The sequence below is a fragment of the Pseudophryne corroboree genome (assembly GCF_028390025.1).
Source record: "Pseudophryne corroboree isolate aPseCor3 chromosome 3 unlocalized genomic scaffold, aPseCor3.hap2 SUPER_3_unloc_28, whole genome shotgun sequence".
NCBI lineage: Eukaryota > Metazoa > Chordata > Amphibia > Anura > Myobatrachidae > Pseudophryne > Pseudophryne corroboree.
The window spans coordinates 58,651-1,212,083 of record NW_026967517.1 but is presented as its reverse complement, the minus strand read 5'-3'; the positions used below and the strand labels follow the sequence as shown (position 1 = coordinate 1,212,083).

The window sequence follows — 1,153,433 nt, the reverse complement described above, 5'->3', positions numbered from 1 at the left end:
TTGGGAAACACCTCCTAGGGTGGATAAAGCGCTCACTCGTTTGTCAAAGAAGGTGGCACTACCGTCTCCGGATACGGCCGCCCTAAAGGAACCTGCTGATAGAAAGCAGGAGGCTATCCTAAAGTATATATACACACATACAGGTGTTATGTTATACTGCGACCAGCTATTGCCTCAGCATGGATGTATAGTGCTGCGGCTGCGTGGTCAGATTCCCTGACAGAGAATATTGATACCCTGTATAGGGACACTATATTACTGACTCTAGAGCATATAAAAGATGCGCTTTTATACATGTATGATGCACAGAGGGATATTTGCCGGCTGGCATCAAGAGTAAGTGCAATGTTCATTTCCGCCAGGCGAGGGTTATGGACTCGGCAGTGGTCAGGTGATGCCGACTCGTAAAGGCACATGGAAGTTTTGCCTTATAAAGGGGAGGAGTTATTTAGGGAAGGTCTGTCGGACCTTGTTTCCACGGCGACAGCTGCCCCCCAACAAAAGAAAGCACCGTACTATCAAGCACAGTCCTTTCGGCCCCATAAGGGCAAGCGAGCGAGAGGCGCGTCCTTTCTGCCAAAAGGCAGGTGTAAAGGAAAAAAGCTGCAGCAGACAGCCAGCTCCCAGGAGCAGAAGTCCTCCCCCGTTTCCGCCAAGTCCACAGCATGACGCTGGGGCTTCGCAGGCGGACCCAGGTACGGTGGGGGCCCGTCTCAAGAATTTCAGCACACAGTGGGCTCGCTCACAAGTGGATCCCTGGATCTTTCAGGTAGTATCTCAGGGGTACAGACTGGAATTCGAGACGCCTCCCCCCCGCCGTTTCCTAAAATCTGCCTTACCGACAAGGAGGCAGTGTTAGAGGCTATACACAAACTGTATTCACAAAAGGTGATTATCAAGGTGCCCCTCCTTCAACAAGGAAGGGGTTACTATTCCACAATTGAACTTGGCACTCATTTAATACAGAACAGACCTGATCAAGTACAGTTGGACAACGCCACCACGGTGGCGTACATCAATCATCAAGGAGGCACTCAAAGCCACATGGCATTGAGAGAAGTATCACGGATTGTTTAGTGGGTGGAACGTCATCTGTCAGCCATATTGGCAGTGTTCATTCCGGGGGTCCTAAACTGGGAAGCGGACTTTCTCATTCGTCAGGACGTACATGCCAGAGAGTGGAGCCTCCATCCAGAAGTGTTTCAACTCCTTGTGGACAAGTGGGGCCTTCCAGATGTGGACCTGATGGCATCTGGACACAATCACAAGGTTCTGGTCTTCAGAGCAAGGACAAGGGATCCTCAAGCAGCGTTCGTGGACACACTGGCAATTCCATGGAACTTTCGGCTGCCATACATGTTCCCTCCGGTGTCACTCCTCCCCAGAGTAATAAGGAAGTTCAAGAAAGAAGGAGGAATCCTGCTTCTGATCGCTCCAGCGTGGCCCAGATGGCATCGGTTCTCAGACCTTCAGGGTCTCTCGATAGAGAATCCCCTTCTACTTCCGCAGTGTCCAGATTTCCTCGTTCAGGGCCCCTGTGTATATTAGGATTTAGCCCGATTGGCTTTGACGGCGTGGCTCTTGAAGCTTCCGTCTTGAAGGCCAAAGGATTTTCTGAGGCGGTCATTCAAACCATGTTGAAGGCCCGGAAACCGACCTCTGCTCGGATTTACCATAAGGTCTGGAATTTTTACTTTGCTAGGTGTGCATCTAACAATTATGATGCTTACAAGTTTAGTACGGCCAAACTTTTAGCCCCTCTACAACAGGACCTGGACTTGGGCCTTCGTCTGGCCTCCATCAATGTTCATATTTCTGCCTTGTCGGTTTGGTTCCAGAGAAAAATTGCGACCTTACCTGATGTGCATGCGTTCACTCAGGGTGTGTTGCGGATTCAACCTCCTTATGTCCCGCCTGTGGCTCTTTGGGACCTGTCGGTGGTTCTGGAGGCGTTGCAAGGGTCTCTGTTTGAGCCTCTTGAATCTGCAGACCTTAAGTGGCTTTCCCTTAAGGTATTGTTTCTGCTGGCTATTGTCTCTGCTAGACAGGTGTCGGATTTGGGTGCCTTGTCTTGTAGGTTACCTTATCTGATTTTTCACCGTGATCGGGCGGTTCTTAGAACACGTCCCGGGTATTTACTGAAGGTGGTGTCCTCTTTCCACCTTAATCAGGAAATCATGGTTCCGGCCTTTGCCTCTCCTGACTTGTCTTCCAAAGAGAGGTCTTTGGATGTGGTATGGGCTCCCTGTATCTATGTGAAGAGGACAGCTCCCATCAGGAAGTCGGATTCTCTCTTTGTTCTGTTTGTTTTTCACAAACGTGGCTGGCCAGCTCACAAGCAGACCGTGGCCAGATGGATTAGAATGGTGATTGCACATGCTTATGTACAGGCTGGCCTTCCAGCTCTTGCTACCATAAAGGACCTTTCTACTCGGTCGGTTGGACCTTCTTGGGTGGCCCGCCGTGGTGCGACCCTTGAACAATTGTGCAAGGTGGCTACATGGACCTCAGTGAACACGTTCATAAGGTTCTATGCCTTTGATACTTCCGCTTCCGAGGCCAGGATGCTTCCTTTGGACGCCGGGTTCTTGTGCCCGCTACAGTGCGTCCCCTCCCATAAGGAACTGCTTTAGGACATCCCCAATGTCATTCCCTGTGTACCCCGCAGCAGAAAACGAGATTTATGGTAAGAACTTGTTGTTAAATCTCTTTCTGCGAGGTACACTGGGCTCCACAAGGCACCCACCCTGATGCACTTAGCTTTTTTGGGTTGGTATGGCATTAGCCGCTGACACTTTCTCCTGTCATGAGAATGTGTTGTGTGTGTGTGTGTGTGGCTACTAACAGTTGTCTCTTTTCCTTGCTACTGCATTGGACTGGTTAACAAAAACTGAGTTCCTGTGCACGGAGGCGGGGTTATAGAGCAGGCGGCGCTATGCTTTCTGGGAAGAAGGTCAAAGATTTGAGCCTGTTGGTGCCTCGGATCAAGATCCTATTCTACACCCCAATGTAATTCCCTGTTCAGCCCAGTGTACTTCGCAGAAAGAGCTTTAACAATGGTAAGTTCTTACCATAAATCTCATTTGGAGTCGGGAGCCATCAGCCTCTATTATACTCCTGCTCTCCTCCTCATATCATGTCACTGTGTGTTACCAGCCTAGAGATCTGACCAGTCTCCTCCCCACACTCTGTTGTATCTCATACATCAGGAGCCATCAGCCCCTATTATACTCCTGCTCTCCCCCTGACATCATGTCACTGTGTGTTACCATCCCAGAGATCTGACCAGTCTCCTCCCCACACTCTCTGGTGTATCTCATACATCAGGAGCCATCAGCCTCTATTATACTCCTGCTCCCCCCTCACATCATGTCACTGTGTGTTTCCAGCCCAGAGTTCTGACCAGTCTCCTCCACACTCTCTGATGTATCTCATACATCAGGAGCCATCAGCCCCTATTATACTCCTGCTCTCCCCCTCACATCATGTCACTGTGTTACCAGCCCAGAGATCTGACCAGTCTCCTCCCCACACTCTCTGGTGTATCTCATACATCAGGAGACATCATCCCTATTATACTCCTGCTCTCCCCTCACATCATGTCACTGTGTGTTTCCAGCCCAGAGATCTGACCAGTCTCCTCCCCACACTCTAGTGTATCTCGTACATCAGGAGACATCAGCCACCTATTATACTCCTGCTCTCCCCCTCACATCATGTCACTGTGTGTCACCAGCCAAGAGATCTGACCAGTCTTCTCCCCACACTCTCTGGTGTATCTCATACATCAGGAGACATCAGCCCCTATTATACTCCTGCTCTCCCCCTCACATCATGTCACTGTGTGTTTCCAGCCCAGAGATCTGACCAGTCTCCTCCCCACACTCTCTGGTGTATCTCATACATCAGGAGCCATCAGCCCCTATTATACTCCTGCTCTCCCCCTCACATCATGTCACTGTGTGTTACCAGCCCAGAGATCTGACTAGTCTCCTCCCCACACTCTCTGGTGTATCTCATACATCAGGAGCCATCAGCCTCTATTATACTCCTGCTCTCCCCTCACATCATGTCACTGTGTGTTACCAGCCCAGAGATCTGACCAGTCTCCTCCCAACACTCTCTGGTGTATCTCATACATCAGGAGCCATCAGCCCCTATTATACTCCTGCTCTCCCCCTCACATCATGTCACTGTATGTCACCATCCCAGAGATCTGACCAGTCTCCTCCCCACACTCTCTGGTGTATCTCATACATCAGGAGCCATCAGCCCCTATTATACTCCTGCTCTCCCCCTCACATCATGTCACTGTGTGTTACCAGCCCAGAGATCTGACCAGTCTCCTCCCCACACTCTCTGGTGTATCTCATACATCAGGAGCCATCAGCCACCTATTATACTCCTGCTCTCCCCCTCACATCATGTCACTGTGTGTCACCAGCAGCCATACTGTGTGCTAGCAGTACCTCTGCCTATAGTATTACATGCCAGGTATTCAATGAGAGTGTCTCTATTAGCACATGCCAGTCTATATATAAACCACTCTCATACGTCCTAGAGGATGCTGGGGGGGGTCATCATAAAACCATGGGGTATAGACGGGATCCACAGGAGACATGGGCACTTTAAGACTTTGAAAGGGTGTGAACTGGCTCCTCCCTCTATGCCCCTCCTCCAGACCCCAGTTTTAGAATTGTGCCCAGTGAGACTGGACGCACTACAAGGAGCTCTACTGAGTTTCTCTGAAAAGACTTTGTGTTAGGTTTTTTATGTTCAGGGAGGCTGCTGGCAACATTCTCCCTGCTTTGTGGGACTTAGGGGAGAGAAGTATGACCCACTTCCAGTGAATTCAATGGCTCTGCTTCTGGCTACAGTACACCATTAGCTCCTGAGGGTCTGATCGCTGGGTACGCCTAGATCCTCACTCCCGCAGCTTGCCGTCACCCCCTTTCAGAGCCAGAAGACAGGTGAGTAGTAGAAGAAAAGAAGACTTCAGCTTCACTGACGGCATTTTCTGAGGTACTGCGCAGCGGGCAGACGCTGAGCTCCCACACACAGCACTACAGGGTGCAGGGCGCGGGGGGGGGGCACCCTGGGCAGCTAAAATCATCCTCATTATTCCACTGGCAAGTGGAGACATTAGTGCCACGGCACTGTCCTAACCCCCGCCAGTATAAATATCAGAAAATGCGAGACAGAAGCACGCCATTAAGGGGGCGGAACTTATTCCTCAGCGCCATTTCTTCTCCGCAGGCTGCATAGACGCTGGTCCTCCTCACACTGACAAGTACCAGGGGTACAAAACGGGAGGAGGCAGGTCAATTGGTGCAATATATATGTGACTGTAAAAGCGCTTTAGGTCTGAGGCAATTTCTTGGTGTTTTCAGACCCGTTGATTTAGCGCTGGGTTGTGAGCCCTCTGCGTCTCTCTGACAGACTTTACTGTGGGTCTGTCCCCTATATGCCCAGTTTGTCTGTGGGTGTTTGGTGCACGTGTGTCGACATGTCTGAGGCTGAAGGCTCTTCCCAGGAGGAGGCTGTATTGGGGACACAGACTACTGCGGGGGTGACCCAGTCTGCACCGCCGACGCCGGATTGGGTAAATGTGTTGAACGCCTTGAATGCTAATGTGGCTCTTATTAGTAAGAGGCTGGATAAGTCTGAGTCTCAGACCCAGGCATGTAAGAAATCTGTAGAAGATATGTTATTGCAAAGTCGGGTCCCCTCAGGGTCACAAAAACGTATGTTGGCCCAGTTGGCAGACACTGATACCGACACACTCTGATTCCTGTGTCGACTATAGCGATTCCAGATTAGATCCAAAATTGGCAACTAGCATTCAATACATGATTGTGGCAGTTAAAGATGTATTACATATCACTGAGGACCCGGCTGTCTCTGATAAAAGGGCCTGTATGTATAAGGAAAGGAAACCTGAAGTGACGTTTCCTCCCTCTCATGAACTGAACACTCCATTTTAAAAGTCTGGGAAGGTCCTGACAAAAAGTTTCAGATTCCCAAAAGAATTACGGTAGCTTATCCGTTTCCCTCGGCGGATAGGGAAAAGTGGGAGTCACCCCCCCACTGTGGACAAGGCCTTGTCTAGGTTGACTAAAAAGGTGGCTCTTCCGTCACCTGACACTGCTTCCCTTAAGGATCCTGCAGATCGTAAACAAGAAACTACGTTAAAGTCCATTTATGCGACCACAGGTACGCTACTCAGACCTGTCATTGCATCTGTGTGGGTAAGTAGTGCTATCGAAAAGTGGGCAGACAACTTGTCTTCTGAAATAGATACCCTAGATAGGGATAGCATCCTCTTAACGCTGGGTTATATCAAGGACGCTGCAGCATACCTTAAGGAAGCTGCGAGAGATGTTGGTCTATTGGGATCAAAGGCCAATGCCATGGCAGTCTCAGCTAGACGAGCGTTGTGGTTTCACCAATGGAATGCTGATGCTGATTCCAAGAAAAGTATGTAGTCTCTACCATATAAAGGTAAGGCCTTATTTGGTGACAGCCTTGATGATTTGGTATGTACAGCTACCGCAGGTAAGTCATCCTTTTTGCCTTATGTTCCTCCACAACAAAAGAAAACGCATCACTATCAGATGCAGTCCTTTCGGCCCAATAAATACAGAAATGGCCGAGGTTCTTCCTTCCTTGCTGCTAGAGGAAGGGGAAGAGGTAAACGATCACCAGCCTTGTTAGGCTCCCAGGAGCAGAAGTCCTCCCAGGCATCTGCCAATTCCACCGCATGACGTTGGGGCTCCTATGCGGGAGTCCGCACCGGTGGGGGCACGTCTCGAACTCTTCAGTCAGTTTTGGGTTTGCTCAGACCTAGACCCATGGGTTTTACAAATGGTATCCCAAGGGTACAAGCTGGAGTTTTAAGACGTTTCCCTTCGCCGTTTTTTCAAATCTGCCTTACCAGCTTCTCTTCCAGACAGGGTGGCAGTTTGCGACACAGTACAAAAGTTGTGTCAAAATCAAGTTATCGTCAGGGTTCCCCAGTCACAACAGGGAGAAGGTGTTTATTCAAGCCTGTTTGTGGTCCCGAAGCCGGACGGCTCGGTCAGACCAATCCTAAACCTGAAATCCCTAAATTTCTACCTAAAGAAATTCGAATTCAAGATGGAGTCTCTCGGAGCAGTGATCTCCAGTCTGGATGAAGGGGATTTTATGATGTCGGTGGACATAAAGGATGCCTACTTACATGTTCCCATTTATCCTCCGCATCAGGTTTACCTGAGGTTTGCAATTCAGGATTGTCATTACCAATTTCAAACGTTGCCGTTTGGTCTGTCCACGGCTCCAAGGATTTTCACCAAAGTGATGGCGGAGATGATGGTTCTCCTTCGCAAGCAAGGACCCATACTTGGACGATCTCCTGATAAAGGCGAGATCCAGGAACCAGTTGGTGCAAAACGTTGCACTCTCCGTGACGGTTCTTCAGCAACATGGTTGGCCCCTAAACTTGCCAAAATCGCAGTTGATTCAGACGATGCGGTTGTCGTTTTTGGGAATGATATTGGACACAGAACTACAGAGAGTCTTTCTTCAGTGGACAAGGCTCTGGAACTTCAGAGTCTGGGCAAACAAATTCTGAAACCAGCAAGAGTGTCAATCCATCAATGCATTTGGTTGCTGGGGAAGATGGTTGTGGCCTACGAGGCCATTCAGTTTGGCAGGTTCCATGCCAGAGTGTTCCAGTGGGACCTGTTGGACAAGTGTTCCGGGGCCCACCTACACATACACCGGAGGATAATCCTGTCTTCCAAGACCAGGGTATAAATCCTGTGATGGCTGCACAGCTCTCACCTCATAGAGGGGCGCAGGTTCGGAATACAGGACTGGATCCTGCTGACCACGGATGCAAGCCTCCGAGGCTGGGGGGGGGTCAGTCACAATGGGAGAAAACTTCCGTGGAAGATGGTCAAGTCAGGAAACTTGTCTCCACATAAATGTTCTGGAGTTGAGGGCCATTTACAACGGCCTTCTGCAAGCGGAACATCTTCGAGATCTGCCTGTACTGATCCAGTCGGACAATGTAACAGCAGTAGCGTACATAAACCGTCAGGGCTGAACGAAAATCAGAGCGGCAATGGCAGAAGCCACAAGGATTTTCCGCTAGGCGGAAAAGCATACAAGCGCTCTGTCAGCGATCTTCATTCCAGCAGTGGACAACTGGGAAGCAGACTTCCTCAGCAGACACGGTCTCCATCAAGGAGAGTGGGGCCTCCACCAAGAAGTCTTCACAGAGGTGACAAGTCGTTGGGGAGTTCCTCAAGTAGACATGAGGGCATCTTGTCTCAACAAGAAGCTTCAGAGATATTGTTCCAGGTCAAGGGACCCTCAAGCAATTGCAGTGGATGCACTGGTGACACCGTGGGTGTTTCAATCGGTGTATGTATTCCCTCCACTTCCTCTCATTCCAGAGGTTCTAAAGATCATAAGAAGAACAAAGATCCGGCCGATCCTCATTGTCCCAGATTGGCCAAGGAGGGCTTGATATCCAGATCTTCAGGAATTACTCATAGGAGATCCCTGGCCTCTTCCTCTGCGCGAGGACCTGTTACAACAGGGGCCGTGCGTGTATCAGGACTTACCACAGCTACGTTCGACGGCATGGCGGTTGAGCGCAAAATCCTAGACCGTAAGTGTATTCCCAGTGAAGTCATTCCCACAATTATTCAGGCCAGAAAAGGGGTAACGTCTAAACATTACCACCGTATTTGGAGAAAATATGTTTCTTGGTGTGAATCCAAGGGGGCTCCTACGGAAGAGTTTCGGCTAGGATGTTTTCTCCATTTTCTACAAGCAGGTGTGGATGCGGGCCTAAAATTGGGCTCAATTAAGGTACAGATTTCAACCTTATCGGTTTTCTTTCAGAAACAATTGGCCTCCCTTCCAGAAGTTCAGACTTTCGGGAAAGGCGTGTTGCACATCCAACCTCCATTTGTGCCTCCAGTTGCACCATGGGATCTTAATGTGGTGTTGCAGTTCCTTCAATCACATTGGTTTGAACCTTTACGGACGATGGAGTTGAAATTCATCACCTGGAAAGTGGTCATCCTGTTGGCCTTGGCATCTGCAAGGCGGGTGTCTGAGTTAGCGGCCTTGTCTCACAAGAGCCCTTATTTGATCTTCCATGAAGATAGAGCTGAATTGAGGACACCTCAACAATTTCTACCGAAGGTGGTTTCCTCTTTCCACATGAAACAACCTATTGTGGTGCATGTGGCTACTGACGCCTTCGCTGAGTCAAAATCTCTGGATGTGGTTAGAGGTTTGAAGATTTATGTCTCCAGAACGGCTCAGATTAGGAAAACAGAGGCTCTGTTTGTCGTGTATGCTCCCAACAAGGTTGGGTGTCCTGCTTCCAAGCAGATCATTGCACGCTGGATCTGTAACACGATTCAGCATGCTCAGTCCACGGCTGGATTGCCGTTACCGGAATCGGTGAAGGCCCATTCTACTAGAAAGGTGGGCTCATCCTGGGCGGCCTCGGCATTGCAACTTTGCCGAGCAGCTACTTGGTTGGGGTCAAACACATTAGCAAAGTTCTACAGTTTGACACCTTAGCCAATGAAGACCTTAAGTTTGGTCAGTCGGTGCTGCAGAGTCATCCGCACTCTCCCGCCCGTTCTAGAGCTTTGGTATAACCCCGTGGTTCTATGATGACCCCAGCATCCTCTAGGACGTATGAGAAAATAGGATTTTAATACCTACCGGTAAATCCTTTTCTCTTAGTCCGTAGAGGATGCTGGGCGCCCGTCCCAGTGCGTACCTTATCTGCAGATATTAGTTGTGGTTACACAAATGTTGTGTTACGTTATTGTCAGCATGTTGCTGCAATTGTTCATGCCGTTGGCTTGTGTTCTGTTGAATGCCACGTTCTGCGGCATTCTTGAGGTGTTAGCTGGTAAGAATCTCGCCTTAGTTTAACAATAATTCCTTTCCTCGAAATGTCCGTCTCCCTGGGCACAGTTCCTATAACTGGAGTCTGGAGGAGGGGCATAGAGGGAGGAGCCAGTTAACACCCTTTCAAAGTCTTGAAGTGCCCATGTCTCCTGCGGATCCCGTCTATACCCCATGGTTCTATGATGACCCCAGCATCCTCTACGGACTAAGAGAAAAGGATTTACCGGTAGGTATTAAAATCCTATTTTCTCTAACATCCACAAGGGATACTGGGGACTTTGTAAGATGGGGTATAGAGGGGGTCCAAAGGAGCCGGTGTACTTTAGATTTCTTCCACTGGGTTTGCTTTCTTCCTCCCCTCTATGCCCCCTCCTGCAGCCAGTTTAGAACAGTGTGCCCTCAGGAGAGGATGCCACTCTGGAGCTCCAGAAGATTTTCTTCAGTTTATTTTAAACGTTGTTATTGTCGGTATGCTGTTTGGGCAACAGTATAACAGTATACCTGCACTGAGGGAGTTGGGGGGGTGGGGGCGGTTACCGGTCTCTTCAGGCGTCAGAGCCGCTTCCCCGCTGCAGGACCACCGTACTGAGAGGTTGTTGGTACCGCAGGGCATTGTGCATTAGCAAATGCAATCGCAGCACGTCGCACACCCCCTAACAATGCCGGGAGGTGAGAAGAGTGGTGAGTACAAACCGGGAGACCCGCTAGGGGGGGTCCCCCGGCTCTTGCTGCAGCGCGATCACAGGAGCGGCATACGGACGCTCTACGGAGGGATACGCTATAGCCCCCTGTGTACACTGGCAGCGGTGGTGGAAACAGGCATTCATGTTACGTTTTACACCTGTTAGGAGACATTTGCCAGTATAAATAAATGTATAGCTCCGGCTCCATTACAGGGGGCGGAGCTTCCTTAGAGCGAGACCAGTGGCGTTTTTGCGCCTTCCTCTGCTTACAGCTACAGCAGCAAGGACACACAGCCCCTCCAAACACTCAGGATACACAGGAAACTGTACAGGGGTGTAAATAAGGGGGAGAGACGCTATTATACACACTATAGTGTCCTGAAAAGGCTGTGGGTAAGGGTGGTTAGGGTTAGGCTGTGGGTAAGGGGGGTTAGGGTTAGGCTGTGGGTAAGGGGGGTTAGGGTTAGGCTGTGGGTAAGGGGGGCTAGGGTTGGGCTGTGGGTAAGGGTGGTTAGGGTTAGGCTGTGGGTAAGGAGGGTTAGGTTTAGGCACTGCTGGGGGAGGTTAGGTTGTGGGTAAGGGAGGTTAGGGTTAGGCACTGCTGGGGGGAGGTTAGGGTTAGGCTGTGGGTAAGGGGGGTTAGGTTTAGGCACTGCTGGGGGGAGGTTAGGGTTAGGCTGTGGGTAAGGGGGATTAGGTTTAGGCACTGCTGGGGGGAGGTTAGGGTTAGGCTGTGGGTAAGGGGGGTTAGGTTTAGGCTGTGGGTAAGGCGGGTTAGGCACTGCTTGGGGGAGGTTAGGGTTAAGCTGTGGGTAAGGGGGGATAGGGTTAGGCACTGCTGGGGGGAGGTTAGGGTTAGGCTGTGGGTAAGGGGGGATAGGGTTAGGCACTGCTTGGGGAGGTTAGACTGTGGGTAAGGGGGGTTAGGCACTGCTGGGGGAAGGTTAGGGTTAGATTTTGGGTAAGGCGGGGGTTAGGTTTAGGCACTGCTGTGGGGAGGTTAGGGTTAGGCTGTGGGAAAAGGGGGTTAGGTTTAGGCACTGCTGGGGGCAGGTTAGGGTTAGGCTGGGGGTAAGGGGGGTTAGTTTTAGGCTGTGGGTAAGGGGGGTTAGGCACTGCTGGGGGGAGGTTAGGGTTAGGCTGTGGGCAAGGGGGGAAAGGGTTAGGCACTGCTGGGGGGAGGTTAGGTTTAGGCTGTTGGTAAGGGGGGATAGTGTTAGGCACTGCTTGGGGGGGAGGTTAGGGTTAGGCTGTGGGTAAGGGGGATTAGGTTTAGGCACTGCTGGGAGGAGGTTGGGGTTAGGCACTGCTGGGGGGAGGTTAGGGTTAGGCTGTGGGTAAGGGGGTTAGGTTTAGGCACTGCTGGGGGGAGGTTAGGGTTAGGCTGTGGGTAAGGGGGGATAGGGTTAGGCACTGCTGGGGGGAGGTTAGGGTTAGGCTCTGGGCAAGGGGGGTTAGGTTTAGGCACTGCTGGGGGGAGGTTAGGGTTAGGTTGTGGGTAAGGGGGGTTAGGTTTAGGCAGTGCTGGGGGGAGGTTATGGTTAGACTGTGAGTGGGAGGGTTAGGTGTCTGCAGTGCTGGGGGGAGGTTAGGTTTAGGCTGTGGGTAAGGGGCGTTAGGTTTAGGCACTGCTGGGGGGAGGTTAGGGTTAGGCTGTGGGTAAGGGGGGTTAGGTTTAGGCACTGCTGGGGGGAGGTTAGAGTTAGGCTGTGGGTAAGGGGAGTTAGGTTTAGGCACTGCTGGGGGGAGGTTAGGGTTAGGCTGTGGGTAAGGGGGGTTAGGTTTAGGCACTGCTGGGGGGAGGTTAGGGTTAGGCTGTGGGTAAGGGGGGTTAGGTTTAGGCACTGCTGGGGGGAGGTTAGGGTTAGGCTGTGAGTGGGAGGGTTAGGTTTAGGCACTGCTGGGGGGAGGTTAGGGTTAGGCTGTGGGTAAGGGGGTTAGGTTTTGGCACTGCTGGGTGGAGGTTAGGGTTAGGCTGTGGGTAAGGGGGTTAGGTTTAGGCACTCCTGGGCGGAGGTTAGGGTTAGGCTGCAGAGAGGGGGGATAGGGTTAGTCTCTAGGGGGGGCGGGTTAGATTTAGGCTGTGGGTAAGGGGGTTAGGTTTAGGCAGTGCTGGGGAGAGGTTAGGGTTAGGCTGTGGGTTAGGGGGCGTTAGGTTTAGGCACTGCTGGGGGTAGGTTAGGTTTAGGCTGTGGGTAAGGGGCGTTAGGTTTAGGCACTGCTGGGGGGAGGTTAGGGTTAGGCTGTGGGTAAGGGGGTTAGGTTTAGGCACTGCTGGGGGGAGGTTAGGGTTAGACACTGCTGGGGGGAGGTTAGGGTTAGGCTGTGGGTAAGGGAGGTTAGGTTTTGGCACTGCTGGGGGGAGGTTAGGGTTAGGCACTGCTGGGGGGAGGTTACGGTTAGGCTGTGAGTGGGAGGGTTAGGCGTCGGCAGTGCTGCGATTGGGATGCCGGTGTGTCTTCTCATTTCTAGCCTTATATGATGTTGCCCGGGCTCAGATCACTTGTATAAATGCTTTTGACTGAAGAAGTAGCGGGTGCACCACAGGTAGCAGCAGTGCCTGCACAATTGATTCATGTTATAGTCTCATAGATCCTTAGCTTATTTGTGAATGGCGCTGGGAATATCAGGGAAACTTACTGTAGTGGATGCCTGAAACAACCACTGAGGTCGGGCTACAAGCCCATGACACTCCCAGAAGACACACAAGGCATGCAAGGAAAGCCACCACCCAAGTTCAGCCACCCGCTCCTAGGCTACTTACCCTACCCCACAGCACTTACGCTGTCACCGGCGCTCACCTCCCGCCCGCAGCACAGCGTAGAGCAGCCGTAGAGCCGTCTTCATTCTCTGCCCGGCCCCCATGTGAATCCGCGGCTGCATGTGACCAGGAGGGGGAGGCACCGCCAGAGGACTGGTAGTGGTAAGGCTCCACCTCCTCTTTACAGGCAGGAAGTGCAGTTAATTGAGAGCCAGGAATTGGCTGCAGCGGAGCGCGTCCTCTGGGATCCACACGTTTTTGAAAAGTGAGTCCCCGTCCTCCGATCTGGGTAAAATACGCACTACAGTGCGTATTTGCAAACACTGTGTATATGTGTGTGTGTGTGTGTGTATGTATGTGTGTATATGTATATATATATATATGTATGTGTGTATATATATATATATATATATATATATTTATTTATTTATTAAGCAACAATGTGGGTCATTCCGAGTTGTTTGCAAGCAGCTTTCGTTCGCTGCGCAGCGATCATGCAAAAAAATCGGCACTTCTGCGCATGCGTATGCGGTGCAATGCGCACGCACGGCGTTCTTTAACAACGATTGATGTCGTTTCACACAAGGTATAGCGACACTTTTCAGTCGCACTGCTGGCCGCAGAGTGATTGACAGGAAGAGGGCATTACTGGGTGTCAACTGACCGTTTTCGGGGAGTGTTCAAAAAAACGCAGGCGTGCCAGGAAAAATGCAGGTGTAGCTGGCCGAACGCAGGGCGTGTTTGTGACATCAAAACAGGAACTGAACAGTCTGAAGTGATCGCAAGCTAAGACTGCACAAAAAAATATTGTAGCCGCGCTGCGTTCCTTTCGAACGCACTTCTGCTAAGCTAACATAAACTCCCAGAGAGTGGCGGCTTAGCGTTTGCACGGCTGCTAAAAACAGCTAGCGAATGAACAACTCGGAATGAGGGCCAATGTGTATAGTGTATTTGAATTGTATTTAAGGTGGAATGCACTTGTTTGTGTGTCCCAGGAGGGGGGAATCCATTACTGTGTAGGCCAGGCATGTCCAAACTGCTGCCCTCCAGCTGTTGAGAAACTACACATCCCAGCATGCCCTGACACAGCTTTAGCATTCTCTGACAGCAAAACTGTCAGGGCATGCTGGGATATGTAGTTTCACAACAGCTGGAGGGCCGCAATTTGGACATGCCTGGTGTAGGCTGGTGGATTCCCCCAGTACTTTCCCCCCAAAATGGAATGCCTTCCTCTCTAGCCTCCCACATGGAAGTATCATGAGGAGAGAGAGGAGCAGCTCAGCTTTAAAACAAGCTGAGTGGTTTTCTGGAGCTCCTTAGGGATCACCTTTGGTGGGCAGGAAAGCCTGACCTGGGATCTAGGCTGCCCATCTCTGGAGCCCAATTTTAGACTGGAGATGGTGAGCTGGGTACCCGGGCAGATTCCTGGAAGTAGTTTAGATGGGAAAACTTCCCCCAGCCTAGACTGAGCGTCACCAGGGTGGATACCAACCCTCCAGGATGGGACGGTCAAAGGAGAGCGACTACTCCCCACCGTCCGTAGAGGACAATGATAGCTGTGCATGTGGCCAAGGCATGCACATCACATGGGTAAACAATGATTGGTTGAGAACAGCACGGTGGACTTGCCCCCTGTGGTATGTGTATTGGCGTAAGATAAAAAGAGGAGGCCTGTTAGCCTCCAGAGGTATTATACTATTTTCACTCTGCTGTAAACATCTTGCTGTATTGCTGTTGCCACTAGCAATAGGGAACAGTGTTTTTTAAGACTGGGTGAATAAACATCTGCCTCAAGATGACCGCTTCATCTTGTGATCTGCAGTGCTATGCCAAACATAGTTCCGTTTTCCGGCTGTCCAGGGTGCACTCAGCGTCTCCAAGCATCGCCTCCCGCCAGCTACCGTGCAGAGGCCAAGTCCAGCGACTAGTGGTGATTCGTCGACACCACACAGGTGTGGTAAGATAGCGTGTAGACACATACAGAGCAGTACCATGGTTCCAGACTCCATAGCGACAAGGAGTCTGGTGGTGGCAGTGTAGTACCTGCCCATTACGCAGTGGGTGGAGTCAGTAATAGGCGGTTACTAATGGTAATTGGGAATCCCCTAATTGGCCAGATCCCGTGTGACCTAAACATCCATTCTGTGACTGGAGCAGGACGCAAGGCAGGGTGAGGGCTTTCGTACAGAACCATCCAGTCACAGAAATTGCTGGCATAGCGGTGGGATAATCCTAGGTGGCTTTTCGGTCACCTGATTGGAGAAGCCGAGTTAGGAGAGGAGTAACTGCAGTGCAGGAGAACGCACAAGATGGCGGTCTTCAGTGAAATGTCAAAGGACGATCTGGAGATCGTGTATCAGGAGAAGGGTGTGGATATCCCTTTCAATGTGTCCAGAAGCATTATGAGGGCGGCACTCGTGAGCTTGGAGGAGTCCCGCTGGGCGGAGGTAGAGTACTAAGGGCGTTGGCATTGAAGAGGGTGGCCTACCAGTGGACCTTTGTACAGAACCGGTGAGACCCACAAGCCCCAGCTTCTCTATTAGCAGCAGCCATGTTTCATACCTAGCAGGGCCGGAGGTCCAACGTCCCAGGTGGGGCGACACGGATACCTTAGCAGATCGGCTAGTGGAATTCGGAGAAAGGGCAACGGAGCAAGAGTGCTTGATCATCACCTCACTTCCCAATATCACTGCCGGGCTCCGGTGACTGTGCGCAGCCTGTTCTGCCCCCAGCAGTAGCGGAAGAGCCAGTGCTCCCACCTGAGGCAAAAGTGCCTCCAAGTCAGCTATCCGGAGTGTGCAGGAAAGACTGGGCACACTTAGCTCCAGAATACAGCCCGTGGCTTCAGCTGCGTCACTAGGCTGCGGCAGTGAACGGTGCCCGGAGTGAGCGGCTTTAGGGCAGGATAAGAAGCCACGTAGTAATGTAAGCTCCAGAAAGCACGTCTGGATGGACTCAGGCCCCTCTTATTTATTATTTTATATACTAACAGGGGTGACAGGTGTGGTACATCCCTGCAAAGGCAGATCCAATCTCTTTCTCATCAGACTCTGCTGTCTTCCCTGCACTCTCACTAAGATGTTCACTGCTGCCAGTAGCACACGTATGAGAAGCAGAAGTATGGCGGCAGCTGTATAGATCCTGATATGTAATTCTCTATATCATACTTACTGTACACACATCATCCTTATTACTATTGAGAGAATAGAGGTAAGACACTGATGATGGGGGGTGTAAAAGTGGATTATAACCTGGAAGATGATGATGATTACAGGGTATTATATGGTGTATTGCATGTAAGGTACCTTGTTCCACACGTACTCTGCTGTAGCAATATACCTTATATAAGGGCGAGTAACACTTGTACAGGCTTACCAGTGTATGCGCACACACATAAAGGAATGCTACCTTACCAATGCTTCCAGGAGTAACGTTAGGAGACATTTCTCTGATCCATCAGCTCATATGACTGATGTTATTGTTCAGCTAGAATCTCCAATTCATACGATATATTCCCCATCCATTGTTTTACATTGGTGCTGACATAGGACTTGGCGAGTGACTACATCTCCATTTATACTTCATGGTTAGTTACAAGTACAAGAGAGAGAGATATCTAAGTCTTATTATAATATTACATTTGTTATTGTGTGTTCTCATTTTTGTATTTCCATAATGTATTTTATTTCCAGCAGATGGACACACAAGCAGGAATATCTCAGAAGGACATCTAATGTTATCCCCGGATTGTGACATAAAAGATAATGACAGTAGACAGGATTCTCCAGGAAATAATCCCATTACCCCAATTATACATCCAGCTCTATCAGCTGATCCCTCTGATCCTGGGAAATGTTCTCCTGATCACTCTGATATTGGTGCATCTGTTACAGCTCTGACAGTAGATACAGTGTTTCCATGTTCTATAGATGCCAAATGTTTTACACAGAACACAAAGCTTATTACCCATCAGCCAGCTAAGGCAGCTGAGAGGCAATTTCCATGTTCTGAGTGTGGAAAATGTTTTACATACAAATCAGCTCTTGTTAGACATCAGAGAAGTCACACAGGTGAGAGGACATTTCCATGTTCTGACTGTGGAAAATGTTTTACTTGGAAATCATGTCTTGTTACACATCAGCAAAGTCACACAGGTGAGAAGCCATTTCCATGTTCTGAGTGTGGGAAATGTTTTGGCCGGAAATCACAACTTGTTAGACATCAGAGAACTCACACAGGTGAGAGGCCATTTCCATGTTCTGACTGTGGAAAATGTTTTACTTGGAGATCAAGTCTTGTTACACATCAGCAAAGTCACACAGGTGAGAAGCCATTTCCATGTTCTGAGTGTGGGAAATGTTTTGCCCGGAAATCACATCTTGTTATACATCAGAGAAGTCACACAGGGGAGAAGCCATTTCCATGTTCTGAGTGTGGGAAATGTTTTGCAGGCAAACCAGAGCTTGTTAGACATCAGAGAAGTCACACAGGTGAGAAGCCATTTCCATGTTCTGAGTGTGGGAAATGTTTTGCAGACAAACCAGAGCTTGTTAGACATCAGAGAAGTCACACAGGTGAGAAGCCATTTTCTTGCTCTGAGTGTGAGAAATGTTTTTCACAGAAATCACATCTTGTTGATCATCAGCGAAGTCACACAGGTGAGAAGCCATTTCCATGTCCTGAGTGTGGGAAATGTTTTGCAGACAAATTACATCTTGTTAGACATCAGAGAAGTCACACAGGTGAGAAGCCATTTTCTTGCTCTGAGTGTGGGAAATGTTTTGCCCAGAAATCACAACTTGTTAGACATCAGCTAAGTCACACAGGTGAGAGGCCATTTCCATGTTCTGAGTGTGGGAAATGTTTTGCCCTGAAATCAGATCTTGTTAAACATCAGAGAAGTCACACAGGTGAGAAGCCATATTCTTGCTCTGAGTGTGGGAAATGTTTTACACAGAACTCATATCTTGTTATACATCACAGAAGTCACACAGGTGAGAAGCCATTTCCATGTTCTGAGTGTGGGAAATGTTTTGCAGACAAATTACATCTTGTTATACATCAGAGAAGTCACACAGGTGAGAAGCCATTTTCTTGCTCTGAGTGTGGGAAATGTTTTGACCGGAAATCACAACTTGTTAGACATCAGCTAAGTCACACAGGTGAGAGGCCATTTCCATGTTCTGAGTGTGGGAAATGTTTTGCCCTGAAATCAGATCTTGTTAAACATCAGAGAAGTCACACAGGTGAGAAGCCATATTCTTGCTCTGAGTGTGGGAAATGTTTTACACAGAACTCATATCTTGTTATACATCACAGAAGTCACACAGGTGAGAAGCCATTTCCATGTTCTGAGTGTGGGAAATGTTTTAGACAGAAATCACATCTTGTTACACACCAGAGAAATCACACAGGTGAGAAGCCATTTTAATCTTCTGGAGTATACTTATTATTGCCATGCGTTGTTCTTCAAGGTTCTTATCCTATGTCCTGTGCTTTTTGCAATATACATGCAACCACTGGGTGAAATAATCGGCTGTCATGCCCTCATCTACCACTGCTATGCAGATGGTCTGTCTTTTGTTCTGGGTACTGAGAACCCAGTACCAATCCTAAATGTCTAGCTGAGCTCCAGGTGTGGGTGATGCCAGTTGGCTGTGACTCAGTCCTGGTGAAACAGGTCTTTATGATAGAAGCTCACCAACAAAGGACAGGGCTACAGCTCAGCTTTGTTACCAACCAGACTTACGCTTGGGGGTTCAGGTTTACATAATGCTGATCCTGTGCAGAATCTTGGTGTCCTGGATGGTGGAGTGACACTTAGACATCAGGTATCAGCCACACTCAGATCCTCATCTGAGGAACATAGTCAGACTCCAGCACTTTATTCCCTCAGAAAATCTACCTACAGTCATACATGCACTTGTATCATCACACATAGACTACTGCAATGTCCTCTACCTGGGTCTCCCAGCAAAAGAATTGCACCGCTTGTAGTTTGTACAGAATACAGCAGCCTGGCTGTTACCTAACCAGCCCGTTCCTGCCACATAACACCCATTCTCTGCTCCCTTCACCGGCTCCCTGTAAGATGGTGACTCTGGGCCTAATTCAGGTTGGACTACAGTGTGTGATCCAAACTGAATTATTGAGAAAAACTTGCGGACGCATGCGCAGCGCCCGTCCTGCGTATGCACCTGCATTCTCTACAGGGGGCTGTAGGAAATGTGATTGCTTCTTGTTAATCAGGTAGAGGCTGTCACGGGGTGGGGGGTAAAGCTCCATTTCCAGTGAGAAGATGTAGCGTTACAAGTGCGGTGTTGCGAGAAAGGGAGGCGGACAAACGGTCATGTTCACTGTGGCTGCATGACATCACACGCAGCCATCGCAATCTAGAAGAACGCGTTGGGGATCCTGCAGGCACAGCTAAGCTGGCAGGATGCTTCACTAGTTTCTAAGATGAAGCAGAAATTGTGGAGCGATCGCAATTTCTGCTTCATAAAGGGGGGAGGCGCCGGTCAGCATACTAGGCTGCCTCGCCCTGCGATGGGCAGCCCCCAGCACGCTAGAAAAAGGATTGCTAATTAGCAGCATCTGCTATCCTTACTGACTTACTGTAGGCCCCTATTACAGAATCTTACTGACTCTCCCAGCCCTACATGACCAGGGTCCATGTACCAGAAGCAGCTTCTGCCTCCTTACTGACTTACTGTAGGCACCTATTACATAATCTTACTGACTCTCCCAGCCCTACATGACCAGGGTCCATGTACCAGAAGCAGCTTCTGCCTCCTTACTGACTTACTGTAGGCCCCTATTACATAATCTTACTGACTCTCCCAGCCCTACATGACCAGGGTCCATGTACCAGAAGCAGCTTCTGCCTCCTTACTGACTTACTGTAGTTCCCTATTACAGAATCTTACTGACTCTCCCAGCCCTACATGACCAGGGTCCATGTACCAGAAGCAGCTTCTGCCTCCTTACTGACTTACTGTAGTTCCCTATTACATAATCTTACTGACTCTCCCAGCCCTACATGACCAGGGTCCATGTACCAGAAGCAGCTTCTGCCTCCTTACTGACTTACTGTAGGCCCCTATTACACAATCTTACTGACTCTCCCAGCCCTACATGACCAGGGTCCATGTACCAGAAGCAGCTTCTGCCTCCTTACTGACTTACTGTAGGCCCCTATTACACAATCTTACTGACTCTCCCAGCCCTACATGACCAGGGCCCATGTACCAGAAGCAGCTTCTGCCTCCTTACTGACTTACTGTAGGGCCCTATTACATAATCTTACTGACTCTCCCAGCCCTACATGACCAGGGTCCATGTACCAGAAGCAGCTTCTGCCTCCTTACTGACTTACTGTAGGCACCTATTACATAATCTTACTGACTCTCCCAGCCCTACATGACCAGGGTCCATGTACCAGAAGCAGCTTCTGCCTCCTTACTGACTTACTGTAGGCCCCTATTACAGAATCTTACTGACTCTCCCAGCCCTACATGACCAGGGTCCATGTAACAGAAGCAGCTTCTGCCTCCTTACTGACTTACTGTAGGCCTCTATTACACAATCTTACTGACTCTCCCAGCCCTACATGACCAGGGTCCATGTACCAGAAGCAACTTCTGCCTCCTTACTGACTTACTGTAGTTCCCTATTACAGAATCTTACTGACTCTCCCAGCCCTACATGACCAGGGTCCATGTACCAGAAGCAGCTTCTGCCTCCTTACTGACTTACTGTAGTTCCCTATTACAGAATCTTACTGACTCTCCCAGCCCTACATGACCAGGGTCCATGTACCAGAAGCAGCTTCTGCCTCCTTACTGACTTACTGTAGGCCCCTATTACACAATCTTACTGACTCTCCCAGTCCTACATGACCTGGGTCCATGTACCAGAAGCAGCTTCTGCCTCCTTACTGACTTACTGTAGGCCCCTATTACAGAATCTTACTGACTCCCAGCCCTACATGACCAGGGTCCATGTACCAGAAACAGCTTCTGCCTCCTTACTGACTTACTGTAGGCCCCTATTACACAATCTTACTGACTCTCCCAGTCCTACATGACCTGGGTCCATGTACCAGAAGCAGCTTTTGCCTCCTTACTGACTTACTGTAGGCCCCTATTACAGAATCTTACTGACTCCCAGCCCTACATGACCAGGGTCCATGTACCAGAAACAGCTTCTGCCTCCTTACTGACTTACTGTAGGTCCCTATTACATAATCTTACTGACTCTCCCAGCCCTACCTGACCAGGGTCCATGTACCAGAAGCAGCTTCTGCCTCCTTACTGACTTACTGTAGTTCCCTATTACATAATCTTACTGACTCTCCCAGCCCTACATGACCAGGGTCCATGTACCAGAAGCAGAATCTGCCTCCTTACTGACTTACTGTAGGCCCCTATTACATAATATTACTGACTCTCCCAGCCCTACATGACCAGGGTCCATGTACCAGAAGCAGCTTCTGCCTCCTTACTGACTTACTGTAGGCCCCTATTACATAATCTTACTGACTCTCCCAGCCCTACATGACCAGGGTCCATGTACCAGAAGCAGCTTCTGCCTCCTTACTGACTTACTGTAGGCATCCTATTACACAATCTTACTGACTCTCCCAGCCCTACATGACCAGGGTCCATGTACCAGAAGCAGTTTCTGCCTCCTTACTGACTTACTGTAGGCCCCTATTACACAATCTTACTGACTCTCCCAGCCCTACATGACCAGGGTCCATGTACCAGAAGCAGCTTCTGCCTCCTTACTGACTTACTGTAGGCCCCTATTACACAATCTTACTGACTCTCCCCGCCCTACATGACCAGGGTCCCTGTACCAGAAGCAGCTTCTGCCTCCTTACTGACTTACTGTAGGGCCCTATTACATGATCTTACTGACTCCCAGCCCTACATGACCAGGGTCCATGTACCAGAAGCAGTTTCTGCCTCCTTACTGACTTACTGTAGGCCCCTATTACATAATCTTACTGACTCTCCCAGCCCTACATGACCAGGGTCCATGTACCAGAAGCAGCTTCTGCCTCCGTACTGACTTACTGTAGGCCCCTATTACATAATCTTACTCTCCCAGCCCTACATGACCAGGGTCCATGTACCAGAAGCAGCTTCTGCCTCTGTACTGCCCTGGTTACTTCCATCTGTTGATGAAGGACTGTTAGTACCATAAATCCCCAACTAGTGCTTGGATGTCAGGGAAACAGGTGGGTGGTAGTGGGGAGAGTCAGGGCGGTGGCAGTAGTGGGGGAGAGATGGTGGGTGGCAGTAGTGGAATGAGACAGGGTCGTGGCAGTAGTGCAGGGAGACGGCGATGGCAGTAGTGGGAGGAGACGGTGCGTGACAGTAGTGGGGGGAGACAGGCCGAGTGGCAGTAGTGGAAGGAGACAGGGTGGGTGTCAGCAGTGGGGGGAGACAAGGCAGGTGACAGTAGTGGGGGGAGACAGGGTGGGTGGCAACAATGGAGGGAGATGGGACAGGTGGCAGTAGTGGAGGGAGACGGGGCAGGCGGCAGTAGTGGAGGGAGACAGGTGGGTGGCAGTAGTGGTGGGGAGATGGTGGATGGCAGTAGGGGGGGACAGGGTGGGTGGCAGTAATGGGGGGAGATGTTGGTGGGAGACGGGGCGGGTGGCAGGTGTGTGGGGAGACAGGGCGTTGGCCATAGTGGGGGAACACAGGGCAGATGGCAGTAGTGGGGGGAGACATTGTGGGTGGCAGTAGTGGGGGGAGACAGGGCAGATGGCCGCAGTGCAGTACCAGGGAATGCTGGAGGCAGTAAAGAGGTGTATGGGTCCTGCACAGAATCAGCTGATAATTAGACTTAATGATGATTATGCTTCCTTATTTCTAATTAATCCCTTGTGTGTGTTACTGTTATTTGCTGTGCCAGCCGTTATGTGTGTTCTGTGTAATAATCCTGAAAGTAGTGCTGCTACCGATCTCATATCATTTGTAGTAACTTGGAAAAGATGAGATATGAGGTGCACTCTGGAAGCTTATAGGGGGTTACTCAGATGACCGCAGGTGTGATATCACGCAGCCCCTGGAAAATGGTCCCGGCCCGCCCGCTTTCGCCCCTCAGGGATGCCGCCACAATGTGTGTGTCTGCGCGGCCGCTGCGCATGTGCATTTCGCCACCACAAGCAAACTGCTGAGTAAAGTATTTTTTAAGTTTAAAATATAGACAAAAATATGTGAATTAAAGATATGAAATAAAGTAGTTTAAAATCAAAAGATTTCCGGTGTGATTTTGGCTGTGTCCGATTTTGACAAATCATTTGAATAGTGGGATGATATTACGGGAGGGAAGGGGGGGTCTCTTTCTGTGTAAAGAAAGTTTTATTTGTTAGTTTTAAATTAATTATGTCTGTTCAAATGTTGTTTTTTTACTTGTATGGGAATTAGGGTTGTTGTATTTGGAAAAATAAACTTACCTGACCCTTGCCTTGAAATGTCCATGTATGAAGGTATGGGAGATACCTGCTGCAGTCCCTTCTACTTACATTTGGGAGGTCCGGTTGTTTTGAGGGAATTAGTAGCAAATAGTAAATGATACATTGACTCCATAACGTCTCGCTGACCCTCTGATTCTTACAAAAATATGTTACACAAAATGACATTTGCATTAACAACCCTTAATTAAACAAGAAAAACACTTTTTAAAAAAAACTTTATATATATATAAAAAAATAGAAGAAAATCACCAATTCTGGTCTGGATTCAGTGACTCTATCATGAGAACAAGTGTCTTTTTAGCAAGGACTATGCCAACAGTAACCAGTAGAGGAATCAGGCGTATCCCACAGAATATCAGTGCTGCCACCATACATTGGGTATAGAAGATAAAGGGCAGATTTCTGAACAGTGCTTTTATAAGGAACATAAGAAGTGCATAGATCACAATGATCTGAAGTCCAGGACAATGAGGTCAAGAAACCAACACTGTGGTACTAATGACATATTTACATATTCATCACAGATAACGAAATACATACTAACACGTTCAACAAACCAGTGGACGTCAATAGCTTCATGCTAACCTCCAGCTGCCACCACCCAAACTGGTTGAACAGTATCCCATTTGGCCAATTCAAAAGACTCAGGAGGAACTGCTCCCGAGTCAGCGATTATGAGACACAAGGACAAGAACTAAGTTTAAAATTTAGAGAGAAACAGTACGATACAGAAAAGGTACAGACAGCATATACCATGGGTAAGGGAAATGATAAGCCTCCCCTCCTACAATACAAAAAGACCAGAACAGAAAACAGTAGAAGAGATCCTTTTCCTAACACAATACACAAAAAAAGCAAATCAGATTAAAAAGATTAACACTTGCCGATACTTCAAGATGACACTAGCAGATATCATACCTCCAAAAGTAGTGTTCCGGAAAGCACCAGACATTAAGAAGAAGCTGGTACACAGCCACGTACCACCAAAAAACAACGCAAACTTCTATAGACGGAACAAATGAAAAGGGGTCTTCTACCACTATGGGAACTGCATGGGAGCAAGACAACAAAAGCTAGAAGCACCACACCTACCCAAACAGTAATGTCTGTTTCTCTTTCATCCACTAGGGGACACTGGAACAGCATTATACAGTAGGGTGTGAAGCTTGCAACCGGAGGTGTGGCACAATCTAAAAATTAGCATTGTCTGCACAGCCGGCTCCTCCCCCCTCACGCCCCACATCCCTCAGTTTGAAAAATTGTGCTAGGAGGAAAGAAGCACAGAAGGGAGCTCCTGCTCCATGAAGATTTTTATTTTTTTAAGATTGGCCCAATCCCTCCTAAATAAAAGGAGGGTGCAGGTTTTTCTGAAAGAAATAAATTGCCCAATCCCTCCTAAATCTAAGGCTGGTGCAGGCTTTACTGAGGGAAGACAGGACCAATCCCTCCTAAATAAAAGGAGGGTGCAGGCTTCACTGAGGGAAGACATGACCAATCCCTCCTAAATAAAAGGCGGGTGCAGGCTTCCCCAGAAGAAGAAAGACAGGCTGCGTCCACCTAACAAAAGAGGGACAAGAGTCTTAAGTATAGAGAGACAAGGATCCCTGCTAAAGTTATCTGTATCTCTCCACAGGAAGAATCCGACGCATCATTACTATGAGTAGATAGTTTGCATATCTGAAGGAAACGTTATGCAGAAGTTGCGCTGCGCTAATGCCTACGACTCTTAACTTTTTATAGCGAGGCAGACTAGCAGCGCAGCATCCCCTGCTACCCCTCACTCCTCCGGATCTGGACAGGCTAGTCCGGCGGCGTCCCCCGCTCCCACTCCTCTCCACCCTCCGGCTCCATGTCAGACTGGTATAGGCGTGCTGTAGCTGCCAGCCGCAGCACCCACAGTTTCTTGCTAAGCCACTCGAACAGTGCATGGCTGGATCTCTTCACAGTGCTGCTTACTTCCACCGGCAGTCACGTGGAGGGTCCGGGCGCGGTTGGGAGTGGAGAGCCTGAGCGCTGACAGGTATACTCAGTGGCTCAAGTGTAGATTGACTGCATATATGGACCCGGGTGTGTGTCTCCAGTGCTCCAATGTTATTTAAGGAGTCTGGGGCCAGGACAGGAGGCGCTGGGGGTTAAATGTAATGATCTGTATGTAATATTTCAGTGGCGGCCATCTTTTAAAAAAGCTAAGAGGTGCCAAGATGCAAAACAGGGGAAACTATGCGCCCTCCATAGTGGAGCCATATTTCTTGACCAGTTAGAACAGGGGGTGGGGTCAGTATAGAAATACACCTCCTCTAATGGTTGCTTGTAGATAGGTGTGTGATGCAGAGGATTTCCATGTCATTTTAAATCAAGCATGTTTCTGCTTTATATATTTCCAAAGGACTTCTAACACAAAGATCCTGGGAAAATACAGGGAACGGCTGGATATCAGCCCCGACCTCAGATCTGAACCACAGCTGGGCGTGCGGGGGTTGCAATGAGGCTATTTTCTAACATAACTGTTTTTGGTTTTCTCTCTTTCTTGCTATCTCTCAGGGAATCCAGCCAGATGAATCCACTGGACGTTTGTTCTCGTCATCTACTCCGATAGTCCGTTGCCTATTATAAAGATGACAGGCAAGGTATTGTGTGGAAGGTGCATTTTCAGCATCCAATGCACAAACCAAGAACGCTAAGACTTACTACCAGCAGGGTATCTCCTGTTACCTTTGGTGTCCATCTAATTATATGTACGTGTGTGTATGTGTACATATATATATGTATTTATGTGTGTGTGGGTGTATATGTATAATCCCTCCAATGGACACTGATGACAGGTCCGGAGGAGAAGGGAGCGTTTGATATTGTCACCCAGTACAACTCTATCTGTACAACTGTTGGCGGTCTTGTTGGTGACAGTTGAATTAGTATTTATATTAATTATTTATTTTATACCAGAAATAAAAGAAGATTTCTCGCTGTTTGAAAATATTGTTCAACGCTCCAAATATTTCTACAGTCTTTCTTCGCCTTTTCTAATAGGTAAAGATCGGCTGAGCGCTTTGTATATGTTTATTTAAGGTAAATAAGACCGCAAGGATTGCTTTGGGTGCTTAAATAAATTAGCACTAAAGTTAACAGCCATGGGGTGTGCGACAGCTCACTATGGATACACAACCAGGGGCAGTGACACGTCAGGGTTAGGAAAACAAGACCTGACATGTATTTCAACATTTGAGTAGGGGCTGCGAGCCCATCCGAAGCAAGAAGGAATTCATAGTAAAAATGACTCCATCACTTGGGTATAACAAAATGGGAGAAACCTATAATAACACCCCTTCCTACCCTAGAGTAGGAGTGGAAGAAGGGGCTGGCTCTCGTACCGAATAGGGTACCTTTACTAGCGTAAATAACTAGAGGCAGTAAATGCTTCCACAAATGCAGATTTTGCCTAGCACAGCATATCTGAGAGTTATCTAACCAAATTTTGGATTCCACAGAAGGGGAAAGGATCCCATAATGAAGGTGGGCTCACCCCTGTCTAGTCTGTCCACAAGACTTTCTTAAATGATTGCAGTCCCACTGAAAAAGAAGGGTCGTATGTAGGTTGGAATTGACATGGGAATCCAACTTCTGTTTGCAAGGCCTTCTCACATGGACCTAGGTAGTTTGTGTTTCGGTACAGAGGCTATAGTTACCGGGCTGGAAAGTGATTTCCCTGGGAGGGGAAGCTTTCCTTGGTCAAATGAAATTCAGAAGAATCAGATCTTCTGCCTACCAAGTATCATAGAACTATACCAACAGTGGAAGTTACTCTGGTCCATGATTCTACTAGTCTGACGCTCAGTCTTATGCTGGAGGAGTCTCGGATAACAACGACTGTTCCCAACAGCCAGTAATCTGGTCTCCACACATTTCACCTTGGACCTCCTATGGGGGGTAAGGATTGGAACGGTTTAGGGAGACCGGGTCCGAGACTTGAAAAGAGAATTTTATATCAACAGGGTTTGTTTCCCTAGATTAAAAGTAGATCTTGACAACGCACAAGCGGTCATGCCATTCACACGAAAAGGCATTGCTGACAGTAAATTCAGTCATTGTTACACACATCCCTACTCTCAAGGGAGGAACAGACTAATACTCAATTTTACATTTTTATAACGGCCTACAGATTCAAGGTGGAATCAATCCAATCGGTCATTGCAGGCCTAGACCTGGAGGAGTTCAGGGTGTCTATGGACATAAGGGATGCGTTCCTTTTTATCCTGATTTGGACTCCTCACCAAGCATACTTACCATTCATACTGGTGAAAGGTCATTACCAGTTGGGGGCTCACCATTCCATGCATTCCTGTTAGGGGTCACGATCATACCTTATCTAGACGATCTGCTGATCTAGGCCACCTCTCAAACATCACTCCCGACCATTCCAGATGACTCTCACTGCTCAAGGAGCAGGTTCGCACTGGTTTCTATATTGCAGTTGACAAAGTATGCTGAAACGACTCATACATTTCTCACTCGGCATAGGTGGATTGTAAATTTCAAGAAATCCGACCTAATGCGAACTTAAAGGATTCAATTTCTAGGCCTCATCTTGAACACAGTAGCAAGATCCAGGACATACAGAGGTTGGTGTCTGGGTTACTACGGGCACAGAAGGTTTCCTACACCGCTGTGTACAACTTCTCCGGAGAATGGTGCTGTTTTTGGAGGCTTTACAGTGCAGCAGACCCTAATAGTGGTGGTCATTGTAGATGAATTTCACAGCGGGTAACAGATTCGTCAATTGGGAATGGAAGATCCTCACAATGGATGCCAGTCTCTGAGATGGGGGTGCTGTCCTAGAGGAACATCAGTTTCAGGACAAGATGAAAGTCACGAGAGCAGTCAACCCATAGGCTTTCTCAAGCTGAGTGCAGTTACAATACAACTTCTCTTAGCCGAAGACCTAGTGATGGGCTGTCACTTGAAGATTCAGTTGGACAATTTCACAATGACGGCGTACATAAGTCGTCAAGATGGAACAATGAGCAAGATGGCATTAGAAATAACCATAAGAAGATCTTATTATAGGTAGAAAGGCACATCATTGTTGTCGAAGTCGAAAAACATTGCAGTACACGCATCACGTACAAACTACACACAAATGGCCTCCGTGCGTCTACTTGTTCTGCCGTGCATGCGCATATTCGCAATTTGCGTATGGTTGCTCCCGCGGTCCAGTGCATTAGCGCGTGGTATGAGTATTTACGGTAGGGTTTGTGGACGCATGGAAAAGCCATCAAAACACATTACATATTTAATCCAAATAGTGCACAATGTACACATAGTCTCCCTGCATCACACCAGCAAGTTACAACAGTTTAAATTAGTGATGAGCGGATTCAGTTTTACTCGGTTCTCAAAACGGCATCTTATTGGCTATCCAAAACACGTGACATCCGTGAGCCAATAAGATGCCGTTTTGAGAACTGAGTAAAACCGAGTAAATCCAAATCCGCTCATCACTAGTTTAAATGGTATCAGAACAAAGGGATTCACCTTTACAGGATAGGAGGGGACAGAACAAGGTTATAAGGTGGTGTTTGGTATCCAGCTGTAGGGTATTTTAAGGGTAATATTCCGGTGTTGGTTTGCAGAAGATCGCACGTTCCTGCGAATAGTTATGTGCAGGAGCAGAATATAGATATAAACTGTATTTACTGTACATTAGGTATGCGGCGGGAACCCAGAGGAGACCACCCACAAGAGCATCGTGAACAGACATCGCCCACCTATTCAAACCAACCTATGACCACTCCTGTACTGTAAATGACAATCCCTGTGTCCAATGGACAAAGAGATTACAGTATCCATTGTGTTAAGTTTTGGAAGATTGTATAAAAGGAGCCAGCTGCAGGCCTGGTCTCTCTCTCTCTCTCTCTCTCTATCTCTCAAGACTCACAAATTTATCTATCTAGATGACTGAGGACCAGACTGGGTAGTGCTGCGAAATTAAAACAATAAAGTATGTACCATTGACTGTAGCCATTATTCTTTTGTATTGTATTGCCTTGTGATTGTAACCCCCTTTCAGTAATAATATGCTGTGGTGTCGGAACCCAGCAGTTTAAATACAAATCTGGTGTCGTGTTTTCCTTTCCCTGCTATGGTTTAAAGTGTATTACTATCACATGCATATCTGTTAAGGGTTCACTGTGTAACTTTGGGTGTGTACGCGCTGTGTGTACTTTGTACTGCCAGGGCAGCATGTGTACGCAAAGTCCGTACACGGTACGGGACTCTATACGCTAATGGTGTAATAAGTACGTAGGTTGTGGATTAAGTATAGCGGCCGCAGCGGCTTCATTTAAAGTGTATGAAATGTCTTTTTAAAGTGTTGCTTTTAGTCCTGTAAGTAAACCAGCATTTACAATTGTGGCATCATCCGATTTTTCACATACTCACAGCCTAACAGGTCATTGCAGACTTAATCTATCAGCAAAGGGTGGACAGTAAGTATCCTACGTAACCTTTTCGTGGTTGATGGATACACTGAAAACCCTACTTGTGTGCTGATTAGATGACGTCTGCTCTGTATGGTTTGCAGAGGTGCTGGTAGAACCCGTAATACAACAGGAAAAAAGACAAAAGACACCCATAGTTTGCATACCCTCTCACATTGTTGCCATAAAGACTCATAGGGATATATTTACTAAGGTCCCGATTTTGACCGAGATGCCGCTTTTTATTCAAAGTGTAATCTCGGTAATTTACTAAACTCAAACCACGGCAGTGATGAGGCCATTCGTATTTTTTTGGAAGTTCATGTTTAAAAATACAAATTAATACACCATCGGTCAAACGCGGCTGTTTAGGTATGAATCACGGTCATTTACTAACCATTCGTATTTGTAATGTGTACCGTGAAAATGCATTTGTGGTCGTGAAAAAATACAAATCGTAAAAAAGTCCTAAAAAAAAGTAGACCTGCTTTGGATAAGCGTGTTTACATGTGTATTCAATTATCCATTAGTCACACCTGAATGTTTGGCCCTATAAAAGGGTCCCAGGCACATTTTGAATATCTCTCACTCTGAAATGGCGGCTGTTGTGTGTGCTACAGATTTTCTGGTTGCTGGGGGATACCTGAGAGTGCTCCATGACTCCGCAGAGGCTGCGCCAGCCTCGTTTTTTTAGGGGTCATTTAAACTTAAACGCATTGTCTGATGATAGGGTCATACAGATGTTTCGCCTAAATAGAAACAACATTTTCTGTCTGTATGACCTTGTCAAACTGGGCCTAGACCCTGAGACAGCACGCTCACGCTCTGTCTCAGGCCTGCACAAACTCCTGGCTGTGTTGCACTTTATGGCTACTGGGAGCTTCCAGGCTGTGACAGGCGACGTCATTGGTATCTCCCAGCCTACCTTTGCAAAATATTTGAATCAGGTGAGTTGAAATATACATACACGTCTATATGTCTAAGTGTTGCTTCTGTTAGGTCTTAGAACACAGTATTGTATTGTAAACAGATCATGACACTCACCTTATATTTATTAATGTCCACTCAGGTTTTGGATATCTTGAAACCCCATATAGATGCCTCTATCTGCTTCCCTACCCAGGAGTCGCAGTGGCATGCAGTCAGGGTAGCTTTCTATGAGCTTACTGGCATGCCCAATGTGCTCGGTGCCATAGATTGCACACACGTTGAGCTGAGACCACCTAGGGGCCGCCAATATATTTATACCAATAGACATCTGGCCCAATCCACTAATGTCCAGGTGGTTTGTGATGCAAATCTAAAAATTATGAGTGTGGTTGCAGGTTACCCTGGCGGATGCCATGACTCCTTCCTCCTCAGTCAGTCATCTCTCTTCGATAAATTTGAGGACGGACAAATGCCTGATGGCTGGCTGCTGGGTATGTTCCAAGTGTGTTGTGTGTATGTGTGTTAACTTCAAACTCCTGTTATTTTTTTGGAAATTATTCATCATACACATGTACTAATGTTGCCTATATCTGCTTTTCAGGTGATGGTGGTTATGGCTGCTACTCTTGGCTACTTACTCCATTGTCCCAACCTGATTCTCCTGCTGAACACAGTTACAATCATGCACATAAGTCTACGCGGAACGTGATAGAAAGATGTTTTGGGGTGCTGAAATCTAGGTTTCGGTGTCTGGATAAATTTGCTGGGCTTTTGTTGTATAGTCCCTCAAAGGTGACTAAGATTGTGTTCTGCTGCTGTTTTCTCCATAATCTGTGTTTGAAACAACATCTGCCACATGATGATGAAGAAAACAGTCAGCAAGCAGAGGAGTTAGAAACATCTGGTGACAGTGTGAGTACAGATGTAGGGAGGCAGGTAAGGCAAGAAGTGATTCAGCGGTATTTCACACGTAAGTATTTTTTTTATTTAAATCACCTTGACTAACCACTTTTATTAAATGTATTGTAGGTGTGAATGTGTGTTTTGTTCGTTAGTGTTTGTTCTTTATACTGGTCTGTACATGTTTTTTTTACAAAATAAAAAAAACATTGTCACTCATTACCCCATTAAACCATACACACATAGCGTGTTTTACAATGTTTGACACGGACACAGGAAATTTTGTGAAGACAATAGTAACATTTTTATTGTGTTACACAAATGTCATGTCTCAATCATTTTTTTTCTTTTGTGTGCTGGGTGCCGAGGTTTGAGCAGGGTCGCTGGGCCGTGTTCTGGATGATCGTCGAACAGGGGAGGTAACTGGGGTCTGGCTAGGGGTAGTCGTTCCGGAGCTGGAGCTGACTTGTTGTGCTGCCAGCACAGTAATGCTTTGGCTGAGGTTGTGAATACTGGCATTAAGCTGATTATTTGTGGCAGTGTGGCTGGCCACAATCCGAGACAAAGTTTCATTCACTACTTGGTTGTGCTGGATTACTTGTATTAGGGCTTGTTGCTGCCGCTGTTGCTCATCGATTATTCGGGTTAAATTTGCCAGCATTTGTGTGTTGTCCGCCCTGATTTGCTCCATTGATGTAGCAATTCTGCCTACCTGAACAATCAGTCTGCCCGAGTTCCGACTAATGCGCGGAAGATGATGGGGCAGACTGGCAAGGTGTTGTGTGTGCGTGTTCAGGCAGGCAGTGTTTTGGGTCTGTTGTGTGGTCCAACTGTTCCAAAAGTCTGGGGACATTTGTTGCTGGGGTGGAGTTGGGATCAATTGGGGGCTTACTGAGGCTTGGGGCATATCCTGCTGCTGGGTTGGCTGGGTTGGATCAACGGGCTGCAGGTGCAGTGTAAAGGTAGGCTGTTGGTCAGGTTCCTGCTGGTCGTCCTCGCCCATGATGGTTGGTTCTGTATGGGGTTGACAACAGCCACTGTTTCGTTAAAATGATATTTCTTTGCTTGTCCTAAACATGGCTTACTGAATAATACTCCTGAAAATGTTACAGATTTTGTGTGCTCAAAAAAACTAGGAATCTTTCCTTTAGAAACTCATATGTGCCTTCACAGGCATGCGCAGAGACTGACTGCCGGGTTCCGCACTGAACTTCCCACCCTCCACTGCATTAAAGTGTTCTCTCACATCCCCTGTCCTGGATATAGACTGCTCACCTGGACGGCCCAGAGGAGCGGACCAGGTAAGCAGTCTATATCCAGCACTGGGGAGGTGTGAGAACACTATAATGCCGTGGAGGGGGGGGGGGGGGGAGTCCGGTGCGAAACCCGCAAATCATTTTCTGTGCACGCCTGTGTGTGCCTTCTAATTGACACACCACAATTTGATGAAAAATTGGTTTGTTCCCGGACTCTAAGCCATTAAGCCATAATGATATATGAAACACTAAGAACTTTCCCCTTTTTACATTAATGCATTTAAAGATTGTGTATGCCCCTTCCTTTTGAGAAACACACACAAGGCTGTAAATGTGGTTTGTTACACACTCATTAATTGGTAAAGCCAGTCAGTGTTTTTTCTAATAAAAAAAAGTAAACTCTATTTTATTTGTGAAATCTTCAAGAAACACGCAAATGTGTTAAGGTGGCCTATGTATAAAAATGGTGATGTTGGCCATGGTAAACATTTGTATTAAACAATTTATTTTTTTGGTTTTTTTTTTACTCACCAGACAGCTGAGGTGATCGTGGCTCATCACTTTGTGGACTTGCCAAATTTGCCTGTGGTGGCTGGGGCAACACTGCGGAGATGCGCCGCCTGTGTGGTGAAGATGGAGCCTCAGACTCCACACGAAGTGTCTTACTGGGCCTCCTAGGCAAACTCACAGAGCCCTGTGATGGGCGCCTTAGAGGAGGGCGGCTTGCAGAAGAAGAACCTATGTGAAAATATAAACATTAATATTTTGTGCTTCTATGTGTTTGCAGAATATGTGACTACAGTTAATTTTTACCTGCATTCCCACCATCTTCATAAGTTGCCAGTGTTGTCCGGGGCCTGTCTGTGGTGCTTCTCTGGCGTACTGATGATAAAAAGGAAAAAACATTATGACCTTACTTTGAATACTAATTGTTATCTGAAATACCTTATTGTGATGTAAACATCTGGAACCTAATGTTAAGTAAACTATTTTATGTTTAAGCTATTCTGGATTACTTTTATTGGGTGTGTATTATTAAAATAAGATTGTGTTGCACTAAATAATCCATATCCAAAGGTTAATTCTGCACAATATATTGCATTTTTTTTTTTAATGGACACAAACAACATAAAATTTAACACAAATACACACATAAAACATCAATAACAAAAACTAAACAATATTTAATAAATGTTACTTTAAAAAACAGTTATTGACAAGGCAGGATCTCTGATTATGTATTAGAACTACACATACCAGCATGCACTGCAACAGATGTACCATTCACTAATAACAAAACTCAGGCAATGCATGATGGGACTTGTAGTTTGGAAACACCTTTACAGCTACAGGTTGCACAGGCCTGCACAACATCACCAACACAATGGGGGTCATTCCGAGTTGTTCGCTCACAAGGCGATTTTAGCAGTATTGCACATGCTAAGCCGCCGCCTACTGGGAGTGAATCTTAGCATCTTAAAATTGCGAACGAAAGGTTCGCAACATTGCGATAAGACATCTCTGTGCAGTTTCTGAGTAGCTCGAGACTTACTCTGCCAGTGCGATCAGTTCAGTGCTTGTGGTTCCTGGTTTGACGTCACAAACACACCCAGCGTTCGTCCAGACACTCCTCCGTTTCTCCAGCCACTCCCGCGTTTTTCCCAGAAACGGTAGCGTTTTTTCCCACAAGCCCATAAAACGGCCAGTTTCCGCCCAGAAACACCCACTTCCTGTCAATCACATTATGATCACCAGAACGAAGAAAAAACCGTGAGTAAAAATCCTAACTGCATAGCAAATTTACTTGGCGCAGTCGCAGTGCGGACATTGCGCATGCGCACTAAGCGGAAAATCGCTGCGATGCGAAGAAATTTTCAGAGCGAACAACTCGGAATGGGGGCCAATGTTTCCATTTTTAAAAACACAATAACAATTAGCAACATTAACATTAAAAAAAAAAAAATTACATTTAAAACAAACTCACCATCCTGCCTTGGCCGGTCCGAATCCCGGACATGAGTCGCACCAACCACTTCGGAAGGAATAAGGGACCGCACTGGCTGCTCCCAATCCCGATAAGTAGCACGGAAGGGGTGTCCACCCCCGGTTTGGCGGGCTGATTTGGCCATCTTGGCCTTGACACGGCTCTTGATGTCATAAAAGTGCTTACGACACGTGTCCTCAGTCCGCCTCACCACACCCTCACTATTCACTGCCGCTATCACTTTACCCCACAGGACAGACTTCCTACGTGAGGACACCTTGGCAGCATCCTGCCCAAACAATTGGCGATGATGCCTCATCAGCTCCCACACCAAAGCCGTGTTTTCAGCATAGCTGAACTTAACATTGCGCCCAGTCTTGGTAGTGGTGCGTGGCTGCAGTGCCACAACACCATCACTATCACTGGAGAACGCAGCAACAGGCACCCCCTCCTCCTCCTCACTAACCTCCTCCCTCTCACTAACCCCCTCCACCTCACTCACTTCACTAACCTCCTCCCTCTCACTAACCTCCCACCACACTGACCTCTGACTGAGACATAATCCCCACAAACTACAAAAAACACAGAGAGAAAAAAACAGAAAACACACTCCTCCACTACCACTACACACCCAACACACACACACACACACACACACACACACACACACTCACAAACAATGACAATAGACTTGAAAAAAAAAACAAAGACAAAAAAGTAGACAAACTTTGAAAAAAACTACACAACAAGTAAGACAATACTACTTACACACACAGTACAGCACTCAACAATCGCAAAACTCCGCTCCAAATCCACCAAAAACTCCACAAAACTCACCAACTCCTAATACACCTTCCTCTCTCCTCTCCACTAGCTAAACCCACGAGGTGCGGATGGTTTGGGGCATTTTTATAGTAATGTGCACAGACACTCCTCCATCACGAATACAACCAATCACGGACGAGTGACAAAAACGAAACTTAGAAAAAAAATGCTGCCGTGAACGGACAAACACTGATGTAACCGACATGTGACGCAGTCGTTAAATAAACCTAAGAACACGGCCGAAAAACCACAAAATCATCCGCATTATAACAAAAAAAACAGGAATGACATCGACATCGGACAACACTAAAAATACAAATACGACAGCTTAGTAAATGAGGCGTAACAAATTCAAAAAGTTGCAGAAATATACTGTCGATGTCATTCGTGATGAATCTCACTCAAAATCGGTACTAATACGAATCTTAGTAAATATACCCCATAGTGCTAGATTCATTTAGATCTGTGTGAAACCGGATACATTTGTTGCTATATAGTTCAAACTAAAATAAGTGTTTAAGGAAGTAAGTGTAAAGACACAAACGCAGTCTGGCCTGGTTGTAAAGGTTTATACAGAAAAAAACTGGGTGTTGTGTTAAGTGAGCGATTATAGTTAGCATTGCTCACATGTATAGAAGTTTTGGGATTTGTTTTACTGCAGACGCACGGTTTTGTACACGTGTCTCGGACAAAGTACAGGATTGCGCACGCAGCCTAAGAGACACGCACGGTCGCGTGATTACGCAAAGTGCGTAAGAGTGGGGGCGCTAAGTACAAATTACACAATAGTGTTGTTTAGTTCAAAGGTGGGACAGTAGCCACGCTACAATAGCCCAAAACAACTCGGTTTCTAAAGCAGATAAGTATAAAACTGTTGTTTAAACTGTATTGCCTCTGGGGGTAAAGCTGCCTATCTGAATTAATTACAATTTTCTGTACAGAAAAAAACAAAGTGTATTCGAGTGAACGAACATAGGAGTGAGTGGATTTTAACCCCGGAAATCGGGTCCCGTGGTACACCAAGTAAGTGGATGCTTGGTGGCATGAGGCGGCTGACTCACGTTAATATAGATTGAAATACGCAAATCGTGAGGAGATTTGCCGAGGAGCATAATAGGGAATTGTGCATTGTGTAGTATTGAAGTAAAAAGGTTTTTTGTTACGCTCCGAGCTGAGGGTCGCAGTTTGTACATCGACCTGTGGTTGTACAGCAGATAGGTAACAAGTACCTATACGCTGTGCGATTGGACCGCGCGTTTGTGAGTGCGATATATAACGCAACTTGATGCCCCTTTTTACGAGCTTTTGCGTAAAATTGCAGTATCATTAGCGCCGTATAGAGCATACGCAAGCGTGATTTGTGTATAAGTGTATAGGGAGTTTTCGCTGGTCTCTCTCAGGAAAATCTCCAGCGCCAGATATTTACTGGAAAAGGTAAGTCACTCCTAACACTTCCAGTAAATAGAAACTAGATAGGGCCTCACTGGGTACGCGGTGTTCACTATTGGAGTGAGTCGTGGTACTCAGCGGAGAAGGAGCGAGTGAAAGCGCTAGGTGTCTTTCACCGTCTATGTGCGGTGTGCATTGGGGATTGCGTTTATTGGCAAAAAGTCCGCGATGGGATCCAATTGCACAAGCAGTGGGCGTTTGGTAGCTAGGGTTCAGGCTAAAGACTTTATTATGTGTGAAAAGTATGGATCACACACGGAGGCCTTTTGCAATGAATGGTTACGTATGACTGACAAAGATAGGGTATCATTCCCTAGGGTGGGCAGCTTTGAACCCGAGGTGCTGCAGAATGCAAGCAGTAAAATATGTCTTCTTAAATCCAGAAAACAAAGGATTAGACATAACAATTGTTTACATTTATGGCAGCAAGAGGGGGAGATGCAAAGGGAACAAACTCGTAAAGCAGGTTCCAAACCTAGCAGGAATGGAGACACGAACTCACCATTACTGACACAGGTCGAAGGGCATAAGATGGCTACAATCAATGGTACATCTGTAAATGATAGTATAATGCAAGAGCAATGTATTAACCCTAACCTTTGCAAGTTATATCCTGTTTTGAAGTCTTTTCAAGGTCTTAGGTCACAGGAAGATGAAGGATCCAGCCAAATCACAGCTCTTATTCAGGCAGTCGCTTTGCAGGAAAGCCAGGTGGGGCCTGTCCACCCAGTTAGAGCAGTACCAGTGTTCCCCACTGAAAGAACTGATGAGGTCACAGCTACCGGTAAGTGTGAGACGGGTCATTGCACAGAGACAACAACACCTTACAGTAAACAGATTAGAAACGGAATGGTAGGATTACATCCTGTCTTGGAAATAGTAACTCCCAATGGGGGAACCGATAGTCAAGGAGTAATCCTCACCAGGAATAATGCCATGTATTGCCCGTGGTCCAGAGCTGAGCTGCGGTCAATCATTTCAGAATTCCCCGATCCCCGGGAGTATTTAGCCAGATGTCAGAAGTTTATCAGAGATCTGGGTAATGCATATGAACCAGTTAATAAAGATTGGTGGACACTTTTAAAAGCGTGCCTACTCGCTAATATTGACACCCAAAAATGTATCACTGATTGTAGGTTAGAGTCAGATAGTTCCATGACTGACGGAAACAATCAGGAGAATATAGAACAAATTAATAGGCGACTAGAGTTGTGTTTCCCCATTACTGTTGAGTGGAGAAGAATTTTCTCCATAAAACAGAGGGAAAATGAAATGGCATCTGAATATTTCCATCGGCCCATGCAAATAATTGATAGATACATTGGGGTATCAGATACAGGGAACGATGCAAATTACAGGGAGGTGGCTGTCTCCGTGCTAATGGACGGACTCAATATGGCAGTTAGGGACAGGGTACAAGCATCTTTGCCTAATTGGAGAGGGGCCACAGTAGCTTGTCTTAGAGCGTGCGTGATTGAACATCATAAGAATATTGCTAGGCGTAGAAAACAACAGGAGGAGAAGCTGATGACAATAAGTCTACAGGCTCTTGCAGCAAAGTCTCATCAACCTAAACCCCAAAACCAGGATAGTAAGAAAAGGCAGAGAATATGTTACACTTGTAGGAAGGAAGGGCATTTTATTAGAGATTGTAGGTATAGTAGAACACATAGTCAATATAGACCCCTAGACAGAGAAAACAAGCCACAGTGTTAAACAGGATCAAGGGACATATAGTAAGGAATCACGAGCCATATAGAAAACACAGATTTGATTAATGGGAAGAACGGAATAAATGCATTTTTACCCTTTTGACAGGACTTGCTGGGGTTAAGATGAGGCCTCGAAACGTTTGCTTCTTTCTCTAGCAGAAATGGCCCCTGATTAACATAACAGGAGCTTTGTTAGAGATGGTATACATATACTGTGCTCCCGCCCAGGAAGCACAAAATTATGTTGGATACCCACAAAGACTAATGTTGCATTTCACTGTTCTAAATGAATGCCCATCACAGGTAGAGGAAATTATCTCACAGATACCAGGTTCCCTATGAACTTAGGATGGACAGGACACTGGATTGATGGCTGGGATAGTCCCAGTAGAGATAAGACACACAGATTTTTTTTAGGGGTATAGACAGTAGAGAATCACTTCCCCATAGTGCCCAATCCAGTTGTGAAATGTTATAAAATCCTCTTTGCCTCTACAATCTTATCTGTTACTAACATCTATGTGATTTGTCTTGGACCCGATTACAGTTCAAACGCCACATGCCTACTCGGTCCTTCAGAGCTCTGCCCAAATCCAGTATATCTCACCAGCATAAGGACATAAGGACACCAGTATTAATGCAGTGTGCCTGGTCATGCACAATGGGTGGAGAATGAGAATACTGGTGAAGGGAGACTGTGCATAGACACCAATATGCATGATGGTGTGACAGCCTGTTGGTGAATGCCAAACCAGACATTTTTAATTTCTTTATTTACTATTTTTTCCTCTCTCTCCTCTCATCCAGAGATGGTTTACTTCACACAACTGATAACACACAAAAGTAAATTAAAATGAAAAAATTTGTGTTCCCTACAGGGGGTGGTATTCATGTGACCGACGGTCGGGAGACCGGCGGTCACATGACCTCCGCCAGCATCCCGACCCCCACTATCCCAATGGTCGGCATGCCGACCAACAGGGACTATTTCCACTCGTGGGTGTTCACGACACCCATAGAGTGGAAATAGAACCCTTCGGTCGCCACCGAGCCCGCAGCGTGGCGAGCGCAGCGTGGCGAGCGCAGCGAGCCCGCAAGGGGCTTGCTGCACTCGCCCTTACCCGCCGGGATCCTGGCGTCAGAATGCTGCCAGGATCCCGGCGTCGGTAAGCTGACCGGCGGACAGGAGACCGCTGGTCAGCCATACTACACCCCTCTGCAGGAAGAGGCAGTCTGGAGGACAAAGGGATATGGCCAGGAGTCCCCAGGACTGTGGGCAGGTGGACACGGTAAGCCAGTAGCCCCCAGAGCAAATCTTCCAAGTCTAGCTGAGGTGGAACATGGTCTGACTCATCTAGGTAGTAAAGAGGGTATGTGCAGGCTGATGAGAGTCTACTGGTGTGCACCAGGATTCTCTTCTCATGCAGGTAAGAGAGACATGTTTTACTTGCTTGAAGAAGAATATTGGAAAGACAATGCCAACAGAGCCATCCCATATCCCTCCTACAGACGGAACTTTTCAGGTAATACAAATCGATTTCATAGAGTTACCACCCTGTAGGAATTTGAAATATGTGTTAGTTTGTATTGATGTATTTTCCAACTGGGTAGAAGCGTTCCCTGCTGCCACAAATACTGCTACGTTCACTGCAAAGAAAATCGTTCAGGAATTTGTTTGTAGATATGGTATCCCTAGAATGATTGAAAGTGACAGGGGTACCCATTTTACAGGTGAAGTCTTTCAGGTCATGTGCAAACTGATGGGAATTAATAGCATGTTGCATACTCCGTACCGCCCACAGGCGAGTGCAAAGGTGGAGAGAATGAACAGCACTATTAAGAACAAGCTGAGCAAATTAATGGCTGAGACTGGATTGCTGTGGCCAGAAGCTTTGCCACTAGTGTTGTACAGCATCAGAACCACTCCCAGGTCTCCCCTTAACTTATCACCCTTTGAAATTCTTTTTGGTCGACAACCTCATGTAATGATAGACCCCCAGGATTATTTTAAATGCAATAATGAAGTGACTGTGAAATATTTGGTTGGGATGAGCCAGCAGCTGAGAAATCAACAAAGAAATATAAAGCTGGTGATTCCTGACCTACCGAACAGTAATTGTCATGACACTGAGCCTGGGGATTATATGATGATTCAAAATTTCTTATGCTCAGGTTGCCTCATAGACAGGTGGGAAGGACCATACCAAGTCTTGCTAACCAGCACGACAGCATTGAAGGTCGCCGAAAGAGAGACTTGGGTCCAATCGTCCCACTGCAAGAAGGTCGCTGACCCGGAGAGAACTCGTGACAAAGAGCAGAGTGTAGAGAATCTCGTATCACTGGAGTGTTTGTTCAGGGAAAGTTGAGAGGCAGGACTGTTGAAGGGCATCTGAGCACAGAGAGAAACAAGATCTAGAACAGTTGTCGCACCATTTTTCTTTTTTCACCGCCCCCTGCATTTTCCTCTTTTTCTCCTTCTTATTTTCCTCCTTTCCCCTAACGAAATGGATCGATCACAAGAGACTGCGTTTCGGGTTCTGCGAGTAATTCTGGTTTTGCTCAGGACAATTTGTTTTGGTGAGGGTCCCAGAGAGGTCGAGCAGAGATCTGGAATGCGTTCTGATGGCGAGTACGAATTTGTAGGATCTCAGGAGCAGCACATCACTCGAGTAAAGGCTGGTATCAGTAAGCGCTCTGGTAGTCAGGGAGCTCGGAGGCACTGTGAGAGGTTATTGTCTGATGAATATTGTATTTGTAGGAATTGTGAGAATATAGTAGAGGATGGGTGCATCCAAAGATGTCAGTCCAACATTAATATCGACATGGGCCGCCATCCGTTAAGTGATTACCACTCACTAGTGGGTAAGGTCTTAAACCAGACAGAATGCTGGGTTTGCTCACAAGTACCTCAAGGTCAGAGCAAGTCAGGATTAGTACCGTACCCCTTAGCAATAGATGAGGTACTCTAATTTCGGGGTGGAAGACCAGTGGACAAGAAATTCAATATCTCTAGGCCCACTAGTTTGAAGCTCCCCCAGTATCATGTAGACAGGCCCTTATTGTGTTCTAATATTTCCAATTACCGAAAACCGGTAAATTGGGAAATGACGTGGAATAACCAGACAATGACCTTTTCACACAGAGCTGATAGGATACCTATCGACTCTGAACTTGTACGCAAGATAGCCAACAGTGGGAGGTATTTTCGGTATAGGTATACTCGTGGAAGCAAGACCATGTGGGTTGGAAAAGTATCGCAGGGGTATTGTGCTCATATCATTCAGCCCGATACTTGTACTGAGCAGATGGGAGAACTAGGGATTGGTTTCTTTACTTGGAAAATTTGTAATATGGTGATGTTATATTTTGTCCCCTATGTTCTCCCAGATGATGCCTATTTCATATGTGGGAGGAAAGTGTACAACTGGCTTGCCCCGAGCTCAAGGGGATTGTGTTATATTGGGAGAGTACTACCAGAGGTCATGACCATAACCCACGATAAAATGAAAGACGTTCACCGAGGTGCTCAGGATCCTTATACTCATACTCACTATGAACACAACATCAAGAGACACCTCATAGATAGGGCAGAGCACGCAGCCTCTGAGATGATCCACGAATCTACCGGGATTCAGTTCCTTTTCGCAATAGACATTACCCGTACTGCCAGAGTAATTATAAATTATAGGTATATCCATGCGTTAGCAAACTTGATAGATAATATCACTGAGATGTATGACGACACCTTCAGGTATACGGGAAGGGAGTTACAAGCTTACAAGAAGGAACTGATTCAGCACAGGATGGTCCTTAATTATATCACAGCCTTGACGGGTGGGTACTGTATTACTTTGGCAACCCAATATGGTGTGAAGTGCTGCACGTATATTACAAACAGCACTGACGACCCAATGGAGATTATCGATCAAAAGATGGACGATATCTTGCAGTTGAAGTGGGAGTTCCGGAGGAGACACAACCTTACCTTAGCGACTGTGAGTAATGAACTGACTGGCTGGGTCTCATGGTTGAACCCACGCAAATGGTTCTCAGGGTTAGGAGAGTGGGCTCAGAATGTCATTATGAGTGTGGGGAAGTTTCTCCTTTGTATCCTGGGAGTCGTCATAATAATTGTCTCTCCTGCAAACGGAATGCCTAAGGTCAAGAATGATTGCCTGACTACATTGGTGAAGTTAGTGATAAAACTAATTAATTATTGGGGTAATTAAACACCTAATTGTTGCACCAAAACTAACCGCTGACAATATAATCCTCTGCATTAGATAAATGCCATGTATCTGTGCACAATATCCAAGGATTTAGTATTTGCATTCATTGACAGCTGAAAGAACGGTTACCTTGCAATGTGTGAATAACCTGTATAAATGTAAATTAAACAAGGAAACCTCAGGCAAACATTGTTTCCGGCTCAAGTTTTGCCGGGGAAACAATCCGTGCACCATGCACAGAATGAGGGTAGCTTCTCCCTTGTAATTGCGCTAGGTACACAGGGAGAAAAATGACCAGGGGGCTTCAGTCCGCTGCAGGGAGCAGTGATATACTCGCGGCGTGTGCTGGAAGGAGTCCGCCCGTCGGAGCCCCGTTGCCGAGGTACCGGAAGTCGGGTGCCGGACCGGAAGTGACGCACGTTTCGCTGGTAGGAGCTTGTTCACATTCGCTAAAAGTAGCAGCCTTTTTCTATGCTGAGAGGTATTGTATCCAATGGTGGGAACTTTGCGGTCATCGGTTTGCCCGAAAGTAACCTCACCGCTCACTGCAAAGTTCCCACCATTGGATACAATAGAGCGCATAGGCGCAACATTGTATCTCTGCCGTGTGCTGCCTGACAGACATTACAGGAGCACACAGCCAATCAGGAGGGTGCCACGACGTGGCACTCCCTGATTGGCTGAAGGGACCCTCTTTGACAGGAGCCAGAGGGAGTCCTGGCAGTCGGGGAAAGGGGTCCCATGTGTAAACATGGGGGCCCTTTCAGTGCGTGGTCGGGTGTCCGTTTTTTTATTTTGCCAAGTACGTGGATTATACAAAGAACAGAAGAGGACCGATCTACACTGGATTATGCAAGTATAATTTTTTCAACAGGTACCCCATGGATTCTACATGGAGAAGAGGACTGACCCTCGTGTGAACATAGGTAAGTATGTATGTTTGGAGGTGTGCATGTATGTAATAAACTTATACTATCACGGTGTGTGTGTCCTGTTTTTATTGGGGTATTTTTTTAGTAGTAGTACTACAGGTACCAGCGGACCCGGTTTTCCACCGCATGCTGGTACTTATGGTTCTCCTAGTACCAGCTTGCGGGGGAGGCTTGCTGGGACTTGTAGTACTGCTACTAAAAACAATATTCAGACTTTTTTCTCAAGGCTATCAGCCCCCCATCCGCAGCCCTTGGATGGGGGGGGGGGCAGCCTCGGGATTCACCCCTGGCCCTTGGGTGGCTGGAGGGGGGACTCCTTGATTTACGGGGTTCCCACTCCTCCAGGGTACCCCGGCCAGGGGTGACTAGTTGGGTATGTAATGCCAGGGCCGCAGGGACCTAGATAAAAGTGTCCCCCGGCTGTGGCATTATGTACCTGGTTAGTGGAGCCCGGTGCTGGTTTCAAAAATACGGGGGACCCCTACGCTTTTTGTCCCCTGTATTTTTGGAACCAGGACCAGGCGCAGAGCCCGGTGCTGGTTTTTGAAATATGGGGGATCCCCTGTAATTTTTTTCCCCATATTTTGTCAACCAGGACCGGCTCAAAGAGCCAGAGGCTGGTTTTGCTTAGGAGGGGGGACCCCACACAATTTTTTTTCTGACTTTTACACTATTTTAAATTTATTAAAAGATGCACAATGAAACCCAGCACGGATCTCACAGATCCGGCCGTTTTTCATTGTTGTCATGTCGGCAGTGTTTTACTATTCACTCCCGTAAAACACTGCAAAAAAATACGAATGACATCGACATCGGAAAACACGAAAATGTAAAATACGGCAGCTTAGTAAATGAGGCGTAAAAAATCCAAAAAGTTGCATTATTACACATTCGATGTCATTCGTAATTAATCTCCCTCCAAATCGGTACAAATACGAATTTTAGTAAATATACCCCAATGTGTCCAAATACAGTACAATGGGAAATGTAAGCTCTTCTTTCATAGGTCAAAGGGCAGGTCATTTACAGTACATGAGGGGTCAAAGGTTGGTTTAAATGAATGGGCGATGCTTGGTCCAGGTGTGCTTGCAGGTGTCCACCACGGGGTTCCCGCAGAATATCAAGAGTACAGTATTTACAGTATTTGTGAATATTACAATTCTGCGCATATGTATGCACAGAAACATGCGATAAACTGCAAATAGCAACCGGAATGTAGATCTCAAGATATTGCACTTCTGGTTACCAAACACTAAGTCCTAACCTTACTCCATCCCCTTACATCCTGTATCCCTGAATAACTCTGCTGTTCTATCCTTATATATGTGCAGAAACATGCTATAAACTGCACATAGCAACCAGAATATAGGTCTCAAGATATTGCACTTCTGTATACCAAACACAAAGTCCTAACCTTGCTCCATCCCCTCACATCCTGTAAATCTGAATAACTCTGCTGTTCTATCCTTATATATGTGCAGAAACATGCTATACACTGCACATAGCAACCAGAATATAGGTCTCAAGATATTGCACTTCTGTATACCAAACACTAAGTCCTAACCTTACTCCATCCCCTCACATCCTGTAACCCTGAATAACTCTGCTGTTCTATCCTTATATATGTGCAGAAACATGCTATAAACTGCACATAGCAACCAGAATATAGGTCTCAAGATATTGCACTTCTAGATACCAAGCACTAAGTCCTAACCTTACTCCATCCCCTCACATCCTGTAACCCTGAATAACTCTGCTGTTCTATCCTTATATATGTGCAGAAACATGCTATATACTGCAAATAGCAACCAGAATATAGGTATCAAGATATTGCACTTCTGTATACCAAACACTAAGTCCTAACCTTACTCCATCCCCTCACATCCTGTAACCCTGAATAACTCTGCTGTTCTATCCTTATATATGTGCAGAAACATGCTATAAACTGCAAATAGCAACCAGAATATAGGTCTCAAGATATTGCACTTCTGGATACCAAACACTAAGTCCTAACCTTACTCCATCCCCTCACATCCTGTAACCCTGAATAACTCTGCTGTTCTATCCTTATATATGTGCAGAAACATGCTATAAACTGCACATAGCAACCAGAATATAGGTCTCAAGATATTGCACTTCTAGATACCAAGCACTAAGTCCTAACCTTACTCCATCCCCTCACATCCTGTAACCCTGAATAACTCTGCTGTTCTATACTTATATATGTGCAGAAACATGCTATAAACTGCACATAGCAACCAGAATATAGGTCTCAAGATATTGCACTTCTGGTTACCAAACACTAAGTCCTAACCTTACTCCATCCCCTCACATCCTGTAACCCTGAATAACTCTGCTGTTCTATACTTATATATGTGCAGAAACATGCTATAAACTGCAAATAGCAACCAGAATATAGGTCTCAAGATATTGCACTTCTGGTTACCAAGCACTAAGTCCTAACCTTACTCCATCCCCTCACATCCTGTATCCCTAAATAACTCTGCTGTTCTATCCTTATATATGTACAGAAACATGCTATAAACTGCACATAGCAACCAGAATATAGGTCTCAAGATATTGCACTTCTGGATACCAAGCACTAAGTCCTAACCTTACTCCATCCCCTCACATCCTGTAACCCTGAATAACTCTGCTGCTCTATCCTTATATATGTGCAGAAACATGCTATAAACTGCACATAGCAACCAGAATATAGGTCTCAAGATATTGCACTTCTGGATACCAAACACTAAGTCCTAACCTTACTCCATCCCCTCACATCCTGTAACCCTGAATAACTCTGCTGTTCTATCCTTATATATGTACAGAAACATGCTATAAACTGCACATAGCAACCAGAATATAGGTCTCAAGATATTGCACTTCTGGTTACCAAACACTAAGTCCTAACCTTACTCCATCCCCTCACATCCTGTAACCCTGAATAACTCTGCTGTTCTATCCTTATATATGTACAGAAACATGCTATAAACTGCAAATAGCAACCAGAATATAGGTCTCAAGATATTGCACTTCTGGTTACCAAACACTAAGTCCTAACCTTACTCCATCCCCTCACATCCTGTAACCCTGAATAACTCTACTGTTCTATCCTTATATATGTGCAGAAACATGCTATAAACTGCAAATAGCAACCAGAATATAGGTCTCAAGATATTGCACATCTGGATACCAAGCACTAAGTCCTAACCTTACTCCATCCCCTCACATCCTGTAACCCTGAATAACTCTGCTGTTCTATCCTTATATATGTGCAGAAACATGCTATAAACTGCAAATAGCAACCAGAATATAGGTCTCAAGATATTGCACTTCTGGTTACCAAACACTAAATCCTAACCTTACTCCATCCCCTCACATCCTGTAACCCTGAATAACTCTGCTGTTCTATACTTATATATGTGCAGAAACATGCTATAAACTGCAAATAGCAACCAGAATATAGGTCTCAAGATATTGCACTTCTGGTTACCAAACACTTATTCCTAACCTTACTCCATCCCCTCACATCCTGTATCCCTGAATAACTCTGCTGTTCTATCATTATATATGTGCAGAAACATGCTATAAACTGCAAATAGCAACCAGAATATAGGTCTCAAGATATTGCACTTCTGGTTACCAAGCACTAAGTCCTAACCTTACTCCATCCCTTCACATCCTGTATCCCTGAATAACTCTGCTGTTATATCCTTATATATGTACAGAAACATGCTATAAACTGCACATAGCAACCAGAATATAGGTCTCAAGATACTGCACTTCTGGATACCAAACACTAAGTCCTAACCTTACTCCATCCCCTCACATCCTGTAACCCTGAATAACTCTGCTGTTCTATCCTTATATATGTGCAGAAACAAGCTATAAACTGCAAATAGCAACCAGAATATAGGTCTCAAGATATTGCACTTCTGGATACCAAACACTAAGTCCTAACCTTACTCCATCCCCTCACATCCTGTAACCCTGAATAACTCTGCTGTTCTATCCTTACATATGTGCAGAAAAATGCTATAAACTGCACATAGCAACCAGAATATAGGTCTCAAGATATTGCACTTCTGGATACCAAGCACTAAGTCCTAACCTTACTCCATCCCCTCACATCCTGTAACCCTGAATGACTCTGCTGTTCTATCCTTATATATGTGCAGAAACATGCTATAAACTGCACATAGCAACCAGAATATAGGTCTCAAGATATTGCACTTCTGGATACCAAACACTAAGTCCTAACCTTACTCCATCCCCTCACATCCTGTAACCCTGAATAACTCTGCTGTTCTATCCTTATATATGTGCAGAAACATGCTATATACTGCAAATAGCAACCAGAATATAGGTCTCAAGATATTGCACTTCTGGATACCAAGCACTAAGTCCTAACCTTACTCCATCCCCTCACATCCTGTAACCCTGAATAACTCTGCTGTTCTATCCTTATATATGTGCAGAAACATGCTATAAACTGCACATAGCAACCAGAATATAGGTCTCAAGATATTGCACTTCTGGTTACCAAACACTAAGTCCTAACCTTACTCCATCCCCTCACATCCTGTAACCCTGAATAACTCTGCTGTTCTATCCTTATATATGTGCAGAAACATGCTATAAACTGCACATAGCAACCAGAATATAGGTCTCAAGAAATTGCACTTCTGTATACCAAACACTAAGTACTAACCTTACTCCATCCCCTCACATCCTGTAACCCTGAATAACTCTGCTGTTCTATCCTTATATATGTGCAGAAACATGCTATAAACTGCAAATAGCAACCAGAATATAGGTCTCAAGATATTGCACTTCTGGTTACCAAACACTAAGTCCTAACCTTACTCCATCCCCTCACATCCTGTAACCCTGAATAACTCTGCTGTTCTATCCTTATATATGTGCAGAAACATGCTATAAACTGCAAATAGCAACCAGAATATAGGTCTCAAGATATTGCACTTCTGTATACCAAGCACTAAGTCCTAACCTTACTCCATCCCCTCACATCCTGTAACCCTGAATAACTCTGCTGTTCTATCCTTATATATGTGCAGAAACATGCTATAAACTGCAAATAGCAACCAGAATATAGGTCTCAAGATATTGCACTTCTGGATACCAAGCACTAAGTCCTAACCTTACTCCATCCCCTCACATCCTGTAACCCTGAATAACTCTGCTGTTCTATCCTTATATATGTGCAGAAACATGCTATAAACTGCACATAGCAACCAGAATATAGGTCTCAAGATATTGCACTTCTGGTTACCAAACACTAAGTCCTAACCTTACTCCATCCCCTCACATCCTGTAACCCTGAATAACTCTGCTGTTCTATCCTCATATATGTGCAGAAACATGCTATATACTGCAAATAGCAACCAGAATATAGGCCTCAAGATATTGCACTTCTGTATACCAAACACTAAGTCCTAACCTTACTCCATCCCCTCACATCCTGTAACCCTGAATAACACTGCTGTTCTATCCTTATATATGTGCAGAAACATGCTATAAACTGCACATAGCAACCAGAATATAGGTCTCAAGATATTGCACTTCTGGATACCAAGCACTAAGTCCTAACCTTACTCCATCCCCTCACATCCTGTAACCCTGAATAACTCTGCTGTTCTATCCTTATATATGTGCAGAAACATGCTATAAACTGCACATAGCAACCAGAATATAGGTCTCAAGATATTGCACTTCTGGTTACCAAACACTAAGTCCTAACCTTACTCCATCCCCTCACATCCTGTAACCCTGAATGACTCTGCTGTTCTATCCTTATATATGTGCAGAAACATGCTATAAACTGCACATAGCAACCAGAATATAGGTCTCAAGATATTGCACTTCTGGATACCAAACACTAAGTCCTAACCTTACTCCATCCCCTCACATCCTGTAACCCTGAATAACTCTGCTGTTCTATCCTTATATATGTGCAGAAACATGCTATATACTGCAAATAGCAACCAGAATATAGGTCTCAAGATATTGCACTTCTGGATACCAAGCACTAAGTCCTAACCTTACTCCATCCCCTCACATCCTGTAACCCTGAATAACTCTGCTGTTCTATCCTTATATATGTGCAGAAACATGCTATATACTGCAAATAGCAACCAGAATATAGGTCTCAAGATATTGCACTTCTGGATACCAAGCACTAAGTCCTAACCTTACTCCATCCCCTCACATCCTGTAACCCTGAATAACTCTGCTGTTCTATCCCTATATATGTGCAGAAACATGCTATAAGTTGCACATAGCAACCAGAATATAGGTCTCAAGATATTGCACTTCTAGATACCAAACACTAAGTCCTAACCTTACTCCATCCCCTCACATCCTGTAACCCTGAATAACTCTGCTGTTCTATCCTTATATATGTGCAGAAACATGCTATAAACTGCAAATAGCAACCAGAATATAGGTCTCAAGATACTGCACTTCTAGTTAATAAACACTAAGTCCTAACCTTACTCCATCCCCTCACATCCTGTAACCCTGAATGACTCTGCTGTTCTATCCTTATATATGTGCAGAAACATGCTATAAACTACAAATAGCAACCAGAATATAGGTCTCAAGATACTGCACTTCTAGTTACCAAACACTAAGTCCTAACCTTACTCCATCCCCTCACATCCTGTAACCCTGAATAACTCTGCTGTTCTATCCTTATATATGTGCAGAAACATGCTATAAACTGCACATAGCAACCAGAATATAGGTCTCAAGATATTGCACTTCTGGTTACCAAACACTAAGTCCTAACCTTACTCCATCCCCTCACATCCTGTAACCCTGAATGACTCTGCTGTTCTATCCTTATATATGTGCAGAAACATGCTATAAACTGCACATAGCAACCAGAATATAGGTCTCAAGATATTGCACTTCTGGATACCAAACACTAAGTCCTAACCTTACTCCATCCCCTCACATCCTGTAACCCTGAATAACTCTGCTGTTCTATCCTTATATATGTGCAGAAACATGCTATATACTGCAAATAGCAACCAGAATATAGGTCTCAAGATATTGCACTTCTGGATACCAAGCACTAAGTCCTAACCTTACTCCATCCCCTCACATCCTGTAACCCTGAATAACTCTGCTGTTCTATCCTTATATATGTGCAGAAACATGCTATATACTGCAAATAGCAACCAGAATATAGGTCTCAAGATATTGCACTTCTGGATACCAAGCACTAAGTCCTAACCTTACTCCATCCCCTCACATCCTGTAACCCTGAATAACTCTGCTGTTCTATCCCTATATATGTGCAGAAACATGCTATAAGTTGCACATAGCAACCAGAATATAGGTCTCAAGATATTGCACTTCTAGATACCAAACACTAAGTCCTAACCTTACTCCATCCCCTCACATCCTGTAACCCTGAATAACTCTGCTGTTCTATCCTTATATATGTGCAGAAACATGCTATAAACTGCAAATAGCAACCAGAATATAGGTCTCAAGATACTGCACTTCTAGTTAATAAACACTAAGTCCTAACCTTACTCCATCCCCTCACATCCTGTAACCCTGAATGACTCTGCTGTTCTATCCTTATATATGTGCAGAAACATGCTATAAACTACAAATAGCAACCAGAATATAGGTCTCAAGATACTGCACTTCTAGTTACCAAACACTAAGTCCTAACCTTACTCCATCCCCTCACATCCTGTAACCCTGAATAACTCTGCTGTTCTATCCTTATATATCTGCAGAAACATGCTATAAACTGCAAATAGCAACCAGAATATAGGTCTCAAGATACTGCACTTCTAGTTACCAAACACTAAGTCCTAACCTTACTCCATCCCCTCACATCCTGTAACCCTGAATGACTCTGCTGTTCTATCCTTATATATGTGCAGAAACATGCTATAAACTACAAATAGCAACCAGAATATAGGTCTCGAGATACTGCACTTCTAGTTACCAAACACTAAGTCCTAACCTTACTCCATCCCCTCACATCCTGTAACCCTGAATAACTCTGCTGTTCTATCCTTATATATCTGCAGAAACATGCTATAAACTGCACATAGCAACCAGAATATAGGTCTCAAGATATTGCACTTCTGGTTACCAAACACTAAGTCCTAACCTTACTCCATCCCCTCACATCCTGTAACCCTGAATAACTCTGCTGTTCTATCCTTATATATGTGCAGAAACATGCTATAAACTGCAAATAGCAACCAGAATATAGGTCTCAAGATATTGCACTTCTGTATACCAAACACTAAGTCCTAACCTTACTCCATCCCCTCACATCCTGTAACCCTGAATGACTCTGCTGTTCTATCCTTATATATGTGCAGAAACATGCTATAAGCTGCACATAGCAACCAGAATATAGGTCTCAAGATATTGCACTTCTAGATACCAAACACTAAGTCCTAACCTTACTCCATCCCCTCACATCCTGTAACCCTGAATAACTCTGCTGTTCTATCCTTATATATGTGCAGAAACATGCTATAAACTGCAAATAGCAACCAGAATATAGGTCTCAAGATATTGCACTTCTGGTTACCAAACACTAAGTCCTAACCTTACTCCATCCCCTCACATCCTGTAACCCTGAATAACTCTGCTGTTCTATCCTTATATATGTGCAGAAACATGCTATACACTGCAAATAGCAACCAGAATATAGGTCTCAAGATATTGCACTTCTGGATACCAAACACTAAATCCTAACCTTACTCCATCCCCTCACATCCTGTAACCCTGAATAACTCTGCTGTTCTATCCTTATATATGTGCAGAAACATGCTATAAACTGCACATAGCAACCAGAATATAGGTCTCAAGATATTGCACTTCTGGTTACCAAGCACTAAGTCCTAACCTTACTCCATCCCCTCACATCCTGTAACCCTGAATAACTCTGCTGTTCTATCCTTATATATGTGCAGAAACATGCTATAAACTGCAAATAGCAACCAGAATATAGGTCTCAAGATATTGCACTTCTGGATACCAAACACTAAGTCCTAACCTTACTCCATCCCCTCACATCCTGTAACCCTGAATAATTCTGCTGTTCTATACTTATATATGTGCAGAAACATGCTATATACTGCACATAGCAACCAGAATATAGGTCTCAGAATACTGCACTTCTAGATACCAAGCACTAAGTCCTAACCTTACTCCATCCCCTCACATCCTGTAACCCTGAATAACTCTGCTGTTCTATCCTTATATATGTGCAGAAACATGCTATATACTGCACATAGCAACCAGAATATAGGTCTCAAGATATTGCACTTCTGGATACCAAACACTAAGTCCTAACCTTACTCCATCCCCTCACATCCTGTAACCCTGAATAACTCTGCTGTTCTATCCTTATATATGTGCAGAAACATGCTATAAACTGCAAATAGCAACCAGAATATAGGTCTCAAGATATTGCACTTCTGGTTACCAAACACTAAGTCCTAACCTTACTCCATCCCCTCACATCCTGTAACCCTGAATAACTCTGCTGTTCTATCCTTATATATGTGCAGAAACATGTTATATACTGCAAATAGCAACCAGAATATAGGTCTCAAGATACTGCACATCTGGATACCAAGCACTAAGTCCTAACCTTACTCCATCCCCTCACATCCTGTAACCCTGAATAACTCTGCTGTTCTATCCTTATATATGTGCAGAAACATGCTATAAACTGCAAATAGCAACCAGAATATAGGTCTCAAGATATTGCACTTCTGGATACCAAGCACTAAGTCCTAACCTTGCTCCATCCCCTCACATCCTGTAACCCTGAATAACTCTGCTGTTCTATCCTTATATATGTGCAGAAACATGCTATATACTGCACATAGCAACCAGAATATAGGTCTCAAGATATTGCACTTCTGGTTACCAAACACTAAGTCCTAACCTTACTCCATCCCCTCACATCCTGTATCCCTGAATAACTCTGCTGTTCTATCCTTATATATGTGCAGAAACATGCTATAAACTGCACATAGCAACCAGAATATAGGTCTCAAGATATTACACTTCTGGTTACCAAACACTAAGTCCTAACCTTACTCCATCCCCTCACATCCTGTAACCCTGAATAACTCTGCTGTTCTATCCTTATATATGTGCAGATACATGCTATAAACTGCACATAGCAACCAGAATATAGGTCTCAAGATATTGCACTTCTGGTTACCAAACACTAATTCCTAACCTTACTCCATCCCCTCACATCCTGTAACCCTGAACAACTCTGCTGTTCTATCCTTATATATGTGCAGAAACATGCTATACACTGCAAATAGCAACCAGAATATAGGTCTCAAGATATTACACGTCTGGTTACCAAACACTAAGTCCTAACCTTACTCCATCCCCTCACATCCTGTAACCCTGAATAACTCTGCTGTACTATCCTTATATATGTGCAGAAACATGCTATAAACTGCAAATAGCAACCAGAATATAGGTCTCAAGATATTGCACTTCTGGTTACCAAACACTAAATCCTAACCTTACTCCATCCCCTCACATCCTGTAACCCTGAATACCTCTGCTGTTCTATCCTTATATATGTGCAGAAACATGCTATAAACTGCACATAGCAACCAGAATATAGGTCTCAAGATACTGCACTTCTGTATATCAAACACTAAGTCCTAACCTTACTCCATCCCCTCACATCCTGTAACCCTGAATAACTCTGCTGTTCTATCCTTATATATGTGCAGAAACATGCTATAAACTGCAAATAGCAACCAGAATATAGGTCTCAAGATATTGCACTTCTGGATACCAAGCACTAAGTCCTAACCTTACTCCATCCCCTCACATCCTGTATCCCTGAATAACTCTGCTGTTCTATCCTTATATATGTGCAGAAACATGCTATATACTGCAAATAGCAACCAGAATATATGTCTCAAGATATTGCACTTCTGGTTACCAAACACTAAGTCCTAACCTTACTCCATCCCCTCACATCCTGTATCCCTGAATAACTCTGCTGTTCTATCCTTATATATGTGCAGAAACATGCTATATACTGCAAATAGCAACCAGAATATAGGTCTCAAGATATTGCACTTCTGGATACCAAACACTAAGTCCTAACCTTACTCCATCCCCTCACATCCTGTAACCCTGAATAACTCTGCTGTTCTATCCTTATATATGTGCAGAAACATGTTATATACTGCAAATAGCAACCAGAATATAGGTCTCAAGATACTGCACATCTGGATACCAAGCACTAAGTCCTAACCTTACTCCATCCCCTCACATCCTGTAACCCTGAATAACTCTGCTGTTCTATCCTTATATATGTGCAGAAACATGCTATAAACTGCAAATAGCAACCAGAATATAGGTCTCAAGATATTGCACTTCTGGTTACCAAACACTAAGTCCTAACCTTACTCCATCCCCTCACATCCTGTATCCCTGAATAACTCTGCTGTTCTATCCTTATATATGTGCAGAAACATGCTATAAACTGCACATAGCAACCAGAATATAGGTCTCAAGATATTACACTTCTGGTTACCAAACACTAAGTCCTAACCTTACTCCATCCCCTCACATCCTGTAACCCTGAATAACTCTGCTGTTCTATCCTTATATATGTGCAGATACATGCTATAAACTGCAATTAGCAACCAGAATATAGGTCTCAAGATATTGCACTTCTGGTTACCAAACACTAAGTCCTAACCTTACTCCATCCCCTCACATCCTGTAACCCTGAACAACTCTGCTGTTCTATCCTTATATATGTGCAGAAACATGCTATACACTGCAAATAGCAACCAGAATATAGGTCTCAAGATATTACACGTCTGGTTACCAAACACTAAGTCCTAACCTTACTCCATCCCCTCACATCCTGTAACCCTGAATAACTCTGCTGTACTATCCTTATATATGTGCAGAAACATGCTATAAACTGCAAATAGCAACCAGAATATAGGTCTCAAGATATTGCACTTCTGGTTACCAAACACTAAATCCTAACCTTACTCCATCCCCTCACATCCTGTAACCCTGAATACCTCTGCTGTTCTATCCTTATATATGTGCAGAAACATGCTATACACTGCACATAGCAACCAGAATATAGGTCTCAAGATACTGCACTTCTGTATATCAAACACTAAGTCCTAACCTTACTCCATCCCCTCACATCCTGTAACCCTGAATAACTCTGCTGTTCTATCCTTATATATGTGCAGAAACATGCTATAAACTGCAAATAGCAACCAGAATATAGGTCTCAAGATATTGCACTTCTGGATACCAAGCACTAAGTCCTAACCTTACTCCATCCCCTCACATCCTGTATCCCTGAATAACTCTGCTGTTCTATCCTTATATATGTGCAGAAACATGCTATATACTGCAAATAGCAACCAGAATATATGTCTCAAGATATTGCACTTCTGGTTACCAAACACTAAGTCCTAACCTTACTCCATCCCCTCACATCCTGTATCCCTGAATAACTCTGCTGTTCTATCCTTATATATGTGCAGAAACATGCTATATACTGCAAATAGCAACCAGAATATAGGTCTCAAGATATTGCACTTCTAGATACCAAACACTAAGTCCTAACCTTACTCCATCCCCTCACATCCTGTAACCCTGAATAACTCTGCTGTTCTATCCTTATATATGTGCAGAAACATGCTATAAACTGCACATAGCAACCAGAATATAGGTCTCAAGATATTGCACATCTGGTTACCAAACACTAAGTCCTAACCTTACTCCATCCCCTCACATCCTGTAACCCTGAATAACTCTGCTGTTCTATCCTTATATATGTGCAGAAACATGCTATAAACTGCACATAGCAACCAGAATATAGGTCTCATGATATTGCACTTCTGGATACCAAACACTAAGTCCTAACCTTACTCCATCCCCTCACATCCTGTAACCCTGAATAACTCTGCTGTTCTATCCTTATATATGTGCAGTAACATGCTATAAACTGCACATAGCAACCAGAATATAGGTCTCAAGATATTGCACTTCTGGATATCAAGCACTAAGTCCTAACCTTACTCCATCCCCTCACATCCTGTAACCCTGAATAACTCTGCTGTTCTATCCTTATATATGTGCAGAAACATGCTATAAACTGCACATAGCAACCAGAATATAGGTCTCAAGATATTGCACATCTGGTTACCAAACACTAAGTCCTAACCTTACTCCATCCCCTCACATCCTGTAACCCTGAATAACTCTGCTGTTCTATCCTTATATATGTGCAGAAACATGCTATAAACTGCACATAGCAACCAGAATATAGGTCTCAAGATATTGCACTTCTGGATACCAAACACTAAGTCCTAACCTTACTCCATCCCCTCACATCCTGTAACCCTGAATAACTCTGCTGTTCTATCCTTATATATGTGCAGAAACATGCTATAAACTGCACATAGCAACCAGAATATAGGTCTCAAGATATTGCACTTCTGTATACCAAACACTAAGTCCTAACCTTACTCCATCCCCTCACATCCTGTAACCCTGAATAACTCTGCTGTTCTATCCTTATATATGTGCAGAAACATGCTATAAACTGCACATAGCAACCAGAATATAGGTCTCAAGATATTGCACTTCTGGATACCAAACACTAAGTCCTAACCTTACTCCATCCCCTCACATCCTGTAACCCTGAATAACTCTGCTGTTCTATCCTTATATATGTGCAGAAACATGCTATAAACTGCACATAGCAACCAGAATATAGGTCTCAAGATATTGCACTTCTGGATACCAAACACTAAGTCCTAACCTTACTCCATCCCCTCACATCCTGTAACCCTGAATAACTCTGCTGTTCTAGCCTTATATATGTGCAGAAACATGCTATAAACTGCAAATAGCAACCAGAATATAGGTCTCAAGATACTGCACATCTGGATACCAAGCACTAAGTCCTAACCTTACTCCATCCCCTCACATCCTGTAACCCTGAATAACTCTGCTGTTCTATCCTTATATATGTGCAGAAACATGCTATAAACTGCAAATAGCAACCAGAATATAGGTCTCAAGATACTGCACATCTGGATACCAAGCACTAAGTCCTAACCTTACTCCATCCCCTCACATCCTGTAACCCTGAATAACTCTGCTGTTCTATCCTTATATATGTGCAGAAACATGTTATAAACTGCAAATAGCAACCAGAATATAGGTCTCAAGATATTGCACTTCTGGTTACCAAGTACTAAGTCCTAACCTTACTCCTTCCCCTCACATCCTGTAACCCTGAATAACTCTGCTGTTCTATCCTTATATATGTGCAGAAACATGCTATAAACGGAAAATAGCAACCAGAATATAGGTCTCAAGATATTGCACTTCTGGTTACCAAACACTAAGTCCTAACCTTACTCCATCCCCTCACATCCTGTAACCCTGAATAACTCTGCTGTTCTATCCTTATATATGTGCAGAAACATGCTATATACTGCACATAGCAACCAGAATATAGGTCTCAAGATATTGCACTTCTGGATACCAAACACTAAGTCCTAACCTTACTCCATCCCCTCACATCCTGTAACCCTGAATAACTCTGCTGTTCTATCCTTATATATGTGCAGAAACATGCTATAAACTGCACATAGCAACCAGAATATAGGTCTCAAGATATTGCACTTCTGGATACCAAACACTAAGTCCTAACCTTACTCCATCCCCTCACATCCTGTAACCCTGAATAACTCTGCTGTTCTATCCTTATATATGTGCAGAAACATGCTATAAACTGCACATAGCAACCAGAATATAGGTCTCAAGATATTGCACTTCTGGATACCAAACACTAAGTCCTAACCTTACTCCATACCCTCACATCCTGTAACCCTGAATAACTCTGCTGTTCTAGCCTTATATATGTGCAGAAACATGCTATAAACTGCAAATAGCAACCAGAATATAGGTCTCAAGATACTGCACATCTGGATACCAAGCACTAAGTCCTAACCTTACTCCATCCCCTCACATCCTGTAACCCTGAATAACTCTGCTGTTCTATCCTTATATATGTGCAGAAACATGCTATATACTGCACATAGCAACCAGAATATAGGTCTCAAGATATTGCACTTCTGGTTACCAAACACTAAGTCCTAACCTTGCTCCATCCCCTCACATCCTGTAACCCTGAATAACTCTGCTGTTCTATCCTTATATATGTGCAGAAACATGCTATAAACTGCAAATAGCAACCAGAATATAGGTCTCAAGATATTGCACTTCTAGATACCAAGCACTAAGTCCTAACCTTACTCCATCCCCTCACATCCTGTAACCCTGAATAACTCTGCTGTTCTATCCTTATATATGTGCAGAAACATGCTATATACTGCACATAGCAACCAGAATATAGGTCTCAAGATACTGCACTTCTAGTTACCAAACACTAAGTCCTAACCTTACTCCATCCCCTCACATCCTGTAACCCTGAATAACTCTGCTGTTCTATCCTTATATATGTGCAGAAACATGTTATACACTGCACATAGCAACCAGAATATAGGTCTCAAGATATTGCACTTCTGGTTACCAAACACTAAGTCCTAACCTTACTCCATCCCCTCACATCCTGTAACCCTGAATAACTCTGCTGTACTATCCTTATATATGTGCAGAAACATGCTATAAACTGCAAATAGCAACCAGAATATAGGTCTCAAGATATTGCACTTCTGGTTACCAAACACTAAATCCTAACCTTACTCCATCCCCTCACATCCTGTAACCCTGAATAACTCTGCTGTTCTATCCTTATATATGTGCAGAAACATGCTATAAACTGCAAATAGCAACCAGAATATAGGTCTCAAGATATTGCACTTCTGGTTACCAAACACTAAGTCCTAACCTTACTCCATCCCCTCACATCCTGTAACCCTGAATAACTCTGCTGTTCTATCCTTATATATGTGCAGGAACATGCTATAAACTGCAAATAGCATCCAGAATATAGGTCTCAAGATATTGCACTTCTGGTTACCAAACACTTAAGTCCTAACCTTACTCCATCCCCTCACATCCTGTAACCCTGAATAACTCTGCTGTTCTATCCTTATATATGTGCAGGAACATGCTATAAACTGCAAATAGCAACCAGAATATAGGTCTCAAGATATTGCACTTCTGTATACCAAACACTAAGTCCTAACCTTACTCCATCCCCTCACATCCTGTAACCCTGAATAACTCTGCTGTTCTATCCTTATATATGTGCAGAAACATGCTATAAACTGCACATAGCAACCAGAATATAGGTATCAAGATACTGCACTTCTGGTTACCAAACACTTAAGTCCTAACCTTACTCCATCCCCTCACATCCTGTAACCCTGAATAACTCTGCTGTTCTATCCTTATATATGTGCAGAAACATGCTATAAACTGCACATAGCAACCAGAATATAGGTCTCAAGATATTGCACTTCTGGATACCAAACACTAAGTCCTAACCTTACTCCATACCCTCACATCCTGTAACCCTGAATAACTCTGCTGTTCTAGCCTTATATATGTGCAGAAACATGCTATAAACTGCAAATAGCAACCAGAATATAGGTCTCAAGATACTGCACATCTGGATACCAAGCACTAAGTCCTAACCTTACTCCATCCCCTCACATCCTGTAACCCTGAATAACTCTGCTGTTCTATCCTTATATATGTGCAGAAACATGCTATATACTGCACATAGCAACCAGAATATAGGTCTCAAGATATTGCACTTCTGGTTACCAAACACTAAGTCCTAACCTTGCTCCATCCCCTCACATCCTGTAACCCTGAATAACTCTGCTGTTCTATCCTTATATATGTGCAGAAACATGCTATAAACTGCAAATAGCAACCAGAATATAGGTCTCAAGATATTGCACTTCTAGATACCAAGCACTAAGTCCTAACCTTACTCCATCCCCTCACATCCTGTAACCCTGAATAACTCTGCTGTTCTATCCTTATATATGTGCAGAAACATGCTATACACTGCAAATAGCAACCAGAATATAGGTCTCAAGATATTACACTTCTGGTTACCAAACACTAAGTCCTAACCTTACTCCATCCCCTCACATCCTGTAACCCTGAATAACTCTGCTGTACTATCCTTATATATGTGCAGAAACATGCTATAAACTGCAAATAGCAACCAGAATATAGGTCTCAAGATATTGCACTTCTGGTTACCAAACACTAAATCCTAACCTTACTCCATCCCCTCACATCCTGTAACCCTGAATAACTCTGCTGTTCTATCCTTATATATGTGCAGAAACATGCTATAAACTGCACATAGCAACCAGAATATAGGTCTCAAGATATTGCACTTCTGGTTACCAAACACTAAGTCCTAACCTTACTCCATCCCCTCACATCCTGTAACCCTGAATAACTCTGCTGTTCTATCCTTATATATGTGCAGGAACATGCTATAAACTGCAAATAGCAACCAGAATATAGGTCTCAAGATATTGCACTTCTGGTTACCAAACACTTAAGTCCTAACCTTACTCCATCCCCTCACATCCTGTAACCCTGAATAACTCTGCTGTTCTATCCTTATATATGTGCAGGAACATGCTATAAACTGCAAATAGCAACCAGAATATAGGTCTCAAGATATTGCACTTCTGGTTACCAAACACTTAAGTCCTAACCTTACTCCATCCCCTCACATCCTGTAACCCTGAATAACTCTGCTGTTCTATCCTTATATATGTGCAGAAACATGCTATAAACTGCAAATAGCAACCAGAATATAGGTCTCAAGATATTGCACTTCTGGTTACCAAACACTAAGTCCTAACCTTACTCCATCCCCTCACATCCTGTAACCCTGAATAACTCTGCTGTTCTATCCTTATATATGTGCAGGAACATGCTATAAACTGCAAATAGCATCCAGAATATAGGTCTCAAGATATTGCACTTCTGGTTACCAAACACTTAAGTCCTAACCTTACTCCATCCCCTCACATCCTGTAACCCTGAATAACTCTGCTGTTCTATCCTTATATATGTGCAGGAACATGCTATAAACTGCAAATAGCAACCAGAATATAGGTCTCAAGATATTGCACTTCTGTATACCAAACACTAAGTCCTAACCTTACTCCATCCCCTCACATCCTGTAACCCTGAATAACTCTGCTGTTCTATCCTTATATATGTGCAGAAACATGCTATAAACTGCACATAGCAACCAGAATATAGGTATCAAGATACTGCACTTCTGGTTACCAAACACTTAAGTCCTAACCTTACTCCATCCCCTCACATCCTGTAACCCTGAATAACTCTGCTGTTCTATCCTTATATATGTGCAGAAACATGCTATAAACTGCAAATAGCAACCAGAATATAGGTCTCAAGATATTGCACTTCTGGATACCAAACACTAAGTCCTAACCTTACTCCATCCCCTCACATCCTGTAACCCTGAATAACTCTGCTGTTCTATCCTTATATATGTGCAGAAACATGCTATAAACTGCACATAGCAACCAGAATATATGTCTCAAGAAATTGCATTTCTGGTTACCAAACACTAAGTCCTAACCTTACTCCATCCCCTCACATCCTGTAACCCTGAATAACTCTGCTGTTCTATCCTTATATATGTGCAGAAACATGCTATATACTGCACATAGCAACCAGAATATAGGTCTCAAGATATTGCACTTCTGGATACCAAACACTTAAGTCCTAACCTTACTCCGTCCCCTCACATCCTGTAACCCTGAATAACTCTGCTGTTCTATCCTTATATATGTGCAGAAACATGCTATAAACTGCACATAGCAACCAGAATATAGGTCTCAAGATATTGCACTTCTGGTTACCAAACACTAAGTCCTAACCTTACTCCATCCCCTCACATCCTGTAACCCTGAATAACTCTGCTGTTCTATCCTTATATATGTGCAGAAACATGCTATATACTGCACATAGCAACCAGAATATAGGTCTCAGAATACTGCACTTCTGGTTACCAAACACTAAGTCCTAACCTTACTCCATCCCCTCACATCCTGTAACCCTGAATAACTCTGCTGTTCTATCCTTATATATGTGCAGAAACATGCTATAAACTGCAAATAGCAACCAGAATATAGGTCTCAAGATATTGCACTTCTGTATACCAAATACTAAGCCCTAACCTTACTCCATCCCCTCACATCCTGTAACCCTGAATAACTCTGCTGTTCTATCCTTATATATGTGCAGAAACATGCTATAAACTGCAAATAGCAACCAGAATATAGGTCTCAAGATATTGCACTTCTGGATACCAAGCACTAAGTCCTAACCTTACTCCATCCCCTCACATCCTGTAACCCTGAATAACTCTGCTGTTCTATCCTTATATATGTGCAGAAACATGCTATATACTGCACATAGCAACCAGAATATAGGTCTCAAGATATTGCACTTCTGGTTACCAAACACTAAGTCCTAACCTTACTCCATCCCCACATCCTGTAACCCTGAATAACTCTGCTGTTCTATCCTTATATATGTGCAGAAACATGCTATATACTGCACATAGCAGCCAGAATATAGGTCTCAAGATATTGCACTTCTGGATACCAAGCACTAAGTCCTAACCTTACTCCATCCCCTCACATCCTGTAACCCTGAATAACTCTGCTGTTCTATCCTTATATATGTGCAGAAACATGCTATAAACTGCACATAGCAACCAGAATATAGGTCTCAAGATATTGCACTTCTGTATACCAAACACTAAGTACTAACCTTACTCCATCCCCTCACATCCTGTATCCCTGAATAACTCTGCTGTTCTATCCTTATATATGTGCAGAAACATGTTATACACTGCACATAGCAACCAGAATATAGGTCTCAAGATATTGCACTTCTGGTTACCAAACACTAAGTCCTAACCTTACTCCATCCCCTCACATCCTGTAACCCTGAATAACTCTGCTGTTCTATCCTTATATATGTGCAGAAACATGCTATAAACTGCAAATAGCAACCAGAATATAGGTCTCAAGATATTGCACTTCTGTATACCAAACACTAAGTCCTAACCTTACTCCATCCCCTCACATCCTGTAACCCTGAATAACTCTGCTGTTCTATCCTTATATATGTGCAGAAACATGCTATAAACTGCACATAGCAACCAGAATATATGTCTCAAGATATTGCACTTCTGGTTACCAAACACTAAGTCCTAACCTTACTCCATCCCCTCACATCCTGTAACCCTGAATAACTCTGCTGTTCTATCCTTATATATGTGCAGAAACATGCTATAAACTGCACATAGCAACCAGATTATAGGTCTCAAGATACTGCACTTCTGGTTACCAAACACTAAGTACTAACCTTACTCCATCCCCTCACATCCTGTAATCCTGAATAACTCTGCTGTTCTATCCTTATATATGTGCAGAAACATGCTATAAACTGCAAATAGCAACCAGAATATAGGTCTCAAGATATTGCACATCTGGATACCAAGCACTAAGTCCTAACCTTACTCCATCCCCTCACATCCTGTAACCCTGAATAACTCTGCTGTTCTATCCTTATATATGTGCAGAAACATGCTATAAACTGCACATAGCAACCAGAATATAGGTCTCAAGATATTGCACTTCTGGTTACCAAACACTAAGTCCTAACCTTACTCCATCCCCTCACATCCTGTAACCCTGAATAACTCTGCTGTTCTATCCTTATATATGTGCAGAAACATGCTATAAACTGCACATAGCAACCAGAATATAGGTCTCAGAATACTGCACTTCTGGTTACCAAACACTAAGTCCTAACCTTACTCCATCCCCTCACATCCTGTAACCCTGAATAACTCTGCTGTTCTATCCTTATATATGTGCAGAAACATGCTATAAACTGCAAATAGCAACCAGAATATAGGTCTCAAGATATTGCACTTCTGGATACCAAGCACTAAGTCCTAACCTTACTCCATCCCCTCACATCCTGTAACCCTGAATAACTCTGCTGTTCTATCGTTATATATGTGCAGAAACATGCTATAAACTGCACATAGCAACCAGAATATAGGTCTCAAGATATTGCACTTCTGGATACCAAGCACTAAGTCCTAACCTTACTCCATCCCCTCACATCCTGTAACCCTGAATAACTCTGCTGTTCTATCCTTATATATGTGCAGAAACATGCTATAAACTTCACATAGCAACCAGAATATAGGTCTCAAGATATTGCACTTCTGGTTACCAAACACTAAGTCCTAACCTTACTCCATCCCCACATCCTGTAACCCTGAATAACTCTGCTGTTCTATCCTTATATATGTGCAGAAACATGCTATATACTGCACATAGCAGCCAGAATATAGGTCTCAAGATATTGCACTTCTGGATACCAAGCACTAAGTCCTAACCTTACTCCATCCCCTCACATCCTGTAACCCTGAATAACTCTGCTGTTCTATCCTTATATATGTGCAGAAACATGCTATAAACTGCAAATAGCAACCAGAATATAGGTCTCAAGATATTGCACTTCTGGATACCAAACACTAAGTCCTAACCTTACTCCATCCCCTCACATCCTGTAACCCTGAATAACTCTGCTGTTCTATCCTTATATATGTGCAGAAACATGCTATATACTGCACATAGCAGCCAGAATATAGGTCTCAAGATATTGCACTTCTGGATACCAAGCACTAAGTCCTAACCTTACTCCATCCCCTCACATCCTGTAACCCTGAATAACTCTGCTGTTCTATCCTTATATATGTGCAGAAACATGCTATAAACTGCAAATAGCAACCAGAATATAGGTCTCAAGATATTGCACTTCTGGATACCAAACACTAAGTCCTAACCTTACTCCATCCCCTCACATCCTGTAACCCTGAATAACTCTGCTGTTCTATCCTTATATATGTGCAGAAACATGCTATAAACTGCACATAGCAACCAGAATATAGGTCTCAAGATATTGCACTTCTGGATACCAAACACTAAGTCCTAACCTTACTCCATCCCCTCACATCCTGTAACCCTGAATAACTCTGCTGTTCTATCCTTATATATGTGCAGAAACATGCTATAAACTGCACATAGCAACCAGAATATAGGTCTCAAGATATTGCACTTCTGGATACCAAACACTAAGTCCTAACCTTACTCCATACCCTCACATCCTGTAACCCTGAATAACTCTGCTGTTCTAGCCTTATATATGTGCAGAAACATGCTATAAACTGCAAATAGCAACCAGAATATAGGTCTCAAGATACTGCACATCTGGATACCAAGCACTAAGTCCTAACCTTACTCCATCCCCTCACATCCTGTAACCCTGAATAACTCTGCTGTTCTATCCTTATATATGTGCAGAAACATGCTATATACTGCACATAGCAACCAGAATATAGGTCTCAAGATATTGCACTTCTGGTTACCAAACACTAAGTCCTAACCTTACTCCATCCCCTCACATCCTGTAACCCTGAATAACTCTGCTGTTCTATCCTTATATATGTGCAGAAACATGCTATAAACTGCACATAGCAACCAGAATATAGGTCTCAAGATATTGCACTTCTAGATACCAAGCACTAAGTCCTAACCTTACTCCATCCCCTCACATCCTGTAACCCTGAATAACTCTGCTGTTCTATCCTTATATATGTGCAGAAACATGCTATAAACTGCAAATAGCAACCAGAATATAGGTCTCAAGATATTGCACTTCTGGATACCAAACACTAAGTCCTAACCTTACTCCATCCCCTCACATCCTGTAACCCTGAATAACTCTGCTGTTCTATCCTTATATATGTGCAGAAACATGCTATAAACTGCAAATAGCAACCAGAATATAGGTCTCAAGATATTGCACTTCTGTATACCAAGCACTAAGTTCTAACCTTACTCCATCCCCTCACATCCTGTAACCCTGAATAACTCTGCTGTTCTATCCTTATATATGTGCAGAAACATGCTATAAACTGCACATAGCAACCAGAATATATGTCTCAAGATATTGCATTTCTGGTTACCAAACACTAAGTCCTAACCTTACTCCATCCCCTCACATCCTGTAACCCTGAATAACTCTGCTGTTCTATCCTTATATATGTGCAGAAACATGCTATATACTGCACATAGCAACCAGAATATAGGTCTCAAGATATTGCACTTCTGGATACCAAACACTTAAGTCCTAACCTTACTCCGTCCCCTCACATCCTGTAACCCTGAATAACTCTGCTGTTCTATCCTTATATATGTGCAGAAACATGCTATAAACTGCACATAGCAACCAGAATATAGGTCTCAAGATATTGCACTTCTGGTTACCAAACACTAAGTCCTAACCTTACTCCATCCCCTCACATCCTGTAACCCTGAATAACTCTGCTGTTCTATCCTTATATATGTGCAGAAACATGCTATATACTGCACATAGCAACCAGAATATAGGTCTCAGAATACTGCACTTCTGGTTACCAAACACTAAGTCCTAACCTTACTCCATCCCCTCACATCCTGTAACCCTGAATAACTCTGCTGTTCTATCCTTATATATGTGCAGAAACATGCTATAAACTGCAAATAGCAACCAGAATATAGGTCTCAAGATATTGCACTTCTGTATACCAAATACTAAGCCCTAACCTTACTCCATCCCCTCACATCCTGTAACCCTGAATAACTCTGCTGTTCTATCCTTATATATGTGCAGAAACATGCTATAAACTGCAAATAGCAACCAGAATATAGGTCTCAAGATATTGCACTTCTGGATACCAAGCACTAAGTCCTAACCTTACTCCATCCCCTCACATCCTGTAACCCTGAATAACTCTGCTGTTCTATCCTTATATATGTGCAGAAACATGCTATATACTGCACATAGCAACCAGAATATAGGTCTCAAGATATTGCACTTCTGGTTACCAAACACTAAGTCCTAACCTTACTCCATCCCCACATCCTGTAACCCTGAATAACTCTGCTGTTCTATCCTTATATATGTGCAGAAACATGCTATATACTGCACATAGCAGCCAGAATATAGGTCTCAAGATATTGCACTTCTGGATACCAAGCACTAAGTCCTAACCTTACTCCATCCCCTCACATCCTGTAACCCTGAATAACTCTGCTGTTCTATCCTTATATATGTGCAGAAACATGCTATAAACTGCACATAGCAACCAGAATATAGGTCTCAAGATATTGCACTTCTGTATACCAAACACTAAGTACTAACCTTACTCCATCCCCTCACATCCTGTATCCCTGAATAACTCTGCTGTTCTATCCTTATATATGTGCAGAAACATGTTATACACTGCACATAGCAACCAGAATATAGGTCTCAAGATATTGCACTTCTGGTTACCAAACACTAAGTCCTAACCTTACTCCATCCCCTCACATCCTGTAACCCTGAATAACTCTGCTGTTCTATCCTTATATATGTGCAGAAACATGCTATAAACTGCAAATAGCAACCAGAATATAGGTCTCAAGATATTGCACTTCTGTATACCAAACACTAAGTCCTAACCTTACTCCATCCCCTCACATCCTGTAACCCTGAATAACTCTGCTGTTCTATCCTTATATATGTGCAGAAACATGCTATAAACTGCACATAGCAACCAGAATATATGTCTCAAGATATTGCACTTCTGGTTACCAAACACTAAGTCCTAACCTTACTCCATCCCCTCACATCCTGTAACCCTGAATAACTCTGCTGTTCTATCCTTATATATGTGCAGAAACATGCTATAAACTGCACATAGCAACCAGATTATAGGTCTCAAGATACTGCACTTCTGGTTACCAAACACTAAGTACTAACCTTACTCCATCCCCTCACATCCTGTAATCCTGAATAACTCTGCTGTTCTATCCTTATATATGTGCAGAAACATGCTATAAACTGCAAATAGCAACCAGAATATAGGTCTCAAGATATTGCACATCTGGATACCAAGCACTAAGTCCTAACCTTACTCCATCCCCTCACATCCTGTAACCCTGAATAACTCTGCTGTTCTATCCTTATATATGTGCAGAAACATGCTATAAACTGCACATAGCAACCAGAATATAGGTCTCAAGATATTGCACTTCTGGTTACCAAACACTAAGTCCTAACCTTACTCCATCCCCTCACATCCTGTAACCCTGAATAACTCTGCTGTTCTATCCTTATATATGTGCAGAAACATGCTATAAACTGCACATAGCAACCAGAATATAGGTCTCAGAATACTGCACTTCTGGTTACCAAACACTAAGTCCTAACCTTACTCCATCCCCTCACATCCTGTAACCCTGAATAACTCTGCTGTTCTATCCTTATATATGTGCAGAAACATGCTATAAACTGCAAATAGCAACCAGAATATAGGTCTCAAGATATTGCACTTCTGGATACCAAGCACTAAGTCCTAACCTTACTCCATCCCCTCACATCCTGTAACCCTGAATAACTCTGCTGTTCTATCGTTATATATGTGCAGAAACATGCTATAAACTGCACATAGCAACCAGAATATAGGTCTCAAGATATTGCACTTCTGGATACCAAGCACTAAGTCCTAACCTTACTCCATCCCCTCACATCCTGTAACCCTGAATAACTCTGCTGTTCTATCCTTATATATGTGCAGAAACATGCTATAAACTTCACATAGCAACCAGAATATAGGTCTCAAGATATTGCACTTCTGGTTACCAAACACTAAGTCCTAACCTTACTCCATCCCCACATCCTGTAACCCTGAATAACTCTGCTGTTCTATCCTTATATATGTGCAGAAACATGCTATATACTGCACATAGCAGCCAGAATATAGGTCTCAAGATATTGCACTTCTGGATACCAAGCACTAAGTCCTAACCTTACTCCATCCCCTCACATCCTGTAACCCTGAATAACTCTGCTGTTCTATCCTTATATATGTGCAGAAACATGCTATAAACTGCAAATAGCAACCAGAATATAGGTCTCAAGATATTGCACTTCTGGATACCAAACACTAAGTCCTAACCTTACTCCATCCCCTCACATCCTGTAACCCTGAATAACTCTGCTGTTCTATCCTTATATATGTGCAGAAACATGCTATATACTGCACATAGCAGCCAGAATATAGGTCTCAAGATATTGCACTTCTGGATACCAAGCACTAAGTCCTAACCTTACTCCATCCCCTCACATCCTGTAACCCTGAATAACTCTGCTGTTCTATCCTTATATATGTGCAGAAACATGCTATAAACTGCAAATAGCAACCAGAATATAGGTCTCAAGATATTGCACTTCTGGATACCAAACACTAAGTCCTAACCTTACTCCATCCCCTCACATCCTGTAACCCTGAATAACTCTGCTGTTCTATCCTTATATATGTGCAGAAACATGCTATAAACTGCACATAGCAACCAGAATATAGGTCTCAAGATATTGCACTTCTGGATACCAAACACTAAGTCCTAACCTTACTCCATCCCCTCACATCCTGTAACCCTGAATAACTCTGCTGTTCTATCCTTATATATGTGCAGAAACATGCTATAAACTGCACATAGCAACCAGAATATAGGTCTCAAGATATTGCACTTCTGGATACCAAACACTAAGTCCTAACCTTACTCCATACCCTCACATCCTGTAACCCTGAATAACTCTGCTGTTCTAGCCTTATATATGTGCAGAAACATGCTATAAACTGCAAATAGCAACCAGAATATAGGTCTCAAGATACTGCACATCTGGATACCAAGCACTAAGTCCTAACCTTACTCCATCCCCTCACATCCTGTAACCCTGAATAACTCTGCTGTTCTATCCTTATATATGTGCAGAAACATGCTATATACTGCACATAGCAACCAGAATATAGGTCTCAAGATATTGCACTTCTGGTTACCAAACACTAAGTCCTAACCTTACTCCATCCCCTCACATCCTGTAACCCTGAATAACTCTGCTGTTCTATCCTTATATATGTGCAGAAACATGCTATAAACTGCACATAGCAACCAGAATATAGGTCTCAAGATATTGCACTTCTAGATACCAAGCACTAAGTCCTAACCTTACTCCATCCCCTCACATCCTGTAACCCTGAATAACTCTGCTGTTCTATCCTTATATATGTGCAGAAACATGTTATACACTGCACATAGCAACCAGAATATAGGTCTCAAGATATTGCACTTCTGGTTACCAAACACTAAGTCCTAACCTTACTCTATCCCCTCACATCCTGTAACCCTGAATAACTCTGCTGTTCTATCCTTATATATGTGCAGAAACATGCTATACACTGCAAATAGCAACCAGAATATAGGTCTCAAGATATTACACTTCTGGTTACCAAACACTAAGTCCTAACCTTACTCCATCCCCTCACATCCTGTAACCCTGAATAACTCTGCTGTACTATCCTTATATATGTGCAGAAACATGCTATAAACTGCAAATAGCAACCAGAATATAGGTCTCAAGATATTGCACTTCTGGTTACCAAACACTAAATCCTAACCTTACTCCATCCCCTCACATCCTGTAACCCTGAATAACTCTGCTGTTCTATCCTTATATATGTGCAGAAACATGCTATAAACCGCACATAGCAACCAGAATATAGGTCTCAAGATACTGCACTTCTGGATACCAAACACTTAAGTCCTAACCTTACTCCGTCCCCTCACATCCTGTAACCCTGAATAACTCTGCTGTTCTATCCTTATATATGTGCAGGAACATGCTATAAACTGCAAATAGCAACCAGAATATAGGTCTCAAGATATTGCACTTCTGGTTACCAAACACTTAAGTCCTAACCTTACTCCATCCCCTCACATCCTGTAACCCTGAATAACTCTGCTGTTCTATCCTTATATATGTGCAGAAACATGCTATAAACTGCACATAGCAACCAGAATATAGGTCTCAAGATATTGCACTTCTGGTTACCAAACACTTAAGTCCTAACCTTGCTCCATCCCCTCACATCCTGTAACCCTGAATAACTCTGCTGTTCTATCCTTATATATGTGCAGGAACATGCTATAAACTGCAAATAGCAACCAGAATATAGGTCTCAAGATATTGCACTTCTGTATACCAAACACTAAGTCCTAACCTTACTCCATCCCCTCACATCCTGTAACCCTGAATAACTCTGCTGTTCTATCCTTATATATGTGCAGAAACATGCTATAAACTGCAAATAGCAACCAGAATATAGGTCTCAAGATATTGCACTTCTGTATACCAAACACTAAGTCCTAACCTTACTCCATCCCCTCACATCCTGTAACCCTGAATAACTCTGCTGTTCTATCCTTATATATGTGCAGAAACATGCTATAAACTGCAAATAGCAACCAGAATATAGGTCTCAAGATATTGCACTTCTGGTTACCAAACACTAAGTCCTAACCTTACTCCATCCCCTCACATCCTGTAACCCTGAATAACTCTGCTGTTCTATCCTTATATATGTGCAGAAACATGCTATAAACTGCACATAGCAACCAGAATATAGGTCTCAAGATATTGCACTTCTGGTTACAAAACACTAAGTCCTAACCTTACTCCATCCCCTCACATCCTGTAACCCTGAATAACTCTGCTGTTCTATCCTTATATATGTGCAGAAACATGCTATAAACTGCACATAGCAACCAGAATATAGGTCTCAAGATATTGCACTTCTGGTTACCAAACACTAAGTCCTAACCTTACTCCATCCCCTCACATCCTGTAACCCTGAATAACTCTGCTGTTCTATCCTTATATATGTGCAGAAACATGCTATAAACTGCACATAGCAACCAGAATATAGGTCTCAAGATATTGCACTTCTGGTTACCAAACACTAAGTCCTAACCTTACTCCATCCCCTCACATCCTGTAACCCTGAATAACTCTGCTGTTCTATCCTTATATATGTGCAGAAACATGCTATAAACTGCACATAGCAACCAGAATATAGGTCTCAGAATACTGCACTTCTGGTTACCAAACACTAAGTCCTAACCTTACTCCATCCCCTCACATCCTGTAACCCTGAATAACTCTGCTGTTCTATCCTTATATATGTGCAGAAACATGCTATAAACTGCAAATAGCAACCAGAATATAGGTCTCAAGATATTGCACTTCTGGATACCAAGCACTAAGTCCTAACCTTACTCCATCCCCTCACATCCTGTAACCCTGAATAACTCTGCTGTTCTATCGTTATATATGTGCAGAAACATGCTATAAACTGCACATAGCAACCAGAATATAGGTCTCAAGATATTGCACTTCTGGATACCAAGCACTAAGTCCTAACCTTACTCCATCCCCTCACATCCTGTAACCCTGAATAACTCTGCTGTTCTATCCTTATATATGTGCAGAAACATGCTATAAACTTCACATAGCAACCAGAATATAGGTCTCAAGATATTGCACTTCTGGTTACCAAACACTAAGTCCTAACCTTACTCCATCCCCACATCCTGTAACCCTGAATAACTCTGCTGTTCTATCCTTATATATGTGCAGAAACATGCTATATACTGCACATAGCAGCCAGAATATAGGTCTCAAGATATTGCACTTCTGGATACCAAGCACTAAGTCCTAACCTTACTCCATCCCCTCACATCCTGTAACCCTGAATAACTCTGCTGTTCTATCCTTATATATGTGCAGAAACATGCTATAAACTGCAAATAGCAACCAGAATATAGGTCTCAAGATATTGCACTTCTGGATACCAAACACTAAGTCCTAACCTTACTCCATCCCCTCACATCCTGTAACCCTGAATAACTCTGCTGTTCTATCCTTATATATGTGCAGAAACATGCTATATACTGCACATAGCAACCAGAATATAGGTCTCAAGATATTGCACTTCTGGATACCAAACACTAAGTCCTAACCTTACTCCATCCCCTCACATCCTGTAACCCTGAATAACTCTGCTGTTCTATCCTTATATATGTGCAGAAACATGCTATAAACTGCACATAGCAACCAGAATATAGGTCTCAAGATATTGCACTTCTGGATACCAAACACTAAGTCCTAACCTTACTCCATCCCCTCACATCCTGTAACCCTGAATAACTCTGCTGTTCTATCCTTATATATGTGCAGAAACATGCTATAAACTGCACATAGCAACCAGAATATAGGTCTCAAGATATTGCACTTCTGGATACCAAACACTAAGTCCTAACCTTACTCCATACCCTCACATCCTGTAACCCTGAATAACTCTGCTGTTCTAGCCTTATATATGTGCAGAAACATGCTATAAACTGCAAATAGCAACCAGAATATAGGTCTCAAGATACTGCACATCTGGATACCAAGCACTAAGTCCTAACCTTACTCCATCCCCTCACATCCTGTAACCCTGAATAACTCTGCTGTTCTATCCTTATATATGTGCAGAAACATGCTATATACTGCACATAGCAACCAGAATATAGGTCTCAAGATATTGCACTTCTGGTTACCAAACACTAAGTCCTAACCTTGCTCCATCCCCTCACATCCTGTAACCCTGAATAACTCTGCTGTTCTATCCTTATATATGTGCAGAAACATGCTATAAACTGCACATAGCAACCAGAATATAGGTCTCAAGATATTGCACTTCTAGATACCAAGCACTAAGTCCTAACCTTACTCCATCCCCTCACATCCTGTAACCCTGAATAACTCTGCTGTTCTATCCTTATATATGTGCAGAAACATGTTATACACTGCACATAGCAACCAGAATATAGGTCTCAAGATATTGCACTTCTGGTTACCAAACACTAAGTCCTAACCTTACTCCATCCCCTCACATCCTGTAACCCTGAATAACTCTGCTGTTCTATCCTTATATATGTGCAGAAACATGCTATACACTGCAAATAGCAACCAGAATATAGGTCTCAAGATATTACACTTCTGGTTACCAAACACTAAGTCCTAACCTTACTCCATCCCCTCACATCCTGTAACCCTGAATAACTCTGCTGTACTATCCTTATATATGTGCAGAAACATGCTATAAACTGCAAATAGCAACCAGAATATAGGTCTCAAGATATTGCACTTCTGGTTACCAAACACTAAATCCTAACCTTACTCCATCCCCTCACATCCTGTAACCCTGAATAACTCTGCTGTTCTATCCTTATATATGTGCAGAAACATGCTATAAACCGCACATAGCAACCAGAATATAGGTCTCAAGATACTGCACTTCTGGATACCAAACACTTAAGTCCTAACCTTACTCCGTCCCCTCACATCCTGTAACCCTGAATAACTCTGCTGTTCTATCCTTATATATGTGCAGAAACATGCTATAAACTGCACATAGCAACCAGAATATAGGTCTCAAGATATTGCACTTCTGGTTACCAAACACTAAGTCCTAACCTTACTCCATCCCCTCACATCCTGTAACCCTGAATAACTCTGCTGTTCTATCCTTATATATGTGCAGGAACATGCTATAAACTGCAAATAGCAACCAGAATATAGGTCTCAAGATATTGCACTTCTGGTTACCAAACACTTAAGTCCTAACCTTACTCCATCCCCTCACATCCTGTAACCCTGAATAACTCTGCTGTTCTATCCTTATATATGTGCAGGAACATGCTATAAACTGCAAATAGCAACCAGAATATAGGTCTCAAGATATTGCACTTCTGGTTACCAAACACTTAAGTCCTAACCTTACTCCATCCCCTCACATCCTGTAACCCTGAATAACTCTGCTGTTCTATCCTTATATATGTGCAGAAACATGCTATAAACTACAAATAGCAACCAGAATATAGGTCTCAAGATATTGCACTTCTGGTTACCAAACACTAAGTCCTAACCTTACTCCATCCCCTCACATCCTGTAACCCTGAATAACTCTGCTGTTCTATCCTTATATATGTGCAGGAACATGCTATAAACTGCAAATAGCAACCAGAATATAGGTCTCAAGATATTGCACTTCTGGTTACCAAACACTTAAGTCCTAACCTTACTCCATCCCCTCACATCCTGTAACCCTGAATAACTCTGCTGTTCTATCCTTATATATGTGCAGAAACATGCTATAAACTGCACATAGCAACCAGAATATAGGTCTCAAGATATTGCACTTCTGGTTACCAAACACTTAAGTCCTAACCTTGCTCCATCCCCTCACATCCTGTAACCCTGAATAACTCTGCTGTTCTATCCTTATATATGTGCAGGAACATGCTATAAACTGCAAATAGCAACCAGAATATAGGTCTCAAGATATTGCACTTCTGTATACCAAACACTAAGTCCTAACCTTACTCCATCCCCTCACATCCTGTAACCCTGAATAACTCTGCTGTTCTATCCTTATATATGTGCAGAAACATGCTATAAACTGCAAATAGCAACCAGAATATAGGTCTCAAGATATTGCACTTCTGTATACCAAACACTAAGTCCTAACCTTACTCCATCCCCTCACATCCTGTAACCCTGAATAACTCTGCTGTTCTATCCTTATATATGTGCAGAAACATGCTATAAACTGCAAATAGCAACCAGAATATAGGTCTCAAGATATTGCACTTCTGGTTACCAAACACTAAGTCCTAACCTTACTCCATCCCCTCACATCCTGTAACCCTGAATAACTCTGCTGTTCTATCCTTATATATGTGCAGAAACATGCTATAAACTGCACATAGCAACCAGAATATATGTCTCAAGATATTGCACTTCTGGTTACCAAACACTAAGTCCTAACCTTACTCCATCCCCTCACATCCTGTAACCCTGAATAACTCTGCTGTTCTATCCTTATATATGTGCAGAAACATGCTATAAACTGCACATAGCAACCAGAATATAGGTCTCAAGATATTGCACTTCTGGTTACCAAACACTAAGTCCTAACCTTACTCCATCCCCTCACATCCTGTAACCCTGAATAACTCTGCTGTTCTATCCTTATATATGTGCAGAAACATGCTATAAACTGCAAATAGCAACCAGAATATAGGTCTCAAGATATTGCACTTCTGGATACCAAACACTAAGTCCTAACCTTACTCCATCCCCTCACATCCTGTAACCCTGAATAACTCTGCTGTTCTATCCTTATATATGTGCAGAAACATGCTATATACTGCAAATAGCAACCAGAATATAGGTCTCAAGATATTGCACTTCTGGTTACCAAACACTAAGTCCTAACCTTACTCCATCCCCTCACATCCTGTAACCCTGAATAACTCTGCTGTTCTATCCTTATATATGTGCAGAAACATGCTATATACTGCACATAGCAACCAGAATATAGGTCTCAGAATACTGCACTTCTGGTTACCAAACACTAAGTACTAACCTTACTCCATCCCCTCACATCCTGTAACCCTGAGTAACTCTGCTGTTCTATCCTTATATATGTGCAGAAACATGCTATACACTGCAAATAGCAACCAGAATATAGGTCTCAAGATATTGCACTTCTGTATACCAAATACTAAGCCCTAACCTTACTCCATCCCCTCACATCCTGTAACCCTGAATAACTCTGCTGTTCTATCCTTATATATGTGCAGAAACATGCTATAAACTGCAAATAGCAACCAGAATATAGGTCTCAAGATATTGCACTTCTGGATACCAAGCACTAAGTCCTAACCTTACTCCATCCCCTCACATCCTGTAACCCTGAATAACTCTGCTGTTCTATCCTTATATATGTGCAGAAACATGCTATATACTGCACATAGCAACCAGAATATAGGTCTCAAGATATTGCACTTCTGGTTACCAAACACTAAGTCCTAACCTTACTCCATCCCCACATCCTGTAACCCTGAATAACTCTGCTGTTCTATCCTTATATATGTGCAGAAACATGCTATATACTGCACATAGCAGCCAGAATATAGGTCTCAAGATATTGCACTTCTGGATACCAAGCACTAAGTCCTAACCTTACTCCATCCCCTCACATCCTGTAACCCTGAATAACTCTGCTGTTCTATCCTTATATATGTGCAGAAACATGCTATAAACTGCACATAGCAACCAGAATATAGGTCTCAAGATATTGCACTTCTGTATACCAAACACTAAGTACTAACCTTACTCCATCCCCTCACATCCTGTATCCCTGAATAACTCTGCTGTTCTATCCTTATATATGTGCAGAAACATGTTATACACTGCACATAGCAACCAGAATATAGGTCTCAAGATATTGCACTTCTGGATACCAAGCACTAAGTCCTAACCTTACTCCATCCCCTCACATCCTGTAACCCTGAATAACTCTGCTGTTCTATCCTTATATATGTGCAGAAACATGCTATAAACTGCACATAGCAACCAGAATATAGGTCTCAAGATATTGCACTTCTGGTTACCAAACACTAAGTCCTAACCTTACTCCATCCCCTCACATCCTGTAACCCTGAATAACTCTGCTGTTCTATCCTTATATATGTGCAGAAACATGCTATATACTGCACATAGCAGCCAGAATATAGGTCTCAAGATATTGCACTTCTGGTTACCAAACACTAAGTCCTAACCTTACTCCATCCCCTCACATCCTGTAACCCTGAATGACTCTGCTGTTCTATCCTTATATATGTGCAGAAACATGCTATAAACTGCACATAGCAACCAGAATATAGGTCTCAAGATATTGCACTTCTGGTTACCAAACACTAAGTCCTAACCTTACTCCATCCCCACATCCTGTAACCCTGAATAACTCTGCTGTTCTATCCTTATATATGTGCAGAAACATGCTATATACTGCACATAGCAGCCAGAATATAGGTCTCAAGATATTGCACTTCTGGTTACCAAACACTAAGTCCTAACCTTACTCCATCCCCTCACATCCTGTAACCCTGAATAACTCTGCTGTTCTATCCTTATATATGTGCAGAAACATGCTATACACTGCACATAGCAACCAGAATATAGGTCTCAAGATATTGCACTTCTGGATACCAAGCACTAAGTCCTAACCTTACTCCATCCCCTCACATCCTGTAACCCTGAATAACTCTGCTGTTCTATCCTTATATATGTGCAGAAACATGCTATATACTGCACATAGCAACCAGAATATAGGTCTCAAGATATTGCACTTCTGGATACCAAACACTAAGTCCTAACCTTACTCCATCCCCTCACATCCTGTAACCCTGAATAACTCTGCTGTTCTATCCTTATATATGTGCAGGAACATGCTATAAACTGTAAATAGCAACCAGAATATAGGTCTCAAGATATTGCACTTCTGGTTACCAAACACTTAAGTCCTAACCTTACTCCATCCCCTCACATCCTGTAACCCTGAATAACTCTGCTGTTCTATCCTTATATATGTGCAGAAACATGCTATAAACTGCACATAGCAACCAGAATATAGGTCTCAAGATACTGCACTTCTTGTTACCAAACACTAAGTCCTAACCTTAATCCATCCCCTCACATCCTGTAACCCTGAATAACTCTGCTGTTCTATCCTTATATATGTGCAGGAACATGCTATAAACTGCACATAGCAACCAGAATATAGGTCTCAAGATATTGCACTTCTGTATACCAAACACTAAGTCCTAACCTTACTCCATCCCCTCACATCCTGTAACCCTGAATAACTCTGCTGTTCTATCCTTATATATGTGCAGAAACATGCTATAAACTGCAAATAGCAACCAGAATATAGGTCTCAAGATATTGCACTTCTGGTTACCAAACACTAAGTCCTAACCTTACTCCATCCCCTCACATCCTGTAACCCTGAATAACTCTGCTGTTCTATCCTTATATATGTGCAGGAACATGCTATAAACTGTAAATAGCAACCAGAATATAGGTCTCAAGATATTGCACTTCTGGTTACCAAACACTTAAGTCCTAACCTTACTCCATCCCCTCACATCCTGTAACCCTGAATAACTCTGCTGTTCTATCCTTATATATGTGCAGAAACATGCTATAAACTGCACATAGCAACCAGAATATAGGTCTCAAGATACTGCACTTCTTGTTACCAAACACTAAGTCCTAACCTTAATCCATCCCCTCACATCCTGTAACCCTGAATAACTCTGCTGTTCTATCCTTATATATGTGCAGGAACATGCTATAAACTGCACATAGCAACCAGAATATAGGTCTCAAGATATTGCACTTCTGTATACCAAACACTAAGTCCTAACCTTACTCCATCCCCTCACATCCTGTAACCCTGAATAACTCTGCTGTTCTATCCTTATATATGTGCAGAAACATGCTATAAACTGCAAATAGCAACCAGAATATAGGTCTCAAGATATTGCACTTCTGGTTACCAAACACTAAGTCCTAACCTTACTCCATCCCCTCACATCCTGTATCCCTGAATAACTCTGCTGTTCTATCCTTATATATGTGCAGAAACATGCTATAAACTGCACATAGCAACCAGATTATAGGTCTCAAGATACTGCACTTCTGGTTACCAAACACTAAGTACTAACCTTACTCCATCCCCTCACATCCTGTAACCCTGAATAACTCTGCTGTTCTATCCTTATATATGTGCAGAAACATGCTATAAACTGCAAATAGCAACCAGAATATAGGTCTCAAGATATTGCACTTCTGGATACCAAGCACTAAGTCCTAACCTTACTCCATCCCCTCACATCCTGTAACCCTGAATAACTCTGCTGTTCTATCGTTATATATGTGCAGAAACATGCTATAAACTGCACATAGCAACCAGAATATAGGTCTCAAGATATTGCACTTCTGGATACCAAGCACTAAGTCCTAACCTTACTCCATCCCCTCACATCCTGTAACCCTGAATAACTCTGCTGTTCTATCCTTATATATGTGCAGAAACATGCTATAAACTGCACATAGCAACCAGAATATAGGTCTCAAGATATTGCACTTCTGGTTACCAAACACTAAGTCCTAACCTTACTCCATCCCCACATCCTGTAACCCTGAATAACTCTGCTGTTCTATCCTTATATATGTGCAGAAACATGCTATACACTGCAAATAGCAACCAGAATATAGGTCTCAAGATATTGCACTTCTGGATACCAAGCACTAAGTCCTAACCTTACTCCATCCCCTCACATCCTGTAACCCTGAATAACTCTGCTGTTCTATCCTTATATATGTGCAGAAACATGCTATAAACTGCAAATAGCAACCAGAATATAGGTCTCAAGATATTGCACTTCTGGATACCAAACACTAAGTCCTAACCTTACTCCATCCCCTCACATCCTGTAACCCTGAATAACTCTGCTGTTCTATCCTTATATATGTGCAGAAACATGCTATAAACTGCAAATAGCAACCGGAATATAGGTCTCAAGATATTGCACTTCTGGATACCAAACACTAAGTCCTAACCTTACTCCATCCCCTCACATCCTGTAACCCTGAATAACTCTGCTGTTCTATCCTTATATTTGTGCAGAAACATGCTATATACTGCACATAGCAACCAGAATATAGGTCTCAAGATATTGTACTTCTGGATACCAAACACTAAGTCCTAACCTTACTCCATCCCCTCACATCCTGTAACCCTGAATAACTCTGCTGTTCTATCCTTATATATGTGCAGAAACATGCTATATACTGCACATAGCAGCCAGAATATAGGTCTCAAGATATTGCACTTCTGGATACCAAGCACTAAGTCCTAACCTTACTCCATCCCCTCACATCCTGTAACCCTGAATAACTCTGCTGTTCTATCCTTATATATGTGCAGAAACATGCTATATACTGCACATAGCAACCAGAATATAGGTCTCAAGATATTGCACTTCTGGATACCAAACACTAAGTCCTAACCTTACTCCATCCCCTCACATCCTGTAACCCTGAATAACTCTGCTGTTCTATCCTTATATATGTGCAGAAACATGCTATAAACTGCAAATAGCAACCGGAATATAGGTCTCAAGATATTGCACTTCTGGATACCAAACACTAAGTCCTAACCTTACTCCATCCCCTCACATCCTGTAACCCTGAATAACTCTGCTGTTCTATCCTTATATTTGTGCAGAAACATGCTATATACTGCACATAGCAACCAGAATATAGGTCTCAAGATATTGTACTTCTGGATACCAAACACTAAGTCCTAACCTTACTCCATCCCCTCACATCCTGTAACCCTGACTAACTCTGCTGTTCTATCCTTATATATGTGCAGAAACATGCTATATACTGCACATAGCAACCAGAATATAGGTCTCAAGATATTGCACTTCTGGATACCAAACACTAAGTCCTAACCTTGCTCCATCCCCTCACATCCTGTAACCCTGAATAACTCTGCTGTTCTATCTTTATATATGGGCAGAAACATGCTATAAACTGCAAATAGCAACCAGAATATAGGTCTCAAGATATTGCACTTCTGGATACCAAACACTAAGTCCTAACCTTACTCCATCCCCTCACATCCTGTAACCCTGAATAACTCTGCTGTACTATCCTTATATATGTGCAGAAACATGCTATATACTGCACATAGCAACCAGAATATAGGTCTCAAGATATTGTACTTCTGGATACCAAACACTAAGTCCTAACCTTGCTCCATCCCCTCACATCCTGTAACCCTGACTAACTCTGCTGTTCTATCCTTATATATGTGCAGAAACATGCTATATACTGCACATAGCAACCAGAATATAGGTCTCAAGATATTGCACTTCTGGATACCAAACACTAAGTCCTAACCTTGCTCCATCCCCTCACATCCTGTAACCCTGAATAACTCTGCTGTTCTATCTTTATATATGGGCAGAAACATGCTATAAACTGCAAATAGCAACCAGAATATAGGTCTCAAGATATTGCACTTCTGGATACCAAACACTAAGTCCTAACCTTACTCCATCCCCTCACATCCTGTAACCCTGAATAACTCTGCTGTACTATCCTTATATATGTGCAGAAACATGCTATATACTGCACATAGCAACCAGAATATAGGTCTCAAGATATTGCACTTCTGGTTACCAAACACTAAGTCCTAACCTTACTCCATCCCCACATCCTGTAACCCTGAATAACTCTGCTGTTCTATCCTTATATATGTGCAGAAACATGCTATATACTGCACATAGCAGCCAGAATATAGGTCTCAAGATATTGCACTTCTGGATACCAAGCACTAAGTCCTAACCTTACTCCATCCCCTCACATCCTGTAACCCTGAATAACTCTGCTGTTCTATCCTTATATATGTGCAGAAACATGCTATAAACTGCACATAGCAACCAGAATATAGGTCTCAAGATATTGCACTTCTGGTTACCAAACACTAAGTCCTAACCTTACTCCATCCCCACATCCTGTAACCCTGAATAACTCTGCTGTTCTATCCTTATATATGTGCAGAAACATGCTATATACTGCACATAGCAGCCAGAATATAGGTCTCAAGATATTGCACTTCTGGATACCAAGCACTAAGTCCTAACCTTACTCCATCCCCTCACATCCTGTAACCCTGAATAACTCTGCTGTTCTATCCTTATATATGTGCAGAAACATGCTATAAACTGCAAATAGCAACCAGAATATAGGTCTCAAGATATTGCACTTCTGGATACCAAACACTAAGTCCTAACCTTACTCCATCCCCTCACATCCTGTAACCTTGAATAACTCTGCTGTTCTATCCTTATATATGTGCAGAAACATGCTATATACTGCACATAGCAACCAGAATATAGGTCTCAAGATATTGTACTTCTGGATACCAAACACTAAGTCCTAACCTTACTCCATCCCCTCACATCCTGTAACCCTGAATAACTCTGCTGTTCTATCCTTATATATGTGCAGAAACATGCTATAAACTGCACATAGCAACCAGAATATAGGTCTCAAGATATTGCACTTCTGGATACCAAGCACTAAGTCCTAACCTTGCTCCATCCCCTCACATCCTGTAACCCTGAATAACTCTGCTGTTCTATCCTTATATATGTGCAGAAACATGCTATATACTGCACATAGCAGCCAGAATATAGGTCTCAAGATATTGCACTTCTGGATACCAAACACTAAGTCCTAACTGAAAGGATTTGACCTTATTTTCTTTAACCCTCGATGTGATGGCCTCACAGACGTCTGGAGTGTAAACTTTTAACCACAAGGTACATGCACACACAAGCAGTTAAAATTCACACTGTTTATTATAAAGTTAACAAGAGTATATAAGACAATGCATATGGGTGGAACTGACAAGTGTAAAAGGGCTCATTGGCTTAGGGGTAGGTTCCTGGGTGGGGTACGTAGGGGTGGTTAATACTTGACATAACATAATTGGATATAGCAGTTGCTAGGCAGATGTTATATACGTTGCATCAGACGGAACTTAACAAAGGATCTTTTAGTAACACACAGAAGTAGAAAAAGCAGGTTTCATCTAGTATAGAGCTGACCTTGGATGCCAGACCCACACAAGCCTGGTATCTGTATGAGAGACAAAGGCATCTAACACAGGGCAGCACGCAACCATGCAAACACATAACAGTTCATATAGCATGTTTTAACCCTTCATTAGGGAAATAGAAATATTCACTTTTACACTGTAACCATTATAAGGAAATTGAACATATAAAAAGTAATATTTACAAAGCACAGAGGAGTTAACCCTTCAATCCCCTCTTAGAATCATGATTATTATATGACATGATTCTTGAGTGAGGCTCCTTTCTTGTTCCTCCAGTTCTTGAGATATTGGACATAATCGTCGGGTCCCTTACTATCAGAGGAGGTGACAGGACTGGTGGTTATATCATAGTACATCAGGGCCTTATCAATGCCTTTGGAGGTAAGTTTCTTTCCACAGGGAATTACACAATAAACTATAATGCCTACAAGAATTAAAGTTACAAGTATGAATATGCTTATTTGCACAAGAGCCTGTTTCCAATTTTCAAACCATCCAAAATATTGGCTCCATGGGTTATCAATACCTGAATTTTTCTTAAGTTCTATGGATAAGGTTTCTAACTTGTTTATGGCTAAAGTAACCTTACCATTGGGACCAGTGTTGTCAGGAATATATGTACAACAGCCTTCCACCTTACTAATGTAAACACATGTACCGCCTTTTTCTGCTAGGATCATGTCAAGGGCCATTCTATTTTGGAATGTCATTTGGGAAGTGGCTTCTAGCTGTTCAGCTATACCTTTAAGAGCATCTTTGGTATCATTAACAAATCTTTGTTGATTATATATATATAATTAATCCAGGCTACGTTTTTATTTACAGTTCCCCACATATGTAATAAATGTCGCCTAATGATCTAGTTTGGTTGACTAAAACAGTTGTTCTTTTATTTGCACAATACCCTGGTGGGAAGGTTTTTAAATTTCTCCCTGTGGTGGTGTTAGATGTATAACAAGTGTAGTTTCCAGGATATATGGTTATGGTGCTTCCTGGGTTGGGATTTTTTGACAATATGGGATATTCCCTTTTCCACATTTCGCACTGACTGTCATTTGTTTTGGTGTCATTAAAAAGGCTGAAAAAAACAATTTTCTTGTTCTAGGGGTATATTAAGGGGCACTGTACCTAGGTGGGGCCTAGATTTGCCACAGACATGACAGTTGCTTTTATTGTGTTTGTTAGCACTATACTTCATCCATTCCAACCAAAAATTAATGTCAGAGAAACCAGTTTCAATAGCTAGGGTGTCTTCAAAGGTAGGGTTAGTAATAGCCACCATATCTTTAAAAGTGGCAATATGGGGCTTTAAAGGTTTGTTTTGGGGAGCAATTTTAGGCTGGTATTTTGGGTTTTTATACATATCCCATAAATAAAACATTTGCCTTGCACTATAATACCCTGCTTGCCACCATATACCAAGTACATAAGTCTCATTGTCGCTTCTGCTAGGGTTCACTATGTTTAGTCTAAACCTGTATGAATTTGGGCCTTCATCCATCTTATGAATGGATAGTCTAGAAAGTAGGGGTACTCCATATTTGCTCCATCTATTCTTTGCAAACGATGGGCCATATTTCCAATCTACTCCTGTATTCCACCCCACAGCTTCCCAGGAATTACAATTAGATCCATAATATCTATTGTCATAGTACCATTCGTCAGTAACACAAATATATACTGTCTCAGACATTCCTGATTTCCTCCTTTGTTGTATATAATATTTATCATCAGCAATTTTGGGGAACATAAAATAGTCAAGGATATATGTGGCTACGTGTGTATTGGAGGAATTGTACCACAAGGTGGGGATCCCATTAGTCTGTGTAATATCAACCTCACATATTGTGTGGTGAGTGAGGGCCAGTAGGGCTATCAAGGTAGTCCCCAGGATAAAGATAGGGGACAGGTTCCTCATCTTCTTCTGTTCTTCTTTCTTCGCTAGGTGGGAGGTCAGGGCTGTCTGCCCCGGTTCGTACCTCACTGGAATCACTTGCTTCCCTCTCTAGGTCTGGTCTAGGAACCTTTTTTTTACTCGGGATGCATGGATCCAGGTAGGACTTTCCTCTGTCAGGACTGCTGTCCGGGTAACTGCTATGACCTCTGTCTCTGGACCATAGGTGAAGTCTCCTGGGCTCTTGTTCCTGGGGAGCACCTTCACCACGACTCTGTCTCCGACTTTAAAGGGGTGTGTAGGTTCCTGTGGATTCAAAAGGGTTTTTACAAACAACCTCATGTTCAATTTCATTCAGTTTTGTTATCAGGGACCTGACATACTCTTCTCTGATGAGTTCTAGATCTCCTTCCTGTATTACTAGTGGTTTCTTAGCCCAGGGTGTGGGAAAAGGCCTGCCCATTAGTATTTTAAATGGGGAGTAACCTAGAGTTTTCTGTGGGGTATTCAAGATGCTGGTGTTTAGCTTTATTAGGGTTGTTCCTGAGGCAAGTGATGCATCTGCTAACATACTGGTCCACAAGTGATTTGGCATTAGTAACATAAAAATCACTGGTTAGTAGGAGGAGTGTTGTGGCTTCACCACGGTGACCAACACCACGGCACTGGGCAACGAGCAAAGGGGCACTGGACTGGGGTATACAGGGTTTCCCCTCTTTGCAGATTAATCCTGATTTAGGATTTTTTCTGCAGAATTGGGTAAGTCCAGTCGGAGAGATCAGTATTAGTCGCAGCAGCTTGAAGTTGAGTGAGCAGATGGACGTTGTAAAGGGAGGGACATGCTCTAGTGAGTGCAATGAGTTCTGCAGCTTGCGCGGACTGATAAGGTATTGGTAGGGTTTCCAACACAGTATCAGGGAGGGTGACAATGGCATAGCCAGCCTGGTATGTATTGTCATTGGGCCTACTACAGGAGTCGTCAACAAAAACAATGTCTGCGCCTGGTATGGGAACGGGAGACATGTCAAGTCTGGGAGAAGTTTCAGCTTCAATGGAAGCAGCACAGTCATGTAGGTCGGGTGGTTCATCCTCGGGACCTTTCAAGCCTAAAAGGGCATTGAGAATGGGTGCAGGGCCAGAAGAACCAGCAGTGTACTTAATGGTAAGGGTAGGGTTACTCAAAAGGAGTACTTCATATCCACTAAGGCGTTGTGCTGACATGTGCTGTGTGTAAGCCTTTAAGTATTGCCAGGACATCATGTGTGGTGTGGAGTACTGTGATGTGGCCTAAAGTGAGGGTAGTGGCCATTTCTGCAACCATTGCACAGGCTGCCAAAGCCCTGAGGCAGGCAGGCATACCTTGCACAGACACTGGCATGACTTTGGAAAAAAAATGCCACGGGGCGCAACTTCCCTCCATGAAACTGTGTGAGCACCCCCGCCATGGTTTTACAATTGTCCCTTGCATATAGATGGAAAGGTAGTACATAACTGGGGAGGCCAAGTGCCGGACTTTTCATCAACATACATTTTAAACTTTCATATGCAGTTAACATTTCTTGTGACCATTGTACAGTTTTAGGTTTGTCCTTCAGTGTGGCTTGTCTCAAAATGTTATCACAATAAGAGCAATCAGATATCCACTGTCTGCAGTAATTTACCATACCCAGGAAGGACAGTAGTTCCTTCTGGGTAGTTGGGGTGACCAGGCCCAATACAGACTGTATGCATTGTGGACTGACTTTTCTCTCTCCCTGAGTGAGCACAAAACCTAAGTAATCAACATGCTTTTTACACCATTGCATTTTTATTTTGGACACCTTGTGTCCACATTCACAAAGCCAGTTTAGTAATGAAACACCATCCTCTCGGCAGGCCTCCTCAGTTTTACTACAGAGCAGCAGATCATCTGCATACTGTAGCAGGACTGAACCATGGTGAGGTTGCCAGGGCCTCAATGTGGCCTGGAGACAACAGGTGCGTCAATAATCTGCACCAGGTAAGTTGTTTACCCTCAAAAGAAAAGGCAAAAAGTAATTGTGTCTGTGAATCTACAGGTATGCTGAAAAAAAGGCATTCTTCAACACTCAGAAAATCTGTAAGAGAAGAACGCAGCATCTGCAGGGATTGCAGAAATTAGTGAGTTTACATCTGGAACAATTGGTGCAATTGGGACAATTAACTGATTGATCGCTCTGAGATCCTGTACAAATCCCAAACTACCATCAGCTTTGGCAACAGGGTTCACAGGAGTACAGTATGGTGATACAATATGTCTGAGATACCCTGTTGTAAGAATTGCTGTATCATGGGGCGGAGACCTTCTATCTTTTCTGGTGAGAGGGGATACTGCATAAGTCAGAACACAAAACACTGGCTGCTGCACCGCTGTCCACTAAAAAGGGAATTTTACTTCCATTTATAATAAGTGGCAGCAGAGGTGAATCTCACTATGACGGGAGAGTTGAATAAAGGCTGGGATACCCTCCTCCGGGCCCCGTCAGTGCGCGGGGTCTTTGGAATGTTCCCTGACTGCGGGGTTGGTTCTGTCTGTCAAAGCGTCTGGAGCTCTGATAGTTATGAGTGGGCGCAGGTTTCTTTTTACAAGCTACAGCGACAGGCAAAAAAACACAGGCAAAAAAAAACTTCCTTCATATGTGTATAGCTGCGTCCTTTGCAAGTTTTGCGTAAATAAGATATACAGCCATCGAGGGTAATGGTGGGCTTGGGACAGTGTTTTACTATTATCTAAACTCTGGGTTATTGGTGCGTTAGGGATAGAGCTAGTGGACGCACCCTCCAGCAGTGAAGTTGGAAGCGATCCCATTTAGTGTGAAAGGGTTACTGCTGCCAAGAAACCTGTGTCTCCGAGCGCAGGATACATTGGAATGCAAGGGGGGGGGGGGCGAGAGGGATTTCAAAGATCTACAATTTCTCTGCAGCCTCGCTTCTGTGCTATTGGAAACTGACATTTTTTCTTAAATCTCCATATAGAAAAGGTAATTACTGCCTTCACGTAGGAATGGGTGCTGTCCTGCTTTCTCTGTCCATCCCGCTAAATTATCTACCCAAGGGTTAACTAAATAATACTCTGAGGTAGAGTTACGGGCAACATACATCTTGCATGTCTCACCAGGGAGGGGCGGGGGATATGCAGTTTTTTACTCTGACTAGAGCCCATTGTCAGACAGTAATATAAATCAACAGTACAACTTTTAAAAGAAAATTATCTAAAATATACAACACTCTACTTATACATAGGTCCCTCCCATAGTAAAAATGCAATCTACACCAGCTTTCTACGCAATTTCCACAACAACTGTCTATGCAATATCACAACAAAAAATGCAATTTACAAAAACTTTCTATGCATGCATTAGCTAACACCAGTTAATTAGTCATTGACAATATCACAATATTATCTGTATAATGAGAACATGAAATCTTTTGACGGGTACGCTTACCTTCGTACAAGATGTCAGAAAAAATACAGCGTTTTAGACAGGAAGCAAGAAAAGTGTTTGAGTAAAGATATCTGGCAGACGAAAACTTACCAGCCGTCTGGACCAAATATAAGAACTTATCTCACTACAAACATACAAAAATATATAGGCGATCAAATCGGGGTATTCTCTACGTTACGTATAGACTCCCAGGTCTATTTTTAAGTATCCCAGATACTAACGTCTTTGGAGAAGTGCGCTTGGACCCCTGGTCCCTTCTCAGACGAATCTTTAAGTCCCAGACATTAAAGATTCTATGGTATCCCTGATACCTGTTTTAAAAACTTCGTAATATTAAGTCCCGGACTTAAATATTACCTTGTCACGTGTTCCCGGAACACTGACACGGATTCAGCTTCAGTGTATGACCGCAATCCCGCATAGCAAAGACAGACAATAAATCTTCTATCTTTATTATTCGGGGACGATCACTGAATCCCGGACGAGCCCCCAGCTGAAAGGATTTGACCTTATTTTCTTTAACCCTCGATGTGATGGCCTCACAGACGTCTGGAGTGTAAACTTTTAACCACAAGGTACATGCACACACAAGCAGTTAAAATTCACACTGTTTATTATAAAGTTAACAAGAGTATATAAGACAATGCATATGGGTGGAACTGACAAGTGTAAAAGGGCTCATTGGCTTAGGGGTAGGTTCCTGGGTGGGGTACGTAGGGGTGGTTAATACTTGACATAACATAATTGGATATAGCAGTTGCTAGGCAGATGTTATATACGTTGCATCAGACGGAACTTAACAAAGGATCTTTTAGTAACACACAGAAGTAGAAAAAGCAGGTTTCATCTAGTATAGAGCTGACCTTGGATGCCAGACCCACACAAGCCTGGTATCTGTATGAGAGACAAAGGCATCTAACACAGGGCAGCACGCAACCATTGCAAACACATAACAGTTCATATAGCATGTTTTAACCCTTCATTAGGGAAATAGAAATATTCACTTTTACACTGTAACCATTATAAGGAAATTGAACATATAAAAAGTAATATTTACAAAGCACAGAGGAGTTAACCCTTCACTAACCTTGCTCCATCCCCTCACATCCTGTAACCCTGAATAACTCTGCTGTTCTATCCTTATATATGTGCAGAAACATGCTATAAACTGCACATAGCAACCAGAATATAGGTCTCAAGATATTGCACTTCTGGTTACCAAACACTAAGTCCTAACCTTACTCCATCCCCTCACATCCTGTAACCCTGAATAACTCTGCTGTTCTATCCTTATATATGTGCAGAAACATGCTATAAACTGCACATAGCAACCAGAATATAGGTCTCAAGATATTGCACTTCTGTATACCAAACACTAAGTCCTAACCTTACTCCATCCCCTCACATCCTGTAACCCTGAATTACTCTGCTGTTCTATCCTTATATATTGGACAAAAAACACAGAAAAAAGGCGCCCTACTGATCCCAGCTTGAAATGCTGTCTGCTGCTCTCAAGGGAAAAGGGTATTAGCACACCCTGGACATTTGGAAAAAAAAAGGAAAAAGGAGAGAGCGCAGACAGACTACTTGTATAATTAAACAAATTTATTCATAAAATATGATATATCACAATCAGTTAAAAAATAGAAATTTGATTAGAGCTAATAATAGATTAAATCAACAAAGAATCCACACTCAGCATGTAAATTAGTCCCGTATTACTAGTGCACTAGTAGATGACACAATAACCGGTATATGCTTTTTACTGGAGACAGTAATCCATCAGTCTAATTAGTATGACAAATCTGGATGATTTCCTTTGAACTGTATAGCACTGATTTCCTTGCTAATAATTGTGCCGTTTCAATAAAGATATCATACTCAAAGTGGATGAATTGCAGTATATTTGCTCCGTCCGTCACTCTCTCACTGTGACCGGTAGCCGGAGTTAACTTGCTTACCGCTTCCACAGATGTCCCAGCGGCACTACCGATAAGCCAGACGCTGCGTGCTCTTTCTGGCGACTCGACCTCTCGTTCTCCTGCCGGATCAGTATGGCAAAGTATTGCATCCACTGCCGCCTCCAAACAAATGGATCGATGGTGCTCTTAATGATTTGGGCACTGTAGATTCCAGATGGATCGTGTAGTAGCCACGGTTCCCGTATAGCAACCGGGACCAATTGCAGGTGGCTAAAGAGCTGATCAGTCCATTCCGGCAGAGATTGGAGGTACAAAAAGTAACTCGTAGGACTAACGAGTGCCTGGATCCTTTGAGCCCTGACGCGTTTCTCGACCGACAACGCTGGTCGTTTCCTCAGAGGGTTGAAGTGATTAAGCTCTTCCAAGTCTCCATATTTAAAGGGAAACCAATTATATCTGTTAGGCGCCGAGGGTCCGCTCGTCAGTGCGGCCCAGCGCCTAGCAACCAGGGACGCCGTATGCGGACAGCCGCCGGCTCCCTAGCAACGCTAGACGCCGGGCGCACGGAGCCGCACGGACCTTAGCAACGGGGACGCCACTTGCGGACTGCGTTCCCCGTTGCTAGGTTCAATTGTAATTAATCACTGATCTGTTTCCCTGGCCATGCAGCTTGGCAGCTGCATGGCATTTAATCCAATCAGCCTCCAAACAGCTGATTGGAGGACTCTCTGTTAAGAACACTTCCTGGGCTTCTCACAGACGCCGGTAATAGCTTCCTGTTTGCTGTATCTGTTGCAGAGAGTGTTCCAGTCCTGCTCTATCCGGTCGTTCCTGTCCTCAGTGGTCCAGTACTCGGAAGTTGTCATATGTTCCTGGAGTCCTGACCGAGCACCTTTAACATCCTGTGGTGTTCGTGAGTCGCGGCGTAGCCGTGTGTTGCGGCTTGACCGCTTACCATTTATTATTTGTTATATTGTGTTTCGGAGCTTTTGCGGAGGATTCCGCTCCCACAAATCCACTCTGGTATCCAGCGGTGCTGGGTAGGAGTAACGGACTAGTGGATTTTGGTTGTCCTTTTCCCTGGCGGTTTGTCCGCACATACTTCTGGTTTAAGTTTAATTAGCTTGTAGCCCCTGGCCTGGTTGTTTAGTCAGAGGGCCCCTTGTTATCACCCTGTCTCGGATTTCCCTTTGTCTCCCATTAAGACCTGAGGGGGCATCGGAGTTGGGCAGACATAATCCGCCCTTCAAACGCGGCTGCCATGGGCTCAAGCAACCATAGTCTCGCAGGGGATTTCTGATAACACGGGCGAGACAACGGAGTTAGGGCGCCAGGGGTTACTAGGCTTTCCTGCTCCCATAACCAGCATTCCCTTCCAGTACTCTGGCCTTTGTCATAAGATCTCCTCTGGTCAGAAGTACTGGAATCATAACATTATTACCGGCCACACCAAAACTTAAAATTAAACAGGGTTTGATTTTTTCCCTTATTCAGTTTGGAAGATTTGTCGGCCTCATGAATCCCACTGGTTTAGGGCCAAATCCTGGCCAGCTTCTAGTTAGCCAGATTCAAGAACTTACTCAGATGGTTCAGGATCTTTCCCTTCGGGTGAAGTCGCAGGAAGATCTTTTACGGACTTCCCCGAGGGTCGTCCCTGAACCGAAAATGCATTTGCCTGACCGTTTTTCTGGTGATAGGAAGCAGTTTTTTAATTTTAAAGAGTCTTGTAAACTTTATTTTCGTTTAAGACCAATCTCCTCAGGTACTGAATCTCAGCGGGTCGGAATTATTATTTCTTTACTTCAGGGGGATCCCCAGACCTGGGCTTTTGGTTTAAGAACAGAGGATCCGGCATTGTTGTCTGTAGACGCCTTTCTGGGGTCTTTAGGGCTTTTGTATGATGACCCTGATAGAGAGGCATCCGCCGAGAGTCAGTTACGTGCTCTCAGACAGGGTAGAAATCCCGCAGAGATTTATTGTACAGAGTTTCGCCGTTGGTCGAACGACTGTGGCTGGAATGACCCAGCCCTGCGCAGTCAGTTTCGCCTCGGCTTATCTGAGTCTATAAAAGACAGTCTCCTTCAGTATCCCGCTCCTGAGACTCTCGATAAACTCATGGAGCTTTCTATTAAGATTGATCGTCGTCTCAGAGAGCGGAGGGCTGAAAAAGGAGCACCTGTCGGGTCTACTCCTTGTGTTTTTTCCATTCCTGTGGACATAGAGGAGCCCATGCAGATGGGTCTCTCCAAGCTGTCTCCTGAAGAAAGAACCAGAAGGCAAAATTCTGGTCTTTGTTTGTACTGTGGGGGTAAGGGACATTTTGCCCGTAATTGTCCGAACAAGTCGGGAAACGCCTCGACCAAGTGAATTGTGAGGGGGTTCACTTTGGTCTGCAGCTTATCTCCTCGAATAATTCCCTGTTAGTCCCAGCTAAAGTTTCCTTTGGCAGCCTCTGTTCTTCGGTGTCGGCTTTTGTTGACAGTGGAGCTGCAGGGAACTTTATGGACTTAACGTGGGCCAAGGCCTTAGGTATTCCTCAGTTAACCTTGGGTAGGCGTATCACCATGCATGGTTTAGATGGGAGTCCCTTGTCAAATGGGGTTATTTCCCTCTGTACACCCCCTGTTCTACTTTCGGTAGGAGCTCTTCATTCCGAAAAGATTTAATTTTTCCTTACCCATTGCCCAGCAGTTCCAGTGGTTCTGGGTCACCCTTGGCTGGCCTTTCATAATCCCATCATTGATTGGCAGTCGGGGGAGATCTCACAATGGGGTACCATCTGTAATAAGGAATGTATTACGTTTCCCATCAGAATAGCAGCTGCCATTCCCGAACCCATTCCCGTGGAATACCAGGATTTTGTTGATATATTTTCCAAGGGCAATGCGGACATTCTGCCTCCCCATCGGCCTTATGATTGTGCTATTGAGCTAATTCCTGGTGCCACATTGCCAAAGGGAAGGTTATATGCATTGTCCGGACCAGAAACTGTGGCCATGAATGAGTATGTTAAAGAGAGCCTAGGGAAAGGATTTATCAGGCCATCTAAATCCCCTTTAAGTGCAGGCTTCTTCTTTGTGGAGAAGAAAGACGGATCACTCAGACCTTGCATTGACTTTAGAGCCTTGAATAAGATCTCAGTAAAAAATACTTACCCTTTGCCGCTGATTTCTGTCCTCTATGATCAGCTACGTTCGGCTGTGATTTTTTCTAAGATTGACCTGAGAGGAGCGTATAACCTCATCCGAATCAAGTCAGGAGATGAGTGGAAAACGGCATTCAGTTCTCAGTCGGGTCACTACGAGTATCTGGTTATGCCATTCGGCCTGTCTAACGCTCCGGCAGTTTTCCAGGATCTCATTAACGATGTGCTCCGTGATTTTCTTGGAAGATTCGTGGTCGTTTACTTAGACGATATCTTGATCTATTCTGACTCTATTGAACAACATGTTACCCAGGTGCGTCAGGTTCTTCAAAAATTATGTGAAAATCACCTATATGCCAAGCTGGAGAAGTGTGAATTTCATGTCACGGAGGTATCCTTTTTAGGGTACATTATTTCCCCTCGGGGATTCTGTATGGAACCAAAGAAGCTCCAAGCCATCCTTAGTTGGGCGCAACCCACCAACTTAAAAGCAATTCAGCGCTTTTTAGGGTTTGCGAATTATTATCGAAGATTTATTCATTCTTTTTCCGACCTGGTTGCTCCCATTGTGGCACTGACTAAGAAGGGAGCGGATCCAACCAACTGGTCACGTGAAGCTGAGTTATCTTTTCAGGCCTTGAAACAAGCCTTCGTCTCAGCCCCAGTCCTCAGACATCCCAACCCAGAATTGCCTTTCATTGTTGAGGTTGATGCCTCGGAGGTTGGAGTAGGGGCTATCCTGTCTCAGAAGGATCCGGACTCTCTAGAATTACATCCTTGTGCCTTTATGTCCAGAAAATTCTCATCTGCTGAATCCAACTACGATGTTGGTAACCGGGAATTACTGGCTATTAAATGGGCTTTCGAGGAGTGGAGGCATTGGCTTGAGGGAGCAACACATACCATTTCAGTTTTGACTGATCACAAAAATCTTCAGTACATCGAATCAGCTAAACGGCTGAATGCCCGGCAGGCTCGTTGGGCTTTATTTTTTAATCGTTTCAAGTTTATTATCACCTTCAGGCCAGGTTCCAAGAATACCAAGGCGGATGCCCTGTCACGCAGTTTTCTTCCAGTTCATGATAACAGTCTTGTTACTCCCATACTTCCGTCTTCAGTCATTCGGGCAGGCCTCACACAAGATTTATTTACCCAGTTAAAGCAGCTTCAACATCAAGCTCCTGGAAATACTCCTGCTGGTCGTCTTTATGTCCCTGAGTTTTTGAGAGCAACTGTTTTGACTGAGTTTCATGATAGCAAAGTTGCCGGGCATCCGGGGATCTCTAAGACTTTGGAATTAGTCTCCCGCTCAGTATAGTGGCCTGGTCTTTCTAAAGACATTAAGGAGTTTGTTTTTTCTTGTCAAGTCTGTGCACAGCATATAGTTCCCCGTTCCTTGCCTATCGGGCAACTTATGCCCTTAAATGTTCCTCTCAGGCCATGGTCTCATATTTCCATGGATTTTGTGGTAGACCTCCCTCTGTCAGCCGGATGCCGAGTCATATGGGTAGTAGTGGACCGTTTTAGCAAGATGGCCCATTTCATTGCTCTTCCCCGACTGCCATCTGCCCAGGGATTGGCAGTTTTGTTCCTCCGCCATGTTTTCAGACTCCATGGGTTACCCACTGATATTGTTTCTGATCGGGGTCCACAATTCATTGCACAATTTTGGAAGTCTTTTTGTGCCTCATTAAAGATGAAATTGTCTTTAACGTCTGGCTACCATCCCCAATCCAACGGGCAGACCGAGCGAGTTAATCAATCATTAAAACAGTATTTGCGTTTGTACTCAGCCAAACTCCAAAATGATTGGTCCGAGTTTCTTCCTTTGGCGGAGTTTGCTTACAACAATTCCTGTCATTCCTCCACCAATGTGTCTCCATTCTTTACAGTTTTTGGTTTTCACCCCAGAGCTAATTCCTTTTTTCAACATTCCTCTGTCTCCTCGCTAACCTTAACCTCTCATCTCAGACTCATTTGGAGAAAAGTGCACCTTGCTCTCAGAAAAGCGGCATTTCGGGAGAAAAATTTTTCTGACAGGCTCCGGCGGCCTTGCACTTTTAAAGTAGGAGATAGGGTATGGTTGTCGACTCGCAACATTAAACTTCGACAAACCTCAGCCAGATTGGGCCCCAAATTTATTGGACCATTTCATATTATAAAAAAAATCAATCCAGTTGCTTTCCGGTTACGTTTACCAAGAGCTCTCCGGATCGGAAATACGTTCCATTGCTCCCTGTTGAAACCATACGTTTCTTCCAGTAGATTTCCTCGAAAGATCTCTCAGGGGAAATCACCAGTAGATGTACAGGGTCATCAGGAGTTCTTGGTGGAGAAGGTTCTCAATTCCAAATTGTCCCGGGGTCGGCTTTATTTTCTGGTACACTGGAGAGGTTATGGTCCAGAAGAAAGGTCTTGGGTCCTGGATAAGGATCTCCATGCCCCGAGGCTCAAGAGGGCATTTTTTCGAGAATTTCCTCGGAAACCTGGCTTTAGGGGTTCCTTGACCCCTCCTCAAGGGGGGGGTACTGTTAGGCGCCGAGGGTCCGCTCGTCAGTGCGGCCCGGAGCCTAGCAACCAGGGACGCCGTATGCGGACAGCCGCCGGCTCCCTAGCAATGCTAGATGCCGGGCGCACGGAGCCGCACGGACCTTAGCAACGGGGACGCCACTTGCGGACTGCGTTCCCCGTTGCTAGGTTCAATTGTAATTAATCACTGATCTGTTTCCCTGGCCATGCAGCTTGGCAGCTGCATGACATTTAATCCAATCAGCCTCCAAACAGCTGATTGGAGGACTCTCTGTTAAGAACACTTCCTGGGCTTCTCACAGACGCCGGTAATAGCTTCCTGTTTGCTGTATCTGTTGCAGAGAGTGTTCCAGTCCTGCTCTATCCGGTCGTTCCTGTCCTCAGTGGTCCAGTACTCGGAAGTTGTCATCTGTTCCTGGAGTCCTGACCGAGCACCTTTAACATCCTGTGGTGTTCGTGAGTCGCGGCGTAGCCGTGTGTTGCGGCTTGACCGCTTACCATTTATTATTTGTTATATTGTGTTTCGGAGCTTTTGCGGAGGATTCCGCTCCCACAAATCCACTCTGGTATCCAGCGGTGCTGGGTAGGAGTAACGGACTAGTGGATTTTGGTTGTCCTTTTCCCTGGCGGTTTGTCCGCACATACTTCTGGTTTAAGTTTAATTAGCTTGTAGCCCCTGGCCTGGTTGTTTAGTCAGAGGGCCCCTTGTTATCACCCTGTCTCGGATTTCCCTTTGTCTCCCATTAAGACCTGAGGGGGCATCGGAGTTGGGCAGACATAATCCGCCCTTCAAACGCGGCTGCCATGGGCTCAAGCAACCATAGTCTCGCAGGGGATTTCTGATAACACGGGCGAGACAACGGAGTTAGGGCGCCAGGGGTTACTAGGCTTTCCTGCTCCCATAACCAGCATTCCCTTCCAGTACTCTGGCCTTTGTCATAAGATCTCCTCTGGTCAGAAGTACTGGAATCATAACAATATCATTATTGTAAACACCTGTAGAACTCCTATCACATTCATTCTCAGGAGTATGTGTGTATACAATCACCAGGATTGTCTCTAATAGTACATCAATTATAAAATGGATATTAAACACATAAAAATATATGTAAATAAAAAAGGAATAAAAAAAGACATTTGTTCTCTGCTAATCTATTTCTTAGTTGTCTGCAATTTTTTAATTAATACAACTCCATTAACTATACTTTATATCAACATCAAATTTGACTTGAGGTGAATTAATTAGCTTCATATCAATATATGTTCTCAGTAAGGAAAAAGAAAAAGGAGAGGGGCTTGGGAAACGGAGAGGGACAGCAGAATAAATAATACCTGAATGTGTGGACCTATACACATATAAAAAGATGTACATACATGTATATTTTGTGTCGCACCATATGTGTTCCCACAGAGTAAATTCCAAATTAATATAAGGAATCAAAAATAGATCAATCAAGGGACAGTATAAACGTCTCCTCTTATTTAGTAAAGAACCATTATAAACAATATTATTCCATAGTAGAGACACATGAAGAGATTTACCACAGATATCTCATTAGATAAATAGAAATGTAGAACTTCATCTGTAATCTTCATAATACTTAACAGAATCTAATAAACCATATATAAAAATACATATAATAAATAACTAATTAAATAATTAATTAAATACTCAAAGATCCGGTGGGCTGATGAGCATGTATCCCACAAGGGCAGAGAGATATATTTAAACTCAATCTGCCATGAGGGGCAGACGCCCAGCAGCCCACTCAGATTAACAAAAACAAATGGCAAAAAATAAACCAAAATTAACAAAACCTAACTGATGATACCATTAATAATAATAATGCCCCTAATACCAGTTAGACAGCATTGAGTTCCACAGTGTCGTTTAGACCATGTGGACTCAAGGTGTGTAACTGAAATATCCAGAAGGCTTCGCGCATGCAGAGTCTTCTATACCTATCTCCTCCTCTCACGGTGGCTCCAATATATTCTACCGCTCTAATGGTCAAGCCACTTAGGTTACCTTTCTGACATCCAGAGACATGAGTTGATAAACTATGGGTCTTAATGTTCTTTGTAATATTCCTCTTGTGTTCCATGAACCTTTCATGTAGGGGACGAATAGTGCGGCCCACATACAATACAATATGGTCTAAACGACACTGTGGAACTCAATGCTGTCTAACTGGTATTAGGGGCATTATTATTATTAATGGTATCATCAGTTAGGTTTTGTTAATTTTGGTTTATTTTTTGCCATTTGTTTTTGTTAATCTGAGTGGGCTGCTGGGCGTCTGCCCCTCATGGCAGATTGAGTTTAAATATATCTCTCTGCCCTTGTGGGATACATGCTCATCAGCCCACCGGATCTTTGAGTATTTAATTAATTATTTAATTAGTTATTTATTATATGTATTTTTATATATGGTTTATTAGATTCTGTTAAGTATTATGAAGATTACAGATGAAGTTCTACATTTCTATTTATCTAATGAGATATCTGTGGTAAATCTCTTCATGTGTCTCTACTATGGAATAATATTGTTTATAATGGTTCTTTACTAAATAAGAGGAGACGTTTATACTGTCCCTTGATTGATCTATTTTTGATTCCTTATATTAATTTGGAATTTACTCTGTGGGAACACATATGGTGCGACACAAAATATACATGTATGTACATCTTTTTATATGTGTATAGGTCCACACATTCAGGTATTATTTATTCTGCTGTCCCTCTCCGTTTCCCAAGCCCCTCTCCTTTTTCTTTTTCCTTACTAAAAACATATATTGATATGAAGCTAATTAATTCACCTCAAGTCAAATTTGATGTTGATATAAAGTATAGTTAATGGAGTTGTATTAATTAAAAAATTGCAGACAACTAAGAAATAGATTAGCAGAGAACAAATGTCTTTTTTTATTCCTTTTTTTATTTACATATATTTTTATGTGTTTAATATCCATTTTATAATTGATGTACTATTAGAGACAATCCTGGTGATTGTATACACACATACTCCTGAGAATGAATGTGATAGGAGTTCTACAGGTGTTTACAATAATGATATAATTGGTTTCCCTTTAAATATGGAGACTTGGAAGAGCTTAATCACTTCAACCCTCTGAGGAAACGACCAGCGTTGTCGGTCGAGAAACGCGTCAGGGCTCAAAGGATCCAGGCACTCGTTAGTCCTACGAGTTACTTTTTGTACCTCCAATCTCTGCCGGAATGGACTGATCAGCTCTGTAGCCACCTGCAATTGGTCCCGGTTGCTATACGGGAACCGTGGCTACTACACGATCCATCTGGAAACTACAGTGCCCACTTCATCAAGAGCACCATCGATCCATTTGTTTGGAGGCGGCAGTGGATGCAATACTTTGCCATACTGATCCGGCAGGAGAACGAGAGGTCGAGTCGCCAGAAAGAGCACGCAGCGTCTGGCTTATCGGTAGTGCCGCTGGGACATCTGTGGAAGCGGTAAGCAAGTTAACTCCGGCTACCGGTCACAGTGAGAGAGTGACGGACGGAGCAAATATACTGCAATTCATCCACTTTCAGTAAGATATCTTTATTGAAACGGCACAATTATTAGCAAGGAAATCAGTGCTATACAGTTCAAAGGAAATCATCCAGATTTGTCATACTAATTAGACTGATGGATTACTGTCTCCAGTAAAAAGCATATACCGGTTATTGTGTCATCTACTAGTGCACTAGTAATACGGGACTAATTTACATGCTGAGTGTGGATTCTTTGTTGATTTAATCTATTATTAGCTCTAATCAAATTTCTATTTTTTAACTGATTGTGATATATCATATTTTATGAATAAATTTGTTTAATTATACAAGTAATCTGTCTGCGCTCTCTCCTTTTTCCTTTTTTGTTATCCTTATATATGTACAGAAACATGCTATAAACTGCACATAGCAACCAGAATATAGGTCTCAAGATATTGCACTTCTGGTTACCAAACACTAAGTACTAACCTTACTCCATCCCCTCACATCCTGTAACCCTGAATAACTCTGCTGTTCTATCCTTATATATGTGCAGAAACATGCTATAAACTGCACATAGCAACCAGAATATAGGTCTCAAGATATTGCACTTCTGTATACCAAGCACTAAGTCCTAACCTTACTTCATCCCCTCACATCCTGTAACCCTGAATAACTCTGCTGTTCTATCCTTATATATGTGCAGATACATGCTATATACTGCACATAGCAACCAGAACATAGGTCTCAAGATATTGCACTTCTGTATACCAAACACTAAGCCCTAACCTTACTCCATCCCCTCACATCCTGTAACCCTGAATAACTCTGCTGTTCTATCCTTATATATGTGCAGAAACATGCTACAAACTGCAAATAGCAACCAGAATATAGGTCTCAAGATATTGCACTTCTGGTTACCAAACACTAAGTCCTAACCTTACTCCATCCCCTCACATCCTGTAACCCTGAATAACTCTGCTGTTCTATCCTTATATATGTGCAGAAACATGCTATACACTGCACATAGCAACCAGAATATAGGTCTCAAGATATTGCACTTCTGGTTACCAAACACTTATTCCTAACCTTACTCCATCCCCTTACATCCTGTAACCCTGAATAACTCTGCTGTTCTATCCTTATATATGTACAGAAACATGCTATACACTGCACATAGCAACCAGAATATAGGTCTCAAGATATTGCACTTCTGGTTACCAAACACTAAGTCCTAACCTTACTCCATCCCCTCACATCCTGTAACCCTGAATAACTCTGCTGTTCTATCCTTATATATGTGCAGAAACATGCTATATACTGCACATAGCAGCCAGAATATAGGTCTCAAGATATTGCACTTCTGGTTACCAAACACTAAGTCCTAACCTTACTCCATCCCCTCACATCCTGTAACCCTGAATAACTCTGCTGTTCTATCCTTATATATGTGCAGAAACATGCTATACACTGCACATAGCAACCAGAATATAGGTCTCAAGATATTGCACTTCTGGTTACTAAACACTTATTCCTAACCTTACTCCATCCCCTCACATCCTGTAACCCTGAATAACTCTGCTGTTCTATCCTTATATATGTGCAGAAACATGCTATAAACTGCACATAGCAACCAGAATATAGGTCTCAAGATATTGCACTTCTGGTTACCAAACACTAAGTCCTAACCTTACTCCATCCCCTCACATCCTGTAACCCTGAATAACTCTGCTGTTCTATCCTTATATATGTGCAGAAACATGCTATACACTGCACATAGCAACCAGAATATAGGTCTCAAGATATTGCACTTCTGTATACCAAGCACTAAGTCCTAACCTTACTCCATCCCCTCACATCCTGTAACCCTGAATAACTCTGCTGTTCTAGCCTTATATATGTGCAGAAACATGCTATAAACTGCAAATAGCAACCAGAATATAGGTCTCAAGATATTGCACTTCTGTATACCAAGCACTAAGTCCTAACCTTACTCCATCCCCTCACATCCTGTAACCCTGAATAACTCTGCTGTTCTATCCTTATATATGTGCAGAAACATGCTATAAACTGCACATAGCAACCAGAATATAGGTCTCAAGATATTGCACTTCTGGATACCAAACACTAAGTCCTAACCTTACTCCATCCCCTCACATCCTGTAACCCTGAATAACTCTGCTGTTCTAGCCTTATATATGTGCAGAAACATGCTATAAACTGCAAATAGCAACCGGAATGTAGATCTCAAGATATTGCACATCTGGATACCAAGCACTAAGTCCTAACCTTACTCCATCCCCTCACATCCTGTAACCCTGAATAACTCTGCTGTTCTATCCTTATATATGTGCAGAAACATGCTATAAACTGCAAATAGCAACCAGAATATAGGTCTCAAGATATTGCACTTCTGTATACCAAGCACTAAGTCCTAACCTTACTCCATCCCCTCACATCCTGTAACCCTGAATAACTCTGCTGTTCTATCCTTATATATGTGCAAAAACATGCTATAAACTGCAAATAGCAACCAGAATATAGGTCTCAAGATATTGCACTTCTGTATACCAAACACTAAGTCCTAACCTTACTCCATCCCCTCACATCCTGTAACCCTGAATAACTCTGCTGTTCTATCCTTATATATGTGCAGAAACATGCTATAAACTGCACATAGCAACCAGAATATAGGTCTCAAGATATTGCACTTCTGGATACCAAGCACTAAGTCCTAACCTTACTCCATCCCCTCACATCCTGTAACCCTGAATAACTCTGCTGTTCTATCCTTATATATGTGCAGAAACATGCTATAAACTGCAAATAGCAACCAGAATATAGGTCTCAAGATATTGCACTTCTGGTTACCAAACACTTATTCCTAACCTTACTCCATCCCCTCACATCCTGTAACCCTGAATAACTCTGCTGTTCTATCATTATATATGTGCAGAAACATGCTATAAACTGCAAATAGCAACCAGAATATAGGTCTCAAGATATTGCACTTCTGGATACCAAACACTAAGTCCTAACCTTACTCCATCCCCTCACATCCTGTAACCCTGAATAACTCTGCTGTTCTAGCCTTATATATGTGCAGAAACATGCTATAAACTGCAAATAGCAACCGGAATGCAGATCTCAAGATATTGCACATCTGGATACCAAGCACTAAGTCCTAACCTTACTCCATCCCCTCACATCCTGTAACCCTGAATAACTCTGCTGTTCTAGCCTTATATATGTGCAGAAACATGCTATAAACTGCAAATAGCAACCAGAATATAGGTCTCAAGATATTGCACTTCTGGATACCAAGCACTAAGTCCTAACCTTACTCCGTCCCCTCACATCCTGTAACCCTGAATAACTCTGCTGTTCTATCCTTATATATGTGCAGAAACATGCTATATACTGCAAATAGCAACCAGAATATAGGTCTCAAGATATTGCACTTCTGGTTACCAAGCACTAAGTCCTAACCTTACTCCATCCCCTCACATCCTGTAACCCTGAATAACTCTGCTGTTCTATCCTTATATATGTGCAGAAACATGCTATAAACTGCACATAGCAACCAGAATATAGGTCTCAAGATATTGCACTTCTAGATACCAAACACTAAGTCCTAACCTTACTCCATCCCCTCACATCCTGTAACCCTGAATAACTCTGCTGTTCTATCCTTATATATGTGCAGAAACATGCTATAAACTGCACATAGCAACCAGAATATAGGTCTCAAGATATTGCACTTCTGTATACCAAACACTAAGTCCTAACCTTACTCCATCCCCTCACATCCTGTAACCCTGAATAACTCTGCTGTTCTATCCTTATATATGTGCAGAAACATGCTATAAACTGCACATAGCAACCAGAATATAGGTCTCAAGATATTGCACTTCTGGTTACCAAACACTAAGTCCTAACCTTACTCCATCCCCTCACATCCTGTAACCCTGAATAACTCTGCTGTTCTATCCTTATATATGTGCAGAAACATGCTATATACTGCACATAGCAACCAGAATATAGGTCTCAAGATATTGCACTTCTGTATACCAAACACTAAGTCCTAACCTTACTCCATCCCCTCACATCCTGTAACCCTGAATAACTCTGCTGTTCTATCCTTATATATGTGCAGAAACATGCTATAAACTGCAAATAGCAACCAGAATATAGGTCTCAAGATATTGCACTTCTGGTTACCAAGCACTAAGTCCTAACCTTGCTCCATCCCCTCACATCCTGTAACCCTGAATAACTCTGCTGTTCTATCCTTATATATGTGCAGAAATATGCTATAAACTGCAAATAGCAACCAGAATATAGGTCTCAAGATATTGCACTTCTGTATACCAAGCACTAAGTCCTAACCTTACTCCATCCCCTCACATCCTGTAACCCTGAATAACTCTGCTGTTCTATCCTTATATATGTGCAGAAACATGCTATAAACGGCAAATAGCAACCAGAATATAGGTCTCAAGATATTGCACTTCTGGATACCAAGCACTAAGTCCTAACCTTACTCCATCCCCTCACATCCTGTAACCCTGAATAACTCTGCTGTTCTATCCTTATATATGTGCAGAAACATGCTATAAACTGCACATAGCAACCAGAATATAGGTCTCAAGATATTGCACTTCTGGTTACCAAACACTAAGTCCTAACCTTACTCCATCCCCTCACATCCTGTAACCCTGAATAACTCTGCTGTTCTATCCTTATATATGTGCAGAAACATGCTATAAACTGCAAATAGCAACCAGAATATAGGTCTCAAGATATTGCACTTCTGTATACCAAACACTAAGTCCTAACCTTACTCCATCCCCTCACATCCTGTAACCCTGAATAACTCTGCTGTTCTATCCTTCTATATGTGCAGAAACATGCTATATACTGCAAATAGCAACCAGAATATAGGTCTCAAGATATTGCACTTCTGGTTACCAAACACTAAGTCCTAACCTTACTCCATCCCCTCACATCCTGTAACCCTGAATAACTCTGCTGTTCTATCCTTATATATGTGCAGAAACATGCTATAAACTGCACATAGCAACCAGAATATAGGTCTCAAGATATTGCACTTCTGGTTACCAAACACTAAGTCCTAACCTTACTCCATCCCCTCACATCCTGTAACCCTGAATAACTCTGCTGTTCTATCCTTATATATGTGCAGAAACATGCTATAAACTGCACATAGCAACCAGAATATAGGTCTCAAGATATTGCACTTCTGGATACCAAACACTAAGTCCTACCCTTACTCCATCCCCTCACATCCTGTAACCCTGAATAACTCTGCTGTTCTATCCTTATATATGTGCATAAACATGCTATAAACTGCACATAGCAACCAGAATATAGGTCTCAAGATATTCCACTTCTGGATACCAAACACTAAGTCCTAACCTTACTCCATCCCCTCACATCCTGTAACCCTGAATAACTCTGCTGTTCTATCCTTATAAATGTGCAGAAACATGCTATATACTGCACATAGCAACCAGAACATAGGTCTCAAGATATTGCACTTCTGGTTACCAAACACTAAGTCCTAACCTTACTCCATCCCCTCACATCCTGTAACCCTGAATAACTCTGCTGTTCTATCCTTATATATGTGCAGAAACATGCTATATACTGCACATAGCAACCAGAACATAGGTCTCAAGATATTGCACTTCTGTATACCAAACACTAAGCCCTAACCTTACTCCATCCCCTCACATCCTGTAACCCTGAATAACTCTGCTGTTCTATCCTTATATATGTGCAGAAACATGCTATATACTGCACATAGCAACCAGAATATAGGTCTCAAGATATTGCACTTCTGGATACCAAGCACTTATTCCTAACCTTACTCCATCCCCTTACATCCTGTAACCCTTAATAACTCTGCTGTTCTATCCTTATATATGTACAGAAACATGCTATACACTGCACATAGCAACCAGAATATAGGTCTCAAGATATTGCACTTCTGGTTACCAAACACTAAGTCCTAACCTTACTCCATCCCCTCACATCCTGTAACCCTGAATAACTCTGCTGTTCTATCCTTATATATGTGCAGAAACATGCTATATACTGCAAATAGCAACCAGAATATAGGTCTCAAGATATTGCACTTCTGTATACCAAACACTAAGTCCTAACCTTACTCCATCCCCTCACATCCTGTAACCCTGAATAACTCTGCTGTTCTATCCTTATATATGTGCAGAAACATGCTATACACTGCACATAGCAACCAGAATATAGGTCTCAAGATATTGCACTTCTGGTTACCAAACACTTATTCCTAACCTTACTCCATCCCCTTACATCCTGTAACCCTGAATAACTCTGCTGTTCTATCCTTATATATGTACAGAAACATGCTATACACTGCACATAGCAACCAGAATATAGGTCTCAAGATATTGCACTTCTGGTTACCAAACACTAAGTCCTAACCTTACTCCATCCCCTCACATCCTGTAACCCTGAATAACTCTGCTGTTCTATCCTTATATATGTGCAGAAACATGCTATAAACTGCACATAGCAACCAGAATATAGGTCTCAAGATATTGCACTTCTGGATACCAAACACTAAGTCCTACCCTTACTCCATCCCCTCACATCCTGTAACCCTGAATAACTCTGCTGTTCTATCCTTATATATGTGCATAAACATGCTATAAACTGCACATAGCAACCAGAATATAGGTCTCAAGATATTCCACTTCTGGATACCAAACACTAAGTCCTAACCTTACTCCATCCCCTCACATTCTGTAACCCTGAATAACTCTGCTGTTCTATCCTTATATATGTGCAGAAACATGCTATAAACTGCACATAGCAACCAGAATATAGGTCTCAGAATACTGCACTTCTGGATACCAAACACTAAGTCCTAACCTTACTCCATCCCCTCACATCCTGTAACCCTGAATAACTCTGCTGTTCTATCCTTATATATGTGCAGAAACATGCTATAAACTGCAAATAGCAACCAGAATATAGGTCTCAAGATATTGCACTTCTGGATACCAAACACTAAGTCCTACCCTTACTCCATCCCCTCACATCCTGTAACCCTGAATAACTCTGCTGTTCTATCCTTATATATGTGCATAAACATGCTATAAACTGCACATAGCAACCAGAATATAGGTCTCAAGATATTGCACTTCTGGATACCAAACACTAAGTCCTAACCTTACTCCATCCCCTCACATCCTGTAACCCTGAATAACTCTGCTGTTCTATCCTTATATATGTGCAGAAACATGCTATAAACTGCAAATAGCAACCAGAATATAGGTCTCAAGATATTGCACTTCTGGATACCAAGCACTAAGTCCTAACCTTACTCCATCCCCTCACATCCTGTAACCCTGAATAACTCTGCTGTTCTAGCCTTATATATGTGCAGAAACATGCTATAAACTGCAAATAGCAACCGGAATGTAGATCTCAAGATATTGCACATCTGGATACCAAGCACTAAGTCCTAACCTTACTCCGTCCCCTCACATCCTGTAACCCTGAATAACTCAGCTGTTCTATCCTTATATATGTGCAGAAACATGCTATAAACTGCACATAGCAACCAGAATATAGGTCTCAAGATATTGCACTTCTGTATACCAAACACTAAGTCCTAACCTTACTCCATCCCCTCACATCCTGTAACCCTGAATAACTCTGCTGTTCTATCCTTATATATGTGCAGAAACATGCTATAAACTGCACATAGCAACCAGAATATAGGTCTCAAGATATTGCACTTCTGGTTACCAAACACTAAGTCCTAACCTTACTCCATCCCCTCACATCCTGTAACCCTGAATAACTCTGCTGTTCTATCCTTATATATGTGCAGAATCATGCTATATACTGCACATAGCAACCAGAATATAGGTCTCAAGATATTGCACTTCTGTATACCAAACACTAAGTCCTAACCTTACTCCATCCCCTCACATCCTGTAACCCTGAATAACTCTGCTGTTCTATCCTTATATATGTGCAGAAACATGCTATAAACTGCAAATAGCAACCAGAATATAGGTCTCAAGATATTGCACTTCTGGTTACCAAGCACTAAGTCCTAACCTTGCTCCATCCCCTCACATCCTGTAACCCTGAATAACTCTGCTGTTCTATCCTTATATATGTGCAGAAATATGCTATAAACTGCAAATAGCAACCAGAATATAGGTCTCAAGATATTGCACTTCTGTATACCAAGCACTAAGTCCTAACCTTACTCCATCCCCTCACATCCTGTAACCCTGAATAACTCTGCTGTTCTATCCTTATATAGGTGCAGAAACATGCTATATACTGCAAATAGCAACCAGAATATAGGTCTCAAGATATTGCACTTCTGGTTACCAAACACTTATTCCTAACCTTACTCCATCCCCTCACATCCTGTAACCCTGAATAACTCTGCTGTTCTATCCTTATATATGTGCAGAAACATGCTATAAACTGCAAATAGCAACCAGAATATAGGTCTCAAGATATTGCACTTCTGGATACCAAGCACTAAGTCCTAACCTTACTCCATCCCCTCACATCCTGTAACCCTGAATAACTCTGCTGTTCTATCCTTATATATGTGCAGAAACATGCTATAAACTGCACATAGCAACCAGAATATAGGTCTCAAGATATTGCACTTCTGGTTACCAAACACTAAGTCCTAACCTTACTCCATCCCCTCACATCCTGTAACCCTGAATAACTCTGCTGTTCTATCCTTATATATGTGCAGAAACATGCTATACACTGCAAATAGCAACCAGAATATAGGTCTCAAGATATTGCACTTCTGGATACCAAGCACTAAGTCCTAACCTTACTCCATCCCCTCACATCCTGTAACCCTGAATAACTCTGCTGTTCTATCCTTATATATGTGCAGAAACATGCTATAAACTGCAAATAGCAACCAGAATATAGGTCTCAAGATATTGCACTTCTGGATACCAAGCACTAAGTCCTAACCTTACTCCATCCCCTCACATCCTGTAACCCTGAATAACTCTGCTGTTCTATCCTTATATATGTGCAGAAACATGCTATAAACTGCACATAGCAACCAGAATATAGGTCTCAAGATATTGCACTTCTGGTTACCAAACACTAAGTCCTAACCTTACTCCATCCCCTCACATCCTGTAACCCTGAATAACTCTGCTGTTCTATCCTTATATATGTGCAGAAACATGCTATACACTGCAAATAGCAACCAGAATATAGGTCTCAAGATATTGCACTTCTGGATACCAAGCACTAAGTCCTAACCTTACTCCATCCCCTCACATCCTGTAACCCTGAATAACTCTGCTGTTCTATCCTTATATATGTGCAGAAACATGCTATAAACTGCACATAGCAACCAGAATATAGGTCTCAAGATATTGCACTTCTGGTTACCAAACACTAAGTCCTAACCTTACTCCATCCCCTCACATCCTGTAACCCTGAATAACTCTGCTGTTCTATCCTTATATATGTGCAGAAACATGCGATAAACTGCAAATAGCAACCAGAATATAGGTCTCAAGATATTGCACTTCTGGATACCAAACACTAAGTCCTAACCTTACTCCATCCCCTCACATCCTGTAACCCTGAATAACTCTGCTGTTCTATCCTTATATATGTGCAGAAACATGCTATATACTGCACATAGCAACCAGAATATAGGTCTCAAGATATTGCACTTCTGGTTACCAAACACTAAGTCCTAACCTTACTCCATCCCCTCACATCCTGTAACCCTGAATAACTCTGCTGTTCTATCCTTATATATGTGCAGAAACATGCTATAAACTGCAAATAGCAACCAGAATATAGGTCTCAAGATATTGCACTTCTGTATACCAAGCACTAAGTCCTAACCTTACTCCATCCCCTCACATCCTGTAACCCTGAATAACTCTGCTGTTCTATCCTTATATATGTGCAGAAACATGCTATAAACTGCAAATAGCAACCAGAATATAGGTCTCAAGATATTGCACTTCTGTATACCAAGCACTAAGTCCTAACCTTACTCCATCCCCTCACATCCTGTAACCCTGAATAACTCTGCTGTTCTATCCTTATATATGTGCAGAAACATGCTATAAACTGCAAATAGCAACCAGAATATAGGTCTCAAGATATTGCACTTCTGGTTACCAAACACTAAGTACTAACCTTACTCCATCCCCTCACATCCTGTAACCCTGAATAACTCTGCTGTTCTATCCTTATATATGTGCAGAAACATGCTATAAACTGCACATAGCAACCAGAATATAGGTCTCAAGATATTGCACTTCTGGATACCAAACACTAAGTCCTAACCTTACTCCATCCCCTCACATCCTGTAACCCTGAATAACTCTGCTGTTCTATCCTTATATATGTGCAGAAACATGCTATAAACTGCAAATAGCAACCAGAATATAGGTCTCAAGATATTGCACTTCTGGTTACCAAGCACTAAGTCCTAACCTTACTCCATCCCCTCACATCCTGTAACCCTGAATAACTCTGCTGTTCTATCCTTATAAATGTGCAGAAACATGCTATAAACTGCACATAGCAACCAGAATATAGGTCTCAAGATATTGCACTTCTGGTTACCAAACACTAAGTCCTAACCTTGCTCCATCCCCTCACATCCTGTAACCCTGAATAACTCTGCTGTTCTATCCTTATATATGTGCAGAAACATGCTATAAACTGCACATAGCAACCAGAATATAGGTCTCAAGATATTGCACTTCTGTATACCAAGCACTAAGTCCTAACCTTACTCCATCCCCTCACATCCTGTAATCCTGAATAACTCTGCTGTTCTATACTTATATATATGCAGAAACATGCTATATACTGCAAATAGCAACCAGAATATAGGTCTCAAGATATTGCACTTCTGGATACCAAACACTAAGTCCTAACCTTGCTCCATCCCCTCACATCCTGTAACCCTGAATAACTCTGCTGTTCTATCCTTATATATGTGCAGAAACATGCTATACACTGCAACTAGCAACCAGAATATAGGTCTCAAGATATTGCACTTCTGGATACCAAGCACTAAGTCCTAACCTTACTCCATCCCCTCACATCCTGTAACCCTGAATAACTCTGCTGTTCTATCCTTATATATGTGCAGAAACATGCTATAAACTGCACATAGCAACCAGAATATAGGTCTCAAGATATTGCACTTCTGGTTACCAAACACTAAGTCCTAACCTTACTCCATCCCCTCACATCCTGTAACCCTGAATAACTCTGCTGTTCTATCCTTATATATGTGCAGAAACATGCTATATACTGCACATAGCAACCAGAATATAGGTCTCAAGATATTGCACTTCTGTATACCAAACACTAAGTCCTAACCTTACTCCATCCCCTCACATCCTGTAACCCTGAATAACTCTGCTGTTCTATCCTTATATATGTGCAGAAACATGCTATAAACTGCAAATAGCAACCAGAATATAGGTCTCAAGATATTGCACTTCTGGTTACCAAACACTAAGTCCTAACCTTACTCCATCCCCTCACATCCTGTAACCCTGAATAACTCTGCTGTTCTATCCTTATATATGTGCAGAAACATGCTATACACTGCACATAGCAACCAGAATATAGGTCTCAAGATATTGCACTTCTGTATACCAAGCACTAAGTCCTAACCTTACTCCATCCCCTCACATCCTGTAACCCTGAATAACTCTGCTGTTCTATCCTTATATATGTGCAGAAACATGCTATAAACTGCAAATAGCAACCAGAATATAGGTCTCAAGATATTGCACTTCTGTATACCAAGCACTAAGTCCTAACCTTACTCCATCCCCTCACATCCTGTAACCCTGAATAACTCTGCTGTTCTATCCTTATATATGTGCAGAAACATGCTATAAACTGCAAATAGCAACCAGAATATAGGTCTCAAGATATTGCACTTCTGTATACCAAACACTAAGTCCTAACCTTACTCCATCCCCTCACATCCTGTAACCCTGAATAACTCTGCTGTTCTATCCTTATATATGTGCAGAAACATGCTATAAACTGCAAATAGCAACCAGAATATAGGTCTCAAGATATTGCACTTCTGGTTACCAAACACTTATTCCTAACCTTACTCCATCCCCTCACATCCTGTAACCCTGAATAACTCTGCTGTTCTATCCTTATATATGTGCAGAAACATGCTATATACTGCACATAGCAACCAGAATATAGGTCTCAAGATATTGCACTTCTGTATACCAAACACTAAGTCCTAACCTTACTCCATCCCCTCACATCCTGTAACCCTGAATAACTCTGCTGTTCTATCCTTATATATGTGCAGAAACATGCGATAAACTGCACATAGCAACCAGAATATAGGTCTCAAGATATTGCACTTCTGGTTACCAAACACTAAGTCCTAACCTTACTCCATCCCCTCACATCCTGTAACCCTGAATAACTCTGCTGTTCTATCCTTATATATGTGCAGAAACATGCTATACACTGCACATAGCAACCAGAATATAGGTCTCAAGATATTGCACTTCTGTATACCAAGCACTAAGTCCTAACCTTACTCCATCCCCTCACATCCTGTAACCCTGAATAACTCTGCTGTTCTAGCCTTATATATGTGCAGAAACATGCTATAAACTGCAAATAGCAACCAGAATATAGGTCTCAAGATATTGCACTTCTGTATACCAAGCACTAAGTCCTAACCTTACTCCATCCCCTCACATCCTGTAACCCTGAATAACTCTGCTGTTCTAGCCTTATATATGTGCAGAAACATGCTATAAACTGCAAATAGCAACCAGAATATAGGTCTCAAGATATTGCACTTCTGTATACCAAGCACTAAGTCCTAACCTTACTCCATCCCCTCACATCCTGTAACCCTGAATAACTCTGCTGTTCTATCCTTATATATGTGCAGAAACATGCTATAAACTGCACATAGCAACCAGAATATAGGTCTCAAGATATTGCACTTCTGGATACCAAACACTAAGTCCTAACCTTACTCCATCCCCTCACATCCTGTAACCCTGAATAACTCTGCTGTTCTAGCCTTATATATGTGCAGAAACATGCTATAAACTGCAAATAGCAACCGGAATGTAGATCTCAAGATATTGCACATCTGGATACCAAGCACTAAGTCCTAACCTTACTCCATCCCCTCACATCCTGTAACCCTGAATAACTCTGCTGTTCTAGCCTTATATATGTGCAGAAACATGCTATAAACTGCAAATAGCAACCAGAATATAGGTCTCAAGATATTGCACTTCTGTATACCAAGCACTAAGTCCTAACCTTACTCCATCCCCTCACATCCTGTAACCCTGAATAACTCTGCTGTTCTATCCTTATATATGTGCAGAAACATGCTATAAACTGCACATAGCAACCAGAATATAGGTCTCAAGATATTGCACTTCTGGATACCAAGCACTAAGTCCTAACCTTACTCCATCCCCTCACATCCTGTAACCCTGAATAACTCTGCTGTTCTATCCTTATATATGTGCAGAAACATGCTATAAACTGCAAATAGCAACCAGAATATAGGTCTCAAGATATTGCACTTCTGGTTACCAAACACTTATTCCTAACCTTACTCCATCCCCTCACATCCTGTAACCCTGAATAACTCTGCTGTTCTATCATTATATATGTGCAGAAACATGCTATAAACTGCAAATAGCAACCAGAATATAGGTCTCAAGATATTGCACTTCTGGATACCAAACACTAAGTCCTAACCTTACTCCATCCCCTCACATCCTGTAACCCTGAATAACTCTGCTGTTCTAGCCTTATATATGTGCAGAAACATGCTATAAACTGCAAATAGCAACCGGAATGTAGATCTCAAGATATTGCACATCTGGATACCAAGCACTAAGTCCTAACCTTACTCCATCCCCTCACATCCTGTAACCCTGAATAACTCTGCTGTTCTATCCTTATATATGTGCAGAAACATGCTATAAACTGCACATAGCAACCAGAATATAGGTCTCAAGATATTGCACTTCTGGATACCAAACACTAAGTCCTAACCTTACTCCATCCCCTCACATCCTGTAACCCTGAATAACTCTGCTGTTCTATCCTTATATATGTGCAGAAACATGCTATAAACTGCACATAGCAACCAGAATATAGGTCTCAAGATATTGCACTTCTGTATACCAAACACTAAATTGTTGTGGAAAAATCAACGTGAATAGTTGTAGCCAAATTCATTTATTATATTGATAATGGCAGAGCAAGATTACAATAAAGTGACAGTCAGCATGCACTTATAAGTAATTACAAGGGAGCTCCATCTGCCTCCTGAACATTGCATAGATGGCCCCTAATATTGCATTTTACAAAGAATTACTCCACCCAAGCTTGGACCAATCACAGCAGGCCTTGAGGCCCGTTCCTCCTTATCGAACACCATCTGGTCCTGGGTGGGCACATGACACAAATCAGCAAGACTAGGGTGACTTAGCAAGTTCTTGTCACAAGCCTACATTCTTTGGCAGAAAAAACATCTTACATAATAATGTCTGTTAGTATTACATGATATTAAAAAGTCAGAATAGATTCTATACATTGCTTAAATTTCCTTAACAATTCTCACCCTTTTGATAATTTTATTATCACACATATATAAAAACATAAACTAAAAGGTAACAATGGCAGTACTACTAATGCTAAGAAGGTGGTGTGACTGTGACTGGGGATGATATAGCCACAGACGCACCTGGGCCTACCCTGACTCTGTTGCCACACCCCGCAGTCAATTGGCACCTGCAGGTCAAAGTCTTGTCCTTTAGCAGCCGCTTTTCCCGGGCGAATTAGGTCCACCCAGTACTCCGATGCCCCCAGGTTTTATTATGTGACAAAGTACCAATTGAGACAGGATGTACGCAAGAGGAAGAACTGACTAAGTACTGCCTCGCGGTTGCTATTCTGCTAAGCATTCACACACCTTTATTGAAGCATTCACACACCTATCTATCTAGCTGTAAGAATAATAACAGCAGCCAGAGGTGCACTAGGGCACAGAGACCACTCGGTGAATTCGCTGGAATCGGAATGACTGACTCGTCGAAATCACTTCTCGGGATAAACTCCCTCTGGGGTGGTGTCCAAACTGTCGAAGTGCACCTGCGGGACCCTCTTTCAGAGATGATGTCTTCCACCCAACTCTTACAACAACTGAGGGGTCTCTCAGAAGAGATGGGCAGTTGGGCTGGGCCATCAGACGGTCATCTCTGTGGCTGTTATCATTCTTCCTATTAGGCGAGCGAATCCACATTTTTCCTGAAATGAGAAATACAGCACATTAAGCATTTCCAAGCGATCAAAAGAAATACAATCAATCCTATCACTACCACTATGGGTTTTATTAAATCCGATAATAGATTGTTAAACCATACACCAATTGACCCCATCCAGGAGAAGGGATTCCATCCCTCCTTGGATATGTCTCTAGCTTGTTTCTGAAATTCCTTTACTTTATTCATGTGCGCTTCTATGGGGTCATGTGAGTCCTCAATCCAGGTACAACATTCCTCCCCTATAACAGCACAAGTTCCTCCCTCCATAGCTAACAAATAATCCAGAGCCATCCTATTTTGTAGGGTCACCTTCCTAATTTGAGCCATTTCTTCATTGATAGCATGGATGGCACTTGTGGTCTCATTAATTATCCCATCCATAATATTTGCATATTTATTTAACTTATTTGCTAATTCAATTCCCCAGCCTGTCCAGGCAGGGAACCACATCCAGGCTTTATCTGCTGCAGTAAACAATTCTCTCTTGTGTCTAGTCTCTCTAGGGCTTGTTTCTATCATATTGGTAAAAGAGATGTTCTCACGTTGTCTTATGGCTGGCACAACTCTTCCTATAGTGCAGTTCCCCCAAGCTCCCATAGAAAGCCATGAGTATGCCCTATTTCCACAAATATAGTATAGGCCTTGCTTCAGCACCCTAGGGATTATCTTACCATGGTTTCCCAACCAGTTCTGAAACCATACCATATTATTGTGCACTTGGGTCTTACAATCCCAATCATTCTCATCCATCTGGTTAGGACAGGCACACCTAGGGGCACAAAGAGCTTTCATTTTTGCACACCAACATTGATTGTTACAGTTACCGTTCACCTTGTCACATAACTTTTCATTGTATTCCATGTTAAACACTAAGGCAGCATTTTCACAATTTGTTTCACCAACGTATACCTTAGGTAAATTGACTAGGTGACCTTTTAGTTCAGCCACGTGGTTAATAAACATAGGCCCTATACACATAGTGGGCGGAGAGATTATACCAGCAATTTCTAAATATATTCCTAGGTCTGAAAGAGCATTGTGAGCAGTGTGATTTATGTCTATTTCAACATTATAGCTATAATCTGTGAGGTTAAGATCATTCATTGAGATATGGATACCAATCAAAGGGATTCCTTTATGGTTAGCAGGAACATAAGAGCAGATCCAACAGTCAGTGGCGTTCAGCTCCTTAGCTGTCTGCTGATGTAGAAGCCATATAGAGTTATTTTGCTTTTCTTTCACCTGCACACACAGATATAAAGCAGAAACAAGCAGGCAGAAAAACAAGAGTATCTTAACAGTCCATTCAGTTCTCTTCTCCCCGGGGGCCCCATGCTTTTAGGACCAGTTTGCATCATTGACCTGAAAGTTAATTTTCTTACAGTGAGAAGCGCACTTTCCTCTCCACCTTGATGGAGGTCGCTGTGGTCAATAGCACCTGGTATGGGCCATCAAATCGGGGTTCCAGATGTTTTCTGACGTGTCTTTTTATTACCACCCAATCTCCAGGTTGTAGGTGGTGGGTTCCAGATGTGTCTTGTGGATCTGGTAAAGAAGAAAACACTTTGCCATGCAAATTAGTCAGTGGCTTATGAAGCTGAACAACGTAGTCAGTAAGAGAAGCGTACTGTCCATGTCATTTGAGTGGCAGCCTGCCAAACAGTATCTCAAATGCTGAAAGTCCATGTAATCCCTTTGGGGTATACCTCATTGCAAAAGGATCTACTGGTAAATCTTGTACCCATGTAAGTTTTGTTTGCTCACAGATCTTAGACATTTTTAATACGCTATTTGCTCTCTCAACCGTTTCATGTAGACCATACCTGCACACAAATTCAGATATCAATTTCTTTGCTGTTACTGCAGCCGTTACCTTGGCAACAGGCCACGCCTCTATCTACAAGGAGAACATAACCATTCTGTTGTAAAGTATTTCAAACACTGTGCAAACCAAAATTTAGCAATCATTCCCCCTTTGGAAACATATGAAGGGAGATGTGCACACAATCGACCATCCTCATGTTTCCAAACAATATTTATTTATTTGCAACCTGCCTTCCCCCATATACCAAGTGTTTGGGGACCTGCCTGATTTTGCAGAGTAATTAGAGTATCCATTGACATACTCTCTCTCTTGAGAACACGGGCTGCTCCACTGTCCACCAGATACTCCACTGAGTAAAAAGGCATTTCAGAGAGGGTCAAGTGGACAAAGGCATCACCCCCCTACTCTCCGAGTGTTAGGAAACAAGTACAATGTTACAAATTGAGACCCTGGAACTCTGTGGAATGTGTGACAACTGGGGAGTTCCAGTACTCATGAGTGGAGCTGCAGTCAGTATGAATGACCACAGCAAGACCTTTTCTAACCCAAACTCCATTACTCCTCCCAGTGGTCGGATGGTGCCTGAGGTGCTAGTCTTCTGCCCAAGGCAGCCGCGTTTGAATGGGCGAATTAGGTTCGCCCAAACTCCGATGCCCTCCAGTCTTACAAGGTTACAAGGCACCACCTGAGACTGCGAGTGAGGGGAAAACTAGCTACAGCTAAGGAGACTATAACATGGGAACTAAACAAACAAGTTATGTGCGGCGTTGCCGCCAGTACAAAAACACAAAACTAAGGCTAGTGGGAAGACCCACAAAATATGACACTGTAGTTACCAGGCTAGTAAACAAAAGTACAACACTCTAAATAAGTACATAAGAAATCCTGGCATGCAAACAGAAATATAACATAAAATACATGAACCGAATGCAGCTAGTGGGAAGACCCACAAAATATGTCACTGTAGTTACCAGACTAGTAAACAAAAGTATAGCACTCTAAAGTACATAAGAAAACAGAAATATAACATACAATACATGAACCGAATGCAAACAGGAATGAACCACTGCTGTGGCTCATAACACCAAGATGACTGGTAACACTGGAAGCCCTCCCTGTCGGGCGCTATCCTGCCCCCCTTGTTGGAGCTGGACAATTTCTTACAATGTGGCCCTGTTTCACACAATTGTAGCACTTCACATTTCAGGACTCCCAATTGTTCCTCCCCCTAAACTTACCCCTCTGGGGGTTGCTGGTGTGTCAACTACCATCACCCTCTGGACCATTTTCTCCTGTACCTCCTGTATATTTCTCTGTCTTGAGCTGGCTAAACTGACTTGTACCAGGCATGAACTGCTCTCTAACAAGTTAGGCTGAGGCTTGAGGCAAGCGATATTCCTCAGCCCTTTCATCTCTCTCACCGACAAGCTCACCTTCCACTCCACACAAAACCCTTCCTCCCCCTCTTTCTCATCTGACTGTACCTCCCCTCCTTGCTGATTTGCCCCTCCTGTTCTTGTTTCTGATGTAAAAATACTTTGGGATTTTTGCTGTCTTTTATAAGATTCTACCATCCACCTACTCCAAGCTGCCTATTCATTTGGCTCAGCAAATTTTGTTTTATTTTTTGTAGAGGGTTGCCCAGCGGGATAATTCAAAGGTTCCCTCTTTTGGGATCCCACAATCCATCCCCCTAGTCAGTCTGCCTCACTTAGGTAAATGCCGGCTGACCCATTTGCCATATTTCTTACTCATCTCCTCCTGTGGGGTACGAGGAGTCTCAGGACGTCCATTACTCTGATTTGGTGATCAGCCAAATCCACGTTTGCTGTGACTGTTTCCCATAGCCCGGCTATGGTGGAGGGGACTCTTGCACCCCTCTCTCAGTTTTTCACAGCACTATATTCTATGGCTTTTGGCTGTTAGGGGAAGTCCCACACAGCGAATCCCCGCTTTTGGTCCCTCCAAATTTTCCAACAGAGCCAAATGAAAATCAGCAAGGCGAAGATGCCAAACAATATTTGCCCTCTAATGTCCTCTAGGTTAAACCATGCAAGTAAGGGATTATCTAAGTAAGAAGTATGATTTTTCATGAGACACAGAGAGACGCCAGTCTGCAGCTTCAGGACACGCCCTTCAGTGTAGCGAGAAGCAGACTCAAACCAGTGTACACAGAGCTGTCAGATAGCAGGCCAGGAGGTAATCAGAGATTATATCGCTCCTGTTCTGTGGGGAGAGCCACAATCGGTTGCCCACAGACCGGTATTGACAAGCAAGGGTAGACCAGCAGAGAAACTACTCTTCACCAACACTTATCCTTATATTTGTCCTTCCACTATGCAGACAATGTTAATGACAGTTTACGTGACAGACTGAGAAGATAGGAAACATTCGTGTCTGAGGACGATAGGGTCCTCTTACCTTTTACTCCACTGCCCCCAGCATACTTGGGGCAGCACAATCATTCAGCCGTAAAGGGCCTCTCTCGTGCTGATGTGGCAATGTGCCCGCATCTACATACACTCACACATGCATATCAAAACAGATATTACAACATAAAACAACTATTCAGGTTCTTGGGATCTGTACTCACGATAGTGGGACGGAGGGTCTTAGGAGCGGAGGAGGGGAGAGCAGACAGAGACACAAATGTTCTCACCTTTTTTTGAATGGCGCCAATCTGGTCTCCAGTCCTCCGTTCCTGTCCTGATTCCGTTCCAATCGTTTTCAGATCCCGGGTTTCGGCACCAAATTGTTGTGGAAAAATCAACGTGAATAGTTGTAGCCAAATTCATTTATTATATTGATAATGGCAGAGCAAGATTACAATAAAGTGACAGTCAGCATGCACTTATAAGTAATTACAAGGGAGCTCCATCTGCCTCCTGAACATTGCATAGATGGCCCCTAATATTGCATTTTACAAAGAATTACTCCACCCAAGCTTGGACCAATCACAGCAGGCCTTGAGGCCCGTTCCTCCTTATCGAACACCATCTGGTCCTGGGTGGGCACATGACACAAATCAGCAAGACTAGGGTGACTTAGCAAGTTCTTGTCACAAGCCTACATTCTTTGGCAGAAAAAACATCTTACATAATAATGTCTGTTAGTATTACATGATATTAAAAAGTCAGAATAGATTCTATACATTGCTTAAATTTCCTTAACAAAGTCCTAACCTTACTCCATCCCCTCACATCCTGTAACCCTGAATAACTCTGCTGTTCTATCCTTATATATGTGCAGAAACATGCTATAAACTGCACATAGCAACCAGAATATAGGTCTCAAGATATTGCACTTCTGGTTACCAAACACTAAGTCCTAACCTTACTCCATCCCCTCACATCCTGTAACCCTGAATAACTCTGCTGTTCTATCCTTATATATGTGCAGAAACATGCTATATACTGCACATAGCAACCAGAATATAGGTCTCAAGATATTGCACTTCTGTATACCAAACACTAAGTCCTAACCTTACTCCATCCCCTCACATCCTGTAACCCTGAATAACTCTGCTGTTCTATCCTTATATATGTGCAGAAACATGCTATAAACTGCAAATAGCAACCAGAATATAGGTCTCAAGATATTGCACTTCTGGTTACCAAGCACTAAGTCCTAACCTTGCTCCATCCCCTCACATCCTGTAACCCTGAATAACTCTGCTGTTCTATCCTTATATATGTGCAGAAATATGCTATAAACTGCAAATAGCAACCAGAATATAGGTCTCAAGATATTGCACTTCTGTATACCAAGCACTAAGTCCTAACCTTACTCCATCCCCTCACATCCTGTAACCCTGAATAACTCTGCTGTTCTATCCTTATATATGTGCAGAAACATGCTATAAACGGCAAATAGCAACCAGAATATAGGTCTCAAGATATTGCACTTCTGGATACCAAGCACTAAGTCCTAACCTTACTCCATCCCCTCACATCCTGTAACCCTGAATAACTCTGCTGTTCTATCCTTATATATGTGCAGAAACATGCTATAAACTGCACATAGCAACCAGAATATAGGTCTCAAGATATTGCACTTCTGGTTACCAAACACTAAGTCCTAACCTTACTCCATCCTCTCACATCCTGTAACCCTGAATAACTCTGCTGTTCTATCCTTCTATATGTGCAGAAACATGCTATACACTGCAAATAGCAAACAGAATATAGGTCTCAAGATATTGCACTTCTGGATACCAAACACTAAGTCCTAACCTTACTCCATCCCCTCACATCCTGTAACCCTGAATAACTCTGCTGTTCTATCCTTATATATGTGCAGAAACATGCTATAAACTGCAAATAGCAACCAGAATATAGGTCTCAAGATATTGCACTTCTGGTTACCAAACACTAAGTCCTAACCTTGCTCCATCCCCTCACATCCTGTAACCCTGAATAACTCTGCTGTTCTATCCTTATATATGTGCAGAAACATGCTATAAACTGCACATAGCAACCAGAATATAGGTCTCAAGATATTGCACTTCTGGTTACCAAACACTAAGTACTAACCTTACTCCATCCCCTCACATCCTGTAACCCTGAATAACTCTGCTGTTCTATCCTTATATATGTGCAGAAACATGCTATAAACTGCACATAGCAACCAGAATATAGGTCTCAAGATATTGCACTTCTGGATACCAAACACTAAGTCCTAACCTTACTCCATCCCCTCACATCCTGTAACCCTGAATAACTCTGCTGTTCTATCCTTATATATGTGCAGAAACATGCTATAAACTGCACATAGCAACCAGAATATAGGTCTCAAGATATTGCACTTCTGGTTACCAAACACTAAGTCCTAACCTTACTCCATCCCCTCACATCCTGTAACCCTGAATAACTCTGCTGTTCTATCCTTATAAATGTGCAGAAACATGCTATAAACTGCAAATAGCAACCAGAATATAGGTCTCAAGATATTGCACTTCTGGTTACCAAACACTAAGTCCTAACCTTACTCCATCCCCTCACATCCTGTAACCCTGAATAACTCTGCTGTTCTATCCTTATATATGTGCAGAAACATGCTATAAACTGCACATAGCAACCAGAATATAGGTCTCAAGATATTGCACTTCTGTATACCAAGCACTAAGTCCTAACCTTACTCCATCCCCTCACATCCTGTAACCCTGAATAACTCTGCTGTTCTATCCTTATATATGTGCAGAAACATGCTATAAACTGCACATAGCAACCAGAATATAGGTCTCAAGATATTGCACTTCTGGTTACCAAACACTAAGTCCTAACCTTGCTCCATCCCCTCACATCCTGTAACCCTGAATAACTCTGCTGTTCTATCCTTATATATGTGCAGAAACATGCTATAAACTGCACATAGCAACCAGAATATAGGTCTCAAGATATTGCACTTCTGTATACCAAGCACTAAGTCCTAACCTTACTCCATCCCCTCACATCCTGTAATCCTGAATAACTCTGCTGTTCTATCCTTATATATGTGCAGAAACATGCTATATACTGCAAATAGCAACCAGAATATAGGTCTCAAGATATTGCACTTCTGGATACCAAACACTAAGTCCTAACCTTGCTCCATCCCCTCACATCCTGTAACCCTGAATAACTCTGCTGTTCTATCCTTATATATGTGCAGAAACATGCTATACACTGCAAATAGCAACCAGAATATAGGTCTCAAGATATTGCACTTCTGGATACCAAGCACTAAGTCCTAACCTTACTCCATCCCCTCACATCCTGTAACCCTGAATAACTCTGCTGTTCTATCCTTATATATGTGCAGAAACATGCTATAAACTGCACATAGCAACCAGAATATAGGTCTCAAGATATTGCACTTCTGGTTACCAAACACTAAGTCCTAACCTTACTCCATCCCCTCACATCCTGTAACCCTGAATAACTCTGCTGTTCTATCCTTATATATGTGCAGAAACATGCTATATACTGCACATAGCAACCAGAATATAGGTCTCAAGATATTGCACTTCTGGTTACCAAACACTAAGTCCTAACCTTACTCCATCCCCTCACATCCTGTAACCCTGAATAACTCTGCTGTTCTATCCTTATATATGTGCAGAAACATGCTATAAACTGCAAATAGCAACCAGAATATAGGTCTCAAGATATTGCACTTCTGGTTACCAAACACTAAGTCCTAACCTTACTCCATCCCCTCACATCCTGTAACCCTGAATAACTCTGCTGTTCTATCCTTATATATGTGCAGAAACATGCTATACACTGCACATAGCAACCAGAATATAGGTCTCAAGATATTGCACTTCTGTATACCAAGCACTAAGTCCTAACCTTACTCCATCCCCTCACATCCTGTAACCCTGAATAACTCTGCTGTTCTATCCTTATATATGTGCAGAAACATGCTATAAACTGCAAATAGCAACCAGAATATAGGTCTCAAGATATTGCACTTCTGGATACCAAGCACTAAGTCCTAACCTTACTCCATCCCCTCACATCCTGTAACCCTGAATAACTCTGCTGTTCTATCCTTATATATGTGCAGAAACATGCTATAAACTGCAAATAGCAACCAGAATATAGGTCTCAAGATATTGCACTTCTGGATACCAAACACTAAGTCCTAACCTTACTCCATCCCCTCACATCCTGTAACCCTGAATAACTCTGCTGTTCTATCATTATATATGTGCAGAAACATGCTATAAACTGCAAATAGCAACCAGAATATAGGTCTCAAGATATTGCACTTCTGGTTACCAAACACTTATTCCTAACCTTACTCCATCCCCTCACATCCTGTAACCCTGAATAACTCTGCTGTTCTATCATTATATATGTGCAGAAACATGCTATAAACTGCACATAGCAACCAGAATATAGGTCTCAAGATACTGCACTTCTGGTTACCAAACACTAAGTCCTAACCTTACTCCATCCCCTCACAGCCTGTAACCCTGAATAACTCTGCTGTTCTATCATTATATATGTGCAGAAACATGCTATAAACTGCACATAGCAACCAGAATATAGGTCTCAAGATATTGCACTTCTGTATACCAAATACTAAGTCCTAACCTTACTCCATCCCCTCACATCCTGTAACCCTGAATAACTCTGCTGTTCTATCCTTATATATGTGCAGAAACATGCTATAAACTGCACATAGCAACCAGAATATAGGTCTCAAGATATTGCACTTCTGGATACCAAACACTAAGTCCTAACCTTACTCCATCCCCTCACATCCTGTAACCCTGAATAACTCTGCTGTTCTAGCCTTATATATGTGCAGAAACATGCTATAAACTGCAAATAGCAACCGGAATGTAGATCTCAAGATATTGCACATCTGGATACCAAGCACTAAGTCCTAACCTTACTCCATCCCCTCACATCCTGTAACCCTGAATAACTCTGCTGTTCTAGCCTTATATATGTGCAGAAACATGCTATAAACTGCAAATAGCAACCGGAATGTAGATCTCAAGATATTGCACATCTGGATACCAAGCACTAAGTCCTAACCTTACTCCATCCCCTCACATCCTGTAACCCTGAATAACTCTGCTGTTCTAGCCTTATATATGTGCAGAAACATGCTATAAACTGCAAATAGCAACCAGAATATAGGTCTCAAGATATTGCACTTCTGTATACCAAGCACTAAGTCCTAACCTTACTCCATCCCCTCACATCCTGTAACCCTGAATAACTCTGCTGTTCTATCCTTATATATGTGCAGAAACATGCTATAAACTGCAAATAGCAACCAGAATATAGGTCTCAAGATATTGCACTTCTGTATACCAAACACTAAGTCCTAACCTTACTCCATCCCCTCACATCCTGTAACCCTGAATAACTCTGCTGTTCTATCCTTATATATGTGCAGAAACATGCTATACACTGCACATAGCAACCAGAATATAGGTCTCAAGATATTGCACTTCTGGATACCAAGCACTAAGTCCTAACCTTACTCCATCCCCTCACATCCTGTAACCCTGAATAACTCTGCTGTTCTATCCTTATATATGTGCAGAAACATGCTATAAACTGCAAATAGCAACCAGAATATAGGTCTCAAGATATTGCACTTCTGGTTACCAAACACTTATTCCTAACCTTACTCCATCCCCTCACATCCTGTAACCCTGAATAACTCTGCTGTTCTATCATTATATATGTGCAGAAACATGCTATAAACTGCACATAGCAACCAGAATATAGGTCTCAAGATACTGCACTTCTGGTTACCAAACACTAAGTCCTAACCTTACTCCATCCCCTCACATCCTGTAACCCTGAATAACTCTGCTGTTCTATCATTATATATGTGCAGAAACATGCTATAAACTGCACATAGCAACCAGAATATAGGTCTCAAGATATTGCACTTCTGTATACCAAATACTAAGTCCTAACCTTACTCCATCCCCTCACATCCTGTAACCCTGAATAACTCTGCTGTTCTATCCTTATATATGTGCAGAAACATGCTATAAACTGCACATAGCAACCAGAATATAGGTCTCAAGATATTGCACTTCTGGATACCAAGTACTAAGTCCTAACCTTACTCCATCCCCTCACATCCTGTAACCCTGAATAACTCTGCTGTTCTATCCTTATATATGTGCAGAAACATGCTATAAACTGCAAATAGCAACCAGAATATAGGTCTCAAGATATTGCACTTCTGGTTACCAAACACTAAGTCCTAACCTTACTCCATCCCCTCACATCCTGTAACCCTGAATAACTCTGCTGTTCTATCCTTATATATGTGCAGAAACATGCTATAAACTGCAAATAGCAACCAGAATATAGGTCTCAAGATATTGCACTTCTGGATACCAAACACTAAGTCCTAACCTTACTCCATCCCCTCACATCCTGTAACCCTGAATAACTCTGCTGTTCTATCCTTATATATGTGCAGAAACATGCTATAAACTGCAAATAGCAACCGGAATGTAGATCTCAAGATATTGCACATCTGGATACCAAGCACTAAGTCCTAACCTTACTCCATCCCCTCACATCCTGTAACCCTGAATAACTCTGCTGTTCTAGCCTTATATATGTGCAGAAACATGCTATAAACTGCAAATAGCAACCGGAATGTAGATCTCAAGATATTGCACATCTGGATACCAAGCACTAAGTCCTAACCTTACTCCATCCCCTCACATCCTGTAACCCTGAATAACTCTGCTGTTCTATCCTTATATATGTGCAGAAACATGCTATACACTGCACATAGCAACCAGAATATAGGTCTCAAGATATTGCACTTCTGGTTACCAAGCACTAAGTCCTAACCTTACTCCATCCCCTCACATCCTGTAACCCTGAATAACTCTGCTGTTCTATCCTTATATATGTGCAGAAACATGCTATATACTGCACATAGCAACCAGAATATAGGTCTCAAGATATTGCACTTCTGGTTACCAAACACTAAGTCCTAACCTTACTCCATCCCCTCACATCCTGTAACCCTGAATAACTCTGCTGTTCTATCCTTATATATGTGCAGAAACATGCTATAATCTGCAAATAGCAACCAGAATATAGGTCTCAAGATATTGCACTTCTGGTTACCAAACACTTATTCCTAACCTTACTCCATCCCCTCACATCCTGTAACCCTGAATAACTCTGCTGTTCTATCCTTATATATGTACAGAAACATGCTATACACTGCACATAGCAACCAGAATATAGGTCTCAAGATATTGCACTTCTGTATACCAAGCACTAAGTCCTAACCTTACTCCATCCCCTCACATCCTGTAACCCTGAATAACTCTGCTGTTCTATCCTTATATATGTGCAGAAACATGCTATACACTGCAAATAGAAACCAGAATATAGGTCTCAAGATATTGCACTTCTGTATACCAAACACTAAGCCCTAACCTTACTCCATCCCCTCACATCCTGTAACCCTGAATAACTCTGCTGTTCTATCCTTATATATGTGCAGAAACATGCTATAAACTGCAAATAGCAACCAGAATATAGGTCTCAAGATATTGCACTTCTGGTTACCAAACACTAAGTCCTAACCTTACTCCATCCCCTCACATCCTGTAACCCTGAATAACTCTGCTGTTCTAGCCTTATATATGTGCAGAAACATGCTATAAACTGCAAATAGCAACCGGAATGTAGATCTCAAGATATTGCACATCTGGATACCAAGCACTAAGTCCTAACCTTACTCCGTCCCCTCACATCCTGTAACCCTGAATAACTCTGCTGTTCTATCCTTATATATGTGCAGAAACATGCTATAAACTGCAAATAGCAACCAGAATATAGGTCTCAAGATATTGCACTTCTGGATACCAAACACTAAGTCCTAACCTTACTCCATCCCCTCACATCCTGTAACCCTGAATGACTCTGTTATTCTATCCTTTGAGTATATGTAACTTGCTGGGAATGTGTGTGGAGACTATGTGTAAATTATGCACTATATAAATAGAATATTGAATCTGTCTTTGTGGCTTTTCTGTGCGATTGCGTATGCTACCGTATATACTCATACCACGTGTCAATACGTGAACCAGTGTACGTAGCGTGCGTGGATGCGTACACATGGTGACTACGCGCACGCAGAGGCCACTCGGTTTGGTGTTTGCATGTGGTGTGTATGTAATATTTTTGACTTCGACAATACAACCCTAATTCACCTACACAAGTAAAAATAAAATAAAACTGAACCTTTGAACAGACATCATTTATTTAAAAAAAAATAAGATATCTATATACACCCCACTATTCACACGAGCACACAATCAGACATAGCCACAATCACAAGTACATAGTCACTATTGGTGGTTCTGGGCTCCGGCCAGTTCAAGGGAAATCGCACAGTCACAATGGCAGCGTGTGTACCCACCTTTGCACACCAGACGGGGTATTTATACACAGCAACACTGATATTATGTGGACACAAAAGTAACAATACAAGGGACACAGTAACAGGAAATTGTTTCTGTCACCATAGCGATAATTATCTGGAAATAAGATAATACACAGACACATAAAAAGACTCAACGGAAATCTTTTGTTTTTAAACAACTTTATTTCATATTTTTAATACACAGATTTTTCTCTATATTTTAAACTTAAAAAATACTTTACTCTGCACAACAGCCTATGGGGGTCATTCAGAACCAGCCGCAATAGCGTCTCGCAACAGTTTGCTGGTGGTGGTAATATATACATGCGCACATTGCGGTCACATCCCTGAGGGGTTAACGCGGGTGGGCTAGGACCATTTTTCAGGGGCTGCATGATGTCACATCTGCGTTCATCTCTGATTACCCCCTATAAGCTTCCAGAGTGCACCTCATATCTCATCTTTTCCAAGTTACTACAAATGATATGAGATCGGTAGCAGCACTACTTTCAGGATTATTACACAGAACACACATAAAGGCTGACACAGCAAATAACAGTAACACATACAAGGGATTCATTAGAAATAAGGAAACATAATCATTAAGTCTAATTATCAACTGATTCTGTGCGGGACCCATACACCTCTTTACTGCCTCCAGCAGCCAATGTAACTGCACTGCGGCCACCCGCCCTGTCTCCCCCCCACTACTACCACTCGCCGTCTCCCCCACTACTACCACCTGCCCTGTCTCCTCCCACTACCCCATCTTCTCACACTACTGCCACCGCCCTGTATCCCCCCACTACGGTCACTTGCCCTGTCTACCCCTCTACTGCCACCACCCTGTCTCCTTCCACTACTGCCACCCGCTGTCTCCCTGACACCTTAGCTCTTTTTTGGGACATGATTACCCACATAGACACTGCCTCCAGCAGCCCCTGGTACCGCACTGCAGCCATCCGCCCTGTCTCCCCTGACACCTCAGCGCTGCTTGGAGACAATATTACCTATGTAGACACTGCTCCAGCAGCCCCCACTAATGCAAAGGTGCCGCCTACCCGACATCTCAGCACTGCTTGGGGAATTGATACTGCTAGTTACAGTCCTTCATCTGCAGATGGAACCGAACAGGGCGCTGCTTCTGGTACCTTGGACCCTGGTCATGTAGGGCTGGGAGAGTCAGTAAGATTATGTAATAGAGTCACCATCTTACAGGCAGCCGGTGAAGGGAGCAGAGAATGGGTGTTATGTGGCAGGAACGGGCTGGTTAGGTAACAACCTGGCTGCTGCATTCTGTACAAGCTACAAGCGGTGCAATTCATTTGCTGGGAGACCCAGGTAGAGGACATTGCAGTAGTCTATGTGTGATGATACAAATACATGTATGACTGTAGGTAGATCTTCTGAGGGAAATAAGTGCTGGAGTCTGGCTATGTTCCTCAGATGAGGATCTGATTGTGGCTGATACCTGATGTGTAAGCGTGGAAGTCAATTGTTTGAAAAGTCGGTTGGGGGTGTTTTTTCCAGTCTAGTAGATAGGAAAAAACAAACACCTGACTTTTCAAACAGTTGAATACCCCCCAAGTATCACTCCACCATCCAGGACACCAAGGGGGAAATTTACTAAGATGGGAGTTCTATTTAAGATGGGATGTTGCCCATGGCAACCAATCAGATTCTACTTCTCATTTATCTAGCACCTTATAGAAGATAATACCTGAAATCTGATTGGTTGCTATTGGCAACATCCCATCTTAAATAGAACTCACATCTTAGTAAATTTACCCCCAAGATTCCGCACATGATCAGCATTTTGTTACTCTGAACCCCCAAGCTTAAGTCTGTTTGGTTTGCAAAGCTGAGCTGTAGCCCTGCCCTTTGTTGGTGAGCTTCTATCAGAAGGACCTGTTGCATGTATATTGCAAAAAGCATAAGAGATAGGACAGAATCTTGAGGAACATTACATGGCAATGATAAGTATACTCCAGAAGATTAAAATGGTTTCTCACCTGAGTGAAGTCTATTGTGTGCAACAAAAGCTTATTTCTCAGAGTATGGAAATGGCCTCTCACCTGTGTGACTTCTCTGATGTGTAACAAGATGTGATTTCTGTGTAAAACATTTCCCGCACTCAGAGCAAGAAAATGGCTTCTCACCTGTGTGACTTGTTATGTCTAACCAGATCTGATTTGTGTGCAAAACATTTCCCACACTCAAAACATGGAAATGGCTTCTCACCTGTGTGACTTCTCTGATGTGTAATAAGATCTGATTTCCGTGCAAAACATTTCCCACACTCAGAACAGGAAAATGGCTTCTCACCTGTGTGACTTCTCTGATGTTTAACAAGATCTGCTTTCCATGCAAAACATTTCCCACACTCAGAGCAAGAAAATGGCTTCTCACCTGTGTGACTTCTGTTATGTCTAACCAGATCTGATTTGTGTGCAAAAGATTTCCCGCACTCAGAGCAAAAAAATGTATTCACACCTGTGTGACTTCTGTTATGTCTAACCAGATCTGATTTGTGTGCAAAACATTTCCCGCACTCAGAACATGGAAATGGCTTCTCACTTGTGTGACTTCTCTGATGTATAACAAGAACTGATTTCCGTGCAAAACATTTCCCACACTCAAAACATGGAAATGGCTTCTCACCTGTGTGACTTCTCTGATGTATAACAAGAACTGATTTCCGTGCAAAACATTTCCCACACTCAGAACATGGAAATGGCCTCTCACCTGTGTGACTTCTCTGATGTTTAACAAGATTTGATTTCCATGCAAAACATTTCCCACACTCAGAGCAAGAAAATGGCTTCTCACCTGTGTGACTTCTCTGATGTCTAACAAGATCTGATTTACTTAAACAACATTTCCCACACTCAGAGCAAGAAAATTGCTTCTCACCTGTGTGACTTCGCTGATGTGTAATAAGATCTGATTTCCGTGTAAAACATTTCGTACACTCAGAGCAAGAAAACAGATTCTCACCTGTGTGACTCCTCTGATGTATAACAAGATGTGATTTCTGTGTAAAACATTTCCCACACTCAGAGCAAGAAAATGGCTTCTCACCTGTGTGACTTCTGTTATGTCTAACCAGATTTGATTTCCGTGTAAAACATTTCCCACACTCACAGCAAGAAAATGGCTTCACACCTGTGTGACTTCTCTGATGTGTAACAAGATGTGATTTACTTAAACAACATTTCCCACACTCAGAGCAAGAAAATTGCTTCTCACCTGTGTGATTTCTCTGATGTCTAACAAGATCTGGTTTGTGTGCAAAACATTTCCCACACTCAGAACATGGAAATGGCTTCTCACCTGTGTGACTTTGCTGATGTGTAACAAGATGTGATTTCCGTGTAAAACATTTCCCACACTCGGAGCATGAAAATGTCTTCTCACCTGTGTGACTTCTTTCATGTTTAGTAAGATTTGATTTGTCTGCAAAACATTTCCCACACTCAGAACATGGAAATGGCTGCTCACCAGTGTGACTTCGCTTATGTGTAATAAGATCTGATTTCCGTGTAAAACATTTCGTACACTCAGAGCAAGAAAACAGATTCTCACCTGTGTGAATTTGCTGATGTGTAACAAGTTGTGATTTCTGTGTAAAACATTTCCCACACTCAGAGCAAGAAAATGGCTTCACACCTGTGTGTCTCCTCTGATGTCTAACAAGATATAGTTTGTGTGCAAAACATTTCCCACACTCAGAACATGGAAACGGCTTCTCACCTGTGTGACTTCTCTGATGCATAACAAGATGTGATTTCCGTGCAAAACATTTCCCACACTCAGAACATGTCAGTGGCCTCTCACCTGTGTGACTTCTCTGATGTATAACAAGATGTGATTTGTATGTAAAACATTTCCCACACTCTGAACATATCAGTGGCCTTCCACCTGCCTTACCTGTGTGTGGGTTAATAGGCTTTGTGTTCTGTGTAAAACATTTGGTATCTACAGAACAGGGAAACACTGTATCTACTGTCAGAGCTGTAACAGATGCACCAATATCAGAGTGATCAGGAGAACACTTCCCAGGATCAGAAGGACCAGCTGATAGAGCTGGATGTATCATTGGGGTAATGGGGTTATCTCCTGGAGAATCCGGTCTACTGTCATTATCTTTTATGTCACAATCCGGGGATAACATTAGATGTCCTTCTGAGATATTCCTGCTTGTGTGTCCATCTGCTGGAAATAAAATACATTATGGAAATATGACATTTTTTGTAACAATATTAATCTTGTAAACAATAGGATAAGACGACTCTCTGGGACACTTAATTGTAAATGTGTGGGTATAATAAAACATAACTTTTAATGAAGGCTTTATAATATTGTGTCTCAATCATTGTGTCCACCCTCCTGAGAATACTCACAATAACAAATATAATATTATAATAAGACTTAGATATACCTCTCTCTTATAACTAACCATGAAACATCAATAGAGATGTAGTCACTCGCCAAGTCCTATGTCAGCACCAATGTAAAACAATAGATGGGGAACATATCGTAGACTCTAGATGAACAATAACATCAGTCATATGAGCTGATAGATCAGAGAAATGTCTCCTAACGTTACTCCTGGAAGCATTGGTAAGGTAGCATTCCTTTATGTGTGTGCTCATACGCTGGTAAGCCTGTACATGTGTTACTCACCCTTATATAAGGTATATTGCTACAGCAGAGTAGGTGTGTGGAACAAGGTATTTTACATGCAATACACCATATAATACACTGTAATCATCATCATCATCTGATAGGTTATAATACACTGTTACACCCCATCATCAGTGTCTTAACTCTATACTCTCCATAGTAATAAGGATGATGTGTGTACGGTAAGTATGATACAGAGAATTACATATCAGAATCTATACAGCTGCAGCCATACTTCTGCTTCTCATACGTGTGCTACTGGCAGCAGTGAACATCTGAGTGAGAGTGCAGGGAAGACAGCAGAGTCTGATGAGAAAGAGATTGGATCTGCCTTTGCAGGGATGTACCACACCTGTCACCCCTGTTAGTATATAAAATAATAAAAAAGAGGGGTGTGGTCCATCCAGGCGTGCTTTATGGAGATCTCCTCACTAAGTGGCTTCTTATCTAACCTACCTGATATCTCTTAGCCGCCGCTGGTACCAAGACCCAATCTATTAGGTCCACCACTCCTACTGCCCTAAAGCCGCTCCCTCCGGGCACCGTTCACTGCCACAGCCTAGTGACGCCGCTGATGCCACAGGCTGTATTCTGGGGCTAAGTGTGCCCAAGTTTTCCTGCACGCTCCTGACACCTGACTTGAAGGCGCTTTTCGCTCAGTCGGGATCACTTGCTCTCCCACTCACACGGGTGCGCAGATTCCGCTACTGCTGGGGACAGAACGGGCTGCCCATAGTCAGTGGAGCCCGGCGGTGATATTGGGAAGTGAGATGACTGTCATTTTGGATCCTGGTGCCCGGCCATCGCATGCTTTGACTTCTGCCTTCAATAAGGTGTAAAATTGATATAAGCTGCTAAAAAAGTGTTGTGATGGCTGGACCGGGGTCACTACACTAAATTGAGGCATTTGCCTGGAGGTGAAACTACCTTCTATTTATATGGTACCACTATAATCTACTTCCTCTCAGTCTACATGCAGAGCCCAGTATCAAGTATCGTCTGAGTACAGCTCATTACACTCTGATTACAACCTCACAGTATATTATTTTGTGGATTTATTCACTGAATATATTTTTCCATTTGTGTCTCTCTGTGCTGAGTACTTCACGTCTGTGATCACGCTGACCTCTAGTGGAATTTCTTGGTCATTACTGTGTTATTTGAGTTGCATTACATCATGTTTACTTGAAATTTTGGCTCGGCTACCCCTGTCATCCCGACTAAGAATGTCATTTTGAACTGTGTCATCTTGATGTAACCTCCTAACAGCGTACTCCTTTTATTTATAGATCGTTTGTATTTTCCTATCTCTGAGAGGTCCGTCTCTTTGTAGCCGGCTTAACATGCCTCCAAAAAAGGTTAAAAGGTACTAAATTGGCCCACCTGTCCATCCCTTTGGTACCTCAAATTCAGGTGGTCCTTCTAAGACCGCTACAACATCATCTGCTTCTTCTTGTCAGACGCACATGAGGCATACTGTGACAAATTACATGGCCCTATGTGGGCAATGCCATTATGTAGTGTTAGGACTGCTGACATCGGAGAAGCCGTGAAGTGGCGCAGCAGCTTAAACATGTGTAAACTTATTCTCTGAATTTCTATTACCAGATAGGTTCAGGTATGGTTACAGGTCATTTTTTAGTTTGCTGAAGGGAAATGTAGGGGTGGGATTTGCAACCCCCCCTCTCTGTCTGTTTGTCTGTGACCCCTGCCCCTTTCCAGTACCTGATACATAATTATCTCCAGGAATGATCGAGCATTTACCATTGTTTGTCTGCTTGTGTGCGAGAGGCATTGAATGGGAGCAGTATTTGGAAGGCATGCTGTTCCTTGTAGTACCCATGGGAGATCCTGGGGGTGGCTCCTGGGCAAGTTAGCTCTCTGTCTGGGTGTGTTTTAGTAATAGCCTTTATCATGAGGCCTACTGTGACAAATTACATGGCACTATGTGGGCACTGCCATTATGTAGTGTTAGGACTGCTGACATCGAAGAAGCCGTGAAGTGACGCAGCAGCTTAAACATGTGTAAACTTATTCTCTGAATTTCTATTACCAGATAGGTTCAGGTATGGTTACAGGTAATTTTTTTGTGTGCTGAAGGGAAATGTAGGGGTGGGATTTGCAACCCCCCCTCTCTGTCTGTCAGACGCACAGCCCAGCTGTAATGGCTGAAAACATCTTAAGACACACTAGATGGTCCTGTTACTCTATGCTCTATACATTCTGTGTTATCTACATTTAAGGACTGAAATAACCTCAGAACTTAACTCTAATATTCAAGCTTTGAGGTCCGGTATCAGTGAGATTGGCACTCGTACAGACTAAGATGAAAGAGATTGTTGCGTCTCACAAAGATCTGATTTCAGCACATGACACCCTTCAGGAAGACCTGGTCTCTATTCGTGATAAAGTCATTGATTTAGAAGACAGGTCTCGGAGAAATAATATCAGAATAATGGGCATGACGGATTCTGTTACAAATTCTGAGCTTTATGATTATGCCACGGTCCTCTATTCAGAAGCTTCCACTGAAGACTCCCAAAGCCCAAACAGACCCCTATCCAAGCACCGAGGGACACTCTGCTCAGGGTCCACTTTCTTCATATAAAAGAACACATTCTAGTCTGCTTTGTCTTCCTCATCCACAGCCGAGTGTCTGGATAATCTGCAGATATTTCCAGATATTTCTTCTGTGACGCTGGCCAAAAGACGTCTATTCCACCCAAGGAAATGTGCAATACAAATGGGGCTTTCCTACTAAGATTATTGTGATGCGAAATGGCACCTTCACAGTGATACCTTCACCCGAGGATGGCCCTGCTATTCTGAAAATGTGGGATTTTTCTGTTGACAGTCCTTCATGACACTTTACCTAAACCAATCCCGGAGGAGTTGTCTTCCGTCTTGAAGCAATATGCTAAGTTGTAAGACTGCAAGAGACACTCAGAGTTTGTTTCCTACTGTAACATGTGCCAACTGGGACTAAGTTACTGGGCATGGATCTATTTTTGGGTCAGATTTATTTATTCTTATTATGGGTTTAAAACGTGTCTGTTTCTCTTTATTTCCTGTGCTATTTAATTGCTATATAGTATATGGTCTGATATACTTTCTAGTCTTACGTTTCATAATACCTTTCTAGAATGTTTGGGTGTTCAGGCAAAGCATGACTGATTCGTCTAACATCCTGTTGCCCTTATAACGGTGTTGGTGGAACCTGCATTGGATATCAGGCCATGTTCTTGGCCTTTACCTCCTTTGGATACATTGGTTACATTGAGATATGATATTTCTTTGTACAGTTGTTACTATGACCACCAGATTTTGCCCTCTTGTATGGCTACTTGAGGTAGTCGGTGGGTTTCCCTTTTAGGTCCGACCGCCACCTTTTTCTACCTTTCTGTCACGGTACCCTAGTGACGGAATCGCTAGCTCCTTTATGGACGCTATTTCTGTTTGTCTCCCATTTTTGTTCCCTATTTTATTTTTTCTGTTATGATAGTTTGAAGTATGCACACGCCCTACAGACTCTATTGGACTTTACACAGATGATCCTAGATGTTTCATACCATGATCTGATCTCTATCATGGTGACGTTTTTAATTCTTAATGTAAAAGGTCTTAATTCTCCTCATAAGAGACGTCTTGCAATAAAATATTTCACTGACCAGAAGGCGGCGGTGGTAGCCACTCAGGAATCACATGTTCCATTGCACTCTCCCCCTCAGTTTACCAATAACTACCCAGCATGCTCTATCTCCTGTGGTGTAGCCATCCTTTCTAATAGATCCTGCCCCATTCACCTGGAAAGCAAGTGGGTGGATTGCAATGGTAGATATTGGATTCTAGTTGTGAAAATTCATTATAAATATGTCCCCCTCATTTCTCTCTATGCCCCTCATGCCAGGCAGCCCCGATTTCTTATATATTGTTTTTCAAAAGCTACAAGAAATTGCACTTCTCCTTATGGGAGATGTTACTCTTCTCCAGACCCTCATCTTGATAGATCCTCCACTACTGATGAACAGACCAATAATGCCGCCCGTTCCTCATCTTCCTCATGCTCCCTTTATTAGCTGAATTTGACCTCTATAATACTCGGAGAATTAGACATCCAGGTGTGCGTGATTACATTTATTACTCTGCTGTACACAAGTCATATTAGAGAATAGACCTTCTTCTATGTCATTACAATTGATCCCTTACATAAATATATTTCAATATGGGGTGATAGTGTGACGACACAGCCGGCGCATCGTGTCGCACAGTGGTGAAATACATGCGGTTACTTTCCTAGCCCTGGTCCTAACCATGGACTCCACTAATTGCCATTATGTTATTAGTTATATGCTAGGCAATATTGTATTGTATTGTGTTATTATATTGTACAGTTGCTGCCAACTCAGTAATAGGAGCCGTTCACTAGCCAATTCCCTGAGGCCGGCTGTTACAGGAGCATGTGGATACATGACAGGGGCTGCGCCAGATATTTCCTAAGCATTGTGTCACGTGGCATGAGGAACCCTGAGCCTGTGCCCCAGCAAGCAGCCGCACCATGCCAGAAATATATGTAGTTATGGTAGACCTACTGTCGATAACGCTATTTCTCCTAATTCCACAGTATCCACATGATATACATTGGGATATGAGGTCAGCGGATTGGAACCAATGATCAAAAGCTTTTGGCCTCCCAGAATGCAACGGGCCAGTCCTCTATATCCCCGCCTCCTGGCTCAGGAAATTCAGTTGTTTTCCAAAGCTCAAGGCAGGAGCATCATAGAGAGCCCTAATCAGGCGAGAAGAAGACACATGCACACACTTCCGTACAAGAAGGAAGAGGTTAGTAAGTGTAAGGATCCTCAAATCAGGTGTGTCAGGGTGGGATCCCTGTGGATACAGTGGACCAAGGAGAAATAGAGTTATCGACAGTAAGTCTACCATAACTACATAATTCTCCTGTAGGGTCCACAGTAATATCCACAGAATATACATTGGGATGTCCCAAATCAATTTCGTGGAGGGGGCGCTCCAGATTGGAAAGGAGAATCCTTTGCCCAAATGCAGCATCCTGAGAGGCAAAGGTATCAAAGGCATAATATCTAATGAATGTGTTAATGGAAGACCATGTGGCTGCCTTACATATCTGTTCTGCTGAAGCACCACGTTGTGCTGCCCATGACAGACCTACCTTACGAGTAGAGTGAGCAGAGACACTAGCTGGATTAGGGATATCAGCTTGAGAATATGCTTCTGAATCATCATCCGAAGCCACCTCGCCAGTGTTTGCTTGTCAGCAGCCAATCCTCTCGTGAAATCCGTAGAAAATGAAGAGTGTCTGTCTTTCTGATGGCACTGGTACGATCCACGTAGATCCTTAAAGCCCGGACTACGTCCAAAGATGCATCTCCCGCAGAAAGATCTGGCCCTTGGAAGGCCGGGACTACAATTTCTTCGTTAAGGTGGAATTTAGACACCACCTTAGGAAGATAACCAGATTTGGTTCTGAGAACAGCTCTATCTGGGTGAAATATCAAAAAGAGGGCGACATAACAATGCCCCGAAATCTAAAACTCTTTTAGCTGAGGCAATAGCAGAGTAGAAAGAGAATCTTAGCTGTCAACCATTTAAGATCCACTTACGTCAGTGGTTCAAATGGAGCAATTTGAAGCACCTTTAGGACTATACCTAGATCCCAAGGCGCTGTAGGAGGAACAAAAGGAGGTTGGATGTGAAGCATTCCTTGGAAAAAAGTGCAAACATCCTGCAGGTTAGCATTTTTCTTTTGAAGCCATACAGTCAATGCTGACTCCTGAACTCTCAAGGAAGCCACCTGTAGACCTTTATCCATTCCTGCCTAAAGGAATGCTAGGACTCTGGGAACTCTGAAAGACCTAGGGTCAAATTTCCGGTCACTGCACCATTGAATATAAGCTTGCCATATTCGGTGATAAATGCAAGCTGAGGAAGGTTTCTGTGCTCTAAGCATTGTTTGAATTACCTGTTGTGAAAATCCTTTTGCTTTCAGGATGGAAGTCTGAAGAGACACGCCGTCAAAGACAGCCAATCCAGGTGCTTGTAATAACAAGGACCCTGAGACAGCAGATCTACACGTTGAGGGAGTAGAAACGGAGTATCCACTGACAGCCTCTGTAGATCTGTGTACCAATGTCTTCTGGGTAATCCAGAGCTATTAGCATCATGGCGCCCTTTCCCTGTTTTACCTTTTGCATCACCCTGGGCAACAGGGCGATCAGTGAAAACATAGTCCAGACGAAAGTCCCATCTTAATGACAGGGAATCCACGAAGGTCGCTTTGGGATCCTTTGTCCTTGACCCGTATTCGGGAACTTTGTTGTTATGACGGGACGCCATGAGATCTATCTCCGGCAACCCCAACTTGTCTACCAGAGTCTAGAAGACCTTGGGGTGTAAAGCCCATTCGTTTGCATGAATGGCATGTCGACTGAGAAAATCCGCTTCCTAGTGCCACCGTAACGTGTGGCTCACCTCCTTCATTGCCTTTTGGCTGCGAGTTTCTGATGATTGAGGTACGCTACTGCCATTGCATTATCCGAGCGAATTTGAACTGGTTTCCCCCGAAGAATGTCCTTTGCCTGAATGAGTGCCATATATATATGGCCCGAAGTTCCAATATATTTATTAGCAGGCAACTTTCTTCCTTGGTCCACTGCCCCTGGAAGCAACATTTTTCCGACACTGCTCCCCAGCCCTGAAGACTGGCATCCGTTGTCAGAACCTCCCAATCTGAGATCCTAAAGGGTCTTCCTTTGTCCAGATGGGATGTCTGTAGCCACCAGGCTAATGACCTCCGTACTTACAGAGGAAGGACCATAGTCTGAGTTTTTATTGTCTGATATAACCCATTACACTTGGAATTTAGCATACTCCACCATGTCGAATGTCGACACCATTGATCCCATCACACGCATAGCTGCGTAAATGGATACCCTTTGACTCTGTAGCAGCTCCTGAATCCTTGACTCTATTGTGGTCATTTTGTTCAGAGGTAAAAACACTCTCTGAAGACCAGAATTCAATACAGCCCCCAAGTGCGTCATACGTTGTGATGGAACCAGGGACAACTTTGCCCAATTTATGAGTCAACTGTGACACTGAAGCAATTCCTGAGACTTAACCAGGATTAATAGGTCGTAGAGGTATGGAAAACTCCTTATCCCTTGTCGACGGAGATAAGCCGCCATTACCATCATAATTGTGGTGAACACTCTGGGAGCTGTAGCCAGTCCAAATAGTAGGGCCTGAAACTGAAAGTATTGCTGGAGGATAGCAAACCTGAGATAGCACTGATTGGACAGTGCTATAGGAACATGCAGGTAATCATCCTGGATATCAAGGGATACCATAAAATCCTCCGGCTCCATGGCCAAAATAATGGAAGGTAAAGTCTCCATATGAAACAGAGGCACCCAAATGTACTTGTTCAGCACCTTGAGATTGAGTATGGGCCGGAATTACCAATTTGGCTTCTGAACTAGAAACATGTTGGAATAGAAACCTTGTCCTTGTTGCGCGAGCACAGGGAATTGGAATTATCATCCCAGATTGAAGCAACTTCTGACCTGCCTGTTGTAAGGCCCTGGCCTTCGTTTCTACGGAAGATGGGCTGGTACAAAAGAACCTTTGTGGAGGGTGTTTCTTGCAGGCAAACGCATAACCATGAGAAACCGCTTCTTGCTCCCAGGCATCTGTGGTGGACTGCTGCCAGATCTGTGCAAAATGATGAAGTCTGCCTCCCACCCTGGAGTCCCCCAGGTGGAGGACCACACCATCAAGCTGATGGCTTATCTTCTGGCTTGGAAGCAGGCCCTCTGCTAATTGCTTTTTAGTCTTACCAGACTTGTCAGATTGGGACTGTTTGCCATAACCCTTCCCTTTTGCTTTTCCCTGGGTCCGAAAGGGCCGAAAAGCTGGAAACCTAGGTTTGGATTTGTGGGTTGAAGGAAACTTCACTTTCTTGGAGTCTGCCTCTGACTCCAAAATACTGTTTAATTCTTTACCAAAAAGAATATCTCCAGTAATAGGCAAAAGACTCTAGAACCTCCTTGGACTCTGAGTCAGCCTTCCATGTACGTAGCCAGACCGCTCTGGGAGCTGCTACTGCTGAAGCTGATGCTTGAGAGACAATAGTACCCATGTCCAAGGCTGCTTCTTCCATAAACATAGCCGCCTGTTTAATATGTGCAATATGGGATTTTTGCTCCCTAGATGCCAATGAGACATCATCCTTCAATGCATCAGCCGAGGCCGCCACTGCTTTTGCCATCCAGGCTGAAGCCATGGCTGGTCTTACAATTACCCCAGACAATGAGAAAATAGTTTTTAAAAAACCATCTATTTTTCTATCCGTAACAATCATTTAATGATGTTGAAGGCAGAGGTAATGTAGATTTTCGCACCAATCGAATTACATGTGTATCTACTTTGGGAGCCACTCCCTTTTTAAACAGTCCCCAGCTGGAAGAGGATAATGGGAATTTCATTTCCTTGGAATTCTAAACTTCTTACTGGGTGTGACCAAAGCCTCTTGCATAATCTCCGTCAACTCTTCTAACCCCGGAAATTCAGTTCTGACTGTTTTGGGATGTTTAAACACAGGAGCATTGGATTTTAACAAAGGGCTCTGCTGCATCCTATAAGGATAGAATGGCTTTCACAGCACTAATTAGCTCAGGTATAACCACTGAGCTGGGACCTTCATCCTCGTCTCTGTATGCAGACCCAGAATGCGAGGAATCCTAATCCTCCGAAGTGTCCCCATCTGAAACATGGCCCTCATTCCGAGTTGTTCGCTCGCAAGGCGATTGTAGCAGAGTTACACACGCTAAGCCTACGCCTACTGGGAGTGTATCTTAGCTTCTTAAAAGTGCGACCGAAGTATGCGCAATATTGCGATCACAAACGAGTTAGCAGTTTTTGAGTAGCTTCAGACTTACTCTGCCTGTGCGATCAGTTCAGTGCTTTTCGTTCCTGGCTGACGTCACAAACACACCCAGCGTTCGTCCAGGCACTCCCACCGTTTCTCCGGCCACTCCTGCGTTTTTTCCTGAAACGGTAGCGTTTTCAGCCACACGCCCCTAAAACGGCCTGTTTCCGCCCAGTAACACCCATTTCCTGTCAATCACACTACGATCGCCGGAGCGATGAAAAAGCCGTGAGTAAAATTACTTTCTTCATAGTAAAGTTACTTGGCGCAGCCGCAGTGCGAACATTGCGCATGCGCACTAAGCGGATTCTCACTGCGATGCGATGAAAAACTCAGAGCGAACAACTCGGAATGAGGGCCCATGTGTAGACTGTGAAGATGTAGTTTCATGTTACCTTCCACAGGCCTTTCAGTCTGTTTTAGTTGAAAGGCTGCAGATTCCTGGACTGGATGTGATAAAACCCAGGGGGAATGTTGCATGTAAGAGTTAACAGGGTAACCTATCATTGGTATAGGAGCTGGCATTATGCGCTCAGCTACACCAAATAATGTCTGTGCAAACGTAGCCCATGGGGGTTCCATCTGAACGTGTGCCTGCCTAGGATTATTCAGGAGGCTTTGGTGAAAGCTAAAACAATTTGCACATAATCCATTCTGAACCAGATCCTGAGAGGTTAACCCAGCTTTGCAGGACAAACATGAAATCAGTGTTGGTGCTGCTGTGGAGAGTGTATCATCCTCACCCTTGCTGCTCTTAGACATGATAAACAAATCACACATTTGTATGGTGTTAACTACACAATTTGTGACTGAAATCAATTAATAGCTTGCTAAAGTGACATGCAATCCGATCCCTCCCTGCCTTGCACCAGCACTGAGGATCTGTATACATGACAGAAATAGTAAAGTCAGTAATCACACTAGCAATCAGTCACAAGTTATACATTAGTATAATAAGCAACATGAGCACATCATCAACTACAGATACATTTCAAGTATGTAGGAGAAACATATTACTGCATTACCTTATATAGGAAACTTAACGTATTCAGTCGCACAGCGAAAGAAACGGCAATAGTTTAAAGACTCATATGCATCAGGCACTTATCCAACTACTCGTACCCAATACATTAGTGAATGCTGAGTGGATCCAGACGCAAATAGTGTACACAAACTCCAAGTGCACACAACAGTGAACATAGACGCCCAAGTGAAGACCGATGCACCAGTCACACAGACGCCAATGCTGTGATTGGGTCCTTTAGAAACACAGCATCTCAGACGGAAGCAGCAAATCAGTTCATGGCAGGAAACTCGGAGGAAACTGGTCATGAACCGGGGGAGGGGTGACCAGGTGAGCGTCTTACTCCCCACTGCTGACTTCAACCCCAGGGACACAGGCCTCACACTAATCCCTGGAGTCTATGATCCCTGGAACCTAGCACTGGTGTACCCGAGGTGGCAGCCACGTCAGCAACTGTTCGGTAGTTTCCCGTACCCCCACGCTATGCGGAACTGACTCCTTACCTTCTCCCCATGCTCCGGCCACAGCCTGTTAACGTCAGCTGGACTTGCTAGTACATCCAACACAGACGCCCGCCGAAACAGCACTGTACACATGGGTTAGCGTTCTTGCGACCCGGCGGGGAGTTGTTGGAGTAACTCTTTCTAAGGTGCGTGTAAGATGCTTTTTAGAAAACTCGCTCAAAAAATGTAAGACTATAAAAATAAATGAAATAACAAGCTTAGGGCTGCCAAAATCAGCAACCCAAAGATCGTGGTCCGGCTCTTGCCACACCAACTAAAAAAACTGAAATGCCTACGCCAGAAGACAGGGATATAGGGGACTGGCCCACTGCATTCTGGGAGGCAGAAAATAAGATTTTAAACCTACCGGTAAATCTTTTTCTCCTAGTCCGTAGAGGATGCTGGGGACTCTGTAAGGACCATGGGGTATAGATGGGCTCCGCAGGAGACATGGGCACCGTAAAAAACTTTTAGTATGGTTGTGCACTGGCTCCTCCCTCTATGCCCCTCCTCCAGACCTCAGTTAGAGAAACTGTGCCCAGAGGAGATGGACAATATGAGGAAAGGATTTTGTAATCTAAGGGTAAGATTCATACCAGCCCACACCAACCACACCGTATAACCTGGAATATACGCAACCAGTTAACAGTATGAAACCAAACAGCATCAGTCAAAGACCAATCTCAACTGTAACATAACCCTTACGTAAGCAACAACTATATACAAGTCTTGCAGATTTAGTCCGCACTGGGACGGGTGCCCAGCATCCCCTACAAACTAGGAGAAAAAGATTTTACCGGTAGGTTTAAAATCTTATTTTCTCTTACATCCTAGAGGATGCTGGGGACTCCGTAAGGACCATGGGGATTATACCAAAGCTCCAAACCGGGCGGGAGTGCGCGGATAACTCTGCAGCACCGATTGAGCAAACGTGAAGTCCTCATCAGCCAGGGTATCAAACGTGTTTGAACCCGACCAAGTAGCTGCTCGGCACAACTGTAATGCCGAGACGACTCGGGCAGCTGCCCAAGAAGAGCCCACCTTCCTAGTGGAATGGGCCTTTACCGAATTTGCTAACGGCAATCCAGCCGTAGAATGAGCCTGCTGAATCGTGTGACAGATCCAGCGAGCAATAGTCTGCTTAGAAGCAGGCGCGCCAACCTTGTTGGCTGCATACAGGACAAACAGAGCCTCTGTCTTCCTAACCCTAGCCGTCCTGGCAACATAGATTTTTAAGGCCCTGACTACATCCAGGGACTTGGAATCCTCCAAGTCACTTCTAGCCACAAGTACCACAATAGGTTGGTTCATATGAAATGAAGAAACCACCTTACGAGTCCTCAATTCCGCTCTATCCACATGAAAAATCAAGTAGGGGCTCTTGTGAGACAAGGCCGCCAACTCGGACACCCGCCTTGCAGATGCCAAGGCTAATAACATGACCACCTTCTAGGTGAGAAATTTTAATTCAATCGTTTGAAGGGGTTCAAACCAGCGTGATTTAAGGAACTGTAACACCACGTAAAGGTCCTATGGTGCCACTGGTGGCACAAAAGGAGGCTGGATGTGCAGCACTCCCTTTACAAAAGTCTGGACTTCTGGGAGAGAAGCCAATTCCTTCTGAAAGAATATAGATAGGGCCGAAATCTGTACCTTAATGGAGCCTAACTTTGGCCCATATCCACTCTTGTCTGTAGGAAGTGGAGAAAACGGTCCAGATGGAAATCTTCCGTAGCAACATTTTTGGTTTCACACCAAGATACATACTTCCTCCAGATACGGTGATAATGCTTCACCGTTACCTCCTTCCTAGCCTTTATCAGAGTAGGGATAACTTCCTCCGGAATACCTTTCTCCGCTAGGATTCGGTGTTCAACCGCCATGCCGTCAAACGCAACCGTGGTAAGTCTTGGAACATGCAAGGCCCCTGCTGCAACAGGTCTTCCCTGAGAGGAAGAGACCACGGATCTTCTGTGAGCATCTCCTGAAGATCCGAATACCAGGCCCTTTGAGGCCAATCTGGAACACTGAGTATTGTCTGTACTCTTTTTCGTCTTATGATTCTCAGCACTTTTGAGATGAGAGGCAGAGGAGGGAACACACAGACCGACAAACACCCATGGTGTCGCTAGGGTGTCTACCGCTACTGCCTGAGGGTCCCTTGACCTGGCACAATACCTCTGAAGGTTTTTGTTGAGTCATGACGCCATCATGTCTATTTGAGGAAGTCTCTGCAAAGACTTCTTGATGAAGTCCCCACTCTCCTGGATGAAGATCGTGTCTGCTGAGGAAGTCTGCTTCCCAGTTGTCAACTCCCGGTATGAAGACTGCTGACAGAATGCTTACGTGATCTTCCGCCCAGCGCAGAATTCTGGTGGCTTCCGCCATTGCCACTCTGCTCCTTGTCCCGCCTTGGTGGTTTACATGAGCCACAGCTGTGACGTTGTCTGATTAAATCAGAACTGGAAGGTCGCAAAGAAGATACTCCGCTTGACGTAGGCCATTGTATATGGCCCTCAATTCCAGCATGTTGATGTGTAGACAAGCCTCCTGGCTTGACCATAGACCTTGAAAATGTCTTCCTTTTGTGACTGCACCCCATCCTCGGAGGCTCGCATCCGTGGTCACAAGAACCCAGTCTTGAATGCCGAACCTGCGACCCTCTAGAAGGTGAGCACTCTGCAGCCACCACAGGAGAGACATCCTGGCCCTGGGGGACAGGCTTATCCTTTGATGTAGTTGCAGATGGGACCCTGACCACTTGTCCAGAAGGTCCCACTGAAAAGTCCTCGCATGGAACCTGCCGAAGGGGATGGTCTCGTAGGCTGCCACCATTTTTCCCAGAACTCGAGTGCATTGATGAACAGACACTCTTTTTGGTTTTAGCAGGTCCCTGACCATGTTCTGGAGATCCTGGGCTTTATCCATTGGTAGAAAAACCCTCTTCTGTTCCGTGTCCAGAATCATGCCTAGGAATGATAGTCGAGTCGTTGGAATCAACTGCAACTTTGGCAGATTGAGAATCCAACCGTGTTGTTGTAACACTCTCAGGGAGAGCGACACGCTTTTCAGCAATTGATCTCTCAATCTCGCCTTTATCAGGAGATCGTCCAAGTACGGGATAATTGTGACTCCCTGCCTGCGCAGGAGCACCATCATTTCCGCCATCATTTTGGTGAAAATTATCGGGGCCGTGGAAAGCCCAAACGGCAACGTCTGAAACTGGTAATGACAGTCCTGTACCGCGAACCTCAGGTACTCCTGATGAGGAAGAAATATGTGGACATGAAGGTAGGCATCCATAAAATCCCCTCCTTCCAGACTGGATATCACAGCCCGGAGTGATTCCATCTTCAATTTGAACTTTTTCCAGTACAGGTTTAGGGATTTTAGATTTAAAATGGGTCTGACCGAATCATCCGGCTTCGGGACCACGAACAGGGTTGAATAGTACCCTTTCCCCTGTTGGACCAGGGGAACCTTGACAATCACTTGCTGTTGACACAGCTTTTGAATTGCATCTAATACTACTTCCCTCTCCGAGGAAGAGGCTGGCAAGGCCGACTTGAAAAATTGGCGTGGGGGCACCTCTTCGAACTCCAGTTTGTAACCTTGGGATACAATTTCCAACGTCCAAGGATCCACGTCTGATAGAACCCAGACCAGGCTGAAGAGTCGAAGACGTGCCCCCACCGGCGCGGACTCCCTCACTGGAACCCCAGCGTTATGCGGTGGATTTAGCAGAAGCCGGGGAGGACTTCTGCTCCTGGAAACTAGCCAAAGCAGGTGTTCTCTTACTTCTGCCCTTACCTCTGGCGAGGAAAGAGGAGCCCCGACCTCTTCTGGACTTATGCCACCGAAAGGACTGCATCTGATATTGTGGAGTTTTCTTTTGCTGTGGGGGAACAAAAGGAAAAAATTTGGATTTACCCGCGGTAGCTGTGGAAAACCAGGTCCGCGAGACCATCCCCAAACAAAACTTCACCATTGTAAGGTAAAACCTCCATATCCTTCTTTGAGTCGGCATCACTCGACCATTGGCGGGTCCACAGAGCTCGTCTCGCCGAAACTGCCATGGAGTTGGCTCTGGAACCAAGCACACCACGTCTCTTTGAGCGTCTCTCATATATAAGACTGCGTCTTTAATGTGACCTAAAGTCAGTAAAATTTTATCCTTGTCCAGGGTATCAATGTCAGCTAATAAGGTATCTGTCCACGCTGCCACTGCGCTACAAACCCATGCCGTTGCTATTGCCGACCTGAGCAAAGCACCCATATGTGTATTAATAGATTTTAAGGTAGTCTCCTGTCTACGATCCGCAGGATCCTTGAGGGTTGCGGTGTCTGGAGACGGTAGCGCCACCTTCTTGGACAGAGGTGTTAAAACCTTGTCCACCCTGGGCGAGGATTCCCACCGTACCCTGTCCTTTGCAGAGAAAGGATACGCCATAAGGATACGCCAAGGGAATGGGCAGTTTTTTGTCTGGAGTTTCCCAAGCTTTTTCAAATAATTAGTTCAGTTCATGAGATTGGGGAAAGGTTACCTCAGGTTTCTTTTCCTTATACATGCGCTACCTCGTGTCAGGGACAGAGGGGTCATCTGTGATATGCAAAACATCTTTTATTGCAATAATCATTTAATGAATACTTTTGGCCACCTTTGGGTGTAACCTTGCCTCATCATAGTCGACATTGGAGTCAGAATCCGTGTCGGTATCAGTGTCTGCTATTTGGGATAGGGGACGCTTTTGAGACCCCGACGGGCTCTGTGATCCAGTCAAATCCGTGGATTGACTCCCTGCTGTTTCCCTGGACTCAGCTTTGTCCATTCTCTTATGTAATAAGGTCACGTTTGCATTTAAAATATTCCACATATCATACCAATCATGAGTCGGCATTGCCGACGGACACACCATAATCATCTGCTCCTCCTTGGATGAGCCTTCCGCTTCAGACATGCCGACACACGCGTACCGACACCCCCACAGGGATATATCTATAAGGGGACAGTTCCCCAACAAGGCCCTTTGGAGAGACAGAGAGAGAGTATGCCAGAACACACCCAGCGCCAACTGACACTGGAACCAATTCCCAGATAAAGCGCTTTTATATATATATTAAATGTGATATACACTCACTGCGCCTACATGTGCCCCCCTCCCCCTTCTCTCTCTTTCAGCCCTGTGTCACAGTTCTGCAGGGGAGAGTCCGGGGAGCCAGCTTCTCTGCAGTGCTCTGTGGAGAAAATGGCGCTGGTTAGTGCTGTGAGTCCAAGCTCCGCACCCTCAGCGGCAGGCTCCGGTCCCACTCAAATGTACAAATAATGGCGGGGAATGTATATATCTACTGCCTCCGCAGCCCATATATAAAAAAATGGCAGAGGTTTATATTGCTGTTCACGGCGCCCCCTCTATGCCCTGCACCCATCAGTGCCTGTCAGTGTTTAATGTGTGGGAGCAATGGGAAGGTCTGAAGTCTTCTGCCGCCTTTGAAGTCTTTTTTCTTATACTCTTCCGGCTCTGCGAGGAGGAGGACGGTGCGGCTCTGGTACGAACTGCGGGGGGAGACCTGCGTTCCGATCCCTCTGGAGCTAATGGTGTCCAGTAGCCTAAGAAGCAGAGCCTGTCAGTTAAGTAGGTCTGCTTCTCTCCCCTCAGTTCCACGATGCAGGGAGCCTGTTGCCAGCAGTGCTCCCTGAAAATAAAAAAACCTAATAAAATTATTTTATCAGAGAAACTCAGTAGAGCTCCCTGTAGTGCACCCATTCTCCTCTGTGCACAGGATCTAACTGAGGTCTGGAGGAGGGGCATAGAGGGAGGAGCCAGTGCACACCCATACTAAAAGTTCTTTATGGTGCCCATGTCACCTGCGGAGCCCGTAAATACCCCATGGTCCTTACGGAGTCCCCAGCATCCTCTAGGACGTAAGAGAAAGCTTTTGATCATTGGTGCCAATATGCTGACGTTACCTCATATCCCAATGTATATCCAGTGGATACTACTGTGGACCCTGGAGAAAAGGAGTGGTTTATATATATATATAGACCGGCGTGAGCTAATAGTGATACTCTCAGGAAATACCTTGTATGTAATACCATAGGCAGAGGTACTGCTAGCAAATAGTATGCCTGCTGGTGACACACAGTGACATGATGTGAGGAGAGCAGGAGTATAGTATGGGCTGATGGCTCCTGATGTATGAGATACACCAGAGAGTGTGGGGAGGAGACTGGTCAGATCTCTGGGCTGGTAACACACAGTGACATGATGTGAGGGGGAGAGCAGGAGTATAATAGGGTCTGATGGCTCCTGATATATGAGATACACCAGAGAGAGTGGGGAGAAGACTGGTCAGATCTCTGGGCTGGTAACACACAGTGACATGATGTGAGGGGAGAGCAGGAGTATAATAGGGGCTGATGGCTCCTGATGTATGAGATACACCAGAGAGTGTGGGGAGGAGACTGGTCAGATCTCTGGGCTGGTAGCACACAGTGACATGATGTGAGGAGGAGAGCAGGAGTATAATAGGGGCTGATGTCTCCTGATGTATGAGATACACCAGAGAGTGCGGGGAGGAGACTGGTCAGATCTCTGGGCTGGTAACACACAGTGACATGATGTGAGGGGGAGAGCAGGAGTATAATAGGGTCTGATGGCTCCTGATATATGAGATACACCAGAGAGAGTGGGGAGAAGACTGGTCAGATCTCTGGGCTGGTAACACACAGTGACATGATGTGAGGGGAGAGCAGGAGTATAATAGGGGCTGATGGCTCCTGATGTATGAGATACACCAGAGAGTGTGGGGAGGAGACTGGTCAGATCTCTGGGCTGGTAACACACAGTGACATGATGCGAGGAGGAGAGCAGGACTATAATAGGGACTGATGGCTCTGATGTATGAGATACACCAGAGAGTGTGGAGAGGAGACTGGTCAGATCTCTGGGCTGGTAACACAGTGACATGATGTGAGGGAAGAGCAGCAGTATAATAGGGGCTGATGGCTCCTGATGTATGAGATACACCAGAGAGTGTGAGGAGGAGACTGGTCAGATCTCTGGGCTGGTGACACACAGTGACATGATGTGAGGGGAGAGCAGGAGTATAATAGGGGCTGATGGCTCCTGATGTATGAGATACACCAGAGAGTGTGAGGAGGAGACTGGTCAGATCTCTGGGCTGGTGACACACATTGACATGATGTGAGGGGAGAGCAGGAGTATAATAGGGGCTGATGGCTCCTGATGTATGAGATACACCAGAGAGTGTGGGGAGGAGACTGGTCAGATCACTGGGCTGGTAACACACAGTGACATGATGTGAGGGGGAGAGCAGGAGTATAATAGGGGCTCATGGCTGCTGATGTATGAGATACACCAGAGAGTGTGGGGAGGAGACTGGTCAGATCTCTGGGCTGGTAACACACAGTGACATGATGTGAGGGGGAGAGCAGGAGTATAATAGGGGCTGATGGCTCCTGATGTATGAGATACACCAGAGAGTGTGGGGAGGAGACTGGTCAGATCTCTGGGCTGGTAGCACACAGTGACATGATGTGAGGAGGAGAGCAGGAGTATAATAGGGGCTGATGTCTCCTGATGTATGAGATACACCAGAGAGTGCGGGGAGGAGACTGGTCAGATCACTGGGCTGGTAACACACAGTGACATGATGTGAGGGGGAGAGCAGGAGTATAATAGGGGCTCATGGCTGCTGATGTATGAGATACACCAGAGAGTGTGGGGAGGAGACTGGTCAGATCTCTGGGCTGGTAACACACAGTGACATGATGTGAGGGGGAGAGCAGGAGTATAATAGGGGCTGATGGCTCCTGATGTATGAGATACACCAGAGAGTGCGGGGAGGAGACTGGTCAGATCTCTGGGCTGGTAGCACACAGTGACATGATGTGAGGAGGAGAGCAGGAGTATAATAGGGGCTGATGTCTCCTGATGTATGAGATACACCAGAGAGTGCGGGGAGGAGACTGGTCAGATCTCTGGGCTGGTAACACACAGTGACATGATGTGAGGGGGAGAGCAGGAGTATAATAGGGGCTCATGGCTGCTGATGTATGAGATACACCAGAGAGTGTGGGGAGGAGACTGGTCAGATCTCTGGGCTGGTAACACACAGTGACATGATGTGAGGAGGAGAGCAGGACTATAATAGGGTCTGATGGCTCCTGATGTATGAGATACACCAGAGAGTGTGGGGAGGAGACTGGTCAGATCTCTGGGCTGGTAACACACAGTGACATGATGTGAGGGGGAGAGCAGGAGTATAATAGGGTCTGATGGCTCCTGATATATGAGATACACCAGAGAGAGTGGGGAGAAGACTGGTCAGATCTCTGGGCTGGTAACACACAGTGACATGATGTGAGGGGAGAGCAGGAGTATAATAGGGGCTGATGGCTCCTGATGTATGAGATACACCAGAGAGTGTGGGGAGGAGACTGGTCAGATCTCTGGGCTGGTAACACACAGTGACATGATGCGAGAAGGAGAGCAGGACTATAATAGGGACTGATGGCTCTGATGTATGAGATACACCAGAGAGTGTGGAGAGGAGACTGGTCAGATCTCTGGGCTGGTAACACAGTGACATGATGTGAGGGAAGAGCAGCAGTATAATAGGGGCTGATGGCTCCTGATGTATGAGATACACCAGAGAGTGTGAGGAGGAGACTGGTCAGATCTCTGGGCTGGTGACACACAGTGACATGATGTGAGGGGAGAGCAGGAGTATAATAGGGGCTGATGGCTCCTGATGTATGAGATACACCAGAGAGTGTGAGGAGGAGACTGGTCAGATCTCTGGGCTGGTGACACACATTGACATGATGTGAGGGGAGAGCAGGAGTATAATAGGGGCTGATGGCTCCTGATGTATGAGATACACCAGAGAGTGTGGGGAGGAGACTGGTCAGATCTCTGGGCTGGTAACACACAGTGACATGATGTGAGGGGAGAGCAGGAGTATAATAGGGCAGATACATTTCCCTCATTAGTTTGTACTGACAGAGGAGAGTGTAGGATAAGAGATTGCTGTAGTGACTGATAAAGGAGAATATGTGATTCTTTTCTGTAATAAGTGTTTATTACTCACCTGTGCTGATATCTGTAGGGATTTCCTCCTCCTTACACTGCTGATCACCCTTCAGATACGTCTCTTCTTCTCCCTCTAGATCTTCAGCCTTTATATCAGTCACATACGTCTCTTCTTCTCCCTCTAGATCTTCAGCCTTTATATCAGTCACATACGTCTCTTCTTCTCCCTCTAGATCTTCTGCCTTTATATCAGTCACATACGTCTCTTCTCCCCCTATATCTTCTGCCTTTATATCAGTCACATACGTCTCTTCTTCTCCCTCTGTATCTTTTGTCTCTATATCAGTCACATACGTCTCTTCTTCTCCCTCTATATCTTCTGCCTTTATATCAGTCACATACGTCTCTTCTTCTTCCTCTATATCTTCTGCCTTTATATCAGTCACATACGTCTCTTCTTCTTCCTCTATATCTTCTGCCTTTATATCAGTCACATACGTCTCTTCTTCTCCCTCTGTATCTTCTGTCTTTATATCAGTCACATACGTCTCTTCTTCTCCCTCTATATCTTCTGCCTTTATATCAGTCACATACGTCTCTTCTTCTTCCTCTATATCTTCTGCCTTTATATCAGTCACATACGTCCCTTCTTCTTCCTCTATATCTTCTACCTTTATATCAGTCACATACGTCTCTTCTTCTCCCTCTATATCTTCTGCCTTTATATCAGTCACATAAGTCTCTTCTTCTCCCTCTATATCTTCTGCCTTTATATCAGTCACATACGTCTCTTCTTCTCCTTCTATGTCTTCTGTTTTAATATCAGACAGACGTTCTACCTAAAACACAAAAAAAAAACCACTATAATGATATTTGCATGCAGTCAGTTTAAACTGAGGTGAAAAATAGTTATGGTAGACTTACCGTTGATAACTCTATTTCTCCTAAGTCCACAGTATCCACAGGATATACATTTGGATATGAGGTAGCGTCAGCGGATTGGCACCAACGATCAAAAGCTTTCGGCCTCCCAGAATGCAACAGGCCAGTCCCCTAAATCCCCCCCTCATGGCTCAAGTAATTCAGTTGTTTTCCAAAGCTCAAGGCAGAAGCATCATAAAGAGCCCTAATCAGGCGAGAAGAACACACATGCACACCCTTCCGTACAAGATGGAAGATGTTAGTAGGTGAAAGGATCCTCAAATCAGGTGCGTCAGGGTGGGATCCCTGTGGATACTGTGGACTAAGGAGAAAGAGTTATCAACGGTAAGTCTACCATAACTATAATTTCTCCTGCAGGGTCCACGGGTTATCCACAGGATAACATTGGGATGTCCCAAAGCAAATTTAGTGGGTGGGACGCTCCTGATTGGACAAGAGAATCTTTTGCCTGAATTCAGCGTTCTGCGGTATTAAAGGCATAATGTCTAATGAATGTGTTAATGGAAGACCATGTGGCTGCCTTACATATCTGTTTAGGTGAAGCACCACGTTGTGTTGCCCATGACGGACCTACCTTACGAGTAGAGTGAGCAGAGATATTAGCCAGAATAGGGAGTTCAGCTTGAGAATATGCTTCTGAAATAGTCATCCGAAGCAACCTCGCCAGTGTCTGCTTGTCAGCAGGCCATCCTCTCTTGTAAAATCTGTAGAGAACAAAGAGAGTGTCTGTCTTTCTGATGGCACTGATATGATCCACGTAGATCCTTAAGGCACGAACTATGTCCAATGATGCATCTTCCGCAGAAAAGTCCGTCCCTTGGAAGGCTGGGAAAATAATTTCTTTGTTAAGATGGAATTTAGACACCACTATAGCAAGATAACAAGATTTGGTTCTAAGAACCGCTTATCTGGATGAAAAATCAGAAATGGAGGACGACATAATAATGCCCGTATCGGACACTCTTCTAGCTGAAGCAACAACCAGTAGAAAGAGAGCTTTAGCTGTCAACCATTTAAGATCCACCTGCTTTAGTGTTTCAAATGAAGCAACTTGAAGTGCCTTTAGGACTAAACTTATATCTCAAGGCACTGCAGGGAGGTTGGATGTGAAGCGTTTCCTGGAAGAAAGTGCAAACATCCTGCAGGTTAGCAATTTTCTTTTGGAACCATACAGACAATGCTGACTCCTGAACTTTCAAGGAAGCCACATGTGGTCCTTTGTCCATTCCTGCCTGAAGGAATGTTAGGACTCTGAAAGACCAAGGGTCAAATTTCCGGTCACTGCACCACTGAATATAGGCTTGCCATATTCGGTGATAAATGCGAGCTGAGGAAGGTTTCCTTGCTCTAAGCATTGTTTGAATTACCTGTTGTGAGAATCCTCTTGCTTTCATAATGGAAGTCTCAAGAGCCACGCCGTCAAAGACAGCCGATCCACATGTTTGTGAAAAAAAAGACCCTGAGACAGCAGATCTGGATGTTGAGGGAGTAGAAATGGAGCATCCATCGACATCCTTTGCAGATCTGTGTACCAATGTCTTCTGTGCCAAGCCGGAGCTATTAGTATCACGGTGCCCTTTCCCTGTTTTTCATCTCGCATCACCCTAGGTAACAGGGCGATTGGTGAAAACACATAGGCCAGACAAAATTCCCATCTCACTGACATCCACAAAGGTCGTCCTGGGATCCTTTGTTCTTGACCAGTACGCATGAACTTTATTCTTCTGACGGGATGCCATGAGATCTATCTCCGGTAACATCCACTTGTCTACCAGAATCTGGAACACCTCGGGGTGTAAGGCCCATTCATTTGCATGAATGGCGTGTCGACTGAGAAAATCTGCTTCCCAATTTAGGACTCCCGGAAAAAACACTGCAGACAAGGCTGGATGATGAAGTTCTGGCCACCTTAACGTGTGGCTTACATCCTTCACTGCTTTTTGGCTACGACTTCCTCCTTGATGATTGAGGTACGCTACTATTGTTGCATTGTCCGAGCGAATTTCAACTGGTTTCCCTTGAAGAATGTCCTTTGCCTGAATGAGTGCTATATAAATGGCCCGAAGTTCCAATATATTTATTGTCAGGCAACTGTCTTTCTTGGTCCACTGCCCTTGGAAGCAACTTCTTCCTGACACTGCTCCCCAACCCTGAAGACAGGCATCTGTTGTCAGAATTTCCCAATATGATATTCAAAAGGGTCTCCCTTTGTCCAGATGGGTTGTCTGCAGCCACCAGGCTAATGATCTCCTTAATTCCAGAGGAAGGACTATAGTCAGAGTTTTTATTGTCTGATGAAAACCATTCCATTTGGAAAGGATCAGACATTGTAGAGGCATCGAATGGAACTGAGCATATTTCACCATGTCGAATGTCAACACCATCAAACTCATCACACACACTGCTGCGTGAGTGGATACCCTTTGACTGTGTAGTAGCTCCTGAATCCTTTACTGAATTTTGTACATTTTATTCAGAGGTAAAATTATTCTCTGAAGACCCGAATCCAACACAGCCCCCAAGTCAAAAAAATGTATTTGCACCTGGCGCTAATCACTAAACCCAGTGAAAGCAGCTGAACTCTGAGGGATGATCCGAAAAACCCTCCAAGAAAGAATATACAGACAAAGAATGAGACAGCGCTACCCACTTTGGTTATGAGATTTAAATTTATCTTTTTATAATGTACATACACAAAGATGACAAAAAAGAAATAAATATAATAAATACAAACAAAAAGATACCGGCCAGTATCACATTAATGATTAATCAAATAAAAATATAATCATAAAATATAATTCTTCTTAAAAATTGCCCTAGCAAATTGATGACAAGATTATAAATAGCTCTGGACTTTATAATGGTAAGTGCTATGCTAACAGTCCCGGTAATTAGCACAATGATTTACTATACCCCAATGAGCGAACATATATTTCCTTATCCGAGCAGCCTTTCAATCATCCATATCTGGCACAATTCTCCCAGCCCAGATGGAAGGAGCACACTTTTAAAATAATGTGCTATAAGATTTGTAAAGATAGACAGCCAATTTCCAGTGACAGAAGCAGAGTTAGTAGATTAGCTTAGCCCTTTTTTTGCATTGATCCAGGATTAGAGCACATATAGCCAACGCACTCAAAATAGATGTTATCCTTTCTGGCTGCACAAGCTAGCAGCATATGAATCAAAGGGTCACCAAAGCTTCATAGCACTCTTAACCCTGTGCACTGGGGTATGAGTGATGACAGCTCATCGGCCGGTAAATGTAAGTTGTGAGCTCTCCACCTGGTATTGCAAGGGGTGAGAGGCTTACTCTTTAACTCACGGTACTTTGTCTTTATCCCTCTCAAACGCGTTTTTCCGCCTCAGGGTCCGTTTTCAGCGGCTTCATCAGTGTCAGATCAAGCGCCCAAGTGAGTAATCCGCTGTGACGGAACCAGGGACGACTTTGCCCAATTTATGAGCCAACCGTGTCTCTGTAAACAAGCTATTGTCTGTTGCAGATGACACTGAAGCAATTCCTCAGATTGTGCCAGGATTAATAGGTTGTAGAGGTATGGAAAACTCCTTATCCCTTGCCGACGGAGATAAGCCGCCATTACCACCATAATTTTGCTGAATACTCTAGGAGCTGTGTCCAGTCCAAATGGTAGGGCCTGAAACTGAAAATATTGCTGGAGGATAGCAAACCTGAGATAGCACTGATAGGACAGTGCTATAGGAACATGCAGGTAATCATCCTGGATATCTAGAGATACCATCAAATCCTCCAGCTCCATGGCCAAAATAATGGAACGTAAAGTTTCCATATGAAACCGAAGCACTCAAATGTACTTGTTCAGCATCTTGAGAATGAGTATGGTCGATCTCAATTTTCTGTTTCTGAACTAGAAACAGGTTGAAATAAAAACCTTGGGGCAAATTTACTAAGATGGGAGTTCTATTTAAGATGGGATGTTGCCCATAGCAACCAATCAGATTACAGGTATTATCTTCTAGAAGGTGCTAGATAAATGAGAAGTAGAATCTGATTGATTGCTATGGGCAACATCCCATCTTAAATAGAACTCCCATCTTAGTAAATTTACCCCCTTGTCCTCATTGTGCAGGGGAACTGGAATTATCACTCCTGACTGAAGCAACTCCTGAAATAGCCCTGGTCTTCGTTTCCAATGAAGATGGGCTGGTACAAAAAAAACCTTTGAGGAGGGTGTTTCTTGAAAGCAAACGCATAACCGTGAGATACCGCTTCTTGCACCCAGGCATCTATGGTGGACTGCTGCCAGACATGTGCAAAATGAAGAAGTCTGCCTCCCACCCTGGGGTCCTCCAGGTGGAGGACCACACCATCAGGCTGATGGCTTATCTTCTGACTCTGGTAGCCCAATGCTTTTTAGTCTTCCCAGACTTGTCAGATTGGGACTGTTTAGCATAACCCTTTCCTTTTCCTTGAGTCCAAAAGGGCAGAAAAGCTGGAAACCTAGGTTTGGATTTGTGTGTGGAAGGAAACTTCACTTTCTTGGAGTCTGCCTCTGACTACAAAATAATGTTTAATTCTTTACCAAAAAGAATATCTCTAGTAAAAGGCAAAAACTCTAGAACCTCCTTGGACTCTGAGTCAGCTTCCCATGTACGTAGCCAGACTGCTCAGCGAGCTGCTACTGCTGAGGCTGATGCTCGAGAGACAATAGTACCCATGTCCAAGGCTGCTTCTTCCATAAACATAGCCGTCTGTTTAATATGTGCAATATGGGATTTTTGCTCTCTAGATGCCAATGAAAGATCATCCTCCAATGCATCAGCCCAGGCCACCACTGCTTTTGCCATCCAGGCTGAAGCCATGGCTGGTCTTATGACTGCCTCAGACAGGAAGAAAATGGTTTTAAAAAAACCCATCTATTTTCCTATCCATGACATCATTTAATGATGTTGAAGGCAGAGGTAATGTAGATTTTCACACCAGTTGAACAACGTGTATCAACTTTGAGAGCCACCTCTCTTTATAAACAGTCCCCACCTGGAAGAGGATAATGGGAATTCCTTTTCTTTGGAATTCTAAACTTCTTACTGGGTGTTACCCAAGCCTCTTGCATAATTTCCGTCAGCTGCTCTGACCCAGGAAATTCAGTCCTGTTTTGGGACGTTTAAACACAGGTGCCTTGAATTTTAACAAAGGCTCTGCTGCTTCTTCTAAGGATAGAAAGGCCTTCATAGCACTAATTAGCTCAGGTTTGTCCACTGAGCTGAGACCTTTATCCTCATCTCTGTATGCAGACCCAGAGTGCGATGAGTTCTCATCCTCCGAAGTATCCCCATCTGAAACATGTGTAGACTGTGAAGATGTTGTTTCATGTCTATCTGATTTACTTTCCATCAGCCTTTCAGCCTGTTTTTGTGAAATGGCTGCAGATACCTGTACTGATATGATAAACCCCAGGTGGAATGTTGCATGTAAGGGTTAATAGTATAACCTAACCCTGGTATGGGAGATGGCATTATCCACTCAGCTATACTGGATAATGACTGTGCAAACGTAGCACATGGGGGCTCCATTTCAACCTGTGCCTGCCTCGGATTATTTAAGAAGCTTTGGTGAGAGCTAAAACAATTTGCACATAATCCATTTTGAACCAAATCCTGAGAGGTTACAAGACAAACATGAAATTAGTGTTGGTGCAACTGTGGAGAGTGTATTCTCCTCACACTTGCCTCTTTTAGACATGATAAACAAATCACACATCTGTACACAATTTGTGACTGAAATCACTTTAAAACTTATTAAAGTGACATACAATCCGATCCCTCCCTGCTTTGCACCAGCATTGAGGATTGAAATACACAAAAAACTGACAGAATTATAGTAAAGTCAGCAATCATACAAGCAATCAGTCACAGGTTATACATTGGTATAGTAAGCAATATGAGCACATATTCAACTACAGACACATTTCAGGTATATATGAGAAACATTACTGCATTACCTTATATAGGACTTTAAACGTATTCTAGAACAGCGAAAGAAACAGCAGTAATACTTTACAGACTCATATGCATCAAGCACTTACAGTATTCAAATATTCATACTTAAAGGTAGACAGAGACTCAGTGCTGTATCACCTGGCTCAGGAGAGTGGGATACAGGGAGACGTCACCCCGCTTCCAGGATCGATCAATACGTTAGTGAACGCTGAGTGGATCTAGACGCTATTAGTGACCTACAGTGAACAGACGCCCAAATGAACACCGACGCACAAGTCACACAGCCGCCTAAGCTGCGACTGGGTCCTTTAGATACACAGCGTCTCAGACGGAAGCAGGAAATCAATTCATGGTGGGAAACTCGGAGGAAACTGGTCATGAACCGGGAGAGCATCTTACTCCCCAATGCTGACATCAACCCCAGGGATCCCGGCCTCATACTACTCCTGGAGCCTATAATACCTGAGGCCTAGCGCTGGTGCACCCAGGGTGGCAGCCGCGTCAGAGACTGTTTGATAGTCTCCTCCCAAAACAGTGCGGCTGTGTCTCGCGTTTCCCCGCTTAACAGAACCGATGCCTTACCTATTCCCTGTGCTCCGGGCACAGCCTGGTAATGTCTGCTGGACTTGCTAGTACATCCTACACAGACGCCCTCCGAAACAGCAATGTACTCATGCGTAAGTGTTTTTGCGACCCGGCAGGAATTGTTGGAGCGACTCTTTCTAAGGTACGAATCACTCAAAAAAGAGTAAGACTCTAAAATAAAAAAACAGAAGCCCTCTGACCATGGTCTGGCTCCTGCCGCACCAAACAAAAAACTGATTTGCCTGATGTAGGCGATAGAATAGGATATAGGCCCATTGCATTCTGGAAGGCCAAAAGCTTTGATCGTTGGTGCCAATCCGCTGTCGCTACCTCATGTCCCAAAGTTATACTGTGGATAACCTGTGGACCCTGCAGGAGAAAGTATAACATCAGTGCAAAATACACACACAGCGTCTTTACAGATCAGAGGGACAGTAACTTTGGTATATGGGCGAGACCCTAAATCCCACCTACCTGATCCTCCTGTGCGGTCCTGTGATTCTCCTCTGTACAATCCTGGGAATACAGAGGACGGGGACATCTCTCTGGGGTATCTCTGTTACTGGGCCCATCTGTAGGAGACACACAGTGACTGAGTACAGTATATATATATATATATATATATATATATATGTGATTATCAGATGATGTGTGTATATAGGGGACCCCCATACCTGCTCTCCCCTGTACAATACATGACAGTCTCCTCTTACCCAGTGATGTGAGGGGCCGGTGATTCTCCATCATCACGTCCTTGTACAGACCCCTGTGTTCCTCTATATACTCCCCCTCCTGCATGGAGACATAGACAGTGACATCCTGACACCTTATAGGAACCTGACACACACAGTGATACAGTCATCACCCAGTCACATCCCCTGGTGTTAATGTATAATGCCCCATTCCCAGCAGTCACAGTGACATCCTGACACCTTATATGAACCTGACACACACAGTGATACAGTCATCACCCAGACACATCCCCTGGTGTTACTGTATAATGCCCCATTCCCAGCAGTCACCTCTCCAGTCATCACCCAGACATCCCCTGGTGTTACTGTATAATACCCCATTCCCAGCAGTCACCTCTCCAGTCATCACCCAGACACATCCACTGGTGTTACTGTATAATGTCCCATTCCCAGCAGTCACCTCTCCAGTCATCACCCAGACACGTCCCCTGGTGTTACTGTATAATGTCCCATTCCCAGCAGTCATCTCTCCAGTTATCACCCAGACACATCCCATGGTGTTACTGTATAATGCCCCATTCCCAGCAGTCACCTCTCCAGTCATCACCCAGACACATCCCCTGGTGTTACTGTATAATACCCCATTCCCAGCAGTCACCTCTCCAGTCATCACCCAGACACATCCACTGGTGTTACTGTATAATGTCCCATTCCCAGCAGTCACCTCTCCAGTCATCACCCAGACACGTCCCCTGGTGTTACTGTATAATGTCCCATTCCCAGCAGTCATCTCTCCAGTTATCACCCAGACACGTCCCCTGGTGTTACTGTATAATGTCCCATTCCCAGCAGTCACCTCTCCAGTCATCACCCAGACACGTCCCCCGGTGTTACTGTATAATATCCCATTCCCAGCAGTCACCTCTCCAGTCATCACCCAGACACATCCCCTGGTGTTACTGTATAATGTCCCATTCCCAGCAGTCACCTCTCCAGTCATCACCCTGACATGTCCCCTGGTGTTACTGTATAATGTCCTATTCCCAGCAGTCACCTCCCCAGTCAACACCCAGACACATCCCCTGGTGTTACTGTATAATGTCCCATTCCCAGCAGTCACCTCTCCAGTCATCACCCAGACACGTCCCCTGGTGTTACTGTATAATGTCCCATTCCCAGCAGTCACCTCTCCAGTCATCACCCAGACACATCCCCTGGTGTTACTGTATAATGTCCCATTCCCAGCAGTCACCTCTCCAGTCATCACCCTGACATGTCCCCTGGTGTTACTGTATAATGTCCTATTCCCAGCAGTCACCTCCCCAGTCAACACCCAGACACATCCCCTGGTGTTACTGTATAATGTCCCATACCCAAAAGTCACCTCTCCAGTCAGCTGAATCGTCTTGTTGGTGAGTTCCAGGATCTTTTGGTTATTGTGTCTCATGTATCAGTGAGTGAGGTGGAGGCACAGTGATGGGGCTCTGGGTTCTGCTCAGTCCCTCTAACACAATGCGATCGGATGTCTTCTTTACCACTGTTTAACCCTGTGAAATAGGGGAGACATCAATATCCCTGTAAATACTGCCAGATCCCCTCACCTCCCTGTATTATAACTATAGATATAAGTGATATCACTGTGATGCTCCCAGATCCCCCCACCTCCCCAGTCATGTCCCTGTATTATTACTATAGATGTAAGTGATGTCACTGTGACACTCCCAGTTTCCCTCACCTCCCCAGTCATGTCCCTGTATTATTACTATAGATATAAATGACGTCACAGTGACACTCCCAGGAGTGTGATATACATTTTCTTCATACTGCTCCAATTATCATCTGTTACACATGCCAGGGATATTATGGTCTCTGCTTTAATATATCCTAAAATTTTAGCAAAATTTTCAATCTCCACAATTACATATAATAAAACGAATAGTAATAATAATAATAATAATAATAATAATAATAACGACACTAAAGGCTGCACCCCAGTATAAAAATAATAACAGATGTCTTTAAAAGCTGGACACCTCAGACCATTCATCCTCTATTGTAGGACATCACCATCACTCCCAATGTATAATAACAATACCAGGACACCACAAGATGCTGTCCCTGTATAATAATAACGGTACACAAAAACCTGCTCCCTCTGTATAACACTAATAACAAGAGGACACCACAGGCTGCTCCCACTGTATAATACTTATAATAATAATATTAATAATAATAACAAAAACAACAACTGGACACCATAAGCTGCTCCTCCTGCATAATAATAATAATAATAGGACACCACAGGCTGCTCGCTCTGTAAAATAATAATAAAAATAATAACAACAGGACACCACAGGATGCTCCTCCTGTATAATAATAATATTAATAATAATACACCACAGGCTACTCCTCCTGTAAAATAATAATAATAACTGGACACCACAGGGTGCTCCCCCTGTATAATAATATTAAGAGGACACCACAGGCTGCTCCCCCTGTATAATAATAATAATAATAACAAGACACTACAGGCAGCTCCGGTGGCATAGAACCAACCATTACCTGATCTGTGTGACCGGAAGTAAGGAGGAAAGCAGGAAGTAGGGCATGATTGGCACGGGCCGCTTCCTGGTGACTGGCCCCTCCACTCCCACACCCCGCCTACAGCCCCGCCCTCTGTAACGATTATTACTATACATGTCATCGGTGCAGGAGGCCGGCGGCCATTTTCTTGTAGACCAGTCCGGCAGCAGCAATAGGTTCCCTGGCAGTGTAGTGACGTCAGGAGCGGCGGCCATTTTCCACTGGTCTGAGCTCCGCCTTCCTTCTATCATTCCCACAAGGCAGCAGGAGCAGAGAGCAGCCATTGCTGTGTCTGGCAGCAGGTAATGATATTATTATTATTATTCTATAGGCTGAGCAGCTCTGGTGTCAGGTTCTGTACTACAGGGGGAGCAGCCTCTGGTGCCTTGTTATAGTGCAGCTGGAGCAGCCTCTGGTGCTGCATTATCTCTGTACAGGTGGCTGACACTCTAGTGTCCTATTACTGTAATACAGGTGGTGCAGACCCCGCCGCTACCGTAATACAGGTGACGCAGACCCCACCATTACCGTAATACAGGTGGCGCAGACCCCGGCGTTACCGTAATACAGGTGGCGCAGACCCCGCCGTTACCGTAATACAGGGGGCGCGGACCCCGCCTTTACCGTAATACAGGTGGCGCAGACCCCGCCGTTACCGTAATACAGGTGGCGCAGACCCCGCCGTTACCGTAATACAGGTGGCGCAGACCCCGCCTTTACCGTAATACAGGTGGCGCAGACCGCGTAGTTACCATAATACAGGTGGCACAAGACCCCGCCTTTACCGTAATACAGGTGGCGCAGACCCCGCCGTTACCGTAATACAGGTGGTGCAGACCCCGCTGTTACCGCAATACAGGTGGCGCAGACCCCGCCATTATCGTAATACAGGTGGCGCAGACCCCGCCGTTACCGTAATATAGGTGACGCAGACCCTGCGTTACCGTAATACAGATAACGCAGACCCCGCCGTTACGTAATACAGGTGGCGCAGACGCCGCCATTACCGTAATACAGGTGGCGCAGTCCCCACCATTACCGTAATACAGGTGGCGCAGACCCCGCCATTACTGTAGTACAGGTGGTGCAGACCCCGCCGTTACCGTAATACAGGTGGCGCAGACCCCGCCGTTACCGCTTTTCTGTACATATAATGGCATTGTACTATATAGGGGAGCGCTATGTGTTGTACTACTCTACAGGGGGTACAACCTGTGTTTCCCTTTTATACAGGGGAAGGTGCCTGTGGTGTCTTGTTACTATTATTATATATAAGCGGCATGTAGTGTCTTCCTATACAGAAGGAGTTGCATGTGTTGTCATAATATACAGGGGTAGCATCCTGTGCTGTCATAGTATACAGGGGGAGTGGCCTGTGTTGTCATAATTTACAGGGGTACCCTCCTGTGCTGTCATAGTATACAGGGGGAGTGGTCTGTGTTGTCATAATATAAGGGAGGAGCATCCGGTGCTGTCATAGTATGCAGGGGGATCGGTCTGTGTTTTCATAATATACAGGGGTAGCATCCTGTGCTGTCATAGTATACAGGGGGAGTGGCCTGTGTTGTCATAATTTACAGGGGTACCCTCCTGTGCTGTCATAGTATACAGGGGGAGTGGTCTGTGTTGTCATAATATAAGGGAGGAGCATCCGGTGCTGTCATAGTATGCAGGGGGAGCGGTCTGTGTTTTCATAATATACAGTGGTAGCTTCCTGTGCTGTCAAAGTATACAGGGGAAGTGGCCTGTGTTGTTATGATAGACAGGAGGGGTGGTCTTCAGTATGCCGGCGGTTGGGCTCCCGTCGACCAGCATACCGGTGCCGGGAGTCCGACAGCCGGCATACCGACACTTGTTCTCCCTCGTGGGGGTCCACGACCGCCCTGGATGGAGAATAAAATAGTGTGGCGCGCGTAGCGTGCCACCGTGCCCGTAGCGTGGCGAGTGCAGCGAGCCCGCAAGGGGCTCATTTGCGCTCACCACACTGTTGGTAAGCTGGCGGCCGGCCTCCCGGCGCCGGTATGCTGGTCACCAGGAGGCCGGCCGCCGGCAGATCGTAGTGAACCCGACAGGAGGAGCTGCCCACGTTGTCGTAATATACAGGGGTAGCATCCTGTGTTGCCATAATATACAGGGGTAGCATCCTGTGTTGTCATAGTATACAGGGTGAGCAGCCTGTGTTGTCATAGTATAAGGGGAGCAGCCTGTGTTGTCATAGTATACAGGGGGAGCAGCCTGTGTTGTCATAGTATACAGGAGGAGCGGCCTGTGTTGTCATAAAATACAGCGGTAGCATCCTGTGCTGTTATAGTATACAGGGGGAGCTGCCTGTGTTGTCATAGTATACAGGGGGAGCAGCCTGTTTTGTCATAAAATACAGGGGTAGCATCCTGTGCTGTTATAGTATACAGGGGGAGCTGCCTGTGTTGTCATAGTATACAGGTGGAGCAGCCTGTGTTGTCACAAAATACAGCGGTAGCATCCTGTGCTGTCATAGTATACGGGAGGAGCGGCCTGTGTTGTCATAATATACAGGGGTAGCATCCTATGTTGTCATAGTATACAGGGGGAGCTGCCTGTGTTGTCATACTATACCGGGGGAGCAGCCTGTGTTGTCATAAAATACAGGAGGATCAGCCTGTGTTGTCATAAAATACAGGGGGTAGCATCCTGTGCTGTTATAGTATACAGGAGGAGCGGCCTGTGTTGTCATAATATACAGGGGTAGCATCCCGTTTTGTCATAATATACAGGGGTAGTGGCCTGTGTTGTCATAGTATACAGGGGGAGCAGCCTGTATTGTCATAATATACATGAGGAGCGGCCTGTGTTGTCAGAAAATACAGGGGTAGCATCCTGTGCTGTTATAGTATACAGTAGGAGTGGCCTGTGTTGTCATAATATACAGGGGTAGCATCAGTGGTCGAGGTGGAAATTTTAAAGTGGGGGAAAGCAAAAGCAAAGGACTCAATCATGTGCGTGCGCTCCAGAAAAGGGGGCGTGATCACTTAAAAGGGGGCGTGTCTCATGTAGTAGAACCCCTTATACTATCTAGTACTGGTGCCCCTTTCACATTATAGCACACGGTACGAGCTGAAATTCACATTGTACCACACTGAATGAGCTGAAATTCACATTATAGCACACTGAATGAGCTGAAATTCACATTATAGCACACTGAATGAGCTGAAATTCACATTATAGCACACTGAATGAGCCGACATTCACATTATAGCACACTGAATGAGCCGACATTCACATTGTAGCACACTAAATGAGCTGAAATTCACATTGTAGCACACTGAATGAGCTGAAATTCACATTATAGCACACTGAATGAGCCGCAATTCACATTATAGCACACTGAATGAGCCGCAATTCACATTTCTCTGACGTCCTAGTGGATGCTGGGAACTCCGTAAGGACCATGGGGAATAGCGGCTCCGCAGGAGACTGGGCACAAAAGTAAAAGCTTTAGGACTAGCTGGTGTGCACTGGCTCCTCCCCCTATGACCCTCCTCCAAGCCTCAGTTAGATTTTTGTGCCCGAACGAGAAGGGTGCATGCTAGGTGGCTCTCCTGAGCTGCTTAGAGTAAAAGTTTAAATAGGTTTTTTTATTTTCAGTGAGTACTGCTGGCAACAGGCTCACTGCATCGTGGGACTAAGGGGAGAAGAAGCGAACTCACCTGCGTGCAGAGTGGATTGGGCTTCTTGGCTACTGGACATTAGCTCCAGAGGGACGATCACAGGTACAGCCTGGATGGGTCCCGGAGCCGCGCCGCCGGCCCCCTTACAGAGCCAGAAGAGCGAAGAGGTCCGGAAAAATCGGCGGCAGAAGACGTTCCTGTCTTCAAATAAGGTAGCGCACAGCACTGCAGCTGTGCGCCATTGCTCTCAGCACACTTCACACTCCGGTCACTGAGGGTGCAGGGCGCTTGGGGGGGAGCGCCCTGAGACGCAATAAAACACTGATAAAACCTTATATGGCTAAACAAATGCATCACATATAGCTCCTGGGCTATATGGATGCATTTAACCCCTGCCAGTTTTACTAAAAAAAGCGGGAGAAAAGGCCGCCGTGAAGGGGGCGGAGCCTATCTCCTCAGCACACAAGCGCCATTTTCCCTCACAGCTCCGCTGGAAGGACAGCTCCCTGACTCTCCCCTGCAGTCCTGCACTACAGAAACAGGGTAAAACAAGAGAGGGGGGGCACTATTTGGCAGATAATATAAATACAGCAGCTATAAAAGGGAGAAACACTTATATAAGGTTATCCCTATACATATATAGCGCTCTGGTGTGTGCTGGCAAACTCTCCCTCTGTCTCCCCAAAGGGCTCGTGGGGTCCTGTCCTCTATCAGAGCATTCCCTGTGTGTGTGCTGGGTGTCGGTACGATTGTGTCGACATGTATGAGGAGGAAAATGATGTGGAAGCGGAGCAATTGCCTGTTTTAGTGATGTCACCCCCTAGGGAGTCGACACCTGACTGGATGGTGGTGTTTAAGGAATTACGTGACAATGTCAGCACTTTGCAAAAAACTGTTGACGACATGAGACAGCCGGCAAATCAGTTAGTGCCTGTCCAGGCGTCTCAAACACCGTCAGGGGCTCTAAAACGCCCGTTACCTCTGATGGTCGAAACAGACCCAGACACGGATACTGACTCCAGTGTCGACGGTGAGGAGACAAACGTAATGTCCAGTAGGGCCACACGTTACATGATCACGGCAATGAAGGAGGCGTTGAACATTTCTGACACTACAAGTACCACAAAAAAGGGTATTATGTGGGGGGTGAAAAAACTACCCATAGTTTTTCCTGAATCAGATGAATTAAATGAGGTGTGTGATAAGGCGTGGGTTTCCCCCGATAAAAAACTGCTGATTTCTAATAAATTATTGGCATTATACCCTTTCCCGCCAGAGGTTAGGGCACTTTGGGAAACACCCCCTAGGGTAGATAAGGCGCTCACACGCTTATCAAAACAAGTGGCGTTACCGTCTCCTGATACGGCCGCCCTCAAGGAACCAGCTGATAGAAAGCTGGAAAATATCCTAAAATGTATTTACACACATACTGGTGTTATACTGCGACCAGCAATCGCCTCAGCCTGGATGTGCAGCGCTGGAGTGGCGTGGTCGGATTTCCTGACTGAAAATATTGATACCCTGGATAGGGACAGTATATTATTGACTATAGAGCATTTAAAGGATGCATTACTATATATGCGAGATGCACAGAGGGATATTTGCACCCTGGCATCAATAGTAAGTGCGCTGTCCATTTCTGCCAGAAGAGGGTTATGGACGCGACAGTGGTCAGGTGATGCGGATTCCAAACTGCATATGGACGTATTGCCGTATAAAGGGGAGGAGTTATTTGGGGTCGGATTATCGGACCTGGTGGCCACGGCAACGGCTGGAAAATCCACCTTTTTACCCCAGGTCACCTCTCAGCAGAAAAAGACACCGTCTTTTCAAACTCAGTCCTTTCGTCCCCATAAGGGCAAGCGGGCAAAAGGCCACTCATTTCTGCCCCGGGGCAGAGGAAGGGGAAAAAGACTGCACCAGCCAGCATCTTCCCAGGAGCAGAAGCCCTCCCCCGCTTCTGCCAAGTCTTCAGCATGACGCTGGGGCCTTACAAGCGGACTCTGGCACGGTGGGGGCCCGTCTCAAAAATGTCAACGCGCAGTGGGCTCACTCGCAAGTGGACCCCTGGATCCTGCAGGTAGTATCACAGGGGTACAAATTGGAGTTCGAAACATCTCCCCCTCGCCGGTTCCTGAAGTCTGCTCTACCAACGTCTCCCTCCGACAGGGCGGCGGTATTGGAAGCTATTCACAAGCTGTATGCTCAGCAGGTGATAATCAAGGTACCCCTCCTACAACAGGGAAAGGGGTATTATTCGACGCTATTTGTGGTACTGAAGCCGGACGGCTCGGTGAGACCAATTTTAAATCTGAAATCATTGAACACTTACATACAAAGGTTCAAATTCAAGATGGAGTCACTCAGAGCAGTGATAGCGAACCTGGAAGAAGGGGACTATATGGTGTCTCTGGACATCAAAGATGCTTATCTCCATGTACCAATCTACCCTTCTCACCAAGGGTACCTCAGGTTTGTGGTACAAAACTGTCATTATCAGTTTCAGACGCTGCCGTTTGGATTGTCCACGGCACCCCGGGTCTTTACCAAGGTAATGGCCGAAATGATGATTCTTCTTCGAAGAAAAGGCGTCTTAATTATCCCTTACTTGGACGATCTCCTGATAAGGGCAAGGTCCAGGGAACAGTTAGAGGTCGGAGTTGCACTATCTCAAGTAGTGCTACGTCAGCACGGGTGGATTCTAAATATTCCAAAATCGCAGCTGATTCCAACAACACGTCTACTGTTCCTAGGGATGATTCTGGACACAGTCCAGAAAAAGGTGTTTCTCCCGGAGGAGAAGGCCAGGGAGTTATCCGAGCTAGTCAGGAACATCCTAAAACCAGGCCAGGTGTCAGTGCATCAGTGCACGAGAGTCCTGGGAAAAATGGTGGCTTCTTATGAAGCGATTCCATTAGGAAGATTCCATGCAAGAACTTTTCAGTGGGATCTGCTGGACAAATGGTCCGGATCGCATCTTCAGATGCATCAGCGAATAACCCTATCTCCAAGGACAAGGGTGTCTCTCCTGTGGTGGTTGCAGAGTGCTCATCTTCTAGAGGGCCGCAGATTCGGCATTCAGGACTGGATGCTGGTGACCACGGATGCCAGCCTGAGAGGCTGGGGAGCAGTCACACAGGGAAGAAATTTCCAGGGCTTGTGGTCAAGCATGGAAACGTCTCTTCACATAAATATCCTGGAACTAAGGGCCATTTACAATGCCCTAAGTCAAGCAAGGCCTCTGCTTCAGGGTCAGCCGGTATTGATCCAATCGGACAACATCACGGCAGTCGCCCACGTAAACAGACATGGCGGCACAAGAAGCAGGAGGGCAATGGCAGAAGCTGCAATGATTCTTCGCTGGGCGGAAAATCATGTGATAGCACTGTCAGCAGTGTTCATTCCGGGAGTGGACAACTGGGAAGCAGACTTCCTCAGCAGACACGACCTCCACCCGGGGGAGTGGGGACTTCACCCAGAAGTCTTCCACGTGATTGTAAACCGTTGGGAAAAACCAAAGGTGGACATGATGGCGTCCCGTCTCAACAAAAAACTAGACAGATATTGCGCCAGGTCAAGGGACCCTCAGGTAATAGCGGTGGATGCTCTGGTAACACCGTGGGTGTACCAGTCGGTGCATGTGTTCCCTCCTCTGCCTCTCATACCCAAAGTACTGAGAATCATAAGAAGGAGAGGAGTAAGAACTATACTCGTGGCTCCGGATTGGCCAAGAAGAACTTGGTACCCGGAACTTCAAGAGATGCTCACGGAGGACCCGTGGCCTCTACCTCTAAGAAAGGACCTGCTCCAGCAGGGACCTTGTCTGTTTCAAGACTTACCGCGGCTGCGTTTGACGGCATGGCGGTTGAACGCCGGATCCTGAAGGAAAAAGGCATTCCAGATGAAGTCATCCCTACCCTGATCAAAGCCAGGAAGGATGTAACCGCAAAACATTATCACCGCATTTGGCAAAAATATGTTGCGTGGTGTGAGGCCAAGAAGGCCCCTACAGAGGAATTTCAACTGGGTCGTTTCCTACATTTCCTGCAAACAGGACTGTCTATGGGCCTAAAATTAGGGTCCATTAAGGTTCAAATTTCGGCCCTGTCGATCTTCTTCCAGAAAGAACTGGCTTCAGTGCCTGAAGTTCAGACGTTTGTCAATGGGGTACTGCATATACAGCCTCCTTTTGTGCCTCCAGTGGCACCCTGGGATCTCAATGTTGTTTTGGGTTTCCTAAAATCACATTGGTTTGAACCACTCACCACTGTGGAATTAAAATATCTCACATGGAAGGTGGTAATGCTGTTAGCCCTGGCTTCAGAATTGGCGGCTTTATCATATAAAAGCCCTTACCTAATTTTTCATTCGGACAGGGCAGAATTGAGGACTCGTCCTCAATTTCTCCCTAAGGTGGTTTCAGCGTTTCACCTGAACCAGCCTATTGTGGTACCTGTGGCTACTAGGGACTTGGAGGACTCCAAGTTGCTGGACGTAGTCAGGGCACTGAAAATATATGTTTCCAGGACGGCTGGAGTCAGGAAATCTGACTCGCTGTTTATTCTGTATGCACCCAACAAGCTGGGTGCTCCTGCTTCTAAGCAGACTATTGCTCGTTGGATTTGTGGTACAATTCAGCTTGCACATTCTGTGGCAGGCCTGCCACAGCCAAAATCTGTAAAAGCCCATTCCACAAGGAAAGTGGGCTCATCTTGGGCGGCTGCCCCGAGGGGTCTCGGCTTTACAACTTTGCCGAGCAGCTACTTGGTCATGGGCAAACACGTTTGCTAAATTTTACAAATTCGATACCCTGGCTGAGCAGGACCTGGAGTTCTCTCATTCGGTGCTGCAGAGTCATCCGCACTCTCCCGCCCGTTTGGGAGCTTTGGTATAATCCCCATGGTCCTTACGGAGTTCCCAGCATCCACTAGGACGTCAGAGAAAATAAGAATTTACTTACCGATAATTCTATTTCTCATAGTCCGTAGTGGATGCTGGGCGCCCATCCCAAGTGCGGATTGTCTGCAATACTTGTATATAGTTATTGTTACAAAAATCGGGTTATTATTGTTGTGAGCCATCTTTTCAGAGGCTCCTTCGTTATCATACTGTTAACTGGGTTCAGATCACAAGTTGTACGGTGTGATTGGTGTGGCTGGTATGAGTCTTACCCGGGATTCAAAATCCTTCCTTATTATGTACGCTCGTCCGGGCACAGTATCCTAACTGAGGCTTGGAGGAGGGTCATAGGGGGAGGAGCCAGTGCACACCAGCTAGTCATAAAGCTTTTACTTTTGTGCCCAGTCTCCTGCAGAGCCGCTATTCCCCATGGTCCTTACGGAGTTCCCAGCATCCACTACGGACTACGAGAAATAGAATTATCGGTAAGTAAATTCTTATTTATAGCACACTGAATGAGCCGAAATTCACATTATAGCACACTGAATGAGCCGCAATTCACATTATAGCACACTGAATGAGCCGCATTCACATTATAGCACACTGAATGAGCCGAAATTCACATTGTAGCACACTGAATGAGCCGAAATTCACATTGTAGAACACTGAATAAGCAGACACATTGTAGCACACTGAATGAGCCAAAATTCACATTATAGCACACTGAATGAGCCGAAATTCACATTATAGCACACTGAATGAGCCGAAATTCACATTGTAGCACACTGAATGAGCCGCAATTCACATTATAGCACACTGAATGAGCCGCAATTCACATTATAGCACACTGAATGAGCCGCATTCACATTATAGCACACTGAATGAGCCGAAATTCACATTATAGCACACTGAATGAGCCGAAATTCACATTATAGCACACTGAATGAGCCGAAATTTACATTGTAGCACACTGAATGAGCCGAAATTCACATTATAGCACACTGAATGAGCCGCAATTCACATTATAGCACACTGAATGAGCCGCAATTCACATTATAGCACACTGAATGAGCCGCATTCACATTATAGCACACTGAATGAGCCGCAATTCACATTATAGCACACTGAATGAGCCTAAATTCACATTATAGCACACTGAATGAGCCGAAATTCACATTATAGCACAATGAATGAGCCACAATTCACATTATAGCACACTGAATGATCCGAAATTCACATTGTAGCACACTGAATGAGCCGAAATTCACATTGTAGCACACTGAATAAGCAGACACATTATAGCACACTGAATGTGCCGCAATTCACATTATAGCACACTGAATGAGCCAAAATTCACCTTGTAGCACACTGAATGAGCCGCATTCACATTATAGCACACTGAATGAGCCGAAATTCACATTGTAGCACACTGAATGAGCCGAAATTCACATTGTAGCACACTGAATGAGCCGAAATTCACATTGTAGCACACTGAATAAGCAGACACATTGTAGCACACTGAATGAGCCAAAATTCACATTATAGCACACTGAATGGGCAGAAATTCACATTATAGCACACTGAATGAGCCGAAATTCACATTGTAGCACACTGAATGAGCCGAAATTCACATTGTAGCACACTGAATAAGCCGAAATTCACATTATAGCACACTGAATGAGCCGCAATTCACATTTTCTCTGACGTCCTAGTGGATGCTGGGAACTCCGTAAGGTCCATGGGGAATAGCGGGCTCCGAAGGAGGCTGGGCACTCTAGAAAGATCTTAGACTACCTGGTGTGCACTGGCTCCTCCCACTATGACCCTCCTCCAAGCCACAGTTAGATTTCGTGCCCGGCCGAGGTTGGATGCACACTAGGGGCTCTCCTGAGCTCTTAGAAAGTAATAGTCTTAGATTTTTTTATTTTCAGTGAGACCTGCTGGCAACAGGCTCACTGCAGCGAGGGACTAAGGGGAGAAGAAGCGAACTCGCCTGCTTGCAGCCGGATTGGGCTTCTTAGGCTACTGGACACCATTAGCTCCAGAGGGATCGACCGCAGGCCCAGCCTTGATGTTCGGTCCCGGAGCCGCGCCGCCGTCCCCCTTACAGAGCCAGAAGCAAGAAGATGGTCCGGAAAATCGGCGGCATGAAGACTCAGTCTTCACCAAGGTAGCGCACAGCACTGCAGCTGTGCGTTATTGCTCCTCTCACACACTTCACACTCCGGTCACTGAGGGTGCAGGGCGCTGGGGGGGGGCGCCCTGAGGCAGCAATAAAAACACCTTGGCTGGCTAAAATACCTCAATATATAGCCCCAGGGGCTATATATGAGGTAAATACCCCTGCCAGATTCCAGAAAAAGCGGGAGAATAGGCCGCGAAAAAGGGGCGGAGCCTATCTCCTCAGCACACTGGCACCATAAAGGGGCGGAGCCTATCTCCTCAGCACACTGGCACCATTTTTCCCTCACAGCTCCGCTGGAAGGAAGCTCCCTGGCTCTTCCCTGCAATCTACAGTACCAGTAAGAGGGAAAAGAGAGGGGGGGCATTAAATTTGGCAGTATATACATTATATTTTATTGAAAAGCAGCTATTAGGGACATAACTCAGTTAGTCCCTGTATATATATAGCGCTCTGGTGTGTGCTGGCATACTCTTACTCTGTCCCCCCAAAGGGCTTTTTGTGGGTCCTGTCCTCTGTTTGAGCATTCCCTGTGTGTGTGTGGAGTGTGTCGGTACGGCTGTGTCGACATGTTTGAGGAGGATAATGATGTGGAGGGGGAGCAGATGCCTTTAGCAGGGATGTCACCCCCTGGGGGGCAGACACCTGAGTGGATGGTATTATGGCAGGAAATGAGTGCACGTATAGACTCCTTACATAAAAAATTTGACGACATGCCGACTGTGGGACAGCCGAGTCTTCAGCTCGTGCCTGTCCAGGGTCTCAAAAGTCATCAGGGGCTCTGAAACGCCCGCTATCTCAGATGGCACAAGTAGATGTCGAGACGGATACTGACACCAGTGTCGACGACGATGAGTCAAATTTAATGCCCGTCAGGGCCATTCACTGCATGATTGAGGCAATGAAAGAGGTGTTAAATATTTCTGATTTACATCCAGGTACCACAAAAAAGGGTATTATGTTTGGGGAGAAAAAACTACCCGTAGTTTTTCCCCCGTCAGATGAATTAAATGAAGTGTGTGAAGAAGCGTGGGCTTCCCCTGATGAGAAATTGGTAATTCCTAAGAAGCTACTAATGGCGTTCCCTTTCCCGCCAGAGGATAGGTTACGTTGGGAAACACCCCCTAGGGTGGATAAAGCGCTCACACGTTTGTCTAAAAAGGTGGCACTACCGTCCCAGGATACGGCCGCCCTTAAGGAACCTGCTGATAGAAAGCAGGAGACGATCCTGAAGTCTGTATATACACACTCAGGCATTATACTTAGACCAGCTATTGCGTCAGCATGGATGTGCAGTGCTGCCGCTGCGTGGTCAGATAAACTGTCAGAAAATATTGACACACTAGACAGAGACACGATTCTGCTAACAATTGACCATATCAAAGACTCAGTCTTATACATGAGAGATGCACAGAGGGAAATCTGCCGGCTGGCATCTAAAGTAAGTGCATTATCCATCTCTGCTAGGAGATGCTTATGGACTCGCCAGTGGACTGGAGATGCAGATTCCAAAAGGCACATGGAAGTTTTGCCTTATAAAGGGGAGGAATTATTTGTGGATGGTCTCTCCGACCTAGTTTCCACAGCAACGTCTGGGAAGTCAGCATTTTTACCCCATGTCCCCTCACAGCCTAAGAAGGCGCCATTTTATCAGGTTCAGTCCTTTCGGACCCAGAAAAACAAGCGGGGAAAAGGAGGGTCTTTTCTGTCTAGAGGCAGAGGTAGGGGAAAAAGGCTGCAGCAAACAGCAGGTTCCCAGGAACAAAAGTCCTCCCCCGCTTCCTCTTCCAAGTCCGCCGCATGACGGTGGGGCTCCACAGGCGGAGCCAGGTACGGTGGGGGCCCGCCTCATGAATTTCAGCGATCAGTGGGCTCGCTCACAGGTGGATCCCTGGATCCTTCAAATAGTATCTCAGGGATACAAGCTGGAATTCGAGGCGGCTCCACCCCACCGGTTCCTAAAATCCGCCTTGCCGATTGCTCCCTCAGACAGGGAGGCGGTGCTAGCAGCGATTCACAAGCTGTATTCCCAGCAGGTGATAATCAGGGTACCCCTACTTCAACAAGGCCGGGGTTACTATTCCACACTATTTGTGGTGCCGAAACCGGACGGTTCGGTGAGACCCATTTGAAATTTGAAATCCTTGAACACATACATAAAAAAATTCAAGTTCAAGATGGAATCGCTCAGGGCGGTTATTGCAAGCCTGGACGAGGGGGATTACATGGTATCCCTGGACATCAAGGATGCTTACCTGCATGTCCCCATGTACAATCCTCACCAGGAGTACCTCAGATTTGTGGTACAGGATTGCCATTACCAATTCCAGACGCTGCCGTTTGGACTCTCCATGGCACCGAGGGTATTTACCAAGGTTATGGCGGAAATGATGATACTCCTTCGAAAAAAGGGAGTTTTAATTATCCCATACTTGGACGATCTCCTAATAAAGGCACGATCCAAGGAACAGTTGTTAGTGGGAGTAGCACTATCTCAGGAAGTGCTGCGCCAGCACGGCTGGATTCTGAATATCCCAAAGTCACAGCTGGTCCCCACGACACGTCTAATGTTCCTGGGAATGATTCTGGACACAGTCCAGAAAAAAGTGTTTCTCCCAGAGGAGAAAGCCAGGGAGTTGTCTTCTCTAGTCAGAGACCTCCTAAAACCAAAACAGGTATCGGTGCATCACTGCACGCGGGTCCTGGGAAAGATGGTAGCTTCTTACGAAGCAATTCCATTCGGCAGGTTCCATGCCAGAATTTTTCAGTGGGACCTGTTGGACAAGTGGTCCGGATTGCATCTTCAGATGCATCGCTTGATAACCCTGTCCCCAAGAACCAGGGTGTCTCTTCTGTGGTGGCTGCAGAGTGCTCATCTTCTGGAGGGCCGCAGATTCGGCATACAGGACTGGGTCCTGGTGACCACGGATGCCAGCCTACGAGGCTGGGGGGCAGTCACAAAGGGAAGAAACTTCCAAGGACTATGGTCAAGTCAGGAGACTGCCCTTCACATAAATATTCTGGAACTAAGGGCCATTTACAATGCCCTAAGTCAAGCAAAATCCCTGCTACTACACCAGCCGGTGCTGATCCAGTCAGACAACATCACGGCAGTCGCCCATGTGAATCGACAGGGCGGCACAAGAAGCAGGATGGCAATGGCAGAAGCCACAAGAATTCTCCGATGGGCGGAGAATCATGTACTAGCACTGTCAGCAGTGTTCATCCCGGGAGTGGACAACTGGGAAGCAGACTTTCTCAGCAGGCACGACCTCCACCCGGGAGAGTGGGGACTTCATCCAGAAGTCTTCCAAATGATTGTAAATCAATGGGGTCGTCCACAGGTGGACATGATGGCGTCCCGCCTAAACAAAAAACTAGAGAGGTATTGCGCCAGGTCAAGAGACCCTCAGGCGATAGCTGTGGACGCTCTAGTGACACCGTGGGTGTACCGGTCAGTTTATGTGTTCCCTCCTCTACCTCTCATACCAAAGGTATTGAGAATAATAAGAAAGCGAGGAGTAAACACAATTCTCGTGGTTCCGGATTGGCCAAGAAGAGCGTGGTACCCGGAACTTCAAGAGATGATCTCAGAGGACCCGTGGTCTCTGCCGCTCAGACAAGACCTGCTACAGCAGGGGCCCTGTCTGTTCCAAGACTTACCGCGGCTGCGTTTGACGGCATGGCGGTTGAACGCCGGATCCTGAAGGAAAAGGGCATTCCGGAGGAAGTCATTCCTACGCTTATTAAAGCCAGGAAAGAGGTCACAGCAACTCATTATCACCGCATATGGCGCAAGTATGTTGCATGGTGTGAGGCCGAAAAGGCCCCAACGGAGGAATTTCAACTAGGTCGATTTCTGCATTTCCTGCAAGCAGGAGTAAATCTGGGCCTAAAACTGGGCTCCATTAAGGTACAGATCTCGGCTCTGTCGATTTTCTTTCAAAAAGAACTAGCTTCAGTACCTGAAGTTCAGACATTTGTTAAAGGAGTGCTGCATATTCAGCCCCCGTTTGTGCCCCCTGTGGCACCTTGGGATCTCAACGTGGTGTTGAGTTTCTTAAAATCACATTGGTTTGAACCACTAAAAACCGTGGATCTGAAATATCTCACGTGGAAGGTGGTTATGTTATTGGCCTTGGCTTCTGCCAGGCGAGTATCAGAATTGGCGGCTTTGTCTTGTAAAAGCCCTTATCTGATTTTCCATATGGATAGGGCAGAATTGAGGACTCGTCCCCAGTTTCTCCCAAAGGTGGTGTCAGCGTTTCCCCTGAACCAGCCTATTGTGGTGCCTGCGGCTACTAGGGACTTGGAGGACTCCAAGTTGCTAGACGTTGTCAGGGCACTGAAAATATATGTTTCCAGAACGGCTAGAGTCAGAAAATCTGACTCGCTGTTTATCCTATATGCACCCAACAAGCTGGGTGCTCCTGCTTCTAAGCAGACTTTTGCTCGTTGGATTTGTAGTACAATTCAGCTTGCACATTCTGTGGCAGGCCTGCCACAGCCAAAATCTGTCAATGCCCATTCCACAAGGAAGGTGGGCTCATCTTGGGCGGCTGCCCGAGGGGTCTCGGCTTTACAACTTTGCCGAGCTGCTACTTGGTCAGGGGCAAACACATTTGCAAAATTCTATAAATTTGATACCTTGGCTGAGGAGGACCTGGAGTTCTCTCATTCGGTGTTGCAGAGTCATCCGCACTCTGCCGCCCGTTTGGGAGCTTTGGTATAATCCCCATGGTCCTTACGGAGTTCCCAGCATCCACTAGGACGTCAGAGAAAATAAGAATTTACGCACCGGTAATTCTATTTCTCGTAGTCCGTAGTGGATGCTGGGCGCCCATCCCAAGTGCGGTTTATCTGCAATACTTGTACATAGTTATTGTTAACTAAATCGGGTTATTGTTGAGCCATCTGTTGAGAGGCTCTGTTGTTTCATACTGTTAACTGGGTTTCATATCACGAGTTATACGGTGTGGCTGGTATGAGTCTTACCCGGGATTCAAAATCCTTCCTTATTGTGTGCGCTCGTCCGGGCACAGTATCCTAACTGAGGCTTGGAGGAGGGTCATTGTGGGAGGAGCCAGTGCACACCAGGTAGTCTAAGATCTTTCTAGAGTGCCCAGCCTCCTTCGGAGCCCGCTATTCCCCATGGTCCTTACGGAGTTCCCAGCATCCACTACGGACTACGAGAAATAGAATTACCGGTGAGTAAATTCTTATTATAGCACACTGAATGAGCCGAAATTCACATTATAGCACACTGAATGAGCAGGAAGTCGGCACCAACCCCCCCACAGATACATCGGAAGATAAGTCTCCGTATTGACTGCGTAGGCTGAAAAGCCGTGCCGGACGACGTCCCCTCGCCAGGCTGCGGCTAACTTCTGCGTTCCGGTGTGTATATCACCCCACCCGTGTGATTATATCGCCCCGTGTGTATACCGTTACCCTATGTGTGTATACTGCCTCCCTGTGTGTGTATACTGCCTCCCTGTGTGTGTATACCGCCCCCCTGTGTGTGTATACCGCCCCCTTGTGTGTGTATACCGCCCCCTTGTGTGTGTATACCGCCCCCTTGTGTGTGTATACCGTCCCCCTATGTGTGTATACCGCCCTCCATGTGTGTATACTTCCTCCCTATGTGTGTATACCGCCCCCTCTGTGTACATACTGCCCTGTGTGTATACCGTCCCCCTATGTGTGTATACCGTCCCCCTATGTGTGTATACCGTCCCCCTATGTGTGTATACCGTCCCCCTATGTGTGTATACCGCCCTCCATGTGTGTATACCGCCCTCTGTTTGCATACCGCCCTCTGTGTGCACACCGCCCTCTGTGTTTACCACCCCCTATGTATGTATAGTGCCCCCTGTGTGTATATACCGCCCCCTATGTGTATATACCGCCCCCATATGTGTATATTCCGGCCCCTTATGTGTATATACCGCCCCCCTATGTGTGTATACCGCCCCCCTATGTGTGTGCAGTGCTGTGTGTGTATGACACTGGTAATATACACTCCATGCACCACACACTGCAGCACATACACCCTGCCCGTCAGGAGACAGGGAAGAGACAGGAGAGGGGGCGGCGGCCATTACCTGGAGGAGGAGGCGGCAGCAGAGGAGACCGGGGGCGGAGCTCGGCATACAGGAAGTGGTGGGGCACTGTTTCCGGGTCACCGTCTGCATAGCGTATGGGATTATGGGTAGGGACAGCCGCAGTCACTAAGCAACCAGGAGCAGCCCCGCCCAGTCTCCCGACACAGGCCGCAGATACCATCACTCATCATCCAGCCCCGCCCTATCTACCCGCCATTGGTCGGAGCGTCCCATCACTTATCGTGACGTTTTGAGAGCAAGAGGGGGCTGGACTGCGAGCAATGAGCAGGAGAAAAGTGACTGGACTCTGCGACCAATAGCTAGAGACAGGGGCGGGGCTGGCTGAGTGACGGGATGCTGCAGCCTATGAGAGAGTGGGCCGGGCTGGTGGCTGATCCCATGCGCTGTGCAGGAGGCAGCTGTGGGCGGGGACTGTGCTGCTGCCAATAGGAGGGATAGGGGGCGGGGACTGCTGCGGCGTATGGGAGGAAGAGGGGGCAGAGCTGTGACGTATGGGAGGAAGAGGGGGCGGGGCTGCGGCGTATGGGAGGAAGAGGGGGCGGGGCTGTGACATATGGGAGGAAGAGGAGGCGGGGCTGTGACGTATGGGAGGAAGAGGGGGCGGGGCTGCGGCGTATGGGAGGGTGAGGGTAGTGATGGGAAATCTAGTTCACTCAGAAGATTAGTTCATGTAGTTCATCCTGTCACTCACTGACTCTGAGACTGAGAGGAGTGATTGGATGTAGAACTAGTCTAGACTATTACACATAGAGGAGGTATTTCTAGTACTAGCTCATTGTAGGAGTAAATGATCAGATAGGTGTAATATGTCAGATTGTTTTATATGTAAGAAAAGCAATAAGTTATATAACAACCTTATAGTGACATACGTATCTCTGCCATATTACTCCCATTGGTGGTACTCCTATTTACTTCATAATATGCAAGTGACCCAAATTCAGAGTAACCTCATAAGTCACTTTTTCCGCTTTTAAAATACAATAATTAAAAGAAAAAAAGTCCCTTTGCCCCAATGTAACAGACCTTAGAGAGAGAGAAAGTGGAGATGTTGTAAAGTAACCAATCAGCTTCTGTCATTTATCTTCAACAGTATATAAAGTAACAGAAGCTGATTGGTTGCTAGGGGCAACTGCTCCACTTTATGTTACTTGAAGGGGCATAGTACATATCCCCCTGTGTCTTGTGTGGAGTCATCTGACCCTACAGGGACTCAGCGCTGTGTCTGTAGCTGATTGGGAGTGTAGCCTGTCACCTAATATACTGGGGGGATGAATCATGGCTATATACAGCTCAGCATCAGCTCCATACAATGCATATGTCTGAGCACAGCAGTGCCACACATGGTAGTTTAGAGGTACTGCACTGACTCGTATAGCTGTATGAGTCAGAGATCTGATCAGTGATCTGTAATGAACTACTGAACTACTTGCAAGGAGAGTGACTCATGAGTCGTCAGGCCAATGTAACTCAATCAGCTCCACAGAGTGAGTCCACTCCATGTCTGAGCACAGCAGTGCCCCCTGTGGCAGCAGAGATGTACTGACTCATGAGTATTGCTGAGTGAGAGCTGAATAACAACAGTGCTGCTGCAGCTGCACCTACACAACACCCAGCAGAAGGTTTAGCACAGCAGTATGCTCAGAAGCCAGTAGTACCAGAAGTAGCAGCAACTGTTTGGACATCTGGACTAATAGGACAGTGATTATATCACAGAAAGGTGAGCAGCATGACCACACATGTCACTCACAGACACACATAGACTTTGGCTAGGCAATGCAGATGCTATTTGTTTAGGGTGTGGTATTGAAAGTCGACAGTGTCTAGGTCGACCACTATTGGTCGACCGTAACTAGGTTGACAGGGTCTTTAGGTCGACAGGGTCTTTAGGTCGACATGTTCTAGGTCTGCAGATCAAAAGGTCGACATGAGTTTTTAATGTTATTTTGGTGTCGTTTTGTTCGCTCGGCACAGATTACCGTTCCAATCGTAGTCCACATGGATCGTTAAGTATGAAAAGGTTAACAAAAAAAGAAAAAAATTGTGAAAACCTCATGTCGACCTAAAGACCCTGTCGACCTAGACACCCTGTCGACCTAGTCGCTGTCGACCAATAGTGGTCGACCTAGACATTGTCGACCTAGTTACTGTCGACTTTCAGTCCGGATCCCATCTTTTTATTAGATCTGTATTGCTGGGCTGTGTTGTACTTTTACCTTTCATTTTACAGCATCAGATTCAGGAAGTGAAAATCCAGTGAGTGAATGAGACAGTGAGAAGCCTAATGCAGCTGCTGGCTCTTTTCTGTCTGTGTCTGACTCCTCCTTCCTGATGAACTAATCTTTGCCAAAGCTGTGAACTGAACGAACTAGTTCACTTTGAAGATTAGTTAATTTTGAACTAATCATTCATGAACTACCCATCACTAGAGAGGGAGAGAGGGCGGGGCTGGGTGTAACAGTGACTGGAGCTGCGGCCTATGGGCAGCAAGTGGGCGGGGTAGCTCCTGGTTGCTGAGTTGCCGTGGTAGTCACTACCCATAATCCCATGCGCTATGCTGACGATGGCTCGGAAATACCGCCCCGCCCACTTTCGGTACATATTCCTCCATCCAGGGTGTGACCTCCTGCCCCCTCATCCTCCAGGTAATGTCCACTAATCCCACCTGTACCCTGTCCCAACCTCTCCTAATACCCCCTCTCCTGCCCCCAACCTCTCCTAATACCCCCTCTCCTGCCCCCAATCTCTCCCAATCGCCCCTCTCCTGCCCCAAGCCTCTCCTAATACCCCTTCTCCTGCACCAACCTCTCCTAATACCCCCTCTCCTGCCCCATCCTCTCCTAATACCCCCTCTCCGGCCCCAAGCCTCTCCTAATACCCCCTCTTCTGCCCCAACCTCTCCTAATACCCCTTCTCCTGCACCCAACCTTTCCTAATACCCAATCTCCTGCACCCAACCTCTCCTAATACCCAATCTCCTGCCCCACATTCTCCTAATACTCCCTCTCTTGCCCCCATCCTCTCCTAATACCCTCTCTCCTCTCCTAGTACCCCTCTCCAGTCCACAACCGCTCCTAATACCCAATCTCCTGCCCCTACATTCTCCTAATACCCCCTCTCCTGTCCCCAACCTCTCCTAATACCCCCTCTCCTGCCCCCAACCTCTCCTGCCCCAATCTCTCCCAATCCCCCCTCTCCTGCCCCAAGCCTCTCCTAATACCTCCTCTCCTGCCCCATCCTCTCCTAATACCCCCTCTCCTGCCCCAACTTCACCTAATACCCCCTCTACTGCCCCAACCTCACCTAATACCCCCTCTACTGCCCCAACCTCACCTAATACCCCCTCTACTGCCCCAACCTCACCTAATACCCCCTCTACTGCCCCAACCTCTCCTAATACCCCGTGTCCTGCACCCAACCTCTCCTAATACACCATCTCATGCCCCTATCCTCTCCTAATACCCCCTCTCCTGCCCCCATCCTCTCCTGCCCCTATCCTCTCCTAATACCCCATCTCCTGCCCCTATCCTCTCTTAATACCCCCTCTACTGTCCCCAACCTCTCCTAATACCCAATCTCCTGCCCCTACATTCTCCTAATACCCCCTCTCCTGCCCCCAACCTCTCCTGCCCCCAATCTCTCCCAATCCCCCCTCTCCTGCCCCCAACCTCACCTAATACCCCCTCTCCTGCCTCCAACCTCTCCTAATACCCCCTCTCCTGCCACCAACTTCTCCTAATACCCCCTCTCCTTCCCCCAACTTCTCCTAATACCCCCTCTCCTGCCCCCATCCTTTCCTAATACCCCCTCTCCTGCCCCCCACCTCTCCTAATATCCCCTCTCCTGCCCCCAAGCTCTCCTAATACCCAATCTCCTGCTCCCAACCTCTCCTAATACCCAATCTCCTGCCCCTACATTCTCCTAATACCCCCTCTTCTGCTCCCAACCTTTCCTAATACCCCCTCTCATGCCCCTACATTCTCCTAATACCTCCTCTCCTGCCCCCAACCTCTCCTGCCCCAACCTCTCCTAATATCCCTCTCCTGCCGCTGACACTCTCCTAATACCCCCTCTCCTGCTCCTATCCTCTCATGATGCCCCCTTATATGCTGCCCCTTAGAATTCTCCTAATGTCACCTCACCTGCTGCCCCTGACATTCTCCTAACGCCCCCTCACCTCCTGCCCCTGACATTCTCCTAATGCCCCCTCACCTGCTGCCTCTGACATTCTCCTAATGCCCCCTCACCTGCTGCTCCTCCACTTTCTACTAATGCCCCCTCTCCTGCTGCCTCTGACATTCTCCTAATGCCCCCTCACCTGCTGCCCCTGACATTCTCCTGATGCTCCCTCATTTGCCACCCCCTGTCTGTCACCTGGTGCCCCAGGCATTCTCCTAATGCCCCCTCACCTGGTGCCCCTGGCATTCTCAAAATGCCCCCTCACCTGGTGCCCCTGGCATTCTCAAAATGCCCCCTCACCTGGTGCCCCTGGCATTCTCCAAATGCCCCCTCACCTGGTGCCCCTGGCATTCTCCTAATGCCCCCTCACCTGCTGCCCTCGGCATTCTCCTTATGCCCCCTCACCTGCTGTCCGTCTGTCATCTGCTGCCCCTGACATTCTCCTAATGCCTCTGACATTCTCCTAATGCCATCTCGCCTGCTTGCCCTGTCTATCACCTGGTGCCCCTGACATTCTTTTAATACCCCCCATGCTTCCTCTGACATTCTCCTAATGTCCCCTCACCTGCTGCCCCATATCTGTCCCTGCTGCCTTTCTGACCTGCCGCTCCCTGTCATTCTCCTGTTGCCCCTTCACCTATCTCCTGCCACACCCCAGTATTCTGCCACCAAAGCCATTTCTAGGGCTAGGCGATTTGTGCAATCGCACGGGGCGAATGCGGCTGCGGTCACTTTGAGACAGTATTCCATGTCTGGTTTCCGCATGGAATAATGTTGAAAGTGTCCCACCCAAAATGGCCACCGCCTCAGAGGAGACACTTCTGACGGTAGCTAGAGGAGATGGCAACTATTTTTGGAGGGACATTTAAAAGACTGGCAGATGCGAACAACATCCCCACCTGTCTCTACTGCCGCTCTCATCCTCTAGATAATGGCTGCCGCTTCCCTTCCCCACCTGTCTCTCCTGCCGTCACCCTCCTCCATTTCCTGCCGCTCTCATCCTCCAGGTGATGGCTGCCGTATCCCATCTCACCCTGCAACCCCCCTTACCTGTGGCCCACTGCCACCACTTTCTGCTGCCCCCTACCTGTCCCTTCCCAGTCTCCAGCCGCTCCCCACCTGTCTACTGTTGACCCCCTCACCTGCTCCTTTCCTCACTTGCTGACCATTGTCTCCTACCCCCCACACACACACAAGCAGCCCCCTGCCTTTCATTACCCCATCTCTACTGCAACCCCTCCTCACCTACCGGATCCCCCCATCCTACCACCTCACCTGCTGCCACCTGTCTTCTACAACCACCCTTTCCTGCTATCACCAGTCTGTTTCCCACTGACCCTACACCTGCCATCCCGTCTGCCCCTGCTGCCCCCTCACCTTCCGACAGCCTGTCTCCTGCTGCCCTCCTTCTTGAGGTGAGGGGATCTGGGAGCGTCACAGTGACATCACTTATATCTATAGTAATAATACAGGGACATGACTGGGGCGGTGAGGAGATCTGGGAGTGTCACAGTGACATCACTTATATCTATAGTAATAATACAGGGACATGACTGGGGCGGTGAGGAGATCTGGGAGTGTCACAGTGACATCACTTATATCTATAGTAATAATACAGGGACATGGCTGGGGAGGTAAGGAGATCTAGGAGTGTATGCAATGATATTTGGTGTATCCCACATTTCACAGGAATACACAGTAGTGAAGAAGACGCCCAGCTATCCCCACGTGTCAGGAGGACATAGGAGGACCCAGAGCCCCATCCCGGTGCCTCCACCTCACTCACTGATACATGAGGGAGACAATGACCAGAAGATCCTGGAACTCACCAACAAGATCATTCAGCTGCTGACTGGAGAGGTGACTGCTGGGAATGGGACATTATACAGTACACCAGGAGACGTGTCTGGGTGATGACTGGAGAGGTGACTGCTGGGAATGGGACATTATACAGTACACCAGTAGACGTGTCTGGGTGATGACTGGAGAGGTGACTGCTGGGAATGGGGCATTATACAGTAACACCAGGGGACGTGTCTGGGTGATGACTGGGGAGGTGACTGCTGGGAATGGGACATTATACAGTAACACCAGGGGATGTGTCTGGGTGATGACTGGAGACGTGACTGCTGGGAATGGGACATTATACAGTAACACCAGGGGATGTGTCTAGGTGATGACTGGAGAGGTGACTGCTGGGAATGGGGCATTATACAGAAACACCAGGGGATGTGTCTGGGTGATGACTGGAGAGGTGACTGCTGGGAATGGGGCATTGTACAGTAACACCAGGGGATGTGTCTGGGTGATGACTGGAGAGGTGACTGCTGGGAATGGGGCATTGTACAGTAACACCAGGGGATGTGTCTGGGTGATGACTGGAGAGGTGACTGCTGGGAATGGGACATTATACAGTAACACCAGGGGATGTGTCTGGGTGATGACTGGAGAGGTGACTGCCGGGAATGGGACATTATACAGTAACACCGGGGGATGTGTCTGGGTGATGACTGGAGAGGTGATTGCTGGGAGTGGGACATTATACAGTAACACCAGGGGATGTGTCTGGGTGATGACTGGAGAGGTGACTGCTGTGAATGGGACATTATACAGTAACACCAGGGGATGTGTCTGGGTGATGACTGGAGAGGTGACTGCTGGGAATGGGACATTATACAGTACACCAGTAGACGTGTCTGGGTGATGACTGGAGAGGTGACTGCTGGGAATGGGGCATTATACAGTAACACCAGGGGACGTGTCTGGGTGATGACTGGGGAGGTGACTGCTGGGAATGGGACATTATACAGTAACACCAGGGGATGTGTCTGGGTGATGACTGGAGAGGTGACTGCTGGGAATGGGACATTATACAGTAACACCAGGGGATGTGTCTGGGTGATGACTGGAGAGGTGACTGCTGGGAATGGGACATTATACAGTAACACCGGGGGATGTGTCTGGGTGATGACTGGAGAGGTGACTGCTGGGAATGGGGCATTGTACAGTAACACCAGGGGATGTGTCTGGGTGATGACTGGAGAGGTGACTGCTGGGAATGGGACATTATACAGTAACACCAGGGGATGTGTCTGGGTGATGACTGGAGAGGTGACTGCTGGGAATGGGACATTATACAGTAACACCAGGGGACGTGTCTGGGTGATGACTGGAGAGGTGACTGCTGGGAATGGGACATTATACAGTAACACGAGGGGATGTGTCTGGGTGATGTCTGGAGAGGTGATTGCTGGGAATGGGACATTATACGGTAACACCGGGGGATGTGTCTGGGTGATGACTGGAGGGGTGACTGCTGGGAATGGGGCATTGTACAGTAACACCAGGGGATGTGTCTGGGTGATGACTGGAGAGGTGACTGCTGGGAGTGGGGCATTATACAGTAGCACCAGGGGATGTGTCTGGGTGATGACTGGAGAGGTGACTGCTGTGAATGGGACATTATACAGTAACACCAGGGGATGTGTCTGGGTGATGACTGGAGAGGTGACTGCTGGGAATGGGACATTATACAGTACACCAGTAGACGTGTCTGGGTGATGACTGGAGAGGTGACTGCTGGGAATGGGGCATTATACAGTAACACCAGGGGACGTGTCTGGGTGATGACTGGGGAGGTGACTGCTGGGAATGGGACATTATACGGTAACACCAGGGGATGTGTCTGGGTGATGACTGGAGAGGTGACTGCTGGGAATGGGACATTATACAGTAACACCAGGGGATGTGTCTGGGTGATGACTGGAGAGGTGACTGCTGGGAATGGGACATTATACAGTAACACCGGGGGATGTGTCTGGGTGATGACTGGAGAGGTGACTGCTGGGAATGGTGCATTGTACAATAACACCAGGGGATGTGTCTGGGTGATGACTGGAGAGGTGACTGCTGGGAATGGGACATTATACAGTAACACCAGGGGATGTGTCTGGGTGATGACTGGAGAGGTGACTGCTGGGAATGGGACATTATACAGTAACACCGGGGGATGTGTTTGGGTGATGACTGGAGAGGTGATTGCTGGGAGTGGGACATTATACAGTAACACCAGGGGATGTGTCTGGGTGATGACTGGAGAGGTGACTGCTGGGAATGGGACATTATACAGTAACACCAGGGGACGTGTCTGGGTGATGACTGGAGAGGTGACTGCTGGGAATGGGACATTATACAGTAACACGAGGGGATGTGTCTGGGTGATGTCTGGAGAGGTGATTGCTGGGAATGGGACATTATACGGTAACACCGGGGGATGTGTCTGGGTGATGACTGGAGGGGTGACTGCTGGGAATGGGGCATTGTACAGTAACACCATGGGACGTGTCTGGGTGATGACTGGAGAGGTGACTGCTGGGAATGGGACATTATACAGTAACACCAGGGGATGTGTCTGGGTGATGACTGGAGAGGTGACTGCTGGGAATGGGACATTATACAGTAACACCAGGGGACGTGTCTGGGTGATGACTGGAGAGGTGACTGCTGGGAATGGGACATTATACAGTAACACCAGGGGACGTGTCTGGGTGATGACTGGAGAGGTGACTGCTGGGAATGGGACATTATACAGTAACATCAGGGGACGTGTCTGGGTAATGACTGGAGAGGTGACTGCTGGGAATGGGGCATTATACAGTAACACCAGGGGATGTGTCTGGGTGATGACTGGAGAGGTGACTGCTGGGAGTGGGGCATTATACAGTAACACCAGGGGACGTGTCTGGGTGATGACTGGAGAGGTGACTGCTGGGAATGGGACATTATACAGTAACACCGGGGGATGTCTCTGGGTGATGACTGGAGAGGTGACTGCTGGGAATGGGACATTATACAGTAACACCGGGGGATGTGTCTGGGTGATGACTGGAGAGGTGACTGCTGGGAATGGGGCATTATACAGTAACACCAGGGGACGTGTCTGGGTGATGACTGGAGAGGTGACTGCTGGGAATGGGACATTATACAGTAACACCGGGGGATGTGTCTGGGTGATGACTGGAGAGGTGACTGCTGGGAATGGGGCATTATACAGTAACACCATGGGACGTGTCTGGGTGATGACTGGAGAGGTGACTGCTGGGAATGGGACATTATACAGTAACACCAGGGGATGTGTCTGGGTGATGACTGGAGAGGTGACTGCTGGGAATGGGACATTATACAGTAACACCGGGGGATGTGTCTGGGTGATGACTGGAGAGGTGACTGCTGGGAATGGGGCATTATACAGTAACACCAGGGGACGTGTCTGGGTGATGACTGGAGAGGTGACTGCTGGGAATGGGACATTATACAGTAACACCGGGGGATGTGTCTGGGTGATGACTGGAGAGGTGACTGCTGGGAATGGGACATTATACAGTAACACCGGGGGATGTGTCTGGGTGGTGACTGGAGAGGTGACTGCTGGGAATGGGACATTATACAGTAACACCAGGGGATGTGTCTGGGTGATGACTGTATCATTGTGTGTGTCAGGTTCCTATAAGGTGTCAGGATGTCACTGTCTATGTCTCCATGCAGGAGGGGGAGTATATAGAGCAGGGCTGGCCAAACCGGTCCTCAAGATCTACCAACAGTTCATGTTTTCCAGGCCTCCTGGAGATCTGTAGAATTGTCAGTTAGGAATGAATGCAGCACATCTTAATTAGTAATGACTACACCTGTGCACCAGCTAGGTGGTCTGGAAAATGTGAACTGTTGGTAGATCTCGAGGACTGGTTTGGCCAGCCCTGATATAGAGGAACACAGGGGTCTGTACAAGGACGTGATGATGGAGAATCACCGGCCCCTCACATCACTGGGTAAGAGGAGACTGTCATGTATTGTACAGGGGAGAGCAGGTATGGGGGCCCCTATATACACACATCATCTGATAATCACATATATACACTGTACTCAGTCACTGTGTGTCTCCTACAGATGTGCCCAGTAACAGAGATACCCCAGAGAGATGTCCCCGTCCTCTGTATTCCCAGGATTGTACAGAGGAGAATCACAGGATCCCACAGGAGGATCAGGTAGGTGGGATTTAGGGTTTCCCCAATATACCAAAGTGACTGTCACTATATGATCTGTAGAGGAACTGTGTGTCTTATACACTGATATTATACTGTTTCACCTCCGTTTAATCTGACTGTATGCAAATGTCATTATAGTCTGTGTTTTTTTGTTTTTTTCCCTCTTGTGTCCTAGAGGATGCTTGGGCCATATTAGTACCATGGGGTATAGACGGGTCCACCAGGAGCCATTGGCACTTTAAGAGTTTGAGAGTGTGGGCTGGCTCCCCGCTCTATGCCCCACCTACCAGACTCAGTTTAGAAAATGTGCCCGGAGGAGCCGGTCACAGCTAGGGGAGGGAGCTCTCCTGGGTTCTCTTAGGAAAAGTGTATTTTCTTTATTTCAGAGTTTATTTTTTTACAGGGAGGCTGCTGGTGACGGCCTCCTTGCAGGCGAGGGACTGAGAGGGGAGGAGTAGTGTCCGCCCTGCATGGTCCTGCCCCTGCTGACTGGACGTTGAGCTCCAGCGGGGTCTGATCACGTCCCCCTGGCAGCCAGCTGCCACACCCTCAGGGAACTGAAGATGACGAGTGAGTCACTGTCCCCCCTTGCAAGCGGGGGGTCAGTGTGAAGAGGGCGGCTAGAGGGTAGGAGCGCGGTCTCATCTGCGCTCCTGGAAGGCTCAGCGGTACTGCGGTGAAGCCCTGGGCCAGCTTCGGACCCTAATCTGACCACAAGCAGCCTGCCGGGGGTCTGTGGATCCAGGCCAGCATAAATCCCTCCGGCCAGTATAATCTTCATTGAGCGGGAAGACAGCACCATTGAGGGGGCAGCGTTCAGCGCCATTTTCCTGCCAGTGGATGCCAGGTCTCTCCTGAATGACTCCAGCTATCTGTACGGTACCAGGGGGCTGTAGAAGGGAGGGGAGGCTGTATTATAGGCTGTCTCTCCTATTAAGGGGCACAGTCAGCGCTGGTTTGGGGTCTCCTTATACCTGTAATAGCGCTGTGTGTGGGTTGGCTCCAATCTCTGTGTCTCTCTGCCATTCTTGGGGGGAAACTCTGTCTTCAAGTACCCTGTGTGTATGTGGGGTGTTTGAGGGTGTGTGACAACATGTCCAGGGACACTGTTTCATATGCTGCAGAGGATTTGTCTTCCCAGGAAGATCCCATGCCATGTAATCAGGATTGCACTGTTTTAGCACAGATCCCAGCTAGAGAACCAGAATGGTTAGCCTCTCTGAGGAGGACTATTTCCCAGATTTCTGATAGGGTTGCTAGGACTGAGCATGCCATTCAGGTCCTCCAGTCCTCTATGGTGGTGTGGTCTGATTCTGCCTCCTCGGGGTACCCTGCGGTTCATTCTCACAAACGTGCGCTGGCAATTATACAGGATGACACGGACACCGACTCTGATGCTGCAGACGGTGACGGGGATGTATTGAGGAGGACGGCATCACTTGCCAAGCGGGTGCAGGTGATGATTGAGGCTGTTAGGGATGTTGTACACATTTCAGACACAGTTCCGGAACAGGTGGAGGAGGCCTCCTTCACAGATAATAAGAAGCCACCCCTCACCTTCCCGGCATCCAAGGAATTGAATGCTATCTTTGAAAAGGCATGGAAAACTCCGGAAAAAAAATTCCAGATTCCCAAGAGGGTCTTGGTGGCTTTTTCCTTCCCAGAGGAAGATAGAAAGAGATGGGAGTCCCCACCGATGGTCGACGCCTCTGTCTCCAGGCTGTCCAATCAGGTGGTATTACCGGTCCCGGGATCTACCGCGTTAAAGGACCCGGCAGATCGCAAAGGTGGATGCTACACGAAAATCCATTTACACGGCTTCAGGGGCCATATTGCGGCCTACTATGGCCTGTGCTTGGATTGCTAAAGCTATTGCCAGGTGGTCAATCACTCTACAGGAGGAGTCATCTACGCTGGACAAAGGTGACGTTGTTTTATTTTTACGTAATATTCAGGATTCTGCAGGGTTCCTGGTGGATTCCATGAAAGACCTGAGTTCCATGGCTGCGTGGATCTCCTCCATGTCCGTCTCGACTCGCAGGGGTCTCTGGCTGCGCAACTGGTCTGCGGACGCGGAATCCAGGAAGTGTGTGGAGAGCCTACCATACAAAGGTCAGGCTCTCTTTGGGGAGGCGCTGGATGCGTGGATTACCACGGCTACCGCGGGTAAGTCTCCTTTTCTCCCCTCAGTTGCACCGGCTACGAAGAAACCTTTCTCGTATGTCCTAGAGCAGGCATTCCCAACCACGGTCCTCAAGGCACACCAACAGTGCAGGTTTTAGTGATATCCAGGCTACAGCACAGATGGTTAAATCAAAATAACTGAGCTACTAATTAAGTCACTTGTGCTGAAGCCTGGATATCACTAAAACCTGCACTATTGGTGTGCCTCGAGGACCGTGGTTGGGAATGCCTGTCCTAGAGGATGCTGGGGTCAGCAAAAGAACCATGGGGTGTAGACGGGATCCGCAGGAGACATGGGCACTTTAAGACTTTTAAGGGGCGTGACCTGGCTCCTCCCTCTGTATCCCTCTCCAGACTCAGTTTAGAATTGTGCCCAGTGAGACTGGATGCACTCCAGGGGAGCTCTACTGAGTTTCTCTGAAAAGACTTATGTTAGGTTTTTATGTTCAGGGAGGACTGCTGGCAACAGGCTCCCTGCTTCGTGGGACCTAGGGGAGAGAAGCAGAATCTCTTCCGTATAAGGGTGGTGTGTTTGGTGACGGCCTCACTGATTTAGACTCTACGGCTACCGCGGGTAAGTCGTCCTTTTTACCTAATGTTCCTGCGCAACAAAAAAAAACCACACCACTATTAAATGCAGTCCTTTCGGCCCAATAAATACAGGAGAGGCCGAGGTTCCTCCTTCCTTGCACTAGAGGTAGGGAAAGAGGTAAACGAGCACCCGCCTCATCGAGTTCCCAGGAGCAGAAGTCCTCCCTGGCTTCTGCCAAATCCACCGCATGATGCTTGGACTCCCATAAGGGAGCCCGCACCGGTGGGGGCATGTCTAAAGCTCTTCAGTCAGTTCTGGTTTCGCTCAGGCCTGGACCCGTGGGTTTTACAAATAGTGTCCCAAGGGTTCAAACTAGAGTTTCAAGACTTCCCCCTCGCCGTTTTTTTTTTTTTTTCAAATCGGCCTTACCAGCTTCTCTTCTAGACAGGGAGGTGGTCTGCGGCGCGATACAAAAGTTGTATCAAAACCAGGTTGTGATCCCGGTTCCCCTGTCACAACAGGGAGAAGGCTTTTATTCAAGCCTATTCGTGGTCCTGAAGCCGGACGGTTCGGTCAGACCGATCCTAAACCTAAAATCTCAAAATTTCTACCTGAAGAAATTCAAGATGGAGTCTCTCCGAGTGGTGATCTCCAGTCTGGAGGAAGGGGATTTTATGGTGTCGTTGGACATAAAGGATGCCTACTTGCATGTTCCCATTTATCCTCCACATCAGGCTTACCTGAGGTTTGCAATTCAGGATTGTCATTACCAATTCCAGCCGTTGCCGTTTGGTCTGTCCACGGCTCCGAGGATTTTCACCAAGGTGATGGCGGAAATTATGTTTCTCCTCCGCAAGCAAGGAGTCACAATTATCCTGTACTTGGACGATCTCCTGATAAAAGCGAGATCAAGGGATCAGTTGGTACAGAACATTGCACTATCCCTGACAATGCTTCAACAACATGGTTGAAGCACAGTTAATTTCCGACAACTTGGTTGGCGTTTTTGGGAATGATACTGGACACAGACCTGCAGAGTTTTTCTTCTAGTGGAAAAGGCTCTGGAGATTCAGGGTCTGGTCAAACTCATACTGAAACCAGCAACAGTTTCCATCCATCAATGCATTCGGTTGCTGGGGAAGATGGTTGCGGCCTACGTGGCCATTCGATTTGATAGGTTCCATGCCAGAGTTTTTCAGTGGGACCTGTTGGACAAGTGGTCCGGATCCCACTTCCACATGCACCGGAGGATAATCCTGTCTTCCAAGACCAGAATCTCACTCCTGTGGTGGCTGCACAGCTCTCACCTCCTAGAGGGGCGCAGGTTCGGGATCCAGGACTGGATCCTAGTGACCACGGATGCAAGTCTCCGAGGTTGGGGGGCAGTCACATAAGGGGAAAACTTCCAAGGAAAATGGTCAAGTCAGGAAACTTGACTCCACATCAACGTTCTGGAATTAAGAGCCATTTACAACGGCCTTCTACAAGCGGAACGTCTTCTTCGCACTCTGCCCGTACTGATCAAATCGGACAATGTCACAGCAGTAGCATACATAAACCGCCAGGGCAGAACAAAAAGCAGAGCAGCGATGGCAGAAGCCACAAAAATTCTCCGCTGGGCAGAAAAGCATACAAGCGCTCTATCAGCGATATTCATTCCAGGAGTGGACAGCTGGGAAGCAGACTTCCTCAGCAGACACTATCTCCATCCAGGAGAGTGGGGCCTCCATCAAAAGGTCTTCACAGAAGTGACAAGTCTTTGGGGGGTTCCCCATATAGACATGATGGCGTCTCGTCTCAACTAGAAGCTTCAGAGGTATTGGTCCAGGGACCCTCAAGCAACAGCAGTGGATGCACTGGTGACACCGTGGGTGTTTCAGTCGGTGTATGTATTCCCTCCACTTCCTCTCATTCCAAAAGTTCTAAAGAACAAAAGTTCGAGCAGTCCTCGTGGTCCCAGACTGGCCAAGGAGGATTTGGTACCCGGATCTTCGGGCATTACTCGTAGAAGATCCCTAGCCTCTTCCTCTCCGCGAGGACCTGTTGCAGCAAGGGCCGTGCGTGTATCATGACTTACAGCGGCTACGTTTGACGGCATGGCGGTTGAACGCCTGATCCTAGCTCGCAAGGGTATTCCCAGCGAGGTTATTCCCACTCTTATTCAGGCAGAAAAGGAGTTACGTTGAAACATTACCACCGTATTTGGAGAAAATATGTTTCTTGGTGTCAATCCAAGAAGGCTCCTACGGAGGAATTTCAGCAGGGGCGTTTTTTCCATTTTCTGCAAGCAGGTGTGGATGCGGGCCTAAAATTGGGCTCGATTAAGGTTCAGATTTCAGCCTTATCGGTTTTCTTTCAAAAACAATTGGCCTCCCTTCCGGAAGTTCAGACTTTCGTGAAGGGTGTGTTACACATCCAACCTCCATTTGTGGCACCATGGGACCTTAATGTGGTGTTGCAGTTCCTTCAATCACGTTGGTTTGAACCCTTAGGGAAGGTGGAATTGAAATTCCTCACTTGGAAAGTGGTCATCCTGTTGGCCTTGGCATCCACAAGGCGGGTGTCTGAGTTAGCGGCCTTGTCTCAAAAGAGCCCTTATTTGATCTTTCATGAAGATAGAGCAGAGTTGAAAACTCGTCAACATTTTCTGCCGAAAGTGGTTTCATCTTTCCACATGAACCAACCGATTGTGGTGCCAGTGGCTACTGACTCTTTGGTTGAATCAAAGTCTCTGGATGTGGTCAGAGCTTTGAAAATTTATGTCGCCAGAACTGCTCCGATTAGGAAAACAGAGGCTCTGTTTGTCCTGTATGCTCCCAACAAGATTGGGTGTCCTACTTCCAAGCAGGCTATTGCACGCTGGATCTATAATACGATTCAGCAGGCTCATTCCACGGCAGGATTGCTGTTACCAAAATCGGTGAAGGCCCACTCTACTAGGAAGGTAGGTTCGTCCTGGGCGGCTGCCCGGGGAGTCTCGGCATTGCAACTTTGCCGAGCTGCTACTTGGTCGCCTGTCCCAGTGCGTACTGTATCTGCGGTATTCGTTGTGGTTACACACTAGTTGTGTTTCACTTCTGTTCAGCATGTTGCTGAATTTTGTTCATGTCCGTTGACCTGTTCAGTTGAATGTCATGTTGTACGGCATGCTTAAGGCGTGAGCTGGTATGATGCTCACCATGGTTTAATAATTCTTTTCCTCGAAATCTCAGTCTCTTTGGGCACAGTTCCTATACTGAGTCTGGAGGAGGGATATAGAGGGAGGAGCCAGGTCACGCCCCTTAAAAGTCTTAAAGTGCCCATGTCTCCTGCGGATCCCTTCTATACCCCATGGTTCTTTTGATGACCCCAGCATCGTCTACGGACTAAGAGAAAAGGATTTACCGGTAGGTATCAAAATCCTATTTTTTCATCTACCACGTCACAGTCCTTTTGGCCTGCGAGGCCTAGAAAGAATAAGCCTTCGAACACCTTCTTCAGAGGTGGTCGTGCCAAAGGAAAGAAACCTGCTCCCGCAGGTTCCCAGACCCAGAAGCCCGCTTCTGATATCCCTAGGTCCCCGCATGACGGTGGACAGCTAGGCCTGGAGGAAGGTCAGGTGGGGGCTAGACTCTGGCAGTTCAGCCACGTCTGGGTATCATCTGGCCTGGACCCCAGGGTCCTGGATATAGTGTCCAGGGGGTACAGACTGGAGTTTCAAGATCCCCCGCCTCACCTTTTCTTCAGGTTGGGTTTGCCAGCCCTGCTGGCAGACAGGACAATTCTTTTGGAGGCCATCAGAAAATTGGTGGTTTCAGAGGTCCTTGTTCCTGTCCCACTTCAGCAGTGGAACAAGGGTTATTATTTGAACCTTTTTGTGGTACCGAAACCGGATGGTTCGGTACGGCCTATTCTAAACTTAAAATCTTTGAACCCTTATCTCAGGGAGTTCAAATTCAAGATGGCATCTGAGAGCTGTCATCTCAGGACTGTCGGAGGGGGAGTTCCTGGTGTCCCTGGACATCAAGGATGCTTACCTCCACATTCCCATTTGTACGCCGCATCAAGCATATCTCAGGTTTGCGCTGATGGACGATCATTATCAGTTCCAGGCGCTACCGTTTGGCCTCTCCACAGCACTGAGGATCTTCATCAAGGTGATAGCGGAGATGATGGTTCTCCTCCGCAAACAGGGGGTGAACATAATTCCATATCTGGACGATCTCCTGATCAAGGCGTTGTCCAGGGTGAGGTTGTTGCGTTACATCGCGCTCAGGAGGCACGGTTGGATCCTAAACCTTCCAAAGTCTCATCTGGAGCCGACAAAGAGGCTGTCTTTCCTGGGAATGATCCTCGACATGGAAGTGCAGAGGGTATTTCTGCCGGTGGATTAAGCGTTGGTGATTCAAGCAATGATCTGGGAGGTCCTAAAGCCTACCCGGGTATCTGTTCATCAATGCATACACCTTCTGGGGAAGATGGTTGCTGCCTACAAGGCTCTGCAGTATGGCAGGTTTCATGCTCAACTCTTTCAGCTGGACCTATTGGACCAGTGGTCGGGCTCTCACCTACACATGCACAAGAGGATACGCCTGTCTCCGAAAGCCAGGATTTCACTCCTCTGGTGGCTGCAACTTCCGCACCTTCTGGAAGGGAGAAGGTTCGGAATTCAAGACTGGATCCTTTTAACCACAGATGCAAGTCTAAGAGGTTGGGGAGCAGTCGCTCTGGGGGAAACCTTTCAGGGACGATGGTCGGATCAAGAGTCACTTCTCCCAATAAACATCCTGGAACTCAGGGCCGTTTACAACGCCCTTCTGCAAGCAGCACACCTTTTACGGGATCGGGCTGTTCAGGTGCAGTCGGACAATGTGACCACAGTGGCCTACATAAACCGACAAGGTGGAATGAAGAGCAGCGCTGCCATGTCAGAGGTGTCAAAAATCCTCATCTGGGCAAAAAGGCACGCGGTGGCGATATCGGCAATCTTCATTCCGGGCGTAGACAACTGGGAAGCAGACTTCCTCAGCAGACACGATCTCCATCCAGGGGAGTGGGGCCTCCATCTGAAGGTGTTCGAGGAGGTAACCGGTTGGTGGGGGGTTCCCCACATATACATGATGGCCTCACGCCTCAACAAGAAGCTTTGGAGGTACTGTTCCAGGTCAAGAGACCGACAGGCAGTGGTGGTGGACGCACTGGTAACACCGTGGGTGTTTAAGTCAGTGTATGTTTTCCCTCCACTTCCTCTGATACCAAAGGTTCTTCAGTTTCGTGAGAAGAACAAAGGTTGAGGCTATCCTCATTGCTCTGGACTGGCCAAGGAGGGCTTGGTACGCGGATCTGCTGGATCTTCTGCTGGCCTTTACCTCTTCGGGAGGATCTGCTTCTGCAGGGGCCGTTCGCTTATCAAGACTTACCGCGGCTACGTTTGACTGCATGGCAGTTGAACGCCAGATCTTAGCTCGGAAAGGTATCCCGAGTGAGGTCATTCCTACCCTGATACAGGCCAGGAAGGGGGTAACGTCTAAACATTACCATCGCATTTGGAAGAAATATATTTCTTGGTGTGAGGCCAAGAAGTTTCCGGCGGTGGAGTTTTAACTTGGACGTTTTCTCCTTTTCCTGCAAGCAGGGGTGGATATGGGACTGAGCCTGGGCTCCATCAAGGTCCAGATCTCTGCTTTGTCCATCTTCTTCCAAAAACAATTGGCTGTTCTTCCTAAGGTTCAGACCTTTTTGAAAGGGGTTCTGCACATCCAGCATCCCTTTGTGGCCCCTACGGCTCCATGGGATCTTGATGTGGTGTGGCAGTTCCTGCAATCTGCTTGGTTTGAGCCTCTACAGGAGGCTGACCTCAAGTTTCTCACATGGAAGGCGGTCACCTTGTTGGCCTTGGCTTCTGCACAACTCGTGTCGGAATTGGGGGCTTTATCTTGTAAAAGCCCCTATCTGATCTTCCATGAAGACAGGGCGGAACTTAGGACTCATGCACAGTTCCACCAAAGGTTGTGTCGGCTTTCCACATCAACCAACCTATTGTGGTGCCAGCGGCTACTGACTCAATTACTTCAAAGGCCTTGGATGTAGGGAGGACTTTGAAGATTTACGTGAAGAGGACGGCTCGTCATAGGAAAAGTGACTCTCTGTTTGTCCTCTATGATCCAAAAAAAATTTGATTTCCTGCTGGATCAGGTTCACTATCCAGTATGCTTATTCCACGGCAGGATTGCCGTGTCTGAGATCTGTAAAGGCCCACTCTACTCGTAAAGTGGGCTCTTCCTGGGCGGCTGCCCGGGGTGTCTCGGCGGTACAACTCTGCCAAGCAGCTACTTGGTCTGGGTCGAACACGTTTTGCCAAGTTTTACAAGTCCAATACTTTGGCCTCTGATGACCTCAAGTTTGGTCAAGCAGTGTTGCAAGAGCCTCCGCTCTCCCTCCCGTACTGGGAGCTTTGGTACATCCCCATGCTACTATTATGGACCCCAGCATCCTCTAGGACGTAAGAGAAAATAGGATTTTGGTTACCTACCGGTAAATCCTTTTCTCGTAGTCCGTAGAAGATGCTGGGCATTGGTTTTATGGTTCAGTGTTACCTGGTTCCTAGGTAAATTCTGCGTTGTTTATTATTTCAGCTGTTGCTGAAGTTGTTCCGGCATGTTGTCCGGATTATCCTGTTTGTGTGAGCTGGTATAAATCTCACCACTATCTGTGTAATGCCTTCTCTCTAAGTATGTTGTCTCCTCTGGCACAGTTTCTAGAGTGAGTCTGGTAGGAGGGGCATAGAGGGAGGAGCCAGCCCACACTCTTAAACTCGTAAAGTGCCAATGGCTCCTGGTGGACCCGTCTATACCCCTTGGTACTAATATGGACCCCAGCATCCTCTATGGACTACGAGAAAAGGATTTACTGGTAGGTAACCAAAATCCTATTTTTTTAGGTAGAACATCTGTCTAATATTAAAACAGAAGATACAGAGGGAGAAGAAGAGACGTATGTGACTGTTATAAAAGAAGAAGATATAGACGGAGAAGAAGAGATGTATGTGACTGATATAAAGGCAGAAGATATAGAGGGAGAAGAGGAGACGTATGTGACTGATATAAAGACAGAAGATATAGAGGGAGAAGAAGAGACAAATGTGACCGATATAAAGACAGAAGATATAGAGGGAGAAGAAGAGACAAATGTGACCGATATAAAGGCAGAAGATATAGAGGGAGAAGAAGAGACATATGTGACTGATATGAAGGAAGAAGATACAGAGGGAGAAGAAGACACGTATGTGAGGGGTAATCAGCAGTGTAAGGAGGAGGAGATCCCTACAGATATCAGCACAGGTGAGTAATAAACACTTATTACAGAAGTCAAATATTCTCATTGCTGTCACTACAGCAATCTCTTATCCTATACCCTCCTCCGCCATCAACCCTGTTCTCAGTTGGGTGTTTCTAACAAGGCTATCCATGACAACTATCACATGTAGAGAGTTATTACACACAGCACTATAATGTTATTAAAAGTAACAAGCAGAAGTTTATTAGTGATTATATATAAATGTGTATATACGTATGTATATAATATAATTAGTATTGTTTTTTGTGGAGTGCCTAATTTATATGCATTTTGTTAGATGATGCAGGTATGAAATATATCCTGCTATACAGTAGACCTGAGCTCACCAAATACAATTCGTATAAGATTTAGAAATAAAATTACATTTGAATCTAGAACTTCAAGTAAAACAGATTAAAAGCTTATCACAAGTACATATTTGTATAATCATAAAGCAAGCGTTTTGCACTTGTTGTCACCCTTGCATGGGCGGGCTTGTTCTTATCCACTCCAATTCACTCTAAATCCAAATTGCGTGTCGCCCAATGCGTTTTGTCAATAGTGACTTCTTCAGGGGTGTTTTCTGTTAAAGGCTTTATCCTCAAATATCAATTGTGCAGACTTGAAATAATTGTGTAACCTTCAGACGGTAATTGTGGACTTGTTCATGATGAACACATTCCTAATTACTTGTGAATAATAGTTCCTGCTCTGTGCAGTTCTGAGGTTATGACTTTAGGGAATGTAATGGTCAGATCAAATATTGCTCAATCTAAGGTCTCCCAGTAGCCTTACTACATACATAAATGTGTCATTACTATTTTAACTAACAATAATAAACAGTGGAGTTTTAGTTCATGTATTGCTCAGTGCATTTAAGCCTGCAGCTCCCGACAAGGGACCCCACTATACTGCAGGTCCTACTCTATTGCTCAAAATAATTACCATAAAAACAGCTATCACATTAGTGTAAAACTTTAGGTTTGCTCTCAGCATCGGAACATTTGCCGAAAGGCTCGGATTAGTTTTCAGATCATCAGCTGACGTGCCACCATATCTCACGTGGCCCTCCAATTCACCAGATCTGGGACTGTGGGACTGTTTGGCATTGTACTGTTGGTGCAGTTCCTGATGCGTTTGGAACGATTGGTGGTTGCTAGACGCCCTAAATGCCTGTGGTCCTGATTTGTCATGATCTACTTTTGCCCACTGTTCCACAGCTGAGATTCTTGGTGTCCATGCTTCTTCCACTGTAGATGGATACTACTCACTGTCTACAAGGGATCACCAACAAACAAATGCCGGTCTCTGACAAAACCAATGGCTCCCTTATGCCAGTCGTATCACGTGCATAACCTATGGTCCCATCTGAAAAAGAAACAATATCTCAACAAATTTGCATTGCATCAATACCTCAGACATTCACAATGATCATCCAATAGTTTGTGTCACCATCTACACACACATGTGCACGTCCCATGTCGTTGTACTTATATATATTTTGGTAAAGCGGCACTCCTCAAGAAGACCTGAAGTTGATATTAAAGAATCAATACTAGGTGCCCTCCAAACCAGGCTGCATCAGTTGGTATAACGTAATGTGGAATCCATACAAGGAGGCACTCAGAATAAATAGACCAGGCAGTTTAGTGTACCAACGTTTCAATGCTCTATTCGCGGCATTTTCGTTAGGGTGCAGAACACAAGAGACATACAACCACTCACCTAATATACCCGGTGGAACCGTCCATGTCGCCATCCGTTGCGCGCTCCAGCACATCAAAGTGACGTCATCTGACGCACGCTACGTCCGGGGACACGGAGAGAACCTCGTCCACGTGACCAATAGTAACCAATGAGGAGAAAAGTATCAAGTAACCTGCCAACAAAACAGTGTAACAACACCGATCAAATTCTATCCTCTTAGATATATATATCTTTCTCCGGCAGGGACCACAGGTTATCCATAGGATAACATTGGGATATGATGACGTGACAGCGGATTTGCAACAAACTGTCAAAGCTTTCAGCCTCCCAGCATGCAACGGGCCTGTCCATATATCCCCGCCTCCTGGCTCAGGCAAATCGGCTTTTTGTTTGGTGCGGCAGGAGCCGGACCATGGTCAGAGGGCTGATGTTTAGCAGCCATAAGTTTTCTTATTTTATTTTTATATGAGTGATCTTTCTAAAAAACATCTTATACTCACCTTAGAGTCGCTCCAACATCTCCCCGCCGGGTCGCGACAACGCTTTCCCATGTGTACAGTGAGGCAGGCACAGGTTCTAGTAAACCTTCATGGGCTAATTTGCACAGACATTATTCAATGTAGCTGAACAGTTTATACCAGCTCCTATACCTGTGATAGGTTTCACTATTAACCCTTACATGCAACATTCATTCTGAGGTTTATACACCTAGGGAATTGTCAGCCTCTCAAAAAAGCAGGCTGAAACGCTAGTGGTAAGTAAATCACATAGACATGATACAACATCTTAACAGTCTACACATGTTTTAGATGAGGATTCGTTGGAGGATGAGGACTCATTGCACTTCAGAAGGTCTCAGCTCAGTGGACATATCTGAGCTAATTAGTGCTATGTAAGCCATTCTATCCTCAGAAGAGGCAGCAGAGCCTGTGTTAAAAACTAAGGCAACTGTGTTTAAACATCCCAAAACAGCTGATGGAAATTTTGAGTTACGCCCAGTAGGAAATTAGTATTCCAGGAAATGGAATTCCAATTATCCTCGTCCAGCTGGGGACTGTTTAAAAAAAAAAGGGAGACGGCTCCCAAAGTAGATTTGCAGGTCTTAGATTGGTGCGAAAATCTACATTACTTTTGTTTTCAACATCAATAAATGATGTCACTGGTTGTGTGGCCTGACTGGAAAGGCAGCAGGAAGCAGGATAAAGTACTCCTGCTTATATAGGTCCTTTCTGCCTTTTTCAGCTGTTCTACGGGCTCTTTCGGGCCCTTTCTTGCCCCTCTGTGTGTTTTGTAGGTTGCGGAGGCGGGGAGCCATTCATTTGGCTTTTGCAGGTTGCAGCCTACCCCCGGATCCGAAGCCGCGGACTGAAGTTATGCAGTGATCCCACCGCGGACCGGACCTCAGCGAGGTAGCGCTGCTACTCACGAGGGCTGTGTGGCTCTTGTGCCTAGCCGTGCTGTTGAAGCCGTTTGGAGAGGTTGACTGGGGATCAGCGGTGACCGCGGTGGGAGACACGGAGCGGAGCTGCTCTCCCGGTATCTGATGCAGCGCATACTACGGGGATTGGTGGCCTCAGCAGGGACGCGTCAGGTTAGTCAGCTCACCTGCCTGCAGCCTACCTTCTCCTACTGTCCGGCCGTAGAAGCCCTGAGTCATGGGGAATACACGGAGCGCTTGCCTGTCATCACTCCAGCAGTGTCCCGGCATCTCCCCCTCTCCTCCTAACCCATGGTGCTACGGTGGAATCTGGCAGAGCTGTGAATTATAGAGGACATACACGTGGGGTTCCTATGCATCCAGATACGCTACCCTGTGCCACTGCATCCTAGTACCCTCTCCTGCCTTATTACTGACCTGGTTCACCCACCATAGTCGTCCAGTTTCTTCTGATTTGGGCTTCCCTGCCAGAAGTGGCCATCTTGAAAACTGGCAATATAGCCACATGCCCTCCTGAAACCAGCCACTTCTCTGGGAGCTACAGACACTGACAGCCCATGATCAGTGCCCTTCACTACAGCCTCAGTGATTTCTGGCAGGGACTTCTGCCGCTGCGGCCCTACCTGGGCAGTAAGTGGTCGCCTGAACTGCTTTTATTATTATTATTATTATTATTATTGCCTGGCCTCCACTCCTGCTCTGTTGACTCCCTCTAGTGGCAGACTGTGCTGACTACATCCTCCATACTGTTTGACTTCTTCAATACTTCTGCTATGTCCTCCTGACCTTGTTCTCTAATCTCCGTAATGTTATGCTGATGAATGGGCAGAACTGGAAAATCATCTCATAAGAAAGCTAAACCCATTGTTTAAACCCATGGATAGCCAGGTGGGCTCTCTTCTTCTCTCGGTTCTCCTTCAAACTCTTTAACCGCCCAGGAACCTTATATCGAAGAGCAGATGCACTATCTCGTTATTTTCAAATGAATGATTCACTCAACTCCTCTGAGAAACAATTTATTCTGAATCCGGCTTCATTTGCTCCAGCTCGTACTGTTCGGGCTGTAACACACTGGCCGGTTTCTCCCGGCTGGCAAAAAGCCGGACAAACTTTGTCCGGCTTTTTGCCATCCGGGAGAAACCGGCAGAGTCTGTCACACAGGACGGCTTTGAGCCGTGTGTAATGCTGTGCGCATGCGCAGCATTAGACACGGCTTGGGAAAAAGGCGTTGTGTGTGAAAGCTCCCCTTCACACACAATGTTCACTGACTGCAAAGACGGTCCGGCAGCCGGACCTTCCAGTGGATAGTTCCGGCTGCAACCCAGCAGCCAGGCCGGGGCCGTGCAGTGTGAAGGGACCCTACCCCTCACACTGTTAATTACAATGCCGGCACGGGAAAAAGCCATCCGTCTTTTTCCCGGCCGGCAAAAGCCGGCTCGTGTGTTTTAGCCCTTCCTCTACCTCCTCCGGGGAGAACTTTTGTAGCACCAAAATTTTGCAGGAAATTGCTTACGTGGGCTCATTCTTCATCTTTCATGCGCCATGCCAGTGGTCTTAAGACTCTCGGGTTCATTCAGTGATTCTACTGGTAGCCTCATCTTAAAACGGATGTCTTTGAATTTGTAGCAGCCTTTTCCAAGTGTGTTCAACATAAAAGTCCACGAACATCTACCTCGGGTCTTCTTCATCCACTTCCAACACCTCTAAAGCCTTGGACTCACTGTCACAACTGAGGGCCTGAGCTAACAAGAGGCAGCCTCAGTTGTAGGGGCTGAAGTGTAATGAAACCTGGCAGGTTGTATCAGACCCCTAGACATATAGAAGAATTGCCCGAAGGCGTGACCACGACAACCAGAAATAAAAGTCAATGATGTTTATTTATGACAAAACTCCGTAACACAGCAGCAGAAAAAGATAAATGATAATCGGCAGAAAAGGGTACCGGCACTTTAAGAAGAGCTGACCTCTGCTGGAAGCTGGATGCTGAGAGCAGGTGGATCTGTAGCTGGAAGCAGATGGATCCCAGAGGATAGGAGAGTCAGGCTACACCGCAGGTGGAATGCTGGTGCGGGTCTCTTTAGTGGAGGTTTGGAGATGGTAACTGGAACCTGGAAAACAACCACAGGAGAGAGACAAACAGGAACTAGGTATGACAACCAAAGCACTGACGCCTTCCTTGCTCAGGCACAGCGTATTTATACCTGCAGCAAGGAAGGGATTGGCTAGGCAATTATGCAGATTATCAATACAGACAACAGATTCGAGGAAATGGTCAGATGACAGAATCCAAGATGGCTGCGCCCATGCAGACACTTGGAGGGAAGTTTGGTTTGTAATCCATGTGAGAATTGAAACAGTAATGGCGGCCCCGGCCACAGGAGACGGGAGACGCCAGACTGTTGAATGCACATCTACGCCACGCGGGCACAGCGGAGGCCGCGGCTGACGTAATCGCCACTGTGACACTCTGCATGCAGGATCTCAGTAACAGCGGCGGAGGCCGCAGGAGATGCCATTCCAGATGTAACATGGCGCCGCGGTGACCGTGTCTCAGAGTGACAGGAGAGGAGGCAGGAATGTGGACATCAGTATAACAGACAGGATTCGGTCCTGGAACGCTGAGCCAGCCTCAGGAGGCATCTGAAAGGTAAATACTGGCGTCCAGATACCCGGATCGTGACACTCACATCTCTATGGATTTCATAACCGATTTGCCAGTCTCCATAGGGCACAACACCATTTGGGTCATTTGTGGAATGATTTTCGAAGATGGCTCACTTCATACCCCTCACCGGTCTTCCCTCTGCTCCTCAGCTATCCAAATTGTTTTTCTCATAGATTTTTCATTTGCATTGCCTTCCACAGGAAATAGTTTCTGATCAGGGTCCTCAATTCGTCTGGAAAGCTCTCAGCTCTGTTCTAGGAATCAAGTTGAACTTCTCTTCAGCCTACCATCCCCAGACTGACTGACAGACTGAGAGAGTCGACCAAGATCTGGAAACTTTCTTATGGATGTTCATGTCCCCTGCTCAGGAAGACTGGATGGATTACCTCCCATTTGCTGAGTTTGCATACAATAACCTATATCATTCTTCTACCAATTCCACTCCTTTCTTCATTAATTATAGTTTTCATCCACAAGTTCCTTCCTTGTAATCTCTCCCACCTCTTGAGGTTCCTCCTGCTGAATCTGCTCTTCGTCGTTTCACTAAGATTTGGAGACAAATTTATAAGGCACTACTTAAGACTTCCCAGAAATAAAAGACCTATGCTGATCGGAAACGTAGGAAACGTAGTCATTATTCCTAGTCTCAAAGTGGGAGATCGTGTTTGGATATCCACCAGAAACCTCAGACTCAATGTTCCTACCAAAAAGTTTGCTCCAAGATTCATCGGTCCGTATCCTATTAAAAGAGTGTTGAATCCTGTTTCTTACAAGGTGAAACTGCCTCCCTATTTGAAAATTCCCAATGCCTTCCACATTTCTCTGCTAAAGCCTCTTGTACTAAATCTTTTTTGGGCAGCTTTCCCTTAACCTCCCAGGGTTAAAGCTGCTCAAAATGAGGAACTCGAGGTTCATAAGTTTCTTGACTTCCGCAAGAGGTATGGTCGTGTCCAGTATCTCATAGATTGGAGAGGATATGGTCCGGAGGAAAGATCTTGGGTGGCTGCAGAGGATGTTCATGCTCCAAGACTGAGTTGTGCCTTTCATGCCAAGAATCCCACTAAGCAGCGTGGGTGTTCGGAGACCCCCTAAAAAGGGGGGTACTGTCAGCATCTGGAGTCTTACCTCCGGCTCTGGTCCCTGTGGCCTTCCTCTTAGCTGGCTGGTGTCGCTGCAATGGATAGGAACTACAGCAGCAAGGTCCTCTGGAGTGGCTGCCGGGTGTCTGGAGGCCGGGGTCCGGGTCCTGGGGAGCGGAGCATGGCAGCCGGAGGTGTCTGTTTCCAAGTGTCCTGTTGCTGGAGTGCGGCGTCTGGGAGGCTGAGGCCAGAGGTTGTGGCTGTGTGCTGGTACCACATGTGTCCTCTGTGCAGGGAGCCACCACATTGGAGACCAATCCTAGTCAATAGGTATCCCAGTTCGCGTCCAGCCAATCAGGTACAGGCTTCCCTTATAAAAAGGGGTTGATGCTTAGCTATGTTGCCAGTACTTCAAGTTACTTGCTGCTGTAAGGTGCCCTGCGCTCTGCGCTCCCAGGTTAACCCCTGGTATCCTGGTTCTGTTATGTCCGCCTGTTGGTCAGTTCTGTTATTGCAGTCCTTTGCTCCCAGTCCACCTACTCTTGCGATTTAACCGCTGGGTCCTCTATCTGGTAGAGGGTCTCCGTTTGCTGATGGTGCTCACAGCGATACGCTCTTCGTCAGTGTTTAAAAATCACAAGTCATCTCTTCATTCCATGTTCTTCAGCATAATTTGCAAATCACAAGTCACTTCATTCAGTATTTTTCAGCGTCGGTTACAAGTCGGGAACCTTTCGTCTTTCAGAATTCACTCAGACTTCTCTCCTAGTCGTTGTGTATGATTGAGGTCTCATTAAAACTGAATTCCTCTTTCTTCAGTGTATCGTTCTCGGTCATTGTCCTCATTGCCTACCCCTCTACATCTTCGGGCCTAAGTGTTCAATCCATGAGTAAGAACTACATTCAGCCACATCGTTTCCTTCCTTTGCCGATAGCTGCTCCCTCAGTCAATTATCAGTCATCAGATCCCCAACTCAGGCCAAGCGTGACATGGAAGAAGGGGAATTCCTGGTTTCTTTGGATATTAAGGATGCGTATCTTCACATCCCAATATGGCTGCCTCTTCAGGTTTACCTCATGTTTGCACTGCAGCACAGTCACTACCAGGCCTTGCCTTTTGGTCTCTCAACTGCACTGAGGGTATTATCAGGGGTGATGGCAGAGATGTTGCTACAACTCCGCAAGCAGGAAGTGAACATCATTCCATACTTGGACGATCTCCTCATAATGGCTATATTCAGAGCACAGTTGATGGAAAAGATCAGCCTTCCAACACGACTACTCACGGATCATGGGTGGATTCTCAATCTGCAGAAATCCCACCTAGAACCTACGCAGAGGCTTCAGTTCCTGGTAATGATACTGGACACGATGTCTCAGAAGGTGTTCCTTCCTATGGACGAGGCAAAGATAATTCAGACTATGGTATGTTCCATTTTGAAGCTGAACAAAATCTCGGTACATCTTTGCATAAGCTTACTGGGAAAGATGATGGCCTCCTACGACGCAATTCAGTACGGAAGATTCCATGCATGACCATTCCAGCTGGATCTGCTGGACAAATGGTCTGGGTCACATCTACACATGCGCCAGATGATATGCCTTTCACCAAACGCCAGGATTTCCCTCTTATGGTGGTTGCTGATCTCCCTCCTGGAGGGTCGACACTTCGGAATTCAGGATTGGATTCTGTTGACAACGGATGCAAGCCTCCATTGTTGGGGTGCAGTGACCCTAGGGGCTCGGTTCCAATGAAGGTGGTCTGATCAAGAGGCTTCCCTTCCGATAAATGTTTTGGAACTCAGGATGATTTACAATGCCCTTCTGCTGACCTCTATGTCCTACAGTATCAGGCCATACAGGTATTGTCAGAAAACGCACCAACTGTGGTGTACATAAACCAACAAGGAGGTCCAAACAGCAGAGCTGCAATGAGGGAGGTGTCACAGATACTCCTCTGGGTGGAGCGGAATTCCAAGGCCATTTCCGCCGTATTAATTCCGTGAGTAGACAATTGGGGAGCAGACTTCCTTAGTAGACACGATCTGCACCTGGGGAAATGGGTTCTCTACCCGCAAGTGTTACAGCAGATATTTCATTGGTGGGGCTGCCTGCAAATTGACTTGTTGGTTTCTCAGCTCACCAAGAAGCTCCTGCGCTACTGTTCTGGGACGAGGGATCCACAGGCCGTAGCAGTGGATGCTCTGGCGACACCGTGGATTTACCAGTTGGTGTACTTGTTTCCTCCAGTTCCTCTAATTCCAAGAGTTCTCAAAGGATTTAAAGGGCAGGGTTCATGTAATTCTGATTGCCCCATACTGGCCCTGCAGGACTTGGTATGTAGACAATCTAGCCTTATTACTCGTAGGCCCCTGGCCTCTGCCACTTCAGGATGATCGTCTTACACAAGGGCCGTTAGTCTATCCAGACTTACCACGGCTACGTTTGATGCAATGGAAGTATATTGGGAGGATTTTTGCCAGGAAAGAGATTCCGGGCAAGGTTATCTCGACTGTGCTCCAAGCTGGCCAGATGGTCGCATTGAAACATAACCATCGCATATGGAAGAAATGTGTCTCTTGGTGTGAGGATCAACAGTATTCTGCTGTGGATTTTCATCTGGGACATTTCTTGCACTTCCTGCAGGCTGTTGTGGATGTGGGCCTACATTTAGGCTCCATAAAAGTTCAAATCTCAGACTTATCTTTTTCTTCCAGGGAACAATTGGCTGTTCTCCCAGTGGTCCAGATGTTCTTGACAGGTGTCCTTTATATTCGACCACCCTTTGTGCCTCCCAGAGCGCCGTGAGTTCTCAATTTGGTTCTGGTCTTTCTCCAATTGGTTTGATTTAACCTTTCCACAAGGTGGACATGGAGTATTTGACATGGCAGGCTATCATGTTGTTGGCCTTGGCCTTGGTGAGGCGTGTTTTGGAATTAGGGGCCTTATCCTGTAAGAGTCCTTCTCTGGTGTTTCATGAGGATAGAGCTGTGCTCAAAACTCGCTAGACATTCTTGCCTAAGGTGCTGTCAGCATTTCATATTAATTGGCCGATGGTGGTTCTGGTTGTCACTGGCACGTCTGTTACACCAATGTCCTTGGACGTGGTTTGGGCTTTGGAGATTTATGTCAAGAGGCCAGCTCGTCTTAAAATCAGACTATCTTTTTGTTCTCTGATGCTTCAAAGATTGGTTGTCCTCCTTCGAAACAGTCTATTGCATGTTGGATCAGGCTTACGATCCAACAGGCTCACTCTTCGGCGGCTTTGCCGCTGCCTAGGTCTGTTCAGGCCCACTCCACACGGGCAGTGGGTTCTTCCTAGGTGGCTGCCCGGGGTGTCTCGGCTTTGCAGTTATGCTGGGCAGCTACTTGGTTGGGTTCGAACACGCTGTAAAGTTTTAAAGGTTCAACACCTTGGCAACTGAGGACTTTCAGTTTGGTCAATCAGTTTTGATTGGGTCTCGGCACTCTCCCACCCGGTTTGGAGTTTTGGAACTTCCCCATGGTACTAAGACCAACCCAGTATCCCCTTGGACATTAGAGAAAATAGGATTTTAATACCTACCGGTAAACCCTTTTTTTCATAGTCCATAGGGGATACTGGGCACCCACCTCTGTGCTTTGATATTTTCCAGCAAGAGTTGTTCTTGTGTGTTGTATTTTTGGTCTGCTTTTGCTGTCCCTATTTTCAAATTAGGTTTAGTGTTGCTATCCTCTTGTTATGTTGTGTGCTGGTTCGTTCTCTCACCACTTTCTTGTCCCTTTTCCTCCTTTCAAAGTATGTCCGTCTCCTCGGGCACAGTTTTCCTAGACTGAGTCTACAGGAGGGGCTTAGAAGGGGGGAGCCAGCACACTCTCTGAAGAAGTTTTAAAGTGCCAGGCTCCAATGAACCCCATCTATACCCCATGGTACTAAGACCATCCCAGTATCCCCTACAGACTAAGAGAAAAGGATTTACCGGTAGGTATTAATATCCTATGTTTTCAGTATAGCAGGGCCATCCTCGGTTGAAGGTATCACTGCGAAGGCGCCGTTTCGCATTACAATAACCTTAGTAGGAAATACCCATTTGTATTGTACATTTCCTTGGGTGGAATAGATGCCTTTTGGCCAGCGTCACAGGAGAAATATCTGGAAATATCTGCAGATTATACAGGCACTCAGCTGTGGATGAGGAAAGCAAAGCAGCCTGGTGAATGCATTCTTTAATATGAAAAAACGAGATTTATGGTAAGAACTTACCTTTGTTAAATCTCTTTCTGCGAGGTACACTGGGCTCCACAAGGATTGGACAATGGAGTGTAGAGTAGGATCTTGATCTGAAGCACCAACAGGCTCAAAGCTTGACTGTTCCCAAGATGCACAGCGCCGCCTCCTCTATAACCCCGCCCCTCCGCACAGGAGCTCAGTTTTCAGTTAACCAGCCCAATGCAGTAGCAGGATAAGAGACGACAACAGTTAGTAGCCACATACACCACACTCTCACGACAGGAGAAGTGTCAGCGGCTAATGCCATACCATCCCAAAGAAGCTAAGTGTGTCAGGGTGGGCGCCTTGTGGAGCCCAGTGTACCTCGCAGAGAGATTTAACAAAGGTAAGTTCTTACCATAAATCTTGTTTTCTGCTGCGGGGTACACTGGGATTGGACAATGGGGATGTCCTAAAGCAGTTCCTTATGGGAGGGGATGCACTGTAGCGGGCACAAGAACCCGGCATCCAAAGGAGGCATCCTGGGAAGCGGCAGTATCGAAGGCATAGAACCTTATGAACGTGTTCACCGAGGACTACGTAGCCGCCTTGCACAATTGTTCAAGGATCGCACCACGGTGGGCCGCCCAAGAGGGTCCCACAGACCGAGTAGAATGGGCAGTAATGTGAGCAGGAGCTGACAGACCAGCCTTCACATAAGCATGTGCAATCACCATTCTAATCCATCTGGGCAAAGTCTGCTTGTGAGCAGGCCAGCCACGTTTGTGAAATCCAAACAATACAAAGAATCAGATTTCCTAATGGAAGCAGTTCTCTTCACATAGATACGGAGAGCCAGTACCACATCCAAAGACCGCTCTTTGGGAGACAAGTCAGGAGAGACAAGGGCAGGAACCACAATCTCCTGATTAAGGTGAAACGTAGAAACCACCTTAGGTAAATATCCGGGATGAGTCCTAAGGACCGCCCGGTCACGGTGAAATATCAGATGAGGTGAGCTACAAGACAAAGCACCCAAATCTGACACCCTTCTAGCTGAGGCAATAGCCAGCAGAAACACCACCTTAAGGGAAAGCCACTTAAGATCAGCTGAACCAAGAGGCTCAAATGGAGGTTCTTTTGCATGCCTCCAAAACCACCCAAGGAGCCACAGGCGAGACATAGGGAGGTTGGATACGCAACACACCCTGAGTAAATCTATGAACATCAGGCAAAGTTGCAATCTTTCTCTGAAACCACACCGACAAGGCAAAAATATGAACCTTTAGGGAGGCCAGCCACAAGCCTAAGTCTAGGCCTTGCTGAAGGAAAGCAAAAAGCTGTGCTGTACTAAATTTGGAAGCGTCATGATTGTTAGATGCGCACCAAACAAAGTAAGAATGCCAGACCCTATGGTAAATCCGAGCAGAAGCCGGTTTCCGGGCCCGCAACATAGTTTTAATGACCGCATCAGAAAACCCTTTAGCCCTCAAGATGGAAGCTTCAAGAGCCACGCCGTCAAAGACAGCCGGGCCAGGTCCTGGTAGACACATGGGCCCTGAACGAGGAGGTCTGGGTGTTGTGGAAGTCGTATTGGAAGCTCTGACGAGAGGCCCTGTAGGTCTGAGAACCAATGTCGTCTGGGCCACGCTGGAGCTATGAGAAGCAGGATTCCTGCTTGAACTTCCGAATCACTCTGGGCAGAAGTGACACTGGAGAGAACACGTACGGTAGCCGAAACTTCCATGGCACCACCAGCGCATCCACAAATGCTGCTTGAGGATCCCTTGTCCTTGCTCCGAAGACCGGAACCTTGTGATTGTGGCGAGACGCCATCGGATCCACGTCTGGAAGGCCCCACCTTTCCACTAGGAGTTGAAACGTTTCTGGATGGAGGCCCCACTCTCCGGCGTGTACGTCCTGACGACTGAGAGTCCGCTTCCCAATTCAGGACTCCCGGAATGAATATTGCCGGTAGATGGCGTTTCGCACATTGAAGAATCCGTGATACTTCCTTCATTGCCATGTGGCTTCGAGTGCCGCCTTGATGATTTATGTATGCCACTGTGTGGTGGCGTTGTCCAACTGTATCTGAACAGGACGGTTCTGTATCAAGTGCTGGGCTAGGTTCAACGAGTTGAAGACCGCCCGCAATTACAGAATGTTGATCGGGAGGAGAGACTTCTCCTTTGTCCACCGTCCCTGAAGGGAGTGTTGCTCCAACACCGCGCCCCAACCCCTCAGACTGGCCTCCGTTGTCAACAGTACCCAGTTGGGTATCCAGAAGGGACGGCCCCTGCCCAGTTGTTGGTCCTGGAGCCACCAGTACAGCGACAGACGGACCTCCGGAGTTGAGGAGATCATGTGAGATCTGATCCGGTGAGGCAGGCCGTCCCACTTGGCCAGAATCAGCCTCTGGAGGGGGCGAGAATGAAATTGAGCATACTCCACCATGTCGAATGCTGACACCATAAGGCCCAACACCTGCATTGCCGAATGAATCGACACTTGCGGACGAGAGAGGAAGCAACGAATCCTGTCCTGAAGTTTCAGGACCTTCTCCTGAGACAAGAACAACCGCTGGATGTGAGTGTCCAATAGCGCTCACAGATGCACTGAGCAGGGATCAGGGAGGATTTCTTCTAGTTGATGAGCCACCCGTGGGCTTGTAGAAACCGGATCGTCAAATCTAGGTGACGTAGGAGAATGTCTGGGGAATTTGCCAGGATCAACAGGTCATCTAGATACGGTAGGATCCTGACCCCTTGACGATGGAGTACCGCCGTCATGGCCGCCATAACCTTGGTGAAGACTCGTGGAGCCGTTGTTGAACCAAAGGGTAATGCCCGAAACTGGTAGTGAAGGTTGCCAACCGCAAACCTTGGGTATTGTTGATGTGACTCCAAGGCCAGAACTATAGAGCAAAGTGTTTCCATACGGAACTTGGAGACTCTCACATACTTGTTCAGGGCCTTGAGGTTGAGAATGGGCCGGGAGGACCCATTCGGTTTCGGAACTAGGAATAGTACCCCTGACCTCTCTGAGCAAGAGGCACCTGTACTACGACTCCTGAGTCCAGGAGGGTCTGTACCACCGAATGTAGGGTCTTTGCCTTTACTTGGTCCGAAGGGACGTCTGTCAGTCAAAATCGATGAGGGGGACGGTTTTTGAAGGCTATGGCGTAACCGTGAGTAACGACTTTCCGTACCCAGGCATCTGAAGTGGTCCTCAACCACTCCCTGGTATACCCTAGAAGCCAGCCCCCCACCCTGGTAATCCCCAGAGGGAGGCCTGCCCCGTCATGCGGCAGGCTTATCAGTCTTGGAAGCTGGCTGACGGGCAGCCCAGGCTCTTTTGGGCTTTGGCTTACCGGGTTTGGAAGTGCGGGCCTGCTTGTGGTACGCCTGACCTTTTGCTTTACCTGAAGGACGGAAGGGACGATAGGAAGTACTCTTAGCCTTCGGTACAGAAAGAGCAGTATTAGGCAGACACGCAGTTTTTGGCAGTAGCCAAATCAGCCACTATCTTGTGTAAGTCCTCTCCGAATAGGATATCTCCCTTGAAAGGGAGTACCTGCAGGGTTTTTCTAGAATCCAGATCCACAGACCAGGATCTCAGCCACAAATCCGTCGCGCCAGGACAGACGTAGTAGAAATCTTGGCTGCCAGAATGCCGACATCAGAAGCCGCCTCTTTAATATACAGAGAAGCTGTGACAATATACGACAAGCATTGTCTAGCATGGTCAGAAGAGATTTCAGCTTCCAACTCCTGGGCCCACGCAATAATAGCTTCTGCAGCCCATGTTGCTGCAATAGTGGGCTGCTGTGCAGCACCCGTGAGGGTGTTAATCGCTTTTAGACAACCCTCCACACGTTTGTCTGTAGGCTCCTTAAGAGACGTGATGGTAGTGACCGGTAGAGCTGAGGAGACCACCATCCGCGTCACATGTGAGTCCACTGGAGGAGGGTTCTCCCAATTTTTAGTCCGCTCTTGAGCGAGGGAATAGCGAGCAAGAAGCTTCTTGTGAGGTACAAACTTCTTTCCTGGGTTCTCCCAGGATTCCTGACGTATATCAACCAGGTGATCAGAGTGAGGTAAAACTTGTTTAACCACCTTCTGACGCTTGAATCTATCTGGTTTCTTAGGAGGGCCAGATGGCTCGAGATCATCTGTAATCTGTAAAATTACTCTAATGGCCTCCAAGAGATCAGGAACATCCACTTGTGAGCCAGTATAACAAGCAGTATTATCAGAATCTGTGGGGTCTGTGTAAACGCCATCTTCATCAGACGAGGTGTCAGGGACAGCAGTGGATTGTGAGGGAGTAATGGCCCGCTTAGAGGACACTTTTGTCTTAGGCGGGCGAGGGACAGACTTAGTAGTCAGTGACTGGTTCAATTTCTGTAACTGCGTGGACAAGGTATCTGCCCACGGAGAATTAGCTGCAGGGACTATATATGGTTTTACCGGCATAGGACCCATAGGGGGCATTAGTTTAGTAACTAGCATAGACTGCAATGTTTAGAATGTAGCCCACGGCGGGTCATTGTGTACCACCGTTGCCATAGTACCACTTACCTATGTTCACATGAGGCTCAGTCCACTTCTCCCTGTAGAATCCTCTGGGTGCCTGTGAAAAAATGTATACTCACATAATCCAGTGTAGCTTCTGTTCTTTGTATGATCCACGTACTTGGCAAAACAAAAAAACAGAAACCCGACCACGCACTGAAAGGGGTCCCATGTTTACACATGGGACCCCTTTCCCCGACTGCCAGGACCCCCCCTGACTCCTGTCAAAGAGGGTCCCTTCAGCCAATCAGGAAGCACCACGTCGTGGCACCCTCCTGATTGGCTGTGTGCTCCTGTAGTGTCTGTGAGGCTGCACACGGAAGAGATACAATGTAGCGCCTATGCGCTCCATTCTATCCAATGGTGGGAGCTTTGCGGTCAGCAGTGAGGTTACTTTCGGTCAACCGCTGACCGCAAAGTTCCCACCATTGGATACAATGGAGCGCGTAGGTGCTACCTTGTATCTCTGCCGTGTGCTGCCTCACTGACACTACAACTACATGAACCACCAGCGGGAGAAGGCGGCCCAAACGGCGCGCAAGCAATTTAGCAAAGAGTTTAATGTCGCAATTGAGGAGGGAAATAGGTCGGTAGCTCGAGCACTGGGTGGGGTCCTTACCCTCTTTTGGGATTACAGTTATATGTGCTTCCAAGGTCTGCGGAGAAAAGCCTTTCTCGGCAGAGATGGAATTGCACGCCTTCAAGAAGAGGGGTAACAGGGATTGTTTAAAGGCTTTATAGTATCCGACTGGGAAACCATCCGGGCCCGGACTCTTCCCAGTTGGTGTAGCCGCCAAGGCTGTTTCCAGCTCTTCTATGGTAAAGGGTTGTTCCAGAGCATCCAGGTCTGACTCAGGAAGTTTTGGAAATTCAACTTCTGCCAGGTATCTCTGTATCAATACCCTCAGATCAGAGGCAGCCTGAGGGGTTTGATCCTTTCTAAGATTATAGAGGGACTCATAATAAGTTTGGAAGGAATGAGCAATCTTAGGCAATGTATATGCAGCACGTCCCCCCGGCTCATGGACAGAGTGATTCGCAAAAAAATAGACCCGCACTTGAGCCCTCAGAGACTAACACCCATATACGAATGAATAGTGAATGCCCGTATTGTATGAAATAACAGCCGCGTTTGACTGATGGTCTTTTCATTCGTAATTCATAACTTTGCCAATCAAACAATTACGAATAGACCAGACACTGCCGAGATTTGTGCTTAGTGAATTCCCGGATTGGAACTTTGAAAAAAAAACCCACAAATCGGGCAAACTCGGATTATTAGTAAATACTGGCCCATGTCTTCCTGAAGGGTGTCATGCACTAAAATCAGATCTTTGTGAGACACAACAATCTCTTTCATCTCAGTCTGTACGAGTGCCAATCTCACTGATATCAGACCTCAAAGCTTGAATATTAGAGTTAACTTCTGAGATTATTTCAGTCCTTAAATGCAGATAACGTAGAATGTATAGAGCGTAGAGTAACAGGACCATCTAGAGTGTCTTAAGACGTCTTCAGCCATTACAGCTGGGCTGTGCCTCTGACAAGAAGAAGCAGATGATGTTGTAGCGGTCTCAGATGGACCACCTGAATTCGAGGTACCAAAGAGATGGACAGGTGGGGCCGATTTGGTACCTATTAACCTTTTTTGGAGGCATGGTAAGCCGGCTACAAAGAGACGGACCTCTCAGAGATAGGAAAATACAAATGATCTATAAATAAAAGGAGCAGTAGTACGCTGTCAGGAGGTTACATCAAGATGACTCCATTCAAAATGACATTCTTAGTCGGGGTGACGGGGGAATCCGAGCTAAAATTTCAAGTAAACATGATGTAATGCAACTCAAATAACACAGTAATGACCGAGAAATTCCACTAGAAATGCTGCAATTTAGGTTAGTGACCCTGGTCCAGCCGTCAGGACACTTATTTATATTAAACCTTATTGAAGGCAGAAGACAAAGCATGCGATGGCCGGGCACCAGGATCCAAAATGGCAGCCATCTCACTTCCCAATTTCACCACTTGGCTCCGGTGACTGTGGGCAGCCCGTTCTGTCCCCAGCAGTAGCGGGACCTGCGCACCCGTGTTATCTGGAGAGCAAGTACTCCCACCTGAGCCAAAAACGCCTTCAAGTCAGGTGTCTGGAGCGTGCAGGAAAGACCAGGCGTGCACAGCCCCAGAATACAGCCCATGGCTTCATAGGCGTCACTAGGCTGCGGCAGTGAATGGTGCCCGGAGGGAGTGGCTTTAGGGCAGGAGGAGTGGGGGACTTAATAGATTGGGTCTTGGTTCCAGCGGCGGCTGAGAGCTATTAGGTAGGGTAGATAAGAAGCCACTTAGTGAGGAGAGCTCCAGAAAGCACGTCTGGATGGACCACGCCCCTCTTATTTATTATTTTATATACTAACAGGGGTGACAGGTGTGGTACATCCCTGCAAAGGCAGATCCAATCTCTTTCTCATCAGACTCTGCTGTCTTCCCTGCACTCTCACTCAGATGTTCACTGCTGCCAGTAGCACACGTATGAGAAGCAGAAGTATGGCGGCAGCTGTATAGATTCTGATATGTAATTCTCTATATCATGCCTACCGTGCACAAATCATCCTTATTACTATTGAGAATAGAGGTAAGACACTGATGATGGGGATGTAAAAATAGGATTTTAATTACCTACCGGTAAATCCTTTTCTCGTAGTCTGTAGAGAATGCTGGGGTCCATTTAGTATCATGGGGTATAGACAGGTCCGTTGGGAGCCACTGGCACTTTAAGAGTTTAATAGTGTGGGCTAGTTTCCCTCTATGCCCCTCCTACCAGACTCAGTCTAGAAACTGTGCCCGAGGAGACGGACATACTTCGAGAGAAGGAAATACACAGATAGTGGTGAGATTCACACCAGCTCACACATAACAAAAAGCCGAACTCACCAACTTGGAACACTTCAGCAACGGCTAAATAAACAATTCTGAACCAAGTAATAATGCAGTAATACGAAGCACAGGACGGGGGCGCCCAACATCCTCTACGGACTACGAGAAAAGGATTTACCAGTAGGTAATTAAAATCATATTTTCTCTTACATCCTAGAGGATGCTAGGGTCCATTTAGTACCATGGAGATGTACCAAAGCTCCCAATACAGGAGGGAGAGTGCTGAGGTACCTGCAGAACTGATTGACCAAACTTGAAGTCCTCAGAGGCCAAAGTATAGAACTTGTAAAACTTAGCAAACGTGTTCGACCCTGACCAAGTAGCTGCTCGGCAAAGCTGAATAGCCGAGACACCCTGGGCAGCTGCCCAGGAAGATCCCACTTTACGGGTAGAGTGGGCCTGAACAGATTTTGGAATTGGCAATCCTGCCGTGGAATAAGCATGCTGGATAGTAAGCCTGATCCAGCGTGAAATTGTCTGCTTAGAAGCAGGACACCCAATCTTGTTGGGATGATAAAGTACAAATAGTGCGTCCGACTTCCTGTGACGAGTAGTTCTCTTCACATAGATTTTCAAAGCCGCACAACATCCAAGGACTTTGAGGTAATTGAGGTGTCAGTAGCCACTGGCACCACAATAGGTTGGTTGATATGAAAAGCCGAAACAACCTTAGGGAGAAATTTCTGACGCTGTTAGGCGCCGGGGTCCGCTCGGCGGTGCGGCCCGGCGCCTAGCAACCAGGGACGCCGTGCGCGTTCAGCCGCCGGCTCCCTGGCAACGCTAGACGCCGGGCGCACTGAGCCGCTCTGACCTTAGCAACGGGGACGCCACGTTCAGCCGCGTTCCCCGTTGCTGGGTCTGTTTTTGATTACCTGATTATGTGCTGGCCGTGCAGCATACAAGCTGCACGGCATGTCAATTGATTACCCTGTCTGGATCTTGATTGGAGGGTTCCTGAATAAAGGCACCCTCAGGACTTCCTACAGACGCCGGTGATAGCTTCCTGTTTGCTTGTATCTGCTACAGAGAGTTCCAGTCCTGCTCAGTCCGGTTGTTCCTGTCCTCAGAGGTCCTTACTCGGAAGTTTGTCATCTGTTCCTGGAGTCTGACCGAGCACCTTTAACATCCTGTGGTGTTCGTGAGTCGCGGCTCAGCCGTGTGTTGCGGCTTGTCCGCTTACTGCTTATTATTTTGTGTCTTGTGTTCTGGAGCTTTTGCGGAGGTTTCCGCTCCCACAGATCCACTCTGGTATCCAGCGGTGTTGGATAGGAGTAACGGATCAGGGGATCTTTGGTTGTCCTTTTCCCTGGCGGCTAGTCCGCACATACCTTTGGTTTAGTTAGTTAGCCTGTAACCCCTGGCCTGGTTGCTTAGTCAGAGGGCCCCTTGTTATCACCCTGTCTCGGATTTCCCCTTGTCTCCCATTAAGACCTGCGGGGGCATCGGGGTTGGGCAGACATAATCTGCCCTTCGAACGCAGCTGCCATGGGCTCAAGCAACCATAGTCTCGCAGGGGATTTCTGATAACACGGGCGAGACAACGGAGTTAGGGCGCCAGGGGTTACTAGGCTTTCCTGCTCCCACAACCAGCATATCTTTCTTGTACTCAGACCTCTGCCACAAGATCTCCTCTGGTCTGCAGTACAGGAATCATAACATTATCACCGGCCAGACAAAGAAAACATTTTTATTAACAGGAGTTAATTTTTTTTTCACTTATTCAGTTGGGAGATTTTTGTCGGCCTTATGAATCCCGCCGGTGTTGGGCCAAACCCTGGCCAGCTTCTAGTTAGTCAGATTCAAGAACTTACTCAGATGGTTCAGGATCTGTCCCTCCGGGTGAGGTCACAGGAAGATCTGTTACGGACTTCCCCGAGGGTCATCCCTGAACCAAAAATGCATCTGCCTGACCGTTTTTCTGGGGATAGAAAACAGTTTTTTAATTTTAAAGAGTCTTGTAAACTTTATTTTCGGTTGAGACCAGTCTCCTCAGGTACAGAGGCTCAGCGGGTTGGAATTATTATTTCTCTGCTTCAGGGGGATCCTCAGACCTGGGCTTTTGGTTTAAAGACAGACGACCCGGCCTTATCGTCTGTAGACGCCTTTTTAAAATCTTTAGGGCTATTGTATGACGACCCTGATAGAGAGGCGTCCGCTGAGAGTCAGTTGCGTGCTCTTAGACAGGGTAGGAATCCCGCAGAGAATTATTGTACGGAGTTTCGCCGTTGGTCGAACGACTGTGGATGGAATGATCCTGCCCTGCGCAGTCAGTTTCGCCTCGGCTTATCTGAATCTATAAAAGACAGTCTCCTTCAGTATCCCGCTCCTGAGACTCTTGATAAACTCATGGAGCTCTCTATTAAGATAGATCGTCGGCTCAGAGAGCGGAGGGCTGAAAAAGGGGCATCTGTCGGGCCTGCTCCTTGTGTTCTTTCCATTCCTGTAGACATGGAGGAGCCTATGCAGATAGGTCTCTCCAAATTGTCTCCGGAGGAAAGAACCAGGAGGCAAAATTCTGGTCTCTGTTTATACTGTGGAGGTAAGGGACATTTTGCCCGTAGTTGTCCGAACAAGTCGGGAAACTTCCTGACCAAGTGAGTTGTGAGGGGGTTCACTTTGGTCTGCAGCTCATCTCCTCAAATAATTCACTGTTAGTTCCTGCTAAAGTTTCCTTTGGCAGCCTCTGTTCCACGGTCTCTGTTTTTGTGGACAGTGGAGCTGCAGGGAACTTTATGGACTTAACATGGGCCAAGGCCTTAGGTATTCCTCAGTTAACCTTGGGTAGGTGTGTCACCATGCATGGTTTAGATGGGAGTCCCTTGTCCAATGGGATAATTTCTCTATGTACACCTCCTGTTTTACTCTCGGTGGGAGCTCTGCATTCGGAAAAGATTGAGTTTTTCCTTACCCATTGTCCAGCAGTTCCTGTAGTTCTGGGTCACCCTTGGCTGGCCTTTCATAATCCCATCATTGATTGGCAGTCAGGGGAGATCTTACAATGGGGTACCATCTGTAGTAAAGAATGTATTACACTTCCTATCCGAGTAGCTGCCGCCGTTCCCGCACCTATTCCTGGGGAATACCAGGATTTCGTTGATGTATTTTCCAAGGGCAATGCGGATATTCTGCCTCCCCATAGGCCTTATGATTGTGCCATTGAGCTAATTCCTGGTGCCACGTTGCCTAAAGGAAGGTTATATGCATTGTCTGGTCCTGAAACTGTGGCCATGAATGAGTATGTGAAAGAAAGCCTTGAGAAAGGGTTTATCAGGCCATCTAAATCCCCTTTAAGTGCAGGTTTCTTCTTCGTAGAGAAGAAGGATGGCTCTCTTAGACTCTGCATTGACTTTAGAGCTTTGAATAAAATCTCAGTAAAGAATACTTACCCTCTGCCGCTGATCTCTGTCCTCTTTGATCAGCTACGTTCGGCTGTGATTTTTTTTAAGATTGACCTTAGAGGAGCATATAACCTCATCAGAATCAAGTCAGGGGATGAGTGGAAAACGGCATTCAGTACTCAGTCAGGCCACTATGAGTATCTGGTTATGCCATTCGGCCTGTCTAACGCTCCGGCAGTTTTCCGGGATCTCATCAACGATGTGCTCCGTGAGTTTCTGGGAAGGTTCGTTGTAGTCTATTTAGACGATATTTTGATATACTCTGACTCTGTAGAACAACATGTTACCCAGGTGAGTCAGGTGCTAAAGAAATTACGTGAAAATCACCTTTATGCCAAGCTGGAGAAGTATGAATTTCATGTCACGGAGGTATCCTTTTTAGGGTATATTATTTCCCCTCGGGGATTCCGTATGGAACCAAAGAAGCTCCAAGCCATCCTTAGTTGGGCGCAACCCACCAATTTAAAAGCAATTCAGCGCTTTTTAGGGTTTGCGAACTACTATAGAAGATTTATCCACTCTTTTTCTGACCTAGTAGCTCCCATTGTGGCTCTGACCAAAAAGGGAGCAGACCCTACCAATTGGTCACGTGAAGCTGGGTTATCTTTTCAGGCCTTGAAACAAGCCTTTGTCTCAGCCCCCGTCCTTAGACATCCTAACCCAGAATTGCCTTTCATTGTTGAGGTTGATGCCTCGGAGGTTGGAGTAGGGGCTATCCTTTCTCAGAAGGATCCTGATTCCCTCGAATTACATCCTTGTGCCTTTATGTCCAGGAAATTCTCATCTGCAGAATCCAACTACGATGTTGGTAACCGGGAATTGCTGGCTATTAAATGGGCTTTCGAGGAGTGGAGGCATTGGCTTGAAGGAGCGACCCATACCATTTCAGTTTTGACTGATCACAAAAATCTTCAATACATTGAATCAGCTAAACGGCTGAATGCCCGGCAGGCTCGTTGGGCTTTATTTTTTACTCGTTTCAAATTCATTATCACCTTCAGGCCAGGTTCCAAAAATACTAAGGCAGATGCCCTGTCACGCAGTTTTCTTCCAGTTCAAGACAGCAGTCCTGTTACTCCCATACTTCCGTCTTCAGTCATTCGGGCAGGCCTCACACAGGATGTATTTACCCAGTTAAAACTGCTTCAACATCAAGCTCCTGGAAATACTCCTGCTTGGTCGTCTTTTTGTCCCTGAGTTTTTGAGAACAACTGTGTTGACGGAGTTTCATGATAGCAAAGTTGCCGGGCATCCGGGAATCGCTAAGACTTTGGAATTAGTCTCCCGCTCAGTATGGTGGCCTGGTCTTTCCAAAGACGTTAAAGAGTTTGTTTTTTCGTGTCAGGTCTGTGCACAGCATAAAGTTCCCCGTTCTTTGCCTATAGGTCAACTTATGCCCTTGAATGTTCCTCTTAGGCCATGGTCGCATATCTCCATGGATTTTGTGGTGGACCTCCCTCAGTCAGCCGGATGCCGAGTCATATGGGTGGTAGTGGACCGTTTTAGCAAAATGGCCCATTTCATTGCTCTTCCCCGATTGCCATCTGCCCAGGGATTGGCAGTCTTGTTCCTCCGCCATGTTTTCAGACTCCATGGCTTACCCACTGATATTGTCTCAGACCGGGGTCCACAATTAATTGCACAATTTTGGAGTTCTTTTTGTGCTTCATTGAAGATGAAATTATCATTAACCTCCGGCTATCATCCTCAATCCAATGGACAGACTGAGCGAGTTAACCAATCTATTAAACAATATTTGCGTTTGTACTCGGCCAAACTCCAAAATGACTGGTCTGAGTTTCTTCCATTGGCGGAGTTTGCTTATAATAATGCCTGTCATTCCTCCACCAATGTGTCTCCATTTTTTACAGTTTTTGGTTTTCACCCCAGAGCTAATTCATTTTTTCAACATTCCTCTGTCTCCTCTCTGGCCCTGACCTCTCATCTCAAACTTATTTGGAAAAAAGTGCACCTGGCTCTCAGAAAAGCAGCTTTCCGGGGAAAAAAAATTTCTGACAGGCTCCGGCGGCCGTGCACTTTTAAAGTAGGAGACAAGGTGTGGTTGTCGACTCGCAACATTAAACTTCGACAAACTTCAGCCAGATTGGGTCCTAGATTTGTTGGACCATTTCTCATTATCAAAAAAGTCAATCCAGTTGCTTTCCGGTTACGTTTACCAAAAACTTTACGGATCGGAAATACCTTCCATTGCTCATTGCTTAAACCATATGTTTCGTCCAGTAGATTTCCTCGTAAAATATCTCAGGGGAGATCACCTGTAAATGTACAGGGTCAGCAGGAGTTCTTGGTAGAGAAGGTTCTCGATTCCAAGTTGTCTCGGGGTCGGCTTTATTTTTTGGTGCATTGGAGAGGTTATGGGCCAGAGGAAAGGTCTTGGGTCCTGGATGAGGATCTTCATGCCCCAAGGCTCAAAAGGGCATTTTTTCGAGAGTTTCCTCAGAAACCTGGCTTTAGGGGTTCCTTGACCCCTCCTCAAGGGGGGGGTACTGTTAGGCGCCGGGGTCCGCTCGGCGGTGCGGCCCGACGCCTAGCAACCAGGGACGCCGTGCGCGTTCAGCCGCCGGCTCCCTGGCAACGCTAGACGCCGGGCGCACTGAGCCGCTCTGACCTTAGCAACGGGGACGCCACGTTCAGCCGCGTTCCCCGTTGCTGGGTCTGTTTTTGATTACCTGATTATGTGCTGGCCGTGCAGCATACAAGCTGCACGGCATGTCAATTGATTACCCTGTCTGGATCTTGATTGGAGGGTTCCTGAATAAAGGCACCCTCAGGACTTCCTACAGACGCCGGTGATAGCTTCCTGTTTGCTTGTATCTGCTACAGAGAGTTCCAGTCCTGCTCAGTCCGGTTGTTCCTGTCCTCAGAGGTCCTTACTCGGAAGTTTGTCATCTGTTCCTGGAGTCTGACCGAGCACCTTTAACATCCTGTGGTGTTCGTGAGTCGCGGCTCAGCCGTGTGTTGCGGCTTGTCCGCTTACTGCTTATTATTTTGTGTCTTGTGTTCTGGAGCTTTTGCGGAGGTTTCCGCTCCCACAGATCCACTCTGGTATCCAGCGGTGTTGGATAGGAGTAACGGATCAGGGGATCTTTGGTTGTCCTTTTCCCTGGCGGCTAGTCCGCACATACCTTTGGTTTAGTTAGTTAGCTTGTAACCCCTGGCCTGGTTGCTTAGTCAGAGGGCCCCTTGTTATCACCCTGTCTCGGATTTCCCCTTGTCTCCCATTAAGACCTGCGGGGGCATCGGGGTTGGGCAGACATAATCCGCCCTTCGAACGCGGCTGCCATGGGCTCAAGCAACCATAGTCTCGCAGGGGATTTCTGATAACACGGGCGAGACAACGGAGTTAGGGCGCCAGGGGTTACTAGGCTTTCCTGCTCCCACAACCAGCATATCTTTCTTGTACTCAGACCTCTGCCACAAGATCTCCTCTGGTCTGGAGTACAGGAATCATAACAGACGCGTTCTGAGCGTAGCTCTATCCTCATGGAAAATCAAGTAGCGGCTCTTGTGCGACAATGCCCCCAATTCTGACAAACTTCTGGCAGAAGCCAAGGCCAACAACATGATCGCCTTCCAAGTAAACTTTACATCCACCTCCTGTAAATGTTCGAACCAATCTGATTGCAGGAACTGCAGCACCACATTAAGATCCCAAGGTGCCATAGGAGGCACAAAGGGTGGTTGGATGTGCAGAACTCCTTTCAAGAAAGTCTGAACCTCAGGGATAGCAGACAATTGTTTCTGGAAGAAAATAGACAATACCGAAATCTGGACCTTGATGGAGCCCAAGCGTAGGCCAACACCTGCTTGCAGAAAGAGGAGGAAATGTCCCAGTTGAAACGCCACTGTAGGAAACTTCTTGGATTCACACCAAGACACATACTTTTTCCAAATCCAATGGTAATGCTTAGACATTACCCCCTTCCTAGCTTGGATCAGAGTAGGAATAACCTTATTTGGAATGCCGTTCCGAGCTAAGATCTGGCGTTCAACCTCCATGTCGTCAAACGCAGCCGCGGTAAGTCTTGATAGGCAAACGGCCCCTGCAGTAGAAGGTCCTCGCGAAGAGGAAGAGGCCTCGGATCCTCCAGCAGTAATGCCAGAAGATTTGCGTACCACGCACGCCTTGACCAGGCCAGAGCAATGAGGATCGCCGGAACTCTTGATCTTTTTATTAGTTTGAGAATCCTTGGGATGAGTGGAAGTGGAGGGAACACATACAATGACTGTAAGACACCCGGGGTGTCAAAAGGGCGTTTACCGCCACTGCCTGTCAGTGTCGTGACCTGGAACAATACCTCTGAAGCTTCTTGTTGAGGCGAGAGGCCATCATGTCTATCTGACATCGATGTGTTACCTCTGTGAATACCTCCGGGTGGATGCCCCATTCTCCTGTATGTAGATCATGTCTGCTGAGGAAGTCCGCTTCCCAGTTGTCCACTCCCGTAATGAAGATCGCCGACAGCGCCAGCACATGTCTTTCTGACCAGAGGAGGGTTCTTGTTACCTCTGACATTGCAGCCCTGCTCTTCGTTCCACCCTGCCTGTTTATGTAGGACACCGCTGTGACGTTGTCCGACTAAACCTGAATGGCTCGATATTGCAGAAGATGAGCTTCATGTAGAAGGCCATTGTATATGGCCCTTTGTTCCAGAATGTTTATTGGAAGGACAGATTCCTGGCCTGACCACTTTCCTTGGAAGTTTTCCCCCTGGGTGACTATTCCCCAACCTTTGATGCTTGCATCCATGGTTAGAAGAATCCAATTCTGAATCCCAAACCTGCGGCCCTCGAGCAGGTGAGAAGTTTGCAGCCACCAGAGTACTGAAATTCTGGCTTTCGGCGACAGGCATATCCGCTGGTGCATGTGAAGATGTGATCCCGACCACTTGTCCAGGAGATCCAGCTGGAAGAACCGTGCATGGAATCTTCCGTATTGTAGAGCCTTGTAGGAGGCTACCATCTTCCCCAGAAGGCGAATGCGCTGATGAACCATTACCCGGGGAGGTTTCAAGACATCCCGGACCATTGATTGGATCACCAACGCTTTCTCCACCGGTAGAAACAACCTCTGCACTTCTGTGTCGAGTATCATCCCCAGGAAGGGCAGTCTCCTTGTCTGTTCCGAATGTGACGTTGGAAGGTTCAGGATCCACCCATGATCCCAGAGTAGTTGAGTTGAGAGCGCAATACTCTGCAACAGCTTCTCCTTGGAAGATGCCTCTATCAGCAGTTCATCCAGATATGGAATTATGTTCACTCCCTGTTTGCATAGGAGGAGCATTATCTCTGCCATGACCATGGTGAACACCCTCGGTGCTGTGGAGAGGCCAAATAACAACATCTGGAACTAGTAGTGGCAGTCCTGTAGTGCAAACCGTAGATAGGCTTGGTGAGGTGGCCAGATCAGAATGTGAAGGTACGCATCCTTGATATCCAGGGATACTTGGAATTCCCCCTGTTCCAGACCTGAGATCACCGCTCTGAGAGACTCCATCTTGAATTGGAAAACCCTCAAGTAGGGGTTCAACGTCTTCTTCAGGTTCAATATAGGCCTTACCGAACCGTCCGGTTTTGGTACCACAAACAGGATTGAGTAATAACCCTTGGTTTTTGGGTGAGGTGGAACTGGAACAATGACATTTGTTTGTACCAATTTTTGAATGGCTCCCTGAAGGATAGCACTTTTTGTCAGCAAAGCTGGTAAGCATGATTTGAAGAATCTGTGAGGTGGGAGTTCCTGAAACTCCAGTCTGTACCCCTGGTTAACAATATCCTTCACCCAGGGGTCTAAGCATGATGACGCCCAGACGTGACTGAAATCTTTTAGTCTCGCTCCCACCTGCCTGATGTCCAGGCTGATAGGTCCATCGTCATGCTGAATATTTGGAGGAAGCAGAACCTGGTTTCTGTTCCTGGGAACCTGTTGGTGCAGGTTTTTGGGATCTTCCCTGACCTCCTCTAAAGAACATGTGAGGGGGTTTGGATTTTTTACATTTTGCAGTCCAAAAGGACTGCAGTGTAGGATAAGATTTCCTAGCTGGGGCTGCTGCGGAGGCAAGAAATGTCGACTTACCCGCAGTCGCCGTGGAAATCCACGCATCCAATGCATCCCCAAATAGTGCATGACCTGTAAATGGCAGGTTCTCCACACTTTTCTTGGATTCTGCATCCACAGTCCATTGGCGTAGCAAGAGTCCTCTGCGTGCCGAGACAGCCATGGAAGTAGCAGGCCATGAAGCCTGCAGAATCCTGTATGTGACGTAAAAACAAGTCAGTGTCACTCCTATCCATAGTATCTAAGTCCTCTAGTAAGGTGCCTGACCACTTTACTATGGCTTTAGAAATCCACGCACAAGCAATAGTGGGCCTTAAAGCCATGCCTGTAGCAGTGTATAGTGATTTGAGCATAGTCTCAATCTTGCGGTCAGCCAGGTCCTTTAAGGCGGTTGAACCAGGGACAGGTAAAACCACCTTTGTAGTCAGCCTAGATACAGAAGCGTCTACAATAGGTGGGTTTTCCCACTTTTCTATTCTCTTCAGGGAAAGGGAAAGCAATGAGAATTTTTAGGGATCTGGAATTTTTTATCTGGGTTTTCCCAGGATTTTTCAAACAAGGAGTTTAACTCCTTAGAAGCAGGGAAGGTAAGCGAGGACTATTCACTGTAAAATAAGATTCCTCTACTTGTTCTGGACCTTCTCAGAAATATGCAAAACATCCCTAATGGCTTCAATCATTAGCTGCACCCCTTTAGCAATGGATGCATCCCCCACTGCATATCCCCATCACCGTCCCCTGTATCAGTGTCGGTATCAGTGTCAGCTTGCATTATCTGGGCAAGTGTACATTTTTTGGGGTATGTAGGTGGGTTTTAGATGAAGTAGTGGGAGCTGAATATTTCAAACACTCCACAGATTGTCTCAAAAACTGCGTCTCTTATTATGTGACATCCATGTTTAAATCTGGGATATCATTCACCTTAAAGAATCCACCCATGGGGGTTCGGATTCAGAAGGCTGAAACAGCACATTGCAGTCCTGAGTATATGGAATAGATTCCTCAGGAGAAGATACACACTCTGCAGCACAGGACACAGAGTCCTTAGACATAGTAATTTGGATATACACACTTACACACACCGGAAAATGTCGGACACAGTTTCCCCCAGAGTACCTTCAGAGAGTCACAGAGTATAAGGAGCCAGCCACACAGCGCCCCGGTAGGTAGTTATGATAAAAGCCCGGCGCTGACTGACTAACCTTAATAAAGAGGGCAGCGCTCCCTGTCAGTGTCCTAGTTCTTATGATCTGCAGGGAGAAAATGGCGCTGGTGAGTGCTGGATCCGCTCTGAGAGGAAGCCCCGCCCCTTGTAATGTCGAGCGGCTTCCCGCACTAATTGTTTATACTGGCCTGAGGGTTTTAGTGATAACAGGAGGATTAGCCCCTGTTAGCTGTGTGACCAGTGTAGGGTTTATCCACGCTGGCTCAGGACGCCCCTCAAAGCGCCTACACTGTATGTTGCTGAGCCTTTCCGGAGCACAGCCTTTCAGAGCTGCGCTCCCACCCTTGTGCCGCCATACCCTGCCGCTAACCGGGATGCCGGCGCTATACTCGCCACTTTTCTTCTGGCTTTGTTAGGGGGTGGCGGCCGTGTTGCAGGAGTGAGCAGTCGCCTCATGGGCTTGTGATCCGCACCCTCAGGAGCTCAGTGTCCTGTCAGCGGAGTAGAGAACCATTGACTCTTCAGGAAGTTGGTTCCTATTCCCGACATCCCCACCCCCAAGTCCCACGAAGCAGGGAGGCTGTTGCCAGCAGCCTTCCTGTAACCTAACTCTAGAAAATAAAAATAAAAACTAGGAAACCCCCTAGGAGCTCCCCTAGCTGTGACCGACTCCTCTGGGCACATTTTCTAAACTGAGTCTGGTAGGAGGGGCATAGAGGGAAGGGCCAGCCCACACTATTAAACTCTTAAAGTGCCAGTGGCTCCCAAAGGACCCGTCTATACCCCATGGTACTAAATGGACCCCAGCATCCTCTAGGACATAAGAGAAAGTAGATTATAGCCTAGCAGATGATGATTACAGGGTATCATATGGTGTATTGCATGTAAAGTACCTTGTTTCACACCTACTCTGCTGTAGCAATATACCTTATATAAGGGTGAGTAACACTTGTACAGGCTTACCAGCGTATGAGCACACACATATAGGAATGCTGCCTTACCAATGCTTCCAGGAGTAACGTTAGGAGACATTTCTCTGATCCATCAGCTCATATGACTGATGTTATTGTTCATCTAGAATCTCCAGTTCATACGATATGTTCCCCATCCATTGTTTTACATTGGTGCTGACATAGGACTTGGTGAGTGACTACATCTCCATTTATACTTCATGTTTAGTTACCAGTACAAGAGAGATGTATCTGAGTCTTATTATATTACATTTGTTATTGTGAGTGTTCTCAGGAGGGTGGACACAATGATCATCTGAGACAATATTATAAAGCCTTCATTAAAAGTTGTTTTATTATACACACCCATTTACAATTAATTGTCCCAGAGAGTTGTCTCCTATTCTTTGCAAGATTAATATTGTTACAGAAAAGTCACATTTCCATAATGTATTTTATTTCCAGCAGATGGACACACAAGCAGGAATATCTCAGAAGGACATCTAATGTTATCCCTGGATTGTGAAATAAAAGATGACAGTAGACCGGATTCTCCAGGAGCTAACCCCATTACCCCAATTATACATCCAGCTCTATCAGCTGATCCCTCTGATCCTGGGAAATGTTCTCCTGATCACTCTGATATTGGTGTATCTGGTACAGCTCTGAGAGTAGATACAGAGTTTCCATGTGCTATAGATGCCAAATGTTTTACACAGAACACAAAGCCTATTAACCCACAGACCGGTAAGGCAGGTGAGAGGCCATTTCTATGTTCTGAGTGTGGGAAATGTTTTGCATACAAATCAGTTCTTATTAGACATCAGAAAAGTCACACAGGTGAGAAGCCATTTCCATGTCCTGAGTGTGGGAAATGTTTTGCACGGAAATCAGATCTTCCTATACATCACAGAAGTCACACAGATGAGAAGCCATTTCCATGTTCTGAGTGTGGGAAATGTTTCACACAGAAATCAGTTCTTGTTACACATCAGAGAAGTCACACAGGTGAGAAGCCATTTCCATGTTCTGAGTGTGGGAAATGTTTTGCATACAAATTAGTTCTTATTAGACATCAGAGAAGTCACACAGGTGAGAAACCGTATTCCTGTTCTGAGTGTGGGAAATGTTTTTCATCGAAATCAGATCTTGTTAGTCATCAGAGAATTCACACAGGTGAGAAGCCATATTCCTGTTCTGAGTGTGGTAAATGTTTCGCACAGAAATCAGCTCTTGTTTCACATCAGAGAAGTCACACAGGTGAGAAGCCATATTCCTGTTCTGAGTGTGGGAAATGTTTCGTACAGAAATCAGCTCTTGTTACACATCAGACAAGTCACACAGGTGAGAAGCCGTATTCCTGTTCTGAGTGTGGGAAATGTTTCGCACAGAAATCAGCTCTTGTTACACATCAGACAAGTCACACAGGTGAGAAACCGTATTCCTGTTCTGAGTGTGGGAAATGTTTCGCACAGAAATCAGCTCTTGTTACACATCAGACAAGTCACACAGGTGAGAAGCCGTATTCCTGTTCTGAGTGTGGGAAATGTTTTATCCAGAAATTACATCTTATTAAACATGAGATTAGTCACACAGGCGAGAAGCCATTTTCTTGCTATGAGTGTGGGAAATGTTTTATCCAGAAATCACATCTTATTAAACATGAGAGAAGTCACACAGGCGAGAAGCCATTTTCTTGCTATGAGTGTGGGAAATGTTTTACCTGGAAATCACAATTTGTTACACATCAGCGAAGTCACACAGGTGAGAGGCCATTTCCATGTTCTGAGTGTGGGAAATGTTTTATCCAGAAATCACATCTTATTAAACATGAGAGAAGTCACACACGCGAGAAGCCATTTTCTTGCTATGAGTGTGGGAAATGTTTTATCCAGAAATCACATCTTATTAAACATGAGAGAAGTCACACAGGCGAGAAGCCATTTTCTTGCTATGAGTGTGGGAAATGTTTTACCTGGAAATCACAACTTGTTACACATCAGCGAAGTCACACAGGTGAGAGACCATTTCCATGTTCTGAGTGTGGGAAATGTTTTGCACACAAATCAGATCTTATTAAACATGAGAGAAGTCACACAGGTGAGAAGCCATTTTCTTGCTATGAGTGTGGGAAATGTTTTACCTGGAAATCACAACTTGTTACACATGAGCGAAGTCACACAGGTGAGAAGCCATTTTTTGCTCAGAATGTGGGAAATGTTTTACACGGAAATTAGATCTTTTTACACATCAGAGAATACCAGAAAAGAAGAGGAAAATACTCTCGTTTTTTGGGGCCACTCATTGAAAAATATTGCATAAAATCTAACTTTTATTAATTACCATTAAAAGCTGTTGCCACCAACCAGGACTGGGACAAAAACATACACACACACATACAAAAATGACAAAACAATAGAAAACAACAAAAAAATGACAAAAAAAACCACACCTAGGTTTGCGTGTGGTATGAACACGCCATGGGGAGATATAACTAATACATATGGAGGGAGAGAGCGCATAAAGTTTTATGAGATTTTATTACAATTTAAAAATCATAAAAGGTTTTTCCTTAATTACAATGTTATACATGCATATATTTTACTCAAATGCTAATAAAACCACTTAATCTATATTCATTATGCCGCTAACACATATAAATCATTAATCATCCATCAATATCAGATCCGCTTAGTCCATAGATTTAAATTTGGTGACAACTGCCACTCAATATCAAACACAAGTTCCAGAGTCTCTTTTGTGTTTACTCAAATTGATATTTTGTAATTATGTCCCACACATGAGAGAATCACTCATAGGATTGAACTGTGGTATTTAGAATAAATATATGCTGCAGCATTAATTAAATTTTGCTCTGAAAAGCCATTCATCTGAGGGTTTCACATGTGCTGATTATTATTTGGTGTGTGTGAATTCACTTAACCAGGTGTTGCATCAGATTTTGCAGAAATATTTTATATGGTCTGTCACAAGCAATGTTTCTCACCTCACTGCGGACCGGGTATGGGCTTTCCCCGTTAATTTTGAGCCACTCAGAGCCGTAACATGCCGCCGTTGTTAGCTCTATTTTTCCTGTGTAGCTCCGTCCGTTTAAGTCAGATGAGTCAGACCCGATGAGAGCTCCCAGCCGCGGCCACGTCTTACTCACACTCCCCGTTTTTTCCCCAGATGCATGTCCAACTTCTCTCTGCCGGAGATCATATGATGTGGTTGGTAGGGAAGGGGGGTGGTGGTTTTGATAGACGTACCGCCGGACTTTAAACCCGCTGGGGCTGCAATGCTTCTCACCTCCGGACTGCAGGTATAAAGATGGATGGCTGCCGGACCTCGCAAATCACCAGCTTCTGCGACAGTGCGGTCCGTGTCAGAGTCCCAAATCGGTTTTAAAAGCACAAGAGTATGGCACTCTTAACGCGTTTCTCCGTTGTGATATTCTAACGGTTTCCTCAGAAGATAGCCACCTGTGTATGGCACCCTTATTTAAACAGAGTCTCCTCCAATCGTATGTTCCTATTCATTATAAGGAACAGGTGTGCTCCAGGTATATATGCATAATCGTTTCTTTCTGACTAGTTAAGTATATTATATTCAAAAAATAAAAAACATTCCATTTTATATTCATACCTAACAATTAATATGCTCTGTATGAACAATTACATATATCTTTTTAAAAAAAATTCAATTCACACTTTAAAAATGACAACACGTGAGAATTTGTATGATTAATCTTATTCAATCAATATGGAGGATAAGTGGATCCACATTTCCCTTCTCATTATTCACCCAGGACTTAGCCTGGTGGAGAGAGCCCCTGCCCCACAACCAGCCGGCCTGGGTTCAAGTCCCGCTCTGTCTCCAGCACAACATTCGTTTTCATAAATTTATATTTTATTCTAAATTGTCCACTTACTTTATCTGTCCTACATCAAGATTTTGTATCTATTTCTTGTGTCCCCCATAAGACTAACACCCATTTCGTTATGATAGATATTTCTACTTCAATGGTTTAATAAATCTACATGATGAAACTAAATCTAGAGCCAATAGGAATGCATGAAAAAAAAAGGGGGGGGGGGGAAGCAAAAGGGAAGAAAAAAAGAGAGAGAGGACAGGTATCAAAAAGGGGGAGGTAGAAAAACCCCCAAATAGTAATATTTTCTTATAGTAAATAAGATATAAGGAGGAGGAAAATCTATTTGTAAGATTACCCAATTACTACCCACCCGGTTCATATGTTGTTCATTTCTATATTATCATTGAGCCCCAAGGGGGATAATGAACCCAATGAAAATGTCCAAAAAGCCTCTCTCCTGCAGAGGCGATTGAACCTATCTCCACCTCTTGCTGTAATAGGTATGTGTTCAATGCCCTGTAGCTTCAGACCATCTATTTTGCCCATATGTCTCTGTTGGAAGTGCCTAGACAAACTATGTGTTTTTACTCCTTTCACTATATTTCGCTTATGCTCTAGAAATCTTATGTTGAGCTTTCGAGTAGTTCTTCCTACATATTGCACACCACATATGCAGGTTATCAAATAAACTACATATGTGGTATTGCAATCAATATGACTTTTGATCTCGAAATCAGTATTATAGGTAGTCGAGTGAAAATAAGTACTCCTATGCTCCAGATGCTTACAGGTCATACAGCCCGCCCGTCCACATCTAAAGCAACCTTTTTTAACAGGGACTGAATTAAGCCACATTTGACCTGATTTTTCTGCTGGAATGGAACCCACATAGTGACTTGGTGTCAAAAAGCTCTGCAAATTCCGTGCCTTTTTGAACACTATCTGAGGTTCTACTTCCAACATTGGTGCCAATATTTTGTCTGCTTTCAACAAGGACATATTCTTCTTTAGCAACTGTTTGATTTCTCTTGAACTTGAATTAAATTTTGTAATGAACCTAAGTTCAGTATTTTCTTTAGGATTTCTACTTTTTTTAGGGGAAAGAAGAATATTTCTATCGGCACTTCTGGCCTGTTCTCTTGCTTTATCTAGAATGTCTACAGGGTACTTCTGTTCAAGGAGTGCAGTAGTGAGGTCATGAGCTTGCTGATCATAATCCACAATATCTGTGCAGTTTCGTCTGTGCCTCATATACTGGCTTTTTGGTATGTTTCTTAGCCATGGTTGATGATGACAACTAGAATAGTTTAAGAATTTATTACTATCGACCTCTTTCTTAAAGGTCGAAGTTGTTATGTTGCCATCTTTAATTTCTATAGCAATATCCAGAAAGGAAATCTTTGTGTCATGTATCATGCTAGTGAGTCTTAAACCAAAATTGTTTGTATTTAAACTTTCCACAAAGGATGAAGCCGAACTCAAATCCCCCTCCCAAATGAAAAACATATCATCGATGTACCTGCCATATAGCACCAAGCTCGCCCCATGTGAGCCAGACCAGATGAGATCTTCCTCAAATCGGCCCATATATAAATTGGCAAAACTTGGGGCGAACTTGGTGCCCATGGCGGTACCTAGGATTTGTAAATAATATTGTGTATTAAAGGTAAAATAATTATGAGTGAGCGTGAAAGTGATGGCATCCAAAACAAACTCCAATCTGGCTTCACTCAGATCGTCATCTTGGAGTAAAAAGCTTCTAATCGCCTGTACTCCTCCTAAGTGTGGAATATTTGTATATAGTGATTCTATATCACAAGTAATAAAAAGTAATAAAATAATAAAAATATAATCATTCCGCCATCTTACGGCAGATAATAAATTCAAAAAGTGCATTGAATCTTTGATGTACGACCTGAGTGTAGTCACATGTGACTGTAGAAAAGAATCAATAAATGAAGATAAATTAGTGGTGAGGGACCCAATACCAGAAATAATCGGACGCCCAGGAGGTGTAGTGAGGGATTTGTGAATTTTGGGCAAATGATAATACGTGGGTGTGACAGGATAAGGATTAAATAAAAAATTATATTCCTGTCTGGATATTGCACCAGCTGCACAAGCCCCGTCCAGGAGCCCCCTGAGCTCACTCACAAAGCCTGATGTTGGATTATAGGTTAGTTTAGAATAAAATCTTTTATTATTTAACTGTCTATAAGCTTCCTCCTCATATGTACTTTTATCTTGTACCACCGTACCTGCAGTCCGGAGGTGAGAAGCATTGCAGCCCCAGCGGGTTTAAAGTCCGGCGGTACGTCTATCAAAACCACCACCCCCCTTCCCTACCAACCACATCATATGATCTCCGGCAGAGAGAAGTTGGACATGCATCTGGGGAAAAAACGGGGAGTGTGAGTAAGACGTGGCCGCGGCTGGGAGCTCTCATCGGGTCTGACTCATCTGACTTAAACGGACGGAGCTACACAGGAAAAATAGAGCTAACAACGGCTGCATGTTACGGCTCTGAGTGGCTCAAAATTAACGGGGAAAGCCCATACCCGGTCCGCAGTGAGGTGAGAAACATTGCTTGTGACAGACCATATAAAATATTTCTGCAAAATCTGATGCAACACCTGGTTAAGTGAATTCACACACACCAAATAATAATCAGCACATGTGAAACCCTCAGATGAATGGCTTTTCAGAGCAAAATTTAATTAATGCTGCAGCATATATTTATTCTAAATACCACAGTTCAATCCTATGAGTGATTCTCTCATGTGTGGGACATAATTACAAAATATCAATTTGAGTAAACACAAAAGAGACTCTGGAACTTGTGTTTGATATTGAGTGGCAGTTGTCACCAAATTTAAATCTATGGACTAAGCGGATCTGATATTGATGGATGATTAATGATTTATATGTGTTAGCGGCATAATGAATATAGATTAAGTGGTTTTATTAGCATTTGAGTAAAATATATGCATGTATAACATTGTAATTAAGGAAAAACCTTTTATGATTTTTAAATTGTAATAAAATCTCATAAAACTTTATGCGCTCTCTCCCTCCATATGTATTAGTTATGTTTAATCTTAGGTAATACTTCAGATTACCAAGTGGGAGCTGCTTGTAGTTTTATATTTTCTAACGTTTTTTGACTAGTTTAATATATTAGGAAAGTACTTTGCGCCCGAATTGATATAGACACACAGTAGTGATAAAAACTTTTTGTTTCACGCCTGTGTGCCTATATATAATTTTAGTCATGGGGAGATATGTCTGACGCAGTCAGGGCCAATATGATAAATACTGACACTAGTTCCTGCAACAGGTAGCCCTAACAGTCCCCTAACAGAAGGAGACAAATAGTGGGCTGGTATAGTCGGCTAACACAGGAAACAGAAACACTGTAGATAGATTTACCATCAATACTTCAGTCTCTCGTAATAAATGCTACTGGCATAGAGTAAATAAGTAACAATGATGGTTTAGTGTGTGTTCAAACTTCATAGTAAGTGCAGTCTCCCCATAGATTGCATGTCATTGGTTCTTATAAAGAGGTAGTAGCGAAATAATCATAGTATTTATTCAGGATCTAGGATATAAATATCCATAATATAAACAAAAAATAATAATAATCTTGTAAATGTTACAGTGCAAATACTGTTAATATTCTCAGTGCAGGAAACCGGTAAGCCTTATATTAGTAAATAATTTCTTGGTATCGAGTATCCACTATAAATAACACCCTGATCTGTATCTCAGGTACAGGCAGGATATTACTAATTGAAGTTGTCTGGGCAGATGTATCTAGTATGCCTCAAAAACAAGCTGTAGCAAAAAAAAAAAAAATATATATATATATATATATATATATATCTCACTATTGTTCTTCATATATATCCATCATTTCAATATGCAGGAATCAATGTAACCAGGGTAAATATCCAATCTATCCTCTGACACGTGTCACATTGGTGAGTTAGAGAGGTGAAGAGCAAATGAGCTGCTGCAGATTGCAGAAAAGGGGAAGAAAAAGGCACGCCTATCATAGATGTAGTGGGGTGGCTACTGGTCACTGTGTGACATGCATTAATACAGTGAATGAGCGTGTCCCATCTGCACCTAAGGGTTAGAAACAGAATGCTTCTGCTTTTGAAAATATCACCCACGGGCACCCTGATGTAACAGCGCAGGATGTCCTCTGAGTTCTCCTTGCGACAATGAGAGAGCATTGAAAAAAGGGAGATTTAAAGATACATGTTATCAGTAAGATGAAATAAAGAGCACCAATCCCCTTATGAGTGTATGCTGCTTCCTTGCATGTGTAAATACATTGATGCAAGGTGAGCGGTACCGCTTTTTTGCCTATAGTGCCTGGAAGAAAGTAGTTTGGTAACAGTGCTGGGACCATAATGGTAGTAACGGTCCTGATGCCGCAGGGTATTGCAGGATCCGTTACCCACCATGTGGACCCGCCGGCTGTCACTTGAATGGAAAGGTACCTAAGATTGCGCGTGGATATCAGGGTATGTGGTTCCAGCTCTGGCTGCACTGCACTGAGTCTCCTCAGACAGCTGTTTCGCTTTCTGGCTTCCTCAGTGAGACACCCTGTAACTGGGTGTTGGAGTTGTTTATAACTAGGTAATGTCCAATCAGGAGCAAAGGTGTGTGGCTATCAAGCCTGTGCTGGTGCCTGATGAGACCTGGTGTGTGCATTACGTCCAGGTGTCAATATTAGTCTCCCATTCCCTATCAATTGGGAACAAAATTCTCAAAAGACATACTAATTATTCAATCCATTAGTATCCAAAAATGCTTCTTGTAAAAGTATAAATAGACAATGGCAATAACATGAAAATGTTACAATACAACAGTAAGTTATAAGGCGGTGAAAAAGTATATGTAAATATATAAGATTGGAAAAAGGAATTCTTTTAAAAAGATTTCCCTAAGAGAGTATATGAAATAATAAAATAAAAAATAAATATAAAATAGTAATAAAATACACTGCTGATGTAATAATGTTGAAAATGCGGAACACTATAAGAGAAATCAGGGATATATTTGTATATAAATAAAATATCTCGAATGGCCCTTATATAATATAAAAATAATTATACAGGCCCCGTCAGATACAGAAATGATGGGATAAAAATATATAGACCTTTTGTCAATGTGATTGTAAACTATGCATTTTATGAGCATTAAATCATCCACAGCCGTGGCACCCTAACAACACAAATAAAAGTATCGAGAGAATGGATAGAAAACTCAAATAATATGTAAAAAGATTGTGAAAAATATGTGGTGTATATGTTGAGGCCCACTGCGCGTGAGGAAGATACTAACATGGGCAAAATATAATACGTGAGAGAGTGAGATATTGTATGTGTATTAAAACTATACAGTAAATATTTTTACCAGATTACACTATTGTTTGTGAATTAAAACTATATGGTAAATAGTTATACAGAGTTACACACTAAATGTTGGAGATTGGGAGAGATAAGTGTAGTTAGGTGTTGACAGGAAAAGAGTCGACCTAAAATGACTAAACACACATAACGTATGTCTATAAAAAGACATTATAGTTTATCATCTCGTTCAAGCCATGAGGGCTCACTGTGTTTAATCTGTACGTCCACTTGCTTTCCTTCCGGAGTAGTTCTTTACTCAAATCTCCACCACGTGTTCCATGTCTGACACGTTCCAGGCCAAAGGCCTGTAATCCTTGTGTTTGTCCCTCATGGTATCTCATGAAATGTCTAGCCACTGACGTGAGTTTTTTATGCTTGGCTAGATCCGAAGCGGCATTCCTAATGTTGCCCACATGCTCTAATATAATTAATGTAATATAGTTGAGTCGATTACTTTGGTTTGCATGTCCTGGAGGATTGCCTCTGAGGTATGGGTGAGTCCCAGGAATTGGTGTGTTTTCCTCTTTTTCCTCCCCCACCGTATCTTCCTTTTCCTTGATTCCAGTACTTTCCCCTGCTCCCCGAGCTTTCTCCTAAAAAAGCTGCTGTAGGTCTTGGCTGTAGGGATAGAGGTTCGTCTGTTTCAGATGATTCCACTTCAGATGAACTGTAGTCTCTCTGGAATGTCCGTTCTCCTGAGCGGGCTAACCGGTTCCACTTGAAAATGTTTTTGGTGGTAAAGTCACGTTTGTCCCTCGGAAATTTTTCTTTTTTACGTTCAATAATACCTTGTTCATAGGATTTAAGTTCTTCTTTAATCTAAGAGGATTTACTGAGATTCATAGACAAACTCAACAATGATCTTAATCTGAAGCTTACCCATGCTATCAGCAAACAAGAAGCAACCTTGGCTGCATTGGGAGAGGAATCAGCAGCAGAAAGAAAGAAGTAATAATGCCACTGTATAGGTCATTGGTACGGCCTCATCTAGAATACTGTATTCAGTTCTGGAGGCCATATCTTCAAAAGGATATTAATACATTAGAAACTGTACAAAGGAGGGCAACTAAAATGGTGCATGGCCTACATCACAAAACATACCCAGAAAGACTAAGAAATCTCAATATGTATAGTTTGGAGCAGAGAAGAGAAAGGGGCGACATGATAGAAACTTTCAAATATATGAAGGGTTTTAACAAAGTCCAGGAGGGAAACATTCTCCAAATGAAGAGAAGCAATAGGACACGAGGACATGCACTGAGACTGGAGGGGGGGAGGTTCAGGGGAAATTTGCGGAAAAATTATTTCACAGAAAGGGTAGTGGACAAGTGGAATAGCCTCCCATCAGAGGTGGTAGAGGCTAAGACAGTAGAGCAATTTAAACATGCATGGGATAGACATAAGGATATCCTTACAAAGAAATAAGGATCAAATAAGGTTAGTGATAAAAAAAAATAATATATAAAAAAAAAAAAGGGGCAGACTAGATGGGCCAAGTGGTTCTTATCTGCCGACAAATTCTATGTTTCTATGTTTAACCTTTCTGGATCTATATCTCAGTGTGAACTTACAGGGATATCTCCAGAAAGAGCTATTTAGGAAAAGTACAGCGACGAACAGTCTCCTACATAAGAGCAGTGCCCACTTTCCCCCTACAATTAAGAACTTACCTAAGGGTGAGTTTCTTAGACTCAGGAGAAACTGTTCTACCAAACAAACATATCTGGACAAAAGTAAAGAACTAACAGTCAGACTCCGGGAAAGTGGCTATAGCAACAAACTTATCAAATCGGCAAAGTATCATGCATCCCGGATTGAGAGAGAAACCCTTATCTTCCCACAAGATGAAAAGAAGACTGAATCTACGGTAGTGAGATACGTTACCAATTTCTGTCAGGAATGGAGAGAATTACAGACACTGGTCCAGAGACATTGGAAGGTCTTACTTATGGATGAGGACCTGCAGAAAGTTCTGGGAGTTAGACCCTCCTTTAGCTGGAGAAGGGCCAGTAGCTTAAAGGACAAACTGGTAAAAAGCCACTTTGTCAGGAATCCGCCTTGTAAGACCCCACTGAAAGGTACATACCCTTGTGGTAAATGTAAGGCCTGTACTCTTATCATCAGAAAGGATCAGATAAGGGATAGATTTGACAACAATATCAAACTGGAACAGTTTATCAACTGTGACACCATGGGAGTGGTATACTGTCTGGAATGTAGTTGTAATTTAAGGTACGTAGGTATGACAACCCGCGTACTTAAACAAAGAATCTTAGAGCATGTGGGCAACATTAGGAATGCCGCTTCGGATCTAGCCAAGCATAAAAAACTCACGTCAGTGGCTAGACATTTCATGAGATACCATGAGGGACAAACACAAGGATTACAGGCCTTTGACCTGGAACGTGTCAGACATGGAACACATGGTGGAGATTTTAGTAAAGAACTACTCCGGAAGGAAAGCAAGTGGACGTACAGATTAAACACAGTGAGCCCTCATGGCTTGAACGAGATGATAAACTATAATGTCTTTTTATAGACATACGTTATGTGTGTTTAGTAATTTTAGGTCAACTCTTTTCCTGTCAACACCTAACTACACTTATCTCTCCCAATCTCCAACATTCATTTAGTGTGTAACTCTGTATAACTTTTTACCATATAGTTTTAATTCACAAACAATAGTGTAATCTCGAAAAAATATTTACTATATAGTTTTAATACACATACAATATCTCACTCTCTCTGGTATTATATTTTGCCCATGTTAGTATCTTCCTCACGCGCAGTGGGCCTCAACATATACACCACATATTTTTCACAATCTTTTTACATATTATTTGAGTTTTCTATCCATTCTCTCGATACTTTTATTTGTGTTGTTAGGGTGCCACGGCTGTGGATGATTTAATGCTCATAAAATGCATAGTTTACAATCACATTGACAAAAGGTCTATATATTTTTATCCCATCATTTCTATATCTGACGGGGCCTGTATAATTATTTTTATATTATATAAGGGCCATTCGAGATATTTTATTTATATACAAATATATCCCTGATTTCTCTTATAGTGTTCCGCATTTTCAACATTATTACATCAGCAGTGTATTTTATTACTATTTTATATTTATTTTTTATTTTATTATTTCATATACTCTCTTAGGGAAATCTTTTTAAAAGAATTCCTTTTTCCAATCTTATATATTTACATATACTTTTTCACCGCCTTATAACTTACTGTTGTATTGTAACATTTTCATGTTATTGCCATTGTCTATTTATACTTTTACAAGAGGCATTTTTGGATACTAATGGATTGAATAATTAGTATGTCTTTTAAGAATTTTGTTCCCAATTGATAGGGAATGGGAGACTAATATTGACACCTGGACGTAATGCACACACCAGGTCTCATCAGGCACCAGCACAGGCTTAATTGATAGCCACACACCTTTGCTCCTGATTGGACATTACCTAGTTATAAACAACTCCAACACCCGGTTACAGGGTGTCTCACTGAGGAAGCCAGAAAGCGAAACAGCTATCTGAGGAGACTCAGTGCAGTGCAGCCAGAGCTGGAACCACACACCCTGATATCCACGCGCAATCTTAGGTACCTTTCCATTCAAATGACAGCCGGCGGGTCCACATGGTGGGTAATGGATCCTGCAATACCCTGCGGCATCAGGACCATTACTACCATTAGGGTCCCAGCACTGTTACCAAACTACTTTCTTCCAGGCACTATTGGCAAAAAAGAGGTACCGCTCACCTTGCATCAATGTATTTACACATGCAAGGAAGCAGCATACACTCATAAGGGGATTGGTGCTCTTTATTTCATCTTACTGATAACATGTATCTTTAAATCTCCCTTTTTTCAATGCTCTCTCATTGTCGCAAGGAGAACTCAGAGGACATCCTGCGCTGTTACATCAGGGTGCCCGTGGGTGATCTTTTCAAAAGCAGAAGCATTCTACCTGTTTCTAACCCTTAGGTGCAGATGGGACACGCTCATTCACTGTATTAATGCATGTCACACAGTGACCAGTAGCCACCCCACTACATCTATGATAGGAGTGCCTTTTTCTTCCCCTTTTCTGCAATCTGCAGCAGCTCATTTGCTCTTCACCTCTCTAACTCACCAATATGACACGTGTCAGAGGATAGATTGGATATTTACCCTGGTTACATTGATTCCTGCATATTGAAATGATGGATATATATGAAGAGCAATAGTGATATATATATATATATATTTTTTTTTGCTACAGCTTGTTTTTGAGGCATACTAGATACATCTGCCCAGACAACTTCAATTAGTAATATCCTGCCTGTACCTGAGATACGGATCAAGGTGTTTTTTATAGTGGATACTCGATACCAAGAAATGATTTACTAATATAAGGCTTACCGGTTTCCTGCACTGAGAATATTAACAGTATTTGCACTGTAACATTTACAAGATTATTATTATTCTTTGTTTATATTATGGATATTTATATCCTAGATCCTGAATAAATACTATGATTATTTCGCTACTACCTCTTTATAGGAACCAATGACATGCAATCTATGGGGAGACTGCACTTACTATGAAGTTTGAGCACACACTAAACCATCATTGTTACTTATTTACTCTACGCCAGTAGCATTTATTACGAGAGACTGAAGTATTGATGGTAAATCTATCTACAGTGTTTCTGTTTCCTGTGTCAGCCGACTATACCAGCCCACTATTTGTCTCCTTCTGTTAGGGGACTGTTAAGGCTAACTGTTGCAGGAGCTAGTGTCAGTATTTATCATATTGGCCCTGACTGCGTCAGACATATCTCCCCATGGTGTGTTCATACCACACGCAAACCTAGGTGTGGGTTTTTTTGTCATTTTTTTGTTGTTTTCTATTGTTTTGTCATTTTTGTATTTATGTGTGTATGTTTTTGTCCCAGTCCTGGTTGGTGGCAACAGCTTTTAATGGTAATTAATAAAAGTTAGAATTTATGCAATATTTTTCAATTAGTGCCCAACAAAAAATGAGTCTTTTCCTCTTCTTTTTTGGTATACTAGTGTTCACTCTCAGGGGTGCACCTCCACATGAGTTACTGCTATAGTATCCTTCAATGAAGGATTAAATTCTAAACTACTGTGGTTTTTTCCAATTCATTCAGTGTCATATCATGTTTCACCACCTGTGCTCAAGTTTCCCATATCCCCTTTCTCCCTCTACACATCAGAGAAGTCAGACAGGGGAGAAGCCATTTCCATGTTCTGAGTGTGTGAAATGTTTTACATAGAAATCACAACTTGTTACACATCAGCGAAGTCACAGGTGAGATTCCATTTCCATACTCTGAGAAATAAATCAGCACAATAGACATCACTCAGGTGAGAAACCATTTTAATCTTCTGGATTATACTTATTGCCATGCGTCATTGTTCAATGTTCTTCTATCTCCTATGCTTTTTGCAATATACATGTTACCACTGGGTGAAATAATCAGATGTCATGCCCTCATCTACCACTGCTGTGCAGATGACCTGTCTTTTGCTCCAGGTACTGAGAACCCAGTACAATCCTAAATGGTTGTCTAGCTGAGCTCCAGGTGTGGGTGATGCCATTTAGCTGTGACTCAGTCCTGGTGAAACAGGTCCTTATGATAGAAACTCACCAACAAAGGGCAGGGCTACAGCTCAGCTTTGCAAACCAACCAGACTTGCGCTTGTGGGTTCAGAGTTACAAAATGCTGATCCTGTGCGGAAGCTTGGTGTCCTGGATGGTGGAGTGACACTTAGACATCAGTATCTGCCAAAATCAGATCCTCATCTGAGGAACATAGCCAGACTCCAGCACTTATTTCTCTCAGAAAATCTACCTACAGTCATACATGCACTTGTATCATCACGCATAGACTACTGCAATGTCCTCTACCTGGGTCTCCCAGCAAAAGAATTGCACCGCTTGTAGCTTGTACAGAATGCAGCAGCCAGGCTGTTACCTAACCAGCCCATTCCTGCCACATAACACCCATTCTCTGCTCCCTTCACCGGCTGCCTGTAAGATGGTGACTCTATTACATAATCTTACTGACTCTCCCAATCCTACATGACCAGGGTCCATGGTACCAGAAGCAGCTTCTGCCTCCTTACTGCCCAGCTTTCTTCCATCTGCAGATAAAGGACTGTTACCAGCAGTACCAAGAATCCCCAAGCACTGCTGAGATGTCAGGGGGAAGACAGGGTGGTGGCACTAGTGCTGTAGTAGGGGCTGCCGGAGGCACTGTCTATGGGTAATAATGTCCCCGAGCAGCGCTGAGGTGGCAGAGGCGGATACAGGGTGGCAAGCGGTAGGGGAGAAATGGTGGGTGCCAGTAGTGGGGGGAGACAGGGCGGTTGGCAGTAGTGGGGTAAAGACAGGTTGAGGGGAGACAGGGCGGGTGGCAGTAGTGGAGACAGGGCAGGTGGCAGTAGTGGGGAGGTGACGGTGGGTGGCAATAGTGGAAGGAGACAGTGGGGGGACGGTGGCTGGCAGTAGTGGGGGGAGACAGCAGTGAGGAGAAGACAGGGCAGGTGGCAGGAGTGGGGATAGACAGGGCGGGTGGCAGTAGTGGGGGGAGACAGGGCTGATGGTCACAGTGCAGTACCTGGGGCTGCTGGAGGCAGTAAAGAGGTGTATGGGTCTCGCACAGAACCAGTTGATAATTAGACTTGATTATTATGCTTCCTTATTTCTAATGAATCCCTTGTATGTGTTACTGTTATTTGCTGTGTCAGCCTTTGTGTGTGTTCTGTGTAATAATCCTGAAAGTAGTGCTGCTACCGATCTCATATCATTTGTAGTAACTTGGAAAAGATGAGATATGAGGAGCACTCTGGAAGCTTATAGGGGGTTAAAGATGAATGCAGATATGTCATCACGCAGCCCCCCAGAAAATGGTCCTATCCCACCCGCATTCGCCCCTCAGGTATACGGCCGCAATGTGTGTGTCTGCGTGGCCGCTGCGCATGTGCATTTTGCCAACACCAACAAACTGCTGTGGGCCACTATTGTGGCTGGGTCTGAATGACCCCCATAGGGTTTTGGCTCGTGATATGTAGCTGTTTTACTTACCTACAATACTATAATGTAATTTGAATTGTTTCTGTGCTTTAAAGGACATTTTGTCCATGTTGTGCAGAGTAAAGTATTTTTTCAGTTTAAAATATAGAGAGAAATCTGTGTATTAAAGATATGAAATAAAGTTGTTTAAAAACAAAAGATTTCCGTTGAGTCTTTTTATGTGTCTGTGTATTATCTTATTTCCAGATAATTGTCGCTATGGTGACAGAAACAATTTCCTGTTAATGTGTCACTTGTAGTGTTACTTTTGTGTCCACATAATATCAGTGTTGCTGTGTGACTGTGCGATTTCCCTTGCACTGGCCGGAGCCCAGAACCACCAGTAGTGACTGTATGTACTTGTGATTGTGGCTATGTCCGATTTTGACAGCTCATGTGAATAGTGAGATGACATTGCATGCCTTGAAAAAGTCACCCCAGACTCGAAACGCATTGCCTAAAAGAGGTCTTTGCACAGGTGAGGTGGATGTGTGTCTCCCATGTAAGGTAAGACCTATTTCTCTAACGTCCTAAGTGGATGCTGGGGACTCCGTAAAGGACCATGGGGAATAGCGGCTCCGCAGGAGACTGGGCACATCTAAGAAAGATTTAGGACTACCTGGTGTGCACTGGCTCCTCCCTCTATGCCTCTCCTCCAGACCTCAGTTAGAATTCTGTGCCCGGCCGAGCTGGTTGCACACTAGGGGCTCTCCTGAGCTCTTAGAAAAGAAAGTACATATTTAGGTTTTTTATTTTCAGTGAGACCTGCTGGCAACAGACTCACTGCTACGAGGGACTTAGGGGAGAGAAGCGAACCTACCTGCGTGCAGCTAGCTTGGGCTTCTTAGGCTACTGGACACCATCAGCTCCAGAGTGATCGAACACAGGCCCAGCCTCGGTCGTCCGGTCCCGGAGCCGCGCCGCCGTCCCACTTGCAGAGCCAGAAGCAAGAAGAACGTCCAGAAAATCGGCGGCTGAAGACTTCGGTCTTCATTAAGGTAGCGCACAGCACTGCAGCTGTGCGCCATTGCTCCCCATGCACACCACATACACCGGTCACTGATGGGTGCAGGGCGCTGGGGGGGGCGCCCTGGGCTGCAATAAGATTACCTTTTATATTGGCAAAAAAACACATAATATAGTCAGTAGGACTATATATGTGTAAAATCCCCTGCCAAAAATATCCTTAAAAAAGCGGGAGTAGCCCGCCGAGAAAGGGTGCGGGGCTATCTCCCTCAGCACACTGGCGCCATTTCCTCTCACAGCTCCGCTGGAAGGACGCTCCCAAGGCTCTCCCCTGCAGTTTCCAGGCTCAATAGGGTAAAAAAGAGAGGGGGGGCACTAAATTTAGGCGCAAACTGTGTTTTTATAGCAGCTATAGGGGAAAAATCACTGTGTGTAGTGTAAATCCCTGCTTTATATAGCGCTCTGGTGTGTGCTGGCATACTCTCTCTCTGTCTCCCCAAAGGACTTTGTGGGGTCCTGTCCTCAGTCAGAGCATTCCCTTTGTGTGTGCGAGGTGTGTCGGTACGGCTGTGTCGACATGTTTGATGAGGAGGCTTATGTGGAGGTGGATCAGGTGACGATAAATGTGATGTCACCCCCTGCGGAGCCGACACCTGAATGAATGGATATGTGGAAGGAATTACGTGACAGTGTCAACTCCTTACATAAAAGGTTTGACGACATAGCAGATGTGGGACAGCCGGCTTCTCAGCTCGTGCCTGCCCAGGCGTCTCAAAAGCCATCAGTGTTATGATTCCCGTACTCCAGACCAGAGGAGATCTTATGGCAGAGGTCTGAGTACTGGAAAGATATGCTGGTTACGGGAGCAGGAAAGCCTAGTAACCCCTGGCGCCCTAACTCCGTTGTCTCGCCCGTGTTATCAGAAATCCCCTGCGAGACTATGGTTGCTTGAGCCCATGGCAGCCGCGTTCGAAGGGCGGATTATGTCTGCCCAACCCCGATGCCCCCTCAGGTCTTAATGGGAGACAAAGGGAAATCCGAGACAGGGTGATAACAAGGGGAACCTCTGACTAAGCAACCAGGCCAGGGGCTACAAGCTATCTAACTTAAACCAAAAGTATGTGCGGACAAACCGCCAGGGAAAAGGACAACCAAAGATCCACTGATCCGTTACTCCTATCCAGCACCGCTGGATACCAGAGTGGATTTGTGGGAGCGGAATCCTCCGCAAAAGCTCCGGAACACAAAGAAATTAAATAATAAACAGTAAGCGGTCAAGCCGCAACACACGGCTACGCCGCGACTCACGAACAACACAGGATGTTAAAGGTGCTCGGTCAGACTCCAGGAATAGATGACAAATTCCGAGTACAGGATCACTGAGGACAGGAACAACCGGATTGAGCAGGACTGGAAACTCTCTGTAACTGACACAGCAAACAGGAAGCTATTACCGGCGTCTGTGAGAAGTCCTGAGAGTGCCTTTATTTGGGAACCCTCCAATCAGGATCCAGACAGGGTAATAATCATCATGCCGTGCAGCTGCATGCTGCACGGCCAGGATACAAATGAACTGATTAATTAGACCTAGCAACGGGGAACGCGGTCCGACAGTGGCGTCCCCGTTGCTATGGTCAGAGCGGCTCCGTGCGCCCGGCGTCTAGCGTTGCTAGGGAGCCGGCGGCTGTGTGCCTGCGGCGTCCCTAGTTGCTAGGCGCCGGGCCGCACTGACGGGCGAACCCTCGGCGCCTAACAGTACCCCCCCCTTGAGGAGGGGTCAAGGAACCCCTAAGGCCAGGTTTCTGAGGAAATTCTCGAAAAAATGCCTTTTTAAGCCTTGGGGCATGGAGATCCTTATCCAGGACCCAAGACCTTTCTTCTGGACCATAACCTTTCCAATGTACCAAAAAATAAAGCCTTCCCCGGGACAACCTGGAATCGAGAACCTTCTCCACCAAGAACTCCTGCTGACCCTGTACATCTATTGGTGATTTCCCCTGAGAGATCTTACGAGGAAATCTACTGGACGAAACATATGGTTTCAACAAGGAGCAATGGAAGGTATTTCCGATCCGTAAAGCTTTTGGTAAACGTAACCGGAAAGCAACTGGATTGACTTTTTTTATAATATGGAATGGTCCAATAAATTTAGGGCCCAATCTGGCTGAGGTTTGTCGAAGTTTAATGTTGCGAGTCGACAACCATACCCTATCTCCTACTTTAAAAGTGCACGGCCGCCGGAGCCTGTCAGAAAAAATTTTCTCCCGAAATGCCGCTTTTCTGAGAGCAAGGTGCACTTTTCTCCAAATGAGTCTGAGATGAGAGGTCAAGGTCAGCGAGGAGACAGGAATGTTGAAAAAAGGAATTAGCTCTGGGATGAAAACCAAAAACTGTAAAAAATGGAGACACATTGGTGGAGGAATGGCAGGCATTGTTGTAAGCAAACTCCGCCAACGGAAGAAACTCAGACCAGTCATTTTGGAGTTTGGCCGAGTACAAACGCAAATATTGTTTTAATGATTGATTAACTCGCTCAGTCTGCCCGTTGGATTGGGGATGGTAGCCAGACGTTAAAGATAATTTCATCTTTAATGAGGCACAAAAAGACTTCCAAAATTGTGCAATGAATTGTGGACCCCGATCAGAAACAATATCAGTGGGTAACCCATGGAGTCTGAAAACATGGCGGAGGAACAAGACTGCCAATCCCTGGGCAGATGGCAATCGGGGAAGAGCAATGAAATGGGCCATTTTGCTAAAACGGTCCACTACCACCCATATGACTCGGCATCCGGCTGACAGAGGGAGGTCCACCACAAAATCCATGGAAATATGAGACCATGGCCTAAGAGGAACATTCAAGGGCATGAGTTGACCGATAGGCAAGGAACGGGGAACTTTATGCTGTGCACAGACCTGACAAGAAAAAACAAACTCCTTAATGTCTTTGGAAAGACCAGGCCACCATACTGAGCGGGAAACTAATTCCAAAGTCTTAGCGATCCCCGGATGCCCAGCAACTTTGCTATCATGAAACTCCGTCAAAACAGTTGCTCTCAAAAACTCAGGGACATAAAGACGACCAGCAGGAGTATTTCCAGGAGCTTGATGTTGAAGCTGCTTTAACTGGGTAAATAAATCTTGTGTGAGGCCTGCCCGAATGACTGAAGACGGAAGTATGGGAGTAACAGGACTGTTATCTTGAACTGGAAGAAAACTGCGTGACAGGGCATCTGCCTTGGTATTCTTGGAACCTGGCCTGAAGGTGATAATGAACTTGAAACGAGTAAAAAATAAAGCCCAACGAGCTTGCCGGGCATTCAGCCGCAATGTATTGAAGATTTTTGTGATCAGTCAAAACTGAAATGGTATGAGTGGCTCCTTCAAGCCAATGCCTCCACTCCTCGAAAGCCCATTTAATAGCCAGTAATTCTCGGTTACCAACATCGTAGTTGGATTCAGCAGATGAGAATTTCCTGGACATAAAGGCACAAGGATGTAGTTCAAGAGAATCCGGATCCTTCTGAGATAGGATAGCCCCTACTCCAACCTCCGAGGCATCAACCTCAACAATGAAAGGCAATTCTGGGTTGGGATGTCTGAGGACTGGGGCTGAGACAAAGGCTTGTTTCAAGGCCTGAAAAGATGACTCAGCTTCACGTGACCAGTTGGTTGGATCTGCTCCCTTCTTAGTCAGTGCCACAATGGGAGCAACTAGGTCGGAGAAAGAGTGCATAAATCTTCTATAGTAATTCGCAAACCCTAAAAAGCGCTGAATTGCTTTTAAGTTGGTGGGTTGCGCCCAAGTAAGGATGGCTTGGAGCTTCTTTGGTTCCATACAGAATCCCCGAGGAGAAATGATGTACCCTAAAAAGGATACCTCCGTGACATGAAATTCACACTTCTCCAGCTTGGCATAAAGGTGATTTTCACGTAACTTTTTTAGAACCTGACGCACCTGGGTAACATGTTGTTCTATAGAGTCAGAATATATCAAGATATCGTCTAAGTAGACTACAACGAATCTTCCCAGAAATTCACGGAGCACATCGTTAATGAGATCCTGGAAAACTGCCGGAGCGTTAGACAGGCCGAATGGCATAACCAGATACTCATAGTGACCCGACTGAGTACTGAATGCCGTCTTCCACTCATCCCCTGACTTGATTCGGATGAGGTTATATGCTCCTCTCAGGTCAATCTTAGAAAAAATCACAGCCGAACGTAGCTGATCAAAGAGGACAGAAATCAGCGGCAAAGGGTAAGTATTTTTTACTGAGATCTTATTCAAGGCTCTAAAGTCAATGCAAGGTCTGAGTGAACCATCCTTCTTCTCCACGAAGAAGAAGCCTGCACTTAAAGGGGATTTAGATGGCCTGATAAATCCTTTCCCTAGGCTTTCTTTAACATACTCATTCATGGCCACAGTTTCTGGTCCGGACAATGCATATAACCTTCCCTTAGGCAAAGTGGCACCAGGAATTAGCTCAATAGCACAATGGCCGATGGGGAGGCAGAATGTCCGCATTGCCTTTGGAAAATACATCAACAAAATCCTGGTATTCCACAGGAATGGGTGCGGGAATGACAGCAGCTATTCTGACGGGAAACGTAATACATTCCTTACTACAGATGGTACCCCATTGTGAGATCTCCACCGACTGCCAATCAATGATGGGATTATGAAAGGCCAGCCAAGGGTGACCCAGAACCACTGGAACTGCTAGGCAATGGGTAAGGAAAAACTCAATCTTTTCAGAATGCAGAGCTTCTACTGAAAGTAGAACAGGGGGTGTACAGAGAGAAATAACCCCATTGGACAAGGGACTCCCATCTAAACCATGCATGGTGATACACCTACCCAAGGCTAACTGAGGAATACCTAATGCCTTGGCCCATGTTAAGTCCATAAAGTTCCCTGCAGCTCCACTGTCCACAAAAGCCGAGACCGAGGAACAGAGGCTGCCAAAGGAAACTTTAGCTGGGACTAACAGTGAATTATTTGAGGAGATAAGCTGCAGACCAAAGTGAACCCCCTCACAAATAACTTGGTCGAGGCGTTTCCCGACTTGTTCGGACAATTACGGGCAAAATGTCCCTTACCTCCACAGTATAAACAAAGACCAGAATTTTGCCTTCTGGTTCTTTCTTCAGGAGACAGTTTGGAGAGGCCTATCTGCATGGGCTCCTCTGTGTCCACAGGAATGGAAAAAACACAAGGAGTAGACCCGACAGATGCTCCTTTTTCAGCCCTCCGCTCTCTGAGACGACGATCAATCTTAATAGAGAGCTCCATGAGTTTATCGAGAGTCTCAGGAGCGGGATACTGAAGAAGACTGTCTTTTATAGACTCGGATAAGCCGAGGCGAAACTGACTGCGCAGGGCTGGGTCATTCCATCCACAGTCGTTCGACCAACGGCGAAACTCCGTACAATAAATCTCTGCGGGATTCCTACCCTGTCTGAGAGCACGCAACTGACTCTCGGCGGATGCCTCTCTATCAGGGTCGTCATACAATAGCCCTAAAGACCCCAGAAAGGCGTCTACAGATAATAATGCCGGATCGTCTGTTCTTAAACCAAAAGCCCAGGTCTGGGGATCCCCCTGAAGTAAAGAAATAATAATTCCAACCCGCTGAGATTCCGTACCTGAGGAGACTGGTCTTAAACGAAAATAAAGTTTACAAGACTCTTTAAAATTAAAAAACTGTTTTCTATCCCCAGAAAAACGGTCAGGCAAATGCATTTTTGGTTCAGGAATGACCCTCGGGGAAGTCCGTAACAGATCTTCCTGTGACCTCACCCGAAGGGACAGATCCTGAACCATCTGAGTAAGTTCCTGAATCTGGCTAACTAGAAGCTGGCCAGGATTTGGCCCAACACCGGTGGGATTCATGAGGCCGACAAATCTTCCAACTGAATAAGGAAAAAAAATTAAATCCTGTTTAATTTTAAATTTAGTCTGGCCGGTAATAATGTTATGATTCCCGTACTCCAGACCAGAGGAGATCTTATGGCAGAGGTCTGAGTACTGGAAAGATATGCTGGTTACGGGAGCAGGAAAGCCTAGTAACCCCTGGCGCCCTAACTCCGTTGTCTCGCCCGTGTTATCAGAAATCCCCTGCGAGACTATGGTTGCTTGAGCCCATGGCAGCCGCGTTCGAAGGGCGGATTATGTCTGCCCAACCCCGATGCCCCCTCAGGTCTTAATGGGAGACAAAGGGAAATCCGAGACAGGGTGATAACAAGGGGAACCTCTGACTAAGCAACCAGGCCAGGGGCTACAAGCTATCTAACTTAAACCAAAAGTATGTGCGGACAAACCGCCAGGGAAAAGGACAACCAAAGATCCACTGATCCGTTACTCCTATCCAGCACCGCTGGATACCAGAGTGGATTTGTGGGAGCGGAATCCTCCGCAAAAGCTCCGGAACACAAAGAAATTAAATAATAAACAGTAAGCGGTCAAGCCGCAACACACGGCTACGCCGCGACTCACGAACACCACAGGATGTTAAAGGTGCTCGGTCAGACTCCAGGAATAGATGACAAATTCCGAGTACAGGATCACTGAGGACAGGAACAACCGGATTGAGCAGGACTGGAAACTCTCTGTAACTGACACAGCAAACAGGAAGCTATTACCGGCGTCTGTGAGAAGTCCTGAGAGTGCCTTTATTTGGGAACCCTCCAATCAGGATCCAGACAGGGTAATAATCATCATGCCGTGCAGCTGCATGCTGCACGGCCAGGATACAAATGAACTGATTAATTAGACCTAGCAACGGGGAACGCGGTCCGACAGTGGCGTCCCCGTTGCTATGGTCAGGGCGGCTCCGTGCGCCCGGCGTCTAGCGTTGCTAGGGAGCCGGCGGCTGTGTGCCTGCGGCGTCCCTAGTTGCTAGGCGCCGGGCCGCACTGACGGGCGGACCCTCGGCGCCTAACAATCAGGAGCTCTAAAACGCCCGCTACCTCAGATGGCAGACACATATGTCGACACGGATACTGACTCCAGTGTCGACGATGATGAGACTAGTGTACATTCCAATAGAGCCACCCGTTACATGATTACGGCAATGAAAAATGTGTTGCACATTTCTGATATTACCCCAGGTACCACAAAAAAGGGTATTATGTTTGGGGAGAAAAAAACTACCAGTGGTTTTTCCCCCATCTGATGAATTAAATGAAGTGTGTGAAGAAGCGTGGGCTTCCCCCGATAAGAAACTGGTAATTTCTAAAAAGTTACTAATGGCGTACCCTTTCCCACTAGAGGATAGGTCACGTTGGGAGACATCCCCTAGGGTGGATAAAGCGCTCACACGCCTGTCAAAGAAGGTGGCACTACCGTCTCCGGACACGGCCGCCCTAAAGGAGCCTGCTGATAGGAAGCAGGAGGCTATCCTGAAGTCTGTCTATACCCACTCAGGCATTATACTGAGACCAGCTATTGCTTCAGCATGGATGTGCAGGGCTGCAGCTGCGTGGTCAGATTCCCTGTCGGAAAATATTGATACCCTAGACAGGGACACTATATTGCTAACCATAGAGCATATAAAAGACGCAGTCTTATACATGAGAGATGCACAGAGGGATATTTGCTGGCTGGCATCTAGAATAAATGCAATGTCCATTTCTGCCAGGAGGGGATTATGGACTCGGCAGTTGACAGGGGATGCAGATTCTAAAAGGCACATGGAAGTTTTGCCTTACAAGGGTGAGGAGTTGTTTGGGGATGGTCTCTCGGACCTAGTTTCCACAGCAACAGCTGGGAAGTCAACATTTTTATCCTATGTTCCCTCACAGCCAAAGAAAGCACAGTATTATCAGGTACAGTCCTTTCGGCCCCAGAAAGGCAAGCGGGTTAGAGGCGCGTCCTTTCTGCCCAGAGGCAGAGGTAGGGGGAAAAAGCTGCAACATACAGTCAGTTCCCAGGAACAAAAGTCCTCCCCCGCTTCCTCTAAGTCCACCGCATGACGCTGGGGCTCCACAGGCGGAGCCAGGTGCAGTGGGGGCCCGTCTCAAGAACTTCAGCAATCAGTGGGCTCGCTCACGGGTGGATCCCTGAATTCTACAAGTGGTATCTCAGGGGTACAAGCTGGAATTTGAGACGTCTCCTTCTCGCCGTTTCCTCAAATCTGCCTTGCCAACAACTCCCTCAGACAGGGAGACAGTGCTAGAGGCAATTCACAAGCTGTATTCTCAGCAGGTGATAGTCAAGGTACCCCTCCTTCAACAAGGAAGGGGTTACTATTCCACAATGTTTGTGGTACCGAAACCGGACGGTTCGGTGAGACCCATTTTAAATTTGAAATCCTTGAACACTTATATAAAAAGGTTCAAGTTCAAGATTGAATCGCTCAGGGCGGTTATTTCAAGCCTGGACGAAGGGGATTACATGGTATCACTGGACATCAAGGATGCTTACCTGCATGTCCCCATTTACCCTCCTCACCAGGAGTACCTCAGATTTGTGGTACAGGACTGTCATTACCAATTCCAGACGTTGCCATTTGGTCTGTCCACGGCACCGAGGATATTTACCAAGGTAATGGCCGAAATGATGATACTCCTTCGAAAAAAGGGAGTTTTAATTAACCCGTACTTGGACGATCTCCTTATAAAGGCGAGGTCCAGGGAGCAGTTGTTGGTCGGGGTAGCACTATCTCGGGAGGTGCTACAACAGCACGGTTGGATTCTGAATATTCCAAAGTCACAGCTGTTTCCTACGACATGTCTACTGTTCCTGGGGATGGTTCTGGACACGGACCAGAAAAAAGTGTTTCTCCCAGAGGAGAAAGCCAAGGAGCTGTCATCTCTAGTCAGAGACCTCCTGAAACCAAAACAGGTGTCGGTGCATCACTGCACGCGAATCCTGGGAAAAATGGTAGCTTCCTACGAAGCAATTCCATTCGGCAGGTTCCACGCAAGAATCTTTCAGTGGGATCTGTTGGACAAGTGGTCCGGATCGCATCTTCAGATGCATCGGCTGATAACACTGTCTCCAAGGACCAGGGTGTCTCTACTGTGGTGGCTGCAGAGTGCTCATCTTCTAGAGGGCCGCAGATTCGGCATACAGGACTGGGTCCTGGTGACCACGGATGCCAGCCTTCGAGGCTGGGGGGCAGTCACACAGGGAAGAAACTTCCAAGGACTATGGTCAAGCCAGGAGACTTCCCTACACATAAATATTCTGGAACTAAGGACCATTTACAATGCCCTAAGTCAGGCAAGACCCCTGCTTCAAAACCAGCCAGTACTGATCCAGTCAGACAACATCACGGCGGTCGCCCACGTAAACCGACAGGGCGGCACAAGAAGCAGGATGGCGATGGCAGAAGCCACAAGGATTCTCCGATGGGCGGAAAATCACATGTTAGCACTGTCAGCGGTGCTCATTCCGGGAGTGGACAACTGGGAAGCAGACTTCCTCAGCAGGCACGACCTCCACCCGGGAGAGTGGGGACTTCATCCAGAAGTATTCCAGCTGATTGCAAACCATTGGGAACGGTCACAGGTGGACATGATGGCATCCCGCCTCAACAAAAAGCTAGAAAGATATTGCGCCAGGTTGAGGGACCCTCAGGCGATAGCTGTGGACGCTCTAGTGACACCGTGGGTATACCAGTCGGTTTATGTGTTCCCTCCTCTTCCTCTCATACCCAAGGTACTGAGGATAATAAAAAGAAGAGTAAGAACTATACTCATTGTTCCGGATTGGCCAAGAAGAGCTTGGTACCCAGAACTTCAAGAGATGATCTCAGAGGACCCATGGCCTCTGCCGCTCAGACAGGACCTGCTGCAGCAGGGGCCCTGTCTGTTCCAAGACTTACCGCGGCTGCGTTTGACGGCATGGCGGTTGAACACCGGATCCTAAAGGAAAAGGGCGTTCCGGAGGAAGTCATTCCTACGCTGATTAAGGCTAGGAAGGATGTGACCGCAAAACATTATCACCGCATATGGCGAAAATATGTTGCTTGGTGTGAGGCCAGGAAGGCCCCAACGGAGGAATTTTAGCTGGGTCGATTTCTGCACTTCCTACAGTCAGGGGTGACTATGGGCTTCAAATTGGGTTCCATTAAGGTCCAGATTTCGGCTCTGTCGATTTTCTTCCAAAAAGAACTGGCTTCACTGCCTGAAGTTCAGACTTTTGTTAAAGGAGTGCTACATATTCAGCCTCCTTTTGTGCCTCCTGTGGCACCTTGGGATCTCAACGTGGTGTTGTATTTCCTAAAGTCGCATTGGTTTGAGCCACTTAAAACGGTGGAGCTAAAATATCTCACAAGGAAAGTGGTCATGCTGTTGGCCTTGGCTTCGGCCAGGCGTGTGTCAGAATTGGCTGCTTTGTCATGTAAAAGCCCTTATCTGATCTCCATATGGATAGGGCGGAATTGAGGACTCGTTCCCAATTCCTTCCTAAGGTGGTATCAGCTTTTCATTTGAACCAACCTATTGTGGTGCCTGCGGCTACTAAGGACTTGGAGGATTCCAAGTTGCTGGACGTAGTCAGGGCCCTAAAAATTTATGTTTCCAGGACAGCTAGTGTCAGAAAAACTGACTCGCTATTTATCCTGTATGCACCCAACAAGCTGGGTGCTCCTGCTTCAAAGCAGACTATTGCTCGCTGGATCTGTAGCATGATTCAGCTTGCACATTCTGCGGCTGGACTGCCGCATCCTAGATCAGTGAAAGCCCATTCCACGAGGAAGGTGGGCTCTTCTTGGGCGGCTGCCCGAGGGGTCTCGGCTTTACAACTTTGCCGAGCAGCTACTTGGTCGGGGTCAAACACATTTGCAAAATTCTACAAGTTTGATACCCTGGCTGAGTAGGACCTAGAGTTCGCTCATTCGGTGCTGCAGAGTCATCCGCACTCTCCCGCCCGTTTGGGAGCTTTGGTATAATCCCCATGATCCTTACGGAGTCTCCAGCATCCACTTAGGATGTTAGAGAAAATAAGATTTTACTCACCGGTAAATCTATTTCTCGTAGTCCATAGTGGATGCTGGGCGCCCATCCCAAGTGCGGATTGTCTGCAATACATGTATATAGTTATTGTTAACTAAAGGGTTATTGTTGAGCAATCTGTTGAGAGGCTCAGTTGTTATTCATACTGTTAACTGGGTATAGTATCACGAGTTATACGGTGTGATTGGTGTGGCTGGTATGAGTCTTACCCGGGATTCAAAATCCTTCCTTATTGTGTCAGCTCTTCCGGGTACAGTATCCTAACTGAGGCTTGGAGGAGGGTCATAGAGGGAGGAGCCAGTGCACACCAGGTAGTCTAAAAGCTTTCTTTAGATGTGCCCAGTCTCCTGCGGAGCCGCTATTCCCCATGGTCCTTACGGAGTACCCAGCATCCACTACGGACTACGAGAAATAGATTTACCGGTGAGTAAAATCTTATTTTTATTTCTATATATTTGGGATTTGGAGCTTCGTTACCGGACCTCAGCTCAACAAAATAATATATTCTTCCTTGCTGGGATCTCGCACAGCCCCTCCCCCTAAGGCTTGTATGTTTGTTTTTTCAACCATTTTAAACCATTTGTGAAATAAATTGTACCTTTATTGCATCACTGTACAAATCTATTTGACGCAAAGAGACCTTTATATGTGGAGTTATGCTGTATTCATTGTGAGTAATGGTACGCTTGAGACGTACCTTATGATAACGATACCTTGATGTGTGAGAAGACGCAGAGAAGGTGAGCGGATGGTTTCTGCTAGAGATGAGCAGGTTTCATATTTACTCGGTTCTCAAAAGCCATCTTACTGGGACACGGACATTACGTGTTTAGAATAACCAATAATAAAAATCCAGATAAAACCGAACTCGCGTTAATTCTGGTGTTAAATCTGAACCCACTCATCTCTAGTTTCTGCATGTGTGGTTCCCACTGTGAAGCATGGCGGAGGAGGTGTGATGGTGTGGGGGTGCTTTGCTGGTGACACTGTTGGTGATTTATTCAAAGTTCAAGGCACACGTAACCAGCATGTCTACCACAGTATTCTGCAGCGTCATGCCATCCCATCTGGTTTGCGCTTACTGGGACCATCATTTGTTTTTCAACAAGACAATGACCCCAAACACGCCTCCAGGCTAAATAAGGGCTACCTGACCAAGAAGGAAAGTGATGGAGTGCTGCGTCCGATGACCTGGCCTCCACAATAACCTGACCTAAACCCAATTGAGATGGTTTGGGATGAGTTGGACCGCAGAGTGAAGGAAAAGCAGCCAATAAGTGCTCAGCACCTCTGGGAACTCCTTCAAGACTGTTGGAAAACCATTCCAGGAGACTGATTGAGAGACTGCCAAGAGTGTACAAAGCTGTCATCAAAGCAAAGGGGGCTACTTTGAGGAATCTAAAATAGAAAACAGATTTTGATGTACAGTAACACTTTTTTGTTTACATTGATAATTCCATATGTGTTCTTTCATAGTTGTGATGTCTTCAGTATTAATCTACAATATAGAAAATACTTAAATAAAAACCATTGAATAAGAAGGTGTGTCCAAACTCTTGACTGGTACTGTACATACACTACCACTATCTACAGGCAAAACACACATGGCTGCAAATATTACATTTACCTGCAAACACACACACTCATGCAAACAGAAATGCCACAGTGTGCATTACTCACCGTCAAGTATTTGGTGGCGCAGCTGCGCCAGCAAACGCGTCTTACAGCGGCGGAGGTCAGACCACTGCCACTCGAATTGTACAACAGTCCGCTTTCGGGCGTTAGACACATATGGGCCCGTGCGGCCTACGCAGTGGTCCATGACCATGGTGAGGAGCCGCAGCTCGCATGGTGCCAATGGCGTATTCATCACAAATGCTAATATTTATACTGTCTGCCTGCTGTTGATTGGCCGTCAGCTGTGATGCTGACATATATTGATAAACTTTATTGCTGTTACTGCAAGTTAACAGTCTGGTATGTGTTCTCAGTTGTGAACGCAATTGCGAGTCTATGCTAATGTTAGTGGAGCCTCTGCAAATAAACTTATCAAAATTCTCTGCTCTTCCTTCATCTAAACATTGCAGGATTGTTTTATTAGTGAGTTTTTGTTGTAAAATAAAAATATCTTAAGACACATGAATGCATGATAACAAAAACATATCTGCAGCATTTTAAAATAAAAACACTCAAAAAAAAGTGTCAAACACATTACCACATTGTTAATATAGACAATATATATATATATATATATATATATATATTTATATAAAAATATATGTTGACAAGAAAAACACCACTGGTGTTGATTAAATATTGACATTCTTTTTTAATGTTTAAACCATAATTTTAATTTATTTTTCATCCACTAGGGGTCACTGGAGTACTCTTGGTATATGGATGGGGCGTTAGTAGGGACAGGTACATTTAAATATTTAAATTAGTAACCCTCCACCCCTTCCATACTCCCAGAGGACCAGTGTGCTTTTTGTGCCTCACAGAGAATGGCACACGTGGAGGATTCTCCACAAGTATCTTCTATTTTTGAAAGATTTTATTCTTCTTTACACTCAATCCCTTCCCAGCCTATTAAGAAGCTTGTGTCCGCAATTGTTGGTGCTGCCTGCAGCAATTGGCTTGTCGGCGCTCAGGAGAGGAGCACCGCCATAGACCAAACTCAGCTAAGCTGATTGCAGCCTGGGGCTGCCAAAGGAGCTGGACAGAGCTTGTGAAGAGAAGCCCCATCATAGCCTCCACTAATCTCAGGTAATGAGCGGGCAGTCAGCTCACACTGCTGCCGCTCCCTTGCTTTGTCTTGCTGAGGGTGAGGGGCGGTCAGCTCACTCTGCAGCCCGCCATGTGGGACAGTTTTATTTTATATGTGTGTCCCCTTGCTGCCCTGCCCAGCCACGGCCTGCCCAGCAGCTGCCACTGGGCACAAAGCCGCTGCTGCTCCCCAGCCTCTGGCTCCCTGCCCACTGCCGCTCCGCCTCCCTCCCACGGTTTGCTTCTGCCAACCGCTACCATCCAGATCTCCAGAGCTGCAAACAGTGGGTGCTGCGGCTCTGTCTTCACACAGGGGAGAGAGGGGAGGCTGACTGTGGATAGCTCTCACTGCTGCTGCGTTCCACCAGTGAAGGGGGAGATCGCGGGTGAGAGGGAGGCCCCATAACTAAGCTGCATTTTAATGCAGCAAGCAGCTCTCAGGCTATTAAGCCTGTGTTGATTATGGGGGTGCTTAGTACTATGGGGGTAGTTCCGCAACAGGCTAAGGTTACAGACAATAACCACTAATGGATAATGGTCTGAGTCAGTAAGGTACATGAACGGGAAAAACAGAGGAGAAAGACTCTATGCTGGGGCACTCTTTCGTAAAAAATGACTAGACAGTAACATTTCACTGGTCCAGTGAACAAGCCTACCTATAGGTGAAACGGTCCGTGTGGATAGTGGGATTTGTGGGACTGCGCAGCCCACACCCACCAAAGGGAACACCGGTCCAGTAAGCGCCCACTTGGACCACATCTTGGAAATAATGTCCTTCATTTATATGCTTATCTCCATAATCAATTGTTTTTTGTGTGGTATTCCAAATTATATGATGCTAGAGATATTTAAGCATTAATTGAGATTCTGCAGCATTTTTCAACACTTAGGAATACGTGCTAATCATATTTATGTATATCTAACCATCTTTTATACTCAGTTTTTCCTGTTTTTTCTCTAAACTTTGTTGGTTTACTGTAATGATTTACCACCAAAATATCTATTACTGTGTAACATCATGAGCAGTAAGATACTTGGTTGCCACTGACTTATATTTATAAGCTATGTATGATATAGGTGCTAATTTTAATTTTCAACTGTGAAATCAGCAGTATCTGGTTTGTCAAATATAATGACCGCCTATGGAAGAAGTAACTGGATGTTACGAAACGCATCTAGGACTCCCTGATTAAGTGATTGCTGAATAGTTCAGAACTCTGCCCGGCATTTCCAGAACACTTGGCACCTGTTACCAGCAAACCGTGGAAGCTACCTTCACTCAGTGCCGGAGAAAACAGTGGTTTCTGGAAGCCGGAGCGGCTGTGCGGCTGAACGCTCAAGCGGGGTTTAGCAACAGTGATAGCCCGCTCGTTGGAACTGTCGGGCTGCCCGTACGGAAACCTCCCATCAGTGTGATTCATCCTGCCACACAGATAGAAGCTGCCAACTCATTTGCACCACACTGGTACGATTCACAGGTAACAGTCGTTGATTACATCGTGCAATCCCGGGGACGCTCGGGCTGCACTTAAAGCTCCTCGAACTGGCAAACAGGTCCCGTATTATAAGCACAAGGGACAGAGTGAGCAAAGGTACCTGTGACTCCTTACATTTGTGGTGCATAGCTTTTGGACAAAAATACCAGTGTCCTCCGGACTCTATTATTGGGTGCAATTTAACACGGAGGATCCTATTACTGACTGAACTTGTGGCATCATTTTTGCCAGTCTGGACACTTTACTATTCAGCACACTTATTTTTATGATGAGAATTGTCTCTTTTTAATTGTTATGTAGTTGAGGGTGTTGTGACCACACCAGATCTTAAATATCACAAGAGAAAAATATTTTTATATGGTTATATGTTTGAAATAAATATTTACAATTGAGAATGGTGTGGAACAATTAATTGGCTCTATAGCGCGACCTATTTCTTACTCAAGCCCATTACACATTATTATACACTGTAATGCCCATTACACATTATTACACACTGTAATGCCCATTACACGTTATTACACACCTTTATGCCCATTACACATTATTACACACCGTAATGCCCATTAAACGTTATTACACACTAATGCCCATTACACATTATTACACATCCGTAATACCCATTACACATTATAACAAACTGTAATGGCTATTTTATATTATGCTGCACACCGTAATGCCCATTACACATTATTATACAGCGTAATGCCCATTACACATTATTACACACCTTTATGCCCATTACACATTATTACACACCATAATGCCCATTACACGTTATTACACACTAATGCCCATTACACATTATTACACATCCGTAATACCTATTACACATTATTAGATACCGTACTGTTCATTACACATTATTACACACCGTAATGCCCATTACACATTATTACACACCGTAATGCCCATTAAACGATATTACACACTAATGCCCATTACACATTATTACACATCCGTAATACCCATTACACATTATAACAAACTGTAATGGCTATTTTACATTATGCTGCACACCGTAATGCCCATTACACATTATTACACAGCGTAATGCCCATTACACATTATTACACACCGTAATGCCCATTACACATTATTACACACCGTAATGCCCATTACACATTATTACACATCCGTAATACCTATTACACATTATTAGATACCGTACTGTTCATTACACATTATTACACACCGTAATGCCCATTACACATTATTACACACCTTTATGCCAATTACACATTATTACACACCGTAATGCCCATTACACGTTATTACACACTAATGCCCATTACACATTATTACACATCCGTAATACCTATTACACATTATTAGATACCGTACTGTTCATTACACATCATTACACACCGTAATGCCCATTACACATTATTACACAGTGTAATGCGCATTACACATTATTACACACCGTAATGCCCATTACACATTATTACACACCGTAATGCCCATTACACATTATTACACACCGTAATGCCCATTACACATTATTACACAGCGTAATGCCCATTACACATTATTACACAGCGTAATGCCCATTACACATTATTACACAGCGTAATGCCCATTACACATTATTACACACTGTAATGTCCATTACACATTATTACACTGTTTAAATAATATTACACTGGCCCTGTATGCTTAAAAATTCAGGGGTCCAGGACTTCCGCTTCCGGCTCCGGCATGTGAGAGGCGGAGCGGGTCAGCTCCTGCCACACGCCACCGCCGACCGCTATTTCTTAGCTCTTAGAGCCTCCACAAACCGCCTCCTCCTGCAGCGGAACCCCCGTTGAGCAAGGGGAACCGCATGAAGAAGTTTCTCTGCGCCTCCATGCCCCGCAATAAGAATAAAAAGAATGGGAGAGGGGAATCCAAGATGGTGCCCGCACAGACACTGGGTGCAGCAGAGACTCCCACTCCCAGGGAAAAATCTGGAAGTGCCTGTGCCTCCCCTCTGGGCTCAGAGAGGTCGCTGGAGATGTCAGGGAGTGAGTATGCTGCACCTTCACCCACTATACATACCCTGCACATGGACACTACTCTCCCAACACCCACCACGCCAGTGACATATGGAGATATGGTAGCTGCAATACGGGCTGCTATAGCCCCCCTTTTGGCTGCACAGACAGCTGATATAGCCACGTGGATTGATTCTCTTACAAAGCGGATTCATAAGTGTGAATGCCAAGTTGGTGCTTTATGTGGTGATGTTTCTGATTTGCAAGTCTCTTATGCTAATCAAGCTAAAGCACAGCAGCAGATTTGAATAAAGATCGACGATCTTGAGAATTGATCACTTCGTAATAATCAGAGAGTCTGAGGCTGGTAGGCATACCAGAATCTCTTAAAGGCGCAGAGTTGATAAATTTCTTCAAAGTTACCTTACCTTCACTTCTGAATATTGCTGAATCCTGTACTGATATGGTGATAGAACGCGCGCACAGGATTGGTCCAGAGCGAAAACCTGATTCTAGACCCCGAGTGGTCATATTTAAGACACTTAACTATCTACATAAAGATGCCATTTGGTCAGCCTCTCGACATCATCGTGGCCTTATGTGGCAAGGCCAAAAGATAATGCTTTTCCAGGAATATTCGGCTGAGCTGAGTAGGGCTAGAAAGGAATTCTCATCGTTGTGTTCCCAATTAGTGGCAAAAGGACGGAAGTTCGCGTTGCTTTATCCTGCGCGTCTACACTTGTATGACGGAAATTCACATGTTGTCTTTTCCACTGTGCAGGATGCAGATGCATACCTTCAGCAAGCTGATAAAGAATTACGTCATGATAACGTACCCTCTGATGCGGGGGAAGACTGAGTTTTAATACATATTTGGGGTTGGGTTTGGCCTGATGTTATTTATAATGTTTTGGCGGTGTGTGGCCGGATGAGAGGCCTTTCGCGCTGAGTATTGCTAGCTATGTTGCTGGTGATCCTGGGAATTCTGTATTGCGCTGTTTCAGGGGTTCCATTGGACCTCAATGGGCCCTCTGTTGCCCCTGCCAGGAGACATGCAGGTTCTATGTTTGTTGTTTGTTTTTCTTTTCATGTTATTTTTTATGACCTTTTTCTTTCCTTTTCCCACCCTCTCTCACTGATCCCTGGTGATCCGGTGGTGATTATTTTATGGATACGATATGCGTACATTTATTGTTAAGGTTTTTATATGTATTACTGCCTTATTACACTCTTACTCTGTTGCAATGACAGTTCTTACAATTGGTTCATGGAACATAGGGGGAGCAAATACTCCACAAAAACGTAGGAAAATATTATTATATATCAACAAACAAAAAATTGATTTAATGTTTCTTCAGGAAACGCACTTACTTGAGTACAATGTTATTCGGTGTAATATGCTGGGCTGGACGATACTCGGCTCAGCTTCATACACATCAAAGAAGAGAGGAGTGGCAATATTAAGAGAAAGATCTCATATGAAGGGTTTACAACTAAAGCTGATCCTGAAGGTCGATATTGTGTCTGTGATGCAAAAGTAGCTGGTACTAGATATCTACAATATGCTGTGTACGTTCCTAATGTATATTCTGTAAACTTCTTCCAATTACTTACAGCAGAACTACAATTGTTTGGCAATCAGCCTAATTTAGTCTGTGGTGATTTCAATCTGATTTCTTCATCCTCATTAGACAGACAGATTGTGCCGAGTAGATGCCGACGCCTCCCGAGGTTAGGTATTCCTGCCTTCATGAGACGGATGCAGCTACTAGATGCATGGCGCTCCTTCCATCCGACTGAAAAGGTATTTTCCTGTCTTTCCACAGCATATCATACCTTCTCCAGGAAAGATTATATCATGGCATCTACTTCTTTATTTCCCAAACTGAAACAGGTGGAGATGGAACCGATATGTCTATCAGATCATGCTTTATTATGGGCTATATTGCCGTCGGGGATTGACAATGGTCCATATAGACAATGGAGATATCCCACTGGTTTATCATTTATGTCAGAGTTTCAGGATAATGTGGTGGGGGCATGGGAATCTTATAAAATGCACAACTCTGACATGCTAGAGGACAACCTGGCAATTTATTGGCAAGCTTTAAAAGAAGTTCTTAGGGGGACTATAATATATTATGCAGCAGCTAAGAGGAAGGTTCTGTCCCAGGAGTATATTGAGGTGCAGCAGAAATTAATGTCTACTTACCATACCAATGAAACACATCAGACCGCTGCCACGAAACAAACGTATCTCGGGGCAAAGACACATTTTATAGCAATAGTTACTAAGTTGGAGGGGGTTTATTCTTTCAAAAAAGATGCCAGCCACTTTAAATTTGGTAATAAAACGGGTAAGCTACTTTCCAACTTGTTAAGAGGCCAAAATCCCCCCATGATGGTTCATCCTTTAAGATTGCCTGATGGTAAAAAGACTACCTCTAGTGCACAGATTGCTGAGGTCATGCAAGACTTTTATGGGAAACTTTATGCATGCACAGACAGCAGACCCTCTGTTGCAACTGTGCAGTAATTTGGGGAGAGATTGGATGTTCCCCAGTTACCAGATTTGGCGGTGATATCCCTAATCTCTCCGATTACGGAAGCGGAGGTCTATCAGGCAATTAGACTTTTAAAATTGGGAAAAGCCCCTTGCCCGGATGGCCTCACGGCTGAATATTACAAACTCCTTGATGAACGTATTACACCAGTACTCATGACATTGTTTAATGTTATATTGAGCTCCGGTCAGATGCCTTTACACTTTAACTCTGCCATAATCAAAGTGTTGTCAAAACCAGGTCAGGACCTCAGTAATCCGGGGTCGTATAGGCCCATTTCCCTACTTAATACCGACTATAAATGACTCACAAAAATTTTAGCCACTCGCCTGAAGCAGATTCTCCCGGGAATTATACACAGTGACCAAACTGGGTTCATAATGGGTAGAACTTCTACAACAAATATTAGACGAGTATTATCGGCAATTTACGACTCCTCCCGACCTGATGTTAAGGATGATAGAGCGATAGTGTCCTTGGATGCTGAGAAGGCATTCGACATGGTGCTGTGGGATCATCTCTATGACACTGTGTCGAAATTTGGATTCCCTGCTGAGTTTATAGGATATATATCCACATTATATACTGACCCTCGTACGCAGATATCATGCAATTATCTATCACAACCGTTCAACATTAAACGGGGTACTAGACGGGGTTGCCCACTGTCCCCACTGCTTTTCGTGCTGGCGTTGGAACCTCTGACCCTTTCTTTGCGTCAATCCCCTTTATTTCAAGGTATAGTGATAGGAGATATAGATCTGCGTGTAGCTTTATTTGCTGACGATATGTTGCTTTTTCCCTCTGACCCCTCTCACTCGCTGCCAATTGTTTTTGACATAATTGATAGGTTTGGAATATTATCTGGCTATAGGATAAATAAAGATAAGTCTGAGATAATGCCACTATCTGGGAATCTTTCCTTCCTCTCCAGTATAAATGATCTTGGACCTATTAAGATAGTGCGGACTCATTTTAAATATTTTGGGATGCATATACCGATGACCTTGTCTTCTTTGTATAAAGTCAATTTCTCCCCGCTTGTTTTGGCTGTTTCTAAATGACTTGAGGCCTGGCACTTGTTGCCCCTCTCACTATTTGGCAGGGTTGCAGTGATTAAGTCTGTCATATTTTCCTAAGATCTCCTAGACTATGCAGCTGTTGCCAATTATGCTATGTAATGCAGATGTATGGTGGCTTGAATCCATGCTTGGTAGATTTTTATGGAGGGGAGGGAAACCTAGAGTGGCGAGAACCAAAATGTGTGTCAAATGGAAACAAGGGGGACTGGGTCTCCCAGATTTTAAGTTGTATTCCCAAGCCTATTTCTTCCGCTATATTGTAGACTGGTTATATGAGCGTTTTGTCCTGTATGAATTGGACTGCGCATTATTAGCGCCATACTCCCCAAATGCTTTGCTTCACACCCCTAGAACTCACCTACCTCCTCAATGCTTGGTGAATCCGTTATTTTCTGACACAGAGTATGGCAGGTGATCAACAAAAAATTTGGCAGACACTCAGGTTATTCTAAAAATATTGCATCATGGGGAAACCTGATGTTTCTGCCTGGTATGACAGAGACTACACTCCTCAGACACAGAGGCATACACTCTACAGCGGATGTCTTTGATCCAAGGGGTAGGATGTATGACCACCTAGAATTAAAAGAGAAATATGGACTTGCAGCCAACACTTCTTTTGCATACTTCCAAATTAGGCATTATGTTCACTCATTGTCCCCGCCTTCTGTCGCCAAATCTGTCCCAGATTCGTTATCGATAATTATTGATCTTCTTAAGTCTGTTCCATACAAAAAAATGAATGACCATGAAGCACTTAAAAACATTTTAAGATGGTACACAGAGCCTATGCCTCTCAAGCTATTTACTATAAATTTACTATAAATTCCACCCTGACTCCGATGTTCATTGTCTACACATCAGATTTGGGGATGTGGCGTCATAAAGAAATTTTGGAATAAAGTCTTAAGTTTTATAAATAGTACTTTTTGGCTTAATTTATCTTTATTGCCATTGCATTTACTTTTTGCTAATTATACTGAATGGGTTGCTGAGGGCATGTCAAAGACAATGGGGCCTGTAATGGTCAATATAATTACTATTGAGAAGAAAATAATTCTGTCATATTGGATCACAAAGGCTTCTCCTTTTGTAGCAGAACTTAAGACGTGGGCCCTCATTCCGAGTTGTTCGCTCGCAAGGCGATTTTAGCAGAGTTGCACACGCTAAGCCGCCGCCTACTGGGAGTGAATCTTTGCATCTTAAAATTGCGAACAAAGTATTCGCAATATTGCGATTACACACCTCGTCGCAGTTTCAGAGTAGCTTCAGACTTACTCGGCATCTGCGATCAGTTCAGTGCTTGTCGTTCCTGGTTTGACGTCACAAACACACCCAGCGTTCGCCCAGATACTCCTCCGTTTCTCCGGCCACTCCCGTGTTTTTTCCGGAAACTGTAGCGTTTTTTCCCACACGCCCATAAAACGGCCTGTTTCCGCCCAGTAACACCCATTTCCTGTCAATCACATTACGATCACCAGAGCGATGAAAAAGCCGTGAGTAAAATTCCTAACTGCATAGCATATTTACTTGGCGCAGTCGCAGTGCGAACATTGCGCATGCGCACTAAGCGGAAAATCGCTGCGATGCAAAGATTTTTACAGAGCGAACGACTCGGAATGAGGGCCCTTGCTCTTGAAAACTAGATATATGGATACACAAACAGCTTTACCTGACCTAGAAAAAGGGGCTATTTCATTTTACAGAAAATGAGGTCCATATATTGACACCCTAGATGAAGCTACCCAAACACGGATGTTTAAACTATTTGACAAAACAAATTGGTGGGCGTATCGGTGTATAGAGGGTCTGATACTTAATGTCTCTGGACACTGAATGGGTCGGATATGTGAGGATTCTCCTTTATATAGTTAACCTGAGTTCTACTTTTGGTGCTAAGTATTATTCCACCACTACTAGGTAGACAATATTGTTTATTCACCACCGGATCAGATGATTATTGTATGCACTTAATCACCCCCCCCCCCCTCTTTTCTTCCTTTTCTTCATAATCTTGTTAATTACTTTTGTATTTGTATGGTTACTGTTCTTGTATGTTTCTATTAGAAAATAACCAGTGATATGAGACAAATATGGATTTTATTAGATAATGTACTTTTGTTACATGGGGATCAATATACCTACTGGGATACACGAATATTGGTGCTCATTCTGAGTTGTCACTCATTGCCGATTTTCACAATGCAGCGAATAGATGGAAAATGCGCATGCGCATGGTATGCAGAGAGCATGCGCTTAGTAATTTTACTAAGAACTTAGTAGATTTACTCACGAGCGAACTACGGTTTTTCCACGCTGAAGTGTTCGTAGTGTGATTGACAGGAAGTGGGTGTTTCTGGGCGGAAACTCCGCGTTTTCACTGCATTGCCGGAAAAACGCAGGCGTGCCAAGCAAAAACGCGGGAGTGGCAGGAGAAACGGGGGAGTGACTGGACGAACGCAGGCTGTGTTTGTGACATCAAACCTGGAACGAAACTGACTGAACTGATCGTTATCTGTGAGTAGGTCTGGAGCTACTCAGAAACTGCTAAGAATTATATAGTAGCAATTCTGCTAATCTTTCGTTCGCTATTCTACTAAACTAAGATACACTCCCAGAGGACGGCGGCCTAGTGTGTGCAATGCTGCTAAAAGCAGCTAGCGAGCGAACAACTCGGAATGAGGGCCATAATGTATTAGAAGCAGCGCTTTATGGTATGCTACTTTGATGTATTCATAATTCCTCTTTTGCCTCTTTCACGAGTTGCTGTATTGTTTCCCTATGTACATTTTGTGAGAACTGTCTCAGTGTCTTCTCAGGAAAAAATCCAATAAATATATTTGAAAAAAAAAAAACTATTAAAAAAATAAGCTCTGAATAATTGTATAGTGTTATGGTATAAATAATGTAAAGTCAGTGTTCTAAAGACACAGGCTCATTGATGAATTCTGTCTTGGTCCAGGCTCCTCTGCGCAGAATATTGGGTGTGGTTCCCTCTTTGGTAATAAATTCTATATGCTGAATATCATCACAATGGAGAACTCTCATTTATTATTATTATAATTCGGCTTTAACACCAGACTTCTTGTATTGGGACTGTTTCCATCTCCTTTTCCTTTTGTTTTCCCTTGAGACGGAAAGGGCTGAAAAGCTGGAACTTTAGGCTTGAATTTGTGTGTGGAAGGAAACTTCACATTTTTGGAGTCTGCTTCTGACTCCAAGATACTGGTTAATTTTTTACCAAAAAGAATATCTCCAGTAAAAGATAAAGACTCCAAAACCTTTTTGGATTCTGAATCAGCTTTCCATGTACGTAGCCAAACCACTCTGTGAGCGGCTACTGCTGAAGCTGATGCCTGAGAGGCAATAGTACCCATATCCAAGGCAGCTTCTTCCAAGAACATTGCAGCCTGTTTGATATCTGCTACATGAGATTTCTGCTCTCTAGATGCAATTGAAAGATCCCCTTCCAATGCATCAGCCCAGGCAGCCACTGCTTTTGCCAGCCAGGATGAAGCCATGACTGGTCTTATGATTGCCCCAGATAGGGAAAAAATGTTTTTTTATTCCGAAAACCATCAACTCTCCTATCCATGACATCATTTAATGATGTTGAAGGCAGAGGTAATGTAGATATTCCCACTAATCGAATGACATGCGTATCTACTTTGGGGGCCACCTCCCTGTTTAAACAGTCCTCAGCCGGAAGAGGATAATTGGAATTCCATTTCCTTGGAATTCTAAATTTCTTACTGGGAATAGCCCACGCCTCTTCCATAATTTCCTTCAGTTGTTCTGACCCAGGAAACTCAGTCCTGACTGTTTTGGGACATTTAAACACAGGTGACTTGGATTGTAACACAGGCACTGCTGATTCTTCTAAGGATAGAATGCTTTCATTGCATTAATTAACTCAGATATGTCCACTGAGCTGAGACCTCCTTCCTCATCATTGTATGCAGAACCAGACTGTAATGAGTATTCATTCTCCAACGAATCCTCATCTGAAGCATGTGTAGACTGTGAAGATGTTGTTTCATGTCTGTGATTTACTTACCACTAGCCTTTCAGCTTGTTTTTGACTGACTTTTTTTTTGGAGAGGCTGCTGCTTCCCCTGCTGGATGTGATAATCCCCAGGTGGAATGCTGCATGTAAGGGTTCAACTTGCACCTGTGTCCTCCTTGGATTTTTCAAGACTTTGTTGAAAGATAAAACAATTTTTCTGAACCAGATCCTGAGAGGTCAGCCCAGCTTTGACAAACATGATATGAGTATTGGTGCTGCTGTGAGTGTATTTTCCTCACCCTTGCCGCTCTTAGACATGATAAATAATCAGACACTTGCACAGTGTACTACACAATTTGTGACTGTAATCACTTTAAATTTTGTTAAAGTGATAAAATCTGACCCTACCCTGCTTTGTACAAGCATTGAAGATCGGACTAGACAGAAAAAATTGACAAAATTATAGTAAATTCAGCAGTCACAGGTTATACATTAGTATAATAAGCAATAGAAGCACGTAATCAACTACAAATACATTTCAAGTATGTAGGAGAAACCTATTACTGAGAGAGAGTATCGAGCGACTGGAACCGGAAGTGACATTGGGCGCGCACACACGAGGACGGAGCGGCAAGGTGCTAGAGCCGCAAGCCGGGGAAGTCAGAAGCCGGCAGCAAGGAGGAAGCCAGCAGCCAGGTGGAAGCAGCGGCTGGAGGGAGCAAACAGCCGATGGGGAAGGGAGCCTGCAGCCGGGAAAAACAACTTCTGTGCACAGATCAGTGGAGCAGATAAGTATTAACTTTCCCTATTAGCTTTTCCCACTGTATTGTATAACGGATTGTCTTCCTGTGTCCATTACTGCATTTTATTGTTGAGTGCCTGTATCTGTACTAAATTTATCCTTATCCTATCCATTTATTTATATATTTATTTATTTATTTATTGTCCCTTATTCCTTTATTTTATTTATTGTTCCTTATATATTCCTTGTATATTCATTGTCCCCCTCTTTTTGATTTTCTGAAAGTAACAGGGAGTTACCACTAATTAAAAAATGGGTGTGGCCGAGATTGGTAATCTCACTCAATGCGTGTCGTGCATGATGTATGCGCACCTGACACCACAGTCCGAGTGTGGGTACATCTGTGCGAGATGTGACCGTACGGCTGCGCTGGAAGCCCAGGTAACTGATCTAGAGCGGACCGTTACGCGACTATGGAGCTTTCACAATCCCAAGCAAAGTTTAGACTGGTGGAGGAGTTGTAGGGTGGTTCAATGGTAGATGAGGAAGAACAGGTAGACAGCTGGGTCACAGAAGGAAGAAGAAGAGGGGGAGGGGAAGACAGGACATCTCCGATCTGCCAAAGCCCAATAAATTCATCTGATTAGACGAACAGTCTGAGAATGGCAGTGAGGAAATGACGGAACCGGAGGAGACGGTTTCCCCTAGCAACCAGAGGAGCGGTCCCTCCGGTGCAGATGGGAAAAAAGATAGTGAGGTACCTAGTCAGATTGTGGTGGTAGGGGATTCTATTATCAGGAAGACAGGGCAATCTACTACCGGGACAGTGATCGCCGTACAGTCTGTTGACTTCCGGGTGCTCAGGTACGGCACATCGCGGACAGGGTAGATTGTTGGGAGGGGCTGGTAAAAACACAGCAGTCTTGGTGCATGTTGGCACCAATGACAAAGTTAGTGGTAGGTGGGATGTCCATAAGAAAGACTATAGGGACTTAGGCAAGAAACTTAAGGCAAGGACATCTAGGGTAATATTCTCCAAAATATTACCAGTGCCACGAGCTAGCCCAGGGAGGCAGAGGGAGATTAGGGAGGTAAATGTGGGGCTTAGAGACTGGTGTAGGAAGGAAGGGTTTGTGTTCCTGGAACACTGGGTGGACTTTTCAGTCAGGCGCCATCTTTGTCGTGATGGATTGCAAATGAATGAGGAGGGGTCTGCGGTGCTGGGGGGCAGGATGGTTAGAAGGATGGAGTTTTTAAACTAGGAGCCTGGGGGAGGGTTTAGCTAGAAACTACAGGTTAATTAGGGAGAGCAGTAAGGATGGGGGTAGTGAACAATTTGGGAGTGGAGAAGGGGGGGGGGCATAAGATCAGATGGCAAGGATATTTGCATGGGTATTGACACCAGAAATAATGACACAGGTATTACCCACGATATTCCCAATTTATTGCCTAATGATGAATATGGCTTAGCAATACGGTATATAGAAAATAATATGCATAGCTTAGCATAAGGGAGGATAATAACATCAGGGAGGGGGTTTAAAAAGTCTTAATAGGTCAGATAGAGATAGTAGTGAGGAAGGCTGTATTAAGCATGATGGGTGGAAAGGGAGGGAGGAGAATAACAGTCAGTAAGGGTGAGTCTAGAAAGGCTCTTGTAAATATAGATAAGATACTACTAAAACAAACGGGCAATGGAGAGGCTAAGCTAAGATGTATGCTTGTGAACGCAAGAAGCCTATCGGGTAATATGGGGGAATTGGAATGGCTTGTATCAAAGTCTCGGTATGATATTATAGGTATTACGGAAACATGGTGGGACGACTATCACGACTGGGTTGCGGATTTGGAGGGATATTCTCTTTTCGGGAGGGACAGGGCTACCAAAAGGGGAGGAGAGGTATGTCTCTTTGTTAAACCATCTCTAAAACCAAACTTAATAGAGGGTATTTACGGGGAGGCTGGAGATAACATGGATTCGCTATGGGGTGAGATCACAAGTGGGGGCACAGAGGCAAAGAAACTAGTCATTGGCACGTGCTACCAGCAACCAGATATTAGTGTATATGACGAGGAACAACTCTTACACCAAATTGAAAAAGCTGCGGGAATGGTGGACATCCTAGTGTTAGGGGATTGTAACTATCCTGATATAAATTGGAGTAACGATTCATGTGTAAAAACTAGGGGCAGCATGTTCTTAAATACATTAAAGGATCAATACTTAACTCAATTAGTCGAGGACCCAACTAGAGGTAAAACTATTCTGGACCTAGTTATTACCAATAATGTGGACATTATATCAAACACTAAAGTTGGGGAGACCTTGGGGAACAGTGACCACTATATGATCACATTCGACATCAGTTTCAAGAAACATAGCTATAAGGGAACAACTAAAACATTTAACCTTAGAAAAGCTAATTTCAATATGCTGAGACAGGCACTAAACGAGATTGACTGGGATGTTTTGTTTCATGATAAAGACACATCAGAAATGTGGGTAGCTTTAAAAGGGTTGCTTGACAGCAATTTTCGCAAATTCATTCCCATGAGCATATTCACAAATTCATTCCCATGAGCAGTAAACACAGGAGTACTAAAAACAAACCAATGTGGCTTAATAAGGGGGTCAAAGAAGCAATGGCTAAAAAGAGGCGTGCTTTCAAAACATTTAAATCTAATGGAGGAGTCATTCCAGTATTACAAGGAATGCAATAAAAAATGCAAAAAAGTAATAATCGCAGCAAAAATTGTAAACGAAAAGCAAATCTCTATAGAGAGTAAAAGCAATCCTAAAAAGTTTTATAAATGCATAAACAGTAAAAGGTTAAAGAAGGAGAATGTAGGCCCATTAAAAGATGAATTGGGAGCTTTGATAAACGATGATAAAATAAAAGCGGAAATACTGAACAATTTTTCCCCCTCAGTATTCACCAGGGAGGATCAGTCGGAGAAAGTAGTGCATAAAGATAGTGAAGGTAATGACTCTTGGCTGGATACTTGTTGTCCTTGACAGACTAAGCAAAATAAAGATTAATAAATCACCAGGCCAGATGGTTTTCATCTGAGGGTTATTACAGAGTTTAGGTCATAGCTAGCAAAACCACTATACTTGATTTTTCACGGTTCAATCAGATCAGGCAAGGTACATAAGGATTGGCGCATAGCGGAGGTAGTGCCTTTATTTAAAAAGGGAACTAAAAATAATCCTGGTAATTATAGACCAGTTATCTTAACCTCTATAGTGGGCAAATTATTGGAAGGTATCTTGAGGGATAGCATAGAGGATTATCTGCAGGTTAATAAGATTATTAACAAAAGTCAGCCTGGGTTTGTAAGGGTCAGATCATGTCAAACTAACTTAATTAGCTTCTATGAAGAAGTGAGCGAGAATCTTGATCAGGGAAAAGCAGTGGATGTGGTGTATTTAGATTTTGAAAAAGCCTTCGAAACAGTGCCTCACAGGAGACTGATCATCAAATTAAGGGAACTTGGTCTAGGATATACTATTTGTACATGGATAGGTAATTGGCTGGATAACATAGCACAATGAGTAGTGGTCAACGGGATGTTCTCCAGCTGGGCACCAGTAGTTAGCGGAATACCACAAGGGTCCGTACTTGGCCCGCTACTGATCAATATATTTATCAACAATCTAGGAATAGTCCTGGAAAGCACAGTGTCAATCTTTGTGGATGATTCTAAGCTGTGTAAGGTAATTAATTCAGATAGCGATGTGGAGTCTCTACAAAATGATTTATTTAAACTAGAAGCCTGGGCGTCTAAATGGGGAATGAGGTTCAATATAGAAAAATGCTAAATGTGCATTTTGGGACAAAAAACACAATATTGTGTTCAATTTTGGGCACCATATTATAAAAAAGATAAGAGAACTAGAAAGGGTTCAAAGGTGGGCTACTAAATTGATTAAAGGGTTAGAGTCTCTGGAGTACGCAGCGACTAAGAGGAGACATTAATATCTTCAAATATGTAAAGGGTCAGCACAAGGAGCTAGCAGCGGATTCGTGTATTAAAAGAACTCTGTATAGGACACGTGGGCTCTTGCTGAGGCTAAAGAAGAGAAAATTCCATATACAACGTAGGAAAGGGTTCTTCACGGTAAGGGCAATGAAAATTTGGAACATCCTGCTGGAGAAGATAGTAATGGCAGACTCTGTAAATGTATTTAAAAACCGATTAGACAAATTTCTAACTGGAAAGAGTATCCAGGGTTATAGCATTTACCACAGTGACATTAATCTGGGAGTGGTAAGAATCATTGTTGTCAATTGGTACTAAGCCATTACATCAGCAGGTACATTATAATATGATCAGCTGATCACAGAATACAGGTTGAACCCAATGGGCATTTTGCCTCTTTTCAACCTCACTAATTATGTAATTATGTAACTATTACCTTATATAGGAGTTTAACCGTATTCAGACGCATAGCAAAAGAAACAACAGTAATAATTATTAGACTCACATGCATCCGGCACTTATCCAACTATTCATACTCAAAAGGTAGATAGAGACTTATTGCTGTATTACCCGGCTCAGTAGAGTGTGATACAGGGAGACTCACCCTGCTTCCAGGACCGATCAATATACGTTAGCGAATGATGAATGGATCCAGATGCTAATAGTGTACACACTCGCTCCGTGAACCTACAGTGAACACAGACGCCCAAGAGAACACTGACACAACAGTCACACAGCCACCTATGCTACGACTGGGTCTTTTTAGATACACAGCGTCTCAGACAGAAGCCAGAAAACGGTTCATGGCGGGAGACTCGGAGGAAACTGGTCATGAATCAGGGGGAGGGGCGACCATGGGCGTGTCTGACTCCCCACTGCTGACATCAATCCCAGGGATCACGGCCTCAAACTACCTCTGGAGCCTATGATCGTGAAGGCCTAGCACGGTGCACCCTAGGTGGCAGCCACGTCAGTGACTGTTTGGTAGTCTCCATCAAAACAGTGCGGCTGTGTCCGTGTTGCCCTTCTAAGCAGATCCGATGCCTTACCTTCTTCCCATGCTCCAGCCACAGCCTGGTAACTTCTGCTGAACTTGCTAGTATATCCGACACAGACGCTCCCCAAAACAGCACTGTACACATGGGTAAGCATTGTCACGACTCAGCGGGGAATTGTTGGAGCGACTCCTTCTAAGGTGCATGTAAGATGCTTTTTAGAGAGATCACTCAAGGAAAGTAGACTATAAAAATAAAAGAAAGCTTATGGCTGCTAAAAACCAGTAACCCTCTTGACCACGATCTGGCTCCTGACACACCAAACAAAAAACTGATTTGCCTGAGCGAGGAGGCGGTGATATATGGATGGGTCCGCTGCATGCTGGGAGGCCAAAAGCTTTGGCCGTTTGGTGTAAATCCGCTGTCGTGTCATCATATCCCAATGTTATCCTGTGGATAACCTGTGGACCCTGCAGGAGAAACAACTGTTGCAGCAGCTGGGAGTTACGTGAAATGAGGAGCTGGTGCAGCTGTTTAATAAGCTGGAGGAAATCACAGGATTTATACAGCAGCTGCAGCAAATAAAGAGTCAAAAGTTATCATAATGCTGATTCCATGGACCTGTGTGTGGCTGGCCGGGATGCTGATGCAAAGGCTATCCAAGCTGGTGGTGAAGGAAACCTGCAGAGTGCCAGCTTAGATGTGGAAAGCTGTGGAGGTGGCTCTCTAGAAGGTAGATCTGATGGCGGGTAACAAAGTGCCAGATGTGGCAGCTTCTAGGTACACATTGTGGATCTGGTGGTGGCTGTGGTCTCTCAGGGTCTGGTCTAAGATTGGCCATCAACCATTGATGATCAGGAATCATTGATGGTCTATACATGATGATAACTGGTTTTACCATCAAAGGCAGAGAGCCAGGTAGTTACCCACCATCGATAGTAGCTGTGAAGATACTGGGTTCCAAATCACTCAGGCACAGTGGTAGATGAAACACCAACAGTGGTGTATTGAACAGAATGGGCTATAAACAGCTCAGCACACCTCTGTAATCCAATTCCACATGACAATTCCCACCACAAACTCCTGACAGAACATCACTTCTTAGTCAAGGAGCATAGAATCTCTCTTTCAGCTCTCTGGTTAGCTCTACTTATACCCCCAGAAGCTTCATATTACATGGGGTGTGTGTGACTTCTTTGTCTAAGGATCTTACAGCATTGGAATACAATACATATTCTAATCAAGGTGATTACATCAGCCAGAGAGCAACCATGGCCCTCATTCCGAGTTGTTCGCTCGTTCTTTTTCATCGCATCGCAGTGAAAATCCGCTTAGTACGCATGCGCAATGTTCGCACTGCGACTGCGCCAAGTAATTTTGCTATGAAGATTGGATTTTTACTCACGGCTTTTTCTTCGCTCCGGCGATCGTAGTGTGATTGACAGGAAATGGGTGTTACTGGGCGGAAACACGGCGTTTTATGGGCGTGTGGATGAAAACGCTACCGTTTCCGGAAAAAACGCAGGAGTGGCCGGAGAAACGGGGGAGTGTCTGAGCGAACGCTGGGTGTGTTTGTGACATCAAACCAGGAACGACAAGCACTGAACTGATCGCACAGGCAGAGTAAGTGTGGAGCTACTCTAAAACTGCTAAGTAGTTTGTGATCGCAATATTGCGAATACTTCGTTCGCAATTTTAAGAAGCTAAGATACACTCCCAGTAGGCGGCGGCTTAGCGTGAGCAACTCTGCTAAATTCGCCTTGCGAGCGATCAACTCGGAATGAGGGCCCATGTCTGGTCAGCTCACTGTTGGACAATAGGGAGTAAACAAAAAGGGACAATAGTACCTTATGTGACTCACCCTTTGAGTGTCCACTGTGGTGGTAGTAAACAATAGAAAACTAGGTCTAACTTGAATACATTATCTAAAGGGTAACAGATAACAACACAATTGCATATATTAACAATATTAAGGTTGATTTAAACAATACTGGGTGAGCAGTAATGGACATGTTATGGAGAATGAGGAAACAGATGAATGTACAGGGATATGGGGATAAAAAGTACATATTTGACATGAGAAATGAGGCATAGCTATATTGTCACAGACCTCTCATTTCCTCACAGTAGCCATGGGCCAGATGTTATTTCCCATCATTTACAGACTTCTGCCACTGCACCGAGATGCTAGGCTGTCAGCCAGTAGCCCTGCACCGCTCCGGCTCTTACATATAGTGTGCTGTTCCGGCTGGGAATGGGATGCCCCATCCACCTCACTGACGATCATAATTCTTATCATATAGAACTAAAGAATACTTCGATATAGTGGGCAATATAAACTTCCAGACAACATTTGTGGTTTATGTAATCTCCTGCATTTGCGGTTGCCAATATGTCGGTAGAACAATACGCTCTCTAGGTTTTTAGAACATAGAAGATTAATTCTTAAAAAGTCAACTAAACACCGTGTACCTAGACATGTTTACTCACTCCATGGAGGTGATTGGGGGGTTCTGTCCATACAGGGAGTTGAACATATAAAACAGACATTCCGAGGTGGGGATAGATATAACCTCCTCTGTAAGAGGGAAGCATACTGGATTTGTATGATAGATACTTTGTTCCCTTTAGGTCTCAACGAAAACATTTACACTGAATATGACGATGCACATGGCTAACTCAGTTGGTCTGTCACAACGACTGATGATTCAGAAAAGATTTTTCTGTTTAATTATTATTATCTGTAAATCTTAGGAACATCTATTTGAATATTTTCTCTCTTACTATTTTGAATACAGTTGTTTGGTCCGATATGTTTTGGGTGGGTTATTACTTGTTTCTTGGAGCTTTCTAATTAAATTAATGGTTATACTCCTCAGAGATTCCTTTTTATATTGAATATATGTGTTTTCAGAAAGTGGTGGGAATAACTTGAAACACGAAACCCCTTCAAAGGAATAGAGAGGAGAATAAATATTCAAACTATATATAAAAAATAATCTCTAGAAAGCAAGACGTATTTAATGTCAAATTAATAAAGCAACATATTAGGTATCTGTATGTCCATTAGAAATTCTATCTGTATATACATATATATGGAGATTAGTGTGTTCTTTGTTTTCCCACCACTATGTACTATAAGTACTAATTTTATTTTTAAGCTTGATATTATCTGTATAGTTCCTTTTTTTTAACAAAAGAGCACCTGTATTAATTACATCATGTGGATATACTCTATACAAATTAAGCGACACCGAGCATTCACTCAGGTGTGCATATCACCACTCAAAAGCCAATTGGATACAAACGTTTTAAATACCCATTTACTTCTTCATTGGGTATTCATATCTCCTGAGGAAACCGCCGTTTGCCTGTGGCGGAGAAACGCGTTGAGGGTTGTAGCTACTGTCGGTCCATTGAAGGAGATTCATCCACTTCGTTTAACCCTGCTATAAACAATTTCATTGATCCTCACTGCTGTCACACGGGACGGAACTCTACCGCCCTCCGCTGTGCTGAGACGCCCTGTCTGCAGACTGATCATCAGAGCTTGTGGCATCTCCCTCTGGTCCATCTGTGAGGGATACTTGCAGCCGCTTATAGCTCACACTGCACTTTGCTATTGATGGGAACCAGCGGAGTTTACCAACATTGGGTGAGAACACTGACCTATAAGTGAGGATACTGAACTACTTAAATTATCCACTTTCATACCGTGGGATCCCTCTGGTATATACATAAATTGGAGTCCTCCTACACTCTAATATGTTAATTAATGGACCGCAGTACTGCACATATCAGCTGATTCAGCTGCATTTAAATACAATCGATCTAATATGAGTGATTACAGCTGAATCTGTATACAGTTTATATACAATCAGAAATATTGTGGCTACATATTATCTGGTTATTATTAGCATAACTGTTTTTATTGTGTTGAACTCTAATAAATATTAGAAATATTTTTATTTATATACCATCAGTGCTCTTTTATGTCTCTATTGAAACTTAAACAATCTATATCGTCTAAGGCATCTAGTTGCCGCATAGGAGCTGCTATCTAATAATCAATATATTTGGTGCTCATTTAATACATGTAACATTGCATTAGCACCTGATTTAGCTAGGTAATTATATCTTGCATTTTGTCACCTCACTGACGAGACAGGCTCAGCTGTCAGTCATGCAGCCCCACTGCGACCACTCTCTCCGTACTCATACATACATGCCTTTCTGGGAGTGTCTCGTCCTGGGTGTCAGTGAGACAGTGTCTCTGGCACAGCTGTGTAATCATGATGTGAGTGCGTGTGCTGAGTAGTGAGTACTGCTAGCTGCAAGTCTCACAGCTTAACTGCAGTATAGCAGTATGTTGGGGGGGGGGGGGGGTTGCTACACCAATGAGTCAAGGAATGGAGTAGTTGGATGGGACTCACACAGCAGGTGGTGAAAAGCTTAAAAAGGAGGAGTGGTTGGAAGGGGAAGGAACTGGTAGGTTCAGAAGGGATTAGTGAGGGTAAGGACTCTCAAGGGAAATTGGAGTGGGATCCCACAGGTACCAAACTGGGTAAAGAGCAGCTTTTAGGAAGGAAATTGGTGAGCCAGTCCCTGTGGTTGACCCTTCTCTGCCTCATGTGGGGTGGATCCTTGGACTCTCCAGTTCCTCAGGAGGCTGTGGATTCTTCTTGCCCACTACCTGGTTGTTCTGTGGTCATCTCAGGCCATGAACCTCCCAGATGCCAGGCCTCCAGATAAACATGAAATGGTCATGGAGGTGGTCCTGGGCTCTGTAGAGGAGGAGGTGGAACAAGCAAAGGAAAGTTGTGTCCCTTCTGAAGGGGCAATGGTGGACATTGGTGAAGGGAAGGTTTTTGTGGGTGAAGAGGGAGTTATGCCATATATCCCAGAAGCATGGGTCCTCAGCCTATATGATGTGCCACCATTAATGTGGCCTCTGTCTTGTCCGGCCAAGCTTGATTTATGGGCTTTGTCATTTTTTTAAGCAGGATAAAGGCTGAGTTTTTTATTTCTGCAGTAGACTAGAATAAGCCCAGACAGTCCACTTCCATTATACCACCGGAATGTGACGGACAGTGGCCGCCGTGCCATCACTTACCTGTATGCTTACACAAAACAGAATGATGGAACACTTACACGGTTTCTTTACATCTTCTGGGGTCCACTCCGAGATTAGACATTATGGCGCAATTACTCAGACGGGAATATAAAACAGAATAAAAAATAAAAGCTATAATGTAATAATTAGATGCAAACAAAAGCTTTTATTATGAAATCATACAGAGGAGTATCCGCACCATATAGATGTAACATACAACAAACCACCGCAGATGGAACCCGGGTGACTCTAATGCACATGGTAATGTACAGGGTATATATGCACAGGATCTTGTATCTGAAAACACTCAGCACTCCTGATCAAGATGAGTAACTGCAACAAGTTAGGCAAACTAGAAGTGAAAACACGTTCCAATGGCCGCCATACTGTCGTGCAGCAATACAGATTGTGCAAACTGGTATTAGACATTCACATTTACACAAAGCACAAGATACAAAATAAACAGCAGAAAAAAGACCTAAGCATTTGGGATGTATTATTTAGGAAGTAAAATAGGATTTTGGTACCTACCGGTAAATCCTTTTCTCTTAGTCCGTAGAGGATGCTGGGGATTCCAAAAGGACCATGGGGTATAGACGGATTCGCAGGAGCTTGGGCACACTGTAAAGACTTAAAGTGGGTGTGAACTGGCTCCTCCCTCTATGCCCCTCCTCCAGACCTCAGTTAGAAAACTGTGCCCAGGAGAGATGGACAATTTCGAGGAAAGAATTTATTGTTATAAACACGGTGAGTGTCATACCAGCTCAGACCTCAAACACACTGTAGAACGTGGCATTCAGTAGAATACCAGTCAAAGGCATGAACAAAACCCTGAGAGAATATGTAACACAACCCGTGTGTCCACAGAAACAAAAATAGGACCCTGCATGCTATGTCATGAACAACGGTAGCAACCACCAGATAGAAAAGACACACCGCCAGGGTGTAACCAAAAAGCAATAACTGTAGACACAGTACGCACTGGGACGGGCGCCCAGCATCCTCTACGGACTAAGAGAAAAGGATTTACCGGTAGGTACCAAAATCCTATTTTCTCATACGTCCTAGAGGATGCTGGGGATTCCAAAAGGACCATGGGGTTTATACCAAAGCTCCAAAACGGGCGGGAGAGTGCGGACGACTCTGCAGCACCGAATGAGCAAACATAAGGTCCTCAACAATCCGGGTATCAAACTTGTAAAGCATGGCAAAAACTTTTGACCCCGACCAAGAATCCGCTCGGCAAAGTTAAACCGCCGAGACTCCTCGGGCATTCGCCCAAGAAAATCCCATCTTCCCAAAAGAAGGAAGATCCACCGACTTCGGTGACGGCAAAGCAGCCGTAGAACAAACATGCCAGACCGCATCACAGATTCAGCATGTAACAAACTGCATAACGCAGTCTCCAAAAGTAAGCTGGGAACATACCACATAAACAGGGTCTCTGTTACTCCAAACTAAGCCAAATAGATGACTTGCATACTCAAAACCCTGGCTAGAGCAAGGGGGTTTGAACTAGCTAATGCCTAAGTAACCTCCGGCATCAACAAAAGCCTGATTTCTGCGAAACCCCTCTTGATAGAACTATCAACCGAGTACTCAATTCCTCTCTATCCACCTGAAAGATCAAACAAGGCTCTTGTGGGACAAGACCACCACTTCCGACGTCGAATTCAAAAACCTGACCACTTTCCAAACGAGAAAAATTTCTGCAAAAAAACATAATAGTCTTGCCTTCACATCGGCTTGTAACGTATGGATAAGCACGACCTAGCTGAAAGTCCTCCATAGGAGCCTTCCTGGATACACACCGAGACACATAATTACTCCAACAACGGTTGTAACGCTGTGCCGTGAGTTCTTTCCAAGCCGGAAGAATTGAAGAAACGACTTCACTGGGAACACCCATTCAGCTTAGGATACGACCTTCAACCGCCCCGCCATTAGACGCAGCCACGGTAAGTCCTGATACACACCCTGATCCTGTTGTAACATTACCTCACGTAAAGGAAGAGGGCAGTAATTTTCTATGAGTAAACCATGAAAACTGGATAGCCAACCCTCTCTGGTTAGACCGGAGTTCAGAGGATCATCGATCATCTTACGCTTACCACTGCCAGAAATGTGAAAGCGAAGAGGCCACCTCGACCGACTAAAAACACTCACGGTGTCACAGGGATGTCCGCTGCTATATCCCGAGTGTCTCTTAACCTGGAACCCTCTCCTCGAGGTCTCACGTTGAGGCGAAACGCCAACATGTCCAATTGCGACACTCCACAAAGACTTGGCACGTCTGGGAAAGCTTCTCAATAATGACAGTATTTTTCCCGGCTGAATATCATGTCCGCAAAGGAAATCTATGTCTCCGTCGTTTACCTCCGGAATGAAGACTACTAACATAGCGTTTACCAGACTTCCCCCTCAACTGCAAACAGTGCATCTTCTGCCATTTTCGTGTTTTGTTTTTTTTTGTTCCGCCCTAGCGGCTTACTTACGCCATTTCTGACAAGGCTTCTGGCAGAATTAACACGGCAGAGCATGAAGAATACGTTCGTCTAAAATAGCTCTTAATGCCAAAACTTACAGCAGACAAGTTTCCCAACCTGACCTCATCCTCTGGAAATACGTCCCTTGCAAAGGACTGCTCCCCAGCTTCGGAGATTTATATGCACGGACACCAAGATCTAAACCTGGATCCCTAACCTTTATTCCTCTAGAAGGAAAAAATCGAGCAGACACCACAGGAGCGATGTCCTGGCCGTTTTGATTATATTCCGGTGGATGCGCAGGTGAGACCCGGACCACATTTCCAACTGGTCCCATGAAAATCACTCTGGTATTAGACCTGCTCTCCGAAAAAAAAACTCTCATGCAGCATCTTCTTAATGGAACCTATTGATGAGGTGTCACCTCAAAGTCGATCCAACTCTGGAACCTCAGACCTCTTTCCACAGGAAAACACCAAACCATAACCGGTCAGTATCCACTCTGAAAACCACTTCTGACATTTGCGTCGTTGGGAACAACAGGCCCATTTCTGCGCCGAAGAACCGTCAGAGATAAACAAGGATATGCACCTTTTTACAGGGACAACCAGACAATGTCCTGAACGTGACGCACCTCTGTAAGGCGTTGCGTGTTACCTCCCCTTCCATAGGGGAGTGGCAAAATCTATTAGAAAAAACAGTAAGGGGAAACAACCGTAACTCAGAATGTTCCCCTTTGGCTTCTATAAATAACTCACATGTCGTAGTCTATTCCTAGACTAACTGAAAATTAGTGGACAAGTGGTCACCGAAGTGGGGACCAGCCAGATAGACTCAGCGACAAGTGGTGTATGTAGTGGAAACAGAAACTACGTCCACTTCTGCGAACCTAACAAGGCTGCAGAACACTTACCTTTTCACCTTCCACTGTCTACACAGAAAAGGAAAAAGAAAAAGAACGGTCTCGAACCGGTTATAGACTGCATCCCACAAAAGAATGCGTCATCCACCGTTGTGAAGGAGGTTAACTCACGAATTTAGCCTTATCAGCGGATACCGCCGAGATTAACTGAAGAGAGGCCACACCAAACAGCTGTATACCTCCCACCAGCATCTCCCGGAGACCTCCTCCGCATTTTTCCGGTCACACCACCTACTGTCACGTGGCAGCCTGCTGTAATGTTATAAGGAAAAATAAACATAGGCAAGCCCTACCCACTCTGGGCAGGATAATTCTATCGGATGCTTACCCGACTACCACACTCCCTCAAGTGCATACATTGCAAATAAGGTCAAAGTATAGAAATAAAATTTCACTTAGCTGCCTGTGTATGATCCTTTGCGACCGGGCTCTGCGTCGACCAGGAGTTGACTGTCATAGATTTCTCTCCGCGTTGTGAAGAGATTAATATTCGGACTCCTTGAGAGCATCGAAACCAACTCGTCCAATCTAGAGCTTAATCAACAGAGCGACCAGCCCATGAGAATACCATTATTTCAGCGTTCATGTATATACATCATGTAATACACCATATAACACATATATCGTAATCATGCATATATAAAGTCATATCTACACATAAATACATATAGACATAACCTATACGCAAGTGGATTGTCCAGACCCGTCAGGTCCCTAGTGACAGTAATGTGTATGACCATGTACTGACATGCCCCCGATGTGGATCTACCAGGAACTTTACGGCCGACAGAAACTGAGGAAATGTCGACAGCCCGGAATAGTAAGCGGCAGAATAATCACAATCTTGGAAACCCCAAGGGGTCTGAGGGAAGCATACCTCTACAATTGTAATAACACTCCCCCTACTTATATATAAACAAAATATATAAATACCAATACAGGCACCAGTCAATAACAGCTTGTTAATTCTTTTAGCCAGGCATTACCGTTGATGCCGACAGGGCATCGACCGACCGCCATGTCTCCCCTAGTGTGTTTACTTGTTTTTTTAAGCACACAAAAGTAACCTGTCAATACTTAGTTGTTTGAATCAAGTACCGGCAAGCGTCGGCGAAACCAACAGTTATCCCCACAGGCGCCTTTGACAAAGCCCTCACACCTGTCGACACACGTCGACTAACCAATAGTGGGTAAATAAAACAGGGAAACAGTGTATTTATGTATTACAACAAGGATTCTGCGTCCATTATCAATCCTAATGCTGTATGACACCCATACAGCATTAAAACACTCTGTGTCCCCCTTCCTTCTTAGTATACAGCAAGTCCCGGTGGGGAACTTTGGAAAATGGCGCTGACCCCTCTGTGAGGTCTAAGCTCCGCCCCTTCCCGGTGCGCTTAAGCCCGCTCGACAAAAAAATAATAATAATAATAATATATATATATATATATATATATATATATAACCCTATATTGAGCCGGGGACCCTATACACAGGGAGATTACACCTCTGGGAGGGCAACACAGTCCAAACATTGCGTTCCCCACTGTTTGTTCTTGGCGGGGACAGCAGGGAAAAATGGCGCTGACTCAGTGTGTGAGGCTAAGCTCCGCCCCTCTCGGCACGCTATAGCCCCCCTGGATCTGAAAACCAAATAGGCTGAGTACTAAATATAGGGTATATATATATATATACTCCGCACCATGCTTCTCAGGGCGCCCCCCTGCGCGCCGTGCACCCCAGATAACGTTCGGGAAGCGGGAGTTCCGGCGAATCGCGCACCTGCTGCTCTCAGGTGGGTCCCCGTGTGCGGCGCCCGGGAGCTCTAACTATCTATGCTGCCCCGGGCGCCACCACCTCCCGGCGCCCTGTACCCCATGGCGGCCGACGGGGTCTGTATATGGAGCCCCCGGCAGCGAGAGTAAGAACTGTTAAAACTGACTCGCTGCCCAGGGCGCTCCCCCCCTCGCGCCCTGCACCCGTATAAGAGAAATAATTAAAGTATACTGGCGGGGGATGAACCACGGTGCCTCGGCACCTAAATGCTTTTTTTTTTTTGCCAGTTGTTCACATTAAGCAGACCAGTAACATGCGCCCAGGGCGCTCCCCCCCAGCGCCCTGCACCCTGTGAGTGCCGTTGGTGTGTGGGAGCATGAAGAGCAGCACTACCACTGTACTTCCATTACTGAAGTCTTCTGCCGTCTGAAGTCTTCTTTTCTTCCAATACTCACCCGACTTCTTTCTTCTGGCTTCTGTGAGGGGATTGACGCCGTGGCTCCGGGAACAAGAAGCTAGGCGCACCAAGTGATCGAACCCTCTGGAGCTAATGGTGTCCAGTAGCCGAGAAGCAGAGCCTTGAAACTCACAGAAGTAGGTCCTGCTTCTCTCCCCTCAGTCCCACGCTGCAGGGAGCCTGTAGCCAGCAGGTCTCCCTGAAAATAAAAAACCTAACATAAAGTCTTTCAGAGAAACTCAGTAGAGCTCCCCTAGTGTGTGACCCATCACGCCTGGGCACAAAGTCTAACTGAGGTCTGGAGGAGGGGCATAGAGGGAGGAGCCAGTTCACACCCAGTTTAAGTTTTTACAGTGTGCCCAAGCTCCTGCGGATGCGTCTATACCCCATGGTCCTTTTGGAATCCCCAGCATCCTCTAGGACGTATGAGAAATAGAGGTACATTAATGAAAAGCGTGAGTAACAGTCATCAGTCTGCTTGTGAAGGTCTCTAGAGTGCAGGCCTCTTGGACTGTGCAAGGCAGTGAGTTCCATGGTCAGGGCTACAAAGCTAAACATTCAACCCATAAATGAATGACAGGAGATTCTTGGTACTGCTGGTAACAGTCCATCTGTAGAAGCAAGCAAGCAGGGCAGTAAGGAGGCAGAAGCTGCTTCTAGTACCGTGGACCATGTAATGTTGAGCTGGGAAAGTCAGTTAGCCAATTATGAAATAGATTTGTCATCTTACAGGCAGCCAGTGAAGGGAGTAGAGAATGGGTGTTATGAGGCAGGAACGGGCTGGTTAGGTAACAGCTTTGCTGCTGCATTCTGTACTAGCTGCAAGCTCTGTAATTCTTTTGCTGGGAGACCCAGGTAGATGGCATTGCAGTAGTCTATGAACTTCTGAGGGAATCAAGTGCTTGATTCTGGCTATGGTCCACAGATGGAAGAATGAGGATTTGTATGTGGCAGATACCTGATGTCTGTGTCAGCCACATACCAGGACAACACAAAGATTCAGCACATGTTCAGTATTTTCAATTCTGTACACCAAAGCATAAATCCAGATGGTTGGTAAAGTCTTGTCCTTTGTTGGTGAGCTTCTATGATGTTTCACAAAGACTGAGTCACAGCCAACTGGCATCATCCACCCCTGGCGCTCAGCTAGACAACCGTTTAGGATTGGTATTAGGTTCTCAGTACATGGAGCAAAAAGCAGGTCATCTGCATAGCAGTGGTAGACCAGGCCAAGACGTCTTATTATATCACCCAGTGGTAGCATTTATATTGAATAAAGCATAGGAGATAAGGTTGACCCTTGAGGAACATTGCATGACAGTGATAATTATACTCCAGAAGATGTAAATGGTTCCGTATTTGGGTAATGTCTAATATGTTCAACAAGAGCGGATTTATTTCTCTCACAGCATGAAAATGGCTTCTCACCTGTGTGACTTCTCTGATGTGTAACAAGATTTGATTTATATGCAAAACATTTCCCACACACAGAACAGGAATATGGCTTCTCACCTGTGTGACTTCTCTGATGTGTAACAAGAGCTGATTTCCGTGCAAAACATTTCCTACACTCAGAACAGGAAAATGGCTTCTCACCTGTGTGACTACTCTGATGTGTAACAAGAGCTGATTTCTGTGTAAAACATTTCCCACACTCAGAACAGGAAAACGGCTTCTCACCTGTGTGACTTCTCTGATGTGTAACAAGAACTGATTTAAATGCAAAATATTTCCCACACTCAGAACAGGAAAACAGCTTCTCACCTGTGTGACTTCTCTGATGTTTAACAAGATCTGATTTCCGTGCAAAACATTTCCCACACTCAGAACATGGAAATGGCTTTTCACCTGTGTGAGTATGCTGATGAATAACAAAATGTGATTTGAATGCAAAACATTTCCCACACTCAGAACAGGAATACGGCTTCTCACCTGTGTGACTTCTCTGATGTCTAACAAGAACTGATTTAAATGCGAAACATTTCCCACACTCAGAACAGGAATACGGCTTCTCACCTGTGTGACTTCTCTGATGTTTAACAAGATCTGATTTCCGTGCAAAACATTTCCCACACTCAGAACATGGAAATGGCTTTTCACCTGTGTGAGTATGCTGATGAATAACAAAATGTGATTTGAATGCAAAACATTTCCCACACTCAGAACAGGAAAACGGCTTCTCACCTGTGTGACTTCTCTGATGTGTAACAAGAGCTGATTTCTGTGTAAAACATTTCCCACACACAGAACAGGAATACGGCTTCTCACCTGTGTGACTTCTCTGATGTGTAACAAGAACTGATTTCTGTGGAAAACATTTCCCACACACAGAACAGGAATACGGCTTCACACCTGTGTGACTTCTCTGATGTAGAACAAGATGTGATTTCCGTGCAAAACATTTCCCACACTCAGAACAGAAGTATGGCTTCTCACCTGTGTGACTTCTCTGATGTCTAACAAGAGCTGATTTATGTGTAAAACATTTCCCACACTCATAACATGGAAATGGCCTCTCACCTGTGTGACTTCTCTGATGTGCAACAAGATCTGATTTCCGTGGAAAACATTTCCTACACTCAGAACAGGAAAATGGCTTCTCACCTGTGTGACTACTCTGATGTGTAACGAGAACTGATTTCTGTATAAAACATTTCCCACACTCAGAACAGGAATACGGCTTCTCACCTGTGTGACTTCTCTGATGTTTAACAAGATCTGATTTCCGTGCAAAACATTTCCCACACTCAGAACATGGAAATGGCTTTTCACCTGTGTGAGTATGCTGATGAATAACAAAATGTGATTTGAATGCAAAACATTTCCCACACTCAGAACAGGAAAACGGCTTCTCACCTGTGTGACTTCTCTGATGTGTAACAAGATCTGATTTCCGTGCAAAACATTTCCTACACTCAGAACAGGAATACGGCTTCTCATCTGTGTGAGTATGCTGATGAATATCAAAATGTGATTTGAATGCAAAACATTTCCCACACTCAGAACAGGAAAACGGCTTCTCACCTGAGTGACTTCTCTGATGTCTAACAAGAACTGATTTAAATGCGAAACATTTCCCACACTCAGAACAGGAAAACAACTTCTCACCTGAGTGACTTCTCTGATGTGCAACAAGAGCTGATTTCCGTGGAAAACATTTCCTACACTCAGAACAGGAACATGGCTTCTCACCTGTGTGACTACTCTGATGTGTAACAAGAGCTGATTTCTGTGTAAAACATTTCCCACACTCAGAACAGGAAAACGGCTTCTCACCTGTGTGACTTCTCTGATGTGTAACAAGAACTGATTTAAGTGCAAAACATTTTCCACACTCAGAACAGGAAAACAGCTTCTCACCTGAGTGACTTCTCTGATGTGTAGCAAGATTTGAGTTGCATGCAAAACATTTCCCACATTCAGAACATATCAGTGGCATCTCACCTGCCTTAGCTGGATGATGGGTAATAAGCTTTGTGTTCTGTGTAAAACATTTGGCATCTACAGAACAGGGAAACTCTGTATCTACTGTCAGAGCTGTAACAGATGCACCAATATCAGAGTGATCAGGAGAACATTTCCCAGAATCAGGGGGATCAGCTGATAGAGCTGGATGTATAATTGGGGTAATGGGATTATCTCCTGGAGAATCCTGTCTACTGTCATTATCTGTTATTTCAGAATCCTGGGATACCATTAGATGTCCTTCTGAGATATTTCTGCTTGTGCGTCCATCTGATGGAAATAAAATACATTATGGAAATATAAAATGAGTAGACAAGACCCAGGGTGTTACAGGATACAATATATAATTCTATAACTGACATGTTTTACCTGTAATCATTGCTTTTATGTGTATAAAAAAAAAAAAAAGATAGGATGCTTAGACTGGAGCTTGATCAACACTGAACGCTCATGTGGGATTACTAGAGGAGACATGGACGCTCATGTGGGATTCCTAGAGGTGACCTGGACGCTCATGTGGGATTACTAGAGGTGACACTGATGCTCATGTGGGATTACTGGAGGAGACATGGACGCTCGTGTGGGATTACTGGAGGAGACATGGCCGCTCATGTGGGATTTCTGGAGGAGACATGGACGCTCGTGTGGGATTACTGGAGGAGACATTGACGCTCGTGTGGGATTACTGGAGGAGACATGGCCGCTCATGTGGGATTACTGGAGGAGACATGGGCGCTCATGTGGGATTACTAGAGGTGACATGGACGCTCATGTGGGATTACTAGAGGTGACACGGACACTCATGTGGGATTACTAGAGGTGACACTGATGCTCATGTGGGATTACTAGAGGTGACAAGGACGCTCGTGTGGGATTACTGGAGGCGACATGGACGCTCATGTGGGATTCCTAGAGGTGACATGGACGCTCATGTGGGATTACTAGAGGTGACACTGATGCTCATGTGGGATTACCAGAGGTGACAAGGACGCTCGTGTGGGATTACTGGAGGTGACATGGCCGCTCATGTGGGATTAGTAGAGGTGAGACAGATGCTCATGTGGGATTACTGGAGGAGACATGGAAGCTCATGTGGGATTACTAGAGGTGACATGGGCGCTCATGTGGGATTACTGGAGGTGACATGGACGCTCGTGTGGGATTACTAGAGGTGACATGGACGCTCGTGTGGGATTACTAGAGGTGACATGGTTGGAATAATAAAACACCAAAGAAGAGAAAATGCTGTCCTGCTTGCGCACTAATAAATAATAGAATTTTAATACCTACCAGTAAATCCTTTTCTCTGAGTCCGTAGAGGATGCTGGGGTCATCAATAGAACCATGGGGTATAGACAGGATCAGCAGGAGAAATTGGCACTTTAAGACTTTAATAAGGGCGTGAACTGGCTCCTCCCTCTATGCCCCTCCTCCAGACCTCAGTTATAGGAACTGTGCCGAGGGAGATGGACATTAGGTTGGTTTATATGAAAAGAAGAAACCACCTTCGGCAGAAACTGTTGACGAGTTCTCAACTCTGCTCTATCTTCATGGAAGATCAAATAAGGGCTCTTGTGAGACTAGGCCGCCAATTCGGACACCCGCCGTGCAGATGCCAAGGCCAATAAAATCACCACTTTCCAAGTGAGGAATTTCAAATCCACCTTTTGAAAAAGGTTCAAACCAGTGAGATTGAAGGAACTGTAACATCACGTTAAGGTCCCAAGGTGCCACAGGAGGCACAAAAGGAGGTTGGATGTGTAACACCCCTTTTGCAAACGTTTGCACCTCAGGAAGTGAGGCCAATTGTTTCTGAAAGAAAACTGACAATGCAGAAATCTGTACTTTAATGGATCCTAATTTAAGGCCCGCATCCACTCCAGCTTGTAAAAAGTGGAGAAAACGTCCAAGTTAAAAAATATCCGCAGGAGCCTTCTTGGACTCGCACCAGGAAATATATTTCCTCCAAATGTGGTGATAGTGTTTTGCCGTAACATCCTTTCTAGCCTGAATAAAAGTGGGAATGACTTCACTGGGAATTCCCTTCTGGGCTAGAATCTGGCGTTCAACCGCCATGCCGTCAAACGTAGCCGCGGTAAATCTTGATACTGACACGGCCCCTGCTGTAACAGGTCCTCTCGTAGAGGAAGCAGCCAGGGATGTCCTATGCGTAAATCCTGAAGATCGGGATACCAAGCCCTCCTTGGCCAATCTGGAACAATGAGGATCGTCGGAACCTTTCTTCTTCTTATAATTTTGAACACTCTCGGAATGAGAGGAAGTGGAGGGAACACATACCGACTGAAACACCCACGGTGTCACCAGAGCGTCCACCGCTATGGCTTGAGGGTCCCTAATTTTGGAGTTTCTTGTTGAGACGAGACGCCATCATCTCTACTTGGGGAGTACCCCAGCGACTTGTCACTTCTGTGAAGACTTCTGGATGAAGTCCCCACTCTCCTGGATGGAGATCGTGTCTGCTGAGGAAGTCTGCTTTCCAGTTGTCCACTCCTGGAATAAAGATAGCTGACAGAGCGCTTAGATGTTTCTCCGCCCAGCGGAGAATCCTTGTGGCTTCTGCCATTGCTGCTCTGCTTTTTGTTCCGCCCTGGCTGTTGATGTAAGTTACTGCTGTTACATTCTCCGACTGGATGAGGACGGGTCGACTTTAAAGAAGGCGTTCCGTTTGTAGAAGGCCGTTGTAAATCGCCCTTAATTCCAGAACGTTTATGTGGAGACAAGTCTCCTGACTTGACCATCTTCCTTGCACCCCAACCCCGGGGACTTGCATCCGTGGTCACTAGAATCCAATCATGAATACCGAACCTGCGTCCCTCGATGAGGTGAGAACTGTGCAGCCACCACAGCAGTGATATTCTTGTCTTTGAGGACAGGACTATCGTCCGTTGCATGTGTAGGTGGGAACCGGACCACTTGTCCAACAGGTCCCACTGGAATACTCTGGCATGGAATCTGCCAAACTGAATGGCCTCGTAGGCCGCCACCATCTTTCCCAGCAAGCGAGTGCATTGATGTATTGACACTCTGGTTGGTTTTAAGATTTGTTCCCAAGCTTTTTCTTCCGGTTAAGAAAAACTCTCTGTAGTTCTGTGTCCAGATTCATCCCCAGAAACGACAGGCGGGTCGTAGGGATCAACTGAGATTTCAGCAGGTTGAGGAGCCAGCCATGTTGTTGCAACACCTTCAGGGACAGTGCAATGTTCTGTAACAACTTGTCCCTTCATCTGGCTTTCATCAGGAGATCGTCCAAGTATGAGATAATCATGACACCTTGCATGCGAAGAAGAATCATCATCTCCGCCATCACTTTGGTGAAAATCCTCGGAGCCATGGACAGCCCAAACGGCAACGTCTGAAATTGGTAATGACAATCCTGAACCGCAAAGCGCAGGAAGACCTGATGAGGATAAATGGGAACATGTAGGTAGGCATCCTTTATGTCTAAGGAGACCATAAAGTCCCCTTCCTCCAGACTGGAGATCACTGCTCTGAGAGACTCCATCTTGAATTTGAATTTCTGCAGAAAGAAATTTAGGTCTTTAAGGTTGAGGATCGGTTTGACCGAGCCGTCCGGCTTCGGAACCACGAATAAGCTGGAATAAAAGCCTTGTCCCTGTTGCGCAGGGGAATCGTGATAATGACCTGGTTCTGACACAATTTTTGTATTGCGTCGCACACTACCTCTCTGCCGGTCAGAGAAGCCGGCAAGGCTGATTTTAAAAATCGGCGAGGGGGAACGTCTTAAAATTCTAGTTTGTACCCTTCTGACACAATTTTTAAAATCCAAGGTTCCAGGCCCGAGCAAACCCAGACCTGGCTGAAGAGCCTGAGACGTGCCCCAAACGGCGAGGACTCCCGCAGGGAAACCCCAGCGTCATGCGGTGGACTTGGCAGAAGCCGGGGAGGACTTCTGTTCTTGGGAGGCAGAGAAGCCTGGGTTTCTTTTACCTCTTCCCCTGCCTCTAGCAGCAAGGAAGGCAGAGCATCTTCCTCTTCGGTATCTATTGGGCCGAAAGGACTGCATTTGATGATGCGTTTTCTTATGTTTTGGGGAACATAAGGTAAAAATGACGATTTTCCAGCAGTAGCTGTAGAGACTGGGTCTGTAACCGGTAGGTATTAAAAATAAGATTTTACTCACCGGTAAATCTATTTCTCGTAGTCCGTAGTGGATGCTGGGACTCCGTAAGGACCATGGGGATTAGCGGCTCCGCAGGAGACTGGGCACAAACTAAAGAAAGCTTTAGGACTAACTGGTGTGCACTGGCTCCTCCCACTATGACCCTCCTCCAGACCCCAGTTAGGATACTGTCCCCGGAAGAGCTGACACAATTTAGGAAGGATTTTGAGTCCCGGGTAAGACTCATACCAGCCACACCAATCACACCGTACAACTCGTGATACTATACCCAGCTAACAGTATGAAAACAACGAAGCCTCTCAACAGATGGCTTCTCAACAATAACCCGTTAGTTTAACAATAACTATATACAAGTATTGCAGACAATCCGCACTTGGGATGGGCGCCCAGCATCCACTACGGACTACGAGAAATAGATCTACCGGTGAGTAAAATCTTATTTTCTCTGACGTCCTAAGTGGATGCTGGGACTCCGTAAGGACCATGGGGACTATACCAAAGCTCCCAAACGGGCGGGAGAGTGCGGATGACTCTGCAGCACCGAATGAGCAAACTCTAGGTCCTCCTCAGCCAGGGTGTCAAACTTGTAGAATCTTGCAAACGTATTTGACCCCAACCAAGTAGCTGCTCGGCAAAGTTGCAAAGCCGAGACCCCTCGGGCAGCCGCCCAAGAAGAGCCCACCTTCCTCGTGGAATGGGCTTTTACAGATTTAGGATGCGGCAGTCCAGCCACAGAATGCGCAAGCTGAATTGTGTTACATATTGTCAGGAATCGTCTTACCAGACTGGCATCCGTCCGCCGCTGCGGACTCCGTCCTGGCTCCCTGCGGTCACCTGTCACCTTTGCCCCTGCCATGGGACATCATCTGGATCCTGGGGGCACTCCTGAACCAGCGGGCGTGTGCGCGCCGCGTCCCCGCTAGGCCGCGGCGTGGGCGCCGCCATGACAGTCTCCAAACAGCTAGTATGCTGCGGCCAATCCGGTGCGTGGCCGCACCCACTTTCCTTTTCTCCATCCAATCCCTGCACACCATGGGGTATATAGGAGGCACAGTTTCACCTCACAGGGATCCTGGACTTTGTGTCATTCTGACTACCTGCATGAAAGGATCAGCTCCTGTCTCTCCTGAGTTCCTGCTAAGAACTTATACTCCTGGTGATTCTGCTTGCTCCCGTGGAACTTCAAGGCTCAGCAATACCGGCAACCTGCATTGGGCTTCACACTCATCACAACCTTGTGTGCTTCAGCCTGCAGTTGAAGACTAAACTCCAGGTGTGTTCATTCCTCCACCTGTGACACAGCTTGCTGCTGCCAGTGCCTGATCACCTGCACTGTGAGTTGGTCTCCTGCTAATGCTCAGGTTTGCAATTTCCATCAACTGCCTTAGTTCTTTGTTTTAAAACCCTGCTCTGGTTTCTAAACCAGTATCATTTCATTGACATTCATTCTGCTGTTTTATTTTCCGGATATGATTTCTCAAGTCACCTATCATTCATTGCCATAGACTATTTGTTACCAATTCAAGTATTTTCCATCTGCTATTATTTCTGCTGCATTTCTGTTATTATTTATCTGCTGAATAAATACCATTGCGCTCATGCGCAAGAACGTGATACAACCTCCTCGTCTCTTTCCTCCTACCTCCACTGACCCACTAGCGCCCCCTCCGGGGACACAGACCAAACACAATCTGACAGTAAGTCCAGGATCGATGGACTCGGATGGTGGACGGAGTGTGGGGTCAGAGGCCTTGCAAAATCTGGTCTCCCGTCTGGATGGTCAAGAGGTTGCGCAGCAGCAGATGCTTCACTTTCTACAAGGGATGTCCTCCCGATTGGATACACTGCAGCAGTCCCTGCCAAGTGTACTCTCACCTACTGTTACCCCAGCACCTGCCAGTGCTGTAAGTTCTTCTGTGTCGGCTGCATCAGCTCCAGTGTCACGTCTGCACCTGCCTGTGCCGAGCAAATATGATGGCAGTCCTAAATTATGTCGCGGGTTCCTTAACCAGTGCGAAATACAGTTTGAGTTATTGCCACATAACTTTCCTACACCAAGGTCCAAGGTTGCCTACATCATTTCCTTACTCTCTGGATCTGCTTTGAGTTGGGTGTCTCCTCTGTGGGAACGTGCTGACCCCCTGATCAATAACTACTCTGACTTCGTGTCAACCTTTAGACGGATCTTTGACGAGCCTGGTCGTGCAACATCAGCTTCGGCAGACCTGATCCAAATTCATCAAGGTAACCGAAGCATGGGACAGTACGTCATCCAGTTCCAGACGTTGGCTGCAGAGGTCCAATGGAACAACCAAGCTCTGGTAGCAACCTTCTGGCACGGACTTTCGGATCGGATCAAGGACGAACTGGCAACCCGTGACATTCCTGTTCAACTGTCTGACTTGATCTCCCTGTGTATAAAGCTGGACTCTCGCATCCGCGAACGCAATAATGAACGCGCTCGGAGTGAGCCTCGCAGAATAAGGTTCATACCCCCTGTACAGTTCCAGCCTCCTTCTCCTTCTGACGAGCCTATGCAGGTAAATAGGTCCCGCCTAACCCATGAGGAACGGGCAAGAAGAATACGAGAGAGGCTCTGCCTATACTGTGCTGCTGCGGGTCATCAAATTAACTCCTGCACGATGCGTTCGGGAAACGCCAGATCCTGACTTGGAAGGGAGGAGTCAAGTTAGGATCATTCAGTCAAGCTCCTTCTCAACAAGATCTCATTATTCCGGTGACGCTAGAAACTTCCATTGGGCTCCAATCTGCGTCAGCATTAGTGGACTGCGGTGCTGCAGGAAATTTTATCACCCAAGCTGCGGTAAACAAATATTGCCTGTCTACCTGTGAACTTTCTTGTCCTGTTTACATTACTGCTGTGGATGGTAGTAGAATCTCCAAAGGGAACATTTCACATCAAACTACCCCAGTGGTTTTGGGAGTTGGATTTCTCCATTCAGAAATTATCAAGTTCCTGGTCATTCCTCAAGCCACCCAGGAGATTGTCTTGGGCATGCCTTGGCTCCAGCTACATAACCCACAGTTCGACTGGACAACGTTGCAGCTTACCTCATGGGGTTCACACTGTCATCATTCCTGCTTAGCCCAAGTGTGTCCTCTTAAGTCCACCGAAGTGAAGTCACAGCTAAGTCTCCCAGCAGTTTATCAAGACTTCGCAGACGTCTTCTGCGAAAAAGCTGCTGATATCCTGCCGCCCCATAGGGAATGGGATTGTCCCATTGATCTCCTTCCTGGCAAGAAGCCACCCAGGGGGCGCACCTATCCTTTGTCTGTTCCTGAAACAGAGGCGATGAGTAACTACATTAGAGAGAATCTTCAGAAAGGATTCATCCGTCCGTCATCATCACCCGCTGGCGCAGGTTTCTTCTTTGTCAAAAAGAAGGATGGAGGACTGCGTCCATGCATTGACTATCGGGGTCTCAACGACATTACCGTCAAGAATAGTTATCCTTTACCACTCATTACCGAACTGTTTGATAGAGTTAAGGGGGCTCGCATCTTCACCAAGTTAGATCTCCGCGGTGCCTATAATCTCATCAGAATCCGGAGTGGTGACGAGTGGAAGACAGCCTTCAACACTCGTGACGGCCATTATGAATACCTGGTAATGCCATTTGGGTTGAGTAATGCTCCAGCGGTATTCCAACACTTCGTGAACGAAATTTTTCGTGATGTCCTGTATAAGTACCTCGTTGTTTACTTAGATGATATTCTTATCTTTTCTCAAGACCTTCCATCTCATCGCCTACAAGTCTGTGAAGTTCTCCGACGTCTTCGTGAGAACCGTCTCTACGGGAAGTTATCCAAATGCACCTTCGAAGTTCCCTCTATACCCTTCCTGGGGTATATAATTTCCGGATCGGATCTTCAGATGGACCCGGCAAAATTGGAAGCCATTGCCAATTGGTCCATTCCAAACTCCCTCAAGTCTATCCAGCGATTCCTGGGATTTGCCAACTATTATAGAAAATTTATTCGAGGATTCTCCACTCTCATCGCTCCCATTACCAACCTGACTCGGAAAGGGGCAGATCATTCCAACTGGTCAGAAGAAGCCTTGGCAGCCTTCCGGAAGATCAAGTTAGCCTTTATGTCTGCTCCAGTGCTGTCACAGCCAGATGTCAACAGGCCGTTCGAGTTGGAGGTAGATGCCTCTAATGTTGGGGTTGGAGCTGTTCTCTCCCAGAAGGGATCTGATGGGAAAGTCCACCCTTGTGGATTCTACTCTCGCAAGTTTCTTCCTGCAGAAGCTAACTACTCCGTGGGAGATCAAGAGTTATTGGCAATCAAACTGGCTCTCGAGGAATGGAGATATCTCCTAGAAGGGGCCAAACATCCGTTTAACATCTTCACGGATCATAAGAACCTGCTATACCTAAAAGCAGCTCAGTGCCTTAACCCTCGCCAGTCCAGGTGGGCTATGTTTTTCTCTCGTTTTAATTTTAGGCTTCATTTCCGCCCAGGTTCACAGAATGTGAAAGCCGACGCATTATCCCGGTCCATGGAATCAGAAGAGGGAACATCTGACTCTGTGCCACATTCCATCCTGAGTCCCGTGGTTTTCGCTACCTCTCAAGTCTCTCCAGCTCCACCTCCGGGTAAGACTTTTGTTTCCCCAGAACTCCGTCCCAAGTTGCTAGCTTGGGCCCACCAATCCAAGTTTACTGGTCATCCTGGTGTCCTGAAGACATTCAAGTTCCTTTCTGCGTCATATTGGTGGCCGAAGATGAAAGTGGACATCCAGGATTTCGTGGCATCCTGTCCTAAATGTGTGCAGCACAAGACTCCTCGTCAGTCTCCAGCAGGTCAGTTGCAACCCTTATCAGTCCCTAGTCGTCCTTGGTCTCATCTATCAATGGACTTTATCACTGATCTTCCACCTTCTCTGGGACATAACACTATTTGGGTTGTAGTGGACAGATTTTCCAAGATGGCTCATTTCGTTCCTCTCCAGGGTCTCCCTTCTGCCCCGAAACTAGCCCAGATCTTCCTACAGGAGATCTTCCGTTTACACGGGTTACCCTCCGAAATAATATCTGATCGGGGGGTACAGTTTGTAGCAAGGTTTTGGAGGGCCCTCTGTTCTGCCATGCAGATAAAATTGAAATTCTCGTCTTCATACCATCCTCAGACGAATGGGCAGACAGAAAGAGTCAATCAGGAACTTGAGACTTTCCTACGGCTATATGTGACATCCTCCCAGGATGATTGGTTTAATCTGCTCCCATGGGCCGAGTTTGCCCATAACTTTCGTTACCACACTGCTACAGACACGACACCATTCTTTGCAGTCTATGGGCAACATCCCCGAGTACCTGAATTTCAAGAACTTCCTCACATAGATGTCCCTGCTGCCACTACTGCTTTGACCCAGTTTTCCTCCATCTGGAAAAGAATTCACGTTTCCCTCAAAAAAGCCTCCAGTCGATATAAGGTCTATGCCGACCGTAAAAGACGTGCTGTTCCCCATTTGAAACCGGGGGACAGGGTTTGGTTATCAACCCGCAACCTTCGTCTCAGGGTTCCATCCATGAAGTTCGCACCACGCTTCATTGGTCCTTACCCTATTGAGAGTGTCATCAACCCAGTGGCTTACAAGTTGAAATTACCACCTTCACTTCGTGTTCCTAATGCCTTTCACATTTCTCTCCTCAGACCTCTAGTCCTAAACCGCTTTCAGAATACTCTTCCAGCAGGTCCCAAGGTTCGAACTCAGCGGGGCGTGGAATTTGAGATCAACAAGATTCTGGACTCTCGTTGCCGGTATGGACGTCTCCAGTACCTGGTCGATTGGTTCGGTTATGGTCCAGAGGAGAGAAGCTGGGTGAATTCATCTGATGTCCATGCTCCTAGGTTGGTCCGTGTTTTCCACAGCACTTATCCCTCCAAACCACGTGGGTGTTCGGTGTCCACCCCTAAAGGAGGGGGTACTGTCAGGAATCGTCTTACCAGACTGGCATCCGTCCGCCGCTGCGGACTCCGTCCTGGCTCCCTGCGGTCACCTGTCACCTTTGCCCCTGCCATGGGACATCATCTGGATCCTGGGGGCACTCCTGAACCAGCGGGCGTGTGCGCGCCGCGTCCCCGCTAGGCCGCGGCGTGGGCGCCGCCATGACAGTCTCCAAACAGCTAGTATGCTGCGGCCAATCCGGTGCGTGGCCGCACCCACTTTCCTTTTCTCCATCCAATCCCTGCACACCATGGGGTATATAGGAGGCACAGTTTCACCTCACAGGGATCCTGGACTTTGTGTCATTCTGACTACCTGCATGAAAGGATCAGCTCCTGTCTCTCCTGAGTTCCTGCTAAGAACTTATACTCCTGGTGATTCTGCTTGCTCCCGTGGAACTTCAAGGCTCAGCAATACCGGCAACCTGCATTGGGCTTCACACTCATCACAACCTTGTGTGCTTCAGCCTGCAGTTGAAGACTAAACTCCAGGTGTGTTCATTCCTCCACCTGTGACACAGCTTGCTGCTGCCAGTGCCTGATCACCTGCACTGTGAGTTGGTCTCCTGCTAATGCTCAGGTTTGCAATTTCCATCAACTGCCTTAGTTCTTTGTTTTAAAACCCTGCTCTGGTTTCTAAACCAGTATCATTTCATTGACATTCATTCTGCTGTTTTATTTTCCGGATATGATTTCTCAAGTCACCTATCATTCATTGCCATAGACTATTTGTTACCAATTCAAGTATTTTCCATCTGCTATTATTTCTGCTGCATTTCTGTTATTATTTATCTGCTGAATAAATACCATTGCGCTCATGCGCAAGAACGTGATACAACCTCCTCGTCTCTTTCCTCCTACCTCCACTGACCCACTAGCGCCCCCTCCGGGGACACAGACCAAACACAATCTGACACATATCCAGCGAGCAATAGTCTGCTTCGAAGCAGGAGCACCCAGCTTGTTGGGTGCATACAGGATAAATAGCGAGTCAGTTTTCCTGACTCCAGCCGTCCTGGAAACATATTTTCAAGGCCCTGACTACGTCCAGTAACTTGGAGTCCTCCAAGTCCCTAGTAGCCGCAGGCACCACAATAGGTTGGTTCATGTGAAACGCAGATACCACCTTAGGGAGAAACTGGGGACGAGTCCTCAATTCTGCCCTATCCATATGGAAAATCAGATAAGGGCTTTTACACGACAAAGCCGCCAATTCTGACACACGCCTGGCCGAGGCAAGGCCAACAGCATGACCACTTTCCACGTGAGATATTTCAAATCCACGGTCTTAAGTGGCTCGAACCAATGTGACTTCAGAAAACTCAACACCACGTTGAGATCCCAAGGTGCCACAGGGGGCACAAAAGGGGGCTGAATATGCAGCACTCTCTTAACAAAAGTCTGAACTTCAGGCAGTGAAGCCAGTTCTTTCTGGAAGAAAATCGACAGAGCCGAAATTTGGACCTTAATGGAACCCAATTTTAGGCCCATAGTCACCCCTGACTGTAAGAAGTGCAGGAATCGACCCAGGTGAAATTCCTCCGTTGGGGCCTTCCTGGCCTCACACCAAGCCACATATTTTCGCCATATGCGGTGATAATGTTTTACTGTAACATCCTTCCTAGCTTTAATCAGCGTAGGAATGACTTCCTCCGGAATGCCTTCCTCCGGAATGCCCTTTTTCCTTTAGGATCCGGTGTTCAAACGCCATGCCGTCAAACGCAGCCGCGGTAAGTCTTGGAACAGACAGGGCCTCTGCTGCAGCAGGTCCTGTCTGAGCGGCAGAGGCCAAGGGTCCTCTGATATCATCTCTTGCAGTTCTGGGTACCAAGCTCTTCTTGGCCAATCCGGAACCACGAGTATAGTTCTTACTCCTCTCCTTCGTATTATTCTCAGTACCTTTGGTATGAGAGGAAGAGGAGGGAACACATAAACCGACTGGTACACCCACCGTGTCACTAGAACGTCCACAGCTATCGCCTGAGGGTCCCTTGACCTGGCGCAATATCTTTTTAGCTTTTTGTTGAGGCGGGACGCCATCATGTCCACCTGTGGCCTTTACCAACGATTTACAATCATTTGGAAGACTTCTGGATGAAGTCCCCACTCTCCCGGGTGGAGGTCGTGCCTGCTGAGGAAGTCTGCTTCCCAGTTGTCCACTCCCGGAATGAACACTGCTGACAGTGCTAACACGTGATTTTCCGCCCAACGGAGAATCCTTGTGGCTTCTGCCATCGCCATCCTGCTTCTGGTGCCGCCCTGTCGGTTTACATGGGCGACCGCCGTGATGTTGTCTGACTGAATCAGTACCGGCTGGTCCTGAAGCAGGGGTCTTGCTTGACTTAGGGCATTGTAGATGGCCCTTAGTTCCAGTATATTTATGTGTAGGGAAGTCTCCTGACTTGACCACAGCCCTTGGAAGTTTCTTCCCTGTGTGACTGCCCCCCAGCCTCGAAGGCTGGCATCCGTGGTCACCAGGATCCAGTCCTGTATGCCGAATCTGCGGCCCTCTAGAAGATGAGCACTCTGCAGCCACCACAGCAGAGACACCCTGGTCCTTGGAGACAGGGTTATCAACTGATGCATCTGAAGATGCGATCCGGACCACTTGTCCAACAGGTCCCACTGAAAAGTTCTTGCATGGAACCTGCCGAATGGAATTGCTTCGTAGGAAGCTACCATCTTTCCCAGGACTCGCGTGCAGTGATGCACCGACACCTGTCTTGGTTTCAGGAGGCCTCTGACTAGAGATGACAGCTTCTTGGCTTTCTCCTCCGGGAGAAACACTTTTTTCTGGTCCGTGTCCAGAACCATCCCCAGGAACAGTAGACGTGTCGTAGGTACCAGCTGTGACTTTGGAATATTGAGAATCCAACCGTGCTGTTGTAGCACTTCCTGAGATAGTGCTACCCCGATCAACAACTGCTCCCTGGACCTCGCCCTTATCAGGAGATCGTCCAAGTACGGGATAATTAAAACTCCCTTTTTTCGAAGGAGTATCATCATTTCGGCCATTACCTTGGTAAATACCCTTGGTGCCGTGGACCGACGGAACGGCAACGTCTGGAATTGGTAATGACAATCCTGTACCACAAATCTGATCTGAGGTACTCCTGGTGAGGATGGTAAATGGGGACATGCAGGTAAGCATCCTTGATGTCCAGTGATACCATGTAATCCCCCTCTTCCAGGCTTGCAATAACCGCCCTGAGCGATTCCATCTTGAACTTGAATTTTTTTATATATGTGTTCAAGGATTTCAAATTTAAAATGGGTCTCACCGAACCGTCCGGTTTCGGTAACCACAAACATTGTGGAATAGTAACCCCGTCCTTGTTGAAGGAGGGGCACCTTGACAATCACCTGCTGGGAATACAGCTTGTGTATTGCCTCTAACACAGCCTCCTTGTCTGAGGGAGTCGTTGGTAAGGCAGATTTTAAGAAACGTCGGGGGGGGGGGGAGACGTCTCGAATTCCAGCTTGTACCCCAGAGATACTACTTGAAAGATCCAGGGATCCACCTGTGAGCGAGCCCACTGATCGCTGAAGTTTCTGAGACGGGCCCCCACCGCACCTGGCTCCGCCTGTGGAGCCCCAGCGTCATGCGGCGGACACGGCGGAAGCGGGGGAGGACTTTTGCTCTTGGGAACTGTATGTTGCAGCTTTTTCCCCCTACCTCTGCCTTTGGGCAGAAAGGACGCGCCTTTAACCCGCTTGCCCTTATGGGGCCGAAAGGACTGTACCTGATAATACGGTGCTTTCTTTGGCTGTGAGGGAACCTGGGGTAAAAATGCTGATTTCCCAGCTGTCGCTGTGGAAACTAGGTCAGAGAGACCATCCCCGAACAACTCCTCACCCTTGTAAGGCAAAACTTCCATGTGCCTTTTAGAATCTACATCCCCTGTCCACTGCCGGGTCCATAAACCCATCCTGGCAGAAATGGACTTATTTTAGATGCCAGCCGGCAAATATCCCCCTGTGCATCTCTCATGTATAAGAATGCGTCTTTTATATGCTCTATGGTTAGCAATATAGTGTCCCTGTCTAAGGTATCAATATTTTCCGACAGGGAATCTGACCACGCAGCTGCAGCACTGCACATCCATGCCGAAGCAATAGCTGGTCTCAGTATAATACCTGAGTGTGTATATACAGACTTCAGGATCGCCTCCTGCTTCCTATCAGCAGGCTCCTTTAGGGCGGCCGTATCCGGAGACGGTAGTGCCACCTTTTTTGACAAGCGTGTGAGCGCTTTATCCACCCTAGGGGGTGTTTTCCAACGTGACCTATGCTCTGGCGGGAAAGGGTACGTCATTAGTAACCTTTTAGAAATTACCAATTTTTTATAAGGCGAAGCCCACGCTTCTTCACACACTTCATTTAATTCCTCAGATGAGGGAAAAAATAAGAATTTACTTACCGATAATTCTATTTCTCGTAGTCCGTAGTGGATGCTGGGGACTCCGTCAGGACCATGGGGAATAGCGGCTCCGCAGGAGACAGGGCACAAAAGTAAAAGCTTTAGGATCAGGTGGTGTGCACTGGCTCCTCCCCCTATGACCCTCCTCCAAGCCTCAGTTAGGATACTGTGCCCGGACGAGCGTACACAATAAGGATGGCTCACAACAATAACAACCCGAATTTTGTAACAATAACTATGTACAAGTATTGCAGACAATCCACACTTGGGATGGGCGCCCAGCATCCACTACGGACTACGAGAAATAGAATTATCGGTAAGTAAATTCTTATTTTCTCTGACGTCCTAAGTGGATGCTGGGGACTCCGTCAGGACCATGGGGATTATACCAAAGCTCCCAAACGGGCGGGAGAGTGCGGATGACTCTGCAGCACCGAATGAGAGAACTCCAGGTCCTCCTCAGCCAGGGTATCAAATTTGTAGAATTTTGCAAACGTGTTTACCCCTGACCAAGTAGCAGCTCGGCAAAGTTGTAAAGCCGAGACCCCTCGGGCAGCCGCCCAAGATGAGCCCACCTTCCTTGTGTATATATATATAAAACAAACTAAGTGCCATGGAGTGATGAAATAATGTTAAATTGCGATGCCCCAGGGACACCCAGCTACGGCAGGCACAGGGAGCCCCGCACCCCAGATAATTCCCCCCATTATGGACTGCCATATTAAACAAAATAGTTAGTTAGTTTGTTTTATATATATGTAACACCTTCACATAATTTTCTTTTACTGCTCACATTATTCACACATGCAGCAACAGCTGCTCCTATCACTTTAACCCAATAATTTTATCACTCCTGCGATGCCCTAGGGTTGTCTGGCTGGGTGGCTCTGGGGTGTCCTGCCCCCCGGACCTGAACCCCCATAGTTAGTGTTAGGGACTTACCCAATGAGAGGCTACCTTGATGCGGTGGGTAAGCTCATAGCCCTGGCCAGGAATATGCTAAATGCCTCTGGTTACTACAGGTAGAGCTAGTGTGAGATTGTGCACCTGCTACTTTTCCTCTTTGTACACTTTAGAAGCAGGAGCACCCAGCTTGTTGGGTGCATACAGGATAAACAGCGAGTCAGTTTTCCTGACTCCAGCCGTCCTGGAAACATATATTTTCAGGCCCCTGACAACGTCCAGTAACTTGGAGTCCTCCAAGTCCCTAGTAGCCGCAGGCACCACAATAGGTTGGTTCAGGTGAAACGCTGACACCACCTTAGGGAGGAACTGGGGACGCGTCCGCAGTTCTGCCCTGTCCGAATGGAAAATCAGATATGGGCTTTTGTAAGACAAAGCCGCCAATTCTGACACTCGCCTGGCCGAGGCCAGGGCCAACAGCATGGTCACTTTCCATGTGAGATATTTCAAATCCACAGATTTGAGCGGTTCAAACCAATGTGATTTGAGGAATCCCAGAACTACGTTGAGATTCCACGGTGCCACTGGAGGCACAAAAGGAGGCTGTATATGCAGTACTCCCTTGACAAATGTCTGGACTTCAGGAACTGAAGCCAATTCTTTCTGGAAGAAAATCGACAGGGCCGAAATTTGAACCTTAATGGACCCCAATTTGAGGCCCATAGACACTCCTGTTTGCAGGAAATGCAGGAATCGACCCAGTTGAAATTCCTCCGTGGGGGCCTTCCTGGCCTCACACCACGCCACATATTTTCGCCAAATGCGGTGATAATGTTGTGCGGTCACCTCCTTCCTGGCTTTGACCAGGGTAGGTATGACCTCATCCGGAATGCCTTTTTCCCTTAGGATCCGGCGTTCAACCGCCATGCCGTCAAACGCAGCCGCGGTAAGTCTTGGAACAGACAGGGTCCCTGCTGAAGCAAGTCTCTTCTTAGCGGCAGAGGCCATGGGTCCTCTGTGAGCATCTCTTGAAGTTCCGGGTACCAAGTCCTCCTTGGCCAATCCGGAGCCACGAGTATAGTTCTTACTCCTCTCCGTCTTATAATTCTCAGTACCTTGGGTATGAGAGGAAGAGGAGGGAACACATACACTGACCGGTACACCCACGGTGTTACCAGAGCATCCACAGCTATTGCCCGAGGGTCCCTTGACCTGGCGCAATACCTGTCTAGTCTTTTGTTGAGGCGGGACGCCATCATGTCCACCTTTGGTTTTTCCCAACGGTTCACAAACATGTGGAAGACTTCCGGATGAAGTCCCCACTCTCCCGGGTGGAGGTCGTGCCTGCTGAGGAAGTCTGCTTCCCAGTTGTCCACTCCCGGAATGAACACTGCTGACAGTGCTATCACATGATTTTCCACCCAGCGAAGAATCCTTGCAGCTTCCGCCATTGCCCTCCTGCTTCTTGTGCCGCCCTGTCTGTTTATGTGGGCGACTGCCGTGATGTTGTCCGACTGGATCAACACCGGCTGACCTTGAAGCAGAGGACTTGCTAGGCTTAGAGCATTGTAAATTGCCCTTAGCTCCAGTATATTTATGTGAAATGAAGTCTCTAGGCTTGACCACACTCCCTGGAAATTTCTTCCCTGTGTGACTGCTCCCCAGCCTCGAAGGCTGGCATCCGTGGTCACCAGGACCCAGTCCTGAATGCCAAATCTGCGGCCCTCTAGAAGATGAGCACTCTGCAACCACCACAGAAGAGACACCCTTGTCCTTGGAGACAGGGTTATCCGCTGATGCATCTGAAGATGCGATCCGGACCATTTGTCCAGCAGATCCCACTGAAAAGTTCTTGCGTGGAATCTGCCGAATGGAATCGCTTCGTAAGAAGCCACCATTTTTCCCAGTACCCTTGTGCATTGATGCACTGACACTTGGCCTGGTTTTAGGAGGTTCCTGACTAGCTCGGATTACTCCCTGGCTTTCTCCTCCGGGAGAAACACTTTTTTCTGGACTGTGTCCAGAATCATCCCTAGGAACAGCAGACGTGTCGTCGGACTCAGCTGCGATTTTGGAATATTTAGAATCCACCCGTGCTGTCGTAGTACTACTTGAGATAGTGCTACTCCGACCTCTAACTGTTCTCTGGACCTTGCCCTTATCAGGAGATCGTCCAAGTAAGGGATAATTAAGACGCCTTTTCTTCGAAGAAGAATCATCATTTCGGCCATTACCTTGGTAAAGACCCGGGGTGCCGTGGACAATCCAAACGGCAGCGTTTGAAACTGATAGTGACAGTTCTGTACCACGAACCTGAGGTACCCTTGGTGAGAAGGGCAAATTGGGACATGGAGGTAAGCATCCTTGATGTCCAGAGACACCATATAGTCCCCTTCTTCCAGGTTCGCTATCACTGCTCTGAGTGACTCCATTTTGAATTTGAACCTTTGTATGTAAGTGTTCAAGGACTTTAGATTTAGAATAGGTCTCACCGAGCCGTCCGGCTTCGGTACCACAAACAGTGTGGAATAATACCCCTTTCCCTGTTGTAGGAGGGGTACTTTGATTATCACCTGCTGGGAATACAGCTTGTGAATGGCTTCCAATACCGCCTCCCTGTCGGAGGGAGACGTTGGTAAAGCAGACTTCAGGAACCGGCGAGGGGGAGATGTCTCAAATTCCAATCTGTACCCCTGAGAGATACTACCTGCAGGTTCCAGGGGTCCACTTGCGAGTGAGCCCACTGCGCGCTGAAACTCTTGAGATGACCCCCCACCGTACCTGAGTCCGCTTGTAAGGCCCCAGCGTCATGCTGAGGACTTGGCAGAAGCGGGGGAGGGCTTCTGTTCCTGGGAAGAGGCTGCCTGCTGCAGTCTTTTCCCCCTTCCTCTACCCTGGGGCAGATATGAGTGGCCTTTTGCCCGCTTGCCCTTATGGGGACGAAAGGACTGAGATTGAAAAGACGGTGTCTTTTTCTGCTGAGAGGTGACCTGGGGTAAAAAGGTGGATTTCCCAGCTGTTGCCGTGGCCACCAGGTCCGATAGACCGACCCCAAATAACTCCTCTCCTTTATACGGCAATACTTCCATGTGCCGTTTGGAATCTGCATCACCTGACCACTGTCGTGTCCATAAACTTCTTCTGGCAGAAATGGACAGCGCACTTACTCTTGATGCCAGAGTGCAAATATCCCTCTGTGCATCTCGCATATATAGAAATGCATCTTTTAAATGCTCTATAGTCAATAATATATTGTCCCTGTCCAGGGTATCAATATTTTCAGTCAGGGACTCCGACCAAGCTACTCCCGCACTGCACATCCAGGCTGAGGCGATTGCTGGTCGCAGTATAACACCAGTATGTGTGTATATACTTTTCAGGATATTTTCCAGCTTTCTATCAGCTGGTTCCTTGAGGGCGGCCGTATCAGGACACGGTAACGCCACTTGTTTTGATAAGCGTGTGAGCGCTTTATCTACCCTAGGGGGCGTTTCCCAGCGCGCCCTAACCTCTGGCGGGAAAGGGTATAATGCCAATAATTTTTTAGAAATTAGCAGTTTTTTTATCGGGGGAAACCCACGCTTCATCACACACCTCATTTAATTCATCTGATTCAGGAAAAACTACAGGTAGTTTTTTCACACCCCACATAATACCCCTTTTTGTGGTACTTGTAGTATCAGAAATATGCAAAACCTCCTTCATTGCTGTGATCATGTAACGTTTGGCCCTACTGGAAAATAAGTTTGTTTCTTCACCGTCGACACTGGAGTCAGTGTCCGTGTCTGTGTCGACCGACTGAGGTAACGGGCGTTTTAGAGCCCCTGACGGTGTTTGAGACGCCTGAACAGGCACTAATTGATTTGCCGGCTGTCTCATGTCGTCAACAGTCTTTTGCAAAGTGCTGACGTTATCACGTAATTCCTTAAATAAGACCATCCAGTCAGGTGTCGACTCCCTAAGGGGTGACATCACTATTACCGGCAATTGCTCCGCCTCCACACCATTTTCCTCCTCATACATGTCGACACACACGTACCGAGACACAGCACACACACAGGGAATGCTCTGATAGAGGACAGGACCCCACTAGCCCTATGGGGAGACAGAGGGAGAGTTTAGCAGCACACACCAGAGCGCTATAATATGTATAGGGACAACCTTATATAAGTGTTTCTCCCTTATAGCTGCTATGTAGTTTATATATGCCAAATTAGTGCCCCCCCCCCTCTCTTTTTTACCCTGTTTCTGTAGTGCAGGACTGCAGGGGAGAGTCAGGGAGACATCCTTCCAGCGGAGCTGTGAGGGAAAATGGCGCTTGTGTGCTGAGGAGATAGGCTCCGCCCCCTTCTCGGCGGCCTTTTCTCCCGCTTTTTACAGAAAAACTGGCAGGAGTTAAATACATCCATATAGCCCAGGAGCTATATGTGATGTATATTTTGCCAAAAAAAGTGTTTATATTGCGTCTCAGGGCGCCCCCCCCCCCAGCGCCCTGCACCCTCAGTGACCGGAGTGTGAAGTGTGCTGAGAGCAATGGCGCACAGCTGCAGTGCTGTGCGCTACCTTTACTGAAGACAGGACATCTTCTGCCGCCGATTTCTGGACCTCTTCTGTCTTCTGGCTCTGTAAGGGGGCCGGCGGCGCGGCTCCGGGACCCATCCATGGCTGGGCCTGTGATCGATCCCTCTGGAGCTAATGTCCAGTAGCCTAAGAAGCCCAATCCACTCTGCACGCAGGTGAGTTCGCTTCTTCTCCCCTTAGTCCCTCGATGCAGTGAGCCTGTTGCCAGCAGGACTCACTGAAAATAAAAAAACCTAAGTCTAAACTTTTACTCTAAGCAGCTCAGGAGAGCCACCTAGATTGCACCCTTCTCGGCCGGGCACAAAATTCTAACTGAGGCTTGGAGGAGGGTCATAGGGGGAGGAGCCAGTGCACACCAGCTAGTCTTAAAGCTTTTACTTTTTGTGCCGTGCCTCCTGCGGAGCCGCTATTCCCTTGGTCCTTACGGAGTTCCCAGCATCCACTTAGGACGTCAGAGAAAAGTGTTTATTACTCACCTGTGCTGATATCTGTAGGGATCTCCTCCTCCTTACACTGCTGATCACCCCTCACATACGTCTCTTCTTCTCCCTCTATATCTTCTGCCTTTATATCAGTCACATACGTCTCTTCTTCTCCCTCTATATCTTCTGCATTCATATCAGTCACATACGTCTCTTCTTCTCCCTCTATATCTTCTGCCTTTATATCAGTCACATACGTCTCTTCTTCTCCCTCTGTATCTTCTGCCTTTATATCAGTCACATACGTCTCTTCTTCTCCCTCTATATCTTCTGCCTTTATATCAGTCACATACGTCTCTTCTTCTCCCTCTATATCTTCTGCATTCATATCAGTCACATACGTCTCTTCTTCTTCCTCTATATCTTCTGCCTTTATATCAGTCACATACATCTCTTCTTCTCCCTCTATATCTTCTGCCTTTATATCAGTCACATAAGTCTCTTCTTCTCCCTCTATATCTTCTGCCTTTATATCAGTCACATACGTCTCTTCTTTTCCCTCTATATCTTCTGCCTTTATATCAGTCACACACGTCTCTTCTTCTCCCTCTGTATCTTCTGTCTTTATATCAGTCACATACGTCTCTTCTTCTCCCTCTATATCTTCTGCCTTTATATCAGTCACATACGTCTCTTCTTTTCCCTCTGTATCTTCTGCCTTTATATCAGTCACATACGTCTCTTCTTCTCCCTCTATATCTTCTGCCTTTATATCAGTCACATACGTCTCTTCTTTTCCCTCTGTATCTTCTGCCTTTATATCAGTCACATACGTCTCTTCTTCTCCCTCTATATCTTCTGCCTTTATATCAGTCACATACATCTCTTCTTCTCCCTCTATATCTTCTGCCTTTATATCAGTCACATACGTCTCTTTTTCTCCCTCTGTATCTTCTGCCTTTATATCAGTCACATACGTCTCTTCTTCTTCCTCTATATCTTCTGCCTTTATATCAGTCACATACGTCTCTTCTTCTTCCTCTATATCTTCTGCCTTTATATCAGTCACATATGTCTCTTCTTCTACCTCTGTACCTTCTATTTTAATATCAGACAGACGTTGTGCCTAAAAAACAAACAAACAAACACTCTAATGACATTTGCATACAGTCAGATTAAACTGAGGTGAAACAGTATAATATCAGTGTATAAGACACAGCTCCTCTACAGATCATATAGTGACAGACACTTTGGTATATTAGGGAGACCCTAAATCCCACCTACCTGATCCTCCTGTGGGATCCTGTGATTCTCCTCTGTACAGTCCTGGGAATACAGAGGACGGGGACATCTCTCTGGGGTATCTCTGTTACTGGGCCCATCTGTAGGAGACACACAGTGACTGAGTACAGTGTATATATGTGATTATCAGATAATGTGTGTATATAGGGGCCCCCATACCTGCTCTCCCCTGTACAATACATGACAGTCTCCTCTTACCCAGTGATGTGAGGGGCCGGTGATTCTCCATCATCACGTCCTTGTACAGACCCCTGTGTTCCTCTATATACTCCCCCTCCTGCATGGAGACATAGACAGTGACATCCTGACACCTTATAGGAACCTGACACACACAGTGATACAGTCATCACCCAGACACGTCCCCTGGTGTTACTGTATAATGTCCCATTCCCAGCAGTCACCTCTCCAGTCATCACCCAGACACATCCCCTGGTGTTACTGTATAATGTCCCATTCCCAGCAATCACCTCTCCAGTCATCACCCGGACACATCCCCCGGTGTTACTGTATAATGTCCCCTTCCCAGCAGTCACCTCTCCAGTCATCACCCAGACACATCCCCTGGTGTTACTGTATAATGTACCATTCCCAGCAGTCACCTCTCCAGTCATCACCCAGACACATCCCCTGGTGTTACTGTATAATGTCCCATTCCCGACAGTCACCTCTCCAGTCATCACCCAGACATGTCCCTGGTGGTACTGCATAATGTCCCATTCCCAGCAGTCACCTCTCCAGTTATCACCAAGACACATCCCCTGGTGTTACTGTATAATGTCCCATTCCCAGCAGTCACCTCTCCAGTCATCACCCAGACACGTCCCCTGGTGTTACTGTATAATGTCCCATTCCCAGCAGTCACCTCTCCAGTCATCACCCAGACACATCCCCTGGTGTTACTGTATAATGTCCCATTCCCAGCAGTCACCTCTCCAGTTATCACCAAGACACATCCCCTGGTGTTACTGTTTAATGTCCCATTCCCAGCAGTCACCTCTCCAGTCATCACCCAGACACGTCCCCCGGTGTTACTGTATAATGCCCCATTCCCAGCAGCCACCTCTCCAGTCATCACCCGGACACATCCCCTGGTGTTACTGTATAATGCCCCATTCCCAGCAGTCACCTCTCCAGTCATCACCCGGAAATGCCCCATTCCCTGCAGTCACCTCTCCAGTCATCACCCAGACATATCCCCTGGTGTTACTGTATAATGCCCCATTCCCAGCAGTCACCTCTCCAGTCATCACCCAGACACATCCCTTGGTGTTTCTGTATAATGTGCAATTCCCAACAGGCACCTCTCCAGTTATCACCCAGACACATTCCCCGATGTTACTGTATAATGTCCCATTCCCAGCAGTCACGTCTCCAGTCAACTCCCAGACATGTCCCCTGGTGTTACTGTATAATATCCAATTCCAAGAAGTCACCTCTCCAGTCATCAACCAGACATGTCCCCTGGTGTTACTGTATAATGTCCCATTCCCAGCAGTCACCTCTCCAGTCATCACCCAGACACATCCCCTGGTGTTACTGTATAATGTTCCATTCCCAGCAGTCACCTCTCCAGTCAACGCCCAGACACGCCCCCTGGTGTTACTGTATAATGCCCCATTACCAGCAGTTACCTTTCCAGTCATCACCCAGACACACCCCCTGGTGTTACTGTATAATGTTCCATACCCAGCAGTCACCTCTCCAGTCATCACCCAGACACGTGCCCTGGCGTTACTGTGTAATGCCCCATTCCCGGCAGTCACCTCTCTAGTCATCACCCAGACACATGCCCTGGTGTTACTGTATAATGTCCCATTCCCAGCATTCACCTCTCCAGTCAGCAGCTGAATGATCTTGTTGGTGAGTTCCAGGATCTTCTGGTCACTGTGTCTCTCATGTATCAGTGAGTGAGGTGGAGGCACCGTAATGGGGCTCTGGGTTCTGCTTAGTCCTTCTGACAAACAGGGACGGCTGCTGGGTGTCTCACACTTATTGGATGTCTTCTTCACTACTGTGCAATCCTGCAAAATGTGGAAGGCATCAATATCACTATAAATACTGCCAGATCCCCTCACCTCCCCAGTCATGTCCCTGTATTATCACTATAGATATAAGTGATGTCACAGTGACACTCCCAGATCCCCTCACCTCCCCAGTCATGTACCTGTATTATCACTATAGATATAAGTGATGTCACTGTGATGCTCCCGCATCCCCTCACCTCCCCAGTCATGTCCCTGTATTATTACTATAGCTATAAGTGTAGCTCCCTAGTATGATGCTATGATTTGTATGAGTGTAAATAAATGAAATTTATATGGTAGTTATATGCCCTTGAGGGTGATCCTATTTCAATGCACCCTGTACTATGGGATCAGCGGGACAGTGGGACTAGATGGGCACGAGGGGACTGGAGAAAATTCTTCTAGAAGCCCCCGCGCCAGGACAAAGTGGTGTTCGCGTGCTGGTGGAGGAAGATACAGCGTCCGAGGAGAGAGACCATTAACTGGAAAAAGGACTGACCGGTAAACGGAGTTTAGAGGCTCTGTGGTGCAGAGAGCGGAGAACGGGTGGTAGCGGGTGAGGTCCTGAGTCCCTGAGCCTGGCCTGAACTGGTGGTGTGACGGCGGCCTGACTACGAGCAGGGGCAGCTCAGCAGAAGAAACGGGGAGTGACCTGACCATGGAGACAGGAGATTTAGTCGTGCTGCACCGACCGAGCGTACCAGCGTACCGCTAGTTAGCGACAGAAAGTGACAGCTCCTCTAGGGTCACTGGGTGTCCCATTATACATAAGCAGCGGTGGCGGACAGTGAAAAACGTGCCCATCAGGTGGGTGGTCCTACGCAGTACAAGAGGAAAGAGTCGCAGCCTACGAAACGGGGGATGTGATACAGGAGGCGGCCAGCGTTGCTCAGTAAGGAGGAGGCAGAAGATATGGGGGGAGTAACGGCTGGACATCCAATTCGCATGAGTCGTAAGTGAAATTCCACCCCAGCACTCCGTACATGCCCAAGGAATGTTAATGGGATTTGGAGCAGCCCTAGGTGTAATATAGGGACGAACGCTGTGCACACACCCCTTAGTCCCGCTGCTGCGGAACCCGTAGTGAGACTGCTATTCATATACAGATAGGCCGGCACCATCTACGGTATCTGCGGAACCCGTAGTGAGACTGCTATTCATATACAGATAGGCCGACACCATCTACGGTATCTGCGGAACCCGTAGTGAGACTGCTATTCATAAACAGATAGGCTGGCACCATCTAAGGACACACTTGTGCGCGCGGGGGCAGGACACAGTTGTGCACACGTGCGTGGGGGCAGGACACAGTTGTGTACACGTGCGTGGGGGCAGGACACAGTTGTGCACACGTGCGTGGGGGCAGGACACAGTTGTGCACACGCGCGTGGGGGCAGGACACAGTTGTGCACACGCGCGCGGGGGCAGGACACAGTTGTGCACACGCGCGCGGGGGCAGGACACAGTTGTGCACACGCGCGCGGGGGCAGGACACAGTTGTGCACACGCGCGCGGGGGCAGGACACAGTTGTGCACACGCGCGCGGGGGCAGGACACAGTTATATACACACGCGCGCGGGGGCAGGACAGTTATATACACACGCACGCGGGGGCAGGACACAGTTATATACACACGCACGCGGGAGCAGGACACAGTTATATACACACGCACGCGGGGGCAGGACAGTTATATACACACGCACGCGGGAGCAGGACACAGTTATATACACACGCACGCGGGGGCAGGACACAGTTATATACACACGCACGCGGGGGCAGGACACAGTTATATACACACGCACGCGGGGGCAGGACACAGTTATATACACACGCACGCGGGGGCAGGACACAGTTATATACACACGCACGCGGGGGCAGGACACAGTAATATACACACGCACGCGGGGGCAGGACACAGTTATATACACACGCTCGCGGGGGCAGGACACAGTTATATACACACGCACGCGGGGGCAGGACACAGTTATATACACACGCACGCGGGGGCAGGACACAGTTATATACACACGCACGCGGGGGCAGGACACAGTTATACACACGCACGCGGGGGCAGGACACAGTTATATACACACGCACGCGGGGGCAGGTCACAGTTATATACACATGCGGGGGCAGGACTCAGTTATATACACACGCGGGGGCAGGACACAGTTATATACACACGCGGGGGCAGGACACAGTTATATACACACACGGGGGCAGGACACGGATATATAAACACACGGGGGCAGGACACTGATATATACACACGCGGGGGAAGGACATGCGGGGGAAGGACACGCGGGGGCAGGACACTGATATATACACACGCAGGGGCAGGACAATGTTATATACACACGCGGGGGCAGGACACTGTTATATACACACGCGGGGGCAGGACACTGTTATATACACACGCGGGGGCAGGACACTGTTATATACACACGCGGGGGCAGGACACTGTTATATATACACGCGGGGGAAGGACACTGTTATATACACACGCGAGGGTAGGACACTGTTATATACACACGCGGGGGCAGGACACTGTTACATACACACGTGGGGGCAGGACACTGTTACATACACACGCGGGGGCAGGACACTGTTACATACACACGCGGGGGCAGGACACTGTTACATACACACGCGGGGCAACACACGCGGGGGCAGGACACTGTTACATACACACGCAGGGGCAGGACACTGTTACATACACACGCGGGGGCAGGACACTGTTATATACACACGCGGGGGCAGGACACTGTTATATACACACGCGGGGGCAGGACACTGAAACATACACACGCGGGGGCAGGACACTGTTACATACACACGCGGGCGCAGGACACTGTTACATACACACGTGGGGGCAGGACACTGTTACATACACCCGCGGGGCAGGTACACACACGCGGGGCAGGACACAGTTATATATACACGCGGGGCAGGACACAGTTATACACACGGGGGGCAGGACAAAGTTATACACACGCGGGGGCAGGACACAGTTATATACACACGCGGGGGCAGGACACAGTTATATACACACGCGGGGGCAGGACACCGTTATATACACACGCGGGCAGGACACAGTCATATACACACGCGGGCAGGACACAGTTATATACACACGCGGGCAGGACACAGTTATATACACACGCGGGGCAGGACAGTTATATACACACGCGGGGGCAGGACACAATTATATAAACACACGGGGGCAGGACACGGATATATAAACACGCGGGGGCAGGAAACTGATATATACACACGCATGCGGGGGCAGGACACAGTTATATACACACGCACGCGGGGGCAGGACACAGTTATACACACACGCGGGGCAGGACACAGTTGTATATACACGTGGGGCAGGACACAGTTATACACACGGGGGCAGGACACAGTTATACACACGCGGGGCAGGACACAGTTATACACACACGCGGGGCAGGACACAGTTATACACACACGCGGGGCAGGACACAGTTATACACACACGCGGGGGCAGGACACTGTTACATACACACGCGGGGGCAGGACACTGTTACATACACACGCGGGGGCAGGACACTGTTACATACACACGCGGGGGCAGGGCACTGTTACATACACACGCGGGGGCAGGACACTGTTACATACACACGCGGGGGCAGGACACTGTTACATACACACGCGGGGGCAGGACACTGTTACATACACACGCGGGGGCAGGGCACTGTTACATACACAAGCGGGGCAGGACACAGTTAAATATACACGCGGGGGCAGGACACAGTTATATACACACGCGGGGGCAGGACACTGTTATATACACACGCGGGGGCAGGACACTGTTATATATATACGTGGGTCAGGACACAGTTATATATACACGCGGGGCAGGACACAGTTATATACGCACGCGGCGGCAGGACACAGTTATATACACACGCACGCGGGGGCAGGACACAGTTATAAACACGCGCACGCGAGGGCAGGACACAGTTATATACACACGCACGCGGGGGCAGGACACAGTTATATAGACATGCGGGGGCAGGACACAGTTATACACACGTGGGGCAGGACACAGTTATATACACACACGGGGCAGAACACAGTTATACACACACGCGGGGCAGGACACAGTTATATACACACACGGGGCAAGACACAGTTATATACACATGCGGGGCAGGACACAGTTATATACACACGCGGGGCAGGACACAGTTATATACACACGCGGGGCAGGACACAGTTACATATACACGGGGGGCAGGACACAGTTATATACACGCGGGCAGGACACAGTTATATACACACGTGGGGGCAGGACACAGTTATATACACACGCGGGGCAGGACACAGTTATACACACGGGGGGCAGGACACAGTTATACACACGCGGGCAGGACACAGTTATATAAACACGCGGGGGCAGGACACAGTTATATACACACGCGGGGGCAGGACACAGTTATATACACGCGGGCAGGACACAGTTATATACACACGCGGGGGCAGGACACAGTTATATACCCACGCAAGTAGGACACAGTTATATACACACGCGGGGGCAGGACACAGTTATATACACACGCGGGGGCAGGACACTGTTATATACACACGCGGGGGCAGGACACTGTTATATACACACGCGGGGGCAGGACACTGTTATATACACACGCGGGGGCAGGACACTGTTATATATATACGTGGGGCAGGAGACAGTTATATATACACGCGGGGCAGGACACAGTTATATACGCATGCACGCGGGGGCAGGACACAGTTATAAACACACGCACGCGGGGGCAGGACACAGTTATATACACACGCACGCGGGGGCAGGACACAGTTATATAGACACGCACGCGGGGGCAGGACACCGTTATATACACACGCACGCGGGGGCAGGACACAGTTATGTACACACGCACGGGGGGGCAGGACAGTTATATACACAAGCATGCGGGGGCAGGACACAGTTATATACACACGCACGCGGGGGCAGGACACAGTTATATAGACACGCACGCGGGGGCAGGACACCGTTATATACACACGCACGCGGGGGCAGGACAGTTATATACACACGCACGCGGGTGCAGGACACAGTTATATACACACGCACACGGGTGCAGGACACAGTTATATACACACGCACGCGGGGGCAGGACACAGTTATATACACACGCGGGGGCAGGACACAGTTATATATACACACGCACGCGGGGGCAGGACACAGTTATATACACACGCACGCGGGGGCAGGACACAATTATATACAAATGCACGCGGGGGCAGGACACAGTTATATACACACGCACGCGGGGGCAGGACACAGTTATATACACACGCGGGGGCAGGACACAGTTATATACACACGCGGGGGCAGGACACAGTTATATACACACGCGGGGGCAGGACACAGTTATATACACACGCGGGGGCAGGACACCGTTATATACACACGCAGGGCAGGACAAAGGTATACACACGCGGGGCAGGACACAGTTATATATACACGTGGGGCAGGACACAGTTATACACACGGGGGGCAGGACACAGTTATATACACACGCGGGAGCAGGACACCGTTATATACACACGCGGGCAGGACACAATTATATACACACGCGGGCAGGACACAGTTATATACACACGCGGGCAGGACACAGTTATATACACACGCGGGGCAGGACACAGTTACATATACACGGGGGCAGGACACAGTTATACACACGGGGGGCAGGACACAGTTATACACACGCGGGCAGGACACAGTTATATAAACACGCGGGGGCAGGACACAGCTATATACACACGCGGGGGCAGGACACAGTTATATACACACGCGGGGGCAGGACACAGTTATATACACGCGGGCAGGACACAGTTATATACACACGCGGGGAAGGATACAGTTATATACCCACGCAAGTAGGACACAGTTATATACACACGCGGGGGCAGGACACAGTTATATACACACGCGGGGGCAGGACACAGTTATATACACACACGGGGGCAGGACACTGTTATATACACACGCGGGGGCAGGACACTGTTATATATACACGTGGGGCAGGACACAGTTATATACACACGCGGGGGCAGGACACAGTTATATACACATGCGGGGGCAGGACACTGTTACATACACACGCGGGGGCAGGACACTGTTACATACACACGCGGGGGCAGGACACTGTTACATACACACGCGGGGGCAGGACACTGTTACATACACAAGCGGGGCAGGACACAGTTAAATATACACGCGAGGCAGGACACAGTTATACACACGTGGGGCAGGACACAGTTATACACACACGCGGGGCAGGACACAGTTATACACACACGCGGGGCAGGACACAGTTATATACACACGCGGGGCAAGACACAGTTATATACACACGCGGGGGCAGGACACTGTTATATATATACGTGGGGCAGGACACAGTTATATATACACGCGGGGCAGGACACAGTTATATACGCACGCACGCGGGGGCAGGACACAGTTATAAACACACGCACGCGGGGGCAGGACACAGTTATATACACACGCACGCGGGGGCAGGACACAGTTATATACACACGCACGCGGGGGCAGGACACCGTTATATACACACGCACGCGGGGGCAGGACACAGTTATGTACACACGCACGCGGGGGCAGGACAGTTATATACACACGCATGCGGGGGCAGGACACAGTTATATACACACGCACGCGGGGGCAGGACACAGTTATATAGACACGCACGCGGGGGCAGGACACCGTTATATACACACGCACGCGGGGGCAGGACACAGTTATGTACACACGCACGCGGGGGCAGGACAGTTATATACACACGCACCTGGGTGCAGGACACAGTTATATACACACGCACGCGGGTGCAGGACACAGTTATATACACACGCACGCGGGGGCAGGACACAGTTATATACACACGCGGGGGCAGGACACAGTTATATATACACACGCACGCGGGGGCAGGACACAGTTATATACACACGCACGCGGGGGCAGGACACAATTATATACACACGCACGCGGGGGCAGGACACAGTTATATAGACACGCGGGGGCAGGACACAGTTATATAGACACGCAGGGGCAGGACACAGTTATATACACACGCGGGGGCAGGACACAGTTATATACACACGCGGGGGCAGGACACAGTTATATACACACGCGGGGGCAGGACACAGTTATATACACATGCAGGGCAGGACAAAGGTATACACACGCGGGGCAGGACACAGTTATATATACACGTGGGGCAGGACACAGTTATACACACGGGGGGCAGGACACAGTTATATACACACGCGGGGGCAGGACACCGTTATATACACACGCGGGCAGGACACAGTTATATACACACGCGGGCAGGACACAGTTATATACACACGCGGGCAGGACACAGTTATATACACACGCGGGGCAGGACACAGTTACATATACACGGGGGGCAGGACACAGTTATACACACGGGGGGCAGGACACAGTTATACACACGCGGGCAGGACACAGTTATATAAACACGCGGAAGCAGGACACAGCTATATACACATGCGGGGGCAGGACACAGTTATATACACGCGGGCAGGACACAGTTATATACACACGCGGGGCAGGATACAGTTATATACCCACGCAAGTAGGACACAGTTATATACACACGCGGGGGCAGGACACAGTTATATACACATGCGGGGGCAGGACACAGTTATATACACACACGGGGGCAGGACACTGTTATATACACACGCGGGGGCAGAACACTGTTATATATACACGTGGGGCAGGACACAGTTATATACACACGCGGGGGCAGGACACAGTTATATACACACACGGGGGCAGGACACTGTTATATACACACGCGGGGGCAGGACACTGTTATATATAAACGTGGGGCAGGACACAGTTATATACACACGCGGGGGCAGGACACAGTTATATACACATGCGGGGGCAGGACACTGTTACATACACACGCGGGGGCAGGACACTGTTACATACACACGCGGGGGCAGGACACTGTTACATACACACGCGGGGGCAGGACACTATTACATACACAAGCGGGGCAGGACACAGTTAAATATACACGCGAGGCAGGACACAGTTATACACACGTGGGGCAGGACACAGTTATACACACACGCGGGGCAGGACACAGTTATACACACACGCGGGGCAGGACACAGTTATATACACACGCGGGGCAAGACACAGTTATATACACACGCGGGGCAGGACACAGTTACATATACACGGGGGGCAGGACACAGTTATATACACGCGGGCAGGACACAGTTATACACATGGGGGGCAGGACACAATTATACATACACGGGCAGGACACAGTTATATAAACACGCGGGGGCAGGACACAGTTATATACACACGCGGGGGCAGGACACAGTTATATACACGCGGGCAGGACACAGTTATATACACACGCGGGGGCAGGACACAGTTATATACCCACGCAAGTAGGACACAGTTAAATACACACGCGGGGGCAGGACACAGTTATATACACACGCGGGGGCAGGACACAGTTATATACACACGCAGGGGCAGGACACGGTTATATACACACGCGGGGGCAGGACACTGTTATATATATACGTGGGGCAGGACACAGTTATATATACACGCGGGGCAGGACACAGTTATATACGCACGCAGCGGCAGGACACAGTTATATACACACGCACGCGGGGGCAGGACACAGTTATAAACACACGCACGCGAGGGCAGGACACAGTTATATACACACGCACGCAGGGGCAGGACACAGTTATATACCCACGCGGGGGCAGGACACAGTTATATACACACGCGGGGGCAGGACACAGTTATATACACACGGGGGGGCAGGACACAGTTATATACACATGCACGCGGGGGCAGGACACAGTTATATACACACGCGGGGGCAGGACACAGTTATATACACACGCGGGGGCAGGACACAGTTATATACACACGCGGGGGCAGGACACAGTTATATACACACGCGGGGGCAGGACACAGTTATATACACACGCAGGGCAGGACAAAGGTATACACACGCGGGGCAGGACACAGTTATATATACACGCGGGGCAGGACACAGTTATACACACGGGGGGCAGGACACAGTTATACACACGGGGGGCAGGACACAGTTATATACACACGCGGGGGCAGGACACAGTTATATACACACGCGGGGGCAGGACACAATTATATACACATGCGGGCAGGACACAGTTATATACACACGCGGGGCAGGACACAGTTATATACACACGCGGGGCAAGACACAGTTATATATACACGCGGGGCAGGACACAGTTATACACACGCATGGCAGGACACAGTTATATACACACGCGGGGGCAGGACAAAGTTATATACACACGCGGGGGCAGGACACAGTTATACACAGGCGGGGCAGGACACAGTTATACATACGCGGGGCAGGACACAGTTATATATACACGCGGGGCAGGACACAGTTATACACATGCGGGGCAGGACACAGTTATACACACGCGGGGCAGGACACAGTTATATACGCACGCGGGGCAGGACACAGTTATACACACGCGGGGCAGGACACAGTTATACATACGCGGGGCAGGACACAGTTATATATACACGGGGGGCAGGACAGTTATATATACAAGCGGGGCAGGACACAGTTATATATACACGCGGGGCAGGACACAGTTATATATACACGCGGGGCAGGACACAGTTATATATACACGCGGGGCAGGACACAGTTATATATACACGCGGGGCAGGACACAGTTCTATACACATGGGCAGGACACAGTTACATACACATGCGGGGGCAGGACACAGTTATATACACGCGAGAAGGACACAGTTATATACACACGGGAAGGACAGTTATATACACGCGGGAAGGATACAGTTATATACACACGCGGGGGCAGGACACAGTTATATACACACGCTGGGGCAGGACACAGTTATATATACACTCGGGGCAAGACAGTTATATATACACTCGGGGCAGGACAGTTATATATACACGCGGGGCAGGACACAGTTATACACACGCGGGCCAGGACACAGTTATACAGACGCGGGCCAGGACACAGTTATACACACGCAGGGGCAGGACACAGTTATACACCGCAGGGGCAGGACACAGTTATATACATGCGGGCAGGACACAGAAATATACACACCCGGGGGCAGGACACAGTTATATACCCACGCAAGCAGGACACAGTTATATACACACGCGGGGGCAGGACACAGTTATATACACACATGCGGGGGCAGGACACTGTTATATACACACGCGGGGACAGGACACTGTTATATACACACGCGGGGGCAGGACACTGTTATATATACACGCGGGGGCAGGACACTGTTACATACACACGCGGGGGCAGGACACTGTTACAAACACACGCGGGGGCAGGGCACTGTTACATACACACGCGGGGGCAGGACACTGTTACATACACACGCAGGGGCAGGACACTGTTACATACACACGCGGGGGCAGGACACTGTTACATACACACGCGGGGGCAGGACACTGTTACATACACACACGGGGGCAGGACACTGTTACATACACAAGCGGGGCAGGACACAGATATATATACACGCGGGGCAGGACACAGTTAAATATACACGCGAGGCAGGACACAGTTATACACACGTGGGGCAGGACACAGTTATACACACGCGGGGCAGGACACAGTTATACACACGCGGGGCAGGACACAGTTATATATACACGCGGGGCAGGACACAGTTATACACACGCGTGGCAGGACACAGTTATATACACGCGGGCAGGATACAGTTATATACACATGCAGGGGCAGGACACAGTTATATACACATGCGGGGGCAGGACACAGTTATACACAGGCGGGGCAGGACACAGTTATACACACGCGGGGCAGGACACAGTTATACACATGCGGGGCAGGACACAGTTATATATACACGGGGGGCAGGACAGTTATATATACAAGCGGGGCAGGACACAGTTATATATACATGCTGGGCAGGACACAGTTATATATACACGCGGGGCAGGACACAGTTATATACACACGCGGGGCAGGACACAGTTATATATACACGCGGGGCAGGACACAGTTATACACACGGGGGGCAGGAGACAGTTATATACACACGCGGGGGCAGGACACAATTATATACACACGCGGGCAGGACACAGTTATATACACACGCGGGGCAGGACACAGTTACATTAACACGGGGGGCAGGACACAGTTATACAAACGCGGGCAGGACACAGTTATATAAACACGCGGGGGCAGGACACAGTTATATACACACGCGGGGGCAGGACACAGTTATATACACACGCGGGGCAGGACACAGTTATACACAAGCGGGGCAGGACACAGTTATACACACGCGGGGCAGGACACAGTTATATATACACGGGGGGCAGGACAGTTATATATACAAGCGGGGCAGGACACAGTTATATATACACGCGGGGCAGGACACAGTTATATATACACGCGGGCAGGACACAGTTATATACACACGCGGGGCAGGACACAGTTATATACCCACACAAGTAGGACACAGTTATATACACACGCGGGGGCAGGACACAGTTATATACACACGTGGGGGCAGGACACAGTTATATACACACACGGGGGCAGGACACTGTTATATACACACGCGGGGGCAGGACACTGTTATATACACACGTGGGGCAGGACACAGTTATATATACACGGGGGGCAGGACACAGTTATATACAAACGCAGGGCAGGACAAAGGTATACACACGCGGGGCAGGACACAGTTATATATACACGCGGGGCAGGACACAGTTATACACACGCAGGGGCAGGACACAGTTATACACCGCAGGGGCAGGACACAGTTATTTACACACGCGGGGGCAAGACACAATTGTATACACACGCGGGCAGGACAGTTATATACACATGCGGGGCAGGACACAGTTACATATACACGGGGGCAGGACACAGTTATACACACGGGGGGCAGGACACAGTTATACACACGGGGGGCAGGACACAGTTATATACACACGCGGGGGCAGGACACAATTATATACACACGCGGGCAGGACACAGTTATATACACACGCGGGGCAGGACACAGTTACATATACACGGGGGGCAGGACACAGTTATACACACGGGGGGCAGGACACAGTTATACACACGCGGGCAGGACACAGTTATATAAACACGCGGGGGCAGGACACAGTTATATACACACGCGGGCGCAGGACACAGTTATATACACACGCGGGGGCAGGACACAGTTATATACACGCGGGCAGGACACAGTTATATACACACGCGGGGACAGGACACTGTTATATACACACGCGGGGGCAGGACACTGTTATATATACACGCGGGGGCAGGACACTGTTACATACACACGCGGGGGCAGGACACTGTTACAAACACACGCGGGGGCAGGGCACTGTTACATACACACGCGGGGGCAGGACACTGTTACATACACACGCGGGGGCAGGACACTGTTACATACACACGCGGGGGCAGGACACTGTTACATACACACGCGGGGGCAGGACACTGTTACATACACACACGGGGGCAGGACACTGTTACATACACAAGCGGGGCAGGACACAGATATATATACACGCGGGGCAGGACACAGTTAAATATACACGCGAGGCAGGACACAGTTATACACACGTGGGGCAGGACACAGTTATACACACGCGGGGCAGGACACAGTTATACACACGCGGGGCAGGACACAGTTATACACACGCGGGGCAGGACACAGTTATATATACACGCGGGGCAGGACACAGTTATACACACGCGTGGCAGGACACAGTTATATACACGCGGGCAGGATACAGTTATATACACATGCAGGGGCAGGACACAGTTATATACACATGCGGGGGCAGGACACAGTTATACACAGGCGGGGCAGGACACAGTTATACACACGCGGGGCAGGACACAGTTATACACATGCGGGGCAGGACACAGTTATATATACACGGGGGGCAGGACAGTTATATATACAAGCGGGGCAGGACACAGTTATATATACATGCGGGGCAGGACACAGTTATATATACACGCGGGGCAGGACACAGTTATATACACACGCGGGGCAGGACACAGTTATATATACACGCGGGGCAGGACACAGTTATACACACGGGGGGCAGGAGACAGTTATATACACACGCGGGGGCAGGACACAATTATATACACACGCGGGCAGGACACAGTTATATACACACGCGGGGCAGGACACAGTTACATTAACACGGGGGGCAGGACACAGTTATACAAACGCGGGCAGGACACAGTTATATAAACACGCGGGGGCAGGACACAGTTATATACACACGCGGGGGCAGGACACAGTTATATACACACGCGGGGCAGGACACAGTTATACACAAGCGGGGCAGGACACAGTTATACACACGCGGGGCAGGACACAGTTATATATACACGGGGGGCAGGACAGTTATATATACAAGCGGGGCAGGACACAGTTATATATACACGCGGGGCAGGACACAGTTATATATACACGCGGGCAGGACACAGTTATATACACACGCGGGGCAGGACACAGTTATATACCCACACAAGTAGGACACAGTTATATACACACGCGGGGGCAGGACACAGTTATATACACACGTGGGGGCAGGACACAGTTATATACACACACGGGGGCAGGACACTGTTATATACACACGCGGGGGCAGGACACTGTTATATACACACGTGGGGCAGGACACAGTTATATATACACGCGGGGCAGGACACAGTTATATATACACGGGGGGCAGGACACAGTTATATACAAACGCAGGGCAGGACAAAGGTATACACACGCGGGGCAGGACACAGTTATATATACACGCGGGGCAGGACACAGTTATACACACGCAGGGGCAGGACACAGTTATACACCGCAGGGGCAGGACACAGTTATTTACACACGCGGGGGCAAGACACAATTGTATACACACGCGGGCAGGACAGTTATATACACATGCGGGGCAGGACACAGTTACATATACACGGGGGCAGGACACAGTTATACACACGGGGGGCAGGACACAGTTATACACACGGGGGGCAGGACACAGTTATATACACACGCGGGGGCAGGACACAATTATATACACACGCGGGCAGGACACAGTTATATACACACGCGGGGCAGGACACAGTTACATATACACGGGGGGCAGGACACAGTTATACACACGGGGGGCAGGACACAGTTATACACACGCGGGCAGGACACAGTTATATAAACACGCGGGGGCAGGACACAGTTATATACACACGCGGGCGCAGGACACAGTTATATACACACGCGGGGGCAGGACACAGTTATATACACGCGGGCAGGACACAGTTATATACACACGCGGGGCAGGACACAGTTATATACCCACGCAAGTAGGACACAGTTATATACACACGCGAGAGGCAGGACACAGTTATATACATACGCGGGGGCAGGACACAGTTATATACACACACGGGGGCAGGACACTGTTATATACACACGCGGGGGCAGGACACTGTTATATATACACGTGGGGCAGGACACAGTTATATACACACGCGGGGGCAGGACACAGTTATATACACACACGGGGGCAGGACACTGTTATATACACACGCGGGGGCAGGACACTGTTATATATACACATGGGGCAGGACACAGAAATATACACACGCGGGGGCAGGACACAGTTATATACACACGCGGGGGCAGGACACAGTTATATACACACACGGAGGCAGGACACTGTTATATACACACGCGGGGGCAGGACACAGTTATATACACGCGCGGGGGCAGGACACTGTTATATATACACGCGGGGCAGGACACTGTTATATATACACGCGGGGCAGGACACAGTTATATACACACGCGGGGCAGGACACAGTTATATACACACACGGGGGCAGGACACTGTTATATACACACGCGGGGGCAGGACACAGTTATATACACACGCACGCGGGGCAGGACACAGTTATACACACACGCGGGGCAGGACACAGTTATACACACACGCGGGGCAGGACACAGTTATACACACACGCGGGGCAGGACACAGTTATACACACACGCGGGGCAGGACACAGTTATATACACACGCGGGGCAAGACACAGTTATATATACACGCGGGGCAGGACACAGTTATACACACGCGTGGCAGGACACAGTTATATACACACGCGGGGGCAGGACAAAGTTATATACACAGGCGGGGGCAGGACACAGTTATACACAGGCGGGGCAGGACACATTATACACACGCGGGGCAGGACACAGTTATACACACGCGGGGCAGGACACAGTTATATATACACGCGGGGCAGGACACAGTTATACACATGCGGGGCAGGACACAGTTATACACACGCGGGGCAGGACACAGTTATATACGCACGCGGGGCAGGACACAGTTATACACACGCGGGGCAGGACACAGTTATATATACACGGGGGGCAGGACAGTTACATATACAAGCGGGGCAGGACACAGTTATATATACACGCGGGGCAGGACACAGTTATATATACACGCGGGGCAGGACACAGTTATATATACACACGCGGGGCAGGACACAGTTATATACACAGGCAGGACACAGTTCCATACACATGCGGGGGCAGGACACAGTTATATACACGCGAGAAGGACACAGTTATATACACACGCTGGGGCAGGACACAGTTATATACACGCGGGAAGGACACAGTTATATACACACGCGGGGGCAGGACACAGTTATATACACACGCTGGGGCAGGACACAGTTATATATACACTCGGGGCAGGACAGTTATATATACACTCGGGGCAGGACAGTTATATATACACGCGGGGCAGGACACAGTTATACACACGCGGGCCAGGACACAGTTATACACCGCAGGGGCAGGACACAGTTATATACACACGCGGGGGCAGGACACAGTTATATACATGCGGGCCGGACACAGTTATATACACACCCGGGGGCAGGACACAGTTATATACCCACGCAAGCAGGACACAGTTATATACACACGCGGGGGCAGGACACAGTTATATACACACGCGGGGCAGGATACAGTTATATAGACACGCGGGGCAGGACACAGTTATATACACACGCGGGGCAGGACACAGTTATATACACACGCGGGGGCAGGACACAGTTATATATACACTCGGGGCAGGACACAGTTATATACACACGCGGGGGCAGGACACTGTTACATACACACGCGGGGGCAGGGCACTGTTACATACACACGTGGGGGCAGGACACTGTTACATACACACGCGGGGGCAGGACACTGTTACATACACACGCGGGGGCAGGACACAGTTATATACACACGCGGGGGCAGGACACTGTTATATACACACGCGGGGGCAGGACACAGTTATATATATACGTGGGGCAGGACACAGTTATATATACACGCGGGGCAGGACACAGTTATATACGCACGCGGGGGCAGGACATAGTTATATACACACGCACGCGGGGGCAGGACACAGTTATATACACACGCACGCGGGTGCAGGACACAGTTATATAGACACGCACGCGGGGGCAGGACACCGTTATATACACACGCAAGCGAAGGCAGGACACAGTTATGTACACACGCACGCGGGGGCAGGACAGTTATATACACACGCATGCGGGGGCAGGACACAGTTATATACACACGCGGGGGCAGGACACAGTTATATACAAACGCACGCGGTGACAGGACACAGTTATATACACACGCGGGGGCAGGACACAGTTATATACACACGCGGGGGCAGGACACAGTTATATACACACGCGGGGGCAGGACACAGTTATATACACACGCGGGGGCAGGACACAGTTATATACACACGCGGGGGCAGGACACAGTTATATACACACGCGGGGGCAGGACACAGTTATATACACACGCAGGGCAGGACACAGTTATATACACACGCAGGGCAGGACACAGTTATATATACACGCGGGGCAGGACACAGTTATACACACGGGGGGCAGGACACAGTTATACACACGGGGGGCAGGACACAGTTATATACACACTCGGGGGCAGGACACAATTATATACACACGCGGGCAGGACACAGTTATATACACACGCGGGGCAGGACACAGTTACATATACACGGGGGGCAGGACACAGTTATACACACGGGGGGCAGGACACAGTTATACACACGCGGGCAGGACACAGTTATATACACACGCGGGGGCAGGACACAGTTATATACACACGCGGGGGCAGGACACAGTTATATATACACGCGGGGGCAGGACACAGTTATATACCCACGCAAGTAGGACACAGTTATATACACACGCGGGGGCAGGACACAGTTATATACACACGCGGGGGCAGGACACAGTTATATACACACACGGGGGCAGGACACTGTTATATACACACGCGGGGGCGGGACACAGTTATATACACACACGGGGGCAGAACACTGTTATATACACACGCGGGGGCAGGACACTGTTATATATACACGTGGGGCAGGACACAGTGATATACACACGCGGGGGTAGGACAGTTATATACACACACGGAGGCAGGACACTGTTATATACACACGCGGGGGCAGAACACAGTTATATACACGCGCGGGGCAGGACACAGTTATATACACGCGCGGGGCAGGACACAGTTATATATACACGCGGGTCAGGACACAGTTATACACACGCGGGGCAGGACACAGTTATATACACACGCGGGGCAGGACACAGTTATACACACACGCGGGGCAGGACACAGTTATACACACACGCGGGGCAGGACACAGTTATATACACACGCGGGGCAAGACACAGTTATATACACACGCGGGGCAGGACACAGTTATATACACACGCGGGGCAGGACACAGTTATATACACACGCGGGGCAGGACACAGTTATATACAGACGCGGGACAGGACACAGTTATATACAGACGCGGGGCTGGACACAGTTATACACACACGCGGGGCAGGACACAGTTATACACACACGCGGGGCAGGACACAGTTATACACACACGCGGGGCAGGACACAGTTATACACACACGCGGGGCAGGACACAGTTATATACACACGCGGGGCAGGACACAGTTATATACCCACGCAAGTAGGACACAGTTATATACACACGCGGGGGCAGGACACAGTTATATACCCACGCAAGTAGGACACAGTTATATACACACGTGGGGGCAGGACACAGTTATATACACACGCGGGGGCAGGACACTGTTACATACACACGCGGGGGCAGGGCACTGTTACATACACACGTGGGGGCAGGACACTGTTACATACACACGCGGGGGCAGGACACTGTTACATACACACGCGGGGGCAGGACACAGTTATATACACACGCGGGGGCAGGACACTGTTATATACACACGCGGGGGCAGGACACAGTTATATATATACGTGGGGCAGGACACAGTTATATATACACGCGGGGCAGGACACAGTTATATACGCACGCGGGGGCAGGACATAGTTATATACACACGCACGCGGGGGCAGGACACAGTTATATACACACGCACGCGGGTGCAGGACACAGTTATATAGACACGCACGCGGGGGCAGGACACCGTTATATACACACGCAAGCGAAGGCAGGACACAGTTATGTACACACGCACGCGGGGGCAGGACAGTTATATACACACGCATGCGGGGGCAGGACACAGTTATATACACACGCGGGGGCAGGACACAGTTATATACAAACGCACGCGGTGACAGGACACAGTTATATACACACGCGGGGGCAGGACACAGTTATATACACACGCGGGGGCAGGACACAGTTATATACACACGCGGGGGCAGGACACAGTTATATACACACGCGGGGGCAGGACACAGTTATATACACACGCGGGGGCAGGACACAGTTATATACACACGCGGGGGCAGGACACAGTTATATACACACGCGGGGGCAGGACACAGTTATATACACACGCAGGGCAGGACACAGTTATATACACACGCAGGGCAGGACACAGTTATATATACACGCGGGGCAGGACACAGTTATACACACGGGGGGCAGGACACAGTTATACACACGGGGGGCAGGACACAGTTATATACACACTCGGGGGCAGGACACAATTATATACACACGCGGGCAGGACACAGTTATATACACACGCGGGGCAGGACACAGTTACATATACACGGGGGGCAGGACACAGTTATACACACGGGGGGCAGGACACAGTTATACACACGCGGGCAGGACACAGTTATATACACACGCGGGGGCAGGACACAGTTATATACACACGCGGGGGCAGGACACAGTTATATATACACGCGGGGGCAGGACACAGTTATATACCCACGCAAGTAGGACACAGTTATATACACACGCGGGGGCAGGACACAGTTATATACACACGCGGGGGCAGGACACAGTTATATACACACACGGGGGCAGGACACTGTTATATACACACGCGGGGGCAGGACACTGTTATATATACACGTGGGGCGGGACACAGTTATATACACACACGGGGGCAGAACACTGTTATATACACACGCGGGGGCAGGACACTGTTATATATACACGTGGGGCAGGACACAGTGATATACACACGCGGGGGCAGGACAGTTATATACACACACGGAGGCAGGACACTGTTATATACACACGCGGGGGCAGAACACAGTTATATACACGCGCGGGGCAGGACACAGTTATATACACGCGCGGGGCAGGACACAGTTATATATACACGCGGGTCAGGACACAGTTATATATACACGCGGGGCAGGACACAGTTATATATACACGCGGGGCAGGACACAGTTATATATACACACGCGGGGGCAGGACACCGTTATATACACACGCGGGGCAGGACACAGTTATACACACACGCGGGGCAGGACACAGTTATATACACACGCGGGGGCAGGACACAGTTATATACACACGCAGGGCAGGACAAAGGTATACACACGCGGGGCAGGACACAGTTATATATACACGCGGGGCAGGACACAGTTATACACACGGGGGGCAGGACACAGTTATATACACACGCGGGCAGGACACAATTATATACACACGCGGGCAGGACACAGTTATACACACGCGGGCAGGACACAGTTATATAAACACGCGGGGCAGGACACAGTTATACACACACGCGGGGCAGGACACAGTTATATACACACGCGAGGCAAGACACAGTTATATACACACGCGGGGCAGGACACAGTTATATACACACGCGGGGCAGGACACAGTTATTTACACACGCGGGACAGGACACAGTTATATACAGACGCGGGTCAGGACACAGTTATACACACACGCGGGGCAGGACACAGTTATACACACACGCGGGGCAGGACACAGTTATATACACACGCGGGGCAGGACACAGTTATATACCCACGCAAGTAGGACACAGTTATATACACACGCGGGGGCAGGACACAGTTATATACCCACGCAAGTAGGACACAGTTATATACACACGCGGGGGCAGGACACAGTTATATACACACGCGGGGGCAGGACACAGTTATATACACACGCGGGGGCAGGACACTGTTATATACACACGCGGGGGCAGGACACTGATATATATACGTGGGGCAGGACACAGTTATATATACACGCAGGGCAGGACACAGTTATATACGCACGCGGGGGCAGGACACAGTTATATACGCACGCGGGGGCAGGACACAGTTATATACACACGCACGCGGGGGCAGGACACAGTTATAAACACACGCACGCGGGGGCAGGACACAGTTATATACACACGCACGCGGGGGCAGGACACAGTTATATAGACACGCACGCGGGGGCAGGACACCGTTATATACACACGCACGCGGGGGCAGGACACAGTTATGTACACACGCACGCGGAGGCAGGACAGTTATATACACACGCATGCGGGGGCAGGACACAGTTATATACACACGCACGCGGGGGCAGGACACAGTTATATACACACGCACGCGGGGGCAGGACACAGTTATATAGACACGCACGCGGGGGCAGGACACCGTTATATAGACACGCACGCGGGGGCAGGATACAGTTATGTACACACGCACGCGGGGGCAGGACAGTTATATACACACGCATGCGGGGGCAGGACACAGTTATATACACACGCACGCGGGGGCAGGACACAGTTATATACACACGCACGCGGGTGCAGGACAGTTATATACACACGCACGCGGGGGCAGGACACAGTTATATACACACGCGGGGGCAGGACACAGTTATATATACACACGCACGCGGGAGCAGGACACAGTTATATACACACGCACGCGGGGGCAGGACACAATTATATACACACACACGCGGGGGCAGGACACAATTATATACACACACACGCGGGGGCAGGACACAGTTATATACACACGCACACGGGGGCAGGACACAGTTATATACACACGCACGCGGGGGCAGGACACAGTTATATACACACGCGGGGGCAGGACACAGTTATATACACACGCGGGGGCAGGACACAGTTATATACACACGCGGGGGCAGGACACAGTTATATAAACACGCGGGGGCAGGACACAGTTATATACACACGCGGGGGCAGGACACAGTTATATACACACGCGGGGGCAGGACACAGTTATATACACACGCAGGGCAGAACAAAGGTATACACACGCGGGGCAGGACACAGTTATATATACACGCGGGGCAGGACACAGTTATACACACGGGGGGCAGGACACAGTTATATACACACGCGGGCAGGACACAATTATATACACACGCGGGCAGGACACAGTTATACACACGCGGGCAGGACACAGTTATATAAACACGCGGGGGCAGGACACAGTTATATACACACGCTGGGGCAGGACACAGTTATATACACACGCGGGGGCAGGACACAGTTATATACACGCGGGCAGGACACAGTTATATACACACGCGGGGCAGGACACAGTTATATACCCACGCAAGTAGGACACAGTTATATACACACGCGGGGGCAGGACACAGTTATATACACACGCGGGGGCAGGACACAGTTATATACACACGCGGGGGCAGGACACTGTTATATACACACGCGGGGGCAGGACACTGATATATATACGTGGGGCAGGACACAGTTATATATACACGCAGGGCAGGACACAGTTATATACGCACGCGGGGGCAGGACACAGTTATATACGCACGCGGGGGCAGGACACAGTTATATACACACGCACGCGGGGGCAGGACACAGTTATAAACACACGCACGCGGGGGCAGGACACAGTTATATACACACGCACGCGGGGGCAGGACACAGTTATATAGACACGCACGCGGGGGCAGGACACCGTTATATACACACGCACGCGGGGGCAGGACACAGTTATGTACACACGCACGCGGAGGCAGGACAGTTATATACACACGCATGCGGGGGCAGGACACAGTTATATACACACGCACGCGGGGGCAGGACACAGTTATATACACACGCACGCGGGGGCAGGACACAGTTATATAGACACGCACGCGGGGGCAGGACAACGTTATATAGACACGCACGCGGGGGCAGGATACAGTTATGTACACACGCACGCGGGGGCAGGACAGTTATATACACACGCATGCGGGGGCAGGACACAGTTATATACACACGCACGCGGGGGCAGGACACAGTTATATACACACGCACGCGGGTGCAGGACAGTTATATACACACGCACGCGGGGGCAGGACACAGTTATATACACACGCGGGGGCAGGACACAGTTATATATACACACGCACGCGGGAGCAGGACACAGTTATATACACACGCACGCGGGGGCAGGACACAATTATATACACACACACGCGGGGGCAGGACACAATTATATACACACACACGCGGGGGCAGGACACAGTTATATACACACGCACACGGGGGCAGGACACAGTTATATACACACGCACGCGGGGGCAGGACACAGTTATATACACACGCGGGGGCAGGACACAGTTATATACACACGCGGGGGCAGGACACAGTTATATACACACGCGGGGGCAGGACACAGTTATATAAACACGCGGGGGCAGGACACAGTTATATACACACGCGGGGGCAGGACACAGTTATATACACACGCGGGGGCAGGACACAGTTATATACACACGCAGGGCAGAACAAAGGTATACACACGCGGGGCAGGACACAGTTATATATACACGCGGGGCAGGACACAGTTATACACACGGGGGGCAGGACACAGTTATATACACACGCGGGCAGGACACAATTATATACACACGCGGGCAGGACACAGTTATACACACGCGGGCAGGACACAGTTATATAAACACGCGGGGGCAGGACACAGTTATATACACACGCTGGGGCAGGACACAGTTATATACACACGCGGGGGCAGGACACAGTTATATACACGCGGGCAGGACACAGTTATATACACACGCGGGGCAGGACACAGTTATATACCCACGCAAGTAGGACACAGTTATATACACACGCGGGGGCAGGACACAGTTATATACACACGCGGGGGCAGGACACTGTTATATATACACGCGGGGGCAGGACACTGTTATATACACACGTGGGGCAGGACACAGTTATATACACACGCGGGGGTAGGACACAGTTATATACACACACGGGGCAGGACACTGTTCTATACACACGCGGGGGCAGGACACTGTTATATATACACGTGGGGCAGGACACAGTTATATACACACGCGGGGCAGGACAGTTATATACACACACGGAGGCAGGACACTGTTATATACACACGCGGGGGCAGGACACTGTTATATATACACGCGGGGCAGGACACAGTTATATACACACGCGGGGGCAGGACACAGTTATATACACACGCGGGGGCAGGACACTGTTATATATACACATGGGGGCAGGACACAGTTATATACACACGCGGGGGCAGGACACAGTTATATACACACGCGGGGGCAGGACACAGTTATATACACACGCAGGGCAGAACAAAGGTATACACACGCGGGGCAGGACACAGTTATATATACACGCGGGGCAGGACACAGTTATACACACGGGGGGCAGGACACAGTTATATACACACGCGGGCAGGACACAATTATATACACACGCGGGCAGGACACAGTTATACACACGCGGGCAGGACACAGTTATATAAACACGCGGGGGCAGGACACAGTTATATACACACGCTGGGGCAGGACACAGTTATATACACACGCGGGGGCAGGACACAGTTATATACACGCGGGCAGGACACAGTTATATACACACGCGGGGCAGGACACAGTTATATACCCACGCAAGTAGGACACAGTTATATACACACGCGGGGGCAGGACACAGTTATATACACACGCGGGGGCAGGACACTGTTATATATACACGCGGGGGCAGGACACTGTTATATACACACGTGGGGCAGGACACAGTTATATACACACGCGGGGGTAGGACACAGTTATATACACACACGGGGCAGGACACTGTTCTATACACACGCGGGGGCAGGACACTGTTATATATACACGTGGGGCAGGACACAGTTATATACACACGCGGGGCAGGACAGTTATATACACACACGGAGGCAGGACACTGTTATATACACACGCGGGGGCAGGACACTGTTATATATACACGCGGGGCAGGACACAGTTATATACACACGCGGGGGCAGGACACAGTTATATACACACGCGGGGGCAGGACACTGTTATATATACACGCGGGGCAGGACACAGTTATATATACACACGCGGGGCAGGACACAGTTATACACACGCGGGGCAGGACACAGTTATATATACACGCGGGGCAGGACACAGTTATATACGCACGCGGGGGAAGGACACAGTTATATACACACGCACGCGGGGGCAGGACACAGTTATATACACATGCACGCGGGGGCAGGACACAGTTATATACACACGCACGCGGGGGCAGGACACAGTTATATACACACGCACGCGGGGGCAGGACACAGTTATATACACGCTGGGCAGGACACAGTTATACACGCGGGGGCAGGACACAGTTATACACACGCGGGGCAGGACACAGTTATATACACACGCGGGGCAGGACACAGTTATACACACGCGGGGCAGGACACAGTTATACACACGCGGGGCAGGACACAGTTATATATACACGCGGGGCAGGACACAGTTATATATACACGCGGGGCAGGACACAGTTATACACACGCGGGGCAGGACACAGTTATACACACGCGGAGCAGGACACAGTTATATATACACGCGGGGCAGGACACAGTTATATACACACGCGGGGCAGGACACAGTTATACACACTCGGGGCAGGACACAGTTATACACACGCGGGGCAGGACACAGTTATATATACACGCGGGGCAGGACACAGTTATACACACGCGGGGCAGGACACAGTTATACACACGCGGAGCAGGACACAGTTATATATACACGCGGGGCAGGACACAGTTATATACACACGCGGGGCAGGACACAGTTATACACACGCGGGGCAGGACACAGTTATACACACGCGGGGCAGGACACAGTTATATATACAAGCGGGGCAGGACACAGTTATATATACACGCGGGGCAGGACACAGTTATATATACACGCGGGGCAGGACAGTTATATATACACACGGGGCAGGACACAGTTATATACACACGGGCAGGACACAGTTACATACACATGCGGGGGCAGGACACAGTTATAATAAGAATTTACTTACCGATAATTCTATTTCTCGGAGTCCGTAGTGGATGCTGGGGTTCCGAAAGGACCATGGGGAATAGCGGCTCCGCAGGAGACAGGGCACAAAAAGTAAAGCTTTAGGATCAGGTGGTGTGCACTGGCTCCTCCCCCTATGACCCTCCTCCAAGCCTCAGTTAGGATACTGTGCCCGGACGAGCGTACACAATAAGGAAGGATTTTGAATCCCGGGTAAGACTCATACCAGCCACACCAATCACACTGTACAACCTGTGATCTGAACCCAGTTAACAGCATGATAACAGCGGAGCCTCTGAAAAGATGGCTCACAACAATAATAACCCGATTTTTGTAACAATAACTATGTACAAGTATTGCAGACAATCCGCACTTAGGATGGGCGCCCAGCATCCACTACGGACTACGAGAAATAGAATTATCGGTAAGTAAATTCTTATTTTCTCTATCGTCCTAGTGGATGCTGGGACTCCGTAAGGACCATGGGGATTATACCAAAGCTCCCAAACGGGCGGGAGAGTGCGGATGACTCTGCAGCACCGAATGAGAGAACTCCAGGTCCTCCTCAGCCAGGGTATCAAATTTGTAGAATTTTACAAACGTATTTGCTCCTGACCAAGTAACTGCTCGGCAAAGTTGTAAAGCCGAGACCCCTCGGGCAGCCGCCCAAGATGAGCCCACCTTCCTTGTGGAATGGGCATTTACATATTTTTGACTGTGGCAATCCTGCCACAGAATGTGCAAGCTGAATTGTACTACAAATCCAACGAGCAATAGTCTGCTTAGAAGCAGGAGCACCCAGTTTGTTGGGTGCATACAGGATAAACAGCAAGTCAGATTTCCTGACTCCAGCCGACTTGGAAAACTATATTTTCAGGGCCCTGACAACATCCAGCAACTTGGAGTCCTCCAAGTCCCTAGTAGCCGCAGGTACCACAATAAGCTGGTTCAGGTGAAACGCTGACACCACCTTAGGGAGAAACTGGGGACGAGTCCGCAGCTTTGCTCTGTCCGAATGGACAATCAGATATGGCTTTGTGAGACAAAGCCGCCAATTCTGACACTCGCCTGGCCGAGGCCAGGACCAACAGCATGGTCACTTTCCATGTGAGATATATCAAATCCACAGATTTGAGTGGTTTAAACCAATGTGATTTTTGGAATCCCAAAACTACGTTGAGATCCCCCAGTGCCACTGGAGACATCAAAAGGGGGTTGTATATGCAGTACTCCCTTGACAAACTTCTGGACTTCAGGAACTGAAGCCAATTCTTTCTGGAAGAAAATCGACAGGCCGAAATTTGAACCTTAATGGACCCCAATTTGAGGCCCATAGACACTCCTGTTTGCAGGAAATATAGGAATTAACCTAGTTGAAATTCTTCCGTGGAGCCTTCCTGGCCTCACACCATGGAACATATTTTCACCTAAGCTGTGATAATGTTGTGCGGTAACCTCCTTCCTGGCTCTGACCAGGGTAGGGATGACCTCTTCCGGAATGCCTTTTTCCCTTAGGATCCGGCGTTCACCCGCCCCGGCGTCAACGCAGCTGCGGTAAGTCTTGGAACAGACATGATTCTTGCTGAATCAAGACCCTTCTTAGTATCTCTTGAAGTTCCGGGTACCGAGTCCTTCTTGGCCAAACCGGAGCCACGAGTATAATTCTTACTCCTCTCCTTCCTATAATTCTCAATACCCTGGGTATGAGAGGCAGAGGAGGGAACACATACACCGACTGGTACACCCACGGTGTTACCAGAGCGTCCCAGCTATTGCCTGAGGGTTTCTTGACCTGGCGCTTCAGGTGGGACGCCATCATGACCACCTTTGGTCTTTCCCAACGGTTTACAATCATGTGGAAACTTCCAGATGAAGTTCCCACTTTTCCGGGTGGAATTCATTCCTGCTGAGGAAATTTTCCCAGTTGTCCACTCCCGGAATGAACACTGCTGACAGTGTTATCACATGATTTTTCGCCCAGCGAAAAGTTCTTGCTGCCATTGCCCTCCTGCTTCTTGTGCCGCCCCGTCTGTTTACGTGGGCGACTGCCATGATGATGTCCGACTGGATCAGCACCGGTTGACTTTGAAGCAGAGGTCTTCCTAGGCTCAGAGCATTGTAAATTGCTCTTAGCTCCAGTATATTCATGTGGAGAGAAGTCTCCAGACTTGACCACACTCCTTGGAAATTTCTTCCCTGTGTGACTGCTTCCCAGCCTCTCAGGCTGGCATCCGTGGTCACCAGAACACAGTCCTGAATGCTGAATGTGCTGTCCTCTAGAAGATGAGCACTCTGCAGCCCCCACAGAAGAGACACCCTTGTCCTTGGAGACAGGATTATCTGCTGATGCATCTGAAGATGCGATCCGGACCATTCGTCCAGCAAATCCCCCTGAAAATTTTTTGCGTGAGATCTGCCGAATGGAATTGCTTCGTAAGAAGCCACCATTTTACCCAGGACTCCTGTGCATTGATGCACTGATACTTGGCCTGGTTTTAGGAGGTTTCTGACTAGTTCGGATAGCTCCCTGGCTTTCTCCTCCAGGAGAAACACCTTTTTCTGGACTATGCCCAGAATCATTCCTAGGAACAGCAGACGTATCGTCGGAAAACAGCTGCGATTTTTGGAATATTTAGAATCCACTCGTGCTGTCGTAGAACTACTTTAGATAGTGCTATTCCGACCTCCAACTGTTCTCTGGACCTTGCCCTTTTCAGGATATCGTCCAAGTAAGGGATAATTAAGATGCCTTTTTCTTTGAAGAGAATCATCTTTTCGGCCAATACCTTGGTAAAGGCCCGGGGTGCCGTGGATAATTCAACGGCAGCGTCTGAAACTGATATTGACAGTTCTGTACCACGAACCAGAGGTACCCTTGTTGAGAAGGGCAAATTTGGACATGGAGGTAATCCTTGATGTCCAGGGACACCATATAGTCCCCTTTTTTCCGGTTCGCTTTCACTGTTCTGAGTGACTCCATCTTGATTTGAACCTTTGTATGTAAGTGTTCAAAGATTTCAGATTTAGAATATGTCTCACCAAGCCGTCTGGCTTCAGTACCACAATATAGTGTGGAAGACTAATACCCTTTTCCTTGATTGTAGGAGGGGTACTTTGATTATCACCTGCTGGAAATACAGCTTGTGAATTGTTTCCAATACTGCCTCCCTGTCGGAGGGAGCCGTTGGTAAAGCAGACTTCAGGAACCTGCGAGGAGAAGATGTCTCGAATCTCCAAACTGTACCCCTGGAATAATACTTGTACGATCTAGGGATCAACTTGCGAGTGATCCCACTGCGCGCTGAGACTCTTGAGACGACCCCCCCACCTCACCTGAGTCTGCTTGCACGGCCCCAGCGTCATGCTGAGGACTTGGCAGACTCGGTGGAGGGCTTCTGTTCCTGGGAAGGGGCTGCCTTCTGCAGTCTACTTCCCTTTCCTCTATCTGGGCAGATATGACTGGCCTTTTGCCCGCTTGCCCTTATGGGAACGGAAGGATTGAGGCTGAAAAGACAGTGTCTTTTTCTGCTGAGATGTGACTTGGGATAAAAAGGTTGGATTTCCCAGCTGTTGCCGTGGCCCCCAGGTCCGATGGACCGACCCCAAGTACCTCCTCTCCTTTATACGACCATACTTCCATGTGCCGTATTGCATCACCTGACAACTGTCGTGTCCATAACATCTTCTGGCAGATATGGACAACGCACTTATCTTGATGCCAGAGTGCAAATATCCCTCTGTGCATCTCGCATATATATATATAGACTGCATCCTATTAAATGCTCTATATCACTAAAATATTTTCAGTCAGGGAATCCGACCAAGCCAACCCAGCACTGCATCTCCAGGCTGAGGCGATCGCTGGTCGCAGTATAACCACCGTATGTGTTATATACTTTTTAGGATATTTTTCCAGCTTCCTATCAGCTGGCTCCTTGAGGGCGGCCGTATCTGGAGACGGTAACGCCACTTGATAAGCGTGTGAGCGCCTTATCCACCCTAAGGGGTGTTTCCCAACGCGCCCTAACTTCTGGCGGGAAAGGGTATAACGCCAATATTTGCTATCGGGGTAAACCCACGCATCATCACACACTTCATTTTATTTTATCTGATTCAGGAAAAACTACGGTAGTTTTTTCACTCCCACATAATACCCTTTTTTGTGGTACTTGTAGTATCAGAAATATGTAACACCTCCTTCATTGCCCTTAACGTGTGGCCCTAATGAGGAATACGTTTGTTTATTCACCGTCGACACTGGATTCAGTGTCCGTGTCTGTGTCAACCGACTGAGGTAAATGGGCGTTTTAGAAACCCCTGACGGTGTTTTTGAGACGTCTGGACCGGTACTAATTGGTTTGTCGGCCGTCTCATGTCGTCAACCGACCTTGCAGCGTGTTGACATTATCACGTAATTCCCTAAATAAGCCATCCATTCCGGTGTCGACTCCCTAGAGAGTGACATCACCATTACAGGCAATTGCTCCGCCTCCTCACCAACATCGTCCTCATACATGTCGACACACACGTACCGACACACAGCACACACACAGGGAATGCTCTGATAGAGGACAGGACCCCACTAGCCCTTTGGAGAGACAGAGGGAGAGTTTGCCAGCACACACCAAAAAACGCTATAATTATATAGGGACAACCTTATATAAGTGTTTTTCCCTTATAGCATCTTTATATATATTAATATCGCCAAATTAGTGCCCCCCCTCTCTGTTTTAACCCCTTTCTGTAGTGCAGTGCAGGGGAGAGCCTGGGAGCCTTCCCTCCAGCCTTTCTGTGAGGGAAAATGGCGCTGTGTGCTGAGGAGATAGGCCCCGCCCCTTTTTCGGCGGGCTCGTCTCCCGCTCTTCAACGGATTCTGGCAGGGGTTAAATATCTCCATATAGCCCCCGGAGGCTATATGTGAGGTATTTTTTGCCAAATAACAGGTTTTCATTGCTGCCCAGGGCGCCCCCCCCCCCCCAGCGCCCTGCACCCTCAGTGACTGCAGTGTGAAGTGTGCTGAGAGCAATGGCGCACAGCTGCAGTGCTGTGCGCTACCTTAAGAAGACTGAGGAGTCTTCTGCCGCCGATTTCTGGACCTCTTCTCTTTTCAGCATCTGCAAGGGGGCCGGCGACGCGGCTCCGGTGACCCATCCAGGCTGTACCTGTGATCGTCCCTCTGGAGCTAATGTCCAGTAGCCTAAGAAGCCAATCCATCCTGCACGCAGGTGAGTTCGCTTCTTCTCCCCTAAGTCCCTCGATGCAGTGATCCTGTTGCCAGCAGGACTCACTGTAAAATAAAAAACCTAAACTAAACTTTTCTAAGCAGCTCTTTAGGAGAGCCACCTAGATTGCACCCTTCTCGGACGGGCACAAAAACCTAACTGAGGCTTGGAGGAGGGTCATAGGGGGAGGAGCCAGTGCACACCACCTGATCCTAAAGCTTTACTTTTTGTGCCCTGTCTCCTGCGGAGCCGCTATTCCCCATGGTCCGTTCGGAACCCCAGCATCCACTAGGACGATAGAGAAATACACGCGAGAAGGACACAGTTATATACACACGGGAAGGACACAGTTATATACACGCGGGAAGGACACAGTTATATACACACGCGGGGGCAGGACACAGTTATATACACACGCTGGGGCAGGACACAGTTATATATACACTCGGGGCAGGACAGTTATATATACACGCGGGGCAGGACACAGTTATACACACGCGGGGCAGGACACAGTTATACACACGCAGGGGCAGGACACAGTTATACACACGCAGGGGCAGGACACAGTTATATACACACGCGGGGCAGGACATAGTTATACACACGCGCGGCAGGACACAGTTATATATACATGCGGGTCAGGACATAGTTATACACATGGGGGCAGGACACAGATATACACACGCGGGGCAGGACACAGTTATATACACACGCGGGGCAGGACACAGTTATACACACACGCGGGGCAGGACACAGTTATATACACACGCGGGGCAGGACACAGTTATATACACGCGGGGCAGGACACAGTTATATACACACGCGGGGCAGGACACAGTTATATAAACACGCGGGGCAGGACACAGTTATATAGACACGCGGGGCAGGACACAGTTATATAGACACGCAGGGCAGGACACAGTTATATAGACACGCGGGGCAGGACACAGTTATATACACACGCGGGGCAGGACACAGTTATATATACACGCGGGGCAGGACACAGTTATATACACGCGGGGCAGGACACAGTTATACACACGCAGGGGCAGGACACAGTTATATATACACGCGGGTCAGGACATAGTTATACACATGGGGGCAGGACACAGATATACACACGCGGGGCAGGACACAGTTATATACACACGCGGGGTAGGACACAGTTATACACACACGCGGGGCAGGACACAGTTATACACACACGCGGGGCAGGACACAGTTATACACACACGCGGGGCAGGACACAGTTATATACACACGCGGGGGCAGGACACAGTTATATACACACGCGGGGGCAGGACACAGTTATATACACACGCACGCGGGGGCAGGACACAGTTATAAACACACGCGGGGGCAGGACACAGTTATATACACACGCACGCGGGGGCAGGACACAGTTATATACACACGCACGCGGGGGCAGGACACCGTTATATACACACGCACGCGGGGGCAGGACACAGTTATACTCACACGCGGGGCAGGACACAGTTATACACACATGCGGGGCAGGACACAGTTATACACACGCGTGGCAGGACACAGTTATATACACACGCGGGGGCAGGACAAAGTTATATACACACGCGGGGGCAGGACAAAGTTATATACACACGCGGGGGCAGGACAAAGTTATATACACACACGGGGGCAGGACACAGTTATACACACACGCGGGGCAAGACACAGTTATACACACGCGGGGCAGGACACAGTTATATATACACGCGGGGCAGGACACAGTTATACACACGCGGGGCAGGACACAGTTATATATACACGCGGGGCAGGACACAGTTATACACGCGGGGCAGGACACAGTTATACACACGCGGGGCAGGACACAGTTATATACACACGCGGGGCAGGACACAGTTATACACAAGCGGGGCAGGACACAGTTATACACACGCGGGGCAGGACACAGTTATATATACACGGGGGGCAGGACAGTTATATATACAAGCGGGGCAGGACACAGTTATATATACAAGCGGGGCAGGACACAGTTATATATACACGCGGGGCAGGACACAGTTATATATACAAGCGGGGCAGGACACAGTTATATATACACGCGGGGGCAGGACACAGTTATATATACACGCAGGGCAGGACACAGTTATATATACACGGGGGGCAGGACAGTTATATATACAAGCGGGGCAGGACACAGTTATATATACAAGCGGGGCAGGACACAGTTATACACACGCAGGGCAGGACACAGTTATATATACAAGCGGGGCAGGACACAGTTATATATACACGCGGGGGCAGGACACAGTTATATATACACGCAGGGCAGGACACAGTTATATATACACGGGGGGCAGGACAGTTATATATACAAGCGGGGCAGGACACAGTTATATATACAAGCGGGGCAGGACACAGTTATACACACGCGGGGCAGGACACAGTTATATACACACGCGGGGCAGGACACAGTTATACACAAGCGGGGCAGGACACAGTTATACACACGCGGGGCAGGACACAGTTATATATACACGGGGGGCAGGACAGTTATATATACAAGCGGGGCAGGACACAGTTATATATACAAGCGGGGCAGGACACAGTTATATATACACGCGGGGCAGGACACAGTTATATATACACGCGGGGCAGGACACAGTTATATATACACGCGGGGCAGGACACAGTTATATATACACGCGGGGCAGGACATAGTTACATACACATGCGAGGGCAGGACACAGTTATATACACGCGAGAAGGACACAGTTATATACACACGGAAAGCACACAGTTATATACACGCGGGAAGGACACAGTTATATACACACGCGGGGGCAGGACACAGTTATATACACACGCTGGGGCAGGACACAGTTATATACACACGCTGGGGCAGGACACAGTTATATATACACTCGGGGCAGGACAGTTATATATACACGCTGGGCAGGACACAGTTATACACACGCGGGGGCAGGACACAGTTATACACACGCGGGGCAGGACACAGTTATACACACGCAGGGGCAGGACACAGTTATAGACCGCAGGGGCAGGACACAGTTATATACACACGCGGGGCAGGACACAGTTATATACACACGCAGGGGCAGGACACAGTTATAGACCGCAGGGGCAGGACACAGTTATACACACGCGGTGCAGGACATAGTTATACACACGCGGGGCAGGACACAGTTATATATACACGCGGGTCAGGACATAGTTATACACATGGGGGCAGGACACAGATATACACACGCGGGGCAGGACACAGTTATATACACACGCGGGGCAGGACACAGTTATATACACACGCGGGGCAGGACACAGTTATACACACACGCGGGGCAGGACACAGTTATATACACACGCGGGGGCAGGACACAGTTATATACACACGCGGGGGCAGGACACAGTTATATACCCACGCAAGTAGGACACAGTTATATACACACGCGGGGGCAGGACACAGTTATATACACACGCGGGGGCAGGACACAGTTATATACACACGCGGGGGCAGGACACAGTTATATACACACGCGGGGGCAGGACACTGTTATATATATATACGTGGGGCAGGACACAGTTATATATACACACGGGGCAGGACACAGTTATATACGCACGCGGGGGCAGGACACAGTTATAAACACACGCACGCGGGGGCAGGACACAGTTATATACACACGCGGGGGCAGGACACAGTTATATACACACGCACGCGGGTGCAGGACACAGTTATATACACACGCACGCGGGGGCAGGACACAGTTATATACACACGCGGGGGCAGGACACAGTTATATATACACACGCACGCGGGGGTAGGATACAGTTATATACACACGCACGCGGGGGCAGGACACAGTAATATACACACGCACGCGGGGGCAGGACAGTTATATACACACGCACGCGGGGGCAGGACACAGTTATATACACACGCGGGGGCAGGACACAGTTATATACACACGCGGGGGCAGGACACAGTTATATACACACGCGGGGGCAGGACACAGTTATATACACACACGGGGGCAGGACACAGTTATATACACACGCGGGGGCAGGACACCGTTATATACACACGTGGGCAGGACACAGTTATATACACAGGCGGGGCAGGACACAGTTACATATACACGGGGGGCAGGACACAGTTATACACACGGGGGGCAGGACACAGTTATACACACGCGGGCAGGACACAGTTATATAAACACGCGGGGGCAGGACACAGTTATATACACACGCGGGGGCAGGACACAGTTATATATACACGCCGGGGCAGGACACAGTTATATACACACACGGGGGCAGGACACAGTTATATACACACGCGGGGGCAGGACACCGTTATATACACACGCGGGCAGGACACAATTATATACACACGTGGGCAGGACACAGTTATATACACAGGCGGGGCAGGACACAGTTACATATACACGGGGGGCAGGACACAGTTATACACACGGGGGGCAGGACACAGTTATACACACGCGGGCAGGACACAGTTATATAAACACGCGGGGGCAGGACACAGTTATATACACACGCGGGGGCAGGACACAGTTATATACAAACGCGGGGGCAGGACACAGTTATATACACACACGGGGGCAGGACACTGTTATATACACACGCGGGGGCAGGACACTGTTATATATACACGTGGGGCAGGACACAGTTATATACACACGCGGGGGCAGGACACAGTTATATACACACACGGGGGCAGGACACTGTTATATACACACGCGGGGGCAGGACACTGTTATATATACACGTGGGGCAGGACACAGTTATATACACACGCGGGGGCAGGACACAGTTATATACACACGCGGGGGCAGGACACAGTTATATACACACGCGGGGGCAGGACACAGTTATATACACACACGGAGGCAGGACACAGTTATATAAACACGGGGGGCAGGACACAGTTATATACAAACGCGGGGGCAGGACACTGTTATATATACACGTGGGGCAGGACACAGTTATATATACACGCGGGGCAGGACACAGTTATATATACACGCGGGGCAGGACACAGTTATATACACACGCGGGGCAGGACACAGTTATATATACACGCGGGGCAGGATACAGTTATATATACACGCGGGGCAGGACACAGTTATATATACACGCGGGGCAGGACACAGTTATATACACACGCGGGGCAGGACACAGTTATATATACACGCGGGGCAGGACACAGTTATATATACACCCGGGGCAGGACACAGTTATATATACACGCGGGGCAGGACACAGTTAAATATACACACGCGGGGGCAGTACACAGTTATATACACGCGGGCAGGACACAGTTATATACACATGCGGGGGCAGGACTCAGTTATATACACATGCGGGGGCAGGACACAGTTATACACACGCGGGGCAGGACACAGTTATATATACACGCGGGGCAGGACACAGTTATATATACACGCGGGGCAGGACACAGTTATATATACACACGGGGGGCAGGACACAGTTATACACACGCGGGGCAGGACACAGTTATATATACACGCGGGGCAGGACACAGTTATATATACACGCGGGGCAGGACACAGTTATACACACGTGGGGGCAGTACACAGTTATAATAAGAATTTACTTACCGATAATTCTATTTCTCGTAGTCCGTAGTGGATGCTGGGGACTCCGTCAGGACCATGGGGAATAGCGGCTCCGCAGGAGACTGGGCACATCTAAAGAAAGCTTTAGGATCACCTGGTGTGCACTGGCTCCTCCCCCTATGACCCTCCTCCAAGCTTCAGTTAGGATACTGTGCCCGGACGAGCGTACACAATAAGGAAGGATTTTGAATCCCGGGTAAGACTCATACCAGCCACACCAATCACACTGTACAACTTGTGATCTGAACCCAGTTAACAGCATGATAATAGAGGAGCCTCTAGAAAAGATGGCTCACTACAACAATAACCCGAATTTTTTGGTAACAATAACTATGTACCAGTATTGCAGACAATCCGCACTTGGGATGGGCGCCCAGCATCCACTACGGACTACGAGAAATAGAATTATCGGTAAGTAAATTCTTATTTTCTCTATCGTCCTAGTGGATGCTGGGACTCCGTAAGGACCATGGGGATTATACCAAAGCTCCCAAACGGGCGGGAGAGTGCGGATGACTCTGCAGCACCGAATGAGAGAACTCCAGGTCCTCCTCAGCCAGGGTATCAAATTTGTAGAATTTTACAAACGTATTTGCTCCTGACCAAGTAACTGCTCGGCAAAGTTGTAAAGCCGAGACCCCTCGGGCAGCCGCCCAAGATGAGCCCACCTTCCTTGTGGAGTGGGCATTTTAAGATTTTGGGCTGTGGCAGGCCTGCCACAGAATGTGCAAGCTGAATTGTACTACAAATCCAACGAGCAATAGTCTGCTTAGAAGCAGGAGCACCCAGTTTGTTGGGTGCATACAGGATAAACAGCGAGTCAGGTTTTCTGACTCCAGCCGTCCTGGAACATATATTTTCAGGGCCCTGACCACGTCAAGCAGCTTGGAATCCTCCAAGTCCTTAGTAGCCGCAGGTACCACAATAGGTTGGTTCATGTGAAATGCAGAAAACCACCTTAGGTATAAATTGAGGACAAGTCCTCAATTCTGCCCTGTCAGAATGAAATATTAAGTAAGGGCTTTTATATGATAAAGCCGCCAATTCTGACACACGCCTGGCTGAAGCCAGGCCTAACAGCATCGTCACCTTCCATGTGAGATATTTTAAGTCCACAGTGGTGAGTGGTTCAAACCAATGTGACTTTAGGAAACTCAACACCACATTGAGATCCCAAGGTGCCACTGGAGGCACAAAAAAGGAGGCTGTATATGCAGTACCCCTTTTACAAATGTCTGAACTTCAGGTACTGAAGCCAGTTCTTTTTGGAAGAAATTTGACAGGGCCGAAATTTGAACCTTAATGGACCCTAGTTTTAGGCCCATAGACAGTCCTGTTTGCAGGAAATGGAGGAAACGACCCAGTTGAAATTCCTCTGTAGGGGCCTTCTTGGCCTCACAACACGCAACATATTTTCGCCAAATGCGGTACTAATGTTATGCGGTTACGTCCTTCCTGGCCTTGACCAGGGTAGGGATGACTTCATCTGGAATGCCTTTTTCCTTCCGGATCCGGCGTTCTACCGCCATGCCGTCAAACGCAGCCGCGGTAAGTCTTGGAACAGACAAGGCACCTGCTGGAGCAGGTCCTTTCTTAGAGGTAGAGGCCACGGTTCGTCCGTGAGCATCTGTTGAAGTTCCGGATACCAAGTCCTTCTTAGCCATTCCGGAACAATGAGTATAGTTCTTACTCCTCTCCTTCTTATGATTCTCAGTACTTTTGGTATGAGAGGCAGAGGAGGGAACACATACACTGACTGGTACACCGACGGTGTTACCAGAGCGTCCACCGCTATTGCCTGAGGGTCCCTTGACCTGGCGCAATATCTGGCTAGGTTTTTGTTTAGACGGGACGCCATTTTGTCCACCTTTGGTTTTTCCCAACGGTTTACAATCAGGTGGAAGACTTCTGGGTGAAGTCCCCACTCTCCCGGGTGAAGGTCGTGTCTGCTGAGGAAGTCTGCTTCCCAGTTGTCCACTCCCGGAATGAACACTGCTGACAGTGCTACCACATGATTTTCCGTCCAGCGAAGAATCCTTGCAGCTTCTGCCATTGCCCTCCTGCTTCTCGTGCCGCCCTGTCAGTTTACGTGGGCGACTGACGTGATGTTGTCCGATTGGATCAATACCGCCTGACCCTGAAGCAGGGGTTTCGCTTGACTTAGGGCATTGTAAATGGCCCTTAGTTTCAGAATGTTTATATGAAGAGATGTCTCCAGGCTTGACCATAAGCCCTGGAAATTCCTTCCCTGTGTGACTGCTCCCCAGCCTCGCAGGCTGGCATCCGTGGCCACCAGGACCCAGTTCCGAATGCCGAATCTGCGGCCCTCTAGAAGATGAGCACTCTGCAACCACCACAGGAGGGATACCCTTGTCCCTGGTGACAGGGTTATCCGCTGAAGCATCTGAAGATGCGACCCGGACCATTTGTTCAGTAGGTTCCACTGGAAAGTCTTGCGTGGAATCTGCCGAATGGGATTGCTTCGTAGGAAGCTACCATTTTTACCCAGAACCCTTGTGCATTGATGCACTGAGACTTGGTTCGGTTTTAGGAGGTTCCTGACTAGGTCGGATAACTCCCTGGCTTTCTCCTCCGGGAGAAAACACCTTCTTTCTGGACTGTGTCCAGGATCATCCCTAGGAACAGAAGACAAGTCGTCGGAACCAGCTGCGATTTTGGAATATTGAAAATCCAATCGTGCTGCCGCAACACTACCTGATATAGTGCTACATCGATCTCCAACTGTTCCCTGGATCTTACCCTTATCAGGGAATCGTCCAAGTAAAGGATAACTAAAAATTCCCTTCCTTCGAAGGAATATCATCATTACGGTCATTACTTCAGTAAAGACCCGAAGTGCCGTGGACCATCCCTACGGCAGCTTCCGAACTGATAGTGACAGTTCTGTACCATAACCTGAAATACCCTTGGTGAGAAGGGTAAATTTTGACATGAAGGTAAGCATCCTTGATGTCCCGAGACATCATGTAGTTCCCTTCTTCCAGGTTTGCAATCACTGCTCTGAGTGACTAAATTTTGAATTTGAACCTCTGTATGCAAGTGTTCAAAGATTTTAGATTTTAAAATCGGTCTCACCGAGCCGTCTGGCTTCGGTACCACAATAGTGTGGAATAATACCCCGTTCCCTGTGCAGGAGGGGTACCTTGATTATCACCTGCTGGGAATACAGCTTGTGAATGGCTTCCAAAACTGCCTCCCTGTCAGCGGGAGACGTCGGTAAAACAGACTTTTGGAAACGGCGAGGGGAATACGTCTCGAATTCCAATTTGTACCCCTGAGATATTACCTGAAGGATCCAGGGGTCTACTTGCGAGTGAGCCCACTGCGCACTGAAATTCATTGAGAACGGGACCCCACCGTGCCTGAACTTGTAAAGCCCTAGTGTCATACTGAGGGCTTGGCAGAGGCGGAAAAGGGTTTCTGTTCCTTGGAACTGGCTGATCTCTGCAGCCATTTTCCTCTCCCTCTGTCACGAGCAGAAAAGAGGAACCCTTTTGTCCGCTTGCCAACCAGGACTGCGCCCCATAATACGGCGTCTTATTTTGAGAGGCGACCTGGGGTACATCCCCTCTTTTAAGGCAATACTTCCAACTGCCGTTTGGAATCCGCATCACCTGACCACTTTTACTGGAATAATTGGACAACGCACTTATACTTGATGCCAGTCGGCAAATATTCCGCTGTGCATCATGCATATATAGAAATGCATCTTTTAATTGCTCTATAGGCAATAATATATACTGTCCTTATCTAGGATATCATATTTCCAGTCAGGGAATCCGACCACGCCCACCCAGCACTGCACATCCAGGCTGAGGCGATTGCTGGTCGCAGTATAACACCAGTATGTGTGTAAATACATTTTAGAATACGCTCCTGCTTTCTATCAGCAGGATCCTTAAGGGCGGCCATCTCAGGAGAGGGTAGAGCCCTTGTTTTTCAAGCGTGTGAGCGCTTTATCCACCCTAGGGGGTGTTTCCCAACGCACCCTAACCTCTGGCGGGAAAAGGTATACTGCCAATAACTTTTTAGAAATTATCAATTGTTATCGGGGGGAAACCCACGCATCATCACACACCTCATTTTATTTCTCAGATTCAGGAAAACTACAGGAAGTTTTTCCTCACCAAACATAATACCCCTTTTTGGTGGTATTCATATTTTTTCCATTGCCTCAATCATGAAATGTGTGGCCCTATTGGAAATCACGGTTGTCTCTTCACCGTCGACACAGGAGTCAGTACCCTTGTCGGCGTCTGTATCTGAGGTAACGGGCGCTTTAGGGCCCCTGTATGAGACGTCTGGACATGCACAAGCTGAGTAGCCGGCTGTCTCATGTCAACCACTGTCTATTATACAAAGCTGACACTGTCACGCAATTTCAACAGTACATCCACTCAGGTGTCGACCCCCTAGGGGGTGACAACACTATTACAGACACTCTACTCCGTCTCCTCATCATTTTTCTCCTCATACATGTCGACACCAACGTACCGACACACAGCACACACACAGGGAATGCTCTGATAGAGGACAGGACCCCACTAGCCCTTTGGGGAGACAGAGGGAGAGTTTGCCAGCACACACCAGAGCGCTATATATATACAGGGATAACCTTATATAAGTGTTTTTCCCTTTATAGCTGCTGTATTGTTTATACTGCGCCTAATCTGTGCCCCCCTCTCTTTTTTAACCTCTTTCTGTAGTGTAGTGACTGCAGGGGAGAGCCAGGGAGCTTCCCTCCAACTGAGCTGTGAGGGAAATGGCGCCAGTGTGCTGAGGAGATAGGCTCCGCCCCTTTCTCGGCGTCCTTATCATCCTTTTTCTGTATGTTTGGCAGGGGTTAAATGCATCCATATAACCCAGGAGTTATATGTGATGCATTTATTTTAGCCATATAAGGTTTTATCGATTTATTGCGTCTCAGGGCGCTGCCCCCCCCAGCGCCCTGCACCCTCAGTGACCGAAGTGTGAAGTGTGCTGAGAGCAATGGCGCACAGCTGCGGTGCTGTGCGCTACCTTATCTGAAGACAGGATCGTCTTCTGCCGCCGATTTTTCCGGACCTCTTCGCTCTTCTGGCTCTGTAAGGGGGGCGGCGGCGCGGCTCCGGTGACCCATCCAGGCTGAATCTGTGATCGTCCCTCTGAAGCTAATGTCCAGTAGCCTAAGAAGCCCAATCCACTCTGCACGCAGGTGAGTTCGCTTCTTCTCCCCTTATGGGCCCTACACACATGCCGATATTTTGAAAGATATGAACGATCTCGTTCATAAATGAACGAGATCTCGTTCATATCTTTCAGTGTGGAGACTAAAGCGATGAACGATGCGCGCCCCCGCGCTCGTTCATCGCTGGTCTCCTGTCGGCTGTGCATGCTGGCCAATATGGACGATCTCGTCCATATTTGCCTGCACCTCTATGGAGCCGGGTGACGGGGGGAGTGAAGAAGCTTCACTCCCCCCGTCACTGCCCCCCCCCCGCCGCCGGGTCGCTCGTCGGCCGTATCGGCCGTCGGGCACCTCGGCCAGTGAGTAGGGCCCATTAGTCCCTCGATGCAGTGAGCCTGTTGCCAGCAGGTCTCACTGAAAATAATAAACCTAAACTAAAACTTTCACAAAGAGCTCAGGAGAGCCCCTAGTGTGCACCCTTCTCGTCGGGCACAGAAATCTAACTGAAGCTTGGAGGAGGGTCATAGGGGGAGGAGCCAGTGCACACCAGGTGATCCTAAAGCTTTCTTTAGATGTGCCCAGTCTCCTGCGGAGCCGCTATTCCCCATGGTCCTGACGGAGTCCCCAGCATCCACTAGGACGTCAGAGAAATACACGCGGGAAGGACACAGTTATATACACACGCGGGGGCAGGACACAGTTATATACATGCGGGAAGGACACAGTTATATACACACGCGGGGGCAGGACACAGTTATATACACATAGGCAGGACACAGTTATAAAAACACGCGGGGGCAGGACACAGTTATATACACGCTGGCAGGACACAGTTATATACACACGGGGGGCAGGACACAGTTATATACACACGGGGGGGCAGGACACAGTTATACACACGTGGGGGCAGGACACAGTTATACACACGCGGGGGCAGGACACAGTTATATACACACGCGGGGCAGGACACAGTTATACACACGTGGGGGCAGGACACAGTTATACACACACGCGGGGCAGGAAACTGTTATATACACACGCGGGGGCAGGACACAGTTATACACACACGCGGGGCAGGAAACAGTTATATATACACGCGGGGCAGGACATAGTTATACACACGTGGGGGCAGGACACAGTTATACACACGCGGGGCAGGACATAGTTATACACACGCGGGGGCAGGACACAGTTATATATACACGCGGGGCAGGACACAGTTATACACACGCGGAGCAGGACACAGTTATATACACACGCGGGGCAGGACACAGTTATACACACACGCGGGGCAGGACACAGTTATACACACGCGGGGCAGGACACAGTTATACACACGCGGGGCAGGACACAGTTATACACACGGGGGGCAGGACACAGTTATATATACACGCAGGGCAGGACATAGTTATACACACGTGGGGGCAGGACACAGTTATACACACGCGGGGCAGGACACAGTTATACACACGCGGGGCAGGACACAGTTATATACACACGCGGGGCAGGACACAGTTACATACACACGGGCAGGACACAGTTACATATACACGCGGGGCAGGACACTGTTACATACACACGCGGAGCAGGACACAGTTATATACACACGCGGGGCAGGACAGTTATATATACACGCGGGGCAGGACAGTTATATACACACGCGGAGCAGGACACAGTTATATACACACGCGGGGCAGGACACAGTTATATACACACGGGCAGGACACAGTTACATACACATGCGGGGGCAGGACACAGTTATATACACACGCGGGGCAGGACACAGTTATATACACACGGGCAGGACACAGTTATATATACACTCGGGGCAGGACAGTTATATATACACGCGGGGCAGGACACAGTTATACACACGCGGGGCAGGACACAGTTATACACACGCGGGGCAGGACACAGTTATACACACGCGGGGCAGGACACAGTTATATATACACGCGGGGCAGGACACAGTTATATATACACTCGGGGCAGGACACAGTTATATACACACGCGGGGCAGGACACAGTTATATACACACGCGGGGCAGGACACAGTTATATACACACGCGGGGCAGGACACAGTTATATACACACGGGCAGGACACAGTTACATACACACGCGGGGCAGGACACAGTTATACACACGCGGGGCAGGACAGTTATATATACACGCGGGGCAGGACACAGTTATACACACGCGGGGCAGGACACTGTTATATATACACGTGGGGCAGGACACAGTTATACACACGCGGAGCAGGACACAGTTATATACACACGCGGGGCAGGACACAGTTATATATACACGCGGGGCAGGACACAGTTATATATACACGCGGGGGCAGGACACAGTTATATATACACTCGGGGCAGGACACTGTTATATACACACGCGGGGCAGGACACTGTTACATACACACGTGGAGCAGGACACAGTTATATACACACGCGGGGCAGGACACAGTTATACACACGCGGGGCAGGACACAGTTATACACAGGCGGGGCAGGACACAGTTATACACACACGCGGGGGCAGGACAGTTATATATACACGCGGGGCAGGACACAGTTATACACACACGCGGGGGCAGGACACAGTTATATATACACTCGGGGCAGGACACTGTTACATACACACGCGGAGCAGGACACAGTTATATACACACGCGGGGCAGGACAGTTATACACACGCGGGGCAGGACACAGTTATACACAGGCGGGGCAGGACACAGTTATACACACGCGGGGCAGGACACAGTTATACACACGCGGGGCAGGACACAGTTATACACACGCGGGGCAGGACACAGTTATACACACGCAGGGGCAGGACACAGTTATACACACGCGGGGCAGGACACAGTTATACACACGCGGGGCAGGACACAGTTATACACACGCGGGGCAGGACACAGTTATACACACGCGGGGCAGGACACAGTTATATATACACGCGGGGCAGGACACAGTTATATATACACGCGGGGGCAGGACACAGTTATATATACACGCGGGGGCAGGACACAGTTATATATACACGCGGGGCAGGACACAGTTATATATACACGCGGGGGCAGGACACAGTTATATATACACGCGGGGCAGGACACAGTTATATATACACTCGGGGCAGGACACAGTTATATATACACGCGGGGCAGGACACAGTTATACACACGCGGGGCAGGACACAGTTATACACAGGCGGGGCAGGACACAGTTATATACACGCGGGGCAGGACACAGTTATACACATGGGGGCAGGACACAGATATACACACGCGGCGCAGGACACAGTTATATACACACGCAGGGCAGGACACAGTTATATACACACGGGGGGCAGGACACAGTTATATACACACGCGGGGCAGTACACAGTTATATACACACGCGGGGCAGGACACAGTTATATACACGCGGGGCAGGACACAGTTATATACACAAGCGGGGCAGGACACAGTTATACACACGGGGGGCAGGACACAGTTATACACACGCGGGGCAGGACACAGTTATATATACACGCGGGGCAGGACACAGGTATATATACACGCGGGGGCAGGACACAGTTATATATACACGCGGGGCAGGACACAGTTATATACACACGCGGGGCAGGACACAGTTATATAAACACGCGGGGGCAGGACACAGTTATATACACACGCGGGGGCAGGACACAGTTATATACACGCGCAAGTAGGACACAGTTATATACACACGCGGGGGCAGGACACAGTTATATACACACGCGGGGGCAGGACACTGTTATATACACACGCGGGGGCAGGACACAGTTATATATATACGTGGGGCAGGACACAGTTATATATACACGCGGGGCAGGACACAGTTATATACGCACGCGGGGCAGGACACAGTTATATATACACGCGGGGCAGGACACAGTTACATATACACGGGGGGCAGGACACAGTTATACACACGGGGGGCAGGACACAGTTATATAAACACGCGGGGGCTGGACACAGTTATATACACACGCGGGGGCAGGACACAGTTATATACACACGCGGGGGCAGGACACAGTTATATACACACGCGGGGGCAGGACACAGTTATATACACACGGGGGGGCAGGACACTGTTATAAACACACGCGGGGGCAGGACACTGTTATATATACACGTGGGGCAGGACACAGTTATATACACACGCGGGGGCAGGACACAGTTATATACACACACGGGGGCAGGACACTGTTATATACACACGCGGGGGCAGGACACTGTTAAATATACACGTGGGGCAGGACACAGTTATATACACACGCGGGGGCAGGACACAGTTATATACACACGCGGGGGCAGGACACAGTTATATACACACACGGAGGCAGGACACAGTTATATAAACACGGGGGGCAGGACACAGTTATATATACACGCGGGGGCAGGACACAGTTATATACACACGCGGGGGCAGGACAGTTATATATACACGTGGGGCAGGACACAGCTATACACACGCGGGGCAGGACACAGTTATACACACGCGGGGCAGGACACAGTTATACACACGCAGGGGCAGGACACAGTTATACACACGCGGGGCAGGACACGGGCCCTCATTCCGAGTTGTTCGCTCGGTATTTTTCATCGCATCGCAGTGAGAATTCTCTTAGTGCGCATGCGTAATGTTCGCACTGCGCATGCGTCAAGTAACTTTACTAAGAAGAAAGTAATTTTACTCACGGCTTTTTCGTCGCTCCGGAGAACGCATTGTGATTGACAGGAAATGGGTGTTACTGGGCGGATGTACGGCGTTTTAGGGGCGTGTGGCAGGAAACGCTACCGTTTCCGGAAAAAACGCAGGCGTGTCTGGAGAAACGGTGGGAGTGCTTGGGCGAACGCTGGGTGTGTTTATGACGTCAGCCGGGACCGAAAAGCACTGAATTGATCGCACAGGCAGAGTAAGTCTGGAGTTACTCAGAAACTGCTAACTCGGTTTTGATCGCAATATTGCGAATACATCGGTCGCACATTTAAGATGTTTAGATTCACTCCCAGTAGGCGGCGGCTTAGCGTGTGTAACTCTGCTATAATCGCCTTGCGAGCGAACAACTCGGAATGAGGGCCACAGTTATACACACGCGGGGCAGGACACAGTTATACACACGCGGGGCAGGACACAGTTATATATACACGCGGGGCAGGACACAGTTATATATACACGCGGGGGCAGGACACAGTTATATATACACGCGGGGGCAGGACACAGTTATATATACACGCGGGGCAGGACACAGTTATATATACACGCGGGGGCAGGACACAGTTATATATACACGCGGGGCAGGACACAGTTATATATACACTCGGGGCAGGACACAGTTATATATACACGCGGGGCAGGACACAGTTATACACACGCGGGGCAGGACACAGTTATACACAGGCGGGGCAGGACACAGTTATATACACGCGGGGCAGGACACAGTTATACACATGGGGGCAGGACACAGATATACACACGCGGCGCAGGACACAGTTATATACACACGCAGGGCAGGACACAGTTATATACACACGGGGGGCAGGACACAGTTATATACACACGCGGGGCAGTACACAGTTATATACACACGCGGGGCAGGACACAGTTATATACACGCGGGGCAGGACACAGTTATATACACAAGCGGGGCAGGACACAGTTATACACACCGGGGGCAGGACACAGTTATACACACGCGGGGCAGGACACAGTTATACACACGCGGGGCAGGACACAGTTATACACACGCGGGGCAGGACACAGTTATATATACACGCGGGGCAGGACACAGGTATATATACACGCGGGGCAGGACACAGTTATATACACACGCGGGGCAGGACACAGTTATATACACACGCGGGGGCAGGACACAGTTATATACACACGCGGGGGCAGGACACAGTTATATACACACGCGGGGGAAGGACACAGTTATATTCCCACGCAAGTAGGACACAGTTATATACACACGCGGGGGCAGGACACAGTTATATACACACGCGGGGGCAGGACACTGTTATATACACACGCGGGGGCAGGACACAGTTATATATATACGTGGGGCAGGACACAGTTATATATACACGCGGGGCAGGACACAGTTATATACGCACGCGGGGCAGGACACAGTTATATATACACGCGGGGCAGGACACAGTTACATATACACGGGGGGCAGGACACAGTTATACACACGGGGGGCAGGACACAGTTATACACACGCGGGCAGGACACAGTTATATAAACACGCGGGGGCTGGACACAGTTATATACACACGCGGGGGCAGGACACAGTTATATACACACGCGGGGGCAGGACACAGTTATATACACACGGGGGGGCAGGACACTGTTATAAACACACGCGGGGGCAGGACACTGTTATATATACACGTGGGGCAGGACACAGTTATATACACACGCGGGGGCAGGACACAGTTATATACACACACGGGGGCAGGACACTGTTATATACACACGCGGGGGCAGGACACTGTTAAATATACACGTGGGGCAGGACACAGTTATATACACACGCGGGGGCAGGACACAGTTATATACACACGCGGGGGCAGGACACAGTTATATACACACACGGAGGCAGGACACAGTTATATAAACACGGGGGGCAGGACACAGTTATATATACACGCGGGGGCAGGACACAGTTATATACACACGCGGGGGCAGGACACTGTTATATATACACGTGGGGCAGGACACAGTTATACACACGTGGGGCAGGACACAGTTAAATATACACGCGGGGCAGGACACAGTTATACACACGCGGGGCAGGACACAGTTATATATACACGCGGGGCAGGACACAGTTATATATACACGCGGGGCAGGACACAGTTATACACACGTGGGGGCAGTACACAGTTATATACACGCGGCAAGGACACAGTTATATACACACGCGGGGGCAGGACACAGTTATATACATGCGGGAAGGACACAGTTATATACACACGCGGGGGCAGGACACAGTTATATACACATAGGCAGGACACAGTTATATACACATAGGCAGGACACAGTTATATACACATAGGCAGGACACAGTTATAAAAACACGCGGGGGCAGGACACAGTTATATACACGCTGGCAGGACACAGTTATATACACACGGGGGGCAGGACACAGTTATAAAAACACGCGGGGGCAGGACACAGTTATATACACGCTGGCAGGACACAGTTATATACACACGCGGGGGCAGGACACAGTTATAAAAACACGCGGGGGCAGGACACAGTTATATACACACGGGGGGGGGCAGGACACAGTTATACACACATGGGGGCAGGACACAGTTATACACACGCGGGGGCAGGACACAGTTATATACACACGGGGGGGCAGGACACAGTTATACACACATGGGGGCAGGACACAGTTATACACACGCGGGGCAGGACACAGTTATACACACGCGGGGCAGGACACAGTTATATACACGTGGGGCAGGACACAGTTATATATAAACGCGGGGCAGGACACAGTTATACACACGGGGGCAGGACACAGTTATATATACACGCGGGGCAGGACACAGTTATATATACACGCGGGGCAGGACACAGTTATACACATGGGGGGCAGGACACAGTTATACACACGCGGGGCAGGACACAGTTATACACACGCGGGGCAGGACACAGTTATATATACACGCGGGGCAGGACACAGTTATACACACACGGGGCAGGACACAGTTATATACACACGCGGGGCAGGACACAGTTATATATACACGCGGGGCAGGACACAGTTATACACACACGGGGCAGGACACAGTTATATACACACGCGGGGGAGGACATAGTTATACATACGCGGGGTAGGACACAGTTATATATACACGCGGGAAGGACACAGTTATATACACACGCGGGCGCAGGACACAGTTATATACACACGCGGGGGCAGGACACATTTATATACACACGCGGGGGCAGGACACATTTATATACACGCGGGGCAGGACACAGTTATATATACACGCAGGGCAGGACACAGTTATACACACGGGGGGCAGGACATAGGCCCTCATTCCGAGTTGATCGCTCGCAAGGCGATTTTAGCAGAGTTACACACGCTAAGCCTACGCCTACTGGGAGTGAATCTTATCTTCTTAAATGTGCGACCGATGTCTTCGCAATATTGCGACCACAAACGAGTTAGCAGTTTCTGAGTAACTTCAGACTTACTCTGCCTGTGCGATCAGTTCAGTGCTTTTCGTTCCTGGCTGACGTCACAAACACACCCAGCGTTCGCCCAGGCACTCCCACCGTTTCTCCAGCCACTCCTGCGTTTTTTCCGGAAACGGTAGCGTTTTCAACCACACGCCCCTAAAACGCTGTGTTTCCGCCCAGTAACACCCATTTCCTGTCAATCACAATGCGATCGCCGGAGCGATGAAAAAGCCGTGAGTAAACTTACTTTCTTCATAGTAAAGTTACTTGGCGCAGCCGCAGTGCGAACATTGCGCATGCGCCCTAAGCATATTCTCACTGCGATGCGATGAAAAACTCTGAGCGAACAACTCGGAATGAGGGCCATAGTTATACACACGCGGGGCAGAACACAGTTATATATAAACGCGGGGCAGGACACAGTTATACACACGCGGGGCAGGACACAGTAATATACACACGCGGGGCAGGACACAGTTATACACACGCGGGGCAGGACACAGTTATACACACGCAGGGCAGGACACAGTTATATATACACGGGGGGCAGGACAGTTATATATACAAGCGGGGCAGGACACAGTTATATATACACGCGGGGCAGGACACAGTTATATATACACGCGGGGCAGGACACAGTTATATATACACGCGGGGCAGGACACAGTTATATATACACGCGGGGCAGGACACAGTTATATACACACGGGCAGGACACAGTTACATACACATGCGGGGGCAGGACACAGTTATATACACGCGAGAAGGACACAGTTATATACACACGGGAAGGACACATTTATATACACGCGGGAAGGACACAGTTATATACACACGCTGGGGCAGGACACAGTTATATATACACTCGGGGCAGGACAGTTATATATACACGCGGGGCAGGACACAGTTATACACACGCAGGGCAGGACACAGTTATACACACGCAGGGGCAGGACACAGTTATACACCGCAGGGGCAGGACACAGTTATATACACACGCGGGGCAGGACATAGTTATACACACGCGCGGCAGGACACAGTTATATATACACGCGGGGCAGGACACAGTTATATATACACGCGGGGCAGGACACAGTTATACACACGGGCAGGACACAGTTATATATACACGCGGGTGCAGGACACAGTTATAAACACACGCGGGGCAGGACACAGTTATCTACACACGCGGGGGCAGGACATAGTTATATACACACTCAGGGCAGGACAGTTATATATACACTCGGGGCAGGACACAGTTATATATACACGCGGGGCAGGACACTGTTATATATACACGCGGGGCAGGACACTGTTATATACACACGCGGGGGCAGGACACTGTTATATACACACGCGAGGGCAGGACACAGTTATACACACGCGGGGCAGGACACAGTTATACACACGAGGGGCAGGACATAGTTATACACACGGGCAGGACACAGTTATATATACACGCGGGTCAGGACACAGTTATACACACGAGGGCAGGACACAGTTATACACACGAGGGCAGGACACAGTTATATATACACGCGGGGCAGGACACAGTTATATACACACGCGGGGCAGGACACAGTTATATATACACGCGGGGCAGGACACAGTTATATACACATGCGGGGCAGGACACAGTAATATACACACGCGGGGCAGGACACAGTTATACACACGCGGGGCAGGACACAGTTATACACACGCAGGGCAGGACACAGTTATATATACACGGGGGGCAGGACAGTTATATATACAAGCGGGGCAGGACACAGTTATATATACACGCGGGGCAGGACACAGTTATACACACGCGGGGCAGGACACAGTAATATACACACGCGGGGCAGGACACAGTTATACACACGCGGGGCAGGACACAGTTATACACACGCAGGGCAGGACACAGTTATACACACGCAGGGCAGGACACAGTTATATATACACGGGGGGCAGGACAGTTATATATACAAGCGGGGCAGGACACAGTTATATATACACGCGGGGCAGGACACAGTTATATATACACGCGGGGCAGGACACAGTTATATATACACGCGGGGCAGGACACAGTTATATATACACGCGGGGCAGGACACAGTTATATACACACGGGCAGGACACAGTTACATACACATGCGGGGGCAGGACACAGTTATATACACGCGAGAAGGACACAGTTATATACACACGGGAAGGACACATTTATATACACGCGGGAAGGACACAGTTATATACACACGCTGGGGCAGGACACAGTTATATATACACTCGGGGCAGGACAGTTATATATACACGCGGGGCAGGACACAGTTATACACACGCAGGGCAGGACACAGTTATACACACGCAGGGGCAGGACACAGTTATACACCGCAGGGGCAGGACACAGTTATATACACACGCGGGGCAGGACATAGTTATACACACGCGCGGCAGGACACAGTTATATATACACGCGGGGCAGGACACAGTTATATATACACGCGGGGCAGGACACAGTTATACACACGGGCAGGACACAGTTATATATACACGCGGGTGCAGGACACAGTTATAAACACACGCGGGGCAGGACACAGTTATCTACACACGCGGGGGCAGGACATAGTTATATACACACTCAGGGCAGGACAGTTATATATACACTCGGGGCAGGACACAGTTATATATACACGCGGGGCAGGACACTGTTATATATACACGCGGGGCAGGACACTGTTATATACACACGCGGGGGCAGGACACTGTTATATACACACGCGAGGGCAGGACACAGTTATACACACGCGGGGCAGGACACAGTTATACACACGAGGGGCAGGACATAGTTATACACACGGGCAGGACACAGTTATATATACACGCGGGTCAGGACACAGTTATACACACGCGGGGCAGGACACAGTTATACACACGCGGGGCAGGACACAGTTATACACACGGGGGCAGGACACAGTTATATATACACGCAGGGCAGGACATAGTTATACACACGTGGGGGCAGGACACAGTTATACACACGCAGGGCAGGACACAGTTATACACACGCAGGGGCAGGACACAGTTATACACCGCAGGGGCAGGACACAGTTATATACACACGCGGGGCAGGACATAGTTATACACACGCGCGGCAGGACACAGTTATATATACACGCGGGGCAGGACACAGTTATATATACACGCGGGGCAGGACACAGTTATACACACGGGCAGGACACAGTTATATATACACGCGGGTGCAGGACACAGTTATAAACACACGCGGGGCAGGACACAGTTATCTACACACGCGGGGGCAGGACATAGTTATATACACACTCAGGGCAGGACAGTTATATATACACTCGGGGCAGGACACAGTTATATATACACGCGGGGCAGGACACTGTTATATATACACGCGGGGCAGGACACTGTTATATACACACGCGGGGGCAGGACACTGTTATATACACACGCGAGGGCAGGACACAGTTATACACACGCGGGGCAGGACACAGTTATACACACGAGGGGCAGGACATAGTTATACACACGGGCAGGACACAGTTATATATACACGCGGGTCAGGACACAGTTATACACACGAGGGCAGGACACAGTTATACACACGAGGGCAGGACACAGTTATATATACACGCGGGGCAGGACACAGTTATATACACACGCGGGGCAGGACACAGTTATATATACACGCGGGGCAGGACACAGTTATATACACATGCGGGGCAGGACACAGTAATATACACACGCGGGGCAGGACACAGTTATACACACGCGGGGCAGGACACAGTTATACACACGCAGGGCAGGACACAGTTATATATACACGGGGGGCAGGACAGTTATATATACAAGCGGGGCAGGACACAGTTATATATACACGCGGGGCAGGACACAGTTATACACACGCGGGGCAGGACACAGTAATATACACACGCGGGGCAGGACACAGTTATACACACGCGGGGCAGGACACAGTTATACACACGCAGGGCAGGACACAGTTATACACACGCAGGGCAGGACACAGTTATATATACACGGGGGGCAGGACAGTTATATATACAAGCGGGGCAGGACACAGTTATATATACACGCGGGGCAGGACACAGTTATATATACACGCGGGGCAGGACACAGTTATATATACACGCGGGGCAGGACACAGTTATATATACACGCGGGGCAGGACACAGTTATATACACACGGGCAGGACACAGTTACATACACATGCGGGGGCAGGACACAGTTATATACACGCGAGAAGGACACAGTTATATACACACGGGAAGGACACATTTATATACACGCGGGAAGGACACAGTTATATACACACGCTGGGGCAGGACACAGTTATATATACACTCGGGGCAGGACAGTTATATATACACGCGGGGCAGGACACAGTTATACACACGCAGGGCAGGACACAGTTATACACACGCAGGGGCAGGACACAGTTATACACCGCAGGGGCAGGACACAGTTATATACACACGCGGGGCAGGACATAGTTATACACACGCGCGGCAGGACACAGTTATATATACACGCGGGGCAGGACACAGTTATATATACACGCGGGGCAGGACACAGTTATACACACGGGCAGGACACAGTTATATATACACGCGGGTGCAGGACACAGTTATAAACACACGCGGGGCAGGACACAGTTATCTACACACGCGGGGGCAGGACATAGTTATATACACACTCAGGGCAGGACAGTTATATATACACTCGGGGCAGGACACAGTTATATATACACGCGGGGCAGGACACTGTTATATATACACGCGGGGCAGGACACTGTTATATACACACGCGGGGGCAGGACACTGTTATATACACACGCGAGGGCAGGACACAGTTATACACACGCGGGGCAGGACACAGTTATACACACGAGGGGCAGGACATAGTTATACACACGGGCAGGACACAGTTATATATACACGCGGGTCAGGACACAGTTATACACACGCGGGGCAGGACACAGTTATACACACGCGGGGCAGGACACAGTTATACACACGGGGGCAGGACACAGTTATATATACACGCAGGGCAGGACATAGTTATACACACGTGGGGGCAGGACACAGTTATACACACGCGGAGCAGGACACAGTTATATACACACGCGGGGCAGGACACAGTTATATACACACGGGCAGGACACAGTTACATATACACGCGGGGCAGGACACTGTTACATACACACGCGGAGCAGGACACAGTTACATATACACGCGGGGCAGGACACTGTTACATACACACGCGGAGCAGGACACAGTTATATACACACGCGGGGCAGGACAGTTATATATACACGCGGGGCAGGACAGTTATATACACACGCGGAGCAGGACACAGTTATATACACACGCGGGGCAGGACACAGTTATATACACACGCGGGGCAGGACACAGTTATATACACACGGGCAGGACACAGTTACATACACATGCGGGGGCAGGACACAGTTATATATACACTCGGGGCAGGACACAGTTATATACACACGCGGGGCAGGACACAGTTATATACACACGCGGGGCAGGACACAGTTATATACACACGCGGGGCAGGACACAGTTATATACACACGGGCAGGACACAGTTACATACACACGCGGGGCAGGACACAGTTATACACACGCGGGGCAGGACAGTTATATATACACGCGGGGCAGGACACAGTTATACACACGCGGGGCAGGACACTGTTATATATACACGTGGGGCAGGACACAGTTATACACACGCGGAGCAGGACACAGTTATATACACACGCGGGGCAGGACACAGTTATATATACACGCGGGGCAGGACACAGTTATATATACACGCGGGGGCAGGACACAGTTATATATACACTTGGGGCAGGACACTGTTATATACACACGCGGGGCAGGACACTGTTACATACACACGTGGAGCAGGACACAGTTATATACACACGCGGGGCAGGACACAGTTATACACACGCGGGGCAGGACACAGTTATACACAGGCGGGGCAGGACACAGTTATACACACACGCGGGGGCAGGACAGTTATATATACACGCGGGGCAGGACACAGTTATACACACACGCGGGGGCAGGACACAGTTATATATACACTCGGGGCAGGACACTGTTACATACACACGCGGAGCAGGACACAGTTATATACACACGCGGGGCAGGACAGTTATACACACGCGGGGCAGGACACAGTTATACACAGGCGGGGCAGGACACAGTTATACACACGCGGGGCAGGACACAGTTATACACACGCGGGGCAGGACACAGTTATACACACGCGGGGCAGGACACAGTTATACACACGCAGGGCAGGACACAGTTATACACACGCGGGGCAGGACACAGTTATACACACGCGGGGCAGGACACAGTTATACACACGCGGGGGCAGGACACAGTTATACACACGCGGGGCAGGACACAGTTATACACACGCGGGGCAGGACACAGTTATATATACACGCGGGGCAGGACACAGTTATACACACGCAGGGGCAGGACACAGTTATACACACGCGGGGCAGGACACAGTTATATATACACGCGGGGCAGGACACAGTTATACACACGCAGGGGCAGGACACAGTTATACACACGCGGGGCAGGACACAGTTATACACACGCGGGGCAGGACACAGTTATACACACGCGGGGCAGGACACAGTTATATATACACGCGGGGCAGGACACAGTTATATATACACGCGGGGCAGGACACAGTTATACACACGCAGGGGCAGGACACAGTTATACACACGCGGGGCAGGACACAGTTATACACACGCGGGGCAGGACACAGTTATACACACGCGGGGCAGGACACAGTTATATATACACGCGGGGCAGGACACAGTTATACACACGCTGGGGCAGGACACAGTTATACACACGCAGGGGCAGGACACAGTTATACACACGCGGGGCAGGACACAGTTATACACACGCGGGGCAGGACACAGTTATACACACGCGGGGCAGGACACAGTTATATATACACGCGGGGCAGGACACAGTTATATATACACGCGGGGGCAGGACACAGTTATATATACACGCGGGGGCAGGACACAGTTATATATACACGCGGGGCAGGACACAGTTATATATACATGCGGGGGCAGGACACAGTTATATATACACGCGGGGCAGGACACAGTTATATATACACTCGGGGCAGGACACAGTTATATATACACGCGGGGCAGGACACAGTTATATATACACGCGGGGCAGGACACAGTTATACACACATGCGGGGCAGGACACAGTTATACACACGCGGGGCAGGACACAGTTATACACAGGCGGGGCAGGACACAGTTATATACACGCGGGGCAGGACACAGTTATACACATGGGGGCAGGACACAGATATACACACGCGGCGCAGGACACAGTTATATACACACGCAGGGCAGGACACAGTTATATACACACGGGGGGCAGGACACAGTTATATACACACGCGGGGCAGTACACAGTTATATATACACGCGGGGCAGGACACAGTTATATACACGCGGGGCAGGACACAGTTATATACACAAGCGGGGCAGGACACAGTTATACACACGGGGGGCAGGACACAGTTATACACACGCGGGGCAGGACACAGTTATACACACGCGGGGCAGGACACAGTTATACACACGCGGGGCAGGACACAGTTATATATACACGCGGGGCAGGACACAGGTATATATACACGCGGGGGCAGGACACAGTTATATATACACGCGGGGCAGGACACAGTTATATACACACGCGGGGCAGGACACAGTTATATAAACACGCGGGGGCAGGACACAGTTATATACACACGCGGGGGCAGGACACAGTTATATACACACGCGGGGGAAGGACACAGTTATATACCCACGCAAGTAGGACACAGTTATATACACACGCGGGGGCAGGACACAGTTATATACACACGCGGGGGCAGGACACTGTTATATACACACGCGGGGGCAGGACACAGTTATATATATACGTGGGGCAGGACACAGTTATATATACACGCGGGGCAGGACACAGTTATATACGCACGCGGGGCAGGACACAGTTATATATACACGCGGGGCAGGACACAGTTACATATACACGGGGGGCAGGACACAGTTATACACACGGGGGGCAGGACACAGTTATATAAACACGCGGGGGCTGGACACAGTTATATACACACGCGGGGGCAGGACACAGTTATATACACACGCGGGGGCAGGACACAGTTATACACACACGCGGGGGCAGGACACTGTTATATATACACGTGGGGCAGGACACAGTTATATACACACGCGGGGGCAGGACACAGTTATATACACACACGGGGGCAGGACACTGTTATATACACACGCGGGGGCAGGACACTGTTAAATATACACGTGGGGCAGGACACAGTTATATACACACGCGGGGGCAGGACACAGTTATATACACACGCGGGGGCAGGACACAGTTATATACACACACGGAGGCAGGACACAGTTATATAAACACGGGGGGCAGGACACAGTTATATATACACGCGGGGGCAGGACACAGTTATATACACACGCGGGGGCAGGACACTGTTATATATACACGTGGGGCAGGACACAGTTATACACACGTGGGGCAGGACACAGTTATATATACACGCGGGGCAGGACACAGTTATACACACGCGGGGCAGGACACAGTTATACACAGGCGGGGCAGGACACAGTTATACACACGCGGGGCAGGACACAGTTATACACAGGCGGGGCAGGACACAGTTATACACACACGCGGGGGCAGGACAGTTATATATACACGCGGGGCAGGACACAGTTATACACACACGCGGGGGCAGGACACAGTTATATATACACTCGGGGCAGGACACTGTTACATACACACGCGGAGCAGGACACAGTTATATACACACGCGGGGCAGGACAGTTATACACACGCGGGGCAGGACACAGTTATACACAGGCGGGGCAGGACACAGTTATACACACGCGGGGCAGGACACAGTTATACACACGCGGGGCAGGACACAGTTATATACACACGCGGGGGCAGGACACTGTTATATATACACGTGGGGCAGGACACAGTTATACACACGTGGGGCAGGACACAGTTATATATACACGCGGGGCAGGACACAGTTATACACACGCGGGGCAGGACACAGTTATACACAGGCGGGGCAGGACACAGTTATACACACGCGGGGCAGGACACAGTTATACACAGGCGGGGCAGGACACAGTTATACACACACGCGGGGGCAGGACAGTTATATATACACGCGGGGCAGGACACAGTTATACACACACGCGGGGGCAGGACACAGTTATATATACACTCGGGGCAGGACACTGTTACATACACACGCGGAGCAGGACACAGTTATATACACACGCGGGGCAGGACAGTTATACACACGCGGGGCAGGACACAGTTATACACAGGCGGGGCAGGACACAGTTATACACACGCGGGGCAGGACACAGTTATACACACGCGGGGCAGGACACAGTTATACACACGCGGGGCAGGACACAGTTATACACACGCGGGGCAGGACACAGTTATATATACACGCGGGGCAGGACACAGTTATATATACACGCGGGGGCAGGACACAGTTATATATACACGCGGGGGCAGGACACAGTTATATATACACGCGGGGCAGGACACAGTTATATATACACGCGGGGGCAGGACACAGTTATATATACACGCGGGGCAGGACACAGTTATATATACACTCGGGGCAGGACACAGTTATATATACACGCGGGGCAGGACACAGTTATACACACGCGGGGCAGGACACAGTTATACACAGGCGGGGCAGGACACAGTTATATACACGCGGGGCAGGACACAGTTATATACACACGGGGGGCAGGACACAGTTATATACACACGCGGGGCAGGACACAGTTATATACACGCGGGGCAGGACACAGTTATACACATGGGGGCAGGACACAGATATACACACGCGGCGCAGGACACAGTTATATACACACGCAGGGCAGGACACAGTTATATACACACGGGGGGCAGGACACAGTTATATACACACGCGGGGCAGTACACAGTTATATACACACGCGGGGCAGGACACAGTTATATACACGCGGGGCAGGACACAGTTATATACACAAGCGGGGCAGGACACAGTTATACACACGGGGGGCAGGACACAGTTATACACACGCGGGGCAGGACACAGTTATACACACGCGGGGCAGGACACAGTTATACACACGCGGGGCAGGACACAGTTATATATACACGCGGGGCAGGACACAGGTATATATACACGCGGGGGCAGGACACAGTTATATATACACGCGGGGCAGGACACAGTTATATACACACGCGGGGCAGGACACAGTTATATAAACACGCGGGGCAGGACACAGTTATATACACACGCGGGGGCAGGACACAGTTATATACACACGCGGGGGCAGGACACAGTTATATACACACGCGGGGGAAGGACACAGTTATATACCCACGCAAGTAGGACACAGTTATATACACACGCGGGGGCAGGACACAGTTATATACACACGCGGGGGCAGGACACTGTTATATACACACGCGGGGGCAGGACACAGTTATATATATACGTGGGGCAGGACACAGTTATATATACACGCGGGGCAGGACACAGTTATATACGCACGCGGGGCAGGACACAGTTATATATACACGCGGGGCAGGACACAGTTACATATACACGGGGGGCAGGACACAGTTATACACGGGGGGGGCAGGACACAGTTATACACACGCGGGCAGGACACAGTTATATAAACACGCGGGGGCTGGACACAGTTATATACACACGCGGGGGCAGGACACAGTTATATACACACGCGGGGGCAGGACACAGTTATATACACACGGGGGGGCAGGACACAGTTATAAACACACTTAGGGGCAGGACACTGTTATATATACACGTGGGGCAGGACACAGTTATATACACACGCGGGGGCAGGACACAGTTATATACACACACGGGGGCAGGACACTGTTATATACACACGCGGGGGCAGGACACTGTTAAATATACACGTGGGGCAGGACACAGTTATATACACACGCGGGGGCAGGACACAGTTATATACACACGCGGGGGCAGGACACAGTTATATACACACACGGAGGCAGGACACAGTTATATAAACACGGGGGGCAGGACACAGTTATATATACACGCGGGGGCAGGACACAGTTATATACACACGCGGGGGCAGGACACTGTTATATATACACGTGGGGCAGGACACAGTTATACACACGTGGGGCAGGACACAGTTATATATACACGCGGGGCAGGACACAGTTATACACACGCGGGGCAGGACACAGTTATATATACACGCGGGGCAGGACACAGTTATATATACACGCGGGGCAGGACACAGTTATACACACGTGGGGGCAGTACACAGTTATATACACGCGGCAAGGACACAGTTATATACACACGCGGGGGCAGGACACAGTTATATACATGCGGGAAGGACACAGTTATATACACACGCGGGGGCAGGACACAGTTATATACACATAGGCAGGACACAGTTATATACACATAGGCAGGACACAGTTATATACACATAGGCAGGACACAGTTATAAAAACACGCGGGGGCAGGACACAGTTATATACACGCTGGCAGGACACAGTTATATACACACGGGGGGCAGGACACAGTTATAAAAACACGCGGGGGCAGGACACAGTTATATACACGCTGGCAGGACACAGTTATATACACACGCGGGGGCAGGACACAGTTATAAAAACACGCGGGGGCAGGACACAGTTATATACACACGGGGGGGGCAGGACACAGTTATACACACATGGGGGCAGGACACAGTTATACACACGCGGGGGCAGGACACAGTTATATACACACGGGGGGGCAGGACACAGTTATACACACATGGGGGCAGGACACAGTTATACACACGCGGGGCAGGACACAGTTATACACACGCGGGGCAGGACACAGTTATATACACGTGGGGCAGGACACAGTTATATATAAACGCGGGGCAGGACACAGTTATACACACGGGGGCAGGACACAGTTATATATACACGCGGGGCAGGACACAGTTATATATACACGCGGGGCAGGACACAGTTATACACATGGGGGGCAGGACACAGTTATACACACGCGGGGCAGGACACAGTTATACACACGCGGGGCAGGACACAGTTATATATACACGCGGGGCAGGACACAGTTATACACACACGGGGCAGGACACAGTTATATACACACGCGGGGGAGGACATAGTTATACATACGCGGGGTAGGACACAGTTATATATACACGCGGGAAGGACACAGTTATATACACACGCGGGCGCAGGACACAGTTATATACACACGCGGGGGCAGGACACATTTATATACACACGCGGGGGCAGGACACATTTATATACACGCGGGGCAGGACACAGTTATATATACACGCAGGGCAGGACACAGTTATACACACGGGGGGCAGGACATAGGCCCTCATTCCGAGTTGATCGCTCGCAAGGCGATTTTAGCAGAGTTACACACGCTAAGCCTACGCCTACTGGGAGTGAATCTTATCTTCTTAAATGTGCGACCGATGTCTTCGCAATATTGCGACCACAAACGAGTTAGCAGTTTCTGAGTAACTTCAGACTTACTCTGCCTGTGCGATCAGTTCAGTGCTTTTCGTTCCTGGCTGACGTCACAAACACACCCAGCGTTCGCCCAGGCACTCCCACCGTTTCTCCAGCCACTCCTGCGTTTTTTCCGGAAACGGTAGCGTTTTCAACCACACGCCCCTAAAACGCTGTGTTTCCGCCCAGTAACACCCATTTCCTGTCAATCACAATGCGATCGCCGGAGCGATGAAAAAGCCGTGAGTAAACTTACTTTCTTCATAGTAAAGTTACTTGGCGCAGCCGCAGTGCGAACATTGCGCATGCGCCCTAAGCATATTCTCACTGCGATGCGATGAAAAACTCTGAGCGAACAACTCGGAATGAGGGCCATAGTTATACACACGCGGGGCAGAACACAGTTATATATAAACGCGGGGCAGGACACAGTTATACACACGCGGGGCAGGACACAGTAATATACACACGCGGGGCAGGACACAGTTATACACACGCGGGGCAGGACACAGTTATACACACGCAGGGCAGGACACAGTTATATATACACGGGGGGCAGGACAGTTATATATACAAGCGGGGCAGGACACAGTTATATATACACGCGGGGCAGGACACAGTTATATATACACGCGGGGCAGGACACAGTTATATATACACGCGGGGCAGGACACAGTTATATATACACACGCGGGGCAGGACACAGTTATATACACACGGGCAGGACACAGTTACATACACATGCGGGGGCAGGACACAGTTATATACACGCGAGAAGGACACAGTTATATACACACGGGAAGGACACATTTATATACACGCGGGAAGGACACAGTTATATACACACGCTGGGGCAGGACACAGTTATATATACACTCGGGGCAGGACAGTTATATATACACGCGGGGCAGGACACAGTTATACACACGCAGGGCAGGACACAGTTATACACACGCAGGGGCAGGACACAGTTATACACCGCAGGGGCAGGACACAGTTATATACACACGCGGGGCAGGACATAGTTATACACACGCGCGGCAGGACACAGTTATATATACACGCGGGGCAGGACACAGTTATATATACACGCGGGGCAGGACACAGTTATACACACGGGCAGGACACAGTTATATATACACGCGGGTGCAGGACACAGTTATAAACACACGCGGGGCAGGACACAGTTATCTACACACGCGGGGGCAGGACATAGTTATATACACACTCAGGGCAGGACAGTTATATATACACTCGGGGCAGGACACAGTTATATATACACGCGGGGCAGGACACTGTTATATATACACGCGGGGCAGGACACTGTTATATACACACGCGGGGGCAGGACACTGTTATATACACACGCGAGGGCAGGACACAGTTATACACACGCGGGGCAGGACACAGTTATACACACGAGGGGCAGGACATAGTTATACACACGGGCAGGACACAGTTATATATACACGCGGGTCAGGACACAGTTATACACACGAGGGCAGGACACAGTTATACACACGAGGGCAGGACACAGTTATATATACACGCGGGGCAGGACACAGTTATATACACACGCGGGGCAGGACACAGTTATATATACACGCGGGGCAGGACACAGTTATACACACGGGCAGGACACAGTTATATACACACGCGGGTGCAGGACACAGTTATCTACACACGCGGGGCAGGACACAGTTATCTACACACGCGGGGCAGGACACAGTTATCTACACAGGCGGGGGTAGGACATAGTTATATACACACTCAGGGCAGGACAGTTATATATACACTCGGGGCAGGACACAGTTATATACACACGCGGGGGCAGGACACTGTTATATACACACGCGAGGACAGGACACTGTTATATACACACGCGGGGGCAGGACACTGTTATATACACACGCGGGGGCAGGACACGGTCATATACACACGCGGGGGCAGGACACGGTCATATACACACGCGGGGGCTGGACACGGTTATATACACACGCGGGGGCAGGACACGGTTATATACACACGCGGGGGCAGGACACTGTTATATACACACGCGGGGGCAGGACACTGTTATATACACACGCGGGGGCAGGACACTGTTATATACACACGTGGGGGCAGGACACTGTTATATACACACGCGGGGGCAGGACACTGTTATATACACACGTGGGGGCAGGACACTGTTATATACACACGCGGGGGCAGGACACGATTATATACACACGCGGGGGCAGGACACGGTCATATACACACGCGGGGGCTAGACACGGTTATATACACACTCGGGGGTAGGACACTGTTATATACACACGCGGGGGCAGGACACTGTTATATACACACGCGGGGGCAGGACACGGTTATATACACACGCGGGGGAGGACACGGTCATATACACACGCGGGGGCTGGACACGGTTATATACACACGCGGGGGCAGGACACTGTTATATACACACGCGGGGGCAGGACACTTATATACACACTCGGGGGTAGGACACTGTTATATACACACGCGGGGGCAGGACACTGTTATATACACATGCGGGGGCAGGACACTGTTATAGACACACGCGGGGGCAGGACACTGTTATAATAAGATTTTACTCACCGGTAAATCTATTTCTCGTAGTCCGTAGTGGATGCTGAGAACTCCGTAAGGACCATGGGGAATAGACGGGCTCCGCAGGAGACTGGGCACTCTAAAAGAAAGATTAGGTACTATCTGGTGTGCACTAGCTCCTCCCACTATGACCCTCCTCCAGACCTCAGTTAGGATACTGTGCCCGGAAGAGCTGACACAATAAGGAAGGATTTTGAATCCCGGGTAAGACTCATACCAGCCACACCAATCACACTGTATAACTCGTGATACTACACCCAGTTCACAGTATGAAATATAACTGAGCCTCTCAACAGATGGCTCAACAATAACTCTTAGTTAGGCAATAACTACATACAAGTATTGCAGACAATCCGCACTTGGGATGGGCGCCCAGCATCCACTACGGACTACGAGAAATAGATTTATCGGTGAGTAAAATCTTATTTTCTCTGACGTCCTAGTGGATGCTGGGAACTCCGTAAGGACCATGGGGATTATACCAAAGCTCCCAAACGGGCGGGCGAGTGCGGATGACTCTGCAGCACCGAATGAGAGAACTCAAGGTCCTCCTCAGCCAGGGTATCAATTTTGTAGAATTTAGCAAACGTGTTTGCCCCTGACCAAGTTGCAGCTCGGCAATATTGCAAAGCCGAGACCCCTCGGGCAGCCGCCCAAGATGAGCCCACTTTCCTTGTGGAATGGGCTTTTACTGATTTAGGATGTGGCAATCCAGCCGCAGAATGCTCCAGCTGAATTGTGCTACAACTTCAGCGAGCAATAGTCTGCTTAGAAGCAGGAGCACCTATTTTGTTGGGTGCATACAATATAAACAGCGAGTCAGTTTTCCTGACTCCAGCTGTCCTGGAAATATAAATTTTTAAGGCCCTGACTACGTCCAGTAACTTGGAATCTTCCAAGTCCCTAGTAGCCGCAGGCACTACAATAGGTTGGTTCAAGGGAAAAGCTGATACCACCTTAGGGAGAAACTGGGGACGAGTCCTCAATTCTGCCCTATCCATATGGAAAATCAGATAAGGGCTTTTACATGACAAAGCCGCCAATTCTGACACACGCCTGGCCGAAGCCAAGGCCAATAACATGACCACTTTCCACGTGAGATATTTCAAATCCACAGTTTTAAGTGGCTCAAACCAATGTGATTTTAAGAAACTCAACACCACGTTGAGATCCCAAGGTGCCACAGGAGGCACAAAAGGGGGCTGAATATGTAGCACTCCCTTTACAAATGTCTGAACTCCAGGCAGTGAAGCCAGTTCTTTCTGGAAGAACATCGACAGAGACGAAATCTGGACTTTAATGGAACCCAATTTTAGGCCCATAGTCACTCCTGACTGTAGGAAGTGCAGAAAACGACCCAGCTGAAATTCCTCTGTTGGGGCCTTCCTGGCCTCACACCACGCAACATATTTTCGCCAAATACGGTGATAATGGTTTGCGGTTACTTCTTTCCTGGCTTTTATCAGTGTAGGAATGACTTCTTCCGGAATCCCCTTTTCCTTTAGGATCCGGAATTCAACCGCCATGCCGTCAAAGGCAGCCACGGTAAGTCTTGGAACAGACAGGGCCCCTGCTGTAGCAGATCCTGTCTGAGCGGTAGAGGCCATGGGTCCTCTGATATCATTTCTTGAAGTTCTGGGTACCAAGCTCTTCTTGGCCCATCCGGAACCACGAGTATCGTTCTTACTCCTCGTTTTCTTATTATTCTCAGTACCTTTGGTATGAGAGGCAGAGGAGGGAATACATAAACCGACTGGTACACCCACGGTGTCACTAGAGCATCCACAGCTATTGCCTGAGGGTCCCTTGACCTGGCGCAATATCTAGTTTTTTGTTTAGGCGGGACGCCATCATGTCCACCTGTGGCCTTTCCCAACGGTTTACCAACAGTTGGAAGACTTCTGGATGAAGTCCCCACTCTCCCGGGTGTAGGTCGTGTCTGCTGAGGATGTCTGCTTCCCAGTTGTCCACTCCCGGAATGAACACTGCTGACCGTGCTAACACGTGATTTTCCGCCCATCAGAGAATCCTTGTGGCTTCTGCCATCGCCATCCTGCTTCTTGTGCCGCCCTGTCGGGTTACATGGGCGACTGCCGTGATGTTGTCTGATTGGATCAGTACCGGCTGGTTTTGAAGCAGAGGCCTTGCCAGACTTAGGGCATTGTAAATGGCCCTCAGTTTCAGAATATTTATGTGTAGGGACGACTCCTGACTTGACCAAAGTCCTTGGAAATTTCTTCCCTGTGTGACTGCCCCCCAGCCTCGAAGGCTGGCATCCGTGGTTACCAGGACCCAGTCCTGTATGCCGAATCTGTGGCCCTCTTGAAGATGAGCACTCTGCAGCCACCACAGTAGAGATACCCTGGTCCTTGGAGACAGGGTTATCAGCCGATGCATCTGAAGATGCAATCCCGACCACTTGTCCAAGAGGTCCCACTGAAAGGTTCTTGCATGGAACCTGCCGAATGTAATTTTGCTTCATAAGAAGCTACCATTTTTCCCAGGACTCGTGTGCAGTGATGCACCGATACCTGTTTTGGTTTCAGGAGGTCTCTGACTAGAGATGACAGCTCCTTGGCTTTCTCCTGCGGGAGAAACACTTTTTTCTGTTCTGTGTCAAGAACCATCCCCAGGAACAGTAGGCGTGTGGTAGGAACCAGCTGTGACTTTGGAATGTATAGAATCCATCCGTGCTGTTGTAGCACTTCCCGAGATAGTGCTACTCCGACCAACAACTGCTCCTTGGACCTCGCCTTTATAAGGAGATCGTCCAAGTACGGGATAATTAAAACTCCCTTTTTTCCAAGGAGTATCATCATTTCTGCCATTACCTTGGTAAAGACCCTCGGTGCCGTGGACAGTCCAAACGGCAGTGTTTGGAATTGGTAATGGCAATCCTGTACCACAAATCTGAGGTACTCCTGGTGAGGATGGTAAATGGGGACATGTAGGTAAGCATCCTTGATGTCCAGGGATACCATGTAATCCCCCTCCTCCAGGCTTGCAATAACCGCCCTGAGCGATTCCATCTTGAACTTGAATTTTTTTATGTATGTGTTAAAGGATTTAAAATTTAAAATGGGTCTCACCGAACCGTCCGGTTTCGGTACCACAAACAGTGTGGAATAGTAACCCCGTCCTTGTTGAAGTAGGGGCACCTTGACTATCACCTGCTGGGAATACAGCTTGTGAATTGCCTCTAGCACAGCCTCCCTGCCTGAGGGAGTTGTCGGCAAGGCAGATTTGAGGAAACGGCGCGGGGGGGGGGGAGACGCCTCGAATTCCAGCTTGTACCCCTGAGATACTACTTCAAGGATCCAGGGATCCACCTGTGAGCGAGCCCACTGATCGCTGAAATTTTTGAGGCGGCCCCCCACCGTACCTGGCTACGCCTGTGGAGCCCCCGCTTCATGCGGTGGACTCAGAGGAAGCAGGGGAAGAATTTTGATTCTGGGAACTGGCTGACTGGTGCAGCTTTTTCCCTCTTCCCTCGTCTCTGTGCAGAAAGGAAGCGCCTTTGACCCGCTTGCTTTTCTGAAGCCGAAAGACTGTACCTGATAATACAGTGCTTTCTTAGGCTGTGAGGAAACCTGAGGTAAAAAATTTTCTTCCCAGCTGTTGCTGTGGATACGAGGTCCCAGAGACCATCCCCAAACAATTCCTCACCCTTATAAGGCTCTATGTGCCTTTTAAAGTCAGCATCACCTGTCCAGTGTCGGGTCTCTAATACCCTCCTGACAGAATGGACATTGCATTAATTCTGGATGCCTGCCGGCAAAATATCCCTCTGTGCATCCCTCATATATAGAACGACGTCTTATGTTCGCAAAATAGTATCCCTGTTTGACAGGGTTACAGACCACGCTGCAGCAGCACTATCTGCAGGTCTCAGTCTAGTACCTGAGTGTATAAATACAGACTTCAGGATAGCCTCCTGCTTTTTATCAGCAGGTACCTTCAAAGTGGGCGTATCCTAAGACGACAGTGCCATCTTTTTTGACAAACGTGTGAGCGCCTTATCCACCCTAGGAGATATCTCCCAGCGTAACTTATCCTCTGGCGGGAAAGGGTACGCCATCAGTAACTTTTTAGAAATTACCAGTTTCTTATCGGGGGAACCCACGCTTTTTCACACTTCATTCACTCATTTGATGGGGGAACAAAACACTGGCTGCTTTTTCTCCCCAAACATAAAACCCTTTTTTTTTAGTGGTACTTGGGTTAATGTCAGAAATGTGTAACACATTTTTTATTGCCGGGATCATGTAACGGATGTTCCTAGTGGATTGTGTATATGTCTCAACCTCGTCGACACTGGAGTCAGACTCCGTGTCGACATCTGTGTCTGCCATCTGAGGTAGCGGGCGTTTTTGAGCCCCTGATGGCCTTTGTGACGCCTGGGCAGGCGCGGGCTGAGAAGCCGACTGTCCCACAGCTGTTACGTCATCCACCCTTTTATGTAAGGAGTTGACACTGTCGGTTTCCACCTTCCACCTATCCATCCACTCTGGTGTCAGCCCCACAGGGGGCGACATCACATTTATCAGCATCTGCTCTGCCATCACATAAGCCTCTTCATCAAACGTGTCGACACAGCCGTACCGACACACCGCACACACACACAGGGAATGCTCTGACTGAGGACAGGACTCCAAACAGCCCTTTGGGGAGACAGAGAGAGAGTATGCCAGCACACACCAGAGAGCTATATAATTTTGGGATTAACACTATATTGAGTGAATTTTTCCCAATAGCTGCTTGTATATACAATATTGCGCATAAATTTTGTGCCCCCCCTCTCTTTTTAACCCTTTGAGCCTGAAAACTACAGGGGAGAGCCTGGGGAGATGTCTTCCAGCTGCACTGTGAAGAGAAAATGGCGCCAGTGTGCTGAGGGAGAAGCCCCTCCCCTTTTTCAACTGACTTTCTCCCGCTTTTTCTGGAATACTGGCAGGGGTAATTTTACATCTATATAGCCTCTAGGACTATATGTGATGTATTTTTGCCAGCCAAGGTGTTAATATTGCTGCTCAGGGCACCCCCCCCCCCCAGTGCCCTGCACCCTCAGTGACCGGAGTGTGAAGTGTGCATGAGGAGCAATGGCGCACAGCTGCAGTGAAGACCTTGGTGAAGTCTTCTGCCGCCGATTTTCCGGACCCTCTTCATGCTTCTGGCTCTGTAAGGGGGACGGCGGCGCGGCTCCGGGAACGAACACCAAGGCCAGTTCCATGCGGTCGATCCCTCTGGAGCTAATGGTGTCCAGTAGCCTAAGAAGCCCAAGCTAGCTGCAAGCAGGTAGGTTCGCTTCTTCTCCCCTTAGTCCCTCGTTGCAGTGAGCCTGTTGCCAGCAGGTCTCACTGTAAAATAAAAAACCTAAACTATACTTTCTTTCTAGGAGCTCAGGAGAACCCCTAGTGTGCATCCAGCTCGGCCGGGCACAAAATCTAACTGAGGTCTGGAGGAGGGTCATAGTGGGAGGAGCCAGTGCACACCAGATAGTACCTAATCTTTCTTTTAGAGTGCCCAGTCTCCTGCGGAGCCCGTCTATTCCCCATGGTCCTTACGGAGTACCCAGCATCCACTAAGACGTCAGAGAAATACACACGCGGGGGCGGGGCGCAGTTACATGCGCGGGGGCGGGGCGCAGTTACATCCGCGCGCGCGGGGGCAGGGCGCAGTTACATCCGCGCGCGCAGGGGCAGGGCGCAGTTACATCCGCGCGCGCGCGGGGGCAGGGCGCAGTTACATCCGCGCGCGCGGGGGCAGGGCGCAGTTACATCCGCGCGCGCGGGGGCAGGGCGCAGTTACATCCGCGCGCGCGGGGGCAGGGCGCAGTTACATCCGCGCACGCGGGGGCAGGGCGCAGTTACATACGCGCGCGCGGGGGCAGGGCGCAGTTATATATACACGCGGGGCAGGACACAGTTATAATAAGAATTTACTTACCGATAATTCTATTTCTCGTAGTCCGTAGTAGATGCTGGGAACTCCGTAAGGACCATGGGGAATAGCGGCTCCGCAGGAGTCTGGGCACATCTAAAGAAAGCTTTAGTACTACCTGGTGTGCACTGGCTCCTCCCCCTATGACCCTCCTCCAAGCCTCAGTTAGGATACTGTGCCCGGACGAGCGTACACAATAAGGAAGGATTTATGAATCCCGGGTAAGACTCATACCAGCCACACCAATCACACTGTACAACCTGTGATCTGAACCCAGTTAACAGCATGATAACAGAGGAGCCTCTGGATAGATGGCTCACAACAACAATAACCCGATTTAGTTAGGCAATAACTATATACAAGTATTGCAGACAATCCGCACTTAAGATGGGCGCCCAGCATCCACTACGGACTACGAGAAATAGAATTATCGGTAAGTAAATTCTTATTTTCTCTGACGTCCTAGTGGATGCTGGGAACTCCGTGAGGACCATGGGGATTATACCAAAGCTCCCAAACGGGCGGGAGAGTGCGGATGACTCTGCAGCACCGAATGAGAGAACTCCAGGTCCTCCTCAGCCAGGGTATCAAAATTGTAGAATTTAGCAAACGTGTTTGCCCCTGACCAAGTAGCTGCTCGGCAAAGTTGTAAAGCCGAGACCCCTCGGGCAGCCGCCCAAGATGAGCCCACCTTCCTTGTGGAATGGGCTTTTACAGATTTTGGCTGTGGCAGGCCTGCCACAGAATGTGCAAGCTGAATTGTATTACAAATCCAACGAGCAATAGTCTGCTTAGAAGCAGGAGCACCCAGCTTGTTGGGTGCATACAGGATAAACAGCGAGTCAGATTTTCTGACTCCAGCCGTCCTGGAAACATATATTTTCAGGGCCCTGACTACGTCCAACAACTTGGAGTCCTCCAAGTCACTAGTAGCCGCAGGTACCACAATAGGTTGGTTCAGATGAAACGCTGAAACCACCTTAGGGAGAAAATGAGGACGAGTCCTCAATTCCGCCCTGTCTGAATGGAAGATCAGATAAGGGCTTTTACAGGACAAAGCCGCCAATTCTAACACGCGCCTGGCTGAGGCCAGGGCCAACAGCATGACCACTTTCCATGTCAGATATTTTAACTCCACAGATTTAAGTGGTTCAAACCAATGTGACTTTAGGAACCCCAAAACTACATTAAGATCCCAAGGTGCCACTGGAGGCACAAAAGGAGGCTGTATATGCAGTACCCCTTTTACAAACGTCTGAACTGAGCTAGTTCTTTCTGGAAGAAAATTGACAGGGCCGAAATTTGAACCTTAATGGACCCCAATTTTAGGCCCATAGACACTCCTGTTTGCAGGAAAGGCAGGAATCGACCTAGTTGAAATTCCTCCATCTGGGCCTTACTGGCCTCGCACCACGCAACATATTTTCGCCAAATGCGGTGATAATGTTTTGCGGTTACATCCTTCCTGGCTTTGATCAGGGTAGGTATGACTTCATCCGGAATGCCTTTTTCCTTCAGGATCCGGCGTTCAACCGACAGGGTCCTTGCTGGAGCAGGTCCCTTCTTAGAGGTAGAGGCCACGGGGTCCTCCGTGAGCATCTCTTGAAGTTCCGGGTACCAAGTCCTTCTTGGCCAATCCGGAGCCACGAGTATAGTTCTTACTCCCCTCCGTCTTATAATTCTCAGTACTTTTGGTATGAGAGGAAGAGGAGGGAACACATACACTGACTGGTACACCCACGGTGTTACCAGAGCGTCCACAGCTATTGCCTGAGGGTCCCTTGACCTGGCGCAATACCTGTCCAATTTTTTGTTTAGGCGGGACGCCATCATTTCCACCTTTGGTTTTTCCCAACGGTTTACAATCATGTGGAAGACTTCTGGGTGAAGTCCCCACTCTCCCGGGTGGAGGTCGTGCCTGCTGAGGAAGTCTGTTTTCCAGTTGTTCACTCCCGGAATGAACACTGCTGACAGTGCTATCACATGATTTTCCGCCCAGCGAAAAATCCTTGCAGCTTCTGCCATTGCCCTCCTGCTTCTTGTGCCGCCCTGTCTGTTTACGTGGGCGACTGCCGTGATGTTGTCCGACTGGATCAGCACCGGCTGACCTTGAAGCAGAGGTCTTGCTTGGCTTAGGGCATTGTAAATGGCCCTTAGCTCCAGGATATTTATATGAAGTGATGTCTCCAGGCTTGACCACAAGCCCTGGAAATTTCTTCCCTGTGTGACTGTTACCCAGCCTCGCAGGCTGGCATCTGTGGTCACTAGGACCCAGTCCTGAATGCCGAATCTGCGGCCCTCTAGTAGATGAGCACTCTGCAACCACCGCAGGAGAGACACCCTTGTCTTTGGTGAGGACGCTCTAACACAGAGCGAAATGCGCATAGGTTAGCTGTGCGCCGCCGATGCTCATTAATGTTTAGCCTAAATCACCAACTTTATACTAAGAATAAACTATAGAAGGTAGAAAGGAGACCGTATTATTGGAAACGTAGCTGTGTGTCTATGAGACGTGTATGTGTAAAAATCCGTTTCATGTACATTCACCACTCAGAATGAATAGGCTGTGTATGACAAGAGCAAGTTACCGCAAACAGGATTAGTATAATCCGTTTTGCAGTACACAGACATAGGAATTTATGCAGGTCATGTGACTCTTGTATATATTATATCAGAAACGTGGTGTATAGGTACACAAATTATCATCAGCATATGCATAGAGATTACTTACAGATTCTTGTGTACTTGTGTGTGCTTTAACATCATGTGTATGTATGTACTAGCAACAAAACTGCAGTTTTTGGAATAAATGGTGTGTGGAGTGCCAATATAGGCACACATCTAAATTTCAAACTTTAGATCCCTGTAAATGCCATCAGGGTTTGTGTATGTCAGTAACAGATCAGAATAACAACAATAATCCCTATGATAGGGAGGGTGTGGAATATCCATACAAATACGTGTGAATGAAAAATCTCTGATTCCTGTAAATACTTATATAGATTATGCATATAAGGGGTTAACAACAGTTCCTTTAATAATTAGAATTCTGAAGGTACATCATCCACAAGGAATTTTATATATATAAAGAGCAACTGGAACATGAGAGTTGAGGCATAATTAATAAATCGGCATGTGTCAAGCCCGCATGAATGTCTCAAGCACATTAACAGGGACAGAGTACTAAGAACTATGAAACACATCCACATGGCAACATTTGTTGCAGATGATGTAGAATTGACACAGTATTAACATCAAAATTGTTACTAAACTGTTGTTGCCACTTTATGCATACTTGGCAACAGTACACTGATAATACAAGAGTGACCAGAGCAAGAGGGTGATTGAACACGTTATAAGCACAAAGGTCATGATTTAATATGAAACGGAGGGCTTTTTTCCCTACACTAAGTTGTCAATTTTTGGGACCAATACATAAGGTCCAGATATATAATAAGTAGAACATTACACTGGTATAGGTGTCAATATATATGACACACAGCAATTCAGAATAAAGATGGGATTATACTACTATCTATAGCAGGTGTATATACGAGTAATACAGGCTACACATTGTACTCATCATAAGAGTATATTGAGAGTATAGAAGCATAAAACAGGCGGCACACAATTTGGTTTTAAATCAAATTTTTATTTTTACACAAGACAGAAATCTGTCTAATAAAGATTTTTTCTTTCTTCACGTTTTTCTATTTCTATCAGTTTTAAATATTTCGCTTTAGTATGGCCTAATAAGACCATAATAATATCACATGTGGAACACAAGCTAGGAATATTCCACGTGGATATTGTTTTTTTCTTGTTGAAGGATAAACATCCAATAATGAATGTATGGAATTATTAAATTACAAACTATTGGTAAAAGGGATGGAGTGCACCCAATGAAACTGATCTCTACTGCAATTTTCCTTTTCATATCTACTTTTAGATCAGTGGGTAGCACCAATATTCGTATATATTGGGTATTAGACACATAAATGAGTGAATATACAATCCCTAACATTAAAACTTATATTTATTGTAGATCCAGGTGCGGGATTTTCTCTTGCAAAACTTATCCGCTGATGCATCTGAAGATGCAATCCGGACCATTTGTCCAGCAGGTCTCACTGGAAAGTTCTTGCGTGGAATCTGCCGAATGGAATTGCTTCGTAAGAAGCCACCATTTTTCCCAGGACCCTTGTGCACTAATGCACTGACACTTGGCCTGGTTTTAGGAGGTTTCTGACTAGTTCGGATAACTCCCTGGCTTTCTCCTCCGGGAGAAACACCTTTTTCTGGACTGTGTCCAGGATCATCCCTAAGAATAGAAGACGTGTCGTCAGGATCAGCTGCGATTTTGGAATATTGAGAATCCAACCGTGCTGCCGCAACACTACCTGAGATAGTGCTACCCCGACTACCAACTGTTCCCTGGATCTTGCCCTTATCAGGAGATCGTCCCAGTAAGGGATAATTAAAACTCCCTTCCTTCGAAGGAGTATCATAATTTCGGCCATTACTTTGGTAAAGACCCGGGGTGCCGTGGACAAACCAAACGGCAGCGTCTGAAACTGATAGTGACAGTTCTGTACCACAAACCTGAGGTACCCTTGGTGAGAAGGGTAAATTGGGACATGGAGATAAGCATCCTTGATGTCCAGAGACACCATATAATCTCCTTCTTCCAGGTTCGCAATCACCGCTCTGAGTGACTCCATCTTGAATTTGAACCTTTGTATGTAAGTGTTCAAGGATTTCAGATTTTAAATAGGTCTCACGAGCCGTCCGGCTTCGGTACCACAAACAGCGTGGAATAATACCCCTTTCCCTGTTGTAGGAGGGGTACCTCGATTATCACCTGCTGGGAATACAGCTTGTGAATGGCTTCCAATACCGCCTCCCTGTCGGAGGGAGACGTCGGTAAAGCAGACTTTAGGAAACGGCGAAGGGGAGACGTCTCGAATTCCAATTTGTACCCCTGAGATACCACCTGAAGGATCCAGGGGTCCACCTGTGAGTGAGCCCACTGCACGCTGAAATTTTTGAGACGGGCCCCCACCGTGCCCGAGTCCGCTTGTAAAGCCCCAGCGTCATGCTGAGGACTTGGGAGAAACGGGAGAGGGCTTCTGTTCCTGGGAACTGGCTGTTTGCTGCAGCCTTTTTCCTCTCCCTCTGCCACGGGCCAGAAATGAGGAGCCTTTTGCCCGCTTGCCATTATGGGGCCGAAAGGACTGCGCCTGATAATACGGCGTCTTCTTATGTTGAGAGGCTACCTGGGGTAAAAAATGTGGATTTCCCAGCCGTTGCCGTGGCCACCAGGTCTGATAGACCTACCCCAAATAAATCCTCCCTTTTATAAGGCAATACTTCCATATGCCTTTTGGAATCAGCATCACCTGACCACTGCAGCGTCCATAACCCTCTTCTGGCAGAAATGGACAGCGCACTTACTCTTGATGCCAGTCGGCAAATATCCCTCTGTGCATCACGCATATATAGAAATGCATCTTTTAAATGCTCTATAGTCAGTAATATACTGTCCCTATCTAGGGTATCAATATTGTCAGTCAGGGAATCCGACCAAGCCACCCCAGCACTGCACATCCAGGCTGAGGCGATTGCTGGTCGCAGTATCACACCCGTGTGAATGTATATACATTTTAGGATATTTTCCTGCTTTCTGTCAGCAGGTTCCTTAAGGGCGGCCGTCTCAGGAGAGGGTAGTGCCACCTGTTTAGACAAGCGTGTGAGCGCTTTATCCACCCTAGGGGGTGTTTCCCAACGTGCCCTATCCTCTGGCGGGAAGGGGTATGATGCTAATAACTTTTTAGGAATTAACAGTTTTTATCGGGGGAAACCCACGCTTCATCACACACCTCATTTAATTCCTCAGATGCAGGAAAAACTACAGGCAGTTTTTTCTCACCAAACATAATACCCTTTTTAGTGGTACTGGTATTATCAGAAATATGTAAAACATTTTCCATAGCCTCAATCATGTAACGTGTGGCCCTACTGGAAGTCACATTCGTCTCTTTATCGTCGACACTGGAGTCAGTATCCGTGTCGGCGTCTGTATCTGCCATCTGAGGTAACGGGCGTTTTAGAGCCCTGATGGCTTTTGAGACACCTGGACAGGCACAAGCTGAGTAGCCGGCTGTCTCATGTCATCAATCTTTTGTAAAGAGCTGACACTGTCACGTAATTCCATAAGCTCAGCCACTCAGGTGTCGACTCCCTAGGGGGTGACATCTCCATTACAGGCAATTGCTCCGCCTCCACACCATTTTCCTCCTCATACATGTCGACACAATCGTACCGACACACAGCACACACACAGGGAATGCTCTGATAGAGGACAGGACCCCAAACAGCCCTTTGGGGAGACAGAGGGAGAGTATGCCAGCACACACCAGAGCGCTATATATATACAGGGATAACTTATAGAAGTTTTTTTCCCCTTATAGCTGCTGTTTTATTAATACTGCGCCTAATTAGTGCCCCCCTCTCTTTTTTAACCCCTTTCTGTAGTGTAGTAACTGCAGGGGAGAGCCAGGGAGCTTCCCTCCAACGGAGCTGTGAGAGAAAATGGCGCCAGTGTGCTGAGGAGATAGGCTCCGCCCCTTTTTCGCAGACTTTTCTCCCGCATTTTTATGGATTCTGGCAGGGGTTAAAATACATCCATATAGCCCTGGGGGTTATATGTGATGTATTTTAGCCAGCCAAGGTGTTTATATTGCTGCTCAGGACGCCCCCCCCCAGCGCCCTGCACCCTCAGTGACCGCAGTGTGAGGTGTGTATGAGGAGCAATGGCGCACAGCTGCAGTGCTGTGCGCTACCTTGGTGAAGACTGATGTCTTCTGCCGCCGATTTTCCGGACCTCTTCTTGCTTCTGGCTCTGTAAGGGGGCCGGCGGCGCGGCTCTGGGACCGGACTCCGAGGCTGGGCCTGTGTTCGGTCCCTCTGGAGCTAATGGTGTCCAGTAGCCAAGAAGCCCAAGCTGGCTGCAAGCAGGCAGGTTCGCTTCTTCTCCCCTTAGTCCCTCGATGCAGTGAGCCTGTTGCCAGCAGGTCTCACTGAAAATAAAAAACCTAAAACTAAACTTTTTCTAAGAAACTCAGGAGAGCCTCCTAGAATGCACCCTTCTCGGCCGGGCACAAAAATCTAACTGGGGCTTGGAGGAGGGTCATAGGGGGAGGAGCCAGTGCACACCAGGTAGTCCTAAAGCTTTACTTTTGTGCCCAGTCTCCTGCGGAGCCGCTATTCCCCATGGTCCTTACGGAGTTCCCAGCATCCACTAGGACGTCAGAGAAATATACACGGGGGGCAGGACACAGTTATATATACACGCGGGGCAGGACACAGTTATATATACACGCGGGGCAGGACACAGTTATATATACACACGCGGGGGCAGGACACAGTTATATATACACACGCGGGGCAGGACACAGTTATATATACACACGCGGGGGCAGGACACAGTTATATATACACACGCGGGGCAGGACACAGTTATATATATACGCGGGGCAGGACACAGTTATATATACACACGCGGGGGCAGGACACAGTTATATATACACGCGGGGCAGGACACAGTTATATATACACACGCGGGGGCAGGACACAGTTATATATACACACGCGGGGCAGGACACAGTTATATATACACACGCGGGGGCAGGACACAGTTATATATACACACGCGGGGCAGGACACAGTTATATATACACGCGGGGCAGGACACAGTTATATATACACACGCGGGGGCAGGACACAGTTATATATACACACGCGGGGCAGGACACAGTTATATATACACACGCGGGGCAGGACACAGTTACAGTGATCGCAAAAACGCGCTATAGCGCGTTTTTTACCCGGTTTTAAAGACATGGGACTCAAGTTTACAAAGTGGGCGGGTCCCCGGGGACGCGCTCCTCAATCCGCCAATCTGTAAGGGGGATTTGTTTAACTGACATGCTGGCCCCGTGCTGGATGATATAAAGAGGAGGTGGAGCCAGTTCCCCCTCCTCTGTGGCGCCAGGCTGCTTGCAGAGGAAGGGTGACTTCTGTGTACGTAAGTTTATAGTGCGGATGGGGGACGGGGGTTGCCACAGGGACTCTGAGATGCTGGCAATTATGTGCAGGGATCGGAGTCCGTGATTTAGTGGGTAAAGCTGGGCACAGTGCCTGGGGCTTCCCGCGGTGCCGTCTGAGGCAGTGGCTGCGCTACCGCTCTTGCTTTGAGAGAACACATCAACGGCAAGAGCGGCAGCGCGGCCACTGCCTCAGACGGCACCACGGGAAGCCCCAGGCACTTTGCCCAGCTTTACCCACTAGATCACGGAGGACGCCGATCCCGGCCTGCAAGTGTGTTGCTTTCCTTGTCTGTGTCCCTGTGTCTGCTACGACCCGTGGGGGGGGCGGGAGGATGAGGACGACGGTGATTACTGCTGTGTGCCTCAGTGCTCTTACCTGGTGCAGTGTGCCTCAGTGCTCTTACCTGGTGCAGTGTGCTACAGCTTTCTTACCTGGTGCAGTGTGCCTCAGTGCTCTTACCTGGTGCAGTGTGCCTCAGTGCTCTTACCTGGTGCAGTGTGCCTCAGTGCTCTTTCCTGGTGCAGTGTGCCTCAGTGCTCTTACCTGGTGCAGTGTGCCTCAGTGCTCTTACCTGGTGCAGTGTGCCTCAGTGCTCTTACCTGGTGCAGTGTGCCTCAGTGCTCTTACCTGGTGCAGTGTGCTTCAGCTTTCTTACCTGGTGCAGTGTGCCTCAGTGCTCTTACCTGGTGCAGTGTGCCTCAGTGCTCTTACCTGGTGCAGTGTGCCTCAGTGCTCTTTCCTGGTGCAGTGTGCCTCAGTGCTCTTTCCTGGTGCAGTGTGCCTCAGTGCTCTTTCCTGGTGCAGTGTGCCTCAGTGCTCTTTCCTGGTGCAGTGTGCCTCAGTGCTCTTTCCTGGTGCAGTGTGCCTCAGTGCTCTTTCCTGGTGCAGTGTGCCTCAGTGCTCTTACCTGGTGCAGTGTGCCTCAGTGCTCTTACCTGGTGCAGTGTGCCTCAGTGCACTTACCTGGTGCAGTGTGCCTCAGTGCTCTTACCTGGTGCAGTGTGCCTCAGTGCTCTTACCTGGTGAAGTGTGCCTCAGTGCTCTTACCTGGTGCAGTGTGCTTCAGCTTTCTTACCTGGTGCAGTGTGCCTCAGTGCTCTTACCTGGTGCAGTGTGCCTCAGTGCTCTTACCTGGTGCAGTGTCCCTCAGTGCTCTTTCCTGGTGCAGTGTGCCTCAGTGCTCTTACCTGGTGCAGTGTGCCTCAGTGCACTTACCTGGTGCAGTGTGCCTCAGTGCTCTTACCTGGTGCAGTGTGCCTCAGTGCTCTTACCTGGTGCAGTGTGCCTCAGTGCTCTTACCTGGTGCAGTGTGCCTCAGTGCTCTTACCTGGTGCAGTGTGCCTCAGTGCTCTTACCTGGTGCAGTGTGCCTCAGTGCTCTTACCTGGTGCAGTGTGCCTCAGTGCTCTTACCTGGTGTAGTGTGCCTCAGTGCTCTTACCTGGTGCAGTGTGCCTCAGTGCTCTTTCCTGGTGCAGTGTGCCTCAGTGCTCTTTCCTGGTGCAGTGTGCCTCAGTGCTCTTACCTGGTGCAGTGTGCCTCAGTGCTCTTACCTGGTGCAGTGTGCCTCAGTGCTCTTACCTGGTGCAGTGTGCCTCAGTGCTCTTACCTGGTGCAGTGTGCCTCAGTGCTCTTACCTGGTGCAGTGTGCCTCAGTTCTCTTACCTGGTGCAGTGTGCCTCAGTGCTCTTACCTGGTGCAGTGTGCCTCCGTGCTCTTACCTGGTGCAGTGTGCCTCCGTGCTCTTACCTGGTGCAGTGTGCCTCAGTGCTCTTTCCTGGTGCAGTGTGCCTCAGTGCTCTTTCCTGGTGCAGTGTGCCTCAGTGCTCTTTCCTGGTGCAGTGTGCCTCAGTGCTCTTACCTGGTGCAGTGTGCCTCAGTGCTCTTACCTGGTGCAGTGTGCCTCAGTGCTCTTACCTGGTGCAGTGTGCCTCAGTGCTCTTTCCTGGTGCAGTGTGCCTCAGTGCTCTTTCCTGGTGCAGTGTGCCTCAGTGCTCTTTCCTGGTGCAGTGTGCCTCAGTGCTCTTACCTGGTGCAGTGTGCCTCAGTGCTCTTACCTGGTGCAGTGTGCTACAGCTTTCTTACCTGGTGCAGTGTGCCTCAGTGCTCTTACCTGGTGCAGTGTGCCTCAGTGCTCTTACCTGGTGCAGTGTGCCTCAGTGCTCTTTCCTGGTGCAGTGTGCCTCAGTGCTCTTACCTGGTGCAGTGTGCCTCAGTGCTCTTTCCTGGTGCAGTGTGCCTCAGTGCTCTTACCTGGTGCAGTGTGCCTCAGTGCTCTTACCTGGTGCAGTGTGCTTCAGCTTTCTTACCTGGTGCAGTGTGCCTCAGTGCTCTTACCTGGTGCAGTGTGCCTCAGTGCTCTTACCTGGTGCAGTGTGCCTCAGTGCTCTTTCCTGGTGCAGTGTGCCTCAGTGCTCTTTCCTGGTGCAGTGTGCCTCAGTGCTCTTTCCTGGTGCAGTGTGCCTCAGTGCTCTTTCCTGGTGCAGTGTGCCTCAGTGCTCTTACCTGGTGCAGTGTGCCTCAGTGCTCTTACCTGGTGCAGTGTGCCTCAGTGCACTTACCTGGTGCAGTGTGCCTCAGTGCTCTTACCTGGTGCAGTGTGCCTCAGTGCTCTTACCTGGTGCAGTGTGCCTCAGTGCTCTTACCTGGTGCAGTGTGCTTCAGCTTTCTTACCTGGTGCAGTGTGCCTCAGTGCTCTTACCTGGTGCAGTGTGCCTCAGTGCTCTTACCTGGTGCAGTGTCCCTCAGTGCTCTTTCCTGGTGCAGTGTGCCTCAGTGCTCTTACCTGGTGCAGTGTGCCTCAGTGCTCTTACCTGGTGCAGTGTGCCTCAGTGCTCTTACCTGGTGCAGTGTGCCTCAGTGCTCTTACCTGGTGCAGTGTGCCTCAGTGCTCTTACCTGGTGCAGTGTGCCTCAGTGCTCTTACCTGGTGCAGTGTGCCTCAGTGCTCTTACCTGGTGTAGTGTGCCTCAGTGCTCTTACCTGGTGCAGTGTGCCTCAGTGCTCTTACCTGGTGCAGTGTGCCTCAGTGCTCTTACCTGGTGCAGTGTGCCTCAGTGCTCTTACCTGGTGCAGTGTGCCTCAGTGCTCTTACCTGGTGCAGTGTGCCTCAGTGCTCTTACCTGGTGCAGTGTGCCTCAGTGCTCTTACCTGGTGCAGTGTGCCTCAGTGCTCTTACCTGGTGCAGTGTGCCTCAGTGCTCTTACCTGGTGCAGTGTGCCTCAGTGCTCTTACCTGGTGCAGTGTGCCTCAGTGCTCTTACCTGGTGCAGTGTGCCTCAGTGCTCTTACCTGGTGCAGTGTGCCTCAGTGCTCTTACCTGGTGCAGTGTGCCTCAGTGCTCTTACCTGGTGCAGTGTGCCTCAGTGCTCTTACCTGGTGCAGTGTGCCTCAGTGCTCTTACCTGGTGCAGTGTCCCTCAGTGCTCTTTCCTGGTGCAGTGTGCCTCAGTGCACTTACCTGGTGCAGTGTGCCTCAGTGCTCTTACCTGGTGCAGTGTGCCTCAGTGCTCTTACCTGGTGCAGTGTGCCTCAGTGCTCTTACCTGGTGCAGTGTGCCTCAGTGCTCTTACCTGGTGCAGTGTGCCTCAGTGCTCTTACCTGGTGCAGTGTGCCTCAGTGCTCTTACCTGGTGCAGTGTGCCTCAGTGCTCTTACCTGGTGCAGTGTGCCTCAGTGCTCTTACCTGGTGCAGTGTGCCTCAGTGCTCTTTCCTGGTGCAGTGTGCCTCAGTGCTCTTTCCTGGTGCAGTGTGCCTCAGTGCTCTTACCTGGTGCAGTGTGCCTCAGTGCTCTTACCTGGTGCAGTGTGCCTCAGTGCTCTTACCTGGTGCAGTGTGCCTCAGTGCTCTTACCTGGTGCAGTGTGCCTCAGTGCTCTTACCTGGTGCAGTGTGCCTCAGTGCTCTTACCTGGTGCAGTGTGCCTCAGTGCTCTTACCTGGTGCAGTGTGCCTCAGTGCTCTTACCTGGTGCAGTGTGCCTCAGTGCTCTTACCTGGTGCAGTGTGCCTCAGTGCTCTTACCTGGTGCAGTGTGCCTCAGTGCTCTTACCTGGTGCAGTGTGCCTCAGTGCTCTTACCTGGTGCAGTGTGCCTCAGTGCTCTTTCCTGATGCAGTGTGCCTCAGTGCTCTTTCCTGGTGCAGTGTGCCTCAGTGCTCTTTCCTGGTGCAGTGTGCCTCAGTGCTCTTACCTGGTGCAGTGTGCCTCAGTGCTCTTACCTGGTGCAGTGTGCCTCAGTGCTCTTTCCTGGTGCAGTGTGCCTCAGTGCTCTTTCCTGGTGCAGTGTGCCTCAGTGCTCTTTCCTGGTGCAGTGTGCCTCAGTGCTCTTTCCTGGTGCAGTGTGCCTCAGTGTTCTTACCTGGTGCAGTGTGCCTCAGTGCTCTTACCTGGTACAGTGTGCCTCAGTGCTCTTACCTGGTGCAGTGTGCCTCAGTGCACTTACCTGGTGCAGTGTGCCTCAGTGCTCTTACCTGGTGCAGTGTGCCTCAGTGCTCTTACCTGGTGCAGTGTGCCTCAGTGCTCTTACCTGGTGCAGTGTGCCTCAGTGCTCTTACCTGGCGCAGTGTGTACAACGTGCTCTGCCTGGCGCAGTGTGTATAACGCGCTCTGCCTGGCGCAGTGTGTATAACGCGCTCTACCTGGTGCAATGTGTATAACGTGCTGTACCTGGTGCAAAGTGTATAACGTGCTGTACCTGGTGCAAAGTGTATAACGTGCTCTACCTGGCGCAATGTGTATAACGTGCTCTACCTGGTGCAATGTGTATAACGTGCTCTACCTGGTGCAATGTGTATAACGTGCTCTACCTGGCGCAATGTGTATAACGTGCTCTACCTGGCGCAATGTGTATAACGTGCTCTGCCTGCTGCAATGTGTATAACGTGTTCTACCTGCTGCAATGTGTATAACGTGCTCTGCCTGCTGCAATGTGTATAACGTGTTCTACCTGCTGCAATGTGTATAACGTGCTCTGCCTGCTGCAATGTGTATAACGTGCTCTACCTGGCGCAATGTGTATAACGTGCTCTACCTGCTGCAATGTGTATAACGTGTTCTACCTGCTGCAATGTGTATAACGTGCTCTACCTGCTGCAATGTGTATAACGTGCTCTACCTGGTGCAATGTGTATAACGTGCTCTACCTGGCGCAAAGTGTATAACGTGCTGTACCTGGAGCAAAGTGTATAACGTGCTGTACCTGGTGCAAAGTGTATAACGTGCTGTACCTGGAGCAAAGTGTATAACGTGCTGTACCTGGTGCAAAGTGTATAACGTGCTCTACCTGGTGCAAAGTGTATAACGTGCTGTACCTGGTGCATTGTGTATAACGTGCTGTACCTGGTGCATTGTGTATAACGTGCTGTACCTGGTGCATTGTGTATAACGTGCTGTACCTGGTGCATTGTGTATAACGTGCTGTACCTGGTGCATTGTGTATAATGTGCTATACCTGGTGCAAAGTGTATAACGTGCTGTACCTGGCGCAATATGTATAAAGTGTTCTACCTGGCGCAGTGTGCATAGGAGGTTCTACCTGGTGCAATGTGTATAAACGGCACTACTGTGTGGTGTAATGTGAATTGGCACTATTATGTGGTCACGCCCCTTCCCCACGAAGCCACGCCCCTAAAATTTTGGGGCGCGCCTTCCCTCTGCTTTGCGGTCTGGGAGGTGGGACACCAATTCACTTCCTGCCTAAGGGCACCAAAATGTCTAGTTACACCTCTGGTGCAGGGTGTCCTGCATGCTACACAGCCCAGCATCGCACTAGTACAGAATTGTAGAACCTTCTTCTTTAAAATCACCAATACTTTTATTGTCGACGTTTCGGTCTGATAACAGGCCTTTTTCAAGACAGGTGATATATCATCTTCATCAATTCATCATCATAGACAACTCATATGTAGTCTTCAAAAAACACAGTGGTATATAGTCATTCATTTCTTGGACGTGACGATTATGAATACAGGCACAGTTGAGTTATACTCTCTATCGTAAAACCTACGGATCGCAATCAATTACTACTAGCGACTAGCCATCATCCCTCAGCTTTAAAAGAGAGAGTTTTCCCACTTCACAGTACTTGAGAGTAATGAGGTTGAATTCTGATCCTGTGCGTAGAGATGATCAATGTAATGAGATCACTACACGTTTTCTAGAACGTGGCTATTCTCCTAAATTATTACGGGGTGTAGACACAGAGCTGAACAAGCAATTATGGGGACTAAACCTAAAAGGAAAATGCAGGAGCGCCTGATCTTTCCTACACAGTTTGATGGGAATGCCACGAGGATGAAAAAGGCATTGCATCACCATTGGCCAATTATTAAATCAGATGAGTCTCTACCCTTCACGAAAACGGGGGTTCCAATGATGGCTTATAGAAGGGGAGCTAATCTCAAACAGCTTCTCATGAAACCTAGATCGTTTCCTGAAGAAGACCCCATCAAGACTCCATGGACTACCTTGATGCAATCTAAACCGGGATGTTTTTCATGCGGCAGTTGCACTACGTGTCGGTCCATGATTACAGGTCCGACATTTAGTCACCCGAACACTGGAAAAACCATCCGATTAAAGTACCATCTACACTGCCGTCTTGACTTTATTATATATATACTGAAGTGCCCCTGTTGGTTGTATTATGTTGGCCTTAAGACACGTGTGTTTTGTGATCGTATGGCCAATCACAGGTCTTCCATACATACGGCTATTCTCACGGGTAAAACTGATAAGCCAGTGGCCCGCCACTTTTTGGATGCTAGACACAAAGTGGCATGCCTTAAATGTAAAATAATTGATTGGATCCCCCCAAATCTAATGGGGGGGGGGGGGGTCGCTCCCTGGCTCTCAAACAGCGAGAGTGTTATTGGATACACCCTTTAGATACTGTAGCCCCTAGGGGACTTAATGAAGCAAATTCTTTACATCCCTTTCTTTAAGGGCCATTTATTGACCGTGTGATGTGGAGCCTCAAGTGGTATATAGCAGACCTGTAAGTTGGCAGATGGGCTTCTTCCTACATTGAAGCCTTTTTGTCAATTAAAAATTTTTTTTTGTATGTGTAGTCATTTTTTGCACTTTTTGATTATAGGATCATTGTTATGTGAATGTCTCACCGGCCTCCGGGGTAGCCGAACAGACCTTTGGACCACTGTAATTTGCAACCCTAATAGTGCGTAGAGTACGCGTGAATTTATATGCGATGACATAGGCACATTGGGATGGTTGGATGCTCGAGTATATTTTTTTCCCAGGTGATATATAAACAATATTGGGCGAGTTTGGTTTGTTGACTTAAGGAGATAAATTTCACTCCTTAATAACAATCTGGTGCTTTTGTAGAATTTGTTGGTGGGTGCACAAGGTGTACCTATGAATAGTACCATTGAGGGGTTTTAATTTTCCACTCTCCTACTGGACATGATGGGTATTCTATTAGATGGTTTAATATTGGGCGTAGACCGGCTGTACCCTGGCATCGATTGGAGGGGACAAGAAAATCTTTATGATTTGGAATATTGTTATGGGGAAGTGTGGAGGCACGATCCCTATGTCATTGGGTCATTACACCTATGTCTTTTGAGCCCTGATGTGCTAGCATGACGACTCCGCGGTTACGGCATTCGGATGTACACTTCCGGCAGTTGAACCGCACGTAAGTACCGTTGGAACGCATGATGACGCGTTTCCAGCGGTGCTGCACCGGGATCTTATGTGTGCGGCGTGGGCCGTCGCGGGGGGATATGCGATGTGGCGGCTGGGTGTGCAGGTGAAGGGCAGTGCGTTTGGCACATTCTGGAGTTCGCTTGATTTAGAAGTTGGCTGTAATAGGAGTTTATTAGGTTGCAAGTGTGATTTCCGGAATGGACGTCACTTCCGGTCCACACGGTTTAAATAGCTCAGATGTTTATGGGGACGGCGTGCAGCAATGCCTGTGGCGTCCTCGGGCTAATGTAAGTACTGATGTGGTATTTTGTACTATAATGGGTTGTACAATGACATGTTTACAAATACTTAGTGAGGATATTATTTCCCTTAGGTGTTGGTAGGTGGACTTTCCTAAACCAAATGCCTCCTACAATATTGCTGCATTAGTCCTTTGGCTACTTAATAAGGTATGAGGATGTTATTGATAACATGTTGGATGTAAGATAGCAGTGGTGGATATTATTAAGCCCTATGTATAAACGTGTATTTAAAACCTCTCTTGACAGATGGAGGTAGCTTTTTAGCGTACTTGAGTGTCCTGACATAAGTGATGCCCGGTGTGGATTCCTTGATGTTTCTCAGGTATTAAAAGGAGGATGGTTATACCCTCTAGGCCAGGGGTGTCAAACTCAAATTCATCGGGGGCCGCATCAGCAGTTTGGTCCCCATCAAAGGGCCGGTTGTATCTGTAGGTCTATCCAAAATTTACCGCTCCACCTGCCTTATATGTGCCCAGCCATCTGCCCCCTTTTAAAGTGCCCAGCCATGTGCCCCCTTTTATAGTGCCCAGCCATGTGCCCCCTTTTATAGTGCACAGGTCCCCATTTTACACATTGCGGCAGGCACAGGTCCCCATTTTACACATTGCGGCAGGCACAGGTCCCCATTTTACACATTGCGGCAGGCACAGGTCCCCATTTTACACATTGCGGCAGGCACAGGTCCCCATTTTACACATAGCGGCAGGTACAGGTCCCCATTTTACACATTGTGGCAGGCACAGGTCCCCATTTTACACATTGCGGCAGGTGGTGGAAGGAGGGAGAGAGAGAGAAAGAGAGGAAGGGAGAGGGGCTGACTTACATTTGAAGCGGTTCTCGCCGCTCTTCAGCCGCCTCTCCCTCCTCGTCTGCGCGGCTCCCTTCTCCCTCCTCCGACGGGGTTTCGTTGAATGACGCGTTTGCGCCGTGACGTCACGACGCAATCGCGTCATTCCGCGAAACCCCGCCCCCCCCGAGCTGGGCACTCGGGAGAAGGGGGTTTCATGGCGGCGGCACCGCGGGCCATCAGACGAGGTCTGGCGGGCCGGATTTGGCCCGCGGGCCTTGTCTTTGACACCCCTGCTCTAGGCACACTTCCAATGGATGTCTGTTGGTGATGGGTCCAATAGTGTCACTGTCGGGTGCCCACGGGGACCGGTGAGGCATATTGCTTGTGACTGTATACCACTGTGTTTTTTGCAGACTACAAATGAGTTGTCTATGATGATGAATTGATGAAGATGATATATCACCTGTCTTGAAAAAGGCCTGTTATCAGACCGAAACATCGACAATAAAAGTATTGGTGATTTTAAAGAAGGTTCTACAATTCTTTACTAGTGCGAGTGCACCTTCCAAATCCTTTGGAGTTCTCTACTATATATATATATCAGTGTAAGTATATATGCAATAAGTACTGACCAGTGTTGCCAACTATTAAATGAAAAACAAGCAACTGATGACTAAAAAATAAGCCCAAAACAAGCTCAAACTGTTACTAAAAAGCTGCCAAAAAAGCCCAACTTAAGTTTTTGGATATAGTGTAATTATTGGTGCTATGTCTGGCTGCTGGATGGACTGAAGATAAGTTCTGGATCTTGAAGTCAGGTGGATAGTTTCAGTTTCTTGAACTTTTTCTTCTGGTATCTGGTTCTCAAGTCGGGATGGTAATGATATCCCGACAGACGGGATGCCAGGGGTCAATATACCAACAGCGGCATCCTGGCCGCAAGAATACTGGCAGCGGGGCAAGCGCAAAGAGTGCATTCGCCACGGCACGGTGACTCACTGCACTCACCACAGGTTTTATTGTCACTCTATGGGTGTTGTAGACACACGAGTGGGAAAACCCGTGGCGAGCGCTGACGGCATTCCCGTCTGTCAGGATTTCGGCTTCAGGATCCTTAATGCCGGGATCACGACAGCTGGGTAACTACATCCCGTCCAGTCGGTGGTAAGGGGGATACCGACGGGGGAGATGTGTGCTGAGTGTTCTTAACACAGACGGCTCAGCACACATTTCTCCCCACGCTCAGCGCAGTGCGATGCGAGGGGGGATGACGACGGATTGATTGCATGCAGGCTCAATCTAGCACTGGCGACAGACGTGTCATGGCTGTTTTCAGGGCTGGCCAATGATGTCGCTGCATTTCCTGCGATTGGAAACATGGCGGCGGTGCCGCTGCTTATGTATAGGCCGGGGTCAGTCACTATGTGAATTGCGATGGCATGGCGGGGCAGCACCACACATGCCGGGTGGTCTCGCCCTGTTCTGGGCGGCCCCCTGCGTGCCATTCTGGTGGTCGCAGATTTTGGTAAAATAGTAAAATCTGCGACAAACTCTGAATAATCTCCTCACCCTGCAGAACAGCGCTCCATCACTATCATCATCTCACTGTCACGTCACAGCGACACAATGTAACACCCCAACTATTCTATTCATCCGCAGCTTCTCACCCGTGTCTGATGGGCGGTGCCAGTAGTAACATAAAAAAATAAAAAATATAAAAAAAAGCACAAAAACAAGCAACCACCGAAAAAAATACAAATAAAATAAATATAAATATATATATATAAATGTATATATAGATATAGATAGATATATATATAAATATAAATAAAGCAACTTGGGGGAAAAACTATGCTACTGACCTGTATATACTGGAGGGGAGCGCATGGGATTATGGGTAGGCACAGCCGCAGTCACTAAGCAACCAGTAGCTCTCCCGCTCATAGGCTGTAGTATCCCGTCACTCATCTTCTAGCCCCGCCCACTCCTTATTTCATACACCAAGGAGTCCATCATACAGCCCCGCCCACTCTACTCGCCATTGGTCGGACTGTCCCGTCACTCATCGTGACATGTGTAGGAGGGAGAGGGGGCGGGGCTGCGAGCAATGGGCGGGGGAAAAGGTTACTGAGTGACTGGACCCTGCGACCAATAGCTAGAGACAGGGGCGGGGCTGGCTGAGTGACGGGTCGCTACAGCCTATGAGAGAGTAGGCGGGGCTGGTGGCTGATCCCATGCTCTATACGGTGACCCGGAAATACCGCCCCTTCCCTTCCTGTACACAGAGCTCTGCCCCCGGTCTCCTCCAGGTAATGGCCGCCGCCCCCTCTCCTGCCGGGCAGGGTGTATGTGCTGCAGTGTGTGGTGCATGGAGAGTATATTACCCGTGTCATACACACACACACAGCGCTGCTCACACTGCTGTCACTGCTCATACAGGCGTGTTACACATAGGGGGCGGTACAAACACATAGGGGGCACTATACACACATGGGGGGCGGTATACACACATAGGGGCACTATACACACATGGGGGGCGCTATACACATGGGGGGCGGTATACACTCATAGGGGGTGCTATACACACAGAGGGGGGCGGTATACACACATAGGGGGCACTATACACATAGGTGGCGCTATACACACATAGGGAGCGGTATATACACATAGGGAGCGCTATGCACACATAGGGGGCACTATACACACATAGGGGGCGCTATACACACAGGGGGGGGCGGTATACACACATAGGGGCACTATACACACATAGGGGGTGCTATACACACATAGGGGGTGCTATACACACATGGGCGCTATACACACATAGGGGGTGGTATACACACATAGGGGCACTATACACACATGGGGGGCGCTATACACACATGGGGGGCGCTATACACACATAGGGGCACTATACACACATGGGGGGCGCTATACACATGGGGGGCGGTATACACTCATAGGGGGTGCTATACACACAGAGGGGGGCGGTATACACACAATTGGGGGGCACTATACACATAGGGGGCGCTATACACACATAGGGAGCGGTATATACACATAGGGAGCGCTATGCACACATAGGGGGCACTATACACACATAGGGGGCGCTATACACACAGGGGGGGGCGGTATACACACATAGGGGCACTATACACACATAGGGGGTGCTATACACACATAGGGGGTGCTATACACACATGGGCGCTATACACACATAGGGGGTGGTATACACACATAGGGGCACTATACACACATGGGGGGCGCTATACACACATGGGGGGCGGTATACACACATAGGGGCACTATACACACATGGGGGGCGCTATACACATGGGGGGCGGTATACACTCATAGGGGGTGCTATACACAGAGGGGGGCGGTATACACACATAGGGGGCACTATACACATAGGGGGCGCTATACACACATAGGGAGCGGTATATACACATAGGGAGCGCTATGCACACATAGGGGGCACTATACACACATAGGGGGCGCTATACACACAGGGGGGGGCGGTATACACACATAGGGGCACTATACACACATAGGGGGTGCTATACACACATAGGGGGTGCTATACACACATGGGCGCTATACACACATAGGGGGTGGTATACACACATAGGGGCACTATACACACATGTGGGGCGCTATACACACATGGGGGGCGGTATACACACATAGGGAGCGCTATACACACATGGGGGGCGGTATACACACATAGGGGCACTATACACACATGGGGGGCGCTATACACATGGGGGGCGGTATACACTCATAGGGGGTGCTATACACACATAGGGGGGCGGTATACACACATAGGGGGCACTATACACACATAGGGAGCGGTATATACACATAGGGAGCGCTATGCACACATAGGGGGCGCTATACACACATAGGGGGCGCTATACACACATAGGGGGTGCTATACACACAGGGGGGCGGTATACACACATGGGGGGCGGTATACACACATGGGGGGCGCTATACACACATAGGGGCACTATACACACAGGGGGTCGCTATATACACATAGGGGGCGCTATATACACATAGGGGGCACTATACTCACATAGGGAGCGCTATACTCACATTGGGAGCGCTATACACACATAGGGGGCGCTATACACACATAGGGGACGGTATACACACATAGGGGGTCGCTATATACACATAGGGGGCGCTATACACACATAGGGGGCGCTATACACACATAGGGGGCGCTATATATACATAGGGGGTGCTATACACACATAGGGGATGGTATACACACATAGGGAGCGCTATACACATGTGGGGCGGTATACACACATAGGGGGTGCTATACACACATGGGGGGCGGTATACACACATGGGGGGCGGTATACACACATGGGGGGCGCTATACACACATAGGGGCACTATACACACGGGGGGCGCTATATACACATAGGGGTCGCTATATACACATAGGGGGCACTATACTCACATAGGGAGCGCTATACACACATGGGGGGCGCTATACACACATGGGGGGCGCTATACACACATGGGGGGCGCTATACACACATGGGGGGCGCTATACACACATGGGGGGCGCTATATACACATAGGGGGGCGCTATATACATATAGGGGGCACTATACACACATAGGGGACGGTATACACACATAGGGGGTCGCTATATACACATAGGGGGCGGCATACAGACATAGGGGGCGCTATACACACATAGGGGGCGCTATATATACATAGGGGGTGCTATACACACATAGGGGATGGTATACACACATAGGGAGCGCTATACACACATGGGGGGCGGTATACACACATAGGGGGTGCTATACACACATGGGGGGCGGTATACACACATGGGGGCGGTATACACACATAGGGGGCGCTATACACACATAGGGGCACTATACACACAGGGGGCGCTATATACACATAGGGGGCGCTATATACACATAGGGGGCACTATACACACATAGGGGACGGTATACACACATAGGGGACGGTATACACACATAGGGTGTCGCTATATACACATAGGGGGCGCTATACACACATGGGGGGCGGTATACACACATAGGGGCACTATACACACATAGGGGGTGCTGTACACACATAGGGGCGGTATACACACATAGGGGGCGCTATACACACATAGGGGCGCTATACACACATAAGGGGCGCTATACACACATAGGGGGGCGCTATATACACATAAGGGGTGCTATACACACATAGGGGACTGTATACACACATAGGGGCACTATACACACATGGGGGGCGCTATACACACATGGGGGGCGCTATACACACATGGGGGGCGCTATACACACATGGGGGGCGCCATACACACATGGGGGGCGCTATACACTCATGGGGGGCGCCATACACACATGGGGGGCGCCATACACACATGGGGGGCGCTATACACACATAGGGGGCGGTATACACACATAGGGGGCGGTATACACACATAGGGGGCGGTATACACACATAGGGGGCGGTATACACACATAGGGGGCGGTATACACACATAGGGGGCGCTATACACACATAAGGGGCGCTATACACACATAGGGGGGCGCTATATACACATAAGGGGTGCTATACACACATAGGGGACTGTATACACACATAGGGGCACTATACACACATGGGGGGTGCTATACACACATGGGGGGCGGTATACACACATAGGGGCACTATACACACATGGGGGGTGCTATACACACATGGGGGGTGCTATACACACATGGGGGGGCGCTATACACACATGGGGGGCGCTATACACACATGGGGGGCGCCATACACACATGGGGGGCGCTATACACTCATGGGGGGCGGTATACACACATGGGGGGCGGTATACACACATGGGGGGCGGTATACACACATGGGGGGCGGTATACACACATGGGGGGCGGTATACACATATGGGGGGCGGTATACACATATGGGGGGCGGTATACACACATAGGGGGCGCTATACACACATAGGGGCACTATACACACATAGGGGGTGCTGTTCACACAAGGGCGGTATACACACATAGGGGGCGGTATACACACATAGGGGGCGCTATACACACATAGGGGCACCATACACACATAGGGGGCGCTATACACACATGGGGGGGCGGTATACACACATGGGGGGGTGGTATACACACATAGGGGGCGCTATACACACATAGGGGGCGCTATACACACATAGGGGGCGCTATACACACATAGGGGGTGCTGTACACACATAGGGGGCGGTTTACACTCATAGGGGTGCTATACGCACATAGGGGGCGGTATACACACATGTGGGGCGCTATACATACATGGGGGGCGGTATACACACATGGGGAGCGCTATACACACATGGGGGGCGGTATACACACATAGGGGCACTATACACACATGGGGGGCGGTATACACACATGGGGGGCGGTATACACACATGGGGGGCGGTATACACACATGGGGGGCGGTATACACACATGGGGGGCGGTATACACACATGGGGGGCGGTATACACACATAGGGGGGCGGTATACACACAGGGGGTGCTATACACACACATAGGGGGGCGGTATACACACATAGGGGGCGCTATACACACATAGGGAGCGGTATACACACATAGGGGGCACTATACTCACATAGGGAGCGCTATACACACATAGGGGGCGCTATACACACAAGGGGGGCGGTATACACACACGGGGGGCGGTATACACACACGGGGGGCGGTATACACAAATGGGGGGCGGTATACACAAATGGGGGGCGGTATACACACATAGGGGGGCGCTATATACACATAGGGGGCACTATACACACATAGGGGACGGTATACACACATAGGGGGTCGCTATATACACATAGGGGGCGGTATACACACATAGGGGCACTATACACACATAGGGGGTGCTGTACACACATAGGGGCGGTATACAGACATAGGGGGCGCTATATATACATAGGGGGTGCTATACACACATAGGGGATGGTATACACACATAGGGAGCGCTATACACACATGGGGGGCGCTATACACACATAGGGGGCGCTATACACACATAGGGGGCGCTAGACACACATAGGGGGTGCTGTACACACATAGGGGGGCGGTATACACTCATAGGGGGTGCTATACACACATAGGGGGGCGGTATACACACATAGGGGACGGTATACACACATAGGGGGTCGCTATATACACATAGGGGGCGGTATACACACATAGGGGGTGCTGTACACACATAGGGGCGGTATACAGACATAGGGGCGCTATACACACATAGGGGGCGCTATACACACATAGGGGGCGCTATATATACATAGGGGGTGCTATACACACATAGGGGATGGTATACACACATAGGGAGCGCTATACACACATGGGGGGCGGTATACACACACAGGGGGTGCTATACACACATGGGGGGCGGTATACACACATGGGGGGCGGTATACACACATGGGGGGCGGTATACACACATAGGGGGCGCTATACACACATAGGGGCACTATACACACATAGGGGGCGCTATATACACATAGGGGGCACTATACACACAGGGGACACTATACACACATAGGGGACGGTATACACACATAGGGGGTCGCTATATACACATGGGGGGTGCTATACACACATAGGGGATGGTATACACACATAGGGAGCGCTATACACACATGGGGGGCGGTATACACACATAGGGGGTGCTATACACACATGGGGGGAGGTATACACACATGGGGGGCGGTATACACACATAGGGGGCGCTATACACACATAGGGGCACTATACACACATAGGGGGCGCTATATACACATAGGGGGCACTATACACACATAGGGGACACTATACACACATAGGGGACGGTATACACACATAGGGGGTCGCTATATACACATAGGGGGCGCTATACACACATGGGGGGCGGTATACACACATAGGGGCACTATACACACATAAGGGGTGCTGTACACACATAAGGGCGGTATACACACATAGGGGGCGCTATACACACATAGGGGGGCGCTATATACACATAGGGGGTGCTATACACACATAGGGGGCGCTATACACACATGGGGGGCGCTATACACACATGGGGGGCGCTATACACACATGGGGGGCGCTATACACACATGGGTGGCGCTATACACACATAGGGGGCGCTATACACACATGGGGGGGCGCTATACACACATGGGGGGCGCTATACACACATGGGGGGCGCTATACACACATGGGGGGCGCTATACACACATGGGGGGCGCTATACACACATGGGGGGCGCTATACACACGGGGGGCGCTATACACACGGGGGGCGCTATACACACATGGGGGGCGCTATACACACATGGGGGGCGCTATACACACATGGGGGGCGCTATACACACATGGGGGGCGCTATACACACATGGGGGGCACTATACACACATAGGGGCACTATACACACATAGGGGGTTCTGTACACACATGGGCAGTATACACATATAGGGTGCGCTATACACACATGGGGGGGCGGTATACACACATAGGGGACGGTATACACACATAGGGGACGGTATACACACATAGGGGGCGCTATACACACATAGGGGGGCGCTATACACACATAGGGGGGCGCTATATACACATGGGGGACGGTATACACACATGGGGGGCGGTATACACACATAGGGGCACTATACACATAGGGGGGCGCTATACACACATAGGGGGCGCTATATACACATAGGGAGTGCTATACACACATAGGGGACGGTATACACACATAGGGAGCGCTATACACACATGGGGGGCGGTATACACACATAGGGCGGCGCTATACACACATAGGGGGCGGTATATACACATAGGGGGCACTATACACACATAGGGAGCGCTATACACACATAGGGGGTGCTGTTCACACATAGGGGGTGCTATACACACAGGGGGGCGGTATACACACATGGGGGGCGGTATACACACATGGGGGGCGGTATACACACATGGGAGGCGGTATACACACATAGGGGGCGCTATACACACATAGGGGGTGCTGTACACACATAGGCGGCGCTATAGACACATAGGGGGCGCTATACACACATGGGGGGGCGGTATACACACATAGGGGGTGCTATACACACAGGGGGGCGGTATACACAGATAGGTGGCGCTATACACACATAGGGGGCGCTATACACACATAGGGGCACTATACACACATAGGGGGGCGCTATACACACATGGGGGCGCTATATACACATAGGGGGGCGCTATATGCACATAGGGGGCGCTATACACACATAGGGGACGGTATACACACATAGGGGGCGCTATACACACAGGGGGGTGCTATATACACATAGGGGCACTATAAACACATAGGGCGTGCTGTACACACATAGGGGGCGCTATACACACATAGGGGGCGCTATACACACATGGGGGGCGCTGTACACACATAGGGGGCGCTATACACACATAGGGGGTGCTGTACACACATAGGGGCGGTATACACACATAGGGGGCGCTATACACACATAGGGGGCGTTATACACACATAAGGGGCACTATACACACATAGGGGGGCGCTATATACACATAAGGGGTGCTATACACACATAGGGGACGGTATACACACATAGGGGTTTATTTACTAAGATTCGTAATTTCCGAAAAAAGGTCAAAGTTCAATCACGAATGACATCGACAGTGTAAAACTGCAACTTTTTGAATTGATTACGACTAATTTACTAAGCTGTCGTATTCGTGTTTTTCTTTGCATCCGATGTCGATGTCATTCGTGTTTTTTTTACCTAATTTTACGGCAGTGATTTGCAAAACACTGCCGTTTTTTTTTACAATCAATCTCGGCTGGATCTGTGTGATCCGTGCTGGGGTTCGTATTTTTTTTTTTTTAAATAAACAAAGTAAATTACTAAAAAAAATTGCGCGGGGTCCCCCCTCCTAAGCATAACCAGCCTCGGGCTCTTTGAGCCGATCCTGGTTGCAGAAATATGGGGGAAAAAATGACAGGGGTTCCCCCATATTTAAGCAACCAGCATCGGGCTCTGCGCCTGGTCCTGGTCCCAAAAATACGGGGGACAAAAAGAGTAGGGGTCCCCCGTATTTTTAAAACCAGCACCGGGCTCCACTAGCTGGACAGATAATGCCACAGCCGGGGGTCACTTTTATATAGTGCCCTGCGGCCGTGGCATCAAAAATCCAACTAGTCACCCCTGGCCGGGGTACCCTGGGGGAGTGGGGACCCCTTCAATCAAGGGGCCCCCCCCCCCAGCCACCCAAGGGCCAGGGGTGAAGCCCGAGGCTGTCCCCCCCCCATCCAATAGGCTGCGGATGGGAGGGCTGATAGCCTTTGTTGTAAAATAAAAGATATTGTTTTTAGTAGCAGTACTACAAGTCCCAGCAAGCCTCCCCCGCATGCTGGTACTTGGAGAACCACAAGTACCAGCATGCGGCGGAAAAACTGGCCCGCTGGTACCTGTAGTACTACCACTAAAAAAATACCCAAAAAAACACAAGACACACACACCGTGAAAGTATAATTTTATTACATACACACATACATTGATACTTACCTTATGTTCTCACGCAGGTCGGTCCTCTTCTCCAGTAGAATCCAAGGGGTACCTGTTGAAGAAATTCTACTCACCAGATCCAGTGGTCCAGGCTCCTCGTCAAATCCAGGGATAATCCACGTACTTGAATAAAACAAAAAAACGGTTGCCCGACCACGAACTGAAAGGTGACCCATGTTTGCACATGGGTCACCTTTCCCCGAATGCCAGAAACCCACTTTGCCTTCTGGCTAAGTGGGTTTCTTCAGCCAATCAGGGAGTGCCACGTTGTAGCACTCTCCTGATCAGCTGTGTGCTCCTGTCTTCACTGACAGGCAGCACACGGCAGTGTTACAATGTAGCGCCTATGCGCTACATTGTAACCAATGATGGGAACTTTCTGCTCAGCGGTGACGTCACTTTAGGTCAACCGCAGGGCAGAAAGTTCCCATCATTGGTTACAATGTAGCGCATAGGCGCTACATTGTAACACTGCCGTGTGCTGCCTGTCAGTGAAGACAGGAGCACACAGCTGATCAGGAGAGTGCTACAACGTGGCACTCCCTGATTGGCTGAAGAAACCCACTTAGCCAGAAGGCAAAGTGGGTTTCTGGCATTCGGGGAAAGGTGACCCATGTGCAAACATGGGTCACCTTTCAGTTCGTGGTCGGGCAACCGTTTTTTTTGTTTTATTCAAGTACGTGGATTATCCCTGGATTTGACGAGGAGCCTGGACCACTGGATCTGGTGAGTAGAATTTCTTCAACAGGTACCCCTTGGATTCTACTGGACAAGAGGACCGACCTGCGTGAGAACATAAGGTAAGTATGTATGTATGTGTGTATGTAATAAAATTTTACTTTCACGGTGTGTGTGTCTTGTGTTTTTTTGGGTATTTTTTTAGTGGTAGTACTACAGGTACCAGCGGGCCAGTTTTTCCGCTGCATGCTGGTACTTGTGGTTCTCCAAGTACCAGCATGCGGGGGAGGCTTGCTGGGACTTGTAGTACTGCTACTAAAAACAATATCTTATATTTTTCAGCAAAGGCTATCAGCCCTCCCATCCGCAGCCCATTGGATGGGGGGGGGACAGCCTCGGGCTTCACCCCTGGCCCTTGGGTGGCTGGGGGGGGGGGACCCCTTGATTGAAGGGGTCCTCACTCCCCCAGTGTACCCCGGCCAGGGGTGACTAGTTGGATTTTTGATGCCACGGCCGCAGGGCGCTGTATAAAAGTGACCCCCGGCTGTGGCATTATCTGTCCAGCTAGTGGAGCCCGGTGCTGGTTTTAAAAATACGGGGGACCCCTACTCTTTTTGTCCCCCGTATTTTTGGGACCAGGACCAGGCGCAGAGCCCGATGCTGGTTGCTTAAATATGGGGGAACCCCTGTCATTTTTTCCCCCATATTTCTGCAACCAGGATCGGCTCAAAGAGCCCGAGGCTGGTTATGCTTAGGAGGGGGGACCCCACGCAATTTTTTTTGCAAAAAAAATCACTTTTCCACCCCTTCCCACTGATATACATGCACGGATCTCATGGATCCCTGCATGCATCTCAAATCACGGATAAAAAAAGCAGGTCTGTTTTTTTTTAGGACTTTTTTACGAGTTGTAATTTTTCACGGCAGTGTTTTGTGCTTTTTTGCTTAGTAAATGACCGAGATTCAGACTTAAACAGCCGCGTTTTGACCGATGGTGTATTCATTCGTAATTTTTTACCTGAACTAGCAAAAAATTACGAATGCCCTCATCACTGCCGTGATTAGTGTTTAGTAAATGACCGAGATTGACCGAGATGACACTTTGATGAAAAAACGGCATCTCGGTCAAAATCGGGAGCTTAGTAAATATACCCCATAGGGAGCGCAAATACACACATGGGGGGCGGTATACACACATAGGGGCACTATACACACATGGGGGGCGCTATACACACATGGGGGGCGCTATACACACATGGGGGGCGCTATACACACATGGGGGGCGCTATACACACATGGGGGCGCTATACACACATGGGGGCGCTATACACACATGGGGGGCGCTATACACACATGGGGGGCGCTATACACACATGGGGGGCGCTATACACACATGGGGGGCGCTATACACACATGGGGGGCGCTATACACACATAGGGGCGCTATACACACATAGGGGGCGCTATACACACATAGGGGCACTATACACACATAGGGGGTGCTGTTCACACAAGGGCGGTATACACACATAGGGGGCGCTATACACACATGGGGGGTGCTGTACACACATGGGGGGCGGTATACACACATAGGGGGCGCTACACACACATAGGGGCACCATACACACATAGGGGGCGCTATACACACATGGGGGGGCGGTATACACACATGGGGGGGGCGCTATACACACATGGGGGGGCGCTATACACACATAGGGGGCGCTATACACACATAGGGGGCGGTATACACACATAGCCGGCGCTATACACACATAGGGGGGTGGTATACACACATAGGGGGCGCTATACACACATAGGGGGCGCTATACACACATAGGGGGCGCTATACACACATAGGGGGCGCTATACACACATAGGGGGTGCTGTACACACATAGGGGGCGGTATACACACATAGGCGGCGCTATACACACATAGGGGGGTGGTATACACACATGGGGGACGGTATACACACATAGGGGGTGTTATACATACAGGGGGGCGCTATACACACATAGGGGGGGCGCTATACACACATAGGGGGCACTATACACACATAGGGGGCGCTATACACACAGGGGGTGCTGTACACACATAGGGGGCGGTATACACACATAGGCGGCGCTATACACACATAGGGGGTGCTGTACACACATAGGGGGCGGTATACACACATAGGCGGCGCTATACACACATAGGGGGTGGTATACACACATAGGGGGTGCTGTACACACATAGGGGGCGGTATACACACATAGGCGGCGCTATACACACATAGGGGGCGCTATACACACATAGGGGGTGCTGTACACACATAGGGGGCGGTATACACACATAGGCGGCGCTATACACACATAGGGGGTGCTGTACACACATAGGGGGCGGTATACACACATAGGCGGCGCTATACACACATAGGGGGTGGTATACACACATGGGGGGGCGGAATACACACATAGGGGGTGCTATACATACGGGGGGGCGCTATACACACATAGGGGGTGCTGTACACACATAGGGGGCGCTATACACACATAGGGGGTGGTATACACACATGGGGGGGCGGAATACACACATAGGGGGTGCTATACATACAGGGGGGCGTATACACACATAGGGGGTGAATAGGGTTGCCCCTTCGTGTCTCCTGTCCCTTCCCAGTTGCCACCTACCTGCCTCCCATATCCCCCTCCCCTGCCTGTCCCCTTCTATCCCCCTCACCTGATGTGACGACACCGCAACCCTGGCACTCCACATGCATTCCTACTGTCCACTTTCCATCAAGAACCTCATCTCCTCCCAGTCCTCAAACCCTGGCACCCCTTCTCCACTGTCAACTTGCTCCTCTGCCCCCCCCCCCCCTCGCCGCCTCGTCTCCCCCCCCCCCCCCCCCTCCCCGCCCCCTCACTCTCTGCTCTTGACTTTGCCACCTACTTCCCATGCAAAATTGGCTCCCTATGGCAGGATATCGCATCCCACCAGACCCTGAGCAATGCCCTCCTCCATTTCCTGACACCCCCCCTCCCCTTACCTCCTACCAACTCTGACATCTCTCATCTTTGTATCTAGTGTGGAAGTCATGGCCCTCAGCCGTTCCTCACCCTCTCCACCTCCCCATTTGACCCTATCACCTCCTCCGCTACCTCTCTTCTTCTGCCTGTTCCCATCTTGCCCATCTCATTCTCTCCCTCTCATCAGACACTGTCCCCTCGGCCTTCCATCATGCTCTTGTCTCCCCTATTCTTATAAACCCCTCCCTTCATCCAACCAACCACTCTCTCCAACTACCGACCATCTCTCTCCTCCTAACTCCTGTCTTTCCTCACACTCACTGCTTGACCCATTCCAGCCTGGCTTCCGTCCTCTCCACTCCACTGATACTGCCCTCGCTAAAGTCTGCAAAGACCTCCATGCTGCCAGATCCAATGGTCACTACTCTCTGCTTATTCTCCTTCACCTCTCTGCTGCATTGGACACTGTGGACCACCCTCTTCTTTAACTACTTTTCTCTAGCATCCATAAGGGATATTGTAGACAGAATTAGAACCATGGGGTATAGACGGGTCCAAAGGAGCACGTGCACTTTAAACATTCTACCACTGGGTGTGCTGGCTCCTCCCTCTATGCCCCTCCTACAGCTCAGTTTAGATAAAGAGCCCTCAGGAGAGGATGCACACTCTGCATCTCCAGAGTTTTCCTTCATTTCTCTATCGTCCTTGTGGATGCTGGGGTTCCTGAAAGGACCATGGGGAATAGCGGCTCCGCAGGAGACAGGGCACAAAAAAGTAAAGCTTTACTAGGTCAGGTGGTGTGCACTGGCTCCTCCCCCTATGACCCTCCTCCAGACTCCAGTTAGATTTTGTGCCCGAACGAGAAGGGTGCAATCTAGGTGGCTCTCCTAAAGAGCTGCTTAGAGAAAGTTTAGTTTAGGTTTTTTATTTTACAGTGAGTCCTGCTGGCAACAGGATCACTGCAACGAGGGACTTAGGGGAGAAGTAGTAAACTCACCTGCGTGCAGAGTGGATTTGCTGCTTGGCTACTGGACACTAGCTCCAGAGGGACGATCACAGGTACAGCCTGGATGGTCACCGGAGCCGCGCCGCCGGCCCCCTTGCAGACGCTGAAGATAGAAGAGGTCCAAAATCGGCGGCTGAAGACTCCTCAGTCTTCATAAGGTAGCGCACAGCACTGCAGCTGTGCGCCATTTTCCTCTCAGCACACTTCACACGGCAGTCACTGAGGGTGCAGAGCGCTGGGGGGGGGCGCTCTGAGAGGCAAATAAAAACCTTACTAAAGGCTAAAAATACCTCACATATAGCCCACAGAGGCTATATGGAGATATTTAACCCCTGCCTAACTCAAATAATAGCGGGAGAAGAGCCCGCCGAAAAAGGGGCGGGGCCTATCTCCTCAGCACACGGCGCCATTTTCTGTCACAGCTCCGCTGGTCAGGACGGCTCCCAGGTCTCTCCCCTGCACTGCACTACAGAAACAGGGTAAAACAGAGAGGGGGGGCAAGATTAATGGCTATATTATATATATATATATAAAGCAGCTATAAGGGAGCACTTATAATAAGGCTATCCCTGTCATATATAGCGCTTTTTGGTGTGTGCTGGCAGACTCTCCCTCTGTCTCCCCAAAAGGGCTAGTGGGTCCTGTCTTCATTAGAGCATTCCCTGTGTGGTTGCTGTGTGTGTCGGTACGTGTGTGTCGACATGTATGAGGACGATATTGGTGTGGAGGCGGAGCAATTGCCAAATATGCAGATGTCACCCCCCAGGGGGTCGACACCAGAATGGATGCCTTTATTTGTGGAATTACGTGATAGTCTCACTTCACTTAAACAGTCGGTTGAGGACATGAGGCGGCCGGACAATAAATTAATGCCTGTCCAGGCGCCCCAAACACCGTCAGGGGCTGTAAAACGCCCTTTGCCTCAGTCGGTCGACACAGATCCAGACACAGGCACTGATTCCAGTGACGACGGTGGAAATTCAAACGTATTTTCCAGTAGGGCCACACGTTATATGATTTTGGCAATGAAGGAGACGTTAAATTTAGCTGATACTACAGATACCGTAAAACAGGGTATTATGTATGGTGTGAAAAAACTACCAACAGTTTTTCCTGAATCAGAAGAGTTAAATGACGTGTGTGATGAAGCGTGGGTTGCCCCTGATAAAAAGTTGATAATTTCAAAGAAGTTATTGGCATTATACCCTTTCCCGCCAGAGGTTAGGGCGCGCTGGGAAACACCCCCTAAGGTGGACAAGGCGCTAACACGATTATCTAAACAAGTGGCGTTACCCTCTCCTGAGACGGCCGCACTTAAGGATCCATCAGATAGGAGGATGGAAGGTATCCAAAAGAGTATATACACACATGCAGGTGTTATACTACGACCAGCTATAGCAACTGCCTGGATGTGCAGTGCTGGAGTAGTTTGGTCAGAATCCCTGATTGAAAATATTGATACCCTAGATAGGGACAATGTTTTGCTGTCGTTAGAACAAATAAAGGATGCATTTATCTATATGCGTGATGCACAGAGAGATATCTGCACACTGGCATCACGAGTAAGTGCTATGTCCATTTCAGCCAGAAGAGCATTATGGACACGACAGTGGACAGGCGATGCGGATTCAAAACGTCATATGGAAGTTTTGCCGTATAAAGGGGAGGAGTTATTTGGAGTCGGTCTATCAGACTTGGTGGCCACGGCTACTGCCGGGAAATCCACATTTTTACCTCAAGTCACTCCCCAACAGAAAAAGGCACCGACCTTTCAACCGCAGCCCTTTCGCTCCTACAAAAATAAGAGAGCAAAGGGCTTGTCGTACCTGCCACGAGGCAGAGGCAGAGGGAAGAGACACCAACAGGCAGCTCCTTCCCAGGAACAGAAGCCCTCCCCGGCTCCTGCAAAAACCTCAGCATGACGCTGGGGCCTCTCTAGCGGACTCGGGGACAGTGGGCGGCCGTCTCAAAAATTACAGCGCGCAGTGGGCTCACTCGCAGGTAGACCCCTGGATCCTGCAGATAATATCTCAGGGGTACAGGTTGGAATTAGAGACGGATCCTCCTCATCGTTTCCTGAAGTCTGCTTTACCAACCGTCTCCTCCGAAAGGGAGACGGTTTTGGAGGCCATTCACAAGCTGTACTCTCAGCAGGTGATAGTCAAAGTACCCCTCTTACAACAAGGGAGGGGGTATTATTCCACTCTATTTGTGGTACCGAAGCCGGATGGCTCGGTAAGACCTATTCTAAATCTGAAGTCCTTGAACCTCTACATAAAAAAGTTCAAGTTCAAGATGGAGTCACTCAGAGCAGTGATAGCGAACCTGGAAGAAGGGGACTTTATGGTATCCTTGGACATCAAGGATGCGTATCTCCACGTTCCGATTTACCCCGCACACCAGGGGTACCTCAGGTTCGTTGTTCAAAACTGTCACTATCAGTTTCAGACGCTGCCGTTCGGAGTGTCCACGGCACCTCGGGTCTTTACCAAGGTAATGGCCGAGATGATGATTCTTCTTCGAAGAAAAGGCGTATTAGTTATCCCATACTTGGACGATCTCCTAATAAGGGCAAGGTCCAGAGAACAGCTGGAGACAGGATTAGCACTATCTCAAGAGGTGCTAAGACAACACGGGTGGATTCTGAATATTCCAAAATCCCAATTAATCCCGACAACTCGTCTGCTGTTCCTAGGAATGATTCTGGACACGGTTCAGAAAAAGGTTTTCCTTCCCGAGGAAAAAGCAAAGGAGTTATCCGACCTGGTCAGGAACCTCCTAAAACCAGGAAAGGTGTCAGTGCATCAATGCACAAGAGTCCTGGGGAAAATGGTGGCTTCTTACGAAGCAATTCCATTCGGCAGATTCCATGCAAGAATTTTCCAAAGGGATCTGTTGGACAAATGGTCAGGGTCACATCTTCAGATGCACCTGCGAATAACCCTGTCACCAAAGACAAGGGTGTCTCTTCTGTGGTGGTTGCAGAAGGCTCACCTATTAGAAGGCCGCAGATTCGGCATTCAGGATTGGATCTTGGTGACCACGGACGCCAGCCTGAGAGGCTGGGGAGCAGTCACACAAGGAAGAAACTTCCAGGGAGTATGGACGAGCCTGGAAAAGTCTCTTCACATAAACATTCTGGAACTAAGAGCAATCTACAATGCTCTAAGCCAGGCGGAACCTCTCCTGCAAGGAAAGCCGGTGTTGATTCAGTCGGACAACATCACGGCGGTCGCCCATGTAAACAGACAGGGCGGCACAAGAAGCAGGAGTGCAATGGCAGAAGCTGCCAAGATTCTTCGCTGGGCGGAGAATCACGTGATAGCACTGTCAGCAGTGTTCATCCCGGGCGTGGACAACTGGGAAGCAGACTTCCTCAGCAGACACGATCTTCATCCGGGAGAGTGGGGTCTACATCCAGAGGTCTTCCACATGTTAATAGACCGTTGGGAAAGACCAATTGTAGACATGATGGCGTCTCGCCTCAACAAGAAACTGGACAAATATTGCGCCAGGTCAAGAGATCCACAGGCAATAGCTGTGGACGCGCTGGTAACTCCTTGGGTGTACCAGTCAGTATATGTGTTTCCTCCTCTGCCGCTCATACCAAAGGTATTGAAGATTATACGGCAAAGAGGAGTAAGAACAATACTAGTGGTTCCGGATTGGCCGAGAAGGACTTGGTACCCGGAACTTCAAGAAATGCTCACGGACGAACCGTGGCCTCTACCTCTGAGAAGGGACCTGCTCCAACAGGGTCCCTGTCTCTTTCAAGACTTACCGCGGCTGCGTTTGACGGCATGGCGGTTGAACGCCAGATCCTAAAAGGGAAAGGCATTCCAGAAGAAGTCATTCCTACCTTGATTAAGGCAAGGAAGGAAGTCACCGTGAAACATTATCACCGCATTTGGCGAAAATATGTCGCGTGGTGCGAGGATCGGAGTGTTCCGACGGAGGAATTTCAACTGGGTCGTTTCCTACATTTCCTGCAATCAGGATTGTCTATGGGTCTCAAATTGGGATCTATTAAGGTTCAAATTTCGGCCCTGTCAATATTCTTCCAAAAAGAATTGGCCTCAGTTCCTGAGGTCCAGACTTTTGTCAAAGGAGTACTGCATATACAGCCTCCTGTGGTGCCTCCGGTGGCACCGTGGGATCTAAATGTAGTTTTAGATTTCCTCAAATCCCATTGGTTTGAACCATTGAAAAAGGTGGATTTGAAATATCTCACATGGAAAGTGACTATGTTACTGGCCCTGGCTTCTGCCAGGAGAGTATCTGAATTGGCGGCTTTATCTTATAAAAGCCCTTATCTAATTTTCCATTCGGATAGGACAGAACTGCGGACTCGTCCGCATTTTCTTCCTAAAGTGGTGTCAGCATTTCACCTGAACCAACCTATTGTGGTGCCTGCGGCCACTAGCGACTTGGAGGACTCCAAGTTGTTGGACGTTGTCAGAGCCTTAAAAATATACATTTCAAGGACGGCTGGAGTCAGAAAGTCTGACTCGCTGTTTATACTGTATGCACCCAACAAGTTGGGAGCACCTGCTTCTAAGCAGTCGATTGCTCGTTGGATTTGTAGCACAATTCAACTTGCACATTCTGTGGCAGGCCTGCCACAGCCTAAATCTGTTAAGGCCCATTCCACAAGGAAGGTGGGCTCATCTTGGGCGGCTGCCCGAGGGGTCTCGGCATTACAACTCTGCCGAGCAGCTACGTGGTCGGGGGAAAACACGTTTGTAAAATTCTACAAATTTGATACCCTGGCAAAAGAGGACTTGGAATTCTCTCATTCGGTGCTGCAGAGTCATCCGCACTCTCCCGCCCGTTTGGGAGCTTTGGTATAATCCCCATGGTCCTTTCAGGAACCCCAGCATCCACAAGGACGATAGAGAAAATAAGAATTTACTTACCGATAATTCTATTTCTCGGAGTCCGTAGTGGATGCTGGGCGCCCATCCCAAGTGCGGATTATCTGCAATACTTGTACATAGTTATTGTTAACTAATTCGGGTTATTGTTTAAGGAGCCATCTTTAAGAGGCTCTTTCTGTTATCATACTGTTAACTGGGTTTAGATCACAAGTTGTACGGTGTGATTGGTGTGGCTGGTATGAGTCTTACCCGGGATTCAAAATGCCTCCCTTATTGTGTATGCTCGTCCGGGCACAGTACCTAACTGGAGTCTGGAGGAGGGTCATAGGGGGAGGAGCCAGTGCACACCACCTGACCTAGTAAAGCTTTACTTTTTTGTGCCCTGTCTCCTGCGGAGCCGCTATTCCCCATGGTCCTTTCAGGAACCCCAGCATCCACTACGGACTCCGAGAAATAGAATTATCGGTAAGTAAATTCTTATTTTTTATTTCTAACTTTTAATGATTTCGGTATGCTGTTTGGGCAACAGTATACCTGCACTATGGGAGATTTTTTTTTTGGGGGGGGATGGTCACCGGCCTCCTGAGGTGAGAGCCGCTTCCCGTTGCATGACCACCGTCCTGAGGGGCTGTTTGTTCAGCGGGGCGTGGCGCCTTGTCTGTCGCAGCCGCAGCATTGCGCACACCCCTGACACTGCCTGAAGGTGATCTTCAGTGGTGAGTACCAACCGGGGGGACCCGCTAGGGGGGGTCCCCCGGACAAATGTGCTGCTGAACCTCCTGGGGGGGACCCGCTATAGCCCCTGCGTGAGACTGGCTAAACACAGGTGAACCAAGCATTTATGTGAGGTTGTACATAGATAAGGAGACATGGCCAGTATAAATATACAGCAGTAGCTCCGGCACCATGGCAGGGGGCGGAGCTACATTAGAGCGGGCTCAGCGGCATATTGGTATCTTCCTCTGCATGAGCTGCAGCAGCCTCCACAGCTCCTCCAGAACTGCCCCTGTATACACTGGTACCGGGTATAGGGGTGGGGGGAGCCGCTATCATTGTGCACAATAATCCCCTGTGGGGTTTTATAAAGAATCTCACTGTGGTTACACAGATGTAACAACCGCTGACAGCCTCACTGGGGCCGGTCACCATTGGGTGCGCTGGAGTCCTCTCTTCTCTGTCTCCTCTCACATGCAATAGGGCAGGCTTGTCATATATCATATCAGGCTGTATTGTGTGTGTATATTGTACTGTTTTATACTACACTGTGGTAAAACAGAAGTCTTGCAGTGTGTGTAATGCCAGGTTCTCTCCTAGCACATCCAGCTCAGTATCATGTGAGCAGTGTAGTCAGTCATCTCATGCTGATACTAATGTGGGGGAGAATGCGGAGCCCCCCTGGTTGGGGGCTATAAAAACTATAATGTCTGATATGTCATCTCAGCTCACTGCAACTGCAAACAAGACACAAGAACTGCAACATGCAGTGGCTAGCCTTACTGCTAAGCGTCCCTCCCTGCCTACTTCACAGAAACCTGCTCTACCTGCACTCCTATCATATGATACTGATGATGATGTACAGGATGATGGGGATCCCACCCCAATCCAGGGTATTGAACCCCTCGTATTGGCTATTAAGGAGGTGTTAAAGCTCCTCCTGGGGGATGCAAGTACTCAGCAGTCATTTTTCCTCCCTCAAAAGGAACCAAAAGTCACATTCCCTGATTCCACGGAATTGGATGACTTATTTAAACTAGCCTGGAAGAATCCAGATAAAAAATATCATGGTGACGAAAAGGTTTCTGAATACCTTCCCCTTTGCCCCTGAAGGCAGAAAATTCTGGGAAGAATCCCCAGCCGTAGACGTCTGTGTCTCGCCTTTCTAAAAAGGCGGTGCTCCCTGCTCCGGGCTCCCTTACGGTGAAGGACCCGGCGGATAGGAAAATAGAGACCACTCTAAAATCTATTTTCTCCTACGTCCTAGAGGATGCTGGGGATGCTTCAAGAACCATGGGGTATAGACGGCATCCGCAAGAGACATGGGCACACTACAAGACTTTGAATGGGTGTGAACTGGCTCCTCCCTCTATGCCCCTGCTCCAGACTTCAGTTTAGATTCTGTGCCCAGTGAGACTGGATGCACACTGAGGAGCTCTCCTGAGTTTCTCTGAAAATACTTTTTGTTAGGTTAATTATTTTCAGGGAGACCTGCTGGCTACAGGCTCCCTGCATCGTGGGAGTGAGGGGAGAGAAGCAGACCTACTTCTTAAGAGTTCAAGGGCTCTGCGTCTTAGGCTACTGGACACCATTAGCTCCAGGGGGTTCGATCACTACGGTACACCTAGCTGCTTTTTCCCGGAGCCGCGCCGTCAACCCCCTCACAAAGCCAGAAGATAGAAGCCGGGTGAGTATGAGAAGATCAGAAGACTTCAGTGACGGCTGAAGAGGTGCCGCGCTGCGCGCCATGCTCCCACACATATCACAGCACTGCAGGGTGCAGGGCGCAGGGAGGGGCGCCCTGGGCAGCATGAACACCTCAAATCAGACTGCCTTGAGTTATAACAGTGCCCCAGGCACTAGATAAGGGTCCCCCGCCAGTATAAACATTTTTAAGCGGGACTGAAGCGCGATATGTAGTGGGCGGGGCTTAGCCCACATACCTCTGACCAGCGCCATTTTCTCTCCTCAGAAGCTGCAGAGACGCTGGCCCTGTCCTCCACACGGCTGTACAAGTAACGGTGCAAAACGGGGGGGGGGAGGCACAAATAATTTGTTGCTGATTTGTATATATATAAAGCGCTAACAGGTCTGGGCAGTCATTTCACTGGCCTCAGTACCGGGATAGGCGCTGGGTGTGAGCTGGCAGAACGCTCTCTGTGTCTCTCTTACAGGCTTTATTGTGGGTCTGTCTCCTATAGCCCCAGTGTAGTTGTGGGTGTCGGTACGTGGGTGTCGACATGTCTGAGGCGGAATGCTTTTCCCAGGAGGAGGCTGGAGTGGGGACATAAAATACTGTGAGAGTGACCGTGACTGCACCGCCGACGGATGATTGGATGAATATATGGAGAGTGTTTTAAACGCAAACGTGACTAAAGGGCCCTACACACTAAAAGATTATCTGTCCAATCTGGCTGATTGGAAAGAAAATCTGGCAATGTCTGGGAGCAAATGGCAATTCACTATTTGCTCTCAAACATTGGAAAACAGACAAAATGGACTTTAAGACAAATTGGTTAAGTTTGTTTCATTAAACCAATTTATCTGAACTGTTTTTGTCCATTTTCTTGATTTTGGTAGCAAATTGTTGATTGTCATTTGCTCCCAGCCATTGCCAGATTTTCTTTCCAATCAGCCAGATTGGACAGATAATCTTTAAGTGTGTAGGGCCTTTAAGTTGTCTAAGAGATTTGATAAATCTGAGTCTAAGAACCAGACATGGAGGAAATCCATGGAAGATGCTTTGTCACAGGCCCAGACCCCTTCGGGGTCACAGAAACGTGCAGTTACCCAGATAGCAGAGACATATACCGACACAGACTCTGATTCCAGTGTCGACTATAGTGATGCCAGATTACATCCAAAGCTGGCTAAAAGCATCGAGTACATGATTGATAAAAGAAGTATTACATATCACTGAGGACCCTGCTGTTCCTGATACTAGGGTCTGTATGTATAAAGGAAAGAAACCTGAGGTAACGTTTCCTCCCTCTCATGAACTGAACGCGTTTTTTGAAAAGGCTTGGGAAAATCCTGACAAAAAGATACAGGTTCCCAAAAGAATTCCAGTGACATATCCGTTCCCCTCTGGGGACAGGGAAAGGTGGGAGTCAATCCCCACGGTAGACAAAGCTTTATCGAGTGTATCCAAAAAGGTGGCGCTTCCGTCCCCTGACACGGCAGCCCTAAAGGATCCTGCGGATCTTAAGCAGGAAAATACCCTGAAATCCATTTATGTCAGTACAGGGTCACTGCTCAGGCCTGCCGTTGCTGTGGCATGGGTGAGTAGCGCTATTGAAAGGTGGGCAGATAACTTGTCATCTGAGGTAGATTCCCTAGACAGGGATAGCATGCTTTTGACTTTGGGTCACATCAGGGATGCTGCAGCGTATTTAAAGGAAGCTGTGAGGGATATTGGCCTTTTGGGATCAAGGGCCAATGCCATGGCAGTCTCAGCTAGGAGAGCGTTGTGGATTCATCAATGGAATGCTGATGCTGACTCTAAGAAGGTGATAGAGTCTCTACCATTTAACGGTAGGGTCTTGTTTGGCGACGGCCTCACTGACCTAGTATCTACGGCTACCGCGGGTAAGTCATCGTTCCTGCCTTATGTTCCTGCACAGCAAAAGAAAACGCCCCACTATCAAATGCAGCCCTTTCGGCCCAATAAATACAAAAAAGGACAAGGATCTTCTTTCCTTGCTAACGGAGGAAGGGGAAAAAGGTCACAAGCTGTGGCAAGTTCCCAAGAGCAGAAGTCCTCCCCGGCTTCTGCCAAATCCACCGCATGACGCTGGGGCTCCTCTGAGGGAGTCCGCACTGGTGGGGGCACGTCTCGAACTTTTCAGTCAGGTCTGGGTGCACTCGGACCTGGACCCTTGTATAGTCGAAATAGTAACCCAAGGGTACAAATTGGAGTTTCAAGACGTGCCCCCTCACCGATTTTTCAAGTCGGCCTTGCCAGCATCTCTTCTAGAAAGGGAAATAGTAAGCGCTGCGATACTAAAGTTGTGTCACAGTCAAGTGATTGTCACGGTGCCCCCGTCACAGAGGGGGGGAAGGGTTTTATTCGAGCCTGTTCGTGGTCCCGAAGCCGGATGGTTCAGTCAGACCGATTCTGAACCTAAAATCCCTCAATTTCTTTCTAAAGAAATTCAAATTCAAGATGGAATCTCTACGTGCAGTGATCTCCACGCTGGAAGAGGAGGATTTTATGGTATCGGTTGACTTAAAGGATGCATACTTGCATGTCCCCATATTTCCTCCGCATCAGACTTACCTAAGATTTGCGGTACAGTATTGTCATTACCAATTTCAGACGTTGCCGTTTGGTCTGTCCACGGCTCCGAGGATTTTCACCAAAGTAATGGCGGAAATGATGGTTCTCCTGCGCAAGCAGGGAATCACAATTATCCTGTACTTGGACGATCTCCTCATAAAGGCGAGGTCCAAGGAGCAATTGTTGAAGAATGTGGCTCTTTCACTGACGATTCTGCAACAACACGGGTGGCTCCTAAATTTGCCAAAATAACAGTTGGATCCAACGATACGGCTTTCGTTTCTGGGTATGATTCTGGACACAGAATTGCAGAGATTTTTTCTTCCAATGGAAAAAGCTCTTGATTTACAGAACATGGTAAAACAATTTCTGAAACTAACAAAAGTGTCAGTTCTTCAATGCACTCGGTTGCTGGGGAAGATGGTGGCGGCCTACGAGGCCATTCCATATATGGCAGGTTCCATGCAAGGGTGTTTCAGTGGAACCTGTTGGACCGGGTGGTCTTCAGTATGCCGACTGATGGGATCCCGGCGCCAGAATCCCGACAGCCTGCATACCGACATTTATTGTCCCTCGTGGGGGTCCACGACCCCCTGGACGGAGAATAAAAAAGCGTGGCACAGGTACCGCGGCGAGCCCGCAAGGGGCTCATTTGCGCTTGCCACACTGTCGGTAAGCCGGCGGTCGGGCTCCCGGTGCCGGTATGCTGGTTGCCGGCATACAATACTGAACCCTGTTGGACCAATGGTCCAGGTCTCACCTGGACATGCATCGGAAGATAATTCTATCTCCCAGGACCAGAATCTCCCTTCTGTGGTGGCTGCACAGTTCTCACCTTCTGGAGGGGCGCAGGTTCAGGATTCAGCATTGGATCCTGGTGACCACAGATGCAAGCCTCCGGGGCTGGGGAGCAGTCACACAGGGAAGAAACTTTCAGGGAAAGTGGTCGAGCCAAGAAGTTTTGTCTACACATAAACATTCTGGAATTAAGAGCCATTTACAACGGCATACTGCAAGCAGAACATCTTCTTCGAGGTCTGCCTGTCTTGATTCAGTCAGACAACATGACAGCAGTGGCGTACATAAACTGCCAAGGCGGTACAAGGAGCAGAGCGGCGATGGCCGAGGCCACGAAGATTCTTAGCTGGGCGGAAAGACATGCCAGTGCTCTGTCAGCAGTCTTCATTCCGGGTGTGGACAACTGGGAAGCAGACTTCCTCAGCAGACACGATCTCCAGCCAGGAGAGTGGAGTCTTCGTTGGGGAGTTCCTCAAGTAGACATGATGGCGTCACGCCTCAACAAGAAACTTCAGAGATATTGTTCCAGGTCAAGTGACCCTCAAGCTATAGCGATGGACGCCCTAGTGACACAGTGGGTGTTTCCGTCGGTATATGTGTTCCCTCCACTTCCTCTCATTCCAAAGGTGATAAAGATTATAAGAAGAACAAGGGTTCAGGCGATACTCATTGTTCCGGATTGGCCAAGAAGGGCCTGGTATCCAGATCTTCGAGAGTTGCTCATAGAAGATCCCTGGCCTCTTCCTGTTCGTGAGGACCTGTTGCAACAGGGGACGTGCGTGTATCAAGACTTACCACAGCTGCGTTTGACAGCGTGGTGGTTGAACGCCAAATCCTAGCCCGAAAGGGTATTCCCAGTGAAGTCATTCCCACACTTCTTCAGGCTAGAAAAGAAGTAACAGCAAAGCATTACCACCGTATTTGAAGAAAATATGTGTCTTGGTGTGAATCCAAGAAGGCTCCTACGGAGGAATTTCAGCTGGGGCGGTTGCTCCATTTTTTGCAAGCAGGTGTGGATGCGGGCCTAAAGTTAGGCTCCATTAAAGTACAAATTTTGGCCTTATCTATTTTCTTTCAGAAGGAGTTGGCCTCCCTTCCAGAAGTTCAGACCTTTGTGAAAGGCGTACTGCACATACAACCTCCCTTTGTGCCCCCAGTGGCACCATGGGATCTTAACATGGTGTTGCAATTCCTGCAATCTCATTGGTTTGAACCTTTGCGTAAGGTTGAGTTAAAATTCCTTACTTGGAAAGTAGCCATGCTGTTGGCCTTGGCATCTGCAAGGCAGGTATCTGAATTGGCTGCTTTGTCGCACAAAAGTCCCTATTTAATCTTCCATGCTGATAGGGCGGAGTTGAGAACTCATCAGCAATTTTTGCCAAAGGTGGTTTCTTCGTTTCACGTGAACCAGCCTATTGTGGTTCCAGTGGCTACTGATGCCTTGGTCAGAGCTTTGCAAATCTATGTCGCCAGAACGGCTCAAGTTAGGAAAACAGAGGTTCTGTTTGTCCTGTATGCTCCCAACAAGATTGGGGCTCCTGTTTCCAAGCAGACAATTGCACGCTGGATCTGTAATATGATTCAGCAGTCTCATTCTACGGCAGGATTGCCGTTACCGAAGTCGGTGAAGGCCCATTCTACCAGGAAGGTGGGCTCATCCTGGGCGGCTGCACGAGGGGTCTCGGCATTACAGCTGAGCTGCTACTTGGTCAGGATCAAACACCTTTGCGTAGTTCTACAAGTTTGATACCCTGGCTGGGGAGGACCTCTTGTTTGGTCAATCTGTGCTGCAGAGTCATCCGCACTCTCCTGCCCGTTCTAGAGCTTTGGTATAAACCCCATGGTTCTTGAAGCATCCCCAGCATCCTCTGGGACGTATGAGAAAATAGGATTTTAATACCTACCGGTAAATCCTTTTCTCTTAGTCTATAGAGGATGCTGGGCGCCCGTCCCAGTGCGGACGGTATCTGCAGTTATTGGTTGTAGTTACGCACATGTTGTGCCGAGTTCAGTCAGTCTGTGACTGTTGTTAATCATGCCGTTGCATGCGTTGTTGTTGAATGCCATGTTGTACGGCGTGTTGGTGGTGTGAGCTGGTATGTATCTCACCTTAGTTTAAAATGTTAAATAAATACTTTTCCTCGAAATGTCCATCTCCCTGGGCACAGTTCCTATAACTGGAGTCTGGAGGAGGGGCATAGAGGGAGGAGGTAGTTCATACCCATTCAAAGTCTTATAGTGTGTCCATGTTTCCTGCGGATCCCGTCTATACCCCATGGTTCTTGAAGCATCCCCAGCATCCTCTATGGACTAAGAGAAAAGGATTTACCGGTAGGTATTAAAATCCTATTTACGTTGCTGCAGGCGTAGCACAATGGCTTGTCATTGCAGGTTGCAGGATGACACATGCAATCCATTCCTGGGCTAGACAAATAAAGGAAGATCTCTTGGGTAATATGACCTTAGACGACACTGTTGCCTTACTGTCTCACATTCAGGACACGGCAAGAGTCCTCTGTGACTCCTTATAAGAGATTGGCACTGTTAGTGCTAGAACCACGGCTATGGCTGTGTCTGCACGCAGAGCCATATGGTTACGTCAGTGGATCGCTGATGCTGACTCAAAACGTAATGTGGAATCTCTTCCCTTCACAGGTGAATGGCTCTTTGGAGGTGACCTGGACACCTGGATTTCGAAGGCTACGGACGGAAAATCCACATTTCTCCCTTCGGGTGCCCCTCCTGCTAGACGTTCCTAAACGGGACCATCTACTCAGTCCTTTCGGTCCTCCAGATTTCGATCCAGAGCCAGAGGAGCCTCCAACGCAGCGAGAGGCTCCAGGGGAAAACCTATAAAACTAGCAGTTGCTGGGTCTCAGAACCAGAACACCAGTTCTGCTCCCGCAAACACTTCAGCATGACGGTGCACACCCACCCCGGGGGGATCTTGTGGTGGGAGCTCAGTTACGTCACTTCAGCATGACGGTGCACACCCACCCCGGGGGGATCTCGTGGTGGGAGCTTGGTTACATCACTTCAGCATGACGGTGCACACCCACCCCGGGGGGATCTTGTGGTGAGAGCTCGGTTACGTCACTTCAGCATGACGGTGCACACCCGCTGCGGGGGGATCTTGTGGTTGGAGCTCGGTTACGTCACTTCAGCATGACGGTGCACACCCACCGCGGGGGGATCTTGTGGTGGGAGCTCGGTTACGTCACTTCAGCAACATCTGGGATGGTTCTTGCCAAGATGCCTGGGTTAGGGACCTTATCTCTCAGAACTACAAGCTGGAGTTCGACGGTTCTCCCCAACGATTTTTCAAATCAGTCTTACCAGTTTTGGAAAGTATGCGTGGTACTCTACTACTGGCCATAGAGAAGTTGATACAGTCCCAGGTCATTGTCCCAGTACCACTGTGGCAACAAGGACAGGGTTACTACTTCAGTCTGTTTGTAGTACCGAAACCAGACGGGTCTGTGAGATCCATTCTGAATCTGAAGTCCTTGAATCCTTACCTGAACGTTTTCAGATTCAAGATGGAATCTCTGAGGGCAGTGATTGCAGGCCTGGAACTACAGGAGTTCCTAGTATCCCTGGATATCAAGGATACTTATCTACTTGTCCCAGTTTGGCCATCTCATCAGGCCTTTCTGAGGTTTGCCCTGCTGAACGATCATTACCAATTTCAGGCGTTACCCTTCGGCCTGTCTACAGCTCCAAGGGTGTTCACGAAGGTGGTGGTGGAAATGATGTTTCAACTCAGGGTGCAGGGGGTCAATGTGATCCCATACCTGGACGATCTCCTGATGAAAGCAAAATCAAGGGAGCTTCTATTGCTCCACATAGATCGCACTATCCAACTCCTGTGTCACCACGGGTGGAGCCTGAATCTACAGAAGTCCCACCTGGAACTGTCTCCACGGCTCCTGTTTCTGGGCATGTTACTGGATAATGTAGCACAGAAAATATTCCTCTCAGAGGACAAGGCGAGAACACTCCAAGAAATGGTACACATGGTACTCAGACTTGCTCGAGTCGCCGTCCATCTTTGCATAAAATTGATGGGAAAGATGGTGGCCTCCTACGAGGCGATACAGTACGGAAGGGTCCATGCCAGACCCTTCCAATTGGACATCCTGAACAAATGGTCCGGTTCCCATCTTCAGATGCACCGGATGATTCGGCTGTCACCCCGGACCAGGATTTCACTCCTGTGGTGGACACAGTCTTCCAACCTCTTGAAAGGCCGGAACTTCGGGATTCAGGACTGGATCCTCCTCACAACAGATGCGATTCTACGTGGATGGGGAGCTGTCACCCAAGGGGCGCAGTTCCAGGGCAGGTGGTCTGCCCAGGAGGCCCTGCTTCCAATCAACATTCTCGAACTTCGGGCTATCCAGAACGTCTCTGCTTCAGGCGTCTCCTCTACTAAGGCAACAGGCAATCCAGGTGCAGTCGGACAACGCTTTGGCGGTGGCGTACATCAATCGACAAGGAGGGACAAAAAGCAGGGCCTGCATGCGAGAAGTGTCAAGAATACTCCTCTGGGCAGAAAAACATGCAAGAGCGCTGTCCGCATTCTTCATTCCGGGAGTGGAGAACTGGGAGGCAGACCTCCTAAGCCGCCACGACCTCCACCCGAGGGAGTGGGGACTACACCCTCAGGTATTCCAACTGAACATCCACAGGTGGGGTTGCCCACAGATCGACTTGATGGCCTCTCATCTCAACAAGAAGCTTCGCTGCTATTGCTCACGGACCAGGGACCCTCAGGCGAATGCAGTGGATGCGCTGACTTCGCTTTGGCCTTACCAGCTGGTCTACCTGTTTCCTCAAGCGGATCAGACATCAAAGAGTGGAAGCAATCTTGATTGCCCTGGATTGGCCCTGAAGAGCATGGAACACGGCTCTTCTGGACATGTCTGTACAGGACCCTTGGCCTCTACCACTAAGAAGGGATCTTCTTCAACAAGGACCGTTCGTCTACTCGGATTTACGGCAGCTTAGTTTGATGGCATGGAAGTTGAGCGGAACATCCTAGCTCACAAAGGGCTTTCCAAAAAGGTAATTGCCACTATGGTACAAGCCAGAAAACCTGTGACGTCAAAACACTATTATCATATCTTGCAGAGATATGTCTCGGTGCGAAGAACGCACATATCCCTCTTCGGAATTCCACTTAGGAAAGTTCCTGTGTTTCCTGCAGGCTGGAATGGATAAGGGCTTATGTCTGGGATCCATTAAGGTCCAGATTTCAGTTCTTAACATCTTCTTCAAGAAGAAGTTGGCTCTCTTGCCAGAAATTCAGACCTTCTTGCAAGGGGTGCTTCATATACAACCTCCCTTTGTGCCCCCTATGGCACCTTGGGATCTAGATGTTATGTTACTTTTCTACAGTCCTCCTGGTTTAAACCTCTGGTGATGGTAGAAGACAAGTTCCTCACGTGGAAGACAGTGATTTTACTGGCCCTGGCTTCTCCTAGGTGTGTCTCAGAATTGGGGTGCCTTATCCTGTCAACTAATTACCTCCTCCCAGTCCTACCTATTTTGCATGTGCTCTCCCCATCTCACTCTCCACCTCTCTACAAAACTTCAAACGGGCTCTCAAGGCCCACTTCTTCACAAACCCCAGCCAATTGTCCTCCTAACCCTCTTATCCGCACTCAATCTTCCGCTTCTATGTCACCCTGGTCTGTTAGCCCTATCTACAGTAATAATACAGGGACATGACTGGGGAGGTGAGGGGATCTGGGAGTGTCACAGTGACATCACTTATATCTATAGTAATAATACAGGGACAGGACTAGGTAGGTGAGGGGGGACCTGGGAGTGTCACAATGACATCACTTATATATACAGTAATAATACACGGACATGACTGGGGAGGTAAAGGGATCTAGGAGCGGCACAGTGACGTCACTTATATATAGTAATAATACAGGGACATGACTGGGGAGTTGAGGGGATCTGGGAGCATCACAGTGACATCACTTATATCTATAGTAATAATACAGGGACATGACTGGGGAGGTGAGGGGATCTGGGAGTGTCACAGTGACATCACTTATATCTATAGTGATAATACAGGGACATGACTGGGGAGGTGAGGGGATCTGTCAGTATTTACAGTGATATTGATGTCTCCCCCATTTCGCAGGGTTGCACAGTAGTAAAGAAGACATCTGGAGAGTGTGAGAAACCCAGCAGCCATAGCCGTATGTCAGGTGGACTGAGCAGAACTAAGAGCCCCATCACGGTGCCTCCACCTCACTCACTGATACATGAGGGGCACAGTGACCAGAAGATCCTGGAACTCGCCAACAAGATCATTTAGCTGCTGACTGGAGAGGTGACTGTTGGGAATGGGACATTATACAGTAACACCATGGAATGTGTCCGGGTGATGACTGGAGAGGTGACTGCTGGGAATGGGGCATTATACAGTAACACCAGGGGATGTGTCTGGGTGATGACTGGAGAGGTGACTGCTGGGAAGGGGACATTATACAGTAACACCAGGGGATGTGTCTGGGTGATGACTGCAGAGGTGACTGCTGGGAATGGGACATTATACAGTAACACCGGGGGGACGTGTCTGGGTGATGACTGGAGAGGTGACTGCTGGGAATGGGACATTATACAGTAACACCAGGGGACGTGTCTGGGTGATGACTGGAGAGGTGACTGCTGGGAATGGGGCATTATACAGTAACACCAGGGGATGTGTCTGGGTGATGACTGGAGAGGTGACTGCTGGGAATGGGATATTATACAGTAACACCAGGGGATGTGTCTGGGTGATGACTGGAGAGGTGACTGCTGGGAATGGGACATTATACAGTAACACCAGGGTGTGTGTCTGGGTGATGACTGGAGAGATGACTGCTGGGAATGGGGCATTATACAGTAACACCAGGGGACGTGTCTGGGTGATGATTGGAGAGGTGACTGCTGGGAATGGGACATTATACAGTAACACCAGGGGACGTATCTGGGTGATGACTGGAGAGGTGACAACCGGGAATAGGACATTATACAGTAACACCAGGGGATGTGTCTTGGTGATGACTGGAGAGGTGACTGCTGGGAATGGGACATTATACAGTAACACCGGGGGATGTGTCTGGGTGATGACTGGAGAGGTGACTGCTGGGAATGGGACATTATACAGTAACACCAGGGGATGTGTCTTGGTGATGACTGGAGAGGTGACTGCTGGGAATGGGACATTATACAGTAACACCGGGGGATGTGTCTGGTGATGACTGGAGAGTTGACTGCTGGGAATGGGACATTATATAGTAACACCGGGGGATGTGTCTGGGTGATGACTGGAGAGGTGACTGCTGGGAATGGGACATTATACAGTAACACCAGGGGATGTGTCTGGGTGATGACTGGAGAGGTGAATGCTGGGAATGGGACATTATACAGTAACACCAGGGGACGTGTCTGGGTGATGACTGGAGAGGTGACTGCTGGGAATGGGGTATTATACAGTAACACCAGGGGATGTGTATGGGTGATGACTGGAGAGGTGACTGCTGGGAATGAAGCATTATACAATAACACCAGGGGATGTGTCTGGGTGATGATTGGAGAGGTGACTGCTGGGAATGGGAGATTATACAGTAACACCAGGGGACGTATCTGGGTGATGACTGGAGAGGTGACAGCCGGGAATGGGACATTATACAGTAACACCAGGGGATGTGTCTTGGTGATGACTGGAGAGGTGACTGCTGGGAATGGGACATTATACAGTAACACAGGGGGATGTGTCTGGGTGATGACTGGAGAGGTGACTGCTGGGAATGGGACATTATACAGTAACACCAGGGTGTGTGTCTGGGTGATGACTGGAGTGGTGACTGCTGGGAATGGGACATTATACAGTAACACCGGGGGATGTGTCTGGGTGATGACTGGAGAGGTGACTGCTGGGAATGGGACATTATACAGTAACACCAGGGTGTGTGTCTGGGTGATGACTGGAGTGGTAACTGCTGGGAATGGGAAGTTATACAGTAACACCAGGGGTCGTGTCTGGGTGATGACTGGAGAAGTGACTGCTGGGAATGGGGGATGTGTCTGGGTGATGACTGGAGAGGTGACTGCTGGGAATGGGGAATTATACAGTAACACCAGGGGATGTGTCTGGGTGATGACTGGAGAGGTGACTGCTGGGAATGGGACATTATACAGTAACACCAGGGGATGTGTCTGGGTGATGACTGGAGAGGTGACTGCTGGGAATGGGACATTATACAGTAACACCAGTAGATGTGTCTGTGTGATGATTGGAGAGGTGACTGCTGGGAATGGGACATTATACAGTAACACCAGGGGACGTGTCTGGGTGATGACTGGAGAGGTGACTGCTGGGAATGGGACATTATACAGTAACACCAGTAGATGTGTCTGTGTGATGATTGGAGAGGTGACTGCTGGGAATGGGACATTATACAGTAACACCAGGGGACGTGTCTGGGTAATGACTGGAGAGGTGACTGCTGGGAATGGGAAGTTATACAGTAACACCAGGGGTCGTGTCTGGGTGATGACTGGAGAAGTGACTGCTGGGAATGGGGGATGTGTCTGGGTGATGACTGGAGAGGTGACTGCTGGGAATGGGGAATTATACAGTAACACCAGGGGATGTGTCTGGGTGATGACTGGAGAGGTGACTGCTGGGAATGGGACATTATACAGTAACACCAGGGGATGTGTCTGGGTGATGACTGGAGAGGTGACTGCTGGGAATGGGACATTATACAGTAACACCAGTAGATGTGTCTGTGTGATGATTGGAGAGGTGACTGCTGGGAATGGGACATTATACAGTAACACCAGGGGACGTGTCTGGGTGATGACTGGAGAGGTGACTGCTGGGAATGCGACATTATACTGTAACACCAGGGGATGTGTCTGGGTGATGACTGGAGACGTGACTGCTGGGAATGGGGCATTATACAGTAACATCAGGGGACGTGTCTGGGTGATGACTGGAGAGGTGACTGCTGGGAATGCGACATTATACTGTAACACCAGGGGATGTGTCTGGGTGATGACTGGAGAGGTGACTGCTGGGAATGGGGCATTATACAGTAACACCAGGGGATGTGTCTGGGTGATGACTGGAGAGGTGACTGCTGGGAATGGGACATTATACAGTAACACCAGGGGATGTGTCTGGGTGATGACTGGAGAGGTGACTGCTGGGAATGGGGCATTATACAGTAACACCAGGGGATGTGTCTGGGTGATGACTGGAGAGGTGACTGCTGGGAATGGGGCATTATACAGTAACACCAGGGAATGTGTCTGGGTGATGACTGGAGAGGTGACTGCTGGGAATGGGGCATTATACAGTAACACCAGGGGATGTGTCTGGGTGATGACTGGAGAAGTGACTGCTGGGAATGGGGGATGTGTCTGGGTGATGACTGGAGAGGTGACTGCTGGGAATGGGGAATTATACAGTAACACCAGGGGATGTGTCTGGGTGATGACTGGAGAGGTGACTGCTGGGAATGGGACATTATACAGTAACACCAGGATATGTGTCTGGGTGATGACTGGAGAGGTGACTGCTGGGAATGGGACATTATACAGTAACACCAGTAGATGTGTCTGTGTGATGATTGGAGAGGTGACTGCTGGGAATGGGACATTATACAGTAACACCAGGGGACGTGTCTGGGTGATGACTGGAGAGGTGACTGCTGGGAATGCGACATTATACTGTAACACCAGGGGATGTGTCTGGGTGATGACTGGAGACGTGACTGCTGGGAATGGGGCATTATACAGTAACATCAGGGGACGTGTCTGGGTGATGACTGGAGAGGTGACTGCTGGGAATGCGACATTATACTGTAACATCAGGGGATGTGTCTGGGTGATGACTGGAGAGGTGACTGCTGGGAATGGGGCATTATACAGTAACACCAGGGGATGTGTCTGGGTGATGACTGGAGAGGTGACTGCTGGGAATGGGACATTATACAGTAACACCAGGGGATGTGTCTGGGTGATGACTGGAGAGGTGACTGCTGGGAATGGGGCATTATACAGTAACACCAGGGGATGTGTCTGGGTGATGACTGGAGAGGTGACTGCTGGGAATGGGGCATTATACAGTAACACCAGGGGATGTGTCTGGGTGATGACTGGAGAGGTGACTGCTGGGAATGGGGCATTATACAGTAACACCAGGGAATGTGTCTGGGTGATGACTGGAGAGGTGACTGCTGGGAATGGGGCATTATACAGTAACACCAGGGAATGTGTCTGGGTGATGACTGGAGAGGTGACTGCTGGGAATGGGACATTATACAGTAACACCAGGGGAAGTGTCTGGGTGATGACTAGAGAGGTGACTGCCGGGAATGGGGCATTATACAGTAACACCAGGGGATGTGTCTGGGTGATGACTGGAGAGGTGACTGCTGGGAATAGGACATTATACAGTAACACCAGGGGATGTGTCTGGGTGATGACAGGAGAGGTGACTGCTTGGAATGGGACATTATACAGTAACACCGGGGGATGTGTCTGGGTGATGACTAGAGAGGTGACTGCTGGGAATGGGACATTATACAGTAACACCAGGGGATGTGTCTGGGTGATGACTGGAGAGGTGACTGCTGGGAATGGGGCATTATACAGTAACACCGGGGGACGTGTCTGGGTGATGACTGGAGAGGTGACTGCTGGGAATGGGGCATTATACAGTAACACCAGGGGATGTGTCTGGGTGATGACTGGAGAGGTGGCTGCTGGGAATGGGGCATTATACAGTAACACCAGGGGATGTGTCTGGGTGATGACTGGAGAGGTGACTGCTGGGAATGGGACATTATACAGTAACACCAGGGGACGTGTCTGGGTGATGACTGTATCACTGTGTGTGTCAGGTTCCTATACGGTATCAGGATGTCACTGTCTATGTCTCCATGTAGGAGGGGGAGTATATAGAGGAACACAGGGGTCTGTACAAGGACGTGATGATGGAGAATCACCGGCCCCTCACATCACTGGGTAAGAGGAGACTGTCATGTATTGTACAGGGGAGAGCAGGTATGGGGCCCCCTATATACACACATCACCTGATAATCACATATATACACTGTACTCAGTCACTGTGTGTCTCCTACAGATGGGCCCAGTAACAGAGATACCCCAGAGAGATGTCCCCGTCCTCTGTATTCCCAGGATTGTACAGAGGAGAATCACAGGATCCCACAGGAGGATCAGGTAGGTGGGATTTAGGGTCTCCCCAATATACCAAAGTGACTGTCACTATATGATCTGTAGAGGAGCTGTGTGTATTATACACTGATATTATACTGTTTTCTCCAAATGTCATTATAGTGTTGTGTTTTTTTTTTTTTTTTTTTTTTAGGTAGAACGTCTGTCTGATATTAAAACAGATGATATAGAGGGAGAAGAGGAGACGTATGTGAGGGGTGATCAGCAGTGTAAGGAGGAGGAGATCCCTACAGATATCAGCACAGGTGAGTAATAAACACTTTTCTCTAACGTCCTAAGTGGATGCTGGGGACTCCGTAAGGACCATGGGGAATAGCAGCTCCGCAGGAGACTGGGCACAACTAAGAAAGATTTAGGACTACCTGGTGTGCACTGGCTCCTCCCTCTATGACCCTCCTCCAGACCTCAGTTAGAATTTTGTGCCCGGCCGAGCTGGTTGCACACTAGGGGCTCTCCTGAGCTCCTAGAAAAGAAAGTATATTTTAGTTTTTTTATTTTCAGTGAGATCTGCTGGCAACAGACTCACTGCTACGAGGGACTTAGGGGAGAGAAGCTAGCTTGGGCTTCTAGGCTACTGGACACCATTAGCTCCAGAGGGATCGAACACAGGCCCAGGCTCGGTCTTCCGGTCCCGGAGCCGCGCCGCCGTCCCCCTTGCAGAGCCAGAAGCAAGAAGACGTTCCTGGAAATCGGCAGCAGAAGACTTCGGTCTTCATTAAGGTAGCGCACAGCACTGCAGCTGTGCGCCATCGCTCCTCATGCACACCTCACACTCCGGTCACTGAGGGTGCAGGGCGCTGGGGGCATGGGCGCCCTGAGCAGCAATAAGAGTGCCTTACTTGTCAAATTAACACATAATATAGTCATTAAGACTATATATGTGTAAAAACCCCTATCAAAAATATATATAAAAAAGCGGGAGAAGTCCGCCGGAAAAGGGGCGGGGCTATCTCCCTCAGCACACTGGCGCCATTTTCCCTCACAGCTCCGCTGGAATGATCGCTCCCCAGGTCTCCCCTGCAGTTTCCAGACTCCATAGGGTAAAAAAGAGAGGGGGGGCACTAAATTTAGGCGCAATCTGTATAATATTAGCAGCTATAGGGGAAAAATCACTGTGTGTAGTGTGAATCCCTGTATTATATAGCGCTCTGGTGTGTGCTGGCATACTCTCTCTCTGTCTCCCCAAAGGGCTTTGTGGGGTCCTGTCCTCAGTCAGAGCATTCCCTGTGAGTGTGCGGTGTGTCGGTGCGGCTGTGTCGATGATTGATGAGGAGGCTTATGTGGAGGTGGAGGCGGAGCAGGTGCCGATAAATGTGATGTCACCCCCTGCGGGGCCGACACCTGAATGGATGGACATGTGGAAGGAATTACGTGATCTTGTGAACTCCTTACATAAAAGGTTTGACGACATAGCAGATGTGGGACAGCCGGCTTCTCAGCTCGTGCCTGCCCAGGTGTCTCAAAAGCCATCAGGGGCTCTAAAACGCCCGCTACCTCAGATGGCAGACACAGATGTCGACACGGATACTGACTCCAGTGTCGACGACGATGTAGTGTACATTCCAATAGAGCCACACGTTGCATGATTACTTCAATGAAAAATGTGTTGCACATTGCTGATGTTACCCCAGGTACCACAAAAAAGGGTATAATGTTTGGGGAGAAAAAACTACCAGTGGTTTTTCCCCCATCTGACGAATTAAATGAAGTGTGTGAAGAAGCGTGGGCTTCCCCTGATAAGAAACTGGTAATTTCTAAAAAGTTACTAATGGCGTACCCTTTCCCGCCAGAGGACAGGTTACGTTGGGAGACATCCCCTAGGGTGGATAAGGCGCTCACACGTCTGTCAAAGAAGGTGGCACTGCCGTCTCCGGACACGGCCGCCCTCAAGGAACCTGCTGAAAGAAAGCAGGAGGCGATCCTGAAGTCTGTTTATACACACTCAGGCATTATACTGAGACCAGCTATTGCTTCAGCATGGATGTGCAGTACTGCAGCTGTGTGTTCAGATTCCCTGTCAGAAAATATTGATTCTAGAAGGCACATGGAAGTTTTTGCCTTACAAGGGTGAGGAGTTGTTTGGGGATGGTCTCTCTGACCTAGTTTCCACGGCAACAGCTGGGAAGTCAGCATTTTTACCCCATGTTCCCTCACAGCCAAAGAAAGCACCGTATTATCAGGTACAGTCCTTTCGGCCCCAGAAAGGCAAGCGGGTTAGAGGCGCGTCCTTTCTGCCCAGAGGCAGAGGTAGAGGGAAAAAGCTGCAAAATACAGCCAGTTCCTAGGAACAAATGTCCTCCCCCGCTTCCTCTAAGTCCACCGCATGACGCTGGGGCTCCACAGGCGGAGCCAGGTCTCAAGAACTTCAGCGATCAGTGGGCTTGCTCACGGGTGGATCCCTGGATTCTACAAGTGGTATCTCAGGGGTACAAGCTGGAATTCGAGACGTCTCCCCCTCGCCGTTTCCTCAAATCTGCCTTGCCAACAACTCCCTCGGACAGGGAGGCAGTGCTGTAGGCAATTCACAAGCTGTATTCTCAGCAGGTGATAGTCAAGGTACCCCTCCTTCGACAAGGTACCGAAACCGGACGGTTCGGTCAGACCTATTTTAAATTTGAAATCCTTGAACACTTATATAAAAAGATTCAAGTTCAAGATGGAATCGCTCAGGGCGGTTATTTCAAGCCTGGAGAAAGGGGATTACATGGTATCACTGGACATCTAGGATGCTTACCTGAATGTCCCCATTTACCCTCCTCACCAGGAGTACCTCAGATTTGTGGTACAGGACTGTCATTACCAATTCCAGACGTTGCCGTTTGGTCTGTCCACGGCACCAAGGGTATTTACCAAGGTAATGGCCGAAATGATGATACTCCTTCGAAAAAAGGGAGTTATAATTATCCCGTACTTGGACGATCTCCTTATAAAGGCGAGGTCCAGGGAACAGTTGTTGATCGGAGTAGCACTTGCTCGGAAAGTGCTGCAACAGCACGGCTGGATCCTGAATATTCCAAAGTCGCAGCTGGTTCCTACAACGCGTCTATTGTTCCTGGGGATGGTTCTGGACACAGAACAGAAAAAGGTGTTTCTCCCGGAGGAGAAGGCCAAGGAGCTGTCATCGCTAGTCAGAGACCTCCTAAGACCAAAACAGGTGTCGGTGCACCACTGCACGCGAGTCCTGGGAAAGATGGTAGCTTCTTACGAAGCAATTCCATTCGGAAGGTTCCATGCAAGGATCTTTCAGTGGGATCTGTTGGACAAGTGGTCCGGATTGCATCTTCAGATGCATCGGATGATAACCCTGTCTGCAAGGACCAGGGTGTCTCTACTGTGGTGGCTGCAGAGTGCTCATCTTCTGGAGGGCCGCAGATTCGGCATACAGGACTGGGTCCTGGTGACCACGGATGCCAGCCTTCGAGGCTGGGGGCAGTCACACAGGGAAGAAATTTCCAAGGACTATGGTCAAGCCAGGAGATTTCCCTGCAGATAAATATTCTGGAACTAAGGGCCATTTACAATGCCCTAAGTCAGGCAAGACCCCTGCTTCAAAGCCAGCCAGTACTGATCCAGTCAGACAACATCACCGCGGTCGCCCATGTAAACCGACAGGGCGGCATGAGAAGCAGGATGGCGATGGCAGAAGCCACAAGGATTCTCCGATGGGCGGAAAATCACGTGTTAGCACGGTCAGCAGTGTTCATTCCGGGAGTGGACAACTGGGAAGCAGACTTCCTCAGCAGGCACGACCTCCACCCGGCAGAGTGGGGACTTCATTCAGAAGTCTTCAAGGTGGACATGATGGCGTCCCGCCTCAACAAAAAGCTAGAAAAATATTGCGCCAGGTCAAGAGACCCTCAGGCGATAGCAGTGGACTCTCTAGTGACACCGTGGGTGTACCAGTCGGTTTATGTGTTCCCTCCTCTTCCTCTCATACCCAAGGTACTGAGGATAATAAGAAGGAGAAGAGTAAGAACTATACTCATTGTTCCGGATTGGCCAAGAAGAGCTTGGTACACAGAACTTCAAGAAATGATATCAGAGGACCCATGGCCTCTACCGCTCAGACAGGACCTGCTGCAGCAGGGGCCCTGTCTGTTCCAAGACTTACCGTGGCTGCGTTTGACGGCATGGCGGTTGAACACCGGATCCTAAAGGAAAAGGGCATTCCTGAGGAAGTCATTCCTATACTGATCAAAGCCAGGAAGGATGTGACCGCAAACCATTATCACCGCATATGGCGGAAATATGTTGCTTGGTGTGAGGCCAGGAAGGCCCCAACGGAGGAATTTCAGCTAGGTCGATTCTTGCACTTCCTACAGTCGGGGGTGACTATGGGCCTAAAATTGGGTTCCATTAAGGTCCAGATTTCGGCTCTGTCAATTTTCTTCCAAAAAGAACTGGCTTCACTGCCTGAAATTCAGACTTTTGTTAAAGGAGTGCTGCATGTTCAGCCTCCTTTTGTGCCTCCTGTCGCACCTTGGGATCTCAACGTTGTGTTGGATTTACTAAAGTCGCATTGTTTTGAGCCACTTAAAACCGTGGAGCTAAAGTATCTCACGTGGAAAGTGGTCATGCTGTTGACCTTGGCCTCGGCCAGGCGTGTGTCAGAATTGGAGGCTTTGTCGTGTAAAAGCCCTTATCTGATTTTCCATATGGACAGGGCAGAGTTGAGGACTCGTTCCCAATTCCTACCTAAGGTGGTATCAGCTTTTCATTTGAACCAACCTATTGTGGTGCCTGCGGCTACTAAGGACTTGAAAGATTCCAAGTTGCTGGACGTAGTCAGGGCCCTGAAAATGTATGTTTCCAGGACGGCTGGAGTCAGGAAAACTGACTCGCTATTTATCCTGTACGCACCCAACAAGCTGGGTGCTCCTGCTTCAAAGCAGACTATTGCTCGCTGGATCTGTAGCACGATTCAGCTTGCACACTCTGCGGCTGGACTGCCGCATCCTAGATCAGTGAAAGCCCATTCCACAAGGAAGGTGGGCTCTTCTTGGGCGGCTGCCCGAGGGGTCTCGGCTTTACAACTTTGCCGAGCAGCTACTTGGTCGGGGTCAAACACATTTGCAAGATTCTACAAGTTTGATACCCTGGCTGAGGAGGACCTAGAGTTTGCTCATTCGGTGCTGCAGAGTCATCCACACTCTCCCGCCCGTTTGGGAGCTTTGGTATAATCCCCATGGTCCTTACGGAGTCCCCAGCATCCACTTAGGACGTCAGAGAAAATAAGATTTTACTCACCGGTAAATCTATTTCTCGTAGTCCGTAGTGGATGTTGGGCGCCCATCCCAAATGCGGATTGTCTGCAATACTTGTATATAGTTATTGTTTAACTAAAGGGTTATTGTTGAGAGTCATCTGTTGAGAGGCTCAGTTATATTTCATACTGTTAACTGGGTATAATATCACGAGTTATACGGTGTGATTGGTGTGGCTGGTATGAGTCTTACCCGTGATTCCAAATCCTTTCCTTATTGTGTCAGCTCTTCCGGGCACGGTATCCTAACTGAGGTCTGGAGGAGGGTCATAGAGGGAGGAGCCAGTGCACACCAGGTAGTCCTAAATCTTTCTTAGTTGTGCCCAGTCTCCTGCGGAGCCGCTATTCCCCATGATCCTTACGGAGTCCCCAGCATCCACTACGGTCTACGAGAAATAGATTTACCGGTGAGTAAAATCTTATTATTACAGAAAAGAGTCACATATTCTCCTTGCTCAGTCACTACAGCAATCTCTTATCCTACACCCTCCTCTGTCAGTATAGACTAATGAGGGAAATGTATCTGCCCAGTGGGGGAGTCAGGAACCATCAGCCCCTATTATACTCCTGGCTCTCCCCCTCACATCATGTCACTGTGTGTTACCAGCCCAGAGATCTGACTAGTCTCCTCCCCACACTCTCTAGTGTATCTCATACATCAGGAGCCATCTGCCAGTATTATACTCCTGCTCTCTTCCTCACATCATGTCACTGTGTGTTACCAGTCCAGATATATGACCAGTCTCCTCCCCACACTCTGGTGTATCTCATACATCAGGAGCCATCAGCCCCTATTATACTCCTGCTCTCCCCTCACATCATGTCACTGTGTTACCAGCCCAGAGATCTGACCAGTCTCCTCTCCACTCTCTCTGGTATATCTCATACATCAGGAGCCATCAGCCCTAATTATACTCCTGCTCTCCCCCTCACATCATGTCACTGTGTGTTACCAGTCCAGATATCTGACCAGTCTCCTCCCCACACTCTCTGGTGTATCTCATACATCAGGAGCCATCAGCCCCTATTATACTCCTGCTCTCCCCCTCACATCATGTCACTGTGTGGTACCTATGTTTTCTCTTACGTCCTAGAGGATGCTGGGGTCCATATTAGTACCATGGGGTATAGACTGGTCCACCAGGAGCCATTGGCACTTTAAGAGTTTAATAGTGTGGGCTGGCTCCTCCCTCTATGCCCCACCTACCAGACTCAGTTTAGAAAATGTGCCCGGAGGAGCCGGTCACAGCTAGGGGAGATCTCCTGAGCTTCCTTGGTAAAAAGTTTTTTTTAGAGTTTATTTCTTTACAGGAGGCTGCTGGCGACAGCCTGCCTGCATCGAGGGACTGAGGAGAGGGGGGGGGAGCGCTGTCGGGACATTGAGCTCCAGAGGTAATCGATCGCGACCTGCCACAGTGGACCACTCGCCCCAGCAGCCAGCCGCCACCCCCTTACAGAACTGAAGTTGGCGAGTAAGTCACTGTCCCCCCTCACAAGCGGGGTGTCAGTGTGAAGACGGCGGCTTGCGGGTAAAGCTCCGCTCCAGAACTGCTCAGCGGTACTGCGGTGCGGCACTAGGAGGCACGCCCTGATCCTGCTCCAGACCCTACACTGACCTGTCCAGCCTGTTGGTGTCCGCGGATCTCAGCCAGCAGAAAATCCTTCGGGCCAGTGTAACTAAAGTAGAGCGAGAAGCCGGCGCCATTGCGGGGGTGGAGCTTCTCCTCAGAGCGGACCCAGCAGCGTTCAGCGCCATTTTCCTGCCTGCCGCTCACTGCCAGCGGATGTCCAGGTCCCTCCAGAGCACCTCCAGCAATCTGTACGGTACCAGGGGGGTGTAGAAGGGAGGGGAAGGCTGTGGAAGGCTGTCACCTATTAAGGGACTCAGTCAGCGCTGGTGTGGGGTCTCCCTATACCTATAATAGCCCCATGTGTGGGTTGACTCCAATCTCTGTGTCTCTCTGCCATTCTTGGGGGGGAAACTCTGTCTGCCCAGTAACCTGCGTGTTTGTGTGGTGTGGTATGGTGTGTGTGTGTGTGTGTGTGTGTGTGTGTGTGTGTGTGTGTGTGTGTGTGTGTGTGTGTGTGACAACATGTCTAGGGACAGTGTTTCATGCTGCAGAGGATTTGTCTTTCCAGGAAGACTCCATTCCATGTAATCAGGATTGCACTGTTATAGCGCAGATTCCAGTTAGAGAGCCGGAATGGTTAGTCTCTCTCAGGAGGACTATTTCTCAGATTTCTGACAGGGTTGCTAGAACTGAACAGGCAACTCAAGTGCTGCAATCTTCTATGGTTGTATGGTCTGATGCTGCCTCCTCGGGGTCCCCCGTGGTACATTCTCACAAACGTGCACTTGCAGGATGACACGGACACTGATTCTGACACAGCGGGCGGTGATGGGGATATGTCACGGGGAACGGCATCACTTGCTAAGGGGGTGCAATTAATGATCGATGCTGTGAGGGAGGTGTTGCACATTACTGACACAACGCCTGAGCAGGTTGAGGAGGCCTTTTTCACGGACAGTAAAAAGCCCCCCCTCACTTTCCCAGCGTCTAAAGAATTAAACACTATCTTTGAGAAAGCCTGGGAAAATCCGGAGAAAAAGTTTAAGATCCCTAAGAGGGTCTTGGTTGCTTTTACCTTCCCAGAGGAGGATAGAAAAAGGTGGGAGTCTCCGCCGATTGTGGACGCCTCTGTCTCCAGGCTGTCAAAACAGCTGGTATTACCGATCCCGGGGGCTACCGCATTGAAGGACCCGGCAGACCGCAAGGTGGATGCTACGCTGAAATCCATTTACACGGCTTCAGGGGCTATACTGCGGCCTACTATAGCCTGTGCTTGGATTGCAAAAGCTATTGCCAGATGGTCGATCGCTCTGCAGGAGGAATCGACTACGCTGGATAAAGGTGACGTTGATTTATTTTTACGTAATATTCAGGATTCTGCAGGTTTCCAGGTGGACTCCATTGCTCCATGGCTGCGGGGATCTCCTCCATATCCGTCTCGGCTTGCAGGGGTCTCTGGCTATGCAACTGGTCTTTGTACGTGGAATCCAGGATGAGTGTGGAGAGCCTGCCATATAAGGGCCAAGCTCTCTTTGGGGAGGTGCTAGACGCGTGGATTGCCATGGCTACGGCGGGTAAGTATCCTTTTCTCCCCTCAGCTGCACTAGCTATGAAGATGCCCTTCATGCCCGCCGCGTCGCAGTCCTTCGAACACCTTCTTCAAAGATGGTCGTGCTAAAGGCAAGAAGCCTGCTCCCGAAGGCTCCCAGGGCCAGAAGCCCGCTTCTGATGCCCCAAAGTTCTCCGCATGATGGTGGACAGCTCGGCCTGAAGGAAAGTCTGGTGGTGGCTACCGGAACGTTACTCAGGCCCACCATTGCTTGTGCATGGGTAGGTAACGCTATTCTAAAATGGTCAGACAACTTGTTTGCAAATATAGACACAGTTGATTAAGATGAAATGGTCTTAACTCTCGGTCATATAAAGGAGTCTGCATAGCGGTTTCAGCTGGCAGAGCACTGTGGATTTGCCAGTGGAATGCAGATGCAGAATCAAAATGGAATACTGTAGCGCTCCCCTACAAAGGTGAGACGCTATTTGGGGACCAGCTGGATGCCATAATTTTGACGACTACCTCAGGTAAATCAGCATTTCTTCCTTATGCAGCGGCACCTGCAAAGAAAGCATATCATTCGCATACAATACAGTCCTTTCGGCCTAACAAACGCAAAAAAAGCCAAAGGAACCCCCTTCTTCACAAGAAGTGGGTGGGGAAGAGGTAGGAAACCTACAACAGCATCAGGATAGCAGGAGCAGAAGTCAGACGCTGCTCCTGCTAAAACCACAGCATGGCACTGAGGAACCCCTATGGGAGTCCGATCAAGTGGGGGCACACCTACAACTCTTCAGCCAGATCTGGGTACAATCAGATCTGCGTCCTTGGATACTACAAATAGTATCCCAAGGTTACAAGCTAGAGTTTAAAGATCTCCCCCATGCCGATTTTTCAAATCAGCCTTACCAGTTTCTCTTCAAGACAGAAGGAATTTACTGGAAGCAATATAGAAAGTATGTCAGGAAAAATAAATTACCTTCGTTCCTGGGCTACAACAGGAAAAAGGATTTTATTCAAGCCTGTTTGTGGTGCTGAAGCCGGATGGTTCGGTCAGACCGATTTTAAACCTAAAATCGCTGAACCTTTATCTAAAAAGGTTCAAATTCAAGATGGAGTCCCTGAGAGCAGTAATCGCCAGTCTGAAGGAGATGGAAGTTATGGTGTCTGTGGACATCAAAGATGTTTATTCACATATCTGAGATTTGCGGTTCAGGACTGAAACTACCAGTTCCATACATTGCCATTCGAACTCTCCACGGCACCGACAGTATTCACCAAGGTGATGGAGGAGACGATGGTTCTCTATCGCAAGAAAGGAGTCAACATAATTCCTTACCTGGACGTACCTGGACGATCTCCTGATAAAAGTGAGATCCAGGGAGAAGTTAGTGCAAAACATTGCACTATCCCTGACGGTGCTTCAACAGCACGGTTGGATCATAAACCTTCCACAATCACAATTGGAACCGACGATAAGGTTATGATTTCTGAGAATGATACTGGACACTGAGGTACAGAAAGTATTTCTACCTGTGGAAAAGGCTCTGGAGATCCAGAGGATGGTCAAACAAATTTTGAGACCAGCACGCGTGTCGATTATCAGTGCATTCGCCTGCTGAGGAAGATGATAGCGGCCTACGAGGCTCTACAATATGGCCAATTCCATGCCGGGGTTTTCCAGTGGGATCTACTGGACAAGTGGTCCGGATCGCATCTACACATGCACCAGAGAATACTGTCAACGAAAGCCAGAGTTTCGCTCCTGTAGTGGCTACAAAGTTCTCGCCTCCTGGAGGGTTGCAGGTTCGGGATTCAAGCCTGGATCCTAGTGACCACGGATGCAAGTCTCCAAGGTTGGAGAGCAGTCAAGCAAGGGGAAAGCTTCCAAGGAAGATGGCCAAGTCAAGAAATACTTCTTCACATAAACATTCTGGAGTTGAGGGACGTTTACAACAGCCTTCTACAAGCGGCGCATCTTCTTCAAGATCGTCCCATACAGATCCAGTCGGACAATGTAACAGCGGTAGCTTACATAAACCGTCAGGGCGGAACGAAAAGCGGAGCGGCAATGGCAGAGGTGACAAAAATACTCCTTTGGACAGAAAGATATGCATGAGCTCTGTCAGCAATCTTCATTCTGGGAGTGGACAACTGTGAAGCAGACTTTCTCAGCAGACATGATCTCCATCCAGGAGAATGTGGCCTCCACTAAGAAGTCTTTGCAGAGGTAGCAAGTCGTTGGGGCATTCCTCAAGTGGACATGATAGCATCTTGTCTCAACAAGAAGCTTCAGAAATATTGTTCCAGGTCGAGAGACCCACAAGCAATAGCAGTGGCTGCACTGGTGACCCGTGGGGAGTTCCAGTAGGTGTATGTGTTCCCTCCACTTCCACTACTTCTGAAAATTCTCAAGATCATAAGAAGAGCAAAGGTTCGGGCGATTCTCATTGTCCCAGAATGGCCAAGGAGGGCTTGGTATCCAGATCTTCAGGAGTTACTGATAGAAGATCCTCTTCCTCTTCGCGAGGACCTGCTTCAGCAGGGGTCGTAGGTTTATCAAGACTTACCGCGGCTACGTTTGATGGCGTGGCTGTTGAGCGACAGATCCTAGCCCAAAAGGGTATTCACAACGAAGTCATTCCCACTCCTATTCAGGCCGGGAAAGGAGTAACGTCTAGACATTAGCATTGTATTTGGAGAAAATATGTATCTTGGTTTGAATCCAAGAATTCTTCTGTGTTGGAGTTTCAATTAGGACGTATTCTCCTATTTCTACAGGTTGTTGGGGATGCAGGTTTAAGATTGGGATCCGTCAAGGTCCGAATTTCGTCCTTGTCCATTTTCTTTCCGGAACAGTTGGCTTCCCTTCCTGGGGTTCAGATGTTCATGAAGGGAGTTCTGCGCATCCAACCACCATTTGTGCCTCCTGCGGCACCATGGGATCTTAACATGGGGTTGCAGTTCCTTAAATCGGATTGGTTTGAACCTCTGAAAGAGGTGGAGTTAAAGTTTCTCTCTTGGAAAGTGTTCAGGCGGGTGGCCTTGGCATCCGCAAGGCCTTGTTTGATCTTTCATGAAGATAGGGCTGAACTAAGAACGCGACAGCAATTTCTTCTGAAGGTTGTATCTTCTTTCCATATGAACCAGCCTGTTGTGGTGCCAGTGGCTTCTGACACCTCCGCTATTTCATAGTCCTTGGATGTCGCCAAAGCTTTGAAGACTTATGTCACGAGAACACCTCGTATAAGGAAAACAGAAGCTTTGTTTATCCTGTTTGATCCCAATAAGATTGGGTGTCCTGCTTCTAAGCAGACAATTGCACGCTGGATCAGATGTACGATTCAGCATGCTCATTCCACGGCACGATGTCCGATACAGAGTTCGGTAAATGCCCACTCTATGAGGAAAGTGGGTTCTTCCTGGGCGGCTGCCCGGGGTGTCTCGGCCTTACAGATTTGCCAAGCAGCTACTTGGTCAGGTACAAACACGTTTGCTAAGTTTTACAAGTTTGACACCTTGGCTGATGATGATTAATTTGGTCAGTCAGTTCGGCAGGAGCCTCCACGCTCTCCCTCCCATACTGGGAGCTTTGGTACATCTACATGGACCCCAGGATCCTCTAGGACATAAGAGAAAATAGGATTTTAATATACCTACCAGTAAATCCTTTTCTCGTAGTCCGTAGAGGATGCTGAGCGTCCGCCCAGTGCTTTCTTTTTCCTGCATTATATTTTTTCTTCTTACACAAGTTTTATATGTTAAGTTGCTCTTCAGCGGTTGCTGAAAAGTCGTTCATGCTCGTTTGCATGGGTTGAGTTGAATGCCATGTTGTGCGGCATGGTTGAACGGTGTGAGCTGGTGTGAATCTCGTCACTGGCTTAATGTTAATCCTTCTCTCGAACTTTGTCCGTCTCCTAGGGGCATAGTTCCTATACTGAGGTCTGGAGGAGGGGCATAGAGGGGGGAGCCAGTTCACACTGTGAAAAAGTCTTAAAGTGCCGAAGGCTCCTGCGGACCCGTCTATACCCCATGGTACTGTTGGATATAATCCTCCTTTTATCAATCTCCTTCAATTGTCTGTTGTTACCCTTTGTTTACCAATCGATTGGGAATCCCAGGAAACTGACACCACACGTAGTTATGTCCGTTAAAATGAGACTGCCTTCACTTTATATAGCATGACATTATATAGAGAAAAAGCTACTTGCATGAACACTTGATACACGTCATATTTCAAAACAATAATGCATCTCTCCTCAACTCCTCTCAGGCTGACATCCCCTATGTGTCCTTCAGAGAAATCTAAACACACAGAGACTGTCTAATAACATGTTTTCAAGAATTATAGCTACGACCTTGCTTCGCATAGAATGTACTAACTATGAAATGTCAGCATTATTCTGATTAACTCAGCAAAGCATACTTCTACTTCACTACATCATGGCTGCTACTTAACAAAATGGCTGACATGCTTAAGCTATATACATCTATCTTCCTCAGTACTGAATGGACCCCAGCATCCTCTACGGACTACGAGAAAAGGATTACCGGTAGGTATATTAAAATCCTATTATCATACTTACTGTACACACATCATCCTTATTACTATTGAGAATATAGAGGTAAGACACTGATGATGGGGATGTCAAAATAGGATTTTAATTACCTACTGGTAAATCCTTTTCTCGTAGTCCGTAGAGGATGCTGGGGTCCATTTAGTACCATGGGGTATAGACGGGTCATTTGGGAGCCACTGGCACTTTGAGTTTAATAGTGTGGGCTGGCCCCTCCCTCTATGCCCCTCCTACCAGACTCGGTCTAGAAACTGTGCCCAAGGAGACGGACATACTTTGAGAGAAGGAAATACACAGATGGTGAGATTCACACCAGCTCACACATAACAAAAAGGAAAGCCAAACTAACCAACTTAGAACAGTTCAGCAACGGCTGAACTAACAATACTGAACCAAGTAACAATGCAGTAATACGAAGCACAGGGCGGGTGCCCAGCATCCTGTACGGACTACGAGAAAAGGATTTACCGGTAGGTAATTAAAATCCTATTTTCTCTTACGTCCTAGAGGATGCTGGGGTCCATTTAGTACTATGGGGATGTACCAAAGCTCCCAGTACAGGAGGGAGAGTGCTGAGGTTCCTGCAGAACTGATTGACCAAACTTGAAGTCCTCAGAGGCCAAAGTATCTAACTGTTAGGGTCTCCTGCCCTGTGCTGCCACGTCGTCATGGCAACCGGGAGACAAGTGCTAGCGGAGTAACCTGAGCGCAGCTGATACTCCGGTTCGGGTCTTTTGCTGTGCAGTGGGTACAGGCTCTGTGCACGGCAGGGGATCCGGTGCTGGTTTTTGTGCTCACAGTCTGTGAGGTCTGAGTGGGGCGTGGACAGCACCTGCTTTATAAACCCTCTTCTCAGGTTAAGCAGATGCTGCTGAATCTTTGTTGGTTAGTCAGTTCCTGAAAGTTAGCCAGTACTGTGTAGCTTTGTATTTGTTGTTGCTTACTGCAAATAGGCCTGGGGAATTGGTACTACAATCTGCCAATCCAGACCTAGCAGTAAGACTGGAGTCAGTCGTTTAACTTGCTGGGGTTCTTTTGCTACTCTGTGAACTTAGCAAGTTTGCGGCTGTATTCTCAGACTTGCCTGCCAAAATCCTTTCTCACTGTGCAAGGTGTTCAGGTGTTAGTTTAGTGGCAGTAAGCTGAACCTGTGCACTGCAAGTGAGGATTAGGATTGTGGAGACTCTCCTTGTGTCTATTATTCCATCTCTGACCAAGGAGTTTACTGCCACACCCGTTGGTAACCCTTTAGGGTTTTGCTGTTGCCCTTAGCAACAGCATTTCGGGTTCTCTACGTATTAAAACACAACATCTTGCTTTTTCCATCTGAGCATTCCTAATACTAGGGAGACACCCAGTTTCTTAGCCTCTGGGCTTCTCTGTTCACTTTGTGTTTATTTTGTTACCCTATCACCTTCTGTGTACGTAATGTCATATTTCCCAGTCTGTCTGTGAGTTCATTTGTTTTGCATCCCTCTCCATTCAGATACCAGTACATTCCTGCAGGCACTGGTGTGCATAACAGTTCAGACACCAGTACATTCCTGCAGGCACTGGTGTGCATAACATATTCAGCAGCCTAATACTCCTGTTGAAATTTTGTGGGAATATGGAGCATACCCCTCAAAATACGTTGCAACAGGTGGTCGATCAGGTGCAGGTCCTGACTCGACAATTTAATGATTTGTCCATTAAAATGCACACCTCCCAGGCCGCTGGCGGAGCTCCCGCAGTAGCAGCACCTTCAGGGGTTAAGGAGCCGAAAGTAAATCTTCTGGATCGTTTTTCTGGAGATCGCTTGCAGTTCTTTTGTTTCAAGGAGAGCTGCAAGCTATATTTCCAGCTTAGGCCCCAGTCTTCTGGGTCGGAGATTCAGCGGGTGGGCATAGTGATTTCCTTGCTACAAGGAGACCCACAGGTCTGGGCATATGGGTTGCAGCCTGACTGTCCGTCGCTTAAAAGTGTTGATGCTTTTTTTACGGCACTGGGCATGTTGTATGATGACCCTGACAAGACGGCCTCAGCCGAGGCTCAGATTTCGATCCTTAAGCAAGGGCGAAGGCCAGTTGAGGTTTACTGTACGGAGTTTCGGAGGTTGGCCCATGATACCCAGTGGAATGACCCAGCCCTGAGACACCAGTACCGAAGAGGTCTTTCTAACCAGATAAAAGACCAACTGGTACAATATCCCTTGCCTGATAGCTTGGATCAGCTCATGCAGTTATCCATCCGGGTGGATAGACGGCTGAGAGAGCGTAGGCTTGAAAGGGAGACCGAGGTTTCCTTCTTTCCCAAGGGAACCTCAGACTCTGAGGAATTTTACAAGGAGCCTATGCAGATTGGGGCTACCCGCCTCTCCTCGCGTGAGAAGACGCGGAGGAGACAGCAGGGGTTGTGTTTGTACTGTGGGAATAGAGGTCATGTGGTAGTATGCCCAGAAAAGCCGGCAAACTTCAGGGCCTGAGGGTGATGGGAAATATCCTGTCAGGCCAGAAGTCAGAATTTCCCAAGAAGACTTTTATCATACCGGTGACCTTGAAGATCCTCGGTCAAACTGTCAAGACTGAGGCCTTTGTGGACAGTGGGGCCAACGGGGTTTTTATGGACCGCCAATTCGCCCTGAAACACTCTGTTCCCTTAGTACCCTTGGCATCGGAAATTGAGATTTGTGGGTTAAACGGGGAACCATTATCCCAGGGTAAAATTACCTCTTGCACTAGCCAGATTTCTTTGTTTATTGGAGCCACACACTCTGAAAAATTGTCCTTTTATGTGACTGTCTTTACTTTTGCCCCATTGGTGTTGGGGTTACCCTGGTTAAGGGCCCACAATCCTCAATTTGACTGGGTCTCTGGGGAGATTCTTAGTTGGGGTACTGATTGTTTCAGGAGTTGCTTGAGCCTTCCAGTCAGGCTCTCGCAGCTAAGTTTGCCAGGATTGCCAGGGTGTTATGCAGATTTTGCGGACGTGTTCTCCAAAAAAGTTGCAGAGGTACTACCTCCCCATCGCCTCTATGACTGTGCCATTGATTTGTTGCCGAACGCTAAGCTTCCCAAGAGCAGGTTGTACTCCCTGTCACGTCCTGAGACTCAGGCTATGGTAGAGTACATTCAGGAGAACTTAGCTAAGGAATTTATCAAACCTTCACAGTCTCCAGTTGGGTCGGGGTTCTTCTTCGTGGGTAAAAAGGACGGTTCGTTGCGACCCTGCATCGACTTCAGGGAATTGAACCGTATCACGATTAAAAACTCATACCCACTGCCTCTCATTTCGGTCTTGTTTTACCAGCTTCGTACTGCCACCATTTTTTCTAAGATTGACCTACGCGGTGCGTACAATCTAATCCGAATAAGAGAGGGGGATGAATGGAAGACTGCCTTTAATACGCACTCAGGGCATTATGAATATTTGGTGATGCCTTTTGGGCTCTGTAATGCCCCGGCAGTCTTCCAGGATTTCATGATCGATGTGCTCAGGGAATATTTGGATAGATTCTTAGTTGTATACTTAGATGACATCCTAATCTTCTCCCATTCCCTGGAGGAACATCGGAAGCATGTACGCTTAGTCCTCCAGAAACTCAGAGACCACCGGCTTGGGGCGAAGCTGGAGAAGTGCGAATTTGAAGTTCAGCAAATCGCATTTTTAGGATATATTATCTCCCCAGAAGGTTTCCAAATGGAGGGTTCCAAGGTACAGGCAGTCCTGGATTGGGTGCAGCCCACTAGTTTGAAGGCGCTTCAGCATTTCCTGGGCTTTGCAAATTTTTATAGACGATTTTCGTCTATAGTGGCGCCCTTGGTGGCACTCACTAAGAAAGGGGCGGATGTTGCTCACTGGTCTTGTGAGGCCAAAGCGGCTTTTGCCCGTCTCAAAAGGGCATTTGTCTCGGCCAAGGTGCTGCGACACCCAGATCCAGAGCGTCCTTTTGTGGTGGAGGTGGATGCCTCTGAGATGGGTATTGGGGCAGTGCTCTCTCAGATGGGAGTGTCTGATAATCGCCTTCATCCCTGTGCTTACTTTTCCCGTAAATTTTCGCCTGCCGAGATGAATTATGACGTGGGTAACCGTGAATTGTTGGCTATTAAGGATGCACTCGAGGAGTGGAGACACTGGCTTGAGGGGGCTAAGTTTGTGGTCTCATTCTCACCGACCATAAGAATTTGGCATATTTGGCATAGTCAGCGAAGCATCTCAATGCCAGGCAGGCACGATGGGCTTTGTTTTTTGCTTGCTTTAATTTTTTGATAACATATCGCCCTGGGTCAAAAAACATCAAGGCTAATGCGCTCTCACGGAGTTTTGCTCCAATCCAGGAGACCACCGAGGAGCCGTTGCCCATTGTGTCCCCATCATGTATTAAAGTGGGCATTACCCAGGACCTCTTGTCATTAGTCCTTAGAGCACTGGAGCAGGCTCCTCCAGACCTTACGGTAGGTCTTTTGTTTGTGCCTCCTAGGTTAAGACAGCGAGTGTTCCTGGAATTCCATGCCAAGAAGTCGGCAGGTCACTCGGGTATTGCCAGAACTCGGGAGTTGCTATCTAGGGCGGTGTGGTGGCCCTCGGTGGCTAGGGATGTGGATCAGTGGGTTCGGGCATGTGACATCTGTGCCCGAAATAAGACTCCTAGAGGGGTTCCTGTTGGCCCATTACATCCACTCTCTATTCCATCTAAGCCATGGACCCACATTTCAATGGATTTTGTGGTGGACTTGCCCAAATCCTCGGGGATGACAGCCATCTGGGTTGTCGTTGACAGGTTTTCGAAGATGGCGCACTTCGTTCCACTGGTTGGGCTGCCATCGGCCAGACACCTGTCTGAATTATTTATGCTGCATGTTGTGCGTCTCCACGGGTTGCCACTTGATGTGGTCTCTGACCGCGGATCCCAGTTTGTGGCCAAATTCTGGAGGGCATTTTGTTCCAATCTCCAGATTTCTGTCAGCTTGTCGTCAGGCTACCATCGGCAGTCTAATGGGCAGACTGAAAGGGTGAACCAGTCCTTGGAGCAGTTCCTTAGGTGTTATGTCTCCAAGTGTCAGACTGACTGGGTTGCTCATCTGTCCATGGCGGAGTTTGCCTATAACAACGCGGCTAACTCTGCTACAGGGATCTCTCCCTTCCTTTGTGTGTATGGGCATCATCCTAAGGCCAATTCTTTTGACCCCCTGGACTCCACGCCTGGTGGTTCCTCTGTGGTTTCGGTTCTTAGAGGTATTTGGAGGAAAGTGAAGAAAGCCCTTGTGTCTGTATCATTAGTGACCAAAAGGGTTTTTGATAAGCGGAAAAGACCCTGCAGCTTCAAATTAGGAGACTTCGTCTGGTTGTCTACCAAGAATTTGAAGTTGAGACAGCCATCTCATAAGTTAGGCCCCCGGTTCATCGGCCCTTATAAGATCACCAGGGTTATCAATCCGGTGGCATTTCAGTTAGATCTGCCCCGTTCTTTGGGTATCAATAAAACATTTCATTGTTCCCTTTTAAAACGGGCGATTAGTAATCCTTCTTCCAGTGGAAGACCTTCCCCTCTTCTGATACGTGGCCAGAGGGAGTTTGTTGTTGAAAGGATTCTTGATTCCAAGATGGTTCGGGGTCGGCTGTCATTTTTGGTGCACTGGAAGGGGTATGGCCCGGAGGAGCGGTCGTGGGTGCGCAGTTGTGATCTTCATGCCCCCAGAAAGATACACTCTTTCTTCTCGCAGTTCCCTGATAAACCCGGTGGTAGGGGTTCTTTGACCCCTCGTCAGAGGGGGGGTACTGTTAGGGTCTCCTGCCCTGTGCTGCCACGTCGTCATGGCAACCGGGAGACAAGTGCTAGCAGGGTAACCTGAGCGCAGCTGATACTCCGGTTCGGGTCTTTTGCTGTGCAGTGGGTACAGGCTCTGTGCACGGCAGGGGATCCGGTGCTGGTTTTTGTGCTCACAGTCTGTGAGGTCTGAGTGGGGCGTGGACAGCACCTGCTTTATAAACCCTCTTCTCAGGTTAAGCAGATGCTGCTGAATCTTTGTTGGTTAGTCAGTTCCTGAAAGTTAGCCAGTACTGTGTAGCTTTGTATTTGTTGTTGCTTACTGCAAATAGGCCTGGGGATTTGGTACTACACTCTGCCAATCCAGACCTAGCAGTAAGACTGGAGTCAGTCGTTTAACTTGCTGGGGTTCTTTTGCTACTCTGTGAACTTAGCAAGTTTGCGGCTGTATTCTCAGACTTGCCTGCCAAAATCCTTTCTCACTGTGCAAGGTGTTCAGGTGTTAGTTTAGTGGCAGTAAGCTGAACCTGTGCTCTGCAAGTGAGGATTAGGATTGTGTAGACTCTCCTTGTGTCTATTATTCCATCTCTGACCAAGGAGTTTACTGCCACACCTGTTGGTAACCCTTTAGGGTTTTGCTGTTGCCCTTAGCAACAGCATTTCGGGTTCTCTACGTATTAAAACACAACATCTTGCTTTTTCCATCTGAGCATTCCTAATACTAGGGAGACACCCAGTTTCTTAGCCTCTGGGCTTCTCTGTTCACTTTGTGTTTATTTTGTTACCCTATCACCTTCTGTGTACGTAATGTCATATTTCCCAGTCTGTCTGTGAGTTCATTTGTTTTGCATCCCTCTCCGTTCAGACACCAGTACATTCCTGCAGGCACTGGTGTGCATAACAGTTCAGACACCAGCACATTCCTGCAGGCACTGGTGTGCATAACAGTTCAGACACCAGTACATTTCTGCAGGCACTGGTGTGCATCATCCCCAGGAAGGGCAGTCTCCTTGTCAGTTCCAAATGTGACTTTGGAAGGTTCAGGATCCACCCATGATCCCAGAGTAGTTGAGTTAAGAGTGCAATACTCTGCAACAGCTTCTCCTTGGAAGATGCCTTTATCAGCAGAACGTCCAGATATGGAATTATGTTCACTCCCTGTTTGCGTAGGAGTAGCATCATCTCCGCCATGACCTTGGTGAACACTCTCGGTGCTGTGGAGAGTCCAAATGGCAACGTCTGGAACTGAAAGTGACAGTCCTGTAATGCAAACCGTACATAGGCCTGGTGAGGCGGCCAGAGCGAAATGTGAAGGTACGCATCCTTGATATCCAGGGATACTAGGATTTCCCCCTCCTCCAGACCTGAGCTCACCACTCTCAGAGACTCCATCTTGAATTGGAAAACCCTCAAGTAGGGGTTCAATTACTTCAGGTTCAATATAGGCTTTACCGAACCATCCGGTTTTGGTACCACAAACAGGTTTGAGTAAAAACCCTTGGTTTTTGGGTAAGGTGGAACTGGAACAATGACATTTGTTCGTACCAATTTTTTAATGGCTTACTGTAGGATAGCACTTTCTGTCAGCGAAGCTGGTAAGCCTGATTTGAAGAATCTGTGAGGTGAGAGTTGCTGAAACTCTAGTCTGTACCCCATGGCAACAATATCTTTTACCCAGGGGTCTAAGCATGATGACGCCCAGATGTCACTGAAATCTTTTAGGCTCGCTCCCACCTGCCTGATCTCCATGCTGGGAGGTCCAACGGCATGCTGAAGATTTGAAGGAAGCAAAACCTGGTTTCTTTTCCTGGTAACCTGTTGGTGCAGGTTTTTTGGATCTTCCCTGACCTCCTCTAAAGAAGGTTGGAGGGGGTTTGGAGACAGCCATGGAAGTAGCCCTTGCATTAAGCAGGCCAATGTCCTTCATGGCCTCCACCATGAAACTTGCAGAATCCTGTATGTGACGTAAAAACAAGTCCATGTCACTCCTATCCATAGTATCTAAGTCCTTTAGTAAGATGCCTGACCACTTTACTATGGCTTTAGAAATCCATGCACAAGCAGTAGTGGGCCTTAAAGCCACGCCTGTTGCAGTCTATAGTGATTTGAGCGTAGTCCTAATATTACGGTCAGCCTGCTCCTTTAAGGCGGTTGAACCAGGGACAGGTAAAACCACCTTTTTAGACAGCCTAGATACAGAAGCGTCTACTATAGGTGGGTTTTCCCACTTCTTCCTATCCTCTTCATGGAAAGGGAAAGCAATGAAAATTCTTTTAGGGATCTGGAATATTTTTCTGTGGGTTTTCGTTGGATTTTCTAAACCAGGCAGTTTAACACCTAAGAAGCAGGGAAGGTATGCGATGATTTCTTATTTACTGTAATATAAGATTCCTCTTGTTACGGAAACCTTCTTAGAAATATGCAAAACATCCCTAATGGCTTCAGTCAGTAGCTGCACCCCTTTAGCAAGGGATGCATTCCCCTCCCCCCCTGCATATCCCCATCACCATCCCCTGTATCAGAGTCGGTATCAGTGTCAGCTTGCATTATCTGGGCAAGTGCACGTTTTTTAGGGTATGTAGGTGGGGTTTTAGATGAAGTAGTGGGAGCTGAATACTTCAAACCCACTACAGATTGTCTCAAAAAGCGTCTCTTTCTCAGTATGGTAAATAAAAAGCTAAGAAAACTCCTAGGAGCTCCCCTAGCTGTGACCTGCTCCTCTGGGCACATTTTCTAAACTGAGTCTGGTAGGAGGGGCATAGAGGGAGGGGCCAGCCCACACTATTAAACTCTTAAAGTGCCAGTGGCTCCCAAAGGACCCATCTATACCCCATGGTACTAAATGGACCCAGCATCCTCTAGGACGTAAGAGAAAGTAGATTATAACCTAGCAGATGATGATGATTACAGGGTATTATATGGTGTATTGCATGTAAAGTACCTTGTACCACACCTACTCTGCTGTAGGAATATACCTTATATAAGGGTGAGTAACATATGTACAGGCTTACCAGCGTATGAGCACACACATAAAGGAATGCTACCTTACCAATGCTTCCAGGAGTAACGTTAGGAGACATTTCTCTGATCCATCAGCTCATATGACTGATGTTATTGTTCATCTAGAATCTCCAATTCATACGATATGTTCCCCATCCATTGTTTTACATTGGTGCTGACATAGGACTTGGCGAGTGACTACATCTCCATTTATACTTCATGGTTAGTTACCAGTACAAGAGAGAGATATATCTAAGTCTTATTATAATACATTTGTTATTGTGAGTGTTCTCAGGAGGGTGGACACAATGATAGTATGAGACACAATATTATAAAGCCTTTATTAAAAGTTATGTTTTATTATACACACACATTTACAGTTAATTGTCCCAGAGAGTCATCTTCTATTGTTTACAAGATTAATATTGTTACAGAAAATTTCACATTTCCAGAATGTATTTTATTTCCAGCAGATGGACACACAAGCAGGAATATCTCAGAAGGACATCTAATGTTATCCCCGGATTGTGACATAAAAGATAATGACAGTAGACCGGATTCTCCAGGAGATAACCCCATTACCCCAATTATACATCCAGCTCTATCAGCTGATCCCCCTGATCCTGGGGAATGTTCTCCTGATCACTCTGATATTGGTGCATCTGTTACAGCTCTGAGAGTAGATACAGAGTTTCCCTGTTCTATAGATGCCAAATATTTTACACAGAACACAAAGCCTATTAACCCACACATAGGTAAGGCAGGTGAAAGGCCACTGATATGCTCAAAGTGTGGGAAATATTTTACGTGCAAATCAGATCTTGTTATACATCAGAGAAGTCACACAGGTGAGAAGCCATTTTCTTGCTCTGAGTGCAGGAAATGTTTTACACAAAAATCACAACTTGTTACACATCAGCAAAGTCACACAGGTGAGAAGCCATTTCCATGTTCTGAGTGTGGGAAATGTTTTACACGGAAATCACATCTTGTTATACATCACAGAAGTCACACAGGTGAGATGCCATTTCCATGTTCTGAGTGTGGGAAATGTTTTGCACAGAAATCAGATCTTGTTCTACATCACAGAAGTCACACAGGTGAGAAGCCATTTCCATGTTCTGAGTGTGGGAAATGTTTTGCACAGAAATCAGATCTTGTTCTACATCACAGAAGTCACACAGGTGAGAAGCCATTTTCTTGCTCTGAGTGCGAGAAAAGTTTTACCTGTAAATCGCACCTTGTTATACATCAGAGAAGTCACACAGGTGAAAAGCCATTTCCATGTTCTGAGTGTGGGAAATGTTTTGCACACAAATTACATCTTGTTAGACATCACAGAAGCCACACAGGTGAGAAACCATTTTCTTGCTCAGAGTGTGGGAAATGTTTTACACAAAAATCACATCTTGCTGCACATCAGAGAAGTCACACAGGTGAGAAGCTATTTTCTTGCTGTGAGTGCGGGAAAAGTTTTACCTGGAAATCCCACCTTCTTATACATCAGAGAAGTCACACAGGTGAGAAACCATTTTCTTGCTCGGAGTGTGGGAAATGTTTTACACAGAAATCACATCTTGTTACACATCAGCAAAGTCACACAGGTGAGAAGTCATTTCCATGTTCTGAGTGTGGGAAATGTTTTGCACAGAAATCACATCTTGTTACACATCAGCAAAGTCACACAGGTGAGAAACCATTTTCTTGCTCCGAGTGCGGAAAATGTTTTACACAAAAATTACATCTTGTTAGACATCAGCGAACTCACACAGGTGAGAGGCCATTTCTATACTCTGAGAAATAAATCAGCTCTTGTTATACATCAGATAAGTCACACAGGTGAGAAAGCATTTCCATGTTCTGAGTGTGGGAAATGTTTTGCACGGAAATCAGATCTTGTTATACTTCAGGGAACCCACACACGTGAGAAGCTATTTTCTTGCTGTGAGTGCGGGAAAAGTTTTACCTGGAAATCCCACCTTCTTATACATCAGAGAAGTCACACAGGTGAGAAGCCATTTTCTTGCTCGGAGTGTGGGAAATGTTTTGCACAGAAATCAGATCTTGTTCTACATCACAGAAGTCACACAGGTGAGAAGCCATTTCCATGTTCTGAGTGGGAAATGTTTTGCACAGAAATCAGATCTTGTTCTACATCACAGAAGTCACACAGGTGAGAAGCCATTTCCATGTTCTGAGTGGGAAATGTTTTGCACAGAAATCAGATCTTGTTCTACATCACAGAAGTCACACAGGTGAGAAGCCATTTCCATGTTCTGAATGTGGGAAAGGTTTTGCACAGAAATCAGATCTTGTTAGACATCACAGAAGCCACACAGGTGAGAAACCATTTTCTTGCTCGGAGTGCGGGAAATGTTTTACACAAAAATCACATCTTGCTGAACATCGGAGAAGTCACACAGGTGAGAAGCTATTTTCTTGCTGTGAGTGCGGGAAAAGTTTTACCTGGAAATCCCACCTTCTTATACATCAGAGAAGTCACACAGGTGAGAAACCATTTTCTTGCTCGGAGTGTGGGAAATGTTTTACACAGAAATCACATCTTGTTACACATCAGCAAAGTCACACAGGTGAGAAGTCATTTCCATGTTCTGAGTGTGGGAAATGTTTTGCACAGAAATCACATCTTGTTACACATCAGCAAAGTCACACAGGTGAGAAGCCATTTCCATGTTCTGAGTGTGGGAAATGTTTTACACGGAAATCACATCTTGTTATACATCACAGAAGTCACACAGGTGAGAAGCCATTTCCATGTTCTGAGTGTGGGAAATGTTTTGCACAGAAATCAGATCTTGTTCTACATCACAGAAGTCACACAGATGAGAAGCCATTTTCTTGCTCTGAGTGCGAGAAAAGTTTTACCTGTAAATCGCACCTTGTTATACATCAGAGAAGTCACACAGGTGAAAAGCCATTTCCATGTTCTGAGTGTGGGAAATGTTTTGCACACAAATTACATCTTGTTAGACATCACAGAAGCCACACAGGTGAGAAACCATTTTCTTGCTCAGAGTGTGGGAAATGTTTTACACAAAAATCACATCTTGCTGCACATCAGAGAAGTCACACAGGTGAGAAGCTATTTTCTTGCTGTGAGTGCGGGAAAAGTTTTACCTGGAAATCCCACCTTCTTATACATCAGAGAAGTCACACAGGTGAGAAACCATTTTCTTGCTCGGAGTGTGGGAAATGTTTTACACAGAAATCACATCTTGTTACACATCAGCAAAGTCACACAGGTGAGAAGTCATTTCCATGTTCTGAGTGTGGGAAATGTTTTGCACAGAAATCACATCTTGTTACACATCAGCAAAGACACAGGTGAGAAGGCATTTCCTTGTTCTGAGTGTGGGAAATGTTTTGCACAGAAATCACATCTTGTTGCACATCAGCAAAGTCACACAGGTGAGAAGCCATTTCCATGTTCTGAGTGTGGGAAATGTTTTGCACAGAAATCACATCTTGTTACACATCAGCAAAGTCACACAGGTGAGAATACATTTCCATGTTCTGAGTGTGGGAAATATTTTGCACAGAAATCACATCTTGTTAGACATCAGCAAAGTCACACAGGTGAGAAACCATTTTCTTGCTCCGAGTGCGGAAAATGTTTTACACAAAAATTACATGTTGTTAGACATCAGCGAACTCACACAGGTGAGAGGCCATTTCTATACTCTGAGAAATAAATCAGCTCTTGTTATACATCAGATAAGTCACACAGGTGAGAAAGCATTTCCATGTTCTGAGTGGGAAATGTTTTGCACGGAAATCAGATCTTGTTATACTTCAGGGAACCCACACACGTGAGAAGCTATTTTCTTGCTGTGAGTGCGGGAAGTTTTACCTGGAAATCCCACCTTCTTATACATCAGAGAAGTCACACAGGTGAGAAGCCATTTTCTTGCTCGGAGTGTGGGAAATGTTTTGCACAGAAATCAGATCTTGTTCTACATCACAGAAGTCACACAGGTGAGAAGCCATTTCCATGTTCTGAGTGTGGGAAATGTTTTGCACAGAAATCAGATCTTGTTCTACATCACAGAAGTCACACAGGTGAGAAGCCATTTCCATGTTCTGAATGTGGGAAAGGTTTTGCACAGAAATCAGATCTTGTTATACATCACAGAAGTCACACAGGTGAGAAGCCATTTTCTTGCTCTGAGTGCGGGAAATGTTTTACAAAAAAATCACATCTTGTTACACATCAGAGAAGTCAAACAGGTGAGAAGCTATTTTCTTGCTCTGAGTGCGAGAAAAGTTTTACCTGTAAATCGCACCTTGTTATACATCAGAGAAGTCACACAGGTGAAAAGCCATTTCCATGTTCTGAGTGTGGGAAATGTTTTGCACACAAATTACATCTTGTTAAACATCACAGAAGCCACACAGGTGAGAAACCATTTTCTTGCTCGGAGTGTGGGAAATGTTTTACACAAAAATCACATCTTGTTACACATCAGCAAAGTCACACAGGTGAGAAGTCATTTCCATGTTCTGAGTGTGGGAAATGTTTGCACAGAAATCATATCTTGTTACACATCAGCAAAGTCACACAGGTGAGAAGCTGTTTTCTTGCTCTGAGTGTGGGAAATGTTTTACACAAAAATCACATCTTGTCAGACATCAGAGAAGTCACACAGGTGAGAAGCCATTTTCATGCCGTGAAATAAATCTGCTCTTGTTGAACATATTCGACATTACCCAAGTACGGAACCATTTAAATCTTCTGGAGTATAATTATCACTGTCATGCAATGTTCCTCAAGGGTCAATCCTATCCTATGCTTTATAAAATATACATGCTACCACTGGGTGATATAATCAGACATCATGGCCTGGTCTACCACTGCTATGCTGATGACCTGCTTTTTGCTCCATGGTGGTCATTCTGAGTTCGCTCGTTGCCGATTTTCGCTATATTGCGATTTTCCGCTTACTGCGCATGCGCAATGTCCGCAGTGCGACTGCGCAAAGTAAATTTGCTATGAAGTTAGGTATTTTACTCACGGCATTACGAGTTTTTTTCTTCGTTCTGGTGATCGTAATGTGATTGACAGGAAGTGGGTGTTTCTGGGCGGAAACTAGCCGTTTTATGGGTGTTTGTGAAAAAAAGCTACCATTTCTGGGAAAAACGCGGGAGTGGCTGGAAAAACGGGGGATTGTCTGGGCGAACGCTGGATGTGTTTGTGACGTCAAACCAGGAACGAAACTGACTGAAATGATCGCAATGGCAGAGTAAGTCTCGAGCTACTCAGAAACTGCTAAGAAATGTGTACTCGCTATTTTGCTATGCTAACATACACTCCCAGAGGGCGGTGGCTTAGCGTGTGCAATGCAGCTAAAAGCAACTTGCAAGCGAACAACTCGGGATGAGGGCCCATGTACTGAGAACCTAATACCAATCCTAAATGGTTGTCTAGCTGAGCGCCAGGGGTGGATGATACCAGTTGGCTGTGACTCAGTCTTTGTGAAACATAATAGAAGCTCCCCAACAAAGGACAAGACTACAGCTTTACCAACCATCTGGATTTATGCTTTGGTGTTCAGAATTGCAAAATACTGATCATGTGCTGAATCTTTGTGTTGTCCTGGTATGTGGCTGACACAGACATCAGGTATCCGCCACATACAAATCCTCATTCTTCCATCTGTGGACCATAGCCAGAATCAAACACTTGATTCCCTCAGAAGTTCATAGACTACTGCAATGCCATCTACCTGGGTCACCCAGCAAAAGAATTACAGAGCTTGCAGCTAGTACAGAATGCAGCAGCCAGGCTGTTACCTAACCAGCCCGTTCCTGCCACATAGCTGCCTGTAAGATGACAAATCTATTTCATAATTGGCTAAATGACCTTCCCAGCCCAACATTACATGGTCCAAGGTACTAGAAGCAGCTTCTACCTCCTTACTGCCCTGCTTGCTTGCTTGCTTGCTTCTACAGATGAAGGACTGTTACCAGCAGTACCAAGAATCTCCTGTCATTCATTTATGGGTTGAACTTTTAGTTTTGCAGCCCTGACCATGGAACTCACTGCCTTGCACAGTCCAAGAGGCCTCCACTCTAGAGACCTTCACAAGCAGACTGATGACTGTTACTCACGCTTTTCATTAATGTACCTCTATTTACTTCCTAAATAATACATCCCAAATGCTTAGGTCTTTTTTCAGCTGTTTATTTTGTATCTTGTGCTTTGTATAAATGTGAATGTCTAATACCAGTTTGCACAATCTGTATTGCTGCACGACAATATGGCGGCCATTGGAACGTGTTTTCACTTCTAGTTTGCCTAACTTGTTGCTGACACTCATCTTGATAAGTAGTGCTGAGTGTTTTCTGATACAAGATCCTGTCCATATATACCCTGTACATTACCATGTGCATTAGAGTCACCCGGGTTCCATCTGCGGTGGTTTGTTGTATGTTACATCTATATGGTGCGGATACTCCCCTGTATGATTTCATAATAAAAGCTTTTGTTTGCATCTAATTATTGCATTATAGCTTTTATTTTTTATTCTGTTTTATATTCCCGTCTGAGTAATTACGCCATAATGTCTAATCTCGGAGTGGACCCCAGAAGATGTAAAGAAACCTTTATAAGTGTTCCATCATTCTGTTTTGTGTAAGCATACAGGTAAGTGATGGCACGGTGGTCACTGACCGTCACATTCAGGTGGTATAATGGAAGTGGGAATGTCTGGGCTTATTCTAGTCTACTGCAGAAATAAAAAAAACTCAGCCTTTATCCTGCTTTAAAAAATTACAAAGCACATAAATCAAGCTTGGTCGGACAAGACAGAAGCCACATTAATGGTGGCACATCATATAGGCCCTCATTCCGAGTTGTTCGCTCGTTATTTTTTTTTTTGCAACGGAGCGATTAGTCGCTAATGCGCATGCGCAATGTTCGCAGTGCATCTGCGCCAAGTAAATTTGCTAATAAGTTTGGTATTTTACTCACGGCTTTATGAAGAAATTTCTTCGTTCTGGTGATCGGAGTGTGATTGACAGGAAGTGGGTGTTTCTGGGCGGAAACTGGACGTTTTATGTGTGTGTTCGAAAAAACGCTTGCGTTTCTGGGAAAAACGCGGGAGTGTCTGAAGAAACGGGGGAGTGTCTGGGTGAACGCTGGGTGTGTTTGTGATGTCAAACCAGGAACGAAACTGACTGAACTGATCGCAGTGGCAGAGTAAGTCTCGAGCTACTCAGAAACTGCAAATAAATTTCTATTCGCAAATCTGCTAATTTTTCGTTCGCAATTCTGCTAAGCTGAAATACACTCCCAGAGGGTGGCGGCTTAGCGTGTGCAAAGCTGCTAAAAGCAGCTAGCGAGCGAACAACTCGGAATGAGGGCCATAGGCTGAAGACCCATGCTTCTGGGATATATGGCATAACTCACTCTTTGCCCACAAAAACCTTCCTTTCACCATTCACAATGTCCACCATTGCCCCTTCAGAAGGGACACTACTTTCCTTTGCTTTTTCCACCTCCTCCTCTACAGAGCCCAGGACCACCTCCATGACCATTACATGTTAATCTGGAGGCCAGGCACCTGGGAGGTTCATGGCCTGAGATGACCACAGAACCACTAGGTAGTGGGCAAGAAGAATCCACAGCCTCTAGAGGAACTGGAGAGTCCAAGGATCCACCCCACATGAGGCAGAGAAGTGTCAACCACAGGGACTGGCTCACCAATTTCCTTCCTAAAAGCTGCTCTTTACCCAGTTTGGTACCTGTGGGCTCCCACTCCAATTTCCCTTGAGTGTCCTTACCCTCACTAATCCATTCTACACCTACCAGTTCCTTCCCCTTCCAACCACTCCTCATTTTTAAGCTTTTCACCACCTGCTGTGTGAGTCCCATCAAACCACTCCTCCATTCCTTGACTCATTGGTGTAGCAACCCCCTTCTCCCCACCCCCACCACACTGCTACACTGCAGTTAAGCTGTGAGATTTGCTGCTAGCAGTACTCACTACTCAGCACACACACTCACATCATGATTACACAGCTGTGCCAGAGACCCTGTCTCACTGACAACCAGGACGAGACACTCCCAGAAAGGCATGTATGTATGAGTACGGAGAGAGTGGGCGCAGTGGGGCTGCATGACTGACAGCTGAGCCTGTCACGTCAGTGAGGTGACAAAATGCAATACAGGTTGAGTATGCCTTATCCAAAATGCTTGGGACAAGAGGTATTTTGGATATCGGATTTTTCCGTATTTTAGAATAATTGCATACCATAATGAGATATCATGGTGATGGGAGCTAAATCTAAGCACAGAATGCATTTATGTTACATATATACCTTATGCACACAGCCGGAATGTAATTTTAGCCAATATTTTTTGCAACTTTGTGCATTGAACAAAGTGTATCTACATTCACACAATTCATTTATGTTTCATATACACCTTATACACACAGCCTGAAGGTCATTTAATACAATATTTTTTAATAACTGTATTAAACAAAGTTTGTGTACATTGAGACATCAAAAAACAAAGGTTTCACTATCTCACTCTCACTCAAAAAAGTCCGTATTTCGGAATATTTGGATATGGGATACTCAACCTGTATAATCACCTAGCTAAATCAGGCGCTAATGCAATGTTACGTGTATTAAATGAGCACCAAATATATTGATTATTAGATAGCAGCTCCTATGCGGCAACTGGATGCCTTAGACGATATAAATTATTTAAGTTTCAATAGAGACATAAAAGAGCGCTGATGGTATATAAATAAATGTATTTCTAATATTTATTAAAGTTCAACACAATAAAAACAGTTATGCCAATAATAAAAGCCAGCTTGTGACATGACAGCTAGGATCTGATTGGCTGGTTCTTTATCACCTTCCACTTTATCACTTCACCGAGCTTAATAAATCTGCCCCTAAGTTTCTTAACAGAAGGATAAGAAAACAGCCAGGGAAAAAAAGGGGGGAGGACAGAAGAAAAAAAAGGAATCTATAGGATAAAATAGAATAACATACAGATATTGATTCATATATTATTCAGCTCAATGTTTTCGTTGAGACCTAGAGGGAACAAAGTATCTATCATACAAATCCAGTATGCTTCCCTCTTACAGAGGAGGTTATATCTATCCCCACCTGGGAATGTCTGTTTTATATGTTCAACTCCCTGTATGGACATAACCCCACAATCACCTCCATGGAGTGAGCAAACATGTCTAGGTACACTGTGTTTAGTTGACTTTTTAAGAATTCATCTTCTATGTTCTAAAACCCTAGAGAGCGTATTGTTCTACCGACATATTGGCAACCGCAAATGCAGGAGATTACATAAACCACAAATGTTGTCTGGCAGTTTATATTGCCCACTATATCGAAGTATTCTTTAGTTCTATATGATAAGAATTATGATCGTCAGTGAGGTGGATGGGGCATCCCATTCCCAGCAGGAACAGCACACTATATGTAAGAGCCGGAGCGGTGCAGGGCTACTGGCTGACAGCCTATCATCTCGGTGCAGCTGCAGAAGTCTGTAAATGATGGGAAATAACATCTGGCCCATGGCTACTGTGAGGAAATGAGAGGTCTGTGACAATATAACTATGCCTCATTTCTCATGTCAGATATGTACTTTTTATCCCCATATCCCTATACATTCATCTGTTTCCTCATTCTCCATAACATGTCCATTACTGCTCACCCAATATTGTGTTTAAATCAACCTTAATATTGTTAATATATGCAATTGTGTTACGATATCTGTTACCCTTTGGATAATGTATTCATGTTAGACCTAGTTTTCTATTGTTTACTACCACCACAGTGGACACTCAAAGGTTGAGTCATATAAGGTACCATTGCCCATTTTTGTTTACTCCCTATTGTCCAACAGTGAGCTGACCAGACATGGGTGGTCATTCCGAGTTGTTCGCTCGTTGCCGATTTTCGTTATTTTGCGATTTACCGCTTACTGCGCATGCACAATGTCTGCAGTGTGACTGCGCCAAGTAAATTTGCTATGCAGTTAGGTATTTTACTCATGGCATTACGAGGGTTTTTCTCCGTTCTGGTGATCGTAATGTGATTGACAGGAAGTGGGTGTTACTGGGCGGAAACTGAGCGTTTTATGGGTGTGTGTGAAAAAACGCTGACGTATTTTGGAAAAATTGGGGTGTGGTTGGAGAAACGGGGGAGTGCCTGGGCGAACACCGGGCGTATTTGTGACGTCAAACAGGAACGATACTGACTGAACTGATCGCACTGGCAGAGTAAGTCTCAAGCTACTCAGAAACTGCTAAGTGTGCTAATCGCAATATTGCGAATCCGTCATTCGCAAATCTAAGAAGCTAAGATTCACTCCCAGTAGGCGGCAGCTTAACATGTGCAAATAAGTGCTGGATGCATACGAGTCTAATAATTATTACTGTTGTTTCTTTTGCTATGCGTCTGAATACGGTTAAACTCCTATTTCTCTGACGTCCTAGTGGATGCTGGGGACTCCGTCAGGACCATGGGGAATAGCGGCTCCGCAGGAGACAGGGCACAAAAGTAAAAGCTTTAGGATCAGGTGGTGTGCACTGGCTCCTCCCCCTATGACCCTCCTCCAAGCCTCAGTTAGGTTTTTGTGCCCGGCCGAGAAGGGTGCAATCTAGGTGGCTCTCCTAAAGAGCTGCTTAGAGTAAAAGTTTTATTAGGTTTTTTATTTTCAGTGAGTCCTGCTGGCAACAGGCTCACTGCAACGAGGGACTTAGGGGAGAAGAAGTGAACTCACCTGCGTGCAGGATGGATTGGCTTCTTAGGCTACTGGACACTAGCTCCAGAGGGACGATCACAGGTACAGCCTGGATGGGTCACCGGAGCCGCGCCGCCGACCCCCTTGCAGATGCTGAAGAGAGAAGAGGTCCAGAAATCGGCGGCTGAAGACTTCTCAGTCTTCATGAGGTAGCGCAAGGCACTGCAGCTGTGCGCCATTGCTCTCAGCACACTTCACACCAACGGTCACTGAGGGTGCAGGGCACTGGGGGGGGGCGCCCTGGGCAGCAATGAAAGTACCTATACTGGCTAAAAATACATCACATATAGCCTCTGGGGCTATATGGATGTATTTAACCCCTGCCAGGTTGTCAGAAAAATGGGAGAAGAAGCCCGCCGAAAAGGGGGCGGGGCCTATTCTGCTCAGCACACAGCGCCATTTTCCCTCACAGAACTGCTGGTGGGAAGGCTCCCAGGCTCTCCCCTGCACTGCACTACAGAAACAGGGTTAAAACAGAGAGGGGGGGCACTTATTTGGCGATATGATTATATATTAAGATGCTATAAGGGAAAACACTTATATAAAGGTTGTCCCTGTATAATTATAGCGTTTTGGTGTGTGCTGGCAAACTCTCCCTCTGTCTCCCCAAAGGGCTAGTGGGGTCCTGTCCTCTATCAGAGCATTCCCTGTGTGTGTGCTGTGTGTCGGTACGTGTGTGTTGACATGTATGAGGATGATGTTGGTGAGGAGGCGGAGCAATTGCCTGTAATGGTGATGTCACTCTCTAGGGAGTCGACACCGGAATGGATGGCTTATTTAGGGAATTACGTGATAATGTCAACACGCTGCAAGGTCGGTTGACGACATGAGACGGCCGGCAAACAAATTAGTACCTGTCCAGGCGTCTCAAACACCATCAGGGGCTTTAAAACGCCCATTTACCTCAGTCGGTCGACACAGACACGGACACTAACTCCAGTGTCGACGGTGAAGAAACAAACGTATTTTCCTTTAGGGCCACACGTTACATGTTAAGGGCAATGAAGGAGGTGTTACATATTTCTGATACTACAAGTACCACAAAAAAGGGTATTATGTGGGGTGTGAAAAAACTACCTGTAGTTTTTCCTGAATCAGATAAATTAAATGAAGTGTGTGATGATGCGTGGGTTTTCCCCAATAGAAAATTATTGGCGGTATACCCTTTCCCGCCAGAAGTTAGGGCGCGTTGGGAAACACCCCTTAGGGTGGATAAGGCGCTCACATGCTTATCAAAACAAGTGGCGTTACCGTCTCCAGATACGGCCGCCCTCAAGGAGCCAGCTGATAGGAGGCTGGAAAATATCCTAAAAAGTATATACACACATACTGGTGTTATACTGCGACCAGAGATCGCCTCAGCCTGGATGTGCAGCGCTGGGGTGGCTTGGTCGGATTCCCTGACTGAAAATATTGATACCCTTGACAGGGACAGTATTTTATTGACTATAGAGCATTTAAAGGATGCATTTCTATATATGCGAGATGCACAGAGGGATATTTGCACTCTGGCATCAAGAGTAAGTGCGATGTCCATATCTGCCAGAAGATGTTTATGGACACGACAGTGGTCAGGTGATGCAGATTCCAAACGGCACATGGAAGTATTGCCGTATAAAGGGGAGGAGTTATTTGGGGTCGGTCCATCGGACCTGGTGGCCACGGCAACAGCTGGAAAATCCACCTTTTTTACCCCAAGTCACATCTCAGCAGAAAAAGACACCGTCTTTTCAGCCTCAGTCCTTTCATCCCCATAAGGGCAAGCGGGCAAAAGGCCAGTCATATCTGCCCAGGGATAGAGGAAAGGGAAGAAGACTGCAGCAGGCAGCCCATTCCCAGGAACAGAAGCCCTCCACCGCTTCTGCCAAGTCCTCAGCATGACGCTGGGGCCGTACAAGCGGACTCAGGTGCGGTGGGGGGTCGCCTCAAGAGTTTCAGCACGCAGTGGGCTCACTCGCAAGTGGACCCCCTGGATCCTACAAGTAGTATTCCAGGGGTACAGATTGGAAATTCGAGACGTCTCCCCCTCGCAGGTTCCTGAAGTCTGCTTTACCAACGTCTCCCTCCGACAAGGGGGCAGTATTGGAAACAATTCACAAGCTGTATTCCCAGCAGGTGATAATCAAAGTACCCCTCCTACAACAAGGAAAGGGGTATTATTCCACACTATATTGTGGTACTGAAGCCAGACGGCTCGGTGAGACCTATTCTAAATCTGAAATATTTGAACACTTACATACAAAGGTTCAAATCAAGATGGAGTCACTCAGAGCAGTGATAGCGAACCAGGAAGAAGGCGACTATATGGTGTCCCTGGACATCAGGGATGCTTACCTCCATGTCCCAATTTGCCCTTCTCACCAAGGGTACCTCAGGTTTGTGGTACAGAACTGTCACTATCAGTTTCAGACGCTGCCGTTTGGATTGTCCACGGCACCCCGGGTCTTTACCAAGGTAATGGCCGAAATGATGATTCTTCTTCAAAGAAAATGGACGATCTCCTGATAAGGGCAAGGTCCAGAGAACAGTTGGAGGTCGGAGTAGCACTATCTCAAGTAGTTCTACGACAGCACGGGTGGATTCTAAATATTCCAAAATCGCAGCTGTTTCCGACGACACGTCTGCTGTTCCTAGGGATGATTCTGGACACAGTCCAGAAAAGGGTGTTTCTCCCGGAGAAGAAAGCCAGGGAGTTATCCGAGCTAGTCAGGAACCTCCTAAAACCAGGAAAAGTGTCAGTGCATCATTGCACAAGGGTCCTGGGAAAAATGGTGGCTTCTTACGAAGCGATTCCATTCGGCAGATTTCACGCAAGAAAGTGGGATCTGCTGGAAAAATGGTCCGGATAGCATCTTCAGATGCATCAGCGGATAACCCTGTCTCCAAGGACAAGGGTGTTTCTTCTGCGGTGGCTGCAGAGTGCTCATCTACTAAAGGGCCGCAGATTCGGCATTCAGGACTGGGTCCTGGTGACCACGGATGCCAGCCTGAGAGGCTGGGGAGCAGTCACACAGGGAAAAAATTTCCAGGGAGTGTGATCAAGTCTGGAGACTTCTCTCCACATAAATATACTGGAGCTAAGGGCAATTTACAATGCTCTAAGCTTAGCAAGACCTCTGCTTCAAGGTCAGCCGGTATTGATCCAGTGGGACAACATCACGGCAGTCGCCCACGTAAACAGACAGGGCGGCACAAGAAGCAGGAGGGCAATGGCAGAAACTGCAAGGATTCTTCGCTGGGTGGAAAATCATGTGATAGCACTGTCAGCAGTGTTCATTCCGGGAGTGGACAACTGGGAAGCAGACTTCCTCAGCAGGCACGACCTCCACCCGGGAGAGTGGGGACTTCATCGGGAAGTCTTCCACATGATTGTGAACCGTTGGGAAAGACCAAAGGTGGACATGATGGCGTCCCGCCTGAACAAAAAACTGGACAGGTATTGCGCCAGGTCAAGAGACCCTCAGGCAATAGCTGTGGACGTTCTGGTAACACCGTGGGTGTACCAGTCGGTGTATGTGTTCCCTCCTCTGCTTCTCATACCCAAGGTACTGAGAATTATAAGACGTAGAGGAGTAAAAACTATACTCGTGGCTCCGGATTGGCCAAGAAGGACTTGGTACCCGGAACTTCAAGAAATGCTCACAGAGGACTCATGGCCTCTGCCGCTAAGAAGGGACTTGATTCAGCAAGTACCATGTCTGTTCCAAGACTTACCGCGGCTGCGTTTGACGGCATGGCGGTGGAACGCCGGATCCTAAGGGAAAAAGGCATTCCGGAAGAGGTCATTCCTACCCTGGTCAAAGCCAGGAAGGAGGTGACCGCACAACATTATCACCACATGTGGCGAAAATATGTTGCGTGGTGTGAGGCCAGGAAGGCCCCACAAAGAAATTTCAACTCGGTCGATTCCTGCATTTCCTGCAAACAGGAGTGTCTATGGGCCTCAAATTGGGGTCCATTAAGGTTCAAATTTCGGCCCTGTGAATTTTCTTCCAGAAAGAATTGGCTTCAGTTCCTGAAGTCCAGAAGTTTGTCAAGGGAGTACTGCATATACAACCCCCTTTTGTGCCTCCAGTGGCACTGTGGGATCTCAACGTAGTTCTGGGATTCCTCAAATCACATTGGTTTAAACCGCTCAAATCTGTGGATTTGAAATATCTCACATGAAAAGTGACCATGCTGTTGGTCCTGGCCTCGGCCAGGCGAGTGTCCGAATTGGCGGCTTTGTCTCACAAAGCCCATATCTGATTGTCCAGTCGGACAGGGCAGAGCTGCGGACTCGTCCCCAGTTTCTCCCTAAGGTGGTGTCAGCGTTTCACCTGCACCAGCTTATTGTGGTACCTGCGGCTACTAGGGACTTGGAGGACTCCAAGTTGCTAGATGTTGTCAGGGCCCTGAAAATATAGATTTCCAGGACGGCTGGAGTCAGGAAAACTGACTTGCTGTTATCCTGTAGGCACCCAAAAAACTGGGTGCTCTTGCTTCTAAGCAGACGATTGCTAGTTGAATGTGTAGTACAATTCAGCTTGCACATTTCTGTGGCAGGCCTGCCACAGCCAAAATATGTAAATGCCCATTCCACAAGGAAGGTGGGCTCATCTTGGGCGGCTGCCCGAGGGGTCTCGGCTTTACAACTTTGCCGAGCTGCTACTTGGTCAGGGGCACACCCTGGCTGAGGAGGACCTGGAGTTCTCTCATTCGGTGCTGCAGAGTCATCCGCACTCTCCCGCCCGTTTGGGAGCTTTGGTATAATCCCCATGGTCCTGACGGAGTCCCCAGCATCCACTAGGACGTCAGAGAAAATAAGAATTTACTTACCGATAATTCTATTTCTCGTAGTCCGTAGTGGATGCTGGGCGCCCATCCCAAGTGCGGATTGTCTGCAATACTTGTACATAGTTATTGTTACAAAAATCGGGTTATTATTGTTGTGAGCCATCTTTTCAGAGGCTCCGCTGTTATCATGCTGTTAACTGGGTTCAGATCACAGGTTGTACAGTGTGATTGGTGTGGCTGGTATGAGTCTTACCCGGGATTCAAAATCCTTCCTTATTGTGTACGCTCGTCAGGGCACAGTATCCTAACTGAGGCTTGGAGGAGGGTCATAGGGGGAGGAGCCAGTGCACACCACCTGATCCTAAAGCTTTTACTTTTGTGCCCTGTCTCCTGCGGAGCCGCTATTCCCCATGGTCCTGACGGAGTCCCCAGCATCCACTACGGACTACAAGAAATAGAATTATCGGTAAGTAAATTCTTATTATAAGGTAATAGTTACATAGTTACATAATTAGTTAGGTTGAAAAGAGGCAAAATGCCCATCGGGTTCAACCTGTATTCTGTGATCAGCTGATCATATTATAATGTACCTGCTGATGTAATGGTTTAGTACCAATTGACAACTATGACTCTTACCACTCCCAGATTAATGTCACTGTGGTAAATGCTATAACCCTGGATACCCTTTCTAGTTAGAAATTTGTCTAATCAGTTTTAAATACATTTACAGAGTCTGCCATTACTACCTGCTTCAGCAGGGAGTTCCAAATTTTTAATGCTCTTACCGTGAATAACCCTTTCCTACGTTGTATATGGAATTTCCTCAGCCTCAGCGAGAGCCCACGTGTCCCATACAGGGTTATTTTACTACACAAATCCGCTGCTAGCTCCTTCTAATGACCCTTTACATATCTGAAGATAATAATGTCTCCTCTAAGTCACCACTTTTCTAGTGTATACATATGTAACTTAGCAAGCCTTTCCTTGTACTCCAGTGTCTCTAGCCCGTTAATCAGTTTAGTAGCCCGCTTTGAACTCTTTCTAGTTCTCCTATATCTGTTTTATAATATGGTGCCCAGAACTGAACACAATATTCCAGGTGCGGACACACCAATGATTTGTACAGTGGCAGGATTACATCCTCGTCCCTTGTCTCAATGCCCCGTTTTATGCATGTGAGCACTTTACTTGCCTTTTTTTGCAGCATTTTGACATTGTGTACTGATAAGCCTATTATCCATGAGCACCCCCAAATCTTTTTCCACCACAGTTACCCCTATAATTTCCCCATTTAGAGTGTACGATATTTGTGTGTTTTTTGTCCCAAAATGCATCATTTTGCATTTTTCTATATTGAATCTCATTCCCCATTTAGATGCCCAGGCTTCAAGTATAAATAAGTCATTTTGTAGAGACTCCACATCGCTATCTGAATTACCTTACACAGCTTAGTATCATCCACAAAGATTGACACTGTGCTTTCCAGGACTATTCCTAGATTGTTGATAAATTTATTGAACAGTTGCGCGCCAAGTACGGACCCTTGTGGTATTCCACTAACTACTGGTGCCCAGCTGGAGAACATCCCGTTGACCATTACTCGTTGTACTCAGTAATCCAGCCAATTACCTAACCATGTACAAATAGTATATCCTAGACCAAGTTCCCTTAATTTGATCAGTCTCCTGTGAGGCACTGTATCGAAGGCGCGAGTAACCTCACTGCTGACCGCAAAGTTCCCACCATTGAGGATAATGGAGCGGGTCTCAGAATTCGGGGAAAGGGGTCCCATGTGTAAACATGGGACCCCTTTCAGAGCGTGGTCCAGGTAAATGTGGTTTGTTTTTTTGCCAAGTACGTAGATTACAAAAAAGAAGAGGACAGATGCTACACTGAATTTTGGTGAATATAATTTTATTTTCAGGTACACCGAGGATTCTACTTGGAGAAGTGGACCGAGCCTCGTGTGAACATAGGTAAGTATGTGTGTGTCAGCATGTATGTAATAAAGTTTTACTTTCACGGTGTGAGTGTACTGTTTTTGTTTGGGTATTTTTTTTGTAGTAGAACTACCGGTACCAGCGGGCCCATCCCCCCCCCCCCCCCGCATGCTGGTACTTGTGGTTCTCCAAGTACCAGCTTGCGGGGGAGGCTTGCCAGGACTTGTAGTTCTACTACAAAAAACAATATTCCACAGCCCATGGATGGGGGGAACAGCCTCGGGCTTCACACCTGGCCCTCGGGTGGAGGGGGGAACCTTTGATTTACCCTCCAGGGTACCCCAGCCAGGGGTGACTAGTTGGGGATTTAATGCCACGGCCGCAGGGACCTATATAAAAGTGTCCCCTGGCTGTGGCATTATCTCTCCAGCTAGTGGAGCCCGGTGCTGGTGTTAAAAATACGGGGGGCCCCTACATCTTTTGTCCCCTGTATTTTTTGCACCAGGACCGGACGCAGAGCCCGGTGCTGGTTCTAAAAATACGGGGGATCCCCTGTCAATTTCCCCCCCGTATTTTTACAACTAGGACCGACTCAAAGAGCCCGAGGCTGGTTATGCTTAGGAGGGGGGACCCCACACATTTTTTTTCTTGGTTTTAACCCATTCCCACCCCTTCCCACTGAAAACCATGTGCTCTCTCTATTTTAGTCAGTTAAAAAAATATATAAATAATACTTGTGGCTCTGTGAGAGGTGCGGCTGACCTGCGGTGCGTGTGGTGGTGCCTGCTGCCGTGCAGGTGTAGACTCGGTACTCACCAGGCGCCGCTCTCTCTCACCTTCAGGTACCGGAACCTTCAACGGACCTGGAATTCTTTCAGTCGGATCCGGACACGGCGATTCCCTCTTGGAGCTGACCGTCGACCTAGCTGAGGAGAGAAGGGTTTACATTAAAGGGGGTATCGACCCTTCTTCCGCTGGAACAGGGGATACCCCAGGGGTGGCTGCGACCTTCACCGGCTGGGTGAATGGTCATCACCGGCACAAGGCCTCAGCTACCCAGCTTTCACACACTCGCGCTTTCGCACGTAGTGTGATGAAAGGGATTCTCACGTCCGTGAGCAATCCTAACTCCGGCGCTCGGGGACAAACAAGGGACAGACGTACACGGATGCTACTCACCGTCACAAGTCTTGCACTCCGATCTTCTCCACTTACAGGTCCCTGTAAGGAGGCAAAGAGAAACAGCCGTGCAGGGCCAAGAACTACCCTAGTGTGCGTCCGCTACACTAGCTACATAGACAGAGCCCTCAAACTAACTCGTGTGGGTGGTGCGACACAACTATGCACAACTTAAACAACAAATACACTTTGCCCTGCACGGTAACAACACATATCACACTATCGGAGTTACAACATAAAACGGTGCTGTCCCTTTTATCTACCCGACCCAGAACACCCAGTAGCGGGGACCGCACAGCTCACCCACCTACCGTACTCTCAGGGTGGCCTGAGCCTAGCGCCCAGTACCACTTTTACTCCCCTCAGGGAAACACTGCTTCGCTGGGCCTAGCGCCCCCTAACTGCCCACAGGCCGGAGGCCTGACTTTGCCCACGGGCCTAGCGCCCGCCTACTTGCCGCCCGTTGGGTGACCTGGGCCTTGTGCCCAGGGTCACCTTATCGTATCCCTAATGGCCAACAACACGCTAGGGCCTAATGCCCTCTAATGCCCACAGGCCTAGTGCCTGGATTGTCCCCCCGGGCCTAGTGCCCGCCTAACTGGTGCCACCGGAGGAGGGTGGCTTGGGCCTAATGCCCAAACCAGCTCATCAATTATTGGGGCCCAAACTCCTAACTGCGCCCAGGCCTAGCGCCTGAATTGTGTCCTCGGGCCTAATGCCCGCCCCTGGTGGTCGAGGGAGGAAAAGGGGAGGGGGAGGATAGCCTCACTGAGGCCTTACCTAACCTGGGGGCCTCCACCGTCTTCTGCCGCTGACCCGTCCTGGCCAGCGGCGCCTCCGTCTCTTCCCTGCGTCCAGCCGCCGCTGGACATCTTCTTTCTGCAGGCCGACGTCTTCTGGCCTCTTCCGCGGCCTCAGGACCTCCTCTCCCCGCGGTCGTCGTCTTCTCCTCGGCGCCGGATCCTCTTCTGCGCTCCGGCGCGCCGACGACCTCCTCCGCTGCTTCCCGCCGGGTCTTCTGTCTTCGCCGCTCTTCGGCGCGGCCTCCTGCTCTGCGTCCCGCCCGGCGTCTGACGCCAGACGCCGGAGGCAGGGCCTATGACGCGGCGAGCGCCGATTGGCTCGCCGCGTCTCTCCACGATTGGCTGCCGCTCCGGGAGCCGCGATTGGCTCCCGGAGGGCGCCACCATTCAAACCCTCCAGCCTGGGGTCCGGTGCAGGGAAAAGGGTAATCCCTGCACCGGACACCCGCCGCCGCCGCCACGCACCCAGCGCGGATGTGCCCACAGGGCACATCCTTACATTTCCCCCCCCTTTTTCCTTTGTAGTCCCTACAAAGTTCCTTACGACGTCCATCGTCCGCGGGTCAGGGAATTCCAAGGTCCTTCCGGCGAGGGTGCATTCGGGGGCCCAGCCTGGACCAGCTGTGACCCCACATCCTTCCTCCTCCAGCTCCGGGTTCCTCTTGCGTCCTGACCTCCATCGGCGGATCCTCTGGGGGAGTGACATCTCTTCACGGCCACTCGACGTTGGCCACCAAGGGGAATCTTCCTCCACGGGGACAACAGTCACCCACTCTTGGCCTCCGATACCGTCTGTGGCTTCGTCCCTGTCGTCCGGGTGTGGTATCGACCACCACCCAACAGCGGAATCCTCCGGGGCATCCGTTTCCTCCCGGGCAACAGCCACCACATGTCGCATTTCCTCGTGGGGCATCTCCAAAGGTCCTGTGTCTTCCTGTGGAACGGGTCCTCCCACGGCATCGCAGTCCTGTCCCCGTACGTCGGTCCATTTCGGCACTCCTGGCAGGTATTCTTGCTCCAGGACTATCTCCTCCTCTTCACGGAGGGCATTCAACTGGGAGCATGACTCCACCCGATCCTGCCAGTCACTCTCGTCGGCGCTTCCGATGCCAGAGTCATCCTCCATCTGTTCTGGGAGGGATTCGACGGCGGACAGCTCACCGTAGTCAGAGTCCTCTTCCGATATCTGGACTGGGGTCTCCTCAGCGTACTTATTCTTTTCCGCTGGCACCTCTGTTTCCTCAGCGTACTCCTTCGCTTCCGCTGGATCCTTTTCTTCCTCAGCGTACTCCTGCGCTTCCGCTGGCATCTCTTGGTACCCAGGACACTCCTGTTCCGCACGTCCTGGTCGTGGACGGTTCCATCGCGGGGAAATTCCGGACGTCTCAGTCACTGGGTCTTCACGCTTTTCTTCGCAGCGTGGTCTCTTCACCTCCCAGTCGTCCAACTCCGCCTCATGCGGGAAAGGATTCTGCTTTACTGGGGTCACTTTCTTGGGACAGAGTAGGTCCTCGGCATCTTCCCAAGGGCACTCACTGGCCGCATGTCCTGGTCGCCAACACTTCCAACAAGGGAGGGCCACTGCCACCTTCTCCAAGACGGGTTCCTGGTCCACCTCCTTCACTGGGGAATCTTCACCCGTTGGTTCCGGCTCCGAAGAAATGGGCACCTGCGAATTAACTTCCAGCAAGGCCTTCCGCTCCATTTCCCTGGTTTCCTCCTCCCATCTCTGGGCGCGACCATCCGCAATCATCCGGTCTTCATTCCACGGACAATCGGGAAGCGCATGTCCTTTCGCCTCGCAGAGCGCACACACAGGCTCTGCAGCCACCCGGTCCCAAAGCTGCTGACGAGATTCCGTCAGCTGCTTCACCGTGGCCTCGTAGTCCGTCCTGTCTTCCGTCCATGGACATTCCAGGAGCCGATGTCGGGGATCTCCACAGCTTTCACACCGGGAATCAACCTCGTCTTCGCTCAACTCTTCGTCCCAAGGACAACTGTTGTGCTCATGCCCGTAGTTTCCGCAGAGCAAACACCAGGACTCCTTCTTCGCTTGGCCCTTCTGACGTCTTCGGTCCGCTTCCTGGACCACCTTCTTTGGGGACGTCTCTCGCCAAGTACACTCGTCGGTAAAGTGACCTGTTTGCCGACATTTCTTGCAGGGCGTCACAGCGACCTTCTTGCGCCCCTTCTCCCGGCGCTCTTCTTTTTCACGCTGGACCGACCGCTGCACCATCTTCAGGATGTCTGCCCCAGACACCTTCACCCAGTCGCTCTGGTCCGCACACATCCGGGGGTGAGTCTTCTCCGGAGCCGTCCGCAGGGAGGTCTTCTTGGTGGCGTTCCACATCGTGTCCGTGATCCGGTCTCTTTGATCCTGCCGACTACGCCAAGTGTGAGAGGTGCGGCTGACCTGTGGTGCGTGTGGTGGTGCCTGCTGCCGTGCAGGTGTAGACGCTGTACTCACCAGGCGCCGCTCTCTCTCACCTTCAGGTACCAGAACCTTCAACGGACCTGGAATTCTTTCAGTCGGATCCGGACACGGCGATTCCCTCTTGGAGCTGACCGTCGACCTAGCTGAGGAGAGAAGGGTTTACATTAAAGGGGGTATCGACCCTTCTTCCGCTGGAACAGGGGATACCCCAGGGGTGGCTGCGACCTTCACCGGCTGGGTGAATGGTCATCACCGGCACAAGGCCTCAGCTACCCAGCTTTCACACACTCGCGCTTTCGCACGTAGTGTGATGAAAGGGATTCTCACGTCCGTGAGCAATCCTAACTCCGGCGCTCGGGGACAAACAAGGGACAGACGTACACGGATGCTACTCACCGTCACAAGTCTTGCACTCCGATCTTCTCCACTTACAGGTCCCTGTAAGGAGGCAAAGAGAAACAGCCGTGCAGGGCCAAGAACTACCCTAGTGTGCGTCCGCTACACTAGCTACATAGACAGAGCCCTCAAACTAACTCGTGTGGGTGGTGCGACACAACTATGCACAACTTAAACAACAAATACACTTTGCCCTGCACGGTAACAACACATATCACACTATCGGAGTTACAACATAAAACGGTGCTGTCCCTTTTATCTACCCGACCCAGAACACCCAGTAGCGGGGACCGCACAGCTCACCCACCTACCGTACTCTCAGGGTGGCCTGAGCCTAGCGCCCAGTACCACCTTTACTCCCCTCAGGGAAACACTGCTTCGCTGGGCCTAGCGCCCCCTAACTGCCCACAGGCCGGAGGCCTGACTTTGCCCACGGGCCTAGCGCCCGCCTACTTGCCGCCCGTTGGGTGACCTGGGCCTTGTGCCCAGGGTCACCTTATCGTATCCCTAATGGCCAACAACACGCTAGGGCCTAATGCCCTCTAATGCCCACAGGCCTAGTGCCTGGATTGTCCCCCCGGGCCTAGTGCCCGCCTAACTGGTGCCACCGGAGGAGGGTGGCTTGGGCCTAATGCCCAAACCAGCTCATCAATTATTGGGGCCCAAACTCCTAACTGCGCCCAGGCCTAGCGCCTGAATTGTGTCCTCGGGCCTAATGCCCGCCCCTGGTGGTCGAGGGAGGAAAAGGGGAGGGGGAGGATAGCCTCACTGAGGCCTTACCTAACCTGGGGGCCTCCACCGTCTTCTGCCGCTGACCCGTCCTGGCCAGCGGCGCCTCCGTCTCTTCCCTGCGTCCAGCCGCCGCTGGACATCTTCTTTCTGCAGGCCGACGTCTTCTGGCCTCTTCCGCGGCCTCAGGACCTCCTCTCCCCGCGGTCGTCGTCTTCTCCTCGTCGCCGGATCCTCTTCTGCGCTCCGGCGCGCCGACGACCTCCTCCGCTGCTTCCCGCCGGGTCTTCTGTCTTCGCCGCTCTTCGGCGCGGCCTCCTGCTCTGCGTCCCGCCCGGTATCTGACGTCAGACGCCGGAGGCGGGGCCTATGACGCGGCGAGCGCCGATTGGCTCGCCGCGTCTCTCCACGATTGGCTGCCGCTCCGGGAGCCGCGATTGGCTCCCGGAGGGCGCCACCATTCAAACCCTCCAGCCTGGGGTCCGGTGCAGGGAAAAGGGTAATCCCTGCACCGGACACCCGCCGCCGCCGCCACGCACCCAGCGCGGATGTGCCCACAGGGCACATCCTTACAGCTCCTAATAGACAAACCAGGTACATAATCCATTCTAATATAAATAGATATGCTATTAGCAATAAAAAAAAACCACAAAAAAAACATGTTTTTACATTTTTTATTAGATTCCACCAGCAAAGTGAGGCGGAATGAAATTGACAAAATTACTGTCGAAAAGGACTGTTGTCGAATCGACTTTCTTCAATTGAATATACTTTTGTCGAAAAGCCGCATTTTTACCACTGCGGACATGTCGAATTTAACAACTGTCAAATTTCCAAAAGTCGAATCTGAAACGTCCGTTTCTTTGTCGAAAAGTACTGTATTGCATTGTCGAATTTAAAATGCCCTGATTTTTGACATTTGCGGCAATTCGACCGCAATTACATATACCCCATCATTACAGTACTGCCAGCAGGAGAACTGTAACAAATGTGTTACACCGCAGCCTGCTCTCCCTGTGTGAAGGGAAGGATTTAAGCCGTATCAGCTACAATCAATGTCAGAGTATGTAGCAATTGGATAAGCACCAATGTATAAATAAATCGGCTACAGTGAGGTTCTTTTCAATCCACCTTTCAATAACAGGCTTTCACATGATATGTGCTTCTACTACTTCATTTATATATATATTTTTTTTAAATCTGTTTATTAGGATTTTCACATAATATAAATTCAATATGAAACGATGAAGTAGCAGACAATGGAGATTATGAAGTTAAGGCTAAAGTTGACAAATACATTATAGTCTGTTAAGAGGGGGACAGTTCAGATCCGTAGAATCTAGACTTGTGGACTCCAAACCATAAATCCGTATTTTGTCACAAGATTATTGAACTAACATTAACCAAGGGATATAGTGTTTATGCGAATCTGTCTTGTACATCAAAACTGTGGGGTCAAAACCGTAGGGGTCTCCATCAACGCTTTATCATCAGAATCATAAAGAAAGGTGTATACACCTCTATAACCAGATTACCTTTTCCTAAATAACAATAAACATAATAATGAGGTTCCATTCTTTTGGAATTCGGTATCCTGACATATATATAACCCTAAACAGAGGAAAGAGAAAAGAAAGAGAAGTAAAAAGTGAGTGCTCAAAAGAGGAGGGAAGGGGAAGAGGAGGGTAACACATGAGGGTGAATGATTGGGGAATATAAGGATGTCCTATCTATAAATATATAGTGAGAAGAATCGCAATTGATGTAGTAGCACAATTATAGGAAACATGGTGTTCTTGTCCCAAAGGTACTAGTAGATATTAGCGTGGAGTGTCACGGCAAGGTGTCTTCCAATAATTTCCTATGCAAGAACCATTCTGTGTGTTCAAAAACCTTAAATATTTGAGTCTGTGTGGTCTGATCCCGTGAATCAATATATACACCCCATTTTTTATAAAAGGTTTTAATCCCTGATTCAATATTAATTTGGGCCGATTTTCTGTCATAGTATAAGATCTGCAAAAGTTTACTGTGCACCTCCGTCAGAGTCGGGGATGTGGACAAGAGCCAGTGAGACAGGATAATTTTTTTTGATACCGTTACTAGGATGGTTAGAAATGGTTGTATTTTCCGTCTCCCTGGTCCTAAGTCCCATTCTGAGAAGTTTGCACACAGGCAAGATAGCGGCGTCGCTTCCACATGGATGTGTAATAGCTGGTTAATAAAGGCCATTACTTTATGCCAGAAGCGGTGGATCAGACCACACTCCCAAAACATGTGATAAAACGAGGCTACACTGACATGACATTTGGGACATTCCCCAGATTCCGTGGGATTAAATCGGGCATGTTGTGTGGGGGAAATATATGCCCTCTGTAGGGTGCGAAGATGTACCTCCTGTAAGTACGGGGAGGCTAAGGCTTTCAGAGAGGAGATATAGTGCTCACTGAGTTGCTGATGGGAAGTTAGACTGGGTATATCTTTTCACCATTGGTCTAATAATCTATTCCATCTGTGTTCTGTTGATCTAGAAGTCAGGATGTTATATATCTGTCTGATGCGTGTGGGTCCAACTCTGTGTGCAGCAAGTGAAAGTGACAGTGGGGTGGAAAGAGAAGAGTTGTCTTGGGGGTGGTTATGTTTGGGATTTGTGGGGTTTAAATAGTGTCTGACTTGTAGGTACATGTAAAAGTGGGTGTGAGGTAGGTTGAACTTCTCTTGGAGGAAGGAAAAAGACCGCATTGAGCCTCCCGGATCAAAGACCCTGGAGGAGTTAGAGAGACCCTTCTCTTTCCAGAGTCGGTAATTAGGATTAATAAGAGATGGGGGAAATGCAGGGTTGCCCCATAGTGGGATGCATGGTGAGATTTCTGGATTACTCCTGAATTTTTTGTGTAGGGAGCGCCAGTTATAATAGATATCATGGAAAAGGGGATTATTGCGAATCGATGAGGGGATCAAAGAAGGTTTACGAAGTAAGGTAAGGTAGACACACCAGGTGGGGTAAAACAAATGATTGAGGATCTAGGTAGACTAGAGGAATGGTCAAGAGTCTGGCAGTTACAGTTTAATGCCAAGAAATGCAAAATCATGCATTTGGGTCTCAAAAATCCTAAAGCTAAATACAGTATTAATGGCACTATACTGGAAACTACTGAGGAGGAAAGGGATCTAGGAGTCACTATTTCAGATGACTTAAAAGCAGGTAAGCAATGTAACAAGGCAATGAGGAAGGCTAGTCAGATGCTTGGCTGCATTGGGAGAGGAATCAGCAGCAGAAAGAAAGAAGTAATAATGCCACTGTATAGGTCATTGGTACGGCCTCATCTAGAATACTGTATTCAGTTCTGGAGGCCATATCTTCAAAAGGATATTAATACATTAGAAACTGTACAAAGGAGGGCAACTAAAATGGTGCATGGCCTACATCACAAAACATACCCAGAAAGACTAAGAAATCTCAATATGTATAGTTTGGAGCAGAGAAGGGAAAGGGGGGACATGATAGAAATTTTCAAATATATGAAGGGTATTAACAAAGTCCAGGAGGGAAACATTCTCCAAATGAAGACAAGCAATAGGACACGAGGACATGCACTGAGACTGGAGGGGGGGAGGTTCAGGGGAAATTTGCGGAAAAATTATTTCACAGAAAGGGTAGTGGACAAGTGGAATAGCCTCCCATCAGAGGTGGTAGAGGCTAAGACAGTAGAGCAATTTAAACATGCATGGGATAGACATAAGGATATCCTTACAAAGAAATAAGGATCAAATAAGGTTAGAGATAAAAAATAATATAAAAAAAATAAAAATAAGGGGCAGACTAGATGGGCCAAGTGGTTCTTATCTGCCGACAAATTCTATGTTTCTATGTTTCAAAGTAGCAGAGCTCCCGGGGAATAAGGAGCGAACAAGGCCTCATCCAGTGCGGAGTCAGTGAAGAGTTCCCTATCAAACAGCCAGTCAGCAGCGAAACGAAACAGCGAAGCCATTGAATAAGACGCGTAATCAGGGACCCCGAACCCACCCTCCAACTTAGGAGCCATCAGCTTGTCTAAAGCTATGAATGATTTTTTTCCTTTCCACAAGAATTTTGACATCATTTTCCGTAGGTATTGGATGTCTCAATTATTAAGTCGGATTGGGAGCATTTGCATAAGGTAAAACAGTTTGGGGAAGATTATGTTTTGTAACACTGCTATCCTCCCCAACAGTGACAAGGGAAGTCATTTCCAACTATCCAAAAGTCTTGTTACTCGTGCCAGGCTAGGGGAGTAATTCTCCTCGTACAATCTAGACAGATTCGCCGGGATTTGGATCCCTAGGTAAGTGATTTTTGTGGGGCAATTTTGAAAGAAAGCGATGAAAGGAGATCTGATAGGACATTTGTAGTGGGGCCTAAGAGTAAAATGTCTGATTTAGCTACATTAATCCTATATCCTGCCCTATTTCCAAATGTCTGAATCAGGTCCAGGATCTCTGGGATGGAGGTCACTGGGTCTGAGACAACAAGAGCACGTCATCGGCAAGAAGGGCCAGGCGGAGATCCACGTCCCCTATTATGATTCCTTTAAATCTTGGGGATTGTCGTAAGGCTATCGCCAGAGGCTCCAGCGCTATGGCGAAGAGTAAGGGTGACAGGGGGCATCCCTGTCTGGTTCCTCTATGTATCTCAAAAGCTGGGGATAGAACTCCATTACACCAGACCTGCGTCCGAGGAGTAGTGTAAAGGAGTTTCAGGAGATTTACAAAAGGGGCAGGAAAGCCAAAAAGTGAAAGAGAAGAGAAAAGGTGATCCCAGTCACCCAGATCGAACGCTTTTTCTGCGTCAAGAGATAGGATAACTGGGTGAGTGGCGAGAGAAAAAGAGGAGGAGGAAGCATAGATAGCTGACAGGACCCGTCGTACGTTGACCTCAGAGTGTCTTCGCCAGATAAATCCTGTTTGGTCCTTATGTATAATATGAGGGAGTAAATGTTTAATCCGATCCGCTAATATTTTGGTAAGTAACTTGTAATCGAGATTCAGTAAAGAGATTGGGTGGTATGATCCCGGCTGAGAGAGGTCCTTTCGGGTTTAGGAAGAACCTTGAGAATGGCTGTATTAAAATGTCTGGGAAGAGTATCAGTGGTCAAAACCGCATTCAGGACCGACACCAAAGTCTCACCAAAACGTGGTAGAAGAATCTTATAAAAATCAGCACTGAAGCCATCAGGACCCGGTGCCTTGTCCCTGCCGAATTGTCCAATGACATTTCTGACTTCTTCAAGTGTGATGGGATCTAGCAATGATTGAACCATATTGGGGAGTAATCGTGGAACAAGAAGAGTGTCCCAAAAGGTAGAGGGCCATGGGGAGACTGTAGGGGGAGATTCGGGCAAAGGAGGTGGAGTTGGGGAGTATAGGCCTTCATAAAAGGATCTCATAATGTCAGAGATTTCTTGGTTAGTAGTGGTTAGCGCACCAGTGGATGTGCGAAGTGGGTGCGTGACCATAGGAGGACGAGAACTATTTAGTAAAGTCGTCAATAATTTTCCAGTTCTATTGCCAAATTTAAAGAATTTATAATTTTCCGAAAAGGAGAATCTACTGCCCATAGATGACATGAATTCGTCAAAATGAGTTTTAGCGTTAAGATAAATGAGGCGGTTTTGTGGGGTAGGGGAGGATTTGTATTGCTGGTAGGCTGTTGACAGGGGCCTCTGAAACTCTAAATATTGAGTGGCATATTTTTTATTATTAGCTGAGACGTATGATATGATATCACCCCGGAGAACTGATTTCACAGTCATCCAGAACAATATAGGATCTTCTTCTAGATGGGATACATTATTAGTCAGAAAAGATTCCCAGGAGGATTCCAATTTCTGTTGGAATTTTAGGGAGTTTGCGAGATATGACGGGAACCGCCATAATTTAGGAGATGGGGAGGAGACATTTGGAAAGTGAAGGGTCGCAGTTACCAGGGCATGATCCGAGAGGGCTATGGTCTCAATTTGGGAGTCAGACACATGAGGAAGTAAAGAATGGGATAATAAAATGTAATCTATCCTGGATAGTGTGTGATGTGCAGCGGAGAGGCATGTGTATTATTTTTCCGTGGGGTGCAGAGCCCTCCAGATATCTACTGCTTGCAATCTTTCTGCTAAAAAGGGAACTCCAAGTTTGGGCAGTGTGAGATGTCTCGCGGGAAGATGAGACCTATCTAGATAGGAGGAAGAGATAAGGTAAAAATCACCACCTAGGAGCAAAGGTTCTGTTAAAAAGGGGGTCAATTTAGCTAGTAGAGACTGAAAAAACATCTTGTTATAAACATTAGGAGCGTAAACGTTGCATATGGTGTCCATTTTACCATTAATCTTTGCAGATAATATAACATAACGACCATCTGGGTCAGTTAAAGTGGAAACCACCTCCGTGAGAATATGACTTTTTACCAATACGACAACACCCCTAGCTTTAGAATTATATGAGCTAAAACCCAGTACCTGCCAGTTTAAGGTGTTCAACTTCACCGTCTCCTCTGTGAGGTGCGTTTCCTGCAGGAAAGCCAGATCTATCCGTTGTTTGTTGAGATAAAGGATTATTTTCCGTCTCTTCGCTGGGGAGTTAAATCCCCCTACATTCCAAGTTCCCACTACTAAGTCAGGCATGTTGTCGTGTCAAAGATTAAACATATGCACCAACCACTATCAGCTTTATCCAGATAATGACAGTCACATCCTGGGAGGGGGGTAGTTGAGAGGGGGGAGGATAGAGACAATATAAGGGGTGGGGAAGCATTAGAAAAGAAAAAAGTAAACAACAGGTCGTACAATATGATAAACATTACCGTACTAATAACCATTTTAGCATTGACCAGCGACCTCCGGCTAACGGTCATATACAAGGACCAATAACAGTGGCCACTTGTATAAGCGTTAGAGGACATGAAAGCAATAGTGAGGTAGGATTCCCCCCCCCCCCACCACCACCGTCCTCTCATAAGTATCTATGCCCGCCCGAGAAGAAAAGTGAAGAGTCCCCATATATAAACTAATCTGTGAGGAGCAATATGTCACGAGTGGCAATCAGGGAGTGGGGATTACCAAAAGATAACTTCAACTATCGCTGCAGACTAGAAATATGTCCAGCTAAATTGTACATCACTCTGTATGAGATAATCTCATATCTAAGTGAGCTGAGTTATCTATATTCCTAGATGCAATCGTGTGAAGAAAATACAGAGAAATGGGTGCATATAACTGAGAATATGTGTAATCAGAGTTCAGCAGTGGCAGTCACTGAACGGTCTGCAGACAGAGTCAAGAGAGCACTACCCATGAGGGGGGTGCTTGAGAGTATCCGAGTGAGATCATGAGATTACAATGCCGGTGAAGGGCGATCTGTGATGTCCACGCTATCCTTTTTTGCAACATTGCGTAGATATGCTGCTGCATCAGCGGGTGACAAAAAGTCCTTGTGGGAGGTACCCTCATAAATGCGCAAGCGTGCGGGGTAGAGCAGACCAAACTTGCTTCCCTCAGACACGAGTTGCGTGCAAATTGGTGAAAAAGCCTTGCGGGCCCGTGTCAGTTCCACTGAGTAATCCTGAAATATGTAAAGCTTGTTACCCTCCCATTGTAAATCTTTTACTTTACGGGAAGCAGACCAAAATATCATTTTATGAAGGTAGTTCAGACATCGGAACAAAGTCACACGTGGGTGCGGTCTGTTGGGGGTGGGAACTGGTCCTACTCGGTGGACTCTCTCGATTACGAGATCACTACAGTCCCGATCAATTCCCAATAGAGAGGGAAGAGTAGTGCGTACAAATTGTGCCAGTGCCGTGCCTGTAATAGATTCTGGCAGTCCCACTAATCTTATATTGTTTCTTCTAGAACGATTTTCAATATCGTCTAATTTATTCCATATTTGGTAATTTTCTGTAGTGAGATTTTTTACTGAATGGTGAAGCCCTTCTATGTCATGGGTAGCTGCTTGAAGTTGTGTTTCAGTGCGGGTAACCCTCTGTGTCAGGTGCTGCAATTGTTTGGATATGTCACTTACTGCTTGGGACAGGAGAGGTGCCATTGTAGCAGTGATTGCAGCCACTACGTCTCGGTATGTGACAGGGGCTGTGGGGTCACGGCACACCTGGGAGCCTGTGTTGTCTGCGCCCTCTGCTGCAGCTTTTTTGGAAGCTGGGGAAATCACCTCAGGTCCGGCGCCATGACACTTGTCGCGCAGCGCTTCTCCTGCCTGTTCGGCGCGGCTGCTGGATCCTGTGGGGCTGCTGTCACGGCTGTCACAAAGCGGTCCATTGTGATCGCGAATGCCGGCGGGGGTGTCACGGGCGGTGTAGAGGCTATAATAGCCTTGAAAAGGTGTTTAAAAGCAGGCGGCGGGGACGGAGCTCCTGCAGTGAGCTTCCTACTCCATGCGTCCCGGAACCGGAAGTCCACTTCATTTATATTTACACTATCTCACGATTTGAGTCATCCACAAATGAAATGATATGTTAAGAATGACTTATGAGCTGTTTATTTAAACAGTTCAGACAACCAATTAGGCTGAGAACCCCATAATGAGAAATGGTAATATACCCCAATATTAGGAGACTATAGATAACTCCTTGGCTGGATTAATCACTCAATACTGTAAAACACCATACATGAATGTGACTGTCACCCCTTGGTATATATGAAACAATGACCACAGGTATACCACAAGGGACTAATGATATATTATAATCCAATCCTAAGGGAAGAGATATAACAGTAAATGTAATATTGTGACACATCCCACAATATTCTATTGAACATAGAACTGCATAGGTGGTACTACTTGTGTCAATTCATATAGTAAGTGTGGGATTGTGGGATCATTACTCAAGGGGTTTGGACTTACAGTACATTAATACGACTAGAGGTTATATAACAATGATTACAGACATACTGTAAGGGATTTAGGACATATTGTGGGATCCGAATAACTTGCTCAATATTGTGATCTATCCCACAGTAATGTGTTGGACCTAGAATTGTATAGGTGGTATTACCTGAGATAGTTGATATACTACGATTGGGGATGATTAACATTAAAAGTTATATTTTATACAAATTAATAATTTTCTCTCTCTCTTAGTGCGCCAACAAAGAGACAATCTTCTCTTTCTTACCTTACCCTACACCATGAGCCATAATGGCTTAAGGAAAATAACATAAACATATAGTATGTTCCCCACACTGACCATGGCATAGGAAGATATAATGACACTAGGAATATGTACAAAATGATGTTTTGATAAGATACTGATGAATATGTACTTGAGCAGAAGAAGAAATATATCACTTATCAATTGAGACACGCTTACCAAAAGTATCTATTTATATCTCGTGGTTATAGAGCTAAAATACTATGATTTACAATTAATTTACTATAAAAAATTCCCTTATTGATATGCCTTTTGGCTTACTATATAGACATGTGATAGACCTAGGAAGTTTTACTTTTATGGACTAGCTTAAAATATAAAGGCTACAAGCACCTCTATAGGACTCATTAATGAAGGACTGAGAGACATTAGAGAAGGTGTGATTCAATATCCAGTAGCCATCCATTAGTTACTGCTCAGAGAAGGTAGCGGATGGGAACAATTTAAGGAATGTGTTTTAATATCTCAGATTATTACAATCCCATTGAACAGAAGGTTAAATTACTACAAGATTTACAGGAACACATGAACCAATCGGCTGATTGGGATCTTTTTGGATGGATGGGAGCTAGTATTTCTAAGTGGCTATATCAAGTGTTACATTATGTCATGATGATAATTCTTATAATTTTCATAATCTATGTAAGCATCAAATGTCTGCCGGCCCTTGGTCATCAGTGTGGCAAAATACTAACACCCCAAAGAAAGCCAAAAACTAATCTTATGGTGATGACCCCGGTTACCTACACTGCGGTAGCCCACACATGATCACACTGACAGAAATATACACTTAATAGGTGCGTACATGCTTTTGCTTCATACACACACATAGGAAGAAGAACCTCAACCTATAGCCAGGGTAAAGAAACAGAACATATTCTGTCGCTACCTCTTCCATTTCTCTTATCTACACAAGTTTTCGGGAGGGTTGAGGCTTTTCGCATCGATACTCAGAGGACTAGTGCCAGCGATTGTATCCAGAGAACGGGTTTTCCTTTTCCTATCTCACATCTCACACTACTCCACTCATCACCAGACAAATCATTTAAACATGGTGAGTATTTGATTTATTATATGATAGTTGTTTATAGATTAAACGAAACGGTGGAATTTTAACGTTAAATCAAATATACTGTATTGTCTCATTAATTGTGCTATGATTCTTGATATTCTAATGTTCCCTTAAACAGTGTCTTCTTTTAGTATAGAGTTACTATGCACAGAGTAATATTCTCCCACAACCCTTGAGCATCATTTGATTAGGTGTTTATGTGGCTAGTAGCAAGGCCTTTGTGTAGATAACGAGAGCTCAATGATATTGTATGAGACTTTGTGGCAGAACAAGGACATATCATGGAATATCTGATGGACCTTCACTTTAGACAACAACACGTTATAAACAAGAATGACCTTTATGACAATGAAGCCTATTAGAGAACCTAATTGTTATGTATAGAAGATTCAAGCTTCATGGACAAGTCTGCCATCTTATGGATAAAACCACTCTCTTCAATTAGCTAATCTGACCATAATTGGCATTTCCCCTTTTTGTTCATCAACCAATGTATCTCCATTATTTAATCTATATGTACGCCTTGTTTGTAAATAAGCTCTGAATAATTGTATAATGTTATGGTATAAATAATGTAAAGTCAGTGTTCTAAAGACACAGGCTCATTGATGAATTATGTCTTGGTCCATGCTCCTCTGCGCAGAATATTGGGTGTGGTTTCCTCTTTGATAATAAATTCTCTATGCTGAATATCATCACAACGGAGAACTCTCAATTATTATTATTACAATTCGGCTTTAACACCAGACTTGTTGTATTGGGACTGTTTGCCATCTCCTTTTCTTTTTGTTTTCCCTTGAGACAGAAAGGGCTGAAAAGCCGGAATTTTAGGCTTGAATTTGCATGTGGAAGGAAACTTTACTTTTTTGGAGTCTGCTTCTGACTCCAAGATACTGGTTAATTCTTTACCAAAAGAATATCTCTAGTAAAAGGTAAACACTCCAAAACCTTTTTGGATTCTGAATCAGCTTTCCATGTACGTAGCCAAACTGCTCTGCGAGCGGCTACTGCTGAAGCTGATGCCTGAGAGGCAATAGTACCCATATTCAAGGCTGCTTCTTCCAAAAAACATTGCAGCCTGCTTGATATGTGCTACATGAGGGTTTTGCTCTCTAGATGCAATGGAAAGATCCCCTTCCAATGCATCAGCCCAGGCAGCCACTGCTTTTGCCAGCCAGGCTGAATCCATGACTGGTCTTATGATTGCCCCAGACAGGGAAAAATTTTTGTTTTTTTTAGAAAATCTCCTATCCATGACATTTAATGATGTTGAAGGCATAGGTAATGTAGATATTCCCACTAATAGAATGACATGTGTATCTACTTTGAGGGCCACCTCCCCAGAGGCGTAACTAGGGTAGGGCGAGTGGGGCACGTGCCTTGGGCGCCCTGGCAGGCCCAGGAGAGGGGGCGCCGCCGGCGTCCAGGGCATCATGCCCCACTCGCCCTAACCCTAAATGTGAGGGGAGGAGAAAGCGCAGCGTCTCTCCCTCCCCTCACCGCCGCTGGGAGCACTAGCAGCGCTGCCGTGTCCGGTCTCTGGCGCTAGCCAATCAGGGCTTGCGGACCGGCTCCTGATTGGCTGCCAGTCCGCAAGCTCTGCTAGGCTAGCGAACCGGCGACCTGGAGCAGCGAGGGAAAGGAGAGACACTGCGCTGCGCTCTCCTCCCCTCACAGGTGAGTGACGGGGCACGGGGGTCCGGCGGCGGCACGGGGGTGGCCTGGCACTGTGGGGCATTGTATCCAGCACTGTGGGGCACTGTAACTGGCACTGTGGGGCATGTAACTGGCACTGTGGGGCATTGTATCCAGCACTGTGGGGCATGTAACTGGCACTGTGGGGCGCACATGAGGACGGAGCGGCAAAGTGCTAGAGCCGCGAGCCAGAAGCCGGCAGCAAGGGGGAAGCCAGCAGCCAGGAGGAAGCAGCAGCCAGGAGGAAGCAGCGGCCGGAGGGGAAGGGAGCCTGCAGCCAGGGAGAACAACTTCTGTGCACAGATCAGTGGAGCAGGGAGCAGATAAGTATTAACTTTCCCTATTAGCTTTTCCCACTGTGTTGTATAACTGATTGTCTTCCTTTGTCCATTACTGCATTTTATTGTTGATTCCCTGTATTTGTACTAAATTTATCCTTATCCTATCCCTTTATTTATATATATATTTATTGTCCCTTATTCCTTTATTTTAGTTATTGTTCCTAATATATTCCTTATATATTGATTGTCCTCCTCTTTTTGATTTTCTGAAGGTAACAGGGAGTTAGCACTAATAAAAAAATGGGTGTGGCCGAGATTGGGAATCTCACTCAGTGCATGTCGTGCATGACGTATGAGCACCTGACACAACAGTCCGAGTGCGGGTACATCTGTGTGAGATGTGAGCGTACGGCCGCCCTGGAAGCCCAGGTAACTGATCTAGACCTTTCCGCAACTAAGAAGCATTCACAATCTTGAGCAAAGTTTAGGTAGAACGGTGGAGGAGTTGCAGGGGGGATCACTGGTAGATGAGGAAGATCAGGTAGACAGCTGGGTCACAGTTAGAAGGAAGAAGAAGAGGGGGAGGGGAAGACAGGACAACTCCAATCTGCCAAACCCCAATACATTTGCCCGATTGGACAGATATTCTGAGGATGGCAGTGAGGAAATGACGGAACCGGAGGAGACAGTTTCCTCTAGCAACCAGAGGAGCGGTCCCTCTGGTGCAGATGGGAAAAAAGATAGTGAGGTACCTAGTCAGATTGTGGTGATATGGGATTCTATTATCAGGAAGACAGGGCAATCTACTACCAGGACTGTCGTACAGTCTCTTTTCTTCTGGGTGCTCGGGAACGGCACATCGCGGACAGGGTAGATAGATTGTTGGGAAGGGCCGGTAAAGACCCGGCGGTCTTGGTGCATGTTGGCACCAATGACAAAGTTAGTGGCAGGTGGGATGTCCTTAAGAAAGACTATAGGGACTTAGGCAAGAAACTTAAGGCAAGGACATCTAGGGTAATATTCTCCTAAATATTAACAGTGCCACGAGCTAGTCCAGGGAGGCAGAGGGAGATTAGGGAGGTAAATGTGTGGCTTAGAGACTGGTGTAGAAAGGAGAAGTTTGTGTTCCTGGAACACTGGGCGGACTTATCAGTCAGGTGCCATCTTTGTCGCGATGGATTGCAACTGAATGAGGAGGGGGCTGCGGTGCTGGATGGTTAGAAGGTTGGAGGAGCTTTTAAACTAGGAGCCTGGGGGGAGGGTTTAATTAGAAGCTGCGGGTTAATTAGGGAGAGCAGTAAGGATGGGGGTAGTGAACAATTTGGGGGTGGAGAAGAGGGGAGCATAAGATCAGATGGCAAGGGTATTTGCATGGGTATTGACACCGGAAATACTAACACAGGTATTGCCAAGATATTCCCTAATGACGAATATGGCTCAGCAATACGGTATATAGATAGTAATGTGCATAGCATAAGGGAGGATAATAACATCAGGGAGGGGGGTTAGAAAGTCTTAATAGGTTAAATAGAGATAGTAGAGAGGAAAGCTGTATTAAGCATGATGGGGTGGAAAGGGAGGGAGGAGAATAACAGTCAGTAAGGGTAAGTCTAGAAAGGCTCTTGTAAATATAGATAAGATACCAGTAAAACAAACGGGCAGTGGAGAGGCTAAGCTAAGATGTATGCTTGTGAACGCAAGAAGCCTATCGGGTAAAATGGGGGTGTCACAACTGAGGGCCTGAGCTGACGGGAGGCAGCCTCAGTTGTAGGGGCTGAGATGTACCGGAACCTGGGAGGTTGTATCAGACCCCTGGACATGTAAGTAACATGAATAATAACTGCCCGAAGGCGTGACCACGACAACTTGGATAAAAGTCAATGATGTTTATTATGACAACTCCGCAACACAGCAGCAGTAAAAGAAAACGTAAAAGTCAGCAAAGAATAAATACAGTTCCTGAGTACTACAGGATGGCAGGAGCCACAGGGCACTGGTAGTGTGAGATAGTTCTTATGATCTTCTAGATGGAAAGTCCTTACCAGGCCCGACTGTAGCAATGGAGATAACCCAGGATTGTGCCAGCTGGTGTTCCAGGAAAAGCTGGGTTGCTGAAGGTAAAACAGCTGCTGTGGATACTGGCTGGAACCAGACTGTTGTTAGCACGGAGTGGATACTGGCTGGAACCAGTTAAATAATAAATGAACTTGGGAGCGATGAAATATGAACTGAAATGTAGAACTTGAGAGCGGAGAAATAATAATACCGGTGGAGAGTGGTAAAGTGTAGAAAGGACACCGGCCCTTTAAGGGAAGCTGTACTCTGCTGGAAGCTGAGCTGGAAGCAGGTAATGTTGTAGCTGGAAACAGATGAATCCACAATGGATTGGAGAGTCAGGCTACACCGCAGGTGGAATGCTGGTGCGGGTCTCTATGGTGGAAGTCTTGAGACAGGAGCAGGAACCTGGAAGACAATCACAGGAGAGAGACAAACAGGAACTAGGTTTGACAACCAAAGCACTGACGTCTTCCTTGCTCAGGCACAGCTTACTTATACCTGCAGCAAGGAAGGGGTTGGCTAGGCAATTATGCAAATCAACCATACAGACAGCAGATTGGTGGAAATGATCAGATGACAGAATCCAAGATGGCTGCGCCCATGCAGACACTTGGAGGGAAGTTTGGTTTGTAATCCATGTGGTCTGGGAAACAGTAATGGCGGCGCCGGCCACCGGAGACAGGAGACGCCAGGCTGATAGATGCACATTTAACCACGCGGGCACAGCGGAGGCCGCGGCTGATGAAAACACCACTCTGACACTCTGCATGTGGAAACTCAGGAACAGCGGGATCCGGTCCTGGAACGCTGAGCCCGCCTTAGGAAGCATCTGAAGGGTAAGTAATGGCGTCCAGATACCCGGATCATGACAGCACCCCCCCCTTTAGGAGTGGCCCCAGGACACTTCTTAGGCTTTAAAGGAAACTTTGCGTGGAAATTTCGGACCAAGGCAGGAGCATGGACGTCAGAGGCATTGGTCCAAGAGCGTTCTTCAGGACCATAGCCCTTCCAGTCAATGAGATACTGAAGTTGACCGTAACGGTGACGTGAGTCCAGGATCTTGGCCACTTCATACTCAATGCCTCGTTGAGTTTGGACTTTCGGAGTTGGTGGAAGTGAGGAATGAAACCGATTCAAGATTAGCGGTTTCAACAGGGAAACATGGAATGTCCTGGGTATTTTTAAGAAGGGAGGTAACTGGAGTCTGTAAGCAACAGGATTGATGACTTGATCAATTTTAAAAGGACCGATGTAGCAAGGTGCAAACTTCATACTGGGAACTCTTAACCTCAAATTCTTCGTGGATAACCATACCCGATCACCCACCTTGAGAGCAGGAACTGCTCGACGCTTCTTATCCGCAAACTTCTTGTACCTGAACGATGCCTTGAGCAGAGCTGATCGTACGCTCTTCCAGATATTGTCAAACTGATGCAAGGTGATATCCACTGCGGGAACAGAAGTTGCTGGAAGCGGTTGGAACTCAGGGACTTTAGGGTGGAATCCAAAGTTGGTGAAGAATGGTGTTGAAGAAGATGAAGAATGATACTGGTTGTTATGACAGAACTCGGCCCAGGGAAGTAATTGAACCCAGTCATCTTGAGACGAGGACACATAGATGCGGAGGAAGGCCTCCAAGTCCTGATTCACCCTCTCAGTTTGACCATTGGTCTGAGGATGGTAAGCCGTGGAAAACTTTAACTTGACTTGGAGGACTTGACATAAACTTCGCCAGAATTTGGCTGTGAATTGAACTCCTCGATCTGAGATAATTTCTTCTGGAAGACCGTGGAGTCGGAAGATCTCTTGTATGAATACTTGAGCCAACCTGGAAGCTGACGGAAGACCGGTGAGAGGAATGAAGTGTGCCATCTTGGTGAACCGGTCAACTACCACCCAGATGGTATTGAACTTGTTGCACATGGGCAAATCTGTAATAAAATCCATCGACAAATGGGTCCATGGTCGACGGGGAACAGATAGTGGAACCAGTTGCCCCGCAGGCGACTGGCGGGATACTTTATGTTGAGCACACTTTGGGCAAGATGCAATAAACTCCAAAACGTCCTTTTTCAGAGTTGGCCACCAATAGGACCTAGAGATAAACTCCAGGGTTTTTTGGATACCTGTATGTCCGGCAAAACGGGAAGCATGGGCCCAATGCATGAGCTTCTTCCTTAGTGTCGGCTTCACAAAACTTTTCCCTGATGGGGGCGTAGAGTCCATCCCTACCGTGGAGAATGCCAACAGATTTATAATAGGATGCTTGTCTGAAGACTCTGACTCATTTTCTTGCTCCCATGAGCGGGAAAGGGCATCGGCCTTGCGATTCTGAGAGCCCGGACAGAACTGGAGTTTAAAGTCGAACCTGGAAAAGAAAAGTGCCCATCTGGCCTGACGAGGGTTGAGACATTGTGCGCCTTTTAGATATAGAAGGTTCTTGTGGTCTGTAAGGATGGTGATTGAATGAGAAGCTCCCTCCAACAGATATCTCCACTCCTCTAGAGCGAGCTTGATGGCTAGCAACTCCTGGTCGCCAATGGCATAGTTGCGCTCCGCTGGGGAGAACTTCCGTGAGAAGAAACTGCAAGGATGTAAATGACCATCTTTAGCCCTCTGAGATAACACCGCTCCTACTCCAACGGAGGAGGCATCCACCTCTAAGATGAAAGGAGAGTCGATGTCAGGCTGTTTCAGGACAGGTGCAGAGATGAACCTCTGTTTTAAAAGATGAAAAGCTTGCATGGCTTCTTCAGACCACTTGGACGGGTTAGCACCCTTCTTGGTGAAAGCAGTAATAGGCGCCACAATGGTGGAAAAGTCTCGTATAAACTTTCGGTAATAATTGGCGAACCCTAAGAACCTCTGGACCCCTTTGAGGGTTAAGGGTACCGGCCATTTCTGGATTGCTTGTAGTTTCTCAGGATCCATCTCTAGTCCGGAAGCGGACACAATGTACCCTAGAAACGGAATGGACTTGACTTCAAAGACGCATTTCTCTAATTTGCAGTAGAGATGATTGACACGGAGACGGGACAGAACCTCCTTTACCCAGAAACGATGTTCCTCTAAATCGTTGGCAAAAATGAGGATATCATCTAGATAGACCACGACATGACGGTATAGAATGTCTCTGAAGATCTCATTGACGAAATGCTGGAAGACAGCTGGAGCATTGCTCAATCCGAAGGGCATGACGAGGTACTCATAATGTCCGTCACGGGTGTTAAATGCGGTCTTCCACTCGTCACCCTCACGGATCCGAATGAGATTGTATGCACCTCTCAGGTCCAACTTTGTAAAGATGGTAGCTCCGCTAACTCTGTCAAAGAGCTCAGTAATCAGGGGTAAAGGATAGCGGTTCTTGATGGTAATGTCGTTCAAACCTCTGTAGTCGATCCACGGCCGCAGACCACCATCTTTCTTCTTTACAAAAAAGAAGCCTGCGCCGGCTGGAGAAGAAGAAGGTCGAATGAACCCCTTTGCTAGGTTCTCTTTAATGTATTCCTCCATAGAATGCGTCTCGGGGAGAGACAACGGATAAGTTCGGCCTCGAGGTGGAACCTTCCCTGGAACGAGATCAATCGGGCAGTCCCATTCTCTATGAGGAGGAAGGATATCAGCAGAAGCTTTACTGAACACATCCGTGAAATCTTGATATGGAGGAGGTGGAACATCAGACGACCTGGGGGAGGAAGAACAGACAGGCAACACTTTAAACAAACATGTCTTAGTACAGGAGGAACCCCATGCCAGGATTTGCGTAGTCGTCCAATCAATTGTAGGATTGTGAAGACGGAGCCATGGAAGGCCCAGGACCACAGGATGTGTGGCTCTTGGAATCACTAAAAGTGAAATAAGTTCGGAATGAAGAACTCCCACTCTCAGACGAACTGGTAGAGTCCTTAGAGAAACAACTGTATCAAAAATTTTACTGCCATCCACAGCAGTTAAGGAAAAGGACAAAGGAAGTCTCTCGGTGGGTAGGGACCACCGTTTAACATAGGCTTCAGAAATAAAGTTCCCAGCTGCTCCGGAATCAAGGAGGGCAATGACGTTCCGATAACGTTGAGCAACTTGAAGCGAGACTGGGAGATTACAATCTTGAGGAGATGGAGAGGAGATCATTACTCCTAGCCGGCCCTCTCCTTGGCGAGCTAGGATTTGGAGTTTCCCGGACGTTTGGGACAGGTATTAATGGTGTGAGACGGAGCTGCACAATAAAGACAGAGAGACTCGGAGAGGCGTCTTCGGCGCTCAGCAGGAGTTAAACGGGAACGGCCAAGTTGCATGGGCTCATCTTTAGATGGTGACAGTTGACGAGGAGGAGGAGCAGAAGATTTTGGAGCAGATGATCTTCCACGCTCAGTTGCTCTCTCTCTGAAACGTAAATCAACTTTCGTGCAGAGTGAGATTAGCTCATCTAACTTAGAAGGTAAGTCTCTGGTAGCTAACTCATCTTTAATGCGCTCAGATAAGCCATGCCAGAATGCAGCATACAGAGCCTCGTCGTTCCATGCCAGTTCGGATGCCAGGATCTGGAACTGAATTAGATATTGTCCTACAGTACGTGATCCCTGGCGTAAACGGAGAATCTCAGATGAAGCTGAAGTTACCCGGCCTGGCTCGTCGAAGATACGCCTGAATGTTGACACGAAGGCAGTGTAGGAGGATAGCAGGATGTCGGACCTCTCCCATAACGGTGATGCCCAATCAAGGGCTGAGCCACTGAGAAGAGAGATAATGTAGGCAATTTTTGTACGGTCACTGGGAAAATTGCCAGGTTGTAGCTCAAACTGTATCTCACACTGGTTGAGAAATCCCCTGCTGAACCTTGGAGATCCGTCAAATTTTGCTGGCGTTGGTAGATGAAGACGTGGAGCAGAGATGGGTAAGGTGTGTGGGGTTATAGCTGGAGTCACTGTGGTTGACGCACCAGACGCGCCTGATCCACGGAGAGTTGTCTGAATCCCATCCAGCCGAGTAGAGAGATCCTGGAGACAGCGGATGATGTGGCCCTGTGCAGCCTCCTGATGTTCTAGTCGGGCTGCCAGTTCTTGCATCGGCCTGGCCGCTTGATCCTGGTCTCCGGCTGGATTCATTAGGTCAGTGCTTACTGTCACAGCTGAGGGCCTGAGCTGACGGGAGGCAGCCTCAGTTGTAGGGGCTGAGATGTACCGGAACCTGGGAGGTTGTATCAGACCCCTGGACATGTAAGTAACATGAATAATAACTGCCCGAAGGCGTGACCACGACAACTTGGATAAAAGTCATTGATGTTTATTATGACAACTCCGCAACACAGCAGCAGTAAAAGAAAACGTAAAAGTCAGCAAAGAATAAATACAGTTCCTGAGTACTACAGGATGGCAGGAGCCACAGGGCACTGGTAGTGTGAGATAGTTCTTATGATCTTCTAGATGGAAAGTCCTTACCAGGCCCGACTGTAGCAATGGAGATAACCCAGGATTGTGCCAGCTGGTGTTCCAGGAAAAGCTGGGTTGCTGAAGGTAAAACAGCTGCTGTGGATACTGGCTGGAACCAGACTGTTGTTAGCACGGAGTGGATACTGGCTGGAACCAGTTAAATAATAAATGAACTTGGGAGCGATGAAATATGAACTGAAATGTAGAACTTGAGAGCGGAGAAATAATAATACCGGTGGAGAGTGGTAAAGTGTAGAAAGGACACCGGCCCTTTAAGGGAAGCTGTACTCTGCTGGAAGCTGAGCTGGAAGCAGGTAATGTTGTAGCTGGAAACAGATGAATCCACAATGGATTGGAGAGTCAGGCTACACCGCAGGTGGAATGCTGGTGCGGGTCTCTATGGTGGAAGTCTTGAGACAGGAGCAGGAACCTGGAAGACAATCACAGGAGAGAGACAAACAGGAACTAGGTTTGACAACCAAAGCACTGACGTCTTCCTTGCTCAGGCACAGCTTACTTATACCTGCAGCAAGGAAGGGGTTGGCTAGGCAATTATGCAAATCAACCATACAGACAGCAGATTGGTGGAAATGATCAGATGACAGAATCCAAGATGGCTGCGCCCATGCAGACACTTGGAGGGAAGTTTGGTTTGTAATCCATGTGGTCTGGGAAACAGTAATGGCGGCGCCGGCCACCGGAGACAGGAGACGCCAGGCTGATAGATGCACATTTAACCACGCGGGCACAGCGGAGGCCGCGGCTGATGAAAACACCACTCTGACACTCTGCATGTGGAAACTCAGGAACAGCGGGATCCAGTCCTGGAACGCTGAGCCCGCCTTAGGAGGCATCTGAAGGGTAAGTAATGGCGTCCAGATACCCGGATCGTGACAGGGGGAATTGGAATGGCTTGTATCAAAGTCTCAGTATGATACTATAGGTATTACGGAAACATGGTGGGATGACTCTCACAACTGGGTTGCGAATTTGGAGGGATATTTTCTTTTCAGGAGGGATAGGGCTACCAAAAGGGAGGAGGGGTATGTCTCTTTGTTAAACCATCTCTAAAACCAAACTTAATAGAGGGTATTTTCAGGGAGGCTGGAGATAACATGGAGTCGCTATGGGTTGAGATCACAAGTGCGGGCACAGAGGCAAAGAAACTAGTCATTGGCACGTGCTACAAGCAACCAGATATTAGTGTACATGACGAGGAGCAACTCTTACACCAAATTGAAAAAGCTGCGGGAATGGGGGACATCCTAGTGTTAGGGGATTTTAACTATCCTGAAATAAATTGGAGTAGCGATTCATGTGTAAAAACTAGGAGTAGCAGGTTCTTAAATACATTAAAGGATCAATACTTAACTCAATTAGTCGAGGACCCAACTAGAGGTAAAACTATTCTGGACCTAGTTATTACCAATAATGTGGACATTATATCAAACACTAAAGTTGGGGAGACTTTGGGAAACAGTGATCACTATATGATCACATTTGACATCAGTTTCAAGAAACATAGCTATAAGGGAACAACTAAAACATTTAACTTTAGAAAAGCTAATTTCAATATGCTGAGACAGGCACTAAACGAGATTGATTGGGAAGTTTTGTTTCATGGTAAAGACACAACGGAAATGTGGGATGCTTTAAAAGGGTTGCTTGATAGCATATTCACAAATTCATTCCCATGAGCAGTAAATGCAGGAGTACTAAAAACAAACCAATATGGCTTAATAAGGAGGTCAAAGAAGCAATGGCTAAAAAGAGGCGTGCTTTCAAAACATTTAAATCTAATGGAGGGGAGGAGTCATTCCAGCATTACAAGGAATGCAAAAAAAATGCAATAAAGTAATAATCGCAGCAAAAGTTGTAAACGAAAAGCAAATCGCTATAGAGAGTAAAAGCAATCCTAAACAGTTTTATAAATACATAAACAGTAAAAGGTTAAAGAATGAGAATGTAGGCCCGTTAAAAGATGAATTGGGAGCTTTGATAAACGATGATAAAATAAAAGCGGAAATACTGAACAATTTTTTTCCTCAGTATTCACCAGGGAGGATCAGTCGGAGAAAGTAGTGCATAAAGATAGTGATGGTAATGACTCTTGGCTGAATACTTGTTGTCCTTGAGAGACTAAGCAAAATAAAGATTAATAAATCACCAGGCCCAGATGGTTTTCATCAGAGGGTTATTACGGAGCTTAGGTCATAGCTAGCAAAACCCCTATACTTGATAATCCACAGTTCAAACAGATCAGGCAAGGTACCTAAGGATTGGTGCATAGTGGAGGTAGTGTCATTATTAAAAAAGGAAACTAAAAATAATCCTTGTAACTATAGACCAGTTAGCTTAACCTCTATAGTGGGCAAAATATTGGAAGGTTTCTTGAGGGATAGCATAAAGGATTATCTGCAGGTTAATAAGATTATTAGCAAAAGTCAGCATGGGTTTGTAAGGGACAGATCATGTCAAACTAACTTAATTAGCTTCTACGAGGAAGTGAGCGAGAATCTTGATCAGGGAAAAGCAGTGGATGTGGTGTATTTAGATTTTGCAAAAGCCTTCGATACACTGCCTCACAGGAGACTGATCATCAAATTAAGGGAACTTGGTCTAGGATATACTATTTGTACATGGATAGATAATTGGCTGGATAATAGAGTACAAAGAGAAATGGTCAACAGGATGTTCTCCAGCTGGGCACCAGTAGTTAATGGAATACCACAAGGGTCCGTACTTGGCGCGCAACTGTTCAATATATTTATCAACGATCTAGGAATACGCTTGGAAAGCACAGTGTCAATCTTTGTGGATGATACTAAGCTGTGTAAGGTAATTCAGATAGTGATGTGGAGTCTCTACAAAATGACTTATTTAAACTTGAAGCCTGGGCGTCTAAATGGGTAATTAGGTTCAATATAGAAAAATGCTAAATTATGGATTTTGGGACAAAAAACACACAAATATCGTACACTCTAAATGGGGAAATTATAGGGGTAACTGTGGTGGAAAAAGATTTGGGGGTGCTCATGGATAATAGGCTTATCAGTACACAATGTCAAAATGCTGCAAAAAAAAGGCAAGTAAAGTGCTTGCATGCATAAAACGGGGCATTGAGACAAGGGACGAGGATGTAATCCTGCCGCTGTACAAATCATTGGTACGTCTGTACCTGGCATATTGTGTTCAATTTTGGGAACCATATTATAAAAAAGATTTAGGAGAACTAGAAAGGGTTCAAAGGCTAAACTGATTAAAGGGTTAGAGACACTGGAGTACGAGGAAAGGCTTCCGTATACAGCGTAGGGAAGGGTTCTTCACGGTAAGGGCAATAAAAATGTGAATCTCCCTGCCTGAGAAGATAGTAATGGCAGACTCTGTAAATGCATTTAAAAACCGATTAGACAAATTTCTAACTGGAAAGAGTATCCAGGGTTATAGCATTTAACACAGTGACATTAATCTGGGAGTGGTAAGAGTCATAGTTGTCTATTGGTACTAAGACATTACATCAGCAGGTACATTATAATATGATCATATGATCACAGAATACAGGTTGAACCTGACGGGCATTTTGCCTCTTTTCAACCTCACTAATTATGTAACTATGGGACTATTACCTTATATAGGAGTTTATCCATATTCAGACGCATAGCAAAAGAAACAACAGTAATAATTATTAGACTCATATGCATCCGGCACTTATCCAACTATTCATGCTCAAAAGGTAGTTAGATACTTAGTGCTGTATTACCCGGCTCAGGAGAGTGGGATACGACGAGACTCACCTCGCTTCCAGGACCGATCAATACGTTAGCGAACGCTGAGTGGATCCAGACACTAATAGTGTACACACTCGCCCCGTGAACCTACAGTGAACACAGATGCCCAAGTGAACAAAGCCGCACCAGTCACACAGCCGCCTATGCTGCGACTGGGTCCTTTTAGATACACAGTGTCTCAGATGGAAGCCGGAAAATGGTTCATGGGAGGGGTGAGCAGGGGAGCGTCTGACTCCCCACAGCTGACATCAATCCCAGGGATGGTGGCCTCATACTACCTCTGGAGCCTATGATCCTGAAGGCCTAGCACGGTGCACCCTAGGTGGCAGCTGCGTCAGTGACTGGTAGTCTCCTCCAAAACAGTGCAGCTGTGTCCGTGTTCCCCCTCTAAGCAGAACCGATGCCTTACCTTCTCCCCATGCTCCGGTCACAGCCAGGTAACTTCTGCTGGACTTGCTAGTATATCCGATGCAGACTCCCGCCAAAACAGCACTGTACATGTGGGTAAGCGTTGTCATGACTCGGCGGGGCATTGTTGGAGCTACTCTTTCTAAGGTAGGTGTAAGACGCTTTTTAGAAAGATCACTCAAGAAAAATACTATAAAAATAAAATAAGAAAGCTTATAGCTGCTAAAAACCAGAAGCCCTCTTGACCATGGACTGGTTTGTCTGAGCCAGGAGGTGGGGATATATGGACGGGCCCACTGCATGCTGGGAGGCCAAAAGCTTTGACCATTTGGTGCAAATCCACTGTCGCATCATCATATCCCAATGTTATCCTATGGATAACCTGTGGACACTGCAGGAGAAAAAACTGTTACAGCAGCTGGGAGAGTTACATGAAATGAGGAGCTGGTGCAGCTGGTTAATAAGCTGGAGGAAATCATAGGATCTATACAGCAGCTGCAGCAAATAAAGAGTCAAAAGTTATCATAATGCTGCTTCCATGGACCTGTGTGAGGCTGGCCAGTATGCTGATGCAAAGGAGATCCAAGCTGGTGGTGAAGGAAACCTGCAGAGTTCCAGCTTAGATGTGGAAAGGTGGCTCTCTAGGAGAAGGTAGATCTGATGGTGGGTGACCAAGTGCCAGATGTGGAAGCTTCTAGGTACACATTGTGGATCTGGTGGTGGCTGTGGTCTCTCAGGGTCTGGTCTAGGATTGGCCATCAACTATTGATGGTCAGGAATCATTGATGGTTTATACCTGATGATAACTAGTTTTACCATCAAAGGCAGAGAGCCAGGTACTTACCCGCCATCGATAGTAGCTGTGAAGATACTGGGTTCCAAATCACTCAGGCACAGTGGTAAATGAAAAACCAACAGTGGTTTATTGAACAGAACGGGCTATAAACCGCTCAGCACACCTCTGTAATCCAATTCCACATGACAATTCCCACCACAAACTCCTGACAGAACATCACTTCTTAGTCAAGGAGCATAGAATCTCTTTCAGCTGTCTGGTTAGCTTAACTTATATTCCTCAGAAGCTTCATATTACATGGGGTGTGTGTGACTTCTTTATCTAAGGATCTTACAGCATTGGAATACAATACATGTAGTAGTGAGTACTGCTAGCAGCAAGCCTCACAGCTCAACTGCAGTATAGCAGTGTGGTGGTGGTGGGGAGAAGGGGGTTGCTACACCAATGAGTCAAGGAATGGAGTAGTTGGATGGGACTCACACAGCAGGTGGTGAAAAGCTTAAAAAGGAGGAGTGATTGGAAGAGGAAGGAACTAGTAGGATCAGAAGGGATTAGTGAGGGTAAGGACTCTCAAGGGAAATTGGAGTGGGATCCCACAGGTACCAAACTGGGTAAAGAGCAGCTTTTAGGAAGGAAATAGGTGAGCCAGACCCTGTGGTTGTCCCTTCTTTACCTCATGCGGGTGGATCTTTGGACTCTCCACTTCCTGGGGAGTCTGGGTTCTTCTTGGCCACTGCAAAAGAAAAGAATTACCAGCGCTGGCTGATCATGTATGATTAATAGGTACTATACATCCGAAAGGTTTAGTGAATTAAAAAACACATTTATTCCACATGTAAAAACACATTAAAAATTTTTTTTTAAAAATGGAAAAATAAATTATTAAAAATAAGATTTTACTCACCGGTAAATCTATTTCTCGTAGTCCAAAGTGGATGCTGGGGACTCCGTAAGGACCATGGGGAACAGCGGCTCCACAGGAGACTGGGCACAACTAAAGAAAGCTTTAGGACTACCTGGTGTGCACTGGCTCCTCCCTCCATGACCCTCCTCCAGACCTCAGTTAGGACACTGTGCCCGGAAGAGCTGACACAATAAAGAAAGGATTTGGAATCCCGGGTAAGACTCATACCAGCCACACCAATCACACCGTACAACTCATGATACTTTACCCAGTTAACAGTATGAAATATAACTGAGCCTCTCAACAGATGGCTCTCAACAATAACCCTTTAGTTAAACAAAAACTATATACAAGTATTGCAGACAATCCGCACTTGAGATGGGCGCCCAGCATCCACTACAAACTACGAGAAATAGATTTACCGGTGAGTAAAATCTTATTTTCTCTAACATCCTAAGTGGATGCTGGGGACTCCGTAAGGACCATGGGGATTATACCAAAGCTCCCAAACAGGCGGGAGAGTGCGGATGACTCTGCAGCACCGAATGAGCGAACTCTAGGTCCTCCTCAGCCAGGGTGTCAAACTTGTAGAATCTTGCAAATGTGTTTGACCCCGACCAAGTAGCTGCTCGACAAAGTTGTAAAGCCGAGACCCCTCGGGCAGCCGCCCAAGAAGAGCCCACCTTCCTCGTGGAATGGGCTTTCACTGATCTAGGATGCGGCAGTCCAGCCGCAGAATGTGCAAGCTGAATCGTTCTACAGATCCAGCGAGCAATAGTCTGCTTTGAAGCAGGAGCACCCAGCTTGTTGGGTGCATACAGGATAAATAGCAAATCAGTTTTCCTGACACTAGCCATCCTGGAAACAGATTTTCAGGGCCCTGACTACGTCCAGCAACTTGGAATCCTCCAAGTCCCTAGTAGCCGCAGGCACCACAATAGGTTGGTTCAAATGAAAAGCTGATATCACCTTAGGCAGGAATTGGGAACGAGTCCTCAATTCCGCCCTATCCATATGGAAAATCAGATAAGGGCTTTTACATGACAAAGCCGCCAATTCTGACACACGCCTGGCCGAGGCCAAGGCCAACAGCATGACCACTTTCCACGTGAGATACTTTAGCTCCACGGTTTTAAGTGGCTCAAACCAATGCGACTTTAGGAAATCCAACACCACGTTGAGATCCCAAGGTGCCACAGGAGGCACAAAAGGAGGCTGAATATGCAACACTCCTTTAACAAAAGTCTGAACTTCAGGCAGTGAAGCCAGTTCTTTTTTAAAGAAATTCGACAGAGCTGAAATCTGGACCTTAATGGAACCCAATTTGAGGCCCATAGTCACCCCTGACTGTAGAAAGTGCAGGAATCGACCCAGCTGAAATTCTTCCATTGGGGCCTTCCTGGCCTCACACCAAGCAACATATTTCCGCCATATGCTGTGATGTTTTGCGGTCACATCCTTCCTGGCTTTGATCAGCGTAGGAATGACTTCCTCCGGGATGCCCTTTTCCTTTAGGATATGGTGTTCAACCACCATGCCGTCAAACACAGCCGCGGTAAGTCTTGGAACAGACAGGGTCCCTGCTGCAGCAGGTCTTGTCTGAGCGGTAGAGGCCATGGGTCCTCTGAGATCTTTTCTTGAAGTTCTGGGTACCAAGCTCTTCTTGGCCAATCCGGAACAATGAGTATAGTTCTTACTCTTCTTATTATCCTCAGTACCTTGGGTATGAGAGGAAGAGGAGGGAAGACATAAGCCGACTGGTACACCCACGTTGTCACTAGAGCGTCCACCGCTATCGCCTGAGGGTCCCTTGACCTGGCGCAATAGTTTTCTAGCTTTTTGTTGAGGCGGGACGCCATCATGTCAATCTGTGGCCTTTCCCAACGATTTGTAATCAGCCGGAAGACTTGTGGATGAAGTCCCCACTCTCCCGGGTGGAGGTCGTGCCTGCTGAGGAAGTATGCTTCCCAGTTGTCGACTCCCGGAATGAACACTGCTGACAGGCTAACACGCGATTTTCCGCCCATCGGAGAATCCTTGTGGCTTCTGCCATCGCCATCCTGCTTCTCGTGCCACCCTGTCGGTTTACATGGGCGACCGCCGTGATGTTGTCTGACTGGATCAGTACCGGCTGGCTTTGAAGCAGGGGTCTTGCCTGACTTAGGGCATTGTAAATGGCCCTTAGTTCTAGAATATTTATGTGTAGGGACATCTCCTGGCTTGACCATAGTCCTTGGAAATTTCTTCCCTGTGTGACTGCTCCCCAGCCTCGAAGGCTGGCATCCGTGGTAACAGGACCCAGTCCTGTATGCCGAATCTGCGGCCCTCCAGAAGATGAGCACTCTGCAGCCACCACAGTAGAGACACCCTGGTCCTTGCAGACAGGGTTATCATCCGATGCATCTGAAGATGCGATCCGGACCACTTGTCCAACAGATCCCACTGAAAGATCCTTGCATGGAACCTTCCGAATGGAATTGCTTCGTAAGAAGCTACCATCTTTCCCAGGACTCGCGTGCAGTGGTGCACCGACACCTGTTTTGGTTTTAGGAGGTCTCGGACTAGCGATGACAACTCCTTGGCCTTCTCCTTCAGAAGAAACACCTTTTTCTGTTCTGTGTCCAGAACCATCCCCAGGAACAATAGACGCGTTGCAGGAACCAGCTACGACTTTGGAATATTCAGGATCCAGCTGTGCTGTTGTAGCACTTCCCGAGCTAGTGCTACTCCGATCAACAACTGTTCCCTGGACCTCGCCTTTATAAGGAGATCGTCCAAGTACGGGATAATTATAACTTCCTTTTTTCAAAGGAGTATCATCATTTCGGCCATTACCTTGGTAAATACCCTCGGTGCCGTGGACAGACCAAACAGCAACGTCTGGAATTGGTAATGACAGTCCTGTACCACATGTCAGGTTCGGTCTGGTTTGTGTCCCCGGAGGGGGCGCTAGTGGGTCAGTGGAGGTAGGATGTAAGAAGTGAGGATACTGGATTGGATTCCTGCGCATGTGCGCAATGTTGTTTATTTAAGCAGAAAGATAAAACAATATGGCAGCAGGAATACTTGGAGAAATAAACAATAATAAATGCAATGGGTATGATGCAGCGTGGAAGCTGAAAGTCTATGGCAAAACAGTGAGAGTCTATGGCAATACAGTGAGAGTCTATGGCAATACAGTGAGAGTCTATGGCAATATGCTGGTATGGGAACCAGAGATGATAAACACGTGGAGCCAGCAGAGGTGATGATAATGGTAGCAAACCTGGTAGCAGATGCAGAAGACTTGATGCAGGGTTCACAGTGCTATTGGGAAAGCACAGGCAGCTTGCAAGCTGATTCACAGGTGAGGTGATGAGCTGCACCTGGAGATGGAGTCTCTACAGCTGAGGCTGAAGCACACTGTGTTGGAGATTGGTGTGAAGCCTGTAAATGAATGCAGGAATTGCTGATGCTTGTAGTTCCACGGAGCTGTAGTAGGATAACCAGGAACACGGAGTAACAAGCAGGTAACCAGGAACACGGGGATCTGGAGACTGGAACACAGGAACTTACACACTGAATGCTGCAGGAGAGCTGGAGTGGTTGCTGGAACTTGTAGTTCCACAGGAACACAGGAACTTGCACACTGAATGTCGCAGGAGAGCTGGAGGGGTTGCTGGAACTTGTAGTTCCACGGGAACACAGGAACAGCTGGAAACTGGAACAGCTGGGAACTGGAACGGAACTGGAACAGCTGGGACCTGTTGTTCCACAGGTCCACTACACAAGGATATCTCTGTAGACAGAGGATTGCAAACAGGAGCCACCTGTTCACGGGATGTGACGTATTGTCCAAGGCGATGTGAGAGAGCCACAAACTGGAAGTTATACCTCCTGCCCAGCAGTGATTGGACACAAACTGCAGGCAGAGATACTAGCTGGATTAGGTGTCCAGATCAGCTGTGAGTTAGCTGAAGCATTCCAGGCTGCAGAGGACTGAAAACTAGAACTGGACAGAACTGAACTGGTTAGGTGGAGCACGGTGAGCTGTGGGCTACAGGAGACTGAAGACTGGAACAGAACTGGAACTGCTGGGACCTGTAGTTCCACAGGTCCAATTCACAGGGGATACTCTGAGGATAGAGGACTGAAGCCAGGAGAGCCCTGTTCACTGGAAGTGATGCAATGGAGACTGCGGATTCCTGACAGTACCCCCCCCTTTTATGGGTGGGCACCCAACACCCATGCAGGAACTTGGAGGATCCTTGAAAAAGAACTTAGGAATACACAAAAGCAGAGGTCCTCAAAAGTCTTCCCAACTTTCATCTTCAGAAGACAGATTTTCCTCGTCAGAACAAGTAGACCATTCATGGTCATTTGAGACAGGTTTTACTTCCTGGAAGAAGGCATAACTCGGAAGGATAGAACCCCCCATAATGTAACTTGAGTCGTCATCAACAAACTCACTTTCAGAAGTGTTGCTGTAGGATGGAGACACGGGAGTATATGCAACTTTCAAACCTGAAGTCTGAGAACCTTGTCTTGACTTTACAGCTTGGAAATCTTTAATAGCTTGGTCTAAAGTATCCTGATCTTGCACAGACAGAGATGTTGGAGAGGATTGAACAGTAGACAAACTGTTGACAAATTGGCCAGAATGCCCAGATGACTTTGAATGCATAAACTTTGGAGCAAACTCCTGTTTTACGGCTTCGCAGAAAGCGGGAAGATCACTCAGTAGCGGATCTTTAGATTCAATGAGAGGATTCGCCCAGTCCAGTGCTCTACCTTTGAAGAACAGGAGGAAGTATCTGATTGCATTGGCTGGAGTAATACTCACTGAAGATTCCGATTCAGTAAAAGCGAGGTACTGGCTCGCCACTGCACGAAACTGAGCATAGTCACCATCAAAGTAGACTGGAGCTTTTGTATCTGGTGGACACTTGGAAGGCTGAATGTCAGTTGAAGTCTCGGAAGACAATGTAGGACACTTGAGAGTTGAGGACTGGAATAAGCATTCAGAAGCAGGAGTAGAATCAACTTGAAATGCTCGAGGGTGAAGAGAGGACGTCATCTCCTGGATTGACTGACGGGGATTCTCTGCCGAGGTTGACAGAATGCTAGAAGCTTCATCTCGGGGTGAGATGCTTAGAGCCTCCATCTGGGTTGAGGCAATTGCAACATCTGCAAGAACTGTAGACTCTGGACATAGCGACAGGAGTTGTCTACTCGAAACACCGGAGAGAACCACACCGGGTTCAGAGGAACTGGAATCGGCAGGAACCGACGACAACTTTGGACAAACGGATGGAACAGGGATTTGTCCAGGACTACTTGAATTGACTAGAACTGTAAGAGGCTGATCTGGACAGACGGATGGGACCGGATTGGGTCCAGAAAAGCTTGAACCGGCTGGAACCGGAGGAGTCTTCGGACAGACGGCTAGGACCGGATTTGATCCGAGGATGCTGGAATCGTCTGGAACCGAAGAAGGTAGCTCAGCATTGGAAACAGAGCTACTCAGGCTGGCTGGAACCAGGGGAGGCTGATCTGGACAGACGGATGGGACCGGATTGGGTCCAGATAAGTTTGAACCGGCTGGAACCGGATTTGATATGAAGAGACTGGAATCGGCTGGAACCGAAGGAGTCCTCGGAGTGACGGATAGGACCGGATTTGATCCGAGGATGCTGGAATCAGCTGGAACCGAAGGAGGTAGCTCAGCATTGGAAACAGAGCTACTCGGGCTGGCTGGAACCAGTGGAGACTTTGGACCGACGGCTGGAACCGGGCTAGGTCCATTGACACTTGACTCTGTATAGACAGAATTCGGATGTTCTGATGATCCCTCTTGGAGTGGTACTGAGCTGGTAGCACTCTCTGAAGTTGGCAAACAAAAGTTCATGTCTGTATCTGTGGCTTTAAGAATCCCTCCTGGGATCTTGGCCCTGGATTCCTCACTTGAGGATGAAACTCCAAAGACCCCTCCTGGGGTTAATAGATCAGACACACTTCTTTGAGCTGCATGCCCGGATGCCACTTCTGGAACCTGAACATCAGATACCCCTTCTGGGGTCACAACATCAGATGCCCCACCTGGGGCTGGAGACACAGACGCCCCTTCTCGGGCTGTAGGCACGGATGCCCCTTCTCGGGCTGTAGGCACGGATGCCCCTTCTCGGGCTTGTTGGAGGTAAACCTCCTTTAGCCTCAGCCTTCTCTGAGAGGACTCCAACAACAGCCTGTCTTTTGCATTCAGAACCTGTGAATAAAATATACGTGCCATTCAGCCAGCTGGAGAAATCAAATGACCACACACTGCACACATGGTGTAGTCAATCTGAGTTCTGTTCTTTTATTAATCCATCCATATATATATACGTTTTTTAAAACTGTCACTAACTATTGCCTTAACCTCAGGATTGCGTCCTTTTCCTGATAACGCCTGCTTGTTTCCTTTTCTTTCTCCATTTCTCAGAAGCCTTGCCACACGTCCTTGTTTTTGCTTCGTTTCTTGTAAATGGCTTTGCCACAACTTCTTCTTTTTGTTTCCTTTCAGCCAACTGTAATTTTCCTTCTTCCAGGCATATTTTAAACATCTCAATATCTTAATACTAAAGTAAGCTTATAATCTATTGTATATAACAAAATGGAGTGACATTGGCTTTAATGCAGAATCATACAAATGCTTGCCCATCTACCTTCCTCATTTTCCCTCCTTTTGATTCTCAAAAAGACATCACACTATACCTCGCTACCCTACTTCGCCGAGCAGGTCAGGCGATGACCTGGTCAAGTACGTCTGTCTCCCTAGGCCTATTGCCAGGGGAGGGTAATAACCATCCCGTACAGACAAAATAGTCACAAGGCATAGATGCATAAAGTCCTTTTTACAGTCTTTTTTGATTGCTTCCATTTTTGTAGACGGGTTGTCTGTCATTACGTGATTCAATATCATCATATTCATCTTGGTCACGTTCATCCATTTCCTCTGTATGCTCGAATCTTACGTATTTAGCAGGTTTCTTTTTGTTTATCTTGCGTTTTACTTTTTTCGAAGTGCATGAAATACAACAGAGAATAATACGTATGAGTACATATACCAATAAACATACTCCAGCTACATTTGCAATTAGGAGAACAAAGCCTATTAACCATCCTCTGATTCCCTTTAACTAAATTGCACGGTTTAACCATCCAAAATTCCAGTCTCCCCATGTCCATGATGATTCCTCCACCTTTCTCACAAACTGCTGTTTTATATCTTCTATTTCCTGCATTTTTGCTTACTGCCCTCCTGTCTCTCCTATGCCTGGATTCTAACAGCCATGCCCATTCGTTACTCTTATGCAGGGAGGGCCTTGTCCAACATCCAGTCATACATGACCATTTCAAACTGTTTTCTGGCTAACACTTCCAACATGTCTGTACCCTTGCAAAGTATATTCCCCATGTACTGTAATCAAATTTACATTTAGTCTGACATTCCATTGCTATTTCCAGTGGTTCCTGTCCACACTCACACAAACATTTATCCCTGCCTTCCATTTTTGCACACGGTGGTATTGGCCACACTGAATGTCTTTCTTACACTTCAGAGGTATTTATTCATGGTTACAGGGTATTTTTCCTACTTATCTCAGGGGCTGAAGTAGGGCCTTGACTTACAGGAGTTTTTACCAATGTACAGTAAATACAATTGCAACAACCAACATTGCGGATCTCAAATAACCCCCCACAGGGACCTATCAGGCTTAGGTCCAAGTAAATTCATAGTTTATTACTTTCCTGGGGGTTTAATAGTGATCTTGGTCTTTTTGCAGTGCGATGCATGCACCCACGAATCTCGACCCTCGAGTTTCACCGAGGTGGGGGTCACTAGCAACACTTGGAAAGGACCATCATATCTGGGCTCGAGTGCTCCTCTCACTTGTCTTTTTAGGTAGACCCAATCGCCAATCAGGATGCTGTGTGGTTCAAGATCAGCTCTTTCTGGTCCTGAGGATAAAACTTGAGAATGCATTTCAGTTAGGTGTTCATTCAACTGCTTTATATACTCTGTCATATTTCCATGTTTATGCTGCAGTTCCTGGGGCAAATAACTCCCTGTCTTAGGTTTTTTTTTTTTTCCTCAAATAAAATCTCATAAGGTGAGTACCCTGTTTCCTTGCCTGGTGGTGTTCTAACTGCAAACAATGCTAAGGGCAAGCACTCTACCTATGCTTTCCCTGTCTCTTGCATGGCCTTTTGTATTTTCAGCTTTAGGGTCCCATTCAGACGTTCTATTACTTCTGGAACCCCAAATCTGCACACTACTTCTGCTATTATTTTCCTTGCAGTTGAGATAGCATTTGCTTTTGCTACCGGACCCGCCTCTGGCCATCTGCTAAAAATGTCTGTGCAGGGTAGAACATATTCATGTGTTCCATGTTTTGGCATCTGTATATAGTCAATTTGTAGTCTCTGGAAAGGAAAATAAGCTTGTGGTGTCTGTCCAAGGCTTGTCCTTGTTCTTCTTCCTGGATTTTTCTCATATCCAGCACTGATCCGTAAAGTTCTTTGCTGCCACATAAAATCCTGGTGCTACCCAATGGTCCTGTACCAGCCTAGTCATTTGTTCTTTTCCCTTGTGATCTGATCCATGGGATACATGTAGCATAGGTGGGTATAGTGCTCTTGGTAAGCACCATTTGTCTTCTTTCTTCCATAAACCTAAACAGGTTGCTTTGGCTCCCATCTTTTCCCATGTCTTGTGTTCTGCTTTTGCTTGTTCTTGCAGCTTGATGAGAGTCTTTATATTCACTTCTTCTGCTTCTTTCTGAACATAAATGGCTGGTTCATGTTTGTTCTTTAGGGCTGCTTTCCTTGCTTCTGCATCTGCATATGCATTACCCTTGCTTTATTCTGTTTCTTCCTTAGTATGTGCTTTGGTCTTTATGACTGCCATTTGTTTGGGCAGTTTCAAATGCTCTTGTTAGTCTTTGTATTAGATGCCCATTCTTTATAAGTTTACCTGCTGCTGTAAGGAAACTTCTGTTCTTCCAGACTTAATGCGGAGAAACAATTGCATACCCCGCCACCCTGTATCCTTGAACATAATAACTAGAACCATCTGTAAAAAATAAAAATTTTATATTATGTATCGGTCTGTCATCAATCTTCTAATCTGGCTGTATTTCTTCCTCCATGAGGGCTATACAGTCATGTTCTTTTTCCGGGTATGGTTCTGTTCTTTCCTCTGGCTGTACTTCTTCATCTTTCCCTCCTTTTGAACCGTCAGGTTCATCTTTAAGAGGTAGTAAAGTTGCAGGGTTGAGAGAGGTACATCTCTTAATAGTAAGGTTGCTTGCTGATAGAAGGGCTACTTCATATTTTGTCAGCCTTGCTGTGCTGAGATGTCTTGTAGATGCCTGTTGCAGTATTTCTGTGACTGCATGTGGAACTTGTATGGTAAGTGGATGATCTATCACAACATCTGCACATTTGTCCTTTAGGATGGCTGCAGCTGCTACTGACCTTATGCAGGTTGGTGATCCTTGCATCACTCCATCCAGTGCTGCTGAATAATAAGCGACCTCCTGTGTCAGGACTCCTGTTGCATGTCCCCTATGTTCATGGCAGAACAAGGTAAAAGGCTTTGTGTAGTCTGGGAGTCCCAGGGCTGGAGCTGAACATATGGCTTCCTTCATCTGTTTAACAGCCACCCACTGTGTCTCTTGCTCTTCTTGGGAGTTTGTAGCAGTCTTCTTGGCATTATACAGTGGTTGCATAAGGGCTGAAGCTCCTGGTATCCAGTCTCTGACATAGGACACCAAACCTAGAAAGGCTCTTTTCTGTGTTAAGGTCTGTGAATTTGGAGCATTCAGTATAACTTTTATTCTTTCTGTTCTAAGGCGGCATGTTCCTTGAGAAATGCAGTGTCCTAGGAATATCACCTTCTTCTGGGCAAATTTCAGCTTGGCTTGTGTCACTCGGTAGTCTTTATCTGCAAGAAACTTTAACAATGATATTGTCTCTTCTGGATACTCAGGTGATCATTTCTTCAAGACTGTGGCCATGGCTTCTGTGAACTCTGATGGGCTTGTAGCTCCTCCTTGAGGTAGTCTTGTCCAGCAATATTGCTGTCCATCATGTGCAAGCATATCTTTGATCTGTACTCCTATGGCTGCTGTCTGTTCCTTGTTCAAGGGGTACTGCTTTATAGTTACTGGTACAGTTCCTGGTTTGATAGCTTCACAGGTTGGACCTTTATGGTTCCCACATCTCTTTTTTCCTTTTGCCCATACCTTGTCTGGCATTCCCCATCCTCGCCAGGTTTTAATTTGTTCTGGGGTTTCTTCTTCATCGTCTTCTGCGGTGGTTGCTAGAAATATCTGTATAGCGGCTTGCACTTGATCATAGTCTGTGGGTGATAGTGCTGTCTTGAATATCACCTTGTTCCCTCTGTACAGAATACTTGCTTGTAGTTTCTGCAGCAAATCTGCTCCCAGCAAGTTGACTGGGCAGGTGGGAGATACTAGGAACTCTACTGGGATTTCATCTGAATGTCCTTGTACTTGTACATTGAGGATCCTAGTTTTCCTCAGCTGGATCTTTTCTCCACTTAATCCCTTTGCTGTCACTGGTTTTCCTGTAATGAGGTGTGCTGGTACTTCTTCCTGTCTTATAACTGATTGGCTTGCCCCAGTATCAAGCAGGCAGGAAACATTTTCTCCCGTTGGCAGTTTGACTGTAATAAACCCATCTTCCATTCTGTCGGGGGGGTTCATCGGTAGTATCATTGGTACTGGGGTGCCGGGACTTCAGTCTGACTTATTCTTGGGGGCTTGATTGCCCCTTTTTTCTATCCAACTTTTATATGTGCGACAGTCTCTTTTGAAGTGACCTGGTTTTTTGCACCAGAAGCATTTTCCCGATTCGGGCTTGATCATGGCTCTTCCTTCCCCTTCTAATTTTTTCTTTGAGCCTTCTTCTGTGACCAGGTAGACTGTTTTGGGTTTAGCTACCTTTTTCTCCTTTTCTTCCTTTTCCAGATCTTCTAAGGCCTCTACTGTATCCAGAATTTGATCCATAGGTGTAGACCTATATGCAGGAGTACTAGTAATTTATTTTCTGTTTTAGACTTGGTCTTAAACCTTCCAATACTCGGTATCTGACCATCCTTTCTCCTGCTTCTGCTTCTGGGTCCAAACCTTCATTTCGGACCATATCCTTAATTTTACAAAGGTAACTTCTAAACGGTTGTTCTCCTTGTGCTCCAACGGCTTCTGGATACCTTTGATTTCTTAAATAACACCATCTCCTTAGGCGTGCCACAAATTGTGGTCCACTGGCTATAGTTTTCCTTTGTGCTTCTATTACATCTTCTATCTGTTCATGATAATCAGTGGCTTGATGAGCTGCCATATCCTTAAGCTGTCTTAGATCACCCTCTACTAATTTATTTTTACATATTTGTTCCACATCTGCGGAATGTAAATTACACATAGTCTCCATATATAACTTAAACCGTCCAGGCTGTTTGCATGGATCTGGGCTATCTTTTATTATGGCTGTAACTTCCATTACTGAAAAAAGGGGTATGCTCTTCTCTTGTAAAAAACTGTGGTCTAAAATTATTTTGTCCTTGAACATATCCCTCCTCATCCGCTAATATAGGCTGTCCTTCTCTTGGATTGACATAGGCAAAGGTACGTACTGGGTAACAAGCAGGAACATTTAAGTTTTCTGATTCATCTTCTTCCTCAATTTCATACATCTGTACAGTTCCATTTTCTGCTTCAGTGTAAAATACATTTCTTGTTACCAGTCTCCCCTTTCTCAGTTTTCTTTTGTCTTTATGAGACAATGGGAATCCTGAATGCATTTCCCCTTGACCGGACAGGTTGTATGGTTTCAGTCTATTTATCATTAATGGAGTTCTGTGGCCTGTTCCTATCTGGGGTGTACAGTTGGGACAGGTCATCCTCTCTGGTTCCAACAGAGATGCACATTGGGGACATTTAGTTAAATCAGGGCACTGGTTCCATACTATAGGAGGTTGCCCTGGGGTTCCCAGATTTGCGGAGTAAGGGGGTGGATCTGTGATTAGTGTAGGTACCGGGACTGGTAATACAGGTGGAGGAGGGGGCGGATTGGGAATAACTGGCACATTATGGCCCTGGTTCGTTCCTGTAGTTGCTAAACAGAGCGTCATATGCTGGTCATCTTCCCTCTCTCTCTTCTTCCTTTCCTCCTCCTGCTCCCATTTCTCTCTTCTGTTAGCCAAATATAAACCTGATCCCCTTTCTTGCATTTTCCTATCCATTCCCTATTACAGATTCTGAATTTTCTCCATCTGTCAGTGTTAAATTTCCCCATATGGAGGAAATCCTCCCCTTTTAAATACCTTGGCTATATCTTTAACTGCATGTGGTCCCACCTCCTGTTTAACTATTTCCACAGGGGTTAATTCACCCTTGCTATTAGAGGTTCCCATCCTGCCTTCTGCCAACTTATCAACACTTCTCTCTCCGATATGAGTTACACAACTTTAGTACTCTATGTTGATTATTGTAAAGATGGGTTTCCTGAACACTACAGGTTTACCTCTGTCCTACTGATTACATACACCTGTAATCATTCAGTTTCCTTATGGGTGGACTCACACTCTTCCGTTATCAAGGTATATCTTAATCTAGTGGGTCTGACAGAATAGGGACAAAAGAATCTTTCAGGTTCTGGTTCTTTCAGTATCTGGCGCAAGCCCTTGCCTTCCCTTAGATTAACAAAACCATGACATCCTGTTGTTATACCTTTCATATAACCCACAGTTTTACCATAAACATCATCTTGATGTCCCCTACACCTTCTAAAACCTGATATATCTTTTTTCAGTGCATGCAACAAATGTAATATTTACTGACCCATGAGGACCTTGCACAAACCACTTTAAACTAACAGTACAACACCCACAACCATATGAGCTTTCAAAATCAATACATTCTTCAATTTCAGACATAAATTTACATTACTGTTCTGATACAAAAGAGGCAAGGCTTTTACTAGGAAGCGCTTGAGTTGAACAGAGAAAACTGACACTTCTGACACAGACGTTAAAACACGTAAAGTAACAATTGGCGAAAATCGCAATCAAGTTGTTACTTACCGCGGTTTAAACGGTTCCAACGTCTAGAGCCAGGTGACTTGTTGCTCCTCTATTCAACTTCTTGGCTTCCCGGGTTTCGGCACCATGAAAATGTTGGAGGTAAACCTCCTTTAGCCTCAGCCTTCTCTGAGAGGACTCCAACAACAGCCTGTCTTTTGCATTCAGAACCTGTGAATAAAATATACGTGCCATTCAGCCAGCTGGAGAAATCAAATGACCACACACTGCACACATGGTGTAGTCAATCTGAGTTCTGTTCTTTTATTAATCCATCCATATATATATACGTTTTTTAAAACTGTCACTAACTATTGCCTTAACCTCAGGATTGCGTCCTTTTCCTGATAACGCCTGCTTGTTTCCTTTTCTTTCTCCATTTCTCAGAAGCCTTGCCACACGTCCTTGTTTTTGCTTCGTTTCTTGTAAATGGCTTTGCCACAACTTCTTCTTTTTGTTTCCTTTCAGCCAACTGTAATTTTCCTTCTTCCAGGCATATTTTAAACATCTCAATATCTTAATACTAAAGTAAGCTTATAATCTATTGTATATAACAAAATGGAGTGACATTGGCTTTAATGCAGAATCATACAAATGCTTGCCCATCTACCTTCCTCAGGCTGTAGGCACGGATGCCCCTTCTCGGGCTGTAGGCACGGATGCCCCTTCTCGGGCTGTAGGCACGGATGCCCCTTCTCGGGCTGTAGGCACGGATGCCCCTTCTCGGGCTGTAGGCACAGATGCCCCTTCTCAGGCTGTAGGCACAGAAACTACTTTAGTTATGGGTAACATAGATAGTCTCTGTTGATTTTTGAACTTGGGATTGGGTCTATTTGTCACAGGACCCCAATCGTATACTTTTTGGACACTCCTGTCCGGGGTAAAGGAACTTGAAACTGTAGAGGATACGTTGGAAGGTTTGCAGGTGAAAACACTGTGATGCTGGGACCTGTCACCAACTTTTGAGTTACGGAAGGAACAGTCCTTAATAAGATGACTAGAACTCCCACAGTAAAAGCAGAGGTGAAGCTGCTTGCGATGCCGGCGTTCAGCTTCCGTGAGGTTAGAGCGCGGGTAGCTCTGGAATCTGCCCTCTCTCTGCATAGGAGAAGAGACTTCAGTTTGAAAAAAAGTTGACACGGAGGACGCACTAGTCTCAATACTTTGAGCAGTACTCTTCACTGCGTTTAAAGCACCACCCAGGATTTCTGGCATTATTGGAATGATTTTTGTTAGGAGACTTTGAAGTTGTTCCAATAGATGATAAAGAATGCTTATTGGTTCAGAGTTCACAGCCGACAACAAAGGAGTCTTGAAGCTTTCAAAGGAGGAAGTCGCTCTCTCAGGAGAATTAGCTGTGAAGGGACTGCCATAGGACTGACTTGAGCGAGATCCATCCACAGGAACGGATTGCGCAGGGAAAGTTGAAATGACTGGAGCAGGGGTGACTTGAACAGGAACTGGAGAAACAACAGAACTTGGAAGGGATTGCTGCAAGGTATCCAAACGGATAGACATTCCCTGTAGAAACTGTAACATCTGCTGCTGCGCAGCCTCTTGACCATCCAAACGGGAGAGCAGATTTTGTAAGGCCCCTGACCCCACATTCTGACCACCATCCGAGTCCATTGGCCTTGGACAAACTGTCAGGTTCGGTCTGGTTTGTGTCCCCGGAGGGGGCGCTAGTGGGTCAGTGGAGGTAGGATGGAAGAAGTGAGGATACTGGATTGGATTCCTGCGCATGTGCGCAATGTTGTTTATTTAAGCAGAAAGATAAAACAATATGGCAGCAGGAATACTTGGAGAAATAAACAATAATAAATGCAATGGGTATGATGCAGCGTGGAAGCTGAAAGTCTATGGCAAAACAGTGAGAGTCTATGGCAATACAGTGAGAGTCTATGGCAATACAGTGAGAGTCTATGGCAATATGCTGGTATGGGAACCAGAGATGATAAACACGTGGAGCCAGCAGAGGTGATGATAATGGTAGCAAACCTGGTAGCAGATGCAGAAGACTTGATGCAGGGTTCACAGTGCTATTGGGAAAGCACAGGCAGCTTGCAAGCTGATTCACAGGTGAGGCGATGAGCTGCACCTGGAGATGGAGTCTCTACAGCTGAGGCTGAAGCACACTGTGTTGGAGATTGGTGTGAAGCCTGTAAATGAATGCAGGAATTGCTGATGCTTGTAGTTCCACGGAGCTGTAGTAGGATAACCAGGAACACGGAGTAACAAGCAGGTAACCAGGAACACGGGGATCTGGAGACTGGAACACAGGAACTTACACACTGAATGCTGCAGGAGAGCTGGAGTGGTTGCTGGAACTTGTAGTTCCACAGGAACACAGGAACTTGCACACTGAATGTCGCAGGAGAGCTGGAGGGGTTGCTGGAACTTGTAGTTCCACGGGAAAACAGGAACAGCTGGAAACTGGAACAGCTGGGAACTGGAACGGAACTGGAACAGCTGGGACCTGTTGTTCCACAGGTCCACTACACAAGGATATCTCTGTAGACAGAGGATTGCAAACAGGAGCCACCTGTTCACGGGATGTGACGTATTGTCCAAGGCGATGTGAGAGAGCCACAAACTGGAAGTTATACCTCCTGCCCAGCAGTGATTGGAAGCATCGGTCCTCTTCTCCAGTAGAAACCCGGGGTACCTGTAAATAAAATTATACTCACAACAATCCTGTGTAGATCGGTCGTCTTCTTTAAATTTGTAATCCACGTACTTGGCAAAATAAAAAAAACGGAAAACCCCGATCCACGGACTGAAAGGGGTCCCATGTTTACACATGGGACCCCTTTCCCCGACTGGCGGGACCCACCGTGACTGCTGTCAAAGAGGGTCCCTTCAGCCAATCAGGGAGCGCCATGTCATGGCACTCTCCTGATTGGCTGTGCGCACTGTCAGTCAGGTTGCGCACTGCACTGTAGATAAAATGTAGTCCATAGGCGCTCCATTGAATCTAAGGTTGGGAACTTTGCGGTCTGCGGTAGACTGCAAGGTTAAGTGGGGCAAACAAGAGTGACGCCGCCCACTGGGAGTGTATTTTAGCTTAGCAGAAGTGTGAACATGTGCAGCCGCGCTCTGCAAAACAATTTGTGCAGTTTCAGAGTAGCTCTGAACCTATTCAGAGCTTGCAATTACTTCAGCCTATTCCTGTCCGGATTTGATGTCATACACCCGCCCAGCGAACGCCCAGCCATGCCTGCGTTTTTTCAGACACGCCTGCATTTTTGCAAACACTCCCTGAAATTGGTCAGTTGACACCCAGTAAACGCCCCCTTCCTGTCAATCTTCTTGTGGCCGTCAGTGCGAAGGAAAACTTCACCACAACCTGTGCACAACCACAACGGGCTTTGTACCTGTACGACACGAGTGCGCATTGCGGCCCATATGCGTGTGCAGAAATGCCGATTTTTACCCTGATTGCTGCGCTGCGAACAACGGCAGCTAGCGATCAACTCGGAATTACCCCCACTATCTTTCCTTCTGCTCTGGTGCTGGTGCTTTCCCTGCTCTCATTGGCCCTCATTCCGAGTTGTTCGCTCGGTCTTTTTCATCGCATCGCAGTGAAATCCCGCTTAGTGCGCATGCGCAATGTTCGCACTGCGACTGCGCCAAGTAACTTTACTATGAAGTTAGTATTTTTACTCACGGCGTTTTCATTGCTCCGGCGATCGTAATGTGATTGACAGGAAATGGGTGTTACTGGGCGGAAACACAGCGTTTTAGGGGCGTGTGGCTGAAAACGCTACCGTTTCCGGAAAAAACGCAGGAGTGGCCGGGGAAACGGTGGGAGTGCCTGGGCGAACGCTGGGTGTGTTTATGACGTCAGCCAGGAACGACAAGCACTGAAATGATCGCACAGGCAGAGTAAGTCTGGAGTTACTCTAAAACTGCTACAAGGTTAGTGATCGCAATATTGCGAATACATCGGTCGCACATTTAAGATGCTAAGATACACTCCCAGTAGGCGGCGGCTTAGCGTGTGTAACTCTGCTACATTCGCCTTGCGAGCGAACAACTCGGAATGAGGGCCATTGTTCCCAGTCACTGCCCCACGGCACATAGGACAAAAGTAGAAGGGGATTCAGCCTATATACACCAGAGCTTCTTTATATCTATCAGAGGAAGGATCTCTATCAGAAGAATGGTTATAGCACTGTTTATATAACAGCATATATTATCATTATTACAGGCTGCTACTCTCTCCCCAACCTCATTCATTCTTCAGGTGTTATATTTCTGTAGCGGGTGCTGGAGATACAGAAAGGTGGTTCTCCTGATTTGTGGACTCATTACATACAGACGTCATTACTCGTCACTGGTTACTACTCGTTATCTGACTGATTTATATTTATATCAGGCGTCACTCAGTGATTGGTAATAGTATTGTGTAGATGCATGTTGGGACAACTTAGCAGGCCTTTGGAATGAAACAGGCAGAAAGCTGGATATTATCTATGCACTAACCTTGGGATAATAAGATTTTACTCACCGGTAAATCTATTTCTCGTAGTCCGTAGTGGATGCTGGGAACTCCGCAAGGACCATGGGGATTAGCGGCTCCGCAGGGGACTGGGCACAACTAAAGAAAGCTTTAGGACTACCTGGTGTGCACTGGCTCCTCCCCCTATGACCCTCCTCCAGACCTCAGTTAGGATACTGTGCCCGGAAGAGCTGACACAATAAGGAAGGATTTGGAATCCCGGGTAAGACTCATACCAGCCACACCAATCACACCGTATTACTCGTGATATTATACCCAGTTAACAGTATGAAATATAACTGAGCCTCTCAACAGATGGCTCAACAATAACGCTTTAGTTAGGCAATAACTATGTACAAGTATTGCAGACAATCCGCACTTGGGATGGGCGCCCAGCATCCACTACGGACTACTAGAAATAGATTTACCGGTGAGTAAAATCTTATTTTCTCTGACGTCCTAGTGGATGCTGGGACTCCGTAAGGACCATGGGGATTATACCAAAGCTCCCAAACGGGCGGGAGAGTGCGGATGACTCTGCAGCACCGAATGAGAGAACTCCAGGTCCTCCTCAGCCAGGGTATCAAATTTGTAGAATTTAGCAAACGTGTTTGCCCCTGACCAAGTAGCTGCTCGGCAAAGTTGTAAAGCCGAGACCCCTCGGGCAGCCGCCCAAGAAGAGACCACTTTCCTTGTGGAATGGGCTTTTACAGATTTAGGGTGCGGCATTCCAGCCGCAGAATGTGCAAGTTTAATCGTGCTACAGATCCAGCGAGCAAATAGTCTGCTTAAAAGCAGGAGCACCCATCTTGTTGGGTGCACACAGGATAAATAGCGAGTCAGTTTTCCTGACTCCAGCCGTCCTGGAAACATATATTTTCAGGGCCCTGACTACGTCCAGTAACTTGGAGTCCTCCCAAGTCCCAAGTAGCCGCAGGCACCACAATAGGTTGGTTCAGATGAAAAGCTGATACCACCTTAGGAAGGAATTGAGAACGAGTCCTCAATTCCGCCCTATCCATATGGAAAATCAGATAAGGACTTTTGCATGACAAAGCCGCCAATTCTGATACACGCCTGGCCGACGCCAAGGCCAACAGTATGACCACTTTTCACGTGAGACATTATAGCACTTACGGATTTAAGTGGCTCAACCCATGCGACTTCAGGAAATCCAACACCACGTTGAGATCACAAGGTGCCACTGGAGGCACAAACGGGGGCTGAATATGCAGCACTCCCTTAACAAAAGTCTGAACTTCAGGCAGCGAAGCCAGTTTTTTTTGGAAGAATATGTACAGAGCCGAAATCTGGACCATAATGGAACCCAATTTTAGGCCCATAGTCACTCCTGACTGTAGGAAGTGCAGAAATCGATCCAGTTGAAATTCCTCCTTTGGGGCCTTCCTGGCCTCACACCAAGCAACATATTTTCGCCATATGCGGTGAAAATATTTTGCGATCACATCTTTCCTAGCTTTTAGGAACCGGTGTTCAACCGCCATGCCGTCAAACACAGCCGCAGTAAGTCTTGGAACAGGCAGGGCCCCTGCTGCAGCAGGTCCTGTCTGAGCGGCAGAGGCCCTGGGTCCTCTGAGAGCATGTCTTGAAGTTCTGGGTACCAAGCTCTTCTTGGCCAATCCGGAACCATGAGTATAGTTCTTACTCCTCTCCTTCTTATTATCCTCAGTACCTTGGGTATAAGAGGCAGAGGAGGGAACACATACACCGACTGGTACACCCACGGTGTTACCAGAGCGTCCACAGCTATCGCCTGAGGCTCCCTTGACCTGGCGCAATATCGTTTTAGCTTTTTGTTGAGGCGGGACGCCATCATGTCCACCTGTGGCCTTTGCCAATGGTGTACAATAATTTGGAAGACTTCTGGATGAAGTCCCCACTCTCCCGGGTGGAGGTCATGCCTGCTGAGACTCTGCTTCCCAGTTGTCCACTCCGGGAATAAATACTGCTGACAGTGCTAACATATGATTTTCCGCCCATCAGAAAATCCTTGTGGCTTCTGCCATCGCCATCCTGCTTCTTGTGCCGCCCTGTAGGTTTACATGGGCGACCGCCGTGATGTTGTCTGACTGGATCAGTACCAACTGGTCTTGAAGCAGGGGTCTAGCCTGACTTAGGGCATTGTGAATGGCCCTTAGTTCCAGAATATTTATGTGTAGGGAAGTCTCCTGACTCGACCATAGTCCTTGGAAGTTTCTTCCATGTGTGACTGCCCCCCAGCCTCGAAGGCTGGCATCCGTGGTCACCAGGACCCAGTCCTGTATGACGAATCTGCGGCCATCTAGAAGATGAGCACTCTGCAGCCACCACAACAGCGACACCCTGGCCCTTGGAGACAGAGTTATCAGCCGATGCATCGGAAGATGCGACCTGGACCACTTGTCCAACAGATCCCACGGGAAGATCCTTGCATGGAACCTGCCGAATGGAATTTCTTCGTAAGAAGCTACCATTTTTCCCAGGACTCGCGTGCATTGATGCACCGACACCTGTATTTGTTTTAGGAGGTCTTGTTAGGGTAGCCTGCCCTGTGCTGCCACGTCGTCATAGCAATCGGGAGACAAGTGCTAGCGGAGTGGCCTGAGCGCAGCTGATACTCCGGTTCGGGTCTTTTGCTGTGCAGTGGTTACAGGCTTTGTGCACGGCAGGGGATCCGGTGCTGGTTTTTGTGCTCACAGTCTGTGAGGTCTGAGTGGGGCGTGGACAGCACCTGCTATAGAAGGCCTCTTCTCAGGTTAAGCAGATGCTGCTGAATCTTTGTTGGTTAGTCAGTTCCTGAAAGTTAGCCAGTACTGTGTAGCTTTGTATTTGTTGTTGCTTACTGCAAATAGGCCTGGGGATTTGGTACTACACTCTGCCAATCCAGACCTAGCAGTAAGACTGGAGTCAGTCGTTTAACTTGCTGGGGTTCTTTTGCTACTCTGTGAACTTAGCAAGTTTGCGGCTGTATTCTCAGATTTGCCTGCCTAAATCCTGTCTCACTGTGCAAGGTGTTCAGGTGTCAGTTTAGTGGCAGTAAGCTGAACCTGTGCACTGCAAGTGAGGATTAGGATTGTGGAGACCCTCCTTGTGTCTATCATTCCATCTCTGACCAAGGAGTTTACTGCCACACCCGTTGGTAACCCTTTAGGGTTTTGCTGTTGCCCTTAGCAACAGCATTTCGGGTTCTTTACGTATTTAAACACAACATCTTGCTTTTTCCATCTGAGCATTCCTAATACTAGGGAGACACCCAGTTTCTTAGCCTCTGGGCTTCTCTGTTCACTTTATGTTTATTTTGTTACCCTATCACCTTCTGTGTACGTAATGTCATATTCCCCAGTCTGTCTGTGAGTTCATTTGTTTTGCATCCCTATCCGTTCAGACACCAGTACATTCCTGCAGGCACTGGTGTGCATAACAGTTCAGACACCAGTACATTCCTGCAGGCAATGGTGTGCATAACAGTTCAGACACCAGTACATTCCTGCAGGCACTGGTGTGCATAACATATTCAGCAGCCTAATACTCCTGTTGAAATTTAGTGGGAATATGGAGCATACCTCTCAAAATACGTTGCAACAGGTGGTCGATCAGGTGCAGGTCCTGACTCGACAATTTAATGATTTGTCCATTAAAATGCACACCTCCCAGGCCGCTGGCGGAGCTCCCGCAGCAGCAGCACCTTCAGGGGTTAAGGAGCCGAAAGTAAATCTCACGGATCGTTTTTCTGGAGAACGCTCGCAGTTCTTTTGTTTCAAGGAGAGCTGCAAGCTGTACTTCCGGCTTAGGCCTCAGTCTTCTGGGTCGGAGATTCAGCGGGTGGGCATAGTGATTTCCTTGCTACAAGGAGACCCACAGGTCTGGGCATATGGGTTGCAGCCTGACTGTCCGTCGCTTAAAAGTGTTGATGCTTTTTTTACGGCACTGGGCATGTTGTATGATGACCCTGACAAGACGGCTTCAGCCGAGGTTCAGATTTCGATCCTTAAGCAAGGGTGAAGGCCAGTTGAGGTTTACTGTACGGAGTTTCGGAGGTTGGCCCATGATACCCAGTGGAATGACCCAGCCCTGAGACACCAGTACCGAAGAGGTCTTTCTAACCAGATAAAAGACCAACTGGTACAATATCCCTTGCCTGATAGCTTGGATCAGCTCATGCATTTATCCATCCGGGTGGATAGACGGCTGAGAGAGTGTAGGCTTGAAAGGGAGACAGAGGTTTCCTTCTTTCCCAAGGGAACCTCAGACTCTGAGGAATTTTCCGAGAAGCCTATGCAGATTGGGGCTACCTGCCTCTCCTCGCGTGAGAAGACGCGGAGGAGACAGCAGGGGTTGTGTTTGTACTGTGGGAATAAAGGTCATGTGGTAGTATCATGCCCAGAAAAGCCAGAAAACTTCAGGGCCTGAGGGTGATGGGAAATATCCTGTCAGGCCAGAAGTCAGAATTTCCCAAGAAGACTTTTATCATTCCGGTGACCTTGAAGATCCTTGGTCAAACTGTCAAGACTGAGGCCTTTGTGGACAGTGGGGCCGACAGGGTTTTTATGGACCGCCAATTCGCCCTGAAACACTCTGTTCCCTTAGTACCCTTAGCATCAGAAATTGAGATTTGTGGGTTAAACGGGGAACCATTATCCCAAGGTAAAATTACCTCTTGCACTAGCCAGATTTCTTTGTTTATTGGAGCCACACACTCTGAAAAATTGTCCTTTTATGTGACTGTCTGTACTTTTGCCCCATTGGTGTTGGGGTTACCCTGGTTAAGGGCCCACAATCCTCAATTTGACTGGGTCTCTGGGGAGATTCTTAGTTGGGGTACTGATTGTTTCAGGAGTTGCTTGAGCCTTCCAGTCAGGCTCTCGCAGCTAAGTTTGCCAGGATTGCCAGGGTGTTATGCAGATTTTGCGGACGTGTTCTCCAAAAAAGTTGCAGAGGTACTACCTCCCCATCACCCCTATGACTGTGCCATTGATTTGTTGCCAAATGATAAGCTTCTTAAGAGCAGGTTGTACTCCCTGTCACGTCCTGAGACTCAGGCTATGGCAGAGTACATTCAGGAGAACTTGGCTAAGGGATTTATCAGACCTTCACAGTCTCCAGTTGGGTCGGGGTTCTTCTTCGTGGGTAAAAAGGACGGTTCGTTGCGACCCTGCATCGACTTCAGGGAATTGAACCGTATCACGATTAAAAACTCATACCCACTGGGGGCGTGGCCTGGCTGCATCCTAGAGCAGACGTGCAGTGGAGGAGCTCTCAGGGATTAAGCCAAATAAACCCCTTATTCACAGCCTAACCTGGAATTATAAACATCCAGGTGGGGTATTTACTGCAGGAGAGTGCCCTGCTGTGCGGCCCTGGACAGCGCTGACACATAGAGTGCAGATCCGGCATTGCGGCCTACGCCGACCACTGAAGCCGGGGCCTCGAGTTTGGAGGAGGCCCGGCGGGAAGCTCCGGAACGGCGTGCGGCCGCGGCGGGACCCGGGGCGCGCCCTACGGACACCCATTGGACCCCAGAACAGCCTGGAGACCTCCCCAAGACCCTCAGGTACCTGATTAGGGAGAGGGAATTATCCAGGGATCCACGGGCTCCACACACAGGGAGACATCCTCCAGCCTGTCACAGCTGCGGCGGCCATCTTGGATCCAAAGTTATAGTGCAGACACACAGGCTGCTCACATAGACAGCCTTATCTGAGTTCTATAGCTCACAACTCCACACCTCACCAAACTGTTATTGCCTCCAGGACTGTCATATTAACTAAAGCACAGGGTACCCAAGACACCAAGCTAACAGAGACCTGTTGCTGGAAGCCGGAGGCGCCATCTTGAATGCTGGCAAAATAGCCAGTACTGCAGTTTTTGCCTCTGTCCTATATCTTTCTAGCAAAATACACCAGCACCTCCGTGCCTCTATATAAGAGGTTGACGCAAGGAATATTTACTCCCTGATATCTGATCCTGCCTGCATAGGGGAAAGTTAGACATACGTATAAGAGCAGTGACTCCCCGCTGACACCCGACGACTGGATGCCGTGGGGCGTCTCATCCCCTACTAAACCATTCTGATGTGATCTACTGCGTGATGCGTGGTGCTCCCCCCCGCTCCTGAAAAAAGTAAAGCTGCCGAGATATGCACATTAAGCCGACATAAGCTTTTCTCTCCTCCTCCTTGGTCCGATCTTCTGTGTATAAGATAATTCTGAAGAGGAAACGCAGACTGGGACTATGCCGCTTAAACGCCAAAAAGACCCGACCCCGACCCGCCAGGTCGCCTTCTTTAAACAATCCCCGTCCTCCCAAAACCAGAAAAGCTCTGCCCTATCGGACTCTTTATCTAAACAATCCCGAACAGGCGAAGACGTATCCCCGACTCCTCGGGCCAATCAATCTAATCTTTCTCAACTAGATGATGATGCACCCCTCACACTGGGGTCTATGCGACAGCTTTTGGCTTCATTTAAAGATGATATCTCGAAGGAAGTTAAAACAGCGCTTCAAAGTTGCCAACAGTCGATTGACGCTGTAGGCCAACGCACAGATCACCTTGAGAATAAATGTGAGGAGGTGGTGAAGTCGCATAATGAGGTGGTTACCCAACTCGAAGATCTACAGGCCGAGGTCGCGGACCTACGGAGGAAGACATGTGACCTGGAGGACAGGTCACCACGTAATAACATAAAACTCAGAGGCATCCCAGAAACCGTCACCAACGCAGAACTCACCCAGTTTGCGACGGACCTCTTCATGGCGCTTTTACCAACCCGTACTATCGGTGACTTTCTTATCGACCGCATCCACCGTCTACCGAAAGCTAGGAATGCCCCGAAGGACGCTCCGAGAGACACTCTAATGCGGATGCATTACTACCATATCAAGGAGCAGATCTTGCGGGCGGCCATGCGCCCGGACCTGCCAGCCGGAACCCTGGGAGATGTACAAGTCTACGGAGACCTCTCGGCAGCCACCCTAGCTCTGAGACGTTCATTCTACCCGGTAACCACGGCTCTTAGGAAAGCCGACATTCTCTACCGATGGGGATTTCCGACGAAACTGCTGGCTAGACGGAATGGTGTTATGCACGCGATTATCACACCAGAAGCGGGTCTGAAATTATTGGATTCCTGGAGGAAAGAGGATACATCCGAAATGGCTCCGGCAACACTTAGGCTGACACAGGAGTGGTCGACAGCAGACAATGGACATTAGAGTCTGATTTTCTCTTTCAGGTTGTATATCAATGTCATACATGTCGCTGTTTTGCTTGCTTCCTGTGGGGTCGCGGCGTCCCGCGGCTACGCCCCCCCCCCGGAGGATGCTCCGGGGGGGCGTGGCATGTGGGCGGCGCCGGCTTCCCCTGGGACGCTTATTATGTTGTATTTTCACTGTACTCATGCTGACCTTGCTCAATATTGCTCCTCTAAACGGGGAAGGGCCGTTTAGGTCGATGCTATTTAGGTTATGTGTAAAGCTCCCCGAGAGGAAAGCATATATGTAATGCAGCCCTCTGGGGCCCGGTGTTTACCGCTCTGTTATTGTTTAGGTTGAATGTTTTAGGAGTGGGGGGGATAACTTCCCGCACCTCGCCCCGACCCCATGTGTTGCCACGCTAGGCAACCATATTTGGCACCCATGCGGTGCCCGCTCTACGCCCCTTCCTTCCTATTCCCGCCATCCCCCCTGTTCGTCCCATCTCTCCAAGTTTTAATACACACATACATTGGCAGACCCGGTTGCAGAGATATTAAATGTAACCTGATAATAGCTTGGCTCTCAGATAGACCTAATGGTTAATGTACTATCTTTAAACGTAAAAGGGCTGAATTCTCCGAATAAACGACGATTAGCCCTACGTCACTTTGCCAAATGTAAGGCTCATATAGTGGCCCTGCAGGAGACTCACTTTATGCTTTCGTCACCCCCCCCATTCAGGGATAATAAATTCCCAATTTGCTATATGTCCAACGGCCCGAAAAAAAGAGCAGGAGTGGCAATATTATTCTCAAACTCCTGTAATTTCTCTCTAGAACGCCAGATCTCAGATCAAGAGGGTAGGTACCTTATACTGACGGGTAAACTGGAAGACAAGCCGGTCACTGTAGCCACACTCTACGCTCCCAATACTAAACAAATACCTTTCCTTAGGAAATTTTTCACAGTCCTCCAGAAGCACAGGATGGGCACTATACTACTGTTGGGTGACTTTAACATGGTCCTTGATCCTGCGGTAGACAGATCCCAAACCCGCCCTTCTCCCAAGGGAAACCCACAACGTGACAGCTCCCACGCCTTTAGAAACATAATGCATGAATATGACCTCTATGACGTCTGGAGGGCTAAGAATCCGTCAAGCCGGGACTACTCGTTCTTCTCCCCAGTCCATGGCTCTTACTCTAGGATAGATCTAGTGATATCTGATAAATGGACTCTCCAACAGGTTTCGAAGGCTTCTATCCTGCCAGTTTCGTGGTCCGATCATTCTGCCCTATTAGTCCGGTGGAACCCCCACCAACTGAGGTCCACTCCTACCTTATGGCGCCTTCGGGACTATCTCCTTTTAAATCCGGACGCCCATCGGTCTATAGCTCAGGCCCTCTCCCTATATGTTGAAACCAACACCCCAGCAGAAACGTCCGTATTCACACATTGGTGCGCCCTCAAGGCGGTAATCAGAGGAGCGTCAATTCAAGCGGCAGCTTATATACGCAGGACTTCCCGGGAAAAACAGGTAGAACTTGAAGCCCAACTTGCAGACCTAGACGCTTTGCTTAAGCTGAATCCCTCTAATAAGAAAATATACAGAGATTTGACTCGGGTCAGAGATGAACTGAATAAATTAGAACTGACGGAAGTACGTAAAAACCTTTTTCGATTGCGGCAAAAGTTCTATATGCAAGGTGATAGGGCGGGTAGAATGCTTGCTCGCAAACTACGGGGAAAAAATGCTAGGGAAAGGGTGAAATATATAATTAACTCAAATAATACTAAGATAACAGACCCATCAGACATAGCTAACTCCTTTGCCTCGTATTACTCTTCCCTCTATAACCTAAAAGATGATGCCTCCACCCCACAGCCCACACCAGCTATTATAGCAGCCTTTCTGAAAGATGTTAATCTCCCATCCCTGGACGCAGAATCTCTACAAGCCTTAAATCAACCGTGGTCGCAGACGGAAATCTCCCAGGCTATAGCCTCACTCCCATTAGACAAAGCCCCAGGCCCGGATGGGTTTATAAACAATTTTTATAAACGTTTCAAAGACACTCTGCTCCCTATTCTGGATGGCGTTTATAACCACGCCTCCACAGTAGGGAACTTCCCAGTGGAGATGCTAGAAGCCCGCATAGTAGCTTTCCCTAAACCGGGGAAGAATCCTGCCATGATGCCCAACTACCGCCCTATAGCCTTATTAAATACTGACTTGAAAATATACGCGAAGCTAGTCGCCAATAGGATTAACCCCCTACTTCCTTCTATCATCCACGGGGACCAGGTGGGATTTGTTCCCGGTAGACAGTCATCCGACAACACTAGGCGAGTAATAAACGTACTGGATGTCTTCTCTGGGGCCGAATCTCCTTTATTATTGCTCTCGCTAGACGCGGAGAAGGCGTTCGACCGCCTCCATTGGGGATACCTGCAGGCGGTACTGGGGAGATTTGGCCTTTCCGGGAGAATCCTATCATCTATTTTTGCTCTATACTGCCTCCCCTCGGCTAGGGTATGTGTAAACGGACTGCTCTCATCCCCCTTTTCCATTACGAACGGCACTCGCCAAGGATGCCCTTTATCTCCACTAGTCTTTGCCATGGCGATGGAACCATTGGCCGAAAAAATACGATCCTCTCCCCTGATTACAGGAGTGGAATATTTGGGACATTCTCATAAGATTTGTCTCTTTGCAGACGATGTTCTTTTGACCCTTACTAACCCTTCCTCCTCCCTGAAGGCGCTACACACACTTTTGTCCGATTATTCAGAGGCATCATACTATAAACTTAATAACACTAAGACAGAGGCACTCCCTATTAATTTTACACCTTCTCTCTTGGCCGAATTGAAGGCCTCCTACTCGTACTCTTGGCAGGATGGAAGTCTCAAATACCTAGGAATCCATATCACTAAGAAGCTAGAAGATATGATATCCGCAAACTACCCCCCCCTTCTGCGCAAGTCCACAACCCTAGTCACGGATTGGATGATGCAACATGTATCATGGCTGGGGAGAATAGCCGCGCTGAAAATGACGGTCCTTCCCAGACTTATGTATTTGTTCCGAGCCATCCCCCTCCTCGTTCCCAACTCCCTTATATCCAAATTTAACGTGATATTCAACGCGTATGTGTGGAGGGGCAAAAAACCAAGATTGGCCAGGAAAACAATGACGCGCCCCAAAAGAGACGGGGGCTTGGCATTCCCGGATCTACACACATATCAACTGGCTTGCCGGCTGGCACAGATAGGGGCATGGTATAACCAACCCACGTGTAAAACATGGGTACAACTGGAACAGGGTCTTATAACCCCATTACCCCTGACTGATGTATTGCTACTCCCTAAATCTGAGGGCTCATCACTAACCAATCGGTCTATCTCTGTCCAGTCCACTAGGAAGGCCTGGATGGAGGTGGTGCGAAGTAGAAATGACATAACCCTCCCCACAACGGCCATATCATTGACCGGAATAGCCTCACTAATCCCCGACTTAAGATTTGACTACTGGATATCTCACGGAATCCAGTCTCTACAGGATATAATGGAGCATGGTGCCCTCCTCCCCTATGCCCAGATCCAGGAAAATTTCCTATTACCACGTGGGGAATTTTACAAATATTTGCAACTTAGACATTGGCTCCATGGAGTCTCAGCACCCACTGTTCCCCCCCCCTCTTTGCCCAAACTAGTTCATAAGTTCCTGGAGACAGGAGAAGGCAGGGGGGGTATTACCAAATGGTATAATTACATTAATAACCCCCGACTATTCCAGAAAACCCCCTTTCAGTTGAAATGGGAGATAGACCTTAAATGCTCAATTTCAGAGGAGGAATGGGAAAAGATATACAGATCCTGCTACTCAGTGTCTAAATGTATATCTCATATAGAACTGTCTTATAAACTGCTTTACCGCCTGTATTTCACCCCTTCCCGCCTCCATGTGATGCAACCCTCTACAACCAAAATGTGCTGGCGGAACTGTGGAATGGTGGGCACATTAATGCATATTTTCTGGGAATGTCCTCTACTTGCCTCATTGTGGACATCGGTCTTCCACCTCATAGAAACAGTCTTAGGCCACCATATTCCCCCTCACCCACGACTAGCCCTCCTCCACCTATACTACGGAGATTTAACACCAGGAGATCGATATATACTAGACCATATCCTTCTCTCAACAAAACTCTCAATAGCTCGCCTTTGGCGCTCCACCACGACTCCCCACATCTCAGCAATAGAAAGATCCATACAATCACATTACGAATTTGAGACAGCGGGTATAGCCTACGCCTCGTCCTCCCTATCCCCGCTCCTTCGATGGTATCCGTGGTCCACCTACTGGCATAATCGCCCTCCAATCTCCACACCCCCTCAGGACGCCTAGATATTAATAATATGGGCTTAACAGGTATCTCAGGTAGACACGAGTGACTCCTGCAGTTCATCTTTCAATGTACAACGCCTTGTATAAAACTCTGTAGGTTACTTTGTATTACGCTGTCTACTGTGTGTACCCCCCCTACCCCCCCTCTTTTCCTTTCTGTATCCCTATCCCAACTGCTTTGTTTACCCGCAAAACAATAAAAATTAATATTTAAAAAAAAAAAAACTCATACCCACTGCCTCTCATTTCGGTCTTGTTTGACCAGCTTCGTACTGCCACCATTTTTTCTAAGATTGACCTACGCAGAGCGTACAATCTAATCCGAATAAGAGAGGGGGATGAATGGCAGACTGCCTTTAATACCCACTCAGGGCATTATGAATATTTGGTGATGCCTTTTGGGCTCTGTAATGCCCCGGCAGTCTTCCAGGACTTCATGAACGATGTACTCAGGGAATATTTGGATGGATTCTTAGTTGTATACTTAGATGACATCCTAATCTTCTCCCATTCCCTGGAGGAACATCGGAAGCATGTACGCTTAGTCCTCCAGAAACTCAGAGACCACCGGCTTGGGGTGAAGCTGGAGAAGTGCGAATTTGAAGTTCAGCAAATCGCATTTCTAGGATATATTATCTCCCCAGAAGGTTTCCAAATGGAGGGTTCCAAGGTACAGGCAGTCCTGGATTGGGTGCAGCCCACTAGTTTGAAGGCGCTTCAGCGTTTCCTGGGCTTTGCAAATTTTTATAGACGATTTATCGCTGGATTTTCGTCTATAGTGGCGCCCTTGGTGGCACTCACTAAGAAAGGGGCGGATGTTGCTCACTGGTCTTGTGAGGCTAAAGCGGCTTTTGCATTTGTCTCGGCCAAGGTGCTGCGACACCCAGATCCAGAGCGTCCTTTTGTGGTGGAGGTGGATGCCTCTGAGATGGGTATTGGGGCAGTGCTCTCTCAGATGGGAGTGTCTGATAATCGCCTTCATCCCTGTGCTTACTTTTCCCGTAAATTTTCGCCTGCCGAGATGAATTATGACGTGGGTAACCGGGAATTGTTGGCTATTAAGGATGCACTCGAGGAGTGGAGACACTGGCTTGAGGGGGCTAAGTTTGTGGTCTCAATTCTCACCGACCATAAGAATCTGGCATATTTAGAGTCAGCGAAGCGTCTCAATGCCAGGCAGGCACGATGGGCTTTGTTTTTTGCTCGCTTTAATTTTTTGATAACATATCACCCTGGGTCAAAAAACATCAAGGCTGATGCGCTCTCGCAGAGTTTTGCTCCAATCCAGGAGACCACCGAGGAGCCGTTGCCCATTGTGTCCCCATCATGTATTAAAGTGGGCATTACCCAGGACCTCTTGTCATTAGTCCTTAGAGCACAGGAGCAGGCTCCTCCAGACCTTCCGGTAGGTCTTTTGTTTGTGCCTCCTAGGTTAAGACAGCGAGTGTTCCTGGAATTCCATGCCAAGAAGTCGGCAGGTCACCTGGGTATTGCCAGAACTCGGGAGTTGCTATCTAGGGCGGTGTGGTGGCCCTCGGTGGCTAAGGATGTGGATCAGTGGGTTCGGGCATGTGACATCTGTGCCCGAAATAAGACTCCTAGAGGGTTTCTGTTGGCCCATTACATCCACTCTCTATCCCATCTAAGCCATGGACCCACATTTCAATGGATTTTGTGGTGGACTTGCCCCAATCCTCGGGGATGACAGCCATCTGGGTTGTCGTTGACAGGTTTTCGAAGATGGCGCACTTCGTTCCACTGGTTGGGCTGCCATCGGCCAGACGCCTGTCTGAATTATTTATGCTGCATGTTGTGCGCCTCCACGGGTTGCCACTTGATGTGGTCTCTGACCGCGGATCCCAGTTTGTGGCCAAATTCTGGAGGGCATTTTGTTCCGATCTCCAGATTTCTGTCAGCTTGTCGTCAGGCTACCATCCGCAGTCTAATGGGCAGACTGAAAGGGTGAACCAGTCCTTGGAGCAGTTCCTCAGGTGTTATGTCTCCAAGTGTCAGACTGACTGGGTTGCTCATCTGTCCATGGCGGAGTTTGCCTATAACAACGCGGCTCACTCTGCTACAGGGATCTCTCCCTTCCTTTGTGTGTATGGGCATCATCCTAAGGCCAATTCTTTTGACCCCCTGGACTCCACGCCTGGTGGTTCCTCTGTGGTTTCGGTCCTTAGGGGTATTTGGAGGAAAGTGAAGAAAGCCCTTGTGTCTGTGTCATTAGTGACCAAAAGGGTTTTTGATAAGCGGAAAAGACCCTGCAGCTTCAAATTAGGAGACTTCGTCTGGTTGTCTACCAAGAATTTAAAGTTGAGACAGCCATCTCATAAGTTAGGCCCCCGGTTCATCGGCCCTTATAAGATCACTAGGGTTATCAATCCGGTGGCATTTCAGTTAGATCTGCCCCGTTCTTTGGGTATCAATAAAACATTTCATTGTTCCCTTTTAAAACGGGCGATTAGTAATCCTTCTTCCAGTGGAAGACCTTCTCCTCTTCTGATACGTGGCCAGAGGGAGTTTGTTGTTGAAAGGATTCTTGACTCCAAGATGGTTCGGGGTCGGCTGTCATTTTTGGTGCATTGGAAGGGGTATGGCCCAGAGGAGCGGTCGTGGGTGCGCAGTTGTGATCTTCATGCCCCCAGACTGATACGCTCTTTCTTCTCACAGTTCCCCGATAAACCCGGTGGTAGGGGTTCTTTGACCCCTCGTCAGAGGGGGGTTACTGTTAGGTTAGCCTGCCCTGTGCTGCCACATCGTCATGCCAACTGGGAGACAAGTGCTAGCGGAGTGGCCTGAGCGCAGCTGATACTCCGGTTCGGGTCTTTTGCTGTGCAGTGGTTACAGGCTTTGTGCACGGCAGGGGATCCGGTGCTGGTTTTTGTGCTCACAGTCTGTGAGGTCTGAGTGGGGCGTGGACAGCACCTGCTATATAAGGCCTCTTCTCAGGTTAAGCAGATGCTGCTGAATCTTTGTTGGTTAGTTAGTTCCTGAAAGTTAGCCAGTACTGTGTAGCTTTGTATTTGTTGTTGCTTACTGCAAATAGGCCTGGGGATTTGGTACTACACTCTGCCAATCCAGACCTAGCAGTAAGACTGGAGTCAGTCGTTTAACTTGCTGGGGTTCTTTTGCTACTCTGTGAACTTAGCAAGTTTGCGGCTGTATTCTCAGATTTGCCTGCCTAAATCCTGTCTCACTGTGCAAGGTGTTCAGGTGTCAGTTTAGTGGCAGTAAGCTGAACCTGTGCACTGCAAGTGAGGATTAGGATTGTGGAGACCCTCCTTGTGTCTATCATTCCATCTCTGACCAAGGAGTTTACTGCCACACCCGTTGGTAACCCTTTAGGGTTTTGCTGTTGCCCTTAGCAACAGCATTTCGGGTTCTTTACGTATTTAAACACAACATCTTGCTTTTTCCATCTGAACATTCCTAATAATAGGCAGACACCCAGTTTCTTAGCCTCTGGGCTTCTCTGTTCACTTTGTGTTTATTTTGTTACCCTATCATCTTCTGTGTACGTAATGTCATATTCCCCAGTCTGTCTGTGAGTTCATTTGTTTTGCATCCCTATCCGTTCAGACACCAGTACATTCCTGCAGGCACTGGTGTGCATAACAGTTCAGACACCAGTACATTCCTGCAGGCACTGGTGTGCATAACAGGTCTCTGACTAGAGATGACAACTCCTTGGCCTTCTCCTCTGGGAGAAACACTTTTATCTGTTCTGAGTCCAGAACCATACCCAGGAACAGTAGACGCGTCGTAGGAACCAGCTGCGACTTTGGAATATTCAGAATCCAGCCGTGCTGTTGTCGCACTTCACGAGATAGTGCTACTCCGACCAACAACTGCTCCCTGGACCTCGCCTTTATAAGGAGATCGTCCAAGTACGGGATAATTATAACTCCCTTTTTTCGAAGGAGTATCATCATTTCGGCCATTACCTTGGTAAATACCCTCGGTGCCGGGGACAGACCAACGGCAACGTCTGGAATTGGTAATGACAGTCCTCTACCACAATTTTGAGGTACTCCTGGTGAGCAGGGTAAATGGGGACATGCAGGTAAGCAACCTTGATGTCCAGTGATACCATGAAAACCCCTTCGTCCAGGTTTGCAATAACCGCCCTGAACAATTCCATTTTGAACTTGACCCTTCGTATATAAGTGTTCAAGGATTTTAATTTTTAGAATGGGTCTCACCGAACCGTCTGGTTTCGGTACCACAAACATTGTGGAATAGTAACCCCGGCCCTGTTGAAGGAGGGGTACCTTGATTATCACCTGCTGGAAGTACAGCTTGTGAATTGCCGCCAGTACTACCTCCCCTCAAGGGCAACAGGCAAGGCTGATTTGAGGTAACGGCGAGGGGGAGTCGCCTCGAACTCCAGCTTGTATCCCTGTGATACTACTTGCAGAACCCAGGAATCCACCTGTGAGCGAGCCCACTGGTCGCTGAAGTTCCCGAGACGCGCCCCCACCGCACCTGGCTCCACCCGTGGAGCCCCAGCATCATGCGGTGGACTCAGAGGAAACGGGGGAAGATTTTTGATCCTGGAAACTGGCTGTCTGGTGCAGCTTTTTCCCTTGTCTCTGTGCAGAAAGGAAGCGCCTTTGAACCGCTTGCTTTTCTGAAGCCGAAAGGACTGTACCTGATAATACGGTGCTTTCTTAGGCTGTGAGGAAACCTGAGGTAAAAAAATTTCTTTCCCAGCTGTTGCTGTGGATACGAGGTCCCAGAGACCATCCCCAAACAATTCCTCACCCTTATAAGGCAGAATCTTCATGTGCCTTCTAAAGTCAGCATCTCCTGTCCACTGCCGGGTCCCTAATACCCTCCTGGCAGAATGGACATTGCATTAAATCTGGATGCCAGCCGGCAAATATCCCTCTGTGCATCCCTCATATATAAGACGACGTCTTTAATATGCTCTATGGTTAGCAAAATAGTATTCCCGTCCTGACCGGGTAATAGACCACGCTGCAGCAGCACTATCCATGCTGAGGCAATTGCAGGTCTCAGTATAGTACCTGAGTGTGTATATACAGACTTCAGGATAGCCCCTGCTTTTTATCAGCAGGTTCCTTCAAAGTGGCCGTATCCTAAGACGGTAGTGCCACCTTTTTTGACAAACGTGTGAGCGCCTTATCCACCCTAGGGGATGTCTCCCAACGTGACCTATCCTCTGGCGGGAAAGGGTACGCCATTAGTAACTTTTTAGAAATTACCAGTTTCTTATCGGGGGAACCCCACGCTTCTTCACACACTTCATTCACTCATTTGATGGGGGAACAAAACACTGGCTGCTTTTTCTCCCCAACATAAAACCCTTTTTTAGTGGTACTTGGGTTAATGTCAGAAATGTGCAACACATTATTCATTGCCGAGACCATGCTACGGATGTTCCTAGTGGATTGTGTATATGTCTCAACCTCGTCGACACTGGAGTCAGACTCCGTGTCGACATCTGTGTTTGCCATCTGAGGTAGCAGCGTTTTTGAGCCCCTGATGACCTTTGAGACGCCTGGGCAGGCGCGGGCTGAGAAGCTGGCTGTCCCACAGCTGTTACGTCATCCAGCCTTTTCTGTAAGGAGTTGACACTGTTGGTTAATACCTTCCACCTATCCATCCACTCTGGTGTCGGCCCCACAGGGGGCGACATCACATTTATCGGCATCTGCTCCGCCTCCACATAACCTTCCTCCTCAAACATGTCGACACAGCTGTACCGACACACCGCACACACACAGGGAATGCTCTGACTGAGGACAGGACCCCACAAAGTCCTTTGGGGAGACAGAGAGAGAGTATGCCAGCACACACCAGAGCGCTATATAATGCAGGGATTAACACTATAACTGAGTGATTTTCCCAATAGCTGCTTGTATACATAATATTGTGCCTAAATTTAGTGCCCCCCTCTCTTTTTAACCCTTTAGAGCCTGAAAACTACAGGGGAGAGCCTGGGGAGCTGACTTCCAGCTGCACTGTGAAGAGAAAATGGCGCCAGTGTGCTGAGGGAGATAGCTCCGCCCCTTTTACGGCGGACTTTCTCCTGCTTTTTCTGGAATTCTGGCAGGGGTTAATTTACACCTATATAGCCTCTCGGACTATATATGGTGTATTTTTGCCAGCCAAGCTGTTAATATTGCTGCTCACGGCGCCCCCCCCCCCAGCGCCCTGCACCCATCAGTGACCGGAGTGTGAGGTGTGCATAAGGAGCAATGGCGCACAGCTGCAGTGCTATGCGCTACCTTGGTGAAGACCGAAGTCTTCTGCCGCCGATTTTCTGGACCACCTTCTTGCTTCTGGCTCTGTAAGGGGGGCGGCGGCGCGGCTCCGGGACCGGACGACGAGGCTGGGCCTGTGTTCGATCCCTCTGGAGCTAATGGTGTCCAGTAGCCTAAGAAGCCCAAGCTGGCTGCAAGCAGGTAGGTTCGCTTCTTCTCCCCTTAGTCCCTCGTAGCAGTGAGTCTGTTGCCAGCAGATCTCACTGAAAATAAAAAACTAGGAGAGCCCCTAGTGTGCATCCAGCTCAGCCGGGCACAAAAATCTAACTGAGGTCTGGAGGAGGGTCATAGGAGGAGCTAGTGCACACCAAGTAGTCCTAAAGCTTTCTTTAGTTGTGCCCAGTCTCCTGCGGAGCCGCTAATCCCCATGGTCCTTACGGAGTTCCCAGCATCCACTAGGACGTCAGAGAAAATATAATGTATACCTCGCTCTGTGACAGGGTTTCATAGTGTATACCTTGTTACAGGGAATATCCCTTCTCAATAACAATATTGTCACAAAAGTGATACAAATGTGTAGAATTGGACATGCATGCCTTAGAGAACTGTGCTCTGTTACACATGATATGCTCAGTCACAGGAGAACATCTTTTATTACCAACAATATTGTTTTATTCAATGTGCATATCTTTGTGATGTGGTCAATTATCAATTTATATATGTACTGAATGGGTAACACATGTGATTGAGGATTCTGATCTGGTACAGGGTTTTACAATGATATACTTGTTATAGGAAAAAATTTCCTCTCAATACCAATATTATTACATATGTGCTGAATTGTACATATAGGTTTCTTTGTGCCTGTGAGAACGATCCCACTGTTATACATTATAGGTAGTAACACTGTCTTATTGTGTGATACGCTGCGGGTAGTAACAAAGTGGTCATTGTAAGACATCGTGGTTACCAGAAAAGGCCACTTAGGTTGTATGCAGTAGTAACGCTCTGCAGGGAGCACTTAGATTGTAAGCAGTAGTAATGCTCTGCAGGGAGCACTTAAGTTGTATGCAGTAGTAACGCTCTGCAGGGAGCACTTAGTTTGTATGCAGTAGTAACGCTCTGCAGGGAGCACTTAGGTTGTATGCAGTAGTGACGTTCTGCAGGGAGCAATTAGGTTGTATGCAGTAGTAACACTCTGCAGGGAGCACTTAGGTTGTATGCAGTAGTAACGCTCTGCAGGGAGCACTTAGTTTGTATGCAGTAGTAACGCTCTGCAGGGAGCACTTAGGTTGTATGCAGTAGTGACGTTCTGCAGGGAGCAATTAGGTTGTATGCAGTAGTAACACTCTGCAGGGAGCACTTAGGTTGTATGCAGTAGTAACGCTCTGCAGGGAGCACTTAGTTTGTATGCAGTAGTAACGCTCTGCAGGGAGCACTTAGGTTGTATGCAGTAGTGACGTTCTGCAGGGAGCAATTAGGTTGTATGCAGTAGTAACACTCTGCAGGGAGCACTTAGGTTGTATGCAGTAGTAAGGCTCTGCAGGGCGCAGCTGTAAAACAGTTTTTTTCTGAGATCACAATCTCGTTGTGAAAGGATATCATAAATTTGATAAATAAAACCTGTGTTTAAATCCCTTTTATATTTCACTTGCTTATATCAATTATTGCTCTACCCATATACCCATACATAGGTAGTGCTGGTATATCAATTATTTTATATCTTTCATTCATTTTTTGTCTTTCCAGGCTGACAATCAATTGCCTTATGTCATGCCTATTGAAAAATCTTTCTTAATTAAAAATAATTAAAGTTATGTTTTAATTTATTCATGAAACATAAAGAAAAAAGAGTGCACCACATATTAAGGCTTCTTTAGATATAAGCCAACAAGTGTTTTTTTCTAAACCCCCTAACCAGTCATTGCAATTTGCTTAATGGCGCACCTCCAACCAGATTAGCTAATCTTTGGTAATAACACTTTCAGATTATTCCCTCTATGGGTTGGTTCATACATAGAAGGATCATAAAACAATTATCATTTGGGCCTGTGCATAGTCCCTCAGACTTATCGTCTTCCCTGGAAATGCTTGTGGATGGAGCCCTTCATTCGCTTTGCCAGGATTCAAGGGTGGTCAATCTGTTGAAATCAGAGCACTACATTTTGGCCACCGTGCTCGATCCTAGGTTTAAAGCCTACGTTGTATCTCTCTTTCCGGACACAAGTCTGCAGACGTGGAAAGACCTGCTGGGCAGAAAATTGTCAACTCAAGTGGAACGTGACGCGGCAGCAGCTCCTCCTTCATTTTCTCCAGCAACTGGGGCTGCGAGGAAAAGGAAAACATTTCCGAGCCCACCCGCTGGACACAAAAGTGACACATTAACAGGAAATTGTTTCTGTCAGCATAGCGACAATTATCTGGAAATAAGATAATACACAGACACATAAAAAGACTCAACGGAAATCTTTTGTTTTTAAACAACTTTATTTCATATCTTTAATACACAGATTTTTCTCTATATTTTAAACTTAAAAAATTATTTACTCTGCACAACATGGATAAAATATCCTTAAAGCACAGAAACAATTCCAGTTACATTATAGCATTGCAGGTAAGTAAAACAGATATATATCAGGAGAGCCAAAAACCTATGGGGGTCAATCAGACCCAGCCGCAATAGCGGCCCGCAGCAGTTTGCTGGTGGTGACAAAATGCACGTTGTGGTCGCATCCCTAGGGGTGAATGCGGGCGGGCCGGGACCATTTTCCGGGGGGGGGGGGGGGGGGGGGGGTTCTGCGTGATGTCACATCTGCGGTCATCTCTGATTACCCCCTATAAGCTTCCAGAGTGCATCTTATATCTCATCTTTTCCAAGTTACTACAAATGATATGAGATCGGTAGCAGCACTACTTTCAGGATTATTACACAGAACACACATAAAGGCTGACACAGCAAATAACAGTAACACATACAAGGGATTAATTAGAAATAGGGAAGCATAATAATCATTAAGTCTAATTATCAACTAGTTCTGTGCGGGACCCATACACCTCTTTACTGCCTCCAGCAGCCCCTGTTACTGCACTGCGGCCACCCGCCCTGTCTCCCCCCACTACTGCTACTGCCCTGTCTCCTCCAACTACTGTCACCTGCCCTGTCTACCCCCACTCCTGCCACCCCGCCCCCTCCCACTACTGCCCCGTCTCCCCCCACTACTGCCACCTGCCCCGTCTCCCCCCACTACTGCCACACGCCTTGTCTCCCCCACTACTGCTACCCGCCCTGTATCCCCCCACTACTGCCACCACCCCATCTCCCCCCACTACTGCCACTGCCGTCTCCCCTCTGACACCTTAGCACTGCTTGGGGACAATATTACCCACAGATAGTGCCTCCGGCAGCCCCCACTACGGCACTAGTGCCACCCACCCTGTCTCCACCTCTGACATCTCAGAACTTCTTGGGGATTCTTGGTACTGCTGGTAACAGTCCTTCATCTGCAGATGGAAGTAACCAGGGCAGTAAGGAGGCAGAAGCTGCTTCTGTTACCATGGACCCTGGTCATGTAGGGCTGGGAGAGTCAGTAAGTAGATTATGTAATAGAGTCACCATTTTACAGGCAGCCGGTGGAGGGAGTAGAGAATAGGTGTTATGTGGCAGGAACGGGATGGTTAGGTAACAGCCTGGCTGCTACATTCTGTACAAGCTACAAGCGGTGCAATTCTTTTGCTGGGAGACCCAGGTAGAGGACATTGCAGTAGTCTATGCGTGATGATACAAGTACATGTATGACTGTAGGTAGATCTTCTGAGGGAATAAAGTGTTGGAGTCTGGCTATGTTCCTCAGATGAGGATCTGATAGTGGCAGATACTGATGTCTAAGTGTCACTCCACTATCCAGGACACCAAGATTCCGCACATGGGCCCTCATTCCGAGTTGATCGGTCGCAAGGCGAATTTAACAGAGTTGCTCACGCTAAGCCGCCGCCTACTGGGAGTGTATCTTAGCATCTTAAACTTGCATCCGAAGTGTTCGCAATATTGCGATCACAAACTACTTAGCAGTTTTACAGTAGCTCCACACTTACTCTGCCTGTGCGATCAGTTCAGTGCTTGTCGTTCCTGGTTTGACGTCATAAACACTCCCAGCGTTCGCCCAGACACTCCCCCGTTTCTCCGGCCACTCCTGCGTTTTTTCCGGAAACGGTAGCGTTTTCATCCACACGCCCATAAAACGCTGTGTTTCCGCCCAGTAACACCCATTTCCTGTCTATCACACTACGATCGCCGGAGCGAAGAAAAAGCCGTGAGTAAAAATCCTTTCTTCATAGCAAAATTACTTGGCGCAGTCGCATTGCGAACATTGCGCATGCGTACTAAGCGGATTTTCACTGCGATGCGAAGAAAAATAACGAGCGAACGACTCGGAATGAGGGCCATGATCAGCATTTTGTAACTCTGAACCCCCAAGTGTAAGTCTGGTTGGTTTGCAAAGCTGAGCTGTAGCCCTGCCCTTTGTTGGTGAGCTTAAAGACCTGTTTCACCAGGACTGAATCACAGCCAACTGGCATCACCCACACCTGGAGCTCAGCTAGACAACCATTTAGGATTGGTACTGGGTTCTCAGTACCTGGAGCAACAGACAGGTCATCTGTATAGCAGTGGTAGATGAGGGCATAACATCTGATTATTTCACCCAGTGGTAGCATGTATATTGCAAAAAGCATAGGAGATAGGATAAGAACCTTGAAGAACAACGCATGGCATTGATGAGTATACTCCAGAAGATTAAAATGGTTGCTCACCTGAGTGATGTCTATTGTGTGCAACAAGAGATGATTTATTTCTCAGAATATAGAAATGGCTTCTCACCTGTGTGACTTCTGTGATGTATAACAAGATGTGATTTTTGTGTAAAACATTTCCCGCACTCAGCGCAAGAAAATGGCTTCTCACCTGTGTGACTTCGCTGATGTGTAACAAGATATGATTTAAGTGCAAAACATTTCCCACACTCAGAACATGGAAATGGCTTCTCACCTGTGTGACTTCTATGATGTTTAACAAGAACTGATTTGTGTGCAAAACCTTTCCCACACTCAGAACATGGAAATGCCTTCTCACCTGCGTGACTTTGCTGATGGGTAACAAGTTTGGATTTCCAGGTAAAACTTTTCCCGCACTCAGAGCAAGAAAATGGCTGATCACCTGTGTGTATTCTCTGATGTGTAACAAGATTTGATTTAAGTGCAAAACATTGCCCACACTCAGAACAGGAATACGGCTTCTCACCTGTGTGACTTCTCTGATGTGTAACAAGTTCTGATTTAACTGCGAAACATTTCCCACACTCAGAACAGAAATACGGCTTCTCACCTGTGTGACTTCTCTGATGTGTAACAAGATTTGGTTTCTGTGCAAAACATATACCACACTCAGAACAGGAATACGGCTTCTCACCTGTGTGACTTCTCTGATGTGTAACAAGATTTGGTTTCTGTGCAAAACATTTACCACACTCAGAACAGGAATACGGCTTCTCACCTGTGTGACTTCTCTGATGTGTAACAAGAGCTGATTTCTGTGTAAAACATTTCCCACACTCAGAACAGGAATACGGCTTCTCACCTGTGTGAGTATGCTGATGAGTAACAAAATGTGATTTGAATGCAAAACATTTCCCACACTCAGAACAGGAAAACGGATTCTCACCTGAGTGACTTCTCTGATGTGTAGCAAGATTTGGTTTCTGTGCAAAACATATACCACACTCAGAACAGGAATACGGCTTCTCACCTGTGTGACTTCTCTGATGTGTAACAAGAGCTGATTTCTGTGTAAAACATTTCCCACACATCCCTAGGGGTGAATGCGGGCGGGCCGGGACCATTTTCCGGGGGGGCGGGGTTCTGCGTGATGTCACATCTGCGGTCATCTCTGATTACCCCCTATAAGCTTCCAGAGTGCATCTTATATCTCATCTTTTCCAAGTTACTACAAATGATATGAGATCGGTAGCAGCACTACTTTCAGGATTATTACACAGAACACACATAAAGGCTGACACAGCAAATAACAGTAACACATACAAGGGATTAATTAGAAATAGGGAAGCATAATAATCATTAAGTCTAATTATCAACTAGTTCTGTGCGGGACCCATACACCTCTTTACTGCCTCCAGCAGCCCGTTACTGCACTGCGGCCACCCGCCCTGTCTCCCCCCACTACTGCTACTGCCCTGTCTCCTCCAACTACTGTCACCTGCCCTGTCTACCCCCACTCCTGCCACCCCGCCCCCTCCCACTACTGCCCCATCTCCCCCCACTACTGCCACCTGCCCCGTCTCCCCCCACTACTGCCACACGCCTTGTCTCCCCCACTACTGCTACCCGCCCTGTATCCCCCCACTACTGCCACCACCCCATCTCCCCCCACTACTGCCACTGCCGTCTCCCCTCTGACACCTTAGCACTGCTTGGGGACAATATTACCCACAGATAGTGCCTCCGGCAGCCCCCACTACGGCACTAGTGCCACCCACCCTGTCTCCACCTCTGACATCTCAGAACTTCTTGGGGATTCTTGGTACTGCTGGTAACAGTCCTTCATCTGCAGATGGAAGTAACCAGGGCAGTAAGGAGGCAGAAGCTGCTTCTGTTACCATGGACCCTGGTCATGTAGGGCTGGGAGAGTCAGTAAGTAGATTATGTAATAGAGTCACCATTTTACAGGCAGCCGGTGGAGGGAGTAGAGAATAGGTGTTATGTGGCAGGAACGGGATGGTTAGGTAACAGCCTGGCTGCTGCATTCTGTACAAGCTACAAGCGGTGCAATTCTTTTGCTGGGAGACCCAGGTAGAGGACATTGCAGTAGTCTATGCGTGATGATACAAGTACATGTATGACTGTAGGTAGATCTTCTAAGGGAATAAAGTGTTGGAGTCTGGCTATGTTCCTCAGATGAGGATCTGATAGTGGCAGATACTGATGTCTAAGTGTCACTCCACTATCCAGGACACCAAGATTCCGCACATGGGCCCTCATTCCGAGTTGATCGGTCGCAAGGCGAATTTAACAGAGTTGCTCACGCTAAGCCGCCGCCTACTGGGAGTGTATCTTAGCATCTTAAACTTGCATCCGAAGTGTTCGCAATATTGCGATCACAAACTACTTAGCAGTTTTAGAGTAGCTCCACACTTACTCTGCCTGTGCGATCATTTCAGTGCTTGTCGTTCCTGGTTTGACGTCATAAACACTCCCAGCGTTCGCCCAGACACTCCCCCGTTTCTCCGGCCACTCCTGCGTTTTTTCCGGAAACGGTAGCGTTTTCATCCACACGCCCATAAAACGCTGTGTTTCCGCCCAGTAACACCCATTTCCTGTCTATCACACTACGATCGCCGGAGCGAAGAAAAAGCCGTGAGTAAAAATCCTTTCTTCATAGCAAAATTACTTGGCGCAGTCGCATTGCGAACATTGCGCATGCGTACTAAGCGGATTTTCACTGCGATGCGAAGAAAAATAACGAGCGAACGACTCGGAATGAGGGCCATGATCAGCATTTTGTAACTCTGAACCCCCAAGTGTAAGTCTGGTTGGTTTGCAAAGCTGAGCTGTAGCCCTGCCCTTTGTTGGTGAGCTTAAAGACCTGTTTCACCAGGACTGAATCACAGCCAACTGGCATCACCCACACCTGGAGCTCAGCTAGACAACCATTTAGGATTGGTACTGGGTTCTCAGTACCTGGAGCAACAGACAGGTCATCTGTATAGCAGTGGTAGATGAGGGCATAACATCTGATTATTTCACCCAGTGGTAGCATGTATATTGCAAAAAGCATAGGAGATAGGATAAGAACCTTGAAGAACAACGCATGGCATTGATGAGTATACTCCAGAAGATTAAAATGGTTGCTCACCTGAGTGATGTCTATTGTGTGCAACAAGAGATGATTTATTTCTCAGAATATAGAAATGGCTTCTCACCTGTGTGACTTCTGTGATGTATAACAAGATGTGATTTTTGTGTAAAACATTTCCCGCACTCAGCGCAAGAAAATGGCTTCTCACCTGTGTGACTTCGCTGATGTGTAACAAGATATGATTTAAGTGCAAAACATTTCCCACACTCAGAACATGGAAATGGCTTCTCACCTGTGTGACTTCTATGATGTTTAACAAGAACTGATTTGTGTGCAAAACCTTTCCCACACTCAGAACATGGAAATGCCTTCTCACCTGCGTGACTTTGCTGATGGGTAACAAGTTTGGATTTCCAGGTAAAACTTTTCCCGCACTCAGAGCAAGAAAATGGCTGATCACCTGTGTGTATTCTCTGATGTGTAACAAGATTTGATTTAAGTGCAAAACATTTCCCACACTCAGAACATGGAAATGGCTTCTCAGCTGTGTGACATCTCTGATGTATAACAAGATGTGATTTAAATGCAAAACATTTCTCACACTCAGAACATGGAAAAGGTTTCTCACCTGTGTGACTGCGCAGATGTGTAACAAGTTCTGATTTACTTACACAACATTTCCCACACTCAGAACATGGAAATGGCTTCTCACCTGTGTGACTTCTCTGATGTACAACAAGTTTGGATTTCCAGGTAAAACTTTTCCCGCACTCAGAGCAAGAAAATGGCTTCTCACCTGTGTGACTTCTATGATGTTTAACAAGATATGATTTAAGTGCAAAACATTTCCCACACTCAGAACATGGAAATGGCTTCTCACCTGTGTGACTTCTATGATGTTTAACAAGAACTGATTTGTGTGCAAAACATTTCCCACACTCAGAACATGGAAATGCCTTCTCACCTGTGTGACTTTGCTGATGGGTAGCAAGTTGTGATTTGTGTGCAAAACCTTTCCCACACTCAGAACATGGAAATGGCCTCTCACCTGTGTGAGTTCTGTGATGTATAACAAGATCTGATTTTTGTGTAAAACATTTCCCACACTCAGAACATGGAAACGGCTTCTCACCTGTGTGACTTCTCTGATGTCTAACAAGACGTGATTTCCGTGCAAAACATTTCCCACACTCAGAACATGGAAATACCTTCTCACCTGTGTGACTTCTCTGATGTATAACTAGATCTGATTTGTATGTAAAACATTTCCCACACTCAGAACATATCACTGGCCTTTCACCTGCCTTAACTGTGTGTGGGTTAATAGGCTTTGTGTTCTGTGTAAAACATTTGGCATCTATAGAACACGGAAACACTGTATCTACTGTCAGAGCTGTAACAGATGCACCAATATCAAAGTGATCAGGAGAACATTTCCCAGGATCAGGGGGACCAGCTGATAGAGCTGGATGTATAATTGGGGTAATGGGGTTATCTCCTGGAGAATCCTGTCTACTGTCATTATCTTTTATGTCACAATCCGGGGATAACATTAGATGTCCTTCTGAGATATTCCTGCTTGTGTGTCCATCTGCTGGAAATAAATAGCATTATGGAAATGTGACATTTTCTGGAACAATATTAATCTTGTAAACAATAGGAGAAGACGACTCTCTGGGACACTTAATTGTAAATGTGTGTGTATAATAAAACATAACTTTTAATGAAGGCTTTATAATATTGTGTCTCAGACTGTCATTGTGTCCACCCTCCTGAGAACACTCACAATAACAAATGTAATATTATAATAAGACTTAGATATATCTCTCTCTTGTACTGGTAACTAACCATGAAGTATAAATGGAGATGTAGCCACTCGCCAAGTCCTATGTCAGCACCAATGTAAAACAATGGATGGGGAACATATCGTATGAATTGGAGATTCTAGATGAACAATAACACCAGTCATATGAGCTGATGGATCAGAGAAATGTCTCCTAACGTTACTCCTGGAAACATTGGTAAGGTAGCATTCCTTTATGTGTGTGCTCATAGGCTGGTAAGCCTGTACATGTGTTACTCACCCTTATATAAGGAATATTGCTACAGCAGAGTACGTGTGGAACAAGGTACCTTACATGCAATACACTATATGATACCCTGTAATCATCATCATCATCTGCTAGGTTATACTCTACTTTCTCTTATGTCCTAGAGGACACTTGAGTCCATTTAGTACCATGGGGTATAGATGGGTCCTTTGGGAGCCACTGGCACTTTAGGAGTTTAATAGTGTGGGCTGGCCCCTCCCTCTATGCCCCTCCTACCAGACTCAGTTTAGAAAATGTGCCCGGAGGAGCCGGTCACAGCTAGGGGAGCTCCTAGGAGTTTTCTTAGCTTTTTATTTTCTAGAGATAGTTAGGTTACAGGAAGGCTGCTGGCAACAGACCCCCTGCTTCGTGGGACTTAGGGGAAGGGGGGGTAGGAACCAACTTCCTGAAGAGTAGTAATGTGTACCGGAAATTTTTCAGGTTTTGTGTTTTGGTTTCGGACGCGTTTTGGCAAAACCTCCCTGAAAATGTTTTGTCGGATTCGGGTGTGTTTTGGATTAGTTTTTTTTTAAAAAACAGCTGAAATCATAGAATTTGGGGGTCATTTTGATCCCATAGTATTACTAACCTCAATAACCATAATTTCCACTCATTTCCAGTCTATTCTGAACACCTCACAATATTATTTTTAGTCCTAAAATTTGCACCAAGGTCGCTGGATGACTAAGCTAAGCGACCCAAGTGGCCGACACAAACACCTGGCCCATCTAGGAGTGGCACTGCAGTTTTCTAGCGAGAGGATGAGTGCTTCCATCCTCATGTGAATCTGAACCACTAGCCATGAACATAGGCCAGGGCCTCAGCCGTTCCTTGCCACTCCGCTTCGTAAATGGCATATTGGCAAGTTTACGCTTCTCATCAGATGCTTTTAATTTAGATTTTTGGGTCATTTTACTGTACTTTTGTAGTATGCTTGACAACACAGAGGTAGAGCAATGGACTACTGTACCGTACTGCTATATATATATACTGGTGGTCACCAAAATTCTGCACTGTCCTCCTACTATATAATACTGCGCACAACAGAAATGCACCACAGGTATGGATGGACAGTATACTTGACGACACAGAGGTAGGTAGAGCAGTGGCCTACTGTACTGTACTGCTATATTATATACTGGTGGTCAGCAAATTTCTGCACTGTCCTCCTACTATATATACTGCGCACAACTAAAATGCACTACAGGTATGGATGGATAGTATACTTGACGACACAGAGGTAGGTAGAGCAGTGGACTACTGTACCGTACTGCTATATATTATATATTGGTGGTCAGCTAAATTTTGCACTGTCCTACTATATATACTGCGCACAACTAAAATGCACCACAGGTATGGATGGATAGTATACTTGACGGATAGTATACTTGATGGATAGTATACTATACTTTAAGGCCCACTATTGCTTGTGCATGGATTTTTAAAGCCATAGTAAAGTGGTCAGGCACATTACTAGAGGACTTCGATACTATAGATAGGAGTGACATTGACTTGTTTTTACGTCACATACAGGATTCTGCAGGTTTCATGGTGGAGGCCATGAAGGACATTGGCCTGCTACTTCCATGGCTGTCTCGACATGCAGAGGACTTAGGCTATGCCAATGGACTGCGGATACAGTATCCAAGAAAAGTTTGGAGAACCTGCCATTCAAGGTCAGGCACTATTTGGGGATGCATTGGATTCGTGGATTTCCACGGCGACTGCGGGTAAGACAACATTTCTTCCCTCCGCAGCAGCCCCAAGTAGAAAATCTTATCCTACACCTACACTGCAGTCCTTTCGGACTGCAAAATTTAAAAAATCCAAAACCCCTCTCACCTTCTTTAGAGGAGGTCGGGGAAGATCCAAAAAACCTGCACCATAGAGGTTCCCAGGGATTGAATCCAGGTTCTGCTTCCTCCAAATATTCAGCATGATGGTGGACCTCTCAGCCTGGAGATCAGACAGGTGGGAGCGAGACTAAAAGATTTCAGTCACGTCTGGGCGTCATCATGCCTAGACCCCTGGCTGATGGATACTGTTACCCAGGGGTACAGACTGGAGTTTCAGGAACTCCCACCTCACAGATTCTTCAAATCAGGCATACCAGGTTCGCAGACAGAAAGTGCTATTCTACAGGAAGCCATTTAAAAACTGGTACGAACAAATGTTATTGTTCCAGTTCCACCTCACCCAAAAATCAAGGGTTATTACTCAAACTTGTTTGTGGTTCCAAAACCAGATGGTTCGGTAAGGCCTATATTGAACCTGAAGGCGTTGAACCCCTACTTGAGGGTTTTCCAATTCAAGATGGAGTCTCTGAAAGCGGTGATCTCAGGTCTGGAGGAGGGGGAATTCCTAGTATCCCTGGATATCAAGGATGCGTACCTTCACATTCCGATCTGGCCACCTCACCAGGCCTATCTATGGTTTGCACTATAAGACTGTCACTATCCGTTCCAAACATTGCCATTTGGCCCCTCCACAGCACCAAGGGTGTTCACTAAGGTCCTAGCGGAGATGATGCTCCTACGCAAACAGGGAGTGAACATAATTCCATATCTGGATGATCTGCTGATAAAAGCATCTTCCAAGGAGAAGCTGTTGCAGAGTATTGCGCTCTTAACTCAACTACTCTGGGATCATGGGTGGATCCTGAACCTTCCAAAGTCACATTTGGAACCAACAAGGAGACTGCCCTTCCTGGGGCTGATACTCAACACGGAAGTGCAGAGGGTGTTTCTACCGGTGGAGAAAGCTTTGGTGATCCAATCAATGAAACCTCCCCGGGTATCGGTTCATTGGTGCATTTGCCTTCTGGGGAAGATGGTATCCTCCTACGAGGCTCTACAATACGGAAGATTCCATGCACGCTTCATCCAGCTGGATCTCCTGGACAACTGGTCAGGATTGCATCTTCACATGCACCAACGGATATGCATGTCGCCGAATGCCAGAATTTCACTATTCTGGTGGCTGCAAACTTCTCACCTGCTCGAGGGCCGCAGGTTCAGGATTCAGAATTGGATTCTTCTAACCACGGATGCAAGCCTCAAAGGTTGGGGAGCAGTCACCCAGGGGGAAAACTTCCAAGGAAAGTGGTCAAGCCAGGAACCGGTCCTTCCAATAAACATTCTGGAACTAGGAGCCATATACAATGGCCTTCTACAAGCGGCTCATCTTCTGCAATATTGAGTCATGCAGGTTCAGTCGGTCCACATCACAGCGGTGTCCTACATAAACAGGAAGGGTGGAACGACGCTTCAGAGGTACTGTTCCAGGTCACGAGACCCACAGGTAGTGGCGGTGGACGCCCTGGTGACTCCGTGGGTGTTCCAGTCAGTATATGTGTTCCCTCCACTTCCACTCATCCCAAGGATTCTAAAACTAATAAAAAGATAAACAGTTCTGGCGATTCTCATTGCTCTTGACTGGCCAAGGCAGGTTTGGCAAGCGGATCTTCCGAGGCCTCTTCCTCTTTGCGAGGACCTTCTAGGGGCCGTTCGCCTATCACGACTTACCGCGGCTACGTTTGACGGCATGGAGGTTGAATGCCAGATCTTAGCTCGGAAGGGCATTCAGAGTAAAGTTATTCCTACTCTGATCCAAGCTAGGAAGGGGGTAACATCTAAGCATTACCATCGGATTTGGAAAAGTATGTGTTTTGGAATCCAAGAAGTTTCCTACGGTGGAGTTTCAACTTTTCAACTGGGACATTTTCTCCTCTTTCTGCAAGTGGGTGTGGATGTTGGCCTACGCTTGGGCTCCATCAAGTTCCAGATTTCGGCCTTGTCTATTTTCTTCCAGAAACAATTGGTTGCTATCCCTGAGGTTCAGACTTTCTTGAAAGGAATTCTGCACATCCAACCACCCTTTGTGCCTCCTATGGCACCTTGGGATCTTAATGTGGTGCTGCAGTTCCTGCAATCGGATTGGTTCGAACCTTTACAGGAGGTGGACGTAAAGTTTCTGACTTGGAAGGCGGTCACGTTGTTGGCCTTGGCTTCTGCCAGACGTCTGTCAGAATTGGGGGAATTGTCGCACAAGAGCCCCTACTTGATTTTCCATGAGGATAGAGCTGAGCTCAGAATGCGTCAGCAATTTCTCCCTAAGGTTGTGTCGGCTTTTCATATCAACCAACCTATTGTGGTGCCAGTGGCTACTGACACCTCAATTACCTCAAAGTCCGTGGATGTCGTGCGGGCTTTGAAAATCTATGTGAAGAGAACTACTCGTCACAGGAAGTCAGACGCACTATTTGTACTTTATGAACCCAACAAGATTGGGTGTCCTGCTTCTAAGCAGACAATTTCACGCTGGATCAGGCTTACTATCCAGCATGCTTATTCCATGGCAGGATTGCCAATTCCAAAATCTGTTCAGGCCCACTCTAACCGTAAAGTGGGTTCTTCCTGGGCAGCTGCCCAGGGTGTCTCGGCTATTCAGCTTTGCCGAGCAGCTACTTGGTCAGGGTCGAACACGTTTGCTAAGTTTTACAAGTTCTTTACTTTGGACTCTGAGGACCTAAAGTTTGGTCAATCAGTTCTGCAGGAACCTCAGCACTCTCCCTCCTGTACTGGGAGCTTTGGTACATCCCCATGGTACTAAATGGATCCCAGCATCCTCTAGGACGTAAGAGAAAATAGGATTTTAATTACCTACCGATAAATCCTTTTCTCGTAGTCCATAGAGGATGCTGGGTGCCCGCCCTGTGCTTCGTATTACTGCATTGTTACTTGGTTCAGCCGTTGCTGAATTGTTCCAAGTTGGTTAGTTTGGCTTTTTGTTATGTGTGAGCTGGTGTAAATCTCACCACTATCTGTGTATTTTCTTCTCTTGAAGTATGTCCGTCTCCTTGGGCACAGTTTCTAGACTGAGTTTGGTAGGAGGGGTATAGAGGGAGGGGCCAGCCTACACTATTAAACTCTTAAAGTGCCAGTGGGTCCCAAAGGACCCGTCTAGACCCCATGGTACTAAATGGACCCCAGCATCCCCAACAGACTACGAGAAACGGATATACCGGTAGGTAATTAAAATCCTATTTTTACATACCCATCATCAGTGTCTTACCTCTATTCTCTCAATAGTAATAAGGATGATGTGTGTACGGTAAGTATGATACAGAGAATTACATATCAGAATCTATACAGCTGCCGCCATACTTCTGCTTCTCATACGTGTGCTACTGGCAGCAGTGAACATCTGAGTGAGAGTGCAGGGAAGACAGCAGAGTCTGATGAGAAAGAGATTGGATCTGCCTTTGCAGGGATGTACCACACCTGTCACCCCTGTTAGTATATAAAATAATAAATAAGAGGGGCGTGGTCCATCCAGACGTGCTTTCTGGAGATCTCCTCACTAAGTGGCTTCTTATCTACCCTACCTGATAGCTCTCAGCCACTGCTGGGACCAAGACCCAATTTATTAAGTCCCCCACTCCTACTATAGCGGCTCGCTCCGCTCACTCCGGGCACTGTTCACTGTCGCAGCCTAGTGATGCCTATGAAGCCAGGGCTGTATTCTGGGGCTATGTGCGCCCAGTCTTTCCTGCACGCTCCGGATACCTGACTTGAAGGCGCTTTTGGCTCAGATGGGAGTACTTGCTCTCCAGATAACACAGGTGCGTAGCTCCCGCTACTGCTGGGGACAGAACGGGCTGCCCACAGTCATCGGAGCCCATCAGTGATATTGGGAAGTGAGATGGCTGCCATTTTGGATCCTGGTGCGTGGCCATCGCATGCTTTGCCTTCTGCCTTCAATAAGGTTTAATATAACTAAGTGTCCTGACGGCTGGACTGGGGTCATTACACTAAATTTAAGCATTTGCCTGGAAGTGAAACTACCTTCTATTTATATAGTACCACTATAATCCACTTCCCTGAAAGAAAAAAAGACAAGGCTGAGATTTGAACTTTTATGGAGCCTAAACGTAGGCCCACATCCACAACAGCCTGCAGGAAGTGCAAGAAATGTCCCAGATGAAAATCCACAGCAAAATACTGTTGACCCTCACACCAAGAGACATTTCTTCCATATGCGATGGTAATGTTTCGATGCGACCATCTGGCCGGCTTGGAGCATAGTCGAGATAACCTTGCCCGGAATCTTTTCTGGCAAAAATCCTCCCAATATACTTCCAATGCATCAAACGTAGCCGTGGTAAGTCTGGATAGACGAACGGCCCTTGTGTAAGACGATCATCCTGAATTGGCAGAGGCCAGGGGCCTACGATTAATAAGGCTAGAATGTCTACATACCAGGCCCTGCGGGGCCAGTCTGGGGCACTCAGAATTGCCTGAACCCTGTCCCCTTAAGTCTTTTGAGAACTCTTGGAATTACAGGAACTGGAGGGAACAAGTACACCAACCGGTAAATCCACGGTGTCGCCAGAGCGTCCACTGCTGCGACCTGTGGATCCCTCGTCCCAGAACAGTAACGCAGAAGCTTCTTGGTAAGCGGAGAAACCAACAAGTTGATTTGTGGGTAGCCCTATCGATGAAATATCTGCTTGCGGGTAGAGGCCCCATTCCCCAAAGGTGCAGATCGTGTCTACTGAGGAAGTCTGCTCCCCAATTGTCTACTCCCAGAATTAATATGGTGGACATGGCCTTGGGATTCCGCTCCACTAAGAGGAGTATCTGTGACACCTCCCTCATTGCAGCTCTGCTGTTTGGACCTCCTTGTTGGTTTATGTATGCCACAGTTGGTGCGTTTTCCAACCATACCTGTATGGCCTGATACATTTATTGAAAGGGAAGCCTCTTGATCAGACCACCTTCATTGGAACCGAGCCCCTAGGGTCACTGCACCCCAACCATGGAGGCTTGCATCCGTTGTCAACAGAATCCAATCCTGGATTCTGAAGTGTCGACCCTCCAGGAGGGAGATAAGCAACCACCATAAGAGGGAAATCCTGGCGTTTTGTGAAAGGCATATCATCTGGCGCATGTGCAGATGTGACCCAGACCATTTGTCCAGCAGATCCAGCTGGAATGGTCATGCATGGAATCTTCCTTACCGAAATGCGTCGTAGGAGGCCATTATCTTTCCCAGTAAGCTTATGCAAAGATGTACAGAGATTTTGTTCAGCTTCAAAATGGAACATACCATCGTCTGAATTATCTTTGCCTTGTCCATAGGAAGGAACACCTTCTGAGACACCGTGTCCAATATGATTACCAGGAACTGAAGCCTCTGCGTATGTTATAGGTGGGATTTCTGCAGATTTAGAATCTACCCGTGATCCGTGAGTAGTCGTGTTTAAAGGCTGATCTTTTCCATCAACTGTGCTCTGAATATAGCCATTATGAGGAGATTGTCCAAGAATGGAACAATGTTCACTTCCTGCTTGCGGAGTTGTAGCAACATCTCTGCCATCACCCCTGATAACACCCTCGGTGCCGTTTATAGACCGAAAGGCAAGGCCTGGACCTGGTAGTGACTGTCCTGCAGTGCAAACCTGAGGTAAGCCTAAAGAGGCGGACATATTGGGATGTGAAGATACGCATCCTTAATAGCCAGAGAAACCAGGAATTCCCCTTCTTCCATGTCACGCTTGGCTTGAGTTGGTGATCTGACAACTGATAATTGACTGAAGGAGCAGCTATCGGCAAAGGAAGGAAATGAGGTGGCTGAATGTAGTTCTTACTCATGGATTGAAGACTTAGGCCCGAAGATGTAGAGGGGTAGGCAATGAGGACAATGACCGAGAACGATACACTGAAGAAAGAGGAATTCAGTTTTAATGAGACCTCAATTATACACAACGACTAGGAGAGAAGTCTGAGTGAGTTCTGAAAGACGGAAGGTTCATGACTTGTAAGCGATGCTGAAGAATACTGAATGAAGTGACTTGTGATTTGTAAATGATGCTGAAGAATACTGAATGAAGAGATGACTTGTGATTTGTAAACGATGCTGAAGAATACTGAATGAAGAGATGACTTGTGATTTTTAAACAATGCTGAAGAGAGGATCGCTGTGGGCACCATCAGCAAATGGAGACCCTCTACCAGATAGAGGGCCAGTGGTTAAACCACAAGAGCAGGTGGGCTGGGAGCAAAGGACTGCAATAACAGAACTGACCACCAGGCGGACACAACAGAACCAGGATACCAGGGGTTAACCTGGGAGCGCAGAGCACCTTACAGCAGCAAGTAACTTGAAGTACTGGCAACATAGCTAAGCATCAACCCCTCTTTATAAGGGAAGCCTGTACCGGATTGGCTGGACGCGAACTGGGATACCTATTGACTTGGATTGGTCTCCAACATGGTGGCTCCCTGCACAGAGGACACAAGTGGTACCAGCACACAGCCACTACCTCTGGCCTCAGCCTCCCAGATGCCGCACTCCAGCAACAGGACACTTGGAAACAGACACCTCCGGCTGCCATGCTCCGCTCCCCAGGACCCGGACCCCTTGCTGCTGTAGCTCCTATCCATCGCAGCGACACCAGCCAGCTAAGAGGAAGGCCGCAGGGACCAGAACCGGTGGTAAGACTCTGGATGCTGACAGTGCCCCCTTTTTAGGGTGGTCTTCGAACACCCACGCTGCTTAGTGGGATTCTTGGCATGAAAGTCACAACTCAGTCTTGGAGCATGAACATCCTCTGCAGCCATCCAAGATCTTTCCTCCGGACCATATCCTCTCCAATCTATGAGATACTGGAGACGACCATACCCTCTTGCGGAAGTCAAGAAACTTATTAACCTCAAATTCCTAATTTTGAGCAGCTTGAACCTTAGGAGGTTTAGGGAAAGATGCCCGAAAATGATTTAGTACAAGAGGCTTTAGCAGAGAAATGTGAAAGGCATTGAGAATTTCCAAATAGGGAGGCAGTTTCACCTTGTAAGAAACAGGATTCAACACTCTTAATAGGATACGGACCCATAAATATCTTGAAGCAAACTTTTTGGTAGGAACTTTGAGTCTGAGGTCTCTGGTAGATATCCAAACACAATCTCCCACTTTGAGACAAGAACAGCCCTATGTTTCCGATCAGCGTAGGTCTTTTATTTCTGGGAAGTCTTAAGTAGTGCCTTATGAATTTGTCTCCAAATCTTAGTGAACTGATGAAGAGCGGATTCAGCAACAGGAACCTTAAGAGGTGGGAGAGATTAGAAAGAAGGAACTCGTGGATCAAAACTATAGTTAATGAAGAAAAGAGTGGAATTGGTAGAAGAATGATATAGGTTATTGTATGCAAACTCAGCAAATGGGCGGTAATCCATCCAGTCTTCCTGAGCAGGGGACATGGACATCCATAAGAAAGTCTCCAGATCTTGGTCGACTCTTTCAGTCTGTCCGTCAGTCTGGGGATGGTTGGCTGAAGAGAAGTTCAACTTGATTCCTAGGACAGAGCCTTTCCAGAACTTGGCGAGGAATTGAGGACCCCGATCAGAAACAATTTCCTGTGGAAGGCCATGCAAATGAAAAATCTATGAGAAAAACAATTTGGATAGCTGAGGAGCAGAGGGAAGACCGGTGAGGGGTATGAAGTGAGCCATCTTCGAAAATCATTCCACAATGACCCAAATGATGTTGTGCCTTCTGGAGACTGGCAAATCGGTTCTGAAATCCATAGAGATGCGAGTCCAAGGCTTTTGAGGTGTTGGAAGTGGATGAAGAAGACCCGAGTGAGATGTTCGTGGACTTTTATGTTGAACACACTTGGAACAGGCTGCTACAAATTCAAAGACATCCATTTTAAAATGAGGCCACCAGTAGAATTGCTGAATGAACTTGAGAGTCTTAAGACTACCGGCATGACCCATGAAAGATGAAAAATGAGCCCACGTAAGCAATTTCCTGCAAAATTTTGGTGCTACAAAAGTTCTCCCCGGAGGAGGTAGAGGAACAGTACGAGTTGAAGCAAATGAAGCCAGATTCAGAATAAATTGTTTCTCAGAGGAGTTAAGTGAATCATCCATTTGAAAAGAACAAGAAAGTGCATCTGCTCTTCAATTTAAGGTTCCTGGGCGGTTACAGAGTTTGAAGGAGAACAGAGAGAAGAAGAGAGCCCACCTGGCTTGCCATGGGTTTAAACAACGAGTTTAAACAATGGGTTTAAGCCATCATGGAAGGACTTGGAGGAGAAGACAGAATGGGAGAAGATTCTGAATGATCAGGACTGGGGCTCAATGTTAGTTGATTAGGAAGAAGAAAAGGTCTCAAGTCAATTTGAGAGGTTTCCTGTTGAGGACGAGGTTTAGCTTTCTTATGAGATGATTTTCCAGTTCTGCCCATTCTTCAGCATAACATTATGGAGATTAGAGAACAAGGTCAGGAGGCCAGTAGCAACATAGCAGAAGTATTGAAGTCTGGAAATAGGGAGGCATCAGTGAGCACAGACCCCCAGTGGCCATCGGTTACAGAAACATTGTGAGGTCAGTTGTTTATGGGTAATAGCAAGAAGGTGCCATCCTTGGGCGGTAAAATAATTTATAGGAGCCAGCAACTGGAGCCTGCTACTGTCTTGGGCACAAGGACTGTTACGCCGTAGCTATACTGATGCCCCAAGAGCTCTAATTGGATTTTACAGGGATTAAGTGGAGCAGGAGGGGGAAAAAACCAGCAGCAGTCAAACAGTATGGAGGATGTAGTCAGCACAGTCTGCCACCAGAGGGAGTCGACAGAGCAGGAGTGGAGGCCAGGCAATAATAATAATAAAAGCAGTTCAGGCGACCACTTACTGCCCAGGTAGGGCCGCAGCGGCAGAAGTCCCTGCCAGAAATCACTGAGGCTGTAGTGAAGGGCACTGATCATGGGCTGCCAGTGTCTGTAGCTCCCAGAGAAGCGGCTGGTTTCAGGAGGGCATGTGGTTATATTGCCAGTTTTCAGGATGGCCACTTCTGGCAGGGAAGCCCAGATCAGAAGAAACTGTCCGGCTATGGTGGGAGAACCAGGTCAGTAATAAGGCAGGAGAGGGTACTAGGATGCAGGGGCACAGGGTAGTGTATCTGGCTGCACAGTAACCACACGTGTATGTCCTCTATAATTCACAGCTCCACCAGATTTCCCCATAGCACCATGGGTTAGGAGGAGTGGGGAGATGCCGGGACACTGCTGGAGAGATGACAGGCAAGCGCTCCATGTATTTCCCACTGCCACAACTCAGGGCTTCAACGGCCGGACAGTAGGAGAAGGCAGACTGCGGACGGGTGAGCTGACTAACCTGACGTGTCCCTGCTGAGCCCACCAATCTCCATAGGATGCGCCGCATCAGATGCCGGGAGAGCAGCTCCTTGTCTCCCGCCGCGGTCACCGCTGATCCCCAATCAGCCTCTCTACACGACTCCAACAGCACGGCTAGGCACAAGAGTGGACAGGGCGCACAACCCTCGGTGAGTAGCAGAGCTACCTCGCTGAGGTCTGGTCCGTGGTGGGATCACTGCACAACTTCAGTCCGCGGCTTCAGATCCGGGAGTACGCCGCAACCTGCAAAAGCCAAATGAATGGCTCCCCGGCTCCGCAACCTACAAAACACACAGAGGGGCAAGAAAGGGCCCGAAAGAGCCCGTAGGACAGCTATAAAAGGCAGAAAGGACCTATATAAGCAGGAGCTCCTTTATCCTGCTGCCTTTCCAGTCAGGCCACACCCCCCGTGACATCATTTATTGATGTTGAAAACAAAAGTAATGTAGATTTTCGCACCAATCTAAGACCTGCAAATCTACTTTGGGAGCCACCTCCCTTTTTAATAAAAAAAAAACCGTCCCCAGCTGGACGAGGATAATTGGAATTCCATTTCTTGGAATTCTAACTTCCTACTGGGCGTAACCCAAAATTTTCATCAGTTGTTTTGGGATGTTTAAACACAGTTGCCTTAGTTTTTAACACAGGCTCTGCTGCCTCTTCTAAGGATAGAATGGCTTACGTAGCACTAACTAGCTCAGGTATGTCCACTGAGCTAAGACCTTCCGAAGTGCAATGAGTCCTCATCCTCCAACGAATCCTCATCTAAAGCATGTGTAGACTGTGAAGATGTTGTATCATATCTATGTGATTTACTTACCACCAGCCTTTCAGCCTGCTTTTTTGAGAGGCTGACAACTCCATAGGTGTATAAACCTCAGAATGAATGTTGCATGTAAGGGTTAATAGGGAAACCTATCACTGGTATAGGAGCTGGTATAAACTGCTCAGCTACACTGGATAATGTCTGTGCAAAGTAGCCCATAAAGGTTCACCAGAACCTGTGCCTACCTCACTGTACACGTGGGTAAGCGTTGTCGCGACCAGGAGGGGAGTTGTTGGAGCGACTCTAAGGTGCGTATAAGATGCTTTTTAGAAAGATCACTCCAAAAATATAGTAATACTATAAAAATAAAAATAGGATTTTAATACCTACCAGTAAATCCTTTTCTCCTAGTCCATAGAGGATGATGAGGTCACTTCAGAACCATGGGGTATAGACTGATTCGCAGGAGACATGGGCACTTTAAGACTTTTCCAGAGTGTGGACTGGCTCCTCCCTCTATGCCCCTCCTCCAGACCTCAGTATAGGAACTGTGCCCAGGGAGATGGACATTTCGAGGAAAGGATTTATTGAAAAGTTAACGGTTAGAGTCATACCAGCTCACACTTCAACCATGCCGTACAACAGGGCATTCAACGTTACACATGTCAACAGCATGAACAAATGCACAGCAACATGCTGAAAAGAAATGTAACACAACTCTTGTGTAACAACAAGTAACAACTGCAGGTAAAGTACGCACTGGGCCGGGCGCCCAGCATCCTCTACGGACTAGGAGAAAAGGATTTACCGGTAGGTATTAAAATCCTATTTTCTCATACATACTAGAGGATGCTGGGGTCACTTCAGAACCATGGGGTTATAACAAAGCTCCAGAACGGGCGGAAAAGTGCGGATGACCCTGCAAAACTGATTGACCAAACTTGAGGTCATCATCGGCCAAGGTATCAAACCTGTAAAACTTGGCAAACGTGTTTGCCCACGACTAAGTAGCCGCTCGGCAAAGTTGCAACGCCGAGACACCCCGGGCAGCTGCCCAGGAAGAGCCCACCTTTCTAGTAGAATGGGCATTCACCGAACTCAGTAACGGCAATCCTGCCGTGGAATGAGCGTGCTGAATCGTACCTCTGATCCAGCGCGCAATGGTCTTCTTAGAAGCAGGATACCCAATCTTGTTGGGAGCATACAGGACAAACAGAAATGTTTTCCGAATTTGAGCTGTCTTTGTGACATAAATTTTCAAAGCCCTGACCACATCTAGGGACTTTGATGCAGAGAAGGTGTCAGTAGCCACTGGCTCCATAATAGGCTGGTTTATATGGAAAGAGGAAACCACCTTCGGAAGAAATTGCTGCCGAGTTCTTAACTCCGCCCTATCTTCATGGAAGATCAAGTAAGGGCTCTTGTGAGACAAGGCCGCTAACTCAGACACCTGCCTTGCGGATGCTAAGGCCAACAGTATGACCACTTTCCAAGTGAGAAATTTTAACTCTACTTCCTGTAAAGGTTCAAACCAATGTGATTGAAGGAACTGCAACACCACGTTAAGATCCCACGGTGCCACTGGAGGCACAAATGGAAGTTGGATGTGCAAAACCCCTTTCACGAACGTCTGAACTTCTGGAAGGGAGGCCAATTGTTTCTGAAAGAAAATTGATAAGGCCGAAATCTGGACCTTAATGGAGCCCAGTTTCAGACAAGCATCCACACCTGCCTGTAGAAAATGGAGAAAAACGTCCCAAGTGAAACTCTTCCGTTGGAGCCTTCTTGGATTCACACCAAGATACATATTTTCTTCAAATACGGTGGTAATGTTTAGACGTTACTCCTTTCCTGGCCCGAATGAGAGTGGGAATGACTTCTTCTGGAATACCCTTTCGGGGTAGGATCTGGCGTTCAACAGCCATGCCGTCAAACGTAGCCACGGTAAATCTTGATACACGCATGGCCCCTGCTGCAGCAGGTCCTCGCGAAGAGAAAGAGGTCGAGGATCTTCTATGAGTAACTCTTGAAGCTTTGGATACCAAGCCCTCCTTGGCCAGTCTGGGGCAATAAGGATCGCCCCAACCTTTGTTCTTCTTACAATCTTGAGAACTTTTGGAATCAGTGGAAGTGGAGGGAAGACATACACCGACTGAAACGCCCACTGTGTCACCAGTGCATCCACTGCTATTGCTTGAGGGTCTCTCGACCTGGAATAATATCTCTGAAGCTTCTTGTTGAGACGAGATGCCATCATGTCTACTTGAGGGACTCACCAAAGATCTGCCACCTCTGCGAAGATGTGTGGGTGGAGGCCCCATTCTCCTGGATGGAGATCGTGTCTGCTGAGGAAGTCTGCTTCCTAGTTGTCCAATCCCGGAATGAAAATTGCAGACAGAGTGCTTGTATGTTTTTCCGCCCAGAGGATTCTTGTCGCCTCTGCCATTGCCGCTCTGCTTTTCGTTCTGCCCTGACTGTTTATGTACGCCACTGCTGTTACATTGTCGGACTGGATCTGTACGGGTAGATCTTGAAGAAGATGCTCCGCTTGTAGAAGGCCGTTGTAAATGGCTCTCAACTCCAGAACGTTTATGTGAAGACAAGTTTCCTGACTTGACCATCTTCCTTGGAAGCTTACTCCGTGTGACTGCCCCCCAGCCTTGCAGACTTGCATCCGTGGTTACCAGGACCCAGTCCTGAATCCCGAACCTGCGACCCTGCAGTAGGTGAGCACTGTGTAGCCACCACAGGAGCGAAATTCTGGCTTTTGATGGCAGGATTATCCTCTGGTGCATGTGTAGATGGGATCCGGACCACTTGTCCAACAGATCCCACTGGAATACCCTGGTATGGAATCGGCCAAACTGCAAGGCCTCGAAGGCCGCTACCATCTTTCCCAACAACCAAATGCATTGATGAATTGACACCCTTGTCGGTTTCAGAATTTTTTACCATTTTCTGGATTTCCAGAGCCTTTTCCACTGGAAGAAACACCCTCTGTACTTCTGTGTCCAGAATCATTCCCAGAAAGGATAACTTTGTTGTAGGTTCCAATTGTGATTTTGGAATGTTTATGATCCAACCGTGTTGTTAAAGCACTGTCGGGGAGAGTGCAATGTTCTGCACCAACCGTACCCTGGACCTCGCTTTTATTAGGAGATCGTCCAGGTAAGGAATTATATTGACTCCTTTCTGACGAAGGAGGACCATCATCTCCTTGGTGCAGACCCTCTGTGTCGTGGAGAGTCCAAACGGCAACGTTTGAAATTGGTAATGACAATCCTGTACCGCGAATGTCAGATAAGCTTGATGCGGAGGATAAATGGGAACATGTAAGTAGGCATCTTTTATGTCCACTGATACCATGATATGTTAATATTTTAAAATCTTTTACATATGAACAAACAGGAAGTGAAGAGTTCACTTCCAGGTCATTTTTAGTATAAAAAGGGGATGCATGCAGGTAGGGATCATTCTGCCCTGAGGAAGAGTTAAGGATAACTCGAAACGCGTTGGCGGCATACTTTGATCCATCTACCTGCCTCCATAACTACAGAGGAACTTACCAAGTCTAGTGGCCGGCAGATAAGCGTGGAGGGAGGAGGGAGGAATTCCGGAACCACCCATTTATACTCTTTCCATTGCTCCTTGCAGGGAGCTTGGCACGGTACGGTTCCAATTCTTACTTTAAAGTGAAGCTGTCACTTTTATATTGGATGAATTAATGTTCTTATATTGTTTTAATATGAAAAATAAATTGTAAATTTTTAAATGACTACACTATATACAATATCTCCTTCTTGTTTACATATTGTGAATACTTGTCCATGAGGAGGAAGTGGAGTTGGAAGAATTGTGAGAAATAAAGTCCTGAAGAAGTGTAACAGCCATTATTAGTTCTTCTTTGGACATTTCATCAGCACTGAAGGACATTTTCTGAACATTTCATTAGTATTGCTATGTGGTATCCACACATATGGTGGTAGCGCCTAAGGTGTATTAATTTGTTTGTTGTGTATCAGCTGTTATTTGTGATTGGGAATCCCTAGAATTTATCTGGGCAGCTTTTTTCCATCAAGCGCTATTCTCTGTTCCATATATATATATATATATATATATATATATATATATATATATATATATATATATATAGGAATGCTGCTGAATCGGCACTCTGCTTGATATAATGACAAGTACCTGCGTGCCTTCGTGTGTATCAATAATTCTCCTATAACTCTCCTGGCAGAGAGAGTAATTCGCGGCACTGCAGAATTTAAAAAAAAGCTGAGGTTTATTTTCAACGTTTCGGGACCCGAAGTCCCGTCGTCAGGAAAAAATCATACAAGCATAAACATGTGAAGGTCTTACCTTATATCCCTGTGGTGTCCATAACTCCCCCTCATGATTTCTCAATGCACGCCGATGCCGTGCGCCGTCAGCGGGACGGAAGGGGCGTGTCGCATATTCACGACGTCAGACCCACATGTCCCTGCGGTTGCTAGGCAACTCCCAGATGCGTCCGCTCTGATGCGTCTCCCTGTGCTCGGCGCGTGCTGAAAAACACATAGGTAGGGAGAAAGGACATAAGATATATCCACCCAGTGAAAAATAAAACAAATCATAAAACATAATAACGACATAATGAGAAGTGACATTAGTAGAACAAACCCATGACTATTGAGACCACCCGTTTTTAACAGGGAGACTCCCTGTGAGGAAAAATTATCTCACATATGCAGAAACATGGCACTTCATATATATAGAGCAAACAGACTCTGATAGCATATACTAAGGAACACCCCTCATTGGATCTTAACCTGTGGATAACTAGCTATGTTATTAAAGCGCTTGATAATTTAATGTACTGTAATATAAGCCCTTTATGACAGAGAGTTCCACATAATCCGTTCATTCAAGCCGTTCGGGGCCACCGTGTTCAGGCGGAAAATCCAAGAAGCTTCACGTCGTAAAAGTGCCTTGGTACGGTCCCCTCCCCTGTTAGATGGAGGTATTTGATCGATGATCATGTATGTTAAGCTTGAAATGGGGTGGTGATGATCTCTGAAATGGGTGGCAACAGGCTGATCGTTTGGCTTGCCACTTGTGGCGGCTTTGATGGCAGAACGGTGCAGGGCCATTCACTCCTTAAATTTACGTGTAGTCATACCTACGTAGTATAGTTTGCACGGACAGATGAGCACATATACTACAAACCGAGAGTCACAGGACAGATGGTGTCTGATTTTATATTCTGAAGCGTTATGCGGATGTTTAAAACTAGAACCCGTTAAGAGAAATTTGCATGTTTCACATTTCGGACACCTGTAGCAGCCATTTTTGCCATAACTGTAGCGTTTGGGAGAGATGGTTATATCAGTGTGGACCAAATAGTCCCGTAGGTTCCGGCCCCTTCGGTAGCAAGTCATCGGTCGTACCTCTTTAAATGTTTTTAATGTTTGATCTGTGGATACAATGGGCCAGAGAGCTTTGCAGGCTTTTGGAATAAGAGCACTAGCTGTGTCAAATGTAGTGATCCATGGAAAGACATCTGTTCTTGGTTCCTTTATGGTAGTCTGTAATAGGTCAGATCTATTGAGGGCCATAACTCGATTCTTGGTCTGTTGAAGTTTCAAAAGCATCACTATCAGACCGGCCGATAAGGGAGGTGGAATTGTCGTGCAGAACATAGACGATTACCGTAAAGAAGTACAACGACATCTTACTGATCAAAACACCTATAAAAGGTTGACGTTTGACCCCACTATTAAATACCAGAAGGAACTTGGTGTGGTGTTGCAGGAAGCCGTCAATTTGAGATTGATTGACCAATCCTTGCAGACAGCCCTAACACAAGCGGACCCCATTATCCCAATATTATATACAGTTCCAATGATCCACAAACGCCTGGTGGATCCGCCTGGACGTCCAATCATATCAGCACGGGGAAGTCTATATCAACCGGTCTCACAATACTTGGATATGCTACTTCAACCACACATTGTCAAACGTCCTACATATTTGAAGGATACCACGAATTTCCTAAATTTACTCCTAAATATCAAAGACATCACGGACGACACCATTATGTGCGTGATGGATGTGGAAAGTTTGTATACCTCGATCCCCCATGATGATGGCCTATTGGCAATGAGTGAATTTCTTGTACAGTCCACCTCAGAACTGGGGATTGACGTCGATCTGTTTCTGAGATTATTGAAACTTATTTTGAATAGGAACTATTTCATGTTTGATGGACATATTTATTTACAACAAGCCGGCTGCGCCATGGGATCGGCGGTTTCTCCATCATATGCCAACATTTACATGTTTAAACAAGAAAATCTGATGTTTTTTTCTGGGCAGTATGCAAATAACATTCGGCTATTTTGCCGGTACATAGATGACTTATTCATGCTGTGGGATGGGGGCCCTGAGTTGTTCATCTCTATGATGCAGGAGATCAATGGGATGGCTAACCCGATCAAGTTTACATACAAATGGAGTAAACAAACTATCTCCTTTCTGGATGTAACAATTAAGATTGTTAACAAGCAAATATCTACCTCAGTCCACAACAAAGACACCGACCGTAACACTCTTCTTCTAGCCAGTAGCCACCATCCGCCTCCTCTAAAAAACGGTCTCCCATACTCGCAGATGTTGCGAATTGCACGAATTTGCAGCGACACTCAGGAACTTTCTCAACAATTAGATCAAGTTCTTTACAAGTTTCGGGACAGAGGATACAACTTGAAGAAACTTCAACAGACCAAGAATCGAGTTATGGCCCTCAATAGATCTGACCTATTACAGACTACCATAAAGGAACCAAGAACAGATGTCTTTCCATGGATCACTACATTTGACACAGCTAGTGCTCTTATTCCAAAAGCCTGCAAAGCTCTCTGGCCCATTGTATCCACAGATCAAACATTAAAAACATTTAAAGAGGTACGACCGATGACTTGCTACCGAAGGGGCCGGAACCTACGGGACTATTTGGTCCACATTGACATAACCATCTCTCCCAAACGCTACAGTTATGGCAAAAATGGCTGCTACAGGTGTCCGAAATGTGAAACATGCAAATTTCTCTTAACGGGTTCTAGTTTTAAACATCCGCATAACGCTTCAGAATATAAAATCAGACACCATCTGTCCTGTGACTCTCGGTTTGTAGTATATGTGCTCATCTGTCCGTGCAAACTATACTACGTAGGTATGACTACACGTAAATTTAAGGAGCGAATGGCCCTGCACCGTTCTGCCATCAAAGCCGCCACAAGTGGCAAGCCAAACGATCAGCCTGTTGCCACCCATTTCAGAGATCATCACCACCCCATTTCAAGCTTAACATACATGATCATCGATCAAATACCTCCATCTAACAGGGGAGGGGACCGTACCAAGGCACTTTTACGACGTGAAGCTTCTTGGATTTTCCGCCTGAACACGGTGGCCCCGAACGGCTTGAATGAACGGATTATGTGGAACTCTCTGTCATAAAGGGCTTATATTATAGTACATTAAATTATCAAGCGCTTTAATAACATAGCTAGTTATCCACAGGTTGAGATCCAATGAGGGGTGTTCCTTAGTATATGCTATCAGAGTCTGTTTGCTCTATATATATGAAGTGCCATGTTTCTGCATATGTGAGATAATTTTTCCTCACAGGGAGTCTCCCTGTTAAAAACGGGTGGTCTCAATAGTCATGGGTTTGTTCTACTAATGTCACTTCTCATTATGTCGTTATTATGTTTTATGATTTGTTTTATTTTTCACTGGGTGGATATATCTTATGTCCTTTCTCCCTACCTATGTGTTTTTCAGCACGCGCCGAGCACAGGGAGACGCATCAGAGCGGACGCATCTGGGAGTTGCCTAGCAACCGCAAGGACATGTAGGTCTGACGTCGTGAATATGCGACACGCCCCTTCCGTCCCGCTGACGGCGCCCCGGCATCGGCGTGCATTGAGAAATCACGAGGGGGAGTTATGGACACCACAGGGATATAAGGTAAGACCTTCACATGTTTATGCTTGTATGATTTTTTTCTGACGATGGGACTTCGGGTCCCGAAACGTTGAAAATAAACCTCAGCTTTTTTTTAAATCCTGCAGTGCCGCGAATTACTCTCTCTGCCAGGAGAGTTATAGGAGAATTATTTATATATATATATATATATATATATATATATACACACACACATACACAATGGGGATAGTTGGCACTCCAAAATATTTAAATATAGACCGGGGTGCCCTCCTTGAATCAATGCACAATGTGGGTGTTTGCAGTGTTAGAAGCCACAGTCCATAGGCCCCATATCCACAGAAACAGGCGGCACTCCACGGATTTGTTGTGAAAAAAAAATATTTTATAAAATAAACAGCATGACGAGTCCAACGTTTCAACACTGCGGCAGGTGTTTTTTCACCATGTGTCCTTGACAAAAACACCCGCCGCGGTGTTGGACTCGTCATGCTGTTTATTTTATAAAATATTTGTTTCACAACAAATCCGTGGAGTGCCGCCTGTTTCTGTGGATATGGGACCTATGGACTGTGGCTTCTAACACTGCAAACACCCACATTGTATATATATATATATATATATACATATATACACACTCTCTTGGTAATTCCGAGTTGATCGCAGCAGGAACTTTGTTAGCAGTTGGGCAAAACCATGTGCACTGCAGGGGAGGCAGATATAACATGTGCAGAGAGAGTTAGATTTGGGTGTGGTGTGTTCAATCTGCAATCTAATTTGCAGTGTAAAAATAAAGCAGCCAGTATTTACCCTGCACAGAAACAAAATAACCCACCCAAATCTAACGCTCTCTGTACATGTTATATCTGCCTCCCCTGCAGTGCACATGGTTTTGCCCAACTGCTAACAAAGTTCCTGCTGTGATCAACTCAAAATTACCCCCAAGGTCTGAACTTCTGGCAACACTGTAAACTTCTTCTGAAAGAACATTGAGAGAGCTGAAATATGGACCTTAATGGAACCCAGACATAAGCACTTATTCACACCAGCCTGCAGGAAGCACAAGAATTCTGCAGGTGGATACGTGCGTTCCTCATACCAAAAGATATCTCCTCCAGATATGATGATAGTGTTTTGACGTCACAGGCTTTCTGGCCTGAACCATGGTTGCAATAATCTTTTTGGAAAGGCCTTTGTGAGCTAGGATGTTCCGCTCAACCTCCATGCTGTCAAACGAAGTCGCCGTAAGATCGGGTAGATGAACGGTCCTTGTTGCAGAAGATATCGTCTCATTGGCAGAGGCCAAGAGTCTGAGACGGACATGTCCAGAAGATCTGCGTACCACGTCCTCCGAGGCCAATCCAGGGCAATCAGAATTGTCTGGACTCCTTGATTTTTGAATCGCTTTAGCACCCTCGGGAGCAATGGAATCGAGGAAACAGGTAGACCAGCCAGTAAGGCCAAGGGGACGTCAGCGAATCTATTGCCCTCGCCTGAGGGTTCCTGGTTCTTGAGCAATACCAGCGAAGCTTCTTGTTGAGTCGAGAAGCCATTATGTCTATCTGTGGGCAGCCCCACAGGTCAATTATCTGTTAAAACACCTGGTGATGGAGACACCCCGGGAGGGGTGGAGATCGTGACGACTCATGAAGTCAGCTTCCCTGTAGTCCACCCCCGGATTGAAGATGGCGGACATTGCATTTCTTTCTTCTGAGTGGAGTATCTTTGACACTTCTCGCATGCAGGCTCTGCTTTTTGTCCCTCCTTGGTGATTTATGTAAGCCACCGCCATGGCGTTGTCCGACTGAACCTGGATCGCTAGATTCCTAAGCAGAGGTGAGGCCTGAAGCAGAGAATTGTAGATCACTCGACGTTCCATAATGTTGATTAGAAGTAGGGCTTCGTGGGCTGATCACTCGCCCTGGAACTGAGCCCCTTGGGTGACAGCTCCCCATCCTCTCAGACTTATATCTGTCATGAGGAGAAACCAATTCTGAGTCCCAAAACTTCAACCTTCCAGCAGGTTTGACGACTGTAGCCACCACAAGAGGTAGATCCTGGCCTGAGGTGACAGACGTATTATCCAGTGCATCTGAAGATGTGATCCGGATCACTTGCTCAGGAGATCCAATTGTAATGTTCTCCAGGTGGGACATCTGTAAATTGAGGATACACCCATGTTAAAACAGAAGCTGAATAGTGCAGTCTATATTGAGCACTAGAAGTTCCCTGGATGTCACTTTTATCAAGAGATCATCCAGGTAAGGGACAATATTGACACCCTGGTTTCGGAGCTGGAACATCAGCTCCACCATCACCTTCGTGAAGACCCTCAGAGCTGTGGACAGAATGAAGGGTAGTGCCTGGAACTGGTAGTGATCGTTCAGCAGGGCAAACCGCAGGTAGGCCCGATGAGGTGGCCAAATCAGGATATGGAGATAATCGCCCTTTATATCCAGCAAGACCATGAACTCCCATTCTTCCAGACCCGCAATCACTGCTTGCAAGGATTCCATCTTGAACTTGAAAACCTTTAGGTAAGGGTTCAAGGATTATAGATCCAGAATGGGCCTTACCGAACCGTCCGGTTTTGGTACCACAAACAGGTTGGAGTAGTAACCCTTTCCTTATTGTAGTAGCAGCACTGGAACAATGACTTGGGACTGGACCAACTTTAGGATGGCCTGTTGCATCGTAACTCGTGTATTCTCCAAAGCTGTTAAGCTTGATTTGAAAAATCGTTGGGGAGGAGCACTGCTGAACTCCAGCTTGTAGCCCCTGAGAAATTAGGTCCTGTACCCAGGTATCCTGGCAGGAGCTTTCCCAGATGCAGCTGAAGTGATGCAATCGAGGTCCCACCTCAAGATCCCCTCGGTGTGGGGGCCACCGCCATGCTGAGGCCTTAGTGGAAGCTGAACTGGTGCTTTGTTCCTGAGAACATGCAGCGGCTGGTTTTCTTGCCTTACTTCTGGTGCCTCTCGCTGCAGTGCAGGCACCTCTGAATTTTGATCTAAACCTTGTTGTCCAAAAGGACTGGTTAGACGGCCCCAGAAAAGAGAAATGTGGATTTTCCTGCAGTAACCTTAGAAATCCATGTATCCAACTCCCCTAAGGAAGAGACTCCACACTGCGCTAGGAATCTGCATCCACTATCCAGTGACGCAGCCACAAAGCTCTAAACGCTGACACTGCCATGGCAGTAGTCCTAGTATTAATAGCGCCTATCTGCTTGAGAGAGTCACACAGGACGCGTGCAGTCTCTTGAATGTGTTTTATGAGGGTCACCGTAGTGACCAGGGACATATCCCCCGCAAGGCCCTCTTGAATTTGAGTTGCCCATGTATGACTGGCATGTGTCATCCAGGAACCCACAAGCACGGGTCTTTGTGATACACCAGCCGCTGTATAAATAGACTTTAGTGTAGTCTATATTTTCCTATCCCCAGGGTTCTATAATGTAAAGGAGCCAGATGCTGGTAGTACCACCTTTTTTAAGAAACGGGAGACTGATATGTCTACAGCTGGGGGTTCTTCTCAATTCTTCCTACCTTCAGGTGTAAATGGGGAAGTGTGCAAACCCGTTTTGTTACCTGATATATTTTTTTTTTTATCAGGGTTTTTCCAGGCTTGCTTAAATATGTCATCTAGTTCCGGAGAATCAGGGAAGGTGGCTTTTTTTGTGCTAGGAAAAATGACTGCGGTACTGCAGCATCATCCAAAGGGATTTTTAATACATTCCTGATAGCAATGAGGGGTTCAATACCCTGTGCAGAAGTAGAATCCTCAGTAGTAGGATCTATTTCCTCAGCCCACGTTTACGTGGCCCTGAATTAGGGAGGGGGGGGGTCTTTGCATCAGGTCTGTTACAGCCTGCTGCAGTTGTCTTCTGAGTATTAGCAGTGAGCTGGGATGACATGTCTGCCATCATAGTCTTTATGGCACCGAGCCAGGATGACGCCTGACCTTCCCCCCCAGTTTCCTCACTAACTTGGGAAGACTGACTGCATTGTTCACATGATAGGGAAGCATATGTAGAGGGAGAGAATCTGTTGTGACATACACTATATAATTGGTGTTTTACCATGTTTGGAGTAGACAACACTCACATACACACACACACGTTATTACATAGCAAGCCTGCCCTTACTGTATGTGAGAAGGAGACAGAGAGTGAGAGGGACAGCACACCCAAGCCTGTAAGACTCAGTAAGATTGCAGGCTGTGTTTATATCACGGTGAACACCGGAGTTCTTCTCCTTTTCAGGACTCTAATTGTGTAATAATAGCGGCTCTCCCCCATATTTACACCCATGTACAGGTTTCCTGCATATCCTGCCGTGTCTGGAGGAACTGTGTGTCCTTGCTGCTGCAGCAGTGAGCAGAGGAAGGTGCCAAAACGCCGCTCGTCCCGCTCTGGGGTAGCTCTGAACCGTGTAATGACACCGGAGCTGTGTAGATATTTATATTGGCAAAGTCTCCTTATAAGTGTAAAACATCACATTGATTTCACCACCGCTGCCAGTGTACACAGGGGGGCTATAGCGGGTCCCCCTAAGGGAGGGTCCCGTATGCCGCCCCTGCCATAGCACCGCACCAAGAACCAGGGGACCCCCCTAGCAGGGCCCCCAGTTTGTACTCACCACTCTTCTGACCTTCAGGCTACGTTAGGGGTGTGCGGCATGCTGCAATTGCGACCAACAAGGCGCAATGCCCTGCGGTACCAACAACCTCTCAGGACAGTGTCCTGCAGCAGGGAGGCAGCTCTGACGCCTGAAGAGACCGGAACCCCCCCCCCCCCCCCAACTCACACGGTGCAGGTATACTGACGCCCAAACAGCATCCCGAAAATAAAGTTCAAAATAAAACGGAAGAAAATCCTCTGGAGCTCCAGAGTGGCATCCTCTCCTGAGGGCACATTTTTCTAAACTGCCTGTATGAGGGGGCATAGAGGGGAGGAGCCAGCACACCCAGTGGAAGAAATGTAAAGTGCACTGGCTCCTTTGGACCCCATCTATACCCCATCGTACTAATTCCCCAATGTCCCTTAATGGATATTAGAGAGAGTATTTTTTCAGCCTCTCTGATCTGTAGGATGTAGAGAAGACTTATTCAGTCGACAACCGTGCATAGACTTTAACTCTAATCTAGGATTGGTGGAGTCCTGTATAAAGACTTTTCCCTTTGAATACTGATGGAATTCAATACTTTATCCATTTCTCACTGATTTCTGATAAAGCGGCCAAATGTCTGCGTACTGTGCAGTTGTGTGGTGCTAGAAGAACACATTCGAAAGGGCTTTCTACGTAGTCTCCTGTTGTACTGTCTTACTAACCTACAGTTTCTTAGGTCTTTAAATTGCGGACGTTATAGATAATGAGAATACACAGTCATTTTCACCTGAGAATTTTAGTATCTTTTCATTTTTCTCCAGAAGAAAGATCTGCTATAAATGGGAGATTAACTAGGCTTTTTTAGTGATCACCTGCTGCCCAGGGGCCTGACTGGACCGTTCTTCTAGCCAGGGGCAAAACCGGACTGTTCCTCTAGCCAAGGGCAAAACCGGACCGATCCTCTAGCGCAGGGGCAAAACTGGACCGATCCTCTAGCGCAGGGGCAAAACTGGACCGATCCTCTAGCGCAGGGGCAAAACTGTCCCAATCATCTAGCCAAGGGACGTAACCAGACCGATCCTCTAGCCAAGGGACATAACCGGACCGATCCTCTAGCCAAGGGGCATAACCAGACCATTCTTCGTTCAAGGTGTCTATCCCTCTCTACATGATCTCCACTCTGTATAACAGGGATTGTCTAGATACCTTCTCCAGGACATCTGTACAGAATATCACTCCCCATAATCAATCTGTTTGCTCATGAAGGATGAACTTTTCTATCTATGAGGTCTCTACTTGCAGACATACTAGGAATGAAGTACCTAGATTAAGGAATGAAGACCATCCTGTCACATACACTTCCCATTACTCTGCTTTAGAAAATAAGAACTATTAAGAGGTTCCAATTCTTAATTAAAGCATGGTCCACTGAATCCAGTGACGTCCTATTATGCATTACTCATCCGTGTGCTGATGACCAATGTCACGGCCTACTCGAAAAAGGAGACTGGCGTTCTAGGGCAGAGAGCTCAGTTCTCAGCTTGCCTTCTTATTGCTGAGACTCAACACCATGTTAGTTACAGAAAACAAATCCCACCTGACCTCAGTGACATGATAAGAAGACCATGGGATTAATATGTGCCGATGGCTCCTGATGTATGAGATATACCAGAGAGTGTGGGGGGAGGAGACTGGTCAGATCTCTGGGCTGGTAACACAGAGTGACATGATGTGAGGGGGAGAGCAGGAGTATAATAGGGGCTGATGGCTCCTGATGTATGAGATACACCAGAGAGTGTGGGGAGGAGACTGGTAAGATCTCTGGGCTGGTAACACACAGTGACATGATGTGAGGAGGAGAGCAGGAGTATAATAGGGGCTGATGGTTCCTGATGTATGAGATACACCAGAGAGTGTGGGGAGGAGACTGGTCAGATCTCTGGGCTGGTAACACACAGTGACATGATGTGAGGGGGAGAGCAGGAGTATAATAGGGGCTGATGGCTCCTGATGTATGAGATACACCAGAGAGTGTTGGGAGGAGACTGGTCAGATCTCTGGGCTGGTAACACAGAGTGACATGATGTGAGGGGAGAGCAGGAGTATAATAAGGGCTGATGGCTCCTGATGTATGAGATACACCAGAGAGTGTGGGGAGGAGACTGGTCAGATCTCTGGGCTGGTAACACAGTGACATGATGTGAGGGAGAGAGCAGGAGTATAATAGGGGCTGATGGCTCCTGATGTATGAGATACACCAGAGAGTGTGGGGAGGAGACTGGTCAGATCTCTGGGCTGGTAACACACAGTGACATGATGTGAGGGGGAGAGCAGGAGTATAATAGGGGCTGATGGCTCCTGATGTATGAGATACACCAGAGAGTGTGGGGAGGAGACAGGTCAGATCTCTGGGCTGGTAACACACAATGACATGATGTGAGGGGGAGAGCAGCAGTATAATAGGGGCTGATGGCTCCTGATGTATGAGATACACCAGATAGTGTGGGGAGGAGACTGGTCAGATCTCTGGGCTGGTAACACAGTGACATGATGTGAGGGGGAGAGCAGGAGTATAATAGGGGCTGATGGCTCCTGATGTATGAGATACACCAGAGAGTGTGGGGAGGAGACTGGTCAGATATCTGGGCTGGTAACACAGTGACATGATGTGAGGGGAGAGCAGGAGTATAATAGGGGCTGATGGCTCCTGATGTATGAGATACACCAGATAGTGTGGGGAGGAGACTGGTCAGATCTCTGGGCTGGTAACACAGTGACATGATGTGAGGGGGAGAGCAGGAGTATAATAGGGGCTGATGGCTCCTGATGTATGAGATACACCAGAGAGTGTGGGGAGGAGACTGGTCAGATCTCTGGGCTGGTAACACAGTGACATGATGTGAGGGGAGAGCAGGAGTATAATAGGGGCTGATGGCTCCTGATGTATGAGATACACCAGATAGTGTGGGGAGGAGACTGGTCAGATCTCTGGGCTGGTAACACAGTGACATGATGTGAGGGGGAGAGCAGGAGTATAATAGGGGCTGATGGCTCCTGATGTATGAGATACACCAGAGAGTGTGGGGGGAGACTGGTCAGATCTCTGGGCTGGTAACACAGTGACATGATGTGAGGGGAGAGCAGGAGTATAATAGGGGCTGATGGCTCCTGATGTATGAGATACACCAGATAGTGTGGGGAGGAGACTGGTCAGATCTCTGGGCTGGTAACACAGTGACATGATGTGAGGGGAGAGCAGGAGTATAATAGGGGCTGATGGCTCCTGATGTATGAGATACACCAGATAGTGTGGGGAGGAGACTGGTCAGATCTCTGGGCTGGTAACACAGTGACATGATGTGAGGGGGAGAGCAGGAGTATAATAGGGGCTGATGGCTCCTGATGTATGAGATACACCAGAGAGTGTGGGGAGGAGACTGGTCAGATCTCTGGGCTGGTAACACAGTGACATGATGTGAGGGGAGAGCAGGAGTATAATAGGGGCTGATGGCTCCTGATGTATGAGATACACCAGATAGTGTGGGGAGGAGACTGGTCAGATCTCTGGGCTGGTAACACACAGTGACATGATGTGAGGAGAGCAGGAGTATAATAGGGGCTGATGGCTCCTGATGTATGAGATACACCAGATAGTGTGGGGAGGAGACTGGTCAGATCTCTGGGCTGGTAACACACAGTGACATGATGTGAGGAGAGCAGGAGTATAATAGGGGCTGATGGCTCCTGATGTATGAGATACACCAGAGAGTGTGGGGAGGAGACTGGTCAGATCTCTGGGCTGGTAACACACAATGACATGATGTGAGGGGGAGAGCAGCAGTATAATAGGGGCTGATGGCTCCTGATGTATGAGATACACCAGATAGTGTGGGGAGGAGACTGGTCAGATCTCTGGGCTGGTAACACAGTGACATGATGTGAGGGGGAGAGCAGGAGTATAATAGGGGCTGATGGCTCCTGATGTATGAGATACACCAGAGAGTGTGGGGAGGAGACTGGTCAGATCTCTGGGCTGGTAACACAGTGACATGATGTGAGGGGAGAGCAGGAGTATAATAGGGGCTGATGGCTCCTGATGTATGAGATACACCAGAGAGTGTGGGGAGGAGACTGGTCAGATCTCTGGGCTGGTAACACAGTGACATGATGTGAGGGGAGAGCAGGAGTATAATAGGGGCTGATGGCTCCTGATGTATGAGATACACCAGATAGTGTGGGGAGGAGACTGGTCAGATCTCTGGGCTGGTAACACAGTGACATGATGTGAGGGGGAGAGCAGGAGTATAATAGGGGCTGATGGCTCCTGATGTATGAGATACACCAGATAGTGTGGGGAGGAGACTGGTCAGATCTCTGGGCTGGTAACACAGTGACATGATGTGAGGGGGAGAGCAGGAGTATAATAGGGGCTGATGGCTCCTGATGTATGAGATACACCAGAGAGTGTGGGGAGGAGACTGGTCAGATCTCTGGGCTGGTAACACAGTGACATGATGTGAGGGGAGAGCAGGAGTATAATAGGGGCTGATGGCTCCTGATGTATGAGATACACCAGAGAGTGTGGGGAGGAGACTGGTCAGATCTCTGGGCTGGTAACACACAATGACATGATGTGAGGGGGAGAGCAGCAGTATAATAGAGGCTGATGGCTCCTGATGTATGAGATACACCAGATAGTGTGGGGAGGAGACTGGTCAGATCTCTGGGCTGGTAACACAGTGACATGATGTGAGGGGGAGAGCAGGAGTATAATAGGGGCTGATGGCTCCTGATGTATGAGATACACCAGAGAGTGTGGGGAGGAGACTGGTCAGATCTCTGGGCTGGTAACACAGTGACATGATGTGAGGGGAGAGCAGGAGTATAATAGGGGCTGATGGCTCCTGATGTATGAGATACACCAGATAGTGTGGGGAGGAGACTGGTCAGATCTCTGGGCTGGTAACACAGTGACATGATGTGAGGGGGAGAGCAGGAGTATAATAGGGGCTGATGGCTCCTGATGTATGAGATACACCAGATAGTGTGGGGAGGAGACTGGTCAGATCTCTGGGCTGGTAACACAGTGACATGATGTGAGGGGGAGAGCAGGAGTATAATAGGGGCTGATGGCTCCTGATGTATGAGATACACCAGAGAGTGTGGGGAGGAGACTGGTCAGATCTCTGGGCTGGTAACACAGTGACATGATGTGAGGGGAGAGCAGGAGTATAATAGGGGCTGATGGCTCCTGATGTATGAGATACACCAGAGAGTGTGGGGAGGAGACTGGTCAGATCTCTGGGCTGGTAACACACAATGACATGATGTGAGGGGGATAGCAGCAGTATAATAGAGGCTGATGGCTCCTGATGTATGAGATACACCAGATAGTGTGGGGAGGAGACTGGTCAGATCTCTGGGCTGGTAACACAGTGACATGATGTGAGGGGGAGAGCAGGAGTATAATAGGGGCTGATGGCTCCTGATGTATGAGATACACCAGAGAGTGTGGGGAGGAGACTGGTCAGATCTCTGGGCTGGTAACACAGTGACATGATGTGAGGGGAGAGCAGGAGTATAATAGGGGCTGATGGCTCCTGATGTATGAGATACACCAGAGAGTGTGGGGAGGAGACTGGTCAGATCTCTGGGCTGGTAACACAGTGACATGATGTGAGGGGAGAGCAGGAGTATAATAGGGGCTGATGGCTCCTGATGTATGAGATACACCAGATAGTGTGGGGAGGAGACTGGTCAGATCTCTGGGCTGGTAACACAGTGACATGATGTGAGGGGGAGAGCAGGAGTATAATAGGGGCTGATGGCTCCTGATGTATGAGATACACCAGATAGTGTGGGGAGGAGACTGGTCAGATCTCTGGGCTGGTAACACAGTGACATGATGTGAGGGGGAGAGCAGGAGTATAATAGGGGCTGATGGCTCCTGATGTATGAGATACACCAGAGAGTGTGGGGAGGAGACTGGTCAGATCTCTGGGCTGGTAACACAGTGATATGATGTGAGGTTAGAGCAGGAGTATAATAAGGGCTGATGTCTCCTGATGTATGAGATACACCAGAGAGTGTGGGGAGGAGACTGGTCAGATCTCTGGGCGGGTAACACACAGTGACATGATGTGAGGGGGAGAGCAGGAGTATAATAGGGGCTGATGGCTCCTGATGTATGAGATACACCAGATAGTGTGGGGAGGAGACTGGTCAGATCTCTGGGCTGGTAACACAGTGACATGATGTGAGGGGGAGAGCAGGAGTATAATAGGGGCTGATGGCTCCTGATGTATGAGATACACCAGAGAGTGTGGGGAGGAGACTGGTCAGATCTCTGGGCTGGTAACACACAATGACATGATGTGAGGGGGAGAGCAGCAGTATAATAGGGGCTGATGGCTCCTGATGTATGAGATACACCAGATAGTGTGGGGAGGAGACTGGTCAGATCTCTGGGCTGGTAAAATACAGTGACATGATGTGAGGGGGAGAGCAGGAATATAATAGGGGCTGATGGCTTCTGATGTATGAGACACACCAGAGAGTGTAGGGAGGAGACTGGTCAGATCTCTGGGCTGGTAACACAGTGACATGATGTGAGGGGAGGGCAGGAGTATAATAGGGGCTGATGGCTCCTGATGTATGAGATACACCAGAGAGTGTGGGGAGGAGACTGGTCAGATCTCTGGGCTGGTAACACAGTGACATGATGTGAGGGGAGAGCAGGAGTATAATAGGGGCTGATGGCTCCTGATGTATGAGATACACCAGATAGTGTGGGGAGGAGACTGGTCAGATCTCTGGGCTGGTAACACAGTGACATGATGTGAGGGGGAGAGCAGGAGTATAATAGGGGCTGATGGCTCCTGATGTATGATATACACCAGAGAGTATGAGGAGGAAACTGGTCAGATCTCTGGGCTGGTAACACACAGTGACATGATGTGAGGGGGAGAGCAGGAATATAATAGGGGCTGATGGCTTCTGATGTATGAGACACACCAGAGAGTGTGGGGAGGAGACTGGTCAGATCTCTGGGCTGGTAACACAGTGACATGATGTGAGGGGGAGAGCAGGAGTATAATAAGGGCTGATGACTCCTGATGTATGAGATACACCAGATAGTGTGGGGAGGAGACTGGTCAGATCTCTGGGCTGGTAACACACAGTGACATGATGTGAGGGGGAGAGCAGGAGTATAATAGGGGCTGATGGCTCCTGATGTATGAGATACACCAGATAGTGTGGGGAGGAGACTGGTCAGATCTCTGGGCTGGTAACACACAGTGACATGATGTGAGGGGGAGAGCAGGAGTATAATAGGGGCTGATGGCTCCTGATGTATGAGATACACCAGAGAGTGTGGGGAGGAGACTGGTCAGATCTCTGGGCTGGTAACACACAATGACATGATGTGAGGGGGAGAGCAGCAGTATAATAGGGGCTGATGGCTCCTGATGTATGAGATACACCAGATAGTGTGGGGAGGAGACTGGTCAGATCTCTGGGCTGGTAAAATACAGTGACATGATGTGAGGGGGAGAGCAGGAATATAATAGGGGCTGATGGCTTCTGATGTATGAGACACACCAGAGAGTGTGGGGAGGAGACTGGTCAGATCTCTGGGCTGGTAACACACAGTGACATGATGTGAGGGGAGAGCAGGAGTATAATAGGGGCTGATGGCTCCTGATGTATGAGATACACCAGAGAGTGTGGGGAGGAGACTGGTCAGAACTCTGGGCTGGTAACACAGTGACATGATGTGAGGGGGAGAGCAGGAGTATAATAGGGGCTGATGGCTTCTGATGTATGAGATACACCAGAGAGAGTGTGGGGAGGGGACTGGTCAGATCTCTGGGCTGGTAACACACAGTGACATGATGTGAGGGGGAGAGATGGAGTATAATAGGGGGTGATGGCTCCTGATGTATGAGACACACCAGAGAGTGTGGGGAGGAGACTGGTCAGATCTCTGGGCTGGTAACACACAGTGACATGATGTGAGGGGAGAGCAGGAGTATAATAGGGGCTGATGGCTCCTGATGTATGAGATACACCAGAGAGTGTGGGGAGGAGACTGGTCAGAACTCTGGGCTGGTAACACAGTGACATGATGTGAGGGGGAGAGCAGGAGTATAATAGGGGCTGATGGCTTCTGATGTATGAGATACACCAGAGAGAGTGTGGGGAGGGGACTGGTCAGAACTCTGGGCTGGTAACACAGTGACATGATGTGAGGGGGAGAGCAGGAGTATAATAGGGGCTGATGGCTCCTGATGTATGAGATACACCAGATAGTGTGGGGAGGAGACTGGTCAGATCTCTGGGCTGGTAACACACAGTGACATGATGTGAGGGGGAGAGCAGGAGTATAATAGGGGCTGATGGCTCCTGATGTATGAGATACACCAGAGAGTGTGGGGAGGAGACTGGTCAGATCTCTGGGCTGGTAACACACAATGACATGATGTGAGGGGGAGAGCAGCAGTATAATAGGGGCTGATGGCTCCTGATGTATGAGATACACCAGATAGTGTGGGGAGGAGACTGGTCAGATCTCTGGGCTGGTAAAATACAGTGACATGATGTGAGGGGGAGAGCAGGAATATAATAGGGGCTGATGGCTTCTGATGTATGAGACACACCAGAGAGTGTGGGGAGGAGACTGGTCAGATCTCTGGGCTGGTAACACACAGTGACATGATGTGAGGGGAGAGCAGGAGTATAATAGGGGCTGATGGCTCCTGATGTATGAGATACACCAGAGAGTGTGGGGAGGAGACTGGTCAGATCTCTGGGCTGGTAACACAGTGATATGATGTGAGGGGGAGAGCAGGAGTATAATAGGGGCTGATGGCTCCTGATGTATGAGATACACCAGGGAGTGTGGGGCGGAGACTGATCAGATATCTGGGCTGGTAACACACAGTGACATGATGTGAGGGGGAGAGCAGGAGTATAATAGGGGCTGATGGCTCCTGATGTATGAGATACACCAGAGAGTGTGGGGAGGAGACTGGTCAGATCTCTGGGATGGTAACACACAGTGACATGATGTGAGGGTGAGAGCAGGAGTATAATAGGGGCTGTTGGCACCTGACTCCACACTGGGAAAAAACTAATTCCTCATTAGTTTGTACTGACAGAGGAGGGTGTAGGATAAGAGATTGCTGTAGTGACCGAGGAAGGAGAATATGTGACTCTTTTCTGTAATGTGTTTATTACTCACCTGTGCTGAAATCTGTAGGGATCTCCTCCTCCTTACACTGCTGATCTCCCCTCACATACGTCTCTTCTTCACCCTCTATATCTTCTGCCTTTATATCAGTCACATACGTCTCTTCTTCTCCCTCTGCATCTTCTGTCTCTATATCAGTCACATATGTCTCTTCTTCTCCCTCTGCATCTTCTCTCTCTATATCAGTCACATATGTCTCTTCTTCTCCATCTATATCTTCTGCCTTCATATCAGTCACATACGTCTCTTCTTCTCCCTCTATATATTCTGCCTTTATATCAGTCACATACGTCTCTTCTTCTCCATCTATGTCTTCTGCCTTCTTATCAGTCACATACGTCTCTTCTTCTCCCTCTGTATCTTTGATTTTAATATTATTTAATTGAGCTTCACCCTATGTAAACAAGACAAATATAATGACACACAGCTCCTCTACACAACATATAGTGATAGTCACTTTGGTTTATTGGGGAGACTCTATATCCCACCTACCTGATCCTCCTGTGGGATCCTGTGATTCTCCTCTGTACAGTCCTGGGTATACAGACGACGGGGACATCTCTCTGAGATATCTCTGTTACTGGGTCCATCTGTAGGAGACACATAGTGACTTAGTACAGTGTATATATGTGATTATCAGGTGATGTGTGTATATAGGGGGCCCCCATACCTGCTCTCCCCTGTACAATACATGACAGTCTCCTCTTACCCAGTGATATGAGGGGCCGGTGATTCTCCATCATCACGTCCTTGTATAGACCCCTGTGTTCCTCTATACACTCCACCTCCTGCATGGAGACATAGACAGTGACATCATGACACCTTATAGGAACCTGACACAGAGTGATACAGTCATCACCCAGACACATCCACTGGTGTTACTGTATAATGCCCCATTCCCAGCAGTCACCTCTCCAGTCATCACCCAGACACGTCCCCTGGTGTTACTGTGTAATGTCTCATTCCCAGCAGTCACCTCTCCAGTCATCACCCAGACACGTCCCCTGGTGTTACTGTATAATGTCCCATTCCCAGTAGTCACCTCTCCAGTCATCACCCAGACACATCCCCTGGTGTTACTGTATAATGTCCCATTCCCAGCAGTCATCACCCAGACACGTCCCCTGGTGTTACTGTATAATGCCCCATTCCCAGCAGTCACCTCTCCAGTCATCACCCAGACACATCCCCTGGTGTTACTGTATAATGCCCCATTCCCAGCAGTCACCTCTCCAGTCATCACCCAGACACATCCCCTGGTGTTACTGTATAATGTCCTATTCCCAGCAGTCACCTCTCCAGTCATCACCCAGACACGTTCCCTGGTGTTACTGTATAATGTCCCATTCCCAGTAATCACCTCTCCAGTCATCACCCAGACACATCCCATGGTGTTACTGTATAATGCCTCATTCCCAGCAGTCACCTCACCAGTCATCACCCAGACACATCCCCTGGTGTTACTGTATAATGCCCCATTCCCAGAAGTCACCTCTCCAGTCATCACCCAGACACATCCCCTGGTGTTACTGTATAATGTCCCATTCCCAGTAATCACCTCTCCAGTCATCACCCAGACACATCCCATGGTGTTACTGTATAATGCCCCATTCCCAGCAGTCACCTCTCCAGTCATCACCCAGACACATCCCCTGGTGTTACTGTATAATGTCCCATTCCCAGCAGTCACCTCTCCAGTCATCGCCCAGACACATCCCCTGGTGTTACTGTATAATGTCCCATTCAAAGAAGTCACCTCTCCAGTCATCACCGAGACACATACCCCGGTGTTACTGTATAATGTCCCATTCCCAGCAGTCACCTCTCCAGTTAGCAGCTGAATGATATTGTTGGTGAGTTCCAGGATCTTTTGGTCATTGTGTCTCTCATGTATTAGTGAGAGAGGTGGAGGCACTGGGATGGGGCTCTGGGTTCTACTCAGTCCTCCTGACACACGGGGATGGCTGTTGAGTATCTCACACTCATTGGATGTCTTCTTCACTACTGTGTAATCCTGAGTAATGGAAGAGACATCAAATATCAATATATACACTCCCAGATCCCCCCTCACCTCCCCAGTCATGTCCCTTTGTTATTACTTTACATATAAGTGACTTCACAGTGACGCTTCTAAATCATCTCACCTCCCCAGTCATGTCCCTGTATTATTTCTATAGATATGAGTGACGTCACTATGAAGCTCTAAAGTGCCTTCACCTCCCCAGTCATGTCCCTTTATTATTACTATAGATATGTGATGTCACTGTGACGCTCCCAGATCCCCTCACCTCCTCAGTCATGTCCCTGTATTATTACTATTGATATAAGTGATGTCACTGTGACTCTCCCAGATCCCCTCACCTCCCCAGTCATATCCCTGTATTATTACTATAGATAAAAGTGACATTACTGTGACGCTCCCCGATCACCTCACCTCACCCAGTCATGTCTCTGTATTATTGCTACAGATATAAGTGAGGTCATTGTGACACTCCCAGATCCCCTCACCTCCCCATTCATGTCCTTGTATTATTACTATAGATATGCGACATCATTGTGCCTCTCCCAGATCCCCTCACCTCCCCAGTCATGTTCTTGTATTATTACTATAGATATGCGACATCATTGTGCCTCTCCCAGATCCCCTCACCTCCCCAGTCATGTTCTCGTATTATTACAATAGATATAAGTGATGTCACAGTGACAATCCCAGATCCCCTCAACTCCCCAGTCATGTCCCTGTATTATTACTATAGATGTGAGTCACAGTGACCCTCCCAGATCCCCTCACCTCCCCAATCATGTTCTCATATTATTACAATAGATATGTGATATCACTGTGACACTCCCAGATCCCCTCACCCTCCACAGTCATATCTCTGTATTATTATTATAGATAAAAGTGACATCACTGTGACACTCCCAGATTCCCTCACCTATAGATAAAAGTGACATTACTATGACGCTTCCAGATCCCCTAAACCCACTCAGTCATGTCTCTGTATTATTGCTACAGATATAAGTGAGGTAATTGTGACGCTCCCAGATCCCCTCACCTCCCCAGTCATGTGCTTTTTGTCAGCGTCTGGAGTTTTACCGGTACGCTGGGGCCGCGGGGCAGGCTTCCTTGGCGTTGTGTGGGCAGCGGCGGAGGTGGGCTGCTGCACCGGATCGTGGGCAGCAGTAGCGGCGGTGAGGGGGTCCACTCGTGGCGGCGGGATGCAGCTACAGCGGGTCGCTCTCGCTGAACCGTTGCTTGGAGACCAGGGGCAGTGAGCAATGTGACTTTGCAAAAAGGTCTGCATTACTGGGTGCCGCCATGTTGGAGACCAAGTTTTAAGCATAGTTCCTGTTTCCTACTTCTTCCAGCCAATCCAGGGAAAGCTCTCCCTATAAAAGGGGGCTGGTTTAGGACAGGGATGCCAGTGCTTCAAGTTACAACACTGTTGTAGGTGCTTTAGCCTGTGCTCCCAGGATTCCTGCTGTATCTTTGTTCCTCCTGATCCTGCTCGATCGGTTCTCTGTTGCTGCTGCAGCCCTGCCGTTTCTAGCCTGCTACTGCCTGTGGAAGCGCTCCTGGAAAACCCGGTCCAGTAAGACTCTTTGGGCACAGTCGGCCCCAAGTCTTCTGCCTCGTCTTTCAAGCCACACTCCACAGATCTCCTTCACCAGCCACGCCTTTGTACCACTGACCACAACCTGCAGATTATTATCCTCAAGCCTCGTTTTCCAAACCACAGTCCACAGTCCTTGTCTCCAGCCACGTTTTCAACTACCATCCACAGTTCCATAGTTCATCATCTACAGTCTCGTCTTTCAAATCACAGTCCGCAGTTCTTCACCTCCAGCCACGTCTTTAACCATTGTGCTTCAGCCTCAGTTCCCTACCTCAGCCCTGTACATAATAAATACTTTCCATTGACTATCAAACCCCGCCTACGTTCTTCATTGCTCCGTGTCCCATGTCAAAGTCCGAAAAATATCACGCTACACGTTGCCATATTTGCACCCTATGTGAGTGCCTGCTGCACGTGCATGAGACCTCCCGTGCGTGCGTATACTCGCAGTCGCGTGCACCCGCAGGTGCATGATATGCGCATTTACGGTAGAGTTTGTGTGTGTCTAGCGGGCGACTCAATCATTACATATTTTAGTCATATAATGTATTTTGTAGATTATGGTCCCTTTGATAGAATCTGAAAGTTTAGTTAATGTAGCATGTTCAGGGACAAAGAGATCCCTCTTTGTTTGATACGAAGGGTCAGACAAGGGTTATACAGTGGTGTTTAGTATCCATCGGAAGATAATATAATTAGCAATATTCCGGTGTTGGTTTGAAACGGATTACTCGCTCGTGCGTATAGTTATGACTATAAGAAGTTTATGGACATTCACTATATTTGCAGTTTATTACCCATGCGGCGGGAAACCTGAGTTTCCCTCCCACCTGAGCAGTTTGAAATAGTCACAGCCCACCTGTATGAACCAACCTATGACCTTTTGTTATAATGCGGAGACGAATTCCTGTGTCCAATGAACAATAAGAATGTAGGGACCATTGTACTGTATTGTGTGTAGTGTATATAAAGACAAGCCGACCTGGGCCAGCTCCACTCTACTCTTCTCAACGATTCTCATCACTGATAATCGGGAGCTGGATATCCAGGAAGGCGCATGCGATTGTTTCCCCTTGTGCGTAAGTTCTCTGCAACCATTTTTGTCTCTTATTAATGTTGTAAGCCATTCTCTCTCTCCTTCCCCTTAAATGTAATCGTGTCGTTATTGTATTTTATGTGTAGTAATTTGGTTAGGTATTTTATGTTATTTTGGTAGTGTATAACTTGTATTGTGTATTCTTTTGCAATTGAACGTTCATTCTCTCCCTTAAAGGTGTTAGAACCTTAGACCGGTATTTGAGTGTTTATTATATTGCTAAAGGATTCTCAGAGCGTCAGAGACGCTCATACAGCCTTTAAACTAACAAGGTTGTGCATTTACACCTTATCACTGCACAAAGGTTTACAGTATAAGTACTGTGACAAGAACACTGGGATAGTGTTTGAGGGCAGGTATATTTGTCCCAGGTTCTTGTCTTACATGTTTTAGGAAATGTTAACTTCTAGGAAAAATGCTTTTTGTTTTGTCAGAACCTTTTCAGTTTGCTGTAAAAGCTGGGTAAAGGCTCTGAAAGAGAGATAAGGCGAGTTCTAGACATTGGGCCCAGTTCGGTTCTTTGGCCTCACAGAGGGCTAATCAGGGTTTCAGCTGTGTAAGAGTGTTATAGGGCTTCTAACCTGATTAGTATGAGCAGACTGCCTGGGAAGGCTGCAGGATCTGTGTGTGAGAGACACGCTTTCTGATGCAAGTGAGCTATACAGTATGTACTGAAGAACTCTGTGTTTTGTTTAGTGACAGTTAGGAATATCTTATGTTTAGTTAGTGCCGGACAGGCAAGGTATTTTTATTTTGGGGTTTGTTTTATTTTCTGTTTCAATAAAACTGGCCGGGGTCAGTTGTACCAGAAACTGGACTTGTGTTATTCCTCAGCTGCTGCGTGCTGCCATATTCCCCAGGAAGAGGCGCCTTGCACCCCTACAGTGTTAAAACTTGGTGGAGAATGCGAGCAACTCCGTTCTGCGCATAAGTGAAAGCAGCAGCTTTGTGAGGCCTGCCGAAAACAGTGGTTTATGCAGATACAGCCCAGTGGGAAGTTACTGAGACTCACCCCTGAGGGTTTGATATATGTCCTGGGTGAAAGCAGCTACAAAGCCGCCTGGAAAATCTGTCGACATGGAGGATCTGCTTAAAGCCTTGCTGCAAGCTACAGCGGCTCAGCAGGAGGCCAACAGACAGCAGCAGGTGGCAATGGAGGAAAATAGGAGACCGCAGCAGGTGGCTATTGACGAACTTTACAGGCAACAGCGTCAGGATAGAGAGGCCTTAGCAGAAGTGGTGCAGAGCCTTGCAGCCCGGATTGGAGATATGGCCGTCAGTGCTCTGACCAGCTCTAGTTCTATACGGGCCAGTCACTTCCTGCAGAAAATGACAGAGGCTGATGATGTGGAGGCCTACTTGACCACGTTTGAAAGGACTGCAGAGCGTGAGAACTGGCCAAAAGCACAGTGGGCCAGTCTGCTGGCACCTTTTCTGTCAAGTGAGCCCCAAAAAGCTTACTTTGAGTTAAGCCCTGCTGAGGCTCGGGACTTCAGCTAACAAAAAAATGGCTACAGCCAGAGACATTAACTGGTCCCCAGATGGTTGAAAGAGTCGTCATGGACCGCTACTTGAGATCTTTGCCCATGGTCCTGCGCAAGTGGGTGAGCCATGGAAACCCGGGTACTGCTGACCAATTAGTGGACATGGTAGAGCGGTATTTGGCAGCAGAGGAACTACTGATGACCACCCAGCAACCCATAGATCCTCGACAGCTCCCTTCAGTAAAGACTGGTAAGACTGTTCCGTGCGAAAACGTTGCTGGGCGGTTAAGAGAACGCAAGGCTGGAGAGACTGTAAACACTGGCCCTGGAGACAGGCCAATGGGGCTAGAACGGTCTATGTTGCCCAAACGGGTTGATAATCGTGTGGTTAAATGTTTTAGATGTGGTATGCCAGGTCATGTTATTGCCAATTGCCCAGTCATGCAAGAACCCATGCAATGTGATGCTGCCTTTGAATGTCGCAGAATGTCTTTCTTTGCTAGGTTAGCCTGTACTGTGGTACCTTCACCTGTGCTGGAAAAACAAATGTGTGATGTGTTCTTAGAGGGTAACCGGGTAGAGGCCTTGCTAGATTCAGGAAGTTTAGTTACCCTCGTGAAAGCTGGGTTAGTGAACCCCTTAAAGGTCCAGCAAATACCTATTGGGGTAACTTGCATACATGGGGATACCCAGTATTATGTCACTGCTGAAGTGAATATACAAACTTGTTGTGGGTCAGCAATGGTTAAAGTAGGACTGGTCCCCACCTTGGTGCATAAGGCCATAATAGGGAGGGATATTCCTCATTTTTGGAAACTGTGGGAATCACGTTTATCAACAGATGTGAGAAGGGAAGAGCCAGTTGATAATGCCAGTGATTGTATGGATGTACGTGTGTCTTCGGCACTTACTGACCCTTTGCCTTTTGCCAGTTTGGCTGGGGAAGTGACAGATGGGGAGTCCAGTGAGGACCCTCTTGCTGGGAACAGAGACATAGTGGTTGGAAACGAAAGCGTGCCTGACCTGGAGGTAAAAAAGGATCTGTTTGCATCTGAACAGTTAAAGGATCCTACCTTGATAAAGGCTAGAGAGAATGTTAAGATTGTTAATGGGGAGCCTGTGGTACCAAGTGACAGGGTTACGTATCCCCACATGGCCATCTGTAATGAGCTCTTGTACCACATTGTCAAAAAGGGTGAGGATGTGGTAGAACAGCTGGTAGTACCCCAGCCTTATCGGAGAACGGTACTAGATTTAGCTCATAGTCACGTTACAGCAGGACATTTAGGGGCAGAAAAAAACACTGAAAGAGTTTTACAAAGGTTCTTTTGGCCAGGGGTTTATAAAGAAGTGTCTGAATATTGTTCTTCCTGTCCTGAATGCCAGTATCATGCCCCTAGACCCCATTTCAGGAGCCCACTAGTTCCCATGCCTATTATAGAGGTCCCGTTTGACAGAATAGCCATGGATCTCGTGGTGCCCTTGTTAAAGTCCGCTCGGGGCCATCAGTATAACCTGGTAATAATGGACTATGCCACTCGATATCCTGAGGCTGTCCCTTTACGCACTATCACAACCAAGGCGATAGCTAGGGAGCTGGTGCAGGTTTTTAGTAGAGTGGGAATACCAAAAGAAATTTTAACTGACCAAGGTACTCCATTTATGTCAAAGGTCATGAAAGAATTGTGCAAATTATTTAAGGTCACTCACCTCCGGACGTCCATTTACCATCCCCAAACTGATGGGTTGGTGGAAAGGTTTAATAAAACATTAAAAAGTATGTTAAAAAAGGTGGTTGATAAAGATGGGAAAAATTGGGATTGTTTGTTGCCCTACTTGTTAATGGCCGTCAGAGAAGTTCCTCAGTTCTCTACGGGGTTTTCTCCATTTGATTTGTTGTATGGTAGACACCCCAGAGGGCTGTTGGACGTTGCCAAAGAGACGTGGGAAGGACAGCCCACTCCTTATAGAAGCGTTATTGAACATGTATCACAAATGCAGGATAGGATTGCAGCCGTGGTACCTATTGTCAGAGAGCACATGGAACAGGCCCAAAGTGCTCAACAGAGGGTATACAACCGGAGTGCCAAGATACGGGAATTTGCTCCTGGAGATAGAGTTCTTGTTTTGGTACCCACTGTGGAAAGCAAGTTCCTAGCTAAATGGCAGGGTCCGTTTGAGATTAGGGAAAAAGTGAATGAGGTTAATTACAAAGTATACCAGCCGGGAAAGAGAAAACCTGAACAAATTTATCATGTTAACTTAATCAAACCCTGGAAAGATAGGTTGTCTCTGTCAGCGGAGCCTTGCCCTTCGGTGTCTTCACCTCGGTTGCTTCCCGCAGTGAAGGTGTCAGAGACATTATCAGCTGGTCAGAAAAATCAGGTTAAAGAGTTTCTCGTCCAAAATAGGGAAATATTTTCAGAGCTGCCTGGCCGAACGACCATAATAAAACATGACATTGTCACAGAACCAGGGGTCAGGGTCCACTTAAAGCCATATAGGATTCCGGAAGCTCAGCGAGAAGCTGTTTCTAAAGAAGTTAAAACCATGTTAGAACTTGGAGTCATAGAGGAGTCTAACAGTGAGTGGTCCAGTCCCATAGTTCTCATCCCGAAGCCCGACGGTAGCATACGCTTCTGTAATGACTTTCGTAAGTTAAATGAGGTGTCCAAGTTTGACGCATACCCCATGCCCCGTGTGGACGAGCTTATAGAAAGGCTGGGAACAGCCAGGTTTCTCACCACGTTGGACCTGACCAAAGGTTACTGGCAAATACCTTTATCTGATGGCGCAAAAGAAAAAACAGCCTTTTCGGTTCCGGAGGGGCTGTACCAGTACAAGATGTTACCCTTTGGGTTGCATGGGGCTCCAGCAACCTTTCAACGGGCGATGGATACAATTTTGAGGCCCCATAGAAAATATGCAGCTGCCTATTTGGATGATGTAGTAATTTACAGTACAGACTGGGGGTCCCATTTGGTTAAAGTACAAGCAGTACTGGACTCAATCAGAGAGGCAGGGTTAACTGCTAACCCAAAGAAGTGCTGCCTCGCAATGGAGGAGGTCAAATACTTGGGCTTCACCATAGGCAGAGGTCTGATTAGGCCCCAATTGAATAAAATTGAGGCTATTCAAAACTGGCCTCGTCCAGTGAATAAAAAACAGGTAAGGGCTTTTTTGGGAATAACTGGGTACTATAGACGGTTTATTCCCAATTTTGCGACCACGGCGGTGCCGTTGTCAGACCTTACCAAAGGGAAGCAGTCAAATATAGTGAAATGGAACCCTGATGCAGAAAAAGCGTTCCAAGCGTTAAAAGTGGCTTTGTGTTCACAACCAGTATTGATAACACCGGATTTTTCAAAGGAATTTGTGGTACAGACAGATGCCTCAGAGGTAGGGATAGGGGCTGTGCTGTCCCAAACCAGAGATGGGGACGAACACCCTATCATTTATTTGAGTAGGAAACTCAATGAGCATGAAAAAAGGTATGCCATTGTGGAAAAGGAGGCTTTGGCCATTAAGTGGGCACTAGATACCTTGAGATATTACCTCTTGGGTAGACAATTCAGACTAGTGACAGACCATGCCCCTTTAAAATGGATGTATGTAAATAGAGGCAAGAATGCTCGTGTAACTAGATGGTTTCTAGCGTTGCAGGACTTTAAGTTTACTGTCGAACATAGACCGGGAACACAATTGGCCAACGCAGATGCATTGTCTCGCATCTTCTGTTTGGGGGCTACAAGTGTTCCGGCCCCTAGGTCGAAACAGGGGAGGGGGATATGTGACAAGAACACTGGGATAGTGTTTAAGGGCAGGTATATTTGTCCCAGGTTCTTGTCTTACATGTTTTAGAAAATGTTAACTTCTAGGAAAAATGCTTTTTGTTTTGTCAGAACCTTTTCAGTTTGCTGTAAAAGCTGGGTAAAGGCTCTGAGAGAGAGATAAGGCGAGTTCTAGACATTGGGCCCAGTTCGGGTCTTTGGCCTCACAGAGGGCTAATCAGGGTTTCAGCTGTGTAAGAGTGTTATAGGGCTTCTAACCTGATTAGTATGAGCAGACTGCCTGGGAAGGCTGCAGGATCTGTGTGTGAGAGACACGCTTTCTGATGCAAGTGAGCTATACAGTATGTACTGAAGAACTCTGTGTTTTGTTTAGTGACAGTTAGGGATATCTTATGTTTAGTTAGTGCCGGACAGGCAAGGTATTTTTATTTTGGGGTTTGTTTTATTTTCTGTTTCAATAAAACTGGCCGGGGTCAGTTGTACCAGAAACTGGACTTGTGTTATTCCTCAGCTGCTGCGTGCTGCCATATTCCCCAGGAAGAGGCGCGTTGCACCCCTACAGTGTTACAGTACACTGTTTATGGTATAGTTATAAAGGGTTAACTCTGTGAGTTTCAGCGCCGCTTGTGATCTCCTCGTGGTCTCGAGCGTCCGCTACGCTGATAGCGTATCATTACGTTAGTCGGCAGCCTATAGCGTGCTTGCCTCTACGCATTAAGCCGTGAGCGAACGTGCCGCTCGTGCGTCTCGTCCACGGCTAAGCGTTTGGTACGCTAAGTGCGTACCCTTACGGTAGACCATACGCCAATTGCGTACTGTGTTCATTAACCTTTTTAGAGTGTTTTAAAGAGGATAAATATATAGGCTTTATCACCCATGCGAAGGAACTATATCCAGCACCCTCATCTGGTTCATTCACAGCCTGCTACCTCCTCGGGCAAATCTCAGCTGCCGGATCCTCAAACCCTGCTAGACGTGACAGTAAGCACTGGCCCAATGGATTCAACGGGTGATCAGGCCTCTGGAGGGGATTCAACTGCAGATATCTGGTCTCGCTTAAGTAAGCAGGAGGCCACACAATCTCAAATCGTGCAGTTCATGCAGAGTATGTCCGAACGTCTCGATTCTCTCTGTGTTGCCATGATGGCCCCTCAAGTATCTACAGCTGCTCCCACATTGGCACTTCCGGTCCTGCTTCCTCCTGTACCAGTACCACTTCCACATTTGCATTTGCCACCTCCAAGTAAATTTGATGGGAATCCAAAACAATGCCGCAGGCTTCTTAACCTGTGCGAAATCCAGTTCGAACTACAGTCGGCCAACTTCCCATCAGCACGAACCAAAGTAGCCTATATAATTTCTTTACTTACCGGGCAAGCGTTGGAATGGGCTTCACCTTTGTGGGAAAGGATGGATCCCATCTTATCTAACTATCCAGAATTCGTGGCCACCTTTCGAAGAATCTTCGACGAACCGGGCAGGACTTCTGCCGCCTCATTGGAGATCCTGCGCCTGCGTCAGGGCACGCGTACGGTCAGTCAGTACGTGATCCAGTTTCGCACCCTTTCCTCAGAACTGAACTGGAATGAGAAGGCTCTCATTGCAGCTTTCTGGAGCGGTCTCTCCGAAAAGATCAAAGATGACCTCGCAACTCAGGACGTACTTGATAAGTTGGATAAACTAATTTCTTTATGCAATAAGTTAGATCTGAGGTACAGAGAACGCTGTATGGAGAGGTTGTGGTCAGATCGTCCTAAGCCTAGAGTTGTTCTTCCACCAATACCATCATCACCAACTGTGGAAGAACCCATGCAGATTAATCGCTCCCGCCTCTCCAATGAAGAACGTCAGAGACGGCGACAAGGGAACCTCTGCCTGTATTGTGGTGCATCTGATCACTTTGTTAAAACTTGCAGTCTACGTTTGGGAAATGCCCGCTCCTAGTTTGTGCTGGAGAGGTCAAGCTAGGAGAATTCTCAGAATTACATACCAAGAAAGAGTCTGTCTTGTTAACCCAATTGGAGCTCTCTTCTTCTTCTCTTCTCATCCCTGCACTACTCGACTCCGGAGCCGCCGAAAGCTTCATTACGTCAGCTCTGGTCAAACGATCTGGAATACAAACGGTTCCTTTGGATCGTACCATTTCTGTTACCGCAGTGGATGGAAGTTATATCCCAGAGGGTATTATATCCTTTCGTACTATTCCTCTCAATATGAAGGTCGGACTTCTCCATTCTGAAGAAATCTCTTTCCTTGTAATTCCTAAAGCCTCTCATGAACTAATCCTAGGGTTTCCATGGTTAATCAGACACAATCCCCACATTGATTGGCAAACTATGGATGTTCTCTCTTGGGGACAAGACTGTTTTCAGAACTGTTTACCTTCAGTTAGACCTCTCTGTTCTTCCAACCCTTCCAGTCTTCCTGTGGAGTACCAATCTTTACAAGATGTTTTCAGCAAGCATGGGGCGGACACCTTACCTCTGCATCGTACTTGGGATTGTCCCATTGAGCTAGTACCCGGTAAGACTCCTCCCCGAGGTCGAATTTACCCTCTCTCACTTCCCGAGACATAGGCCATGTCGGAGTATATACGGGAGAAGTTGGAGAAAGGGTTCATCGGGTCTTCTACATCTCCGGCCGGAGCAGGGTTTTTCTTCGTCAAAAAGAAGGATGGGGGGTTTGCGGCCCTGTATTGACTATAGAGGTCTCAATGACATAACAATTAAGAACAGATATCCGTTACCTCTGATTCCAGAACTGTTCGACCGTGTTAAAGGAGCTACTGTATTTACTAAGTTGGACTTACGGGGGGCCTACAATCTTATACGGATTCGTCCAGGGGACGAATGGAAGACAGCATTTAATACCCGCGATGGCCATTACGAATACCTGGTAATGCCTTTTGGCCTATGTAACGCCCCAGCCGTTTTTCAAGAGTTCGTTAACGAAATCTTCAGAGATCTCCTCTATGACTGCTTTGTAGTGTATCTGGATGACATCCTCATTTTTTCTAGGGATCTGAAGACCCACCGGGAACAAGTCAAAGAAGTGTTAAGTCGTTTACGAAGGAATCAGTTATTCTGTAAATTAGAGGAGTGCACCTTTGAAGTACCCACGATTCCATTCTTTCAGGGCAGAGGTTACAGATGGACCCCGCTAAAGTCCAGGCGATTCCGGATTGGGCACATCCAGCTACCCTTAAAGGAATTCAACGTTTCCTGGGGTTTGCTAACTTCTACCTAAAATTCATTCAAAATTATTCTTCTGTCATAGCTCCTATAACCGCATTAACAAGGAAGGGAGCTGATCCTGCTAAGTGGTCTCCAGAGGCTTTGGAATCTTTAAAGGAGGCCTCCACGACTGCTCCAGTTCTTCGACAACCCGATCTCAGCCGTCCGTTCTTGGTGGAGGTTGATGCCTCTACTGTAGGAGTAGGAGCAGTATTATCCCAGCTTTTCGAGGACAAGAAGGTCCATCCTTGTGCGTTCTTCTCGCGAAGATTCTCCCCCGCTGAACAGAATTACGCTATTGGGGAACAGGAATTAAGTTGGCCTTTGAGGAGTGGAGGTATTTGTTGGAGGGAGCTCAGCATCCAGTTTCGGTGACCACGGATCACAAGAACCTCCTGTATCTAGTCAGCCCGATGTCTGAACCCACGCCAAGCAAGATGGGCACTCTTCTTTACCCATTTTAATTTTAAACTCAGTTACCGACCAGGTTCCCTCAACAAAAAGGCAGATGCATTATCTCGCTCCCTAAGTTCTGAAGAACCCTCTGACCGTTCAAAAGAGCAATTTATCCTGGAATCCACCTCTTTTTCTGCAACTAAGATCTTCAGGGAAGATCTTCGTTGCACCAAATCTTTGCAAAAAACTTCTTACATGGGCTCACTCCTCCTTTATGGGCCATGCAGGCGGTCATAAGACACTTAAATTCATTCAGCGCTCCTACTGGTGGCCTCATCTCAGGACTGACGTTCAGGAATTCAATAGCTGCCTGTCCAAAATGTGCCCAGCATAAAAGTCCCAAAGGTCCACCAGCCGGGTTACTCCATCCTTTGCCGGTACCACTAAGACCATGGACGCATATTTCTATGGACTTTATTACAGATTTACCTATGTCTGGTGGGCGGAACACCGTATGGGTCATAGTTGAACGATTCTCTAAAATGGCACACTTTGTTCCTCTGGCTAATCTTCCATCTGCATCCCAGTTGGCAAAATTGTTTATAACAGAGATCTTTCGACTCCATGGTCTACCCCATGAAATCGTGTCTGATAGAGGTCCTCAATTTGTGGCCAGGTTTTGGAGATCCCTACGTTCTGCTCTTGGCGTGAAATTAAACTTCTCAGGATATCATCCTCAAACGGATGGTCAAACAGAGAGAGTAAACCAGGATCTGCAGACTTTTCTGCGGTTATTCATGTCCTCCTCAAAGGACGACTGGCTGGACTTCCTCCCGTTCGCAGAATTTACCCATAACAATCTTTATCACTCTGCCACAAAATCTTCTCCAGTCTTCATTAATTATGGTTACCATCCAAGAGTTCCTGACTTCCAACTTCTGCCTACGCTTGAGGTTCCAGCCGCAGAGTCAACACTTCGTCAATTTACTGAAGCCTGGAAACAAGTTCACAAGACTTTGCTCAAGACATCCAAGAGATATAAGACCTATGCAGATCTGAAACGAAAAGCTGTACCAAGCCTTAAGGTAGGAGATCGGGTTTGGGTTTCCACACGTAACCTAAGATTAAAGGTTCCTACAAAAAAGTTTGCTCCCAGATTTATTGGGCCTTACCCAATCGAAAGCGTGTTGAATCCTGTGGCTTACAAAGTGAAATTACCTCCACAGTTAAGGATTCCTAATGCATTTCATATTTCTCTCTTAAAACCACTGGTACTTAATCGGTTCAGAGCCGCTCTGCCAAAATCACCCAAGATCCAATCAGCACATGGAGATGAATTTGAGATTCACAAGATCCTTGAGTCTCGCAGACGTTATGGTCGCATCCAGTACCTTGTTGATTGGAAGGGGTATGGGCCAGAGGAGAGATCTTGGGTAGATGCAGAGGATGACCAGGCTCCAAGACTTCTTCGGACATTTCATGCCAAGTTTCCAACTAAACCACATAGGTGTCCGGAGTACACCCGCAAAGGGTAGGGGGGGTACTGTCAGCGACCGGAGTCTTACCGGTACGCTGGGGCCGCGGGGCTGGCTTCCTTGGCGTTGTGCGGGCAGCGGCGGAGGTGGCCTGCTGCACCGGATCCGTGGGCAGCAGTAGCGGCGGTGAGGGGGTCCGCTCGTGGCGGCGGGACGCTGCTATCGCGGGAAGCTCTCGCTGAACCGTTGCTTGGAGACCAGGGGCAGTGAGCAATGTGCCTTTTTTACAAAAAGGTCTGCATTACTGGGCGCCGCCATGTTGGAGACCAAGTTTTAAGCATAGTTACTGTTTCCTACTTCTTCCAGCCAATCCAGGGGAAGCTCTCCCTATAAAAGGGGGCTGGTTTAGGACAGGCATGCCAGTGCTTCACGTTACAACCCTGTTGTAGGTGCTTTAGCCTGTGCTCCCAGGATTCCTGCTGTATCTTGGTTCCTCCTGATCCTGCTCGGTCGGTTCTCTGTTGCTGCTGCAGCCCTGCCGTTTCTAGCCTGCTACTGCCTGTGGAAGCGCTCCTGGAAAACCCGGTCCAGTAAGACCTTTTGGGCACAGTCGGCCCCGGGTCTTTTGCTTCGTCTTTCAAGCCACACTCCACAGATCTCCTTCACCAGCCACGCCTTTGTACCACTGACCACAACCTGCAGATTATTATCTTCAAGCCTCATTTTCCAAACCACAGTCCACAGTCCTTGTCTCCAACCACGTTTTCAACTACCATCCACAGTTCCATAGTTCATCATCTACAGTCTCGTCTTTCAAATCACAGTCCGCAGTTCTTCACCTCCAGCCACGTCTTTAACCGTTGTGCTTCAGCCTCAGTTCCCTACCTCAGCCCTGTACATAATAAATACTTTCCATTGACTCTCAAACCCCGCCTACGTTCTTCATTGCTCCGTGTCCCATGCAAAGGAACTATATCCAGCCCCCTCATCTGGTTCATTCACAGCCTGCTACCTCCTCTGGCAAATCTCAGCTGCCGGATCCTCAAACCCTGCTAGACGTGACACTTGTATTATTACTACAGATATGTGACTTCACAGTGACGCTTCCATATACCCTCACCTCCCCAGTCATGTCCCTGTATTATTACTATAGATATGACTGACGTCACTGTGACACTCCCAGATCCCCTCACCTCCCCAGTCACGTCTCTGTATTATTACTATAGATATAAGTGACGTCCCTGTGAAACTCCCAGATTCCCTCACCTCCCCAGTCATGTCCCTGTATTATTACTATAGATATGTGACATCATTGCGCCTCTCCCAGATCCCCTCACCTCCCCAGTAATGTTCTCGTATTATTACAATAGATATAAGTGATGTCACAGTGACGATCCCAGATCCCCTCAACTCCCCAGTCATGTCCCTGTATTATTACTATAGATGTGAGTCACAGTGACCCTCCCAGATCCCCTCACCTCCCCAGTCATGTTCTCGTATTATTACAATAGATATAAGTGATGTCACTGTGACACTCCCAGATCCCCTCATCACCCCAGTCATGTCCCTGTATTATTACTAAAAATAAGTGATGTTACAGTTACGCTGCCATATTCCCTCACCTCTCCATTAATGTCCCTGTATTATTACAATAGATATGTTAGGTCACTGTGACGCTCCCAGATTCCCTCACCTCCCAAGTCACGGCCCTCTATTATGACGACAGATATTAGTGATGTCACTGTGACGCTCCCAGATCCCGTCACCTCCCCAGTCATGTCCCTGTATTATTACTTTAGATATAAGTGATGTCACTGTGACACTCCCAGATACCCTCACCACGTCAAGTCCCTGAATTATTACTATAAATATGCTATGTCAAAGTGACGCTCCCAGATCCCCTCACCTCCCCAGTCATGTCCCTGTATCATCACTATAGACATATGTGACATCACAGTGACGCTTCCATATCCCCTCACATTTCCAGTCATGTTTCTGTATTATTACTATAGATATAAGTTAGGTTACTGTGACGCTCCCAGATTCCATCACCTCCCCAGTCACGTCCCTGTATTATTACTATAGATATATGGGATGTCACTGTGATGCTGTCAGATTACCTCACCTCCCCAGTAATACACCTGTATTATTACTATAGATATAAGTGATGTCACAGTGAGGCTCCCAAATCCCATCACCTCCCCAATCAGGTCCCTGTATTATTACTATAGATATGTGATGTCACTGTGACAGTCCCAGATTCCCTCACCTCCCCAGTCACGTCCCTGTATTATTACTATGGATATAGGTGATGTCACTTTGACACTCCCAGATCCCCTTAGCTCCCCAGTCATGTCCCTGTATTATTACTATAGATATAAGCGATGTTACTGTGATGCTGTCAGATTACCTCACCTCCCCAGTAATATACCTGTGTTATTACTATAGATGTAAGTGATGTCACAGTGAGGCTCCCAAATCCCATCACCTCCCCAGTCAGGCCCCTGTATTATTACTATAAAAATGTGATGTCACTGTGACACTCCTAGATTCCATTATCTCCTCAGTCATGTCCCTGTATTTGTTATGAACCACAGGTAGTGGTTCATTCCTATTCTATGTTTATAAGTTGTCTTGCAGGCCAGGATTTCCCATTGCTCTGGTTTAAGAAGATTCTTGTTTGCTGCCAGTGGTGAGTCTGTGTAATTGCAGCTTGTTCCCATGTGTTCAGCCTCACCTGTCTGTTGATTGCACCTCTCAGTTGTGCAGCAGGGCAGCTGCACAACATAATTAATTAAGACTCTGTTATATGCTGGCTCAGTGCAATTCACAGATGCTGGTGATATTTCCAGATTTCCAGGTTTCCTGACTTCCTGAGTTCTTGAGTTCTGAGCTAGTCCCTGCCAGTTCCTGAGCTCCTGTGTAGCAGTGTCTGGCTTGCTGCTTCCAGTGTCGGTTCCTGTGTCGGTCCATGTGTCGGTTCCCGTGTCCTGCCGTGAAGTGTTCCTGTCCAGAAGACCTGTGGCTTTGTCTGTGCCTGGTCGAGTATCTAGCTTCTTGGTGTCCACCGGTCTGTCGTTTGGGATTCTGCCAGTCCTCCGGTTCTGAGAGTCTGTGATGGCTACATTGGGGGTTCCTGTCTGTTTGCCAGCATTTGTACCAGTTCCGGGAGTAGCGGCTTTGCCGCGTCCGTCGGCCTAGGCCGCAATATTCTTTTGTTATATGTAGTTACTGGTGTTTTGCAGAGGGTTCTGTTAATGCTGTCACCGCCGGTACACAAAAGTATTGTGCCGGCGTGTGGACAGCATTTCCTTTGTTGTTCTTTTCCTTTGGCGGCGTGCTGCACATATATTTAGTTTTAGGGTTGTTAGTAGCCCCTAGCCTTCTGTTTGCTTTAGTTAGAGGTCCCCTTGTTATTATCCTGTCTCGGTTCACGCCTTGTCTCAAACTAAGACCTGGGGGCACTGGAGTTGGGCAGACCTAATCCGCCCTTCAAATGCGGCTGCCGTGGGCCCAAGAAACCATAGTCACTCAGGCGTGAACTGACCACACGGGTGAAACAATGGAGGTAAACTGCTAGGGGCTATTTCCACATCTCACCTTATTTCAGCATCACATTCTGGTGCTCTGGACTCTCTACGCAACATCTCCCTTGTCCTGAGCACCAGGAACCTAACAGTATTATTTTTATAGATATAAGTGATGTCACTGTGACGCTCCCAGATCACCTCAACTCACCAGTTATGTCCCTGTGTATTTCTATAGCTATATGTGACATCATTGTGACATTCCTAGATTCCATCAACTCCCCAGTCATGTCCCGGTATTATTACTAAAAATATGTGATGTTACAGTTACGCTACCATATTCCCTCACCTCCCCATTCATATCCCTGTATTATTACTACAGATATAAGTGATGTCACTGTGACACTCCCAGATCCCCTCACCTCCCCAGTCATGTCCCTGTATTATTATTATAGATACAAGTGAAGTCACTGTGATGCTCCCAGATCCTCTCACCTCCCCAGTCATGTCCCTGTATTATTACTAGCGATATATGTAATGTCACTGTGACACTTCCAGATCCTCTAACCTCCCCAGTCATGTCCCTGTATTATTGCTATAGCTATAAGTGATGTCACTGTGATGCTCCCAGATTCCCTCACCTCCCTAGTAATATCCCTATATTATTACTATAGTTATAAGTGATGTCACAGTGAGGCTGCCAAATCCCCTCACCTCCCAAGTCAGGTCCCTGTATTATTACTATAGATATAAGTGATGTCTATGTGATGCTCCCAGATCCCATCACCTCCCCAGTCATGTCCCTGTATTATTACTATATATAAGTGACGTCACTGTGCCTCTCCTACATCCCCTCACCTCCCCAGTCAAGTCCCTGTATTGCTTTAGATACTAGTGATGTCAGTGTGACACTCCCAGATCCCCTCACCTCTCCAGTCATATACGTATTATTAATATAGATATAAGGTCACAGTGGCGCTCTCAGATTCACTCACCTCCACAGTCATGTCCCTGTATTATCACTATAGATATAAGTGATGTCAATGTGACACTCCCAGTACCTCTCACTTTTATCTATAGTAACAAAACGGGGACATGACTAGATAACAGTGATGTCACAGTAATGCTCCCAGATCCCCTCACCTCCCCAGTCATGTCCCTGTATTATTACTATAGATATAAGGTCACAATAATGCTCCCAGATCCTCTCACCTCCCCAGTCTCATCCCTGTATTATTACTATAGATATAAGTGATGTCACTGTGACACTCCCAGATCCTCTCACCTCCCCAGTCATGTCCCTGTATTATTAATATAGATATAAGGTTACTGTGACGCTCCCAGATACACTCACCTCCCCAGTCAGCAGGTAAATGATCTCCAGGGTGATTTTTATTATCCTCTCAGTCCTGTCCTTGTCCATCTTCGGTGAATCAGAGAGAATACAGAACGTGTGATGTGTAATAAAGACTCTGTTCCCCACAGCTGGAGTTCCTGGAATAAATATAATACATAAAACATATTGCACATGTAACATAGTAAATATGGAACAGAGTGGTCATTAAGTCTCTTATTTCCCCACAGCCATAGAGTTATGGTCAGTGTCTCCGAGGTTCTAGGGCTATTGTAGGTGGAGTCACAATGAGCTGATGTTCAGTACACTGTGAAGGGACAGGGTCTCCTGGAAAGGCGGCAGGAGCCAGGTAGGGGAAAGGCTGCAGGAGACAGGCAAGGGAATGGCGGCCGGAGACAGGCAAGGGGTGGCAGGAGACAGGCAGGGGGAAAGCAGCTGGAGACAGGCAGGGGGAAAGCAGCTGGAGACAGGCAGGGGGAAGGCGGCAGGAGACAGGCAGGGGGAAGGCGGCAGGAGACAGACAGGGGAAAGGCGGCAGGAGACAGACAGGGGAAAGGCGGCAGGAGACAGACAGGGGAAAGGCGGCAGGAGGCAGACAGGGGAAAGGCGGCAGGAGGCAGACAGGGGAAAGGCGGCAGGAGACAGGCAGGAGAAAGGCGGCAGGAGACAGGTAGGGGAAAGGAGGCAGGAGACAGGCAGGAGAAAGGCGGCAGGAGACAGGCAGGGGAAAGGCGGCAGGAGACAGGCAGGGGGAAGGCGGCTGGAGACAGGCAGGGGGAAGGCGGCAGGAGACAGGCAGGGGGAAGGCGGCAGGAGACAGGCAGAGGGAAGGCGGCAGAAGACAAGCAGGGGGAAGGCGGCTGGAGACAGGCAGGGGGAAGGCGGCAGAAGACAAGCAGGGGGAAGGCGGCTGGAGACAAGCAGGGGGAAGGAGGCGGGAGACAAGCAGGGGGAAGGAGGCGGGAGACAAGCAGGGGGAAGGAGGCGGGAGACAGTCAGGGGAGCAGCTGCATGGAGTAACATGAGATGGGGCTCGGACAGGGTCAGCAGCAGCAGCCACCAGCGGGGTACAGTGCTAGCTGCCTGCAGGCTATAACCCGGCCCTCCCATACCAGATGCTCCTGCCATGCTAGTACCGCAGCCCCCTGCCTCCTAGCCACACCCTCTGCAGCCTAGGAAGGATGAGCTGCCGGGAGCCCCCTGAGGTGGATGAGCGAGGAAGCCCCCTGTAGGAGTAAGTGCCGCTCTCTCTGTGCCTGCTTCTAGATGCTGCCCTCCCCTACTTGCTGCATGGGTGCAGATGTTGGCAGCGCACTCAGCATGAAAACACAAGGTCTGTTGGCGCTGGGCAGGTCTGTGAGGGAATACACCTTAGGATTAGCAGCCACCTGGAGAGGGGTAGCCGGCCTCCTCAAACAGAGACAAATGTGGGGATACCAGGTAGGCGCTCTATCCAAATGATGCAGCCAAATAATAATTAAAAACACTGTTTATTACACACAAGAAAATCAAAGCAATATAAACAGTAATATAGAGCAAAACATATACTAATGGGTGTTACCCTGAGGTATATGATATCTCTGGTATATATAATATACACAATGAGTATACACAAAGGTATCACTGATAAAATCAATGTAAAAGGAAAACGCTGATCCTACTACATAGGAGACTCTCAGAGGATTTGTCCGTCTCTTATAGTAAATTAGCAGCGCACAGTGTGAGTGAGAAGAAATCCTCCAGCTGATATGGTTCATACAGGAATGTGTCCTGAACCAGAATGACCTTTATATGGTAATTGTCCATCCGCTTAGTTCCGGTGTAACAACAAAGTGAGTTACATGTGTATAGATGTGATGGTGGTTAGTAGTCACTGCACCAGTGTTGGTAGTCCTTGCGACACAAAGTTGATACTGCAGACCGGCTCCGTATCACCCTTTGCCCGGGTGAAGAAGCTGCGGGCGGCGCGGTCTGCTATAAGCTGTTCCCTGTCGTGCGGTGCAATGTGGATGCGCAGAGCCGCTGTCTCGTACTCCCAGCACGGGTAAGGTTTGTATCAGCAGCACAGTGTCTGGACTTACCCGGAATAGGGAGGAACACATGGTGCCGTCTCTCCACGATGTTCATTTCACATTTGCCGGCAATTGGTAAACCATCAGCTATTGGAGGTTGTATCTTCTTCTGTGGGCACTACAAGTATCAGCGATCCCTCTCTCTGTGCCCTCAACGCGTTTCTCCGCACACCGGGCAGCTTTCCAAGAGCTAGAGGATTTCTTCTCAATACTCATTGTGTATATCATTTATACCAGAGATATCATATACCTCAGGGTAACATCCATTAGTATATGTTTTGCTCTATATTACTGTTTATATTGTTTTTATGTTTTGTTGCATCATTTGGATAGAGCGCCTACCTGGTATTCCCCACATTTGCACACAGCACGGGGCACAGTAACAGGCCGGCTGCTGGCACGCATACAAAATAATAGGTTGCCTTTAGAATAATAGTAAACGCCAGGCACAGCTGCTGCAGAAACTCTTGTTACATACGTGACGTCAGTCTCTTCTGATACTGGCATTATATAATACAACCCGGTGTCTCTACAGCAGATGGCCGTCGTTATACGTGTGGCGCCTCCTAGCGGACATTTCACATCTTACACCATTATAGTGACGTGACTGCTGGGGGGGACGGCAATGAGGGGCTCAGCCTGCAGCTGTCACACTGCCAGTGGTGTAGTAATGCTCTGCAGCTGTCACACTGCCAGTGGTGTAGTAATGCTCTGCAGCTGTCATACTGCCAGTGGTGTAGTAATGCTCTGCAGCTGTCATACTGCCAGTGGTGTAGTAATGCTCTGCAGCAGTCACACTGCCAGTGGTGTAGTAATGCTCTGCAGCTGTCACACTGCCAGTGGTGTAGTAATGCTCTGCAGCTGTCACACTGCCAGTGGTGTAGTAATGCTCTGCAGCTGTCACACTGCCAGTGGTGTAGTAATGCTCTGCAGCTGTCACACTGCCAGTGGTGTAGTAATGCTCTGCAGCCAGTGGTGTAGTAATGCTCTGCAGTTGTCACACTGCCAGTGGTGTAGTAATGCTCTGCAGCAGTCACACTGCCAGTGGTGTAGTAATGCTCTGCAGCTGTCACACTGCCAGTGGTGTAGTAATGCTCTGCAGCTGTCACACTGCCAGTGGTGTAGTAATGCTCTGCAGCTGACATAATAATAATAATAATATTAATAATAATAATAAATAATAATAATAACAACAACAGGACACCACAGGCTGCTCCCCCTGTATAGTAATAATAACAGGACACTACAGGCTGCTCCCCCTGTATAGTAATAATAACAGGACACCACAGGCTGCTCCCCCTGTATAGTAATAATAATAATAACAGGACACCACAGGCTGCTCCCCCTGTATAATAATAATAACAGGGCACCACAGGCTGCTCCCCCTGTATAGTAAGACGCCATTACCTGATCTCCACGGACAATGCGAGGCTGCAGCAGTCGATGAAAACTCACTTCCTGTATGTGGAACGCACAGTCCGGAAGTAAGGTGCAACGCACAGGCAGGAAGTAAAGAGTGATTGGCACAAGATGATTCCTAGTGACTGGTTCCTCAACCTCCTACACCCCCGCCCTCTGTAATGACTATTACCACACATGTCCTCAGTGCAGGAGGCCGGCGGCCATTTTCTTGTAGACAAGTCCAGCAGCAGCAATAGGTTCCCTGGCCGTGTAGTGACGTCAGGAGCGGCGGCCATTTTCCCCTGGTCTGAGCTCCGCCTTCCTTCTATCATTCCCACAAGGCAGCAGGAGCAGAGAGCAGCCATTGCTGTGTCTGGCAGCAGGTAATGATATTATTATTATTATTCTATAGGCTGAGCAGCTCTGGTGTCAGGTTCTGTACTACAGGGGGAGCAGCCTCTGGTGCCTTGTTATAGTGCAGCTGGAGCAGCCTCTGGTGCTGCATTATCCCTGTACAGGTGGCTGACACTCTAGTGTCCTATTACTGTAATACAGGTGGAGCAGACCCCGCCGTTACCGTAATACAGCTGGTGCAGATCCCGCCGTTACCGTAGTACATGTGGCGCAGACCCCGCCGTTATCGTAATACAGGTGGTGCAGACCCCGCTGTTACCGTAATACAGAGGGCGCAGACCCCGCCGTTACTGTGATACAGGTGGCGCAGTCCCCACCCTTACCGTAATACAGGTGGCGCAAGACCCCGCCGTTACTGTAATACAGGGCTCAGACCCCGCCGTTACCGTAATACAGGTGGCGCAGTCCCCACCCTTACCATAATACAGAGGGCGCACACCCCGTCGTTACCGTGATACAGGTGGCGCAGACCCCGCCGTTACTGTAATTCTATAAACGGGACATTACAGGTGTTGTGTCCTGTGGCATTGTACTATACAGGTGGAGCGGCATATGTTGTATTAATATTCAGGGGAGCTGTATTAAAATACAGGGGAGTGGCATGTGTTGTCCTACTGTACAGGGGGAGCGACCTGGGGCATCCTCCTATACAGGGGTAGTGGATTATGACATCCTACTATACAGGGGGAGCAGCCTGTGTTGCCCTTTTATACAGGGTAAGTGGCCTGTGGTGTCTTGTTACTTTTATTATATAGGGTGAGCGACATGTATTGTCTTTCTATACAGAAGGAGTGGCCTGTGTTGTCATATTACAGGGGTAGCATCCTGTACTGTCATAGTATACAGGGGGAGCGGCCTGTGTTGTCATAATATACAAGTGGAGGGACCTGTGGTGTCTTGTTACTTGTATTATATAGGGTGAGCGGAATGTATTTTCTTTCTATACAGAAGGCGTGGCCTGTGTTGTCATAATATACAGGGGTAGCTTCCTGTGCTGTCATAGTATACAGGGGGAGCAGCATGTGTTGTCATAATATACAGGGGCAGTGGCCTGTGTTGTCATAATATACAGGGGTAGCTTCCTGTCCTGTCATAGTATACAGGGGGAGCAGCATATGTTGTCATAATATACAGGGGTAGCTTTCTGTGCTGTCATAGTATGCAGGGGGAGCGGCCTGTGTTGTATTTATTATTTATTAGCAGTTTCTTATATAGCGCAGCATATTCAGTTGCGCTTTACAATTAGAACAACAGTAATAGAACAAAACTGGGTAAAAACAGACAGACATAGACGTAGGAAGGCCCTGCTCGCAAGGTTACAATCTATGGGGGAATAGGCATTGATACAGAAGGATTGATGCTACCTGTTGCATAATGGTCCACCAGATTGCTAGGTTCTTAATGGGTTGTATGATATGATCACCCAGCGATGAGATGAGGTATAGATGGAGAACAGCAGAGGACTTGCGGTACTCCAACTGATAGAGGTAGAGAAGAAGAGGTAGAATCAGAGAAGTGAACACTGAAAGAGCGATTAGATAGGTAGGATGAGAACCAGGAGAGGACCGTGTCCTGAAGACCTAGAGATTGTAGTATTTGTTTGAGAAGAGAGTGGTCAGCAGTGTCATAAGCAGCAGAGAGATCTAGAAGAATGAGTAGTGTGTAATGGGCTTTAGATCTAGCAGTGACTAGATCATTCACTACTTTGGTCAGTGCAGTCTCTGTGGAGTGTTGGGCATGAAAGCCTGACTGAAGTGGGTCCAATAAGTTGTGGGAGTTAAGAAAGTGGTATGGGCCCTACTCACTAGCCGAGGTGCCCGACGGCCGATACGGCCGACGAGCGACCCGGCGGCGGGGGGGGCAGTGACGGGGGGAGTGAAGCTTCTTCACTCCCCCCGTCACCCGGCTCCATAGACGTGCAGGCAAATATGGACGAGATCGTCCATATTGGCCAGCATGCACAGCCGACAGGAGACCAGCGATGAACGAGCGCGGGGACGTGCATCGTTCATCGCTTTAGTCTCCACACTGAAAGATATGAACGAGATCTCGTTCATTTATGAACGAGATCGTTCATATCTTTCAAAATATCGGCATGTGTGTAGGGCCCATTAGAGGCGAGTGTAGGCAAGTCTCTCAAGTAGCTTGGAGGGATATGGTAGCTGAGAAATGGGACGGTAGTTAGAGAGTGTGTTTGGGTCAGAGTTGTGTTTGTTTAGTAATGGGAGTAATCACTGCATGCTTAAACAGAGAAGGAAAGATACCAGTAGAGAGAGAGATTACAGATTTTAGTTAAGGTTGGGATAAACACAGGAGACAAGGTTTTACTGACCTGTGAGGGTATAGGATCAAGAGGAGAGGTAGTGGAGTAGGCGGATGGAAAGACTGATGATACTTCATCTTCACTTGTGGGCTCAAATGAAGAAAAGTGCCAGAGGGTTCAGGTAGGGAATTGAGCAGGTCACTGGCTGAGGAAGAGCGTACCATTTCATCTCGGATTTTATCAATCTTATACTTGAAGTAGGAAGCAAGTTCTTGTGCACTGATACACAAAACACTATTATTTGCAGCGCCTGCATCAATTAAATAAAATCAGAAAAAATATTTTTAAAAAATTAATTGGTGGGGACAATGCTTGGTATACGTTCACCAATATATAGGAGTTGTGTATTGCTCCTATTAGGAATGACTAGACAAAAGAAATATAATAGGGGCGCTCATATATCAAAACACTATACCCAACAAGATAACAGCCATGGAGTCCCAATAGTTATTAAAATTACTTTATTATAAATAAGAAATACTTTTGTATCTGTATATATTGCTATTAAATATTAACTATTCTTGTACAATTGTGTAGCAATTTCATAACACTTGTATAATTAAACAGTACTTACACATTCATATAAAAAGCAGCTAGAAACCAAATACATATATTAATGTAATTGTTCTGTGGCAATATGACCAATATATCCAACCGGGCGTCCCCGGAAAGAAAATATTGGTTGTGGCTTAAAAACAACTGCTGGAAGATAAAAAACCGTTTATATGCCAAGCCCAGGTGGGTGCCGGCGCGGAACTGATGAGAAGAGAACCGTCAAGTCCAGTGGTGGAAAATCCGTTATGCGCTTGATGTATATTCTCCTCCAGGATTACATCACCTCTTCCACTATAGCTGGATTGTATGGGTAACGGTCCCAAGATGTTATCACTGTTGATAGAAGCGGCGTGTGGACCGTGTCCACAGCGGGGATGGTATTGCCGCTAAATAGTGAAGATCCCGTGGTGGATATATAAACCACAGTCAATTTTTCAGACTGGGGGCAGTTTGGATTCCCGTCTCTTATACGGGACTTGAGGTGACTCGTACCTTGTTTGTGCTGCCGCTACAGCTTTACCGTTTGGCTGATTGGCCCAGGGATATGGGTGCTGTTGGTAATGTCGGCATGTGAACCGCTGTTGCGGCGAGATCGATAAGGCCGCTGTATAAGGCCGTATGGTGAGAGTCCCGTGGTGGATGATATAAGCTGCAGGAGGATTAGCTTCCTGACTCCCATGCGGGGCTTGAGATGGATTGTTTGGTAACGTTCAAACAGGGCCGGTATATGGAGTAACCACCTTGACTGGTTTGTGCTGTTGTAGGCACTGATAGTATCTAGTGGGGGAGGTGAGGGAGGGTAAAGAAGTGATTTAAATGCATTAAAAAGTTGCTTGGGGTTGGTGGCATGAGAAGAGATGAGAGATTGGAAGTATGTTTGTTTGGCAGTGTCCAGAGCCTGATGATAGGAGTGGTAGGTGGTCTTATATCTGAGGATTCTGAGATTTACGCCACTGACGTTCTACTTTACGTGACAGTTTTTGTAGGTGTCTTGTTGATTTAGAGTGCCATGGTTGGCATCTAAGCCTATGTAGAGTGTGATGGGTAGCTGGAGCCTCTCTAGGGTCTTGTGCAGGTGGAATACAGCAGTGTCAGGTGTGGTAAATGTAGGGATTGGTGAGAGCAGTTGTTGCAGAGAAGTGGAAAGTTGTTGAAAATGTATATTGTTAGTATTTCTGCGGGTTAGAGGAGGCTTGCTAGGTTTTAGTGTCATAGAATTTAGAGTAATAGAAGAGATTGTGAAGGTGATCAGGTTGTGATCAGAGAAAGGGAAAGGAGTGTTAATGAATTCAGAAACTGAGCAGAGTCTGGTGAACACAAGATCAAAGCAGTGTCCCTTCTGATGAGTAGAGGAGTCAGACCATTTGGTCAGGCCAAGAGAGGAGGTTAGAGAGAGGAATTTGGAGGCATGAACAGATTGTGGACTGTCAAGAGCTATATTGAAATCGCCCATAATGATGTTGTTCGAGTTGCCCAGGAGGGCGATAGATAGCTGCAACACGCAGAGAGAAGAGGTGAAAATCCTGATAGAGTGAACTTCAAATGATGTGAATGCGAGTGATGGAACCTGAGGTAGAACAGTGTATGTGAAAAATTGGAACAGTAAGATTCCAACCCCACCACCTTTACTATTACCAGGCCTGGGGGTGTGTGTGAGTGGAAACCACCGTGTGACAGTGCTGCAGGGGAGGCCGTGTCTGATTGTGTGAGCCATGTTTCTGTTATAGCCAGCAGATTAAAGTTGTGAGATATGAAGAGGTTATGGATGGATGGTAATTTGTTACAAACAGAGTGTGCATTCCATAAGCCACATTTTAGTGACTTGGAGGGGGATGGGAGACACGTGATATTTATGAGGTTAGATGGAGTTCTATGTTGTTTTGAGATAGCTGTGTGTGAGAGGGACAGATGGTTGGGGCCTGGATTTGGTGATATGGCACCAGCTAATAAAAGCAGAAGAGTGAGATAAATATTGGTGGATGTTTGCGAGTGTTTATTCTGGTGGCCAATTGTGGTTGTCAAAGTACTTGCAGAGAAGTAAGTATAAAGCTCATGAGTGGTTAGAAGAGGGGAGTGGAGAATAGAAGCTGTAATGTGCACAGAGGGGTGAGTTTTAGGGTGAGTGTAGAATGTGTTACATTTGGTGAGAATTCCATGAATTGAAATTAGAAACAGTAGTTTGATGAACATGCTGTGGTCGTTTGTGAGATCATTTTGGGTTAAGTGGTGTAGGAATAAGTTGTTTAAGTAAGTTACCTTTCCTTGATAGTGCTCAATGTTTGTTCAACTGTTTATTTAACTGTTCAGATAACACACTTCTTACTTCCACGCTTATTACATTCGACGCAAGCTACCCCCAGAAAGCTGACCCCTTGACATTATACAGTAACACCAGGGGATGTGTCTGGGGGATGACTGGAGAGGTGACTGCTGGGAATGGGACATTATACAGTAACACCAGGGGACGTGTCTGGGTGATGACTGGAGAGGTGACTGCTGGGAATGGGGCATTATACAGTAACACCGGGGAATGTGTCTGGGTGATGACTGGAGAGGTGACTGCTGGGAATGGGGCATAATACAGTAACACCGGGGGATGTGTCTGGGTGATGACTGGAGAGGTGACTACTGGGAATGGGACATTATACAGTAACACCAGGGACGTGTCTGGGTGATGACTGGAGAGGTGACTTCTGGGAATGGGACATTATACAGTAACACCAGGGGATGTGTCTGGGTGATGACTGGAGAGGTGACTGCTGGGAATGGGACATTATACAGTAACACCAGGGGACGTGTCTGGGTGATAACTGGAGAGGTGACTGCTGGGAATGGGACATTATACAGTAACACCAGGGGACGTGTCTGGGTGATGACTGGAGAGGTGACTGCTGGGAATGGGGCATTATACAGTAACACCAGGGGATGTGTCTGGGTGATGACTGGAGAGGTGACTGCTGGGAATGGGACATTATACAGTAACACCAGGGGATGTGTCTGGGTGATGACTGGAGAGGTGACTGCTGGAAATGGGACATTATACAGTAACACCAGGGGACGTGTCTGGGTGATGACTGGAGAGGTGAATGCTGGGAATGGGGCATTATACAGTAACACCAGGGGATGTGTCTGGGTGATGACTGGAGAGGTGACTGCTGGGAATGGGACATTATACAGTAACACCAGGGGACGTGTCTGGGTGATGACTGGAGAGGTGACTGCTGGGAATGGGGCATTATACAGTAACACCAGGGGATGTGTCTGGGTGATGACTGGAGAGGTGACTGCTGGGAATGGGGCATTATACAGTAACACCAGGGGATGTGTCTGGGTGATGACTGGAGAGGTGACTGCTGGAAATGGGGCATTATACAGTAACACCAGGGGACGTGTCTGGGTGATGACTGGAGAGGTGAATGCTGGGAATGGGGCATTATACAGTAACACCAGGGGATGTGTCTGGGTGATGACTGGAGAGGTGACTGCTGGGAATGGGACATTATACAGTAACACCAGGGGATGTGTCTGGGTGATGACTGGATAGGTGACTGCTGGGAATGGGACATTATACAGTAACACCAGGGGACATGTCTGGGTGATGACTGGAGAGGTGACTGCTGGGAATGGGACATTATACAGTAACACCAGGGGATGTGTTTGGGTTATGACTGGAGAGGTGACTGCTGGGAATGGGACATTATACAGTAACACCGGGGTATGTGTCTGGGTGATGACTGGAGAGGTGACTGCTGGGAATGGGACATTATACAGTAACACCAGGGGATGTGTCTGGGTGATGACTGGAGAGGTGACTGCTGGGAATGGGGCATTATACAGTAACACCGGGGGATGTGTCTGGGTGATGACTGGAGAGGTGACTGCTGGGAATGGGGCATTATACAGTAACATCAGGGGATGTGTCTGGGCGATGACTGGAGAGGTGACTGCTGGGAATGGGACATTATACAGTAACACTAGGGGATGTGTCTGGGTGATGACTGGGGAGGTGACTGCTGGGAATGGGACATTATACAGTAACACCAGGGGATGTGTCTGGGTGGTGACTGGAGAGGTGACTGCTGGGAATGGGACATTATACAGTAACACCAGGGGATGTGTCTGGGTGATGACTGGAGAGGTGACTGCTGGGAATGGGACATTATACAGTAACACCAGGGGAAGTGTCTGGGTGATGACTGGAGAGGTGACTGCTGGGAATGGGACATTATACAGTAACACCAGGGGATGTGTCTGGGTGATGACTGGAGAGGTGACAACTGGGAATGGGACATTATACAGTAACACCAGGGGATGTGTCTGGGTGATGACTGGATAGGTGACTGCTGGGAATGGGGCATTATACAGTAACACCAGGGGATGTGTCTGGGTGATGACTGGAGAGGTGACTGCTGGGAATGGGGCATTATACAGTAACACCAGGGGATGTGTCTGGGTGATGACTGTATCACTGTGTGTGTCAGGTTCCTATAAGGTGTCAGGATGTCACTGTCTATGTCTCCATGCAGGAGGGGGAGTATATAGAGGAACACAGGGGTCTGTACAAGGACGTGATGATGGAGAATCACCGGACCCTCACATCACTGGGTAAGAGGACACTGTCATGTATTGTACAGGGGAGAGCAGGTATGGGGGCCCCTATATACACACATTATCTGATAATCACATATATACACTGTACTCAGTCACTGTGTGTCTCCTACAGATGGGCCCAGTAACAGAGATACCCCAGAGAGATGTCTCCGTCCTCTGTATTCCCAGGACTGTACAGAGGAGAATCACAGGACCCCACAGGAGGATCAGGTAGGTGGGATTTAGGGTCTCGCCAATATACCAAAGTGACTGTCACTATATGATCTGTAGAGGAGCTGTGTGTATTATACACTGATATTATACTGTTTCACCCTTAGTTTAAGCTAACACTATGCAAATACCATTGTATTATTTTCTCATACGTCCAAGAGGATGCTGGGGTCACATCAAGAACCTTGGGGTATAGACGGGATCCACAGGAAACATGGGCACTTTAAGACTTTCAAAGGTGTGTGAACTGGCTCCTCCCTCTATGCCCCTCCTCCAGACTCCAGTTTAGAATCTGTGCCCAGGCAGACTGGATGCACACTGAGGAGCTCTACTGAGTTTCTCTGAAAATACTTTATGTTAGGTTTATTATTTTCAGGGAGGCTGCTGGCAACAGTCTCCCTGCTTCGTGGGACTTACGGGAGAGAAGTCAGACCTACTTCTGTGAGTTTCAAGGCTCTGCTTCTTTGGCTACAGGACACCATTAGCTCCTGAGGGTCTGATCGCTAGGTACGCCTAGATGCTCGTTCCCAGAGCCTGCCGTCACCCCCCTTGCAGAGCCAGAAGTCAGAAGACAGGTGAGTAGAAGATGATCAGAAGACTTCAGTGACGGCTTTGAGGTACCGCACGGGGGGGGGGGGGGGGTTGGGGTTGGGCAGCATTTTAACCTCAAAATAACTGACTGGCAAGAGTGGACATAGTGCCAGGGCCCCCGCCAGTATAATAAAGTTTAAAAAAGAGCGGGTCTGAAAGGTCTGAAGCGCGCCATTACGGGGGCGGGGCTTAGCCCTCACAGCACACAGCCCGGCATCATTTTTTCTACACAGGCTGCAGAGGGTCCTTCCTCACACTGCTGTACAAGTAACAGGGTGCAATTGGGGGAGGGGGGGGCACAGTGATTTTGGTGCATTGTATGTAATTTATAAAAGCGCTGCAGGTCTGTGACATTTTCTGTAGTGTTTTAGGACCAGGTTTGGACTCTGGGGTGTGAGCTGGCAATATCCCCCTCTGTGGCTCTCGGACAGGCTTTACTGTGGGTCTGTCCCCTATATGCCCGGTGTGTCTGTGGGTGGTGGGTGCACGTGTGTCGGTATGTCTGTGGCGGAGTGCTCTTCCCAGGAGGAGACTATGTTAGGGACACAAACGGCTGTGGGAGTGACCCTATCGGCACCGACGACACCTGATTGGGTGACTGTTTTGAGTGCTTGAATGATAAATAAAAGATTGGATAAATCTGAGTCCCAGAACCAGGCTTGGAAGAAATCCGTAGAGGATGTGCTGTTTCAAGTCCAGACACCCTCGGGGTCACAAAAACGTTCATTTGCCCAGCTGACAGACACGGATACCGACACGGACACTGACTCAAGTGTCGACTATAGTGATGCCAGATTAGATCCAAAACTGGCAAAGAGCATTCAGTACATGATTGTGGCAATAAAAGACGTGTTACATATCACTGAGGACACTACTGTTCCTGATGCTAGGGTCTGTATGTATAAAGGGAAGAAACCTGAGGTAACATTTTCTCTCATGAACTGAACACGCTTTGTGAAAAGGTTTGGAAAAGTCCTGACAAAGAGTTTCAGATTCCCAAAAGGATTGTAATGGCGTATCCGTTTCCCTCTGGGGATAGGGAAAAATGGGAGTCACCCCCCATTGTGGACAAAGCTCTGTCACGGCTGTCCAAAAAGGTGGCTCTCCCGTCCCCTGACATGGCAGCCCTAAAGGATCCTGCGGATCGTAGGCAGGAAAATACATTGAAATCCATTTATGTCACCACGGGTACGCTACTCAGACCAGCCATTGCATCTGCGTGGGTGAGTAGTGCTATCGAAAAATGGGCAGATAACCTGTCGTCTGAATTGGATACCCTGGATAGGAATAGCATTCTTCTGACACTGGGTCATAGGGACGCTGCAGTCTACCTAAAAGAAGCTGCGAGAGATATTGGCCTCTTGGGATCACAAGCCAATGCCATGGCAGTCTCAGCTAGGAGAGCATTGTGGATTCATCAATGGAATGCTGATGCTGACTCTAAGAAAGCTATGGAGTCTCTACCGTATAAAGGTGGTGTATTGTTTGGTGACGGCCTCGCTGACTTTGTATCTACGGCTACCACGGGTAAATCATCATTTTTACTTTATGTACCTGCACCACAAAAGAAAGCACACCACTATCAGATGCAGTCCTTTCAGGCCAATAAATACAGAAAGGGCCGAGGGTCTTCCTTCCTTGCTACTAGAGGAAAGGGAAAAGGTAAACGATCACCGTCCGAGGCCGGTTCCCAGGAGCAGAAGTCCTCCCCAGCTTTTGCCAAGTCCCCGCATGACGCTGGGGCTCCTCTGCAGGAGTCCGCACCGGTGGGGGCACGTCTCAGGCTCTTCAGTCAGTTCTGGGCTCGTTCAGCCCTTGCCCATGGGTTTTAAAAATAGTGTCCCAAGGGTACAAACTGGAGTTTGAAGACGTCCCCCCTCACCGATTTTTCAAATCAGCCTTACCAGCTTCTCTTCCAGACAGGGAGGTGGTATGCGCCGCAATACAGAAATTGTGTCACACTCAAGTCATTGTCAGGGTTCCCCCGTCACAACAGGGAGAAGGCTTTTATTCGAGCCTGTTCATGGTCCCGAAGCCAGACGGCTCAGTCAGACCAATTTTGAACTCGGTTGCTGGGAAAGATGGTGGCGGCCTACGAGGCCATTCAGTTTGGCAGATTCCATGCCAGAGTGTTTCAGTGGGACCTGTTGGACAAGTGGTCCGGGTCCCATCTGCACATGCACTGAAGGATAACCCTGTCTTCCAAGACCAGAATCTGACTCCTGTGGTGGCTGCACAGCTCTCACCCCCTAGAGGTACGCAGGTTCGGGATCCAGGACTGGATCTTAGTGACCACGGATGCGAGTCTTTGAGGCTGGGGAGCAGTCATGCAGGGGAAAAGCTTCCAGGGAAGATGGTCAAGCCAGGAAATGTGTCTACACATAAACGTTCTGGAGTTAAGGGCCATTCACAGCGGGCTTCTGCAAGCGGAACATCTTCGTAGTCGGCCCGTCTTGATTAAGTCGGACAACATAACAGCAGTAGCGTACATAAACTGCCAGGGTGGAATAAAGAGCAGAGTGGCAATAGCAGAGGCCACAAAGGTGCTCCATTGGGCGGAAAGGCATACAAGCGCTGTGTCAGCAATCTTCATTCCAGGAGTGGATAACTGGGAAGCAGACTTCATCAGCAGACACGATCTCCATCCAGGAGAGTGGGGTCTTCATCAAGAGGTCTTTGCGGAAGTGACAAGTCTTTGGGAAATTCCTCAAATAGACATGATGGCGTCTCGCCTCAACAAGAAACTTCAGAGATATTGTTCCAGGTCAAGAGACCCTCAAGCAATAGCAGTGGACGCTCTAGTGACACTGTGGGTATTTCAGTCGGTGTACGTGTTTCCTCCGCTTCCACTCATTCCAAAAGTGTTAAAGATCATAAGAAGAACAAAGGTGTAACGACACAGCCGGCGCGTCGTGTCGCACAGTTGTAAAATACCCGCGGTTACTTTCCTAGCCCTGGTCCTCCCCATGGACTCCACTAATTGCCGATATGTTATTAGTTATATGCTAGGCAATATTGTATTGTAGTTATTATATTGTACAGTTATATTTATCTGTTATAATTGGAACATGTATTTTATTTGGTTATACTGTGTGCAATGTGTGTAATTATTAACAGGAATTAGTCTATGCCAGAGTGTTATTTAACATGGTAAACACTTCATTGTAATGTAAGTCCCCTAGCTGTACAATCAGATGTGATTAGGAGGAGTAGGTTCAGTAGTAAACAGGTTATGTATGGAGCTGCAGGCAATCTGATCACATACACCCCATTGTGTACAGGAGCCCAGACACCTCGTCTCCTCTGTGACCTCCCGACGGACCAACTTGTGTGATGAATAGACAGGGGAGGGTATAACAAGAGTGAGCTCTTCTGGTGAGGGAGAGAGATCTGGACAGAAGGGTCAGAGAGTGGATGAACCTCTGAAGTACAGGCACTGACTAGGCATTGCGGTGCCGTCAGTGGTGAGAATCCGTGGCGCAGGACACCGTGTGAGCTGGTATCTTAGACCAGGGGACACAGAACTATGGCCAGTGTGTAACAGCAGGAGATCGCAGGGATCTGTAATTCTAAACTACTGTGGGGACTTAGTAAGTAAGATACCATCCTGGCTTACAATTGTTAATGTTATTGTGTACTGTGTGTGTGTATATTTACAATAAAGGGCATTTGCCACTTTACTAAACTGTTTACCTGAGTGATCAGAGAATCTGTATCCTCACAAAAGGTTCAAGCGATCCTCATTGTTTCAGACAGGCCAAGAAGGGCTTTGTATCCAGATCTTCAGGAATTACTCATAGGAGATCCCTGGCCTCTTTCTCTGAGGGAGGATCTGTTACAGCAGGGGCCGTGCGTGTTCCAAGACTTACCGCAACTTCGTTTGACGGCCTAGAGGTTGAACGCCGGATCCTAGCCCGAAAGGGTATTCCCGAGGAAGTGATCCTCACTCTTATTCAGGCCAGGAAGGGAGTAATGTCTAAACATTACCACCGTATTTGGAGAAAATACGTGTCTTGGTGTGAATCCAAGAAGGCTCCTATGGAAGATTTTCAGTTAGGACGTTTTCTCCATTTTCTACAAGCCAATGTGGTTTCGGGCCTAAAGTTGGGCTCAATTAAAGTTCAAATTTCAGCTTTTTCAGTTTTCTGCCAAAAACAATTGGCCTCCCTTCCAGAAGTTCAGACCTTCGTGAAAGGCGCGTTGCACATCCAACCTCCATTTGTGCCCCCTGTAGCACCATGGGATCTTAACGTGGTGTTGCAATTCCTTCAATCTCATTTGTTTGAACCTTTACAGAAGGTAGAGTTGAAATTCCTTACTTGGAAAGTGGTCATGCTGATGGCCTTGGCATCCGCCAGGCGGGTGTCTGAATTAGCGGCCTTGCCTCACAAGAGCCCTTATTTGATCTTCCATGAAGATAGAGCAGAGTTGAGGACTCGTCAGCAGTTTCTGCCAAAAGTGGTTTCGTCGTTACACTTGAACCAACCTATTGTGGTGCCAGTGGCTACTGACGCCTTGCTGGAATCGAAGTTTCTCGATGTAGTAAGAGCTTTGAAAATTTATGTCGCCAGAGCGGTTCAGTTTAGGAAACAGAGGCTCTGTTTGTCCTGTATGCTCACAATAAAATTGGGGCTCCTGCTTCCAAGCAGACTATTGTGCTCTGGATCTGTCATACGATTCAGCAGGCTCATGCTACGGCTGGATTGCCGTTACCGAAATCGGTGAAGGCCCAGTCTACCAGAAAGGTGGGTTCGTCCTGGGCGGCTGCCCGGGGGGTCTCGGCATTACAACTCTGCCAAGCAGCTACTTGGTCGGGTTCAAACACCTTTGCGAAGTTCTACAAGTTAGATACCCTGGCTAATGAGGACCTCATATTTGGTAAAACAGTGCTGCAGAGTCATCCACACTCTCCCGCCCATTCTAGAACTTTGGTTCTTGATGTGACCCCAGCATCCTCTAGGACGTATGAGAAAATAGGATTTTAATATCTATCGGTAAATCCTTTTCTCTTAGTCCATAGAGGATGCTGGGCGCCCGTCCCAGTGCATACTGTATCTGCAGTTATTAGTTATGGTTACATACATACTGTGTTACGTTTATAGTCAGCCTGTTGGTGATGTTGTTCATGCCGTTGACTTGCATTGTATTAAAAGCCATGTTGCACGGCGTGCTTGAGGTTTGAGCTGGTATGTATCTCACCTTAGTTTAACTATAAATCCTTTTCCTCGAAATGTCCGTCTCCCTGGGCACAGTTCCTATAACTGAAGTCTGGAGGAGGGGCATAGAGGGAGGAGCCAGTTCACACCCCTTTGAAAGTCTTAAAGTGCCCATGTCTCCTGTGGATCCCGTCTATTCCCCATGGTTCTTGATGTGTCCCCAGCATCCTCTACAGACTAAGAGAAAAAGATTTACCGGTAGGTATTAAAATCCTTTTTATAGTGTTGTTGTTTTTTTTTAGGTAGAACGTCTGTCTGATATTAAAACAGAAGATATAGAGGGAGAAGAAGAGACGTATGTGACTGATATGAAGGCAGAAGATATAGAGAAAGAAGAAGAGACGTGTGTGACTGATATAAAGGCAGAAGATACAGACGGAGAAGAAGAGACGTATGTGACTGATATGAAGGCAGAAGATATAGAGGGAGAAGAAGAGACGTATGTGACTGATATAAAGGCAGAAGATCTAGAGGGAGAAGAAGAGACGTATGTGACTGATATGAAGGCAGAAGATATAGAGAAAGAAGAAGAGACGTGTGTGACTGATATAAAGGCAGAAGATATAGGGGGAGAAGAAGAGACGTATGTGACTGATATAGAGGGAAAAGAAGAGACGTACGTGACTGATCTAAATGCAGAAGATAGAGAGGGAGAAGAAGAGACGTATGTAACTGATATGAAGGCAGAATATATAGAGGGAGAAGAAGAGACATATGTGACTGATATAACGGCAGAAGATACAGAGAGAGAAGAAGAGACGTATGTGACTGATATAACGGCAGAAGATACAGAGGGAGAAGAAGAGACGTATGTGACTGATATAAAGACAGAAGATACAGAGGGGGAAGAAGAGACGTATGTGGGTGATATAAAGGCAGAAGATATAAAGGGAGAAGAAGAGACGTATGTGACTGATATAAAAGCAGAAGATCTAGAGGGAGAAGAAGAGACGTATGTGACTGATATAAAGGCAGAAGATATAGAGGAAGAAGAAGAGACGTATGTGACTGATATAAAGGCAGAAGATACAGAGGGAGAAGAAGAGACGTATGTGACTGACATAAAGGCAGAAGATATAGAGGGAGAAGAAGAGACTTATGTGACTGATATAAAGGCAGAAGATATAGAGGAAGAAGAAGAGACGTATGTGACTGATATAAAGGCAGAAGATATAGAGGGAGAAGTAGAGACGTATGTGACTGATATAAAGGCAGAAGATATAAAGGGAGAAGAAGAGACGTATGTGACTGATATAAAGGCAGAAGATATAGAGGGAGAAGAAGAGACGTATGTGACTGATATAAAGGCAGAAGATATAGATGGAGAAGAAGAAACGTATGTGACTGATATAAAGGCAGAAGATACAGAGGGAGAAGAAGAGACGTATGTGACTGATATAAAGGCAGAAGTTATAGAGGGAGAAGTAGAGACGTATGTGACTGATATAAAGGCAGAAGATATAGAGGGAGAAGAGACGTATGTGACTGATATAAAGGCAGAAGATATAGATGGAGAAGAAGAGACGTATGTGACTGATATAAAGGCAGAAGATACAGAGGGAGAAGAAGAGACGTATGTGACTGATATAAAGGCAGAAGAGACGGATGTGAGGGGTGATCAGCAGTGTAAGGAGGAGGAGATCCCTACAGATATCAGCACAGGTGAGTAATAAACACTTATTACAGAAGTCACATATTCTCATTGCTCAGTCACTACAGCAATCTCTTATCCTACACCCTCCTCCGCCATCAGCCCTGTTCTCAGTTGGGTGTTTATAACAGAAGTTTATCCATGACAAATATCACATGGAGAGTTATTACAAACAACACTATAATGTTATTAAAAATAACAAGCAGAAGTTTATTATTATTATTAAGGATTATATATAGCAGTGGATGCAGAGGTGCATAGGTAACTGTGTAACACACGTGTAGAGAAATATATATAAGAAGACAATCTCTTATAATAATGGCTATATGACACTCATTTCGTATGTGAATCGCAGCTTCTTAGTCAGTGATCACATGAAACAATATAGGTAGTGGAGAGGAACAGAGCGCTGTGACCAGACGCTTCCTAAGGCCGCGCGTCCCACGGTCACGGAATGGGTTTCGGTCACATGGGACCTGGCCAATTAGAGGATTCATGGTTACAATCGCCTGTTACTGACTCCACACACTGGACAGTGGGCGGGAACAATGCTGCCACCACCAGACTCCTGGTTCCCGTGGCTCGGTTCTGCTCCGTATACGTTGAAACGCTGTCTTACCACACCTGTGTGGTGATGACTGATCCCCACTGGTCACCTGACCAGGGCTCTTCATGGTAGCTGGCTGAAGGCGGAGCTTGGAGATGCCAGGGTTACCCTGGACAGCAGAACGGGGCTACGTTTGGCATACCCCTGCTGGTCACAAGATGAAGTGGTTGTCTTGAGGAAAAAGATGTTTATTCGCTGAAATCAAGTCCTGAAAAGGCCCCTCCCTTTTCCCAGGGGATATCATACAGCCAGATGTTTACACAGAAAGAAGATGGTATAAAACCTACACAGGGCTCACAGCACTCTATACAGTAATAACACTATCTCCGGGGGTAAGCCCTCCATGTCTTTTCTATCCCGTCTGGATAATAAATAAATGACATTGTAAAAGGAGATAACTGCATGAATCAGTTTGTTTTGTGCAGCTTGTTACATTCCACCTACCTCAGTTTCTGGGTACCAGCCAGCTCCTTCAGTCTCTGGGCAGGAACCCCCATGGGCTTCCTTTTTCTCAGTTACTGGGTCATATAACTGACCACCTGGCTACTGCTACAGTTATTCCCCCTGTGGGAGTTCCTCAGCAGGTATATACTGCTATATCAGTCCCCAATGTCTCTGGCTATGCCAGTCACAGCCATTAATCCCCTTCGGTGGACGTGCTCTCTACCTCAGTACAGAGCCTGACACAAACCTATGTGGCCTTCCAGCAGATGTTACTGAATGACAGGCCTTTACCCTCTAGGGCCACTAGGCGTACTGTCTCATCCTCTCATCTGCACAAATTACATATTCAGAGGCATCATCTGGTGAAGAAGAAGAGGCAGATTTCTCTCTCAAATGGTCCCCCTCAGAAGGGTAGGAGGTTCACTTGCCCTGGATGTGGCTGCACTGAGTACTGGTCAAATCCATCCTGAAAGTGGAGGATGATGAGCCTGCTCCTGAACCGAAAAACTTGCACCGTTTTATGCTCCAAGGAGGAGTTTCCTCAGCCTGAACACCTTATGGAACTGCCTAAGCAATTAACTTCTTTCTACACTGTTCCAGCTACTGACTGTACAAAGTGAGAGATTCTCCCACTGGTGGATTCTCATTGTGCACGTTTGGTGAAATCACCCACCTTGCCTATTCCTTCAACGTCTTCCTTAAAGAAAACTGTGGATAGCAGAATGGCCTCCAAAGCGTCGGCTACCTCTGTCCTTGCTAGACGCATCTCCTCACTCTGCTTAAGGAAAGAGGATATGGATTCTAAGAAGGCATTGGGATTCTTACCCTTCATGGGGGATATCTTATATGGAGCGGAATTGGATAAAATAATGGCTACACTAGCGGCTGCCAAGACGGCTTTCCTGCCCTTGGCTCATTCGCCAAGGGCTCGGACATCCACTTTTCGTGCCTTTTGCCCACAAGGGAAAGCCAGACCTTCCTTGGACAAAAAAGTCTACTGAGACTACAAACCTAGGTCCAAGCAGGCCACCAGCCAAATGTGATGACAGGCTTGTAGCATGACAGGGTGGGCTTCCTCCTGAGGGACCCCAGGGTGGTAGGCCAATTTCTTTTGTTTGTGCACGCCTGGTGCCTAACTACAACAGACGCCTGAGTGCAAGAAGTGGTCTCTCATGGGTACGCTGGCTACTTCAAGAGACGACCCCCTCAACAGTTCTTTTGTACAGGCCTCCCTTCAGACCCCAGCAAGGTTTTGGCCCTACAAAAGGTTATTCAATCCCTCCTGCAATCAGGAGTGAAGATACCAGTCCCTTGCTCCACGGGACCGGGTTTTATTCAACACTATTCCTGATGCAGAAACCGAATGGATCTCATCGACCTATGGTAAACCTTAGTCTCTCAAATTTGTCAGAGTACCCAAGTTCCATATGGAAACGCTATGCTCCATTGTTCTAGCAATGGATCGGGGGATTTCATGGTGACTAGACATATAGGATGTTTACTTGCATGTTTCTATAGTACCTTCCCACCAATAATTCCTACGGTTTGCTATTATTCACCAAAATTACCAATTTCAGGCATTGCCTTTTTGGACTCTCCACTGCGCCCAGGGTCTTCACGAAAATTATGGCAGTACATATACGTTGTCAGGGAGTCAGAATTCTTCTTTATCTGGATGACCTGGAGGTACTAAACAACTGTCTCCAGCTGACTATTTCCTTCCTACAACAAATATGGCTCATCAACTGGAAGAAGTCATCCCTCACGCCTTCACAGTGTATGATACATCAGAGAGAACTTTTGTAATCTCGAGTCCAGAGGCTCTTCCTGACCACTTTTTCCGAGGGGTCTTTGGAAGTTCAAACAAGAAGGAGGTACCATCAAAGTGGTAGTCCCGACATGGCCCATATGTCATTGGTTCTTCGATCTACAGAACCTATCCATAGACGCTCCCTTTCCACTTCCCCAGCTACCAGACTTGTTGTCTGAGGGTACCTGTCTACCTCCAGACCTAGCTCATCTAAATTTGATGGCGTGGCTCTTGAGTCATCCATCCTAAGAGCAAAAGGATTCTCAGTCGGTTGTCCAAACCATGCTTAAAGCGAGAAAGCTGGAATTTGCCCAGATCTATTATCGGGTGTGGCATATATACCTTCAGTGGTGCGCTACAATGTGCTATAACCAACAGTTTTATAGAGTATCTAGGATTCTCACCTTCCTCCAAGCTGGACTTCGCTTAACAACGTTGAAAGTGCACATCTCGGCGCTTTCCATCTGGTTCCAACAGTAAATTACTTCACTACCGGATGTTCGTACCTTTCTCCAAGGTGTACTCCATGTTCAACCTCCATATGTAACTCAGGTAGTGCCATGGGATTTATCAGTGGTCCTCAAAGCTTTTCAGAAGCCTCCGTTTGAACCTCTGGAATCAGTGGATCTACAGTGGTTAACGAAAACAAAAGCCGTATTCCTGCTAGCTTTTGCTTCCGCAGGGTATCAGATTTGGGAGTGCTGTCCTCTCGCTCCCCCTTTCTTATTTTTCATAGGGACAGGGTTGTTCTACGTACTAGGCCCAATTTCCTTCCTAAGGTAATGTCCCAGTCACATATTAATGAGGTAATTGTGGTAGTGGCCTTCCTCTCTCCAAACTTTTGACTGGGGAGCCCTCCCTTGATGTGGTCATTGCTCTAAGGAGTTATGTGGATCGTTCCAGTTCCCTTTGGAAATCAGACTCCCTCTTTGTCCTTTGTGGCCTCAACAAGAGGGGGTGACCAGCAGACAAACAGACTCTGGCCAGATGGATTTGTATGACTATATCAGAAGTGTACAGTCAGGCTGACCTTCCTGTACCGACTACAGTTTGAGCTTTTTCTATTCACTCTGTGGGTCCCTTGTGGGCAGCCACCGTGGCGTGTCTGCAGGACAATTGTGCAAGGTGGCTACATGGTCTTCTATCATTTCTTAGGTTGTATGCCTTTGATACATTCACTTCCCAAGATGCTTCATTTGGATGCTGGATTCTTTTATCCACTCAAGAGCATCCCTTCCCTTAAATAACTGCTTTGGGATATCTCCATGATAATCCCTGTGGAGCCATATGGAACCCAAAGAAGAAAATGAGAGTTATGGTAAAACTTTCTATGACCGGAAGGTCCCGTATGACAGCCCTCTCCGCTTTGTGTCCCGTCCCCAGTCACAGAATGGAGTTTTAGGTCACACGGGACCTGGCCACATAGGGGATTCCCACTTATCGTCAGTAGCCGCCTGTTACTGACTCCACCCACTGCGCAGTGGGCCGATACTATGCTGCCACCACCAGACTCATCATAGCCATGGTGTCTGGAACCACGGTTCTGCTCTGTATGCGTCAACACACTGTCTTACCACACCTGTGTGGTGTTGACGAATCCTCACTAGTCACTTGACTAGGCCTCTAACCGGTAGCTGGCTGGAAGCAGAGATGAAGACACTGGATGCTCCCAGGACAGCCGCAAAATGGAGCTAGGTTTGGCTTAGCTCTGCAGGTCACAAGATGAAGCAGTCATCTGGAGGCAGATGTTTATTTACTCAAATAGCCTTCAAAAAGACTTCCCTATTGCTAGGGGCAACAGCAATACAGCAAGATGTTACAGCAGAAAGTAGTTGTTATAATAGAGCTCACAGGCCTCCTCGTTTTATACAGTGAAACCACACTGCATCTCAGGAGTAGCCCCCCCCCCCGAGTCCTTTCCATCCAATCAGGATATCTTACAAAATATTAATAAATTACATTTTAAAAGGATATAAGTACATGAAGCAATTTCCTCCTTCCTGTCACACACACAGTTTGGTGTCCTTTAAAGTCCAGTCCTTACCACCAGGGAGTTTACAATTCGCCTATGATACATTTATCACATAGCTTCAAGATACGGTTTGTATTTGATTTCCCAAACAAATGTTCCTCATCCTTCCTGCATATACCATTCAGGATTCGTATATCAATCAAACCAGCTACATAAATAAATACAGGTTCCAAACCCATACCAATCCATACCACTTTACATATTCACACAGTCTCAGCATTTACCTGCCGGGCACTGTCCAACATCAAAAAGGTTTTTCTGCTGCGGGGTACACTGGGCTCCACAAGGATAGACATTGGGGTGTAGAGTAGGATCTTGATCCGAAGCACCAACAGGCTCAAAAGCTTTGACCTTCTTCCCATGATGCATAGCGCCGCCTCCTATATCACCCCGCCTCCATGCACAGGAGCTCAGTTTGTAGTTGGTGCTTGCAGTGCAAGCATGTAACAGGAGGGGCTGCTCAGCAGCTCTAGAAAAAGCTTTTTCTGAGGAAAAAAGAAGACTACAAGGGCTGCAGCAGAGGCACAGATGTGCTGGATGTCAGTAGACATTGCCTGCTGCAGCTCCATCTCTCCCCCAGCGGCGCTGTACACTCCCGAGCCCTGGTGGCCGGGTACCTACAGCGGAGGCTCCGGTTTTCTTCACGTTAGACACACACGGCTGGGGCTCTCCGGGATCGCGTGGCCGCACTTCGGGAGGTGGTAAGTGGGTCCCACTTGCGGGACCCGGTCTTTATCGCGATCTGGCGCGGTCAGTGGGAGGCGGGCCGCGCGCGCTGGCGGTGGACACTGTGGTAGTACAGGCGATCCCACTAGATCACCAGGGCATGGGCGCAGGTCAGGTTTTCTCTCTAAACCAATTCTTATATCGCCCACAGTACCCAGTGGTTTTGCCAGCAGGGGGATAGAGCTTAGACCTGAAGCCTCTCCCCCAGCCCCAGGGCGCCATTTCCAGCAAGTGTTCCCGCCCTGGAGCTGCATATCTGTCTCTTCCTCACTCCCTGTCAGTGTCTGTGGCGCCATTATCCCTCAGCTCACTGTTCCTGGGACTGCTTGGGCAAATCCTCCTATGTGAAGCCGCCTGGTTGTCAGCGCTGTGACTTTACATGACACTTAAGTATTCTACCTGCCTTTTTAGTCAGTGTTAGTAAGAAAGTGTGCATTTAGGCAGGGTTTTATAGTACAATTACCCTGTGATATACATCCAGTTCTTACTGTGTACTGTTATATCTATTGTTATATAGCTGTGTAAGCTAGTCCAGTGCAGTATTATTGTCAGTAATAACCTCTGCATTGTACAGACTGTGACTATCTGTGTGTGCATTTGATAGCTGAGTGGTGTCCATTTTGTGTCTTTCACTCAACCTGCTATCCCTATATTCTATAACCTGAGGGGGCTTGGTGCGTCAGGTGTTATCTAATATAGGATTTTCACAAAGATATACTGTATTACATATTTTCTCTGTGATTTAGTCACCATATCTCTCCTTTATCTCTGCTGGTGCTGACTACACTGCGCAGGGGTTTGGGCTAGAGGTATAGTGCTGCTGATAATTGTACTGTGTTACCTGATACTGCAAGTTATATCATGTCTGCTTCTGAGGGTAACGGTTCTGGGGCTGAACACACTGCTGGTGTTGCTGAAGCCACAGGGCCATATGAGGAGAATATAGCAGCTGTGGGCTCTGGTTCTGGGGGCTCCTTGCCCCCCAGTGGGACTGTGACAACGGAGGCACATACTGACCCACCGTGGGCCGCTTTTTCCACGCTTCTGCATATGCTAGTTCATAAACTAACTCCCCCTAGGGGACCCCCAATGCTGGTACAACCGTATGTGGTCCCTGCAGCTAACCCGCCGTGGGCGGACGATTTATCTGCTCATTTAAAGAAGTTGAACCAGTCCTTGACTACTAAAAAGTCTGACCAACGCTCGCCTAAGTCCAAGAGGTCCTCTAAGCGAGCGCTTATCTCCTCACAATCCACTGCTGTCACTGACACCTCGTCTGATGAAGACGGCACATATACTGACCCCTCAGGTTCTGACTCAGATATGGCTATCCCCTCGCGCCAGAGCTGTCTAAAAATTGGGAAACACCTCCTCCAGTGGACTCACATGTGGCTAGGATGGGGGTTTCCTTAGCTCTACCTGTCACTACCGTCACGTCTCTAAAAGAGCCTACAGATAAACGTGTGGAGGGTTGTCTGAAAGCAGTTTACACCCTCACGGGTGCTGCACAAAGGCCCACTATTGCAGTTACATGGGCTGCAGAGGCTATTGAAGCATGGGCCTTGGAGTTAGAAGCTGAAATCTCTTCTGACCATGCTAGACAATGTTATATATTGTCACAGCTTCTTGATATATTAAAGAGGCGGCTTCTGATGCCGGTGTTCTGGCAGCCATGGCTTCTACTACGTCAGTCCTGGCTCGCCGACTATTGTGGCTGAGATCCTGGTCTGTGGATCTGGATTCTAGAAAAACCCTGGAGGTACTCCCTTTCAAGGGAGATATTCTGTTTGGGGAGGACTTAAATAAGATAGTGGCTGACTTGGCTACTACCAAAACTGTCTGTCTGCCTAATACCGCTCCTTCTGTGTCGAAGGCTAAAGGTACGTCCTTTCGCCCCTTTCGTCCTTCAGGTAAAGCAAAAGGTCAGGCGTACCATAAGCAGGCCCGCACTTCCAAATCTGGTAAGCCGAAGCCCAAAAGAGCCTGGGCTGCCCGTCAGCCAGTCACCAAGACCGATAAGCCTGCCGCATGACGGGGCGGGCCTCCCCCTGGGGATCCCAGGGTGGGGGGCCGGCTTCTAGGGTATACCCAGGAATGGTTGAAGACCACTTCAGATGCCTGGGTACGGGAAGTCGTCACTCGGGGTTACACCATAGCCTTCAAATACCGACCCCCTCATCGATTTTTCCAGACAGACGTCCGTTTGGACCAGACAAAGGCAAAAACTCTACACTTGGTGGTACAGACCCTCCTGGATACAGGAGTCGTAGTATAGGTGCCTCTTGCTCAGAGGGGCCGGGGGTACTATTCTCTGCTGTTTCTAGTCCCGAAACAGAATGGGTCCTCCCGGCCCATTCTCAACCTCAAGGCATTGAACAGGTTTGTGAAGGTTTCCAATTTCCGTATGGAAACCCTTCACTCTATAGTTCTGGCCTTGGAACCTGGGGACTACATGGTCTCCCTGGACATACAGGATGCTTACCTGCATATTCCTATAGCAGTGTCACATCAACAATACCTGAGGTTCGCTATTGGCAACCTCCATACCAGTTTAGGGCGTTACCTTTTGGTTTAACAACGGCTCCGCGAGTCTTCACCAAAGTCATGGCGGTGATGACGGTGGTACTCCGCCGTCAAGGGGTCAGGATACTGCCGTATCTGGACGACTTGTTAATCCTGGCAAATTCCCCAGATCTTCTCCTACGTCATCTGGATATGCCGGTCCGGTTTCTACAAGCCCACGGGTGGCTCATCAACTGGAAGAAATCCTCCCTGGTCCCTGCTCAGAGCATGATGCACCTGGGAGCGTTATTGGACAGTCACAACCAGAGGTTTTTCTTGTCTCAGGAGAAAGTCCTGAAGCTTCAGGACAGGATTTGTTGCTTCCTTTCTCGTCCGAAAGTGTCGATACATTCGGCAAGGCGGGTGCTGAACCTAATGGTATCCGCATTTGACATGGTGGAGTATGCTCAATTCCATTCTCGCCCCAACCAGAGGCTGATTCTAGCCAAGTGGGACGGCCTGCCTCACCAGATCAGATCTCAAATGATCTTATTGACTCTGGAGGTCCGTCTGTCGCTACACTGGTGGCTCCGGGACCTACAATTGTGCAGGGGTCGTCCCTTCTGGATATCCAACTGGGTCCTGTTGACGACAGATGCCAGTCTAAGAGGTTGGAGCATGGTGCTGGAGCAACACTCCCTTCAGGGTCGGTGGACCAAGGAGGAATCTCTCCTCTCGATCAACATTCTGGAATTGCAGGTGGTCTTCAATGCGTTGAACCTGGCCCAGCATTTAATTCAGAACCATCCTGTTCAAGTACAGTCGGACAATGCCACCACGGTGGCTTACATAAATCATCAAGGCGGCACTCAAAGCCGTTTGGCAATGAAGGAAGTCTCACGGATTCTACGTTGGGCGGAACCCCATTTACCGGCCATATCGGCAATCTTCATTCCGGGAGTCCTGAATTGGGAAGTGGACTTTCTCAGTCGTCAGGACGTGCATGCCGGCGAGTGGGGCCTCCATCCAGAAGTGTTTCAACTCCTCGTGGAAAAGTGGGGTCTTCCAGACATGGATCTGATGGCGTCTCAACACTATCACAAGGTTCCGGTCTTCGGAGCAAGGACATGGGATCCTCAAGCAGCATTCCTGGATGCGCCTGCGGTGCCGTGGAGGTTTCGGCTGCCATATGTGTTCCCTCCGGTGTCACTCCTGCCCAGGGTAATTCGGAAGTTCAAGCAAGAAAAAGGAAATCTGCTTCTCATAGCTCAGGCGTGGCCCAGACAGCACTGGTTCTCAGACCTTCAGGGTCTATCGTCAGAGCGTCCTATTCTACTTCCACAACGCCCAGACCTCCTTGTTCAGGGCCCCTGTGTCTACCAGGACCTAGCCCGGCTGTCTTTGACGGCGTGGCTCTTGAAGCTTCCGTCTTGAGGGCTAAGGGTTTTTCTGAAGAGGTCATTAAAACTATGTTGCGGGCCCGGAAACCAGCTTCTGCTCGGATTTACCATAGGGTCTGGCATTCCTACTTTGGTTCGCATCTAACAATTATGACGCTTCCAAGTTTAGTACAGCCAAGCTTTTGGCTTTTTTTGCAGCAAGGCCTAGAGTTTTGGCCTGCGTCTGGCCTCCCTAAAGGTTCATATTTCTGCCTTGTCGGTGTGGTTTCAGAGAAAAATTGTGACTTTGCCTGATGTTCATACTTTCACTCAGGGTGTGTTGTGTATCCAACCTTCCTATGTCCCGCCTGTGGCTCCTTGGGACTTGTCAGTGGTTTTGGAGGCGTTGCAGGAGCCTCCATTTGAACCTCTTGGTTCAGCTGACCTTAAGTGGCTTTCCCTTAAGGTGGTGTTCTTGCTGGATATTGCCTCTGCTAGAAGAGTGTCGGATTTGGTTGCCTTGTCTTGTAGTTCCCCATATCTGATTTTTCACCGTGACAGGACGGTTCTTAGGATTCGTCCCGGATATTTACCTAAGGTGTATCAACAATGTACAGTATGCAGATATGCGCACCCTGGGGTATTGTAGGATATTAGTATATTGTATCCAGAACGTGCAAGTGTTCAAACCTTCCTTAAAGTCAGGTGAAAATGTTCCTTTTTCCCTCCAAAAAAAACAGAAGTGGGGAAATATATAGTGAAGTACAGTTTTTATTGAAAAAAATTAATAGCATAAACACAATTGAAATATAATAGAAAATATAAATTCCACCAATGATATGTGGGGCAAATATGCGTACCAGAATGTATGGGGTTCCCAACGAAGGTTACCCTTTAGCGCTTTTGGAGGAATTTTGAACAAGTACCTCCCGGGATCTCGGTACTGCTACTCCTCTGGCCGTGGTATTCCTGGGTGTCTCCCCTCTCACTGGAACAATCGCAGTCTGTCCCACAGCACCAACGCGTTTCGGCTCTCTAGGAGCCTTTTTCAAGACACCTAAAGCGCTAAAGGGTAACCTTCGTTGGGAACCCCATACATTCTGGTACGCATATTTGCCCCACATATCATTGGTGGAATTTATATTTTCTATTATATTTCAATTGTGTTTATGCTATTAATTTTTTTCAATAAAAACTGTACTTCACTATATATTTCCCCACTTCTGTTTTTTTTGGAGTGAAAAAGGAACATTTTCACCTGACTTTAAGGAAGGTTTGAACACTTGCACGTTCTGGATACAATATACTAATATCCTACAATACCCCAGGGTGCGCATATCTGCATACTGTACATTGTTGATAAGCCTTTTTTGGAAGTGGGGGTGACCACTTCAGCAGAGTCTGCAGCACCGCTGTGTTGGAGCGCTGGTTTGATAAAATACTTCTTGACATTTACCTAAGGTGGTTTCTTCGTTCCACCTTAATCAGGAGATTGAAGTTCCGGCCTTTGTGTCTCCTGATTTGTCTCCCAAAGAGTGGTCTTTGGATGTGGTACGGGCTCTCCGTATCTATGTAAAGAGAACTGCTTCTGTTAGGAAATCTGATTCTCTCTTTATTCTGTTTGTATTTCACAAATGGGGCTGGCCTGCTCACAAGCAGACTTTGGCCAGATGGATTAGAATGGTGATTGCACATGCTTATGTGAGGGCTGGTCTGTCAGCTCCTGCTCACATTACTGCCCATTCTACTCGGTCTGTTGGACCTTCTTGGGCGGCCCGCCGTGGTGCGACCCTTGTACAATTGTGCATGGCGGCTACGTGGTCCTTAGTGAACATGTTCATTAGGTTCTATGCCTTCGATACCACCGCTTTCTAGGATGCTTCCTTTGGACGCCAGGTTCTTGTGCCCGCTACTGTGGGTCCCCTCCCATTTAGGACATCCCCAATGTCTATCCTTGTGGAGCCCAGTGTACCACGCATCAGAAAACGAGTTTTATGGTAAGAACTCACCTTTGTTAAAACTCTTTCTGCGAGGTACACTGGGCTCCACAAGGCGCCCACCCTGACGCACTGAGCTTCTTTGGGTTGGTATGGCATTAGCCGCTGACACTTCTCCTGTTGGGAGAGTGTGTTTGTTGCAATTGGCAGTTGTCGTCTCTTTTACTTGCTACTACATTGGGCTGGTAACAAAACTGAGCTCCTGTGCACGGGGGCGGGGTGATATAGGAGGCGGCGCTATGCATTTTGGGAAGAAGGTCAAAGCTTTTGAGCCTGTTGGTGCTTCAGATCAAGATCCTACTCTACACCCCAATGTCTATCCTTGTGGAGCCCAGTGTACCTCTCAGAAAGAGTTTTAACAAAGGTAAGTTCTTACCATAAAACTCGTTTTTCATTCACAAGATCTGCTAGGAGAGGGCAATTATCAGCCCATTTCCTGGTCACAGAAGGTAGGGGATCATTATTCAGTCCTACATAGTAAGTGCATTTTTCCCTTTAAAATACATGTGACCACATCTTACATATAAATACATGTAAACATGCAATCCTACAGCTGTGCACAGAGCACTACATATAACATGGTAAAACACATCATTAAACATATTTTTAAGCAGTCCGCGCCCGCCGCCCTAAGTACATTTCAAATATGGTGCCTAGCACCAGTTGTCCTTAAAATGGCGCTGGGCACTTAAGGGTTAACCCCTTATGTGCCGTGGCCGCCATTAACCATGTGGCCCCCAGGATCTCCGGCCACACTTACCTTTTGTTAATTCTTTCTTCGAGGTCGATAGGGTCCACAGGTTGCCCACCCTGACACACCTGGCTTCTGTGGGTGACTCTTCGTAGTCACCGGTTCCCTACTCTTATCAGAGAGTGTGTGTTCTTGTGTGTGCCACAATCTCCCTTCTCTCCTGTCCTGCTCCTGCCTTGGGCTTGTTGGCAAAACTGAGCATGCCTGAGTATGGAGGTGTGGTATAGAGGGGAAGGACCAATGCTTCTTGAGATACCAGAAACGTAACTGCTTGTTGCCCAGGTCCTTCACCACCTGCATCCCCCATGGTAATCCCTGTGGACCCTATGGACCTCACAGAGAGTAAACAAAGGTAAGTTTTACCATAACTCTCCTTTTTCTGTAGCTTACTTGTTGGTTCTCTGCCACATGAAGGCAAACCGAGAACTGAGCTCACTACCAGAGATCACCAGTCCGATCTTTGTATCAGTCCTGGATGTCGCCAATGGTATTCTGCGCATGCATGCACAATGCACCATGGGAGGTCGCTGGCTTCAGGGGACTATACCGTAGATAGGACCCAGAACCGCTTCATAGTTCACAATTTCTAAAGCAGAGTAATGGGACCTGTATGTAACATCTGTATACATTTAAAGGATGAAGAAATACAAAATTGGTCCGTAAGGTACTGGCATTGCTAGTATAGAGACCTCATAGGTAGAGATTTGCTTCATAATTCATGAGGAAACCAATGATTATGGGGATTCTGTACGGATGTCCTGGAGAAGGTATCCAGACCATCCCTGTGTACAGAGTGGGGATCATGTAAAGAGGGAGAGAATTCCTGTTGGCGGTTTATTTGAGCACCTTGTATTTTCGGGTCTACAGCATCCAGCTAGAGTGGCTATTGGAAGGGCCTGGCTATAGGCCTCTGGGCTAGGGGAAGGGCCTGGCTATAGGCCTCTGGGCTAGGGGAAGGGACTGGCTATAGGCGTCTGGGCTAGGGGAAGGGACTGGCTATAGGCCTCTGGGCTATGGGAAGGGCCTGGCTATAGGCGTCTGGGCTAGGGGAAGGGACTGGCTATAGGCCACTGGGCTAGGGGAATGGCCTGGCTATAGGCCTCTGGGCTAGGGGAAGGGCCTGGCTATAGGCCTCTGGGTTAGGGGAAGGGACTGGCTATAGGCGTCTGGGCTAGGGGAAGGGCCTGGCTATAGGCCACTGGGCTAGGGAAATTAACTGGATATAGGCCCCTGGGCTAGGGGAAGGGCCTGGCTATAGGCCCTTTGGGCTAGGGAAACAACCTGGATATAGGCACCTGGGCAGCAGATGCTTGGTCAACCATTTATAGGGGCCCTGTCTTCTGGAGACAAATTAGGTGATACTAAACTTCTCTGGCAAAAGTGACGGTGTAATTATTCTTATTCTCCATCACGTCAGCATTCTAAAGACTTAAGAAACTATAGGTCAGTAAGACAATATAGTACGAACTATAGGTCAGTAAGACAATACAGTAGGAAACTATAGGTCAGTAAGACAATATAGTACGAACTATAGGTCAGTAAGACAATACAGAAGGAAACTATAGGTCAGTAAGACAATACAGAAGAAAGCTATAGGTCCGTAAGACAATACAGAAGGAAACTATAGGTCAGTAAGACAATACAGTAAGCAACTATATGTCAGTAAGACAATACAGTATGCAACTATAGGTCAGTAAGACTACAGTAGGAAACTATAGGTCAGTAAGACGATACAGTAAGCAACTATAGGTCAGTAAGACAATACAGTAGGAAACTATAGGTCAGTAAGACAATACAGTAGGAAACAATCTAATAAACCCAATATTTGGAAATAAATGAGAGCGCAATTGCAATTAAAAATATAGTAAATACTTTAATACATGCACAACATATATTAGACAAAATTAAAAACAAAGTTATTCTAAAAAGTCAAATTGATTATTGGTGCTTGACACCCCCCCAGAGGGTTCCACAACCTGTAACTGATCCGGTAATTGCCTGTAAATCAATCACTGTGTTGGTAGCTTTTTCTACTATGTTTGAATAGAGTTCCACAGAATGATGTTTTTTTAGAAGTAAATCTGATGCTCACCGCTGCTGGAGTTCAATAGCAATAAACTTCCCAATATCTGGTGCAGCGGAGGGAGAAGGAGCATACACCTCTCTGGATCCAAATGCGGTATGAAGAGAGGGAGAGCGGCTGTCAGCAGCGCCGCTCACAGATTGTTGTAGATAATTGTGGAGTACGGAGCACGGGCTGACAGGGACACTGTGACAGCCACTCTTTCCTCTCTTCATACGGCATTTGGATCCAGAGAGGTGTATGCTCCTTCTCCCTCCGCTGCACCAGATATTGGGAAGTTTATTGCTATTGAACTCCAGCAGCGGTGAGCATCAGATTTACTTCTAAAAAACCATAATTCTGTGGAACTCTATTCAAACATAGTAGAAAAAGCTACCAACATTTGAGACAGTGATTGATTTACAGGCAATTACCGGATCAGTTACAGGTTGTGGAACCCTCTAGGGGGGGTGTCAAGCACCAATAATCAATTTGACTTTTTAGAATAACTTTGTTTTTAATTTTGTCTAATATATGTTGTGCATGTATTAAAGTATTTACTATATTTTTAATTGCAATTGCGCTCTCATTTATTTCCAAATATTGTCTTTAATTAGGTGATAATCCAAATCACCTGTTGGGAGCAGCAACTACAATTATTTATTTACAAGTGTTCAATTAGACTTAAGGGAAACTTGTGCCTGATAAACAAGTGTTATTGTTTATTATTGTTTTTTATAATCTAATAAACCCTTTCACATGAGTTCTAACACTGCACAACTGCACAGTACTGCGACAATTGCATGAGAAAATTAAACATTTGCACTAAAACCTTTGGCGAATTATCACTTTTTGCGGATAATTGGATAGTGTTAGGATCTCCTGCTCTGTGCTGCCACGTCGCCATGGCAACCGGGAGGCAAGTGTTAGCGAAGTAACCTGAGCGCAGCTGATACTCCGGTCCGGGTTTTTACTGTGTAGTGGTTACAGGCTCCGTGCACGGCAGGGAATCCGGCGCTGGTTTTGTGCTGACTGTGAGGTCTGAGTGGGGTGTGGACAGCATCTGCTATATAAACCATCCTCTCAGGCTAGGCAAATGCTGCTGAATCTTTGTTTGTTAGTCAGTTCCAGAGAGTTAGCTAGTACTGTGTGACTTTGTATTTACTTGTTGCTTACTGCAAATAGGCCTTGGGATTCGGTACATCATTCTGCCAATCCGGACCTAGCAGTAAGACTGGAGTCAGTTGTTTAACCTGCTGGGGTTCTTTTGCTATTCTGTGAACCTAGCAGGTTTGCGGCTGTACTCTCAGACCTGCCTGCTTAATCCTCCCTCACTGTGCAGGGCGTCCAGGTGTCAGTTTAGTGGCAGTAAGCTGAACCTGTGCCCTGCAAGTGGGGGTTAGGATTGTGGATACTCTCCTTGTGTCTATATTTCTATCTCTGACCAAGGAGTTTATTCCCACACCCGTTGGTAACCCTTTGGGTTTTTTTCTGTTGCTCTTAGCAACATCATTTCGGGTGGTCCACATGTTAAATCACTACATCTCGCTTCATTGTCCGCTCTATTCCATCTGAGCATTCCTGACACTAGGGAGACACCCAGTTCCTGAGCCTTTGGGCTTCTCCATTCACTTTGTGTTTATTAGTTATTCCATCACCTCATGTGTATGTTATGTTATACTGTCTGTGAGTTCGTTTGCTTCGCATCCCTCTCTGTTCATACACCGGTATACTCCTGTTAGCACTGGTGTGCGTAACATATTCAGCAGCCCTACTCCTGTTGAAATTTTGTGAGCATACCCCTCAAAATACTTTGCAACAGGTGGTCGATCAGGTGCAGGTCCTGACTCGACAATTTAATGAGATGTCCATTAAAATGAACACCCCGGACTTCCGGTCCTGCAGCAGCGCGGCTCTCTCTCCCTGCCAGACGCGGACTCTTGGTGAGGTGGCAGTCTCCCCTCCAGTCTCCTCTCTGCAGTCTCCTCTCTATACCCTTCTCCCCCTGACATTATAAGCTGCTGCAGTTAGTGGGGATTGCAGGGATCTGTGCAATTGGGGAGCCCTATACACCCCACAGTTAAAGGGGAGGGCTGGAGGAGATCAACTGGCACACTAACATTACAGACCTACTAAGCCTCACTTCCCTCCATCCCCAGCTGGTCAAATCCTTCCACCGAGCTGGCCAACTTCCAGATTACACTGCGGAGAAAAGGGAATATAACATCACTATTGATTCTCAGAAGCGGTGCTGTTTCTCCAGTCTGCTGCCACAAAGTGAATTACATCCACTACCCCCCTCTTGTCGCCACGTATGTGAGAGGTGAGAACGACTAATCCATTACTTACTGATTACTCTTTCGTGGGCGTGCTCATACGGCGATGCCGCTGGCCGGATTGCCATTATAATTGATATATTACACCACTGAGTATATTTGCCACGCTCTCTAAATCAACCTGCTCGCCCTCCTGCATAGATTGGCGACATCAAATTTATACCCGGTTGACACAATTACATCCCGTTGACAACTTGGCGAACTGCGCCCATCCTCAGTTTGCCTGTAGTCGACACATTTCGCAGCGTTATGTGAACTTGCACCACCAGCAGTTGTGATGTAGAATTCTGCACTCTTGCATGACCAAAGGCATACCATCCCACCTATCCGACCCTCAGGAGCTCATAATTACTACTATGGACAAATTTTTAAGTTCTTCTGCACCAAAACCACAAAGAAATAGAAGTGGAAATAAACGCAGGGAGCCGAGCCCCGTCTCTCCGCCGCTGTCTTTCAACCCTGTCGGTTTCAACCACGAAGTTGAATCATCATCTACCATGGCCCCAAAAGCTCCCCCCCGCCCCTCCTTCCTATTTGGAAATAGTGAAAGCAATCAAGGAAACCGTGGAACCGTTACTACAAGCACAGGCGGACAAATTTATGACTGCGGTATCAGACCTTAAATCAGAGCTTGGGTCTATGACTCGCAGAATCTCCGTGAATGAGAATAGGATTGGAGCCAATTTCAAAGAAATCGAAGATCTCAAGGAACAGGTCGTATCTTTAACATCTTCACACCAACATATGATGATGAAGATAGACGACCTGGAAAATCGCTCGAATCGTAACAATCTGAGAATTGTGGGCCTTAAAGAGTCACTGAAAGGCCCTGATCTCCTAAAGTTTTTACTCTCCGACCTCCTAGGCATCCCGGAAGACCTGTCTTCGATGGAGATTGAGCGAGCTCATAGACTGGGTCCGCCACGCGACTCTAACCAAACCAGACCCCGCCCGGTTATCTTTAAATGCTTAAACTTTAAACATAAAGAACTGATGTGGTCTGCGGCGCGAAGCCGGGGCCCACTTCACTGGGATGGACAACGGCTGTTTCTCTTCCAGGATTATTCCGCAGAAGTCTCTAGAGCCAGAAGAGAAATGTCTCCATTATGCTCTCACCTAGTGAAAAGCGGTATACGATTTGCCCTACTTTATCCTGCGCGGCTGCGCATTTTCACCCCGCAAGGTCCGAAAGATTTCACTTCAGTGGACTCAGCTAAGGAATTTATGACGGAGCTGGAAGGATCCATGCGGTCACCCTCAGCCTCACACTCGTCTCCTCCAAGCAGAGACGACGATAACAGTTGAACTTGATTTCAGGTCTTAGTTCAAATTATTCGGTAGATCGATATAGTTGATGTTTCTCTTCTATTGCGGGGTGGATTTGATTTGATTTAACTGCTACCGGGTTAATTTAGTTATCACTCCATTCTCTTTATATAAGGGTCATAAAGATGTTTCTAAAGTTCATTCTAGGTATTGCCTGTTGGTTATGCTGTTATTCTCTTTTTTTTTTATTGATGTTCTACATTGCAGCGAGCCCATGCAGACAGTATATACTGATGTATACTGGTGGGAACGCTCCCATATGTTGTTCTTGTCTTAACCTCTATGTTCTTCTCTACTTTCTGACTATTTCTTTTTTCTTCTCTGCTCCTCCTTCCCTGAAGATGCTTAGCTGGTGGGGGTGGGAACAGTCTGTGTCCATGATATTCTGGATTACTTATATAAGGAGGCTTATTGTCTCAGGACCTGATAAGGCCCTTATGTGTTCTCCTACTGGTGGTATAAATGTCACAACTTAACATAATATCGTGGAATGTCAGGGGTATTAATTCTCCTATTAAACGGAGACGTATCCTTACCTACTTAAATAAAATAAAAGCGGATGTCTCTATGCTTCAGGAGACACATCTGACCCCCGCTGAACACGCTAAACTCACCATGCTTAGACAAGAAGTCGTAGCTTTTTCTTCATTCACCTCTAAGGCGAGAGGGGTTGCGATCCTCATTCATAAGGGGGTGGCCTTTGACGTACACCATCAGATTATTGACTCTCTGGGTAGATACATTGTCCTAGATATAACTTTGGAGGGCACCAGACTGACCTTGTGCAACGTTTATGCCCCAGCTGTCTATGATAAATCATTCTATCTAGATATAACAAATATTCTACGCCCATATTCGCATACCTCCCTTATTATTGGAGGAGATATGAATATGGTGTCCTCTCTGGTCTTGGACAAGAAGAGTGCCTCGTCTCAGAGGACCCGACTTCCCAAGATCAACCTAAGTTACATGTCTGCACAACTGGGACTGATTGATATATGGCGTCTTCATAATCCCGTAGAATTGGAATATACTTACTACTCTTCAACCCATAATTCCTTTTCACGTATTGATTATTTTTTCATTTCCACTGATCTGTCCACCAGGATCATTGAGGCAACTATCAAGCCCATATCCATCTCAGACCATGCCCCTATATCGATAGTACTACAGGGTAGACTCACTTTAGGTACTAATTCCCATTGGAGATTCCCTGCTAAGATGGCGGCTTCTCCAGACTTTAAAACTATGCTGACGACATCCTGGGAATCTTACGCACTTAATAACTCAACCCACGCGTCTGATCCTGCATTGTTTTGGCAGACAGCCAAAGCTGTCTTACGAGGAGACATAATAGCATACATGGCGAAATATAGACGAGAACAAGACGCCGCATACAGGACGGCACAGTCCGAACTCACTTCCTCATTTCAAAAGTTTAAATCCTCACCCACGCTATCTAACAAACAGAAATATAGAGACGCTAAGACTCAATTTGATCACACTCTGACACAAATGGATAATAAATTCCTTATTGCAGGGAAATATACATTTTTTCAATATGGAGATAAGCCTAGCCGAATGCTTTCCAATCTGCTTAAATCTGATAAGGGGCCCAAACATGTAACTGCTCTGAAAGACCCATCCTCTGGTATACAATCTGAAGGAAAGGCGATCACAGATATTTTTCACTCCTTTTATACCGATCTCTACTCACACAGTGACATCGAACAACCTACTAAAAACTCCTTTTGGGAAAAAATACAACTGCCTCAGATCTCCCCAGATCAGTCAGACTCTCTCATGGCCCCTGTCACTGTCACTGAAGTGACAGAGGCTATTAAAAACCTTAAACCACTGAAAACCCCGGGCCCAGATGGTTTATCCGGAGAATTCTTTAAATTGCTCTCTCCTAAAATAGTGGACTCTCTAACGGCCTTTTTTAATTCTATTTTTTCCAACCTTACTATCCCACAGTATTTCAACTCGGCCTTGCTTCGAGTTATACCCAAACCTGGTAGAGACCCGTTACTCCCGTCCTCTTATCGCCCTATCTCCTTGCTTAATGTAGACTACAAACTGTTTACTAAACTGTTGGCAGATCGCCTAAAATTTATCCTGCCTGAAATGATTCATGAAGACCAAACCGGTTTTATCTCAGGCAGACATTCTGTAACCAATATCCGTAAGGTTCTGACAGTTATACAGTCCCTGAGTGAGGTGGAGACGGGTGATCCCAACTTCCTATTGTCTTTAGACGCCGAAAAGGCGTTTGATCTGGCGTGGGACCATCTGTTTGAGACACTCCAACGCTTCGGATTTCCTGACAGATTTATAGCCGTTATACGCACTATCTATCATAATGCATCTACACAAATTTTCACAAACAGATATCTATCACGGCCCCTAATGATCCATAGGGGGACTAGACAGGGATGCCCCTTATCCCCTCTGCTTTTTGTGGCTGCATTGGAACCACTGGCCATAGCACTGAGACAATTACCAACCTTTTCGGGGATCTCGGTAGGAGAAAGAGAAGTTAAACTTGGATTATTTGCAGATGATATGATTTTATTTGTTTCCAACCCCCGTACTTCGATACCAGCTATTTTCGACACCATACACTGTTTTAGTACCTTTGCTGGCTACCGTATAAACACACATAAATCTGAATTACTCCCACTGACTAACATAAAAGACCCCCACATCTATACTGATTTCGCTTCTCAATTTACGCTGACCCCTACTAAACTAAAATACTTGGGTATTTATATCCCTTCAGAACTCTCCCGGCTGTATACATTCAATTACACTCCCATTATCCAACAAATCAAAACACGACTAGAAACCTGGAAAGATCTTAAACTTTCTCTACTAGGCAGAATAGTCGTGATAAAATCCGTTATATTCCCTAAACTGGCATATTTGCTCCAAATGCTCCCTGTCACGATTACTAAACAAGACTCCCTACTCTGCTCGCAAATATTTTCAAAATTTATATGGAAAAACGCTAAGCCTCGCATGCCCAAAGCCCGAACTTATATTAACAAACGTAAAGGTGGTCTGAGTATGCCTAATGTGACGATGTTTGCTAGAGCAGCACTATTTAAATTTGCCTCAGACTGGCTGCTCCGATCAGCTCTATCTACGAACCTGGAATTGGAAGAAGCATTGTTTTTCCCTTACTCCCCAGCAGCGTTGCTTCACACACCACTCTCCAAAATACCCCAAAAACTAAAGACTAATATTCTGTTTTGGGACACTTATAGGGCCTGGATCTCCATTCATAAATTGTTCCATACTAACCCCTTTGAGTCACCGTATATTCCCTTATGGGGCAACCCTAATTTCCCCTCTTCCTTAGACAATCGACACTTTTACACGTGGAAAGGTAAAGGAATTTGTTCTATCAGGGATGTCTTTGATCCTGGTGGCCAGATGCTCTCCTTTCAGCAACTACGTGACAGATTTTCTTTGCCCCACACTAATTTCTTTATGTATCTCCAAGCGCGCCACTACATTACCTCCCTAGGTGACCCCCTGGGTAAAAAGGCCTCTCCTCAAACAATACTCGATACTCTCACGTTTTGTAGACATAACCCATTCAAAATTCGCTATCTATATAGTGACCTGATTGAGGTGTCAGCCCCCTTTTGGTCCCCTCTCTCTGCTTCATGGCGGCGGGAACTCCCGGAGGCATCCGCGATGGACGAGATGTCTAAGAACACTGAACTGGTCCTCAAAGCTCTAAAATCCGCCACACTACAGGAAATACATTTAAGAACTTTAAACAGGATGTATATAGCCCCCTCTCAAAGACAACACTTCCGCCCTGGTGAGACGGGTAGTTGCCCTAAATGTGGAGAGAGTGGAGCATCCCTCACGCACAATTTTTGGTTATGTAGGAAAATCAAACGGTTCTGGCGTAAGTTTCACCAATATCTATCCCGTTTACTTAAATTACCCCTTCCAGAAGAGGTGGGCCCGTTGCTGTTCGCGGACTCCTCATCCTGGTTGTCGCAGTTTGACCTTGCCTCTATGATCCCGCTACTGACTGTGATGGTCACGGTGGCGAGACAGGTGATACTGAGACACTGGATATATAAAACTGCTCCATCAATGGGAGAATGGGAATCTGCCTTACTAGATATACTGTTTTGTGAGAGGCGAATGGCCACTTTTCAAATTGAAAATGGAGTGAAGCTTTTCCACAAAAAATGGGGAACCTATATAGAGACTTTGCTCCTAGACAGGCGTGAATGTATCTGGAAGGTATTCCGCGACACTACATGGTATTGGACTATTTGGATAGTGGGAACCATTACTTGACCACAGGTGGGATGAAAGATGAATTTAAATGAGATGCCTAGTTTACAGCGTAGACACTCCTCATTAGGGATTAACATGGTATAATATTCACTCCAAACCCATGAGCTACTCTCCTTGCCCAGAATAAGGATTTGACCCCCCCCCCACCCGGCAACGAACGCTAACCATTTATGGTACCTCGGTACTAATGCTTTCTCTTTGCTCTCTAACATATCCTTTTCTCCTTTATTTCCTTTCTTTTTTCTTTCTTCCTTTCTCTTTCCTATCCCTACTTTCCCTCAACTGATGTGATATTTAACTCATTTGTTTGGTATGTTTCTTATTATTGGAGGAGGGGGTGCACGCGTGTTAAACGCCCTCCCACCCCCCCCCCCCCCCCTCCTGGTACTACTACTACCATTATTACTAGACAGCTGAGTTTGCATTATTTGATGTGAATTGCATCTATTTTTCTTCTCTTACAAAGAAAAACAAAAAACTGTACAGCCTTCAATCCTCTGTATTTTATTCATACTGGAATTTGACTGTATGTCACTGCTGAATAACCTTGTACTTTAAAATCTGACAATGTATGTTGTGACTTTGTGGCTGTCTAATAAAGAAATATATTTAAAAAAAAAAAAAAATGAACACCCCGCAGGCGGAGCTCCCACAGCAACAGCGGCAAGTTCAGGGGTTAAGGAGCCGAAAGTAAATTTCCTGGATTGTTTTTCTGGAGATCGCACGCAGTTCTTCTGTTGCAAGGAGAGCTGTAAGCTATATTTCAGGCTTAGGCCGCAGTCTTCTGGGTCGGAGATTCAGCGGGTGGGCATGGTGATTTCCTTGCTACAAGGAGACCCACAGGTCTGGGCATATGGGTTGCAGCCTGACTGTCCGTCGCTTAAAAATGTGGATGCTTTTTTTACGGCACTGGGCATTTTGTATGATGACCCTGACAAGATGGCTTCAGCCGAGGCTCAGATTACGGTCCTTAAGCAAGGGCGACGGCCAGCTGAGGTTTATAGTACGGAGTTTCGGAGGTTGGCTCATGATACCCAGTGGAATGACCCAGCCCTGAGAAACCAGTACCGAAGGGGCCTTTCTGACCAGATAAAGGACCAACTGGTACAATATCCCTCGCCTGATAGCTTGGATCAGCTCATGCAGTTATCCATCCGGGTGGATAGACGGCTGAGAGAGCATAGGCTTGAAAGGGAGACGTCAGTTTCCTTTTTTCCCAAGGGAACCTCAGACTCTGAGGAATATTCCGAGGAGCCTATGCAGATTGGGGCGTGAGAAGACGCGGAGGAGACAGCAGGGTTTGTGTTTGTACTGTGGGAATAAAGGTCATGTTGTAGTATCATGCCCAGAAAAGCCGGAAAACTTCAGGGCCTGAGGGTGATGGGAAATATCCTGTCAGGCCAGAAGTCAGAATTTCCCAAAAAGACTTTTCTCATTCCGGTGACTTTGGAGATCCTCGGTCAAACTGTCAAGACTGAGGCCTTTGTTGACAGTGGGGCCGATGGGGTTTTCATGGACCGTCAATTCGCCCTGGAACACTCTGTTCCCTCAGTACCTTTGGCATCAGAGATTGAGATCTGTGGGTTAAACGGGGAACCATTATCCCAGGGTAAAATGACCTCCTGCACCAGCCAAATTCCTTTGTTTATTGGAGCCACACACTCTGAAAAATTGTCTTTCTATGTGACTGTCTGTTCTTTTGCCCCATTGGTTTTGGGGTTACCCTGGTTAAGGGCCCATAACCCTCAATTTGACTGGGTCTCTGGGGAGATTCTTAGTTGGGGTAGTGATTGTTTCAGGAGTTGCTCGAGCCTTCCAGTCAGGCTCTCGCAGCTAAGATTGCCAGGATGTTATGCAGATTTTGCGGATGTGTTCTCCAAAAAAGTTGCGGAGGTACTACCTCCCCATCGCCCCTATGACTGTGCCATTGCTTTATTGCCGGATGCTAAGCTTCCCAAGAGCAGGTTGTACTCCCTGTCACGTCCTGAGACTCAGGCTATGGCAGAGTAATTTCAGGAGAACCTGGCTAAGGGATTTATCAGACCCTCACAGTCCCCAGTTGGGTCGGGGTTCTTCTTTGTGGGTAAAAAGGACGGTTCATTGCGACCCTGCATCGACTTCAGGGAATTGAACCGTATTACGATTAAAAACTCGTACCCACTGCCTCTCATTTCGGTTTTGTTTGACCAGCTTCGTACTGCCACCATTTTTTCTAAGATTGACCTATGCGGTGCTTACAATCTAATCCGAATAAGAGAGGGGGATGAATGGAAGACTGCCTTTAATACCCACTCAGGGCATTATGAATATTTGGTGATGCCTTTTGGGCTCTCTAATGCCCCGGCAGTCTTCCAGGAATTCATGAACGATGTGCTCAGGGAATATTTGGATAGATTCTTAGTTGCTTATCTAGATGACATCCTAATCTTCTCCCATTCCCTGGAGGAACATTGGAAGCATGTACGCTTAGTCGTCCAGAAACTCAGAGACCACCAGCTTGGGGCGAAGCTGGAGAAGTGCGAATTTGAAGTCCAGCAAATCGCATTTCTAGGGTATATTATCTCCTCAGAAGGTTTCCAAATGGAGGGTTCTAAGGTATAGGCAGTCCTGGATTGGGTCAGCCCACTAGTTTGAAGGCGCTTCAGCGTTTTCTGGGCTTTGCGAATTTTTATAGACGGTTTATCGCTGGATTTTCGTCTATACTGGCCCCCTTGGTGGCACTCACTAAGAAAGGGGCGTATGTTGCTCACTGGTCTTGTGAGGCCAAAGCGGCCTTTGCCCGTCTCAAAAGGGCATTTCTCTCGGCCAAGGTGCTGCGACACCCAGATCCAGAGCATCCTTTTGTGGTGGAAGTGGATGCCTCTGAGATAGGTATTGGGGCAGTGCTCTCTCAGATGGGGGTGTCTGATAATCACCTTCATCCCTGTGCTTACTTTTCCCGTAAATTTTCGTCTGCCGAGATGAATTATGATGTGGGTAACCGGGAATTGTTGGCTATAAAGGATGCACTCGGGGAGTGGAGACACTGACTTGAGGGGGCTAAGTTTATGGTCTCAATTCTCACCGACCATAAGAATCTGGCATATTTAGAGTCAGCGAAGCGGCTCAATGCCAGGCAGGCACGATGGGCTTTGTTTTTTGCTTGCTTTAATTTTTTTATAACATATCGCCCTGGGTCAAAAAACATCAAGACTGATGCGCTCTCGCAGAGTTTTGCTCCATTCCAAGAGACCACCGAGGAGCCATTGCCCATTGTGTCTCCATCATGTATTAAAGTGGGTATTACCCAGGACCTCTTGTCATTAGTCCTTAGAGCACAGGAGCAGGCTCCTCCAGACCTTCCGGTAGGTCTCTTGTTTGTGCCTCCTAGGTTAAGACAGCGAGTGTTCCTGGAATTCCATGCCAAGAGGTCGGCAGGGCATCCGGGTATTGCCAGAACTCGGGAGTTGCTGTCTAGGGCGGTGTGGTGGCCCTCGGTGGCTAGGGATGTGGATCAGTGGGTTCGGGCATGTGACGTTTGTGCCCGAAATAAAACTCCTAGAGGGGTTCCTGTCGGCCCATTACATCCACTCTCTATTCCATCTAAGCCATGGACCCACATTTCCATGGATTTTGTGGTGGACTTGCCCAAATCCTCGGGGATGACAGCCATTTGGGTTGTCGCTGACAGGTTTTCGAAGATGGCGCATTTCGTTCTACTGGTTGGGTTGCCATCGGCCAGACGCCTGTCTGAGTTATTTATGCAGCATGTTGTGCGCCTCCACGGGTTGCCACTTGATGTGGTCTCTGACCGTGGATCCCAGTTTGTGGCCAAATTCTGGAGGACATTTTGTTCTGATCTCCAGATTTCTGTGAGCTTGTCGTCAGGCTACCATCCACCGTCTAATGGGCAGACTGAGAGGGTGAACCAGTCCTTGGATCAGTTCCTCAGATGTTATGTCTCCAAGTGTCATACTGACTGGGTTGCTCATCTGTCCATGGCGGAGTTTGCCTATAACAACGCGGCTCACTCTGCTACAGGGATCTCTCCCTTCCTTTGTGTGTGGGCATCATCCTAAGGCCAATTCTTTTGACCCCCTGGATTCCACGCCTGGTGGTTCCTCTGTGGTTTCGGCCCTTAGGGTTATTTGGAGGAAAGTGAAGAAAGCCCTTGTGTCTGTGTCATTAGTGACCAAAAGGGTTTTTTGATAAGCGGAGAAGACCCTGGAGCTTCAAATTAGGAGACTTCGTCTGGTTGTCCACCAAGAATTTGAAGTTAAGACAGCCATCTCGTAAGTTAGGCCCCCGGTTCATCGGCCCTTATAAGATCACCAGGGTTATCAATCCGGTGGCATTTCAGTTAGATCTGCCCCGTTCATTGGGTATCAATAAAACATTTCATTGTTCCCTTTTAAAACTGGCGGTTAGTAATCCTTCTTCCAGTGGAAGACCTTCTCCTCTTCTGATACGGGGTCAGAGGGAGTTTGTGGTTGAAAGGGTTCTTGACTCCAAGCTGGTTCGGGGTCGGCTGTCATTTTTGGTGCACTGGAAGGGGTATGGCCCGGAGGAGCGGTCGTGGGTGCGCAGTTGTGATCTTCATGCCCCCAGACTGATACGCTCTTTCTTCTCGCAGTTCCCCGATAAACCTGGTGGTAGGTGTTCTTTGACCCCTCGTCAGAGGGGGGGTACTGTTAGGATCTCCTGCTCTGTGCTGCCACGTCGCCATGGCAACCGGGAGGCAAGTGTTAGCGAAGTAACCTGAGCGCACCTGATACTCTGGTCCGGGTTTTTACTGTGTAGTGGTTACAGGCTCTGTGCACGGCAGGGAATCCGGCGCTGGTTTTGTGCTCACAGTCTGTGAGGTCTGAGTGGGGCGTGGACAGCACCTGCTATATAAACCATCCTCTCAGGCTAGGCAAATGCTGCTGAATCTTTGTTTGTTAGTCAGTTCCAGAGAGTTAGCTAGTACTGTGTGACTTTGTATTTACTTGTTGCTTACTGCGAATAGGCCTTGGGATTCGGTACTTCATTCTGCCAATCCGGACCTAACAGTAAGACTGGAGTCAGTTGTTTAACCTGCTGGGGTTCTCTTGCTATTCTGTGAACCTAGCAGGTTTGCGGCTGTACTCTCAGACCTGCTTGCTTAATCCTCCCTCACTGTGCAGGGCGTCCAGGTGTCAGCTTAGTGGCAGTAAGCTGAACCTGTGCCCTGCAAGTGGGGGTTAGGATTGTGGATACTCTCATTGTGTCTATATTTCTATCTCTGACCAAGGAGTTTATTCCCACACCCGTTGGTAACCCTTTGGGGTTTTTTCTGTTGCTCTTAGCAACATCATTTCGGGTGCTCCACATGTTAAATCACTACATCTCGCTTCATTGTCCGCTCTATTCCATCTGAGCATTCCTGACACTAGGGAGACACCCAGTTCCTGAGCCTTTGGGCTTCTCCATTCACTTTGTGTTTATTAGTTATTCCATCACCTCCTGTGTATGTTATGTTATACTGTCTGTGAGTTCGTTTGCTTCGCATCCCTCTCTGTTCATACACCGGTATACTCCTGTTAGCACTGGTGTGCGTAACAGATAGGGAGTTTTTATGATCAACTGAATTCCCCCCATGAAGTGTTTATACATATGACGTTACATTGCGATTACAGCTGGAGGAAACTCTGCCACAATAGAATATAACGTGTAATTTAGCCAGCCCTGGTATGAATAAGATTTATTGAGTGTAATTTATTACTGAACAGGATTACCAACACTGAATCAATTAACACCCAATATAATATACATGCTGATTTCTAACAACAAACACACTTGGATTTTTTTTTATTACTTTATTCACCTCTTTATATACTTATCTTTCTGTTTAATGTATCACTGATTTATCTTACATACTTTACTGTACTAAATAAAGGTTATATATTATTTATTAGTGCGCAAACAGCAGAACACTTTCTCTTTGGTGTTTTATTATAGCAATGTCCATGTCACCTCTAGTAATTCCACATGAGCGTCCATGTCACCACTAGTAATCCCACATGAGCGCTCATGTCACCTCTAGTAATCCCACATGAGCGCCCATGTCACCTCTAGTAATCCCACATGAGCATCCATGTCACCTCTAGTAATCCCACATGAGCATCCGTGTCACCTCTAGTAATCCCACACGAGCATCCGTGTCACCTCTAGTAATCCCACATGAGCATCCGTGTCACCTCTAGTAATCCCACATGAGCATCCGTGTCACCTCTAGTAATCCCACACGAGCGTCCATGTCACCTCTAGTAATTCCACATGAAAGTCCGTGTCACCTCTAGTAATCCCACATGAGCGTCCGTGTCACCTCTAGTAATCCCACATGAGCGTCCATGTCCCCTCTAGTAATCCCACATGAGCGTCCATTTCACCTCTAGTAATCCCACATCAGCGTCCATGTCACCTCTAGTAATCCCACATGAGCGTCCATGTCACCTCTAGTAATCCCACATGAGCTTTCAGCGTTGATCAAGCTCCAGTCCAAGCATTTTAGTCTTTTTTTTTTTTTAAACATTAAAGCAAACCCAGCACTATAGTACGAGCTACAGTGTTATCAATTGTACCCTATGACATCCTGGGTCTTGTCTACTCATTTTATAATTATTTGCCAATTTGAGTTTCCATAATGTATTTTATTTCCAGCAGATGGACACACAAGCAGGAATATCTCAGAAGGACATCTAATGTTATCCCCGGATTGTGACATAAAAGATAATGACAGAATACAGGATTCTCCAGGAGATAACCCCTTTACCCCAATTATACATCCAGCTCTATCAGCTGGTCCCTCTGATCCTGGGAAATGTTCTCCTGATCACTCTGATGTTGGTGCATCTGTTACAGCTCTGACAGTAGATTCAGTATTTACCTGTTCAATAGATTCCAAATGTTTTACGCAGCCCACAAAGCTTATTACCCATCAGCCTGCTAAGACAGGTGAGAGGCAATTTCCATGTTCTGAGTGTGAGAAATGTTTTACATGCAAATCAGCTCTTGTTTCACATCAGAGAAGTCACACAGGTGAGAAGCCATTTCCATGTTCTGAGTGTGGCAAATTTTTTACACGGAAATCAAATCTTGTTACACATCAGAGAAGTCACACAGGTGAGAAGCCATTTCCATGTTCTGAGTGTGAGGAATGTTTTACATGCAAATCAGCTCTTGTTTCACATCAGAGAAGTCACACAGGTGAGAAGCCATTTCCATGTTCTGAGTGTGGCAAATTTTTTACACGGAAATCAAATCTTGTTACACATCAGAGAAGTCACACAGGTGAGAAGCCATTTCCATGTTCTGAGTGTGAGGAATGTTTTACACTGAAATCAAATCTTGTTAAACATCAGAGAAGTCACACAGGTGAGAGACCATTTGCATGCTCAGAGTGTGGGAAATGTTTTTTAAATAAATCAAATCTTGTTGCGCATCAGAGAACTCACACAGGTGAGAGGCCATTTGCATGCTCAGAGTGTGGGAAATGTTTTTCAAGTAAATCACATCTTGTTAGACATCAGAGAACTCACACAGTTGAGATGCCATTTGCATGCTCAGAGTGTGGGAAATGTTTTACACAGAGCTCAAATATGATTAAACATCAGAGAACTCATACAGGTGAGAAGCCATTTTCCTGTTCTGAGTGTGGAAAATGTTTTTTACGTAAAGTCTGTTTTGTTAAACATCAGAGAAGTCACACAGGTGAAAAGCTGTTTTCATGCTCTGAATGTGGGAAATGTTTTTTAAATAAATCGAATCTTATTACACATCAGAGAAGTCACACAGGTGAGAAGCCATTTTCCTGTTCTGAGTGTGGGAAATATTTTTTTAGTAAAGCACATCTAGTTTCACATCAGAGAAGTCACACAGGTGAGAAGCCATTTTTCTGTTCTGAGTGTGGGAAATATTTTTTTCGTAAAGCACATCTAGTTACACATCAGAGAAGTCACACAGGTGAGAAGCCATTTTCATGTTCTGAGTGTGAGAAATGTTTTACACTGAAATCAAATCTTGTTAAACATCAGAGAAGTCACACAGGTGAGAAGCCATTTCCATGTTCGGAGTGTCGGAAATGTTTTACACAGAAATCACAACTTGTTACACACCAGAGAAGACACACAGGTGAGAAGCCATTTTAATCTTCTGGAGTATACTTATCATTGCCATGCATTGTTTTTCAAGGTTCTTATCCTAGTGTGGGAAATGTTTTTTAAATAAATTAAATCTTGTTACACATCAGAGAACTCACACAGGTGAGAGGCCTTTTGCATGCTCAGAGTGTGGGAAATGTTTTTCAAGTAAATCACATCTTGTTAGACATCAGAGAACTCACACAGTTTAAATGCCATTTGCATGCTCATGAGTGTGGGAAATGTTTTACACAGAGCTCAAATATGATTAAAAATCAGAGAACTCATACAGGTGAGAAGCCATTTCCATGTTCTGAGTGTGGGAAATGTTTTTTAAGTAAAGCCCATCTTGTTAAACATCAGAGAACTCACAGGTGAGAAGCCGTTTCCATTCCCTGAGTGTGGGAAATAAATCAGATCTTGTTAAACACATTAGACATTACCCAAGTGAGGAACCATTTTAATCTTCTTGAGTATAATCATCATTGCCATGCATTGTTCCTCAAGGATCAATCCTATCTCCTATACTTTTTGCAATATACATGCTACCACTTGTAGAAATAATCAGACGTCATGACCTGGCCTACCACTTCTATGCAGATGACTTGTCTTTTGCTCCATGTACTGAGAACCCAACACCAATACTAAATGGGATGGTAATGCTATCCCGGTGGACAGAATGCTGGCTGTCAATATACCAACAGTGGAATACCAGCAGTGGGGTGAGTGCAAAGAGTTCCCTTGCGGGCTCCCTGTTCTCGCTATGCTGCAGGCGCAGTGGCTCATTGTGTTCACCACAGGTATTATTCCCACTCTATGGGTGTCATAGACACCCACGAGTGAGAATAGCTGTGGTGAGTGCTGTTGGCATTCCCGGCTGTCGGGAATTCTGAATGTCGGGATATTAACTACATCCCATCCTAAATGGTTGTCTAGCTGAGCTCCAGGGGTGGATGATGCCAGTTGGCTGTGACTCAGTCTTAGTGATACGTAATAGAAGTTCACAAACAAAGGACAAGACTACAGCTTTACCAACCATCATGACTTATGCTTTGGGGTTCAGAGTGACAAAATGCTGACTGCGGAAACTTTGTGTGGTCCTGGATTGTGGCTGACACAGACATCGGGTATCCGCCACATTCAAATCTTCGTTCTTCCATCTGAGGACCATAGCCAGAATCGAGCTCTTGATTCCCTCAGAAGACCTGCCTACAGCCATACATGCATTTGTATCCTCTCACACAGACTACTGCAATGTCCTCTACCTGGGTCTCCCAGCAAAAGAATTACACCGCTTGTAGCTTGTACAGAATGCAGCAGCCAGTCTGTTACCTAACACCCATTCTCTACTCCCTCCACCGGCTGCCTGTAAGATGGAAAATCTATTTAATAATCGGCTAACTGACCTTCCCAGCCCAACATTACATGGTCCAAGGTACCAGAAGCTCCTTACTGCCTCACTTGTTTATTTCTGCAGAGAAAGGACTGTTACCAGCAGTACCAGGAAACTCCCATAATGCATTTGGGGGTCAAAATTTTATCTTTGTAGCCCTGGCCATGGAACTTGCTGCCTCGCACAGTCCAAGAGGCCTCCACCCTAGAGCCCTTCACAAGCAGGCTGATGACTGACCTGTTACTCATTTCATTAATGCTCCTGTAGTTCTTACATATATCCCACATGCTTAGTTCTTTGTTCTGTTGTTTATTTTGTAACTTGTGCTTTGTGTGATTGTGTAATGCCAGTTTGTGCTATCTATATTGCTGCACGACAATATGGCGGCCATAGGAATGTGTTTCCACTTCTAGTTTCCCATTCTTATCTCATCTGATCATCTTAATCAGGAGTGTTGTGGGATACAAGATCCTATATATATATATGTATATATATATGTATATATATATACATTACCATGTGCATTAGAGTCACCCGGGTTCCATCTGCGGTGGTTTGTTGTATGTTACATCTATATGGTGCGGATACTCTGTATGATTTCATAATAAAAGCTTTTGTTTGCAGCTAATTATTGCATTATAGCTTTTTTTGTCTGTTTTATATTCCCGTCTGAGTAATTCCGCCCTTATATGTCTAATCCCGGAGTGGACCCCAGAAGATTATAAGTAACATCTATGAGTTTCCATCATTCTGTTTTGTATAAGCATACGTGTAAGAGCTTGTATGGCGGTCACTGTCCGTCACATTCAGGTGGTAGAATGGAAGTGGGACTATCTGGACTGTGAGAGGGACGTGGACACTATCCTGCTATTACTGTTTGGACACGTGGGGTGTGAATCCTCCCTACAATATTACACTATTGTGTTCTTTATCTGTGTATGAAATACAAATTGCTCCCACGTCTGCATCTTGCAGGCTATTATATAAGCCCCTATAGCTGTTATAGATACATATAATTATGTGTAAGACTGAATACTGTATCTGCACTGTGTGTGACGCCCAAGCTATACGCCATATGTAATTATGGAAAGATAATAATCATTAGAGGCTATTACAGATGTGTTCTCATACAGCCAGCCTCAATATACCACACAGTGGGAGAAGCCTGGCGTGAGTGAGATGACAGGTCTCGTACAACTCTGCTGGTATCAGGTGACTTATGCAGAGTAGAGCCGCACCAGGAGACTCTGCTGAGTAATGTGACACTTGTATATCTGTGTGCGACTGAGTCTCTAGGGGAATCAGATTAGCTGCAGGATGGATTTGCTCTGTGACTCCGCTGCACTTTATGGAGGCGGGGATCTTGCTGAAAAAAAGTGCTCTCTGGCCGACAGGTATTGGGCACTTTTAGGCGAATTCGGCATGCCGGGTGAAGGGGGTGAATCAGGCTAATTGGATCCCCCTATATACGTAGCACAGCAGAAGTCGCACACAGATATACATGTCAGCACAGTCCCCTATGGGGTCCTGGCCGCGTCACGTTCATGTTGGTGCAGCAATCGGATATAAGAGGTGCACAATCCTCTCAGGTGTAAAGAACTCAGAGACCGGCTTCACTCTCACTTCCAAATAAAGCTACAAAGTCTAAATCCCAGTATATAGAAAGGACAGTTCTATAATCTAGTATGTGTATCAGCCACAGTCACTATAATATGGTCGGTACACGGGGGCTTATTGGGATAATCATTACACCCACTTACATATCACATGACCTACTGCTTACATGTCACATGACCTACTGCTTACATGGCTGCTGCTGATGTGTACTAGAGATGGAGCCTCCATTATCTTGGCTCTTTGTGTGACTAAGCGCACCTAGTCACTGTGAGCGTCTCCGTCTGGATGGGATATGCACCTGGACGGAGATGCGCCACATTCACTTGAATGGAGAGTGCCTCCATCCGCGCTCCTGGGCAGAGTCAGTCTGAATGGGAGCGTCTCTGTGTACTCCTGGCGTGACTAGGTGGATGGATCGCGTAGTCACGCCTGGGCCAGCTAAGATAACACTGGCTCCATCTGTATGTTACTATTCTAACCCAGGATATCTAATTCCTAATTTGGGTTTAGATTTGTTTTCCTTTCCAGGAAGGGAGATTCAAAAATATTGCAGTGTTTAAATATTGCAACTTCTTTACACTCTAAGCCTAAAGAACTACTTTTATCTCAAAATAACCATGTACCAAAAATTGATTTTCTTCATTGCACTCCATAGTTATTTCACTAAAACAATAACATCCTTCATTCTCCCTGAAAATTAGCCCTCTGAACACATTTGCCACCTCAATTATCCACTCCCCTCATATTAACACTCCTGAGATTTTAACTTATCTTTCTACTTTGACAACAACATCCACAACCGGTCACCATAAAAAAAAATCATAAATCTCCAACAACTGTATTTATCTCTCCTACTTCTTTTAGCTGGTGACATTTTACCAAATCTGGGACCCAACCACTTGTCCCACTCTCATTCACCTGATTCACAGCAATATGCAAACCCAGCCAACCTCATAAACACGTCTCCCAGTACCCTCCAAATCACTAAAATGTGCCTTATGGAATGCCTGCTCTGTAAGTAACATTAACATCCATACATAACCATTTCATAATTTATCAATTTCAACCTGATGGCTATAACAGAAACGTGGCTTATACAATCAGACATGGCATCCCCTGCAGCACTGTCACATGGTGGTCTCTACTTCACACACCTCCAGGCCTGATAACAGTAAAGGAGGCGGGGATGGATTATTACTTTCCCAATCTTTCACATACACAGTTCTATCACAGGTTCCATCACTCACTTTCACATCATTTGAAGTGCATTCCTTCAAAATTTACACTCCTTTTTCTCTGTATGATGCAGCTATCTGTCATCCACCTGGGCAGCCCAAACAATTTCTGGAAGATTTTTCTGCCTGGCCCCCTCACTTCCTATCCTCTAACATCTCCACTATCATCATGGGTGATTTCAATATTGCTATTGATAATATGAAATCTGCCTCTCATGCCTTCAAACTACTCTCTAACCTCCTCTCTTGGCTCTTCCCAATGGACTGACTCCACTACTCATCAGAAGGGCATTGTCTTGATCCAGTATTCACCAGACTGCTCACTTTCTGAATTCACCAACACTCCTTTCCCTCTCTCAGATTACATTCCTGGGCCTGAGTCAGATCCTGATGCAGATGTACTAAAATCGCTATGAAGTGATATTAGTACATCTGCGCATGCGCCAGTACACGCAATTGTAACGTCCTAAACGGCTTTCTCTTCAGAATGCAGTTTAATACCTGGAGGGGGTGAGAATAGGGCATTGACACCCCATTTAAGAGTGTGCAGTCCAGATAACGGAGGCATTTCTGGACCATTGCTGGGGCGGGTCGCGGTGGTAGCGTGACATCACGCAGCAGCTGTGACCCTTAACATGGCAGGTAGCCATCTGCCTTTGCAGACATGAAACACGCAAAAACACTGGCACCATGCAATGCTTTCGCATGTCTGCGGGGGGTGGGGGGGGGAGCTAGATCTGGCATGCGTGGCAAGAACTGTCCACCTCTCTGCAACAACTGCTCTCACTTTTTTCTGTATTTACTTCTCCTGAGACTGCTGTATCACACCTGAACCAGACTCTAGAAATAGCCCTTAGCCAAGTGGCTCCTGCAACCCATCACACTGCACATAGGCCTAGATGTCGATTGTGGCACTCTAAATTAACAAGACACCTACAAAAACTCTCACGGAAAGCTGAACGTCAGTGGTGTAAATATCGTATTCCTAGCGACTTTCTCACATAGAAGACTGTCTACCACTCTTATCGTAAGTGCCCTGGACTCTGCCAAACAAACATATTTCCAAACTTTCATCTCTGCTCAAGCCTCTAACCCCAAATGACTTTTAAAAACAATTATATCACTTCTGAAACCTCCCTCACTCAACCCACCAGACACTATCAAGGTGCAAGATCTTGCTCCTACTTCAAGGACTAGATTGATAAGATCCAATATGAAATGGTATGCTTTTCCTAAGCCAGTGACCTGCTCAATTCTCTATCTGGCAACTCTGGCACTCTCCTTATTTGATCCCACAAATGAAGGTGAAGTGTTAACACTCTTCTCATCCTGCTTCTCTACTACCTCTCCTCTTGAGCCTATACCCTAACAAGTAAGTAAATCTCTGTCTCCTGTGCTCATCCCAACCTTAACTAACATCTGTAATCTCTCTCTCTCTCTCTACTGGTATCTTTCATTCACTGTTCAAGCATGCACTGATTACTCCCATTCTAAAAAAACAAAATTCTGACCCTAACTCTCTCTCAAACTACCGTCCCATCTCTCAGCTCCCATGCCTCTCTCTACTTGAGAGACTTGCCTACACTCGCCTCACACTTTCTTAAATCACACAATTTATTTGACCCACTTCAGTCAGGCTTTCGTTCCCAACACTCCACAGAGACAGCACTGAGGAAAGTAGTGAATGATCTGGTCACTGCGAAGTCCAAAGGTCATTACTCACTTCTTATTCTTCTAGACCTCTCTGCTGTTTTTGACACTGTTGACCATTTTTTTCTCATACAAACACTACAATCCCTAGGTCTTCAAGACACTCTCCTCTCTTGGTTCCTATCCTACCTATTTAATCGCTTCTTCAGTGTTTGCTTCTCTGAATCCACCATCTCTTTGTTACCTCTTTCAGTTGGAGTACCAACTGAATCTCAATCTATACCTCATCTCTTGGGAAACTAATCAGCTCTTTTGAATTTCAGTATCATCTGTATGCAGGTGATACTCAAATCTACCTATCCTCCCCAGATTTGTCACCATCTGTATTGGGCCGTGTCACTGAGTGCCTTTCTGCTGTTTCATCTTGGATGTAATCTCGCACCTCAAACTTAATATTTCCAAAACAGAATTACTTATACTTCCACCGGCCAATAGTATTTACCAACCTGATATCTTTTTTTTTTTTTATAAACTTTTTATTGAGACATCATTAAAATCGCATTATACATTGTAGATGTACAAAGTGTGCACAATACAATATTATAAGAGGATTACAGTTAGAGGTTATATAGCAATTTCACATATAGCATACCACAGGGACTTTTGCATTAAAAGCAAGTGATCTGTATCTATAGGGGGAGCCGCCACAGTTGTCCATTCCTAAACCAAAGATAGAGGCTGATCCTGTGCAGCCATTCTAGTTAAATACCACGTAGTGTCCTTGAGGCTGTTATGAACGTGTAGCCGTGTAGTGGGGGGCAGAGTGGATATATAAGATTCCCAGAGATTGAAGAACTTGGCTACCTGGTTACCTCTGTCAACAATAGCCTCCACCCAGTCCATCCTGAATATATGGTGAAGTTTACTCAAAAATAATGGTATCTGTGGTGGCGTGCTATCCCACCACCCTTGTAAAATAGTTTTTTTCCTGGCCGCACTAAGGGCTATCAGTAGTTTTTTACATTCCGGTGGCATGCGAAGAGTGGGATCAATGATACCCAGAACTGCCCATTCAGGAGTAAAGGGCACATAGGTTATTAAATTAGCCTCCGCATACCTCCTAATGAGATGCCAAAAATATTGTACAATCGGACATGCCCACAAACAATGATATGTGTCAGCCTCACTCTGGTGGCATCTTGGGCAAGAGTGTGTTTCCGACGTTCCCATATGGTAACGACGTAGCAGGGATAGATAAGTGTTATGATACACATTAAGAAATAATTCAGTGTACATGCTTGCTGGGAGGACCTTTCGGGAGTATAGTAGTGCTTTTTCCATTGTTGGTATGGTCAATCCAGGAAAATGAGCCAACAATTTGGACATGCCACCCGTCACAGTAGCGTGATCTAATATTGTCCTCAAAAAAGTGTAATGTATGGATATGGCCTTGTGTTTCAGTACTGGGTGCTGTAGGCGGCTGTCTAGAGGGTTAGTCGAATCCCCCTCCGCAAAATGTGTAAGGATATGCCTAACGTAAAATTGTGTTTGCATAAATGGAAGGGGGGACGAGACCACCACATCATGTTTCGTTGAAACCTCTGAGAAGGTGAGCAGACGGTGGTCCTCCACCGATACCAATGACCGAATCGATATTATACCAGCCTCCCCCCATGTTATAAAGGGCTGGGCAGCCATGCCATCCAGAAACTCTGGGTTTTTAATTACGGCAAGTGTAGGGAGTAGTATTGATTCAATTTCGCGTTGTGGCGCAATATATGCCACATTTTCCTAGTAGACCACAGAAGTGGGTTAGACAGTCCGGGATCTCCCAATCGTGTTGATGAAGAAAACAAGTCAGACCCACATGTGCCAAAAAATTCTGTTCGAAGGATGTGTTTGTATATAGAGCTATTTTGCAGCCAATCTCTCAAGTGTCTCAGAAGCGCAGCATGGTTATAAACAACAACATCCTTTAAAGTTAATACCGCCATTGGATTTGGGTTGAGCAAGTTTATGCAAAGCAATACGTGCCCGGCCACCCTTCCATATAAAGGTTCTGATTAGCTTGTTAATCGTTTGGACGTCCAGTTTGGTCAGCAGTACGGGAAGTGTTTGCAGTGGATATAATATGCGCGGTATAGCCATTTTTACCAGGTTAGCCCTGCCTAGATATGACAGTGGAAGACGTTCCCATCCCTTGATATCGTCAGTTAGAGTATGTATGGCCTTACTGACATTGAGTTTGTAAAGTTCAGACAGATAGCGTGGCACCATAACCCCCAAATATTTAATATGAGTGGACACCCAATGCAAGGGAAAGTGTGAGGACCAACTCGGACATGTCACTACCATATAACAATAGCGCTTTAGATTTGTCCATATTGATACTAAAACCTGAAATGCGGCCAAATGATTGGATCATGTCAAGGATCAAGTCAAGGGAAGGCTCAGGGTCAGATATATACAGAAGGATATCGTCCGCAAAAGTGGACAGCTTAATTTCCTGTCCACCCACCTTTATACCCCGAAAATCTGACCAATATTGCAGTGTCCTAAGCAATGGATCGAGGGCCAGATTAAATAGCAGCGGCAACAGAGGGCATCCCTGACGGGTACCCCTTTCCAACAGGAACCGTTGGCCCCTGATTCCATTTATCAATAAAGAGGCAGATGGTCTGTCGTAGATGTATAGTACATAATTAATAAAGCCTGTATCAAAGCCTCTTTTCTCCAACACAGTAAACAAATGGGGCCACAAGACCATGTCAAAGGCCTTATTGGCATCAAGGCTAAAGAGCATGTTCGAGTCTGCACATGGAAACTGGGATGCCGCCGCCAGCGCAATACGTATTGCTTTAACCGCATGTATACCAGTTACAAAACCCATTTGTGTTGTGGTGAGTATATCAGGAAGAATGGACTGGAGCCGCGTCACCATTATCTTGGCCAGTAGTTTGTAATCAACATTTAATAGACTGATTGGTCTGTATGAGGAGAGAAAATTGGTGTCCCTAGCCGGTTTGGGGATAAGTGTAATAAATGCCTCATTAAATAAAGGTCCTTTCATGTATAGCTTGAAACAATTCCAATAGGGCAGGGACAATCTGGGCCTGTAACATGCGGTAGTAATCTCCCGACAGACCATCTGGACCCGGAGATTTACCATGAGGTAACTTGGAGATAACAGTGTTCATTTCCTCCGTCGTTATTTTTCCTACAAGAGCTTCTCTCTGGTCTCGAGTAAGAGGGGGCAATTCCTCATCTGTTAGCAGCTGGGATTGTATATCAGTATCTGTTTGTGTCGAGCTAAACAAGGATTGGAAATAGGATTGAAATTGTTCCACTATTTCCTGAGATTTGGTGATAATACAACCAGACCTGGGGTGGTGTATAGTGGTAATAACATGTCGTTTTTTGGGAGGCCAGGAAATGACCGCCAGTAATCTACCAGCCTTATTGCCCCATCTATAAAATGTATTCTTGGTAAAGTCTAAGGAGTGTTTTGCCTGGGTGGCTAAATAAGCTTCAAGCATGCACCTAGCCTGCTTGTACTCAGTAAGAGTAAGCCCTGTTGGAGTGGAAGTGTATGTTTGAAAAGCCGTGGACATTGCCTCTTTTAACGCAGTGTATTCCAATTTGGATTCCCTTTTTTTCCAGGAGACATAACTAATAATATGACCCCTTATCACTTCCTTAGAGGCGTTCCAAAAGGTATCAGGTCTAACCCAGTAATCTATATTTTCATCTACATAATTAGTCCAATGGTAGGTGAGGTACAATTTAAAATCCTCCGAGTCTGCCAAGTATTGTGGGTATCTCCAAATACGATCAGTCGAGTGCATATGGGGGGGGTTAATGCCAGCGTGACAGGGGCATGATCAGAGATCAATATGTCAAGTATATCCACCACAGCAACCTGGGATATTAAGTTATCAGCAATTAAGAACCTGTCAATACGAGACAACGTTCCATGTGCCAGTGACAAATGGGTATGTGTTTTGTCGGTTGGATGTAACAATTGACCGAAAGTGACCTCACCGCTGAGCAGAAAGTTCCCACCATTGGTTACAATGGAGCGCATAGGCGCTACATTGTAACACTGCCGCGTGCTGCCTGTCAGTCAGTACAGGAGAACACAGCCGATCAGAAGGGTGCCACAACGTGGCGCTCCCTGATTGGCTGATGGAACCCACTTAGACAGAAGTCAGAGTGGGTTTCTGGCAGTCGGGGAAAGGGGACCCATGTGAAAACATGGGTCCCCTTTCAGTGCGTGGCTTGGGTCTCCGTTTTTTAATTTTAATCAAGTACCTGGATTACAAATGGATTCTACGAGGAGCCTGGTACCCTGGATCTGGTGAGTATAATTTATTCAACAGGTACCCCAAGGATTCTACTGGACAAGAGGACCGACCTGCGTGGGGGCATAGGTAAGTATGTATGTATGTTTGTGTGGATGTATGTAATAAAACTTTACTTTCAAGGTGTGTGTGTCTTGTCTTTTTTGGGGTATTTTTTTAGTAATAGTACTACAGGTACCAGCGGGCCCGTTTTTCCGCCGCATGCTGGTACTTGTGGTTCTCCAAGTACCAGCATGTGGGGGAGGCTTGCTGGGACTTGTAGTACTGCTACTAAAAACAATATCTTTACATTTTAAACAAAGGCTATCAGCCCCCCATCCGCAGCCCATTGGATGGGGGGCACAGCCTCGGGCTTCACCCCTGGCCCTTGGGTGGCTGGGGGGGACCCCTTGATTGAAGGGGTCCCCACTCCCCCAGGGTACCCCGGCCAGGGGTGACTAGTTGGGTAGTTAATGCCATGGCCGCAGGGCACTATATAAAAGTGACCCCCGGCTGTGGCATTATCTGTCCAGCTAGTGGAGCCCGGTGCTGGTTTTAAAAATACGGGGGACCCCTACTCTTTTTGTCCCCCGTATTTTTGAAACCAGGACCAGGCGCAGAGCCCGATGCTGGTTGCTTAAATATGGGGGAACCCCTGTAATTTCCCCCCCCCCCATATTTCTGCAACCAGGATCGGTTCAAAGAGCCCGAGGCTGGTTATGCTTAGGAGGGGGGACCCAACGCAATTTAAAAAAAAAGAATTAACAGTTTCCCACCCCTTCCCACTGATATACAGGCACGGATCTCATGGATCCGTGCATGCCTATCCAATCACGGCTCAAAAAAGCAGGTTTGTTTTTTTTAGCACTTTTTTACGAGTTGTAATTTTTCACGGCAGTGTTTTTTTTTTTTGCTTTGCACTTCTTAGTAAATGACCGAGATTCATACTTAAACAGCCGCGTTTTGACCGATGGTGTATTCATTCGTAATTTTTTTCTTGGACTTCCCAAAAAATACGAATGCCCTCATCACTGCCGTGATTTGAGTTTAGTAAATTACCGAGATGACACTTTGAAGAAAAAACGGCATCTCGGTTAAAAATCGGGACCTTAGTAAATATACCCCCCTGTTTCCATAGCCTCTGTTCTCCTCAAACCTTTGTCTGTCCTACCATAAGGCGACACCTTCTGGCTCTGTATTGGGTGGGTTACATTAAAGGGGCTGACTACAGAACACTTTCAGATAGACCTACTTTAACATGTCCAGGCATGTCCTCTAGCACACAATAGATGTTAACTAAATGAACCTTAATTAATCTGATTGTGTGGCCTGGAATCCATTGTGTGGGGAAGAATGAGGGGGGTGTATGGACTGACATCTGAGAATGGCTGTATCTCCAACAGCAAACAAACAGGTTATCAAAGCAGTCACATGGGGGGGGGGGGAACGACATTATTTTACAAACTATAATACAATAACCAGTACATTCATATATACAGGTATACATCTTCATATGCATTCTGAACAAAACATCAGGCTAGACATATTATTCCCTGATAAACACAAACACATATAACAGTGGGATAATGTTTCACAATAGTATGTGATGTCCAGTTCTATTGGGAATCCAGGCAGCATGCTGTATAGGTGATAACCAAGTTCTGTCTTGTCTCTTTACACTAACGCACTGAATCCAGAAACAGGCTGGCAAAAAGTACTCAAGAGCCAGCTGGGGCTGCGTACGTTACACTGTCTTCCATCCTCTTGGAATGCCGGAACTTCGGGACTCAGGACTGGATCCTCCTCACAACAGATATGAGTCTACGAGGATGGGGAGCTCTCACCCAAGGTGCGCAGTTCCAGGGAAGGTGGTCTGCCCAGGAGGCCCTTCTTCCATTCAACATTCTGGAACTTCGGGCTATCCACAATGCTCTGCTTCAGGCGTCTCCTCTACTAAGGGATCGGGCAATTCAGGTGCAGTCAGACAATGCCACGGCGGTGGCATATATCAATCGACAAAGAGGGACAAAAAGCAGGGCCTGCATGCGAGAAGTGTCAAGAATACTCCTTTGGGCAGAAAAACATGCAAGAGCGTTGTCCACAACCTTCATTTCGGGAGTGGACAACTGAGAGGTGATCCTCCTAAGCCGCCACGACCTCCACCCGGGGGAGTGGGGATTATACCCTCAGATGTTCCAACTGATCGACAGGTCGGATTGCCCACAGATCGACTTGATGGCCTCTCATCTCAACAATATAGCAATTAATGTTCTATTAAAAAACATTAAAGGAGCGCTGTTTACTGATCAAAAATCATTTAATAATACATAATAAAAATGATTTTTTATCTGTAAACAGCGCTCCTTTAATGTTTTTTAATAGAACATTAATTGCTATATTCTTGTATCAGGCATCCAGGTGCCCTTTAGAAGCTGCTATTATATTGCTTAATTGTCAATCAGGTGTGCTTTTTAAAGTTTACATTTTTTAAAAATTCCAGCGCCCGATATAAAGGAGTATATACTCCTTATCCTTTTCTTTCTCATCTCAACAAGAAGCTTCGCTGCTATTGCGCACGGAGTAGGGACCCTCAGGCGAACGCAGTGGATGCACTGACTTATCTTTGGCCTTACCAGCTGGTCTACCCGTTTTCTCCGATCCCTCTGATCCCGAGGGTGCTCAAGCGGATCAGACATCAAAGAGTGGAAGCAATCTTGATTGATCTGGATTGGCCCCGAAGGGCGTGGTACACGGCTATTCTGGACATGACTGTACAGGACCCTTGGCCTCTACCACTAAGGGATCTTCTTCAATAAGGACCCTTCGTCTACCTGGACTTACGGCTGCTTAGTTTGATGAAATGGAAGTTGAGCGGAACAGCCTAGCTCACAAAGGGCTTTCCAAAAAGGTCATTGCCACTATGGTACAAGCCAGAAAACCTGTGACGTCAAAACACTATCATAATATCTTGCGGAGATATGTCTCTTGGTGCGAAGAACGCACATATCCCTCTTCGAAATTCCACTTAGGAAGGTTCCTGTTTCCTGCAGCCTGGAGTAGATAAGGGCTTACGTCTGGGATCCATTAAGGTCCAGATTTCAGCTCTTTCCATCTTCTTCCAGAAGAAGTTGTCTCTCTTGACGGAAGTTCAGACCTTCTTGCAAGGGGTGCTTTATATACAACCTCCCTTTGTGCCCCCTATGACACCTTGGGATCTAGATGTTATGTTACGTTTTCTACAGTCTTCCAGGTTTGAACCTCTGGTGATGGTAGAAGACAAGTACCTCACGTGGAAGACGGTGATGTTACTGGCCCTGGCTTCTGCTAAGCATGTCTCAGAATTGGGGGCCTTGTCGTGCAAAAGTCCATACTCATACTCGACAGCAGTTCAACCTATTGTGATTCTGTCAAGTTCTGGCACTGCTTCTATTCCAGATGCATTGGATGCTGTATGAGCCTTACAGGTCTATGTCAAAAGGACGGCTCACATCAGAAAGATGGATTCCTTGTTGTTGCTGTATGATGCACGTAAAATGGGTTGCCCTGCTTCAAAGCAGGCCATTGCTCATTGGATTAACTTACTATCCAACAGGTTTATGTGTCGGCAGCCTTACCGGTTCCACAGTCTCTGAAGGCCCACTCTAATAGATTGGTGGGTTCTTCCTGGGCGGCTGCCCGTGGAGTCTCGGCCCTACAACTATGCCGAGCTGCTACCTGGTCGGGGACTAACACCTTTGTGAAGTTCTACAAATTTGATACCCCGACCAAAGAGGATACCCAGTTTGGGCAGGCGGTGTTGCAGTTGTCTCTGCACGTTCCCGCCCGTTCTGGAAACTTTGGGACATTCCCATCATACTAATTCTGTCCACAATATCCCTTATGGACTACAAGAAAAGGATTTACCGTTAGGTATATTAAAATCCTATTTACTCCCTTGGTCTGCGCGATACTGCCCTATCCTGGCTGTCCTCCTACGTTTCTGACGGTTCCTTCCGTCCCCCCGTCCCCCACTTCCTCTAGCAGTCAGTGTCCCCAAGGTTCTGTTCTGGGCCTCTCCTTTTCTCTATCTAAACATCCTCTTTATCTCTTCCTGAATGTCCCAGCGCTTTCTTAAACTTATGTGTAACGCTGAGCTGATCATCTTCCCTGCCTCCCGCATAAATTCTCCTCCCATAATTATCTATTGATGGCACTACTATCGCCTCTAGCCCCCAAGTGCGCTGTCTTGGAGTAATCCTCGTCTCCTACATCTCCTTCACACCACACATTCAGCACCTCTCACAGTACTGTCATTTCCATCTCAAAAATATTTCAGACCCATTCTCATCCAGAATGCTACTAAAACCCTCATCCACTCACTGGTCATCTCCAGATTGGACGACTGTAATCTCCTTTATGGCATCTCTGACATACGCCTCTCTCCACTCCAATCTATCCTCAGTGCTGCCGCCCATCTCATCTTCCTCACCAAACGTACAACATCCACCTCCCCTCTCATGCAGGACCTTCACTGGCTCCCCTTCCCTTTCAGAATACAAATCAAGCTTCTCACATTCAAAGTCCTCACCCACTCTTCTCCCTCTTGCATGTGACCTCATCTCTCTGTACACTACCACCCGTCCTCTTCTCTCTGCTAATGCTCGCCGCCTCTCCTGCCAACTGATTACCTCCTCCCAGTCCTACCTATTTTGCATGTGCTCTCCCCATCTCACTCTTCACAAAACTTCAAATGGGCTCTCAAGGCCCACTTCTATACCAAACCCAGCCAATTGTCCTCCTAACCCTCTTATCCACGCTCAGTCTTCCGTTTCTATGTCACCCTGGTGTGTTAGCCCTATCTACAGTAATAATACAGGGACATGACTGGGGAGGTGAGGGGATCTGGGAGTGTCACAGTGACATCACTTATATCTATAGTAATAATACAGGGCATGACTGGAGAGGTGAGAGAATCTGGCAGTGTTTACAGTGATATTGATGTCTCCCCCATTTTGCAGGGTTGCAAAGTAGTGAAGAAGACATGTGTTGAGTGTGAGACACCCAGCAGCCATCCCCGTATGTCAGGTGGACTGAGCAGAACTAAGAGCCCCATCACGGTGCCTCCACCTCACTCACTGATACACGAGAGGCACAGTGATCAGAAGATCCTGGAACTCACCAAGATCAATCAGCTACTGACTGGAGAAGTGACTGCTGGGAATGGGACATTATACAGTAACACTGGGGGACGTGTCTGTGTGATGACTGGAGAGGTGACTGCTGGGAATGGGGCATTATCCAGTAACACCAGGGGACGTGTCTGGGTGATGACTGGAGAGGTGACTACTGGAAATGGGACATTATACAGTAACACCAGGGGATGTGTCTGGGTGATGACTGGAGAGGTAACTGCTGGGAATGGGACATTATACAGTAATACCAGGGGACGTGTCTGGGCGATGACTGGAGAGGTAACTGCTGGGAATGGGACATTCTACAGTAACACCAGGGGACGTGTCTGGGTGATGACTGGAGAGGTGACTACTGGGAATGGGACGTTATACAGTAACATCAGGGGACTTGTCTGGGTGATGACTGAAGAGGTGACTGCTGGGAATGGGACATTATACAGTAATACCAGGGGACGTGTCTGGGTGATGACTTCTGTAATAAGTGTTTATTACTCACCTGTGCTGATATCTGTTGGGATCTCCTCCTCCTTACACTGCTAATCACCCCTCACATACGTCTCTACTTCTCCCTCTATATCTTCTGCCTTCATATCAGTCACATACGTCTCTTCTTCTCCCTCTATATCTTCTGCGTATATGGAACGTATGGTGTAACTAGATCTGACTCCTGTCACTCTCGCCAGTAATAATGTTACTTATACATTTCCTTTTCTGTATATGTAACGTATGGTGTAACTAGATTGGACTCCTGTCATTCTCACCAGTAATAATGTTACTTATATAATTCCCCTTCTGTATATGGAACGTATGGTGTAACTAGATCTGACGCCTGTCACTCTCACCAGTAATGTTACTTATACATTTCCCCTCCTGCATATGCAAAGTATGGTGTAACTAGATTGACTCCTGTCATTCTCACCAGTAATAATGTTGCTTATACATTTCCCCTTCTGCATATGTAATGTATGGTGTAACTAAATCTGACTCCTGTCATTCTCACCAGTAATAATGTTACTTATACATTTCCCCTTATGTATATGTAACGTATGGTGTAACTAGATCTGACTCCTGTCATTCTCACCAGTAATAATGTTACTTATACATTTCCCCTTCTGTATATATAACGTATGGTGTAATTAGATCTGACTCCTGTTATTCTCACCAGTAATAATGTTACTTATACATTTCCCCTTATGTATATGTAACGTATGGTGTAACTAGATCTGACTCCTGTCATTCTCACCAGTAATAATGTTACTTATACATTTCCCCTTCTGTATATATAACGTATGGTGTAATTAGATCTGACTCCTGTTATTCTCACCAGTAATAATGTTACTTATACATTTCCCCTTCTGTATATGTAATGTATGGTGTAACTAGATCTGACTCCTGTCATTCTCACCAGTAATAATGTTACTTATACATCACTTTCCTCCCAATAGAACTCACAGAACTTTACACTCACATTTACACAGAGCACAAGATACACAATAAGTAGAACAGAATAAAGACCTCAGCATGTGGGATGTATATTTAGGAAGGGAAGGAACATTAATGAAACATGTGAGTAACAGTCATCAGTCTGTTTGTGGTCTCCAGGGTGGAGGTCTCTTGGACTGTGCGAGGCAGCAGGTTCCATGGTCAGGGCTGCATAGCTAACAGATCAACCACAAATGAAATACGGCAGATTCTTGGTACTGCTGGTAACAGTCTGAGGGGGAGAGGTAGGGAATTCCAGAGAAAGGGAGCAGCACGTGAAAAATCTTGGATAGGAGTGGGAGGAAGTAATCAGAAGACAGGCGGGTCGGCGTGCATTAGCATATGGACCTGTTTCGCTAGGACCGAGTCACAGCCAACTGGCATCACCGACACCTGGAGCTCAGCTAGACATTTAGTATTGGTATTGTTTTCAGTACCCGGAGCAAAGACAGGTTATCTGCATAGTAGAGGTAAAGGAGGACATGACGTCTTATTATTTCACCAGTAGCAGCATGTATATTGTAAAAAAAAAAAAAAACACAGGACATAGGATAAAACCTGAAGGAACAATGCAGGGAAATGGTGAAGATGAGTATACTCCAGATTAAAATGGTTCCCCAGCTGTGTGATGTCTACTGTGTCCAACAAGAGCTGATTTATTAATCACTCAGAGCATGCAAATGGCTTCACACCTCTGTGAGTTCTCTCATGTTGAACAAGATGTGATTTCCGTATAAACCCTTTCCCACACTCCGAACATGAAAATGGCCTCTTACCTGTGTGATTTCTCTCATGTCTAACAAGATGTGATTTCTGTATAAACCCTTTCCCACACTCAGAACATGAAAATGGCTTCTCTCCAGTGTGACTTCTCTCATGTGTAACAAGATATGACTTGAGTGAAAAACCTTTTCCACACTCAGAACATGAAAATGGCTTCTCTCCAGTGTGACTTCTCTCATGTTGAACAAGATTCCATTTCAGTAAAAAACATTTCCCACACTCAGAACATGTAAATGGCTTCACTCCGGTGTGACTTCTCTCATGTATAACAAGATATGACTTGTGTGAAAAACCTTTTCCACACTCAGAACAAGAAAATGGCTTCTCTCCAGTGTGACTTCTCTCATGTTGAACAAGATTCGATTTCAGTGAAAAACATTTCCCACACTCAGAACATGTAAATGGCTTCTCTCCGGTGTGACTTCTCTCATGTCTGACTAGAGTTGATTTCTGTGCAAAACATTTCCCACACTCAGAACATGAAAATGGCCCCTCTCCGGTGTGATTTCTCGCATGTTGAACAAGACATGATTTGTGTGAAAAACGTTTTCCACAATCAGAACATGAAAATGGCTTCTCTCCGGTGTGACTTCTCTCATGTTGAACAAGATTCGATTTCAGTGAAAAACATTTCCCACATTCAGAACATGTAAATGGCTTCACTTCAGTGTGACATCTCTCATGTATAACAAGAAATGACTTGTATGAAAAACCTTTTCCACACTCAGAACAAGAAAATGGCTTCTCTCCGGTGTGACTTCTCTCATGTATAACAAGAAATGATTTCCGTGTAAAACATTTCCCACACTCACAACATGTAAATGGCTTCTCTCCGGTGTGACTTCTCTCATGTCTAATAAGAGTTGATTTCAGTGCAAAACATTTCCCACACTCAGAACATGATAATGGCTTCTCTCCGGTGTGACTTCTGTCATGTCTGATAAGAGTTGATTTCACTGCAAAACATTTCCCACACTCAGAACATGAAAATGGCTTCTCTCCGGTGTGACTTCTCTCATGTTGAACAAGATGTGATTTCCGTGTAAAACATTTCCCACACTCAGAACATGAAAATGGCTTCTCTCCGGTGTGACTTCTCTCATGTTGAACAAGATGTAATTTCCGTGTAAAACATTTCCCACACTCAGAACATGTAAATGGACTGTCACCTATGTGAGTTTTCTGATGTATGACATAATTTGATTTGGATGTAAAACATTTCCCACACTCAGAACATGAAAATGGCTTCTCTCCGGTGTGACTTCTCTCATGTTGAACAAGATGTGATTTCCGTGTAAAACATTTCCCACACTCAGAACATGAAAATGGCTTCTCTCCGGTGTGACTTCTCTCATGTTGAACAAGATGTAATTTCCGTGTAAAACATTTCCCACACTCAGAACATGTAAATGGACTGTCACCTATGTGAGTTTTCTGATGTATGACATAATTTGATTTGGATGTAAAACATTTCCCACACTCAGAACATGAAAATAGCTTCTCACCGGTGTGACTTCTCTCATGTATAACAAGAAATGATTTCGGTGCAAAACATTTCCCACACTCAGAACATGGAAATTGCCTCTCACCTGCCTTAGCTGGCTGATGTGCAATAAGCTTTGTGTTCTGTGTAAAACATGGTGCAGCTATAGAACAGGAAAACACTGTATCTACTGTCAGAGCTGTAACAGATGCACCAATATCAGAGTGATCAGGAGAACATTTCCCAGGATCAGAGGGATCAGCTGATAGAGCTGGATGTATAATTGGGGTAATGGGGTTATCTCCTGGAGAATCCTGTCTACTGTCATTATCTTTTATGTCACAATCCGGGGATAACATTAGATGTCCTTCTGAGATATTCCTGCATGTGTGTCCATCTGCTGGAAATAAAATACATTTTGGAAATGTGAATTTTCATAAAACAATTAAAATCTGGTAAAGATCATGATCAAAACTGGAAAATTACTATAAAATGAGTAGACAAGACCCAGGGTGTTACATGGTACAATATATAATTCTCTAACAGACACTGTATCCAGTACTGTATTTCTGGCATTGCTTTTATATTTATCTTGAAAATAATACTAGGAAGCTTGGACAGGAGTGTTACTAACACTGAGAGAACATGTGGTATTACTAGAGGTGGCATAGGCTGTGCAGTAATATAACATCACCTGTGCATACATTTAGGTAACACTGAGATCATGTGGGATTACTAGAGGTGACATGGGTTGTGCAGTAATATAACATCACCTGTGCATACATTTAGGTAACACTGAGATCATGTGGGATTACTAGAGGTGACATGGGCTGTGCAGTAATATAACATCACCTGTGCATACATTTAGGCAACACTGAGAGATAATATGGGATTACTAGAGGTGACATGGGCAGTGCAGTAATATAACATCGCCTATGCATACATTTAGGTAACACTGAGATCATGTGGGATTACTAGAGGTGACACGGGCTGTGCAGTAATATAACATCGCCTGTGCATACATTTAGGTAACACTGAGAGATCATGTGGGATTACTAGAGGTGACATGGGCTGTTCAGTAATATAACATCTCCTGTGCGTACATTTAGATAACACTGAGAGATCATGTGGGATTACTAGAGGTGACATGGGCTGTGCAGTAATATAACATCACCTGTGCATACATTTAGGCAACACTGAGAGATAATATGGGATTACTAGAGGTGACATGGGCAGTGCAGTAATATAACATCGCCTGTGCATACATTTAGGTAACACTGAGATCATGTGGGATTACTAGAGGTGACATGGGCTGTGCAGTAATATAACATCACCTGTGCATACATTTAGGCAACACTGAGAGATAATATGGGATTACTAGAGGTGACATGGGCAGTGCAGTAATATAACATCGCCTGTGCATACATTTAGGCAACACGGAGATCATGTGGGATTACTAGAGGTGACACGGGCTGTGCAGTAATATAACATCGCCTGTGCATACATTTAGATAACACTGAGAGATCATGTGGGATTACTAGAGGTGACATGGGCAGTGCAGTAATATAACATCGCCTGTGCATACATTTAGGTAACACTGAGATCATGTGGGATTACTAGAGGTGACATGGGCTGTGCAGTAATATAACATCGCCAGTGCATACATTTAGGTAACACTGAGATCATGTGGGATTACTAGAGGTGACATGGGCTGTGCAGTAATATAACATCGCCAGTGCATACATTTAGGTAACACTGAGATCATGTGGAATTACTAGAGGTGACATGGGCTGTGCAGTAATATAACATCTCCTGTGCGTACATTTAGGTAACACTGAGAGATCATGTGGGATTACTAGAGGTGACATGGGCTGTGCAGTAATATAACATCTCCTGTGCGTACATTTAGGCAACACTGAGAGATAATATGGGATTACTAGAGGTGACATGGGCAGTGCAGTAATATAACATCGCCTGTGCATACATTTAGGTAACACTGAGATCATGTGGGATTACTAGAGGTGACATGGGCTGTGCAGTAATATAACATCACCTGTGCATACATTTAGGCAACACTGAGAGATCATGTGGGATTACTAGAGGTGACATGGGCAGTGCAGTAATATAACATCGCCTGTGCATACATTTAGGTAGCACTGAGAGATCATGTGGGATTACTAGAGGTGACATGGACTGTGCAGTAATATAACATCTCCTGTGCGTACATTTAGGTAACACTGAGAGATCATGTGGGATTACTAGAGGTGACATGGGCTGTGCAGTAATATAACATCGCCTGTGCGTACATTTAGATAACACAGAGATCATGTGGGATTACTAGAGGAGACATGGGATGTGCAGTAATATAACATCGCCTGTGCATACATTTAGGTAACACTGAGAGATCATGTGGGATTACTAGAGGTGACATGGGATGTGCAGTAATATAACATCTCCTGTGCATACATTTAGGTAACACTGAGATCATGTGAGATTACTACAGGTGACATGGGCAGTGCAGTAATATAACATCGCCTGTGCATACAGTTAGGTAACACTGAGATCATGTGGGATTACTAGAGATGACATGGGCTGTGCAGTAATATAACATCACCTGTGCATACATTTAGGTAACACTGAGATCATGTGGGATTTCCAGAGGTGACATGGGCTGTGCAGTAATATAACATTGCCTGTGCATACATTTAGGTAACACTGAGAGATCATGTGGGATTACTAGAGGTGACATGGGCTGTGCAGTAATATAACATCGCCTGTGCGTACATTTAGGTAACACAGAGATCATGTGGGATTACTAGAGGTGACACGGGCTGTGCAGTAATATAACACCGCCTGTGCATACATTTAGGTAACACTGAGAGATCATGTGGGATTACTAGAGGTGACATGGGCTGTGCAGTAATATAACATCGCCTGTGCGTACATTTAGGTAACACAGAGATCATGTGGGATTACTAGAGGTGACACGGGCTGTGCAGTAATAAAACACCGCCTGTGCATACATTTAGGTAACACTGAGAGAACATGTGGGATTACTAGAGGTGACATGGGCTGTGCAGTAATATAACATCGCCTGTGCATACATTTAGGTAAGACTGAGAGATCATGTGGGATTACTAGAGGTGACATGGGCTGTGCAGTAATATAACATCGCATGTGCATACATTTAGGTAACACTGAGATCATGTGGGATTACTAGAGGTGACATGGGCTGTGCAGTAATATATCATCGCCTGTGCATACATTTAGGTAACACTGAGATCATGTGGGATTACTAGAGGTGACATGGGCTGAGCAGTAATATAACATCTCCTGTGCATACATTTAGGTAACACTGAGAGATCATGTGGGATTACTAGAGGTGACATGGGCTGTGCAGTAATTTAACATCTCATGTGCGTACATTTAGGTAACACTGAGAGATCATGTGGGATTACTAGAGGTGACATGGACTGTGCAGTAATATAACATCGCCTGTGCATACATTTAGGTAACACTGAGATCATGTGGGATAACTAGAGGTGACATGGGCTGTGCAGTAATATAACATCGCATGTGCATACATTTAGGTAACACTGAGATCATGTGGGATTACTAGAGGTGACATGGGCTGTGCAGTAATATAACATCGCCTGTGCATACATTTAGGTAACACTGAGATCATGTGGGATTACTAGAGGTGACATGGACTGTGCAGTAATATAACATCGCCTGTGCATACATTTAGGTAACACCGAGATCATGTGGGATTACTAGAGGTGACATGGGCTGTGCAGTAATATAACATCTCCTGTGCATACATTTAGGTAACACTGAGAGATCATGTGGGATTACTAGAAGTGACATGGGCTGTGTAGTAATATAACATCGCCTGTGCATACATTTAGGTAACACTGAGATCATGTGAGATTACTAGAGGTGACATGGGCTGTGCAGTAATATAACATCTCCTGTGCGTACATTTAGGTAACACTGAGAGATCATGTGGGATTACTAGAGGTGACATGGGCTGTGCAGTAATATAACATCGCCTGTGCGTACATTTAGGTAACACAGAGATCATGTGGAATTACTAGAGGTGACATGGGCTGTGCAGTAATATAACATCGCCTGTGCATACATTTAGGTAACACTGAGAGATCATGTGGGATTACTAGAGATGACATGGGCTGTGTAGTAATATAACATCGCCTGTGTATAGATTTAGGTAACACTGAGAGATCATGTGGGATTACTAGAGGTGACATGGGCTCTGCAGTAATATAACATATCCTGTGCATACATTTAGGTAACACTGAGAGATCATGTGACATTACTAGAGATGACATGGGCTGTGTAGTAATATAACATCGCCTGTGCATACATTTACGTAACACTGAGAGATCATGTGGGATTACTAGAGATGACATGGGCTGTGTAGTAATATAACATCGCCTGTGCATACATTTAGGTAACACTGAGAGATCATGTGGGATTACTAGAGATGACATGGGCTGTGCAGTAATATAACATCGCCTGTGCACACATTTAGGTAACACAGAGAACATGTGGGATTACTAGAGGTGACATGGGCTGTGCAGTAATATAACATCGCCTGTGCATACATTTAGGTAACACTGAGATCATGTGGTATTACCATAGGTGACATGGGCTGTGCAGTAATATAACATCGCCTGTGCATACATTTAGGTAACACTGAGATCATGTGGGATTACTAGAGGTGACATGGGCTGTGCAGTAATATAACATCACCTGTGCATACATTTAGGTAACACTGAGATCATGTGGGATTACTAGAGGTGACATGGGCTGTGCAGTAATATAACATCGCCTGTGCATACATTTAGGTAACACTGAAATCATGTGGGATTACTAGAGGTGACATGGGCTGTGCAGTAATATAACATCGCCTGTGCATACATTTAGGTAACACTGAGAGATCATGTGGTATTACTAGAGGTGACATGGGCAGTGCAGTAATATAACATCACCTGTGCATACATTTAGATAACACTGAGATCATGTGGGATTACTAGAGGTGACATGGGCTGTGCAGTAATATAACATCGCCTGTGCATACATTTAGGTAACACTGAGATCATGTGGGATTACTAGAGGTGACATGGGCTGTGCAGTAATATAACATCGCCTGTGCATACATTTAGGTAACACTGAGATCATGTGGGATTACTAGAGGTGACATGGGCTGTGCAGTAATATAACATCGCCTGTGCATACATTTAGGTAACACTGAGAGATCATGTGGGATTACTAGAGGTGACATGGGCTGTGCAGTAATATAACATCGCCTGTGCATACATTTAGGTAACACTGAGAGATCATGTGGGATTACTTAAGTGACATGGGCTGTGCAGTAATATAACATCGCCTGTGCATACATTTAGGTAACACTGAGATCATGTGGGATTACTAGAGGCGACATGGGCTGTGCAGTAATATAACATCGCCTGTGCATACGTTTAGGTAACACTGAGATCATATGGGATTACTAGAGGTGACATGGGCAGTGCAGTAATATAACATCGCCTGTGCATACATTTAGGTAACACGGAGATCATGTGAGATTACTACAGGTGACATGGGCAGTGCAGTAATAGAACATCGCCTGTGCATACAGTTAGGTAACACTGAGATCATGTGGGATTACTAGAGATGACATGGGCTGTGCAGTAATATAACATCACCTGTGCATACATTTAGGTAACACTGAGATCATGTGGGATTTCCAGAGGTGACATGGGCTGTGCAGTAATATAACATTGCCTGTGCATACATTTAGGTAACACTGAGAGATCATGTGGGATTACTAGAGGTGACATGGGCTGTGCAGTAATATAACATCGCCTGTGCGTACATTTAGGTAACACAGAGATCATGTGGGATTACTAGAGGTGACACGGGCTGTGCAGTAATATAACACCGCCTGTGCATACATTTAGGTAACACTGAGAGATCATGTGGGATTACTAGAGATGACATGGGCTGTGCAGTAATATAACATCGCCTGTGCGTACATTTAGGTAACACAGAGATCATGTGGGATTACTAGAGGTGACACGGGCTGTGCAGTAATATAACACCGCCTGTGCATACATTTAGGTAACACTGAGAGAACATGTGGGATTACTAGAGGTGACATGGGCTGTGCAGTAATTTAACATCTCATGTGCGTACATTTAGGTAACACTGAGAGATCATGTGGGATTACTAGAGGTGACATGGGCTGTGCAGTAATATAACATCGCCTGTGCATACATTTAGGTAACACTGAGATCATGTGGGATTACTAGAGGTGACATGGGCTGTGCAGTAATATAACATCGCATGTGCATACATTTAGGTAACACTGAGATCATGTGGGATTACTAGAGGTGACATGGGCTGTGCAGTAATATAACATCGCCTGTGCATACATTTAGGTAACACTGAGATCATGTGGGATTACTAGAGGTGACATGTGCTGTGCAGTAATATAACATCGCCTGTGCATACATTTAGGTAACACTGAGCGATCATGTGGGATTACTAGAGGTGACATGGGCTGTGCAGTAATATAACATCTCCTGTGCGTACATTTAGGTAACACTGAGAGATCATGTGGGATTACTAGAGGTGACATGGGCTGTGCAGTAATATAACATCGCCTGTGCGTACATTTAGGTAACACAGAGATCATGTGGAATTACTAGAGGTGACATGGGCTGTGCAGTAATATAACATCGCCTGTGCATACTTTTAGGTAACACTGAGAGATCATGTGGGATTACTAGAGATGACATGGGCTGTGTAGTAATATAACATCGCCTGTGCATAGATTTAGGTAACACTGAGAGATCATGTGGGATTACTAGAGGTGACATGGGCTGTGCAGTAATATAACATATCCTGTGCATACATTTAGGTAACACTGAGAGATCATGTGAGATTACTAGAGGTGACATGGGCTGTGCAGTAATATAACATCGCCTGTGCACACATTTAGGTAACACAGAGAACATGTGGGATTACTAGAGGTGACATGGGCTGTGTAGTAATATAACATCGCCTGTGCATACATTTAGGTAACACTGAGATCATGTGGGATTACTAGAGGTGACATGGGCTGTGCAGTAATATAACATCGCCTGTGCACACATTTAGGTAACACAGAGAACATGTGGGATTACTAGAGGTGATATGGGCTGTGTAGTAATATAACATCGCCTGTGCATACATTTAGGTAACACTGAGAGATCATGTGGGATTACTAGAGGTGACATGGGCTGTGCAGTAATATAACATCACCTGTGCATACATTTAGGTAACACTGAGATCATGTGGGATTACTAGAGGTGACATGGGCTGTGCAGTAATATAACATTGCCTGTGCATACATTTAGGTAACACTGAGAGATCATGTGGGATTACTAGAGGTGACATGGGCAGTGCAGTAATATAACATCGCCTGTGCATATATTTAGGTAACACGGAGATCATGTGAGATTACTACAGGTGACATGGGCAGTGCAGTAATATAACATCGCCTGTGCATACAGTTAGGTAACACTGAGATCATGTGGGATTACTAGAGGTGACATGGGCTGTGCAGTAATATAACATCGCCTGTGCGTACATTTAGGTAACACAGAGATCATGTGGAATTACTAGAGGTGACATGGGCTGTGCAGTAATATAACATCGCCTGTGCATACATTTAGGTAACACTGAGAGATCATGTGGGATTACTAGAGATGACATGGGCTGTGTAGTAATATAACATCACCTGTGCATAGATTTAGGTAATACTGAGAGATCATGTGGGATTACTAGAGGTGACATGGGCTGTGCAGTAATATAACATATCCTGTGCATACATTTAGGTAACACTGAGAGATCATGTGAGATTACTAGAGGTGACATGGGCTGTGCAGTAATATAACATCGCCTGTGCACACATTTAGGTAACACAGAGAACATGTGGGATTACTAGAGGTGACATGGGCTGTGTAGTAATATAACATCGCCTGTGCATACATTTAGGTAACACTGAGATCATGTGGGATTACTAGAGGTGACATGGGCTGTGCAGTAATATAACATCGCCTGTGCACACATTTAGGTAACACAGAGAACATGTGGGATTACTAGAGGTGACATGGGCTGTGCAGTAATTTAACATCTCATGTGCGTACATTTAGGTAACACTGAGAGATCATGTGGGATTACTAGAGGTGACATGGGCTGTGCAGTAATATAACATCGCCTGTGCATACATTTAGGTAACACTGAGATCATGTGGGATTACTAGAGGTGACATGGGCTGTGCAGTAATATAACATCGCCTGTGCATACATTTAGGTAACACTGAGATCATGTGGGATTACTAGAGGTGACATGGGCTGTGCAGTAATATAACATCGCCTGTGCATACATTTAGGTAACACTGAGATCATGTGGGATTACTAGAGGTGACATGGGCTGTGCAGTAATATAACATCTCCTGTGCATACATTTAGGTAACACTGAGAGATCATGTGGGATTACTAGAGGTGACATGGGCTGTGCAGTAATATAACATCTCCTGTGCGTACATTTAGGTAACACTGAGAGATCATGTGGGATTACTAGAGGTGACATGGGCTGTGCAGTAATATAACATCGCCTGTGCACACATTTAGGTAACACAGAGAACATGTGGGATTACTAGAGGTGACATGGGCTGTGTAGTAATATAACATCGCCTGTGCATACATTTAGGTAACACTGAGATCATGTGGGATTACTAGAGGTGACATGGGCTGTGCAGTAATATAACATCGCCTGTGCACACATTTAGGTAACACAGAGAACATGTGGGATTACTAGAGGTGACATGGGCTGTGCAGTAATTTAACATCTCATGTGCGTACATTTAGGTAACACTGAGAGATCATGTGGGATTACTAGAGGTGACATGGGCTGTGCAGTAATATAACATCGCCTGTGCATACATTTAGGTAACACTGAGATCATGTGGGATTACTAGAGGTGACATGGGCTGTGCAGTAATATAACATCGCCTGTGCATACATTTAGGTAACACTGAGATCATGTGGGATTACTAGAGGTGACATGGGCTGTGCAGTAATATAACATCGCCTGTGCATACATTTAGGTAACACTGAGATCATGTGGGATTACTAGAGGTGACATGGGCTGTGCAGTAATATAACATCTCCTGTGCATACATTTAGGTAACACTGAGAGATCATGTGGGATTACTAGAGGTGACATGGGCTGTGCAGTAATATAACATCTCCTGTGCGTACATTTAGGTAACACTGAGAGATCATGTGGGATTACTAGAGGTGACATGGGCTGTGCAGTAATATAACATCGCCTGTGCGTACATTTAGGTAACACAGAGATCATGTGGAATTACTAGAGGTGACATGGGCTGTGCAGTAATATAACATCGCCTGTGCATACATTTAGGTAACACTGAGAGATCATGTGGGATTACTAGAGATGACATGGGCTGTGTAGTAATATAACATCCCCTGTGCATAGATTTAGGTAACACTGAGAGATCATGTGAGATTACTAGAGGTGACATGGGCTGTGCAGTAATATAACATCGCCTGTGCACACATTTAGGTAACCCAGAGAACATGTGGGATTACTAGAGGTGACATGGGCTGTGCAGTAATATAACATCGCCTGTGCATACATTTAGGTAACACTGAGATCATGTGGGATTACTAGAGGTGACATGGGCTGTGCAGTAATATAACATCGCCTGTGCACACATTTAGGTAACACAGAGAACATGTGGGATTACTAGAGGTGACATGGGCTGTGCAGTAATATAACATCGCCTGTGCATACATTTAGGTAACACTGAGAGATTATGTGGGATTACTAGAGGTGACTTGGGCTGTGTAGTAATATAACATCACCTGTGCATACATTTAGGTAACACTGAGAGATCATGTGGGATTACTAGAGGTGACATGGGCTGTGCAGTAATATAACGTCGCCTGTGCATACATTTAGGTAACACTGAGATCATGTGGTATTACCATATGTGACATGGGCTGTGCAGTAATATAACGTCGCCTGTGCATACATTTAGGTAACACTGAGATCATGTGGGATTACTAGAGGTGACACGGGCTGTGCAGTAATATAACATCGCCTGTGCATACATTTAGATAACACTGAGAGATCATGTGGGATTACTAGAGGTGACATGGGCAGTGCAGTAATATAACATCGCCTGTGCATACATTTAGGTAACACTGAGATCATGTGGGATTACTAGAGGTGACATGGGCTGTGCAGTAATATAACATCGCCAGTGCATACATTTAGGTAACACTGAGATCATGTGGGATTACTAGAGGTGACATGGGCTGTGCAGTAATATAACATCGCCAGTGCATACATTTAGGTAACACTGAGATCATGTGGAATTACTAGAGGTGACATGGGCTGTGCAGTAATATAACATCTCCTGTGCGTACATTTAGGTAACACTGAGAGATCATGTGGGATTACTAGAGGTGACATGGGCTGTGCAGTAATATAACATCTCCTGTGCGTACATTTAGGCAACACTGAGAGATAATATGGGATTACTAGAGGTGACATGGGCAGTGCAGTAATATAACATCGCCTGTGCATACATTTAGGTAACACTGAGATCATGTGGGATTACTAGAGGTGACATGGGCTGTGCAGTAATATAACATCACCTGTGCATACATTTAGGCAACACTGAGAGATCATGTGGGATTACTAGAGGTGACATGGGCAGTGCAGTAATATAACATCGCCTGTGCATACATTTAGGTAGCACTGAGAGATCATGTGGGATTACTAGAGGTGACATGGACTGTGCAGTAATATAACATCTCCTGTGCGTACATTTAGGTAACACTGAGAGATCATGTGGGATTACTAGAGGTGACATGGGCTGTGCAGTAATATAACATCGCCTGTGCGTACATTTAGATAACACAGAGATCATGTGGGATTACTAGAGGAGACATGGGATGTGCAGTAATATAACATCGCCTGTGCATACATTTAGGTAACACTGAGAGATCATGTGGGATTACTAGAGGTGACATGGGATGTGCAGTAATATAACATCTCCTGTGCATACATTTAGGTAACACTGAGATCATGTGAGATTACTACAGGTGACATGGGCAGTGCAGTAATATAACATCGCCTGTGCATACAGTTAGGTAACACTGAGATCATGTGGGATTACTAGAGATGACATGGGCTGTGCAGTAATATAACATCACCTGTGCATACATTAAGGTAACACTGAGATCATGTGGGATTTCCAGAGGTGACATGGGCTGTGCAGTAATATAACATTGCCTGTGCATACATTTAGGTAACACTGAGAGATCATGTGGGATTACTAGAGGTGACATGGGCTGTGCAGTAATATAACATCGCCTGTGCGTACATTTAGGTAACACAGAGATCATGTGGGATTACTAGAGGTGACACGGGCTGTGCAGTAATATAACACCGCCTGTGCATACATTTAGGTAACACTGAGAGATCATGTGGGATTACTAGAGGTGACATGGGCTGTGCAGTAATATAACATCGCCTGTGCGTACATTTAGGTAACACAGAGATCATGTGGGATTACTAGAGGTGACACGGGCTGTGCAGTAATAAAACACCGCCTGTGCATACATTTAGGTAACACTGAGAGAACATGTGGGATTACTAGAGGTGACATGGGCTGTGCAGTAATATAACATCGCCTGTGCATACATTTAGGTAAGACTGAGAGATCATGTGGGATTACTAGAGGTGACATGGGCTGTGCAGTAATATAACATCGCATGTGCATACATTTAGGTAACACTGAGATCATGTGGGATTACTAGAGGTGACATGGGCTGTGCAGTAATATATCATCGCCTGTGCATACATTTAGGTAACACTGAGATCATGTGGGATTACTAGAGGTGACATGGGCTGAGCAGTAATATAACATCTCCTGTGCATACATTTAGGTAACACTGAGAGATCATGTGGGATTACTAGAGGTGACATGGGCTGTGCAGTAATTTAACATCTCATGTGCGTACATTTAGGTAACACTGAGAGATCATGTGGGATTACTAGAGGTGACATGGACTGTGCAGTAATATAACATCGCCTGTGCATACATTTAGGTAACACTGAGATCATGTGGGATAACTAGAGGTGACATGGGCTGTGCAGTAATATAACATCGCATGTGCATACATTTAGGTAACACTGAGATCATGTGGGATTACTAGAGGTGACATGGGCTGTGCAGTAATATAACATCGCCTGTGCATACATTTAGGTAACACTGAGATCATGTGGGATTACTAGAGGTGACATGGACTGTGCAGTAATATAACATCGCCTGTGCATACATTTAGGTAACACCGAGATCATGTGGGATTACTAGAGGTGACATGGGCTGTGCAGTAATATAACATCTCCTGTGCATACATTTAGGTAACACTGAGAGATCATGTGGGATTACTAGAAGTGACATGGGCTGTGTAGTAATATAACATCGCCTGTGCATACATTTAGGTAACACTGAGATCATGTGAGATTACTAGAGGTGACATGGGCTGTGCAGTAATATAACATCTCCTGTGCGTACATTTAGGTAACACTGAGAGATCATGTGGGATTACTAGAGGTGACATGGGCTGTGCAGTAATATAACATCGCCTGTGCGTACATTTAGGTAACACAGAGATCATGTGGAATTACTAGAGGTGACATGGGCTGTGCAGTAATATAACATCGCCTGTGCATACATTTAGGTAACACTGAGAGATCATGTGGGATTACTAGAGATGACATGGGCTGTGTAGTAATATAACATCGCCTGTGTATAGATTTAGGTAACACTGAGAGATCATGTGGGATTACTAGAGGTGACATGGGCTCTGCAGTAATATAACATATCCTGTGCATACATTTAGGTAACACTGAGAGATCATGTGACATTACTAGAGATGACATGGGCTGTGTAGTAATATAACATCGCCTGTGCATACATTTAGGTAACACTGAGAGATCATGTGGGATTACTAGAGATGACATGGGCTGTGTAGTAATATAACATCGCCTGTGCATACATTTAGGTAACACTGAGAGATCATGTGGGATTACTAGAGATGACATGGGCTGTGCAGTAATATAACATCGCCTGTGCACACATTTAGGTAACACAGAGAACATGTGGGATTACTAGAGGTGACATGGGCTGTGCAGTAATATAACATCGCCTGTGCATACATTTAGGTAACACTGAGATCATGTTGTATTACCATAGGTGACATGGGCTGTGCAGTAATATAACATCGCCTGTGCATACATTTAGGTAACACTGAGATCATGTGGGATTACTAGAGGTGACATGGGCTGTGCAGTAATATAACATCACCTGTGCATACATTTAGGTAACACTGAGATCATGTGGGATTACTAGAGGTGACATGGGCTGTGCAGTAATATAACATCGCCTGTGCATACATTTAGGTAACACTGAAATCATGTGGGATTACTAGAGGTGACATGGGCTGTGCAGTAATATAACATCGCCTGTGCATACATTTAGGTAACACTGAGAGATCATGTGGTATTACTAGAGGTGACATGGGCAGTGCAGTAATATAACATCACCTGTGCATACATTTAGATAACACTGAGATCATGTGGGATTACTAGAGGTGACATGGGCTGTGCAGTAATATAACATCGCCTGTGCATACATTTAGGTAACACTGAGATCATGTGGGATTACTAGAGGTGACATGGGCTGTGCAGTAATATAACATCGCCTGTGCATACATTTAGGTAACACTGAGATCATGTGGGATTACTAGAGGTGACATGGGCTGTGCAGTAATATAACATCGCCTGTGCATACATTTAGGTAACACTGAGAGATCATGTGGGATTACTAGAGGTGACATGGGCTGTGCAGTAATATAACATCGCCTGTGCATACATTTAGGTAACACTGAGAGATCATGTGGGATTACTTAAGTGACATGGGCTGTGCAGTAATATAACATCGCCTGTGCATACATTTAGGTAACACTGAGATCATGTGGGATTACTAGAGGCGACATGGGCTGTGCAGTAATATAACATCGCCTGTGCATACGTTTAGGTAACACTGAGATCATATGGGATTACTAGAGGTGACATGGGCAGTGCAGTAATATAACATCGCCTGTGCATACATTTAGGTAACACGGAGATCATGTGAGATTACTACAGGTGACATGGGCAGTGCAGTAATAGAACATCGCCTGTGCATACAGTTAGGTAACACTGAGATCATGTGGGATTACTAGAGATGACATGGGCTGTGCAGTAATATAACATCACCTGTGCATACATTTAGGTAACACTGAGATCATGTGGGATTTCCAGAGGTGACATGGGCTGTGCAGTAATATAACATTGCCTGTGCATACATTTAGGTAACACTGAGAGATCATGTGGGATTACTAGAGGTGACATGGGCTGTGCAGTAATATAACATCGCCTGTGCGTACATTTAGGTAACACAGAGATCATGTGGGATTACTAGAGGTGACACGGGCTGTGCAGTAATATAACACCGCCTGTGCATACATTTAGGTAACACTGAGAGATCATGTGGGATTACTAGAGATGACATGGGCTGTGCAGTAATATAACATCGCCTGTGCGTACATTTAGGTAACACAGAGATCATGTGGGATTACTAGAGGTGACACGGGCTGTGCAGTAATATAACACCGCCTGTGCATACATTTAGGTAACACTGAGAGAACATGTGGGATTACTAGAGGTGACATGGGCTGTGCAGTAATTTAACATCTCATGTGCGTACATTTAGGTAACACTGAGAGATCATGTGGGATTACTAGAGGTGACATGGGCTGTGCAGTAATATAACATCGCCTGTGCATACATTTAGGTAACACTGAGATCATGTGGGATTACTAGAGGTGACATGGGCTGTGCAGTAATATAACATCGCATGTGCATACATTTAGGTAACACTGAGATCATGTGGGATTACTAGAGGTGACATGGGCTGTGCAGTAATATAACATCGCCTGTGCATACATTTAGGTAACACTGAGATCATGTGGGATTACTAGAGGTGACATGTGCTGTGCAGTAATATAACATCGCCTGTGCATACATTTAGGTAACACTGAGCGATCATGTGGGATTACTAGAGGTGACATGGGCTGTGCAGTAATATAACATCTCCTGTGCGTACATTTAGGTAACACTGAGAGATCATGTGGGATTACTAGAGGTGACATGGGCTGTGCAGTAATATAACATCGCCTGTGCGTACATTTAGGTAACACAGAGATCATGTGGAATTACTAGAGGTGACATGGGCTGTGCAGTAATATAACATCGCCTGTGCATACTTTTAGGTAACACTGAGAGATCATGTGGGATTACTAGAGATGACATGGGCTGTGTAGTAATATAACATCGCCTGTGCATAGATTTAGGTAACACTGAGAGATCATGTGGGATTACTAGAGGTGACATGGGCTGTGCAGTAATATAACATATCCTGTGCATACATTTAGGTAACACTGAGAGATCATGTGAGATTACTAGAGGTGACATGGGCTGTGCAGTAATATAACATCGCCTGTGCACACATTTAGGTAACACAGAGAACATGTGGGATTACTAGAGGTGACATGGGCTGTGTAGTAATATAACATCGCCTGTGCATACATTTAGGTAACACTGAGATCATGTGGGATTACTAGAGGTGACATGGGCTGTGCAGTAATATAACATCGCCTGTGCACACATTTAGGTAACACAGAGAACATGTGGGATTACTAGAGGTGATATGGGCTGTGTAGTAATATAACATCGCCTGTGCATACATTTAGGTAACACTGAGAGATCATGTGGGATTACTAGAGGTGACATGGGCTGTGCAGTAATATAACATCACCTGTGCATACATTTAGGTAACACTGAGATCATGTGGGATTACTAGAGGTGACATGGGCTGTGCAGTAATATAACATTGCCTGTGCATACATTTAGGTAACACTGAGAGATCATGTGGGATTACTAGAGGTGACATGGGCAGTGCAGTAATATAACATCGCCTGTGCATATATTTAGGTAACACGGAGATCATGTGAGATTACTACAGGTGACATGGGCAGTGCAGTAATATAACATCGCCTGTGCATACAGTTAGGTAACACTGAGATCATGTGGGATTACTAGAGGTGACATGGGCTGTGCAGTAATATAACATCGCCTGTGCGTACATTTAGGTAACACAGAGATCATGTGGAATTACTAGAGGTGACATGGGCTGTGCAGTAATATAACATCGCCTGTGCATACATTTAGGTAACACTGAGAGATCATGTGGGATTACTAGAGATGACATGGGCTGTGTAGTAATATAACATCACCTGTGCATAGATTTAGGTAATACTGAGAGATCATGTGGGATTACTAGAGGTGACATGGGCTGTGCAGTAATATAACATATCCTGTGCATACATTTAGGTAACACTGAGAGATCATGTGAGATTACTAGAGGTGACATGGGCTGTGCAGTAATATAACATCGCCTGTGCACACATTTAGGTAACACAGAGAACATGTGGGATTACTAGAGGTGACATGGGCTGTGTAGTAATATAACATCGCCTGTGCATACATTTAGGTAACACTGAGATCATGTGGGATTACTAGAGGTGACATGGGCTGTGCAGTAATATAACATCGCCTGTGCACACATTTAGGTAACACAGAGAACATGTGGGATTACTAGAGGTGACATGGGCTGTGCAGTAATTTAACATCTCATGTGCGTACATTTAGGTAACACTGAGAGATCATGTGGGATTACTAGAGGTGACATGGGCTGTGCAGTAATATAACATCGCCTGTGCATACATTTAGGTAACACTGAGATCATGTGGGATTACTAGAGGTGACATGGGCTGTGCAGTAATATAACATCGCCTGTGCATACATTTAGGTAACACTGAGATCATGTGGGATTACTAGAGGTGACATGGGCTGTGCAGTAATATAACATCGCCTGTGCATACATTTAGGTAACACTGAGATCATGTGGGATTACTAGAGGTGACATGGGCTGTGCAGTAATATAACATCTCCTGTGCATACATTTAGGTAACACTGAGAGATCATGTGGGATTACTAGAGGTGACATGGGCTGTGCAGTAATATAACATCTCCTGTGCGTACATTTAGGTAACACTGAGAGATCATGTGGGATTACTAGAGGTGACATGGGCTGTGCAGTAATATAACATCGCCTGTGCACACATTTAGGTAACACAGAGAACATGTGGGATTACTAGAGGTGACATGGGCTGTGTAGTAATATAACATCGCCTGTGCATACATTTAGGTAACACTGAGATCATGTGGGATTACTAGAGGTGACATGGGCTGTGCAGTAATATAACATCGCCTGTGCACACATTTAGGTAACACAGAGAACATGTGGGATTACTAGAGGTGACATGGGCTGTGCAGTAATTTAACATCTCATGTGCGTACATTTAGGTAACACTGAGAGATCATGTGGGATTACTAGAGGTGACATGGGCTGTGCAGTAATATAACATCGCCTGTGCATACATTTAGGTAACACTGAGATCATGTGGGATTACTAGAGGTGACATGGGCTGTGCAGTAATATAACATCGCCTGTGCATACATTTAGGTAACACTGAGATCATGTGGGATTACTAGAGGTGACATGGGCTGTGCAGTAATATAACATCGCCTGTGCATACATTTAGGTAACACTGAGATCATGTGGGATTACTAGAGGTGACATGGGCTGTGCAGTAATATAACATCTCCTGTGCATACATTTAGGTAACACTGAGAGATCATGTGGGATTACTAGAGGTGACATGGGCTGTGCAGTAATATAACATCTCCTGTGCGTACATTTAGGTAACACTGAGAGATCATGTGGGATTACTAGAGGTGACATGGGCTGTGCAGTAATATAACATCGCCTGTGCGTACATTTAGGTAACACAGAGATCATGTGGAATTACTAGAGGTGACATGGGCTGTGCAGTAATATAACATCGCCTGTGCATACATTTAGGTAACACTGAGAGATCATGTGGGATTACTAGAGATGACATGGGCTGTGTAGTAATATAACATCCCCTGTGCATAGATTTAGGTAACACTGAGAGATCATGTGAGATTACTAGAGGTGACATGGGCTGTGCAGTAATATAACATCGCCTGTGCACACATTTAGGTAACCCAGAGAACATGTGGGATTACTAGAGGTGACATGGGCTGTGCAGTAATATAACATCGCCTGTGCATACATTTAGGTAACACTGAGATCATGTGGGATTACTAGAGGTGACATGGGCTGTGCAGTAATATAACATCGCCTGTGCACACATTTAGGTAACACAGAGAACATGTGGGATTACTAGAGGTGACATGGGCTGTGCAGTAATATAACATCGCCTGTGCATACATTTAGGTAACACTGAGAGATTATGTGGGATTACTAGAGGTGACTTGGGCTGTGTAGTAATATAACATCACCTGTGCATACATTTAGGTAACACTGAGAGATCATGTGGGATTACTAGAGGTGACATGGGCTGTGCAGTAATATAACGTCGCCTGTGCATACATTTAGGTAACACTGAGATCATGTGGTATTACCATATGTGACATGGGCTGTGCAGTAATATAACGTCGCCTGTGCATACATTTAGGTAACACTGAGATCATGTGGGATTACTAGAGGTGACATGGGCTGTGCAGTAATATAACATCACCTGTGCATACATTTAGGTAACACTGAGATCATGTGGGATTACTAGAGGTGACATGGGCTGTGCAGTAATATAACATCGCCTGTGCATACATTTAGGTAACACTGAGATCATGTGGGATTACTAGAGGTGACATGGGCTGTGCAGTAATATAACATCGCCTGTGCATACATTTAGGTAACACTGAGAGATCATGTGGGATTACTTAAGTGACATGGGCTGTGCAGTAATATAACATCACCTGTGCATACATTTAGGTAACACAGAGATCATGTGGGATTACTAGAGGTGACATGGGCTGTGCAGTAATATAACATCGCCTGTGCATACATTTAGGTAACACTGAGATCATGTGGTATTACTAGAGGTGACATGGACTGTGCAGTAATATAACATCACATGTGCATACATTTAGGTAACACTGAGATCATGTCGGATTACTAGAGGTGACATGGGCTGTGCAGTAATATAACGTCGCCTGTGCATACATTTAGGTAACACTGAGAGATCATGTGGGATTACTAGAGGTGACATGGGCTGTGTAGTAATATAACATCACCTGTGCATACATTTAGGTAACACTGAGAGATCATGTGGGATTACTAGAGGTGACATGGGCTGTGCAGTAATATAACATCTCCTGTGCGTACATTTAGGTAACACTGAGAGATCATGTGGGATTACTAGAGGTGACATGGGCTGTGCAGTAATATAACATCGCCTGTGCGTACATTTAGGTAACACAGAGATCATGTGGAATTACTAGAGGTGACATGGGCTGTGCAGTAATATAACATCGCCTGTGCATACATTTAGGTAACACTGAGAGATCATGTGGGATTACTAGAGATGACATGGGCTGTGTAGTAATATAACATCCCCTGTGCATAGATTTAGGTAACACTGAGAGATCATGTGGGATTACTAGAGGTGACATGGGCTGTGCAGTAATATAACATATCCTGTGCATACATTTAGGTAACACTGAGAGATCATGTGAGATTACTAGAGGTGACATGGGCTGTGCAGTAATATAACATCGCCTGTGCACACATTTAGGTAACCCAGAGAACATGTGGGATTACTAGAGGTGACATGGGCTGTGCAGTAATATAACATCGCCTGTGCATACATTTAGGTAACACTGAGATCATGTGGGATTACTAGAGGTGACATGGGCTGTGCAGTAATATAACATCGCCTGTGCACACATTTAGGTAACACAGAGAACATGTGGGATTACTAGAGGTGACATGGGCTGTGTAGTAATATAACATCACCTGTGCATACATTTAGGTAACACTGAGAGATCATGTGGGATTACTAGAGGTGACATGGGCTGTGCAGTAATATAACGTCGCCTGTGCATACAGTTAGGTAACACTGAGATCATGTGGTATTACCATATGTGAAATGGGCTGTGCAGTAATATAACATCGCCTGTGCATACATTTAGGTAACACTGAGATCATGTGGGATTACTAGAGGTGACATGGGCTGTGCAGTAATATAACATCACCTGTGCATACATTTAGGTAACACTGAGATCATGTGGGATTACTAGAGGTGACATGGGCTGTGCAGTAATATAACATCGCCTGTGCATACATTTAGGTAACACTGAGATCATGTGGGATTACTAGAGGTGACATGGGCTGTGCAGTAATATAACATCGCCTGTGCATACATTTAGGTAACACTGAGAGATCATGTGGGATTACTTAAGTGACATGGGCTGTGCAGTAATATAACATCACCTGTGCATACATTTAGGTAACACAGAGATCATGTGGGATTACTAGAGGTGACATGGGCTGTGCAGTAATATAACATCGCCTGTGCATACATTTAGGTAACACTGAGATCATGTGGTATTACTAGAGGTGACATGGACTGTGCAGTAATATAACATCACCTGTGCATACATTTAGGTAACACTGAGATCATGTGGGATTACTAGAGGTGACATGGGCTGTGCAGTAATATAACATCGCCTGTGCATACGTTTAGGTAACAAAGAGATCATGTGGGATTACTAGAGGTGACATGGGCTGTGCAGTAATATAACATCGCCTGTGCATACATTTAGATAACACTGAGATCATGTGGTATTACTATAGGTGACATGGGCTGTGCAGTAGTATAACATCGCCTGTGCATACATTTAGGTAACACTGAGAGATCATGTGGGATAACTAGAGGTGACATAGGCTGTGCAGTAATATAACATCACCTGTGCATACATTCAGGTAACACTGAGAGATCATGTGGGATTATTAGAGGTGACATGGGCTGTGCAGTAATATAACATCGCCTGTGCGTACATTTAGATAACACTGAGATCATGTGGGATTACTAGAGGTGACAAGGGCTGTGCAGTAATATAACATCACCTGTGCATACATTTAGGTAACACTGAGATCATGTGGGATTACTAGAGGTGACATGGGCTGTGCAGTAATATAACGTCGCCTGTGCATACATTTAGGTAACACTGAGAGATCATGTGGGATTACTAGAGGTGACATGGGCTGTGTAGTAATATAACATCACCTGTGCATACATTTAGGTAACACTGAGAGATCATGTGGGATTACTAGAGGTGACATGGGCTGTGCAGTAATATAACATCTCCTGTGCGTACATTTAGGTAACACTGAGAGATCATGTGGGATTACTAGAGGTGACATGGGCTGTGCAGTAATATAACATCGCCTGTGCGTACATTTAGGTAACACAGAGATCATGTGGAATTACTAGAGGTGACATGGGCTGTGCAGTAATATAACATCGCCTGTGCATACATTTAGGTAACACTGAGAGATCATGTGGGATTACTAGAGATGACATGGGCTGTGTAGTAATATAACATCCCCTGTGCATAGATTTAGGTAACACTGAGAGATCATGTGGGATTACTAGAGGTGACATGGGCTGTGCAGTAATATAACATATCCTGTGCATACATTTAGGTAACACTGAGAGATCATGTGAGATTACTAGAGGTGACATGGGCTGTGCAGTAATATAACATCGCCTGTGCATACATTTAGGTAACACTGAGATCATGTGGGATTACTAGAGGTGACATGGGCTGTGCAGTAATATAACATCGCCTGTGCACACATTTAGGTAACACAGAGAACATGTGGGATTACTAGAGGTGACATGGGCTGTGTAGTAATATAACATCACCTGTGCATACATTTAGGTAACACTGAGAGATCATGTGGGATTACTAGAGGTGACATGGGCTGTGCAGTAATATAACGTCGCCTGTGCATACATTTAGGTAACACTGAGATCATGTGGTATTACCATATGTGACATGGGCTGTGCAGTAATATAACATCGCCTGTGCATACATTTAGGTAACACTGAGATCATGTGGGATTACTAGAGGTGACATGGGCTGTGCAGTAATATAACATCACCTGTGCATACATTTAGGTAACACTGAGATCATGTGGGATTACTAGAGGTGACATGGGCTGTGCAGTAATATAACATCGCCTGTGCATACATTTAGGTAACACTGAGAGATCATGTGGGATTACTAGAGGTGACATGGGCTGTGTAGTAATATAACATCACCTGTGCATACATTTAGGTAACACTGAGATCATGTGGTATTACCATATGTGACATGGGCTGTGCAGTAATATAACATCGCCTGTGCATACATTTAGGTAACACTGAGATCATGTGGGATTACTAGAGGTGACATGGGCTGTGCAGTAATATAACATCACCTGTGCATACATTTAGGTAACACTGAGATCATGTGGGATTACTAGAGGTGACATGGGCTGTGCAGTAATATAACATCGCCTGTGCATACATTTAGGTAACACTGAGAGATCATGTGGGATTACTTAAGTGACATGGGCTGTGCAGTAATATAACATCGCCTGTGCATACATTTAGGTAACACTGAGATCATGTGGGATTACTAGAGGTGACATGGGCTGTGCAGTAATATAACATCACCTGTGCATACATTTAGGTAACACTGAGATCATGTGGTATTACCATATGTGACATGGGCTGTGCAGTAATATAACATCGCCTGTGCATACATTTAGGTAACACTGAGAGATCATGTGGGATTACTTAAGTGACATGGGCTGTGCAGTAATATAACATCGCCTGTGCATACATTTAGGTAACACTGAGATCATGTGGTATTACTAGAGGTGACATGGACTGTGCAGTAATATAACATCACCTGTGCATACATTTAGGTAACACTGAGATCATGTGGGATTACTAGAGGTGACATGGGCTGTGCAGTAATATAACCTCGCCTGTGCATACGTTTAGGTAACAAAGAGATCATGTGGGATTACTAGAGGTGACATGGGCTGTGCAGTAATATAACATCGCCTGTGCGTACATTTAGGTAACACAGATCATGTGGGATTATATAGAGGTGACATGGGCTGTGCAGTAATATAACATCGCCTGTGCATACATTTAGATAACACTGAGATCATGTGGTATTACTATAGGTGACATGGGCTGTGCAGTAGTATAACATCGCCTGTGCATACATTTAGGTAACACTGAGAGATCATGTGGGATAACTAGAGGTGACATAGGCTGTGCAGTAATATAACATCACCTGTGCATACATTTAGGTAACACTGAGAGATCATGTGGGATTATTAGAGGTGACATGGGCTGTGCAGTAATATAACATCGCCTGTGCGTACATTTAGATAACACTGAGATCATGTGGGATTACTAGAGGTGACAAGGGCTGTGCAGTAATATAACATCGCCTGTGCATGCATTTAGGTAACACTGAGATCATGTGGGATTACTAGAGATGACATGGGCTGTGCAGTAATATAACATCGCCTGTGCATACATTTAGGTAACACTGAGAGACCATGTGGGATTACTAGAGGTGATATGGGCTGTGCCGTAATATAACATCGCCTGTGCATACATTTAGGTAACACTAAGAGATCATGTGGGATTACTAGAGGTGACATGGGCTGTGCAGTAATATAACATCACCTGTGCATACATTTAGGTAACACTGAGGTAACATGTGGGATTACTAGAGGTGACATGGGCTGTGCAGTAATATAACATCTCCTGTGCATACATTTAGGTAACACTGAGAGAACATGTGGTATTAGTAGAGGTGACATGGGCTGTGCAGTAATATAACATTGCCTGTGCATACATTTAGATAACACAGAGATCATGTGGGATTACTAGAGGTGACATGGGCTGTGCAGTAATATAACATTGCCTGTGCATACATTTAGGTAACACTGAGATCATGTGGGATTACTAGAGGTGACATGGGCTGTGCAGTAATATAACATCGCCTGTGCATACATTTAGGTAACACTGAGATCATGTGGGATTACTAGAGGTGACATGGGCTGTGCAGTAATATAACATCGCCTGTGCATACATTTAGGTAACACAGAGATCATGTAGGATTATTAGAGGTGACATGGGCTGTGCAGTAATATAACATCGCCTGTGCATACATTTAGGTAACACTGAGAGATCATGTGGGATTACTAGAGGTGAAATGGGCTGTGCAGTAATATAACATCGCCTGTGCATACATTTAGATAACACAGAGATCATGTGGGATAACTAGAAGTGACATGGGCTGTGCAGTAATATAACATCGCCTGTGCATACATTTAGGTAACACTGAGATCATGTGGGATTACTAGAGGTGACATGGGCTGTGCAGTAATATAACATCGCCTGTGCATACATTTAGGCAACACTGAGAGATCATGTGGTATTACTAGAAGTGACATGGGCTATGCAGTAATATAACATCACCTGTGCATACATTTAGGTAACACTGAGAGATCATAGAGATGACATGGGCTGTGCAGTAATATAACATCGCCTGTGCATACATTTAGATAACACTGAGATCATGTGGGATTACTAGAGATGACATAGGCTGTGCAGTAATAGGATTTTGGTACTTACCAGGTAAATCCTTTTCTTTGAATCCATAGGGGACACTGGAGTACTCTTGGGATATGGACGGCTTTATCAAGAACAGGGCACTGAATATTTAAGTTTAGAACTCCCCTCCATATCCCAGAGTACCTCAGTGTTTTTTACTGAGCCGAACAGGAGTGATAGAGAGGTTGACAATGGAGAATTACATATAACATAACGGACAACAATAAAGTTGACATATAACGTTACTGACAACTAAACAGTTGACACCATAACTGATAGAACTTTAAACTTTGAACCAGTCGGTGAGAATGTGTTACCTTAATATCCCCTGAATTTACCACAAACCAGGTAACACTGCTCTGGGTGGGCGTCCAGTGCCCCCTATGGATTCAAAGAAAAGGATTTACCTGGTAAGTGCCAAAATCCTATTTTCTTTTTCATCCACTAGGGGTCACTGGAGTACTCTTGGGACGTACTAAAGCTTCCCACGTGGGCGGGAGAGCTGTTTGGCACCTGTGACACTAGACGGCCAAAGCTAGATGCTGATGCCGCAAACGTATCAAACTTGTAAAAATGCACAAACGTGTGCACTGATGACCATGTAGCCGCACGGCAAAGCTGCGTCGTAGAAGCCCCATGACCAGCTGCCCATGAATTCCCACAGAACGTCTGGAATGAGCTGTTACTGATGTAGGTGGCTGTAACCTAGCATGAAGGCAAGCCTGACGTATGGTCAGTTTAATCCATCTGGATAAGGTCTGCTTAGAAGCTGGCCAACCCATCTTGGCAGCATCATAGAGAACAAACAACGTATCCGTTTTACGAACTGTAGACGTTCGGGATACATAAACGCGTAGTGCGCGTACCACATCCAAAGTTCCAGAATCTTCTGTTAACACAGGAACTACTATTGGTTGATTGATGTGAAAAGATGACACTACCTTTGGCAAGAAAGTGGGATTCGTCCGAAGTTCCGCTCTGTCATCATGAAACACCAAAAACGGTGGCTTGCATGACAAAGCACCCAAATCTGAAACACGCCTCGCCAAAGCTAAGGCTAGGAGAAAAATTGTTTTCCAAGTGAGAAACTTAATATCCACTTGTTGTAAGGGCTCAAAATATGAAGACTGTAAGATATCTAAAACCAGATTCAAGTCCCATGGCGCTGTAGGTGGAATGAATGGAGGCTGTACTCTGAGGACACCTTGCAGAAAGATGTACAGACGGCAATAGAGAGAATCATCTTTGAAAGTAAATTGACAAAGCAGATACCTGAACCTTTAGTGTAGATAAACGCAGTCCTCCATCTAACCCCGTTTGTAGAAATAACAAAAGACGGGATTACGTGAAAGATAATGTCGGAAACTTCCGAGCTTCACACCAACCTATATAGGCACGCCAAATTCTGTAATAATGAGCTGCCGTAACTGGCTTCCTAGCACGTAACATGGTTGGTATAACCGATTCTGGAATGCCCTCTCTTCTTAAGAGGGCGGTCTCAACAGCCACACCCCGTCAAACGCAGCCGCGCTAAATCGGGGTAAAGGAACGGACACTGTTGTAGCAGGTCCGGACGTAGTGGGAGCGGCCAAGGATCGTCTGCGAGTAGTCCGCGGTGATCCGAGAACCAAGCTCTCTGAGGCCAATGAGGTGCCACTAGTATGACTGTGGCGGACTCTCTTTTGATACGTTTTAGCAACAGAGGGAGCAGCGGAAACGGTGGAAACAGATACACGAGGCTGTACGGCCACGCGATTGTGAGAGCATCCACCGCCACTGCCTTTGAATCTCGCGTTCTGGACACATACTGGGGAATTGCGATTGTGGCGAGATGCCATCAGGTCCACCTGAGGGTAACCCCACCTCTGGACCAACATATGAAACACTTCTGGATTTAATGCCCAGTCTCCTGAATGAAAATCCCGACGACTGAGATAATCTGCCTCCCAGTTGTCCACTCCCGGAATAAACACCGCCGACAATATCACTTGGTGATATTTGTCCCAATTGAGGATTCAAGCTACTTCCTGCATTGCCATGCGGCTTCTCGTTCCTCCTTGTTTGTTGATGTACGCGACCGCCGTCGCATTGTCTGACTGCACCTGGACAGTCAGAGACCAAAGCATGTGCACTGCTTGTCGTAGCGCATTGTAAATTGCCCGGAGTTCCAGGACATTTATAGACAGCAATCTTTCGTGATCCGCCCAGAGACCCTGGAGCTGACGATTTTGAACTACAGCTCCCAAACCTCAGACTCACGTCCGTTGTTAGAATTATCCAATTCCAGGCGCCGAACCATTTCCCTGCAGTTAGATTGTGTACTTTGAGCCACCAGAGTAGAGATACCCTGGCCTATGGCGACAACCTCACCCTGTGGTGAATCTGCAGATGCGATCCTGACCACTGTGCGAGCACATCCAGTTGAAAAGGACGTGAGTGAAATTTTCCAAACTGAAGCGCTTCGAAAGCCGCCACCATTGTGCCTAAGAGATGAATGCACAAATGTACCGAGACTGTGCGTGGATTGAGCACTAATTGTACCAGATGACGAATAATCTGTACTTTCTGTTCTGGTAGGTAAATTCTTAGATTTACCGTATCGAGAATCATACCTAGTAATTGAAGTCGTTGAGACGGAATTAGATGTGATTTCTTGAAGTTGACAATACAACCGTGCTAAACTAGTACATTGTATGTTAGCAACGCATGTTGGAGGAGCATCTGTTGAGACGGAGCTTTGATGAGCAGATCGTCCAAGTACGGAACTATTATCACTCCCAGGGATCTGAGATGAGCTATCATCACAGACATCACTTTGGTGAATACCCGAGGAGCTGATGAGAAGCCAAACGGTAGAGCCTGAAACTGGTTATGGTTCTGCCGTATTGCAAAACGCAAGAACCTCTGATGAGGTGGCCAAATCGGAATGTGTAAGTACGCATCCTTGAGATCTAGCGTAATCATGAATTCCTGTGGCTCTAAACCTGCAATTACTGACCGCAGAGATGCCATCTTGAATCTGTAGTAAGTGACGTATGTTATGATTCCCGTACTCCAGACCAGAGGAGATCGTATGGCTGAGGTCAGAGTACTGGGAAGATATGCTGGTTGTGGGAGCAGGAAAGCCTAGTAACCCCTGGCGCCCTAACTCCGTTGTCTCGCCCGTGTTATCAGAAATCCCCTGCGAGACTATGGTTGCTTGAGCTCATGGCAGCCGCGTTCGAAGGGCGGATTATGTCTGCCCAACCCCGATGCCCCCTCAGGTCTTAATGGGAGACAAAGGGAAATCCGAGACAGGGTGATAACAAGGGGCCCTCTGACTAAGCAACCAGGCCAGGGGTTACAAGCTAACTAACTAAATCAAAAGGTATGTGCGGACTAGCCGCCAGGGAAACGGACAACCAAAGATCCACTGATCCGTTACTCCTATCCAGCACCGCTGGATACCAGAGTGGATCAGGGAGAGCGGAATCCTCCGCAAAAGCTCCAGGACACAAATATACTAAATAATAAACAGTAAGCGGACAAGCCGCAACACACGGCTGCGCCGTGACTCACGAACACCACAGGATGTTAAAGGTGCTCAGTCAGACTCCAGGAAAAGATGACAATTCTCTGAGTACAGGACCACTGAGGACAGGAACAACCGGCTTGAGCAGGACTGGATACTTTCTGCAACTGACATAGGCAAACAGGAAGCTGCCGACACCGACTTTCAGAACTGGAGGACAGGCAGAATCCACTGGAACTCAGGGTAGGACACGGGATCAGACACAGGGACTGACACAGGAATCAACACAGGGACTGACACAGGAATCCTCACAGGGACTGACACAGGAATCCACACAGGGACTGACACAGGAATCCACACAGGGACTGACACAGGAATCCACACAGGGACTGACAGGAACCAGCTCAAACTTAAAGCAGACTGCAAACCAAGGAATATCATCAGCCTCTGTGAACTGCAATCAGCCAGCATATAACAGAGAGGCCTAATTAATAATCCAGAGCAGCTGGCCTATTGCATGATTCCAACTGACAAGATGCAATTAGCAGCCAGGTGAGGCTGAACACATGGAACAAGCTGCAATTACACAGACTAACCAGCGGCAGCAGACAAGAGCATACTAAAACAGAGCAACAGGATATCCTGGCATGCAAGACAACTTAATAAACCTAAAATAGAAATGAACCACTACCTGTGGTTCATAACAGTATCCCCTCCTTAAGGGTGAGCTCCGAGCACCCCATGACACCCACGGGGAACATAAACAGAAGTATAACATGAAATACAGAACAAAACTGCAAAACAGGAATGAGCCACAGCCGTGGCTCATAACAGTACCCCCCCCTTGAGGAGGGGTCAAAAGACCCCAAAATTCAGACTATCCAGAACAAGGGATACAAAAAAAAAAAAACCTGACACATTGGTCAGACAGACACGAAAACAGAAACAAGCTGCAACCACAGCTTGTACAGTGCCCTGCCCCTGACGGTGGCCACTGGACACAAGATAAGGAAAAAAAAAATATATATATATTTTTTTTTTTTTATCAAGGCAAGAGTCAGCAATATTTCTTTCTCTTCTTCTTCAACTTTTTCCCCTGTGCCTGCTTGAAGACACCAGGAAAGGAAGACATCTCTGGCTCAAAATAATCTTCAAAAAATATAGGTCGAGCAGTCAGACGATTCTTCTCTTTCCTACTAGAATGCCCAGGCACATAAGAAATCTCATCAGTTTCAGAATCTGAAAACAGACCATAGATTGGTTCCATTCCCCCAGATACTGAAACTTTAGGAGGAGAATTCCTGTGGGGTGAAGATAGGAAAGCACATCCAGCAGCTATGGTAAAAGGCTGTGATTTTTGTGCTGACTGGCTGGAGTGCTTCACTGTGACCAGGTCATTATAGACCTTCCTCGAGGCTGCGTCTTTCTGAACCCCACCTGGGGCAGTGACTTTCTGAACCCCACCTGGGGCAGTGACTTTCTGAACCCCACCTGGGGCAGTGACTTTCTGAACCCCACCTGGGGCAGTGACTTTCTGAACCCCACCCGGGGCAGTGACTTTCTGAACCCCACCCGGGGCAGTGACTTTCTGAACCCCACCCGGGGCAGTGACTTTCTGAACCCCACCCGGGGCAGTGGCCTTCGGGAACCCCGCTGGGGCAGTGGCCTTCGGGAACCCCGCTGGGGCAGTGGCCTTCGGGAACCCCGCTGGGGCAGTGGCCTTCGGGAACCCCGCTGGGGCAGTGGCCTTCGGGAACCCCGCTGGGGCAGTGGCCTCCGGGAACCCCGCTGGGGCAGTGGCCTTCGGGAACCCCGCTGGGGCAGTGGCCTCCGGGAACCCCGCTGGGGCAGTGGCCTCCGGGAACCCCGCTGGGGTCAGCACCTCGGATTCTTTTACTGGGACCGGGCCGTTGGCCTCCCTGACTGGGATCGGGCAATCGGCCTCCCTCTCTGAGTCGATAATTATCGAAAGTTCTCCCGGGACTATGACTTCCGGGACTTTTGCTGAAGCAATAACGTTCAGCACCTCCACTAATGCTACGCCTCTTAAGTTCTTTCCAGGGGAAGCGACCTCTAGACCCTTCTTAGAGGCTGCGTCTCTCGAGACCCCACTTGGGGATATTACTTCAAATATCCCTTCTGGGGTTTTGCTTCTCGAGTTCCTTTCTAGAACTATGGTTTTAGATACCCTTTCTGGGGTTGCGCTTTTCATGTCCTTACCTGGGGTAACAGCTTCTGAGACCCCTTCTGGTATGGACACCTGAACTACAATATTAGATGTCCCTCTATAAGCTTGGGCATCGGGTACCGCACCAGCACTCTGGGCATCGGGTACCGCACCAGCACTCTGGGCATCGGGTACCGCACCAGCACTCTGGGCATCGGGTACCGCACCAGCACTCTGGGCATCGGGTACCACTCCAGGGACTTGCAACTCCGCTTCCACAGGAACTTTAAGAGAGGAGAGAAACATTCGCTTTTGATTCCTGAATCTATAATGGGGCTCCCTTGCCCAAGGACCCCAATTATAGGACAGAGAGCTTTTTAGTGTGGGTTGTGTGACAAGTACCTCTGCCACAGTAGAGACAGGAGTAGATCTTGTATCCTGACTCAACTTGGCCAGAGGGCAAGACTTGTCACCACACTTCGGCTTGCGCAACTCACAGGTCTGCAGATAGTGGCCTAAACTCCCACAATATAGGCATAAGTTTAAGTTTCTGCGACGCAGACGCTCCTCTTCTGAGAGCCTGGGCCGCAGAAAACTTTTAAACCTTTTCTCTTCAATTAAACCAGAGGGTTCTCTTGTCACCATACTGTGAACTAGAGTCTCTTTAGAGATAGATGTACTCTCAACGACTTCTGGCAAGATGAGCAAGATTTTAGTCAGAAGGTTTTGCAATTGCTTTAGGGATAGCTGCAAAACTTCTAGTCGCTCTGGTCTCAAAGCACTGAATGCAGAGTTCAGGGCTGCGAGAGATGCCTGCAGGACTTGCATAGTAGATATAGGAGGGTTTAAGACTAGACAAGGCAAGTCTAGACAAGGCAAGACTAGACAAGGCAAGACTAAAATTTTTGCTAAACAAAACAAGACTATATTTTTTTTTTTTTTTTCTTTTAACACCGGACTGGATTCTAAACACCGGACTGGATTCTAAACACCGGACTGGAATCTGCACACTGAATTCTAGACAGGACTGGATTCTAAACACCGGACTGGAATCTGCACACTGAATTCTATACAGGACTGGATTCTAAACACCGGATTGGATTCTGCACACTGAATTCTAGACAGGACTGGATTCTAGACTAGACACTGGACTGGGCCAAAAAAGAAAAAAAAAAGTTTTATTTCTTTTTTGTGGTATGGCTGATGATAATGTTATGATTCCCGTACTCCAGACCAGAGGAGATCGTATGGCTGAGGTCAGAGTACTGGGAAGATATGCTGGTTGTGGGAGCAGGAAAGCCTAGTAACCCCTGGCGCCCTAACTCCGTTGTCTCGCCCGTGTTATCAGAAATCCCCTGCGAGACTATGGTTGCTTGAGCCCATGGCAGCCGCGTTCGAAGGGCGGATTATGTCTGCCCAACCCCGATGCCCCCTCAGGTCTTAATGGGAGACAAAGGGAAATCCGAGACAGGGTGATAACAAGGGGCCCTCTGACTAAGCAACCAGGCCAGGGGTTACAAGCTAACTAACTAAATCAAAAGGTATGTGCGGACTAGCCGCCAGGGAAAAGGACAACCAAAGATCCACTGATCCGTTACTCCTATCCAGCACCGCTGGATACCAGAGTGGATCAGGGAGAGCGGAATCCTCCGCAAAAGCTCCAGGACACAAATATACTAAATAATAAACAGTAAGCGGACAAGCCGCAACACACGGCTGCGCCGTGACTCACGAACACCACAGGATGTTAAAGGTGCTCAGTCAGACTCCAGGAAAAGATGACAATTCTCTGAGTACAGGACCACTGAGGACAGGAACAACCGGCTTGAGCAGGACTGGATACTTTCTGCAACTGACATAGGCAAACAGGAAGCTGCCGACACCGACTTTCAGAACTGGAGGACAGGCAGAATCCACTGGAACTCAGGGTAGGACACGGGATCAGACACAGGGACTGACACAGGAATCAACACAGGGACTGACACAGGAATCCTCACAGGGACTGACACAGGAATCCACACAGGGACTGACACAGGAATCCACACAGGGACTGACACAGGAATCCACACAGGGACTGACAGGAACCAGCTCAAACTTAAAGCAGACTGCAAACCAAGGAATATCATCAGCCTCTGTGAACTGCAATCAGCCAGCATATAACAGAGAGGCCTAATTAATAATCCAGAGCAGCTGGCCTATTGCATGATTCCAACTGACAAGATGCAATTAGCAGCCAGGTGAGGCTGAACACATGGAACAAGCTGCAATTACACAGACTAACCAGCGGCAGCAGACAAGAGCATACTAAAACAGAGCAACAGGAAATCCTGGCATGCAAGACAACTTAATAAACCTAAAATAGAAATGAACCACTACCTGTGGTTCATAACAGTATCCCCTCCTTAAGGGTGAGCTCCGAGCACCCCATGACACCCACGGGGAACATAAACAGAAGTATAACATGAAATACAGAACAAAACTGCAAAACAGGAATGAGCCACAGCCGTGGCTCATAACAGTACCCCCCCCTTGAGGAGGGGTCAAAAGACCCCAAAATTCAGACTATCCAGAACAAGGGATACAAAAAAAAAAAAACCTGACACATTGGTCAGACAGACACGAAAACAGAAACAAGCTGCAACCACAGCTTGTACAGTGCCCTGCCCCTGACGGTGGCCACTGGACACAAGATAAGGAAAAAAAAAAAATATATATATTTTTTTTTTTTTATCAAGGCAAGAGTCAGCAATATTTCTTTCTCTTCTTCTTCAACTTTTTCCCCTGTGCCTGCTTGAAGACACCAGGAAAGGAAGACATCTCTGGCTCAAAATAATCTTCAAAAAATATAGGTCGAGCAGTCAGACGATTCTTCTCTTTCCTACTAGAATGCCCAGGCACATAAGAAATCTCATCAGTTTCAGAATCTGAAAACAGACCATAGATTGGTTCCATTCCCCCAGATACTGAAACTTTAGGAGGAGAATTCCTGTGGGGTGAAGATAGGAAAGCACATCCAGCAGCTATGGTAAAAGGCTGTGATTTTTGTGCTGACTGGCTGGAGTGCTTCACTGTGACCAGGTCATTATAGACCTTCCTCGAGGCTGCGTCTTTCTGAACCCCACCTGGGGCAGTGACTTTCTGAACCCCACCTGGGGCAGTGACTTTCTGAACCCCACCTGGGGCAGTGACTTTCTGAACCCCACCTGGGGCAGTGACTTTCTGAACCCCACCCGGGGCAGTGACTTTCTGAACCCCACCCGGGGCAGTGACTTTCTGAACCCCACCCGGGGCAGTGACTTTCTGAACCCCACCCGGGGCAGTGGCCTTCGGGAACCCCGCTGGGGCAGTGGCCTTCGGGAACCCTGCTGGGGCAGTGGCCTTCGGGAACCCCGCTGGGGCAGTGGCCTTCGGGAACCCCGCTGGGGCAGTGGCCTCCGGGAACCCCGCTGGGGCAGTGGCCTTCGGGAACCCCGCTGGGGCAGTGGCCTCCGGGAACCCCGCTGGGGCAGTGGCCTCCGGGAACCCCGCTGGGGTCAGCACCTCGGATTCTTTTACTGGGACCGGGCCGTTGGCCTCCCTGACTGGGATCGGGCAATCGGCCTCCCTCTCTGAGTCGATAATTATCGAAAGTTCTCCCGGGACTATGACTTCCGGGACTTTTGCTGAAGCAATAACGTTCAGCACCTCCACTAATGCTACGCCTCTTAAGTTCTTTCCAGGGGAAGCGACCTCTAGACCCTTCTTAGAGGCTGCGTCTCTCGAGACCCCACTTGGGGATATTACTTCAAATATCCCTTCTGGGGTTTTGCTTCTCGAGTTCCTTTCTAGAACTATGGTTTTAGATACCCTTTCTGGGGTTGCGCTTTTCATGTCCTTACCTGGGGTAACAGCTTCTGAGACCCCTTCTGGTATGGACACCTGAACTACAATATTAGATGTCCCTCTATAAGCTTGGGCATCGGGTACCGCACCAGCACTCTGGGCATCGGGTACCGCACCAGCACTCTGGGCATCGGGTACCGCACCAGCACTCTGGGCATCGGGTACCGCACCAGCACTCTGGGCATCGGGTACCGCACCAGCACTCTGGGCATCGGGTACCACTCCAGGGACTTGCAACTCCGCTTCCACAGGAACTTTAAGAGAGGAGAGAAACATTCGCTTTTGATTCCTGAATCTATAATGGGGCTCCCTTGCCCAAGGACCCCAATTATAGGACAGAGAGCTTTTTAGTGTGGGTTGTGTGACAAGTACCTCTGCCACAGTAGAGACAGGAGTAGATCTTGTATCCTGACTCAACTTGGCCAGAGGGCAAGACTTGTCACCACACTTCGGCTTGCGCAACTCACAGGTCTGCAGATAGTGGCCTAAACTCCCACAATATAGGCATAAGTTTAAGTTTCTGCGACGCAGACGCTCCTCTTCTGAGAGCCTGGGCCGCAGAAAACTTTTAAACCTTTTCTCTTCAATTAAACCAGAGGGTTCTCTTGTCACCATACTGTGAACTAGAGTCTCTTTAGAGATAGATGTACTCTCAACGACTTCTGGCAAGATGAGCAAGATTTTAGTCAGAAGGTTTTGCAATTGCTTTAGGGATAGCTGCAAAACTTCTAGTCGCTCTGGTCTCAAAGCACTGAATGCAGAGTTCAGGGCTGCGAGAGATGCCTGCAGGACTTGCATAGTAGATATAGGAGGGTTTAAGACTAGACAAGGCAAGACTAGACAAGGCAAGACTAGACAAGGCAAGACTAAAATTTTTGCTAAACAAAACAAGACTATATATTTTTTTTTTTTTCTTTTAACACCGGACTGGATTCTAAACACCGGACTGGATTCTAAACACCGGACTGGAATCTGCACACTGAATTCTAGACAGGACTGGATTCTAAACACCGGACTGGAATCTGCACACTGAATTCTATACAGGACTGGATTCTAAACACCGGATTGGATTCTGCACACTGAATTCTAGACAGGACTGGATTCTAGACTAGACACTGGACTGGGCCAAAAAAGAAAAAAAAAAGTTTTATTTCTTTTTTGTGGTATGGCTGATGATAATGTTATGATTCCCGTACTCCAGACCAGAGGAGATCGTATGGCTGAGGTCAGAGTACTGGGAAGATATGCTGGTTGTGGGAGCAGGAAAGCCTAGTAACCCCTGGCGCCCTAACTCCGTTGTCTCGCCCGTGTTATCAGAAATCCCCTGCGAGACTATGGTTGCTTGAGCCCATGGCAGCCGCGTTCGAAGGGCGGATTATGTCTGCCCAACCCCGATGCCCCCTCAGGTCTTAATGGGAGACAAAGGGAAATCCGAGACAGGGTGATAACAAGGGGCCCTCTGACTAAGCAACCAGGCCAGGGGTTACAAGCTAACTAACTAAATCAAAAGGTATGTGCGGACTAGCCGCCAGGGAAAAGGACAACCAAAGATCCACTGATCCGTTACTCCTATCCAGCACCGCTGGATACCAGAGTGGATCAGGGAGAGCGGAATCCTCCGCAAAAGCTCCAGGACACAAATATACTAAATAATAAACAGTAAGCGGACAAGCCGCAACACACGGCTGCGCCGTGACTCACGAACACCACAGGATGTTAAAGGTGCTCAGTCAGACTCCAGGAAAAGATGACAATTCTCTGAGTACAGGACCACTGAGGACAGGAACAACCGGCTTGAGCAGGACTGGATACTTTCTGCAACTGACATAGGCAAACAGGAAGCTGCCGACACCGACTTTCAGAACTGGAGGACAGGCAGAATCCACTGGAACTCAGGGTAGGACACGGGATCAGACACAGGGACTGACACAGGAATCAACACAGGGACTGACACAGGAATCCTCACAGGGACTGACACAGGAATCCACACAGGGACTGACACAGGAATCCACACAGGGACTGACACAGGAATCCACACAGGGACTGACAGGAACCAGCTCAAACTTAAAGCAGACTGCAAACCAAGGAATATCATCAGCCTCTGTGAACTGCAATCAGCCAGCATATAACAGAGAGGCCTAATTAATAATCCAGAGCAGCTGGCCTATTGCATGATTCCAACTGACAAGATGCAATTAGCAGCCAGGTGAGGCTGAACACATGGAACAAGCTGCAATTACACAGACTAACCAGCGGCAGCAGACAAGAGCATACTAAAACAGAGCAACAGGAAATCCTGGCATGCAAGACAACTTAATAAACCTAAAATAGAAATGAACCACTACCTGTGGTTCATAACAGTATCCCCTCCTTAAGGGTGAGCTCCGAGCACCCCATGACACCCACGGGGAACATAAACAGAAGTATAACATGAAATACAGAACAAAACTGCAAAACAGGAATGAGCCACAGCCGTGGCTCATAACAGTACCCCCCCCTTGAGGAGGGGTCAAAAGACCCCAAAATTCAGACTATCCAGAACAAGGGATACAAAAAAAAAAAAACCTGACACATTGGTCAGACAGACACGAAAACAGAAACAAGCTGCAACCACAGCTTGTACAGTGCCCTGCCCCTGACGGTGGCCACTGGACACAAGATAAGGAAAAAAAAAATATATATATATTTTTTTTTTTTTATCAAGGCAAGAGTCAGCAATATTTCTTTCTCTTCTTCTTCAACTTTTTCCCCTGTGCCTGCTTGAAGACACCAGGAAAGGAAGACATCTCTGGCTCAAAATAATCTTCAAAAAATATAGGTCGAGCAGTCAGACGATTCTTCTCTTTCCTACTAGAATGCCCAGGCACATAAGAAATCTCATCAGTTTCAGAATCTGAAAACAGACCATAGATTGGTTCCATTCCCCCAGATACTGAAACTTTAGGAGGAGAATTCCTGTGGGGTGAAGATAGGAAAGCACATCCAGCAGCTATGGTAAAAGGCTGTGATTTTTGTGCTGACTGGCTGGAGTGCTTCACTGTGACCAGGTCATTATAGACCTTCCTCGAGGCTGCGTCTTTCTGAACCCCACCTGGGGCAGTGACTTTCTGAACCCCACCTGGGGCAGTGACTTTCTGAACCCCACCTGGGGCAGTGACTTTCTGAACCCCACCTGGGGCAGTGACTTTCTGAACCCCACCCGGGGCAGTGACTTTCTGAACCCCACCCGGGGCAGTGACTTTCTGAACCCCACCCGGGGCAGTGACTTTCTGAACCCCACCCGGGGCAGTGGCCTTCGGGAACCCCGCTGGGGCAGTGGCCTTCGGGAACCCCGCTGGGGCAGTGGCCTTCGGGAACCCCGCTGGGGCAGTGGCCTTCGGGAACCCCGCTGGGGCAGTGGCCTTCGGGAACCCCGCTGGGGCAGTGGCCTCCGGGAACCCCGCTGGGGCAGTGGCCTTCGGGAACCCCGCTGGGGCAGTGGCCTCCGGGAACCCCGCTGGGGCAGTGGCCTCCGGGAACCCCGCTGGGGTCAGCACCTCGGATTCTTTTACTGGGACCGGGCCGTTGGCCTCCCTGACTGGGATCGGGCAATCGGCCTCCCTCTCTGAGTCGATAATTATCGAAAGTTCTCCCGGGACTATGACTTCCGGGACTTTTGCTGAAGCAATAACGTTCAGCACCTCCACTAATGCTACGCCTCTTAAGTTCTTTCCAGGGGAAGCGACCTCTAGACCCTTCTTAGAGGCTGCGTCTCTCGAGACCCCACTTGGGGATATTACTTCAAATATCCCTTCTGGGGTTTTGCTTCTCGAGTTCCTTTCTAGAACTATGGTTTTAGATACCCTTTCTGGGGTTGCGCTTTTCATGTCCTTACCTGGGGTAACAGCTTCTGAGACCCCTTCTGGTATGGACACCTGAACTACAATATTAGATGTCCCTCTATAAGCTTGGGCATCGGGTACCGCACCAGCACTCTGGGCATCGGGTACCGCACCAGCACTCTGGGCATCTGGTACCGCACCAGCACTCTGGGCATCGGGTACCGCACCAGCACTCTGGGCATCGGGTACCGCACCAGCACTCTGGGCATCGGGTACCACTCCAGGGACTTGCAACTCCGCTTCCACAGGAACTTTAAGAGAGGAGAGAAACATTCGCTTTTGATTCCTGAATCTATAATGGGGCTCCCTTGCCCAAGGACCCCAATTATAGGACAGAGAGCTTTTTAGTGTGGGTTGTGTGACAAGTACCTCTGCCACAGTAGAGACAGGAGTAGATCTTGTATCCTGACTCAACTTGGCCAGAGGGCAAGACTTGTCACCACACTTCGGCTTGCGCAACTCACAGGTCTGCAGATAGTGGCCTAAACTCCCACAATATAGGCATAAGTTTAAGTTTCTGCGACGCAGACGCTCCTCTTCTGAGAGCCTGGGCCGCAGAAAACTTTTAAACCTTTTCTCTTCAATTAAACCAGAGGGTTCTCTTGTCACCATACTGTGAACTAGAGTCTCTTTAGAGATAGATGTACTCTCAACGACTTCTGGCAAGATGAGCAAGATTTTAGTCAGAAGGTTTTGCAATTGCTTTAGGGATAGCTGCAAAACTTCTAGTCGCTCTGGTCTCAAAGCACTGAATGCAGAGTTCAGGGCTGCGAGAGATGCCTGCAGGACTTGCATAGTAGATATAGGAGGGTTTAAGACTAGACAAGGCAAGACTAGACAAGGCAAGACTAGACAAGGCAAGACTAAAATTTTTGCTAAACAAAACAAGACTATATATTTTTTTTTTTTTTCTTTTAACACCGGACTGGATTCTAAACACCGGACTGGATTCTAAACACCGGACTGGAATCTGCACACTGAATTCTAGACAGGACTGGATTCTAAACACCGGACTGGAATCTGCACACTGAATTCTATACAGGACTGGATTCTAAACACCGGATTGGATTCTGCACACTGAATTCTAGACAGGACTGGATTCTAGACTAGACACTGGACTGGGCCAAAAAAGAAAAAAAAAAAGTTTTATTTCTTTTTTGTGGTATGGCTGATGATAATGTTATGATTCCCGTACTCCAGACCAGAGGAGATCGTATGGCTGAGGTCAGAGTACTGGGAAGATATGCTGGTTGTGGGAGCAGGAAAGCCTAGTAACCCCTGGCGCCCTAACTCCGTTGTCTCGCCCGTGTTATCAGAAATCCCCTGCGAGACTATGGTTGCTTGAGCCCATGGCAGCCGCGTTCGAAGGGCGGATTATGTCTGCCCAACCCCGATGCCCCCTCAGGTCTTAATGGGAGACAAAGGGAAATCCGAGACAGGGTGATAACAAGGGGCCCTCTGACTAAGCAACCAGGCCAGGGGTTACAAGCTAACTAACTAAATCAAAAGGTATGTGCGGACTAGCCGCCAGGGAAAAGGACAACCAAAGATCCACTGATCCGTTACTCCTATCCAGCACCGCTGGATACCAGAGTGGATCAGGGAGAGCGGAATCCTCCGCAAAAGCTCCAGGACACAAATATACTAAATAATAAACAGTAAGCGGACAAGCCGCAACACACGGCTGCGCCGTGACTCACGAACACCACAGGATGTTAAAGGTGCTCAGTCAGACTCCAGGAAAAGATGACAATTCTCTGAGTACAGGACCACTGAGGACAGGAACAACCGGCTTGAGCAGGACTGGATACTTTCTGCAACTGACATAGGCAAACAGGAAGCTGCCGACACCGACTTTCAGAACTGGAGGACAGGCAGAATCCACTGGAACTCAGGGTAGGACACGGGATCAGACACAGGGACTGACACAGGAATCAACACAGGGACTGACACAGGAATCCTCACAGGGACTGACACAGGAATCCACACAGGGACTGACACAGGAATCCACACAGGGACTGACACAGGAATCCACACAGGGACTGACAGGAACCAGCTCAAACTTAAAGCAGACTGCAAACCAAGGAATATCATCAGCCTCTGTGAACTGCAATCAGCCAGCATATAACAGAGAGGCCTAATTAATAATCCAGAGCAGCTGGCCTATTGCATGATTCCAACTGACAAGATGCAATTAGCAGCCAGGTGAGGCTGAACACATGGAACAAGCTGCAATTACACAGACTAACCAGCGGCAGCAGACAAGAGCATACTAAAACAGAGCAACAGGAAATCCTGGCATGCAAGACAACTTAATAAACCTAAAATAGAAATGAACCACTACCTGTGGTTCATAACAGTATCCCCTCCTTAAGGGTGAGCTCCGAGCACCCCATGACACCCACGGGGAACATAAACAGAAGTATAACATGAAATACAGAACAAAACTGCAAAACAGGAATGAGCCACAGCCGTGGCTCATAACAGTACCCCCCCCTTGAGGAGGGGTCAAAAGACCCCAAAATTCAGACTATCCAGAACAAGGGATACAAAAAAAAAAAACCTGACACATTGGTCAGACAGACACGAAAACAGAAACAAGCTGCAACCACAGCTTGTACAGTGCCCTGCCCCTGACGGTGGCCACTGGACACAAGATAAGGAAAAAAAAAATATATATATATTTTTTTTTTTTTATCAAGGCAAGAGTCAGCAATATTTCTTTCTCTTCTTCTTCAACTTTTTCCCCTGTGCCTGCTTGAAGACACCAGGAAAGGAAGACATCTCTGGCTCAAAATAATCTTCAAAAAATATAGGTCGAGCAGTCAGACGATTCTTCTCTTTCCTACTAGAATGCCCAGGCACATAAGAAATCTCATCAGTTTCAGAATCTGAAAACAGACCATAGATTGGTTCCATTCCCCCAGATACTGAAACTTTAGGAGGAGAATTCCTGTGGGGTGAAGATAGGAAAGCACATCCAGCAGCTATGGTAAAAGGCTGTGATTTTTGTGCTGACTGGCTGGAGTGCTTCACTGTGACCAGGTCATTATAGACCTTCCTCGAGGCTGCGTCTTTCTGAACCCCACCTGGGGCAGTGACTTTCTGAACCCCACCTGGGGCAGTGACTTTCTGAACCCCACCCGGGGCAGTGACTTTCTGAACCCCACCCGGGGCAGTGACTTTCTGAACCCCACCCGGGGCAGTGACTTTCTGAACCCCACCCGGGGCAGTGGCCTTCGGGAACCCCGCTGGGGCAGTGGCCTTCGGGAACCCCGCTGGGGCAGTGGCCTTCGGGAACCCCGCTGGGGCAGTGGCCTTCGGGAACCCCGCTGGGGCAGTGGCCTTCGGGAACCCCGCTGGGGCAGTGGCCTCCGGGAACCCCGCTGGGGCAGTGGCCTTCGGGAACCCCGCTGGGGCAGTGGCCTCCGGGAACCCCGCTGGGGCAGTGGCCTCCGGGAACCCCGCTGGGGTCAGCACCTCGGATTCTTTTACTGGGACCGGGCCGTTGGCCTCCCTGACTGGGATCGGGCAATCGGCCTCCCTCTCTGAGTCGATAATTATCGAAAGTTCTCCCGGGACTATGACTTCCGGGACTTTTGCTGAAGCAATAACGTTCAGCACCTCCACTAATGCTACGCCTCTTAAGTTCTTTCCAGGGGAAGCGACCTCTAGACCCTTCTTAGAGGCTGCGTCTCTCGAGACCCCACTTGGGGATATTACTTCAAATATCCCTTCTGGGGTTTTGCTTCTCGAGTTCCTTTCTAGAACTATGGTTTTAGATACCCTTTCTGGGGTTGCGCTTTTCATGTCCTTACCTGGGGTAACAGCTTCTGAGACCCCTTCTGGTATGGACACCTGAACTACAATATTAGATGTCCCTCTATAAGCTTGGGCATCGGGTACCGCACCAGCACTCTGGGCATCGGGTACCGCACCAGCACTCTGGGCATCGGGTACCGCACCAGCACTCTGGGCATCGGGTACCGCACCAGCACTCTGGGCATCGGGTACCACTCCAGGGACTTGCAACTCCGCTTCCACAGGAACTTTAAGAGAGGAGAGAAACATTAGCTTTTGATTCCTGAATCTATAATGGGGCTCCCTTGCCCAAGGACCCCAATTATAGGACAGAGAGCTTTTTAGTGTGGGTTGTGTGACAAGTACCTCTGCCACAGTAGAGACAGGAGTAGATCTTGTATCCTGACTCAACTTGGCCAGAGGGCAAGACTTGTCACCACACTTCGGCTTGCGCAACTCACAGGTCTGCAGATAGTGGCCTAAACTCCCACAATATAGGCATAAGTTTAAGTTTCTGCGACGCAGACGCTCCTCTTCTGAGAGCCTGGGCCGCAGAAAACTTTTAAACCTTTTCTCTTCAATTAAACCAGAGGGTTCTCTTGTCACCATACTGTGAACTAGAGTCTCTTTAGAGATAGATGTACTCTCAACGACTTCTGGCAAGATGAGCAAGATTTTAGTCAGAAGGTTTTGCAATTGCTTTAGGGATAGCTGCAAAACTTCTAGTCGCTCTGGTCTCAAAGCACTGAATGCAGAGTTCAGGGCTGCGAGAGATGCCTGCAGGACTTGCATAGTAGATATAGGAGGGTTTAAGACTAGACAAGGCAAGACTAGACAAGGCAAGACTAGACAAGGCAAGACTAAAATTTTTGCTAAACAAAACAAGACTATATATTTTTTTTTTTTTTCTTTTAACACCGGACTGGATTCTAAACACCGGACTGGATTCTAAACACCGGACTGGAATCTGCACACTGAATTCTAGACAGGACTGGATTCTAAACACCGGACTGGAATCTGCACACTGAATTCTATACAGGACTGGATTCTAAACACCGGATTGGATTCTGCACACTGAATTCTAGACAGGACTGGATTCTAGACTAGACACTGGACTGGGCCAAAAAAGAAAAAAAAAAGTTTTATTTCTTTTTTGTGGTATGGCTGATGATAATGTTATGATTCCCGTACTCCAGACCAGAGGAGATCGTATGGCTGAGGTCAGAGTACTGGGAAGATATGCTGGTTGTGGGAGCAGGAAAGCCTAGTAACCCCTGGCGCCCTAACTCCGTTGTCTCGCCCGTGTTATCAGAAATCCCCTGCGAGACTATGGTTGCTTGAGCCCATGGCAGCCGCGTTCGAAGGGCGGATTATGTCTGCCCAACCCCGATGCCCCCTCAGGTCTTAATGGGAGACAAAGGGAAATCCGAGACAGGGTGATAACAAGGGGCCCTCTGACTAAGCAACCAGGCCAGGGGTTACAAGCTAACTAACTAAATCAAAAGGTATGTGCGGATTAGCCGCCAGGGAAAAGGACAACCAAAGATCCACTGATCCGTTACTCCTATCCAGCACCGCTGGATACCAGAGTGGATCAGGGAGAGCGGAATCCTCCGCAAAAGCTCCAGGACACAAATATACTAAATAATAAACAGTAAGCGGACAAGCCGCAACACACGGCTGCGCCGTGACTCACGAACACCACAGGATGTTAAAGGTGCTCAGTCAGACTCCAGGAAAAGATGACAATTCTCTGAGTACAGGACCACTGAGGACAGGAACAACCGGCTTGAGCAGGACTGGATACTTTCTGCAACTGACATAGGCAAACAGGAAGCTGCCGACACCGACTTTCAGAACTGGAGGACAGGCAGAATCCACTGGAACTCAGGGTAGGACACGGGATCAGACACAGGGACTGACACAGGAATCAACACAGGGACTGACACAGGAATCCTCACAGGGACTGACACAGGAATCCACACAGGGACTGACACAGGAATCCACACAGGGACTGACACAGGAATCCACACAGGGACTGACAGGAACCAGCTCAAACTTAAAGCAGACTGCAAACCAAGGAATATCATCAGCCTCTGTGAACTGCAATCAGCCAGCATATAACAGAGAGGCCTAATTAATAATCCAGAGCAGCTGGCCTATTGCATGATTCCAACTGACAAGATGCAATTAGCAGCCAGGTGAGGCTGAACACATGGAACAAGCTGCAATTACACAGACTAACCAGCGGCAGCAGACAAGAGCATACTAAAACAGAGCAACAGGAAATCCTGGCATGCAAGACAACTTAATAAACCTAAAATAGAAATGAACCACTACCTGTGGTTCATAACAGTATCCCCTCCTTAAGGGTGAGCTCCGAGCACCCCATGACACCCACGGGGAACATAAACAGAAGTATAACATGAAATACAGAACAAAACTGCAAAACAGGAATGAGCCACAGCCGTGGCTCATAACAACGTACTGATTGAGACCCTTTAAGTTCAATATTGGCCTGACTGAGCCATCCGGCTTTGGTACCACAAACAGACTGGAATAATAACCCTGACCTTGTTGTTGTACAGGGACCGGAATCAAAACTGCTGAATCCAGCAGGGATTGAATGGCAATTTGCAGAACCGCCCTCTTGTCGTCCGACAGAGGCAGTCCTGTCTTGAAAAACCGCAGTGGCGGGAGACAGTCGAACTCTATTTTGTAACCTTTTAACACTAAATTGCGGATCCACCCATCTGTGGATGTCTGGAATCACGCCATATGGAACGTCTGAAGGCGTGCTCCCAAAATTGGAGATCAAAGATGGGTTGGGAGCCCGTCATGCCACTGGCTTGTCGGTGACCTTAACGTCCTGACAACTGGTGTTGGTTTGTTGGAAACTACGTCCTTGAGCTCGTCTACCAGTCATGGCTGTTCCTTTACCACGGCCTCGAAAGGGCTGAGGTCTAAAGGATTTGAACGCCGGGCCAGAGTATTTCCGTCTAGGTACCGTTAGAGGCAATGGTAGGAAAACAGACTTTCCTCCCGTGGCCTCAGAAATCTATTTGTCCAATTCAGGACCAAACAACTTCTCGTCACCATAAGGTAACGCCTCTATACCTCTTTTGACCTCTGCCTCCGCTTGCCAAGAACGCAGCCAGAGTGCTCGTCGTGCTGTAACTAGCGATGATGAAAGGCGAGAAGTGAGCTGACAGACGTCAGTAGAAGCTGTACATAGATACTCAGCAGCTTCACAGACTTGGTCAGCGAGAAGTATAAGGTGATCGTCATGTAGGGCAGACTTGAGTTCTGTTATCCATACCATTAGCGCCTTAGTTACCCAAATGCCAACCAACCCAGGTCTAAGCAACACACAGGCTGCTATATACATGGATTTTAGCATAGCTTCTATTTTACGGTCTGAAGGGTCTTTAAGCGTAGTAGCAGTTGGTACTGGTATGGTTAATTTCTTCGTAAGTTTTGACACAGACGAATCCACCAATGGCGGATTCTCCCATGTAGATGTCACAGAATCTGGAAAAGGGTAACTGTATTTAAATCTGCGAGGTATAGAAAACCGTTTATCCGGATTAATTTGTGTTTCTACTAACATCTTATTAAGAGATTCCGAAACCGGAAAACACATTGGAGATCTTTGTTGTTTAGTAAAGACGACTTCATCATTTGTCAGAGGCTCCTCAGTTTCTGTAAACTTCAGAGACTGACGTACCGCTCTGATGAGATTATCAATGCCCGGACTGTCAATATCCTTACGATCTGACTGCTGATCCAATTCGCCTTCCTCATGCTCATCTTGCGCAGTGAGGTCTGGCATAGAATCCTCAGAATGCAACATAGCAGAAACTGGTAAATCATAAGACAAATTAAATTTATTCCTTCTACCCAAAATGGACTTTGACCTTTGGCAAGGCTGAGACTCCTCCGGTAGTTCTACGCAGTCTCACCCTAGACTCAGATCTTGCCGCTTCCCGCTCTTGTCGAGCGGCGGCCAATTCTGACTGCAATCCAGCAATGACATCTGTTAGCATAGCCCATGGAGTGTTCGGAAATGAAACCGGCTATGAAACCAGAGCGGAAATCGTATTCGTAGCTGAATTCACAAAACATACTGTACATGTGGTAGACCCATCCGGTAACACACTCTTACAGACATTGCAGTGAAACTGCTTTTTAGTTTTTGCTGGTGCCTTACTCATTATGCAGACAGACAATACAATATACAAAGACAGACAACTTGCACGACTCAGTAAAATAGTACTAAGGTGTGTCTATATATATATCTGGCCAAGTGCAGTGCACGTGGCCAGTATTATATGAAATCTGATCCCAAATTCCCACTAACACCCCTGCGCCTCCGGTGGAGAAGTGTTGTAGGACAGGATCTTCCAAACTGAAAGAGAAACAGGATTGAACAGGAAGCATGGTTAAAATGGCCCCCATGCCATGCTTACACTAATGATCACATGTCAGGTTATAACACACATTTAAAGTCTACAACCTGTAACCAACTGCATTAAAAAGCAACCCTGTTAATATAGGCTTAAAAGCCTATGTAATTATATCACAACCCCTGCAGCCTTGCCTTTCCATGCAAACATACTCTCTCCCCCCCTTTGCAGCCGCGCTGTTGTGAGAAGACTCGTCCCCCCCTCCCCACTGTACTCCGAGTATCGTCGTGAACCGGAGATCTTGCAGGGAGCCTGTATAGCGGCGGGACGCGGCGGTGGACTTCCAGCGGGGAGTGGGTGCCTGGGAGCGGGTGCCGGGCGGATCTGCGGCCGGCACTGTGCACAGCGTGTGGAACTGTGAGTGGCTTTGAGCGGCGGGCGGCAACAAGCAGGGAGCACTGGCGCGCACTAAACAACGTTCCCCACACAGCGGGGCGGCAGCGTGAGCTGACCGTCCCCAGCATACCTGAACTCCTGTGGTGAGGGGCTTCCTGCAGGATGTCTGCTCTTGGCTGTGAGGGTGCTCTTTTAGTGAGGACCGACATGCCAGTAGCTGCTTGTAGCAGCTTCCACTATCCCAGACCCACGCCTTTTGGAAGGGGGGCAAGGGATGTGAATAAAGTGTAGTAAAAATAAAAAAATAAAAAATATTCAAAATAAGTGTGGGCGCGCCACACAATCTCTGTTAGTGCTTGAGCACAGAAAAAACACTGAGGTACTCTGGGATATGGAGGGGAGGAGAGTTCTAAATTTAAATATTCAGTGCGTTCTTGCTAAAGCCGTCCATATCCCAAGAGTACTCCAGTGACCCCTAGTGGATGAAAAAGAAACTTCTTTTCAGGGTTTGGCCAAACTCCCTCAAAAAGAGTATTTTGTTTGTGAGGAGGGAAAGTTACATTTTATTTATTTTCCTTATAAAAAATAAGCCTTCTCCTGAGGTAAAGGAGAGGCTTCCGTAACTTCCAAGACCTCCTTTATAGCAACAATCATGTATTAAATGGTTTTTCAATTTGGGTTCTATTCCCCTGGAATCACTAGTGTCGACACAGGAATCAGATTCCGTGTCGGTATCAGTTTTTACTATTTGTGCAAATGGTCCCCTGTGGATGAAAAGGCAGAACTATGAAAAATCACATCTTCCACTGATTTTCTCCAGGTTTCTGCATGAGACTCAGACTTATCCAATCTCTTACTGATATGATTCACACTATCACGTAATTCTTTCACCCATTCAGGCTCATGGTGTGCCGGCAGCGCCACCACATTACAACTCTGGGTCCCTAAAATGGCTCCCTCAGGGGAAGAGCTCCCTGCCTCAGACATGTCACACATGTGTACAACCACACCACAGACACTCCGGGACTTATAGGGGACAGACCCACAGTAAAATCTGTCAGAAGGACACAGATAGGATTTGCCAGTTCACAACCCAGCACTAGTGATAATAACCCTGTGTAACACAAAATGTCCACAGAGACCTGTAGCGCTTTTATAATGATAAATTCACAATAAGGCACCAAATTACACTGTGCCCCCCCCCCCCCCCTGTTTTGCACCCTGATACTTGGGTCAGAAGTGTAGGAGGACCAGCGTTCTTCTCTGCAGCTGGCTAGGAGAGAAAATGGCGCTGAGCAGTGTGCTGGCTGACTGAGGAGGAAGCCCCGCCCCTGTAACGGCGCGTTTCTCCTCAGAGATTCCGACTCTAATTTTTATACTGGCGGGGGTAGTACTGTACCTCAGTAACTTATGTCCCCTTATTAGGATTCATGTTGCCCAGGGCGCGCCTCCCCTCGCACCCTGCAGTGCCTGTGTGTGAATGGTAGCACGGCGCGCAGCGTTCCCGCCAGCTGCGCGGTACCTGTTAGCCGTCACGATGGTTGAAGATTCTTTTTCTTCTTACACTCACCTGTCTTCTGGCTCTGTAAGGGGGGTGACGGCGGGCTGTGGGAGTGACCACATAGCTGCAGCTAGCGTTCAGTACCCTTCAGGAGCTAATGGTGTCCTGTCAGCCAGAAGCAGAGCCATGAAACTCTCAGGAAGTTGGTTCCTACTTCTGCCCCCTCAGTCCCATGAAGCAGGGAGACTGTTGCCAGCAGCCTCCATGAAAATAAAAACATAACATAAGTCTTTTCAGAGAAACTCAGTAGAGCTCCCCTGTAGTGCATCCAGTCTGCCTGGGCACATTTTCTAAACTGAGGTCTGGAGGAGGGGCATAGAGGGAGGAGCCAGTTCACACCCTTGAAAAGTCTTAAAGTGCCCATGGCTCCTGCGGAACCGTCTATACCCCATGGTACTAAAGCAGACCCCAGCATCCTCTAGGACAGTGGTTCTCAAACTCGGTCCTCAGGACCCCACACAGTGCATGTTTTGCAGGTAACCCAGCAAGTGCACAGGTGTAGTCATTACTCACTGACACATTTTAAAAGGTCCACAGGTGGAGCAAATTATTTCACTTGTGATTCTGTGAGGAGACCTGCAAAACATGCACCGTGTGGGGTTCTGAGGACCGAGTTTGAGAACCTGTGCTCTAGGACATATGAGAAAAGGCCTCCTCGGCTTGCTCAGGGGTTGTGTCAGCAACATTCAACACATCTCTCATGGCCTCAATCATCAACTGCACCCCCTTATCAAGTGATGCCGTCCCCCTCCACACATCCCCATCACCATCTGCAGTGTCAGAATCGGTATCCGTGTCATCCTGCGTAATGTGGGCAAAGATCACGTGTATGAGAATGTACCGCAGGGGACCCCGAGGGAACAGGACCGGGCCATACAGCCATAGAGGACTGTAATACCTGAGTGGCAGTATCACTCCGGTTCCCTAGCCGGGATCTGCGCTACAACAGTGCAATCCTGATTACATGGGATGGGATCTTCCTGAGAAGAGATATCCTCTGCAGCATAGGAGACAGAGACTCTAGACATGGCTGCTTGTACACCCCACACACCCCACATACACACAGGGTAAAGGGTAGACAGAGTTCCCCCCCCCCCCCCTCCCCCTCAAGAATGGCAGAGAGACGCAGAGATTGGAGCCAACCCACACACAGCGCTATTACAGGTATAGGGAGACCCCTAACCAGCGCTGACTGTGTCCATTAATAGGTGACCCTGCCTATATACAGCCTCCCCCCCTTCTACCGTACAGATAGCTGGAGGTGCTCTTCACAGGCAGCGTGGATGCAGACAGGAAAATGGCGCTGAACGCTGCTGGGTCCGCTCTGAGGAGAAGCTCCGCCCCCGTAATGGCGCTGTCTTCCCGCTCTTGAAGATTATACTGGCCTAAGGATTTTTGGTGCTGGCTGAGATCCAGGGACCCCGCCAGGCTGTGTGGTCAGTATAGGGTGACAAACAAAGAGGAAGGGGGGTGCAAATCCCCACCCCCAAATTCCCTTCCGCACACTGAAAATTACCTGTAACCATCCCTGAATCTATCTGGTAATAAAATTCAGAGAATTTGTGCATGAGGCATTGAATGGGAGCAGCATTTGGAAGGCATGCTGTTCCTTGTAGTGCCAATGGGAGATCCTGGGGGTGGCTCCCTGGTAAGTTAGCTCTCTGTCTGGAAATGTTTTAGTATTGACCTTTATCATGAGGCGTACTGTGACAAATTACATGGCCCAATGTGGGCACTGCTATTAAGTAGTTAGGACTGCTGTATCAGAGAAGCCGTGAAGTGGCCAGCAGCTTAATCATGTGTTTGCAAACATTTGTGACAAATTCTCTGAATTTTATTACCAGATAGATTCAGGGATGGTTACAGGTAATTTTCAGTGTGCGGAAGGCAATTTGGGGGTGGGGATTTGCACCCCCCTTCCTCTTTGTTTGTCTGTCTATGACCCCTCCCCCTTCCAGCACCTGATATATAATTATCTCCAGGTATGTTTGAGCAGCTTCCAAATTGTTTGTCTGGTCAGTATAGGGCGTCGGCTCAGGGTGTCCCACACAGCGCCGTACCAAGTGCTGCTGAGCCCCGGAGCGCAGTTATCACTGCGCTCCCGACCCTGTTGCCGCCATCTTCACATCGGCTCCACGCTTGCCAAGGGCTGAAGACTCTTCAGCTCTGCAAGGGGTTGGCGGCATGCTGCTGGGGCGAGCGTTCCCCTGCGGCTGGGAGCGATCTATCCCCTCTGGAGCTCAGTGCTCAGTCAGCGGAGATAGTGGCTCAGACCCCGCAGGGCGGACACTGCTCCCCCAATCAGTCCCTCGATGCAGGGAGGATGTTGCCAGCAGTCTCCCTGTAAAAAAACCAACTCTAATTTTTTTTTTACTAAAGTAGCTCAGTAGAGCTCCCCTAGCTGTGACCGGCTCCTCCGGGCACATTTTCTAAACTGGGTCTGGAGGGGCGGTCATGGAGGGAGGAGCCAGCCCACACTGTTGGACTCTTGGGGTGCCGGTGGCTCTTGGTGGGCCCGTCTATGCCCCATGGTACAAATATGGAACCCAGCATCCTCTAGAACGTAAGAGAAAAGTGCTTTATATACAGACCGTTGTGTGCTATTAGTGACACTCTCAGGGCATGTAATACCATAGGCAGAGGTACTGCTAACACACAGTATGGCTTCTGGAGACACACAGTGACATGAGGAGGGGGAGAGCAGGAGTATAATAGGGGCTGATGGATCCTGATGTATGAGATACACCAGAGAGTGTGGGGAGGAGACTGGTCAGATCTCTGGGCTGGTAACACACAGTGACATGATGTGAGAGGGAGAGCAGGAGTATAATAGGGGCTGATGTCTCCTGATGTATGAGATACACCAGAGAGTGTGGGAAGGAGACTGGTCAGACCTCTTGGCTGGTAACACACAGTGACATGATGTGAGAGGGAGAGCAGGAGTATAATAGGGGCTGATGGCTCCTGATGTATGAGATACACCAGAGAGTGTGGGGAGGAGACTGGTCAGATCTCTGGGCTGGTAACACACAGTGACATGATGTGAGGGGGAGAGATGGAGTATAATAGGGGCTGATGGCTCCTGATGTATGAGATACACCAGAGAGTGTGGGGAGGAGACTGGTCAGATCTCTGGGCTGGTGACACACAGTGACATGATGTGAGGGGGAGAGCAGGAGTATAATAGGGGCTGATGGCTCCTGATGTATGAGATACACCAGAGAGTGTGGGGAGGAGACTGGCCAGATCTCTGGGCTGGAGACACACAGTGACATGATGTGAGGGGAGAACAGGAGTATAATAGGGGCTGATGGATCCTGATGTATGAGATACACCAGAGAGTGTGGGAAGGAGACTGGTCAGATCTCTGGGCTGGTAACACACAGTGACATGATGTGAGGGGGAGAGCAGGAGTATAATAGGGGCTGATGGCTCCTGATGTATGAGATACACCAGAGAGTGTGGGGAGGAGACTGGTCAGATCTCTGGGCTGGTAACACACAGTGACATGATGTGAGGGGGAGAGCAGGAGTGTAATAGGGGCTGATGGGTCCTGATGTATGAGATACACCAGAGAGTGTGGGGAGGAGACTGGTCAGATCTCTGGACTGGTAACACACAGTGACATGATGTGAGGGGGAGAGCAGGAGTATAATAGTGGCTGATGTCTCCTGATGTATGAGATACACCAGAGAGTGTGGGGAGGAGACTGGTCAGATCTCTGGGCTGGTAACACACAGTGACATGATGTGAGGGGGAGAGCAGGAGTATAATAGGGGCTGATGGCTCCTGATGTATGAGATACACCAGAGAGTGTGGGGAGGAGACTGATCAGATATCTGGGCTGGTAACACAGTGACATGATGTGAGGGGGAGAGCAGGAGTATAATAGGGGCTGATGTCTCCTGATGTATGAGATACACCAGAGTGTGGGAAGGAGACTGGTCAGACCTCTTGGCTGGTAACACACAGTGACATGATGTGAGGGAAGAGCAGGAGTATAATAGGGGCTGATGTCTCCTGATGTATGAGATACACCAGAGAGTGTGGGGAGGTGACTGGTCAGATCTCTGGGCTGGTAACACACAGTGACATGATGTGAGGGGGAGAGCAGGAGTATAATAGGGGCTGATGGCTCCTGATGTATGAGATACGAGAGAGTGTGGAGAGTAGACTGGTCAGATCTCTGGGCTGGTAACACACAGTGACATGATGTGAGGGGGAGAGTAGGAGTATAATAGGGGCTGATGGCTCCTGATGTATGAGATACACCAGAGAGTGTGGGGAGGAGACTGGTCAGATCTCTGGGCTGATAACACACAGTGACATGATGTGAGGGGAGAGCAGGAGTATAAAAGGGGCTGATGGCTCCTGACTTCCCCACTGGGAAAATACATATTCCTCATTAGTTTGTACTGACAGAGGAGGGTGTAGGATAAGAGATTGTTGTAGTGACTGAGCAAGGAGAATATGTGACTCATTTCTGTAATAAGTGTTTATTACTCACCTGTACTGATATCTGTAGGGATCTCCTCCTCCTTACACTGCTGATCACCCCTCACATACGTCTCTTCTTCTCCCTCTATATCTTCTGCCTTCATATCAGTCACATACGTCTCTTCTTCTCCCTCCATATCTTCTGCCTTCATATCAGTCACATACGTCTCGTCTTCTCCCTCTGTATCTTCTGCCTTTATATCAGTCACATATGTCTCTTCTTCTCCCTCTATATCTTCTGCCTTTATATCAGTCACATACGTCTCTTCTTCTCCCTCTATATCTTCTGTCTTTATATCAGTCACATACGTCTCTTCTTCTCCCTCTATATCTTCTGCCTTTATATCAGTCACATATGTCTCTTCTTCTCCCTCTATATCTTCTGCCTTTATATCAGTCACATACGTCTCTTCTTCTCCCTCTGTATCTTCTGTCTTTATATCAGTCACATACGTCTCTTCTTCTCCCTCTATATCTTCTGCCTTTATATCAGTCACATATGTCTCTTCTTCTCCCTCTATATCTTCTGCCTTTATATCAGTCACATATGTCTCTTCTTCTCCCTCTATATCTTCTGCCTTTATATCAGTCACATGCGTCTCTTCTTCTCCCTCTATATCTTCTGCCTTTATATCAGTCACATACGTCTCTTTTTCTCCTTCTATATCTTCTGCCTTTATATCAGTCACATATGTCTCTTCTTCTCCCTCTATATCTTCTGCCTTTATATCAATCACATACGTCTCCTCTTCTCCCTCTATATCTTCTGCCTTTATATCAGTCACATACGTCTCTTCTTCTCCCTCTATATCTTCTATTTTAATATCAGACAGACGTTCTACCTAAAAAAAACAAAAGACACTATAATGACATTTGCATACAGTCTAAGTAAACTGAGGTAAAACAGTATAATATCAGTGTATAAGACACACAGCTCCTCTACAGATCATATAGTGATGGTCACTTTGGTATATTGGGGAGACCCTAAATCCCACCTACCTGATCCTCCTGTGGGATCCTGTGATTCTCCTCTGTACAATCCTGGGAATACAGAGGATGGGGACATCTCTCTGGGGTATCTCTGTTACTGGGTCCATCTGTAGGAGACACACAGTGACTGACTACAGTGTATATATGTGATTATCAGATGATGTGTGTATATAGGGGCCCCCATACCTGCTCTCCCCTGTACAATACATGACAGTCTCTTCTTACCCAGTGATGTGAGGGGCCGGTGATTCTCCATCATCACGTCCTTGTACAGACCCCTGTGTTCCTCTATATACTCCTCCTCCTGCATGGAGACATAGACAGTGACATCCTGACACCTTATAGGAACCTGACACACACAATGATGCAGTCATTACCAATACACATCTCATGGTGTTACTGTATAATGTCCCATTCCCAGCAGTCACCTCTCCAGTAATTACCCAGACACGTCCCCCGGTGTTACTGTATAATGCCCCATTCCCAGCAGTCACCTCTCCAGTCATCACCCAGACACCCCCCTGGTGTTACTGTATAATGCCCTATTCCTGGCAGTCACTTCTCCAGTCAGCAGCTGAATGATCTTGTTGGTGAGTTCCAGGATCTTCTGGTCACTGTGTCTCTCATGTATTAGTGAGTGAGGTGCAGGCACCGTGATGGGGCTCTGGGTTCTGCTTAGTCCTCCTGACACACGGGGATGGCTGCTGGGTGTCTCACACTCACCAGATGTCTTCTTCACTACTGTGCAACCCTGCAAAATGGGGGAGGCATCAATATCACTGTAAATACTGCCAGATACCTTCACCCCCCCAGTCATGTTCCTGTATCATTACTATAGATATAAGTGATGTCACTGTGACACTCCCAGATCCCCTCACCTCCCCAGTCATGTCCTTGTATTATTACTATAGATAGGGCTAACAGACCAGGGTGACATAGAAGCTGAAGACTGAGGTCAGATAAGAGGGTTAGGAGGACAATTGGCTGGGGTTGGTGAAGAAGTGGGCCTTGAGAGACCATTTTTAAGTTTTGTAGAGAGGTGGAGAGTGAGATGGGGAGAGCACGTGCAAAATAGGTAGGACTGGGAGGAAGTAACCAGTTGGCAGGAGAGGCAGAGTGGGAGTGTAGGAGAGATGTGGTCAGAGATGCAACAGGGAGAAGAGTGGGTGAGGGCTTTCAATGTGAGAAGCTTGAATTGTATTCTGAATGGGAAGGGGAGCAGGTGAAGGTCCTGCATGAGAGGGGAGGTGGATGTAGTACGTTTAGTGAGGAAGATGAGATGGGCAGCAGCACTGAGGATAGATTGGAGTGGAGAGAGGTGTATGTCAGAGATGCCAGAAAGGAGATTACAGTAGTCCAATCTGGAGATGACCAGTGAGTGGATGAGGATCTAAGTAGCATTCTGGGTTAGAAAGTGTCTGAGCCTTAAAATGTTTTTGAGATGGAAATGGCAGTACTGTGAGAGGTGCTGAATGTGTGGTGTGAAGGAGAGGGAGGAGGGAAGGATTACTCCAAGACATCACACTTGGGGGTTATAGGAGATAGTAGTGTCATCAATAGATAATTAAATTGTGGGAGAAGTTATGCGGGAGGGAGGAAAGATGATCAGCTCAGCGTTAGACATAAGTTTAAGAAAGCGTTGGGACATTCAGGAAGAGATAGCAGAGTGACAGTTGGAGATATGAGGACAGCGGGGGAGAGGTCCAGGGAGGAAAGGTAGATTTGAGTATCATTAGCGTAGAGATGATACTGTAAGTGAAGAGCTAAAGAGCTCACCTAAAGAGGATGTGCAGCGAGAAAAGGAGAGGTCCAGAACAGAACCTTGGGAGAAACTGAATGCTAGAGGAAGTGGGGGGAGGGAGACAGAAGGAACCGTCAGAAACGTAGGAGGACAGCCAGGAGAGGGCAGTATCACGCAAGGGAGTAAATAGGATTTTACTATACCTGCTGGTAAATCCTTTTCTCGTAGTCCTTAAGGGATATTGGGGACAGAATTAGTACGATGGGGTATAGACAGGTACAAAGGAGCAAGTGCACTTTAAATTCTTCACTGGGTGTGCTGGCTCCTGCCCTCTATGCCTCCTCCTACAGCTAAGTTATAGGTAAAACAGTGCCGAAGGAGAATTACATACTTGAGAGAAGGAACATAAAAACAACAACAGGTGTGGTGAGATATAAACACCAGCACACCAATACAAAACTAAGCCAGCAAGGTCTGGTAACATTAACAGCAACAGATGAACAGGTAACACATAACAGAGAACCTGCAGAAAGTCAGCGCACAGAGGCGGGCGCCCAATATACCTTATGGACTACGAGAAAAGGATTTACCAGTAGGTATATAAAATCCTATTTTGTCTAGCATTCATAAGGGATATTGGGGACAGAATTAGTATGATGGGGATGTCCCAAAGCTTCCACAACTGGTAGAAACATGCGGAGACAACTGCAGCACCGCCTGCCCAAATTGGTTATCCTCTTTGGTCAGGTTATCAAATTTGTAGAACTTCACAAATGTGTTAGTCCCCAACCAGGTAGCAGCTCGGCATAGTTGAAGGGCCGAGACTCCACGGGCAGCCGCCCAGGAAGAAACCACGATCTAGTAGAGTGGTCCTTCAGAGACTGTGAAACCAGTAAGGCTGCCGACACATAAGCCTGTTGGATAGTAAGCTTAATCCAACGAGCAATGGACTTTGAAGCAGGGCAACCTTTTTTACGTGCATCATACAGCACGATCAAGGGATCCGTCTTCCTGATGCGAGCCGTCCTTTTGACATAGACTTGCAAGGCTCGTACAGCATCCAATGCATCTGGAATAGAAGCAGTGCCAGAACTTGACAGAATCACAATAGGGTGATTCAAGTGAAACGTGGAGACCACCTTCGGCAGGAACTGCTGTTGAGTCCTGAACTCCGCTCTGTTCTCGTAAAAAAACAAGTAAGGACTTTTGCACGACAAGGCCCCCAATTCTGAGACATGCCTAGCAGAAGCCAGGGCCAGTAACATCACCGTCTTCCACAAGAAGTATTTATCCTCTACCATCATCAGGGGTTCGAACCAGGAGGACTGTAGAAAACGTAACCTAACATCTAGATCCCAAGGTGCCGTAGGGGGCACAAAGGGAGGTTGTATATGAAGCACCCCTTGCAAGAAGGTCTGAACTTCCGGCTAGAGAGACAACTTCTTCTGGAAGAAGATGGAAAGATCTGAAATCTGGACCTTAATGAATCCCAGACGTAAGCCAATTACTTTTTTGGAGCTAGGATGTTCCGCTCAACTTCCATGCCATCAAACGAAGCCGCCGTAAGTCCGGGTAGACGAACGGTCCTTGTTGAAGAAGATCCCTTCTTAGTGGTAGAGGCCAAGGGTCCTGTACGGACATGTCCAGAAGAGCCGTGTTCCACGCCCTTCGGGGCCAATCCAGGGCAATCAATATTGCTACCACTCTTTGATGTCTGATCCACTTGAGCACCCTTGGGATCAGAGACATCGGAGGAAACAGGTAGACCAGCTGGTAAGGCCAAAGCGAAGTCAGTGCATCCACTGTGTTCGCCTGAGGGTCCCTGGTTCGTGAGCAATAGCAGCGAAACTTCTTGTTGAGATAAGAGGCCATCAAGTCGATCTGTGGGCAACCCCACCTGTCGATGATCAGTTGGAACACCTGAGGGTGTAGTCCCCATCCCCCGGGTGGAGGTCGTGGCGGCTTAGGAGGGCCGCCTCCCAGTTGTCCACTCCCGGAATGAAGGTTGCAGACAGCGCTCTTGCATGTTTTTCTGCCCAGAGGAGTATTCTTGACACTTCTCGTATGCAGGGCCTGCTTTTTGTCCCTCTTTGTCGATTGATGTACGCCACCGCCGTGGCATTGTCTGACTGCACCTGAATCGCCCGATGCCTTAGTAGAGGAGATGCCTGAAGCAGAGACGTTGTGGATAGCCCGAAGTTCCAGAATGTTGATTGGAAGCAGGGCCTCCTGTGCAGACCACCTGCCCTGGAACTGCGCCTCTTCGGTGACAGCTCCCTATCCTCGTAGACTCGCATCTGTTGTAGAGGAGGATCCAGTCCTGAATCCTGAAGTTCCGGCCTTCTAAGAGGTTGGAAGACTGTGTCCACCACAGGAGTGAAATCCTGGCCTGGGGTGACAGCCGAATTATCCGGTGCATCTGAAGATGGGAACCGGACCATTTGTTCAGGATATCCAATTGGAAGGGTCTAGCATGGAACCTTCCATACTGTATTGCCTCGTAGGAGGCCACCATCTTTCCCAACAATGTTATGCAAAGATGGACAGAGACTCGAGCAGGTCTGAAGACCATGAGTACCATTTCTTGGAGTGTTCTCGACTTGTCCACTTGGAGGAATACTTTCTGTGCTACAGTTTCCAGAAGCATGCCCAGAAACAGGAGCCGCAGAGACTGTTCCAGCTGGGACTTCTGTAGATTCAGGATCCACCCGTCGTGAGACAGGAGTTGGATAGTGCGATCTATAGAAACATAGAATTTGTCGGCAGATAAGAACCACTTGGCCCATCTAGTCTGCCCCCTTTTTTTTTTTTTTTTACATTATTTTTTCCTCTAACCTTATTTGATCCTTATTTCTTTGGAAGGATATCCTTATGTCTCTATCCCATGCATGTTTAAATTGCTCTGTCTTAGCCTCTACCACCTCTGATGGGAGGCTATTCCACTTGTCCACTACCCTTTCTATTTGGAGTAATAGAAGCTCCCTTGATCTTGCTTTTATCAGATCGTCCAGGTATGGGATCACATTGACCCCCTGGACCCTGAGTTGAAACATCATTTCCACCATCACCTTCGTGAACACCCTTGGAGCTGTAGACAATAAGAAGGGTAATACCTAAAATTGGTAGTGATCGTTCAGAATGGGAAAACCTCAGAAAGACCTGATGAGGTGGCCAAATTGGGATATGTAGATAAGCATCCTTGATATCCAGGGATACTAGGAACTCCTGTGGTTCCAGGCCTGCGATCACTGCCCTCAGAGATTCCATCTTGAATTTGAAAACCTTCAGGTAGACTTCAGATTCAGAAAGGATCTCACAGACCCATCTGGTTTCGGTACTTCAAACAGACTGGAGTAGTAACCCTGACCTTGTTGCAACAGTGGTACTGGGACAATGACCTGGGACTGTACCAACTTCTTTATGGCCAGTAGTAGAGTACCATGCATACTTTCCAAAACTGGTAAGCCTGATTTGAAAACTCGTTGGGGAGGTGTACCTTTGAACTCCGGCTTGTAGCCCTGAGAGATAAGGTCCCTAACCCAAACATCCTGGCAAGAACCGTCCCAGATGTGGCTGAAGTGATGTAACCGAGCTCCCACCACGAGATCTCCTCGGGGTGGGTGTGTACCATCATGCTAAAGTGTTTGCGGGAGCAGAACTGGTTTTCTGGTTCTGAGACCCAGCAACTGTTGGTTTTATAGGTTTTCCCATGGAGTCTCTCGTTGCGTTGGAGGCTCCTTCGGCTCTGGATCGAAATCTGGAGGACCGAAAGGACTGAGTAGATGGTCCCAGATAGGAACGTCTAGCAGGAGGGCCCACTGAATGGAGAAATGTGGATTTCCCTGCCGTAGCCTTCTAAATCAAGGTGTCCAGGTCACCTCCAAATAGCCATTCACCTGTGAAGGGAAGAGATTCCACATTACGTTTTGAGTCAGCATCAACAATCCACTGACGTAACTATATGGCTCTGAGCGCAGACACAGCCATAGCAGTGGTTCCAGAATTAACAGTGCCAATCTCTTTTAAGGAGCGACAGAGGACTCTTGCCGTTTCCTGAATGTGAGTCAGTAAGGCAACAGTGTCGACTAAGGTCATATTACCCGAGAGACCTTCCTTTATTTGACTAGCCCAGGAGTGGTATGCATGTGTCATCCAGCAACCTGCAATGACTGCCCATTGTGCTACGCCTGCAGAAACGTAAATAGATTTTAGAGTGGTCTCTATTTTTCAAACTGCAGGGTCCTTCACCGTAAGGGAGCCCGGAGCAGGGAGCACTGCCTTTTTAGAAAGGCGAGAGACTGAGACATCTATGGCTGGGGATTCTTCCTAGAATTTCCTGCCTTCAGGGGCAGAGGGGAAGGTATTCAGAAACCTTTTTGTCACTTGATATTTTTTATCTGGATTCTTCCAGGCTAGTTTAAATAAATCATCCAATTTTTGGTTCCTTTTGAGGGAGAAAAAATGACTGCTGAGTACTTGCATCCCCCAGGGGGAGCTTTAACACCTCCCTAATAGCCAATATGAGGGGTTCAATACCCTGAATTGGGGCGGGATCCCCCCACTTATGGGGTCCCCATCATCTTGTACATCAACATCAGTATCTGATAGGAGAGCAGGTTTCTGTGAAGTAGGCAGGGAGGGACTCTTAGCAGTAAGGCTACCCACTGCATGTTGCAGTTCTTGTGTCTTGTTTGCAGTTGCAGTGAGCTGAGATGACATATCAGACATCATAGTTTTTATAGCCCCCAACCAGGGGGGCTCCGCATTCTCCCCCACATTAGTATCAGCATGAGATGACTGACTACACTGCTCACATGATACTGAGCTGGATGTGCTAGGAGAGAACCTGGCATTACACACACTGCAAGACTTCTGTTTTACCACAGTGTAGTATAAAACAGTACAATATACACACACAATACAGCCTGATATGATATATGACAAGCCTGCCCTATTGCATGTGAGAGGAGACAGAGAAGAGAGCGCACACAATGGTGACCGGCCCCAGTGAGGCTGTCAGTGGTTGTTACATCTGTGTAACCACAGTGAGATTCTTTATAAAACCCCACAGGGGATTCTTGTGCACAATGATAGCGGCTCCCCCCTCTATACCCGGTACCAGTGTATACAGGGGCAGTTCTGGAGGAGCTGTGGAGGCTGCTGCAGCTCATGCAGAGGAAGACGCCAATATGCCGCTGAGCCCGCTCTAATGTAGCTCCGCCCCCCGCCATGGTGCCGGAGCTACTGCTGTATATTTATAATGGCCATGTCTCCTTATGTATGTACAGCCTCACATAAATGCTTGGTTCACCTGTATTTAGCCAGTCTCACGCAGGGGCTAGAGCGGGTCCCCCCACAGTGTCCAATGCAGCAGAGAGGTGAAGGAGAATAAGCAGAGAGTAGTGACCATTGGGTTTGGCAGCATGGAGGTCTTTGCAGACTTTAGCGAGGGCAGTATCAGTGGAGTGGAGAGGACGGAAGCCAGGCTGGAATGGGTCAAGCAGTGAGTGTGAGGAAAGACAGGCGATTGTAGACTATATGCTCAAGGAGTTAGAAGGAGAGAGATGGTCGATAGTTGGAGAGATACGTTAGATCAAGGGTAGGATTTTTAAGAACAGGAGAAACAAGAGCATGCTTAAAGGCAGAGGGGGCAGTGTCTGATGAAAGGAAGAGATTGGAACAGGCAGAAGAAGAGAGGTAGCGGAGGAGGTGGGAGGTGATAGGGTCAAATGGGGAGTTGGAGGGGGTAAGGAACGGCCGAGGGCCATGACTTCCACACTAGATAGAGAAGAGAGATGTCAGAGTTGGTAGGAGGTAAGGAGAGGGCGGAAGTCAGGAAATGGAGGAGGGGGTTGCTCAGGGTCTGGTGGGATGTGATATCCTGCCATAGGGAGCCAATTCTGGATGGGAAGTAGGTGGCAAAGTCAAGAGCAGAGAGTGAGGGGGCGGGGGGGGGGGGGGGGGGGCGAGGCGGGGGGGGTGAAGAGCGAGTTGATAGTGGAAAAGGGGCGCCGGGGTTTGAGAACTGGGAGGAGATGAGGTTCTTGACGTAAAGGGACAGTAGGAATGCATTCGGAGTGCCAGGGTTGCGGTGTCACATCAGGTGAGGGGGATAGAAGGGGACAGGCAGGGGCGGCAGGTGAGGTTGATGGAAGGGTATGGGAGGAAGTCAGGGGGCAGCAGGGAAGGGGGCTATGTGTGTATACTGTCTCCCCTATGTGTGCATACCGCCCCCCTACGTGTGTATACCGCCCCCCCCTACATGTAAATACCGCCCCCTACGTGTAAATACTGCCCCCTACGTGTAAATACCGCCCCCTATGTGTAAATGCCTCCCCCTATGTGTGTATACTGTCCTCGTTTGTGTGTATAACACCCCCTATGTGTGTACACCTCCCCCATGTGTGTACACCACCCCCTATGTGTGTATACCATCCCCATGTGTAAATACCGCCCCCCTATGTTTAAATACCGCCCCCTATGTGTAAATACCGCCCCCTATGTGTAAATACCGCCCCCTATGTGTAAATACCGCCCCCCAATGTGTGTATACTGCCCCCCTATGTGTGTATACTGCCCCCTATGTGTGTATACCGTTCCCCGTATGTGTGTATACCGTTCCCCATATGTGTGTATACCGCCTCCTATGTGTATATGCCGCCCCCTATGTGTGTATACCACCCCCCTATGTGTGTATACAGCCTCCCTATGTGTGAATACCATCCCCTATGTGTGTATACCATTCCCCTATATGTGTATACTGCCCCCTGTGTTTACCGCCCCCTATGTGTGTATATCATCCCCCCTATGTGTGTATATCACCCCCCTATGTATGTATATCACTCCCCTATGTGTGTATATTGCCCCCCTATGTGTGTATACCGCCCCCCCATGTGTATATACCGTCCCCCTATGTGTATATACCGCCCCCAACGTGTATATACCGACCTCCTATGTGTGTATACCGCCCCCTATGTGTATATACCGCCCCCCTATGTGTGTATTCCGTCCCACTGTGTAAATACTACCCCCATGTGTGTATACCGTTACCCCTATGTGTGTATAACGTTCCCCCTACGTGTGTATAACGTTCCCCCTACGTGTGTATACCGTTCCCCCTACGTGTGTATACCGTTCCCCCTATGTGTGTATATCGCACCCCTATGTGTGTATATCGCACCCCTATGTGTGTATACCACCCCCTATGTGTGTATACCACCCCCTATGTGTGTATACCACCCCCAAGTGTATATACCGCCCCCCTATGTGTGTATATCACCGCCCTATGTGTGTATATCACCGCCCTATGTGTGTATATCACCGCCCTATGTGTGTATATCACCCCCCTATGTGTGTATACCGCCCCCCATGTGTGTATACCGTCCCCCATGTGTGTATACAGCCCCCTATGTGTGTATACCACCCCCATGTGTGTATACCACCTCCATGTGTGTATACCACCCCCCCATGTGTGTATACCACCCCCCATGTGTGTATACCGCCCCCCATGTGTGTGTATACCAACCTCCTATATGTGTATACCAACCTCCTATATGTGTATACCACCCCATGTGTGTATACCGCCCCATGTGTGTATACTGCCCCCTATGTGTGTATACTGCCCCCTATGTGTGTATACTGCCCCCTATGTGTGTATACTGCCCCCTATGTGTGTATACTGCCCCCTATGTGTATATACCGCCCCCCTATGTGTGTGTATCACCTCCCCATATGTGTATATCACCCCCCTATGTGTATATCACCCCCCTATGTGTATATACCACCCCCTATGTGTGTATAGCACCCACTATGTGTGTATATCACCTCCCCATGTGTGTATATCACCCCCCTATGTGTATATACCGCCCCCTATGTGTGTATAGCACCCCCTATGTGTATATACCGCCCCCTATGTGTGTATACCACCCCCTATGTGTATATACGACCCCCTATGTGTGTATACCGTCCCCTATTTGTATATACCGCCCCCTATGTGTAACAACCTTGTATCACCAGTGACATCAGTATGTGCACCACAGGCTGCTCCTCCTGTATAAAAATAATAACAGGACACCACAGGCTGCTCCTCCTGTATAAAAATAATAACAGGACACCACAGGCTGCTCCCTCCTGTATAGTAATAATATCAGGACACCACAGGCTGCTCCCCCTGTACAGTAAGACGCCATTACCTGATCTCCACGGACAATGGGAGGCTGCAGCAGTCGATGAAAACTCACTTCCTGTATGTGGAACGCACAGTCCGGAAATAAGGTGGAACGCACAGACCGGAAATAAGGTGGAACGCACAGTCCGGAAGTAAGGTAGACCAGTCAAGCAGCAGCTGCAGCAGCAATAGGATCCTGGCCGTGTAGTGACGTCAGGAGCGGCGGCCATTTTCCCCTGGTCTGAGCTCCGCCTTCCTTCTATCATTCCCACAAGGCAGCAGGAGCAGAGAGCAGCCATTGCTGTGTCTGGCAGCAGGTAATGATATTATTATTATTATTCTATAGGCTGAGCAGCTCTGGTTTCAGGTTCTGTACTACAGGGGGAGCAGCCTCTGGTGCCTTGTTATAGTTCAGCTGGAACAGCCTCTGGTGCTGCATTATCCCTGTACAGGTGGCTGACACTCTACTGTCCTATGACCGTAATACAGGTGGCAAAGACCCCGCCGTTACCGTAATGCAGGAGGCGCAGACCCCGCAGTTACCGTAATACAGGTGGCGCAGACCCCGCCGTTACCGTAATACAGGTGGTGCAGACCCCGCCGTTACCGTAATACAGGTGGCGCGGACCCGCCGTTACCGTGACACAGGGGGCACGAACTCCGCCGTTACCGTGACACAGGGGGCACGAACCCCACCGTTACCGTGACACAGGGGGCACGAACCCCGCCGTTACCGTGACACAGGGGGCACGAACCCCGCCGTTACCGTGACACAGGGGGCACGAACCCCGCCGTTACCGTGACACAGGGGGCACGAACCCCGCCGTTACCGTGATACACGTGGCGCTGACCCCACCGTCACCGTGAAACAGGTGGCGCGGACCCTGCCATTACAGTGATACAGGTGGCGCGGACCCCGCCATTACCGTGATACAGGTGGCGCGGACCCCTTCGTTACCGTAATACAGCTGGCGCGTACCCCACCATTACCGTAATACAGGTGCCGTGGGCCCCACCGTTACCGTAATACAGGTGACGCAGACTCCGCCTTTACAGTAATACAGGTGGCGCAGACCCCGTTGTTACCGTAATACAGGTGGCGCAGACCCCGTTGTTACCGTAATACAGGTGGCGCAGACCCCGTTGTTACCGTAATACAGGTGGCGCAGACCCCACTGTTACCGTAATACATGTGGCGCAGACCCCGCCATTACCGTAGTACATGTGGTGCAGACCCCACCATTACCGTAATTCTATACACGGGACATTACAGGTGTTGTGTCCTGTGGCATTGTGCTGTACAGCGGGAGCGGCCTGTGTTGTCATAGTATACAGGAGGAGCAGTGTGTGTTGTCATAATATACAGAGGCAGCGGCCTGTGCTGTCATAGTATACAGGGGTAGCATCCTGTGCTGTCATAGTATACAGGGGAGTGGTCGGTGTTGTCATAATATACAAGGGTAACATCTTGTTTTGTCATAGTATACAGGAGGAGCAGCCTGTGTTGCAATAATATACAGGGGTAGCATCCTGTCTTGTCATAATAGACAGGAGGAGCAGCTTGTGGCATCCTACTCTACAGGGGGAGCAGCCTGTTGTGTCCTGTTGTTATTATTATACAGGAGGATTGTTATGATTCCTGTACTCCAGACCAGAGGAGATCTTATGGCAGAGATCTGAGTACAGGGAAAATATGCTGGTTGTGGGAGCTGGAGAGCCTAGTAACCCTTGGCGCCCTAACTCCGTTGTCTCGCCCGTGTTATCAGAAATCCCCTGCGAGACTATGGTTGCTTGAGCCCATGGCAGCCGCGTTCGAAGGGCGGATTATGTCTGCCCAACCCCGATGCCCCCGCAGGTCTTCATGGGAGACAAGGGGAAATCCGAGACAGGGTGATAACAAGGGGCCCTCTGACTAAGCAACCAGGCCAGGGGTTACAAGCTAACTAACTTAAACCAGAAGGTATGTGCGGACTAGCCGCCAAGCAAAAGGACAACCAAAGATCCACTGATCCGTTACTCCTATCCAGCACCGCTGGATACCAGAGTGGATCTGTGGAAGCGGAATCCTCCGCAAAAGCTCCAGAACACAAGTAAAACAAAATAATAAACAGTAAGCGGACAAGCCGCAACACACGGCTGCGCCGCGACTCACGAACACCACAAGATGTTAAAGGTGCTCGGTCAGACTCCAGGAACAGATGACAAACTTCCGAGTACAGGATCTCTGAGGACAGGAACAACCGTATTGAGCAGGACTGGAAACTCTCTGTAGCAGACACAGGCAAACAGGAAGCTATCACCGGCGTCTGTAAGAAGTCCTGAGGGTGCCTTTATTCAGGAACCCTCTAATCAAGATCCAGACAGGGTAATCTACTGAAATGCCGTGCAGCTTGCATGCTGCACGGCCAGCACATCATAACGTAATCAGGACAGACCCAGCAACGGGGAACGCGGCTGAACGTGGCGTCCCCGTTGCTAAGGTCAGAGCGGCTCCGTGCGCCCGGCGTCTAGCGTTGCCAGGGAGCTGGCGGCTGAACGCGCACGGCGTCCCTGGTTGCTAGGCGCCGGGCCGCACCGCCGAGCGGACCCCGGCGCCTAACAAGGATCAGCCTGTTTAGTCCTGTTATTATTATTATTATTATTATACTGGAGCAGCAGCCTATGGTGCCCTGTTATTATTATACAGAGGAAGCAGCCTGTGGTGTTCAGTTATTATTTTTACACAGGGAGAGCAGCCTGTGGTGTCCTGTTTTTATACAGTAGGAGCAGCCTGTGGTGTCCTGTTATTATACAGGAGGAGCAGCCTGTGGTGTCCTGTTATTATTATACACGGGAAGCATTATTATTATTATACAGTGGGAGTAGCCTGTGGTGTGCATGTTGTTGTTGTTGTTGTTATTATTATTATTATACAGGGGAGCGGCCTGTGGTGTCCTGTTATTTTTATTATTATACAGAAGGACTAGCCTTTGTTGTCCTATTATTAAGCGGACCCCGGCGCCTAACAGTACCCCCCCCTTGAGGAGGGGTCAAGGAACCCCTAAAGCCAGGTTTCTGAGGAAATTCTCGAAAAAATGCCCTTTTGAGCCTTGGGGCATGAAGGTCCTTATCCAGGACCCAAGACCTTTCTTCTGGCCCATAACCTCTCCAATGTACCAAAAAATAAAGCCGACCCCGGGACAACTTGGAATCGAGAACCTTCTCCACCAAGAACTCCTGCTGACCCTGTACATTTACTGGTGATCTCCCCTGAGATATTTTACGAGGAAATCTACTGGACGAAACATAAGGTTTAAGCAATGAGCAATGGAAGGTATTTCCGATCCGTAAAGTTTTTGGTAAACGTAACCGGAAAGCAACTGGATTGACCTTTTTGATAATGAGAAATGGTCCAATAAATCTAGGACCCAATCTGGCTGAGGTTTGTCGAAGTTTAATGTTGCGAGTCGACAACCACACCCTGTCTCCTACTTTAAAAGTGCACGGCCGCCGGAGCCTGTCAGAAAATTTTTTTTCCCGGAAAGCTGCTTTTCTGAGAGCCAGGTGCACTTTTTTCCAAATAAGTTTAAGATGAGAGGTCAGGGCCAGAGAGGAGACAGAGGAATGTTGAAAAAATGAATTAGCTCTGGGGTGAAAACCAAAAACTGCAAAAAATGGAGACACATTGGTGGAGGAATGACAGGCATTATTATAAGCAAACGCCGCCAATGGAAGAAACTCAGACCAGTCAATTTGGAGTTTGGCCGAGTACAAACGCAAATATTGTTTAAGAGATTGGTTAACTCGCTCAGTCTGTCCATTGGATTGGGGATGATAGCCGGAGGTTAATGATAATTTCATCTTCAACGAAGCACAAAAAGACTTCCAAAATTGTGCAATGAATTGTGGACCCCTGTCAGAGACAATATCAGTGGGTAAGCCATGGAGTCTGAAAACATGGCGGAGGAACAAGACTGCCAATCCCTGGGCAGATGGCAATCGGGGAAGAGCAATGAAATGGGCCATTTTGCTAAAACGGTCCACTACCACCCATATGACTCGGCATCCGGCTGACAGAGGGAGGTCCACCACAAAATCCATGGAGATATGCGACCATGGCCTAAGAGGAACATTCAAGGGCATGAGTTGACCTATAGGCAAAGAACGGGGAACTTTATGCTGTGCACAGACCTGACACGAAAAAACAAACTCTTTAATGTCTTTGGAAAGACCAGGCCACCATACTGAGCGGGAGACTAATTCCAAAGTCTTAGCGATTCCCGGATGCCCGGCAACTTTGCTATCATGAAACTCCGTCAAAACAGTTGCTCTCAAAAACTCAGGGACAAAAAGACGACCAGCAGGAGTATTTCCAGGAGCTTGATGTTGAAGCAGCTTTAACTGGGTAAATACATCCTGTGTGAGGCCTGCCTGAATGACTGAAGACGGAAGTATGGGAGTAACAGGACTGTTGTCTTGAACCGGAAGAAAACTGCGTGACAGGGCATCTGCCTTAGTATTTTTGGAACCTGGCCTGAAGGTGATAATGAATTTGAAACGAGTAAAAAATAAAGCCCAACGAGCCTGCCGGGCATTCAGTCGTTTAGCTGATTCAATGTATTGAAGATTTTTGTGATCAGTCAAAACTGAAATGGTATGGGTCGCTCCTTCAAGCCAATGCCTCCACTCCTCGAAAGCCCATTTAATAGCCAGCAATTCCCGGTTACCAACATCGTAGTTGGATTCTGCAGATGAGAATTTCCTGGACATAAAGGCACAAGGATGTAATTCAAGGGAATCAGGATCCTTCTGAGAAAGGATAGCCCCTACTCCAACCTCCGAGGCATCAACCTCAACAATGAAAGGCAATTCTGGGTTGGGATGTCTAAGGACGGGGGCTGAGACAAAGGCTTGTTTCAAGGCCTGAAAAGATAACTCAGCTTCACGTGACCAATTGGTAGGATCTGCTCCCTTCTTAGTCAGTGCCACAATGGGAGCTATTAGGTCAGAGAAAGAGTGAATAAATCTTCTATAGTAGTTCGCAAACCCTAAAAAGCGCTGAATTGCTTTTAAGTTGGTGGGTTGCGCCCAACTAAGGATGGCTTGGAGCTTCTTTGGTTCCATACGGAATCCCCGAGGGGAAATAATGTACCCTAAAAAGGATACCTCCGTGACATGAAATTCACACTTCTCCAGCTTGGCATATAGGTGATTTTCACGTAATTTCTTTAGCACCTGACGCACCTGGGTAACATGTTGTTCTACAGAGTCAGAATATATCAAAATATCGTCTAAATAGACTACAACGAACCTTCCAAGAAACTCACGGAGCACATCGTTAATGAGATCCTGGAAAACTGCCGGAGCGTTGGACAGGCCGAATGGCATAACCAGATACTCATAGTGGCCTGACTGAGTACTGAATGCCGTTTTCCACTCATCCCCTGACTTGATTCTGATGAGGTTATATGCTCCTCTCAGGTCAATCTTAGAAAAAAATCACAGCCGAACGTAGCTGATCAAAGAGGACAGAGATCAGCGGCAGAGGGTAAGTATTCTTTACTGAGATTTTATTCAAAGCTCTAAAGTCAATGCAGGGTCTGAGTGAACCATCCTTCTTCTCTACGAAGAAGAAACCTGCACTTAAAGGGGATTTAGATGGCCTGATAAATCCTTTCCCAAGGCTTTCTTTCACATACTCATTCATGGCCACAGTTTCAGGACCAGACAATGCATATAACCTTCCTTTAGGCAACGTGGCACCAGGAATTAACTCAATGGCACAATCATAAGGCCTATGGGGAGGCAAAATATCCGCATTGCCCTTGGAAAATACATCAATAAAATCCTGGTATTCCCCAGGAATAGGTGCGGGAACGGCGGCAGCTACTCGGATAGGAAGCGTAATACATTCTTTATTACAGATGGTACCCCATTGTAAGATCTCCCCAGACTGCCAATCAATGATGGGATTATGAAAGGCCAGCCAAGGGTGACCCAGAACCACAGGAACTGCTGGACAATGGGTAAGGAAAAACTCAATCTTTTCAGAATGCAGAGCTCCCACCGAGAGCAAAACAGGAGGTGTACATAGAGAAATAACCCCATTGGACAAGGGACTCCCATCTAAACCATGCATGGTGACACACCTACCCAAGGTTAACTGAGGAATACCTAAGGCCTTGGCCCATGTTAAATCCATAAAGTTTCCTGCAGCTCCACTGTCCACAAAAGCAGAGACCGAGGAACAGAGGCTGCCAAAGGAAACTTTAGCAGGAACCAACAGTGAATTATTTGAGGAGATGAGCTGCAGACCAAAGTGAACCCCCTCACAACTCACTTGGTCAGGAAGTTTCCCGACTTGTTTGGACAACTACGGGCAAAATGTCCCTTACCTCCACAGTATAAACAAAGACCAGAATTTTGCCTCCTGGTTCTTTCTTCCGGAGACAATTTGGAGAGACCAATCTGCATAGGCTCCTCCATGTCTACAGGAATGGAAGGAACACAAGGAGTAGACCCGACAGATGCCCCTTTTTCAGCCCTCCGCTCTCTGAGCCGACGATCTATTTTAATAGAGAGCTCCATGAGTTTATCGAGAGTCTCAGGAGCGGGATACTGGAGGAGACTGTCTTTTATAGATTCAGATAAGCCGAGGCGAAACTGACTGCGCAGGGCTGGGTCATTCCAGCCACAGTCGTTCGACCAACGGCGAAACTCCGTACAATAATTCTCTGCGGGATTCCTACCCTGTCTAAGAGCACGCAACTGACTCTCTGCGGACGCCTCTCTATCAGGGTCGTCATACAATAGCCCTAAAGATTTTAAAAAGGCGTCTACAGACGATAAGGCCAGATCGTCTGTCTTTAAACCAAAAGCCCAGGTCTGAGGATCCCCCTGAAGCAGAGAAATAATAATTCCAACCCGCTGAGCCTCCGTACCTGAGGAGACTGGTCTTAAACGAAAATACAGTTTGCAAGACTCTTTAAAATTAAAAAACTGTTTTCTATCCCCAGAAAAACGGTCAGGCAGATGCATTTTTGGTTCAGGGATGACCCTCGGGGAAGTCCGTAACAGATCTTCCTGTGACCTCACCCGGAGGGACAGATCCTGAACCATCTGAGTAAGTTCTTGAATCTGACTAACTAGAAGCTGGCCAGGATTTGGCCCAACACCGGCGGGATTCATAAGGCCGACAAATTCTCCCAACTGAAAAAGTGAAAAAATTAACTTTAAGTTAAATCTTTTCTTTTGTCTGGCCGGTGATAATGTTATGATTCCTGTACTCCAGACCAGAGGAGATCTTATGGCAGAGATCTGAGTACAGGTAAAATATGCTGGTTGTGGGAGCTGGAGAGCCTAGTAACCCCTGGCGCCCTAACTCCGTTGTCTCGCCCGTGTTATCAGAAATCCCCTGCGAGACTATGGTTGCTTGAGCCCATGGCAGCCGCGTTCAAAGGGCGGATTATGTCTGCCCAACCCCGATGCCCCCGCAGGTCTTAATGGGAGACAAGGGGAAATCCGAGACAGGGTGATAACAAGGGGCCCTCTGACTAAGCAACCAGGCCAGGGGTTACAAGCTAACTAACTTAAACCAGAAGGTATGTGCGGACTAGCCGCCAAGGAAAAGGACAACCAAAGATCCACTGATCCGTTACTCCTATCCAGCACCGCTGAATACCAGAGTGGATCTGTGGAAGCAGAATCCTCCGCAAAAGCTCCAGAACACAAGTAAAACAAAATAATAAACAGTAAGCGGACAAGCCGCAACACACGGCTGCGCCGCGACTCACGAACACCACAAGATGTTAAAGGTGCTCGGTCAGACTCCAGGAACAGATGACAAACTTCCGAGTACAGGATCTCTGAGGACAGGAACAACCGGATTGAGCAGGACTGGAAACTCTCTGTAGCAGACACAGGCAAACAGGAAGCTATCACCGGCGTCTGTAAGAAGTCCTGAGGGTGCCTTTATTCAGGAACCCTCCAATCAAGATCCAGACAGGGTAATCTACTGAAATGCCGTGCAGCTTGCATGCTGCACGGCCAGCACATCATAACGTAATCAGGACAGACCCAGCAATGGGGAACGCAGCTGAACGTGGCGTCCCCGTTGCTAAGGTCAGAGCGGCTCCGTGCGCCCGGCGTCTAGCGTTGCCAGGGAGCTGGCGGCTGAACGCGCACGGCGTCCCTGGTTGCTAGGCGCCGGGCCGCACCGCCGAGCGGACCCCGGCGCCTAACAAGGATCAGCCTGTTTAGTCCTGTTATTATTATTATTATTATTATACTGGAGCAGCAGCCTATGGTGCCCTGTTATTATTATACAGAGGAAGCAGCCTGTGGTGTTCAGTTATTATTTTTACACAGGGAGAGCAGCCTGTGGTGTCCTGTTTTTATACAGTAGGAGCAGCCTGTGGTGTCCTGTTATTATACAGGAGGAGCAGCCTGTGGTGTCCTGTTATTATTATACACGGGAAGCATTATTATTATTATACAGTGGGAGTAGCCTGTGGTGTGCATTTGTTGTTGTTGTTGTTATTATTATTATTATACAGGGGAGCGGCCTGTGGTGTCCTGTTATTTTTATTATTATACAGAAGGACTAGCCTTTGTTGTCCTATTATTAATATTATAAAGAAGGAGTAGCTAGTGGGGTCCACTTATTAATATTATTATAATAATACAGGGGCAGCAGCCTGTGGTGTCCTGTCATTATTATTATTATACAGGGGAAACAGGTTGTGGTGTCCTATTATTATTAGTATAATATATTGGTGGTGATGTCACAGTGACATCTATAGTAATAGTACAGGGACATGACTGGTTAGGGGATGATGGAATGACACAGTGATTTCACTTATATCTACAGTAATAATACAGGGACATGACTGGGGAGGTGATGGGGTCTGGGACTGTCACAGTAACATTACTTGTATCTCTAGTAATAATACAAGGTTATGAATGGGGAGGTGAGGAAATCTGTGAAAGTCACAGTGACATCACTTATATCTATAGTAATAATACAGGGACATGACTGGTGAGGTGATGGGGCCTGGGACTGTCACAGTGACATTACTTGTATCTCTAGTAATAATACAAGGTCATGAATGGGGAGGTGAGGAAATCTGTGAGAGTCACAGTGACATCACTTATATCTATAGTAATAATACATGGACATGACTGGGGAGGTGAGGGGATCTGGGAGCTTCACATTGACATCACCTATACCTATAGTAATAATGCAGGGACATGACTGGAAAGGTAAGGGCATCTGGGAATGTCACAGTGACATCTCTTACATCTATAGTAATAATACAGGGACATGACTGGAGAAGTGAGGGGATCTGAGAATGTCACAGTGACATCACTTAAATCTATAGTAATAATACAGGGACATGACTGGGAAGGTGAGGGCAGCTGGGAATGTCACAGTGACATCACTTACATCATAATAATAATACAGGGACATGACTGGGGTGGGGGAAATCTGGTAGCGTCACATTTCCATCATTTATAACTATAGTGATAATACAGGGACATGACTGGGGAGGTGATGGGGATGTGGGAGCTTCACAGTGACATCACTTATATCTATAGTAATAATACAGGGACATGACTGGAGACGTGAGGGTATCTGGGAGTGTCACTGTGACATCACTTATATCTATAGTAATTATAGAGGGACATTATTGGGGAGGTGAGGGGATATGAGAGCATCATAGTGACGTCACTTATATCTATAGTAATTATACAGGGACATGACTGGGGAGGTATGGGGATCTGGAAACGACACAGTGACATCACTTATATCTATAGTATTAATACAGGGACATCACTATGGAGGTAAGTAGATCTAGGAGCATCACAGTGACATTACATATCTCTAGTTATAATACAGAAAATATGACTGGGGAGGTGAGGGGATCTGGGAGCGTCACAGTGACACCACTTACATCTATAATAATAATACAGGGACATGACTGGGGAGATGAGGAGATCTCGGAGCATCATAGTGACATCACTTAGAAACATAGAATTTGTCAGCGGATAAGAACCACTTGGCCCATCTAGTCTGTCCCCTTTTTTTTTTACATTATTTTTATCTCTAACCTTATTTGATCCTTATTTCTTTGTAAGGATATCCTTATGTCTATCCCATGCATGTTTAAATTGCTCTACTGTCTTAGCCTCTACCACCTCTGATGGGAGGCTATTCCACTTGTCCACTACCCTTTCTGTGAAATAATTTTTCCGCAAATTTCCCCTGAACCTCCCCCCCTCCAGCCTCAGTGCATGTCCTCGTGTCCTATTGCTTCTCTTCATTTGGAGAATGTTTCCCTCCTGGACTTTGTTAAAACCCTTGATATATTTGAAAGTTTCTATCATGTCCCCCCTTTCCCTTCTCTGCTCCAAACTATACATATTGAGATTTCTTAGTCTTTCTGGGTATGTTTTGTGATGTAGGCCATGCACCATTTTAGTTGCCCTCCTTTGTACAGTTTCTAATGTATTAATATCCTTTTGAAGATATGGCCTCCAGAACTGAATACAGTATTCTAGATGAGGCCGTACCAATGACCTATACAGTGGCATTATTACTTCTTTCTTTCTGCTGCTGATTCCTCTCCCAATGCAGCCAAGCATCTGACTAGCCTTCCTCATTGCCTTGTTACATTGCTTACCTGTCTTTAAGTCATCTGAAATAGTGACTCCTAGATCCCTTTCATTCTCAGTAGTTTCCAGTATAGTGCCATTAATACTATATTTAGCTTTAGGATTTTTGAGATCCAAGTGCATGATTTTGCATTTTTTTGGCATTAAACTGTAATTGCCAGACTCTTGACCATTCCTCTAGTCTACCTAGATCCTCAATCATTTGTTTTACCCCACCTGGTATGTCTACCCTGTTGCATACCTTTGTGTCATCTGCAAAAAGGCATGCTTTCCCTTTAATGCCATTTGCAATGTCACCAATAAAGATATTAAAAAGCACTGGTCCAAGTACAGATTCCTAGGGTACTCCACTGGTAACATTTCCCTCCTGTGAATGCACTCCATTTACCACAACTCTCTGTTTTCTATTCTTCAACCAAGATCTTATCCATTCAATAATCCTAATATCCAATCCCAAACTTTCAAGTTTATTTAGCAGTCTGCGATGTGGAACAGTGTCAAAAGCCTTACTAAAGTCTAGATAAGCTATATCCATGGCTCCACCTTTATCCATCACTTTAAATAAAACTTTATATCTTTAATTATAATAATAATACAGGGACATGGGTGAGGGGCTCTGGGAGTGTTACAGTTACATCTCATATCTATAGTAATAATACAGGGACACAACTGGGGAGGTGAACGGATCTGGTAATGTTACAATGACATCACTAATATCTATAGTAATACAGGGACAGGACTGGGAAGGTGAGGGGATCTGGGGATGTCACAGTGACGTCACTTATCTATAGTAATAATACAGGGACATTACTGGGGAGGTGACGGGGATCTGGGAGCGTCACAGTAACATCACTTATATCTATAGTAATAATACAGGGACGTGAGTGGGAGGTGAGAGGATCTGGGAGCGTCACAGTGACATCACTTATGTCTATAGTAATAATACAGGGACATGACCTGGAGGTGAGGGGGTCTGGGAGTGTTACAGTGACATAACTTATCTATATAATAATATATGGACGTGAGTGGAAGGTGAGAGGATCTGGGATCATCACAGTGACATCACTTGTATCTATAGTAATACAGGGACATGACTGGGGAGGTGAAGGGATCTGGGAGCGTTACAGTAACATGAATTATATCTATAGTAATAATACAGGGACATAACCGGGGAGGTGAGGGGGCCTGGGAGTCTCAGAGTGACATCACTTATATCTATAGTGATAATACATGGACATGACTAGGGAGGTGATGGGGATCTGGGAGCTTCAAAGTGACGTCACTTATATCTATAGTAATTATACAGGGACATGAATTGGAAGGTGAGAGGAACTGGGAACATCACAGTGATATCACTAATAGCTTTAGAAATAATACAGGGACATGACTGTGGATGTATGGGGATCTGGAAATTTCACAGTGACATCACTTATATCTGTAGTATTAATACAGGGACATGACTAAGGAGGTGAGTGGATCTCAGCGTCACAGTGACATTACATTTCTCTAGTAATAATACAGGGACATGACTGGGGATTTGAGGGGATATTGGAGCATCACAGTGACATCACTTATATCTATAGTAATAATACAGGGACATGACTGGAGAGGTGAGGGGATCTTGGAGTGTCACAGTGACACCACTTATCTCTACTAATAATTATAATAAGAATAATGCTACAGGGACATGACTGGGGGGTGAGGGGGTCTGGAAGTGTTACAGTGACATCACATATCTATAGTAATAATACAGGGACATGAGTGGGGAGTTGAGGGGATCTGGGAGAGGAACAGTGACATCACTTATATCTATTATAATAATAATAATAATACAGGGACATGACTTGGGAGGTGAGGGGATCTGGGGGTGTCACAGTGATGTCACTTATATCTGTAGTAATAATACAGGTACATGACTGGGGAGGTGAGGGGGATTTGGGAGCGTCACAGTAACATCACTTATATCTATAGTAATAATACAGGGACGTGACTAGGGAGGTGAGGGGATCTGGGAGCGTCACAGTGACGTCACTTATATCTATAGTGATAATACAGGGATATGACTGGGGATGTGAGGGAATCTGGGAGTGTCACAGTGACATCACTTATTTCTTTTTCATCCACTAGGGGGCACTGTAGTACTCTTGGGATATGGACGGTGCGATAGCAGGGATAGGAACATTGAAATATTTAAATGTGTAACCCTCTTCCCACCTCCATACTCCCAAGATGCCTCAGTGTTTTTTGTGCCTTCACCACGGAAGGTCGCATCCTGGAGTCATTCCAGGGTTTACTTTTAATTTTTCTAACTGTTCTCACTCCATGTGTGGGAAATGTGTTTTGCACGAGCTGCTTACTAAGGTATAGCTTTACTGGCTCAAACTCCCCCGCTTCCCGGCTCCCACCAGCGGTCAGACACATACTGCCACTGAGCACCTGTGTCGCGCCACACCTGCCCGCTCCCCGGCACCTGACAGCGCAGCTCCAAACAGCGCTACCCTCTATAATCTGTCCCTCTAGACAACTGGGAAGCGGCTCCCAGCAGCGGTCACATAATGCTGCCGCTGGGCACCTGTCAGGCTACACCTCGTGGCTACAGAGAAGCGGCTCCCGGCAGCGCAGCTCCCAGCAGCGGACAGATCACACTGCTGCCACTGGACGCCCGTCACATCACACATCTACCCCGCTCTCCGGCTTCCACCAGCGCACAGACCACGGTGGGTAGCTGCTGCAGGGCACCGTCACTCAGAGCCGGCACTTGGTATACAATGCGAGGGGGTGTGGGTGGAAGAAGCTAGGTGCGGCTCACTGCTTTAAGCATTTGGGGAGGTCATGGCGGTCCCTAGTTCAGCGGTTCCTCTAAATATAAGGTATGGTGGCCAGGGCTATAAGGGACATAACAGGCTATTAAGCCTAGGTTATGAGTGCTTTTGGGTGTACATGGGTTTTACATCTAGGGTATAGTCAGATGTCTATATGTTAATTTTGAAAAAAAAACACATGCTGGGACGCCGTTTTCACACAAAGGTGACACACCTACTTCCTGCTTCTTCCTACAGCAATATGTCAGTCCTACAACACAATGCTACTGGAGGGGGCAGGGGTGTTTAGTAGGTGGCACAGTGACCAGCATAGATTTCCTCTATAAGACAGTGCGGTGCACGTGGTATTATAGACGCTACAGTTATTTTCACTGAGTTGTGCGGACGTTGTCTCACTGTATTATTGTCTGTCTGCATGACAATATGAGAAACAGCAGCTTGTCTGTGATAACTGTGAGAATGGCTGATTTGCAGTCAGAGTTGTCCGCTGCACGAAAAGACCATGAGGCGGCTAAGTCTGATTCACGGTTAATACCGTGTGAGCAGCCAATGTGGGCTCAGGATGTTTCTAGAAACTTTGCTGGGTTACAAAGTCCATGTATAGTTCAATTTCTAAGAATGGTCATCGTTTGTCTCATAATTACATTCTGACGATTCAACGCCACGTCTGATATCTCACATTGGGTCAGGGGTCAGATAGTGAGGTCACTAATAGCCCGAGCTATGATGATCTCATTAGAGCGGTACGCCAGCTGCTAGGTTGCACTGAAACATATGAGGTTTTATTGCTAGCAGACTATGGGCGACTGTGTGTTTTTCTTATTCATATCTCTGAATAAGCAGTTAATAGAAGCATGGCTAAATCCAGTTAAACACTTTTCTGGGACAACACGATTTCTGTCTAAATATCTTTTCCCACCGGCTATGACAACTAAATCGCCATCGGTGGAGTCTTCAGTTTATAAACTTTCACTAAAATTGACTATTCCAGTCCCGGGTGCAGCTACGCTTAAAGACCCCTCGGAGAGTAAGCTGGAGGCCATGCTAAAGTCCATGTATACAGCAACAGGGGTGATGCTTACACCTGTTTGAGTTGGAGTTTGGGTTAACAAGGCTGCAGTTGCATGAAACAGCTCAGGTTAGGCCTACAACAGGGTTTTTCCTCAGACCAGCATATATTTCTTACCGATCACATTCGTGAATTGGTTGAGTATTTAGGTACGGCTTCGTTGAACGTTGGACAAGTTTGTTCTCGGCTTGCAGCCTGACACATGCTGTGGTTTGCGTTCTTGACAGGCCGAGGCAGAGTCAAAATGAGGAATAGGGGCGTTGCCTTCTACTGATGTTATTTGGTCCTGAATTGGACAAATGGAACTCTCAGTCAACGGGGGAGGGGGATCTGTTTTCCTGCCATTGCCTGCACCAGTTCCTAAAAGGAAATATGCTGGACCAGCGTTCAAATCTTTTAGACCTTAGTCCTTTCGAGGCTGGGCTAGAGTAACAACAACGCAGAGGGACGTGGTTTTCAACAAACCACTAATCGTCGTCAGGACACAAAGGCCGCTGACAAGCCAGTGGCATGACGTGCTTCCAGCCCATCTCAGCTCTTCAGTTGTGGAAGCACGCCTTCAGATGTTTCACTTCGCGTGGTTTCAGACATCACAGATGGGTGGATCCGCAATTTTGTTTTCAAAGGTTTAAAAATTGGAGTTTGACTGTCTACCACCGATGCGGTTTTTCAAGACAGGTCTACCTGTGTCAGCAGACAAGTGGGCAGGTCTGTAGACCGCTATTCAGTCTCTCGTACATTAAGCAGTTTTGGTTCAGGTTCCAGTACACCAACAAGGTCAAGGGTTTTATTCCAATCTTTTTGAAGTACCAAAGCTGGATGGGTCGGTCACACAGATATGGAACCGAAAGGGGTTCAATCGGTACGTCACTTACTACACATTCAAGATGGATTGGAGGTTTAGAATGACAGCAATTCATGATTTTGCGGGATTTCTAGGATGCGTACTTACACATTCCAATTTGGCCACCGCATCTGGCGTACTTAAATTTGCAGTACAACAAGCGCCTCGGGTATTCACAAAGGTGATGTCTGTGATGATAGTTCATCTCAGATCCCTGGGAGTGATAATCGTTCCGTACTTAGATGACCTTCTCATCAAGGCTTTGTCTCAACAAATACTTCATAAACATGCCTTACTGTTGTACAGTACGGTTGGATTGTCAACTTAAAAAAATAAATAAATAAATCAAGTCGTGTCAAAGAATTCAATTTTATGAATGATTCTGATTACGGTGGATCAATGCATTTACCTGCCACAACAGAAAGTACATGCTATTCGTCATCTAGTACTGCTAGCGCTCAAACCACGGACAGTCTCGGTGCATTTGTGCATTCGACTGTTAAGACAGATGGGGGCATCTTTCATCACACTCCAGTTCAGAAGATTTCCACTTTAGGTCCCGTTCAACTGGATCTTCTCGCATAGTGATCCGGCTCTCATCTACAAATACATCAGATGGTGCGCTTGTCTCCAGGGCCAGAGTATCACTACTCTTGTATCTCCACATACACAATCTCACTGCGGGAAAAAGGTTCGGAGGCTGGAATTGGATAAGTCTGATGATGGACGCAAGTCTCAGAGGTTGGGGAGCACTGGTCCAACATTGTCAGTTTCAGGGTCTATGTTCAGACCAAGAAAGATTACTGTCAATCAATGTCCTGGAACTCAGGGCAATTTACAACGCTCTGCGTTAGGCAGTTGACTTGCTCCTGTCTCAGACTGTTCAGGTTCAGTCGGACAACGCGACGGAAGTTGCATACATCAACAGACAAGGACGGACTGTAAGTCGCATGGCCATGCGAGAAGTTGCTCGAATCCTCAATTGGGCCGAACATCACCACATGATATTGTTGGCGGTCTTCATTCCAGGAGTGCACAACTGGGAAGCAGATTAGCTCAGTCGTCAGGATTTTCCTCCAGGAAAATGTGCCTTACATCCAGAAGTGTTCCAGATGTTAGTCCAGTGGTGGTTACCCAAAGGTGGATCTAATGGCTTCTCACCATAATCATCAGACAGTTATGTGTCCAGAACAAGAGATCCAAAGACAGTGGCAGTGGATGCTCTCACCATAGCGTGGCCGTACAGCCTCGTGTATCTATTTCCGTTTCCGCTGCTTCCTCGGTTGCTAAAGCGGATCAAACGAGAGTCCACGACCGTCCTACTAGTGGTGCCTTGTTGGCCTCGGAGAGTGTGGTCTCGGATCTCCATGGTCTACTCGCAGACGATCCCTGGCTGATTCCGCTACTTCCAGTCCTACTACAGCAGGGGTCGTTCCTTTACCCCGATTTAGCGCGCCTGCTTTTTACGGGTGGCTGTTGAGACCACTCTCAAGACGAGAGGGCATTCCACAGTCACGTGTTACGTGCTAGGAAGCCAGTTTCAGCAGTTCATTATTACAGGATTTGGCAAGATTATATAGGTTGGTGTGAAGCTAGGATGTTTCCGACATCTTCTTTCACGTTATCCCGTCTTTTGCTCTTTTGACAGACGGGGTTAGATGGAGAACTACATTTAGCAAACCTAATGGTGCAGGTTTGCAGAGTTTGGCTCTTTTGACAACAGTTCACAATTTCCTGCAAGGTGTCCTTAGAGTTCAACCTCCATTTATTCCACCTACAGCTCCATGGGACTTGAGTCTAGATTTGCATGTTTTTGCAGTCAAGTTTTGAACCCTTGCAACACGTGCATGTTAAGTTTATAACTTGGAAAACCGTGTTTCTCATATGTCCTAGAGGATGCTGGGGTCCACATTAGTACCATGGGGTATAGATGGGTCCACTAGGTGCCATTGGCACTCTAAGAGTTTAATAGTGTGGGCTGGCTCCTCCCTGTATGCCCCTTATACCAGACTCAGTTTAGAAAATGTGCCCGGAGGAGCCGGTCACAGCTAGGGGAACTCCTAGAGCTTCTTCAGTTTTACTGTTTTCTAAGAGTAATTTAGGCACTGAGAGGCTGCTGGCAACAGCCTTCCTGCTTCGTTGGACTTAGGGGGGGAGTAGTGTCCGCCCTGCAGGGTCTGAGCCACTATCTCCGCTGACAGGACACTGAGCTCCTGAGGGTTCTGATCGTTAGCTGCCCCAGGCAAACGCTCACTCCGGCAGCATGCCGCCACCCCCTAACAGAGCCAGAAGAATTCCGGTGGCGAGTGAGTCACTGTCCCCCATGACACTACAGTCGCCGGGCAACGACTCTCACAATGAAAAAAGATGCAGCGCTGAACGCAGGAAGTTTGACAGCGGAGAGGCGATCCGTGGCGGATACTCACCGTTGGATGCCATTTTCGGGGAGTGGTCGTCCGAACGCAGGTGTTTCCAGGCAAACGGAGGGCAGATGTCTGACGTCAAAGCCGGGAGGAACATCGCTGGATCCGTAGCACAGGGTAAGTAGATCCAGCCTTACTCCTAGGTTGCTGGAAACTTTTTTAGCTTAGCAGGAGTGCACAAGTGAATGCAGCCCTGCTATGCTAAAATACACTCCCCCATAGGCTGTGTGTGCTGGCTCCAAGCTCTGTGCTTCTCTGAAGGATTTGGGGGGAAACGGTGTCTGACGTTTTCCTGTGTGAGTGTGGGTTTATGTTTCTCACATAACCATGTCCAGGGATTCTGTGTCTTATGCTACAGAGGACGCTTCTTCTCCAGAAGAGTCTATTTCCTGTACCCAGGAATGTAATGTTTTGTCTCCGATTCCTGTTACTGAGCCAGAATGGCTAGCTTTTATTAAGGGACTGCTCTCTGAGATCTCTACTAGGGTAGCCCATACTGAGACTGAAACTCAGGTTTTAAAGCAGATGGCAGGGAGGTCAGGTTCCATTCCTGTTCCTTAGAAAACCCCTAGCGTGTACCCTCAGAAACGTGCACTTGCCCAGATTACGCAGGATGACACAGATACCGACTCCGACACGGCGGACGGTGATGGGGATGTGCTGAGGGGAGCGGCATCCCTTGCAAAGGGTGTGCAGATGATGATTGAGGCCATTAGAGATGTGTTACACATTACTGAGACACCACCTGTGCAAACTGAGGAGGATTACTTCACAGACAATAAGAAAGCCTCGCTAGCCTTCCCGGCGTCCAAAGAATTAAACGCTATATTTGTTAAATCCTGGAGAGACCCGGAGAAAAAATTCTAGATCCCCAAAAAGATTCTGGTTGCTTTTCCCTTCCCTGAAGAGGATAAGTAAAGTTGGGAGACCCCGCCCATAGTTGACACATCTGTCTCCAGGCTATCAAAAAAGGTGGTTTTACCTGTCCCGGGTTCTACAGCATTGAAAGAACTGGCTGATCGTAAGATTGACACTACGCTCAAATCCATATACAATGCGTCAGGGGTGGCGTTAAGGCCTACTATTGCCTGTGCGTGGATCTCTAAAGCTATAGTAAAGTGGTCAGGCTCGGTACTAGAGGGCTTCGATACGATGGATAGGAGTGACATTGAATTGTTTTTACGCAACATCCGTGAAGGATCTGGGTACGCTGAATGCAAGAATATCTTGCATGTCCATCTCAGCTTACGGGGGACTCTGGCTACGCCAATGGTCTGCAGACGTGGACTCCAGGAGAAGTGTGGAGAACCTACCCTACACAGGTCAGGCTCTATTTGGGGAAGCGTTGGATTCGTTGATTTCCACAGAAACCGCGGGTAAGTCACATTTTCTTCCCTCAGCTCCGCCTTCTACAAAGAAACCCTTTTCTTCATCTGCATCGCAGTCCTTTCGAGCCGCTAAGACTAAAAAGTCCAAGCCTCCTACCACCTTCTTTAGAGGAGGTTGTGCAAAATCCAAAAAACCTGCACCTGCAGGTTTCCAGGACCAGAAGCCGGCTTCTGGTACATCAAAATTGTCACAACAGAGGGCTGGTGCTGACCAGAGGAGGCCTCAGTTGTAGAGGCTGAGGTGTATGTGAACCTGGGAGGCAGTACAGGGTTCTTGGACATGCAGGAACTTTACCACAGATGCCCGAAGGCGTGACCAAGACAACTTGTAAAAGTTTAAGATGTTTATTAAACACAGTTCACTTGCACATTGACAGTTCAAGGAAGACAGTGGTGCTCAGCAATATGGAGTTGTAGCATAACAATAGCAATACAGTTCCTAGCTACAGGAATAATAGGATGCTGTTGAGAATGGTATCACACTCTACCGTCTTAGAAGACCTGGAGATGATAAGTCCAGAAAACAGCTATCCGCTGCATAGATGGTATGCATAGGAAATGATCAGCAGATGACACACTGGAAGCTGGAGATGCTGGTAGAATGCTGAATAAAGTGAACACTTGTGAACTGCCAGGGATGCCGGGTGGAACCGACACAGGTGGTGAGGGTGCTACTGAACTCACTGATGAGAGTTTGCTGGAAGGAGCACCAACGAGTAGCCCACGGGTGTCAGGGATTCCAGGGTGGACAGCTCCACGTACTACCTTCCTGTTTCAGGTTGTCTAGGAGCGCTACAATTAGATCTTCCATGGAAACCATGCTATTCATTGCCGTAAAGTAGGGATTGCTCAACAATCGTGAGGACAATTGCTCCTAGTGGAGACCCATATAACCCAGAGGACTTCTTATACACAGACACGAAAGGACCCCAACCGTGCACGATTATAGTAAGAGAACCCGGGTGGTTTTTCAAACACAGCCCCACAACTTTCTTGTGGAGTCGTATGTTCTGTATTGTATGCATTACCTTATGTATAGGTGGGGTATATTATTATGTATAGGTGGGGTATATTATTATGTATAGGTGGGGTGTATTATTATGTATAGGTGGGGTGTATTATTATGTATAGGTGGGGTGTATTATTATGTATAGGTGGAGTGTATTATTATGTATAGGTGGGGTGTATTATTATGTATAGGTGGGGTATATGATTATGTATAGGTGGGGTATATGATTATGTATAGGTGGGGTATATTATTATGTATAGGTGGGGTATATTATTAGAATGGTTCATGGTTTGAGTATTATATGATATAACTGTATAAGGTGGCCTATAACTTCTTACATATTAAAACTAGTATACTTACCGGTGGAACTGTCTCCGTATCTGTGGAAGAGCCTGAAAATCACAAAGAAAAGGTACGATAGGTAAATGTGCATAGTCCTATCTGGTTACATCACATACTAATTATATTATTATTATAGGCGACCACTACAGGGGTAGGGTATTTCTTAAGCGATTAGAGTATTGGGCTCTAAATAGCTTGGGTGGAGGTACATGGCACACGTACACTGTACCCCCAGGTAAAAGAGGGGTTACATTACTAAAGATATGTGAGGTCACTGTAATGCTCCCAGATCCCCTCACCTCCCCAGTCATGTCCCTGAATTATTACTAGAGATATAAGTGACGTTACTGTAACACTTCCAGTACCCCTCACTTTGCCAGTCATGTCCCTATATTATTACTAGAGATATAAGTGACGTCACTGTGAAGCTCTCAGATCCCGTCACCACCCCAGTCATGTCCCTGTATTATTACTATGGATATAAGTGACGTCACTGTGACACTACCAGATCCCCTCACCTCCCCAGTCATATCCCTGTATTATTACTAGAGATATAAGTGACGTTACTGTGACGCTCCCAGATCCCGTCACCTCCCCAGTCATGTTCCTGTATTATTACTAGAGATATAAGTGATGTCACTGTAACACTCCCAGATCCGCTCACCTCCCCAGTCATGTCCCTGTATTATTACTTAAGATATAAGTGACAGCACTGTGACACTCCCAGTTCCCCTCACCTCCGCAGTCATGTTTCTGTATTATTACTATAGATATAAGTGACGTCACTGTAACACTCCCTGTACCCCTCACCTTGCCAGTCATGTCCCTATATTATTACTAGAGATATAAGTGATGCCACTGTGACACTCCCAGATTCCCTCACCTCCCCAGTCATGTCCCTGTATTATTACTATAGATATGTGATGTCACTGTGACACTCCCAGGTGTGTGATATACATTTGCTTCATACTGAGCAATATTCTCAGTCCCCACAATTACATATAATAAAATTAATAATAACGACACTAAAGGCTGCACCCAGTATAAAAATAATAACTGATGTCTTTAAAAGCAGGACACCTCAGACCATTCCTCCAGTATTGTAGGACATCACCACCACTCCCAATGTATAATAATAATACCAGGACACCACAACCTGCTGTACATGTATAATAATAACAACCGTACACAGAAACCTGCTCCCCCTGTATAACACTAATAACAGGACACCACAGGCAGCTCCCTCTGTATAATAATAATAATAACAGGACACCACAGGCAGCTCCCTCTGTATAATACCTGTATAATACAGACCCACCAACATGACCCGCCCCACAAGGTACAAAATGCTCTGTTTCTAGACTTCCCTCTTAATTTATGATTTCCATCACCTGTGTTGAACTAGTTAAATGATAAGAAAGCTGTTTCTTCACAGGTGATGGCAATAAATTAAGAAGAAAGTCCAGAAACAGAGCATTTTGTACCTAGTGGGGCGGGTCATATTGGAGGGTTTGATAATAATAACCGTACACAAAAACCTACTCCCCCTGTATAACACTAATAACAACAGGACACCACAGGCCGCTCCCCCTGTATAATAATAATAACGACAGGACACCACAGGCCGCTCCCACTGTATGATAATAACAGGACACCACAGGCCGCTCCCGCTGTATAATAATACTAATAACAACAACAGGACACCACAGAGCGCTACCCCTGTATGATAACAACAGGACACTACAGGCTGCTCCCCCTGTATAGTATTAATAACAGGACACCACAGGCTGCTCCCCCTTTATAACAACAATAACAGGACACCACAGGCTGCTCCCCTGTATAATAACAATAACAGGACACCACAGGCTGCTCCCCCTGTATAACAACAATAACAGGACACCACAGGCTGCTTCCCCTGTATAATATTCATAACAGGTCACCACAGGCTGCACCCCCTGTATATTAATAATAACAGGGCACCACAGGCCGCTCCCCCTGTATAATAATAATAACAGGACAACACAGGCTGCTCCCCCTGTATAGTATTAATAACAGGACACCACAGGCTGCTCCCCCTTTATAATAACAATAACAGGACACCACAGGCTGCAACCCCTGTATAACAACAATAACAGGACACCACAGGCTGCTTCCCCTGTATAATATTCATAACAGGTCACCACAGGCTGCACCCCCTGTATATTAATAATAACAGGGCACCACAGGCCGCTCCCCCTGTATAATAATACTAATAACAACAGGACACCACAGAGCGCTACCCCTGTATGATAACAACAGGACACTACAGGCTGCTCCCCCTGTATAATAATAATAACAGGACAACACAGGCTGCTCCCCCTGTATAGTATTAATAACAGGACACCACAGGCTGCTCCCCCTTTATAATAACAATAACAGGACACCACAGGCTGCAACCCCTGTATAACAACAATAACAGGACACCACAGGCTGCTCCTCCTGTATAATATTCATAACAGGTCACCACAGGCTGCACCCCCTGTATATTAATAATAACAGGACACCACATAATGCTCCCCCTGTATAGTAAGACGCCATTACCTGATCTCCACGGACACTGAGAGGCTGCAGCAGTCGATGAAAACTCACTTCCTGTATGTGGAACGCACATTACGGAAGTAAGGTGGAACGCACAGGCAGGAAGTAGGGCATGATTGGCAAAGTCGGCTTACTGGTTACTGGCCCCTCCCCTCCTTCACCCCGCCCACAGCCTCGCCCTCTGTATTTACTATTGCCACACATGTCCTCAGTGCAGGAGGCCGGCGGCCATTTTCTTGTAGACCAGTCCGGCAGCAGCAATAGGTTCCCTGGCCGTGTAGTGACGTCAGGAGCGGCGGCCATTTTCCCCTGGTCTGAGCTCCGCCTTCCTTCTATCATTCCCACAAGGCAGCAGGAGCAGAGAGCAGCCATTGCTGTGTCTGGCAGCAGGTAATGATATTATTATTATTATTATTCTATAGGCTGAGCAGCTCTGGTGTCAGGTTCTGTACTACAGGGGGAGCAGCCTCTGGTGCCTTGTTATAGTGCAGCTGGAGCAGCCTCTGGTGCTGCATTATCCCTGTACAGGTGTCTGACACTCTAGTGTCCTATTACTGTAATACAGGTGGCGCAGACCCCGCCATTACCGTAATACAGGTGGCGCAGACCCCGCTGTTACCATAATACAGGTGGCGCAGACCCCGCCGTTACCGTAATACAAGTGGCGCAGACCCCGGCGTTACCGTAATACATGTGGTGCAGACCCTGCCGTTACCGTAATACAGGTGGAGCACACCCCGCCGTTACCGTAATACAGGTGGAGCAGACCCCGCCTTTACCGTAATACAGGTGGCGCAGCCCCCGCTGTTACCGTAATACAGGTGGCGCAGACCCCGCCGTTACCGTAATACAAGTGGCGCAGACCCCGGCGTTACCGTAATACATGTGGTGCAGACCCCGCCGTTACCATAATACAGGTGGTGCAAACCCCGCCATTACCGTTATTCTATACCATACCCTCCATACCTTTTTAATAGCCTTTTTCTCATGGTCTGTACCGATTTTTGGCTCTCCAAACTTCCATTGAAAGTATAGGAAAAGGGACGTAACCACGCCCCCTTTTCCCGCGGCCACGCCCATTTCCGGGTTTGTACCGATTTTTCTGTGTAAAATGTTGGAGGGTATGCTATACATATAATGGCATTGTACTATACAGGGGAGCGCTATGTGTAGTCCTACTCTACAGGGGGAGCAGCCTGTGTTGCCCTTTTATACAGAGGGAGGTGCCTGTGGCGTCTTGTTACTATTATTATATCGGGTGAGCAGCATGTATTGTCTTTCTATACAGAAGGAGTGGCCTGTGTTGTCATAATATACAGGGGTAGCATCGTGTGCTGTCTTAGAATACAGGGGGAGCAGCCTATGTTGTCATAATATACAGGAGGAGCATCCTGTGCTGTCTTAGTATACAGGTAGAGCGGCCTGTATTGTCATAATATACAGGGGTAGCTTCCTGTACTGTCATAGTATACAGGAGGAGTGGCCTGTGTTTTCATAATATACAAGAGTAGCATCCTGTGCTGTCAAAGTATACAATGGGAGTGGCCTGTGTTGTTATAATATACAGGAGGAGTGGCCTGTGTTGTCATACTATACAGGGGTAGCATCCTATGTTGTCATAGTATACGGGGGGAGCTGCTTGTGTTGTCATAGTATACAGGGGGAGCAGCCTGTGTTGCCATAAAATACAGGAGGAGCAGCCTGTGTTGTCATAAAATACAGGAGGAGCAGCCTGTGTTGTCATAAAATACAGGGTGTAGCATCCTGTGCTTTTATAGTGTACAGGAGGAGCGGCCTGTGTTGTCATAATATACAGGGATAGCATCCCGTGTTGTCATAATATACAGGGGAGTGGCCTGTGTTGTCATTATATACAGGGGTAGCATCCTGTGCTGTTATAGTATACAGGGGGAGCGGCCTGTATTGTTATATATAGGGGTAGCATCCTGTGTTGTCATAATATACAGGGGTAGCATCCTGCGCTGTCATAGTATACAGGAGGAGCGGCCTGTGTTGTCATAATATACAGGGGTAGCATCCTGCGCTGTCATAGTATACAGGGGGAGCGGCCTGTATTGGCATAATATGCAGGGGGAGTGGCCTGTGTTGTTATAGTATACAGGGTAGCATCCAGTGCTGTTATAGTATACAGGAGGAGCGGCCTGTTTTGTCATAATATACAGGGGTAGCATCAGTGGTCGAAGTGGAAATTTTAAAGTGGGGGTAAGCAAAAGTCAAGGACTCAATCATGTGCATGCGATCCAGAAAAGGGGGCGTGATCACTTAAAAGGGGGCGTGTTTAGTGTAGTAGAACCCCTTATACTATCTAGTACTGGTGCCCCTTTCACATTTAAGGACACGGTACGATCCTAAATTCACATTGGTTGGTGACTGCTGGGAGTGGGACATTTTACAGTAACACAGGGGGACATGTCTGGGTGATGACTGGAGAGGTGACTGCCGGGAATGGGGCATTGTACATTAACACCAGGGGACGTGTCTGGGTGATGACTGGAGAGGTGACTGCTGGGAATGGGACATTATATAGTAACACCAGGGGATGTATCTGGGTAATGACTGGAGAGGTGGCTGCTGGGAATTGGTCATTATATAGTAACACCAGGGGACGTGTCTGGGTGATGATTGAAGAGGTGACTGCTGGGAATGGGACATTATACAGTAACACAGGGGGACGTGTCTGGGTGATGATTGAAGAGGTGACTGCTGGGAATGGGACATTATACAGTAACACTGGGGAACGTGTCTCGGTGATGACTGGAGAGGTGACTGCTGGGAATGGGGTATTATACAGTAACACCAGGGGATGTGTCTGGGTGATGACTGGAGAGGTAACTGCTGGGAATGGGACATTATACAGTAACACCAGGGGACGTGTCTGGGTGATGACTGGAGAGGTGACTGCTGGGAATGGGACATTATATAGTAACATCAGGTGATGTGTCTGGGTGGTGACTGGAGAGGTGACTGCTGGGAGTGGGGCATTATACAGTAACAGCAGGGGATGTGTCTGGGTGATGACTGGAGAGGTAACTGCTGGGAATGGGACATTATACAGTAACACCAGGGGACGTGTCTGGATGATGACTGGAGAGGTGGCTGCTGGGAATGGGGCATTATACAGTAACACTGGGGAACGTGTCTCGGTGATGACTGGAGAGGTGACTGCTGGGAATGGGGTATTATACAGTAACACCAGGGGATGTGTCTGGGTGATGACTGGAGAGGTGACTGCTGGGAATGGGGCATTATACAGTAACACCAGGGGACGTGTCTGGGTGATGACTGGAGAGGTGACTGCTGGGAATGGGACATTATACGGTAACACCGGGGGACGTGTCTGGGTGATGACTGGAGAGGTGACTGCTGGGAATGGGGTATTATACAGTAACACCAGGGGATGTGTCTGGGTGATGACTGGAGAGGTAACTGCTGGGAATGGGGCATTATACAGTAACACCAGGGGACGTGTCTGGGTGATGACTGGAGAGGTGACTGCTGGGAATGGGACATTATACGGTAACACCGGGGGACGTGTCTGGGTGATGACTGGAGAGGTGACTGCTGGGAATGGGGCATTATACAGTAACAGCAGGGGATGTGTCTGGGTGATGACTGGAGAGGTGACTGCTGGGAATGGGGCATTATACAGTAACACTGGGGAACGTGTCTCGGTGATGACTGGAGAGGTGACTGCTGGGAATGGGGTATTATACAGTAACACCAGGGGATGTGTCTGGGTGATGACTGGAGAGGTGACTGCTGGGAATGGGACATTATACAGTAACACCAGGGAACGTGTCTGGGTGATGACTGGAGAGGTGACTGCTGGGAATGGGACATTATACGGTAACACCGGGGGACGTGTCTGGGTGATGACTGGAGAGGTGACTGCTGGGAATGGGGCATTATACAGTAACAGCAGGGGATGTGTCTGGGTGATGACTGGAGAGGTGACTGCTGGGAATGGGGCATTATACAGTAACACTGGGGGATGTGTCTGGGTGATGACTGGAGAGGTGACTGCTGGGAATGGGGCATTATACAGTAACACCAGGGGATGTGTCTGGGTGATGACTGGAGAGGTGATTGCTGGGAATGGGACATTATACAGCAACATCAGGGAATGTGTCTAGTTGATGACTGGAGAGGTGACTGCTGGGAATGGGACATTATACAGTAACACCAGGGGATGTGTCTGGGTGATGTCTGGATAGGTGACTGCTGGGAATGGGACATTATACAGTAACACCGGGGGATGTGTCTGGGTGATGACTGGAGAGGTGACTGCTGGGAATGGGACATTATACAGTAACACCGGGGGATGTGTCTGTGTGATGACTGGAGATGTGACTGCTGGGAATAGGACATTATACAGTAACACCAGGGAATGTGTCTGGGTGATGACTGGAGAGGTGACTGCTGGGAATGGGGCATTATACAGTAACACCAGGGGATGTGTCTGGGTGATGACTGGAGAGGTGGCTGCTGGGAATGGAGCATTATACAGTAACACCGGGGGATGTGTCTGGGTGATGAATGGAGAGGTGACTGCTGGGAATGGGGCATTATACAGTAACACCAGGTTATGTGTCTGGGTGATGACTGTATCACTGTGTGTGTCAGGTTCCTATAAGGTGTCAGGATGTCACTGTCTATGTCTCCATGCAGGAGGGGGAGTGTATAGAGGAACACAGGGGTCTATACAAGGACGTGATGATGGAGAATCACCGGCCCCTCACATCACTGGGTAAGAGGAGACTGTCATGTATTGTACAGGGGAGAGCAGGTATTGGGGCCCCTATATACACACATCACCTGATAATCACATATATACACTGTACTCAGTCACTGTGTGTCTCCTACAGATGGGCCCAGTAACAGAGATACCCCAGAGAGATGTCCCCGTCCTCTGTATTCCCAGGATTGTACAGAGGAGAATCACAGGATCCCACAGGAGGATCAGGTAGGTGGGATTTAGGGTCTCCCCAATATACTAAAGTGACTGTCACTATATGATATGTAGAGGAGCTGTGTGTATTATACACTGATATTATACAGTATCACCTCAGTTTAATCTGACTGTATGCAAATGTCATTATAGTGTGTGTTTTTTTGTTTTTTTTTCTCTTGTGTCCTAGAGGATGCTTGGGTCCATATTAGTACCATGGGGTATAGACGGGTCCACCAGGAGCCATTGGCACTTTAAGAGTTTGAGAGTGTGGGCTGGCTCCTCCCTCTATGCCCCTCCTACCAGACTCAGTTTAGAGTTTATTTTTTTATAGGGAGACTGCTGGCGACAGTTTTCTTCGCACTCTGCCCGTACTGATCCAATCGGACAATATCACAGCAGTAGCGTACATAAACCGCCAGGGCAGAACAAAAAGCAGAGCAGCGATGGCAGAAGCCACAAAGATTCTCCGCTGGGCAGAAAAGCATACAAGCGCTCTATCAGCGATATTCATTCCAGGAGTGGACAGCTGGGAAGCAGACTTCCTCAGCAGACACTATCTCCATCCAGGAGAGTGGGGCCTCCATCAAAAGGTCTTCACAGAAGTGACAAGTCTTTGGTGGGTTCCCCATATAGACATGATGGCGTCTCGTCTCAACTAGAAGCTTCAGAGGTATTGGTCCAGGGACCCTCAAGCAACGGCAGTGGATGCACTGGTGACACCGTGGGTGTTTCAGTCGGTGTATGTATTCCCTCCACTTCCTCTCATTCCAAAAGTTCTAAAGATCTTGTGAAGAACAAAAGTTCGAGCAGTCCTCGTGGTCCCAGACTGGCTGTGAGGATACGGGGTTCTTCTAATCACTCAGACACAGAGCCGATGAAACCAAAGTGATGGTTTATTTCTCACCGCACACAGGAATAGATAATTCACAGGAAACAGACGTAAATATAGCCCAGAAACAGTATACAGGTAGCAGTCCAGATAGTAAGTCCCAGTAGAGGATTTAGGTCCACAGCAATTCCGTGCAGAAGTTCCAGATAAACAAGTCCATACAGCAGAACTATCACTGAGTCCACACAGCAGTAATAGCAGATTAGTCCTTGCAGTAGTAATGCGTTCCACAAGGTACCCTGGCAGAGAATCACCCCTTAGCCAGAGTTCTGCGACTAACCTGAGGAGCTGACCTGCGCAACCTCTTTTAAAACCTTCCAAATGCCCATCATGCCACGCTCACCTGGGGAGGAGACGCAGGTTCCTGATTGGGGGTATCCCACCTCAGGTATTTCCCTACTCCCTCCCACAGCTGGCCTTCTCCTGCTGACCACATGCTGGGTCAGGCTCCTTATTGTCTGTGAGGGACCAGGATGGAACAGTGGAAAGTAAACAGAAGGAACAATGACAGGGAAATTGGTTTAAGTCCTGATTGTCCCCTGTGGTGGAGAAGCTTCAAAGAGACATTACCTGGTCCTCAAATGTATTTCCTGTGTGACCATATAAGGATCATAGATGGACTCAATAGACATAGCACTGATAACCTGTAATAACCTCATACCAGACTGGCATCCTCCTACAATAACATACATGACAGCACTAGGTACCAGGTCACAGCCCACCTGTATTTACCTAGGTAAGATTATAGTACAGAATATATAGGCTAATGGATGAACACACACATGGGGTAATAGGGACACAAGCCAGAGAGACAGGAAAACAGAGGAATAAAAAGTACATTAAACGCTATAAAGATTGAAATGCCATAAATACAGTTTTACCCTCTGTTTCATATCTTTACACTGGCCAAGGATGATTTTGTACCCGGATCTTCGGGCATTACTCGTAGAAGATCCCTGGCCTCTTCCTCTCCGCGAGGACCTGTTGCAGCAAGGGCCGTGCGTGTATCATGACTTACAGCGGCTACGTTTTGACGGCATTGCGGTTGAACGCCTGATCCTAGCTCGCAAGGGTATTCCCAGCGAGGTTATTCCCACTCTTATTCAGGCCAGAAAAGGATTTACGTTGTAACATTACCACTGTATTTGGAGAAAATATGTTTCTTGGTGTGAATCCAAGAAGGCTCCTACGGAAGGGCGTTTTTTCCATTTTCTGCAAGCAGGTGTGGATGCGGACCTAAAATTGGGCTCGATTAAGGTTCAGATTTCAGCCTTATCGGTTTTCTTTCAAAAACAATTGGCCTCCCTTTCGGAAGTTCAGACTTTCGTGAAGGGTGTGTTACACATCCAACCTCCATTTGTGGCACCATGGGACCTTAATGTGGTGTTGCAGTTCCTTCAATCACGTTGGTTTGAACCCTTAGGGAAGGTGGAATTGAAATTCCTCACTTGGAAAGTGGTCATCCTGTTGGCCTTGGCATCCACAAGGCGGGTGTCTGAGTTAGCGGCCTTGTCTCACAAGAGCCCTTATTTGATCTTTCATGAAGATAGAGCAGAGTTGAAAACTCGTCAACATTTTCTGCCGAAAGTGGTTTCATCTTTCCACATGAACCAACCGGCCAAGGTATCAAACTTGTAAAACTTAGCAAACGTGTTTGATACCTTGGCCGATGATGACCTCAAGTTTGGTCAATTGGTGCTGCAGAGTCGTCCGCACTCTCCCGCCCGGTTTTAGAGCTTTGGTATAACCCCATGGTTCTTTTGGTGACCCCAGCAACCTCTAGGATGTATGAGAAAATAGGATTTTGATACCTACCGGTAAATTCTTTTCTCGTAGTCCGTAGAGGATGCTGGGCGCCTGTCCCAGTGCGTACTGTATCTGCGGTATTAGTTGTGGTTACACACTAGTTGTGTTTCACTTCTGTTCAGCATGTTGCTGAATTTTGTTCATGTCCGTTGACGTGTTCAGTTGAATGTCATGTTGTACGGCATGCTTAAGGCGTGAGCTGGTATGATGCTCACCATGGTTTAATCATTCTTTTCCTCGAAATGTCCGTCTCTCTGGGCACAGTTCCTATACTGAGTCTGGAGGAGGGATATAGAGGGAGGAGCCAGGTCACGCCCCTTAAAAGTCTTAAAGTGCCCATGTCTCCTGCGGATCCCGTCTATACCCCATGGTTCTTTTGGTGACCTCAGCATCGTCTACGGACTAAGAGAAAAGGATTTACCGGCAGGTATCAAAATCCTATTTTTACATCTACCAGGTCACAGTCCTTTTGGCCTGCGAGGCCTAGAAAGAATAAGCCTTCGAACACCTTCTTCAGAGGTGGTCGTGCCAAAGGAAAGAAACCTGCTCCCGCAGGTTCCCAGACCTAGAAGCCCGCTTCTGATATCCCTAGGTCCTCCGCATGACGGTGGACAGCTAGGCCTGGAGGAAGGTCAGGTGGGGGCTAGACTCTGGCAGTTCAGCCACGTCTGGGTGTCGTCTGGCCTGGACCCCAGGGTCCTGAATATAGTGTCCAGAGGGTACAGACTGGAGTTTCAAGATCCCCCGCCTCACCTTTTCTTCAGGTTGGGTTTGCCAGCTGGCAGACAAGACCATTCTTTTGGAGGCCATCAGAAAATTGGTGGTGTCAGAAGTCCTTGTTCCGGTCCCACTTCAGCAGTGGAACAAGGGTTATTATTTGAACCTTTTTGTGGTACCGAAACCGGATGGTTCGGTACGGCCTATTCTAAACTTAAAATCTTTGAACCCTTATCTCAGGGAGTTCAAATTCAAGATGGCATCTGAGAGCTGTCATCTCAGGCCTGTCGGAGGGGGAGTTCCTGCTGTCCCTGGACATCAAGGATGCTTACCTCCACATTCCCATTTGGACGCCGCATCAAGCATATCTCAGGTTTGCGCTGATGGACGATCATTATCAGTTCCAGGCGCTACCGTTTGGCCTCTCCACAGCACTGAGGATCTTCATCAAGGTGATGGCGGAGATGATGGTTTTCCTCCGCAAACAGGGGGTGAACATAATTCCATATCTGGACGATCTCCTGATCAAGGCGTTGTCCAGGGTGAGATTGTTGCATTCCATCGCGCTCACGACACGGCTACTCAGGAGGCTTGGAGGATACGCCTGTTTCCGAAAGCCAGCATTTCACTACTCTGGTGGCTGCAACTTCCGCACCTTCTGGAAGGGAGAAGGTTCGGAATTCAAGACTGGATCCTTTTAACCACAGATGCAAGTCTAAGAGGTTGGGAAGCAGTCGCTCTGGGGGAAACCTTTCAGGGACGATGGTCGGATCAAGAGTCACTTCTTAATAAACATCCTGGAACTCAGGGCCGTTTACAACGCCCTTCTGCAAGCAGCACACCTTTTACGGGATCGGGCTGTTCAGGTGCAGACGGACTATGTGACCACAGTGGCCTACATAAACCGACAAGGCGGAATGAAGAGCAGCGCTGCCATGTCAGAGGTGTCAAAAATCCTCATCTGGGCAAAAAGGCACGCAGTGGCGATATCGGAAATCTTCATTCCGGGCGTAGACAACTGGGAAGCAGACTTCCTCAGCAGACACGATCTCTATCCAGGGGAGTGGGGTGTCCATCCGAAGGTGTTCGAGGAGGTAACCGGTTGGTGGGGGGTTCCCCACATATACATGATGGCCTCACGCCTCAACAAGAAGCTTCGGATCTGCTGGATCTTCTGCTGGCCTTTACCTCTTCGGGAGGATCTGCTTCTGCAGGGGCCGTTCGCTTATCAAGACTTACCGCGGCTACGTTTGACTGCATGGCAGTTGAACGCCAGATCTTAGCTCGGAAAGGTATCCCGAGTGAGGTCATTCCTACCCTGATACAGGCCAGGAAGGGGGTAACGTCTAAACATTACCATCGCATTTGGAAGAAATATATTTCTTGGTGTGAGGCCAAGAAGTTTCCGGCGGTGGAGTTTTAACTTGGACGTTTTCTCCTTTTCCTGCAAGCAGGGGTGGATATGGGACTGAGCCTGGGCTCCATCAAGGTCCAGATCTCTGCTTTGTCCATCTTCTTCCAAAAACAATTGGCTGTTCTTCCTGAGGTTCAGACCTTTTTGAAAGGGTTTCTGCACATCCAGCATCCCTTAGTGGCCCCTACGGCTCCATGGGATCTTGATGTGGTGTGGCAGTGCCTGCAATCTGCTTGGTTTGAGCCTCTACAGTAGGCTGACCTTAAGTTTCTCACATGGAAGGCGGTCACCTTGTTGGCCTTGGCTTCTGCACAACTCGTGTCGGAATTGGGGGCTTTATCTTGTAAAAGCCCCTATCTGATCTTCCATGAAGACAGGGCGGAACTTAGGACTCATGCACAGTTCCACCAAAGGTTGTGTCGGCTTTCCACATCAACCAACCTATTGTGGTGCCAGTGGCTACTGACTCAATTACTTCAAAGGCCTTGGATGTATGGAGGACTTTGAAGATTTACGTGAAGAGGACGGCTCGTCATAGGAAAAGTGACTCTCTGTTTGTCCTCTATGATCCAAAAAAAATTCGATTTCCTGCTGGATCAGGTTCACTATCCAGTATGCTTATTCCACGGCAGGATTGCCGTGTCCGAGATCTGTAAAGGCCCACTCTACTCGTAAAGTGGGATCTTCCTGGGCGGCTGCCCGGGGTGTCTCGGCGGTACAACTCTGCCAAGCAGCTACTTGGTCTGGGTCGAACACGTTTTGCCAAGTTTTACAAGTCCGATACTTTGGCCTCTGATGACCTCAAGTTTGGTCAAGCAGTGTTGCAGGAGCCTCCGCTCTCCCTCCCATACTGGGAGCTTTGGTACATCCCCATGCTACTATTATGGACCCCAGCATCCTCTAGGACGTAAGAGAAAATAGGATTTTGGTTATCCTACCGGTAAATCCTTTTCTCGTAGTCCGTAGAAGATGCTGGGCATTGGTTTTATGGTTCAGTGTTACCTGGTTCCTAGGTAAATTCTGCGTTGTTTATTATTTCAGCTGTTGCTGAAGTTGTTCCGGCATGTTGTCCGGATTATCCTGTTTGTGTGAGCTGGTATAAATCTCGCCACTATCTGTGTAATGGCCTACTCTCTAAGTATGTTGTCTCCTCGGGCACAGTTTCTAGACTGAGTCTGGTAGGAGGGGCATAGAGGGAGGAGCCAGCCCACACTCTTAAACTCGTAAAGTGCCAATGGCTCCTGGTGGACCCGTCTATACCCCTTGGTACTAATATGGACCCCAGCATCCTCTATGGACTACGAGAAAAGGATTTACCGGTAGGTAACCAAAATCCTATTTTTTAGGTAGAACATCTGTCTAATATTAAAACAGAAGATACAGAGGGAGAAGAAGAGACGTATGTGACTGTTATAAAAGAAGAAGATATAGACGGAGAAGAGGAGACATATGTGACTGATATAAAGGCAGAAGATATAGAGGGAGAAGAGGAGACGTATGTGACTGATATAAAGACAGAAGATATAGAGGGAGAAGAAGAGACATATGTGACTGACATAAAGGCAGAAGATATAGAGGGAGAAGAAGAGACATATGTGACTGATATGAAGGAAGAAGATACAGAGGGAGAAGAAGACACGTATGTGAGGGGTAATCAGCAGTGTAAGGAGGAGGAGATCCCTACAGATATCAGCACAGGTGAGTAATAAACACTTATTACAGAAGTCAAATATTCTCATTGCTGTCACTACAGCAATCTCTTATCCTACACCCTCCTCCGCCATCAGCCCTGTTCTCAGTTGGGTGTTTCTAACACAAGGCTATCCATGACAACTATCACATGTAGAGAGTTATTACACACAGCACTATAATGTTATTAAAAGTAACAAGCAGAAGTTTATTAGTGATTATATATAAATGTGTATATACGTATGTATATAATATAATTTAGTATTGTTTTTTGTGGAGTGCCTAATTTATATGCATTTTGTTAGATGATGCAGGTATGAAATATTTCCTGCTATACAGTAGACCTGAGCTCACCAAATACAATTCGTACATTCATTAAAACTGAATTCCTCTTTCTTCAGTGTATCGTTCTCAGTCATTGTCCTCATTGCCTACCCCTCTACATCTTCGGGCCTAAGTGTTCAATCCATGATTAAGAACTACATTCAGCCACCTCGTTTCCTTCCTTTGCCGATAGCTGCTCCCTCAGTCAATTATCAGTCATCAGATCCCCAACTCAGGCCAAGCGTGACATGGAAGAAGGGGAATTCCTGGTTTCTTTGGATATTAAGGATGCGTATCTTCACATCTCAATATGGCCACCTCTTCAGGCTTACCTCAGGTTTGCACTGCAGCACAGTCACTACCAGGTCGGTCCAGGCCTTGCCTTTTGGTCTCTCAACTGCACTGAGGGTATTATCAGGGGTGATGGCAGAGATGTTGCTACAACTCCGCAAGCAGGAAGTGAACATCGTTCCATACTTGGACGATCTCCTCATAATGGCTATATTCACAGCACAGTTGATGGAAAAGATCAGCCTTCCAACACGACTACTCACGGATCATGGGTGGATTCTCAATCTGCAGAGGCTTCAGTTCCTGGTAATGATACTGGACACAGTGTCTCAGAAGGTGTTCTTTCCTATGGACAAGGCAAAGATAATTCAGACGATGGTACATTCCATTTTGAAGCTGAACAAAATCTCGGTACATCTTTGCATACGCTTACTGGGAAAGATGCTGGCCTCCTACGACGCAATTCAGTACGGAAGATTCCATGCATGACCATTCCAGCTGGATCTGCTGGACAAATGGTCTGGGTCACATCTGTACATGCGCCAGATGATATGCCTTTCACCAAACGCCAGGATTTCCCACTTATGGTGGTTATTGATCTCCCTCCTGGAGGGTCGACACTTCGGAATTCAGGATTGGATTCTGTTGACAATGGATGCAAGCCTCCATTGTTGGGGTGCAGTGACCCTAGGGGCTCGGTTCCAATGAAGGTGGTCTGATCAAGAGGCTTCCTTTCCGATAAATGTTTTGGAACTCAGGGTAATTTATATTGCCCTTCTGCTGACCTCTTTATGTCCTACAGTATCAGGCCATACAGGTATGGTCAGAAAACACACCAACTGTTGTGTACATAAACCAACAAGGAGGTCCAAACAGCAGAGCTGCAATGAGGGAGGTGTCACAGATACTCCTCTGGGTGGAGCGGAATCCCAAGGCAATTTCCGCCGTATTAATTCCGTGAGTAGACAATTGGGGAGCAGACTTCCTTAGTAGACACGATCTGCACCTGGGGGAATGGGTTCTCTACCCGCAAGTGTTACAGCAGATATTTCATTGGTGGGGCTACCTGCAAATCTACTTGTTGGTTTCTCAGCTCACCAAGAAGCTTCTGCGCTACTGTTCTGGGACGAGGGATCCACAGGACGTAGCAGTGGATGCTCTGGCGACACCGTGGATTTACCGGTTGGTGTACTTGTTCCCTCCAGTTCCTCTAATTCCAAGAGTTCTCAAAGGATTTAAAGGAACAGGGTTCAGGCAATTCTGATTGCCCCCGACTGGCCCCGCAGGGCCTGGTAAGTAGACATTCTAGCCTTATTACTCGTAGGCCCCTGGCCTCTGCCAATTCAGGATGATCGTCTTACACAAGGGCCGTTAGTCTATCCAGACTTACCACGGCTACGTTTGATGCAATGGAAGTATATAGGGAGAATTTTTGCCAGGAAAATAATTCCGGGCAAGGTTATCTCGACTGTGCTCCAAGCCGGCCAGATGGTCGCAATGAAACATAACCATCACAAATGGAAGAAATGTGTCTTTTGGTGTGAGGGTCAACAGTATTCTGCTGTGGATTTTCATCAGGGACATTTCTTGCACTTCCTGCAGGCTGTTGTGGATGTGGACCTACATTTAGGCTCCATAAAAGTTAAAATCTCAGACTTGTCTTTTTCTTCCAGGGAACAATTGGCTGTTCTCCCAGTGGTCCAGATGTTCTTGACAGGTGTCCTTTATATTCGACCACCCTTTGTGCCTCCCACAGCGCCATGAGTTCTCAATTTGGTTCTGGCCTTTCTCCAATCGGTTTGATTGAACCTTTCCACAAGGTGGACATGGAGTATTTGACATGGCAGGCTATCATGTTATTGGAAAGAAATCTACCAAGCAAATGGAAGATCGGGCGCTTTCAGGTGCTGTGTCTCTAATGCTGCTGCTATAACAACTTGGAGGTAGTCACACCCCAACCATATATCAAAAGAAACCAAGAAAATAAAAATAGCAGCGCTAATGGAAATATTAGATAGTAATTCTAATACGAAGGATTGAGTGAAAAACGTTCGTTAATTTAATAAAACATAAATTTAGGCCTCAATAAAAATTGGATACACGATCCAAGGACCTTTGAAAAAGCTGCATTGCTCGCAGCGAAACGCGTCAGGAGGAGGCTACCTGGGTAGTCAATCGTGACATTTGCTGCTGCCGTAACATATCTGGACCAAACTGGACTTTGCCATCTGCAGAAAAAACGGGACAAATATCCAACAACCAGGAACACTATTTACTATGAGGAAGACACCGCACTAAATGAGGACCCCAAACCTGGCTGGTTGAGTAAAAATATCAGAGACACTCTTAAGGGACTACACCTCTAGCGGTCTTCGGGTAATGTGTACTGGTGTGACTGCATAGTCAGTCTATTTTTATCTGCTATATATTCCAGTTTTATTAATAGGAACGGATATTAATGCGACGGGCAGCTACAATTCAATTGACCCATACATGTTAATTTTATCATTTCTCATTGTTTTAAATTGTTATGTTTGGATCGTGTATCCAATTTTTATTGAGGCCTAAATCTATGTTTTATTAAATTAACGAACGTTTTTCACTCAATCCTTCGTATTAGAATTACTATCTAATATTTCCATTAGCGCTGCTATTTTTATTTTCTTGGTTTCTTTTGATATCATGTTATTGGCATTGGCCTCGGTGAGGCGTGTTTTGGAATTAGGGGCCTTATGCTGTAAGAGTCCTTCTCTGGTGTTTCATGAGGATAGAGCTGTGCTCAAAACTCGCTAGACATTCTTGCCTAAGGTGCTGTCAGCATTTCATATCAATTGGCCGATGGTGGTTCTGGTTGTCACTGGGACGTCTGTTACACCAATGTCCTTGGACGTGGTTCGGGCTTTGGAGATTTATGTCAAGAGGCCAGCTCGTCTCAGAAAATCAGACTTGCTTTTTGTTCTCTATGATGCTTCAAAGATTGGTTGTCCTCCTTCGAAGCAGTCTATTGCGTGTTGGATCAGGCTTACGATCCAACAGGCTCACTCTTTGGCGGCTTAGCCGCTGCCTAGGTCTGTTCAGGCCCACTCCACATGGTTAGTGTGTTCTTCCTAGGTGGCTGCCCAGGGTGTCTCGGCTTTGCAGTTATACTGGGCAGCTACTTGGTTGGGTTCGAATGCTCTGTTAAGTTTTAAAGGTTCAACACCTTGGCAACTGAGGACCTTCAGTTTGGTCAATCAGTTTTGATTGGGTCTCGGCACTCTCCCACCCGTTTTGGAGTTTTGGAACTTCCCCATGGTACTAAGACCAACCCAGTATCCCCTTGGACATTAGAGAAAATAGGATTTTAATACCTACCGGTAAACCCTTTTTTTCATAGTCCATAGGGGATACTGGGCGCCCGCCTCTGTGCTTTGATATTTTCCAGCAAGAGTTATTCTTGTGTGTTGTATTTTTGGTCTGCTTTTGCTGTCCCTATTTTCAAGTTGTGGTTAGTGTTGCTATCCTCTTGTTATGTTGTGTGCTGGTTCGTTCTCTCACCACTTTCTTGTCTCTTTTCCTCCTTTCAAAGTATGTCCGTCTCCTTGGGCACCGTTTTCCTAGAAAGAGTCTACAGGAGGGGCATAGAGGGGGGGAGCCAGCATACTCTCTGAAGAAGTTTTAAAGTGCCAGTCTCCAATGAACCCCATCTATACCCCATGGTACTAAGACCATCCCAGTATCCCCTACAGACTACGAGAAAAGGATTTACCGGTAGGTATTAATATCCTATGTTTTCAGAATAGCAGGGCCATCCTCGGTTGAAGGTATCACTGCGAAGGCGCCGTTTCGCATTACAATAACCTTAGTAGGAAATACCCATTTGTATTGTACATTTCCTTGGGTGGAATAGATGCCTTTTGGCCAGCGTCTCCCGAGAAATATCAGGAAATATCTGCAGATTATCAGGCACTCAGCTGTGGATGAGGAAGGCAAAGCAGCCTGGTGAATGCATTCTTTAATATGAAAAAACGAGATTTATGGTAAGAACTTACCTTTGTTAAATCTCTTTCTGCGAGGTACACTGGGATCCACAAGGATTGGACAATGGGGTGTAGAGTAGGATCTTGATCCGAAGCACCAACAGGCTCAAAGCTTGACTGTTCCCAAGATGCACAGCGCCGCCTCCTCTATAACCCCGCCCCTCCACACAGGAGCTTAGTTTTCAGTTAACCAGCCCAATGCAGTAGCAGGATAAGAGACGACAACATTTAGTAGCCACATACACCACACTCTCACGACAGGAGAAGTATCAGCGGCTAATGCCATACCAAGCTAAAGAAGCTAAGTGCGTCAGGGTGGGCGCCTTGTGGAGCCCAGTGTACCTCGCAGAGAGATTTAACAAAGGTAAGTTCTTACCATAAATCTCGTTTTCTGCTGCGACAGACAGACATCCGGAGTCAAGGAGATCATGTGAGATCTGATCCAGTGAGGCAGGCCATCCCACTTGGCCAGAATCAGCCTCTGGAGGGGGCGAGAATGGAACTGAGCAGACTCCACCATGTCGAATGCTGACACCATGAGGCCCAACACCTGCATTGCCGAATGAATCGACAATTGCGGATGAGAGAGGAAGCAACGAATCCTGTCCTGAAGTTTCAGGACCTTCTCCTGAGACACGAACAACCGCTGGTTGTGAGTGTCCAATAGCGCTCCCAGATGCACTGAGCAGGGATCAGGGAGGATTTCTTCCAGTTGATGAGCCACCCGTGGGCTTGTAGAAACCGGATCGTCAAATCTAGGTGACGTAGGAGAATGTCTGGGGAATTTGCCAGGATCAACAGGTCGTCTAGATACGGTAGGATCCTGACCCCTTGACGACGAAGTACCGCCGTCATGGCCACCATAACCTTGGTGAAGACTCGTGGAGCCGTTGTTGAACCAAAGGGTAATGCCCGAAACTGGTAGTGGAGGTTGCCAACCGCAAACCTCGGGTATTGTTGATGTGACACTGCTATAGGAACATACAGGTAAGCATCCTGTATATCCAGGGAAACCATATAATCCCCAGGCTCCAAGGCCAGAACTATAGAGCGAAGTGTTTCCATACGGAACTTGGAGACTCTCACAAACTTGTTCAGGGCCTTGAGGTTGAGAATGGGCCGAGAGGACCCATTCGGTTTCGGAACTAGGAATAGCGGAGAATAGTACCCCTGACCTCTCTGAGCAAGAGGCACCTGTACTACGACTCCTGAGTCCAGGAGGGTCTCTACCACCGAATGTAGGGTCTTTGCCTTTACTTGGTCCGAAGGGACGTCTGTCAGGCAAAATCGATGAGGGGAGCGGTTTTTGAAGGCTATGGCGTAACCATGAGTAACGACTTCCCGTACCCAGGCATCTGAAGTGGTCCTCAACCACTCCCTGGTATACCCTAGAAGCCAGCCCCCCACCCTGGGATCCCCCAGAGGGAGGCCTGCCCCGTCATGCGGCAGGCTTATCAGTCTTGGAAGCTGGCTGACGGGCAGCCCAGGCTCTTTTGGGCTTTGGCTTACCGGGTTTGGAAGTGCGGGCCTGCTTGTGGTACGCCTGACCTTTTGCTATACCTGAAGGACAGAAGGGATGATATGAAGTACTCTTAGCCTTCGGCGCAGAAAGAGCAGTACTAGGCAGACACGCAGTTTTTGGCAGTAGCCAACTCAGCCACTATCTTGTGTAAGTCCTCTCCGAATAGGATATCTCCCTTGAAAGGGAGTACCTGCAGGGTTTTTCTAGAATCCAGATCCACAGACCAGGATCTCAGCCACAAATCCGGCACGCCAGGACAGACGTAGTAGAAATCTTGGCTGCCAGAATGCCGACATCAGAAGCCGCCTCTTTAATATACGACAAGCATTGTCTAGCATGGTCAGAAGAGATTTCAGCTTCCAGCTCCTGGGCCCACGCAATAATAGCTTCTGCAGTCCATGTTGCTGCAATAGTGGGCCGCTGTGCAGCACCCGTGAGGATGTTAATCGCTTTTAGACAACCCTCCACACGTTTATCCGTAGGCTCCTTAAGAGACGTGACGGTAGTGACCGGTAGAGCTGAGGAGACCACCATCCGCGTCACATGTGAGTCCACTGGAGGAGGGGCCTCCCAATTTTTAGTCAGCTCTTGAGCGAGGGAATAGCGAGCAAGCAGCTTCTTGTGAGGTACAAACTTCTTTCCTGGGTTCTCCCAGGATTCCTGACTTATATCAACCAGGTGATCGACGCTTGAATCTATCTGGTTTCTTAGGAGGGACAGATGGCTCGAGATCATCTGTAATCTGTAAAATTACTCTAATGGCCTCCAAGAGATCAGGAACATCCACTTGTGAGCCAGTATAACAAGCAGTATTATCAGATTCAGTGGGGTCTGTGTAAACGCCATCTTCATCAGACGAGGTGTCAGGGACAGCAGTGGATTGTGAGGAAGTAATGGCCCGCTTAGAAGACCCCTTAGTCTTAGGCGGGCGAGGGACAGACTTAGTAGTCAGTGACTGGTTCAATTATTGTAACTGCGTGGACAAGGTATCTGCCCACGGAGAATTAGCTGCAGGGATCATATATGGTTTTACCGGCATAGGAGGACCCATAGGGGGCATTAATTTAGTAACTAGCATAGACTGCAATGTGGAGAATGTAGCCCACGGCGGGTCATTGTGTACCCCCGTTGCCACAGTACCACTGGGGGGCAAGGAACCCCCAGAACCAGAGCCCTCGGCTGCTATGTTTTCCTCAAAGGTATCTGCGGCATCAGCACCACTGGCAGCGTGTTCCGCCACAGAACCGTTACCCTCATCAGCAGACATGTTATATAACGTGCAGTATAAGGTAACACAGTACAATATATCAGCAGCACAATACCTAACCCAAGCCCCTGCGCAGTGTAGTCAGCACCGACAGGGATTCAGGAGAGATACGGTGACTAGAATCACAGAGAAAAATACAACTAAAGTATATATTGTGAATATCCTATATTACACTATGATAACCTGACGCACCCAGCCCCCACAGGTTATAGGATATAGGGACAGCAAGCTGAGTGAGAGACACAAAATGGACGTCACCCGGCAGGACCGTGCACACACATATAGTCACAGTTTGTACAATGCAGAGGTTATTACTGACAATACTGCACTGGACTAGCTGATATATATAGCTATGTAATCAGGAGATATAACACTGCACAGTACTATACTGGATGTATATCACAGGATACTTGTACTAAATAACCCTGACTAAATGCACTTTTTCTTAACTATCACTGTCTAAATGACATGTAGAATACTTAAGTGTCTTGTAAAGTCACAGCGCTGACTATCAGGCGGCTTTACACAAGAGCATTTGCCCAAGCAGTCCCAGGAACAGTGTAGCTGAGAGAAATGGCGCCCAAACACTGACAGGGAGTGAGGGAGAGAGAGATATGCAGCTCCAGGGCGGGAACATTTACTGCAAATGGCGCCCTGGGGTAGGGGCTTCAGGTCCAAGCCTTATCCCCTCTGCTAGCAAAACCACCGGGTACTGCGGGCTACTAAAAAGGTTTTAAGGGAAAACCTGCCCTGCACCCATGCCCTGGTGATCTAGTGGGATCGCCTGTACTGCCACAGTGTCCACCGCCAGCGCGCGCGGTCCGCCTCCCACGTAGCGCACTGGATCGGGATAAAGAACGGGACCCACTTACCACCTCCCGAAGCGCGATCCCGGAGAGCCCCAGCCGTGTGTGACTGACCAGAAGAAAACCGTAGCCTCCTGCTGTAGGAACCCGGTAACCAGGACACGGGAGTGTACAGCGCCGCTGGGGAGTGATGGAGCTGCAGCAGAGAATGTCTCCTGACATCCAGACACTGCTGCAGCCCTTGAAGTCTTCACTTTTCTTCACAAAAATCTCTTCTCAGGGTTGCTCAGAGCAGCCCCTCTGTTCAGTGCCTGCTATCTGCAGCACCAACTTACAAACTGAGCTCCTGTGCAGAGGGGCGGGGTTATAGAGGAGGCGGCGCTGTGCATCTTGGGAACAGTCAAAGCGTTGAGCCTGTTGGTGCTTCGAATCAAGATCCTACTCTACACCCCATTGTCCAATCCTTGTGGAGCCCAGTGTACCCCGCAGCAGAAAAGTGGACCCTGAGCAGAGTTTCCCTTAGTGCTTGGATAGGGGCCTGTTTGGACTGTGGGAGTCTATGGATCCTATTAATAAGAAGGTCCTCGTCAGAAGCCTTCGGTGGAAGTTTCTGAAAAGAGGACCGTGGCATAATCCTAAAGCTCAGCATTTGTAACCGAATACGGAATGCTCATTATTGTGATATTATTTCTCCGAGACCAGTCTTCTAAATCAATGACTTTATCACGAATAGAGACCTGTTATGCACACCAGTGCCTGCAGGAATGTACTGGTGTCTGAACTGTTATGCACACCAGTGCCTGCAGGAATGTACTGGTGTTTGAACTGTTATGCACACCAGTGCCTGCAGGAATGTACTGGTGTCTGAACGGATAGGGATGCAAAACAAATGAACTCACAGACAGACTGGGGAATATGACATTACGTACACAGAAGGTGATAGGGTAACAAAATAAACACAAAGTGAACAGAGAAGCCCAGAGGCTAAGAAACTGGGTGTCTCCCTAGTATTAGTAATGCTCAGATGGAAAAAGCAAGATGTTGTGTTTTAATACGTAGAGAACCCGAAATGCTGTTGCTAAGGGCAACAGCAAAACCCTAAAGGGTTACCAACGGGTGTGGCAGTAAACTCCTTGGTCAGAGATGGAATGATAGACACAAGGAGAGTCCCCACAATCCTAATCCTCACTTGCAGTGCACAGGTTCAGCTTACTGCCACTAAACTGACACCTGAACACCTTGCACAGTGAGACAGGATTTAGGCAGGCAAATCTGAGAATACAGCCGCAAACTTGCTAAGTTCACAGAGTAGCAAAAGAACCCCAGCAAGTTAAACGACTGACTCCAGTCTTACTGCTAGGTCTGGATTGGTAGAGTGTAGTACCAAATCCCCAGGCCTACTTGCAGTAAGCAACAACAAATACAAAGCTACACAGTACTGGCTAACTTTCAGGAACTGACTAACCAACAAAGATTCAGCAGCATCTGCTTAACCTGAGAAGAGGCCTTATATAGCAGGTGCTGTCCACGCCCCACTCAGACCTCACAGACTATGAGCACAAAAACCAGCACCGGATCCCCTGCCGTGCACAGAGCCTGTAACCACTGCACAGCAAAAGACCCGAACCGGAGTATCAGCTGCGCTCAGGTTACTCTGCTAGCACTTGTCTCCCGGTTGCCTTGACGACGTGGCAGCACAGGGCAGGAGACCCTAACAGTACCCCCCTCTGACGAGGGGTCAAAGAACCCCTACCACCGGGTTTATCGGGGAACTGCGAGAAGAAAGAGCGTATCAGTCTGGGGGCATGAAGATCACAACTGCGCACCCACGACCGCTCCTCCGGGCCATACCCCCTCCAGTGCACCAAAAATGACAGCCGACGCCGAACCATCTAGGAGTCAAGAATCCTTTCAACAACAAACTCCCTCTGGCCACATATCAGAAGAGGGGAAGGTCTTCCACTGGAAGAAGGATCACTAATCGCCCGTTTTAAAAGGGAACAATGAAATGTTTTATTGATACCCAAAGAACGGGGCAGATCTAACTGAAATGCCACCGGATTGATAACCCTGGTGATCTTATAAGGGCCGATGAACTGGGGTCCTAACTTATGAGATGGCTGTCTCAAATTCAAATTCTTGGTAGACAACCAGACGAAGTCTCCTAATTTGAAGCTGCAGGGTCTTTTCCGCTTATCAAAAACCCTTTTGGTCACTAATGACACAGACACAAGGGCATTCTTCACTTTCCTCCAAATACCTCTAAGGACCGAAACCACAGAGGAACCACCAGGCGTGGAGTCCAGGGGGTCAAAAGAATTGGCCTTAGGATGATGCCCATACACACAAAGGAAGGGAGAGATACCTGTAGCAGAGTGAGCCGCGTTGTTATAGGCAAACTCCGCCATGGACAGATGAGCAACCCAGTCAGTCTGACACTTGGAGACATAACACCTGAGGAACTGCTCCAAGGACTGGTTCACCCTTTCAGTCTGCCCATTAGACTGCGGATGGTAGCCTGACGACAAGCTGACAGAAATCTGGAGTTCGGAACAAAATGCCCTCCAGAATTTGGCCACAAACTGGGATCCGCGGTCAGAGACCACATCAAGTGGCAACCCGTGGAGACGCACAACATGCAGCATAAATAATTCAGACAGGCGTCTGGCCGATGGCAGCCCAACCAGTGGAACGAAGTGCGCCATCTTCGAAAACCTGTCAACGACAACCCAGATGGCTGTCATCCCCGAGGATTTGGGCAAGTCCACCACAAAATCCATTGAAATGTGGGTCCATGGCTTAGATGGGATAGAGAGTGGATGTAATGGGCCAACAGGAACCCCTATAGGAGTCTTATTTCGGGCACAGATGTCACATGCCCGAACCCACTGATCCACATCCTTAGCCACCGAGGGCCACCACACCGCCCTAGATAGCAACTCCCGAGTTCTGGCAATACCCGGGTGACCTGCTGACTTCTTGGCATGGAATTCCAGGAACACTCGCTGTCTTAACCTAGGAGGCACAAACAAAAGACCTACCGGAAGGTCTGAAGGAGCCTGCTCCTATGCTCTAAGGACTAATGATAAGAGGTCCTGGGTAATGCCCACTTTAATACATGATGGGGACACAATGGGCAACGGCTCCTCGGTGGTCTCCTGGATTGGAGCAAAACTCTGCGAGAGCGCATCAGCCTTGATGTTTTTTAACCCAGGGCGATATGTTATCAAAAAATTAAAGCAAGCAAAAAACAAAGCCCATCGTGCCTGCCTGGCATTGAGACGCTTCGCTGACTCTAAATATGCCAGATTCTTATGGTCGGTGAGAATTGAGACCACAAACTTAGCCCCCTCAAGCCAGTGTCTCCACTCCTCGAGTGCATCCTTAATAGCCAACAATTCCCGGTTACCCACGTCATAATTCATCTCGGCAGGCGAAAATTTACGGGAAAAGTAAGCACAGGGATGAAGGCGATTATCAGACACTCCCATCTGAGAGAGCACTGCCCCAATACCCATCTCAGAGGCATCCACCTCCACCACAAAAGGACGCTCTGGATCTGGGTGTCGCAGCACCTTGGCCGATACAAATGCCCCTTTGAGACGGGCAAAAGCCGCTTTAGCCTCACAAGACCAGTGAGCAACATCCACCCCTTTCTTAGTGAGTGCCACCAAGGGCGCCACTATAGAAGAAAATCCAGCGATAAATCGTCTATAAAAATTTGCAAAGCCCAGGAAACGCTAAAGCGCCTTCAAACTAGTGGGCTGCACCCAATCCAGGACTGCCTGTACCTTGGAACCCTCCATTTGGAAACCTTCTGGGGAGATAATATATCCTAGAAATGCGATTTGCTGAACTTCAAATTCGCACTTCTCCAGATTCGCCCCAAGCCGGTGGTCTCTGAGTTTATGGAGGACTAAGCGTACATGCTTCCGATGTTCCTCCAGGGATTGGGAGAAGATTAGGATGTCATCTAAGTATACAACTAAGAATCTATCCAAATATTCCCTGAGTACATCATTCATGAAATCCTGGAAGACTGCCGGGACATTACAGAGCCCAAAAGGCATCACCAAATATTCATAATGCCCTGAGTGGGTATTAAAGGCAGTCTTCCATTCATCCCACTCTCTTATTCGGATTAGATTGTACGTACCGCGTAGGTCAATCTTAGAAAAAATGGTGGCAGTACGAAGCTGGTCAAACAAGACCGAAATGAGAGGAAGTGGGTATGAGTTTTTAATCGTGATACGGTTCAATTCCCTGAAGTCGATGCAAGGTTGCAACGAACCGTCCTTTTTACCCACGAAGAAGAACCCCGACCCAACTGGAGACTGTGAAGGTGTGATAAATCCCTTAGCCAAGTTCTCCTGAATGTACTCTGCCATAGCCTGAGTCTCAGGACGTGACAGGGAGTACAACCTGCTCTTGGGAAGATTAGCATTTGGCAACAAATCAATGGCACAGTCATAGGGGCGATGGGGAGGTAGTACCTCTGCAACTTTTTTTGGAGAACACGTCCGCAAAATCTGCATAACACCCTGGCAATCCTGGCAAACTTAGCTGCGAGAGCCTGACTGGAAGGCTCAAGCAACTCCTGAAACAATCAGTACCCCAACTAAGAATCTCCCCAGAGACCCAGTCAAATTGAGGATTGTGGGCCCTTAACCAGGGTAACCCCAACACCAATGGGGCAAAAGTACAGACAGTCACATAAAAGGACAATTTTTCAGAGTGTGTGGCTCCAATAAACAAAGAAATCTGGCTAGTGCAAGAGGTAATTTTACCTTGGGATAATGGTTCCCCGTTTAACCCACAAATCTCAATTTCCGATGCCAAGGGTACTAAGGGAACAGAGTGTTTCAGGGCGAATTGGCGGTCCATAAAAACCCCGTCGGCCCCACTGTACACAAAGGCCTCAGTCTTGACAGTTTGACCGAGGATCTTCAAGGTCACCGGAATGATAAAAGTCTTCTTGGGAAATTCTGACTTCTGGCCTGACAGGATATTTCCCATCACCCTTAGGCCCTGAAGTTTTCCGGCTTTTCTGGGCATAATACTACCACATGACCTTTATTCCCACAGTACAAACACAACCCCTGCTGTCTCCTCCGCGTCTTCTCACGCGAGGAGAGGCGGGTAGCCCCAATCTGCATAGGCTCCTCGGAAAATTCCTTAGAGTCTGAGGTTCCCTTGGGAAAGAAGGAAACCTCGGTCTCCCTTTCAAGCCTACGCTCTCTCAGCCTTCTATCCACCCGGATGGATAACTGTATGAGCTGATCCAAGCTATCAGGCAAGGGATATTGTACCAGTTGGTCTTTTAACTGGTTAGAAAGACCTCTTCGGTACTGGTGTCTCAGGGCTGGGTCATTCCACTGGGTATCATGGGCCAACCTCCGAAACTCCGTACAGTAAACCTCAACTGGCCTTCGACCTTGCTTAAGAATCGAAATCTTAGCCTCGGCTGAGGCCGTCTTGTCAGGGTCATCATACAACATGCCCAGGGCCGTAAAAAAAGCATCAACACTTTTAAGCGACGGACAGTCAGGCTGCAACCCATATGCCCAGATCTGTGGGTCTCCTTGTAGCAAGGAAATCACTATGCCCACCCGCTGAATCTCCGACCCAGAAGACTGAGGCCTAAGCCGGAAGTATAGCTTGCAGCTCTCCTTGAAACAAAAGAACCGCGAGCGATCTCCAGAAAAACAATCCGGGAGATTTACTTTCAACTCCTTAACCCCTGAAGGTGCTGCTGCTGCGGGAGCTCCGCCAGCGGCCTGGGAGGTGTGCATTTTAATGGACAAATCATTAAATTGTCGAGTCAGGACCTGCACCTGATCGACCACCTGTTGCAACGTATTTTGAGGGGTATGCTCCATATTCCCACAAAATTTCAACAGGAGTATTAGGCTGCTGAATATGTTATGCACACCAGTGCCTGCAGGAATGTACTCGTGTCTGAACTGTTATGCACACCAGTGCCTGCAGGAATGTACTGGTGTTTGAACTGTTATGCACACCAGTGCCTGCAGGAATGTACTGGTGTCTGAACGGATAGGGATGCAAAACAAATGAACTCACAGACAGACTGGGGAATATGACATTACGTACACAGAAGGTGATAGGGTAACAAAATAAACACAAAGTGAACAGAGAAGCCCAGAGGCTAAGAAACTGGGTGTCTCCCTAGTATTAGTAAAGCTCAGATGGAAAAAGCAAGATGTTGTGTTTTAATACGTAGAGAACCCGAAATGCTGTTGCTAAGGGCAACAGCAAAACCCTAAAGGGTTACCAACGGGTGTGGCAGTAAACTCCTTGGTCAGAGATGGAATGATAGACACAAGGAGAGTCTCCACAATCCTAATCCTCACTTGCAGTGCACAGGTTCAGCTTACTGCCACTAAACTGACACCTGAACACCTTGCACAGTGAGACAGGATTTAGGCAGGCAAATCTGAGAATACAGCCGCAAACTTGCTAAGTTCACAGAGTAGCAAAAGAACCCAGCAAGTTAAACGACTGACTCCAGTCTTACTGCTAGGTCTGGATTGGCAGAGTGTAGTACCAAATCCCCAGGCCTACTTGCAGTAAGCAACAACAAATACAAAGCTACACAGTACTGGCTAACTTTCAGGAACTGACTAACCAACAAAGATTCAGCAGCATCTGCTTAACCTGAGAAGAGGCCTTATATAGCAGGTGCTGTTCACGCCCCACTCAGACCTCACAGACTGTGAGCACAAAAACCAGCACCGGATCCCCTGCCGTGCACAGAGCCTGTAACCACTGCACAGCAAAAGACCCGAACCGGAGTATCAGCTGCGCTCAGGTTACTCTGCTAGCACTTGTCTCCCGGTTGCCTTGACGACGTGGCAGCACAGGGCAGGAGACCCTAACAAGACCATGGGGTATATATACAAAGATTCGTGTTTTTGCCATTTTTAAGGGTGTTTGATCTCGAATGGTATCGGGTGCATTTTACTGCAACTTTTTGAATCCTGATACGGTCATTCACTAAGCTGACGACTTTTCCAAATTCGTATTTTCCAATGTCGATGTGATTGGTAATGTCAGGCGGTGTTTTACGGGTGTTTTGAGTAAAACACTGCCTGACAAAACACAAGGAATCCCGGCCGGATCTGTGAGATCCGTGCAGGGCTTCATTGTGTACCTTTAAAAGTGTTTAAAGTGTTAAAAATTCCTAAAAATATTGCGTGGGGTCCCCCATCCTAAGCACAACCAGCCTCACGCTCTTTAAGCCGGTCCTGGTTGACAAAAAAATGACAGGGTTCCCCCATATTTCATCAACCAGCACCGGGCTTTGCGCCTGGTCCTGGTTCAAAAAATACTGGGGACAAAAAGCGTAGGGGGTCCCCCGTATTTTTTTAAACCAGCACCTGGCTCCACTAGCCAGGTACATAATGCCACAGCCGGGGAACACTTTTATTGTGGTCCCGGCGGCCCTGGCATTACATACCAAACTAGGCACGCCTGGCCGGGGTACCCTGGAGGAGTGGGCACGCCTTAAATCAAGGGGTCCCCCCCCTCCAGCCACCCAAGGACCAGGGGTGAAGCCCGAGGCTGTTCCCCCCCCCCCTCCCCACCCCCCATTCGAAGGGCAGCGGATGGGGGGCTGATAGCCTTGTGTAAAAAAGAATATTGTTTTTAGTAGCAGTACTACAAGTCCCAGCAAGCCTCCCCGCAAACTGGTACTTGGAGAACCACAAGTACCAGCATGTGGTGGAAAACCGGGCCCGCTGGTACCTGTAGTAGTACTACTACTAAAAAAATACCCAACAAAAAACAGGACACACACACCATGACAGTATAAGTTTATTACATACATGCACACCTCCAAACATACATACTTACCTATGTTCCCACGAGGGTCAGTCCGCTTCTCCCTGTAGAATCCTTGGGGTATCTGTGAAAAAAATTATACTCACATAATCCAGTGTAGCTTCTGATCTTTGTATAATCCACGTACTTGGCAAAACAAAAAAACGGAAACCCGACCACGCACTGAAAGGGGTCCCATGTTTACACATGGGACCGCTTTCCCCGACTGCCAGGACCCCCCCTGACTTCTGTCAAAGAGGGTCCCTTCAGCCAATCAGGGAGCGCCACGTCGTGACACTCTCCTGATTGGCTGTGTGCTCCTGTAATGTCTGTCAGGCAGCACACTGCAGAGATACAATGTAGCGCCTATGAGCTCCATTGTATCCAATGGTGGGAACTTTGCGGTCAGCGGTGAGATTACTTTCAGTCAACTGCTGACCGCAAAGTTCCCACCATTGGATACAATGGAGCGCATAGGCGCTACATTGTAACACTGCCGTGTGCAGCCTCACAGACACTACAACTACATGAACCACCAGCGGGAGAAGGCGGCCCAAACGGCCCGCAAGCAATTTAGCAAAGAGTTTAATGTCGCAATTGAGGAGGGAAATAGGTTGGTAGCTCGAGCACTGGGTGGGGTCCTTACCCTCTTTTGGGATTACAGTTATATGTGCTTCCAAGGTCTGCGGAGAAAAGCCTTTCTCGGCAGAGATGGTATTGCACGCCTTCAAGAAGAGGGGCAACAGGGATTGTTTAAAGGCTTTATAGTATCCGACTGGGAAACCATCCGGGCCCGGACTCTTCCCAGTTGGTGTAGCCGCCAAGGCTGTTTCCAGCTCTTCTATGGTAAAGGGTTGTTCCAGAGCATCCAGGTCTGACTCAGGAAGATTTGGAAATTCAACTTCCGCCAGGTATCTCTGTATCAATACCCTCAGATCAGAGGCAGCCTGAGGGGTTTCATCCTTTCTAAGATTATAGAGGGACTCCTAATAATTTTGGAAGGAATGAGCAATCTGAGGCAGTGTATATGCAGCACGTCCCCCCGGCTCATGGACAGAGCGATTCACAAAAAAATAGACCACTCAGAGACTAACACCCAGATACGAATGAATAGTGAATACCCGTATTGTATGAAATAACAGCCGCGTTTGACTGATGGTCTATTCATTCGTAATTCATAACTTTGCCAATCAAACAATTACGAATAGACCAGACACTGCCGAGATTTGTGCTTAGTGAATCCCGGATTGAGACTTTGAAGAAAAAAAAACACAAATTGGGCAAACTCGGATTATTAGTAAATACTGGCCCATGTCTTCCTGAAGGGTGTCATGTGCTGAAATCAGATCTTTGTGAGACGCAACAATCTCTTTCATCTTAGTCTGTACGAGTGCCAATCTCACTGATATCAGACCTCAAAGCTTGAATATTAGTGTTAAATTCTGAGGTTATTTCAGTCCTTAAATGTAGATAACATAGAATGTATAGAGCGTAGAGTAACAGGACCATCTAGAGTATCTTAAGACGTCTTCAGCCATTACAGCTGGGCTGTGCGTCTGACAAGAAGAAGCAGATGATGTTGTAGCGGTCTCAGAAGGACCACCTGAATTCGAGGTACCAAAGAGATGGACAGGTGGGGCCGATTTGTTACCTATTAACCTTTTTTGGAGGCATGGTAAGCCGGCTACAAAGAGACTGACCTCTCAGAGATAGGAAAATACAAACGATCTATAAATAAAAGGAGCAGTAGTACGCTGTCAGGAGGTTACATCAAGATGACTCAGTTCAATATGACATTCTTAGTCGGGGTGACGGGGGTATCCGAGCCAAAATTTCAAGTAAACATGATGTAATGCAACTCAAATAACACAGTAATGACCGAGAAATTACACTAGAAATGCTTCAATTTAGGTTAGTGACCCTGGTCGGTCCAGCCGTCAGGACACTTATTTATATTAAACCTTATTGAAGGCAGAAGACAAAGCATGCGATGGCCGGGCACCAGGATCCAAAATGGCAGCCATCTCACTTCCCAATTTCACCACTTGGCTCCGGTGACTGTGGGCATCCCGTTCTGTCCCCAGCAGTATTGGGAGCTACGCACCTGTGTTATCTAGAGAGCAAGTTCTCCCGTCTGAGCCAAAAGCGCCTTCAAGTCAGGTATCCGGAGCGTGCAGGAAAGACTGAGCGCACATAGTCCCAGAATACAGCCCATGGCTTCATAGGCGTCACTAGGCTGCGGCAGTGAACAGTGCTGTGAGTGAGCGGAGCGAGCGGCTGTAGGGCAGGAGGAGTGGGGGACTTAATAAATAGGGTCTTGGTTCCAGCGGCGGCTGAGAGCTATTAGGTAGGGTAGATAAGAAGCCACTTAGTGAGGAGAGCTCCAGAAAGCACGTCTGGATGGACCACGCTCCTCTTATTTATTATTTTATATAATAACAGGGGTGACAGATGTGGTACATACCTGCAAAGGCAGATCCAATCTCTTTCTCATCAGACTCTGCTGTCTTCCCTGCACTCTCACTCAGATGTTCACTGCTGCCAGTAGCACATGTATGAGAAGCAGAAGTATGGCGGTAGCTGTATAGATTCTGATATGTAATTCTCTGTATCATACTTACCGTACACACATGATCCTTATTACTATTGAGAATATAGAGGTAAGACACTGATGATGGGGATGTAAAAATAGGATTTTAATTACCTACCGGTAAATCCTTTTCTCGTAGTCTGTAGAGAATGCTGGGGTCCATTTAGTATCATGGGGTATAGACGGGTCCTTTGGGAGCCACTGGCACTTTAAGAGTTTAATAGTGTGGGCTAGTTTCCCTCTATGCCCCTCCTACCAGACTCAGTCTAGAAACTGTGCCCGAGGAGATGGACATACTTCGAGAGAAGGAAATACACAGATAGTGGTGAGATTCACACCAGCTCACACAAAACAAAAAGGAAAGCCAAACTAACCAACTTGGAACAATTCAGCAACGGCTAAACCAACAATGCTGAACCAAGTAACACTGCAGTAATACGAAGCACAGGGCAGGCGCCCAGCATCCTCTACGGACTACGAGAAAAGGATTTACCGGTAGGTAATTAAAATCCTATTTTCTCTTACATCCTAGAGGATGCTGGGGTCCATTTAGTACCATGGAGATGTACCAAAGCTCCCAATACAGGAGGGAGAGTGCTGAGGTACCTGCAGAACTGATTGACCAAACTTGAAGTCCTCAGAGGCCGAAGTATAGAACTTGTAAAACTTAGCAAATGTGTTTGACCCTGACCAAGTAGCTGCTCAGCAAAGCTGAATAGCCGAAACACCCTGGGCAGCTGCCCAGGAAGAACCCACTTTACGGGTAGAGTGGGCCTGAACAGATTTTGGAATTGGCAATCCTGCTATGTAATAAGCATGCTGGATAGTAAGCCTGATCCAGTGTGAAATTGTCTGCTTAGAAGCAGGACACCCAATCTTGTTGGGATGATAAAGTACAAATAGTGCGTCCGACTTCCTGTGATGAGTTCTCTTCACATAGATTTTCAAAGCCCGCACAACATCCAAGGACTTTGAGGTAATTGAGGTGTCAGTAGCCACTGGCACCACAATAGGTTGGTTGATATGAAAAGCCGAAACAGCCTTAGGGAGAAATTGCTGACGCGTTCTGAGCTCAGCTCTATCCTCATGGAAAATCAAGTAGCGGCTCTTGTGCGACAATGCCCCCAATTCTGACAAACTTCTGGCAGAAGCCAAGGCCAACAACATGACCGCCTTCCAAGTAAGAAACTTTACATCCACCTCCTGTAAATGTTCGAACCAATTTGATTGCAGGAACTGCAGCACCACATTAAGATCCCAAGGTGCCATAGGAGGCACAAAGGGTGGTTGGATGTGCAGAACTCCTTTCAAGAAAGTCTGAACCTCAGGGATAGCAGACAATTGTTTCTGGAAGAAAATAGACAATGCCGAAATCTGGACCTTGATGGAGCCCAAGCGTAGGCCAACATCCACACCTGCTTGCAGAAAGAGGAGGAAATGTCCCAGTTGAAACGCCACTGTAGGAAACTTCTTGGATTCACACCAAGACGCATACTTTTTCCAAATTCGATGGTAATGCTTAGACATTACCCCCTTCCTAGCTTGGATCAGAGTAGGAATAACCTTATTTGGAATGCCGTTCCGAGCTAAGATCTGGCATTCAACCTCCATGTCATCAAACGCAGCCGCGGTAAGTCTTGATAGGCAAACGGCCCCTACAGTAGAAGGTCCTTGCGAAGAGGAAGAGGCCTCGGATCCTCCAGCAGTAATGCCAGAAGATTTGCGTACCTAGCACGCCTTGACCAGGCCAGAGCAATGAGGATCGCTGGAACTCTTGATCTTTTTATTAGTTTGAGAATCCTTGGGATGAGTGGAAGTGGAGGGAACACATACAATGACTGTAAGACACCCCGGGGTGTCAAAAGGGTGTTTACCGCCACTGCCTGTCAGTGTCGTGACCTGGAACAGTACCTCCGAAGCTTCTTGTTGAGGCGAGAGGCCATCATGTCTATCTGAGATACACCCCATCGATGTGTTACCTCTGTGAATACCTCCGGGTGGATGCCCCATTCTCCTGTATGTAGATCATGTCTGCTGAGGAAGTCCACTTCCCAGTTGTCCACTCCCGTAATGAAGATCGCCGACAGCGCCAGCACGTGTCTTTCTGACCAGAGGAGGATTCTTGTTACCTCTGACATTGCAGCCCTGCTCTTCGTTCCACCCTGCCTGTTTATGTAGGACACCGCTGTGACGTTGTCCGACTAAACCTGAATGGCTCGATATTGCAGAAGATGAGCTTCATGTAGAAGGCCATTGTATATGGCCCTTTGTTCCAGAATGTTTATTGGAAGGACAGATTCCTGGCCTGACCACTTTCCTTGGAAGTTTTCCCCCTGGGTGACTATTCCCCAACCTTTGATGCTTGCATCCATGGTTAGAAGAATCCAATTCTGAATCCCAAACCTGCGGCCCTCAAGCAGGTGAGAAGTTTGCAGCCACCAGAGTACTGAAATTCTGGCTTTCGGCGACAGGCATATCCGCTGGTGCATGTGAAGATGTGATCCCGACCACTTGTCCAGGAGATCCAGCTGGAAGAACCGTGCATGGAATCTTCCGTATTGTAGAGCCTTGTAGGAGGCTACCATCTTCCCCAGAAGGCGAATGCGCTGATGAACCGTTACCCGGGGAGGTTTCAAGACATCACGGACCATTGATTGGATCACCAACGCTTTCTCCACCGGTAGAAACAACCTCTGCACTTCTGTGTCGAGTATCATCCCCAGGAAGGGCAGTCTCCTTGTCTGTTCCGAATGTGACGTTGGAAGGTTCAGGATCCACCCATGATCCCAGAGTAGTTGAGTTGAGAGCGCAATACTCTGCAACAGCTTCTCCTTGGAAGATGCCTCTATCAGCAGTTCATCCAGATATGGAATTATGTTCATTCCCTGTTTGCTTAGGAGGAGCATTATCTCTGCCATGACCATGGTGAACACCCTCGGTGCTGTGGAGAGGCCAAGTGACAACATCTGGAACTAGTAGTGACAGTCCTGTAGTGCAAACCGTAGATAGGCCTGGTGAGGTGGCCAGATCAGAATGTGAAGGTACGCATCCTTGATATCCAGGGATACTTGGAATTCCCCCTGTTCCAGACCTGAGATCACCGCTCTCAGAGACTCCATCTTGAATTGGAAAACCCTCAAGTAGGGGTTCAACGTCTTCTTCAGGTTCAATATAGGCCTTACCGAACCGTCCGGTTTTGGTACCACAAACAGGATTGAGTAATAACCCTTGGTTTTTGGGTGAGGTGGAACTGGAACAATGACATTTGTTTGTACCAATTTTTAAATGGCTTCCTGAAGGATAGCACTTTCTGTCAGCGAAGCTGGTAAGCATGATTTGAGGAATCTGTGAGGTGGGAGTTCCTGAAACTCCAGTCTGTACCCCTGGTTAACAATATCCTTCACCCAGGGGTCTAGGCATGATGACGCCCAGACGTGACTGAAATCTTTTAGTCTCGCTCCCACCTGCCTGATGTCCAGGCTGATAGGTCCATCGTCATGCTGAATATTTGGAGGAAGCAGAACCTGGTTTCTGTTCCTGGGAACCTGTTGGTGCAGGTTTTTGGGATCTTCCCTGACCTCCTCTAAAGAACGTGTGAGGGGGTTTGGATTTTTTACATTTTGCAGTCTAAAAGGACTGCAGTGTAGGATAAGATTTCCTAGCTGGGGCTGCTGCGGAGGCAAGAAATGTCGACTTACCCGCAGTCGCCGTGGAAATCCACGCATCCAATGCATCCCCAAATAGTGCATGACCTGTAAATGGCAGGTTCTCCACACTTTTCTTGGATTCTGCATCCGCAGTCCATTGGCATAGCCAGAGTCCTCTGCGTGCCGAGACAGCCATGGAAGTAGCAGGCCATGAAGCCTGCAGAATCCTGTATGTGACGTAAAAACAAGTCAGTGTCACTCCTATCCATAGTATCTAAGTCCTCTAGTAAGGTGCCTGACCACTTTACTATGGCTTTAGAAATCCACGCACAAGCAATAGTGGGCCTTAAAGCCATGCCTGTAGCAGTGTATAGTGATTTGAGCGTAGTCTCAATCTTGCGGTCAGCCGGCTCCTTTAAGGCGGTTGAACCAGGGACAGGTAAAACCACCTTTGTAGTCAGCCTAGATACAGAAGCGTCTACAATAGGTGGGTTTTCCCACTTTTCTATTCTCTTCAGGGAAAGGGAAAGCAATGAGAATTTTTAGGGATCTGGAATTTTTTCTCTGGGTTTTCCCAGGATTTTTCAAACAAGGAGTTTAACTCCTTAGAAGCAGGGAAGGTAAGCAAGGACTATTCACTGTAAAATAAGATTCCTCTACTTGTTCTGGACCTTCTCAGAAATATGCAAAACATCCCTAATGGCTTCAATCATTAGCTGCACCCCTTTAGCAATGGATGCATCCCCCACTGCATATCCCCATCACCGTCCCCTGTATCAGAGTCAGTATCAGTGTCAGCTTGCATTATCTGGGCAAGTGTACATTTTTTGGGGTATGTAGGTGGGTTTTAGATGAAGTAGTGGGAGCTGAATATTTCAAACACTCCACAGATTGTCTCAAAAACTGCGTCTCTTATTATGTGACATCCATGTTTAAATCTGGGATATCATTCCCCTTAAAGAATCCACCCATGGGGGTTCGGATTCAGAAGGCTGAGACAACACATTGCAGTCCTGAGTACATGGAATAGACTCCTCAGGAGAAGATACACACTCTGCAGCACAGGACACAGAGTCCTTAGACATGGTAATGTGGATATACACACTTACACACACCGGAAAATGTCGGACACAGTTTCCCCCAGAGTACCTTCAGAGAGTCACAGAGTATAAGGAGCCAGCCACACAGCGCCCCTGTAGGTAGTTATGATAAAAGCCCGGTGCTGACTAACCTTAATAAAGAGGGCAGCGCTCCCTGTCAGTGTCCTATTTCTTATGATCTGCAGGGAGAAAATGGCGCTGGTGAGTGCTGGATCCGCTCTGAGAGGAAGCCCCGCCCCTTGTAATGTCGAGCGGCTTCCCGCACTAATTGTTTTTACTGGCCTAAGGATTTTAGTGCTAACAGGGCGAGTAGCCCCTGTTAGCTGCGTGACCAGTGTAGGGTTTATCCGTGCTGGCTCAGGACGCCCCTCAAAGCACCTACACTGTATGTTGCTGAGCCTTTCCGGAGCACAGCCTTTCAGAGCTGCGCTCCCACCCTTGTGCCGCCATACCCTGCCGCTAACCGGGATGCTGGCGCTATACTCGCCACTTTTCTTCTGGCTTTGTTAGGGGGTGGCGGCCGTGTTGCAGGAGTGAGCAGTCGCCTCATGGGCTTGTGATCCGCACCCTCAGGAGCTCAGTGTCCTGTCAGCGGAGTAGAGAACCATTGACTCTTCAGGAAGTTGGTTCCTATTCCCGACATCCCCACCCCCAAGTCCCACGAAGCAGGGAGGCTGTTGCCAGCAGCCTTCCTGTAACCTAACTCTAGAAAATAAAAATAAAAACTAGGAAACCCCCTTGGAGCTCCCCTAGCTGTGACCGACTCCTCTGGGCACATTTTCTAAACTGAGTCTGGTAGGAGGGGCATAGAGGGAAGGGCCAGCCCACACTATTAAACTCTTAAAGTGCCAGTGGCTCCCAAAGGACCCGTCTATACCCCATGGTATTAAATGGACCCCAGCATCCTCTAGGACATAAGAGAAAGTAGATTATAGCCTAGCAGATGATGATTACAGGGTATCATATGGTGTATTGCATGTAAAGTACCTTGTTTCACACCTACTATGCTGTAGCAATATAGCTTATATAAGAGTGAGTAACGCATGTACAGGCTTACCAGCGTATGAGCACACACATAAAGGAATGCTACCTTACCAATGCTTCCAGGGGTAACGTTAGGAGACATTTCTCTGATCCATCAGCTCATATGACTGATGTTATTGTTCATCTAGAATCTCCAGTTCATACGATATGTTCCCCATCCATTGTTTTACATTGGTGCTGACATAGGACTTGGCGAGTGACTACATCTCCATTTATACTTCATGGTTAGTTACCAGTACAAGAGAGATATATCTAAGTCTTATTATAATATTACATTTGTTATTGTGAGTGTTCTCAGGAGGGTGGACACAATGATCATCTGAGACAATATTATAAAGCCTTCATTAAAAGTTGTTTTATTATACACACCCATTTACAATTAATTGTCCCAGAGAGTTGTCTCCTATTCTTTGCAAGATTAATATTGTTACAGAAAAGTCACATTTCCATAATGTATTTTATTTCCAGCAGATGGACACACAAGCAGAATTATCTCAGAAGGACATCTAATGTTATCCCTGGATTGTGAAATAAAAGATGACAGTAGACAAGAATCTCCAGGAGATAACCCCATTACCCCAATTATACATCCAGCTCTATCAGCTGATCCCTCTGATCCTGGGAAATGTTCTCCTGATCACTCTGATATTGGTGTATCTGGTACAGCTCTGAGAGTAGATACAGAGTTTCCATGTGCTATAGATGCCAAATGTTTTACACAGAACACAAAGCCTATTAACCCACAGACCGGTAAGGCAGGTGAGAGGCCATTTCTATGTTCTGTGTGTGGGAAATGTTTTGCATACAAATCAGTTCTTATTAGACATCAGTAAAGTCACACAGGTGAGAAGCCATTTCCATGTCCTGAGTGTGGGAAATGTTTTGCACGGAAATCAGATCTTCCTATACATCACAGAAGTCACACAGATGAGAAGCCATTTCCATGTTCTGAGTGTGGGAAATGTTTCACACAGAAATCAGTTCTTGTTACACATCAGAGAAGTCACACAGGTGAGAAGCCATTTCCATGTTCTGAGTGTGGGAAATGTTTTGCATACAAATTAGTTCTTATTAGACATCAGAGAAGTCACACAGGTGAGAAACCGTATTCCTGTTCTGAGTGTGGGAAATGTTTTTCATCGAAATCAGATCTTGTTAGTCATCAGAGAATTCACACAGGTGAGAAGCCATATTCCTGTTCTGAGTGTGGTAAATGTTTCGCACAGAAATCAGCTCTTGTTTCACATCAGAGAAGTCACACAGGTGAGAAGCCATATTCCTGTTCTGAGTGTGGGAAATGTTTCGCACAGAAATCAGCTCTTGTTACACATCAGACAAGTCACACAGGTGAGAAGCCGTATTCCTGTTCGGAGTGTGGGAAATGTTTTATCCAGAAATTACATCTTATTAAACATGAGAGAAGTCACACAGGCGAGAAGCCATTTTCTTGCTATGAGTGTGGGAAATGTTTTATCCAGAAATCACATCTTATTAAACATGAGAGAAGTCACACAGGCGAGAAGCCATTTTCTTGCTATGAGTGTGGGAAATGTTTTACCTGGAAATCACAATTTGTTACACATCAGCGAAGTCACACAGGTGAGAGGCCATTTCCATGTTCTGAGTGTGGGAAATGTTTTATCCAGAAATCACATCTTATTAAACATGAGAGAAGTCACACACGCGAGAAGCCATTTTCTTGCTATGAGTGTGGGAAATGTTTTATCCAGAAATCACATCTTATTAAGCATGAGAGAAGTCACACAGGCGAGAAGCCATTTTCTTGCTATGAGTGTGGGAAATGTTTTACCTGGAAATCACAACTTGTTACACATCAGCGAAGTCACACAGGTGAGAGACCATTTCCATGTTCTGAGTGTGGGAAATGTTTTGCACACAAATCAGATCTTATTAAACATGAGAGAAGTCACACAGGTGAGAAGCCATTTTCTTGCTATGAGTGTGGGAAATGTTTTACCTGGAAATCACAACTTGTTACACATGAGCGAAGTCACACAGGTGAGAAGCCATTTTCTTGCTCAGAATGTGGGAAATGTTTTACACGGAAATTAGATCTTTTTACACATCAGAGAAGTCACACAGGTGAGAAGCCATTTTTTGCTCAGAATGTGGGAAATGTTTTACACGGAAATTAGATCTTTTTACACATCAGAGAATACCAGAAAAGAAGAGGGAAATACTCTCGTTTTTTGGGGGCACTCATTGAAAAATATTGCATAAAATCTAACGTTTATTAATTGCCATTAAAAGCTGTTGCCACCAACCAGGACTGGGACAAAAACATACACACACAAATACAAAAATGACAAAACAATAGAAAACAACAAAAAAATGACAAAAAAAACACACCTAGGTTTGCGTGTGGTATGAACACGCCATGGGAAGATATGTCTGACGCAGTCAGGGCCAATATGATAAATACTGACACTAGCTCCTGCAACAGTTAGCCTTAACAGTCCCCTAACAGAAGGAGACAAATAGTAAGCTGGTATAGTCGGCTAACACAGGAAACAGAAACACTGTAGATAGATTTACCATCAATACTTCAGTCTCTCGTAATAAATGCTACTGGCATAGAGTAAATAAGTAACAATGATGGTTTAGTGTGTGTTCAAACTTCATAGCAAGTGCAGTCTCCCCATAGATTGCATGTCATTGGTTCTTATAAAGAGGTAGTAGCGAAATAATCATAGTATTTATTCAGGATCTAGGATATAAATATCCATAATATAAACAAAAAATAATAATAATCTTGTAAATGTTACAGTGCAAATACTGTTAATATTCTCAGTGCAGGAAACCGGTAAGCCTTATATTAGTAAATAATTTCTTGGTATCGAGTATCCACTATAAATAACACCCTGATCTGTATCTCAGGTACAGGCAGGATATTACTAATTGAAGTTGTCTGGGCAGATGTATCTAGTATGCCTCAAAAACAAGCTGTAGCAAAAAAAAACAATATATATATATATCACTTTTGCTCTTCATATATATCCATCATTTCAATATGCAGGAATCAATGTAACCAGGGTAAATATCCAATCTATCCTCTGACACGTGTCACATTGGTGAGTTAGAGAGGTGAAGAGCAAATGAGCTGCTGCAGATTGCAGAAAAGGGGAAGAAAAAGGCACGCCTATCATAGATGTAGTGGGGTGGCTACTGGTCACTGTGTGACATGCATTAATACAGTGAATGAGCGTGTCCCATCTGCACCTAAGGGTTAGAAACAGGTAGAATGCTTCTGCTTTTGAAAATATCACCCACGGGCACCCTGATGTAACAGCGCAGGATGTCCTCTGAGTTCTCCTTGCGACAATGAGAGAGCATTGAAAAAAGGGAGATTTAAAGATACATGTTATCAGTAAGATGAAATAAAGAGCACCAATCCCCTTATGAGTGTATGCTGCTTCCTTGCATGTGTAAATACATTGATGCAAGGTGAGCGGTACCGCTTTTTTGCCTATAGTGCCTGGAAGAAAGTAGTTTGGTAACAGTGCTGGGACCATAATGGTAGTAACGGTCCTGATGCCGCAGGCTATTGCAGGATCCGTTACCCACCATGTGGACCCACCGGCTGACACTTGAATGGAAAGGTACCTAAGATTGCGCGTGGATATCAGGGTGTGTGGTTCCAGCTCTGGCTGCACTGCACTGAGTCTCCTCAGACAGCTGTTTCGCTTTCTGGCTTCCTCAGTGAGACACCCTGTAACCGGGTGTTGGAGTTGTTTATAACTAGGTAATGTCCAATCAGGAGCAAAGGTGTGTGGCTATCAATTAAGCCTGTGCTGGTGCCTGATGAGACCTGGTGTGTGCATTACGTCCTGGTGTCAATATTAGTCTCCCATTCCCTATCAATTGGGAACAAAATTCTCAAAAGACATACTAATTATTCAATCCATTAGTATCCAAAAATGCCTCTTGTAAAAGTATAAATAGACAATGGCAATAACATGAAAATGGTACAATACAACAGTAAGTTATAAGGCGGTGAAAAAGTATATGTAAATATATAAGATTGAAAAAAGGAATTCTTTTCAAAAGATTTCCCTAAGAGAGTATATGAAATAATAAAATAAAAAATAAATATAAAATAGTAATAAAATACACTGCTGATGTAATAATGTTGAAAATGCGGAACACTATAAGAGAAATCAGGGATATATTTGTATATAAATAAAATATCTCGAATGGCCTTTATATAATATAAAAATAATTATACAGGCCCCGTCAGATACAGAAATGATGGGATAAAAATATATAGACCTTTTGTCAATGTGATTGTAAACTATGCATTTTATGAGCATTAAATCATCCACAGCCGTGGCACCCTAACAACACAAATAAAAGTATCGAGAGAATGGATAGAAAACTCAAATAATATGTAAAAAGATTGTAAAAAATATGTGCTGTATATGTTGAGGCCCACTGCGCGTGAGGAAGATACTAACATGGGCAAAATATAATACGTGAGAGAGTGAGATATTGTATGTGTATTAAAACTATACAGTAAATATTTTTACCAGATTACACTATTGTTTGTGAATTAAAACTATATGGTAAATAGTTATACAGAGTTACACACTAAATGTTGGAGATTGGGAGAGATAAGTGTAGTTAGGTGTTGACAGGAAAAGAGTCGACCTAAAATGACTAAACACACATAACGTATGTCTATAAAAAGACATTATAGTTTATCATCTCGTTCAAGCCATGAGGGCTCACTGTGTTTAATCTGTACGTCCACTTGCTTTCCTTCCGGAGTAGTTCTTTACTCAAATCTCCACCACGTGTTCCATGTCTGACACGTTCCAGGCCAAAGGCCTGTAATCCTTGTGTTTGTCCCTCATGGTATCTCATGAAATGTCTAGCCACTGGCGTGAGTTTTTTATGCTTGGCTAGATCCGAAGCGGCATTCCTAATGTTGCCCACATGCTCTAATATAATTAATGTAATATAGTTGAGTCGATTACTTTGGTTTGCATGTCCTGGAGGATTGCCTCTGAGGTATGGGTGAGTCCCAGGAATTGGTGTGTTTTCCTCTTTTTCCTCCCCCACCGTATCTTCCTTTTCCTTGATTCCAGTACTTTCCCCTGCTCCCCGAGCTTTCTCCTAAAAAAGCTGCTGTAGGTCTTGGCTGTAGGGATAGAGGTTCGTCTGTTTCAGATGATTCCACTTCAGATGAACTGTAGTCTCTCTGGAATGTCCGTTCTCCTGAGCGGGCTAACCGGTTCCACTTGAAAAAAAGTTTGGTGGTAAAGTCACGTTTGTCCCTCGGAAATTTTTCTTTTTTACGTTCAATAATACCTTGTTCGTAGGATTTAAGTTCTTCTTTAATCTAAGAGGATTTACTGAGATTCATAGACAAACTCAACAATGATCTTAATCTGAAGCTTACCCATGCTATCAGCAAACAAGAAGCAACCTTTCTGGATCTATATCTCAGTGTGAACTTACAGGGATATCTCCAGAAAGAGCTATTTAGGAAAAGTACAGCAACGAACAGTCTCCTACATAAGAGCAGTGCCCACTTTCCCCCTACAATTAAGAACTTTTCTTAGACTCAGGAGAAACTGTTCTACCAAACAAACATATCTGGACAAAAGTAAAGAACTAACAGTCAGACTCCGGGAAAGGGGCTATAGCAACAAACTTATCTAATCGGCAAAGTATCATGCATCCTGGATTGAGAGAGAAACCCTTATCTTCCCACAAGATGAAAAGAAGACTGAATCTACGGTAGTGAGATACGTTACCAATTTCTGTCAGGAATGGAGAGAATTACAGACACTGGTCCAGAGACATTGGAAGGTCTTACTTATGGATGAGGACCTGCAGAAAGTTCTGGGAGTTAGACCCTCCTTTAGCTGGAGAAGGGCCAGTAGCTTAAAGGACAAACTGGTAAAAAGCCACTTTGTCAGGACTCCGCCTTGTAAGACCCCACTGAAAGGTACATACCCTTGTGGTAAATGTAAGGCCTGTACTCATCATCAGAAAGGATCAGATAAGGGATAGATTTGACAACAATATCAAACTGGAACAGTTTATCAACTGTGACACCATGGGAGTGGTATACTGTCTGGAATGTAGTTGTAATTTAAGGTACGTAGGTATGACAACCCGCGTACTTAAACAAAGAATCTTAGAGCATGTGGGCAACATTAGGAATGCCGCATCGGATCTAGCCAAGCATAAAAAACTCACGTCAGTGGCTAGACATTTCATGAGATACCATGAGGGACAAACACAAGGATTACAGGCCTTTGACCTGAAACGTGTCAGACATGGAACACATGGTGGAGATTTTAGTAAAGAACTACTCCGGAAGGAAAGCAAATGGACGTACAGATTAAACACAGTGAGCCCTCATGGCTTGAACGAGATGATAAACTATAATGTCTTTTTATAGACATACGTTATGTGTGTTTAGTAATTTTAGGTCAACTCTTTTCCTGTCAACACCTAACTACACTTATCTCTCCCAATCTCCAACATTCATTTAGTGTGTAACTCTGTAGAACTTTTTACCATATAGTTTTAATTCACAAACAATAGTGTAATCTCGAAAAAATATTTACTATATAGTTTTAATACACATACAATATCTCACTCTCTCTGGTATTATATTTTTCCCATGTTACTATCTTCCTCACGCGCAGTGGGCCTCAACATATACACCACATATTTTTCACAATCTTTTTACATATTTGAGTTTTCTATCCATTCTCTCGATACTTTTATTTGTGTTGTTAGGGTTCCACGGCTGTGGATGATTTAATGCTCATAAAATGCATAGTTTACAATCACATTGACAAAAGGTCTATATATTTTTATCCCATCATTTCTGTATCTGACGGGGCCTGTATAATTATTTTTATATTATATAAGGGCCATTCGAGATATTTTATTTATATACAAATATATCCCTGATTTCTCTTATAGTGTTCCGCATTTTCAACATTATTACATCAGCAGTGTATTTTATTACTATTTTATATTTATTTTTTATTTTATTATTTAATATACTCTCTTAGGGAAATCTTTTTAAAAGAATTCCTTTTTCCAATCTTATATATTTACATATACTTTTTCACCGCCTTATAACTTACTGTTGTATTGTACCATTTTCATGTTATTGCCATTGTCTATTTATACTTTTACAAGAGGCATTTTTGGATACTAATGGATTGAATAATTAGTATGTCTTTTGAGAATTTTGTTCCCAATTGATAGGGAATGGGAGACTAATATTGACACCTGGACGTAATGCACACACCAGGTCTCATCAGGCACCAGCACAGGCTTAATTGATAGCCACACACCTTTGCTCCTGATTGGACATTACCTAGTTATAAACAACTCCAACACCCGGTTACAGGGTGTCTCACTGAGGAAGCCAGAAAGCGAAACAGCTGAGGAGACTCAGTGCAGGGCAGCCAGAGCTGGAACCACACACCCTGATATCCACGCGCAATCTTAGGTACATTTCCATTCGAGTGTCAGCCGGTGGGTCCACATGGTGGGTAACGGATCCTGCAATAGCCTGCGGCATCAGGACCGTTACTACCATTATGGTCCCAGCACTGTTACCAAACTACTTTCTTCCAGGCACTATAGGCAAAAAAGCGGTACCGCTCATCTTGCATCAATGTATTTGCACATGCAAGGAAGCAGCATACACTCATAAGGGGATTGGTGCTCTTTATTTCATCTTACTGATAACATGTATCTTTAAATCTCCCTTTTTTCAATGCTCTCTCATTGTCGCAAGGAGAACTCAGAGGACATCCTGCGCTGTTACATCAGGGTGCCCGTGGGTGATCTTTTCAAAAGCAGAAGCATTCTACCTGTTTCTAACCCTTAGGTGCAGATGGGACACGCTCATTCACTGTATTAATGCATGTCACACAGTGACCAGTAGCCACCCCACTACATCTATGATAGGAGTGCCTTTTTCTTCCCCTTTTCTGCAATCTGCAGCAGCTCATTTGCTCTTCACCTCTCTAACTCACCAATGTGACACGTGTCAGAGGATAGATTGGATATTTACCCTGGTTACATTGATTCCTGCATATTGAAATGATGGATATATATGAAGAGCAATAGTGATATATATATATTTTTTTGCTACAGCTTGTTTTTGAGGCATACTAGATACATCTGCCCAGACAACTTCAATTAGTAATATCCTGCCTGTACCTGAGATACGGATCAGGGTGTTATTTATAGTGGATACTCGATACCAAGAAATGATTTACTAATATAAGGCTTACCGGTTTACTGCACTGAGAAAATTAACAGTATTTGCACTGTAACATTTACAAGATTATTATTATTTTTTGTTTATATTATGGATATTTATATCCTAGATCCTGAATAAATACTATGATTATTTCGCTACTACCTCTTTATAAGAACCAATGACATGCAATCTATGGGGAGACTGCACTTACTATGAAGTTTGAACACACACTAAACCATCATTGTTACTTATTTACTCTACACCAGTAGCATTTATTACGAGAGACTGAAGTATTGATGGTAAATCTATCTACAGTGTTTCTGTTTCCTGTGTTAGCCGACTATACCAGCCCACTATTTGTCTCCTTCTGTTAGGGGACTGTTAAGGCTAACTGTTGCGGGAGCTAGTGTCAGTATTTATCATATTGGCCCTGACTGCGTCAGGCATATCTCCCCATGGCGTGTTCATACCACACGCAAACCTAGGTGTGTTTTTTTTGTCATTTTTTTGTTTTCTATTGTTTTGTCATTTTTGTATTTGTGTGCATGTTTTCTTCCCAGTCATGGTTGGTGGCAACAGCTGTAATGGTAATTAATAAAAGTTAGATTTTATGCAATATTTTTCAATGAGTGCCCCCAAAAAATGAGTCTCTTCCTCCTTCTTTTTTGGTATACTAGCGTTCACTCTCAGGGGTGCACCTCCACATGAGTTACTGCTATAGTATCCTTCAATGAAGGATTCAATTCTAAACTACTGTGGTTTTTTCCAATTCATTCAGTGTCATATTATATTTCACCACCTGCGCTCAAGTTTCCCATATCCCCTTTCTCCCTCTACACATCAGAGAAGTCAGACAGGGGAGAAGCCATTTCCATGTTCTGAGTGTGTGAAATGTTTTACTTAGAAATCACAACTTGTTACACTTCAGCGAAGTCACAGGTGAGAGGCCATTTCCATACTCTGAGAAATAAATCAGCACAATAGACATCACTCAGGTGAGAAACCATCTTCTGGATTATACTTATTGCCATGCGTCGTTGTTCAAGGTTCTTATCCTATCTCCTATGCTTTTTGCAATATACATGTTACCACTGAGTGAAATAATCAGATGTCATGTCCTCATCTACCACTGCGTGTCTTTTGCTCCAGGTACTGAGAACCCAGTACCAATCCTAAATGGTTGTCTAGCTGAGCTCCAGGTGTGGGTGATGCCAGTTGGCTGTGACTCAGTCCTGGTGAAACAGGTCCTTATGATAGAAGCTCACCAACAAAGGGCATGGCTACAGCTCAGCTTTGCCTACCAACCAGACTTACGCTTGGGGGTTCAGCGTTACAAAATGCTGATCCTGTGCGGAATCTTGATGTCCTGGATGGTGGAGTGACACTTAGACATCAGGTATCAGCCACAATCATATCCTCATCTGAGGAACATAGCCAGACTCCAGCACTTATTTCCCTCAGAAGATCTACCTACAGTCATACATGTACTTGTATCATCACACATAGACTACTGCAATGTCCTCTACCTGGGTCTCCCAGCAAAAAAATTGCACCACTTGTAGCTTGTATAGAATGCAGCAGCCAGGCTGTTACCTAACCAGCCCGTTCCTGCCGCATAACACCCATTCTCTGCTCCCTCCACTGGCTGCATGTAAGATGGTGACTCTATTACATAACCTTACTGACTCGCCCAGCCCTACATGACCAGGGTCAAAGGTACCAGAAGCAGCTTCTGCCTCTTTACTGCCCGGTTACTTCCATCTACAGATGAAGGACTGTTACCAGCAGTACCAAGAATCCCCAAGCAGTTCTGAGATGGAAGGGGGGGAAACAGGGTGGGTGGCACTAGTGTTGTAGCTGCCAGAGGCACTGTCTATGGGTAATATTGTCCCCAAGCAGTGCTGAGGTGGAAGAGGGGGGGCACAGGGTGGCGAGCAGTAGGGGGAGACAGGGAGGTTGGCACTAGTGGGGTAAAGACAGGTTGAGGGGAGACAGGGTGGGTGGCAGTAGTGGGGGAGACAGGGCGGATGGCCGCAGTGCAGTACCAGGGGATGCTGGAGGCAGTAACGAGGTGTATGGGTCTCGCACAGAATCAGTTAATAATTAGACCTAATGATGATTATGCTTCCTTATTTCTAATTAATCCCTTGTATGTGTTCCTGTTATTTGCTGTGTCAGCCTTTATGTGTGTTCTGTGTAATAATCCTGAAAGTAGTGCTGCTACCGATCTCATATCATTTGTAGTAACTTGGAAAAGATGAGATATGAGGTGCACTCTGGAAGCTTATAGGGGGTTAATCAGAGATGAACACAGATGTGACATCACGCAGCCCCCTGGAAAATGGTTCTGGCCCACCCGCATTCGCCCCTCAGGTATGTGGCCACAATGTGCATTTTGCCACCACCAGGAAACTGCTGCGGGCCACTATTGCGGCTGGGTCTGAATGATATGTATCTGTTTTACTTACCTGCAATACTATAATGTAACTTAAATTGTTTCTGTGCTTTAAAGGATATTTTATCCATGTGCAGAGTAAAGTATATTTTAAGTTTAAAATATAGATAGACAAAAATCTCTATTAAAGATATGAAATAAAGTTGTTTAAAAACAAAAGTTTTCCGTTGAGTCTTTTTATGTGTCTGTGTATTATCTTATTTCCAGATAATTGTCGCTATGGTGACAGAAACAATTTCCTGTTACTGTGTCACTTGTAGTGTTACTTTTGTGTCCACATAATATCAGTGTTGCTGTGTATAAATATCCCGTCTGGTGTATAAAAGTGGGTACACACGCTGCCATTGTGACTATGCAATTTCCCTTGAAGTATCCAGAGCCCAGAACCACCAATAGTGACTATGTACTTGCAATTTTGGCTATGTCTGATTTTGACAGCTCATTTGAATAGTGGGATGACATTATTGGGGGAGGGGGACTCTTTCTGTATGCGTTTCGGGTCTGGGGTGACTCAAGGCATGCCTTGAAAAAGTCACTCCAGACTCGAAACGCGTTGCCCAAAGGAGGTCTTTGCACAGGTGAGGTGGATGTGTGTCTCCCATGTAAGGTAAGACCTATTTTATTTCTCTATATTTGGGATTTGGAGCTCAACAAAATCATATATTCTTCCTTGCTGGGATCTCACACAGCCCCTCCCCCCCCCTAAGGCTTGTATGTTTATTTTTTCAACCATTTATTAAATAAATTGTACCTTTATTGCATCACTGTACAAGTCTATTTGACACAAAGACGTTTATGCAAGTGAGGTATGCTGTTCCTAAGATCACCTTATCTTATTTATGGGGTTAAGATATAAAGAAACCATTATCAGGGTTATAGCACATTACATTGTGTAAGTGAGTTACGCCACCTCTAATCTACTAAAAAAAGATCATTCACTTTCATAAGGAGTACCGCATTATAATCTCATGTATGGAATAATCTTGAACATACAGTGGAGCAAAAATGTATTTGGACAGCCACCGATTGTGCAAGCTGACCCACTTATAAAGATCTGAGAGGTCTGTAATTTCCATCATAAACTTCACCTGTGAGAGACAGAATCTGGAAATCACATTGTATGATTATTAAACTATTTATTTGTATATTCTTGCGGAAAATAAATATTTGGACAATCAAAAGGTTTAACTCGATACTTTGCAATATAACCTCGGTTGGCAATTACAGAGGTCAAACGTTTCCTGTAGTTCTTGACCAGGTATGCACACATTGTAGCAGGTATTTTGGCCCACTCTTCCATGCAGATCTTCTCTAGATCTGTCATGTTTTGGTGCAGTCACTGGGCAACACGGACTTTCAACTCCCTCCACAGATTTTCTACTGGGTTGAGGTCTGGAGACTGGCTAGACCACTCCAGGACCTTGAAATGCTTCTTACGGAGCCACTCAGTTGCCCGGGCAGTGTGTTTGGGGTCATTGTCATGCTGGAAGACCCAGCCACGTTCTATCTTCAATGCTCTTACTGAGGGGAGGAGATTTTTGCCCAAAATCTCACGATGCATGGCCCCATTCATCTTCTCCTTAATACGGATCAGACGTCCAATCCCCTTTGCAGAAAAGCAGCCCCAAAGCATGTTTCCACCCCCATGCTTCACAGTGGGTATGGTGTTCTTGGGATGCAATTCATCTTTCTCCCTCCAAACACGGCGAGTGGCGTTTATACCAAAAAGTTTGATTTTTCTCTCACCTAACCACATTACATTCTCCCAGTCATCCTCTGGATCATACAGATGGTCACTGGTAAACTTTAGATGGGCCTGGACATGTGCTAGCTTAAGCAGGGGGACCTTTTGGGCACTGCAGGATTTCAATCCACGATGACGTAGTGTGTTACTAATGGTAACCTTTGTGACGGTGGTCCCAGCTCTCTTGAAGTCATTGACCAGGTCCCCCCGTATAGTTCTTGGCTGGTTCCTTACCACTCTCAAGATCATTGATACCCCACGAGGTGAGATCTTGCATGGAGCCCCAGGTCGAGGGAGATTGTCAGTGATCTTGTATTTCTTCAATTTTTTTATAATTGTGCCAGCAGTTGATCTCTTCTCACCAAGCTGCTTGCCTTTTATCGACTAGCTCATCCCAGCCTTGTGCAGCTCTACAATTTTGTCCCTGTTGTCCTTAGACAGCTCTCTGGTCTTGGCCATGGTGGAGAGGAAGCAGTCTGACTGTTTGAGGGTGTGGACAAGTGTCGTTTATACAGATAACCAGTTCAAACAGGTGCCATTAATACAGGTAACGAGTGGAGGATAGAAGAGCTTCTTATAGAAGTAACAGGTCTGTGAGAGCCAGAAATCTTGCTGCTTCGTAGGTGTCCAAATATTTATTTTCCACAAGAAAATACAAATAAATTGTTTAAAAAATGTACAATGATTTCCTGTTTTGTTTTTTTTCCAGATTCTGTCTCTCACAGTTGAAGTGACCTATGATGGAAATTACACACCTCTCTCATGTTTTTAGGTGGGTCAACTTGCACAATCGGTGGCGGTCCAAATACTTTTTTTTTGCCCCACTGTAGATACATCCACATATTTCATTGGAAGTTTCTACACATAATTTCCGTACCATTATGTCTTCTATGTACCTGTGCGTCCACTCTGACAGCACAGAAAGAGGATGTCTATTGGATCAAGGAATTCCAGTTATCATAATTAACTTAGGATAGGTGTTTAATATAATTTTCCGTATCATTTACCACACGTCCATTTATATAGGCACAGACGCGCCATCCTATTCACATTCCCCTGTTTCTATAGTTGTAATTTGGACTTGTTGGGATAAGTCCTTTTTGTGAAATTAAGAGGCAGCCACTGTACCAAACGAAGCACCAGGAAGACTCCCACCTACAGTTTACAACAAGAAGAAGATAATTGTTTGGGCCAAGAAACACAAGGAATGGACATTAGACAAGTGGAAAACTGTACTTTGATCTAATGAGTCCAAATTTGAGTATTTTTTGTTCCAACCGCCATGTCTTTGTGAGACGCAGAGAAGGTGAGCGGATGGTTTCTGCTAGAGATGAGCGGGTTCGGTTTTACTTGTATTTACTCGGTTCTCAAGACGCTATCTTATTGGCTCACGGACATCACATGTTTGGGATAGCCAATAAAAAAAATCCGGATAAAACCGAACTGGCGTTAATTCTGGTGTTACATCCTAACCCACTCTTCTCTAGTTTCTGCATGTGTGGTTCCCACTGTGAAGCATGGAGGAGGAGGTGTGATGGTGCTTTGCTGGTGACACAACCAGCATGGCTACCACAGTATTCTGCAGCGCCATGCCATCCCATCTGGTTTGCGCTTACTGGGACCATCATTTGTTTTTCAACAAGACAATGACCCCAAACACGCCACCAGGCTATGTAAGGGATACTTGACCAAGAAGGAAAGTGATGGAGTGCTGTGTCAGATGTCCACAATCACCTGACCTAAACCCAATTGAGATGATTTGGGATGAGTTGGACCGCAGAGTGAAGGAAAAGCAGCCAATAAGTGCTCAGCACCTCTGGGAACTCCTTCAAGACTGTTGGAAAACCATTCCAGGAGACTACCTCATGAAGCTGATTGAGAGAATGCCAAGAGTGTACAAAGCTGTCATCAAAGCAAAGGGGGCTACTTTGAGGAATCTAAAATATAAAACAGATTTTGATGTACAGTAACACTTTTATGTATACAACATAATTCCATATGTGTTATTTCATAGTTGTGATGTCTTCAGTATTAATCTACAATATAGAAAATACTTAAATAAAAACCATTGAATAAGAAGGTGTGTCCAAACTTTTGACTGGTACTGTACATACACTACCACTATCTACAGGCAAAACAACACACATAATTATGGCTACAAATATTACTATACATTTACCTGCAAACAAACACACTCATGTAAACAGAAATGCCACAGTATGCATTACTCACCGTCAAGTATTTGGTGGCGTAGCTGTGCCAGCAAACGCGGCTGACGGCGGTGGAGGTCAGACCACTGCCACTCGAGTTGTACAATGGTCCGCCGCATGTGGACCTTCACCCGTGTGCCACGTGCGGATCTCCGCGTAGGCCACACGCTTTCGGGAGTTAAACACGTATGTGCCCGTGCGGCCTACGCAGCGGTCCAGACCATGGTGAGGAGCCGCAGTTCCCGCATACTAAAGGCGGCAGCTCGCATGGTGCCAATGGCGTATTCATCACAAATGCTAATATTTATACTGTCTGCCTGCTGTTGATTGGCCGTCAGCTGTGATGCTGACATATATTGATAAACTTTATTGCTATTACTGCAAGTTAACAGTCTGGTACGTGTTCTCAGTTGTGAACGCAATTGCGAGTGTATGCTAATGTTAGTGGAGCTTCTGCAAACAAACTTATCAAAATCCTCTGCTCTTCCTTCATCTAAACATTGCAGGATTGTTGTATTAGTGAGTTTTTGTTTTTATGTTATAAAATAAATATATCTTAAGACACATGAATGCATGATAACAAAAACATATGCAGCATTTTAAAATAAAAACACTCAAAAAAAAAATGTCAAACACATTACCACATTGTTAATATAGACAATATATATATATATGTTGACAAGAAAAACACTACTGGTGTTGATTAAATATTGAAATGCTTTTTTAATGTTTAAACCATAATTTTAATTTCTTTTTCATCCACTAGGGGTCACTGGAGTACTCTTGGGATATGGATGGGGCGTTAGTAGGGACAGGCACATTTAAATATTTAAATTAGTAACCCTCCACCCCTTCCATACTCCCAAAGGACCAGTGTGCTTTTTGTGCCTCACAGAGAATGGCACACGTGGAGGATTCTCCACAAGTCTCTTCTATTTTTGAAAGATTTTTTCTTCTTTACACTCAATCCCTTCCCAGCCTATTAAGAAGCTTGGGTCCGCAATTGTTGGTGCTGCCTGCAGCAATTGGCTTGTTGGCGCTCAGGAGAGGAGCACCGCCATAGACCAAACTCAGCTAAGCTGATTGCAGCCTGGGACTGCCAAAGGAGCTGGACAGAGCTTGTGAAGAGAAGCCCCGTCATGGGTGGTCATTCCGAGTTGTTCGCTCGTTATTTTTTTCTCGCAACGGAGCGATAAGTCGCTAATGCGCATGCGCAATGTCCGCACTGCGACTGCGCCAAGTAAATTTGCTAAGAAGTTAGGTATTTTACTCACGGCATTACGAGGTATTTTCTTCGTTCTGGTGATCGGAGTGTGATTGACAGGAAGTGGGTGTTTCTGGGGGGAAACAGGACGTTTTATGGGTGTGTGCGGAAAAACACTACAGTTTCTGGGAAAAACGCGGGAGTGGCTGAAGAAACGGAGGAGTGTCTGGACGAACGCTGGGTGTGTTTGTGATGTCAAACCAGGAACGACAAGCACTGAACTGATCGCAGATACCGAGTAAGTGTGGAGCTACTCAGAAACTGCTAAGAAGTGTGTATTCACAATTTTGAGAATCTTTTGTTCGCAATTTTACTATGCTAAGATACACTCCCAGTAGGCGGCGGCTTAGCGTGTGCAAAGCTTCTAAAAGCAGCTTGCGAGCTAACAACTTGGAATGAGGGCCATAGTCTCCACTAATCTCAGGTAATGAGCGGGCAGGCAGCTCACGCTGCTGCCACTCCCTTGCTTTGTCTTACTGAGGGTGAGGGGCGGTCAGCTCACTCTGCTGCCCACCATGTAGGGACTATGTTTTATTTTATGTGTGTCCCCTTGCTGCCCCGCCCAGCCACAGCCTGCCCAGCAGCTGCCACTGGGCACAAAGCCGCTGCTGTTCCCCTGCCTTTGGTTCCCTGCCCACTGCCGCTCCGCCTCCCTCGCACGGTTTGCTTCTGCTAACCGCTACCCTCCAGATCTCCAGAGCTGCAAACAGTGGGTGCTGCGGCTCTGTCTTCACACAGGGGAGAGAGGGGAGGCTGACTGTGGATAGCTCTCACTGCTGCTGCGTTCCACCAGTGAAGGGGGAGATCACAGGGAGAGGGGAGGCCCCATAACTAAGCTGCATTTTAATGCAGCAAGCAGCTCTCAGGCTATTAAGCCTGTGTTGATTATGGGGGTGCTCAGTACTATGGGGGTAGTTCCGCAACAGGCTAAGCTTACAGACAATAACCACTAATGGATAATGGTCTGAGTCAGTAAGGTACATGAACGGGAAAAACAGAGGAGAAAGACTCTAAGCTGGGGCACTCTTTCGTAAAAAATGACTAGACAGTAACATTTCACTGGTCCAGTGAACAAGCCTACCTATAGGTGAAATGGTCCGTGTGGATAGTGGGATTTGTGGGACTGCGCAGCCCACACCCACCAAAGGGAACACCGGTCCAGTAAGCGCCCACTTGGACCACATCTTGGAAATAATTTCCTTCATTTATATGCTTATCTCCATAATCAATTGTTTTTTTGTGTGGTATTCCAAATTATATGATGCTAGAGATATTTAAGCATTAATTGAGATTCTGCAGCATTTTTCAACACTTAGGAATACGTGCTAATCATATTTATGTATATCTAACCATCTTTTATACTCAGTTTTTCCTGTTTTTTCTCTAAACTTTGTTGGTTTACTGTAATGATTTACCACCAAAATATCTATTGCTCTGTAACATCATGAGCAGTAAGATACTTGGTTGCCACTGACTTATATTTATAAGCTATGTATGATATAGGTGCTAATTTTAATTTTCAACTGTGAAATCAGCAGTATCTGGTTTGTCAAATATAATGACCGCCTATGGAAGAAGTAACTGGATGTTACGAAACGCATCTAGGACTCCCTGATTAAGTGATTGCTGAATAGTTCAGAACTCTGCCCGGCATTTCCAGAACACTTGGCACCTGTTACCAGCAAACCGTGGAAGCTACCTCCACTCAGTGCCGGAGAAAACAGTGGTTTCTGGAAGCCGGAGTGGCTGTGCGGCTGACCGCTCGAGCGGGGTTTAGCAACAGTGATAGCCCGCTCGTTGGAACTGTCGGGCTGCCCGTACGGAAACCTCCCATCAGTGTGATTCATCCTGCCACACAGATAGAAGCTGCCAACTCATTTGCACCACACTGGTACGATTCACAGGTAACAGTCGTTGATTACATCGTGCAATCCCGGGGACGCTCGGGCTGCACTTAAAGCTCCTCGAACTGGCAAACAGGTCCCGTATTATAAGCACAAGGGACAGAGTGAGCAAAGGTACCTGTGACTCCTTACATTTGTGGTGCATAGCTTTTGGACAAAAATACCAGTGTCCTCCGGACTCTATTATTGGGTGCAATTTAACACGGAGGATCCTATTACTGACTGAACTTGTGGCATCATTTTTGCCAGTCTGGACACTTTACTATTCAGCACACTTATTTTTATGATGAGAATTGTCTCTTTTTAATTGTTATGTAGTTGAGGGTGTTGTGACCACACCAGATCTTAAATATCACAAGAGAAAAATATTTTTATATGGTTATATGTTTGAAATAAATATTTACAATTGAGAATGGTGTGGAACAATTAATTGGCTCTATAGCGCGACCTATTTCTTACTCAAGCCCATTACACATTATTATACACTGTAATGCCCATTACACATTATTACACACTGTAATGCCCATTACACGTTATTACACACCTTTATGCCCATTACACATTATTACACACCGTAATGCCCATTAAACGTTATTACACACTAATGCCCATTACACATTATTACACATCCGTAATACCCATTACACATTATAACAAACTGTAATGGCTATTTTATATTATGCTGCACACCGTAATGCCCATTACACATTATTATACAGCGTAATGCCCATTACACATTATTACACACCTTTATGCCCATTACACATTATTACACACCATAATGCCCATTACACGTTATTACACACTAATGCCCATTACACATTATTACACATCCGTAATACCTATTACACATTATTAGATACCGTACTGTTCATTACACATTATTACACACCGTAATGCCCATTACACATTATTACACACCGTAATGCCCATTAAACGATATTACACACTAATGCCCATTACACATTATTACACATCCGTAATACCCATTACACATTATAACAAACTGTAATGGCTATTTTACATTATGCTGCACACCGTAATGCCCATTACACATTATTACACAGCGTAATGCCCATTACACATTATTACACACCGTAATGCCCATTACACATTATTACACACCGTAATGCCCATTACACATTATTACACATCCGTAATACCTATTACACATTATTAGATACCGTACTGTTCATTACACATTATTACACACCGTAATGCCCATTACACATTATTACACACCTTTATGCCAATTACACATTATTACACACCGTAATGCCCATTACACGTTATTACACACTAATGCCCATTACACATTATTACACATCCGTAATACCTATTACACATTATTAGATACCGTACTGTTCATTACACATCATTACACACCGTAATGCCCATTACACATTATTACACAGTGTAATGCGCATTACACATTATTACACACCGTAATGCCCATTACACATTATTACACACCGTAATGCCCATTACACATTATTACACACCGTAATGCCCATTACACATTATTACACAGCGTAATGCCCATTACACATTATTACACAGCGTAATGCCCATTACACATTATTACACAGCGTAATGCCCATTACACATTATTACACACTGTAATGTCCATTACACATTATTACACTGTTTAAATAATATTACACTGGCCCTGTATGCTTAAAAATTCAGGGGTCCAGGACTTCCGCTTCCGGCTCCGGCATGTGAGAGGCGGAGCGGGTCAGCTCCTGCCACACGCCACCGCCGACCGCTATTTCTTAGCTCTTAGAGCCTCCACAAACCGCCTCCTCCTGCAGCGGAACCCCCGTTGAGCAAGGGGAACCGCATGAAGAAGTTTCTCTGCGCCTCCATGCCCCGCAATAAGAATAAAAAGAATGGGAGAGGGGAATCCAAGATGGTGCCCGCACAGACACTGGGTGCAGCAGAGACTCCCACTCCCAGGGAAAAATCTGGAAGTGCCTGTGCCTCCCCTCTGGGCTCAGAGAGGTCGCTGGAGATGTCAGGGAGTGAGTATGCTGCACCTTCACCCACTATACATACCCTGCACATGGACACTACTCTCCCAACACCCACCACGCCAGTGACATATGGAGATATGGTAGCTGCAATACGGGCTGCTATAGCCCCCCTTTTGGCTGCACAGACAGCTGATATAGCCACGTGGATTGATTCTCTTACAAAGCGGATTCATAAGTGTGAATGCCAAGTTGGTGCTTTATGTGGTGATGTTTCTGATTTGCAAGTCTCTTATGCTAATCAAGCTAAAGCACAGCAGCAGATTTGAATAAAGATCGACGATCTTGAGAATTGATCACTTCGTAATAATCAGAGAGTCTGAGGCTGGTAGGCATACCAGAATCTCTTAAAGGCGCAGAGTTGATAAATTTCTTCAAAGTTACCTTACCTTCACTTCTGAATATTGCTGAATCCTGTACTGATATGGTGATAGAACGCGCGCACAGGATTGGTCCAGAGCGAAAACCTGATTCTAGACCCCGAGTGGTCATATTTAAGACACTTAACTATCTACATAAAGATGCCATTTGGTCAGCCTCTCGACATCATCGTGGCCTTATGTGGCAAGGCCAAAAGATAATGCTTTTCCAGGAATATTCGGCTGAGCTGAGTAGGGCTAGAAAGGAATTCTCATCGTTGTGTTCCCAATTAGTGGCAAAAGGACGGAAGTTCGCGTTGCTTTATCCTGCGCGTCTACACTTGTATGACGGAAATTCACATGTTGTCTTTTCCACTGTGCAGGATGCAGATGCATACCTTCAGCAAGCTGATAAAGAATTACGTCATGATAACGTACCCTCTGATGCGGGGGAAGACTGAGTTTTAATACATATTTGGGGTTGGGTTTGGCCTGATGTTATTTATAATGTTTTGGCGGTGTGTGGCCGGATGAGAGGCCTTTCGCGCTGAGTATTGCTAGCTATGTTGCTGGTGATCCTGGGAATTCTGTATTGCGCTGTTTCAGGGGTTCCATTGGACCTCAATGGGCCCTCTGTTGCCCCTGCCAGGAGACATGCAGGTTCTATGTTTGTTGTTTGTTTTTCTTTTCATGTTATTTTTTATGACCTTTTTCTTTCCTTTTCCCACCCTCTCTCACTGATCCCTGGTGATCCGGTGGTGATTATTTTATGGATACGATATGCGTACATTTATTGTTAAGGTTTTTATATGTATTACTGCCTTATTACACTCTTACTCTGTTGCAATGACAGTTCTTACAATTGGTTCATGGAACATAGGGGGAGCAAATACTCCACAAAAACGTAGGAAAATATTATTATATATCAACAAACAAAAAATTGATTTAATGTTTCTTCAGGAAACGCACTTACTTGAGTACAATGTTATTCGGTGTAATATGCTGGGCTGGACGATACTCGGCTCAGCTTCATACACATCAAAGAAGAGAGGAGTGGCAATATTAAGAGAAAGATCTCATATGAAGGGTTTACAACTAAAGCTGATCCTGAAGGTCGATATTGTGTCTGTGATGCAAAAGTAGCTGGTACTAGATATCTACAATATGCTGTGTACGTTCCTAATGTATATTCTGTAAACTTCTTCCAATTACTTACAGCAGAACTACAATTGTTTGGCAATCAGCCTAATTTAGTCTGTGGTGATTTCAATCTGATTTCTTCATCCTCATTAGACAGACAGATTGTGCCGAGTAGATGCCGACGCCTCCCGAGGTTAGGTATTCCTGCCTTCATGAGACGGATGCAGCTACTAGATGCATGGCGCTCCTTCCATCCGACTGAAAAGGTATTTTCCTGTCTTTCCACAGCATATCATACCTTCTCCAGGAAAGATTATATCATGGCATCTACTTCTTTATTTCCCAAACTGAAACAGGTGGAGATGGAACCGATATGTCTATCAGATCATGCTTTATTATGGGCTATATTGCCGTCGGGGATTGACAATGGTCCATATAGACAATGGAGATATCCCACTGGTTTATCATTTATGTCAGAGTTTCAGGATAATGTGGTGGGGGCATGGGAATCTTATAAAATGCACAACTCTGACATGCTAGAGGACAACCTGGCAATTTATTGGCAAGCTTTAAAAGAAGTTCTTAGGGGGACTATAATATATTATGCAGCAGCTAAGAGGAAGGTTCTGTCCCAGGAGTATATTGAGGTGCAGCAGAAATTAATGTCTACTTACCATACCAATGAAACACATCAGACCGCTGCCACGAAACAAACGTATCTCGGGGCAAAGACACATTTTATAGCAATAGTTACTAAGTTGGAGGGGGTTTATTCTTTCAAAAAAGATGCCAGCCACTTTAAATTTGGTAATAAAACGGGTAAGCTACTTTCCAACTTGTTAAGAGGCCAAAATCCCCCCATGATGGTTCATCCTTTAAGATTGCCTGATGGTAAAAAGACTACCTCTAGTGCACAGATTGCTGAGGTCATGCAAGACTTTTATGGGAAACTTTATGCATGCACAGACAGCAGACCCTCTGTTGCAACTGTGCAGTAATTTGGGGAGAGATTGGATGTTCCCCAGTTACCAGATTTGGCGGTGATATCCCTAATCTCTCCGATTACGGAAGCGGAGGTCTATCAGGCAATTAGACTTTTAAAATTGGGAAAAGCCCCTTGCCCGGATGGCCTCACGGCTGAATATTACAAACTCCTTGATGAACGTATTACACCAGTACTCATGACATTGTTTAATGTTATATTGAGCTCCGGTCAGATGCCTTTACACTTTAACTCTGCCATAATCAAAGTGTTGTCAAAACCAGGTCAGGACCTCAGTAATCCGGGGTCGTATAGGCCCATTTCCCTACTTAATACCGACTATAAATGACTCACAAAAATTTTAGCCACTCGCCTGAAGCAGATTCTCCCGGGAATTATACACAGTGACCAAACTGGGTTCATAATGGGTAGAACTTCTACAACAAATATTAGACGAGTATTATCGGCAATTTACGACTCCTCCCGACCTGATGTTAAGGATGATAGAGCGATAGTGTCCTTGGATGCTGAGAAGGCATTCGACATGGTGCTGTGGGATCATCTCTATGACACTGTGTCGAAATTTGGATTCCCTGCTGAGTTTATAGGATATATATCCACATTATATACTGACCCTCGTACGCAGATATCATGCAATTATCTATCACAACCGTTCAACATTAAACGGGGTACTAGACGGGGTTGCCCACTGTCCCCACTGCTTTTCGTGCTGGCGTTGGAACCTCTGACCCTTTCTTTGCGTCAATCCCCTTTATTTCAAGGTATAGTGATAGGAGATATAGATCTGCGTGTAGCTTTATTTGCTGACGATATGTTGCTTTTTCCCTCTGACCCCTCTCACTCGCTGCCAATTGTTTTTGACATAATTGATAGGTTTGGAATATTATCTGGCTATAGGATAAATAAAGATAAGTCTGAGATAATGCCACTATCTGGGAATCTTTCCTTCCTCTCCAGTATAAATGATCTTGGACCTATTAAGATAGTGCGGACTCATTTTAAATATTTTGGGATGCATATACCGATGACCTTGTCTTCTTTGTATAAAGTCAATTTCTCCCCGCTTGTTTTGGCTGTTTCTAAATGACTTGAGGCCTGGCACTTGTTGCCCCTCTCACTATTTGGCAGGGTTGCAGTGATTAAGTCTGTCATATTTTCCTAAGATCTCCTAGACTATGCAGCTGTTGCCAATTATGCTATGTAATGCAGATGTATGGTGGCTTGAATCCATGCTTGGTAGATTTTTATGGAGGGGAGGGAAACCTAGAGTGGCGAGAACCAAAATGTGTGTCAAATGGAAACAAGGGGGACTGGGTCTCCCAGATTTTAAGTTGTATTCCCAAGCCTATTTCTTCCGCTATATTGTAGACTGGTTATATGAGCGTTTTGTCCTGTATGAATTGGACTGCGCATTATTAGCGCCATACTCCCCAAATGCTTTGCTTCACACCCCTAGAACTCACCTACCTCCTCAATGCTTGGTGAATCCGTTATTTTCTGACACAGAGTATGGCAGGTGATCAACAAAAAATTTGGCAGACACTCAGGTTATTCTAAAAATATTGCATCATGGGGAAACCTGATGTTTCTGCCTGGTATGACAGAGACTACACTCCTCAGACACAGAGGCATACACTCTACAGCGGATGTCTTTGATCCAAGGGGTAGGATGTATGACCACCTAGAATTAAAAGAGAAATATGGACTTGCAGCCAACACTTCTTTTGCATACTTCCAAATTAGGCATTATGTTCACTCATTGTCCCCGCCTTCTGTCGCCAAATCTGTCCCAGATTCGTTATCGATAATTATTGATCTTCTTAAGTCTGTTCCATACAAAAAAATGAATGACCATGAAACACTTAAAAACATTTTAAGATGGTACACAGAGCCTATGCCTCTCAAGCTATTTACTATAAATTTACTATAAATTCCACCCTGACTCCGATGTTCATTGTCTACACATCAGATTTGGGGATGTGGCGTCATAAAGAAATTTTGGAATAAAGTCTTAAGTTTTATAAATAGTACTTTTTGGCTTAATTTATCTTTATTGCCATTGCATTTACTTTTTGCTAATTATACTGAATGGGTTGCTGAGGGCATGTCAAAGACAATGGGGCCTGTAATGGTCAATATAATTACTATTGAGAAGAAAATAATTCTGTCATATTGGATCACAAAGGCTTCTCCTTTTGTAGCAGAACTTAAGACGTGGGCCCTCATTCCGAGTTGTTCGCTCGCAAGGCGATTTTAGCAGAGTTGCACACGCTAAGCCGCCGCCTACTGGGAGTGAATCTTTGCATCTTAAAATTGCGAACAAAGTATTCGCAATATTGCGATTACACACCTCGTCGCAGTTTCAGAGTAGCTTCAGACTTACTCGGCATCTGCGATCAGTTCAGTGCTTGTCGTTCCTGGTTTGACGTCACAAACACACCCAGCGTTCGCCCAGATACTCCTCCGTTTCTCCGGCCACTCCCGTGTTTTTTCCGGAAACTGTAGCGTTTTTTCCCACACGCCCATAAAACGGCCTGTTTCCGCCCAGTAACACCCATTTCCTGTCAATCACATTACGATCACCAGAGCGATGAAAAAGCCGTGAGTAAAATTCCTAACTGCATAGCATATTTACTTGGCGCAGTCGCAGTGCGAACATTGCGCATGCGCACTAAGCGGAAAATCGCTGCGATGCAAAGATTTTTACAGAGCGAACGACTCGGAATGAGGGCCCTTGCTCTTGAAAACTAGATATATGGATACACAAACAGCTTTACCTGACCTAGAAAAAGGGGCTATTTCATTTTACAGAAAATGAGGTCCATATATTGACACCCTAGATGAAGCTACCCAAACACGGATGTTTAAACTATTTGACAAAACAAATTGGTGGGCGTATCGGTGTATAGAGGGTCTGATACTTAATGTCTCTGGACACTGAATGGGTCGGATATGTGAGGATTCTCCTTTATATAGTTAACCTGAGTTCTACTTATGGTGCTAAGTATTATTCCACCACTACTAGGTAGACAATATTGTTTATTCACCACCGGATCAGATGATTATTGTATGCACTTAATCACCCCCCCCCCCTCTTTTCTTCCTTTTCTTCATAATCTTGTTAATTACTTTTGTATTTGTATGGTTACTGTTCTTGTATGTTTCTATTAGAAAATAACCAGTGATATGAGACAAATATGGATTTTATTAGATAATGTACTTTTGTTACATGGGGATCAATATACCTACTGGGATACACGAATATTGGTGCTCATTCTGAGTTGTCACTCATTGCCGATTTTCACAATGCAGCGAATAGATGGAAAATGCGCATGCGCATGGTATGCAGAGAGCATGCGCTTAGTAATTTTACTAAGAACTTAGTAGATTTACTCACGAGCGAACTACGGTTTTTCCACGCTGAAGTGTTCGTAGTGTGATTGACAGGAAGTGGGTGTTTCTTGGCGGAAACTCCGCGTTTTCACTGCATTGCCGGAAAAACGCAGGCGTGCCAAGCAAAAACGCGGGAGTGGCAGGAGAAACGGGGGAGTGACTGGACGAACGCAGGCTGTGTTTGTGACATCAAACCTGGAACGAAACTGACTGAACTGATCGTTATCTGTGAGTAGGTCTGGAGCTACTCAGAAACTGCTAAGAATTATATAGTAGCAATTCTGCTAATCTTTCGTTCGCTATTCTACTAAACTAAGATACACTCCCAGAGGACGGCGGCCTAGTGTGTGCAATGCTGCTAAAAGCAGCTAGCGAGCGAACAACTCGGAATGAGGGCCATAATGTATTAGAAGCAGCGCTTTATGGTATGCTACTTTGATGTATTCATAATTCCTCTTTTGCCTCTTTCACGAGTTGCTGTATTGTTTCCCTATGTACATTTTGTGAGAACTGTCTCAGTGTCTTCTCAGGAAAAAATCCAATAAATATATTTGAAAAAAAAAAAACTATTAAAAAAATAAGCTCTGAATAATTGTATAGTGTTATGGTATAAATAATGTAAAGTCAGTGTTCTAAAGACACAGGCTCATTGATGAATTCTGTCTTGGTCCAGGCTCCTCTGCGCAGAATATTGGGTGTGGTTCCCTCTTTGGTAATAAATTCTATATGCTGAATATCATCACAATGGAGAACTCTCATTTATTATTATTATAATTCGGCTTTAACACCAGACTTCTTGTATTGGGACTGTTTCCATCTCCTTTTCCTTTTGTTTTCCCTTGAGACGGAAAGGGCTGAAAAGCTGGAACTTTAGGCTTGAATTTGTGTGTGGAAGGAAACTTCACATTTTTGGAGTCTGCTTCTGACTCCAAGATACTGGTTAATTTTTTACCAAAAAGAATATCTCCAGTAAAAGATAAAGACTCCAAAACCTTTTTGGATTCTGAATCAGCTTTCCATGTACGTAGCCAAACCACTCTGTGAGCGGCTACTGCTGAAGCTGATGCCTGAGAGGCAATAGTACCCATATCCAAGGCAGCTTCTTCCAAGAACATTGCAGCCTGTTTGATATCTGCTACATGAGATTTCTGCTCTCTAGATGCAATTGAAAGATCCCCTTCCAATGCATCAGCCCTGGCAGCCACTGCTTTTGCCAGCCAGGATGAAGCCATGACTGGTCTTATGATTGCCCCAGATAGGGAAAAAATGTTTTTTTATTCCGAAAACCATCAACTCTCCTATCCATGACATCATTTAATGATGTTGAAGGCAGAGGTAATGTAGATATTCCCACTAATCGAATGACATGCGTATCTACTTTGGGGGCCACCTCCCTGTTTAAACAGTCCTCAGCCGGAAGAGGATAATTGGAATTCCATTTCCTTGGAATTCTAAATTTCTTACTGGGAATAGCCCACGCCTCTTCCATAATTTCCTTCAGTTGTTCTGACCCAGGAAACTCAGTCCTGACTGTTTTGGGACATTTAAACACAGGTGACTTGGATTGTAACACAGGCACTGCTGATTCTTCTAAGGATAGAATGCTTTCATTGCATTAATTAACTCAGATATGTCCACTGAGCTGAGACCTCCTTCCTCATCTTTGTATGCAGAACCAGACTGTAATGAGTATTCATTCTCCAACGAATCCTCATCTGAAGCATGTGTAGACTGTGAAGATGTTGTTTCATGTCTGTGATTTACTTACCACTAGCCTTTCAGCTTGTTTTTGACTGACTTTTTTTTTGGAGAGGCTGCTGCTTCCCCTGCTGGATGTGATAATCCCCAGGTGGAATGCTGCATGTAAGGGTTCAACTTGCACCTGTGTCCTCCTTGGATTTTTCAAGACTTTGTTGAAAGATAAAACAATTTTTCTGAACCAGATCCTGAGAGGTCAGCCCAGCTTTGACAAACATGATATGAGTATTGGTGCTGCTGTGAGTGTATTTTCCTCACCCTTGCCGCTCTTAGACATGATAAATAATCAGACACTTGCACAGTGTACTACACAATTTGTGACTGTAATCACTTTAAATTTTGTTAAAGTGATAAAATCTGACCCTACCCTGCTTTGTACAAGCATTGAAGATCGGACTAGACAGAAAAAATTGACAAAATTATAGTAAATTCAGCAGTCACAGGTTATACATTAGTATAATAAGCAATAGAAGCACGTAATCAACTACAAATACATTTCAAGTATGTAGGAGAAACCTATTACTGAGAGAGAGTATCGAGCGACTGGAACCGGAAGTGACATTGGGCGCGCACACACGAGGACGGAGCGGCAAGGTGCTAGAGCCGCAAGCCGGGGAAGTCAGAAGCCGGCAGCAAGGAGGAAGCCAGCAGCCAGGTGGAAGCAGCGGCTGGAGGGAGCAAACAGCCGATGGGGAAGGGAGCCTGCAGCCGGGAAAAACAACTTCTGTGCACAGATCAGTGGAGCAGATAAGTATTAACTTTCCCTATTAGCTTTTCCCACTGTATTGTATAACGGATTGTCTTCCTGTGTCCATTACTGCATTTTATTGTTGAGTGCCTGTATCTGTACTAAATTTATCCTTATCCTATCCATTTATTTATATATTTATTTATTTATTTATTGTCCCTTATTCCTTTATTTTATTTATTGTTCCTTATATATTCCTTGTATATTCATTGTCCCCCTCTTTTTGATTTTCTGAAAGTAACAGGGAGTTACCACTAATTAAAAAATGGGTGTGGCCGAGATTGGTAATCTCACTCAATGCGTGTCGTGCATGATGTATGCGCACCTGACACCACAGTCCGAGTGTGGGTACATCTGTGCGAGATGTGACCGTACGGCTGCGCTGGAAGCCCAGGTAACTGATCTAGAGCGGACCGTTACGCGACTATGGAGCTTTCACAATCCCAAGCAAAGTTTAGACTGGTGGAGGAGTTGTAGGGTGGTTCAATGGTAGATGAGGAAGAACAGGTAGACAGCTGGGTCACAGAAGGAAGAAGAAGAGGGGGAGGGGAAGACAGGACATCTCCGATCTGCCAAAGCCCAATAAATTCATCTGATTAGACGAACAGTCTGAGAATGGCAGTGAGGAAATGACGGAACCGGAGGAGACGGTTTCCCCTAGCAACCAGAGGAGCGGTCCCTCCGGTGCAGATGGGAAAAAAGATAGTGAGGTACCTAGTCAGATTGTGGTGGTAGGGGATTCTATTATCAGGAAGACAGGGCAATCTACTACCGGGACAGTGATCGCCGTACAGTCTGTTGACTTCCGGGTGCTCAGGTACGGCACATCGCGGACAGGGTAGATTGTTGGGAGGGGCTGGTAAAAACACAGCAGTCTTGGTGCATGTTGGCACCAATGACAAAGTTAGTGGTAGGTGGGATGTCCATAAGAAAGACTATAGGGACTTAGGCAAGAAACTTAAGGCAAGGACATCTAGGGTAATATTCTCCAAAATATTACCAGTGCCACGAGCTAGCCCAGGGAGGCAGAGGGAGATTAGGGAGGTAAATGTGGGGCTTAGAGACTGGTGTAGGAAGGAAGGGTTTGTGTTCCTGGAACACTGGGTGGACTTTTCAGTCAGGCGCCATCTTTGTCGTGATGGATTGCAAATGAATGAGGAGGGGTCTGCGGTGCTGGGGGGCAGGATGGTTAGAAGGATGGAGTTTTTAAACTAGGAGCCTGGGGGAGGGTTTAGCTAGAAACTACAGGTTAATTAGGGAGAGCAGTAAGGATGGGGGTAGTGAACAATTTGGGAGTGGAGAAGGGGGGGGGGCATAAGATCAGATGGCAAGGATATTTGCATGGGTATTGACACCAGAAATAATGACACAGGTATTACCCACGATATTCCCAATTTATTGCCTAATGATGAATATGGCTTAGCAATACGGTATATAGAAAATAATATGCATAGCTTAGCATAAGGGAGGATAATAACATCAGGGAGGGGGTTTAAAAAGTCTTAATAGGTCAGATAGAGATAGTAGTGAGGAAGGCTGTATTAAGCATGATGGGTGGAAAGGGAGGGAGGAGAATAACAGTCAGTAAGGGTGAGTCTAGAAAGGCTCTTGTAAATATAGATAAGATACTACTAAAACAAACGGGCAATGGAGAGGCTAAGCTAAGATGTATGCTTGTGAACGCAAGAAGCCTATCGGGTAATATGGGGGAATTGGAATGGCTTGTATCAAAGTCTCGGTATGATATTATAGGTATTACGGAAACATGGTGGGACGACTATCACGACTGGGTTGCGGATTTGGAGGGATATTCTCTTTTCGGGAGGGACAGGGCTACCAAAAGGGGAGGAGAGGTATGTCTCTTTGTTAAACCATCTCTAAAACCAAACTTAATAGAGGGTATTTACGGGGAGGCTGGAGATAACATGGATTCGCTATGGGGTGAGATCACAAGTGGGGGCACAGAGGCAAAGAAACTAGTCATTGGCACGTGCTACCAGCAACCAGATATTAGTGTATATGACGAGGAACAACTCTTACACCAAATTGAAAAAGCTGCGGGAATGGTGGACATCCTAGTGTTAGGGGATTGTAACTATCCTGATATAAATTGGAGTAACGATTCATGTGTAAAAACTAGGGGCAGCATGTTCTTAAATACATTAAAGGATCAATACTTAACTCAATTAGTCGAGGACCCAACTAGAGGTAAAACTATTCTGGACCTAGTTATTACCAATAATGTGGACATTATATCAAACACTAAAGTTGGGGAGACCTTGGGGAACAGTGACCACTATATGATCACATTCGACATCAGTTTCAAGAAACATAGCTATAAGGGAACAACTAAAACATTTAACCTTAGAAAAGCTAATTTCAATATGCTGAGACAGGCACTAAACGAGATTGACTGGGATGTTTTGTTTCATGATAAAGACACATCAGAAATGTGGGTAGCTTTAAAAGGGTTGCTTGACAGCAATTTTCGCAAATTCATTCCCATGAGCATATTCACAAATTCATTCCCATGAGCAGTAAACACAGGAGTACTAAAAACAAACCAATGTGGCTTAATAAGGGGGTCAAAGAAGCAATGGCTAAAAAGAGGCGTGCTTTCAAAACATTTAAATCTAATGGAGGAGTCATTCCAGTATTACAAGGAATGCAATAAAAAATGCAAAAAAGTAATAATCGCAGCAAAAATTGTAAACGAAAAGCAAATCTCTATAGAGAGTAAAAGCAATCCTAAAAAGTTTTATAAATGCATAAACAGTAAAAGGTTAAAGAAGGAGAATGTAGGCCCATTAAAAGATGAATTGGGAGCTTTGATAAACGATGATAAAATAAAAGCGGAAATACTGAACAATTTTTCCCCCTCAGTATTCACCAGGGAGGATCAGTCGGAGAAAGTAGTGCATAAAGATAGTGAAGGTAATGACTCTTGGCTGGATACTTGTTGTCCTTGACAGACTAAGCAAAATAAAGATTAATAAATCACCAGGCCAGATGGTTTTCATCTGAGGGTTATTACAGAGTTTAGGTCATAGCTAGCAAAACCACTATACTTGATTTTTCACGGTTCAATCAGATCAGGCAAGGTACATAAGGATTGGCGCATAGCGGAGGTAGTGCCTTTATTTAAAAAGGGAACTAAAAATAATCCTGGTAATTATAGACCAGTTATCTTAACCTCTATAGTGGGCAAATTATTGGAAGGTATCTTGAGGGATAGCATAGAGGATTATCTGCAGGTTAATAAGATTATTAACAAAAGTCAGCCTGGGTTTGTAAGGGTCAGATCATGTCAAACTAACTTAATTAGCTTCTATGAAGAAGTGAGCGAGAATCTTGATCAGGGAAAAGCAGTGGATGTGGTGTATTTAGATTTTGAAAAAGCCTTCGAAACAGTGCCTCACAGGAGACTGATCATCAAATTAAGGGAACTTGGTCTAGGATATACTATTTGTACATGGATAGGTAATTGGCTGGATAACATAGCACAATGAGTAGTGGTCAACGGGATGTTCTCCAGCTGGGCACCAGTAGTTAGCGGAATACCACAAGGGTCCGTACTTGGCCCGCTACTGATCAATATATTTATCAACAATCTAGGAATAGTCCTGGAAAGCACAGTGTCAATCTTTGTGGATGATTCTAAGCTGTGTAAGGTAATTAATTCAGATAGCGATGTGGAGTCTCTACAAAATGATTTATTTAAACTAGAAGCCTGGGCGTCTAAATGGGGAATGAGGTTCAATATAGAAAAATGCTAAATGTGCATTTTGGGACAAAAAACACAATATTGTGTTCAATTTTGGGCACCATATTATAAAAAAGATAAGAGAACTAGAAAGGGTTCAAAGGTGGGCTACTAAATTGATTAAAGGGTTAGAGTCTCTGGAGTACGCAGCGACTAAGAGGAGACATTAATATCTTCAAATATGTAAAGGGTCAGCACAAGGAGCTAGCAGCGGATTCGTGTATTAAAAGAACTCTGTATAGGACACGTGGGCTCTTGCTGAGGCTAAAGAAGAGAAAATTCCATATACAACGTAGGAAAGGGTTCTTCACGGTAAGGGCAATGAAAATTTGGAACATCCTGCTGGAGAAGATAGTAATGGCAGACTCTGTAAATGTATTTAAAAACCGATTAGACAAATTTCTAACTGGAAAGAGTATCCAGGGTTATAGCATTTACCACAGTGACATTAATCTGGGAGTGGTAAGAATCATTGTTGTCAATTGGTACTAAGCCATTACATCAGCAGGTACATTATAATATGATCAGCTGATCACAGAATACAGGTTGAACCCAATGGGCATTTTGCCTCTTTTCAACCTCACTAATTATGTAATTATGTAACTATTACCTTATATAGGAGTTTAACCGTATTCAGACGCATAGCAAAAGAAACAACAGTAATAATTATTAGACTCACATGCATCCGGCACTTATCCAACTATTCATACTCAAAAGGTAGATAGAGACTTATTGCTGTATTACCCGGCTCAGTAGAGTGTGATACAGGGAGACTCACCCTGCTTCCAGGACCGATCAATATACGTTAGCGAATGATGAATGGATCCAGATGCTAATAGTGTACACACTCGCTCCGTGAACCTACAGTGAACACAGACGCCCAAGAGAACACTGACACAACAGTCACACAGCCACCTATGCTACGACTGGGTCTTTTTAGATACACAGCGTCTCAGACAGAAGCCAGAAAACGGTTCATGGCGGGAGACTCGGAGGAAACTGGTCATGAATCAGGGGGAGGGGCGACCATGGGCGTGTCTGACTCCCCACTGCTGACATCAATCCCAGGGATCACGGCCTCAAACTACCTCTGGAGCCTATGATCGTGAAGGCCTAGCACGGTGCACCCTAGGTGGCAGCCACGTCAGTGACTGTTTGGTAGTCTCCATCAAAACAGTGCGGCTGTGTCCGTGTTGCCCTTCTAAGCAGATCCGATGCCTTACCTTCTTCCCATGCTCCAGCCACAGCCTGGTAACTTCTGCTGAACTTGCTAGTATATCCGACACAGACGCTCCCCAAAACAGCACTGTACACATGGGTAAGCATTGTCACGACTCAGCGGGGAATTGTTGGAGCGACTCCTTCTAAGGTGCATGTAAGATGCTTTTTAGAGAGATCACTCAAGGAAAGTAGACTATAAAAATAAAAGAAAGCTTATGGCTGCTAAAAACTAGTAACCCTCTTGACCACGATCTGGCTCCTGACACACCAAACAAAAAACTGATTTGCCTGAGCGAGGAGGCGGTGATATATGGATGGGTCCGCTGCATGCTGGGAGGCCAAAAGCTTTGGCCGTTTGGTGTAAATCCGCTGTCGTGTCATCATATCCCAATGTTATCCTGTGGATAACCTGTGGACCCTGCAGGAGAAACAACTGTTGCAGCAGCTGGGAGTTACGTGAAATGAGGAGCTGGTGCAGCTGTTTAATAAGCTGGAGGAAATCACAGGATTTATACAGCAGCTGCAGCAAATAAAGAGTCAAAAGTTATCATAATGCTGATTCCATGGACCTGTGTGTGGCTGGCCGGGATGCTGATGCAAAGGCTATCCAAGCTGGTGGTGAAGGAAACCTGCAGAGTGCCAGCTTAGATGTGGAAAGCTGTGGAGGTGGCTCTCTAGAAGGTAGATCTGATGGCGGGTAACAAAGTGCCAGATGTGGCAGCTTCTAGGTACACATTGTGGATCTGGTGGTGGCTGTGGTCTCTCAGGGTCTGGTCTAAGATTGGCCATCAACCATTGATGATCAGGAATCATTGATGGTCTATACATGATGATAACTGGTTTTACCATCAAAGGCAGAGAGCCAGGTAGTTACCCACCATCGATAGTAGCTGTGAAGATACTGGGTTCCAAATCACTCAGGCACAGTGGTAGATGAAACACCAACAGTGGTGTATTGAACAGAATGGGCTATAAACAGCTCAGCACACCTCTGTAATCCAATTCCACATGACAATTCCCACCACAAACTCCTGACAGAACATCACTTCTTAGTCAAGGAGCATAGAATCTCTCTTTCAGCTCTCTGGTTAGCTCTACTTATACCCCCAGAAGCTTCATATTACATGGGGTGTGTGTGACTTCTTTGTCTAAGGATCTTACAGCATTGGAATACAATACATATTCTAATCAAGGTGATTACATCAGCCAGAGAGCAACCATGGCCCTCATTCCGAGTTGTTCGCTCGTTCTTTTTCATCGCATCGCAGTGAAAATCCGCTTAGTACGCATGCGCAATGTTCGCACTGCGACTGCGCCAAGTAATTTTGCTATGAAGATTGGATTTTTACTCACGGCTTTTTCTTCGCTCCGGCGATCGTAGTGTGATTGACAGGAAATGGGTGTTACTGGGCGGAAACACGGCGTTTTATGGGCGTGTGGATGAAAACGCTACCGTTTCCGGAAAAAACGCAGGAGTGGCCGGAGAAACGGGGGAGTGTCTGAGCGAACGCTGGGTGTGTTTGTGACATCAAACCAGGAACGACAAGCACTGAACTGATCGCACAGGCAGAGTAAGTGTGGAGCTACTCTAAAACTGCTAAGTAGTTTGTGATCGCAATATTGCGAATACTTCGTTCGCAATTTTAAGAAGCTAAGATACACTCCCAGTAGGCGGCGGCTTAGCGTGAGCAACTCTGCTAAATTCGCCTTGCGAGCGATCAACTCGGAATGAGGGCCCATGTCTGGTCAGCTCACTGTTGGACAATAGGGAGTAAACAAAAAGGGACAATAGTACCTTATGTGACTCACCCTTTGAGTGTCCACTGTGGTGGTAGTAAACAATAGAAAACTAGGTCTAACTTGAATACATTATCTAAAGGGTAACAGATAACAACACAATTGCATATATTAACAATATTAAGGTTGATTTAAACAATACTGGGTGAGCAGTAATGGACATGTTATGGAGAATGAGGAAACAGATGAATGTACAGGGATATGGGGATAAAAAGTACATATTTGACATGAGAAATGAGGCATAGCTATATTGTCACAGACCTCTCATTTCCTCACAGTAGCCATGGGCCAGATGTTATTTCCCATCATTTACAGACTTCTGCCACTGCACCGAGATGCTAGGCTGTCAGCCAGTAGCCCTGCACCGCTCCGGCTCTTACATATAGTGTGCTGTTCCGGCTGGGAATGGGATGCCCCATCCACCTCACTGACGATCATAATTCTTATCATATAGAACTAAAGAATACTTCGATATAGTGGGCAATATAAACTTCCAGACAACATTTGTGGTTTATGTAATCTCCTGCATTTGCGGTTGCCAATATGTCGGTAGAACAATACGCTCTCTAGGTTTTTAGAACATAGAAGATTAATTCTTAAAAAGTCAACTAAACACCGTGTACCTAGACATGTTTACTCACTCCATGGAGGTGATTGGGGGGTTCTGTCCATACAGGGAGTTGAACATATAAAACAGACATTCCGAGGTGGGGATAGATATAACCTCCTCTGTAAGAGGGAAGCATACTGGATTTGTATGATAGATACTTTGTTCCCTTTAGGTCTCAACGAAAACATTTACACTAATTATGACGATGCACATGGCTAACTCAGTTGGTCTGTCACAACGACTGATGATTCAGAAAAGATTTTTCTGTTTAATTATTATTATCTGTAAATCTTAGGAACATCTATTTGAATATTTTCTCTCTTACTATTTTGAATACAGTTGTTTGGTCCGATATGTTTTGGGTGGGTTATTACTTGTTTCTTGGAGCTTTCTAATTAAATTAATGGTTATACTCCTCAGAGATTCCTTTTTATATTGAATATATGTGTTTTCAGAAAGTGGTGGGAATAACTTGAAACACGAAACCCCTTCAAAGGAATAGAGAGGAGAATAAATATTCAAACTATATATAAAAAATAATCTCTAGAAAGCAAGACGTATTTAATGTCAAATTAATAAAGCAACATATTAGGTATCTGTATGTCCATTAGAAATTCTATCTGTATATACATATATATGGAGATTAGTGTGTTCTTTGTTTTCCCACCACTATGTACTATAAGTACTAATTTTATTTTTAAGCTTGATATTATCTGTATAGTTCCTTTTTTTTAACAAAAGAGCACCTGTATTAATTACATCATGTGGATATACTCTATACAAATTAAGCGACACCGAGCATTCACTCAGGTGTGCATATCACCACTCAAAAGCCAATTGGATACAAACGTTTTAAATACCCATTTACTTCTTCATTGGGTATTCATATCTCCTGAGGAAACCGCCGTTTGCCTGTGGCGGAGAAACGCGTTGAGGGTTGTAGCTACTGTCGGTCCATTGAAGGAGATTCATCCACTTCGTTTAACCCTGCTATAAACAATTTCATTGATCCTCACTGCTGTCACACGGGACGGAACTCTACCGCCCTCCGCTGTGCTGAGACGCCCTGTCTGCAGACTGATCATCAGAGCTTGTGGCATCTCCCTCTGGTCCATCTGTGAGGGATACTTGCAGCCGCTTATAGCTCACACTGCACTTTGCTATTGATGGGAACCAGCGGAGTTTACCAACATTGGGTGAGAACACTGACCTATAAGTGAGGATACTGAACTACTTAAATTATCCACTTTCATACCGTGGGATCCCTCTGGTATATACATAAATTGGAGTCCTCCTACACTCTAATATGTTAATTAATGGACCGCAGTACTGCACATATCAGCTGATTCAGCTGCATTTAAATACAATCGATCTAATATGAGTGATTACAGCTGAATCTGTATACAGTTTATATACAATCAGAAATATTGTGGCTACATATTATCTGGTTATTATTAGCATAACTGTTTTTATTGTGTTGAACTCTAATAAATATTAGAAATATTTTTATTTATATACCATCAGTGCTCTTTTATGTCTCTATTGAAACTTAAACAATCTATATCGTCTAAGGCATCTAGTTGCCGCATAGGAGCTGCTATCTAATAATCAATATATTTGGTGCTCATTTAATACATGTAACATTGCATTAGCACCTGATTTAGCTAGGTAATTATATCTTGCATTTTGTCACCTCACTGACGAGACAGGCTCAGCTGTCAGTCATGCAGCCCCACTGCGACCACTCTCTCCGTACTCATACATACATGCCTTTCTGGGAGTGTCTCGTCCTGGGTGTCAGTGAGACAGTGTCTCTGGCACAGCTGTGTAATCATGATGTGAGTGCGTGTGCTGAGTAGTGAGTACTGCTAGCTGCAAGTCTCACAGCTTAACTGCAGTATAGCAGTATGTTGGGGGGGGGGGTTGCTACACCAATGAGTCAAGGAATGGAGTAGTTGGATGGGACTCACACAGCAGGTGGTGAAAAGCTTAAAAAGGAGGAGTGGTTGGAAGGGGAAGGAACTGGTAGGTTCAGAAGGGATTAGTGAGGGTAAGGACTCTCAAGGGAAATTGGAGTGGGATCCCACAGGTACCAAACTGGGTAAAGAGCAGCTTTTAGGAAGGAAATTGGTGAGCCAGTCCCTGTGGTTGACCCTTCTCTGCCTCATGTGGGGTGGATCCTTGGACTCTCCAGTTCCTCAGGAGGCTGTGGATTCTTCTTGCCCACTACCTGGTTGTTCTGTGGTCATCTCAGGCCATGAACCTCCCAGATGCCAGGCCTCCAGATAAACATGAAATGGTCATGGAGGTGGTCCTGGGCTCTGTAGAGGAGGAGGTGGAACAAGCAAAGGAAAGTTGTGTCCCTTCTGAAGGGGCAATGGTGGACATTGTGAATGGTGAAGGGAAGGTTTTTGTGGGTGAAGAGGGAGTTATGCCATATATCCCAGAAGCATGGGTCCTCAGCCTATATGATGTGCCACCATTAATGTGGCCTCTGTCTTGTCCGGCCAAGCTTGATTTATGGGCTTTGTCATTTTTTTAAGCAGGATAAAGGCTGAGTTTTTTATTTCTGCAGTAGACTAGAATAAGCCCAGACAGTCCACTTCCATTATACCACCGGAATGTGACGGACAGTGGCCGCCGTGCCATCACTTACCTGTATGCTTACACAAAACAGAATGATGGAACACTTACACGGTTTCTTTACATCTTCTGGGGTCCACTCCGAGATTAGACATTATGGCGCAATTACTCAGACGGGAATATAAAACAGAATAAAAAATAAAAGCTATAATGTAATAATTAGATGCAAACAAAAGCTTTTATTATGAAATCATACAGAGGAGTATCCGCACCATATAGATGTAACATACAACAAACCACCGCAGATAAAACCCGGGTGACTCTAATGCACATGGTAATGTACAGGGTATATATGCACAGGATCTTGTATCTGAAAACACTCAGCACTCCTGATCAAGATGAGTAACTGCAACAAGTTAGGCAAACTAGAAGTGAAAACACGTTCCAATGGCCGCCATACTGTCGTGCAGCAATACAGATTGTGCAAACTGGTATTAGACATTCACATTTACACAAAGCACAAGATACAAAATAAACAGCAGAAAAAAGACCTAAGCATTTGGGATGTATTATTTAGGAAGTAAAATAGGATTTTGGTACCTACCGGTAAATCCTTTTCTCTTAGTCCGTAGAGGATGCTGGGGATTCCAAAAGGACCATGGGGTATAGACGGATTCGCAGGAGCTTGGGCACACTGTAAAGACTTAAAGTGGGTGTGAACTGGCTCCTCCCTCTATGCCCCTCCTCCAGACCTCAGTTAGAAAACTGTGCCCAGGAGAGATGGACAATTTCGAGGAAAGAATTTATTGTTATAAACACGGTGAGTGTCATACCAGCTCAGACCTCAAACACACTGTAGAACGTGGCATTCAGTAGAATACCAGTCAAAGGCATGAACAAAACCCTGAGAGAATATGTAACACAACCCGTGTGTCCACAGAAACAAAAATAGGACCCTGCATGCTATGTCATGAACAACGGTAGCAACCACCAGATAGAAAAGACACACCGCCAGGGTGTAACCAAAAAGCAATAACTGTAGACACAGTACGCACTGGGACGGGCGCCCAGCATCCTCTACGGACTAAGAGAAAAGGATTTACCGGTAGGTACCAAAATCCTATTTTCTCATACGTCCTAGAGGATGCTGGGGATTCCAAAAGGACCATGGGGTTTATACCAAAGCTCCAAAACGGGCGGGAGAGTGCGGACGACTCTGCAGCACCGAATGAGCAAACATAAGGTCCTCAACAATCCGGGTATCAAACTTGTAAAGCATGGCAAAAACTTTTGACCCCGACCAAGAATCCGCTCGGCAAAGTTAAACCGCCGAGACTCCTCGGGCATTCGCCCAAGAAAATCCCATCTTCCCAAAAGAAGGAAGATCCACCGACTTCGGTGACGGCAAAGCAGCCGTAGAACAAACATGCCAGACCGCATCACAGATTCAGCATGTAACAAACTGCATAACGCAGTCTCCAAAAGTAAGCTGGGAACATACCACATAAACAGGGTCTCTGTTACTCCAAACTAAGCCAAATAGATGACTTGCATACTCAAAACCCTGGCTAGAGCAAGGGGGTTTGAACTAGCTAATGCCTAAGTAACCTCCGGCATCAACAAAAGCCTGATTTCTGCGAAACCCCTCTTGATAGAACTATCAACCGAGTACTCAATTCCTCTCTATCCACCTGAAAGATCAAACAAGGCTCTTGTGGGACAAGACCACCACTTCCGACGTCGAATTCAAAAACCTGACCACTTTCCAAACGAGAAAAATTTCTGCAAAAAAACATAATAGTCTTGCCTTCACATCGGCTTGTAACGTATGGATAAGCACGACCTAGCTGAAAGTCCTCCATAGGAGCCTTCCTGGATACACACCGAGACACATAATTACTCCAACAACGGTTGTAACGCTGTGCCGTGAGTTCTTTCCAAGCCGGAAGAATTGAAGAAACGACTTCACTGGGAACACCCATTCAGCTTAGGATACGACCTTCAACCGCCCCGCCATTAGACGCAGCCACGGTAAGTCCTGATACACACCCTGATCCTGTTGTAACATTACCTCACGTAAAGGAAGAGGGCAGTAATTTTCTATGAGTAAACCATGAAAACTGGATAGCCAACCCTCTCTGGTTAGACCGGAGTTCAGAGGATCATCGATCATCTTACGCTTACCACTGCCAGAAATGTGAAAGCGAAGAGGCCACCTCGACCGACTAAAAACACTCACGGTGTCACAGGGATGTCCGCTGCTATATCCCGAGTGTCTCTTAACCTGGAACCCTCTCCTCGAGGTCTCACGTTGAGGCGAAACGCCAACATGTCCAATTGCGACACTCCACAAAGACTTGGCACGTCTGGGAAAGCTTCTCAATAATGACAGTATTTTTCCCGGCTGAATATCATGTCCGCAAAGGAAATCTATGTCTCCGTCGTTTACCTCCGGAATGAAGACTACTAACATAGCGTTTACCAGACTTCCCCCTCAACTGCAAACAGTGCATCTTCTGCCATTTTCGTGTTTTGTTTTTTTTTGTTCCGCCCTAGCGGCTTACTTACGCCATTTCTGACAAGGCTTCTGGCAGAATTAACACGGCAGAGCATGAAGAATACGTTCGTCTAAAATAGCTCTTAATGCCAAAACTTACAGCAGACAAGTTTCCCAACCTGACCTCATCCTCTGGAAATACGTCCCTTGCAAAGGACTGCTCCCCAGCTTCGGAGATTTATATGCACGGACACCAAGATCTAAACCTGGATCCCTAACCTTTATTCCTCTAGAAGGAAAAAATCGAGCAGACACCACAGGAGCGATGTCCTGGCCGTTTTGATTATATTCCGGTGGATGCGCAGGTGAGACCCGGACCACATTTCCAACTGGTCCCATGAAAATCACTCTGGTATTAGACCTGCTCTCCGAAAAAAAAACTCTCATGCAGCATCTTCTTAATGGAACCTATTGATGAGGTGTCACCTCAAAGTCGATCCAACTCTGGAACCTCAGACCTCTTTCCACAGGAAAACACCAAACCATAACCGGTCAGTATCCACTCTGAAAACCACTTCTGACATTTGCGTCGTTGGGAACAACAGGCCCATTTCTGCGCCGAAGAACCGTCAGAGATAAACAAGGATATGCACCTTTTTACAGGGACAACCAGACAATGTCCTGAACGTGACGCACCTCTGTAAGGCGTTGCGTGTTACCTCCCCTTCCATAGGGGAGTGGCAAAATCTATTAGAAAAAACAGTAAGGGGAAACAACCGTAACTCAGAATGTTCCCCTTTGGCTTCTATAAATAACTCACATGTCGTAGTCTATTCCTAGACTAACTGAAAATTAGTGGACAAGTGGTCACCGAAGTGGGGACCAGCCAGATAGACTCAGCGACAAGTGGTGTATGTAGTGGAAACAGAAACTACGTCCACTTCTGCGAACCTAACAAGGCTGCAGAACACTTACCTTTTCACCTTCCACTGTCTACACAGAAAAGGAAAAAGAAAAAGAACGGTCTCGAACCGGTTATAGACTGCATCCCACAAAAGAATGCGTCATCCACCGTTGTGAAGGAGGTTAACTCACGAATTTAGCCTTATCAGCGGATACCGCCGAGATTAACTGAAGAGAGGCCACACCAAACAGCTGTATACCTCCCACCAGCATCTCCCGGAGACCTCCTCCGCATTTTTCCGGTCACACCACCTACTGTCACGTGGCAGCCTGCTGTAATGTTATAAGGAAAAATAAACATAGGCAAGCCCTACCCACTCTGGGCAGGATAATTCTATCGGATGCTTACCCGACTACCACACTCCCTCAAGTGCATACATTGCAAATAAGGTCAAAGTATAGAAATAAAATTTCACTTAGCTGCCTGTGTATGATCCTTTGCGACCGGGCTCTGCGTCGACCAGGAGTTGACTGTCATAGATTTCTCTCCGCGTTGTGAAGAGATTAATATTCGGACTCCTTGAGAGCATCGAAACCAACTCGTCCAATCTAGAGCTTAATCAACAGAGCGACCAGCCCATGAGAATACCATTATTTCAGCGTTCATGTATATACATCATGTAATACACCATATAACACATATATCGTAATCATGCATATATAAAGTCATATCTACACATAAATACATATAGACATAACCTATACGCAAGTGGATTGTCCAGACCCGTCAGGTCCCTAGTGACAGTAATGTGTATGACCATGTACTGACATGCCCCCGATGTGGATCTACCAGGAACTTTACGGCCGACAGAAACTGAGGAAATGTCGACAGCCCGGAATAGTAAGCGGCAGAATAATCACAATCTTGGAAACCCCAAGGGGTCTGAGGGAAGCATACCTCTACAATTGTAATAACACTCCCCCTACTTATATATAAACAAAATATATAAATACCAATACAGGCACCAGTCAATAACAGCTTGTTAATTCTTTTAGCCAGGCATTACCGTTGATGCCGACAGGGCATCGACCGACCGCCATGTCTCCCCTAGTGTGTTTACTTGTTTTTTTAAGCACACAAAAGTAACCTGTCAATACTTAGTTGTTTGAATCAAGTACCGGCAAGCGTCGGCGAAACCAACAGTTATCCCCACAGGCGCCTTTGACAAAGCCCTCACACCTGTCGACACACGTCGACTAACCAATAGTTGGTAAATAAAACAGGGAAACAGTGTATTTATGTATTACAACAAGGATTCTGCGTCCATTATCAATCCTAATGCTGTATGACACCCATACAGCATTAAAACACTCTGTGTCCCCCTTCCTTCTTAGTATACAGCAAGTCCCGGTGGGGAACTTTGGAAAATGGCGCTGACCCCTCTGTGAGGTCTAAGCTCCGCCCCTTCCCGGTGCGCTTAAGCCCGCTCGACAAAAAAATAATAATAATAATAATATATATATATATATATATATATATATATATATATATATATAACCCTATATTGAGCCGGGGACCCTATACACAGGGAGATTACACCTCTGGGAGGGCAACACAGTCCAAACATTGCGTTCCCCACTGTTTGTTCTTGGCGGGGACAGCAGGGAAAAATGGCGCTGACTCAGTGTGTGAGGCTAAGCTCCGCCCCTCTCGGCACGCTATAGCCCCCCTGGATCTGAAAACCAAATAGGCTGAGTACTAAATATAGGGTATATATATATATATACTCCGCACCATGCTTCTCAGGGCGCCCCCCTGCGCGCCGTGCACCCCAGATAACGTTCGGGAAGCGGGAGTTCCGGCGAATCGCGCACCTGCTGCTCTCAGGTGGGTCCCCGTGTGCGGCGCCCGGGAGCTCTAACTATCTATGCTGCCCCGGGCGCCACCACCTCCCGGCGCCCTGTACCCCATGGCGGCCGACGGGGTCTGTATATGGAGCCCCCGGCAGCGAGAGTAAGAACTGTTAAAACTGACTCGCTGCCCAGGGCGCTCCCCCCCTCGCGCCCTGCACCCGTATAAGAGAAATAATTAAAGTATACTGGCGGGGGATGAACCACGGTGCCTCGGCACCTAAATGCTTTTTTTTTTTTGCCAGTTGTTCACATTAAGCAGACCAGTAACATGCGCCCAGGGCGCTCCCCCCCAGCGCCCTGCACCCTGTGAGTGCCGTTGGTGTGTGGGAGCATGAAGAGCAGCACTACCACTGTACTTCCATTACTGAAGTCTTCTGCCGTCTGAAGTCTTCTTTTCTTCCAATACTCACCCGACTTCTTTCTTCTGGCTTCTGTGAGGGGATTGACGCCGTGGCTCCGGGAACAAGAAGCTAGGCGCACCAAGTGATCGAACCCTCTGGAGCTAATGGTGTCCAGTAGCCGAGAAGCAGAGCCTTGAAACTCACAGAAGTAGGTCCTGCTTCTCTCCCCTCAGTCCCACGCTGCAGGGAGCCTGTAGCCAGCAGGTCTCCCTGAAAATAAAAAACCTAACATAAAGTCTTTCAGAGAAACTCAGTAGAGCTCCCCTAGTGTGTGACCCATCACGCCTGGGCACAAAGTCTAACTGAGGTCTGGAGGAGGGGCATAGAGGGAGGAGCCAGTTCACACCCAGTTTAAGTTTTTACAGTGTGCCCAAGCTCCTGCGGATGCGTCTATACCCCATGGTCCTTTTGGTACATTAATGAAAAGCGTGAGTAACAGTCATCAGTCTGCTTGTGAAGGTCTCTAGAGTGCAGGCCTCTTGGACTGTGCAAGGCAGTGAGTTCCATGGTCAGGGCTACAAAGCTAAACATTCAACCCATAAATGAATGACAGGAGATTCTTGGTACTGCTGGTAACAGTCCATCTGTAGAAGCAAGCAAGCAGGGCAGTAAGGAGGCAGAAGCTGCTTCTAGTACCGTGGACCATGTAATGTTGAGCTGGGAAAGTCAGTTAGCCAATTATGAAATAGATTTGTCATCTTACAGGCAGCCAGTGAAGGGAGTAGAGAATGGGTGTTATGAGGCAGGAACGGGCTGGTTAGGTAACAGCTTTGCTGCTGCATTCTGTACTAGCTGCAAGCTCTGTAATTCTTTTGCTGGGAGACCCAGGTAGATGGCATTGCAGTAGTCTATGAACTTCTGAGGGAATCAAGTGCTTGATTCTGGCTATGGTCCACAGATGGAAGAATGAGGATTTGTATGTGGCAGATACCTGATGTCTGTGTCAGCCACATACCAGGACAACACAAAGATTCAGCACATGTTCAGTATTTTCAATTCTGTACACCAAAGCATAAATCCAGATGGTTGGTAAAGTCTTGTCCTTTGTTGGTGAGCTTCTATTATGTTTCACAAAGACTGAGTCACAGCCAACTGGCATCATCCACCCCTGGCGCTCAGCTAGACAACCGTTTAGGATTGGTATTAGGTTCTCAGTACATGGAGCAAAAAGCAGGTCATCTGCATAGCAGTGGTAGACCAGGCCAAGACGTCTTATTATATCACCCAGTGGTAGCATTTATATTGAATAAAGCATAGGAGATAAGGTTGACCCTTGAGGAACATTGCATGACAGTGATAATTATACTCCAGAAGATGTAAATGGTTCCGTATTTGGGTAATGTCTAATATGTTCAACAAGAGCGGATTTATTTCTCTCACAGCATGAAAATGGCTTCTCACCTGTGTGACTTCTCTGATGTGTAACAAGATTTGATTTATATGCAAAACATTTCCCACACACAGAACAGGAATATGGCTTCTCACCTGTGTGACTTCTCTGATGTGTAACAAGAGCTGATTTCCGTGCAAAACATTTCCTACACTCAGAACAGGAAAATGGCTTCTCACCTGTGTGACTACTCTGATGTGTAACAAGAGCTGATTTCTGTGTAAAACATTTCCCACACTCAGAACAGGAAAACGGCTTCTCACCTGTGTGACTTCTCTGATGTGTAACAAGAACTGATTTAAATGCAAAATATTTCCCACACTCAGAACAGGAAAACAGCTTCTCACCTGTGTGACTTCTCTGATGTTTAACAAGATCTGATTTCCGTGCAAAACATTTCCCACACTCAGAACATGGAAATGGCTTTTCACCTGTGTGAGTATGCTGATGAATAACAAAATGTGATTTGAATGCAAAACATTTCCCACACTCAGAACAGGAATACGGCTTCTCACCTGTGTGACTTCTCTGATGTCTAACAAGAACTGATTTAAATGCGAAACATTTCCCACACTCAGAACAGGAATACGGCTTCTCACCTGTGTGACTTCTCTGATGTTTAACAAGATCTGATTTCCGTGCAAAACATTTCCCACACTCAGAACATGGAAATGGCTTTTCACCTGTGTGAGTATGCTGATGAATAACAAAATGTGATTTGAATGCAAAACATTTCCCACACTCAGAACAGGAAAACGGCTTCTCACCTGTGTGACTTCTCTGATGTGCAACAAGATCTGATTTCTGTGTAAAACATTTCCCACACACAGAACAGGAATACGGCTTCTCACCTGTGTGACTTCTCTGATGTGTAACAAGAACTGATTTCTGTGGAAAACATTTCCCACACACAGAACAGGAATACGGCTTCACACCTGTGTGACTTCTCTGATGTAGAACAAGATGTGTTTTCCGTGCAAAACATTTCCCACACTCAGAACAGAAGTATGGCTTCTCACCTGTGTGACTTCTCTGATGTCTAACAAGAGCTGATTTATGTGTAAAACATTTCCCACACTCATAACATGGAAATGGCCTCTCACCTGTGTGACTTCTCTGATGTGCAACAAGATCTGATTTCCGTGGAAAACATTTCCTACACTCAGAACAGGAAAATGGCTTCTCACCTGTGTGACTACTCTGATGTGTAACGAGAACTGATTTCTGTATAAAACATTTCCCACACTCAGAACAGGAATACGGCTTCTCACCTGTGTGACTTCTCTGATGTTTAACAAGATCTGATTTCCGTGCAAAACATTTCCCACACTCAGAACATGGAAATGGCTTTTCACCTGTGTGAGTATGCTGATGAATAACAAAATGTGATTTGAATGCAAAACATTTCCCACACTCAGAACAGGAAAACGGCTTCTCACCTGTGTGACTTCTCTGATGTGTAACAAGATCTGATTTCCGTGCAAAACATTTCCTACACTCAGAACAGGAATACGGCTTCTCATCTGTGTGAGTATGCTGATGAATATCAAAATGTGATTTGAATGCAAAACATTTCCCACACTCAGAACAGGAAAACGGCTTCTCACCTGAGTGACTTCTCTGATGTCTAACAAGAACTGATTTAAATGCGAAACATTTCCCACACTCAGAACAGGAAAACAACTTCTCACCTGAGTGACTTCTCTGATGTGCAACAAGAGCTGATTTCCGTGGAAAACATTTCCTACACTCAGAACAGGAACATGGCTTCTCACCTGTGTGACTACTCTGATGTGTAACAAGAGCTGATTTCTGTGTAAAACATTTCCCACACTCAGAACAGGAAAACGGCTTCTCACCTGTGTGACTTCTCTGATGTGTAACAAGAACTGATTTAAGTGCAAAACATTTTCCACACTCAGAACAGGAAAACAGCTTCTCACCTGAGTGACTTCTCTGATGTGTAGCAAGATTTGAGTTGCATGCAAAACATTTCCCACATTCAGAACATATCAGTGGCATCTCACCTGCCTTAGCTGGATGATGGGTAATAAGCTTTGTGTTCTGTGTAAAACATTTGGCATCTACAGAACAGGGAAACTCTGTATCTACTGTCAGAGCTGTAACAGATGCACCAATATCAGAGTGATCAGGAGAACATTTCCCAGAATCAGGGGGATCAGCTGATAGAGCTGGATGTATAATTGGGGTAATGGGATTATCTCCTGGAGAATCCTGTCTACTGTCATTATCTGTTATTTCAGAATCCTGGGATACCATTAGATGTCCTTCTGAGATATTTCTGCTTGTGCGTCCATCTGATGGAAATAAAATACATTATGGAAATATAAAATGAGTAGACAAGACCCAGGGTGTTACAGGATACAATATATAATTCTATAACTGACATGTTTTACCTGTAATCATTGCTTTTATGTGTATAAAAAAAAAAAAAAGATAGGATGCTTAGACTGGAGCTTGATCAACACTGAACGCTCATGTGGGATTACTAGAGGAGACATGGACGCTCATGTGGGATTCCTAGAGGTGACCTGGACGCTCATGTGGGATTACTAGAGGTGACACTGATGCTCATGTGGGATTACTGGAGGAGACATGGACGCTCGTGTGGGATTACTGGAGGAGACATGGCCGCTCATGTGGGATTACTGGAGGAGACATGGACGCTCGTGTGGGATTACTGGAGGAGACATTGACGCTCGTGTGGGATTACTGGAGGAGACATGGCCGCTCATGTGGGATTACTGGAGGAGACATGGGCGCTCATGTGGGATTACTAGAGGTGACATGGACGCTCATGTGGGATTACTAGAGGTGACACGGACACTCATGTGGGATTACTAGAGGTGACACTGATGCTCATGTGGGATTACTAGAGGTGACAAGGACGCTCGTGTGGGATTACTGGAGGCGACATGGACGCTCATGTGGGATTCCTAGAGGTGACATGGACGCTCATGTGGGATTACTAGAGGTGACACTGATGCTCATGTGGGATTACCAGAGGTGACAAGGACGCTCGTGTGGGATTACTGGAGGTGACATGGCCGCTCATGTGGGATTAGTAGAGGTGAGACAGATGCTCATGTGGGATTACTGGAGGAGACATGGAAGCTCATGTGGGATTACTAGAGGTGACATGGGCGCTCATGTGGGATTACTGGAGGTGACATGGACGCTCGTGTGGGATTACTAGAGGTGACATGGACGCTCGTGTGGGATTACTAGAGGTGACATGGTTGGAATAATAAAACACCAAAGAAGAGAAAATGCTGTCCTGCTTGCGCACTAATAAATAATAGGATTTTAATACCTACCAGTAAATCCTTTTCTCTGAGTCCGTAGAGGATGCTGGGGTCATCAATAGAACCATGGGGTATAGACAGGATCAGCAGGAGAAATTGGCACTTTAAGACTTTAATAAGGGCGTGAACTGGCTCCTCCCTCTATGCCCCTCCTCCAGACCTCAGTTATAGGAACTGTGCCGAGGGAGATGGACATTAGGTTGGTTTATATGAAAAGAAGAAACCACCTTCGGCAGAAACTGTTGACGAGTTCTCAACTCTGCTCTATCTTCATGGAAGATCAAATAAGGGCTCTTGTGAGACTAGGCCGCCAATTCGGACACCCGCCGTGCAGATGCCAAGGCCAATAAAATCACCACTTTCCAAGTGAGGAATTTCAAATCCACCTTTTGAAAAAGGTTCAAACCAGTGAGATTGAAGGAACTGTAACATCACGTTAAGGTCCCAAGGTGCCACAGGAGGCACAAAAGGAGGTTGGATGTGTAACACCCCTTTTGCAAACGTTTGCACCTCAGGAAGTGAGGCCAATTGTTTCTGAAAGAAAACTGACAATGCAGAAATCTGTACTTTAATGGATCCTAATTTAAGGCCCGCATCCACTCCAGCTTGTAAAAAGTGGAGAAAACGTCCAAGTTAAAAAATATCCGCAGGAGCCTTCTTGGACTCGCACCAGGAAATATATTTCCTCCAAATGTGGTGATAGTGTTTTGCCGTAACATCCTTTCTAGCCTGAATAAAAGTGGGAATGACTTCACTGGGAATTCCCTTCTGGGCTAGAATCTGGCGTTCAACCGCCATGCCGTCAAACGTAGCCGCGGTAAATCTTGATACTGACACGGCCCCTGCTGTAACAGGTCCTCTCGTAGAGGAAGCAGCCAGGGATGTCCTATGCGTAAATCCTGAAGATCGGGATACCAAGCCCTCCTTGGCCAATCTGGAACAATGAGGATCGTCGGAACCTTTCTTCTTCTTATAATTTTTAACACTCTCGGAATGAGAGGAAGTGGAGGGAACACATACCGACTGAAACACCCACGGTGTCACCAGAGCGTCCACCGCTATGGCTTGAGGGTCCCTAATTTTGGAGTTTCTTGTTGAGACGAGACGCCATCATCTCTACTTGGGGAGTACCCCAGCGACTTGTCACTTCTGTGAAGACTTCTGGATGAAGTCCCCACTCTCCTGGATGGAGATCGTGTCTGCTGAGGAAGTCTGCTTTCCAGTTGTCCACTCCTGGAATAAAGATAGCTGACAGAGCGCTTAGATGTTTCTCCGCCCAGCGGAGAATCCTTGTGGCTTCTGCCATTGCTGCTCTGCTTTTTGTTCCGCCCTGGCTGTTGATGTAAGTTACTGCTGTTACATTCTCCGACTGGATGAGGACGGGTCGACTTTAAAGAAGGCGTTCCGTTTGTAGAAGGCCGTTGTAAATCGCCCTTAATTCCAGAACGTTTATGTGGAGACAAGTCTCCTGACTTGACCATCTTCCTTGCACCCCAACCCCGGGGACTTGCATCCGTGGTCACTAGAATCCAATCATGAATACCGAACCTGCGTCCCTCGATGAGGTGAGAACTGTGCAGCCACCACAGCAGTGATATTCTTGTCTTTGAGGACAGGACTATCGTCCGTTGCATGTGTAGGTGGGAACCGGACCACTTGTCCAACAGGTCCCACTGGAATACTCTGGCATGGAATCTGCCAAACTGAATGGCCTCGTAGGCCGCCACCATCTTTCCCAGCAAGCGAGTGCATTGATGTATTGACACTCTGGTTGGTTTTAAGATTTGTTCCCAAGCTTTTTCTTCCGGTTAAGAAAAACTCTCTGTAGTTCTGTGTCCAGATTCATCCCCAGAAACGACAGGCGGGTCGTAGGGATCAACTGAGATTTCAGCAGGTTGAGGAGCCAGCCATGTTGTTGCAACACCTTCAGGGACAGTGCAATGTTCTGTAACAACTTGTCCCTTCATCTGGCTTTCATCAGGAGATCGTCCAAGTATGAGATAATCATGACACCTTGCATGCGAAGAAGAATCATCATCTCCGCCATCACTTTGGTGAAAATCCTCGGAGCCATGGACAGCCCAAACGGCAACGTCTGAAATTGGTAATGACAATCCTGAACCGCAAAGCGCAGGAAGACCTGATGAGGATAAATGGGAACATGTAGGTAGGCATCCTTTATGTCTAAGGAGACCATAAAGTCCCCTTCCTCCAGACTGGAGATCACTGCTCTGAGAGACTCCATCTTGAATTTGAATTTCTGCAGAAAGAAATTTAGGTCTTTAAGGTTGAGGATCGGTTTGACCGAGCCGTCCGGCTTCGGAACCACGAATAAGCTGGAATAAAAGCCTTGTCCCTGTTGCGCAGGGGAATCGTGATAATGACCTGGTTCTGACACAATTTTTGTATTGCGTCGCACACTACCTCTCTGCCGGTCAGAGAAGCCGGCAAGGCTGATTTTAAAAATCGGCGAGGGGGAACGTCTTAAAATTCTAGTTTGTACCCTTCTGACACAATTTTTAAAATCCAAGGTTCCAGGCCCGAGCAAACCCAGACCTGGCTGAAGAGCCTGAGACGTGCCCCAAACGGCGAGGACTCCCGCAGGGAAACCCCAGCGTCATGCGGTGGACTTGGCAGAAGCCGGGGAGGACTTCTGTTCTTGGGAGGCAGAGAAGCCTGGGTTTCTTTTACCTCTTCCCCTGCCTCTAGCAGCAAGGAAGGCAGAGCATCTTCCTCTTCGGTATCTATTGGGCCGAAAGGACTGCATTTGATGATGCGTTTTCTTATGTTTTGGGGAACATAAGGTAAAAATGACGATTTTCCAGCAGTAGCTGTAGAGACTGGGTCTGTAACCGGTAGGTATTAAAAATAAGATTTTACTCACCGGTAAATCTATTTCTCGTAGTCCGTAGTGGATGCTGGGACTCCGTAAGGACCATGGGGATTAGCGGCTCCGCAGGAGACTGGGCACAAACTAAAGAAAGCTTTAGGACTAACTGGTGTGCACTGGCTCCTCCCACTATGACCCTCCTCCAGACCCCAGTTAGGATACTGTCCCCGGAAGAGCTGACACAATTTAGGAAGGATTTTGAGTCCCGGGTAAGACTCATACCAGCCACACCAATCACACCGTACAACTCGTGATACTATACCCAGCTAACAGTATGAAAACAACGAAGCCTCTCAACAGATGGCTTCTCAACAATAACCCGTTAGTTTAACAATAACTATATACAAGTATTGCAGACAATCCGCACTTGGGATGGGCGCCCAGCATCCACTACGGACTACGAGAAATAGATCTACCGGTGAGTAAAATCTTATTTTCTCTGACGTCCTAAGTGGATGCTGGGACTCCGTAAGGACCATGGGGACTATACCAAAGCTCCCAAACGGGCGGGAGAGTGCGGATGACTCTGCAGCACCGAATGAGCAAACTCTAGGTCCTCCTCAGCCAGGGTGTCAAACTTGTAGAATCTTGCAAACGTATTTGACCCCAACCAAGTAGCTGCTCGGCAAAGTTGCAAAGCCGAGACCCCTCGGGCAGCCGCCCAAGAAGAGCCCACCTTCCTCGTGGAATGGGCTTTTACAGATTTAGGATGCGGCAGTCCAGCCACAGAATGCGCAAGCTGAATTGTGTTACATATTGTCAGGAATCGTCTTACCAGACTGGCATCCGTCCGCCGCTGCGGACTCCGTCCTGGCTCCCTGCGGTCACCTGTCACCTTTGCCCCTGCCATGGGACATCATCTGGATCCTGGGGGCACTCCTGAACCAGCGGGCGTGTGCGCGCCGCGTCCCCGCTAGGCCGCGGCGTGGGCGCCGCCATGACAGTCTCCAAACAGCTAGTATGCTGCGGCCAATCCGGTGCGTGGCCGCACCCACTTTCCTTTTCTCCATCCAATCCCTGCACACCATGGGGTATATAGGAGGCACAGTTTCACCTCACAGGGATCCTGGACTTTGTGTCATTCTGACTACCTGCATGAAAGGATCAGCTCCTGTCTCTCCTGAGTTCCTGCTAAGAACTTATACTCCTGGTGATTCTGCTTGCTCCCGTGGAACTTCAAGGCTCAGCAATACCGGCAACCTGCATTGGGCTTCACACTCATCACAACCTTGTGTGCTTCAGCCTGCAGTTGAAGACTAAACTCCAGGTGTGTTCATTCCTCCACCTGTGACACAGCTTGCTGCTGCCAGTGCCTGATCACCTGCACTGTGAGTTGGTCTCCTGCTAATGCTCAGGTTTGCAATTTCCATCAACTGCCTTAGTTCTTTGTTTTAAAACCCTGCTCTGGTTTCTAAACCAGTATCATTTCATTGACATTCATTCTGCTGTTTTATTTTCCGGATATGATTTCTCAAGTCACCTATCATTCATTGCCATAGACTATTTGTTACCAATTCAAGTATTTTCCATCTGCTATTATTTCTGCTGCATTTCTGTTATTATTTATCTGCTGAATAAATACCATTGCGCTCATGCGCAAGAACGTGATACAACCTCCTCGTCTCTTTCCTCCTACCTCCACTGACCCACTAGCGCCCCCTCCGGGGACACAGACCAAACACAATCTGACAGTAAGTCCAGGATCGATGGACTCGGATGGTGGACGGAGTGTGGGGTCAGAGGCCTTGCAAAATCTGGTCTCCCGTCTGGATGGTCAAGAGGTTGCGCAGCAGCAGATGCTTCACTTTCTACAAGGGATGTCCTCCCGATTGGATACACTGCAGCAGTCCCTGCCAAGTGTACTCTCACCTACTGTTACCCCAGCACCTGCCAGTGCTGTAAGTTCTTCTGTGTCGGCTGCATCAGCTCCAGTGTCACGTCTGCACCTGCCTGTGCCGAGCAAATATGATGGCAGTCCTAAATTATGTCGCGGGTTCCTTAACCAGTGCGAAATACAGTTTGAGTTATTGCCACATAACTTTCCTACACCAAGGTCCAAGGTTGCCTACATCATTTCCTTACTCTCTGGATCTGCTTTGAGTTGGGTGTCTCCTCTGTGGGAACGTGCTGACCCCCTGATCAATAACTACTCTGACTTCGTGTCAACCTTTAGACGGATCTTTGACGAGCCTGGTCGTGCAACATCAGCTTCGGCAGACCTGATCCAAATTCATCAAGGTAACCGAAGCATGGGACAGTACGTCATCCAGTTCCAGACGTTGGCTGCAGAGGTCCAATGGAACAACCAAGCTCTGGTAGCAACCTTCTGGCACGGACTTTCGGATCGGATCAAGGACGAACTGGCAACCCGTGACATTCCTGTTCAACTGTCTGACTTGATCTCCCTGTGTATAAAGCTGGACTCTCGCATCCGCGAACGCAATAATGAACGCGCTCGGAGTGAGCCTCGCAGAATAAGGTTCATACCCCCTGTACAGTTCCAGCCTCCTTCTCCTTCTGACGAGCCTATGCAGGTAAATAGGTCCCGCCTAACCCATGAGGAACGGGCAAGAAGAATACGAGAGAGGCTCTGCCTATACTGTGCTGCTGCGGGTCATCAAATTAACTCCTGCACGATGCGTTCGGGAAACGCCAGATCCTGACTTGGAAGGGAGGAGTCAAGTTAGGATCATTCAGTCAAGCTCCTTCTCAACAAGATCTCATTATTCCGGTGACGCTAGAAACTTCCATTGGGCTCCAATCTGCGTCAGCATTAGTGGACTGCGGTGCTGCAGGAAATTTTATCACCCAAGCTGCGGTAAACAAATATTGCCTGTCTACCTGTGAACTTTCTTGTCCTGTTTACATTACTGCTGTGGATGGTAGTAGAATCTCCAAAGGGAACATTTCACATCAAACTACCCCAGTGGTTTTGGGAGTTGGATTTCTCCATTCAGAAATTATCAAGTTCCTGGTCATTCCTCAAGCCACCCAGGAGATTGTCTTGGGCATGCCTTGGCTCCAGCTACATAACCCACAGTTCGACTGGACAACGTTGCAGCTTACCTCATGGGGTTCACACTGTCATCATTCCTGCTTAGCCCAAGTGTGTCCTCTTAAGTCCACCGAAGTGAAGTCACAGCTAAGTCTCCCAGCAGTTTATCAAGACTTCGCAGACGTCTTCTGCGAAAAAGCTGCTGATATCCTGCCGCCCCATAGGGAATGGGATTGTCCCATTGATCTCCTTCCTGGCAAGAAGCCACCCAGGGGGCGCACCTATCCTTTGTCTGTTCCTGAAACAGAGGCGATGAGTAACTACATTAGAGAGAATCTTCAGAAAGGATTCATCCGTCCGTCATCATCACCCGCTGGCGCAGGTTTCTTCTTTGTCAAAAAGAAGGATGGAGGACTGCGTCCATGCATTGACTATCGGGGTCTCAACGACATTACCGTCAAGAATAGTTATCCTTTACCACTCATTACCGAACTGTTTGGTAGAGTTAAGGGGGCTCGCATCTTCACCAAGTTAGATCTCCGCGGTGCCTATAATCTCATCAGAATCCGGAGTGGTGACGAGTGGAAGACAGCCTTCAACACTCGTGACGGCCATTATGAATACCTGGTAATGCCATTTGGGTTGAGTAATGCTCCAGCGGTATTCCAACACTTCGTGAACGAAATTTTTCGTGATGTCCTGTATAAGTACCTCGTTGTTTACTTAGATGATATTCTTATCTTTTCTCAAGACCTTCCATCTCATCGCCTACAAGTCTGTGAAGTTCTCCGACGTCTTCGTGAGAACCGTCTCTACGGGAAGTTATCCAAATGCACCTTCGAAGTTCCCTCTATACCCTTCCTGGGGTATATAATTTCCGGATCGGATCTTCAGATGGACCCGGCAAAATTGGAAGCCATTGCCAATTGGTCCATTCCAAACTCCCTCAAGTCTATCCAGCGATTCCTGGGATTTGCCAACTATTATAGAAAATTTATTCGAGGATTCTCCACTCTCATCGCTCCCATTACCAACCTGACTCGGAAAGGGGCAGATCATTCCAACTGGTCAGAAGAAGCCTTGGCAGCCTTCCGGAAGATCAAGTTAGCCTTTATGTCTGCTCCAGTGCTGTCACAGCCAGATGTCAACAGGCCGTTCGAGTTGGAGGTAGATGCCTCTAATGTTGGGGTTGGAGCTGTTCTCTCCCAGAAGGGATCTGATGGGAAAGTCCACCCTTGTGGATTCTACTCTCGCAAGTTTCTTCCTGCAGAAGCTAACTACTCCGTGGGAGATCAAGAGTTATTGGCAATCAAACTGGCTCTCGAGGAATGGAGATATCTCCTAGAAGGGGCCAAACATCCGTTTAACATCTTCACGGATCATAAGAACCTGCTATACCTAAAAGCAGCTCAGTGCCTTAACCCTCGCCAGTCCAGGTGGGCTATGTTTTTCTCTCGTTTTAATTTTAGGCTTCATTTCCGCCCAGGTTCACAGAATGTGAAAGCCGACGCATTATCCCGGTCCATGGAATCAGAAGAGGGAACATCTGACTCTGTGCCACATTCCATCCTGAGTCCCGTGGTTTTCGCTACCTCTCAAGTCTCTCCAGCTCCACCTCCGGGTAAGACTTTTGTTTCCCCAGAACTCCGTCCCAAGTTGCTAGCTTGGGCCCACCAATCCAAGTTTACTGGTCATCCTGGTGTCCTGAAGACATTCAAGTTCCTTTCTGCGTCATATTGGTGGCCGAAGATGAAAGTGGACATCCAGGATTTCGTGGCATCCTGTCCTAAATGTGTGCAGCACAAGACTCCTCGTCAGTCTCCAGCAGGTCAGTTGCAACCCTTATCAGTCCCTAGTCGTCCTTGGTCTCATCTATCAATGGACTTTATCACTGATCTTCCACCTTCTCTGGGACATAACACTATTTGGGTTGTAGTGGACAGATTTTCCAAGATGGCTCATTTCGTTCCTCTCCAGGGTCTCCCTTCTGCCCCGAAACTAGCCCAGATCTTCCTACAGGAGATCTTCCGTTTACACGGGTTACCCTCCGAAATAATATCTGATCGGGGGGTACAGTTTGTAGCAAGGTTTTGGAGGGCCCTCTGTTCTGCCATGCAGATAAAATTGAAATTCTCGTCTTCATACCATCCTCAGACGAATGGGCAGACAGAAAGAGTCAATCAGGAACTTGAGACTTTCCTACGGCTATATGTGACATCCTCCCAGGATGATTGGTTTAATCTGCTCCCATGGGCCGAGTTTGCCCATAACTTTCGTTACCACACTGCTACAGACACGACACCATTCTTTGCAGTCTATGGGCAACATCCCCGAGTACCTGAATTTCAAGAACTTCCTCACATAGATGTCCCTGCTGCCACTACTGCTTTGACCCAGTTTTCCTCCATCTGGAAAAGAATTCACGTTTCCCTCAAAAAAGCCTCCAGTCGATATAAGGTCTATGCCGACCGTAAAAGACGTGCTGTTCCCCATTTGAAACCGGGGGACAGGGTTTGGTTATCAACCCGCAACCTTCGTCTCAGGGTTCCATCCATGAAGTTCGCACCACGCTTCATTGGTCCTTACCCTATTGAGAGTGTCATCAACCCAGTGGCTTACAAGTTGAAATTACCACCTTCACTTCGTGTTCCTAATGCCTTTCACATTTCTCTCCTCAGACCTCTAGTCCTAAACCGCTTTCAGAATACTCTTCCAGCAGGTCCCAAGGTTCGAACTCAGCGGGGCGTGGAATTTGAGATCAACAAGATTCTGGACTCTCGTTGCCGGTATGGACGTCTCCAGTACCTGGTCGATTGGTTCGGTTATGGTCCAGAGGAGAGAAGCTGGGTGAATTCATCTGATGTCCATGCTCCTAGGTTGGTCCGTGTTTTCCACAGCACTTATCCCTCCAAACCACGTGGGTGTTCGGTGTCCACCCCTAAAGGAGGGGGTACTGTCAGGAATCGTCTTACCAGACTGGCATCCGTCCGCCGCTGCGGACTCCGTCCTGGCTCCCTGCGGTCACCTGTCACCTTTGCCCCTGCCATGGGACATCATCTGGATCCTGGGGGCACTCCTGAACCAGCGGGCGTGTGCGCGCCGCGTCCCCGCTAGGCCGCGTCGTGGGCGCCGCCATGACAGTCTCCAAACAGCTAGTATGCTGCGGCCAATCCGGTGCGTGGCCGCACCCACTTTCCTTTTCTCCATCCAATCCCTGCACACCATGGGGTATATAGGAGGCACAGTTTCACCTCACAGGGATCCTGGACTTTGTGTCATTCTGACTACCTGCATGAAAGGATCAGCTCCTGTCTCTCCTGAGTTCCTGCTAAGAACTTATACTCCTGGTGATTCTGCTTGCTCCCGTGGAACTTCAAGGCTCAGCAATACCGGCAACCTGCATTGGGCTTCACACTCATCACAACCTTGTGTGCTTCAGCCTGCAGTTGAAGACTAAACTCCAGGTGTGTTCATTCCTCCACCTGTGACACAGCTTGCTGCTGCCAGTGCCTGATCACCTGCACTGTGAGTTGGTCTCCTGCTAATGCTCAGGTTTGCAATTTCCATCAACTGCCTTAGTTCTTTGTTTTAAAACCCTGCTCTGGTTTCTAAACCAGTATCATTTCATTGACATTCATTCTGCTGTTTTATTTTCCGGATATGATTTCTCAAGTCACCTATCATTCATTGCCATAGACTATTTGTTACCAATTCAAGTATTTTCCATCTGCTATTATTTCTGCTGCATTTCTGTTATTATTTATCTGCTGAATAAATACCATTGCGCTCATGCGCAAGAACGTGATACAACCTCCTCGTCTCTTTCCTCCTACCTCCACTGACCCACTAGCGCCCCCTCCGGGGACACAGACCAAACACAATCTGACACATATCCAGCGAGCAATAGTCTGCTTCGAAGCAGGAGCACCCAGCTTGTTGGGTGCATACAGGATAAATAGCGAGTCAGTTTTCCTGACTCCAGCCGTCCTGGAAACATATTTTCAAGGCCCTGACTACGTCCAGTAACTTGGAGTCCTCCAAGTCCCTAGTAGCCGCAGGCACCACAATAGGTTGGTTCATGTGAAACGCAGATACCACCTTAGGGAGAAACTGGGGACGAGTCCTCAATTCTGCCCTATCCATATGGAAAATCAGATAAGGGCTTTTACACGACAAAGCCGCCAATTCTGACACACGCCTGGCCGAGGCAAGGCCAACAGCATGACCACTTTCCACGTGAGATATTTCAAATCCACGGTCTTAAGTGGCTCGAACCAATGTGACTTCAGAAAACTCAACACCACGTTGAGATCCCAAGGTGCCACAGGGGGCACAAAAGGGGGCTGAATATGCAGCACTCTCTTAACAAAAGTCTGAACTTCAGGCAGTGAAGCCAGTTCTTTCTGGAAGAAAATCGACAGAGCCGAAATTTGGACCTTAATGGAACCCAATTTTAGGCCCATAGTCACCCCTGACTGTAAGAAGTGCAGGAATCGACCCAGGTGAAATTCCTCCGTTGGGGCCTTCCTGGCCTCACACCAAGCCACATATTTTCGCCATATGCGGTGATAATGTTTTACTGTAACATCCTTCCTAGCTTTAATCAGCGTAGGAATGACTTCCTCCGGAATGCCTTCCTCCGGAATGCCCTTTTTCCTTTAGGATCCGGTGTTCAAACGCCATGCCGTCAAACGCAGCCGCGGTAAGTCTTGGAACAGACAGGGCCTCTGCTGCAGCAGGTCCTGTCTGAGCGGCAGAGGCCAAGGGTCCTCTGATATCATCTCTTGCAGTTCTGGGTACCAAGCTCTTCTTGGCCAATCCGGAACCACGAGTATAGTTCTTACTCCTCTCCTTCGTATTATTCTCAGTACCTTTGGTATGAGAGGAAGAGGAGGGAACACATAAACCGACTGGTACACCCACCGTGTCACTAGAACGTCCACAGCTATCGCCTGAGGGTCCCTTGACCTGGCGCAATATCTTTTTAGCTTTTTGTTGAGGCGGGACGCCATCATGTCCACCTGTGGCCTTTACCAACGATTTACAATCATTTGGAAGACTTCTGGATGAAGTCCCCACTCTCCCGGGTGGAGGTCGTGCCTGCTGAGGAAGTCTGCTTCCCAGTTGTCCACTCCCGGAATGAACACTGCTGACAGTGCTAACACGTGATTTTCCGCCCAACGGAGAATCCTTGTGGCTTCTGCCATCGCCATCCTGCTTCTGGTGCCGCCCTGTCGGTTTACATGGGCGACCGCCGTGATGTTGTCTGACTGAATCAGTACCGGCTGGTCCTGAAGCAGGGGTCTTGCTTGACTTAGGGCATTGTAGATGGCCCTTAGTTCCAGTATATTTATGTGTAGGGAAGTCTCCTGACTTGACCACAGCCCTTGGAAGTTTCTTCCCTGTGTGACTGCCCCCCAGCCTCGAAGGCTGGCATCCGTGGTCACCAGGATCCAGTCCTGTATGCCGAATCTGCGGCCCTCTAGAAGATGAGCACTCTGCAGCCACCACAGCAGAGACACCCTGGTCCTTGGAGACAGGGTTATCAACTGATGCATCTGAAGATGCGATCCGGACCACTTGTCCAACAGGTCCCACTGAAAAGTTCTTGCATGGAACCTGCCGAATGGAATTGCTTCGTAGGAAGCTACCATCTTTCCCAGGACTCGCGTGCAGTGATGCACCGACACCTGTCTTGGTTTCAGGAGGCCTCTGACTAGAGATGACAGCTTCTTGGCTTTCTCCTCCGGGAGAAACACTTTTTTCTGGTCCGTGTCCAGAACCATCCCCAGGAACAGTAGACGTGTCGTAGGTACCAGCTGTGACTTTGGAATATTGAGAATCCAACCGTGCTGTTGTAGCACTTCCTGAGATAGTGCTACCCCGATCAACAACTGCTCCCTGGACCTCGCCCTTATCAGGAGATCGTCCAAGTACGGGATAATTAAAACTCCCTTTTTTCGAAGGAGTATCATCATTTCGGCCATTACCTTGGTAAATACCCTTGGTGCCGTGGACCGACGGAACGGCAACGTCTGGAATTGGTAATGACAATCCTGTACCACAAATCTGATCTGAGGTACTCCTGGTGAGGATGGTAAATGGGGACATGCAGGTAAGCATCCTTGATGTCCAGTGATACCATGTAATCCCCCTCTTCCAGGCTTGCAATAACCGCCCTGAGCGATTCCATCTTGAACTTGAATTTTTTTATATATGTGTTCAAGGATTTCAAATTTAAAATGGGTCTCACCGAACCGTCCGGTTTCGGTAACCACAAACATTGTGGAATAGTAACCCCGTCCTTGTTGAAGGAGGGGCACCTTGACAATCACCTGCTGGGAATACAGCTTGTGTATTGCCTCTAACACAGCCTCCTTGTCTGAGGGAGTCGTTGGTAAGGCAGATTTTAAGAAACGTCGGGGGGGGGGGAGACGTCTCGAATTCCAGCTTGTACCCCAGAGATACTACTTGAAAGATCCAGGGATCCACCTGTGAGCGAGCCCACTGATCGCTGAAGTTTCTGAGACGGGCCCCCACCGCACCTGGCTCCGCCTGTGGAGCCCCAGCGTCATGCGGCGGACACGGCGGAAGCGGGGGAGGACTTTTGCTCTTGGGAACTGTATGTTGCAGCTTTTTCCCCCTACCTCTGCCTTTGGGCAGAAAGGACGCGCCTTTAACCCGCTTGCCCTTATGGGGCCGAAAGGACTGTACCTGATAATACGGTGCTTTCTTTGGCTGTGAGGGAACCTGGGGTAAAAATGCTGATTTCCCAGCTGTCGCTGTGGAAACTAGGTCAGAGAGACCATCCCCGAACAACTCCTCACCCTTGTAAGGCAAAACTTCCATGTGCCTTTTAGAATCTACATCCCCTGTCCACTGCCGGGTCCATAAACCCATCCTGGCAGAAATGGACTTATTTTAGATGCCAGCCGGCAAATATCCCCCTGTGCATCTCTCATGTATAAGAATGCGTCTTTTATATGCTCTATGGTTAGCAATATAGTGTCCCTGTCTAAGGTATCAATATTTTCCGACAGGGAATCTGACCACGCAGCTGCAGCACTGCACATCCATGCCGAAGCAATAGCTGGTCTCAGTATAATACCTGAGTGTGTATATACAGACTTCAGGATCGCCTCCTGCTTCCTATCAGCAGGCTCCTTTAGGGCGGCCGTATCCGGAGACGGTAGTGCCACCTTTTTTGACAAGCGTGTGAGCGCTTTATCCACCCTAGGGGGTGTTTTCCAACGTGACCTATGCTCTGGCGGGAAAGGGTACGTCATTAGTAACCTTTTAGAAATTACCAATTTTTTATAAGGCGAAGCCCACGCTTCTTCACACACTTCATTTAATTCCTCAGATGAGGGAAAAAATAAGAATTTACTTACCGATAATTCTATTTCTCGTAGTCCGTAGTGGATGCTGGGGACTCCGTCAGGACCATGGGGAATAGCGGCTCCGCAGGAGACAGGGCACAAAAGTAAAAGCTTTAGGATCAGGTGGTGTGCACTGGCTCCTCCCCCTATGACCCTCCTCCAAGCCTCAGTTATGATACTGTGCCCGGACGAGCGTACACAATAAGGATGGCTCACAACAATAACAACCCGAATTTTGTAACAATAACTATGTACAAGTATTGCAGACAATCCACACTTGGGATGGGCGCCCAGCATCCACTACGGACTACGAGAAATAGAATTATCGGTAAGTAAATTCTTATTTTCTCTGACGTCCTAAGTGGATGCTGGGGACTCCGTCAGGACCATGGGGATTATACCAAAGCTCCCAAACGGGCGGGAGAGTGCGGATGACTCTGCAGCACCGAATGAGAGAACTCCAGGTCCTCCTCAGCCAGGGTATCAAATTTGTAGAATTTTGCAAACGTGTTTACCCCTGACCAAGTAGCAGCTCGGCAAAGTTGTAAAGCCGAGACCCCTCGGGCAGCCGCCCAAGATGAGCCCACCTTCCTTGTGTATATATATATAAAACAAACTAAGTGCCATGGAGTGATGAAATAATGTTAAATTGCGATGCCCCAGGGACACCCAGCTACGGCAGGCACAGGGAGCCCCGCACCCCAGATAATTCCCCCCATTATGGACTGCCATATTAAACAAAATAGTTAGTTAGTTTGTTTTATATATATGTAACACCTTCACATAATTTTCTTTTACTGCTCACATTATTCACACATGCAGCAACAGCTGCTCCTATCACTTTAACCCAATAATTTTATCACTCCTGCGATGCCCTAGGGTTGTCTGGCTGGGTGGCTCTGGGGTGTCCTGCCCCCCGGACCTGAACCCCCATAGTTAGTGTTAGGGACTTACCCAATGAGAGGCTACCTTGATGCGGTGGGTAAGCTCATAGCCCTGGCCAGGAATATGCTAAATGCCTCTGGTTACTACAGGTAGAGCTAGTGTGAGATTGTGCACCTGCTACTTTTCCTCTTTGTACACTTTAGAAGCAGGAGCACCCAGCTTGTTGGGTGCATACAGGATAAACAGCGAGTCAGTTTTCCTGACTCCAGCCGTCCTGGAAACATATATTTTCAGGCCCCTGACAACGTCCAGTAACTTGGAGTCCTCCAAGTCCCTAGTAGCCGCAGGCACCACAATAGGTTGGTTCAGGTGAAACGCTGACACCACCTTAGGGAGGAACTGGGGACGCGTCCGCAGTTCTGCCCTGTCCGAATGGAAAATCAGATATGGGCTTTTGTAAGACAAAGCCGCCAATTCTGACACTCGCCTGGCCGAGGCCAGGGCCAACAGCATGGTCACTTTCCATGTGAGATATTTCAAATCCACAGATTTGAGCGGTTCAAACCAATGTGATTTGAGGAATCCCAGAACTACGTTGAGATTCCACGGTGCCACTGGAGGCACAAAAGGAGGCTGTATATGCAGTACTCCCTTGACAAATGTCTGGACTTCAGGAACTGAAGCCAATTCTTTCTGGAAGAAAATCGACAGGGCCGAAATTTGAACCTTAATGGACCCCAATTTGAGGCCCATAGACACTCCTGTTTGCAGGAAATGCAGGAATCGACCCAGTTGAAATTCCTCCGTGGGGGCCTTCCTGGCCTCACACCACGCCACATATTTTCGCCAAATGCGGTGATAATGTTGTGCGGTCACCTCCTTCCTGGCTTTGACCAGGGTAGGTATGACCTCATCCGGAATGCCTTTTTCCCTTAGGATCCGGCGTTCAACCGCCATGCCGTCAAACGCAGCCGCGGTAAGTCTTGGAACAGACAGGGTCCCTGCTGAAGCAAGTCTCTTCTTAGCGGCAGAGGCCATGGGTCCTCTGTGAGCATCTCTTGAAGTTCCGGGTACCAAGTCCTCCTTGGCCAATCCGGAGCCACGAGTATAGTTCTTACTCCTCTCCGTCTTATAATTCTCAGTACCTTGGGTATGAGAGGAAGAGGAGGGAACACATACACTGACCGGTACACCCACGGTGTTACCAGAGCATCCACAGCTATTGCCCGAGGGTCCCTTGACCTGGCGCAATACCTGTCTAGTCTTTTGTTGAGGCGGGACGCCATCATGTCCACCTTTGGTTTTTCCCAACGGTTCACAAACATGTGGAAGACTTCCGGATGAAGTCCCCACTCTCCCGGGTGGAGGTCGTGCCTGCTGAGGAAGTCTGCTTCCCAGTTGTCCACTCCCGGAATGAACACTGCTGACAGTGCTATCACATGATTTTCCACCCAGCGAAGAATCCTTGCAGCTTCCGCCATTGCCCTCCTGCTTCTTGTGCCGCCCTGTCTGTTTATGTGGGCGACTGCCGTGATGTTGTCCGACTGGATCAACACCGGCTGACCTTGAAGCAGAGGACTTGCTAGGCTTAGAGCATTGTAAATTGCCCTTAGCTCCAGTATATTTATGTGAAATGAAGTCTCTAGGCTTGACCACACTCCCTGGAAATTTCTTCCCTGTGTGACTGCTCCCCAGCCTCGAAGGCTGGCATCCGTGGTCACCAGGACCCAGTCCTGAATGCCAAATCTGCGGCCCTCTAGAAGATGAGCACTCTGCAACCACCACAGAAGAGACACCCTTGTCCTTGGAGACAGGGTTATCCGCTGATGCATCTGAAGATGCGATCCGGACCATTTGTCCAGCAGATCCCACTGAAAAGTTCTTGCGTGGAATCTGCCGAATGGAATCGCTTCGTAAGAAGCCACCATTTTTCCCAGTACCCTTGTGCATTGATGCACTGACACTTGGCCTGGTTTTAGGAGGTTCCTGACTAGCTCGGATTACTCCCTGGCTTTCTCCTCCGGGAGAAACACTTTTTTCTGGACTGTGTCCAGAATCATCCCTAGGAACAGCAGACGTGTCGTCGGACTCAGCTGCGATTTTGGAATATTTAGAATCCACCCGTGCTGTCGTAGTACTACTTGAGATAGTGCTACTCCGACCTCTAACTGTTCTCTGGACCTTGCCCTTATCAGGAGATCGTCCAAGTAAGGGATAATTAAGACGCCTTTTCTTCGAAGAAGAATCATCATTTCGGCCATTACCTTGGTAAAGACCCGGGGTGCCGTGGACAATCCAAACGGCAGCGTTTGAAACTGATAGTGACAGTTCTGTACCACGAACCTGAGGTACCCTTGGTGAGAAGGGCAAATTGGGACATGGAGGTAAGCATCCTTGATGTCCAGAGACACCATATAGTCCCCTTCTTCCAGGTTCGCTATCACTGCTCTGAGTGACTCCATTTTGAATTTGAACCTTTGTATGTAAGTGTTCAAGGACTTTAGATTTAGAATAGGTCTCACCGAGCCGTCCGGCTTCGGTACCACAAACAGTGTGGAATAATACCCCTTTCCCTGTTGTAGGAGGGGTACTTTGATTATCACCTGCTGGGAATACAGCTTGTGAATGGCTTCCAATACCGCCTCCCTGTCGGAGGGAGACGTTGGTAAAGCAGACTTCAGGAACCGGCGAGGGGGAGATGTCTCAAATTCCAATCTGTACCCCTGAGAGATACTACCTGCAGGTTCCAGGGGTCCACTTGCGAGTGAGCCCACTGCGCGCTGAAACTCTTGAGATGACCCCCCACCGTACCTGAGTCCGCTTGTAAGGCCCCAGCGTCATGCTGAGGACTTGGCAGAAGCGGGGGAGGGCTTCTGTTCCTGGGAAGAGGCTGCCTGCTGCAGTCTTTTCCCCCTTCCTCTACCCTGGGGCAGATATGAGTGGCCTTTTGCCCGCTTGCCCTTATGGGGACGAAAGGACTGAGATTGAAAAGACGGTGTCTTTTTCTGCTGAGAGGTGACCTGGGGTAAAAAGGTGGATTTCCCAGCTGTTGCCGTGGCCACCAGGTCCGATAGACCGACCCCAAATAACTCCTCTCCTTTATACGGCAATACTTCCATGTGCCGTTTGGAATCTGCATCACCTGACCACTGTCGTGTCCATAAACTTCTTCTGGCAGAAATGGACAGCGCACTTACTCTTGATGCCAGAGTGCAAATATCCCTCTGTGCATCTCGCATATATAGAAATGCATCTTTTAAATGCTCTATAGTCAATAATATATTGTCCCTGTCCAGGGTATCAATATTTTCAGTCAGGGACTCCGACCAAGCTACTCCCGCACTGCACATCCAGGCTGAGGCGATTGCTGGTCGCAGTATAACACCAGTATGTGTGTATATACTTTTCAGGATATTTTCCAGCTTTCTATCAGCTGGTTCCTTGAGGGCGGCCGTATCAGGACACGGTAACGCCACTTGTTTTGATAAGCGTGTGAGCGCTTTATCTACCCTAGGGGGCGTTTCCCAGCGCGCCCTAACCTCTGGCGGGAAAGGGTATAATGCCAATAATTTTTTAGAAATTAGCAGTTTTTTTATCGGGGGAAACCCACGCTTCATCACACACCTCATTTAATTCATCTGATTCAGGAAAAACTACAGGTAGTTTTTTCACACCCCACATAATACCCCTTTTTGTGGTACTTGTAGTATCAGAAATATGCAAAACCTCCTTCATTGCTGTGATCATGTAACGTTTGGCCCTACTGGAAAATAAGTTTGTTTCTTCACCGTCGACACTGGAGTCAGTGTCCGTGTCTGTGTCGACCGACTGAGGTAACGGGCGTTTTAGAGCCCCTGACGGTGTTTGAGACGCCTGAACAGGCACTAATTGATTTGCCGGCTGTCTCATGTCGTCAACAGTCTTTTGCAAAGTGCTGACGTTATCACGTAATTCCTTAAATAAGACCATCCAGTCAGGTGTCGACTCCCTAAGGGGTGACATCACTATTACCGGCAATTGCTCCGCCTCCACACCATTTTCCTCCTCATACATGTCGACACACACGTACCGAGACACAGCACACACACAGGGAATGCTCTGATAGAGGACAGGACCCCACTAGCCCTATGGGGAGACAGAGGGAGAGTTTAGCAGCACACACCAGAGCGCTATAATATGTATAGGGACAACCTTATATAAGTGTTTCTCCCTTATAGCTGCTATGTAGTTTATATATGCCAAATTAGTGCCCCCCCCCCTCTCTTTTTTACCCTGTTTCTGTAGTGCAGGACTGCAGGGGAGAGTCAGGGAGACATCCTTCCAGCGGAGCTGTGAGGGAAAATGGCGCTTGTGTGCTGAGGAGATAGGCTCCGCCCCCTTCTCGGCGGCCTTTTCTCCCGCTTTTTACAGAAAAACTGGCAGGAGTTAAATACATCCATATAGCCCAGGAGCTATATGTGATGTATATTTTGCCAAAAAAAGTGTTTATATTGCGTCTCAGGGCGCCCCCCCCCCCAGCGCCCTGCACCCTCAGTGACCGGAGTGTGAAGTGTGCTGAGAGCAATGGCGCACAGCTGCAGTGCTGTGCGCTACCTTTACTGAAGACAGGACATCTTCTGCCGCCGATTTCTGGACCTCTTCTGTCTTCTGGCTCTGTAAGGGGGCCGGCGGCGCGGCTCCGGGACCCATCCATGGCTGGGCCTGTGATCGATCCCTCTGGAGCTAATGTCCAGTAGCCTAAGAAGCCCAATCCACTCTGCACGCAGGTGAGTTCGCTTCTTCTCCCCTTAGTCCCTCGATGCAGTGAGCCTGTTGCCAGCAGGACTCACTGAAAATAAAAAAACCTAAGTCTAAACTTTTACTCTAAGCAGCTCAGGAGAGCCACCTAGATTGCACCCTTCTCGGCCGGGCACAAAATTCTAACTGAGGCTTGGAGGAGGGTCATAGGGGGAGGAGCCAGTGCACACCAGCTAGTCTTAAAGCTTTTACTTTTTGTGCCGTGCCTCCTGCGGAGCCGCTATTCCCTTGGTCCTTACGGAGTTCCCAGCATCCACTTAGGACGTCAGAGAAAAGTGTTTATTACTCACCTGTGCTGATATCTGTAGGGATCTCCTCCTCCTTACACTGCTGATCACCCCTCACATACGTCTCTTCTTCTCCCTCTATATCTTCTGCCTTTATATCAGTCACATACGTCTCTTCTTCTCCCTCTATATCTTCTGCATTCATATCAGTCACATACGTCTCTTCTTCTCCCTCTATATCTTCTGCCTTTATATCAGTCACATACGTCTCTTCTTCTCCCTCTGTATCTTCTGCCTTTATATCAGTCACATACGTCTCTTCTTCTCCCTCTATATCTTCTGCCTTTATATCAGTCACATACGTCTCTTCTTCTCCCTCTATATCTTCTGCATTCATATCAGTCACATACGTCTCTTCTTCTTCCTCTATATCTTCTGCCTTTATATCAGTCACATACATCTCTTCTTCTCCCTCTATATCTTCTGCCTTTATATCAGTCACATAAGTCTCTTCTTCTCCCTCTATATCTTCTGCCTTTATATCAGTCACATACGTCTCTTCTTTTCCCTCTATATCTTCTGCCTTTATATCAGTCACACACGTCTCTTCTTCTCCCTCTGTATCTTCTGTCTTTATATCAGTCACATACGTCTCTTCTTCTCCCTCTATATCTTCTGCCTTTATATCAGTCACATACGTCTCTTCTTTTCCCTCTGTATCTTCTGCCTTTATATCAGTCACATACGTCTCTTCTTCTCCCTCTATATCTTCTGCCTTTATATCAGTCACATACGTCTCTTCTTTTCCCTCTGTATCTTCTGCCTTTATATCAGTCACATACGTCTCTTCTTCTCCCTCTATATCTTCTGCCTTTATATCAGTCACATACATCTCTTCTTCTCCCTCTATATCTTCTGCCTTTATATCAGTCACATACGTCTCTTTTTCTCCCTCTGTATCTTCTGCCTTTATATCAGTCACATACGTCTCTTCTTCTTCCTCTATATCTTCTGCCTTTATATCAGTCACATACGTCTCTTCTTCTTCCTCTATATCTTCTGCCTTTATATCAGTCACATATGTCTCTTCTTCTACCTCTGTACCTTCTATTTTAATATCAGACAGACGTTGTGCCTAAAAAACAAACAAACAAACACTCTAATGACATTTGCATACAGTCAGATTAAACTGAGGTGAAACAGTATAATATCAGTGTATAAGACACAGCTCCTCTACAGATCATATAGTGACAGACACTTTGGTATATTAGGGAGACCCTAAATCCCACCTACCTGATCCTCCTGTGGGATCCTGTGATTCTCCTCTGTACAGTCCTGGGAATACAGAGGACGGGGACATCTCTCTGGGGTATCTCTGTTACTGGGCCCATCTGTAGGAGACACACAGTGACTGAGTACAGTGTATATATGTGATTATCAGATAATGTGTGTATATAGGGGCCCCCATACCTGCTCTCCCCTGTACAATACATGACAGTCTCCTCTTACCCAGTGATGTGAGGGGCCGGTGATTCTCCATCATCACGTCCTTGTACAGACCCCTGTGTTCCTCTATATACTCCCCCTCCTGCATGGAGACATAGACAGTGACATCCTGACACCTTATAGGAACCTGACACACACAGTGATACAGTCATCACCCAGACACGTCCCCTGGTGTTACTGTATAATGTCCCATTCCCAGCAGTCACCTCTCCAGTCATCACCCAGACACATCCCCTGGTGTTACTGTATAATGTCCCATTCCCAGCAATCACCTCTCCAGTCATCACCCGGACACATCCCCCGGTGTTACTGTATAATGTCCCCTTCCCAGCAGTCACCTCTCCAGTCATCACCCAGACACATCCCCTGGTGTTACTGTATAATGTACCATTCCCAGCAGTCACCTCTCCAGTCATCACCCAGACACATCCCCTGGTGTTACTGTATAATGTCCCATTCCCGACAGTCACCTCTCCAGTCATCACCCAGACATGTCCCTGGTGGTACTGCATAATGTCCCATTCCCAGCAGTCACCTCTCCAGTTATCACCAAGACACATCCCCTGGTGTTACTGTATAATGTCCCATTCCCAGCAGTCACCTCTCCAGTCATCACCCAGACACGTCCCCTGGTGTTACTGTATAATGTCCCATTCCCAGCAGTCACCTCTCCAGTCATCACCCAGACACATCCCCTGGTGTTACTGTATAATGTCCCATTCCCAGCAGTCACCTCTCCAGTTATCACCAAGACACATCCCCTGGTGTTACTGTTTAATGTCCCATTCCCAGCAGTCACCTCTCCAGTCATCACCCAGACACGTCCCCCGGTGTTACTGTATAATGCCCCATTCCCAGCAGCCACCTCTCCAGTCATCACCCGGACACATCCCCTGGTGTTACTGTATAATGCCCCATTCCCAGCAGTCACCTCTCCAGTCATCACCCGGAAATGCCCCATTCCCTGCAGTCACCTCTCCAGTCATCACCCAGACATATCCCCTGGTGTTACTGTATAATGCCCCATTCCCAGCAGTCACCTCTCCAGTCATCACCCAGACACATCCCTTGGTGTTTCTGTATAATGTGCAATTCCCAACAGGCACCTCTCCAGTTATCACCCAGACACATTCCCCGATGTTACTGTATAATGTCCCATTCCCAGCAGTCACGTCTCCAGTCAACTCCCAGACATGTCCCCTGGTGTTACTGTATAATATCCAATTCCAAGAAGTCACCTCTCCAGTCATCAACCAGACATGTCCCCTGGTGTTACTGTATAATGTCCCATTCCCAGCAGTCACCTCTCCAGTCATCACCCAGACACATCCCCTGGTGTTACTGTATAATGTTCCATTCCCAGCAGTCACCTCTCCAGTCAACGCCCAGACACGCCCCCTGGTGTTACTGTATAATGCCCCATTACCAGCAGTTACCTTTCCAGTCATCACCCAGACACACCCCCTGGTGTTACTGTATAATGTTCCATACCCAGCAGTCACCTCTCCAGTCATCACCCAGACACGTGCCCTGGCGTTACTGTGTAATGCCCCATTCCCGGCAGTCACCTCTCTAGTCATCACCCAGACACATGCCCTGGTGTTACTGTATAATGTCCCATTCCCAGCATTCACCTCTCCAGTCAGCAGCTGAATGATCTTGTTGGTGAGTTCCAGGATCTTCTGGTCACTGTGTCTCTCATGTATCAGTGAGTGAGGTGGAGGCACCGTAATGGGGCTCTGGGTTCTGCTTAGTCCTTCTGACAAACAGGGACGGCTGCTGGGTGTCTCACACTTATTGGATGTCTTCTTCACTACTGTGCAATCCTGCAAAATGTGGAAGGCATCAATATCACTATAAATACTGCCAGATCCCCTCACCTCCCCAGTCATGTCCCTGTATTATCACTATAGATATAAGTGATGTCACAGTGACACTCCCAGATCCCCTCACCTCCCCAGTCATGTACCTGTATTATCACTATAGATATAAGTGATGTCACTGTGATGCTCCCGCATCCCCTCACCTCCCCAGTCATGTCCCTGTATTATTACTATAGCTATAAGTGTAGCTCCCTAGTATGATGCTATGATTTGTATGAGTGTAAATAAATGAAATTTATATGGTAGTTATATGCCCTTGAGGGTGATCCTATTTCAATGCACCCTGTACTATGGGATCAGCGGGACAGTGGGACTAGATGGGCACGAGGGGACTGGAGAAAATTCTTCTAGAAGCCCCCGCGCCAGGACAAAGTGGTGTTCGCGTGCTGGTGGAGGAAGATACAGCGTCCGAGGAGAGAGACCATTAACTGGAAAAAGGACTGACCGGTAAACGGAGTTTAGAGGCTCTGTGGTGCAGAGAGCGGAGAACGGGTGGTAGCGGGTGAGGTCCTGAGTCCCTGAGCCTGGCCTGAACTGGTGGTGTGACGGCGGCCTGACTACGAGCAGGGGCAGCTCAGCAGAAGAAACGGGGAGTGACCTGACCATGGAGACAGGAGATTTAGTCGTGCTGCACCGACCGAGCGTACCAGCGTACCGCTAGTTAGCGACAGAAAGTGACGGCTCCTCTAGGGTCACTGGGTGTCCCATTATACATAAGCAGCGGTGGCGGACAGTGAAAAACGTGCCCATCAGGTGGGTGGTCCTACGCAGTACAAGAGGAAAGAGTCGCAGCCTACGAAACGGGGGATGTGATACAGGAGGCGGCCAGCGTTGCTCAGTAAGGAGGAGGCAGAAGATATGGGGGGAGTAACGGCTGGACATCCAATTCGCATGAGTCGTAAGTGAAATTCCACCCCAGCACTCCGTACATGCCCAAGGAATGTTAATGGGATTTGGAGCAGCCCTAGGTGTAATATAGGGACGAACGCTGTGCACACACCCCTTAGTCCCGCTGCTGCGGAACCCGTAGTGAGACTGCTATTCATATACAGATAGGCCGGCACCATCTACGGTATCTGCGGAACCCGTAGTGAGACTGCTATTCATATACAGATAGGCCGACACCATCTACGGTATCTGCGGAACCCGTAGTGAGACTGCTATTCATAAACAGATAGGCCGGCACCATCTAAGGACACACTTGTGCGCGCGGGGGCAGGACACAGTTGTGCACACGTGCGTGGGGGCAGGACACAGTTGTGTACACGTGCGTGGGGGCAGGACACAGTTGTGCACACGTGCGTGGGGGCAGGACACAGTTGTGCACACGCGCGTGGGGGCAGGACACAGTTGTGCACACGCGCGCGGGGGCAGGACACAGTTGTGCACACGCGCGCGGGGGCAGGACACAGTTGTGCACACGCGCGCGGGGGCAGGACACAGTTGTGCACACGCGCGCGGGGGCAGGACACAGTTGTGCACACGCGCGCGGGGGCAGGACACAGTTGTGCACACGCGCGCGGGGGCAGGACACAGTTATATACACACGCGCGCGGGGGCAGGACAGTTATATACACACGCACGCGGGGGCAGGACACAGTTATATACACACGCACGCGGGAGCAGGACACAGTTATATACACACGCACGCGGGGGCAGGACAGTTATATACACACGCACGCGGGAGCAGGACACAGTTATATACACACGCACGCGGGGGCAGGACACAGTTATATACACACGCACGCGGGGGCAGGACACAGTTATATACACACGCACGCGGGGGCAGGACACAGTTATATACACACGCACGCGGGGGCAGGACACAGTTATATACACACGCACGCGGGGGCAGGACACAGTAATATACACACGCACGCGGGGGCAGGACACAGTTATATACACACGCTCGCGGGGGCAGGACACAGTTATATACACACGCACGCGGGGGCAGGACACAGTTATATACACACGCACGCGGGGGCAGGACACAGTTATATACACACGCACGCGGGGGCAGGACACAGTTATACACACGCACGCGGGGGCAGGACACAGTTATATACACACGCACGCGGGGGCAGGTCACAGTTATATACACATGCGGGGGCAGGACTCAGTTATATACACACGCGGGGGCAGGACACAGTTATATACACACGCGGGGGCAGGACACAGTTATATACACACACGGGGGCAGGACACGGATATATAAACACACGGGGGCAGGACACTGATATATACACACGCGGGGGAAGGACATGCGGGGGAAGGACACGCGGGGGCAGGACACTGATATATACACACGCAGGGGCAGGACAATGTTATATACACACGCGGGGGCAGGACACTGTTATATACACACGCGGGGGCAGGACACTGTTATATACACACGCGGGGGCAGGACACTGTTATATACACACGCGGGGGCAGGACACTGTTATATATACACGCGGGGGAAGGACACTGTTATATACACACGCGAGGGTAGGACACTGTTATATACACACGCGGGGGCAGGACACTGTTACATACACACGTGGGGGCAGGACACTGTTACATACACACGCGGGGGCAGGACACTGTTACATACACACGCGGGGGCAGGACACTGTTACATACACACGCGGGGCAACACACGCGGGGGCAGGACACTGTTACATACACACGCAGGGGCAGGACACTGTTACATACACACGCGGGGGCAGGACACTGTTATATACACACGCGGGGGCAGGACACTGTTATATACACACGCGGGGGCAGGACACTGAAACATACACACGCGGGGGCAGGACACTGTTACATACACACGCGGGCGCAGGACACTGTTACATACACACGTGGGGGCAGGACACTGTTACATACACCCGCGGGGCAGGTACACACACGCGGGGCAGGACACAGTTATATATACACGCGGGGCAGGACACAGTTATACACACGGGGGGCAGGACAAAGTTATACACACGCGGGGGCAGGACACAGTTATATACACACGCGGGGGCAGGACACAGTTATATACACACGCGGGGGCAGGACACCGTTATATACACACGCGGGCAGGACACAGTCATATACACACGCGGGCAGGACACAGTTATATACACACGCGGGCAGGACACAGTTATATACACACGCGGGGCAGGACAGTTATATACACACGCGGGGGCAGGACACAATTATATAAACACACGGGGGCAGGACACGGATATATAAACACGCGGGGGCAGGAAACTGATATATACACACGCATGCGGGGGCAGGACACAGTTATATACACACGCACGCGGGGGCAGGACACAGTTATACACACACGCGGGGCAGGACACAGTTATATATACACGTGGGGCAGGACACAGTTATACACACGGGGGCAGGACACAGTTATACACACGCGGGGCAGGACACAGTTATACACACACGCGGGGCAGGACACAGTTATACACACACGCGGGGCAGGACACAGTTATACACACACGCGGGGGCAGGACACTGTTACATACACACGCGGGGGCAGGACACTGTTACATACACACGCGGGGGCAGGACACTGTTACATACACACGCGGGGGCAGGGCACTGTTACATACACACGCGGGGGCAGGACACTGTTACATACACACGCGGGGGCAGGACACTGTTACATACACACGCGGGGGCAGGACACTGTTACATACACACGCGGGGGCAGGGCACTGTTACATACACAAGCGGGGCAGGACACAGTTAAATATACACGCGGGGGCAGGACACAGTTATATACACACGCGGGGGCAGGACACTGTTATATACACACGCGGGGGCAGGACACTGTTATATATATACGTGGGGCAGGACACAGTTATATATACACGCGGGGCAGGACACAGTTATATACGCACGCGGCGGCAGGACACAGTTATATACACACGCACGCGGGGGCAGGACACAGTTATAAACACGCGCACGCGAGGGCAGGACACAGTTATATACACACGCACGCGGGGGCAGGACACAGTTATATAGACATGCGGGGGCAGGACACAGTTATACACACGTGGGGCAGGACACAGTTATATACACACACGGGGCAGAACACAGTTATACACACACGCGGGGCAGGACACAGTTATATACACACACGGGGCAAGACACAGTTATATACACATGCGGGGCAGGACACAGTTATATACACACGCGGGGCAGGACACAGTTATATACACACGCGGGGCAGGACACAGTTACATATACACGGGGGGCAGGACACAGTTATATACACGCGGGCAGGACACAGTTATATACACACGTGGGGGCAGGACACAGTTATATACACACGCGGGGCAGGACACAGTTATACACACGGGGGGCAGGACACAGTTATACACACGCGGGCAGGACACAGTTATATAAACACGCGGGGGCAGGACACAGTTATATACACACGCGGGGGCAGGACACAGTTATATACACGCGGGCAGGACACAGTTATATACACACGCGGGGGCAGGACACAGTTATATACCCACGCAAGTAGGACACAGTTATATACACACGCGGGGGCAGGACACAGTTATATACACACGCGGGGGCAGGACACTGTTATATACACACGCGGGGGCAGGACACTGTTATATACACACGCGGGGGCAGGACACTGTTATATACACACGCGGGGGCAGGACACGGTTATATATATACGTGGGGCAGGAGACAGTTATATATACACGCGGGGCAGGACACAGTTATATACGCATGCACGCGGGGGCAGGACACAGTTATAAACACACGCACGCGGGGGCAGGACACAGTTATATACACACGCACGCGGGGGCAGGACACAGTTATATAGACACGCACGCGGGGGCAGGACACCGTTATATACACACGCACGCGGGGGCAGGACACAGTTATGTACACACGCACGGGGGGGCAGGACAGTTATATACACAAGCATGCGGGGGCAGGACACAGTTATATACACACGCACGCGGGGGCAGGACACAGTTATATAGACACGCACGCGGGGGCAGGACACCGTTATATACACACGCACGCGGGGGCAGGACAGTTATATACACACGCACGCGGGTGCAGGACACAGTTATATACACACGCACACGGGTGCAGGACACAGTTATATACACACGCACGCGGGGGCAGGACACAGTTATATACACACGCGGGGGCAGGACACAGTTATATATACACACGCACGCGGGGGCAGGACACAGTTATATACACACGCACGCGGGGGCAGGACACAATTATATACAAATGCACGCGGGGGCAGGACACAGTTATATACACACGCACGCGGGGGCAGGACACAGTTATATACACACGCGGGGGCAGGACACAGTTATATACACACGCGGGGGCAGGACACAGTTATATACACACGCGGGGGCAGGACACAGTTATATACACACGCGGGGGCAGGACACTGTTACATACACACGCGGGGGCAGGACACTGTTACATACACACGCGGGGGCAGGACACTGTTACATACACACGCGGGGGCAGGGCACTGTTACATACACAAGCGGGGCAGGACACAGTTAAATATACACGCGGGGGCAGGACACAGTTATATACACACGCGGGGGCAGGACACTGTTATATACACACGCGGGGGCAGGACACTGTTATATATATACGTGGGGCAGGACACAGTTATATATACACGCGGGGCAGGACACAGTTATATACGCACGCGGCGGCAGGACACAGTTATATACACACGCACGCGGGGGCAGGACACAGTTATAAACACGCGCACGCGAGGGCAGGACACAGTTATATACACACGCACGCGGGGGCAGGACACAGTTATATAGACATGCGGGGGCAGGACACAGTTATACACACGTGGGGCAGGACACAGTTATATACACACACGGGGCAGAACACAGTTATACACACACGCGGGGCAGGACACAGTTATATACACACACGGGGCAAGACACAGTTATATACACATGCGGGGCAGGACACAGTTATATACACACGCGGGGCAGGACACAGTTATATACACACGCGGGGCAGGACACAGTTACATATACACGGGGGGCAGGACACAGTTATATACACGCGGGCAGGACACAGTTATATACACACGTGGGGGCAGGACACAGTTATATACACACGCGGGGCAGGACACAGTTATACACACGGGGGGCAGGACACAGTTATACACACGCGGGCAGGACACAGTTATATAAACACGCGGGGGCAGGACACAGTTATATACACACGCGGGGGCAGGACACAGTTATATACACGCGGGCAGGACACAGTTATATACACACGCGGGGGCAGGACACAGTTATATACCCACGCAAGTAGGACACAGTTATATACACACGCGGGGGCAGGACACAGTTATATACACACGCGGGGGCAGGACACTGTTATATACACACGCGGGGGCAGGACACTGTTATATACACACGCGGGGGCAGGACACTGTTATATACACACGCGGGGGCAGGACACTGTTATATATATACGTGGGGCAGGAGACAGTTATATATACACGCGGGGCAGGACACAGTTATATACGCATGCACGCGGGGGCAGGACACAGTTATAAACACACGCACGCGGGGGCAGGACACAGTTATATACACACGCACGCGGGGGCAGGACACAGTTATATAGACACGCACGCGGGGGCAGGACACCGTTATATACACACGCACGCGGGGGCAGGACACAGTTATGTACACACGCACGGGGGGGCAGGACAGTTATATACACAAGCATGCGGGGGCAGGACACAGTTATATACACACGCACGCGGGGGCAGGACACAGTTATATAGACACGCACGCGGGGGCAGGACACCGTTATATACACACGCACGCGGGGGCAGGACAGTTATATACACACGCACGCGGGTGCAGGACACAGTTATATACACACGCACACGGGTGCAGGACACAGTTATATACACACGCACGCGGGGGCAGGACACAGTTATATACACACGCGGGGGCAGGACACAGTTATATATACACACGCACGCGGGGGCAGGACACAGTTATATACACACGCACGCGGGGGCAGGACACAATTATATACAAATGCACGCGGGGGCAGGACACAGTTATATACACACGCACGCGGGGGCAGGACACAGTTATATACACACGCGGGGGCAGGACACAGTTATATACACACGCGGGGGCAGGACACAGTTATATACACACGCGGGGGCAGGACACAGTTATATACACACGCGGGGGCAGGACACCGTTATATACACACGCAGGGCAGGACAAAGGTATACACACGCGGGGCAGGACACAGTTATATATACACGTGGGGCAGGACACAGTTATACACACGGGGGGCAGGACACAGTTATATACACACGCGGGAGCAGGACACCGTTATATACACACGCGGGCAGGACACAATTATATACACACGCGGGCAGGACACAGTTATATACACACGCGGGCAGGACACAGTTATATACACACGCGGGGCAGGACACAGTTACATATACACGGGGGCAGGACACAGTTATACACACGGGGGGCAGGACACAGTTATACACACGCGGGCAGGACACAGTTATATAAACACGCGGGGGCAGGACACAGCTATATACACACGCGGGGGCAGGACACAGTTATATACACACGCGGGGGCAGGACACAGTTATATACACGCGGGCAGGACACAGTTATATACACACGCGGGGAAGGATACAGTTATATACCCACGCAAGTAGGACACAGTTATATACACACGCGGGGGCAGGACACAGTTATATACACACGCGGGGGCAGGACACAGTTATATACACACACGGGGGCAGGACACTGTTATATACACACGCGGGGGCAGGACACTGTTATATATACACGTGGGGCAGGACACAGTTATATACACACGCGGGGGCAGGACACAGTTATATACACATGCGGGGGCAGGACACTGTTACATACACACGCGGGGGCAGGACACTGTTACATACACACGCGGGGGCAGGACACTGTTACATACACACGCGGGGGCAGGACACTGTTACATACACAAGCGGGGCAGGACACAGTTAAATATACACGCGAGGCAGGACACAGTTATACACACGTGGGGCAGGACACAGTTATACACACACGCGGGGCAGGACACAGTTATACACACACGCGGGGCAGGACACAGTTATATACACACGCGGGGCAAGACACAGTTATATACACACGCGGGGGCAGGACACTGTTATATATATACGTGGGGCAGGACACAGTTATATATACACGCGGGGCAGGACACAGTTATATACGCACGCACGCGGGGGCAGGACACAGTTATAAACACACGCACGCGGGGGCAGGACACAGTTATATACACACGCACGCGGGGGCAGGACACAGTTATATACACACGCACGCGGGGGCAGGACACCGTTATATACACACGCACGCGGGGGCAGGACACAGTTATGTACACACGCACGCGGGGGCAGGACAGTTATATACACACGCATGCGGGGGCAGGACACAGTTATATACACACGCACGCGGGGGCAGGACACAGTTATATAGACACGCACGCGGGGGCAGGACACCGTTATATACACACGCACGCGGGGGCAGGACACAGTTATGTACACACGCACGCGGGGGCAGGACAGTTATATACACACGCACCTGGGTGCAGGACACAGTTATATACACACGCACGCGGGTGCAGGACACAGTTATATACACACGCACGCGGGGGCAGGACACAGTTATATACACACGCGGGGGCAGGACACAGTTATATATACACACGCACGCGGGGGCAGGACACAGTTATATACACACGCACGCGGGGGCAGGACACAATTATATACACACGCACGCGGGGGCAGGACACAGTTATATAGACACGCGGGGGCAGGACACAGTTATATAGACACGCAGGGGCAGGACACAGTTATATACACACGCGGGGGCAGGACACAGTTATATACACACGCGGGGGCAGGACACAGTTATATACACACGCGGGGGCAGGACACAGTTATATACACATGCAGGGCAGGACAAAGGTATACACACGCGGGGCAGGACACAGTTATATATACACGTGGGGCAGGACACAGTTATACACACGGGGGGCAGGACACAGTTATATACACACGCGGGGGCAGGACACCGTTATATACACACGCGGGCAGGACACAGTTATATACACACGCGGGCAGGACACAGTTATATACACACGCGGGCAGGACACAGTTATATACACACGCGGGGCAGGACACAGTTACATATACACGGGGGGCAGGACACAGTTATACACACGGGGGGCAGGACACAGTTATACACACGCGGGCAGGACACAGTTATATAAACACGCGGAAGCAGGACACAGCTATATACACATGCGGGGGCAGGACACAGTTATATACACGCGGGCAGGACACAGTTATATACACACGCGGGGCAGGATACAGTTATATACCCACGCAAGTAGGACACAGTTATATACACACGCGGGGGCAGGACACAGTTATATACACATGCGGGGGCAGGACACAGTTATATACACACACGGGGGCAGGACACTGTTATATACACACGCGGGGGCAGAACACTGTTATATATACACGTGGGGCAGGACACAGTTATATACACACGCGGGGGCAGGACACAGTTATATACACACACGGGGGCAGGACACTGTTATATACACACGCGGGGGCAGGACACTGTTATATATAAACGTGGGGCAGGACACAGTTATATACACACGCGGGGGCAGGACACAGTTATATACACATGCGGGGGCAGGACACTGTTACATACACACGCGGGGGCAGGACACTGTTACATACACACGCGGGGGCAGGACACTGTTACATACACACGCGGGGGCAGGACACTATTACATACACAAGCGGGGCAGGACACAGTTAAATATACACGCGAGGCAGGACACAGTTATACACACGTGGGGCAGGACACAGTTATACACACACGCGGGGCAGGACACAGTTATACACACACGCGGGGCAGGACACAGTTATATACACACGCGGGGCAAGACACAGTTATATACACACGCGGGGCAGGACACAGTTACATATACACGGGGGGCAGGACACAGTTATATACACGCGGGCAGGACACAGTTATACACATGGGGGGCAGGACACAGTTATACATACACGGGCAGGACACAGTTATATAAACACGCGGGGGCAGGACACAGTTATATACACACGCGGGGGCAGGACACAGTTATATACACGCGGGCAGGACACAGTTATATACACACGCGGGGGCAGGACACAGTTATATACCCACGCAAGTAGGACACAGTTAAATACACACGCGGGGGCAGGACACAGTTATATACACACGCGGGGGCAGGACACAGTTATATACACACGCAGGGGCAGGACACGGTTATATACACACGCGGGGGCAGGACACTGTTATATATATACGTGGGGCAGGACACAGTTATATATACACGCGGGGCAGGACACAGTTATATACGCACGCAGCGGCAGGACACAGTTATATACACACGCACGCGGGGGCAGGACACAGTTATAAACACACGCACGCGAGGGCAGGACACAGTTATATACACACGCACGCAGGGGCAGGACACAGTTATATACCCACGCGGGGGCAGGACACAGTTATATACACACGCGGGGGCAGGACACAGTTATATACACACGGGGGGGCAGGACACAGTTATATACACATGCACGCGGGGGCAGGACACAGTTATATACACACGCGGGGGCAGGACACAGTTATATACACACGCGGGGGCAGGACACAGTTATATACACACGCGGGGACAGGACACAGTTATATACACACGCGGGGGCAGGACACAGTTATATACACACGCAGGGCAGGACAAAGGTATACACACGCGGGGCAGGACACAGTTATATATACACGCGGGGCAGGACACAGTTATACACACGGGGGGCAGGACACAGTTATACACACGGGGGGCAGGACACAGTTATATACACACGCGGGGGCAGGACACAGTTATATACACACGCGGGGGCAGGACACAATTATATACACATGCGGGCAGGACACAGTTATATACACACGCGGGGCAGGACACAGTTATATACACACGCGGGGCAAGACACAGTTATATATACACGCGGGGCAGGACACAGTTATACACACGCATGGCAGGACACAGTTATATACACACGCGGGGGCAGGACAAAGTTATATACACACGCGGGGGCAGGACACAGTTATACACAGGCGGGGCAGGACACAGTTATACATACGCGGGGCAGGACACAGTTATATATACACGCGGGGCAGGACACAGTTATACACATGCGGGGCAGGACACAGTTATACACACGCGGGGCAGGACACAGTTATATACGCACGCGGGGCAGGACACAGTTATACACACGCGGGGCAGGACACAGTTATACATACGCGGGGCAGGACACAGTTATATATACACGGGGGGCAGGACAGTTATATATACAAGCGGGGCAGGACACAGTTATATATACACGCGGGGCAGGACACAGTTATATATACACGCGGGGCAGGACACAGTTATATATACACGCGGGGCAGGACACAGTTATATATACACGCGGGGCAGGACACAGTTCTATACACATGGGCAGGACACAGTTACATACACATGCGGGGGCAGGACACAGTTATATACACGCGAGAAGGACACAGTTATATACACACGGGAAGGACAGTTATATACACGCGGGAAGGACACAGTTATATACACACGCGGGGGCAGGACACAGTTATATATACACTCGGGGCAAGACAGTTATATATACACTCGGGGCAGGACAGTTATATATACACGCGGGGCAGGACACAGTTATACACACGCGGGCCAGGACACAGTTATACAGACGCGGGCCAGGACACAGTTATACACACGCAGGGGCAGGACACAGTTATACACCGCAGGGGCAGGACACAGTTATATACATGCGGGCAGGACACAGAAATATACACACCCGGGGGCAGGACACAGTTATATACCCAAGCAAGCAGGACACAGTTATATACACACGCGGGGGCAGGACACAGTTATATACACACATGCGGGGGCAGGACACTGTTATATACACACGCGGGGACAGGACACTGTTATATACACACGCGGGGGCAGGACACTGTTATATATACACGCGGGGGCAGGACACTGTTACATACACACGCGGGGGCAGGACACTGTTACAAACACACGCGGGGGCAGGGCACTGTTACATACACACGCGGGGGCAGGACACTGTTACATACACACGCGGGGGCAGGACACTGTTACATACACACGCGGGGGCAGGACACTGTTACATACACACGCGGGGGCAGGACACTGTTACATACACACACGGGGGCAGGACACTGTTACATACACAAGCGGGGCAGGACACAGATATATATACACGCGGGGCAGGACACAGTTAAATATACACGCGAGGCAGGACACAGTTATACACACGTGGGGCAGGACACAGTTATACACACGCGGGGCAGGACACAGTTATACACACGCGGGGCAGGACACAGTTATATATACACGCGGGGCAGGACACAGTTATACACACGCGTGGCAGGACACAGTTATATACACGCGGGCAGGATACAGTTATATACACATGCAGGGGCAGGACACAGTTATATACACATGCGGGGGCAGGACACAGTTATACACAGGCGGGGCAGGACACAGTTATACACACGCGGGGCAGGACACAGTTATACACATGCGGGGCAGGACACAGTTATATATACACGGGGGCAGGACAGTTATATATACAAGCGGGGCAGGACACAGTTATATATACATGCGGGGCAGGACACAGTTATATATACACGCGGGGCAGGACACAGTTATATACACACGCGGGGCAGGACACAGTTATATATACACGCGGGGCAGGACACAGTTATACACACGGGGGGCAGGAGACAGTTATATACACACGCGGGGGCAGGACACAATTATATACACACGCGGGCAGGACACAGTTATATACACACGCGGGGCAGGACACAGTTACATTAACACGGGGGGCAGGACACAGTTATACAAACGCGGGCAGGACACAGTTATATAAACACGCGGGGGCAGGACACAGTTATATACACACGCGGGGGCAGGACACAGTTATATACACACGCGGGGCAGGACACAGTTATACACAAGCGGGGCAGGACACAGTTATACACACGCGGGGCAGGACACAGTTATATATACACGGGGGGCAGGACAGTTATATATACAAGCGGGGCAGGACACAGTTATATATACACGCGGGGCAGGACACAGTTATATATACACGCGGGCAGGACACAGTTATATACACACGCGGGGCAGGACACAGTTATATACCCACACAAGTAGGACACAGTTATATACACACGCGGGGGCAGGACACAGTTATATACACACGTGGGGGCAGGACACAGTTATATACACACACGGGGGCAGGACACTGTTATATACACACGCGGGGGCAGGACACTGTTATATACACACGTGGGGCAGGACACAGTTATATATACACGCGGGGCAGGACACAGTTATATATACACGGGGGGCAGGACACAGTTATATACAAACGCAGGGCAGGACAAAGGTATACACACGCGGGGCAGGACACAGTTATATATACACGCGGGGCAGGACACAGTTATACACACGCAGGGGCAGGACACAGTTATACACCGCAGGGGCAGGACACAGTTATTTACACACGCGGGGGCAAGACACAATTGTATACACACGCGGGCAGGACAGTTATATACACATGCGGGGCAGGACACAGTTACATATACACGGGGGCAGGACACAGTTATACACACGGGGGGCAGGACACAGTTATACACACGGGGGGCAGGACACAGTTATATACACACGCGGGGGCAGGACACAATTATATACACACGCGGGCAGGACACAGTTATATACACACGCGGGGCAGGACACAGTTACATATACACGGGGGGCAGGACACAGTTATACACACGGGGGGCAGGACACAGTTATACACACGCGGGCAGGACACAGTTATATAAACACGCGGGGGCAGGACACAGTTATATACACACGCGGGCGCAGGACACAGTTATATACACACGCGGGGGCAGGACACAGTTATATACACGCGGGCAGGACACAGTTATATACACACGCGGGGACAGGACACTGTTATATACACACGCGGGGGCAGGACACTGTTATATATACACGCGGGGGCAGGACACTGTTACATACACACGCGGGGGCAGGACACTGTTACAAACACACGCGGGGGCAGGGCACTGTTACATACACACGCGGGGGCAGGACACTGTTACATACACACGCGGGGGCAGGACACTGTTACATACACACGCGGGGGCAGGACACTGTTACATACACACGCGGGGGCAGGACACTGTTACATACACACACGGGGGCAGGACACTGTTACATACACAAGCGGGGCAGGACACAGATATATATACACGCGGGGCAGGACACAGTTAAATATACACGCGAGGCAGGACACAGTTATACACACGTGGGGCAGGACACAGTTATACACACGCGGGGCAGGACACAGTTATACACACGCGGGGCAGGACACAGTTATATATACACGCGGGGCAGGACACAGTTATACACACGCGTGGCAGGACACAGTTATATACACGCGGGCAGGATACAGTTATATACACATGCAGGGGCAGGACACAGTTATATACACATGCGGGGGCAGGACACAGTTATACACAGGCGGGGCAGGACACAGTTATACACACGCGGGGCAGGACACAGTTATACACATGCGGGGCAGGACACAGTTATATATACACGGGGGGCAGGACAGTTATATATACAAGCGGGGCAGGACACAGTTATATATACATGCGGGGCAGGACACAGTTATATATACACGCGGGGCAGGACACAGTTATATACACACGCGGGGCAGGACACAGTTATATATACACGCGGGGCAGGACACAGTTATACACACGGGGGGCAGGAGACAGTTATATACACACGCGGGGGCAGGACACAATTATATACACACGCGGGCAGGACACAGTTATATACACACGCGGGGCAGGACACAGTTACATTAACACGGGGGGCAGGACACAGTTATACAAACGCGGGCAGGACACAGTTATATAAACACGCGGGGGCAGGACACAGTTATATACACACGCGGGGGCAGGACACAGTTATATACACACGCGGGGCAGGACACAGTTATACACAAGCGGGGCAGGACACAGTTATACACACGCGGGGCAGGACACAGTTATATATACACGGGGGGCAGGACAGTTATATATACAAGCGGGGCAGGACACAGTTATATATACACGCGGGGCAGGACACAGTTATATATACACGCGGGCAGGACACAGTTATATACACACGCGGGGCAGGACACAGTTATATACCCACACAAGTAGGACACAGTTATATACACACGCGGGGGCAGGACACAGTTATATACACACGTGGGGGCAGGACACTGTTATATACACACGCGGGGGCAGGACACTGTTATATACACACGCGGGGGCAGGACACTGTTATATACACACGTGGGGCAGGACACAGTTATATATACACGCGGGGCAGGACACAGTTATATATACACGGGGGGCAGGACACAGTTATATACAAACGCAGGGCAGGACAAAGGTATACACACGCGGGGCAGGACACAGTTATATATACACGCGGGGCAGGACACAGTTATACACACGCAGGGGCAGGACACAGTTATACACCGCAGGGGCAGGACACAGTTATTTACACACGCGGGGGCAAGACACAATTGTATACACACGCGGGCAGGACAGTTATATACACATGCGGGGCAGGACACAGTTACATATACACGGGGGCAGGACACAGTTATACACACGGGGGGCAGGACACAGTTATACACACGGGGGGCAGGACACAGTTATATACACACGCGGGGGCAGGACACAATTATATACACACGCGGGCAGGACACAGTTATATACACACGCGGGGCAGGACACAGTTACATATACACGGGGGGCAGGACACAGTTATACACACGGGGGGCAGGACACAGTTATACACACGCGGGCAGGACACAGTTATATAAACACGCGGGGGCAGGACACAGTTATATACACACGCGGGCGCAGGACACAGTTATATACACACGCGGGGGCAGGACACAGTTATATACACGCGGGCAGGACACAGTTATATACACACGCGGGGCAGGACACAGTTATATACCCACGCAAGTAGGACACAGTTATATACACACGCGAGAGGCAGGACACAGTTATATACATACGCGGGGGCAGGACACAGTTATATACACACACGGGGGCAGGACACTGTTATATACACACGCGGGGGCAGGACACTGTTATATATACACGTGGGGCAGGACACAGTTATATACACACGCGGGGGCAGGACACAGTTATATACACACACGGGGGCAGGACACTGTTATATACACACGCGGGGGCAGGACACTGTTATATATACACATGGGGCAGGACACAGAAATATACACACGCGGGGGCAGGACACAGTTATATACACACGCGGGGGCAGGACACAGTTATATACACACACGGAGGCAGGACACTGTTATATACACACGCGGGGGCAGGACACAGTTATATACACGCGCGGGGGCAGGACACTGTTATATATACACGCGGGGCAGGACACTGTTATATATACACGCGGGGCAGGACACAGTTATATACACACGCGGGGCAGGACACAGTTATATACACACACGGGGGCAGGACACTGTTATATACACACGCGGGGGCAGGACACAGTTATATACACACGCACGCGGGGCAGGACACAGTTATACACACACGCGGGGCAGGACACAGTTATACACACACGCGGGGCAGGACACAGTTATACACACACGCGGGGCAGGACACAGTTATACACACACGCGGGGCAGGACACAGTTATATACACACGCGGGGCAAGACACAGTTATATATACACGCGGGGCAGGACACAGTTATACACACGCGTGGCAGGACACAGTTATATACACACGCGGGGGCAGGACAAAGTTATATACACAGGCGGGGGCAGGACACAGTTATACACAGGCGGGGCAGGACACATTATACACACGCGGGGCAGGACACAGTTATACACACGCGGGGCAGGACACAGTTATATATACACGCGGGGCAGGACACAGTTATACACACGCGGGGCAGGACACAGTTATACACACGGGGGGCAGGACACAGTTATATATACACGCGGGGCAGGACACAGTTATACACATGCGGGGCAGGACACAGTTATATACACACGCGGGGCAGGACACAGTTATACACACGCGGGGCAGGACACAGTTATACACACGGGGGGCAGGACACAGTTATATATACACGCGGGGCAGGACACAGTTATACACATGCGGGGCAGGACACAGTTATACACACGCGGGGCAGGACACAGTTATATACGCACGCGGGGCAGGACACAGTTATACACACGCGGGGCAGGACACAGTTATACACACGCGGGGCAGGACACAGTTATATATACACGGGGGGCAGGACAGTTACATATACAAGCGGGGCAGGACACAGTTATATATACACGCGGGGCAGGACACAGTTATATATACACGCGGGGCAGGACACAGTTATATATACACACGCGGGGCAGGACACAGTTATATACACAGGCAGGACACAGTTCCATACACATGCGGGGGCAGGACACAGTTATATACACGCGAGAAGGACACAGTTATATACACACGCTGGGGCAGGACACAGTTATATACTCGCGGGAAGGACACAGTTATATACACACGCGGGGGCAGGACACAGTTATATACACACGCTGGGGCAGGACACAGTTATATATACACTCGGGGCAGGACAGTTATATATACACTCGGGGCAGGACAGTTATATATACACGCGGGGCAGGACACAGTTATACACACGCGGGCCAGGACACAGTTATACACCGCAGGGGCAGGACACAGTTATATACACACGCGGGGGCAGGACACAGTTATATACATGCGGGCCGGACACAGTTATATACACACCCGGGGGCAGGACACAGTTATATACCCACGCAAGCAGGACACAGTTATATACACACGCGGGGGCAGGACACAGTTATATACACACGCGGGGCAGGATACAGTTATATAGACACGCGGGGCAGGACACAGTTATATACACACGCGGGGCAGGACACAGTTATATACACACGCGGGGGCAGGACACAGTTATATATACACTCGGGGCAGGACACAGTTATATACACACGCGGGGGCAGGACACTGTTACATACACACGCGGGGGCAGGGCACTGTTACATACACACGTGGGGGCAGGACACTGTTACATACACACGCGGGGGCAGGACACTGTTACATACACACGCGGGGGCAGGACACAGTTATATACACACGCGGGGGCAGGACACTGTTATATACACACGCGGGGGCAGGACACAGTTATATATATACGTGGGGCAGGACACAGTTATATATACACGCGGGGCAGGACACAGTTATATACGCACGCGGGGGCAGGACATAGTTATATACACACGCACGCGGGGGCAGGACACAGTTATATACAAACGCACGCGGGTGCAGGACACAGTTATATAGACACGCACGCGGGGGCAGGACACCGTTATATACACACGCAAGCGAAGGCAGGACACAGTTATGTACACACGCACGCGGGGGCAGGACAGTTATATACACACGCATGCGGGGGCAGGACACAGTTATATACACACGCGGGGGCAGGACACAGTTATATACAAACGCACGCGGTGACAGGACACAGTTATATACACACGCGGGGGCAGGACACAGTTATATACACACGCGGGGGCAGGACACAGTTATATACACACGCGGGGGCAGGACACAGTTATATACACACGCGGGGGCAGGACACAGTTATATACACACGCGGGGGCAGGACACAGTTATATACACACGCGGGGGCAGGACACAGTTATATACACACGCAGGGCAGGACACAGTTATATACACACGCAGGGCAGGACACAGTTATATATACACGCGGGGCAGGACACAGTTATACACACGGGGGGCAGGACACAGTTATACACACGGGGGGCAGGACACAGTTATATACACACTCGGGGGCAGGACACAATTATATACACACGCGGGCAGGACACAGTTATATACACACGCGGGGCAGGACACAGTTACATATACACGGGGGGCAGGACACAGTTATACACACGGGGGGCAGGACACAGTTATACACACGCGGGCAGGACACAGTTATATACACACGCGGGGGCAGGACACAGTTATATACACACGCGGGGGCAGGACACAGTTATATATACACGCGGGGGCAGGACACAGTTATATACCCACGCAAGTAGGACACAGTTATATACACACGCGGGGGCAGGACACAGTTATATACACACGCGGGGGCAGGACACAGTTATATACACACACGGGGGCAGGACACTGTTATATACACACGCGGGGGCGGGACACAGTTATATACACACACGGGGGCAGAACACTGTTATATACACACGCGGGGGCAGGACACTGTTATATATACACGTGGGGCAGGACACAGTGATATACACACGCGGGGGTAGGACAGTTATATACACACACGGAGGCAGGACACTGTTATATACACACGCGGGGGCAGAACACAGTTATATACACGCGCGGGGCAGGACACAGTTATATACACGCGCGGGGCAGGACACAGTTATATATACACGCGGGTCAGGACACAGTTATACACACGCGGGGCAGGACACAGTTATATACACACGCGGGGCAGGACACAGTTATACACACACGCGGGGCAGGACACAGTTATACACACACGCGGGGCAGGACACAGTTATATACACACGCGGGGCAAGACACAGTTATATACACACGCGGGGCAGGACACAGTTATATACACACGCGGGGCAGGACACAGTTATATACACACGCGGGGCAGGACACAGTTATATACAGACGCGGGACAGGACACAGTTATATACAGACGCGGGGCTGGACACAGTTATACACACACGCGGGGCAGGACACAGTTATACACACACGCGGGGCAGGACACAGTTATACACACACGCGGGGCAGGACACAGTTATACACACACGCGGGGCAGGACACAGTTATATACACACGCGGGGCAGGACACAGTTATATACCCACGCAAGTAGGACACAGTTATATACACACGCGGGGGCAGGACACAGTTATATACCCACGCAAGTAGGACACAGTTATATACACACGTGGGGGCAGGACACAGTTATATACACACGCGGGGGCAGGACACTGTTACATACACACGCGGGGGCAGGGCACTGTTACATACACACGTGGGGGCAGGACACTGTTACATACACACGCGGGGGCAGGACACTGTTACATACACACGCGGGGGCAGGACACAGTTATATACACACGCGGGGGCAGGACACTGTTATATACACACGCGGGGGCAGGACACAGTTATATATATACGTGGGGCAGGACACAGTTATATATACACGCGGGGCAGGACACAGTTATATACGCACGCGGGGGCAGGACATAGTTATATACACACGCACGCGGGGGCAGGACACAGTTATATACACACGCACGCGGGTGCAGGACACAGTTATATAGACACGCACGCGGGGGCAGGACACCGTTATATACACACGCAAGCGAAGGCAGGACACAGTTATGTACACACGCACGCGGGGGCAGGACAGTTATATACACACGCATGCGGGGGCAGGACACAGTTATATACACACGCGGGGGCAGGACACAGTTATATACAAACGCACGCGGTGACAGGACACAGTTATATACACACGCGGGGGCAGGACACAGTTATATACACACGCGGGGGCAGGACACAGTTATATACACACGCGGGGGCAGGACACAGTTATATACACACGCGGGGGCAGGACACAGTTATATACACACGCGGGGGCAGGACACAGTTATATACACACGCGGGGGCAGGACACAGTTATATACACACGCGGGGGCAGGACACAGTTATATACACACGCAGGGCAGGACACAGTTATATACACACGCAGGGCAGGACACAGTTATATATACACGCGGGGCAGGACACAGTTATACACACGGGGGGCAGGACACAGTTATACACACGGGGGGCAGGACACAGTTATATACACACTCGGGGGCAGGACACAATTATATACACACGCGGGCAGGACACAGTTATATACACACGCGGGGCAGGACACAGTTACATATACACGGGGGGCAGGACACAGTTATACACACGGGGGGCAGGACACAGTTATACACACGCGGGCAGGACACAGTTATATACACACGCGGGGGCAGGACACAGTTATATACACACGCGGGGGCAGGACACAGTTATATATACACGCGGGGGCAGGACACAGTTATATACCCACGCAAGTAGGACACAGTTATATACACACGCGGGGGCAGGACACAGTTATATACACACGCGGGGGCAGGACACAGTTATATACACACACGGGGGCAGGACACTGTTATATACACACGCGGGGGCAGGACACTGTTATATATACACGTGGGGCGGGACACAGTTATATACACACACGGGGGCAGAACACTGTTATATACACACGCGGGGGCAGGACACTGTTATATATACACGTGGGGCAGGACACAGTGATATACACACGCGGGGGCAGGACAGTTATATACACACACGGAGGCAGGACACTGTTATATACACACGCGGGGGCAGAACACAGTTATATACACGCGCGGGGCAGGACACAGTTATATACACGCGCGGGGCAGGACACAGTTATATATACACGCGGGGCAGGACACAGTTATACACACGCGGGGCAGGACACAGTTATATACACACGCGGGGCAGGACACAGTTATACACACACGCGGGGCAGGACACAGTTATACACACACGCGGGGCAGGACACAGTTATATACACACGCGGGGCAGGACACAGTTATACACACACGCGGGGCAGGACACAGTTATACACACACGCGGGGCAGGACACAGTTATACACACACGCGGGGCAGGACACAGTTATACACACACGCGGGGCAGGACACAGTTATACACACACGCGGGGCAGGACACAGTTATACACACACGCGGGGCAGGACACAGTTATATACACACGCGGGGCAGGACACAGTTATATACCCACGCAAGTAGGACACAGTTATATACACACGCGGGGGCAGGACACAGTTATATACCCACGCAAGTAGGACACAGTTATATACACACGTGGGGGCAGGACACAGTTATATACACACGTAGGGGCAGGACACAGTTATATACACATGTAGGGGCAGGACACAGTTATATACACACGCGGGGGCAGGACACTGTTATATACACACGCGGGGGCAGGACACTGATATATATACGTGGGGCAGGACACAGTTATATATACACGCAGGGCAGGACACAGTTATATACGCACGCGGGGGCAGGACACAGTTATATACGCACGCGGGGGCAGGACACAGTTATATACACACGCACGCGGGGGCAGGACACAGTTATAAACACACGCACGCGGGGGCAGGACACAGTTATATACACACGCACGTGGGGGCAGGACACAGTTATATAGACACGCACGCGGGGGCAGGACACCGTTATATACACACGAACGCGGGGGCAGGACACAGTTATGTACACACGCACGCGGAGGCAGGACAGTTATAAACACACGCACGCGGGGGCAGGACACAGTTATATACACACGCACGCGGGGGCAGGACACAGTTATATACACACGCACGCGGTGGCAGGACACAGTTATATAGACACGCACGCGGGGGCAGGACACCGTTATATAGACACGCACGCGGGGGCAGGACACAGTTATATACACACGAGGGGGCAGGACACAGTTATACACACGGGGGCAGGACACAGTTATACACACACGGGCAGGACACAGTTATATACACACGCGGGGGCAGGACACAGTTATATACACACGCGGGGGCAGGACACAGTTATATACACACGCGGGGGCAGGACACAGTTATATACACACGCGGGGGCAGGACACAGTTATATACACACGCGGGGGCAGGACACAGTTATATACACACGCAGGGCAGGACAAAGGTATACACACGCGGGGCAGGACACAGTTATATACACACGCGGGGGCAGGACACAGTTATATACACACGCAGGGCAGGACAAAGGTATACACACGCGGGGCAGGACACAGTTATATATACACGCGGGGCAGGACACAGTTATACACACGGGGGGCAGGACACAGTTATATACACACGCGGGCAGGACACAATTATATACACACGCGGGCAGGACACAGTTATACACACGCGGGCAGGACACAGTTATATAAACACGCGGGGCAGGACACAGTTATACACACACGCGGGGCAGGACACAGTTATATACACACGCGAGGCAAGACACAGTTATATACACACGCGGGGCAGGACACAGTTATATACACACGCGGGGCAGGACACAGTTATTTACACACGCGGGACAGGACACAGTTATATACAGACGCGGGTCAGGACACAGTTATACACACACGCGGGGCAGGACACAGTTATACACACACGCGGGGCAGGACACAGTTATATACACACGCGGGGCAGGACACAGTTATATACCCACGCAAGTAGGACACAGTTATATACACACGCGGGGGCAGGACACAGTTATATACCCACGCAAGTAGGACACAGTTATATACACACGCGGGGGCAGGACACAGTTATATACACACGCGGGGGCAGGACACAGTTATATACACACGCGGGGGCAGGACACTGTTATATACACACGCGGGGGCAGGACACTGATATATATACGTGGGGCAGGACACAGTTATATATACACGCAGGGCAGGACACAGTTATATACGCACGCGGGGGCAGGACACAGTTATATACGCACGCGGGGGCAGGACACAGTTATATACACACGCACGCGGGGGCAGGACACAGTTATAAACACACGCACGCGGGGGCAGGACACAGTTATATACACACGCACGCGGGGGCAGGACACAGTTATATAGACACGCACGCGGGGGCAGGACACCGTTATATACACACGCACGCGGGGGCAGGACACAGTTATGTACAAACGCACGCGGAGGCAGGACAGTTATATACACACGCATGCGGGGGCAGGACACAGTTATATACACACGCACGCGGGGGCAGGACACAGTTATATACACACGCACGCGGGGGCAGGACACAGTTATATAGACACGCACGCGGGGGCAGGACACCGTTATATAGACACGCACGCGGGGGCAGGATACAGTTATGTACACACGCACGCGGGGGCAGGACAGTTATATACACACGCATGCGGGGGCAGGACACAGTTATATACACACGCACGCGGGGGCAGGACACAGTTATATACACACGCACGCGGGTGCAGGACAGTTATATACACACGCACGCGGGGGCAGGACACAGTTATATACACACGCGGGGGCAGGACACAGTTATATATACACACGCACGCGGGAGCAGGACACAGTTATATACACACGCACGCGGGGGCAGGACACAATTATATACACACACACGCGGGGGCAGGACACAATTATATACACACACACGCGGGGGCAGGACACAGTTATATACACACGCACACGGGGGCAGGACACAGTTATATACACACGCACGCGGGGGCAGGACACAGTTATATACACACGCGGGGGCAGGACACAGTTATATACACACGCGGGGGCAGGACACAGTTATATACACACGCGGGGGCAGGACACAGTTATATAAACACGCGGGGGCAGGACACAGTTATATACACACGCGGGGGCAGGACACAGTTATATACACACGCGGGGGCAGGACACAGTTATATACACACGCAGGGCAGAACAAAGGTATACACACGCGGGGCAGGACACAGTTATATATACACGCGGGGCAGGACACAGTTATACACGGGGGGCAGGACACAGTTATATACACACACGGGGCAGGACACTGTTCTATACACACGCGGGGGCAGGACACTGTTATATATACACGTGGGGCAGGACACAGTTATATACACACGCGGGGCAGGACAGTTATATACACACACGGAGGCAGGACACTGTTATATACACACGCGGGGGCAGGACACTGTTATATATACACGCGGGGCAGGACACAGTTATATATACACACGCGGGGCAGGACACAGTTATATACACACGCGGGGCAGGACACAGTTATATATACACATGGGGGCAGGACACAGTTATATACACACGCGGGGGCAGGACACAGTTATATACACACGCGGGGGCAGGACACAGTTATATACACACGCAGGGCAGAACAAAGGTATACACACGCGGGGCAGGACACAGTTATATATACACGCGGGGCAGGACACAGTTATACACACGGGGGGCAGGACACAGTTATATACACACGCGGGCAGGACACAATTATATACACACGCGGGCAGGACACAGTTATACACACGCGGGCAGGACACAGTTATATAAACACGCGGGGGCAGGACACAGTTATATACACACGCTGGGGCAGGACACAGTTATATACACACGCGGGGGCAGGACACAGTTATATACACGCGGGCAGGACACAGTTATATACACACGCGGGGCAGGACACAGTTATATACCCACGCAAGTAGGACACAGTTATATACACACGCGGGGGCAGGACACAGTTATATACACACGCGGGGGCAGGACACTGTTATATATACACGCGGGGGCAGGACACTGTTATATACACACGTGGGGCAGGACACAGTTATATACACACGCGGGGGTAGGACACAGTTATATACACACACGGGGCAGGACACTGTTCTATACACACGCGGGGGCAGGACACTGTTATATATACACGTGGGGCAGGACACAGTTATATACACACGCGGGGCAGGACAGTTATATACACACACGGAGGCAGGACACTGTTATATACACACGCGGGGGCAGGACACTGTTATATATACACGCGGGGCAGGACACAGTTATATACACACGCGGGGGCAGGACACAGTTATATACACACGCGGGGGCAGGACACTGTTATATATACACGCGGGGCAGGACACAGTTATATATACACACGCGGGGCAGGACACAGTTATACACACGCGGGGCAGGACACAGTTATATATACACGCGGGGCAGGACACAGTTATATACGCACGCGGGGGAAGGACACAGTTATATACACACGCACGCGGGGGCAGGACACAGTTATAAACACACGCACGCGGGGGCAGGACACAGTTATATACACATGCACGCGGGGGCAGGACACAGTTATATACACACGCACGCGGGGGCAGGACACAGTTATATACACACGCACGCGGGGGCAGGACACAGTTATATACACGCTGGGCAGGACACAGTTATACACGCGGGGGCAGGACACAGTTATACACACGCGGGGCAGGACACAGTTATATACACACGCGGGGCAGGACACAGTTATACACACGCGGGGCAGGACACAGTTATACACACGCGGGGCAGGACACAGTTATATATACACGCGGGGCAGGACACAGTTATATATACACGCGGGGCAGGACACAGTTATACACACGCGGGGCAGGACACAGTTATACACACGCGGAGCAGGACACAGTTATATATACACGCGGGGCAGGACACAGTTATATACACACGCGGGGCAGGACACAGTTATACACACTCGGGGCAGGACACAGTTATACACACGCGGGGCAGGACACAGTTATATATACACGCGGGGCAGGACACAGTTATACACACGCGGGGCAGGACACAGTTATACACACGCGGAGCAGGACACAGTTATATACACACGCGGGGCAGGACACAGTTATACACGCGGGGGCAGGACACAGTTATACACACGGGGGGCAGGACACAGTTTTATACACACGCGGGGCAGGACACAGTTATACACACGCGGAGCAGGACACAGTTATATATACACGCGGGGCAGGACACAGTTATATACACACGCGGGGCAGGACACAGTTATACACACGCGGGGCAGGACACAGTTATACACACGCGGGGCAGGACACAGTTATATATACAAGCGGGGCAGGACACAGTTATATATACACGCGGGGCAGGACACAGTTATATATACACGCGGGGCAGGACAGTTATATATACACACGGGGCAGGACACAGTTATATACACACGGGCAGGACACAGTTACATACACATGCGGGGGCAGGACACAGTTATAATAAGAATTTACTTACCGATAATTCTATTTCTCGGAGTCCGTAGTGGATGCTGGGGTTCCGAAAGGACCATGGGGAATAGCGGCTCCGCAGGAGACAGGGCACAAAAAGTAAAGCTTTAGGATCAGGTGGTGTGCACTGGCTCCTCCCCCTATGACCCTCCTCCAAGCCTCAGTTAGGATACTGTGCCCGGACGAGCGTACACAATAAGGAAGGATTTTGAATCCCGGGTAAGACTCATACCAGCCACACCAATCACACTGTACAACCTGTGATCTGAACCCAGTTAACAGCATGATAACAGCGGAGCCTCTGAAAAGATGGCTCACAACAATAATAACCCGATTTTTGTAACAATAACTATGTACAAGTATTGCAGACAATCCGCACTTAGGATGGGCGCCCAGCATCCACTACGGACTACGAGAAATAGAATTATCGGTAAGTAAATTCTTATTTTCTCTATCGTCCTAGTGGATGCTGGGACTCCGTAAGGACCATGGGGATTATACCAAAGCTCCCAAACGGGCGGGAGAGTGCGGATGACTCTGCAGCACCGAATGAGAGAACTCCAGGTCCTCCTCAGCCAGGGTATCAAATTTGTAGAATTTTACAAACGTATTTGCTCCTGACCAAGTAACTGCTCGGCAAAGTTGTAAAGCCGAGACCCCTCGGGCAGCCGCCCAAGATGAGCCCACCTTCCTTGTGGAGTGGGCATTCACAGATTTTGGCTGTGGCAGGCCTGCCACAGAATGTGCAAGCTGAATTGTACTACAAATCCAACGAGCAATAGTCTGCTTAGAAGCAGGAGCACCCAGTTTGTTGGGTGCATACAGGATAAACAGCAAGTCAGATTTCCTGACTCCAGCCGACCTGGAAAACTATATTTTCAGGGCCCTGACAACATCCAGCAACTTGGAGTCCTCCAAGTCCCTAGTAGCCGCAGGTACCACAATAAGCTGGTTCAGGTGAAACGCTGACACCACCTTAGGGAGAAACTGGGGACGAGTCCGCAGCTTTGCTCTGTCCGAATGGACAATCAGATATGGCTTTGTGAGACAAAGCCGCCAATTCTGACACTCGCCTGGCCGAGGCCAGGACCAACAGCATGGTCACTTTCCATGTGAGATATATCAAATCCACAGATTTGAGTGGTTTAAGCCAATGTGATTTTTGGAATCCCAAAACTACGTTGAGATCCCCCAGTGCCACTGGAGACATCAAAAGGGGGTTGTATATGCAGTACTCCCTTGACAAACTTCTGGACTTCAGGAACTGAAGCCAATTCTTTCTGGAAGAAAATCGACAGGCCGAAATTTGAACCTTAATGGACCCCAATTTGAGGCCCATAGACACTCCTGTTTGCAGGAAATATAGGAATTAACCTAGTTGAAATTCTTCCGTGGAGCCTTCCTGGCCTCACACCATGGAACATATTTTCACCTAAGCTGTGATAATGTTGTGCGGTAACCTCCTTCCTGGCTCTGACCAGGGTAGGGATGACCTCTTCCGGAATGCCTTTTTCCCTTAGGATCCGGCGTTCACCCGCCCCGGCGTCAACGCAGCTGCGGTAAGTCTTGGAACAGACATGATTCTTGCTGAATCAAGACCCTTCTTAGTATCTCTTGAAGTTCCGGGTACCGAGTCCTTCTTGGCCAAACCGGAGCCACGAGTATAATTCTTACTCCTCTCCTTCCTATAATTCTCAATACCCTGGGTATGAGAGGCAGAGGAGGGAACACATACACCGACTGGTACACCCACGGTGTTACCAGAGCGTCCCAGCTATTGCCTGAGGGTTTCTTGACCTGGCGCTTCAGGTGGGACGCCATCATGACCACCTTTGGTCTTTCCCAACGGTTTACAATCATGTGGAAACTTCCAGATGAAGTTCCCACTTTTCCGGGTGGAATTCATTCCTGCTGAGGAAATTTTCCCAGTTGTCCACTCCCGGAATGAACACTGCTGACAGTGTTATCACATGATTTTTCGCCCAGCGAAAAGTTCTTGCTGCCATTGCCCTCCTGCTTCTTGTGCCGCCCCGTCTGTTTACGTGGGCGACTGCCATGATGATGTCCGACTGGATCAGCACCGGTTGACTTTGAAGCAGAGGTCTTCCTAGGCTCAGAGCATTGTAAATTGCTCTTAGCTCCAGTATATTCATGTGGAGAGAAGTCTCCAGACTTGACCACACTCCTTGGAAATTTCTTCCCTGTGTGACTGCTTCCCAGCCTCTCAGGCTGGCATCCGTGGTCACCAGAACACAGTCCTGAATGCTGAATGTGCTGTCCTCTAGAAGATGAGCACTCTGCAGCCCCCACAGAAGAGACACCCTTGTCCTTGGAGACAGGATTATCTGCTGATGCATCTGAAGATGCGATCCGGACCATTCGTCCAGCAAATCCCCCTGAAAATTTTTTGCGTGAGATCTGCCGAATGGAATTGCTTCGTAAGAAGCCACCATTTTACCCAGGACTCCTGTGCATTGATGCACTGATACCTGGCCTGGTTTTAGGAGGTTTCTGACTAGTTCGGATAGCTCCCTGGCTTTCTCCTCCAGGAGAAACACCTTTTTCTGGACTATGCCCAGAATCATTCCTAGGAACAGCAGACGTATCGTCGGAAAACAGCTGCGATTTTTGGAATATTTAGAATCCACTCGTGCTGTCGTAGAACTACTTTAGATAGTGCTATTCCGACCTCCAACTGTTCTCTGGACCTTGCCCTTTTCAGGATATCGTCCAAGTAAGGGATAATTAAGATGCCTTTTTCTTTGAAGAGAATCATCTTTTCGGCCAATACCTTGGTAAAGGCCCGGGGTGCCGTGGATAATTCAACGGCAGCGTCTGAAACTGATATTGACAGTTCTGTACCACGAACCAGAGGTACCCTTGTTGAGAAGGGCAAATTTGGACATGGAGGTAATCCTTGATGTCCAGGGACACCATATAGTCCCCTTTTTTCCGGTTCGCTTTCACTGTTCTGAGTGACTCCATCTTGATTTGAACCTTTGTATGTAAGTGTTCAAAGATTTCAGATTTAGAATATGTCTCACCAAGCCGTCTGGCTTCAGTACCACAATATAGTGTGGAAGACTAATACCCTTTTCCTTGATTGTAGGAGGGGTACTTTGATTATCACCTGCTGGAAATACAGCTTGTGAATTGTTTCCAATACTGCCTCCCTGTCGGAGGGAGCCGTTGGTAAAGCAGACTTCAGGAACCTGCGAGGAGAAGATGTCTCGAATCTCCAAACTGTACCCCTGGAATAATACTTGTACGATCTAGGGATCAACTTGCGAGTGATCCCACTGCGCGCTGAGACTCTTGAGACGACCCCCCCACCTCACCTGAGTCTGCTTGCACGGCCCCAGCGTCATGCTGAGGACTTGGCAGACTCGGTGGAGGGCTTCTGTTCCTGGGAAGGGGCTGCCTTCTGCAGTCTACTTCCCTTTCCTCTATCTGGGCAGATATGACTGGCCTTTTGCCCGCTTGCCCTTATGGGAACGGAAGGATTGAGGCTGAAAAGACAGTGTCTTTTTCTGCTGAGATGTGACTTGGGATAAAAAGGTTGGATTTCCCAGCTGTTGCCGTGGCCCCCAGGTCCGATGGACCGACCCCAAGTACCTCCTCTCCTTTATACGACCATACTTCCATGTGCCGTATTGCATCACCTGACAACTGTCGTGTCCATAACATCTTCTGGCAGATATGGACAACGCACTTATCTTGATGCCAGAGTGCAAATATCCCTCTGTGCATCTCGCATATATATATATAGACTGCATCCTATTAAATGCTCTATATCACTAAAATATTTTCAGTCAGGGAATCCGACCAAGCCAACCCAGCACTGCATCTCCAGGCTGAGGCGATCGCTGGTCGCAGTATAACCACCGTATGTGTTATATACTTTTTAGGATATTTTTCCAGCTTCCTATCAGCTGGCTCCTTGAGGGCGGCCGTATCTGGAGACGGTAACGCCACTTGATAAGCGTGTGAGCGCCTTATCCACCCTAAGGGGTGTTTCCCAACGCGCCCTAACTTCTGGCGGGAAAGGGTATAACGCCAATATTTGCTATCGGGGTAAACCCACGCATCATCACACACTTCATTTTATTTTATCTGATTCAGGAAAAACTACGGTAGTTTTTTCACTCCCACATAATACCCTTTTTTGTGGTACTTGTAGTATCAGAAATATGTAACACCTCCTTCATTGCCCTTAACGTGTGGCCCTAATGAGGAATACGTTTGTTTATTCACCGTCGACACTGGATTCAGTGTCCGTGTCTGTGTCAACCGACTGAGGTAAATGGGCGTTTTAGAAACCCCTGACGGTGTTTTTGAGACGTCTGGACCGGTACTAATTGGTTTGTCGGCCGTCTCATGTCGTCAACCGACCTTGCAGCGTGTTGACATTATCACGTAATTCCCTAAATAAGCCATCCATTCCGGTGTCGACTCCCTAGAGAGTGACATCACCATTACAGGCAATTGCTCCGCCTCCTCACCAACATCGTCCTCATACATGTCGACACACACGTACCGACACACAGCACACACACAGGGAATGCTCTGATAGAGGACAGGACCCCACTAGCCCTTTGGAGAGACAGAGGGAGAGTTTGCCAGCACACACCAAAAAACGCTATAATTATATAGGGACAACCTTATATAAGTGTTTTTCCCTTATAGCATCTTTATATATATTAATATCGCCAAATTAGTGCCCCCCCTCTCTGTTTTAACCCCTTTCTGTAGTGCAGTGCAGGGGAGAGCCTGGGAGCCTTCCCTCCAGCCTTTCTGTGAGGGAAAATGGCGCTGTGTGCTGAGGAGATAGGCCCCGCCCCTTTTTCGGCGGGCTCGTCTCCCGCTCTTCAACGGATTCTGGCAGGGGTTAAATATCTCCATATAGCCCCCGGAGGCTATATGTGAGGTATTTTTTGCCAAATAACAGGTTTTCATTGCTGCCCAGGGCGCCCCCCCCCCCCCAGCGCCCTGCACCCTCAGTGACTGCAGTGTGAAGTGTGCTGAGAGCAATGGCGCACAGCTGCAGTGCTGTGCGCTACCTTAAGAAGACTGAGGAGTCTTCTGCCGCCGATTTCTGGACCTCTTCTCTTTTCAGCATCTGCAAGGGGGCCGGCGACGCGGCTCCGGTGACCCATCCAGGCTGTACCTGTGATCGTCCCTCTGGAGCTAATGTCCAGTAGCCTAAGAAGCCAATCCATCCTGCACGCAGGTGAGTTCGCTTCTTCTCCCCTAAGTCCCTCGATGCAGTGATCCTGTTGCCAGCAGGACTCACTGTAAAATAAAAAACCTAAACTAAACTTTTCTAAGCAGCTCTTTAGGAGAGCCACCTAGATTGCACCCTTCTCGGACGGGCACAAAAACCTAACTGAGGCTTGGAGGAGGGTCATAGGGGGAGGAGCCAGTGCACACCACCTGATCCTAAAGCTTTACTTTTTGTGCCCTGTCTCCTGCGGAGCCGCTATTCCCCATGGTCCGTTCGGAACCCCAGCATCCACTAGGACGATAGAGAAATACACGCGAGAAGGACACAGTTATATACACACGGGAAGGACACAGTTATATACACGCGGGAAGGACACAGTTATATACACACGCGGGGGCAGGACACAGTTATATACACACGCTGGGGCAGGACACAGTTATATATACACTCGGGGCAGGACAGTTATATATACACGCGGGGCAGGACACAGTTATACACACGCGGGGCAGGACACAGTTATACACACGCAGGGGCAGGACACAGTTATACACACGCAGGGGCAGGACACAGTTATATACACACGCGGGGCAGGACATAGTTATACACACGCGCGGCAGGACACAGTTATATATACATGCGGGTCAGGACATAGTTATACACATGGGGGCAGGACACAGATATACACACGCGGGGCAGGACACAGTTATATACACACGCGGGGCAGGACACAGTTATACACACACGCGGGGCAGGACACAGTTATATACACACGCGGGGCAGGACACAGTTATATACACGCGGGGCAGGACACAGTTATATACACACGCGGGGCAGGACACAGTTATATAAACACGCGGGGCAGGACACAGTTATATAGACACGCGGGGCAGGACACAGTTATATAGACACGCAGGGCAGGACACAGTTATATAGACACGCGGGGCAGGACACAGTTATATACACACGCGGGGCAGGACACAGTTATATATACACGCGGGGCAGGACACAGTTATATACACGCGGGGCAGGACACAGTTATACACACGCAGGGGCAGGACACAGTTATATATACACGCGGGTCAGGACATAGTTATACACATGGGGGCAGGACACAGATATACACACGCGGGGCAGGACACAGTTATATACACACGCGGGGTAGGACACAGTTATACACACACGCGGGGCAGGACACAGTTATACACACACGCGGGGCAGGACACAGTTATACACACACGCGGGGCAGGACACAGTTATATACACACGCGGGGGCAGGACACAGTTATATACACACGCGGGGGCAGGACACAGTTATATACACACGCACGCGGGGGCAGGACACAGTTATAAACACACGCGGGGGCAGGACACAGTTATATACACACGCACGCGGGGGCAGGACACAGTTATATACACACGCACGCGGGGGCAGGACACCGTTATATACACACGCACGCGGGGGCAGGACACCGTTATATACACACGCACGCGGGGGCAGGACACAGTTATACTCACACGCGGGGCAGGACACAGTTATACACACATGCGGGGCAGGACACAGTTATACACACGCGTGGCAGGACACAGTTATATACACACGCGGGGGCAGGACAAAGTTATATACACACGCGGGGGCAGGACAAAGTTATATACACACGCGGGGGCAGGACAAAGTTATATACACACACGGGGGCAGGACACAGTTATACACACACGCGGGGCAAGACACAGTTATACACACGCGGGGCAGGACACAGTTATATATACACGCGGGGCAGGACACAGTTATACACACGCGGGGCAGGACACAGTTATATATACACGCGGGGCAGGACACAGTTATACACGCGGGGCAGGACACAGTTATACACACGCGGGGCAGGACACAGTTATATACACACGCGGGGCAGGACACAGTTATACACAAGCGGGGCAGGACACAGTTATACACACGCGGGGCAGGACACAGTTATATATACACGGGGGGCAGGACAGTTATATATACAAGCGGGGCAGGACACAGTTATATATACAAGCGGGGCAGGACACAGTTATATATACACGCGGGGCAGGACACAGTTATATATACAAGCGGGGCAGGACACAGTTATATATACACGCGGGGGCAGGACACAGTTATATATACACGCAGGGCAGGACACAGTTATATATACACGGGGGGCAGGACAGTTATATATACAAGCGGGGCAGGACACAGTTATATATACAAGCGGGGCAGGACACAGTTATATATACACGCGGGGCAGGACACAGTTATATATACACGCGGGGCAGGACACAGTTATATATACACGCGGGGCAGGACATAGTTACATACACATGCGAGGGCAGGACACAGTTATATACACGCGAGAAGGACACAGTTATATACACACGGAAAGCACACAGTTATATACACGCGGGAAGGACACAGTTATATACACACGCGGGGGCAGGACACAGTTATATACACACGCTGGGGCAGGACACAGTTATATACACACGCTGGGGCAGGACACAGTTATATATACACTCGGGGCAGGACAGTTATATATACACGCTGGGCAGGACACAGTTATACACACGCGGGGGCAGGACACAGTTATACACACGCGGGGCAGGACACAGTTATACACACGCAGGGGCAGGACACAGTTATAGACCGCAGGGGCAGGACACAGTTATATACACACGCGGGGCAGGACACAGTTATATACACACGCAGGGGCAGGACACAGTTATAGACCGCAGGGGCAGGACACAGTTATACACACGCGGTGCAGGACATAGTTATACACACGCGGGGCAGGACACAGTTATATATACACGCGGGTCAGGACATAGTTATACACATGGGGGCAGGACACAGATATACACACGCGGGGCAGGACACAGTTATATACACACGCGGGGCAGGACACAGTTATATACACACGCGGGGCAGGACACAGTTATACACACACGCGGGGCAGGACACAGTTATACACACACGCGGGGCAGGACACAGTTATACACACGCGGGGCAGGACACAGTTATATACACACGCGGGGGCAGGACACAGTTATATACACACGCGGGGGCAGGACACAGTTATATACCCACGCAAGTAGGACACAGTTATATACACACGCGGGGGCAGGACACAGTTATATACACACGCGGGGGCAGGACACAGTTATATACACACGCGGGGGCAGGACACAGTTATATACACACGCGGGGGCAGGACACTGTTATATATATATACGTGGGGCAGGACACAGTTATATATACACACGGGGCAGGACACAGTTATATACGCACGCGGGGGCAGGACACAGTTATAAACACACGCACGCGGGGGCAGGACACAGTTATATACACACGCGGGGGCAGGACACAGTTATATACACACGCACGCGGGTGCAGGACACAGTTATATACACACGCACGCGGGGGCAGGACACAGTTATATACACACGCGGGGGCAGGACACAGTTATATATACACACGCACGCGGGGGTAGGATACAGTTATATACACACGCACGCGGGGGCAGGACACAGTAATATACACACGCACGCGGGGGCAGGACAGTTATATACACACGCACGCGGGGGCAGGACACAGTTATATACACACGCGGGGGCAGGACACAGTTATATACACACGCGGGGGCAGGACACAGTTATATACACACGCGGGGGCAGGACACAGTTATATACACACACGGGGGCAGGACACAGTTATATACACACGCGGGGGCAGGACACCGTTATATACACACGTGGGCAGGACACAGTTATATACACAGGCGGGGCAGGACACAGTTACATATACACGGGGGGCAGGACACAGTTATACACACGGGGGGCAGGACACAGTTATACACACGCGGGCAGGACACAGTTATATAAACACGCGGGGGCAGGACACAGTTATATACACACGCGGGGGCAGGACACAGTTATATACACACGCCGGGGCAGGACACAGTTATATACACACACGGGGGCAGGACACAGTTATATACACACGCGGGGGCAGGACACCGTTATATACACACGCGGGCAGGACACAATTATATACACACGTGGGCAGGACACAGTTATATACACAGGCGGGGCAGGACACAGTTACATATACACGGGGGGCAGGACACAGTTATACACACGGGGGGCAGGACACAGTTATACACACGCGGGCAGGACACAGTTATATAAACACGCGGGGGCAGGACACAGTTATATACACACGCGGGGGCAGGACACAGTTATATACAAACGCGGGGGCAGGACACAGTTATATACACACACGGGGGCAGGACACTGTTATATACACACGCGGGGGCAGGACACTGTTATATATACACGTGGGGCAGGACACAGTTATATACACACGCGGGGGCAGGACACAGTTATATACACACACGGGGGCAGGACACTGTTATATACACACGCGGGGGCAGGACACTGTTATATATACACGTGGGGCAGGACACAGTTATATACACACGCGGGGGCAGGACACAGTTATATACACACGCGGGGGCAGGACACAGTTATATACACACGCGGGGGCAGGACACAGTTATATACACACGCGGAGGCAGGACACAGTTATATAAACACGGGGGGCAGGACACAGTTATATACAAACGCGGGGGCAGGACACTGTTATATATACACGTGGGGCAGGACACAGTTATATATACACGCGGGGCAGGACACAGTTATATATACACGCGGGGCAGGACACAGTTATATACACACGCGGGGCAGGACACAGTTATATATACACGCGGGGCAGGATACAGTTATATATACACGCGGGGCAGGACACAGTTATATATACACGCGGGGCAGGACACAGTTATATACACAAGCGGGGCAGGACACAGTTATATATACACGCGGGGCAGGACACAGTTATATATACACCCGGGGCAGGACACAGTTATATATACACGCGGGGCAGGACACAGTTAAATATACACACGCGGGGGCAGTACACAGTTATATACACGCGGGCAGGACACAGTTATATACACATGCGGGGGCAGGACTCAGTTATATACACATGCGGGGGCAGGACACAGTTATACACACGCGGGGCAGGACACAGTTATATATACACGCGGGGCAGGACACAGTTATATATACACGCGGGGCAGGACACAGTTATATATACACACGGGGGGCAGGACACAGTTATACACACGCGGGGCAGGACACAGTTATATATACACGCGGGGCAGGACACAGTTATATATACACGCGGGGCAGGACACAGTTATACACACGTGGGGGCAGTACACAGTTATAATAAGAATTTACTTACCGATAATTCTATTTCTCGTAGTCCGTAGTGGATGCTGGGGACTCCGTCAGGACCATGGGGAATAGCGGCTCCGCAGGAGACTGGGCACATCTAAAGAAAGCTTTAGGATCACCTGGTGTGCACTGGCTCCTCCCCCTATGACCCTCCTCCAAGCTTCAGTTAGGATACTGTGCCCGGACGAGCGTACACAATAAGGAAGGATTTTGAATCCCGGGTAAGACTCATACCAGCCACACCAATCACACTGTACAACTTGTGATCTGAACCCAGTTAACAGCATGATAATAGAGGAGCCTCTAGAAAAGATGGCTCACTACAACAATAACCCGAATTTTTTGGTAACAATAACTATGTACCAGTATTGCAGACAATCCGCACTTGGGATGGGCGCCCAGCATCCACTACGGACTACGAGAAATAGAATTATCGGTAAGTAAATTCTTATTTTCTCTATCGTCCTAGTGGATGCTGGGACTCCGTAAGGACCATGGGGATTATACCAAAGCTCCCAAACGGGCGGGAGAGTGCGGATGACTCTGCAGCACCGAATGAGAGAACTCCAGGTCCTCCTCAGCCAGGGTATCAAATTTGTAGAATTTTACAAACGTATTTGCTCCTGACCAAGTAACTGCTCGGCAAAGTTGTAAAGCCGAGACCCCTCGGGCAGCCGCCCAAGATGAGCCCACCTTCCTTGTGGAGTGGGCATTTTAAGATTTTGGGCTGTGGCAGGCCTGCCACAGAATGTGCAAGCTGAATTGTACTACAAATCCAACGAGCAATAGTCTGCTTAGAAGCAGGAGCACCCAGTTTGTTGGGTGCATACAGGATAAACAGCGAGTCAGGTTTTCTGACTCCAGCCGTCCTGGAACATATATTTTCAGGGCCCTGACCACGTCAAGCAGCTTGGAATCCTCCAAGTCCTTAGTAGCCGCAGGTACCACAATAGGTTGGTTCATGTGAAATGCAGAAAACCACCTTAGGTATAAATTGAGGACAAGTCCTCAATTCTGCCCTGTCAGAATGAAATATTAAGTAAGGGCTTTTATATGATAAAGCCGCCAATTCTGACACACGCCTGGCTGAAGCCAGGCCTAACAGCATCGTCACCTTCCATGTGAGATATTTTAAGTCCACAGTGGTGAGTGGTTCAAACCAATGTGACTTTAGGAAACTCAACACCACATTGAGATCCCAAGGTGCCACTGGAGGCACAAAAAAGGAGGCTGTATATGCAGTACCCCTTTTACAAATGTCTGAACTTCAGGTACTGAAGCCAGTTCTTTTTGGAAGAAATTTGACAGGGCCGAAATTTGAACCTTAATGGACCCTAGTTTTAGGCCCATAGACAGTCCTGTTTGCAGGAAATGGAGGAAACGACCCAGTTGAAATTCCTCTGTAGGGGCCTTCTTGGCCTCACAACACGCAACATATTTTCGCCAAATGCGGTACTAATGTTATGCGGTTACGTCCTTCCTGGCCTTGACCAGGGTAGGGATGACTTCATCTGGAATGCCTTTTTCCTTCCGGATCCGGCGTTCTACCGCCATGCCGTCAAACGCAGCCGCGGTAAGTCTTGGAACAGACAAGGCACCTGCTGGAGCAGGTCCTTTCTTAGAGGTAGAGGCCACGGTTCGTCCGTGAGCATCTGTTGAAGTTCCGGATACCAAGTCCTTCTTAGCCATTCCGGAACAATGAGTATAGTTCTTACTCCTCTCCTTCTTATGATTCTCAGTACTTTTGGTATGAGAGGCAGAGGAGGGAACACATACACTGACTGGTACACCGACGGTGTTACCAGAGCGTCCACCGCTATTGCCTGAGGGTCCCTTGACCTGGCGCAATATCTGGCTAGGTTTTTGTTTAGACGGGACGCCATTTTGTCCACCTTTGGTTTTTCCCAACGGTTTACAATCAGGTGGAAGACTTCTGGGTGAAGTCCCCACTCTCCCGGGTGAAGGTCGTGTCTGCTGAGGAAGTCTGCTTCCCAGTTGTCCACTCCCGGAATGAACACTGCTGACAGTGCTACCACATGATTTTCCGTCCAGCGAAGAATCCTTGCAGCTTCTGCCATTGCCCTCCTGCTTCTCGTGCCGCCCTGTCAGTTTACGTGGGCGACTGACGTGATGTTGTCCGATTGGATCAATACCGCCTGACCCTGAAGCAGGGGTTTCGCTTGACTTAGGGCATTGTAAATGGCCCTTAGTTTCAGAATGTTTATATGAAGAGATGTCTCCAGGCTTGACCATAAGCCCTGGAAATTCCTTCCCTGTGTGACTGCTCCCCAGCCTCGCAGGCTGGCATCCGTGGCCACCAGGACCCAGTTCCGAATGCCGAATCTGCGGCCCTCTAGAAGATGAGCACTCTGCAACCACCACAGGAGGGATACCCTTGTCCCTGGTGACAGGGTTATCCGCTGAAGCATCTGAAGATGCGACCCGGACCATTTGTTCAGTAGGTTCCACTGGAAAGTCTTGCGTGGAATCTGCCGAATGGGATTGCTTCGTAGGAAGCTACCATTTTTACCCAGAACCCTTGTGCATTGATGCACTGAGACTTGGTTCGGTTTTAGGAGGTTCCTGACTAGGTCGGATAACTCCCTGGCTTTCTCCTCCGGGAGAAAACACCTTCTTTCTGGACTGTGTCCAGGATCATCCCTAGGAACAGAAGACAAGTCGTCGGAACCAGCTGCGATTTTGGAATATTGAAAATCCAATCGTGCTGCCGCAACACTACCTGATATAGTGCTACATCGATCTCCAACTGTTCCCTGGATCTTACCCTTATCAGGGAATCGTCCAAGTAAAGGATAACTAAAAATTCCCTTCCTTCGAAGGAATATCATCATTACGGTCATTACTTCAGTAAAGACCCGAAGTGCCGTGGACCATCCCTACGGCAGCTTCCGAACTGATAGTGACAGTTCTGTACCATAACCTGAAATACCCTTGGTGAGAAGGGTAAATTTTGACATGAAGGTAAGCATCCTTGATGTCCCGAGACATCATGTAGTTCCCTTCTTCCAGGTTTGCAATCACTGCTCTGAGTGACTAAATTTTGAATTTGAACCTCTGTATGCAAGTGTTCAAAGATTTTAGATTTTAAAATCGGTCTCACCGAGCCGTCTGGCTTCGGTACCACAATAGTGTGGAATAATACCCCGTTCCCTGTGCAGGAGGGGTACCTTGATTATCACCTGCTGGGAATACAGCTTGTGAATGGCTTCCAAAACTGCCTCCCTGTCAGCGGGAGACGTCGGTAAAACAGACTTTTGGAAACGGCGAGGGGAATACGTCTCGAATTCCAATTTGTACCCCTGAGATATTACCTGAAGGATCCAGGGGTCTACTTGCGAGTGAGCCCACTGCGCACTGAAATTCATTGAGAACGGGACCCCACCGTGCCTGAACTTGTAAAGCCCTAGTGTCATACTGAGGGCTTGGCAGAGGCGGAAAAGGGTTTCTGTTCCTTGGAACTGGCTGATCTCTGCAGCCATTTTCCTCTCCCTCTGTCACGAGCAGAAAAGAGGAACCCTTTTGTCCGCTTGCCAACCAGGACTGCGCCCCATAATACGGCGTCTTATTTTGAGAGGCGACCTGGGGTACATCCCCTCTTTTAAGGCAATACTTCCAACTGCCGTTTGGAATCCGCATCACCTGACCACTTTTACTGGAATAATTGGACAACGCACTTATACTTGATGCCAGTCGGCAAATATTCCGCTGTGCATCATGCATATATAGAAATGCATCTTTTAATTGCTCTATAGGCAATAATATATACTGTCCTTATCTAGGATATCATATTTCCAGTCAGGGAATCCGACCACGCCCACCCAGCACTGCACATCCAGGCTGAGGCGATTGCTGGTCGCAGTATAACACCAGTATGTGTGTAAATACATTTTAGAATACGCTCCTGCTTTCTATCAGCAGGATCCTTAAGGGCGGCCATCTCAGGAGAGGGTAGAGCCCTTGTTTTTCAAGCGTGTGAGCGCTTTATCCACCCTAGGGGGTGTTTCCCAACGCACCCTAACCTCTGGCGGGAAAAGGTATACTGCCAATAACTTTTTAGAAATTATCAATTGTTATCGGGGGGAAACCCACGCATCATCACACACCTCATTTTATTTCTCAGATTCAGGAAAACTACAGGAAGTTTTTCCTCACCAAACATAATACCCCTTTTTGGTGGTATTCATATTTTTTCCATTGCCTCAATCATGCAATGTGTGGCCCTATTGGAAATCACGGTTGTCTCTTCACCGTCGACACAGGAGTCAGTACCCTTGTCGGCGTCTGTATCTGAGGTAACGGGCGCTTTAGGGCCCCTGTATGAGACGTCTGGACATGCACAAGCTGAGTAGCCGGCTGTCTCATGTCAACCACTGTCTATTATACAAAGCTGACACTGTCACGCAATTTCAACAGTACATCCACTCAGGTGTCGACCCCCTAGGGGGTGACAACACTATTTCAGACACTCTACTCCGTCTCCACATCATTTTTCTCCTCATACATGTCGACACCAACGTACCGACACACAGCACACACACAGGGAATGCTCTGATAGAGGACAGGACCCCACTAGCCCTTTGGGGAGACAGAGGGAGAGTTTGCCAGCACACACCAGAGCGCTATATATATACAGGGATAACCTTATATAAGTGTTTTTCCCTTTATAGCTGCTGTATTGTTTATACTGCGCCTAATCTGTGCCCCCCTCTCTTTTTTAACCCCTTTCTGTAGTGTAGTGACTGCAGGGGAGAGCCAGGGAGCTTCCCTCCAACTGAGCTGTGAGGGAAATGGCGCCAGTGTGCTGAGGAGATAGGCTCCGCCCCTTTCTCGGCGTCCTTATCATCCTTTTTCTGTATGTTTGGCAGGGGTTAAATGCATCCATATAACCCAGGAGTTATATGTGATGCATTTATTTTAGCCATATAAGGTTTTATCGATTTATTGCGTCTCAGGGCGCTGCCCCCCCCAGCGCCCTGCACCCTCAGTGACCGAAGTGTGAAGTGTGCTGAGAGCAATGGCGCACAGCTGCGGTGCTGTGCGCTACCTTATCTGAAGACAGGATCGTCTTCTGCCGCCGATTTTTCCGGACCTCTTCGCTCTTCTGGCTCTGTAAGGGGGGCGGCGGCGCGGCTCCGGTGACCCATCCAGGCTGAATCTGTGATCGTCCCTCTGAAGCTAATGTCCAGTAGCCTAAGAAGCCCAATCCACTCTGCACGCAGGTGAGTTCGCTTCTTCTCCCCTTATGGGCCCTACACACATGCCGATATTTTGAAAGATATGAACGATCTCGTTCATAAATGAACGAGATCTCGTTCATATCTTTCAGTGTGGAGACTAAAGCGATGAACGATGCGCGCCCCCGCACTCGTTCATCGCTGGTCTCCTGTCGGCTGTGCATGCTGGCCAATATGGACGATCTCGTCCATATTTGCCTGCACCTCTATGGAGCCGGGTGACGGGGGGAGTGAAGAAGCTTCACTCCCCCCGTCACTGCCCCCCCCGCCGCCGGGTCGCTCGTCGGCCGTATCGGCCGTCGGGCACCTCGGCCAGTGAGTAGGGCCCATTAGTCCCTCGATGCAGTGAGCCTGTTGCCAGCAGGTCTCACTGAAAATAATAAACCTAAACTAAAACTTTCACAAAGAGCTCAGGAGAGCCCCTAGTGTGCACCCTTCTCGTCGGGCACAGAAATCTAACTGAAGCTTGGAGGAGGGTCATAGGGGGAGGAGCCAGTGCACACCAGGTGATCCTAAAGCTTTCTTTAGATGTGCCCAGTCTCCTGCGGAGCCGCTATTCCCCATGGTCCTGACGGAGTCCCCAGCATCCACTAGGACGTCAGAGAAATACACGCGGGAAGGACACAGTTATATACACACGCGGGGGCAGGACACAGTTATATACATGCGGGAAGGACACAGTTATATACACACGCGGGGGCAGGACACAGTTATATACACATAGGCAGGACACAGTTATAAAAACACGCTGGGGCAGGACACAGTTATATACACGCTGGCAGGACACAGTTATATACACACGGGGGGCAGGACACAGTTATATACACACGGGGGGGCAGGACACAGTTATACACACGTGGGGGCAGGACACAGTTATACACACGCGGGGGCAGGACACAGTTATATACACACGCGGGGCAGGACACAGTTATACACACGTGGGGGCAGGACACAGTTATATATACACGCAGGGCAGGACACAGTTATACACACACGCGGGGCAGGACATCGTTATACACACGTGGGGGCAGGACACAGTTATATATACACGGGGCAGGACACAGTTATACACACGCGGGGCAGGACATAGTTATACACACGCGGGGGCAGGACACAGTTATATATACACGCGGGGCAGGACACAGTTATACACACGCGGAGCAGGACACAGTTATATACACACGCGGGGCAGGACACAGTTATATACACACACGGGGCAGGACACAGTTATATACACACGCGGGGCAGGACACAGTTATATACACACGGGCAGGACACAGTTATATATACACTCGGGGCAGGACAGTTATATATACACGCGGGGCAGGACACAGTTATACACACGCGGGGCAGGACACAGTTATACACACGCGGGGCAGGACACAGTTATACACACGGGGGGCAGGACACAGTTATATATACACGCAGGGCAGGACATAGTTATACACATGGGGGCAGGACACAGATATACACACGCGGAGCAGGACACAGTTATATACACACGCGGGGCAGGACACAGTTATATACACACGGGGGCAGGACACAGTTATATACACACGCGGGGCAGGACACAGTTATATACACACGGGCAGGACACAGTTACATATACACGCGGGGCAGGACACTGTTACATACACACGCGGAGCAGGACACAGTTATATACACACGCGGGGCAGGACAGTTATATATACACGCGGGGCAGGACAGTTATATACACACGCGGAGCAGGACACAGTTATATACACACGCGGGGCAGGACACAGTTATATACACACGCGGGGCAGGACACAGTTATATACACACGGGCAGGACACAGTTACATACACATGCGGGGGCAGGACACAGTTATATATACACTCGGGGCAGGACACAGTTATATACACACGCGGGGCAGGACACAGTTATATACACACGCGGGGCAGGACACAGTTATATACACACGCGGGGCAGGACACAGTTATATACACACGGGCAGGACACAGTTACATACACACGCGGGGCAGGACACAGTTATACACACGCGGGGCAGGACAGTTATATATACACGCGGGGCAGGACACAGTTATACACACGCGGGGCAGGACACTGTTATATATACACGTGGGGCAGGACACAGTTATACACACGCGGAGCAGGACACAGTTATATACACACGCGGGGCAGGACACAGTTATATATACACGCGGGGCAGGACACAGTTATATATACACGCGGGGGCAGGACACAGTTATATATACACTCGGGGCAGGACACTGTTATATACACACGCGGGGCAGGACACTGTTACATACACACGTGGAGCAGGACACAGTTATATACACACGCGGGGCAGGACACAGTTATACACACGCGGGGCAGGACACAGTTATACACAGGCGGGGCAGGACACAGTTATACACACACGCGGGGGCAGGACAGTTATATATACACGCGGGGCAGGACACAGTTATACACACACGCGGGGGCAGGACACAGTTATATATACACTCGGGGCAGGACACTGTTACATACACACGCGGAGCAGGACACAGTTATATACACACGCGGGGCAGGACAGTTATACACACGCGGGGCAGGACACAGTTATACACAGGCGGGGCAGGACACAGTTATACACACGCGGGGCAGGACACAGTTATACACACGCGGGGCAGGACACAGTTATACACACGCGGGGCAGGACACAGTTATACACACGCAGGGGCAGGACACAGTTATACACACACGCGGGGGCAGGACACAGTTATACACACGCGGGGCAGGACACAGTTATACACACGCGGGGCAGGACACAGTTATACACACGCGGGGCAGGACACAGTTATATATACACGCGGGGCAGGACACAGTTATATATACACGCGGGGGCAGGACACAGTTATATATACACGCGGGGGCAGGACACAGTTATATATACACGCGGGGCAGGACACAGTTATATATACACGCGGGGGCAGGACACAGTTATATATACACGCGGGGCAGGACACAGTTATATATACACTCGGGGCAGGACACAGTTATATATACACGCGGGGCAGGACACAGTTATACACACGCGGGGCAGGACACAGTTATACACACGCGGGGCAGGACACAGTTATACACACGCGGGGCAGGACACAGTTATACACAGGCGGGGCAGGACACAGTTATATACACGCGGGGCAGGACACAGTTATACACATGGGGGCAGGACACAGATATACACACGCGGCGCAGGACACAGTTATATACACACGCAGGGCAGGACACAGTTATATACACGCGGGGCAGGACACAGTTATATACACAAGCGGGGCAGGACACAGTTATACACACGGGGGGCAGGACACAGTTATACACACGCGGGGCAGGACACAGTTATACACACGCGGGGCAGGACACAGTTATATATACACGCGGGGCAGGACACAGGTATATATACACGCGGGGGCAGGACACAGTTATATATACACGCGGGGCAGGACACAGTTATATACACACGCGGGGCAGGACACAGTTATATAAACACGCGGGGGCAGGACACAGTTATATACACACGCGGGGGCAGGACACAGTTATATACACACGCGGGGGAAGGACACAGTTATATACCCACGCAAGTAGGACACAGTTATATACACACGCGGGGGCAGGACACAGTTATATACACACGCGGGGGCAGGACACTGTTATATACACACGCGGGGGCAGGACACAGTTATATATATACGTGGGGCAGGACACAGTTATATATACACGCGGGGCAGGACACAGTTATATACGCACGCGGGGCAGGACACAGTTATATATACACGCGGGGCAGGACACAGTTACATATACACGGGGGGCAGGACACAGTTATACACACGGGGGGCAGGACACAGTTATATAAACACGCGGGGGCTGGACACAGTTATATACACACGCGGGGGCAGGACACAGTTATATACACACGCGGGGGCAGGACACAGTTATATACACACGCGGGGGCAGGACACAGTTATATACACACGGGGGGGCAGGACACTGTTATAAACACACGCGGGGGCAGGACACTGTTATATATACACGTGGGGCAGGACACAGTTATATACACACGCGGGGGCAGGACACAGTTATATACACACACGGGGGCAGGACACTGTTATATACACACGCGGGGGCAGGACACTGTTAAATATACACGTGGGGCAGGACACAGTTATATACACACGCGGGGGCAGGACACAGTTATATACACACGCGGGGGCAGGACACAGTTATATACACACACGGAGGCAGGACACAGTTATATAAACACGGGGGGCAGGACACAGTTATATATACACGCGGGGGCAGGACACAGTTATATACACACGCGGGGGCAGGACAGTTATATATACACGTGGGGCAGGACACAGTTATACACACGCGGGGCAGGACACAGTTATACACACGCGGGGCAGGACACAGTTATACACACGCAGGGGCAGGACACAGTTATACACACGCGGGGCAGGACACAGTTATACACACGCGGGGCAGGACACAGTTATACACACGCGGGGCAGGACACAGTTATATATACACGCGGGGCAGGACACAGTTATATATACACGCGGGGGCAGGACACAGTTATATATACACGCGGGGGCAGGACACAGTTATATATACACGCGGGGCAGGACACAGTTATATATACACGCGGGGGCAGGACACAGTTATATATACACGCGGGGCAGGACACAGTTATATATACACTCGGGGCAGGACACAGTTATATATACACGCGGGGCAGGACACAGTTATACACACGCGGGGCAGGACACAGTTATACACAGGCGGGGCAGGACACAGTTATATACACGCGGGGCAGGACACAGTTATACACATGGGGGCAGGACACAGATATACACACGCGGCGCAGGACACAGTTATATACACACGCAGGGCAGGACACAGTTATATACACACGGGGGGCAGGACACAGTTATATACACACGCGGGGCAGTACACAGTTATATACACACGCGGGGCAGGACACAGTTATATACACGCGGGGCAGGACACAGTTATATACACAAGCGGGGCAGGACACAGTTATACACACGGGGGGCAGGACACAGTTATACACACGCGGGGCAGGACACAGTTATACACACGCGGGGCAGGACACAGTTATACACACGCGGGGCAGGACACAGTTATATATACACGCGGGGCAGGACACAGGTATATATACACGCGGGGGCAGGACACAGTTATATATACACGCGGGGCAGGACACAGTTATATACACACGCGGGGCAGGACACAGTTATATACACACGCGGGGGCAGGACACAGTTATATACACACGCGGGGGAAGGACACAGTTATATTCCCACGCAAGTAGGACACAGTTATATACACACGCGGGGGCAGGACACAGTTATATACACACGCGGGGGCAGGACACTGTTATATACACACGCGGGGGCAGGACACAGTTATATATATACGTGGGGCAGGACACAGTTATATATACACGCGGGGCAGGACACAGTTATATACGCACGCGGGGCAGGACACAGTTATATATACACGCGGGGCAGGACACAGTTACATATACACGGGGGGCAGGACACAGTTATACACACGGGGGGCAGGACACAGTTATACACACGCGGGCAGGACACAGTTATATAAACACGCGGGGGCTGGACACAGTTATATACACACGCGGGGGCAGGACACAGTTATATACACACGCGGGGGCAGGACACAGTTATATACACACGCGGGGGCAGGACACAGTTATATACACACGGGGGGGCAGGACACTGTTATAAACACACGCGGGGGCAGGACACTGTTATATATACACGTGGGGCAGGACACAGTTATATACACACGCGGGGGCAGGACACAGTTATATACACACGCGGGGGCAGGACACTGTTATATACACACGCGGGGGCAGGACACTGTTAAATATACACGTGGGGCAGGACACAGTTATATACACACGCGGGGGCAGGACACAGTTATATACACACGCGGGGGCAGGACACAGTTATATACACACACGGAGGCAGGACACCGTTATATAAACACGGGGGGCAGGACACAGTTATATATACACGCGGGGGCAGGACACAGTTATATACACACGCGGGGGCAGGACACTGTTATATATACACGTGGGGCAGGACACAGTTATACACACGTGGGGCAGGACACAGTTATATATACACGCGGGGCAGGACACAGTTATACACACGCGGGGCAGGACACAGTTATATATACACGCGGGGCAGGACACAGTTATATATACACGCGGGGCAGGACACAGTTATACACACGTGGGGGCAGTACACAGTTATATACACGCGGCAAGGACACAGTTATATACACACGCGGGGGCAGGACACAGTTATATACACATAGGCAGGACACAGTTATATACACATAGGCAGGACACAGTTATATACACATAGGCAGGACACAGTTATAAAAACACGCGGGGGCAGGACACAGTTATATACACGCTGGCAGGACACAGTTATATACACACGGGGGGCAGGACACAGTTATAAAAACACGCGGGGGCAGGACACAGTTATATACACGCTGGCAGGACACAGTTATATACACACGCGGGGGCAGGACACAGTTATAAAAACACGCGGGGGCAGGACACAGTTATATACACACGGGGGGGGCAGGACACAGTTATACACACATGGGGGCAGGACACAGTTATACACACGCGGGGGCAGGACACAGTTATATACACACGGGGGGGCAGGACACAGTTATACACACATGGGGGCAGGACACAGTTATACACACGCGGGGCAGGACACAGTTATACACACGCGGGGCAGGACACAGTTATATACACGTGGGGCAGGACACAGTTATATATAAACGCGGGGCAGGACACAGTTATACACACGGGGGCAGGACACAGTTATATATACACGCGGGGCAGGACACAGTTATATATACACGCGGGGCAGGACACAGTTATACACATGGGGGGCAGGACACAGTTATACACACGCGGGGCAGGACACAGTTATACACACGCGGGGCAGGACACAGTTATATATACACGCGGGGCAGGACACAGTTATACACACACGGGGCAGGACACAGTTATATACACACGCGGGGGAGGACATAGTTATACATACGCGGGGTAGGACACAGTTATATATACACGCGGGAAGGACACAGTTATATACACACGCGGGCGCAGGACACAGTTATATACACACGCGGGGGCAGGACACATTTATATACACACGCGGGGGCAGGACACATTTATATACACGCGGGGCAGGACACAGTTATATATACACGCAGGGCAGGACACAGTTATACACACGGGGGGCAGGACATAGGCCCTCATTCCGAGTTGATCGCTCGCAAGGCGATTTTAGCAGAGTTACACACGCTAAGCCTACGCCTACTGGGAGTGAATCTTATCTTCTTAAATGTGCGACCGATGTCTTCGCAATATTGCGACCACAAACGAGTTAGCAGTTTCTGAGTAACTTCAGACTTACTCTGCCTGTGCGATCAGTTCAGTGCTTTTCGTTCCTGGCTGACGTCACAAACACACCCAGCGTTCGCCCAGGCACTCCCACCGTTTCTCCAGCCACTCCTGCGTTTTTTCCGGAAACGGTAGCGTTTTCAACCACACGCCCCTAAAACGCTGTGTTTCCGCCCAGTAACACCCATTTCCTGTCAATCACAATGCGATCGCCGGAGCGATGAAAAAGCCGTGAGTAAACTTACTTTCTTCATAGTAAAGTTACTTGGCGCAGCCGCAGTGCGAACATTGCGCATGCGCCCTAAGCATATTCTCACTGCGATGCGATGAAAAACTCTGAGCGAACAACTCGGAATGAGGGCCATAGTTATACACACGCGGGGCAGAACACAGTTATATATAAACGCGGGGCAGGACACAGTTATACACACGCGGGGCAGGACACAGTAATATACACACGCGGGGCAGGACACAGTTATACACACGCGGGGCAGGACACAGTTATACACACGCAGGGCAGGACACAGTTATACACACGCAGGGCAGGACACAGTTATATATACACGGGGGGCAGGACACAGTTATATATACACGCGGGGCAGGACACAGTTATATATACACGCGGGGCAGGACACAGTTATATATACACGCGGGGCAGGACACAGTTATATATACACGCGGGGCAGGACACAGTTATATATACACGCGGGGCAGGACACAGTTATATACACACGGGCAGGACACAGTTACATACACATGCGGGGGCAGGACACAGTTATATACACGCGAGAAGGACACAGTTATATACACACGGGAAGGACACATTTATATACACGCGGGAAGGACACAGTTATATACACACGCTGGGGCAGGACACAGTTATATATACACTCGGGGCAGGACAGTTATATATACACGCGGGGCAGGACACAGTTATACACACGCAGGGCAGGACACAGTTATACACACGCAGGGGCAGGACACAGTTATACACCGCAGGGGCAGGACACAGTTATATACACACGCGGGGCAGGACATAGTTATACACACGCGCGGCAGGACACAGTTATATATACACGCGGGGCAGGACACAGTTATATATACACGCGGGGCAGGACACAGTTATACACACGGGCAGGACACAGTTATATATACACGCGGGTGCAGGACACAGTTATAAACACACGCGGGGCAGGACACAGTTATCTACACACGCGGGGGCAGGACATAGTTATATACACACTCAGGGCAGGACAGTTATATATACACTCGGGGCAGGACACAGTTATATATACACGCGGGGCAGGACACTGTTATATATACACGCGGGGCAGGACACTGTTATATACACACGCGGGGGCAGGACACTGTTATATACACACGCGAGGGCAGGACACAGTTATACACACGCGGGGCAGGACACAGTTATACACACGAGGGGCAGGACATAGTTATACACACGGGCAGGACACAGTTATATATACACGCGGGTCAGGACACAGTTATACACACGAGGGCAGGACACAGTTATACACACGAGGGCAGGACACAGTTATATATACACGCGGGGCAGGACACAGTTATATACACACGCGGGGCAGGACACAGTTATATATACACGCGGGGCAGGACACAGTTATACACACGGGCAGGACACAGTTATATACACACGCGGGTGCAGGACACAGTTATCTACACACGCGGGGCAGGACACAGTTATCTACACACGCGGGGCAGGACACAGTTATCTACACAGGCGGGGGTAGGACATAGTTATATACACACTCAGGGCAGGACAGTTATATATACACTCGGGGCAGGACACAGTTATATACACACGCGGGGGCAGGACACTGTTATATACACACGCGAGGACAGGACACTGTTATATACACACGCGGGGGCAGGACACTGTTATATACACACGCGGGGGCAGGACACGGTCATATACACACGCGGGGGCAGGACACGGTCATATACACACGCGGGGGCTGGACACGGTTATATACACACGCGGGGGCAGGACACGGTTATATACACACGCGGGGGCAGGACACTGTTATATACACACGCGGGGGCAGGACACTGTTATATACACACGCGGGGGCAGGACACTGTTATATACACACGTGGGGGCAGGACACTGTTATATACACACGCGGGGGCAGGACACTGTTATATACACACGTGGGGGCAGGACACTGTTATATACACACGCGGGGGCAGGACACGATTATATACACACGCGGGGGCAGGACACGGTCATATACACACGCGGGGGCTAGACACGGTTATATACACACTCGGGGGTAGGACACTGTTATATACACACGCGGGGGCAGGACACTGTTATATACACACGCGGGGGCAGGACACGGTTATATACACACGCGGGGGAGGACACGGTCATATACACACGCGGGGGCTGGACACGGTTATATACACACGCGGGGGCAGGACACTGTTATATACACACGCGGGGGCAGGACACTTATATACACACTCGGGGGTAGGACACTGTTATATACACACGCGGGGGCAGGACACTGTTATATACACATGCGGGGGCAGGACACTGTTATATACACACGCGGGGGCAGGACACTGTTATATACACACGTGGGGGCAGTACACTGTTATATACACACGCGGGGGCAGGACACTGTTATATACACACGTGGGGGCAGGACACTGTTATATACACACGTGGGGGCAGGACACTGTTATAGACACACGCGGGGGCAGGACACTGTTATAATAAGATTTTACTCACCGGTAAATCTATTTCTCGTAGTCCGTAGTGGATGCTGAGAACTCCGTAAGGACCATGGGGAATAGACGGGCTCCGCAGGAGACTGGGCACTCTAAAAGAAAGATTAGGTACTATCTGGTGTGCACTAGCTCCTCCCACTATGACCCTCCTCCAGACCTCAGTTAGGATACTGTGCCCGGAAGAGCTGACACAATAAGGAAGGATTTTGAATCCCGGGTAAGACTCATACCAGCCACACCAATCACACTGTATAACTCGTGATACTACACCCAGTTCACAGTATGAAATATAACTGAGCCTCTCAACAGATGGCTCAACAATAACTCTTAGTTAGGCAATAACTACATACAAGTATTGCAGACAATCCGCACTTGGGATGGGCGCCCAGCATCCACTACGGACTACGAGAAATAGATTTATCGGTGAGTAAAATCTTATTTTCTCTGACGTCCTAGTGGATGCTGGGAACTCCGTAAGGACCATGGGGATTATACCAAAGCTCCCAAACGGGCGGGCGAGTGCGGATGACTCTGCAGCACCGAATGAGAGAACTCAAGGTCCTCCTCAGCCAGGGTATCAATTTTGTAGAATTTAGCAAACGTGTTTGCCCCTGACCAAGTTGCAGCTCGGCAATATTGCAAAGCCGAGACCCCTCGGGCAGCCGCCCAAGATGAGCCCACTTTCCTTGTGGAATGGGCTTTTACTGATTTAGGATGTGGCAATCCAGCCGCAGAATGCTCCAGCTGAATTGTGCTACAACTTCAGCGAGCAATAGTCTGCTTAGAAGCAGGAGCACCTATTTTGTTGGGTGCATACAATATAAACAGCGAGTCAGTTTTCCTGACTCCAGCTGTCCTGGAAATATAAATTTTTAAGGCCCTGACTACGTCCAGTAACTTGGAATCTTCCAAGTCCCTAGTAGCCGCAGGCACTACAATAGGTTGGTTCAAGGGAAAAGCTGATACCACCTTAGGGAGAAACTGGGGACGAGTCCTCAATTCTGCCCTATCCATATGGAAAATCAGATAAGGGCTTTTACATGACAAAGCCGCCAATTCTGACACACGCCTGGCCGAAGCCAAGGCCAATAACATGACCACTTTCCACGTGAGATATTTCAAATCCACAGTTTTAAGTGGCTCAAACCAATGTGATTTTAAGAAACTCAACACCACGTTGAGATCCCAAGGTGCCACAGGAGGCACAAAAGGGGGCTGAATATGTAGCACTCCCTTTACAAATGTCTGAACTCCAGGCAGTGAAGCCAGTTCTTTCTGGAAGAACATCGACAGAGACGAAATCTGGACTTTAATGGAACCCAATTTTAGGCCCATAGTCACTCCTGACTGTAGGAAGTGCAGAAAACGACCCAGCTGAAATTCCTCTGTTGGGGCCTTCCTGGCCTCACACCACGCAACATATTTTCGCCAAATACGGTGATAATGGTTTGCGGTTACTTCTTTCCTGGCTTTTATCAGTGTAGGAATGACTTCTTCCGGAATCCCCTTTTCCTTTAGGATCCGGAATTCAACCGCCATGCCGTCAAAGGCAGCCACGGTAAGTCTTGGAACAGACAGGGCCCCTGCTGTAGCAGATCCTGTCTGAGCGGTAGAGGCCATGGGTCCTCTGATATCATTTCTTGAAGTTCTGGGTACCAAGCTCTTCTTGGCCCATCCGGAACCACGAGTATCGTTCTTACTCCTCGTTTTCTTATTATTCTCAGTACCTTTGGTATGAGAGGCAGAGGAGGGAATACATAAACCGACTGGTACACCCACGGTGTCACTAGAGCATCCACAGCTATTGCCTGAGGGTCCCTTGACCTGGCGCAATATCTAGTTTTTTGTTTAGGCGGGACGCCATCATGTCCACCTGTGGCCTTTCCCAACGGTTTACCAACAGTTGGAAGACTTCTGGATGAAGTCCCCACTCTCCCGGGTGTAGGTCGTGTCTGCTGAGGATGTCTGCTTCCCAGTTGTCCACTCCCGGAATGAACACTGCTGACCGTGCTAACACGTGATTTTCCGCCCATCAGAGAATCCTTGTGGCTTCTGCCATCGCCATCCTGCTTCTTGTGCCGCCCTGTCGGGTTACATGGGCGACTGCCGTGATGTTGTCTGATTGGATCAGTACCGGCTGGTTTTGAAGCAGAGGCCTTGCCAGACTTAGGGCATTGTAAATGGCCCTCAGTTCCAGAATATTTATGTGTAGGGACGACTCCTGACTTGACCAAAGTCCTTGGAAATTTCTTCCCTGTGTGACTGCCCCCCAGCCTCGAAGGCTGGCATCCGTGGTTACCAGGACCCAGTCCTGTATGCCGAATCTGTGGCCCTCTTGAAGATGAGCACTCTGCAGCCACCACAGTAGAGATACCCTGGTCCTTGGAGACAGGGTTATCAGCCGATGCATCTGAAGATGCAATCCCGACCACTTGTCCAAGAGGTCCCACTGAAAGGTTCTTGCATGGAACCTGCCGAATGTAATTTTGCTTCATAAGAAGCTACCATTTTTCCCAGGACTCGTGTGCAGTGATGCACCGATACCTGTTTTGGTTTCAGGAGGTCTCTGACTAGAGATGACAGCTCCTTGGCTTTCTCCTGCGGGAGAAACACTTTTTTCTGTTCTGTGTCCAGAACCATCCCCAGGAACAGTAGGCGTGTGGTAGGAACCAGCTGTGACTTTGGAATGTATAGAATCCATCCGTGCTGTTGTAGCACTTCCCGAGATAGTGCTACTCCGACCAACAACTGCTCCTTGGACCTCGCCTTTATAAGGAGATCGTCCAAGTACGGGATAATTAAAACTCCCTTTTTTCCAAGGAGTATCATCATTTCTGCCATTACCTTGGTAAAGACCCTCGGTGCCGTGGACAGTCCAAACGGCAGTGTTTGGAATTGGTAATGGCAATCCTGTACCACAAATCTGAGGTACTCCTGGTGAGGATGGTAAATGGGGACATGTAGGTAAGCATCCTTGATGTCCAGGGATACCATGTAATCCCCCTCCTCCAGGCTTGCAATAACCGCCCTGAGCGATTCCATCTTGAACTTGAATTTTTTTATGTATGTGTTAAAGGATTTAAAATTTAAAATGGGTCTCACCGAACCGTCCGGTTTCGGTACCACAAACAGTGTGGAATAGTAACCCCGTCCTTGTTGAAGTAGGGGCACCTTGACTATCACCTGCTGGGAATACAGCTTGTGAATTGCCTCTAGCACAGCCTCCCTGCCTGAGGGAGTTGTCGGCAAGGCAGATTTGAGGAAACGGCGCGGGGGGGGGGGAGACGCCTCGAATTCCAGCTTGTACCCCTGAGATACTACTTCAAGGATCCAGGGATCCACCTGTGAGCGAGCCCACTGATCGCTGAAATTTTTGAGGCGGCCCCCCACCGTACCTGGCTACGCCTGTGGAGCCCCCGCTTCATGCGGTGGACTCAGAGGAAGCAGGGGAAGAATTTTGATTCTGGGAACTGGCTGACTGGTGCAGCTTTTTCCCTCTTCCCTCGTCTCTGTGCAGAAAGGAAGCGCCTTTGACCCGCTTGCTTTTCTGAAGCCGAAAGACTGTACCTGATAATACAGTGCTTTCTTAGGCTGTGAGGAAACCTGAGGTAAAAAATTTTCTTCCCAGCTGTTGCTGTGGATACGAGGTCCCAGAGACCATCCCCAAACAATTCCTCACCCTTATAAGGCTCTATGTGCCTTTTAAAGTCAGCATCACCTGTCCAGTGTCGGGTCTCTAATACCCTCCTGACAGAATGGACATTGCATTAATTCTGGATGCCTGCCGGCAAAATATCCCTCTGTGCATCCCTCATATATAGAACGACGTCTTATGTTCGCAAAATAGTATCCCTGTTTGACAGGGTTACAGACCACGCTGCAGCAGCACTATCTGCAGGTCTCAGTCTAGTACCTGAGTGTATAAATACAGACTTCAGGATAGCCTCCTGCTTTTTATCAGCAGGTACCTTCAAAGTGGGCGTATCCTAAGACGACAGTGCCATCTTTTTTGACAAACGTGTGAGCGCCTTATCCACCCTAGGAGATATCTCCCAGCGTAACTTATCCTCTGGCGGGAAAGGGTACGCCATCAGTAACTTTTTAGAAATTACCAGTTTCTTATCGGGGGAACCCACGCTTTTTCACACTTCATTCACTCATTTGATGGGGGAACAAAACACTGGCTGCTTTTTCTCCCCAAACATAAAACCCTTTTTTTTTAGTGGTACTTGGGTTAATGTCAGAAATGTGTAACACATTTTTTATTGCCGGGATCATGTAACGGATGTTCCTAGTGGATTGTGTATATGTCTCAACCTCGTCGACACTGGAGTCAGACTCCGTGTCGACATCTGTGTCTGCCATCTGAGGTAGCGGGCGTTTTTGAGCCCCTGATGGCCTTTGTGACGCCTGGGCAGGCGCGGGCTGAGAAGCCGACTGTCCCACAGCTGTTACGTCATCCACCCTTTTATGTAAGGAGTTGACACTGTCGGTTTCCACCTTCCACCTATCCATCCACTCTGGTGTCAGCCCCACAGGGGGCGACATCACATTTATCAGCATCTGCTCTGCCATCACATAAGCCTCTTCATCAAACGTGTCGACACAGCCGTACCGACACACCGCACACACACACAGGGAATGCTCTGACTGAGGACAGGACTCCAAACAGCCCTTTGGGGAGACAGAGAGAGAGTATGCCAGCACACACCAGAGAGCTATATAATTTTGGGATTAACACTATATTGAGTGAATTTTTCCCAATAGCTGCTTGTATATACAATATTGCGCATAAATTTTGTGCCCCTCCTCTCTTTTTAACCCTTTGAGCCTGAAAACTACAGGGGAGAGCCTGGGGAGATGTCTTCCAGCTGCACTGTGAAGAGAAAATGGCGCCAGTGTGCTGAGGGAGAAGCCCCTCCCCTTTTTCAACTGACTTTCTCCCGCTTTTTCTGGAATACTGGCAGGGGTAATTTTACATCTATATAGCCTCTAGGACTATATGTGATGTATTTTTGCCAGCCAAGGTGTTAATATTGCTGCTCAGGGCACCCTTCCCCCCCCCCAGTGCCCTGCACCCTCAGTGACCGGAGTGTGAAGTGTGCATGAGGAGCAATGGCGCACAGCTGCAGTGAAGACCTTGGTGAAGTCTTCTGCCGCCGATTTTCCGGACCCTCTTCATGCTTCTGGCTCTGTAAGGGGGACGGCGGCGCGGCTCCGGGAACGAACACCAAGGCCAGTTCCATGCGGTCGATCCCTCTGGAGCTAATGGTGTCCAGTAGCCTAAGAAGCCCAAGCTAGCTGCAAGCAGGTAGGTTCGCTTCTTCTCCCCTTAGTCCCTCGTTGCAGTGAGCCTGTTGCCAGCAGGTCTCACTGTAAAATAAAAAACCTAAACTATACTTTCTTTCTAGGAGCTCAGGAGAACCCCTAGTGTGCATCCAGCTCGGCCGGGCACAAAATCTAACTGAGGTCTGGAGGAGGGTCATAGTGGGAGGAGCCAGTGCACACCAGATAGTACCTAATCTTTCTTTTAGAGTGCCCAGTCTCCTGCGGAGCCCGTCTATTCCCCATGGTCCTTACGGAGTACCCAGCATCCACTAAGACGTCAGAGAAATACACACGCGGGGGCGGGGCGCAGTTACATGCGCGGGGGCGGGGCGCAGTTACATCCGCGCGCGCGGGGGCAGGGCGCAGTTACATCCGCGCGCGCGGGGGCAGGGCGCAGTTACATCCGCGCGCGCGGGGGCAGGGCGCAGTTACATCCGCGCGCGCGGGGGCAGGGCGCAGTTACATCCGCGCGCGCGGGGGCAGGGCGCAGTTACATACGCGCGCGCGGGGGCAGGGCGCAGTTACATACGCGCGCGCGGGGGCAGGGCGCAGTTACATACGCGCGCGCGGGGGCAGGGCGCAGTTATATATACACGCGGGGCAGGACACAGTTATAATAAGAATTTACTTACCGATAATTCTATTTCTCGTAGTCCGTAGTAGATGCTGGGAACTCCGTAAGGACCATGGGGAATAGCGGCTCCGCAGGAGTCTGGGCACATCTAAAGAAAGCTTTAGTACTACCTGGTGTGCACTGGCTCCTCCCCCTATGACCCTCCTCCAAGCCTCAGTTAGGATACTGTGCCCGGACGAGCGTACACAATAAGGAAGGATTTATGAATCCCGGGTAAGACTCATACCAGCCACACCAATCACACTGTACAACCTGTGATCTGAACCCAGTTAACAGCATGATAACAGAGGAGCCTCTGGATAGATGGCTCACAACAACAATAACCCGATTTAGTTAGGCAATAACTATATACAAGTATTGCAGACAATCCGCACTTAAGATGGGCGCCCAGCATCCACTACGGACTACGAGAAATAGAATTATCGGTAAGTAAATTCTTATTTTCTCTGACGTCCTAGTGGATGCTGGGAACTCCGTGAGGACCATGGGGATTATACCAAAGCTCCCAAACGGGCGGGAGAGTGCGGATGACTCTGCAGCACCGAATGAGAGAACTCCAGGTCCTCCTCAGCCAGGGTATCAAAATTGTAGAATTTAGCAAACGTGTTTGCCCCTGACCAAGTAGCTGCTCGGCAAAGTTGTAAAGCCGAGACCCCTCGGGCAGCCGCCCAAGATGAGCCCACCTTCCTTGTGGAATGGGCTTTTACAGATTTTGGCTGTGGCAGGCCTGCCACAGAATGTGCAAGCTGAATTGTATTACAAATCCAACGAGCAATAGTCTGCTTAGAAGCAGGAGCACCCAGCTTGTTGGGTGCATACAGGATAAACAGCGAGTCAGATTTTCTGACTCCAGCCGTCCTGGAAACATATATTTTCAGGGCCCTGACTACGTCCAACAAGTCCTCCAAGTCACTAGTAGCCGCAGGTACCACAATAGGTTGGTTCAGATGAAACGCTGAAACCACCTTAGGGAGAAAATGAGGACGAGTCCTCAATTCCGCCCTGTCTGAATGGAAGATCAGATAAGGGCTTTTACAGGACAAAGCCGCCAATTCTAACACGCGCCTGGCTGAGGCCAGGGCCAACAGCATGACCACTTTCCATGTCAGATATTTTAACTCCACAGATTTAAGTGGTTCAAACCAATGTGACTTTAGGAACCCCAAAACTACATTAAGATCCCAAGGTGCCACTGGAGGCACAAAAGGAGGCTGTATATGCAGTACCCCTTTTACAAACGTCTGAACTGAGCTAGTTCTTTCTGGAAGAAAATTGACAGGGCCGAAATTTGAACCTTAATGGACCCCAATTTTAGGCCCATAGACACTCCTGTTTGCAGGAAAGGCAGGAATCGACCTAGTTGAAATTCCTCCATCTGGGCCTTACTGGCCTCGCACCACGCAACATATTTTCGCCAAATGCGGTGATAATGTTTTGCGGTTACATCCTTCCTGGCTTTGATCAGGGTAGGTATGACTTCATCCGGAATGCCTTTTTCCTTCAGGATCCGGCGTTCAACCGACAGGGTCCTTGCTGGAGCAGGTCCCTTCTTAGAGGTAGAGGCCACGGGGTCCTCCGTGAGCATCTCTTGAAGTTCCGGGTACCAAGTCCTTCTTGGCCAATCCGGAGCCACAAGTATAGTTCTTACTCCCCTCCGTCTTATAATTCTCAGTACTTTTGGTATGAGAGGAAGAGGAGGGAACACATACACTGACTGGTACACCCACGGTGTTACCAGAGCGTCCACAGCTATTGCCTGAGGGTCCCTTGACCTGGCGCAATACCTGTCCAATTTTTTGTTTAGGCGGGACGCCATCATTTCCACCTTTGGTTTTTCCCAACGGTTTACAATCATGTGGAAGACTTCTGGGTGAAGTCCCCACTCTCCCGGGTGGAGGTCGTGCCTGCTGAGGAAGTCTGTTTTCCAGTTGTTCACTCCCGGAATGAACACTGCTGACAGTGCTATCACATGATTTTCCGCCCAGCGAAAAATCCTTGCAGCTTCTGCCATTGCCCTCCTGCTTCTTGTGCCGCCCTGTCTGTTTACGTGGGCGACTGCCGTGATGTTGTCCGACTGGATCAGCACCGGCTGACCTTGAAGCAGAGGTCTTGCTTGGCTTAGGGCATTGTAAATGGCCCTTAGCTCCAGGATATTTATATGAAGTGATGTCTCCAGGCTTGACCACAAGCCCTGGAAATTTCTTCCCTGTGTGACTGTTACCCAGCCTCGCAGGCTGGCATCTGTGGTCACTAGGACCCAGTCCTGAATGCCGAATCTGCGGCCCTCTAGTAGATGAGCACTCTGCAACCACCGCAGGAGAGACACCCTTGTCTTTGGTGAGGACGCTCTAACACAGAGCGAAATGCGCATAGGTTAGCTGTGCGCCGCCGATGCTCATTAATGTTTAGCCTAAATCACCAACTTTATACTAAGAATAAACTATAGAAGGTAGAAAGGAGACCGTATTATTGGAAACGTAGCTGTGTGTCTATGAGACGTGTATGTGTAAAAATCCGTTTCATGTACATTCACCACTCAGAATGAATAGGCTGTGTATGACAAGAGCAAGTTACCGCAAACAGGATTAGTATAATCCGTTTTGCAGTACACAGACATAGGAATTTATGCAGGTCATGTGACTCTTGTATATATTATATCAGAAACGTGGTGTATAGGTACACAAATTATCATCAGCATATGCATAGAGATTACTTACAGATTCTTGTGTACTTGTGTGTGCTTTAACATCATGTGTATGTATGTACTAGCAACAAAACTGCAGTTTTTGGAATAAATGGTGTGTGGAGTGCCAATATAGGCACACATCTAAATTTCAAACTTTAGATCCCTGTAAATGCCATCAGGGTTTGTGTATGTCAGTAACAGATCAGAATAACAACAATAATCCCTATGATAGGGAGGGTGTGGAATATCCATACAAATACGTGTGAATGAAAAATCTCTGATTCCTGTAAATACTTATATAGATTATGCATATAAGGGGTTAACAACAGTTCCTTTAATAATTAGAATTCTGAAGGTACATCATCCACAAGGAATTTTATATATATAAAGAGCAACTGGAACATGAGAGTTGAGGCATAATTAATAAATCGGCATGTGTCAAGCCCGCATGAATGTCTCAAGCACATTAACAGGGACAGAGTACTAAGAACTATGAAACACATCCACATGGCAACATTTGTTGCAGATGATGTAGAATTGACACAGTATTAACATCAAAATTGTTACTAAACTGTTGTTGCCACTTTATGCATACTTGGCAACAGTACACTGATAATACAAGAGTGACCAGAGCAAGAGGGTGATTGAACACGTTATAAGCACAAAGGTCATGATTTAATATGAAACGGAGGGCTTTTTTCCCTACACTAAGTTGTCAATTTTTGGGACCAATACATAAGGTCCAGATATATAATAAGTAGAACATTACACTGGTATAGGTGTCAATATATATGACACACAGCAATTCAGAATAAAGATGGGATTATACTACTATCTATAGCAGGTGTATATACGAGTAATACAGGCTACACATTGTACTCATCATAAGAGTATATTGAGAGTATAGAAGCATAAAACAGGCGGCACACAATTTGGTTTTAAATCAAATTTTTATTTTTACACAAGACAGAAATCTGTCTAATAAAGATTTTTTCTTTCTTCACGTTTTTCTATTTCTATCAGTTTTAAATATTTCGCTTTAGTATGGCCTAATAAGACCATAATAATATCACATGTGGAACACAAGCTAGGAATATTCCACGTGGATATTGTTTTTTTCTTGTTGAAGGATAAACATCCAATAATGAATGTATGGAATTATTAAATTACAAACTATTGGTAAAAGGGATGGAGTGCACCCAATGAAACTGATCTCTACTGCAATTTTCCTTTTCATATCTACTTTTAGATCAGTGGGTAGCACCAATATTCGTATATATTGGGTATTAGACACATAAATGAGTGAATATACAATCCCTAACATTAAAACTTATATTTATTGTAGATCCAGGTGCGGGATTTTCTCTTGCAAAACTTATCCGCTGATGCATCTGAAGATGCAATCCGGACCATTTGTAAAGCAGACTTTAGGAAACGGCGAAGGGGAGACGTCTCGAATTCCAATTTGTACCCCTGAGATACCACCTGAAGGATCCAGGGGTCCACCTGTGAGTGAGCCCACTGCACGCTGAAATTTTTGAGACGGGCCCCCACCGTGCCCGAGTCCGCTTGTAAAGCCCCAGCGTCATGCTGAGGACTTGGGAGAAACGGGAGAGGGCTTCTGTTCCTGGGAACTGGCTGTTTGCTGCAGCCTTTTTCCTCTCCCTCTGCCACGGGCCAGAAATGAGGAGCCTTTTGCCCGCTTGCCATTATGGGGCCGAAAGGACTGCGCCTGATAATACGGCGTCTTCTTATGTTGAGAGGCTACCTGGGGTAAAAAATGTGGATTTCCCAGCCGTTGCCGTGGCCACCAGGTCTGATAGACCTACCCCAAATAAATCCTCCCTTTTATAAGGCAATACTTCCATATGCCTTTTGGAATCAGCATCACCTGACCACTGCAGCGTCCATAACCCTCTTCTGGCAGAAATGGACAGCGCACTTACTCTTGATGCCAGTCGGCAAATATCCCTCTGTGCATCACGCATATATAGAAATGCATCTTTTAAATGCTCTATAGTCAGTAATATACTGTCCCTATCTAGGGTATCAATATTGTCAGTCAGGGAATCCGACCAAGCCACCCCAGCACTGCACATCCAGGCTGAGGCGATTGCTGGTCGCAGTATCACACCCGTGTGAATGTATATACATTTTAGGATATTTTCCTGCTTTCTGTCAGCAGGTTCCTTAAGGGCGGCCGTCTCAGGAGAGGGTAGTGCCACCTGTTTAGACAAGCGTGTGAGCGCTTTATCCACCCTAGGGGGTGTTTCCCAACGTGCCCTATCCTCTGGCGGGAAGGGGTATGATGCTAATAACTTTTTAGGAATTAACAGTTTTTATCGGGGGAAACCCACGCTTCATCACACACCTCATTTAATTCCTCAGATGCAGGAAAAACTACAGGCAGTTTTTTCTCACCAAACATAATACCCTTTTTAGTGGTACTGGTATTATCAGAAATATGTAAAACATTTTCCATAGCCTCAATCATGTAACGTGTGGCCCTACTGGAAGTCACATTCGTCTCTTAATCGTCGACACTGGAGTCAGTATCCGTGTCGGCGTCTGTATCTGCCATCTGAGGTAACGGGCGTTTTAGAGCCCTGATGGCTTTTGAGACACCTGGACAGGCACAAGCTGAGTAGCCGGCTGTCTCATGTCATCAATCTTTTGTAAAGAGCTGACACTGTCACGTAATTCCATAAGCTCAGCCACTCAGGTGTCGACTCCCTAGGGGGTGACATCTCCATTACAGGCAATTGCTCCGCCTCCACACCATTTTCCTCCTCATACATGTCGACACAATCGTACCGACACACAGCACACACACAGGGAATGCTCTGATAGAGGACAGGACCCCAAACAGCCCTTTGGGGAGACAGAGGGAGAGTATGCCAGCACACACCAGAGCGCTATATATATACAGGGATAACTTATAGAAGTTTTTTTCCCCTTATAGCTGCTGTTTTATTAATACTGCGCCTAATTAGTGCCCCCCTCTCTTTTTTAACCCCTTTCTGTAGTGTAGTAACTGCAGGGGAGAGCCAGGGAGCTTCCCTCCAACGGAGCTGTGAGAGAAAATGGCGCCAGTGTGCTGAGGAGATAGGCTCCGCCCCTTTTTCGCAGACTTTTCTCCCGCATTTTTATGGATTCTGGCAGGGGTTAAAATACATCCATATAGCCCTGGGGGTTATATGTGATGTATTTTAGCCAGCCAAGGTGTTTATATTGCTGCTCAGGACGCCCCCCCCCAGCGCCCTGCACCCTCAGTGACCGCAGTGTGAGGTGTGTATGAGGAGCAATGGCGCACAGCTGCAGTGCTGTGCGCTACCTTGGTGAAGACTGATGTCTTCTGCCGCCGATTTTCCGGACCTCTTCTTGCTTCTGGCTCTGTAAGGGGGCCGGCGGCGCGGCTCTGGGACCGGACTCCGAGGCTGGGCCTGTGTTCGGTCCCTCTGGAGCTAATGGTGTCCAGTAGCCAAGAAGCCCAAGCTGGCTGCAAGCAGGCAGGTTCGCTTCTTCTCCCCTTAGTCCCTCGATGCAGTGAGCCTGTTGCCAGCAGGTCTCACTGAAAATAAAAAACCTAAAACTAAACTTTTTCTAAGAAACTCAGGAGAGCCTCCTAGAATGCACCCTTCTCGGCCGGGCACAAAAATCTAACTGGGGCTTGGAGGAGGGTCATAGGGGGAGGAGCCAGTGCACACCAGGTAGTCCTAAAGCTTTACTTTTGTGCCCAGTCTCCTGCGGAGCCGCTATTCCCCATGGTCCTTACGGAGTTCCCAGCATCCACTAGGACGTCAGAGAAATATACACGGGGGGCAGGACACAGTTATATATACACGCGGGGCAGGACACAGTTATATATACACGCGGGGCAGGACACAGTTATATATACACACGCGGGGGCAGGACACAGTTATATATACACACGCGGGGCAGGACACAGTTATATATACACACGCGGGGGCAGGACACAGTTATATATACACACGCGGGGCAGGACACAGTTATATATATACGCGGGGCAGGACACAGTTATATATACACACGCGGGGGCAGGACACAGTTATATATACACGCGGGGCAGGACACAGTTATATATACACACGCGGGGGCAGGACACAGTTATATATACACACGCGGGGCAGGACACAGTTATATATACACACGCGGGGGCAGGACACAGTTATATATACACACGCGGGGCAGGACACAGTTATATATACACGCGGGGCAGGACACAGTTATATATACACACGCGGGGGCAGGACACAGTTATATATACACACGCGGGGCAGGACACAGTTATATATACACACGCGGGGCAGGACACAGTTACAGTGATCGCAAAAACGCGCTATAGCGCGTTTTTTACCCGGTTTTAAAGACATGGGACTCAAGTTTACAAAGTGGGCGGGTCCCCGGGGACGCGCTCCTCAATCCGCCAATCTGTAAGGGGGATTTGTTTAACTGACATGCTGGCCCCGTGCTGGATGATATAAAGAGGAGGTGGAGCCAGTTCCCCCTCCTCTGTGGCGCCAGGCTGCTTGCAGAGGAAGGGTGACTTCTGTGTACGTAAGTTTATAGTGCGGATGGGGGACGGGGGTTGCCACAGGGACTCTGAGATGCTGGCAATTATGTGCAGGGATCGGAGTCCGTGATTTAGTGGGTAAAGCTGGGCACAGTGCCTGGGGCTTCCCGCGGTGCCGTCTGAGGCAGTGGCTGCGCTACCGCTCTTGCTTTGAGAGAACACATCAACGGCAAGAGCGGCAGCGCGGCCACTGCCTCAGACGGCACCACGGGAAGCCCCAGGCACTTTGCCCAGCTTTACCCACTAGATCACGGAGGACGCCGATCCCGGCCTGCAAGTGTGTTGCTTTCCTTGTCTGTGTCCCTGTGTCTGCTACGACCCGTGGGGGGGGCGGGAGGATGAGGACGACGGTGATTACTGCTGTGTGCCTCAGTGCTCTTACCTGGTGCAGTGTGCCTCAGTGCTCTTACCTGGTGCAGTGTGCTACAGCTTTCTTACCTGGTGCAGTGTGCCTCAGTGCTCTTACCTGGTGCAGTGTGCCTCAGTGCTCTTACCTGGTGCAGTGTGCCTCAGTGCTCTTACCTGGTGCAGTGTGCCTCAGTGCTCTTTCCTGGTGCAGTGTGCCTCAGTGCTCTTACCTGGTGCAGTGTGCCTCAGTGCTCTTACCTGGTGCAGTGTGCCTCAGTGCTCTTACCTGGTGCAGTGTGCCTCAGTGCTCTTACCTGGTGCAGTGTGCTTCAGCTTTCTTACCTGGTGCAGTGTGCCTCAGTGCTCTTACCTGGTGCAGTGTGCCTCAGTGCTCTTACCTGGTGCAGTGTGCCTCAGTGCTCTTTCCTGGTGCAGTGTGCCTCAGTGCTCTTTCCTGGTGCAGTGTGCCTCAGTGCTCTTTCCTGGTGCAGTGTGCCTCAGTGCTCTTTCCTGGTGCAGTGTGCCTCAGTGCTCTTTCCTGGTGCAGTGTGCCTCAGTGCTCTTTCCTGGTGCAGTGTGCCTCAGTGCTCTTACCTGGTGCAGTGTGCCTCAGTGCTCTTACCTGGTGCAGTGTGCCTCAGTGCACTTACCTGGTGCAGTGTGCCTCAGTGCTCTTACCTGGTGCAGTGTGCCTCAGTGCTCTTACCTGGTGAAGTGTGCCTCAGTGCTCTTACCTGGTGCAGTGTGCTTCAGCTTTCTTACCTGGTGCAGTGTGCCTCAGTGCTCTTACCTGGTGCAGTGTGCCTCAGTGCTCTTACCTGGTGCAGTGTCCCTCAGTGCTCTTTCCTGGTGCAGTGTCCCTCAGTGCTCTTTCCTGGTGCAGTGTGCCTCAGTGCTCTTACCTGGTGCAGTGTGCCTCAGTGCACTTACCTGGTGCAGTGTGCCTCAGTGCTCTTACCTGGTGCAGTGTGCCTCAGTGCTCTTACCTGGTGCAGTGTGCCTCAGTGCTCTTACCTGGTGCAGTGTGCCTCAGTGCTCTTACCTGGTGCAGTGTGCCTCAGTGCTCTTACCTGGTGCAGTGTGCCTCAGTGCTCTTACCTGGTGTAGTGTGCCTCAGTGCTCTTACCTGGTGCAGTGTGCCTCAGTGCTCTTTCCTGGTGCAGTGTGCCTCAGTGCTCTTTCCTGGTGCAGTGTGCCTCAGTGCTCTTACCTGGTGCAGTGTGCCTCAGTGCTCTTACCTGGTGCAGTGTGCCTCAGTGCTCTTACCTGGTGCAGTGTGCCTCAGTGCTCTTACCTGGTGCAGTGTGCCTCAGTGCTCTTACCTGGTGCAGTGTGCCTCAGTTCTCTTACCTGGTGCAGTGTGCCTCAGTGCTCTTACCTGGTGCAGTGTGCCTCCGTGCTCTTACCTGGTGCAGTGTGCCTCCGTGCTCTTACCTGGTGCAGTGTGCCTCAGTGCTCTTTCCTGGTGCAGTGTGCCTCAGTGCTCTTTCCTGGTGCAGTGTGCCTCAGTGCTCTTTCCTGGTGCAGTGTGCCTCAGTGCTCTTTCCTGGTGCAGTGTGCCTCAGTGCTCTTACCTGGTGCAGTGTGCCTCAGTGCTCTTACCTGGTGCAGTGTGCCTCAGTGCTCTTTCCTGGTGCAGTGTGCCTCAGTGCTCTTTCCTGGTGCAGTGTGCCTCAGTGCTCTTTCCTGGTGCAGTGTGCCTCAGTGCTCTTACCTGGTGCAGTGTGCCTCAGTGCTCTTACCTGGTGCAGTGTGCTACAGCTTTCTTACCTGGTGCAGTGTGCCTCAGTGCTCTTACCTGGTGCAGTGTGCCTCAGTGCTCTTAGCTGGTGCAGTGTGCCTCAGTGCTCTTTCCTGGTGCAGTGTGCCTCAGTGCTCTTACCTGGTGCAGTGTGCCTCAGTGCTCTTTCCTGGTGCAGTGTGCCTCAGTGCTCTTACCTGGTGCAGTGTGCCTCAGTGCTCTTACCTGGTGCAGTGTGCTTCAGCTTTCTTACCTGGTGCAGTGTGCCTCAGTGCTCTTACCTGGTGCAGTGTGCCTCAGTGCTCTTACCTGGTGCAGTGTGCCTCAGTGCTCTTTCCTGGTGCAGTGTGCCTCAGTGCTCTTTCCTGGTGCAGTGTGCCTCAGTGCTCTTTCCTGGTGCAGTGTGCCTCAGTGCTCTTTCCTGGTGCAGTGTGCCTCAGTGCTCTTACCTGGTGCAGTGTGCCTCAGTGCTCTTACCTGGTGCAGTGTGCCTCAGTGCACTTACCTGGTGCAGTGTGCCTCAGTGCTCTTACCTGGTGCAGTGTGCCTCAGTGCTCTTACCTGGTGCAGTGTGCCTCAGTGCTCTTACCTGGTGCAGTGTGCTTCAGCTTTCTTACCTGGTGCAGTGTGCCTCAGTGCTCTTACCTGGTGCAGTGTGCCTCAGTGCTCTTACCTGGTGCAGTGTCCCTCAGTGCTCTTTCCTGGTGCAGTGTGCCTCAGTGCTCTTACCTGGTGCAGTGTGCCTCAGTGCTCTTACCTGGTGCAGTGTGCCTCAGTGCTCTTACCTGGTGCAGTGTGCCTCAGTGCTCTTACCTGGTGCAGTGTGCCTCAGTGCTCTTACCTGGTGCAGTGTGCCTCAGTGCTCTTACCTGGTGCAGTGTGCCTCAGTGCTCTTACCTGGTGCAGTGTGCCTCAGTGCTCTTACCTGGTGCAGTGTGCCTCAGTGCTCTTACCTGGTGCAGTGTGCCTCAGTGCTCTTACCTGGTGCAGTGTGCCTCAGTGCTCTTACCTGGTGCAGTGTGCCTCAGTGCTCTTACCTGGTGCAGTGTGCCTCAGTGCTCTTACCTGGTGCAGTGTGCCTCAGTGCTCTTACCTGGTGCAGTGTGCCTCAGTGCTCTTACCTGGTGCAGTGTGCCTCAGTGCTCTTACCTGGTGCAGTGTGCCTCAGTGCTCTTACCTGGTGCAGTGTGCCTCAGTGCTCTTACCTGGTGCAGTGTGCCTCAGTGCTCTTACCTGGTGCAGTGTGCCTCAGTGCTCTTACCTGGTGCAGTGTCCCTCAGTGCTCTTTCCTGGTGCAGTGTGCCTCAGTGCTCTTACCTGGTGCAGTGTGCCTCAGTGCACTTACCTGGTGCAGTGTGCCTCAGTGCTCTTACCTGGTGCAGTGTGCCTCAGTGCTCTTACCTGGTGCAGTGTGCCTCAGTGCTCTTACCTGGTGCAGTGTGCCTCAGTGCTCTTACCTGGTGCAGTGTGCCTCAGTGCTCTTACCTGGTGCAGTGTGCCTCAGTGCTCTTACCTGGTGCAGTGTGCCTCAGTGCTCTTACCTGGTGCAGTGTGCCTCAGTGCTCTTACCTGGTGCAGTGTGCCTCAGTGCTCTTTCCTGGTGCAGTGTGCCTCAGTGCTCTTTCCTGGTGCAGTGTGCCTCAGTGCTCTTACCTGGTGCAGTGTGCCTCAGTGCTCTTACCTGGTGCAGTGTGCCTCAGTGCTCTTACCTGGTGCAGTGTGCCTCAGTGCTCTTACCTGGTGCAGTGTGCCTCAGTGCTCTTACCTGGTGCAGTGTGCCTCAGTGCTCTTACCTGGTGCAGTGTGCCTCAGTGCTCTTACCTGGTGCAGTGTGCCTCAGTGCTCTTACCTGGTGCAGTGTGCCTCAGTGCTCTTACCTGGTGCAGTGTGCCTCAGTGCTCTTACCTGGTGCAGTGTGCCTCAAGTGCTCTTTCCTGATGCAGTGTGCCTCAGTGCTCTTTCCTGGTGCAGTGTGCCTCAGTGCTCTTTCCTGGTGCAGTGTGCCTCAGTGCTCTTACCTGGTGCAGTGTGCCTCAGTGCTCTTACCTGGTGCAGTGTGCCTCAGTGCTCTTTCCTGGTGCAGTGTGCCTCAGTGCTCTTACCTGGTGCAGTGTGCCTCAGTGCTCTTACCTGGTGCAGTGTGCCTCAGTGCTCTTACCTGGTGCAGTGTGCCTCAGTGCTCTTACCTGGTGCAGTGTGCCTCAGTGCTCTTACCTGGTGCAGTGTGCCTCAGTGCTCTTACCTGGTGTAGTGTGCCTCAGTGCTCTTACCTGGTGCAGTGTGCCTCAGTGCTCTTTCCTGGTGCAGTGTGCCTCAGTGCTCTTTCCTGGTGCAGTGTGCCTCAGTGCTCTTACCTGGTGCAGTGTGCCTCAGTGCTCTTACCTGGTGCAGTGTGCCTCAGTGCTCTTACCTGGTGCAGTGTGCCTCAGTGCTCTTACCTGGTGCAGTGTGCCTCAGTGCTCTTACCTGGTGCAGTGTGCCTCAGTTCTCTTACCTGGTGCAGTGTGCCTCAGTGCTCTTACCTGGTGCAGTGTGCCTCCGTGCTCTTACCTGGTGCAGTGTGCCTCCGTGCTCTTACCTGGTGCAGTGTGCCTCAGTGCTCTTTCCTGGTGCAGTGTGCCTCAGTGCTCTTTCCTGGTGCAGTGTGCCTCAGTGCTCTTTCCTGGTGCAGTGTGCCTCAGTGCTCTTACCTGGTGCAGTGTGCCTCAGTGCTCTTACCTGGTGCAGTGTGCCTCAGTGCTCTTACCTGGTGCAGTGTGCCTCAGTGCTCTTTCCTGGTGCAGTGTGCCTCAGTGCTCTTTCCTGGTGCAGTGTGCCTCAGTGCTCTTTCCTGGTGCAGTGTGCCTCAGTGCTCTTACCTGGTGCAGTGTGCCTCAGTGCTCTTACCTGGTGCAGTGTGCTACAGCTTTCTTACCTGGTGCAGTGTGCCTCAGTGCTCTTACCTGGTGCAGTGTGCCTCAGTGCTCTTAGCTGGTGCAGTGTGCCTCAGTGCTCTTTCCTGGTGCAGTGTGCCTCAGTGCTCTTACCTGGTGCAGTGTGCCTCAGTGCTCTTTCCTGGTGCAGTGTGCCTCAGTGCTCTTACCTGGTGCAGTGTGCCTCAGTGCTCTTACCTGGTGCAGTGTGCTTCAGCTTTCTTACCTGGTGCAGTGTGCCTCAGTGCTCTTACCTGGTGCAGTGTGCCTCAGTGCTCTTACCTGGTGCAGTGTGCCTCAGTGCTCTTTCCTGGTGCAGTGTGCCTCAGTGCTCTTTCCTGGTGCAGTGTGCCTCAGTGCTCTTTCCTGGTGCAGTGTGCCTCAGTGCTCTTTCCTGGTGCAGTGTGCCTCAGTGCTCTTACCTGGTGCAGTGTGCCTCAGTGCTCTTACCTGGTGCAGTGTGCCTCAGTGCACTTACCTGGTGCAGTGTGCCTCAGTGCTCTTACCTGGTGCAGTGTGCCTCAGTGCTCTTACCTGGTGCAGTGTGCCTCAGTGCTCTTACCTGGTGCAGTGTGCTTCAGCTTTCTTACCTGGTGCAGTGTGCCTCAGTGCTCTTACCTGGTGCAGTGTGCCTCAGTGCTCTTACCTGGTGCAGTGTCCCTCAGTGCTCTTTCCTGGTGCAGTGTGCCTCAGTGCTCTTACCTGGTGCAGTGTGCCTCAGTGCTCTTACCTGGTGCAGTGTGCCTCAGTGCTCTTACCTGGTGCAGTGTGCCTCAGTGCTCTTACCTGGTGCAGTGTGCCTCAGTGCTCTTACCTGGTGCAGTGTGCCTCAGTGCTCTTACCTGGTGCAGTGTGCCTCAGTGCTCTTACCTGGTGCAGTGTGCCTCAGTGCTCTTACCTGGTGCAGTGTGCCTCAGTGCTCTTACCTGGTGCAGTGTGCCTCAGTGCTCTTACCTGGTGCAGTGTGCCTCAGTGCTCTTACCTGGTGCAGTGTGCCTCAGTGCTCTTACCTGGTGCAGTGTGCCTCAGTGCTCTTACCTGGTGCAGTGTGCCTCAGTGCTCTTACCTGGTGCAGTGTGCCTCAGTGCTCTTACCTGGTGCAGTGTGCCTCAGTGCTCTTACCTGGTGCAGTGTGCCTCAGTGCTGTTACCTGGTGCAGTGTGCCTCAGTGCTCTTACCTGGTGCAGTGTGCCTCAGTGCTCTTACCTGGTGCAGTGTGCCTCAGTGCTCTTACCTGGTGCAGTGTCCCTCAGTGCTCTTTCCTGGTGCAGTGTGCCTCAGTGCTCTTACCTGGTGCAGTGTGCCTCAGTGCACTTACCTGGTGCAGTGTGCCTCAGTGCTCTTACCTGGTGCAGTGTGCCTCAGTGCTCTTACCTGGTGCAGTGTGCCTCAGTGCTCTTACCTGGTGCAGTGTGCCTCAGTGCTCTTACCTGGTGCAGTGTGCCTCAGTGCTCTTACCTGGTGCAGTGTGCCTCAGTGCTCTTACCTGGTGCAGTGTGCCTCAGTGCTCTTACCTGGTGCAGTGTGCCTCAGTGCTCTTACCTGGTGCAGTGTGCCTCAGTGCTCTTTCCTGGTGCAGTGTGCCTCAGTGCTCTTTCCTGGTGCAGTGTGCCTCAGTGCTCTTACCTGGTGCAGTGTGCCTCAGTGCTCTTACCTGGTGCAGTGTGCCTCAGTGCTCTTACCTGGTGCAGTGTGCCTCAGTGCTCTTACCTGGTGCAGTGTGCCTCAGTGCTCTTACCTGGTGCAGTGTGCCTCAGTGCTCTTACCTGGTGCAGTGTGCCTCAGTGCTCTTACCTGGTGCAGTGTGCCTCAGTGCTCTTACCTGGTGCAGTGTGCCTCAGTGCTCTTACCTGGTGCAGTGTGCCTCAGTGCTCTTACCTGGTGCAGTGTGCCTCAGTGCTCTTTCCTGATGCAGTGTGCCTCAGTGCTCTTTCCTGGTGCAGTGTGCCTCAGTGCTCTTTCCTGGTGCAGTGTGCCTCAGTGCTCTTACCTGGTGCAGTGTGCCTCAGTGCTCTTACCTGGTGCAGTGTGCCTCAGTGCTCTTTCCTGGTGCAGTGTGCCTCAGTGCTCTTTCCTGGTGCAGTGTGCCTCAGTGCTCTTTCCTGGTGCAGTGTGCCTCAGTGCTCTTTCCTGGTGCAGTGTGCCTCAGTGTTCTTACCTGGTGCAGTGTGCCTCAGTGCTCTTACCTGGTACAGTGTGCCTCAGTGCTCTTACCTGGTGCAGTGTGCCTCAGTGCACTTACCTGGTGCAGTGTGCCTCAGTGCTCTTACCTGGTGCAGTGTGCCTCAGTGCTCTTACCTGGTGCAGTGTGCCTCAGTGCTCTTACCTGGTGCAGTGTGCCTCAGTGCTCTTACCTGGCGCAGTGTGTACAACGTGCTCTGCCTGGCGCAGTGTGTATAACGCGCTCTGCCTGGCGCAGTGTGTATAACGCGCCCTGCCTGGCGCAGTGTGTATAACGCGCTCTGCCTGGCGCAGTGTGTATAACGCGCTCTACCTGGTGCAATGTGTATAACGTGCTGTACCTGGTGCAAAGTGTATAACGTGCTGTACCTGGTGCAAAGTGTATAACGTGCTCTACCTGGCGCAATGTGTATAACGTGCTCTACCTGGCGCAATGTGTATAACGTGCTCTACCTGGTGCAATGTGTATAACGTGCTCTACCTGGCGCAATGTGTATAACGTGCTCTACCTGGCGCAATGTGTATAACGTGCTCTGCCTGCTGCAATGTGTATAACGTGTTCTACCTGCTGCAATGTGTATAACGTGCTCTGCCTGCTGCAATGTGTATAACGTGTTCTACCTGCTGCAATGTGTATAACGTGCTCTGCCTGCTGCAATGTGTATAACGTGCTCTACCTGGCGCAATGTGTATAACGTGCTCTACCTGCTGCAATGTGTATAACGTGTTCTACCTGCTGCAATGTGTATAACGTGCTCTACCTGCTGCAATGTGTATAACGTGCTCTACCTGGTGCAATGTGTATAACGTGCTCTACCTGGCGCAAAGTGTATAACGTGCTGTACCTGGAGCAAAGTGTATAACGTGCTGTACCTGGTGCAAAGTGTATAACGTGCTGTACCTGGAGCAAAGTGTATAACGTGCTGTACCTGGTGCAAAGTGTATAACGTGCTCTACCTGGTGCAAAGTGTATAACGTGCTGTACCTGGTGCATTGTGTATAACGTGCTGTACCTGGTGCATTGTGTATAACGTGCTGTACCTGGTGCATTGTGTATAACGTGCTGTACCTGGTGCATTGTGTATAACGTGCTGTACCTGGTGCATTGTGTATAATGTGCTATACCTGGTGCAAAGTGTATAACGTGCTGTACCTGGCGCAATATGTATAAAGTGTTCTACCTGGCGCAGTGTGCATAGGAGGTTCTACCTGGTGCAATGTGTATAAACGGCACTACTGTGTGGTGTAATGTGAATTGGCACTATTATGTGGTCACGCCCCTTCCCCACGAAGCCACGCCCCTAAAATTTTGGGGCGCGCCTTCCCTCTGCTTTGCGGTCTGGGAGGTGGGACACCAATTCACTTCCTGCCTAAGGGCACCAAAATGTCTAGTTACACCTCTGGTGCAGGGTGTCCTGCATGCTACACAGCCCAGCATCGCACTAGTACAGAATTGTAGAACCTTCTTCTTTAAAATCACCAATACTTTTATTGTCGACGTTTCGGTCTGATAACAGGCCTTTTTCAAGACAGGTGATATATCATCTTCATCAATTCATCATCATAGACAACTCATATGTAGTCTTCAAAAAACACAGTGGTATATAGTCATTCATTTCTTGGACGTGACGATTATGAATACAGGCACAGTTGAGTTATACTCTCTATCGTAAAACCTACGGATCGCAATCAATTACTACTAGCGACTAGCCATCATAAAAGAGAGAGTTTTCCCACTTCACAGTACTTGAGAGTAATGAGGTTGAATTCTGATCCTGTGCGCAGAGATGATCAATGTAATGAGATCACTACACGTTTTCTAGAACGTGGCTATTCTCCTAAATTATTACGGGGTGTAGACACAGAGCTGAACAAGCAATTATGGGGACTAAACCTAAAAGGAAAATGCAGGAGCGCCTGATCTTTCCTACACAGTTTGATGGGAATGCCACGAGGATGAAAAAGGCATTGCATCACCATTGGCCAATTATTAAATCAGATGAGTCTCTACCCTTCACGAAAACGGGGGTTCCAATGATGGCTTATAGAAGGGGAGCTAATCTCAAACAGCTTCTCATGAAACCTAGATCGTTTCCTGAAGAAGACCCCATCAAGACTCCATGGACTACCTTGATGCAATCTAAACCGGGATGTTTTTCATGCGGCAGTTGCACTACGTGTCGGTCCATGATTACAGGTCCGACATTTAGTCACCCGCACACTGGAAAAACCATCCGATTAAAGTACCATCTACACTGCCGTCTTGACTTTATTATATATATACTGAAGTGCCCCTGTTGGTTGTATTATGTTGGCCTTAAGACACGTGTGTTTTGTGATCGTATGGCCAATCACAGGTCTTCCATACATACGGCTATTCTCACGGGTAAAACTGATAAGCCAGTGGCCCGCCACTTTTTGGATGCTAGACACAAAGTGGCATGCCTTAAATGTAAAATAATTGATTGGATCCCCCCAAATCTAATGGGGGGGGGGGGTCGCTCCCTGGCTCTCAAACAGCGAGAGTGTTATTGGATACACCCTTTAGATACTGTAGCCCCTAGGGGACTTAATGAAGCAAATTCTTTACATCCCTTTCTTTAAGGGCCATTTATTGACCGTGTGATGTGGAGCCTCAAGTGGTATATAGCAGACCTGTAAGTTGGCAGATGGGCTTCTTCCTACATTGAAGCCTTTTTGTCAATTAAAAATTTTTTTTTGTATGTGTAGTCATTTTTTGCACTTTTTGATTATAGGATCATTGTTATGTGAATGTCTCACCGGCCTCCGGGGTAGCCGAACAGACCTTTGGACCACTGTAATTTGCAACCCTAATAGTGCGTAGAGTACGCGTGAATTTATATGCGATGACATAGGCACATTGGGATGGTTGGATGCTCGAGTATATTTTTTTCCCAGGTGATATATAAACAATATTGGGCGAGTTTGGTTTGTTGACTTAAGGAGATAAATTTCACTCCTTAATAACAATCTGGTGCTTTTGTAGAATTTGTTGGTGGGTGCACAAGGTGTACCTATGAATAGTACCATTGAGGGGTTTTAATTTTCCACTCTCCTACTGGACATGATGGGTATTCTATTAGATGGTTTAATATTGGGCGTAGACCGGCTGTACCCTGGCATCGATTGGAGGGGACAAGAAAATCTTTATGATTTGGAATATTGTTATGGGGAAGTGTGGAGGCACGATCCCTATGTCATTGGGTCATTACACCTATGTCTTTTGAGCCCTGATGTGCTAGCATGACGACTCCGCGGTTACGGCATTCGGATGTACACTTCCGGCAGTTGAACCGCACGTAAGTACCGTTGGAACGCATGATGACGCGTTTCCAGCGGTGCTGCACCGGGATCTTATGTGTGCGGCGTGGGCCGTCGCGGGGGGATATGCGATGTGGCGGCTGGGTGTGCAGGTGAAGGGCAGTGCGTTTGGCACATTCTGGAGTTCGCTTGATTTAGAAGTTGGCTGTAATAGGAGTTTATTAGGTTGCAAGTGTGATTTCCGGAATGGACGTCACTTCCGGTCCACACGGTTTAAATAGCTTAGATGTTTATGGGGACGGCGTGCAGCAATGCCTGTGGCGTCCTCGGGCTAATGTAAGTACTGATGTGGTATTTTGTACTATAATGGGTTGTACAATGACATGTTTACAAATACTTAGTGAGGATATTATTTCCCTTAGGTGTTGGTAGGTGGACTTTCCTAAACCAAATGCCTCCTACAATATTGCTGCATTAGTCCTTTGGCTACTTAATAAGGTATGAGGATGTTATTGATAACATGTTGGATGTAAGATAGCAGTGGTGGATATTATTAAGCCCTATGTATAAACGTGTATTTAAAACCTCTCTTGACAGATGGAGGTAGCTTTTTAGCGTACTTGAGTGTCCTGACATAAGTGATGCCCGGTGTGGATTCCTTGATGTTTCTCAGGTATTAAAAGGAGGATGGTTATACCCTCTAGGCCAGGGGTGTCAAACTCAAATTCATCGGGGGCCGCATCAGCAGTTTGGTCCCCATCAAAGGGCCGGTTGTATCTGTAGGTCTATCCAAAATTTACCGCTCCACCTGCCTTATATGTGCCCAGCCATCTGCCCCCTTTTAAAGTGCCCAGCCATGTGCCCCCTTTTATAGTGCCCAGCCATGTGCCCCCTTTTATAGTGCACAGGTCCCCATTTTACACATTGCGGCAGGCACAGGTCCCCATTTTACACATTGCGGCAGGCACAGGTCCCCATTTTACACATTGCGGCAGGCACAGGTCCCCATTTTACACATTGCGGCAGGCACAGGTCCCCATGTTACACATAGCGGCAGGTACAGGTCCCCATTTTACACATTGTGGCAGGCACAGGTCCCCATTTTACACATTGCGGCAGGTGGTGGAAGGAGGGAGAGAGAGAGAAAGAGAGGAAGGGAGAGGGGCTGACTTACATTTGAAGCGGTTCTCGCCGCTCTTCAGCCGCCTCTCCCTCCTCGTCTGCGCGGCTCCCTTCTCCCTCCTCCGACGGGGTTTCGTTGAATGACGCGTTTGCGCCGTGACGTCACGACGCAATCGCGTCATTCCGCGAAACCCCGCCCCCCCCGAGCTGGGCACTCGGGAGAAGGGGGTTTCATGGCGGCGGCACCGCGGGCCATCAGACGAGGTCTGGCGGGCCGGATTTGGCCCGCGGGCCTTGTCTTTGACACCCCTGCTCTAGGCACACTTCCAATGGATGTCTGTTGGTGATGGGTCCAATAGTGTCACTGTCGGGTGCCCACGGGTACCGGTGAGGCATATTGCTTGTGACTGTATACCACTGTGTTTTTTGCAGACTACAAATGAGTTGTCTATGATGATGAATTGATGAAGATGATATATCACCTGTCTTGAAAAAGGCCTGTTATCAGACCGAAACATCGACAATAAAAGTATTGGTGATTTTAAAGAAGGTTCTACAATTCTTTACTAGTGCGAGTGCACCTTCCAAATCCTTTGGAGTTCTCTACTATATATATATATCAGTGTAAGTATATATGCAATAAGTACTGACCAGTGTTGCCAACTATTAAATGAAAAACAAGCAACTGATGACTAAAAAATAAGCCCAAAACAAGCTCAAACCGTTACTAAAAAGCTGCCAAAAAAGCCCAACTTAAGTTTTTGGATATAGTGTAATTATTGGTGCTATGTCTGGCTGCTGGATGGACTGAAGATAAGTTCTGGATCTTGAAGTCAGGTGGATAGTTTCAGTTTCTTGAACTTTTTCTTCTGGTATCTGGTTCTCAAGTCGGGATGGTAATGATATCCCGACAGACGGGATGCCAGGGGTCAATATACCAACAGCGGCATCCTGGCCGCAAGAATACTGGCAGCGGGGCAAGCGCAAAGAGTGCATTCGCCACGGCACGGTGGCTCACTGCACTCACCACAGGTTTTATTGTCACTCTATGGGTGTTGTAGACACACAAGTGGGAAAACCCGTGGCGAGCGCTGACGGCATTCCCGTCTGTCAGGATTTCGGCTTCAGGATCCTTAATGCCGGGATCACGACAGCTGGGTAACTACATCCCGTCCAGTCGGTGGTAAGGGGGATACCGACGGGGGAGATGTGTGCTGAGTGTTCTTAACACAGACGGCTCAGCACACATTTCTCCCCACGCTCAGCGCAGTGCGATGCGAGGGGGGATGACGACGGATTGATTGCATGCAGGCTCAATCTAGCACTGGCGACAGACGTGTCATGGCTGTTTTCAGGGCTGGCCAATGATGTCGCTGCATTTCCTGCGATTGGAAACATGGCGGCGGTGCCGCTGCTTATGTATAGGCCGGGGTCAGTCACTATGTGAATTGCGATGGCATGGCGGGGCAGCACCACACATGCCGGGTGGTCTCGCCCTGTTCTGGGCGGCCCCCTGCGTGCCATTCTGGTGGTCGCAGATTTTGGTAAAATAGTAAAATCTGCGACAAACTCTGAATAATCTCCTCACCCTGCAGAACAGCGCTCCATCACTATCATCATCTCACTGTCACGTCACAGCGACACAATGTAACACCCCAACTATTCTATTCATCCGCAGCTTCTCACCCGTGTCTGATGGGCGGTGCCAGTAGTAACATAAAAAAATAAAAAATATAAAAAAAAGCACAAAAACAAGCAACCACCAAAAAAAATACAAATAAAATAAATATAAATATATATATATAAATGTATATATAGATATAGATAGATATATATATAAATATAAATAAAGCAACTTGGGGGAAAAACTATGCTACTGACCTGTATATACTGGAGGGGAGCGCATGGGATTATGGGTAGGCACAGCCGCAGTCACTAAGCAACCAGTAGCTCTCCCGCTCATAGGCTGTAGTATCCCGTCACTCATCTTCTAGCCCCGCCCACTCCTTATTTCATACACCAAGGAGTCCATCATACAGCCCCGCCCACTCTACTCGCCATTGGTCTGACTGTCCCGTCACTCATCGTGACATGTGTAGGAGGGAGAGGGGGCGGGGCTGCGAGAAATGGGCGGGAGAAAGGTTACTGAGTGACTGGACCCTGCGACCAATAGCTAGAGACAGAGGCGGGGCTGGGCTGAGTGACGGGTTGCTACAGCCTATGAGAGAGTGGGCGGGGCTGGTGGCTGATCCCTTGCTCTATACGGTGACCCGGAAACAGTGCCCCTTCCCTTCCTGTACACAGAGCTCCGCCCCCGGTCTCCTCCAGGTAATGGCCGCCGCCCCCTCTCCTGCCGGGCAGGGTGTATGTGCTGCAGTGTGTGGTGCATGGAGAGTATATTACCCGTGTCATACACACACAGCACTGCTCACACTGATGTCACTGGTGATACAGGGTGTTACACATAGGAGGCGGTATACACACATAGGGGGCACTATACACATAGGGGGCACTATACACATAGGGGGCACTATACACACATAGGGGGTGCTGTACATAGGGGGTGGTATACACACATAGGGGGGGGCGGTATACACACATAGGGGACGGTATACACATATAGGGGGCGCTATACACACATAGGGGGCGCTATACACACATAGGGGCGCTATATACACATAGGGGGTGCTATACACACATAGGGGCGCTATATACACATAGGGGGCGCTATACACACATAGGGGGCGCTATACACACATAGGGGCGCTATATACACATAGGGGGGCGCTATACACACATAGGGGGCGCTATACACACATAGGGGCGCTATATACACATAGGGGGTGCTATACACACATAAGGGGCGCTATACACACATAGGGGGCGCTATACACACATAGGGGGCGCTATACACACATAGGGGCGCTATATACACATAGGGGGGCGCTATACACACATAGGGGGCGCTATACACACATAGGGGGTGCTATACACACATGGGGGCGCTATACACACATAGGGGGCAGTATACACACATAGGGGCGCTATACACACAAAGGGGCGCTATATACACATAGGGGGGCGCTATACACACATGGGGGCGCTATACACACATGGGGGCGCTATATACACATAGGGGGTGCTATACACACATAGGGGGCGCTATACACACATAGGGGGCGCTATACACACATAGGGGACGGTATACACACATAGGGGACGCTATACACACATAGGGGGCGCTATACACACATAGGGGGCGCTATACACACATAGGGGGGCGGTATACACACATAGGGGGGCGGTATACACACATAGGGGGGCGGTATACACACATGGGGGGCGGTATACACACATGGGGGGCGGTATACACACATGGGGGGCGGTATACACACATAGGGGGCGCTATACACACATAGGGGCACTATACACACAGGGGGGCGCTATATACACATAGGGGGGCGCTATATACACATAGGGGGCACTATACTCACATAGGGGGCGCTATACTCACATAGGGGGCGGTATACACACATGGGGGGCGGTATACACACATGGGGGGGCGGTATACACACATAGGGGCGGTATACACACATAGGGGGCCGGTATACACACATAGGGGGCGCTATACACACATAGGGGGTGCTATACACACAGGGGGGCGGTATACACACATGGGGGGCGCTATACACACATAGGGGCACTATACACACAGGGGGGCGTTATATACACATACGGGGCACTATACTCACATAGGGAGCGCTATACTCACATAGGGAGCGCTATACACACATAGGGGGCGCTATACACACATAGGGGGCGCTATACATTCAGGGGGCGGTATACACACATGGGGGGCGGTATACACACATGGGGGGCGGTATACACACATGGGGGGCAGTATACACACATGGGGGCACTATACACACATGGGGGGCACTATACACACATAGGGGGCACTATACACACATTGGGGGCGGTATACACACATAGGGGGCAGTATACACACATAGGGGGCAGTATACACACATAGGGGGCGCTATATACACATAGGGGGGCGCTATATACACATAGGGGGCACTATACACACATAGGGGACGGTATACACACATAGGGGGTCGCTATATATACATAGGGGGTGCTATACACACATAGGGGATGGTATACACACATAGGGAGCGCTATACACACATGGGGGGTGGTATACACACATGGGGGCGGTATACACACATAGGGGGCGCCATACACACATAGGGGGCGGTATATACACATAGGGGGCACTATACACACATAGGGAGCGCTATACACACATAGGGGGCGCTATACACACATAGGGGGTGCTGTACACACATAGGCGGCGCTATACACACATGGGGGGCGGTATACACACATGGGGGGCGGTATACACACATGGGGGGCGGTATACACACATGGGGGGCACTATACACACATGGGGGGCACTATACACACATAGGGGGCGGTATACACACATAGGGGGCGGTATACACACATAGGGGGCGCTATATACACATAGGGGGGCGCTATATACACATAGGGGGCACTATACACACATAGGGGACGGTATACACACATAGGGGGTCGCTATACATACATAGGGGGTGCTATACACACATAGGGGATGGTATACACACATAGGGAGCGCTATACACACATAGGGGACGGTATACACACATAGGGAGTGCTATACACACATGGGGGGCGGTATACACACATAGGGGGGCGCTATACACACATAGGGGGCGGTATATACACATAGGGGGCACTATACACACATAGGGAGCGCTATACACACATAGGGGGCGCTATACACACATAGGGGGTGCTGTACACACATAGGCGGCGCTATACACACATAGGGGGCGGTATACACACATGGGGGGGCGGTATACACACATAGGGGGTGCTATACACACAGGGGGGCGGTATACACACATAGGGGGCGCTATACACACATAGGGGCACTATACACACATAGGGGGGCGCTATACACACATAGGGGGGGCGCTATACACACATAGGGGGGCGCTATATACACATAGGGGGCGGTATACACACATAGGGGGCAGAATATACACATAGGGGGGAGGTATACACACATAGGGGCGCTATATACACATAGGGGGGTGCTATACACACAGGGGGGCGGTATACACACATAGGGGGCGCTATACACACATAGGGGGGCGCTATATACACATAGGGGGCGGTATACACACATAGGGGGCAGAATATACACATAGGGGGGAGGTATACACACATAGGGGCGCTATATACACATAGGGGGGTGCTATACACACAGGGGGGCGGTATACACACATAGGGGGGCGCTATACACACATAGGGGGGCGCTATACACACATAGGGGGGCGCTATATACACATAGGGGGCGGTATACACACATAGGGGGCAGAATATACACATAGGGGGGAGGTATACACACAGGGGCGCTATATACACATAGGGGGCGCTATACACACATAGGGGACGGTATACACACATGGGGGCGCTATACACACATGGGGGCGCTATACACACATGGGGGCGCTATACACACATGGGGGGGCGCTATACACACATAGGGGGCACTATACACACATAGGGGCGCTATACACACATAGGGGGTGCTGTACACACATAGGGAGCGGTATACACACATGGGGGGGCGGTATACACACATAGGGGGTTCTATACATATGGGGGGGCGCTATACACACATGGGGGCGCTATACACACATGGGCGCTATACACACATGGGGGGGCGCTATACACACATAGGGGGCACTATAGACACATAGGGGGCGCTATACACACATAGGGGGTGCTGTACACACATAGGGAGCGGTATACACATGGGGGGGCGGTATACACACATAGGGGGTTCTATACATACGGGGGGCGCTATACACACATAGGGGGCGGTATACACACATGGGGGGCGCTATACACACACATGGGGGGGCACTATACACACATAGGGGGCGCTATACACACATAGGGGGTGCTGTACACACATAGGGGGCGGTATACACACATAGGCGGCGCTATACACACATAGGCGGCGCTATACACACATAGGCGGCGCTATACACACATAGGCGGCGCTATACACACATAGGGGGGTGGTATACACACATGGGGGGCGGTATACACACATAGGGGGTTCTATACATACGGGGGGGCGCTATACACACATAGGGGGCGGTATACACACATAGGGGGCGCTATACACACATAGGGGGTGCTGTACACACATAGGGGGCGGTATACACACATAGGCGGCGCTATACACACATAGGGGGTGGTATACACACATAGGGGGTGCTATACATACAGGGGGGCGGTATACACACATAGGGGGTGAATAGGGTTGCCCCTTCGTGTCTCCTGTCCCTTCCCAGTTGCCCCCTACCTGCCTCCCATATCCCCCTCCCCTGCCTGTCCCCTTCTATCCCCCTCACCTGATGTGACGACACCGCAACCCTGGCACTCCACATGCATTCCTACTGTCCACTTTCCGTCAAGAACCTCATCTCCTCCCAGTCCTCAAACCCTGGCGCCCCTTTTCCACTGTCAACTCGCTCCTCTGCCCCGCCCCCTCACTCTCTGCTCTTGACTTTGCCACCTACTTCCCATGCAAAATTGGCTCCCTATGGCAGGATATCACATCCCACCAGACCCTTGAGCAATGCCCTCCTCCATTTCCTGACACCCCCCTTACCTCCTACCAACTCTGACATCTCTCTTCTTTGTATCTAGTGTGGAAGTCATGGCCCTCAGCCGTTCCTCACCCTCTCCACCTCCCCATTTGACCCTATCACCTCCTCCGCTACCTCTCTTCTTCTGCCTGTTCCCATCTTGCCCATCTCATTCTCTCCCTCTCATCAGACACTGTCCCCTCGGCCTTCCATCATGCTCTTGTCTCCCCTATTCTTATAAACCCTTCCCTTCATCCAACCAATCTCTCCAACTACCGACCATCTCTCTCCTCCTAACTCCTGTCTTTCCTCACACTCACTGCTTGACCCATTCCAGCCTGGCTTCCGTCCTCTCCACTCCACTGATACTGCCCTCGCTAAAGTCTGCAAAGACCTCCATGCTGCCAGATCCAATGGTCACTACTCTCTGCTTATTCTCCTTCACCTCTCTGCTGCATTGGACACTGTGGACCACCCTCTGCTGCAATTACTTTTCTCTAGCATCCATAAGGGATATTGTAGACAGAATTAGAACCATGGGGTATAGACGGGTCCAAAGGAGCAAGTGCACTTTAAACATTCTACCACTGGGTGTGCTGGCTCCTCCCCTCTATGCCCCTCCCACAGCTCAGTTTAGATAAAGTGCCCTCAGGAGAGGATGCACACTCTGCATCTCCAGAGTTTTCCTTCATTTTTATTTCTAACTTTTAATGATTTCGGTATGCTGTTTGGGCAACACCATACCTGCACCGTTGTGGTTAGGGGGGGGGGGCGGTCACCGGCCTCCTGAGGTGAGAGCCGCTTCCCCGCTGCAGGACCACCGTCCTGAGGGGCTGTTTGTTCAGCGGGGCATGGCGCCTTGTCTGTCGCAGCCGCAGCATTGCGCACACCCCTAACAGATGCCTGAAGGTGATCATCAGTGGTGAGTACCAACCGGGGGGACCCACTAGGGGGGGTCCCCCGGACAAATGTGCGGCTGAACCACCTGGGGGGGACCCGCTATAGCCCCTGCGTGAGACTGGCTAAACACAGGTGAACTAAGCATTTATGTGAGGCTGTACATAGATAAGGAGACATGGCCAGTATAAATATACAGCAGTAGCTCTGGCACCATGGCGGGGGGCGGAGCTACATTAGAGCGGGCTCAGCGGCATATTGGCATCTTCCTCTGCATGAGCTGCAGCAGCCTCCACAGCTCCTCCAGAACTGCCCCTGTATACACTGGTACCGGGTATAGGGGGGAGAGCCGCTATCATTGTGCACAATAATCCCCTGTGGGGTTTTATAAAGAATCTCACTGTGGTTACACAGATGTAACAACCACTGACAGCCTCACTGGGGCCGGTCACCATTGGGTGCGCTGGAGTCCTCTCTTCTCTGTCTCCTCTCACATGCAATAGGGCAGGCTTGTCATATATAATATCAGGCTGTATTGTGTGTGTACATTATACCTGTTTTCTACTACACTATGGTAAACCAGAAGTCTTGCAGTGTGCGTAATGCCAGGTTCTCTCCTAGTACATCCAGCTCCGTATCATGTGAGCAGTGTAGTCAGTCATCTCATGCTGATACTAATGTGGGGGAGAATGCGGAGCCTCCCTGGTTGGGGGCTATAAAAACTATGATGTCTGATATGTCATCTTAGCTCACTGCAACTGCAAACACGACACAAGAACTGTAACAAGCAGTGGCTAGCCTTACTGCTAAGTGTCCCTCCCTGCCTGCTTCACAGAAACCTGCTCTACCTGCACTCCTATCATATGATACTGATGGTGATGTTGATGTACAGGATGATGGGGATCCCACCCCAATCCAGGGTATTGAACCCCTCGTATTGGCTATTAGGGAGGTGTTAAAGCTCCTCCTGGGGGATGCAAGTACTCAGCAGTCATTTTTCCTCCCTCAAAAGGAACCAAAAGTCACATTCCCTGATTCCACGGAATTGGATGATTTATTTAAACTAGCCTGGAAGAATCCAGATAAAAAATATCAGGTGACGAAAAGGTTTCTGAATACCTTCCCCTTTGCCCCTGAAGGCAGAAAATTCTGGGAAGAATCCCCAGCCGTAGACGTCTCAGCGTCTCGCCTTTCTAAAAAGGCGGTGCTCCCTGCTCCGGGCTCCCTTACGGTGAAGGACCCGGCGGATAGGAAAATAGAGACCACTCTAAAATCTATTTTCTCCTACGTCCTAGAGGATGCTGGGGATGCTTCAAGAACCATGGGGTATAGACGGCATCCGCAAGAGACATGGGCACACTACAAGACTTTGAATGGGTGTGAACTGGCTCCTCCCTCTATGCCCCTGCTCCAGACTTCAGTTTAGATTCTGTGCCCAGTGAGACTGGATGCACACTGAGGAGCTCTCCTGAGTTTCTCTGAAAATACTTTTTGTTAGGTTTATTATTTTCAGGGAGATTTGTTGGCTACAGGCTCCCTGCATCGTGGGACTGAGGGGAGAGAAGCAGACCTACTTCTTAAGAGTTCAAGGGCTCTGCTTCTTAGGCTACTGGACAACATTAGCTCCAGAGGGTTCGATCACTACGGTGCGCCTAGCTGCTTGTTCCCAGAGCCGCGCCGTCGCCCCCTCACAGAGCCGGAAGATAGAAGCCGGGTGAGTATGAGAAGATCAGAAGACTTCAGTGACGGCAGAAGAGGTTCCGCGCTGCGCACCGTGCTCCCACACATATCACAGCACTGCAGGGTGCAGGGCGCAGGGAGGGGCGCCCTGGGCAGCATGAACACCTCAAATCAGACTGCCTTGAGTTATAACAGTGCCCCAGGCACTAGATAAGGGTCCCCCGCCAGTATAAACATATTTTTAAGCGGGACTGAAGCGCGATATGTAGTGGGCGGGGCTTAGCCCACATACCTCTGACCAGCGCCATTTTCTCTCCTCAGAAGCTGCAGAGACGCTGGCCCTGTCCTCCACACGGCTGTACAAGTAACAGGGTGCAAAACGGGGGGACGCACAAATAAATTGGTGCAGATTTGTATATATATATATATAAAGCGCTAGCAGGTCTGGGCAGTCATGTCACTGGCCTCAGTACCGGGATAGGCGCTGGGTGTGAGCTGGCAGAACGCTCTCTGTGTCTCTCTTGCAGGCTTTATTGTGGGTCTGTCTCCTATAGCCCCAGTGTGGTTGTGGGTGTCGGTACGTGGGTGTCGACATGTCTGAGGCGGAATGCTTTTCCCAGGAGGAGGCTGGAGTGGGGACAGAAAATACTGTGAGAGTGACCGTGTCTGCACCGCCGACGGATGATTGGATGAATATATGGAGAGTGTTTTAAACGCAAACGTGACTAAGTTGACTAAGAGACTTGATAAATCTGAGTCTAAGAACCAGACATGGAGGAAATCCATGGAAGATGCTTTGTCACAGGCCCAGACCCCTTCGGGGTCACAGAAACGTGCAGTTACCCAGATAGCAGAGACATATACCGACACAGACTCTGATTCCAGTGTCGACTATAATGATGCCAGATTACATCCAAAGCTGGCTAAAAGTATTCAGTACATGATCGTGGTGATAAAAGACGTGTTACATATCACTGAGGACCCTGCTGTCCCTGATACTAGGGTCTGTATGTATAAAGGAAAGAAACCTGAGGTGACGTTTCCTCCCTCTCATGAACTGCACGCTCTTTTTGAAAAGGCTTGGGAAAATCCTGACAAAAAGATACAGGTTCCCAAAAGAATTCCAGTGACATATCCGTTCCCCTCTGGGGACAGGGAAAGGTGGATGTCAATCCCCACGGTAGACAAAGCTTTATCGCGTGTATCCAAAAAGGTGGCGCTTCCGTCCCCTGACACGGCAACCCTAAAGGATCCTGCGGATCGTAAGCAGGAAAATACCCTGAAATCCATTTATGTCACTACGGGGTCGCTACTCAGGCCTGCCGTTGCTGTGGCATGGGTGAGTAGCGCTATTGAAAGGTGGGCAGAGAACTTGTCATCTGAGGTAGATTCCCTAGATAGGGATAGCGTGCTTTTGACTTTGGGTCACATCAGGGATGCTGCAGCGTATTTAAAGGAAGCTGTGAGGGATATTGGCCTTTTGGGATCAAGGGCCAATGCCATGGCACTCTCAGCCAGGAGAGTGTTGTGGATTCATCAATGGAAAGCTGATGCTGACTCTAAGAAGGCGATAGAGTCTCTACCATTTAACGGTAGGGTCTTGTTTGGCGATGGCCTCACTGACCTGGTATCTACGGCTACCGCGGGTAAGTCATCGTTCCTGCCTTATGTTCCTGCACAGCAAAAGAAAACGCCCCACTATCGAGTGGTCTTCAGTATGCCAGCGGTCGGGCTCCCGGCGACCAGCATACCGGCGCCGTGAGCCCGACAGCCAGCATACCGACACTTATTCTCCCTCTTGGGGGTCCACGACCCCCTGGACCGTGCCCGTAGCATGGCGAGAGCAGGGAGCCCGCAAGGGGCTCATTTGCGCTCGCCACACTGTCGGTAAGCCGGCGATCAGGCTCCCGGCGCCGGTATGCTGGTCGCCGGGAGCCCGACCGCCGGCATATCGTAGTGAACCCCCCACTATCAAATGCAGTCCTTTCGGCCCAATAAATACAAAAAAGGACAAGGATCTTCTTTCCTTGCTACGAGAGGAAGGGGAAAAAGGTCACAAGCTGTGGCAAGTTCCCAAGAGCAGAAGTCCTCCCCGGCTTCTGCCAAATCCACTGCATGACGCTGGGGCTCCTCTGAGGGAGTCCGCACTGGTGGGGGCACGTCTCAAACTTTTCAGTCAGGTCTGGGTGCACTCGGCCCTGGACCCTTGTATAGTCGAAATAGTAACCCAAGGGTACAAATTGGAGTTTCAAGACGTGCCCCCTCACCCATTTTTCAAGTCGGTCTTGCCAGCATCTCTTCTAGAAAGGGAAATAGTAAGCGCTGCAATACTAAAGTTGTGTCACAGTCAAGTGATTGTCACTGTGCACCCGTCACAGCGGGTGGAAGGGTTTTATTCGAGCCTGTTCGTGGTCCCGAAGCCGGATGGTTCAGTCAGACCGATTCTGAACCTAAAATCACTCAATTTCTTTCTAAAGAAATTCAAATTCAAGATGGAATCTCTACGTGCAGTGATCTCCACGCTGGAAGAGGGGGATTTTATGGTGTCGGTCGACTTAAAGAATACCGACTTACACGTCCCCATATATCCTCCATATCAGGCTTATCTGAGGATTGCGGTACAGGATTGTCATTACCAATTTCTGACGTTGCCGTTTGTTCTGTCCACGGGATTTTCACCAAAGTAATGGCGGAAATGATGGTTCTCCTGCGCAAGCAGGGAATCACAATTATCCTGTACTTGGACGATCTCCTCATAAAGGCGAGGTCCAAGGAGCAATTGTTGAAGAATGTGGCTCTTTCACTGACGATTCTGCAACAACACGGGTGGCTCCTAAATTTGCCAAAATAACAGTTGGATCCAACGACACGGCTTTCGTTTCTGGGAATGATTCTGGACACAGAATTGCAGAGAATTTTTCTTCCAATGGAAAAAGCTCTTGAATTACAGAACATGGTAAAACAATTTCTGAAACTAACAAAAGTGTCAGTTCTTCAATGCACTCGGTTGCTGGGGAAGATGGTGGCGGCCTACGAGGCCATTCCGTATATGGCAGGTTCCATGCAAGGGTGTTTCAGTGGAACCTGTTGGACCGGGTGGTCTTCAGTATGCCGACTGACGGGATCCCGGCGCACAGTATACCGATGCCGGAATCCCGACAGCCTGTATACCGACACTTATTCTCCCTCATGGGATCCACGACCCCCCTGGACGGAGAATAAAAAAGCGTGGCGCTCATTTGCGCTCGCCACACTGCCGGTAAGCCGGCAGTCGGGCTCCCGGCGCCGGTATGCTGGTTGCCGGCATACCATACTGCACCCTGTTGGACCAATGGTCCGGGTCTCACCTGGACATGCATCAGAAGATAATTCTATCTCCCAGGACCAGAATCTCCCTTCTGTGGTGGCTGCACAGTTCTCACCTTCTGGAGGGACGCAGGTTCAGGATTCAGGATTGGATCCTAGTGACCATAGATGCAAGCCTCCGTGGCTGGGGAGCAGTCACACAGGGAAGAAACTTTCAGGGAAAGTGGTAGAGCCAAGAAGTTTTGTCTACACATAAACATTCTGGAATTAAGAGCCATTTACAACGGCATACTGCAAGCAGAACATCTTCTTCGAGGTCTGCCTGTCTTGATTCAGTCAGACAACATGACAGCAGTGGCGTACATAAACTGCTAAGGCAGTACAAGGAGCAGAGCAGCGATGGCCGAGGCCACAAAGATTCTTCGCTGGGCGGAAAGACATGCCAGCGCTCTGTCAGCAGTCTTCATTCCGGGTGTGGACAACTGGGAAGCAGACTTCCTCAGCAGACACGATCTCCAGCCAGGAGAGTGGGGTCTTCATCGAAAGGTCTTTGCAGAAGTGACAAGTCGTTGGGGAGTTCCTCAAGTAGACATGATGGCGTCACGCCTCAACAAGAAACTTCAGAGATATTGTTCCAGGTCAAGGGACCCTCAAGCTATAGCGGTGGACGCCCTAGTGACACAGTGGGTGTTTCCGTCAGTATATGTGTTCCCTCCACTTCCTCTCATTCCAAAGGTGATAAAGATTATAAGAAGAACAAGGGTTCAGGCGATACTCATTGTTCCGGATTGATCAAGAAGGGCCTGGTATCCAGAGCTTCAGGAGTTGTTCATAGAAGATCCCTGGCCTCTTCCTGTTTGTGAGGACCTGTTGCAACAGGGGACGTGCGTGTATCAAGACTTACCACAGCTGCGCTTGACGGCGTGGTGATTGAACGCCAAATCCTAACCCGAAAGGGTATTCCCAGTGAAGTCATTCCCACACTTCTTCAGGCTAGAAAAGAAGTAACGGCAAAGCATTACCAGCGTATTTGAAGAAAATATGTGTCTTGGTGTGAAATTTCAGCTGGGGCGGTTGCTCCATTTTTTGCAAGCAGGTGTGGATGAGGGCCTAAAGTTAGGCTCCATTAAAGTACAAATTTTGGCCTTATCTATTTTCTTTCAGAAGGAGTTGGCCTCCCTTCCAGAAGTTCAGACCTTTGTGAAAGTCGTACTGCACATACAACCTCCCTTTGTATCCCCAGTGGCACCATGGGATCTTAACATGGTGTTGCAATTCCTGCAATCTCATTGGATTGAACCTTTGCATAAGGTTGAGTTAAAATTCCTTACTTGGAAAGTAGCCATGCTGTTGGCCTTGGCATCTGCAAGGCGGGTATCTGAATTGGCTGCTTTGTCGCACAAAAGTCCCTATTTAATCTTCCATGCTGATAGGGCGGAGTTGAGAACTCGTCAGCAATTTTTGCCAAAGGTGGTTTCTTCAATTCACGTGAACCAGCCTGTTGTGGTTCCAGTGGCTACTGATGCCTTGGTCAGAGCTTTGCAAATCTATGTCGCCAGAACGGTTTAAGTTAGGAAAACAGAGGCTCTGTTTGTCCTGTATGCTCCCAACAAGATTGGGGCTCCTGTTTCCAAGCAGACTATTGCACACTGGATCTGTAATATGATTCAGCAGTCTCATTCTACGGCAGGATTGCCGTTACCGAAGTCGGTGAAGGCCCATTCTACCAGGAAGGTGGGCTCATCCTGGGCGGCTGCCAGAGGGGTCTCGGCATTACAGCTGAGCTGCTACTTGGTCAGGATCAAACACCTTTGCGAAGTTCTACAAGTTTGATACCCTGGCTGGGGAGGACCTCTTGTTTGGTCAATCTGTGCTGCAGAGTCATCCGCAGTCTCCCGCCCGTTCTAGAGCTTTGGTATAAACCCCATGGTTCTTGAAGCATCCCCAGCATCCTCTAGGACGTATGCGAAAATAGGATTTTAATACCTACCGGTAAATCCTTTTCTCTTAGTCTATAGAGGATGCTGGGCGCCCGTCCCAGTGCGGACGGTATCTGCAGTTATTGGTTGTAGTTACGCACATGTTGTGCTGAGTGCAGTCAGTCTGTCACTGTTGTTGATCATGCCGTTGCATGCGTTGTTGTTGAATGCCATGTTGTAGGGCGTGTTGGTGGTGTGAGCTGGTATGTATCTCACCTTAGTTTAAAATGTTAAATAAATACTTTTCCTCGAAATGTCCATCTCCCTGGGCACAGTTCCTATAACTGGAGTCTGGAGGAGGGGCATAGAGGGAGGAGGTAGTTCATACCCATTCAAAGTCTTATAGTGTGTCCATGTTTCCTGCGGATCCCGTCTATACCCCATGGTTCTTGAAGCATCCCCAGCATCCTCTATGGACTAAGAGAAAAGGATTTACCGGTAGGTATTAAAATCCTATTTACGTTGCTGCAGGCGTAGCACAATGGCTTGTCATTGCAGGTTGCAGGATGACACATGCAATCCATTCCTGGGCTAGACAAATAAAGGAAGATCTCTTGGGTAATATGACCTTAGACGACACTGTTGCCTTACTGTCTCACATTCAGGACACGGCAAGAGTCCTCTGTGACTCCTTATAAGAGATTGGCACTGTTAGTGCTAGAACCACGGCTATGGCTGTGTCTGCGCGCAGAGCCATATGGTTACGTCAGTGGATCGCTGATGCTGACTCAAACCGTAATGTGGAATCTATTTCCTTCACAGGTGAATGGCTCTTTGGAGGTGACCTGGACACCTGGATTTCGAAGGCTACGGCCGGAAAATCCACATTTCTCCCTTCGGGTGCCCCTCCTGCTAGACGTTCCTAAATGGGACCATCTACTCAGTCCTTTCGGTCCTCCAGATTTCGATCCAGAGCCAGAGGAGCCTCCAATGCAGCGAGAGGCTCCAGGGCAATACCTATAAAACCAGCAGTTGCTGGGTCTCAGAACCAGAAAACCAGTTCTGCTCCCGCAAACACTTCAGCATGACGGTGCACACCCACCCCGGGGGGATCTCGTGGTGGGAGCTCGGTTACGTCACTTAAGCCACATCTGTGACGGTTCTTGCCAAGATGCTTGGGTAAGGGACCTTATCTCTCAGGCCTACAAGCTGGAGTTTGACGTTTCTCCTCCCCAACGATTTTTCAAATCAGGCTTACCAGTTTTGGAAAGTATGCATGGTACTCTACTACTGGCCATAGAGAAGTTGGTACAGTCCCAGGTCATTGTCCCAGTACCACTGTTGCAACAAGGACAGGGTTACTACAGTCTGTAGTACCGAAAACAGATGGGTCTGTGAGATCCCTTCTGAATCTGAAGTCCTTGAATCCTTACCTGAAGGTTTTCAGATTCAAGACTGAATCTCTGAGGGCAGTGATCGCAGGCCTGGAACCACAGGAGTTCCTAGTATCCCTGGATATCAAGGATGCTTATCTACATGTCCCAATTTGGCCATGTCATCAGGCCTTTCTGAGGTTTGCCCTGCTGAACGATCATTACCAATTTCAGGCATTACCCTTCGGCCTGTCTACAGCTCCAAGGGTGTTCACGAAGGTGATGGTGGAAATGATGTTTCAGCTCAGGGTCCAGGGGGTCAATGTGATCCCATACCTGGACGATCTCCTGATAAAAGCAAGATCAAGGGAGCTTCTATTACTCCACATAGATCGCACTATCCAACGCCTGTCTCACCACGGGTGTATCCTTAATCTACAGAAGTCCCACCTGGAACCGTCACCGCGGCTCCTGTTTCTGGGCATGCTACTGGATACTGTAGCATAGAAAGTATTCCTCCCAGTTGACAAGGCGAGAGCACTCCAAGAAATGGTATGCATGGTCTTCAGACCTGCTCGAGTGTCCGTTGATCTTTGCATAAAATTGTTGGGAAAGATGGTGGCCTCCTACGAGGCGATACAGTACGGAAGGTTCCATGCAAGACCCTTCCAATTGGACATCCTGAATAAATGGTCCGGTTCCCATCTTCAGGTGCACCGGATGATTCGGCTGTCACCCCTGGCCAGGATTTCACTCCTGTGGTGGACACAGTCTTCCAACCTCTTGGAAGGCTGGAACTTTGGGATTCAGGACTGGATCCTCCTCACAACAGATGCAAGTCTATGAGGATGGGGAGCTGTCACCCAAGGGGCACAGTTCCAGGGCAGGTGGTCTGCCCAGGAGGCCCTGCTTCCAATCAACATTCTGGAACTTCAGGCTATCCAGAACGTCTCTGCTTCAGGCGTCTCCTCTACTAAGGCCACAGGCAATCCAGGTGCAGTCGGACAACGCTTTGGCAGTGGCGTACATCAATCGACAAGGAGGGACAAAAAGCAGGGCCTGCATGCGAGAAGTGTCAAGAATACTCCTCTGGGCAGAAAAACATGCAAGAGCGCTGTCCGCAATCTTCATTCCGGGAGTGGAGAACTGGGAGGCGGACCTCCTAAGCCGCCACGACCTCCACCTGAGGGAGTGGGGACTACACCCTCAGGTGTTCCAACTGAACATCCACAGGTGGGGTTGCCCACAGATCGACTTGATGGCCTCTCATCTCAACAAGAAGCTTCGCTGCTATTGCTCACAGACCAGGGACCCTCAGGCGAATGCAGTGTATGCGCTGACTTCGCTTTGGCCTTACCAGCTGGTCTACCTGTTTCCTCAAGCGGATCAGACAACAAAAAGTGGAAGCAATCTTGATTGCCCTGGATTGGCCCTGAAGAGCATGGAACACGGCTCTTCTGGACATGTCTGTACAGGACCCTTGGCCTCTACCACTAAGAAGGGATCTTCTTCAACAAGGACCGTTCGTCTACCCGGACTTACGGCAGCTTAGTTTGATGGCATGGAAGTTGAGCGGAACATCCTAGCTCACAAAGGGCTTTCCAAAAAGGTAATTGCCACTATGGTACAAGCCAGAAAACCTGTGATGTCAAAACACTATCATATCTTGCGGAGATATGTCTCTTGGTGCGAAGAACGCACATATCCCTCTTCGGAATTCCACTTAGGAAGGTTCCTGTGTTTCCTGCAGGCTGGAGTGGATAAGGGCTTATGTCTGGGATCCATTAAAGTCCAGATTTCAGTTCTTTCCATCTCCATCAAGAAAAAGTTGTCTCTCTTGCCAAAAATTCAGACCTTCTTGCAAGGGCTGCTTCATATACAACCTCCCTTTGTGCCCCCTATGGCACCTTGGGATCTAGATGTTAAGTTACGTTTTCTACAGTCCTCCTGCTTTGAACCTCTGGTGATGGTAGAAGACAAGTACCTCACGTGGAAGACGGTGATGTTACTGGCCCTGGCTTCTGCTAGGTGTGTCTCAGAATTGGGGGCCTTATCCTGTCAACTGATTACCTCCTCCCAGTCCTACCTATTTTGCACGTGCTCTCCCCATCTCACTCTCCACCTCTCTACAAAACTTCAAATGGGCTCTCAAGGCCCACTTCTTCACAAACCCCAGCCAATTGTCCTCCTAACCCTCTTATCCGCACTCAGTCTTCCGCTTCTATGTCACCCTGGTCTGTTAGCCCTATCTGCAGTAATAATACAGGGACATGACTGGGGACTTGAGGGGATCTGGGAGCGTCACAGTGACATCACTTATATCTATAGTAATAATACAGGGACATGACTGGGGAGGTGAGGGGATCTGGGAGTGTCACAGTGACGTCACTTATATCTATAGTAATAATACAGGGACATGACTGGGGAGGTGAGGGGATCTGTCAGTATTTATAGTGATATTGATGTATCCCCCATTTTGCAGAGTTGCACAGTAGTAAAGAAGACATCTGGTGAGTGTGAGACACCCAGCAGCCATAGCCGTGTGTCACGTGGACTGAGCAGAACTAAGAGCCCCATCACGGTGCCTCCACCTCACTCACTGATACATGAGAGGCACAGTGACCAGAAGATCCTGGAACTCGCCAACAAGATCATTCAGCTGCTGACTGGAGAGGTGACTGCTGGGAATGGGGCATTATACAGTAACACCAGGGGACGTGTCTGGGTGATGACTGGAGAGGTGAATGCTGGGAATGAGACATTATACAGTAACACCAGGGGATGTGTCTGGGTGATGACTGGACAGGTGACTGCTGGGAATGGGACATTATACAGTAACACCAGGGGACGTGTCTGGGTGATGACTGGAGAGGTGACTGCTGGGAATGGGACATTGTACAGTAACACCAGGGGATGTGTCTGGGTGATGAATGTATCACTGTGTGTGTCCGGTTCCTATAAGGCGTCAGGAAGTCACTGTCTATGTCTCCATGCAGGAAGGGGAGTATATAGAGGAACACAGGGGTCTGTACAAGGACGTGATGATGGAGAATCACCGGCCCCTCACATCACTGGGTAAGAGGAGACTGTCATGTATTGTACAGGGGAGAGCAGGTATGGGGGCCCCTATATACACACATCATCTGATCACATTTCTCTAACGTCCTAAGTGGATGCTGGGACTCCGTAAGGACCATGGGGAATAGCGGCTCCGCAGGAGACTGGGCACAACTAAAGAAAGCTTTAGGACTACCTGGTGTGCACTGGCTCCTCCCTCCTCCAGACCTCAGTTAGAATTTTGTGCCCGGCTGAGCTGGATGCACACTAGGGGCTCTCCTGAGCTCCTAGAAAAGAAAGTATATTTTAGGTTTTTTATTTTCAGTGAGATCTGCTGGCAACAGACTCACTGCTACGAGGGACTAAGGGGAGAGAAGCGAACCTACCTGCTTGCAGCTAGCTTGGGCTTCTAGGCTACTGGACACCATTAGCTCCAGAGGGATCGAACACAGGCCCAGCCTCGGTCGTCCGGTCCCGGAGCCGCGCCGCCGTCCCCCTTGCAGAGCCAGAAGCAAGAAGACGTTCCTGGAAATCGGCGGCAGAAGACTTCGGTCTTCATCAAGGTAGCGCACAGCACTGCAGCTGTGCGCCATTGCTCCCCATGCACACCTCACACTCCGGTCACTGATGGGTGCAGGGCGCGGGGGGGGGCGCCCTGGGCTGCAATATAGAGTACCTTGCTGGCAAATAACACATAATATAGTCATAGAGACTATATATGTGTAAAATACCCCTGCCAGATATACATATAGAAAAGCGGGAGAAGTCAGCGGAAAAAGGGGCGGGGCTATCTCCCAGGCTCTCCCCTGCAGTTTCAAGACTACATAGGGTTAAAAAAGAGAGGGGGGGGGCACTAAATTTAGGCGCAACATATATATATATATATATATATATATATATATATTTCTCTGACGTCCTAGTGGATGCTGGGACTCCGTCAGGACCATGGGGAATAGCGGCTCCGCAGGAGACAGGGCACAATAATAAAAGCTTAAGGATCAGGTGGTGTGCACTGGCTCCTCCCCCTATGACCCTCCTCCAAGCCAGTTAGATTTTGTGCCCGGCCGAGAAGGGTGCAAACTAGGTGGCTCTCCTGAGCTGCTTAGAATAAAAGTTTACTTAGGTTTTTTTGTTTTCAGTGAGTCCTGCTGGCAACAGGCTCACTGCACCGTGGGACTAAGGGGAGAAGAAACGGACTCACCTGAGTGAAGTGTGGATCGGGTTTCTTAGGCTACTGGACATTAGCTCCAGAGGGACGATCACAGGTTCAGCCTGGATGGGTCACCGGAGCCGCGCCGCCGTCCCCCTTACAGAGCCAGAAGAGACGAAGAGGTCCGGTGAAAGCGGCGGCTGAAGACATCCTGTCTTCAAGACTAAGGTAGCGCACAGCACCGCAGCTGTGCGCCATTGCTCTCAGCACACTTCACACTCCGGTCACTGAGGGTGCAGGGCGCTGGGGGGGGAGCGCCCTGAGACGCAATATAAATAAAATACCTTAGCTGGCTAAAGGAATACATCACATATAGCTCCAGGGCTATATGGATGTATTTTTTCCCCTGCCATTTTACACATAAAAAGCGGGAGATAAGGACGTCGTATAGGGGCGGGGCCTATCTCCTCAGCACACTGGCGCCATTTTTCCCTCACAGCTCCGCTGGAAGGACGGCTCCCTGATTCTCCCCTGCAGTACTGCATCTGGATTCAGGGTAAAAAAGAGAAGGGGGGGGCATTTTGGCAGCAAATAACTAATATTAACAGCAGCTATAAGGGAATAACACTTATATAAGGTTATCCCTGTATATATATAGCGCTGGGTGTGTGCTGGCAGACTCTCCCTCTGTCTCTCCAAAGGGCTAAGTGGGTCCTGTCCTCTATCAGAGCATTCCCGGTGTGTGTGCTGTGTGTCGGTACGCGTGTGTCGACATGTATGAGGAGGAAAATGAGGTGGAGGCGGAGCAGTTGCCTGTGTTAGTGATGTCACCCCCTAGGGAGTCGACACCTGACTGGATGATTGTGTTTAAACAATTAAGTGATAATGTCAGCAATTTGCAAAAAACTGTTGACGACATGAGAAAGCCGGCAAATCAATTAGTGCCTGTTCAGGCGTCTCAGACACCCTCAGGGGCCCTAAAACGGCCGCTACCTCAGTGGGTCGACACGGATCCAGATACTGATACTGGGTCTAGTGTCGACGGTGACGAGACAAACGTAATGTCCAGTAGGGCCACACGTTACATGATCACGGCAATGAAGGAGGCATTAAATCTTTCTGACACTACAAATACCACAAAGGCGGGTATTATGTGGGGTGTGAAAAAACTGCCAATAGTTTTTCCAGAGTCAGAGGAAATAAATGAGGTGTGTGATAAAGCGTGGGTTTTCCCTGATAAAAAACAGCTAATTTCAAATAAATTATTAGCACTATACCCTTTCCCGCCAGAGGTTAGGGCACGGTGGGAAACACCCCCTAGGGTAGATAAGGCGCTTACACGTTTATCTAAACAAGTAGCGTTACCGTCCCCTGAGACGGCCACCCTCAAAGAACCAGCTGATAGGAGGCTAGAAAATATCCTAAAAAGTATATACACACATACTGGTGTTATACTGCGACCAGCAATCGCATCAGCTTGGATGTGCAGTGCTGGAGTTGCATGGGCGGATTCCCTGACTGAGAATATTGATACCCTGGATAGGGACAATATTTTGTTAACTATAGACCATTTAAAGGATGCATTGCTATATATGCGTGATGCACAGAGGGATATTTGTACCCTGGCATCAAGAGTAAGCGCAATGTCCATCTCTGCCAGAAGAGCATTATGGACCCGACAGTGGTCAGGGGACGCAGATTCCAAACGGCACATGGAAGTATTGCCGTATAAGGGGGAGGAGTTATTTGGGGCTGGTCTAACAGACCTGGTGGCCACGGCAACGGCTGGAAAATCCACCTTTTTACCCCAGGGTACTTCACATCAGCAGAAAAAGACACAGTCTTTTCAAACTCAGTCCTTTCGTTCCCACAAGTATAAGTGAGCAAAAGGCCAATCCTTTCTGCCCAAGGGCAGAGGAAGAGGGAAAAGGCAGCGTCACGCAGCCGCTTCCCAGGAGCAGAAGCCCTCCCCTGCTTCTGCCAAGTCTTCAGCATGACGCTGGGGCTGTACAAGCAGACTTAGACACGGTGGGGGCCCGTCTCAAGAATTTCAACGCGCAGTGGGCTCACTCGCAAGTGGATCCTTGGATTCTACAGGTAGTATCACAGGGGTACAAACTGGAGTTCGAGGCGTTTCCCCCTCATCGTTTCCTCAAGTCTGCTTTACCAAAGTCTCCCTCCGACAGGGAGGCAGTTCTGGAAGCCATTCACAAGCTGTACTCCCAGCAGGTGATAATCAAGGTACCCCTCTTACAACAAGGGAAGGGGTATTATTCCACACTATTTGTGGTACCGAAGCCGGACGGCTCGGTGAGACCAATCTTAAATCTAAAATCTTTGAACATTTACATAAAGAAGTTCAAATTCAAGATGGAGTCACTCAGAGCGGTGATAGCAAACCTGGAAGAGGGGGACTATATGGTGTCGCTGGACATCAAAGATGCTTATCTCCACGTCCCAATATACCCTTCTCACCAAGGGTACCTCAGGTTTGTAGTGCAAAACTGTCATTATCAGTTTCAGACGCTGCCGTTTGGATTGTCCACGGCGCCTCGGGTCTTTACCAAGGTAATGGCCGAAATGATGATGCTCCTACGAAGAAAAGGCATCTTAATTATCCCTTACTTGGACGATCTCCTGATAAGGGCAAGAACCAAGGAACAGTTAGAAGTCGGAGTGGCACTAACTCAGATAGTGCTAAGACAGCACGGATGGATTCTAAATATCCCAAAATCGCAGCTGATTCCAACGACACGTCTACTGTTCTTAGGAATGATTCTGGACACAGTCCAGAAGAAGGTGTTTCTCCCGGAGGAGAAGGCCAGGGAGTTATCCGAGCTAGTCAGGAACCTCCTAAAACCAGGACAGGTCTCAGTGCATCAGTGCACAAGGGTCCTGGGAAAAATGGTGGCTTCTTACGAAGCGATTCCATTCGGAAGATTCCATGCAAGAACTTTTCAGTGGGATCTACTGGGAAAATGGTCCGGATCGCATCTTCAGATGCATCAACGGATAACCCTGTCGCCAAGGACAAGGGTGTCTCTCCTGTGGTGGCTGCAGAGTGCTCATCTACTAGAGGGCCGCAGATTTGGCATTCAGGATTGGATCCTGGTAACCACGGATGCCAGCCTGAGAGGCTGGGGAGCAGTCACACAGGGAAGAAATTTCCAGGGCTTGTGGTCAAGCATGGGAACATCTCTTCATATAAACATTCTGGAACTAAGGGCCATTTACAATGCCTTAATTCAAGCACAACCTCTGCTTCAGGGTCAGGCGGTGTTGATCCAATCGGACAACATCACGTCAGTCGCCCACGTAAACAGGCGGGGCGGCACGAGAAGCAGAAGGGCAATGGCAGAAACTGCAAGGATTCTTCGTTGGGCGGAGAATCATGTGATAGCACTGTCGGCAGTGTTCATTCCGGGAGTGGACAACTGGGAAGCAGACTTCCTCAGCAGACACGACCTTCACCCGGGAGAGTGGGGACTTCACCCAGAAGTCTTCCACCAAATTGTAAACCTTTGGGAAAAACCAAAGGTGGACATGATGGCGTCACGTCTAAACAAAAAACTGGACAGATATTGCGCCAGGTCAAGGGACCCTCAGGCAATAGCAGTGGACGCTCTGGTAACGCCGTGGGTGTACCAGTCAGTGTATGTGTTCCCTCCTCTGCCCCTCATACCAAAAGTATTGAGAATAATAAAAAGGAGAGGAGTAAGAACTATACTCGTGGTTCCAGATTGGCCAAGAAGGTCTTGGTACCCGGAACTTCAAGAGATGCTCACGGACGAACCGTGGCCTCTACCCCTAAGAAAGGACCTGCTCCAGCAGGGGCCTTGTCTGTTCCAAGACTTACCGCGGCTGCGTTTGACGGCATGGCGGTTGAACGCCGGATCCTAAAGGACAAGGGCATTCCAGAAGAAGTCATTCCTACTCTGGTAAAAGCCAGAAAGGAAGTAACCGCAAAACATTATCACCGCATTTGGCGTAAATATGTTGCGTGGTGTGAGGCCAAGAAGGCCCCTACAGAGGAATTTCAACTGGGTCGTTTCTTGCATTTCCTGCAAACAGGACTGTCTATGGGCCTAAAATTAGGGTCCATTAAAGTTCAAATTTCGGCCTTGTCAATATTCTTCCAGAAAGAATTGGCTTCAGTACCTGAAGTTCAGACTTTTGTAAAAGGGGTGCTGCACATACAGCCTCCTTTTGTGCCTCCAGTGGCACCTTGGGATCTCAATGTTGTGTTGAGATTTCTAAAATCGCACTGGTTTGAACCATTGTCTACGGTAGATTTAAAATATCTCACGTGGAAGGTGTCGATGCTGTTGGCCTTGGCTTCAGCCAGGCGTGTGTCAGAATTGGCGGCTTTATCATGTAAAAGCCCTTACTTAATTTTTCATTCTGACAGGGCGGAATTGAGGACTCGTCCTCAATTTATACCTAAGGTGGTTTCTGCGTTTCACATGAACCAACCTATTGTGGTACCTGCGGCTACTAGGGACTTAGAGGACTCTAAGTTGCTGGACGTTGTCAGGGCCTTGAAAATATATGTTTCCAGGACGGCTGGAGTCAGAAAATCTGATTCGCTGTTTATCTTGTATGCACCCAACAAGCTGGGTGCTCCTGCTTCAAAGCAGACGATTGCTCGCTGGATTTGTAGTACAATTCAGCTGGCACATTCTGTGGCAGGATTGCCACAGCCAAAATCAGTAAAAGCCCATTCCACAAGGAAAGTGGGCTCATCTTGGGCGGCTGCCCGAGGGGTCTCGGCTTTACAACTTTGCCGAGCAGCTACTTGGTCAGGGGCAAACACGTTTGCAAAATTCTACAAATTTGATACCCTGGCTGAGGAGGACCTGGAGTTCTCTCATTCGGTGCTGCAGAGTCATCCGCACTCTCCCGCCCGTTTGGGAGCTTTGGTATAATCCCCATGGTCCTGACGGAGTCCCAGCATCCACTAGGACGTCAGAGAAAATAAGATTTTACTTACCGATAAATCTATTTCTCGTAGTCCGTAGTGGATGCTGGGCGCCCATCCCAAGTGCGGATTGTCTGCAATACTTGTACATAGTTATTGTTACAAAAATCGGGTTATTCTTGTTGTGAGCCATCTTTTCAGAGGCTCCTTCGTTGTTATCATACTGTTAACTGGGTTCAGATCACAGGTTGTACGGTGTGATTGGTGTGGCTGGTATGAGTCTTACCCGGGATTCAAAATTCCTCCCTTGTTGTGTACGCTCGTCCGGGCACAGTACCTAACTGGCTTGGAGGAGGGTCATAGGGGGAGGAGCCAGTGCACACCACCTGATCCTTAAGCTTTTATTATTGTGCCCTGTCTCCTGCGGAGCCGCTATTCCCCATGGTCCTGACGGAGTCCCAGCATCCACTACGGACTACGAGAAATAGATTTATCGGTAAGTAAAATCTTATTATATATATATATATATATGCAGCTATTGGGAAAAATCACTCAGTTATAGTGTTAATCCCTGTGTTATATAGCGCTTTTGGTGTGTGCTGGCATACTCTCTCTCTCTCTGTCTCCCCAAAGGGCTTTTGTGGGGTCCTGTCCTCAGTCAGAGCATTCCCTGTGTGTGTGCGGTGTGTCGGTACGGCTGTGTCGACATGTTTGATGAGGAGGCTTATGTGGAGGCGATAAATGTGATGTCACCCCCTGCGGGGCCGACACCTGAATGGATGGTCATGTGGAAGGAATTACGTGATAGTGTCGACTCTTTACATAAAAGGTTTGACGACATAACAGATGTGGGACAGCCGGCTTCTCAGCTCGTGCCTGCCCAGGCGTCTCAAAAGCCATCACCGGCTCTAAAACGCCCGCTACATCAGATGGCAGACACAGATGTCGACACGTATACCGACTCCAGTGTCGACGACAAGGAGACTACTGTACATTCCAATAGAGCCACCCGTTATATGATTGCGGCAATGAAAAATGTCTTGCACATTGCTGATGTTACCCCAGGTACCACAAAAAAGGGTATAATGTTTGGGGAGAAAAAACTACCAATAGTTATTCCCCCATCTGAAGAATTAAATGAAGTGTGTGAAGAAGCGTGGGCTTCCCCCGATAAGAAACTGGTAATTTCTAAAAAGTTACTAATGGCGTACCCTTTCCCGCCAGAGGACAGGTTATGTTGGGAGACATCCCCTAGGGTGGATAAAGCGCTCACACGTCTATCAAAGAAGGTGGCACTGCCGTCTCCGCACACGGCCGCCCTCAAGGAACCTGCTGATAGAAAGCAGGAGGCTATACTGCAGTCTGTTTATACACACTCAGGCATTACACTGAGACCAGCTATTGCTTCGGCATGGATGTGCAGTGCTGCAGCTGCGTGGTCAGATTCCCTGTCAGAAAATATTGACACCCTAGACAGGGACACTATTCTGCTAACCATAGAGCATATAAAAGACTCAGTCTTATACATGAGAGATGCACAGAGGGAGATCTGCCGGCTGGCATCTAAAATAAGTGCATTGTCCAATTCTGCTAGGAGAGGCTTATGGACTCGGCAGTGGACAGGGGATGCAGATTCTAAAAGGCACATGGAAGTTTTGCCTTACAAGGGTGAGGAGTTGTTTGGGGATGGTCTCTCGGACCTAGTTTCCACAGCGACAGCTGGGAAATCAGCATTTTTACCCCATGTTCCCTCACAGCAAAAGAAAGCACTGTATTATCAGGTACAGTCCTTTTGGCCCCAGAAAGGCAAGCGGGTTAAAGGCGCGTCCTTTCTGCCCAGAGGCAGAGGTAGAGGGAAAAAGCTGCAAAATACAGCCAGTTCCAAGGAACAAAAGTCCTCCCCCGCTTCCTCTAAGTCCACAGCATGACGCTGGGGCTCCACTGGCGGAGCCAGGTGCGGTGGGGGCCTGTCTCAAGTACTTCAGCGATCAGTGGGCTTGCTCACGGGGGGGATCCCTGGATTCTACAAGTGGTGTCTCAGGGATACAAGATGGAATTCGAGGAGTCTCCCCCTCGCCGTTTCCTAAAATCTGCCTTGCCAACGACTCCCTTGGACAGGGAGGCAGTGCTAGAGGCAATTCACAAGCTGTATTCGCAACAGGTGATAGTCAAGGTACCTCTCCTTCAACATGGAAGGGATTACTATTCCACAATGTTTGTGGTACCGAAACCGAACGGTTCGGTCAGACCTATTTTAAATTTGAAATCCTTGAACACGTATATAAAAAGATGCTAGTTCAAGATGGAATCGCTCAGGGCGGTTATTTCAAGCCTGGAGGAAGGGGATTACATGGTATCACTGGACATCAAGGATGCTTACCTGCATGTCCCCATTTACCCTCCTCACCAGGAGTACCTCAGATTTGTGGTACAGGACTGTCATTACCAATTCCAGATGTTGCCGTTTGGTCTGTCCACGGCACCGAGGGTATTAACCAAGGTAATGGCCGAAATGATGATACTCCTTAAAAAAAAAAAGGAGTTATAATTATCCCGTACTTGGACGATCTCCTTATAAAGGCGAGGTCCAGGGAACAGTTGCTGTTATGCACACCAGTGCCTGCAGGAATGTACTGGTGTCTGAACTGTTATGCACACCAGTGCCTGCAGGAATGTACTGGTGTTTGAACTGTTGTTAGGGTCTCCTGCCCTGTGCTGCCACGTCGTCATGGCAACCGGGAGACAAGTGCTAGTGGAGTAACCTGAGCGCAGCTGATACTCCGGTTCGGGTCTTTTGCTGTGCAGTGGTTATAGGCTCTGTGCACGGCAGGGGATCCGGTGCTGGTTTTGGTGCTCACAGTCTGTGAGGTCTGAGTGGGGCGTGGACAGCACCTGCTTTATAAGGCCTCTTTTCAGGGTAAGCAGATGCTGCTGAATCTTTGTTGGTTAGTCATTTCATGAAAGTTAGCCAGTACTGTGTAGCTTTGTATTTGTTTGTTGCTTACTGCAAATAGGCCTGGGGATTTGGTGTTACACTCTGCCAATCCAGACCTAGCAGTAAGACTGGAGTCAGTCGTTTAGCTTGCTGGGGTTCTGTTACTACTCTGTGAACTTAGCAAGTTTGCGGCTGTATTCTAAGACTTGCCTGTCTAATCCTGTCTCACTGTGCTAGGTGTCAGGGGTCAGTTTGGTGGCAGTAAGCTAAAACCTGTGCACTGCAAGTGAGAATTAGGATTGGGGAGACTCTCCTTGTGTCTATCATTCCATCTCTGACCAAGGAGTTTACTGCCACATCCGTTGGTAACCCTTTAGGGTTTTGCTGTTGCCCTTAGCAACAGCATTTCGGGTTCTCTACGTATTAAAACACAACATCTTGCTTTTTCCACCTGAGCAGTTCTAATACAAGGGAGATACCCAGTTCCTTAGCCTGTGGGCTTCTCTGTTCACTTTGTGTGTATTTTGTTACCCTATCACCTTCTGTGTACGTTATGTCATATTCCCCAGTTTGTCTGTGAGTCCATTTGTTTTGCATAACAGTTCAAACACCAGTACATTCCTGCAGACACTGGAGTGCATAACAGTTCTGACACCAGTACTTTCCTGCAGGCACTGGTGTGCATAACATATTCAGCAGACCAATACTCCTGTTGAAATTTTGTGGGAATATGGAGCATACCCCTCAAAATACGTTGCAACAGGTGGTCGATCAGGTGCAGGTCCTGACTCGACAATTTAATGATTTGTCCATTAAAATGCACACCTCCCAGGCTGCTGGCGGAGCTCCCGCAGCAGCAGCACCTGCAGGGGTTAAGGAGCCGAAAGTAAATCTCCCGGATCGTTTTTCTGGAGATCGCTCGCAGTTCTTTTGTTTCAAGGAGAGCTGCAAGCTATACTTCCGGCTTAGGCCTCAGTCTTCTGGGTCGGAGATTCAGCGGGTGGGCCTAGTGATTTCCTTGCTACAAGGAGACCCACAGGTCTGGGCATATGGGTTGCAGCCTGACTGTCCGTCGCTTAAAAGTGTTGATGCTTTTTTTACGGCCCTGGGCATGTTGTATGATGACCCTGACAAGACGGCCTCAGCCGAGGCTCAGATTTCGATCCTTAAGCAAGGGCGAAGGCCAGTTGAGGTTTACTGTACGGAGTTTCGGAGGTTGGCCCATGATACCCAGTGGAATGACCGAGCCCTGAGACACCAGTACCGAAGAGGTCTTTCTAACCAGATAAAGGACCAACTGGTACAATATCCCTTGCCTGATAGCTTGGATCAGCTCATGCAGTTATCCATCCGGGTGGATAGACGGCTGAGAGAGCGTAGGCTTGAAAGGGAGACTGAGATTTCCTTCCTTCCCAAGGGAACCTCAGACTCTGAGGAATTTTCTGAGGAGCCTATGCAGATTGGGGCTACCCGCCTCTCCTCGCGTGAGAAGATGCGGAGGAGACAGCAGGGGTTGTGTTTGTACTGTGGGAATAAAGGTCATGTGGTAGTATCATGCCCAGAAAAGCCGGAAAACTTCAGGGCCTGAGGGTGATGGGAAATATCCTGTCAGGCCAGAAGTCAGAATTTCCCAAGAAGACTTTTATCATTCCGGTGACCTTGAAGATCCTCGGTCATACTGTCAAGATTGAGGCCTTTGTGGACAGTGGGGCCGACGGGGTTTTTATGGACCGCCAATTCGCCCTGAAACACTCTGTTCCCTTAGTACCCTTGGCATCGGAAATTGAGATTTGTGGGTTAAACGGGGAACCATTATCCCAAGGTAAAATTACCTCTTGCACTAGCCAGATTTCTTTGTTTATTGGAGCCACACACTCTGAAAAATTGTCCTTTTATGTGACTGTCTGTACTTTTGCCCCATTGGTGTTGGGGTTACCCTGGTTAAGGGCCCACAATCCTCAATTTGACTGGGCCTCTGGGGAGATTCTTAGTTGGGGTACTGATTGTTTCAGGAGTTGCTTGAGCCTTCCAATCAGGCTCTCGCAGCTAAGTTTGCCAGGATTGCCAGGGTGTTATGCAGATTTTGAGGACGTGTTCTCCAAAAAAGTTGCAGAAGTACTACCTCCCCATCGCCCCTATGACTGTGCCATTGATTTGTTGCCAAATGCTAAGCTTCCCAAGAGCAGGTTGTACTCCCTGTCACGTCCTGAGACTCAGGCTATGGCAGAGTACATTCAGGAGAACTTGGCTAAGGGATTTATCAGACCTTCACAGTCTCCAGTTGGGTCGGGGTTCTTCTTCGTGGGTAAAAAGGACGGTTCGTTGCGACCCTGCATCGACTTTAGGGAATTGAACCGTATCACGATTAAAAACTCATACCCACTGCCTCTCATTTCGGTCTTGTTTGACCAGCTTCGTACTGCCACCATTTTTTCTAAGATTGACCTACGCGGTGCGTACAATCTAATCCGAATAAGAGAGGGGGATGAATGGAAGACTGCCTTTAATACCCACTCAGGGCATTATGAATATTTGGTGATGCCTTTTGGGCTCTGTAATGCCCCGGCAGTCTTCCAGGATTTCATGAATGATGTGCTCAGGGAATATTTGGATAGATTCTTAGTTGTATACTTAGATGACATCCTAATCTTCTCCCATTCCCTGGAGGAACATCGGAAGCATGTACGCTTAGTCCTCCAGAAACTCAGAGACCACCGGCTTGGGGCGAAGCTGGAGAAGTGCGAATTTGAAGTTTAGCAAATCGCATTTCTAGGATATATTATCTCCCCAGAAGGTTTCCAAATGGAGGGTTCCAAGGTACAGGCAGTCCTGGATTGGGTGCAGCCCACTAATTTGAAGGCGCTTCAGCGTTTCCTGGGCTTTGCAAATTTTTATAGACGATTTATCGCTGGATTTTCGTCTATAGTGGCGCCCTTGGTGGCACTCACTAAGAAAGGGGCGGATGTTGCTCACTGGTCTGGTGAGGCTAAAGCGGCTTTTGCCCGTCTCAAAAGGGCATTTGTTTCGGCCAAGGTGCTGCGACACCCAGATCCAGAGCGTCCTTTTGTGGTGGAGGTGGATGCCTCTGAGATGGGTATTGGGGCAGTGCTTTCTCAGATGGGAGTGTCTGATAATCGCCTTCATCCCTGTGCTTACTTTTCCCGTAAATTTTCGCCTGCCGAGATGAATTATGACGTGGGTAACCGGGAATTGTTGGCTATTAAGGATGCACTCGAGGAGTGGAGACACTGGCTTGAGGGGGCTAAGTTTGTGGTCTCAATTCTCACTGACCATAAGAATCTGGCATATTTAGAGTCAGCGAAGCGTCTCAATGCCAGGCAGGCACGATGGGCTTTGTTTTTTGCTCGCTTTAATTTTTTGATAACATATCGCCCTGGGTCAAAAAACATCAAGGCTGATGCGCTCTCGCGGAGTTTTGCTCCAATCCAGGAGACCACCGAGGAGCCGTTGCCCATTGTTTCCCCATCATGTATTAAAGTGGGCATTACCCAGGACCTCTTATCATTAGTCCTTAGAGCACAGGAGCAGGCTCCTCCAGACCTTCCGGTAGGTCTTTTGTTTGTGCCTCCTAGGTTAAGACAGCGAGTGTTCCTGGAATTCCATGCCAAGAAGTCGGCAGGTCACCCGGGTATTGCCAGAACTCGGGAGTTGCTATCTAGGGCGGTGTGGTGGCCCTCGGTGGCTAAGGATGTGGATCAGTGGGTTCGGGCATGTGACATCTGTGCCCGAAATAAGACTCCTAGAGGGGTTCCTGTTGGCCCATTACATCCACTCTCTATCCCATCTAAGCCATGGACCCACATTTCAATGGATTTTGTGGTGGGCTTGCCCAAATCCTCGGGGATGACAGCCATCTGGGTTGTCGTTGACAGGTTTTCGAAGATGGCGCACTTCGTTCCACTGGTTGGGCTGCCATCAGCCAGACGCCTGTCTGAATTATTTATGCTGCATGTTGTGCGTCTCCATGGGTTGCCACTTGATGTGGTCTCTGACCGCGGATCCCAGTTTGTGGCCAAATTCTGGAGGGCATTTTGTTCCGATCTCCAGATTTCTGTCAGCTTGTCGTCAGGCTACCATCCGCAGTCTAATGGGCAGACTGAAAGGGTGAACCAGTCCTTAGAGCAGTTCCTCAGGTGTTATGTCTCCAAGTGTCAGACTGACTGGGTTGCTCATCTGTCCATGGCGGAGTTTGCCTATAACAACGCGGCTCACTCTGCTACAGGGATCTCTCCCTTCCTTTGTGTGTATGGGCATCATCCTAAGGCCAATTCTTTTGACCCCCTGGACTCCACGCCTGGTGGTTCTTCTGTGGTTTCGGTCCTTAGAGGTATTTGGCGGAAAGTGAAGAAAGCCCTTGTGTCTGTGTCATTAGTGACCAAAAGGGTTTTTGATAAGCGGAAAAGACCCTGCAGCTTCAAATTAGGAGACTTCGTCTGGTTGTCTACCAAGAATTTGAATTTGAGACAGCCATCTCATAAGTTAGGGCCCCGGTTCATCGGCCCTTATAAGATCACCAGGGTTATCAATCCGGTGGCATTTCAGTTAGATCTGCCCCGTTCTTTGGGTATCAATAAAACATTTCATTGTTCCCTTTTAAAACGGGCGATTAGTAATCCTTCTTCCCGTGGAAGACCTTCCCCTCTGCTGGTACGTGGCCAGAGGGAGTTTGTTGTTGAAAGGATTCTTGACTCCAAGGTGGTTCGGGGTCGGCTGTCATTTTTGGTGCACTGGAAGGGGTATGGCCCGGAGGAGCGGTCGTGGGTGCGCAGTTGTGATCTTCATGCCCCCAGACTGATACGCTCTTTCTTCTCGCAGTTCCCCGATAAACCCGGTGGTAGGGGTTCTTTGACCCCTCGTCAGAGGGGGGGTACTGTTAGGGTCTCCTGCCCTGTGCTGCCACGTCGTCATGGCAACCGGGAGACAAGTGCTAGTGAAGTAACCTGAGCGCAGCTGATACTCCGGTTCGGGTCTTTTGCTGTGCAGTGGTTATAGGCTCTGTGCACGGCAGGGGATCCGGTGCTGGTTTTTGTGCTCACAGTCTGTGAGGTCTGAGTGGGGCGTGGACAGCACCTGCTTTATAAGGCCTCTTTTCAGGGTAAGCAGATGCTGCTGAATCTTTGTTGGTTAGTCAGTTCATGAAAGTTAGCCAGTACTGTGTAGCTTTGTATTTGTTTGTTGCTTACTGCAAATAGGCCTGGGGATTTGGTATTACACTCTGCCAATCCAGACCTAGCAGTAAGACTGGAGTCAGTCGTTTAGCTTGCTGGGGTTCTGTTACTACTCTGTGAACTTAGCAAGTTTGCGGCTGTATTCTAAGACTTGCCTGTCTAATCCTGTCTCACTGTGCTAGGTGTCAGGGGTCAGTTTGGTGGCAGTAAGCTAAAACCTGTGCACTGCAAGTGAGAATTAGGATTGGGGAGACTCTCCTTGTGTCTATCATTCCATCTCTGACCAAGGAGTTTACTGACACATCCGTTGGTAACCCTTTAGGGTTTTGCTGTTGCCCTTAGCAACAGCATTTCGGGTTCTCTACGTATTAAAACACATCTTGCTTTTCCCATCTGAGCAGTTCTAATACAAGGGAGATACCCAGTCCCTTAGCCTCTGGGCTTCTCTGTTCACTTTGTGTGTATTTTGTTACCCTATCACCTTCTGTGTACGTTATGTCATATTCCCCAGTTTGTCTGTGAGTCCATTTGTTTTGCATAACAGTTCAAACACCAGTACATTCCTGCAGACACTGGAGTGCATAACAATTCTGACACCAGTACTTTCCTGCAGGCACTGGTGTGCATAACAACTGTTATGCACACCAGTGCCTGCAGGAATGTACTGGTGTCTGAACGGATAGGGATGCAAAACAAATGAACTCACAGACAGACTGGGGAATATGACATTACGTACACAGAAGGTGATAGGGTAACAAAATAAACACAAAGTGAACAGAGAAGCCCAGAGGCTAAGAAACTGGGTGTCTCCCTAGTATTAGTAATGCTCAGATGGAAAAAGCAAGATGTTGTGTTTTAATACGTAGAGAACCCGAAATGCTGTTGCTAAGGGCAACAGCAAAACCCTAAAGGGTTACCAACGGGTGTGGCAGTAAACTCCTTGGTCAGAGATGGAATGATAGACACAAGGAGAGTCTCCCCAATCCTAATCCTCACTTGCAGTGTACAGGTTCAGCTTACTGCCACTAAACTGACACCTGAACACCTTGCTCAGTGAGACAGGATTTAGGCAAGCAAATCTGAGAATACAGCCGCAAACTTGCTAAGTTCACAGAGTAGCAAAAGAACCCCAGCAAGTTAAACGACTGACTCCAGTCTTACTGCTAGGTCTGGATTGGCAGAGTGTAATACCAAATCCCCAGGCCTATTTGCAGTAAACAACAACAAATACAAAGCTACACAGTACTGGCTAACTTTCAGGAACTGACTAACCAACAAAGATTCAGCAGCATCTGCTTAACCTGAGAAGAGGCCTTATATAGCAGGTGCTGTCCACGCCCCACTCAGACCTCACAGACAGTGAGCACAAAAACCAGCACCGGATCCCCTGCCGTGCACAGAGCCTGTAACCACTGCACAGCAAAAGACCCGAACCGGAGTATCAGCTGCGCTCAGGTTACTCTGCTAACACTTGTCTCCCGGTTGCCTTGACGACGTGGCAGCACAGGGCAGGAGACCCTAACAGTACCCCCCCTCTGACGAGGTGTCAAAGAACCCCTACCACCGGGTTTATCGGGGAACTGCGAGAAGAAAGAGCGTATCAGTCTGGGGGCATGAAGATCACAACTGCGCACCCACGACCGCTCCTCCGGGCCATACCCCTTCCAGTGGACCAAAAATGACAGCCGACCCCGAACCATCTTGGAGTCAAGAATCCTTTCAACAACAAACTCCCTCTGGCCACGTATCAGAAGAGGGGAAGGTCTTCCACGGGAAGAAGGATTACTAATCGCCCGTTTTAAAAGGGAACAATGAAATGTTTTATTGATACCCAAAGAACGGGGCAGATCTAACTGAAATGCCACCGGATTGATAACCCTGGTGATCTTATAAGGGCCGATGAACCGGGGGCCTAACTTATGAGATGGCTGTCTCAACTTCAAATTCTTGGTAGACAACCAGACGAAGTCTCCTAATTTGAAGCTGCAGGGTCTTTTCCGCTTGTCAAAAACCCTTTTGGTCACTAATGACACAGACACAAGGGCTTTCTTCACTTTCCTCCAAATACCTCTAAGGACCGAAACCACAGAGGAACCACCAGGCGTGGAGTCCAGGGGGTCAAAAGAATTGGCCTTAGGATGATGCCCATACACACAAAGGAAGGGAGAGATCCCTGTAGCAGAGTGAGCCTCGTTGTTATAGGCAAACTCCGCCATGGACAGATGAGCAACCCAGTCAGTCTGACACTTGGAGACATAACACCTGAGGAACTGCTCCAAGGACTGGTTCACCCTTTCAGTCTGCCCATTAGACTGCGGATGGTAGCCTGACGACAAGCTGACAGAAATCTGGAGATCGGAACAAAATGCCCTCCAGAATTTGGCCACAAACTGGGATCCGCGGTCAGAGACCACATCAAGTGGCAACCCGTGGAGACGCACAACATGCAGCATAAATAATTCAGACAGGCGTCTGGCCGATGGCAGCCCAACCAGTGGAACGAAGTGCGCCATCTTCGAAAACCTGTCAACGACAACCCAGATGGCTGTCATCCCCGAGGATTTGGGCAAGTCCACCACAAAATCCATTGAAATGTGGGTCCATGGCTTAGATGGGATAGAGAGTGGATGTAATGGGCCAACAGGAACCCCTCTAGGAGTCTTATTTCGGGCACAGATGTCACATGCCCGAACCCACTGATCCACATCCTTAGCCACCGAGGGCCACCACACCGCCCTAGATAGCAACTCCCGAGTTCTGGCAATACCCGTGTGACCTGCCGACTTCTTGGCATGGAATTCCAGGAACACTCGCTGTCTTAACCTAGGAGGCACAAACAAAAGACCTACCGGAAGGTCTGGAGGAGCCTGCTCCTGTGCTCTAAGGACTAATGATAAGAGGTCCTGGGTAATGCCCACTTTAATACATGATGGGGACACAATGGGCAACGGCTCCTCGGTGGTCTCCTGGATTGGAGCAAAACTCTGCGAGAGCGCATCAGCCTTGATGTTTTTTGACCCAGGGCGATATGTTATCAAAAAATTAAAGCGAGCAAAAAACAAAGCCCATTGTGCCTGCCTGGCATTGAGACGCTTCGCTGACACTAATTATGCCAGATTCTTATGGTCGGTGAGAATTGAGACCACAAACTTAGCCCCCTCAAGCCAGTGTCTCCACTCCTCGAGTGCATCCTTAATAGCCAACAATTCCCGGTTACTCACGTCATAATTCATCTCGGCAGGCGAAAATTTACAGGAAAAGTAAGCACAGGGATGAAGGCGATTATCAGACACTCCCATCTGAGAGAGCACTGCCCCAATACCCATCTCAGAGGCATCCACCTCCACCACAAAAGGACGCTCTGGATCTGGGTGTCGCAGTACCTTGGCCGATACAAATGCCCTTTTGAGACGGGCAAAAGCCGCTTTAGCCTCAAAAGACCAGTGAGCAACATCCGCTCCTTTCTTAGTGAGTGCCACCAAGGGCGCCACTATAGACGAAAATCCAGCGATAAATCGTCTATAAAAATTCGCAAAGCCCAGGAAACGCTGAAGCGCCTTCAAACTAGTGGGCTGCACCCAATCCAGGACTGCCTGTACCTTGGAACCCTCCATTTGGAAACCTTCTGGGGAGATAATATATCCTAGAAATGCGATTTGCTGAACTTCAAATTCGCACTTCTCCAGCTTCGCCCCAAGCCGGTGGTCTCTGAGTTTCTGGAGGACTAAGCGTACATGCTTCCGATGTTCCTCCAGGGAATGGGAGAAGATTAGGATGTCATCTAAGTATACAACTAAGAATCTATCCAAATATTCCCTGAGCACATCATTCATGAAATCCTGGAAGACTGCCGGGGCATTACAGAGCCCAAAAGGCATCACCAAATATTCATAATGCCCTGAGTGGGTATTAAAGGCAGTCTTCCATTCATCCCCCTCTCTTATTCGGATTAGATTGTACGCACCGCGTAGGTCAATCTTAGAAAAAATGGTGGCAGTACGAAGCTGGTCAAACAAGACCGAAATGAGAGGCAGTGGGTATGAGTTTTTAATCGTGATACGGTTCAATTCCCTGAAGTCGATGCAGGGTCGCAACGAACCGTCCTTTTTACCCACGAAGAAGAACCCCGACCCAACTGGAGACTGTGAAGGTCTGATAAATCCCTTAGCCAAGTTCTCCTGAATGTACTCTGCCATAGCCTGAGTCTCAGGACGTGACAGGGAGTACAACCTGCTCTTGGGAAGCTTAGCATTTGGCAACAAATCAATGGCACAGTCATAGGGGCGATGGGGAGGTAGTACCTCTGCAACTTGTTTGGAGAACACGTCCGCAAAATCTGCATAACACCCTGGCAATCCTGGCAAACTTAGCTGCGAGAGCCTGACTGGAAGGCTCAAGCAACTCCTGAAACAATCAGTACCCCAACTAAGAATCTCCCCAGAGACCCAGTCAAATTGAGGATTGTGGGCCCTTAACCAGGGTAACCCCAACACCAATGGGGCAAAAGTACAGACAGTCACATAAAAGGACAATTTTTCAGAGTGTGTGGCTCCAATAAACAAAGAAATCTGGCTAGTGCAAGAGGTAATTTTACCTTGGGATAATGGTTCCCCGTTTAACCCACATCTCAATTTCCGATGCCAAGGGTACTAAGGGAACAGAGTGTTTCAGGGCGAATTGGCGGTCCATAAAAACCCAGTCGGCCCCACTGTCCACAAAGGCCTCAGTCTTGACAGTTTGACCGAGGATCTTCAAGGTCACCGGAATGATAAAAGTCTTCTTGGGAAATTCTGACTTCTGGCCTGACAGGATATTTCCCATCACCCTCAGGCCCTGAAGTTTTCCGGCTTTTCTGGGCATGATACTACCACATGACCTTTATTCCCACAGTACAAACACAACCCCTGCTGTCTCCTCCGCGTCTTCTCACGCGAGGAGAGGCGGGTAGCCCCAATCTGCATAGGCTCCTCGGAAAATTCCTTAGAGTCTGAGGTTCCCTTGGGAAAGAAGGAAACCTCGGTCTCCCTTTCAAGCCTACGCTCTCTCAGCCGTCTATCCACCCGGATGGATAACTGCATGAGCTGATCCAAGCTATCAGGCAAGGGATATTGTACCAGTTGGTCTTTTATCTGGTTAGAAAGACCTCTTCGGTACTGGTGTCTCAGGGCTGGGTCATTCCACTGGGTATCATGGGCCAACCTCCAAAACTCCGTACAGTAAACCTCAACTGGCCTTCGCCCTTGCTTAAGGATCGAAATCTTAGCCTCGGCTGAGGCCGTCTTGTCAGGGTCATCATACAACATGCCCAGGGCCGTAAAAAAAGCATCAACACTTTTAAGCGACGGACAGTCAGGCTGCAACCCATATGCCCAGACCTGTGGGTCTCCTTGTAGCAAGGAAATCACTATGCCCACCCGCTGAATCTCCGACCCAGAAGACTGAGGCCTAAGCCGGAAGTATAGCTTGCAGCTCTCCTTGAAACAAAAGAACTGCGAGCGATCTCCAGAAAAACGATCCGGGAGATTTACTTTTGGCTCCTTAACCCCTGAAGGTGCTGCTGCTGCGGGAGCTCCGCCAGCGGCCTGGGAGGTGTGCATTTTAATGGACAAATCATTAAATTGTCGAGTCAGGACCTGCACCTGATCGACCACCTGTTGCAACGTATTTTGAGGGGTATGCTCCATATTCGCACAAAATTTCAACAGGAGTATTAGGCTGCTGAATATGTTATGCACACCAGTGCCTGCAGGAATGTACTGGTGTCTGAACTGTTATGCACACCAGTGCCTGCAGGAATGTACTGGTGTTTGAACTGTTATGTACACCAGTGCCTGCAGGAATGTACTGTTGTCTGAACGGATAGGGATGCAAAACAAATGAACTCACAGACAGACTGGGGAATATGACATTACGTACACAGAAGGTGATAGGGTAACAAAATAAACACAAAGTGAACAGAGAAGCCCAGAGGCTAAGAAACCGGGTGTCTCCCTAGTATTAGTAATGCTCAGATGGAAAAAGCAAGATGTTGTGTTTTAATACGTAGAGAACCCGAAATGCTGTTGCTAGGGCAACAGCAAAACCCTAAAGGGTTACCAACGGGTGTGGCAGTAAACTCCTTGGTCAGAGATGGAATGATAGACACAAGGAGAGTCTCCCCAATCCTAATCCTCACTTGCAGTGCACAGGTTCAGCTTACTGCCACTAAACTTACACCTGAACACCTTGCACAGTGAGACAGGATTTAGGCAGGCAAATCTGAGAATACAGCCGCACACTTGCTAAGTTCACAGAGTAGCAAAAGAACCCCAGCAAGTTAAACGACTGACTCCAGTCTTACTGCTAGGTCTGGATTGGCAGAGTGTAGTACCAAATCCCCAGGCCTATTTGCAGTAAGCAACAACAAATACAAAGCTACACAGTACTGGCTAACTTTTAGGAACTGACTAACCAACAAAGATTCAGCAGCATCTGCTTAACCTGAGAAGAGGCCTTATATAGCAGGTGCTGTCCACGCCCCACTCAGACCTCACAGACTGTGAGCACAAAAACCAGCATCGGATCCCCTGCCGTGCACAGAGCCTGTAACCACTGCACAGCAAAAGACCCGAACCGGAGTATCAGCTGCGCTCAGGTTACTCTGCTAACACTTGTCTCCCGGTTGCCTTGACGACGTGGCAGCACAGGGCAGGAGACCCTAACAGTTGCTGATCGGAGTAGCACTAGCTTGGGAAGTGCTACAACAGCACGGCTGGATCCTGAATATTCCAAAGTCGCAGCTGGTTCTTGCAACGCGTCTATTGTTCCTGGGGATGGTTCTGGACACAGAACAGAAAAGGGTGTTTCTCCCGGAGGAGAAGGCCAAGGAGTTGTCATCGCTAGTCAGATACCTCCTCAAACCAAAACAGGTGTCGGTGCACCACTGCACGCGAGTCCTGGGAAAGATGGTAGCAATTTCGTTCGGAAGGTTCCATGCATGGATCTTTCGGTGGGATCTGTTGGACAAGTGGTCCGGATCGCATCTTCAGATGCATCGGATGATAACCCTGTCTGCAAGGACCAGGGTGTCTCTACTGTGGTGGCTGCAGAGTGCTCATCTTCTGGAGGGCCGCAGATTCGGCATACAGGACTGGGTCCTGGTAACCACGGACGCCAGCCTTCGAGGCTGGGGAGCAGTCATACAGGGAAGACATTTCCAAGGACTATGGTCAAGCCAGGAGATGTCCCTACACATAACTATTCTGGAACTAAGAGCCATTTACAATGCCTAAGTCAGGCAAGACCCCTGCTTCAAAGTCAGCTAATACTGATTCAGTCAGACAACATCACGGCGGTCGCCCATGTAAACCGACAGGGCTGCACGAGAAGCAGGATGGCAATGACAGAAGCCACAAGGATTCTCCGATGGGCGGAAAATCACGTGTTAGCACTGTCAGCAGTGTTCATTCCGGGAGTGGACAACTGGGAAGCAGACTTCCTCAGCAGGCACGACCTCCACCCGGGAGAGTGGGGACTTCATCCAGAAGTCTTCCGGCTGATTACAAACCGTTGGGAAAGGCCACAGGTGGACATGATGGCGTCCCGCCTCAACAAAAAGCTAGAAAAATATTGTGCCAGGTCAAGGGACCCTCAGGCGATAGCGGTGGACGCTCTAGTGACACCGTGGGTGTACCGGTCGGTTTATGTGTTCCCTCCTCATCCTCTCATACCAAAGGTACTGAGGATAATAAGAAGGAGAAGAGTAAGAACTATACTCATTGTTTCGGATTGGCCAAGAAGAGCTTGGTACCCAGAACTTCAAGAAATGATCTCAGAGGACCCATGGCCTCTACCGCTCAGACAAGACCTGCTGCAGCAGGGGCCCTGTCTGTTCCAAGACTTACCGCGGCTGCGTTTGACGGCATGGCGGTTGAACACCGGATCCTGAAGGAAAAGAGCATTCCGGAGGAAGTCATTCCTACGCTGATCAAAGCCAGGAAGGATGTGACTGCAAAACGTTATCACCGCATATGGCGAAAATATGTTGCTTGGTGTGAGGCCAGGAAGGCCCCAACGGAGGAATTTCAACTGGGTCGATTCCTGCACTTCCCACAGTCAGGGGTGACTATGGCCCTCAAATTGGGGTCCATTAAGGTCCAGATTTCGGTTCTGTCGATTTTATTCCAGAAAAAACTGGCTTCACTGCCTGAAGTTCAGACTTTTGTTAAAGGAGTGCTGCATATTCAGCCCCCTTTTGTGCCTCCAGTGGCACCTTGGGATCTCAACGTGGTGTTGGATTTCCTTAAGTCGCATTGGTTTGAGCCACTTAAAACCGTGGAGCTAAAATATCTCACGTGGAAAGTGGTCATGCTGTTGGCCCTGGCTTCGGCCAGGCGTGTGTCAGAATTGGCGGCTTTGTCATGTAAAAGCCCTTATCTGATTTTCCATATGGATAGGGCGGAATTGAGGACTCGTCCCCAATTTCTTCCTAAGGTGGTTTCAGCGTTTCATTTGAACCAACCTATTGTGGTGCCTGCGGCTACTCGGGACTTGGAGGATTCCAAGTTGCTGGATGTAGTCAGGGCCCTGAAAATGTATGTTTCCAGGACGGCTAGAGTCAGGAAAACTGACTCACTATTTATCCTGTACGCACCCAACAAGCTGGGTGCTCCTGCTTCAAAGCAGACTATTGCTCGCTGGATCTGTAGCACAATTCAGCTTGCGCATTCTGCGGCTGGACTGCCGCATCCTAGATCAGTGAAAGCCCATTCCACAAGGAAGGTGGGCTCTTCTTGGGCGGCTGCCCGAGGGGTCTCGGCTTTGCAACTTTGCCGAGCAGCTACTTGGTCGGGGTCAAACACATTTGCAGGATTCTACAAGTTTGACACCCTGGCTGAGGAGGACCTAGAGTTCGCTCATTCGGTGCTGCAGAGTCATCCGCACTCTCCTGCCCGTTTGGGAGCTTTGGTATAATCCCCATGGTCCTTACGGAGTCCCAGCATCCACTTAGGACGTTAGAGAAAATAAGATATTTCTCGTAGTCCGTAGTGGATGCTGGGCGCCCATCCCAAGTGCGGATTGTCTGCAATACTTGTATATAGTTATTGTTTAACTAAAGGGTTTTCTCTATCGTCCTAAGTGGATGCTGGGGTTCCTGAAAGGACCATGGGGAATAGCGGCTCCGCAGGAGACAGGGCACAAAAAAGTAAAGCTTTACTAGGTCAGGTGGTGTGCACTGGCTCCTCCCCCCATGACCCTCCTCCAGACTCCAGTTAGATTTTGTGCCCGAACGAGAAGGGTGCAATCTAGGTGGCTCTCCTAAAGAGCTGCTTAGAGAAAGTTTAGTTTAGGTTTTTTTCTTTACAGTGAGTCCTGCTGGCAACAGGATCACTGCAACGTGGGACTTAGGGGGAAAGTAGTAAACTCACCTGCATGCAGAGTGGATTTGCTGCTTGGCTACTGGACACCATTAGCTCCAGAGGGATCGAACACAGGCCCAGCCGTGGAGTCCGGTCCCGGAGCCGCGCCGCCGACCCCCTTGCAGATGCTGAAGCGTGAAGAGGTCCGGAAACCGGCGGCTGAAGACTCCTCAGTCTTCATAAGGTAGCGCACAGCACTGCAGCTGTGCGCCATTTTCCTCTCAGCACACTTCACTGGGCAGTCACTGAGGGTGCAGAGCGCTGGGGGGGGGCGCTCTGAGAGGCAAATATAAACCTTATACAAGGCTAAAAATACCTCACATATAGCCCATAGGGGCTATATGGAGATATTTAACCCCTGCCTGACTGGAAAAATAGCGGGAGAAGAACCCGCCGAAAAAGGGGCGGGGCCTATCTCCTCAGCACACGGCGCCATTTTCTGTCACAGCTCCGCTGGTCAGAACGGCTCCCAGGTCTCTCCCCTGCACTGCACTACAGAAACAGGGTAAAACAGAGAGGGGGGGCACATTAATGGCTATATATAGGGAGCACTTAATATAAGGATATCCCTTGTATATATAGCGCTTTGTGGTGTGTGCTGGCAGACTCTCCCTCTGTCTCCCCAAAAGGGCTAGTGGGTCCTGTCTTCATTAGAGCATTCCCTGTGAGTTTGCGGTGTGTGTCGGTACGTGGTGTCGACATGTATGAGGACGATATTGGTGTGGAGGCGGAGCAATTGCCAAATATGCAGATGTCACCCCCCAGGGGGTCGACACCAGAATGGATGCCTTTATTTGTGGAATTACGTGATGGTTTATCTTCCCTTAAACAGTCAGTTGAGGACATGAGGCGGCCGGACAATCAATTAATGCCTGTCCAGGCGCCTCAAACACCGTCAGGGGCTGTAAAACGCCCTTTGCCTCAGTCGGTCGACACAGACCCAGACACGGGCACTGATTCCAGTGACGACGGTAGAAATTCAAACGTATTTTCCAGTAGGGCCACACGTTATATGATTTTGGCAATGAAGGAGACGTTACATTTAGCTGATACTACAGATACCGTAAAACAGGGTATTATGTATGGTGTGAAAAAACTACAAACAGTTTTTCCTGAATCAGAAGAATTAAATGACGTGTGTGATGAAGCGTGGGTTGCTCCTGATAAAAAGTTGATAATTTCAAAAAAGTTATTGGCATTATACCCTTTCCCGCCAGAGGTTAGGGCGCGCTGGGAAACACCCCCTAAGGTGGACAAGGCGCTCACACGCTTATCCAAACAAGTGGCGTTACCCTCTCCTGAGACGGCCGCACTTAAGGATCCATCAGATAGAAAGATGGAAGTTATTCAAAAGAATATATACACACATGCAGGTGTTATACTACGACCAGCTATAGCAACTGCCTGGATGTGCAGTGCTGGAGTAGTTTGGTCAGAATCCCTGATTGAAAATATTGATACCCTAGATAGGGACAATGTTTTACTGTCGTTAGAACAAATAAAGGATGCATTTATCTATATGCGTGATGCACAGAGGGATATTTGCACACTGGCATCTCGGGTGAGTGCTATGTCCATTTCAGCCAGAAGAGCCTTATGGACACGACAGTGGACAGGCGATGCGGATTCAAAACGTCACATGGAGGTTTTGCCGTATAAAGGGGAGGAGTTATTTGGAGTTGGTCTATCAGACTTGGTGGCCACGGCTACTGCCGGGAAATCCACTTTTTTACCTCAAGTCACTCCCCAACAGAGAAAGGCACCGACCTTTCAACCGCAGCCTTTTCGCTCCTACAAAAATAAGAGAGCAAAGGGCTTGTCGTACCTGCCACGAGGCAGAGGAAGAGGGAAGAGACACCAACAGGCAGCTCCTTCCCAGGAACAGAAGCCCTCCCCGGCTCCTGCAAAAACCTCAGCATGACGCTGGGGCCTCTCAAGCGGACTCGGGGACAGTGGGGGGCCGTCTCAAAAATTACAGCGCGCAGTGGGCTCACTCGCAGGTAGACCCCTGGATCCTGCAGATAATATCTCAGGGGTACAGGTTGGAATTAGAGACGGATCCTCCTCATCGTTTCCTGAAGTCTGCCTTACCAACCGTCTCTTCCGAAAGGGAGAGGGTGTTGGAAGCCATTCACAAGCTGTACGCTCAGCAGGTGATAGTCAAAGTACCCCTATTACAACAAGGAAAGGGGTATTATTCCACTCTATTTGTGGTACCGAAGCCGGATGGCTCGGTAAGGCCTATTCTAAATCTGAAGTCCTTGAACCTCTACATAAAAAAGTTCAAGTTCAAGATGGAGTCACTCAGAGCAGTGATAGCGAACCTGGAAGAAGGGGACTTTATGGTATCCTTGGACATCAAGGATGCGTATCTACACGTTCCGATTTACCCCGCACACCAGGGGTACCTCAGGTTCATTGTTCAAAACTGTCACTATCAGTTTCAGACGCTGCCGTTCGGATTGTCCACGGCGCCTCGGGTCTTTACCAAGGTAATGGCCGAGATGATGATTCTTCTTCGAAGAAAAGGCGTATTAGTTATCCCATACTTGGACGATCTCCTAATAAGGGCAAGGTCCAGAGAACAGCTGGAGACAGCTTTAGCACTATCTCAAGAGGTGCTAAGACAACACGGGTGGATTCTGAATATTCCAAAATCCCATTTAATCCCGACAACTCGTCTGCTGTTCCTAGGGATGATTCTGGACACGGTTCAGAAAAAGGTTTTCCTTCCAGAGGAAAAAGCCAAGGAGTTATCCGATCTGGTCAGGAACCTCCTAAAACCAGGAAAAGTGTCAGTACATCAATGCACAAGAGTCCTGGGAAAAATGGTGGCTTCTTACGAAGCAATTCCATTCGGCAGATTCCATGCAAGAATATTCCAAAGGGATCTGTTGGACAAATGGTCAGGGTCGCATCTGCAGATGCACCTGCGAATAACCCTGTCACCAAAGACAAGGGTGTCACTTCTGTGGTGGTTGCAGAAGGCTCACCTATTAGAAGGCCGCAGATTCGGCATTCAGGATTGGATCCTGGTGACCACGGACGCCAGCCTGAGAGGCTGGGGAGCAGTCACACAAGGAAGAAACTTCCAGGGAGTATGGACGAGTCTGGAAAAGTCTCTTCACATAAAAAGCCGGTGTTGATTCAGTCGGACAACATCACGGCGGTCGCCCATGTAAACAGGCAGGGCGGCACAAGAAGCAGGAGTGCAATGGCAGAAGCTGCCAAGATTCTTCGCTGGGCGGAGAATCACGTGATAGCACTGTCAGCAGTGTTCATCCCGGGCGTGGACAACTGGGAAGCAGACTTCCTCAGCAGACACGATCTTCATCCGGGAGAGTGGGGTCTACATCCAGAAGTCTTCAACATGTTAATAGACCGTTGGGAAAGACCAATTGTAGACATGATGGCGTCTCGCCTCAACAAGAAACTGGACAAATATTGCGCCAGGTCAAGAGATCCACAGGCAATAGCTGTGGACGCACTGGTAACTCCTTGGGTGTACCAGTCAGTGTATGTGTTTCCTCCTCTGCCGCTCATACCAAAGGTATTGAAGATCATACGGCAAAGAAGAGTAAGAACAATACTAGTGGTTCCGGATTGGCCGAGAAGGACTTGGTATCCGGAACTTCAAGAGATGCTCACGGACGAACCGTGGCCTCTACCTCTGAGAAGGGACCTGCTACAGCAGGGTCCCTGTCTTTTTCAAGACTTACCGCGGCTGCGTTTGACGGCATGGCGGTTGAACGCCAGATCCTAAAAGGGAAAGGCATTCCAGAAGAAGTCATTCCTACCTTGATTAAGGCACGGAAGGAAGTCACCGTGAAACATTATCACCGCATTTGGCGAAAATATGTAGCGTGGTGCGAGGATCGGAGGGTTCCGACGGAGGAATTCCAACTGGGTCGTTTCCTACATTTCCTGCAATCAGGATTATCTATGGGTCTCAAATTGGGATCCATTAAGGTTCAAATTTCGGCCCTGTCAATATTCTTCCAAAAAGAATTGGCCTCTGTCCCTGAGGTCCAGACTTTTGTCAAGGGAGTACTGCATATACAGCCTCCTGTGGTGCCTCCGGTGGCACCGTGGGATCTAAATGTAGTTTTAGATTTCCTCAAATCCCATTGGTTTGAACCATTGAAAAAGGTGGATTTGAAATATCTCACATTGAAAGTGACTATGTTACTAGCCCTGGCCTCTGCCAGGAGAGTATCTGAATTGGCGGCTTTATCTTATAAAAGTCCTTATCTAATCTTCCATTCGGATAGGGCAGAACTGCGGACTCGTCCGCATTTTCTCCCTAAAGTGGTATCAGCATTTCATCTGAACCAACCTATTGTGGTGCCTGCGGCCACTAGCGACTTGGAGGACTCCAAGTTGTTGGACGTTGTCAGAGCCTTAAAAATATACATTGCAAGGACGGCTGGAGTCAGAAAATCTGACTCGCTGTTTATATTGTATGCACCCAACAAGTTGGGCGCACCTGCTTCTAAGCAGTCGATTGCTCGTTGGATTTGTAACACAATTCAACTTGCACATTCTGTGGCAGGCCTGCCACAGCCTAAAACTGTAAAAGCCCACTCCACAAGGAAGGTGGGCTCATCTTGGGCGGCTGCCCGAGGGGTCTCGGCATTACAACTCTGCCGAGCAGCTACGTGGTCGGGGGAGAACACGTTTGTAAAATTTTACAAATTTGATACCCTGGCAAAGGAGGACCTGGAGTTCTCTCATTCGGTGCTGCAGAGTCATCCGCACTCTCCCGCCCGTTTGGGAGCTTTGGTATAATCCCCATGGTCCTTTCAGGAACCCCAGCATCCACTTAGGACGATAGAGAAAATAAGAATTTACTTACCGATAATTCTATTTCTCGGAGTCCGTAGTGGATGCTGGGCGCCCATCCCAAGTGCGGATTATCTGCAATACTTGTACATAGTTATTGTTAACTAATTCGGGTTATTGTTAAGGAGCCATCTTTAAGAGGCCCTTTCTGTTGTCATACTGTTAACTGGGTTTAGATCACAAGTTGTACGGTGTGATTGGTGTGGCTGGTATGAGTCTTACCCGGGATTCAAAATGCCTCCCTTATTGTGTATGCTCGTCCGGGCACAGTGCCTAACTGGAGTCTGGAGGAGGGTCATGGGGGGAGGAGCCAGTGCACACCACCTGACCTAGTAAAGCTTTACTTTTTTGTGCCCTGTCTCCTGCGGAGCCGCTATTCCCCATGGTCCTTTCAGGAACCCCAGCATCCACTACGGACTCCGAGAAATAGAATTATCGGTAAGTAAATTCTTATTATTGTTGAGAGCCATCTGTTGAGAGGCTCCGTTGTATTTCATACTGTTAACTGGGTATAGTATCACGAGTTGTACGGTGTGATTGGTGTGGCTGGTATGAGTCTTACCCGGGATTCAAAATCCTTTCCTTATTGTGTCAGCTCTTTCGGGCACAGTATCCTAACTGAGGTCTGGAGGAGTGTCATAGAGGGAGGAGCCAGTGCACACCAGGTAGTCCTAAAGCTTTCTTTAGTTGTGCCCAGTCTCCTGCGGAGCCGCTATTCCCCATGGTCCTTACGGAGTCCCAGCATCCACTACGGACTATGAGAAATAGATTTACCGGTGAGTAAAATCTTATTATATACTCTGTACTCAGTCACTGTGTGTCTCCTACAGATGGGCCCAGTAACAGAGATACCCCAGAGAGTTGTCCCCGTCCTCTGTATTCCCAGGATTGTACAGAGGAGTATCACAGGACCCCACAGGAGGATCAGGTAGGTGGGATTTAGGGTCTCACCAATATACCAAAGTGACTGTCACTATATGATCTGTAGAGAAGCTGTGTGTCTTATACACTGATATTATACTGTTTTCTCCAAATGTCATTATAGTGTTGTGTTTTGTTTTTGTTTTTTTTAGGTAGAACGTCTGTCTGATATTAAAACAGATGATATAGAGGGAGAAGAGGAGACGTATGTGACTGATATAAAGGCAGAAGATATAGAGGGAGAAGAAGAGATGTATGTGACTGATATAAAGGCAGAAGATATAGAGGGAGAAGAAGAGACGTATGTGACTGATATAAAGGCAGAAGATATAGAGGGAGAAGAAGAGACGTATGTAACTGATATAAAGGTAGAAGATATAGAGGGAGAAGAAGAGACGTATGTGACTGATATGAAGTCAGAAGATATAGAGGGAGAAGAAGAGACGTATGTGAGGGGGGATCAGCAGTGTAAGGAGGAGGAGATCCCTACAGATATCAGCACAGGTGAGTAATAAACATTTATTACAGAAAAGAGTCACATATTCTCCTTGCTCAATCACTACAGCAATCTCTTATCCTACACCCTCCTTTGTCAGTACAAACCAATGAGGAATATTTATTTTCCCAGAGGGGAAGTCATGAGCCATCACCTCTATTATACTCCTGCTCTCCCCCTCACATCATGTCACTGTGTGTTACCAGCCCAGAGATCTGACCAGTCTCCTCCCCACACTCTCTGGTGTATCTCATACATCAGGAGATATCAGCCCCTATTATACTCCTGCTCTCCCCCCTCACATCATGTCACTGTGTGTTACCAGCCCAGAGATCTGACCAGTCTCCGCCCCACACTCTCTGGTGTATCTCGTACATCAGGAGCCATCAGCCCCTATTATACTCCTGCTCTCCCCTCACATCATGTCACTGTGTGTTACCAGCCCAGAGATCTGACCAGTCTCCTCCCCACACACTCTGGTGTATCTCATACATCAGGAAACATCAGCCCCTATTATACTCCTGCTCTCCCCCTCACATCATGTCACTGTGTGTTACCAGCCCAGAGATCTGACCAGTCTCCTCCCCACACTCTCTGGTGTATCTCATACATAAGGAGCCATCAGCCCCTATTATACTCCTGCTCTCCCCCTCACATCATGTCACTGTGTGTTACCAGCCCAGAGATCTGACCAGTCTCCTCCCCACACTTTGGTGTATCTCATACATCAGGAGCCATCAGCCCCTAATATACTCCTGCTCTCCCCCTCACATCATGTCACTGTGTGTTACCAGCCCAGAGATCTGACCAGTCTCCTCCCCACACTCTCTGGTGTATCTCATACATTGGGAGCCATCAGCCCCTATTATTTTAGGCTGGGGATACTGGGATGGTCTTAGTACTATGGGGTATAGATTGGGTCTATTGGAGCCTAGCACTTTAAGAAATCATTAGTGTGTGCTGGCTCCTCCCCTCTATGCCCCTCCTACCAGACTACATTTAGAAAAACGTGCCCAAGGAGCCGGGTGCATTCTCTGGAGCGCCAGAGAGTTTTTTTCAGAATGTATTTTAGTTTTTGTTTTCAGGAAGGATGGGTTGGCACCAGTCTGCCTGCGTCGTGAGACTTAGGGGGGGGACCGGTACCAACCTCTTGAAGGGTTAATGGTCCAGATCCCCGCTGACAGGACATAGCTCCTCAAGGGGGTTGCTTCGCTCACCCACAGCGGTGTGCACTCTTCCCCACAGCATGCCGCCACCCCTAATTGAGTGGTGAGTGCTAAACCGGTTCAGATGGCGGCATTAAGGCAGCGGGCACAGTGCTGCTGTTGTCCCTCTATGCAAGCATGATGACACACAGACGTGACTGAAATCTTTTAGTCTCGCTCCCACCTGCCTGATCTCCAGGCTGAGAGGTCCACCATCATGCTAAATATTTGGAGGAAGCAGAACCTGGATTCTGTCCCTGGGAACCTGTTGGTGCAGGTTTTTTTGATCTTCCCCGACCTCCTGTAAAGAAGGTGGGAGGGGGTTTGGATTTTTTAAATGTTGCGGTCCAAAAGGACTGCAGTGTAGGTGTAGGATAAGATTTCCTAGCTTGGGCTGCTGCGGTGGGAAGAAATGTCTTACCCGCAGTCGCCATGGAAATCCACGAATCCAATGCATCCCCAAATAGTGCCTGACCTGTGAATGGCAAGTTCTCCACACTTTTCTTTGATACTGCATCCGCAGTCCATTGGCGTAGCCAGAGTCCTCTGCGTGCCGAGACAGCCATGGAAGAAGCAGGCCAATGTCCTTCATGGCCTCCACCATGAAACATGCAGAATCCTGTATGTGACGTAAAAACAAGTCAATGTCACTCCTATCCATAGTATCTAAGTCCTCTAGTAAGGTGCCTGACCACTTTACTATGGCTTTAGAAATCCATGCACAAGCAATAGTGGGCCTTAAAGCCACGCCTGTAGCAGTGTATAGTGATTTGAGCGTAGTCTTAATCTTGCGGTCAGCCGGCTCCTTTATGGCGGTTGAACCAGGGACAGGTAAAACCACCTTTTTAGACAGCCTATATACAGAAGCATCTACTATAGGTGGATTTTCCCACTTCTTCCTATTCTCTTCAGGGAAAGGGAAAGCAATGAGAATTCTTTTAGGGATCTGGAATTTTTTCTCTGGGTTTTCCCAGGATTTCTCATACGTCCTAGAGGATGCTGGGGACTCCGTAAGGACCATGGGGTATAGACGGGATCCGCAGGAGACATGGGCACACTATAAGACTTTGAATGGGTGTGAACTGGCTCCTCCCTTTATGCCTGGCATGACATGTATGCAGTGCACGGACACTGTATACGAACCCCCGCCAGCATGAACCGTTAAAATAACAGCGGGGCTGAAGCGCGCCGAGACGGGGGCGTGGCTTAGCCCTCACAGCACGATACATCGCCATTCTCTCCAACAGTCCCTGCCAAAAGCTCTGTGTACATAGCAGTGTAAAGGAAGTAGGGCACAGTGATTAGTGCAATATACAAGTATAGCACTATGTTAGATCATGGCCGTGTAGTCAGTGTGTTGTGTATAAGTGTCTGTGTTTTCCCTGTCAGATACCCACTATAGCTTTTAGTACACATGTGTCGACATGTGTGAGGGCTCTGTCGCAAACAGTTATGGGAATATCTCTGTCGGCATTGCCGACTCCTGTGGTACTTGATTGAGTAATTGAAGTGTCAGCAGGTCGGTAGTGGTATTCTTTCAAAGAGTAAACACGCTATGGGAGACACAGTAGTATGTGGGTGACCCTGTTGGCACCAACTGTCAATACTGGGTGTAAATTAACATGCTGTAACTGCCTTATACCTGTATATATATTTATATGTATATGTATGGTACGGTTTCATGGGCCTGTAGCTCGAGCACAGACATGGTAGTATTGTGGGGGTGTGATATTAAAATTATATATGTATATTTCCCTTGGACCCCTTGGGGTCGCAAGAATGTTATTTTGCCTGGTACTACTCCCTGCTGTCGACGATTACTATGTTTTATGTCGACCATAAGGTTTCCTGGTTAGATCCACAACTGGGGCATTCAGTACATGGACATACACATTCAGAACACATTAATGTCACTAGGGACCCGATGGTTGCGGACAATCCGCTTATATGTATGGTGTATATATATATATATTGATAAAGCTAAATATTTATCTTATATAAAACCCTTTATGAGAGGTCTAAGAACACGGTACGCTATTTACTTATGAAGTACCGTAAGGGTACGCACGTTGCGTAACAATCGCTTATCCGTAGTCGAGACGCTCAAGCGTCACGTTCGCTCACGGCCAAGAGATCACAGGCAGGCACGCTATTGGCTGCCGACTAACGTACTGGTTCGCTATATCGTAGCGGACGCTCGGGACCACGAGGAGATCACCAGCGGCGCAGACGCTCACAATGTTAAACCTTTATATCTAAACCATCAACAATGTATTATGCAGTAAAACCTTAGTGTAGTGAAAGGGTGTAAATGCAACACAGTATAACCTTATTAACTCAAAAGCTGTTCGAGCGTCACCGACGCTCTGAGAATACTTAACACTATAAGAAATACACAGATACCGTGCTTTAGGGTCTAACGCCTTATATGAATGTTATTACTTGCAAAAAGAGTAATACAGTACAAGTCACACACTACAATATAACATAGACTAACTAACCAGATAACTACACAGGAAATACAATACAATTACGTTTAAGGGAAAATGAAGGAGAAAGAGGAGAAGAGAGAGAGAGAGAGAGATATGGCTCACAATAACAATAAAGACAATATGATTACGGAGAAAACTTACGCACAAAGGGAAACGATCGCATGCGCCTCTGGATATCCAGCTCCCGATTATCAGCAATGAGAACCGTTGAAGAGAGTGAGCTGGATACCATCGGCTTGTCTATTTATGCCCCACACACAATACAATTCAATGGTCCCTACAATCTCATTGTTCATTGGACACAGGAATTCGTCTTCGCATTATAACAAAAGGTCATAGGTTGATTCATACAGGTGGGCTGTGTCTACTTCCAACTGCTCAGGTGGGTGGGAAACTAGGTTTTCCGCCGCATGGATAAGTAAGTGCAAATAAATAGTAAATGGATATAAACTTCTTATGTCCATAACTATTCGCACAAGCGATTTATCCGCTTCAAACCAACACCGGAATATTGCTAATTAAATACTCTTCCGATGGATACTAAACACCACTGTATGACCCGTGTTGGACCCTTCGTATCAAACAAAGAGGGATCTCTTTGTCCAGGAACATGCTACATTAACTAAACTTTCAGAATCTATCAAAGGGACCATGATCTACAAAATACATTATATAGTGAAAATATGTAACGATTGAGTCGCACGCTGCGAACACATAAACTCTACCGTAAATACGCATACCGTGCACCTGCGGGTGCACGTAACAGCGGGTATGCGCACGCACGGGAGAGCGCACGCATGCGCAACGCGGACATGTATGAGGTGCAAATATGGCAGTGTGCATAGTGATATTTTTCTGACTTTGACAGTCCACCCTTTGGCAGTCAACAATAACTGCCACCTTCTAAAACATTTCAAAAAGAGAAAAATATATGTCAGGGGTTAATACATTTCCATGGTTGGGTAAGGGAGGAGAGAGGAAGGTGAGAAAAGGGTATGACCTAGTGAGATAGCAGAAGCATGTGTGTATGAATCCATGTTTGGGGGGTCATGTATCATCGTGCCGTACGTGTTGTACATCAAGCTTCGAGGTATTGCGAAGTATACATTTGAATTCCTTCTTATCCCGTATTAAGGGTCTGTGGATGGGCTGTCAAACTTTACCGAGCTCTTTTCGGCTGTGGTTGCAACAAAATGCAACATTTTAGTTGATGATACATGAATGGGGGAATATGTGATTGCGGATATCTGTGCCTGTATTCCCTATCGACTATGTGTGTCATTACCTGAGGGTTGTAGAGATGAAGATAAAGAACACTTATGGTAAATGCAGTGGTATTCTATGTCAGGTTAATGTACATTTGTCGGTTGAAGTCTTGTTCGGTGTCAGTTGATTGCAGTCTTCTTTGTGCTTTTGCCCATAAGGTGCGAGCAAAAAAGCTTTGTCAATGTCCATAGACTTACAAAAAGTGTTGGGCTAGCGTAATTTTAAAATTTCTAGGGAAACTGGGGGTCTATGGCACAGTTCATCAAATATCTGTGTATAAGGTTGTCAAAACTTCTTCTTTAATCCATCAGTTGTCTGTATACAGGATCATCAAATTCCTCGTCCGAGTGGGTCTTTTTATCTTGGAGGAAAACGGAAAAACAGGTGAAAGAAACGGACCGTATAATCGCATTTTCATCACATCATTGTTTCTACAGTTGGGTCATAAATCAAATCCATTGGAATTACAGTTTCCCCTCTCCTCAGACTCATTACCCTGGTACGACGTTTGCACTTCATTAAAGCCTGACCGCTTCTAAATATCAAGCCAATTGATATGACAACACCTAAGATACATAGAAGAAACTTCCCAACATCCATTATGACTCCTTGAGCCCATTCTCCTAAACCAGAGAACCAATTTCGCGGGTTCAACCATGACACCCAACCAGTCAGCTCATTACCTACAGCAGCAAGAGTGAGATTGTGTCTTCTGCGAAATTCCCACTTCAATTGGAGAATATCGTCCATCTTTTGGTCTATGACCTCGACCGGGTCCTCGGTACTATTTGTAATATATGTGCAACATTTCACGCCGTACTGCGTTGCCAGTGTGACACAATATCCACCTGTCACTGCTGTGAGGTAATTGAGAACCATTCTATGCTGGACTAGTTCTGTTTTATAAGCTTGAAGTTCTCTTCCAGTATACCTAAACGTATCATCATACATTTCCATGATATTGTCTAACAAATTTGCAAGCGCAGATATGTATCTATAGTTCATCACTCCTCGAGTGGTGCGAGTGAAGTCTAACGCGAGTAGAACCTGAATCCCGGTGGATTCATGGATCATGTCAGAGGCCAAATGCTCTGTCCTTTCTGTCAGTTGCCTTTTAACTACGTGCTCGTAATGAGTATGAGTATAAGGAGCTTGGGCACCACGGTGTATATCTTTCATTTTGGCATGTGATACAGTCATTACTTCAGGCAGTACTTTTCCAATATAACACAATCCTTCAGAGTTTGGGGCAAGCCACTTATACGCCTTCCTCCCGCATATGAAATATGCATCATCGGGGAGAACATATGGGACGGAGTAGGACATAACCATATTACACATCTTCCATGTGAAATCTCCTAACCCTAATTCTCCCATCTGTTTAGTACACGTATCAGTTTGTACGATATGTGCGCAGTTTCCTGGTGATACCTCTCCAACTCTCGTAATCCTACTTCCTAGGGTATACCTATACCGGAAAGATTTTCCTCTACTGGCTATGTGGCGTATAAGCTCTGTATCTGTAGGCATTCTATCTGCTCTATATGAAAAGGTCATGGTTTGGTTACTCCATGACACTTCCCAATTTCCTGGTTTTCGGGGGTTGGTAATGTTAAAACATATTAGGGACTTATCCACATGATATTGGTGGAGCTTCAAACTAGGAGGGCTGGAGATATTAAACCTCTGGCCACCGGTCTCCCACCCTTTAGCTCAAGTACCTCCCCTACCGTTAAAGGAAATGGTACTAGCCCTGATTTGCTATGACCTTGAGGTACTTGAGAGCATACCCAACAATCTGTTTTATTTAACACACTACCCACTAAGGAGTAATAGTCACTCAATGGATGCCGGTCCATATGGATATTAAAACTGGATTGGCATTTCTTAATGCACCCATCCTCAACTACGTTGTCACAGAGCCTACAGATACAGTTTTCTTCAGCTAACAATCCTTCACAATTCCTTCTATTGTCAATGCTATCGGATCGTTTTCTGATACTCGCCTTTACTTGTTGGTTAAGTTGTTCTTGGAAAACTACGCCTCCATCTTTATCATCAGAACCCATTCCAGAACCTCTCTCGACCTCCATGGTACTCTCGCCGGAACAGGCTGCTCTGGTCAACATCATGGTCAACAGGAAAATCCGGATCACAGTCTCTTGGGGCAAGTCCATCTTATAGGAGGTAAACGGAGAAGAATGAGAAGGGGGAAAGAAATAATTGAGGGAGATGGGATGGGAAGTTGGAGAAAAACAATAAAAGGGAACAGGGGATCGACAACTGCTTTTGATCTTGTGATCTTCAATGCTCAGGTGCCGCCTCAGTCCTCCTGGAACAGACACTCCAGTGATACAACTTCTACCGTCTGTTCCTTATCACGGGACTTCTCTGGATCAGCGACCTTCTTACAGTGGGACGAATGAACCCAAGTCTCTCTCTCAGCAACCTTCAATGCTGTAGTGCTAGTCAATAAGACCTGGTATGGTCCTTCCCATCTGTCAATAAGGCTACCTGAGCGTAGAAAATTCCATATCATTACATAATCCCCAGGTTCAATGTCATGACAATTACTATCTGGTAAATCAGGAATCACTAACTTCAAATTATCATTTTGATTCCTTAGCTGTTTACTCATGTTAACCAGGTATTTTACAGTCACTTCATTGTTACACTTCAAATCATCCTGAGGGTTAATCATAACATGCGGTTGTCGACCAAACAGAATTTCAAAGGGGGACAGATTAAGAGGGGACCTGGGAGTGGTTCTGATGCTGTATAGTACAATGGGTAAAGCTTCTGGCCATGTCAATCCTGTTTCTGCCATAACTTTGCTCAGTTTATTTTTAATAGTGCTGTTCACTCTTTCTACCTTCGCACTCGCCTGGGGGCGGTACGGAGTGTGCAGCTTACTATCAATTCCCATCAACTTACACATTCCTTGAAAGACATCACCTGTAAAATGGGTACCCCTATCACTTTCAATTATTCTAGGGATACCGTATCTACACACAAATTCCTGCACAATTTTCTTAGCAGTAAACATAGCGGTATTTGTGGCCGCAGGAAATGCTTCGACCCAATTTGAAAACACATCTATACAAACTAGTACATACTTTAAATTTCGACAAGGGGGTAATTGTATGAAATCAATTTGTATTACCTGAAAAGGGCCGCCTGTAGGGGGGATATGAGATAGTTCTGTTGGTATTGCCTTTCCGATATTCTTCCTCAAGCAGGTGAGGCATGACATTGCTCTCTTTCCCGCATGGGATGAAAATCCTGGGGCGCACCAATATGCTCTTACCAACTTGCACATCCATTCCTTGCCTAGATGAGTCAGCCCATGTGCTGCTTCCGCTAGACTTGGAAGGTATGCTCTGGGTGCCACTGGTTTACCATGTGCATCCATCCAGAGTCCTGAGGACTCTTGGCCATATCCTTTTGCCCTCCAAACTGCCTTTTCCTGTGTGGAACACAAATTTTGCATTTCACACAATTTCTGTGTGTTGACAGTATTAAATACCATCAGTTGTGTGGTATCTGTCTGTCTGGGGGTACCAGCTGCTAACTTAGCAGCTTCGTCTGCTCGGCTGTTACCAAGTGATACTGGGTCCTGGCTATATGTATGTGCTTTACACTTGATAACAGCCACTCTGTCGGGTTCCTGTATCGCTGTTAGAAGCCTTTTGATGTGGGCTGCATGCGCTACCGGTGTACCAGCTGCCGTCATGAAATTTCTGAGGCGCCATAGGGCTCCGAAATCATGGACTGCCCCGAAGGCGTATCTAGAATAGGTGTAGATATTGGCTGACTTGCCCTTAGCCAATTCACATGCTCTGGTTAGGGCAACCAGTTCAGCAACCTGGGCTGAGTGAGGTTGGCCTAGCGGTTCTGCTTCTATGGTGCCTTGGTCATCTACGACTGCGTATCCAGTACACAAGTCTCCCGGGTCCGTCTGTCTGTGACAACTACCGTCAGTGTAGAAAGTAAAATCAACATCTTCCAGTGGGTTGTCACTGATGTCAGGCCTTGCCGTGAAATTTTGGGTCAAATATTCCATACAATCATGCGTGTCATCCCCTGTATTAAATCCTCCTTCACTATTACTCTCATCTTCCACCCTTTGTGCCTGTCCAGGCACACCTGGGAGATACGTTGCAGGATTTAATGCGCTGCATCTCTTTATGGTGATGTTTACGGGGGCCATTAATGCCAATTCCCATCTAGTAAACCGCGCTGATGAGACGTGTCTAGTTTGAGCCAAATTTAGCAAGGCTGACACTGCATGCGGTGTATGGATTGTGAGGTTGTGTCCTAGCACTACATCTTCGCTTTTCATTACTAGCAATGCTATCGCAGCAACACTTCGCAAGCATGTGGGGAGGGATTGCGCTACCGTATCTAGCTGAGCGCTGTAGTATGCTACCGGCCTGCTGGCATCACCGTGCTTTTGGGTTAGGACGCCTGCCGCGCAACCAGCACTTTCTGTTCCGTACAGCTCAAAGGGTTTCCCATAGTCTGGCATACCTAATGCTGGTGCCTGCGTTAGGCACTGTTTAAGTCTCTCAAATGCCATCTCAGATTCGTTTGTATGCGAAATCCGATCAGGTTTGTTTGATGAGACCATCTCCTGCAAAGGTAATGCTAAAATGGAAAAACCTGGGATCCAGTTACGGCAATAACCACACATTCCTAAAAACGTTCTGATCTGTTGCTGGGTTTGTGGCAGAGTCATGTCTCTAATTGCTTGAATTCTATCAGCGGTCAGGTGTCTCAGTCCTTGTGTTAGACAGTGTCCCAAATATTTTACCTTAGTTTGGCATAATTGTAACTTGTCTTTGGAAACCTTATGTCCTGTGTCTGAAAGATGAAACAGGAGCTGTTTCGTATCCTTCAGGGACGCTTCCAGTGAATCTGAACACAGTAGTAAATCATCCACATACTGTATCAATATTGATTCACTCTCTGGTTGGAAAGACTGTAAACAATCATGCAAAGCCTGGGAAAATATACTTGGACTGTCTATGAAACCTTGTGGTAATCGAGTCCATGTGTATTGGACTCCTCTGAATGTAAATGCAAACAAATATTGGCTGTCAGGGTGCAGAGGTACCGAGAAGAAGGCGGAGCAGAGGTCAATTACAGTGAAAAATTTCGCAGTGGGAGGGATTTGCATAAGGATGACAGCTGGATTTGGTACTACGGGGAACTGACTCTCAACTATTTTGTTAATCCCCCTTAGATCCTGCACTAGCCTGTAACCCCTCCCCCCACTCTTTTTCACAGGGAAGATGGGACTATTGGCAGTGCTGGATGTTCTTACCAGAATGCCCTGTTGTAGCAAGCGCTCTATTACGTGGTATACTCCTAACTCCACCTCTGGCTTCAGAGGGTATTGTGGGATTTTTGGAGCTATCCTACCATCATTTACTTGCACAACTACTGGAGCTACGTTTGCCATTAATCCAGTGTCTTGTCCATCTTTAGTCCAAAGTGACTCTGGTATTTGGGATGTCATTTCTTCTACTTGGGATGGACTCCTATTTATCATAACGGTATGTGACATTAATTTTGATGGGGAGTCTAGCATGTCTCGTACTTCCTGAGCGTGATTCTCAGGTATGTCTAAGAATACACCTTCAGGAGTACAATATATGAGGCACCCCATTTTACACAGTAAGTCTCTTCCCAGGAGATTATTCGGTGCCGATGCAGCCAGCAAAAAGGAATGCTTGGTATGCAAAGGCCCTATTGTAATCTCTGCTGGTTTGCTAACAGGGTAGTGCTGTACTACTCCCGTTACTCCCATGGCTGGAATTGTTTTACCAGTGGTTCTCATGCCCACTGTCGAATTTATCACTGACTTGGCGCCCCCGTATCTACAAGGAAATTTAATGATTTACCAGCTACATCAATTGTGACCTCGGGTTCACTTCCAAGACTCGCAATTAATTTCACTGGCTGCAGACTACAGGTGTGGCCACAGCCCTATTGGGTATGGTGGCCTCCCTGAATCGCACTGGCAGCAATTACTTGTGGTGGGGGTAGTTGGGAACTATCAGGGATTTGCCAGTCTCTTCTTGGGGGATACCTTTTTGTTTCCCCTGCATGTGGCTCATAGCTCCGCCCCTGCGGTCCTTGATCCCAATGTCTCGTATCAGGTCGTTGTCTAGGGGGTTGATATGAATTTTGTATTTGTTTTGTCTTACAATCACGTGCCATGTGTCCCTCTCTGTGGCAATTATAACATTTTATACCTCTTGACTTACCCACAGGGGTCACAGTTCTGGGCTGAGGTGGCCTGGTAGTAAGGGCCTGTATACTCACAGCCATTAATTTATCACTCTGTGACTCCCTGTGTCTGATGATATTCCGATCATGCCCAGCAGCAGCCTCTCCCAATGCATCCACTGACATACCTCTCCAATCAGGCCTAGTGGTTTGTATTCTATTCCTTAAAACCTCTTTTAGACCGTCCATTAATACTGAAACAGCTACTTCCCTGGGGTGTACATTAGTTTAATGTCATCTATACCAGTGTACCTAGCCATATCCTGCAGAGCCCGGTAAAAATACTCTGGTGTGGTTTCACCTTCTTTTTGTTTTATTGTAAAGATTTTATTCCACTTTACTACTGCCGGAAAATATACTCCTAACTGTAAGTTGATTCTCTTTACATTATCCTGATTATACTCGTCTGTTAGTGGTACTTCCTCATCTAACTTGCAATCAGCGATAAACTTTAACGAATCAACATTGGGGGGTAAACATGCCCTCAAAACTGTCCTCCAATCTTTGTTATTTGGCTCTGCAGAATTTCCTAGCTCTCTAATATACTTTTGACATGCAGCTAAGTCTTTTCTAGGATCAGGGAATTCAGACATCATTGACCTTAGTTCCGTTCGGGAAAAGGGACAGTGCATGGCGATGTTCCTGATAGGAGTTGCTCCTGAAGTGTCAGTTTTCCCATTTGGCACTGCTATTACCCTAATGGGATTAAGTCCAATAACAACATTCTGTGTAGATTCTACAACATGTGGTGGAATGGTTTCAGCATAGTGTGTGGTGCCGTACTTACCAGTCGATACAACCTCACCTGTCCCTCCGCTAGGGGCCTTTGATACTAATCTTACGGGTTGGCTCGTGCCTACTGCTGTTTCTGATATGGTGGCTGCTAGGGAGAGTGCTGATATTGTTGTGGGCTCATCCTCTTGGTCACAATCCTGGGGAAAGTTCAAAACAGGGTACAACTTGCACGGATTAGTGTTAGCATTAATTACTTTGGTTACATTATCTTTAACTTCTATACATTTAACATAACCCTGTGTGCCATTCTCTGCAACCAATTTCTCTCCAGGTATGTATGGTGGTGGGGGTGCAGTGGCTATCAGTTTCCTGATAGGGTTAGATCCAGCGGCTTGCGCCAACCCCCTTTGTATTTCACCTTCCTGTTGCCACAATGTTAAATAATCATAATGTCTAATACGCCTTTTTGAAGATTTAATCAGGCAAACTCTTCTCTTTAAATTTTGTAACACTTCTGGGTTAAAAGTACCTACCCGGGGAAACTTGTCCCCGTCATGCACAGTCATCCTTTCCCATTCATTGCACAATGTCTCTGTGTGATGACCATATTTCTCACACATGATATACCTTGCCGACCCGATTGGTCGGTTTACCAAATCAACCTGAACCTCGGTTGATCGCCCCTTACCTGAACAACTGGCCCCCATCTCTGCAGGTGCTGCTTTAACTACCTCTGACTTCAAATCAGGGTCTTCGGCAACCCTTACAAAAACCAAGATGTCCAGTGTAAGGCTGCGGTGGGGGTTTTGCAACTAGGTCCGCCCACTTAACTCCCGCCCACGCTGGCCAATACGGCGACCAAAGTTCCCAGAGGTTCCGTACCCAACCTAGGGCACCTAAGAACATCTACTTGCTCGGGCGTGTGGGAGTGTCTTACCCTCCCCAGCAAGTATCAGTCGTTGGAATGTCCCTGAGTGATCAGGCTACTTCCCTTAAAATAAAAAAATGACACAAATCACGTTAACAATGCACACAATCACATGCGGTACAATCGTATCTGCACACAAGCAACTAATCTTATGTGCGGAACGATCAACGGAATTGAAAATTTCGGCTGCAAATTCCTTCAGCCTGAGCTTTATTGGCCTATATGGGTCTCGCACCAACCCTCTTCGGTTGTGCTCTCTACTTCTAGTCTGCTGTACCTGAACCTCCTGGTCCTTGACCTCCTGGTCTGTTATGTACAGCAGACTCTACTGCTCATTAATGTTGAGATTAACAAGGGACGCCTCCCAAGCCACCCCACGCTATCACTCTTGCTGGTGTACCTCTTTCTACTGGCCTATGGTTCCCACGTCCGTAATAAAAGAGAAATCTTATATATACACACTCTTACATTCGAACACTCTTATTTCTGTACAGAATTCCTTTCATTCGGTATTAGCCTAACCCAGAAGAATTGCAACAGAGAAGGTTTTTTCTTTTAACTTTAAACTTTTGGATTTGAGATAGATTTGCGTTATTATCGCGTTATTTCCTTATCGCCTACTAAACAATACTATCGTGCGGCTTGTATTTGGGTGTATCCGTACGCTCCAGTGCGTAATATACGCTCCGTGCGTCGACCCTTGTTGCGTACGCCCTGCCCTTGTAAGGACACGTGTACACAGACCAAGTACGTCCACAGTAACACACTACACGTTTATCAATGTGAATGATCTTTAACAGCAATCATTCACTGAACACCACCCAAATCTCCCTTGTATTTCTAGGCGAGACTGTGTGCGTGCCTATTACAATTATTCCCTTAAATATTACTTTTTATCTTTTAACTATTAATAACAACAAATGTCTCAGCACGTTATCACTAGTATGTGGCAATCAGGAGAATGAGGCACGGACAAATAATAGTAAACAAGAAATACAGGTGTGTGTGCTTATGCATACATACGCAAAACAGAAACAAAACAGGTTTTAAAAGACAATAACGTACTGTTCCTACCTTCCGGTACCGGATTCCCTCAGCACTCCTTACTAAGCGAAGCAGACGCTTATCTGGTCAGCACTACGAGGGATAACACCTCCCGCCCTTTGCTGACCGATAATGTCTACAAAAGTTACCTAGTGCAGATATGTGAAGAGCGGATGAGTCCCCCAATTGATAAAGCCTATAAATTTATCCTATTTAAAACACTCTAAAAGGTTAATGAACACAGTACGCAATTGGCGTATGATGTACCGTAAGGGTAAGCACTTATCGTAGCAAACTCTTAGCCGTGGACGAGACGCACGAGCGGCACGTTCGCTTACGGCTTAAAGCGTAGAGGCAAGCACGCTATAGGCTGCCGACTAACGTAATGATACACTATCAGCGTAGCGGACGCTCGAGACCACGAGGAGATCACAAGCGGCGCTGACGCTCACAGAGTTAAACCTTTATAACTATACCATAAGTAATGTACTTATACTGTAAACCTTTGTGCAGTGATAAGGTGTAAATGCAACGCAGTGTAACCTTGTTACTTTAAAGCTGTATGAGCGTATGTGACGCTCAGAGAACACTTTAGCAATATAATAAACACTCAAATACCGGTCTAAGGTTCTAACACCTTTAAGGGAGAGAATGAACGTTCAATTGCAAAAGAATACACAGTACAACTTATACACTACCAAACTAACATAAAATACCTAACCGAATTACTACACGTTAAAATACGACAAAGACACAATTACATTTAAGGGGAAGGAGAGAGAGAATGGCTTACAACATTAATAAGAGACAAAATGGTTGCAGAGAACTTACGCACAAGGGGAAACAATCGCATGCGCCTTCCTGGATATCCAGCTCCCGATTATCAGTGATGAGAACCGTTGAGAAGAGTAGAGTGGAGCTGGCCCAGGTCGGCTTGTCTTTATATACACTACACACAATACAGTACAATGGTCCCTACATTCTTATTGTTCATTGGACACAGGAATTCGTCTCCGCATTATAACAAAAGGTCATAGGTTGGTTCATACAGGTGGGCTGTGACTATTTCACACTGCTCAGGTGGGAGGGAAACTCAGGTTTCCCGCCGCATGGGTAATAAACTGCAAATATAGTAAATGTCCATAAACTTCTTATGTCCATAACTATATGCACGAGCGAGTTATCCGTTTCAAACCAACATCGGCATATTGCTAATTATATTCTCTTCCGATGGATACTAAACACCACTGTGTAACCCCTGTCTGACCCTTCGTATCAAACAAAGAGGGATCTCTCTGTCTCTGAACATGCTACATTAACTAAACTTTCAGATTCTATCAACGGGACCATAATCTACAAAATACATTATATGACTAAAATATGTAACGATTGAGTCGCACGCTAGAGGCACACAAACTCTACCGTAAATGCGCATATCGTGCGCCTGCGGGTGCACGCGACTTCGAGTATACGCACGCACGGGAGGGCTCATGAACGTGCAGCAGGCACTCGCATAAGGTGCATATATGGCAATGTGTGGCGTGATATTTTTCTGACTTTGACAGTCCCATCCTTTCAGGGATTCGCAGATGGGGACGTGTCTTTGGATGTTGTCCGAGCTTACGAATATATGTACAAGTTACGTCGTCCTTTAGAAGGTCGGACCATTGGTTTGGTCCAAAGAATGGTTGGCCAGCATCTAGGCAGTCTTTGTTTAGATGGAATAGCTTTGCCAATCGGCAAGATAATATTTCCTGTGGTAAGCAGTTTCCGGTTCAGACTGGTACTCATAATACCAGATCAGTGGGTGCCTCATGGGCGGCTATTTGAGGTGCTTCCACTACTCAATTTTGCAGAGCGACAACGTGGTCTCAGCCCACACATTCGCAAACTTTTACAGGTTTGATACCTTGGCGTCCGGAGATTCTAAGTGGGGATAACTTTGGGACGTCCCCTACTGTATAGGACTCCAGTGTCCCCTAGTGGGTGAAAGAGATAAGAGGATTTTGGTACTTACCGATAAATCCATTTCTCTGAATCCTCTAGGGGACACTGGACGCCCGCCTCAGTGCTGTCAACCTGCTGTGTTCAAAGTTCTTGTTCAAACAGTTCGTGCAAACAGCGTTGGTTTTTCTGTTAAGAGTTTCTTGGATGCTGTTTGCTTTGTTGTACGGTTTGGTTCCTCGCCAAGTGCTTGTCAGGAATCGACTCACCGCTGTTATGTCTGTCCGCCGGAGCGGACTCCGTCCGGGGTCACTGCATGTTGCTGTCATCTGTCACCCTGCTCTTGGATGCCATCTCAGGCCTGGAAGCGCCCCTGGAGTCAACGGGCGTGAGAGCGCGCCGCGTTCCTGCCGGGCCGCGGCATGGGCGCCGCCATGACAGTATTCCCCAGTGTAAGTGCGGCAGCCAATCCGGAGCTTGGCCGCACCCCCTTGTCTCACTCCAGCCAATACCTGCCGGTCAGGGGGTATATCATGAGCTGCAGGGTGAGTCAGAGGTTGTCCTGAACTTTGTGTCACTCCTGCGACCCGTGTGTCTGGACCTGTTCTCCTGTTTCTCCGTGTTCCTGGATATTCTCCTGATCCTCCGTGTTCCTGGACATTCTCCTGTTCCTCCGTGTTCCTGGATATTCTCCTGATCCTCCGTGTTCCTGGATATTCTCCTGTACCTCTGTTACCTCCGTGGAACTACAAGCACCAGCACTACAGCAATACCTCTCTGGCTTCACCTCCACCATCTGCAGTGTGCTCCAGCCTTCATCAGTAGAGACTCTCTCTCCAGGTGCATCCCGTCATCTCACCTGTGATTCAGCCTGCAGGCTGCCTGTGCACTTCCAACAGCACAGTGGACATTTTACATCAAGTCTCCTGCTCTGCTACCAGGCTTGCTACCATTATTTTCACCTCTGCTGGCTCCATGTTTTAACTATTCTGGTTCATGTCTGCATATCATACTCTGCCATAGACTTTCAGCTCCCAAGCTGTATTCCTATCATTGCCATTACCATTGCCAATACCATTGCATTGCGTTTGTTTATTTTCTGCTGCATTATTATCTGGACTTTTCGTTGTTAATAAAACTACATTGTGCACATGCGCAGAAATCCAATCCTGCCTCCTCACTTCATTCCTCCTACCTCCACTGACCCACTAGCGCCCCCTCCGGGGACACAAACTAAACCGACTCTGACAGTGCTATAATATTATGTCCTATTCTCTCAGTCAAATTTTTCAAACTGAGGGAGGAGGGATGTGAAGGGGGAGGTGCCGGCTGTGCAGACAATGCTAATTTTAGATTGTGCCACACCTCCGGTTGCAAGCTTCACACCCCTACTGTATAACACTCCAGTGTCCCCTAGAGGATTTAGAGAAATGGATTTATCGGTAAGTACCAAAATCATCTTTTTTTGGGTTATTTAGGTAGAACGTCTTTCTCGTATAAAGGCAGAAGATATAAGGAGAGAAGAAGAGACATATGTGACTGATATAAAGGCAGAATATATAGAGGGAGAAGAAGAGACATATGTGAATGATATAACGGGAAAAGATACAGAGGAAGAAGAAGAGACGTATGTGACTGATATAAAGACAGAAGATATAGAGGGAGAAGAAGAGACGTATGTGACTGATATGATGACAGAAGATACAGCGGGAGAAGAAGAGACGTATGTGACTGATATAAAGGCAGAAGATATAGAGGGAGAAGTGACGTATGTGACTGATATAAAGGCAGAAGATACAGAGGGAGAAGAAGAGACGTATGTGACTGATATAAAGGCAGAAGATATAGAGGGAGAAGAAAGACGTATGTGACTGATATAAAGGCAGAAGATATAGCGAGAGAAGAAGAGACGTATGTGACTGATATAAAGGCAGAAGATACAGAGGGAGAAGAAGAGACGTATGTGACTGATATAAAGGCGGAAGATATAGAGGAAGAAGAAGAGACGTATGTGACTAATATAAAGACAGAAGATACAGAGGGAGAAGAAGAGACGTATGTGACTGATATAAAGGCAGAAGATACAGAGGGAGAAGAAAAGACATATGCGACTGATATGATGACAGAAGATACAGAAGGAGAAGAAGAGATGTATGTGATTGATATAAAGGCAGAAGATATAGCGGGAGAAGAAGAGACGTATGTGACTGATATCAAGGCAGAAGATACAGAGGGAGAAGAAGAGACGTATGTGACTGATATAAAGGCAGAAGATATAGATGGAGAAGAAGAGACGTATGTGAGGGGTGATCAGCAGTGTAAGGAGGAGGAGATCCCTACAGATATCAGCACAGGTGAGTAAAAAACACTTATTACAGAAGTAACATATTCTCATTGCTCAGTCACTACAGCAATCTCTTATCCTACACCCTCCTCCGCCATCAGCCCTGTTCTCAGTTGGGTGTTTATAACACAAGGCTATCCATGACAAACATCACATGTAGAGAGTTATTACACACATCACTATAGTGTTATTAAAAGTAACAAGCAGAAGTTTTTATGGATCATATATAAGTAGTAGTGTGTTTTTTGTGGCGCGCCTAATTTGTATGGGATCTAAATTTCTCAGTTTAGCAACCTTTTATTAAATAACCTTCATTTTGTTAGATGATGCAGGTATTAAATAACTCCTTGTATATAGTAGACCTATTTGGCCATTTGTGGTCAGGTTTATATCTTTACATTTAGCGAGGTGTAGTCATGGTGTAAAGGACAGAGTGTGATTCCTGATTAGTTAAAAAAACAAATACCAAATACTGAACAACATCACCAAGCAGGTAATTTCAACTTTAAACTTGTCATTTATTTTGTACTGTCTGGACATGGCTACTAATAACAGATGCACAGACATAATTCTTAAAGCTATGTGTGCAAATGCTAGGAGCTTAGGAGACAAAATTCCAGAGCTAATTGTGATAATGAACAGGGATAACCTGGATATTGTGGCAATTACAGAGTCATAGTGCAATGAGAATCATGACTGGGACATATCTATACCAGGATAGAATTTATTTAGAAAGGATAGAATGGTCAGTGTAGTAGGGAGGGTAGCAATGTATGTGGGAAAAAAAGCATGAATGCTACTTCAATTAATACAAAATATTTAAGACAAATCTGAAACCCTTTTGGTCACCACAGAAACCGGGGGAAAGGACATTATTCGCATTGGGGTGATCTATAGACGACGTGGCCAGGGGCAGGATTTGAACAGAAATCTATTGTTGGACATCAGTAAAATGGCTTTAAAGGGAGAAGTCATAATCATAGGAGACATTAATTTACCTGATGCAAGGGGAGGGGTCTTTTGCAATTTCAGCTACAAGTGGTAATTTCCTTACAGGGAGCATCTCTCAATAAACAGCAGATATTTCCCTTCTGCATAGAAGAGCGGTCCGGAAAGAAAGAAGTAAACTTCCTTTTTGGGAGCACTCTTGTTAACTTAATTGCAATTTAAAATATAACCTTTAATAACTATTCACTAAAAATTCATATAAATTGATCCTACTTAATTAAAAGAAAGATTACTATTGACTGAATTGTCAGTATTATATCAACCGGGGTGAAAAATATTTTATTTAGAAGAAATATATTCATATGTGTAATACTTTACCATCTAGAACACTTTCAGACAGCCGTGGGCTCTCCCTATTGTTTCCTGTAAATAGAATCAGTTACATGTGCATGGTATCCACACATACACCTTATACATTATCATTTTCATAAGGGAGAGGCTGAGGCTTATATATACTGTCTATGTATGGTAGGTATCCCTTCCATACCTACCATACATAGACAGGAGAACTATGTATATAGGAAACTATAGGTCAGTAAGACAATACAGAAGGAAACTATAGGTCAGTAAGACAATACAGAATAAACTATAGGTCAGTAAGACATTACAGAAGAAACTATGGGTCAGTAAAACAATACAGAAGAAACTATAGGTCAGTAAGACAATACAGTAGGAAACTATAGGTCAGTAAGACAATACAGTCAGAAACTATAGGTCAGTAAGACAATACAGTAGGAAACTATAGGTCAGTAAGACAATACAGTCAGAAACTATAGTTCAGTAAAGGGCCCTACACACTTAAAGATTATCTGTCCAATCTGGCTGATTGGAAAGAAAATCCGGCAATGTCTGGGAGCAAATGACAATCAACCATTTGCTCCCAAAATCAAGAAAATGGACAAACACAGTTCAGATAAATTGGTTTAATGAAACAAATGTAACCAATCTGTCTGAAAGTCCATTTTTGTCTGTTTTCCAATCTTTGAGAGCAAATAGTAAATTGCCATTTGCTCCCAGACATTGCCAGATTTTCTTTCCAATCAGCCAGATTGGACAGATAATCTTTTAGTGTGTAGGGCCCTAAGACAATACAGAAGAAACTTTAGGTCAGTAAGACAATACAGTAGGAAACTATAGGTCAGTAAGACAGGAAACTATAAGTCAGTAAGACAGTGATACAGTAGGAAACTATAGGTCAGTAAGACAATATAGAAGGAAACTATAGGTCAGTAAGACAATACAGTAGGAAACTATAGGTCAGTAAGACAATACAGTCAGAAACTATAGGTCAGTAAGACAATACAGTCAGAAACTATAGGTCAGTAAAGGGCCCTACACACTTAAAGATTATCTGTCCAATCTGGCTGATTGGAAAGAAAATCTGGCGATGTCTGGGAGCAAATGACAATCAACCATTTGCTCCCAAAATCAAGAAAATGGACAAACACACTTCAGATAAATTGGTTTAATGAAACAAATGTAACCAATCTGTCTGAAAGTCCATTTTTGTCTGTTTTCCAATCTTTGAGAGCAAATAGTAAATTGCCATTTGCTCCCAGACATTGCCAGATTTTCTTTCCAATCAGCCAGATTGGACAGATAATCTTTTAGTGTGTAGGGCCCTAAGACAATACAGAAGAAACTTTAGGTCAGTAAGACAATACAGTAGGAAACTATAGGTCAGTAAGACAGGAAACTATAAGTCAGTAAGACAGTGATACAGTAGGAAACTATAGGTCAGTAAGACAATATAGAAGGAAACTATAGGTCAGTAAGACAATACAGAAGGCAACTAGGTCAGTAAGACATTACAGAAGAAACTATAGGTCAGTAAGAATACAGAAGGAAACTATAGGTCAGTAAAACAATACAGAAGAAACTATAGGTCAGTAAGACATTACAGAAGGAAACTAGGTCAGTAAAACAATACAGAAGCCACTATATGTCAGTATGACAATACAGTAGGAAACTATAGGTCAGTAAGACAATACAGAAGAAACTATAGGTCAGTAAAGACAATACAATAGGAAACTACAGGTCAGTAAGACAATACAGTAGGAAACTGTAGATAGATAAGGCGTTGACACGCTTATCTAAGAAGGTGGCCCTGCCGTCACAGGATACGGCCGCCCTAAAGGATCCTGCGGATAGGAAGTAGGAAGGTATCCTGAAGTCTGTTTATACACATTCTGGTACTCTACTGAGGCCAGCAACTGCTTCGGCCTGGATGTGTAGTGCTGTGGCAGCATGGACAGATACTCTGTCTGAGGGGATAGATACCCTGGACAGGGAGACTATTTTACTGACCCTGGGACATATCAAAGACACTGTCTTATATATGAGGGATGCCCAGAGGGATATTTGCCTACTGGGCTCTAGAGTAAACGCAATGTCGACTTCTGCCAGAAGGTTCCTGTGGACTCGGCAGTGGACTGGTGATGCCGACTCTAAAAAACACATGGAGGTTTTACCTTACAAGGGTGAGGAATTGTTTGGGGACGGTCTCTCGGACCTGGTTTCCACAGCAATGGCTGGGAAGTCGAATTTTTTGCCATATGTTCCCTCACAGCCAAAGAATGCACCGTATTACCAAATGCACTTCTTTCGTTCACAAAAAAGCAAGAAAGTCAGAAGTGCATCTTTTCTTGCCAGAGGCAGGGGTAGAGGAAAGAAGCTGCACCATGCAGCTAGTTCCCAGGAACAAAAGTCCTCCCCGGCCTCCTCTAAATCCACCGCATGACGCTGGGGCTCCACAGGCGGAGCCAGGAGCGGTGGGGGCGCGTCTCCGAAATTTCAGCCACCAGTGGGTTCGCTCACGGGTGGATCCTTGGGCTATACAAATTGTGTCTCAGGGATACAAGCTGGAATTAGAAGTGACGCCCCCTCACCGTTACCTAAAATCGGCCCTGCCGGCTTCTCCCATGGAAAGTGAGGTAGTGTTGGCAGCAATTCACAAGTTATATCTCCAGCAGGTGGTGGTGAAGGTTCCCCTTCTTCAACATGGAAGGGGCTACTATTCCACAATGTTTGTGGTGCCGAAACCGGACGGTTCGGTCAGACCCGTTTTGAATTTAAAATCCCTGAACATTTATCTGAAGAAATTCAAGTTCAAAATGGAATCGCTCAGAGCGGTCATTGCAAGCCTGGAAGAGGGGGATTTTATGGTGTCGCTGGACATCAAGGATGCTTACTTGCATGTCCCCATTTATCCTCCTCATCAGGAGTACCTCAGGTTTGTGGAACAGGACTCTCATTACCAATTCCAGACGTTGCCGTTTGGCCTGTCCACGGCACCGAGAATATTTACCAAGGTAATGGCGGAGATGATGGTACTCCTTCGAAAGCAAGGAGTTACAATTATCCCATACTTGGACGATCTCCTCATAAAGGCGAGGTCCAGGGAGCAGTTGCTGATTGGCCTAGCACACTCTCAGGAAGTGTTGCAACAACACGGGTGGATCTTGAATATTCCAAAGTCGCACCTGATCCCTACGACGCGTCTGCCCTTCCTGGGCATGATTCTGGACACAGACCAGAAGAAGGTGTTTCTCCCGGCGGAGAAGGCTCAGGAGCTTGTGACTCTGGTCAGAGACCTCCTAAAACCGAAACAGGTGTCGGTGCATCACTGCACGCGAGTCCTGGGAAAGATGGTGGCGTCATATGAAGCCATTCCCTTCGGCAGGTTCCATGCGAGGATCTTTCAGTGGGATCTGTTGGACAAGTGGTCCGGATCGCATCTTCAGATGCATCGGCTGATCACCCTGTCCCCCAGGCCAGGGTGTCTCTTCTGTGGTGGCTTCAAAGTGCTCACCTCTTCGAAGGCCGCAGGTTCGGCATACAGGACTGGGTCCTGGTGACCACGGATGCAAGCCTCCGAGGCTGTGGTCAAGTCAGGAGACTTGTCTGCACATCAGTATCCTGGAACTAAGGGCCATATACAACGCCCTGAGTCAAGTGGAGCCTTTGCTTCGAAACCAACCAGTGCTGATTCAATCAGACAATATCACCGCAGTGGCCCATGTAAACCGCCAGGGCAGCACAAGAAGCAGGGTGGCAATGGCGGAAGCCACCAGGATTCTTCGTTGGGCGGAGAATCACCTGCAAGCACTGTCAGCGGTGTTCATTCCGGGAGTGGACAACTGGGAAGCAGACTTCCTCAGCAGGCACGACCTCCACCCGGGAGAGTGGGGACTTTATCAAGAAGTCTTCACACAGATTGCAAATCGTTGGGAACTGCCACAGGTGGACATGATGGCGTCCCGCCTCAACAAAAAGCTAAAAAGGTATTGCGCCAGGTCAAGGGACCCTCAGGCAATAGCTATGGACGCACTAGTAACACCATGGGTGTACCAGTCAGTCTATGTGTTTCCTCCTCTTCCTCTCATACCAGAGGTGCTGAGAATTGTAAGAAAAAGAGGAGTGAGAACAATACTCATTGTTCCGGATTGGCCAAGAAGGACTTGGTACCCGGAACTGCAAGAAATGCTCACAGAGGACCCATGGCCTCTGCCTCTCAGACAGGACCTGTTGCAACAAGGGCCCTGTCTGTTCCAAGACTTACCGCGGCTGCGTTTGACGGCATGGCGGTTGAACACTGGATCCTAGCGGAAAAAGGCATTCCGAAGAAGTTGTTCCTACGCTGATAAAGGCTAGGAAGGACGTGACAGCAAAGCATTATCACCGTATATGGCGAAAATATGTTGCTTGGTGTGAGGCCAGGAAGGCCCCTGCAGAGGAATTCCAGGTGGGCCGGTTCCTGCACTTCCTACAGTCAGGAGTGTCTATGGGCCTAAAATGAGGGTCCATAAAGGTCCAGATTTCGGCCCTATCCATTTTCTTTCAAAAGGAACTGGCTTCACTGCCTGAGGTTCAGACGTTTGTTAAGGGAGTGCTGCATATTCAGCCCCCTTTTGTGCCACCAGTGGCACCATGGGATCTTAACGTGGTGTTGGGTTTCCTGAAATCCCACTGGTTTGAGCCACTTAAAACCGTGGAGCTAAAGTATCTCACGTGGAAAGTGGTCATGCTGTTGGCCTTAGCTTCGGCTAGGCGTGTGTCAGAATTGGTGGCTTTATCATGTAAAAGACCCTATCTGGTTTTCCATATGGACAGGGCAGAATTGCGGACACGTCCGCAATTTCAGCCAAAGGTGTTGTCATCTTTTCATTTGAACCAACCTATTGTGGTGCCTGCGGCTACTCATGACTTGGAGGATTCCAAGTTGCTTGACGTAGTCCGGGCTTTGAAGATTTATGTTACCAGAACGGCTGGAGTCAGGAAGACTGACTCGCTGTTTATCCTGTATGCATCCAACAAGCTGGGTGCTCCTGCTTCAAAGCAAACTATTGCTCGCTGGATCTGTAACACGATTCAGCAGGCTCATTCTGCGGCTGGATTGCCGCATCCAAAATCAGTGAAAGCCCATTCCACAAGGAAGGTGGGCTCTTCTTGGGCGGCTGCCCGAGGGGTCTCGGCAGTACAGCTTTGCCGAGCTGCTACTTGGTCAGGTTCAAACACATTTGCAAAATTCTACAAGTTTGATACCCTGGCTGAGGAGGACCTTGTGTTTGCCCAGTCGGTGCTGCAGAGTCATCCGCACTCTCCCGCCCATTTGGGAGCTTTGGTATAATCCCCATGGTCCTTACGGAGTCCCCAGCATCCACTAGGACGTTAGAGAAAATAAGATTTTACTCACCGGTAAATCTATTTCTCGTAGTCCGTAGTGGATGCTGGGCGCCCGTCCCAAGTGCGGACTTTCTGCAATACGTGTATATAGTTATTGCTTACTAAAGGGTTATGTTATGTGGCATCCGTTGAGTGATGCTCGTTTGTTATTCATGCTGTTAACTGGGTATGTTATCACAAGTTGTACGGTGTGATTGGTGTGGCTGGTATGAGTCTTACCCTGGATTCCAAAAATCCTTTCCTTGTACTGTCAGCTCTTCCGGGCACAGTTTCCTTAACTGAGGTCTAGAGGAGGGGCATAGAGGGAGGAGCCAGTGCACACCAGGTAGTACTAAATCTTTCTTTAGAGTGCCCAGTCTCCTGCGGAGCCCGTTTATTCCCCATGGTCCTTACGGAGTCCCCAGCATCCACTACAGACTACGAGAAATAGATTTACCGGTGAGTAAAATCTTATTTTTTACCATTTATTCCCCAACAGCAAAAGAAAATATCACCGTATCAGATGCAGTCCTTTCGGTCGCAAAAGTCCAGAAGAGGTCGGGGGTCCTCCTTCCTTGCCAGAGGTAAGGCTGGAGGGATAGAGAACCCGCTTCGGCCAGTGCCCAGGAACAAATGTCCTCCCCGGCTACTTCAAAACGCTCAGCATGACGCTGGGGCTCCCCTGAGGGAGTCTGCACCGGTGGGGGCACGTCTTCGACTTTTCAGCCAGGCCTGGGTCAGCTCAGACCTGAATCCTTGGGTGTTGGAAATAGTTTCCCTGGGTTACAAACTGGAATTCGAAGAGGTGCCTCCGCGCTGATATTTCAAGTCGGCATTACCAGCTTCTACACCAGAACGGAATGTAGTGTTAGCTGCAATTCAAACGCTGTGTCTACAGCAACTAATTATCAGGGTTCCCTTGAACCAGCAGGGAAGAGGCTACTACTCAACCCTCTTTGTGGTCCCGAAACCGGACGGTTCGGTAAGACCTATTTTGCATCTAAAATCCCTAAACCTGTACATGAAAAGATTCAAATTCAAGATGGAATCCCTCAGGACGATTATAGCCAGTATGGTGTCACTGCACATAAAGGATGCGTACCTTCATGTCCCCATATATCCCTCCCATCAGGAATACCTAAGATTCATTGTACAGGATTGTCATTACCAATTTCAGACGATGCCGTTTGGGCTTTCCACGGCCCTGAGGATTTTGTCAGAAATCATGGTGCTCCTGCGCAAGCATGGAGTCACAATTATCCCATACTTGGACGATCTCCTGATAAAGGCGAGATCAAGAGAGAAAATTGCTGAACAGTGTAACGCTCTCTCTGAGAGTGCTCCAGCAACACGGTTGGATTCTGAATCTACCGAAGTCACAGTTGATTCCGACAACTCGACTAATGTTCCTAGGTATGATACTGGATACGGAACAAATGAAGGTTTTTCTTCCGTTGGGGAAGGCCCAGGACATCCAGAACATGGTCAGAGACCTGCTAAAACCGAAAAGGGTTCAACAATGCACTCGAGTTCTGGGAAAAATGGTGGCGGACTACGAGGCCATCCCCTTCGGCAGGTTCCATGCGAGGACGTTTCAATGGGACTTTCTGGACAAATGGTCCGGGTCGCATCTGCACTTACATCAAGGGCCAGGGTGTCTCTCCTATGGTGGCTACAAAGTGCTGACCTGCTGGAGGGTCGCAGGTTCGGAATTCAGGACTGGATCCTGGTAACCACGGACGCAAGCCTCCGAGGATGGGGAGCAGTCACCCAAGGAAAACATTTTCAGGGACTGTGGTCAGACCAGGAATCCTGTCTACACATTAACGTGTTGGAACTCAGGGCCATATACAACGGCCTTCGACAAGCGTAGAGTTTTCTTCGAAACCTACCAGTTCTGATTCAATCAGACAATGTCACAGCAGTGGCTCATGTGAACCACCAAGGCGGGACAAGAAGCAGAGTCGCGATGGCGGAAGCCGCAAGGATTCTTCGCTTGGCGGAAAATCACGTAAGCGCTCTGTCGGCTGTTTTCATTCCGGGAGTGGACAACTGGGAAGCAGACTTCCTCAGCAGACACGATCTCCATCCAGGAGAGTGGGGACTTCATCAAGAAGTCTTTGCAGATATAACACGTCTTTGGGGAATTCCTCAAATAGACATGATGGCGTCACGCCTCAACAAAAAGCTTCGGAGGTATTGTGCCAGGTCTCTGGACCCTCAGGCAGTAGCAGTAGACTACCTGGTAACACCGTGGGTGTTCCACTCAGTCTCCATGTTTCCTCCTCTTCCTCTCATCAAAAAAGTGTTGAGGATCATAAGGCGAAGAAGAGTACAGACGATACTCGTTGTTCCAGACTGGCCTCGAAGGGCCTGGTACTCAGATCTTCAAGAGATGCTCACAGGAGATCCCTGGCCTCTCCCTCTGAGGGAGGACCTGTTGCAACAGGGGCCCTGTATATTCCAAGACTTACCGCGGTTACGTTTGACGGCATGGCGGTTGAACGCCGAATCCTAGCGGAGAAGGGGATTCCGGAGGAGGTCATCCCTACTTTAATAAAGGCTAGGAAGGAGGTGACGGTGAAACATTATCACCGTATCTGGCGAAAGTATGTGTCTTGGTGTGAAAACAAGAACGCGCCTATGGAAGATTTTCATTTGGGGCGTTTTCTCCACTTCCTGCAGACAGGAGTGGATATGGGCCTGAAATTAGGTTCTGTTAAGGTACAGATTTCAGCCCTTCGATTTTCTTTCAGAGGGAATTGGCTTCTCTTCCAGAAGTCCAGACGTTTGTAAAGAGAGTGCTGCACATCCAGCCTCCTTATGTGCCTCCAGTGGCACCGTGGGACCTGAACGTGTTGTTGCAGTTCCTAAAATCACACTGGTTTGAACCACTTAACAGGGTTGAGTTTAAATTTCTTACCTGGAAGGTGGTCATGTAGTTGGCCTTGGCATCGGCAAGGAGAGTGTCAGAATTGGCGGCTTTGTCACACAAGAGCCCCTACTTGATTTTTCATGTGGATAGAGCGGAATTGAGGACACACCCTCAATATTTGCCTAAAGTGGTTTCTTCATTCCATCTGGTGCCTGTGGCTACGAGTGACTTGGAGGATTCCAGGTCCCTGGACGTAGTCAGGGCTTTGAAGATTTATGTAGCCAGAACGGCTAGAATTAGGAAAACAGAGGCACTGTTTGTCCTGTATGCTGCTAATAAGATTGGCGCACCTGCTTCGAAGCAGACTATTGCTCACTGGATCTGTAATACGATTCAGCAGGCTCATTCTGCGGCTGGATTGCCGGTTCCAAATTCGGTTAAGGCCCATTCCACTAGGAATGGTGGGCTCTTCTTCGGCGGCTGCCCGAGGCGTCTCGGCATTACAGCTTTGCCGTGCGGCGACTTGGTCGGAGTTTGATACCCTGGCTGACGAGGACCTAGCTTTTGCTCAGTCGGTGCTGCAGAGTCATTCGCACTCTCCCGCCCGATTGGGAGCTTTGGTATAAACCCCATGGTCCTTACGGAGTCCCCAGCATCCTCTAGGACTTAAGAGAAAATAATATTTTAAACCTACCGGTAAATCTATTTCTCCTAGTCCGTAGAGGATGCTGGGCGCCCGTCCCAGTGCGGAAACTCTGCAAGACTTGCATATAGTTGTTGCTTACATAAGGGTTATGTTACAGTTGGAGTCGGTTTTGGACCGTCACTGTTGTTGTTCATACGGTTAACTGGTTATGTATGTTCCAGGTTACATGGTTTGATTGGTGTGGGCTGGTATGAATCTTGCCCTTGGATTTTTAAATCCTGCCTTGTATTGTCCATCTCCTCTGGGCACAGTTCTCTAACTGAGGTCTGGAGGAGGGGCATAGAGGGAAGAGCCAGTGCACACCCATAGGAAAAGTTCTATTTAGGTGCCCATGTCTCCTGCGGAGCCCGTCTATACCCCATGGTCCTTACGGAGTCCCCAGCATCCTCTACGGACTAGGAAAAATAGATTTACCGATAGGTTTAAAATCTTATTATAAATGAATTCCTTCTAACACCGCACAACTGCTCAGTGCCCAGACATTTGTGAGCAAAATAAAAAATCTATGGAGAAATATCACCAATAACTTTTTGCGGCTAATTGGTTAGGGAGTTTTTGCGATGAACTGAATCCCCCCCACACAGTGTTTATACATACAGTATGATGTTCCATTGAGATTACCGCTGGAGGAAACTCTGCCACAATATTATTAAATGTGTAATTTATCCCATCCTCGTATAGGTGTAATATATAAATATATTCTTACTGACCAGGATTACCAGCACTGAATCAATTATCACCCAATATAATATACATGCCGATGTTTAACAACAAATACACTTGTTTCTTTATTACTTTATTCACCTTTATACATTTACCTTTGTGTTTAATATATCACTGATTTATCTTACATACTTTACTGTACTTAATAAAGGTTATATATTATTTATTAGTGCACAAACAGGACAGCACTTTCTCTTCTTTGCTGTTTTATTATTGCAAAGCCCATGTCACCTCTAGTAATCCCACATGAGCGTCCATGTCACCTCTAGTAATCCCACATGAGCGTCCATGTCACCTCTAGTAATTCCACATGAGCGTCCATGTCACCTCTAGTAATCCCACATGAGCGCCCATGTCGCCTCTAGTAATCACACATGAGCGTCCGTGTCACCTCTAGTAATCCCACATGAGCGTCCATGTCACCTCTAGTAATCCCACATGAGCGTCCGTGTCACCTCTAGTAATCCCACATGAGTGTCCATGTCACCTCTAGTAATCACACATGAGCGTCCGTGTCACCTCTAGTAATCCCACATGAGCGTCCGTGTCACCTCTAGTAATCCCACATGAGCGTCCATGTCACCTCTAGTAATCACACATGAGCGTCCGTGTCACCTCTAGTAATCCCACATGAGCGTCCATGTCACCTCTAGTAATCCCACATGAGCGTCCGTGTCACCTCTAGTAATCCCACATGAGTGTCCATGTCACCTCTAGTAATCCCACAGGAGCGTCCATATAACCTCTAGTAATCCCACATGAGCGTCCATGTCACCTCTAGTAATCCCACATGAGCGTCCTTGTCACCTCTGGTAATCCCACATGAGTGGCCATGTCACCTCTAGTAATCCCACATGAACGTCCATGTCACCTCTAGTAATCCCACATGAGCGTCCATATAACCTCTAATAATCCCACATGAGCGCCCATGTCACCTCTAGTAACCCCACGTGAGCATCCATGTCACCTCTAGTAACCCCACATGAACATCCATGTCACCTCTAGTAACCCCACGTGAGCGTCCATGTCACCTCTAGTAACCCCACGTGAATGTCCATGTCACCTCTAGTAACCCCACATGAGCGTCCATGTCACCTCTAGTAACCCCACGAGCGCCCATGTCACCTCTAGTAACCCCACATGAGCGTCCATGTCACCTCTATTAACCCCACATGAGCGTCCATGTCACCTCTAGTGATCCCACATGAGCGTCCGTGTCACCTCTAGTGATTCCACATGAGCGTCCATGTCACCTCTAGTAATCCCACGCGAGCGTCCATGTCACCTCTAGTAACCCCACGTGAGCGTCCATGTCACCTCTAGTAACCCCACATGAACGTCCATGTCACCTCTAGTAATCCCACATGAGCGTCCATGTCACCTCTAGTGATCCCACATGAGCATCCGTGTCACCTCTAGTGATCCCACATGAGCGTCCATGTCACCTCTAGTAACCCCACATGAGCGTCCATGTCACCTCTAGTAATCCTACGTGAGCATCCGTGTCACCTCTAGTAATCCCACGTGAGCGTCCGTGTCACCTCTAGTAATCCCACGTGAGCGTCCTTGTCACCTCTAGTAATCCCACGTGAGCGTCCCTGTCACCTCTAGTAATCCCACGTGAGCGTCCCTGTCACCTCTAGTAATCCCACGTGAGCGTCCCTGTCTCCTCTAGTAATCCCACGTGAGCGTCCGTGTCACCTCTAGTAATCCCACGTGAGCGTCCGTGTCACCTCTAGTAATCCCACGTGAGTGTCCGTGTCACCTCTAGTAATCCCACATGAGCATCCACGTCCCCTCTAGTAATCCCACATGAGCGTTCAGTGTTGATCAAGCTCCATTCTAAGCATCCTAGCTTTTTTTGTTTTTTAATAAACATAAAAGCAATGATTACAGGTAAAAATGTCAGTTATAGAATTATATATTGTATCCTGTAACACCCTGGGTCTTGTCTACTCATTATATATATTAATGTATTTTATTTCCAGCAGATGGACACACAAGCAGGAATATCTCAGAAGGACATCTAATGTTATCCCTAGATTCTGAAATAACAGATGATGACAGTAGACAGGATTCTCCAGGAGCTAACCCCATTACCCCAATTATTCATCCAGCTCTATCAGCTGATCCCTCTGATACTGGGAAATGTTCTCCTGATCACTCTGATATTGGTGCATCTGTTACAGCTCTGACAGTAGATACAGTGTTTCCTTGTTCTATAGATGCCAAATGTTTTACACAGAACACAAAGCCTATTACCCATCAGCCAGCTAAGGCAGGGGACGGGCCATTTCCATGTTCTGAGTGTGGGAAATGTTTTACATATAAATCATATCTTGTTAGACATGAGAGAAGTCACACAGGTGAGAAGCCGTATTCCTGTTCTGAGTGTGGGAAATGTTTCGCATATAAATCATTTCTTGCTACACATCAGAGAAGTCACACAGGTGAGAAGCCATATTCCTGTTCTGAGTGTGGGAAATGTTTTGCATACAAATCACATTTTGTTATTCATCAGCATGCTCACACAGGTGAGAGGCCATTTTCCTGTTCTGAGTGTGGGAAATGTTTTACATATAAATCATATCTTGTTAGACATGAGAGAAGTCACACAGGTGAGAGGCCATTTTCCTGTTCTGAGTGTGGGAAATGTTTTGCATGTAAATCAGTTCTTGTTACACATCAGAGAAGTCACACAGGTGAGAAGCCATTTTCCTGTTCTGAGTGTGGGAAATGTTTTTTATTGACATCACATCTTGTTACACATCAGAGAAGTCACACAGGTGAGAAGCCATTTTCCTGTTCTGAGTGTGGGAAATGTTTTTTATCGACATCACATCTTGTTAGTCATCAGAGAAGTCACACAGGTGAGAAGCCGTACTCCTGTTCTGAGTGTAGGAAATGTTTTGCACAGAAACCAGCTCTTGTTATACATCAGAGAAGTCACACAGGTGAGAAGCCATATTCCTGTTCTGAGTGTGGGAAATGTTTTTTATCGACATCACAACTTGTTAGTCATCAGAGAAGTCACACAGGTGAGAAGCCGTACTCCTGTTCTGAGTGTGGGAAATGTGTTGCATGGAAATCACATCTTGTTATTCATCAGAGAAGTCACACAGGTGAGAAGACGTATTCCTGTTCTGAGTGTGGGAAATGTTTTGCACACAAATCACATTTAGTTACACATCAGAGAAGTCACACAGGTGAGAAGCCATTTTCCTGTTCTGACTGTGGGAAATGTTTTTCATCGACATCACATCTTGTTAGACATCAGAGGAGTCACACAGGTGAGAAGCCATAATCCTGTTCTGAGTGTGGGAAATATTTTGCACGGAAATCAGTTCTTGTTAAACATCAGCGATTTCACAGATGAGAAGCCATTTTCATGCTGTGAGAGAAATAAATCTGCTCTTGTTGAACATATTAGACATTACCCAAGTCCGAAACCATTTACATCTTCTGGAGTATAATTATCACTGTCGTCCAATGTTCCTCAAGGGTGAATCCGATCTCCTATGCTTTATAAAATATACATGCTACCACTGGGTGATATAATCAGACGTCATGGCCTGATCTACCACTGCTATGCAGATGACCTGCTTTTTGCTCCATGTACTGAGAACCTAATACCAATAAATGGTTGTCTAGCTGAGCGCCAGGGGTGGATGATGCCAGTTGGCTGTGACTCAGTCTTTGTGAAACATAATAGAAGCTCCCAAACAAAGGACAAGACTACAGCTTTACCAACCATCTGGATTTATGCTTTGGTGTTCAGAATCGCAAAATACTGAACGTGTGCTGAATCTTTGTGTTGTCCTGGTATGTGGATGACACAGACATCAGGTATCCGCCACATACAAATCCTCATTCTTCCATCTGTGGACCATAACCAGAATCAAGCTCTTGATTCCCTCAGAAGTTCATAGACTACTGCAATGCCATCTACCTGGGTCACCCAGCAAAAGAATTACAGAGCTTTCAGGTTTTCCAAAAGGTGGAGAAAGTAAATTCTCTTCCCAATTGGAGAGTAACCCGCACCAGGATATAACTGTCCTGATAGTTTATGTACTTGGGGTACCTTTATATTAAATAATACCACTATCACAATTAAGTGAATAAATCGTGGGACATTCTCAAGGTAATTATAGGTGCTACCAACTGATTTAGGTCAAGGAATAAAGTAAAATCCCCAAAGGGAGGGGAAAGAAAAAATAAATCATTTTTTTTGTGCGGTGCACACAACCCAATATCCAATATATTAAAATATTTTTCTTTATTGATAAATTGTTAAAAAATCCCTATGTTATTCGTATTTATAGGCAAAATTGCCACACTTAATATTTATTAATTTTATGTATAATTAAGGATATTAATCAGACTAGTATTGTCCTTAAATTTGTAATCAAGCGAAGTAATAAAAGATAGTAAGGAAAGTGAAAAAGAATGAAAATTAAGTGAATAAAGATTAAAAACAAAGCTGGTGTGTCGAGTGCCTTTTGTATTTATGTAATAAGATGGTCCTAATGTGCGTAAACCGTACTGGTTCCCACTGAGTTATATTGACATAAAAGGTTCTTACTGGGAAATACGTGAATATTTAACTGCAATAATACTCATTACTGGGATGTGTTCCACAGATGCAATATGGTATTAATAATTATGATAGTAAATGTGTGTCGGTTAACAGATGATTTCAGACAGAGACACAGATCCTATATTGTAATAGTTATTGCAGGTTCCACACGATCCCATCCCTGGGGTGTTGCATATTATGCCTGCAGAGTTCGTTTACTCAAGGTGATTTATTGTGTCTTTTATTGTAGTGCAAAAGATACATGTGAGGTAAGAGATAAGTCACTCAATAGAGCACCCAAAGTTGTCACATTACCCACATCAAGTGCTATATAGGCACAGTTGCCTGAATAATATTGGCAAGCTGGACTGTGAATTTGCTATAAAATATTATTGTCACTACAATGTCCTGCTGAATCACCACCTTTAATTTCCCATGTGATCTGTGACTCAGAAAAGATCCAAAGATAGTCAGTTGACACAGTAATTTGGGCCAGCAATAACTCCTATGTGGTCATCCAGCGCCCCATCTGATATGATGTGCACGATTTAAATATATCACCGTGCAATCTGTAGTTGCAGTTAGTGCCTCTATAGTTGGATTCTTGCTTTCTGCTGCTAATATTGCGCAGTTCTCATTCTCATTAATAGAGATCTCGATCCAACTCAATCCATATGCTTATACACTTGGTAATAAGCGTACTCCTGCTAGATGTTTAGCGGTGCAGTGATTGCTTTCAAGTGTCTAACAGTCGTATATATTATTGCAATTAGACAGGCAATTACACCGCTCATCTGGTATGCTGTATGCAGGTTGATGATAACACATTCACCTATGTTTTTAATTGCTATAAACTCCACCTATAAGTTTGGCAGTGCAGTGATTGTTATGGTGCAGCACGTCAGTGAAATGTCACAATGGAGATTATTGATTCCTGAGGATACTGCTGTAAGTTTGGTAGTACTGTAATTCGTTTCTAATTTCTAACAGTCACGTATGTTTTACAGTAGCACGGGCGGTTGTACCGCTCGTCAGGTACACTGTATACAGGCTAATAATAGCACATTCTCCTGTGTAGATACTGCTACAAGTTTGGCTGTGCCGTAATTAGTTTCCAATTTCCAACAATCACATATGTTTCACAATGAGACGAGCGGTTGCACCGCTCGTTAGATACACTGTATACAGGCTAATAATAACACCTTCTCCTGTGATCTTAATTATCAATACTTCTACTATATGTTCATCAGTGCAGTAATTAATTTCAGATTTCTACCAGTCACATATAGTATTATGACTGGGCGGGCAGTTGCACCGCTCGTCGTAACGCTATCTGCAGGTTAACAGAGGCACATTCTCCTATGTACGTACACACATTTGATCGGACACTTTTTCTAACATTTATATATTGCACATTAGACACATCAGCCTAACGCCAATGCACATTTCGCTCATAGGCTTCCTCAGGGCACTATATCTTGCAGCTAGTACAGAATGCAGCAGCCAAGCTGTTACCTGACCAGCCCGTTCCAGCCTCATAACACCCATTCTCTACTCCCTTCACCGGCTGCCTGTAAGATGACAAATCTATTTCATAATTAGCTAAATGACCTTCCCAGCCCAACATTACATGGTCCAAGGTACTAGAAGCAGCTTCTGCCTCCTTACTGCCCTGCTGGCTTCTACAGATGAAGGACTGTTACCAGCAGTACCAAGAATCTCCTGTAATTCATTTATGGGTTGAACGTTTAGCTTTGACCATGGAACTCACTGCCTTGCACAGTCCAAGAGGCCTCCACTCTAGAGACCTTCACAAGCAGACTGATGACTGCTACTCACACTTTTCATTAATGTACCTCTATTTACTTCCTAAATAATACATCCCAAATGCTTAGGTCTTTATTCTGCTGTTTATTTTGTATCTTGTGCTTTGTGTAAATGTGAATGTGTAATGCCAGTTTCCACAATCTGTATTGCTGCACGACAATATGGCGGCCATTGGAACGTGTTTTCACTTCTTGTAGTTTACCTAACTTGTTGCAGACACTCATCTTGACATGGAGTGTTTTCTGATACAAGATCCTATCCATATATACCCTGTACATTATCATGTGCATTAGAGTCACCCGGGTTCCATCTGCGGTGGTTTGTTGTATGTTACATCTATATGGTGCGGATACTCCCCTGTATGATTTCATAATAAAAGCTTTTGTTTGCATCTAATTATTGCATTATAGCTTTTATTTTTTTATCTGTTTTATATTCCCGTCTGAGTAATTACGCCATAATATCTAATCTCGGAGTGGACCCCAAAAGATGTAAAGAAACCGTGTAAGTTTTCCATCATTCTGTTTCATATAAGCATACAGGTAAGTGATGGCACGGTGGTCACTGACCGTCACATTCCGGTGGTATAATGGAAGTGGACTGTCTGGGCTTATTCTAGTCTACTGCAGAAATAAAAAACTCAGCCTTTATCCTGCTTATAAAAATGACAAAGCCCATAAATCAAGCTGGCCGGACAAGACAGAAGCCACATTAATGGTGGCACATCATATAGGCTGAAGACCCATGCTTCTGCTATATATGGCATAACTCACTCTTCACCCACAAAAACCTTCCCTTCACCATTCGCAATGTCCACCATTGCCCCTTCAGAAGGGTCAAAACTTTCCTTTGCTTGTTCCACCTCCTCCTGTACAGAGCCCAGGACCACCTCCATGACCATTTCATATTTATCTGGAGGCCAGGCATCTGGGAGGTTCATGGCCTGAGATGACCACAGAACCACCAGGTAGTGGGCAGAAAGAATCCACAGCCTCCTGAGGAACTGGAGAGTCCAAAGTTCCACCCCACATGAGGTAGAGAAGGGTCAACCACAGGGTCTGGCTCACCTATTTCCTTCCTAAAAGCTGCTCTTTACCCACTTTGGTACATGTGGGATCCCACTCCAATTTCCCTTGAGAGTCCTTACCCTCACTAATCCCTTCTGAACCTACTAACCCACAGAAATACTAACAATGGCCCTCATTCCGAGTCGTTCGCTCTGTATTTTTCATCGCATCGCAATGAAAATCCGCTTAGTATGCATGCGCAATGTTCGCACTGCGACTGCGCCAAGTTATTTTGCTAAGAAGATAGTATTTTTACTCACAGCTTTTTCTTCGCACCGGCGATCGTAGTGTGATTGACAGGAAATGGGTGTTACTGGGCGGAAACACAGCGTTTTATGGGCGTGTGGTTGAAAACGCTACCGTTTCCGGAAAAAACGCAGGAGTGGCCGGAGAAACGGGGGAGTGTCTGGGCGAACGCTGGGAGTGTTTATGACGTCAAACCAGGAACGACAAGCACTGAACTGATCGCAGATGCTGAGTAAGTCAGAAGCTACTCTGAAACTGCTAAGTAGTTTGTAATCGCAATATTGCGAATACTTCGGTCGCAATTTTAAGATGCTAAGATACACTCCCAGTAGGCGGCGGCTTAGCGTGAGCAACTCTGCTAAATTCGCCTTGCGACCGATCAACTCGGAATGAGGGCCAATATACATTTTCAACAGCTTTCCACTTCCCTGCAACAACTGCTCTCACCAATCTCTACATTTACTACACCTGACACTGCTATATCACACCTGCAGCAGACCCTAGAGAGTGCCCTTGATGAAGTGGCTCCAGCTACCCATCACACTCCACGTAGGCTTAGATGCCTACCATGGCACTCTAAATCAACAAGACACCTACAAAAACTGTCACGTAAAGTAGAACATCAGTGGCGTAAATCTCAGAATCCAAGTGACTTTCTCACATATAAGACTACCTACCACTCCTATCATCAGGCCCTGGACACTGCCAAACAAACATATTTCCAATCTCTCATCTCTTATCATGCCAATAACCCCAAGCCACTTTTTAATACGTTTAAATCACTTCTTTACCCTCCCTCACCTCCCCCACTAGCTACTATCAGTGCACAAGAACTTGCTTCCTACTTCAAGGATAAGATTGATAAAATCTGAGATGAAATGGTATGCTCTTCCTCAGCCAGTGACCTGCTCAATTCCCTACCTGAACCGTCTGGCACTTTCTCTTCATTTGATCCCACAAGTGAAGATGAAGTATCATCAGTCTTTCCATCCTCCTACTCCACTACCTCTCCTCTTGATCCTATACCCTCACAGGTCAGTAAAACCTTGTCTCCTGTGTTTATCCCAACCTTAACTAAAATCTGTAATCTCTCTCTCTACTGGTATCTTTCCCTCTTTGTTTAAACATGCAGTCATTACTCCCATTCTAAAAAAACACAACTCTGACCCAAACACACTCTCTAACTACCGTCCCATTTCTCAGCTACCAGGTCCCTTCAAGCTACTTGAGAGAATTGCCTACACTCGCCTCACACACATTCTTAACTCCCACAACTTATTGGACCCACTTCAGTCAGGCTTTCATGCCCAACACTCCACAGAGATGGCGCTGACCAAAGTAGTGAATGATCTAGTCACTGCTAGATCAAAAGGCCATTACACACTACTCATTCTTCTAGATCTCTCTGCTGCTTATGACACTGTTGACCACTCTCTTCTCATACAAATACTACAATCTCTAGGTCTTCAGGACACAGCCCTCTCCTGGTTCTCATTCTACCTATCTAATGGCTCTTTCAGTGTTCACTTCTCTGATTCTACCTCCTCTTCTCTACCTCTATCAGTTGGAGTACCGCAAGGCTCAGTCTTAGGTCCTCTGCTTTTCTCAATCTATACCTCTTCTCTTGGTAAACTAATCAGCTCCTTTGGATTTCAGTATCATTTTTATGCTGATGATACTCAAATCTACCTATCCTCCCCAGATTTGTCACCACCAGTATTGGCTCGTGTCACTGGATGCCTGTCTGCCATTTCATCTTGGATGTCATCTCGCCACCTCAAACTCAACATTTCCAAAACCAAATTAATTATTTTCCCACCGGCTAAGAGTAGTTACCAACCTGATATCTCTATAACTGTTGACAATGCAACTATCCACCCCACAAGCTCAAGCCTAGGTGTCATCCTCGACTCTGAACTGTCCTTTGTTCCACACATTCAATCTGTCTCTAAATCATGTTACATGCACCTTAAAAACATATCCAAAATACGCCCTTATCTTATACAAGACACTGCAAAAACTCTAATCCATGCACTCATCATCTCCCGCATTGATTATTGTAATAGTCTCCTTACTGGTCTTCCCAAACATAGGCTATCACCACTTCAATCCATTTTAAATGCAGCTGCAAGGCTAATCTTCCTCGCCAGACGTTCTTCATCTGCTTATCCGCTCTGTCAGTCCCTCCATTTGTTACCGGTATTCTACCGTGTCAAATATAAAATACTTTTACTTACATACAAGGCTATTTACCAAACTGCACCATCATACATCTCCTCACTAATCTCAAAATATCTCCCTACCAGACCTCTCCGCTCTGCACAAGATCTGCGTCTCTCATCCAAATGTATTACCTGTTCCCACCCAAAATTACAGGACTTTACCCGGGCATCACCCACTCTGTGGAATGCACTCCCACGCACAATAAGACTCTCCTCTAGTCTCCAAACCTTTAAACGTTCTCTGAAAACTCATCTCTTCAGACAAGCCTACCAAATTCCTGACCCACACACATAACCTTCAATGCTTCCCTATCCAGTTACATCCCCTCTGTACAGTCCACATAACCTCACATTTTGTCTTCCAACATTGCGGGGGGATCATATATACAACCCATTAACCTAGCAACCTGGGGAACCATTATGTGACAGGTAGCATCTATCCTTGTGTATCAATGCCTATTTCCCTATAGATTGTTAGCTTGTGAGCAGGGCCTTCCTACCTCTGTCTGTCTTTGCCCAGTTTTGTTCTATAATTGTTCTAATTGTAAAGCGCAACGGAATATGCTGCGCTATATAAGAAACTGCTAATAAATAAAAAATAGTTCCTTTCCCTTCCAACCACTCCTCCTTTTTAAGCTTTTCACCACCTGCTGTGTGAGTCCCATGCAACTACTCCATTCCTTGACTCATTGGTGTAGCAACCCCTTTCCCCCCCCCACCCACCCCCACCACACTGATACACTGCAGTTAAGCTGTGAGACTTGCTGCTAGCAGTACTCACTACTCAGCACACACACTCACATCATGATTACACAGCTGTGCCAGAGACACTGTCTCACTGACAACCAGGGCGAGACACTCCCAGAAAGGCATGTATGTATGAGTACGGAGAGAGTGGGTGCAGTGGGGCTGCATGACTGACATCTGAGCCTGTCACGTCAGTGAGGTGGATGGGGCATCCCATTCCCAGCCGGTACAGCACACTATATGTAAGAGCCAGAGCGGTGCAGGGCTACTGGCTGACAGCCTAGCATCTCGGTGCAGCGGCAGAAGTCTGTAAATGATGGGAAATAACATCTGGCCCATGGCTACTGTGAGGAAATGAGAGGTCTGTGACAATATAGCTATGCCTCATTTCTCATGTCAGATATGTACTTTTTTTATCCCCATATCCCTATACATTCATCTGTTTCCTCATTCTCCATAACATGTCCATTACTGCTCACCCAATATTGTGTTTAAATCAACCTTAATATTAATATATGCAATTGTGTTACGTTATCTGTTACCCTTTGGATAATGTATTCATGTTAGACCTAGTTTTCTATTGTTTACTACCACCACAGTGGACACTCAAAGGATGAATCATATAAGGTATCATTGTCCCTTTTTGTTTACTCCCTATTGTCCAACAGTGAGCTGACCAGACATGGTTGCTCTCTGGCTGATGTAATCACCTTGATTAGAATATGTATTCCAATGCTGTAAGATCCTTAGACAAAGAAGTCACACACACCCCATGTAATATGAAGCTTCTGGGGGTATAAGTAGATATAACCAGAGAGCTGAAAGAGATTCTATGCTCCTTGACTAAGAAGTGATGTTCTGGCAGGAGTTTGTGGTGGGAATTGTCATGTGGAATTGGATTACAGAGGTGTGCTGAGCTGGTTAGAGCCCATTCTGTTCAATAACCACTGTTGGTTTTTCATTTACCACTGTGCCTGAGTGATTTGGAACCCAGTATCTTCACAGCTACTATCGATGGCGGGTAACTACCTGGCTCTCTTCCTTTGATGGTAAAACTAGTTATCATCAGGTATAGACCATCAATAATTCCAGATCATCAATGGTTGATAGCCAATCCTAGACCAGACCCTGAGAGACCACAGCCACCACCAGATCCACAATGTGTACCTAGAAGCTGCCACATCTGGCACTTTGTCACCCACCATCAGATCTACCTTTTCCTAGAGAGCTACCTCCACAGCTTTCCACATCTAAGCTGGAACTCTGCAGGTTTCCTTCACCACCAGCTTTGATCTCCTTTGCATCTGCATCCCGGCCAGCCTCACACAGGTCCATTGAATCAGCATTATGATAACTTTTGACTCTTTATTTGCTGCAGCTGCTGTATAGATCCTGTGATTTCCTCCAGCTCATTAACCAGCTGCACCAGCTCCTCATTTTATGTAACTCTCTCCCAGTTGCTGCAACAGTTTTTTCTCCTGCAGGGTCCACAGAATATCCACAGGATAACATTGGGATATGATGACATGACAGCGGATTTGCACCAAACGGTCAAAGCTTTTGGCCTCCCAGCATGCAGTGGGCCCATCCCTATAGCCCCACCTCCTGGCTCATGCAAATCAGTTTTTTGTTTGGTGTGTGGCAGGAGCCAGTCCATGTCAGGAGGGCTGCTGGTTTTTATCAGCCATAAGCGTTCTTATTTTATTTTTATAGACCATTTTTCTTGAGTGATCTTTCTAAAAAGTGTCTTATACGCACCTTAGAAAGAGTCGCTCCAACAATTCCCTGCCGGGTCGTGACAACGCTTACCCACATGTACAGCGCTGATTTGGGGAGCAGGAGTGTAATTACGTGTGTGCCAGGTGTGCCTGGCACACAGCGCAGTTGCCCTGAGGGCTCAGCGGCATGTAATGAGTCAAATTGACCCATTACATGCCGCCTCTGCTGTGTGCCGTACGCCGCACTGGAGAGGAGAAAGCAGCGCCGGGCAGTGGAGAAGGAGGGGGTGGGAGGGGGACTGGAGCAGCAGCAGCGCTATGTAATTGGTAGTTGTGCCGCTGCAGCAGCCCCCTCTCCTTCCATATTGGCTGCCCGGTGCTGCTGTGAATGCTGGGATGCGGTTCCTCCATCCCAGCATTCAAAGCGGCGTTGGGCAGCAATTACAGAAGGAGAGGGGGCTGCTGCAGCAGGGAGATGGTAAGTATCTCTCTTTTTCTTTCTCTATCCTTTCTGCCGTAATGTGTAAAAATGGGGACTGTCTGCCGCAATGTGTAAAAAGGGGGACGCTGTCTGCCGTAATGTGTAAAAAGGGTGACTGGCTGCCGCAATGTGTAAAAAGGAGGACGCTGTCTGCCGTACTGTGTAAAAAAGGGGGCGCTGTCTGCTGTAATGTGTAAAACGGGACGCTGTCTGCCGTAATGTGTAAAAAGGGGGACACTGTCTGCCCTTATGTGTAAAAAGGGGGATGCTGTCTGCCGGAATGTGTAAAGAGGGGGACTGGCTGCCGCAATGTGTAAAAAGGGGGATGCTGTCTGCCGTAATGTGTAAAAAGGGGACGCTGTCTGCCGTAATGTGTAAAAAGGGGACGCTGTCTGCCGTAATGTGTAAAAAGGGGGACTGGCTGCCGCAATGTGTAACAAGGGGGATGCTGTCTGCCGTAATGTGTAAAATGGGGGATGCTGTCTGCCGTAATGTGTAAAAAGGGGGACACAGTCTGCCGTAATGTGTAAAAAGGTGGACTGGCTGCCGCAATGTGTAAAAAAGGGACGCTGTCTGCCGTAATGTGTAAAAAGGGGACACTGTCTGCCATAATGTGTAAAAAAGGGGGACGCTGTCTGCCATAATATGTAAAAAGGGGGACTGGCTGCCGCAATGCGTAAAAAGGAGAACGCTGTCTGCCGTACTATGTAAAAAATGGGGACGCTGTCTGCCGTACTGTGTAAAAAGGGGACGCTGTCTGCTGTAATGTGTAAAAAAGGGGACGCTGTCTGCCGTAATGTGTAAAAAAGGGGACTGGCTGCTGCAATGTGTAAAAAAGGGGGACACTGTCTGCAGTAATGTGTAAAAAGGGGACGCTGTCTGCCGTAATGTTTTTAAAAAAAAGGGGACTCTGTCTGCCGTAATGTGTAAAAAAAGGACGCTGTCTGCCATAATGTGTAAAAAGAGGGCACTGTCTGCTGTAATGTGTAAAAAAGGGGGACGCTGTCTGCCGTAATGTGTAAACAGGGGAACTGGCTGCCGCAATGTGTAAAAATGGGCGATGTCTGCCATAATGTGTAAAAAGGTGGACGCTGTCTGCCGTAATGTGTAAAAAGGGGGACTGGCTGCCGCAATGTGTAAAAAGGAGGACGCTGTCTGCCGTACTGTGTAAAAAAGGGGGCGCTGTCTGCTGTAATGTGAAAAAGGGGACACTGTCTGCCGCAATGTGTAAAAGAGGGGGACGCTGTCTGCCGTAATGTGTAAAAAAGAGGATGCTGTCTGCCGTAATGTGTAAAAAAGAGGACGCTGTCTGCCGTAATGTGTAAAAAATGGGACGCTGTCTGCCGTAATGTTTAAAAAAAAAGGACGCTGTCTGCCGTAATGTGTAAAAAGGGCACGCTGACTGCTGTAATGTGTAAAAAGGGCACGCTGTCTGCTGTAATATGTAAAAAGGGAACGCTGTCTGCCGTAATGTGCTAAAAAGGGGACGCTGTCTGCCGTAATGTGTAAAAAAAAAGGGGGATGCTGTCTGCCGTATTGTGTAAAAAGGGGAATTTGTCTGCCGTAATGTGAAGAAGGGGCACTACTGTGTAGCGTAATTTGAATAATGGAGACCACTGTATGAATTGGTGGTATTTTGTGGCCACACCCCTTTCCCATGAAGCCCAGCCCCTATATTTTTTGCGCACGCCTACGACGCGCACTGCCGTTGGTTTGCATTAAGGGGTGGGGCGCCGATGCCGTTTCTTGCACACAGCACTAAAATGTCTAGTTACGGCACTGTTGGGGAGCATCTGTGTCGAATATACTAACAAGTCCAGCAGAAGTTACCAGGCTGTGGCCGGAGCACGGGGAGAAGGTAAGGCATCGGTTCTTCTTAGTGGGGGAACACGGGCACAGCCGCACTGTTTTGGAGGAGACTACCAGTCACTGACACGGCTGCCACCTAGGGTGCACCAGCGCAAGACCTTAGGGATCATAGGCTCCAGAGGTAGTATGAGGCCACAATCCCTGGGATTGGTATCAGTAGTGGGGAGTCAAAGGTGCCCCTGGTCGCCCCTCCCCCTGATTCATTACCAGTTTCTTCCAAGTCTCCCACCATGAACCGTTTTCCCGCTTCTATCTGAGACGCTGTGTATCTAAAAAGACCCAGTTGCATCATAGGCGACTGTGTGACTGGTGCGTCTGTGTTCACTGCAGGTTTATGGGGCGAGTGTGGACACTATTAGCGTCTGGATCCACTCAGCGGTTGCTAACGTATTGATCAGTCCTGGAAGCGGGATGAGTCTCCCTGTATCACATTCTATTGAGCCGGGTAATACAGCACTAAGTCTCTATCTACCCTTTGAGTATGAATAGTTGGATAAGTGCCGGATGCATACGAGTCTAATAATTATTACTGTTGTTTCTTTTGCTATGCGTCTGAATACGGCTAAACTCCTATATAAGGTAATAGTTACATAGTTACATAATTAGTGAGGTTGAAAAGAGGTAAAATGCCCATCGGGTTCAACCTGTATTCTGTGATCAGCTGATCATATTATAATGTACCTGCTGATGTAATGCTTAGTACCAATTGACAACAATGATTTTTACCACTCCCAGATTAATGTCACTGTGGTAAATGCTATAACCCTGGATACTCTTTCCAGTTAGAAATTTGTCTAATCGGTTTTTAAATACATTTACAGAGTCTGCCATTACTATCTTCTCCGGCAGGGAGTTCCACATTTTTAATGCTCTTACCGTGAAGAACCCTTTCCTACGTTGTATACGGAATTTTCTCTCCTCTAGCCTCAGCGAGTGCCCACGTGTCCCATACAGGGTTATTTTACTACACAAATCCGCTGCTAGCTCCTTGTGCTGACCCTTTACATATTTGAAGATATTAATAATGTCACCTCTTAGTCTCCGCTTTTCTAGTGTGTACATATATAACTTAGCAAGCCTTTCCTCGTACTCCAGAGACTCTAACCATTTAATCAGTTTAGTAGCCCGCCTTTGAACCCTTTCTAGTTCTCCTATATCTGTTTTATAATATGGTGCCCAGAACTGAACACAATATTCCAGGTGCAGACGTACCAATGATTTGTACAGTGGCAGGATTACATCCTCGTCCCTTGTCTCAATGCCCCGTTTTATGCATGCAAGCACTTTACTTGCCTTTTTTTGCAGCATTTTGACATTGTGTACTGATAAGCCTATTATCCATGAGCACCCCCAAATCTTTTTCCACCACAGTTACCCCTATAATATCCCCATTTAGAGTGTACGATGTTTGTGTGTTTTTTTTCCAAAATGCATAATTCTGCATTTTTCTATATTGAACCTCATTCCCCATTTAGATGCCCAGGCTTCAAGTTTAAATAAGTCATTTTGTAGAGACTCCACATCGCTATCTGAATTACCTTACACAGCTTAGTATCATCCACAAAGATTGACACTGTGCTTTCCAGGACTATTCCTAGATTGTTGATAAATATATTGAACAGTATCGTGCCAAGTATGGACCCTTTGTTGTATTCTGCTGACTACTGGTGCCCAGCTGGAGAACATCCCATTGACCACTATTCGTTGTACTCTGTTGTAAAGCCAATTACCTAGCCATGTACAAATAGTATATCCTAGACCAAGTTCCCTTAATTTGATCAGTCTCCTGTGAGGCACTGTATCGAAGGCGCGAGTAACCTCACTGCTGACCGCAAAGTTCCCACCATTGAGGATAATGGAGCGGGTCTCAGAATTCGGGGAAAGGGGTCCCATGTGTAAACATGGGACCCCTTTCAGTGCTGGTCCGGGTAAATGTGGTTTGTTTTTTTGCCAAGTACGTGGATTACAAAAAAGAAGATGAGATGCTACACTGGATTTTGGTGAATATAATTTTATTTTCAGGTACACCATGGATTCTACTTGGAGAAGTGGACCGAGCCTCGTGTGAACATAGGTAAGTATGTGTGTGTCGGCATGTATGTAATAAAGTTTTACTTTCACGGTGTGAGTGTACTGTTTTATTTGGGTATTTTTTTTGTAGTAGAACTACAGGTACCAGCGGGCCCATTTCCCCCCGCATGCTGGTACTTGTGGTTCTCCAAGTACCAGCTTGCGAGGGAGGCTTGCCAGGACTTGTAGTTCTGCTACAAAAAACAATGGCCCTCATTCTGAGTTGATCGCAGCAGCAAGAAAGTTAGCAATTGGGCAAAACCATGTGCACTGCAGGGGAAGCAGATATATCATGTGCAGAGAGAGTTAGATTTGGGTGGGTTATTTTGTTTCTGTGCAGGGTAAATACTGGCTGCTTTATTTTTACACTGCAATTTAGATTGCAGATTGAACACACCCCACCCAAATCTAACTCTCTCTACACATGTTATATCTACCCCTCCTGCAGTGCACATGGTTTTGCCCAATTGCTAACTTTCTTGCTGCTGCGATCAACTCAGAATGAGGGCCAATATTCTTTCTTTGTGTCAGTTGGCTATCAGCCTCCCATCCACAGCCCATGGATGGGGGTGAACAGCCTCTGGCTTCACCCCTGGCCCTTGGATGGCTGTAGGGGGGGAACCTTTGATTTAAGGGGTCCCCCCCTCCAGGGTACCCCAGCCAGGGGTGACTAGTTGGGGATTTAATGCCACGGCCGCAGGGACCGGTATAAAAGTGTCCCCCGGCTGTGGCATTATCTCTCCAGCTAGTGGAGCCCGGTGCTGGTGTTAAAAATACGGGGGACCCCTGCATCTTTTGTCCCCTGTATTTTTTGCACCAGGACCGGACGCATAGCCCGGTGCTGGATCTAAAAATACGGGGGATTCCCTGTCAATTCCCCCCCCCCGTATTTTTACAACCAGGACCGAAAAGAGCCCGAGGCTGGTTATGCTTAGGAGGGGGGACCCCACGCATTTTTTTTCTTGATTTTAACCCATTCCCACCCCTTCTCACTGAAAACCATGCTCTCTCTATTTTAGTCAGTTAAAAAAATATTCTTTTAAAAAATATATAAATAATACTTGTGGCTCCTAATAGACAAACCAGGTACATAATCCATTCTAATATAAATAGATATGCTATTAGCAATAAAAAAAACACACAAAAAAACATGTTTTTACATTTTTTATTAGATTCCACCAGCAAAGTGAGGCGGAATGAAATTGACAAAATTACTGTAGAAAAGCACTGTTGTCGAATCGACTTTCTTCAATTGAATATACTTTTGTCGATAAGCCGCATTTTTACCACTGCAGACATGTCGAATTTGACAACTGTCGAATTTCAAAAAGTCGGATCTGAAACGTCCGTTTCTTTGTGGAAAAGTACTGTATTGCATTGTCGAATTTAAAATGCCCCGTTTTTTGACATTTGCGGCAATTCGACCACAATTACATATACCCCATCATTACAGTACTGCCAGCAGGAGAACTGCATAGCAACACTGTAACAAATGTGTTACACCGCAGCCTGCTCTCCCTGTGTGAAGGGAAGGATTTAAGCCGTATCAGCTACAATCAATGTCAGAGTATGTAGCAATTGGATAAGCACCAATGTATAAATAAATCGGCTACAGTGAGGTTCTTTTCAATCCACCTTTCAATAACAGGCTTTTACATGATATGTGCTTCTGCTACTTCATTTATATATATATATATATTTAAAATCTGTTTATTAGGATTTTCACATAATATAAATGTCAGATTGTGTTTGGTCTGTGTCCCCGGAGGGGGCGCTAGTGGGTCAGTGGAGGTAGGAGGAAGGAAACGAGGAGGTTGGATAACGTTCCTGCGCATGAGCGCAATGGTATTTTATTAGGCAGATGATATTTAACAGTATTGAAGCAGAAACAATAATAACAGATGAGAAAAGTCAATCACTCAGTATGATAACTGAAAGTCTATGGCAATGGATGACAGATGACTTGAAAAATAATATCCAGTAATATATAAGCAGAAGGACAAATGTTCATGAAATGGTTCTGGTTTGGAAACCAGTGCAGGGTTTTAAAACAGGAAACTTAGGCAGTAGATGGAAATGGCAAACCTGAGCAAAGGCAGGAGTCTGACTTCACAGTGCAGGTGATGAGGCACTGGCAGCAGCAAGCTGTGTCACAGGTGGAGGAATGAACACACCTGGAGTCAGTCTTCAACTGCAGGCTGAAGCACACAAGGTGATGATGAGTGTGAAGCCTTATGCAGGTTGCAGGTATTGCTGGGCCTTGAAGTTCCACGGAAGAGTGCAGAGTAACCAGGAGTACAAGTTCTTAGCAGAGAACCAGGAACTCAGGAGAAACAGGAACCGATCCTTTCGTATAGGTCGCTGGAGAGACACAAAGTCCAGGATGCCTGCAGACTGAACCTGCAGTCTCTTATGTACCCCATGGTGCACAGGGATTGGATGAGTGAAGGAAAGTGGGTGCGGCCAAGCACCGGATTGGCCGCAGTATACTGGCTGTTTGCAGACTGTCATGGCGGCGCCCACGCTGCGGCCTAGCAGGGACGCGGCGCGCTACACGCCCGCTGTCTCAGGAGTGTTCCCAGGCCCTTGATGATGTCCCATGGCAGGGGCATAGGTGACAGGTGACCGCAGGGAGCCAGGACGGAGTCCTTAGCGGCGGACGGATGTCAGCCTGGTAAGTCGATTCCTGACAGTACCCCCTCCTTTAGGGGTGGACACTGAACACCCACGTGGCTTGGAGGGATGAGTGCTGTGGAAGACACGGACCAACCTAGGAGCATGGACATCAGATGAATTCACCCAGCTTCTCTCCTCTGGGCCATAACCGAACCAATCGACTAGGTACTGGAGACGTCCATACCGGCAACGGGAGTCCAGAATCTTGTTGATCTCGAATTCCACGCCCCGCTGAGTTCGAACCTTGGGACCTACTGGAAGAGTATTCTGAAAGCGGTTTAGGACTAGAGGTCTGAGGAGAGAAATGTGAAAAGTGTTAGGTATACGAAGGGAAGATGGTAATTTCAACTTGTAGGCCACTGGGTTGATGACACTCTCGATAGGGTAAGGACCAATGAAGCGTGGTGCGAATTTCATGGATGGGACCCTGAGACGAAGATTGCGGGTTGATAACCAAACCTTGTCCCCAGGTTTCAAATGGGGAACCGCACGTCTCTTGCGGTCGGCAAAGACCTTGTATCGACTGGAGGCCTTTTTGAGGGAAACATGAATTTTTTTCCAAATGGATGAAAACTGAGTCAAAGCAGTAGTGGCAGCAGGAACATCCATATGAGGGAGTTCTTGGAATTCAGGTACACGGGGATGTTGCCCATATACTGCAAAGAATGGTGTCGTTTCAGTAGCAGTATGGTATCGAAAGTTATGGGCAAACTCGGCCCATGGGAGCAGATTGAACCAATCATCCTGGGAAGATGACACATATAATCTTAAAAAAGTCTCAAGTTCTTGATTGACTCTCTCTGTCTGCCCATTCGTCTGAGGATGGTATGATGACGAAAATTTCAATTTAACCTGCATGGCAGAACAGAGGGCCCTCCAAAACCTCGCTACAAACTGTACCCCCCGATCAGATATTATTTCAGAGGGTAAACCATGTAAGCGGAAAATCTCCCGTAGGAAGATTTGGGCAAGTTTCGGGGCAGAAGGGAGACCCTGGAGAGGAACAAAGTGAGCCATCTTGGTGAATCTGTCCACTACAACCCAAATGGTATTATGTCCCTGAGAAGGAGGAAGGTCAGTGATAAAATCCATGGACAGGTGAGACCAAGGACGACTAGGGACAGACAAGGGTTGTAACTGACCTGCTGGAGACTGACGAGGAGTCTTGTGCTGCACACATTTAGGACAGGATGCCACGAAATCCTGGATGTCCATTTTCATCTTTGGCCACCAATATGACGCAGAAAGGAACTTGAATGTCTTCAGGACACCAGGATGTCCAGTGAACTTGGATTGATGGGCCCAAGATAGCAACTTGGGACGGAGTTCTGGGGAAACAAAAGTCTTACCAGGAGGAGGAGCTGGGGAGACTTGAGAGGCAGCGAAAACCACGGGACTCAGGATGGAATGTGGCACTGAGTCAGACGTTCCCTCTTCAGATTCCATGGATCGGGATAATGCGTCGGCTTTCACATTCTGTGAACCTGGGCGGAAATGAAGCTTAAAATTAAAACGTGAGAAAAACATAGCCCACCTGGACTGGCGAGGGTTAAGGCACTGAGCTGCTTTTAAATATAGCAGGTTTTTATGATCCGTAAAGATGTTAAACGGATGTTTGGCCCCTTCTAGGAGATATCTCCATTCCTCGAGAGCCAGCTTGATCGCCAGTAACTCTTGATCTCCCACGGAGTAGTTAGCTTCTGCAGGAAGAAACTTGCGAGAATAAAATCCACAAGGGTGGACTTTCCCATCAGATCCCTTCTGGGAGAGAACAGCTCCAACCCCAACTGTAGAGGCATCTACCTCCAACTCGAACGGTCTGTTGACATCTGGCTGAGACAGCACTGGAGCAGACATAAAGGCTAGCTTGATCTTCTGGAAGGCTGCCAAGGCTTCTTCTGACCAGTTGGAATGGTCTGCCCCTTTCCGAGTCAGGTTGGTAATAGGAGCGATGAGAGTGGAGAATCCTCGAATAAATTTTCTATAGTAGTTGGCGAAACCCAGGAATCGCTGGATAGACTTGAGAGAGTTTGGAATGGTCCAATTGGCAATAGCTTCCAATTTTGTCGGGTCCATCTGAAGATCCGATCCGGAAATTATATAACCCAGGAAGGGTATAGAGGGAACTTCAAAGGTGCATTTAGATAGTTTCCCGTAGAGCCGGTTCTCACGAAGACGTCGGAGAACTTCACAAACTTGTAGACGATGAGATGGAAGGTCTTGGGAGAAGATAAGGATATCATCTAAGTAAACAACGAGGTACTTATACAGGACATCACGAAAGATTTCGTTCACAAAGTGTTGGAATACCGCTGGAGCATTACTCAACCCAAATGGCATTACCAGATATTCATAATGGCCATCTCGAGTGTTGAAAGCTGTCTTCCACTCGTCACCACTCCGGATTCTGATGAGATTATAGGCACCGCGGAGATCTAACTTGGTGAAGATGCGGGCCCCCTAAACTCTATCAAATAGTTCGGTAATGAGTGGTAAAGGATAACTATTCTTGATGGAAATGTCATTGAGACCCCGATAGTCAATGCATTGACGCAGTCCTCCATCCTTCTTTTTGACAAAGAAGAAACCTGCACCAGCGGGTGATGATGACGGACGGATGAATCCTTTCTGAAGATTCTCTCTGATGTAATTACTCATCGCCTCAGTTTCAGGAACAGACAAAGGGTAGGTGCGCCCCCTAGGTGGCTTCTTGCCAGGAAGGAGATCGATGGGACAATCCCATTCCCTATGGGGCGGCAGAATATCAGCAGCCTTTTCACAGAAGACGTCTGAGAAGTCTTGGTAAGCTGCTGGGAGACTTGACTGTGTCTTAACTTCGGTAGACTTAATGGGACACACTTGGGCTAAGCAGGATTGATGACAGTGTGAACCCCATGAGGTAAGCTGCAACGTTGACCAGTCAAACTGTGGGTTATGTAGCTGGAGCCAAGGCATGCCCAAGACAATCTCCTGGGTGGCTTGAGGGATGACCAGGAACTTGATCAGTTCTGAATGGAGAAATCCAACTCCCAGAACCACTGGGGCAGTTTGATGTGAAATGTTCCCCTTGGAGATTCGACTACCATCCACAGCAGTAATGTACACTGGACAAGAAAGTTCACAGGTAGATAGGCAAAATTTATTTACCGCAGCTTGGGTGATAAAGTTTCCTGCAGCACCGCAGTCCACTAATGCTGACGCAGACTGGAGCCCAACTGGAGTCTCTAGCGTCACTGGAAGAATGAGATCTTGTTGAGAAGGAGCTTGACTGAAAGATCCTAACTTGACTCCTCCCTTACAAGTCAGGATCTGGCGTTTCCCGAACGCATCGTGCAGGAGTTAATCTGATGGCCCGCAGCAGCACAGTATAGGCAGAGTCTCTCACATATTCTTCTTGCCCGCTCTTCAGGAGTTAGGCGGGACCTATTTATCTGCATAGGCTCGTCAGAAGAGGGAGACTGGGACTGTACAGAGGGTATGAACCTTGATCTGCGTGGCTCACTCCGAGCGCGTTCATTATTGCGTTCGCGGATGCGAGAGTCCAACTTAATGCACAGGGAGATCAAATCAGACAGTTGAACAGGAATGTCACGGGTTGCCAGTTCGTCCTTGATCCGATCCGAGAGTCCGTGCCAGAAGGCTGCTACCAGAGCTTGGTTGTTCCACTGAATCTCTGCAGCCAACGTCTGGAACTGGATGACATATTGTCCCATGCTTCGGGTACCTTGACGAAGTTGGATCAGGTCTGCCGAAGCTGATGTTGCACGACCAGGCTCGTCAAAGATCCGTCTAAAGGTTGACACGAAGTCTGAGTAGTTGTTGATCAGAGGGTCAGCACGTTCCCACAGAGGAGACACCCAACTCAGAGCAGATCCAGAGAGCAAGGAAATGATGTAGGCAACCTTGGACCTTGGCGTGGGAAAGTTATGTGGCAATAACTCAAACTGTATTTCACACTGATTGAGAAACCCGCGACATAATTTAGGACTGCCATCATACTTGCTCGGCACGGGCAGGTGCAGACGTGACACTGGAGCTGATGCAGCCGACATAGAAGAACTTACAGCACTGGCAGGTGCTGGAGTAACAGGAACAGTAGGAGAGAGTACACTAGGCAGGGATTGCTGCAGTGTATCCAATCGGGAGGACATCCCTTGCAGGAAATGAAGCATCTGCTGCTGCGCAACCTCTTGACCATCCAGACGGGAGACCAGATCTTGCAAGGCCTCTGACCCCACACTCCGTCCACCATCCGAGTCCATCGATCCTGGACTTACTGTCAGATTGTGTTTGGTCTGTGTCCCCGGAGGGGGCGCTAGTGGGTCAGTGGAGGTAGGAGGAAGGAAACGAGGAGGTTGGATAACGTTCCTGCGCATGAGCGCAATGGTATTTTATTAAGCAGATGATATTTAACAGTATTGAAGCAGAAACAATAATAACAGATGAGAAAAGTCAATCACTCAGTATGATAACTGAAAGTCTATGGCAATGGATGACAGATGACTTGAAAAATAATATCCGGTAATATATAAGCAGAAGGACAAATGTTCATGAAATGGTTCTGGTTTGGAAACCAGTGCAGGGTTTTAAAACAGGAAACTTAGGCAGTAGATGGAAATGGCAAACCTGAGCAGAGGCAGGAGTCTGACTTCACAGTGCAGGTGATGAGGCACTGGCAGCAGCAAGCTGTGTCACAGGTGGAGGAATGAACACACCTGGAGTCAGTCTTCAACTGCAGGCTGAAGCACACAAGGTGGTGATGAGTGTGAAGCCTTATTGCAGGTTGCAGGTATTGCTGGGCCTTGAAGTTCCACGGAAGAGTGCAGAGTAACCAGGAGTACAAGTTCTTAGCAGAGAACCAGGAACTCAGGAGAAACAGGAACCGATCCTTTCGTATAGGTCGCTGGAGAGACACAAAGTCCAGGATGCCTGCAGACTGAACCTGCAGTCTCTTATGTACCCCATGGTGCACAGGGATTGGATGAGTGAAGGAAAGTGGGTGCGGCCAAGCACCGGATTGGCCGCAGTATACTGGCTGTTTGCAGACTGTCATGGCGGCGCCCACGCTGCGGCCTAGCAGGGACGCGGCGCGCTACACGCCCGCTGTCTCAGGAGTGTTCCCAGGCCCTTGATGATGTCCCATGGCAGGGGCATAGGTGACAGGTGACCGCAGGGAGCCAGGACGGAGTCCGCAGCGGCGGACGGATGTCAGCCTGGTAAGTCGATTCCTGACAATAAATTCAATATGAAACAACGAAGTAGCAGACAATGGAGATTATGAAGTTAAGGCTAAAGTTGACAAATACATTATAGTCTGTTAAGAGAGGGAAAGTTCAGATCCGTAGAATCTAGACTTGTGGACTCCAAACCATAATCCGTATTTTGTCACAAGATTATTGAACTAACATTAACCAAGGGATATAGGCCCTCATTCCGAGTTGTTCGCTCGGTATTTTTCATCGCATCGCAGTGAGAATTCTCTTAGTGCGCATGCGTAATGTTCGCACTGCGCATGCGCCAAGTAACTTTACTAAGAAGAAAGTATTTTTACTCACGGCTTTTTCATCGCTCCGGCGATCGCATTGTGATTGACAGGAAATGGGTGTTACTGGGCGGATGTACGGCGTTTTAGGGGAGTGTGGCTGAAAACGCTACCGTTTCCGGAAAAAACGCAGGCGCGTCCGGAGAAACGGTGGGAGTGCTTGGGCGAACGCTGGGTGTGTTTATGACGTCAGCCGGGACCGAAAAGCACTGAACTGATCGCACAGGCAGAGTAAGTCTGAAGCTACTCTAAAACTGCTAACTCGTTAGTGATCGCAATATTGCGAATACATCGGTCGCACATTTAAGATGTTTAGATTCACTCCCAGTAGGCGGCGGCTTAGCATGTGTAACTCTGCTAAAATCGCCTTGCGAGTGAACAACTCGGAATGAGGGCTATAGTGTTTATGCAAATCTGTCTTGTACATCAAAACTGTGGGGTCAAAACCGTAGGGTCAAAACCGTAGGGGTCTCCATCAACGCTTTATTATCAGAATCATAAAGAAAGGTGTATACACCTCTATAACCAGATTACCTTTTCGTAAATAACAATAAACATAATAATGAGGTTCGATTCTTTTGGAATTCGGTATCCTGACATATATATAACACTAAACAGAGGAAAGAGAAAAGAAAGAGAAGTAAAAAGTGAGTGCTCAAAAGAGGAGGGAAGGGGAAGGGGAGGGTAACACATGAGGGTGAATGATTGGGGAATATAAGGATGTCCTATCTAGAAATATATAGTGAGAAGAATCGCAATTGATGTAGTAGCACAATTATAGGAAACATGGTGTTCTTGTCCCAAAGGTAATAGTAGATATTAGTGTGGAGTGTCACGGCAAGGTGTCTTCCAATAATTTCCTATGCAAGAACCATTCTGTGTGTTCAAAAACCTTAAATATTTGAGTCTGTGTGGTCTGATCCTGTGAATCAATATATACACCCCATTTTTTATAAAAGGTTTTAATCCCTGATTCAATATTAATTTGGGCCGATTTTCTGTCATAGTATAAGATCTGCAAAAGTTTACTGTGCACCTCCGGCTGAGTCGGGGATGTGGACAAGAGCCAGTGAGACAGCATAAATTTTTTTTGATACCGTTACTAGGATGGTTAGAAATGGTTGTATTTTCCATCTCCCTGGTCCTAAGTCCCATTCTGAGAAGTTTGCACACAGGCAAGATAGCGGCGTCGCTTCCACATGGATGTGTAATAGCTGGTTAATAAAGGCCATTACTTTATGCCAGAAGCGGCGGATCAGACCACACTCCCAAAACATGTGATAAAACGAGGCTACACGGACATGACATTTGGGACATTCCCCAGATTCCGTGGGATTAAATCGGGCATGTTGTGTGGGGGAAATATATGCCCTCTGTAGGGTGCGAAGATGTACCTCCTGTAAGTACGGGGAGGCTAAGGCTTTCAGAGAGGAGATACAGTGCTCACTGAGTTGCTGATGGGAAGTTAGACTGGGTATATCTTTTCGCCATTGGTCTAATAATCTATTCCATCTGTGTTCTGTTGATCTAGAAGTCAGGATGTTATATATCTGTCTGATGCGTGTGGGTCCAACTCTGTGTGCAGCAAGTGAAAGTGACAGTGGGGTGGAAAGAGAAGAGTTGTCTTGGGGGTGGTTATGTTTGGGATTTGTGGGGTTTAAATAGTGTCTGACTTGTAGGTACATGTAAAAGTGGGTGTGAGGTAGGTTGAACTTCTCTTGGAGGAAGGAAAAAGACCGCATTGAGCCTCCCGGATCAAAGACCCGGAGGAGTTAGAGAGACCCTTCTCTTTCCAGAGTCGGTAATTAGGATTAATAAGAGATGGGGAAATGCAGGGTTGCCCCATAGTGGGATGCATGGTGAGATTTCTGGATTACTCCTGAATTTTTTGTGTAGGGAGCGCCAGTTATAATAGATATCATGGAAAAGGGGATTATTGCGAATCGATGAGGGGATCAAAGAAGGTTTACAAAGTAAGGTAAGGTAGACACACCAGGTGGGGTAAAACAAATGATTGAGGATCTAGGTAGACTAGAGGAATGGTCAAGAGTCTGGCAATTACAGTTTAATGCCAAAAAATGCAAAATCATGCACTTGGGTCTCAAAAATCCTAAAGCTAAATACAGTATTAATGGCACTATACTGGAAACTACTGAGGAGGAAAGGGATCTAGGAGTCACTATTTCAGATGACTTAAAGGCAGGTAAGCAATGTAACAAGGCAATGAGGAAGGCTAGTCAGATGCTTGGCTGCATTGGGAGAGGAATCAGCAGCAGAAAGAAAGAAGTAATAATGCCACTGTATGGGTCATTGGTACGGCCTCATCTAGAATACTGTATTTAGTTCTGGAGGCCATATCTTCAAAAGGATATTAATACATTAGAAACTGTACAAAGGAGGGCAACTAAAATGGTGCATGGCCTACATCACAAAACATACCCAGAAAGACTAAGAAATCTCAATATGTATAGTTTGGAGCAGAGAAGGGAAAGGGGGGACATGATAGAAACTTTCAAATATATGAAGGGTTTTAACAAAGTCCAGGAGGGAAACATTCTCCAAATGAAGAGAAGCAATAGGACACGAGGACATGCACTGAGATTGGAGGGGGGGAGGTTCAGGGGAAATTTGCGGAAAAATTATTTCATAGAAAGGGTAGTGGACAAGTGGAATAGCCTCCCATCGGAGGTGGTAAAGGCTAAAACATTAGAGCAACCTGAGTTCCTGGTTCTCTGCTAAGAACTTATACTCCTGGTTACTCTGCATTCTTCCGTGGAACTTCAAGGCTCAGCAATACCTGCAACCTGCATAAGGCCTCACACTCATCACCACCTTGTGTGCTTCAGCCTGCAGTTGAAGACTGACTCCAGGTGTGTTCATTCCTCCACCTGTGACACAGCTTGCTGCTGCCAGTGCCTCATCACCTGCACTGTGAGTCGGACTCCTGCTTATGCTCAGGTTTGCCATATCATCTACTGCCTAAGTTTTCTGTTTAACCCTGCACTGGTTTCCAAGCCAGAACCATTCCATAAGACATTTGTTCTTCTGATTTATATTCCCGGATATTATTTACTCAATTCATTTATCATTCATTTGCCATAGACTTTCAGATACCATTACTGAGTGATTGACTTTTTTTCACCTGTTATTATTATTTCTGCTGCAATACTGTCATAAACATCTGCCTAATAAAAATACCTTTGCGCTCATGCGCAGGAACGTTATTCAACCTCCTCGTTTCCTTCCTTCCACCTCCACTGACCCACTAGCGCCCCCTCCGGGGACACAGACCAAACACGATCTGACAGTAGCAGAGCTCCCGGGGAATAAGGAGCGAACAAGGCCTCATCCAGTGCGGAGTCAGTGAAGAGTTCCCTATCAAACAGCCAGCCAGCAGCGAAACGAAACAGCGAAGCCATTGAATAAGACGCGTAATCAGGGACCCCGAACCCACCCTCCAACTTAGGAGCCATCAGCTTGTCTAAAGCTATGAATGATTTTTTTCCTTTCCACAAGAATTTTGACATAATTTTCCATAGGTATTGGATGTCTCGATTATTAAGTCGGATTGGGAGCATTTGCATAAGGTAAAACAGTTTGGGGAAGATTATGTTTTGTAACACTGCTATCCTCCCCAACAGTGACAAGGGAAGTCATTTCCAACTATCCAAAAGTGTTGTTACTCGTGCCAGGCTAGGGGAGTAATTCTCCTCGTACAATCTAGACAGATTCGCCGGGATTTGGATCCCTAGGTATGTGATTTTTGTGGGGGCAATTTTGAAAGAAAGTGATGAAAGGAGATCTGATAGGACATTTGTAGTGGGGCCTAAGAGTAAAATGTCTGATTTAGCTACATTAATCCTATATCCTGCCCTATTTCCAAATGTCTGAATCAGGTCCAGGATCTCTGGGATGGAGGTCACTGGGTCTGAGACAATGTCATCGGCAAAAAGGGCCAGGCGGAGATCCACGTCCCCTATTTCGATTCCTTTAAATCTTGGGGATTGTCGTAAGGCTATCGCCAGAGGCTCCAGCGCTATGGCGAAGAGTAAGGGTGACAGGGGCCATCCCTGTCTGGTTCCTCTATGTATCTCAAAAGCTGGGGATAGAACTCCATTACACCAGACCTGCGTCCGAGGAGTAGTGTAAAGGAGTTTCAGGAGATTTACAAAAGGGGCAGGAAAGCCAAAAAGTGAAAGAGAAGAGAAAAGATGATCCCAGTCACCCAGATCGAACGCTTTTTCTGCGTCAAGAGATAGGATAACTGGGTGAGTGGCGAGAGAAAAAGAGGAGGAGGAAGCATAGATAGCTGACAGGACCCGTCGTACGTTGACCTCAGAGTGTCTTCGCCAGATAAATCCTGTTTGGTCCTTATGTATAATATGAGGGAGTAAATGTTTAATCCGATCCGCTAATATTTTGGTAAGTAACTTGTAATCGAGATTCAGTAAAGAGATTGGGCGGTATGATCCCGGCTGAGAGAGGTCCTTCCTGGGTTTAGGAAGAACCTTGAGAATGGCTGTATTAAAATGTCTGGGAAGAGTGTCAGTGGTCAAAACCGCATTCAGGACCGACACCAAAGTCTCACCAAAACGTGGTAGAAGAATCTTATAAAAATCAGCACTGAAGCCATCAGGACCCGGTGCCTTGTCCCTGCCGAATTGTCCAATGACATTTCTGACTTCTTCAAGTGTGATGGGATCTAGCAAAGATTGAACCATATTGGGGAGTAATCGTGGAACAGGAAGAGTGTCCCAAAAGTTAGAGGGCCATGGGGAGACTGTAGGGGGAGATTCGGGCAAAGGAGGTGGAGTTGGGAAGTATAGGCCTTCATAAAAGGATATAATGTCAGAGATTTCTTGGTTAGAAGTGGTTAGCGCACCAGTGGATGTGCGAAGTGGGTGCATGACCATAGGAGGACGAGAACCATTTAGTAAAGTCGTCAATAATTTTCCAGTTCTATTGCCAAATTTAAAGAATTTATAATTTACCGAAAAGGAGAATCTACTGCCCATAGATGACATGAATTCGTCAAAATGAGTTTTAGCGTTAAGATAAATGAGGCGGTTTTGTGGGGTAGGGGAGGATTTGTATTGCTGGTAGGCTGTTGACAGGGGCCTCTGAAACTCTAAATATTGAGTGGCATATTTTTTATTATTAGCTGAGACGTATGATAAGATATCACCCCGGAGAACTGATTTCGCAGTCATCCAGAACAATATAGGATCCTCTTCTAGATGGGATACATTATTAGTCAGAAAAGATTCCCAGGAGGATTCCAATTTCTGTTGGAATTTTAGGGAGTTTGCGAGATATGACGGGAACCGCCATAATTTAGGAGATGGGGAGGAGACATTTGGAAAGTGAAGGGTCGCAGTTACCAGGGCATGATCCAAGAGGGCTATGGTCTCAATTTGGGAGTCAGACACATGAGGAAGTAAAGAATGGGATAATAAAATGTAATCTATCCTGGATAGTGTGTGATGGGCAGCGGAGAGGCATGTGTATTCTTTTTCCGTGGGGTGCAGAGCCCTCCAGATATCTACTGCTTGTAATCTTTCTTCTAAAAAGGGAACTCCAAGTTTAGGCAGTGTGAGATGTCTCGCGGGAAGATGAGACCTATCTAGATAGGAGGAAGAGATAAGGTTAAAATCACCACCTAGGAACAAAGGTTCTGTTAAAAAGGGGGTCAATTTAGCTAGTAGAGACTGAAAAAACATCTTGTTATAAACATTAGGAGCGTAAACGTTGCATATGGTGTACATTTTACCATTAATCTGTGCAGATAATATAACATAACGACCATCTGGGTCAGTTAAAGTGGAAACCACCTCCGTGAGAATATGACTTTACCAATAAGACAACACCCCTAGCTTTAGAATTATATGAGCTAAAACCCAGTACCTGCCAGTTTAAGGTGTTCAACTTCACCGTCTCCTCCTGTGTGAGGTGCGTTTCCTGCAGGAAAGCCAGATCTATCCGTTGTTTGTTGAGATAAAGGATTATTTTCCGTCTCTTCGCTGGGGAGTTAAATCCCCCTACATTCCAAGTTCCCACTACTAAGTCAGGCATGTTGTCGTGTCAAAGATTAAACATATGCACCAACCACTATCAGCTTTATCCAGATAATGACAGTCACATCCTGGGAGGGGGGTAGGTGAGAGGGGGGAGGATAGAGACAATATAAGGGGGGAGAAGCATTAGAAAAGAAAAAAGTAAACAACAGGTCGTACAATATGATAAACATTACCGTACTAATAACCATTTTAGCATTGACCAGTGACCTCCGGCTAACGGTCATATACAAGGACCAATAACAGTGGCCACGTGTATGAGCGTTAGAGGACATGAAAGCAATAGTGAGGTAGGATTTCCCCCACCACCGTCCTCTCATAAGTATCTATGCCTGCCCGAGAAGAAAAGTGAAGAGTCCCCATATATAAACTAATCTGTGAGGAGCAATATGTCACGAGTGGCAATCAGGGAGTGGGGATTACCAAAAGATAACTTCAGCTATCGCTGCAGACTAGAAATATGTCCAGCTAAATTGTACATCACTCTGTATGAGATAATCTCATATCTAAGTGAGCTGAGTTATCTATATTCCTAGATGCAATCGTGTGAAGAAAATACAGAGAAATGGGTTCAACAGAAATGCGGACAACAGGTGTCAAGCCGTGTGTTGCCTTTGTCAAGCTGTAATAAGTAGGGGTAAGGATGTTAACCACCTCGGAACATCCTCCCTTATACGTCACCTGCAGCGCATTCATAATAAGTCAGTGACAAGTTCAAAAACTTTTGGCGACAGCGGAAGCAGTCCACTGACCAGTAAATCCCTTCCTCTTGTAACCAAGCTCACGCAAACCACCCCACCAACTCCCTCAGTGTCAATATCCTTCTTCCCCAGGAATGCCAATAGTCCTGCAGGCCATGTCACTGGCAATTCTGACGAGTCCTCTCCTGCCTGGGATTCCTCCGATGCATCCTTGCGTGTAACGCCTACTGCTGCTGGCGCTGTTGTTGCTGCTGGGAGTCGATGGTCATCCCAGAGGGGAAATCGTAAGACCACTTTTACTACTTCCACCAAGCAATTGACTGTCCAACAGTCCTTTGCGAGGAAGATGAAATATCAGAGCAGTCATCCTGCTGCAAAGCGGATAACTGAGGCCTTGGCATCCTGGGTGGTGAGAAACGTGGTTCCGGTATCCATCATTACTGCAGAGCCAACTAGAGACTTGTTGGAGGTACTGTGTCTCCGGTACCAAATACCATCTAGGTTCCATTTCTCTAGGCAGGCGATACCGAAAATGTACACAGACCTCAGAAAAAGAGTCACCAGTGTCCTAAAAAATGCAGTTGTACCCAATGTCCACTTAACCATGGACATGTGGACAAGTGGAGCAGGGCAGGCTCAGGACTATATGACTGTGACAGCCCACTGGGTAGATGTATGGACTCCCGCCGCAAGAACAGCAGCGTCGGCACCAGTAGCAGCATCTCGCAAACGCCAACTCTTTCCTAGGCAGGCTACGCTTTGTATCACCGCTTTCCAGAATACAGCTGAAAACCTCTTATGGCAACTGAGGAAGATCATCGCGGAATGGCTTACCCCAATTGGACTCTCCTGTGGATTTGTGGCATCGGACAACGCCAGCAATATTGTGTGTGCATTAAAGCTGGGCAAATTGCAGCACGTCCCATGTTTTGCACATACCTTGAATTTGGTGGTGCAGAATTATTTAAAAAACGACAGGGGCGTGCAAGAGATGCTGTCGGTGGCCAGAAGAATTGCGGGACACTTTCGGCGTACAGAAGACTGGAGCACCACCAAAAACGCCTGAACCTGCCCTGCCATCATCTGAAGCAGGAGGTGGTAACGAGGTGGAATTCAACCCTCTAAATGCTTCAGAGGTTGGAGGAGCAGCAAAAGGCCATTCAAGCCTATATAACTGAGCACGATATAGGAGGTGGAATGCACCTGTCTCAAGCGCAGTGGAGAATGATTTCAACGTTGTGCAAGGTTCTGCAACCTTTTGAACTTGCCACACGTGAAGTCAGTTCAGACACTGCCAGCCTGAGTCAGGTCATTCCCCTCATCAGGCTTTTGCAGAAGAAGCTGGAGACATTGAAGGAGGAGCTAACACAGAGCGATTCCGCTAGGCATGTGGGACTTGTGGATGGAGCCCTTAATTCGCTTAACAAGGATTCACGGGTGGTCAATCTGTTGAAATCAGAGCACTACATTTTGGCCACCGTGCTCGATCCTAGATTTAAAACCTACCTTGGATCTCTCTTTCCGGCAGACACAAGTCTGCTGGGGTTCAAAGACCTGCTGGTGAGAAAATTGTCAAGTCAAGCGGAACGCGACCTGTCAACATCTCCTCCTTCACATTCTCCCGCAACTGGGGGTGCGAGGAAAAGGCTCAGAATTCCGAGCCCACCCGCTGGCGGTGATGCAGGGCAGTCTGGAGCGACTGCTGATGCTGACATCTGGTCCGGACTGAAGGACCTGACAACGATTACGGACATGTCGTCTACTGTCACTGCATATGATTCTCTCCCCATTGAAAGAATGGTGGAGGATTATATGAGTGACCGCATCCAAGTAGGCACGTCAGACAGTCCGTACTTATACTGGCAGGAAAAAGGGGCAATTTGGAGGCCCTTGCACAAACTGGCTTTATTCTACCTAAGTTGCCCTCCCACAAGTGTGTACTCCGAAAGAGTGTTTAGTGCCGCCGCTCACCTTGTCAGCAATCGGCATACGAGGTTACATCCAGAAAATGTGGAGAAGATGATGTTCATTAAAATGAATTATAAATCAATTCCTCCGTGGAGACATTGACCAGCAGCAATTGCCTCCACAAAGTACACAGGGAGCTGAGATGGTGGATTCCAGTGGGGACGAATTGATAATCTGTGAGGAGGGGGATGTACACGGTGATATATCGGAGGATGATGATGAGGTGGACATCTTGCCTCTGTAGAGCCAGTTTGTGCAAGGAGAGATTAATTGCTTCTTTTTTGGTGGGGGTCCAAACCAACCCGTCATTTCAGTCACAGTCGTGTGGCAGACCCTGTCACTGTAATGATGGGTTGGTTAAAGTGTGCATGTCCTGTTTATACAACATAAGGGTGGGTGGGTGGGAGGGCCCAAGGACAATTCCATCTTGCACCTCTTTTTTCTTTCATTTTTCTTTGCGTCATGTGCTGTTTGGGGAGTGTTTTTTGGAAGGGCCAGGTGTTTGTGTCGGCCACTAGGGTCGCTTATCTTAGTCACACAGCTACCTCATTGCGACTCTTTTTTTCTTTGCGTCATGTGCTGTTTGGGGAGTGTTTTTTGGAAGGGCCATCCTGCGTGACACTGCAGTGACACTCCTAGATGGGCCAGGTGTTTGTGTCGGCCACTAGGGTCGCTTATCTTAGTCACACAGCTACCTCATTGCGCCTCTTTTTTTCTTTGCGTCATGTGCTGTTTGGGGAGTGTTTTTTGGAAGGGCCATCCTGCGTGACACTGCAGTGCCACTCCTAGATGGGCCAGGTATTTGTGTCGGCCACTTGGGTCGCTGAGCTTAGTCACACAGCTACCTCATTGCGCCTCTTTTTTTCTTTGCGTCATGTGCTGTTTGGGGAGTGTTTTTTGGAAGGGCCATCCTGCGTGACACTGCAGTGCCACTCCTAGAAGGGCCAGGTGTTTGTGTCGGCCACTTGGGTCGCTGAGCTTAGTCATCCAGCGACCTCGGTGCAAATTTTAGGACTAAAAATAATATTTTGAGGTGTGAGGTGTTCAGAATAGACTGAAAATGAGTGGAAATTTTGGTTATTGAGGTTAATAATACTTTGGGATCAAAATGACCCCCAAATTCTATGATTTAAGCTGTTTTTTAGGGTTTTTTGAAAAAAACACCCGAATCCAAAACACACCCGAATCCGACAAAAAAAAATCGGTGAGGTTTTGCCAAAACGCGTTCGAACCCAAAACACGGCCGCGGAACCGAACACAAAACCCGAAAAATTTCCGGTGCTCATCACTAGTAAATATAGATAAGATACCACTAAAACAAACGGACAATGGAGAGGCCAAGCTAAGATGTATGCTTGTGAATGCAAGAAGCCTATCGGGTAAAATGGGGGAATTGGAATGGCTTGTATCAAAGTCTCAGTATGATATTATAGGTATTACGGAAACATGGTAGGACGACTCTCATGACTGGGTTGGGAATTTGGAGGGATATTTTAGACAGGCACTAAACGAGATTGATTGGGAAGTTTTGTTTCATGGTAAAGACACAACGGTAATGTGGGTAGCTTTAAAGGGTTGCTTGATAGCAATATTCACAAATTCATTCCCATGAGCATATTCACAAATTCATTCCCATGAGCAGTAAACGCAGGAGTACTAAAAACAAACCAATGTGGCTTAATAAGGGGGTCAAAGAAGCAATGGCTAAAAAGAGGCGTGCTTTCAAAACATTTAAATCTAATGGAGGGGAGGAGTCATTCCAGCATTACGAGGAATGCAATAAAAAATGCAAAAAAGTAATAATTGCAGCAAAATTGTAAATAAAAAGCAAATCGCTATAGAGAGTAAAAACAATCCTAAAAAGTTTTATAAATACATAAACAGTAAAAAGTTAAAGGAGAACGTAGGCCCATTAAAAGATGAATTGGGAGCTTTGATAAACAATGATAAAATAAAAGCGGAAATACTGAACAATTTTTTTCCTCAGTATTCACCAGGGAGGATCAGTCAGAGAAAGTAGTGCATAAAGATAGTGAAGGTAATGACTCTTGGCTGGATACTTGTAGTCCTGGAGAGACTAAGCAAAATAAAGATCCCAATACTTGATTTTCCACAGTTCAATCAGATCAGGCAAGGTACCTAAGGATTGGCGCATAGCGGAGGTAGTGCCTTTATTTAAAATGGGAACTTAAAATAATCCTGGTAATTATAGACCAGTTAGCTTAACCTCTATAGTGGGCAAATTATTGGAAGGTATTTTGAGGGATAGCATAGAGGATTATCTGCAGGTTAATAAGATTATTAGCAAAAGTCAGCATGGATTTGTAAGGGACAGATCATGTCAAACTAACAATTAGCTTCTACGAGGAAGTGAGCGAGAATCTTGATCAGGGAAAAGCAGTGGAGGTGGTGTATTTAGATTTTGCAAAAGCCTTCAAAACAGTTCCTCACAGGAGACTGATCATCAAATTAAGGGAACTTAGTCTAGGATATACTATTTGTACATGGCTAGGTAATTGGCTGGATAACAGAGTACGAGTAATGGTAAATGGGATGTTCTACAGCTGGGCACCAGTAGTTAGCGGAATACCACAAGGGTCCATACTTGGCCCGCTACTGTTCAATATATTTAGCAACAATCTAGGAATAGTCCTGGAAAGCACAGTGTCAATCTTTGTGGATGATTCTAAGCTGTGTAAGGTAATTAATTCAGATAGCGATGTGGAGTCTCTACAAAATGACTTATTTAAACTTGAAGCCTGGGCGTCTAAATGGGGAATGAGGTTCAATGTAGAAAAATGCAAAATTATGCATTTTGGGGAAAAACACAATATTGTGTTAAATTTTTGGCACCATATTATAAAAAAGATATGAGAACTAGAAAGGGTTCAAAGGCGGGCTACTAAATTGAATAAAGGGTTAGAGTCTCTGGAGTACGCAGCAACTAAGAGGAGACATTAATATCTACAAATATGTAAAGGGTCAGCACAAGGAGCTAGCAGCGGATTTGTGTAGTAGAATAACCCTGTATAGGACACGTGGGCACTCTCTGAGGTATTTTTAGGTATGTACACTCAGTTTTGGGATCCAGGTATGCTGCATGTTGGGGGTGGTATACAGGGAGGGGGGAAGGGGAGGGTGTTGGGTTATATTTATTTTTTGAGCGGAAATGTATGTAGTGAAAGTACATGGTTTATTACTGTGCAATATAAGCAATGGTGTCTGCTTACTGAATCTGTATGTGACTGGGCTGACCGGCCGCTGGGCGATGCACTGATCATACCTTTGTTGTACTATGACGGGGATTAAGGTGGTATCGTGGAATGTGAGAGGGCTCAATGATAAAGTTAAGAGGTCTCTTGTGCTCCGACAGCTCAAACACTATGCCGCTGATATTGTCTGTCTTATGGAAACACACTTGGTGGGTAGTAAGATTCTCTCTCTGAAGAGACCCTGGGTGTGTTGGGCATACCACTCTATGCACACGTCCGCCTCACGCGGAGTTTCAGTCCTTATTAAGCGGACCGTCCCTTTTGTAATGGAATCTATACAAACGGATCCCTGGGGGAGATATGTGTTTTTGAAATGTAGGTTATTTTATGTTCCTGTCCTCCTGCTAGCAGTCTATGTGCCCCCTCCATACTCTCCCGATGTACTTAAGAGGGTTGCTGGGTTCATGGCCTTATCCCCTGGGGTGTCTGTTATTTGCTTGGGGGACTTCAATAATGTGCTAGACGTGGTAATGGATAGGCTCTCCATGTCTCCGTCTGCTGCAGGTCCTGGAAGATCTGGGTTTGCAAATGTGGTGTCGGGGTTGGGCCTGGTCGATCCGTGAAGACTGAGACATCCTTCTCTTAAACAATACTCGTGTTTCTCACACTCCCATTCTTCGTTCTCTAGGATTGACCTGGCCCTCCTCTCGAGTGACATGGTTCCCCGCGTCGGTAACATTAGATATGAGACTAGAGGTATATCAGACCACTCCCCCTTGACCTTTAATTTAGACTTTAATTGCGATAGAGGCCAAGCTGTGTGGAAATTTAACCCATTCTGGTTCGTTCACATGGGAGACGGATCTGAAATGGTGGCCGCATGGCGGGAGTACTTCGAGCTGAACAGTACCGACCAGTCTATCTCTAACTTATGGGACACATTTAAGGCCTTTATACGGGGGAGTTTGATTAAACGGGTGTCTGAGTTAAAATCCTTCTATAGGAGAAGGGAGGCTAAGTTGGAGGCCCGGAGTGCCGCTGCAGAACTACAATATTTGCAGGATTCTTTGATCAGTTCCAAGTCAGCCTGGTTGTCGGCTCAGAGGGAATGGAGAGACTACCTAATGGAAAAGACTCAGCATAGACTCCTTTTCTCATCCCATACCTTTTACGCTACGGGGGACAGGCCGGGGACATACCTGGCCTCTCTGGCTCGGGGAGACAGACCTACTAGTGTGGTGGTAGAGATTGTGAGCGCTGAAGGTGTTCACCTGACCCAGACTCCACTGATGACGGCTGAATTTGTATCCTTCTATAGTCGCTTATATGAATCTTAATTGGACTGTACCTCATCACAATTAAATGGTTATTTGGACGGTGTCTGCTTCCCCACCTTGTCCGGGGAGGCTTGTGACCTTTTGGAGGCGCCTATTTCCCCTGATGAAGTTAGAGCAGCGATTGAGGCCTCTCCTAGTGGTAAAGCCCCGGGTTTGGATGGAATACCCTCCGAGGTCTATAAGCATAACTTGGATTTTTTTGTCCCCCGCTTACTTGAGTTATATGGCCAGATTTTTACACAGGAGTCTCTTCCCCCGTCTATGGCCTCCGCCATAGACGGAGGCAGTGATTGTGGTTCTCCCTAAACCTGACAAGGATCCTAAGAAAGTGGAGTCTTACCGTCCTATATCCCTCCTACCCACTGACATTAAAATTTTGGCTAAGAGATTAGCTGGTAGATTAAATACAGTTATTTCCCACATTATACACCCAGATCAGACGGGATTTATGCCTAATAAATCGACCTCCATTAATCTTAGACGTCTGTTTACCCACCTACAAATCCCCCGGACGGACCCTTCCTCCTCCATTGTCGTTTCGTTAGATGCCGCTAAGGCTTTTGACTCTGTGGAGTGGGAATATTTATGGGAAGTTATGCGTAGATTTGGTATCGGCCCGAAATGTATTAAATATGTTCGACTGATGTACTCCTCTCCCTCGGCAAGGGTGGCGGTCAATGGTTTCGTATCTCACTCCTTTCCCTTATCTAGAGGCACGCGACAGGGTTGCCCCTTGTCCCCTACTCTGTTTGCTATGGCCATTGAACCCCTGGCATGTCTTCTGAGAACAGATGCGGGTATTTATGGACTTAAAGTGGGTGCTCGGGAAGACAGAGTGGCCCTATATGCTGATGACATCCTGATGTTTGTGGATCGCTATGCTGAGTCTATACCTAGGATCTTGGAAATTATTGATGGGTTCGGGCGATACTCTGGTTTACTGATAAACTGGGAGAAATCCTCTATTATCCCACTTAAGGGCGAAGTCCCTGCCTCCCCGTTGGTGGTTCTTCCATTGAAGTGGGTGGAATCATTCAAATATTTGGGTATCTAATAACTCTCAAAAATTCTCTTCTCTTAATATCACTCCCCAAATAGTGTATCTCTGCGGCCGGGTGCAGACGTGGGGTAAGTTGCCCTTAACAGTCAGGGGGAGGGTTAATATGGTTAAAATGTTCTTCCAGTCCAAGCTTCTCTATGTCCTGCAGCAATCACCTGTCTATATTCCACAGAAGATTTTTAAACAAATAGACGGGTTGCTTTCCTCCCTGGTGTGGGCCAGTAAACGAGCACGCTTAAAACTAGATACCATGACCAGAACACGTGAAATGGAGGGTCTGGCCCTCCCCAATTTCCGTTTCTACTACTACGCGGCGCAACTGATACATGTCTGGGAATGGGTTAATGATCTCGGTCCCCTCCTGGTGTGGAAAATGGTGCACTCGGTGATGCGTGGCCATGGCGTTGACCTTAACAACCCTTTGGATAACATATATGGGTTACCGGAACTGTGTCATCTTCAGGTCCGAGAGGTTTGGGGAAGATGGGGAGTATCATCTTTGGGCCATGTATATAGTGATGGGATTCTTAACTCTTTCCAACAACTTCAACACGCACACAACATTCCATCAAGGTTCTTTTTTCAATTCCTACGGTTGAGACATGCACTGGCAGCCCAGTTCCCAAATGGCCCTCCAGTCTTAGCTGACTCCCCGGTTAAAACAATGTTGCAAACGCTAGACTCGGGACACTTAGTCTCTAGGATATATGGTCGTATCCTGCAAATGCACCACGGTGACCCTCTCACGGCTCTTCGGGTTGGTAGATGGGAATCAGATGTGGGTACGCTATCGGATGATGCATGGAATACTGCTATAGGAGCCCATCGGATCTCTACTTCCTCTGTTAGATACCAGCAAATACAACTATACATTCTACACAGGGTGTATATGACCCCGGTGAGATTAGCACATATCGGGGGTGCTCACAACTCGCAATGCCCTAGATGTGGAGTTGTGGATGCAGATTTCTGGCATTTACTGTGGGTGTGTCCTGGCGTGTCTGTGTTTTGGACGGCGGTTATACAGATCTTATGTGACACAGGTATTCCCTCCTTCGTATGTACTCCTGCGCTTTGTACACTGCTGATTGTGGACGAGGAAGCCTTAGACCCACCTAGTAGGCGATATGTTATTAACCTATGCGCTTTAACTAGGGTCTGTATTTGCCGGCTATGGCTGGCCAGTGAGGCCCCGACATCTAGGGCGTGGATATCCCTGGTCAACAAAACAATTGCGCATGAAAAATTTGTGTTTCTGGCTAGGAAGGTGGAGAGGAAATGGTCCACAATATGGGGTAGATAGATGGACTCTAAATATTACAAAGAGAGATATAACTAAACCCGTATTCTTCCTCGTGTGTCAGTATGGGATGTTGTGTGAGGGGGGCACCCCCGCGGCCGGTCTTGTCTTGCCTTGCTATGATATATGTAACATAATGTGACAATTCTGCTATGCTTATGAGTTTAAGGGAACTGTTATGCTTCGGATGTGTTGAACTAAGACACCGTTGCTATGTGACTATATGTTATATGAGTAATAATGTTTACTAAATGTATTATAGACTGCATACATGTACTGCTGTCTCCACACATGTTGGGTGTGGATAATGTTTGTGTGTTGTATGTGTGAAATGTTAAAGCAAAATTGAAAACCTCAATAAAAAATCTTGAATATAAAATTTTTTTTTTATCATAATGCTGATGCCATTGACCTGTGTGTGGCTGGCCGTGATGCTGATGCAAAGGAGATCAAAGCTGGTGGTGAAGGAAACCTGCAGAGTTCCAGCTTAGATGTGGAGAGGTGGCTCTCTAGGAGAAGGTAGATCTGATGGCGGGTAATAAAGTGCCAGATGTGGCAGCTTCTAGGTACACATTGTGGATCTTGTGGTGGCTGTGGTCTCTCAGGTTCTGGTCTAGGATTGGCTATCAACCATTGATGATCAGGAATCATTGATGGTCTATACCTGATGATAACTAGTTTTACCATCAAAGGAAGAGAGCCAGGTAGTTACCCATGTCTGGTCAGCTCACTGTTGGACAATAGGGAGTAAACAAAAAGGGACAATGGTACCTTATATGACTCACCCTTTGAGTGTCCACTGTGGTGGTAGTAAACAATAGAAAACTAGGTCTAACATGAATGCATTGCTCCAAAGGGTAACAGATAACGTAACACAATTGCATATATTAACAATATTAAGGTTGATTTAAACACAATATTGGGTGAGCAGTAATGGACATGTTATGGAGAATGAGGAAACAGATAAATGTATAGGGATATGGGGATAAAAAGTACATATCTGACATAAGAAATGAGGCATAGCTATATTGTCACAGACCTCTCATTTCCTCACAGTAGCCATGGGCCAGATGTTATTTCCCATCATTTACAGACTTCTGCCGCTGCACCGAGATGCTAGGCTGTCAGCCAGTAGCCCTGCACCGCTCCGGCTCTTACAAATAGTGTGCTGTACCTGCTGGGAATGGGATGCCCCATCCACCTCACTGACGATCATAATTCTTATCATATAGAACTAAAGAATACTTCGATATAGTGGGCAATATAAACTGCCAGACAACATTTGTGGTTTATGTAATCTCCTGCATTTGCGGTTGCCAATATGTCGGTAGAACAATACGCTCTCTAGGTTTTTAGAACATAGAAGATTCATTCTTAAAAAGTCAACTAAACACTGTGTACCTAGACATGTTTTCTCACTCCATGGAGGTGATTGTGGGGTTCTGTCCATACAGGGAGTTGAACATATAAAACAGACATTCCGAGGTGGGGATAGATATAACCTCCTCTGTAAGAGGGAAGCATACTGGATTTGTATGATAGATACTTTGTTCCCTCTAGGTCTCAACGAAAACATTGAGCTGAATAATATATGAATCAATATCTGTATGTTATTCTATTTTATCCTATAGCTTCCTTATTTTTCTTCTTTCCTCCCCCTCTTTTTCCATTGCTGTTTTCTTATCCTTCTGTTAAGAAACTTAGTCTATATATACATATATATCCTTTGAGATATCTACGGAGTATATTATACACATGGTACTTTGTATCTATCTCTGGATTATTCTTTGTCTAGTGTGATATGAGCAACAATAGACATATATATATATATATATATATATATATTCACCAATTTACACTGAATATGACGATGCACATGGCTTACTCAGATGGTCTCTGTCACAATGACTGATGATTCAGAAAAGATTTTTCTGTTTAATTATTATCTGTATACATTAGGAACATCTATTTGAATATTTTCTCTCCTACTATTATGAATACAGTGGTTTGGTCCGATATGCTTTGGGTGGGTTATAAATAGTTTATACAGCTGTAGGTATTTCCTCCACCTTAATCTTGCCACAACTTGTGATTTATTTGTTGCCTCTTCTCAATATACGTACCTAATAGATTAAACCTATAATATAAATGTATTCTCCAATAACAACCATTGGGGTGCCCTTCAACTGTTCTAAATGGCTGTAAACATTAAAACATATGAACAATTCTATATAAAGTAATTGAGTCTAGGTTGGATTTGAACCAATGACATCTCTCACTGTAGCTCAGTCACTTACTCACTGAGCTATTTTAGCTGTCTAGTTATTATGAGCTCTTTTGAAATACTTGTTTCTTGGAGCTTTCTAATTAAATTAATGGTTATACTCAGAGATTCCTTTTTATATTGAATATATGTTTTCAGAAAGTGGTGGGAATAACTTGAAACACGAAACCCCTTCAAAGGAATAGAGAGGATGATAAATATTCAAACTATGTATAAAAAATAATCTCTATAAATCTCTATAAAGCAAGACGTATTTAATGTCAAAGTAATAAAGCAACATATTAGGTATCTGTGTGTCCATTAGAAATTCTATCTGTATATACATATATATGGGGATTAGTGTGTTCTTTGTTTTCCCACCACTATTTACTATAAGTACTAATTTTATTGTTTAAGCTTGATATTACAGGTTGAGTATCCCATATCCAAATATTCCGAAATACGGACTTTTTTGAGTGAGAGTGAGATAGTGAAAGCTTTGTTTTTTGATGTCTCAATGTACACAAACTTTGTTTAATACACAAAGTTATTATAATTATTGTATTAAATGACCTGTAGGCTGTTTGTATAAGGTGTATATGAAACATAAATGAATTGTGTGAATGTAGACACACTTTGTTTAATAAAGTTATTAAAAATATTGGCTACAATTACCTTCAGGCTGTGTGTATAAGGTGTATATGTGACATAAATGCATTCTGTGCTTAGATTTAGGTCCCATCGCCATGATATCTTATTATGGTATGCAATTATTCCAAAATACGGAAAAATCCGATATCCAAAATACTTCTGGTCCCAAGCATTTTGGATATGGGATACTCAACCTGTATCTGTATAGTTCCTTTTTCTTTTTAACAAAAGAGCCCCTGTATTAATTACATCATGTGGATCAACTCTATACAAATTAAGCAACACCGAGCATTCACTCAGGTGTGCATATCACCACTCAAAAGCCAATTGGATACAAATGGTTTAAATACCCATTTACTTCTTCATTGGGTATTCATATCTCCTGAGGAAACCGCCGTTTGCCTGTGGCGGAGAAACGCATTGAGGGTTGTAGCTACTGCCGGTCCATTGAAGGAGATTCATCCACTTCGTTTAACCCTGCTATAAACAAATTCATTGATCCTCACTGCTGTCACACGGGACGGAACGCTACTGCCCTCTGCTGTGCCGGGGCCCCCTGTCTGCAGACTGATCATCGGAGCTTGCGGCATCTCCCTCTGGTCCATCTGTGAAGGATACCTGCAGCCGTTTGTAGCTCACACTGCACTTTGCTATTGACGGGAACCAGCGGAGATTACCAACATTGGGTGAGAACACTGACCTATAAGTGAGGATATTGAACTACTTAAATTATCCACTTTCATACCGTGGGATCCCTCTGGTATATACATAAATTGGAGTCCTCCTACACTCTAATATGTTAATTAATGGACCGCAGTACTGCACATATCAGCTGATTCAGCTGCATTTAAATACAATCGATCTAATGTGAGTGATTACAGCTGAATCTGTGTACAGTTTATATACAATCAGAAATATTGTGGCTACATTTTATCTGGTTATTATTGGCATAACTGTTTTTATTGTGTTGAACTGTAATAAATATTAGAAATATTTTTATTTATATACCATCAGCGCTCTTTTATGTCTCTATTGAAACTTAAACAATCTATGGGCCTTAATGAAAGCATAAATTACTACCATACCCCACCGATAAAGCCTGATCTCGTCCGATCTTGGAAGCAAAACGGTGGTGGGCTGGGTCAGTATCTGTGAGGGTGACCCCCAGAGAATACCCGGTGTTGTAATTCGTGACCTCCTCGACTCTTAGCCAACAGAAGGATCACCACATTCTCCCTGAATCATTTCTTTTGCTTATTCTTCTGATCTGTGTACCGTTTCCCTTTATTCATTATAGATCCAAAATTGGTCAATACTAATCAGGATCTACATTTTTGACTATAATTCAGTTCAATGACCCTTGGAGGTCTTATTAATACAAGCTGAGCTTGTGCTGGTGGGATAGGATTAGGATGTAGAGCCAGAGTGTCTACATCCCTCCTGAAGTCTACTAATATAGACTAACCAGAACATTTCCAATTTTCTAAAAAATGTCTACATTTCCTTAAGTTTAATAATTGTGGTGGACTATATAAGTGTGGATTTTTTTTCTTAGAGTAATGAGTTAATAAAAGTTATGTTTTAATATCTTCATACTAACAAATATAAACAAGAGTGCACCCACACAAGAGTCTTCTGTAAATCCTTTTCTTCCCAGTTGTTTCTGACTCTGGGTGAACCACCAGACTTATCAATCAAAATACGAATCATTCGTACATATCATATGTTATTCTGGTACTCTATCATTATTGTTATCACTATTTTTTCTGTACCTTCAGAAAACTGGTGCGGAATCACGTCTACTTTGTGAGATACAATCTATATCGTCTGAGGCATCCAGTTGCCGCATAAGAGCTGCTATCTAATAATCAATATATTTGGTGCTCATTTAATACATGTAATATTGCATTAGCGCCTGATTTAGCTAGGTAATTATATCTTGCATTTTGTCATCTCACTGACGTGACAGGCTCAGCTGTCAGTCATGCAGCCCCACTGCGCCCACTCTCTCCGTACTCATACATACATGCCTTTCTGGGAGTGTCTCGTCCTGGCTGTCAGTCATGCAGCCCCACTGCTCCCAGTCTCTCCGTACTCATACATACATGCCTTTCTGGGAGTGTCTCGTCCTGGGTGTCAGTCATGCAGCCCCACTGCGCCCACTCTCTCCGTACTCATACATACATGCCTTTCTGGGAGTGTCTCATCCTGGTTGTCAGTGAGACAGTATCTCTGGCACAGCTGTGTAATCATGATGTGAGTGTGTGCTGAGTAGTGAGTACTGCTAGCAGCAAGTCTCACAGCTTAACTGCAGTGTAGCAGTGGGGGGAGAAGGGGGTTGCTACACCAATGAGTCAAGGAATGGAGTAGTTGGATGGGACTCACACAGCAGGTGGTGAAAAACTTAAAAAGGAGGAGTGGTTGGAAGGGGAAGCAACTGGTAGGTTCAGAGGGGATTAGTGAGGGTAAGGACTCTCAAGGGAAATTGGAGTGGGAGCCCACAGGTTCCAAACTGGGTAAAGAGCAGCTTTTAGGAAGGAAATTGGTGAGCCAGACCCTGTGGTTGACCCTTCTCTGCCTCATGTGGGGTGGATCCTTGGACTCTCCAGTTCCTCAGGAGGCTGTGGATTCTTCTTGCCCACTACCTAGTGGTTCTGTGGTCATCTCAGGCCATGAACCTCCCAGATGCCAGGCCTCCAGATAAACATGAAATGGTCATGGAGGTGGTCCTGGGCTCTGTACAGGAGGAGGTAGAAAAAGCAAAGGAAAGTTGTGTCCCTTCTGAAGGGGCAATGGTAGACATTGTGAATGGTGAAGGTAAGGTTTTGTGGGCGAAGAGGGAATTATGCCATATATTCCAGAAGCATGGGTCCTCAGCCTATATGATGGCCCACAATTAATGTGGCCTCTGTCTTGACCGACCAAGCTTGATTTATGGGCTTTTTAATTTTTTTTTAAGCAGGATAAAGGCTGATTTTTTTATTTCTGCAGTAGACTAGAAGAAGCCCAGACAGTCCCACTTCCATTATACCACCTGAATGTGACTGTCAGTGACCACCGTGCCATCACTTACCTGTATGCTTACACGAAACAGAATGATGGAACACTTACAAAGGTTTCTTCTGGTGTCCACTCCGAGATTAGACATTATGGCGTAATTACTCAGACGGGAATATAAAACAGATAAAAAAAATAAAAGCTTTAATGTAATAATTAGAAGCAAACAAAAGCTTTTATTATGAAATCATACAGGGGAGTATCTGCACCATATAGATGTAACATACAACAAACCACCGCAGATGGAACCCGGGTGACTCTAATGCACATGGTAATGTACAGGGTATATATGGATAGGATCTTGTATCAGAAAACACTCAACACTCCTTATCAAGATGAGTGTCTGCAACAAGTTAGGCAAACTAGAAGTGAAAACACGTTCCAATGGCCGCCATATTGTCGTGCAGCAATACAGATTGTGGAAACTGGTATTAGACATTCACATTTACACAAAGAACAAGATACAAAATAAACAGCAGAAAAAAGACCTAAGCATTTGGGATGTATTATTTAGGAAGTAAATAGAGGTACATTAATGAAAAGTGTGAGTAGCAGTCACCAGTCTGCTTGTGAAGGTCTCTAGAGTGGTGGTCTTTTGGACTGTGCAAGGCAGTGAGTTCCATGGTCAGGACTGCAAAGCTAAAAGTTCAACCCATAAATGAATGACAGGAGATTCTTGGTACTGCTGGTAACAGTCCTTCATATGTAGAAGTAAGCAGGGCAGTAAGGACGCAGAAGCTGCTTCTAGTACCTTGGACCATGTAATGTTGTGCTGGGAAGGTCAGTTAGCCAATTATGAAATAGATTTTCCATCTTACAGGCAGCCGGTGAAGGGAGTAGAGAATGGGTGTTATGTGGCAGGAACGGGCGGGTTAGGTAACAGCTTGGCTGCTGCATTCTGTACTAGCTGCAAGCTCTGTAATTCTTTTGCTGAGTGACCCAGGTAGATGGCATTGCAGTAGTCTATGAACTTCTGAGGGAATGAAGTGCTTGATTCTGTCTATGGTCCACAGATGGAAGAATGTGGATTTGTATGTGGTGGATACCTGATGTCTGTGTCAGCCACATACCAGGACAACACAAAGATTCAGCACATGTTCAGTATTTTGCAATTCTGAACACCAAAGCATAAATCCAGATGGTTGGTAAAGCTGTAGTCTTGTCCTTTGTTGGGAAGCTTCTACTATGTTTCACAAAGACTGAGTCACAGCCAACTGGCATCATCCACCCCTGGCGCTCAGCTAGGATTGGTATTTGGTTCTCAGTACATGGAGCAAAAAGCAGGTAATCAGCATAGCAGTGGTAGACCAGGCCATGACGTCTGATTATCTCACCCAGTGGTAGCATGTATATTTTATAAAGCATAAGAGATAGGATTCACCCTTGAGGAACATTGGACGACAGTGATAATTATACTCCAGAAGATGGAAATGGTTCCGTACTTGGGTAATGTCTAATATGTTCAACAAGAGCGGATTTATTTCTCTCACAGCATGAAAATGGCTTCTCACCTGTGTGACTTCTCTGATGTGTGACAAGATCTGATTTCCGTACAAAACATTTCCCACACTCAGAACAGGAAAATGGCTTCTCACCTGTGTGACTTCTCCGATGTAAAACAAGATCTGATTTCCGTACAAAACATTTCCCACACTCAGAACAGGAAAATGGCTTCTCACCTGTGTGACTTCTCTGATGTATAACAAGAGCTAATTTCTGTGTGAAACATTTCCTACACTCAGAACAGGAAAATGGCTTCTCACCTGTGTGACTTCTCTGATGTAAAACAAGATCTGATTTCCGTACAAAACATTTCCCACACGCAGAACAGGAAAATGGCTTCTCACCTGTGTGACTTCTCTGATGTAAAACAAGATGTGATTTCTGTACAAAACATTTCCCACACTCAGAACAGGAAAATGGCTTCTCACCTGTGTGACTTCTCTGATGTAAAACAAGATGTGATTTCTGTGCAAAACATTTCCCACACTCAGAACAGTAAAATGGCTTCTCACCTGTGTGACTTCTCTGATGTAAAACAAGATTTGATTTCCGTACAAAACATTTCCCACACTCAGAACAGGAAAATGGCTTCTCACCTGCGTGACTTCTCTGATGTAAAACAAGATTTAATTTCCGTACAAAACATTTCCTACACTCAGAACAGGAAAATGGCTTCTCACCTGTGTGACTTCTCTGATGTATAACAAGAGCTGATTTCTGTGTGAAACATTTCCTACACTCAAAACAGGAATATGTCTTCTCACCTGTGTGACTACTCTGATGTGTGACAAGATTTGATTTCTGTGCAAAACAATTCCCACACTCAGAACAGGAATATGGCTTCTCACCTGTGTGACTTCTCTGATGTAAAACAAGATGTGATTTCCGTGCAAAACATTTCTTACACGCAGAACAGGAATACGGCTTCTCACCTGTATGACTTCTCTGATGTGTAACAAGAGCTGATTTATGTGTGAAACATTTCCTACACTCAAAACAGGAATATGGCTTCTCACCTGTGTGACTTCTCTGATGTGTGACAAGATTTGATTTCAGTGCAAAACATTTCCCACACTCAGAACAGGAATATGGCTTCTCACCTGTGTGACTTCTCTGATGTAAAACAAAATGTGATTTCTGTGCAAAACATTTCCCACACTCAGAACAGTAAAATGGCTTCTCACCTGTGTGACTTCTCTGATGTAAAACAAGATTTGATTTCCGTACAAAACATTTCCCACACTCAGAACAGGAAAATGGCTTCTCACCTGCGTGACTTCTCTGATGTAAAACAAGATTTAATTTCCGTACAAAACATTTCCCACACTCAGAACAGGAAAATGGCTTCTCACCTGTGTGACTTCTCTGATGTATAACAAGAGCTGATTTCTGTGTGAAACATTTCCTACACTCAAAACAGGAATATGTCTTCTCACCTGTGTGACTACTCTGATGTGTGACAAGATTTGATTTCTGTGCAAAACATTTCCCACACTCAGAACAGGAATATGGCTTCTCACCTGTGTGACTTCTCTGATGTAAAACAAGATGTGATTTCCGTGCAAAACATTTCTTACACGCAGAACAGGAATACGGCTTCTCACCTGTATGACTTCTCTGATGTGTAACAAGAGCTGATTTATGTGTGAAACATTTCCTACACTCAAAACAGGAATATGGCTTCTCACCTGTGTGACTTCTCTGATGTGTGACAAGATTTGATTTCAGTGCAAAACATTTCCCACACTCAGAACAGGAATATGGCTTCTCACCTGTGTGACTTCTCTGATGATTAACAAGATGTGATTTCCGTGGAAAACATTTCCCACACTCAGAACAGGAAAATGGCATCTCACCTGTGTGAGCATGCTGATGAATAACAAAATGTGAGCTATGTGCAAAACATTTCCCACACTCAGAACAGGAATATGGCTTCTCACCTGTGTGACTTCTCTGATGTATAACAAGAGCTGATTTCTGTGCAAAACATTTCCTACACTCAGAACATGGAAATGGCCTCTCACCTGCCTTAGCTGGCTGATTGGTAATACGCTTTGTGTTCTGTGTAAAACATTTGGCATCTATAGAACAGGGAAACACTGTATTTACTGTCAGAGCTGTAACAGATGCACCAATATCAGAGTGATCAGGAGAACATTTCCCAGTATCAGAGGGATCAGCTGATAGAGCTGGATGTATAATTGGGGTAATGGGGTTAGCTCCTGGAGAATCCTGTCTACTGTCGTTATCGGTTATTTCAGAATCCAGGGATAACATTAGATGTCCTTCTGAGATGTTCCTGCTTGTGTGTCCATCTGCTGGAAATAAAATACATTAATATATAAAATGAATAGACAAGACCCAGGGTGTTACAGGACACAATATATAATTCTATAAACTGACATTTTTTCCTGAAATCATTGCTTTTATGTTTATTAAAAAACAAAAAAAGCTAGGATGCTTAGACTGGAGCTTGATCAACACTGAACGCTCATGTGGGATTACTAGATGTGACATGGACGCTCATGTGGGAGTACTAGAGGTGACAAATGCAAAATCATGCACTTGGGTCTCAAAAATCCAAAGGCTAAATATAGTAGTAATGGCACTATACTGGAAACTACTGAGGAGGAAAGGGATCTAGGAGTCACTATTTCAGATGACTTATAGGCAGGTAAGCAATGTAACAAAGCAATGAGGAAGGCTAGTCAGATGCTTGGCTGCATTGGGAGAGGAATCAGCAGCAGAAAGAAAGAAGTAATAATGCCACTGTATAGGTCATTGGTATGGCCTCATCTAGAATACAGTGTTCAATTCTGGAGGCCATATCTTCAAAAGGATATTAATACATTAGAAACTGTACAAAGGAGGGCAACTAAAATGGTGCATGGCCTACATTACAAAACATACCCAGAAAGACTAAGAAATCTCAATATGTATATGTCACGTCTGAGGATTCTTGTGGATCCGGATTTGGGGAAGGTGATTCTGGTGCACTTGGATCTCTGAATAACAAACGAGCGGGACGGATGAAGGTCTTGTGCATTTATTACTTGGAATAGTTTAACAGAGTTCTCCAAAGGCAGGTGAATAGAGATACTACTGCAGGTTAGCGGGTGGCTGAGGATACCGGAACCGTGACCCAGTACTACAAGGAGAAATTCCGAAGGCTGGTTACTGCGGTGTCCAGAACAGGTAGCTGGGAAGGACACGGGAACAGAGTCGGCAGTCTGCGTGAGGCTAAATCAGGAGGCTTGGGTAATTTGCTGTAACAGGAACCTGACACTGGAGTTGCTGCAGGAGCACAGAGAACTAGCTTCACAGATACTGTGAAAGACGTTGCACTGGCAATTTCCCTCCTCCAGGCCTTCCTGTCTTATAGCAGCTGCTGGAGCTAATTGCCCACAGGGAAGTGATAAATTGGTGAAGTGTGGGCAAGACAGGCTTTTTGCCCACATCCAAGATGGCCACCGGGAACACAGCCCGGCCTGAACACAGAAGCCCTGCTCCACAGCAGCACTGCTAACATGCTGCCAGTCTGCTGAGCTGCCAAACAGTGCCCCTGCCTGTCCTCCCAGCACACCCTGCTCGACGCCAGCAGCCCGCACCTCCGCCAGCTGGTCCTCTCCAAAGGGACCGGACAGGTAAGAGCCGGCTCCTCTGCACAGTCTCCCGCCGGACCGTGACATTACCCCCCCTCTTTAGAGTGGCCCCTGGACACAATTTCGGCTTCTCTGGATGTTCAGAATGAAATTTGCGAACTAATGCTGGGGAATGAACATCTGTTGCGTACTCCCAGGACCGTTCCTCCGGACCATATCCTTTCCAGTCCAATAGGTACTGTAACCGGCCATAACGAATTCGGGAGTCAAGTACCTTTTTAACCTCAAACTCTATTCCACTCTGGGTGAGTACTTTGGGTGGTTGTGGTAACAGTCTCCGAAATCGGTTCAAAATCAAAGGTTTTAGCAAGGAAACATGGAAAGAAGAGGGAATTTTGAGGTAAGGGGGTAGTTTGAGTTTATAAGCCACTGGATTAATTATTCCCACAATTGGAAAAGGACCTATAAAGCGGGGGGCAAACTTCATTGAAGGTACTCGTAAGCGTAAGTTCCTTGTAGAAAGCCACACTTGGTCTCCTACCTTGAGACTAGGAATTGTTCTTCGTTTTCTATCAGCCCATTTCTTGTAACGAAGAGAAGCCTTTTGAAGATTGGTATGAACCTGATTCCAGATGTTCAAAAAACGCTTAAGGGAAGTTTCCACTGCTGGTAAATCGAGTGCCGGTAGACTTTGAAATGCTGGAACTTTAGGATGGGCTCCGTAGACAATGAGGAAAGGTGTAAGCCCAGTAGAAGAATGGTAAGTATTGTTGTGAGCGAACTCAGCCCAGGGTAAATGTTCTACCCAATCATCCTGAGAAGAGGAAAGGTGAATGCGTAGAAAGGTCTCCAAGTCTTGATTAACTCGTTCCGTGGAACCGTTGGACTGTGGATGATAGGCTGTGGAATACTGCAATTTGATTTGTAAGGCTGTGCAAAGGGATTTCCAGAACTTTGCTACAAATTGCACCCCTCGATCAGACACTATTTCGGTGGGAAGGCCGTGAAGCCTGAAAATCTCAGAAATGAAATGATGGGCCAATTCGGATGCTGTTGGTAATTTCTTCAATGGTACAAAGTGGGCCATTTTGGAGAATCGGTCTATCACCACCCAGATTGTAGTGTAGCCTCTAGAAGATGGTAAATCTGTTATGAAGTCCATTGATAAATGGGACCACGGTTGAAAGGGTACAGGAAGAGGCAGTAACTTCCCAGCTGGAGGTTGCCGAGAGACTTTGTGTTGGGCACACTTAACGCAGGAGGAAATGAAGGCTGTCACATCTGCTTTCAGCGTAGGCCACCAATAGGATCTTTGCAGAAATTCCATTGTCTTGTGAACACCTGGATGACCTGAAAATCGGGAAGTGTGAGCCCAAGATATGAGTTTCTTCCGTAGTTGGGGAGTGACAAAAGTTTTCCCTGCAGGAGGTTGTAGACGAGTGGAGGCAAAAACTTTTGCATCTAGGACGGGGTGTGTTTGAGGAGGTTCTTCAGATTCAATGGCGGTAGTGGACCGTGACAGAGCATCTGCTTTTATATTCTGTGAACCGGGCCGATAAGTCAGGATGAACGAAAAGCGGGAGAAGAACATGGTCCAACGAGCAAGACGCGGACTCAGACATTGTAGATCTTTCAGGAAGGTTAAGTTCCGATGATCTGTATAAATGGTAATAGGGAAGTTAGCCCCTTCCAGGAGGTATCGCCATTCCTCTAGGGCTAGCTTGACTGCCAACAACTCCTGCTCCCCGATAGTGTAGTTCTTCTCGGCGGGGAGAAACTTCTTCGAGAAGTAACCACAAGGATGGAACTTATGATCTTCGTACCTTTGAGAGAGTACTGCTCCTACCGCTTCTGAGGAGGCGTCCACTTCGAGAAAAAAGGGTTTATTTATATCTGGTTGCCTTAGTACTGGTGCTGATATGAATGCTTGTTTAAGCAAATGGAAAGCGGACTCTGCCTCTGGGGACCAGTGAGACGGATCTGCTCCTTTCCGAGTAAGAGCAGTGATGGGGGCTACCAAGGCGGAGAATCCTCTAATAAATTTCCGATAGTAGTTAGAGAACCCTAGGAAACGCTGCACCGCTTTAAGAGAGGAGGGTCTTGACCAGTTCAATATGGCTTGCACTTTCTCCGGATCCATCTGTAATCCGGAGCCTGAAATTATATACCCTAGAAAGGGAACTGAAACCTGCTCGAAGATGCATTTCTCTAGCTTGCAATACAGATGATTCTCCCGTAGTCTACGTAGAACCTCTAGGACGTGTCGTCGATGTGTGCCAAGGTCTGGGGAAAAGATTAAGATGTCGTCCAGATAGACCACGACAGATTGATATAGAAGGTCTCGGAAAATTTCATTGACGAAATTTTGGAATACGGCAGGGGCGTTACTCAGACCAAATGGCATGACGAGATATTCAAAATGACCATCCCTGGTATTAAACGCGGTTTTCCATTCGTCGCCTGCTCGTATCCTGATCAGATTGTAGGCTCCTCTTAGGTCTAGTTTGGAGAAGATGGACGCTCCCTTGACTCGATCAAATAGTTCAGAAATGAGGGGTAGAGGGTAACGATTTTTTACTGTGATGTTATTCAGGCCTCTGTAATCTATACACGGTCTTAACCCCCCATCTTTTTTCTGGACGAAGAAGAAGCCAGCTCCGGCTGGTGAGGTAGATGGCCGAATGAACCCCTTGGCCAAGTTCTCTCGGATATACTCGGACATAGCCTTGGTTTCTGGAATTGATAAAGGGTAGGTCCGACCTCTGGGTGGATCTTTCCCTGGTTCGAGGTCTATAGGACAGTCCCATTTCCTATGGGGTGGCAAGGTATCAGCTCCCTGTTTACTGAAAACGTCGGAGAAGGAAGCGTACTGAGACGGAATCTGCGGGGGTGATGTGACAAGAGTTTTATTGAGTGGTTTGATACACGGCAAACAAGAGGTCAAACAAGTCTTTCCCCAGGATAAGATTTGCATGGAGTGCCAATCGATATGCGGGTTATGCCTACTAAACCAAGGGTAACCCAGCACAATTTCATGTGAAGCCTTGGGTATAACTAAAAGTTCCAATTGCTCTTTATGAAGAGCACCGATACTAACTGAAATAGGAAGAGTCCGTTGAGAAATTACTCCACCAGGAATACGGCTTCCATCAACCGCAGATAACGAAATAGAACGGGACAAATCTCGCACAGGGATCTGAAGCTGCTGAACCAGATGGGCTGTGATGAAATTCTCTGCTGCTCCTGTATCTAAAAGAGAGAGAATGGACTTAGTACCTTGCGAGAGTTCAACAGTGACTGGTAGAGTAGGTTCAGAGGATTTTGGAGACCGAGACAAGACTCCTAACCTGGTGTCTCCTAGCCCAGTTAGGAGTGGGAGTTTCCCGGACGCTGCGGGCATGATGCCACCATGTGTCCCGGTGCTCCACAGTAAAGACACAAATTTTCTCGCCGCCGCTTCTGGCGCTCCTCAGGAGTAAGTCGGGCCCGATTCAGCTGCATGGGTTCGTCAGGAGAATCTACTGCTAGCGGAGTAGGTGCCAGAGGTACAGGGCGGAAACGATAGCGATCGCCCTTGCTTTTTTCGGCCTGCCTCTCCCGGAATCGTAGATCGACTTTGTTACATAATGAAATTAGGTCGTCCAGTTTTGGTGGTAAGTCTCGAGTTGTTAGATCATCCTTCAAACGGTCAGAAAGGCCACTCCAAAACGCTGCAACCAAAGCTTCCTCATTCCATTGCAGTTCAGAGGCGTAGGTTTGAAACTGAATGATATACTGACCGACTGGCCTATTCCCTTGGCGTAGACGCATAATCTCAATGGATGCCGATGTCGAGCGTCCCGGTTCATCAAAGATCTTCCTAAAAGTGGCTAGGAATTTTGGATAGTCACTCAGCAGAGCATCATCTCTTTCCCAGAGCGGTGAGACCCATTCCAGGGCTGCCCCTGAGAGTAAGGAGACTATGTACGCCACCTTCGCCTTTTGCGTTGGGAAATTGGCTGACTGCAACGTAAAGTGCACATCGCACTGATTAAGGAATCCACGACAGAGTTTAGAGTTCCCGTCGAACTTGCTGGGGGTCGGCAAACGGAGAGAGGACGGTGATGACCCCAATGACGCCGGAACGGCCTGAGAAACTTGTGAGTCCAGTCGACGGACAGGAGTAGTATTCGCTAGAGAGGCTTGGATGGAATCCTGCCGAGTGGATATCTCCTGGAGGCACTGCGCCAAATGTCGCTGTGAATTTTCCAATCCCTCCAGACGCCTCGCTATGCTGTGTAGGAGATCCGAGCCAGAATCCTGTCCAGTTCCTGGATCCATATGGCCAGTGCAAACTGTCACGTCTGAGGATTCTTGTGGATCCGGATTTGGGGAAGGTGATTCTGGTGCACTTGGATCTCTGAATAACAAACGAGCGGGACGGATGAAGGTCTTGTGCATTTATTACTTGGAATAGTTTAACAGAGTTCTCCAAAGGCAGGTGAATAGAGATACTACTGCAGGTTAGCGGGTGGCTGAGGATACCGGAACCGTGACCCAGTACTACAAGGAGAAATTCCGAAGGCTGGTTACTGCGGTGTCCAGAACAGGTAGCTGGGAAGGACACGGGAACAGAGTCGGCAGTCTGCGTGAGGCTAAATCAGGAGGCTTGGGTAATTTGCTGTAACAGGAACCTGACACTGGAGTTGCTGCAGGAGCACAGAGAACTAGCTTCACAGATACTGTGAAAGACGTTGCACTGGCAATTTCCCTCCTCCAGGCCTTCCTGTCTTATAGCAGCTGCTGGAGCTAATTGCCCACAGGGAAGTGATAAATTGGTGAAGTGTGGGCAAGACAGGCTTTTTGCCCGCATCCAAGATGGCCACCGGGAACACAGCCCGGCCTGAACACAGAAGCCCTGCTCCACAGCAGCACTGCTAACATGCTGCCAGTCTGCTGAGCTGCCAAACAGTGCCCCTGCCTGTCCTCCCAGCACACCCTGCTCGACGCCAGCAGCCCGCACCTCCGCCAGCTGGTCCTCTCCAAAGGGACCGGACAGGTAAGAGCCGGCTCCTCTGCACAGTCTCCCGCCGGACCGTGACAGTATAGTTTGGAGCAGAGAAGGGAAAGGGGGAACATGATAGAAACTTTCAAATATATCAAGGGTTTTAACAAAGTCCATTCTCCAAATGAAGAGAAGCAATAGAACACGGGGACATGCACTGAGACGGGAGTGGGGGGGGTGGGGTTCAGGGGGAAATTTGCGGAAAAATTACTTCATAGAAAGGGTAGTGGACAAGTGGAATAGCCTCCCATCGGAGGTGGTAAAGGCTAAAACATTAGAGCAAATTAAACACGCATGGGATAGACATAAGGATATCCTTACAAAGAAATAAGGATCAAATAAGGTTAGAGATAAAAAGAATGTAAAAAAAAAAAAGGGGGGGGGCAGACTAGATGGGCCAAGTGGTTCTTATCCGCCGTCAAATTCTATGTTTCTATGACATGGACGCTCATGTGGGATTACTAGAGGTTACATGGACGCTCATGTGGGATTACTAGAGGTGACACGGGCGCTCGTGGGATTACTAGAGGTGACACGGGCGCTCATGTGGGATTACTAGAGGTGACACGGACGCTCATGTGGGATTACTAGAGGTGACACGGACGCTCATGTGGGATTACTAGAGGTGACATGGACGCTCATGTGGGATTACTAGAGGTGACATGGACGCTCATGTGGGATTACTAGAGGTGACATGGACACTCGTAGGTTTACTAGAGGTGACATGGGCGCTCATGTGGGATTACTAGAGGTGACATGGACGCTCATGTGGGATTACTAGAGGTGACATGGACGCTCATGTGGGATTACTAGAGGTGACATGGACGCTCATGTGGGATTTCTAGAGGTGACACGGACGCTCATGTGGGATTACTAGAGGTTACATGGACACTCATGTGGGATTACTAGAGGTGACATGGGCGCTCATATGGGATTACTAGAGGTGACATGAACGCTCATGTGGGATTACTATAGGTGACATGGGTTTTGCAATAATAAAACAGCAAAGAAGAGAAAGTGCTGTCCTGCTTGCGCAATAATAATAGGATTTTAATATACCTACCGGTAAATCCTTATTTCGTAGTCCGTAGAGGATGTTGGGGATGCATCAAAGACCATGGGGTATAGATAGGTCCTGTGGAGCCTTGGGTACTATAAAATTTGAATAGTGTGGGTTGGCTGCTCCCTCTATGCCACTCCTCCAGACCTCATTTTAGGAACTGTGCCTGAGGAGATGGACAACCTCGAGAGAGGATACTACAAAACTGTGTGGTGAGATTTCACCAAATCACACTGAATTTATAATATGCAACCACATGTAACTCAATGAAAACATGTCAGTATACATGACCAAAGAGTGGCAACAAATGCTGCCATTACTGAACAAGTAACAACCGTGCAGGAAAACATCAGCACTGGGCGGGCGCCCAACATCCTCTATGGACTACGAGAAAAGGATTTACCGGTAGGTATATTAAAATCCTATTTTCTCTTATGTCCTAGAGGATGTTGGGGATGCATCAAAGACCATGGAGCCTATACCAAAGCTCCCACTAGGGGAGGGAAAGTGCTGATGTACCCTGCAAACTAATTGACCCAACTGGAGGTCATCAGAGGCCAAAGTATCAAACTTGTAGAACTTAGCAAATGCGTTTGATCCTGCTCACGTAGCTGCTCAGGAAATTTGAAGTGCGGAGACACCTCGGGCAGATGTCCAGGAAGAGCCCACTATACGAGTAGAGTGATGCTTTACCGATTTAGGTTCCGGCAAACCTGCCGCAGAAAACATGCTGAATAGTACATTCGATCCAGCGAGAAAGAGTCTGCTTAGAAGCAGCACACCCAATTTTAATCGGTATCATGAAGTACAAAAAATGCTTCCGACTTTATAAGAGGAGCAGTCCTCTTCACATATACCTTCAAAGCCCGGACCACGTCCAAGGACTTACTGAAGTAGAAATGTCAGTAGCCACTGACACCACAACAGGTTGGTTGATATGAGAAACCGACACAACCCTAGGAAGGAATTGTTGACGCGTCCTTAGCGCAACTCAAAACTCATGAAAAAACAAAGAGGGCTCTTGTGGGATAAGGCCCAACATTCCAACACCCGCCTTGCGGATGCCAATGCTAACAAAGTGATCAGCTTTCATGTAAGAAACTGAAATTCTGCCTCTCATAAAGGTTCAATGAATCTGAATGCAGGACTTGTAACATAACAGAAACATCCTATGGCTCCGTAGGAGGCACACAAAAAAAAAAAAAAAAAAGGAGGCTGTATCCGCAGAACCCCTTTCAAGAACGTCTGCACCGCAGGAAACGCAGCCAATGGTTTCCGGAAGAAAAAACAAACAAGGCCGAAAACTGGACCTTGAGCAAGCCTAATCATAGGCCCACAACCACACGGGACTGTGGAAAGAGAAGGAAAAGACCTACGTGGAACCCCACTAAAGGAAGTTTCTTGGATGTACACCAAGACATCTTTTCTCCAATAACCATGTCACGATCCAGGTAATTCCTTATTAGTATTTACCTTCCAAATGCCTCCCGAGACTGTCCCTGTGGCCGCTGTGCGCGTCTGGGTGCATGTGATTCTGCTACTGCGGCCTTTATCGCCATTGTTACACATTTCCTATAGTAGTTTATTCCCCTTCTGTGTGTGTTCATGGGCGCAGCCATGTTGGACTTCAGTCACATGACATTGTTTCTCCTATCCACGGTGCTGACAAGTGCTGGAGCCTAATTGCCCACCAATCCCTGCTAACCTGTGGGTTTAAATAGCCTGTCCCAGCATTGAAGGATGTCAGTGCTTCAATTGTCTTCAGTGATTCCAGTGTGCAGTTCTCCTATGGACTTTCTCTGCGGTACAGCCTGACTTCCTGGTGATTACACTCTGCAGTGTAACCCGACACTCCAGTGATTAACCCTCTACAGTCTACCCTGATTCACCTGTGTCTGAACTCCGGCTTTCCAGCAGCCATTCTCCAGCTTCTTCTACAGCTCTCCAGCGATCCCCAGCATCACATCATGCTTCACCTGTGCTTCTAAGTACAATAGTGCATTTCTATCTGCGAACCCCAGCTTCACTCAAAGATTACCAACGAACCCCAGCATCACTTTATGCTTCACCTGTGCTTCTAAGTACAATTGTGCATACCACTTATACTTCAGATTACTGGTCACAACCAGTAATATTTCAGAGACTCTCTTGTTACTGTTTTTGTTTGGTTGCACATTATCTGACTTTTCGTTTAATAAAAGCATTTAAAGATATTCCTGTTGTCGTGGTCACGCCTTCGGGCATTTGGTATACAGCTTCTACGTATGTCCAGGAGTCCCACAGCTCCTCCTAAATTCAAGTACCCGTCAGCCTCTACAACTGAGGCTCCCAGTCACGGTCACCAGCCCTCAGTTGTGACAGTAAGCACTGACCTAATGGATCTGGCCGGAGACCAGGCCCAAGCGTTTAACCTGATGCAACAACTTGCAGCACGCTTAGAACTTCTGGAGGCTGCACAGGGTCAAGTTATTCGCTGTCTCCAGGACCTTTCCACCCGGCTGGATGGAATCCAAGTAACCCTTCATGGTTCAGGGGCGGCCAGTGTTGTGACTCTCAGTCAACTGTTGGTTCAGTTACAAGACCTTCTCTCTAGCATCGTTCCAGTTATTTCAAAGTGTCTCTGTGATACTCCTATTATCTCTGCTCCCATCTCCATGAAAGCCTTCCCACAGTTTGCTGAGAACAAGGATGCTACAGCTGCCAATCTCTCTATGTCCAAGTCGTTTCCCCTTGCTCCAAGAAAAGATAAGTTCCGGAGTAAGCCACGGTCTAGACTTTCTGAAGAGGAACGCAAGCGTCGCATGCAGTTTCAACTCTGCTTCTACTGTGGGGGTTCTGATCACTTTATTAAAGACTGTTCTCTCCGTAAGCCAAGGAAGTGGGATAGATCTCCACATCACAGCATTCATAGTTACAAACCTTCCTATGTGGAATCTTCAGCTCCTTCTGATCCGGTCAAGAAAAATATAAAAGTTGATCAAAAAAAAACCCAATTCTACAATTGGGGTCCTATGTCCAGGAGCCCCATTTCCAATTCCGGGAAACAAAAAGAGATTTAATGAGACTTTCTTCACTAAAGGGAAATCCAATTCAGCAGCCCAAGACGGGGCGTCTGTTTCTGCAGCCCCAGGAGGGGTATCCAATGTTCAAGCTCAACTAGCGGCATATGCGTCTTCTCAAAAAGGAGTTTCTGATCTGTCAACTCCAGGAGGGGTGCAGGAGAAAACAACCCTGAGAGAGGTGTCTGATTCGTCAACCCCAGGAGGGGTCACCGAAATTTCAGCCCCAAGGGAAGTATCCAGAGCAGAGTTCCCAGATGGAAATTTTTGTGCTACAGATACAGTTATGAACTCCTGTTTGCCGTTTTCAGAGAGCACCACCCTGTTGGCATCCAGCATGGACCAGGTCCTGGATGGTCTAACTGAACACTTGGATACCACTCATTCCGTTTCCAACCGGATTCTGACTCCTTCGGTTCCAGCTGATTCCAGTAAGCCTCTTTGGTTCCAGCCGATTCCAGTAAGCTTCCACCGGTTCCAGCCGGGTCAAGTTTTTCCGGACCCAATCCTGTCCCATCCGTCTGTCCGGATCAACCTCCTTCGGTTCCAGACGATTCCAGCACCTTCCAATCTAATCAAGTCCTATCCGTCAGTCCAAAGACTCCTCTGGTTCCAGCCAGTTCAAGTTCATCAGGATTCAATTCAGATTCCGAAGGTGAATTTGTTGATGACTCAAGCTGCATTATGGGAGGTCCTGCTCTTTCCTGTTATGCTTTCACGCATGAAGAGGTTCCAGAATTACCAAAAAGCTCTACAGGTCTCTGTATGAAAAGTCCTCGTTATAGAACAAGATTTCATTTAAGCCTTAGTGGAGTGCTAGCTTCAAAAGCACAATTTTCTCGTACTTCTAATCCAGGAAAGGAACCTTCTACATGTTATTCCTCAGTCCTTTCAGATGAAGAAGATTGGGATGACTTCTAGCAATCCAGTTGCTTCAGGCTTTCCACGCCAGATTTCCTCCTCAAGCCTAAGTAGTGTCTTGGGGCCACTCCTAAAGGGGAGGGTACTGTCACGATCCAGGTAATTCCTTATTAGTATTTACCTTCCAAATGCCTCCTGAGACTGTCCCTGTGGCCACTGTGCGTGTCTGGGCGCATGTGATTCTGCTACTGCGGCCTTCATCGCCATTGTTACACATTTCCTATAGTAGTTTATTCCCCTTCTGTGTGTGTTCATGGGCGCAGCCATGTTGGACTTCAGTCACATGACATTGTTTCTCCTATCCACGGTGCTGACAAGTGCTGGAGCCTAATTGCCCACCAATCCCTGCTAACCTGTGGGTTTAAATAGCCTGTCCCAGCACTGAAGGATGTCAGTGCTTCAATTGTCTTCGGTGATTCCAGTGTGCAGTTCTATGGACTTTCTCTGCGGTACAGCCTGACTTCCTGGTGATTACACTCTGCAGTGTAACCCGACACTCCAGTGATTAACCCTCTACAGCCTACCCTGATTCACCTGTGTCTGAACTCCGGCTTTCCAGCAGCCATTCTCCAGCTTCTTCTACAGCTCTCCAGCGATCCCCAGCATCACATCATGCTTCACCTGTGCTTCTAAGTACAATAGTGCATTTCTATCTGCGAACCCCAGCTTCACTCAAAGATTACCAACGAACCCCAGCATCACTTTATGCTTCACCTGTGCTTCTAAGTACAATAGTGCATACCACTTATACTTCAGATTACTGGTCACAACCAGTAATATTTCAGAGACTCTCTTGTTACTGTTTTTGTTTGGTTGCACAGTATCTGACTTTTCGTTTAATGAAAGCATTTAAAGATATTCCTGTTGTCGTGGTCACGCCTTAGGGCATTTGTTATACAACTTCTACGTATGTCCAGGAGTCCCACAGCTCCTCCTAAATTCAAGTACCCGTCAGCCTCTACAACTGAGGCTCCCAGTCACGGTCACAAGCCCTCAGTTGTGACAAACCATGGTAAAGTCTTGACGTGACTCCATCCCCTGTCCGAATAGCATAGGGATGACTTTGCTCGGAATACCATTCCGAGCTAATATCAGCCGCACAACTTCCATATCATCAAACGGATATGCGATAAGTGTTTATTAAGAACTGGCCCCTTCAGACGCAGGTCCTTTTGACGATGCGGAAACCTTCGAACCTTTGGAAGTAACCCAAGAGCCTGAAAACAAGCTCTCCTTGGCCATCCCAGGGCAATGAGGGACGCCAGATTTTATGTTCCATTAAGTGTAACTGGAGAGAACACCTCCACTGACTAAACGCCCCTGGAACCAACAGAGGGCTGACTGCCACTGAATGTGGGTTTGTTCTGGAACCCAGTGTTCAAAACTTTATTTTGAGATGAAACATTCGTTCCACCCTACAGAGGAACGTACCAAATGTTTTAGATTTTTGACGTAAACTATGTCAGTCCGACCTTCGTTACAGAATGCTTGTGCGAAGAAGTCAGACATGTCGTGGAAGTTCTCCCCTTGCGCGAATGTCTGTCAAACTTTCTCCTGAGAGAGGAGGATCCAGGTACGACTTCTGAACCTGCGTTCCTCGAGTAGATGGAACCATTTTACCCCTTTTCAGGGAATGAAATCTAGGTGGAAGCTCAACGGCGTACTCACCGTTACATCCCAAGATGTGCTTTGAACACTTGTCCTAGAGATTTCGCTAGAAGAACTCGTTCTGGAATCATTAAATTACGCCACAGCAGTGCTGTGAGATATTACGGGATTAGGGAAGATGTGAACATCTGGACAAGGACCCTCTGCAATTACAGAGGCCTAAGAACCTCCAGAACTGATAACAGTGCCGCATTGCCAACCATATGTAGGTATGACGCAGAGGTCAAGTGGGAAGCGGGCCTAGCCCCGCCAGTCGTAGAGACTGCCTTTCCAAATGGAAAATAAGAATTTACTCACCGGTAATTCTATTTCTCGTAGTCCGTAGTGGATGCTGAGGACTCCGTAAAGGACCATAGGGAATAGACGGCTCCGTAGGAGACTGGGCACATCTAAAGAAAAATTTAGGACTATCTGGTGTGCACTGGCTCCTCCCCCTATGACCCTCCTCCAAGCCTCAGTTAGAACACTGTGCCCGGAAGAGCGAACACAATAAGGAAGGATTTTGAATCCCGGGTAAGACTCATACCAGCCACACCAATCACACCATATAACTCGTGATAGGAACCCCGGTTAACAGTATGATAACAACGGAGCCTCTGAACAGATGGCTCGCAATAACAACCCGATTTGAGTAACAGTAACTATTTACAAGTACTGCAGACAATCCGCACTTGGAATGGGCGCCCAGCATCCACTACGGACTACGAGAAATAGAATTACCGGTGAGTAAATTCTTATTTTCTCTGACGTCCTAGTGGATGCTGGGGACTCCGTAAGGACCATGGGGATTATACCAAAGCTCCCAAACGGGCAGGAGAGTGCGGATGACTCTGCAGCACCGAATGAGAGAACTCCAGGTCCTCCTCAGCCTGGGTATCAAATTTGTAGAATTTTGCAAACGTGTTTGCCCCTGACCAAGTAGCAACTCGGCAAAGTTGTAAAGCCGAGACCCCTCGGGCAGCCGCCCAAGATGAGCCCACCTTCCTTGTGGAATGGGCTTTTACAGATTTAGGCTGCGGTAATCCCACCGCAGAATGCGCCAGCTGAATAGTGCTACAAATCCAGCGCGCGATAGTCTGCTTAGAAGCAGGAGCACCCAGCTTATTGGGTGCATACAGGATAAACAGCGAGTCAGTTTTCCTGACTCCAGCCGTCCTGGAAACATAAATTTTCAGGGCCCTGACTATGTCCAGTAACTTGGAATCCTCCAAGTCCCTAGTAGCCGCAGGCACCACAATAGGTTGGTTCAAGTGAAAAGCTGATACCACCTTCGGGAGAAACTGAGGACGAGTTCTCAACTCTGCCCTATCCATATGAAAAATCAGATAAGGGCTTTTACAAGACAAAGCCGCCAACTCTGATACACGCCTGGCCGAAGCCAGGGCCAACAGCATGACCACTTTCCACGTGAGATATTTTAAATCCACAGTCTTAAGTGGCTCAAAACAATGTGATTTCAGGAACTCCAAAACCACATTGAGATCCCAAGGTGCCACCGGGGGCACAAAAGGAGGCTGAATATGCAGAACTCCTTTGACAAAAGTCTGAACTTCAGGCAGTGAAGCCAGTTCTTTCTGGAAGAAAATCGACAGAGCCGAAATCTGGACCTTAATGGACCCCAATTTGAGGCCCAACGTCACCCCTGCTTACATGAAATGCAGGAATCGACCCAGTTGAAATTCCTCCGTTGGGGCCTTTCTGGCCTCACACTAAGCAACATATTTCCGCCAAATGCGGTGATAATGTTTTGCAGTAACATCCTTCCTGGCCTTGATCAGGGTAGGGATGACTTCCTCCGGAATGCATTTTTCCTTCAGGATCCAGTGGTCAACCGCCATGCCGTCAAATGCAGCTGCGGTAAGTCTTGGAACAGGCAGGGCCCCTGCTGCAGCAGGTCCCGCCGTAGTGGTAGAGGCCATGGGTCCTCTGAAAGCATCTCTTGAAGTTCCAGGTACCAAGCTCTTCTTGGCCAATCCGGAACCACGAGTATAGTTTTCACTCCTCGCCTTCGTGTTATTCTCAGTACCTTGGGAATTAGAGGCAGAGGAGGAAACACAAACCGACTGGTACACCCACGGTGTTACTAGAGCGTCCACAGCGATCGCCTGAGGGTCCCTTGACCTGGCGCAATATCTTTTTAGCTTTTTGTTGAGGCGGGACGCCATTATGTCCACCTGTGGTCTTTCCCAACAGTTTACCAGCATTTGGAAGACTTCTGGATGAAGTCCCCATTCTCCCGGGTGGAGGTCGTGCCTGCTGAGGAAGTCTGCTTCCCAGTTGTCCACTCCCGGAATGAACACTGCTGTTAGTGCTAACACGTGATTTTCCACCCATCGGAGAATCCTTGTGGCTTCTGCCATTGCCCTCCTGCTTCTTGTGCCGCCCTGTCTGTTTACATGGGCGACCGCCGTGATGTTGTCTGATTGGATCAGTACCGGCTGGTTCTGAAGCAGGGGTCTTGCTTGGCTTAGGGCATTGTAAATGGCCCTTAGCTCCAGAATATTTATGTGAAGCGAAATCTCCTGATTTGACAACAGTCCTTGGAAATTTCTTCCCTGTGTGACTGCACCCCAGCCCTGAAGGCTGGCATCCGTGGTCACCAGGACCCAGTCCTGTATTCCGAATCTGCGTCCCTCTAGTAGATGAGCACTCTGCAGCCACCACAGCAGCGACACCCTGGTTCTTGCCGACAGGGTTATCCGCTGTTGCATCTGGAGATGGGACCCGGACCATTTGTCCAACAGGTCCCACTGGAAAGTCCTTGCGTGGAACCTTCCGAATGGAATTGCCTCGTACGAAGCCACCATTTTTCCCAGGACTCGTATGCATTGATGTACTAACACCTGTCCCAGTTTTAGGAGGTCTCTGACTAGAGATGACAACTCCTCGGCTTTTTCCACTGGAAGAAACACTCTTTTCTGGTCTGTGTCCAGAATCATTCCCAGGAACAGAAGACGTGTCGTCGGGACCAGCTGTGACTTTGGAATATTGAGAATCCAGCCGTGCTGTTGCAGCACTTCCCGAGAAAGTGCTATCCCCACTACCAACTGTTCCTTGGACCTCGCCTTTATCAGGAGATCATCCAAGTACGGGATAATTAAAACTCCCTTCTTGCGAAGGAGTATCATCATTTCAGCCATTACCTTGGTAAAGACCCTCGGTGCCGTGGACAACCCAAACGGCAGTGTCTGGAACTGATAGTGACAGTCCTGTACCACATATCTGAGGTACTCCTGGTGAGGGTAAATGGGGACATGCAGGTACGCATCCTTGATGTCCAGGGAGACCCTGTAATCCCCCTCATCCAGGCTCGCAATAACCGCCCTGAGCGATTCCATCTTGAACTTGAAACTTTTAAAATAAGTGTTCAAGGATTTTAAATTTAAGATGGGTCTCACCGAACAGTCCGGTTTCGGTACCACAAACATTGTGGAATAGTAACCCCTTCCTTGCTGAAGGAGGGGTACCTTGACAATCACTTGCCGTGAATACAGCTTTTTGAATAGCCACCAACACCGCCTCCCTGGCAGAGGGAGTTGCCGGTAAGGCAGATTTTAGGAAACAGCGTAGGGGGGAGACGTCTCGAATTCCAGCCTGTACCCCTGAGATACTACTTGAAGGATCCAGGGATCCACCTGTGAGAGAGCCCACTGTGCGCTGACATTTCTGAGACGGGCCCCCACCGTACCCGGATCCGCCTGAGCAGCCCCAGCGTCATGCTGTGGACTTACCGGACGCGGGGGAGGACTTCTGCTCTTGGGAACTAGCTGTGTGCTGCAGCTTTTTCCCTCTACCTTTGCCTCTCGGCAGAAAGGATGAGCCTCTAGCCCTCTTGCTTTTCTGGGGCCGAAAGGACTGTACCTGATAATACGGTGCTTTCTTTTGCTGTGGGGTAGCCTGTGGCAAAAAAGTCGATTTCCCAGCAGTAGCTGTGGAAACGAGGTCTGAAAGACCCTCCCCAAACAGTTCCACCCCCTTATAGGGCAGAACTTCCATGTGCCGTTTCGAGTCGGCATCACCTGACCATTGCCGTGTCCATAACCCCCTTCTGGCGGCAATGGACATAGCGCTTATTTTTGATGCCAGCCGGCAAATATCCCTCTGTGCATCACGCATGTATAAAATGGCGTCTTTTATATGCTCTATCGTCAGCAAAATATTGTCCCTATCCATAGTATCCATATTATCCCGACAAGGAATCTGACCAAGCAGCTGCAGCACTGCACATCCATGCCGATGCAATAGCTGGTCTCAATATAATGCCCGTGTGTGTGTATATAGCTTTTAGGGTAACCTCCTGCTTTCTATCAGCAGGTTCCTTCAGGGCGGCCGTATCCGGAGACGGTAGTGCCACCTTTTTTGATAAGCATGTAAGCGCTGTATCTACCCTAGGGGGTGTTTCCCAACGTGACCTATCCTCTGGCGGGAAAGGGTACGCTGCCAATAACCGTTTAGAAATTATCAATTTCTTATCTGGGGAAGTCCACGCTTCCTCACACACCTCATTTAATTCCTCAGATGCAGGAAAACCTACAGGTAGTTTTCTCTCACCAAACATAATACCCTTTTTTGTGGTACCTGGGGTATTATCAGAAATGTGTAATACATTTTTCATTGCCTCAATCATGTAACGGGTGGACCTATTGGAGGGTACACTAGTCTCATCGTCGTCGACACTGGAGTCGGTATCCGTGTCGACATCTGTGTCTGTCATCTGAGGTAGCGGGCGTTTTAAAGCCCCTGATGACATTTGAGACGCTGGAACAGGCACAAGCTGAGTAGCCGGCTGTCCTATGTCGTCAAACCTTTTATGTAAGGAGTTGACACTGTCACGTAATTCCTTCCATAAGTCCATCCACACAGGTGTCGACCCCACAGGGGGTGACATCACATTCACAGGCATTTGCTCCGCCTCCACATCATTTTCCTCATCATACATGTCGACACAGCAGTACCGACACACAGCACACACACAGGGAATGCTCTGACAGAGGACAGGACCCCACAAAGCCCTTTGGGGAGACAGAGGGAGAGTATGCCAGCACACACCAGAGCGCTATATACCACTGGGATATCACCTATAAAGAGTGTTTTCCCTTATAGCTATATATATATATTTATACTGCGCCTAAATTTGTGCCCCCCCTCTTTTACCCTTTCCGTAGTGCAGGACTGCAGGGGAGAGCCAGGGAGCGATCCTTCCAGCGGAGCTGCGAGGGAAAATGGTGCCGGTGTGCTGAGGGAGATGGCTCCGCCCCTTTTTCGGCTGGCTTTCTCCCGCTATTTTAAGAATTCTGGCAGGGGTTAATTAACACCTATATAGCCCCTGGGGTTATATATGGCATCAGTTTGCCAGCCAAGGTGTTCTTTATTGCTTCTTAATTCCCCCCCCCCCCCCAGCGCCCTGCACCCATCAGTGACCGCAGTGTGTGGTGTGCATGAGGAGCAATGGCGCACAGCTGCAGTGCTGTGCGCTGCCTTGAAGACAGAAGTCTTCAGCCGCCGATTTTCCGGACCACCTTCTTGCTTCTGGCTCTGTAAGGGGGACGGCGGCGCGGCTCCAGGAACGGACGACGAGGTCGGGTCCTGTGTTCGATCCCTCTGGAGCTAATGGTGTCCAGTAGCCTAAGAAGCCCAAGCTACCACCACTTAGGTAGGTTCGCTTCTTCTCCCCTTAGTCCCTCATTGCAGTGAGCCTGTTGCCAGCAGGTCTCACTGTAAAATAAAAAACCTAAACTATACTTTCTTTCTAGGTGCTCAGGAGAGCCCCTAGTGTGCAACCAGCTCCGCCGGGCACAGAAATCTAACTGAGGCTTGGAGGAGGGTCATAGGGGGAGGAGCCAGTGCACACCAGATAGTCCTAAATCTATCTTTAGATGTGCCCAGTCTCCTGCGGAGCCGTCTATTCCCCATGGTCCTTACGGAGTCCCCAGCATCCACTAGGACGTCAGAGAAATCAGAGATTTAGTTTCCAAATTTCTTTTGATAATTCCGCCAGGTGGGAGCCAGTTAAGTTATTGACTTGCGACCGTAGGTAATGCATACCCATAGCGGATCCCTGTCTCCCACCTGAGTGGACTTCCAGGGGGAAGCGTCATGTGAAAATAGTAGGTGGAACAGATGTCGTATTCTGTTCCTGCCCCTCCTTTCCCGAAAAAAAGGCGGGGACCTCGGGACCTTACCGTTATCCCGCCCCTAGGGTCAAGAAAAGAGCATCCCTACCAATCGAACATTTATATACATATATAAAATTCTAACAGAGGTCCTGCATACTTTCCAATAGTACTGGAAACCCATGCACCCACAATAGGTGGCCTGAAGACAGTTTTACTGGCCGAGTATATAAATGGGAGTGTAGGCTCAAGTATGCGGCCAGCCTGTTCTTTCAGTGATGCTGAACCGGGGACGGGTCAGGTAATAGTAATCTGATAATCTGGACACAGCGGTGTGCACCACAGGAGAAATCTCCCAATATGTCTTATCCTTTTCAGGACACGGCTAAGCCGTGAAAATACCCTTAAGAATCAGGACTTATGTGCCTGGGATTTTCCAGGCGTGTTCAAACATAGCATCAGAAATAGGGGATGTTATCACAGGCTTCGTATTTATAGTAAAATAATCTCTCATCTCCTGTACAGGAGTGTAACAGCGATTTCTAACTCTTCCCCGAAGTTTGCATCATAGTTTGAATACACTTTGCTAGGATAGCATTCTGTCTACAGATCCCCTCTCACGTCCCCGTGTCGACTTCTGACGACTTGCATTATACGTGTAAAAGCACGCTTCGAGGGACATGAGGGGTCTAAAGAAGTTTTCAAATTGTATAAATATATCATTCAACTGAGAAATTATAAACTTAACTTCTGTAAATCCTCATCATGGGGACCAGGAGACATGACACCGTCCTGTCTTACTGACATGAAGCAATAGCTGAATTACATTCTGCATTGACTGATGTATATATATATGTTCCTTATAGACATGATATACTGTAATGTTACACATACACAGATACACAGTTTGTATACTGATTTATCAGATTAATCGGACAGGAATTCATACAGTGCACATCCTCTGATATACTCTTTAGACTGATAATGTGAACTTTCACCCTCATACCCAGACGGTCTGCAACATTTACCTCAGAGAATAATCAGATCAATACAGAAGTATGAACCAGCCACATACCAGCGCTACTAGAAACTTTTTTTATAACCTTCCACTGAATTAATACATTAACATCATCCCAAAATACATCCCCCTATACTTATAACACCCTGTTACCAGTGAGTTATGAGCAGCGGTGCAAGTATGCGGGTACGGGCAGGAACGGCGTACCCTTAAGAATTTAGCCGTGGGTATGCCGTACCCACACCGACGGGCCGCCGCTCCTCTTCCCTCCCTGCCTCTGCTGCTCCCCGCACCACCGCTGATGTGAGGGGAGGAGAGTGCAGCCTGCGCCTCTCCTTCCCCGTAGTCTCCGGCGGGTACAGGTGCCTTTGTTCAAGTCAGCGCTGCCCGTGAGCCAATCAGAGCTCGCGGGACCGATCCTCCCGAAGAAGTAAGGGCCATGGATCTTCCAACAGAAGAAGATCCAGCAGATACGCATACCAACCCCTCCTTGGTCTGTCCCGAGCAATGAGGATTGCCAGAACCTTTGTTCTTCTTACAAGTTGAAGAACTCTTGGAATCAGAGGAAGTGGGGGGGAACACATACACTGACGTGAACACCCACGGTGTTACCAGTGTGTCCACTGCCAATGCCTGCGGGTCTCTCGACCTGGAACAGTACCTCCACAGCTTCTTGTTGAGATGGGAGGCCATCATGTCTATGTGAGGTACCGCCACCAAATAGGTTACCTCATCGAACACCTCAAGGTGGAGGCCCCTCTCTCCTGGATAGATATGGTGTTTGCTGAGGAAGTCTGCTTCCCAGTTGTCTACTCCCGGAATAAAGATTGCAGACATCGCCACTGCGTGCCTTTCTGCCCAGAGGAGGATTCTTGACACCTCTGACATTGCAGCCCTGCTCTTTGTTCCACCTTGTTGGTTTATGTAGGCCACTGTTGTCACATTGTCCAACTGCACCTGAACAGCTCGATCCTGTAAGTGGTGTGCTGCTTGAAGAAGGCCATTGTACACGGCCCTTAGCTCCAGGATGTTTATTGGGAGAAGAGATTCTTGATACGAACACCTTCCTTGGAAGGTTTCTCCCTGAGCGACCGCTCCCCAACCTCTTAGACTTGCATCCGTGGTTAGAAAAATCCAGTCCTGAACCCCGAACCTTCGGCCTTCCAGAAGGTGTGGTAGTTGTAGCCACCAGAGGAGCAAAATCCTGGCTCATGGTGACAGACGTATCCTCTGGTGCATATGTAGGTGAAATCCCGACCACTGGTCCAAGAGATCCATCTGAAAGGATCGAGCATGAAACCTTCCATGCTGCAGAGCCTCGTAGGAGGCAACCATCTTCCCCAGAAAGCAGATGCACTGATGAACCGATACCCGGGAAGGCTTCAAGACACCCCGGACCATTGTTTGAATCACCAATGCTTTTTCCACCGGTAGAAACACCCTCTGCACCTCCGTGTCGAGGATCATTCCCAGGAAAGACAGGCTCCTTGTTGGCTCCAGGTGAGACTTTGGAAGTTTCAGTATCCAACCGTGCTCCTTGAGCAGAGTGTCGTGAGAACAATGGATCTTAATAACTTCTCCCTGGACGAAACCTTGATCAGGAGATCGTCCAGATATGGAATTATGTTCACCCCCTGCTTGCTGAGGAGAACCATCATCTCTGCCATCACCTTGGTGAAGACCCTCGGTTGAAACAGATAGTGATCGTTCAACAGTGCAAACCTGAGATAAGCCTGATGCGGCGACCAAATGGGAATGTGGAGGTATGCATCCTTGATGTCCAGGGACACCAGGAATTCCCCCTCCGTCAGTCCTGAGATGACAGCTCTCAGAGACTCCATCTTGAACTTGAACTCCCTGAGATAAAGGGTCAAAGACTTTAAACATAGAATTTGTCGGCAGATAAGAACCACTTGGCCCATCAGTCTGTCCCATTTTGTATTACATTATTTTTATCTCTAACCTTATTTGATCCTTATTTCTTTGTAAGTATATCCTTATGTCTATACCATGCATGTTTAAATTGCTCTACTGTCTTAGCCTCTACCACCTCTGATAGGAGGCTATTCCAATTGTCCACTACCCTTTCTGTGAAGTAATTTTTCCGCAAATTTCTCCTGAACCTCCCCCCCTCCAGTCTCAGTGCATGTCCTCGTGTCCTATTGCTTCTCTTCATTTGGAGAATGTTTCCCTCCTGGACTTTGTTAAAACCCTTCATATATTTGAAAGTTTCTATCATGTCCCCCCTTTCCCTTCTCTGCTCCAAACTATACATATATATAATACATATATTTAACCTTTAAATGTTCCCTGAAAACTCACCTCTTCAAACAAGCCTATCAAATTCCAAACCTACCCACATAACCTTCAGTGCTTCCCTATCTAATTAAATCCTCTCTGTACAGTACACATAACATCACATATCTTGTCTTTCTTTACTCTCACACCCTCCTGACACTTGGCCAACATCGCTGGGTGATCCTATCATACAACCAATTAAGAACCTAGCAATCTGGTTGACCATTATGCAATAGGTAGCATCTATCCTTGTGTATCAATGCCTATTTCTCCATAGATTGTAAGTTTGCGAGCAGGGCCTTCCTATCTCTATGTCTGTCTGTTTTTACCCAGTTTTGTTGTATTACTGTTGTTCTAATTGTAAATCGCAACGGAATATGCTGCGCCATATAAGAAACTGCTAATTAATAAAATAATAGTTTCCTACTGTATTGTCTTACTGACCTATTGGTGGTCATTCCGAGTTGTTTGCTCACTGCCGTTTTTAGCAAAATAGCGATCAGGCTAAAAATGGGCGAATCTGCCATGCGTATGAGCCGCAGGGCGCACGCGCTAAGTATTTTCACACAAAACTATGCAATTTTTCACAGGTCCGAGCAACGCTTTTCAGTCGCTCTGCTGATCGGTGAGTGATTGACAGGAAGTGGGTGTTTCCGGGGCGGAAACTGAGCGTTTTCCGAGAGTGTGCAAAAATGCCTGAGTGGCTGGAGAAACGGGGGAGTGGCTAACCGGACGCTGGGTGTGTTTGTGATGTCAAACCAGCAACTAAACGGACTGAGGTGATCGCAATCTAGGAGTAGGTCTGGAGCTACTCAGAAACTGCAAGGAAATACTTGTTATGCACACCAGTGCCTGCAGGAAAGTACTGGTGTCAGAACTGTTATGCACTCCAGTGTCTGCAGGAATGTACTGGTGTTTGAACTGTTATGCAAAACAAATGGACTTACAGACAAACTGGGGAATATGACATAACGTACACAGGAGGTAATAGGGTAACAAAATACACACAAAGTGAACAGAGAAGCCCAGAGGCTAAGGAACTGGGTATCTCCCTTGTATTAGAACTGCACAGATGGAAAAAGCAAGATGTTGTGTTTTAATACGTAGAGAACCCGAAATGCTGTTGCTAAGGGCAACAGCAAAACCCTAAAGGGTTACCAACGGGTGTGGCAGTAAACTCCTTGGTCAGAGATGGAATGATAGACACAAGGAGAGTCTCCACAATCCTATTTCTCACTTGCAGTGCACAGGTTTTAGCTTACTGCCACTAAACTGACCCCTGACACCTAGCACAGTGAGACAGGATTAGACAGGCAAGTCTTAGAATACAGCCGCAAACTTGCTAAGTTCACAGAGTGGTAACAGAACACCAGCAAGCTACACGACTGACTCCAGTCTTACTGCTAGGTCTGGATTGGCAGAGTGTAATACCAAATCCCCAGGCCTATTTGCAGTAAGCAACAAACAAATACAAAGCTACACAGTACTGGCTAACTTTCATGAACTGACTAACCAACAAAGATTCAGCAGCATCTGCTTACCCTGAGAAGAGGCCTTATAAAGTAGGTGCTGTCCACGCCCCACTCAGACCTCACAGACTGTGAGCACAAAAACCAGCACCGGATCCCCTGCCGTGCACAGAGCCTATAACCACTGCACAGCAAAAGACCCGAACCGGAGTATCAGCTGCGCTCAGGTTACTCCACTAGCACTTGTCTCCCTGTTGCCATGATGACGTGGCAGCACAGGGCAGGAGACCCTAACAGTACCCCCCCTCTGACGAGGGGTTAAAGAACCCCTACCACCGGGTTTATCGGGGAACTGCGAGAAGAAAGAGCGTATCAGTCTGGGGGCATGAAGATCACAACTGCGCACCCACGACCGCTCCTCCGGGCCATACCCCTTCCAGGGCACCAAAAATGACAGCCGACCCCGAACCACCTTGGAGTCAAGAATCCTTTCAACAACAAACTCCCTCTGGCCACGTATCAGAAGAGGGGAAGGTCTTCCACTGGAAGAAGGATTACTAATCGCCCGTTTTAAAAGGGAACAATGAAATGTTTTATTGATACCCAAAGAACGGGGCAGATCTAACTGAAATGCCACCGGATTGATAACCCTGGTGATCTTATAAGGGCCGATGAACCGGGGCCCTTACTTATGAGATGGCTGTCTCAACTTCAAATTCTTAGTAGACAACCAGACGAAGCCTCCTAATTTGAAGCTGCAGGGTCTTTTCCGCTTATCAAAAACCCTTTTTGTCACTAATGACACAGACACAAGGGCTTTCTTCACTTTCCGCCAAATACCTCTAAGGACCGAAACCACAGAGGAACCACCAGGCGTGGAGTCCAGGGGGTCAAAAGAATTGGCCTTAGGATGATGCCCATACACACAAAGGAAGGGAGAGATCCCTGTAGCAGAGTGAGCCGCGTTGTTATAGGCAAACTCCGCCATGGACAGATGAGCAACCCAGTCAGTCTGACACTTGGAGACATAACACCTGAGGAACTGCTCCAAGGACTGGTTCACCCTTTCAGTCTGCCCATTAGACTGCGGATGGTAGCCAGACGACAAGCTGACAGAAATCTGGAGATCGGAACAAAATGCCCTCCAGAATTTGGCCACAAACTGGGATCCGCGGTCAGAGACCACATCAAGTGGCAACCCGTGGAGACGCACAACATGCAGCATAAATAATTCAGACAGGCGTCTGGCTGATGGCAGCCCAACCAGTGGAACGAAGTGCGCCATCTTCGAAAACCTGTCAACGACAACCCAGATGGCTGTCATCCCCGAGGATTTGGGCAAGTCCACCACAAAATCCATTGAAATGTGGGTCCATGGCTTAGATGGGATAGAGAGTGGATGTAATGGCCCAACAGGAACCCCTCTAGGAGTCTTATTTCGGGCACAGATGTCACATGCCCGAACCCACTGATCCACATCCTTAGCCACCGAGGGCCACCATACCGCCCTAGATAGCAACTCCCGAGTTCTGGCAATACCCGGGTGACCTGCCGACTTCTTGGCATGGAATTCCAGGAACACTCGCTGTCTTAACCTAGGAGGCACAAACAAAAGACCTACCGGAAGGTCTGGAGGAGCCTGCTCCTGTGCTCTAAGGACTAATGATAATAGGTCCTGGGTAATGCCCACTTTAATACATGATGGGGAAACAATGGGCAACGGCTCCTCGGTGGTCTCCTGGATTGGAGCAAAACTCCGCGAGAGCGCATCAGCCTTGATGTTTTTTGACCCAGGGCGATATGTTATCAAAAAATTAAAGCGAGCAAAAAACAAAGCCCATCGTGCCTGCCTGGCATTGAGACGCTTCGCTGACTCTAAATATGCCAGATTCTTATGGTCAGTGAGAATTGAGACCACAAACTTAGTCCCCTCAAGCCAGTGTCTCCACTCCTCGAGTGCATCCTTAATAGCCAACAATTCCCGGTTACCCACGTCATAATTCATCTCGGCAGGCGAAAATTTACGGGAAAAGTAAGCACAGGGATGAAGGCGATTATCAGACACTCCCATCTGAGAAAGCACTGCCCCAATACCCATCTCAGAGGCATCCACCTCCACCACAAAAGGACGCTCTGGATCTGGGTGTCGCAGCACCTTGGCCGAAACAAATGCCCTTTTGAGACGGGCAAAAGCCGCTTTAGCCTCACAAGACCAGTGAGCAACATCCGCCCCTTTCTTAGTGAGTGCCACCAAGGGCGCCACTATAGACGAAAATCCAGCGATAAATCGTCTATAAAAATTCGCAAAGCCCAGGAAACGCTGAAGCGCCTTCAAACTAGTGGGCTGCACCCAATCCAGGACTGCCTGTACCTTGGAACCCTCCATTTGGAAACCTTCTGGGGAGATAATATATCCTAGAAATGCGATTTGCTGAACTTCAAATTCGCACTTCTCCAGCTTCGCCCCAAGCCGGTGGTCTCTGAGTTTCTGGAGGACTAAGCGTACATGCTTCCGATGTTCCTCCAGGGAATGGGAGAAGATTAGGATGTCATCTAAGTATACAACTAAGAATCTATCCAAATATTCCCTGAGCACATCATTCATGAAATCCTGGAAGACTGCCGGGGCATTACAGAGCCCAAAAGGCATCACCAAATATTCATAATGCCCTGAGTGGGTATTAAAGGCAGTCTTCCATTCATCCCCCTCTCTTATTCGGATTAGATTGTACGCACCGCGTAGGTCAATCTTAGAAAAAATGGTGGCAGTACGAAGCTGGTCAAACAAGACCGAAATGAGAGGCAGTGGGTATGAGTTTTTAATCGTGATACGGTTCAATTCCCTGAAGTCGATGCAGGGTCGCAACGAACCGTCCTTTTTACCCACGAAAAAGAACCCCGACCCAACTGGAGACTGTGAAGGTCTGATAAATCCCTTAGCCAAGTTCTCCTGAATGTACTCTGCCATAGCCTGAGTCTCAGGGCGTGACAGGGAGTACAACCTGCTCTTGGGAAGCTTAGCATTTGGCAACAAATCAATGGCACAGTCATAGGGGCGATGGGGAGGTAGTACCTCTGCAACTTTTTTGGAGAACACGTCCGCAAAATCTGCATAATACCCTGGCAATCCTGGCAAACTTAGCTGCGAGAGCCTGACTGGAAGGCTCAAGCAACTCCTGAAACAATCAGTACCCCAACTAAGAATCTCCCCAGAGACCCAGTCAAATTGAGGATTGTGGGCCCTTAACCAGGGTAACCCCAACACCAATGGGGCAAAAGTACAGACAGTCACATAAAAGGACAATTTTTCAGAGTGTGTGGCTCCAATAAACAAAGAAATCTGGCTAGTGCAAGAGGTAATTTTACCTTGGGATAATGGTTCCCCGTTTAACCCACAAATCTCAATTTCCGATGCCAATGGTACTAAGGGAACAGAGTGTTTCAGGGCGAATTGGCGGTCCATAAAAACCCCGTCGGCCCCACTGTCCACAAAGGCCTCAGTCTTGACAGTTTGACCGAGGATCTTCAAGGTCACCGGAATGATAAAAGTCTTCTTGGGAAATTCTGACTTCTGGCCTGACAGGATATTTCCCATCACCCTCAGGCCCTGAAGTTTTCCGGCTTTTCTGGGCATGATACTACCACATGACCTTTATTCCCACAGTACAAACACAACCCCTGCTGTCTCCTCCGCGTCTTCTCACGCGAGGAGAGGCGGGTAGCCCCAATCTGCATAGACTCCTCAGAAAATTCCTCAGAGTCTGAGGTTCCCTTGGGAAGGAAGGAAATCTCAGTCTCCCTTTCAAGCCTACGCTCTCTCAGCCGTCTATCCACCCGGATGGATAACTGCATGAGCTGATCCAAGCTATCAGGCAAGGGATATTGTACCAGTTGGTCCTTTATCTGGTTAGAAAGACCTCTTCGGTACTGGTGTCTCAGGGCTGGGTCATTCCACTGGGTATCATGGGCCAACCTCCGAAACTCCGTACAGTAAACCTCAACTGGCCTTCGCCCTTGCTTAAGGATCGAAATCTGAGCCTCGGCTGAGGCCGTCTTGTCAGGGTCATCATACAACAAGCCCAGTGCCGTAAAAAAAGCATCAACACTTTTAAGCGACGGACAGTCAGGCTGCAACCCATATGCCCAGACCTGTGGGTCTCCTTGTAGCAAGGAAATCACTATGCCCACCCGCTGAATCTCCGACCCAGAAGACTGAGGCCTAAGCCGGAAGTATAGCTTGCAGCTCTCCTTGAAAGAAAAGAACTGCGAGCGATCTCCAGAAAAACGATCCGGGAGATTTACTTTCGGCTCCTTAACCCCTGCAGGTGCTGCTGCTGCGGGAGCTCCGCCAGCAGCCTGGGAGGTGTGCATTTTAATGGACAAATCATTAAATTGTCGAGTCAGGACCTGCACCTGATCGACCACCTGTTGCAACGTATTTTGAGGGGTATGCTCCATATTCCCACAAAATTTCAACAGGAGTATTAGGCTGCTGAATATGTTATGCACACCAGTGCCTGCAGGAAAGTACTGGTGTTTGAACTGTTATGCAAAACAAATGGACTTACAGACAAACTGGGGAATATGACATAACGTACACAGGAGGTAATAGGGTAACAAAATACACACAAAGTGAACAGAGAAGCCCAGAGGCTAAGGAACTGGGTATCTCCCTTGTATTAGAACTGCACAGATGGAAAAAGCAAGATGTTGTGTTTTAATACGTAGAGAACCCGAAATGCTGTTGCTAAGGGCAACAGCAAAACCCTAAAGGGTTACCAACGGGTGTGGCAGTAAACTCCTTGGTCAGAGATGGAATGATAGACACAAGGAGAGTCTCCACAATCCTATTTCTCACTTGCAGTGCACAGGTTTTAGCTTACTGCCACTAAACTGACCCCTGACACCTAGCACAGTGAGACAGGATTAGACAGGCAAGTCTTAGAATACAGCCGCAAACTTGCTAAGTTCACAGAGTGGTAACAGAACACCAGCAAGCTACACGACTGACTCCAGTCTTACTGCTAGGTCTGGATTGGCAGAGTGTAATACCAAATCCCCAGGCCTATTTGCAGTAAGCAACAAACAAATACAAAGCTACACAGTACTGGCTAACTTTCATGAACTGACTAACCAACAAAGATTCAGCAGCATCTGCTTACCCTGAAAAGAGGCCTTATAAAGTAGGTGCTGTCCACGCCCCACTCAGACCTCACAGACTGTGAGCACAAAAACCAGCACCGGATCCCCTGCCGTGCACAGAGCCTATAACCACTGCACAGCAAAAGACCCGAACCGGAGTATCAGCTGCGCTCAGGTTACTCCACTAGCACTTGTCTCCCTGTTGCCATGATGACGTGGCAGCACAGGGCAGGAGACCCTAACAATACTTAATAGCAGAACTGCTAATCTTTTGTTCGCAATTCTGCTAAGCTAAGATACACTCCCAGAGGGCGGCGGCCTAGCGTGTGCAATGCTGCTAAAAGCAGCTAGCGAGCGAACAACTCGGAATGAGGGCACTAGTTTCTTACTGCATTGTCTTACTGACCTATAGTTTCCTTCTGTATTGTTTTACTGACCTATAGTTTCCTTCTGTAATGTCTTACTGACCTATAGTTTCCTTCTGTATTGTCTTACTGACCTATAGTTTCTTCTGTATTGTCTTACTGACCTATAGTTTCTTCTGTATTGTCGTACTGACCTATAGTTTCTTACTGTATTGTCTTACTGACCTAAAGTTTCTTACTGTATTGTCTTACTGATGTATAGTGGCTTACTGTAGTCTTACTGACCTATAGTTTCCTTCTGTATTGTCTTACTGACGTATCGCAGCTTACTGTAGTCTTACTGACCTATAGTTTCCTTCTGTATTGTCTTACTGACGTATCGCAGCTTACTGTAGTCTTACTGACCTATAGTTTCCTTCTGTATTGTCTTACTGACCTATAGTTTCCTTCTGTATTGTCTTTCTGACCTATAGTTTCTTCTGTATTGTCTTAATGAACTAGTTTCTTCTGTATTGTCTTACTGACCTATAGTTTCTTACTGTATTGTCTTACTGACCCATAGTTTCTTAATGTATTGTCTTACTGACCTATAGTTTCTTACTGTATTGTCTTACTGATGTATAGTGGCTTACTGTAGTCTTACTGACCTATAATTTCCTTCTGTATTGTTTTACTGACGTATCGCAGCTTACTGTAGTCTTACTGACCTATAGTTTCCTTCTGTATTGTCTTACTGACCTATAGTTTCCTTCTGTATTGTCTGGCTGACCTATAGTTCCTTACTGTATTGTCTTACTGACGTATCGTGGCTTACTGTAGTCTTACTGACCTATATTTTCCTTATTTATTGTCTTGCTGACGTATCGTGGCTTACTGTATTGTCTTACTGACCTATAGTTTCCTTCTGTATTGTCTTACTGACCTAGTTTCCTTCTGTAATGTCTTACTGACCTATAGTTTCTTCTGAATTGTCTTACTGACCTATAGTTTCCTATATACATAGTTTTCCTGTCTATGGTGGTCATTCCGAGTTGTTCGCTCGCAAGGCGATTTTAGCAGTATTGCACACGCTAAGCCGCCGCCTACTGGGAGTGAATCTTAGCATAGTAAAAATGCGAACGATGTATTCGCAATATTGCGATTACACACCTCGTAGCAGTTTCTGAGTAGCTTCAGACTTACTCGGCATCTGCGATCAGTTCAGTGCTTGTCGTTCCTGGTTTGACGTCACAAACAAACCCAGCGTTCGCCCAGACACTCCCCCGTTTCTCCAGCCACTCCCGCGTTTTTTCCGTAAACGGTAGCGTTTTTTCCCACACGCCCATAAAACGGCCTGTTTCCGCCCAGTAACACCCATTTCCTGTCAATCACACTACGATCGCCGGAGCGAAGAAAAAGCCGTGAGTAAAATACTTTCTTCATAGCAAAATTACTTGGCGCAGTCGCAGTGCGGATATTGCGAATGCGCACTAAGCAGAAAATCGCTGCGATGCGAAGAAATTTACCGAGCGAACGACTCGGAATGAGGGCCCAGGTATGGTAGGTAAGTAAGTTAACAAGAGTGCTCCCAAAAAAGAGGATTTTGGTACTTACCGATAAATCCATTTCTCTGAATCCCCTAGGGGACACTGGAGTCTTATACAGTAGGGGTGTGAAGCTTGCAACCGGAGGTGTGGCACAATCTAAAAATGATCATTGTCTGCACAGACGGCTCCTCCCCCTTCACATCCCTCATCCCTCAGTTTGGAAAATTTGACCAAGAGAACAGGACATGATACTATAGCACATGGCGAGGAACCGACCCGCACAACATATCAAACAGCATCCAAGAAACTCTTAACAGAAAAACTAACGTTGTTTGCACAAACTGTTTGAACAAGAACCTTGAACACAGCAGGTTGACAGCACCGAGGTGGGCGTCCAGTGTCCCCTAGAGGATTCAGAGAAATGGATTTATTGGTAAGTACCAAAATCCTCTTTTCTCTTTCATCCACTAGAGGACACTGGAGTCCTACACAGTAGGGGACGTCCTAAAGTTATCCCCCAGGGAGGGAGTGCTGTCGGTGGCCTGCAAAACTAAAACGTCCAAACATAGAGTCTCCGGACGCGAAGTTATCAACCTTGTAAAATTTTGCGAACGTGTGGGCTGAGGACCACATCACCGCTCTGCAAAGTTGAGTAGTGGAAACACCTCTGGCAGCTGCCCATGACGCACCCACTGATCTGGTGGTATGAGCACCCATCTGAACCGGAAACTGTTTGTCACAGGAAATGTAAGCTTGCCAAATGGCAAGTCGAATCCATCTAGACAAAGGCTGCTTAGATGCTGACCAGCCCTTTTTAAGAACAAACAATGGTCCAACTTTCTAAAGGACGACGTAACTTGTACATATACACGTAAAGCTCAGACAACATCCAAGGACACTTCCCCATCTGTGAGACCCTGAAAAGATGGGACCACAATTGGCTGGTTTACATGAAACCCCGAAACCAACCTTAGGAAGGAAACCTGCTCTTGTACGGAGTTCTACCCTATCCTCATGAAACATTCAAAGGACTCTTACACGATAAGGCTCCCAACTCAGAAACTCACCTGGCTGAAACCAAGGCAAGCAATAATGTAACTTTCCAAAAGAGATATTTCAGGTCTGTTCTTGCTAACGGCTCAAAAGTTGGAGATCTCAAAAATTCCAACACCAAAATTTAAGTCCTATGGCGCAGTGGTAGGATAAAAAGGGGGTTGTATCCTCAGAACCCCCTGTAAAAAGGTTTGAACCTCTAACAAGAGTGCTAACCGCTTGTTGAAATAGGATGGAGAGAGCCGAAATTTGAACCTTCAGAGAGCCCAGCCTCAGTCCTACATCTAGACCGGCCTGAAGGAAGAGTAGAAGTCTGGATAAGTGGAAGTTCGTCGAATTCCAACTACGTTCTTGACACCAGTCCATGCACTTCTTATAAATCCTGTAGTAGTGCATGGCTGTGACCGGCTTCCTAGCGGCAAACATCGTAGGAATGGCCGTTCTTGGTATCCCTCTGTTTCTTAAGATCCGGGTTTCAATAGTGACGCCGTTAAACGTAGCTGGGTGTTGGAACAATCCCTGAGATAGCAGGTCCTCCCTCTGAGGTAACCATCAAGGATCTTCCACTAGTAACCCTCGCAGGTCTGAATACCAACTCCTGTGGGGCCAATCTGGTGCAATTAGAATTGACCACACTCGTTCTCATTTCAACCATTTCAGAACCCTGGGTATGAGTGGGAAAGGTGGAAAAATGTAAACCCTCCTGTGAATGCGTCCACTCCTTCTGCTGCTGGAACTTTTGCCTGGACACATATCTGGGCAGCTGATGGTTTTGCCGAGACGCCATTAGATCGACTTGAGGTAGACCCCATCTCCTCACCACCATGTCAAAAATCCGTGGATGTAGGCACTACTCTCCCGGATGCATGTCCTGGCGGCTGAGATAATCTGCTTCCCAGTTTTCCACACCTGGAATGAACACTGCCGAGAGGATGAGGTTTCGCCTTTCTGCCCACAACAAGATCTTTGTGGCTTCCTTTAACGCCATCCTGTTCTTTGTTCCTCCTTGATGGTTTATGTAAGCCGTCATTGTGACATTGTCCGACTGTATCTTTAAGTGTTGACCCATGACTAGGTCTGCGGCTAAGAGAAGTGCATTGTAAACTGCTCTCAGTTCAAGAATGTTTATGGGTAGGCTGCTCTCCTGTAACGTCCATCCTTTATGTCCATGGATACCATGACCCCTCCATGTTCTAAACACACAATAACTGACTGGATTTATTCCATCTTGAATCTGCAAACCGTTAGGAATTTGTTCCACTAGGACGGCACTTCAATCTCTGAGTCTGGCGTCCGTTGTCAGGGTCCTCCAATCCCAAATGCCGAATCTCTTGCCTGCTGCGAGATTCTTGTGCAACGACCACCAAATCAAGAAGGTTCGTATGCGTGGTGGATGCTGGATTCTTCGATGTAGAAGCCAGTGCGAACCTGCTCCCTGAGCAATGAGTTTAATCTGGAATCGTCAGGAATAAAGTCCTCCGCACCGGAGAGCTGCGAATGACGCCACCCTCTTCTCGAGAAGTAGCACACAGAGGTGTAGAGAAACCATCTGTGTCCTTAGTACCTGAGCCACTAACCTCTGTGGGTCCTGGATCTAGTTCTCTGGTAGGAATACTCTTAATTGTATCGTGTCCAAGATGAGACCGAGGAATTGAATCCGTGGAGTTGGCATGAGGTTGGATTTCTGGAAGTTCACAATCCACCCATGTTGAATGAGAAATTGATGAGATTTCCGAGCATCCTTTATCAGCTGTTTCTGAGATGAGGCCTTGATCAGTAGATCGTCTAGATAAGGTATGATCGTGACCCCTGTCTCAATCCTGTCACCACTATTGCTATGATCTTTATAAAGATTCTTGGAGCTGATGATAGACCGAATGGCAGGGCCCTGATTCGGTAGTGATCCCACACCGGTGCAAATCTTAAGTAAGCTTGGTGAGGGGTCCAAATCGGGATATGAAGGTATTTTGCACTACCAAAAGTTTTGAATAAAATCCCGTTCCTCATTGAGGATCTGGGACTGGCGACTTAACCCTTTGTATGCAGGAGTCTTTGAAGTTGCCTCCTGTAACGCTCCTGCTCACAACGGGCACCTAGGCCCTCGGGCTGCAAATAAATGGACTGTGTGGACGCTCTTGTAACTATCCTGTAACCCTGGGAAATATCTGGTTGACCCAGACGTCTGGTGATGTTTTGGTCCAGGCGTCCCGAAAACCTTCCAACTCTGCGCCCCCCAAGGGGGACCCCAGGTGAGCAGGAAAACCGTCATGCCACGGGATTGTCAGCAGGTCTGTTCTGCTTTTCTGGTGTCGACTATGAACGACCTCTACCTCTGGTTCCACGAGTCTGTTGCCACAAAACCTCTGCTGGCTCGGTACGACAGCGATCGAATGAATTTAAACACTGGTCCCGAGCAACCTCCTCTAACGTGTGACGTGGTGCTCGAGTAAGAAGTAGGTAGAAAGGTAGATGTTACTGCAGTTGCCTGCGAAATCCACTTGTCTAACTCATCAAACATCATCTAACCCCCAAATGGAATAGCCTCTACTCTCTATAAAAGGGAAGCGGCGGAGGAGCTGCGCTGCTAGCCTACCAGGGCTTAAGTTATAAGGCAGCAGCGTATGAGAAGCCCTCGTACTAGCGGGGGATATAGCCCGGGTCTCGGTGAGTGAAGGGGAAGCTGCGGCTGCAGCCGCGAGAGATATGTAGTTTCAGCGGGAGGGGACGCTCTTTTCAAGCGCCCCACTGTGTGTTTAAGATGCGGCGGTATAAGCTGCTGCTGACAGCCGCGCTGTGTCTCCCTCAGCCCTCTGTCTGTAGAGGAAGGAGGGGCGAGCGGGGGAGCCGACATGAAGCGGGAGTGTATAGCCGGCCAGGGAGTATTTAGACCGTTTGTTCTGTCACAGCGGCAGCGGAAGGAGGGAGCGGCGGGGAAGCTGCGCTGCTGAGTCCCAGGGCTAAGAGCCAGAAGGTAGCAGCGTTGTGTGCGGTTCGTGGGAGGAAGTCTGTCAAACTGCCTCCTGGATCCATGAAGAAGCTATGGTTACCGTAAGTGTAACTGTAACTAGGGCCCCTTCACAACCAGTACTCACTGCTGACTCTGCGCTCCGGATTTTCTGAGGAGAGATGCATTGTCTCTCTATTCTGAAGACTTTCGTCCCCCTTTACATTAGGGTAACTCAGTCTCAGTACTGAAATGGAGGAGGAGCTCCCCTCTTGTGCTTGTACCTCCTTGGCACAATTTTTCAAACTGAGGGATGTGAAGGGGGAGGAGCCGGCTGTGGAGAAAATGCTAATTTTTAGATTGTGCCACACCTCCGGTTGCAAGCTTCACACCCCTACTGTATAAGACTCCAGTGTCCCCTAGTGGATGAAAGAGAAAGGATGTTTACTTCTTTCTTTCCCGACCGCTTTTCTATGCAGAAGGGAAATATCTGCTGTTTATTGAGAGATGCTCCCTGTAAGGAATATAGAAATTTGCCACTTGTAGCTGAACTTGCAAAAGACCCCTCCCAATTTGCATCAGTTAAATTAAAGTCTCCCATGATTATGACTTCTCCCTTTAAAGCCATTTTAGTGATGTCCAACAATAGATTCCTATCCAAATCCTGCCCCTGGCCAGGTGGTCTACAGATCACCCCAATGCGAATAATGTCCTTCTCCACGGTTTCTGTGGTGACCCAAAGGGCCTCAGATTTGTCTTCAATGTTTTGTATTAATTGAAGTAGCATTTATGCTTTTTCCCCACATACATGGTTACCCTTCCTCCTATACTGACCATTCTATCCTTCCTAAATAAATTGTATCCTGCTATAGCTATGTCCCAGTCATGATTCTCATTGCACCATGACTCTGTAATTGCCACAATATCCAGGTAATCCCTGGTCATTATCACAATTAGCTCTGGAATTTTGTCTCCTAAGCTCCTAGCATTTGCACACACAGCTTTAAGAATTATGTCTGTGCATCTGTTAGTAGTAGCCATGTCCAGACAGTACAAAATAAATGACAAGTTTAAAGTTGAAATTACCTGTTTGGTGATGTTGCTCTGTATTTGGTATTTGTTTTTTTAACTAATCAGGAATCACACTCTGTCCTTTACACCACGCTAAATGTAAAGATATAGTAAACCTGACCACAAATGGCCAAATAGGTCTACTATATACAAGGAGTTATTTAATACCTGCATCATCTAACAAAATGAAGGTTATTTAATAAAAGGTTGCTAAACTGAGAAATTTAGATCCCATACAAATTAGACGCTCCACAAAAAACACACTACTACTTATATATGATCCCTAAAAATAAACTTCTGCTTGTTACTTTTAATAACAGTATAGTGATGTGTGTAATAACTCTCTTCATCTGATGTTTGTCATGGATAGCCTTGTGTTATAAACACCCAATTGAGAACAGGGCTGATGGCAGAGGAGGGTGTAGGATAAGAGATTGCTGTAGTGCCTGAGCAATGAGAATATGTGACTTCTGTAATAAGTGTTTATTACTCACCTGTGCTGATATCTGTAGGGATCTCCTCCTCCTTACACTGCTGATCACCCCTCACATACATCTCTTCTTCTCCATCTATATCTTCTGCCTTTATATCAGTCACATACGTCTCTTCTTCTCCCTCCATATCTTCTGCCTTCATATCAGTCACATACGTCTCTTCTTCTTCCTCTATATCTTCTGCCTTTATATCAGTCACATACTTCTCTTCTTCCCTCTGTATATCTTCTGCCTTCATATCAGTCACATACTTCTCTTCTTCTCCCTCTATATCTTCTGCCTTTATATCAGTCACATACGTCTCTTCTTCTCCCTCTATATCTTCTGCCTTCATATCAGTCACACACATCTCTTCTTCTCCCTCTACATCTTCTACCTTTATAACAGTCACATACGTCTCTTCTTCTCCATCTATATCTTCTGCCTTTATATCAGTCACATACGTCTCTTCTTCTCTCCTTATATCTTCTGCCTTTATACGAGAAAGACGTTCTACCTAAATAACCCAAAAAATACAATGGCATTTGCATACTGTTTGATTAAATTGAGGTGAAACAGTATAATATCAGTGTACTATAAGACACACAGCTTCTCTAAACATCATATAGTGACAGTCACTTTGGTGTATTGGATGATACCCTAAATCCCACCTACCTGATCCTCCTGTGGGGTCCTGTGATTCTCCTCTGTACAATCCTGGGAATACAGAGGACGGGGACATCTCTCTGGGGTATCTCTGTTACTGGGTCCATCTGTAGGAGACACACAGTGACTGAGTACAGTGTATGTATGTGATTATCAGATGATGTGTGTATATAGGGGGCCCCCATACCTGCTCTCCCCTGTACAATACATGACAGTCTCCTCTTACCCAGTGATGTGAGGGGCCGGTGATTCTCCATCATCACGTCCTTGTACAGACCCCTGTGTTCCTCTATATACTCCCCCTCCTGCATGGAGACATAGACAGTGACATCCTGATACCTTATAGACACCAGACACACACAGTGATACAGTCATCACCCAGACACAGCCCCTGGTGTTACTGTATAATGTCCCATTCCCAGCAGTCACCTCTCCAGTCATCACCCGGACACATCCCCTGGTGTTACTGTATAATGTCCCATTCCCAGCAGTCACCTCTCCAGTCATCACCCAGACACATCCCCTGGTGTTACTGTATAATGCCCCATTCCCAGCAGTCACCTCTTCAGTCGTCACCCAGACACATCCCCTGGTGTTACTGTATAATGTCCCATTCCCAGCAGTCACCTCTCCAGTCATCACCCAGACACGTCACCCGGTGTTACTGTATAATGCTCCATTCCCAGCAGTCACCTCTCAAGTCATCACCCAGACACATCCCCTGGTGTTACTGTATAATGTCCCATTCCCAGCAGTCACCTCTCCAGTCATCACCCAGACATGTCCCCTGGTGTTACTGTATAATGTCCCATTCCCAGCAGTCACCTCTCCAGTCATCACCCGGACACATCCCCTGGTGTTACTGTATAATGTCCCATTCCCAGCAGTCATCACCCGGACACATCCCCTGGTGTTACTGTATAATGTCCCTTTTCCAGCAGTCACCTCTCCAGTCATCACCCGGACACATCCCCTGGTGTTACTGTATAATGTCCCATTCCCAGCAGTCACCTCTCCAGTCATCACCCAGACACATCCCCTGGTGTTACTGTATAATGCCCCATTCCCAGCAGTCACCTCTTCAGTCGTCACCCAGACACATCCCCTGGTGTTACTGTATAATGTCCCATTCCCAGCAGTCACCTCTCCAGTCATCACCCAGACACGTCACCCGGTGTTACTGTATAATGCTCCATTCCCAGCAGTCACCTCTCAAGTCATCACCCAGACACATCCCCTGGTGTTACTGTATAATGTCCCATTCCCAGCAGTCACCTCTCCAGTCATCACCCAGACACGTCCCCTGGTGTTACTGTATAATGTCCCATTCCCAGCAGTCACCTCTCCAGTCATCACCCGGACACATCCCCTGGTGTTACTGTATAATGTCCCATTCCCAGCAGTCATCACCCGGACACATCCCCTGGTGTTACTGTATAATGTCCCTTTTCCAGCAGTCACCTCTCCAGTCATCACCCAGACACATCCCCTGGTGTTACTGTATAATGCTCCATTCCCAGCAGTCACCTCTCCAGTCATCACCCAGACACATCCCCTGGTGTTACTGTATAATGTCCCATTCCCAGCAGTCACCTCTCCAGTCATCACCCAGACACGTCCCCTGGTGTTACTGTATAATGCCCCATTCCCAGCAGTCACCTCTCCAGTCATCACCCAGACACATCCCCTGGTGTTACTGTATAATGTCCCATTCCCAGCAGTCACCTCTCCAGTCATCACCCAGAGACATCCCCCGGTGTTACTGTATAATGCCCCATTCCCGGCAGTCACCTCTCCAGTCATCACCCAGACACATCCCCTGGTGTTACTGTATAATGTACCATTCCCAGCAGTCACCACTCCACTCATCACCCAGACACATCCCCTGGTGTTACTGTATAATGTACCATTCCCAGCAATCACCTCTCCAGTCATCACCCAGACACATCCCCTGCTGTTACTGTATAATGCCCCATTCCCAGCAGTCACCTCTCCAGTCCTCACCCAGACACATCAAACGGTGTTATTGTATAATGTCCCATTCCCAGCAGTCACCTCTCCAGTCCTCACCCAGACACATCCCCAGTGCTACTGTACTCCCAAGTCTCCTCAGACCCCAGTCATGTCCCTGTATTATTACTATAGATATAAGTGACGTTATTGTGACGCTCCCAGATCCCCTCTCCTCCCCAGTCATGTCCCTGTATTATTACTATAGATATAAGTGATATCACTGTGACACTCCCGGTCCCCTCACCTCCCCAGTCATGTCCCTGTATTATTACTGTAGTACTCTAGTGATCTGAAGGCCTTGGGACACTATGAGGGGGCAAATCAATTAATGAATGTGTAGATCTATAAGGTAATAGATATGCTGCCAACTGATGTATACCATATATGTGATAATAACTTGGATCTTTCTAGTGATCCAATAATGTATAGTGTTTATGCATGTTATTATTCTGTGCCTGCTGAAGGTGAGGGGACTCTGGTAAGCGTGCAGTGCGCGGGGGGAGATCGTGGAGAAGCTTCCAGAGGTCCCGTGTGCTGAGAGAGGTCACTGGGCGCGTGTAGTGGCAGTTTTGTTGGTGGGCTGACTAAGGGGAGAGAAAAAGGCTGGCGGCTGAGACAAGGGAGATTACAGGAAGGCGAGTGAGAGAGCCCCTGTGGGGGAAAGGAATTGGATGTCTCCCGCTGCGGGTGACAAGCAGTGTGTTAATTTCCCCTGGTGGACGCCGAGCAGGGACGTCCCGGTGCCTGGTTGTCACGGAGAGTGCTGGGAGGCGGAGCGCTGGCGGGGCAGGCTAGTACATGGAAGGAGATCGCAGTTCGGGCAGCAGCTACCAGGAGTTCAGCAGTAGCAGACAGTCCCCACCCCTCCCCCCGAGGCAGAGCTGTGCCCCTCATCCCATCCAACCCGCAGGAAGACAGGAAGAGCCCGGTTGTTGGTGGAGGCGGAGTCGGGGGGAGGTCCAGACCGGGCACACTATCATTGTAAGTGCAGGATGCCCCCATATAAATACTGCTAATCTGCATACTCCCCTATCATCCTTTAACTATTAAAGTACCAGCCCCCAGCACAGTAGCACAGGGACCAGCAGCATCGGTGGATCTGAGGAGTATAAATAGCACCTCTAGAGACTCCATATCCATTAGATAATGACCAGCCGGGTACCAGTCATAAAGAGTGCGGTGGTGTATAATGATGAAAGCAGCTCGGAGAGGGCGCAGGGTCACCTAAACTTGGAAATTATACACTAGGAAGACTAAGCACCCCTCACCTATCAGAGACAGGTGCCAATAACCAGGACTTCTGTATGTTCTGGAGCCACCCCCACGGATCTACAGTGGGGCTATGCTTATACTGGGACAGGTAACACAGATCATCACCCCACTATATGTAACGAGTAGACCACGGGTGTCAGGGATTCCAGGGTGGAGAGCTCCACGTACTACCTTCCTGTTTCAGGTTGTCTAGGAGCGCTACAATTAGATCTTCCATGGAAACCATGCTATTCATTGCCGTGAAGTAGGGATTGCTCAACAATCGTGAGGACAATTGCTCCAAGTGGATACCCATATAACCCAGAGTACTTCTTATACACAGACATGAAAGGGCCCCAACCGTGCACGATTATAGTAAGAGAACCCGGGTGGTTTATCAAACACAGCCCCACAACTTTCTTATGGAATCGTATTGTTTGTATTGCATGCATTACCTTATGTATAGGTGGGGTATATTATTATGTATAGGTGGGGTATATTATTGTGTATAGGTGGGGTATATTATTATGTATAGGTGGGGTATATTATTATGTATAGGAGGGGTATATTATTATGTATAGGAGGGGTATATTATTATGTATAGGAGGGGTATATTATTATGTATAGGTGGGGTATATTATTATGTATAGGTGGGGTATATTATTATGTGTAGGTGGGGTATATTATTATGTGTAGGTGGGGTATATTATTATGTATAGGTGGGATATATTATTATGTACAGGTGGGGTATATTATTATGTACAGGTGGGGTATATTATTATGTATAGGTGGAGTATATTATTATGTATAGGTGGGGTATATTATTATGTATAGGTGGGGTATATTATTATGTATAGGTGGGGTATATAATTATGTATAGGTGGATATATTATTATGTATAGGTGGGGTATATTATTATGTATAGGTAGGGTATATTATTATGTATAGGTGGAGTATATTATTATGTATAGGTGGGGTATATTATTATGTATCGGTGGGGTATATTATTATGTATAGGTGGGGTATATTATTATGTATAGGTGGGGTATATTATTATGTATCGGTGGGGTATATTATTATGTATAGGTGGGGTATATTATTATGTATAGGTGGGGTATATTATTATGTATAGGTGGGGTATATTATTATGTGTAGGTGGGGTATATTATTATGTATAGGTGGGGTATATTATTATGTATAGGTGGGGTATATTATTATGTATAGGTGGAGTATATTATTATGTATAGGTGGGGTATATTATTATGTATAGGTGGGGTATATTATGTATAGGTGGGGTATATTATTATGTATAGGTGGGGTATATTATTATGTATAGGTGGGGTATATTATTATGTATCGGTGGGGTATATTATTATGTATAGGTGGGGTATATTATTATGTATAGGTGGGGTATATTATTATGTATAGGAGGGGTATATTATTATGTATAGGAGGGGTATATTATTATGTATAGGTGGGGTATATTATTATGTATAGGTGGAGTATATTATGTACAGGTGGGGTATATTATTTTGTATAGGCGGGATATATTAGTAGAACGGTTCATGGTATGAGTATTATATGATATAACTGTATAGGGTGGCCTATAACTTCTTACATATAAAACTAGTATACTTACGGGTGGAACTGTCTCCTTATCTGTGGAAGAGCCTGAAATCACAAAGGAAAGGTACGATAGGTAAATGTGCATAGTCCTATCTGGTTACATCACATACTAATGTTATAGGCGACCACTACAGGGGTAGGTTATTTCCTAAGCGATTAGAGTATTGGGCTCTGAATAGCTTGGGTGGAGGCACATTGCACATATACACTGTACCCCCAGGTAAAAAAGGGGTTACATTACTATAGATATGTGATGTCACTGTGACACTCCCAGTTCCCCTCACCTCCCCAGTCATGTCCCTGTATTATTACTATAGATATGTGATGTCACTGTATAATAATAATAACAACAACAACAACAGGACTCCTTAGGCCGCTCCCCCTGTATAATAATAATAATAACAACAGGACACCACAGGCTGCTCCCTCTGTATAATAATAACAGGACACCACAGGCCGCTCCCTCTGTATAATAATAACAGGACACCACAGGCCGCTCCCTCTGTATAATAATAACAAGACTCCACAGGCTGCTCCACCTGTATAATAATAACAGGACACCACATGCTGCTCCCGCTGTATAATAATAATAATAATAATAACAACAATAACAACAACAACAGGACACCTTAGGACGCTCCCCCTGTATAATAATAATAACGACAGGACACCACAGGCTGCTCCCCCTGTATAGTAATAATAACAGGACACCACAGGCTGCTCCCCTGTATAATAATAATAACAACAGGACACCACAGGCTGCTCCCCCTGTATAATAATAATAACAACAGGACACCACAGGCTGCTCCCCTGTATAGTAATAATAACAGGACACCACAGGCTGCTCCCCCTGTATAGTAATAACAACAGGACACCACAGGCTGCTCCCCCTGTATAGTAATAACAACAGGACACCACAGGCTGCTCCCCCTGTATAATAATAAAAACAGGACACCACAGGCTGCTCCACTGTATAGTAATAATAACAGGACACCACAGGCTGCTCCCCCTGTATAGTAATAATAACAGGACACCACAGGCTGCTCCCCCTGTATAATAATAATATTAGGACACCACAGGCTGCTCTCCTGTATAATAATAACAGGACACCACAGGCTGCTCCCCCAGTATAATAATAATAACAGGACACCACAGGCTGCTCCCCCTGTATAGTAAGACGCCATTACCTGATCTCCACGGACACTGGGTGGCTGCAACAGTCGATGAAAACTCACTTCCTGTATGTGGACCGCACAATACGGAAGTAAGCTGGAACGCACAGTCCGGAAGTAGGGCATGATTGGCACAGGCTGCTTATTGGTTACTGGCCCCTCCCCTCCTTCAACCCGCCCACAGCCCCGCTCTCTGCTAATGAATATTACCACGTCCTCAGTGCAGGAGGCCGGCGGCCATTTTCTTGTAGACCAGTCCGGCAGCAGCAATAGCTTCGCTGGCCGTGTAGTGACGTCCGGAGCGGCGGCCATTTTCCCCTGGTCTGAGCTCCGCCTTCCTTCTATCATTCCCACAAGGCAGCAGGAGCAGAGAGCAGCCATTGCTGTGTCTGGCAGCAGGTAATGATATTATTATTATTATTCTTCTATAGGCTGAGCAGCTCTGGTGTCAGGTTCTGTACTACAGGGGGAGCAGCCTCTGGTGCCTTGTTATAGTGCAGCTGGAGCAGCCTCTGGTGCTGCATTATCCCTGTACAGGTGGCTGACACTCTAGTGACCTATTGCTGTAATACAGGTGGTGCAGACCCCGCCGCTACCGTAATACAGGTGGCGCAGACCCCGCCGTTACCGTAATACAGGTGGCGCAGATCCCGCCGTTACCGTAATACAGGGGGCGCAGTCCCCTCCATTACCGTAATACAGGTGGCGCAGACCCCGCCGTTACCGTAATACAGCTGGCGCAGACCCCGCCGTTACCGTAATACAGGTGGCGCAGATCCCGCCGTTACCGTAATACAGGTGGCGCACACCCCGCCGTTACCGTAATACAGGTGGCGCAGACCTCGCCATTACCGTAATACAGGTGGAACAGACCCCGCCGTTACCGTAATACAGGTGGCGCACACCCCGCCGTTACCATAATACAGGTGGCGCACACCCCGCCATTACCGTAATACAGGTGGAGCAGACCCCGCCGTTACCGTAATACATGTGGTGCAGACCCCACCGTTACCGTAATACAGGTGGAGCAGACCCCGCCGTTACCATGATACAGGTGGCGCAGACCCCGCCGTTACTGTAATACAGGTGGCGCAGACCTCGCCGTTACCGTAATACAAGCGGCGCAGACCCCGCTGTTACCGTAATTCTATACACAGGACATTACAGCTGTTGTGTCCTGTGGCATTGTACTATACAGGGGGAGCGGCATGTGTTGTCCTACTCTACAGGGGGAGGGGCCTGTGGTGTCTTGTTACTATTATTATATAGGGTGAGCAGCATGTATTGGCTTTCTATACAGAAAGAGTGGCCTGTGTTGTCATAATATACAGTGGTAGCTTCCTGTGTTGTCTTAGTATACAGGTAGAGCAGCCTGTGTTGTCATAATATACAGGGGTAGCATCCTGTGCTGTCATAGTATACAGAGGGATCAGCCTGTGCTGTCATAGAATACAAGGGGAGCGGCCTGTGTTGTCATAATATACTGGGAGAACGACCTGTGTGGTCATAGTATACAGGGGGAGCGGCCTGTGTTGTCATAATATACAGGGGTAGCATCCTGTGCTGTCATAATACACAGCGGGAGTGGCCTGTGTTGTCATAACATACAGGGGGAGTGGCCTGTGTTGTCATAACATACAGGGGGAGTGGCCTGTGTTGTCCTAATTTACAGGGAGAGCGGCCTGTGTTATCATAATATACAGGGTTAGCATCCTGTACTGTCATAGTATACAGGGGGAGTGGCCTGTGTTGTCATAATATACAGTGGTAGCATCCTGTGCTGTCATAATATACAGGGGGAGCATCCTGTGTTGTCATAATATAAAGGAGGAGCATCCTGTGCTGTCATAATATACAGGGATAGCATCCTGTACTGTCATAGTATACAGGGAGAGCGGCCTGTGTTGTCATAATATACAGGGGGAGCATCCTGTGTTGTCATAGTATACAGGGGGAGTGGCCTGTGTTGTCATAATATACAGGGGGAGCATCCTGTGTTGTCATAATATACAGGGGGAGCATCCTGTGTTGTCATAATATACAGGGGGAGCATCCTGTGTTGTCATAATATACAGGGGGAGCATCCTGTGTTGTCATAATATACAGGGGGAGCATCCTGTGTTGTCCTAATTTACAGGGAGAGCGGCCTGTGTTATCATAATATACAGGGTTAGCATCCTGTACTGTCATAGTATACAGGGGGAGTGGCCTGTGTTGTCATAATATACAGTGGTAGCATCCTGTGCTGTCATAATATACAGGGGGAGCATCCTGTGTTGTCATAATATAAAGGAGGAGCATCCTGTGCTGTCATAATATACAGGGATAGCATCCTGTACTGTCATAGTATACAGGGAGAGCGGCCTGTGTTGTCATAATATACAGGGGGAGCATCCTGTGTTGTCATAGTATACAGGGGGAGTGGCCTGTGTTGTCATAATATACAGGGGGAGCATCCTGTGTTGTCATAATATACAGGGGGAGCATCCTGTGTTGTCATAATATACAGGGGAAGCATCCTGTGTTGTCATAATATACAGGGGGAGCATCCTGTGTTGTCATAATATACAGGGGGAGCATCCTGTGTTGTCATAATATACAGGGGGAGCATCCTGTGTTGTCATAATATACAGGGGGAGCATCCTGTGTTGTCATAATATACAGGGGGAGCAGCCTGTGTTGTCATAATCTACAGGGGGAGCAGCCTGTGTTGTCATAATATACAGGGGGAGCGACCTGTGTTGTCATAATATACAGGGGGAGCATTCTGTGTTGTCATAATATACAGGGGGAGCATCCTGTGTTGTCATAATATACAGGGGGAGCATCCTGTGTTGTCATAATATACAGGGGGAGCATCCTGTGTTGTCATAATATACAGGGGGAGCATCCTGTGCTGTCATAGTTAGTTAGGACTTCGTGGGGCTATGGGTGGGAGTAGGAACCAACTCTAGAAGTTAATGGTTCTCTATTCCGCTGACAGGACACTGAGCTCCTGATGGTGCTGATCACAAGCCCACGAGGCGACCGCTCACTCCTGCAGCACGGCCGCCACCCCCTAACAGAGCCAGAAGAAAGAAGAGTGGTGATTATAGCGCCGGCGGCCCGGTTAGCGGGTCACCAGCGGGTATGGCGGCACAAGGGTGGGAGTGCAGCTCTTACAGGCTGTGCTCCACGAAGGCTCAGCAACACACAGTGTAGGGACTTTGAGGAGCGTCCTGAGCCAGCACCGGATACCCTACACTGGTCACGCAGATAACAGGGGCTAATCCTCCTGTTATCACTAAAATCCTCAGGCCAGTATAAACAATTAGTGAGGGAAGACGCGCCATTACACAGGGGGCGGGGCTTTTCAGAGCACTCACCAGCGCCATTTTCTCCCTGCAGATCACAGGAAGAGACGCTGACAGGGAGCGCTGCCCTCCACATAACTCCAGCATACCTCTGCGGTACCGGGGGGGGGGGTGGAGGGTATAATAACTGCCTACCGGGGCGCTGTGTGGCTGGCTCCTTATTCTCTGTGTCTCTCTGAAGGTACTCTGGGGGAAACTGTGTCTGACGTGTGTGTGTGTGTGTGTGTGTGTGTGTGTGTGTATCCACATTACCATGTCTAAGGACTCTGTGTCCTGTGCTGCAGAGTGTGTATCTTCTCCTGAGGAGTCTATTCCATGTACTCAGGACTGCAATGTGCTGTCTCACCTTTCTGACTCCAAACCCCCATGGGTGGATTCTTTAAGGGGAATGATATCCCATATTTCAACAAGGATGTCACATACTGAGAAAGAGACGCAGGTTTTGAGACAATCTGTAGTGGGTTTGAAGTATTCAGCTCTCACTACTTCATCTTCATCTAAAACCTCACCTACATACCCACAAAAACGTACACTTGCCCAGATAATGCAAGCTGACACTGATACCGACTCTGATACAGGGGACGGTGATGGGGATATGCAGGGGGGGATGCATCCCTTGCTAAAGGGGTGCAGCTAATGATTGAAGCCATTACGGACATTTTACATATTACTGAGAAGGTTCCTGAGCAGGTAGAGGAATCTTATTTTACAGAAAGTAAGAAATCCTCGCTTACCTTCCTGGCTTCTAAGGAGTTAACTTCTTTGTTTGAAAAATCCTGGGAAAAAAACAGAGAAAAAATTCCAGATCCCCAAAAGGGTTCTCATTGCTTTCCCTTCCCCTGAAGAGGATAGGAAGAAGTGGGAAAACCCACCTATAGTAGACGCTTCTGTATCTAGGCTGTCTAAAAAGGTGGTTTTACCTGTCCCTGGTTCAACCGCTTTAAAAGAGCAGGCTGATCGCAAGATTGAGACTACGCTCAAATCAATATACACTGCTACAGGCGTGGCTTTAAGGCCCACTATTACTTGTGCATGGATTTCTAAAGCCACAGTAAAGTGGTCAGGCACCATACTAGAGGACTTAGACACTATGGATAGGAGTGATATTGACTTGTTTTTGCGTCACATACAGGATTCTGCAGGTTTCATGGTGGAGGCCATGAAGGACCTTGGCATGCTGAACACAAGGGCTACTTCCATGGCAGACTCGGCACGCATAGGACTCTGGCTATGCCAATGGTCTGCAGATGCAGAATCCAATAAAAGTGTGGAGAACCTACCCTTCACAGGTCAGGCTCTGTTTGGGGACACATTGGATGCGTGGATCTCCACGGCAACTGCAAGTAAGTTAACCTTTCTTCCCTCAGCAGCACCACCGGCTAGGAAATCTTATCCTACGTCTTCACTGCAGTCCTTATGGACCGCAAAAGTTAAAAAGTCCAAACCCCTTTCCACTGTCTTTAGAGGAGGTGGGGGAAAATCCAAAAACCTGCAACAACAGGTTCTAAGGAACAGAAACCAGTTTCTGCTTCCTCAAAGTCTTCAGCATGATGGTGGACCTCCCAGCCTGGAGATAGTACAGGTGGGAGCAAGACTAAAGGATTTCAGTCACATCTAGACGTCATCATGCCTAGACCCATGGGTAAAGGATATTCTTGCCCGGGGGGTACAGACTGGAGATTCAAGTGTTCCCACCTCACAGATTCTTCAAATCAGGCTTACCAGCTTCGCTGATAGAAAGTGCTATCTTACAGGAAGCCATTCAAGAATTGGTTCAAACAAATGTCATTAATTCAGTGCCACTTCACCTACAACACAAGGGTTATTACTCAAACCTGTTTATGGTAACTAAACCAGATGGTTTGGTAAGGCCGATATTAAACCTAAAGTCATTGAACCCCTACTTGAGGGAATTCAAATTCAAGATGGAGTCTCTGAGAGCGGTGATCTCAGGTCTGGAGGAGGGGGAATTCCTGGCATCCCATGATATCAAGGATGCATACCTTCACATTCCGATCTGGCCACCTCACCAGGCTTATCTAAGATTTATGCTGCTGGACTGTCACTATCAGTTCCAGGCATTGCCATTTGCCTCTCCACAGAACCGAGGGTGTTCAGCAAGGTCATGGCAGAGATGATGCTACTCCGCAAGCAGGGAGTGAACATAATTCCATATCTGGACGATCTGCTGATAAAAGCATCTTCCAGGAAGAGGATGTTACGGAGTATTGCTCTCTCAACTCGACTACTCCAGGATCATGGGTGGATCCTGAACCTTCCAAAGTCACATTTGGAGCCGACAAGGAGACTGCTCTTCCTGGGGATGATACTTGACACGGAAGTGCAGAGGGTGTTTCTACTGGTGGAAAAAGCGCTGGTGATCCAATCAATGGTATGGGATGTCCTGAAGCCAGACCGGGTATCGGTTCATCAGTGCATTCGCCTTCTGGGGAAGATGGTAGCCTCCTACTAGGCTTTACAGTACGGAAGATTCCATGCGCAGTCCTTCCAGCTGGATCTCCTGGACCATGGTTGGGATCACATCTTCACATGCACCAGCTGATACGCCTGTCGCTAAAAGCCAGAATTTCACTCCTCTGGTGGCTGCCAACTTCTCACCTACTCGAGGGCTGCAGGTTCGGAATTCAGAATTGGATCCTTCTAACCACGGATGCAAGTCTCAGAGGTTGGGGAGCAGTCACCCAAGGGGAAAACTTACAAGGAAAGTGGTCAAGTCTGTAATCCATCCTTCTGATAAACATTCTGGAACTAAGGGCCATATACAACGGCCTTCTACATGTGGCACATCTACTGCAAGATCAGGCCATTCAGGTTCAGTCTGACAATGTAACGGCAGTGTCCTACATAAACCGACAGGGTGGAACGAAGAGCAGAGCAGCAATGTCAGAGGTAACAAGAATCCTCCTCTGGGCAGAAAAGTGGCACTGTCAGCAATCTTCATTCCAGGAGTAGACAACTGGGAAGCGTACTTCCTCAGCAGACACAATCTCCATCCAGGAGAATGGGGCCTCCACCCGGAGGTGTTCACAGAGGTGACAAGCCGATGGGGTGTACCTCAGATAGACATGATGACCTCTCGCCTCAACAAGAAGCTTCGGAGGTCGAGAGGCCCACAAGCAGTGGCGGTGGACGCACTGGTAACTCCGTGGTCATTCCAGTCAGTGTAGGTGTTCCCTCCACTTTCACTCATCCCAAGGATTCTCAAACTAATAAAAAAGAACAAGAGTTCTGGCGATCCTCATTGCTCCGGACTGGCCAAGAAGGGCTTGGTACGCGGATCTACTGGAATTACTACTGGATGATCCAAGGCCTCTTCCTCTTTGAAAGGACCTTCTGCAACAGGGGCCGTTCGCCTTTCAAGACTTACCGGGGCTACGTTTGACGGCATGGAGGTTGAACAACAGATCTTAGCTCGGAAAGGCATTCCGAACAAGGTCATTCCTACCCTGATACAGACTAGGAAGGGAGTAACATCTAAACATTACCATCGGATTTGGAAAAAGTATGTGTCTTGGTGTGAATCCAAGAAGTTTCCTACGGTGGAGTTTCAACTGGGACGGTTTCTCCTCTTTCTGCAAGCAGGTGTGGATGTGGGCCTACGCTTGGGCTCCATAAAGGTCCAGATTTTAGCCTTGTCCGTTTTCTTCCAGAAACAATTGACTGCTCTCGCTGAGGTTCAGACTTTCTTGAAAGGGGTTCTGCACATCCAACCACCCTTTGTGCCTCCTACGGCATCTTGGAATCTTAATGTGGTGCTGCAGTACCTGCAATCGGATTGGTTTGAGCCTTTACAGGAGATGGACATTAAGTTTCTTACTTGGAAGGCGGTCACACTGTTGGCATTGGCATCTGCTAGACGTGTGTCAGAATTGGGTGCATTGTCATGCAAGAGTCCCTACTTGATTTTTACAGCTTTTCATATCAACCAACCTATTGTGATGCCAGTGGGAGGGCTTTGAAAATATATGTGAAGAGAACTTCTCGTCACAGGAAGTCGGACGCTCTGTTTGTCCTTTGTGATCCCATCAAGGTTATTATTATTATTATTATTATTATACAGGGAGAGCAGCCTGTGGTAACCTATTAATATTACTATACAGGGGTAGCAGCCTGTGGTGTCCTGTTGTTGTTGTTGTTGTTATTATTATTATTATTATACAGAGGGAGTAGCCTGGGGTGTCCTGTTATTACTATTATTATTATTATTATTATTATTATTATACAGGGGGAGCAGCCGGTGGTAACCTGTTATTACTATTATTATTTCTCTGACGTCCTAGTGGATGCTGGGACTCCGTAAGGACCAGGGGGATAGCGGCTCCGCAGGAGACAGGGCACAAGAATAAAAGCTTTAGGATCAGGTGGTGTGCACTGGCTCCTCCCCCTATGACCCTCCTCCAAGCCTCAGTTAGATTTTTGTGCCCGGCCGAGAAGGGTGCAGGCTAGGTGGCTCTCCTGAGCTGCTTAGAATAAAAGTTTAAATTTAGGTTTTCTTATTTTCAGTGAGTCCTGCTGGCAACAGGCTCACTGCATCGTGGGACTAAGGGGAGAAGAAGCGAACTCACCTGCGTGCAGAGTGGATTGGGCTTCTTAGGCTACTGGACATTAGCTCCAGAGGGACGATCACAGGTACAGCCTGGATGGGTCACCGGAGCCGCGCCGCCGTCCCCCTTACAGAGCCAGAAGAGACGAAGAGGTCCGGTGAAATCGGCGGCAGAAGACGATCCTGTCTTCAGACTAAGGTAGCGCACAGCACCGCAGCTGTGCGCCATTGCTCTCAGCACACTTCACACTCCGGTCACTGAGGGTGCAGGGCGCTTGGGGGGGAGCGCCCTGAGACGCAATATAAGAGATATTACCTTAGGTGGCAAAAGAATACATCACATATAGCTCCTGGGCTATATGGATGTATTTTAACCCCTGCCATTTTTACACAAAAAAGCGGGAGATAAGGACGTCGTGAAGGGGCGGAGCCTATCTCCTCAGCACACAAGCGCCATTTTCCCTCACAGCTCCGCTGGAAGGACGGGCTCCCTGACTCTCCCCTGCAGTCCTGCTTCAGAATCAAGGTAAAAAAGAGAAGGGGGGGCATTTTTGGCAGCAAATAACAATAATCAGCAGCTATAAGGGAATAACACTTATATAAGGTTATCCCTGTATATATATATATATAGCGCTGGGTGTGTGATGGCAGACTCTCCCTCTGTCTCTCCAAAGGGCTCGTGGGGTCCTGTCCTCTATCAGAGCATTCCCGGTGTGTGTGCTGTGTGTCGGTACGTGTGTGTCGACATGTATGAGGAGGAAAATGATGTGGAGGCGGAGCAATTGCCTGCGTTAGTGATGTCACCCCCTAGGGAGTCGACACCTGACTGGATGATCGTATTTAAACAGTTAAGTGATAATGTCAGCACTTTACAAAAAACTGAGACAGCCGGCAAATCAATTAGTGCCTGTCCAGGCGTCTCAGACACCGTCAGGGGCCCTAAAATACCCGTTACCTCAGTGGGTCGACACAGACCCAGACACAGATACTGAGTCTAGTGTCGACGGTGATGAGTCAAACGTAATGTCCAGTAGGGCCACACGTTACATGATCACGGCAATGAAAGAGGCATTGAACATTTCTGACACTACAAGTACCACTAAGAAGGGTATTATGTGGGGTGTGAAAAAACTACCAATAGTTTTTCCTGAGTCAGATGAATCGAATGAGGTGTGTGATAAAGCGTGGGTTTCCCCCGACAAAAAACTGCTAATTTCTAATAAATTATTGGCACTATATCCTTTCCCGCCTGAGGTTAGGACGCGTTGGGAAACACCCCCTAGGGTAGATAAGGCGATCACACGTTTATCTAAACAAGTAGCGTTACCGTCTCCTGATACGGCCTCCCTCAAAGAACCAGCTGATAGAAGGCTGGAAAATATCCTAAAAAGTATATACACACATACTGGTGTTATACTGCGACCAGCAATCGCTTCAGCCTGGATGTGCAGTGCTGGAGTAGCGTGGTCGGATTCCCTGACTGAAAATATTGATACCCTGGATAGGGACAATATATTGTTAACTATAGAGTATTTGAAGGATGCATTACTATATATGCGTGATGCACAGAGGGATATTTGCACCCTGGCATCAAGAGTAAGTGCTATGTCCATTTCTGCCAGAAGAGCGTTATGGACGCGACAGTGGTCAGGGGATGCGGATTCCAAACGACATATGGAAGTATTGCCGTATAGAGGGGAGGAGTTATTTGGGGCTGGTCTATCGGACCTGGTGGCCGCGGCAACGGCTGGAAAGTCCACCTTTTTACCCCAGGTCACTTCACATCAGCAGAAAAAGACACCGTCTTTCCAAACCCAGTCCTTTCGTTCCCATAAATACAAGCGAGCAAAAGGCCACTCTTTTCTGCCCCACGGCAGAGGAAGGGGAAAAAGACTGCACCATGCAGCCGCTTCCCAGGAGCAGAAGCCCTCCCCTGCTTCTGCCAAGTCTTCAGCATGACGCTGGGGCTTTACAAGCAGACTCAGACATGGTGGGGGCCCGTCTCAAGAATTTCAACGCGCAGTGGGCTCACTCGCAAGTGGACCCCTGGATTCTACAGGTAGTGTCGCAGGGGTACAAACTGGAATTCGAGGCGTCTCCCCCTCGCCGGTTCCTGAAGTCTGCTCTACCAAAGTCTCCCTCAGACAGGGAGGCAGTTTTGGAAGCCATTCACAAGCTGTATTCCCAGCAGGTGATAATCAAGGTACCCCTCTTACAACAGGGAAAGGGGTATTATTCCACGCTGTTTGTGGTACCGAAGCCGGACGGCTCGGTGAGACCAATTTTAAATCTGAAATCCTTGAACACTTACATAAAAAGGTTCAAATTCAAGATGGAGTCACTCAGAGCGGTGATAGCGAACCTGGAAGAAGGGGACTATATGGTGTCTCTGGACATCAAGGATGCTTATCTCCACGTCCCAATCTACCCTTCTCACCAAGGGTATCTCAGGTTTGTAGTACAAAACTGTCATTATCAGTTTCAGACGCTGCCGTTTGGGTTGTCCACGGCACCTCGGGTCTTTACCAAGGTAATGGCCGAAATGATGATTCTTCTTCGAAGAAAAGGCATCTTAATTATCCCTTACTTGGACGATCTCCTGATAAGGGCAAGGTCCAGGGAACAGTTAGAAGTCGCAGTAGCACTATCTCAGGTAGTGTTACGTCAGCACGGGTGGATCCTAAATATTCCAAAATCGCAGCTGATTCCAACGACGCGTCTTCTGTTCCTAGGAATGATTCTGGACACAGTCCAGAAGAAGGTGTTTCTCCCGGAGGAGAAGGCCAGGGAGTTATCCGAGCTAGTCAGGAACCTCCTAAAACCTGCCCAGGTGTCAGTGCATCAGTGCACGAGGGTCCTGGGAAAAATGGTGGCTTCTTACGAAGCGATTCCATTCGGAAGATTCCATGCAAGAACATTTCAGTGGGATCTACTGGACAAATGGTCCGGATCGCATCTTCAGATGCATCAGCGGATAACCCTGTCACCAAGGACAAGGGTGTCTCTTCTGTGGTGGCTGCAGAGTGCACATCTACTAGAGGGCCGCAGATTTGGCATTCAGGATTGGATCCTGGTGACCACGGATGCAAGCCTGAGAGGCTGGGGAGCAGTCACACAGGGAAGAAATTTCCAGGGCTTGTGGTCAAGCATGGAAACATCTCTTCATATAAACATTCTGGAACTAAGGGCCATTTACAATGCCCTAAGTCAAGCGAAACCCCTGCTTCAGGGTCAGGCGGTGTTGATCCAATCAGACAACATCACGTCAGTCGCCCACGTAAATGATGGCGTCCCGTCTAAACAAAAAAACTAGACAGGTATTGCGCCAGGTCAAGGGACCCTCAGGCAATAGCGGTGGACGCTCTGGTAACACCGTGGGTGTACCAGTCAGTGTATGTGTTCCCTCCTCTGCCTCTCATACCAAAAGTACTGAGAATCATAAGAAGGAGAGGAGTAAGAACTATACTCGTGGCTCCGGATTGGCCAAGGAGGACTCGGTACCCGGAACTTCAAGAGATGATCACGGAGGACCCGTGGCCTCTACCTCTAAGAAGGGACTTGCTCCAGCAAGGTCCCTGTCTGTTCCAAGACTTACCGCGGCTGCGTTTGACGGCATGGCGGTTGAACGCCGGATCCTGAAGGAAAAAGGCATTCCAGATGAAGTCATCCCTACCCTGGTCAAGGCCAGGAAGGATGTAACCGCAAAACATTATCACCGCATTTGGCGAAAATATGTTGCGTGGTGTGAGGCCAGGAAGGCCCCTACAGAGGAATTTCAACTGGGTCGTTTCCTCCATTTCCTGCAAACAGGACTGTCTATGGGCCTAAAATTAGGGTCCATTAAGGTTCAAATTTCGGCCCTGTCGATTTTCTTCCAAAAAGAACTGGCTTCAGTACCTGAAGTTCAGACATTTGTAAAAGGGGTACTGCATATACAGCCTCCTTTTGTGCCTCCAGTGGCACCTTGGGATCTCAATGTTGTGTTGAGGTTCCTAAAGTCACATTGGTTCGAACCACTCACCACTGTGGACTTAAAATATCTCACATGGAAGGTGACGATGCTGTTAGCCCTGGCTTCAGCTAGGCGTGTGTCAGAATTGGTGGCTTTATCGTATAAAAGCCCTTACTTAATATTTCATTCTGACAGGGCAGAATTGAGGACTCGTCCTCAATTTCTACCTAAGGTGTTTTCTGCTTTTCACATGAACCTACCTATTGTGGTACCTGCGGCTACTAGGGACTTGGAGGACTCCAAGTTGCTTGACGTGGTCAGGGCCCTGAAAATATATGTTTCCAGGACGGCTGGAGTCAGGAAATCTGACTCGCTGTTTATCCTGTATGCACCCAACAAACTGGGTGCTCCTGCTTCTAAGCAGACGATTGCTCGTTGGATTTGTAGTACAATTCAACTTGCTCATTCTGTGGCAGGCCTGCCACAGCCAAAATCGGTAAAAGCCCATTCCACAAGGAAAGTGGGTTCATCTTGGGCGGCTGCCCGAGGGGTCTCGGCTTTTCAACTTTGCCGAGCAGCTACTTGGTCAGGGGCAAACACGTTTGCTAAATTCTATAAATTTGATACCCTGGCTGAGGAGGACCTGGAGTTCTCTCATTCGGTGCTGCAGAGTCATCCGCACTCTCCCGCCCGTTTGGGAGCTTTGGTATAATCCCCATGGTCCTTACGGAGTCCCAGCATCCACTAGGACGTCAGAGAAAATAAGATTTTACTTACCGATAAATCTATTTCTCGTAGTCTGTAGTGGATGCTGGGCGCCCATCCCTAGTGCGGATTGTCTGCAATACTTGTATATAGTTATTGTTACAAAAATTCGGGTTATTATTGTTGTGAGCCATCTTTTCAGAGGCTCCTTCGTTTTATCATGCTGTTAACTGGGTTCAGATCACAAGTTGTACGGTGTGATTGGTGTGGCTGGTATGAGTCTTACCCGGGATTCAATATCCTTCCTTATTATGTACGCTCGTCCGGGCACAGTATCCTAACTGAGGCTTGGAGGAGGGTCATAGGGGGAGGAGCCAGTGCACACCACCTGATCCTAAAGCTTTTATTCTTGTGCCCTGTCTCCTGCGGAACCGCTATCCCCCTGGTCCTTACGGAGTCCCAGCATCCACTACGGACTACGAGAAATAGATTTATCGGTAAGTAAAATCTTATTTATTATTATTATACAGGGGGAGCAGCCTGTGATGTCCTGTTATTATTATTATACAGGGGGAGCAGCCTGTGGTGTCCTGTTATTACTATTATTATTATTATTATTATTATTATTATTATTATTTATTATTATACAGGGGGAGCAGCCTGTGGTAACCTGTTAATATTACTATACAGGGGGATCAGCCTATGGGGTCCTGTTGTTGTTGTTATTATTATTATTGTTATTATACAGAGGGAGGAGCCTATGGGGTCCTGTTGTTATTATTATACAGGGGAAGCAGGCTGTGGTGTCCTGTTGTTGTTGTTGTTGTTGTTGTTATTATTATTATTATACAGGGGGGAAACAGCCTGTGATGTCCTGTTGTTGTTGTTGTTGTTGTTATACAGAAGGGAGCAGCACGTTGTGTCCTATTATTATTATTTTTTTGCTGAGGGAGCAGCCTGTGGTGTAATTTTATTATTACTATAAAGGGAGAGCAGAATGGGTTGTCCTGTTGTTATTAGTGTTATACAGAGGGAGCAGGTTTTTGTGTATGGTTATTATTGTACAGGGACAGCGGCTTGTGGTGTCCTGGTATTATTATTATACATTGGGAGTGTTGGTGATGTCCTACAATACAGGAGGAATGGTCTGAGGTGTCCTGATTTAAAGACATCTGTTATTATTTTTATACTGTGTCGTTATTATTAATATTATAACTATTATTATTAATTTTATTATATGTAGTTGTGGGAATTGAAAATATTGCTCAAATTCCAGGTTATATTAAAGCAGAGACCATAATATCCCTGGCATGAGTAACAGATGATAATTGCAGCAGTGTGAATCAAATGTATATCAGACTCCTGGGAGCATCACTGCGACATCACTTATATCTATTGTAATAAAGGGACATGACTGGGGAGGTGAGGGGATCTGGGAGCATCACAGTGACAACACTTATATCTATAGTAATAATACAGGGACATGACTGGGGAGGTGAGGGTATCTGGGAGCAACACAGTGACATCACTTATATATATATATAGTAATAATACAGGCACATGACTGGAGAGGTGAGGGGATCTGGGAATGTCACAATGACTTTACTTATATCTATAGTAATAATACAGAGACGTGACTGGGGAGGTGAGGGGATCTGGGAATGTCACTGTGACGTCACTTACATCTATAGTAATAATACAGGGACATGACTGAAGAGGTGAGGGGATCTGGGAGCGTCACAGTGACATCACTTATATCTGTAGTAATAATACAGGTACATGACTGGGGAGGTGAGGGGGTCTGAGAGTGTCACAGTAACATCACATATCTGTAGTAATAATACAGGGACATGACTGGTAAGGTGAGTGGATCTGGAAGCATCACAGTTACATCACTTAAATCTATAGTTATAATACATGGGCATGACTGGGGAGGTGAAGGGATCTGGGAACAACACTGTGACATCACTTGTATCTATAGTAATAATACAGGGACATGACTGGGGAAGTTAGGAGATCTGGGAATGTCACAGTGACATTACTTATATGTCTAGTAATAATACGGGGACATAATTGAGGAGATGAGGGGATCTGGGAGTATTTACAGTGATAGTGATGTCTCCCCCATTTCGCAGGATTACACAGTAGTTTGGAAGACATCCGGTGAGCATGAGACACCCAGCAGCCATCTTTGTGTGTCAGGCGGACTAAGCATTACCCAGAGCCCCATCACGGTGCCTCCACCTCACTCACTGAAACATGAAAGACACAGTGACCAGAAGTTCCTGAAACTCACCAACAAGATCATTCAGCTGCTGACTGGAGAGGTGACTGCTGGAAATAGGGCATTATACAATAACACCAGGGGACGTGCCTGAGTGATGACTGGAGAGGTGACTGCTGGGAATGGGACATTATACAGTAACACCAGGGGATGTGTCTTGGTGATAACTGGAGAAGGGACTGCTGGGAATGGGACATTATACAGTAAAACCAGAGGACATATCCGGTTGATGACTGGAGAGGTGACTGCTGGGAATGGGGCATTATACAGTAACACCAGTGGACGTGTCTCGGTGATGACTGAAGATGTGACCGCCGGGAATGGGACATTATACAGTAACACCAGTGAATGTGTCTGGGTGATGACTTGAGAGGTGACTGCTGGGAATGGGGCATTATACAGTAACACTCGGGAACGTGTCTGGGTGATGACTGGAAGTGTGATTGCTGGGACTGGGGCATTATACAGTAACACTAGCGGACTTGTCTGGGTGATGACTGGGGAGGTGACTGCTGGGAATGGGGCATTATACAGTAACACCAGGGGATGTGTCTGGGTGATGACTGGAAAAAAGACTGCTGGGAATGGGGCATTATACAGTAACACCGGGGGATGTGTATGGGTGATGACTGGAGAGGTGACCGCTGGGAATGGGGCAATATACAGTAACACCAGGGGATGTGTCTGGATGATGACTGGAGAGGTGACTGCTGGGAATGAGGCATTATACAGTAATACCGGGGGATGTGTCTGGATGATGATTGGAGAGGTGACTGCTGGGAATGGGGCATAATACAGTAATACTGGTAGACGTGTCTGGATGATGACTGCGGAGGTGACTGCCAGGAATGGGGCATTATACAGTAACACCGAGGGACGTGTCTGGATGATGACTGGAGAGGTGACTGCTGGGAATGAGGCATTATACAGTAACACCGGTGGACGTGTCTGGATGATGAACGCGGAGGTGACTGCCGGGAATGAGGCATTATACCGTAACACCAGGGGATGTGTCTGGGTGATGACTGAGGAGGTGACTGCTGGGAATGGGGCATTATACAGTAACACCAGGGGATGTGTCTGGATGATGACTGGAGAGGTGACTGCTGGGAATGGGACATTATACAGTAACACCAGGGGATGTGTCTGAGTGATGGCTGGAGAGGTGACTGCTGGGAAAGGGAAATTATACAGTAACATGCAGATGTGTCTGGGTGATGACTGGGGAGGTGACTGCTGGGAATGGGGCATTATACAGTAACACTGGGGGATGTGTCTGGGTGATGACTGGAGAGGTGACCGCTGGGAATGGGGCAATATACAGTAACACCAGGGGATGTGTCTGGATGATGACTGGAGAGGTGACTGCTGGGAATGAGGCATTATACAGTAACACCGGGGGACGTGTCTGGGTTCTGACTGGGGAGGTGACTGCCGGGAATGAGGCATTGTACAGTAATACCGGGGGACGTGTCTGGGTGGTGACTGGAGAGGTGACTGCTGGGAAAGGGAAATTATACAGTAACATGCAGATGTGTCTGGGTGATGACTGGGGAGGTGACTGCTGGGAATGGGGCATTATACAGTAACACCGGGAGATGTGTCTGGGTGATGACTGGAGAGGTGACTGCTGGGAATGGGACATTATACAGTAACACCAGCGGATGTCTGGGTGATGACTGGAGAGGTGACCGCTGGGAATGGGGCAATATACAGTAACACCAGGGGATGTGTCTGGGTGATGACTGGGGAGGTGACTGCTGGGAATGGGGCATTATACAGTAACACCAGGGGATGTGTCTGGGTGATGACTGGAAAAAAGACTGCTGGGAATGGGGCATTATACAGTAACACCGGGGGATGTGTATGGGTGATGACTGGAGAGGTGACCGCTGGGAATGGGGCAATATACAGTAACACCAGGGGATGTGTCTGGATGATGACTGGAGAGGTGACTGCTGGGAATGAGGCATTATACAGTAACACCGGGGGATGTGTCTGGGTGATGATTGGAGAGGTGACTGCTGGGAATGGGGCATAATACAGTAATACTGGTAGACGTGTCTGGATGATGACTGCGGAGGTGACTGCCAGGAATGGGGCATTATACAGTAACACCGAGGGACGTGTCTGGATGATGACTGGAGAGGTGACTGCTGGGAATGAGGCATAATACAGTAACACCGGTGGACGTGTCTGGATGATGAACGCGGAGGTGACTGCCGGGAATGAGGCATTATACCGTAACACCAGGGGATGTGTCTGGGTGATGACTGAGGAGGTGACTGCTGGGAATGGGGCATTATACAGTAACACCAGGGGATGTGTCTGGATGATGACTGGAGAGGTGACTGCTGGGAATGGGACATTATACAGTAACACCGGGGGACGTGTCTGGGTTCTGACTGGGGAGGTGACTGCCGGGAATGAGACATTGTACAGTAATACTGGGGGACGTGTCTGGGTGGTGACTGGAGAGGTGACTGCTGGGAAAGGGAAATTATACAGTAACATGCAGATGTGTCTGGGTGATGACTGGGGAGGTGACTGCTGGGAATGGGGCATTATACAGTAACACCGGGAGATGTATCTGGGTGATGACTGGAGAGGTGACTGCAGGGAATGGGACATTATACAGTAACACCAGCGGATGTCTGGGTGATGACTGGAGAGGTGACCGCTGGGAATGGGGCAATATACAGTAACACCAGGGGATGTGTCTGGGTGATGACTGGGGAGGTGACTGCTGGGAATGGGGCATTATACAGTAACACCAGGGGATGTGTCTGGGTGATGACTGGGGAGGTGACTGCTGGGAATGGGGCATTATACAGTAACTCCGGGGGATGTGTCTGGGTGATGACTGGAGAGCTGACTGCTGGGAATGGGGCATTATACAGTAACACCGGGGGATGTGTCTGTGTGATGACTGGAGAGGTGACTGCTGGGAATGGGACATTATACAGTAACACCAGGGAACTTGTGTGGGTGATGACTGGAGAGGTGACTGCTGGGAATGGGGCATTATACAGTAACACCAGGGGACGTGTCTGGGTGATGACTGGAGAGGTGACTACAGGGAATGGGACATTATACAGTAACACCAGGGGATGTGTCTGGGTGATGACTGTATCACTGTGTGTGTGTCAGGTTCCTATAAGGTGTCATGATGTCACTGTCTATGTCTCCATGCAGGAGGGGGGAGTATATAGAGGAACACAGGGGTCTGTACAAGGATGTGATGATGGAGAATCACCGGCCCCTCACATCACTGGGTAAGAGGAGACTGTCATGTATTGTACAGGGGAGAGCAGGTATGGGGACCCATATATACACACATTACCTGATAATCACATATATACACTGTACTCAGTCACTGCGTGTCTCCTACAGATGGGCCCAGTAACAGAGATACCCCAGAGAGATGTCCCCGTCCTCTGTATTCCCAGGATTGTACAGAGGAGAATCACAGGACCCCACAGGAGGATCAGGTAGGTGGGATTTAGGGTCTCACCCAAAGTTACTGTCACTATATGATCTGTAGAGGAGCTGTGTGTGTCTTGATATTATACTGTTTCACCTCAGTTTAATCTGACTGTGTGCAAATGTCATTATAGTGTTTGTTTGTCTTTTTAGGTAGAACATCTGTCTGATATTAAAACAGAAGATATAGAGGGAGAAGAGACGTATGTGACTGATATAAAGGCAGAAGATATAAAGGGAGAAGAAGAGACGTATGTGACTGATATGAGGGCAGAAGATATAGAGGGAGAAGAAGAGACGTATGTGACTGATATAAAGGCAGAAGATACAGAGGGAGAAGAAGAGACGTATGTGAGGGGTGATCAACAGTGTAAGGAGGAGGAAATCCCTACAGATATCAGCACAGGTGAGTAATAAACACTTATTACAGATAAGAGTCACATATTCTTGCTGAGTGACTACAGCAATCTCTAATTCTACACCCTCCTCTTTCAGTACAAACTAAGGAGGAATATGTATTTTCCCAGTGTGGAGTCAGGAGCCATCAGCCCCTATTATACTCCTGCTCTCTTCCTTACATCATGTCCCTCTGTGTTACCAGCCCAGAGATCTGACCAGTCTGCTCCCCACACTCTCTGGTGTATCTCATACAGCCAGAGCCATCAGCCCTATTATACTCCTGCTCTCCCCCTCACATCATGTCACTGTGTGTTACCAGCCCAGAGATCTGACCAGTCTCCTCCCCACACTCTCTGGTGTATCTCTTACATCAGGAGCCATCAGCCTCTATTATACTCCTGCTCTCACCCTCACATCATGTCCCTGTGTGTTACCAGCCCAGAGATCTGACCAGTCTCCTCCCCACACTCGCTGGTGTATCTCATACAGCAGGAGCCATCAGCCCCTATTATACTCCTGCTCTCCTCCTCACATCATGTCACTGTATTTTACCAGCCTAGAGATCTGACCAGTCTCCTCACACTCTTTGAGTGCATATTATACTCCAGTCCAAGCTTCCTAGTATTTTTAATTAAGCATAAAAGGAATGGCAGAACTATAGTACTGGTTAATTTCAGTTACAGAATTATATAATGTACAATGTAACATCTGATAATGTTGATATCATCTTAAACCATAAAGCTATACTTCTAGATACACTTTTACCGTGGAGCCGCTATGTCCGTTATACTGAATACACGCGATACGCACTTTGTACGCTATTTGCTATTTGCTGATTGTACAGAGTTCGCACAGCGCGCGCACACAATTGATAACCTTTAAACCTTATTAGTAATGCAATGTAATGTTACACTCTAAACCATGTGCCGCGAAGCACTGTAATGATGTTTATACTTTAAACCTTAAGTAGCGCTGGCGGTATAAAGTACCCGCAGTGCATACACCTTATCAATACACTCTATAACCTTATACAGTAAAATCCGCTTTAAACCCTAGCAGGAAAGTGAGGACACAACACCGATATGTAGTGAAACCACAGGGTTCTAAGGCCACAGTGGATTATTTCAAAAGGTAAAACAGTATAAATTATACACTACAGGCTAACAAGATAAATCTACAACAGAATAATGGCTACAGAGAATGTACATACGTGAGAATGTTCGCAAGCGCAACCCGGCCGGTCCTCCACTTGTCAGGTAGAAAGCGTTCAGAGTCTTCTGACCGGCCAGGCAACAATGTGCTTTTTATACACAACTTACATACACAATTCAATGGTCACTGTAATCTCATTGTCCATTGGACACAGAGATGTGTCTTTACATCACAGGAGAGGTCATAGGTTGATTTGAAAATGTGGGCGATGTCTTTCCCCAACTGCTCTTGTGGGTGGTATCCTCTGGATTCCCGCCGCATACATAATATACATTAAATACAGTTAATATCTATATTCTACTTTTGCACATAACTATACGCTGGTACATACGATCTTTCTCTAACCAACATCGGAATGTTACCCTTAAAATACCCTACAGCTGGATACTAGACATCACCTTCCAACCTTTATCTGACCCTTCCTATCATGCAAAGGCGAATCCCTTAGTCCTGGAACTGTTTAAACTGTTGATACTCACTGATGTGGTGCAGGGGAACTATGGGTACAAAATGCACTATTTGGGTTAAATATGTAATGTTCTAATAACCCTCTACGCGCTCACAAACTCCACCGTAATTACCCATACCACGCGCATGATCGCAGGAGCGATCCTACGCAAATTGCGGATATGTGAACGCACGGCGGACTGAGTGCACGCGCAGCGGGCATGTGCATGGGGTTAGTACATGGTATATGCATTACAATATTTTTCGACTTTGACACATCCTGGGTGTTTTCTACTCATTTATAGTTTTTTGCCATTTTTGAACATAACCTATACAATATTTATTTTGTTTCATGAAAATTCATATGTGCATAATGTATTTTATTTCCAGCAGATGGACACACAAGCAGGAATATCTCAGAAGGACATCTTATGTTATCCCCGGATTGTGACATAAAAGATAATGACAGTAGACAGGATTCTCCAGGAGATAACCCCATTATCCCAATTATACATCCAGCTCTATCAGCTGGTCCTTCTGATCCAGGGAAATGTTCTCCTGATCACTCTGATATTGGTACATCGGTAACAGCTCTGACAGTAGACACAGTGTTTCCCTGTTCTATAGATGCCATATGTTTTACACAGAAAACAAAGCTTATTACCCATCAGACAGATAAAGCAGGCAAAAGGCCATTTCCATGTTCTGAGTGTGGGAAATGTTTTACATACAAATCAGTTCTTGTTACACATCAGAGAAGGCACACAGGTGAGAAACCATTTCTATGTTCTGAGTGTGGAAAATGTTTTTTAAGTAAAGCACATCTAGTTTCACATCAGGAAACTCACACAGGTGAGAAGCCATTTCCATGTTCTGAGTGTGTAAAATTTTTTACACATAAATCAGCTCTTGTTATACATCAAAGAACTCACACAGGTGAGAGGCCATTTCCATGTTCTGAGTGTGGGAAATGTTTTGCACAGAAATCAGCTCTTGTTATACATCAAAGAACTCACACAGGTGAGAGGCCATTTCCATGTTCTGAGTGTCAGAAATGTTTTGCACAGAAATCAGATCTTGTTGCACATCAAAGAAGTCACACAGGTGAGAGGCCATTTCCATGCTCTGAGTGTGGGAAATGTTTTATACAGAAATCAAATCTTTTTACACATCAGAGAACTCATACAGGTGAGAAACCATTTCCATGCTCTGAGTGTGGGAAATGTTTTACCCGAAAATCAAAACTTGTTATACATCATCGAAGTCACACAGGTGAGAAACCATTTCCATGTTCTGAGTGTGGAGAATGTTTCACAGGGAAATCAGCTCTTGTTAGACATCAAAGAACTCACACATGTGAGAAACCATTTCCATGTTCTGAGTGTGAGAAGTAAGTCAGCTTTGTTTCACACAATAGACATCACACAGGTGAGGAACCTTTTTAATCTCATCATCACAATTGCCATGCATTGTTTCTCAAGTTCCTGTCCTATCTCCTTTGCTTTTTGCAATATGCATGCTGCTACTGGGTGAAACAATCATATCATCCCTGGTCTACCACTGCTATGCAAGTAACCTGTCTTTCAATAACATCCTAGTGGATACTGGGGTGGTATTCGTACCATGGGGTATATATCGAGTCCATTAGTGTGTGCTGGCTCCTCCCCTCTATGCCCCTTCAAGCAGACTCAGTTTAGAAAAATGTGCCCAAGGAGCCGGGTGCATTCTCTGGAGCTCCAGAGAGTTTTCATCAAAATTTATGTTAGTTTATTATTTTCAGGCAGCGCTGGTTGGCACCAGTCTGCCTGCATCGTGACACTTAGGGTGGGAACCGAACCAACTTAATAAAGAGTTAATGGTTCATATCCCCGCTGACAGGACACTCGGGTGTGAGCCCACGCCAGTAGCATGCCGCCACCCCTAACATGCCGAAGTAGATGCATTGAGTAATACGCAGGGGTCCCAGTAAGCAGGTCCCTGGTGCAAATGGCGTCAAAAGGGTGCGGCAGTCACAGGCCTCGAGCTGCGGTGCCTGCTGTGGACCCCACACTGGCACACTGAACATAGGGTTACTCTCTTTATATACACATGTATTACAAGATGGTTTTACTATTTATGTCAGTATAATCTGCTAGGGTCCGCATGCCATGTAAGGGGCGGGGCTTCCCAGAGAGCGGGTCCAGAGACTGGAAAGGTGCCATTTCCTGCTGCTGGTTACAGACTGCACGCTCAATCTGCTCCTCCACAGAGGCCACTGCACCACGTTTTGTACTGGTACCAGAGGGTCTGATAGAAAGGGGGGGAGCGCATATATAGTGGTTACACCGCTGGACACATAACATGTGTAAAATATACCCAGGAGAGCCCTGCTCTGAGCTGAGGTATTGTATGCTGGTCCCAGTCCTCTCTGTGTTCCTCCAATCAGGGTTGTCTGGGTTACTGTGCTGTTCTCTATTGTGTGTCACTGCACTGTGATATAAATATCTGTGTTTTCTGCTGAAAGCTTGTCCGAGAAAAAATCTTTGTGTCCTTCTTGCAACACCAAGTTTACACCCTCTTCCCAGGGGTCCCTGCTCTGTACCCAGTGTTCTCTACCTTCACAGGGTAGTGCTTTGCAGGAACCTGCATGGTTGGACTCATTCAAAACAATGATTACAGATATAAAGTCACCTGCTGCAAAGCAGGAGAGACAAACCCTGAAACAGTCTGTAGAAGAGTTCATTATTAAGACTGCTGCTCACAGACAGCCAACTCAGCCCCCCCTGGTGGTCTCTCATAAACGTACACTCCCACAGATGCTCCAGTCTGACACTGAACTACCAGAGGATGTGGAGCTGGAGGGGGAAGATGACAACACACTGTCCCCGGAATAGGCAGGTGTGAATTACGGTAATTGAATCATCTTGGTACATTTGGTATATAGGGTATGTTCCCAGAGAAGTGTGTGTGGATGGCAGTGGCAACAGGGTGATCTGTGCTGGGATGCCGGAGTCTTTGACGGTCACTAGATGACCGAGGACGACTAACGTATAAGTTTGACTTTCAATCATATATTTCTAAGTGCTGCATTGATGTTGAAAATCTCTTGGATTGGAGAGAAACATTTGCTTTTTTGGCTTGAATATTTATTGATATATAAGCATTTTTCCTTCACCATTGCCATTTGATATGGATTTTTTTTTAAAAAGTGTCTTTTTTTGGAAACAATAAACTTTCATATATTAATTAAGAAGTTTGAGTGCCCTTTAACTACAAAGTTTAAATATCCTGGACCTGTGAAGGAACTGATAAAGCTAAATATTTATCTTACTTAAAACCCTTTAAGAGGTCTAAGAACACTGTACGCTATTGACGTATGGAGTACCGTAAGGGTACGCACGTTGCGTAACAATCACTTAGCCGTAGTCGAGACGCTCAAGCGTCACGTTCGCTCACGGCCAAGAGATCACAGGCAGGCACGCTATTGGCTGCCGACTAACGTAATGGTTCGCTATTAGCGTAGCGGACGCTCGGGACCACGAGGAGATCACCAGCGGCTCAGACGCTCACAATGTTAAACCTTTATAACTATACCATAAAACAGTGTATTATGCAGTAAACCTTGGTGTAGTGATAGAGTGTAAATGTAACACAGTGTAACCTTATTAACTTAAAAGCTGTTCGAGCGTCTCCGACGCTCTGAGAATACTTAAAAATATAAGAAATACACAGATACCGACCTTAAGTTCTAACACCTTTATATGAACGTTATATTTGCAAAAGTATAATACAATACAAGTCATACACTACCAATATAACATAGACTAACTAACCAGATAACTACACAGGAAATACAATACAATACAATTACGTTTAGGGGAAAATGAGAGAAAAGAGGAGAAGAGAGAGAGAGAGATATGGCTCACAATAACAATAAAGACAATATGATTGCGGAGAAAACTTACGCACAAAGGGAACGATCGCATGCGCCTTTCTGAATATCCAGCTCCCGATTATCAGTGATGAGAACCGTTGAAGAGAGGGAGCTGGATACGATCGGCTTGTCTATTTATGCCCCACACACAGTACAATACAATGGTCCCTACAATCTCATTGTTCATTGGACACAGGAATTCGTCTTCGCATTATAACAAAAGGTCATAGGTTGATTCATACAGGTGGGCTGTGACTATTTCCAACTGCTCAGGTGGGTGGGAAAATAGGTTTCCCGCCGCATGGATAAGTGAGTGCAAATAATAGTAAATGGACATAAACTTCTTATGTCCATAACTATTCGCACAAGCGATTAATCCGCTTCAAACCAACACCGGAATATTGCTAATTAAATACTCTTCCGATGGATACTAAACACCACTGTATAACCCTTGTCTGACCCTTCGTATCAAACAAAGAGGGATCTCTTTGTCCATGAACATGCTACATTAACTAAACTTTCAGAATTTATTAAAGGGACCATAATCTACAAAATACATTATATAGTTAAAATATGTAACGATTTAGTCGCCCGCTAGACGCATACAAACTCTACCGTAAATCCGCATATCGTGCGCTTGCGGGTGCACGCGACTGCGAGTATGCGCACGCACGGGAGAGCTCTTGCACGCGCAGCGGGAGCTCGCATGGGGTGCAAATATGGCAGTGTGCATAGTGATATTTTTCTGACTTTGACAGTCCACCCTTTGGCAGTCAACAATAACTGCAACTTCCTAAAACATTTCAAAAAGAGAAAAATATATGTCAGGTGTAAATACATTTCCATGGTTGGGTAAGGGAGGAGAGAAGAAGGTGTGAAAAGGGTATGACCTAGTGAGATAGCAGAAGCATGTGTGTATGAATCCATGTTTGGGGGGTCATGTATCATTGTGCCGTACGTGTTTTAAATCAAGCTTCAAGGTATTGCGAAGTATACATTTGAATTCCTTCTTATCCCGTATTAAGGGTCTGTGGATGAGCTGTCAAACTCTACCTAGCTCTTTCGGCTTTTGGTTGCAATAAAATGGGGGAGCACATTTTAATTGATGATACATGAATGGGGGAATATGTGATTGCTGATATCTGTGCTGGTATTCCCTATCGACTATGTGTGCCATTACCTGAAGGTTGTAGAGATGAAGATAAGACACAATTATGGTAAATGCAGTGGTATTCTATGTCAGGTTAATGAACATTTGTCGGTTGAAGTCTTGTTCGGTGTCTGTTGAATGCAGTCTTCTTTGGGCTTTTGCCAAAAGGTGTGAGCAAAAAGCTTTGTCAATGTCCATAGACTTACAAAAGTGTTGGGCTAGCGTAATTTAAAAATTTCTAGGGAAACTGGGGGTCTATGGCATAGTTCATCAAATATCTGTGTATAAGGTCGTCAAAACTTCTTCTTTAATCCATCAGTTGTCTGTATACAGGCTCGTCAAATTCCTCGTCCAAGTGGGTCTTTTTACCTTGGAGAAAACGGAAAAACAGGTGAAAGAAACGGACTGTATAATCGCATTTTCATCACATCATTGTCTCTACCGTTGGGTCATAAATCAAATCCATTGGAATTACAGTTTCCTCACTCCTTAGACTCATTACCCTGGTACTATGTTTGCACTTCATTAAAGCCTGACCGCATCTAAATATCAAGCCAATCGATATGACAACACCTAAGATACATAGAAGAAACTTCCCAACATCCATTATGACTCCTTGAGCCCATTCTCCTAAACCAGAGAACCAATTTCGCGGGTTCAACCATGACACCCAACCAGTCAACTCATTACCCACAGCAGCAAGGGTGAGATTGTGTCTCCTGCGAAATTCCCACTTCAATTGGAGAATGACGTCCATCTTTTGGTCTATGACCTCGACCGGGTCCTCTGTACTATTCGTAATATATGTGCAGCATTTCACGCCGTACTGCGTTGCCAGTGTGACACAATATCCACCTGTCACTGCTGTGAGATAATTAAGAACCATTCTATGCTGGACCAGTTCTGTTTTATAAGCTTGAAGCTCTCTTCCAGTATACCTAATGTTATGATTCCCGTACTCCAGACCAGAGGAGATCTTATGGCAGAGGTCTGAGTACTGGAAAGATATGCTGGTTACGGGAGCAGGAAAGCCTAGTAACCCCTGGCGCCCTAACTCCGTTGTCTCGCCCGTGTTATCAGAAATCCCCTGCGAGACTATGGTTGCTTGAGCCCATGGCAGCCGCGTTTGAAGGGCGGATTATGTCTGCCCAACTTCGATGCCCCCTCAGGTCTTAATGGGAGACAAAGGGAAATCCGAGACAGGGTGATAACAAGGGGCCCTCTGACTAAGCAACCAGGCCAGGGGCTACAAGCTAACTAACTTAAACCAAAAGTATGTGCGGACAAACCGCCAGGGAAAAGGACAACCAAAGATCCACTGATCCGTTACTCCTATCCAGCACCGCTGGATACCAGAGTGGATTTGTGGGAGCGGAATCCTCCGCAAAAGCTCCAGAACACAAAGAAACGAAATAATATACAGTAAGCGCTCAAGCCGCAACACACGGCTACGCCGCGACTCACGAACACCACAGGATGTTAAAGGTGCTCGGTCGGACTCCAGGAATAGATGACAACTTCCGAGTACTGGACCACTGAGGACAGGAACAACCGGATTGAGCAGGACTGGAAACTCTCTGTAACTGACACAGCAAACAGGAAGCTATCACCGGCGTCTGTGAGAAGTCCTGAGAGTGCTTAAATTTGGGAGCCCTCCAATCAAGATCCAGACAGGGTAATCGCATAATCATGCCGTGCAGCTGCATGCTGCACGGCCAGGATACAATTGAACTGATTAATTAAGACCCAGCAACGGGGAACGCGGTCCGACCGTGGCGTCCCCATTGCTAGGGTCTGAGCGGCACCGTGCGCCCGGCGTCTAGCGTTGCTAGGGAGCCGGCGGCTGTCTGCCTGCGGCGTCCCTAGTTGCTAGGCGCCGGGCCGCACTGACGGGCGGACCCTCGGCGCCTAACAGTACCCCCCCCCTTGAGGA

At 47.1% G+C, this 1,153,433-nt stretch overlaps 14 protein-coding genes and 2 pseudogenes across 20 annotated transcripts; 10 read left to right on the top strand and 6 right to left on the bottom strand.

Annotated features, from left to right (window-relative positions):
• Positions 1-17,031: 17,031 nt before the first annotated feature.
• LOC134983902 (zinc finger protein OZF-like) lies at positions 17,032-20,020 on the top strand. Its single transcript, XM_063949514.1, has one exon. It carries the CDS (start codon positions 17,105-17,107, stop codon positions 18,800-18,802), a length of 1,698 nt encoding a protein of 565 aa, XP_063805584.1. The 5' UTR covers positions 17,032-17,104; the 3' UTR covers positions 18,803-20,020.
• A 109,967-nt stretch (positions 20,021-129,987) lies between these two features.
• Positions 129,988-164,903, bottom strand: LOC134983897 (zinc finger protein 271-like). 3 transcript variants are annotated; one of them, XM_063949509.1, is made up of 6 exons: positions 164,819-164,903; positions 163,630-163,803; positions 162,278-162,356; positions 162,039-162,136; positions 154,117-154,897; positions 129,988-134,039 (listed from the first exon to the last, which is right to left on the bottom strand). In XM_063949509.1, the coding sequence occupies exons 3-6, from the start codon at positions 162,309-162,311 to the stop codon at positions 131,980-131,982; spliced, it is 2,973 nt and encodes a 990-aa protein (XP_063805579.1). In that variant the 5' UTR covers positions 162,312-162,356; positions 163,630-163,803; positions 164,819-164,903; the 3' UTR covers positions 129,988-131,979. The 3 variants fall into 3 exon arrangements, with proteins under 3 accessions (XP_063805579.1, XP_063805577.1, XP_063805578.1); XM_063949507.1 differs by having other exon boundaries at positions 163,641-163,803; XM_063949508.1 differs by lacking the exon at positions 164,819-164,903 and adding an exon at positions 164,786-164,813 and having other exon boundaries at positions 163,641-163,803.
• A 33,789-nt stretch (positions 164,904-198,692) lies between these two features.
• LOC134983886 (oocyte zinc finger protein XlCOF6-like) lies at positions 198,693-234,960 on the top strand. Its single transcript, XM_063949493.1, has 3 exons — positions 198,693-198,977; positions 201,545-201,944; positions 232,583-234,960. The coding sequence occupies exons 1-3, from the start codon at positions 198,693-198,695 to the stop codon at positions 234,349-234,351; spliced, it is 2,454 nt and encodes an 817-aa protein (XP_063805563.1). The 3' UTR covers positions 234,352-234,960.
• A 56,214-nt stretch (positions 234,961-291,174) lies between these two features.
• On the bottom strand, positions 291,175-294,542 carry LOC134983903 (zinc finger protein 260-like). The gene has a single exon (XM_063949515.1). The coding sequence runs from the start codon at positions 294,505-294,507 to the stop codon at positions 292,138-292,140; it is 2,370 nt and encodes a 789-aa protein (XP_063805585.1). The 5' UTR covers positions 294,508-294,542; the 3' UTR covers positions 291,175-292,137.
• Positions 294,543-408,633: 114,091 nt separating this feature from the next.
• Positions 408,634-1,039,116, top strand: LOC134983892 (oocyte zinc finger protein XlCOF22-like). Its single transcript, XM_063949501.1, has 6 exons — positions 408,634-408,726; positions 972,666-972,857; positions 973,180-973,258; positions 1,002,503-1,002,604; positions 1,002,750-1,003,097; positions 1,034,306-1,039,116. The coding sequence occupies exons 1-6, from the start codon at positions 408,652-408,654 to the stop codon at positions 1,035,619-1,035,621; spliced, it is 2,112 nt and encodes a 703-aa protein (XP_063805571.1). The 5' UTR covers positions 408,634-408,651; the 3' UTR covers positions 1,035,622-1,039,116.
• On the top strand, positions 443,810-467,543 carry LOC134983895 (oocyte zinc finger protein XlCOF6.1-like). 2 transcript variants are annotated; one of them, XM_063949505.1, is made up of 3 exons: positions 443,810-443,898; positions 456,543-456,592; positions 465,836-467,543. In XM_063949505.1, exon 3 carries the CDS (start codon positions 465,874-465,876, stop codon positions 467,164-467,166), a length of 1,293 nt encoding a protein of 430 aa, XP_063805575.1. In that variant the 5' UTR covers positions 443,810-443,898; positions 456,543-456,592; positions 465,836-465,873; the 3' UTR covers positions 467,167-467,543. The 2 variants fall into 2 exon arrangements, with proteins under 2 accessions (XP_063805575.1, XP_063805574.1); XM_063949504.1 differs by having other exon boundaries at positions 465,833-467,543.
• Positions 467,482-468,803, top strand: LOC134983896 (oocyte zinc finger protein XlCOF6.1-like; the record flags this gene model as incomplete). The annotated part of the gene is made up of 1 exon (XM_063949506.1): positions 467,482-468,803. A coding segment is annotated over one exon (1,230 nt), but the record flags the coding sequence as incomplete, so codon positions are not given.
• LOC134983884 (oocyte zinc finger protein XlCOF6-like) lies at positions 554,206-577,037 on the bottom strand (annotated as a pseudogene).
• LOC134983898 (zinc finger protein 23-like) lies at positions 624,559-664,759 on the top strand. The gene is made up of 4 exons (XM_063949510.1): positions 624,559-624,635; positions 624,754-624,855; positions 630,905-632,320; positions 661,274-664,759. Exons 1-4 carry the CDS (start codon positions 624,602-624,604, stop codon positions 662,755-662,757), a joined length of 3,036 nt encoding a protein of 1,011 aa, XP_063805580.1. The 5' UTR covers positions 624,559-624,601; the 3' UTR covers positions 662,758-664,759.
• LOC134983904 (zinc finger protein 665-like) lies at positions 679,663-768,957 on the bottom strand. 2 transcript variants are annotated; one of them, XM_063949516.1, is made up of 7 exons: positions 768,890-768,957; positions 766,328-766,359; positions 736,575-736,602; positions 736,077-736,155; positions 735,861-735,958; positions 734,872-735,703; positions 679,663-682,302 (listed from the first exon to the last, which is right to left on the bottom strand). In XM_063949516.1, exons 4-7 carry the CDS (start codon positions 736,108-736,110, stop codon positions 680,300-680,302), a joined length of 2,967 nt encoding a protein of 988 aa, XP_063805586.1. In that variant the 5' UTR covers positions 736,111-736,155; positions 736,575-736,602; positions 766,328-766,359; positions 768,890-768,957; the 3' UTR covers positions 679,663-680,299. The 2 variants fall into 2 exon arrangements, with proteins under 2 accessions (XP_063805586.1, XP_063805587.1); XM_063949517.1 differs by lacking the exon at positions 768,890-768,957 and having other exon boundaries at positions 766,328-766,571.
• Positions 773,569-805,746, top strand: LOC134983899 (oocyte zinc finger protein XlCOF7.1-like). 2 transcript variants are annotated; one of them, XM_063949512.1, is made up of 4 exons: positions 773,569-773,654; positions 773,773-773,874; positions 780,035-780,382; positions 805,294-805,746. In XM_063949512.1, exons 1-4 carry the CDS (start codon positions 773,570-773,572, stop codon positions 805,653-805,655), a joined length of 897 nt encoding a protein of 298 aa, XP_063805582.1. In that variant the 5' UTR covers position 773,569; the 3' UTR covers positions 805,656-805,746. The 2 variants fall into 2 exon arrangements, with proteins under 2 accessions (XP_063805582.1, XP_063805581.1); XM_063949511.1 differs by having other exon boundaries at positions 805,291-805,746.
• Positions 805,659-808,313, top strand: LOC134983901 (zinc finger protein 605-like; the record flags this gene model as incomplete). The annotated part of the gene is made up of 1 exon (XM_063949513.1): positions 805,659-808,313. A coding segment is annotated over one exon (1,320 nt), but the record flags the coding sequence as incomplete, so codon positions are not given.
• LOC134983891 (zinc finger protein 260-like) lies at positions 849,177-852,493 on the bottom strand. The gene has a single exon (XM_063949500.1). The coding sequence runs from the start codon at positions 852,456-852,458 to the stop codon at positions 850,089-850,091; it is 2,370 nt and encodes a 789-aa protein (XP_063805570.1). The 5' UTR covers positions 852,459-852,493; the 3' UTR covers positions 849,177-850,088.
• Positions 1,039,117-1,076,995: 37,879 nt separating the features above from the next.
• Positions 1,076,996-1,077,114, top strand: LOC134983905 (5S ribosomal RNA; annotated as a pseudogene).
• A 2,046-nt stretch (positions 1,077,115-1,079,160) lies between these two features.
• On the bottom strand, positions 1,079,161-1,126,131 carry LOC134983890 (zinc finger protein 585A-like). The gene is made up of 6 exons (XM_063949499.1): positions 1,126,054-1,126,131; positions 1,124,880-1,124,911; positions 1,120,203-1,120,281; positions 1,119,986-1,120,083; positions 1,119,332-1,119,827; positions 1,079,161-1,082,799 (listed from the first exon to the last, which is right to left on the bottom strand). Exons 3-6 carry the CDS (start codon positions 1,120,234-1,120,236, stop codon positions 1,080,392-1,080,394), a joined length of 3,036 nt encoding a protein of 1,011 aa, XP_063805569.1. The 5' UTR covers positions 1,120,237-1,120,281; positions 1,124,880-1,124,911; positions 1,126,054-1,126,131; the 3' UTR covers positions 1,079,161-1,080,391.
• A 255-nt stretch (positions 1,126,132-1,126,386) lies between these two features.
• Positions 1,126,387-1,148,939, top strand: LOC134983893 (zinc finger protein 501-like). Of its 2 annotated transcripts, none has more exons than XM_063949503.1 (6): positions 1,126,387-1,126,437; positions 1,140,748-1,140,939; positions 1,144,092-1,144,171; positions 1,144,290-1,144,391; positions 1,144,537-1,144,785; positions 1,146,831-1,148,939. In XM_063949503.1, exons 3-6 carry the CDS (start codon positions 1,144,138-1,144,140, stop codon positions 1,147,829-1,147,831), a joined length of 1,386 nt encoding a protein of 461 aa, XP_063805573.1. In that variant the 5' UTR covers positions 1,126,387-1,126,437; positions 1,140,748-1,140,939; positions 1,144,092-1,144,137; the 3' UTR covers positions 1,147,832-1,148,939. The 2 variants fall into 2 exon arrangements, with proteins under 2 accessions (XP_063805573.1, XP_063805572.1); XM_063949502.1 differs by having other exon boundaries at positions 1,146,828-1,148,939.
• The last annotated feature ends 4,494 nt before the right edge of the window (positions 1,148,940-1,153,433 follow it).

What these genes read in the sequence shown, in the direction of transcription:
- LOC134983895 (XM_063949505.1), top strand. Translation starts at nt 465,874, where the DNA reads ATGTTATCCCCGGATTGTGACATAAAAGATAATGACAGTAGACCGGAT.
- LOC134983890 (XM_063949499.1), bottom strand. Translation starts at nt 1,120,236, where the DNA reads ATGATGGAGAATCACCGGCCCCTCACATCACTGG. An exon ending in CCGGCCCCTCACATCACTGG is followed by an intron (nt 1,120,084 to 1,120,202) that starts GTAAGAGGAGAC and finishes TGTCTCCTACAG; the next exon opens with ATGGACCCAGTAACAGAGAT. An exon ending in CCCTACAGATATCAGCACAG is followed by an intron (nt 1,082,800 to 1,119,331) that starts GTGAGTAATAAA and finishes TATTTCCAGCAG; the next exon opens with ATGGACACACAAGCAGGAAC.
- LOC134983897 (XM_063949507.1), bottom strand. Translation starts at nt 163,703, where the DNA reads ATGAGACACAATAACCAAAAGATCCTGGAACTCACCAACAAGACGATT. An exon ending in CGATTCAGCTGACTGGAGAG is followed by an intron (nt 162,357 to 163,640) that starts GTGACTTTTGGG and finishes GTCTCCATGCAG; the next exon opens with GAGGGGGAGTATATAGAGGA. An exon ending in GGACCGCACAGGAGGATCAG is followed by an intron (nt 154,898 to 162,038) that starts GTAGGTGGGATT and finishes TTTGTGTTTTAG; the next exon opens with GTAGAACGTCTGTCTGATAT.
- LOC134983891 (XM_063949500.1), bottom strand. Translation starts at nt 852,458, where the DNA reads ATGGTATCCCAGGATTCTGAAATAACAGATAATGACAGTAGACAGGAT.
- LOC134983903 (XM_063949515.1), bottom strand. Translation starts at nt 294,507, where the DNA reads ATGGTATCCCAGGATTCTGAAATAACAGATAATGACAGTAGACAGGAT.
- LOC134983899 (XM_063949511.1), top strand. Translation starts at nt 773,570, where the DNA reads ATGCAGGAGGGGGAGTGTATAGAGGAACACAGGGGTCTATACAAGGAC. An exon ending in CCGGCCCCTCACATCACTGG is followed by an intron (nt 773,655 to 773,772) that starts GTAAGAGGAGAC and finishes TGTCTCCTACAG; the next exon opens with ATGGGCCCAGTAACAGAGAT. An exon ending in CCCTACAGATATCAGCACAG is followed by an intron (nt 780,383 to 805,290) that starts GTGAGTAATAAA and finishes TTTTATTTCCAG; the next exon opens with CAGATGGACACACAAGCAGA.
- LOC134983898 (XM_063949510.1), top strand. Translation starts at nt 624,602, where the DNA reads ATGATGGAGAATCACCGGACCCTCACATCACTGG. An exon ending in CCCACAGGAGGATCAGGTAG is followed by an intron (nt 624,856 to 630,904) that starts GTGGGATTTAGG and finishes TTTTTTAGGTAG; the next exon opens with AACGTCTGTCTGATATTAAA. An exon ending in CCCTACAGATATCAGCACAG is followed by an intron (nt 632,321 to 661,273) that starts GTGAGTAATAAA and finishes TATTTCCAGCAG; the next exon opens with ATGGACACACAAGCAGGAAT.
- LOC134983902 (XM_063949514.1), top strand. Translation starts at nt 17,105, where the DNA reads ATGTTATCCCCGGATTGTGACATAAAAGATAATGACAGTAGACAGGAT.
- LOC134983886 (XM_063949493.1), top strand. Translation starts at nt 198,693, where the DNA reads ATGGACGATCATTATCAGTTCCAGGCGCTACCGTTTGGCCTCTCCACA. An exon ending in TCGACATGGAAGTGCAGAGG is followed by an intron (nt 198,978 to 201,544) that starts GTATTTCTGCCG and finishes CTATTTTTTTAG; the next exon opens with GTAGAACATCTGTCTAATAT. An exon ending in CCCTACAGATATCAGCACAG is followed by an intron (nt 201,945 to 232,582) that starts GTGAGTAATAAA and finishes TATTTCCAGCAG; the next exon opens with ATGGACACACAAGCAGGAAT.
- LOC134983904 (XM_063949516.1), bottom strand. Translation starts at nt 736,110, where the DNA reads ATGATGGAGAATCACCGGCCCCTCACATCACTGG. An exon ending in GGATCCCACAGGAGGATCAG is followed by an intron (nt 735,704 to 735,860) that starts GTAGGTGGGATT and finishes TGTTTTTTTTAG; the next exon opens with GTAGAACGTCTGTCTGATAT. An exon ending in CCCTACAGATATCAGTACAG is followed by an intron (nt 682,303 to 734,871) that starts GTGAGTAATAAA and finishes TTTTATTTCCAG; the next exon opens with CAGATGGACACACATGCAGG.
- LOC134983893 (XM_063949502.1), top strand. Translation starts at nt 1,144,138, where the DNA reads ATGATGGAGAATCACCGGCCCCTCACATCACTGG. An exon ending in CCGGCCCCTCACATCACTGG is followed by an intron (nt 1,144,172 to 1,144,289) that starts GTAAGAGGAGAC and finishes TGTCTCCTACAG; the next exon opens with ATGGGCCCAGTAACAGAGAT. An exon ending in CCCACAGGAGGATCAGGTAG is followed by an intron (nt 1,144,392 to 1,144,536) that starts GTGGGATTTAGG and finishes CTTTTTAGGTAG; the next exon opens with AACATCTGTCTGATATTAAA.
- LOC134983892 (XM_063949501.1), top strand. Translation starts at nt 408,652, where the DNA reads ATGCTCTATACGGTGACCCGGAAATACCGCCCCTTCCCTTCCTGTACA. An exon ending in CCGGCCCCTCACATCACTGG is followed by an intron (nt 973,259 to 1,002,502) that starts GTAAGAGGAGAC and finishes TGTCTCCTACAG; the next exon opens with ATGGGCCCAGTAACAGAGAT. An exon ending in CCCTACAGATATCAGCACAG is followed by an intron (nt 1,003,098 to 1,034,305) that starts GTGAGTAATAAA and finishes TTTTATTTCCAG; the next exon opens with CAGATGGACACACAAGCAGG.